This window comes from Papio anubis, chromosome 4 (genome assembly GCF_008728515.1).
Source record: "Papio anubis isolate 15944 chromosome 4, Panubis1.0, whole genome shotgun sequence".
Classification (NCBI taxonomy): Eukaryota; Metazoa; Chordata; class Mammalia; order Primates; family Cercopithecidae; genus Papio; species Papio anubis.
Window position 1 is genome coordinate 106,334,765 of NC_044979.1, and position 1,134,799 is coordinate 107,469,563.

The following is a 1,134,799-nucleotide window of genomic DNA, read 5'->3' on the forward strand; positions in this document are numbered from 1 at the left end:
TAAATGTTATGTAAAGTTTTCTGAGGAAGAGTGAAAAAATTAAAAGTATTGACTGTTGGGAACCATGAAATATATATATATAATTGATTGCATTAGCTAAAAGGGCATATATATAAATAAATAGACATTCAGAAGAAGCACCCTACCTTTGCTTTTTGAGACAAGGTGTCGCTCTGTTGCCCAGGCTGGAGTGTAGTGGTGTGATCTCGTCTCACTGCAACCTCAGCTTCCCGAGTAGCTGGGATTACAGGCATGTGCCACTGTGCCTGGCAAATTTTCGTATTTTCAGTAAAGACAAGGTTACACCATGTTGGCCAGGCTGGTCTTGAACTACTGACCTCAAGTGATCAGCCCGCCTCAGCCTCCCAAAGTGCTGGGATTACAGGCATGAGCCACCATGCCCTGCCCAGAAGAAGCCCTTGTATCTAATGCAATCAGTTAGTTTAAAAAGTCACATAAAGTGGGAAAGCATAAAAAGAGATTGCCCACACACATGTAAAATAAGGACAGGGATTTTCTTTGAGCAGGAGTCTGTAGAATGAATTATATTAGGTTAGTGCAAATGTAATTGCGGTTTTTGCCATTACTTTTAATTGCAAAAACCACAATGAAAAGTAATGGTAAAAACCGCAATTACATTTGCACCAACCTAAATATACAACCTCTTCCTTACGTAAACAACCAATGTGCACTGTCCAGGCCTCTAAAGAGAACTAAATTTAAACACACTTGTGAAAAAAAGATATGTATATTTGTGTATATCTTTTAATTTTTATAAAAGAATTCTTTAAAAAAATTACCTTTATGTTTTTCTTTTAACAACTTGATTAATATCTCAGTCTACTAGTGTGACTATCAGTCTGTTAGTGTGAATTTGCAGGATTTATGATGAAAATTTTGGAAGGAGATCAGCACTTGAGGAAATAAGACTGGCTTGTCAATCAATATAACCTCTTTGAGTTGAAAGATTGAGTTTATAACTTTAGCGTTAAGTGGTACATGTACACTTGCAGTTTCCAATCTCACCCATCAGATGGTGCCAATACTTCACTAGCAGTTTTGCCACATTGCTTTGGTATCCTCCGATGTGGCATTTGAGAAGCACTGAAAGATTGATTACTTATGCTCTTGATAAAGTTAAGGTTTTTATTATTAATTCAGCTTTAGATGTAGTTAAAAATGAGTACAAGTGTATGACACCCTTCAGATACATTTATGCCAAAGAATTAGGCAGCCTAAAATGAATGGAGAGCTATTTATTTTTCATAGCTATATCCTCTATATCCTACTTCATATTTAATTTATGCAATTCCCCAAGACCAGTTTCTTCTTCTTCTTTTTTTTAATTATACTTTAAGTTCTGGGATACATGTGCAGAATGGGCAGGTTTGTTATATAGGTATACACGTGCCATGGTGGTTTGCTGCACCCATCAACCCCTCATCTACATTAGGTATTTCTCCTAATGCTACCCTTCCACTAGCCCTCCAACCCCCAACAGGCCCCAGTGTGTGATGTTCCCCTCCCTGTGTCCACGTGTTCTCATTGTTCAACTCTCACTTATGAGTGAGAACATGCGGTGTTTGGTTTTCTGTTCCTGTGTTAGTTTGCTGAGAATGAGGGTTTCCAGCTTCATCCATGTCCCTTCAAAGGACATGAACTCATTGGTTCCAAGTCTTTGCTATTGTGAATAGTGCCGCAATAAACATAGCGTGCATGTGTCTTTATAGTAGAATGATTTATAATACTTTGGTATATACCCAGTAATAAGATTGTTGAGTCAAATGGTATTTCTGGTTCTAGATCCTTGAGGAATCACCACACTGTCTTCTACAACGGTTGAACTAATTTACATTCCTACCAACAGTGTAAAAGCTTTCCTATTTCCCCACATCCTCTCCAGCATCTGTTGTCTCCTGACTTTTTAATGATCGCCATTCTAACTGGCATGAGATAGTATCACATTGAGGTTTTGATTTGCATTTCTCTAATGACCAGTGCTGATGAACTTCTTTTCATATGTTTATTGGCTGCATAAATGTCTTCTTTTGGGAAGTGTCTGTTTATATCCTTTGCCCACTTTTTGATGGGGTTGTTTGTTTTTTTCTTGTAAATTCGTTTAAGTTCTTTGTAGACTCTGGATATTAGCCCTTTGTCAGATAGATAGATTGTGAAAATTTTCTCCCTATTCACTCTGATGATAGTTTCTTTTGCTGTTCAGAAGCTCTTTAGTTTAATTAGATCCCGTTTGTCAATTTTGTCTTTTGTTGTCTTTGCTTTTGGTGTTTTAGTCATGAAGTCTTTGCCCAAAACCAGTTTCTACAAGTTAGATCTTTCCAAATTTCCATGTGCTTGCCATCTGCTTCATTGCAGACCAGCCAGGTAGTATGAAAACTTGCTCTGAAGCTGCACTCCTAACTGCACTAGTTATTAAATCACAATTACTTTTGCACCAACCGAATAGCTCCTGGAGTGCTTCCTGGAGTCGGCAGTTTGCACATACCCTGGGAGGCAGAGGGCAAATCGCTCAGTGCTCCTCAGTATCTTTTCCAGGCTCCTGATGGAGTTGAGCAGGCTTCTGTGGTATGGCCATCCCTTGTTTCCTTTCACTTGACTCCATTCATTTGTTCAGTGGTGTTTCCTGAACAAGAGAGGTTATAACTTTTCCTCCTTAAGCTTTGTGCCTTGAGACTCAAGCTCTGTCTAGAAGTAGCAGAATGCTTTGCCCAGAAACTCTGCTTCTCTTTTGGAAGATGACCTGGAACTCACTGATATCATAGAATTTACTCAAAACAACCATAAACGTTCACATAAGCTCTTTTATCATAAATTGAAAGCATACATAGAAGGTCTTGGTACTCAATGAACTGGGAATAGGGGATTTATAAATTAATAATCAAATGAGGATGTCCTCTGGTTCACAGTTCCTTATCTGAAATTCTTTGGGCCAGATGTGCTTTGGAATTCAGAATGTTTTGACTATGTAGAGCTAATATTATGCATATGCTATATATTACAGAATGCTCTGGAAGGGTCTAGGGTTATTCCCTATAATCAACCCATTAATTTTTCTTCAAGGAAACATAAATGTTCATATTAAGTGGGATAAATAAAACCTAAATGGGCTCACGTCAGGGCAGGTCAAGTTGTGCCTCTAAATTGAGCTATGAAACAAATCTTTGGTTGTCAGAGCTTTTTGGATTTGGGGAATGTGGATAAGGTAATGTGGACTTGTATAAGGTGCTTTATGTGTTGTTTCATCTAGTCCTCATAGAAGTCCTGTGTTAAATATAAGGATATACGATGTGAGGAGCCTGAGGGTTAGAGTGGTGAAGTAGCTTTCCTAAGGTTCCACAGCAGAACCAACACTCAAACTATGGCCTAGCTCTAAACAGGCTTAATGTTGCATCGGTTTCCACTTTACTAAATTAGTAAAATGCTAAAACTTCAAGTTCCTTGCCTATGTTTGGCTTTTTGCCCATAGTCTGCACTATTTTTTATTTTCTTTGGCATCCATGAGAAAGAATATGGTTGCATAGTGAACAATTTGCTCTCTGATGGATGGAGGGAAAGGCTCTCACTTGCACCTTTGCAGAGCAGTGGACTGGTTTGGGGAGGGAGCAGAGTTGCAGTGCTGGAGAACAAAACAGTCAACTCTGCAAATGTCAGATTTTTCAGTGGTTGGAGACTCCTGCAGTACACTTGGTCCACACAGCTAGTCAACCTTGATGTTGTCTGCAAAATGATCCAACAACTCATTAATGTCTCTCACTTCCTTTTGCACATTGTGCACTAGCTTGAACTTCTGCTCCTTTGAATGGGGACATCAGAAGTCACTTGGCTTAACCAAATTGTCAGTAGGCCAGGGAGGAACTATTGGCTTTATTCTGTGCATTGTCTCAGGATGGGAATGAATTATATTTTAAAATTGTGCTTTCGAGGCAATTCATAAACCATGTTCCTTTTTTTCATCCTAATTATCCTTTTTCTCCTTTCCCTTATTTCTTTTCCTGTGCCAAATTATAACCCTATTTATAGTCTAAAGTTTAGGGGTATACAATAGTTATATTTTAAATTTGTGCTTTCAAGGTAATTCATAAACCATGTTCCTTTTTGCATCCTAATTATCCTTTTTCTCCTTTTCCTTATTTCTTTCTCTGTGCCAAATTATAACCCTATTTATAGTCTACAGTTTAGGGGCATACAGTCTTTTCTTCCCTGTTGTTTCTTCCTTGTAATGAAATCAGTAACTTAGCAAAAGCATGGATGAGAGCTCTTTTATATACCTGTAAAAATATTGCAGGACACAATAAACTTTGTAACATTTTAATGAACTAAACATTTTATAGACTTTCAAGATTTGTTAGAAAAATTATTCATCTATAGAACTACATATACCAATAAGTCATTCTTAAGGTGCTTTTAAAAGTCCCCCTTGGCTAATTTTTATGAAGGTAGATAGTAGATACACATACTCATGCGTTCACACACCCAGCCTTCCATCTGTCCATAATATTTATACCCAATGATATGCACAAACCATATGTGTTTCATTCCATGAGTTTTGATAAGTGCGTGTATTTATGTAACTCAAACCTTTATCAAAATAGATTATTCCAGAAAATTATTTCATGTTGTTTCCCAGTCAATCTCCAGCTCTCCTATCCCCAAAACACTTTTCTGATCTTTTGCATCGTAGATTAGTTTTACCTGTTCTAGAATCTCTTATATATATGCATTTATATATTCAACATATATACATTCAGCATAATTTTGAGACTCATTTATGTTGTGCATATCAGTAGTTGATTTTATATTGCTGAGTGGTATTTCATGTGTTTATCTATATTGATGGACAACTGGACAGTTTCTAAGTTTTAGCTTTTATGAATGAAGCTGTTATGGGCATTGTTGTACAAGTCTTTCTGTAGACAAGCAACAGTTGATATTTAGGAGAGAGCTTGCTGGGTCATAGGGTAGTGCATAATTAGTTTTATAAGAAGCTTTTCAAAAGGGCTTCTATATGAGAGTTTCAGTTGTTCTACATCCTTGCCAACACTTGCTGCTCTCAATCTTTTCATTTTTGGCCATACTGGTGGGTATTCAGGGGATCTCTGTGATTTTACATTGCATTTACCCGATGATTAAGAATGTTAAACACTGTTTTATGTGTTTTTTGGCCACTCCTACATCTACCTTTGTGATGTGTATGTTCAAAACTTTACTCATTAAAAACATAGATTGCTTCTTTATTATTGAGTTGTAGGAGTTCCTTAAATATTCTGGAGTCATTGTCAGACCTATGTTTTGTGAATATTTTCTCCCACTCTGTGGTGCCTTTGAATGAGCCAAAGTTTGAAATTTTGTCTAATTTGACAGAATAATATTAATTCTTTCTAAAAATGAATTTATCAAGTTCTCTTTGAGTTTTGGTTATTGTTTTTGTGTCTTGTCTAGGAAACTCCTGCCTAGCCCTAAACTGGGAATATGTTTTCTTCTAGCAGCTTTTTAGTTTTGGCTTTTACATTTAATTCTATTCTCTATCTTAGATTAATTTTTACATAAGATATGATACAGAGGTAAATATTCATTGAAAAAATTCGGTTGTTCCAATAGCATTCATTGAAAACACTTTTCTTTTCCCTTGGTTTCTTTGGCACCTTTTTAAAAAAATCAAAAAACCATATAAATGAGGTGTGTTTCTGGGCACCCTATTCTGCTTCCATTGAGTTAGTTGTGTGTCTTGATGTCAGTAACACAGTCTTGACTATTAGAATTATGTTATACATTTTAAGTCAGGTAGTGAAACATCTCTATATTTTCTTTCTTTTTTTCCCCAAAATTGCTTTGGCTAGCTTAGGTTCTTTGTAGTTCTCTGTATATTTTAGAATCAGCTTCAATTTTAAAACAGCCTCTGGGATTATATTTAGGATTATATTTAATCTATAGATCAATTTTAGTAGAATTGACAACATTGAGCATTTAAATTTATGAATATGGTATTAATATAGATACATCCATTTATTTAGGTCTCTTAAACTTTCTTTCAGCAATATATTGTTTTCTTTTCTTTTCTTTCTTTTTTTTTTTTTTTGAGACAGGGTCTCCCTCTGTCGTTCAGGCTAGAGTGCGGTGGCACAATCTTAGCTCACTGCAACCTCTCCCTCCCTGGTTCAAGCAATTCTCCTGCCTCAGCCTCCTGAGTAGCGGGGATTACAAGCGCCTGCCACCACGCCCAGTTAATTTTTGTGTTTTTAGTAGAGATAGGGTTTCACTATGTTGGCCAGGCTGGTCTCAAACTCCTGAACTCAGGTGATCCACTTGCCTTGGCCACCCAAAGTGCTGGGATTACAGGTGTAAGCCGGAGCACGCAGCCAGTTTTCAATATAGAGGTCTTACACATCTTTTGTCAGTTTACTCCAAAGTATTTAGTGCCTTATGATATCATTTTAAGTTAAATTTTAAAGAAAATACACTTTCCAATTGTCTGGGCTGCAGTATATAAAAATTACATCTTTTATCAGAATATAATCTTATTTTTATTAGAGAACTTATTTTTTAGAAGCATAGAAATTGCAGATTGTATAGGCAGCCATGGATAAAATTTAGTCCTCTGAATAAAATTCTACCCTGAAGGTTAACAAGAATTGGATGACGCCTGCACATAGCCTAAATTCCCATGGCTGGGCTTTTTTTTTTTTTTCCCCCCGCCTCTACTGCAGTGTCTATTGCAGCCTTTTTTCCACCTCCCGCCCCCCATGGCCTCCTCCACTATCAACTTTCTTCCCCAGAGGAGTGGTACATTATTTGCTACAATCGATGAACTTACATTGACACATCGTTATCGCCCAAAGCCTAGATATTTTCTTTATGTTTCATTTTCTTCAGTTTGAGTAGGATATGCCTAAGTGTAGATTTTTTGACACATTTATCCCTCCTTGGTGTTCTCTGAGCTTCTTGGATCTGTGGTTTGGTGTCTGACATTAATTTGGGAATACCTGTAGTCATTTTTGCTTCAAATATTTCTTCTGTTCCTTACTCTTCTTCTTCTCTTTGTATTCCCACTGTAGTTTATCTACAGTTCTTGGATATTCTGTTCCAGGTTTTTCCCCCCTTTCTCTTTTCAGTTTGGGAAGTTTCTGTTGACATATCCTCAAGCTCAGACATTCTTTCCTCAGCTGTGTCTAGTCTACTAATGAGTCCATCAAAGGCAATCTTCCTTTCTGTCACATGGTTTTTATTTCTAGCATGTCTTTTTGATTCTTTCTTAGAATTTGTATCTCCTTGATTACATTGCCCATCTGCTCTTTTATTTAATCTTTATTTTTTAACAGGTATATAGTAGGTATATTTATTTTTATATATATCCTTTCTATTACATGTTTATTATTTCTAGCATGTCTTTCTGATTCTTTCTTAGAATTTCTATCTCCTTGATTACATTGCCCATCTGTTTTATTTTAATTTTTATTTTTTAATGGGTACATAGTAGGAATATATATTTATGGGGTACATGAGAAATTTCGATACAGGCATACAATGCATAATCATCACATCAGGGTAAATGGGTATCCATCACCTCAAGCATTTATTATTTCTTTGCATTATAAACATTCCAATTATACTCTTTTAGTTATTTAAAAATATATAATAAATTACTGTTGACTGTAGACACTCTGTTGTGCTACCAAATACTAGATTTTTTTTTTTTTTGGAGATAGAGTCTTGCTCTGTCACCCAGGCTGGAGTGCGGTGGGGTGATCTTGGTTCACCACAACCTTTGCCTCATAGGTTCGAGTGATTCTCCTCTCTCAGCCTCCTGAGTAGCTGGGATTACAGGCATGCACCAGCATGCTCAGATAATTTTTGTATTTTTAGTAGAGATGGGGTTTTGTCACGTTGCCCAGGCTGGTCTCGAACTTCTAACCTCAAGCGATAACACCCACCTTGGCCTCTCAAAGTGCTGGAATTATAGGCATGAGCCACTGTGCCTCGTCCCAAATACTAGATCTTATTTCTTCTATTTAACTATTTTTTTTGTACCCATTAGTCATCCCCACTTCCTCCCCTCTACTGGGTCTAGGCTCTGATAACCATCATTCTACTCTCTATCTTCATGAATTCAATTGTTTTAATTTTTAGCTCCTACAAATGAATGAGAACATGTGACATTTGTCTTTCTGTGCCTGGCTTATTTCACTTAACATAAAGACCTCCAGTTCCATTCATGTTGTGGCAAGTGGCAGCATCTTGTTCCTTTTATGGCTGAATAGTGCTCTATTGTGTATATGTAACCACATTTTCTTTATCCATTCATCTGTTGATAGACACTTATGTTGCTTCCAAATCTTGGTTGTTATGAATAGTGCTGCAAAAAACATGGGAGTGCAGATATTGCTTTGATATATTGATTTCCTTTTTTGGGGGTATATACTTAGCAGCGACTTGCTGGATCACATGATAGCCCTACTTTTAGCTTCATGAGGAACCTCCAAACTGTTCTCCACAGTGGTCGTACTAATTTACATTCCCCCCAACAGCGTACGAGGATTCCCTTTTTTCCACATCCTCAGCAACATTTGTTATTGCTTTTGGATATAAGTCATTTTAACTGAGGTGAGATGATATCTGTAGTTTTGATTTGCATTTCTTTGATCTGTGATGTTGAGCACTTTTTCAGATGTCCGTTTGCCATCTGTACGTCTTCTTTGGAGAAATGTCTGTTCAGATCTTTTGCCCATATTTAAGTTGGAGTATTAGAATTTTTTCCTGTAGAGTTGTTTGAGCTCCTTATATATTCTGGTTATTAATCACTTGTCAGATGGATAATTTGCAAATATTTTCTCCCATACTGTGGGTTGTCTCCTTATTTTTTTATTTATTTTATTTTTTTATTTTGAGACAGAGTCTTACTCCATTACCTAGGCTGGAGGGTAGTGGCATAATCTTGACTTACTGCCACCTCTGCCTCCCGGGTTCAAGCGATTCTCAGGCCTCAGCCACCTGAATAGCTGGAATTACAGGTGCACACCACCACATCTGGCTAATTTTTGTATTTTTAATAGAGACAGGGTTTCACCATATTGGCCAGGCTGGTCTTGAACTCCTGACCTCAGGTGATCTGCCCACTTTGGCCTCCCAAAGTGCTGAGATTACAGTTGCGAGCCACTGTGCCTAGTCTGTTGTTTCCTTTGCTATGCAGAAACTTTTTAACTTGACGTGATCCCATTTGTCTGTTTTTGCTTTGGTTGCCTGTGCTTGTGGGGTATTCCTCAAGAAATCTTTCCCAGATCAATGTCCTGGAGAGTTTCTTCACTGTTTTCTTTTAGTAGTTTCGTAGATTGAGGTCTTCTGCATATGGATATCCACTTACCCGTCTGTTCTTACATGTTGTCCATTAGAGCCCTTAACATACTGGTCATAGTTATTTTAAATGCCTAGGGTAATAGCTCCAACATCCCTGTCATATCTGAGTGTGGTCTGATGCTTGCTCTGTCTTTTCAAACTGTTTTTGCCTGTTAGTGTGCCTTGCACTTTTTTGTTGAAAGCCAGTCATGACATATCTAGTACTACTTCCATTGGGTCAGGCATGGTGGCTCACACCTGTCATCCCAGCATGCCTGACATCCCAGCTGAGGAGGGAGGATCGTTTGAGGCTAGGAGTTCAAGACCAGCCTGGGCAACATAGTGGGGCCCCGTCTCTACAAAAACAAAACAAAATGAAACACCCCTGCCCCCTACTTCCATTGGATGTTTCTGCTTCTGGGTTTCGGCTTCAGTGAGTTGGAATTCTCCGCATCTGCCTCTCTCTCCAATGCTTGGGAAATGGTTTGCTCTGTGACTTCAGATCTCTGGCAGATCTAAGAAGGGTTGTTGATTTTCAACCCGTCCAGCCTTTTTCTTGTTAGGATGGAGTGACAACTTTCAAACTCACTACACGCTGGATCAGAAAACAGAAACCTCTCAATGTAATTTTAAATTACGTTTATCTAATTATAAGTGAAGTTAAACAGATTTTTATATTTTTTATGTGTAAGGTGCCTTTGATTCTATTTTCTCTTAACTTTAGCCATTCATGCCTTCTGCCAATTTAAAAACTGAATTGTTAGCTTTTTCCTTCTTGCTTTTTAAGAACTCTTCATGTCCCAGGGAGATTAGCTCTTCATCTGTGAAATGGGGTGTGTGTCCCCCCATTTTGCCACTTGTCTTTTGACTCTGCTTATGGTGTTTTCACCGTACAAAAACTTTTACTTTTAAGAAGTCAATTTATCAATATTTACATGGTTTCTGGGCTGGGCACAGTGACTCATGCTTGTAATCCCAGCACTTTGGGAGGCTGAGGCGGGTGGACCGCTTTTAGCTCAGGAGTTTGAGACAAGCCTGGGCAACACGGTGAAACCCCATCTCTACAAAAAATACAAAAATTAGGTGGGCATTGGTGGTTTGCACCTGTAGTCTCAGCTACTCAGGAGGCTGAGGCTGGAGAATCACTTGAGCCTGGGAAGCGGAAGTTGGAGTGAGCCAAGATCTCACCACTGCACTACAGCCTGGGCGACAGAGTGGGAACCCATCTTGAAACAAACAAACAAACAAACAACAAACAAAAAATGGTTTCTGGGTCCTGAGTCAGGCATGAATTCTAAAATAGTTTGAAATGCATAATGTTAAAGAGGAATTATTTTATTATTATTTAAAACACCATTTGCCATAATTGCTGTGTCTCCCAAGGGAGTGGCATACTTTCCCTCCAGGGCAGAGTTTTCGGCAACCCCTCCTTGCGCCTACTAATGAATCATTTAATGTAGAAAGAGAGCCCTCAGAGGAACAACATAATGAGAAAAGAAATAATTTACTCTGCACAATGATAAAGAATAGGTTAAGTTTCAAGGAGTACCTCCCTTAGGGCTTTAAGGGAGGAGTGGAGGGAGAGGAGGAGCAATGAGCAGTGTGGTGGGTTCAGCTGCAGAGGAGGGGCCCAGTGGAAAATCCCCGGGTGGGGCACTAAAAGGCAGGGACGTGTGACTGACTTCCAGTTTTAGGTCATCTGCTTCTCTGTGCTGCAGGACAACTTTCTGCATTATTCCCAAACCGTCATTAAATATGCACTGGCACAGCCAACAAGAAGAAAATGGGATAAGGTACGGTCAAGAAAGCAGAAGAGGACAAATGTGGTGGCTCACCCTGTATTCCCAGCATTTCGGGAGGCCGAGGCTGGAAGATTGATTGAGCCCAGGAGTTAGACACCATCCTGGGCAACATAAAGAGAACCGGTCTCTACACAGCTGTAAAGAAAAGTTAGCTGGAGGTGGTGGTGTATGCCTGTAGTCCCCGTTACTTGGGAGGCTGAAGCAGGAGGATTACTTGAGCCGGGGGTTGGGGGACACGGGTTGAGGCTGTAGTGTGCTGTGATTGTGCCACTTCACTCCTGAAAGAAATAAAGTAGAAGAAAGCTAAAGGGGATTTCTAGCAAGGAAAATAAGAAAGTGCAGTTTGGGTCTGACTCAGGAGTAATTGTGGGACAATTCCTTTCCCCCAAATAGTCCAGAGCAGTGGTTTGACACTTTGTCTGCACAAGAGAATCATCCCGGGAAGCACTTTGGAACCACAGATGCCTAGGATTTCACCCAGGCCAATTAAATTCAATGCTCTTTGGGTGTGACCCAGGCATCAGGAGAGTTTTGAAAGTTCCCAGGTTATAGCAATGTACAGCCACAATTGGAAACCACTGTCTAGATCAGTGCTTCTCCAACTTTAACATGCAAACAAATCACCGAAGGATATTGTTTAAATGCAAATTATGATTCAGTAGTAGGCAGGCTCGCTATTTTGCATTTTTAACAAACTTCCAGGTGAGGCTAGTCTGATGACCACATTTTGAGTAGCAAGGGATAGAGGTAGCTGACAGGTCCGTTCCACATATTGCCAAATTGGTATCCAGAAGGTTCTAATTTACACTTGTAGAGATTGCTACTTGTCCTTCTATATCTATCCTCCTTTCTCTTCTGGTAATAAAACTGCCTATTTTCAGTTACCTGCTTGGCTAGACAAACATTTTTAGCTTTCTTTAAAGGTGCATGGCCATGGGACTGAGATGGGCTTCCTGGGGTGCAAGTGGAAGTTGCATCCTCAAGGAAGAAAGAGTGGCCTTCCTCTCTTCTTCCCTCTTCCTGCTCGCTCAAATGCAGTCCTGGTGGTGTTGCTCCGGAGGCTGTCTTGAATCACAAAACAGAAGTTATATGCTGAAGGTGGCGGCAGCAAAGAGAAGTTGTGTCTGGAATTGGTTCTTTCCGGTGGATTCTTGGTCTCGCTGACTTCGGGAGTGAAACCTCAGACCTCCACAGTGAGTGTTACAGCTCATAAAGGTAGTGTGGACCCAAAGAGTGAGCAGCAGCAAGATTTGTTTTCAAGAGCAAAAGAATAACCTCTCCACCGCATGGAAGGGAACCCCACCAGGTTGCTGCTGCTGGCTTGGGTGGCCAGCTTTTATTCCCTTATTTAGCCCCACCCACATCCTGCTGATTGGTCCATTTTACAGAGTGCTGATTGGTCCATTTTACAGAGTGCTGATTGATCCATTTTACAGAGTGCTGATTGGTGTGTGTACAATCCTTTAACCAGACACAGAGAGCTGATTGGTGCGTTTTTACAGGATGCTGATTGGTGCACTTACAAATCTTTAGCTTGACACAGAGTGCTGATTGGTGTGTTTACAAACCTTTAGCTAGACAGAAAAGTTCTCCAAGTCCCCACCTAACCCAGAAGCCCAGCTGGCTTCACCTCTCAGAAGGAGTCCATGGCAACATGGAGTCCTGTCTGAGCCCTGCACCACCCACCAATGGGAGTCCTTTATGTGAAAAAAATAACCTTTTTTTTGTTTGAAGAAAAACCCATTATTACTCTGGATTGTACCCATAAGCAGTTGAACCTAACCCTAAAGACACTTAGGCCTTCCAATAGACTAGGAGTGTGTTGGTATGTTTCCCTCTATAACAACCATGCAGGAGTTGGATTTTGAAGAAGGAGGAGTGTTCCAGTTTCTCAGAGGAAACAGCCTATGGAAAAGCATGGAGCTGTGAGAGGGTGAGCCTTTTCTTCAGTTCACTGTCACTGCATAAAAACCCCCTCGGAAACTTAGAGGCTTGAAAGAGGAAGAGTGCATTATATCCCATGGTTCTGTGGGTTGGCTGGGCTTGAGCTCAACTGGAAGGTCCAAAATGCTCATTCACACTTTTGAGGCCTCAATGTGGGCTGAGGTACCTCAGTTTTTTTCCATTCAGCCTTTCTCCTTCACGTGGTGTGTCATCCCCCAGGGTTTCTCTTGCAGGAGTGTAGCCTGGACTTCCCCACATTGATAAAGGAGTTAAGAAAAAAATCACTTAGGCAGATAGTTAGGGTATGGAGTCCTTGGTAAGTCTTTTCTCTTTAATGAAAAGCAGTGCCAAATCATTTTATAACAAAGAGCAGCCTGTAAAGTCTAACTGCAGACATAGACAAGCAAGCTGGGAGCTTGCATGGGTGAATGCTGGCAGGAACTGGGGACTAGACTTGTTCAAGATGGTGGCTCCATCTTCCCTTCTCTTTGTCAGCCACATGTGCAGTAAAGAGGAGACAAGATGGCGCTGATCAACTAAAAAGTCCATTTGCCTAATACAATGAGGGTGGGGCGACTAGCCTTCCACACTATGTAAACATCATACCTGATAGAACCAATCTGTGAGCCCTAAGTAAATCAGACACAGCCTTCTCCAGCCTGCTTATAAAATCTGCTGCAGTCTGCTGCCTCCCTGCTTTTCGGATGCCTTCCTTTCTCTCTCTCTCTCTTAGAGAGCTGCTCTCCTGTCTCCTTTCTTCTATTAAACTTTCCACTCCTTAACCCACCCACATGTGTTCATGTCTTGAATTCCTTCTCAGGGATAGACAACGAATGCCAGGGTATATATCCCAGACAATGTAGCCGTTTCAGCATGGTGGCTGTGAGATCTAAAAGGGTGCAGAGGGCAGCTTCACCTCCTAAGGGCAAGGCTTGGGTGTGGCAGTCTCACTTGCATTTCCTTCTGTGGGCCAGCCCAGCTTCAAGGGCTGGGAATAGATGCCGCCTCTCATTGGAGGAGAAGCAGGCACATGTGGGAGGGCAGCCATTGTTGGCAACCAGCTTTGGAGACTTACCTACTGCCCGTGTTTTGTAATGACAAGCTTCCTGTGACTGGGACGCAGGATCAAAGAAGAAATGGGCGGGAGAGAGAGCCTGGAGAGACATGGACTTTGCAGGTGACGAGTTTGGAGTTTAGGCTGCAGGCAAAGCTGACTCTAGCACATGTGGTGGTCAGATCACATCCTGGTTACAATGATGCTAAGAGCCACTGTTGATTCACCACTCAGCATGGTTTACAAATGTCATCTTCTTAATAAATGCAGGATAGCCTAGCAGCTAGGGGCAAGGACCCTGGAGCCAAACGGCTTGCCTTCAACTTCATAACTCATCACATTATTATTATTGAGACAGGATCTCACTCTGTTGCCCAGGCTGGATTGCAGTGGTTCGATCGTTGAACTGGGCTCAAGTGATCCTCCTGCCTCAGCCTCAGTCTCCTGAGTAGCTGAGAATATAGGTGCGCACCACCATGCTTGACTGACTTTTTATTTTTGTGCAGGGCCCTCACCATGTTTTCCAGGCTGGTCTCAAACTCTTGGGCTCAAGCGATCCTCCTGCCTTGCCCTCCCAAAGTGCTAGGATTGCAGGCATGAGCCACCATGCAGGGCACCTGACTCCATGTATTAGCTGTGCAGTCTCAGGCAAGTTACGTAATTGTTCTTGGCCTCCTGTCTGTAAAAGTAGGGAATCATAGCAGACCTGCCACATGTGGTTGCTGTAAGGGTTAAGTGAGATCATATATGCACTGTACTTGCCACTTACCCCTCTGTAAGCATTAGCTCTTGTTAATGCTCACAACAGTGCTGGAAAACGGTACTATTGCTCCCATTTTAAGGAGGAGGTAACTGAGGCACCAGGAGCCTAAGGCTTCCAAGGCCTGTTGCTTCATGAATTCCCACCGATTGTGTTTCCATGTGTCCCCAGCTCCAGGAGGCAGCTGAACAGGATTTTGTTCTTTCCATGAGACTTATGTGAGCCTGGTGTCTCTACCTGTCCCTGAAGAGTCCTTTGCTTCCCTACAGCCTCACTCAACCTCCTGGCTCCAGCTGATATTTGCAGAAAGTCACTGTAATAATATTAACGGCTGGGGGCTTTTCTGAGCCTGTGCAAAGTACGCATCTTGGAGGGCAGAGTCCTCAGGTGATACTGAAAGTTTCTGGGGTATGAAGCTGCCTTGAGCCTGGACAGGTCATGGAAGCCCTTGGTGCATCCTCTCAGCCATCTTTCTGCTGAGGTTTATTGGCTGGAGCTTTGTGAACCTGTGAGTTACATTAGCACTCTGAGGCCGGAAGGCTTCCTATAAATGCTCCATGTAATTAATTATAAACAAAGCAGCCAGCCAGGAGCACAATACCCAAAGAAATCCTTAGCAAGCCTCAACGTGTGCTCTTTATTTCTCCTCTGCCTTTCCGTCCATCCAAAGTGTAATCCTCCTTAACGACAGATTCATGATGATAAGACCATTCATTTTGATACTGCAGTTTTAAGAAGTGACCCAGAAAACAGGCTTTAAAAGCAACCTCTCCCATTCCCCTTTACCCTAAGCAAAGGCCCAGATTAAAAGAGACTTATCTTGTATGAATATTTATGCTACAGCCTCTGCCAAATCAGATTAGGGGAGTTCATCCCGCCAGGCAAACACAGGTTCTGTACTCAGATTTAATCAGAAACTGACATGTTAATAGCATATTGATGCATCCATCCATCAGGAAATCCATACAGCACCGTGAATGTGCACCGTGCATCTCGGGGCCCAGGAGAGTTGCTGTCTTTGTCACTTTTGGTTCTACTAGGAGAGCTGTTGTTGCAATGAAAGGGGTTCCAAAGACATTCTGCCTCACACCAAAGATGAGAGGTTGGGAATTCTGGTCTTAAAATGCCTGGGAAATCCCTTTCTTGACACTGCCAGGGAGTGTGTGAGACAGAGGCTGATTTCTCTACACAGCATCTTCCAAGGCACTTCTGAAGAACCAGACACCACAGGGTGTTAATAAGTATCATGAGAACAAAACGCTCAGGTCAAAATGTTGGGTAAATGATGAGTTTAGCAGACTTTTTTTTTTTTTTTTTTTTTTTTTAAGACGGAGTCTCACTCTGTCACCCAGGCTTGATTGCAGTGATGCGATCTCGGCTCACTGCTATCTCCACTTCCCGGGTTCAAGCGATTCTCCTCCCTCAGCCTCTGGAGTAGCTGAGATTACAGGTGCGCACCACCACACCCAGCTAATTTTTGTATTTTTAGTAGAGACAGTGTTTCACTATGTTGGCTAGGATGGTCTCGATCTCCTGACCTCGTGATCTGCCTGCCTCAGCCTCCCAAAGTGCTGGGATTACAGGGGTGAGCCACTGTGCCCGGCCCAGACTGTTTTTACTGTAGAACTTCCACCCTGTGACTTTCCAGGAAGCAAATAAATTACGCTGTGCATCCAAACTTTTTAGACTTTGGAGTTCTTCCTTCTCAAAGCATCACCCCCTCAGAGCATGCAACTTTTTTGTGCCATGGAGCCCCATGGCAGGTTGGGGAAGCCTGAGGATCCCTTCTCAGAATAACATTTTCATTTTATTTTATTTTAGACAAGGTCTTGCTCTGTCAACAGGCTGCAGTGCCGTGGCAAGATCACGGCTCACTGCAGCCTTGAACTTCTAGGCATAAGCCATCCTCCTGCCTTAGCCTCCTAAGTAGCTGAGACCACAGGCATGTGCCACTATACCCAACTAATCGTTCTGACTTTTGGTAAAGACAGGGTCTCACTGTGATACTCAGGCTGGTCTGGAACTCCTGAGCTCAAGCAGCTTTTCCACCTTAGCCTCCCAAAGTGCTGGGATTACAGGCGTGAGCCACTATGCCCAGCCAGAATAACATTTTTAAGTGCAAAAAAATAAAACACGTAGGATTACAAAGAATACCAATTCTATTAAAATAAAATATCAAACAATATTTTGAGATATTAAAAAATGAGCATATATAAATATATGTGCTTTTTTTTGGATGTGTTAAATAAGATAAAAAGTTGGTTCTAATAAGTACAGTTGTTTTAAAGTATTGATGTTTTAAAGTGTAAGATATACTTGATCCTCATGGTTCACTGACCACATATTTGTGAATTCACCTCCTTGCTAAAATTTATTTGTAACATTAATGTGTACTTGTGGCACCTTTGCAGTCATCTGTGCCCATGCACAGAGCAATGGCAAATTTGGGTTGCCCAACTGGCACATTCCCCAGATGAGATTGGTTGGCAAGGTGAAGTTTTGCCTTTTTTTTTTTTTTGAGACAGAATTTTGTTCTTGTCGTCCAGGCTGGCATGCAATGGCATGACCTCGGCTCACTGCAACCTCCGCCTCCCAGGTTCAAGTGATTCTCCTGCCTCAGTCTCCAGAGTAGCTGGGATTATAGGCGCACACCACCACGCTCAGCTGATTTTTTGTTTTTTTAGTAGAGACGGTGTTTCCCCATGTTGGCCAGGCTGGTCTCGAACTCCTGACCTCCAGGTGATCCACCTGCCTCGGCCTCCCAAAGTGCTGGGATGACAGGCATGAGCCACTGCGCCTGGTTAAGTTTTGCCTTCTTGTTTCAGCTCTCATACTGCAAACCTATGTCCCCTTTGCAGTATACTTAGTGCCACATTTTTGGCATTTTATGCTTTTTCTCGGTGATGTTGCTGGCCACGAAGGGCAGTGCTGAAGTTCTATTGAGTGCTGCTAAGTGATGTGCCACAGAAGGCTGCAACGCGCCACACAGAGAAAATCACCCCAGTGGTAGATGAGCTCTTTGCAGGCAGGAGTTACAGTGCTGTTGCCTGTGAGGTCAATGTTAATGAATCCACTGTATATTAAATATGGTGTCTTTTCAACAAAAACTACATAGAGAACCAAGTTATGTGTTGACTGGCTGGTGAAAATGTTCAGACTGCAGGCTCACAGGAACCTAGCCTTGTGCTTCCCCTAAGGACAATGGTTCAGCACGTGCTAATTCAGTGTTCATGGCAACTTTATAGAACATAACTGTTATGAAAAATAAGAAGCAACAGTATCTGCAACAACTGCAATGTGATGTGAAAGTATTTGTGACAAAGACTAATTCAGCTGTGTTTTGTTACCTACATTCACTATGAAAGGAAATGCTAAATTTTAGCATTTGCATTTAGAAGACAGTGAAGACTTATTTTTTTCCCCATTCAAGTTTACAGGCACTATTAATTCTGGGGATCCGTAAGGACCCTAGTTAAGAATATTTTCTCTAGTGGGATTAAATCAGTGACAGAGAGCAGGGAGGGATAGGGAAGCTGGTGCGGATTCTGGGGAGATTCAGGTCCGGTCACATTGTTTATCAATACAAGTCCCATATAGAGATTTTTTAGCTGATCTGCTTCTTCTGGGGAGCTGACTTTATTTTTGTCACCAGGGCCTGAACCCAAAAGGCTCAGCACGAAATGAAAAATGCCAGCTGTGGGTGGAAATAGACATTTTGGTAATTACTCATGTGGCAAATGGTGACCTCCATTTCAATAGCGAAGGGCAAGCCTGGTCTCTCCTCTGATAACAAGAGAGAGTATCTGTTTCTTTTTTTTCTTTTTCTTTTTCTTTCTTTTTTTTTTTTTTTGAGACAAGGTCTCATTCTATTCCCCAGGCTGGAGTGCAGCGGTGCGGTCTGGGCTCACTGCAGCCTCGACTTCCTGCTGGGCTCAAGTGATCTTCCCAAGCAGCTAGGACCACAGGCGTGTGCCACCACACCCAGCTAATTTTTGTACTTTTTGTAGAGACAGGGTTTCACCATGTTGCCCAGGCTGATCTTGAACTCCTGAGCTCAAGCGACCCTCCCACCTCCGTCTGCCGAAGTGCTGGAATTATAGGTGTGAGTCACAGCGCTCGGCTGGGAGAGAGAAATTATAATAGAGTTTTGGGGTGTTTAGATGAAGATGACACAGGAGCCCCGAGTCCCCTCACCAAGTGTGCCCAGGGAAGAAGGCGCCTCTGATGGCTTTTCTTTCTCACTCTTCTCACCGTGATGAGCGAGGAGCGTGATTCAATGGGTCTAATTCAAATGTGTCAAAAAAGAGGCTGCTGATTTTGCTTTTAAATAGTAAGAAATAACAGTGTGACCTGGAGAGCAACACTAACTTCTCATTCATTTACTCATTCAGTGCTATTTGTTGTGCATCTGCAGTGGTCAGGCATTGTGTTGGGGGCTGGACACAGGAGTACACGTGACCAGCCAGGTACCGATCTCATGGAGCCTGCAGTTCAGGTTTCGGTGCTTTTTTCCACAACCCCTCCAAGAATGGGGAGATGCGGAGGGCTGCATGTCAACCCAGGAAAGCCCTTCAGGTGCCTCTCAGTGGACAATCCTCAGACACCATCATTCTGGAAAACTTGAGGCTGAAGACAGTAGCTCAAGGGGCACCAGTGCAAAAATACAGGATAAGCGCTATTATAAAAAGTACACAAAGCACAGGGACAGAGCATTCTCAAGCCAGAGAGAAAGACTTGGTCAAATCTCAAAGAAGGAACGTGTCTGGAGCATAGAAAATGCAGGCAGAAGTGAATGAGCCTTGCCCGGGCCCCTGATCCAGGGGAGAAGGCCTGACCTCAGACTCAAGTTTTGCAGGCAATAGTGGTATTTAGTATTAATTTCCATGTAGTATTTTTTTGCAGTATTTGTGTTTTCTGAAAAAGTGAGATGAGGTCACCATCCTCTTCTACCTCTCAATTCCTTGATGCTGTGCCTCAGAGTAAGGTCAGAGCTCAGGATTTGGGTACCTTTGTTTTCCTGCCTGAGCCCATTCAGAGGATGGAACTGGTTAGATGTTAGGTGATTCCCCAAGGTTGTGGGTGGTCAGGTCTAAGATAATTTAAACAGTCTTTTTTAGAGGGGTGGGAAGTGACAGGTTCAGAAAAGACATATAGGGTGGGAGAAGGGAGGTGGTCAGGCCGGGGGACCCTCCCTTTACTCTGGAGTCTTCCTGTACAGATTAAATAAGTGTACTTTGGGTATCTATCACCTTAAATATTTGTCTTTTCTTTACACTAGAAACATTCAAATTATTTCCTTCTAGAGATTTAAAACAAAATATACAATAGCATTTTGTAAACTATAGTCACCCTACTGATCTATCAGACACTAGGCCTTATTTCTTTTATCTAACTATACATTTATACCCGCTAATCAACTAATAAAATACTTTAAAGGAAAAAAATTGTATTGTCATTTTTCTGGACTTTGTGAGGTTATATGGTACTTGTCAACTTTTAAACATTTGTAATTTGTGCTGATTTCTTTCCTCATTCTAAATGTGTATTTAAGTTCATATCTAATTTTGTATTTATAGTCTTGTGTTATGTTTTTCAAGGGGGCCTCATGAAGCCTGGTCTGCCCCCTTGTGTGAGTCCTTGGCAGCTGGCCAGCCGCCTGCATAGGAGGAGCCTCAGCTCGCCAGGCCATTTTTAAGAAGTTAACAACACAGGGAGGATCAGTCCCCTGGCATGCCAAGACCTTGGGTAAATTGCTGAACATCACTGGACTTCTTAAGTGTTTTTAGAAACTCCTTTTAGAACAATTAGCTGTAAAGGGCACAGATACTCTCTTGCTTGGAATGGCACCCAAAGCACTTTATTAAAGGTTATTTCAGGAACAATGGAAGGGTTACTGATCCCAGGAGCACACAGCATTGCACGGTCATCCAGATATGCTCTTCACTGAGAGAAAGACATTTTGCAAAGATGCTGCTGAAGGAGACTCCTTTGGGCCTGTGACGTAGCAGCCCCCACAGGGTTTGTGGAATGAGTTTACCCACGCCTCTGCCTCCCTGTGCTCCCCAAGGGTGCATGCTCCTGAGAGGCTCAGTGCCCGCCTTGGTCTCCAAACACCTGTTTAATCTGGGGGTTGAATGGATTCTTCTTTCCCAGGATTTGGGGCCACTGGAGCTGCACCTTCTCCCAGAAACGATCCGCAAACAACAGCAAAGCCACCTGTGAGAGAGAACCCAAAGGAGGAGGAAAAGGGAAATTAGGACAGATCACTTACCAACAAGATTTCCCACATGCTTTCTGCCAGAGACATCCTCTAGGATGGCCCCGTGACTCCCAGCCCCATTTCTCTGTATAACCTCCATCCCTTGCTGGTGGTGGGACCTATCACTTGGTTCTAACAGAGGAAATGTGGCCGTGGTGAGGAGACGCTGCTTCAGCGATGCTGTCACGTTGTGTGAGGCTTGGCCTTGCTAGTGACTGGCTTTGGAGGCTCTCCTTTCTGGGCTGAAACTGGGGGTGATCCAGCTGCCATCCAGCCTGAAGCTGGCTCATCAGTCCTGCAGACTCACGGGAATGAATCTGCCAACAGCCCGAATGAGTTTGAAAGTAGTTCTTCCCCAGATTAGTCTCCAGATGAGAACGTGGCCTGGATACCATGCTTTGATTTTCATTTGTGACACCCTAAGCAGAGGACCTAGTTAAGCTGTGACCCACAGAAACTATGAGATCATAAGTGTGTATTGTGTTAAGCTGCTAAGTGTATGTAATTTGTTTTTTCAGTAATAGATTAAAAATTCACTTTATCAGAAATTCACTTTTTATTCATCTGTGGACAGCTGGCATTTACTGCAGGCCTAAGGCTTGGGTTTTAGAGGTGAACATGGTATGTTCTTCCTTCCAGAAAGTCTCAGCCTAGTAAGGTAACCAGACATGCAAAATGACACCACCAAGCCCACAGGGAGGGCTGGGAGGCTGATGCACACATGGGAAAGGGAAGACATGTCACTTCTGTCTGGTGGGGGAAGGGGTGGGATCTCTCTGAAGAAGGTGGTGGCTGAGATGAATTTTCTAGGAGTTCCGCAGACAGATGATGTGGGGAAACAGTGCAATGGTAGAGGACACAGCATGTGCAAAGGCTCAGAGCTGTGGGAGAGAATGACATGTTTGGGGAACTACAGGTGCTTGGGAGTGGAGGTTGGCTGGGTCCCTGACTGGGTTGGGGGGGATCCTGGCAGGCTGTGAGTGCAGGGAGTCTGGCTGAAGTGCCAGAGAGGAATCCTTAGCTTAATACACAGCAGTCTCGACTCCGCCTCCCAGCCTGAGGACTTGCTTCCTCTGCTCCTGCTGTCAGCCGTCAGTTTCCTTACCACTGAGTAGCTGTTAGGCTGGGTTCCATTCTTGGTTGTCCAGTGTCTGGGTCACTAGCCACATGCTTTTCCTGAGGAGGATGCTCTTCTCTCAAAAAGGACAATGCCTCATTTAGCAAAATGGGACTGCCTGCAGACTTGGGATGGCTCCATCTCAACAGTGGTTTTCAATGCTGAGCAATGGTAGCCAGGACAAGCTGAAGGCCTCCCAAGCAGAGGGGGTGTTCTCATTGTTTGGGAAGGAGGCCTAGGATATCCTTGGATTTCTCCACAGGCAGCCTGAGTAGTCCCTTCTTGGCTGAAAGCGGGGCTAACTCCTCTCCTGGGCCTCCCAGCCTCTCTATCCTGGAGCATTGAGTGGGTGATGCAGTGATCCAAAGTCTCAGTTCACCGGTGTGGTGACGTAGCAGTTAGGAGAAATCTAGCCCGATCTTAGCTCACTGGCAGTCTCTGGGAAAGTACTTTAAATGGGTTCTGTTTCCTCAGCATTAAAATCCCACTTCATCCCACTGTATAATTTCTAGCTATGTCCATGCAGTGCCTCCCTACAGTATAACATGCAGCATGTACCTATACACACACAGCACTACACCTCATGGTCCTGGCTTACCCGCTGGCTAATATTAATAATCTTCTATTGCAAACAATCGTAATACTATTATTACCTTACATCTCCTCGGCCAACCCCATTAACGCTACATTGTTAAAGCACTGGTGGCGACCCCGAAGGCGAAACCACTGTAATAATATTGCACTCGGCCCGGTGCGCACTCGCCACCCCTTAAACCCGCACTAATGTTTTGGTTATACCCATTAATTCAGCGCAATTCCTGGCCAATACCTGGCTGGTAAGCGAAGACTGGCTGGACGGCTGGCACCTCTGCTGGAACCCAACGCACACCTGATCCACTGGCCACCATGGCGCTGGCTGCCAATAAATTCGTATAATAAAATTCTACACAGATACATCTGTATGCACACCGTAGCCACAGATAAGTACAACGTACGATCCGGGCTGGCAATAAAAACACCACACACCCAATGTATTAATATACTTCGCATCGCAAGTAAAACATCCGGCACTCCCCCGTCAGCACTCTTTGATAATTCACCAAGTGGCAATTTCCACCAGATGGCTACTACTCGTAGCAGCATAAAACTTTACGCACATTACCGGTACGCCATTGGTAATTCCCCGGGTACCTCTATAATTCCAGCATCACACACCCCATATACCACAGCCAATACTATTGCCAACCACACAATTCATGACATCTCACCCCTGAGCACCACCTCCTAAGGTAAGCGCCAATGGATAATGCCATGCATGCAAGCACACAGTAAAACTGCAATTAAGCAGCACTCCTACATATACTTCTTTGTAATTTAAACGTGGTGAGGAGCATGGCAAGCAGCTGCCTGCATAGCTGGCCAGTGCCCCAGGGAGGGCCGGATCATCTCTCACACAAAGCATCAGGGCCTTTGAAGACAGAAGCCTGGGCTTGTGGCTGTTTTCCTGCCATTTCTTAACAAAGGAGGCTGCTGCCAGGTCTGTGGAAAATTACTGGTTCTTCTTTTTTATGTTATTGGCTTTCAACTTGATACACCTAAGCTGTCTCTCTAACAGTCATGTGGCATCAAGGCATTTAGTTCCCTCTCTGTGTTAATAAGGCAGGAGACAGGGTGAGGGCAAGAAGAGGGAAACGAAAATGAAAGAGCTCAGATCTGAGCATTTGCTAACTGTTTGGTTTGAACGCAATTCGTTGGTTGTCACCGTAATAAGGAATAAAATATTTATGAGCAGGCATTGAGAAAATATTGAGATGAAATGAGACTGGCATGCTTATCACTAAACTAGAGACTTGTGATAAAATGATCCACTGTAATTATTCATTCATTTGACAAATATTTACTGAGCACCTACTGTGGGTTTCTCATACCGCCATTTCCTGTTATAACTTCCATGAGGCACTGCACAGGGCAGGGCACAGCTACCCTTTCCTCTCTTTATCCAAGTTAGTTTCTTTCTCTCTCTCTCTTCCTTTCCTTCCCTTCCTTCCTTCCTTTCCTTTTCTTTCTTTCTTTCCTTCCTTCTTTCTCTCTCTCCTTCCTTCCTTCCTTCCTTCCTTCCTTCCTTCCTTCCTTCCTTCCTTCCTTCCTTCCTTCCTTCCTTCCTTCCTTCCTTCCTTCCTTCCCTCCCTCCCTTCCTTTCTTCCCTCCCTCCCTCTTTCTTTCTTCTTTCTTCCTTCTTCCTTCTTTCTTCTTTCTTTTCTTTTCTTTTTTTCTTTCTTTTTCTTTCTTGTTTTGAGACAAGATTTTGCTCTGTCACCCAGGCTGGAGTGCAGTGGTCAGATCTCGGCTCAGTGGAAGCTCCGCCTCCCAGGTTCAAGCAATTCTCCTGCCTCAGCCTCCCCAACAGATATTCCTTTATGCTTCTCTATTCATAGTCTAAAATATTAAAGCAAAACCTGTTCATTCTAGAAAAGCTGAAAACCAACTTAAGCAAAAAGAATAAAACACAATAAAATTCATCTGTAATTAAAATAGAGGCAGCCTCTGTTAACATGGGGTGTAGAGCCTTTCTGATTTTCTATCTTTTTTTTTTTTTTTTTGAGATGGAGTCTCACTCTGTCGCCTATGCTGGAGTGTAGTGGTGTGATCTCGGCTCACTGTAACATCCGCCTACCCAGGTTCAAGTGATTCTCCTGCCTCAGCCTCCCAGGTAGCTGGGCTTACAGGCACATGCCACCACACCTGGCTAATTTTTGTATTTTTAGTAGAGACGAGGTTTCACCATGATGGCCAGGCTGGTCTCGAACTCCCAGTCTCAGGTGATCTGCCCGCCTCGGCCTCCCAAAGTGCTTGGATTACAGGTGTGATCCAATGCGCCTGGCCCTGATTTTATATCTGAATACACACACACACACACACACACACACAGAGGATTCCTCTTGAATATCATCTTGTAATCTGCTCTTATTGAAGACGAATTTAGACACAGTAAAATCAACTCTCTTTGGTAAACAGTGCCATGAATTTGACAAATGCATATAGTTGAGTCATTGCTCCTATAATCTGTAGTCTTATCATATTTACTTTGCTCTACATTATAAACATATTTCTGTGTCACTAAAGGTGTATCTGTTTTGTTTTGTTTTGTTTGTTGTTGTTGTTGTTGTTGTTTTGAGACGAAGTCTCGCTCTGTTGCCCAAGCTGGAGTGCAGTGATGCGAACTTGGCTCACTGCAACCTCCGCCTCCCAAGTTCAAGCAATTCTGCCTCAGCCTCCTGAGTAGCTGGGACTATAGGCATGCACCACCACGCCCGGCTAATTTTTGTATTTTTAGTAGATGGGGTTATTCAGTGCATGGTATGCCATCAGATGGATGCAAGCTAATTCATTTTACCAGTGGAAACTTTTATTATATACCCTCCACCCCAACATTTGTTCTCAGGATGGGAGGATGGAGACACCCTCCTCCTGCCAGTTCACACAACCTTGGCAGCCCAGGAGGTCATCAGCTCCCCTACTAAGCATGTGTGTGGAATAATATCTATTCCAGAAGCATGCTAGGGAATGGGTGCTCTGATTAAGTAGGATCTTCTGGTTAACAGAGGTTCTTTTCCAGGTATTTTCCTTTGTAGTTGAACGTCTTTCAGAGCCCACTTTCTTGTTAAGTTGTATATAAATACATTCAATTCATAAGACAGTAAAGCCAGAAGTGGTTTCATGGTTCATCAAGTTAGCTTCTTGTAATACAGCGTGATGCTTTATTCAATCACCTGATGATCTGGAATCATGCTGGGCCATCCTTCCATTGGCCTGTGACTGCTGTGGAGAATGTGGGAGGAGAGTGGGCAGGATCTATACTGACTCCAGGATGCACTTGACTTTGATTCCTTGAGTAAAATCTCTGATAAGAACTTGCCTTGCTGTCCTGCGACTCTGTGTTTGGTCATTTAAAAAATCTTTTTAAAATACAACTTTTCCTTTTGTTTGTCTCCGTCTCTCTGGACTAGTTCCTAACCAAATCACCCTCCACGCCACTACTACAGGCGTCTTTTTAGATCACAAGTCGGGCTATTTCTTTCTTGCTTGAGAACGTCCAGTGGCTCCCCATCTCCCTCAGGACCAAGGTCAAGCCCCAGACAGATCTTCCATGATCTGGTTCCTTAATAAGCAGTAGATTTCTCCCTCTGTCAACTCCACGGTCATACTCTCCAGCTGCACCGAGCCCTTTTATTTCCTCCAAAATGCCATGCTTTCTTTCATATTCAGGTCTTTGTCCATGCAGTTGCCTCTGCTCAAAACACTTCCTGCAACCCCTCTTTGCTTCCCTTTACTCTATGAGTTCATGGTCTTAGTTTTGACATCACCTCCTCTGAAAACTTTTTTTTTTTTTTTTTTTTGAGATGGAGTTTTGCTTTTGTTGCCCAGGCTAGAGTGCAATGGCACGATCTTGGTTCACTGCAACCTCCGCTTCCCGGGTTCAAGCGATTCTCCTGCCTCAGCCTCCTGAGTAGCTGGGATTACAGGCATGCGCGCCATCATGCCTGGCTAATTTTGTATTTTTAGTAGAGACGGGGTTTCTCCATGTTGGTCAGGCTGGTCTAGAACTCCCGACCTCAGGTGATCCACTCACCTCGGGTTCCCAAAGTGCTGGGATTACAGGCGTGTGCCACCCCACCCGGCCTGAAAACATTTTTGAACACCTCTCTCTCCCATCCTACCTCATAATGCTCTGTGGTGTTCTGTACTTGCACAGTTGGGGGCATTTACTGCTTTATATTTAATTGTCTGTTTACTCATCATTTTCCTACTCTATACTATAATTTTAAATGGCAGGGCATTTTCTTGTTCAGTTTTGAATTCTCACTGCATTTGACACTGGGTAGTCACTCAATAAATAGTTTTGGATGGCACTTTGCCAATCTGGACTTTTCAGCTCAGTATACATGATAAATAGGCAGGCTTTAGGCCTGGCTATCTGTTCTTGGCCACTTTATCACCGGCTACCAGCATGTGAACAAATCTTGCAGGAATAGCATAAGATTATGGCACATATTGATTTTCAGCTTTTGACTGTGTTTTCAATAACCAGATATAGTGAAACTGTTTGAGTGCAAGACAGAGCCCCAATTTGACAGACCTTGAACCTCAAAATCATTTTAAGAGTCAGGGACAGAATGGTCATTTGATAGATGGGATAAATATATGCTGAGGGATAAAACAAAGCTGTCTTTGATCCTCTTCTTTTTAGTTTGTTCCTGATACTCTACGTGACCATCTTTTCATATGCCCATTGTCTACAGAATCAGAAGGGTAAGATGCTACTCTGTGCAGAGAATGACAAGAATTGCTACCTAATAACTGCTAGAAGAAGGGGGCCAGGCGCAGTGGCTCACGCGTGTAATCCCAGCACCTTGAGAGACTGAGGCGGGTGGCTCACCTGAGGTTGGTAGTTCGAGACCAGCCTGACCAACATGGAGAAGTCCCGTCTCTACTAAAAATACAAAATTAGCCAGGCTTGGTGGCACATGCCTGTAATCCCAGCTACTCAGGAAGCTGAGGCAGGAGAATCACTTGAACCCAGGAAGTGGATGTTGCAGTGAGCTGAGATCACGCCATTGCACTCCAGCCCAGGCAACAGGGAAGTGGGGAAACTCTGACTCAGGGGAAAAAAAAAAAAGAAAGAAGGGATATACACAAACTCTTCTAAAATCAAAGACATCATTTTTTGGGGAATAGACCCTGATATTTAACCAGAATCTAGCCAATAATTTTCTTTGATCAACTCATCCAATTGATACACAGGAAGGTTAGAAATTCTGAGGGCATGGCCGGGCGCGGTGGCTCAAGCCTGTAATCCAGCACTGGGAGGCCGAGACAGGCGGATCACGAGGTCAGGAGATCCAGACCATCCCACAAGCTAATATGGTGAAACCCCGTCTCCACGAAAAAATACAAAAAACCTTAGCCGGGCGAGGGTGGCGGGCGCCTGTAGTCCCAGCTACTCGGGGAGGCTGAGCCAGGAAGAATGGCGGGGAACCAGGGCTGAGAACACCAGTGAGCTGAGATCGGCCTGCACTCAGCCTGGTGACAGAGCGAGGAAACTCCGTCTCAAAAAAAAAAAAAAAAAGAAATTCTGAGGGCATTATTCTGATTTTTTGTGTGTGTGTGGCTATTTAAATCTGTGAGGTGGGCATTTAATACTTACTTCAAAATTTGCTCAGCATTTGTGGGACACCACTTTTACTCATTTGTTGGAGAGTGGGCACCCTTCTAGTTCCTTTTGAGGCGATTCTTACCCCTGGCATGAGCACTGGTTGAGCCTAGAGTTGGAGGAAGGTAGGCTGTGTTTACCTTCATTCAGGCTCCTGAGGGGACAATCAGCCCTCTTGTGGCCTGGGTCTGGATGGCCAGCCAGGGAGCATCCTCAGGCATGCCCCTCCCGTTTGTACCCTTTGGTAGCCACACCATGCTTCCCTAACTGCTGGAGCAGAAAGGTTCTAGTGATGAGTGATTGCCTGAGAGTAAATGGCCCATCCCTCCCCATAGAGGAGCAGCTTTCTACATTTTACAAGTGGCAGAACAACTCCCCCACTTCTTTTTCTTCTTCTTCTTAATAAAGAAATGTCGTGAGCAAGTCCAGGACATACAACAGATAAAAGTAGAGCTTCTCTGGTTGAAGCCAGAATAATGGGATGGGAGTGGAGCCGGGAGGGGACAGAGTCCCACCCTCTGGCTCCCCTTGCTTTGTGAAGAGACCAGAGGAGAGCTACTTTACAGAACTGTACTTTGGATCCTCGATAGAAACAGCTCTTACTGTAGGATACCGCTAAGGACATTGTTCTCCTCCTATACAGCACCCTTTCTAGGAAGATCATAGAATACGTTTCTCATGGGTCTCACTTCCAAAAAATCTTTGTTATTTTCCTCTTTTTTTTTTTTTGGAGTGCTTGATTTATTTTTCTTATCTTATGGAAGCCATGGCTTAATGCCCCTTTTAGCATTGCACAGAGCTGCCCTTCTGGCAGTTTCTCAGGACTGCCCTGCACATATTTTATGAATCATAGAAATTAAGTCAGGAATCCAAGTATAATTTCTACTTTATTTTCCTATTGTCCCAAATTTCACTTTGTTTTCATTAAATCTTCTATCTTATACGTGTATGTACCTCACCTCAAATCCTTTCTGGAACAAAACAGGATAAAAATAAACACATGAATGTGTAAGCATAATTAAAAACTAACAAACCATCCAATAACCTTCGGCAGCCACCATGTGACTGCGCTCACCTCGTTGGGGTGGAATCCATCCACGGGCTCGATGAGCTGCCAGGGCTGTCCGCCTCTCTTCTGCCACTCTTGTATGACTGCAGGACACAAAACGAGAGGGTTACAGACACACTTGCACAAGCAACAGCCAACATCCAAGGACAAGGACGTGAGAGCTGCCTATGCCCTCCCGGGCCCATGTTGACTCAGCCACGGCTGTCTCTGAGCTGCTCTCTTGCACTGGGGGATTTCTGAACATAAAAAATCTTCCCACTGTGTGTGTGTGTGCTTTTTCTAACTCAGGAAGGGAATACATGAGAATGTTGGATGAATGTGGTTTGTGTAGCAGGGAGGGCAGTAGGAAAAGGTGAGCTCTAAAATATTCAACACATATTTCAGTACATGTCACTTTTCGGTGGTGCGGTAGGATGGTATTACAGTAGGGGAAAACCAAACATTTTGTTAACATCCCCTTTCATGGGTTGCCATTTGCAGACTCTGCCTGCATGTGTCAAGCACTTGCCTTTAAAAATCATACAGTATGTCAGGAATATAATTACATAAAATTATCTCATCGCCACAGTTAGAGGGAGTATGGCTGCAGAAAAAATATTATGAACCCCAAAGTGATGAAAAGCAATGAAACTGTCCTTCAACAGGGGTGAGAGACCAAGAATGTCAGTTGCTCTAAGGCAGCAGCACAATTAACTCTACATCATTCCATCATACAGTCAGTAAGAACTCCTCAAGGAAACTTCAAATCCCTAGGAAGCCTCCAGAGAGCAGCATCTGAGCCAGCTGCTCCTGGCGAAGCTACACCCTCACTTTCCCAGCGTCCAGTGATGGGGGCAGGCACAACTAATATTCCTCCCGTTCTTTACTCTTCATTCCCCAGAAAACTCAAGAACATAGGTCTGTGCCCTCTGTTTCTCCCCTTCTCATCCCAAAGTAAGGATGGAAATTCTGTCAGGGGCTTTGATTGGACAAGAGGGGCTGGACTTCCCATGGCTGAGTCAATACAAGGCTGCTTCTGCAGTTAGTCCTAATATTCCAGCATGGTATCCCCACTTACTACTCAGCCTCCATTCCCCAGGGGCTGAGGATAATGCTGCCCTTCTCAAAGCTGAGGAAAAAATTCATACTAGTGGTTTGGAGTCCTACACACTGAATCTCCAGCCCCTGTTAGCTTATTCTCTGGCAGAAAGACTGCCCCTGAGCCACAGCCTCATATTATGCTTCTGGGTTTTACTAGAGGCTGTTAGAAGAAGCAGCTATTGAAAAGTGGCCTTTGCATTTCTTGAAAACTCAAATTGAGGACACTGTCCACTGTGTTATGTGGTGTCTGCCACACAGAGTCTCCAGGGAGAAGTTGCGGCGTGCTGGTAAATAACACTTCTCTCTGAAGGAATGGTAGGTACCTGCTCTTCTAATAGGAAGCTCAGAGCTGCAGCAATGCTTAAACAGCACTCACTCTCATGCAAGTTTATTTGTTCTGCCAAGCCAGCATGCAGCTTTCGACAATATCTTTCTTGCCCTTGGCCATAGTGTCTTGTAAAGGGACAGTTTTGGGGAAGCTTGCCTGGCTCAGTCTTCAGCTTGCCTGGCCTGTTTTTTCTTTTTTTTTGGGTGGGGGGGTGCATGACCTTGGAATCCAACCTTCTTCTTGAGGTTCAATTCTAGCTGCCCCACCTTTCCCTCTGGACTTGACACTCTGAAGCTCCTGTGGGTTCCAGACTGCCCTGCTGGCTGCAATACTGGCCCTGCCTGCTCAGGGATGTTGTCCAGCCCATTCCCTGCCATTCCTGATCTGAACATCCAACAAATTGCCCTTAATGGAGAACCAGGCGTCTGGAAAGATTTCTTCAAATGCAGAGCCAGGATCACCACTCTCAGTTCTCTTTGTCCTTTTATAATCCTTGTCTCGTCTATCCTTGCAGTCTCACAGGAGTCTCTCAAACGACAATCAGCAATGATGCAGAAAGACCCAGGCCAGGTGAAATGTCAGCCTCCCCGTCCCCTCCGTGACTTCAGAGATGACGTCATCTCCGTTCTACTTGTGCTCCTTTTTGCTTCACCAAAGTTCTTGATGAACATTTTGTCCCTTCTCCCACTTTTCCCTTTATTTTTAGTTGGGTTTCACTTTATGCTGTACAGATGCTAACAGAAGAAAGAAAAGAAAGAATGAAAGAAAATCCCAACAGTGTGTTGCAAGGACTGAATGTTTGTGTCCCTTTCAAATTCCTGTGTTGAAACTCGAATCCACAGTATGATGGCATAGGTAATTATTCTATGAAGATGGAGCCCCCATCATGGGGTTCATGCCCATGAATTCACGCCCAGCCAGGTGTGGTGGCTCATGCCTGTAATCCCAGCACTTTGGGAGGCCGAGGCGGGTTGATCACAAGGTCGTTCAAGACCAGCCTGGCCAACATAGTGAAACCCCGTCTCTACTAAACATACAAAAGAAAACCCAAAAATAAAGAAACAAACCAAAAGATTAGCCGGGTGTGGTGTTGGGCGCCTGTAATCCCAGCCACTCGAGAGGCTGAGGCAGGAGAATTGCTCGAATCTGGGAGGAAGAGGTTGCAGTGAGCCGAGATTGCACCACTGCACTCCAGCCGGGGCGACAGTGTGAGATTCCGTCTCAAAAATAAATAAAAATAAAATGAACCCCAGAGGGCTCTCTCACTCTTTTTTTTTTTTTAAAACCATATGAGGATACAATGAGAAGTTGGCAGTCAGCAACATGGAAGGGGACCCTCACCAGAACCTGACCATGCTGGCATCCTGATTTTAAACTTTTAGCCTCCAGAACTGTGAGAAACAACTTTTTGTTGTTTATAAGTCACCCAATTCATGGTATTTTATTACAGTATTCTGAGACAAGACAGTTATTAAAAAATTCCCAGGTGTGCTAATAAGAGCAAGCCAATGGGAATTGAGCCCAATCAAGACTTCAGACAGAATCTACTAAAAAGTTGTGAAGAGTTGGATGAATAAGACATGGAGGCAGAGTCCTCTTGTAATAAATAGATGCATAGCAAACCAGGACCTGACCTGGACTATCCTGATGTCATCTGATGCAGTGGTGGTAGGAAGCCTCTTAAATACTTTTTGACTCTCCATGTTTGCAAAGAGAGTTGAATGACATATTGAATCAAAATCCATGCCTGAGATGGCTAAGAAAAAGTCTAGAAAAGGATTATGGTGATCAGGAGCTCTGGAAAATCCACAGTAGACAGCAAATTTGAACCTGTTAAGGAAACACAGTTTAAACAAGATCATGTTCCTTGAGAAGAATGTTTACTAGGAGCCTGATATTACAAAGGTGAGATTTGCTTATACAGGAGTTTCTTAGACTGTGATTCAATTTTGGCATCTAGGCTTAAAGTAATTCTAGGCTATTTTCATTTTGATTTGCATTTTATGTGAGTTACTAATTACCAAACTAAAACCTATGGCCCTTAGAGAAAGAAACAGAGGTGTTGATAGATGTCTTCATGGAACAAGATGATTCAATTATCAGAGTTAGTGATGCAGGTTGAGCATCTCACATCCGAAAAGCCAAAATCCAAAATGCTCTAAAATCCAAAACTTTTTGACTGTCAATATGATGCTGAAAGGAAATGCCTATTGGAAAACTTTGGATTTTGTATGTAGGATGCTCAACTGCTAAGTATATATAATGCATATATTCCAAAGTCCTAAAACATCCCCCAAAATCCAAAATCTGAAACACCTTTTGTCCCAAGCATGCAGGATAAGGATATTCAACCTATACTGTGTTTTCAAAATGAGAAGAGATGACCATTCCCTTCTCCTTCCCTTGGAGACTTGAGCAATCCCATGATTGTGGGGATTATAAAAGGAAAACTCAGGAAAAAAAGCACAAAGAAAGAGAAGGGATATTTACTTGCCAAGCTTTGTGGAGGAACAGGGTTGGGAGCAGTGGGAGAGGTCCACCTTTTATCATCACCATAGTCCAGCAATTCTAAATGATGTCGATGACAACACATTCCTCCCTGCTAGGAAATTATTCCTGTCTGTCAACTCCCATCCCTTCCCTACATTAGGTGGCAACTACAAGGGAGTCCAGCCTTTGGAAGAACTTGCTTGCCATATAAAATAATACAATAGGTGTTAAAAGAAAATGCTCCAAGTTTACTAAGACTACACCCTGTTTATTTACAGAGGTAAGCATCATTTTTTCCCCATATGATTAGCCTGTGAGGGCTATGGGTCATCACATGCATGTAGCTATCAGGACAGTAAAACTTAAGGGAGCTTCAGTAACTCACAGGCAAGTGTTTATTTAGGATTTTATCTGTATCATGGCCAATGTCAAAGGAAAGATCCTTTTTTTGTTTATCTCAGGATGAATTCTGCTTTCTTGGGAGAAATGCAATACCAGACACTGGTCTTTACTTTTTCCTTGATTGATTTTAAAGTGGGAGGTCCAATCAAAGATAACATGGTAAGTTGTTCAGTTTCCTTTCTACTTTGGACCATCACTTAAAATAGACCAATGAATTCCTATTTGTCCTTCAGAAGACCTGGATTAAGTTTCTTGAATGATCATGGATGATCTGTGGAGATTTGGAGCATAATGTATTTTGTTTTGTTTTCTTCTTCTTTAACATAGTTTATTTGTAAAATCAAAGAAACGGCTAACGACCAGCTTTCCAAAGATGTAACAGAAAGAATGGAGGAAGACTCATAAAACACTTGATAGCTGTTTGATGAACAGCAACACTAGCAGATATTTTAAAGAAAAGGCTGCTTTCTGGTCAGCACCATAAAGTCATTGGCTGATTTCACAAATGTATTCATGGTGAGGGGAAGCAAGAGCCAGGTTTACTCCAATTGAGCTATCTGGGAAGCTGAGGGCAGCTGGAGATATATTTAAACTGTCAGTGTAAAAATGGCTTTGTCAGCCAAGTGGCATTTTCTTTCCTCTGTGGGGAGGTGTGGTGCAGACAAAGAAAAAGAATATCACCTGCTCAAGTTGGCATTTCCTGAAGGGAGGAAAAGTTGCTGCCTCTGTTTAGTTCATAACCAGTTGGAGAATGAGTCAGCAAGAGACAAAAAGAGTCTTTGGAGATGAGCAATCACTTTTCAGTGCTGGACTGAGGCTGCCAGGGTGGAAAATGAACGGGTCTTGTGCCTACCTTCAAGAGACGGGGACCCTCAACTGCAATTTGCTCTGCCACAAGGATGTGAAATTGTGAATTTTAATATCATGAAAAATGAGAATATTTTTAACACAATGGTCAGATCACATACAGTACCAAAATGAGAGGAGAGATTTTCATGGGACTATCAGGACTGCAGACATAATAAATAACTCTGTAGGATTTTAATTTCTGATAAAAGATTACTTTTCTTCTTGGTAATGAGATGCATTTCTACCATACCTTCCTCGAAGGAACTCAAAGTACTTCACAGACATGAATGGAGCTGGGGGGTGGGTTGGACATCAGGAGTGAAGGAGTTGCTTCATACACACTGACGATGGTGGTGGCAGGGGGATGGCCACTAGCAGTTATTGAGTCCTTACAACTTTACAAGTTTTGTTTTACTTAATCCTTACATGGGTTAGTTACTTCTATCCTACATGCAAGGAAACAAAGGCTGCGTGGTTATTTAATTCACTTGAGGCTACCAAGCTATTCTGTGTCTGAGCTGGAATAGGAACACTGTTGTAAATTCTGGGCTCTTTCTATAACCACACATTGTACCCACATGAGGTGGGTTTCTGGGAAGATGAGCTGCCCAGGCATGGGCGGTCACCCATGGAGATGGATCTTGGAGGGGATTATCCCTCCAGCTACTTTGGAAAATGCTAAAATTTCAAGTTAAAAATGTCTTTTGCAGTACCCAACTCTGAGCTTAAGTCAGGACACTACCACAGTTCCCAAAAACCAGACAGAAAAGCTAGCTCTTTCAGAGGTGGACAAGGCGGCACCTAGACATCAAATGCAGGTGCTGTATCAAATGTTCATGGGGGTGGGCCCCACAGTGGTCCCACTGTTCTCACAGGCCTTCCCTAGTGGGGTGTCCGTTAACTTCCTGAGGAGAAGACGAAGAAGGCCCCATGGAGAAATGCCTAGGAGGCTTCTACCACGTTGATGTAGAATGTTCAGTTCAGCTTAATTCAACTTTTTGCTTTTTCACTGCGTTTATTATTGCTGTGAGGACAAGAAGGACTGATGAGGCTCTGCTTCCAAGCATGTCAGTTCACCAGTGGAATTCTGGGCAGACAAGAATAAATCTCTTCTCTCTATATCCTCCACAGAGATAAGGACTCTTCTGTTTTGTTGACAATTATGTTCCCAGCACCTTCATAACTCTGGGCACATAACAGGACTTACAAATCTGATGACTGACCCAGCTCTTAATCTTGAGGCATTATAGAGCTCCATTTATTAAACTTTATTTTTATTTTTATAGAGATGAGGTCTCTGTCAACCAGACTGGAGTTCAGTGATGTGATCACAATTCACTGTAACCTCAACCACCCAGGCTCAAGTGATACCCCCATCTCAGCCTCCAGAGTAGCTGGGACTACAAGCATGCACCACCATGCCTGGCTAATTAAAAAAAATTTTTCATAGAGATGGGGTGTCGCAATGTTGCCCAGGCTGGTCTTGAACTCCTGGACTTGAGTGATCCTCCCACCTCGGCCTCAGAAACCATTTACTAAACTGTAATGGGCATAGAAATGACCTGTGGATTGTGTTTGAATGCAGGTTCTGATTAGGTAGGTAGGTCTGGAGTGGGCCCTGGAATTCTGCATTTATAACCAGCTCTTGGGTGGTGCTGATTTTGCTTATCCAGAGGCATACATTGAGTAGCAAGGGTGTAAGAAAATGGTACCTTTTCTGTGTAACAGCCATAACATTTAGGAGGATGGCACATTACTTCATACAATCATCACAGAGATTTGTTAGGAAGATATGGTATCCCCATTTCTAGGGCTGGAAAGGGAGTTTAAAATATTCAGAGAATTGCCTGCAGTCCCAGAGATAATAAATGACAGAGCTAGAGATCACTCTGGAAAGTAAAAAAAGTCCCATGTGAGTGTTAGACATTATTATATTTTTAATAACTTTATCTATATTCAAGGTTGATGATGATCGAAGATCACTTGGTGGTGCATTTGTTTACACCAGGAATTCGTTAATGAGTCTTCAACTCTGCATTTTAATGAGGAGTTATTTATCAAAATGTCTCTCCCCATGAGAGAAATGTGTATCACCTAGGCAGGAAATCTAGTTAAGGGAGATCAGTCTTGTCGAAAGGATGTTCGGAATTGAACTACTAGAGTCTGCAATGCAAAATGTGTCAGCGAATGTAATAGTTGATAATTCATGATGGCCATCTGCTCCAACCCAGATGCTACGGATGGGGGCATTGGGGGTAGGGGACAGAGATGATAAACTCTGGATGAGGAATCTTCCATCTTTCGCCTACACTGTGAAACCCTTCATTACCATTATCTCATCTGGCAGTCAACAGGGGGCTTTGCTCTTGTATAAAAATTGCTTAGCAATGAAAATGAATCAGGAAGGATTACAGTCAATAAGCAATCATTTTTCAGACTCAAGCTGTAAAGGGTAAATCAGTAGCTATAGTAATCATGCCTGTTTTTGTGTGGCCCCTCAGCAGTGACTCCAGTGTTTGGACAGAATGCTAAAAAACAAACTTAGTAATAGTCTTTCCAGAAAGTTGGGACATGGGTTGATCACTTTGCCACAGGCAAGTTCTTTGGTCCCTCCCTTAGAGGTTCTGATTAAGTTCATCCTGTATGGAGTGTGGGAATCTGCACTGCTCTTGAGTCCCTGGGTATTTCAGGGCCCACTGTGGGAGGTGCCACCATATCCCTCATTTCTGTCACATCCATCAGGCAACCAGGGCTTTTAACCTGGGAAGAACAGGTTAGTGAGTGCATTAACCTGTAGGTTGCCAGCCCAAATCTCTTTCTAACCAGTCGCTGGCTCTATTGCATCAGGGATTCTAAAATGATGGTGAAGTACAGAGGTAATGCTGAGCCCAATCTTCTCAGAAAAAGTCCCACATTTTATCTTTTTTCAATACTGAGAGCTATTAGTGTGTCAGAATAGGCAGGAGTAACCCTGCCTAGTCTGCGGCCTGCTGGCTTATAAAAAGCAGTATAAAACCAGCTGCCCAAGCCCTAAACTAGCTGCTGCTTTCATCTTCTGTCAACACCCAAACAAAGCTACTTACTTTCATGGAAGGCAAAATCCATGTAGAAAAGATCGAAGTTTGTAAATTTCTCACTGGCTGCAATTTTTTTCAGTGTGTTGGAGAGTTGCTCTGCTCTCTGAAGAGAGAGGAAACAGGGAGAATTCCATGAAATCTAGACTTTGACTTTAGTGACATAATTCAGGCAGAACAAAGAAATCGATCATCCCCATCCTACTCTACTTTCATTTCTCCAAGCCATCAGCAGACAGCTGCTCTGCACATTAAATTCTAGTCACATACAAATGACCAATGAACGTGAGACAAATGTTAACATTCTTTAGGAATTGAATCAGTGTAAATTAGTGATACTAGTTTTTCCACCCTTGGGATTGGCAAAAGTAAGATAACCATGATATTGAATGTTGTCATGGGTAGGTGAATGAGAATGTCATTAGCTTAACTTTTCTAGAGAGCAATTTGGCAATACGGATCAAATCCTTAAACACGGACATACCCTTTGGCCCAGTAATTCTTCTAGGAATTTGTCTCAAGGGAATAGAGATGTACACAGAGACTTACACCTTTAGATATATGATTGTTCATCACAATGCTATTTGTCATAGTATAAATTTGGAAACAATCTAAATGTCCAACACCAAAGGATGAAATAAATCATAATATATTGACATGTATAAACTTTAGAATGGTTCCAATATTATGGTGTGGAGAAACAATTTATGAACACTGGAAAGCATAACAGAGTATGTGCATTCTCATACTATGTAGGCAAAAAACCAAATCTCTGGAAGTGGTAATGGGAAGACATACACATATACTAACTTTGGGTGGTGAAATTTTGGGTGATCTTTGTTACTTTTCTTTATTTTTTTTGTGTTCTCCAAGTTCAAAAAATTGAAATATGCTTTCTATGTAAAAAATGTTCAATAAGCCTTTTGTTCATTCATTTTTGTTTTTGAGACAGGGTCTTGCTTTGTCGCTCAGGCTGGAATGCAATGGCACGATCTTGGCTCACTGCAACCTCTGCCTCCTGGGTTCAAGTGATTCTCATGCCTCAGCCTCCTGAGCAGCTGGGACTACAGGTGCCCACCATGACACCTGGCTAATTTTTGTATTTTTAGTAGAGATGGGGTTTCATCATGTTGATCAGGCTGGTCTCAAACTCCCGACCTCAAGTGATCCTCCCACCTCAGCCTCCCAAACTACTGGGATTACAGGTGTGAGCCACTGTGTCCGGCCTCAATAAGTGTTTTACAAAGAGATTATTCACCATCCATGAAAGAAGTGCAAACCATATTCTTTGAGCAATGGATTCCCTGAGAGAAGGGAGGAAGGTTCTTATTTACCTCGGGAGAACTTCTTTCATGCATAGGGGCCAAACTCAACCAACTCTCTCCAAATCCACAACTGTGCTTAGGACCAGCTTTAAAAGGTGTGTGTCTGTGTGTGTGTGCGTGCGTGCGTGCATAGGGGAGTGTTTGTGCACACATGTGGACACACGAGAGAGACAGTGGCTGAGAAACACAGTCAGCAGAGGACAGACCCAGAGCGAGACAGAAGGAGACAGGGTGTACCAGGTTCTCTTGGCTCCCCAAGCACCTGGAAGGTTTGATCTTGTTATTCACCAGCTTGGAGACCATCCCCCTGCCAGGATCCCATCCCCAGTGAAAACTCTGCAGCAAACACAGGGAAAGAATGATCAAAGATGGTATCAAAAGGCCTGTGACAGTCGTACCTCTGAAGTGAGAGTCCGCAACGTCTTGTTGGAAGACATCCAGCCATGGCAGGGGCTGACCTGAGAGCGGGAAAACACTTTGATTACAGAGGAACAGGGTGGGTTAGCAGGCCTTGAAGCAAGCCAGTGAGTGCTCACCTGGAGGCAGTTCAGGAAGGAGTACAAGTGCGCATAGGTCACGTCTTTATTTAGCCGGCCTGGAAAACAGAGCAGTCTGGTAGATTGCAGGCACTCAGCAATAGCAGCATTTAGAACTCGGGGGCTTCCCTGCCTCCCTTGCAGAAGGTCGCTATTTCCAGGGGGTTCCCCTGATTTTTCATGCAGCATTGCTCTTGAAGAATGCCTGTCCTTCCCCCTTTCTGAGCCTCTAGAAATTCAGACCCAGAGTTGGGGAGGAGCCCTGAGGAGCTCACTCCCATATAGAGCTCTGGACATGGGCCAGGATGGGGCTGGGGGAACTGGCCTCATCTGGACTCAGGAAAAAGAAATCCAAGTATCCTACAGCTCGATATGAATCAGGATGCCTTGAATAAAGCCCTTTAAGAGCAGCACTTTCTCCTGGCCGTGGTATGAAATGCTCCCTGCATGGGGCACAGGGAACATTCGAGGTGGCGGTTGACCTAATTCTCTTTTCGAGGTTTATGGAACGCACAGGTCTGACCAAATTATGCCATGCCAAGGGCCTGGCAGGACATTCTGAGTATCTGAAGCTCTGAGTACGTAGTTCCCTGCAGTTGGTGAGCTGAAAGCTGTGCAAAATGCTCGGGTGGCCCATGGGATGGGGAGGCAATACCTCATGTCTCCCTTTGTGGCACTGGATTAAGGGCTGTCCAGTGGATATCTTATTTGACCCTAATTAGTAGACACCCTTATTTTCTAGTGCAGGTTACAGAGGTACATAACAAAGTGAAAAGTACCAGATGAGGGTTCATCCAGTTTTTCTGAACATCAGCTATAGTCCCAGAATCTGTGGGGGTGACTTCTTCTCTCTTCCAACACTGCTCCACCCCGCCTCCAGCATATACTCCCCCTGAAGCAATTAGACTTTCATGCTGTGGCTGACACACAAAATCCAGGGCTCCCCAAAGCTCGGGGGTGAATGACTGACACTGTATCCATTAACACTCCTCACACTCTTGAACACATAAAGGAAGATAATAGGACCTATCTCAGAATGAAGAGAAAGATTGAAGGTGATAGAACACAGTCTTATTTTTCACTTATACCTCTGGTTAGTTAGACTGGGAGATAGATTCAATTTTCTTGTCATAGAGAAAAAATTTATCGTCTCTCTGTGTGGTTGAGTGAGTCCCAGGATGGGAAAGCCACAGGCTCATTACGGCCACTAAAGTCACAGTGACCTGCCAGGTCTGTCTTCTGCACAGGCTCCTGTATTTTCACATTTTAAATGAATCCCAAGCCCTCGGCTTTTGTCCTTGCTTTCATTTTATGGGTCCAACACTGAGCTCCCATTTTCCCCCAAGTTCCTACTTCTACCCACCGAGGCTTTGTTCCATTTTGTGTGTGTGTGTGTGTGTGTGTGTACTTTTTGTCATTTGCTCCCTTCCTGAATGTGTCTCAGCTGCACTGACTGATGTTTTCCTTCTCCACTCCCCACCCTGGGTTCTCCACATGCTCTTCTGGCTTGGCTCTTCCCCTTTGGGGGCTGCCACTGAGTTGTGACCTTCCGTCTCCCCACCTTCTGTGAGGGCCCAGTGTCTGGCTGCTTTTGCCTTGGTGCCTGGTGCCATCTTGTCTCTGTGTTGGAACTGGGGCCTCATAGTGAAACTTACGTAGCCTGGCTGGGGCCCTGCCACCCTTCTGGGCCCTGGTGTGTCCCCTCCCCCTGAGGGGTAGCATCTCTCTGCAGCCTGATAGGAGGTGACACCTCATGCCTGACCGTGCACTCTCTCCTCCCCACCTTCAGGCCTGGATTGCTTTGATATCCAGAGAGGCCGGAGTTTGTCCTGCTCCTGTGACACTGGGAACTTCATTGTTGACTCCTCCTTGGGGATGAAGGCCCGCCTTGGCTTTACTCCACCCTGCCTGACGCCCTCTCCTGCTGTCCTTCTGCTGATGACCAGCACAGTTTCCAATGAGACCCTGAGGGGTACCCCCCTTCTGCACCTCCTCAGTCCCTCTCCCTTTCCCTCTGTCTCCTGGCTCCACCTCCAGCTGGACGTGATTGAGAAAGGGAACATCCTCAGTGTGGGTGGCTAGGTCTGCTGAACAGGATGAGGGCACATTAGGTGCATTTAGAAGAACCTGGGAAAGTTGTAATGAGTCAGTGTCCCTCCTCTCTGGTGTTTCCGCCTGTTAGAGGGTAGGGACTCTGGGGCTGGTCATGTGGAAGATGGGCTAGGGGTGCTTGCGATGGACTTACGGTTTCGCGGAAGGGAAGAGGGAAATGGTTCTTACACTGTCTGCTTTATTGGCAACATCAGTTGGTCCCCCACTCTTTCTTTTTAAGCTTTGGCTTTGATCTTTGTTGCTTTAATGTAATTTTGGCCTATTGATCCTACCTCTATGGGGTGCATGAAGAGAGGTCGTGTCTGTGACTCCCTGGTTAGAAAGTCCATCTGGATAGGAAAGCTGATCAAGAAAGCCCAGGGGCAGTCCAGGAGGACTGTCCCACAGTGGCCAGGAATCACCAGGGGCCGAGGAGCTCTGTCTATGTGTATCTGTGTGTCTTCATGTGTGTCTGTGTGTCTGTGTCTCTGTGTGTCTTCGTGTGTGTCTGTGTATGTGTGTTTCTGTGTCTGTGTCTCTCTGTGTTTTTGTGTGTTTCTGTGTCTGTGTGTGTGTGTGTGTCTGCATGTGTGTGTCTGCATGTGTCTGTGTCTCTGTGTGTGTGTGTGTGTGTGTGTGTCTGTGTGCCTGTGTGTGTGTTGTGGGGAGCCAGTGGGCTGTCCCAGTGTTTGCCATAAGCTCCTCTGAAGATCAAAGGCCTGTTCTTCTCCAGCTGGCTAAGTGTCGGCTTGTGTCTTCGTAATCTGTAACTTCTTTAGGGCAGGGTCTCTGGTAACTATTTAATTCTGGAAACATAACTGAAATCTTAGGTACCATAGAAACCTAGAACCAACAAAGATCAGTCACATCTCCATGAAATGCCATGTAAATGTATTAAAACCACATTCACTCAGACAGAGGGAAAGTGCATGATAAAATACAAACACCAAGGTATTTTAAAAAGGCATTTGGTTTCAAGTTTAAGAGTAATTGGGGCAAGATGAAGTTGCTGTTTTGTGGCAGAAGCTCTTCAAGGCAGGCCCACTAGCAGATGAATTTGCAGCCAGGAGTCCCTGGCTTCCTCCCTATCATCTAACCCTTGGGATGGCCCCAGAAGGCCTGTGACTTGCCCGTCCTCATAAGCACTCGGCACGTTCGCTATCAGGGTCCATGTGCTGCATTCCTCAGCGGAGCTGTCTTTTCTCTCTCATTTGAGGACACAGACTGCATCTTATGTCATCTTTACTCAAAAGCACAGAATAGGAATCTCAGAGATATTTCTGGAATGATCGCCTTCCTTACAGACCATGGCTGAGAGGACTTGTGACCGGCCAAGCTTGACTTTTCTCGAAGACCCATGCCAGTAGAATCCCAGGGTGTGAGGCTTGCTGTCTGGTAATTCCTCACGAAGACAATAAACTCCCACCAGGAATTTTAGTGACTAGGAGAGGCTGTGGGATGCCCCAGCCCTCAGCAGCCAGTGACAGACTGGGTAGTGAGTCACAAACCCGGCTGAGAAGGAGGGATGCCAGGAGGGATTGGTCACCCCCTCCTCCCTGGCAGGAGTGAGACAGCCATCTGCTCTTGTTCTGGGCCCCTATGACCTGCTGAGTGGTGCTGTGGCATCTAACCCTGCCTTCACTGGTGGCTCAGGCTGAGTTCCTGCCTGTCCTTCTGAGGGGAAAGGAGGCAGCAGAGACTGTGTCACTGACCATGGGGTCTCCTACCATGCCTCTGTTTCCTGAACGCTTTCTTAATTTTTAAGAAGTGGCCCAAGTCAAGTCTAGACACTATGATCACCACATTTCTAGGCCCAAATAAATGGAACTCGTCCACTTCCCCCTACTTTTTTTTCTTTGCACAGCACCCTTAGCACAACCCTTAACGTGGTGCCCAGGAATCAGACTTGAGTGTCCAGCTGCTGACTAAGATGAGATCTATGGTGGCCTAGGCAGAGCAACCAAACCCTGAGGCTGGCCCAGCATGAACCCTGCTTCACTGCTGGCTCAACATCCAGAGACGGGGTTTGGAGTGAGAGCAGAAGAGAGACAGTGCAAGAGCAATAAATAAAATTACTGTGGTTAATGAAAGCATCTATCTCACAGGGTCGTTTTAAGAATCACACCTTCTCGGCCGGGCACAGTGGCTCATGCCTGTAATCCCAGCACTTTGGGAGTCCGAGGCAGGTGGATCACCTGAGATCAGGAGATTGAGACCAGCCTGGCCAACATGGTGAAATCCCATCTCTACTAAAAGTACAAAAAATTAGCCGGGTGTGTTGGCGGGCGCCTATAATCCCAGCTACTCGGGGGGCTGAGGCAGGAGAATTGCTTGAAGCTGGGAGGCGGAGGTTGCAGTGAGCTATGATTGCGCCACTGCACTCCAGCCTTGGTGACATAGTGAGACTTCGTCTCAAAAAAAAACAAAAAAAAAGGAAAAAAAAGAATCACACCTTCCTAATGTAGCCCCCTCTTGAAGTCTATCATCTTGTGTGAGTTACGAGTCCTGTCAAAGGAGGCCTGGGGATGCTGGACAAATCCCATCTACTTCCCCAGCCTTTCTAGGAAGGATCCTGATGCTTCGTTGAGAAATTTATAATTTATTTCCCATGGCAACCAGGCAGCAGAGATAATTTAGGATGTGAATAATTACTTATCAGCATCAAACAAATTTTAGATGGTTTCAGCTTTCTGCTTGATTGGATTTTTTTTTTCAAAACTACTAATGTTTCTATAGAACAAACTTGTTCTATCTTTTTCTTCTTCCCATTTTGTGCTGTGACAAGCTAGGGTGTGATTAGCAGCCAGAAAGAGTCCACTTGAGAAGGACAAGGCAACGTCTAGAGCAGTCTCTTAACCTTGTATGACTGTCTTGATTTTGGGGTGCTGTCTCGTGCATTGTAGATGTTTAGCAAACCCCCTGGCCTCTATTTGCTAGATGCTAGTTGCACCCTTCTTCTTCTTCTTCTTTTTTTTTTTTTTTGAGACTGATTTTCACTCTTGTTGCCTAGGCTAGAGTACAACGGTGTGATCTCAGCTCACTACAACCTCCCCCTCCTGGGTTCAAGCGATTCTCTTGCCTCACTCTCCCAAGTAGCTTAGATTACAGGCGCCTGCCACCATGCCTGGCTAATTCTTTTTTACTTTTAGTAGAGACAGGGCTTCACCATGTTGGCCAGGCTGGCCTTGAACTCCTGACCTCAGGTGATCCGCCCACCTTGGTCTCCCAAAGTGCTGGGATTACAGGCATGAGCCACTTTACCCAGCCTAGTTGCACCCGTCTTCTATCTCCAGATGTGAAAAAAGCAGGGTGGGGGTGAGTGAGTTGCCCCCAGTTGAGAACCACTGGCCTAGAGAATCCACAGAAGTGGACAAATCTCCCAATCATCCTTTTTTCTTCCCTCAGTCCTTTCCAAATTGCATGGAGTCATTCTTACATACCATTCTTACATTCTTTTTTTTTTTTTAGACAGAGTTTTTGTTTGTTTGTTGGTTGGTTGGTTGGTTTTTTACTCTTGTCACCAAGGCTGGAGTGCAATGGTGCGATCTCGGCTCACTGCAACCTCCACCTCCCAGGTTCAAGCGATTCTCCTGCTTCAGTCTCCCGAGTAACTGGGATCACAGGCGTGTGCCACCACGCCCTGCTAATTTTTGTATTTTTAGAAGAGACGAGGTTTCACTATGTTGGCCAGGCATGACTTGAACTCTTGACCTCAGTTGATCCACCCTCCTCGACCTCCCAAATTGCTAAGATTACAGGCATGGCACCATGCCTGGCCTCATTCTTATATTCTTACACACATTTTTCCTTCCTCCAGTCCTTTCCAAATTACATGGAGTCATTCTTACATTTGATCTCATATTTATGAAACCAAACATGTCTCATAAATCAAGTGAATTGCATGGTATATCGGAAAGAATTTATGGAGGTGGCATAACCAGAGTTCGTGGAAAGAAAATGGGATTTGAAATCAGAAAAATGGAAGTCAAGTCGCTATTACTGAGATGGAGTAAATTGGGAACAAATTTCCCTGCCCCCAGCTTCTCTTTCCAAAGCATTTCTTAGTGTCAGAGAGACATTTGGAAATCTGAAAGAATCAGTTCAGGGCAGATGTACAATTTTCATATCCCGTGGTTCAAAGAGATATTCTTAGCCCAGGTTGGTGTCCTTTATACATACAAAGCAGCCCAGAATGGAGTGAAGTTCCATGCGTGATCATGCTATTTCTAAGGGGGCGTGGTCAAAGTTGCATGAACAGGAAGAATATGCTCTACTTAGGTGAGGCTGGACAGTGTTTTGTTTGGATAATAATATTTGTGATACATGAGTAATTCAAGAGGAAAATGGTTTCATCCTTACTGGTGGAGAATCTGGAATGTGGGTGACCACTATTGTTCCTCCAATTAAGAGACCAGAGCTCTTTGAGAGCTAGCTAAAGAACCCTTACTCTTTTCCCAGGTGGGGAGAGGCAGAATTTCCTGAGGGAGAAGTAGAGGGGCTGTCTTAGACAGGGACTACAGGAAGAGGACAAAGGAAGACTGGAAAGATACACACAAAGTTGTATATGCAAGAAAAGGCTCTTGATGGCCTGAAATGGGAAATCTTGCTCCCCACCTGCCCCCTCTAAGGAGGGCGTGAAGGAATGAGTTTCAGGTCTTCTTTGAATTTCTCACCTGACTCCTAAGAAGGTGCTTGGACTGCCAGCACCGTTTAGTGGGTTGGGCTCAGGAGGTGAGTGGGGTAACACCAGGGAAAGGATAGCCCCTTCTTCATGATAGATTGGTGCAGGTGCTGTCAATATGGGGCTGAGAGGAGGGTACCCAGGCCTCTTCTTATAGATACTCATCAGGGAAGACTTAGGCCAGCTCCCTGCTCCTCTTCCTTGCTCAATTTTCTTCCTGTGGCACTTATCACCTTCTGACATACTTTTGAGTCATTCTCTCACTGTAATATAAGCTTTCTGTGGGCAGGAACTTAGGACTATTGTGTTTTCTACTGGTTACCCTGTGCCTAGAACAGTACATTCTCCTCTGAAATACAGAAAGCAGAGCCCTGCTACAACATATTCAGTGAACTCTGTGATATTTGGCAAGCTACCTAACCTCTCTGAGCGTTGGTTTTTTCATCTATAAAATGAAATGATTGTGGTTGATGAAAACATCTATCTCACAGGGTTAAGGATCACACTTCCTAATGTGAATTACTAGCACTTTTATGTTATTTGTATAGTATCAAGAATATTTGAGTTGCCATTAGAAAGCTCCGGGAACATTTTAAAGCCTTTCAGAGCTAAGGACCCCAAGAGAGTGTAGAAGCAGGAAACGAGCAGGCTGGAGGACCGTGCTCTAGAGAATTCTAACAGGCCACCAGGAGGCACTTACCACCGAGGTTCAGAGAAATCCCTGTCTTTGTCTCCTGTTTGGGCTTCCTCAGCTCATTTTACATTTCACCTTCTGTTAGAGGAATTTCCTGGTTTGAGCGCTTACCTTTCGATGTGTCCTAATTCTTCGTGAATTACTTCTGCCCTTTCTGCCTTTGGATCTGATTCTGCTCACCTCTGGATAATGACCTTTAGATACTGCACCTGGGGGCTCTTGCCTTCATCAGCTCTGACCCATGTTCCATAATGGCATTTTAGGCACATTTCTATATGGTTTGAACCATATATACATTGAACTGTATATACATTGATGTTATTAAAGAGTAAAAGAATCTTCAAACTGATACCGAGAGGATGATATCTGTTGTGCAAATTATCCCAGAGAAAGGTTCCATCTGGTAAGCCATATAAAATAACATGGCTGCCATCGGGCAGGTGAGAATTTAGATGCTTCAGAGTCTGCATGACGTTGGAGTAGAGTTTCTCAGGAGTGGTCATGGCTGGGACTGGGTCACTCTTCCTGTTGGTGGAATAAATAGAAAATATCTTGGTTGACTGTAAGGATAGATGCATGCAAGTTGCATGCAAATACAAGATGCATCACACACACGCACATACGCACACACACACACACACACACACACACAGAGAGAGAGAGAGAGAGAGAGAGAGAGAGAGAGAGAATGTGGTGGTAATTGGAGCTATTTGTAAAATATTCCTGGATTTCCACCTTTCTGGCACATAGTCAGACTGGACTTATCGACTTCCTTGTGGTTGAGTGGACTATGTGACTATTTCTAACCAATGAGTGGTGAGCTGAAGTGACATGTGTGATATTTGGTGATGAGACACCTTCTAGAATGCTCTTTTTCTTTGCATGGGTATAGGCAATGTTCTAGATAGCTGCTTCACCAATCTGAGTCTCAGAACAGAGTCCCATGGTGATCTCTGATGGACAAGTAGTATGAGAGAGACATAAACATTTGTTGCTTTATGCTACTAAGATTTTAGGGGCCGTTTGTTCCTTTGTTCCTGTAGCATAAACTCACTGGCCTGACTTACACAGTGTTTGAAATGAAAGGGGTCTTGTATTGCTTATGATTTATTTGACACTTTGAGGTCTGTAATTTGGTCTTTAAAACTTTTCAAATGTATCACAGTTAGGAAACAGAATCTTACTGACCAAGTTATATGTCCACACTATAGCTTGCTTTTTATTCTTCAGTTTCTATGCTGGATTTGGACTTGCATGCATTTCCTGATGGATTTCTATTCCAGGCTATACCCTGCAACAACATTTCCAACCATCAATTCCAGCCTGCATTGTTGTCTTTATATAGTAGTGCTTGTGCTCTCTAGAGGGTATTTGATTTTTTAAATTATATCTTCTTATTTCATAAAAGTTAGTAAAATAAAAAAAGAAAGTGCTGAAAGTAATTATGAGAGACACAGTCCTAAAATCAAAGCATGTCAGACAGAGGTGAAGCTCCTAAGTGAGCTGAAAGTGATGAATCTTTGCCCTCAATCAGACATTTATTGAATTTAAGCTGACTTACTTATTTTCATTTGGTTTGGAAAAGAAGTAAGGAATGTACAAAATACTGCAAAGACATCATTTAAAGTTATGTTAAAATTGCACCCATTGGTTGCTTAAAGTTATGTTTAATTGGGTACTATGCTCACCACCTGGGTGATGAGGTCATTTGTACTCCAAACCTCAGCATCATACACTATATCCGTGCAACGAATGGGCACATGTACCCCCGAATCTAAAATAAAAGTTGAAATTATTTAAGAAAGCTACGTTTAAAAGGCAAAGGGTGCTAAAGTATTTTTGGCATTAGTATATGTTTATCATTGTTCATTTCTTTGTACAACTGACTTTTGGACACACCTTCAGGAACACATCAAATTTGGATTAGTATCCTAAGCTGCATTAACTCGGGAGTAGAATACAGAATTTTCTAGGGTTTTCATCCACTCTTTAGGCTCTAACTCCTTGTCTTTTCCCTAAATGGAACAATGCTACAGTGTTACTTTCTCTTTTGCATACTTAAAATTCCAGTTTCCCCAGTGATCCTATAGTGGGTTAAATAGTGTCCCTGAGAATGTGACATTACTTGAAAATAGGGTCTTTATGGTTGTCATTAGTTAAGATGAGGTCATGTTGGATTAGTGTGGGCCTTAAATTCAATGACTGAATCCTTATAAGAAGAGGAGAGGACACACAGACACACACCAGGAAGAAGGCCTTGTGAAGACAGAATCAGACACTGGGGTTACAGCAGTCACGAGTCAAAGAGTGCTGAGGATCGCTGGGAGCCACCAGAAGCGGAAAGACAAAAGGAAGGAGTTTTCCCTGGAGCTTTCAGAGTGAGTATAGCCCCGTGGACACCTTGATCTTGGACTTTCAGCATCCAGAACTGTGATGAAATACATGTCTGCGTTTTGAGTCATCCAGTTTTTGTACTTTGTTATGGCAGCTCTAGGGAACTTAAGACAGATTGTGAACCAGGTAAAATAAGTCCATCACTCAGACGCTGGACCTGGGGCATAAGTGATATGGGAAGAGGGGACAGAAAGGGGCCCCCAGGGATCCGTAATTCTCACTTTTAAGGGAGCTCATAAATGAATATCGGCACTGCCTTTTTGGAGGTCAGTTTTTCAAAATATATCCAAATTTGAAGTTGGCTTAACTTTTGACCTTGGAATTTCACTTTCAAGAAGTTATCCTATAGTAACATTTCCACAAATGTGCAAAAATGTGCATACAAACACTGCAATACTGCTTGGTGTAGCGTGTAACTGGAAAAAGACAGAAGTCTGAATACATAAATTATGGTACACCTGTGCAATAGAACTCTATATAGCTGTTAAGAAGAATAAAATAACTAGGTATCATCGGTTGCACAACATTGTGAACTGGGAATGCCCCTGAATTTTTGCTTTAGCATGTTTAGTCTTATGTGAATTTCACCTGAATAAAAAAAAAGAAGTAATTGTATGTATTAATATAGAAAGATGGCTAAAAGTATTGCTGACTACAACAATACTTTTGGTGCTGTGGGGGTAGCCAGTGGGGTGGCAGTTGTGGTTGGTGTATGTGCTTCTAAACTATGTAATGGATCGCTAGAGTCTCCTAAGGGGGGAGAAAAAAAGATGTCTAATTTTACAAACTCTCAGGGTGTAGAACTGCATGCTAAATTCATGTTTTCCATTGTCAGGAAAAAATTACACTATTTTAAAAATAAAAATCTTCCTAGCCTGATAAAAAGCAGCTACAGCAATTTGCGACTAGGTTGCCTACCTACTAGAGCAGAAGCGTGGGGAGGGGCTTTGACTTGATTCCTATATGCATAGAAGCAGCACTGAAGAACCTGCCCAAAGTACTCAGGTTCTGTATTCACTGTGTGTTTGAAGTGTGACAGCAAGGGTGAAATGAAAGGCAAGTCGGGTACCTATAGCCTTTCTTCTGTCATTGGTAAAGCTGACACACACTGCCTATTCACTGTTGTCTTGCCACACTTTTTTTTTTTTTTTTTTTTTTTTCTGCTGATACAGCCACGCTTTGGCACAAAGCAATTATGCTGAGCTAATGTTCTCCAACCACATAAGGGCAAGATGAGTTAAGATGGACAAAGTCTTCCCAAATCCCCATTAAATAATTATTTTTTTGGTTAGAGGCACAACCCTGATGCTAAACGAAGAATCTGAGCTAATTTGTACTTATGAAAGGGCACCCATAAATTAAGCAAGCATAATCAACATGGCTAGTTGCTAAGTGAAATAAAAATGGAAGCCTTAGTGTTGCTAATGAAATATTCTCCAGTTACCTTTGTTCCACCTTGTACAACTATAGAATTTACTTTTAATTTGCATAGCAAAATCAACCAACTCTTAGCTCAGGTAAGGGCAAGGGAGTCTATGTGACTCATGGGGCTATCACCCCTTCCAGATGCCATAGAAGGTGCCTTTTGACTTCTGTCCCTGAAAAGTTTTCCTTTCTTTTTTCTTTTCTTTTCTTTTCTTTTTTTTTTTTTTTTTGGGATGGAGTCTCACTCTGTCACCCAGGCTGGAGTGCAGTGGCGCAGTCTCGGCTCACTGCAACCTCTGCCTCCCAGGTTCAAGTGATTCTCCTGCCCCAGCCTCCCGAGTAGCTGGGACTACAGGTGCGCACCACTACACCCAGCTAATTTTTCTATTTTTAGTAGATACGGAGTTTCACCATGTTGACCAGGATGGTTTCAATCTTTTGGCCTCGTGATCTGCCTGCCTCAGCCTCCCAAAGTGCTGGGATTACAGGCATGAGCCACCGCGCCCGGCTCCCTGAGAAGTTTTCAATGCCATTTTGATCTGTGTACTCTTCCTCCTCTGGTGATGTTTGGGGGAGACTTTGTGCTAGTATTCTGGAGACCAAAGAACCCTAGTGGTTGAGAACTATCTCCTAGGTCTCGTCTCTCTGGTGTCTGCCAAAGGACGAATAGGCTGGGCTGAAGGTGTCTAACCCTTTCAACCCAGGTGTCCCAGGCACCTGCCACCTCGGATTTGTCTGCCCACCCCAGGGTCCCAGCACCCCTTCTCACACACCAGCGAGCTCACCCCAGACACTCAGACGGATAGGTGAGAGATCGAGAGTGCTCAGCTAACAAAGAAGATGTGAAAACCAGCCTGGGGCACAGTGGCCACACTGGGGAAAATAATGAGAGAGAAATTTGTGCTCACTGACATGCTCTCATACATGTCAGGAACACATGGCCAGGCTTGGAACAGATGAACAGCCTCACTCCTGAGGGTGACTCTGAAGCCTGTCCTGCCCTAATGAATTGTGTCTGATCAGGCAAAATAAGCCTGATCATTTCATTACCCTGGCAGGTAAGCCAGCCAGATTTCACCTGGCCGGTGCCAGAGAGAGGTGTCCCTTCTCAAGGAAGAAACTGATCAGCATGCGCAGAAAACCAGTTTCCTGGAGCCACAGCTAAAGCCCAGGTCACTGTAGTGGTCAAGTACTCACACCTTACTCACAGCTAGCATTTGTGTTTTTGAAACACCCAGGTAAGAGAGTTAGCCCTTTTCTTCATGCCAGCCAGTTGCAATAACATTGTTGAGCTCTCATCCAATCCCCTTGAAGAGATATCTTTTTTTTTTTTTTTAAATAGAGACAGGGTCTTGCTCTATCACCCAGGCTGGAGGGCAGTGGTATGATCATAGCTCACTGCAGGGTTGAACTCCTGGGCTCAAACTATCCTCCCACTTTAGCCTCCTGAGTAGCTGGGGAGAAGGGGCATCTTGATACAGACTGGGAATGGGATGAGGCCTCCCATATTACCCATGCATAGAGATACATTAAACGTCCCTTAAAAGTGGGCGTGGCCTGGAACATGCTGGCTGGTTGGAACCTCCTTATCATTCCCTTTGCTACCCATGTCTCTCACTGAGGAGTCTGGGAGAGAGAATTCCTCTGAGCAGCAGGAGCTCTTTCCATTCCCTTCCCTGCTGGCTTTTCTATCATCTGAATAAATAGTATAGATGGTTTCTCACTAGTCCAGGCTCCTTAGGGCCTGTGACCTATCAGTGCCTTGGCTGGCTTCCTCTTAATGCAGTGCTGGTCAACTGCCCAGGGCATAACCTGAAGCATTGGCATTGAAGAAAAACAATAGTTGGGGGCAGACAGGCACAGACACCCTGTGTGGGTGGTCCTGGCTCTCTCCATAAGATGAAAATGTATAATTTATACTTTCTGTGTATACTCCTAAGAATATGATGCTTGTATGAGTGCCATCTGTCCTGTGATTGTCCACTGTAACAAATGAAACTATATCCATTTATGGGGCTAGTGCTAGATGCTTGTATAATTCTATGGAATTTCCAGCAATTACCATGTTCATTTCAGGGATGCTGCACTGGGATGTTGGCAAAGGGTTGTCACTGGCCTTTATGATTGGACGTTCTGAGGCCATTCCCGTTTCCCACTACTGCCTCTGTCACCCCAAGGTTCTGCTGCTGTAGCTCCCCAACATTTGCCTTGTTTTCAGGAATGTTTCTCCTTTCATATCATTCACATTACATAGCCCTCAAGGGCAGTGATCAGAAAAGTGCAAAGGAAGCTGAGTTAGCCTAAATCAAATTGAGCACGGTTACAATGAGAAAGCCAGGTTCTCTACGTGATCTTTCTTTTTGACTTCCTGATGCTAAAAGCTATCTTCCAATCATGACCCTCATTCATTTAACCAGTATTTGTTGAGTAACTAGATGAGTTTAGAGAATTGAGAAAAAAGCACATAAATGTGTTACTTCAGTAAGAGCTAGCATTGTCATAGAAAAAGAAAAGAAAAAAGTCAAGCAAATATCCTAAAACTTGTTCCAGGACAGACTTATTATGTAACTCCTTGCTGCTTGAGCTTTTTATAAAATCCCTTTGCTCATTTTGGGAAATCTACTCCACCTTGACGTTCTGGCAGATGGGGAGGTATAGTTGCCATCTGTCTTTATTTTTTTAACCCCTCCACAGGACATCACAAAGTGGGCACCACAGGGACATCCCATACTGCCAACTCTGTTCTTTCACCCAAATGCTTGCTGCTTCTCTACCCAGATCCCCAGCAGGGGAGAGGCTGGCACAGGTCTCTGGCTGATGTCTGCCTGCCCTTTAGCTCTTTGGGAAAGGAAAAGTAGGACTGGGCTGGAGGGGTCTGGGTAAGCAGGTTTTGCTGGAAAAGTACAGTTTCAGGGATTTTGGCTTTTGGAGCCAGAGTCTCTTTCTGCACATGTTCTTTATTCAGTATAGTCAGTTTGCTCTCTGTTCCTCTCTGGAAGGACATGCTCTGGTGGCTGGGAGAGCAATGACTGATCTGACCATAGCTTTGTTCTGTTTCATGATGGCAGCCAGAGCCTGAAGCATGGTGTTTCTCCTTCCATTAGCTCCTTGATGTCAGGGGCTGTGGCTTCTTTGCCATCGTATCCATATCCTAGAGCCTGGCACAGTGCTGGGCACATCGTGTTGCTCACTGTATACTTAAAAAAGTGAGTGAGTCAAAGAGGAAATAAGACAGTGTGAACTACAGACAGGGAATGGAATTTGGTTAGATAACCTGGTTTGGCTCCCAGCTTTGACACTCAATACCAGAACAGGCAAGTTCCTTATCCTTGCCAAATCAGTTTCCTCATCTGTAAAATGGGACAATCATCCTTGTCTCTTAGGGCTGCTGGGAGGACGGAATGATATAGAGTGATGTACCTCTTGGTCTATGGCAGTCCTTAAAGGGTGTTTGCTGTTTACTGGAAAGTCCCAGGTGGCTCTTCACAGACCTTGGTGCCAAGCATGTAGCCTTGGCCAACTTGGGGTTCTGGGGCCAGCAGCAAACCAGCCTAAGGGCACCAAGGTGACATCTGGCATATCAGAGTCTCTGGATCATTATAGCATCTCCTCCCCTGAATGCACATCACTGATTATGTCTGCATCTCCTTTGCCATCTGAATTTTATCTGTGCGGGCAAACACACTTTAATACTATTGAGTTTCGTTTTCAGCACGGGCTTGGAAAGCGTGGCAAGTGAAATACAGGAAAGCAAACAGGGGAGTGAGCAGGATGGCCCACTTCTAGCACAGTTGGGGTGGAGTCCAGCTCTGCCATTAATCAACCCTGTTGCAGGCAAATCATGAACTTCTTTTGGCCTTACTTTCCTGTTTCCTAAAATAGTGAGTGGGTGGCTATTGCTACTGGGGAGTTGCTCTAAATCCTGTCTCACCATTTTTTTTTTTTTTTTTTTTTTTGGCCATAATCACAGGACAGATGGCATTCATACATGCATCATATTCTTAGGGGTGTACACAGATTTTGAGACACCTCCCCAAATGTTATATAGGAACTAAGGAATTCACCATTTTGAAGTCACTACCAATATCAGCAGTTTAGCAAAATTACCTTCTTGCTATGGGCCATGGGCATAAATAGGATTGGCCATGAGTTATCCGCAGTTCCTTTGCAAATGCTGTAGGTCTGTGCGTCTAAGCTGTCTCTTCCACATGAGGAAGTAAAGTAGATCAGAATATGAGTGAGATCGACGTTCTTATGGGGTAGCTGTGCTGCTGCCTTATTTTATTTAAAAAATCACAATTCCCAATCTTGGGTTCTCAGTCAGTAGTAGCACATTTCTTGTGATATAACTGATCAGGACGCACCCATTTGTTGTTACATCAGAGTTGATAATTAATGGAGCAGATATTTTCAAAAGAAGCTTTCAGCGTCACAGATTGGTACCGTTGATTTCACATGTGTCTAGGACTTGCTTTTTTTTTTAAGATAGAGTCTTGCTCCGTCACTCAGGCTGGAGTGCAGTGGCATGATCTCGGCTCACGGCAACCTCTGTCTGCTGGGTTCAAGTGATTCTGCTGCCTCAGCCTCTCATGTAGCTGGGATTATAGGCACACACCACCACGCCCAGCTAATTTTTGTATTTTTAGTAGAGACAAGGTTTCACCATGTTGGCCAGGCTGGTCTCAAACTCCTGACCTCAGGTGATCTGCCCACCTTGGCCTCCCAAAGTGCTGGGATTACAGGTGTGAGCCCCTGCGCCCAGCCATGCTTCTAAGATAGAGAAATTCAGCTGAACAGCAGGCTGCTATAATGGAGTGGAGTTGGTGAGGAGAGGGTGGGGAAGAGCCCAGAGTCAAAGAATGTTGAAAATACTTTTTCTCAATAACTCACCCATTGCAGACATCATTTCCAATCATGGCATATATAACGATGGCGGGATAGTCCAACATCTTGTTTCTAGACAAGCTGAGAAGGCATAGATGGAATCTGAATGTCAGATACTTGGAAACCTAGCTATGTAGCCAGTGGCACAGGCTGGGCCTTTGAAAATCTTGGTATGACCACCCTCTTGGCAACCTTTTTGCTATTTTTCTTTCATTCCAGTACAGCCAACCACCATTCCCACTTCCCATTTATTCTCTATAATCATTGTCCCACTTGCCTATTAGAGAAAGGCCACATAAATGCATAAAACTGAAAAGAATGGATTGAGGTCCTGGGTAAATAGACACAATACTATCTTCTTGGCATCTTTCACAGCAATTGCATCAATAAGCACAGGTGAGTTATTGGGTTACTTATGTCCATGTTCTTAGGATATCCTGGCAGCCGTGGACCCAGAGTCAACTTTGAAAAGGCAAAGCCTTCTTGAGGCTTCCAGTCAGGACAACTCGAGCCTTGTTTCTGAATTTCAAGCCCCAAAGAAGCACAAAAAATGTTTTCTCATTCATAAAGCAGGAATATGACATCATCCTTTTGTCTGTCAGACCTAAGTTTTACCAACTTTGTATGCATTTTTATCACCCTTCTTGGAGGACATATGCAAATTAATCACTTTCTATGCTCACTGGCCCAAGGAGTGATATCCTAGAGTTTGGATAGTGACTAACAAGCTATTTATGCTCAGTAAAAATGATTTTGGGGTAATAACAGAGTTTTCATTCCTTATTCAAAATGAGGAACCAAATTAAAAACAACTTTTTATCTTCCACTTACCTTTCTATAAATTTTTTCAGGTTTCGGGAAGATGCACCTGAATGATTAAAATTAAGAAAACAATTAAAGTTAGTGAGTTCAATTTCACACTATCAGTATGGGAGTCTGATTGACTGAACTCATGAAAGCAGCATTACTGTTTGGTCAAAGGTTGTTCTGACCAACACATTGATGGAAATAATTTGCTTCCAATCAGCTTCTGTAGTGTTTAATCCTGGAACTCTCCTTAAGGGCTTTTCTGTTTATTTACAAAACCAAAATTTCTTTGGATTCATGGGTCTTCAGACATTTCCTAAGCATACATGAGTAAATCTTCTAGTAGATGTGAGAAAAAAGTATATATCTACTACCAAACAGACAAACTACCGAAAATATTAAAGAATGAGTTGAAGAATTAGAGGAAAATGCAAAGAATGTTACAAGAATTACCCACCTCCTTGGAGAGCCCCATTTAATCTCCTCCTATTATTCCTGCACACTCCCGAGGCTCCCACAGGCTGTCTGGCCAACACAAGGTTCAGATTGTAGAGTTGATATATTTCAACTCTTGTAATGATATACAAGACCATCCTGCCCCATCCCGTTACCACCTGTAACATATCTCTTATATGAAAATCCAGACCGGGCATGGTGGCTCACACCTGTAATCCCAGCACTTTGGGAAGCCGAGGCAGGTGGATTGCTTGAGGTCAGGAGTTCGAGACCAGTTCAAGACCAGCCTGGCCAACATGGCAAAACCTCGTCTCTACTACAAATACAAAAAAATTAGTCAGGCATGGTGGCGTGCACCTGTAATCCCAGCTACTCTGGAGGCTAAGGCAGAAGAACTGCTTGAAACTGGTTGGTGGAGGTTGCAGTGAGCTGAGATCGTGCCACTGCACTCCAGCCTGGGCGACAGAGAGAGACTTGCCTCAAAAAAAAGAAAATCATATTTGTTGAATACTTATTTTATTCTAGGTGCTGTTACACTTTTACAGCTCATTTAAGCTGTGGTACAATTGTGTGAGGTAGGTACTGTCGTATTCCCACTTTTAAATCAGGAAACTGAGGTCCACTTAAGTGGCTTGCCCAAAGCCACACAGGTACTCCTTTGAAGAACTGCAGTTCGAACCAGTCCCTTCCGTCTGCCATGCTGAACTCTGGCTTCCTGTGGACAGTGCTCCTCTAGGCTGTAGTTGAGAAAGAGTGAACCCAAACTAGTGTACTGTCTTTTTGTCCGCAAGAGACAGATCTGCTAGAAATAAGCAAGTAATTCTCAGGTGGGTGGTGCAACTTAGTGGATGAGTTGGAGAAACACCATCCTGTTGCCACTTTCCGTAGGAAGATTCTCCTATAACTTCCAGCCTTGGAAGCTTGGGGATAAGTGCATTTTACCGCAGACCCAGGCATGTTCTTCCAGTTCCATGTGGGAAAAAGAGCAGTGTGCAGCCATGAAGGGTGTGCTGGCCTGTGTCTCACTGAAGCTGTGTAGCTATGCAATGATTGCCTCTTTTTCACATACAGCTAGGGGCAAGCTGTACAGGCAGCACTGATGTTCTCTTGGTTGATTCAGGAATGTTAGTACATTAAATAAATATTGCTTTATTTCCATTTTATTATGGTAAAATATACATTTTTTTTTTCTTTTTCTTTTTCTTTTTTTTTTTGTGACAGAATCTCGCTCTGTTGCCCAGGCTGGAGTGCAGTGGTGTGATCTTGGCTCACTGCAACCTCCGCCTCCTGGGTTCAAGCAATTCTCCTGCCTCAGCCTCTTGAGTAGCTGGGATTACAGGCATGTGCCACCATGCTTGGCTAATTTTTGTATTTTTAGTAGAGATGAGGTTTCACCATGTTGGTCAGGCTGGTCTCGAACTCCTGACCTAGTGATCTGCCTGCCTTGGCCTTCCAAAGTGCTGGGATTACAGGCGTGAGCCACCGCATCTGGACTCATTTCATCTTTTAACCCCTCTTGAGTGTACAATTCAGTGGCATTCAGTTCATTTACATTGTTGTGCAACCATCATCACCACCCATCTCCAGAACTTTTCCATCATTCCAAACCAAAACTCAAAATGCAATAAAGAATAACTTTCCACTGACTCCTCCCTCCAGCCCCTGATAACCACCCTTTACTTTCTGCCCTTTTGCATTTAACTGTTTAGGCACCTCATGTAGATGGCTCAAGTCATACTTGTCCTTTTGGGTCTGGTTTATTTTACTCAGCATAACGTCCTCAAGCTTCATTCATAACACATTTTGTTTATCCATTCATTCGTTGATGGCCATTTGGGTTATTTCCACCTTTTGGTTGCTGTGAATAATGCTACTATGGATAGTCCATGCTTTCAAGTGTTTTGGGCATATGGTATACCTAACTGAAAGTGCTGGGCTGTATTGGAACACTATGTTTAATTTTTTTCAGAAATGGCTATGTCATCTTCTTTCTTTCTTGTAGTGAGGCAAGGAATCATTATTATTATTTTGATTTCAACTTTTATTTTTGATTCAGGGGTACATGTGCAGGTTTGTTACCTGGGTATACTGTGTAATGCTGAGGTTTGGGGGACAATTGATCCCATCACCCAGGTACTGAGCATAGCAGACCCAATAGGTAATTTTCTTTCTTTTTTTATTTTATTTTAAGTTGCAGGATACATGTGCAGGATGTGCAGGTTTATTACATAGGTAAATATGTGCCACAGTGGTTTGCCGCACCTGTCAAGCCATCACCTAGGTATTAAGCCCAGCATGCATTAGCTATTTCTTCTAATGCTCTCCCCACCCTGGTACTCCCCCGACAGGCCGCAGCATGTGTTGTTCCCCTTCCTGTGTCCATGTGTTCTCATTGTTCAGCTGCCACTTATAAGTGAGAACATATGGTGTCTGGTTTTCTGTTCCCGTGTTAGTTTGCTAAGGATGATGGTTTCCAGCTCCCTCCATGTCCCTGAAAAGAACATGATCTCGTTCCTTTTTATGGTTGCGTGGTATTCCATGGTGTATGTGTACCACATTTTCTTTATCCAGTCTATCATCAATGGGCATTTGAGTTGATTTCATCTCTTTGCTATCATGAATAGTAACTACAATGAACATACACATGCACGTATCTTTATAACAGAATGATTTATATCCCCTTGGGTATATAACCATATATATGGTTTTGCTGGGTCAAATGGTACTTCTGGTCCTAAATCTTTGAGGAATCGCCACACTGTCCTCCACAATGGTTGAACTAATTTACATTCCCACCAACAGGGTATAAGCATTCCTATTTCTCCACAAGCTCGCCAGCATCTGTTTCTTGACTTTTTAATAATTGCTGTTCTGACTGTCGTTTTCAACCTTTGCTCCCCTCCTTCCCTCCCTACCTCTAGTAGTCTTGTGCCTGTTCCTGCCATCTTTACGCCCATGAGTATCCATTGTTTAGCTCCTACTTGTAAATGAGAACATATGGTATTTGGTTTTCTGTTTCTGCATTAATTCACTTAGGATAATGGCCTCCAGCTGCCTCCATGTTGCTGGCGATGACATGATTTAGTTCTTTTTACAGTTGCATAGTATTCCACGGTATATATACACCACATTTTCCTTATTCAATCCACTGTTATGGGCACCTAGGTTGATTCCATGTCTTTGCTATTGTGAATAGTGTTGTGATGAACATATGGGCACATATGCCCTTTTGGTAGAATAACTGATTTTCTTTTGGATATACACCCAGTAATTGGATTGCTGGGTCAAATGATAGTTCTCAAAGTTCTTTGGGAAATCTCCAACTGCTTTCCGCAGTGGCTGAACCAATTTACATTCCCAACAGTAGTGTATAAACATTCCCTTTTCTCTGCAGCCTTGTCAGCATCTGTTGTTTTCTGACTTTGTAATCATAGCCATTCTAACTGGTGTGAGATGGTATTTCATTGTGGTTTTGATTTGCATTTCTCTGATGATTAGTAATGTTGAGTCTTTTTCATATTCTTGTTGGCTGCTTGTATGTCTTCTTTTGAGAAGTATCTGTTCATGTCTTTTACCCATTTTTTAAAATGGGGTTATTTGGTTTTTGCTTGTTCAATTGTTTAAATTCCTTATAGATTCTGGATATTAGACCTTGGTTGCATGCATCGTTTGTGAATATTTTGTAGGTTGTCTGTTTACTCTGTTGATGGTTTCTTTTGCTGTACAGAAGCTCTTTAATTAGGTCCCACTTATCAATTTTTGTTTTTGTTGCAATTGCTTTTGAAGACTTAGTCATAATTTTTTTCCCAAGATCAATGTCTAGAATGGTGTTTTCTAGGTTTTCTTTTAGGATTCTTATACTTAAGCTCTTACATTGAATTATTTAATCCATTTGAGTAATTTTTGTATATGGTGAAAGATAGGAGTCCAATTTTATTCTTCTGCTTGTGACTTATCAGCTATCCCAGCATCATTTATTGAACAGGGAGTCCTTTCCCTATTGCCTATTTTTGTTGACTTTATTGATGATCAGATGGCTGTAGGTGTGCCATCTTATTTCTGGGCTCTCTATTCTGTTCCATTGGTCTACGTGTCTGTTTTTGTACCAGTACCATGCATTTTGGTCACTGTAGCCTTATAGTATAGTTTGAAGTTGGGTAATGTGATGCCTCTAGCTTTGTTCTCTTTGCTTAGTATTGCTTTGGCTATTCAGGCTTTTTTTTTTGGTTCCATATGAATTTTAGAATAGTTTTTTTCTAATTTTATGAAAAATGATATTGGTAGCTTGAAAGAATAGCATTGAATCTGCAGATGCTTTGGGCAGTATGGCCATTTTAACAATATTGATTCTTCCAATTCATGAGCATGGAATATTTCTCCATTTGTCTTGTGTCATTCATGATTTCTTTCAGCAACGTTTTTTAGTTCTCCTTGTAGAGGTCTTTGGCCTCCTTGGTTAGCTGTATTCCCAGGTATTTTATTTTCTTGGGATGTTGCAAATGGGATTATGTTCTTGATTTGGCTCTCAGCTTGAACGTTATAGAAGTATAGACATTTCACTGATTTTTGTACATTGATTTTGTATCCTGAAACTTTGCTAAAGTTGTATCAGTTCCAGGTGCCTTTTAGTGCAGTCTTTAGGGTTTTCTAGGTGTAGAACCACATTGTAGTGAAGAGAGATTGTTTGACTTCCTCTTTTTTTATTCGGATGCTTTTTATATCTTTCTTTTGCCTGATTGCTCTGGCAAGGACTTACAGTACTATGCTGAATAGGAGTGATGCGAGTGGGCATCCTTTTCTTGTTTCACTTCTCAAGGGGAGTGCTCCCTAGGAATTATTAAAATGCACATAGCCATACAAATTCGGAGTAATCAGTCCATTTCAGTGTGCATCTGCTCCTTTACCTACTCCATCCATTTCTTGAGCACTGGCATGTGCCTGCCGTAAAGCAGGGATTAACAGATGAGCTGGACACAGCCTCACACCACAGTATCCATGGATACATACTATTAACTGGAACATCACTTCTTTCTTTCTTTCTTTTTTTTTTTTTGAGATGGAGTCTCACTCTATCCCCCAGGCTGGAGTGCATTGGTGCGGTCTTGGCTCACTGCAACCTCCACCTCCCAGGTTCAAGGTATTCTCCTGCCTCAGCCTCCCATGTAGCTTGGATTACCAGCACCCACCACCATGCCCAGCTAATTTTTGTATTTTTAGTAGAGATAGGGTTTCATCATGTTTCCCAGGCTGGTCCCGAGCTCCTAACCTCAGGCTATCCACCTGCCTTGGCCTCCCAAAGTGCTGGGATTATAGGCATGAGCCACCACACCCAGGCAACAATTTTAAGAGATTAGTGAAAATCCAACCTCAATGCTCGAAAAGAGGAAAAGCTAGTGTGATTTGAGGCCTATTATCTCTACTCAGGGAAGGTGCCAGCTCTCATAACACTGAGCCCTCAGTACAGGGGCTCCAGTCTTTCTGGGAGTGAGTGCTCCCTGTTGTCCTCCAGAGGACAGAAGAGAAGGAGCACAGCCCCCATGCACTGTGTGGATCTTGCGGTGGCACACGCATCGGCTGGGCCCTTCATTCAGTTCCAGTGCCGTGACTTTTAGCTTCTTATTTTCGGTGAGATAATAGATCGGGAGATGTTTAATTCTCATTCTTTGATTTTTCTCTTAATGAGAAATGAAAACTAATGAAAGCTCAAGCCATGAGTGGGGAAAAAAATAATTAAAGGACCAGGTCAGAGCAATAATTTTCTTCATTATCTAGGGTACAGGTGGGAATTTGAGGTGCAGAGCACCCACAGAGCTTGGGAAAAATGAAAACGAAAGCCTGTTGTGACATACCACATGAGCACCCCCTCCTGTGCCCACACCCCTGGGTCCCTTTGTCACTCAGGACAAGGATGGGAGACCAATGGCAACTGGCCATGGTAAATTTTTACAAAGCAATCACAAACAGCCACCTAAGGAGTGAGGACTTGTCTGTTCTTCTTTACCCAAGTGTCTATTTTTTATAGTAGGTATCCATACTAGGAGCCGAGAATTCTCTTCGTTCCGAAGTTCTTGCGCCTTCCACTATTTCTATTTCCTTTCGAAACCTGTTTTTTGAGATTATGTAATTAGTTTATGTAATTCCCATGTCACACTTTCTTCTTACTTTCCTTTTTCTGTTCGGTTATCCTTTTGCCAGACTCATCAACATTTTGTGTCTCTCTCCTTCCCTGTCTCTATTGTCTTTCTTCCCCTGTACATAGACTTCTCCCCAGTTGCTTGCCATGCTGCTATCATTAGAGAAAATGCTGACTGCAGCAAGAAAAGATAGATAACTCCTAGCCTGTGGGATGTGGCAAAGTAAGGCAAACATTTCAAGAACTGGCACTGTACCCTTAAGAATTCCATATTCTGATCCCTGCGATCATAGTTTGATGAAATGAAAGAAGTTTGACCTTGGAATAGGAGCATTTTATGTATTTGTCAAGATGGTCCAAATGGAGAGCCCAGCTGTCTCCAGTGACGAGAAGAAAAGGGTCCATGCAGGCCTTCAAAGTCTGAACTCTGATTCATCGAGTTTCTTTTAAATAGGGTGCAGGGCATTGAAAGAAGAGAAACGTTTCACATAATCCCAGCATTGGTTATCCCTCCATAAATGCATATTCAGAAACACATTTGCGGAGTTGCTTTCCAAAGATCCTCCCTTCCCATGATCTCTCAAGTACTCTCTGGTTCCCTGGACTCCACAATTTGGTCCTGTAGCCAGAAAGTCGGGGCTTTAGTGCTCTGCTCTGCTGTGCTCTTCCTAAAAATTCACTCATGGTGACCCCAAGTGATGGGAGAACAGAATAAGAAAAAAGGCAGGTCAGACGCAGTAGCTCATGCCTGTAATCCCAGCACTTTGGGAGGCCGAGGCAGGCGGATCAGGAAGTCAGGAGTTTGAGACCAGCCTGGCCCACATGGTGAAACTCCATCTGTACTAAAAATACAAAAATTAGCCAGGCGTGGTGGCAGGCGCCTGTAATCCCACCTACTCAGGAGGCTGAGGCAGGAGAATCACTTGAAACCAGAAGGCAGAGGTTGCAGTGAGCCGAGATCATGCCACTGCACTCCAGCCTGGGCAACAAGAGTGAAACTCCGTCCCCCACCTGCAAAAAAAAAGGCAACGGGGATTTGCCCCACCTTCCTGGGACCACAACTATTCCAGTGGAGATGCAGTCTCCCTCCAATCTCCTTGGAATTCTAGGCAACTGTATGCCCCCACTATTTCTGCTGTTACTGCCAGGAGACCACTTTCCCATGTCTAGAGTGAGAACTAGAAGGTTTCTTCTAGAAGTGACCTCTCTGTGCTGCTTCTGGGTTTTGGGCTGCCTTGAGTCCAGGTTGGAAGACGCCAGAGGATAGCATAATGCTAATCTAATTGCTCATTTGGCGATGGTCCTAATTCTGGTTTTCTTCTTCACTTGTCCTGCTATTTACTTTCCAGAGTGCTCCAGCTATTCCATACACTCTGTTCAGGTTTTATAGCTATTTTCAGCAGGAGAGACAGGGTGGGATATGTTTACTCCATTGTACTTGAAACCAGAAACCAGGATGTGTTAAAAAGAGTACGAAAAGTTCTTGAAAAATACTGTATCATACTATGACCTAAAATGTATCTATTAACATTTTTGAACATGAATTAGAATTTTAAATATTGTAGATTTTGCTTTCATTTTTATGATTTAGAGGTATTTTCAGGAGAATGATTTGTACAATCCATTAAAAAAATCCATCATGAGAAATTTAAATTCTTTCTCTTCTCTAAAAATATTTGCTTGCAATAAGCAGAAACATTGAGACTACTATATTGACCTTGAGCTCAAAATAGTAGGCACTTAACAATTTGTTGTGGCAGTTTCTGATAGTGTTTCTACTACTGTAAATGCCTTCAGATTCACAAGTGTGGCTCTGAATTTCAGCTAAATGATTCTCTAAAACATAGATTTTTTAAAGGATGTATAATAATAGCCTTTCCACAGTAGCTGTGATCTGCCTCCAGCCTCAAAGCCTGACATAGCCCCACAAATATCTTTCAGCCATGTCCAACTTCTCTCTCCCTCTTCCTCAAAGATGTTTACCCCTCAGAGCCTCCCAGCTCTGAGTCACCATCTCCCTGTCGTTTTTGAATTCCTATTTATTTCTTCAGGGCTCTCAGCTCAAATTTTAACTCATATGTAAAGTCTTCCCCTACTTCTACAGACAGAGTTAAGTGCTTCTTACATCCAGAGGCCTCAACTTGCCTTTATTTCACTGCCCTTTCACCAGAAGCACGATGATTTCCTTTTTGTCTTTGTTTCCCATTTGGTGATGATCTCCTTGAAGGCGGGGGCTTTGTCTTTCTCATCTTTCTATTTCTAGCACCTCTTGCAATATTGGAGAGAAAAGAGAGGAGGGGAGTGGTGGGGCAAAGTCAAGTGGAAAATGAGCAGAAGGAAAGTGAAAGAGAATACCAGAGGTAAAAGGCTCATCCCGGGATGCTTTGGAGCTGATAGATAGAAATGACAGCTCACTCAAGCTATCAATACAAGCAGCAGATAACTTTCCCTGATGTCCTTTATCTCAAGCCCTAAACAAAAGACATCTGTTGAAAGGACATCTCGCTAGGACTTCAGGAGTCCTAGCCATTGCCAATGACATTAAAAACGTGTAAGGCATTTGCTTCTGAATTTTTCCTCTGTAGTTGTGCTGTTTCAAGCAGTGCAGGATAAAAATCTTGACAAAACAGATGGATCAAAAGCACACACTCTTCACATTACAGTCACTGTCATGCATGCCCTGCTCCTATCTAGATGGTTTGCATGAAACAATAAGCCAGGAAGAGTTGCATGAGTAAGTCCTAAGAAATAGTCCCATTTGAATCAGAATGCCTCCATTATTTAATGAAACTTTAAATTTCAAGACCTTGAAAGTATTAAAAATGGGAATAATAAATAATAAATACATGAGTCATAAAAGAGTGATTTGTTTCTCTCTATATGAGGTATGCCACATTGAATTTTTTCTCTTTTAAAAGTTTCTAGTGATTAAACACTATATCTTGGAGATGCATTTTGTCCTTAGGAGAAACAGCAGGGGAGAAACAGCAGGTTTTGATACTCTAGGCATTGAGTATATCTATAAGCATTTGCCTTTTTATATGAAGCATCTCAAAAATTGGTACCAGAATCTGTCTCTGTTGCTGTCACCACACTGTGTCAAGGCTCTGCAAACAGAAATGTCCTCATTGTTTTGTTATAAATAACTTTTGTCATCATCCTCTCAAGGTTTTGGGTTGAAATCAAATACTCAACCCAGTAGTTGGGCTCACCAGATATTTACTGAGTGCCTGCTTGAGCTTGACAAAGGTGCCTTCTTTGCTTCTTTACAACACTCTTTTCTGTGGCTTTTAAAAAATTATTTCAAAATTTTCATTTTGAAATGATTTCAAAAAGTTGCAAAAGTAGAACAAAGGATTTATACATGCCTTCACCCAGATTATCTAAATGTAAACATCTTTTTTCTTGAGACAGGGTATCACTTTGTGGCTCAGGTTGGGGTGCAGTGGCACAAACACGGCTCACTGTAGCCTCTATCTCTGGGGCTCAAGTGATCCTCCCACCTTAGCCTCCTGAGTAGCTGATTTGTAACCACATCTGGCTGATTTTTTTTTTTTTAATTTTTAGTAGAGAGGGTTCTCACTATGCCCAGGCTGGTCTTGAACTCTTGAGCTCGTGCAGTCCTACTCGCTTTGGCTTCTCAAAGTGTTGAGATTACAGGCATGAGCCACTGTGCCAGGCCAAATGTGAACATCTTCAATAATTATAGAACAATGAGGACAATCAAGAAATCCACACCGGTATAATATTATTGCCTAATCTATAGACCTTATTTAAATTTCACTAACTGTTCCACTAATGACTGTGTCTGGGCTAGGATCTAATTTAGGATCACATACTATATTCAGCTATCACATCTCCACAGTGTTCTTTTAATCTAAACTGATTGCTTAGTCTTTCTTTGTCTTTCATGACCTTGACACTTTTAAGCAATACTGGCCTTTTTTTGGGGGGGGAAATGTTCCTCAATTTTTGTTTTTATTATGTTTCCTCATGATTAAACTCAGGTTATGCAATTTTGGCAAGAATACAACCGCAGAAGCTCAGTTAGCTAGTTAAAGGTACAAAACCTATTTTGTTCCATAGTAGAGATCATGGTGGGGTGGGGAGTGTTATAAAAATAAGTCCTTATATGTGTAACTGAATTTAGCTAAGCCTGGATTAACACTTATTTATAGTTTGTCTCTTCATCCTTAACTTTTTGTTTGTTTGTTTGTTTGTTCATTTGTTTTTGCCTCTCTCTCTTTTCAAGAAGGCCTCTTTTGATAAAGAGGACTGGCAGAGTGCTGGGTTCTGTGGGTTCAGGTATTTAATTCTGACATTTATCGTACTCCAGGACAGGTGTTTGCTGTCTTGTCACAATAGGTAGCTAGTCAGACATGAGTGGGGCAGGGGAGGCATCCTGCCCCCAGGAGTGTCAGGCAACCACTTCTCTAAAAGAATAATTGGTCACAGCCAGCACCAGGGAAAAGCCAGCTCCCAGTAGATAGAAAACACCTGACAGTGGTGATCAGCAGCTTCCCCATAAGATCTCAGGAGTCTGGTGAGTGGACTCAAGCATGCGCACTAAGAGGCAAAATGATGGCATTTAACTGGTATATGACCTTCCTCCAGGAGCACTTGACTGGTAAGGGAAAAGTGCCTCATGTGAGCATGCATGTAACTTCAGTGAACACACTGCGCAGAGCCACCTCTCAAGTGCTGGCAGACCACTCTGCACACGGAATGCCAGCACATGAAACCCCAAGTCAAAGGTCAAACTATGCACTTGAATGTCTCATGTCGTCTGCTTGGTCCTCTTCCAAGTGTACTTTACTTCCTTTTGTTCCTGCTCCAGAGCTTTTTTTTCTTTTTTTCCCCCCAGAGTCTTGCTCTGTTGCACAGGCTGGAGTGCAGTGGGGCGATCTTGGCTCACTGCAACTTCTGCCTCCCAGGTTCCAGCGATTCTCCTGCTAAGCCTCCCGAATAGCTGGGATTACAGGCAAGCGCCACCATGCCTGTCTAATTTTTTATATATTTTTAGTACAGACGGGGCTTCACCCTGTTGGCCAGGGTGGTCTTGAACTCCTGATCTCAAGTGATCCACCCACCTCGACCTCTCAAAGTGCTGGAACTACAGGCGTGAGCCACCGTGCCTGGCCACTGCTCTAAAACTTTTAAATAAACTTTCACTCCTGCTCTAAAACGTGCCTCGTTCTCTCTGTCTGCCCGATGCTCCCAATCAAATTCTTTCTTCTGAGGAGGCAAGAATTGAGGTTGCTGCAGACCCATATGGATTCCCTGCTGCTAACTGTCTGAGGCAGCGGAATAGCGATTTTAGAAGCCAGAACCCAAATAGTGGACAGTATGGCATAGTTGAGAGCATGGCCTTTAGTATGAGACAGACAGGGCTTAAGGTATACACCTGACAAGCTAAAGGACCTTGGGCAAGTTACTTAACCTTTGTGAGCCTCAGTTTCCTCAACTGTAAAATGCAGTTGCTCTGTGAATTAAATGAAGATGGAGTGTATAAAGTACTTAACAGAGTGTCTAGCTTAGAGAAGATACCTAGTATTAACTAAAAATCTGTAAAAATAATAATAGCAACCTCAAACAACTCTCCAGCTAAATTCACACATTCTGCTAATGGATGGCTCCGGAGAATTGGGCCCTGAACAATGGTTCCTGGTAATACTGGTGGGTAAAACATATGATTAACTGTCTAGGGCCGGCGAGGACATCAACCTGTTCTTTCTGGCTTGTAGTAAGGTGTTTTTGAGCCCAGGGCAAGTTCCTTTGACAATTCTCTTGCCTATCAAGGAAGCAAATTTTTTTCTGTCAGGTTTCTTTAGGTCAACAGAGGATGGACTGCTCCCTCATGTCTACTCTTGTTAGGATATCTCCCAGAGGCAGCATCTCTCCTTCTGCTGGACACTGTAGAGAAGGAAAAAAAATATCCTTTCCTTTACACAGCTTAGGCTTTGCAGCTGGTGCCCGGTACATTAGAGTGGCCAAAGGCAGATTCCCAAGATAAAAGAAATAGAAGTTTATTAATATGTGCATTGCACGTGTATACATGGGAGCACCCAGTGATGTGTAACCCAAAGGGGCTGTTAGAACTTGGGTTTATATATATCATCTTAGGCTAGAGGAAAGGGGATTCGGGCTTCTGAGTTGGGGAGGCAAGTTATGGGAAGGTAAGGAGGAAAAATACGGTAAACAGGGGTTGTTTAGTAAGGTTTGTTATGCAGATTTAAGTTTAAGGGTAAGGTGCCTTCCCCACTGATAACAGGTGTTAAGAGTCCTTCTCTTCCTGGTACAGGGAACAGGAGACACTTTTACAAATGTAAATTTCCTTTATAAAATAACTGTCCTTGCATCTGCTGGTTCTCAATGGCCTTTAGCTCAAAATAATCCTTATGTCAAAGAGGCACATTTTGCAGGGAAATATTTTGGTGTCTCTCAACAGCCAGAGCCTGGACAATTCTCTGCAGCTGTTCCTCACTCTTGCAAGCCTTTCTGACTCATTGGGCACCTAAGTCATCGTCCTACTTTCTCCTGTGGTTCATTCTCAGAGCAGTGCTGTGTTGAGAAAACACAGTCCAACAGGCATCCAGAGGCAGTACCGAGGTGTGCTCACAGCATATCCACCATGCACACCCAGTTCCCCTCTCTTCTGGAGTTTCCCTTCACTCTGATTCTGCCCCAGGGCCTCCCTCCTCAATCCCCTTCAGAAACTCTTTCTTCACCCCTTCTCTGCCCATGTTTCTCTTGTCCTCTCCCCTTCTCTTTCCCCTCTCCTTAGCCTTCCTGACCTGAATATGAATTGCATATACTGGCCTGAATAGTGCCCCTTTTCTAGTTTCTCTAGGTCTGCCAGATTCTCTCCCATTTTGCAGATGGTTTAACCAAAGCCCAAAGAAGGGAACAAGCAAGATGAGGTTTTTTTCAGAGCATGGATTGGGAATGGGGGGCAGCCTACTAGGTTCCAGACCAAACGTGGTCTGCATAAGGGGGTGGGAGGAGGGGCAGGTGAGGCTGTAAACACAGGCACTTCCATGAAGTGTTAAAATTCTCAAATTATTATTTTTTTAAAAATCTAGACACTTCATGTGAGTCCTCTGCTCCCCGCCCTCCCTGTAAGTGGGTGCATAGAGAGAGGAGTTCCCTCGCTGTATGAATAGAAGACTGCTCCCAGGAAAACATGCCATTACGCACTTTTGAATTTCTGAAAACAAAACAACCCAAACAGGTGTTTATACAAAGGTTTTGCTAAGCTTGCTAAAACAAAACGAGGAAGGCTGCCAGTGAAAAAGACATTATATTCCAAGCGAGGAAAGTCTTCTTTGGAAACTGTAAAGAGTACCTGTGTGCATCTCAGCGCCTTCTCTGCAGGCCATGGGCAGCCGCGATGCAAATTCAGACCTGGGATTGGTTTGTGTTCAAAAGCAGATGAGTCTTGTTTACTTTAGAAGTATGTGCCTTACGGATTTTTATTTACTTAAAAAACAAAAAAATATATATATGTATATATATATATCAATCAGATTTATATATATATATATGTATATATATATCTATCAGATTTATATAGATATATAAAACTACCAGATTTATATGTATATATATAAAGCTACCAGATTTACACACACACAGACACACACATATATATATATATTTTTAGATAGAGTTTCCACTCTTGTTGCCCAGGCTGAAGTGCAATGGCACGATCTCAGCTCACTGCAACCTCCACCTCCTGGGTTTAAGTGATTCTCCTGCCTCAGCCTCCTGAGTAGCTGGGATTACAGGCTCCTGCCACCACGCCTGGCTACTTTTTTGTATTTTTAGTAGAGATGAGATTTCACCATGCTGGCCAGGCTGGTCTCGAACTCCTGACCTCAAGTGATCCACCCACCTCAGCCTCCCAAAGTGCTGGGATTACAGGCACGAGCCACCGGGCCCAGCCCCTACTTAAAAATATATTTTATACCACTTTAATATTTGTTTTTCTTCTACTCTTGATTTTATTTTTTGTCTTTAATCTGTTTTTTTGTTTTATTGTGGCAAGAACACTTAACATGAGAACTGTTCTCTTAATGGATTTTTAAGTGCACAATACAGTACTGTCATCTCTAGGCACAACGTTACACAGCAGATCCCTAGGATTTATTCATCTTGCATAATTGACATCTTAAACCAGTTGAACATCAACTCCCCATTTCCCTCCCTTTCCCCCAGTCACAGGCAACCACCATTCTACTCTCTGCTTCTGTGAGTTTGACTACTTAGATGGCTCGTGTAAGTAGAATCGGGCAGTATTCATCCTTCTGTGACTGGCTTATTTCACTTAGCATAATGTCCTTAAGATCCATCCGTGTTGTTGCATGTTCAGAGTGTCCTTTGTTTTAAAGGCTGATAGTATTCCACTGTGTATGTAGAGACCACATTTTCTTGATCCGTTCATCTGTTGATGAACATTTAGGTTGTTTCCAACTCTTGGCTATCGCGAAGAATGCCTCCATGAACACAGGGGTGCACGTATCTCTTTGAGATCCTCAATTCTTTTGGATAAATACCCAGAAGTGAGACTGCTGGATCATCTGGTAGTTTAATTTGTTATTTTGGAGGAACCTCCATACTGTTTTCCACAGCAGCTATACCACTTTGTCTTTCCACCAGCAGGGCACAAAGGTTCCAGTTTCTCCACATCCTAAGTTTGTTGTCTTCTGCCTTTTTGACAGTGAGCATTCTAACTGGTGTGAGGTAATATCTTGTAGTGGTTCTTACATTTTATTTTAAATTAAACATAATCTTGCCAGTTGTGTTTTTTGCCCACCATTAAGGTTTTTCAGTTGGCAAGCTGGATTCAGTTGAATTACAATTTGTGCTTTAGCTCTTCTCAAAGGTTTAATGGGACTCCTGAATTATTTAGGTTTAAAAAAAAAAAGTGTGTTAGATGTACAAGTCCCTGCTATGCGAAACAGAGGCTGAGCTAATATCGGCCCCATGTGGCTCCTGTTCCCCATGCGACTGGACATCAGTCTTAAAGCAAATTACTGAACCATACACCAAGGAAAGTGCAACAACGGAGGCATGAACAAAGGGCTGGCCTGCTGAGCCAGGTGGAGTGGCTGACCCGTTCTGCTGGGCGTGGGGGCACGAGATCACACAGGACAGGGAGGGATGAATAAAGTCTAGTATTTACTGAGTCCTCGCTGAGAATGAGGCCCCCAGGATTAATGCCCAGGTCTCGAAGAGTGAAATATACAGCACAGGGGTGTCTCGAAGAGTGAAATATACAGCACAGGGTAGGAGGCAGTTCAGGGTCCACTTTTGCACCCGTGGCTGCCTCAGCTGGGTGCTGCCAGAGTCATTTGCTGATGGTGTATTCCCCAAAGGGAGGGCATTTTTTGCTGGAGAGAAGCTGAAACCCCTCATCTACTTCTCCTCTACCTTAAGCCTCCACCCCCAGCACGTCCCAGAGTTCCCAGCTCAATCAGCCAAGGCTGCTTCCCAGCCCCTTCCAATCCTTAGCCCACCATCCTCAGGGCTTCTTTAGCTGCCTGGCCTTCAGCACTGTCTCCTCTCCCCGTTAATTCCTGCCCTTACACCCTGGTTCCTCCCCAAGTGGAGTCCTGAGCCCACTCCCCAGGCTGCAGCCATCTCCTGCCTCTCAGGAGTCCGTCTGCTGCTGCTCACTTCTGTCAATCTTAGTTTCCATCACTTCCCACTCCTGTCCCTAGTCCAGCTTTTTCCTTGCAGAGGGAACCCCTTCTTTCTGCCTGATACTCAAGGCCAATCCAGCCGCCCCCAGCTACCCTCCCGCCTGCTGCTCTCTCTTAGGATCTGGGTATCCAATCCTAGAGCCCTTCTGCTGCCCTCTAACTCTAGGAGCCACAGGCCTTCTTATTATTAACATATAGCTTTTGAATTTATTTTTATTTTTTTCAAATCAACTTCTTTCTCTTAAAAATTTTTTGAAGTTGATTAATGGGTGCAAACATACAGATAGATAGAAGAAATATGACCTGGTGTTCCATAGACTAGTAGGGCAACTGTAGTTAACATTAATCTATTGTACATTTCAAAATAGCTATAAGAGAATAATCAGAATGTTCCTAGCATACAGAAAAGATAAATATTTAGGTGAGGGATATCCCAGTTACCCTGATTTGATTATATGAATGTATCAAGTGATCACAGGTACTCTGAAGATCTGTACATCTATTATGCAGCAATAAAAAATAAATAAAATTACTGCTAACAATGACAAAAAAATCTTTTGACATTGAAAAAATGATTGGGCCAGGCACAGTGGCTCATGCCTGTAATGCCAGCTTTTAGGGAGGTTGAGTCAAGAGGATTGCTTGAGCCCAAGAGTTCAAGACCAGCTTTGACAACATAGTGAGGTTCCTGTTTCTACCAAAAAAATAAAGAGAAATAAAAATAAATAAATAAAACATAAAAATAATCAGGCGTGGTGGTAAATGCCTGTGGTTCCAGGATTTGGGAGGCTAAGGTGGGAGGATCACTTGAACCCAGGTGTTTGAGGTTATGGTGAGCTATGACCATGCCACTGTGCTCTAGCCTGAATGACAGAGTGAGACCCTGTCTCAAAAAGAAAAAAAAAAAAAAGAAAGAAAGAAAAGAAGGAAAGAAAAGAAAGAAAAAGCAAATGTTTTTCAAAACCACTGAGTAAATAATAATACAGGTGGTAGGTGGAATTAGCAACACTGTTTCAGTGGTACCCTAATGCTGGACATTTATGAAGCCCTGTGTTTCTCATTCAGCCTTCAGCAGCCCCCTGAAGCGCAGGTATGTACCGTTCCCATCCCTGTGTGCAAGGTAAGCTGTATCTGGTCAGTCAGGCTCCGGGTTTTGTGATGAATTCCACAATGTCATATGGCATAATTTAAAGAACTGGCTTTAATGGGGAAAAGCTGGGTTTGCAAAAGATGAGAAGGCAGCTATCTCCAGCACTGCCTCATCCCACTGAGTTTGGGTGCAGCCTCTCCCCAGGAGGATGGGGAAGATGGCCCACTCAGGCTGGTTTGTTGTTTGGGCAACCCTGAATGAGATCCAGGGTCACCTTTGGCAACTGTGCTCACTGAACCGTGATCCCCATTTTACAGATGCAGAAACAGGCAAGAGACATTCAGTGATCGGCCCAAGCCACACACCAATTCCCGGACCCAAATTCAAAACCAGTCTACTTTATACTTCAAGGAAAAGAGACAATTATATGAGGCAATCAGGAGAGGAAAGGCTCTGCTCTCTGTTTTCGGGGCCCTATTTTCCATCTCAGAGAAGGACCAGAGAAGCCAGCCAGCTCTGCAGTTCTTGTGTCCTTCCCTCTTCTATGTGCTGGCTGCCTCCCACCTTGGGCCATTTTGGTGTCTAGGAAGTTCTGAGAGCCACTGCAAGCCCCTCCTCTGTTGATTGTGAACAAGACTTGGCAGGACCCTTGCCATTCCTAACCCCTGCAGCAGAGAATCGTTCCTTGGATTAAAGATGACTTCCCCATTCTCCATTTTAAAATGCGTTATAGGGTCAGGCACAGTGGCTCACGCCTGTAATCCCAGCGCTTTGAGAGGCCAAGGCTGGTGGATTACCTGAGGTGAGGAGTTTGAGACCAGCCTGGCCAACATGGTGAAACCCTGTCTCTGCTAAAAAATACAAAAAATAGCTGGGCGTAATGGCGCGTGCCTGTAATCCCCGCTACTTGGGAGGCTGAGGTAGGGGGATAGCTTGAACCCCAGAGGTGGAGGTTGCAGTGAGCTGAGATTGCACCACTGCCCTCCAGCCTGGGTAACAGAGCGAGACTGTATCTCAAAAAAATAAAAAAATGTGTTATAATCACTGACCGGGGTTCATGATAGAGTTACGTATAGATGTTTTTGAGATCTCTTACATAAGGATCAGGATGAAAATAGGAGCTGTTTCTTTAATTCTTACTACTGAATTTTTTAGAAACACTTTAGTATTCTATTCGACTCTTCCCTTTTTCCCCTTTCTCTCTTGCTGGTTCTGAAAAATCAGTGTAGCCCTATAAATATGCAGAATGTGAAAAGCTGACTTTTCCTATATCTAATAAAAACCTTGGAGAATAATTGAAGTAATTTGGCGTGGGTAGTCAGGTTACATGCTGCATGATATCAAAAGAAAGTCCATAGCAAGGAAATACAAGAGAAAATAGGAAGAGGGGCTGGAGAATAAAACCAGAACATTAAATAATGAGTAACTGAGAAACTACAAAAAATCTTTTTAGAATTACAGTCTTAGAAAAATAGTCCAGGGTAGTCAAAGAATACTAGACAAAGTATACATTTTACGCATTTCTAAGGACTGCAAATTCAAAGAAAAGGAAGAAAATATCCCCTCTTCCCCGGCATCTATTCATTAGACAAAAGTCTGACAAAAGCCACAGCCTTCGAGCACATTTTGACATGATTAGGTTCTCCTCCTGTCTCCTGTGCCCCGTTTTGTCTTTGCAATCTGAATTTTAAAGGAATGTTGTCAAGACAGCAGATCACAAAAGGACAGCCGTTTACTATCAATCGTCCTAGGTATACTTTTTGGATTATCTTACTCTGATCTTTATGATTTTATGAAAGATCACTGCATTTATTGTGGGTAGAAAGGTGATGTTGACTTTATACACCTGGGTGTTGTGAAGAAAAAATGCTGGATTAGAGTTACAAATAACAAAGAGCAGCTTGCAGCCTGCATTTCTGGCAGAATCCTATCGCTCAGTGTCCTGCTCTAACCTCATACCTTTGGCTATGGAACCTTGGACAAGCCATGTGCTACTCCTTAGACTCAGTTTCTGTCAAAATTTTTTAAAGGTTGTTTCTATATAAAAATAAAATCATCAGGAAACAGAAAAGCAGAAAAAAATGAAAGCAATCACCCATAATTTATCAAACACAACGATTTTCTATATTTTCTACCAATCTTTCCTAAGTCTACCTTTTTTCCCTTTTAAAAATATGGTAGAAACTGAATTGTATGATTCAATTTTATATCCTGATTTTTCTTTTGGCAGTGTTTTGTCTTTCTAAATAAAAATATATTTGACCTTTAGCCATCGTTTTCTAGGACTGCAAAACATTTCTCACAGATGAGTTTTTTGTGTTTTGTTTTTTATAATCTTCATTGACAGAGGGTATTTGACAGTGTTGGGGGCTGTTTGAGTATCTCACTAAAGGAAAAAGAAAGTGCAGCCACAGGCCTAATGTTCACTTTGTATCTGTGATGAGTCACATGGCCAGATTTGACTGTAACTGTCCGTTAACTATTGGTTGTGTTCACTTGTAGAGGGATGAGGCCGATCTCTTTCTGCAGATCATCTGGGATCATAGCCCATTGACTGTATTATCTTTGTTGGTATCTGAGTGGAGTGAGACAACGTGGGTAGAAGCGTCTCCTCTATAACTTAGTCTCTTTGTGGCTGGGGAAGAGGTTCTTGGCTTCTCTATGCCTCCATTTCCCCAACTGCGACAGTGTGAATATTATTTTAATGCCCAATTCTGAGAAGTATATCTTAACACATTTGGTATTGAGTTGAATGCTGCAATCAATGGGTACATTGTAATTTTTCCTTCCTTTTCCCTCCCTCAACACTGCTTAGAGCTATCACAATCAATAGTATCTTAGTACTGAAGAAATGTAATACTTGCCTTACAGTGTCTGTTGTTAAAAGGATTAACAGAAATAAACATAAAGTGTTCTTAGCACTTGGTAAGAGCTCAGTTAATGGCAGAAATTATTTTATTACTAAAAAAAATCTATATTGTTCTTAGAACAGGAGAGCATTTATTCTGTATAGAATATTTGTTATAAGAAATACATTATTTATAGGTCACGTATTTAGTTTAAACGCTTGCTGCTTGGAAAATTCCTCAACATCTTTTGTTAATTAGAGATAGCACAGGGATGGCAAATAGGTTTAACTTCATGTGCCAAGCCTAATTTGTTGATGATGATTGTCAGACGTGCTGTGTTTCAAGAACTGCTGAGGCAGAATCAGAGTGTAGCAGACAAGAGTGCCAAGGCTGATTAGCAATATCTTTCCCAGGCTTAGGAAGACAGAATGGCAACACATACACTGTTTACCATCTCTGCATTACGGTGTTACAAAACATTACTTGGCAATTCCTTAGGCGTTAGCCAGGCCATGGCTTATCAATCAGAAGTTTCATCAGAATCTTGTGGCAATAGACCACCTCGAGGTCCAAGGTGGAAGGCTGAAACCCACACAGGTGAAACTGAAAACTCCAACCCCAGCAGAAACGTGGGAGACCTTGCACCATCTGAGAGGGCAGAGCTTTTGCAATGACCTTAGTTTTGCTCAGCTCTTGTTCTGCTACTGCGCATTTAGGTCTTGCCTCCTGAGCCTCAAACATCCTGTGCCTTGGCCTTGCTAGAACTTTGCTGTTGGACGAATGATCTGCTCTCTTGGTCAATCCCTTGACTGCAGGTTGTTTTTGTTCTCCTTTGCTGTGGGTAAATGGCTCTAAGCACAGGGCCCTTCTTTCAGAGAGGGCAATGGTGTTGGAAGGGAGACTGTTAATTTTATTCTGTGATCCTTGTTATCTGAATCTCAGCTTTTGAGGTACTTATGAAATAAAATCAATCATTACAGGGACACTGATGAAGGTTTAAATGGAAAGTTACGTACCATTTCTTGAAATATTCTGGTAGTCCCTGTGATTACAGTGGTTTCTTTTCCATAAGCGAAGGTAAATAGATTTTTCTTTAATCCTGAAACAAATATATATGTATATATTTAAGGTCAGGATAGTCACATAAAGAAGTTTAAAAAACCATGTTTTCGTCATGGTTTTTAAAAAATACAGTTAAAATAAACTCAAAAAATCAAATCTCTGCTAACAAGTTTTCTCTGAACTGTGAATGTAATATTGGCAGTTGTTATGAGAAGCAGTTCTATGAAATTGAGTTGTATGGGTGTCGTAAGAATACTGTTGAAGACATAAAACTTTTTCTTCTGTACAAAGACCTCTAGAGTCATCCCTTTCAAATACTTTTTACCAAGAGCTGCTGTACATTTCTTGAGCGATTGCTCATCTTTACTAACTCTGTTATTTTGAACCTGACCATGTTTCCTTTCTTTTCTTTTTTTTTTTTTTTTTTTGGTTGCTATGAAGCTGTGGTTGACACTGTTATTGTCTTTCAGCTTTATTCTCCCTTCATGCAGTGTAATAGAATTTTTAGCAAGACCCATGTCTGTCTAGAATGAGGATTGCATTTTCCAGCTTCTCTTGCAGCTAGGAGTGGCACATCACTAAGTTCTGGGTGAGATGAGATGGGATTAGAACTATCCAGTGGCGATTTCTGGTAATGCTTCTTAGGAAGCCATTGGATGGTGATTCTCGTTCCTTCTTTGTACCCTTTCTCCAGTCTCTTGCCCAGAATAGGAATGCTGCCATCTTAAACTATGGGAATAAGGTCCACATTGAGAAGGCAGAGGGGTGAGCTGGAAGGAGTTCCTGAGAACTGGGTGGAGTTGAGCTCCCATATCAATTCCAGACTGCACATTTTCTAAACCTTTTCTGTGTGAGAGAAATAAACTCATATATGTTGAATCTCTGTTCCTTGAATCTAATACTAATAAACACAGAGCTTACAGACAAATTTGACACCAGTATCAAGCTATAATTTTACGTATTCTAAGTCATATTCTTGGCTCCCTTTTGTCTCATCTTTGATTTTTCATTTTCTTTTGCTTAATTTAGATGTAAGTAGCTTAATTAATGCAACAAAATTTAGTTTAAATGTAATTAAATGTTATGTTCTCTAAACTTTCATAGGCTTCCTAAAATCTTTAAAACAAGACCAGATGTAAACTAAAAAATAATAACTTAGTTCAAAATATTTGAGTAATCTTCAAATATATTTTATCTTCTTTTCATTATAATAAGTTCACGTCTCACAACCTTACATACAATCACCAATTATTAAGTGTTATATGAAATCTTACTCATTGTATTACAGTGCTTGGCAACTGTCTCAGTGCTTCAGAAAGGTAAGCATATATTGTGTTCAGGCATTCAGGATGCATAGAAAATAGTGTCCCTTTTTTGAAGTCTGAGAAAACCAACGATAATGTTTTTTAATAGAAGGCCATGATGCCTGAGCAATATTTTAAGTGTGAGATTTTTGCTTTGTAGTATAATTTTGAGGTGAATAATGTACTTATTTTTTAACATCAAAGCTACCCATGCACAGAGCTTAAAAAGTAATTTACTTAATAGATGTTTATTGAGCACCTGCTACATTCCAAGTTTTATTCTAGGCACTGAGTTATACTGGAAAATTAAAATACATGATCTCTGCTTCTGTGTTGTTGATATTTCAACAGGAAAAGACAAATAAAAGAACTAAACATTATAAAAAAGCAAATGATAGAGTATGTAGAAAGTTATAAATTCTACGAAAAAAGGAAATGAGAATTAAAGTGGCCAAAGGAAGCCTAATTGAGAAGCTAAAATCAACAAAGACTTGAGGTGGTGAGTCTCATAGAACCAAATAACTTACCTATGTGTGTATATAAGACTTGTGATGATAAATAGCAACCCCACACCTCCCTCCACTCTCCATTTCTCCATTTCCACAGGCAACTAATTCCAGCCTTAATTGGCTGGGTCTTTTGATATTTTTCTCCTCATCTCTAAGTAATGTACTTTTAAGGCTACTTCTTGATTGTTAGTCTTTAACATTATCTGTTCACTTTCTACTCTAGAAGAGGATTTAGCTATTGACAACTAATCAATGATTGCTTTCTATTTTCTTTCTAACTTTTTTATTTCTGTAGAGTTAATAACTGCCTTTTGTTTCTTTCCTTAATTTTCTAAGTATTTATCATTGTATTAGCCTATTCTAATATTGCTATAAAGGAATATCTGAGACTGGGTAATTTATAAGAAAAGAAGTTTGATTGGCTTATGGTTCTGCAGGGTATAAAGGAAGCATAGCAGCATCTGTTTCTGGGGAGGTCTCAGGAAGCTTCTAATCATGGCAGAAGGTCAAAGGGGAACAGGCATGTCACATGGAAAAAGCAGGAGTAGGAGAGCAAGCAAATGTGCTACACACATTTAAATGACAAGATTTCATGAGAACTCACTCACTATCTTGAGGACGGTACCAACAGGGATGGTGCTAAACCATGCATGAGAAATCCGCCTCCATGTTTCAATCACCTCAAATTTTTCATAAGCCTAAAACTGCTTAAAAAAAAAAACCCTATTAAAAAAAAGGCCCTACATAGCTGAACTGAACTCAGCCTTCCCAGCTGTCCCTTCCCAGGCACATCATGTGAGTGAAGCCATCTTAGATCCTCCAGCCCAGCCCAGCCATTAGGTGATGTCATCGAGTAACCATAATGTCATACAGAGAGGAATAATTGGCCAGCCAAGCTCTGCCTGAATTCCTGAACCCCCCAAATTGTGAGATATAATAAAATGACTATTGTTTTAAGCCACGAAAGTTTGGGGCAGTTTGTTACACAACGATAACATAAATCTGTATTAGGTATTAGTCAGGGTTCTCCAGAGGGACAGAACTAATGGAATATATATATATTAAGTATTAACTCACACTCTCACAAGTCCCATAATAGGCTGTAGGCAGGCTGAGGAGCAAGGAGAACCAGTTCAAGTTGCAAAACTGAAGAACCTGGAGTCTGATGTTCCAGGGCAGGAAGCATCCAGCACCGGAGAAAGATGTAGGCTGGGAGGCCTGTCCAGTCTCTCTTTGCACATTTTTTCTGCCTGCTTCTATTCTAGCCACGCTGGCAGCTGATTAGATTGTGCCCACCCAGATTAAGGTTGGGTCTCCCTTTCCCAGGCCACTGACTCAAATGTTAATCTCCTTTGACAACACCCTCACAGACACACCCAGGATCAATACTTTGTACACTTCAATCCAATCAAGTTGACACTCAGTATTAACCATCACAGTTACGATTTTTTTCCCTCACAAGTCTGAAGGAATTGACTGATTTTGGCTTTTAGCCTCCCCAGCGTTGTTAAGTATGAAGCAATTCTGTGTCTTTATCTTTTGAAAGCCTATGGTGGTATTTCATTCCAAGTGTTCTGAAATGTTATGATGGCAGGCTTGGTGTGTGTCTGATTTTACCCACAGTGTTAGACTTTTGATAAATCCTTTCGACTTGGAAATTCATGATGTTCAGTTTTGAGAGATGTCTTTAAATCATTTCATTGATGATTTCTTCCTTTTTCTTTTTTCCTACAACGATTGGGTCATCTGAACTAGTCTTGTAAGTTTCCCTGTTTCTCTGTCCTATTTTCATGTCATGGTCCTTTCTCTCCATTTTTTGGATAATATCCTCAACTTTATTTTTTAATCGTTCTATGAATGTCATCTGCTATTATCAAAATACTTTACAAATGACCTTATTGGTTCTCTGGATATCTTTTTAATTTTAATGTTATTGTTTTATGAATATAACATCTTCTTTTATCCTTTTTTGAAGCACTTGTCTGGTATAGAATTCTTTTATCTTTTTGAAGATATTAATTTCAGTTATTTTAATATGTAGGCTATTAAACTTTCTAAAAAGTTTTATCTCCCTTAGTACATAGTCTCTGTTTCTCTGAGTTGCTTTTTTCCCTTTTGTTTTTGCATTGTCTTTCATGTTTGAGGTTTCCTTCAGATGTGTGATGATCCTGGGTTATAGGCTTATTTTTAAATATTGAAACTGGTTGCCAGCTAAAACACTGATTGATTTTGATTGAAAACTGAGCCCCTGGCTATGCTTGTTGACTACAGCCCTCACTGCAAGATGAGCTGTCTGGGCCTTTTTTGGAAAACCCTGCTGTCAGCATCTGTGGGACTCTCCTCTTGGGATGTTCAGATTCCACAGGGAAGGGTCTTCTAGTCTGCAGCCAGGAGAGTACAGATTGGGTTGGCAGCACTCTGGGGCATGCAGGGAAGGGTCCTCAACATTTAGCATTCATGCGTTTTCATAGGACACTCCTCTCCTCATTTATGTTTGGTGTCTTCGAGTCCAGAGGCCCTTGTCTTTAGCGTTTCCAGAGAACAAAGTTCTAGTCTTACTCCAGAGTAAGGAAGGGGCAGTTGACCACCTGTGGAGAGTTGGAAGGGGTCTGAGGAGCTAACTGCTCTTCAGCAATCTTCCAACCAATACTTCTGGTTTAGTCCCACCTGCATTACTAAAACTCCCACATGTAACCAATCCCTAAGTCTTCCGGGGCTTCTGCAGTGTGAACTGGGCTGCTTCTTGGCATTCCCTCCCACCAGCTTAGGATGCAGCTTTCCTGAATCTACTAAGTCAGTTACCACTCATCTGTCTGATTTCTAGCTTCTAACGTTTTGTGGCTGTTGGCTTTTCTTGTTCTCTTTGTCCTCATGGACAAATTCATTTACTGTTGTTAGAGTAGGGCTTTTCAAGGGAGGGATGTAAATGCTTGTGTTCAATCTGCTATCTTACTCAAAAGCCTACTCAAAAGCCTGAAATGGATACCTTATACACTGCATCGTTTATGCCCTCTGCCTTGAATATTTTATTATATTTTGGAAAAACAGATGGGAAATGGGCACTGGATCTGAGTATGATACTAAAATAATTTTATGGTCAATAAAGAGGAGTCATTTTTCTTTGGGGAAGTAATCCTTACCTATTTAGTCACAAATGTATTTTTGATCATTCTAAGAATGGAATTTATGTACCAAAATATTGTTTTGCTCATGTCCTGCTCATGAAGAGTAAAGAGTGTGGGTATTAATATTATGGATACAGTTAGTTGCACCTTTCATTATAAGAATATAGAAATCTTTACCAATAAGAGATCATTTTATTAACATTTCTGACTAGAAATAGTATCTAGAATTTTGGGATGAAAGTCTTGTACCAAGCACTAGAAAGTATTTCACATAGTAAAAGATACTGCTTTCTTTCATCCCCATCCCAAATCTATAATCTCTCTTACACATTTTAGGAATTGCATTTCTCAAGGAGTGTTCAGAAATCCTGAGTATATAGTGAGATCAATATAATATTTTGATATGTCTGCAAATTGAGAAGATAGCTTTATAGAAAATTATATATATGCAGGGTCTTGAGATTGTAGTCATAGGACAAGCTGAGGCTACTAGGATGCTATGCATAATGAGGTTAAACTATCACGATCATTCTGGTCTTAAATCCTCCTCCTCTTGCTCTCCTTTCTCCACAAAAATCCAGTGTCCCAGTGTGATCTTGTATTTTACTCTTTCTGTTCTGTTGCGTATATCAAAATCCAGTCCAATGTGCTAGGAGGAGGTGACTGCTTTCGGGCTTGTAAGCTGAGGGATGCACAAGAGGGGTACTTTAAATTTCTTTACTCCACACTTTGCCCAATGCCTACAGAACTGAATCCTTAACTCCGGGCACAGGTGTGGAAGTTAGCCATGTTAACTTTCCAGTTTCACCGGCTCCTTCTACTGGAGGGCCTGGCAGTACGGGCATGTCATGTGAAAACACACTGGTTGGGTTTTGATTTCCAGCACCATAATTCAAAATGAGTAAAACTCAAAGAGAATGGCTGTTACTCTTCCCAACATTGGCTCAGGGAACACAAAAAAATCACTTTCTCTGAGAGCTTCCTAATGCCTCCCCCAACGCATTTCAGTAGAACAAAACAGAGTAATATCAAGAATGGGCCTCAAGAGTAATGTAGACAAATTAAAGAGGTTGATTTAAAATGGAATAAATGATTGCCTCCTATGTTGATTCAAGGCAGAACCTTGAATCTGCCTGGAAAGAGGCAAAAGTGGAGTTCTTCCAAAGCCTTTGTAGCCTGCCAGAGATCTCTGAGGTAAACCAGATGTGATACGAGTCAAGCAAGACTGATGTAGCATATTCTGATGAAATTTCTTAGTCAATGTTTTTTGTTTGTTTGTTTGTTTGTTTGTTTTGAGACAGATTCTCACGCTGTCACCCAGGCTGGAGTGCAGTGGCGCAATCTCGATTCACTGCAACCTCCGCCTCCTGGGTTCAAGAAATTCTCCTGTCCCAGCCTCCTGAGTATCTGGGATTACAGGCATGTACCACCATGCCAGGCTAATTTTTGTATTTTTAGTAGGGACAGGGTTTCACCGTGTTGGTCAGGCTGGTTTCGAACTCCTGACCACAGGTGATCCTCCTGTTAGGCAATTTCTGACTCTGCCCAGAGGCACAACTTGCTTGGGTATAAATTATGAGGCTCTGTTAAGTTGAATCTTAGGGAATAAGTCAAAAAAACAGGCTCCAGCACTAGGGTTGATGAGAAATACCTGGGGACATTTGATGTAAAGGGTTAGGATGGGGAGTAAATTAGGATAAAATTAGGTAACTTAGAGACTAGACAGGCTTTAAGACTTTATCCAGGGACCTTTTCTGCTAGGAAAATTTAAGAAAACGGTGGATAACTTTCTTTCTAATGCGGATGGAGGTCAGGCCAGCATGGGGCCAGGGAGATAGACTGAAGACCTTTTAAGATTCCTTTCAGTCCTTTGATATTAGCCACATCCCAGAGTTCTGTGTAACCCCTAACTCACTGCATCATAGAACAACTAAGATGCAGCCTCAGAGAGTGATAAACATACAGAATATGACTCACTGTGGACTCAGAGAACTGGCAATAGGCTAATTATGCAGAGGTGAGGATGGCTACAGAGGAGGTCCTAGGAGTTCACATACAAAAAGATTAGCAGGACGGCATGATAAATTTTGAATTTGGACCAGAAAAATAGTACAGGGAAATAGACTTCAGAGGCATTGTGTTCAATAATTCATGAGCTACTAGACTCAGACAAGGCTTCCTACCTGTTAGGTTAACCTCTCACTGAGATTTCCTCCCCTCCTGTTCTCTGAGCTTGAAGCAGTTGTAGCTTTCTCCATCCTGGCCTTTCCCAGCCCCAGATTTGATTCTAGGCCACTGTATTAGGGTAAACATTAAACTGTGATAAAATGGAGACATTTAAGGCTGTGGATGCTTATACACCTGAAAAGGTTAGTTGTGACATAGCAGATGGTTTTAATGACCTAAACAGCATTTCTCAAAGGATATTCTGTGAAACACCAGTTTCTTTGAATTTTTCTCATAAAACACACATACGAATTCTACATAGTTCTGTGGTCAAATAAGTTTAGGAAATGTTTTATATATTTTTGAATATTTTATACTTTTTTGAGGATATACAATGCTTTTTGGCATAGTGAAGGCTATAATAAGACTTATACCAAATAAACTTGTTTCCCTTTATTTAAATTAACATTTCCAAAACTTGTTTGACTTAACACGTCTTTTAAGAAATGTGTGTTAGTACCCTTTAACATCTTGTGGAACTCGTATTTCATAGAAGAGTTTATGAAGAATATTGATGAATTATCTCTGTGATCTGTATTTAAGTATTGAGGTGGCCTAAAAGTCTCAAGTTCAGTCAGTTACAACGATTCTACTAGAGAAATTTGTAGAGTGTTCATTTACTTTGATTAATCTGGGTTGTAAAGTTATATCATTCTGGGCAAAAATTCACATCAAGGTTTGACTTATCATTAGCCAAATTCACTTCTTAGCAAATCTCCTCTTTGTTTCATTTTTTCCACTTGGCTACTGAATTGATGTTTCTTTTAAATTCATTTTCTCCTATTTGTTGATTACATATGGCTAATATTTTAATGTTAATTGTGTGATTTAATATTTTAATTAATTTTGCTAATCTCTTACAGAATACTTATTATAGGACACACTTAGAATTCCAAGGGTTTAAGTGACACTGATTTATTTTTACATATCACATCATGCAGTTCCTAATTCAGCTACACTCCTTTGCCTTTGTCCTTACTGTTTCCCCCAAAAGGCTAATCCCAACAAATCTTATTTGATTTAGACAATCTGAGAAAATGCACGTGAAGGAGGTTTGCAGATTGTAAAGCTCTCTACAAGGGCAAACTGATATCCTTACGAGTTGGTTTAGCAATTCTTTTATTGAGCGCCTGCCATGTGTCATGTACTGTGCTAGATAAGAGGGCTACAAAATGAAGTCACCTGATTCCTGCACTCAGGATGCTAAGAGTCTGGGCATGGGAAGGTGGAGCGTGAGACAATAAGTAAACAGGTATTATAAGTGAGGTGACATTGGTATTGCAGGACATGATAGGATCTCAGAAAATAATCATCCAGTTAGATGCGGGTCAGTATGAAGGGGCTGTCTGGAGGGGTATAAAAAAGAAACATAGCTGAAGACAGAGAGGCTCGGGGATGATCCCTGAGGGGTAGGTGCTGCAGCATGGGCAGAGGGCAACATGCTGTCTAGGACAGAGACAGAGGATAGGACAGAGACAACGGGTGATGCCTATGAAAAGATGCTCAAACTCACTAGTAATCAGGAGGTTATAAGTGAGAACAACAATACAATGATGTTACAGTGGAAAAAATTAAGAAGATGAACAATATCCACTATTGGCCAGGGTGTAGGAAAACAAATATTCTCATATATTAATTGTGGGAATATAAATTGGTATAGCCCTTTTGGAGGCCTTATTAAAATTAAAAATGTAAACATTTAGATCCAATAATTTTTTCTTAAGAAATCCTCACACATATTCCAAAGAGTCAGTACAAAATGCTCATTGCAGCATTATGAAGAATAATGAGACTCTGGATATAAGTTGGATGTACACCTGTAGGAGAAAAAAACAACTATACTATGAAACACTATGCAGTATTGGACAAGAAGGAAAAGAGCTCCAAGAAGTATTGTTAAAGTGGAGCACTGATTTATAGTATGTTATATACAATATGATAGCCTTTATGGGAAAATCCCAACAAAGTGTTCATTTCTTCACGTACAAACGAAAATACACAGAAAGGGCCTGGACGGAATCACACTAAACTGATCACAGGGCTTTCTTCTAAGAAAGGGAGTAAAACTGGGGACAAAAAGTGGGGACTTCGGCTTTTACTTTATACACATTAATATTTTTTGTAAAATGAAAATATATTCATATTTTGAGTAATTAAAAATGAAAATTTAAAAATAAATAGGGAAAAGGGGAAGTCATTGCAGGTGAAAGGATTTGTCAATATATGGCAAGGAGAGTCCCTCCACCAGGATCCACTGTGTCTACAGATGGTCCTTCTTGCCCAAGGATGGTGCCTCCTTATGCCTGGGTCCCATCCCTTCTTGCCTTCCCTAGACCTCATTCTTTCCTTCATTCCCTTTCTCTGCCTTTTGGATCATCCTATCAATACAAGTATGCTGCAGGATTTTCCATTTTAACAAGTCTTCTGGGTCTATTATTTCCTTGCTGCTATTGCCCCATTTCTCTGAAGCAAAACCCATTAAAAGTTGTGCATGCTCACCTGGGCTGACGTCATCACCTCCTGAACCCATTCTCTCCAATCAGGCTTCCAGCTTTGCCCCACTGAAATGCTTCTGCTCCAGGTCTCTCCATGTCCCTGTCTTGCACACCCAGTGGTCATCCTCAGCTCTCATCTTCCTCTGCCTCCCCCAGCATTTGGCTGATGGTCTCTTCTCATTTGGACACACTTTCTTTCCTTGACCTCCAGGACTCTAAGCCCTTCCAGTTTTCTTTCTACTTTCAGGGTTGTTCTTTTTCAATCTTCTCTGCCCAGATCTCTAAATGCTAGCATCCCCTAGCCTCTCTGTCTTCAGCTATGTTTCCTTTTTATACTTACTCCTTAGAACAAAAGCTCTCAAACTTTTGCTCTCAGGACCACATCACACTCTTAAAATTATTGAAGACCTCAGAGAGCTTTTGCTTATGTGAGTTAAAGCTATCAATGTTTATCACATTAGGTATTAAAATTGGGAAATTTAAATGTACATTTCATTATCAGTTCATTTTAGATTATTATAATAAACATGTTAACATGTCACTTTTTTTCTGAAAACAAATATGTTTTCCAAAACTCTCCAAGGATGGCATTGTTTTACATTTTTGCAAATATCTTTAATGTCTGGCTTAATAGAAGACAGTTAGAGTCATGTGCTTCTGCATTCAGTCTGTTACGATGTTTTGGTGAGAGTATATTAAGAAAATCTAGTTTTGGCCGGGCTCAGTGGCTCACACCTATAATCCCAGCACTTTGGGAGGCCGAGGTGGGTGGATTGCCTGAGCTCAGGAGTTCACGACCAGCCTGGGCAACATGGTGAAACCCTGTCTCTACTAAAATCCAAAAACTTAGCTGGATGTGGCGGCATGTGTCTGTAGTCCTAGCTACTCGGGAGGCTGAGACAGGAGAATCGCTTAAACCTGGGAGGCAGAGGTTGCAGTGAGCAGAAATCACACCACTGCACTCCAGCCTGGGCAATAGAGCGAGACTCTGTCTCAAAAAAAAAAAAAAAAGGAAAGAAAATCTGGTTTTATATACGCATGTAGTTGGAAAAGGGAGGAGCACTTCAGTATCCTTTTTAGATAACTATGGATAGCTGTCTTTGATTCTACACAAGAATTCGACAAGTAGTAGTTTCTTAAAGATTGATTAGTTGCAAGGTGGAATCTGAAATTATATCAACGATCTTTTACACTTGTTACATTAAAACGCATTGGTCTGTCTTGCACTTTTAATGAATCTTTTACCAATGCATTATCTAACTCATACACTAATATTTAGAAAATATTGGTTCCTGAGTTATCAAGATATTCCAAATGTTGATACATTTAATGCTATAATATTAAAAAAATCATTTTTTAAATATTGCTACATATCACATTAGAAGAGTCTTAGACTATTAGGAAACTGTCAAGTTCACACGAGAAGATGGAAATTTTTCAAAATTCAAATATTTTCTTTGAAAGCTCAAATTTTATGATTTTCAACCAATACTGTCAATTATTTTCCTTGAAACTACAAGCTCATTTCATTCATTTTAGATAAAATATCTGCCATATATCCAAGTCTGAAAAACCATGCTTTGTTATCAAGTAATTTTTCAGCAAAAATGGTGTTCTATGAAAAGTTAACTCAGCTCTTATCTTGCCTACACAAGTACTTTTCCCCAAGACAGCCATCATACTTTGTTAATTTATTATACAGTACAAATGTTTTATGCATATTTCATATTTCATCAGATTAAATTATTTAAAAATCAATTTAATAAAATTAATAATGTTTTTTCTGCTTTGTACTATGTGACATTTTTAAGGGAGGATGTCCCCCTCTTGTTTTAAACTGGGAGTGTGTGGAGGTAAAGAACAGAGTGACTACTAATAGAGTTTGGTGCCAGCACTTGATTCACGCTAATGTGTCAACAGTTCTACCTACCATTGCTTTTGTACCATCTGTACAAATGGCTACATAGTGAAAAGCCAAATACTGTTTTAGTATTGCTGTGAAAGTAGTTTTTTACTTGTGGACCCCTTGAGAGGGTCGTAGCGACCCCACAGGGGTCCATGGACCACACTTGAAGAACTGCTGCTATGGATACTATCCCACTCCAGTCAGCCTCACCCAACTTCAGAGGACCACCTCTCTGGTTAATTATTTGTTTTGCAAAGTATAATTATAACAGGGCTAATCATCTGCAATTATGTCACATGTAATTTGCGAATAATGGATTTAATAAGGTTATTAAGCCCATTAGTGTTTAGTACTTACGTGTCCTTTTTCGAAACATGAAATTAGGTTAGCAAATTTTAGCTGCAATTCCCTACTCTCCAATTATCTGGCTTTACTGCCCCAAGTGACTTGGTTCAGTGTTGTCACACTGCTTTTCAAAATTATTCTCTCATATAACATCTATTGGGTAGGAGAGAGTAGATAACCTTTAACGCTTCGATTCCAGGACCTCTCTCACTAAAGATGTGTTTAAATGCCCCTGAAGAGCATTATTGTGCCACTTATAACAATGGCTTTGTCTGAACATTTGCTACATCTTTGGTTCAATATGCCAAATTTAAGCTGGAGGCAGAGGGAGCAACATTTAATCTAGAAAATGTCATCTGGTTTGCACTCATTTTTGCTAACTACAGATCTCAGTCTTATTTCTCCAGCTTGGTGTGATAATTTTGGTAGCTGCTTTTGGTTATTTTGGCCTTCATTGCTTTTTATGATGAAGTTTAACTTTTTACTTTTTTGAAAAAGCTCTGATTGTTGCCCTGTTTTTCATCCTTATCCTTGGCCTGCAGAACCCTACTGACTGGACTGACTCCTGGCCCCACCTTCAGAACAAGGGGATATGAACAGCCAGAAATGCTCAGTTTAGATATGTTGGGTAAGGGTGGCTATTTTTGTTAAGGATTTAGATGCCTGTTTTCCTCTTTTGGGTTTGCTGGAGAGATACAGTAAACATAAAGGACAATAATGGAGTCCCACGTTTATTTACCAGCCTGTCAAGCACTCAATATCACACAACCCAGGGCTTACTGTGCATGAGACTGCACTATGCCACAGGCTATACCTTGGCCAAACACTGTTCCAAGAACATCAGGCTCTGACCCATAAAATTAGCCATGTCTTGTCTCAAGGTACAGGCTAGTTAAGGAGTGGGTAGCAGAAGCAGGAGTATCTCTCTTGAGCAATTTTCCTCAGTACTTCTAAACCAAGTAGCATCATGAAGTAGCATCATGTTGCCCAATAACCATGCCCAGTGAGCGTGGGAGAGAACTTCAGAGATCATCTAGTCCAACTCAATTTGAGCACATAAATGAGGTTGAGGAATGCTAAATGTTCTACCTGGAATAACACAGAATGAGCACCCTTATAACTGAAAATACAGACTTCCTTTCACTCTATCATGCCTACTCTGGGATTTTAAATGCTGCTTTCAAATGAGAAGTCCTTCCTTCTTGTAAACATTTTGGTATTGTTTCCCATCTTTCTACATGTGGTATTAGATCTTTGGTTTCTTTAATGTAAGCAGGATTTTCCTGTTATATGAATTGCTTTGGAAAGTGATCTGAACATGAAGTACTGTTTTTAATTTTAATTTTTTTTTTACTTTTTTTTTTTTTTTTTTTGAGATGGAGTCTCACTCTGTCCCCCTGGCTGGAGTGCAGTGGCCGGATCTCAGCTCACTGCAAGCTCCGCCTCCCGGGTTCAGGCCATTCTCCTGCCTCAGCCTCCCAAGTAGCTGGGACTACAGGCGCCCGCCACCTCGCCCGGCTAGTTTTTTTGTATTTTTTAGTAGAGACGGGGTTTCACTGTGTTAGCCAGGATGGTCTCGATCTCCTGACCTCGTGATCCACCCGTCTCGGCCTCCCAAAGTGCTGGGATTACAGGCTTGAGCCACCGCGCCCGGCCTATTTTTACTTTTTTAAAGACAGGGTCTGGTTCTGTTGTCCGGGTTGGAGTACAGTGGCATGATCATAGCTCACAGCAATCTCAGCAGTCTCAAACTCCCGGGCTCAAGCAATTTTCCCATCTCAGCCTCCTGAGTAGCTAGGACTACAAGTACATGCCACCATGCCAGGCTAATTAAACAAACATTTTTTTTAGAGATGAAGTCTTGCTATGTTGCTCAAGCTGATCTCAAACTCCTGGCCTCCAGTAATCTTCCCACCTCAGATGCCCAGTAGCTATTTTCAGTCTTTTAAAAATACTTTTTTCTTCCTATTTACAGTTATCCTGCTCTATTGCCAAGCTCTTAACCCCCACAGATGTTTTTTTTTTCTGCTTTTGACCTACTCAATTCCTTCCTGAATCACACTGAAGAAAAATCCCAATATTTTTTTTTTAAGGGATATCACTTACTGAATTTTCTGAAGCCCGAGTCAAGAAAACAGGTTTTGTTAACATCAACTCAACTGAAAGAACTAAAGGTTTGTAAAACTAAGAGGTTATGTTTGTCATTAATGCATGCACATAATTTCAATTAAAGTTGTCTCATGAAGGGGATAATAAATTTTGAGAGGACAAAGAGCATAAACAAAGAATGAAAGGGAAGGAGCCATTTTCTCTCCTGATGCTTTCACAAGGTACATTTTCCAAGAACGCTGTTGATACCCATAGCAGGAGGCTGATCATGATGGTAGCAAGCACATTCTGGAGATCCAGTTGAATAGAGAAATCCACTAATTCTGTGGATAAGTATTTGGATTCAAGGGACATGTGCCCAAAATGCCCACGGGAGCTGTATACACCTCTCAGAAGTGCTGCTTCTGGGTCAACATTCTTTTCATTTTCCTGATTCCACAAGACGAGGACCTCCATCACATGCTAATATCTTTGACATTTTATATACTTTATAACTTTTTTATTCCTTTAATAAGGAGATTGGCCTAGCACAGATTATCTGCGGGCATAATTTATACAATGGTATATGGATAGTTTAGCTGTAACTACTGCTGGGAGGGACATAGCGAATGGCGATCCTACCCATGCAGTGTCATGCTGCCTCTGTTTCTGCTTAATGGGGGAATCCATTGCAACTCAGATTCCAAACAGAGCATTTCCCTTTCCATCAAAAGGAGTTGGTATATTCTTCTTCACTCCAGCTGAGTGGTAGCGAACACAGGCACAGTACACAGAAACAGCTGGCAAAAAGAGCATTCTGAGAGGAACAGCCAGGGAGCTTGGGGTCCCACAAACACAAAGAAAGAAAAGTTCCTGCAGGGGAGGTGAACAACCAGCTACAGTGTGTGCCTCAGAAATACAACAGGTAAGGGCAGGACTTAGAGTCAACACTAAGGAAGTTGCTTCAGCAGACTATGCGTTTTTTGTAAGTAGTAATAGAGAACTGAATACAAAAAGGTACTAGGTCAATAAAGACTAGATCAGGATAGAGATGATTTTCATATAAGCCATACCTAGATGATCACTTACTTTGTGAGATGGCGTCAGAATTTCTCCGCATAATGCTTATGAGTTAGAAACCATTCATGTCTGAAGACTCTCAACTTTTCCTCTTCCCCTTACCCCATTATCATGCTTGATGGAAGATCCTGTCTGCCTGCTGGGCACGATCAGGATGATGGGTAGAAACTTCTGCAAGATTGGAGAGCTAGTGGGATTTTACATTGATAAGGGAGTAAATCCCTGGTGGGAGGACAGAACAGATGCAGAAAGGAAGAGGGAGCTTTCCTTCTCATCTCCCAACAGAAACTAAGAACAACCGAACAGAGTCTGGGAGCAGGAGCTAAGTGTGGGTCAAGTTTCGGGGAAGTTTAGATTTAGGAAATGCAGGGCAACTACTGGTGTGTGCGAGCTGTAAGTAGAAAGAAACGAGGAAACACATTTTTATCTGTTTGCTGGGCATAGTGAGTGGATTCCTCTTTCATTCCTTGAGTGACTCCAGTAAAGATTTAAACTACTTGGAAATTAATTTTAAATATTGGATTGGTATTTCTATTATGGCAACTTCATGGGGCCAAAAGGTAGTTGAGGTTTATAGAGTCAATATGTAAAAATTTAAGCTTTCATTAAAGGCACAGTAAACTGTTCATTGTTCATACATAACTAATTCTTTTTGTTATTGTCATAAAAGCCTTGATAGAGAGAAAATTCCAGATACTTTTATTGAGAGATGACTAGACTGGGTGGAGGGCACTTAAACATATCTATTTTTTTCTTTTCTGATGTTGCCATCCGGGGGATGACCAAGGTTCTCTCTTCCATAAACCTGCTTTGGCTGGGTTATCTCTGGATGTGTTCCAGGTAAAGACAACAGAGGCTGTAGCAGAGGGAAGAGGGGACTGAGGCTGGGGCTCAGGAGGTTCCAGATGTCTGGGCTTATGGGGACCCTAAGGAGGCATATGATGGGTCAGTGAAACAGGGCAGGCCACACCTCCACATGGGGAGGACTTCTTTGGTTCTTAGTCATTTCTCCATCCCATAGCTATGTTCTCACACAGAGTACAATGGTTAGAGTGAGCCATGTTCCCACTCAAAGAATAAAAACAACACAAAGTTTGGGAGTTGTGGGCTAGAAGCATTCTTGCTCCCCAAATTATGGGAGGCAAGAACATGTCTTTGTTATGATATGACATAAAGTTCCGTGAAAACAGACCCTACCACTCTTGGCTGAGCAACCTTGGTCAAGATTCTTGTTCTGTCTATTTGCTCTTGGATCTCTCAACCACAAATGCAGAGACTAATACCCCCTACCTCACAAGGAGGTTAAATGAGAGAATATCTATACAACACTCAGTAAATGCTTGGCATATAGTTACTTCTTACTTCTCAAAGGTTACTTCCTACTATCCGTATTAGTAAGTATTTTAGTATTTTTACACTAATGACAAAGACTAGCCTTTTAAAAAAAAACATGATTAAGTTTGAAAAGGTGTAACTACACTGGAAAACACATCTCCTTGGCTTTCCCTATATTCACAGGTTATTTCTGTGTCAATATGAGTACGTTTCCCTGAAGGTCAGTTATCTTCCTAATTTCTTCTATACCCCTTTTATCACCCCAGTCTCCCGTGCGTTACCCCCCAAAGGAAGTGACTGTTGATCACTTCCATGAACTCTTTTTCCTCGGAGCCCCGTGGCTCTGTGGGAGACCTGTCATTGCTATATCTCCCTTGCATTACCATTATTTGTTCACTTGTCTCATCTGCCTTAATTGCAATTGACTACAAAGATGGGACAAGCCTTACTTACCTTTAAATGAACACCTGTAACATATGTGCCTGGTTAGGTGGTAAGTATTTAAGAAATATTTTTAAAGCAGATGAGTAAAAATCATCAAATAAATTATTCATGGCATGCGATGTCCTTTGTTCATCAGAATAATTGCTTGTTAAAATAATTAATGTCTCTCCCTTGGGGGTGTTCCTGTTCCTTACAGATTTGGGTAAATCATGCCCCATGTACACTTGCCCTCCTCACAGTTCTCATGGCTTATCTCATGGTGCTTTCCAGCCTTCTGGCGTTGTTGCCTGAGTCAGAGAGGGGCTTTCTAGCTGGTTCTATCCTGCCTTTAGACCTAAAATCAAAGCTCTACCCTTTCTTCTTTTTTACACATGGAAGCCATTCATTTGCCATCTTCCTTGTGCTTATTAACTGTCATAAATGTTTAGGGGATGTTTGGAGAGAAATTACTTCTCATATCTGTGACATTCTACCATTCAAATACTAACCAGGCCCTGCTTACCTTCCAGAGATCAGACAAGATCTGGTGTGTTCAGGGTGGGATGGCCATAGACTCATATCTGTGACTTTCTACCATGTTAGGGACACTTGCCAAGTTTCACCAGCATCACAGGTGTCCCTGCCAAATGGGGCTCTGGGAAGCAGACCTCAGGCCTTAACACCAAGGCATATGTAGTGAATTGGGTTTGTGTGTCACTCAAACTCACCAGGCCTGGTCTCTACAAATCTGGGGCATTAAAGCCAGGATGATTCTAGGACCTTGAAAAGTGCCTATTAGCTTTAGCCATTATCTTTATAAATACTAATTTCTGAGAACAAATAATCAAGTAAACTTTGTTTTTCCTTGAATCAGAAAATTTCAGTGATGTGTTCAGTATATTCCATCAGAAGTAAACTATGGAACTCCACTCCCACTCTGCCCATAGCAGGAATATGCTTTTCTTGCCAGCACTGCTAAAATGCAATTTGCATTACATCCTACTGTATGGTGGATGAATTCAAGTTCATGTTCTAGAAGCAGTTCCTAATAATTCTCGTTTCAACATCTTGGGAGCAACTCCCATCTCTTGTTCTTTCTTTACACAGATGTATTGAAATGTCTGAGGGCATGCAAAGACCCTTACCCAACAGTGGAGTCCAGAAATCCTGTAACACCAGAGAGTTGGGGCCAGTCGAGCTCATCGGTAAGGGCTGTTGGTAGATTGATGAAAGAATTCTAAGGAAAACAATAAAGTAGCAATTATCAAAATGGTCATTTATTTCCTAAAGGTAATAAGAAAATTCATGGCCTGAGCATCGCTCTCTGTCTGTCTGCCTCCCACTCTCAATCTCTCTTTTTAAGGGCTTTTGGTATTCAAGGCAGATGCCTCTAACCTTCAGCTTCATCAGGGAAGTCACAATGATCAGCACTACCCTTGACCTGTCTTCTACTCAGCTCTTGCGAAACATGCAGGACATTTGGCATCTCAAGCACTTGGGAGGGATGCTTCAGCAGACTGAACTTCCCACTCTTACATTTTCTGAGATTTTCTCCATTTTGCAGTTTAGGCCATGAGAAAGTCAATCATCTGAAAAGTAATTAATCTGAAAAATAATGCCCAATCCCTCAGAAAAAAATGCCTTCCCTGGGTTCAAAGCTATGGCCTTAAGGCATTAAGGTGGTGCCCTCTGACCTTCCTGGGGGTCTCAGACATTTTAGAGAATCTAACTGTGGTTCCTTTCCCCACAAAAATGCACATGTATTTAACCTGGCCTATGATTTCAGGAGGCTCATGGACCCCCTGCAACTCCTGCACAATTTGTCAAGAACTCCTGATACAAAGTGTTGACAAAAATAGGATTCATTTGAACCACATTTCTATGGCTTGTGCAAAATCAGCAAAGAAAAATGTGATGAGCTACAACCTCGTATTGTTCCTTTTATGAGTGACTTCTGGGACTAATCTCTCCTGTGGTCTAATTTTTAGAAAAAGCGTATCTAAATTGGTATGTTTGGAATAGGGCTGCCAGATTTAGCAAATAAAAATAAAGGGTGCCAGGCAGGTGCTGTGGCTTGTGTCAGTAATCCCAGCACTTTGGGAGGATTGCTTGAGCCTACGAGTTTGAAACCAGCCTGGGCAACATAGGTAAAATTGGTTTCCACAAAAAATAACAAATTAGCTAGGTATGATGGCATGTGCCTGTGGTCCCAGCTTCATGGGAGGCTGAGACAGGAGGATTGCTTGAGCCCAGGATGTCAAGGCTGCAGTGAACCATGATCACACCACTGTACTCCAGCCTGGGCAATAGAGTAAGACTCTGTCTCAAAAATAGATAAACACATACATAAATAATAAAGGATGCCCAGTTAAGTTTGAATTTCAGGCAAACAAGGAATAATTTTTTGGATTAGTATGTCTCGGAATATACTTATACTTGAAAAATTTATTGTTTATCCTAAATTCAAATTTGACCGAGTATCTTGTATTTTATCTGGGCATCTTTCTTTGGATAAAACCTTTAAAAGCCAATATTCCTTTTTTGCCTTCACTGACAGGAAGCCTCCATGAGTGGCTGCAAGAAGCCTCTGTATTTCTCAATATTGAAAATCCATGTTCCCTTTGGGTAAACGTGAAAACCTTGAGTCCTCCTTTAATGCTATTTTAAAATTTAAAATAAATTAAAGTATATCTAAAGACAAGCACGTCAAAGCAATTGTAGTTTTAGCACAATTTTCCAAATGGCACATGCCCCTGATCTCCTGCTTTTTTCCTCATCCATGAAGATCCCTCTCCTAAAGAGACTCTGATGCTAGAGGCTGTGAGGGAAAGAAAAGCCATTAACCCCTTGAAAATATGTCTTTATTGTTCTTTCTTATTGCAAGGTAGTACATGGGTTTGTTTTAGAAACGCAAACATAATCACTTACAATGCAGAAATGAAAGCCCCCCCATCACCTTCCCCTAAGAGATAACTCTAGTGAGATAACCACGGTTAACAATTTGTGTCGTGTATACAACAGTTTATATGTGAAATCTACCACAAATCTTTAAACTGGGAAAAACTCAATCCTCCTACTTTCAGAGAGATAGAGAATGATAACTCAAAATAAATAAAATGCAAATTTATATTTCTTAATTGTGGACTGTTATGGGTTGAGTTATGTTTCTCAAAAAGATGTGTTGAAGTCTTCACCCCACCTCCCACCTCAGAATGTGACCTTGTTTGGAGTTGTTGCAGATGTAACTAGTTAAGAAGAGGTCACACTGGAATAAGATGGGCCCCCTATGACTGGTCCTTATAAAACAGGAGGAAGAGACAGAAACGAAGACACGGGGGGAAGGCCACGCAACGGTGGAGGCAGAGATTTGAATGATGCTTCTGTAATCCAGTTAATGGCAAAGATTGCCAGCTGTCACCAGAATCTGGAAGACAGGCATGGAATAAATGTTCTCACAGACTGCCAAGAAGGAACTAACCCTGCTGACATCTTGATCTCAGACTTCCAGCCTCCAGAATTCGGGGACAATCCATTTATGGTGCTTCCAGCCACCTAGCCTGTGGAACTTTTATATGGCAGCCAAGGAAACTAATACGTGGCTTGAATTGGACAATATGCTTGTTGCTTTTGTTATTCAAAGGACTAAGACATGAACCCCTTTACTGTGTTTACTTTCAAAATAATTCTTAGAACAAACAAATGTGTTCAAAAGCAGCAGTCATCCTGTGATATCCTGTATATTTTCTGCAGGTCTCTGAGCTTCCTCTGCTCCTCCTTCTTCAATTGCCTCCTCCTTCCACACATGCCATGAAACCTCCATCCTTATTCTTATCCTAAGTGTGATTTCCAGCACGGTTGGGGCTGGAAGAGGGAGGAGATGGTCAGGAAGTATGGCGTCCTGGGATGCACTTGTATTAATGATGATTTATCCTCTTTAAAGAACCAGAAACAACCCCATGGAAAGAAAGCTCCCAGTAAATCTTGGAGGACCATGCAGTCTCAGTGACCGGTACTCTGTCACCCCTTAGCATTCAGCACCCACCATTTTCTGCTCAAAACTGCACCATTACTGTGACTCAGTTATTCTGTTTGGGTTTCTATTTCTCCTGCCACTATAAAGCAAAACTTTTCTCTGTGTTTTATCTTATTTTTCCCTACATCTTTCTGCTTACAATGTGTGTTTACTGTAGGATTTGAGAATATTCAATTCTGCCAGACAAGACAAGAAAAACAAATAGAATGGATGAAACTCACAAGATATGTTAAGCAGAGATAGTGAGTAAGCAAGTGGCTTGTGAGATGCAGGCAGAATTTATGAGCTGTGTTGAGTCAGTAACCTGCAAAACACGTTGAAATGTACAAGAATGATAGTTCTTTTCCATCCCACTCCCTCACCTTTTTCTCTGTCATCTGTGCAATGGTAACTCCAGACTTGGGAAACTGGATGAGGAACTAGGTTTCTGATTCTGTCTGGGTCTGCTCTCCCTTTCACAGGAAGGAGTTAGACAAGAACTATGCAGGCATAGAGATACCCTCTGTAGCCTGGCACACTAAGGGAGGGGTAAATAATTCTGAAGTGTGCCAGCAAAGTAGAGAAAGGGCTTTGCTCTAGAAATCAGGTGATCTGTCTTCTATGTCTAGCTTTACAAATACAGAGAAGAAACACAAATCAAGAAAACTCCATGATTGGCTCTGACACCACTGGAAATAGGTTCCGTACCCCCTGTAGCCCTCATTCTCAGTCAGGGGTGGGTGATGAAGTTCTTGTCTTCAGTGGCGGAAGACGGGATGTTGAGAGGAGGGGTAGGGTAGGTGGGAAAACGGCAGGCAATCCTGTCTTGGGAAGTGGAATCTCCATGTTCCTAACGTTCTCCAAGCTCAGTTCTCTCTGGATCAATCTGAAGAAATGGGGCTCAGCTACCTGGGAGATTCCGGGAATCCTTGCTGATATCTCGGAAACCACAGTCAGCCTTGGAATCATCCCCAGCAGGATTTCAGCTGGAGTGGACAGTGGCTGGTGCTGAATCACAACTGGGGTCAGGGTAAGTTTGCATTCCTCAGCGGGAGCCCTGGAAGGCCCAGGCAGACCAGCTGCATAGGTTTATCCTGGTCATTCGATTAACCTCAAAATATAGCAAGCCTGTGCTTTCCTGGTTGAATGTTTTAGACTTCACTTCTGATGTTAAGCCAAGGTTTTACTGTCATTAGTGTGCAAACTTGGGGAAGATGTATTTCAGTTTCAGTATCTTCAATGGCTATAGAAATATCACCTTATTTACTTCAGCAAGACTGTGGGGAAGACCAAAAGACAGTCGGAAGCAGGTTGACAAGTCAGAGCCCTACTATGTGAAGCATCATGTTTAGGGCAGACCACCTAGTGTCCCTTTCCAAGTGAACTGTCCCAGGTTTAAGAGGAGTGACATTTATTTGTTTGCCAGATAATAGAAAAGGTTTGAGCAGACCAATAGAAGCCTGGCATATTTTTTTCCTTAGTAAATTTGGTAGATAAAAATGAAAAGCAGTGGCTATTAATAGCAAATGTTTTATAGACCCTAGCAAAAAGAGAATGTTTAAGTCCTATCACATTAAACACTAAAAGCTTTATTCATGCAACATTATATCCAAGATATTTCAGGCATTTGAGGCAGGAGGAATGCAAATTAAGATTTTCCTCATCAACTCCTGCTTATTCCTCTTGAGCATTTATGTTCTTAGGAAACTAGTTTTAAATGTACCTTAAATGTACATATGTGAAAAAGACTGAATATTTACCAAGAAAAATTTTCCAAACTTAAAGAGCATGAGCAACCTAGTGAGTGTTAGATCACTACTACATTGCTTCAAAATTTCTTCTGACCTTTATCAATGATAGATATTTATTTTTATGGCATAGTTGGCATGTGTATACTATTTTGTGTAATATTTCATTTAATGTTTCCCTGTGCGTGGGTAGGTGTGTGCGTATTTCCATGCATCGACAAAGCCCACTGGTTCCCATTTTTGATGGATATTTAGTAAATACAATAATTTGAATTTGGTAATATTTTAAGCCCTAACTTCAGCAAGCAATTGATGTTCTTAAAGCTTTGTTGCGTGGGAGAAAGAGAGTAATGACACCAATCCCTCATTCATCTGATTCTGCCAGTCTTCCAGCAAAGCAGGCAGTATCCTCAGTGCCTTCCTTCACTATTTACATTTGGGCTCTCTCCATCCTGCACTGCTGTGGACAATCTGCACAGTATATTCCCTTTTCTATTACACGTACCTGCATTAGACCTGAATTGATTATTTTCAAACAGTACAAAGTCACGTGGAGGAATCTAAGTAACCACTGTTGGAAAAGGATGAAAAATGTCATCACCAGTTAAATAAGCATTGTTTTATCCATTCCCCAGAATTAAAGTATCAAAGCACATGGGGAATTGTTACTTTACCAAAAAAAAAAAAAAAAAGAAAATAGCTCTTGGGTTGGTATTTTTAATAATGCTGGAGAGTTTCAAGGCCCGGGGATCAGAGACAAGGGCTACCTGCTTAACGTTGGGACCATAGGTCTCCCAGTTCCACTAGCTGGCTTCTCGGCTCCTCCTCCATCTGTCCTGCAGTGGTGCCTGCAGAAGGTAAGCAGGGTTCCTCCTGCTTTCTGTCTCTCAGTCCCACCATGCCACCACACCACCTCCCATCTGCTCAGGTCCCCACCCCTCCCATCACCTTAGTGCCTTTATTGTGGGAACACCACATTATGCAACTTTCTGAGCCTTCCTTGGCCCTCACACACACTTTCCTGCCCGACTCCCATTTCTGTAGCCTCTGCTACATGAATCTGTCCTATAAATAAATGTCTACTTATTCACGATGCTTGGATGTGCTGTTTCCTAGATAACTTGCATTAAGCCAGAGTGGGGAAGGGAACTAATTCTGGGTTCCCCTTATGTGCCAGGCACTGAGACAGGAAACTTGCACAAATTGTTCAATTCAATGACACAACTCTATGAGGCAGCCTTCCTCCCTCCTCTCCTCTCTCTCTCCCTTCTACAAACACTTTAGAGCAACTAACATGTATCAGATTGGATATTCCCTCTAATAAAGAACAAGTACTCATACCTCAGACAAACAGCAGCAAATTAAATGACCAACCCTTAACCCAGTGAGAGTCTCTGGGAGGACCTCGCTTATGAAGGGCACCTTCCCTTGTTGATTCAGGCCCCCGGAGGACTTCTGTGTTTTCTGTTGTTAAAAGAATCCCTTATGCAGGGCAGCGCAGGGCCCAGGACTGCTCTGGTCTGAATTCAGAGTGGGTCTGGATGACTTGCCAAGGTCATAGATCTGGTAAATAGCAGGGCTGGGGTTTATACCCAGGTTCTGGTGAAACAAGAAAGGGAGAGGCTTCCCATAGCCCACTTGTATCTGCTCCTTGCTTTGCCCCCAAGCTGCCAAATCCCATAAAATGACAAAATGGGCCAAGCTGGGCTAGACAGTCCTTGAACATGAGGCTTCCTGGTTGCCTGTTTAGGGGGTAGTCTCCCAGATACTGCTTTGGGTGAAAAGTTCTGAAGTCCACAGATGATTTGAGAGCTGCCGCCATCTTTTCCTTCTCTCTTTCTCTTGTAGGGAGGCCGTGTCTAATTTATGAAGAGTGGAGAATGAATATTTTGGGGACAAATACGGAAACCATATGTGACCCTACACAGAAACTCACACACACCCTACTCTTCTGCACCCGGGGCCTGTCTGGCCTGACACATCCCGGGGAAAGGCCCCCAGGGAGACGGCACACACCACTGCTCTGGAGGTCTGTCTTCCAGTGGGGCCTGGCAGATGAAGTTCTGGGAGAATAGAGAGAGGATACATCATCTGGTTTCTGCCTCTGTCATCTCAGGCTTAACTAGATTAGGTAGCACAGTTCTCATAAACTAAGGCTTTAATATAGACAACTTCAAGAAAGTAATTTAACTCTGTGCATTTGATTTGTAAACCATATAATCTCCCTTGCAGTGAGATGAGTCTCATATTGAGGGAAAGTCCCTGTGGCCCTATGATTCATTATACACACAGAGGCACACAGAGGAAAACAGGGGTGGAGAGAGGGGGAAGGGGAAGGGGAGGGGGAGAGGGAGAAACATCAGGCACCAGACTGTGCTGGGCACTCTGTTGGACATCATCCCAGGCAGCCGTGGGCTCCTTCTTCATGAGACTCACCGTTCTAGAGAGGCACAGACAATAAACACTTCCCATATGGGTAACCTAGAACTCTTTCCTTAACCCTTCTGTGCTTCAGTTTCATTACCAATAAAAATAACTTAATAATAGGACCTATCTCATTGGGTGGTTGAGAGAATTAAAAAAGATAATCTATGCATGACATTTAGACTTGTAAGAACTCAATAAAAGTTGGTTGTCAGTCGTATTAAGGGCAGTCCAGAGTACTGTGTCAGTACATAGAAGGGACATCTGTCCCACATGTGGGGCTTTCAAGAAAGGAATCTCAAAGGAAGTCTTATCTAATGTGTGAGTCCTGGAAGGCTAGGAAGAGAGAATCAAGCACAGAGGGGCCGGGGGAAATAGTTCCAGCATTGCTAACACCGCATGCAAAACCCCAGGGCTAAATTCATCATGTCATGTCCAAAGGAGACCAACAAACACCAAGCATTGCAGTTATACATTTTCATGTAACAGGTAGCCCCCAAATTTAGTGACTTAAAATGTCCTACACACCAGCAGACCAGTAGCAATAACTGCTCAGCACCTGGTACGATGCTTATTTGATGTACATTCAACTTCAGTGAAATAAGTCATTTTCAGGGAAAAAGTAGAGTGTTTCCTCTTCAACCCTCTGCCAGTCCAAAAGCTTATGGGGGCAGTGAATAAACAATCAAATAAAAAATTCTAGCAACATATGACACGTAAATACAAAGAGGACAAAATGGCAAATAATACTCCATGTTTCATCATTTTGCTTGAATGTAGCTCTTTTTATTTATTTATTTTTACCTTGTCAGCTCCTCTTAGTTTCTTTCCTTTCCTTTTCTATTATTTATTACTTAAGCTCTAACTCTATGATTTATTTATTCAATGAATGAGTTGAGGGATGCATTTCTCTCACTGCTGCATACCAAATGAGAACGCATTGTACAGTTAAACTCTTTCTACTGAATTCCCTTCCTTCCATTGTTGTTTTTTCCCCCCTAGGGTGATTGAATAACTTTTTTTAGATTCATAAAAGCAAGAAAACAAGAGTATAAAATATCCTCTTCATATACAGAGATAACCACAAATCAATTCTTTTCTAAGGCCATTGAAACAAACAGAAAAAAAAAATTCCTCCAAGGGCCAGAAATGAGCATGAAGAGGTACACATCCTCGAAGCTGACTCTTCTAATACCTTTAATTCTGTAAAAGTTTAGTGATTTCTAAAACAGCCAGACTGCAATTTGTCTGGGATGTGGGTAGTTTTTCTTTTTGGGGGATAATAACTGGAATTTGATACCAGAAGTCCAAGGTCAAGTTACAGAGGGGAAAGTGGAGAAGACCTCACTGGGGCCACCTGCTCACCAGGACTGACCTGGCCTCTTGTTCCCCATGACTGTGATCATAAATGATGATCTCTTTTTCTTTCTCTGCTCTCTTTCACTTTATACCAAGAGGTGGTCCCAAAACCTTGCCATTCCACCCCTCTGGGCATACACATCTGCTGGCCCCGGGTGACTGCAGCAACCTCTGGCCAGGAGCCCTGCCTCCTCACTGTCTTCCTATATCTTCAGTAGTGTTTCCCAGAGTCTCATAGGGAGCTTCTTTGAAGTACAGATCCTGATTGGGTAGGTTTGTGGTGGGGCCCTAGAATCTCATTTTGAATAAGTGCCCTACATGACTGCAATGACTGGCCACGAAGGGAAACCCTAATCTGCAGGCTTCTGTAGCTATTCAATGTCATCCTCCACCACAAGGAATCTCCATGTCCCCAGCCTCTCCTGACAGCCCTCCTCTCCTACCCCCTCAACAACCTGGGTCCCCCTGAACCTACCCCTACCACCTCAGACCTCCAGGTCTCTCCACAAGCTCTTCCTCCAGCTCCACTGTCTTGACTGCTCAGTTGCTAATCAACAGCCAAGAGTTGGCTACATCTGGACTTCCTCTCAGAGCCTTCCTTGCCTGCCCTGGCCTTTCTCTCTTAGGCATCCTCTTCTAGGTCTCATGGTAGCTTGTGCATGCCTAGCTGATTGCACCTAACCCTCTAGCACTAGGGCAGGGGCTGGCAAACTGTTTCTGTAAAGGACTAGACAGTAAATATTTCAGGTTTGCAGGCCATTTGGTCTGGTATGATGCTTATTCGATGCACATTCAACTTCAGTGAAATAAGTCATTTTCAGGGAAAAAGTAGAGCATTTCCTCTTTGACCCTCTGCCAGTCCAAGAGTCCAACCTCTGAGGTTTCTCTTTCTCTCTGTTGTGATTGCTCAGTTCTGCCGTTGTCATAGACAATATGTAAATGAATGGGCATCACCGTGTTCCAGTGAAACTTAGTTTACAAAATCAGGGAGGGCAGCGTCTGGCCCAACAGCCATAGTTTTCTGACCTCTACTCTAGGATCCCACAGACTCAGTTTGTATCTGGGCTCCATGTTTAACCTTTTGTCAGTTAGCTAAACTTGCTAAGTCTCAGTTTCTTTATCTATAAAATACATATAATAGTAGAGTCATTTCAGTATTGTCTTAGTCCCTTTCCTGCTATAGTCCATATGCTGCTATATTTTCTCAGTCCATAGTCTGTTATAGCAAGATACCTTATAGTGTAATTTATAAACAACAGAAATTTATTGTTCACAGTTCTGGAGACTGGGAAGTTCAAGATCAAGGTGTTGGCAAATCTGGGTCTGGTGAAGGCCTCTGCTTCGTAAATGGTGCCTTGTTGCTGCATTCTCACATGGGGGCAAGGGAGTTCTTTTACAAGAGCACCAATCCCAGCCTTAAGGATGAAGCCCTGATGACTTAATCCTTTCTCATTGGCCCCACCTCGTCATACTAACAGTGGGTATTAGTTCCAACATATGAATTTTGGGGGACACCAACATTCAGACCATTGCAAGTATTAAATAAGATAATGCTAAATAGGATACTTGGTATTTGGTAAGCACATGGTAATATTTGCTTTATATTATTATTATTATTATTGTTAATTATTGTGAGCTTATTTATCTTCCCAGCTAGACTTTACATTTTCTGAAGCTGAGCTGGTGCTTTTCACCTCCAGAGCCCCAGTTATCCACCTTTATCTATTTCTCTGTTTTTAATAATAGAACAGTGATAGTTGGGCATAGGGCTGCCCAGCCGCGGACTGCAATTCTTAGTCTCTGTTGCAGCCTGGTGTGGCCATATGACTAAGTTCTGGACAATGGGGTGTGAGAAAGAAGTGATATTTACCACCATCGTGCCAACTTCTCCCAAGGGATGTATGCGCCTTCACTTGGTCTTTTTTCTTCTCTCCAGGTGACAGGTGGCAGGATTAGGGGCAGCTACCTCGGACCCCAGGATGAAAGCTGCATGTTGAGGATGATCTAACTTTCCCCCAGCCCTGGACTGCTTCCCTCTGGATTACTACATAAAAGGAAACACTTTCATCTTAAGTCACCAAATCTGGGACTCTGTGACCACAGCTGAGCCCATATCCTGCCCTGTTAAGAAGAGCTGATGCATCTACTCATTCTTGTTGGCTCTGAAATACATGTTACCAACATGAGATCATGACCTCTTTGCTGCTTTCTGCTCTGCTTTCCTTTGAGCTCTTTAGCAGTCAGGCTTAGCGATGCTATCCTCAGTTTCTGCCTCTGGAATCTTTGGACTTTGTACTTCATGCATGCTTTTCCTTATATTCCTCCAGGATTGTGGTTTAGCTCATCACTCTGCCCAAACTCCAAACCATTTCCTTGAGCAGAAATTCTGTATGATTTCCCTAGGAAATTATGTAGAATCCAGTCTTGACCCCTAGATATTTGACTAGAGCTGGGCTGGATAATCTCTGCCTACTCCCACTCCTTCTAAGGAATTGCATGGAAGGAATTAGTTGAAAAAAAAAATGAATGAACAGTGTATTACAATTAATTCCAACCACCCAACATTATTTTTAAATGATGGAATTTTCTCTTTCCATATCCCAATGAACTTGAGATTCTAAGTGTTTCCCCTGTGATGAGTAATTTCATGAGCTCCATTTGATGGCTAAGGAATGTGGGGGAGAGTGAAGCAGGTGACAGACATAATTAACCAGGGGGCAAGAGATTGTCCTCTAGTTGCAGCAGCAGGCATTGACGGACTCACACTGCCTTCTGATACAGAAGTATTTCATGTACTGGCAGAGCAGGTGTGTGGGCTGAGTAATTATAAATGCTTTTCAGAAGCATGGAATTTAAAATAATTTCCTCTTGTAGTTTTCATAACGACTGGTTTTTGGCTTTTTACTTCTCTCAGAAGGCAGCAGGGCCAAGATGGTGGATGTTTTCAGAACGATGAACCTGGGAGTGCACCCTACATGGCTGGCAGGTGAGAGACCCGGATTTTCACCTTGGATAGGGAGAGAAGGGCGTCGAGTTGATCAGAATTCAGGAACGGCCCGTCTGGCCTGTTCATGAACAGGGAAAGGAAACGGAAGAACATTCTGTCTCTTGTGGCCTGATTGCTACTGGAGAGCAGAATTCACCATGGTGAACACAACTCTCTTTTTCTGACAGAATCAATGAGAAGTAACTAGGATTGAGGTTTCTCTCCTCATTAACTAGCATCTTTAATCCACTAGCCTGCAAGATGGCTGAGGAGCAGAAGATGTAATTTTGTCCAGTTTTACTAAACAATAGCTTTTCTTCGTCTTAAAATATAATAAGAAAGCACTATAATGCTTAGATATTTCTGGAGTCGACACGAAGGTAACTCAGATAGAATTTCCATATTTTGTATGCATCATGAAAATCTTCCTCTGTGCTTAAGGGAGGCTTTATGTGCAGTGATAAATCCAGAGAGCGGGAAGCAGGGCGGGTGAGTGAGAGTAGGGTGAGAGCTTCGATACTGCCTGTGCTGTTTGTGGGTTAATAAAGAGTAGCCAAACCTGATATACAAAATCATCTCAACGGGAGAAATGAAGTGCATATAAGTTTGAGAGATGGAGCCACTTTGCTCTCAAGTGAATATGCATTTTCAGCAGCTAGATTAAGGATTCATTTTGTCCTTGACACAGCACGAAATTCAATCTGCGTCTACTTACCCTACAGACAACAGCCTGCCAGGGGTCGTGCAAAGATTTTATAATAGGATCGGCAACAGCCTTAGCTAGCAAAATAAACATTTGGGAAATTGTATTTCAGAATCGCTTTTCTCTCCTTGCCCCCTCCCCCAGCCCATCATGCAATTCTGATTCAGTGAAATGCAGCATTTAATATTTTGGAAATAATTTTTGAACAGATGGGGGAAGAGGCAGGAGGGCAGCATCCCTTGCTGGCCTCAGTGATCTTTCCACCTCCTCTTCTTTTACAACAAACAGCTCAAGCAGCGATTGTTTTTTCCCTTGAAAGAAAAAAAGAAATAAAACAAAACCAGCACGAAAGTGTTTTTGGATTTGCTCTTCGTCTTCCTTTGACATCTTTCTAAGTTGAGGTCTTTCTTGCGGTTTGAGTAGATCGATTTGAACCTGACTACTGAGGTTTAGATATTTCAGAGAGAAGCTCAGGTTGTTTAAGGAGAAAGGGAGCAGACAGGTCGGAATGAGACTCAGAACCCTTTGTGTCTGTGGAACCATGAGAGAGAGTCTTCATACTGTCTTTATTGAACTACAAATATCTTTCCAGATGAATACACTCCTAATCTAATTAGCTGTAAACAGGACTCCCGGGTGCCCCACTACTTAAGCAGACGATGGCAAGAGCAGGAGAGAAGAGGGGCCACTGCACGGAGAATGCCTGACAGTGGATTCCTTTTCAGCGGATACAGCTGGGATGGGGTCATGTACACACAGAAGTGTTTTCTGCCTTATAGGGAGACAAAGGCAAAGAAGTATCAAGTAGCCTCATAGAAGGCACAAGGGCCCATTATAAAACAATGCCCACTTGTTTTTCTATAGCATTTACTGTGCTTGCCAGACAATATGATCAGGTCCTCGGTGCAGCAAAGGAATGGAACGAAACATGTCTGGGCTCCCTGAAGGGTCTTGATTTGTAATATGCATTCCTATCATCAGACCCCAAGGGAGACTCCTGCTGGAGTTTGAGGTCTTTCGCTGGTACATGAGACAGGCAGGACCACAGGGTGCAATGAGACAACTCCTCCCTTTTTCCCACTGCCCACTCATCTGTGGTGCTAATTCATCCCTTGCCCTGGAAGAAAATCCAGACCAGCCCAATTATGCCTGTGCTCATTCTCAGATAACATATACTCTTCTGATTATATTCAATTCCATTTCAGAAAAGAAAAATGTTCAGTCTTCACAATTTTAAGTAAAACTTCTTGCTCCCTGTCCACCCTGGACTTGAGACTGGCCATCTGTACTCAGCATTGGGAATGTGGTCCACTTTCTTTGTCGACTTGGCTAGATTTTCCTTCCACTTGCTGGCTGAGGCTTGCGGTGGAGGGAGAAGAGGTACAGTCAGATGTGATTGCCTCTAGCTGGGCAGATACCCAAAGCTGACTTTCTACAATGAGGGCTGTCGTGGGGCTCTTGAGAGGCACTGTGGAGAATGGGTGACTGAACTTGCCATGGTGGAATGAGTGCATTCTCTGCACCCTACTAGTCACTTAAGTTTGCTGCTTCAGCCCTGCTCTGCTGGAGGTTAAGCCCTGTGAAGTCACCTTGCCCCTGCAGGCCATCCTCTGCAGGATGTCTAGTGGCCCAGGCTAGCTCTCCCTTCCTGGGGCTCATGTCCTCGTCCAGGGCCCATGCTCTTTCTGTCCTGCTGCCTCGGTCATTGCTTTTACATTCCCCATGGGAGTGTCCAACACCAGTCCTCTTGGGCTTAGTCTCTGCAGACCCCTATCCAGTTCTCTTAGTGGCGTCTTTACGGTGCAGGGGAAGCACACCCACCTTACCCCACAGGGAGAGCTGAGCCCCACTGTCCCTCTGACACCGGCCATTCCCAGCCTCAACTCTTCTGGACCTTTGACTCTGGAGATAAGCGACAGGTTGTGGAATTGGCTTCACTCCCTTCCTTTGCCGGTTCTGTGGACATGGTCTCATCTTTCACTTGGAAGAAATATGATGGTGGGAAGGTGGGAATAATTTGTCCACATTGGCTAAAATGTAGGTAGAAATAAATAGTCCAATTTTTAACATCCTGTTACAGAAATGATTCCCAATTTCTGACAAGATAGTCATCATTATTTATACTTTACAGATGAGGAAACTAAAGCTCAGAGTAAAGAAGTGAATGTAGGTGGCTCAGCCAGGATTTGAACCCTAGTCTGTTTGAGTCAATGTCTGAGATTATTCTGCATGTAAGTTAGGGACTTGAGATTCTCCACTGGGCACTGTCATGACTATGGAGTCAGCTTACGTGATTCTCCTTCCATCAGTAGGGTGGCCAGACATAGACATCTAGTCTTGTCTGAGCCAGTCCAGGTTAATGCCTGTTGTCATGGCATAATTATGGTAGCGATCCCTCTTCTCTCAAAGTGTCCAATTTGGACAATAAATTATATTCTCACCATAACTATTAATATTAGGAACTGGTCGGGGGAGTGGGGGGGGGGGATCTGGTACAAAGAGACAAAAAGCACCAGAAGTTTCCTAGCAGGGATGGCTCTTTAGTAGTCTCCAAAGGCTGGCTGAGATTCTGTGGGAAGACCTGCAATTGGCAATGAGCTCTAGGCAGTCTCCCCCAGATGCAGGGATGCCGGGGGACAGCCCAAGGTCAACCCCAACCCGGTGAACCATCTGGTTGGGATAGGCTGATGTCTTGAGGAACCCTCATAACGTATACAGGATGGGAAGGGTGCATCATCCACTGTTGAATCCAGACAGCTTCTGAGTTTGTCCATCTTGTTTCTTCCCCTCTGTACTTTTCCAGCTTAGCACACTTTCACTAGAGTTACAACTAGAATTTTCCTAGCTGCTCTTGCTGCCTGATTCGCCTCTCTCCCCTTCAACCAAATAATTCCATCCTGCCCACTGAAATCAGAGTAAATGTTCTAGAATTCAAATCTGCCCCTTTCTCAGTTTAAAACCCTTCAATGGCTCCTGCTTGTCTTCAGGATAAACTCCAGGCCCTTTGAGATCCGCCTCCCATGCTCTTCTCTAGGCTCTTGTCTCACCTGGTGCTGGATGAGCTTCAGTTCAGCTGCACCGAGCTCCTTCTCAGAAGGCTGGACCCTCTTGCTTTCGAGCCTTTGCCTGTGCTCTTTCCTCTGCTAGGGCACTCCTTCCTATGTTGGCTGGGACCCAACTACCTCCAGCTCTGTTCCTCTGCTTTGAACACAGCGTCTCTCCCTTCAGGCAGTCTTTCCTCCAGTTTGCGGGGCAGCGTGTGCACACTACAGCACTGATGGCTCTAGAGCTGCCACTTGCTCGTCTGCATTGCCCCATGGGGTTTTAAGCTCTATGGGCACCAGGGATCTTTCCATCCTTTTCCCTGTTGTCATCAGTCCCATCACAGGGCTTGGCACATAGTAGACCTGGCTAGCATTTGTTGAATTAATTGACACATGAACAGTGCTGTGCTGCTGGGCCTGGAGAGATGTGACTCTAGAATTTTTACCTAAGTTAGAACTGATATTTTGTTTACACTTGCCACAAGCCTGAAAAACCAGACAATGGAAACATGAGGTGTCTGAGCTCAACACACCTCATGGATATTGGCTAAGCCTGGTATTCTTACCTAGGCTGACTCCTTGCACAAATGAAGAGATTCTGTAGATAATAGTGTCTAAAAGTTGGAAGTTTTTTTTTTTTTTAAAAAAGGACAATGCTCCATAATAGCAAAATAAATAAATTAAATTAAATTAAAAAAAGAATCAGTTTAACATCCTGCTATAGGTGAGTGGTTTAGTAGATTATTGCATGGCCCCTGAAAACGACATTATGGAACAGCAATAAATATAATGAGTATAAAAACAAAGTCGTAATGAGGAAGATACCTATGAATTGATTGAATAAAAAGAGAACTGCCAACTGCAAACTTGCTCTTCTTGTACAGCATGATGTGTGTATATATAATACACATATATACATATATGCACATGGGGGCGGAGTGCTGGAAAGAGTGCAAAAATACTGTGAAAAATTTAAGATGGTGGGGTTATTTTTTACTTCTTAAAATTGGCTCTATTATTGGCATTTTAACTTTTTTTAAAAAAATAAAAAGGATATTAAAAGAATATTTCAAAACAAGCCTGATACTCCAAAATGTTAAGGTGACTCTCTCTGGGTGGTAGTATTAAGGAGGAATTTTAACAATTTCCAAATAATTTCTGTATTTTCACATTTTTCTCAGTCATATATTTAACATATGTAATTAGATAAAAACAATAAAGCATATTTACTCTCTTCCTTCTCCCACTCTGGGCAGTCATGCCTCCTTCCCCATTAGCTTGATTGTGGTCACGTGACCGGCTTTGGCTGTTGGGTTGATGGTGGACAGGGCACGGATTGCCTTCTTGCACTTTGACATCACCATGACAAGCAGACGCTCTGGATAGATTGCCCAGCCAAGAAAAATGAGAGACACGTGGCACACACCTGGGCCCAACCTGAAGCTTTGCGCCAAGACCAACATAGCTCAGTTGAAAACTGCTGATCCCAGACCACCCCTGGATGCACGGGTGAGAAGAAATGATGATTGTTTTAAGTCACTGGAAATTTGGAGTGGTTGGTGGTTATCATTTCGGCAATAACTTGGGGATAAAGCTTCATGTTCAGTATCAACATCCTAAGCAAAATAGATATCTTATTCTTGTCCTGCCTCCTTTTCTTACCAAGTGGCCAGGCTGAGAGTTGCTGGGCCAATTTTTAGCTTGGAGAGGAATGTTAATCTAGAGAGATTTTAATAACCCCAGAACACCAGGGGCTTAAAACAGGTGACAACATGACACTAAAACTGTAGTGTTGTTCCTCCTACCCATAGCATTATTACCATATTGATAAGACTCGTGAATTCCAATGATCGGTTATGCCTGATTTGGGTTTCTCATCAGCCTATTCTCATAAGCATTTCTCAAAACAATTTACTGCCAAAACGTGGGAGTGGGGAGTGACCCAAACCGATACCAACAAATGCTGCTCGACAGCACTTGAATCAGTTCATTGCTGCAAACAGCAGATGAAAACTATTACAATCTAAATTTTACTTGTTAAGTCTCTAGGATAGGGCCAGCTGCTGGGCTTGCTGGAGTGATTTTCTTAAAATGTCTGCTGGGTGGGCCCCTCTTTTTCCTGGAGAATCAGCACACTGCAGAGTGAGCCACTGTCCTCCTGGAGAGTGTGGGCCCCAGGTTATGAAGAGAGACACTCCTTTCCTCAGCCTCTGAGGCCAGGTGCAGGAACAGGGAGGACAAGTACAAGGATTTCAGGCAGCCTCATTAACGATCACCACTGCACTGCCAGAGCCAGGTGTCAATCTACTTTGTCTGGTTGGAATTCAACATACGGGTCCAAAACATTTTCATAGCCCTTAGCTCATTGAAGCACATGGCCTTTCCTGACACTGTTACTATCATCATTTACAGAGTCTCTGGTTAAGCAGCTTGTTCAGGATTATGCTGACAGGCAGTAATTCCACCACCTGTTAGTTGTGTGACCTTGGGCAGTCCACTCAACCTCTCTGAAAATCTGTAAAGCGAGGCTGTGTTGTAGAAACACCTACCTCAGAGGGCTTTTGCAAAGATTAAATTTAAAAAATGCATTGATTTTCCTTAACTGGTTTCCTTAGCTATTGCCTAAAACAAAACCAAAACAAATAGAACAAACAAATCTCCAAAATCTTGAATCACAATATTTGGTACATACAAATTCAATGAAGAAAAATGAGAAAAAAAAAAGTTACCTATAATTCCACCATCCAAAGATAGCCAGTGGTAGGTAACATGCAGACCTACAACTTCCCAATTATTTTTTTGTTTGCACACAGACACACATATATTCACAAAATTGGCTCATACATGCTATTTTGTAACCTGCTTTTGTTGCTTAACCAATTATCATAAACATATTTCTTGCCAATAAATGTCTATTAATATGTGTATTAACTGGTTGCACAAAATTTCACTGTACAAATGTAGTATATTTTTACATCCCCTATTTTTTGATTTTCAGTTTCTTTCCTCAGTTTTGCTCTTATAAATAAATACTTCTGTGATGAATATTCCTGTACATATATTCTTGAGCAGATAATTGATCATTTTAAAAGTAAATTTGCAGATGTGAAATTACAGATGTGAAATTTGCAGATGTGAAATTTTTAGTTAAAAATCACAAATATTTTAATGTTGCCTTATACATGTTGCCAAATTGCCTTTCAGAGAAGTTCTAGTAACTTCATCTATTTTTGGTGAATTAACATGCCTGTTTCACCATATTTTTGCTAAAACTGGGTCTTTATCACCTTTACCTTTGTTTGTTTGACAATGATAAATGAATTGCATTGTTATCTTAATTTATGTTTCTTACTGCTGAAAATGAAACTTTTATATTTACTGGTTATGTTCTTGATCATTAAAAATTAGATTTTTTTCTTATTGCTATGTAGAAACTCTGTTAATTAGAGGATTTAAATCTTGCCTTATATTTTGTAAGTATTCTAGCTTTACATTTGTCTTTTAATTTTGTGAATCTTTTTGACTTTGTACACATTTGAAAATTGTATGTAATTATATCTAGTTTTTTTGTGTGCTTCCTTTTGCAATATCATGCTTAGAGAGACTGCAGTATTTCTTAAAATATTTTTTTTCCGGGAAGGCATATGTCTTGTATGTTTTCTAAGTCTTTGAATGACTGAGAATAAGCTTCTGTAGTCCTCATGTGAGAACAATAGCTTGGTATAGAGCACTTTCGACACAATTTTTCCTTCTTAAAATTCTGTAGAGAGGCTGTTCCGCTGTTTCCTGAAATTTAGTGTTGAGAGATAAGTCTGATGCCAGATGGGTTTTCCCTCCTAGTATGCTCCCCGGTTGTTGGTTTGTTGGGCAGGATGATTCCAAGAGTTTTCTTTATCCTCAGAATAAATAAGGAAAAGCAGGGAACACAGAGTCTATTTTATACCCTGGCCTGGCACGCTGTGGGGTTGTGGGCTGAAGACAGATTTCCCCAACTCAAGAAAATTATCTTGCATTACTTATTTAGTCACAGCTTCCTCTCTGCCTGATGTCTTTTCTTTTTCTGCAGTTTCTATTCAATTGCCAGGACCGTTCCTGCATACCTCTCCTCTTTCCGTCTTGATTTTCACATCTAGCCTTTCTCCTGAGTCCCAGAATTTCCCCAGCTGCCTGACCGCTTTGCTCTCCTGTTTTCTGCACCATCCAACTTGCAAGTCAGTATTGCCGCTGTATTTTTAGATCAGATAGTTGTTTCACCTCAAGGCAGTCTTCCCTGATTTCCGAGTTCTTCTTTTTCATGTGTGCAATTTCCTCTCAATTATTGTTGAGAACCTGAATTTAACATTTTACAAAATGTCACTCTCTTTCCTCCCATAAACATTTTTCAAAAGAGCACTCTTCATTTGTGTTCCTGAGCAGTTTTTATATATATCCAGATGTTTCCCCACTTGCTCATCTTTACAGAGGGAGGTCTATGCTTGCCCAGTGTAGGGGCTGGGGAGAGGTTCAACCAGAGAGTGTTTGAGTTCATATTCAATTTCTTTAGGAAGAGGAAGTCAAAGAAAAAAAATGATAGTTTCTGCAGGTTAATTTCTCTGGATCAGTTTCAGTTTTCTGGGAGAGGGAAGAGGGAAGCGCATCCATAGGTGGCTGTATGACAGGGCTTCCCCACTGTGCCCATGTCCCTTTCTTGAGGGCAGGGGCACTACCCCTTTCTCTAACGGACAGGGTGGCTCTTGGGACAAGTCTGTTGTGGCAATGCCCTCACATTTTTTATTGTGTTGTTTGACAGGGCCATCCAGAAGTAAAGGCTGCGAGTTGCTGTTCCCCGTGCACTGTGTCAGACCCGGGCAGGGCTTTATGTGTGTGCAACAGTGGGGCCCGTGAGGTCCTCTGCTTAGAAAGGGCCCTGCACTGGGTTTAATGCTGTGCTGTCCCATCTTGAACTTCTTAAAAATCTTATTTTTGAATTTGTGTTATGTGAGTGAAGTCCAATGGGCCAACTGAGTATGTGTGAGGGAGGGGATTGGAAACGGGGTCGACTCTGGATCCTGCCTCCTGCCATCTCTCAAGATGGATTCCTGGTCACTCACTCCCCAGCCTGTCTTCCCCTTCTTGCCCTGCAGCTGCTGGACCCTCCAACAAGGTGGCAACTAAATGGTGTCAATGGGGGAGGCCTGTGTTCCAATGTTGCCCTTTGGTCCTTTTGGGAATCTGGGCACAGGCAAGAGGAGGATTGGAGTTGGGCATGGTGGCAGCTGTCACCTGCCCCAGTCGGCAGTGCTGGCATCTAGTGGGCAGGGGAGGCAAACTCATTACCCATCCAAATAATTAGCATGTTCCTGCACAGAGGTTTGAAGACTCTTGGGGGTCAGTCACCTGACTGCTGTGGGTTGGGGAGACAGGCCCTGGGAAGGAGAGATTCCTGGCTTACCTGGGGACCTATGGAGCACTGGCAGGAGGAGGAACCCAGCAGCTCTCAGGCCTGAGTGTTTCAGGATGGAAGCCTCAGTGCCTGGGAGGGTCTGTACTTGCCCCAAGCATCTCCTGGCCTGAGGAAGTGTTCAGTCTGGTGACCCTGTGCTCCTGGGAAGCCTCTATTCCTCCTTCCAACCTTCCCGAGGCTGGCTTGCCTTTTCTGTCTTCTGGGCAGCTCAAAGCACCCTCCAGGGACAAGCTACTACATACGAATTGTGTAATTTTAGTGATTCCACCAGCCTAGGAGTTCAGTGCTGTTACAGTGGCATGTAAAACTGGCATTGCATAATGTGACGATGAACATAACATTCATGCCAATAATTTAAAAATTTAATTATTTTTTTAGAATGACATTAAATAGTACATAAGAAAATACCATGACATATTGAGGAAGACTGCCACAGAAAGAAAAGTGTTTATATTTTAGCAGCTTTTTTTTTTTTTTTTTACTTTTGAACAAGTTTTGCTGAGGGCACCTGTACTTTTGCTTTGCACTGAGCCCTGCCAAGTATGTAGCTATCTCTAGGCACAGGTTTTGTTACATTTCCTTGTGATAACTTGTGGCCACAGGAAGCCCCAGCTGCAGGTGACCCATGTGACACCACTGTACCCCCTGCTTGGGTGTGTGGCATTCAGACTGCCCTTCCCTGCACCCTCCAGCTCCCACCCTTTGCCACACAATCTCCCCAGGTGTTTGCACAATTTGAGAGGAAGATAATGGCCCTCCTGATAATGCAGCAGGTGTGTGCTCAGGTGATGAACTGGTAATATACAAAGTTGCCATTATATGTCTACCCTATATTTAGGAGTCGTTCATCTGAGTAATGCATGCAAATCTCTCTTATAGTGCATGATGCCTGATATAGAGTCAATAAATGTTGGTTTCCTTCCCCTTTCTTTGCCTTCTCTGAATCTGTCATTGTTTGCAATTTTGCCTTGTGGCCCTCTTCTTCTTCTTCTTCTTCTTCTTTTTTTTTAAATTAAAAAACCCTCCCAGACAGTCTCATCACTCTTTGGGAATGGATGGCGGGCTTGTCTGTCCCCTGACGCTTTCCACGGAGCACAGCAGAGGCTATCAGGAGCCAAGCAGCCTGCTCTGCCCAGCGCTTCTTGCTTGCTCAGATGAAAAACAAGCTGGACAGGCCCCAGAATGCTTCATCCTGACCTCCACAGGGAAGCCGGCCCGGTGGGCTTTGTCCTTTCTGTGCATTCTCCGCCTTCTTGACTCCGCACTACTGCCTTCAGGGTTCCTGGCAGCAGCTGAGCTGAGGCTGGGGAAGTGAGTAGAAGGAACCTTTTGCCGTTTGTCTAGGACTGAAATGACTGTGGATATGCCTTTCATGGCAGATTTTGCTAAAGAGGGAAATTTGCACCTGTGTGGAGTTGGCATCACATTTAGAGAGAGCAAGGGGAAACAAAAACAAAGGCCAGCACATCTGGAATGATTACTGCCAAAATTACTTACCAAAGACATCTGCGACGCTGTGATCCATTCAGGAGAGATGTGAAAATGAGCCCCAGCTGAGTCTCCCAGCAAAATGATTCCCCTGGGCTGTGAACCTAAGCAGCACAATTTATTCACATTATTTATGCACTCGAGTAGTTTGGAGCCTCCAGACTGGGTAGTTATGACAGCAGATACCCTTGTGTGTATTCCAGGCACCGAGCATTTTAACAGTAGTGCATTACTATTTTTTGCATGTTTGAGAGTGAGGGGCATAGCATTTTGGAGCCGAATGAGATTTCCAGGCCATTGGAGCTGCTAGCTAAGGTGTAGAGATGCAGGTGTGTTTCCCAGCTTAGCATAAAACAAACTGCTCTACAACATCTTGAGTGAATGATGGACGAATAAGTGTATCAAAGCTTTATCTGAAACCAGAAATATGCCCTAAATTTTGGTTCTGGAAACTGCTTTCTTGAAAACACACTGATGTCCATTACAATTCACTTTAAGGGTTAATGATCTTATGGAGAAATTGTGATTTTTCAAGGATATTATGCCCTTAATCCATACAGACAAAAACACTGGATAGACAATACTGGCTGATTAATGGAGAGATGGAGATAGAAAGGTCTGCATGCAGCCCTGTTTGTTTGGAGGTTCAGAATCACTTCATCTGACTCTGAGGCCCAACCACATGAATCATTCACCTGTGAATTCATTCTTCTAAATTCCTTAAAATCCTGACTCAGTTGATGCCTCCCAGAGGCAGAGAGAGGCGCCTCCTTTTTCCACTTCCAAACTGCTCAAGTCATGCAAGAGGATGGCCTAGCCTCACTGCAGTGACTCCCCAGCCTGGGCTTCATGGAAACCACTATCTGACCACACAAATGGGGACTGAGGAGGCCCAGGACATCGTGGAGGGCACAGGGAGAGTAGGGTGTAGGGAATCTAAGAGGCTTTGCACCAGGGTTTCACCTAGATCTGCATATATTTCATTCATTGGTTTAGTTGTTCATTCATTCTTTACTCATCCAACAAATATTCCTAAACTGCATAAATATGTAATGAGCCTTTACATTTTCTATTCCTCTTCCTGCCCTCTGAGGGCTTAAAGACAATTAGGCTTTAAGTTAATAGAAGGCAAAGACTATACACTTTTTGTCCAAGAAAACTCAGAACCAAGTATAGCCGTTGGTTAGAATTGGAATCGTTGTTCAGAAAATACCTGTTGAATGAATGAATGAGGTGATTGTGAAAGTGGGGAGAGAAGCTAAAACATAAAACAGTGATGTTACCATCAAGTGCTGGCATCACCAGGAGCATATTTTCAGTCATGTATGGGGTAGTGAGGTTTCCCCAGTGGAACTGGTGGCCCAGATGTTTGTGCCATCTGGGCACTTAGAGCACAGATCTTTTGTCCAGCTATTTTTGGGAAGCCCTCATAGGTTATAGCCTGGCAGTCTCTCTCAAGTCATTCAGACATTCAGATACACATCTTTAGCCTAGTGGACAAAGAGACTCATCCCATCAGTAGAAGTCCGGGTGTCTGACCTTGTAGTGTAATTAAAGGGAAATGCAAAAGATTAAAAATGTCAGTTATGACTGCTGCTCATTTTCTTATTTGGAAAAGTGCTGGATTTCCATCGCTCTTTTATTCATTTTGCAACCTAATCATCAAGTAAAAACATCAATTAAACAAATTGTTTTGCTTTTTTAAGATTCTGACCCCTTTCCTACTTTTCTGAACCTTTTAGATACTTTATTTTTTCTGATCTGTCATGAAAATAAATGTAAGTTGGTCAGCATAGAGTAAATCCTAGCATCGAGCACGTTCTGACTTAGGTGGTCTGCTCACTTCAGTTTGACTCAGACTAGAAAAGAATACTCTATTGTTATAACCACACTGACATCCGCAATTCTTACCTTCACAGAATTTCTTCTCATATGGAATGCCATCTTTTGGATCAATACCCTTTAAAAGAAAAATGATGCGATTAGCAGCTTGGTTTTAAATTTATGAGATACATATATTAAGCTCTCCTAAATGGCTTTAAAAGCACAGAGGCAAATGAGTAGACAAAACCCTTTAAAGTCTCTTAAGCCCCTATTTCAACATAGCAACGCCCTGTGTGAGTGAGTCGCGTTTGAGAGGAACTGAGGGTGGGACTAAAGAGAGAGCCAGACACTGTACCATTTCATTCAAGGAGATGCTGGGCAGGGTTCTGGGAGAGGTGCCTGGACCAGGGGTCTCACCCCTCAGAGCATAGAGGGCTGACTGAGTGACTGGGACACAGGGTCTGGGTGGATTCCACAGTCTCTGAGCTGGAGGTCTAAGTGTCCTGACATCTTCAGTACCTAAGATTGATGCTTCTAAAGAAGCAGTTCTCAAGGGATCCGTTTTGCACATTCCTTTACCCCCTGAGGACATTGGCAATGTCTGGAGACATTTTTCACTGGGGGTGCTACTGGCATCTAGTGGATAGAGGTCAGGGATACTGCTAAATATCCTACAGTTTGCAAGACAGCTCCAACAACAAAGAATTATCCAACCCAAACATCAATAGTGCTCAGATTAAGAAACCTGGAAGTAACACTGGGCCTGTGCATGGGACTGAATTGGCACAGTTGGCATATCCTAAAACCTAAAGGTAAAGCTACCCATTTGTGGAGCTGCTAGTCCTTGGAAGGATTATTCATAGTATTCCAAAATGAAAGCACTTGCTGATCAGAAATGTGTTAATAAGACCGTGCTCACTCTCCAGTCTTTGGAGCTCCCCACGCCCATTAAAACATGAAAGAACCTATTAACATCACACTCAACCCTGGGGTCCCCAGGACACAGTCTGGGCAAGGTTGGACTTCATGGTTGTAAGACTCCCTCTGAGTTTATGATGTTGTGGTTCTGTGAGTGGTGTTTCCTCTGTGGAAAGGGATAGGTATGAAGGTGATATGTCCTTCTCCCATCACTGATGATGAGCTTTACATCTTGCCTCCCTGAGCTTATGGTGGATTTCCATTGATCTAGTACAGTCTCTCACTTGGCCTTCCTCCTTATATGCGTGGCACACCATATCTGAGACTTGGCTGGGACCATGGAACGAAGACAGGGCATCACACATTGACTAGTCCCCTTTGTCCTCCAACGTGACAACTAAACCTGGGTTTTTCAGAGCAAGAACTGACTTGGAGATCTTGTCACCTTGTGCTCTAGGGGAGATGTCTTCTTCTTCTCCATGAAGAGGCAGAGTGACTAGGGGATAGGGTGGGTGGTGTGGGCTGAGGCACAGCCGTCTCTCATGCTTTCCATATCTTGGAGGCAATGGGACTGGAAAGCACACAGTAGGTGACTGTTAGTGCAAACCTGGACTGTGAGTGTCCCAGAGAGAGGAAAATATTTACGGAAACTTTTTCCTCTTCACTGAAGCAGATAAATGAAGCAACTATTTACAGGCAATTTAGACAATTTATTTAGGTAGGTGTGAAAATAATTGCAATTTTTACCATTAATTACAAAAACTGAAATTACTTTTGCACCAACATAGTATCTTGAAGTTAGAGAATCTTAAGCTTCAGGACCCATCACAGCCCTTGCCCATGTGAGTGCTGGGAGTAACTGGGAGCATTAGCGTATTCTAGGTGGAGAGGAGAGGCCAGGCTGCAATCAGGACATGTTTCCATGTAAACACTTCCGGTAAGTCAGGAACGAGATCTCGAAAGAAAGGGAACTGAATTTCTGAGACTCCAGGAGTTTGTTATGATTTCTATGATTGTTTTAAAAATTACTCATTTTCCTATTTGATTTTGTATTTTTAAGTAGATATTCTTTTTTTCATAAGGAGCCCTCAAATCTTGTAAGCTTAACACCCCACAAACTTGAGGCTGTTGCTGTGTTAGTTTGGCTTTCCTCTTTTCTTCCCCTGGGAGCTGCAAATCCATTATTCATAGGAAACTAGGACACCAGCATTAAATGCCTCAAGGTGTGAGTGGTAGGGTAAATACTGAGTAATTTCTGCTCTGCCTGGGTAGGCTTATGAAACAGAAAAAAAATGGCTGCAACAAAATAAGGACAGCATGTGGTTTGCTCCAACAGCTGTGTGGGTTGCTGTAAAACTTTGTTAACATCACTCTTCATTTAATTTCACACTGTTCAAAACAGTATAAAGGGATTAGATGTGGGTGACCTTAAGCAAGGCTTAAAGGGGCCATGACTGAGAAAGACTCAACTCTCATGACATCGTTGACACTCTTCATGCATCATCAGGATTCTATACCCCTCTTCTAAGCAGCAGGAAAAGAGTTGCTTTAGGCTGTCGTAGTCTTCCCTGGATCTAACTAAAGCAAATATGTGATGAACTTTGCAGGAGGCAGGAACAAAGGAGAATGGGGTTCAAGCTGAATTTAGTTGCTTACCCAAATGCCATTACAGTTTGAATCCTGATGGACATCCCAGTTGTCTGGCCTAAGAAAAAAACATTAACATTGGTCTTTGACATATGCTTGTCTCTCAGTGGATGTCAGTTTCATGAATGAATGAATGAATGAATGAATGCTACATTAAGTGCCATGGCGAGGCAACAGCATTCTTCATGGAAGAGTGTCACATCCCATTGTGTGTTGTGACATCAGAAGCCTCCATTCAGCTTCCTTGCTTTAACCTTGGTTTGGGTATTTGCCAGAAGCTCTGGACCAAATCCTGTCTTTTTCATCATTGACTACATTCATGGACCGCATTGTTGTGGAACGGTGCCGATGAACACAATGAACAAATCTGCATCCCATTGTGCCCCTAAATGCCCAAATAACTGGTTTATTCAATGCTTTCACACTATAGTCACAACAAAGGCGAGGGCTAGCATATCTATTTTTTGATACCAGAGATGCAATTGAACCTCAGCCCAGGGCTAATGTATGACATGTTTTCCATTCATTAGAGGCTCCTCCTTACTCCCAGAGGGAGAGGTCACTATTTCTGGACCCAATTCTGCATGGAGAACTGATACAGAAGGCTGGATAAGTGTCTACAATAAGATAATCCATTTACATGATTGTTTTTCCCACTTGACTGTAAGCTCCAGAAGAGGAGGCATATTTCTGTTTTGTTTACCAGCCAGCATGATGCAAAGTACTTGGAAAATTGTAGGTCTCTGATAAGCATTTCTTGGACAAATGAACGAATGAATGCCGTTCTTTTTTCACTGAGCTTTACTTCAATCAGAACACAAAAATCTCTTCTCTCTGTAAGTGGGAATCCCCTAGGCTGGGGGAAGGAAATGTGCCTCCTGTTTCCTTTTCTGAAGATAATTTCAAAAATCAGCAACCAGCAGAAATAGTTACCTTCTACCTGGGTACACCGATTCGTCACTGTCATTACAGTCTCTCCCCCGCCAGTGATAGCCCCGCAGGGTCTGAAATTGAAGAGCACACACAGGAGGGTTTCAGCCCGCTTTGATGTTATCCATGAGGAAGGTCAATCAGAGCTGTCTGAATGGCATTGACATCTGCAGTTTTTAATTCAAATTCAACCTAGGATCACTAAAGAGCACTAAGAAAATTAAGATTAATATGATAAGACATGCTGTGTGAAGTGACACGTAATATAACACCAGGGCCAATAACAGGTGGTAGGGTGTGTGCATGTGTGTGCATATGTGAATGTATGTGTGTGTGTATGACATTAAGTGCTTGCTTGTATGTGCATGTGTGGGGGTGCATTGTGTGAATGTGAATGTATACGTATGGAGGCACGTGTACATGCATGTGTGTGTTTATGTGTATTCATATTGTAGATGTGTGTGCATGTACACACTTGTATTTCTGTGTATATGTGTTTGTTCATGTATGTGTGTCTACAAGCACCTCTAGAAACAGCAGACCCTTCCAACTTCCCAAAAACCCTCTATTAACCATCAGTCCTCTCAGGCTGTAAAACAATTGGCTTATTTGGCCAAATGATTAATGTCATTGGATAATTTAAAAGTCTCTACACAAATGGTTAATTATGCAGGTTTAAATATTTGACCTCAATGATTTGAATCAAGAGTTATAATAATGCCAGATAACATTTTTATTTCCTCCATTCCCAAGTAGAATATCTGAGATTTCCCAAACTTTTGGGACTTTGTGACATGTTACTTTGTTGTTGGTTTTCACAGAGAATCCCCTGACATTTTAACTGTTCTGAATCAAATGCGCGCACACACACACACACGTTAAAAAGTAAGTTAAAGTAGATTTAAGACGTTCCAAAATAATTCACAAAACCTTTCAAGGCAACCATAGCCCTCATGGAGAATTCCAGCTGGAAATGGAAACAAAACCAGTCTGGGCCTAAGATTTACTTCAATGCCTTGTGTATCATAACAATGATACAAAATCCTTAAAAAATGTGAAATGGGTTGGGTGCAGTGGCTCATGCCTGTAATTCCAGCACTTTGGGAGGCTGAGGTGGATGGATCGCTTGAAGTCAGGAGTTTGAGACCAGCCTGGCCAACATGATGAAACTCTGACTTTACTAAAAATACAAAAATTGCCGAGGTGTGGTGGTGTGCGCCTGTAATCCCAGCTACTCTGGAGGCACGAGAAGCACTTGAAACCAGGAGGCAGAGGTTGTAGTGAGCAGAGAACATGCCACTGCACTCCAGTCTGGGGGACAAAGTGAGACTTGGTCTCAAAAAAGAAAAGAAATTGTGAAATGATGTGTTGTTCATCAAATTAATAATGCGTTCAAATGAAATTCAGTCCTGTCTTACTAAAGGAAATAAATTTGTAGGAAGCAATATGATGTTAGTGAACATCTGGTTATTCCTAAGAATACTTACTGGGAAAACGCTGTATTTGTCTGAATCTACGTCTTTGAATGGCACAGACTGTTCTATAGCTCTAGGAAAAAGAAAACAAAACAATCGGTGAGCTAAGAAAAAAGTAACAATGTTGGTGAAAACAAATGGAGAGACATTTTCTGATACAGCTGTGTTGAGTCTATGCCACAGAGGGCCATTCTAAACAGAAAATTAAGAGTCTGTGCGGTATCAGACAGAGCCAGCGAAACTTTGCCAGTCTCTGCTCTTTACCCAACAGAACTGTTTTCTCTCTGATATTAACTTGGCCTATACGAGGAAGTGAAATAATTGAAATGAAATTTTAAAGGGCAAGGGGTATTGATGTTGAGATTCCCAGGAAATACGAGACTGCACTTTGAGTTCAGTCAATGAATGAACTCAGCACTACAAATTGAATTTTTGCCATTTTGCACATTCTGTTTTAGAAATCTTTTCTTAAAATTTTACTCCTTTCAATCACTTATCCTGAGAGTCTTGACCATTTAGCTGGTATTAGCTGGCAACTTTCACTCCCATTCATGAGTCTTGGAAACCAAGGACCCTGATGTGATGACTAAATAAATTGACGCCAAAGTCACGGACATCCCATGAGGGAGGATTTCCCCTGTGGAATCCTCACTACCAGGCTTTTCCCAGCTTCTAAATGTCAAACACTGCCTTGGGTTTAGAAAATCACTTACAGAGTAGCAGAATGATATAGTCATATGGCAATGAGGCAGGAAAATAGGGTCTGGAGGCAGGAAACATAAGTCCGATTCACACTTCAGCTATAATAGAAAATAGCCTCTCCATAGGGCAACGCAGTAAATGACTTTGTAACTTGACTTCATCCTCTTCATTGACATAGGGCGTACCCCAAGTAGAGGATATTGAAACTCACAAAAACTCTGTAACTGGGTCTTTGAGCCCCTATTCTCAGGCCTACTTCTACACCGTGGAGAGAACTTTCATTTTCAATAAATCCCTTCATTCCTTCCTTGCTTTGTGCGCTTTGTCCAATTTGTTCAAGATGCCAAGAACCTGGACACGCTCCACCATTAATGGCAAGATGAGGCTTTCTTTGGAGCTGAGAATTTACAGTGAGTAACACAACCTTTCATAGGAATCACTAAATGGTCTTTTGAATAAAGAGCATCTCAACAGTTCTGAGAACCTCAAGGCAAATAAATGCAACCCAAGACCATGCAGAGCCTAACTGGCAGCCTGGAGCCTGTCTTATGAACTCTGGGATGGGACAGAAGATCAGCTTGCAGGCCTCTTTGGTCAAACACTGAAAGGCACTGTGCTGGTTATATTAGCCTCTATGGTTCTATAGCCTGTATTCTACTCTATACTTTTGGGGCTTGGAATTTTGCAAAATACACTTACCAGGTTCTCTTGGGAACTGCACCTGGCACTGGTGGGAAGAGAGAACAGGAGGAGGAGAGGAGAAGTTGTTTTCCCTGACTTTCTCTCTCTGGATGTTCCCTTCAGTGACTCCAGCTCTAGCCACAGTGGGCCCTCCCAAGGGTCCCAGCACCCGTGGGTGACCCCTCATCCATGGCTCCAGGACTGGCCCACGTGGCCTCTTGTTTTGCCCCCAGCAACCCCACAGCAAGTGGTCTCCCAAGCCTGAGAACACCAGCTCCTCCCTTTTGCTTCTTCTGTCCGCCTAGGGATACTGGCTGCCTCCTGCAGTCCTCATAGCTGGGTGGCCCAGCCTTCCCCCTTTTACTGTTTCAGGCTTTTTAGCATGTTTTAAAACTGGTAGCTTATATTAAATCCTCCTTGCACAGCTCTGTTTCCTGACTGGACCACTGAGAGGAGGGCCCTGGGATGAGTGAGTGCTAGTTAGGGTACTCTGGAAAAGTAGGGAGTGTGGGGAGTCAATAGCCACTTGGTGGACCCAATGAAGAGGGAGCTGCAAGCTGATGTCATATCACTAGTCCTTCCTACATCCCTGCCCTGGGGGACAGGGGAGGCTGGATCCCTGAAAGGACAAAGCAGCAGGCTCCCTCTTAGTGTCCCTGAGAGGAATTATCCTTTTGAATTCAAGTGCTCTTGCCAGATACTGAGTTGAGCATGGTGGTTCAGTAAAGACTCCAGAGTCAGTTGGAGTCGCTGCTCCATCCACCGCTTTCTCAGCAGCTCTGCAATTCTCAGAAGTTTATTTAACCTCCCTGAGCCTCATTTTTAAATCTGTAAAATGTGATTCCTGCCAGCTCCCTCCCAGGGTTTATTGGGAGGATTAAGGGAAACCACATGAAAAGCCCCTGGTATTGGTTCTCACAAAGTGCTTGCAGCTGTGATTATGAGCACCTGCTGTCCGAAACAGGAAATTCACCTTCCCCTTCCATTTGGGGTGGGGTGGGGTGGGTTGAACAGGGCCAGAGAGAGAGCCACCCGCAGGAAATTAGAAAGGTTCTACTTGCTGACTCCACACATCCACACTTACAGAGTGAGTGAGAACCAGCCCTGGGGAAGGTGGAAGCTTATCCAGGAGCAATTCGGGTGTGGGCTGTAGCCAAATTCCACCCCCATGATCACCCACATCTTGATTTTCCCATGGTGGGAGCAGAGGGGAATGAAGCTTCCCCAGTGGGCTCAGAGGCTGTGACGCTGCTTTCCCTCATGCAGGAGAGGAGCTAGGGCAAGATCATTCTTGGGATCCTTCCTGCTCTGATGCTCCAGGGTTTCTAGATCCACCCCATCCCTTGTCTACTCTGACCTACGAATGGTTTTCTCTCATTTTAATTATCTGTCAAGAAATGCAGATCAAGCTTGGACCAAATGACATGCAGTCATCCAACATCAGTTGTGACTGTTGAGAATTTGGAAAAGGCTTTGAAGGTCACATTTTCTGTGAGACTAGGCAGTTTTCCCCATGTATGTATTTGGCCTCTTGGACAGCGTTTATTTTTCTAGTTGAGAAAAGGAAGATAAAGAAAGAGAGCAAGAGCAAGAGACAAAGACAGATCAACAGAGACAGAGAGAGAGAGAGAGAGAGAGAGAGAGAGAAATGGCATAGACCCAAACAGCCATATTTTCAGCCTGAGAAAGAAAAAAGAGCTGGAGGAAAGGTCTCCTTTGGGCGTGCGCCAAAGCTATCCCCTCCCACCTTTGTTATCTTGGGGGTGAGAGTTTGTCCTTGAAAGAATGAACAAAGAGTGGTCTTTAGGATTGGAAAGCTGATTTATTAACATTTGTCTGCTTACTTTAAAGGCTCCAAGTGACTGACCAAAGCCATGCATTCTAGACATGAGTAGGTAGACTGGGTACTTAAAGTAGCATAAATTGCAACTTGTATAATCTCCACAATCCCTTCTTCACAGCCCACTAATCAAAATTATTTTCCACTTAGCAACAACTTCATTTGGTAGCAAAACTTGACCTGAACTGATACAGGGCAATTTGTAAACTTTGTTATACTTAGTGTGAAAATTCATATATTTCACTCTGAAATATAAATCTGATTGATCAAGAGGTGCCAGGGATAGCAGGTGGGTTATGGTATATGCACATTTATTACTTTACTAGAATATAAAAAATCTGAATTTCAAATCATATCTGGCTCCAAGGCGTTTTGTTTGTTTGTTTTTGTGTTTGTTTTTATAGAGATGGAGTCTTGCTCTGTTGCCCAGGCTGGTCTTTAGCTCCTGACCTTAAGTGATTGTCCCATTCTGGTCTCCCAAAATGCTGAGATTACAGGCATGAGCTAATGTGCCTGACAACTCCAAGGTTTTGGATAAGGCATTGTTGACTTTTACTACAAATTATTTCTGTAAAATTGCATCTGAACTTGATACCTTGCTTATCCTTAGAAATATCTAGCTGTATGTTGAAATGTTCATTCATTCATTCCTTCATTCCACAGGCATTTTGGGAGTCCCTGCTATGTGCTGGGAATCATATTAGATACCGGAGATGAGTACAAGACACAGTCCTACAGTTCCTGCACTTTAGGAACTTGACATGGGCGAGGAAATTAATGCATCAAAAGATAACTATAGTCCTAGATGAAAAATGCTGTAAGAGCGTTGTGCATCTAGAGAGGAAAAAAACGTTTCTAACCCTATACAGTGGAAGAAGTGATCTTAAGGTGAAACCTAAAGGATGTGACAGCATTTTCAAGGCAAGCAATTGGACTGAGGGCAGCGTAGTGGGAAGGAAAAGCCACGAGAATTCTTTCAACGTAGCTCCAGGTTCTGAAATTAGACTCCCTGGGTTTGAATCCCAGTTCTGCTGTCTCCTTGTCAGGTGACCTTACTCAAATCATTTAATCTTTTTGTGCCTCAGTTTTCTTATTTGTAAAATAGAATCAATATCATTAACGATTTCCTAGATATGGAGAGCACTCGAAAAAACAAAACAAAACACATGAGCTCTTACTGTTATGTGCAATAGGAACCCTGATTGCAAGGATGGCTCCTCGGGTGGGGCAGCAGGACTCCGGTGTCTGCTCTCATCATGGTTTGGTATCTAGAGACATCCCCATCCCAATCCATGGCCCCTCTTTGGATGTTCAGATTTCTGGCCACACGGCATTCTATTCAATGACCATGCAGTCTGGTGGTGCTCGCTGCCCCTGCTCTATACCTGCCTGCCACCAGATATTAGGTGAGTGGGCTTGACCCGGGGAGCAATTATAACTGCGGCTGATTGTTATTAATGACACAGTATTGAGCTATTCAAGTTCAATCTCCCTAAAACTATCTCATGAAACTGGGTCATTATGACAGAAGAAAAATGGTGAGAATGAATCTCCATGTGTGCCTGCCTCACATGGGTCTCAGGTAGCTCTCGAGGGCTGGGTGCGGGTTGGTTGCATCTGTGGGTGGATGTGTTATGTAGGTCTCTATCAATGAAATGAGAACAGAGAAGCCACGGAAGGGCACACCTGCCTATAGATGTGGCTCAGCTTGGAGGTGGGGGCGGGACTGAAGTGGGTGGAAGGAGCAGGGTATGGGGAAGGAGGAGGCTAAAAAAGGAAAAAAAAATAGTGTTGAATTAACACAATCAACAGGGGATAGGATGGTTTGCATGTATTTATGTGAAATAATATGGAGGTTTCTGCATATAGACATTAAATAAAAAGAATAGATTTTTAAAAAGAGGGGATCCTCCTGACTTACCACTGTTGAAGTAAAATACAGACAGTGTGTAGGCACTGTGTATCCTGATTAAAACAGAACACCAAAAAACTTGATCACCCCATGGTCATAGCCTGATAGCTACACATTTGTTTTCCTGGAAAAGTGGTACTTTTCCTTCGTGTATTCCCTCATTTCTTCACTGAGCTCCTCCTGCTAAGAAATGGGATCCCTGCTCCCCAGGAGCTTGTGGGTGATGTAGGAGACCAGCAAGGAAGAAGGGATTGAAGAATGGGATTAGGCGGAGCAGGCACTGGAGGGCTGGTGGCACCGAGGAGGAGCCAGGAGCACCCAGGAGGGCTGTGCAAGCGACTGAAAGTAGGCTGGGTGCTGGAACATGTCCCTGGGGTGGGGACACCTCAAATGAATTTTGAAAGCATTAGACAGAGTGGGACAGTGGGCAGGGAGAGGCACTGGGCAGGTAAGGCATTCCTCCTGGGGGAATTTTATCAAAGGACTATGCCACAGAAGATGTGCAGGTCTTGTCTCTACCACGTGAGGACTCCGTGCTAGTGGGTCAGGCATTTAAAACCTACTCGTTCCTCTAAAGCGTAGGGCTAAGAGTTGAGGGGGTCAATGGAAAGCAAACTGTTGGATTCAAAGGTCAGATTCGTCCATTACCGGATCTGTGACCTTGCGCAAATGATTTTACCTCTTTAGAAAGGAGAAAATAATGGCGCTGACCTTAAATATTTGGATTTACAACAGTTTTTGGTGCTTAGACAGCACCAGATAACTTTTAGTTATCAATATTATTACTGAACCACAGATGGCTTTGAAGAATATGTGAGACTGCATTTGTACGTGTACGTGCTTTGTAAGTCATAAAGCACTGAACCAATTGTAACTGGCTGCATATGACACTTGAAACACAGTGATTTTCAGAAAGAAGGAAAACACAGTTTTTGCTTTTTCATAAAAGAATTATTTTCCCTTTCAAATTGGACCAAGAAAAATCCCTGGCTACTGATGCTCTTGAATTCAATTTTTCAAAGGTGGTTCATTTGAAGAGTTGTCACTTTGACCCTGTTGGGTCCTGCTGGCCTACATCTAACACAGAAAATACAATAATGCATTCAGCAAGGAGGGGGAAGGGGTCTCGATTTAATGGGAGCTAGGCATGATGACATGATTGGGGGCCTGGGGAGCTGGCCGCATCTCAACCTTCCAGCATCTTCTTTCATGTCTAATATCTTCCCCCTACTCCCCATGTCCTGATGCTCTCTGCATTCATCCCCAGTCATGAAAAGGGGTGTTGCTAGCATTTCTGGCACCTGCAATGTCACTTTGCATAGCTGGCTCGCAGGGGCTTAAGCCAGCAGATTGACCAGGAAGAGTTTTTAACTGTTTAACTCTTGGATCTCTCTAAGAGGCTCCAAATGTGGGTCTGAATCATAGCTTCCTCCTGCCCCTGGATATTATTACAACAGATGAGAGCTGTTCAGTGGATTTAGTACTCATGAAGCTCATGAGATGAAGGATGGCAGAATGAGGAAAAGTGTCTTTGTTAGGGGTTGAATTGTGTTCATGGAAAAATCATGATGAAGTCCTAACCCCTGGTATCTGCGAATGTGACGTTATTTGGAAACAGGGTCTTTACAAGTGTAATCAAGTTAAGATGAGGGCATTAGGGCAGGCCCTCATCCAACATGACTGGTGTCCTTATAAAAGGAAATGACAGGCATCCAAGGAAGATGACCAGATATGAAGATGAAGCAGAGACTGGAGTGATGCAGCTGCAAGGCAAGGTATACTAAGGCCTCACAGCCACCATCGGAAGCTAGGGAGAGACAGAAAGAATCCAACTAGAATCTTAGAAGGAGCATGGCCCTGCTGCCATTTTGACTCTGGATTTCTGACCTCCAGAACTGAGAGAGAATTAATTTCTGTGGTTCTAAGCCACCCAGTTTGTGGTGTTTTGTTACCACAGATATAGGAAGCTATAGCTTCTCAGTCCAGGTGTGCAGCCTAACTCTCACCTCTGTGTGTTCTCAGCCATCCACAAGGCTAGGCTAGCACAGACTAAACTAATAGGAGCTCCTGCGGGAGAGGAAGAGTAAAAGAAGCAGGGACTGGGGCAGATGCTGTAGTTAAATAAATATCTCACGGCTAAAGAACATTATTCTGAGTCATTAAAGCATCATCTGTATGTGTAGCATTGGCAGTCTTGCACCTGTACTAGAAGGCAAGCATTGGGGTGGACATGGACACCCAGGAGTCTAAGTGTGGAGTCTAATGGCCTAAGAATTTCCTGGAAAATTTCCAGGAAAACACAGCACTCCCCCACCAGGTTTGGGGCAAAGGAATCTGGATTTTAAAACATTTCAAGATGATTCTGAGACATGGGCAGAATTTAGTTTACACTGTAATTTTAGATATGGGGAGGCTGAGGCTCAGAGACATTAAGTGGCCCAAGTTCTCAAAGTCAGCTCAAGAAGCAGCGTTGCAAAGGAGTCAAGAATATGTATATTCACAAAGAACACAGGAGATCAAGTGCACCTTGAGGTGTATCTTGGGTCCTCAGTGGCCCAGCAGAAGTTACTTCTTTAAGGCTCAGTTGCTTTCTCTGTGAAATGGGAATAATAATAACCCTTACCTCATTTTATTGTTATGAGAACTAAGTGAGGAAACATATCAGAAGTTCAGCACCTGGCACCTGGAACAGCGCCCATACACCTGACAGCAGCAAAGCAGCAGTGGTCATACTAGAAGTAGCTTAGTGGGATTGGCTTGGTGGCTCACGCCTGTAATCCCAGCACTTTGGGAGGCTGAAGTGGGTGGATCATTTAAGGTCAGGAGGTCAAGACCAGCCTGGCCAAAGTGGTGAAACCCCGTCTCTATTAAAAATACAAAAAATTAGCTGGGTGTGGTGGTGGGTGCCTGTAATCCCAGCTACTTGGGAGGCTGAGGCAGGAGAATCACTTGACCCAGGGAGGCGGAGGTTGCAGTGAGCCGTGATCACACCATTGCACTCCAGCCTGGGCAACAAGAGTGACACTCCGTCTCAAAAAATGAAAATAAAAATAAAAAAGAAGTAGCCTTAGTGAAAGGTAGATCCCATGCTATTTTGCCTCTGAGTCCAATGCCCTCTCAAGACATTGTTTCACCCTTTAGTGTTTTGAACAGCAGTTACTATGATGTCTAGCATAACCCCAGACTCCAAGTGGAGCTGGAATGCGGACAGGAGGGTGTGCGAATTCCGGACAGTGTCTCTGCACTCACAACCATATTCCTATGTATCTGAGTCAGATTTTTAATGTAATAGTTTGGGCTCTGTGAAAACACAGTCCCTGTTTAGCCTTGTGAATGTCATGCACTAAAGATGCTCAGAGTCTTCTCCATGCCCAGTTGCCCACCCTGGTCCGTAGCTCACACGGCAGGGAGCGGCCGTTTCCAGGTGTAGTGCAGTGGGCACCTCGCTGGCAGGCACTTGCCGGCAGTGAGCCTCACTGTGGGCTGCATTCTAGCCTGGAGGACAGATCAGCTTTGAGATGCAAAGATGCTGGCATTCAGTATATTTTTCCCAAACGATTTTGTTCAGAGCTCATTTGTCTTCTGGTTTCTGTGCAATGTTTTGAGAAAGAAACACTTTAACCTTCAGGGATGCCTTTTAAGTGTAAAGATCATTTTAGTCATTAGAAAAAAGGGGACAAGCAAAGATGTTATTACATACTAGTGCTCCGGAAGGTAGAAATTGTATACATACGATTTAATTTTCTGGCAGATCTTGGCCAAAATCGGGAGTGAACAAATGTCAGAACCACTTCTAGAATATCTCTGGGGAGACAAAAACACAATAAAAAGAGAGTTGTTTAGTTTAAGGAGGGGTTCCCCAACTTCTAAGGGCCCCTCTGTACTTGAGGTTTCTGGATCCTCCTTCCTCTAGAATCCAGCCTGTTTCACCTCTCTAAATTTACCTCTTGTTTCTGTCCCCACAATCCATATCCATGCCATGCCTGTGCCTTTGCCCACCGGTCTCCTCAGCCCGAAGCCTTCCCTCCTTCTCTTCTCCCAGCCAGCTCTTCCCAGCTTCCCAGCCACCCTCACTCTCCACCTTGTCCAAGGAGGGTCCAGCAACAGCATTCTTCTACCCAGGTGCTTTAAAAATAAAGAACATTTTCCAACAAAATAATTCCATCTCATTATGGAAATAAAAACTAAAGGGAGAGACCAATCTGGGGTCTGGGAGGAAGGAAGGTCCCTTCCCCCGCGGAGGAGAGAGGTGCACAGACCAAGCTCCTTACACTTCTTGAGCCATGGGGTTCTAGACAGTGATTTCTATTAGGCTCCAGATGTGGGCTACACTAAAAGCCCTGACATTTTACCAAACAGTGCTTTTAGAAAGATTGCAGTTTCCACAATGCTTTCCTCAAGTTAAAGAAAGAGAAGACAACAGGGTAGAAAAGTTTGGCACCAGCATTTATCAATGAAGGGAGAGAGACAGTGGATTCCTGCCAGCCCAGAGTCCTTCGAATGGCTATGACGAGTGTTACGGGCATTGGTGGTGTTTGACCCTGGCAAGAGAGAATCAGCAACCATTTCGGAATATAAATGAGGTACTTCAGGATTTTTGAGATGCCTGTCTAGCTTTCTAGGAGGAGAAATAATCCTGACTGGTGGCCCAGCTCCACCTAAGACGTGGAGACAAAGAGGCTGTCCTTGTCCTCAGCTCACCATCGAGTGGAGGGCATGGGTGGAGGCCCCAGTCCTGGGCACACTCTGTGGGGTCTGCAGAGGCCAAGGCACTAGCAGGTGTCTCTAGGAACCTGGAAGAGGATGCAGATGACCCTGCAGTGAGGCAGGATAGAGGCAGGTGGGAAGGAAGAGAGACGGCCTGGCCTGAGGCTTTGTGACTCAGTGGGGGGCCACAGTCTTGCTAGAGATGCACATCCTTGCCTTCCACATCCCCATGTCAGGCCTGCCGAATCAAAAACCATGGGTGGGTCCTGGAAGCCTATGTCTTTGTAGCCCTCCAAGTCATTCTGGTGCCCACTAAGGCTTGACAACCACTGCTCTAGGTCCTTGTCACTCAACGTGTGATCACAGATGAGGAGCATTGATGCCACCCGGGAGCTTTCAGAGATGCAGAGTCTTGGACCCGGCTGCAGACCTACAGAATCAGAAGCTGCATTTTAACAAGGTCCCCAGGATGCACGCTAAAGCTGAAGTAGCCCGCCTCCCGGCAGAGGGAGCGCCCGAGCAGTGCTGTGGAGGCATGAGAAAGCTTGGTGTCTTAGAGGAACGCCAAACATTCCCACCTGGCAGGAGCATTGGAATGGCAGAACGCAGGGAACTGTGGAAGGAAGGAGACAGGATAGGGGCCTGGAATGCAGCACTACATGATACCCTGAGGACTGTGGGGAAGCCTCGGAGGTGTCAGGCAGAGGAATCACATTTGCACTTCGGAAAGATGTCTCTAGGCATGGGGGGATGGCCTGGAAGAGGATCATTTGAGATAAGAGACCCTAAGGCCCTATCTCACGGTTTCAAACCTCGGCGCTATTGCCATGTTGGGCCGATAACAATTTGGTCTTTGCTGTGCGGGCTGCCCTGTGCACTGTGAGATCCTGGGCAGCATCTCTGGCCTGTGACCCCCAGATACCCGCTGCACAAATCTGCCTCCAGACGTTGCCAAATCTGCCTCCAGGCACTGCCAAATGTCCCCAGGGTGGGAGCAAGGGGCAATATTGCCACCGATTGGGAAGCACTGATGGGAAACAGGGTGGAGGAGGGTGATGGTGCGAAGAAGGGGTGGTTAGAAAGGTGACTCCAGAGACGTAGTAGCTGACTGAGATCAGGATTGTGGACACACTGCAAAACAAGCATCAGCATAAGTTTCTACCACAACATTGACGGCGCTTTGGAAGTACAGACCCTATCTGAGATCCAGAGTCCAAAGTCAGGTTGCATTTGAATGTTTGAGGTTCTTTTAATATTCAGTTTAGACTGAAGGCCTTGATCTAATTCTCCTAACAACAATCTAGATTTTAACACTGATGATAACCAACATATTACAAATTGATATGAACAGTTTTATAATTGCTACACAAAAGGTGCAATAGAATAAAACTATATAATTGCACAGCTGTTTGCTGTCAAAATTCAGCCTGACAGCTACAGCTGTCTTTGCCATTCATTGTGTAGAAATTGGGGTTAGGAAGTGGGTGGCAGATGATGTAGGGGACCCTAGAACTCCTCCTGGTTAGACGGAGGTTTTGATTATCTGGTCTTTTCATTACATAGTATGGGAAAGACCACCCTTCTTCTTTTACAATTTACTTGCAAAGAGAACTGAGATGGGTGCCGAGCAACAATGTATGAGTCTTGCTTGCCTATTTGCCAGACTCCTCCTTTCTGAACTTTGCTAGATAGAGACAAAATGTGGGCTGTTATTAACTCAGCAATATATTTAAAATATTGCAACTGGCTGCATCTAATCCCATCTAAAATGAGAGTCGCAAATCAGGGCTGTCCCTGGGGACAGGAGTCATGCAGCATCTTTACTTTGCAATCTATTTAACCAGCTTCCTGAGCTTCTCCATGCACCAGGATGTCAAATGAATGCAGAACAACAAACAGGGGTTGAATAAAGAAAAATGGGCTGAATGGGGTAAATGGAAGCTCAGAGTGGGAGAGTCATCACTCTTCTGTACATAACCAAGCTGAAACTGAATTTCTGTGTGGCAAAGTACTTTTCAACCCTTGTCGTGTACTGTATTACCTGGATTTAATTGGTCTGGGGTGGGGTTTGGACCTCAGTGATTTTTAGAGGCTTCCCAGATGATTCTATTGAGCAGGTGGGTTTGTGATCAGGGCTGTCATTTATAGTTGCACAGGTTGTCCACTGTAGGATTCCAACATCCACATAGCCTGTGATATGAATGGTGCTCCCCAAAGTTTAGTACTAAGGAGGCCTTGTTGAAAGCTACTGGACTACTAGAAAGGGTACTGAATGTGGGGATAGCTAGCTCTGGATTTAAATGCGGGGTTTCTCACCTACTAGCTATGTGGGGTGAGCACATAACTCAACCTACCTAAGACTCAATATTCTCATCTGTAAAATGGGACTGATGACAAAAATACTCTATCTACTTTGTAGAAGTGAGAATTAAATGATTCCATAACTCAGGTCCTCTTAGATGCTCAATGCTCTGCCAAATCCATGAAAAGTTCCCTGTAGGAGCCTCTCAGGACCTCACTGAGATCCAGGCTTTCTCTGGAATGTTTCATTTCCTTCAATAATGCATAACTGTTTTCAGGTCTGAATTCTCACTGACTGATAGGCTGTGCTGAAATGATATGTAACCTACTGAGTTCAGCTTTCTGTGCCCCGGCTAGGTCTGCAGTTACATCAGCTATCACAGTGAAATGAATTACTCTCTAAGCAGTTTTTTCAGAGACACTTATTTGCATTTTCTTTTTATTTTTTCCTTGATAGCTGTAATCTGGAGAGCAAATAAATTGGTGGAGGTTTCAGAAGAGTATTTTTATTGTTGAATTGTTCAGTAGAATTTTTTTTTCACTTCTCACAAGTAATTATTGGAATCCTGCCCCGTGAATTATGCTTGCAATTCTGGTGACAGAAGTAAAAAATTGTAAAATTCTAATTAGAAGTTAATGCCAAGGCAGTTTTTGCTAGAGAAGTAAACAATGCCTGGAGAATACGTTTTTAGGGGTGTGTTGAGAAGACTACAATACCAATTGTATTGGTCTCCATTTCTGCTTAGAGTTCTGAAGGGGGTGGTCAAGAGTTTCCTGTGGTCTTTTAATATCTTATTCAACAACTTAAGCAAATTAGCTAAATGGGCTACTGTTGGCCCTTAATTATTCACTGAATTAAATAATGATTGGCAATGCAGACATTGTGATTGATTAATCAATTATGTAGAAATGCCTACATATTGCCTGTCACATGTATTTATTGGCCTTGTTCATCAAAACCCGTATGCCCTCCATGAGCAGGGTTGTCAGATAAAATATTACACTAGATATACTAAAACACTATTCGTTGTTTATCTGAAATTCAAATTTAACTGGGCATCCCATATTTTTACTCGCGAAATCTGGCAAGCCTAACCATGAGGGATTTTCCTCCCTTTTATTTCTATGTTGCCAAATCAATAATACCTCAAATGCAGTGTATCAAGGTGAATGATGAGCTAGCCAGCAGGGAGAAGCCAAGGACGAGGTCTATGCCCTCCCATTGCTGATGGATGCTTCCTTACTGCCAGTATCTTTGGCATTGAGGATAATGTCATACTTTAATGATCTACTTTTCTGCTTCCTTTTCAAATGGGGCTGATTTGCAACCACAGCCTAAGTCAAATACGTAAGCCTGTGAGAACTGATCTGAAATAAACATTCTATCTGTTGAACCAGAGTGTTATTACACAGAGGACAAATTAAGGAAACATGAATAAAAATTGTGATAACTTTAACTCACAATTATTTTTTTTCTTTTTATTTATTTATTCATTATTATTATTATACTTTAAGTTCTAGGGTACATGTGCATAACGTGCAGGTTTGTTACATATGTATACTTGTGCCATGTTGCTGTGCTGCACCCATCAACTCGTCAGCACCCATCAACTCGTCATTTACATCAGGTATAACTCCCAATGCAATCCTTCCCCCCTCCCCCCTCCCCATGATAGGCCCCGGTGTGTGACGTTCCCCTTCCCGAGTCCAAGTGATCTCATTGTTCAGTTCCCACCTATGAGTGAGAACATGCGGTGTTTGGTTTTCTGTTCTTGTGATAGTTTGCTAAGAATGATGGTTTCCAGCTGCATCCATGTCCCTACAAAGGACACAAACTCATCCTTTTTTATGGCTGCATAGTATTCCATGGTGTATATGTGCCACATTTTCTTAATCCAGTCTGTCACTGATGGACATTTGGGTTGATTCCAAGTCTTTGCTATTGTGAATAGTGCCGCAATAAACATACATGTGTATGTGTCTTTATAGCAGCATGATTTATAATCCTTTGGGTATATACCCAGTAATAGGATGGCTGGCTCATATGGTACATCTAGTTCTAGATCTTTGAGGAATCGCCATACTGTTTTCCATAATGGTTGAACTAGTTTACAATCCCACCAACAGTGTAAAAGTGTTCCTATTTCTCCACATCCTCTCCAGCACCTGTTGTTTCCTGACTTTTTAATGATCGCCATTCTAACTGGTGTGAGATGGTATCTCATTGTTAACTCACAATTATTGAGGACTTGGTAAGTCCTAGGCAAGATCCCAGATGCTCTCTGCACTCTCAACTCTATCAGTGCCAACACTGGAGGACAATATTATTATCCCTTTCTTACAGACAAGAAAACTGGGGCTCAGTGAAGTTGAGCACCGTGCTTAAGGTCACATTTTTAGAAAGTGGAGGAGCAGGAGGATACAGCCTCCTCCAAGACGGTCTACTGGAAAGCAGCAGTTCTCAAATGGGGGTGATTTTGCTTTCCAGGGGACATTTAGCAATGCTGGGAGGCATTTTTGGTTGTTGTGACTGGGGAGGGGGTGGATGGTGGTGCTGCTGGCATCTAGTAGGTAGAGGCCAGGGTTGCTGCTGAACACCCTACAAAGCCCAGGACAGCCTGCACAACAAACGATTATCCTGTCCCAGATGTCAGCAGTGCTGACGCTGAAAAACCATGCTGTCGTGTGAAGGCAGGAAACACAAGTGGAAGCAGCTTACTTTCCTACTTCAATCCCCACGTAGCTATGGCATGTCATGGGCTTATATCCAGAGTAGTCCTTGCCTTTGGGATGTGAAAGCCGGGGCCAGTGAGAGACGGCATGCCAAGGAAAAGGCTGGCGTTCTACCCACTGAGTGCTTACCAGAATTGGGGACTTCTTGACAATTCGTCTTGCCTTCTCTAGTGTAAATTTCCATGTCTCCTATAAAAGCAAAGTTAGACAACATTACAAGTCACATTTGATCGTTTCTTCCTACATCTTTCCTAAAATTAGGATATTTAAAGTCCATAAGTTTTCAATAAATGAACCACTCCATAAATTTGTAATGAAATAATTCACAAGAAGGCAATTTCACGTTAATAGCTCCTTTTATTTTGGACTTTGCTTTGTGTCAGATGCAGTGCTAAGTACTTTGGGAACATTATCTTATTTACTCTTCAAACAGCCCTGCGAGATATGACCATTTCATAGATGAGGAGACTGAGATGCGGAAAAGCTAAGAGATCTCATAGCTAGGTTCTGAATGGCAGAGAGGCAATCTGAACCTCTGCTTCCTGACCCTTCTGCTACGCTGATCTCCATAAGCAACTTATCGTGGTGTCTAAAACGCCCCCAGCAGGAGACTGTCAATAGCCTACTTGCGTGTCTTGTGCTTTAGCAGTGAAGAATGGCTGATCATTGCTGTGCAAGCTAACACCTCATCTCTCAGTTACCTCCTCTTCCCCTGGTTGGAGATTCCCTGTCCTCTTTCAACCATTTTGAGAGCGTCTAAGTGCATCTTCCAAGTGTACACACATTGCAGATATAAAGAGTTAGCTCATTACTACCAGTGATGATTGCTGTGAAACTCCAAAGAACACTGTGTTGGCCTATTTGTGGAGGGGTTGGGGAAGAGTAACCCTGAGGTGGGTGGGGAGGAGGAGGGTTTGCTCTCAGCACTGCTTCCCAGAGCTTTCAAAACCAACTGAATGTGCATATCCTGCCCCTGCCAAATCCCTCCTGGCCCTGCCACCTGTACAGCCCTAAAGTAATCTGCTCAACAATTGGAAAGCTCTGTCCGCTGGCTGCTAAGAGTGAGTGTTGATGACTCAAGAGGAAAACATGCTCTTTAGGTGAGTTTGGTTGCCAGGATGCCCTGCTACGGTGTATGTTTCTTAAAATATTGAAAGGCTAGTGTGCCAGTTGGTGAACAGCTGTGTCCCGAAGCCCCTGAGGGTCCTCCACTCTTGCTCTGACCGCCCAGCCTCTTCCTTGGACTCCCCCAGGCCTCCTTGTGATCCGTTAGCTATGGGGCCACTGTGATAGTCCCACCCAGTGGGCATCTGCAGGCTGTGCTCCAACTGCACCCAGTATCCATTCAGATTAGTTGGCAGCAGGCCAAAAGAGCTGATCCCAATCTTCACTTTTGAAACATGACATCTTTAATAGAAAAGCTGCTTAGGGAATGGCCCCATTCAAAAAGCGACCTCATTAAATGCACTTTTGGCCTTTCTGAAAATTCTAGCAAACCCTAAAATTCTCCTATTGTATAAATTAAGAATCTCTGGCATAGTCAGTGTAACAGACAACAGATTTTCATGCAAACTATTCTTATGGTGCCCCTTGTGGCTACTTTTATCAGCAAAGAGCTGTGCCCCTGCTTCTCTGTCTCAGAAATATTCCTTTGCATTCTCAGGCCTACTTTAAAATCTTCAGAGCCTCGCACAGTCCTTGATGCATAGTAGGTGCTCAGCAAACATGGAAATAAAAGGAAAAGAAGATAGTTGTGATATTATGTTAAACAAGGAAACTAGGCTACCAGATTTTATGCACATAGGAAAAAGTCTTGCAAAGGAATATGTTATAATAATGATGGGTGATAACTTTTTCCTTTTTGTCCTTTTCTGGTTTTCTAACTTTTAAACAATGAATACCAATTCAGCAATAAATGCTTTCAAAAAAGAGCTCAATTCATGTTGTCTTGTTTCTTGTCAAAGAAAATGATGTGCTTGGTGCACTGATATGCAAGTGAAGGCCCTGGGGATCTGGCGGTGAACCCCACAGTGAATGACATAGACATCCCTTCCCTCCCAGAGCTTTCTCCCTGGCAAGGGGACTGACCTTGAGCAAGTACAGTAAACAGAAGTAGATGCAGCAGAGAGAGGGCTGAATCCCTTTGAGAGAACCAATCTGATTTTAACCAAGCTCAGTTCTCTGGGGCTCAATGTTTGCTGGGAGGTAATGACAAGCTATGAAAACAGGGTGTGGCAAGTGCTGCAGCAGAGGCTGTGCTCAGGTGGGATGGGTGGCTTGTGTGTCCTCCCGGGAGGTCTAGAGCAGGTTCATCTGGATGTAGCTGAGTCCCCGATATTGGTGCATACAGGGGTGGCAGCAGGGATCCAGGGCTGAGGCTGCAAGGAAATGCACTGGTTTTTGCCAAGGAGGGGAGTCGAAGCACCCAAGAGTGGGAACAGAGTCCTGATCCCAGATGGGCATCAACACTCACCCGTTTACTCAGAACCCACTTCCAAATTCCAGTCACAATAACTGCTAGGAAAATCTAGGTTTCTGCTGGAAATTGGGGAAGGGTAGGACCCACAACTAGAAAATTAGAAGTATTTCTGTAAGATGCAGTTTGGGTAACATCAAATTGAAGCAAAGAGGGAGCAGTCAGGCTTTTGTCACACTCAAAGGTGAAGGCTACATGGAGAGTGAGGGAAGGGCCCCTAGGGTAGAATCCTACCAGCACCCTTGAGGCTGGGGCAACAGGGGTTCAGCCAGCATAGACAGAATGGCTGTGTGTAGAGTGCAAGTTTAGGTGTAACAAAGATGTGGAGGCGTGCCCTCGGACCCAGGGTTGTCTGTAGCCTTTGTCGCAGCGGCACTCACCACTGCCCCTTGGTAGAGGCTGTCCACATGTTTAGGGATGGCAACCTGGTGGTGATGGTGACAGACTTGTCCTGCAGCTGCATTTGCATGTACTCTACCTAAGATTCAGAAAATGGCAATTGACTCTACCTAACAATAAAGCAAATACTGGAGGGAAGCTCCAGAAGCCACCACTGTCTCCCCCTCTGGGCATCACCCAAGGCTGGAGAAGGGCCCCAGCCTGGCCAACTTGAAGCTGCTGCAATGGGGTAGACAAGAGCCTGCAGGAAGCTGATGGCCTTGAGTCGGTGGGGCAGGGTGAGTAAGTCAGAGATTCCAGGCTCGGAATAGCTGTGCACAGGAGCCAAGGGGGCACAGGTGCAAAGGATGATGGTTTACATCACCCTCAGGGGTTGAGAAAGATTCTCAGGGGACCTGCAGCTTGAGCTAAGCTCCTACTCAAATCCCTCTTCACCCCTAGAAAGTATACACCTTCCCTACTTTACAGCACAGTCCACCCAGAGGTCAAGTACCTCACCTGATCACACAGGTAGGGGCAGACTAGAGGGAGGTCTGCCCGGGAATCAGGCCCAGAGCTTTCAGTCTTCCAAATTCATGCACAGCTTTCTCATTTACAGTGTGACAGATGGTAACAAAAATGGAGTTTCTGGCCTTCAAAAATGGCATCACAGGAATTTACCTGGGAACTGCCATTCTAGAAGCCGCCCCTACCCCCTTTGGATAATTTTCCAGCTGCAGCACTGATGTCTTGTTCTCCCAATGACTCTGAGAGCTCCTGGGCAGGGGCTTGGGGCTCTGGGCTATAATTTTTGATTTCCCTTAGCATCTTCAATAACATTGAGCCCAGGGCATGTAGGCAACAAGTGCCTGTTGACTTAAATTCACAAAATTATGAAAATGAAAAGGACTAAAGAGAGACTAAGAAAAGGCTGTATTTTTCAGATATTTTCTTTGAAAGCTCATTACAAGGGTTGCTTCTTCCTGAAGCCTTATCAGCTTTCCTAGTTTTCGGGTTGAGCTTTCCTCTTCTGTTTACTTTACATTCCACACTATAATACACTCCCATGCTTACATTTCACATTCCCCCACTAAACCTCGAGCTCTAGGTAGGTGAGGATGCTAACAGTTGCCTTGATGCAACCCCCCTGACGCCCTGCACTGCCTACTTTTGCACCTGCCATGCTACTTTAGAAGAAGTAACGTCGACTGAACAAAGGAATGAGAAAATTTGAAAAATACAGCCCTTTCCCAGTCTCTGTTTAGTCCTTGATCATCAGCGCACACAGTAGTATACAGCCATGGTGGCTCACTAAAACACTTCTGTCTAGAATGATTTAAGCGTCTACCCAAACCAAAGCCAGCCCAAAGTCTTCAGACAAGAGGAGAGGCTTGGGGACTACTGACTGCTATTATGGGTTGGATTTCGAATTGTCTCACCTAAATTCATATCTGAGATAATAACCGTGCAGAAGCTGAGAATGTGGCCTTATTTGGAAAAAGAGTCATTGCAGGTGTAATTATTAAGTTGATGCAAAAGTAATTGCGGTTTTGCCGTTAAAAGCAAAGGAAGAGAAAAAGACACATAGAGGGAAGATGATGTGAAGATAGAGGGAGAATGCTCTCTATAAGAAATATCAAAAATTTCCAGCAAACCAGCAGAGCTAAGAGAAAAGGGCATAGAACAGATTTTCTCTCACAGATGTCAGAAGCTAACCCTACTGATTTCTTGATCTTGAACTTCAGCCTCCATAACTGTCAGACAATTGCTTTCTGTTGTTTAAGCAACCCAGTTTGTGGTCACAGCCCCACAGACTCATACAACTTCTCTTGCTCTCCAGGGTGATTTTGTTCTTGACCTTGAGCTAAGAGCAATTTGGATGATGAAAGAGCAAGGGCCAAGTGCTCATCACCATCAGTATTTTGGGCAAAGTGGTGCCGGTAGGATTTGTACTCTGCCAGGCATAAGCCACATGGGAGCCCAAGAAAAAGAAAGAAAGTACTGTGGTCTGATTTAACCATCTGGATGTGAGCAAAGCATCCGTCTTCAGCAGAAACTTTAAATACTGGTCTCTATTGCTATTTCCTATTTAAAATGATTTTGGACCACAGAGTGTTTGTGGGTTCAAACCCTGGCTTCATTAGTTACTAGTTGTAGGACCTTGGGCAAGTTACTTAAGCACTCTGAGCCTCAGTTTCTTCATCTGTAAAATGGAGATAATAGTATTGTGAGGATTGACCAAGATTGTACTTAAAATAGTGTCTTGCATATTGGTAAGTATGACATTAGTATTAACAATAATTCGTGTTTTTATTTTGGTTTGTAGTGTCACCAATACACAACTGGAAAGAGTATAATAATTGCAACATCAGCCTACAGAAATGTATGCTTTTTTCAAGGATCCTGAAAATTGTCCTGAGAAGAAAGTATTACTCTTCCTGTTTTACAGATGAGAAAACTGAGGCTCAAAGAAATGACACAATTTAACCAGGCCAGTCTGCAGGCACAGCTGAGATTAGCACTCTAGTTTCTAGACTCCAGCGCCTTTTCCACCACTGAAACATTGTTTTCCCAGAGTGAAGTAAGCCTGAAATTTTAACATAAGCAAGAAAATACGATCGATGAGGTTTCACCAGGGCTTGGGGAATGGCAAGTGTTGCTCCCATGGAGTGAGGATGGTTTAATGCAAAAGGTCAGATACCGAGGGGGAGAGGACTGGCTCTGGGTGTCAAAAAGCCACGCACCTGGGTGGAAATTCGTGCAACCCAGGTACAAGCATGGTGGCAGGTATGAAAGCAGAAAGAAGTATTCTTCCAGTCAGTCATTACGTTGTGCAGTTGTTCATTCTATTCATTAATTTTACAAATATTTACTTAGTGTTTATGTTTGATATAGTTTGGATTTGTATCCCTGCCCAAATCTCATGTCGAATTGTAACCCACAATATTGGAGGAGCAGCCTGGTGGGAGGTGATTGGATTATGGGCGTGGATTTCCCCCTTGCTCTTCTCATGATAGTGGGTGAGTTCTCATGAGATCTGGTTGTTTAAAAGGGTGTAGCACTCGCTTTGCTCTCTCTTCCTCCTGCTCTTGCCATGTAAGAGGTGCCTGCCTCCCCTTTGCCTTCTGCCATGATTGTAAGTTTCCTGAGGCCTCCCCAGCCATGCTTCCTGTACCAGCCTGCAGAACTATGAGCCAATTAAACCTCTTTTCTTTATAAATTACCCAGTTTCAAGTATCTCTTTATAGCAGTGCAAGAATGGACTAATACAATGTTATGCCATGAATTACATGCTGGGGACATAGTAGGGAAAGAGACATCAAGGCTGTTACAATGTAGGAGAGAAGATTGACAGTAAACACTGTAATTAGAAAACAGTTTAGAAAGTGTTAAGTAGTAGTTACTATTCTCCCTCTTTTATAGATGTGGTAAACTGAGGCTTAGAGTAGGTAAATAACTCCCCCAAAGTCACAGAGCCAATGAGTGGCACAGTCCAGATCCACTTCAGACCCACTTGGCACAAAGTCCATGCTTTTTCACTCTGCTCTGGGAGATGTTAAAAGGTGTGCTAAAAAAGAAACATTTTTTTTTTTTAAGTTTAAAAAAGTTTGGGAAATCTGAGAATGAATTCCTACCTTGAGAAAGACACACCATGCATTCCTATATTCAAGGTTTTGGGCCGCTTTGTGGGAATAAATATCATTTAGATTGGGCATTTCCTAAACATTCAAAAGTCCATTCAGCTGTATTAACTACAACGGTAAACATTCAAAGATGATAGCGAACAGGGGATCCTCAGGGACACAACAGAATGTCCTGAGACATTTTTAGCATATTAGTGAATTGCACAGGACACATTCAGTAATTGGGCTTTCTAAGGTTCTGTGATGTTAAAGAATTGAATTCTGGTACACTTAGAAAGGAAAGAAACATAGTGTTTTTAGACATGAGTTTCTACAGTGAACAATTTTGAGTGATCAAGTTCTCTGTTATCAATTATAGCATCAGAAGATTTGAAAAGTACAAAACGTGCCTTTGTTCACTTCACACGTTTGACAGCAGTGACAGATTCTCACAAAGGAGAAAGCCCCTGGGAAGTAAAATTATGATTTGAAACGGGCGTTTTTTATTGTCAAAGAGCATGCATGAATGAGGGGGGAGGTGGGAGGTGGGGGAGACTGCTCATCTACCCCAGATCTTTTCTAAAAGTTTATTAGGATGCGTTGTTCCTCACACCCAAATTCACTGGTATAAATTGATTTTTAAAATGGAGCAAGATTTGAAAGATGAGATCCTCCAGGGACTTTACTGGCCACTGGAGGAGGGAAGTGCATAAATAATTACAGCATGAGGCAGAGTGTGTGCCCTCCACCCCAATCAAATTCTTGGGTTGAAACCTTAATCTCCCTATGATGGTATTTAGAGGTGGGGCCTTTGGGTAGTCATTAGGTCATGAGGCTGGAGCCTTCACGATGGGAGGAGTGCCCTTATGAGAAGAGGCTAGAGAGAGCCAGCTCTCTTTCCTCCATGTTAGAACAAAGCGGTCTGCAGCCAAGAAGAAGTCCATCGCCAGAACCTGACCCTGTTGGCACCGTGATCTTGGACTTCCAGCCTCCAGAACTGTGAAAATACATTTCTGTTGTTTGTAAGGCACACAGTCTAGGGTACTTTGTTAGAACAGCCCTGACTAAGACAGGCAGATCAGAAAGAGACAACAGAGAGGTACAGAAAAGGGCTTCAAGGCAATTTCTATTCAGTAGGAAGACAAAGGCAAGAAGTTCCACTGCTTATGGGTTTTTAACAAATAGTGGCATGTCTAGCCTTTGAGTGGAATTTGTAGGTCTGTTATTATATCTGCATTCTACTGCATCCTACAGTGGTGATTTTCCAACACTCAGGATTTAGCTCTATCAAAGCCCAATTTGGTTTTTAGGTTCTGACATTTTGCAGCTCCAATGGGCATTTATGACTTTAAATTATATGCAAGAAATGAAGTCTGTTGACGTCATTTTCTTCTTCCAGGGGTGGAAAAAAAGGGTAAAAGTAAAAGAAAAAAGCCATTACTTTTAAATGCATCCCCTTTTATCATTGAATATCTCTTCTTCATACATATTTTACCCTTAGCTAAATTTTCTTCTTTCCTGCTTCTAGGCTAATTATGCATTGTATAGCTTTTAGTATCATCAAAGTATTTAATCATACTCTTGCTATTGCTTCTTATTCTCCAGGCAATACCTTTCTTAAAAAAGCCTTATTTTAAACAGCATTATTCCCACCGACTCCTTTTCCTGACATTATTATTATTCATTGTTTTTACCTCTACCATCACATACCACTCTGCTGTAGAGTTCTTAGTGTTCACACCACAGAGGTTCTTCTATGCTTCAAGTTCTATACCAAACGTCGTACATAGTTTATCTCTAAATTTTATACTAACTTTGCAAAATAGGAAATAACAGTTCTTAACTCTGCTTTGTAAATGAGAAATCCAAGACCCAGTGCTATGTGAATTGTTCTAGGCTTCACAACTAATACCATTGTTCCATTTTGACTATTTCTTCCCTAGTATCTGGGCTCATAAACAAGCTCTCCACTTTAGGCTCTGTGGTCTATTTTTATTTATAGCATGTTGTCCTATTCTTTACACAGATGGTTTCTGGCAAATTTTGGGTTAATCAGATGGTGGATATGGTTCAGTAGTAAGGGTCTTTTGTTACATAGTCTTTTACTTTTTTTTCTATTTGCCTTCAGGTTGTGTGATCAGTCTTACTCTATGTTACACAACACATTAATTATTTGTATTAGTTTCCTACTACTGCTGTAACTAATGACCCTAAACTTAGTGGCTGAAGACAACATGAATATTCTTTTACAGTTCTGGAGGTCAGAAATTCAGGGCTAAAATCAAGGTGTCTACAGAGCTGGTTCCTTTTGTAGGTTCCCAGGGAGAACCCATTCCTTGCCTCTTCTAGTCTTTAGTGGTGATGGCTTCACGGCTCTGAATGCTGCCTCTGTTGTCACATTTTTTTCTCTCGCTCTGATCCTAATGCTTTCCTCTTGTAAGGATTCTTGTGATCACATCAGCCTCACCCAGATAATCCAGGACAATCTCCCCATCTAAAATCCTTAACTAAATTACACCCCCAAAATTCCTTTTGCTGTCTAAGGTAACAGACAATTACTGGGGGCTCGGATGTGAACTTGGGAGGTGGTGGGAGATTATTCTTTCTATCATACTTCTCATTCAACAAATAGTTGTTGAGTAATCAATGCATGCAGTGAACTCTGTTCGGCTCTGAGGAAATTTCAGGGACTAGCACTATGTTTGAGGAATAAAACAGCCAGACTATCTCTGCTTTCAAGGAGTTTACACCCTAACAGAAGATGTAGACATTAAATAATAATTTTACAATTATTGAATTACAATTGTAATAAGTGCTGGAAAATTGGAGTGTGAAGAATGGAGAGGAGTCATGTAGGAACTGGCTTAATTTTGGGCATCAGGGAAAACTTCTTAGAGGGAATGCCTTCGAGCTGAGCTCTAACAGGGGTGATTAATTAAGTGAAGATGAGGGCCAAGAGTGGATGCTGGGAGACCAGTGATTAAAGCCTTAAAACTCAAAGGATCTTTTAGAATCATTCCCAATCATTAGTGTCATTAGCTTTTCTTGAGCTGAGGGAATTAATAAGCATGTTCTTGAGAGAGATAGTTGTCATTTTCTGAATTTCTCAAAAGCAGGCAAGAAAAATGTTCATATCTCAAATATCATAGAAATACCTTCCTTGGAATAATTTGATTTCTTCCACTTATCAGAAGTCAATAGTAACATAACATTTGCATTACTTTTGCTGTTCTTTGAAGAGTCTTAACACCTCTGTGAGTTTACTAGCCCCCATATCAGTCTTTACACAAGTTTAAGTAGATAAATTAACAAGATTTCAAATATGGAGGTTAACAAAAATACAGCTTTGAATCTCTGGCATGATCATGTGAAATGCTTGGAGAAAAGATTGAACAATAGAGCACAAGTCCAGACATAGTGTTCCAATGCCATCCTCAGTTCTCTTAGAGTTCTCTTTTTTTTTTTTTTTTGAGACAGAGTCTCGCTCTGTCACCCAGGCTGGAGTGCAGTGGTGTGATCTTGGCTCACTGCAACCTCCGCCTCCTGGGTTCAATCCTGTCTCAACCTCCCAAATAGCTGGTACTACAGGTGCACACCACCACGCCTGGCTAATTTTTGTATTTTTAGTAGAGATGGGGTTTCACCACGTTGGCCAGGCTGGTCTTGAACTCCTGACCTCAGGTAATCCTCCCGCCTTGACCTCCTGAAGTGCTGGGATTACAGGCATGAGGCACTGCGCCTGGCCCCCTTAGAGTTTTAAGCCTTCACATATGCAGAGAGCAACTTAATTTTGTGGTCTCTGATATTGAAAGCCTTTTCTGCTTCTGTGATAATTTATTGCCTAATCATCAAAGAGCTTTGTGAAGTCAAAATACATAAGAAGGGGATAAAATCTCATTTTAATTTTTCACTTTTTAAATTATAAGAAGGGGTGAGCATTTTCTCCTAAATTTTCAGTCCTTTGATCTTTTTCCCTAAACCATTTGTTTGTGGCCTTTGCTTACTTTTTTTTTTTCTTTTTGATTTTTTTAGGAGCTCTTTGAATCAAAGAGAAAATAATTCATTGTGTGGCATATTACAAAACATTTACCCAGGATGCCATTTGTCTTCTGACTTTGTGAAGGGGGCAAGATTATACTAGTTAGATGTATTAATATTTCCCTTTGTGACTTTTCAAGCACAAATTACAAATACAATTGCTCAGGGTTTTATAGTTCCATTTTTTAAAAGTGATTCAGTCTTTAATCATTTGGGATTTATTTTGCTATAAGGTATAGATAAGCATCTAGCTTAAATTTTTTTCAAATGTCTAGTCTTTAGTTTATTGTATTTTTTGATTAATCCAGTGTTTTAGCACTGATTAGAAATGCTATTTTCATCAAAAACAAGAATCGCAAATGCATTGGGGTTTATTTCTAGACACTATATTTTGCTCCATTTTAAGCTGACTTTCTGTGTCTAGAAGGCTATATTCCCTTGTCACTTATTTCATTGTTCATGATTTCCTCAGATGGTTAAAGAGGAACTTTTAAAAACATTGTCAATTATACAACTTTACAACCAACAATTTGAATTTTGATTTTTTTCTCTGTAAAGTTAAGATAATGGAATAACCTTATAACTGTGTGGGAGGATTTTAGATGATGTATATATGCTAAGTACTTAGTCCAATTTCATGTCAGTTGTCATTGCCTGTTATTCTATAGCCCCTAATGTGTACACGTACAATAGAAGCTTAGTAAAGCTTTGAGCTTCAAGTCCAGGTGGGCTGGCACCAGGATCTGTGCTCTTCAACATCATGTTGAATCGTCTCTCAGTTAGAGGTAGGAGACAAATTTGATTTCTCTGGAAAGCTGGAGGGGAATGAGTGTTCTGTGAGGTTTGTTTTTGTATTTATTTTTTTAGAATGGGAGAGACTTGAGCGGCTTACTAGGCCTTCTCATTTTCTTCTTCGGGTGTAGATAACTTCAGTGCACCTTTGTAATTAGTCAGCACATTGTTTTTCTCTATGGAGAAAATCCACAGAAAAGGAATGAATTCCAAATAGTTTGGGTCTAAAACCTTTAATTCCCTCTGTCTTTCTAAGAGGCCTTATGCCTAGGGGACTGGGGACTGGAAACCCAGTAGCTGAGGTTAAGTTGATGAATCAATCAGAAAAGGGATAGAAATCAAGGAATGGTTGGGGAAAAGGATGCAGTTAGAGGGCAAGTGGGGATCCATGGTTTTGGATGTGTGGGAGGTGAGAAGCAGGAGAAGGGACAGTGCTTTCAGTCTCGTCAATGACAGCTTTCAGGCTTGCGCCAGCCTCCGGCACAACAGTTCTCACCCTTCAGTGCTCGTCAAAAGCGTTATGCAAGTGCAGATGCTAAAACCCCACGGAGGAATACCAGAGCAGGCATCCTGGGGTGAGCCCCATGTTTATTTCTGAAAACTGCTTCACATTCTCAAAGAAGCCGAATGCTTTGATCTCTCGTATAGTCCACTGAGAGCAGATACATCCTCACGAGGGAGAAAGGAAGGTACATTCAGGACTGCCCTTCTCATCCTATTTTTTACTCAACAAATCTTACAGAGCACCTACTATGTGCCAGGTACTATGCCAGTCCAGGAATAAGATGGTGAGCAAGAAAGACATGGTCCTTGTGTTCAGATGGTATCAAAGAAATAAATAAAGTGCTGTGAGAGAGCGGGAAAGGGGACCTTCTTCAGAGAGGCTGGTCAGGGAGGGCCTTTCTGGAGAGGGGGTACTTAAACCAGTAAGTGGACAAGGTGCTGGCCATGCAGGGAACTGGGAGTTCTAGGTAAAGGGCCCAGCACGAGAGGCTGATGCAGGCGAGGCAGAGTGTGCTGGCCAAACTCTACTCTACCCTGAAGGAGTCACCTCCACTCCTGTTCCCTCCAGGTCGAGCTTAGCCCTCGTCTGCTGGGGTTTCCATTCCTCCTGGCACCCTGTGTGAGAGCACTCGTCTCTTCTCACCGTTTGTCTGTAAGCCTGCCTCTCCTGCTAAAATATCCATTTACGTTGCTATTGCCTGCCACATTTGCTGGAATACCATTCTACGTAATTCATTCTACATAAATATTTCCTGGCTGATAAAAAGAAAAACAATTATTCTGTAGAAAGTATGAGACTTCAGGAAAGTCTCTCTGTTTTCTAGGTATCGGTAGACTTATTTATAAAATGACAGAATCCTATCTGTCCTGCAGACTTGGGATGGTCAAAAGAGATAACTTATTAGGTACCTGGCTGTAGGATTGGTACATGGTAAGTGTTCAAGAAATGTTTCTTGAGGCGTGACTACGTGAGCGAACATCTCAGTGGTTTGTTACTGAGAAAGTTGGGATATTGTGCAAGATTCTTGAAAATTAAGGTGTTTATGATATTTTATGAAAAGTAAAACTAAAGCTGCCTTTACTTCCCTCTGGCTCTGAGAAGTGACTACTCTGAATGTGCTCCAGAATCTATGCTAAACACAGGCAGTGCTGATATGAAGAGCTACAGGTCTGAAGTCCAGGGCCCTGGGTTGAGTTCAGATTCTGCTCACTACTTATGAGGCTTGAGTAAAGGCTTTAAGCCTCCACTGCAAAATATGTTTGATAATTATACCTATAAAATGGAGTTTGACCCTGTGATATTGGGTTAAAATCAGAGATATCGGTATGAGCTCACATCCACAAACACACACACAGAGACACACATACAGACACAGAAACAATTGTAGGTATTTGTGTATACTTGGGTTGTACACACATGTGCTTTACTTAGCACTCCACAAAGAAGACCAGGACCTAAGAAGGCCAATAAGCAATGACATCCCAGTAGTAATGGGCACACCTAGCACCCAGATCTTGGTTTCCAAATATCATTCTCCAACAAAAGGGACCAGGTCTTTTTAGGGACATGCTGACTCAAGGACAGGGGCAGAAGAATACAAGATAACAAGATGAGCCTGGATCATCTGGTGGTACCAGAACATAAAGTAGTATGGAAGAAAAAGAAATAGGACAGAGGCGTGTCAAAAGGACACGGGAGCCACCCTAAGCTTCCAATGGTAGCAAAACTGGAAAACTGGATACATTTGTGCAATAAAAGAGTGTATATTTGAATTATAACTCAAAGTATAAAGTACATATACATGAATCTGTGCTAATATAAATAAATGGCTAATTAAATAAATTAGGGAGGAGAGACATGTTTTTTACATAGAAGAATTTCAAAAGATATACGTAAACATTCCATGTTCTGGGAGCGGGGGCTTGGTCCACCCTGGCCTCACTGAGTGTAGGAGGCTGGACTTAGGGACTCACTTCTAAAGAACAGAGTAGAGGAAAAGGGGGGAAATAGTGACTTTGCAGTTGGGAAGCCTGGCAAATGACCCTTTCACCGAGTGATGAAGGTTGATCTCACCAGCAATACCATGTGGCATCATTTAACCCTAATAGGATGTGATGAGGAGGGTGCTTCACCTCTGTGGTGTTCTTTCCAAAAACCCCTAACACTGTTGAACCAAGATGAAGACATGAACAAATCCCAATTCAAGGAATATTTTACCGACGTGCTTAACCTGTATCCCTGAAAACTGTCAAGGTCATGAAAAACAAGGAAAGATGAAGACTCTGTCACAGACCAGAGGTCACTAAGGAGACATGAAAAAGAAATGCAATGCATGTCCTGGACTAGATCCTAGAACAGAAGAGGACATTAGAGGAGAAATGGGTGCAATCCAAATAAAGTCTGGGCTTGAGTTGCTACTAAGGTATACACAGTAGTGATACTGACTTCTTTACTTTTGACTAAGTAATAGTAAGATGTTCACATTGTGGGGAATTAAACTTGGGTGAACAGTACACTCTCTTGCGGTATCCTCACAACTTTTTGTAAATCTGAAATTATTACCAAAAGACTCTTATTAGAAATAACAGAGTTTGGGGGAGACTAGACAATAACACATCTGACAGTGTGTTGTGAGCTCTTAGGGCTAAAAACAGCATTATGAGCATCAGGTTCTGTGGATTGTGCAGAATGAAATTTAGTGATTACAGAGTCTCAGGAAGTGTCCAATTTCCTGTCCATCTTTAATTCTTTTTCTAAACATGACCACCTGAGACCACCTACTAAAAGAGATGCCAGGTGTTTTATTTGACACCTAGTGTTTAAAAAATAAAAGGGAATTCCTGAGGTCAGCTTGTTTATTGCTTAGGCGAACCAGAATTTGTCATCTGTCACTTTCTCATATAAAGAGTGCAAATTTACTTATTGCCAAACCCATTTATGTCACTTGCCTGGTAGTTTGGATTCCAGGGAAATACGTTTCCCTGTGCATACACACCCTCCCCCACACTCAGCATCAGAGAGCTTTTGCTTCTTGTAGAAACCCAACTCACTGTGGGAAAAGCTGTTTCAAAGTCTGGGTTGCTTTCCCAAGGCAGCAGGTCTCCCCGCCACCCAGCAGTTCAGGAAGCCCCAGGGAAATAAGGAGAACCACTCTCCACACAAGGCTTACATTCCGAATATGATTCTCTTTTAATGTAGATCAAAGTGGCTGAAGTCTTGAGTGTGCCTTGGAGATGTTGGTAAATGCAGCATGTTCCTCCAGCACTGCTGTGGTTAGGAAAGGGGTCAGTTCAAAGCTATGAAGTCTGCCTGGAGATCTCAAGGTTTGGGGACCCAAATGGGAGTGGCTTAAAGCTAAGGAGGCTCCAGGATGCTTCTGGCTCAACCTAGCGCTCATGCAATGTAACATTCTGATCCAAAAAGAGAGCTTTGAAGAGCCACTGGGTACACAAGAATAAACTGCATTCGGTTTTCAATTTGTGAGCTGTGGTGTCAGAATCATTGTTTTGGACACTGTGGGAGGGTTGGGGAGGGCTCAAGGGAGAGCCAGGTGCACCAGCATGCGAGTGCGCGCGCGCGCACACACACACACACACACACACACACACACACACACACCCCAGCAGCAATCAATGCGCTGTTTTGTGTGCAAATGAGAGGAGTGGTAAAAATAAACTCCCAAGATAGGTAACACAAAACCACCTGAGTGGTCTTTGCAATGAGGCCTGCGGCTATTTTTCCTTCCCTTTCCTCCCGTCCCTCTTCTCTTCCTCCTTTTCTCCTTTCTCCTTTTTCTTCTTCTTCTTCTTGTACCAGTGGGACATTGTAGATTTTTCTCGCTTTAATTAATTATGGATGAAGTTTGTCCTTTTTGAGCATACAGTAGGTAGTGGTAGGGAGACATGTCCACGGGACCGGCAAGAAGTGGGCCTGGAATTTCAGGTGGGCTGTAGATGATGAATAGGGGTTCACTGTGAGCTCCAAATGCGGTTCCACCTTTAACTTTTGGCCCCACTGAAGCCAAATCTCTGTTGCCCTGCACTGCTTGCTTCTGCGCTGTGAGCTCCCTGATACAGAGGGGCCCATCCATCCCCTCCATCCCTGCAGCATGCATATCATAGGGGAGACGGCTTGCATCCCATTATTAGAATTGTACAACAGTCTGAGATGTGTGCAAAGCCAGACATAGAGGGTGCAGAGTCCTGCTTATGAGGAATTAGCTGGCCCAGGAGCAGTGGTTCCATTCAAAGTGACAATGCCCACAGAGTCTCAGTGAGGCAGAGAGCACAGTGAATGAGAATTTGGGCTTTAAGACAAACAGATCTGGGGATGAATCCTCTCATGTTCCTCACTAGCTGTATAGCCTGGGAAATTCCTTAATTTCTCCAACTCTCAAAATTCCTTAACTGTAAAATAAATATAGACCTAAGAGCACTGTTAAATGAGATCACACATGTCAGTCAAGTGCAGCGGCTGGCAGGCCATCAATAAATACCAGCTTCTGCTATTTTCATTTTCATCCATATACCAAGTAAGTGTGTTCCTGGCATGGTGGAGAGAACAAAGACAGGCAAGGTATAGGCCTGCCCGCCCCCATGTGCTCGCATCCTAGTGAGGAAATCTATGAGACTTTAGTATCTTGATGTCTCTCTGCCACACCTTCCTCATCTATAAAGGGTGGACAACCATACCTACTCCATAAGAATAAACGCATGAATACACATAAGCATTTAGAACAATATTAGCACATTGTAAGTGCTCGAACAGTTATTTTACAATGATTGTTCAAAGGAGAGTTAACATTTGGTTGGAACAGTTAGGAATTACTTTACAGAGAAGGTGACCATTGACATGAGCTTGAGAGATGACATGGAGTTGATGAAGGTGGTCTGGGTAGAGGGAATGATGAAGACCCAAGGTGCAGGGTGGGAGGGTTGGGGATGGCTCAAGGGAGAGCCAGTCACTTGCTGCAGCACAGGATTCACCAACCTGAGGGAAAGGCAAGTCAAAGGCCCTGAAAAGCTAAGTGAAAATTTGTACTTAGTTGTGTAGATAACGTGGAGATCCCAAGCTTTGTTCAGGATCAGATGTATGCACTGGAAAAATCAGTGAGGGCTTGACATGAGGAAGGTCAGAATTTCCATCAGGGATGCAAATGAGAAGCTAGTGACACATCATCCACTCATTGCGCCAATACACATTTCCTTGGTATGTGTGAAGCACCGTCCTAGACACTGGGTGTACAGTGGTGAACAAGACAGAATTTACCATCCTGGAATTCAGAGCCTAGTGGGAGAAACAGGCAGGAAGTCACACAGGGACATACCTTGTAAAGCAGCAAGTTCAAGAAAGGAATATACAAGAGCTGTGACAAGAGGGCCCACCTCCCTGAAGAAGTGACTTATAAGCTGAGCCATGAACGATGGGGAGGGATAATCCACCAAGTGGAAGGACAGAGTGAGAAATTGCTTTCCAGGCAAATGGTTGGGCTGCGATGGGAAAGTCGTATTTATCCTACAGCAAGGCATTCGTGGCATCAATGTGGAAAATGTATTAGAAAGAGGGAAAGAGCACATTTGGTTGGACTCACTGGGACGCTAGAGCAGAAGCTACATCAAAGACAGTTGAGGGAATTCTACATGAAATGATGCTGTTCACCCAACATGGGATGAAGCTCACAGGCAGAAGCCAGACACAAAGGAGCGCATGCCGCGTGAGGCCTTTGATACGATATTCAAGGATAGTTTCCTAAAAATGAACTAGCCGGTGGCGATTGACTTCGGAATAGTGGCTACTCTGAGGACTATTGACTAGGAGAGTCAAGAGAATTCCTTCTGGGGGGCTGAACATTATCTACTTCTGCATCTGTATCTTCACCCGCCTTCAGTAGGTAATGTAAGGTCAGCTGAGAGAAAGGATGAGAGAGAGAGACCCAAGCTTAGGCAAGCCTTTATTTAACTTGCTGGCTGCTCTACTACAGACAGAGGAGGCAGTCCTGAGCTTACAAAATGAGGGGCTTATATGGGGGAGAGAGACCCTGGGGTTGTTTGTTGGTTAACTCTGCCACATATCACCTTGTGACGTTTATGGTACCAGAGGGTGTAGGTAAAGTTTGTTTATGTTTTTTACTACTTTTTTTTGTGCGACCTTCCCCTGTGCGGTCTGGATGGTTTGTAATTGGGGTTTGCTTTATTGCAGCAAGGCCTGATAGGTGAAGTCTGCTGGCTTTACCAGGGTGCCTAGATAAGGGCTGAGAAATGTAAAGAGGCTTGGGGGAAGGGGAGGGGTGGCACAAAGAGGTTTGCGGGGGGCAGGGGACGGGTTGTGTTGGCAATACCAAGAAGCTTTTTTGGGGGCGGTTTGTCCCTAACAGGTAGGTAATTCCACCTAAGCATTCATACATGCTATGTAGGAGTGATTTGTAAAATGATAAAAAGTTTTGCTATATACCACTGAAAAATGGATGCTCAAAATGTAATGTTAAGGGAACAAAGTAGGGTATAAAATTGTATATACACTATCATGACTCTCAAAGAAATTATCAATACAATATAATTTATTTGAAAAATCGAAAGGAAGCACACATTTCGACATCTGTTGTTTCTGGTGGTAGGATTTCAGCTGGCTGTTGTAAGAAGACACCCCAGGGGAATTTCTGAAACATTGACACCACGGTTAGAGCTCAACCAATCTCTGAGTAGAACAATGGGGGTGTGAACCCAGTTCTGTTCTTTCCTCAGGAAGTGACTTACAGGAAGTCACATAACTTTTCTAACCCTCAGTTTCCTCCACTGTAAAAAGGAGTCATGATGACGCCTCCATCCTAGGCTTGCTTGGGAGCAAAACAAGATCAAGTGTGAGCCCCTACACCAGCACTAGGCCCACAACGAGTGCCCAGTCAATGTCAGTGACTGCCATTCAGGGGAAGCTCAGAGGCAGAGAAGAGGGAAGCTGTCCACTTATACACCCATTATCCCTCTTTTCTGGGTTATCTGCAGAGATGTAGGCTGGAGAGAGGGACTCAAGGCGGAGGGCGAAGGCCTGGAACAGCTGTCAGAGGAAAGTGAAGGGGGCTGTCCAGGGAGCAGTTGCAAGCTGCCCAGCAGCACTGAATGCCAGCTGCGGTAGAAGGTGGCGGTTCCCATATGAAATCCTCCAATTCCCTTGTAGCCAAAGAGGTAGTGGAAATGTTACAGAGTTAGGAATTGAGAAGGGGGTCAGGGTGGGAAGACAAGGACGTGAAATTTCAGATGTAAACTCTAGAGAGTATAAAAATAAAGAATGCCATTTTAAATGGGACAGTTTAACGTTGAACTTTTTGCGACTATGTGTAGCTGTGGGTGGAATGTATATATGACATTATTATTTAAGGAAATCACAAAAACTGTATCACTTGCATTTCTACACAGAGACCCATTTCTTCCTTGCAATATCAAACAGCAAATATTATATTATGATATAATATTCACATGCTATTTGAACACATGAAAAGTTTTTTTTTTTTTTTTAATTAAAGTTAACTAACTCTTCTAGGTACCAGTGGAGCCCGCAACTCCTCAGGTGGAATTGGGGGAAATGTAATTGGCACTTAGTCGGTAACAGAGGAAGCATGAAATATACACGTTCCTTGGGTATTTGTATTTCTTTCTTCCTGCTCAATGAAACAGGCTTATGACATTTAATACCGTCCATCAGCAAAATCATGGTCATTGGTTAGGCTACAAAGCACTAAAATGGACTTCATTTTAACATGGATAAAAAGGAAATGACAATTAAAATAGAAACCTGTTGTGTTATATCCAGAAAAACTACAATTCAAGAAGGAAGGCATAGAAGTTTTCTTTACAGGGAGCTCCTGAAAATTCATATTCTGTGGCCTAACTGGATTCAATATTATTCTCTCATCCAGAGTGCGGGGAGGGAATTGTGTGAACATTTGCAGCCTCCTCTCCGCAATCCAACTAAAAGCTACACAAAAAGATACAATGCACACAGGGTCCTCTGAACAGCTATCACTGAATAATAATGTTATCAGTAATGATTAGTTAGCAATCATTTTTATTAACACTTTAAAAACTGTATCAGTTACTGTGCTAAGCATTTTTTACATATTAGCTCACCTACTTCCCAAAATAAACCAACGTGGGAGGTAGTTTATCATAACCCATTTTATGAGTAAGAGCAATAAAGCTCGGAGTAGGGTGACCAACTGCCCAGGATTTCTCAGGCTGTGGGGCTTTCAGTGCTCATGGTAGGAAAGTCCTGGGCAAACTGGCATGAGTTGGTCTCTCTATGAGAGTGACTTGCTTGATTTTTAAGTGATAGGGATTTAAACCTCTGCGTCTCTTTTTTCAGATTTCCTGCCTACTGGCAGCCCAGTTCAAAATTACAGTCCACAATGGTTGAACAGCAAAGACATTCTTTGTAGCATGGGAGTAGAGATCTAGGCTGAAATGCAGAAATATTATTTCTTGCGGGGTAATTGAAAATGTCATCTTGTCTCTCCCTCCCTGTCCCCAAAACACTGAGTGAGTAAAAGCTAAGTCTCCCTTTCTAACATTTCCAAAGACCTTGTATGTCACTGGAAACAGATGTTCAGAGTGAGTACACACACTCACCTTGGGAAGAGGGTAGAGATGACACAATGGTTGGCCAGTGTTCTGTTTACAAAACTCCAGAGTGTGACATACCACATCCGCATTCATATCTGCGCTAAGCCTGGAGGGAAATGGGGCAAAACAAAGGCTATTCAGATCTCTCAGGCATTAAGAAATAGAAGGTACTGCAAAGAAAGGTAAATCCCCAGAATGGATTCTAATACCCTCAACTCCTTGCAGAGTGGCCTTTGAGCCCAGTCCCGGGGAGCTGCTGGATGGTAATGATTTCCTGCCACGTTGCTCTCTCCTGCATTTAGAATGAGGTCCTAAGGGCGAGGATGGGGCACGCACAGCACTGAGCTGCCAGTCAGCCTCTCACGCAAGCGCTGGGATTCTTTTCAGGCAAAGCCACACATAAAATTGGGAAAGAAAAAGTGGACGGGGATGTAATTTGATGGAAACAATATTTTGAAGTTTGGGCCTTTGAAAGATATGGTGACCTTATAGTGAAAAATCATTTACGATATAGCCTTAAACACCTAACCTTATTTTCTTAGGCACAATCCAAATAATCTATTCTGTTCCCTTATGAACATATTTCTTTTTTCTTTTTTTTTTTTTTTTTTTTTTTGCAGGAGATCGGAGTTTTGTCAGACCTCTGAGCCAAAGCTCAGCCATTACAACCCCTGTGACCTACACATATATGTCCAGATGGCCTGCAGGAGCCAAGAAGTCTGGAGCAGCCAAACAAAAACCACAAAGAAGTAAAACAGCCAGTTCCTGCCTTAACTGATTAAAATTACAACATTTTATTATTGTGACTTGTCCTGCCCTATCTTATTGATCAATCGACTTTGTGACGTTCTTCTTCTGGACAATAAGTCTTACGATCTCTCCACTGTGCACCTTGCAACCCCATCCTCTGCTAACAACAGATAACCACCTTTTACTGTAATTTTCCATTACTTACACAACTCCTATAAAACAACCCCTTCCCCATCTCCTTTCGCTGACTCTCTTTTCGGACTCAGCCCATTTGCACCCAGGTGAATAAACAGCTTTATTGCTCACACAAAGCCTGTTTGGTGGTCTCTTCAACGGACACCCTTGACATTATTATTACTCAAATCAGACTCCCCAGTTATTCAGGAACAGAGTTTTTGGTTTGTTTGTTTGTTTGTTTTTGTTTTTTTGAGATGGAGTCTCGCTCTGTCACCCAGGTTGGAGGGCAGTGGTGTGATCTCGGCTCACTGCAACCTCTGTTCCCTGGGTTCAAGTGATTCTTCTGCCTCAGCCTCCCCAGCAGCTGGGATTATAGGCACCCACCACCATGCCTGGCTATTTTTTATATTTTTTAGTAGAGACAGGGTTTCACTGTGTTGGTCAGGCTGGTCTTGAACTCTTGACCTCAGGTGATACACCCACCTCGGCCTCCCAAAGTGCTGGGATTATAGGCATGAGCCACTGCACCAGGCCCAGCACGTTTCTTATTCTTATGGAAGAAAGTACAATGTAACTGACTTGTGTCTCTCCCTGGGGATGGTGTAAGGCTAATTCTCTTAAAACATTTAGTTTACATCTAGATTCGATGGAGCTAAAACAAACTTTCCATGTCCATTTTTTCTTTTCCACTCCCAAAACTCTTCTTACCAAGAAAAATGAGTATAATTTTTCTTATTACATTTTACGAGCAAATTATTGATTCAAACCACAAGTCAAACCAAGACAACAAAAACAAAAAAATCCAGCAACACAGGTTGTTAATACCCAGAGACCAATCTTTGTATTCTGCGGAGGGACAGTGATGGAGTCTAGAAGATTCTTTCTTTGGGTTTCTTCCCAGCTCACATGACCACTTCGCGGTCTCCCTTTGCCCCTGGGGGTGGGCTCCTGGTAACTGTGTTGATATGCCATAGCTCCCAGCCAGTTGATTAGATCTCATTAAACTACTGTTTCAAGCAGGACCAATCTGATTCTTTCAAACATTTGGAATCGGTGTTAAAAATGTTTGGCTTCACCCTGGGCTACCCTCAGAATAAGAGAAGCTAGAGTGAGCTGGGATGGTGCTGTCGTAATTTCCTGCCATGTGAACTGAGTATCTGGAAAGCCAGTCTGCAGGATGGGTTCTGAGGGCAGAACCCAGAGGGTGTGCAGCGAGGCAGCTGGAGGAGAGCGCACTCCCTGGGTTCCTTTGGTTTACTGGTTCTATTTTCAGTCTCTTTCAGAGGCCTGGGTACTTTTCTGCCCTTCAGTCCCATGATCTGTGTGCTCTAGGCTCTTATAATAAATCCACTCCAACCTCTCCCCACCCAACTATTATAACAACTACCTCTACAATCACTGCAATGACTAACACCTCTCTTCTCCCCCTGAGCCTCCTCCTTTTTCCCTTTCATCTTGTGATTGAAAGCAGCAGCAGCTTACACATGTGCCAGCCCTTGAGCACCCCTGGGTTAGCACTGGAGTGCATGGCCCCTTTTAATCCCTGGCCTGAATGTGAGTCACTGAATCTGCTTGCTCCCTGCACTCTCCTCTCTGCTTTCTTTCCCTGATGCCCATTTCCCAGACTCAATTAGGTTGTCTGCTCTGCCAAAGGAATTTTACACCTGGGCATGCAGAATAACAAATGGAATTTAGAATGATAAAAAGCAAAGAAAAGAAAACAGAACAGAAAAACACTCTTGATTTTCACTTTGTGAGTAAGTAGCAGTTATAATGGTTGCTAAACATCAAAATATCCTTAAAAATCTCTAAAAATCTTATCTTGGGACCACTACACCTCCAAACACTGGGAGGTGCCTTGAGCGTTTATTTCTATCATGCACCTTCCAGTAGAAAGAACTACCCTGTGTTAATGAAAATGTACCTTATCGAAGCCCGTCACAGAAAGGGGGGCCACCTTGGAAATCTCCAAATATTTTGAGGATAACCAACATGTGAAAACAGGCTGGAACCATGGCCACTCAAATTTCATTCCAGCTGAATGCGGCAAACAGTGTGGCTGGCAAAATCGTTTGTCAACCTTTTGTGAAAACCTGAGTTAAGAGGGAAATGCAGAGTTCATCATGAAAGTCACCTGCTTAGCCCCAGGGTCCCTTCAAGGGAAGTCAGGGGGTAAGACTGCAACTAAGAGTATCAAAGACACCATCCCTGTTAAGCAGTGAAGCAGGCTGCTTGTTGCAGATAAAGTCCATTACCAAACTAATGTCTACCAGGGGTCAGTAAATCAGGACAGGATGGCTGTTTTCACACATCTGTTCTCAACTTAATCATTCATTTATTTAACTCATGACTGCTGTCTTTATGGGGGTCTGGTAGTTAGTGGACTCAAGAGAGTGATAAATAGGGCTTTGGTTAATCTTTGTTTTTAACCTAAGGCCAGTATCCCATCTGTGGCAATCCAGGACTAGCAGAGCCAACTCATCACGTGATATACAAGACCTATTCTCTTTTCCCTCCCTAATAGGGCACAACTTCAAGTAAGTGAACTTGAATGTGAGAGTGGAGATGTGGACCACTCAGAGAGCGAGGCTGGCCATCTCTGAACTGGGGAGTAGAAGAGGGGAACTGGACATGTGGTGTCCCTCTAGGTCCTCTAAGATAGAGATTCATCATCAAAAAGACATAAAGTGACAAGTACTCCTTTGGATGAAAAGAGAAAATGCTGAACTCCATACATTCACAGAAATTTAAAACCATTAGAATGTGCAAGATGCATAAGAAGTGGCAGTATGGTGTGTGTACTCTTGCTCAGCCTTGGGACAGAAGGCCTAGACTAAGCATCATTTACTGAATCTTCAAGCAGTCTGCAAACTCATAGAAACCATTCCCACCTTTTCTTTCTCCTAGAGCAACAGATAAAGCCAAGAGAGTCACATTTTTCATTTTTAAAAAGACTTTTTCTTTTGAGCAGTTTTAGGTTTACAGTGAGATTGACAGGAAAGTACAGAGATGTCCCATTGACCTCCCACCCCCACACATGCATAGGCTCCCCTATTATCAATATCTGCCACCAGTAATCTCTTAAAAATGATAAACCTGCACTGACACATTATTATCGTCCAAAGTGTTTAGTTCACCTTAAGGTTCACTCTTGGTGTTGTATACTCTACAGGTTTGGACAAATGCATAATGACTGGTCTTCACCATTATAGTATCATACAGATTAGATTACCACTGCCCTAAAAATCCTCTGTCTTATGCCTGTTTGTCTCTCTCTCCATCCTAACCCCTGGTAACCACTGATATTTTTGTAGTCTCCATAGTTTTGCCTTTTCCAGAATGTCACATAGTTGGAATCATACAGTATGTAGCCTTTTCAGCTTGGTTCTTCTCACTCAGTAATATGCGTTTAAGTTTACTCCATGTCTTTGTATGACGTGAGAGCTCATTTCCTTTTACTGCTGAATGATATTTCATTGTATGGTTGTACCACAATTTGTTTATATGATTGGACATTGTGGCTGCTTTTAGTCTTTGACGATTATGAATAATGCTACTATAAATATTCTTGTGCAAGTTTTTGTGTGGACATAAGTTTTCCACTCACTTGGGTAAATACCCAGTGGTATGTATCCTGGCTTGTATGGTGAGACTCTATTTTGTTTTATAAGAAACTATCAATTTTTTTCAGTTTTTAAAAAATTTTACCTATTCTATGTACAGTGGTATCTCATTGTTTTAATTTGCAATCCTGTAACAGCGTATAATGTTGAGCTTCTTTTCATAAGTTTATTTCTTATCTGTATATCTTTTTAAGTGAGGTGTCGTTTAAGGTCTTTAATTTTAGGTTCATTTTTTTTAAACTGGGTTGTTTGTAATTGTTGAGTTTTAAGAGTTATTTTATGTATATATTTTGGATAACAGATGTTTATTAAATATATACTTTGCAAATAGTTTCTCTGAGTCTATTTATTTGTACGATGTAAAAAGTTATCACAAAACCCAAGGTCAACTAGATTTTCTCCTACACTTTTAGGAGTTTTGTAGTTTTGTTTTTTAAATTTATGTCTCTGATCCATTTTGAGTTCATTTTTGTGAAGGATGTAAGGTCTGTGTCTGGATTCATTTTTTTGCATGTAGATGTCCATTTGTTCCAACACCATCTGTTGAAATGACTATCTTTTTTAAAAATCATATTGCCTTTGCTCCTTTGTCAAAGGTCAGTTTACTATATTTATGTGGGTCTATTTCTGGGTTCTCTATTCTGGTCCATTGATTATTGGTCTATTCTTTCACCAATACCCCACTGTCTTGATTACTATAGCTTTGTAGTAAGCCTGAGTTCAAGTAGTATCAGTCCTCCAACTTTGTTCTTCTCCTTCAATATTGTGTTGACCATTCTTGATCTTTTGCCTCTCCATATAAACTTTAGAATCAATGTGTCAATATCTATAAAATGATTTGCTGGGATTCAGATTGAGATTGCATTGAATCTACATGTGTTAAGCTGTTTTTCACTGCCATAAACAAATACTTGAGATTGGGCAATTTATAAAGAAAAGAGGTTTACTTGGCTCACTGTTCTGCAGGCTGTACAAGCATGACTCCAGCATCTCCTTCGAGTGAGACCTCAGGAAGCTTTCAATCATGGTGGAAGGAAAAGGGCGAGTGAAAAGTATCACATGAAGAATGAAGAGAGCAGGAGTGAGAGAGTGCAGGAGAAAGTACCACACTCTTTTAAACAACCAAATCTCATGTGAACTCAGAGTGTGAACTCACACATCACCAAGGGGATGACACTAAACCCTTCCTGAGGAATCTGCCCCCATGATCTAATACCTCCTACTGGGCCCTACCTCCAACATGAGAAGTCACATTTCAACATGAGATATGGAGGGGACAAACATCCGAACAGTATCACTACAGATCAAATTGGGAAGAACTGACATCTTGACAATACTGATTCCCTCTATTCATGAACATGGAATATCTTTTCATTTATCTAGTCATTTAATTTATTTCAATAAAGTGTTGTAGTTTTCCTCATAAAGATCTTGCACATATTTTGTTAGATTTACACATAAGGATTTTATTTCTAGAGGCGGTAATGTAAATGGTATCATGTGTTTAATTTCAAATTCCACTTGTTCATTGTTGATATATAGGAAAGTGATTCACTTTGTATATTAACTTTGCGTCCTGCAACCTTGCTATAATTGCTTATTAGTTCTAGAATTTTTTTTTTTTCCGATTCTTTTGGATTTTCCACATAGACAGTCAAGTCACCCGAGAACAAAGTTAGTTTTATTTCTTTCTTCTTGATCAGTAGACTTTTTATTTCCTCTGCCTCTTATTGCATTAGCTAGGACTTTCAGTACAATGTTGAAAAGAATGGTAAGAGGAGCATCCTTGCCTTGTTCCTCATCTTAGTGGGAAAGCTTCTAGTTCTCAGCAGGAAATATGATGTTCATTGTAGTCTTTTTGTAGATATTCTTCATCCAGTTGAGAAAGTTTCTCTCTAGTTATTTCTAGTTTACTGAGAGTTATTTTAAAATCACAAATGAGTATTGAATTTTGTTAAATTTTTCTCTGTGTCTATTAATATAATCATGAGATTTTTCTTTTTGAGCCTGTTGATATGATGGACCACAATATTTGATTTTTGAATGTTGAACCAGTCTTGTATATTTGAGATAAATCTCACTAGTTGTAGTGTATAATTCTTTTTATACATTTTTTATTTAATTTCCTAACATTTTGCTGAGGATTTTAAAATCAATATTCATGAGAGATATTGGTCTGTAGTTTTCTTTTTTTGTAATGTCTTTGTCCGGTTTTGGTATTAGGATGTTGCTGACCTCATAGAATGAGTTACGAAGTGTTCTCTTAGCGTCTATCTTCTGAAATAGATTATAGAGACTTGGTATACTTTCTGCCCCAAATATTTGGTAGAATCTACCAGTGAATCTATCAGGGCTTCATGTTTTTTGTTTTGGAAGATTATTAAATATTGATCCAATTTCTTTAATAGATATAGGCCTATTCTGATTGTCTATTTCCTCTTGTGTGTTTTGGCAGTTTGTGTCTTTCAAGTAATTGGCCCATTTCCCCTAGATTATCAAATGTGCGGCATAGAATTATTCATAATATTTCTTGATTATCTTTTTAATGTCTTTGGAATTTGTAGTGATGTCCTCTTTTTCATTTCTGATATCAGTAGTTTGTGTTATCTCTCTTTTCCTTAGTTGGTCTGGCTAGAGGCTTATCAATTTTATTGATATTTTCAAAAAACCTAGCTTTTGGTTTAATTTTCTCTATTGATTTCCTGTGTTCAATGTTGTTGTTTTCTGCTCACATTTTTCTTATTTATCTTCTGTTTATTTTTGATTTACTTTGCTCTTCTTTTTCTAGTTTCTTAAGGTAGAAGCTTAGATGACTCATTTTAGGTTTTTCTTTTTTTCTAATATAGTCATTCAATGCTACAAATTTCTCCCTAAGCACTGCTTTCACTTCATCACACGAATTTTGATAAGTTTCGTTTTCAATTTTATTTAGTTCAAAATACCTTAAAATTTCTTTTGAGATTTCTTCTTAGGTTCATATGTTATTTAGAAGTGTTTAATCTCCATGTGTTTTGTGATTTCTAGTTATCTTTCTTTTATTGATTTCTAGTTTAATACCAACGTTGTCTGACAGCAGACATTGTATAATTTCCATTCTTTTAAATTAAAATGTGTTTTATGTCTCAGAATGTAACGTATCTTGGTGAATGTTTCATGTGAACTTGAGAAGAATGTGTATTCTGCTGTTGTTGGATGAAACAGTCCTTAGATGTCAATTACATCTGGTTGATTGATAATGTTGTTGAGTTCAACTACAGTAGTCTCCCCTTATCTGAAGTTTTGATCTCCATGGTTTCAGTTATTTGTGGTCAGCTGTAGTCCAAAAGTATTAAACAAAAAACTCCAGAAAGAAACAACTCATACATTTTAAATTGCATGCTGCTTTCAGTAGGGTGATGAAGTCTTGCACCATCCCACTTCATCTCACCTGGTATGTGAATTGTCCCTTTGTTCAGCATACCCATGCTCTATACACTACGTACCTGTTAGTCACTCAGTAGCCTTTTCAGTTATCAGATTGATTGTCACTGTCTCACAGCGCTTATGTTCAACTAACCCTTATTTTACTGGATAACAGCCCCAAGGCACAAGGGTACTGTGCCTAATTTATAAATTAAACTTTGTCATAGACATGGCTGTATAGGAAAAAACATAGTATACATAGGATTTAGTACTTTTATCCATGGTTTCAGGCATCCACTGGTGGTCTTGGAACATATTTCTCACAGATAAGGGAAGATTACTACATGTGTTTACTGATTTTCTGTTGGCTGGAACTGTCCATTTCTGATAGAGGGATGTTGAAGTCTCCAACTACAATAGTGGTTTCATCTATTTATCTTTGCAGTTCCATCAGTTTTTGCCTCACATATTTTGATGCTTTGTTTTTAGGTGCATACATATTAAGAATTTTTGTCTTATTGGAGAACTGACCCCTTTATCATTATGTAACTTTTATCCCTTTATCCCTGATAACTTTCCTTGCTTTGATGTATGTTCTGTTTCAAATTAATATGGCTACTCTTTCTTTTGATTAATGTTAGCATGGTATAGCTTTCTCTGTCTCCTTTCACTCTATATTTATCTTTATATTTAAAGTGAGTTTCTTGTTAGACAGCAAATAATTGAGTCTAATTTTTTGATCCACTCTGAAAATTTCTGTTTCTTAGTTGGTACATTTAAACCATTAACAGTCAAAATGATTATTGATACAGTTAATACCTACCATGTTTGTTACTGTTTTTTATTTGTTGCCCTTGTTCTTTGTTTTTATTTTTGTTTTCTACTCTTTTTCATTTCTCCCTTGCTCCCTCACTCCTACCATCAGAAACATGAGAGTGTGTGTGTGTGTGTGTGCGTGTGTATATGTGTGTGTGTGTGTGTTTCTAATAACTACTGTGAGAAATTAGTTGAACTCCTGGAGGCAAAACTCACAAAAGAGTGAGTGGGCACACCCCTATGACTTGGTTCCCCTGGAATTTTTAACACAAACTTGTCTACATCTAGCTCCAGCAATTTGTCTATTATAGTACAGATTATCTTTCTTTAATACTGGCTCCTGTGGCAATTTTTGCTCTGGAAAGTTGTGATTCTCTGTATCCACCTGTTTCTCCCCAGTTTTGGAGCAGCAGTTTGCCCAATAATTTTACTTATTTTGTTGTTCCTTTGTTTTTTTGGAGACAGTCTCCCTCTGTCACCCAGGCTGTAGTGCAATGGTGTTATCTCAGCTCACTGCAACCTTCGCCTCCTGTGTTCAAGCGATTCTCATGCCTCAGGTTCTAGAGTAGATGGGATTAGAGAGGTGCACCACCACCTCCGGCTAATTTTTGTATTTTTAGTAGAGATGGGGTTTCACTATGTTGGCCAAAGTGGTCTTAAACTCCTGGCCTCAAGTGATCCACCCGTCTTGGCCCCCAAAGTGTTGGGATTACAGGCATGAGCCACCACCGCCAGCCCTGATCTTACTTCTCTTAAAGATTGATGAAGTATTGTTGGTTTTTCAGTTTGTTCAGCTTTTTAACCTGTTGTTAGAAGAGCAGTGACTTTCAAACTTCATAATGTTGAGCCTATCACATTTTCATTTACTTCCTTTTACTACCTTTACAGCTACAGAAGTATATAGGAGTGCAGCATACAGGAAGGGGAGGGCTTCAACACTTTGGCATAGCCAGCGAATTGACTGCTTGAATTAGAATCATGGTAGAATTACAGTCAATGATGATGACCATCATTATCATCATAAATCTAAAGAGGAGCAAGGATGGCAGAGCCTGTGGCGGGGTTAGGAGAATAGAGGTTTTTCCACTTGAAAGTGCTCATATTTAGACCTGTGACATTACTTTCAAAGGAGGTTTTATATATAAATTGTAGTCACAGAGATCCCCCAAAAGAACTGAGAGATCTTCTTCATATAACTTAATACTTTTATCTTGTTTCTAGGTCACATCCTTTATAGTGTACTATAAATTTAATCATTTCTATAAATCTTGTAATTATCTTGTGAATAACAGAATTATATTGCCCCCCCCCCTTTTTTTTTAAATGGAGTCTCTCTCTGTTGCCCAGGCTGGAGTGCAGCAGCATGATTTCTGCTCATTGCAGCCTCCACCTCCTGGGTTCAAGCAAATCTTCTGCTTCAGCCTCCCGAGTAGCTGAGATTACAGGCACCCGCCACCATGCCTGGCTAATTTTTACAGTTTTAGTAAAGACAGGGTTTCACCGTGTTGATTAGGCTGGTCTCAAACTCCTGACCTCAAGTGATCCACCTGCCTAGGCCTCCCAAAATGCTGGGATTACAGGCGTGAGTCACAGAGTGCAGTGGCTCTGCCCTGTATTTTTAATGCCTCTCCCAAAGCCATTAATTACATTTAAGGTATACCATAATTGTTATTAATTCTGTTTTGCGTTTTTTTCTTAAAACTGTTAGTAGTTTATGCCTGTCCTGATCTCAGAGAGCTCCTGGGCTTAGGACACAAGAACTTGTGATTTAGAGAGAAGCATAAATAGATACCAGGAAGCAACACTGCCAGACAGAGACCAGAGTCAGGCTTGCTGCAGGAATGGAGAGAGCAGTGGCGGTCTGGGCCACACAGAGGGGGACCCAGCTGTGGTCACTGGCTGGGATTGAGCTGCCCGCTGAAGCAGCTCCTCCCTGCATGACTCAGGTTCTTGGGGAAAACCCTGAGTTCTCAGGTATCCTTTTTTTTTTTTTTTTTTTTTAAACATCTTGTGGCTCTGCCTGTGGGAAGGAAATGTAATTGCTGCAAAATTACTCCATGAATTATTAAGAACTGAGTGGTGTGAAATAATGAGGAAGGATGCCCTTTGGGTTAGAAACTACATTTAATATTGGAAGACTGATATTCAAGTAAAACTAAATCATGAGGTTGTCATTTTCAGGGTTTACGTCAATCTCAAGGTGCGTCTGATGGCTTAAAACAAGCTGTATGAAGAACATGCCCAATGAAGAAAAATTTCTATCAGCTCACAACTAATACACATAGTGGGAAATTATGGACAAACAAAACACATGGTGGACAGAACCACGAAGTGGGGATCAGACATCTGTCGTTTATTCATTTATTACATCTGTGGTTCTTCCAAAGTGGCCCACCTCATGCTAGCGAGAATTAGTCTCTTTATTAGAAAGAAAAATGTGATTCAGGCTGGAGTGCAATGGAGTCATCTCAGCTCACTGCAACCTGCGTCTTCAGGGTTCAAGCGATTCCTCTGCCTCAAGCTCCTGAGTACCTGGCACTACAGGCGCGCGCCGCCACACCCGGCTATTTATTTTGTATTTTAGTAGAGACAGCGTTTCACCATTTTGGCCAGGATGGTCTCGATCTCCTGACCTCGTGATCTGCTCTCCTCAACCTCCCAAAGTGCTGAGATTACAGGCGTGAGCCACAGCGCCCGGCCCGCTAGTCCCATTCTTTCTCCATACCTATGCCCGCTAGTCTCTTGTACAGTTCACATGCTGTACAGTTTGCATCTGCAGTGATGAGTACTGTGTCTGTCCTTTCTCTGATCTTTGTGCTTCACTGGTTCTCACACCACTCTATAGCCAGGTACAGAAGATCTAGTTGTGTCTGAATTGCCCCAGGCCACTTCTCGGTAACTCCGAGCACACTGCTCTTGGGAGCTGTTCTCTGGCACCCCCTTTTGGTCTCTTGCATGTACTGCCCTCTTTGAGTTCTGGGACTTTTCAGTTTGCTAATCTGGTTCCCTGATCTAGGCTCCTACTAGGTGTATAAATAGATTCATCGAATAGACAAAAAGGGTTTTCTTTTTTTTTTTTTTTTTTCTGTCTTCATACTTTTAAAAAACTTTCTTCACAGCAGTCTAGTCACGGCTCATCTGTAATCATACTTTTTCTAAAAAAATTATTATTTCAACAAACACTTATAGAAGACTTTCTATGCTTAAGTATTGCACCTGCGCCTGGAGATACAAAGCTCTCTCCTTTCCCCCACAACCCTTCCTATCTCTTTTGCTTACTTTCTTTTGTACTTTCATAAACATATAGTCAGTATTTTGCTAAGTACCTGCAGATAGATGCAAAGATGAATAAAATGTAGTCCTAGCCCTCAAAAGGTTTTCCATCTAGTTAGCAACTTAGAAAAGTAAATGGATAATTCAATTACAAACAGCTGTGGTAAATACCATGTTAAGGGTTTGCACAGGGTATTAGGAAATGTGTGCACGCTCATGAATGTACATGTCTGTATGAGTGTGCTTGTGTATGTGTGTGTGCATGTGTGCATGTCTGTGGGTGTGCACGTGTTTGTGTGTGTGTTTGTGTATGTGTGTGTGCCTGTTTGCCTGTGTGTGTGGGAGTGGGTTCATAAGATTTATTTGGGGTAGAGGTAGGGGGTAGAGCTTTTGGATGTGCCAAACTGAGTGAACATCTCATACAAAGATCCTGAGGCAGAAACCTCCTGGTGTGTGGAGAGACTACAAGTGGTTTGGAGTGTGGTGTGCTATGGAGTGGCCAGGGGTGAGTCTGGAAATGCCCTCAGAAACCAGTTCCTGATGAGCCTTGTGTATGGGGCTAGGAGTCCTGCAGAGGATGTGAAGACTTCGAAGAATTTTACATTCAGGGAGTACCATAGTTGGGTTTGCATTAAAACATACTAGTCTAGCTATAATGTAGATTATGAAATGGCAGGACAAAGGGCAAGTTTGTAGGCCTGGAATCCAGTTAGGAAGCAGTGCCAATAACAGTGGCACTAGCTAAGAATAAAGGGTCCCTGCCTTCCAAATACAGCCCAGGGGTTATGAAAAATTGTTTGCCATAGCAGAGTGAGATCGCTATTAAGAGAGACAGGTGCACAGTACGACAGATCACTGATGACCTTCCTGCCTGTATGATTTCAAGTTCCTTCTGTCTTTAAAATTTTGTGACTCTAGGCTACCTGTTGTAGAGGGGAATGCTGTCCTTTGAACATCTCTGCTGTAAGGTTAATGGCCCCTTGAAGAGGAATCATGTAAGAATGTTCCTAGGAACCAATCCAAATGCCCATCAATGATAGACTGCATAAAGAAAATGTGGCACACATACACCATGGAATACTATGCAGCCATAAAAAGGATGAGTGCATGTCCTTTGCAGGGACATGGATGAAGCTGGAAACCATTGTTCTCAGCAAACTATCACAAGATCAGAAAACCAAACACCGCATGTTCTTACTCATAAGTGGGAGTTGAATAACGCGAACACATGGACACAGGGAGGGGAACATCACACACCAGGCTCTTTTAGATGGTAGGGGAAATGGGAGGGAGAGCATTAGGACAAACACTTAATGAATGTGGGGCTTAAAACCCAGATGACGGGTTGACAGGTGCAGCAAACCACATGGCACATGTATACCTATGTAACAAACCTGCACATTCATCACATGTATCCCAGAACTTAAAGTTAAAAAAAATAGAATGTTCCTAAGAGCACTGTTCACAAGAGTTAAAACCAGAAAGCAATTAAACATATAATTTATGTATAATAAATTATAAAATGTTTATAATAATACGTATTATATAATAATGAATGATTTATATTTGTATATTTTATATATAATACAACTATAGAAAAACCTCCATAATTTTTTTTATAGAAAGCAGGAGAAGAATGAACATGGAATTTCGGATGATGCTCACTTGGGTGGGAAAAGCCTGAGAATAAAGGGGAGGGACCACAGGGGCAAAGAAAGTTATTGTCAAGGTCCTAGACTTTGTTTTGGGTGGTGGGTTCAGGAGCTTATTTCAGTATTCAAAGTAACTAAATAAGAATATAGTAAGTGTAAGACAGCTATATATGGATCATTGGTGAGAGAGTGCCATGAACTGAGAAATAGGGTTTATTTGATTCAGTTTCCTGAGTTCAAAAAAAGAAAAACAGTAGCCGGGCGTGGTGGCTCATGCCTGTAATCTCAGCACTTTGAGGGGCCAAGGTGGCTGGATCATGAGGTCAAGAGTTTGAGACCAGCCTAGCCAACATGGTGAAACCCCATCTCTACTAAAAATACAAAAATTATACGGGTGTGGTGGCACATGCCTGTAATCCCAGCCTCTTAGGAGGCTGAGGCAGGAGAATTGCTTGAACCTGGGAGGCGGAGGTTGCAGTGAGCTGAGATCACATCACTGCACTCCAGCCTGGGCTACAGAGCAAGACTCTGTCTCAGAAAAAAAAAAAAAAAAGGAAAAAAAGAAAAACAGTAAAAGAAAAAGCAGACCGTGATAATGCGAGGAGCGAAGGCTGGGAGTAGGGAGGTGGAGAGAAGCCAGGAAACCAGCGAAGTGGGAAGAGAAGATGTGGCCTGGGAACCCGGGGAGGCAGAGAGAGCTCAGGAGAAAGGTTCAATCACCCAAGTACAGGTTGCCACACTGTAATTCAAGGGGAGCCTTGCGTAGAGTGACGAAGGATCCAAATCAGGTTCCAGTTTTCCACTATTACTAAGAGCTGGAATAACAGCTCGAGCCCCATCCAGTAAGCGCATCAAGCTGAACACAGAGCCTCCCACCTCCCAGTTTTCTTGTTCTTCCCATGTCCCAGCAATGGAATCAGAGTTATGTGTCATGGCATACTCACAGTTTTATGATGTCTGATCCAAACTTGTCAATGACTAAATAGCAGGTGGTTTTCAAGAACAGTTTTTCTAAAAAATAAAGAGGGAAATTGAATATATTTTTATTGCAATGAATTTAACACACCTTAATAATGATTATCTTTACTAGGAACTGAAGCTGAGTGATTAACTTATGATTAATTTGAATATTAAATTTTAAGGATTTGAAGGAAACGTTACAGCTACTGTATGCATTAAATATCACTTCTATCTCAGATTTATGTGAATGCCACCTAACCGTCCAGGTTAAAGATAAGCAATTTATTCTAAAAACACAGTTAAATGTTGGATTTTCCTTTTCTTTCTTTCTTTTTCTTTTTATTTTTTTTCTACAGGGAATATCGGCTATGACTTCATTTGTTGAAGTTGAAAGAAATGAGACTTGCATTAAAGTCAATAATCTGAAACATAGCTCTGTTAGAAATGGTTTTTTCTGGTTTTTATTCGAAGGAAAATACTTCACTTGGGGTCCTTAGTTTTTGCTGTTATTATCCCTGAGATAAAAGGAGATGACAGTTACAGGTGATCCTGCACTGCCACCTTCATCATAGGACACAGATACACTCCACACACATACGCCTACTAACAACATAATCTCCCCCCACCTCCTATGAGAGCACATGAATGTTTTGTGAGTTCGTCCTTCCCACAATGAAACCTGTTGGTCCTGTTTCTCCAGTTTGTGAGTCTATTGTGGAGCTCTGGCAATTCAACTGAGGATCTTAGCAGAGTTAGGGATGGATCAGTTGTGGAAAGAGATAGAAAACCCTGATTGAGGAGAATCTATCTTGTCATGATGCATCTCACATAGGGGGCCCAGACCTTGCTGGATGATGGAGTGGTGAAACGAGATAAATACGGCAATGCTCCCTGGTACTTCAATTTTGCTTAATGTTAAATAATGTTAAATATTATTTTTGTATTAATATAGATATATTATATGACTTTTTAGATAAAAAAGTATGAGACTTTAAATACACTGTGCTTGGCTGGGCGCAGTGGCTCACGCCCATAATCCCAGCACTTTGGGAGGGGTGGATCGCCAGAGGTCAGGAGTTTGAGACCAGCCTGGCCAACATAGTGAAACCCTATCTCCCCTAAAAATACAAAAAATTAGCTGGGTGTGGTGGCTGGCGCTTGTAATCTCAGCTACTCGGGAGGCTGAGGCAGGAGAACCTCTTGAACCCGGGAGGCGGAGGTTGCAGTGAGCCGAGATCACACCATTGCACTCCAGCCTGGGCAACAAGAGTGAAACTCCATCTCAAATAAATAAATAAATAAATAAGTAAATAAATAAATTGTGCTCTTGAAGTAGGCAATTAAAACTGTGTCCTCACATTACGAGTGACCTTACAGAAATAAAAAGGATTATAAGGGAATGTTATGAACAGGTGCATGGCAATAAATTAGGTAACTTAGATAAAATAAAAAATTCTTAGAAAGACACATAATGCCGAAATGGACTCAAGAATAAATAGACAATTTTAAGAAACATATAACAAGTAAAGAGATTGAATTAGTAATTTAAAACCTCCCACAAAAGAAAGCCTAAGATCAGACAGCTTCACCAGATAGGATTCACTGGCGAATCTACCAAAAAGTTACAGAATTAATAACAATTTATCAAGAACTCTACCAAAAAATGGAAGCAGAGTGACCATTTCTTATTTGTGAAGTTAATATTACCCTGATACTAATACCAGAAACCTTCCTCCGAAAGAATGTAGACCCGAACTTCTCATGAATATAACCACAAGGATCCTCAACAAAATACAAACAAATAAGATCCAGCTATACAGAAATTATACACCATGATCAGGTGGGATTTATCCCAGGAATGCAAAATTGAACTGAAAATCAGTTAACGTATTACTCCCATATCAACAACATAAAAAAAAACCTATATGATTACCCAATATAGGCAGAAGATATTTGACAAAATATAGCACTGCTTCATGATTTTATTAGGAATAAAAGGGAACGTCCTCAACTTAATAAAGGTTATCTACAAAAAACATGACAACTAACATGATATTTAGTGGTGAAAGTTTAAATACTGTCCCCTCAGTATCAGGAAAACATAAGAATATCTGCATTCACTGCTTTTATTCAACATTATAAGTTCTAACTAGGAGAATTAGGCAAGAAAAAGAAATAAAAAGCATTCAGATTGGAAAGTAAAGAAGTAAAACTGTCTTGTAGCTGATATGATCTTCTATGTAGAAAATCCTAAGGAATCTATTAAAAACTATAAGAACCAACAAATAAGTTCAGTAAGGTTGCAGGATACAAGATCAATACGCAAAACCAATTGTATTTCTATATAGCAGAAGTGAGCAAATAAAAACTGAAATTAAGGAAAACAATTCCATTTACAGTAGCATCAAAAAGAACTAAATTCTTAGGAACAAACTTAACCAAAAAAAAGTGCAAAATATATACTCTGAAACTACATGTTAAAAGAAGTTAAAGGAGACCTAAATAAATGGAAAGACATTGCATATTCATGAATTAGCAAACTTAATATTGCTAAGAAAGCAATTCTTCCCAAACTGATCCACAGATTCAATGCAATCTCTATGAAAGGCCTAGCTAACTTCTTTGCAGAAACTGAGCAGCAGATCCTAACATTCATACGAAAAGTCAAGTGACTCAGAACACCAAAACAATATTGAAAGAAAATAACAAAGTTGGAGGACTGACATTTCCCAATTTCAAAGCTAGACAGCTACTGTAATCAAGATAGCATGGTATTAACATAAAGACAGACATATGTATCAATGAAATAGAATCAATAGTTCAGAAACAAACCCTAACATTTAGTCAAATGATTTTCAGCAAAAGTGCAAAGACCATTTCATTGGAGGAATTTAACAAATGGTGCTGGGACAACTGGACAGCCACAGGCAAAAGAATGAATTTGGACACTTACTTCACACCATATACAAAAATTAACTCAAAATGGGTCAAAGACCTAAATGTAAGAGTGAAAACTGTAAAATTCCTACAAGAAAACATTGGCATAAATCTTAGTGACTTTGGGTTAGGCAATGTTTTCTTAGATATGACACCAAAAGCACAAGCAAAAGAAGAAAAAAACCCAGACAAACTTGACTTCATTAAAATAAAAATAAGTTTTGTGCTTCGTAGAACACCAACAAGAAAGTAAAAAGACAACCCACAGAATGGGAGAAAAATTTTGCCAATCATATACCAAATGGCCTATCACAGTACTAGAATATATAAAGGACTATTACAACTCAATAATAAAAAGACAAATAGTCCAATTAAAATATGTACAAAGAATCTGAATAGACGGTTTTCCAAAGAAGATATACCAATGTCCAAAAGCCACATGAAAAGATACTCAATGTCATTAGCTACCAAGGAAATGCAATTCAAAGCCAAAATGAGATACAGCTTCATATCCACTATAATGTGCTGTAATAAAAGAGAAAATAATATGTGTTGGTGAGGATGTGGAGAAATCAGAAAGCTTGTACAATGCTGATGGGAATGTAAACTGGTGCAGCCAGTTTGTAACCAGCCCATCAGCTCCTCAGACTGTTTGACATAGAGTTACTGTGTGATCCAGCATATATATGTGTGTATATATATATGTATATATATACACCATATATATATGCGTGTGTGTATATATATATATGGTAGAACCAAAAACGTGTCCACACAGAAACGTGTACACAAATATTTATAGCAGCATTTTGCATAAGAGCCAAGAAATGTAAACTGCTCAAATATCCATCAGCTAATAGAGAAACAAACGTGGTATACCCATACAATGGAATATTATTCAATCATAAAAAGTAATAAAGTTATGATACATGCTACAACATAGGGAATCTCTAAAACACTATGCTAAGGGAAAGAAATCAGTCACACAAGACCAGATACTGTATGATTCCATTTATATGAAATGCCCAAAACAGGCAAAGTCATAGACACAGAAAGTAGATTAGTGTTTGCTTAAGGCTGGAAAGAGTGGGTGTTTCGGGGATGCTAAAAGGCATGTAGTTTCTTTCTGGTGTAACGAAAATGTTCTAAAATTGATTGTGGTGATTGATTAACACGCACCTCTATGACTATACTGAAAGTCACTAAATTGTACGTTTTAAATGAGTGAACTGTATAGTATGTGAATTGTAGCTTAATAAAAGTGTTTAAAAACAGATTCCCTCTCCCTTGGGCTCCTTTTTAGGGGTGCTACTGTGGAGAGGGTCAAGAAGCTCTGATGTCATAGTATACTCAGAGACCTGCATTTCGTTCAGTACCAGCCCACTGGCTTCTGGCCTTGGAGAAATTGCATCCCCTTTCTGGACTTCCGTTTCCTCATCTGAAAAATGTGGGTGTAGGATTTGGTCCCTTTCACTATAGTGTCTGCTAAGTTTGGGGACTTTTGTAAGAGACATTCCAAATTAAGTGAAAGAGCTTTGGAAAAAAGTTAAAAGTACTGCTAATGCAGAACTGGCTTAGCCTAGAGCAGAGCAATTTAAAAACGGACATTAGGGTGTTCTTTGATAAACTTCTAATACTGGCTGAAAGGCAGAGAAAATTCATCTTCTTTCTGGTAAGATAAGCAGTGTGTGTGTGTGTGTGTGTGTGTGTATGTGTGTGTCTTAGAATTCTGTTTAGCTCAAGTCAAAGCGAACGGCTGCAGGTTCCTCCCTCCCTGAGCAGGACCATTTGAACAGTTTCCGATAGTGTCTTCTGTGACTGTTAGCTTGAGAGGCGCCTGGAGCAATGGCTGATGTGGGACATGAGATGCCCTCTGAGAGCTAAATTCTGAGATCAACACCAAAGGGTACAAAGCAGAAATATGCAAAATCTCCGGAAAGAGCCAGCTATCCCCAGTCAGCCATGATCAGATGGTAACCTGATTGTTACTGATACACCTGAAGAAAAATTTGGCATTTACATATTGACAGTAACCTAGCTAAAGTAAAAATTATACTGTTAAACTCTGCCTGTGACAAGGAACATACAAGAGTATTTAATTTCTACAGATTAAAAGAGACTTGGAACAGCATAGGAAAAAAGAAAATGTGGCTATTCCAAAGGGCAAAAAGGGTTAAAATAAGACCAATTAAGTAGTTATCATACATTGGGTGTATAAAGATGTAGGTGTAAATAAAATGTAGGACATTCCAATTTGTAAGTTACTTTCATGTTTACCATCACTTTCTTTCTCATAAGAATCTTATGAGGGAGTAATTATTTTTATCTTCATTCTGTAGATAAGAACATTAAGACTTAGAGAGCTTAAGATCACAAACATTGCAAGTAGTTCAACTCAGATTAAAATATTTTACTCCAAAAGGTGTTGTTATTTGTAGTATACATTTCAATGTGCTTAGGATATTTTATTTGATATTTTATTCTACCTCAAGTGTAGCAGGTATTGTTATACATTATTATATGTATAATATGTACACATTATTTCATACAATATGTATGTATTATTATATACAAACTTGAAGCACAGTATGACCAAGTGACCACATAATTTTTTTTTTTTATTTGAGCCAGTCTTGATCTGTCGCCAGGCTGGAGTGCAGTGGTGCAATCTCAGTTCACTGCAACCTCCACTTCCAGGGTTCAAGCGATTCTTCTGCCTCAGCCTCCTGAGTAGCTAGGACTACAGGCGTATGCCACCATGCCCAGCTACTTTTTGTATTTTTAGTAGAGACAGGGTTTCACCATGTTGGCCAGGATGGTCGCGATCTCTTGACCTTGTGATCCGCCCGCCTTGCCCTCCTAAAGTGTTGGGATTGCAGGCATGAGCCACCACGCCTGGCCAACCACACTATTTTACAAGTACATATTCTAGGATGCATTCAGACTTTCAGAATCTCCAGAGTAGGCACGAAGTGCCTTCTTCCTTTTAAGACTACATGAGCTTTTAACAATTATATTCTACGGAGATAGGATTTCTGCATAGGTGACCCAAGAAAGTGAAGTTATAGCAAGACTCTCAGGGCTTATGGTTCTGTTGACCCCTGACTAGTGAGAATGATTCCATTAATCATTTTTTCATTAACAATTCTGAGATTCTTCCAAGGTGCTTCCTAACGAGAGCCAGAGGCAAAAGCAGTGGATGAAACTGAAGGTTGGAAATGCTTTGCACGATTAGGAAAAAACTGTCTTATAGGGCACAGGGAAAGGCAACATGATTTACTAAGAGATTATTCTCAAGAATGGTGCTTACGTGATTTCCCTGCTAGAGCTTTGATTTTTGTACTTTTTTTTAGCTTTGGAGGTCAAAGTAATACTTCACTAAAAAATAATTTAAAAATAATTGTGTGTTTATGTGCTTAATTTCATATCCTTCTATCCCCCATTCACCTGGCCTACCAGATGGAAGGCAATGCAATACTTGATCCCAGTAGGCGCTGTGGGTCAGGCCTAGTACGTCTTCCAGGAGAAATCCTCAGCTAAGAGAATGTCTATTTTTGCCATCCCATACAACTCACATTACAATTCTGTTTCTGTGTCTTGTTTTTCTCATCCATAAAATGGAAGCAATACTGCCCATGGTGTCCTTTAACCTGAACTGAGTGTTCTATTTTCAGCTGGAGGTAAAACATGAATTGATAAAATGAAAATAACCCCCAACAACCTTCTTAATCCTTTAAAATTGCTCCAATTGAAAAGGCAACCCATCATTGAAAACCAAAGTATCGACCTTGTTTCCCTTGGTGAAATACCAGCTTCCACTTCACCAGAATCTGACTTTCGGCCTCTTACCTGATCTTATCAGGCTCTGACATTTCCTGTTCAAAGTCAGAAGAAGCTAAGATGGTACCTTGAACACCAGCAATTCTGTGTTGGGTTGTTTCATATTTTGCTAGTATATTAACAAGAGGGAATAATCTAGGAAATAGGATTTGTAGTCAGTCTTTCACCTTTGGATGACGCAACTTTGCCAAAAAAGAGAACATCTAACTCGAGGTTATACCTGCCAATGTTGTCTATCACACAGAAAGGCAACCAGTTAAAACAAGGCTTAATGATAACTGTGACTGCTCTTCACTGTTTTCCTTCCGTAAAATGGTAATAATATTTTTCTTCTTCTTCTGTAACTCAGAGATGTGAAAATACAAAGTAAAGCTTATAACAAATTGTAAATGCTCAACAGGAATAAAGAAATAAAATACAGAACTTATATGGTAAAGAAGTATAGAGTAATTAAGAGGCTTGACCTAACCCTATATGCCTTAACATGTATAGATCTTAAAATCATGTTGTGTGAAAAACAAAAACTTGCTGAGTAATGCATACAGTAGACCATTGACGTCAAATTAAAGCCTTCACACAGGAGGAGTATGGAAAGATGGTGGTGGAGGCGGCAGAATTTTGAAATCTCTTTGAATCTCTACAAAAAAAAAGGAGTGCAATCCCAGCACTTTGGGAGGCCAAGGCGGGCAGATCACCTGAGGTCAGGAGTTCAAGATCAGACTGACCAACATGGCGAAGCCCCGTGTCTACTAAAAATGCAAAAATTAGCCAGGTGTCGTGATGGGTGCCTGTAATCCCAGCTACTCGGGAGGCTGAGGCAGGAGAATCGCTTGAACCCGGGAGGCAGAGGTTGCAGTGAGCCGGGGTATTGCACCACCGCACCTCAGCCTAGGTGACACAGCAAGACTCTGTCTCCAAAAAAAAAAAAAAAAGAATAGCAAGACCGAAAACCCACAGAAAGCAGTTACCACAAACTGGGTATATCCATGAACCCCAATGTGCAATTAGGTGAGAATAAACCATTTTACAACCACAAGACCTATGGGCCATCAACTTCTGTAAGGGAGAAAGTAGAGGGAAGCAATGGATTACAGATAAAACTGAGAACAGGAGAATCCCCAGATAGCTGACAGGTGTTGGGTGGAAAGCATGGCGGGCCAATTAAAGAACAACTGCTGGACAGGGAGGGGTTTTGTGCAATCAATAGTTGGTGAATGCAAGGAGTTCAAGACTAGAGAGAATTAGGGACTAGAGTCATCTGGCACCCACAAGGGACCCACTGGAGCTCCCTTCCAGGGCAAGGCACACACTGAGGAGAAACTGCTGGGTATAGAGAAAGTCCAGATGAAAGTGAATAGGAAAACAGTCAGAAAATCTCAGAAAGCAAGCTGCCACAATTTTTTTTTTAACACTACCCCAAAACAACAGAAGAAGGAGCTCTGTGCATTTAGAAAAACTACCCTGAACCACGTCTCTTTCTAAGGGTTTTTGAAAACTAATTTCACATAAAAATGAGCAACAGAAATGGATCTAGGTCAACTCCCATACAAAGTTATTATAAGAAGACAAAGATTAAGGAACAGAATAACATCCCTGCAGATAGTAAAAGCATGCCAGAAAGTCATGCCAAAAAAGGATTAAAACATAACATATTATTTCTAAACATATTATTTTAAAATGAGCTAAGAGGCATTAATAAAATGATATAAGACATGAAAAAATAGCAAGAATAAGAATTAGAAAAACTCAGATATGGAATAAAAGAACTCAGGAAAAAATAAAACATGACATAAAGAATAAAGAAGTGAAATCTCAACTAGAATGAATACAAGAACAAGTGAAAACAGTAGATGAGGTCTTGAGTGAAATAGAAGGTGGAGCGCAGGAACAATTTTAAGATAAAAAATAAATAAAGAGATTAAAATACATTCAAGAGATAGGCAAAATAGCAAAGACAGGCAAAGAAGATTCAAAATGTGGATGATAGAAATCCCAGAGAAAAGAAACAAAATCAAGGAAGCCGAACAAACACTAAAACATTCCTAAAATCAGAAAATGTATATTTGAAGTCACATCGAGAGAGCACACTGCATGGCTGACAACATCAATACACAGCAGCTGGCCAAGTTATCTTCTAGTTAGATGACTAAATTTTATAGAAAAAAAATCCTCTGAACTTCAAAGTATAAACAGCAAATAACTTGGAAGGACAAGGTAAATTAGATTATCAATAGGCTTTTGAATACTGTATTTAAGATGCTCAGGGAAAGACATTATGTGCCAAGGAGTTTTATATACAGAAAAGCCTCGACTTTCAAGTATAAAGGGCACAGACAGCCTGTTATCAACATGCAAGAATGCAAGTAATACTTGTTGCTATGAGCCCTTCTGGAGGAATGAACTTTAGACAACAATTCAACTAGAGAGACAACTCATATAAGGGCTGGTGGTGAACATTAATCATTAGGTGCTGATGCAGCTAAGACTAAATAAGGGTGAAAAGGGAACGGGTGTTATACGCAGTGGTTATATGCTCAGATAATGTAGGACAATGATTAAAAAGGGTAGAGAAATGAGAAAGGCAGATGCAAAAAAAATTTTAACTGCTCATAAGAATTAGAAAATATATTAATGATGGTAGCATTAGAGTTGATATTCTGAGACTGTTTTATGTGCAAGGAAGGATAGGTAAATGAGTAACGATTGGAGATTTACATTCTATCAATCCCTTTGTGCTTTACAATTGGGACTTTGTGTAGAAACGAGATATAGATACAATACAGAAGACTTTAAGAAAAAATTTTTGTGGTTCTGAACTTGAATTTGAAGTGTCAGTATGAATTCAGATATTTTATCTTAAAGTTGACATGTGTAAATGAATATACATAGGTTTCCTATTTCTGTCCACTGAAGAGGCCTAGAAAGAATGGTCAACTCAAAGTAGCCAGGCGTGGTGGCAGGCGCCTGTAATCCCAGCTACCCGGGAGGCTGAGACAGGAGAATCTCTTGGACAAGGGTGGCAGAGGTTGCAGTGAGCCAAGATCGAGTCACTGCACTCCAGCCTGGGCAACAGAGCAAGACTGTCTCAAAAAAAAAAAAAAAAAAAAGAGTGGCCAATTCAGTAACAATAATGAACATTCCTAAGCATCTGGTTTATGGTCTTGAAACATTATTTCTCACTAAAAGAAACCAGGGCTTTTAAGAGAAATGACTGATTTCAAGCCTCGGGCTTGATATGTACAAGATGTGGCTGGAACACTTTGCCATACCAGTTAGTGAGGAAACTATTGAAGGTGACTGAGGCTCATGTGCAAAGGACTTGAGTCAGCTTGAAGGAGGTGCCACTGGTCAAAGCTCAGTGGGATCATCTGAGCTTCATAAGGATAACAATTGCACTTGACTGAAACCCATCAGTATGTTTAAGTTCATAAGTTTATCATGATATTTTAAGGAAAAACTAATTGCTTGCTGTGAGATGATAACAGAAAACCAATGCATTACCTTGAAAACTGACACAAGAAAAGAATCAAACATTTATCCTGCCTTTCCTAGATGCTTTTCCACTAAGTACTGTGGGAAAAATGTTTCTAAAATATGATGTGAGAAAGTGTCCAATATATGTCAATTAATAAGTAAGAAATAAATAATAGATTTGAATATCACAGTTTTAAAATCCCAGTAAATTAATAGATCTCATCATTGAACATCGACAACTGCGATCATCACCAAAAGAGAGTCCTGGCACAGTGACTCACAATGGACCTGTCATCTCAGCGCTTTGGGAGGCCAAGATGGACAGATCACTTGAGACCAGGAGTTAGTGACCAGCTTGGGCAACACAGAGAGACCCTGTCCCTCCAAAAAAATTTCAAATTAGCTGGTGTGATGGTGTATGCCTGTAGTCTCAGATCCTTGGGAAGCTGAAGCAGGAGGATCTCGATGAACCCAGGAGGTCAATGCTGCAGTGAGCACTCCAGGCTGGGCGACAGACTGAGACCTTGTCTAAAAAAAAAAAAAAAAGAAGAAGAAGAAGAAGGAGAAAGAAAAGAAAACACATAAAAGATAAAAGCACCTATGGCGGCCTCCTGATGAAAGAAAACAATATCATTTGTAGGCCTGTCAAAGGAATCAGATTGGAATAGGATCAAACCTCTGATCAAGCTGCTGATTTTCAGGAAATACAGAGCATAGAGAAACATACTTAATTATACTACAGGAATGCAATCAACACCATCCAGACTGTGGGAAACTCCACAGGTCAAATTCCACAGCTAAGTGAGAAGAAAAAGGAAGGGGTGGAAAGGAAACTTACAGATTAAAATAAACTCAAAAGACACATCAAAATTTTAAATACTGGGCAAGGTTATGGTATCTAGGGATGCCCACTGAGTGATAAAGCTATAAAGAAATGCAATAAAATAATTTTACCTTACAAATCAGCACATTGAGCTTTTTGCAGGGGGAGGATGGGATGGGGCATGTGAATGGGACTTCAGAGGACGCCATTGATCTGTTCTTTCTTGACCCAGACTATGTTTACAAGGGCGTTCATCTTTCAGTAACTGATGAAGCTATACATTTGCTTCGCATGGTTTTCTACTTTTGTCTTATTTTTACAAAGAAAAACCAAAAAAATTACTGGCAGAACAATATTACACATTATTCATGAATGCATACAAGTGAATGTGTAAATATAAATCTGACAAGAACGATACCCATTAAGTTCACGTGAAGGAGTTCCTGATAGGGAGGTGGGGCAGGGGAGAATGGAACTGGAGGAAGGGAAAGCTGAAGCATTCCAAGTATAGGTGCCATGTTTTAACTTCACAAAAGAAAGATGTAATTATGATGTGAATATGTTAAAATATTAACGGTCCATTTGGGACATTCTAAATACATGTGTTTGTGTATTATCCTCTCCCAGTCTTTGTTTTTGAATTCTAAACATTTTAGCCTGTGAATGCATATTATGACTAAAGGCAATAACTTCTCTGAAAAGACTTTGATGCTATTGGCACAGCGTACTGTGTCAATCAAAGATACAATTGCCATTATTCCAGCTACCTGACTTAACAGAAAAAATAATGTAGGCACCCTAGATGAATTAGTTCCCATTAAGTGAATAAAAATTTGACTTTCAAAAAAGTTTATTCATTATGACTGTTTGAGTAACAGTACTCTATAATGGAAATATGATTAATATTTTATTTCTACTAATATTGAAAAACAAATATGCAACTTGCTTGAACTCAGTTTCTTCCTTTGGTGGGTGGATAAGGTACTTTATTGAGATCCAGTTTAAATTAATGAAATGTTCTAGATTATTTTCCCATTTGAAATTTTGAGATCAGTTGTTCTCCCCACCCAAAGCTCTGTGTTGGTAGGGCTAGGTGTACATCTGGGAATGTGAATGTTGGTCAAGTTAACATAAAATTATTTATTCATTATTTTGACTTCTTAGTACTTAAGGCAATGATCAGTAGGTAAGCAAATTATTAGTAATGTGGCACATCAAACAACAATTGGCCATTCAACAGTTTGTTCCCTAAGGGTCCACAGCAATTTCATTGTGCCATGATGGAAAATGAATGTCAGGGAGAAGTTGTCTAGATTGTTTTTTTTGTTTGTTTTAATTTCAATGAGCCCCATAAGAATATCAACCTACAGAAGTAGCATAATCAGATTCTTCTCTGTCAGCATGGGCAGGAAGTAAAGGCAGTCATGATGACTCAGGAGTGAGAGGACAAGCAGACCCCCAGCAGCATGACCCGTCCCATATTTACCAGGCAGGTAGCTGCAAAGTCTCTCCATTGAGGCCTGGACCGTCGAGTTGTGAACTTGAGCAAGCTGTTCAATCACAGACACCACCAGCACACACCCTGCCAGGGAGGACAAGAACATGTCATTAGTGTCCTACAGAAAACTGAACTGGAGAGACAGGAGAAAGAAAGGGTGTGTGTGTGTGTGTGTGTGTGTGTCCTTAAGAAGGCCAACCTTTCCAAAACAGAGAAAGTGATGATGTTTACATGAGCTAGTGCAAGGAAAACAGCCCACATGGAGCAGAAGTTCAACAGATATTAGCTTCTCTCTTCCCCTACTTTCTCTCCTTTCTGCAGTAGATGGCTGCAGAATAGGATCATTCCCATCCTACACATTCACTTGGTAGGAGGAGAATCCAGGATACAATTTTTAATTTTGGAAAAGCGATGGAAATTGCCTAGCATTTGAAGTTGAAAGATCTGGGATTGAGTCCTGACTTAGTAATCTTGAACTCACCATGCGGCCTTTCTGAACCTGGTTTCCTCCTTGCAAAGCAGGTAATATGTTTCCCATAGGGCTGCTGTGATGGTTAAATGAGACAAAAGTGAGACTGAGTGTGTCTTTGAAATCATAACACATTGTAAAATATTATTTTAGCTCACAGCTACAAAGCATACTACTTGAAAGCATGCATGAACATGGTAAGTGTCTAGATGGACAATTGTATTAAGTTAGGAATATATTCCTTCTGTTACTTTGATATGTGGTAAGTGTGAATGCCTAGAGCTCCTAGGCTGACATTCCTAGAAGATTCTATCACTTGTCTTAATTTTCTGAGCAGCAGGGGAAAGCCAAACCTTTTTTCCAGAGAAAAGGGTCTCTTTTTTTTTCCTTATAAACAAGTGGTTGGTCAAATATGTGAGAAGAAATTGTTAGATCCCATTGCAGTAAGAAGAATGGACACTTGCTGGCAGAGGTTCATTTCTAAGGAGGCAAAGGAAGGTTTATGTCCTACAAAAGATGTTCCAGGGAGCCTGGGTCAGCAGTAGGCTCATGATTGTCCATCTGTGCAAGGAGCTACAGACCCACATTTACACACATGGTATCATTTAAACCAAATTCCCAGCAGGATTCCTTGAAGGAAGGTGGCTGATAATGGATATGAACAATAAAATTGGGCATTTCTATACATAAAGAAGTAAAATATTCTATAAAATGAGAGATTGCTGGTGAAGAAATGAGAGACTTCTACTTTCTAGATGCTGCAATGTCTGATGGTGTTTTGGCCTCGATGTTCTGTCCCCTGTCTCTGGACAGAGAGAAAGGTTCACCACATCTGCAACAGTGAAATCTGGATTACCACGGTCTTCCTGGGCTCTGAGAGTACCTACTTGAGGATGCATTGATCACCATTAACTATCAAGGTTGATTGGCTGTGTTTCTAACCTAATGCATGGCACTTGAGGATTTCCTTACATTGCAATTAATTTAGTAGCTGATGCTTATCAGCACTTTATGGTCTTGTGTTTTCATATATATTTGTTTTATTTAAAAAATAATTTTTCAAAAAATACAAACACAATGCAAACTTATTTTTTAAATTTTACAAAATACAGAACAGTATAAGAAAAGATAATAAACATCACTCAACCCACCCAGAGATAACCAATTTCACTTTTATTATGAATATATCCAATGCATTTAATACAAGTAAATATTTTTGGCATTAATAATGTACTTTTACACCCTGGTTTATGTCTCTGATAATCACCTATTAAGATGGGTGAAAGGTGGAGCTAAATAAATTTTAACAACTACAACTAAAAATTAATGATAAGTAATTATATTGCTATGTGATAAGAGGATGCAATATGGTGCAGTTGAAAAGAGAGAGGCTTTGACATAAACTTGAGCCACTTACAAACGGTGTGACTTTGAACAAGGTACCTACCTTTCTGAAACTTTATTTCTGAGAGTTTAGAATTAGACCATATGTTCCTTGAGGGCAGGAATGGGGTCTTATCATCTCTAACTCTAAGTTCCTGGCACTGTGCCTGGGTCGGAGAATAAAGGCAAGAGACTTTAAGTTTTATATATATATATATGTAATATAACATAACATATATATTACATATGCAATACAATATAATATATATATACACACACACACACATGTGTATGTGTATATAGATATATATGAGATGAGGTCTTGCTGTGTTGCCAGGCTGGTCTCAAACTCCTGGCCTCAAGCGAAGAGCCACATGAGTTGCATTACAGTGGTTGGTTGCTGGGGGCTCCCTAGCAAAGGGCTAATGGATGCACCTTCAGTTGCTTCCCAGCTCAGTCATCTCACCCAAGTTACTTCCTCTCTGTTCCAGTCTCCACTTGTGGACATGGCTCCACTCCTCATTCTGGCATGAAACAGCCAGTGCCCTCTCTAGAGCCAAACAGCAGCTTCTGTAGCATGTGGTCATGATGTGCTGCTGCTCACAATCAAGGAAGAATGGAGACTGGGTTTTATGTTAGTCTGTTCATGCAGCTATAACAAAATACCTGAGACTGTGTAATTTCTAATAATAGAAATTCATTTCTCACAGTTTTGGAGGCTGGGAAATTTAAAATCAAGGCACCAGCTGATTTGGTGTCTGGTGAGGGCTTGCTCTCTCCTTCATAGATGGCACCTCCTGCTGCACCCTCAAGTGGTTGAAGGGGCAGAAATGCTGGAGCACTGTGTCCTCCCATGGCTTTGATGGGCCCCAGATGAATAAAATATGATCTTTGTTCACAGGAAGCTCACAATGAATTTCCAAAAATCACATGAACTGGATGGTAAATACCAGTCAAAAGCTACGGGAGATGTGATTTTGGAGAGCCCATAACAGGTAGGAGAAAAGCAGGTGAGAGAAGAGGCACTCCCAAGAGAGAAACAAGACTTGGTGGCCTGAAACATCCCGGTATATTTCTCCATATATTTCTTACTTCAATTAGCAGCAACTTTTCTTTTTCATTAATACCTAAAATAATATTCTTGCAATCAATGGCATAATAGACTTGATGAGATGCAAGAATTGAAAACCAACAATAGTTTGGTGCAGCAGGAATAGTGGGTGACCGTAGGGCATAAAGTGACCTTTCCTTGGAGTCTGTCCTTGAGGAGTCTCCATTCCTATGACCCCAGTGATCATAAACCTTGGATGCTGTTTCCTCTCCCTGAAAATTCAACTCCATCATTAGCATTTGTTTTAATCCATGGCTTAGAAGGATAAATGCAAGGCAAATGGGGCAGCTTGAAACCAACCTGCTTCTTTGTACTTACACATGTGGGCTTTTCTTCTGAATTTTACTCAGAGAAATCCCATCAAGGACTCTTATGACGGTTGTGGCTTCTCAGAACTGCTGGCTAAAATTGGAAAATCATTAGCTAGATAAAAAGAAGCAAAAAAAAAAATATCTGTCTCTGAACACTGGGTGAGTCTTACCGCTATCATCACTTTGCCCAGTGAAGAGTTATGATGATCAAAAGCACCCTGCAGAAAAGGCCATAATGGGGTTTGAAATCATGAACAGCCAGGTTGGGCTGAGCTCTGATCTGGAGTCCTGCTCACTCAGCCATCTCCACCTGTCTCCAGTGGGCTCACCTCTCCTTCCAGTTGAATTGTTAATTTCAGGTGTGCAGTGAGATGTGTTCTGAATCCTTTAGCAGCAAAAATGGAGAAATGGACTTTTCTAATAAGAGGTTTCACTTCCTTGACAGGCTAACGAATGTTTTTCCTGGGAGAAATGCATGGGCAGAGTAATTCCTACCATTACAGACTATTCTCTGGCTTCTAATAAAAGGCCTGGCTCAGTTAAAGTGAATTTGTCTGAGTTGCTGTTCATTTAGGAAATGACGAGAGGGGGCGAGAGCTATGCATTTTGCTCAGTGGTCACCATCTGAAATCTCACATATGGAAAGTCTCTTCTCACCTGGTATCTGAAAATAATGAGTATAATAGAAACAGACACTCCTGGTAGCACAGGAAAAGAAGCAAATGGGCCCGAATAAAAACACCTGCCACAGGGATCACGTCTGGCCACATACCTCAGGTAGACTGCAGACTGGGCCAAGGAATCCTTTTGATGTGAAACAGACTCGTGAAACTCTAATTATAATCATATATGTGCTGGCTGGAAATGAAGCCAACTGCAGAGAGCGGTCTATTAGATTTCCCATTTGTCTGAAACCCACACTTCGCTGAAAAGCCTTGAAAGCACCTGGCAGTTTTCAGAACCACAGTCAGCATGACTATACTTCCTTTCTGACCCCAAGTAGAAGCATGAATAATTCATCGCATTGCTAGTGTGTGCCCTACGGTTTTCAAAATGTTTTTTGCATATATTATTATCTCATTTGAACTTCACAACTCATAGATGTAGGAATTATTACTCTCATTTTACAGATGAGCACATGGAGGCTGAGTGGGTAAGTACCTTGCCAAGTATACAGCTAGTAACAGGGGAAATTGGGACTTGAACACAGTATTTGGTGAAAAGAAAACAAGAAAGAAAGGTGTAAAAATATTCACCTAAAATGTGTCTTACTGCTGGCCTCGTTTCCCTAAGATGCTAGTTACTCAGACACCGTGGCACATAACTCTGGCGTGAATCTCACTGCATCCCACCCTTTCTTTCTTCTGCTTCCTCCTCTTAGAGTCTGGACATGGATAGAGAGAGGCAAAGGAGGAGAAAGAAAGAGAATGGAAAGGAGGAAAAGGAAGGCTACCTCAGGTGCTCTGGTATAGTACAGAGTAGAAGAACTGGGCGTTTAGAGAGATCTGCGCTCAAATACTGCTTCTATTACTTATGAATTGGTGCATTTGGAAGGATTTTGGCAACCACGGAATGGAATAACAATGCCCCTTGTTTGGTATATTAGAAACAGCCACATAGTTTTTGCACTTCCTCCCATAAAGTGCTGGTGTCTATATCCCAGCCCTTTGAATCTGGCCTTGTGACTTTCTTTGACCAGTATGTGAAGGAAGGGACAGTGTGTCAGATTGGAACTGAGTCCTCCAAAAGCTTTTCAACTTCCACTTTCCCCCTCTTTGACACTGCAGCTGTGAGCCTGAGTCAACCTGCTGGAAAGGCCCCATGATGGAAAACCGAGGTACTTCAGCCAACAGATCACCCAGATCATTCCAGATCACCCTGCCGTTGCCATTTCATCATCTACCAGCTGAGTGCCGCTGCAGGAGTGAGCTCCAGGAGACCAACTGAAGAATTATCCAACTATGCCCACCTCACAGAATCTTGGGCTCATAAATGATGGTCGTGTAAGTGTGGGGTGGTTTGTAATACAGAAAAGGCTATCTGCACATCTGGCAAAAGTATCGTTAGACTTACGTGATACAACACATAAAATGCACATGGTGCCTGGCACGGAGCAGGCATTTAACAAAAATTAGTTCATCTCCCATCTACTAAGGCCACCACAGGGAAGACACATCTTCTCCACGAACTCTTTAAAAAATAAAGGCACAGAAGTTCATCTTTGAAAAGTATGTTGCATTATCAACAACATTTTTACTTTCCTCGGGTTGAATCTTCTTTTATTGCAGACAACTAGTGTTTTCACTACATTTGAGTAGATTACACTCTGTGGCCTAACCTAACTACTACTTGAAACATTGTTTTTATGAGAAAATGCTCAGTGGGTTCAAAGCTGCCAACGTTGCCAGAACATTGTCAACCAGAGAGGCACTGTTTTGGGCAATTAGTGGAGAAAACAAAGGCTGAGGGCATCGATGAGTGAGCAGAGCCCAAGCAAGGCACTGAGAAGAAATAAGTAGACTGTGTTAAGAGACGTAGGGTGACTGGGTTAGCTGATTTAGAAATTTATTAAAAATGAATAATCAAAAAATGAGAGTGAGGATGTCAGGACACATTCGTCCTGTCATTCATTCAATATGTACTTTTCAGCAGTTACTATGTGCCCAAAAGCTTGAAGAGACACATGTGAATAAAAGAAGTCACAGACCGGTGGGGCAAACTGATATATAAATAAACAATCTGAGAAACCCGTAAGTATTGTGATAGAGGGACCTGGTAGTACTTTGGGGGCACGCTGGTGTAACCTCTCAGTGATAGCCTCTCAGAGGAGCTGAGTCTTAAGGGATAGGAGGAACTCATTCATCAGAAAAAGGAGAAAAAGTTTGGAGTTTTTTAAGAATTGGAGGTAAGAAAGAGAAGAGTTGGCCAAGACTAAAATTCAGAGTCAGTGAGAAAGGAAGAGTGAGGGAGGTAGGAAGGGGCTAGATTGTGAAGCATCTTGAAGGCCATACTACAGACTACAGGCTTCAAGAAGTAGCGTCTAGTGTGCAGACTGTGAACTAATGGTTTTCAGTGTTTAACTCTGTATCTTCTAAAATAAACTTGAAAAACTATGAACTTACACATTTTAATGGACAACAAGAAATTATTAATGGATATCAATCTAGTTACAAAGGATATAAATTTGGACCGATTGTAAACATTGCAGTGGAACTGTTAGAGTAACCTTCTATGTGTATCCAAAGGTATCTAAATACTATAGTGATTTCTATCTAGTCTTATCAACTTAAAAATACATGACCAAATTCTTATTTCACACTGATTAATTTTGCATTGATAATTCCTCTTCTTGAATTGAAAAGCCCACCTCCTTGAATTCTTCTTCAACCACCGAATTTTATCCAAATGTAATGTGTTTTTATAGTTGAAATTATTTTTTGATCACACTATTGATCAATAAAGTATTAGAATTGATCTCAATACTAAAAACATGTATAAAACTTAAATAAAAATTTTAATTTCCTGTGATACTTCAAGTTTGGAGTCTGGATTGAGTTTTCTTTGTTAGTAAAATTAACTTCTCTAAACAATAGATTGCCAATTTGATAAACTGTTATAGATGATAAAGGTAAAATGTTATTGGAATTGTACCTCTTAATGACATTATTGAGCCTTTTTAATTGGTACCTATGTCTGTTGAGAAATACTACTTATTCATGTAAAGAGACAAGGTTCAGCATCACTTTTGTTCCTTTTTTTCATTGTTAAACATGTAAGTACTGAGAAACATGTTTACTTGAATAAATAGATCAGAATTGAAGGACTTTTGATATAGCAATGTCACAGAATTCTTTGAACTTCTTCTGAGGTAAATGCCAAACATGTTGGAGTAAACTATTGTTGAAAATTATTTTAAATGATTTATAACCTGACAATTTCATTAAGTTCCCCTTCCATTTTATTGAAAGCAAAGAACTAGACGCTACCTGACTTATAAAAACATGTTAAATCAATCATCTTTTACTTTCCCATTTTTTTGCAGGGGGAATACGCAAAAACATTTATAGCAGTTACTATTTTACTTAGCAAGATCCCGTGAAAGCCTAATACACTCAGGGCCCAGCATGGTGGCTTACACCTGTAATCCCAGCACTTTGGGAGGCTGAGGCAGGTGGATCACCTGATGTCAGGAGTTTGAGACCAGCCTGATCAACATGGCAAAACTCTGTCCCTGTTAAAAATACAAAAAATTAGCCAGGGGTGGTGACATGCACCTGTAATCCCAGCTACTTGGGAGGCTGAGGCAGGAGAATCACTTGAACCCAGGAGGTGGAGGTTGCAGTGAGCCGAGATTGCACTCCAGCCTGGGTGACAAGAGCAAAACTCCATCTCAAAACAAACGAACAAACAAACAAACAAACAAACAAAAACCAAAAAACAAAAAACACTCAGAAATAATTGGATAATGAAAATATTGTCCTTTTCAATACATTTTTGTCTATACTACATTTTAAATAAAATTCCTTTACTTTAAGGTGTGCTTTATATACATTTTTGTCAAATGTTGGAGCTGAGACTTCCTCCATTCAATTTATAAAAAATGTCCTCTGTATAAACCGAAATGACAAATCCATATTTTATTATTAAAGAAATTAATCAATCTAATTTTTCTTTCAGAAGAATGTAACTTCATTTTTCAACTCACTTCAATATTTGCATTCTAAGACCAATAGTTAGACATATAAAGATATAGAGAATGGATGGATAGATGATAGGAAAATGAATGGATGAGTGGATGGATAGATTGATGGATGAATGGTTGCAAAGAGGATAGACAGATGATGCATGGAATGGATATGTAGGTAAATCGATAGGGAGAGAGGGGGAGAGAGAGAGAGAGAGAAAGAAAAAAATTTTACACTCTGCCCAATATTATTCCGTGTTTATACACAAATCTACTTGCTAACGTGGAAAGTTTTCAGCTGACAACAAATGCTTACTACTGCCAAAATTTTCACAAATGTTTTGTTGACTGCCTAACTGTTCAAATTTAGAAATATAACAAAAAAAGAGAACAAGATCCAAAGCCCACAAATGTATACCTGGACGATTTTGAAAGAAAATATATCAAAATATCAATAGTGATCATCAGGATTTGGGAATTGCAATTGATTTTATTCTTTAAAAGTACTCTTCTTCATCCAAAATATGAAAACCAAGCGTTCTTTTATAATTAGAAAAAAGCAAATTCTATTTTATCAAACATAACCTATTAAATATGCTTTTTAATAGCTGCCTTCTACCTTAATACATTTTGGGAACATGAAATATGAAAATTTCTAGAATACCATTTTGTGTTTCAGGCTGTCTACTAGGTGTTTTTACAAATTCTATCTCATTTAATCTTCACCACATTCTCATGAGATTGCTTCTTTCCAGATTTCCTTAGAAATGTGAGGCCCAGAAAGGTTAAGCAATATACTTTAATCCTTTCAGATCAGCAGGGGCTAACCCGTGATTCAAATTCAGAACTATTTTACTTTAAAATTTATGTTCTCCACACTACATATATTAAATATACGTAGTGCCACACTACATATATTAAAACAGCATCCTTCCAAATTGAAAATTATCACTCATGTTAATTAAAACAATCATTGCTATACTAACGTCTATGGGATTTGCAAGTATTGCTTCCAAGTGTGTGGCTAATCTTTTGGTTTTCTAATGATGTTTTGCAGAGAGCAAAGTGTTTAAACTAGATAAAGTACAATTTAACAACTTCTCCTTTTGGACCGTGCGAAGAATCTTTGCCTCATCCAATGTCACGGAGATTTTCTTGTAGAAGTCGTTGTTTTTTTTGTTTTTTGTTTTTTTTGAGATGGAATCTCGCTCTGTCACCCAGGCTGGAGAGCAGTGGCACAATCTCGGCTCACTGCAAGCCCCGCCTCGTGGGTTCACGTCATTCTCCTGCCTCAGCCTTCCAAGTAGCTGGGACGACAGGCGCCCGCCACCATGCCTGGCTAATTTTTTGTATTTTTAGTAGAGACGGAGTTTCACCATGTTAGCCAGGATGGTCTCGATCTTCTGACCTCATGATTCCGCCGCCTCGGCCTCCGAAACTGCTGGGATTACAGGCGTGAGCCACCGTGCCCGGCCTCTTTTAGAAGTTTCATGGTTTTAGCTCTTACTTTTAGGTCTATATTCTATTTTGAGTTCACAATTGTGTGTGATTTGAAATAAGTATCTAAATTCTCCCTCACCCTTTTTTTTGCCTATAGATATCCCATTATTCCATAACCATTTGTTAAAAGACTACTCTCTTGCCTTTGAATTATCTGGGAAACTTGGTTGAAAATCAGTTGCCTGTAAATGTACCGGTTTATTTCCGGGCTTCCCATTTTGTATCATTTGTCTGTGTCTGTCCCCACACCAATACCACACTGTATCAGTTACTGTAATACTTACAGTAAGTTTTGAAATCAGGTAGTGTAAATTCTCCAATAGCATTCTTCAAAATTGTGGCTGTTCTGGCTTCTTTTAATTTCTATATAAATTTGAGAATCAGTTTTCTAATTTCTACAAAAAATCCTATTAGGATTTTGATTAGAATTGTGTTTAATCTATAGATCAATTTGGAGAGTGCTGCCATCTTAACACTATTGAATCTTCCAATCTATTGACATGACACATCTCTTCATTTCCATAAAGCCTTCTTTAATTTCTTTTAGCAATGTTTTGTAGTTTTCAGTGTAGAGTAATTGCATTTCTGCTGTTAAACTTATTCTTAAATATTTTTATTAATTGTGAGTAAGATTGTTTCTTAAGTTTAATTCTTAAAAGTTTGGTGCTATTATAAATAAAAAATCAAGCAGGGCGCGTTGGCTCACGCCTGTAATCCCAGCACTTTGGGAGGCCGAGGCGGGTGGATCATGAGGTCAGGAGTTCAAGAGCAGCCTGGCCAACATGGTGAAACCCTGTCTCTACTAAAAATACAAAAATTAACTGGGCATGGTGGTGCATGCCTGTAATCCCAGCTATTCGTGAGGCTGAGGCGGGAGAATTGATTGAACTAAGACCAGGAGGTGGAGGTTGCAGTGAGCTGAGATCATGCCACTGTATTCCAGCCTGGACTACAGAGCGAGGCTACGTCTTCCCCCCCCCCAAAAAAAAAAAAAATAAAATAAAATAAATATATATATATATATATATATGAATTTTTGTATATCAATTTTGAATCCTGTTAAACTCGCTTATCAGTTCTGGTAGTTTTTTTTTGTGGATACCTTAGGGTATTTCCATATTTAGGATTAGGTTGTCTGAAAATACAGTTTTACTTACTCCTTTCCAATCTGTATGACTTTATTATTTTTCTTTTTTTATTAAACTGAATAGAATCTTCAATACAATGTTGACTAGAAGTGGTGAGAATGGACATTTCTACCTTCCTCCTCATCTTAAGAGGTAAGCATTCAGTCTGCTATCATTTAATACAAAAAGTCAGAAGTACGGTTTTCATAGATGACCTTTATCAGGTTGAGGAAGTCACCTTTTCTTCCACAATTTGTTGAGAGATTTTAACATAAATGGGTGACAAATTTTTTCAAATAATTTTCCTACTTCTATTGGGCTGACAATGTAATTGTGGCCTCTATTATACTAATTTGGTGCATTCCATTAATTGCTTTTCAGATGTTAAACAAGCATGCATTCTTAGGATAAACTCTACTTGGCCATGGTATATTATTTATTTTACATGTTGCTGGATTCAGTTTGGCAATATTTTGTTAAGGGTTTTTGCATCTGTTTGTAAAATTCTGTTATTTTCTTTCCTTATGATGTCTCTGAATTTACATGACAGAAAAACATAAAATGAAGTGAAATGTATTTCTTCTTCCTCTATTTTATGAAAGAAATTGTGTTGGATTGCACTATTTCTATTTTAAGTACCTTATAGAGTTTACTAGTGAAGCCATCTAGGCTTGGGATTTTCTGTACCTGGTTGAATAGTGTCCTAAAATTCATGCCCTTCCTGGGACTTCAGAATGTGCTTTATATAAAATAGGGTTCTTGCAGATGTATTAGTTAAGATGAAGTAATACTAGAATAGAGTGGTCCTTAATCCAAAATGACCAGTGTTCTTCTAAGAAAAGAGAACCACACGCAGAGAGGATAATGCCACATGAAGGCAGACACACAGAGGGAAAATGGCCAGGGGATGATGTGGGCACGACTGGAGTTATGCAGCTGTAAGCCAAGGAATGTGAAGGATTGCTGGCAACCATGAGAGGCTAGGAGAAAGAGGTGGACACCTAAGTGCAAACTTCTAGCCTTCAGAATTGTATAAGAGGATAAGTTTTTGTTATTTTCAGCCACCTAATTTATGGTAATGTTTTTATAGCATCCCTAGGAAACAGATACAATTTCTAATTATGAATTCCATTTCTTTACTTGGTATAGGTCTATACGCATTTCCTATTTTTTCTTAAATCATGTCTCCTTTCAGAATTTGTGTATTTTATCTAAACTCTCCCTCTACCTTCTTGGCACAAAATTGTTTACGATCTTCCCTTATGATCCTTTTAATTCCCTTTGGGTCTACAATGATGTCCCCTCTTGTTTTATTCTTGATTTTGATGATAGCTTTATCTCTCCTTTTTAAATGATCTAGCTAAAGGTTTATCAGTTTTACTGATCATTTCAAAAGGACTATATTTTGGTTTCATCGATTCTCTCTATTGCATTCCTGTTTTTATTTTATCATTTTCTGTTCTGATCTTTATTATTTTCTTCCTTCTACTCAGTTTGGCTTTTGATTCTTCATTTTCTGGCTTCTTGGGGTGGACACTTAAATTATTAATTTTAGATTTTTCTTTTTAATATAAGCGTTTAAAGTTATAAATTTTTCCATAAGCACTGCTTTAGCTGCATTCAATAGATTTTAATATACTATGTTTTCATTTTCACTTAGGCCAAACTATTTTCTAATTTTCAAATAATTTTACTATTTTTATTGATACTCAATAGATATACATATTTTCATGGCACCCGTGATTATTAATACAATCATATAATGTTTAAAGATTAAATCATTGTAATTGGGATATCTATCATCTTAAAAATTTGTCATTTCTTTATGCTAGAAACATTTGAATCATTCTCTTCTAACTATTTTGAAATGCACAAGAGGTTATTGTAAACACTAGTCACTGTACTAATCTATTGAACACGGGATATTATTTCTTCTATCTAGGTATGTATTTGTACCCATTAATCAACCTCTCGGGAGGCGGAGCTTGCAGTGAGCCGAGATAGCGCCACTACACTCCAGCCTGGGCGACAGAGCGAGACTCCGTCTCAAAAAAAAAAAAAAAAAAAAAAAATTGCTAATTACTTTATTGCATAACACATGGTCAGTCCTGGAGAATGGTCCATGAATGCTTGGTTGTCATTGAATGGAGTGTTCTGTAGATGTTACGTAGGTGAAGTTAGTTGGGTTATTCAGGTCTTCTATATCTTTACATTCTTTTTGTTTAATTCTATAGATTAAGAAGAGAGGAGTGTTGAAATTTTCAACTCTGTGGTTGCATTGTCTGTTTTTCTTTTCAAATCTTTCAGTATTTGGGGGCTTTTAAATTAAGTTCATATACATAATTAATATTGACAATTACATATAAATATAATTATTATTTTTTTCTTGATATTATAGCCCCTTTTTCATTATGAAATATACCTTTTTGTTTTGGGGATTATTCTACATCTTAAAGTGCATTTTTCTGGTACTAATATATTTATCCCTATTCTCTTACAGTTACTGTTTTTATGTGTTTTTCCATCCTTTTATTTTCAACCTATTGTGTGTTTGAGTCTAAAAGTTTTCTCTAGCAAACAGAGTATACTTAGAGGTTACCTTTTAAAATCTAGTCTAATCATCTTGTCCTTCGATTGAAGTGTGCAGTTCATTCACATATAATGTCATTTTCATATGGCAGCTATTTCTGGACATCTTGGGTTGCTTTTTTGCTCTTCTTTCCTTGTTTACTATCTTTTTTGTGGGAAGCAAGTCTTTTCTGCACTATTTTACTTCTTTTTGTAACTTTTTAAAGTAACTTCTTATTTAGATGTTCATATTTCCAGTGGTTACTGAGATTACAGTATGCATCTTTACCTTATCATAATGTATTTTAAGTTAGTACTGATTTAATTGTGGTAAGATTTCACAATTTTGCTCTAATATTGCTCCATCCTCACCTTGTATTTGGGCTATTTTTGTCATACATTTTGTATCTATAAGAGTTATAAATGCAACAATACAGTTTTATAATTATTGCTTTAAACAAATTTTTATTTTGAAGTAAGAGAAGTGTTTGCATGCATGTGCATATACATATATACTATTATTTTATATTTCTCTACATATTTACATTCCTAGTGCTTTTCATTCCTTCCTGTGAATGCAAGTTACCATGTGGTGTTATTTTCTTTCTGTCTGAAGGGCTTATTTTTTTTTTTTTTTTACCATTTCTTGCATGGCATGTCTGCCGGCAATGAGTCTTCTCAGTTTAGTTTATCTGGGAATGTGTTTATTTCACCTTCATTTTTGAGTAACATTTTAACTGGATTCAGAACTCTTGGTTGATAACTTCTTCTTCCTCTCAGCATTTTAAGTAGGGTATATATTGGAGATATTCAGCTCCAGACCACCACAATAAAGCAAATATCTCAATAGTCACATGAAATTTTGGTTTCCTAGTGCCTATAAGACTTATGTTTATACCATACTGTAGTCTATTAAATGTGTGCTAGCATTATGTCTTAAAAACAATGTACATATCTTAATTTTAAAAAGACTTTACCAGTAACAATTGTTAGAGATCATCTGAGCCTTCAGCAAGTCATAATCTTTTTGCAGGTGGTGGGTCTTGCCTTGATGTTGATGGTTGTTGACTGATCAGGGTAGTGGTTGCTGAAGGTTGGGTTGGCTGTGGCAATTTCTTAAAATAAGACAATGAAGTTTGCCACATTGATTGACTTTCCCTTTCATGGAAGATTTATCTGTAGGAGGCAATGCTGTTTGATAGCATTTACCCGCAACAGAACTTTTCAAAATTGGAGTCAGTCTTCTAAAACCCTGCTGCTGCTTTATCAACTAAGTTTATGAAACATTCTAAATCCTTTGTCATCATTTCAGCAATGTTCACAGCTTCTTCAGAGTAGATTTCACTTCAAGAAACCTCTTTATTTGTTCGGCCATAAGAAGCAACTCCTCATCCATTCAGATTTTATCATGAGATTGCAGCAATTCAGTCACATCTTCAGACTTCACTTCTAATTCGAGTTCTCTTGCCATTTATATCACATCTGCAGTTTTGTTGCTGAAGTCTTAAACCCCTCAAAATCATTCTTGAGGGTTGGAATCAACATTTGCCAAACTCCTCTTAATGCTGATATTTTGACCTCCTCCCATGAATGTTCTTCATGGCATCTAAAATTGTAAATCCTTTCCAGAAGGTTTTCAATTTACTTTTCCCAGATTCATCAGAGGAATAAGTGCCTATGGCAGCTATAACCTCATGTAATGTATTATTTTTTCTTTTTTTAAATTATACTTTAAGTTCTGGGATACATATGCAGAACGTGCAGGTTTGCTACATAGGTATACATGTGCCATGGTGATTTGCTGCACCCATCAACCCGTCATCTACATTCGGTATTTCTCCTAATTCTATCCCTCCCCTTGCCCCCCACACCCCTACAGGCCCTGGTGTATGATGTTCCTTTCCCTGTGCCCATGTGTTCTCAATGTTCAACTCCCACTTATGAGTGAGAACATGCGGTGTTTGGTTTCCTGTTCCTGTGTTAGTTTGCTGAGAATGAGGGTTTTCAGCTTCATCCATGTCCCTGCAAAGGACATGAATTCATTGGTTCCAAGTCTTTGCTATTGTGAATAGTGCTGCAGTAAACATACTTGTGCATGTGTCTTTATAGTAGCATGATTTATAATCCTTTGGGTACATACCCAGTAATGGGATTGCTGGGTCAAATGGTATTTCTAGTTCTAGATCCTTGAGGAATCACCACACTGTCTTCCACAATGGTTGAACTAATTTACACTCCCACCAACAGCGTAAAAGTATTCCTATTTCTCCGTATGTTCTCCAGCATCGGTTGTTTCCTGAGTTTTTGTCACCATTCTAACTGCTGTGAGATGGTATCTCATTGTGGTTTTGATTTGCATTTCTCTAATGAGCAGTGATGATGAGGTTTTTTTTCTTCATGTTTGTTGGCCACATTAATGTCTTCTTTTGAAAAGTGTCTGTTCATATCCTTTGGCCACTTTTTGATGGAGTTGTTTGTTTTTTTCATGTACATTTGTTTAAGTTCCTTGTAGATTCTGGATATTAGCACTTTGTTAGATGGATAGATTGCAAAAAATTTCTCCCATTCTGTAGGTCGCCTCTTCACTCTGATGATAGTTTCTCTGGCTGTGCAGAAGCTCTTTAGTTTATAAACACCTCTATGCAAATAAACTAGGAAATCTAGAAGAAATGGATAAATTCCTCAACACATGCACCCTCCCAAGACTAAACCAGGGAGAAGTCAAATCCTTGAATAGACCAATAACAAGTTCTGAAATTGAGGCAGTAATTAACAGCCTACCAACCAAAAAAAAAGCCCAGGACCAGATGGATTCACAACAAATTCTACCAGAAGTACAAAGAGGAGGAGCTGGTACCACTCCTTCTGAAACTATTCTAAACAATAGAAAAAGAGTGACTCCTCCCTAACTCATTTTATGAGGCCAGCATCATCCTGATATCAAAACCTGGCAGAGACACAACAAAAAAGAAAATTTCAGGCCAAGGATATCCTTGATGAACATCAATGTGAAAATCCTCAATAAAATACTGGCAAACTGAATCCAGCAGCACATTAAAAAGCTTATCCACTATGATCAAGTCAGCTTCATCCCTGGGATGCAAGGCTGGTTCAACATATGCAAATCACTAATCATAATCCATCACATAAACAGAACCAATGACAAAAACCACATGATTATCTCAATAGATGCAGAAAAGGCCTTCAATAAAATTCAACACCCCTTCATGCTAAAAACAGTCAATAAACTAGGTATTGATGAAACATATATCAAAATAATAAGATATATTGAAGACAAACCCACAGCCAATACCATACTGAATGGGCAAAAGCTAGAAGCATTCCCTTTAAAAACTGGCACAAGACAAGGATGCGCTGTCTCACCACTCCTATTCAATATTGTATTGGAAGTTCTGGACATTGCAATCAGGCAATAGAAATAGGTACTCAAACAGGAAGAGGGAAAGTCAAATTATCTCTGTTTGCAGATGACATGATTGTATATTTAGGAAACCCCAATGTCTCAACCCAAAAACTCCTTAAACTGATAAGCAACTTCAGCAAAGTCTCAGGATACAAAATCAATGTGCAAAAATCACAAGCATTCTGATACACCAATAACAGCCAAATCATGAGCAAACTCTCATTCACAATTGCTACAAAGAGAATAAAATACCTAGGAATACAACTTACAAGGGTTGTGAAGGACCTCTTCAATGAGAAATACAAACCATTGCTCAAGGAAATAAGAGGGGACACAAACAAATGGAAAAACATTCCATGTTCATGGATAGGAAGAATCAGTATCGTGAAAATGGCCATACTGCCCAAAGTAATTTATAGATTCAATACTATTCCCCTCGAGCTACCATTGACTTTCTTCACAGAATTAGAAAAAAAACACTTTAAATTTCATATGGAACCAAAAAAGAGCCCTTATAGCCAATACAATCCTAAGCAAAAAGAACAAAGCTGGAGGCATCACGCTACTTGACTTCAAACTATACTACAAGGCTATGGGGCTACAGTAACAAAAGGCTACAGTAACCAAAACAGCATGGTACTGGTACCAAAACAGATATATAGACCAATGAACAGAACAGAGGCCTCAGAAATAACACCACACAGCTGTAACTATCTGATCTTCGACAAGCCTGACAAAAACAAGCAATGGGGAAAGGATTCCCTATTTAATAAATAGTGTTGGGAAAACTGGCTAACCATATGTAGAAAACTGAAACTGGACCCCTTCCTTACACTTTATACAAAAATTAACTCAAGGTGGATTAAAGATTTAAACATAAGACCTAAAACCATAAAAACCCTAGAAGAAAACCTAGGCAATACCATTCAAGACATAGGCATGCGCAAAGGCTTCGTGACTAAAACACTAAAAGCAATGGCAACAAAAGCCAAAACTAACACATGGGATCTAATTAAACTAATGTATTTCTTAAATAATAAGACTTGAAAGTCAAAATGACTTTTTGATTCATGAGTTACAGAATATACATTGTGTTAGAGACATGGAAATAACATTAATCTCCTTGTACCTCTTCATCAGCACTCTTGGGTGACCAGGTATATTGTCAATGAGCAGTAATATTTTGAAATAAATCTTTTTTCTGAGCCGTAGGTCTCCACAGTGAGCTCAAAATATACAGTAAACCATGCACAAACAAATTTGCCATTATCCAAGTTTTTTTGTTCCATTTCTAGAGTACAAGCAGAGTAGATTTAGCAAAATCCCTGAGGGCCCTAGGATTTTCATTATGGTAAACAAGCATTTGCTTTGACTTAAAGTCACCAGCTGCATTAATCCCTGACAAGAGAGTCAGCTTGTCCTTTGGAGCTTTGCAGCTGAGTATTGACTTCTCCTCTCTAGCTATGAAAGTCATACAGATGACATCTTCTAATAGAAGGCTATTTTGTCTACATTAACAATAATTTGCTTAGTATAGCCACCTTCATCAATGATCTTAGCTAGATTTTCTGGATAACTTGCTGTAGCTTCTACATCAGCATGTGTTCCTTCACCTTGCACTTTTATGTTATGGAGATAGCTTCTTTCCTTAAACCTCATAAACCAAACTCTGTTAGTTTTATACTTTTGTTTCCAGCTTCCTCACCTCTCCTAGCCTTCATAGAACTGAAGAGAGCTAGAGTCTTGCTCTGGATTAGGCTTTGGCTTGGGGGAATATCATGGGTGGTTTGATATTCTATCTAGACCATGAAAAGTTTTCTCCACATCAATGAAAAGGCTGTTTCACTTTCTTATCATTGGTGTGTTTAGTGGAACAGTGCTTTAAATTTATTTTCAATAACTTTCTCTTATCTTTTTTTTTTTTGCATACTTGGCTAACTGTTTGACATGAGGCCCATCTTGGCTTTTGACATGCCTCCTCACTAAGCATAATAATTTCTGACTTTTGATTTAAAGTGAGATCTGTGTGACTCTTTCACTTGGGCAGTTAGAGGCCATTGTAGGGTTGCGAATTGGCCTAATGTTAATATTGTTGTGTCTCAGGGAATAGGGAGGGCAGTGGAGAGGAGCAGAGATGGGGAAATAGCTGGTTGGTGGAACAGTCAGAACACACACGTTTATCAATGAAGGTTGCTGTCTTATATGGGTGTGGTTCATGGCACCTCAAAACATTTACAATAGTAACATCAAAGATCACTGAACACAGAGTCACAGCTCAGATATAATAATAATGAAAAAGTTTGAAATATTCTGAGAATTACCAAAATGTGACACAGAGACATGAAGTGAGCACATGCTGTTGGAAAAATGGTGCTGATAGACTTGTTTGGCAAGGGGTTGCCATAAACCTCCAATTTATAAAAAATGCAGTATCTGCAAAGTGCAATAAAATGAAGCACAATAAAAAGAAGTGCTGCGTATCATTTTACTACCGTCTGGCCTACAGCGTTCTGATGAAAGTTCAGCCATTGGTCATATTTCTGTTTTCCTGTAAGTGATAAGTCATTTTTTTGTTTGTGCTTTCAAGATTTTTATGTTGTATTTGGTTTTCAGAAGTTTGAGTTCGACTATAAGGTATCCAGATTTACTTCTCTTTGTGTATTTGGAGTTTCTTGAGATTCTTGGATCTGTAGGCTAATGTTTTTCTTTTCTTTTCCTTCCTTTTTTTTAAACAGAGAGAGCCTGTTTGTGTCTCCCAGGCTCAAGTGATCCTCCCACCTCAGCCTATGTAGCTGATTATATATCACCACACTGGGCTCATTTTTTATTTGTAAAGATGAAGTCTTGTTGTGTTGCCCAGGCTTGTCTTGAAATCTGGGACTCAAGTGATCCTTCCACCTCGGCCTCTCAAATTGCTAGGATTGCAGGTGTGAGCCACTGCACCTGGCCTTTTCCTCATTTTTAAAAAGGTGTTAATCATTACATTTTCAAAGACTTTTTGCTCCTCCCTTTGCTCTTTCCTCTCTTGGAACTCTCATTTTATAAATGTTGAGATATTGGATATTACACTACATGTTTCTGAGGCTCTGCTCATTTTTCTTCAAGCTTTATTTTCTCTATTCTTGGTTGGGATCATTTGTATTGATGTGCTTTTAGGTTCTTTGATTCTTCTTTGAACTCAAATCTTCTGTTGAGCCCATCTAGTACATTTTAAATTTCAATTATTGATTTTTAAGTCTAGAATTTCCATTTGGATCTTTATTATAATTTTATATCTCTATTGAAATGTCTTCTACTTGCTGAACATTGAACACTGTCACAATATTTTCCTTTAATTCTTTCACTATGGTTGTCTTTAATTCTGTGGATATCCCCATAGCAGCACTTTGAAGTCTTTAATTCACTCAGAGTCCCTTTCTATTGACTGCTTTTTTCCTAAGTATGGATCTCGATTTTCTGTTTCTTTACATGTCTACTAATTTTTTTTTGTTGTTGGAAACTGAAAGTTTTAAATAATGCATTTAGCAACTTTGGATTTTGTCTCAGTTTTCTGAGAGTTGTTGTCTCTTCTTTTCTAATAACTTTCCGGGCTTCAACTGTGGATCTGCTTGTCCTGGAGTGTGGAGTTCCTGACATCTCTGCTCATTTATTAGTCTGGTTTTCTAAGGATCACACCTGTGTCTACATAGCTTAGAGTCATCGAGCAACTTGTGCTGAAACACTTCAAGCTTGTAAGGTGTAGTAACCCTACAAAGGCCTCTAACTGCTCAAGTGAAAGAAAGAGTCACCATCTGTTGATCAATCCACATGTGAGCTAAGGGATATATTCAAAGTGGCAGCCAGTTCTCAAGTTCCCCTGGGCTTTCACTTTCTGCTGGGCTCTTTTAGGTCTCCCCCTACACATGCATGGTTTCCCAATCAACTAGGGATATGTAGAGAGCTTATCTCAGCCCTTCCGTGATGCTCTTCTCCAGATTGTTTCCAGGATCTCCCAGGTAAACTTCTGGCTGATCGCCGTTGCTTCATCAGGGATCAAACCTTGAGCTAGCAAAGTTGTAGGTTCTGCTTGTTAATTCCCAACGGCCTCCATCACTTTTGGCCAGGAGAGCCATGGATCTTTACATCTCGGTGAAATCATCTGTCCCATTAGCAGTAAACCTGCTGGTTTTTGCAGCCAGTTCCACAGTGATAAAACTACTGTTCTCACTAACCAAGCTGAGGGCAGGGTAGACAGAGCAGCCTCAGGCAAGGAGGCCACAGTATCATTGCTTTTACTGAAGTTCATGCAGTTTTTCAAAAATAAATATTTCTCAATTCATTGTATGCCACTGATGATTTCCTGTGCCCTGAAATGCTTGTGACAATTTTTCCAGTTTTATACTTAGTCTTTTGCACAGAGGAATTTCTAACACCTTCATGAGATCATCATCAGAATTCTCTTTTGTACTTATTTTTATCTGAAGGAGCCTAGGGGTTTTAGGTTTACTAAAATAAAGGGCAAAGTAGACTTCTCTGATTACATTTGCATTTTGTTAAATTGCAGGGGTCATTTCAAAAGACAGATTTTTTTTTTTTCAAAGCAACATTCAGGCAAGCATTTTCCTAACATTGAAGAACAACTGTTTTATAAGCAAAACGTTATGACATTGGAGTGATTATGTTTTCTTTCCAGATTTCCAGAGTGTGAAATCCATGAGAAAAAACTTGCATATAAAAAACAAAAAGCCATAAACAAACCCAAACTCTCCAAACTCCCCAAATCCCAAAAAACTTGTTCAATCTGCAACTTAATCTTCATCTATTGATTTCCATTATATACTCATTTCTATTTGGTGAATCATTTTGGAACTAAGTCACATAAATTCTCCCTTGTGATATTATCTGGGTGTTTAGTTTGAAGGCTCTTTTTGATCTTTTAAAAGCATTTCTATGTGTGGTAGGTAGAATTATAATATTTCTGCCCCCTGGTGAATACATTTAATTCCCTACTCTGAATAAGGGCAGAACCTGTGAAAATGACTGGCTATCACTTCCACGGTTATATTCTGTTACATAGCAATGACAAAAAGGATTCTTCATATATAATTAAGGACTCCAATCAGTTTATTTTGGGGTAATCAAGATTTTCCTAGATGGGCCAGGCATATTCAGGGAGCCCTTTAAATGTAGAGTTTTCTCTAGCTGGTTTTGAAAGAAAGAAATAGCTATACTACTCACTTCCTAGGAAGAGAGGCAGACTCTGGTTATTGAGAGTGATCCCTAGTTGATGGCTGAGAAGCAGATGGGACTTCAGTCCGGCAACTGCAAGGAACCATATTCTACCAACAACCAGTGAACTTGCAAGAGGACCTTAGTGTCAAATCAGACTGAAGCCCTGGTCAACATTTTGACTTCAGCCTTGTCAAAAAAACTCTGAGCAGGGAACTCAGTGATGTTATGTCTAGGCTTCTGATGTGCAAAAACTGTGAGATAATAAATTTGTGTTGATTTAAGCTGATAAGTATGTGGCAATTTATCACAGAGCAATAGAAAGCTAATACACTGTGAAATCTTTCTTTATAAATGAATCTTCCCTTGAAACACCCAAGATTTGAGAAGTTCTATTTACTTAAGATACAGGTTGGCATGAAATTATTCAGTTACTCAGGACTTTTTGCCTTACAATAGGTTTAATTTCAGGACTTCTAGAGCACAATTTCTATGCATTTCTTTCTTGATTTCCAAAAGAATAGATAATCACACCCTTTTGTGTCCTTGCTATGCACCAAGCACAGTTCTAAGTGACAGGCTGTTTGCATCACCCTGTGTAATTCTCATTTTGCAGATGAGGGGAGTGAGGTGGTGCTGAGGGTGAAGCTATGTCCCCAATGTCACATTTGTATGGAGTGACAGAACCAGGATTCAAATCTGAGAGCCCCACGCTCTGCAGCTCTTAACCCCATGCCTTACTATTGCTTCCACAAGCGCGATATAGAAAGTGTGGACAATTCAGAAAAGCACTGAGAAGAAAATGTAAATCACTAGTAATGTCTTCATTTAGAGATAGCCATATAATCACTATGATCATTTTGGCATTCATTCTATCTAGGAAAATAGTTTGTCAGTAGTGAAGTGGGCACATTATAACTTAATGGGGATTTTATTCTGCTTAATGCTTTTTTTTTTTTTTTTTTTGAGACGGAGTCTTGCTGTGTCGCCCAGGCTGGAGTGCGGTGGCGCGATCTTGGCTCACTGCAAGCTCCGCCTCCCGGGTTCACGCCATTCTCCTGCCTCAGCCTCCGAGTAGCTGGGACTACAGGCGCCCGCCACCTCGCCCGGCTAGTTTTTTGTATTTTTAGTAGAGATGGGGTTTCACCATGTTAGCCAGGATGGTCTCGATCTCCTGACCTCGTGATCCACCTGCCTCGGCCTCCCAAAGTGCTGGGATTACAGGCTTGAGCCACCGCGCCCGGCCTGCTTAATGCTTTATAACTTCTTCTTTTTTCCCTTTTCCATAACAAATTTAAAAATGTTCTGTATTCTTACCCACAGTATTAATACATTTACAAAAAAAAAAATTACTTCCTTTGTTCCTGAAGCACAGCATGCTGTCATCATGTATTCTTTGGGTTTTGCTCACTGTGTGACCTTTCCCCAAAGTCACAGGCCCTCCTCAGAGTGTCTTTGTGGTCTTTCTCTTCAGGTTTCGACCTCAGAGCAATCCGGGAAACAGAGAGGCAGACAGGTGGTAAAAATTCAGATGATCAGAAATCTACCATTTATTCTAAAGTTGGGGTTAAATGCGATGATAATTTAAAAATAAAGGTAGGAGCTTATGGAGAAGAGAGAGTGTATGGGAACCACCACGGTAAGGGGCACGTGCAGAGGGCAGTAGCTGTGTCCAGGGAACAGGGATGGTCCAGCTAGACCTCAAGGATCTGCCTGGCCCGTGAGGGTGGAACGTGTGGTGGGTCAGATGCAGGGCCAATGTCCAGATTGCATGACTGAGCCAAGACCATGAACCCCACCAGCCCCAAAGCTTCAATTGCTGGCACTCTTAGGGCTGAGGACAGAGACCACCTCCAAAGGCTGAGAACCGTGAACACCAGAGTGATGGGTAAGTCCTCCTGAAGAACTTAGATCAACCCTCACAGAGGAGGGAAGGAAGAGGAAAAGCTAAGTTACCTAAAGAAGACTAAATTTAACAACATAAATGGCAAGATGAAATGTTTTCTGCTATCAGCAGAAATAGTGTCTTATGAACAGGTGTTTAGTTATAGAGAAATAGAGTGAAATTTCTGTGTGTCTATGTTGTGATAATAAATTTTCAACCTTCTGTTGGCTCTGTCTAAATCCTTCCTATTCTTGTCAGTGATACTGTTATTTTATTGCTCACATCGGCTTGAAATTATACGGCCACCTCTGTCTGTTCATCAATCAAACTATGAAGTCATCTTGGACCACTCTGTGTGTGGTATGCGGGTGTGGAGAGGGGATTATAACCTGACACTGAAGGCACTTTATATTTAACCAAATGTAAGGGAAAAAGTCAGGTTTTTCTTAACCTTTTAAAAAGCTTCCTGAGTACCAAATAGTGCTTTTAAAAAAAACCAACATTCAGTGAATTAATTTAAATGTCAATGACTTAGAAACACAAGGATTATTTTCCCCCTAAATCAGCCATGTAAAGAAATGTTTTGCAAAAATGAACATGTCTAATTATTGATTCTGCAATATTTGAAAAGTGGCAGAAAGAGGCACAGCCCGTTTAAGCATAGTCGACCCCGCATTTGCTTAGTGTTCAAATGGGATGTACTGTTCAGTGCTAACAAACATGGTACACTGGGGAAGGGGAACTTGGGGCTTTCCACAGCTTCAATCTGCTTTGGGAATACATTTACGGCCATGTCCTCAGATCTTCTGGTTGGTTCCCCACTGTGGGTTGCTCTTTGAGATTGGAGCTGGGGTTGTTTGTGATGGGGATGTAGGCTCAATAGCTCAGTAACTTCCGTGAGGGCTCATTTTGGAGTATCCCTCCAGTCACAACAATACCCCCGCTTCAGTGAGAGCTCATGCCATAAGCCTGGCAGCCATCTCTGTACTTCGAGCTCTCCCCACTCCCACCCACCCCTTATTCAGTGGACTAAAGACTTAGTCCAAATTCTGTCTGCTGGGAAGTTGGAATTGGTAACCAGAAGGTGAACCCACCTCTGTAGGCTGAGCTACCACATACAAACTCAGGGTTTGTGGGAGCCAATAGCCAGCCAAAGGGTGGAGAGCATTAAACCAGCTTGTCTGTAGGGATAGAGATGGAGGCAGCGGCAACGCGCCAGGAGAGAGAACTCTCTGGGATCCTGGCAGCCAACATTTTTTGTTTCCTAGCTTGATTTGTAGGCCTGTTTTCTCCTTTTGATTCTAAAATTCACTCTTGGAATTCTCACAAGCAAATTTCCTCTTTTTTTTCTCCCTTTTTTTTTGCTTAACCTAATTTAAGTTGATTCCTGTTACTTGCAACCCGAGGAGTTTCGCTCCTGGTTGCTATATTGGTGGTGAGGAACTCAGTATCTGGGAAATAAGATAAAGGAACAGGCATATGACAAGAGAAAGTCAATAACTGCAACAACAGTTTTAAAACACAGGTCTTAGATATGACACCAAAAATACAAGAGACAAAAGAAAAATTAGATACACTGACTTCCATCAAACTTACTAAATTTTGCCCTTGAAAGGACACCGTTATGAAAGTGGGGGAAGGAAACACAGAATGGGAGAAAATATTTGTGAATCATATATTTCAAAAGAGACTTGTATCTAGAATATATGGAGAATTGTTACAATTCAACAATAAAAAGACAAACCCAATTTAAAGAGGAGAAAAATATTTGAGTAGAAATTTTTTTTCAAAGAAGATATACAAATGGCCAATAAGCACATGAAAAGATGCTCCATCATTATCATTTGGGAAATACAAATTAAAACAAAAAATGAGATCTCACTCCACAGCTACTATGATGGTGATAGCAAAATGATGAATAACTAAGTGTTGGGAAGAAGGTGGAGAATTACAACTTTCATAAACCGCTGGTAGAAATGTAAAATGGTGCAGCTTCTCGGAAAACAGTTTGGCAGTTCCTCAAAATGTTAAAGATGGAATTACCGCATGCCCTAGAAATTCCACTCCTAGGTATACATCCAAGAGAAATAAAAACACATGTCCACACAAAATCTTGTACATGAATATTCATAGCAGAATTATCCATAATCACCAAGAAGTGAAAACACCTCAAATGTCCATCAACAATGAATAAGTGACAAAACCAAGTAAGTCCATACAATGGAATATTATTCAGCCATAAGAATAAATAAAGTTGATACATGCTACAAATGAATGAACTTTGAAAACATGCTAAGTCAAAGAGGCCTGTAGCAAAAGGCCATGTTTTATATTATCCTATTTATGTGAAACGCCCATAGAGACAGGAAGTAGACAGGTGATTTCCAGGGGCTATAGAGAAAAGGAAAGGGGGAGTGACTGCTAAGAGAATTGGATTTTTGGGGGGAGCAATAAAATGTTCTGGAATTAGATATTGGTGATCAATGCACAACTCATGAATATACTAAATACCACTTTTACACTTTAAAAGGGTAAATTTATGAAACATGAATCATATTTCTCAATAAAGCTATTATTTAAAACAATATGGGAATAATATATTACCCTGATTTAATCACGTCTACAATAACATAATCACAATTAAAGCGAGGAATCAGCGAAATTTTAACTAGTTATGTAACGTTGAACAAGTTACTTATTTCTTTGTTTTTTTACCTACCAAATGAGGATAAAGATAATACAGACTTCATAAGGTCATTACATGATTAAATGGGTTAATAAATGTAAACCTTTTGGAAGATAATTTGTCACACAATGTCCAGTAAATGTTGGCAATTATTGTAATTATTAACTTGCAAATGTAATTTGTGTGGCTGAATAGCACCTGCCTGTAGTGACTTTCTCCAGGCATCATTCCAATTAGTCCACATTCAAGTCAGAGAAAAGATGGAAGGTACTACCCCCATGGAGAAGCACTGGGGAAACCAGTAGCAAAACAAACTTTATGAGTAAGAAACAAATATGATTACTCAACAATAATCTTCATAAAAATGGATGAAACCCAACTAATTCAGTTGACCTTGATGAAAAATAGGAAGGAAGAACTTCTTACATGTGTTGGGAAGGTGATATAAATATTTTATGTTATCATGATCTTATAAATGAAGGCAAGGGTATCGTTTTATGATGAAGGTAAGAATTTATGTTGGAATGGCAATTGAAAGACAGCTGACAGCTAACAAAAATGAAGAGGGCTGGACACAGTGGCTCATGCTTATAATCCCAGCATTTTGGGAGGCTGGGGCAGACAGACTGCTTGGGCCCGGAAGTTTGAGACCAGCCTGGACAACATAATGAGACCCTGTCTCCACAAAAATAAAAATAAAACAATTAGGTAGGCATGGTGGTGTGCACCTGTAGTCCCAGTTACAGGGGAGGCTGAGTTGAGGGGATCACTAGCCGGACTGTTGAGGCTGCAATGTGCTACAATCATACCACTGCACTGTAGCCTGGGTGATAGAGTAGGACTTTGTCCTTATTAAAAAAAAAAAAAAAAAGGATGAATCATTCTTGCTCAGTTGGGATGATCAGAAATCCAGCTGCCTAATCACCTTTTGCTCAGAAAAGTTTTTATGGCCTGGGGTCTTTCAGCAAGCAGGTGAATGCAACAGAATCTTTGAGATAACTGAAGCTTCCTTCTTTGACTAGCAATATTCAGGTAGAAGTGTTTCTAGAATTCTAAAATTTCTTTTTATATATATATATATATATATAGAGACGGAGTCTCTCTCTGTTGGCCAGGCTGGAGTGTGGTGGTGTGATCTTAGCTCACTGCAACCTCTGCCTCCCGGGTTCAAGCGATTCTTCTGCCTCAGCCCCCTGAGTAGCTGGGACTACAGGCATGCGCCACCATGTCCTGCTAATTTATATATATATATATATATCTATAGATATATATATATATCTATATATATATTTTTTTTTTGGTAGAGATGGGTTTTCACCATATTGGCCAGGCTGGTCTCAATCTCCTGACCTTGTGATCTGCCCACCTTGGCCTCCCAAAGTGCTGGGAATACAGGCATAAGCCACCACACATGGCCTAAAATTTTAAAGTTTTAAACACTCTTTTTGAGGCTATTACTTCACCTTCCCCAGGTGGCTTTATGAGCGGAGTCCGCAGAGCCCACTTCCAAGCTGTGAGCCTCTGCCCTGCACTTCATAGTGCTCTGCTGGCTCTGGCATTTGCAGTTGAAAGAGTTCTAGAGAAAGGGTATTATCAAGGGCACTAAGGGCCAAGTTCAGCATTCATTTTAAAGCACTGTAATCTTTACAAGGCTCCAGGTTCTTGTTTTCCTCTAAACTGAACAGTGAATTTCCTAAAGACAGACATTCTAAACATCTGTCTTCTCCTTTGTCTGTGTATCCCTGGCTCTGAGCGCAGGGTCTTGCGTATTCAGTGGCCATGTGACGAGTGAGTGCACGGAAATGTTTAGGGGACCGCCTTTCTGCTGGAGGGTTTGAAGGCATATAATCCTGCTTTTTGTCAGAAAGTTGTTAGGGTGTTGGCAACAAATGTAGAGTTAGAATAATTCCAATCAACATTTCCTTCTTTTCTCTCCCCTCTTCCACACACTTCTTCCTCTTCTCTCCAGCTGCAAGACAGTGGACCTCACTGCTTCCTGAGATGCTTCCCACATGCAACCCTTTCAGTAGGTACACCCCAGGATCCCCTTTCAGGAGACACTCGCTCCCCAGCTTCTGGAGCCATTGTTCTGAAGGATTATGCCGGCACTAGAATCCCTTGCCAGAACTGTCTCCACCAATGGGAGGTATCTCAAAATTACAGCCCTCCCCTGGGGTCAGGTCACATCCAAGGACTGTTTGATGTGGGAATTCCAAGACCTGCACCGACTTCAGGACAACTCTGAAGAGCTATTTTAGTCCTAGAGCTCTCAGTGGGATCCACTAGGCCTTCTTTTATGGCTGCAGCACAGTCCACCTTCTCCCTGCCAACCCCAGTGCCTTCTTCTCTTGCTGGTCTTTTTGCCAAGAGCACTTCTCAATAAACACCCCTGCACACACATTTCTAATCCTGTCTCCCCCAAAAGCCGACTTCAAACAGTGAAGCACCAAGTTGGTCTGCCTTCAGCCCCTGTCTCAGCACATAGGCAGTGCTTAGTACGTGTTCATCACAAGACTGGACTCCTCCTGCACCCACCTCTCTTGCTATTATGACAACAGGTGAATAAGTCACCCAGGCAGAGTTAGCCAGAAGAAGTTGTGAGTTGCTGGGAAAATGGGTGCTAAATCATCCTCAAACCTAATCAGCAACAGAGTCTCAAAGCTCTTGGGGCCATGAGAATTTGTATGGGCAACCAAAGTATACCTCTGTGAATAATAGAGATGACCACACATTTCTTGACTCTCTCCATCAAAATGAAGGGTCTACGCCCCCTCCATTGGAGTCTGGGTGGAGGAACCTGTGAATGCTTTGAGCAATGGAAGACGGCAAGTAATGCTGTGCCTATTTCCAGACCCCAAACTTGAAAGACTGGCAGCTTCTAATTCCTATCTTTTGGAATTCTCTCTGGGATTCCTAAGCTGCCAAGTAAGAAGGCCTACTACCCAAGACAGCCATGTGTGGGCACTCTGATGGCACTTCCAGATGAGCCAACTCTCTAGCCTCTAGCACCCCCAAGGTGCCAAACATGTGAGTGAAGCTGTTTTTGTCAGTCCCAGATCCATCTATCCACCATCCAAATACCACCTCCTAACCTCAGTCACTCCTGCATGGAGAACAATAATCACCAGCCAGTGTTTGAACAAATTTTTCACCGATAAAATCATAATACAACAAAATGGTTATTATTGTAATTTTTGATGCAGCAATAGAAAACCAGAGCAACCCCATCCTGAAATCTCTCCAACACCTCCTTCTTACCCTCTATGACCTCACTGGGAACACAGCAGAGAAAGGAATGAGTATCTCCTGTCCATTTTACTGAAGTGAAGGTCCAAGGATCTCAGCCCTGACAACTTGCCCAAACTCAAACATTTAGTTTGCAATGAGCCCAGAAGTAAAACTGATTTCATCTGAGCTTTTTTCAAGTGTATTTCCATTTGATAGGCAGTAGGATTTTGTTTTGAGAAAAATGAAAAGGTGGTAAATAATTATTTAAGGAAACCAAATACCAAGGGAGGATGATCTCCCAGGCATGGTTCAAGGGACCACACACCTCTGCCTCTTGGTCTCTGGAAAATAAAGTCTTGGGGAATCTGGGTCTTAACTAAAACAAGACTTTGGAGGCTGGGCACAGTGGCTCATGCCTGTAATCCCAGCACTTTAGGAGGCCGAGGCAGGCAGATCACGAGGTCAGGAGATTGAGACCAGTGTGGCCAACATAGTGAAACCCCGTCTTTACTAAAAATACAAAAAATTAGCCAGATGTGGTCATGCGTGCCTGTAATCCCAGCTACTCAGGAGGCTGATGCAGGAGAATCACGTGAACCAGAGAGGCTGAGGTTGCAGTGAGCTGAGACTGCCACTGTACTCCAGCCCAGGTGATAGTGCGATAATCCATCTCAAAAAAAAAACCTCGGAAGTAGAGGTGCACCTCCTAACATGTACAATGACCTGAGGCCATGATTTTGAGGAAGTAGGACTAATTCAGATATATTTCCATATTGTCTCCAGAGACAATTCTTAAGTGTCAGAATCTGTGTCCAGATTTTCCGTTTCCTGCATGTGGCCACCAGACTTATCCAAGAGTTATTTTCCTGACTTCTCAAGCTAGGATTCTATTTTGAGGTCTGCTCATTGAACAATTACTTACTACTCAGAGTTCTGAGTCTACGTGGCTCCATGGACTGTACCATCTAAATGCCACCACTGTTATGAGGATTCCCATGTTATGAGAGCTACAATGTGAATAGCAAAGTTCTTACCTTACCTCCTACTCTCATCCAAACAAACAAACAAAAAAAACCTCTTGGAAATAAAACACTTCATTAACAGATAAGCCAAGAAGCCATATCAGTGCTCATTGTCTCCAGATGATCACCATATCTGGATTCTCTGAGAGACAGAAGGAAGCTAAGATGGTTGAGTCCTTACCGTGTGCACATGCCACAGATTTACACGCATGGTCACAATTTTCATGGTATCTCTACGAGATGGGTCTCATTAGCTTCAGTTCACCAATAAGGATAAAGAAGCTGGGAGAGGGTTAAGTACATTGCTGCAGGTTTCCACAGCCAGCAGGAAATGGGAGAGAAGAGTAGGAGGCGGGCAGTGATTCAAACCCAGATGTGTCTGTATGAGGTCAAAGCCCATGAAAAGCAGTGAATATTTCAGGTTAAAATAGCCTGAAATAATATTTACCTATACTAGAAGAAAAAATTCCAATCACCAGTGAGGTGGAAGAGTTTTATGCCCAATTTAAACTAGTACGCTTTGTATTCACATAGATGTATGCAGTGTCAATGTCTACTCTTGGAGTCTACATTTCTCTATGTCGGTGAGGTTATTGCTGCCTTACTTGGAATCTTACAACTCTTGATGTAATAAAATATGTGATTTATTATGCAAGCAAAGTATTGGACCCCATTGTTATGTCTATATAAAAAATACAAAAATATTTATTTACATACCGACACAGGTGTGCCCATTCGAGTAGCTGGGCCTGGACAGGTCATTGTAGGCTGGAGAGGCCGAGGACTGAAGAGACAGGAGCAAGAACAGAGGTGCCACCGTAAGGATTTTCCAGGGGGACTGCATCTCCGAGCTATGCACTCCGAGTGATCACCTGGCTACAGAAGCTCCTAACTAAGGGATGCTGGAGCCGAGGCCGCAGAATCAACTGATCTGTCTCTCCTTCTCTTCTTCACTCTCTTTGACACACACACCCCACCCTCTCACATACACACTTTTCAATAAGTGTGAAGTGAAGAAAAGCACACATAAACACTCACAGACCCACAGCTTGCTCTTGAGAGAGCCACACACGAAGAGCTGGAGGGAGTCTCTGGTGTGCAGTTCTGCTGAGGTAAAAACTGCAGGATAAAGAAAACCCAAGTTGCACAGTGGCGGCACTTCCGTGCTCCCTGGCTCAATGAAGTCAGTGACCATAAACCCTGTGAGCCTCGAGGCTGGCCGGAACTGATCTGTGGGGTTGGTTAGGAGGCCCTTCCCCTTTCATTCTTGCAAAACCAAACAAAGCTAAAGCTAAAACTGAGAGGAAAAAAGAAAAAAAAACTAAGCCACAAGCACACAACCCTTTAACAATTTGATCAGCAGCACCCACATATTGTAGAAATTATAATTGGTTTTATTCAGAACTTATTTAGTCTTGTTTTCAAGAGCTTTATATGGTAAGGTTGTGATCCTTATTTTGTTGTTAAAGAATATTCTGGTCAAGTAATATCTTTCCTCTGGAGAAATTGGGTTATTCCTTGAAGGGTCAAGGCCTTTTATTTGGTGTGCAGAAAATAAGCAGTGCGGAAAATAATGGGCAGTTAGCATGGTGGGATTTTAGATCTAATGAGAAAAGACATGGGTTAGAATTAATCAATTCATAGTTGCTAGGCTGTGCACAATGCATCTTTTTTTTCTCCAGAATTTTGAAGTGCATTTATATTTCCTACCTGTGGATGATTTGTTAAGAGACTGATTTTCTGCTCTGAAGAATAGAACTGAACACTGTCTTTCTGAGGAAAAAAAAAAATCGGAACCAGATCCTATTTAAAAGACATGTAATCTAAATGCTTCGCTCTAAAATAAGATACAACAAAATCATATGCCATTTTCAGACAAGATAAGAGGACAGGGCCAAAGTACCATAGTCTAGATTAAAGTGTAGGAGGTCTTGTGATTCTGTTTCTCTCTGCTTAGGCTCTGAGGGAGCTTATTACAAATTTTGAAATATTATAGAAGCTATCTAAATTGTTAGCAATTAAAAAAATAGCATTTGGAGTAGCAGGTAAAGTTCTAGAGTAGCATCCTTTCCAGGATGTAGGAAATACCAATTTTTATGGTTTGAAGATTTCTTGTGCAGTCATTAGTCTTACAAGTACTGATGGGGTTACGATTCCCAAACCTGCAGCAGAGATAGCACAAGTCAGAGTGTTTCCCTAATTACACCCCCAGCCCAATACCGAGGATACTGCCATGCGTCTTGAGTCACCCATGGGCCTGTGACTTCCTCTGAGTCGAAGGTGCTGCTCTTCAGTCCTTCACTCTGTGACAAAGGGGAGCTCTGGGGTCACTAGGACCACCACTGGGGTGAGGCGTAGAGAAGTTCCAGAGACTTCCAAGGGAGGCTAAATAAAGGACTGACTAGGAACTCAGATTGTGAAGATGGAAAGACTCATGTTTACATCTCATATCTACTGTTTATTCTGAGTAATATATTAGAACAGTGATGTAACTTCCCCCGCTTCGGTGTCTTGTTTTTTGTTGTTGTTGTTTGTTTGTTTGTTTGTTTTTTGAGACAGGGTCTTGCTTTTTCATCCAGGCTGGAGTGCAGTGGCGTGATCACAGCTCAGTACAGTGTTGACCTCCCCGGTTCAAGTGATCTTCCCACCTCAGCCTCCCAAGCAGCTCATTTCTATTGGGATAATGGTAATACCTGCTCCATTGCACTGCTGGAAGCACTCAAATAGATGATGTATCCAAACTGCAAAGCAGCATGGCTGGCAAGAAGTAAGTGCTTAGTGCATCTGGCTATGACCCTAGCGGGAGTGTGATGAAACCTGCACCCCAGGCCAGCTTCAAGAGAATTCCAAGACACCCATGGTAGTTGTAGGCCAACATGTCATACATGGGAAAGGGCGAGGACAGGAAAAGGGAGCATTTACTGAATACCTTCCAGGTGTGCTGCAGCACTCCAGGAGTGCATGGTCTAGTTTGTCTAATCCATAGATGGATGAGGACTCTCCTGAGGGCTTCTGGAAGAACATTTGACACAGGCTTTGGGCCTCTTGAGGCTCTCCTGGTCTCAATGTATAGCTGTGAGCAGGTCTGGAAACTCTTAGAGTGAGAGGGATTTCTTGGCATGCAGGAAATACAAGTTTTACGCCCTTCATCGCATGTATGTGGACCAGGCAGTGCCATTCACAACCATCCCAGGGATGGTCAGCTCTGAAACTCTCTGGTGTGCTCAGGCTTCGGGGCTGGTCACAGTGGACATCACTGACTTAGCGGTACAGTATTGAGCAAGCCCCTTCCTGTTTCCAGAGGTGAGAGTCCTCAGCTGGAAAAGGGAGGTGAGACTATCTATTTTGTAGGAGTATGCTATAGTAATACCTGACACATAGGTTTTCAATAAATGGAAGCAATTTTCATGCTTGGAGGGTGAGTTCTTACTGGGCAAGATCAAAGGAAGAATGCAGAAATCAGAAAGTGATTTTGCCAACAGAAGCTGGAACAAAGTGCACATGCGCACAGACCACTGAACAAAATATCCCTCTCCATCATCAGGATGGAGTGGACCCTCCCATTTGCACAGGTATCCTTCACACTGGCTGGTATCATTGCACCTGACAGGGCTGCCTTGGCTCATCGAGTACTGAGTGCAAATGACTTGGGATCTCTCATAGCTTGCCAAAAAGCCCTGGACCTACCTGTGGTTTAGAACAACTAGTCAGGCCCTGGAGAATGTTCCTGCAGCCCCCCACTGTCAGATGTTCCAATTTTGAATCATCTCAAAATCTGCTCTTGAAAATGAGATTTCTTCCCTGAAGCACTTTGTTACTGATTTCACTCAGACAGCTCTGATTCAAACCACTGCTTTCCCGTGTGCTGCAGGAGGCTAAGGCTTTGTGATCCCCAAGTGTTGCACCTGTGGTCTAGCTTGTTCAGCATGAATACGTTTCCTGAATATTTTTTCACCGCATTAGCCTCAACCACTTCATCCACAGCAAGTTCCTTAATCAGAAAAAAAAAAAAAAAAAAAGAGGTAGGTGATGGGAGATCCTGTAAAAGCTGGCACTGTCACCAACACGCATCTTGTCTTAGGCTTTCTCCTCTCTCTAAGGCCCAGGTCCACGCTGCCCTGTTACTCCTGGCTACCCAGGACTGTATATGGCAGTCCTCAGTTCCCATCTACCAAAACCAGGCCCTCTGCTGTTCCTCTCCTCCCCAGTCAGAGCTTATTAATGCTAGCCCCATTCTATTATGTTCTGCTCTCTACTAAGGACAGAGTAAATTAACCCATGCTGAGGATGCATGGGAGCTCATTAAAAGAGCTCTGGACTCAGGATAGGGGGCCTGTATCAGGGGCTCCCCTCCTAGTAGCTGTGTGCCCTGGGTAAGCTGCTCTACCTTTCAGAATACCAGTTTATTTTACTATAAAATAGGGCATATAATGTCAATATTTAGGAAAATTGTGAAAATTAGAGAGACAACATGAATTTAAAAACATAATATTAAATGTTAGATGAATGTGAAGCTGACAATGAATTCACATTATTCTTCTCAAGTAGCACTGAAATTTGGGGGGAAGGTCTTTAAATCAAGATTTAAAAAATGGCTACATAATAACTATATATTTCTGGTGTACATGTGACATTTCAATACGTGCATACAATGTGTAATGATCAAATTAGGGTAATTAGGATATCCATTTTCTCAAATATGTATCATTTCTTTGTGTTGGAAACATTTAAAATTCTGTTTTCTAGCTATTTTGAAATATACACTGAATTGTTATTAACCAAAGTCACCCTACTGTGCTATTCAACACCAGGACTTATTCCATCTAACTGTATTTTTGTAGCCATTAACCAACCTCTCTTTATTCACCCTTTTGCACCCTTCCAAGTCTCTGTTATCTATCGTTCTATTCTCTACCTCCATGAGATCACCTTCTTTAGTTCCCAGAAATGAGTGAGAACATGCAGTATTTGTCTTCCTGTGCCTGGCTTATTTCACTTAACATAATAACCTCCAGTTTCATCCATGTCAGTGAAAATGACAGGATTTCATTCTTTTTAATGGCCAGATGGTATTCCATTGTGTATATGTCCTACATTTTCTTTATCCATTCATCTGTTGATGGACACTTCAGTTGATTTCATATCTTGACTACTGTGACCAGTGCTGCAATAAACATGGGTTTATACTACAAAGTATGTCAGTATACCTTTCCAATATACTGATTTTCTTCCTTTTGAATACATACCCAGCAGTGGGATTGCTGGATTATATGTTAGATCTATTTTTAGTTACTTGAGGAAGCTCCATACTGTTTTCTACAGTGGGCTGTACCATTTATGATCCCACCAACAGTGTGCTAGTGGTGCCCTTTCAAAGCATCATTATCAGCATCAGTTATTTTTGTCTTTTTGATGATAGCCATTTTAATTGGGGTGAGATGATATTTTAGGGTGATTTTGATTTGCATTTCCCTCATGGTTCATGATGCTGAGCATTTTTAAATATACCTGTTGGCCATTTGAATGTCTTCTTTTGAGAAATATCTATTCAGATCATTTGCCCATTTCCTAATCAGGTTTTTTGCTATTGTTTGAGTTCCTTATATATTCTAGCTATTAATTCTTTGTCAGTTAGGTAGTTTACAAATATTTTCTCCCAGTCTGCAGGTTGTCTCTTCACTCTGTTGATTGTTTCCTTTGCTATGCAAAAAGTTTTTAGCTTGATGTAACCTCATTTGTCTATTTTTGCTTTTATTGCCTAAGCTTTTGTGTTCTTACCCAAAGAGTCTTTGCCAAAAACAATGTCCTGAAGCATTTTCCCACCTTTTCCTTCTAGTAGTTTTATAGTTTTTCAGGTCTTGCACTTAAGTCTTTACTCTGTTTTGAGTTGATTTTTGTATATAGTGAGACATTGGGGTCTAGTTCTACTTTTGAGCATATGGATATCCAGTTTTCCCAGCACTGTTTATTGATGACATTGTCCTTTAGCCAATGAATGTTCTCTGAGCCTTTGTCAAAAATGAGTTGGTTGCAAATACGCAGATTTATTTCTGGGTTCTCTATTCTGCTCCATTGGTCTATTAGTCTGTTTTTATACCAGTACCTTGCTGCTTTTGTTACTGTAGGTTTGTAGTATGTTTTGAAGTCAGGTAGTATGATCCCTCCAGCTTTGTTCCTTTTGTTTTTTTTGAGATGGAATTTCACTCTTGTTGCCCAGGCTGGAGTGCAATGGCAGGATCTCAGCTAACTGCAACCTCCGCCCCCTGGGTTCAAGTGATTCTTCTGCCTCAGCCTCCCAAGTAGCTTGGATTAGAGGTGTGCACCACCATGCCCAGCTAATTTTGTATTTTTAGTAGAGATGGGATTTCACCATGTTGGCCAGGCTGGTCTTGAACTCCTTACCTCAAATGATCCACCTACCTTGGCCTCCTAAAGTGCTGGGATTACAGGCACGAGCCACCGTGCCCGGCTGCTTTGTTCCTTTTTCTTTGGTTATTCAGGCTCTTTTTTTGTTCCACATAAATTTTAGAGTTGTTTTTTCTATTTCTGTGAAGAATGCCATTGGTACTTTGATAGAGATTGCATTGAATCTGTAGATCACATTGGGTGATGAACATCTTAACAATATGAATTCTTCCAATCCATGAACATAAGATATTTTTCATTTTTGTTGCGTCCTCTTCAATTTCTTGCAACAGTGTTTTATAGTTTTTATTGCAGAGATCTTTTTAAATCTTTGGTTAAATTTATTCCTAGGTATTTTATTTCTTTGTAGTTATTATGCATGGGATTGCTTTGTTGATTTCTTTTCTAGATTGTTCAGTTTTGGTGTATAGAAGTGCTACTGATTTTTATATATTGATTTTGTATCCTGCAATTTTTACTGAATTCATTTATTGGTTCTAATAGTTTTTTGATGGAGTCTTCGGGTTTTTCTAAATGTGAGATTATATCATCTGTGAACAAATCTAATCTGACTTTTCCCTTTCCAGTATAGATACCCTTTATTTCTTTCTCCTGCCTAATTGCTCTATTTAATTTCTTCATTGACTCATTTGTTGTTCAGGACTTCCAGTACTGTGTTGAATAAAAGTGGTAAAAGTGGCAACTTTGCCTTGTTCCAAATTTTAGAGGAAAGCCTTCCAGTCTTTGTCCATTCAGTGTGACATTAGCTGTGGGTCTGTCATATATGCCTTTTATTATTTTGAGGTATGTCCTCAAAGCAGGTTGTTAAGAGTTCTTAATCATGAGGAGATGTGAAATTTTATCACATGCTCTTTTTTAGCATCAGTTGAAATGGTCATATGATTTTTGTTCTTGATTTTGTTAATGTGATAGAGATCACATTTGTTGTTTTGCATGTGTTGAACCATCCTTGCATCCCTATGATGAATCTCACTTGATTATGGTGAATGATCTTTTTAATGTGTTGTTGAATTTGGTTTGCTTGTATTTTGTTGAGGATGGTTGCATTTATTCTCATCTGAGATATTGACCTGTAGTTTTCTTTTTTGGTTATGTCCTTGACTGGTTTTAGAATTAGTATCATGCTGGTCTCATAGAATGAGTTTGGAAGCGTGCCTTCCTCTTCAACTTTTGTAATAGTTTGAGTGGGGTTGGTATTATTTCTTTTTTAAATGTTTGGTAGAATTCAGCATTAAAACTAGGTTCTGGGCTACTCTTTGATGGGAGACTTTTCATTACTGCTTTAATCTTGTTACCCATTATAGGTCTATTCAGATTTTCTATTTTTTTCATGATTCAATTTTGGTAGGCTGTATGTGCCCAAGAATGTATCCATTTATTCTAGGTTTTCCAATTCATTCACATACAGTTGTTCAAAATAGTCTGTAATAATCCTTTGTATTTCTGTGATATTAGTTGTTGTGTCTCATTTTTCATCTTTAATTTTATTTATTTGGGTCTTTTTTTTCTTAGTCTAGCTAAAGGTTTGTCAATTCTGCTTATTTTTTTTTAAAAACTAACTTTTTGTTTTATTGATCTTTTGTATTTTTTGGTTTCAATTTTGTTTATTTCAGCTCTAACTTTATTATTATTTTTTCTGCTAATTTGGGGTTTGGTTTGTTCTTGCTTTTCTAGTTCTTGAGGTTTATTGTTAGGTTTTTAATTCAAAATCTTTACGCTTTTTTGATGTAGGAATTGCTGTAAACTTCCCTCTTAGAACTGATTTTGCTGTGTCTCATAGGTTTTGGTATTTTGTGTTTTTATTTTAATTTGTCTCAAGGAATTTTTTAATTTCTACCTTAATTTATTCATTGACCCAATTGTTGTTTAGGAACATGTTGTTTACTTTCCATGGATTTGTACACTTTCCAATGCTCTTTGGCTATTGATTTTTAGAAAACTAAAAATTTCATTGTAGTTAGAGAAGATACAGTGTTCTTGGTTGACAGGTGGCTTCTTTTAGTACTTTGAATATAGCATCCCATTTTCTCCTGGCCTGCATGGTTTCTGCTGAGAAATCTACTGAAAGCCATATTGGAATTCTGTTGAATATGAGATGTTTCTTTTCTCTTGCTACTTTGAGTATTCTTTCTTTGTCTTTGATTTTTGTTAATTTGCTTATAATGTGCCTTTGTGAATTCCTCTTTGGATTGAATTTAAGTGGTGACCTCTGAGCTTCCTGTAATTGGATGCTGTCATTTTTCTCTGGATTTGGGAAAATTTCAGCCTTATTTCTTTAGATAAGCATTCCATGCCTTTCTCTCTCTCATCTGCCTCGGGAATTACTTAAGTCTACTTAAAGAAATTACTTCACATGATTACTTCACATGACAGTGACCCATAATTATCGTAGGCTTCTTCACTCCTTTCTTTTTTCCTACTCTGATTGGGTTATTTCATAGGTTCTGTCTTCAAGCTTTCTAATTTCTTTCCTCTCTTTGGTCAAGTCTACTGTTGAAGCGTTCTAATGAGGTTTTTTGGTTGTTATTTTTTTTATTAGAATTTCTATTTAGTTTTTTGAACTTGTTTCTATATCTTTGTCAAACGTCTCACTTTGTCCCTGAATTGTTTTCCAAATTTTATTTAGTTTCTACCTATTTATTTTTATGATTCTCTGGACTTCTTTAAGAGCATTATTCTGAACTATCCGTCAGACTTTTTATAGGTCTTCAATGCTTCCCGGTCCATCTCTGGAGCTTTATTGGTTTCTTTTGTTGGTGTCATATTCCCCTGAGTTTTCACAATCCTTGCATCTTTGCATTGACGCCTGTGCATTTGAGGATGCAGTCATATCTTTCCATTTTTGCAGTTATTCTTTGGTGGGGTTGACCTTCACTTCTTAGTATTGGTAGTTAAACACTGGCCTGTTGTTGCTTCCTGTTCTGGGGAGGACTTATAATGAGCTCTGAAACTAAAACACTACACTAGAACTAACTAATTGCTTCGTCATTGATTTTTGGTTTGGGGAAGACTTATAACAAATGCGAAAACTTAAACACTGCTCCAGAACTAAATTGTTGTCCTGTTGTTTCCAAGTCAGGTGAAAACTTCTAGTGAGCACTGGATATTAAATGCTGCCCTGGAACTATATTACTGTCTTGCCATTGTTTCCTAGTCTGGGGAAGACTTAAGTGAGCACCAGAACTTAATCCTGACCTTTTAGTTGTTCCTAGCCAGGGAGAGGTTCCAGCAAGCACTGGAGCTTTGTGGAAAATCCTGCCAGGGATTCAGGCCTTCCTGTGAATCATGTCCCCTGTGGTGCCATGGTGCTGGCCAGTCTCTTCAACATGGTGTCACTGATTGGGGTGCTGATTAGCTGCCATGATTCATGTGCCTGTCGCTGTGATCAGCCCCTTGCTCTTTGTCCCCAGTTCACGCCAGGTGGCTCGGCCCTCCTGGACTCCTAGTGTTTCCCATAGGAGAGGACTAGAATGTGCTTCCTGTGAAGATTCCCACACTGCTGGGGAGCTCATACATTCATCTTCAATTTCCTCCTCTCATCTTGGAAACTGTGAGTCTAGGGAACTCCCCTGTGAGTGCATTATGCCAGTTTGGAGAAGGGGTTTACAGTTTGAAATGACAATTTATTTCACCAGTTTCAGCTACTCTTGGTTCTGTTGGCCCAAAAGATTTCTCTGCTTCTCCTGCAGAATCCTTGTATATTCAGAATGATGTTCTTGTCTTCAAATCATTTCTGGTAATATTTTTGTAGGGGGAGTGATGCTGGGGGATCTTCTGTTATGTCATCCTCCTGATGTCACAACCTAAATTGGTATTGGAATTTTAATATGGTTTCCTTTGTATGTTATCTCAGAACACTTAAATGAATTTGTTTTAGCAATGCATGCACAAAGATATAAAGTAGGACTTCAGAAAAGCCCAGTGGATTGACCAACCATTGATACTGTCACTGGTGGGAGGAACATGGGATGTAATCATATAGTGGGAGAGAACCTATCTCCTAAGAGGTACGTTGATAGTGTCCAGCAGGAAGAGCTGCAGGAAATACACCAATGATCTTTGAGGCATTAATAATGTAGCAATGGTTGTCCCAGTACTGCAAACTGGCCCAGCCAACAACAGGATCTATTCTTCAACACTCCTTTCCTACCCTCTCCCCATTCATTCCCCACCCACTCATTCATATGCCTTGAGATTCTGGAGATTTTTAGAGATATATTCATATCCACAAAGAATGGAGGTTTTGTGACACTTTTATTCAATTTCCAGAAATATTACATACATTGGAAAAAATATGCCATTTATAATCACAATTTCTCTTCTAAAGATGATGAAGTACATTAAATAGAAGTTCTTTTGTCTGCTGGGCACCTGGTAGAAAGTTTGGGGTTTGGGGAAAGAAGCCGTGGCAAGTGAATGGCTTTTTATATGTAAGGTGGAAGAATTTGGACACATGGAAGGTGATAAGAGTGGAGAACAGATAGAGAGAAGGGAGAAGCAGGGACAGATGAGACACCAGATTCTTCTTGACTAAAGAGAATGAGAAATGTTGAGAGAAGTGTTTGGAGGTGGGGTGGCAACAAGACCAGAGCTAATAGGAAGGTCTTATATAAATTGTAAGTTTGTTGTGCTGTGCATGGGAGAAATGATATTTTGCCCAGATTGTGAATGGCATTTCTGTGGAAACCAATGAGGAAACTGAGATGTTTGGATTGGAGAATGACAGGGCTAAGGAGACACAAGTAGAAACAAGTGCATAGGTGCAGTGGCCATGCAAATATATACCTCAGGGATTAGCAAGTATAATATCTTGGGGAGGGCTTTAGAGGTACATATGCTATAAATTGGCGGCAGGGTGGGATTAAACTACTTTTACCTAGACCTCCAAAGTGTAGAGTTAATTTTGAATGCACATAACAGAATAAAACAAAATAAATATAGCATAAACAAGCTTGAAGTGTATTTATTCATTCAGTTTTAGATTTAAAAAGTCCAGAGGTGGACAGTTCAGAACTGGTATGGCAGTCCCATGATGTCTTTAGGGACCTAAACTCCTAATTTCTTGTCCCACTCTTAGAGCTGACTTGCATCCTTAAGATGAGCTAAAGGTCTAAAATGAGTGCTAGAGCTTGAGTCATCATGTCTATGTTCCAGGAACTCACACCATCACATATAGGAGCTTCCCCCAAAAGTCTCCCCTGACACTTTGCTTACATTTTATTGGCCATGCTTAGTTGCAAGGGATGCTGAGAAATAGCACCATATGACCACTCCTCATTACAAGGGAAGATGTTGGCAAAGTGTTTAGCAAAAAAATCAGGGTTATAAACAAGGGAAACGGGATACTGGGAATTAATTGTCCGCCACATATGCCATGTATAAAATATATAAATGTTTTGTCTAAATTAAATATATTTGATCACCATGTATTATAAGTTTTTGGAAGGTGAGAAGAAGCACACAGTTCTGCCTGTTTTCCCCAGTGGGGTTTTCTTTGAATGCTGAGCAGATAGATGTTCCCTCTTTTGCCTCCAATCTTTGTCCTTGGGAGCTCATGAAAATAAGAACTGACAAAAATCCTCAAGAAAATAGCTGAGACTCAGATGAGTCAGGCTAACCTGTGGTTGGAGGGCTATTGTGAATAACAGACAGGCTCCTGCCTTACTGGGGTTTGCCACTACATTAAAAAAAAATGTTAGTTAAATCTCCTCTGGGGATACGTGCATGGATGAAGCCCAAGTAAAATCCAGTAAGCTTCAAATTAAACATGAACAAAGTGCCAAAACCAGCTTTATGGTTCAGATGTAGGATGCAGAACACTGCACTGTATGGGACTCTTAAATGATATGGCCAAACTAGGGTGGTTGTGGTTGAGTGATATGAGAGATGAAGTGGCTAAACGAATGGCAATGCTGAGAACTGACCTGTACTGCAGTGGACAGTGACTATTTACTGCAGGGGTAGGAGGGATCAACCCCTCAGCTGCCCCAAATGCACAATGTAAACTCAGACCAGTTTAACACTGGCTTCTTTGAAGTTCCTGCATGAGGCCTAAAGGTCTGTCTTTCTGATATTCCATGTCATTGTACCAAGAGTTAGGGAACAAACAGAATAAGGGGACAGGGGAGAAGATCATAAAATCGCTTTACCTGGTGCTCAGCCCAGAGCGAGAGCTCAAAATGTTAAATCCACATCCATATCCAAACAGCTGCCAAGTGCTTTCAATGGAAGGGTTGGGTGATGGGAGGAAGTTGGAGTGCGAGTGAATATGCTTTTATAGATTTGGGAAAATAGCCACTATAAATATGTGCTTAAATGACTTTTCGTTAAGATAATACAGACTTTTAGAGAAAAAGAAAGGCCCAGGAGCACAATTAAAAAATAAAATTAAAGAAAAATACTAATCTGAATCTAAAACACAGTAAGTCATATCATCCTATTGCTTATAACCCGTCAAAGCTCCCCCTTGCCCTCCAGATACAGAGCAAATTACTCAGAAGGATTCACAGAGCTGTTCAACATCTGGAACCTGCTCTTCTCTCTGGGCATGTTTCTAATCATTCACACGTGCCCTGTGGACGATCACCCCGAGTTACCTGGATGCTCCCAGACACGCCCAGATGTTCATGCCTCAGTGCCTTCGCATGAGCTTTCACCTGCCTGGGACTTCCTTCTCCTTATCTTCCAGGACAATGCCTCCTTTTCCTTAAGGCTTCCTCTTTTTAAAAGCCTTCCCTATCCCTCATGTTTGCTCCGTCTGTACCACTCCCCAGGCACTTCATCATTAGGGTGCTCATCTGATTACTCTATTGGCTGTGGGTTCCTGGAGAGCAGGTTATTGAGCCCCATCACTGTAGAATATGTAGCTGACTCATGGCAGATACTCAAATGTTCATGGGGGGATAAGTGAGCAAAACAGAGAAAAATTAGGCAATGTTAGATATTATGCCAGTACGGTAAAATAGATGGGGATTTTAAAAAATGTTCTCAGGAGCATTATGTAAAGGAAGTGCATTAAAGACAGCAAATTTGGGTCTCAGAACTAAACCCTGATGCAAATGCCAAGGAATCAGGTCAGCAAAGAATGTACTGAGGGCAGAGCATGAAGTTAGGATTTGAGACGCGGTCCCGAAACTGGGCAGAGAGAAAACAGGAAATGAGAGTGTTATGTTGTCAGGCTGTAAAGTCTGAAGTCTTGCAATTTCCTCCCCTTTGCTGCTTTTTGTAATAAGATGACAAAGTTCATTTCCCTAAAGACTGCAGGCCTGACCCAGGCCAGAGGAGTGGAGAAGTGCAACACTGGTGTCACCTAACTGAGCGCAGACCCTCAAGCCAGAGCTGCTCTGAAGAGCAGTGGAGAAAGGGGCAGCCAGACAGATGTTCGCCTGCCAGAGAGAATAGACACAGAGGGTCCTAGGTCTCTGCGCCTGCAGCAGCAGGTCCTCGTTCAACAGCTCAGAGATGCCCAAACTGCTCTTAGCTGGAACGAATTACTTCTTGCCAGCTTTGAAATTCATTTCAAGTGGGAGAAGAACACTGCCGTAAGTGGAGATTGCAGAGTTGGCAAAGTGAAGTGAGGCTGCAGGACTGGGACTTGTACTTGGTACCTTAAGGGACTGAAGCCTAGAGGGTCAGTCTGAATTGGCCTGCATTTTTCTTTTCCACTCACGCCCCAAAGAGTGCTTTTAAAAGTGACTCCACCATGGCACACGTTTACATATGTAACAAACCTGCACATCCTGTACATGTATCCCGGAACTTAAAATAAAATAAAATTTTCATAAAAGAAATCAGGAAGTATCATTATTTTAAAGAGATGTTACTGGTCCAAATAAATAGAAATGTAAATATGAAGTCAATTGCTAATTATGCAGATGCAAACTTGTTTTCTTTTCTTTTTTTCTTTTGAGATGGAGTTTTGCTCTTGTCGCCTAGGCTGGAGTGCAATGGCGCAATCTTGGCTCACTGCAACCTCTGCCTGTCAGGTTCAAGCGATTCTCCTGCCTCAGCCTCCCCAGTAGCTGGGATTACAGGCACCCACCACCATGCCTAGCTAATTTTTGTATTTTTAGTACAGACGTGGTTTCACCACATTGACCAGGCTGGTCTCGAACTCCTGACCTCAGGTGATCCACCCGCTTCGGCCTCCCAAAGTGCCGGGATTACAGGCGTGAGTCACCATGCCTGGCCCCAAACTTGTTTTCATTATTTGCCTGCAATCTCTGAGAAAGGATTGAAGTAAGGCAGTTTTCCATGGAAGTTGTGTAAGTTGGTCACCAGTCAATATTTCTAAAATGTATAGTTTTTAAAAGTAATTACATTTGTGAATTTCATGGGACCAAAAGTTCTGTCTTGTTTGTAACATTCAAGACAAGAAACGAACTCAATATCTTTAACGGAAGCAAAAATAAATAAATCTCTGTTCCCTTAAAAAAAGAAAAGAAAAGAAAAGTGACTACCATTTTGCGTTCCCTTTTATTATATGAAGTTTCAAGTATTTTTTGAGTCCAGGTCTCACAGTTGACACTACTTGAAGCAGAAGAACCGCTCAGTTGAGCCCATCAATAAAAAAGAGAATAAAATGGTCATTGTTCTAAGCCTCTAAATGTTGGGGTCATTTGTACGTAACAGTTGATAATCAGAACAGGGTGTGAGATTGGAGGTTGGAGTATGGTCAGCCAGTCGGCCTCATGCAGGTTGTCAAGGGCTTTGGCCGACCTGCATTATTTCTTTGGTGCTTGTGCTCTGGGGAGCATTAGGTTTCTTCAATTTGGGTCACATCAGTCCAAAAGCAGTGGGCTTTTCTAGTGATCAGAGTAATTGCTGCATGTCCCAAAAGAACATGAACCTTGACTCAGAAAAGAAACACAGAAAACCTTCAACAACAAGGATCTTCATATTGGGCAAAGGTTATATTTTTTTGGCTCGCACTTTTCAGGTCTCCTAATAATACCGATATCATTTGTTTTGGGGTGTGTGTTGTTACGGTGATGGGGCAGGGAAAGGAAAGTGAGGGCAGGGAGGTGAAGTTATCTATCTGGGGCTTGTTGAACGTATCACAACTGGAGTGGGGACTGGGATTGTAGAATCTTGTTAACATTTACACCTTGGAGCAGGGTTTGGGATAATCTATTATCTACCCTCAACCATGAGGTTGATAGAATCTCCCCAGAGCTGGCAGGTGAGACATCTATCTTGATTCCACCCATACCTCCAGAAGTCAAGGAAGGGGCCAGGACTCCCGAATCAGGTTAGAAGCAGGTAATACAGGCAGAACAGTACAGAAAACAAGGGGCTTGAGATGACTTGGCCAGGGTCAAAGCCCAGAACGAAAGCCCGGTTACTAATTTCAAAGCCAGAATCCTTTCTGTTGTTTCTTTCCACATTCCCTCAAATGCCCTTGTTTCCCATATCCTGCTTTCAAGGGACCATTATGGTACTAGTCGTTCACATTTTAATTGAATAAATGTTTTGCAGGAGGATGTACATTTTTTTTTTTAAAGATTGTTTTTGAATAGGACGCACAGGCCAAAATGCAATCCAGATAAAATAACTTTGCTCTAATATATCTACATAATTATTTAATTCCATAATAAAAATCATTCGTGTTATTTGTTTGGCTAAAACACGTCTTCTCTCTTCAACTTCCATATAAGTAGGCAGCAATTCATAGAGCAAGGATGTTGCCATGGGGCAAAGGTCCAGGTGAAATTGGTTTTAGCTTCCACATTCCTCAGACAGGTCTGGATTTGCCTGAGACTTTGAGGCCAACTCAGACATTCCCAGGTGAGTTGCTCCACATTGAAGGGAATGTGAGCTCCCTTTAAGTATATCAAATCTTGTATTCCAGGGCTTCTCCCAGAAAATACAATCCTCCCAGGTCCTGATCTAATTTACCCCAGAGAAAGAAAATATGTCAGCTATCCACAGCTAGAGAAGTCTGAAATTAGGGACTAATCCATCTCAGGGTTTTGTGCTTGGGGTAAGCCCTGGTGCCATGAGCCCTCTGTGCTGCCTGCTGGCTCAGTCTCTAGGCCTGATCCTTCAGCCCCCTGCCAATCTCTCCTGGTCCTTGTCTGATCTGATTCCCACCCAGTACTCTTACACACCAGGCCCCTGCCTCCAGTGAGCTCTTGCCCCTTCCTAAGGAGCTAGAATGACATAGTCCACCATCCCACAGATGGCTGTGGAAATCTCACTGGGGAGGGGCACTAATTTCTCAAACCACATCCCACTGTGCACCTGACTTTGCATGTTACCTGTTGCCTGCATCTCAGGTATGCCCTGCCTGCTGGACCGGGCCTTCAGGGTTATTGGTATCTGCCTGAAATAAATTCTCACTCTCTGTACCCTTTAGACTGAATGCTGGACCAAATATCCTCCTCCATAAGGGCCAATCTCAGTAGCAGGGTTGAGGCTATCTCAACATCATCCATCTTGGTTTTGCAATCATTTCCATCCTCACTGGTCTGCACGGCTAGAGTCCAATTGGCTTTTCAGCTGAGGACATCTGAGTTAGAATGTCCCCAGCTTGAAGTCACTCTAGGATAGAACCAGAATTTTGAATCATTTCAATGCCTCTTCCTGCCTCCTGGAAAAAAATGTAAATGCTCGTGATGCCTGTATTAATGCCCAAAAAATTAGCTGGTGTCTTGGGTATGACCTAGAGTCACTAGCACCTGTTCCACCTACCCAGTTTGCTCTGACCCAAAGTGACTCTGCCTTCAGACCTCATCCCTGGGTCTTCTACTGTAACCAGACTCTTGCAGGCTATTTGCTAGACCATCCATTACCCTGGCATTCACTGCTTTGCTGGAATACACTCAGAAGTGGTTTAGCTCCTCCAGAACCACCACCTTCTCACTGCCCTTTCCAGTGCCTCTGCTCTCCCAGAGTTCAAGCCAACAGACAATGGGATCATCTAACCAGGTGTTTCCTGTAACATGACTCATATGAAGTTGCCTCTCTGCAAACCTAGCAGGTAAAACAACCAGCAAGCACCTTTCTTCAAAAACCCTGTGAGCGTTCCCTCCTGGAGGGGTCAGAAAACCTCATGGCTACAGGTCATGATATAAGAAATCTTAATTTCAGATTCAGAAGCTTTCCTTCCACTCTTTGATTGAGAAATTGCTCAGACTCTAAAACTGACCTACTTAAAGCCTATTGTTTGGTGGGCTGCCTCAAGATGCGCATGTAGAACTGATTCACGCAGGCTTATACAGGCCACGCCAAGAACAAGACAGTAAGGGCATGGCACCCAAGAAGAATGTGCTTGAATTTCAACATGCAGGGAAATAGTTCACTCTCAATCAACAGAAACAGAAACCTTTCATCCTGCATCCTGCCACTGTCAGCTCTGAAACTTAGGTCTTCTAAGTCCATGGGGTCATAGGTCTTAAATTACATGCTATGGATGGAAATAATCAGGTAGTGGCCTTTCCTTTCCATTTTCTTTCATATATGAATTTTTAATGTAAATATAAGGAAATAGTGCTTGTTTTTTTTTGTTTGTTTTGTTTTTGTTTTTGTTTTTTTGAGATGGAGTCTTGCTCTGTCACCCAGGCTGGAGTGCAGTGGCACGATATTGGCTCACTGCAACCTCCGCCTCCTGGTTCAAGTGATTCTCCTGCCTCAGCCTCCCCAGTAGCTGGGATTACAGGCACACACCACCACGCCTGGCTAATTTTTGTATTTTTAGTAGACATGGGGTTTCGCCATGTTGGCCAGACTGGTCTCGAACTCCTGACCTCAGGTGATCCACACGCCTTAGCCTCCCAAAGTGCTGGGATTACAGGCATGGGTCACCGTGCTCAGCCATATTTCTTTTTAATGGTAAAAGAAATTATAAAGTCAGACTATTTTAAGTGGATCCACAGTCTTCATAGGGTTCTAGAAAACTCTTCATTAATGAATTCATTCAATGCTTGTCTATTAATCAGCTACTATTGATCACCTACCATCAGGCACTGTTGTAGACATGGAGATTAAGAAAACTTATAAGGATTTCTGCCCTCACTGTTGACTTATGCCATAAGGCAAATAAGTTTATTTCAATATTGTTAAATTGCTTTGCTTTCTGTTATTATTTACCCACATGATCAGAGCTGGCACCCATATGCAAAGCCCTTTGTTAGGAAACTCACAAACCCACTATTCCTGTAAAGTAGAAAGTTGCTTTTCTTTGTGTTACAGTGCCCTTTGAGGAGTAGCTGAGGCTGGGTTCTAGCGCTTGCATATGTGCTGGTCCCTATATTGACTTTAAGCATATTCCATAGATAAAAGGAAACAACTTCTTGTATCAGGAAATTAATGACATGAGGCTTTTTTATCTGTTCCTAATTGATCACCTTATGTAAAGAATTTCAGGCTGGGTGTAGTGGTTTACGCCTGTAATCCCAGCACTTTGGGAGGCAGAGATGGGAGGATCGCTTGAGCCCAGGAGTTTGAAACCAGTCTAAGCAGCATAGGGAGACCCTGTCTCTACAAAAAATTTAAAAATTAGCCAGGTGTGGGATGGCATGTGCCCATAAGTCCCACCTTCTCATGAGGCTGAGATGGAAGGATGGCTTGAGCCTGGGAGGTCAAGGCTGCAGGGAGCCATAATCACACCACTGCACTCCAGCCTGGGTGTCAGTGAGACCCTGTCTCAAGATAATCCAAAAAAGAATCTTATATTTTATGATGTCACAGACCCCTTTGAGAATCTGATGAAAGCTATGAATCCTCTTTCCAGGCAAAAAAAAAAAAAAAAAAAAAAAAAGCAGCTAATGCAAGTACACTAAAATTTACACATGAATTTAAAAAAATCATAGACCCCTGAAACTAACTTGTTTATTTTCATGGATCTCAGGCCCAAGGACCCCTGGTCTGGAAGCTCTTACTTTTCTCAAGTTTTTACTCTGAATTCCACATATGTGAAAATTCTGTGAAATGAAGTTTTCCTCTTTAATTTTAGCCACTTAGATTGAGATATTGCATGAAAACCTTGGGGACACCTGTTTTTGTACTAGCATCATGATACAAGCTCTTCCTCTTGAGCAAGGTCATTGGAGTGAACATCAGTCCCTGCGCTGGGCTGCTGGCATGAGATGATGTGTGGGAAACCCCAGCCCAGGCCTGGTTTCCTCTCTTCAAGCCAGATACCATGTACTGGCTTTCATTTCTTCTTTCCAGTTTGTGAGAATAAAACCAAAGTTCCCTTGTACATTTACTTTACATGTTTGAATATACACTTTTGTATAAGCTTGTGTTCCTCTTTTTGCCTTTTGCAAAATCTGCTGACTACCACATCTTGGCCATTCAGAGAAGAACAGGTGGATTTCACCTGTGTGGGCTGCCTCCATTTCCCCTGCTGAGGAGCAGTGATTCTAGATAGTAAAGTGGTGACATTAGTTACGAAATTCTTTGTTTATGAAATTCACTTGTTAATGTGGTAGCCTGTATAATCACCCTCCAGAGATGTTTATGTCCTAATCCTAGAATCTGTGAATATAGTACTTTACATAACCAAAGAGATTGTGCAGCTGTTTAGAATGGTACAGATATTGAAATGGGAGATTATCCTGGACTCTCTGGATAGGCCCTATATAATCATAAGGATCTATATAATCATAAGGCAGAAAGCTCAAAGAAAGAGTAGGAGACCTGATCATGAAAACAGGGGTTGGAGCAATGAGAGGAAGTGAGTATGTGCTGGGAATGAAGGCAGCCTCTGAAAGCTGGAAAAGCAAGGAGATGGATTGTCTCCCAGAGCCTCCAAAAGGAGTACAGCTCTGCCCACACCTTGATTTTAGCCTGCAGATCCCATTTTGTGTTTCTAACCTCCAGAACTACAAGATAATAAGTTTGTGTTTCTTGAAGATACTAAGTTTGTTGTAATTTGTTACAGTAGTAATTGGAATCTGATAAAGTTCTTAACCATTCCATTCAAAAAGAACAAAGGGTTAAAGTAGAAGCAAGATCAAATTTCCCAATCTACTTTTGCTCTGTCCTCTGCAATATCTGCAAGGGAGGACAGGCTGGAGTTCATTTAGGTGTAAGTGGTTGTTTCTCTTCACTGACTGGCTCTAGATTGTTACACGTTCCTAGTTCTTGTGCATGCTTTTTATATTCTTCCTGTCTCCTCCCTAACTGTCTTCTTGTAGATAACATGCATGCCTCCCTGCTCCCATTTGCTATCTTTAATCTGCTAAAGGCTAAAAACCAAAGAAATTATAATTGACTTTTAAAAAAAGAGAAAATAGGTTTTGAATGAAAGCTCAAGGGACTCTCCTATTAAGGAACCTCTTGGGGTTTTACTGTGGCATCTATTTTGACCCTCAAGACGCTTTATTTATTTCACCTACATTTCCTTTCTCGTCTGTGTTCAGCATTGTTGGGCATTCTGGGTAAGCATTCCCCATATAAATGGGATTGTCACCGTGTTAATAGATCTAAATCTTACAAGTTTTTTTGCATCAATCAATAATTCAATAATGATAAAGTGCCATGTCATACGTAGGTGAAGAAAGAGGTAATTAGAAGATTACTTACCAGTCGTATTGCTGTGTGCATCTTGATGCATTCTGAACCTCCGTTTCTCCAGTTGTAAATTGGGCTTTATAACATCTGCCCTTTCCTCTGCCTCACTTGATCCTTACAATGGCCAGATGAGATATTACACAAAAGTGCTTTGATTGTTAGCTGCAAAGCATAATAGAATAACACTTTTTACCAAAAAAAAAAAAAAAAAAATCACAGTGAAATTTTTATTTATCTCTACTGTCCTTTGGATATACCAAGAAGTCTTTGGGTTTTTTGGTGGAAATTCCCTCACTCATTCTTTCCTCATCTGATTGTTCAGTTAACACTAGGAGAGCATGTTCCATATGGCAACTACGGCTGGATGAGGGTAACAGACGCCCAGAAGATGGTGTGCTGTGATGAGCAAAACTTGGGAATTATACATATTGAAATCTGAATCCTGCCTTCACACACTTGCAGTTTAACCTCTCTGGTCTTAGTTTCCTTATCTACAAAATGATGCTAATGATACCTGCTAGGTTGGCCAGCCATAAAATATAACATATAAAATATATAATATGATATAAAATATAATATTCGTTAACTATAAAATATATTAAGCTCCAGAGACATACTAGGCTTTCAATATATGCTTAATAGGTATATTTGGGGGCTGTTAGATCAATATATTTTCACTTTTGGTGGTCCCTACACCTTTTTTGTTTTTTTTGAGACGGAGTTTCGCTCTTGTTGCCCAGGCTGGAGTGCAATGGCACGATCTCGGCTCACTGCAACCTCCATCTCCTGGGTTCAAGCAATTCTCCTGCCTCAGCCTCCTGAGTAGCTGGGATTACACATGCGTGCCACCATGCCCAGCTAATTTTTGTATTTTTAGTAGAGACAGAGTTTCATCATATTGGTCAGGCTGGTCTCTAACTCCTGACCTCAGGTGATCTGCCCACCTTGGTCTTCCAAAGTGCTGGGATTACAGGCATGAGCCACCGTGCCTGGCCGGTCCCTACTCTTAATTGTTCTGCAACTTTCATGTTGATTGAAACTGAAGGATTCAGCACATAACTCCTTCCATAGAGGCTTTGCCTTGGGCTCCTAGGTCTGAAGATGCACTGGCCTAGGTAAGGGGAAGGGAATGACCTAAGAGGGTTTCAGGTCAAATAAAATGGGAGAGGGAAGCATGTCCCTTTTGAGGCAGCAAAGTGGAGGGAGAGAAGAGGATCAGAGACAGGTGAACACACAGTCAGAGATATATGACGCCACCTTTCAGCCCCAAACCAAGGCTCCCAGTTGTTAGAAATATTGAGAGGGTAGCCAGGAGCAGAGGGATTTCCCGTTTGGGATCCTAAGAGTGGTGCCTGCAGCAGAGTGAAAAGTGTGGTGTTTGGGACCCAGGGTGGGGTGCCCTGGGCGACAGAGCGAGACTCTATCTCAAAAAAAAAAAAAAAAAAAAAAAACTGTGGAGTTTGGGACCCTGGGAGGGGTGTCTACAGCACAGTAGACAGTGTGGTACAGCAGATGTGGCAGGGAGCCTGGGTTAGCATTCCCAAGACGTATACACAGTCTGTAGAAGAAGCAGAATTTATTGAGGATGTGGCTGATGAGGTTTGCTATTCCAGAGGGAAAGAGATCCCATACCTATAGAGGGAGGGCTGAGTACCCAGGTCGGGGTGGCAGCAAGGACCTGGTTGGGGCCAAAACTGGGGGGAGGGCTACGCCGCTGAGATGGAGCCCAGAGATCAACTGCAAATGCGCCAGCTACAGATTTCAGCTCCAGAGGTCAGCATGGTGTAGGGGCCATCCACGTGTAGTCCTTTCCAGGATGCCAAAGGACTACAGGAATCAAATAAGTAGAGTTAGAGTCCATTCCTCCTCACTTCCCTGAACTCCCCGATTTCCCCACACCCAGAGGTCATCTTGAAAATGAAGGGGTAGGGAGATCTGGAAGATCAAGCAGTGATGCACAAGCAGCCTGGCCACCCCCAAAAGAAGACTCTAACCCACAGAGATATTACTAACTGGTGAGTTTGAAGTGTAACTGCCCTGCACATTATGCACAGGAAGAATGGAAAATTCCTAATAAAGAAGCAACCTCTTATTAACCTGAGCAAGCAAGCTGGCAGCATGTGTACCCCAGTACACGTGGCAACAATGATAAGGATGGAGGGGCCTGGAGTGGTTGTGACCCAGTCCTTGCCTGCCAGTGGGATCTCTTAGGCTCGTGAGTGGCCTCAGGCTGAAGTGCTAAGGGCCATGGCAGAAGCCTGACAGGAGAGGCAGGGAGCACAGAGCCAAGATAGGCTAGCTTAGTTTAGGCAGTAGGGATGGCTTCCCAAGGGGGTTGGTGCAGTTACTGGGGTCGGGGAAGACGCTCACCTTTTATAGGGAGTGAGGCTCTCCTGGGTCATGAAATGGAGCTACAGAAGCCTGGTGTCTTTCTCAGGCTCTTCTGGTTGTAAGTTACAGAAAGCCATGGGAGCCCACTTGAGCAAATGCAGTGGAGGGGCGCTGCGGAGACTCATGGATTCCAAGAACAGAGACTGCAGGACCTAGGGAAGGCACAGGACTGGACCGGGGACACAGTAAAGAGCCCAGGAAGGGTGTCCTTTCTATTTGCCTCTGAGCCTCTACTTCATCTTCCCTTTAGCTTTGGACTGTCTTGCCTCATTTTTGGTTGGGAAGGCCACCAACAGCTCCTGAGCTTACGCGTTGCAGGGCCAAGTTTCTCTCTGACTCGGTTGAAATTTGCCATGAAGGGACTGGTTTGCCTCCTGTACACCCATCAATTCCACCAGAAGCAAGGGAGGACAAGGGAACAAAACTGCTTTCAAAACAACAATGTGGATGGGAGAGAAGCGGGAAGGTATGAATAAGGGGTTTAGGCTCTACCCTAGGCTGCCAGGAAGGATCAGTCACTCTCCCCAGTAAATTAAGCAAAGTCCAGAAGGAAGGGAGAATGATTTGGGGAAGCAGTAGGGGTGGACAGAAGAGGTACCCACCTCCCCTTGGACTTGGAAAAACAGAGTCAGCACTCTCCTGGCCGTGAGTCAGAAAGTGGAGCTGTAGGGGGTGGCTGTAGAATCCAGGGTACATGTTCTTTTCACTCTTTCATTATGTCACCTTAAAGAAATTAAGTAAAACTGCCAGTAAGGAAAAAAGAAAGCTAATGGTGGGGATATTGCTCAAAGGCAGAAAATTAGTTAAACATTACACTGGGATTTCACAACAGGTTGGTGTACTGATTTTCTCACAGTTCCTTAATGAGTCTTGGGAAAAAAAGACATAATTTTAATGTGGTCTTGATTGCTTTATTCTCAGGCCAGCCTGAGAATTTTCTCATGATGTTAATTATTCATTTTTGTAAGAAGCCTGCATAAATAAAAGTATGAGTACCGGCTGTCCAGTGTGGCACTTCAGGAGCTTGGAGGAAGAGGATGGAGAAGGTGAGAGCTAGGGGGAAATTGAGAGGTGGCCAGAAAGAGAGGCTTTGATCATTTACAGAGTCATGAAGTTGCAGACAACTAGCTTTAGGCATTGCATGTAATTTAATGTTCTTCAATGGCCTGTAGCCTAAGACCAGCTGGAACACACCTGTAGTCAACAAAGTTAGGCTGATTAATGGGAAACTGCACGCTGTGGGGAAGTTTGAGGCATCTCAAAAGCGAGGATTAAGGAAAGGGCACCCAATAAAGCTTTGGGGGCTGGAGTTAGTCACAAGATGGTGTTGACAAGATTTCATCAGATTCTGTAAACTGGAGAGTTTCTAGAAAGGTGAGTGGTCTTATCTTTGGGGTTCACAAGTCTGTGTGGAGTTACTGACAGTTCAATTTCTCTATGGTCTTATCTGGGAACAAATGGGCCAGAAAGAGCTGGAGTTTCAAGGTTTGAACTTAGATTGTCTGTGATGCCCATTATGGTGTGGTCGGGAGAAATTGGCCTGCTTTGTAAGTGAGGCTTATGTTTTGAAAATTGTGGTTTCTGTTTTAATTCTCAGTCCCTGTCATCCCTCCGCCAACATGAACCCCACTCTGCCAGTCTACCTTTTTCATTTACTCACTATTGTTCTAGTCCATCGTTATGGTTATTCTACTGACATGTTACATGTAACATAAAGAGCCCTACAGCTGCATAACCTCCTGAGAGACGACTTCTTTAGTTTGCAATGGAGAATTGGAGATGGTGCTCATTCACAGAAATCTAACACTTAGTAAGTCATCTTGTTTGATCACTCCATCCTCACAGGTCTGTGCCTTAACTGTGTGTGTCAAATATTACATATCTTAGATTTAAGAAACAATTTGGCTCAACAAATGACAGTATCAGGGAGCTATTAGGAGTTCTAACAACTATCGTCCTCCTGCTATAGGTCCAGACAAGACTTTAGCATGGCAGGCTGCCTCCTGGGGCTGGGTAGTCAAGAAGGGCTGACAGTGGGTGAGCTAGTCAAGAAGCACAGCAGAATGATGGTAAAATGCCACCTCATACTTACTAGGATGGCCACTATTAAAAAGGAACACACACACAGAAAATAACAGATGTGGGTAAGCATGTGGAGAGATTGGAACCCTTGAGCACTGTTGGTGGGAATGTAAAATGGTGCAGCTATTACAGAAAACAATATGGTGGAACTTCTAAAAATTAAAACAGAATCACCATGTGATCTAGTAATTCCACTCTGGGATATACCAGAACTGAAAGAATTGAAAGCAAGATCTTGAAGAGATATTTATATACCGATGTTCATAGCAGCATTATTTACCTTAGCCAAAAGGTACAAACAAATCAAGTGTTCATTGATGCATGAATGAAAAAGCAAAATGTGGCATATCCATACAATGGAATATAATTCAGCTATAAGAAGGAACAAAATGCTGACATCTGTTATAACATGGCTGGACCTTGATGACATTATGCCAAGTGAAAGCAGCCAGACATAAAAGGCTACATCGTGTATGATTCCACTAACATGAAGTACTTAGAGCATTCAAATTCATAAAGACACAAAGTAGAATGGTTGTTTCCAGGGGCTTGGGGGGAAGGGGGAACAGAGAGTTATTGCTTAATGGTTATACGGAGTTTGGGGAAGATGAAAATGTTTTAGAGATATGTTGGTTATGGTTGCACAACAATGTGAGTGTACTTAATGCCACTAAACTCTACACTTAAAATGGCTAAAATGTTACATTTTCTGTTATGTATATTTCATCATAATTAGAAAAATGTTTTTAAAGCTAAAAAATAGAAAGGTCTAGCAGGGGAAGAACCCACAGGTAGCCCAAACCCAAGTCCTTGGAGGAGGCTAGACACCGTGACTAAGGAAGTCACATTCATACACTAGATAAGGGTCAGGGAATGGGGTCCAACACTGAGGTCAGGAGCTGGTTGGTGTTAGAACAGATGATTCAAGGGATTAGCTAAAGGATTCCTTTTGTTGCTTGACTTTAGTATATTGCAGGGGTGAGTCAGACTCAAAGATGCAAAATCAGAGTAGATAAGGGTTTTCCTTCTTCTTTTTCTCCCTCTCTTCAAGAATATTCAGTGGAGATTTTAAATAGCCTAGAATTCTCCAGTAAAGTGGTTTGGGGAATAGAATTGTAGACTCCATCCTCTAAGCCCATTGAATTCTTCCCCATCATAAGCAGAGCCAGATGCAAGTGAGCACATAACTTCTCATGTTAGTGAGAAGCTATTCATAATAGCTGGGACATATGGCAAAACCAACATTTGTCTCTCTAATGCTAGTGTTGGGAGCTTTCAAAGCTAGAAGGACCAGCTGTGGTATATAGACATCAGAAGGGGTGTGGTTAAGGTAGAGAGCCCCTATAGCAAGTAAAAGTTATAAATCTAGGCAGGCAGTCAGAGTCAGGGGTGTTCCCAGGAGAGCTATTAGATCTCCAGCAAGGAGCCACAGATTATGGGTCCAAAGAAGAGCCCGAGGGAGTGGAGATTTAAAGAAGCCTGACTTTAGGTGCTGGTGTGTTTCATGAGCTGTATCTTTTCTCTCCTGTACCTTTTCTTGGTTCTTTGAAGCCTTTCTGGGTTTAAGGGAATGTCTCCAGTTTGGGGAAATGCTGGGCCCACTTTCTGCACTCATGCTTGGGAGAGGATAAAGACAAGTAACCCAATAAAGAGAGAATGACCTAAGAGATATCTCAAAAGACCAGGGACCAAAAGAGGAGATTCCCCAAAAAATATTCTGTGAAAGCAAAATAGTCAACACTTTGCCTTCCATGGGAAGTTCCACCCTCTGAACGTGTTGCTCATTGGTTTGTTGTCTTCTCAGGGGTGACACAAGGTATGCAGAAACCCTTGAGGTCCCCTGGTGGGCAGAGTGAACCATCAACAACAGGTAGTCAGAGCCCAGCCTTGTGGTCTGGAATTAAGCATCTAGAAGGATAGGGATGACAGGGGGAGGGCAGGAACCAATAGGACCTCACTTCTGGAGTACCTACAAAAACATGGAGAGATGGGAAGCAAACCAAGGACTGGGACACAAGGGAAGACAAGCTAGAAGCCCACTTGCCAGAACCAATTTATCACATTAATATGGATTAGCCAAGAAGCTGACAATGCTGTGTCCTTTTGGAGCAATTAAAGAAATTCCTGATTGACTCTAACTCAGGAGCATCTGAAAATGACCTGGTAAGGACATTATTAAAAACTAAAAAATATCTACTGTAGATTGAATGCCATGCATGGGCTAGGCAGTTTTCATTTACTCTCCCATTTACTCTGGACAGTAAGGAAGGTGTGACTAGTCCCATCTTACAGATGAGGAAAGTGAGGCTCAGAGAAATAAAATTGCTCATTAGCAAACAGTGGAAGCAGAGTGTAAGGGAATTGCATCATGATTGTACATGCTTTCCCTTACGCTCATGGATGTTTATGATCTGAACTTTATTGACTCGAGTTAGGTTTCTTCTCTTCATCAACACCAGCTATCCATGGGAAAAGTTAAAATCCTACATTGCACACGTGCCTTGGGAGCCAAATAAATGTATCCATGTTCTTATTGACAGCTGCCTTTCCCTCCTCTTCTCTGTGAGACTGTGGAGGTGTTTATGAATGCTAGATCTCATGCTCTGCACTGTCAGGTTGACTCTGGATGTCTTTTAATTCTCCTCTCTGGAAGGAAAAAAAGATTTTTTCCTAATAGAGCAACGACTTATCACTTGGAGTCTTTGAGAAGCAAAATGGTGGTCTTCAGATGGATCTACAAATTCCATTCACCCCTGAAAGGACCTGTAAACATAGCTGTCACAAGAGATTAGTCAAAAATGCATTTTTTTCTGACAAAATGAGTGGGAACAATCTTCTGTTAGAATGATATCATACAAAATTGAGTTTAAAAGTCTGATTCTTGTGTCTTAATACTGGATGTGAGAGGCATACACGTTCCTAAATTTATGGAGACAATATTTGACAGAGGTTTACAATAATATTCAAGTAGTGACCTCCACGGGCAGGGAAAGGGGCCTGGAAGTCCCCTCTCTGGAAATAGTCACGAGTGGGCTGGACAATCACTGGATGGAGACTGGGAGAGGTGAGCTGAACCTGGAGTCAACACCTACCTGCACACAACAATCACCTCTGGTAATTTACAAACTGAGACACTCAGAGTAAAGCTCAAGAATCTCTATTTTTTAGCAAGCACCTCAAGTTATATTCATGTTGCTATGCAAGCTCCAGTTCTCTGAGAATCATTGCCCTAGATCACTGTACTCCAAACTTCCCTGAAAATAAAAATCATCAGGCAGCACTTGTTAAACGTTTGCTACACCAGGCCTCTCTCATGGACTTGGTGATGACTCGTGCAGGGTCCATGAATCAGTGGAGTTTGGGAATAACTGAACTAAAAGATTAACAGAATCCTTTATATCACTAAGATTTTGTAGCTTAGATGAAAGCTTCCATTTAATTTTAGCTCTGCTCACATACAGTGAGAGTAAAGACAGATAACTCAAACAACATGGGTGTCATAGTCTGTTTTCCGTTGCTATAGCAGAATACTTCAGACTGGATAATGTATAAAGAGAAGAGATCCATTTGTCTCATTGTTCTGGAGGCTAGGAAGTCCAAAAAGCACAGTGCCGGCAACCAGCGAGGATCTCTGTGTGTTATCCCATGGTGGAAGGGTGAAAGGGCAAGCAAGCACATGATACAGAGAAGAAAAAGGGGCCGAACTCCTGATAACTCACCCACTTCTACAATAATGACATTAGGCATTAATCCATTCACAAGGGAGGAGCCTCATAACCTAATCACCCTTTTTTTTTTTTTTTTTTTGAGACAGTCTTGCTGTCGCCCAGGCTGGAGTGCAGTGGCGAGATGACAGCTCACTGCATCCTCCACCTCCCAGATTCAACGGATTCTCCTGCTTCAGCCTCCTGAGTAGCTGGGATTACACACACGCACCACCACACCTGGCTAATTTTTGTATTTTTAGTAGACACGGGGTTTCATCATATTGGCCAGGCTGGTCTCTAACTCCTGACCTCAGTTGATCTGCCTGCCTTGGTCTCCCAAAGTGCTGGGATTATAGGCGTGAGCCACCACACCTGGCCCCTAATCACCTCTTAAAGGTCCCACCTCTTACTTCTGTCAAAATGGCAATGAAATTTCAACTTGAGTTTTGGAGGGAACACTCAAACCGTAACAATGAGGGATTCTATGAAGCAGGGTAATAATGCTATGCTTCTCCTTTGCATATCCTCAACTCATTTATTTTTCTCTGTAGCACTTCACAAAATCAAAATTTCTACTTAGATTCTATCTTCTCAGCAGCTGCTTTCTTCTTTCTCTCTTCTTATGTAATCTGATGCCAGCACAACTTAGGGGCAGAAAATGCATTGAGAGACATTTGAACACAGAACGTCTGGCTCACCTTGATATGTTTTTCTTTTCTACAGGATCTTCACTTTGTCTTTTGAAACTCCAGATTCTCGGGGAAACTTAGCTTCCTTGGTATCTTGCTGATGGCTTCAAATGGTTATACTTATTCTTGTTTTGTTTTTATACCCAGCTTTTATAGTTATTTTCAGTGGAAGGTCTGTCTGAAACCAACGACTCCATCATGGTCAGAAGTGGAGGTCTGCCTGTTTTGGTTTTTAATTGATTCAATACAGTAGCCTTAGAGATTCATTAAAAATTTAAGATTAAAAAGTAAGATTTTTAAATGTTTTTGTCTTCCTTCACATTTTCAAGATATGATTACATACAGCAAAATGCACAGATCTTAAATGTGCAGTTAGATGAGTTTTGACAGACGTGTATACTCCTGTAAATGTGTCATTTTATTTTTAATTATATTTTATTTATATTACCTAACAACCTACACCAAAATAGCTTTGGCATAATCGTCAAAATTCATAGATCAAGGCACATTTTCATAAACTGAAATTTGACAAGATTTACTTAAGCAACCGTGTGAATTACCATTTAAGTACAGCTCACCTCAGCACACAACCATGCCTGACTCTTAGAAAATGAATGAATATCTTCTGGATTAAACTGTTGACTTTATTTTAAAAATTAAATTGCTCAAGGCTTTGCATTGAATAATAGCTCTAAGTTTGGCAATCTTGTTTGAGTCATTTTTTAAACCAATTTTTATCATAAACATAAATCATTTTATTGTTCAAAGATAGAAAAATGTAGATAGAATTCCCCAAAATTTCCTCACCAGTAAGTTTATTCTAGATATAACCATTATTTACAGTTTGATAGGTACTCTTCCTGACATTTTATGCATACAAAAATTGCTTAAATAAAATACTGTACATGAATTTGTATAAACTGTTTTCTCTTAAAACTTACCAATAACCACTGGTCTCATGTCAACAATTATGTTTCCACACTTCCCTTTTAAATAGCTGCAGAGTTTGTCATATAGAATTTACTTAACAAACACTTTATGTTGGAACTTTGGATTATTTCCATTAATTTACCATTAAAATCCTCCCAGATTCAAGCGATTCTCCTGCCTCAGCCTTCCCGAGTAGCTGGGACAACAGGCATCCACCACCATGCCCGGCTAATTTTTGTTATACATCTCCAAGTTGAAAAATTTTCCCAATTCACCACTTATTTTCTTAGGATAAGTTTATATCAGTGGAACTGCTTAGTCAATGTTATGCAGATTTTCTAAAGACTTTTATTTTTTCATACAGCGATGTTTCTCATGAGAAATTATTTGCCGATTTGTACTTCATAGCTCATAGGAGAGATCTTAATTCCTCCCTTATTTCACTAACACAAGCAGAAAATGTCATGCCCTTGTTTTGATTTGTATTTCTTTTGTTACTATTGAGGTTGAGCCTTTTTTCTTATATTTATTTCCCTCCCATGTCTTATATTTTTCTTTTTTAAATGCCTATTTATAGCTTTCATCCTTTTTGAACGGCTTATGTTTTTCTTATTGATCTGTAGTAGCTTGTTATATGCTAACTGTTGGAATTTCATGTGTGCTACAGATACTGTCCCCAGCTTGTTATTTGCCTCCTGGTTATGTTTGCTGATCCAGTGCAGAACCCCAAGCATGGGGTGCAGAGTAGGAGGATATGAGAGAGCCAAGGCTGGAGAGTTAGGCACAGGCTAGGTCACCTAAGGGCTGGCTGCTCATGCAAAGGAGCAAGGAGGTGCTACTGATGAGGGTAGGACTTTAAAATATCTAGGGGTTGAAGTCTTCAGGTTTTGCTGACTGGATAAGGGATGTGGGATCCAAGAAGGTGATGCAGGCAACACCAACTCTGGCTTTGACCGCGAGGTATAGTAGTGTCTTGAATTATTAATAAATGGTCATCAGGTAGAAGCATGTTTTGGAATGAAAACGATAAGCATTAGAGTTACTGTCTTTGACGTTCCTGTAACAACCAGTATTTAACTGTCAGAGCCTCACAGCTTAGTACAGTTCCTGGCACAGTGGATTGCTTAGTAAAATTGAAATGAATTCATTGTCAGCTTCCATCAAGGAAGATGATGATCTTCTCTTTGGTACCTTTTTGATCTCTGTGCCTAGTACTGGCAGCCTCACAATTAATTTAATTTAATTAATTAATTTTTTTGAGATGGAGTCTCACTCTGTCACCCAGGCCAGAGTGCAGTGGCGTGATCTCGGCTCACTGCAACCTCCGTCTCCCAGATTCAAGCGATTCTCCTGCCTCAGCCTCCTTGAGTAGCTGGGACAACAGGCACCCGCCATCATGCCCGGCTAATTTTTGTATTTTTAGTAGAGACAGGGTTTCGCCACATTGGCCAGGCTGGTCTTGAACTCCTGACCTCAGGTGATCCACCCGCCTTGGCCTCCGAAAGTGCCAGTATTACAGACATGAGCCACTGTGCCCAGCCCACAATTAATTTTAATAATCTCACTTCTGCTTCCTAGGAACCCAAAGACAGTAAAGGTTACAAATGATGTACCTTTTATATCCAGCAGAGGGCCAGGACAGTTCTGGGGTTCATATTTCTTCTCCTCTACTCTGAGGTTTATATAACCCCACTAAGGTAAGTGTTTCTACAGTTCTCATGGATTTCCTGTTAGCATCCAACAAGTTGCTTTTACCGCTTTTCAATCTTCAGCATCTTCTTTGTGGCTGAGGTAAAGAAGCTCACTGTGGACTCTCATTCAGCCTCGGGTGCACTGGGCAACCTCTGGGAAAAGTACTGCTCTGATGAACAGGGGAAAGAACCACTGCTGCCACCCAGGCAGGGTTGGGGAGCTGCAGGCCATCCTGTTTGGTGCTGGTGTTCTACCTCTGGGGGTAAACAAAGGCAAAGAGGTTCTCAGGTTGGGGTGGTGGGTGGATAGAGAGGAGAGTATGAAAGAGAGAGATCTAAAAAGAAAAGCTTGCCAGAAATTCAGGAAAAAAAAAACCTCTTAATTCTGTAGTTCCCAATATTCACAGCTGTTATAAAGCTCACATTTGGGCTAATTCCACAAGTTATTAATCATCCACTGCTCGCTATATTGGACTTGTGGATCACATTAGAGCTCCACAAGCAATTAAAAGTCCTTCCTTGTTTGTGAAATGGCCTAACTATAAATCTCAGGAGGGTCAGCCCAGTTCTCGACTTGAGATACATAGAAGTCATGCTGATCTCCACTCATCCACCCCATGAACAGGTCGAAGGATTTGGCAACACGCTGAACAAGCTTTGTCCTGGGTGCTCGGGAGGAGTTGGAGGTGGGGCAAGGCAGTGCTATGGTCTCTTTCATAAGTAAACCTTTGCACTCTCTAATATTTTATACTGTCTCTTCTCTTTCATTCACACTTAAAATACTATGGGGAATACTTCGTGTCCTGCCATGCCAGACATGGATGATTCCAAGATGAATAAAACACAGTCCTTGCCCTGGGCTTACAATTTAGTGTCATCATTGCTGTACAGATGCAGGCACCAAGTCCTGCATGGTCATGACAAAGGATGCAACTAACTCTGTGTATTGGGCCATAGGAAAAGGCTTTGTAGAGAGAAGGTCTTTGTGACTCAGGTTTTACCAGTACAAGGGATTTCAGCAGGAGAAAAGGCTGGAGGGAGAAGCTATGAAGCAGAGGGACCCACAGTGCCTACAGAGGCATGGAAGATTTCTGAAGACAGTGGCTGCAGCAGAGGTTGTCTGGCAAGAGAGGATGGAGTTGAGGCTGGAAAGCTACAGTGTAGGAAGAGGTTGTTGCCATGTGTGTATATTTTCTGTGGAAGAAAAGGAAAGCACTGCTTCTAGGGTCATAATAGGTTGTATGTAGAGAAAACTCTGGGACACCACGCAGAAGTGGGATGTGGGATAGAAAACTTAGGCTGGAGAACTGATGCTATTAACTGTAAATTCCACTTCATTATCAGCATCAAATATTTATGCATCCTCTGGAGGGAAGGGAGTCCCACAGCCAGTGACGAGTGGAAGATACAGAGGTCAATCAAAAGGCACGGTCCTTGAGTCCCTGTGTTTGCAATTTAAGATGCACACACTGGGATGAAACACAAGAGAATGAACAGCGAGACAGACATAACACTTTTGCTGAACAACTCTTACCTACAAAGCTTTGCTATGCTATTGTATTTTGTTGGCATCTTAGCATGTTGGCTTTCAAATGTTTTTGACCATAACCAAAAGTAAGAAATATATTTTCATGCCATGATCCAGAACCCATACAAAAATTTCAGCGAGTACTATTGAGATACACTCTGGTATTTTATAGGCTATTACATTTTAATTTTTTTAAATTGCTGGTTTCTGACCCTCTAAATTGATTCTGTGACCCACTGTTGGGTTATAACTGGTGGCTTGAAAATTCCTGCCTTCCCATGTCTGGGAGGGGGAAATGTTGGGGGAAATGGGACAGATGGGGGAGTGAAAGAGTGAGTGGGCCTGCAGTGAGGGAAGGGGCCACATGAGCCATTGCCACATCAAATTCCCATCACCAAAGAGGCACTAAATGAACAGGGCCCAGCCTGGGCCACAGTGAGACGCTGCCTCTACCAAAAAAAAAATATAGCTGGGTATGGTGGCACACACCTGTAGTCCCAGCTACTTGGGAAGCTGAAGCAGGAGGATTCCTCAACTCCAGGCTTTTGATGCTGCAGTAAGACATGATGGTGCCAATGCACTCCAACCTGGGCAATGGAGTGAGCCAAGGGTGCTTCACTAAGAAGAAGTTATTTATTTTTCCCCATATTAGGAGACAATTTCCTGATATCTGGTAAAGCTCTAGAGTAGCACTGATAAAACTGTGTTGTGGCTGGGTGCCGTGGCTCACACCTGTAATCCCAGCACTTTGGGAGGCCGAGTGGGCAGATTACAAGATCAGGAGTTCGAGACCAGCCTAGCCAACATGGTGAAACTCTGTCTCTACTAAAACAAAAAACAAAACAAACAAATAAACAAAAACAAAGTTAGCTGAGCATGGTGGCACGCACCTGTAATCCTAGCTACTTGGGAGGCTGAGGCAGGAGAATTACTTGGAATCAGGAGGTGGAGGTTTCAGTGAGCCGAGATCATGCCATTCCACTGTAGCCTGGGCAAAAAGAGCACAACTCCATCAAAAAAGTAAATAAATAAAATCGTGTTGCATGGCAGATTTTGAGATAATAAATATTTATTTAAAAATTTGTTGAGTGGTAAAATAAGTTTGGCAGATGCCAAAATATATATCCCCAATGTGGATGGTCACAGTGCATAAAGAGCTGAAAACATTTGCAGTAATAAAATAATTTTATCCTTTAAGAAAAACAGGATTTAATTTATTTGACTGTAGAGACTTTTCTCTTCTTTTTTCTAATCCCATGTCTTGGAGCACAGGTTGGGAAATGCAGGTGTAGATGGCACCATTGCAGAAGATGGGCTGAGGGTGAGGCTTACTGGCAGAGGGTTAGTGTCCCTGGGGACCTCCCCGCTGTGCAAGGCTTAACCAGGTCAACTTTTTTCCACAAGGGGCCAGATAGTAAATATTTTAGGCTTTTCTGTTGCAACTGCTCAACTCTGCCATTGTAGTGTGTAAGCAGCCACAGACAATACATAAAGGAGTGAGCAGGCTGTGTTCCAATTCGAGTTTATGTAGGGACACTGGAATTTGAATTTCATATGATTTTCCTGTGTCAAAAAATCTTATTCTTCTTTTGATTTTTTTTCAACCATATAAAAATGTAAAAACCATTCTTAGCTCCTAGGCTGTACAAAAACAGGCAGTGGGCTGGATTTGGCCCGTGGGCCATAGTTTGCCAACTGCTGGTCTAAATATTGAGATACTTGCCTCTTTGAAATGCAAAGGAGAGTGCAAGACAGGTAGAATGTCCCCTTTCCCTCCACAGCTACAAGACACTTTGGAAATAGCCCTGATCCTGGGGGGAAAACTTCACACAGGCCTTCTTTGTGCCCTAAGATTTCTGCTATCCGTTTTAAACTTGCCACTCCTTCTCATACTAGTAAGGGACCCCTTGGCTTAGCCTAGAAACCCTTTGGAAGCCTTCCTTGACCCCACAGCTGGCTGAGAGCTCATGTGCCCCCCCTTCCATCTTATGTCTCTGGCTGTCCTTGCCCTGCACCCCATATCTGACAGCTGTTCTGGCCAGGAGCTACTCAGGGGTCTTCCTGTTCCACCAGAGCCAGAGAGAAAATCATCTGAAGTCTCAAATTTTATCTTAAGAGAAATAAATTTTAATTCTGCATTCTACTCTATGATACTTACTCTAATATAAAAAATTAATATGTTTTCCTCAGAAAAGGATTCTAGTAAAATCAATGCTCCATGAAGAGCTGTGCTCACTTGGCTGGCACAATGCCACTTAGCCTATTTCTGGAAGCACAGGCCTATGTGATAAATTTGAAAATCCTGGCACTTAACGCCCAGCAAATCCAGTCCCAGCCCATCTTTCCAGACTCTCTTTCAACAATTTTTCTTCTGCCTACAGATACTAGGCCAGGTGGCCCACACTCCTGAAAGCCTCCATGATCTTTTAAGCTGATGTGATCTTTGTTGCCCATGGGATAATGACGTTTCTTTTCTTTCTTTCCTTTTTTTTTTTTTGGACAAGTTCTCACTCTGTAGCCCAGGCAGCCTCAGCCTCCTGGGCTTAGGTGATTCTCCCACCTCTGCCTCCTGAGTAGCTGGGACTACAGGTGCATGCCACCACACCCAGCTAATTTTTTTTTTTTTTTTTGTAGAGATGGAGTTTTGCCATGTTGCCCAGTATTCTCCATGATATTTGACTCCTGTTGTATACTCCTTGGTGTAATCACTTCTCCTCAAGTATGGACAGGACCTGGGACTTCCTTCTATTCCACAGAATATGGCAAAGGTGGCAGATGTCACTTCTAAGTTTAAGACGCCCTCACACTGTTAAACCCATCCTAGAGGTGCTCCTGGCCGGCTCAATGAAGTAAGCAGCCACAACGGGGGGTCCATGTGGCAAAGACTGTGGGTGGCCCCTAGTTGCTAGGGACAGCCTCTGACTGACAGCGCAAAGCCCAGAACTCAGTCCCACATCTCCTTGGCAATGAACTCTGTGGATAACCTGAGTGAACTTAGAAGGGGATCTCCCCCCAGAGCCTCCAGGAAGAAACGTAGCACAGCTGACACCTCCATCCCAGCCTTGTGGGACCCGAGGCAGGAAATCCCGCTAAGAGGTGCTTGCATTCCAGACTTGTGGAAACTATGAGACAATACATGTATGTTGTAAGCTGCCACATTTCTGGTAATTTGTTATGCTGTAGTAGAAAACTAAGGCCCTCCCTTCCCCCAGTGGACTGTGCCCTGACAGCTGTGCTCTGTGTGAAGGGCATGCTCACTAAATACTCATCCCAGGAATTCTTAATGAACTAATGAAGCTTATATAACACTCCACACCATATCACACACAGCTCATGAAAACGTTGGAGGCAGAACTTCAACATGAGCGAAGTATCTGTTTTTCAGTTTGTTTCTTTTCCCACTTCTCCATCCTCATCCCCATGGAAATATAAACAACGTTACAGAAACAAAAATAGAAAACCAAAACAGTAGAAAAAAAATGGAACACCTATTTGTTAACCCTCAGAGCTAGCCTAGTTGTTAATGATTAACTAAGTCACTTAAACCTGAGCTTCCTGGCAGCCTGGTGAGGAAGGAGAAATTTTATGAATTCCATGGTTCCTGACTGTGGGATTAGGAAGTCCAGAGCAGATCTTTAGGGGTCACAGTATTTTGCACTGGATCCGTTTTTTTCTTCTTTTTTTGCTACTGCCCTTTGGGGCTTAGAACATGGTCTATAAAAGTGAGCTTTCTCTAGGCAGGTCTGCCTTATGCTGTGGTATGAGAATCTCTTGAAGTTGATTGAAAAAGATTATGTATGTATGAGAACTGCAGAACACTTGGCACATAATGACTCAGTACAAACCTCTGCACTAAGAGATGACCCAACTCTAGCCTGGTTTCTAGCGTCCCTGTCCATAGGATGATCCCAGCCCCTACTTAAATGCCTGCCTGAGGAAGCTAAAACCTGCCAGGATAATTTATTATTTGTTCAAGCCAACACCTGATGTTAGGTTCCTGACCCTCTTTCCTTAGAGCATTTACAAGGAAGGGCTTAGACTTGCTCATTCTACATGTGCAACATGAAAACTATAGTTAATAACTGTGTATTGTATTCAGATTTTTTGCTGAATGAGTAGATTATAACTGCTCTGGGGTGGGGACTGATGAGCAACTGTGTGAGATGATCAAACGTTATTTTGTTTCACTGTAGTAACCATGTTACTATATAGGATCTCATAACATCATGTTGTGTACCTTAAATATACACAATAGCATTTATTTAAAAATATAAACAAAAAGAGCTTACATTTGTGAATATGCATCTCCTGTGACTCTGAAGTATCCTTCGCAAGGACCTGAAAGCCATTCCTGTGAAAAGTCATCATCAGGAAAGTTAGGGCCCCTGTCCCCTGTCTCAGTAGGTGGGTAGAATCCTAACTTGTCAGCTCACAAACACAGCTGGCCCAAAGGCATTGACACTGGCCAACCCTTCACAGTTTTTTGCCTCTCTGACTCTGCTGAGCCCCTGCTTACCCCCTCCCTACTCTCTCACTCCCTTTGCAATCCCAGTCACCTCTATGCAAATCGCAATGGGTTCAACTCTTTCTCCTCCCATCAGTAATTACTTAATAAAATCTGTTTTCACTGCTTTAACTAACATCTGGCTGGGTCTGTCTTTGACAATGTGTATATGTCTATGCATTTGTATGTGAGATACGCACGTGATTTTAAAGAAGACCCAAGGAAGAACTCCCAAACCCACCTGGGGGCCAGGAAAGGCTTTCTGAGGGTCCTAAGCCATGTCATGGAGTTTTGTTAGCAGAGAATCCAGGAGAAAAAAACACATAAATGCTGGTAGTCAAATTCCTTAAGGAAATAAACCCAGATTTTTGTTTGTGTATTTGTTTTGTTTTTGTTTTGTTAAGCAGATCACCTTGATGGGACAATTTGGCCTATCCAGGCAGGATCAACCAGAGGAATTTAAGGAGAAAGCAAATTGTTTTGCAAATAGAGTAAGATATGTTTTGCATTTCCAAAGGCAATGCAAGAAGAAGGACAAAGGGAGGTGGGAACAGGCTTAATCCAAGAAGGTGTGAAAAGAGCTAGGGAAGACAGAGAATCCGAAGAGGGCAAGAGGCAGTCTGTATCCTGTACGCCAGCGCCCCAACTTCTAGCTATATTTTTGTTCCCACCAGGCCTGAAGCATGACTCAGCACTTAATTACATTCCCAGAGGAAAATCCACCTCACAAGCATGACTGGCAATTTCAGTGGAAGAGTCAGAAGAAGATTTTACATCTTACACAGTCCTCATCAATTCCTTCCTGGTCTGTCCTTTTATCCCAGACCCCACTCAGAGGCTCTGCCTGCTGGAGAGAGGAGTGGGAGGAGAAGTGTCCTTCTTCAAGGCCAGCTTCATGGGCCAATAGCCTGTGAGGTTCCATAGGGCCCCAAGCTGAAAGAGCCCCACTTAAGAGTTAGTGCTGTGCTCATGCACTCTTAGAATTATTACTGAGCTCTGTTCTGTAAGTGAAGGCCAATGGGCAGCAGCACATGCGCAGGAGCATGGAGGAGGCGTAATATGCATGTCGGTTGCTCCTTGCTGCCCATTCCCATAGAGCATTTGCAATGCCCCAGCAGCAGAGGATGGATGCTGGTGGTGAGAGGTGAAGCCGGCTGGGCTTCTGGGTCAGGTGGGGACTTGGAGAACTTTTCTGTCTAGCTAAACGATTGTAAATGTACCAATCAGCACTCTGAGTCTAGCTAAAGGTTTGTAAATGGACCAATCAGCACTCTGTAAAACAGACCAATCAGTTATCTGTACAATGGACCAATCAGCAGGATGTAGGTGGGGCCAGATAAGAGAATGAAAGCAGACCACCGAAGCCAGCAGCAGCAACCCACTTGTGTCACCTTCCAGGCTGTGGAAGCTTTGTTCTTTTGCTTTTTGCAATAAATCTTGCTGCTGCTCACTCTTGGGTCCATACCACCTTTATGAGCTGTAACACTCATCGCGAAGGTCTGCAGCTTCACTCCTGAAGTCAGCGAGACCACAAACCCACCAGGAGGAACGAACAACTCTGGACACGCTGCCTTTATGAACCGTAACACTCACCGCGAAGGTCTGCAGCTTCATTCCTAAAGTCAGCAAGACCACGACGCACCTAAAGGAAAATACTCTGGACACGTCCGAACATCAGAAGGAACAAACTCTGGACACACCATCTTTAAGAACCGTAACACTCACCACGAGGGTCTGCAGCTTCATTCTTGAAGTCAGCGAGACCAAGAACCCACCAATTCCAGACACATTTTGGCAAGCCAAGATGGGTCCATTGCCTATCGCCAGGCAGTGAGACTATTGCCTATTGCCAAGGGGTGAGTACCATCAGACCCCTTTCGCTTGCTATTCTGCCCTATTTTGCCTTAGAATTTGGGGGCTAAATACCAGGCACCTGTCAGCCAGTTAAAATTGACTAGCGTGGCTGCTGGACTAAAGACACAGCTGTGAGGCTCTCTGGGAAAGGGTTCTCTAACAACCCCGACTCTTCGGAGTTGGGAGTGTTGGTTTGCCTGGAACCAGCTTCTGCTTTTCCTGTACTTCTGGACTGAGCCAAGGGTCAACAGATTGGAAAGCCATTCAGCTCTGGGGGTCCCGATAACAAGTTCATTGACCATGTCGCCATGAGTGGAACTCTGAAAGTCATGTCACCCAAGCAAGACTCGCCCATCTATTCTATCTACCCTGACCCTTGCCTCCTGGGTCCTAATGCCTGTCAGACAAACTTCCTGTCGCCTCTCTTCTCTGAGGCTAGGCCCGCTTCTAAAAACCACTCCCTGTCTCTGGTGCTTTTCTAGTTTCTCCTATAAGAATGATTTCTAGTATACACTCCAGGACTCTATTCCCTTCTTTTGGCACCTGGGCTCACCAATCAGAAAGATGTGATTTTTGCCCAAAGCCCCATTGTAGGGGGAACTATCTGGAATTTTAGGATCCCTCCTCAGACAAGCAGGCCTAACAAAAGCTATTTCTGAAGCTAGGATATGGGGAGCCTCAGAAATTGTATCCTTCCTATTCATATAAGTGAGGACAAAAGGTGTCACTCTTCTAACCCTGGAGATCCCTTCCCTCCCTCAGGGTATGGCCCTCCACTTCATTTTTGGGGCTTCACATCTTTATAAGACACAGGTAAAGTCCCAATACTAACAGGAGAATACTTAGGACTCTAACAGTTTCTTGAGAATGCATTGGTAAGGGCCACTAAATCTGATTTTTCTCAGTCCTCTTTGTGGTCTAGGAGGACAGGCAAGGCTGCACGTTTTTGAGAATGCATCTGTAAGGGCCACTAAATCTGATCTTCCTTGGTTCTCCTTGCAGTCTGGGAGGAAAACTAGTGTTTCTGCTGCTGCATCGGTGAGGACGACTATTCCGATCAGCAGGGTCCAGGGACCATTGCGGGTTATTGGTCAGGAGAAAAAACAAACCAAACCAAAACTGTGGGTGGTTTTGTCTTTCAGATGGGAAATACTCAGGCATCAACAGGCTCACCCTTGAAATGCATCCTAAGCCATTGGGACCAATTTGACCCTCAAACCCTTAAAAAGAGGTGGCTCATTTTTTTCTGCACTATGGCCTGGCCCCAATATTCTCTCTGATGGGGAAATATGGCCACCTGATGGAAGTGTAAATTACAATGCTATCCTGCAGCTTGACCTTTTCTGTAAGAGGAAAAGCAAATGGAGTGAAATACCTTATGTCCAAGCTTTCTTTTCATTGAAGGAGAATACACAACTATGCAAAGCTTGTAATTTCTATCCCACAGGAGGACTTTTCAGCTTACCCCCATAGCCTAGCCTCCCTACAGCTCCCCTTCCTATTAATGATAAGCCTCTTCTAATCTCCCCTGCCCAGAAGGAAATAAGCAAGGAAATCTCCAAAGGACCACAAACCCCCCTGGATTATCGGTTATGTCCCCTTCAAGCTGTAGGGGGAGGGGAATTTGGCCCAACTCGGGTACGTGTCCCCTTCTCCCTCTCTGATTTCAAGCAGATCAAGGCAGACCTGGGGAAATATTCAGATATTTCTGATAGGTACATAGATGTCCTACAGGGTCTAGGGCAAACCTTTGATCTCACTTGGAGAGATGTCATGCTATTGTTAAATCAAACCCTAGCCTTTAATTAAAAGAACACCGCTTTAGCTGCAGCCCAAGAGTTTGGAGATACTTGGTATCTTAGTCAAGTAAATGATAGAATGACAGCCGAAGAAAGGGACAAATTCACTATCGGTCAGCAAGCCATCCCCAGTAGGGATCCCCACTCGGACCTTGACTCAGATCATGGGGACTGGAGTCGCAAACATCTGTTGACCTGTTTTCTAAAAGGACTAAGGAGAATTAGGAAAAAGCCCATGAATTATTCAATGATGTCCACCATAACTCAGGGAAAGGAAGAAAATCCTCTGTCTTCCTCAAGTGGCTATGGGAGGCCTTAAGAAAATATATTCCCCTGTCACCCGAATCACTTGAGGGTCAATTGATTCTAAAAGATAAGTTTATTACCCAATCAGCCACAGATATCAGGAGAAAGCTCCAAAAGCAAGCCCTGGGCCCTGAACAAAATCTGGAGGCATTATTAAACCTGGCAATCTCAGTGTTCTATAATAGGGACCAAGAGGAACAGGTCCAAAAGGAAAAGTGAGATCAGAGAAAGGCCACAGCCTTAGTCATGGCCCTCAGACAAACAAACCTTGGTGGTACAGAAAGGACAGAAAATGGAGCAGGCCAATCACCCGGTAGGGCTTGTTATCAGTGTGGTTTACAAGGACACCTTAAAAAACATTGTCCAATGGAAACAAGCCACCCCCTCGTCTATGTCCGCTATGCTGAGGCAATCACTGGAAGGTGCTCTGCCCCAGAGAACAAAGGTTCTCTGGGTCAGAAGCCCCCAATCAGATGATCCAACAACAGGACTGATGGTACCTGGTGCAAGCGCCAGCTCATGTCATCACCCTCACTGAGCCCGGGTATGTTTAATCATTGAGGGACAGGAAATTGACTTCCTTCTGGACACTGGCACAGCCTTCTCAGTATTAATCTCCTGTCCTGGATGACTGTCGTCAAGGTCCGTTACCACCTGAGGAATCCTGGGACAGCCTGTAACCAGGTATTTCTCCCACCTCCTCAGTTGTAATTGGGAGACTTTGCTCTTTTCACATGCCTTTCTTGTTATGCCTGAAAGTCCCACACCCTTATTTAGGAGGGATATATTAGCCAAAGCTGGAGCTATTATCTGCATGAATAGGGAGAACAAGTTACCCATCTGTTGTCCCCTACTTGAGGAGGAAATCAACCCTAAAGTCTAGGCATTGGAAGGACAACTTGGCAGGGCAAAAAATGCCTACCCAGTCCAACTCAGGCTAAAAGACCCCACCACTTTTCCTTATCAAAGGCAATATCCCTTAAGGCCTGAAGCTCATAAAGGTTTACAGGATATTGTTAAACATTTAAAAGCTCAAGACTTAGTAAAGAAATGCAGCAGTCCCTGCAACACCCCTTTCCAGCCGCTCACTGGAGCTACTTTAGCAAGTGCTCTAAGAGTATAGAAAAATGAAAACAACAAATTCACACACCTTTTTAACATACACAACCAGTTCTGTCTACCCAGCCAAGGTATATTCTTCTTATGTAGAACACTGACCTAAATCTGCCTCCCCACTAACTGGACAGGCACCTGCACCTTAGTCTTTCCAAGTCCCAGCATTAACATTGCCCCAGGAAATCGGACCTTATCAGTACCCCTCAAAGCTCAGGTCCCTCAGTGCAGAGTCATACAAGTAATACCCCTACTTATAGGGTTAGGAATGGCTACTGCTACAGAAACCGGAATAGCCAGTTTATCTACTTCATTATCCTACTACCACACACTCTCAAAGGATTTCTCAGACAGTTTACAAGAAATAATGAAATCTATCCTTACTGTACAATCCCAAATAGACTCTTTGGCAGCAGTGACTCTCCAAAACCACCGAGACCTAGACCTCCTCACTGCTGAAAACAGTCAGGGATAGTAAGAGAAGCCACCCAGCATTTACAGAAAAATGCTTCTGAAATCAGACAATGCCTTTCAAACTCTTACACCAACCTCTGGAGTTGGGCAATATGGCTTCTCCCCTTTCTAGGTCCCATGGCAGCCATCTTGCTGTTACTTGCCTTTGGACCCTATATTTTTAACCTACTTGTCAAGTTTGTTTCCTCTAAAATCGAGGCATGAAGCTACAGATGGTCTTACAAATGGAACCCCAAATGAGTTCAACTAACAACTTCTACCGAGGACCCCTGGACTGACCTGCTGGCCCTTCCACTGGCCTAAAGAGTCCCCCTCTGGAGGACACTACAACTGCAGAACCCCTTCCTCCCCTCTATCTGGCAGGAAGTAGCTAGAGTGGTCATTGGCCAAATTCCCAACAGCAGTTGGGGTGTCCTGTTTAGAGGGGGGATTGAGAGGTGAAGTCAGCTGGGCTTCTGGGTCGGGTGGGCACTTGGTGAACTTTTCTGACTAGCTAAAGGATTGTAAACGCACCAATCAGCACTCTGTGTCTAGCTAAAGGTTTGTAAACGGACCAATCAGCACTCTGTAAAATGGACCAATCAGCTCTCTGTAAAATGGACCAATCTGCAGGATGTGAGTGGGGTCAGATAAGGGAAAAAAGCAGGCTGCCCGAGCCAGCAGAGGCAACCCACTCAGGTCCCCTTCCACCCTGTGGAAGCTTTGTTCTTTTGCTCTTTGCAATAAATCTTGCTGCTCCTCACTCTTTTTGGTCTGCACTGCCTTTATGAGCTGTAACACTCACCGTGAAGGTCTGCAGCTTCACTCCTGAAGCCATAGAGACCACAGACCCACCAGGAGGAACGAACAACTCTGGATGTGCTGCCTTTAAGAGCTGTAACACTCACCGCGAAGGTCTGCAGCTTCACTCCTGAAGTCAGTGAGACCACGAACCCACCGGGAGGAACAAACAACTCCAGACGCGCTGCCTTTATGAACTGTAACACTCACCACGAAGGTCTGCAGCTTCACTCCTGAAGCCCATAGAGACCACGAACCCACCGGGAGGAACGAACAACTCCAGATGCGCCGCCTTTATGAACTGTTACACTCACCTCGAAGGTCTGCAGCTTCATTCCTAAAGTCAGCGAGGCCATGAACCCACCAAAAGGAAAAAACTCTGGACACGTCCGAACGTCAGAAGGAATAAACTCCGGACACACCATCTTTAAGAACTGTAACACTCACCACGAGGGTCCGCGGCTTCATTCTTGAAATCAGCGAGACCAAGAACCCACCGATGCTGGACACAGTGGTTCCGTGGAGTGTGGAGGTTCAGCAAGACTCAAAGTGAGTATGCCACCGACAAACTGAGTTCTTTCCCAAGTTGATGTCGGTCTCAAAGAAAGAATATCCAACTGGAAAAGGCTGTCAGGTTTCATTCACTGGCCAGAGAATGAAGAATGTGAGCTCTTGCTATAAATGCACCTTCTCCCTAAACAACTGGGTTGTGAAGGACTGGGGACAGGGAGGGAGAGGCATGTTAGCATGTGGAGGGTGGGACTCCAGACACACAAACTCAACGTATAAAAATGTCTTCATACATCACATGTACACAAAATGGTAGAGATTTTCTTTTAGGGGAGGGAATTTTAACATTATTATGATATGTTCATGACCCAAAGGCAACTAGGGGTCATCTGTTCCTGTTTGTGCCAGTTTGGGGGTGTTAGTTCCCTCCGGTGTCTGATCAGGGGTCAAGAAGCTCTGGCGCCATCTCAGGCCATTCAGTTTCTTTAAGCAGCTGTGCTTGTAAATTAAGGGACTAAGGAAAAACAGTAAGAAAAAAGAAAAAAAAAGAAAAAACCAAAAAACTTTCCCAGTTATTTCTTCAGAGCTGCCCTGGTAACAAGTACAAAGAGAATGCATTTGGTCTACCAGTGAATAAGCAAGTCACTGACGGCCCCAACAAACCACACTTTCCATTCAAACTAAGACTTGCTTCCAACACAGAAAAAAGGCAATGTTGCTCTAACAACCAAGAACCCTATCATACCCTTTTTAACTCGTGTGATATCAGAGCAAGATAAGACTAGGAGAAATGTCTTTCAGAAGCCCCCCAGGGGATATTAGTGGGGATGGAGGTGGGAGAGGGAGAGCTCTGAAAGGTCCCCTGAGTATAAGGGAATTCCAGCCTTTAAAATTAAATATCAAGGAACAGGGAGCCTCCAGCTGGCGAGAGGACTCTGAGTAGTAAACACCTGGGTTACAGTTGTGTCATGATCCCTAGAAAGAGGGGCAATATTATTAAAAGTCAGTTCTGCTAGTTATAGGAACACTGGCTGCTGAAACAGATAACTCCTACACATAATAAAAGTTTATTTTTCACTGGGGTAGAGTCCCAAATAGGTGGTCCTAATCATCAGCAGGTGTTGCTCTCCCAAGTGGTGATTAAAGAACCTGGACCACTGCCTTCCTATGGCCCCACCACCCTTATTCCATGACTCTCCGAGTTGGTGTGGTCCTCTGCTGTAGTCTGTAGAAGGTAAAGAAGATCTTGTGTAGGAGGTTGGAAGATCTTGTGTAGGAGGTTCTTATAGGTCAAGCCTAGAAGTGGCCTGCGTCACTTCTGCTCACATCCTATGGGCTAGAACTCAGTTACATGGCTACACCAATAGCAAAGGAGGCTGGGAAATGTAGCCTTTCCTGTGTAGCCCAGAAGAAGAGGAAATGGGATCAATGAATACCAGCCAGTGAAGAAGTAGGGAAGGCATCCCAACAGAAGGAACAGCATCAATAAAGGCATGAAGGGAAGGGTAGGGAAGGGAAGAATGCTATGGTGTCAGCAGGGAATTAAAAGCTACTTTAGGGTTGTCAGAGTGTTCCAAAAACAGAGAAGTTACCAATGAAATGCCTTTAGTCTAGCACTCGAGCCATCTCTCTTGTATAGGTCTAGCCATGGTTGGAGCATTTTAATGTGAAGAGTGCAATGAATATTTGTATACTGGCCAGGGGAGTGGTGGGGGGCAACTGTCTTTCCTCTTCTCTTCCCTGCCTTCAAAGTATTAAGATAAGGCATAGAGTGGGTGCAGGGGAGAAGAAGTGTGGAGTAGGGTCATCAGGCTGTAGCCTGGTTAAGTTCTTAAGCTACAGTGCTTAGCATCATCTTGTGCTTCCGGACAGCTTGCCATTGCTGTCGATCAGACAGAAACTTGGAGCTGATATTCCAGGTATCAAAAATAAGCATTCGGTTGGCAAGTTCTTTGTCTCCCTTCCCCCCAGGAGCTTCATGCGCACTATTGGTGACTGGACACAGAAAATGGAGGCAGGACTGGTTTTAACATGACTACCAGCAGGCATGTTACTAACCTAACTGTTCTCCCAGATACACCCACCTCCCACTAATGGCTTCCTCAGGCTCTTGCTGTGCTGTTTTATTTCTTCTTTCAAAATACCTAGAAAAAGAGTCTAGAGCCTTCCAGGGAAATAGTGACATCCTCCTGGGAACATGATCCATGGCCAGTGTGAGGTGTATTATAAGGTAAAGGAACCAGCCATCTGCATTAACTAAGTCTAGCCAAGGAAATTGTTTCTGTCTGCCTGTGCTTGACAAATCAATTGATCTATTACACTGTTCCCTGGGTTTTCTGAGAGCAAGCTCTCAGCTTTTCTGCACAAATATATCCCAGTATTGAACTCAAGTAATAGACAGAAGGTTATCGGTGATTATAAGAGAAAAGAGCCTTTCTATAACATCAATTCTCAGCTTGAAATTGCTCTTATCTGAGCAGTTTAAAGGGAGGAACTTGCCTCTTTACACAAAGCATCCCTTGTTTAAGGATGCTGTCTCTGTTGTTCCTTGCAGGCTGCACAAAGTGAGCTGCTAAAGAAAACACTACAGCCACCACCTTCCTTCCAGACTGTTTTTTAATGCCCTGTGTCTCACTTCATGATGTCCATACAAGTCCTTCTCAATGTCCACTTCTGCCCCCATCATACTGCAACCAAAATGTCCCAAAGCCACATGAACTGATGCTTCATGCACTTGTGGGAAGGGCTGGCTTCATAATTTGCAGGGCTCAGTGCCAGATGAAAATGTGGGAGCCCTTGTTCAAATAACAGGAAAAATTCCCATCCAGGGTACTAACTAAAATACAGATCTCATTTCTCTTTCTTCTGCGGTTTCTCTCCGGCCTTGTCATGATGTTTGTTATCTGTTTGTTTAATATTATTCTAAGGAAAGAAAAATTAAACTCTTAAATTATTAGCTTGAATTTTCTCATTCACATGAGTATTGTGCAATATAATTTAAAATGCAATTATAAGGTTTAAATGCAAATATAAGAGCACTTAACTCTTATATGGAATCACCAAAGCCACATAATTCCTATTTCATATTTCATACATTCAGGAATGTTTATTCTCTCCAAAAGAGTGAAAATGCTGAACAAAAACAAAAACAAAAACAAAACCCTCACTCTTTGTATCACTTCTTTATGTGCACACCTTCTACCAATACACTCTGCCTTTGGCTTGCTGATGAGGAAGGAAGGACTTAAAGGAAAGATATCAAATGGCCTACCTTTCCCTTTCCTTCTTTGCCATCATTTTCAGTACATGGTTGGCAACTACAGGGAGCTAACAAAAATAAGACAGGCTATGGCAGGATTCCTTGGTCATTCATGTTTTTCAGGATACCACTACCTCCTTTCTGCATGTGAAGAAAGCTCTGGCTGGAACAGAAAGCACAGCCTTCAGGACTGCTCAGGCCCCCCACTCACTCAATTGTAGACATAACACACTGACCTTGAACTCCCTTTGACTCCTGCTGAACTCCAATGCATGTGGGCCAACTAGGATTCCATACTCATGGTGCTTCTCAAAGGTAAATGGGGTGGTGAGGACCAGGACCATGCACAAGATAAAGGTCTGTTCTGCTCATTGCCCATGCTCTATTGCCCCACAGGACTTCATTTACAAAACACAAACTCAAAGAAAAAAAATTAGAAGTTTCAGGATGGCTATGGCACAGCACTGGACAAGGTGTGGGGCCCTTCTGAGGCTGGCCCTGGGTGACTGCATAGGTCACTTGCCTGTGAAGCCAGCCCCAATGGTGGACCACTCCGAGACAGAAATAAACTACATTTGGATAGCCAATCCTGCCCGCCTGTTTTTCTCCACCAGAATTTTGACAACAGTAGTCAGATAGGACACATATAGATCTTACATTATCTGGGTGGATTTTGAATTATTGGATCATAACCAGGAATGAAAATCATAACCAGTTATGATACTGCTAACTTAGATGCCATTGTATTCAACATTCCCTAAAGACCATCCACAGGGTGTTGATACTAATTCTATCAAAGAACTGGTGAAAACCTTAGTCTATATTACCTGGAATATGGTCTGGTCTGTCCCAAACTATATTTTGGTCTCTAAAGCTCTACTCCTGTCTTGTTCCACAGCAGTTACTGGCAGCTTAACCAGAAGGTTAATTCAGATCGATGTGTTTCCCTCCTGTATTCCTTTTTACATACTGGCTCATCTTCCAAGATCTGTCACTCAAACCATGCTCTATCTATGGAAACTGAGTTTGAATGAAAGTATAAAATGGAATTAATTCCTGGAGAGAAGTTAGATTCTGGCAGGAATGCTTTTCCAGTTTTAGCCTGCTTGAAAATCACGTGTAAATTATTATTGGTATTCTAAATGACTCTGAAAGGAGAAAGAAAAAAGGAAGAAAGAAAGAAAGAAAAAAGAAAAAAGGAAGAAAGAAAACATTACCACAGGAGTCAGGGAGCTCACTGAGTTGGAGGAAAAGCTACCAACCAGAATTTTTAAAGAATTTTAAAGTGCAGGAGAAGAACATCTCCCGTGGATTTAAGAGGAAGAACTTGAGGATGGTCACTTTTGACAGTGCCATTGCAATACCTGCTACACCATCTCTCCTGGAATTAAAATTCCCTGGACAGAGAGAGAAAGAGAATTGGTCTAGGTGGGTAGAGTGGTGGGCTTGGCTTGGAGATGTCTCAGCTGGAGAGTGGCATATTTGATTTTCTCATGCTGTGATTAATGGGGAAAGTTTAATGTCCCTGTTTTAGTCTGCTAGGACTGGTATCACAACACACACTGATAGCACATAGTCTAGGTGGCCTAAACAACAGACATTTGTTTTATTACTGGGTATTTATTTTCTCAAAAGGCATGTGTTTTCTCAACAGACATTTACTTTCTCACAGTTCTAGAGGCTGAAAGCCCAAGATCAAAGTGTTGGGAGGTTGATTTTCTCTTGAGGTCTCTCTTTTGATTTGCAGACAGCCACCTTCTTGTTGGCCTCACATGGTCTTTCCTTGCTGTGTGCACATCCTTAGGGCTCTTCCTTTTCCTACATGAACACTCATATGTTGGATTAGGGGTCCAGCCTTATGACCTCATTTTACCCTAATTACTTCTTTAAAGGCTCTATCTCCAAATATAGCCCCTTGAGGATTAGGGCTTCAGTATACATATTGTAGGTACAATTCAGTGCAAAACACCTCCCAGGTAAAATGTAGTGTTGTCACCAAATGAAGGAGAAAGGCCTGCCAAGCAGGCAAGAGCAGCTGGTGCCCTCAACCTTGCTCCAAGGTGCTTGCCCCACCTGGTCCATTTTTTTTTTTTTTTGAATGGATGTTATTTTTTAACTAATGTTATTTTTTTAATGGCATAAATGCATTAGGGAAGGGGGAGGAGATCTAGGAAGCTAAAGGAGTGAAGGCTCTTTCCAGTTAACCTCAGATCCATTCATTTCCCCATGCTTCTGCTGCAATACTATGAGCTAAATGAAGGAAGGAAATACTAAGCAAAGTAGGTAGGGAAAGAATGTGGGGGTGAGAGTATTCAGGATAACTTGACTAGACTGTGAGCCACTTCAAGTGTTGGTCAGATTTCCTTAGAAAATCCTCAGGTTAAGTAATACAACGATACTTTTTTGAGATTCACTAGACATAAAAACCAAACAAAGTCTTCACTGTCTCTCTCTCCTTTGCTGACATAAATTAAATCTCTCCTGATGCCTCCCTCTTCCTCTCTTCTCTCTATACCTGGGCTTTTTCTAACCTTTAAGGCATCTAGAAAATTAGAGACTCATCACTAGCAATCAGCAATTAGGTTTGCATTATTCTCTTATGTCTCTCCTATTATCCACAATTCATTATTTTCATCTATAAATGTATATTTTTATTCAACAGCTCATTTGTACCAGGCACTGTTCTAGGTAATTTGGATATGTCTGAGAGTAAAACAGGTGACGATGCCTATGCCAGGAGGGTTTACTCTCTAGCAGAGAGATAGAGAACATATCATAACATAAATATAGGTAAATTGCGTATTGCTGGTGATGAGTGCCATGGTGGAAAAGTAGAACAGGATAAGGGGGATGGGGAGTGCTGGGGTCTGGCAATGTGTTGATTATATTAGAATGCTCAGGATGGGTGGACCTCTTGGTGGGAATGATGTACTGGAGCACCTCCACTAGCCCCTCCAGGTCCATTCTCCTGGGATGATGGTCTATACAGGCTGCACCATGAGCCCTCCTGTTCTGGGCCTCTGGCTTCCCATTGGGTTGAGCCAATGGATTACATTGGTAGAACTTTAGTAGCACATTGAGGTCAGAGTATTAATTCTAGCAAAAGAGAGCTTCTGCCATCAAGCTCCTTTCTTGTTAGGCCACAGGTTAGCAGTGGTTATAATCCTCACTGAAGGTTACAGCTCTTTCTGGGTTCCAATAGCTGTTCCCTCCCCTTGGGTTCAAATTAATGCTCCCCACCTTTGCTAATACCATGTGCTTCCCTACCTCTTCTTGGTTTCCATTAAGTCTTCCCATACCTTTGTAAAAAGTCCCTTTATTGCACTCTCCAATTACCTTATTTGGAATGTACTATCTGTTTTCTGCTGGAATCTTGACTTACATAGTAATTAATATGGAGAGTAGTGGCCCCAGGGTACAGCCTCTCAAAATGAGATTCTGTGATTGGGCTGCCCATATTTGAGGAATGCACAGATAACTTTGGGAGGAGAGGGAAAGGGATAAGACACTGGTAATCCATTGCATGCAAAAGCATATCTTTTTACCTAGTTCTTATTCCTTTTTTTTCTCCCCAAAACTATAGTGAGAACCGATATGCTTAAGTGGCTGGCAGACTCACATTAGCTCCCTACCATGCAGAATGAGGATTATGTCCATAAGAGGAACCAAGTGGAAACCCCAGAATAATAAACCCAAAGCAAAATGGCATCTCTAGAGGAACTGCAAATATAAAGACCACCATCGGAGTCTTGGGAGACGCCAATTATTCCTATCACACCTCCATTTAACTAGTCTTTCTTTGGCCAGTGCAAAAGCCAGATGGGTCTTAGAGAATAATTATGGATTGTCCCAGACTTAATCAGGTGGGTATGGCAATCACAGCTGAGGTTTGGGATGTGGTATCTTTATGGCAGCAAATTAATATCCATTCTTGACCTGGTTCTCAGCTATTAATTGGCAAAGGTTCTCAATAGACAGGTGGGAAAGGTGGCTGTCAGCCAGCCTCCTTTCTTGGCCACATTGGTGCTTGTTCAATAAGCCGACATACAGAGTGACCACAGGGACAAATCGGTGGACTGATTTGGCTACAGCCACTACTGACTGCCCAGCGTTCCAACAGCAGAGGCCAACTTTGAGTCCCTAACAAAGCCCCATTCCATGAAATGGGCAGTGATTCATCCTCATAGGAATAGATGCATATCCTAGATACACATTTGCCTTTCTTTCTCAGAATTTTTCTGCCAGCATTCTCATTTGTAGACCTACAAATACTTTGTCCTTTGATATTGTATCTCACAAAATGTTACCACCTTCTAAGGTTCTTATTTGCTGGCAAAGATGTGGTAATGGACTCTTGCCTTTGACATTCGCTACTCTCTCCAGTCACCCAGAAGCAGATGGCTTGATAGATCAATGGAATGGCCTGATGACAATCCCTTACAAGCATGTGTCATGAGAGTGGCTTCAGTAATGTTTGGTGTTATTCTAAGAATCTCAAGATTTCTGCCATAGGAAGGAATGTTCTACCAGTAGACAAAGTCAGTGTTCAATTAAACTGGGAGCTGAGCCTACTTCCCTGCCACTTTGGGATTCTTCTTGGCATCAAACTGACAAAGAAAGGAGTGGTGGTTACTCTACTGGCTGGGGTCATTGATGCAGTGAACTTGTCAAACCAACTCTATAATAAGTTCATAACCAACTAGATAAATGTTTAAACAAACTGAAGCCATCAATGTAACATAAAGGAGATGATTGACTGTAAATTTATCAAGAAGAATTTCTTCAGAGAAGCAGAGGACAAAAGTTTCAATAGTTAGTAGGTAATTACCCTATTCCTACGCTTCCAAGAGAAGAGTCAGCCAACATGTTCTCCCATTGTGGCAAATTTCTTTTGGAATCAAGGCTTTTATAGCTATATCTGTAATTTGTTCTTTATTTCTATATAATTTTTATTCACAGCCACATCAGGGTTTGATGATTGGCCCATAAAATAAGCACCATGCCAAGAACCTACAGGCTTTAGCCAAGACAAAACAGTTACCAAAAATTCTTGTTTGGGAAGAAGGCGATTTTTTCCCTCTATTTGTAACAATATTTTACTGCTCTCTATTGCAGGATGTTTTAAGCACCATGATTCTGCAATAGCACTGCACTGACTTGACATTAGCAGAAACGATCATCAAATCCCCTGGCCTATTGGATGTGTCAGATATGGTGCCTGTCAGACATAGTGTGATTGAGCTTCAATAGTGTCAAAGTCATGGGGTCAGCAGCGGTGAAACAGTATCAGCAAAACAACAGTATGATTTGGTAGTAGGGCTGTTGTTCATCGTTGGAAGCAAACAGCTTAGCAAGGCAAAGACTTGGCTGTCCTTTGTCTAAGGGTAACGAAAGGTATCCAGAAACTCTGTAAAGCTGCATCAGGAATCAAGGGCAAGGGAAACTTGTGATCATACCAGCTGGGATAGACCTATGGCTGCAGTGGTTTCAATAGTCACCTGAGGATTACTGTTAACTTTTAAGCTGCAGCTACTTGTTCAGCTCTGCCTTGCTTGGTTAGATCCTGTGAATTTAAATGACCTTCACTGATTGTGTTCTTACTGCTCATGTCTTCTGACAAAAGCAATATAGCCAGTTGGTTGGAGCTTGGGTGAAGTATAGACATCCTAACTTTGGCATCTACTAGCTGTGGGGCCTAAGGCAAGTTAGATAGTCTTTCCACAATTCTCAGTTTTCTCATGAGAAAAATGGGAATCATACTGTCTACTTCATAAGAATGTTGTAAGGATTAAAGGAGACAATGTTCATAAAGCACCTTAAATAGTATGTAGTGCCTATCAAGGCTGAACTAATGGTGGTGATGATGTTGATGATGAAGGAAGTTTCGCCAGGGTACGAGGAACATGAGATTCAAACAGCCTTGGGCCTTGTATCCATTTTGAGGCACTTTTAATTAACTGGGCTGGGAAAGAGCTACACTAAGAGACTTTAAGATGGTAAAAATGAAAAGTATACACTAGGAGGATTGCGAAGCATTTGTATGAGAAGAGAAAGAGATATAATACATGGCAATAATACTCTTGGGGAAATAACCAAAATTAAAGAAATAGACTGGACGTGGTCACTCATGCCTGTAATCCCAGCACTTTGGGAGGCCGAGGTGGGCAGCTCATGAGTTCAGGAGATCGAGACCATCCTGGCCAACATGGTGAAACTGCTTCTCTACTAAAAGTACAAAAATTAGCAGGGCGTGGTGGCACATACCTGTAGCCCCAGCTACTCAGGAGGCTGAGGCAGGAGAATCGCTTGAACGCAGAGACAGAGGCTGCAGTGAGCCAAGATCATGCCACTGCACTCCAGCCTGGGCAACAGAGTGAGACTCTGTCTAAAAAAAAAAAAATAGTAAAGAAATAGAAGAGGAAGCATAAAAGGAGAGAGAGACAGAGAGGGAAGGAGGAGTCACTAGGAAGATAGTCTGAAGGGTACTTCCAATTCCAAGGGAAAAGTGATTTAAAGAGAAGATGTTAATCGAGGGGTCATGCAGAATGAAGACTAAGAATATTGTTGGATTGACACGAAGGTCTCAGTCTCATCAAATAAACAGTTTCCATTAAGTCTCAGCATGAATTGGTCAGGATTCAATCAGAGAAGCAAATCCAATAGGGTATGTATTTTGATTATGCATGTTCATTAGAAACATTAAATTGGCTTGCACGTTGTGGGAATGGGTTTGGCAAGCCCAGAGTCCATAGGGCAGGTAGACAGGAAGGATGAACCACCAGCAGGCTGGAATCCCATATGCACAGGGTGGAACTGCTATCCCCAGGCAGTCAGTCAAGATGGAAGATCCAAGGGGAATGGAGGGCACCTGCAGAGCCAGCAGCTGGATGCAGCCTCTAGCCCAGGAAAGACCTAAGTCCTCTTTTAAAGGGCTTCCAATTGATTGATACAGGTCTGCTTTGAATAATCTCCCTTCTGATGAACTTAAAGTCAACTGATTAGGTATTTTCTATCTGTAAAATCCCTTTACAGCAGTATCTAGATCAGTGTTTGATTGCAGAACTGGGACAACATGGAAAAACAACTGCTTCCTCCCTTCTGTCCCCCTCATCCATGAAAGAATGTGCTTTGTAGCCTGCCTTGACTGCAAACATACTAGAAAGGGAATACTGGGGCTATAGTCCAGCCCAGCCAAGTTAATACATCACAAAGGTATCATGCTGGCGCTGTGGGGGAGGCATGAAGAAAGCATTTCTAAGAACTTTGGGAATAAAGTGAGAGATATCTGCAAATATAAAGAGAAACAGCTATAAGAAATCTGTGCAAGGATGGTTCCAGTAGAGAGCAAAGGAATGAAATTGTAGTTGAAGAGGACAAGAAGGCCTCAAGAGCTCAGTGTTGCCAAAGGAAGGACTCGGTGCTGGGAGAGGCAGTCCACCACGGCCCCAAGCCTCCCTATGCACTCCTATTGGGCATGTCAACAATACAAGGGTCTGACCACTCCTTACCTAGGCCATTTCTCAGAGTTGTGTTTACAGCAGGAAATTTTGAGAAATGAAACAGCATCTGCTGTAGTTTTGATGTTTACCCCTTCGACCTTCATGTCGAAATTTGATCCCCAATACTGGAGGTGGGTCCTAGTGGGAGGTATTTGGGGTCATGAGAGCAGATCTCTCATAAATGGCTTGGGGGCATTCTCAAGGTAATGAGTGAGTTCTTGCTCTTGTTCCTGTGGAACTTCCCTCACGAGCTGGTTGTTAAAAAGAGTGAGCTGGTTGTTAAAAAGAGCATGGCACCCGCCTCCCCACTTGCTTCCTCTCTGACCATATGATCTCTGTACATGCTGGCTCCCCTTTACCTCCCACCATGAATGGAAGCTTCCTGAGGCCCACCCCAGAAGCAGATGCTGGTACCAGCCTTCTTGTACAGGCTGAAGAACTGTGAGCCAGATAAACCTACTTTTTTAAAATAAATTACCCAGCCTTAGGTATTTATTTATAGGAACACAAATGGACTAAGACAACATCTTACCCCAGACTAAGAACAGGCTTGCTTCCACTCACAATAAAAGCAATGAATCCTCTAATTTCAGTGTTCCCCTGCTGTAATGCAACCCATGGCATATTCAGGCACCCCATAGGCTCTCTCTGTCACTCTCATGGGACTTTGGGGAGTGGGTATGGGGAACCAACAGATACAAACCAGCATGAAATTGTGGTTACTTCTTTTGCCATGAGTAATAAGTCCTTTGTCTCTGGCTCAGGAGTCTTATGTCTTCTACTAACATTGATAACATAGTAACAGGCTAGCTTATTGGCTTCTAAGTAGGGTAAATTCCCAGACCCTTCATAATTCTTGACACTGAGGTAAAGATAAACACATTTTTAGGGGCTATTAAAAGCACTAGACTTTCAATCCAGCAGAAAACCATTCACAACTAAATTTTTTTATTTAAGTAAACTCTAGCCTTCTTTAAAATATTGACTGATTGGTTCTTATAATCTGGAAAGCAAACTAAGCATATCTCTATCTAACCCCCAAACTCTAGTTTCAAATGTATTATCTGGGCATTGGTGTAGTCTAGTGATTTGCTTATAGAATCATAAGACCTGAGCTTGAATGTAAGCTCTGAGACTTACTTTCCTCAAACATACGATAAGGACAGTAATACCTGACTCTTGTAGTGTTGCTTCATGGATGAAGTGAGATAGTATATATGATACCTGGGGTCTCAGATATAGCAGACACCTTGCAAAATGTTGGTTTCTCTCTCTTTTCTCTCTTCCCATTCCTATCAGATACACAGTCTCATAATTGTTTTCTAGTTTTTCCATGTTTTATTTTGCATGTATTTTTACTCAAGCCACTGACATTCAGCAGAAAGTCTGCCCTTTAGATTCTTTAAAGGAGATCTAATCATTAACTGATTTCCATATTCCTCTCTTAAGATTTCAGCTACTTAAATCCTACCTTTTCATTTCTAGTCTGTGTTTCCATCATAGTCTTTTTAAAATGTGCTGCTTTCCATGTAATAAATGCCATCTGTAAGCACTTAACATTTTTAATACAAAGAGTGCTCACATTTACTATCCCAGGTGAGCCTCCCACAGCTCCCCATGTTCTGTATGGCGGCAGGAGCACAGTCTTCCCCTCTGAAGACCATCAGACTAAAATGCTGCAGCATCACTAATGGCCCTGCTGTCGGTAAGGGCAGAGCTGGAACATTAACCCTGGGGTCCTGCCTGCTCTGTCCACTCTTCCCTCTTCCTGTGCCTGTTTTCCTCACCTCTGGGCTTGTTTCTTCCAAGGTCTCCTTTTGACAATGTTTTTGCAATGCCTCTGTGTATTAGCCAGGGCTCTTTCCGTTTTTCCATTTCAAGTGACAGAAATTCCACTCAAAAAAGATTTATCAGCTCATGTGCCGAGCACGATGAGGCAGTGAGTGATGCCAGGTGAAGCTGGGGTTGAGGGCTCAAAAGTGTCATTAGGGTTTTTTTTTTATCCTCTCCACTTCTCAGCCCTGCTTCCTTCTGGTTTCTGGCCTCCTTCACTTCCTGCAGATGCATTTCCTTTTTGTGGTAGCAAGTGTGGCAGGCAACAGGTTCTACGTACATCTCCACTACTTGCTATTCAAGAGGAGAGAAAGTCATGTTTTTCATCTGTCTGTAGGAAATTCATGCCATATGGATTATGTGCCATTCATGGGACTAATCACTGGCCAAGCTCAGCATCACATACCTGTTTCTTCAATGGGAAGGTGGGGTTCTGATTTGAATGGAGAAAGCTTGCCTCAGAGGAAAACAGTTGAAGAAGGGACCACCTGACCAGAGAAATGCAAAGCAAAGCAAAAGCCCACCATTGTGTCAACCAAACCTTGCACTCTAGACAGTAGCAAGTAATTCAAATTTAAATATTATAAAAACTGATAATTTTTTTTCTGAATTTTTGCATGAGTTTTACTCTTCACAGTAAAGCTTATTCACTGAATTTCATGAGATTTAATTTAATGTCTGTGACAGCCTTTTCAGACAAACAAATTAAAATGCAGGAGAAAAAATGCTTGTCAGACCACACATCCTCATTTGGAGCTCAGAAAATGTAATCCTCATAGGTAAGAACAGCAGAGTCTATGGGCAGGTGTGGTGTCTGTCGTGCCTCACCTGCCCACCTCCAGTGCTCCATTTCTTGGCGAGGAAGTCAGCCTGCTTGAGCACCCATTGAATATATATTTAATGGTGCGACATTTATGCGATGCCAAGGAGACTTTGAAATGACTAAATTTAAAATAGATCTTTCTACCTAAACCAAGAGAGAGAAAGCAAAAGGAAATGAAAGACACTCTGTGAGTTGAGAAGACACATTGCAAAAGCGCTAAAACCAAATATGCCTGCAGGTTTCCAAAGCAGGCTTTTATTATTTTACTTTCTCTCTTTGTCTGTCTCTTTCTTCCTCTCTACCCCAGATGTACCACGCAAATAAGTAAACAATAACAGTAATGATGATTCTGATGATGATATTATTACTAAGGATAACAACCCTTTATGGAACACTCATTACGTGTCAAACACTTTGCCAACCTTTTTATATCAATGATCTACTTTAATCCTCACCACCAGGGAGTGACTTTTATTTGTATATTATAGGGGGAGGCTGAAGTTTAGGGACATTCACTAACTTTTCCAAGTGTGTTCAGTTGATAATACTGCCAGTGGCTTCCTATTGCTGCTGCATCACGTGATCATGAATCTCATGGCTTAGAAAACACACATTTATTATCTTACTTTCAGAGGCCGGAAGTCCAAAATGGATTTCACTGGGCTAACATTAAGAGGTTAGCTATGTCCATTTCTGGAGGTGCTGGGAAGAATCCATTTCCTTACCTTTTCTAGCTTCAAGAAGATGCCCCATTCGTTAGCTTGTGGCCTCCTTCCACTCCTTCCATCATTAAAGCCAGCAATGTCAGGCTGAGTCCTTTTCACACTGCCTTCTCTCTGCTTCTCCGTCTTCTGTCTTCATCTTCTGCCCAAGCTTATTTCTCCACCTTCCACTTCTGTCACAGTGCAATCCTTGTGATTGCGCTGGGGCTACTGGGATAACCCAGCGTAATCTTTTTATTTTAAGGTCAGCTGATTAGTAACCTTAATTTCATCTGCACCATTAGTGTTCTTTGCCCCATAGCCTAACTTGCCCAAAGGTTCCCAGGATTAGGACATGGACATCTGTACTGGGCCATTATTCTGCCTACCACAAAACTGTCCTGGTTACCCTACTCCTTCCCTTTCTAGTTTCTGTCTAGTTCCTGGTCCTTGGACTTGGCATTTGAACCCCTAACCCCAGCTTGGCCACTTAGTACTCTCTAAAGATGCTGGCTACACATGCAGCTCTGGCTCTTTAGGCTCCTGGTGCTTGTGCTTCAGTTAAGATGGCTACACCCCAGACACTCATACACATATTCACAGATACACACAGACTTCCTGTAGGGAAACTTGGAACATCAAGAACTTCTCTGAGTCTTCACTTGTTACACATTTGTTGAACCCCAACTATATGTCAGAGATAAAAGATAGCTCTTGCCATCAAGATGCTCACAAAGGGAAGACACATAGATAAACCAGTGATCACAGGACTTTGTGAGGATGCTGTGGGAGCAGAGAGGAGTGTATGTGTGTGCTGTTGGTGGAGGGATATGTTAGAAAATGATTCAAATGGAAGTTGATGCCTCAGCAGAGTCCTAAGGCATGAATAGGATTTATTCAGGCAGAGAAAAATGGGAACACACTCTAGGCAGAGGGAATAGCACATGCATAAACATGAAGGACAAGAGGGTACACAGCATTTGGAGAATGCAACTTGTCTGATATGGATGGGACATAGAGTCCAACTGGAGAAGGGAACAACAAAGGCATAATGAAAAAGCAGGTTTACTATTTAGGGCAAAGGCTGGAGCAGAGTATTAAAAGACCCCAAAATACAGTGGCCCAAATAAGATAGCTTTTTATTTCCCTCTCATGCAGCCATTCAGCAGGCCTAAGTTGGCAGGTAGCTTTGCTGTATGATGATGTTCAGGAGCCATGTTGTTCCTCTACCTTTGCAGGTAGGGATGGGCCATGGCCATTTGTGTTCCAGCTTAAGGGCATAGAAAGTGAAGAAGCCTGGGACAAGCAATTTTCTTCCAAGCAAGTAAGGTGCAAACTTCATCATGTAAGGCCACACTTTACCTTATGGGAAATGCAGTTGTTAGCTGGACAATGCCAAGAGAGAATCAAGAGTGGACTAGATATGGGGCCAACAAAGAGTCTGCCCCAGCATGAGAGGAAGGCAGGGCTGGATTAGGAGGATAATCAATGGCCATGTAACAGAATCTAACTTTTTCCTGAATCTGTCTCTTAATGGGACAGCATCATTAAGTGGTGACAGACTTAATTTCAAACATGCATATTCTAGCAAACAAGCAGGGACTGTATATGCGACAAAGGGCAAGACTAAGAAGCAGGAAATCCACCTAAGAAACATTTTGCAGTCATTCAGCCTCTGGAAAAGAAATGATAGAAAGGAGTAGATAAGATTGAGAACTATTTCGGGAATCTACAGGACTTGATGATTGACTTAGTATGGGGATTAGGGTAGACAGAAGAAATATGGGTGATTCTAAAATTTCTGAGCAAAAGACTGAATGGAGGTGGCATTCACCAAGATATCAAATATAAGTGGAGAAATAAGTTTGGGCAGAGGAGAAATAAAATGAGGCAATTAGATTTACTCTTTGGAGCTCAAGAGAATCGTCTGCCCTGAGGATACAGATGTGACAGTGCCCGGCATGTGAGTTGTCATTGGAAAGCTAAGAGCGAATATTTCCTAAAGAGAGAGGACCAAGTGACCAAAGGCCCAGAGATGGAACTCTGTGGAACAGACATATGGAAGGCAGCGATATGGGGGAGAAGCACTCCATGCAAAAAACTAAGAATGTGCTTTGGAGCAAGAGGGGGAAAACCAGGAGACAGCAATTTGTGGAAGCAAATGTAAGAGAGGGTTTTAAAAATGAGGATGTGCTCAATTGTTAAATGCCAAATAAGTCAAGCAAAATAAGAACGGAAAACCCATCCATCATTCGGCAATAGGAGCTCATTGGTCAGCTTGGCGTGAGGAGTGTTGGGCAGAATGGGGAGAATTGAAGATTAGAATGGGAGAAGTGTGGAGGGAAGGGTTGGAGAAAAATGAGAGCAGGGAGTAATTACTGAAGAAAAGTACTTTGGAAGAGGGTGAGAATGAAAGTCTAAGCCCAAGGGAGGAAATCAATTCAACAACAGGACGCGGACCCAGAGCCATAAACAGAGCAGCACTTCTGCCTTCAGTTGAGAGACTTAGAGAAAATACCAAGAAGGGGTCAAACACCAGCATAAAGGTGGAAGACAGTAAACCAGGGGCAGTGATGCCCATCGATGATCTAAGGGTTTACTTTGGTTGGAGAAGTCAGGACTAGATGCAGAACATAAACCAAACCTAAAGGGTTAGTACGTTTCCTGGGATTGACAAATTTAAGCGCAAGCGAAGATTACAATATGAGTTGAGCCGGAGTATTAATTAATGTAATGAATTCCCTTCAGGTACAACCAGAATTATCTTAATAGCCATAAAAAGATACATTGGAATGATGTCAGTTGGTTTCCTTTCATTCCTCCTTTTATCCCCCAAGTGTTTTCCCCCAAAGTGGATTCTGCACTAAATCATGTTAATGATGAGCCCTCTCTGACTTGCGTTTGTTCCTCTGCTGGTGGCCCTCTTATCTGATTTTTTAACTCACAGAATTCCATATAGTTGTTTACAGCATTTCCCTGGAGAGCTTGTAGGCATCTACATTCTAATTTCACTTTAGCAACTTCACTGTGTCTTTTGTATTACATCAATAGCCTGTTCATTTCAGACTTTGTCTTTTGGTATCAAGTTGGTTAACATATGATTTTGAAAATGTAAATATGCATACCTGCAACAAAATGCATCAGTTTGAAAGAAGAAAGAAGCAGGTTGTGTTTGCCTAAAAGCTACAAAACCAGGCAATATACCAAGCACTGAATCTGACTTGGTTCCTGTACAAATCGGACTTGTTTCCTGCACACCCAAAAGACGCACAGGATGAGAATTTCCTAGTGCAGTGTTTCCTTCATCACAGGTACTCAAATGCTGATTTTCTCTCTTCCTTCACACTCCCTCACAGACCTCACTATCAAGTAAGGGAGACAGGCATAATTAAATACGTATACAAGAAAAGGAAGGGGACTTTAGAGATAATGGAACTTCATTTGTGGAAGAAGAGAGACATGGAAAAGCAATATAGCCTTGAGGAAGAATGAATAGAAACAAGTTCACACTACAATATTTGCCAAGATTCTAGTAATAACTACACTTAGATTTTGGTAAATCACTTTTACAAAAGTTGCTTTGTCTTGAGAGGGAACTGAGGCTGACAGATTTCACAACATGGGCTATGTTCTTTTCTGCACATTTGCTCTAACCTTTGTACTCTCCATTTTGCTGTTAACTCATCCAGTGAAGTTTTTATTTCAGACATCATATTTTTCAGTTCTAGAATTTTTATTTGATTCTTTTGACCTTTTCTATTTCTCTGCCTAGACTTTCTATCTTGTCGTTCATTGCTAACATATTTTTTTCACCACTGAGCATAATTATAAATAACTGCTTCATAACATTTGTCTGCTGATTACAATATATAAATAATTTCAGGGTTGGTCTCAGTTGATATTTCTTCTCTCGTGAAAATATGTTCCATCTTTTTGTTCACTTGTAACTTAGATACTTTTCCATTGTATCCTGGACGTTATGAATATAAAGTAATGGAGATTCTATGTTCCATTATTTAGCCTCAATTAGGAAAAAAAAAATTTAACTGCAAACTGTTTATTTTGGGTGGTTACTTTTGACTCGACTAAAATATTTTGTGATCATTTGAGCTTTTAGTCTACACTCTGCATGTGTGGCTTAGGGGTTGGCCAGAGCTGAGAGCAGACAAGTTGGAAATCCTCCCTCAGACTCTTTCCCTTCCTGCATTCCCTTTCTCTTCCCAGCAGCCATGGTGGCCCTGGATTCAGCTTTCCCTTCTGCAGGCCAGAGAGATTGTGATTTTTTCATATTTTTCCACCAATGCCCTGCCACCCTGCAGGCCGCTCTGACTACACTTGGGTGTAAGTGAAAAGCTGTCCCTATAACTTCCCTCCTCTGAGCATGGACCACCCCACTCCTGGGTCTGCCTGCTCTTCTCACTCTCAAATGTCTTCAAGATGCTGCTTGTATTATGTCCAAAGCTTACAATTTGTATTTCCACGAGGCTCAGTCTGGTAGGATCTTACTCTGTCCTTACCAGCAGCAGAAGTAATCTGTCTTTGCTGATCAAAGATGGATTTGAGCTCTGGATCTGAACCAACAAACACACAGTGACCTATGAATTTTTTGGACAGGAACATTGAAGATGGCATGAGCTATCCAGTACAGATACACATCCATATGCATATGCATTTTTATATATTTTTATGAAATGCATTACATGTCTTAAAAAGCCATTTATGTAGTGTGTAGGTGTAAGTATATGAAAGAATTAGAAAGGAATGTATGCCTCCTCTCATTTTGTTGTTTAGTATTCCTTAAGAAGAAGCAATATTGAATAAAATATTAACTAATTATCCGAGATTATCAGTCTGATATTGCAGTATGTGGGGAAAGGGTTTGGGTAGAAGGAGAACTTGGGCTCCAGCAGGGGCTCTGGATTCAATATGCAGGTCCTTATCCCTTAGGACTCAGTAGATACTATGAGCATTGTATTTTTCTATAATCACAGCCATACCCTTAGATGTAAGCAGAATGAGCAAAGCTCTTTGCCATTGCACTAAAAAAAATCTAGGTAATTACAATAACCCTGCCTTTGGAAAAGCAAGCAACTATAAAGATATCTTTTACTGCAACATTTAAATTGCAGAATATTGGACAGAATCTAAATTTCCAATAATACAACAATAGGAAATTGGGTAAATAAATAACAAAATCATACAATAAAATATTTTTCAGTTATAAAAATGATGCTGTAGAAGGGCACGCAATAACCTGGAGAGGGATTAAAGCATATTGTCAAGTGAAACAGCAAGTTATAAAATATGTACACTTGATTAAGTTCTTGCTGGGCTATATCCACTTATCATCTCTTCCCTTAGTCTGCTATTAATTGTTTGCCTATTCAAGGAGAGATACCAAACTGCTAGAACTGGTTATCTCAATATAGAAAGATGATGGGTCGTTTTAGGTTTTATTTTTCTTTTGCTTATTTTTAACTCTGTAGTATTTGTCTATGTTGGACATCTCTTACTTTTAAAATAAGAAAGATGTTATGTATTATCATGAGAGAAAGCGAAGGTAAAAACTAGCATGTGCTGCCATGCTAGGGAGAGTGTGTCTGTGAGATGGCAGAGAGAGCATTCATTCAGCACTGGGATAATGGCTCAAGCCTCTGTCACACAAACTCTGGTGAGAACTCTAGCTTTTTTTCTTTTCCTTTCTGTTTTTTTTTTTTTTTTGATGGAGTCTTGCACTGTCACCTGGGCTGGAGCGCAATAGCATGATCGTGGCTCACTGCAACCTCTGACTCCTGGATTCAAGCGATTCTTCTGCCTCAGCCTCTTCAGTAGCTGGGATTACAGGTGCCTGCCACCATGCCTGGCTAACTTTTTGTATTTTTAGTAGAGACGGGGTTTCACTATGTTGGCCAGGCTGGTCTCAAATTCCTGACCTCGTGATCCACCCGCCTTGGCCTCCCAAAGTGCTGGGATTACAAGTGTGAGCCACTGCACCCAGCTCAAACTCTAGTTTTCAACACTTCTAAACTCCAGTAATTCAAGTCTTGGTTCTGGATTGAGGACTAGTTCTTTTGATTATGAGGTGTCTCTAAATGGCTTCTACCTGTAATTTGAAAGCAGAACATACCTATGTTGACCCCTCACCTTGGGGCCCACCTTCCTAAAACCACATAGTTACGGTGTAAAAAGCTTTTTGCTTTTGTGACAAGTTGGACCCCAGATGATATACCAGGAAACATCTATCACTTTTATGACTGATGAAGACTGTTTTGCAAAACATATCCACATATGCATGTAGCAAACTTCTACTCTAGAATGCATATACGAGCTAATTGACAGACATCATTTATTAGTGTGCTTAGTAGTGTTTTTTTTCTTGATACTTGGAATAATTTTCCCAATTATATTACATGCCCCTGGCCCCTGGCGTATATAATATAAAAATAAATGTATACTTTCACATATTATAACTTATATTTAGGTAAAACTAATAATTGAGATTTTATTATTTTGAGAAATAATTTTTATGTTTATGGCTTTATTCCTTAATGTTAAAAACAATATATTCAAAATTACTTTAAAGTCGGTTTTCAAGTCTTTTCTTTTATATATCTATTTCAGTTATTCACTGTATCAGTCAGGATACTGGCAAAAATCAAAATTTAACTAATCTAGTTCAATGAAAGAGTTTAATGAATGGATGATTTATTGAGATGCAGGTGGGGTTGAAGGAACCAAAAGGATGTGAAGACATCTAGGAACTAGCAACGTAGGAAGCTGTTAACAGGCTTAGACCCCGTAGGGGAGCCATAAATGGCTTTCCTCTACCGTCCTAGGTTCTTTGGCTAGGCTATGAATTACATTGATACAAGGCCAATTAACAGGAGAAAAAAACCATTTTAATTGTGTACATATGCCTGGAGTTTCACAAAATATGAGACTGAAAGATGGGTCAGATGATTGAAGTCTGTGTAGCCTCCTGAGCTACAGAAGGAATAGGGATGTGGGGCTTCTGGGGCTTGGCAGCACACAGGGCAGGGGAGGGTGAGGAAGGTAATGTGTGGTGGTAGAGGGTGTCTTGTTCTGCAGACGAAACCTCTCTCGGGTAATAAGAGTCGTCTCTGAGCAGCCCTCAGAGGAAGCGATGACAGTCTGTCTGAGCATGGTGTCAACCTCAAGTCTCTCCTGTGTTCCCCAGGGAGGGAGGTCATGACAACTGAACTCCTTCCAAAGGAAGTTCAGAGAAAGCCCTTCCCTATACTTGCTGTTCCCCAAGTGCCCCCAATGGGAACTAACCAGCACACCAAGCAGCACATTTCAGGGTGATGTTTCCTGAACTCCTTCAACCTAAAGGGAAAAGAGGAGGAAATAATATTCCTGGAACTCAGGGAGAGGTGGGGCTGTGGAGGCAGGGCCACCCATGGAAGCTGTAGCTGTGGAGGGCACAGCCATGCCAGAGCAACATGGAGGAGAGGAAATGGGAAGAGAAACCTCATGTGTCTCTCCTTCCACCTTCCAACCTCCAATGGCCTGTAGTCAGTGCAAAGCCACCCAGCAGGAGAGCTGAATAAGGAGCCCCAAGGGTCGGGACAGAAGTGGGCAGAGGAAGGTGGAGAGCAGAGAATGAATGGTGAGAGGAAAAATGAAAATAATCAGTTTATTCACTCAACAAATATTTTAAAAAGGATTGCTATGTTCCAGACACTGGGCTAAGTATACTTGACTCGACAGGCTTTGTTTGGGATTTGTAAGTAGATCTGTTGGGCACAGCCTTAGAGGCAGATTCTTTCTTCTTGAATATTATTTCTATTTACAGCATTTCAATAGGAATAGCTCTGTGCAGATTAGATTGCCAATGAAGTTCACTACTTTTTGCTTCTGCTTGCTGTTCTACATAATGGCACATTGTGAAAAGCTGTAAGTATAGAGCAGGCACGACTTCTTATAATTAAGTGTACGGGTAAAAGCACAGTTTAATTTGGAATTTTGCATAAGGGAGTTTTCTAGGCTTTTTGTTGGCTTTAAAGAAAAAGCACAAATAAGGAAGCAGAATACAGGAGAGGAGACAGGAGTCAGGAACAAAAGCAAATAACTTAATGAGCTATTCAAAGGCAAATTCACAAACTGCGCTTCTCGAAGCCTTAATAAGAAGGATAGAGGCTATAGAATCAGGTGAGGAGTTCATATTATTACTGAGAATGTGGTGTCTGGAGAAAGGCAATGGAATATCATCAAAGAAGCAGCATTCTGCTAAAAAAAAAAATTCTAGATCAGAAATCATAGAACATGGTTCTTACTTCAGAGCTTCATAACTCCGTCTGTGGACTGGACAATGAGTGTGTAGTTCCCTATTTTACCCTCTGGCAACTTTGAAGGCCTTTCCTTTTCTTTTTAAGTACTGCCCCATCCTCTCCTGTCATAGAAGGCAAGCAGAAGGATTTCAAACAGTACAAGTGTATCTTATAGCACACGCTAGATGAGTTCCTTTACTACTTTATATAAACTAATATTTCTTAATGAATGGATAAGGCTTGAGAATTGGAGCATCTGCCTCTGCTTGAGGTCCTGCTGCTGTGGAAACTGTGGACAAGTCACTTAACTCCTCGTTTCTCTTGATTCATTCAGTCACTCAATTACCTCATCTGTGAAGCGAGGGTAGTGTCTAGGGATCAACTGGAACACAGAGGGGGCTTTAGGAAGCCAAGAATCACATTAACTTGTATAGAAAATCGTCTGTGTAGTCCGGGCACAGTGGCTCAAGCCTGCAATCCTAGCACTTTGGGAGGTTGAAGCGGGTGGATCACCTGATGTCAGGAATTCGAGACCAGGCTGGCCAACATGGTGAAATCGCATCTCTACTAAAAATACAAAAATTAACCGAGCATGGTGGCAGGTGCCTATAATCCCAGCTACTCGGGAGGCTGAGGCAGGAGAATCGCTTGAACACAGGAGGCGGGGGTTGCAGTGAGCCGAGATTGTGACAGTTCACTCCAGCCTGGGAGATAGAGTGAAATTCCATCTCCTCTCAACAACAAAAAAAAAAAAAAAAAAAAAAAAGAAAAGAAAAGAAAATGGTCTCTCTGTGTATCTGCATGTTGATGTGGATCAGCACATTTCACCAGATTCTCCAAGACATTTGTGGCCCCTAAAAAGAATTATACAACTCAAAACCAAAATAGATTAGGCAAATCCTACAACTTTTGGTTTAGATTACAATTTTAGAACTGCCTCCCTCAAGTCCTTTTCTTGAACATCAATTGATAGTGCCTTTGCCAACTCTAGGTTTAAGTTCCCATCCTCTTCCCAGTTTTAATGATCTATAAACAAATAAAGCAGTGTCTTAACAAGGAGATGTCATCAACTATATTCGAAGCATTCTAATTTAGAAGACCATTTCTTACGGTTTAATAAATATGCCCTATTTTATCTGTTTTAAAAAAATCACGGTTTAATATTTGGTTTTTTATAACATGCGAGGAACTACATACAGCTTGAGATAGTTAATACAGTTTCAGACCAGGAGACGATCTTGCAGTAGTATTGGCCAAAAGACCTTTCTGAGATGATGGAAATGTTCCATGACTCTCTGCTGTCCAATATGGTGGCCATTAGCCACAGCTGGCCATTGGGCACTTAAAATGTGGCTAGTGCAACTGAAGAATTAAATTTCTAATTTTATTTAATGTTAATTTATTTAAAATTAAATAGTTACAGGTGGCAAGTGACTATCACATTGGACAACACAGAAAATGTCCCACATGATCCATATTAGGCACAGGAAATCCCACAACACCTTCTAAAGCAGGCTTTCTCAACAGTGATGCTATTGACATTTTAGGCCAGATAATTCTTTGTTGAGCGGGGGGTATAGTCCTGTGCATTGTAGGCTATTTAGGGGCATTCGAACCTTTACCTACTAGATATCAGTAGCACTTTGGACCCCTATGCCCACCCCACCAGTTGTGACAATGTTTGCAGACATTTCCAAATGTCTCCTGCAGGGCATAGGTGCCCCAAGTTGAGAGCAAGTTGTCCTTGAGCTTTTTCTTGAAATTACTCAGGGATGAGGCACCCTGCCAGATAGACCACTTTTATGTTGGGTTCTTGACATTATTAGGAGGTTATTTCATACATCTTGCTGCTCATCATTTCTTCTCCTTGCTAGTCTTTATACTTGGCAATTGTGGTAAGCTGCTGAGGAGGAAGGTGAAAATAAACAAGCTAGTTGAAACGTGTCAGTATCAACACGAAACACATCTATAGTGGTTAAGAGTGTGAGCACTGAAACTACAGAGAACGGGTTCAGCTTCTGGCTCTGTCAAGAACTAGCTGTGTGATCATCTGCAAGTTAATTCAGTTCTCTGTTTCTCAGTTTTCCTATTTGTAAAATAGAAATGGTATAACCAGAGTTGTTTTAGGATTGAATGCAATGATGCCTATAAAATGCTTGGCTATTATTATTAGCAAAACTAATAACAGCAGCACCCTACTTTCTTGTTGTCCTAATTGTTGTTAAATATGGTATCTCATGTGACCTTCCCAATGAATTTTTTGTTTTTATTTTTTTGAGACAAGGTCTCACTCTGTTCCCGGGGCTGGAGTGCAGTGGCTTGATCACAACTCACAGCAGCCTTGACCTCCTGGGCTCAGGCGATCTTCCCACTTCAGCCTCCCAAATAGGTGGGACTACAAGTGCATGTCTTCATGCCTGGCTAATTTTTTGTATTCTTTTTTGTAGAGATGGGATTTCACCAGGTTGCCCAGGCCGATCTCAAGCTCCTGGGCTTGAGCGATCTGCCTGCCTTGATGTTCCAAAGTGCTGGGATTTACAGGAGTGAGCCACTGTGCCCGGCCCTCATAATTTTGTAGATCTTGTTATTCACATTTGATGAGTGAAAAATGTTGATGTTCATACCACTTAAGTGATGTGGTCAAGGGCCAGCTTGGTGGGTGAGAATGTCAGTTCACCCAGTTTCAATTTGAGTGTTCTTTCTGCCAGACAGAAAGACCTCTGCACTATCTCGTGATCTCACCTTCTGGGTCTGTGACGTTCAGTCTGAGTGGTCCAGGTAGGGAGAGCCTATGTATTATAGGAAGAGCCCAGGGTGCAAAGGGCCTAGAAGCCACCTACCAAGATCTCAGCCTGAAACACTAAAGCCAGGGGATCTCAGAAGCCTGTGGAAAGCTGCTGTGAAGCTCCCTCTGCACTGGGGGCTGGATAAAGCCACCAATGCAGGATAAAGGCCTCTGATAGGTGCCTCAATGGGGCTGGCACATGAATCCTCCTGGGAATGGCATTCTGGGAATTGTAGTTTCTGCTTTGCTTCTGAAGTGCAGAGGAGACCTAGACAGGGCTGGTGGTAATGCTGAGTTGGCACCTGAAAACCCAGCACACGTCCAAGAGAGTCATTCCATCACCAGCAGATTAGAGGAGGCAGAGTGGTGTGTGGGAAAGACCTTGGGTCCAAGTGCCTCCTGTGGCACCTACACGCCCATTGGGCAAGTCACTTCACCCCTCAGGCACTTTGCCTATTAGGATCAAGTAATATAAGACACTGACTGATTCTCACATCATCTGTAACGCAGCGAGCACTCAGTTAAGGTTGTTCTTGCACCTCCAGCTACAGACAAGTGTATTCTGAGGGCTATTTGTCCAGAGAGCTCTTGAATATTTTGATACCAATGCTCTTTGAGCAGAGATTGCCAGTTGCCCCCATCCCACTCTTCTTTCCTCCATAGCAATAGGCCCTATGGCAGTTCAGAGGAAGACCACATTCTGGCCTCTTTTGAAGCTTGGTGCAGCCACATCCTCACCTGTGTCTGTAGCCAGAGGTGATGCATGCAATGTCCAGGCTTGCCTTTGAAAGGAAATGAATTTGTGCTGCCTCCCCTCTCCCTCTTTCTGCTTGCTGGGATGGGCTGTACTGATGAGAGCAGGGCAGCTAAGCATCAAGCCAGAAGGAATTGGGCTCCTTGTCCCTCTGGGATTGCCACAGCAGCCAGGACAGCTTGAGCTCAGACTACCAGGTAAGTGAAAAACAAACTTATCTTGTTGCAACTCCTGAGGTCTCTTTGTGATAACAGCTTGGCCTGTATTCTAACCATATATCATCGGATTCAAAAACTCCTACATAATTTCTCAATTATTATATTAAGGCAGCTTTCTGTAGGGGTGTGAAAGCTTGCTTGAGACAGATTTCAAGCCAGAATGGCCAGTATCTCACTTAGCCAGCTAATTTTATTTTGAAAGACAGAGCCTGAAAATATTGGATGAGCAAAACCAGTGTCAAAGTTAGGGAGAAGCATAAACGTCAGGCATGGACTCTGAAGGGAGCTGAGATTCCCCCAGGGGAAGCAGGCAGCCCTCTAACGCTGCAAGGTACGCTGCTACCGGGGACAGGAAGGGTGATGAGAAATGCTTCAGATGTTTAAGTGACATCTGAAGCCAGTGACATTTCCTGGCTTCCATGGGCACTGCTACTATTGAAAACAAACACATTTGATGGATGGAGCAATGCTTCCCGCAGCTGATGCTTGGGCGATCTGTGTTTATCAGAGCTGCACGCATGCTTCTACCAATAATCATAATTTAAAGATTCAAAGTGATAAAAGCATCATACTGAAATATCTGCCTGCCTTCACTGCAGGGCTGGCTTCACAGACACAAAGAAATGGAAGGTATCGCCACAGTTGTGGGGATGTCGCCATACACGTTTATGGTGGCATTTACTACATCATAACCTCCTCAGTAGTATTGATGTCCTTTCTCTAGACCATGAGTCCTCTGTGAATTACTTGCCTTTGCACTTTCTCCTCCTAGAATGATCAATAAATATCTAAATGAATGAGTCTAGTTCAATCTTCTCACTTTGCAGTCATTTGTTCAAAGTCACAATTAATTAATTGCAGAAAAAAATCTGCTTTTTCTCTGGTAAACTGAGAATAACGTTTTTCTCCAAGCTTAGATGACTTGGGCAAATCTCTTGTTAGGATTCCTATAACCCAGACCCACATAAACACAGAAAACCACATACCTATATACACAGACATGCACTTAGATACACACAAACACCCAAGCACATGAGCAAAAACAAAACCACACAGGCTTTTACATAAAACACACACATAATCACATGGGTTATACATGTGAATTTCAGTTAAAAAATGAGCAATTTTTTCATATACATAAGCCCTAAATAGGCATGCATAAATACACATGGACATACTTATACTAAAAGAATGATTTGCTGAGATAATTTACCTGAAATTCAAATTAAATTGTGCACCCTGTATTTTTATTTGCCAAACTGGCAACTGTAACACAGACACACATTTAGATTCACATGCACAGACCCATGCAGAAACACACAAGCGCATACATCCAACTATACACACAAACACATACACACCCAAGACCTAGTTTCTTTTAACAGATCCTGACAAGACCAAACTGGCCATTAGAATAGTAGTTCTAGCTTTCCCCTGGAGAGCTGGGGAGATGCCAGGGTGGGAGGGAGTGATGAAGGGAATGGTGTGGCTTGGAAAGGAGGCAGGAGGATGAATCTCTGCTCACAGCGGTCCTGTGTGGTGGGGCAAAGGGGAAACCCATTCTGCAGGCAGGGATGTGAGGAGCTGCTTTAGAGAAAGGACACCTCCCCCAAGACACACACAGGCACGTATACACACGCACGCACAATCTTACTTCAGCATTTGGAATCACATCGGTAACCGTCAGCAATTTCTTCTGCATGATTTTGTAAATAGGTTCAAACTCCAGAGAGAAGCATTTGCCTCCAGAAATCTGTGATGCTGAGTTTACAAGTATCCTTGGCAATGAATGATGGGGTGGGCTTGGATGAAATTCTACCTCAGTTTAGGGGGCTACCATGTAGCCCTGAGTTAGACAGCTGGTGGGGAATTCCTGATTCTACTTCCCTTGCTGCCCCTCACCCCATGACCCTTTTCCATGACACAGCCACAAATATCGACTGAGTTCTCCTCAGAACAGTCTCAATCTGCCTTTTGCTCTTCATTCCCATGGTCATGGCCCTCCTCAGACCCCTGTGATCTTTCACCTGGATGTTGACCTCAGCCTCTTCCCCCTCACTTCCAACCTGCCAACAAATTTATCTTCTGAGATGTTACCAGAATGAGGTTTGATCATGGTCCTCTCTCTCTTAAAATCCTTTGATGGAGGTCAGTTTTCTCCACAATGAACATGAGCATGGCCTCTAAGACCCTTCAATATCAGAACCCATTCCAACCTCAGTTCCCATCTTTTCACCTCAGACATTCTGTCTGGCCACAACAAAATGAATTCATTTTCCCACAAACATCCAACCAATTACATGGCTTAGCTTCTTTCAGCATTCTCTGTGCATGGAGCATCCTTCACCGCCTCCCTTGCCTAGTGAATTAATTATCCTTCAGATCTACTTCAAATATCCTCTCCAACCCCATCCCACACTGCCTCCCAATCCTGTGGAATTAATCACTCACTCCTCTGTGCACCCACAGCGTTTGCATACACTTCTTTCTCACTTACCATTATAGTTATTTATTGACATTTGCAAGCTTCTCTCCCCCACAAGCTTGTGAGATTGTCTGGGGCCGTGGTTAATTCTTATTCATATATGAACCACCAGTGTCCAAGATAGTGCCTGCCACAGAAGAGGGTCTTAGGAAGAGATGTTGTTGGTAGAATTTTACTGGTAGCAGTGTGCATTGGAGTTCATGGAAGAGGCTTTGGAATCAAAAAGACCAAGATTCAAATCTAGCAAACTACATTTATTAGCTCCAAATTACATAATATCTCTATAGCAAGGCAGAATAACGCCCTGCCCCATCAAAGATGTCCATGTTCTAATTCTTGGAACCTGTGAATATGTTGCATACATATCAGAGAGAAATTTTGATTGCAGATCAAATTAAGGTTGCTAATCAGCTGACCTTAAGGTAGGGGGAGTATCCCAGGTTATCCAGGTGGGCCCAAAGTTATCTCAAATATCCTTGGAAGAGAGAGATGGAGACAGAATTGAGGACTAGAGTGATGTGATGTGAGGACTCAACCCACCATTTCTGGTTTCAAGATGGAAGGGGTCACAAGCCAAGCAATGTGGGCCGCCTCTAGAAAGCTGGAAATGATACAGACACAGAGTCTCCCCATGGAGCCTCCAGAAAGGGATGCAGCCCTGTCAATACCTTAATTCTAGTCTGGTGAGTTCCACTGCAGACTTTTGACCTCCAGAATTATAAATTAATGAATTTGTGTCTTAAGACATTACATCAGAGGTAATTTGTTATAACAGTGATAGGAAATGTATACCAGCACTAAACCTGTCCCTTCTTTGGCAAGGAAGTCAATAATGGTCCCAGTTACCCAGGGTGGTGATGAGAACCATGAAAGTTAAGCATGTGGTGCCTTGGCACAGTGCTTTGCACAGGATAAAGGCAGTGGTCAAAGCAGCAGCTGCAGTAGTAGTAGTTCTAGGAATAATAATATTATTGCCATTTAAGGTAGTCGGGGAGGTCAGTTGGGAGTTCAAAGAAATACCCGAGAAGAAGCAATCTGATTGAGTCTTGCAGGAGAGGGCAGTGGGTCCCAGGGAAGGCACGAAGGTGGCCATACTGAGGAGGGGGATTCAGGAAAAGGAGGTGGGTGTCAACCGTTGAAGACACCCCCCTCTGTCACAGAGAAGCTGCACAAGCTCAGGTGAGTTAGGGAGTTGGTCCCATCCCTTCCCTCCCCTTTAAAACTTCCTGGCCAATCCTGTACTTTTGTTTGTTTGTTTGTTTTGCTTTATTTTTAATTTTTATTTTTATTTGAGATGGAATCTTGCTCTGTCGCCCTGGCTGGAATACAGTGGCGTGATCTCGGCTCACTGCAACCTCTACTTCCCGGGTTCAAGTGATTCTCCTGCCTCAGCCTCCCAAGTGGCTGGGATTACAGGCGTCTACGACCATGCCCAGCTAATTTTTGTATTTTTAGTAGAAACGGGGTTTCACCATGTTGGCCAGGTTGGTTTTGAACTCCTGACCTCAGGTGATTCACCAGCCTCGGTCTCCCAAAGTGCTGAGATTACAGACATCAGCCACCAAGCCCAGCCTCCTGTACCCTGTACTGTTTTATAATGTTGGCTGGGACAAGTGGCCAAGGACAGAGAGGGGACAGGTCAGCATTCTGGGAGTCCTGAGGACAAGGCCTCTAGGCTCTTTTTCTTCCATTCTGGATATCTCCTGGAGACTCCAGAGATGCCCATCTTTACCTGTGTAGCTGAGACCTTTGGCTAAGCAAGAACTGCTATTGAGGTTGGGAACCTGGGTTTAGACCAGGTGACTCTATTTACTAGCAGATGCCCCTGGACAAGGCAGCTTCTCAGACCCTGGAAGATGATGGGACCAGATCTATGGTTTTCAGTCTATGTTTCAGGGGATTCCTCAGGGGCTGTCATTGTGGGACCAGGCCCAAAGAGAGTCCTCGGGCTCCTGCTTGCCAGTGTCCTCCCAGCACCTCTGTGTTTACCTTTCATGGAGATTAGAATTTCACACAGGCTTTGGTTTGGGCATTGGGGGAGTTGTTGGGGGCGGGGGGAAACTTTGAAAATCACCAGAGAGATCATCATTTCCAGCTTAAAGTTCAATGATATTTGGCCCAAGCACACAGTGAACATAGGTTATATAATGGGAGAGTCAGGAAGAATCTTTTGGGGGGTTGATTAACACTGCCTCCTGTCAGAGAACAGAAGGTCTATAATCAGGAGAAAATACTTTCTTTTCAACTGGCTTCTGCCTGGAGGTCCCACCATCTGGTGGAGAATCCTCCCTAGAATGTGGACAGCTGTGTGAAGACCCACCTGCTGTGGGAGTAACAATGGCTCAGGCCAATCCTCCTTCCCCACCATGTGGGAGAGCTGGCAGGTTACCAACGCCTGGCCTCCTGCATCCCACAGCTCCAGGCCTGGGTCCTGCCCAGGTGGGTTTCCCATTTAGAAAGTGAGGTCTGGAGCCCTGATTCTCAGCCCTGACTGTACATCTGATCACCCAGAGAGTTTAAAAAGCTTGATGCTCAGGTCTTCAAGTTTCAGACCTATAAACTCATTATCTCTGGGTGTGGGACAGGAGGATGGGCCCATCCAGCAAGAGACTCCTGACTCCCCGAGGGGCCAAGCCTGCAGCCCTGGAGATGCCCTGGAACCCTCTCTGCAATGGCAAAACATGAATTATATCACCACCCCCCTTCTCACTCCAAATTCTAGAATGACTATGGCTGTGATTTTGCAGGGTGTCATCAGCTATGCAACTCATCGTAGCAGCCTATAGCTCAAAAGGTGAAAAGTCTCTCTTCACTTCTCAATGGTTTTTCTCCAGTGATCATTTTACTGGAGAAATTGTTCAGCTTGGTCTTTTGAGACAGCTCAGGATCTTACATATGATATGTTTCATGGTTGTCATAAAGATGAATGCCCTTGAAGCCTGCCTTTATTTGAGTGAGAGGTGCTGAGTACGTTGAATAACAATAAACCGCATTACATATTGTTATTATTGCTCAGCAGGAAAAGAACTATCTGTACAGGGAAATAAGCCAAGTTTCATTAGTCAGCTCACCTATCATGCATTTGAAATAAACCTAGTGTGTATTCTTCTTAATATGACATCTGAGATTAGAAGTCAGTGTCAAAGTCAAACACCAGGAGAAAACAAAGACAAACACAGCTCTCTGGAAGGCTCCATTCTCATTAGAGTTTGCCCAAACATTTAGATGACTTGGTTAGTTTTTAGCTCGTGACTTTACAGATAAGCTAACTTTTAACCAGACAAAAACACATAATGTGTCAACCTTTGGACGTGACTACAGATGGGCAGGGGTGTTTATGTCCAGGTAGACTCTGTAGATACTCCTTAGCTGAGTTTTTAGTAGACTGTTAGCTCCCAGTGTCACAGTACTTTAGTCTTAGCCACAGAAAGCTTTACTAATTTGGGCTTGCTGTCTTTTCCCATCTTCTGTCTTGGTTCATTTGGAGGAGCTACTAAACAATAGAGTGAATGAAAAGAGCAAGGAAGGGAGGCAATGAGGGAGGTGGAGGTGGGGGTTGAAGAGAAAGAACAATTGAGAAGCCCCTGCTGTAGTTCACATTCATGCTTTGCAGATGTTAACCCCATCTGAAATCTCATAATAGCACTACGAGGTAGCCCCATTCTCACAAGTGGGATCTTGCTGAACCCTAAGCTCCAGGAGCAAATCTGGTTTTGCTTATCAGTGTACAAGAGGCCTCAAATAAAATGGTTTTGTTTAATGTTATTTTGTTATAACACTGATGAGAACAAAATTTGATTCTTGGCCGGGGCCAATGTCTACATGAAGTTGACACATTCTCCCCGTGCCTACGTGGATTTTCTTCAGGGCCTCAGGTTTCCTCCCGCATCCCAAAGATGTGCATGTCAGGTACTTTGACGTGTCTCTGTTGTCCCAGTCTAAGTGTGGATGTGTGTGAGCGCACCCTGCAATGGGATGGCGCCCGGTCCGTGGCTGGTTCCTGTCTGGTGCCCTGAGCTGCCAGGAGAGGCTCCGGCCACCTGAGACTCTGAACTGGAATATGTGCTTAAATAATTATCTTACTTGTTTTTATGAACCTTTCTTAGATGTCCATTTCACTCACTATCATTTCAATGTTTAATATTAGAAGTGTTTTGAGTCCTTAAGAAGTTTGGGGATATTTTTGTGACCAGAAGTATGCCATAGGAACTTCACTTCTGTTTATCTAACTCAGGCTGTGCTAAAATTGATTTTGTTATATGCTGTTTCACTTAAAATCACAGTTTCCAAGAACCTATTGATGACATTAAGTGAGGACCTAGCCCATCGGGGGAGGTTGAATGACTTGCTGAGGGCAATAGAGCCAGCAATGGAGTCAAGCTTTGACCCCTGGCCTGTCTGATGCTCAAAGCACTTTGCACATTGGTCCACAGTGACTGTGATCCGAACATCTGTGCTTCCCAGCCAGGACTTTGCACAGGACAGTCATGGGCACCTTTTTTGTGGTGTGGGGAATTAGGCCACAGGTGCTCCTTCTGAGCTGCAAGGCTTTACTCAGCTGAGTGTGCCTGTGTGCATTTCCAAGAGCCTGTCTCATTGTAGGTGAGAATGGAAACTGAGGGCAGTGGAATCCCCTCCTTCTGCTTGCCTGCCCCCTTCACCAAGCACACATCTGTACTAAGTGGTATTTCTACCGCTGTAAGAGCACGTGACATCTCAGCACAAGTTGAATTGAGTCTTGACTCCCAGTTTTTTTGAGGCATTCCCAGCTGCTACCAAGTGCTGCAAGATGAAGGTGGGGGAGGCTCAGCAGATGGGAAGATACTACCGGAGAGGCTACCCTATCGCTTAGCACATGTTTGTATGTTTTATTACCTTCATTATCTCACAAGTAACCAGTGCAGATTGAGGCAAAGTTAGGCAATATAACTGAATTCAGAAATCATGAACGGATGGACAATTATGCAATACATAGCCCAAAGAAAGATTAAAAACATAGAAAGGAAGTCAATGCCAGCTCTTTACCTGGAACTCTAGGCTACATTGAGTTAATTTTTAATGAAAAGAGAAAATCTAGAATAACTCAATAATACTCAGTTTTTCCCTCCATGATGTATGTATCTTTTTTTCATTAGTAAACTATGGTCCTGTCCTGAAACCTAAAAATAAAAATACAGTGAAGAATTTTTAAATAAATAGATACATTGCCAAAAATGCCACAATTTAGAGTAATCACACTAGAGATTTGGAGGAATATAATTTCAGGGGTGTGTGTGTGTGCATGCGTGTGTGTGTGTGTGCATGCGTGTGTGTGTGTGCATGCGTGTGTGTGTGCGTGCATGTGTGTGTGTGTGTGCATGCGTGTGTGTGCATGCGTGTGTGTGTGCATGCGTGCGTGTGTGTGTGTGCATGCGTGTGTGTGTGTGCATGCGTGCGCATCTACTCTTACAAGCATGGCACAAAAGTACATACTGCATATTTTTAACTTAAATATTACTTTGTTGTAGAAATACAATTATGCAGTCTTTACAAGTTTCCCTCTTTAAGAACATGACATGGGCAGCCTTGCCATTTATTTTTCTTCTTTTACGCCTCTCAGGAAAAAAAATTAGTTTCTTCAGAAAAGTCTAACACATTTCTGATTAAAATTAATCTTCAGAATTCTGTTTGTGTGGTTATTGTGTAGCTTTTTTGTTATATAATGATGGTGTAGTTGATTTGTAGGGAGGCTATATAACTTTTTTATTATTTGTAACTATCTTACTGAAGTCTCCTATGAGTTCTAATATTTTTTTCAGGCAATTCTCATATGTTTTCCAAAGAGGAAATTATATTTCCTGAAAATAGTGGTAAAGTGCCTCTAATAGTTATAGTTCTTATGTAATTTTCTGTTCAATTGCATATCTTAGCACTCTCAGAACAAGATTGCCTGATAGATGCAGGTGACGATGGGCACCTGTGTTTCATTCCTGATTACTTGCTCTACTGTTTTACTATTAAGCATAATGCCAAGTATTTGATCTAGGTATTTGTTTATCATATTAAGAAATAAATCCTCATGATCTTCGACAAGATTGTTTTATTTTAAAACTCAAGAATGAAAGCTGAATTTTATCAAATGCCTCTGGGTATCTAATAGGGTGATTTTGTTTTTGCCCCCTCCTTCGTTCTGTTAATGTGATAATTACATTAATGATTTCTGATGAGAATATATTTTTCAGATAAATTCCAGAGTGGTATGGGAGATGAGTAGGTGAGAAGGAATCAGAGGGGAAGTGGGAGCTGGAATCAGGACTACATTTTCCAGATGAAGGAAGGGTCATCTCTGGAGAGTACTGGACTTAGAAGGTGATGAAGTTGGAGGAAGAACATCACCATGGGGTCAGAAACCCCTCAACAGGATTCCTCATTTGTGATATGTTTATATTTTTAGTAAAGTAACCATGTAAAATAAATTTCAGAACATTCAAAAAATAAATAAGGAAATTGATTTTTTTTTTTTTTGTGGAAAAAGGAGAAGAAAAGAAGAAAAGGCTTACAGTTTGTTATGTGACCGGCCCTAGATGGCTGGCGAGAGACAGTGAGGAGGCAGAAGCCCAAAGAAATAAGGCCTGGGATTTACAAGAACTGCTTTATGTTGCTCTGTAACTCAGGACTGGAGTCCAGATTCCTGAGAAACAGGGAAACCCTAATTGATGTGTGGGTTACGGAGAGATTTTCTATTGTTAAACCATCCTTGCATTTCACAGCTAATTTTGCTTGCTCATGGTATATTATTCTATTATACCAAATTCTATTATACCCTGCTGGGTTCAGTTTGCTAATATTGTATTAACAATATTTATACCTATAATCCTAAGATTGATCTTTTTTTTTTTTGGTATTATTTTTGCTCAGGGTTTGGTATAGAGATTATATTTTCCTTATAAAAAGAATTTATAGAGTTTAATTCTTTCTATTTTTTGAAATGATTTAAATAAAACTAGACTATCTGTATTTTGAAGATTTGATAGAAATTTCCTATAAACTTGCCAGGCACAGTGGCTCACACCTGTAATGCCAACACTTTGGGAGGCTGAGGTGGACAGATCACCTGAGGTCAGGAATTCAAAACCAGCCTGGCCAACATGGTGAAACCCCATTTCTACCAAAAATATTAAAAAATTAGCTGGGCGTGGTGGCTCATGTCTGTAATTCTAGCTGCTTGAGAGGCTGAGGCATGAGAATTGCTTGAACCCAGAAGGCGGAGGTTGCAGTGAGCAGAGATCATACTACTGCACTCCAGTGTGGGTGACAAGAGCAAGACTCTGTCTCAAAAAAAAAAAAAAAAAAAAAAAAACCAGAAAAAGAAAAAAAAGAAATTTCCTATAAAATTATCTGGACTTTGGGATAGATGTAGTTCAATTACCTTGTTGTTTGTTTTTTCAGTTTCTCTACTGGTTACTGTTCCATGCGAGTTTTCTACCTTTTCTTGGAATCTATATTTTTTCTAGAAAACAATTTAATTCATATTTTGAAATTCACTGGCATATCACTTTATCTAAATTCTTTCGCCATGTTTTTAATTACATGCCACGTCTGCAGTTAATGGTTTCTTTCTCATTCCTAATGTATTTGTTTATTTCTTTTTTGAGGGAATGGAGATAGGAGGTAAAATTTGCAGATTTGTCCCCTTTAGAATCAGGGTATGGGAGTGGGAGGGATTAAGAGAAATGAGTAGTGGTTTTATCAATACAGTAGAAGCTCTCTTAATCCAATATCCACTGACTCACTGCATTTATCAAATTTTTTCACTCATCGTAAAATGTGCCACCTGAGCTGATGTATCTAAAATGTTCACAATTATGACTTAAGTTTTTCATAGGTACCTCTCCCTCTCTCCCCAGCTGAGTGGGATTATCTGAAAACTGTTTATGACAGTTGTGAATGTTATTGCAACTATATAATCTACTTACATATTATATTAACCAATGAATATGAATTTAGAAAAAGTTGTTTCCTAGAAAACTAGGTTGAATATTTTGGAAAGTCTTCATTTTTTTTAAAATTGCTTAAATATTGCTGTTGAGTTAGATGTGGAAGAGGCAACTGTCAGAATCAGGAAAGAAGCCAGGTGCATATCTGTCATCCCAGCTACCCAGGATGCTAAGGATGGAAGATCACTTGAACTCAGGAGCTTGAGACCAGACTGGGCAATATAGTGAGACCCCATCTCAAAATAAATAAGTGAATGAATGACTAACATATGGGGAAAAGCTTCAAGACACTAGGATTTAGTTTTCATATTACTTCTCAAGGGGTTGTTTATTTCTCTTCTCACTTTAAAGAAATGGAAAATAACAGTTATAGAAGACGCATTATGGGAATGGTTTATGTGAAAAAGATGATGGTGCATTCCAATCAGTGGGCCCCATGTAAAGAAAAGACTGCCATAAAAGGTTGAGGAATGACTGCACGTTTATGTTGTCGGTTCAAATAAAGCATATGTTAATTTGTATGACTCCTGGCTTTCTTTGAATTTTTCAGTTAACTGCTCCTGATTGTGGTAGGAAGAGTTTCTACTGGACATTAGCTACTTTTGTTTTTTAATTCTTTGTGTTTACTGTCCTATGGTTTAATTTGTCATGTTTTTCTAGCATCTGGAATTGAATGATTAGTGCCATGGACATTTCTCATTTTTTTTTCGGTCCAGCGTCCTCTTCTTTAGGAAACTGTTCTTTCCTCTGCCACCTGTGATTCCACTGGGCCCCCAACAATGGGATCCTGGCTCATCTTGGATAGATCACCTGAGATAATTCAGTCAGACATTCTCTCCTGGGAAGCTGAATCTGGTGTGGAGACATTCAGGGATGGATGGCAGTTGTAACTGCGGCATCCTAGTTTCAGCATCTTGAAGGAAAGGTCCATGAGTTCCTAACATTTAGTTCTGACTTCCCTTTCTTTCCTCTTTGATTCTGTGACATATTCCAATGGAAAAATTGGAGTCTCCCAATGGATAGCTCACGGAGGGCTGGAGAATCCTTTGAATACATTCCAGAATCAGCTTTTTAGTTGTTGTTGTTGTTGTTGTTTTTTTTTTGGCAGCTAAAGAAACTTAACAGAAGCACTATATTTATTTATTCTAAATCTTACTTCTTTAATAATGTATTAAATGCTATGAATTTCCCCCAAGTACAATTTTCACTAGAATGTGGCATAATTATCATTAATATTGTCTAAGTAACTTATAATTGCACTTTTGATTTATTCTTGATTCCAGAGTTATTTAGGGAGAAATAGTTTTTGAGTTCCTTCCAAACTCAAAAACATGAGGGTTTTTCTTCTGTTTACCATAATTTTAAAAAAAATTTTCATACATTCTGACTCTATAACCAGCACCTAGCATATTGCTTGGCAAATAATAGGCTCTCATTAAATATTGAATGAATGAATGAATGAATGAATGGAAGAATCAGAGAATGAGACCTATAGAATTTCTACCCTTGAATTTGTTTATGTCTTTTTAGTCAATTTTGACAAAGTTTTATAAATATCTTGGGGTAATTTTTAAAAACGTATTTTTTGGTGGGGTAAACAGCTCTATATCTATTTATTAAAACAAATATATGTTTCAGAGCCTCTAAATTTTTACTATTTTTGTTTGAATCCCTGGTTCATAAGAAAACTGCATAAAACCTTCCATCAGGTTTTAAACATTGCCAAAAGTAGGGATGATTATTTCTCTGAGCTAGACTTTGAATCTTCTAAAAGCCATGAGATGGAGACATGATGGCCTGAAAGACATAGCCCAAACAACACAAAACAAGAATAAACAACCTTTAGATGTTACTCAGATTGCTTTCATTCCTCTGCTAAAGAAGAACAATAACATTTTTTTTCCTGTTACTGTCCAATCTCAAACTCCCATATCAGTCTAGTTTCCTCAAATAAAAGGGAAGCACAAGAAGTTTGCCTTGTCACAAGGAGTCAAGGTTGATGGGCTTTACTAGGTGGCTGGTCCCCAGTGGGTGGTGGTACCTCCTTTCTTATTACTTCCACTGGAGTGTAATTAGGGTGCCCAAGGATTACATCAAGTCACAATGCTATTAGATTTGAAATGCTAAGGGACTATCTTTGTTTGTTTTTCTTTTTCCCTAATAGAAACACTAAACAGCAAGCAAGCATCATTTCCAAACACAGAGAGAGTACTCAGAGGAATCTTGCAAACATTACATGGTCTCCCTGGGAAGGAATATGGAGCTTGGAAAAACTGCCAGTTTATTATATTAATTCCATTTGTTTCCAATGAGAATGATGGTGTTTCACATGGCAATACTAAAGAGCCCCAGCCCATTAAAACAGGTTTTCCAGGGGTTTTTCTACTGCATATCACAACTGTGGTCTTTGCTTTTCTTGCCTTTCTGTTTTTGTTTATTTCTGGGCTAAGGCTGGAAGATCACTTGAGGCCAGGGCTATGTTATTTGACATGTAAAGGTGTGTGACTGCTATATTTTCACTGTGAATTATCTTCCTATCCACTAAAAATAAGCCTCTTTGTTCTTTTTAATGCTCTTGCCCTAAATTCTACCTTGTCAGACAATTTTGCCACCCTAAACTTTTTGTGTATTTATGTTCACTTGGTAGACCTCTCCCTTTCTCTTTCATTTAAAACTTTCTGATTGTTTGCTATTAGATGCGTCTCTTGTTTAAGAAAATCTTTTATTTGAGGATCTTTTTCTTACAAGAATGTAGCCTACCTATATTCATTTTTATCTCATTCATGTCCTCCCTAATAATGTAATATTTTTCTTTTTCTGCAGTAATACGTGCTTTTCTACTCTTAATGTTGTATATTTGTGTTCTATCTCCTTTGTTTTATTAGTTAGCTTTGTCAAAATTGAATCACCTTATTTTGGTTGTTAACTGTTCTGTTTTTAATTTATGAATTTCAGTTTACCGTATACATTTATTATTCATTTTCATGATTAATGGGTCCATCAATATTGGTAAAAGTATGGGTCATGTGTTTTTATTCTTTTTGAAATGTTTTTCATACAGTTTTGGCCATAGCCGATTAAAATGTGGATTCATTCTAGTCATTATAATCACTTTCTGAATCATCCTTAATTGCAGTTTTAATTTCTTCTTTGATTCCAGTGTTACTTAGCTGTGTGTTTTTCAGTTTCTAAGTAGATTTTTTTTTTTTTTTTTTGGAGACGGAGTCTCACTCTGTTGGCCCAGGCTGGAGTGCAGTGGCGCGATCTCGGCTCACTGCAAGCTCCGCCTGCCAGGTTGATGACATTCTCCTGCCTCAGTCTCCCGAGTAGCTGGGACTACAGGCGCCCGCCACCACGCCCGGCTAATTTTTTAGTAGAGATGGGGTTCCACTGTGTTAACCAGGATAGTCTCAATCTCCTGACCTTGTGATCCACCTGCCTTGGCCTCCCAAAATGCTGGGATTACAGGCGTGAGCCATCGTGCCCGGCCAGTAGATTTTTTTTTTTTAAAGAATTGGCAATTAGTTTGCAGTTGCATTGCATTTTGGTGAAAAATCTGGTTGATATAATGTCTCTTTTGGAATTATTGAGATTCGCTTTTTAATTTAAGATACTGATTTTTTTGTAAATATACAGTGGATGGTTGTAATAAATGTAATCAACAACAGCTAGCTACCTAGCTAGAGATACAAGCTCATTAATTATACTAATTTTTATATTCTTAGTGAATTTCTCTGCTACTCTTTTGGGACAAGTATAATAAAGTTGACTATAGGATACATTTTTTTTGTCAATGTCTCCTCCTATTTTGAATATATTTTTCAATATTTTGATGCTATGTGATTAGGTGAATAGACTCAGTCATTGTTCATGGCTGTTGTATCTTTACTGTAGATGTTGTTCAAAATTTAAAACAGCCCTCTGTTCCATTTAGTAACTCTCTTTATTTCAACTTTATTTGATATTACTATTGCCATCCCTACATTCTTTTATTGCCCAGTGTGCCTGTATTCACCTCATCATTTTAAACCTTCTTACTTAATTTTAGTCAAGTCTCTGGAAAACCACATTTAATTAATTTTTTTATTCAACTAAAGCTGAATATTTCTTATTTCTAATTCTTCTATTTAATACATTCGTATTCACTTTAATAACTTTTTTCACTGTTTTCATCATCTTATTTTGTACTTTTAAACTTTTTTTCACCTTTTTCTTACATTTTATTACATTGACCAGATATTCCTATTTTTTTCTGTTTCCTTAGAAATTAAATTTTTGTCTACCAATGATAATCTTCGGCTGACAATATATTTCTTTTGAATACCTCCATAAACTATAGGAGAGTTAGCAGACTCATGCTTTCTCCTTTCTTCTTCTCTTCCTGCCTACCATGTCCCCTTGGGTTTTACCAATAGACACTGGACTTTCCATCCAGATTAATAATAGTAATGGCTATCTGGTTAATTTAATGTCATGAGCATTAACTTTAAAGGACTATTTTTGACATTTGCATTGTTTCACTCACACTAATATCAATTATTTAGAGTAATTCCAACCTTTGAATTTTTGTTTTATTGTTCATCACCATCAATTTCCTATCCAATCTCCAGACTCAACTTCTTGGTTTGGAGCAACTGTCCATCAATACTTCCACAAGTAATTTCTACTAAGAATAAGTGTCCCAACACGCTGCTTTTTGTCCTAGCATGTACGAGACATCCTTCTGATGTTCTTGTGCATGTTAAATATGACTTTATTGGATACGGAAGCCCCAGGCCATGATATTTCCCCATCAAGTGCCACGGTTCTTCTCTGTTGACTTTTGATATCTGGTATTTTTCAAGAAGTCTGGTGCCTACTAAATTGTTTCTATATTTGGAAGACTTGTTTTTAATCCCTGAATGCCTGTAAAATTTTTTCCATGTCTCTTGAGTTTATTCCACCACATAGGTTTGCATTTCTTTCTGGATATTTTGCCTGGTACCTGGAAACCTTTTGTTCAGAAGATTGCTTGAAACAAAGCAATTTTTCTTCTATGATTTGTTTAACCATTGCTGCTTCTCCTTTGCTCTCCCCTGCTTCTGAAATTTCTCTTTCATATGAAACACACATAGATATAATTCTCTGGATCTACTTTTCCATCTTTTTTGAAACAGCTCTCACTCTGGCTTCTGTCCAGGCTGTAGGTGTAGTGGCATATTCTGGGGCTCACTGTGTAAAATTGGCTCCACCCCCGTGGCTCAAGCGGGATCCTCCCACCTCAGCTCCCTCCCTGGGTAGCTGGGCGGGACCACAGGTACAGCGCCAACACACCCAGCTATTTTTCTCTCTTTTTTCTATGGTGGATCTCGGGCCATGCTTTTGTCTAGTCTGGTCTTTAAGTTCCTGGACTCAGCTAACCATCAGCTTTGGCCTCCTCAAAGTGCTGGATTACCAGGCGCAGTTTCAGCCATTACTTTTCATCTTTTTAAATGTATTCACATGGACTTCTTTCTTTAGCCTTTTTGTCTGAATTTTGGTAGACATAATATCATCTTCTTATTGACTCACATAAGTGTCTGTAGTATTCCATTTGCAGAATGTTGCTTTCATTGCATGTCTAAAAAGAAAAAAATTGACTTATTTTGAAAAATATAAATAACAGATTAATTCATCTTTTAGATAAAAGTTGGAGCAATTAAAATACAGTGAAAACTGCCCTTAACATCTTCCCAACTCATTTCCGTTTCCCAAAGTAAAAAGATACATATCTCCATCTTTTTTTCTGTGTATTTATACCCATCTAGAAATGTATGCTTTTGTTGTTGTTGGTTTTTTTTCCATTATTTATATGGAAACGTTCTATTCATACTGTTTTACAACCTGCTTTTTTCCTTCAACATTAGGTAGTGGAGGCTTTTCCACACTAGCTTAGGTTAGGGTTTCCTGGGAAACAGAAGCTGAGATAGAGATTTGTATGTAGGACGTTTATCGGTCACTGCTGTAAAGAGTAACGCCCCTGGGGGAGTAATGGGAGCAGGCTTGATCAGAAGGACAAGTTCAGTGGCAAAACAATCACAACAAAGACCTCAGCCATCTTACGGGAGGCTTTGGAGCCCTTCAGCGCTGTTCCATGTTGAGGCAAGGGGGCCTTTATTTATCCTATGTAGCTTTGAAAATGGATGTGAACTGCCCCTGGGGAGGGGCAGCTCTCCTTGGCCAAGGTCGGTTCCTGGGAAGGGATTCAGCTTTTAGACATCAGTAGGCAACCCACTGAGATGCTGGGGAAATAGTTTCTCCACCCTGAAGAGGGGATATAGACAGAGCATCCCGGCACCCACCACGTGCTCCAGTGTAGATCTGAAGGTGCAAAGTCCAGGTGTGATGATTTTTAGACTGAGTGGAAGATTCAGAAAAAGAAAATTCTGTTCCAATAGCTGCCTGTTATGAGTAACGAATCAGATAAACATGATGTCCATTTGACTGTAACTTATGTAATTGTTAAAAAGGAACATTTAAAAAAAATCAAAAGAGAGAAGAGCACAACAAATCGCCTGAAGTAAATTCCCATAATTTTATGTTGCCTCAGCATCCATGTTTGAAAATAAGTTGGACTTTATCATACCAGAAGCAGGGCTTAGTCAACCTCAACATAGTGTCCAGTTCTGTGCCTCTTCCCAGTTATTCAATCTGGTTGATCTAGATATCTGCCTTATACAACTGCCTCCTGGTGACTACTTCCCCATGGGACATATAGATGCCTGCTTGACTCACCTCACTGACTCCCACACCTCACAGGGACTGCACAGACGTGCCACAGTGACACCTCTCAGTTACAGTGTGCCTCCACAGAGCTGGGGCCAGCTAGTTATAACCCCATCAATTGGACTTCCCACAGGAAACCCACCTGGGTTACGCATGTTACCAGCTCCCCATTGGCCCTGTGAGGACGGCTGCCCTTTTCTCTGGGATCTGTAAGTAATGCACTGCTTCTGTTACTTCTTGTGGTTTGTTGAGTGGCCCTCCCTGTATCTCGTGTCTCCACTGACTGACACACCTGAACCTAACTTCATTCCCCATCAGGGCTCTCTTAGAGAATGACTTTCTTGGAAGGAATAAACCAGACAGAGGTCAGACAAGAGCCACAAAAGCATCTGCCGGTATAAACAAGTTTCCCATGAGTCATGGGTTGGACACTGAGGCATTAGGCCATCCACAGGTATCCTGCCAGAGACACTCTAAGCACTCACGACTGTCAGGGCAGGGCTAGCGCTTACAGCCCATCTTCAAAGGGAGACCTCAAGATCAAACAAAGAAAACTACAATACCTCCATATCACCAGCAGCCAGATTCAGTAATAATCAAGATTTTGCAATATTTTCTTTGTCTATTCCTTTTTTTCCTTTTGTTGAGATATTTTAAAACAATGCCAGCCATCATGTCATTTGTGATTTATGTGTGTGTGTATGTGAGGTGTGTTTTGAGATACAGTCTCACTCTGTCACCCAGACTGAAGTGCAGTGGTGCAATCTCAGCTCACTGCAACCTCTGCCTCCTGGGCTCAAGTGATCCTCCCACCTTGGCATCCCAAGTAGCTGGGACTATAGGCACGTGCCACCATGCCTGACTAACTTTCTTATTTTTGTAGAGATGGGGTTTCACTACATGTCCCAGGCTGGTCTCAAGATCCTGGAATCAAGTGATCCTCCCACCTTGGCCTCCCAAAATGCTGATATTACAGGCATGAGCCACCACACCCAGCCCACATTATGTCATCTTTATCCCTGGACTTTGACGTATGCATGTCTAAGATTAGATGGACATTTTCTTGAATACACTATCACACCTAATAAAATTGACAAAAATTCCTTGGTATCACACAGTATTCAATTGTGTAATTAAGATTCTCTGAACATTTCTAAAAATGTCTTTTTGCCTTGGTTTGTTTGAATTAATATTCAAACAAGTTCTTCCCTTCCCATTTGGTAATTTTTTTCTCGTAAGTCCCTTCTAATCTAGGGCAGCCCTCTTCCCTCCTTCCTTTTTGTTTTATACCAGTCAGTTGTCTTATAAAATGTCCTGTACTCAGTATTTGCATCCTGGTGGTGTCAATTAACTGGTCCTTCCTTCTCTCTTCACCCAGGTTTTCTATAAATGGTTACCTTGAAAGATTTGACTGGATTGTGTTTCACCTTTTTTGGCGAGGCTCAATCAGAGGCGGAACCATGGGCTTCCTGCTGCATCACATCTAGAGGCAGGTAATGTCTGGATGAACTGCCCTAAAGCCTCTTCCCTGATATTAAGACAATCACCACTAACAATAGTAATCACTTCAGTCTGAGCTCTCCCTTTACAAAGCACTGGGATGCCTTTGACCATCATTGTCTGAATCAGCTCATGCATTTAATAATCCACAAACCACGTTTTTCATATTCAAGTCATCTTTTCTCTCATCATTTTGATTGCCTTTCAAAGGTATGATGTTCTCTCAAATTCTGTTATGCAGAAAACATATTTTTCAGAAATGTTTGTATTTGGTTGTTGTTAGTCTGTTGTGTAAGGAGATGTTTTCTTTGATTCCTTGTGTAAAGTTCTGTCTTTTGAAGTACTGAATCTTGTCAAATGTCTGGTGATTTTCCTTCGTTTGCTTCCTCTTAGAGACAGAAATCTTTCTTTCTCAAGTATGAATAGTGATGGTGATTTCAGTCCAATATAGGGGACATGCATTCCAAAGACAGCAGTTGTTACCGAACTGAACTGGGGTCTGCTTGCCTGGCACAGCAAAGCCAAACACTGACATCAGGATTGCAGTTTGAGAAAGTGAAGCATTAATTACAGGGCAACTCATGCCCAAGACCCAACCTCTTCAATGGCTAACAAGGAAGAGTTTTTAAAGGTAGGGAGACAGAGGTTACAGGCAAAGCCATAAATCAATACACAAAGGCTATGTATTGGTTTGGACTGAAAAAGCAGGACATCTTGAGGTGGGTAGGGGTACAGGTCATAGGTGGATTCAAAGAGTTTCTGATTTGATTTAGGAGGTGAAGCTTTGTCTGAAAATTTGGGATCAGCAGAAAAGAATGCTAGCTTTGGCTCATGGGTTTGATCTCCTCCAGGCCCCTCAGGAAGAAATTTTGACGGACGAACAGCAGTCAGAGTTCAGTCCCAGTTCCCCCTTATCAGAAGTCTGTGTGCCAGCAGATTCATTTGGTGGGGGTCTGGGTTTCTGAAAACAACTCAGGGACATATGTTAAGATCCTATTCTTAGTTTTTATAGAGAGCAAAACATCTCCTCACTCTAACTTCCTTGGCTATTGTTTGTTTGTTTGTTTGTTTGAGACAGAGTCCCACCATCGCCCAGGCTGGTGTGCAGTGGTACAATCTCGGCTCACTGCAACACTGAACCCAGGTTCAGGCGATTCTCCTGCCTCAGCCTCCCAAGTAGCTGGGGTTACAGGTGTGAGCCACCATGCCTGGCTAATTTTTATATTTTTAGTAGAAGCAGGGTTTCACCATGTTGACCAGGCTACTCTCAAACTCCCGACCTCAAGGGATCCACCCACCTCGGTCTCCCAAAATGCTGGGATTACAGGTGTGGGTCACCATGCTATTGTTTAAAACTAGTATTAAACAATAGCCCTATGGCTATTGTTTAAAACTATTACTACCTTCTTGTTTATCAAGTTGCTCATTTACATCTCAGAGTTAGGTAGGTGCCTAGAATTTTCCTTGAAGGAACTCAAGATTTTCCTTTATTTCCCTATTTGGCAGTGCCCACAGGCCCCTAAGAAGGGTTCCCGCTCCAACTCACAGGGATGAGAGCTATCATCAGGAGGTGAACGAACTGCATTCTTTGTACTTCCAAGTGTTCATAGGCTGAGAGTTGCCTCTTTCTCTGGGCCCCAGTGACTGCTCTCACTTTTGGCTCCTCTCAGCTAAAATAGTGGGTGCAGGGAGCTAGGGAATGGGGCATATAGCTGGGCTTGTCCTGTCCACCTTCTGGTTTCTTAATTGTTTTATATCTTTGTCTTGGCAATTAGAGAGGGAAAGGAATTAAATACTGAACAATATTGCCTAGGATAGGCCATAGGAGGCCTCAACTATATATCTGCTCCAATTCCCACACCACGGTAGTTCTTAAACTTTCTCATGTGTAAATCATGTGTTGGAAGCTGCCTTTCTACTGTGAAATTGATTTTTAAATATTATAACTATGTTTGGGAGCATTTAATATGTCAAATTCTGTTTTAAGCACTTCACCTGCATTACTAACTACATCGTGACAACCCTACAAGGTTGGTACTGTTATTATCCCTGTGGAAATAAACTAAGACAGTTCAAAGGAGAACAAACAGAGGCTTTTTGGGGCTTACTTACAGGAGAGAGTCAGCCCCCACCTCTTGTGTTTGGCAGTGACTCAAAGGCAGGCAGGGAAGTGGGAAAGCTTTAGAAAGGGAGGCTTCAGATATGCTCTGTTGGCATGGCAAAGCAGAGGTTGCTAGCTAGAAGTGGGGCATCTTATGGGATTTGTTAAGGGAGCATATGTGGCTTTGGCTTTTTCTGGTTGGTTCTGGGTTGGAAGGAAGGGCAAAAAAGTAAGGAAGCTGGCAGTCATTGCCCACATCCTGGCTGTTCTGGGCCAACTACTGTAGAGATTGAGGATCGGAGCTCCATTGTCATGTATGGTCTGGCCATTGTCCGTTTGTATAATACCCCTAAATTATAGCTAGGAAACTGAGGCACAAAGAGTTTAAGTAACTCACCCAAGGCATTGTAGCTAGTAAGGGCGGAGCTCGCATTTAGACCCAGGTAAGTCATGCTCCAAACCGCCAGGCAACAACACCATAGCTTCTCCTGTTTGATCTGGTCCACACCCAGTGCCTCCCCTGGTCAGGTGTGGCACCTAGAGCAACTGGCTTCACTCTCTATGTCTCTGTTTCTTCATCAAGAAGAAGGCAATTAGAAAAACAAAAAACAAACAAACAAACAAAAAAACCAATTCCCTCACTGGGTTTTTATGAGAATTCAATGAGATTACAGTTGTAAAGTGTCTGGCATAGGCTAGACCCGCTGAATGTGTGATCTTGCTTTTGAGAGAACAGGATTGCACTTTGTAAATATAGGTTCCTTTTGAAAGTCCAGTCGATAATGATTTACATCCCCAAATCTTTTTTGTTTGCTTGCTTTTGATAAGGAGACTGGGAAATTTTATTGGAAACATATTTTAGGCCGCTTTTCTCTGAAAAGAATAAGGTGTTATGGCTACACACGCCTCCTACTAATTATAATAAGATGTTTAAAAACTTACACATCATTTCTTCCAATCCTTTTCATTAAACTTGTCACAGATTGAAGCCATTTCTGCTATTTTTCTTATTTGGGCAGCCTCCATGGTGGCATCTGCTTTCTATTTACAGAGCCAAACCCACAGACTCCACACTGCTCTGATTAATTAGAAATCACCATAGCAGGATGGACTCTCTTCCTACCCTCCCAAACGGTGAATCTTTTTTTTATTTAGCTCATGTTCCAAAATTAAAGCATTTGGCCCTTACAGTCAGCTTATTTCAGGCCCAATCAGAGGCTGATATTTTGCCTGACCATATTCCTGGTTACTAAAGGGGCCGCCTGTGCTACTTTGGGGAGTGAGGGACCCAAACAAAATATAGCAGAATCACAGGCCAGTGGGAGAGTTGGAATGTGGGTAACCTTGATTGACATTTACAAGGGACTAGCATTGAGCTCATAGGGATAGAAAGCATAGGAGAATGAAGGTTGGATGTGTCCTAGGGAGTTATTTGAACAGAGAGCTAGTTCTGGCTCTGCACGCACCTGCTGTGTGACCTGTGGGTGGGTCACAACTCATGGGAACCAGTACCCACCTTCCAGGTTGCTATGAGGTTTAAATGGAATATGAAGCACCTTGATAAGCTCCACCCATCCCAAGAATGGCACGCTATTTTCCCAACAACCATCTTAGCAAATGGTATGAAGATTCTACGATTGTAATTCACCAGTACAGAACACAGGCAAAGGCATAGATTTAGCTAAAGTTACTATCAAATGACTGTTTTTATAAGAAATGAAAAGAAAAATGATATTGGGTTTGATGTTCAGCTGCTTTCACCAAACCTCATCATCTCCATCAGTGAGCTGGACAGGCCAGATCCCAGTGGAGACAGGGAGTAGGATAAGATGAGGGGACCTTGAATTTGTGCCTGACTATATTCCTGACTTTAGACCACTTTCTGACACTGTTTCAGTGGCTCAGTTTTAAGTGAGCCCAATGAGTTTTAAAATCTATACATTGCAGAAGAACAAACAGAGGTTTGTAAAGGTTGAGTGAATTGCATTAAGTTTCAACTTCAACTCACAGCTAATTCTGCAAGCCCATGAACTGTGACACACTAGCTTAGAGGGAAATGATCTGACAGACTAGCCCAAGCATCAGGATTGATAAAAGCAATCTTTTATGTTTTATCATCTATGTTCCCAGGCTCTTCTATACCTTTTCTCTAATCCTCACCAAACCTTACAAGAAAAGTGGTTTTCATTCTGGTTTTACAGGAGCAAGAACTGCAGCCAAGAGGGGTTAATTGACTTTCCAAATGTCATGCCACAATTAAATGCAAGAGACAGAATTAGGAGACAGGTCTTGCTTCCAAACTAACTGCATCTTCTTTCTACATCACATGAAACAGGAATGTCTGGAAAGTGATATTCACTCTGTTCAAAGCCAAAGGAATTGAACTACTGGCAATAGCAGCTCTGTCCCAAGGAGAAGTCTGCGCAAAGGAGAAGGGCTGGCAGAAAGTTTTGTCTATGCACCTTCATTTGGCCCTTGGATATATTACCATGTGCCATTTCTGCTTTGTCATTCTCTCTAGCTACTAACTTTTCACGTATTATTGCCCCTGGTGAACCTGTGAACACTTGAGCCCAGGGATGTTCTTTTACTTCCCTATAAACCCTAAATTCATGACAAAGTGTCTGCACATAAAAAGTTCTTGGGATAGCAATTCAGACGGCAATGAAGAGGGCTACTCCCGGAGGCAGTCCGGAAGGCTGTCTCCCCACAGGGGGAATATCAGGGAGTAGGGTTTTTTTTTCCAGCTCTCAGCATTAAGGACCCAGAAACTTGATCTAATCAACACAGACAATGAGTGTGGCTTCATTTCTCAGAAGTTGAGTCACATTAACCATATTCATAAGGCTAATGCATTGATCCAAAAACATCAATTTATGGACTTAAATGAGAACTCAATGTTAAAAGTATAGGAATACTTGATGCTTACTAAGACTCTCTGCTCCCCAGATAGAACCGACAATAACTGGAGAAGTTCTTTCTATACTTCCTTGTCAACTCATTCTCATCCTAGTAGACTTAGTCTTGCCTTGGATCTCTTGATACTTTCTGACAAGTTATTTTCAAGCCTTGTTGACCAGGGAGTCATTTTTTTTTTTTTTTAACCTTACCTCTGTATATCTCCCATGGATCAATTAGGTGTTGATTTTATAGCTTAAATCTAAGAGTGGCATCTAAGAAGGCATCAAACTATAGGTTTTAGGTACTGGTAACACTAAGTACTTGTCATGTGAATAAATGAATTGAGTTCTGTATAGGTGTTCACCACCATTCCAATGCAACCCTTCTTGTCGAGACAGCCAGTGACCACCATACTGCTAAAACTATTGGTTAGCTATGAGTCATAATCTGACTTGACTTAACAGCATTTGACAGGTAATTTCTCTTTCTTGTCCTTAACCTGGTTTCTTTATTTGGTTTTTATTTCAATTGTTAAGCCTCCTTGGCCTTTCTGCTGGTTTCTCCTCTTTTTTCCAACAACTTAACACTGATTGCCCCATGGCTAAGTCTTTGGTTGTGTTCTCCTCTCCATCTAGTAGGAGCTCATAGTCTCATGGCTTTAAATCTATATGCTGACACTTCCACATTTGTATCTCCAACCTCAGCCTTTCTCTAAACAATAGGCTTATATTTCTGTCTAATTATTTGTTATTTCTACTTAGATGTCTAATGGACCTCTCAAACCTAGCATATTCACAACTAAACTCCTTATCTTACTTGCTCCAATCTATTCCTTTCACATTTTTAATAATCTCAACTGATGACAGCTCTCTTCTTCTGCTTGTGTGGCCCACAAATTTTGGAGCCATCTTTACTACTATATTCTCTCATACTTCTCATTCAATGCATCAGAAATTTTCTTGGCTGTACCTGCAAAATATATCCAGATTCTACTGGTACCACCTTGATCTAAGCCATTATCATCTCTCACCTAGATTATTCCCAAAGCCTCCTAATTCTTCTCTTACTTCTTACCTTGCCATCTACTCTTATTATTCTATTTGTAACATTGCAAAAATATCACTTAAAAGCAATAGCCAAATGGTGTCATCCCTCTAGTCAAGACCCCAATGTATCTCCATCCCACTCAGAGTAAAAGCCAAAGTTCTAACAATGGTCCTGTATAACCTGCCCACAATGCCTACTCCCATTACCTCTTCGGAGTCATTTCCTACTACCCTCCTCTCACCCGGCTCCAAACATGTTGATTTCCTTGCTTGACCCTGAACATGCCAGGGACAACTATCAAGGGGATTTTGCTGTGCTCATTTCCTCAACCTGGAATACTCTTCCTCCACAGATCTGCATGGCTAACTGTTTTACCTCCTTCAAGTTTTTGCTTAAAGGTCACTTTCTCAAAGAGGTCTCCCATGACCCCATTATTCTAAATTGCACCTCTTCCACTCTACACTCTTGATTGCTCCTAGGTTGCTCTATTGTTTTCTACAGCTCATATCACCTTGTAATGTACAGAATAAGTATTTATTTATTATGTTTTTAGTTCATTATATCTCTGTTCCATTAACTAGAAACCCAAAAAGGTGGAATCTTGTTCTATTTGTTCAGTTACATATTCCAAGTACCCAGAACAATGCCTGGGACATAGTGGATACTCAAAGAATGTTTAGTAAATTGAATGAATGAATGAAGGGGTGAGTACTTTGCCTACAGGATTCCTCTCAAGTGATAACATCTCTATTCTAACATAACATATAAAGCAATAGATATGAGACACTCGGTAAGGAGAGATCACGTTCATGTACATATAGAGGGTGGGTAATTAAAAAATTTGAAAGGCAATGTATGAATTTTGTTCAGTTTTTAAAATGCATCTTCTTATCACAAAAAGCTTAGAAAATGTATCCTTGGGAGCCAGTATGAAATGATGGAAAGAATAAGACTTTGAATCAAACCTGGATTTGAGGTCCAGCACTATCATTTACTAGCTGCATGTTATGATGTCAGTTGCTAAACCTCAATTGTTCCATGTAAAACTGGTTGTCTCTATCTTGGCAGTTCCCAAACTATGTTCAATGCAAACTGTACTTTGGTAGGCATTCCTTGGAAAATAGAGTCCATAGACACCCATATTTAGGAAAAGCTGGATTAAACAAAATTAAACAGGTTTCTTTTCTGCAGGATTTCTCAGAGCTTTTAATATGTTAATGTACATTATGAATATTAAATTTGATAATAGTGTACAGTATTTCCAGTACTTGTAACCATTAAATATTTCTTTTTGTGGAATATCTTTTAACATTTCTTGGGGCACCAATTGAAGATCTCATAAGATTGTTATAAAAATTAAATGTGTTAATATATATGTAGTTAAGCACTGACTTAGTTGACCTAGGTTGTTTATATCCTACACATTCCAAAGGTCTTCAGGACTAGTGTTTGGCCAGCTGTTGGGAGATAATTTCTCAGCCCTTGGAATATACTGTCTGAGAAGAGTGTCTTTGTATATCTAGGGCCTTGGGCCATGTTGTATCAGTTTGATCTCTGGAAGGGCTGGAGACTGAGAAGTAAGTTAGGGTCAGCTACATGGGTACTGCTTGCCTATGTGACTGACTTCTAACTAAAAACATTTGACATCAAGGCTCAGGTGAATTTTGATGGCAGGCCATACTTTATATTCAGCAAAATTATCCTTTAGAAATAGGAAAAACTCAGACATTTCTAGATAAACAAAAATTAAGAGAGTTTGTTGCCAGTAGACCTTCTTTACAAGAAATGCTGAATGTAGTCCTTCAGGTTGAAATGAAAGAACTCTAGATAGTAACAGTAGACAATAACTTGAATCACATGAAGAAATAATAAACACTGGTAAGATAGCTGCATATGTAAATATATAAGTAAGTATTAATGAATTTTATATTTCTTAGCTCTTCTTTTTCTCCTATCTCATTTAAAACACAATAATTATGAATCTACATTTATTAGAGTACATGTTTTTCTTCCTCCAAAATTTCTATGTTAAAGTTCTGATTTCCAATATGATGGTGATTAAAAGTGGGGCCTTTGGGAGGTAATTGGGTTTTGATGATGTCAGATGTGTGGGCCCTCAGGATGGCATTAGTGTTCTCATAAGAAGATCTCTTTCTTTCTAACATGTGAGGATACAGGGAGAAGGCAGCTGTCTTCAAACCAGGAAGAGGCCCTCACCAAGAACCAAATCTGCTGGCAATTTAATCTGGGCCTCCCAAACTCCAGAATAGTAAGAAATGATTTTTTGTTGCTTCCGGCATTTAGTCCATGCCATTCTATTACAGCAGCCTGAGTTGACAGAGACACCATATTTATGGGCACTCAACAGATGATGAGGATATAATTTGTGACAACAGAAACACAAAGGGAGAGGAGATATACAGAAGTAAACTTACGAAAATTAACAAAATAGATTGTTAGAGCTTAAGATGTTAATTATAATCACTAGGGCAACCATTAAGAAAATAACAACAACATATATAGTAAAATAAATAACAAGAGAATTAAAACAGTACACTAAAATATCTATTCAATACACAATGGATGTAATGGAAGCAGTAATGGAGGAATTAAGGAATGTAAAGACATAAGATATGTAGAAAACAAATAGCAAAATGGCAGAGGTAAGTCCTTTCTTATCAGTAACTACATTAAATGGAAATGAGTTCAACTTTTCAATCAAAACACAGAGATTAGGTGAATTGATTTAAAAAAAACAACAACATGGCCCAACTATATTAGGCCTATAAGAGACTCAGTTTAGATTCAAAGATACAAATAGGTTGCAAGCAAAAAGATGAAAAAAGATATTTCATGCAAACAGTATCCCAAAATGAACTGAAGTGGCTAATCTACTACCAGACTCAACAGACATTAGGACAAATTTCTTAGCTCTTCTTTTTCTCCTATCTCACATCTTATTTTAAATGTATAATGTGTTTTAAATAAGGACATTATATGATAATGAAAGACCAACCATGAAGATATATAACAATTATAAATGTGTATACACCTAACAATAGAGCTTCAAAATACATGAAACAAAACTAACAGAACTGAAGGAAGAAATAGTTCAGAAATAATAGTTGGAAAACTTTATACCCCACTTTCAATAGTGTATAGAACAACCAGATAGAAGATCAGCAAGAAAATAGAAAACCTAAACAACACTATAAACCAGCTAGGCCTAGCACACATTATAGAAAATTTTACGTAACAACAGCAAAATACACGTTCTTCTCAAGTGCATATGGAATATTTTTCCAGGATAGTCCATATGTTAGGCCACAAAGCAAGATTCAATAAATTTTAAAAGATTGAAGTATGTTCTCTGACCACAATGGAGTGAAATTAAAAATCAGTAACAAAAGAAAATTTGGAAAACTCACAAAGATGTAGAAAATGTAAAAGCACACACTTGAATAAATAATAGGTCAAAAAAGAACTCACAGTAGAACTTAGAAAATACTCTGAGATAAAAAACAAAAATAAAACAAATCATAACTTATGAGATGCAGCAAAAGCAGTGCTCAGATGGAAATTCTATAGACAACTTTCTTATCTTAAATCAATAACATAACTTTATCATTCCTTAAAGAAGAGAAAAAGAAAAGCAAACAGAAGGAAGAAAATAATAAAGATTTGAGTGCAAATTAATGAAATCAGAAATAGAAAAACAATAGATAAAAATCAATGAAACAAAAAAATTGATTCTTTGGAAAGAGCAACAAAATTGACAAACTTTTATCTAGATTTACCAAGAAAAAAGAGAGAAGACTGAAATTACTAAAATCAGGAGAGAAAGTAGGTATTTTCTAGATAGTAGTACTATCAACCTTACAGTACTAAAAAAGATTTCAAGAGACTACTATGAACAATTGTATGCCAACAAATTAGATAATGTAGATGAAATGGACAAATTCTTAGAAGCACCAAAGCTGACTCAAGAAGAAATATAAAATCTGAACAGATTTATGACAAGCAAAGCAACTGAATCAGCAATGAGAAAAAAACACTTTCAACAAAAAAAGTTCAAGATTAGATGGCCTCATTGGTGAATTCTACCAAATGTTTAAAGAATAATTAACACCAAAATATAGAAGAGAGAGGAACATTTCCTTGCTCATTCTATGGGGCCAGTATTACACTGATACCAAAAGACAAAGCCATTACAAGAAAAAGTAAAATTAGAGACCAATATTCTTTATGAATATAAGTGCAGAATCCCTAACAAAATACTAGAGACAAAATCTGGAATTGTATAAAAAGGATTATAAACCATGACCAAGTGAGAATTGTCCCAGAAATGCAAGGGTGGTTGAGCACAGGAAAATCAATCAGTGTAGTACACTGTATTAATAGAATGAAGGGGGAAAAACTGCCATGATCATTCCAATACATGCAGAAAAAGCATTTGACAAAATCCAAAATTCTTGCATACTAAAAACACCCAACAAACCAAAAAATAGAAAACTACTCAACCTGACAAAGGTCATCTGTGACGAACCCACAGATAACATTATTCAGCATGATGCAAGAGTGAAAACTTTCTTCTAAGATCAGACACAAGACAAGGATGTCCACTTTTGCCACCTTTATTCAACATTATGTTAGAAGTTCTAGCCAGGGCAATTAGCAAGTAAAAGAAATAAAAGGCATCTAGACTGGAAAGAAAGAAGTAAAATTATATCTGTTCACAGATGACATGGTCTTATATATAAAAAAAAAAACCCAAAGAATCCATTGAAAAACCCCAAAACATTGGTGCTCATAAAGAGTTCATGAAGGCTACAGGATATGGCCAGCCTCAGTGGCTCACGCCTGTAATCCCTTTGGGAGACTGAGGTGGGCAGATCACCTGAGGTCAGGAGTTCAAGACCAGCCTGGCCAACATAGTGAAACCCCATGTCTACTAAAAATACAAAAATTAGTTGGGCATGGTGGTGGGCGCCTATAATCCCAGCTACTCGGGAGGCTGAGGCAGGAGAATCACTCAAACCTGGGAGGCGGAGGCTGGAGTGAGCTGAGATCGTGCCATCGCATTCCAGCCTGGGCAACAAGAGTGAGACTCCATCTCAAAATAAATAAATAAATAAATAAATAAATAAATAAATAAATAAAACAGTTTATAGGATACAAGATCAATACACAAAAATCAATTATACTTCTATTATACAGTAGCAATGAACATTCTAAAGATGACATTAAGAAAACAATTCCACGTACAATAGCATCAGAAAGAATGCCTAGGAATAAATTTAACCAAAGAAGTGCAAGACTTGTACACTAAAACTGCAAAACATTGCTGAAATAAAGATCAGTAATTTCTTCTGACTGCTGTGATTCAATGAACCTTGCCTTTTCCTTTCTATTACTCATTCATTTGCCTCACCTCTGACCATGTTTTAAATCACCTTTGTATCTCCTTAGCTGCTCAATAAATATTTGAATGAAAAAACATTAACTTGAAATTGACAAAAGACTTAATGTAAGAGCTAAAACTATAAAACTCTTAGAAGGAAAGGTAGATGTAATTCTTTGTGATCTTGGATAGATAACTTTTTAAAACATAATGTAAAAAGCACAAAAAAATAGGTAAATTGGACTTCATCAAAATACAAAAAATTGCATCACCAAAGAATACTATCAATAAAGTTAAAAGACAATTCACAAGTTAGAAAAAATATTTGCAAGTCCTATATTTGACAAAGGGTCTAATAATAGACTATTTAAATCAATTTTGCAATTCAAAAACAAAAGACGGCAACCCAATTAAAAGTGGGCAAAGAACTTGAACAGATGTTTCTTCAAAGAAGATACACAAATGGCAAAGGAGCACATGAAAAGGTGCCCAGCATCATTAATCATTAGGGAAATGAAAATCAAAATTACAATGAGTTACCACTTCACTTCCACTAGGATGGCTATAATAAAGAGAAAAAAAGGAAAATAAATTTTTGTGAGGATGTACACATTTGAACCTTTGTGTATTGCTGGTAGGAATGCAAAATGCTGCAGCTGCTGTGGAAGTCTGGCAGTTCCTCAAAAGGGTAAATGTGGAGTTACCATATGACCTAGCAATTCAATTCCACTCCTAGGTATCTATCAAGAGAACTAAAAACAGAGGTACGCTAATGCTACCTTTATAGTAGCATTACTCATCATAGCCCAAAGTAGAAACAACCCAATCCCCATCAACTGATGAATGTATAAAAAAAAAGTTAGTGCATTCATACAATGGAATATGAGTCAGTCATAAACAGAATGAAGTAATGATAAATGCTACAACATGCATGAAGCTTGAAAATATTATGTTAAAAAAGCTAGTCATAAACGACATGTATTATATGATTCTATTTGTATGAAATGTCCTAAATAGGCAAATCCATAGTAACAGAAATTAGATAGTGATTGCCCAAGGCTAGGGAAATAGTGGAATGTGGAGTGATTGCTTAATTGGTAAGGAGTTTCTTTTGGGGGGATGATGAAACATTCCGGAATTAGATAGTGGTGGTGTTGCTTGCACAACATTGTGAATATACTAAAAAACCCTTGTACACTTTAAAATTCTTAAAGTGGTGAGTTTTTGTTTTTTTTTTTTTTTTGTTTTGTTTTTTTGTTGTTTTTTTGAGATGGAGTCTCGCTCTGTCGCCCAGGCTGGAGTGCAGTGGCTGGATCTCAGCTCACTGCAAGCCCGGCCTGGTTTTACCATTCTCCTTCCTGGCTCTCAGCTCTCCCGAGTAGCTGGGACTACAGGTTCGCCATCTCGCCCAAGGTTTTTTTGTATTTTTAGTAGAGACGGGTTTCACCGGCTAGGGGCCAGATGGTCTCCCCATCTCCTGACCTTGTGGATCCTCCGTCCTCGGGCCTCCCAAAGTGCTGGGATTACAGGCTTGAGTCACTGCGCCCGGCCTAAAGTGGTGAGTTTTATGTTTTATGATCTTTATCTCAATTAAAAAAAATCCAAAATGAGGATAAAAACCAAGAAAGCAGACATGGGACCCAAGAAACAGGAGATACATTGGAAAGAGTTAGGATGATAGTGAAGGAAGTTCCTAGATGCCCACTGTGCATGGAAGATAGAGAGCAACTAGTTCAGTGGCTTCTGGGAGAATATCTGTGAGAAGATGAAATTGATATTGCTCCTGATGTGTTCAAAAATATTGAGAGGAGATTTCGAAGATTGGGGAAGAATCTGAGCAAATATAAAGGAAATTAAGTGTATTCATTTGGGTTTTCCAGAAAAACAGAACCAATAAGAGAGTGATGGATAGAAAGATAGTCAAACAGATGATCGATCGATCGATTGATAGATAACAGATAGATGGATAGATAGATGATAGATGAGAGAGAAGGAAAGAAGGAAGGAGGGAGGAAGGAAAGGGAAAAGAAAGGGAGAAAAGGAGAAAGATGAAAAGATAAAGAGATTTATTATAAGGAATTGATTCACACAGTTACAAAGGCTAAGAAGTCCCAAGATCTGTATTCAGCAAGAGACCCAGGAGAGCTGATGGTAGAGTTCCAGACTGAGTCCAAAGGCCTGAGAAGCAGGAGAGCTGATGGTGTAAGTTCCAGTCCAAGTTCAAGTCTGAAGGCAAGAGAAGACCAGTGTTCCAGCTCCAAGATAGACAGAGAAAGAAAATTTTCCCTTTCTCAGCCTTTGTTTTATTCATTTCCTCAGTGGATTGGATGAGGGCCACCCCATCAGCAAGGGCACTCTGCTTTACTCAGACTACAGGTTCAAATATTAATCTCATTCAAAAAACCCCTCACAGAAATGACTAGAATAATGTTTAACCACATAACTGGGCACCCACGGCCTTGTCAACATGACACATAAAATCAACCATCAAACTAAGTCAGTTTAAAAAATAGTCCAGTTATTAATTTCTCAGAAAACAAATAGCTGTGCATATCTTATGTGGCTCAACTGAGAATAGCATTTATATTTGTATAGTAATAATATCAATACTAAATATTGAATTAATCAAAAATTTGACATAAGTATAACTGGAGTTTGAGGGGAAGAGAAATGTTTGTTTGTGTGTGTGTGTGTGTGTGTGTGAGAGAGAGAGAGAGAGAGGAGAGATGATAATGGTGGGGCAAAGAGTATAAAAGAGCTAAATCCTTATCTTCCATAGTGGGAAGTCATTTTATGCTGCCTAATGCTGAAAATCACAGTAGTGCTAAAAATCATATGTTATTTATTGATATGCAGGTGAAAACCAAGAGCAATAGTTTAAAAAGCTGCAAAGGTAGCCTTTTAGGAATGGAAACTTGAGGTTGTAGGTGGGGAGCAGGGCATTATTTTGGTTCAGCTTGATTTTGGTAATAATTCTGGTAAAACAATTTGACTGCATAAGTATGCATGTATAATTTTGATTAAAATAAAAATCTAATTTTAAAAATGTATGGTATATGGAGTTGGAGAAGATCAAATAACAATAACCTACTTTTCCCTGCTAATGTATTGTACTGTATGGACTCCAAGTTTGATTAGGGGAGACAAATTCTTTCTGCATGGGATCACATAAGTATGTCATGTGTATCTGAGTACATATGTCTGCACACATGTGCATGTGTGTTCATGGGCATAATAAGATATGCCTATTCTTACGTGTGCCAAAATGAAGAGAGATATATTCATACATATTCATACATATTCGGATATAGACTGGCTTGTAAGCAGCAAGAGAGTAAATAATGTGATGCTTACAAGAAAAGATAAGAGACAACTGAAAGTAATGGAATTCATTAAGGAAACCATAAGCAGACATTAAGTTTTTAAAAATCTAGCTAAACAGCTCTTCTTTAGAATGTGAAGGCATTGCTAGGTGAAATAATTGAGGATATGGAAATGACTACTTTTTTTCTTTTTGCTTTGCACTCATTTTCTATAAATAGAGAAATATAATTATCATTGTCAAAAACAATGTATTATTCATTATAGAACGTATAAACATAATTAACAACAAGTTCTTGTCAGTTTCTGGAACAAATCAATGAAAGAAACACTGAAGGAAATAAATATTTAAATGCCATCTGATATTTTTAAAAAGAAAATTTGTATTCAAAACATATAAATTTGGTTGATTACAAATTAGCAACTGTTTTAGAAGGATTTGTGTGGTAGCATAGCATTGGAGACAGTTGTATCCTCCTAGAAATAAATGAGCTTTGTTGAGATAGAATTCTGGAAGGGAAAGTATACAGCTGATTTTAACCCTGGAATCTCAGCTCTCCTTGCCTACTAAGAACCACCTGGCACAATTCTCAGAGGAATAGTTTGGCTTAGACTGGATAGAGATAACCAAAGGACTCACTGAGAAAATCTAGACCTGAATGATTAATGAAAACATACGCGGTGGCTCACGCCTGTAATCCCAGCACTTTGGGAAGCCGAGGTGGGCAGATCACCTGAGGTCGGGAGTTTGAGACCAGCCTGACCAACATGGAGAAACCCATTCTCTACTAAAAATACAAAATTAGCCGGGCATGGTGGCACATGCCTGTAATCCCAACTACTCGGGAGGCTGAGGCAGGAGAATCGCTTGAACTCGGGAGGTGGAGGTTGCAGTGAGCCAAGATCGTACCACTGCACTCCAGCCTGGGCAACAAGAGCAAAACTCCGTCTCCAGAAAAAAAAAAAGAAAAGAAATAAAAGAAAACATATATGTATACGTTTATACAATAAATAAGAAAAAAAAATAGATATAAACTCTGGTGTTAATCCCTGGCCTACTCTCTCTGAGATTGTGTTACAGCAGCAGTCCCCGACCTTTTTGGCATGAAGACAATTTTTTTCCACGGATGTGGAGTGGGGGCATGAAACTGTTCCACCTCAGATCATCAGGCATTAGTCAGATTCTCATAAAGAGCACACAACCTAAATCCTTTGCATGCACAGTTCACAATAGGGTTCGCGCTCTTAAGAGAATTTATCTAATGTCTTTGCTGGTCTGACAGGAGGCGGAGCTCAGGCTTTAATGCTCACTCCCACCACTCACCTCCTGCTGTGTGGCCAGGGTCCTAACAGGCCATGGGCCAGTACCAGTCTGCAGCCCAGGGACTGGGGACTCCTGTATTATACCCATCCTTGGCCTATTCTTTTCCTGGGTGTTACACATTTCTCTTGACTTATAAAGGAGATGACCAATTGTTCACCCTTGTTAGAACTTGGTTAAAAAGTCTTAGTACTTGGTTGTGTTTTCTACAAATACTGTGTTTATTCTGAGTGTTTACCACTGATTTCTAGAATAGGCATTGTTTGCCACCAATGTACTTGGCCAGCACTGGCTGTGGGTGTAGGTTCCATGAGTCTCTGTTCTGGCTGTTCTGCCCCGTACTCTCAGCTCTGATGACTGCGTGCTTAGCATACTGTAGGCAAGTTTAAAATTCTTTTTGGAGGGAAAAATCATTTCTGACTTAAAGCTAGAGCTGAAATCATCCCTCATTGTATTTAAACACAGGCACCAAGATGTTTTCTCTGCAGCACCATTAGACATCCCTCCAGGAGCAGAAATTGGGTGTGACACTGTTCAATATTTTCAAGTTTGGCATCATCTACCTCTCAGAAGAGACTTGAAGAGGTAGTTTAGCCTGTTGTCTTTTCCTCTTTCTAAGCCGGACTGCACTACTAAAAGCCACAAACTGAACGGATGAATGAATATATAATGCCAGCCGTTGGCAATTTCTCCATGGTGGCATGCTCAGGTGTCCATCTGTATTTGTTTATCCTGTTCTCTCTTCCCATTTCTTCTGGTAAAAAACTCCCTTTATAGTTGAAGAATCCATTCTGTGAGATTTGGAAGGGTCAGATTTTCCCATCTCCCTGCCCACTGAGAAAGAGAAAACATGTACGTTAGGAGTTTGGGGGCTAAAAAAGTGGGGGAAAGCCAATATGGTTGGGGAATTCATTCTCAGGACTTTGCCCAAGCAAGTTACAGAAATAGACAGCATCTCATTTGCTTTCAGGACATGTGTTAGCACATATGAAATGTTGATATGTCTTCATTTTAATGCCTCTCTACTACTTCCTATGTTTACGTTAGCCTACCCCAAGTGTTTCCAAACTTCTCTGATCATCAAAATCACCAAAGGAGCTTGAAAGTGAAGATTGACAAAATGAACCCAAATATTTTGGAATCATATCTAGGAAATGGGCTTTTTTCAGCAGCTGCCCAGGGAGTTCTTCAGATGAACCAACTTTGGAATTTATTGTTCTGCATACAATGTGGTGTCCATCCATGAAATCATTAGTTAAATGATTCTATCTCTGACTGCTGCAGAAAGGCAAACACTTAACTGGCTACATATGATATTTCACAGTACCACGTGTTTCTGCTGAAAGGTCTGCCACTTTCAGCCCAGACCAAAGAGAGTAGAAGGAACTCCACTCCCCACTCCACAGGGCAGGCTGAACCCAGGACCAACACTGATGTTACAGAATAAAGAGGCTTCAATTAGAGCACAGAGGCAACATGCTACCAAAAATAAACCAATTAATTAATTAACAAATTAATAAATAAAACCCACTTCAGGATAAAAGTAATCAGTGGCCAGTGTTTTGCAGGCTATATTTGAGGGAAGTAAAATCACTGTATCACTGAAAATGTGTATAATTAAAGTGAATAGTGAGTTCACTCACAAGCTGAGAATGAGGGACCCTGCTTCAAAACAGACATCTCAAGACAGATGAACTTGGAGCAAGAATAGAATAGGATGTACCCTAATGATCAGCAGATCTTAGACTAGCCAGAGAGATGAGGGAACCAGACTAGACCAGAATGGAGAGCCCTCTCTTGGCCACATGGGGTGGCCAGCCTCTCAGATGATACCCAATGATCTTGCCCCCTGTATCTGCACCCTGGTATAGCCCCCTTCAATGTTGTGCCTGGTTGCTTTGTGTGACCCATAGCAGATGGCCTAAGTAATGACACGTCACTTCTGAGATTAGGTTGAAGAAGGGTGCAGCCTCTGTCTGGGGGCACTCTCTCATTTGTCTGTGTTGTCTCTGTCTCGGATCACCTGGCTCAGGGGAAGCCATTCTGTAAACCATCCTATGGGGAGGCAGCTTGGGGAGGAACTGATGTCTTTTATCAGAAACCATGAGAGTGAGCTTAGAAGTGGATCCTGCACGTTCAGTGAATCCTGCGGCTCCAAGTGACAGCTTGACTGCAACGTCATCTGAGACCCTAAGCAGGAGTCGCCTTGCTTGGCCAGTCCTGGATCCCTGAACCCTCGGAAACTGTAAGATAATAAATGATTATCATTTTCACCTGCTGAGTTTTACCGGCATTTACCACAAAGCAATAGATAACTAATACACCGCGCCAACTTCACCGTGAGAAAGTCTGTACATTTATTATCAGAAATGACTCTCTATCTTCAGAACTTGTAATTTATTGATGCTTTAGTCAATTATGTCACTTAAATTCTGGGATGTTGGTCGGTAGTTCTCAACCCATTTTTGTCATTGTCAGTCTTTTATTCCGCAAACATTTGATCATCTGCAGTACCAGCTCCTGGTTTAGGCTTTATGAATATAGCAGTGAGCAACAGTGGCAAAGTCCCTACCTCATACAAGCTTCATGCAAAGTAAATGAATACTTTAAAAGGCAATTGCATTTTATGATAACATGCACAGAAAAAATAAACAGGTGACCTGAATGAGGGTAACTAGCTATAGGGCTGGAGTGGGAGGCGACTTCTCTTGATAGGGTGGGAGGGAAGGTCTCTCTGCAGAGTGGCATTTGCTGAGATTGAAGGGTGAAAACAGCAGGCCGTGGGAAGGGGCAAGGAAGGGAAGCCCAGGCAGAAAAAGTCAAGAACAAGGCCCAAAGCTGGCAAAGGGGACCAGAGAGGACCTCCTCCCTTAAAAAGCACATCCGAACCCCGTGGCTCCCACCTAAGAGGCTCTCAAGATGTTGGTGCCCAGGTAAGTGCCCTTCCCTTCAGCAGGTGGCTAATTCTAGTTTCCTCTCCCCCCAAACACCCCTGGCCCTTTCTGAAGAGCGATAGGAAACATTCTCATAGATTATTTTATTGAAATATTGTTGTATAAGCTAGAAAAGAAATATGATTATTACTGGATAGTATTTGGGAATCCTTGAATTTCACGCCTGGCAGTTTTTAACAAGCAACTCTTATACTCTTAGCTTTCTCTTTATGGGTTTCTCTCAAACTTTGAGAGAATTGGATATTTTGGAGACAAGATCAAATGTATTTTGTCGTATTTCCTCAATCCACACTCTTACCCAGCCCCTGAGGAAGCAATCCCACGATTTTCAGTCCTAGTCAAAATCCCACATCTGCTGTGTGAATGAATTAAGGAGTTCACCAGGGTAGATATATGCCATTTTGTCTGTGTCTCTCATTCCCTTGCTGTCCTAATTCTCCCATCAGCCCCATTTTGTGAGTCTTGTTATGCTTCCTAAGGAAGCTTGCTTAAACAGAGCCTCCCATTCCTACGAAATGCAGGTGCTGAGCTCTGAAGGGCACGAGACACCCTCTGATGCACTGGCCAGCTGTTCTGAGCACCCAGTGAATCATTCCTTCTTACACAATCCGATTGTGTGGCTCTGCTTATGTTTAGCATCAATTAATTTGGAGGAAGATAATGTTTTGCATTTTACAGTGTGACATTGTCAGAATCAGTCATCACTGTTAGCTTGATACCAATACTGTGCATATCGGGTGATCTGGAGAAGGCATTGTGACCCTTGGAGAGAAGCTGGCCTGTGTACAGTCCTTCTGTTTCATGTGACAGTGCAATGTCACTGAAAATCTGGTTAATTTCTTTTCCCTGCCCCCTAGACTCTCTCCAACATAAATTATAATGATGCTCAAAGTGTCACCAGATTGGTAATTGAAAGAACACTTGGCATCTTCAAGAAGGGTTCAGATGGGGAGATAAATCTATCAAAACATTGCTGAGCAGCTCTTACCAGAAAGTTCCTTACTCCTGTCTGGACCAGCTACAAACTGACTTAATAGGACATGAAGTATGGTTTATACACAGATGAAAAGACACAGATTAATGAGTCAAACTAATTGCTGCCACAAATGAGTATGATATACAAGTTGGAAAGAATTAGAGATACAGGAAGGAACACTAGTTGAGATAACCCTGGATTGGATTTCTTTAAAGGCTAACAGAGGACTGCAGTTTTCTGCCAGGTGTTGATAAATTGTACGCTATGATTTGTTCCTTTGTTCTTATTTCCATTCAGAACATCTCTAATACATTGAGTATCCCTTTTGATGAGGCCATAAGAGAAATACATTTACCATTTAGTATGAATTGGAGAAGTAATAAGCATTTCAATGTCAAAACACAATCTCAAGACCTGGGGAAGAAAAAGGTTTCTTAGACACAATATATTTTTTAAATTAGCCAAGCTTGGTGGCATGTACCTGTAATCCCAGCACTTCCAGAGGCTGAGGCTGGAGGTTCAATGAGCCCAGGCCTTTAAATCCAGCCTGGGAAACATAGCAAGAGCCTATCTCTTAAAAAATTCACTAGCCATAAAGGAAAACTGGACTACATTAAAATTAATAACTATTTCATAAGACACCATTAAGAGTGGAAAAGGTAGGTCACAGCATAGAACATATTTATAAGACCTATATCAAATAAAATATTCAAATTCAAAATATAAAGAATTTATACAATTTAATTAGGAACAGATAAATAATCCAATAGAAATATGGGGGAACCATTGAATGGACACTCAAAAATCTGGTCTTCCAAATGGTCACTAGCTATATGAAAAGGTTCTGAAATTCAATAGTCAACAGAGAAATAATTTCAAACTACAATGGTGATACCAGTATACATTCACCAGGATGGCGAAAATGACAAAGACAGACAATACTCTGTGTTGGCAAGGACATGAGTCAATTGGAACTCACATTGCTGGTGAGAATGTAACCTGACATAATTATTTTGGGAAACTATTCTGCAGTACCTGTGAACACTGAATATTGGCACACACTAGGAGCCAGCATTTGCACTCCTACATATATAGTCAACAGAAACGTGTACCTATATTCACCAAGAATGTGTGCAAGAATTAAGAGCAGCAGAAGTAGCAATAACCAAAATAAAAACCCAAATAGTAGGATGGATGATTAAATTGTGGTATGTGTTCACACAAGGGAAACCCATCCAGCACTGAGAAAGACTACAACCATATGCAGCAAAAGGAATCAATCTCAAAAATATAAAGTTGAGTGAAAGAAACCAAAGAGAAAAGAATCCATACTGCATGATTTCATTTGTAAAAATTTCAAAAACGGACAAAACTAACCTAAGGAGTTAGAACAGGCAAGGCTAATTTATAGAGTTAAAAGGTTATGCTTGGAGGGTGATTAGGGACTGGAAAGGGACCCCAGGGGCTCTTGGGGTGCTGGTAATGCTTTGTTTCTGGATCTGTGTACTGCTTACTCACTTGGTGAGGATTTGTCAAATGTACGATTATGATTAGCATTCTTTTCTCAATGAATTTTATACCTAAAAGTTTACATGGAAAGCTCTCCACTGTTGAATGAATGACCAAAATGTGGTATATCTATACAATTAAATGTTACCCAGTGTTAAAAAGGAGTGAAGTACTGATATCTACTACCATGTGGATGAACCTTAAAAGCACTGTGCTAAGTAAAAAAAGCCAGTCACAAAAGGCCACATATTGTGTGGTTCCATTTATATGAAATGCCCAGAATAGGCAAAATAATTCAGAAAGCAGACATGGTTGCCAGGGACTGGAGGGAGGGAGAAATGGAAAGTGACCACTATGAATATAGGGTTTCTTTTTGAAGTGATGAAAATATTCTAGAATTAGACAGTGGTGTTGGTTGCACAACACTGTGAATATGCTAAAAACCACTGGAATGCACTTTCAAAGGATGAATCTTATGGTGTGGGAATTAAAGTTCAATTAAATAAAAAACCTTCCTTAGTGTTAGTATATTGTATGCAAAGGCCTACATTTCCACAACCATCAAGATGCATGGACTTTTTCATTGATTTGTCAGCTGACAGAGGCTGGATCATCTGAACTATACATTCCACATTGGTTTGGGTACCCTGGATCAGGAATCCTCAAATTTTACATAGAGCCTGACATTCTCCTTGAAAGCCTTGGGGACTACCAGTAAGCAAACAGTTTCAAACATTTCAACCAATACCAGTGGATTGGAGGAAGTAAAACTTCATGTACATTAATGGGCTTAAAGTCCTGCTATTTCCAATGATTTGTTATTCATATGCCAATAAATACATATCAGTTACAGAACACTTGTTTATAATTTGATTAGGAAAAACTAACACTTGCCTCATGAATGGGCATGAATCGGGGGTCTCAAAATTATTCATACTCTTTGATTTAGTAATTCAACTTCTAGGATTCTGTCCTAAAGAGATAATTAGCAATGCCATCTGGATTAATTTAAAAAAGCATTAACCACAGGGTTGTCCTAGTGAAGCAAAAGTGCCCAAATGATAAACACAAAGAGGGATGGAGGCAGAGACTCGCAGCACACAAGAGATTCTGGGCACGGAGGCCCTGCCCCCACACTTTCTGAAGAACTGAGAAGTGTCCATAATGGATATTAGAATACCAAGCCAGATAGACCCAAGGCCCTAATCCAAGTGCCCCACCAGATATGTGAATTGCGAATTTCCTGTCTCATTCCTTTCCTCCTCTCCCGTCCATTCTTCTTTCTATACTTACCCCAATTGCTCAGGGCCTGACCTTGGCTAAAAACCCTGGAGAGAAGACTGATTAGCTTTTAGTCTTGACCAGTTAAAATCAGCTGGGGAGCTTTGATCTGGAAACATCTCTAGAAGGGGCATGAGTAACAATGTTAAAAGTAGGACAATGAAAACAGTTGGAGTGTTAAAACAAGGACATCCTCATTCACTCGCACCAATGAACTCTTTGCCAAAATGTTTATCTCTGCCAAAATGTTTGATCTCTATGCTGTAGATGTGTATAGAAGCTAAGTGAGAGGCAGGGAAAGGCAGAGAAACTGGGCCACCTTGGCTCTCCTTGATTAGCTTCCAATTTGTTGAAGAGGAATAGGGCAGGGCCAGAACAGGTGAGTTTCCTTTAGCGGTACTCCATGGAATTCTAACTTCTGTCTTAATGTAGTAGGAGATAGTCTCAGTATTTAGAGGCTATGTTCTTATAACTTGTTCTACTTTCTATCTTAAAGTCAAAGAGACTCGGTCATCCCAATAATCCAAAGGGATTGTGTAATAACATTTTTAAAATCATTTAATTAAAACTCTTGTTATAAAAGTAGCACATACTTATTATTTTAAAAGTGACATTTACTCTGACACCCTAACTCACTCTCCAAAACAAATAGTTATAACTTCAGTGTTTTTTATGTATGTAAAAGTATATATGTAGATATATCTAAGTACAATAAAGCAATTTTTCTCAAACTTTAGTGTAGATCATGCAGTTATTCAAGAGCCTTGCTAAAAATGCAGATGGGGCCCAGGAATTTATGTTTTTAACAAAGATAATGATGAAGGGGGTCTGCACCAAGATAAGCCCCAATAATCACCATCTCCTAGGATTCATTCCTTGTGCTTCTCTTCCTGTATCAAACATGGTTGACTTTAGTAACCAACAGAATATTGCAGACACAATTAAGTACCACTTCTGTGACTAGATCATCAATGTCATTGAAACTTTCACCTTGGATTCTCTTGGGTCACCCCCTCTGGAGGAAGCCAGCTGCTGTGTCCTGAGGACACCCAAGGAGCCCTACAGAGAGGTCATCATGGCAAGGAACTGGGGCCTCCCACAAAGAACCAGTGTCAGCATGCCAGCCATGTGATGAGCCACATGGGAGCAGGTCCTCCATCCACAGTCCAGCCTTCAGATGACTGCAGCCCCAGCTGACACCTTGAACAAGATCTCATGAGGGATCCACAGACTGAACTATCTAGCTCAGCCTCTCCTGATTTCCTGGCTCATAGAAACTGTGTGAAATGATAAATGTTTATTATTTTAAGACACTAATTTTATGGAAATTTATGGCAGAAAAATAGATAACCAATGAGGAACAATGCTGTAAAGTATATTATTGATCCCATTAGCTACCTTTAAAAATAGTTACATATTTTACATCATATATTTTATGTCACAGGTGAGGTTTGGTGACAACTTAATGCCTAACATTATCAAAGGCTAACATTTCTATAGATGTAACTTACTTCAATTCCAAATATTAACAGTACTAAACAGTAACACCTTAAGAAGGGACCCTTTCCTGTTTTTTATTTAACAATACTGTAGTCCTCTGGCTGAAATTAGATGTAAATCTCCTCATAACCCCTAAGAGGTTTTTCTTTTCTTTTTTTTAAATATCAATAATAGGGCCAGTACATATTCATAAATAATTCAGTATTTATTGCCAACCATCATGCTACAAAATTTACTTATCTACAGTCTTTACTGTTCCTTCACTAGGTAAGAATTATCACTCCCATCTTACAGATGGGAGGACTGAGGTTCAGGAAGAAGGATTAAACTTCTACACACTTTTCAGCTGGCAAAAGGAGGAGCCAGAGCTTATTATTTTCAAAATGTCAGACCAAGTGTTAGTTATTGGCATTGGATTTGCTACCGTGGCCACAGACCTGAGTGGGAGTTGGGGTAGGTTATCCTGCTTTGGAATGTTCCTCATACAGACACCAATCAGACAGTGAACAGCTAATTGTGAGTGCTCCTTATATGCCAGACACTATGCCACGTTCTAAGAAGATAGTGGTTTAAAAAAATGAACATGGGTTCTACCTCTACCCAGTGTATAAATTGGTAGGCTGCTTACCCAAGATTTATTCTTATTTTTTGGTGGAAGTCACTGAGGTTAAGAAGCCATTTAAGCAGATGCCCAATACTTCCAAATAATGAATGTGATAAAGTGATATAGAGTGTTTTTTAATAGCACCAGTGATACTCAGATCACATCTAGTCCAACTGTTTCATTTTAGAGAAGAATCTGAGGTTCAGAAAGGGTAAATGACTAATGAAAAGGGAGCTCAACCTAAGCCTGTGTGTAAGACCAAGTCCAGAGCTCCTCACACTCTAATCTAATAGCTTTCTGAATTTAAGGGGCTATGAGATAAAACCACCCCAACTGTCTGACTCATTATGAACTGGAGCCTGGCTGACTTCTCAACTACACCAGCTTCCATGCAGTGCTTCTCAATCCTGGCTACACATTTGAATCACCTAAGAAGCTTTAGAAAACTCCAAAGCCCTGGCTGTACTTCCACCAATTAAATTAGAATCTCTAGAGGTGGGCCCAGGCAGCAAGATTGGTTAAAGCAGTCTAGGCGATTCCATAGTGCAGCCAAGTTTGAGAATTCCAGGTTGAGATTCTGGTGATAGAGTCTTTCAGGCTCTTCCAGGTTTTGCTACTTTGCTTTTTACCATGCACTGGGTTGGCTAGTGCTCCCCAAAATTCATGTTCTTCCTGAAACTCAGAATGTGACTTTATTTGGAAATAAGGCTGTTGCCAATGTAATTCATGAATTTAAGAGAAGATAATAATGGAGTAGGGTATGCCATTAATCTGACTGGTGTCCTTATAAGAAGAGGCGAAGAGACACAGAGAGACACAGCAGAGAGGTGAACACCATGTGAAGACACACACAGCGGGCGGGTGGCCATGTGATGATGGAGGCAGAGATGGAGTCATGCAGCTACAAGCCGCGGAACACCAAGGAATGCCTGTCATGACCAAGGGCTGGGAAGCAGACCATGGCCCTGCTGACACCTTGATTTTGGACTTCTCAGGTCCACAACTGTGAGAGAACATTGAGTTGAGCCATACAGCTTGTGGCAGTTTGTTATGACAGCCCTAGGAAACTGCACTCCTCTCCACCAGCCGGGGACTACTTCCCACTTGAATGGCATGAGTCCAGCAGACAAGGTTTGTTACTACTTCTAGTCCTACTGTGATCCCCTTCTCTCCCTTGTGTGCCTTATCTCTGGTCAATGGTGAATGTCCTGGTCTTCTTCCTCCCATTCATCTCCAGATTTCCCATGCAGCAAACACATATAGTAGAGCTCCTCTTTACCTCAGAGTTCTTAAATTCCCTGGTTATGTATTTGGAGAACATTTTCCGTGTTCTGCTGTTTGCTTTCCAATCTTTTCCTCTTTCATCTTGCCCCAGGGAGGAAGGGGAGGATAGTATCTAGAGCACAGACTTTAGAACCAGAGAGCATTAGTTCATCCCCTGGTTCTAACAGTTAGTACCTATGTGGTCATGAACAAATTTTTAACCTCTCTAAGCCTCAGTTTTCTAATCTGTAAAATGGGGGTAATACCTTCCACACAGAGTTGTCATTATAAGGATGAAAGGAAGCAATGTCTATATTTAGGATGGTGCCTTCAGCACATGGTAGAGATCAAGAACTCTCTCAAACTGCTCTTTCCTCTCAACCCTAACTTAGCATTCAGATTACCTCTATTAATTGGTCTAATGTCCTGTTCCATTGCTCCCATGACATCTATTCTCCCTGGACAAGACTATAGCCCATTGGAATCCCTCTTGTCTATTGTTCTTTGACTTATTTGGAGGCAGAGATAAGCCCATCCTTCCTCTTTATAATGTCAAGCAGTGACACATCATTATTCCAGCCCTCCAAATATGCCATCTGCAGAGGAAGAATTATTGACCAGGAAGAAATTTTGTTTCATGAGGTAAGAGGAGTGAATGTGTGTATGTGTATATACTTTGTTTTAGAATTCATTTTAAAAATCTATATGAAAAAATCTATTGGGTCTATCCAGAGAGAAAGTGTACAGCTAGAAGAGAAAAGAAATCTAATCTCTGGTTAGTGCGAGAATTTGGGGAAATATATCTAGAACCTTCATGAAAAAGCCTAGCTTTTAATATAACATGAACAACAGCAACAACAAATAAGTGGGAAAAAATAACAGACTTAAAATAAGAATTAATTTATTAAAGAGAAATTAAAAAGAAAATGTTATTAAGACAATGATTGGGAAAGACAGGATAAAATTTTAAGGATAGAAATTTTTAAAACGTAGAATAAAAAGTTCTTTTAACCCTAGAAGAAACCCTAGGCAATACCATTTGGGACATAGGCATGGGCAAAGACTTCATGACTAAAACACCAAAAGCAATTGCAACAAAATTGACAAATGAGATCTAATCAAACTAAAGAGCTTCTGCACAGCAAAAGAAACTATCATCAGAGTGAACAGGCAACCTACATAATGGGAGAAAATTTTTTCAATCTACCCATCTGACAAAGGTCTAATATCCAGAATCTAAAAGGAACGTAAACAAATTTACATACACACACAAAAAAGCCATCCAGAAGTGGGAGAAGGATATGAACAGACACTTCTCAAAAGAAGACATTTATGTGGCCAATAAACATATGAAAAAAACCTCATAATCACTGGTCATTAGAGAAATGCAAATCAAAACCATCATGCCAAATACCATCTCATGCCAGTGAGAATGGCAATCATTAAAAAGTCAGGAAACAACAGATGCTGGAGAGCATGTGGAGAAATGGGAACACTTTTACACTATTTGTGGGAGTGTAAATTAGTTCAACCATTGTGGTAGACAGTGTAGCAATTCCTCAAGGATCTAGAACCAGAAATACAGCAATTCCATTACTGGGTATATATCAAAGGATTATAAATCATTCTACTATAAAGACACATGCACAAGTATGTTTATTGCAGCACTATTTACAATAGCAAAGACTTGGAACCAACCCAAATGCCCATCAATGATAGACTGGATAAAGAAAATGTGGCACATATACACCATGGAATACTTTGCAGCCATAAAAAAGAATGTATTCGTGTCCTTTGCAGGGACATGGATGAAGCTGGAAGCCATCACTCTCATCAAACAAACACAGGAACGGAAAACCAAACACCGCATGTTCTCAATAATAAGTGGGAGATGAACAATGAGAACACATGGACACAGGGAGGGAAACATCACACACCAGGGCCTGTCAGAGGATGAGGGGCAAGAGGAGGGAGAGCATTAGGACAAATACCTAATGCATGTGGGGCTTAAAACCTAGATGAGGGTTGGTGAGTGCAGCAAACCACCATGGCATATGTATACCTATGTAACAAACCTGCACATTCTGCATATGTATCCCAGAATTTAAAGTTAAAAAAAAAAAAAGTTCTTTTGAATGAATCAATAAAATGATTAAAATAAAAATTCAAATAGATAAAAGGAAAGATTTAAATAAAAATTTAAACAATTAAAAACAAAACCTGAACCTCAAAAGCTAAAATGAAAACCAAAACAAACCTAAATTTATATACTATGATGTAAGCTAGAATGTCAAAGATGAAGGCATGAAAAAATAATAAAAAAGGAAGCTCTGGCTCTAAAACCCAGAAGGTTAATGATTGAATGGGCAAGCAGTTAAATACTCTCTAAAGTTTCTAGACACTTTAGAAAGGCAAAAAAATATTGCAAGAAACAAAAATCAAAAGGATAAGGAACACTAAAATGACCCAACAAAAAAGCATGTTAAAGTCGAGATATTGTCTTAGTCTGTTTGTGATGTTATAACAAAATACCTTAGACTGAGTAATTTGTAAACACCAGAAATTTATTGCTTACAGTTTTGAAGACTGGTAAGTCCAAGGCAAGATCAAGGCACCAGCATTAGGCGACTTATAAGCGCCTCTTGCTGCATTCTCAGGTGGCCAAATGTTCCCTGAAGCCTCTTTTATAAAGGCCTTCATCCCACTCATGAAGGAGGAGTCTTTATGGCCTCATCACCTCCTAAAGACCCCACCTCTTAATAGTATTACACTGGAGATTAAGTTTCAACATGAATTTTGGAGTGACACAAACAGTCAAACCATCACAGTTATTAAAAATAATAATATCAATAAAGAAAAGCACATGAAAATAAGTAAGTTGCTGTTTGTGGAGCAATGGACACTTCCATACCCAGGGGTCCTTCGGGGGCAAGAACTGAGGCCCTTGTAACTGAGCTTGGAGGTCAAAGCTGTAGCCCAGTTGCTCTTCCAGAATTTGAAGGGTTGGTCTCAAATGCAAAGAAGCCAGTAGCTTCCTTCTTCTCCCTTCATTTCGCACACCCCCCCCCCCCAATCTTATTGTAAGACCCTGCCTTGCCATTTCCCTATAGGTCCCCCTTTCAATTAGAAGTCTGACTAGATAAGGGAGCAGGGACCTGGTGGGTTCAAGTGAATGGGAAGAATGGCATGTCAGTGTGGGGTTGTGGCAGAGAAAGCTCACCTCCTCCCATGGTATATTTCCTGGAATGTCCCACAGGTGCTCGCACTCCTATGTCCTAAATAAATGCAAACATCTTCCTCCGGATCTGTTCCTTCCACCCCGACCCTGCCCACCCTGTGTTCATTTAGCTCTGTAATGTCTCCACCATCAATTTAATCAATCAAGCAGGCAACCTCAGAGTCACTTGGGACTGTTGAGTCAGAAAAAGGATGGTTAGTACTGGGTCCAGGTCGATGTCCAGAAGTAATTCTAGAATTAATTCCATACCACTGGTCTTGCCTTGTGCTGCCTCACTTGGCATGACTCAGCAGACTTTTCTGGGCATGGTGTCATTTTAAGCAATGGAAATGGACTGGCTGGCTCCTCCATTGGTTGAAGTAAGTCTGGAGATCAGCTTTTACAGTTCCTGTCTTGCTTAGCATATGTTTTATTTATTTATTTATTTTGAGATGGAGTCTCACTCTGTCACCCAGATTGGAATACAGTGGCATGATCTCAGCTCACTGTAACCTCCACCTCCCAGGTTCAACTGATTCAGCCTCCCAAGTAGCTGGGACTACAGGCACGCACCACCAAGCCTGGCTAATTTTTTGTATTTTTAGTAGAAACGGGGCTTCACCACGTTGGCCAGGCTGGTCTCGAACTCTTGGCCTCAAATGATCTGCCCGTCTCGGCCTCCCAAAGTGCTGAGATTACAGGCATGAGCTACCATGCCTGGCGCATATGTTTTATTCAAAGGAAGACTAGAAGAGATCTGAGCGACCATGGAAGGCTTTGGGGCCCAGAGGCTTTTTAATAATCTCCGTCAATCTCTCTATTTTTATCCCTCCACAATGAAGCAGGGACTGCACAAGTCACCTATGACTTCTATTAATACAGGAGAATTCAAGTCAAGTGACTGCAGGCCATGGCCCAAGAGCCTTTCCTCTCACTAATCTGATTAGACACTCAATCTTCTGTTGCTATGTGATTCAGGCCAACACTTAGACACATGGCATGTCTGGGCTCTTGAGAGATGCACCGGGGTTTTCCCTGTATGAAGGCACTTTGAGCTTAACATGCTGTGAACAGACAGTGTCTGGAGGGGATGACAGGAATGGGAGAGGAAGATGCCACTGCAGAGACTTCTGGCAATGAACTCTGACACTGACATCCCTGGGCAAATCACTGCCACTTGTTTGAAAAACAGCCTCAAGTGGATGTCATGCTGACGGTAATAGGATTTAAAATTATTGTTAACGTGCCTTTATCAAAGGAGGCTTAATTGCAGGGTCTAATCAGTACACAAAATACTCTAACGACGGTTTTGCTGACAAAGGAATTCTAAACAGACCAGAGGATTTAGAAATGGGTAAAATCTTTGTGGAATTACTCAGTTTTGGTGTCACTAAAGTTGGCCTCCATTCAAGCCCATCTCCTCATGCTCTAGGTCTTCTGATTTGGAATTTATACATTTAGAATTTCTAAGATTTCCTTGCCTGAGATCCAGGAACACTATCTTATCTTACTGTATCTTGTCTGGCCAGATACACTATTGCAGAGGAAGGAGCTCTGCTGTTTACCTGCTACGTGATCTTGGGCAAGTTACTTACCTCCTCTGAGACTCAGTTTTCTCACCTGTTAAATGAAGGAAATAATGCCTGCTTTGGAACGTTGTTGAGAGGATTTAAATAAATGAGCTATGTGGATCCATTTTTATGTTGTTTCTCTCTCCAATCCCAGAAAGCTGTGATGCTCTCAGCCCTAGTGACCCTAGGGATGCTGTTACTAAATGTTTTCCAGTGATTTGCAAGTAGGATTATTGCATATGTAGCTCAATGGTTCTCAACTTGGGGTGATTTTGCCCCCAAGGGACATTTGGCAATGTCTAGAGCCATTTTTGGTTGTCACAACTAGGAGGAGAGGGGCAGGTTCTACTGGTGTCTAGTGGGGAGGGGCCAGGGATGCTGCTAAACATCTCACAACATGCAGGACAGCTCCACAAAAGACTTATCTGGCCTTAAATGTCAATAATGCCCGGCCCTAGAGGATGATATATATTAGCATTCATGGGTTCCCCTAAGGAGTATGCCTTGTATATCTCCCTTTTGTTTGAAGAGCTTTTAAAGAGGGCTGAGCAAAAGTACTCCAATGGAATTGCAGTGAGTTCCAATTACTCAGAATAAGGGAAGCAGATCTAAATCTAGCCTGACTTGGCCAGTATTTCTATGTTCTTTGTTCTTCAAGTGGAGGTCTGTGAACGGCCTGCTAGCATCCTGCATCTTCTCATTTGCGCCTGACTCGAAGTATTTCCTGCAGTTTTCCTCCATGTGATATATAGGATTTACTTAATTTTGCTGTCCTTCTCACCCATGAATGCTGAATATTGAGAAACATACAGAGATATCTTGTGTGTGAAGTCAAGAGCAGCTAGACCTGCCAGGAGGCTTTTCCAGAGGTCAGGAGGAATGGTCACAGGAAACAAGATACTAAACTTCAGAAGAAGATGAATGGGATCACTGGAGGAGACCCCGAGGAAACCTGGCTACTTCGAGGGCAAGTGTATGACAGATTCATTCTCCCCAGCTGATTCCATTCAACTGGTGATACAAGTACATATAAATATACAGAATATTCTCGGTTTTATTTGCCTGGAAGGAATAGATATTAAATACTAATGATAGTTATTTTCTTGATAGATATAACTTTTTCCCCTGGGTAGCTGTTTTTGAACTTTCTAAATTTTCTCTGAGTATTTTACATATTAAAAAAAAATGGATATTTTTTAAAGAAGAATTGAAGAGTCGTTCCTTGTATGTCTGCCTGAACTTTATATTCTGAGGATTTCTTCTCCTCTGTAAATCACAGGTTAGATGTTGGCAAGCTGCTGCTAAGAGATAAATTGCTCTCCCACCTCCCCAGCTGAGAGTCATGTCTGGGTAACAGCTGCTTCGATAATGACTTTATTTGGTGATGGATGTATTCTTGCTTTACAGATGCTGAGATGACTTGAGCCAAACGAAATTGCATGTATGACTGTTCATTTCTCCTCACTCTACTCGCAGTAGGTGCCAGAGACAGAGGGCCTCAAGCCAGGGCAGGAGGATGTGACATTGCTTTCCTCTTCATAGAGGCGATGTCACCCTTGAGCACCTGCTCCTAGAGAGCTGCATGCAGCTGGCAACTGCACCAGCACAGCAATATCGCCCACAGCAGGCTCCGCTGAGGCCAAGCCCCACCCCGCCCAGGCTCCTACTCTCCCTTCTGCTTTGCATTTTGTGATGATGGCATATCACTCTTTTCCAAATGAAAACAGAAAAATGCAAAATCCAGTCTTGAGAAGGAATGTTCTCACTTTTCAAAGAGCTACTGGTCTGTAATGTGAGAAAGCTGGAAAGCTGTTTATTGGAAGAACTGTGGATGTTTCTTGTCGCAAAGGAGTGACCCTGTGGTGCTGAAAGGCATATGTTTCGGAGTAACAACTTCTAGCATATATTTTGGAATGTAACCCTCTCAAAGAACTACCTTGCAGCTTTCAAGGACCACCGTGATCTCAAGGAGAAGTTAACTAAGAGCAAATATAGAAGAGAGAAGGACCAGGTAGAGGAAAGTTGGGAGAACCCAGGATAAATCCAAGTTTGGGGGTTATACTGAGAACAGAGAGGACGTTCTCTTACAACTTATGACCAGAACATCCACTAGCAAAATGTAGTGGCCTGTTTCCTCCATCCAAAAGAGAAATGGGAAGCCCCAAACTTGGGATCAAAAAAGTGAATAACACAATTATCAACGCGTGAAAGTCTAACACAAACTGTCCTTTTGAGGACAGCAGAGCCCATGGAATCAGAAAAAGCCTAACAGCCCCTGACTTAACCCCTTTCTTACTGTGTGACCTTGGGGAGTGACCTAAATGCTCTGAGCTTTTGACTTTTTATAGGTAAAGTAGGTAGTAATACCAACCTCCTGGGAGTATTCAGAGAGAGAAATGATAAAATGCAAGGAGAGTATTTAGCACAATGCCTTGCACCAGGTTGTCAGTCAACAGTAGCTAACTCGTATCAGTGGCAGCCAAAACCACACGAGCACCACATGCCTGATGTCCAATAAAGGCATGTCGCAGGGATTTTGCCATTATTTCTGGTGCCACATAGAATACCCCTTAGCTCCTGACCCTGGTGCCATTTTTTGCTGCTTCTGCCTGACTCCTGCATGTTGACTCAGTTTCCATTTTTAGCTCTACTCCTGCAGATTGAACCACAGATGTTGGTTTTCTAGGTAATATCTATCTGGAATTGGGCCTATTTGCATAACACCTAGCACCACCACATAGAAAGGTGGGGGTGAGATTTGGATAGTGGGATTTGGAAAATGAGACACTGTTAATTCATGAGAAAGAAATATGAGGATTTTAGTTAATTGTAAAATCCACATGGTCAACAACACATTTGGGAGGAGGGATGAGTGCAATCTGATTCCAAAACTCAAAGGGGGGCCTCCAAGTGGCATGAGCTTGATTTTGGGCACTAGAAAGGTCTAGCAATAAGTATTTACTAGGCACTAATTATCGACTATTCACTATATACTAGATACTATTCGTTGAAATGTATAAACACGATTTAATATAATCCTTCGACCATTGTTAGTAAAGATTGTACAAAGTTTTACCAACCAGGAAATAACTTACCTGAAGTCAAAACAGCAAGCAAGTGTTGAATATGGAATTGACACAGGCCTTCAAAGTCAATATATATATATATTTTAACAACTAAAGAACTCTAACATTGCCCCCAAATTAGGCCTTTCCTCAACAATTAGTAATTATCACACACACACACACACACACACACACACACATTTTGTTTCTTCCTTCCTCTCAAACACTCAGAAGAGTTAGCTAGAAAAGCACTCATAGATTATTAATTTTTAGTGTCTCATTTTTTATGCCTCTCATCTTAAAAACTATGTTTGGTATCAACAGATCTTGCTCAATCTCTTAGAGTTTTAGGGCAACATTGTTACCTGATTCCAAAAACAAAATGAAATGGCATAATAAAATTAAAACGGTTGTGTTCTTCAGCTTTAAATGTGCAAAACTACTCTGCAAGTTAAGTAAAGCCTTTTGTTTGCTGGACTGTCAAAACACATTTAGAAAACTAATGGGTTTCAAGTGATCTATTTTAAATGGAACATCACTGAACTAAAATTTATCTATTGAAGCTAAGCTGCAAACCATGTCACATAGGAAGGGTTGAAAAGAAATAGAAAAACAGAAAACTAAAAGGGACATAATAGTTGTTTTCAAATATTGAAAGGCTGTTGTGAAGAAGTCAAATTGAATGTATCCATATGGCCTTAAGGAGTGCATAGATGGAAGTCACTAAATGTAATGAATGTTCTTATATTCTTGTGTATATTCAGATTATTCTGTGTTCAAAGGGGGACATTTTGGCAGGTAGTTGGTTTTTGGCTCTATAGTTTTCCAGCGGAGGCTGGCTTGAGGATGGACTTCCTATACTTGGACAGTGGGTCAGATTAGTGACTCCTAAGAGTCTGTGATTTTACCCATTAAATTGCATCATCCAAATAGGCAGGTATCCTCATTGCTGCTGGAAACTTTTGCAAAAATCTGAGACAGACAGAGTAGGAGTGAGGGTAGGGGTATCACTGCCCATGAGACTACAGGAAGGCCTGGTGAGAGAAGGAGTGAGATGAGAGAAGAAATGGGAGAGCTGAGGTCAGAGGTCAAGGGAAGCAAATTGAGTGCCAACAATAGGTGGTAGATAAATAGAAGCATGGTGTATTGGTAGAGGTTGGAATGAAGCAGGAAGTTAGAGTGCAGTGGGCAAGAAGGTAATGTAGGGGATCGAGTGGATAAAGTTAGTCCAGGTCCTTAATCTGCTGACACTGAATTTAAAAATTCAAAATAAACTTTTCTTATTTCAAATGCAAGACATGCTCCCATTACAAAAATCTGAAATATAGACTTTCATTACACAAACAAGAAAACATAAATTCCCAGAGTTCTAGTCAATCAGAGAAAACTACTAAAAACACATTATTAGGGCTGAGCATGATGGCTCATGCCTGTAATCCCGGTACTTTGAGAGGCTGAGACAGGAGGATCACCTGAGGTTAGGAGTTCGAGACCAGCCTGGTCAACATGGTGAAACCCTGTCTCTACTAAAAATACAAAAATTAGCTGGGTGTGGTGGTGGGTGCCTGTAATCCCAGCTACTCGGGAGGCTGAGGCAGGAGAATCACTTGAACCCTGGAGGCAGAGGTTGCGGTGGGCTGAGATCGCCCCACTGCACTCCAGCCAGGGTGACAGAGTGAGACTCTATTTCAAAACAAAAACAAACAAAAAAAACCACATTTGTGTATATCCTTCTGAATGCTTTTCTAGGCATATATACAACACACATACTGACATTCTAAAATAAAATCCATATGCATTTTCATAGAGTTTTATGAGCTATTTTTTTCAGTTAACATCTTATTAACATCTTTCCTCAATGGACCACTTCACATGATTGTGAATGTTAGTCATGTATGTCACGGTATAAATGGATGTCTCATAGTTTATTTTAGTCTGAGGTTTTACAATTTTATTTTAAACACTGGAATCCTTTCATGAAACAAAATCATACATAGGTGTGTAGCAAATAAACAGATAAAACAAACAGAGCAGCTACATTTGATGAGTAAAATTGCAAAGTCAAGAGTCAGTCATATTTTGAAAACTTTGGCTATATATTACCAAATTTTTTCCAGAGAGATTGTGAGAGCCTGTTTTATTACCCTTTCACCATCACTGAATATTTAAAAAATGTTCTCAAATATTGTCTTGCGATGTTAATGTGCCTTTTAATATTATTTGTGACCTTAAACATTTTCTTTGTTTATTGATTTCTTTGCTTATTCATAGATAATTTATTTACTATTTTAAGTCCACATTTATTTTGGATTATACTGTCCTAAATTATTCTGGTTTTTTGTTGATTTTTTAATACCACTTATACATTAAGAGAAATCATCTTTAATCATACAAAAATTTGCCAGGTTGATAGGCCAAAAACATGTATCATTTTAATGTGTATTTCTTCAAGTTTTTTTGATGGTATTTTTTTCAATTACTCCCCTGGTCAGTTATACTGATATTTTGTTAATTGCCTGTTTATTTCCTTTTCACATTTTTCATCGAATCATTCATTTTTTCTTATTTATTATTGAATTAATTTAATTTTCTTTATCTTTTTCCTCTTCTGTTGATAGAGAAGTCACACATTTTGTTTCTAATATTTTCAATAGTTATTCCCCAATTTTAACATGTAGAGTTGATTTAAAGTCTAAAGATTATCAGTGTCTCTAAGCTTCTGAAAACTGAAAGGAGGATAAAGTAGTTTAGGTTACGTTATAGACTTGCATTGTACGTTACATTCTTCTGTATTTTAATTCCACATAGTTTTAAGACACCTTAAATTAGTTATTATTAGTTAAAAGGTGTGTTAAAACTTAATACACCTTAAATTAGTTATTATCATTGTGTCTTTTACACAGCTATTTCTGGTTTAGATTTGCTTTCAAAATTATCCTTCTTTCTCTTACTCTTAGAGATCATCTGTGAGTGACAAATTCCCTTTAACCTTATTGGAAATGTCTTTATTTTGTTTCCATTCTTGAGTGACAGTTTAACTGGGAATACAATTCTACTTAAAATTATCTTCTTTCAATGCTGTGAAAACATATCATCAGCCCTCCATTCCAGAGCTTCTCCACGGGTGCTGCAGCATATACCTCTCTCCTCATTGCAATGCACTGCTGCCTGGGCACTGGTATGCAGAAGAATTGACGGTCTTGTTGTCAGGGTGTCAGGGCAGGGCTTGCGCTGTGGCCCTTCCTGATGAGCAGCCTTATCTGCTTACCCTCGTGTGTTGTGCAGGCATCATAACTTTCAATGTACTCTGTGACATAAAAATACTCAGGCAAACATAGAGCCAAATCATGAGTGAACTCCCATTCACAATTGCTACAAAGAGAATAAAATACCTAGGAATACAACTTACAAGGGATGTGAAGGACCTCTTCAAGGAGCACTACAAACCACTGCTCAAGGAAATACAAGAGGAAACAAACAAATTGAAAAACATTCCATGCTCGTGGATAGGAAGAATCAATATCATGAAAATGGCCATACTGCCCAAAGTAATTTATAGATTCAATGCTATCCCCATCAAGCTACCATTGACTTTCTTCACAGAATTAGAAAAAACTACTTTAAATTTCATATGAAACCAAAAAAGAGCCCGTATAGCCAAGACAATCCTAAGCAAAAAGAACAAAGCTGGAGGCATCACACCACCTGACTTCAAACTATGCTACAAGGCTACAGTAACCAAAAGAGCATGGTACTGGTACCAAAACAGATATATAGACCAATGGAACAACAGAACAGAGGCCTCGGAAATAATGCCACATATCTACAACCATCTGATCTTTGACAAACATAACAAAAACAAGCAATGGAGAAAATAAATAATGTTTAATAAATAAATAATGTTGGGAAAACTGGTTAGCCATATGCAGAAAACTGAAACTGGACCCCTTCCTTACACCTTATACAAAAATTAACTCAAGATGGATTAAATACTTAAGTGTAAGACCTAAAACCATAAAAACCCTAGAAGAAAACCTAGGCAATACAATTCATGACATAGGCATGGGCAAAGGCTTCATGACTAAAACACCAAAAGCAATTGCAACAAAAACCAAACTTGACAAATGGGATCTAATTAAACTAAAGAGCTTCTGCACAGCAAAAGAAACTATCATCAGAGCGAACAGGCAACCTACATAATGGGAGAAAATTTTTGCAGTCTATCCATCAGACAAAGGGCTAATATCCAGAATCTACAAAGAACTTAAACAAATTTACAAGAAGAAACAAACAACTCCATCAAAAAGTGGGAGAAGATTATGAACAGACACTTCTCAAAAGAAGACATTTATGTGGCCAACAAATATGAAAAAAAGCTCATCATCACTGGTCATTAGAGAAACGCAAATCAAAACCACCATGCCAAATACCATCTCATGCCAGTGAGAATGGCAATCATTAAAAAGTCAGGAAACAACAGATGTTGGAGAGCATGTGGAGGAATGGGAACGCTTTTACATAGTTGGTGGGAGTGTAAATTAGTTCAACCATTGTGGAAGACAGTGTAGCAATTCCTCAAGGATCTAGAACCAGAAAAAGCATTTGACCCAGCAATCCCATTACTGGGTATATACCCAAAGGATTATAAATCATTCTACTATAAAGACAGATGCACACGTATGTTTATTGCAGCACTGTTCACAATAGCAAAGACTTGGAACCAACCCAAATGCGCATAAATGATAGACCGGATAAAGAAAATGTGGCACATATACACCATGGAATACTATGCAGCCATAAGAAAGAATGTGTTTGTGTCCTTTGCAGGGACGTAGTTGAAGCTGGAAAGCATAATTCTCAGCAAACTAACACAGGAACAGAAAATCAAACACCACATGTTCTCAATAATAAGTGGGAGTTGAACTATGAGAACACATGGACACAGGGAGGGGAACGTTACACACCAGGGCCTGTCAGGGGTTGGGGAGCTAGGGGAGGCATAGCATTAGGAGAAATACCTAATGTATATGATGGGTTGATGGGTGCAGCAAACCACCATGGCATGTGTATACCTACGTCACAAACCTGCACATTCTGCACATGTATCCCAGAACTTAAAGTATATTAAAAAAAAAAAATTACTCAGAGCCCTCTTCCATTGTTGCTACTGAAGGAGCAGTACCTGTTAGTCTAACACTTGCTGTGAAGGTGATCATCTTTCTCTCTAACATTTTCTCTGTCTTCGGTGTTTTTCAGGGTCATTGTGATTTTTATCAATGCATATTTATTTATCTTGCTTGGGAGTTTTTATATTTCCAAATCTAAGGATTTGTTTTACTGGCAAATCTTCAGCCATTATTCTTTGAAATACTGCATTTCCACCAATTGCTCTTCTTTCCTTTTGGAACTTCTGTTAGAGTTCTCACCTTCAAGCTGCCTAACAGTCAATTTTTCTTCTCAATTCTTTGCACTGCCTTTTGGGTAATTTTCTCAGATCTGTTTTTCAGCTGATTAATTCTCTCTTCAGTTGTGTCTAACCTATATTTAACATAACACTGAGTTCATTTTTTCCAAAGCCTATATTTTTCATGTTTTATTGCTTTTGTCATCTCTTTATTGTTCTGGGGATTTCAATACTATTTAAAATATGTTTATCTTAGGCCAGACATGGTGGCTCACACCTGTAATCCCAGCACTTTGGGAGGCCTAGGCAGGCACTTTATTTGATTTTCATGTTTTTATTCTATTATGTCAAGTTTTGGGGTGTCTAATCTTACTCTTACTCATTATAGATTGTGAGTCTTTTTTCTCCCACAGCCTAGTCAGAGAAGATTTCATGTTAGCTTCCTATGCCAATGGTTAGGGTTCCCCCACCAGCTAACTTGCAAATGAGGGTGTAGCCCTCTTAAGATCCTGGCTTTTGTGGGAAAACAGTTCTCTTCCTCATTAATATGCAAATGAGGCCTGTTCTCTAAATCCCCACCTGGACACTAGAACTTACACCTCTCTCAAGACAACTACCACCCTGGGGAGGCCACAGCCGCAGCCACAAGTTTAGTGCTTTGGATTTCAGTTCTTTCCTAATCACTGACACCTGTGGATTTCCCTTTTTGTAATAGAAGATCAGAGAAATCATCTAAAATGATCTTTATTGTTTTAAAATTTTAGTCATATTTGAAATAATTGTTTTTGGGGGAGGATGTTTTGGGTATTGCTATGAAACCTTTATACTTACATTCTGTCTCATGGTGTAAAGATTTTCTTTGTGGCCATCTATATGAGGAACATTTTCCAAAGATATATTATGTATATTTTTTGTAGACTATGTATATCTAAACATCTTTATTTTTTATTTCTTTTCTCTTTTTTTTTTTTTTTTTTTTTTGGTCACGGGTTTCACTCTGTTGCCCAGGCTGGAGTGCAGTCGCTCGATCATGGTTCACTGCAGGCTTGAACTCCTGGGCTCAAGCAATCCTCCCGCCTCAGCTAAGCAGCTAAGACTACAGGCATGCACCACCATGTCTGACTTTTTAAGTTTTTTGTAGAGAAGAGATCCAAAACATCTTTCAAATTCAGTTAATCATATATATGCCATTATTTGAAGTCTCTACCTAAGGAATGGTGCTCATCACTTCTCTTCTATATATAATAGTATTGGTTTATATATTTCAAGGTGATTTTATTTAGCATGTAGATATTCTTGATGAATAAAATATTCTATTTTATTTAACACACAGACAGAGACATGAAAAAAAGTATCAACGTAAAAGAGTACAGAGGGTCTGCAACTTACAATGGTTCACCTAGATTTTTCGACTCTGTGATAGTGTGAAACTGTTGCAATTTGGATGTACTTCAAATTTTGAATTTTGATCTTCTCCTGGGCTTGCAATATGCAGTATATGAGATACTCAACACTTTCTTAAAAAATAGGCTTTGTGTTAGCTGATTTTGCCCAGTAGGCTAATGTGTTTTCAGCACATTTAAGGTAGGCTAGGCTAAGCTCAGGTGTTCAGCAGGTAGGTATATTAAATGCATTTTCGACTTAAGATATTTTCAACTTACGAAAGGTTTATTGGGATATAACTCTGTTGCGAGTTGAGGACCATCTGTATTATAAAATAACTTTCTTTTTCGTATCTTTGTATTTTCAATTTTACTTTGCCTGATGTTTATTTGCTCTTTCCCCGCCACCTCCTCTCCCGACTCATTGCACTGGGACTTTGCCTTTGCTGGTATTTCTTGGTCAACTCTGCATTTGCAATTATTGTGTGTCATTTTGTCTTAGGCACATATCTTATAACCAGCATTTGTCCAGATTTTGCTTTTTCAGCCAGTCCGAGAAAGATTTGGTCTTATTTCTATTTTTGTATTTATATATCGAACTTTGAAAGTACAGTTGACCCTTGATCAACACAGGTTTGAACTGTGCAAATCCATTTTTACGTGGATTTCCTTCCGCCTCTATGACCCCTGAGACAGCAAGACCAATCCCTCCTCTTCAGCCTACTCAATGTGAAGACGATGAGGATGTAGACCTTATTAATGATCCACTTCAACTTAATATTAACAAATAGCAAATATATTTTATCTTATGATTTTAATAGCATTTTCTTTTCTCTAGTTTTAAGAATACAGTATATGATACATGTAATATACAAAATATGTATCGATTGTTTATATTATTGGTAAATCTTCTGATCAAAGGTAGGCTATTAGTAGTTACGGTTTTGGGAATTCAAAAGTTATACTTGGATTATTTGACTCTGCCGGCAGTTGATACCCCTAACCCCCATGTTGTTCAAGGGCTAACTGTATAGCCTTTTATTTTGCTACCTTTTGCAATAATGATCAAGTTTCATCTCTTCTACAGCACCCTGTATATAATCTCTGTTGGATTCCATTTGCTTCCAGTAATTTGACTGATTGAATGATTGATACATCCAGCCTTCTTTGAAAGTGAAGCATTTTTGACACATATTCAGCCTCCAGTCCCACCCTTCCCCAACTCCTCTTTTGTGCTGCTGCCTGTGTGACAGTCGTGATCTTAAAATGCAAATCTGGTCATGCCCTTTACCCAGGTAAAATGTGCCAGTGGTTCTTGATCACATAAAGAATATATTTCCAACTTCTTGGCAAGACAGTCAAGATTCTTTACATTTTTTTCCCATCTTATCTTCTATTCTCTCTCCCATATTCCTCTCTGTTCTCCAGCCATGAAAGTTTCCTCTTTCTAATGCCTCAAGTGGTTAGGGTATTTTTTTAATATGCATTTACAGCATACACTCTTACCTCCCCACTGGAATTTATTTTAAATTGTGGTTTTATTGCATTACCTCCAATCCTTAATTCAAGAAGTATATCAAAATTCTTAAATTTTCCACCCTTCCTTTTTCTTTCTCATTTTTCTTTACCATAAAACAGACTGAATTGGTTGAAAAACAGTCCTGCATATCTACAGGTTCTGCATCCTTAGATTTAACCAACTGAGACTGAAACTATTTGGGGAAACAAACAATAAAAAACATAATACAAACTCTAAATTTTGAAAATGATAGAGTATAAGCTATTTGTGTCACATTGACATTGTATTAGGTATTATAAATAATCTAGAGATGATATAAAATATATAGGAGGATATGCATAGGTTATATGCAAATATGATGCCATTTTATATAAGGGACTTGGGCATCCTGGGTTTCGTTATCCATAGGCTCCTGGAACCAATCCCCCATGGATCTTGAGGGATTGATCGCATATCATCTAGTTAAGCTATGCTAAAGATCCCTCCCTCAAACCACCGTGGATAACAGAGGAAAGGAAGGAAAGGGAAGGGACGGGGAGGGTAGGGGATTTCCTTTTTGAGCAGTGACAGTTTTCAGCCACCTCACGTATAATCCTCACAAGTAATAGCATTTCCATTATAAATGAGTAACAGGCACATAGTAAATGACTTGCCTCAAATTATCTGTTTGGAGAAGTTCACCAAATGCACACTATCTCATTATTTCATCTCATTACTGTTCCTTCTCTCTTCCTGATTTTTGCTCACAGCCCTATCTCTTACCTATTCTAGGAGCTCAGGAGTCCTCTGCACTCTTCTGTCTCTCTCACCCCCATGCTAATGAGGTCTTCGCTTCTCTTTAATAACTACCCTCCTCCCCATTTCTATTGCTACTACCAAAGTCTAGGCTCAAATAATGCTGGCTTGGGATTATTTCAAAAATCTCCTTGCTAATATTTCTGCTTCCAGTTTTCTCCCACTTCAAGTTTGCCCGCACAAGGCTGTTTTGTATCTGCGATATTTCTGAATGGCAAATCTGACATCACACTTCTTAATGCACTCTCTTTTGCCCTCAAGTAAACATCCTTGCCAACTCTGTCAGGATTTTCAGGATTTGTGCTTTTCTTCCTCTGCAGTGTTATCACCCTTTGCTCTCTCATAAGCATCCTGCACAGCAACCACATTGAATGACCTACAGATTCTTGAGTTGTTTCAGATCAGCCTGCCTCCATGCTTTGTTCGCACTTTGCTCTACTTAGGTTTCTCTCTTACATGGTGAAAATCCCTTTTTCAAGATTTTACTCAAGTTTCTACTCCTCTCTTGCTTTCCCTTATACCATTTTGGAAAGTGTTGGTCACAACCTCCTTTCTACTATTCTACCTTGTACCTATTTATATAATGCTATTTACCACACTGTGCTGCAACTTGTTGGTTTTATATTTGACTAAGTTGCTTGTCATTTCCCTGACTTGATAAATTTTGTTCTCATTTTTACAAATGTTAATTTTACAAATTTTTTTCTTGTTGAGTTCCTAGGGCCTATCTCTAAGCACACTTTTGATTATTGAATGGATATTTCATTCCCCTTAAAATGAAAGGTTTGTGTTAATTGTATTTTCATAACTAAAACAAAATGGATGAAAGGTATGCATGTCACTGGGGACACCCATTGCTTTGTTCACTGTAAAAGCAGGTGGACAGGACATGCTGTAGTTGATAACTGAAGGATGGCTTAGAATGGACTTGCAATTAGACTCAGGAAATATTCAGCCTTGCACTTTTTCTTTTGCAATTACTATTAGCTTTCCCTGCCCTTAAATGTTGTCACAGAGGTTTGAGAGGCCAATTCATTCTCCTTCCTCCTATGTGTTCTGAACAAGAATAAGATAGGAATTTAAACATCAGCAGATTCAAATTATCAGTTTTATTTTGAGCAAGGCGAATGGGAGAACGCAACTTGGACTTCATGACATCAGTCTTCCTACTTTACTTCTGCCTTGGATTTGGCTGAATTGCCCAGGCTTAGGAAACTGCAGGCAACAGGAGATGAGTTGGAGGCGGTAGGCTTATTGCATGGGAAAAAAGCCTTGGGCAGCCTGGAGAGAGAAGGTGAGGTGGCCAAATATGGGCAACAATCCTTCCCCACATGGTCACAAAATGAAGGGAAACAGATGGCATACTCTTCAGATCTCACAGGTCCAAAGGATGGTCTAAGGAGGAGCTGGAGAACGCTGCCTTTTATAGTCCTGAAAAGGTTTCTTTCTATTAAATGCACCAAAGCCGGAGTGCCAGAAGAGAGAGGGGCTGGATCTTCCCAGCCAAGGTCACAGGACAGATACATTTCTTAAACCCAGAGTCTCAGGACCTCAGAGATCCTGGTCCAGAAAATTCCCTTTTTCATGGATTGGATCTTGTAACCCGTAAGTAAAAAATAATATGACTTTGTTTGCTTTCTTTGACCTAACAGTTACTGTTTTATCATGATGATGGGTAGATTAATAAATGCTCTTGACAGCAAGTACATGTTAATAACATCAAAGCTTAATGATCAACGAATTAACAGCTCAACACTCAGGTGTGAGTGCTCTGATGGGAAGAAGGAACTCCTGTGAATGGCTTTGGATTGCAAAGGACTTTTTTTCCTGCAATGCATGCAGTGCTCTGGACCATATCATCTCAACCCAGGTCAATCTGTAATTGCACATCCTGTTGACGGTAAAGAGCAATGACCTGGATGCTTCCACAGCTTGTGCTGTGAGGCCAGAGTGGCTTGTGCTGCACCACGCTTAATACTGCACCTTGGACCCTTCTGACATCCCTCCCAGGGCTGGAAGTTTACAATCCTGATAATGCCTCCAGTGGAAATGACCTAAGAAACATCCTTTGCTGGGCTCTGACCCATAATTAATCCACAGTTAGATTTATTTAGTTCTGGCTTAATTTATTTCAGGTCTGTGGGTTTGCATTCTTTTCACTGCTAAATGTACTTCCTCAAAGTTGTGATGTGTTTAATTTGACCCACTCTATAAATTATATCATGGTAAGAAAGAAAAAGATGAGAAAGTCATGGTCAAGAGACAACAATGTAAAAGGGATAGATATTTTCACACAGTGGGTCTGATTTTCTCAGTGAGTAGAGATGGTCTTCTAAGAAGTAACATTCTCCACTGATGCTCCGAGCCTATGGTGACCTAGTAAAGGTGGAGGGTTTCCCACAGCAGTGTTTTTCAAACCAATGTACATACACATCACCCAATTCAGCAGGTCTGGGGCAGAGCTGAAGAGCTGGCATCTCCAACAAGCTCCTAGGTGATGCTGATGACTTAGTAGCAAGAACCTAAGTTACTAAATCAAAACACCAGCTCCCCAAATCATCACAATCCATTTTATTCCACAGCATGTTTAAGGGAATGTTATTTTCAGGAAGATGTTTGGGATTAAAATAATTAAAAAAAACTGGAAATTCACACATTTATGTATCTCTTCTTTTCATTAAATATATATCTGTTTGGCAAAAAATGTTAGACTCTTTTGTACAAAAACAAAGCCAAAAAAAAAAAAAAGAAAAAAAAACACTAACCCAAAACTCTTGCAAATTGTAAATACCAGTAATAATTACAATGATGTAAACTTGGATGTCTGACAGTTTGACCATCCTGTGGAACTCATGTTGCAGCAGACCTCCCAGGAGAAGGTAACACCAAACCCTTGGATAGCAACAGCCTGTCCTAGAGGCATTTAGGTTTAGTCTATTAGAGATGGAGCGAGACTACTGATTTCACCATTTGTGCTTTCAGCTAAAAGGCTGGGAGTGTGGGTGGAAAAGAAGAAGGCAGTTCTGGCCTGGGGCAGGGAGAGGAAACCCCAGACTAGCTGGTGAGGAGGGAAGATTTGTCACGATCACAGTGCAGACGCAAAGTGGGCGTGGGACCTGTGGACTGTTCGGGAAACTGATGCTAGGGAGGATCACGAGGAGGCTGCGGCTGCTGCTCTTGGGACCAAAGAGGAACAGAGCAAGGCAAAAGCAGGGAGGGAGGTGGGAGGAGATTTGAGCACAGATCTCAATTCAAGTGGAACTGGTGGTACGAGATGATTCTAGAGAGAGGGGAAAGGAGGATGTGGGGTTTGGTCTTCTTACCAAATAGCTGGGCCATTTCCTCCAGACAGGGGCCGTGGGGCACTCCCCTTGGTCTGGTGGGCAAGTTTTGGGGCAGTCTGGGGCTGCTGGCTTTCCTGCCACGGGGAAGGAAGGGCATGCCTGCGGGGGGCTAGGATGGAAGGGCCCTTTGGCCTTCTCACTAGCAGTAGGCTTCGCTCTTGTCCCACCGGTGGACTGCAGCCATGGGAAGTGACCTGAAGCAGTGGAGCCGAGGAACAGAATCAGGGTGGTGAGCAAGATGCCAGCTAGGGGCTGAAAGTTGCCGGGGTTAGAGGTGATGCTGAAGGGAGTGTGGACCCACAGCTTCCCTTTACCAAAGGAGGGTTCCAAGGCGTGGGCATGTTTTCATTCCTCTCTCCTGTTAGCTAGGTGTTCCAGTTTTGGAAGGGGCGTGTCTGGGCCCGGCCACTTCAGTTACAGTCATAGACGAAGTCATAGTTGCTGGGCTCCTTGGGAATCGGCGGAGGTGCATCAGGGATCTGGATGTTTTCCAGGTCCAGTAGGCGGAGCTTGATTTCCATGCTGAGCAGGGTGTCCAGGTCATTCCGCGTCAGGTCGCTCATCATGTCCTTCCCGAGTAGTGCATTCAGTCCATCCGTCCAGATACAGTACTGGCAGGGAGGGAGGCAACAGCGATCATTACTCGTGGCAATTGCAGAAGTATTAATAGTAAAAATAGCTAACAGTGAATACTCATCACTCAGTAGGCTCTGCGCTAAGTGCTCTGCCTACTTCGTCATTTCATATTCACAACATCTCAATATAAAGTCGACACTTCTGTTATCATCTCTGTTTTATAGGTGAAGGAACTGAGGTACGGAGAAGTTAAGTGACTCAGTATTACATAGACTGGGTGGGATTTGAACCCAGGCAATCTGACTCCAGTGCCTGTGCTCTTCTCTGCAAAGAATGGCTCTCTGTAACAGCTGAGGATTGGAGTTCTCCATGACTTGCAATGTAACACCTATGTGGTAGTCTATGACTTTTAGGTATTGGTGGAATCTACCAGTCCTGGACTCAACATCAGGTGAAGCTGGCTTCTTTCTGACTCCAGTCATGGCTCCTAGTCTAGTAGCTCATCTCGGCCTGTCTTGTCTGATTCCTAGCATTCACAATGACAGCCCTGTCCCACGCTGGAGCCAATGGCCAACAGTAGTCCCACCTTGGTGTTTCTCAGCTAAAGGGCTAGGAAATAGCCTTCTGCTGCCCAGTGTCTGGCAGCCAAAATGGTTAAAATTATTGGGCAATCTTAATGGGAGGAGGGTTGGCTGCCTGTCTGGGGACCTCTTTAGCCTTTGTCTCCAGTTCCTAAGGTTTCTTTTCACCAGGTCTCTGGGGCCTGATCCCTGGGGACATTATCTGTTTTGGAAAGACCTTCAGAGTCCCCAACTAAGAGTCTGATTCTTCTCCTCTCATAGCCTTTTGTCTCTCCAGGAGACTATGATCTCTCTGAGGGAGAAGGAGGAACTGTGCCTTGTCTGAGGACCTGCTTTTCTCTTGTTAGCTTCCCTCCCAGAGGCTGGAGTTCTGTACTGACCTGGACAGAGAACCATGACACCTGGTGAAAGAGGCACCCCTGCTGCATCACAGAAAGCTGCTTGGCGTTCTGGATGCTGGGCTCCACTCACACACTGGAGTTAGGTTTCTAACAGTCCTGTATAGGATTCTATAACAGCAATTGTTCTCCTATTTTGTTCAAGTGATCTTCCTTCTACCATGCACTTCAGATTCCCAACTTTTCTGCCTCACTAGGTCAAGTGGCAATTCCAGACCCTCCTTAACCTACTTTGGCACTGTGGTTATCTGGACTGTATTCCATGGTAGCAGATCTCAACATAAAAGTACCCAAAGTATACAGAAAAACACTATATAAATCTCTAGTCACCATGATGTGATAGAAATCTTCCATGATGCACATCGGTGGTCCTACTTTTTAAGCTGAGGAGGTGCACAATGGGTGTATTCTGAGATCCGTGTTTGAGGAGGGCAGCGTTGATTTGGAGGGCTTTCGTTCTACCGTGGTTAGGTGATCTCAGCCAAAGCATTTAACCCATCGAAACATCAATTTCGTGTTAAGGGATTTCTGGAAGAATCAGTGTCCTCATGATCTGATTCTGAACATGTCTAACCATCCATTTCTGCAGTGCGTTTCTTTTTAGAAACAACAGACACAGAAAATTTTATTTGAAAGTACATCGATCAATAAATAAAAACCCTGTAGTATTGATACTGAATTTGAGTTGGAACTATCAGTATCAATTCATTATGTAGTTTATCTTAAAAAAAAAAAAAACCCTCCTAGCTCTGTCCCCAAAAAGGGCTAAAAAATAAAATAATGACCAACCAAGAACCATTGCACCATGGTGTGCAATGACCATAAACATACTTCATGCTTAGATTCTGATCACTAAATACCATTTCCCACTACAAGTAATAAAGGCTCCACAGAGAAAAGGCAGGAAACAAAGATAAACCTGGAGCACCCCATCATACCAGAATGCCAGAAAGTTGTCAAAGACATAAAGGGTCCTCCCAACAGGACTCAGATGCCAACCCAATGGTGTTCCTATTTATTCCAGACCAGATAACTTAGAAACTAATAATGACAGTAACTGCAACATATTGAGACATAATTCTGTTTAAATGCATGATTTCCTACTCAACTCCTGCCCCCAAATGCCTCATTGTTCTTCTTTGAAAGACAGTATTTTGAAAACTGGTAAAGAGAATCAAGTATTTATCCTGCCTACCATATGTAAATTGTATAACTTTAGGATAACCAAATAGTTGATGAGGCCAGTTTCTCTCTATCCCTTTAATAAATAAAGAAGGAATTATAAAATTAGGATATCAACCTTTTGCAACCTCTAATGGTTCCAAGGATCCAGACAACAATCATCAGTGCCTGCTAACATCCAAGAAAGGGGAGCAAGAAATCACCATGAAAGTACAAACACCACTGCTACTGCTTAGAAAGGGAGCCTGAATTTGATTAATCCTTTAACTACAATTCATAGGACATACAGGGGACAGATAAATATATGAATTATACTGCAGGTTGTGGTGAGAACAATAATACCCGCCTTCCAAAGATACCCACATTCTACCCCCTGGATCCTGAGAATATGTCAGGTTCTGTGGAAAAGGGACTTAAGGTTGCTATCCGCTGACCTTAAAATAGAGAGATGATCTTGGATTATCCAAGCAGGCCCAATGTAATCCCAGAGGTCCTTAAAAGTGAGAGAAGGAAACAGAAGAAGAGTCAGAGTCAGAGAAGTGAGAGGTAGAGGGAGATCTGACTGTGGAAGAGGAGGCTGAAGTGATGTGATGAAAAGGTTCAACCGGCCATTGCAATGGATGGAGGCCAAAGAGTGCAGGTGGACTCTTGAGTGAAAAAGACAAGGGAAAATTCTTCCCTAGAGCCTCCAGAAAGGAACACAGCCCTGCTGACACCTTGATTTTAGCCCAGGATACTCACATTTGACTTTTGAAGTCCAGAATTGGAAGATAATAAATTTGTGTTCTTTAACACTAAATTTGTGGCAGTTTGTTACAACAGCAACAGTAAGCTAATACATAAACTTATAATCAGCACAGTCTAGACTATTAACATTACAGGTTTAATGACCTGTTTTTCCCAATAAATAAATTTCAAGGAAAAAAGGCACATGCTCATGATTGTGAGAGACAGAGAAAGAGAAATCTGTAGATTCAGATAAACCTAAGAAACATGTCAACCAACTGCTACGCATGGATCTTATTTGCATTCTGACTTGAACAAAGTATGAAAGAAAAAAACACACAAATGAGACCATTAGAGAAATCTGAAAATTGACGGCACATGGTTTAATAAATAAATACCACATTATTAATTTATTTGTGATCAGGGTATTGCAGTTAACAGATTTTAAATCGAGTCTTTATTATTGGGAGACGCATACAGGAATATTTATACATAAAGTGATATCCAGATTTGCTTCAAAATAATCATGGGTGATGGTGGAAGAGTAGATGGGAGCACAGATGAACCAGATTGGCCATGAGTTGGTGACTGCAGAAGCTGAGTGATGGGCCTGCCAGGAATGTGCGAGCTCAGTGCCTGCTCCTTCTCTTCCTAGCCCCACAGTGTAGGGGTTAAGTGAGGGGCTTCTGGAGCAAGGCTGCCGGTGTTTAAATCCCAGCTCCGTCTCTTACTACTTGTGTGACCCTGAACACGTTTCTGAAGCTCTCTTGCTTCATTTCCCTCTTTTAGTAAATGGGGATTATTTCAGAGTTATATGAGGGTTAACTGAGGTGAAATATACATATAAAGCATTAATGGTGCCTGGCAGAGAGTAAGCCAGGGTCGTTATACTTACAGTTGACCCTTGAACAACATGGGTTTTAACTGTGTGGGTCACTTATACATGGATTTTTTTTTTCAATAAAACTTACACCAAGTGTGCCTGTCCCTCCTGCTTCCTCTTCCACCTCTTCCACCTCTCTAGCCTCTGCCACCCCTGAGACCTCAAGACCAACCTGTCCTCTTCCTTCTCCTCATCCTACTCAATGTGAAGACAATAAGGATGAAGACCTTTATGATGATTCTCTTCCACTTAATGAATAGTAAACATATTTTCTCTTCCTTATGATTTTCTTAACATTTTCTTTTCCCTAGCTTACCTTATGGTAAGAATACAGTATATAATACACATAACATACAAAATGTGTGTGAATCAACTGCTTATGCTATGGGGAAGTCTTCTTTCTGGTCAACAGTAGGCTATCAACAGTTAAGTTTTTGGGGAGTCAAAAGTTATGGGCAGATTTTCAACTGTGTTGGGGGTCAGTGCCCATAACCCCCATGCTGTTCAAGGGCAACTGTATTAACCTTTCTATTGTTGAGGTATTCAGTTCTGGGAGGTCTCTTCCTGCTCATTTAATAAATGAGAATGTCTGTAATAGAACTTTCTATTGTATGTTGTAATTATGGAAATAAAATGAGGTAATAGAGAGGAAAGTGGTCTGAAGTAATTAAAAGTGTTCACAAGCATATGGCATTTTTCTCTTCATTGTATCTATAAGAAGTGGCAGATATGAATAAAAATCTGGCAGTCCCAGAGCATTTATCTTGATCTGGAATTAATGTACACTGGGGAAAACAGCCTTGCATAGATTTAAATAACATCCAAAGTTCTACTATTTTAAGTAGTTTTGTATACAGCTCTATACATCTTGAATATGGTGGCCTGTGTAGAACCACAATTTTATTTAAAAACAGAAACAGTAGGACACAGTATCTATTTTCAGAAAGATGAAGACAAAGTCTTACCCTTCAGCAAACTAAATGTCAAGTGACACAGAATTATATTTAAGCACCATTCTAAATGCAGGATTTGTGTCTAATCTTTCCTCTCTCTTTGGGATATACAATTTTATTCAAAAGCTTCAAACCAGTGAAAACCAGATACTGAATAACTTCTAAATGAGCTAAATGTCCTAGGGGAAATGGGGAACAAAAATCAGTTTCTATTAAAATGTTCTCTTCCTTTCTAAAAGCTGTTTATGCAACCACATGCAAAACAAAAATTTGAATGGTATCATCTAAAAATAAAAGTTTCAAGCATGATGTTGGGTTCCAGTTTATAAAAGAAAGTTAAATCAGCCATAACTGCCACTTTATCTTACAAATGCATTTTCCTAGATTTATGCTAAATATTTTAAATATAGCTGACAGCGTGCTGCAAGAAGAGAAACAAATTATACATATAACAAGATGTCAGAAAGGAATAAAAGCATCTCGAAAATAAAATCCCAACAGCAGAGACAGCCCTAAACCTCTTAAAATAGCTTAAAGAAATTTGGTAGAAAACCTACTTCCTCAGATGTTTTAAAGAAGAGAGACCAGTTTATCTTGGGAAAATCCAGACCAAAAACGAAAAATTCAATGAAAACCAAAGCTGTAACCAGGGCCGCTTCTTTCTCTGGATTAACAACTATGCCTTTGCTGCATTTGAGGCCTTTTACATCCTTTTTCTTTACCAGGCTACTAAGAAGTTGAATCTGTTGCAAGGGGCAGTTTATCAAGAGGTTTCTATTCTACTCCAAGTCAGCAAGATGCCCCTTGGTGCGTCATTTTTTTAGGCAGGTCTATTTTTCTTAAGCGAAATTTCTTTCTTTCTAATATTTTTCTTGAGAAAAGATTACATTCTCTCATAAATTATCCCCCCTGAGACCCTTACCTCATGCTTGTCAGGAGCGATGAAGTTCAGTTGGCAGTTTGAGTCATACAAGATGGAGAAAGCGAGTTCAAGCACCTCCTACAAGAGATGAGAGAAAACAGCACCTTAAGGAAAATCGGCACATTTCATTTTGCTGTTGCAAATGGCTGCACATTGACCATGGAATAGGGCCAGCTTGTCTAGACAAGCAGAGCTGCAATGAGGCTGATGGAAGGAGGAACCATGTTCTTCAAGGTTCACGGCATGATTCCTTCTCTCCATTCAGGGCGGTCTGTGTACCATCTCATTTAATTCACATGCAGCCCATGTAGCAAGTGTTTTCATCCCCTTTATGAGGCGGGGCTTAGAGAGGTTCAATGAGTGTCCAAGGTGACAGCCCCCGCCTCTGCCACCACAACCGTGTTATTCTCCTTTCTTTGCATCTCCCTTCCAGAGAGGCCACAAAAAAACAGTAAACTCCCAATCAACAGCATTAAGGACTGTCCTTCTTTCTATCATCCTAAGACAGACAGACAGGCCCACCGAGGTATGAATTCACTAAAATGTGGACGCTACGCCAGCTGTAAGGAGGCTTCTAGGTGAACCCATTATCTTTACATCTGTCCTTTGACCTCTGAGCTACTGTACAGTAAAGGCTACACAAAGCTTAGGTTTTACCCAGCAGAGACTCCAAGGTATGATCGAGAAGCATGGTCTCACTCATTGGTGATCACTTACGGAGTACGCACAATTAGCCAGGCCCCAAAGGTCCAGGGACCAAGTGACATTTTCATTTCATTGCAGATGAATGACCAATGGCCAAAGCACTCAGTGTCATGTCTAATATGTACATTAAACCACACTTCTCAGACTGTACATGCTGTACCAATACTGGGTAGGACAATCATTCTAGTGGTCTGAGTGGTCAGCAGAAGATGAGAATCATCAGCTCATCTCAGCATCCTGAGGACTCCTAGTCTGGAGGGGAAGGGCCAAGTGTATCCAAACCAATGCTCTACACTGTTCCAGCATGGAGGTTCTAGTATGCCTTCCTTCTCTGTGCTTCTATTAGGCACCAGGGATGACCATCCCTCTCCCCTCCTGTGATCTGCGAGCCATATTGCTCAGTAATTGCCCACAAAGCATTCTTTCTTAGGGAGCCAGATCTCTTCACATCATTCTCTACCTTGATATCTGTTAGAGAGTTTGTCTTTCACCTGTGACTCACAGCAAAAATGCTCCAGAAAGATAAAAGGCAAAAAGATGAGGTCAGTGCCTACAGATTTCAGAATTTCAGACGGATTAAAGAATTATTCCAAAGTGGCTGCATCCCTCTCCCGACACAGTCCATCATCTAACTATTTCTGGCTCTCATGGAGTTCTCAGTGTCTGGTTCACCTCCAGCTGTCCCTCAGTGAGAGGTGGCAGGACTTGTTCTGAGGATAGACCTACCAGCATCTCACATTCAAAAGGTCTCCTCACCTTGACAGAAATAGAAACAAGGGAAGGAAAGAATGCTGAGTCGTGGAATGGGAGCTATTCTGCAAAAATGCTCTCCTCATTTTCTATTCTTCTTCTTTAGGCCCTGACTCAGGCCTACCCAGTAAAGACAATAATGTAAAAAGGAAGTTTGCTGAAACAAGCAAACAAAAACAATTTGCCATTAAGTACAGCATCTGTTTCCATAACCATCTCTCTTGGGACTTTTAATTTATAAATTAAAAGAGTCACAGACTTACTATTAGTACTATAAATTCATATCATCCTTTAAAAAAAATCAGTATGAAAATCATATCAAGAACCAGAGATGCTATGCCTGAGATAATTTCAAAAGAAAAATTCAAAAGAAAGCAAAAGCCAAATATTATTATCTGAAAGAACATTATGAGAAACTAACCTCTCCCTCTTTTGGGTAATAAAGATATCATAAATTAGCCACCAAGGGAAATATGTTTGGCCAATCATTCAGTAAGATAATTATGGGGAGCCGAAGTTAAGTGGAGAAAAGCATGAGACATGAACACCGTGTATACACTGATCACAATTATGAATAATTCCTACTTATGGACAGAGACTGGAAAGAAATATGGGAAATGAAAATAATTATGGTAAGGTGACAGGTCATAGGTCATTATCTCTTCTTACAACTGTTTTTTCAACAAAATGCTATGCTATAATTTCAAAAATTCATAAAAATTGTTCTCAGATTTGGCATGTTCATTAAAATGACAATTTCTTCACTAATCTTGGAGTCATTTATTAGGCAAACTCTCTGACTCATACTTGAGAGATTGGAGAAAAAGGAGGGAGTGAACTTTGCTTCTGAACAACCAGTCAGGATATTACAGGGGGCCCTCAGAGGTAAACAGGAAAAGGTAAAGTTCATCCAGGCCCCTTTGGGCTGACCCTGGGTGACAAGTGCCTGACTGCTCAGGGAGATCACGTGGCCGATCACCCCTGGCTGACAAGAGCCGGTGTGAATAGCACCACAGCCCAGATGTGCTCCCGACAGGATGCTGAAGTCACTCGAGACCGGAGTGTCAGCGTGGTTACTACTGTGATACTTTCTCTTCTGCAGGGAGATGGAGAAGGAAGGAAAAGGATGCGAACTTTGGGCTTTGCCCTTCTATGACATATACCACTCACGACATGAATGATCAGAACTGTCATGACCTAGATTCCTGATAAACACAGGCAAGAAATGGGAAATTCGTGAGAATGTCAATTCCCACTTTAATTTCACCAAAGCTGCCTGGGAGGGGGTGGGAGGAATTAATTCTCTGAGCTGCATGTCTGTGTTAAAGGGTGCTATCGCTTATAATGGGTTTTATTGATGTCTCTGGCTTGCTGTTGTTGAGTCATTGGTGAAGGTCAGCTCTTCAGCACTTGGAGCAGAGAGGCTGCAGAGCTGGGAGCAATGGCACCTCTCAGGCTAACACTCCAGAAGCTGCCACCTGTCCACACCGTCCATGAGGGAGAAGGTGCCAGGTGGTGAAGGAGTAGACTGTCACTGATCTGTGTCCCCCTCAGGGCCTACTTGCCTCCACACACCACAACACTCACTTAGACATCGAATGCTCAGAGGCTTTGTTGCTCAAGACTGAAGCTCTTTTATTCCTCTGGTTTTAATGCAGTGAAAAATTACATCTAGAAGTAGCTTCTCTCCATTCTCTGCTGCACTGATGCCTGCTTGCCACCTTGTCATGTGGAGGAAGCCTGAGTTCTAGGGAAAGTGGAGGCAGAGGAAACCGAACATCCTTCCATGCCCTGAGGCCCCTGACCTTTGTACTCAACACTCTGGCCCTGGGACAGATGACAAGGCACACTGTGTCAGCGGATGCTCAGGAAAATGGTTCCTGGGTTTGGGGACTGCCATCTTCCATGGGTGAAATGAGGAACTGACTGATGACAAGAGTAGAGTTCTATGCAACACATTTTTAGTGTGCGGTATTGGCTGTCAATCCTTATGTTGTTGGAGGGTAACGCACCACATTTGGCCATTTTGCTAGCATTCACTTAACTATGCTGGTTCTCGATTTATCCAGGTCATCATGAGGGCAAAACCTTTTGATAAAAGACACAGGATATAACTTGGTATGTGTGTGGGTGTTAAATTATGGTCACAGAAATAGCAGTAGATTTCAGAGCTATAGTGTATTACTGCCCAGATATCTATGAATTTGAGTTTCTATTTTAGAAGGCAAAAACCAATCATTCATGTCATCCACTCACTCATGTAGTACACAACAGAGATTACCTTCTTCAGGTAGTTATAACTCTCCAGCCCCCATCTATCTTAGCAGCTTAACTGGCCAAGAGTTCTCCAACTCACATTCTTCTCCTCATCCCCATCCATCCTATACTCCGAATTCAGTGTTTCCCAATTAGAGGATGCTGTTCACATGAGCAAAGGCCCTTGTGCCTTTTCAGACTGTTTCCTCCTCTTGGAAAGTCTTCTCCTCACTTCTCTGCCTGGCCAATTCCTTTTCAAAAGCTAGATCAGATGCCATTTCCGGCATCGGCCTTTCTCAATTCTTCCAGGCTCCCTCTGTGTTTAATTTTTTTTGGCATAAACATATTGAATTGTAATTGCATATTTAAATATAAATCTTATCTACTGGACACCTAGGACCAGAGGCCAGGTCATATTTATCTTTGGATTCCTGGCACCTAGGACAAAGGAGATGCTCAATACATTGCTGAATGAATGAATGAGTGGATGATGAATGAAGTAAATGTGAATAAAGGGCTTTCTGGCTAAGACCAGGATTTTCAAACTGATGCAAGGACATCAGCTTCAGTAGAATATGCTTCTTATTTCAGGTTTAAGCACCACACTAGAAAAACAAATGCTTAATTCTGGCAAATAGGAAGATGGAAGCTTCTCATATACCAAATACACTCCTATCTGAATCAATGAATCTTCACTCTGGTGGTTTCATGTTGACTGTTGAACTAAAAGCCCCAAATCCAGTCAAACAAGTACCAAGAATGCCCACCTTAAAGCACACAGCCACAAACCAGCTTATCTTTATAGAGTTTGAATTTAGAATCCTTAATCCTTGTAAATCTAAACCTTCCAACTGAATTTCCATCTACTCATGGCAATTCTTTTCAAGTCTCAATGAGAAATTTTCTGATCCCTGTGTGAAGAACTCAGCATTTCTTGTCTCCATAAAAATGTGCCTGCTGCACTGACCTCTGTTAAACAGAGTAGACTCTAAGCTCCAGAAAGACAGGACCCCGGCTACCCCATTTACATCCTATGCTATTTCAGGCACTCCCATGCTGGCTGACTGGATGACTGACTACATGAACAAATGCCTCTGCAGCAGACACCCCAAGGGAAAGGACCAATTTTCTTCTTTCTATTCTCAGGGCCCTGCTGGGAACATCAGCAGAGACTGAGTGGGTGAGAGGATGATCAGTTACCAACACTCTGCCATTAACGAACTATCTCCTTTACTGATGCCAATGTCTCAGTTTGCCTTGCTCGGTCATTAAGTTAACCATGGGTCTCAGCACAAAATGTCAAAAGCTGTTCCACAGCTGGAAACACTGTCCAAAGAGCCAGCAATTTGCCTTGGTTATTGTCCATCCACTGTGCACTGACAGACCTCTTATGAACACATTTTGGTCGATTCTCCTTTTAGGCTGCAGGTCTCCCTTTCCTACCTAGAAATCCCAGAGGTAGACAGGGGGGCACCTCTGGAGTACAGGGAAAGGGGTGTGGGTTGGGGGGTTCAGCAGGTAAAATTGTGGCTTTCCTTCTGCCTTTTGATATTTTTGCTTGATGACATGGTATATATGAATGCTATTAACATTGCAAGACAAGTAAATTCCATATATTTGCCAATTAAAGGGCCAGGCTGCTTGAAATTCTGCTAGTATCATCCTTCATGTCAGACTGGAAGGGCCCAGGGTAGCTAGAAATATGGGCCAGTGAGTCCCAGGAACTAGCCTCTATTTGCAGTCTTATCTGTTTACAGTAGCGTACTCCATCCATCCATCATCCTCCAGCTGTCCATCCATCATCCATCTATCCATCATCATCCATCCTATGTTTTATGAGTGTCATGACAATACATGAAAAATAAAGGTTGCAAAACATCATTTACTCGGTTTTACTTTTTTAGTCTCCTTTAAGTAGAGAGGAGTCTGATACAAGAAGGCCAAATATACTACCTCACATGTTCAAATGAAATCATCTCCACATCTGTTATATTGGTGACTCTCATTTTTTTCTTGGTTGGCCAGGCTAAAAGTTTATCAATTTTATTCATCTTTTCAAAGTACCAGTTTTTGGTTTTGATTTTCTCTACTGATTTCAGTTTCATTGATTTCTACTCTAAATTTTATTATTTCTTTTTTTTTCTGCTTGCTTTAGGCTTAAATTGCTCTCCTTTTTTAGTGTCCTAAGGTGGAAGCTTTATTGATTTTAGTTATTTTTTCTTTTCTAATGTAGTCTTTCAATGCTATAAATTTCCCTCTAAGCACTGCCTTCACTGCATCCCACACATTTTGGTAAGCTGGATTTTCATTTTATTTAGTTTGAAACATTGTGCAATTTCTCTTGGGAATTCTTCCTGGAACTGTGGGTTATTTAGAAGTGTGTTGTTAAATTTCTAAATATTTGGGGGATTTTCCAGCTGTCTTTCTGCTACTGATTTCTAGTTTAATTCCACTGTGATCTGAAAACATACTTTGTATAACTACTATTCTTTAAATTTTTTAAGACATGTTTTACAATCCAAAACGTGGTCTATCTTGGTGAATGTTTCCTTTGAGCTTGTGAAGGATGTGTATTCTGCCATTGCTGAGTGGATTATTCTATTAATATCAATTAGATCAAGCTGATTTATGGTGCTGCTCAGGTTATCAATATTCTTGATTTTCTGCCTGCCTGGTGTATTGATTACTGACTGAGGGATGTTGAAGTCTCCGATATATTAATAGTAATGAATTTGTCTATTTCTCCTTTCTGTTCTATCAGTTTCATAACTCATGTATTTTGATATCTTCATGTTAAGTTCAGACATGTTAAGGATTATTATGTCTTCTTGGACATCTGACTTTCCACATTCCATGGTGATGGTTTGCCTTCAACCTCAGTTCTAGGATAGGTCCAAGAAAACTTGATTTTCACTTTGTTCTGCTGCTTTTTTTTTTTTTTTTTTTTTGAGACGGAGTTTCACTCTTGTTGCCCAGGCTAGAGTGCAGTGACGTGATCTCGGCTCACCGCAACCTCCGCCTCCTGGGTTCAAGCGATTCTCCTGCCTCAGCCTCCCAAGTAGCTGGGACTACAGGCGCCTGCCACCACGCCTGGCTACTTTTTTGTATTTTTAGTAGAGACGAGGTTTCACTACGTTGGCCAGGCTGTTGGTCTCGAACTCCTGACCTCGTGATCCGCCCACCTCGGCCTCCCAAAGTGCTGGGATTACAGGAGTAAGCCACCGCGCCTGGCCCACTTCTCCTTTTTGTGAGGATGGGAGCACAACTCTCAAGCTCTTTACATGTTGGGGCTGAAACAGGTGGTCCCTCCACACCTATTTTACATAATTCCCTGTCTTTATTTAGCACACTTGAACTCTGGCAGGTTGCTATTTTTCCAGGTACACCCTTCCTGGTCTTCTCTGGGTTGCAGACCCCCAGACCCCTATTATTGCCAATTTCTCCACACTGTTTCCAGCTCAGCCCCAAGTGTTATGTAAACGTGGGGACCTTCTCGGCTGAAGCAAACCAGTGCTCTCCGAGATTGTGGAGAGAATACCTGACATGGGCAGCATATGGTAATCCTGGCTGGTGTTGAAGAAAGTCTGCCCCACAAGAGGCGAACCATGAAGACTGGAGATTTGCTGCTAAAGCTAAGGATGCTTCTCTAATCTGCTCAGCTATAGAATCTCTGTCTCCCCACAGCATGCAGAAGAGAGAAACGGAAACCCCCGTCGGTGCTGTGTAACAGAGAGGCCACAGATCCTGGCCTCTTGGGCATACCCTGCCATCAGTATGCTTGCCAATCAAATGCGTTACATGACAGTGCTGTGCTGGGCTCAACAAAGTAGGAGTTCCCATGGAGTTGAGGTGAGTTATACTTATAGAACTTAAGAAGGAAAGATCTTACAATCAGCTTCTTCAGCTGCATCCCCTGCCCTCTGCCTTCCTGAACAGTATTTTCACAGCACTTTTGTTTTTCCTTAACTATAGATAGGGCCATCCTGCAAAGAACTGGATTCTCTTTGTCTTATAACAATAGAAATTACAGAGTGGAAACTATTTATTTTAACTCTGATTGGTAAATAGATTGTATATCATTTTAGTGTCCCTCTTAGACACTGACACTGGAAATAAAGATGCAATCTATTGCTCTATGTGACATTTTTGGTACCAGATTATCTGGGTACTCCAGATAATCTGGATACTTTTGTTCATTAATGGTATAGATCACAAGATTCTAAGAGGCATAAACAAAGAACTGGCTCCCTGATGGCCTCTCCAGCAGGCGAGAGAAATTCTTTTATCTTTTCAAATAATGTTCCCTCCTGTGCCCTCTGTAATGGAATGATAATGGAATGGTTGGTAAACTAGGAGGGGATGGTGAAAGGTATTGCAGTATGAAAGGTATTGCAGGGCTTAATACACACCTCTGGGAAAATTTTCTCCTTCAGTCTGAGTTGGAGATATTTCACAGCCTACTTTCCACAATGCTGAAGGGTATCAGGCCTTTAAAATTTTCTAAGATGCTTTGAGTCAGCTGCTCTCTGCCTGTCCTAGGCTTCCCTGAGAGCCCGGGGAGGATATTAAGAGCATGATTACAGCTGGAGAAAATGAAAGATGTTGGGGTGGAAGTTGGAGAAGGGAGAAATAAACATAAATGGGGGAGGTGAGGAGAGGCCCAGGGAATGGATGGATGAGCAGAGGGGGCTCAAGAGAGGACAAAGTGACAATAGTAAGGGCAATTCTCAGGGTTGGAAGTAGACAGGAAGTGAGAGAATGGAAGAGATGGTGAGCATCAGAAAAGTCATCAGGAAGAGAAAGAATGAGGGTAAGAGATGTAAATGGAATTGGGACAGGAAACAAGAGAGCTGAGTAAGAGGTGTGTCGGAACACATGCACACACACAAACACTGCTATAAAGGAGGGCTGGGCTGGCTGCAGTTGCTGACTGCATTGGGCAAACAGAGTTATTTGCAATAATCTGGAAATCATACCTTGTTTTGTTTAAGGGCACCTTTCTCTTTCATATGAGGGCAGTCCTTTCCCGTCACCACGGCTTTGATATCTGCCACCGGCACTGCAATTCATAAAAGAAAATGCAAGTAACTACACCATGTGAAAGCTTCGATGTCAATAAAGAAGCAGGACTAAGCACTGGGTCCGCTACTGTGGTTGTTGTTCCCAGAAACTACTGCAAAAAGAGAGAAGAAGATTGTGGAAAAGAGGAAGAGAAGCCAGGTACTGTCCCAGGACTAGAAACTAAAATATATCTTATATTCTCATAAAAAGCATCCCTGGGGAGAAAGAACTTGCTTGTAAGCAGAATTTGGTTCAGTGAAACAAAGACCTATAAAAAAACACCCATCATAGTACTGTTTGAAGTGATGGCATTAGAAGCAGCAGTAGAAATAACAGTGACCGTAGTAACAACAGTGATACTCATACTGATATTACGGAGGGCTCCTGTGTGACAAGAGCAATGCCAAGTGCTTTACATATATCAGTATCTCTTGCTATAGCATTTGCATCTATTTAGTTTCTGAGTTTTTGGATAATGAGAGAAAGCAGCCCTCCCTCAAAAAATTTATCCAACTCTAAATAGTTCTGAACTCTCACTCTCCAAAATCTCTTTCTCTGCCATCTCATTAATTCTGTAAAGCAGGTTTTATTATCCCTGTTTTACAGACAACAAAACTAAACTCAATTAAACAAAGGGAGAATTCCTTTCTGATACAGGATTCTGGAAATAATGCAGTTAGACAAAATGATATTATCTTATGTCTTACTCTGGAGTTGGAGGAAGATAAGAAAAGATATGGAAGGGTTTGCGCACTTAAAACTTTTGTTAAGATCAGGTGAAAGAGGCTGGGAACAGTAATTGGATCATGCCTGTAATTCTAGCACTTTGAGGGGCTACGGCAGGAGGACTGCTTAAGGCCAGGACTTTGAGACCAGCCTGGGCAACATAGGGAGACCCTGTCTCTACAAAAAAATGAAATGAAAATAAAAAATTAGAAACAAAAAGATCAACTGAAAGAAAGAAGGCAATAGGATGGTTTGGAACCTTAATTTAAAGTAATGCAAAGTCATCTGCCCCTCTCCAATCCCTAACCCTCCAGCCCCATATGGGTTTATGAATCAAGGTATGCACACTGGCTAGTGTGGCTTTACCAAGAATTTGGGATATGTGGGAATGCCAAGTAATCAATTCCTTAGACTCTCTTAATGATGAAGATGATGAGAGATTTCATAGTTAAAGCTCACATCTTTTTATTGGGCAACTGGGTTGTGAAGGTGAGAGATAAGGATAAAATTACAGAATACCTAGAATATTAAAACAATAGACAGGAAGGCCTCAAAAGCTAACATTTTCCAGGTACCCTAAAATTGCTAAGAATTTGGTCCTTATCTGTTGACACTCCTAGAATATTAAAACAATAGACAAGAAGGCCTCAAAGGCTAACATTTTCCAGGTGCCCTAAAATTACTAAGAACTTTGTCCATATCTGTTGACACTCCTAGGCCTCTCTGTAACCCTAAGAAGAGTGGGGTTGTGATGAATCCTCCAGGAATCTCTGTAGGTTCCCCTGCCATATCTCACCACATCTTGCAACCTGATTCTGGACCCTTCTGGTAGACATTACTTGTAGTTATGAATAGCTGTCTCTCCTTTCCTTCTGGACACATAGAAAACTACACTTCCCAGCAACCTTTGCAGTCAGGTCATGTGATTAATTTTAGCCAATGAAATGTGAAAGGAAATGCTACTTTTCTAGGTGGAGGCCCTCCATTCTGTCTTCCCCTGCCGCAGAAACTGAAGGAGTGACCTGTTCCATCCAGATGGCACAGGAGAGGCTCAGGGAATGGATGGATGAGCAGAGGAGGCGCAGGGAAGACAAGGTGACGATAGTCAGAGGGCAATTCTTAGGGCTGGAAATAAACAGGAAGTGAGAAGATGGAAGACATGGTGCACACTGGTCTGTGTTCCTGAGTGACTATATGGAGCAGCCCTTTGCCATCCTGTGTATGTTGTATAACGTGAGTGAGAAGTAACTTTTTGTTGTGCAAGCCATGGAGATTTTGGGGTTGTTTATCCCTGCAGCACATGGTAGCAATATAGCCCCACCTGACTGATCTCAGATCCCTTTTCTGCCTCTTTGCCTGACCCCCTTGGGGTTGGCATCTTCCTGTGGGTGGTCTCTGTGATTCCTGAACCCACCTTTGACCATGAACACTGACTTACTTCTCCTCAAATCCATTTTCATAATGAAGAACTGGCCTCCTTTCCCTCAGTAGCTGATCTGGCTGCCTAATCCCTACCCTAGGAAGGGACATTTGGATACTCTGGGAAGTTGGCTAACTTTCCAATGGAAAACCACCATTGAAGGGAATGTGATATAGTCAACAAACTCATTCTAAAAAACATTCTCAAGATTCAAATAGAGTTTGAGTCACAAGTGCCTTGTAGAAAGTTTTTGTGTTATAATATACAGCATGGTCCATGAACTAGAGAGAGTGTCCACAGTCTACAATTGGTAAGTTAGCCCTTAGCTTTGAAAACCCATTGTATGGAATGTGATAAGAGTAACACCATAGTCTGTCCTGGGGGTGGTCTTCAGAATCTCTAACAGAAAGGCTTCCAAGGAGAAGAGTCACTTTTTCACTAGGTTTTGTGGAAGTACATGTATATTTTTTAACATGCATTGTCCCTTGTCCTAGAGACCAGCTGCTACATCATTCATAGGATTATGACTAAAAGGAAAACAAAAAGTTCTAAAAATACAGTGTAGCTTTTAAAGGTTGCTTTTTGCATAGTTTGTCTCTAGATGCACCAGAAGATTAGGCATTGGAAAGGCTCAAATGCTGGCCTCTCTATTCTCATGAGCAGAAACAGAGGGGTCAGACCCATATCTCCGGAATCTACACTCTAAGGAGACCACAGGGAGCTCTTGATGACTTCAAAGCCAGGCTAGCATTTTGATGAGGCCTTTTTTAGGGAAGCACTATAAAGAAGGGGGGTCCAGATCTGTGAGAATCAGGGTCACCAGTGAAGAACGAACCCTCCCGCCACATTTACCCCCTGGGGCATGGCCTCATTTCTTTCTATGCTTTTTATAGTTTGAGCTGGGTTGAGACCATCTTAATTCAACACTCCTATTTTACAGATGGGAAGACTGACCCTAAAGGGAGGAAATCAATTATGCAATGACACAGAGCTAGGCTAGTAGGGGAAAAGAGCTGGGTTTAGTGATTCTTCTTCCACTCCATGTTCCCTTGTTAGGCCATGATTTCTCCCTTTGTAAGGGGCCAGCCCCCTAAATCATGCTGAGCACAGCCCTAAATGTAGTTATCACTTCAGATGTTCAGGAAACTCTTTGATTGCTAATACCCGTGGAAGGAAGTTTAATTGTGATTTAAAACAAAACTACTACTGAAAAAGCAAATGTGGCCACCCACGATGAAAACAGTTTCAGCTTTCATCACTGAGATCCAAGTTCAGGCAGAAACCATTCAGAGGAAGTAGCTAGGAAGGCTTGAGCTCTTGCTGTGTGCACAGCTCCGTAGTAGAAGCTCCTGTGGGTAGAAATATGAGGAGGTACAGGCTGATCCCAGGATAGCTGCATGAAGAATCTGGTCTCTTTGGCCAAGCAGATCAGCCACATGACATGGAATGGTGGGGAGAGATGTGCCTTTGGAATCAGAGTGCCAGGGTTTGAATTCTACATCCACTAACCTCCTCTACTACTTTGGGCTTAAGTTTTCAGAACCTCAGTTTCCTTGTCTGCAATGTGTAACTCTAACATTATCTATCCCATATGGTTGCTCTGAGAGTTAAATCCTGATGCTGGAGCTGAGATCACTGTTGATTTTTAATCTAGGCAGTACACAGTAGTGGGTGAAAATCTGGGCCATGGAGTTAGACAGTTACATTCAGATCTTTGCTTTACTATTTACTAATCTTATGACTTTGAATAAGTTACTTAATCTTTCTGTATCTCAGTTTCCTTTCTGTAAAATATGGACAATATTATCTACCTCTTTAGGTTGTTGAGAATAATTTACGTAAAGCCCTTAGCATAGGGCCTGGTATATAGTAAGCACTCAATAAATGCCATTTGCAATTATTCCCATTATCAATAATCAGATAATGTTAATTCTGTAGATGGAGGGACCTGAATTATTCTGTGTGCTTTGGTGACCCAAATTGCCTACGGTGCCTCTCTGTGTTGCTGCTCTCCGCATCCACTGGAACAGGCTTAATCTCCGCATGGGCGGGTGAGCCAGCACTTTCCTCCCTGCCCCCTCTGATGTGGGAGTGAGGAATGCTGGCCTAGATTCTTTCAAAGGGAGGCAGTGAGGAACCCAGGGCATGGCTGCAAAGCAATGGGGTCCTGTGTTTGTTGGGGGCTATGACAACCTGTAAGTCAGCTTGGGAGGGATATGGGGAAGGTGGGGCTGTAAGAAGATGTCGATTTTCAAAGGCCAAGTTTCCTGACAAAGAAAAGCAACACAAAATGAAAGATTTCCTAAAGCTTTGGAGAAGACAGCCGAAGAGGCACCCTCAATCATGTGCACTGTCTGTATTAAGAAAACTCCATTTTACTATTTGATTTATCAATAGCTCAGTATTCAGCACTGATTAACTCAAGGGGCGCAAGACGATCTCTGCCTTGGTCTCAAGAGAGGGCAATGGTACATGGCAAGAGCAATGACACTGAACATTAATTAAAGGCACGACTCATTTTTCCAGTGGAATGGGGTTTCTGACTTTTAAGGGTTCCAAAAGGTGGCTATTTTGCTCTAGGCAGAATGCAGAATTGGAATTAAATGCAAACCAAGGTGGCAGGCCTGCAGCAGGAAACCTCAGCTTCCTAGGCCGTTTTTTTTTTTTTTTTGGTCTCAGGCACAGTATTGCTTCATTTCAACTCATTACATGAGTATCCCCATTTCTCTAGCACATACGTGCAGAAGGATACAATCTTACTAGTACACACACACTCTCTCTCTTTCTCTCTCACACACACACTCTCCCACAAGGTGTGGATAAATACTTGTGCAGATAAATAGATCCGCACAAGTATGCAATCTTAGTTCATCATGCAATGGATAAACTTTTTTGGAGCAGCTCTTTGGAACTTCATTTCAGAGGAAAACGGTTGCTAAGAGTTTTGGAGGCATGGTCAGGAGGGGCTATCACAACCCCTTCAAGAACCAGCCTTGCTCAGTGGCCACTGTGAAAAGCTGTGTGGAGATTTGCAGCTGTGGCCTTGCTCTCCTGCACTCACCCTGGCAAGTCGGCTCTCCCTGGCATCAGCACCTCTGGTTCCAGGTTAGTTATTTTCACCCTGGAATCTTGGGGGTGAGGGTCTTAGCAGAGCTGGGGGACATCAGCTTGTGGGCAAGACCAGGAACTGCCCCTACACAAGGCTTTGTTGCTGTGGCTGCCAATTTCCTAGGTAGCTGGCCATTTAGCATGGGGGTGCTGTGCTAACACCTGGTAAACCTGTCAGTCAAGTGCCTATCTTTGGGTTGAGAAGTGATTACATCCCTGTAAACACGGGGCTAAACACTATGTCCTGTTAGTGGGAGAGCAGATTCACTGGACCATATGGGGAGTCAGGTTGTGTTTGTTCTGTCCTGACCACTTTTCCCCTTGTGACAGGTTAAGAATGGGGCTGTGGGGCCCGGACCTCCTGGGGAGCTGCTGTTTGTTTCAACCAACAATAACCTCTAACTCTTTCTGTTTAACCACTGCAGAGCAGTGATTCCAACTGCAGAGCAGTGATTCCACATCGCTGGGCTCTGGTCAGTTCCTAGTTCACAGGGGAGTTCACACCAGTGAGATTTTCACCAGTTAATAGCAAATGCAGAAAAATGAGGACACTGGTGTGAGTTTTTCAGCGAGCTAATTTAGTTTAGCAGAGGGGACTGTCTTTTATCTAAGATTAGGTCCTTCTTACTTTTTATTTTCTTGTAATTGAGGGTCCTTTCTTTCATGAAAGGGTTGTGATATTAAACTTTAGTTAGATTTTATTTTTTTAATATCCTTTGTTTTTTTGGCCCAAGTTAAAAGTTAGCAACATACTATTAATTTACTTAAACTTTTTTTTTTTTTTATTAATTATTAGTGAAAGCCACGTTTGGGGAATCACAAAATGTGCATGTCAGAACCGCCTGGAACATCTGTTAAAACAGAGATGGCCGGTCCCCACCCACTTAGTTTCTGATTCAGCTGGGCTGGGGATGGGGTCTGAGAATGTGCATTGCTAAGAAGTTCCGAGGTGATACTGCTGTTGATGTTCCAGGGACCACGTTTAGAGAATCACTGCTCTATAGCTTGGCCAAGGTGGGGTGGGGAAGGCTTGAACTGTAAAGGGAGGATCCTCATTTACAGGTAGAGGCCCAGGACACCCCTAACTCCTGCCCCAAAGCAGGGAGGCATAGACAGTGTCCCAGGCTCTCTGTAGCAGTGGATTTCAGATTTCTTTCTGTAAACCCTGACTTAGGGAGCCAATAATGTGGGCTGGGAAGAAAGTTCTCCTATGAAAGAAAACAAGATCGTTTTCTGAACTAAATGACACTACAAAGACCAGACTGTCCCATTTTTAAGCTGGAGGAAGAGTGAATGTTCCAGGCTGTCTGCCTGAGATGTCAGCGCAGAGTCTGAATGTGTCAGGAAATTTCCCACTCATGGGTTATTTTCGCCTTCAATGGCCGTGAGTTGTAAGGAAGGCAATCCAGATTTGACTTCCATGGGCCCCAGGGTGACAGGACAGAAGGTGTGAGACTCTGGGTAAGGACTCTATCTGGGACACGCTTATCTGAATACTGCAAGGTCAAGGTGACTTTTAAAGGTTATTTAAAAGTGCTCTGAATGTTTTCTCCCTCTCGGATTTTTCTACCTGGGATATCCTCTGAGGCTACGTTCATTTTATCTCATTTCTCCTCAAATTAATTTATCACCCTTGTGTATTTCAGTGTTTCTATAATACTTGTTTAATTTGTATGGCTAACACTGTCAAAATAACCTGGCACCTGGTTCCTTGTGGGGCTAAAAGAATCCTGCACATTACTGTCTCTTCAAAAGCATGCATGTTAAAACAGACAACGTACAGAAAAAGTCAAAAAATATACAAGAGAAATATTTAGCAAACAGTAGAGGTAACTGATCATCATTTTCAGTGTCTTTGAGGGAAACTAGCTATATTTGGACCTGCCATTAACTCTGTGTCATAACTATGGGATACACAAAATTGTAAAGAATAAATGTTGTAGGGGTCAGGCATATACATTATGAAAATAAGAAATTATTATGGGTTTTCAGAAAAAGACAACTGACAGAGTCAGGTTTGTATTGGTTTTGCTCCTTGAGACAGCACCTGGATAAACAATGTAAAAAGCGGACATTTGAACCCCAAGTTTACGTCTTTCAGTGAAGATACCTTTGCATCCATTTTACATTCTCCCCTGTTCAGTTCCAAACCCCAAGTCCATCCAGGTCTTGCACTTGATGAGATGGCTCAGGCCAAGACTTACAACTAGATGAGATGTGTTCAAAGGGCTTACTTAGGCTGATAGTTTCACTGCATGATATATTGTGATTAGGAAACAACCAACGGACCAACACTCAGGCCTCTGCCAAGGAGAGCTACTTACGTTTGTCCTGCAAGGAATCGTGAGGCACTTCTCCCTGAGGACTCTCTTCTAAGTCTCCGTAATGCAGGACTTTGTGATTTGGCGAAAGCCGACAATACCAAAACTTGTCTGAGAGAAAAAACACAAGTTTACAAGGTAAGTGATTCTGGTTTATAGAATACTAGCCTGGTTATTTCTTAATACTCTTGCCTGGAGGAAACAAGCAGTTCATCTGATTTTAAGTCCTGAGGAAGGATGAATTCTAGGGCCCTGCACAGTAACCTCCCTTTTGAGTTTGATATTTACTTATCACCTGTCCTGCTTGCTATACATTTGGTAACCCTTAGTAAAGTCATCGATCCCTTCAAGCTCAATAGCAATAGATTTTAGGAGGTGGTGGTTTCCAGAGGGTATTTTATCACTAATGATAACCACCATGGGAACTGCTCCGTATTCATTTACAGACAAAAGAGGGAGGGAGATGTAGAAAAAAACAGATTTCTCAGAATGTTTCTGCTTCCACCTTCCTCTCTGAGAATTTCAGACTGTTGAGACAGTTGTGTCCAAGGCCATATTTTAGCTGATACAACAAACCCCTACCCTAGGCTACCACACACACATTAATCATGAACGAATTGTTAGGAAACTGGTGATACACACGGTGGGTGGGATTCATGAGGAATTCATCTAAATAATTCAGGGATTTAGCTACAGAATGGGGACATGCACAATCATTCTCCTCTCCAATTCCCAGAATTTGCTTATCTGGATAGGCATGACCAGGGGATTAGGGTCATTCTTATAAACAACTTCCTCAACTTTACTGCCTCAGTCTCTCAAAAGTGAGAAGAAATTTTGAGTAAGCCTATGAGGCAGGAAGAAAGAGGCAAAGAGCACTTTTTATAGATTAGGGACTTGAACTGTGACAGCAATGCTCGTGCAGCTGTCTCCTCCAGGAAGCCCCCTTTGATCCCTGCAGCTGAAGGGCCTCTCCCCATCCTCTGAGATGTTCTAGAGTCTCCTTTGCACCACCAGTTTGGCTTGGACTGGCAATATTGGAGCCTAATGTTAACACCTTAGTATTTCCCATTATCTGCTACAGACCCTAGGTAAGCAACTTGCCCTTGAGGGTGTATTGTGAACAATACTGATAGGAGAAGAGGACTCCAGCCCTGACAGTGTGGAAGACTCTCAGTCTCTCTGTTGACAGTCACTGTCTTCATAATTGCAATGTCCCAATCTCTTGGCAGTGTCTGACACATAAAAGTTGCACAGTTGGTGTTGGCTAAGCTGATAAATGAAGACCCAAGGGGACCTGATCAAAATGCCTAAGGCAAGAAGTGTCTGTCACCTACAAGCCCCTTTGCGCCACTGTGCGGTTGGTACCCTTTGAGGCCTTGGCCAAGTTACCTCATTATTGTGCCTGAAATATAATTTGTTTTGAAGCCACTCTGACTAAAAAGCTCTTCATTATATTTTAAGAAAAGTGGTTTTCTCTCTAAAATTGCTGTCACTGCAAACCCATGGTTTAATTATGATTCTTTTAATAGAAATAGAAGTTTTAAGAATGGAAGTAAAAGCCACACAATGAACAAAGAAAATGCCCAAATTTGATCCACAAAAGGAGAGCGTCTCTGTGATTCTTATCTTCCTTGTCTTTAAATAGGGTTTGAGAATTCCGAAGCATAGTCAGAATATAGCAATCCATAGATTTAAAGGAATCTGAACTCTGATGGAAAAAATTGAGCAGGAAAAAGGTCATTTAACAGCTAGGAAAACATTTGAAATTGCTAAGTTTCAAAATTATGCTATATATATACCAAACATGGGTCATTTTGCTGGGAGAGCATTTCAAAGGGAGAAAACAGTTATTCTCTGAGTAATTCACAGACATTTAAATTAGGCAAATGTGTACTTATGGGTTTTCCATGAGGACAGCAACTTTGGGAATTTGACTTGTAACTCACAACAGGAATTGTGAATTCCAGAGCAGGAGGCAATGGCTTTCCGAACGTCAACCGTGCTGTTGGGGGCCTGTGGCAGCTGCCTCTCCACACAGGTTCTTTCTCCTGCCCTACGTGGCTGTGATGATCAGAAAGCCAGCTGGAGAAATCTGCCATAAAGTTTTCCTTTCCTTGCTGCATCTAGGTGATATGTTTGGCTAAGTGAGTAACTAAAGGGTGATAGAGGCTGGGAAGGAAGACAGTGAGAAGTGGTACTTGGACATGCTGGGCTTATTGTGAGTTAGATCTTAGCCTGTGCTTTATAGGAATCCCTTACTTCTCGAGCTGGGTTAAGTAAACTCTAGGGGTCAGCAGTGGGACTTGAAGCCAAGCCAATGTGTCACAATCAAACAAGAGCAATGACACTCAATTGATTTTGAGGAGAGGAATTAAGAAATTTAACTGGTGCACAGTATAATACAAACATACATTATTGTAGAGTAAATTGCACAGCTTAATATTCACATGTAAGATATATTGATTTGTAAGATTTCAAAAATTTTGCTGCTCTACTTTCAGAATAAATTTGTTTATCCAATGAATACTTGCTGCGTGGCTGTCTACAATGCACACAGCACTCTACTCGGTGTAGTGAAACATCTTTAGAATGGAAGGCAGACATGAAAGACGAGGCCAAGGAGCTCAAGGAAAAGGAGCTCCCTCAGTTCTTCATGGCAGCTAAGAGAGAAAGATGTTGTTTCCCAGGTCTGGGAAGTAGGAACTGGGACAAATCAGTAACTCTGGCTATCCTATGGAGAAAAAGAGGAATGCAGAAATCTCTCGTGCAACACATTCTTACATTCGGAAATGATTATAGAACAGTGGCTATTTATCAGAGTTTCAAGAGGGAAAACAGCCATCTTCCTTGCAAAGTTGCAGTTGATGTTTGTTTAAAGAAAACCCACAGGGTCTGCAGCAGACAGACCTTCCTCCTTTCCAGAGCTTAAATTCCCTTGACTTGTATGACACCATCTTGTCCTGGTTTTCCTCCTACCTCTGTTCTCTTATCCTATACAAGTTTCTTTTCTTCTGTCTACTACTAAAATGATAAAAAGCAAAAAGATCGGTACATCACAGATATAAGTGATGTGTTCCACTCCTCCCCACCAATTAGAAAGTCTTGGATGGATGGCAAAATATTGGAAAAAGGGGCTGAAAAGGCTGAGCAACTTGTCTTGACTCATAATCAAATGGGAGGCTACTCAGCCAGTATCTTCCTCACAGTAAAACTGGAGTCCTAAGGTTTGGAAGGCTTAGACGTTGTGTATTTCTGTCCTGAAGGGAAAGCCGCTACAAGGATAGCATCAGCACAGTGCGTTGACATGTTGGGTGAGACAGTTTCAGTGTCAGCCACCAGCAGCAGCTTGATTTGCAGTTTCTTTTATGGCAAGAAAAATGTGTATTTTCCTTTCAAACCCCAGCATGATGTTACTCGTTCCTTTATCCCTCTGGGGGATGAAAGAGTGAGTTGCATCACTAAAAGCAATTAGCAGGAAGCAGTGAGAACATTATCAAAGATTGTTTACTAGCATTTAGGTGAAAATAAGAGTTAATATGGAGGTCTTCCAGTCAATGACTAATGAGAGTATGTTAATAGCCAGGCTTGGTCTCCAAACCCAAAACAAAATATGGGGAGAATTTCGTGTTTCAATCGTGTGTGTGTGTGTGTGTGTGTGTGTGTGTGTGTGTGTGAGGGATAAGAGGGAAAAGCTGCTTTCACAGCTCACGAGCCTGGTAAGAAGGGCTGATTAAAGCTATTCCCAATGTCACATAGATTGCTATGGAGCTAATAACCACTGTCAACTGTAATTTTTTGCAGTGTCGTCCAACAGAACTTCCTGCAATGATGGAAATTCTCTATTATCTGTTTTATCCAATACTAAGAAAACAAATTATAAATTTTCTTTCATTTTAAGTAACTTAAACAGCCATAGGTAGTTCTATCAGATAGTGTAGCCCACTGTCTGTTTTCATCATCCAGGCTGAAGACAAGCTTGGGGCTGGTCCTCAGGTCTGGGAGAGCCCAGCAAGGTGAACAGTAGCAACCACTGCTAGGTGTGAAATGCCAGCCAGTTCAGTGAGACACAGGGCACAGCAAGAACCAAGCCCCAAGACTGCCATGGAATCAGGACACATCTTTGTCTTGAGTGCAGAGCCCGCTGTCAGCAGCTGGGGGCTGACCCCGGGGGCCCTAAGAGTCCTATATTAGGGAGGAGAACAGGTTTTTGTAAAAGATGTCTTTAGAACACTTCCATGAGGATTCTGAATTTTCCCAAGGATAACCTAAAATGTGCCAAGTCTTCTGTGTGTTCAGAACAAGGTCAGCTTTCTGCCTAAGGTCCAACCTTTCCAAGTCACAAAACAAGTGGGACCCAGCAATGTGTTTAAAGGGAAATGTCATCTTTCGGGTGATGAGATCTAAGATTTTTTTTGTTGGTGCAAAAAAGGGAAACAACTATCGATACCGACGAAGGGCATCAAATCTTCCTCACTTCACTGAGCTTTCTTTAAAAGGACAGATTTGTGTTTTGATTCTGAATTCTGCCTCCGTGGACACAGCTGCTCACAGCAAATGACACCTAAGTCCCCAGGTACTTTTCAAGATGATTTGGTCTAACAGATGCCTTGAAGTCACACATACCTGGGTGACACACCTGGTTCTGATTCTTATTAGCTTTGGGGCCTTGGCCTAATTCTAAAAACCTCAGAAATCCCTGTTCTTCATAAGTATAATGGTCATAATTATATGAGTAAAATACACATAAAGTATGGATCCTACATCTTCCAGAATTGGTTCTTAAAACATATTTGTACTTTCCTGCTCTTCCAGTCAATAGTAGTCCCTCTCGTCCACACTACTGTCCCTCCATCTTTTGGGAACAATGATTATGCATTATTCTGACCTATTGGGAAGTGCCTTTTTCTTCCTGAAAATGAACTGGCTTTTCATAATTTGAAAATATGTATTTATTTATACCTGCCTTTTTGTAACAAAATATTAAAATAAAATTTCAACCAAGGATGGAGAAAGGAATGACCTGCTCCCCACAACAGGGCAATATGGTTACCGTGTCCGAACGCACCACTTGGCTCTAGGTCTTCTGACGGGGCCTCCAGAGCAATATAAGATATACCAGCCTTGTTGGCAGGAGTGGTAGGCATGCATTTTGCCCAACACTGAGTTCCAAGATAAGCCTGTCATGTCAGCACTTAGGGAATGCCGGTCAATGAAACAGACACTGTCCTCCGCAGGAGGTTTCATGTTATCACTTCTTGAAATGATTTCCAATGTTAGCCCTGGACTCTCACCAAGGCCATTCAATGCAAGTGATTCTGAAAGACCTTCATCTCTGAAATACAAGAGAAGTAGGGGGCAGTTCTTGAGCCTACAGATTCTCATGAAGCAAATAGTGGCTGATACCATTTGGATCTGTGTCCTCACCAAATCTCATGTGGAATTGTAGTCCCCAGTGTTGGAGGTGGGTCCTTGGTGGGAGGTGACTGGATCATGGGGGCGGAGTGCTCATGGATGTTTTAGCACCATCCTCCCCTTGGTACTGTATAGTGATAAAGTCCTCTTGAGATCCAGTTATTTAAGTGTGTGGCACCTCCCCTCTCCCTGTCTTCCTCCTGCTGTGGCCATGTGAAGTTCCTTGCTCACCCCTTGCCTTCTACCATGATTGGAAGTTTCCTGAGGCCTCCCCAGAAGCAGAAGCTGTGATGCTTCCTGTACAGCCTGCAGAACTATGAACCAATTAAACCTCTTTTCTTTATAAATTAGCCAGTCTTAGGCATTTCTTTATAGCAATGCGAGAATGGACTCATACAGTGTCCCTAACACAGACAACTTCTGGGGTTTCATCTGAAATCTCTCCTGCAGGAGTTCAGGGAACACAGAAGCCAGGCAATTTCCATGCCAAGGATTCTGTGACCAGGGCTTATACTTCATGGTCAGTAAGTATAAGCTTGGGGAGAGAGTGGGGTGATGCAGGTTAGTGGCCTCCAATGCCACTCCACCTCCTGTGTTTAGAAATCTATATTCTGGCCAGGTGCAGTGGCTCATGCTTGTAATCCCAGCACTTTGGGAGGCGAGGCAAGTGGATCATCTGAGGTCAGGAGTTCAAGACCAGCCTGGCCAACATAGTGAAACCCCGTCTCTACTAAAAATACAAAAAATTACCCAGGCATGGTGGCGGGTACCTGTAATCCCAGCTACTCGGGAGGCTGAGGCAGTAGAATTGCTTGAACCCAGGAGGCAGATGTTGCAGTGAGCCCAGATCATGCCATTGCACTCCAGCCTGGGTGACAGAGCAAGACTCTGTCTCCAAAAAAAAAAAAAAAAAATTCTATATTCTGAGTTGCTACGAGCTAAAATTAATAGCCAACATCATCAATAAATGTTTGATAATCTGCCCAGCATCAAAGTGCTATAGATGTATAATTTTACTTACCCCTTACGGCTATTTGATAGAGGAACTAACATCATCCCCATTTGAAAGAAGAAGAAAGAGAAGCACAAAGACATTGAGCAGATTGCCCGAGGCTACCCAGCTAGTGAGTAGGGAGCAGGGACTTCAGCCCAGCTGATTGTGTCTTTTGAGAAATATTACCTCCCAGTTCTAATGTGGTTAGAATTCCCAGAAACCCAGATCTGTAAATGTCTGCATCTGACTATTCCAGTAGCAGAGTTGCACATGAGACAGGCAGAAGGATCACCATTCAACTCAGGGATCTTCTAGCCAAACGTGGCATAGTTGAGTACTCTCTATTTGTTCCTTCACTTTCCAGTTCTGTGGAACTGTAAGTTCTTTCATATTTTCCCTTATAAAGTTAACTACTTAAATTCACTCATCTGTATCCTATTCATTGTCAGACAAGTTTAAAGGGAGTATGCTGTTGGCTCCTGCACTGGGAGTGTCTGCTTTTGAACCTGTGATGACATCTGGCAGGCGGTTGTCCATCCCAGTCTGAGGTCTCATGTAGAAGTGCATCTTTTTTGAAGGGATTAAAAATGTCATGTTCTCATTAATCTGTGTAAATCTAAATGGAATGTTTTGATGGGGTGATAGGAAACCAATTTCAGCACAGTCTGCTTTGAATCCCTATTTTTAAGCACAGAACCAGTCACCAGATTTCAAATCCATTTACCAAATACCAAAAAGCCTTCCTTTCTGCACTCGGAAGGATGATTTTGTATTAAACACAGATGGTCATGCTCCCTAGGGAGCTCAACTCATAAATTTATAATCTAGATGCTAATATTTTTTTTGTTCAGGAGGTAGTTCATTATTAGAAAATTGGAAAAATTTACAGATACGGGACTAACATTTTTTAAACAACAACAACAACAACAAAAAAAACGCTGTTAATTAATACATCTAGAAACAGGATTATTCTGATAGAACCCATCCACTTCAACCTAGTCAGGGAATTCTCATGACGCAGTAGACTAGAAGGTTAAATTGGTGCTAGGAGCTAGGTTGTGAGGGATTCTAGCTGGGCAGCAGTAGAAGCACTGGGTGTCTATTTGCCATTTCCCATCCCCAAACTTCTGTGTCCTTTGCCCAATGTCAAGTAAGTAAAAATCTTATAAATCATCTTTATGGGGGCAGTATATCCCAAACATTGATTTTTTCCAAAGGCAATAAAGACTTCAGGGCATACAATCGGCTCTCTGACTAAATGAGCTCCTGGATCCCCTAATCCTGTCCTCCCACTTTACAGATGAGAACTTGGGGCCTTGAGAGGTCATGTGTCCTTCTAAAGACACCTAGATGGTTCATTAAAGAACTGAGAAGCCTAGCACCAAGTCCACTCACTCTGGCTCACTGCTTTTTTCCTACACAATCTTAAAGAACAATAGTAGCTCCCTTTTCTTGTTGTTTATTGTTGCTACATTCATAATCACCTCTCTTCCTCACGATAGCCCTAGGAGACAGGCCTTGCTATCCCCATTTCGGATAGGGAAACTGCCAAGGTCACACAGCTGGACAGGTGCACAGGCAAGACCGCACCCACACTGCCCGGTTCTGGGGCTATGTCCTTGCCACTGAGCCCTGTGGTCTTGAAACACCATTTACTCTGACATGATACCTGATGCAAGGAATGTGATGAGAGGAGGGCATGAACTCATCCTTCAGTGGCTGAACGGGAGGGAGGAGTTCCCTCTTCCACTGCTCTCACTAATAGGAGGCTTTCTCTGTAACTCAGCCCTTATTATTCTGCCTATTGTCCTCTCCCGAGGCTCAGCCTGAAATTCACTCTAAGAGCTTCTCATCCTCTGTGAAGAAACTGCATTTTCCTTCCTCCAGGAAGTTCTGCCTTCGGAAGTTCCTCAATGTGATGTTTAATGGTGACATGAGAAACACTTCCAATTTACTGAATATGCAGCACAGGACAGTTAAAGTAAATGGCCGGGGGATGAGTTCAGCTGACAAACACAAAATGATTTTTGTCATTAGTGGGTGAGCTCTGTGGCTGAGCAGGGCATTCAGCAGGTTTCAAAATATCTGCCAAAGTTTCTCCTGGGCCATAACTGGTGTTCTTAGTATAGTTGCTAATGCCTATGCTTGCTCCTGCCTCTTCTTCAATCTCTTTGCCTCTTCCCAAATCTTACTTTACAGTTTTATGTTCTGGCTGTTTGCTTCTAGGAGTGTGTGGTATGAAGACTCTAGCTGTGCAATCAGCAGCATGTCAAGAGAGCAAGAAAACAGTCAAGGGTGCTTTACTTGTCCAGGAAAGAAACAGCTAGACATGTTTCCCACCTGTTGAGTCTAGTCTTTTGACATTCATTTGGATTTGACATTTTGAAGTTAGAATCTATAGAGACAATTCAGAAATCTGTCTTGAGAAATTATGTAAGTGATGCTACCCTATCTTAGTTCACTTACTTATATCCCCATATGAAATAATTCTGTCCTAGAAGAGCAGCAGTGTGGGGGATTTGACAATAAGGGCCATCCACGCTGAAAGCTTCAAGATCAAACCCAACAGTGGGTGCCAGCTCTCCTGCACCAAGGGGAGTCATTAAAAGGAAGGGTCCCGGAGCTGTGGAGTTTGAATCCTTGCTCTTCTGTGACTTTGGGCCAGTTTCTTAGCCCTTTAGTGCCTCCATTTCCTAATCTGTAAACTGGGCATAATCCTAGTAGTTACTTCCTAGGGTTATGGTGAGGATAAAATGCATGATAAAGTAATGCATTATAATAGGTATTGGCCAGAACATAGATCTGGAAGTAAGAAGACTAGAGTTTCAGAAGCACCTGGCACATGGTAGGCTCATATACATGTCAGCTATTGTTGACACCACCACTAGCAGTTTTGTGGCACTAAATGGCAAAGAATGGCTCTTCATTTCTGTGGCTCTTCTGGTAATTGTGGACTTTGATTCTCTCTGGGTGTGCATGGGAAGCAGAAATGACCTGGACTGCTATTCCTGTCCTGAGTACAATGCTGCATGGCCTACCCTTAAACCAACACCACACCCCTGTGATGCTCCAGGGAGCAGGCCACTGTTTATCCTGTCCAAGTTTGGAGTGTCCCCAGAAACAATACCTTGCCTCCGCCGGGCGTTGAGTTTCCTAAAGCAGGTCCCTTCCACGAGGCGGTTCAGGCGTTGCTGTTTGATCAGCTCTAAGATTTCTGGCTGAATCTTCTCCTTTAGTTCCCTGTTAGAGGAAAAACACATTCCACAGCATGCCTTGAGAAACAGAGTGTGGCTTGGTGGGCATCATGGGCAGACGGGCAGGGGAGAACAAGTGCATCTTTTCATGACCATCTAATACCTCCAACTTGGCGCTTTAGAGAAGTGTTTATTAAGAGTCAGTGGCCAGGGGCATAAGTACAACACCACAATAGATTCTGTGACATTTACAGAATTCCACAAAGCACCAGTCACTTTAGTGATGTTTTTCCGGAGCTAAGTGTCCTGAGAAATTTCTTCTTTTATTTTCCAAAGCCACAGATATAAACTTACACAAAAATCCATTCAGCACTGCTAAGACAATCAATCCTTGGTCAACTTTTTTCCCCTGTACCAGGTAAACTCTGAGACTGTATTTGTGATGATTAAACAGGCTTATTAGGCAACCACACGATTACTATTCCACAGCAAACACTGTATAGTGAGCAAACCACAGGACCACTTTTGCTTCGAATTCCATCATTCACAAATGGGGACAACACTGTCCCAGATTCTAGCCCACAGAGACTGAGATAATCATGGGATAAATGAAAGATTATTTGCATCTTGTCTCAGGCTAATGCAATATAATTTAGTTTGAGATCCATTATGCTGCAAAGATATCATGATAGAGTGAAATGGTTTTGTTTTTTTTTAGAGCAGAAATTTTTATCACAGGAAATTTTACATAGCACCCTAGCATTTGAGTCTAGTAAAGCCAAAACTATTCTAGTTGAAGCTGGACAGAGAGACCCAGAGCCCATTCCTCACAGCAGTGTTCTAAGAAGCACTGGCCAGAACATAGATCTACAAGTCAGAAGACTAGAGCTTCAGTCTAGGCTCTGCCCCCATGACTAGCATTTCATGTAGCTCATCTAAGTCTCAGTTTCTTCATCTATAAAATGGGAATAAGAATCTTTCCTGCTGTGACTCCCAAATGAGACAGAGTACAAGTCTTTATTAAGCACTGAGCAGGAATGTAAGGCACAACTGAATTTGCTTTGGTGACATTCTCTCCTTTCCTCAAGCCAAACAGTTCATAGGCCTATATTATCCTGTAGTCAAGGTTCACACATTCATCAGCTTCCACCTTAACTCTGGACCTGCCCTGACCCTGAACTGCCAGCAACCTGTTCTCACATGGTGCTCCATTCCAAGGCGAGAAAGGGACTCATGCTTGTTGGGCACCTACTGTGAGCCGGGTAGCGCAATATGCAGTTTTAGCTCATTTAATCTTCCTCCCCTCCTTCCTGAAAATAACATCTTTTGGGGAAGGTATTAATTTCATCATTCCCATCTTACAGAAGGGGAAACAACTCACAGAGGTTACGTGTAGAATATGGGCACAGACTTAGGTTTTCCTTGTGCAAACTGCTTTGATTTACGCATCAGAAAAAAAGAAAAAAGTTACATAAAAGGATAAGGCCATCTAACAGGGTATTCTAGTACTCCATTAACACATTTTTTTGAGGCTTAAGTGCCCTCAAACATTCTCTCATTTGATACTGTTGCAACTGAACATCTATAAAGCATAATATGGAAATTCAGTCCTAATAATAGTTTGGGACATTTGTAAAGTCTTCCCTGTACAGGTCTCTTAGGGTCTCATTTCAGACTTTCAGATCACTAAACTATTTATTATCAGCACTTAGCTCTTCTAAAATGGACTCAGTAAATTGCAGCTTTGATGAACCCTGCACTGAGTGGAAAAGAAAGCTGGTATCTGCCAGAGAGTTGCACACAGCAATAAATCACTTTATTTATAAATCAACTTCCAAGTCCAGGTGACCGGGCGCACACAAAGACATGGTACCAGAGGATGGAGAAAATCTGGGAGAAAGAGTTTTGGAATTTCATCAATTCTTAGGTTATAGATATATATATTTAAATAATAGTTTCACTAGGCCAGGGTTGAGTTATTAAAATGGAGCGGAGGATGCAGTGATGAAGACCAAGAGAAGGAAACAATTGAAGGAATTCTGAGTAATCTTAATTGATGCTTTATGACTTTTTCGTGTAAGACCCAGAGGTGCCTGCCACAACACATTTCATCATGGAACCATATTGTGAGGATGCACTATCAGAATAAGAGAATCTGCTGCTACAAGAATTACTCCTTTTTTTTTTTTTTTTTTGTTATAAGCCCCCAAGGACTCCAAAATGTGACCAGGCAACGAAGGAAACGAGACAGCTCTTTCCTTCTATTGCACTACCTGGCTCATAGCAGGTGCCCACCAGCTCTTTCTTTTTCGAAGCAATTTCTTCTTTCCTGGCAAATGGACTCAGTAGCCGTAGAATTCACACACGTTAAGAAAACATAAGTAAGCCCTACAGTATGTTTCTGTGGCTGATATCTGCCCTCTGGTGTAAGCCAGGTAATAACTTCATGGGCTACAACTGGCTTTTGAAATTCTGAGCTTGGGGTCAATCAGGCCAGAGCTATGGGTTTACTAGCTTTGCTTTGATAAATATCTTTCTCATTCTATCCAAAGGCCTTGCCAATAAATAAAAGGAAGAAGATTAAAGGAGAAAGGATTTAAAGAGTGTGTGAAGAGCAATTCAAAGTCTAGCACTGTTTCTGGAAAACAATTTCAAGTTCAGGTCCAGTAAGGCCACTGCTATACACAGAAGGCAGACAGCACCATTAGACTGGTGAGATTCCTTCTTTGACTTGGGGCCTGCCCTACTGAGCAACTACCCACTGTCCATCTCTCTGCTGAACCCCAAGCTCAGCTGTCTGACTGTCTAATTGGACGTCTCGTAGCTTCATATATCCAAAGCCGAACTTCTGATCCCCTGCTGCACTTGGTCTGTCCTTTAGTTGTTAAGGCCCAAAATCAGGAGTTCATCCTTGACTTCTCTCTTTCTCTTACATCCCTAGATATTTCCTAATCAATCAGGAAATACCTTTGTCCCTTCTCTTCAAAATGGATCTCATTTTCAGTACACTATAATCATTTCTCATCACCTCCTGATTGGGTTATTAAAATAGCTTTCTCATTGATTTCCCTGCTTCCAAAAACTTGCTTTCTTAGAGTCTATTTCCAATACAGTAATAGAGAGATTATTTAAACACCTAAGTCACATCACATCATTCCTTTGCTCAAAACCCTCCAATGGCTCCCCAACAAGGCCTTGTGTAATGGAGCTCCCTGCACCTTTCTGGCCTCACCTTCCATTGCTCTCTCCCCCTCAGTTATTTTGCTCCAGCCACACTGGCCTCCTCTTTATTCACTAAACACCCAGACCTCTCCAACCTCAGGGCCTTTGCCCTGGTGGTTCTCTCTGCCTGGAATACCCTTCTCCCAAATACCCACATGGCCTGCTCCCTTAGTCCCTTGCAAGTCTGTACTCAATTGGCACCATCCTAATTAGAGAGCTACTCTAACCAACATATTTAAAACTGCACTCTATTTCCCTTATCTTGCTTTGTGCCTCCACTGCATGTATCTCCTCTTAACATGCTATCATCTTATTCACCGTGTGTATTGCCTTTTTTCTCCCTACTAAAATATAATCACTGTGGGGGCAAGAAATAGGTCTGTTCTCTTCACTACTGAATTGCCAACACATAGAATAGTGTCTGGCACGTGGCAGGCGCTCATTAGATATTTGTCAGCTGTCTGAACACTGAACATTGTATAACTGACCAGACTGTCTCCCTCGCATTAGTTATGAGAAAGCTCTGAGTGAAGCATGTGGCAGATCTTTAGCGAGGATGCAAGTTTGCAGGGTAGGCATCAGCTTTATTCCTGGCTTTGTTTGTTTTTGCTTTTCTTTCCCACTGATTTCTGTTGTACTTTCTAAGACAAGGGAGAGGCATATATTAATACAAATACATGCACAGTGTCAGTTTTATCATTTACATATCAACAGTATCACAACTTGTTAAATTCTGATTACAGGCTAGTAAGACAGAACATTTCTTCAAGTGAATATTAAGGCCCGGGCATATGATAAGTGCTTTTCATGCATTACTTTGTCAAATCCTTATGACAATCCAGTGATGTAGACACTTTGACACTTTTGATATCTTCATTTTTAGAGATGAGGAAAGCAGGCTTAGAATGGATTACATAACTTGCTTACAGAGCCACACTTGTAAATGACCCCAGGTCAGTCTGATAGCAAACTGGGTCGAAGTTTTACACATTTTGCTTCACTGCTTTCACTGATGTTTGTCCTCGCATCTCCCCTTCCTTTCCAACATAGTGTTAAATGATCCATTTTTGGGCTATTCAAACTTTTTATAACCATTAACTCCGATTAATTGTGTGGATGGACTTATCTTCCTTGGTAAGTTGCACTAAGTAAGACATAACAAATACCTCCTCTTTGAAACAATTAGTCAAGAGCTAAGAAATAAAACAGAGCTTCTTCAACCCACTGAATATATATTCCCCAAAATATTTATTCACATGGAGTTTACATTTTTCTTCTCAGGAAACATAACCATTTTATAACAACAGGGTGTATTAACAGCTCAAGTGGTCTGCATGGAGCTGAGGTTTGCCACCATGCTGTGTGTGGCATACACAGAGGGAGCAGACAGCCTGATGGCCAGTGGGATTCCCCACTGGTGGTCAGGCCCCAGCCAAGTTGCTGTCCCTGTCTGCAAAATGAAAAGCTTGAACTGGATGGCCTTAAGGGTGATTTTCAGCTCAAAAATCCCAATATCCTAACCCTCAAGCTTGGGTTAGATCCATCTCCTCTGTGCTCTTCGTGTAACTAAGCACTGAGCCCAGTCTATGGTAAATCCGCCACCCCTAATCCTTGCCTGTGACAGAAGGAGACCAAGTGTCTCTGGGTCTCTGACTGCCCCCAGCACCTTGCGCAGGGCCTGGCATGTAGGAATTGTTCAATATATGTTTGTGAAATGAACAAATGAATGAAAACAAGCATACATGGTCTACTCCTCTATTCCTTTCTCTTAGGTGACTTGGGTTTATTGTGTGAGCCATTTTGGCAGAAGTTAGACTTCATGTAACCCCATAATGAATTCCTGTCTAGTAGATCACTCTAATAGGCAAAACATACCGCAGCTACCCTCTGCCGGTTTCAGAGGTTGGGGTAAATATCAAACTGGTCCCTGGCCCTCCTGCTTAAATGCTGTGGCTCCTAACCACTCTCTGTGACTTTGCTGCAGCTACAGATATCAAGACCTCCAGTGGGCCATGGTACTTCTCGGTCCATGGCCGAGGGATGATGCAAAAGCTACATCCATGCAGAAGATTCCCTTCATATTTGGATTGTTTCAAAGATAAGAGCATCTTATAATACAAGGGGAAAGAAACTTCAGAATGTCACAGGCAAAGTCTTAGGAAGTGAAGATACAAAGCCAAAGTAGGAGTAAAATGTTCGCACTTGCCATGAGGTTAACAGTCTTAACTTGAAAAAAGTCAAGGTCAAACATAATTCATCAAATGTAATTCAGAGTCACTTGCCTTTAACGGAAGTGATTCCACAAGTCTCCCTTCAGGTTTTAAGATTTATTATCAAAAGCATAATAAAGTGTCCTATGTTTATACATCTGCTGAAACATGTTATGAAATCCAGTATACTGTAGGCCCTGGGATGGGGCAAGGAGCCATTGTCCCTCTTTGCAGGTGAGAAACTGCATCTCTGAGGAGCCAGTCACTTATCCAAAGTGCATCCTGCTTGGTGTTTCTAGCTGTTACCGTCTTCTGGCTGAGGACCAATGCAAAACCCCAGCAGTACCTCTTGTCAAGGCTAGCTGATGCTTATGCAGGTATGACTTAGGTTTTGCAATGATGAAACCAAAGCACCTTGGAAGCATTTTCCCTCCCCAGCTGACTGACTTCATGCCAACTAGTCTGCAGGGTTCTACTCCACAGTTTCTAACAGTGCTTCTTAAGATTGGAAAACAAATGTACAGATATTACTGCTTAGCTATTGTCCTTTTAGACCTGTGCACTTTTTAAACCTCATTTCAGTCTCTCACATTGCAAAGAAGCTTGGGCAGGGCAAACAAAATATTAGCTGAGGGGTCAGTAGACTTGAGGCTCAGTCCTGGCTCCTCCACTTGTTAGCATGGTGCTCACCCCTCCAGACTAGCGTTTGCATAGGAATAAGACCTGCCTATCCTAGCCTTTGCATGGGAGTAAGGCCTGCCCATCTCACAGGGATGTGAAGAAATGAAATAGCATGAAGGGTGCTTTACAAATTGCCAAGCATTAGAAGTGTCAAATACTGGAGGTCAACAAACAAAAAGGGAAAGAATCAGAAACAGAAAGAGAGCATGTGTGCGTGGTAGGGGAGTATAGCCTTCAGAATTAAAACTATGTTACAAGTTGGCTTCATGCAAAAGCTCAGAAGAAGCTGTGTCCAGTCTTCTGAGGACAAAATGAGAATAAATATCAAACACATATGCCTTTCCCTATTTTTTTCCTCTTTAAAATTGACCCAGCTCTTAGAACAGGACAAAGGAAGGGAAACAGAGCAGTTCTAAGAAAAGATGAAGCAAGCAAAATACCCTTCATGTGTGAGTTCAGAACATTTTAAAGATTGGAATACATGAAATTTTGCAATGCTTGCAAGTGGCGTTTCTTGCAAAGTCCTGTGAAGGGGGGCATGCTGCCTCCCCACTGTAGGACTGTAGGTTCATAGTCATGAAGGCCATATAGCATGCTGCGATGCCAACCAGTGCCAACAGGGCAAAGAGGAGGTAGTTCACTCTCTTCCTCTCAAGCTCTCACTCCCACTCATTTGGACTCATGCTACTTTCATTTTCATATTGCTTTACCTATGGATGGGCCTCACTCTGGCTGGCTCGGAAGGTCTTGCTATTCAAAGGGCGCCCGCATGAAATACAGTTTTACTGGACAAAGGGAAAAAAAATTGTTCCAAGTGTTGGAAAAGGTCCAAACTTTTAAGCTACAAATCTCTGGAAGACTTGTCACTAATGGGGCCAGTTCCTGGTTTAGATCCATTCTTCCAACACCTGGCCCACTCCACTCAGCCCAGCCCTTCCTCAAGGAGCTGCTGAGACTCCCCTAACTAAATAAGAGATCCCTCGGAATGTCTTCTGCTGACCTTCCCTGAGGAGCTCATGGCACAGCCCAGCTTTGTGATAGGCGATCATTCGAGAAATAGTGGGTTAGAGTCTTTTGGGAGACAGAGGTCAATACGGGGTAACTTACAAAATCGGGCGGGACTGGAAATCTTCCTGGTTCATCCTCTCGGACTGGCGGATTTTCAGGATCTCGGTGTAGCTCAGGTTCTGCAGTTTGCTCTTGAACTGGTCCAGGGAGCTAGGCTTGGTTGTAAGTGCTCTCATAACCTGCTCCTTCACCACCTGCATTACCTGCAGATGAAAGGAAAACCATCATTTTCCTGGGGGCTGACCTTTCCCATTCAGAAAAGTCTTTCCGAGTTAAGGGCTCCCTGCTTCCCTGGTGCCCTCTGCATGCATGCTCAATACGAACCTTGAGCGTGCTTTTCCAAAAGAGTAAACTTCCATCATGCCCATCTTTCATTTTCTCTTGTATTGCCGGAACACAAGAAAGGAAATGGATTGATAACAGGGAACTGGTAGGGTGGGGAATCTTGGGGTGGGAGGCGGACTCCACTTGCTTGACATATTATGTGACTGCTGCTGACTCAACATTGTAAACAATGCCAACTCAAGAGTCAGGAATGAACGAAGGCCAGGCAGCAGCTAGAGCCCTGCATAGTAATTATTTTTTTCCAGGAGAAAATCACTGAGATACAATTAACTGTGGAAGTTTGGTTGGCGCTGCTTCAAATGAATGTGAACAGATACTCACACCCCGCTCTCCCAGACTGCTTTCCCCATGTAGTTAGGGCCTGAGTGTTCATACTAATTATGCATTTGGAAATGTACATGTGGTATTGCCTCTTTGAGCCAGGCGCTAAAAAAAGAGGTTTATTAAATTAGAACAGATATATCCCACTGGAAGCTTCAAGAAAAAAGAAGAATATGGTAATTTTCTGCCTCAGGACAGGGCTAGCCCACAAGGAGGCAATTAACCACTGCCTCTATTAATGTGGGTTCATCTTCATCAGGATGCATACAGCAGGAAAAGACCAGAAAAAACACAAGCATCTCAGAGTGGAATCTTGCTGCTTCTTTTTTCACCCTCCATTACAGATGATAGCAACAAGTGATACCATTTATAGGAATCTATGTGCCAGATGCTATGGTAGGTGCTTTATCTATGTTTTCTTTCTTTAGCCACTCAAATCTATGAGGTAGATATTACCATCAACTCCACTTTACATATGAAGAAACTGAGGCTTTGAAACCTTAAGAAACTTCAAAATCATACCATTGGTCGTTAAGTGGCTGAGCTGGGATTGGATATCAGGATTGTAAACACCCGACTATGCTGCCACCCATGCCACCATTCTTCGTGTCATTTGGGAACTTAAAAATAAGGCAAACGACAGATGCACCCCTGCTATATGTTGAATTCTGTGCTAGGCAGTTTGCTCTTTATCACCTTATTTAATCCTCCCTCCAATACAGTGGAGGTGCCATTACCACTATGTAAAAGAAAAGGAAACTGACTGAGAAAGGATTGATGACTTGCCCCAAATCACACATATGTAGTTGAATCCTAGGATCCCAAGCAACCCAAGAGGATGGATTTGGCATAGACTAGATGTTGAACAAATATGCATATGATGTATTTCTTGCCTTCTATGAACTAATGGTCTCAGAAAGGTGGACATGGCCAAGGATCATTACAGTAGAACTGCAGAAATGATAGAGATGACAGGCTGATGGACTTTGTTGGTAGGTGGATAGGCTTTTCATTGAAGACATTTCATGGGAAGGGAAATAAATGAATAATCTGGAACACCACTGTGTATCAGCTGCTTTGAACCTGGCTTGCGTCTGAATTGGAACTAGTCACATAAGCATTGTTTCATGCCCCCAGCATAATGTCATACAGGCAAATTTCCAGTTGATCTTTCACCAGATCTGTTTTTTTTTTCTTTTTTTTAAAATAACTTAGGCAAAATGCCAAATTTGGAGTGCTTGACAAATTTGGAAATTGTGACCATCTAACATCATGTGGCATAAATGATTAAATTTGGTCAAGGTTGAGCTATAATACTTTGCTGTATCATATGAGGGGCACCATAGGGGGTGCTGCTTGGCCCACTTAGAGAGGCCAAGGAGCCAAGGAGATCATTACTGTTTGCCAATGATATCTGGTTTTCTTGCAGGAGGCTGGACATGATGAGAGACTAAGATAATAGTGATAAGAATACCAAAAATGAAGATATGATTTTCAAACAGAATCAGGTTAAAGCTAAGAGTTTTAGAGCGATCTCCACTCCCCTCATTTTACAGATGAAGAAGGTGATTCCCTCATGTCATGTGTTTCTTAAGGGTATGTCACAGAGATAATGGTGATTACACCACATCTGCCTAGACACAGCAATGAGCCAAAGTGGTCACGTGACCTGAGCTGACCAATCAGCATCCTTCCCCAGACTTTTCTGTCTTGAGGCAGACCCGAAGCATGCTCTCTTTCCCTCAAATTGAGAACTGTAAGACTATGTCCCTTCATATATAGGAAAGGGGAAGATAATGAGACCAATGCCAGTAGAAGCACACAGAAGAAAATAGATGTGTGTGTGTGTGTGTGTGTGTGTGTGAGAGAGTGTTAATAGTTAAGCCTTGTTCAACTGTAAAGGTGATTCAAGCCCTGCATTTGGTTGTTTGGTTACAAGAGCCTTTTTTTTTTTTGGAAGATGGCTTGGATGATGGTTTGACTGTTCCTGTTACTTGCAACCAAAGAATCCCAACAAATACATACAGTGATGTCCAAGAGGAGGACCAGCTGTGGGGCTGAGATTGCCCAGGGAAAGGGAGGAGTAGGAGAGGGAAGCTGGATAGAAATAGCAAAGTTAATTCAACAAGTGACTTTTAAAAATCGCCTGCATTTACAGGCTCATGAGTGCACCTCTGCATGGAAATCATGATGATCCCTTATGGAATGTGGGGAACTCTTTAACTCCTACTTCTAGATTATGCTTAAAATCTACTCCTAGAGCCCCATTCCTCTAGCTTAAGACTTTGATCCTTGCTAGATGCAAGAATACATAAATAGAACAATCCTTTGAATTTTCCCCAAATCACTTATACTTCAGTTTGAAGAAAGTATAGAACTTTTCCTAAGACTAGGTTGATAGGGAGAAGGAAAAAGCAGGCACCTGGCCCCAGAGGAAGGGATATAAGCAGTGGGTATAAAGCACAGGACAGAGGTTGGTGGAGTGAAAGACTAGCTTCACCTACTTCACTTCACAGTTTTGTTGGCACCAGCCCTGAGAAGTTCTATGGTCACTCTGCATGTCAAGGAAAATAACCTCAGTGAAAGGTATCATTCATTTTTTTAAGAAGACAAAAGAGTTACATAAGTCAAACATTCCTCTGTGCCTTTGCAATTTAGCTACAAGGTTTACAACTGATAGCTTCATGTCTCTGTTAATGTTTTGCATGTGCAAGACATTCACAAATCAAGACATTCACAACCACCATCCTTAACTCTACCTTCCTTAGAAAACATCACACCTTTTACCATTTGTTTGAAAAACCCACAGACGGTGTTGTGGAGGCATCAGAAAATCAATGGAATTAAGCTTTTAGTTACAGTACGTGCTTTGCCACAGACATCAAAGAAAGTACACTCTTAGACTCTGCATTCGCTGTTGGTATTGCCCCCTCATTCAATCGATGTCTGGACCCTGTCAGTGGTGTGTTTCTGGAGTCTTCTTAGCCCATATTCTCTGTAATAATGTTACAAATTACAAAAAAAGTGAGAGTCCCACAAGACATCTGTACTTCAAATTGAGAAATCCTTTTGGCTCCTTGGAAGACTGGGTTAAAGGTACGAGCATAGGAGGTTTCTAAATGGAATCAAGCATTCTGGCAAAGTCCACCTATGTCCCTGCTCTCACTGTTGGTCATGTAAATGTGCTCCTGTGTTTTATCACAAGACCTACTGAGCCTACATGTGTTCCTCGTCCAATCAGTTCTCCCATCCTGCCTTTAACCCACAAGCTTCATCCAGCATCATTTATCCATTTTTTTCAACAAATGTTTTGTGAGCACCTACTCAGTGCAAAGAATGATGAGACACTGCAGGCCTTGCGCCAGATGAGCTCTCAGCCTGGGACAGTGGAAAGACACATACTTGCCTCACCCAAGGGAAGACGTGATGTCACAGGGGAGCAAGGGGTCAGGTGTTCACTCCACGAACACTTATGGAGGCCCTCCCAAAGGGCTGAGGGCATAGCATCAGGACTTTAGCTGGGGCTGGTGGAAAGGTCACATGCAGACAGGCTGAGGTGCAGGGGAGGGGCCATTCTTGGTGACAGCAGCAGCCTGAGTGAAGTCTTGGAGGGGGAAGGAGAACATAGCCGTGGGTGGGGAAGAGTGTTCGGCAGTTTTGTTTAGTTGGAGAAATCAGGTGGAGCTGCAAGGTGTGGTTGAAAAGCAAGTTGGGTCAGATGGGGGATGGCTTTGATGGCTAAAATGAAAAATTTGGATTTTTTTTGTTTGTTTGTTTCTGTAACTAAGGCTATGTCACCAGAGGACTTTGGGGTCTGTGAAGGAATTTGATAATATAAAGTATGTTGGAACGCTTATAAAGAAGTCATTATTTCTGCTCTAGCTGGGGTAAGGAGGGGATGTTACAGAAGTCTCCATGGCTGAGACAACATTTTGCTTGGAGGATGAATGGGAGTTACTCAGGTGAAGAAGAGGGAGAAGGGAATTCTAAGCAGAAGGACCAGCATGAGCAAAGGCAAGGAGGTAGGACGTACATGCTTCAAGCATGGAAGAAAACATGCTTTTGGAGTCTACATTAGTAGCTTTTGGCAAACAGGTACTAGCTGCAGTATGGCTTCTCAGCCTTTAGAACACCACACGTGATTTTGAATCCAGCATGCATGTTTCCTGGGGCTTTGACCTTCCTCAAGACACTCAATCTCTCTCAGACTCATTTTTACTATCTTTACTCATTTTTTTTTTTTTTTACCACTCCTAAACTAGGAGTACTAATCATTTAGAATTCAAACAGTTGTAAACTGGATAATGCCCCACATCCTTTACAGTACATACTGGATATCTAGCAAATGTAAGTTCCTCTTCCTAAGCCTTAGTTTGCTCATTGTAGAGTGCTAGTAATAATATGAAATTCACAGCGTTGTGAAATCTAAACAAAATATTGTAGCCAAAGTACCTAATATACTGAAGAGAACATATTAGACACTCAACCAATGTCAGCTCCCTTACAATCCCAGAAGGAATTTACGTATGTAAGAAGCTTCTCCTGTAAAAATATTTTGGACAGGGTATTCCTGGGCCACACATGTATCAGCTGACAACTTGGTAGGAATGCAACTTCCTGGGCCCATCCCAGATTTACTGAATCAGAAATGCTAAGAGTGGCACCCAGCAATCTATGTTAACAGTTCTCTAGGTGATTTTAATGCATGCTCAAGTATGAGAACCACTGATTTCGGCAAACATCCAGCACCCCTTCTGAGTCTTCCATATGGCATCTACATCTTCCAGCGAGTCTTGTCATATCACCAGCAAGCAGTGAAGCTAGTTATTGGTGTACATTTCATGCTGTCTAGATTGTAAGTCCCTGGAGGGCAGGAACTATTTCTTACTTGTATGATGGCCCATACTACTTAATATAATATATTCCAGAGTGTAATATGGTTGGTATGAGCAATGCCAGAGGCTTTTAGGCTCCCACCTTTCATCTGTAGATTGACACAACAAGTAAGTCCTTAGCAGAATGATGAGTCTGCCAACAAGGTTTATAAAGCACACTTTCACAAAGCCAAAGAACAAAGCCTGTGGCCGTGGGATGGTATCTTAGGGCTCCAGAGGTCATTTTGGGCTTCTTTCCAGGGGAAGAGCTGGAAGGCGATAGATCCACAGCCAAGTGAAGGGTTTCTGGAGAAGGTACAATGGTGTATGCTACTGGGCACTGCCACTAACAGGTGGTCAATACTTACAAAAAAAGTACAGTTTATCCCCAATCAGTGGTGTCCATTAAATTGATTTATCTTCACGGTGGAGAAAAGGCTGTCTTAGGAAAAACAGATGCCAACCCAGTCTAGCTAAAAATGACTCATGTGGGGGAGACTTTATTGCTGGACCATTTTTCTTCCTAGGAATGTTCCTTACACACAACAAAAGGACTGAAGGCTCACAACAACCGAAGAATTGGAAAGATTCTGCCTGCAGAGGGGTCTGGGGGAAGAAGACCCTAAGTGCTCCTGTGTGGGAAGGATAATTTCCCAGAGGCCAGGGATCGCTTTGGGGCTACACTCTAAGGGTACAATGTGGAGAAATGGCCTTGCCCAGAAAAAGTGTGAGAAGCGAGGGTACAAACTGATGGCTTACCTGGTAGGGGCAATTATTGATCCCTCCTTGGCCTACCTCCATATAGAGGTCTTTAAAATTGGGTCAGCTTCTGGAAACTCACAATAGTTTTACTTTATAGTTTTGCCAGATCAGGGAGTGGAGTACCTAGGCCAGGCCATGCATGCAGGACACTTTGCTGAGTGGTGTCATGCATATTAACACGAAGGAGAGAGAAAATAAAGGTGCTGTTTGGGCTCAAGGAGTAGCAGTTGAGGTTTCTGAATTTATTTTAGGACAGTGAGGCTTAGACAGGGGTTAGCAAACTTCTGTTAAGGGCAGATAGTAGTATCTTAGTCTTTGTGAGCCATATAGTGTCTGCTGCAATTACTCAACTCTACCATGGCAACTTATGTAATGACAGACAATATGTCAGTGAATGGGCATGGCTGTGTTCTAATAAAACTTTATTTACAAAACACAGGTGGTGGGCTGGATTTGGCCTGCAACAGTGGCTTGCCAATGCCTACTGTAAAATAAAAACAACACCTGGCTTTATAGTTAGGCATAAGTCATTTCAAAGTCTGGTTCTGTCACTTACAAGCTGGGCAAATCACTCAACTTCTCTGAACCTTGGTTTTCTTATCTATAAAGTAGGGGTAATAATCTTTAATTAGGATTAAGAGATGTAGAGCATTGTGCCCAATATGTTACGACGTTTCCTCTGAATCACAGTCCTAGACATCTTATCCAAAAAAAATCATCTCCTTGCAGCTTGCAAACAACTTACGAATCTTCACAAGATGACTCTGGGTGTTTTATAATACATGCAGGGTGGTTCAAGATTATATTCAGGACAAATTGAACAGAATTGGTTCCGACAGATTAAAGAGAGGTATTTTCATCAAACAGTATTCTCAACTCTTGCCTGAATGGTTTCAGGGCTCGGAAGATGCTCTGGCCTGTCCTTGCTCTTTTCTGCCTCACCTCTCACTGTGGTTCCACCACTGCAGTCCCCTGGTGAAGGGGCTCCTCGTCTAGGGTCCTGTGGGGTCATCCTTAATGTAAATGAAGAGAAACTGCTTTGAAATCATAGCTCAGCCAGTGTGCAACCTCTGGCTCCTCTCAATTTCATCATGTGTCCTCAATTATACCAGATGAATTCGAAACACTTTGTTCATTAATAAATGCAAAAAAGCTTCTCTGAATTTCACAAAGGATGTGTGGTCTAATCTTGGCGTCCAGTAATAAGAGAACTCAGCAAGTCATTAACTTCTCCTGCCTCTGTTTCTTCAGTGTGTCCCTAACGGCCCTCTGAGCTCTAAGCTCCTGTAAGCATCTGCCCGAAGGGGTGATGAGACCTAATTTAGAGCCAAAGCCAGTGCTGTGCTTAGCATAGGCAGTGAGGTCCTTGTAAGTCTTCCTCTCTAGGACGGCATTTCACAACCCAACGAACACGAAGCTTATGGTGCATCACATCAAAAACGAAGTTAAGTGCTATGAGAAAAACAATGGTCAACAACAGACTGAAACTTTCTCCATTGGTTTTATTCTTCCTGGGTTATTCTTGAATGCAAACCACTGACAACTCAAGTCTTGTTCTCTGGGCGCCATATACCTGGATTTGTGACCATATGTAACTCTGAGGGTGTCTTTGGTAAGCGATGGCAAGTGATGTAGCAGTGATCAAAATAATGAAACTTCTTGAGCTTGGGAACCTGTATGTTGATGAAAGTCAGGAATTTTGCTCTGAGGATCAGAGTTTTCAGGAGTGGTGGGATGTTGACTTTGCCTCTTGAATATCTATTCCTTCTACTTCACGTCATTCTCACTGACCTCTCCCTGGACCCTTGCCCTTCCTGGTTTAGCCATCAACCTTCTTACTTCAACTCTGCCCCTTCCAGCTCCTCCTCACTCCAGCCAGCTTATTTCCAAAATGCAAAGCTGATCATGTCATTCACCTGTTTAAACCCTGCAGGGGCCCAGCATTTCCTCTTGGGTGAAGGCCAGCCTCTCCAATGCACTGCCGTCTACCTTCCCATCTCATAGAGACGTCCTTACCTGGCCGAGCCCTTGCACCCCACGATCTTGTCTCACTAGGATCCCCTCAGTGCTTGAACTTCACTCCTGTGCCTTCATTCTTGCCCTTCCTCCTACCCATGACTACTACCTTCCTTCTAGCCCCTGCTCATTTGTTAATCCTAGGCCTAGATGTTACCATCCTTGATCATTCTTCCTGACCTGCCACAGTTCCCCCAAAGTCAGGGTTCCTGTCCCTATTCTCCCATCACAGCCCTATCACAGCACTGACTGTACCATAATATGACCTGTGCCCTCCTTTATTACTATCTCATCTCCAGAGCCTGCACAGTCCAGTCACAGAGTAATGATTGAGAAAATATCTGTTTAATTTATGAATAATGGGCTCACCAAATGACTACCAGAAAGAAACCGCCTCTAAAACCAGTGGTTCTCAACATTCACTGTGTAACAAAATTCACGAGATGTCTATGCCTGGCCTCATCCCTCAAGATTCTGACCATGGAATGGGTTCTGGACACGGGTCATGTTCTGCAAAGCTCTCCAGGGGAGGTGCATACGCAGCTGGGGTGGAGGAAAACTGGTCTGAATTAAGAAGCATAAGAAGGTAGGAAGGAGGAATGACTGCACTTCCAGGGAAAAGGGAGAAAGGGTCTGCACCCTTTCATCTGTGCTGCCCAATGTGACTTACAGATGCCAACCAGAGAGCCGAATCCTCTGTGTGTTACTGCCCACAGTTCTAAAACTTGGTCTTCAACTCCTCCCGACAGCATGGATAGGATTGGAACTCTCATTGGGGACAGTCAGATTGGTGGACAGGGGACTGTGCCTGCTCTCAGCCTGCTTGGGTGGGTCCCTTAGACACCACCTGCTACCTGAGGCCAGACCACTCCCCCTGGGCTGCCTCAGTGAGAGGCACGTGGAGGGCCTCAGGCTACCTGGATCAGGCACTGTGTAGGGACTGCTTTAGCGAGGGCAGCCAACGTCTTTCAAAGTAGCTCATACCTCCTTGGGCAGCAGTGATGGTCAGTGTTCCCAGAATCTCCATCAGAGCTGGGCAGCAACAAGTGCCCACCCTGAGCGGTCAGGCTTGCAGCTGGCAGCGTCCAGGCAGCGCCCGGGGAACCTGAGGACAGGCTGTGATGAAAGTATAAAAGGTGACTTTTCAAATATGCCTCGAGAACCAAACAGATGGCACTGAAGCAGTTGGGAAGGGAGCTGCTCCCAGTGGTGCCACTGCCTTGCTTGGATTTGCAGCTTCTAATGAAACAGGAATGGATGGCAGGGGACAGCGATGCTCAGGCAGCTTAAAGCATCCTGAGAATCTGGTCATAATCCAAAATGGGAGTGTTGAGGGCCCTGGTGTTATACCCCTAAATAACTTGTTATGCAATGCCTTACCCTGCAGTTCGGCACAGGTGCTCACTGGGTATTGCCCCACTCCTAAGACTCAGACACAGGCCATGAAAAACTGCCATGCACCTCATGAGAAAGCACTTTAATTTAGGGCTCAAGGCATCTTTATAACTGGTAAAAATAAATAGGTAAACACATTAACCAGCAATTCATCTTAAACTCAAATAGTGCTCAGTTGAAGAACAATGTTTATGTAAGCAACATCCTTCTCACTTTCTTTAGCATCTGCAGGGACCTGATGCAAAAGAGGAGACAGAAAAGGTGAGGTTTGGGGTCACCACTTTCTCTTTGCAGCCTGCTCTTGAGACAAGAGATCAAGAGGCAAACAGCCATGTGACAAAGCTGCTTTTCCCCATTTAAATTTAGCCCAATTGCTGTATTTCAATTTGATTCCCCATTTAAATAGAGAATCAAATTGAAATACAGCACTTGGGCTAAATTTGCTGGTTAGCTAATCGAAGGACCTGGTTGGACAACAGGAAGCTATTTTCACCAGTGTCTAATGGAGCCTGCCTCAGGCAAAGCCCAAGCAAATCACATTAGTGGGTGGCATTTAATCCGCAGCTTTAAATAAACAACATGTCAAGCAAGTCAGTTCAAAACATGTGACCTTGAGGAGACAGGGTGGGGGAAAAGCAGAAAGAAATAGAGTTGGTTTCTTGTAAAGAAGGCTGGAAAACTCTTTCACCAACAGGATTGGGAGAAAATGGCTATACATTTTTAATAATCATGCTACTGTTGGTTTTTCTAATGCCTGTTCAAATTTGTCCATACTTCGCCAAACATGGGGTGAAAACAAAGCCTTCTACAAATCATTCTGAAGTTACAAGGAATGACCCTCCCATATGGAAGGTCTCCTAAACTACATGGAGTAACTCCTGGGGTGCTGCTCTCTTGCAGCTAAGTTTTGCCTGTCCTTGGTGGGGAGGGGACGGTGGATTCACTTCCCTGGGAGCTCCCCAAAATCAGGGGAGGAATTCCATTGAAGAAGTAACTGAGACTAGATGGATTTTTCTTTTCCAAGTTACATCATCATGATGCCAAAACACAAGATGCTAGGAAGGGTTAGCAAATCCTTTTTGTCTTTGTTAATGAATAAATGATATCCACAGGCATTCCTTTCAACATTCAGGGTGTTTACCAACAAATCTGATACTCAATCACTGCCCCTTCTTCACTCAACTCATTGGTAAGGCCTGAAAAGGGGTCAATGGTCACTGTGATGATCTCTCATCAATGCCTGTGAATAAGCCCCACACACTTAGCTCTACCAGCATGTTTTGCATAAGCTGTTAAATAGTGACAAATGAAATGGGACAACCTGCCCCTCTGGAAAGGAGATTTGATAAACTTTTCTTAAGCAGACTGCTCAGGCAAGACCACAGGGGAAATGAGGTAGGAAAAGCAAGGTCTGGTTCCCATAAACCAGCTCTGATCTGCCATCAGGCAAGGCTGGTGAACTCAGAGGAAATCAAAGACCACTCCAGCAAGTCACCCTGTGAGGAGTACAATCAACCAAAATGAAACTGTTCATGAACTTGCCTCAACAGACAGACCAGGCAGTGGAAGTGGCCACAAAGCTGAACTTCAGAGCCTACTCGTCAAGATTCTGTGATATATACAAGAAAATATTATGTTTTCACCCTTTTAGCACAGATCAAACTAACAGTGTCACATTTTAAGTGGCCCATTCTTTGTTGAGAAATTGAAAACACCATTTCAGTTTTCAAATAAATTCAGCTGAATTATTAATGAAATATTGTAAGAATAAATATGTTCTGATTGTCTACATTTTTTCTAATAAGTTATTGATGCCTGGTATTATGTTAGAAGCATCAGAAGTATACTCAGGCCTGTATTTGCTCAGCTAACATTTACCAAGATTAATATGTGCTAATGGCTGGGTGAGGAGGTGCTGGGAGCAGAGAGAATAACCAGACCAGTATCCACCCCTGAGAAACTCAAAAGCACTTAGGTGAGGCCGGGCACAGTGACTCATGCCTGTAATCCTTGCTACTCAGGAGGCTGGGGTGGGAGGATCGCTTGAGCCCAAGAGTTGGAGGCTGCAGTGAACTATGATGGTACCACTGCACTCCAGCCTGGGTGACAGTGCAAGACCTCAAAAAAAAAAAAAAAAAAAAGGCACTTAGGAGAAAGTTGGTGTGTAAACAAATTATAAGAGTAGATCTCAGTAAGTGCTATTATCAATACAATTTAGGGGCAGTAAAACAAAGTGATTATTATGCACACCACTGTTTTTTTTGCTCTTAGAAATCTATGTCCATTCTTACCCTATTGCTTTAACAACCATATATCTCAGAGTGCAGTGAAATTATTTATTCACTACTCATCTCCCCAGCAGGACCTTGAGCCCTTTAAAGGAAGAGACCATGCTTCATTTGTCTTTTTATGACTACTGAATTTTAAAATCCCTCATACTTGGAAAATGTCCCTTTCGGTCCAGAAACTGAAGGTCAACTAGATTGTATTTCTAGAGTTATGTGCAAAAAAAAAAAAAAAAAAAAAAAAAAAAAATTCTGGCAAGTCTTCATGAAGGCCAGGGATGAATCCCTGTGATCGTTTTAAGCAGAGGGAAAAAGAGGGTTGAGAGAGGAGCAATGATAGATTAACTCTTACTAACACACTGCTGTACCAATGTCCTGCTGTATTTCTCCCAAATGGTTGAAAATTGGGACACCCTCATAAATCCCCAGGCTTTTTCTCTTCTATGACTGGTTATTACAGTGTTCTGGGGCAGAAGAGTGCTTTCCAAAGTGAAGTAATTGCAAGCCATTTATTATCTTTAAAGGGGAACTTGTCACCCACCACAGCTATAAAACTCAGACAATTAAAACAACCCAGAGTGCCCTGACTCTGCAAAACCTGGACAGTTCCTCAGTCGTGTGAAGTCAATGAGCCCAAGCTAGATCTGAAAAGGTTCTTGTGTTTCTTCACTCCATCCCTCTTCCTTTCTGCTCCTCTGTTCTACCCCTCACAGCTGTGAAGCCAGCTATTGTAATGGTTTCCAGAAATCTGCTGGGTCTGCCATGCTCTCACCCGAATGCAGTCCCTCTCCTTATTGATGAGTCCTTTGGAGGACACAGAATAGACAATTATGTGGCACATATATCACCACTCCTTTCTCCCACGCCAATGGCAGATATCACTAATTTATCACGGCACTTCTTTTTTCTGCTGAACCTGGACTCTGTCTGCAAGTAGCCACCACCAATCCACTAAATTTGGCATTCACAGTGGCACCATCCTCCATCTCCTATATTGGTGGGCACTAGTTAATCTTACCTAACACATAGAACGGGTCAATAACTTTGGATCAGGTTTTCTTATAAGTCCCAATAAGCACTAACTAGACTTCCTTGAGGACTAAACCAAGTGTTTTTCGGGGCCTGAACTTGTGTTCAGTTTTATGTCCTTGTGAAAGTTATTTGATCCAATAGCTAAACAGAATTTCTATATCCCTTCCCATCTTGGCTGCTGAAGTCAATACTAACACCTCTGACAATGATGTGCTGGTTGTTGTAAGGACATGCTTATGGGTCCTAGAACAGTGCCAAGCACTCAGCTCAGAAGGAGCCTGTTGAATATTTGTTGAATAACTGAAATAGTGAACAAATTCTAGACCTACTGATGTTGAGCACAACCACCTTTTTCCTTCTTTTCAAATTTCAATGATTTTGTAACTAGAAAAAAATTTCTGACTATAATCAATGTCTAAGGAACTTTCTCAGAATTATAATTTGGGTGAAATTACTGAGGATTTTTTAGAAGTAATGTTTATTTATAAATCAAAAATGTTCTTGCTACTTGTTTATTAAAAACAAAATGATTTCCAAAAGGATATAATTTGTATTAGAATTTTGTTATATAGCAAAGCCAATACCATGTTTTGTTATTTTTTTTTAAAGATAATGTGAAAGAAGGGAAAAAACAGCATACATCTTGTAAAGTGACAATCAAAGTCAGCTTCAAAAATAAGTAACTTTTAAACTACATAGTGTAATGGCAGTTCTCAACTTCTTATTTAAGAAGAGCATACATCTTATGTTGGACCTCACCATGCATCTCATCCTTGAATTAGAAAACGTATGTTTAAAAACTGAAAATGAATTCAATACCCCCCTTTCTCCCACCTAATTAGGCACAGTATCAAGTGAGTCAGGTGCATATAAAGCACCTCCTATCTGCTAGAGGCAACAGAATGCTGACTATTAGCATTTCCTGGGTGTTTACTAAGCACAGGCACAGTGCTCTAAGCTTGGAGTCTTTAAACTCATTATATCGTCACAAGAATCCTACCAAATAGGGACTATCCTTTTTTTTCAGTTGCAGAAACCAAGTCTCGGGGCATTTATACTGGTAAACGACAGAAGAGAGACTTGAATCCAAGTTCTATAATTAGAAAGCATATGCTTTAAACTATTATAATGGAAACATGGAGCTGAAGTTGACTTCAGAAAGTGAGAATTGAATCAAAGACATTTTTAACTTTAACCTACGATTAATGAATGCTATTGCACTAAGTTGATGAAAAGATTAGTGAGTAATGCATAGCTCCTAGTGAGTAGTAAGCAAGCACTCAAGTAGTAAGTAAACAAGAAAAGTGTTTATTATAAATGAAATCCATCCACCATGAGAATTTTACTTCTGTTCTTATTGTGATAAAGGAGTCTTGGAATCAGCATGGACATCTGACAGGTGAAAACTGGGAGTCAGGGAATTTGCTGGGGGTAGAAGGGACAAAGATGGTTTCTGCTTTGCAAAATGGTGTCTGCTGATGGGGTAGGCAGAACTGCCATCTCCTACAATGAATGCCCAAGGAACTGTAGAAGCTAAAAAGCGATCAAAGATTTTAGGTGCAAAAGGGGACACGCACCATTGAACATGGCATGAACCTGATTATTTAAATTAATTGATTCTTTTTTCGTGTGTGTGGGTTGGTAACTAAGGGCTTGTATGTACAGGTACACAAAGATTGATTAAATGCTGAAATAACTGTAATGCTGAAAATGTTACAAAGTATTTATGGGTTATTTGCCTAAGTTTTGTCTTCTGAGATCTCACATTGTAAGAGTGACTTTTCCTTATTTGCTTCGGTTATTTTAAAAAAAATGGAAAGTCCTTTTCTTCAAGGATTTAATTCCAAACCTATGACTATATCGTCCCAAAGTACTGGTGAGGCCTCCAGAAGATGTCAGAAACAATCTTGGGAAGTAACAGACAAATTCAATGCCAGCAATAAGTAAATGAACGAATGACCAAATGAATCAACAAACAAATAAATGGGAGTGAGTTACAACTGAAGACCAAAAAGTGTCTCTCATCAATACTCCACTGCCCCTTCCTCTGCATAACGCATTGCATAGACAGCAGGAAACTAGGGGTGAGGTGGGCATAGACAGCAGGAAAGTATGGGTGAGGGAGGCACAGATTAGTACAGGACTCAACTCACACTCAATATTCTTTTCAATAATAATATAACAACTTTAGAATCCTGGAGTTTTTGGCTAAGCTGGACTTTAGAGGTCAGGTTGATGCATCTGCCAAGACAGAATTAACTGGCTTACTCAAAATCATTCCCCAGATAGTGCCAGAGCAGGGATTTGAACCTAAAGCTGCCTATTCCTACCTGCTCCAGGCTGTCTGCTTTACAGGCACTGGTGCCAAATGAACAGGCTGTAGTGCCATGTGATTCACAGGAGGAAAGGCCACTTCCATTTCAGGGGGGTTGGGAAACACTAAGTGAACAAAGCAGGCTCTGATGGGTCCTGCAGGATGGGTATAATCTCAATCTAAAAAGTGGAGTAAGGGGAGTGGTTAGAACTTTGCAGGTCAATGAAAAGGCAACTGCTCAAGATCCGTTTGGGTCTAGTGAAATATGGAAGGAAAACAACAGGCACTGGGATCAGGCAGAACTGATTCCAAATCCTTGGCTTGCTCACTTGCCATCTGTGTGTCCTTGGGCAAATTCCTAAACCTCTCTAGGTCTCAGATTCCCAACAAATGGAGTGTACAGTGCAGACCTTGCACTGTAGGGCAAGGATTAAAAGAGAGAATGTTGGTCAATGAGCTTTGATAGGACCAGATATAAACGATGGCTGGAAATGTAAGATCTTAGAGCAGATGAATGAAGTGGTACAGTCAAAGATTATCAGGTAAGGAGGACAGCCGGCACCTCCCTGGCTTTGTGTCTTTCTTGTCCTACTGCTCCTGTGTAACCTTCAGCACATCCTTTCACCTCTCTGTATTTTTCCCCCAAAATGGGCTTGGACATCCGTATAATTTCTCACTTGAGTATTCTGAATAAGCTTGTGAGAAAATGCCTTCTAAAGAAGGGGTTATTTATCTTTAGGAAATCGATGTTGCTACTGTCTCTGGTCAGGAGTTGCCAAAGGAACTTACAGTATGAGAGAGAAAGGAGTTCTCTGCCAGGAACAACCACCCACATGGTGCTACGGAGAAAGGGATCTATTCTGGAAAGGACAATAAAAAATATTTTGTGTTTGGTTTTGCCATGCCACTAAAAGGACGGCACCCTAAGCAGGGCTGAGACATTATCTTTACAACTTCAAGATATTTGCGTCCTTTCCTCATTGCCCCACCTAAAGAATAAAAAATACAAAAGATACAATTTTAGAAAAGAAGTGGATGCCAAACCAACATGACACAGTAGGTGAATGAAATGAGAAAGAAAAATGAGACATAGGAAGGACATAAGGCAAAATAAATACTATATGGGGCCATATTGAAACCTTTTCCAGTGTAAAATACACTTGGTAAATAAAAAGCAAGGCTGTAAATGCTTGTTCTTTTGGCATAAGGGCTTCCAAACGAACATTTCATGATTCTTTACTGGTATAAAGTGCATTTTGTCTCAAGGTATGACTGGGAGGAAGATAAGCTCTTTAAGCAGGTTTCTAAATGGTGAAACTCAAAGCACAGAAACGATGCTGTTTTGTGAATACATCTGTAACATGCCTTAGACCTGATCCCGGGGTGTCTACCAAGAAGCCAGACCCCAAAATATTGTCTATTGCAGAATCTGTCCCTTCTCCTAGTTAGGATCACCAAAAGTCATGCTGGTATCTCTCAAAATGACTCTCCTGTCTCAAGAGCCCACCTCCCTCACTCCTATCAGCCAACTTTCAGCTATTTATCTTTAGCTAACTGAGTTTCTAAGGTGGCTCTGCAAACTGTCTGCTCTCCACACATCATTAATCAGTGCCAAACTAAGCAGGCTCCAGGCCCAGCTGAGAATACAGCAGCTCGGCTCGTCACCCCAACACCTCATGAGCAAACATAAGTGATGACTGTTGGGTAAACACTATGCAGAGAACGTACGTCAGCTAAATAAGTATTGCTTTAGATGTTACACCGAGGAAGGCTACATGACAAATATTGATATCCAAGTTGTTTCAGACATATAGTAATTTTCTAACGCAGTGAAGCTTGCTGGCATTTATTTAAAGTGTTAAATTGTGAGAAAGATGAAATCTGGGTCATTTAGTGAGTATATCCAGCAACTTCTGATATACTGAATAGATGTACTGCAGCTGTAAAAATTCCCACCCAAGAAAGGATACTATAGAGGGTTTGTCAGTGGTTATGTTAAAAAGGGTATGAGAGGCCCTGATTACAAGAAAAGGTGCTGCCATGCCCAAGTCTCCTTAAGGAATGCCCATGCTTAGGATAGCATACCTATGGAAAGTCAGCCTAGAAAGGCAGCACGGTTAATTATCTCCAACACGAGTACTAAATCATAGGAGAAAGACAGGAGGGAGTTGCTTGGCCAAATCCAAATGAATTTATTTTTGAAATTACCAGAATATCCATAATCGTTAAAGTTGCTAAGGGCCAACCCCTTAGGATGTTTCAGGTATCTACTTACCTGTAGTAGAAAGGAGGAAAAAGATCAATGAAGTCGAGAGAAAACTGAAACTAAATGGGTCATATTCTTCCTCACTGTATTATTTTGATATCTTTCGTAAGGCATTTCAGCGATATAGAGTGGAAACAGCATGAGTATTAGGAACAATGATTTCTTCAGCAGGTTATTTATCAGCTCTGAGCTTTAATTTCCTGCTCTGTAAACTGAAGACAATACCTGCCTCAAGCATAGTTAGGAATATTAAATTAGATAACGTAAGTGAAAGTGTTGAAAAGAATTTTTGGTGCACAATATGTGCTCAATAAATATTAGTTTCCTCTGTTTTTCTGTATATGTATGGCATGTATCACTTTTACCTCTACTATAAAGTTTATTTTGTGTATCTTTGTGAAGCTGTGAAAGTATCTCAAAGTCAAGATTTATCTGAGGATCCATCTCCAAAGCACTTAGCACACTGCTCCGGAGGGATATTGCCGAGAAGTGAATGACTCACCCCATCAGATAAGGAACGGTGGAGCACGCACAACATGAAATTTTGGGTCTGTTGCTATGTTACTTACACTGCGTGTAATTTATAAATTCACATTGGCCACATTCATTACACTGGGTTCCTCGAGAGAAACCTAGTATGTAGCAAGTACCCAATAAATACTAAATGACAGAAAACTTTAATATATCTCTGTATCTGTTTGGGGACCCTGTTGATCTGAAAGGCTATAGTATTAGAGGAGAGGAATGTCAGCAATGTTAGATGGGGGAATAAAATGTATTTAATAAGTTTGTTTCACGGGAAATTACATACAGCTTGTAGAAAGAGGCAAAACTTGGAGGTGAAAATTTCAGAATGTTTGTATTTCTGTGAGAGCAAAAGTGAGTTGAGTTCTGAATACAGAGTTTGACCAACTGAAGCTGAGGATACAGTGGAAGATCAAGTGTGTGTTCAACATTCTTACTGTCCTTGCGGTAGAATCTTTGCCTTATGTAATGAATTGGGACAAGAAAGGCCACACCGGAGTCAATAAATAATAACAAAGCCTGAACATGTGTTCTGCTAGCCCCACCTTGGAGGATAGTTTGGAGAGAAGTTTGTGAAACAGGCCAAGCAGAAGGTCAGGAGGAAAAGGTTCTGAGTGATGTATACAAGAGTTAAAATGAGTCCCTATGCTATAGTTTCTGCGTACTGCAATTGTTTGCTAATCTACTGACTTGTGCTGATAACAAAGCCTGTGATCCTAGCTAGAATGCTCCAATCATACAGCAGTGGGATAGGATCTTTGACAGTCTCTCAATATAGGACTTGGCAGCTCAGAGATTTGTTTGGAGTTTTAAAACTCCATGTCCCATTTAAAGCAAGGATTATTACTTGAAAGTTCTACAAACAAAACTGAAATTGTGCCGTATTTTGTGAACATGCACGTGTGTTTTTCTACCTCCGGAAAGTTTCTGGGGCTTTGACTGAAACTGGCTAGTGGCAGCTAGGCACAGGAAGCTATCTTGAAAGGAAAGGGTAAGGAAAGCAGCTCACAAATAAGAGCCCTGGCTTCACACGGATGATATGAAGCCCTGTTTAATTCCATGAATCCTGCCTCCTTGATATTGACCTGAGTGTCAGCTGAATGACGATTCATATGAATCAGCTCTCCGAAAGTATAGTATTATTTCTTCATCAACTTAGTATTGTTTGTGGCTAAAGAAATAAATTACTTGTATGTGTTAGGCCTAGGTGACTGCAAACAAAATGTCCTTTGCTTTTTATAGTAGTACTATATTAGAAAGTTTAATGCTTTTTGCAACTTAATTTGCTTATATGAAATAGAGATGATAAAATTTACCCTATAGAGTAATTAGGTAAAACAGATCATTCATATGAAAGCACTTGGTAAAATGTAAGGTACTATATGAAATGAATGTACATTTTTTTTTTCTTTTTTTGAGATGGAGTCTCACTCTGTTGCCAGGCTGGACTGCAGCAGTCCGATCTCAGCTCACTGCAACCTCCGCCTCCTGTGTTCAAGTGATTCTCCTGCCTCAGCCTCCCAAGCAGCTGGGACTACAGGTGTGGGCCACCATGCCCAGCTAATTTTTGTATTTTTAGTAGAGATGGGGTTTCACCATATTGGCCAGGATGGTCTCGATCTCTTGACCTGGTAATCTGCCCACCTCAGCCTCCCAAAGTGCTGGGATTACAGGCGTGAGCCACTGCGCCTGGCCGAAATGAATGTACATTCTTAACTCTCCATTGGATTAGAATGATCAGACACACAGGAGTAAACTGCCTTCTGGTATAAAATGCAAGATTCCAGAAATTCAGAAATTCAAATTGTGAAATCCATACAGCTTTCATTTAGCAAAGCAGTTTTTTATTTGTTTGTTTGTTTGTTTCAAGAGATGGAGTCTTGCTCTGTTGCCCAGACTGGAGTGCAGAGGTATAATCAGCTGACTGCAGCCTTGAACTCCTGGGTTGATGCAATCCAGGCATGCACCACCACATCCTGCTAACTAAAATAAAAAAAATAAAAAAATAAAAAAATAAAAAAAAAAATTAAGAGATGGGGTCTTGCTATGTTGCCCAGGCTGGTCTTGAACTTGTGGCTTCAAGTGAGCCAATCTTTCTGACCAACCCCCTGAGTAGCTGGGATTACAGGCTCAAGCCACTGTGCCTGGTGCTAACCAAGTGGTTTCTTAAACAATCAGCCTTATTAATAAAAGGCTAAGCTTACATGCATTTATTTTTGGTAATTTTTCTGTCTTGCTCAGAACACTGCTCATAATACATGCATATTTGAAACAAAATTTCTCAGCCACATTTTTCAATATGTTTATTCTTTTATCTAAGGAAGGGGAAAGAGTGATTTCATACTGTAAAGGATTCTAGTCAGAAGAGAGAAAGCAAAGATCTCCAAAGCTGCGATCACATTCAGCCCCCATTCAGGCTTCAGAGATGGATCCACCATGAAGGGCTTTCCAGCCATACACATCTTTTCGGCTTGAAGTACAGAAAGAATTCATGAATGAATGGAGAAAGCCAAGAAGAATCAACAACTTGGTAAACCAGAAGGCTGGACTGCTATCTTCCAATCTCCCTTTCTGAGGCAAAGTAAAAATAGCATGGGTTTGTGTTGGCAATCCAAGATATCAAAGCAGGAGAGATGCTAACAGCTGAGTCACAGCGAGTGACCTGATCAATAGGGAGGATGAATGTAGCCAGAAACCAGAGATGAGGCAGCTTGACCCCCAGGCAGGAGGTGAGCACTGGAAAAGATGCAAGCATCAACGTGATGCCCAATGTGAGACAGAAGGACTTATAAAGAACTTCCCCAGCCACTGCCTAAATAAGGTTCTGGGCAGCTAACTGATGTGGTGTTTATTCAGGGTCATCCTAGTGAGTGGAAAGAACAAACAGTGGTTTGGGAGCTGGCGAGCTCAGGGAGCAAATCTAAGCTTTTCCCTTTACTTTTATGAAGTTCAGTTTTGTCACCTTTAAAATGGATACAGCAATACCTCTCTCCCAGGGTTGCTGTAAGGATTCAGTGGAAGGCAGCATCTGGATGACTAGACCAAAACAGGTGTTCCATAAACATGGGAATTTCATCGTCCCTACCTCCAACAGGCAGGAGATTTAGTTTAGGTAATTCTTTTGGTGTTAACTTTCCTCTCTCGTCATTTCCAGTCCTGACATCTTTGCATGAGCAGGGAGATTAGGGATCATCTAGGTCCAGCTTCTACCCAAGTCGGCAATAATCCCTGCCACACTCCTGAGATGCAGCCCTTCAGCCACCTGCTGGGACAGACTCTGTGATATGGAGCTTAAATTGTGAGAAAGTGTGCCATAGTGGTTGAGATATGCCTACCTTATCAGGTTTTATAAACTCAAATAATGTAACAGTGTTTTTCAAAATGTAAAGCACTATATATAAATGTAACATGAGCAGAGAGATGAAAATATATCAGTTTATATTAAGTAGTCTAGTTTTTTAAGACAGTGCTTCCAAGCTCCCCTATTCTTTTTAGCAGTAGAATCCCTTTTCCAACAGATTTTACTTACATAGTACCTAAAGTACAAAACCAATAAGGCAACACTTGTGTGGGTTAAACTCAGGAGGGGACCTGTGCCCAGCCTTCCCTCTGGTTCCCCAGTTTCCACCCTTGTTCCTCTTACACTGCCTATCAAACAGTTGAGCTGCATCCCAGAGCTCCTTAGAGAAATAGCTGGAAACCTCCTGCTCTGAGGAGACAGAAAATTCTGACATCAGCTTCATATTTTCCTAGGCAAGGCAGAGACATCACAGAGGAAGGACTGGTTTACAGTGTTATTGGAGTGAAATGGCTCAATTTGGGTACAAGTGGTAATTAGCTTAATTAAGGCCAAAGCTGTAATTTCAACCAGCCTGGCTGTAATGCAATTTGAGGTACTTTGCAAGAATTTAGGGGCAGAAAGGAAAATTCAGCGAAATCTGACTGATAGAAGCTGCAGGATGCAATTTTTTTGAGATCTCTGATTAAAACTCAGAAAATGTTTTTAGTGCAAATAATACTTGGTTGCTTTTAAAATGTGAATAACATGATTTAATTTATTAACAGGTAATTATTAATAGTTTCAAATCCTGCTGCTAGATAGTAGTGTGACCTTGGGCAATAATACTGAATAAGACATAACTACCTTATTCACAAAAACAGGAATGATATCCTCTTGAATGGAAAATTGTTTCATAAAAAAAGATACTTAAATCACTAACCACAGATGAAAATTGTTGGATTTATCTACATTAAATTGTAAGGATTTTTGTTCAAAAAAGAAATTATTGATAAATTATCAAATTATAAACGGAGTGAATTAGTTTAACCTCTGAAACTGACAAGGGCTTAACACACCTAGAATATTAGAAAAATAGAGAATTGGATAAAGGATATAAAGATGCAATTTGCAGAAGGAAAAATCCAAATGGGTAAAAAGTATGTGAAAAGATGCTCAAGCTGACTAGTAATCCAAGGGATAAGAATTAAAACAATTAAATGTCACTCTCAGACATCAGAATGATGAAAATTCAAAAGGTGGTTCATACCAAATGGTGATGTAAGGAGATGGGAACTCTCATTCATTTCTATTAAGTAAAACAATCTGAAATTAAAGAGGCATACATCATATCTGGACCCCAGGATCCAACTCCTGGACACATATGCCAGATATTAGCCTCACACAGGTCCCCAAGGGTCACAAATAAGGATGTTAGCTGCAGAATTCTTTGTGGCAGCAAGGAGCTGAGTGTCTATCAACTAGTGAAGATATAAACAAAATGGAATAAATGCAGACAATGAAATACTATGCAAATGTGGGAAGTTTATACAACAACATAGATATATCTGAAAACATAATGTTGAGTGAAAAAATAAGAAGCATTCTTACTTTCTATACAGTCTATTTATATTATGGAGATTTATCATTTATGTAAATTAAAACAAACACACACACAAAATAATATATATTTTGTAAAGACACACGTTCATTTTAGTTCTAGCATATTAGGTGGTTCTCTGTGGAGGGAAGGAAATGGGCGTAGGGAATGGGGGTAAAGAGGAACAATAACCAAATAAGAGGAGGGTCTTGCATGGCCTTAGGGTGACAATAAGCTACGCACTGAGCAGTATGCATAACTCAACTCCATATCTGAGGGCCAATAAATTCTTTAAACATTGTTGAGTTCTTCTACAGATTAAATCAGATCTATAAGTCAAACTTCTGGCAATGTAGGAGGTGCTCAACAGCTATTTGCTCCCCCTGTGGCTCTCAGAAAATGTAAAAGGGATAGAGTTTCCCTTTCTTTGTTTCTCTAATAATTTTATAAGTGAAAATGAGAGTCTCAAGAGAATGAGGTATGAAGAGTAGCACTCAGATATGAGTGTAGAAGGCTGGCTCTCCACCCTGGGTGCATATCACAGTCACCCAGGGGATTTACAAAGAATTCAGATAATCAGGCTCAGTCCACTCATTCCCTCTCCCAGTGACAACGTGTATCATCATCTCTAGGGGCAGGAGGCAGAGGGGCCAGGGCCAGGGCCAGGGTCCACAGTACATTTTGAAAAGCGTTAGCCTTGGGTCAGAGGGTCTGTCTGTCCACTGTGCTCTCAGCCACTCATGTTCTTTGGATTGTTGCTTTTGAAACTTTCAAGGGCTTTTGCTAAATAAAGCGTCACCAAATTGCTCAAAAAGAAATACATTTCAAAATATATGATTAGTGTATACAGTATGGTACCCCATCTGCTCTTCCAAAATACTTGAGTTTTAGAAAATAATGTGTAGACAGGTCTATAAATTGCTACCTCCCACAAAACAAAGTAGACTCACTTTAAGGGGTAAGGAAAAATATTTTTTTTTCTTTTGGTTTACCCATAGCATAGCAAGTGAGCTAATCTATAAGAGCAAGCAAGCATGCCTTCATTCATTCATTCATTCATTCATTCATTCATTCAGTGAGTCAGTAGGCACCTGGGCTAAAATAAAGTACTTTATTCTAGGGATGGTTCAGCTAACTTACAGGAATTTAGCATCCATAATAAATATAACTTGCACAAACACAGCAACTTTTCTTCTCACAGCTCAATACTCAAGCCAGTAAATATGCACCTTGGGTTGCAAGATCCTAGAAGGCAGAGAATGTAACTCTGTTGAATGTCACTATGTGCTCCATGTTAACCAGCATTTGGTTAATAGTGACTAGGACAATCGTTCATGTCTATTACTATTCCCACAGCATTTAGTATCGTGTGAGTCTCAGCCTTTTCCAACACTGCTCAGACGCTGGCTGAAGACTTTGAGACTTCAGCCTATCCCTGACAAATTCCTGAACCAACCTCTCTGGCAAGTGATTGAGGCTCAGACTGGCACAGGAGAAGTAGCACAGTAAACTAGGAAGAATGTGGGCTTTGGGGTCAGAGAACTCTGGGTTTGAAACCTGGTTCTCTCGTTTATGGTCTAAGTCTCTTCATCTGTAAAATGGGATAATGGCATCAACCTTGTTGGGTTGCTATGATAATTAAATAATGTACATTTAGTGCCTAGAACAGAGTAGGCCTGGCAACTGTGGAAGGGAGGCTGCTGGCAATCCAAGTGTGTTGCTGCACACCCAGTATCAAGTATCCTAAAAGAAGCTCTGATTCCCCATTGCTCATGAAACTCCAGTTGGTATTTCCAAGCTCTGTGATGGATGCTGGGCTCAGGGGGAAGAGTTTCTGCAATCAAAAGCTCCCATCAGAATGGGAGCCCTTCCTGAACCCCATTGCTAATGTGATTGCAACTGAAACAACCTGTCTAATCATTTCCATCTCCCTCCCCCTGATTCATTTAAGGAATTAATCAATGCCTTAATTATGTGGACCATTCAGAACTATAACGTGTAATGACTGGGAACTCCCTATGAGATGCCAAAAGCCCCACCCCTTTTGACATCAACAGTGGCCTGGATCAGGGATGCTTTGGTTCTTTCCTCTGGGTATTCTAGTCTGGACTCATGTCCAATCACTTTCTTCTGCAAGGGCCAACCTCACACTTTATCCCTTCAGCCTGGCCACCAAGACCTAGCTCTTGCCTCTTCTACTCTGGCTAACATGCCCCTTGGCCAGGCCCCACAGCCAACTATAGGGCTTAGGAACTACCTGAAAAATATTTGTTGAATAAAAGAGTCAATGAGTTTGTGAAACTGAATGAATTAGTGAATGAAATGAGTTGCTTCTCATCTCTGAATGAGATTTGGATTAATTGTTTCGTTGGACTGTTGCCCCATGCAAGCAACCATCATCTGGCAGTGCCTCTGGAGGGAGACTGACCTCATGTAGCTCTAAATATGAAGTCCAAACATATAGTTTGTTTCCTAATTCAGCTGATTTGTGGATATTAAAAACAACTGCCACAATGTCCAAAACTAGATGGTTCTTTAAAGTTAATCACAACATGGTTTTTGGTTTATATTCTAAAATATAATCTCTCACCCAATACATTAATTTACATATCCACATAATGAGATTCATGCATATATATGTGCACATATTTTAATGAATCTAAATAGATCACTATAGTTTTATGCATGAAAGGCTTTTAAAAAAATCTGGCATAAAACATAGCATATTAAATCCCTCTCCAACATGGTAATTTAAGAACAGAATTTTCCATGTTGTTTTCTACTGCTGATTTCATTTTCTACTGTTAGACTGACCACCTTGTGTCTCCTGAAATGCCATCTTGCTTGAATAGTCCTTCTTAACTCTCCCACAAGTCACTCTCTTCTCTATGCACCCCAAATCCTTTTTATAGGTCTCTATGAGCAGTGTCAAGGTCTTCATCTATGGTCTGAATGTTTGTGTCTCCCCCCGCCAAATTCATATGCTGAAATATAATCCCCAGTGCAGTAAAATATTAAGAGGTGGAGCCTTTGAAGGGAGAGGATTAGGTCATGAGGGTTCTGCTGTAATGAACAGGATTATTGAAGTTATAGAAGAGGTCCAAGGGAGCTTATTAGTCCCTTCCACCATGTGAGGATGCAAGAAGGCATCATCTATGGAGCAGGAAGTAAGGCTTTGCCAGGCACCACATTTGCTGGTGCCTTGATTTTGGACTTCCCAGCCTCCAGAACTGTGAGCAACAAATTTTTGTTGTTTATAAATTACCCAGTCTAAGGTACGCTGTGACAGTAGTCTGAATGGACCAACACAATGTCCTTGAGAAGCAGTGTGGCCTTGTGGTCAAGACCAGGCAGGCCCACTGGACCAAATCTTCTGCCTTTGGAACCTGGCTCTGCCACTTACTAGCTAGCTGATAAAGGCAAATTATTAAACCTCTCTTGGTCTTAGTTGCTTCAACTGTAAGATGAGGACAAAAACAGTATCTAAAATCTTGTGAAAATTGTGAAACCCATGAGCAGACATTTATGTCCTGGCATCAGAAACACAGCAGCAAGCAAAACGACAACTCTTATTATTATTGATGTTATTATTATTGTTATTGTTATGACTACTACTCCTTTCTCACCTAGTTTGTGATTTCCTTGACAGGTAGAAGAGGTTCTCTTTCTTGCACCTGGTTCAAGAGTCAAGTAAAATTGTGGTTATACTTGTAGGCATTTACTAACTATAATGTATTCTCTAGAATACACACAGAAAAGCTCCCAAAATGCTCTTCAGTGAAGAAAGTGCTAGGATAGGATTCCTTGCACAAACCTCTCAATTATGGTAGTCTTTTATTTTTCAAGGCTGTATGTCTCCTGTGAAAGTTCTCTAAGGAAGGATCTCATCTGGGGCATTTGCTGGGCTTTAAAGATTGGACAGTGCCCAGGTAAAGTCAAATAATACCTAAGAGTGGTAAGATCCCTCTGCGTATGCCTGTGTGGCACCGTCAGATCTCTTTTCTTGTGGAGCTTTCCCTATTCCCCGTCAAACTCTTGAAATTCTAAATATTTGCTCCTTGCTAATTTTGTTTTTTTCTAATCCCTTAAGGAAATGAAGCAAATCTGGGGGAAACAAAGTATGGTACCTGTTTGCAGTAAACCAGTTTAAAGTTCTAATAAAATCAATAGGTGGTCAGGTGTCTAGTTGTGCAACTGAAGTAAGTTAACAAAGAGGAGAGGAAGCGGACTGAATGATGCTATTTTTGAAAGCAAACCCACAGATTCATTAGCTCTTTTACTAAGACTATATTTTCTCTCAACCTCAAAATTCACAAAAGCTCATGAACTTCTATTTTATTTTATACTCTTAAACATTTTATCACTTTTTTCTCTTTTAAAGTCAGATATCACAGACTTGCCAAAAAAAAAAAAAACCAACAGATAATTGAGTTCTTTTATCAGCCTCCTCCACCAGGCACTTTAAAAGACATTTTATTTATTCTTGGCTTTTGGGAAAATTTCAGCCCACAGATTATTTGTCATTTTTTAAATTTTGGCCAATTTGTCATTATAATTAGTTTTATTCTTGGATTGCGGGATCTTTTCTTTCTGCAAATTAAGAAACCTTCCCAAAGATGACTTGACAGAGAAGGGAAAGGAAGGAAAACAAGTAAGACAAAGAAAAAAAATGACAAGCTCCGTCTTATAAATGAATATGACTTAACAATTAACTTGCTGCTGCCGGGAGGGCATCAAAGGGGCATGGTGGCTGAGTTCCAGGCAATCCTAAGTGTTTCCATGTGGATGCTACACTCAGATGCCAGCACCGATCAAGGCCTAAGAACCGCCCTTTCATATTCGTCTTTCATGACAGCTTTTTAAATAATGGCTGAGTGTTAGCCTAAAAGTTCATTCTAATGGCATGTTTTCTATGGAAAGTGCTCAGAGTCTCTCAATGCACCTCCTGTCTTAAAGGTGACGATGAGTAGAAACGACCACCAGCAAAGTGGTCATGGAGGATGGGCACACCACTGGTCTCTAGGGATCTCACTGTCACAGCCCAGTCCCTCATCTGGGAAGCTGTGTCCAGACTTTCCCACAAGCTGCCACTCCCTCCAATCGGCTCTCTCAAATTCTAGTACCTGTATCCATGGAAGCCCCTTCTGTGGGCAGTGGAACTATTAGATGGGTTAGCTACCTCACTGAACTATGAGATCCTTGGTATTTTTTCTTTTCTAGCATCCCTCAGATGCCAATTAATTAATTAAAGAAAAGGAGGAAAAAGACCAAATTCATAGGACAGAACACAATCTTATAGAACTAATGGGTTTGTTAGCATAACAATGAGTGAAATTTCTTCTGAAACTGGACTCACATCTTGCAGTCAAACAGTGTGTGTCAATGTTATATCTTCAGGTAGGAGAGTAAAGGTCAAGAGGAAATTCAATTTCAGTTTAAGAAAACAGTTCCAAGGAAGCTATGACCATTGAAAACCTATAAGGAAGAAAATAATGATAAAAACCCTTGTATTGGTTGGATCCACAGGATCAGAGGGCCTGGTGTGTGGGCTTAAGATTATCTAGGCCTCCCCCAGAGGAAGAGGCTGGGTGAAGACTGTAGAATTTTCTAGGCACTTTCTGGAATTTAGAACTTCAGTAACTGATTTTAAAAAAATCTTCTCAAGAATGGCACATCCTAAATTACCTCTGTGGGATAAGGATCATGCCTTAATCCATTCAATTACATTCAGGGAATTTCTACTTTGTATCACGTATTGGAAATTCAGAAAGGAACATAAATAATTCCAATCGATTATGAGAACTATAATATACTATAGATATTAGGCAGAAAAGTAGCACCAAAGAGATGTTTGAGGTAGGTCATGAATGATGAGTAGGAATTTCCAGGCAGAAGGGAAGAAGAGAGGGACATTCCAGGCAAAGCTGCGGAATAGCCTGGCACATCGAGAAAACTGAAAGTGGTTCTGTATGTGTGGAACACAAACATTGAGGAAGCTTCGCTGGAGGAAAGACTGGTGATGAGGCAATTATGGGCAATTATAGGAGCCTTGCACTCCAGGCCAAGGAGGCTGAACTCATTCTGCAGGAGCCACTAAAGGGTTGTGAACAAGGAGTGCTGAGGTCATGAGAACTGTGTATTAGAACAACTGCTCTTCTAAATACCACTCATTTCAACCACACTCCACTTCCAAAGTCTAAATTTAGATCTTATAAAACATTTAGATCTTTGACTAAATGTTGCCCAACAGCTTTGGCCTTGACTTTACGGTTTAGCTTGCCTTTCCTAGGAGAAACGCCTCTCATTCTTCTTTGGGGGTGTGCTGAAACTGGGGGCGGGAGGTTTGCAAATCCATGGGAGGGAGGCTGTGCCCACTCAGTATGCATCACCACCAGCCTACATGATATGTAGGTGCTTCCCAGCGAGGACCCTCCTGCTGGCAGAGCATATCTCCTTGTTCTCATTCTGGAACCCCAAATACTGAACAGTGTAAAAGAAAACCAATGCTGTACAAAAAAATAGAACCCCAGAGACCTCAGGACGAGTACGTCCTCTTGGCGCTGCCTTTAAAAAACACACATAAACAAAACCAAATGGAAACACTGAGTAAAAATGTGTTTTCTCCTGCTGAAGCAGCACATTTGGCAAACTTTTACTTAAAGGAAATATATTTGGTAAATATAATGCAAATATTACATGACAAGAACAGTGTGCACTAAACTTATTATGTTATGGGGGGGAGGAGGAATGTAGAATCATTTCATCTGATGGAGGCCATCAGAGAACGCAGGGGAACAGCACCCCCATGGGGGGGTGGCACTGGCCAACTGGAAGGCAGGTGGGTACAAGAGAGCTTGGTGGTCTCGGGGAATAACTGAAAACTGAAGAAAAACAATGCACTAGCTGTAGGAAAGGTTGTGTTTTCTGCCCTCGCTTTGCATTCTATGGAGGAAAAAAAGCTGATGACTTTGAGGATAGAGAAGTGATTTCAACCTGGAACAGTTTTGCCCCCTGTGGGAACACAGGGCAATGTCTGATTATCTCCAGTGGTGGCGGGGGTGCCACGGGCATCTAGTGCGCAGAGGCCAGGGATGCTGCTATACATCATACAATGCACAGGACAGCCCCCCAGCCAGGAATTATCCAGCCCAGAATGCCCACTGTGCTGCGGCTGAGAAACCTTTGACTCCTTGTAAAGGTTCTGCCTGCACCCACCCTTGCCTGTACCATTCCACTTCCCAAGGCTGCATCTGAAGACAACTGCCAGTAGATTTTTAAAAACACTATAATCTAAAAATAAAACCATTTTTATACTTCAAGGAACAAACAGAGCGATCATTTTTTTTCGTGACTCTCTGAGTGCTTGAATGCTTCCAGAGTCTGGGAAGAGCAGCCCTGCAATCTATACATAGCTCCCAGCCCCTCAGATCTTCCCTGTGCCGTGTCTGGCCTTGGCCTATCTGGGTTGGCTGCTGCACAAAAGATAAGACCTTAATTTATGAAAGGATGCTATTCCTGGCAGGTAATGACCAGGTACTTCCAGGAAAGCCTCCCTTCCTTATGAGCAGAGTCTCTCCTGTCCCATTATTCCTTGGGTCCCTATATTGCCCCCAACCCATTTCAATTTTCCTGGGCCCCAATGCAGGGCCTGAAAGCCCAGCAACTCGTCCTTTTCTTTTCACTTTGCCCTGATCCCTCCAATTCTAATTGCAACGACAGGCTGGAAAATGAATTTTTTAACAAGCAATTTTTAAAAAGGCAAAAGGTCCAAATGCCATTAAGGATCCAGAGTTCAGCCTGGCTATTACCTCCGACAAATCACCTACTCGTAATTTTCTTCCAACAAATGTCTGTGAGGGCTGCCAGGCTGCAGCAGAAATTTGTTTAATGACAATCTCTGGAAGTTTAAATACTCTGAGCAATGGTGATGGATGCTTCTATCCCCCAGCACCACCCCCTCAGCCTCTTTTTCAGCCACAGACCCAGCAGCGACACCGAGGACTGACTACAGATGACTGCCCAGGTCCGGAGGAATCAATCTCGATTTTACATGGGCTCTGTTCCTTCCCATTTCCCTCCAAGTCCCTTTCATCTTCATTCTTCCATCCCCAGAACCCAGTGCGGTCCCAGCTTGGCTATAACTGCGGGGTAATATTTTTACCTTCCTGCCCTCCTTTTCCTGAACATGTTACATAAGGAAGATCCCAGCTGCCCGAGGCAAAGGGGTGGAGGAAGGGAAGAACTCCAAATTCCAGACTGAGAGTCCACCCTCATCTCTACTCTGCTTCATAAGTCTCAGGACAATCGCAGATAGTCCCTTTGTTTTACACGTGAAGAACAAGGCTTGGGCCTGGAGTGACTCACTCGAGATCACACATATAGTTAGTGACAAGGTTAAGACTTAGACCTCACTAAACTCCCATCCTCCTGAAGAATTTGGCTTTGAATTTTTAAGCCTAGGTGGGCATTTTTTTTCTTCATTCTTCAGTATGGCAGCGTTAGGGCAAATCAGTTCTTTGTGTGACCCCCACTAGAGTCCCATGGGAGAGGTGACCCCTCCAACTGAGGTTGGAGTCTCAGGTTTTAACTTTTCCAGCTTTGGGATCCATTCAGAATTGTACTTAAACCCATATGACTAAATCTTCCCCTCTCCTCCTTTTTCCCTTAGTGTGAGGAGGAAGAGGACAGAAAGAAAATCCAGCTACTTAGTGTCTTACACTAACCCTAAGAGACAATTCATTCAGGTGTGCTCTTAATATATGGAGTTGCAAATAACATAAGATCTGGTACTCCAGTGTTTCCATTTAGTAACTCATTGCTGAAGCTCAGAGGCCTCTTTCAATTCCTATTTGATATTCATGAGTTACATTTTTCTATATTTCTAATGCAACAGAATCCCATAATTTAGTATGTGTTCTGCTTTTTGTATTAATTTTTTTCCTAATTCCATACATGTTAGAGAAAAATTAAAATCCCCATAACTTATTTTTAAAGCAAACAATAATTAGCCTGATAAGATTAGTTCCTATGGGAATTGTCTCTTGGTGATTAGTACCATTTAAAAAGATACCCAGCCTTTTGGTTTCAAAAAATATAACAACACTAACACTTCTAGAGAACTTAGCATGCATTAGGGACATTTTAAAATGCTTTATATGGTTGCATTCATTGAATTGTCTCAACAACCCTAGGAGTAGATACTATCATTCCCATTTTACAGACGAGAAAACCGAGGCAACTTGCCTGGGGCCACGCCAAGAACCTAGATTGTCTGGCTCCAAATTCCTTAATCACTATGCTATCCCTGCCTCAAGAGACATTCCTTAACAAATGAGTTTAATGAACAAGGAAGAATGTAAAAGATATATAGTACTGGAGATTTAGAAACAACTAGCGAAATCAAGATTGTTTCTTTAACCTAATGCTTCTCGAACTTGTTGGGCGACAGAACACTTTTACGTGTTATGCCTGTTAACAGTATCTTGAACACTTATTCCATGAAATATAATTTACAATCTGCTGCTCAACAGCAAGCCCACATATAGAAATCCTTGTTTAAATTAGTGCTAGTAGAGTTCTAGAGTTTACCTAGGCCGATTCTCACACTAACACCAAGAAGTAAGCTATAATCTTCCCTTGTGAAGAGTCAGAGTAGCAGAATTGAAAGCTTACAGTATACAAGGCAGCCCAGAACTGGGGACCACACAGTGGTTCCATACTCAGCCTTACTTTTGGGAGACAGTCCCACACTATTTTGTTTATGGTAAAATACCTACCCCTCCCTATACATTTAGCATCACTCTAGGGATTAAACTTGAAGGAACTAGTTCATACTGGAGTATGAATGACTGACAGGGGCCCAAGGGCTATTTACATATTTAAATAAATTGGTTACTTCCAAGGACTGTCATTTTAACTACAGTAATGGGCTCAAGCGGAAGAGATTTGGGAGTTCAAATATCAGTAAATAGGTGATTGATCTTGCAACAGTTCTGGAAGCCAGCCTTGGGATAATCTTAATAATTCATGCCAGTCAATCTCTGATTGTTCAGAAATCCAAAATTTATCACTTTGTGGTTTAGTACTGTCTTTGGGTGATAGTAAATCTCTGAAAATCCTAAAAGGCAAATGAGAGAAAAAGAAGATTCAAAAGTTTTATTTATTTATTTATCTGTCACTTGTTAACCAAGAAGATAAACTCCTTTGATTCAAGTGAGGCTTCAGGATTAACGTCAGGATTCGTAAGTGCATCTTCCCTCTGCATGAGAAAACAGAAAGCTGGCTGTCTCTTGCCACCTGCACTTCTATCCAAGAATAGGATTATTTTAAGACATTCTAAATCTCCTTCTGCCTCCTTTCCCACTGACTCAACAGGGCCTTAACAGCAACGCTTACCCTTCCCCATCCAATCAATAAGACTTTAAGCAAATCATTTAGCGTAACCAGGCAAAAAGAACCATCTATAAATCAGGTGCAGAGGGCAATTACAACAGCCTCAGTGACACACAAATGGCATTTTGTATTTGAAAAGTGAAGTCTCTGATAAGAACAGTATATTACACCATCGTTTTTTTTCCTTCTATTCCAAGAAGCACTGACAAGAAATGCATCAGGGGCAGTGACACCCTGCAACAGAGAGATAACACCGACCCCTATTTCAGCCCTGTTTGGTTCCCACTGCCTGGTTAATAATGCTCATCTTGAAGGAGCAGGCCGAGTAAACTCTCAGCCCCATTCCCAGGCCAGACTGTGACTATTACCTATGGTCTAAAGTGCAGTCAGTCATCCCAGCCACCAGGGCTGTGGGAGAGGCCTCAGGGAACCACACGGTCCTGCTGAGGAGCTAGGGATCTTCTTCTACTAGATTAAGTGTGAAAGGGAGCTTTTCTGAATGGTGAGAATGTACTAAAGTATGGCATGTGACAGACAAAGAGCTGCACAGCACGTGCACCCACAACGAGGGACCAGAAAGACAGGAGGGACTGGTAGCAGCATGACCTCACTAGCCATGGGCAACCTTCACCTATGGAAGTTTTATCTGGCCAGCCACTGAGCTACGGGCTGCATCTGCCCTAATAGTGGGGATTACTAAGAAAGGGCAGTTGAGAGGTTAAGAGTTTTACTCAGGGCACCTGGTTAGCAAGTAGCAGACTCTGCAAGAACCAAAGCCCATACTCTCTAGTACTGCCTCTAATGGGGTTACCTTGGTCTAGGCAGCTACAGATTGGGGTATGGACTCCTGCCGGGCTTACTTCCTGATGTCCAGAGGCTGGCTGCACCACCAGCACTGCACTGACTCTTTCATCCACATAGAAGTGGGGTCAAGCTCCACATGAAAGTGCAAGTGCTGCCACCTCCTCTTAGTTCCCTAGGGTCACTCCCCTGTTCCGTCTCCTGCCTCCCAAATCTGAGTTTTCTGACGGAGTGCACATCAAAGCATTGGTAAATACACATCAAGGCATTAGATGTGATGGAATGCACATCAAGGCACAGGTAAATACACATCAAGGCAGCAGATTGAAAATTTTTCTATTTAAGTTGAGATCAAAATGATCATATAAATATTTCTTACTGGGGCAATATGCCACTCTCCAAACCTTTATTAAGCACGCTTTATGGTCCTCCAGCTCAGTGTTTATTGTGGCCCAGTTCAGAATGGTCAGCACTCATAAAATACTTGTTGAAAAATAAACAATGAATGGGTCAAGCAGCTGATGGTTTTTATAGAGTATGTCTTAGAGTCACTGCAACAGAACAATGTGAAAGTAGCTAGCGATGTATACTAAAATATTATATATTCAAGTCTATGATGGTCAAATCTGTTGTATTGGCTTTCAAATGCACTTGAAAACCATCACTCCCAAGTGAGTCCCCTGGAAACAAGCCAGAGCTTGTCCGGTCAATGAGTTACTCCTAAAGTATAAGTAAAGAGGTTCATCAGCTTTGCATACCCCTTTGGGAGCAATTGGGAAAATGAATAGTCTGCTGCTCCATGAGATCCAAGTGGCCTAATGAAATAATGCATCTCCACAAGGCCCTAAATTATGTTTAGAGATTACGTTGTTCATTAGGTAGCATCCCTACTGTGAGGAGCACTGGTCGACCCAAATCACAGAGAGCTGGGAAACACATCCAGTGACTGAGGAGTCATGAGCTCGTTACCTGTATAAAATGCAACCGAACTGACCACCCTGGTGTGCGGGTCTCTCCAGCCCATGGGCAAGCTACTATTTTCCAGGGAATGTTTACACCCTCTGGACATGTCTAGAAATGGTTAGGTGGCTTTTTGGGCCCAATGTAGTTATGTTAATAAAATCAAGAGCAAGCCAATGTTGGGCTAATTCAAAAGCTGTATCTTGCTTACAAATGGCAGATTCAGTGAATTTTATTCCATGTTCATATACTGTAATATTTTTCGATGTGCCTTTTTAAGATAAAAAGGGTAGAAAGTCTAACTCCATGCAATTCCCCCAATGAAAACTACAATTTCCTAACCTTTGAAGGTTCATTTCTCTTAGGCTGTCATTAAAATTACTTATGCTTGGCCGGGCGCAGTGGCTCAAGCTTGTAATCCCAGCACTTTGGGAGGCCGAGACAGGCGGATCACGAGGTCAGGAGATCCAGACCACCCTGGCTAACCTGGTGAAACACCGTCTCTACTAAAAAATACAAAAAACTAGCCGGGCGAGGTGGTGGACACCTGTAGTCCCAGCTACTCAGTAGGCTGAGGCAGGAGAATGGCGTGAACCCGGGAGGTGGAGCTTGCAGTGAGCTGAGATCCGGCCACTGCACTCCAGCCTGGGCGACAGAGCGAGACTCTGTCTCAAAAACAAAAACAAAAACAAACAAAAAAAAATTACTTATGGTTTTAATTTTCTGAGTTGCATTTAGTGGGAAGCCTCCCAAGTCACAGGCTGTGCTCTGTTACTCACTCCTGTATTCCAGGGGCATTGCTCCTCACAAGAGTAGTCATAATCGAAATACCCGCTAAGATAGGATAAAATCATCTTCTACAGAGCATGCTCAGGCACCTCATTTTTTAATGTTGTGTTTTTAGAACCACCTCACTGATTTTTTAAAATAAACTTGACTCTGCTTCCCTCCCTTAGTGAGAAAGTCTATCATTCCAAACATGTCACGCTCACAATTGCAACTGTTTTCCAATAAGGCAAGTGCAGAAACGGTCAAAGCATGTTTTCAAGGGTAAGAAAGACATGCTTCCTCTCTTTCTGCACAAAGGGGGCATGCAGAAAAATTCAGTGAATCTTTTCAGACTCACCTTTGAGGTGAGAACATGAGCACCTTCAGTCTCCTATCTCTTTCTCTATCAGTCCTCGAAAGGGGTCAGAATGGATAACAGTTTCTTCCTTTCCTATTGCACTTGATCCATTTTTGTCAATTTGATAGTTAAGAAATGTATTCTAAAATAATGCAGAATTTAATAAAATGAAAGCTTTGGTCACTATCATGCTTATTGGGCACCATGCTAGAGTGAAAAGGATGGATACAAATTTGGAATAAAATGTGCTTCCTTTAGAACACTTAAGGCAGCTTTTCGGGATTTATCCCAGAGAGTCAGTCTCCCAGGACCAGTACTAGCTGCTTAAGCTGTAATGGATGCTACTGGAATAGGGTCCTGTGGTGTAAAAACTTGTGGCCTTAAATAAAACTCTTCTTAAGACCTCAGTTTCAGGCCAGGCATGGTGGCTCACGCCTGTAATCCCAGCACTTTGGGAAGCCGAGGTGGATGGATCACCTGAGGTCAGGAGTTCAAGACCAGCCTGGCCAATGTGGTTAAGCCCTGTCTCTACTAAAAATACAAAAATCAGCTGGGCATGGTGGCAGGCACCTATAATCTCAGCTACTGGGGAGGCTGAGGCAGGAGAATCTCTTGAACCCGGGAGCAGAGGTTGCAGTGAGCCGAGATTGTATCACTGCACTCCAGTTTGGCAGCGACACAGTGAGACTTTGTCTCAAAAAAAAGACCTCAGTTTCATCATCTCCCTAATCACCACACTAATATATACTCTGCAGAGTTGTTGTAGTATTAAATTATAAGCACGTGGCCAGTTCCCAGTGGCACACCCAGCACATGGTGGGTCCTGAATACATCCAACCTGAACACAAATCCAATGCTTGAGCTGTGTAACCTTGGGCACATGTGGAGTTACCTCCACGAAAGGGAGAATGGTATTCCCTAGCTACAGACTTCCCTTAATAACCATCTGTGTGTATTAAACACTAATTGAGCAAATTTTATATGCTGGGATCTTTTGTGTATATCTTTCTCTCTTTAAGGATATGTAAGAAAATCAGAAAGCTCAGCATAATATATTGTTTCAGGTAACCAGAAACTATACACAAGACTTTGAAGATTGAAGATACTAAAACACATGCTGAGGTGTAAGATGATCTGCTCTTGGAGGGTTAACCTCATTCATTCATTCACAGAACACTGAGTATAGCTGTGGGAAGGGCAACTACTAGACACCATTGAAGGCTCCTGTCCACACACAGGGAAGGGCTCCCACATAGTACCTGGCTCAGGCTCCTTCATAAAAAGTATTAGTTTTCTCTTTTCTCTGTCTCAAGGATTTCCTTGATTAACTAGGAGACAAATGAAAATCAATTCAGGATTGGGTGATAAGTGATAAGAGAAAGCAATGTGCTAAATACCCTTCTGTCACTTCCTGTTTCATGAATGGAGAAAAAAAGCGTGTTAGATTTAGGAGTCTATCTACTTCTAATTAAGAATCTTGAAATGTATGGATGAAAAAATGTCCTGAATTCAAACCCTGCTAAATGAAGTCTTTGTACTTCAGAAAAGGATTGACTGTGGCTTACTCTTGTGGGGGCAAAGGCAGCAGGGAGAATACAGTGCAAAGGAAGCGAAACAAACTAAGTGAACTAAGTGAAACAAAGCTGGAAGGTTCTACGGAGTCTTATGCTTCTGTAACTGAAGAAAAAGCAGGCTGAGAGGATCAGAGAGGAGACAGACACAGAGCAAAGATGAGATCTGATTTCATTCTTCTGTGTCTCTAATATCCATTAGACTCTTGGATGTTTCCAAGATGTGGGCTCCTTGTACCTCTTCAGCCTGCTCTGTCAGGCTGGCAATACCCTCTGTGTGCTCCATTCATCACTGAGTGTCCAAGCTCAGTGCCCGGACAGCAAGAGCTCCCTAGATGTTTGTTCAGGCAACAGATGAGTGGGAAATGCTTGCTGTCCATGTCTGAGATCCTCTGGGGTGCTGCAGAGACAGTGGGTGGAAGCCTTCCCAGGGCTGGCACTCCAGCCAGGGCTCAGAGAGTCTCAGCGTAGAGACTGACTTTGAAAAGATGTGAAGCTATCACTTCTGTCCCATTCTCAATCACAATCCCACACTGCTATGATAGAGCGACAACGAGGTGTCCTTTTGGCCCAGTTAACTTCTGCTTAAAGCAGCTCAGAGCACATGGGGCTAGACAGTACCTTTATGCCACTCACCCATGCTTTGAGAAGACTATGAGACGCCAGGCTGTAGGCGAGGAATCACTGTACCCCAAGTTTGCTTAGATAGGACTCTTCACAGTGTCACCAACTTTCTACAGCTAAAATGATACAGGAACAGAGTGTACAATGGCATTTTTAAGGATATTAATCCATTTGGTCCAAGGTGCCCCAGATAGGAAGAACTAGTCGCTTTCTCTAAAAAGTCCAGGTCATTTTCTAGTTGAAGATCCACAGGGGCTTACATCTCCACTCTTACCTTGGAACTTGGTATGGGAAGACGAATAGTAGTTCCTGCTAAGCCTCTAAGGTGAGAAGTGAGCTGTGAAATCACAATTGCATGAGAAGCACTTTAAATGCTCTGTGTGAAATACTCTGTGTGCTTGGATGCCCTAGAGTGAGAGGTGTGGGGTGCTGGGAGGACAGAAGTCTAGGACCAGAGCAATAGGATGTGAGCAACGCTCTCCTGCTAAGAGGCTCCATCTCTGTGGGATGAAGGGCAACTCTGTGGGATTCTTCCAGACACAAGACAACTCAGGGAGTTCTGGGGAATCTGGCAGAGCAGGCAGAAGTTGGAGAGGAGAATCAGAGGCAGGTAGCACTGAGGCACCTGCCAGACAGGCAGCAGGCCTGAGGCTTCATGGCTGCAGGCGTGTAACTTCAGGTCTGTGATCTTCAGTGTTTGAAAGAGGCAGGGCTCACCTTGGAGTGCCAAGGGGCAGGACTTCAAGTTGCCCCTCCCATCTGAATGACAACAGCTCTGCTGTACAGCAATTATTTACTGAGTTTCCTCTAAGCCCTTGTTTTGTTTTGAAGAAAGGGTTTGGTATGGGAAGGTGTGAAATGTAGGCTCTCCCAGCAGGATCCTGGCAGCTTTGGGTGGCTTGTGGGGTTGGAGAGACCCCTCTGGGAATGAAGCAAAGAGGGCTGGGTTGAGGGTAAGTCACAGTTTTGGAGGGAATTTGCAAGGGAGAGTAAGTTTTTGCAGAGATTGGGCCATGATGGTAAGAAGCGGACTTTGGCGAACTAGGGCAATGTGGATGACAAGTCACATGCCTGGCCAATTTAACTCAGCCCTTCCCCAACCAAGAAAATGAGAGAGGTTGCTGCAACGCTTTCCTAAAAGGCTCAGGAAGAGAGTGGCCTGGGTAGTGGCTCTGGAAAGTGAGGCAAGGGCTGACAATATGTGCCTTTGCTTTGGCAGCTCTGCACGGAGGGAGGAGCGCTAGGTTTCGCACCATCCACACTCTAGTCCCTTCTCCCTGCACACAGCTCAGAGACCAAACCTGCTGAGGGTGCCTTCCCAGGGAAACAGGAACCCTCAGGCATGGCTAGGTAGGGCTCACAGCTGTGTACTTTTGGGCATTATAAAAGTTAATAACATTGGGATTGTTTCTGCTTTGGATGCAAATAATTGAAATGATTGAAATGGAAATGAAAACATGCGCTTTTGATGATTAGGAGATGAAAAAAGAAACAATTAGCATGAAGGTTAATAATGGGCAAAATAGTTTTTTTCTCCTTGACAAGAAGTCAGATGCTCACTAAAGAAAACGTCCTTGAAAAACTCTTGGATTTTGTAATCTTCTTCTGGTGACACTAGAGAAAGCTTTAAATAGCCAAGGGCCAGAGAAATTCTAAAGAAAAATGCACAGAAGGAGTTCAACTCCAGGTTAGAGCCAAGGACCCACGTTGTCCCCAAGGTCTAAGCCGAGGAAGCTTGTTCTTCATTTCCCGTCACTTGAGTGAGATGCCAGGGACACAGGAAAATTTTTCTTCCATCTGGGAGATTTGCTATTACTGTGAACAACATTATCAGGACCACCGTGGTCTCCACCACTGCAAGTTTTTCCGGAGAGGCTGTTTGGGTATTGCCTTTGATATGGTTTGGCTGTGTCCTCACCCAAACCCCACCTCGAATTGTAGCTCCCATAATTTCTTCGTGCTGTGGGAAGGACCCAGTGGGAGATAATTGAATGGGGGTGGTTCCCCTCATACTGTTCTCGTGCCAGTGAGTAAGTCTCACGAGATCTGATGGTTTTATAAGGGGAAACCCCTTTTGCTTGGCTCTTACTCTTCTTATCTGCTGCCATGTGAGACGTGCCTTTCACCTTCTGCCATAATGGTGAGGCCTCCCCAGCCACGTGGAACTGTGAGTCCATTAAACCTCTTTCTTTTGTAAATTGCCCAGTCTTGCATATATCTTTATCAGCCACATGTAAAAGACTAATATAGCCTTGTCCCTTCTAAAAAAAAAAAGTACTAGTACTCTACTGGCCTAACGGCAAAGTTGAGGAGAGCAGCTCTGTTTTTTGTTGACATCCTTATCTGATGATGCAACCTATCTGATATCTTGATCAAAGTGCATTAAGGCACAAAAGGAGGCAAACAATTTAATGAGCGGTTCTGCTGAGGCTGTCTATTCAGGTGGGGCATTTTCCCAGCACAGGCACCCCCAGAATTCTCTCTAAACACTCAATGACACCACAACAGCATTTTCATTCAAAGGGGCACACACATTTTGAAGCTATTGATGATCTTACTACAAGGTGCACAGCTAAGGGTTTTGAAGGCCATTTCTAATAAGCTATGACTACACTACTATTCCAAAAAGCCCAGGAAAATGGCTGGCCCCTCCAGTAAGAGAATAGGTGGTGGTATGCTAGACAAAGTCAAAGCCATTTGTTCTTGAATGTTCATCTAACACAAGCTGTGTGATTTTGGAAAGAAGTGAGCGATTCCCTAAATCTAAGTGATTTCATCTGTACCCTGGGCCTCCTGCAGTGGATACTGTTGGTTGCTTACCTAAGATTGCCCCCTCCTCCTTCCTGAGAGAACCCTGTTTTTTTCAGGTGTCCACTCACCCTCCAGGCAGCCCTAGCACCTGAGTGAATGCTGACCACCGCACCCACCTGCAGAGGTAGCTCTGATTGGTCTGAGTGCAACCCCTTTTACTGGGACAGTATTTGGTTCAGAAATAGGGAGTGGGCACAAATTCAAGCCCCAAGGACCAAGCAGAGGGTAGACTCAGTGTTTCTGTAAGTATTTTTGATCCTTCTGGGATCACGTTCTGAAGATAGCCCTGTCTCTTCCATGGGATGATGTGGTGTGCAGATGTCCCTCATTACTGCCACCCCCTTACTAGCCACTGAGCAATAAAGCTGCCACATGGAGGAGGGAAGAGCCCAGGGAATCATGGGGAAATGGGCTACTGCCCCTGGATTATGCTGGCCCTGAATTCTACCTTAGTCTGGCTTCCAGTTAAAGAGCCAATACGTTTTCTTCTCTCAATTTTTTATTTTTATTTTTTAGAGATGGGGGTCTCACTCTGTTGCCCAGACTGGAGTGCCATGGTGCAATCATGACTCACTGCAGCCTCCACCTCCCAGTCTGAAGTGATCCTCCTGCCTCAGTCTTCCAAGTAGCTGGGACTACAGGTGTGCACCATCATGCCTGGATAATTTTTGTATTTTTTTTTAGAGATGGGGTCTATGTTACCTGGGATGGTCTCAAACTCCTGGCCTCAAGTCATTTTCCCTTCTTGGCTTCCGAAAGTGTTGGGATTACAGGTGTGAGCCACTGAACCTGGCCCACTTTCTTCTTAGAGACCATTAATGTTTGGTTTTCTGTTGCTTACAAATGAAAGCATATGAAATGCTAAAGATATCTGTTAGGATTTGAGGGAAGATACATTCAAAAAAGAATGTGCTTAACACAGGATTAAGTATAGAGTAAGCACTGAAAATATGGTATTTCCTTTTATTGTAGTTTCTTTTTTGGGCCCCACTGCCTCACCTCAGTTAGGGGGTTCTCCCAGGGATCTACTTCAGTTTTATTCAGGCACAGGGACATCACTGGCATTTTAAATGTTGGGAGATTTTGTTTTATTTCTGGCAGTTTCTAGGGGCAGGGAAAAGAACTATATTAAACAAATCTTTAGCACCGGTTACGGGTTTAATTTTGCTCCCCCCAAAAGATATGCTGAAGTCCTCATACCAGTACCTCAGAATGTGACACTATTTGGAAACAGTGCCACTGTAGATGTAATTAGTTACGATGCAGTCATACTGGAGCAGAGTTGGCCCCTAGTCCAGTATAACTGATGTCCTTATAAGAAGATGGCAATATGAAGACAGTCACACAGGGAGAAGGCCACGTGACAACAAAGGCAGAGACTGAAGTGATGCAGCTGCAAGCGAGGGAATGCCAAGGATGGCCAGCAATTCAACAGAAACCCGTGAGAGGCGAGGAAAGATTCCCCTGCAGGTTTCAGACAGAGCAAGGCCCTGTAAGCCATGCTCCAAAAGTAGGAGACCATAACTTTCTCGTAGCCTCCAAAACTACGAGACCATAACTTCCTGTTGTCTGAAGGCTCCTCATTGGTGGTACTTTGTTACAGCAGCTCTAGGCAATGAACACAGTGCCTATTCAGAAACACGTAATGGAAGAAAATCAACCGTAAACCAGACATTTAAAATCACTTGTCTCTTGAAAAGATTTCAGACTGTTATCAGATGTCCTCTATTGATAATAGTGTATGCTACTGCTAAAGGTCTAAGATTTCCTCTCTAAAAGCACCACAATATCCATTGTTTAAAGATAATAATGGTTTGCTCTGTCTTCCTATTTGAATAAAATTAAATGCAGCAGTGAGAGGTATAAAACAAAAGTGGAGCTCCCACAGCTGCAGGAAGCTGGGGGGTTTCAGACTTGCTGGCAACACTCTCTGGTGGCCCCTGAGGCCACCCATGGAACTGCCAGGTGCCACAGAACTCAGGCTGAGAAACACTGTTCTAGGAGCTGCAAATAATGTCTGCTTATGGTCACATCCAGGAGTACAGTAGGAGTTCTCTTAAAAGATGGCCACCATAACAGACTTGCCAGTTTAAGAAACACCCTCCATCCTTTTTGTAAAGTATACTGGCTGTTGCCCAGGCTGACACTCCAAGCTCATAGTCAAGATGCTGGAATGCCCCTGGGTTTCTGCTCCTACCAGCTGAGATGTGAGATTTAGGGGTCTTTGTCTCCTAAATGTGTTTCTTCCAGTTATACTTGTCCTTGTAATTATGTAATTTGATTGCATATTATATACACTGATGAAATATGAGTAGAAAAAGCTTCAAGTTGAATGCTTTGAAAGACTGGATGAAAACGAGTTGCTGAAACCAAGCCAAACCTGCTGTCGAACCACATGTGGGCAGGTCAACCACAAAAAACTAGAAGAGATTGTACTTAGATTACTTCAAAAGTGTCTTCAGAGCTCGTTCCACTTTAAGAAAACTGAAACTGGAAATCACAGATTATGTCTTTTTGGCATGGTTTATCTAAGAATGGTAATTAGAAACTCCAATCTGCAAATTTAAGAAAAAGCTTGGGTCTCACATTAAAAAGTGGGTGATTTAACATGCATTTGTATGTTTTACGTTAAAATAAAATATTTAAGGTATGCATATGTCATATTATGATTAACCATAACCATTGTCATCAACTTTTTAATTAACTAATTAGCTGCTAACTCCTGCTACATGAGCTAAGAGGGCCTTTACTACAGTTTCTTCATTTTGGATACTGTGTTCTTGGATGGGAAAATCCTATTTCTCTATTTTAGTTGTCATCAATGGCTACCTACAATGTAAGGTCCATGAGAGAGATTTTTTGTCTATTTTGTTCAGTGACGTCAATTTTTTAAAAATTCAATTGATTTAAACATCAAAGATTAGCTGGGCATGGTGGTGCATGCCTGCAGTCCTCAGTACTTGGGAGGCTGAGGTGGGAGGATTGTTTGAGCCAGGGAGTTCCAGGCTGCAGTGAGCTATAATCGTACAACTGCACTCCAGCCTGCATGATAGCAACACTCTCTCTCTTAAAAACAAAGCTATAGACATTGCTGATTTAAAAAAAACATGAATACGTATTTACCTGCATAATTGTTTAAGCTAATAAAAATAGAGACTAACCCCTAAAGCACTATGGACATAACTGTATTCTGACACATCTAAGACATGAGTTTTTTTTATCTCCTAACCACAGCATACAAAGGCCAAAGACTTGGCCACTTACTGAAGACAGAGTCTAAGAACTGCTCCAAGACTTAATCTAGTCAGGCTGGGGGCTCAAGTACTCATAGAAGACTTAACCCAGTCAGGCTGGGGGCTCAAGTACTCATAGAAGACTTAACCTAGTCAGGCTGGGGGCTCAAGTACTCATAGAAAACTTAACTAAGTCAGGCTGGGGGCTCAAGTACTCATAGAAGACTTAACTTAGTCAGGCTGGGGGCTCAAGTACTCACAGAAGACTTAACTTAGTCAGGCTGGGGGCTCAAGTACTCATAGAAGACTTAACTTAGTCAGGCTGGGGGCTCAAGTACTCATAGAAGACTTAACGCAGTCAGGCTGGGGGCTCAAGTACTCACAGAAGACTTAACCCAGTCAGGCTGGGGGTTCAAGTACTCATAGAAGACTTAACTATCAGGCTGGGGGCTCAAGTACTCATAGAAGATTTAACTAGTCAGGCTAGTTCAACTACTCATAGAAGACTTAACCTAGTCAGGCTGGGGACTCAAGTACTCATAGAAGACTTAACCTAGTCAGGTTGGGGGCTCAAGTACTTATAGTAGACTTAACCTAGACAGGTTGGAAATTAAGCATCATAGAAGACTTAACGCAGTCAGGCTAGCTCAAGTACTCACAGAAGACTTAACCCAGTCAGGTTGGGGTCTGGCACTACAGTTCTAACTTTAGTCAGGCTGGGGGTAATTGCTAGAAGACTTAACCTAGTCAGGTTGGGAACTTAAGTACTCATAGAAGACTTAACCTAGTCAGGTTGGGAGCTCAAGTACTCATAGAAGACTTAACTTAGGCTGGGGGCTCAAGTACTATAGAAGACCTTAACCTAGTCAGGCTGGGAGCTTTGGGCACTGCTAGAAGACTTAACCCAGTCAGGCTGGGGCTCAAGTACTCATGGAAGACGGACTTAGTCAGCTGGGGCCTGGGCAATTAAGGAAGACCTAACCTGGGCCAGGCTTTGGGACTCAAGTACTCATAGAAGACTTAACCTAGTCAGGCTGGGGGCTCAAGTACTTATAGTAGACTTAACCTAGACAGGCTGGGGGCTCAAGTACTCATAGAACTCTTCCTGCAGGCTCTGTGTGTTTCACCTCCTGCAAGAATAAGTCTACACAGAGTAGATCCTATTCCAACTTGGATATCTGTTTTGATCCAGCTCACTTAACCAAGAACTGCATTTTTTAAATATTCTCAGAGATGAAGTGGTGAACAGAACACATGAGAAGCATTGCTGTGGCTCTGGACCATGCCACACGTAGACAAGGGTCCCCATGTTCGAAGTGCAGATCAACCCTTTCCCTGGGATTGTGGGGGGATGCCCCACTCTCAGCCAGGCCGAGAAGGAGAGAGTAGGAATTGCGAAAGCCCACTCTCCTGCTCTTACTGCTGAGGGATCTGGGAAGCAGAGGGGCCAAGTGGCTGGTCTGAGGCAGGCATGGAGTGGCAACTGACCCACAGTGAGAAAACAAATCTCCTGTTTCATTCTTCACCACACTGTATGCTCCTAGCAAAAGCAAACCAGTATGAATGAATTCATAACACTCACCCTATCCTTACATGTGGCGTGTGCTCAATAAATACTGGTTGGTTTTATTGCCTGACTCCACAGGTGGCAATCGACAGGATTTTGAGTGTGGAAATGATCAAGACTTTGTAAACAGGAAGAATCTGGAGTGGCATATGTTGTTGCCATCCCCTTAACCCCATTAGCAGCTGGGTGAGTGAAGAGTAAATAGACAACCATCTCCTAGTTCTGAGGCTGCTTTCCCTGAAGGGACTTTCTAAATGAGAACCTTGCCTAAATTGGCAATTAACCCAAGCTTAACAAGGGCTTACAGTCACACTGGGGCAAATCTGGTGAAAGCAACCTTAGATAGAATAGGCCAAGGAGAGCCTTCTACACTCACACTGTATGTGAGAAAGCAATTGGGTAGTAGCATTCAAGTCTTTCATCCCTAAGGGTGATTATCTCTACAGTGGGACTTAAGGAGAATGGGGAACTACCAAGGCTCCTCTGAGGCTGCCCTTTTGGGTTGTGGGTATTTGTATATTCTTTACTCCCTAAGAGGGTAATTTAGTGATTTAAAGCACAGGCTTGGGCAAGATACAATTGTAGTTTAGAATATTAGTTCTGATACTGGGCAAGATATTTTATGAATTCTTAAAGCCTTGGTTTCTTTTTGGAGAGGGCATGTATCTACTTCAGAGTTTTGTTGACAATATTGAGTACAGTAATCAATGCAAATTGCCTAGCACATAGATGTTCATGAAATATTAGTTAATTGACAACTAATTATTAGCAACAATAATAATGACAAATTAACAATCTTAGGGAAATACAAGAAAGTCTCACCAAGTCAAACATTTGAGTGTCTAGCATGTGCAGGCTCTCTGCTAGGCACTGGGGGACTCTACAACAACAGTTTCTTCATCAGCAGGAGAGACAAGCCACGCACACAATTAGCTCTTGCATTAACAGCGACAGTTATAAAGGAAGATTTATATAGTTAGGAAACTTATAAATGCACAGGAGAGGCACTGATAGTGTGATAAGTGGTTTGGAGAAGGAAAAGACAACTTCCAGCTGGGAAATCTAGAGAAGGTTCATGAAGGAGGTAGCATTGGCCCTGAGCTCTGTATTTTATGAAATAGGCCTAAACAATGTAAACGAAATTCCAAGTTTGTTTCCAATTATGTAGTATACTCTTTGGCTATATTCCATCACTTCTTATCCAGATTGGCTCTAAAAGAATAAATTGATTTCTGAAATTTCAGCTAAATAAAAAACACGTAGAATAAAAGCCTAGTACTTCAACCAATCACCTTCACTTACTATAAGGTATATTCAGAAGTCACATATTTGCTTTTTATATAGTGTTTGGTATTGGCATTGTCTATGACAACGTGCCTTTCTGGTAGCACAGGTGTCAAGAGCTGAGAACACTAACTGTGGAATTCCTTAGATAAACGCTTTTCAGAGTAAGCTCTGAGTTACACAGGTTCCATGATATGTTGGGTGGGGCAAAAGAAAGAAAGGGAGCATGAGATAAAGGAAAAGACTTTATGATGTAACATTTTGAGAAACTCCATCTTTTATCTACAAACATATTAACATCTACATGTTAAATCTGTTTGATTTCTTAAACCTAGCATATCACAAACATTTGGTCATGTGAGGCCTTTTATCTCCTAGCATGACACCTATTAATTTCTCAGTTCCCTTTAGAAATTGTCACTTTGAGCAATTGCCATGGCATTGCTAAAGGGTCATTAGAATAGAATGTCAAACCTAATAATTTGGATCTCTAGGAAGAAGTTCCATGGCTTCGGTCTTGTGACCAGTCCTGGGTAAATGGCCAAACATGTACTTTCAAAGGATTGAACTCACCTTCTCCATTTGGAAGACACTGCATTCACTCTACAAAACATCCTGAGAGGGGGCCTCATTTCTCTAGTTTCACAGATGAGCAAACTTATGCTCAGAGATGTAAATCAACTTGCCTCGGATAAAACACCTGGGAAGTGGCAGGACTTGAATTCTGTTTCCTAAGCCTTTCTGCTCACTCCACCCCAGGTGCCTTGGCTTTGAAATCGTGTTAGTAAGCTAGCATCACCTTAGCTTCGTGCTGAATGATTTCCAGGGAGCAAGAGTTTTAGAGGTAGAGGTTAACATTAATTTGTAATTTACATAAAACCAATGGACTATACAATCATCATTTCACCAATGGCTATACACAGACAAATTTTTTTTTAAGGTACAATAGTCCAAAGCACTCCCCTGTCAGTCCAGACCTCCAGGTAGCTGGTTCACAACCTGGTGGATGTGGATCAAAAAATAGTAAAGGCCATTGGGAGGCATCCAACCCTGACTTACTAAGGAGGCATCACCCTCTCTGCCATATCTAGAACGTCTTTCCTCTTCTATCAGGAAGTGCAGCTGCACATTACTTACTTCTAAGATCCCTCAGCTATACTAGAAAAACAAAATGACTTACCAGAGCATGTCAACAATGCTTAAAATAGAAATATAAAGTAATTACAAGTGACAACCTTCAAATTGTAGTGAGGCTTAAAAGCAACGTTTTCTCTGTCTCAGGAGACAGGTGGGTGCTGCCGCCCTCTGAGGCGGCTTATGACATGGAAGGGGATTTCAGGAGGGAAATGAAGAGGACGTTTTCTTTGGTGTAGACAACAGATTATCTTTAGTCACATAAAAAATATAGATTTGTATGGAGAGGGAATAAATCTGGACAAATGGCAGGGTTTACCTTTTTTTAAGAAAGCACTTGCTTTGATGGTGGGTTCACTGTGTTTTGGCTTGAAGGAATGATAACATGAGATCATATATGGCTTTGCATGCTAATTAGATTTAGTACCACAGCCAGGAAATTTTTTAGGCTCTGTAAAAAATCTACACTTATAATGAACACTTCCCAAGAAAATGAATACATAGTACAGAAAGGCCTTTCCCAGTAACTGATAAGATGCTCCCAGGAAAGACAAGAAAAGATGTCCAAGGATCTGGAAGGAAAAAGGCAGTCCGGACAGCACACCACTGAGAGCTTCCAGAATTCTCACGCAGCAAAAATCACCATGACCAGCCACCTTCAGATCACGGTCGCAGCAGGCTGGTATGGGGGACAGTGCAGTGTGACACAGACTACCTGCGGAACCCAGGTCCTACCTCAGACGTGCTCATGGTGAGGGCTACTGCCTCATCCCCTTTGAGCTCCAGTTTCCGCATCTGTACACTGGGGACAACACTGGCCACTGCAGTGGGTCGAGGTGGGTGAACATGCAAATGAGCAGGCGACACATTCATTAAAGTCCTTCCACTGCGTATGTTCGGTATCACTTATCTACTACGGTTACGCAGTTCTGTGACTGTTAACAATACCTTTTCTTTTATGCTTAAAAAATTCAGAGTAACATGGTGTTTATATAAATCCAGTCTTCCCTTTCCCCCATCTTCTGTAAGCTCTGCCTCAGCTAAGCGGCTACACTCATCCTAACACAAGGGCCACCGGCCTCCCCTTGTCTCTGTGCTCTCTGTTGGCATTTTAGATCCTCCGTCATGAGCAGCTCTTTGTTCAATTGCTTGTATCACCAATTTCATTCATAGACAATTTGATTGGAGTTTTGGGAGATAAGGACTGTCCTGTTCCTATTTCTATCCCCAGAACCTGGCATAGAACCATGTACAACTGAACTGCTATGTAAGAAAGTTTGAATGAATGAATAACTGGAATATTTAATGCCTCGAATAAGTGAAGTGTATTATATGCCTCTGAATAGTTCATTCACTCCTTACTCAAGAAACATGTATATTACTTTTAGTTTTCAGAACACTTTGCACTTTTGTTTTCAATTGCAGAGCATATTTTCATAACAAAAAAGAAATGAAACCTTAACCCCAGTTCTGAGTAACAACATTCATCTTTTTCCTCGAGAGCTCCCTTCCTGGCTTTCCATGAAAGTCGTGCCAACATCTGCTATGAGGGGGGATATACACTAGACAGGGTCTGCACAATCCTTTAGGAAAATCACAACAATGGGGCTGGTTTCACATTCAAAAAATGATCAGGAAACATAAAAATGATCAAGAAAAGAACAGGGAGAGTAAGAGAGCAAGATGAAGGTGGGGAGTAGCACAGGTGGGGCATCTCTGCTCAGTGCCACCTGGTATTGTCACAAGCACACATGCAGTTCTTATGTGCTTCATAGTGATCTTAGAACATTACATAGATTAACTATTCCTCATGGCAACTTTCCCTATTTTAAACATAAGGACATGAACATAGAAAGACTAAGTAATTTGCTGCAGATGACTCAGCTAGTAAATGTCAGAGCAGGAATCTGAACTCGGCAATCTGGCTCCAGAATCCCTGCTTGCCACCTAACATTAGACTGCTTCTTGGACACGACAATCCTAAGAATCCAATTATTATCATGTGTATTTTTAAAATGGGGAAGTTGAGATTCAAAGAGACTCAAACTTGACCGAAGTCCACCAGCTCACTCGAAGGAGTGCACGATTCAAACTGAAGTCTGCTTGATTTCAAAGCCCACATGATTTTCACTCTACTCCTGGGACCTCCCGTATAATATTTTCTATCCTCACAGGCTGAGCAAAAGATGATTCATTATTTTCTCTGCTCAGCATCTTGCTAAGCTCTACTGGTGAATATTAAGCTGTAATTTTACTCACGAAGCATATTTCTGGTCTCTTCCTCAATGTGGAGATCAGATTCTCTGATGACCAGGGCTCCTTGAAGTCAACGGGGCTTCACAAACATTGATTTGTTGCCTGCTGGATGCCAGGTAGTATAGAAAGTACTTGGGAAGCACAATGGACTGGATGTAGCCCAGCCCGGGAAGTGTTCCCAGCCCTTACTGAAAACATAGGCCCCTCATACATGCAGACAAGATTTGGGAGAAAAGGCCCAAAGCCCTAAAACACTAGTACACCTTCTTAATGTAGAATTAGAGCTAGAAGGGGCTGCCCCACCAGAAAAGCAAAGGAGCCTATGCTAGCAGTGACTGGTTGCCTTGAAGTGGGAATAAAGGATCCTGAATTCACTCTGTGAACCCAGAGCAATGGCAAGTGTATTTGCTGTCCTTTCCAATGCCTGCTGACTCACGGCAGCTTTGCTCTACTCTCCGGGGATAAGGGTAAAGAAAATATCACAATAACCCTGCTTTGGGTGTGGTACCATCATTACTTTGTTATTCACAGGTGATTTCCTATTCCAGTTCTCAACATTGTTTTCTTCCTAATTTTCAATTATGATTGTTTTTAAACGCACAAGGTCCATTATTATCATACATTTTCTCAAAGCCTTTGTAGGATACAAAATTGTTTAAGTTACTACTGCTATCTTAGGTACCTTCCAGAATCCTCTGACTCACTTTTATATGGTTTCTTTCTTTTCTTCTTCCCAAAGGGTCTTGAAGGGGCTTACAATACAAATGCATTAAGTCAATGAGCCCAAAGAAAGAAACTGGAGCAGAATATAAACACCAGGGAGGGAAGGAGGGAGGTACAGGCATACCCCAAACCAGAGACCCGCCTCAGTGACGGGCATTTAACTTAGCACGAAGCTTTCTGGGCATCCCTAGAACGATCATTTAGAATGCCTTCACCTCAATTGGCTTTTTTACAGTTATGGGCTCTTAGTCATATAGTTGAAAAATAAGAATGCCTCTGTTTTTTCCAATGGTGGCTCACTGTGTTTCCCTTAGCTCCCAGGATGGGGTTAAATCGGGCAAATTTCCCCAGTGAGATGACCCGCTGTGGCTCCATACCCCTCACATTCCCCTTAAGTCAGAGTCCACGCCTGCTAACATAATAGCCTGACATGCTGCCCAGAGTCCTTGAAGGTACTATTTTTAGCAACAGGGCCATGTGGCACACAGTCTAGAGTGACTATATCTCACTCCCTCCAATTTTCTTTTCAACGGGACCAACTTTAATTAAAAGGGGCGAACACATCCCCAGATCAGACAAATTCCCACTTTGGACTATAGAACCCGAGGAAGTGACATTTTTAAGAAACCCCTTCGGAATCCTGGAATGAAAGGCATCGGAGGTAGGTTATTGAAATGACTGATCTCCACCTGTCCCTGCCTCTCCCTGCCAAAGGAAGATGGGATATGGACAGTCGGCAGGCACAGCAGAGGTAGCCTGAGCTGGGAATAGGAACAGCAAAGCTGACAGCTGTGCTTTTCTGCACCAAGCACCCTGGGAAAAATCAACACTTGGGCAGCCCTGCTGCCATCTGTGGAGTTTCTACAGCAGACAGGTTATTTATAGAAACTTGTTTGTGCAAAGCCAATATTTACCTGTCGGGGCTGTCAAAATTTACATTTCATCTGTGCCATTAGCCTGCTGTTTCCCTGTCAATAATGGAAAGTTCCATCACTAGGAAGGGAGACTGGGGTGGGGGGGGCAGCTATGAGGACTACAGTCCCCTCCCAGTAAGTGAGAGAATGAGTGGTATTCATGGTTACAGGGTAAGTGCATCTGTCGTCCAAGTGGCCACTGGACCCTCCTGCTATGCTATGAAGACAAAGAGTTGTCAGGACCCAAAACTGGAATTCTCCCAACTGCGTCTTTGTAATTTAATCTTCAAAGCCACCCCTGGTTAAAATGAGAAGGGCATTTTCTGCAACCATCTCTGGGTTTGTGTTGCTCCATGCCTTCCAAAGGACTATAGTTATCTATGGTAAGTATGAGGGGTTGGGGGCTCTCCCTAAAAACCCACTTTCTTCTAAAATCATCAAGATCCTCCATTTTTCACTGAAAATAGTAATCTCTTCTACTTCTCTGAATATCCTCTTCAGTCTTTTGGGAGTTCATCTTCTCCTGCCTGTCCCTTAAATGCAGATGCACAGTCCTGGTCCCTTCTTCTCTTCTCACTCCCCACCTTCTTCCTCGGTGAGATCATCTATTCAAATGACTTAACAATTTTATCTAATTCTTGTCACTCCAATTTCTCCAGCCCATCTCACTCACCTTGTCTCTCTAGGCTCTTCAGCAAAATTTAAAAACAATCACAATGCATTAATTTATTTTTTAACTGTTAATTTATTTTATCTTATTTTTTAAAAATTATTTTAGATTTGGGGGTACACATGCAGGTTTGCTACATGGAAATACTGCACAATGCTGAGGTTGGGACTTCTATAGAACCCGTCACCCAAATAGTGAGCACAGTACCCAATAGGTAGTTTTTCAAACCTTGCCCCACTCCCTCCCTGCTTTGGGAGTCCCCAGTGTCTACCATTTCCACTCTTATGTCCCTGTGTACCCAACGTTTAGCTCCTACTTATAAGTGTGAATATGCGGTATTTGATTTTGATTCTGTATTAATTCACTTTCTAGCTTTGAACAGCACAGTATCTCCATCTGGATGTGCCCAAAGCACTTCACAGCTAGTTCATCCACTGAGCTATTCTCTCCCCTAATCCTGGTGTGCTCTTACTCTCACATTCTCTATCTCAACTGGAGGTACTATTACCCACCAATAAATCATCCCCAGTTTCTCATTCTCCAACTCAGTCTCCATCACATTGTATCAACAACCCAAACCTGTTGATCCCACATCTGAAACATCTATTGACCACATTCCCAATCTGGGACACGACGTTGATTAGGTGTTTATCTCCTAGCTTGGATCAGATGTTGGCCTCCTAATCTTTTCAATCCAAGAGTTTTCTTTCCAAAGCACAGATCTGATCATGTCTTTCCTTAGCCTAAAATATTTCTGTAGTCTTCAATAACCTTGGGTCAAAGTCTGAACTACACAGCAATTTATAGGAGGCCCTTCCTAAGCTGACCTCACCTCGCCCGCTGCATTTCTTGCCCCTTTCCCCCTCACACTCTGACCAGTGACCTAGAAGCATCCTTCTCTCTTCTGGCCTCCACCCAAGAGGCCACTCCCTCTGCCTGGAATGTCTCATCATCTCCCCACAACCACGTAGGCCCTGGGGATTCTTTTCCTAGCTGACTCTGTCCTCCTTCAGGATGCAGCCCAGGTTTATTTAATTGAATAATATTGCAAAATTAATGAAGGTCGAGTTCCAGTGACATAAGCTAGGCAAACACTTGTCTATCATAGACACAGTCAAGTGAGTTATTGTGTATTCTTTGACTTACTATCCCCAACTCCTATGTCGGTTCCTAGCATGCAGATGATGCTCAATAAATGTAGTTTGAATAGATAAGTGGTGAAAAACATAACTAGGATCAAGAGGTGCTTGATTTTATATAAAATATTTATCTTAGAGAAGCTTATAAATACTTGAGAGGATAAACACTTGGTTCTTAGAATCATTTAGAGGGGTAGACAGTGGGTGGGGTGGGGGTGGGTGGGGAGGGTCACTGTGTCCTGCACTGGTGGGTTGGGTGAAGGACACTAAGGCAACATGCGGGACCCAAGTTGACATCATCGTGTGCAGAAGACGCCAGACTCCTTCAACCAAAGTCCGGAGTACGGAGAAGATTTCACATTTTTATAGAATGTCATCTATGCACCAGGCACTTGGCATACATTGTCCTTTTATCCTTACAAAGGTTCTACAGAGCACATCATTTCATCTCTCTTTTACAGATGAGGAAACTGAAGTTCAGAAAAATTAAACCAACTGTATAATATCACACAGCTCTTACCCCTCCACAGAGCAGTAACTTCCTCCATACCACAACAGTCTCTACCATTTATTGAACTCTTGACTGTGTGCCAGGTGCTATTTGAACCATTTTAGATTATCTCATTTTTTTTCTTACACTATAACCCTACAATTATCTCCTTCCTATGAAGAAGGAAACTGAGGGCTAGGATACAAACCCAGTTCTCACTGTTCCTAAATCCATGCTCTTAACCACGATGCTATATATATCAAGACGCAAAAGGGCTTCGAACATGTTCCCACCATATAGCAGAGCCTCTAGGATATGCTCTGTATAGAAGGTACTGCTCACTCACTCCTTTTTTTTGTTTGTTTTTGAAATGGAGTCTCACTCTGTCACTCAGGCTGGAGTGCAATGGTACAATCTTGGCTCGCTGCAACCTCTGTCTCCCAGGTTCAAGCAATTGTACTGCCTCAGCTTCCCAAGTAGCTAGGATTATAGGCACCCTCCACTACGCCCAGCTAATTTTTGTATTTTTAGTAGAGAAGGGGTTTCACCATGTTGGTCGGGCTGGTCTCGAACTCCTGACCTCAGGTGATCCACCCGCCTTGGACTCCCAAAGTGTTGGCATTACAAGCGTGAGCCACCATGCCTGGCCTGTTCACTCACTCTTCAAAGCTCTCATAACACTTTTTCACCCTATGGTAGAGGTACTTACTTCAATCTGCCTTGCGTGATAGGAGACCCTATCACTGAACTGGAAACTCGGCAGGGTGGACACCACTTCTTATTCCACTGTGTTTCCCTCATATCCCCTTGCCCTGTGCCTTGGCCACAAATGGAGGATATAAGTATCTGTTGATTTTCAGGGAGACTCACACAAGAGCTGAAAAGACAGGTGGAACTTCACGGAATGTTCTCATCTGGTTCCTCTGATGACAGACCAGCTGAAGAGCTCCCTTCTCAGTGTACATGGTCACACTCTCTCTCCTTGGCAGACATCAGGCCGGGTTCTCTCGCTCCGTCCTCTTCACTTGGTCTAGGCCAGGGTTCTTCAACCTTGGCACTACTGACATTTGGGTCAGATAATTCTATGTTGTGGGAGCCTGTCCTGTGCATTGTAGAATGTTTAGCAGCATCTCTGGCCTCTATTAACTAGGTCTCAATGGCCCCCCACCCCCAACCCAGATGTGACAAAACTATCTCCAGATGTTGCCAAATCCTCTCACCCCCATGGCAAATCCCTCCTGTTCACTGTAGAATGTTTAGGAGCATCTCTGGCCTCTACTCACTAGATATCAGCGGCCCCCCCTCCCACCCCACCCAGATGTGATAAGCAAAATTATCTCCAGACATTGCAAAATCCCTCCTCCTATTTGAGTACTACTGTGTGGCCTCATGCCAATCACATAGGCAATGCAAACATCTTTCAAAGCAAATCCCCAAAGTCCCATGGCTAAGCTGGTTCTGCAAAATTAGCTTCTCAGATTTAGGTTACGGCTCTTTCGGTTGGAGTTCCCTCGTTCTATGTTTGCCCCATGCTCCTATACATCTCATTTCCATTCTCCCCATCTAACTCACCATTTTCTTTAGCATTTAAATCTAAAGATACAGCTCCCTGTATATCCTAAACAGACACAGAAAACAAGAAACAATGTACTATTCAAGACCCACCATCAACAAGGTGCGAGGGACAGCTGGAGAAAACGACTCCTGACTGGCTGGACTGACTGGCAAGCTCATTATTAGTATCTGTGAGAGACAGAGGTGATGCTTCCTTCAGCCCTGTGAGCAAGACTCAGGAACTGAGCAACCCACAGTAGCTTTTTATGTAACCAGCCCACCTTCTCTGCAGGAGATGAGCAGAGTTAAAAGATCTGTTTTCCTTCCTATTCCCTCCTGCAGTTCACTCTTCACAGTGGGTGACTGGGCAAAGGGTCACTCACCACCAAGCCACAGGTTTCTCCTATTTTCTCCTGGGCCCCTGGCCACTCCTATCTTCTGCTTCTGTCTTTGGTTCAACCCCTTGGGCTGTCTGTGTTTCATGGCACCAGGCAATTTATCTTTTTTCTCCTTCCTAAGGTGAAGGTAACAATTATACATCTTTAATCAAGGTTGGGGACTGACTCAATATTTTTTCTGATAGGAATGCTGCTCTTCCTGCAGATCGAGTCACTTAGGTATTTCTCAAATGTTCACTGCACACAAGACATTGTGCTAGAGGGACAGAGCACTTATGGAGATCAAAGCAATGGCTCCTTGATCTCCATGAGGGCTCAGGGGTCTGGGCTGAACTGAGGACTGGCCCACGAAGACAAGCTGAAGATGGACTCCATGAAGCTGTTTACAGTGGAATTTCAGACCCAGCATGTTACAGAGTGTCTGAGAGGAAGGCTGAGAGGGCATGTCCACTTCTTGCCTCTCTGGAGCAGTAAACGACCCATCCATCTACTCAGTTACTGAAGCCAGACACCAGGAAGTCAGTCATGATTCCCCCTCTCCACCACTACCCCTGCCCACACCCCTAATCAGTCAACAAGTCTTTTTGAGCTTATTTCTAAAACATATCTCACAAGTACCTTCTTACCTTATTCCTACTGTTGCCACCTTGGTCCTGGCCACCTCCATCTACTTCCTGGACCTGTGCATCCGCCTCCTTCCTGGTCTCCCACTTCCATTCTTAAGCCACTCCAATCTATTCTGGACTCAACAATAGAGATCATCTTGAAAGGGAGTCCAGATCAGTGCAAGGCATTGCTTAAGATGCTTCAAGGGCTTCTGAACTAGATTAAAATCCTGTCCCTTCACTTTGGTCTGCAAGAGCCTATCTGATTTAATCCCTGCCCATATCACCAACACTTGGCTCTGGCCAAAATGGTCTTGGTTTCAGTTCCTCAAAAAAGCCAAGCTCTCTCCTGTCTTTGCTCATCTGGACCCTCAGCCTGGAAGGTGCTTTCCTCCACACTTCACATACCTACCTCCTTCCCATCACGCAGGCATAGCCTAAATCAGTGGTTCTCAATCTAGGGTGGTCACTAGAACCACCTGGAGGGCTCATTAAATACAGACCGCTGGGGGAGTCTCTGATGAATCAGACTGAAGTGGGTCTGAAATATGGTCTGAGAATCTGCATTTCTAGCAGGTTCTCAGGCAATGCTGATGGTGTTGGTCCAAGGACTACAGTCTTCTCTGGCCATGCTATTCAAAATATGGTGCCCACCCCTAGTAGATTCTGTCTCTGTCTCTTTTTGTTGACTTCATAGCACTTCTTACACTTGAGACCACGTTGCTTTGTTTACTCTTCTGTTTTTCTTTTACGTGTCTTCTTTGCTAGAAACTTCCATGAGGTCAGAACCATGTTTTCTGGCTCAGAATTATGTCCCCAGTGGCTGCTGCAGAGCCTGGCATACAGTAGGCACTCAATAGATGTTTATTGAAGAATGATTAAATGAAGGGGGGTTTAAAGGCCAAAGCAAGGGACTCTGAAGTCAAAGACCTCTATGTGGAAGTCAGGAAGTGGATTAGAGAAGGATCTGGCGAGGAAGCAGGAAGCAGGGAGGATGGTCTTGGCACCAGCAGGATGTCCCCAGATGGAGGGGGCATGACTGCTGAACAGGTGCATCCCACACAAGCCCACGCCAGAGAGATGCTCAGTGTCTCTGAGGCCTTCATCCACTCCCAAGGGCAGCCACTGGGCTCAGTGTGGAACATGCATCCTGAGAAGAAGCTTCCAGAGGATCCAGGCAGATTTGAAAGGAAATCAGTCAAAGAAGCCATCAGAGGCCCTGTAATTTAATGTTCTGCTTGGTAACCTCTTAGTGATCTTTCTTTGTACCCAGGGGCCAAACATAGCACATGGCCACAGGAGGTGGGAGAGAGATGGAGCCGGTGATGGAAGCACTGGTGGCATTTTAATGAATGCCTCCAAGAGCAAGTGGGGCGGGGAGATGAGCACAGTGAAAGATGACACTAATGAATCTTATCCAGCTGTGCAGGTTTAAGTGATTAATGCCCAGCACAGAGCAAACGTTTGATTAATAAGGCAGCACCTCCATATCATCACTCTAACCTTCTGAGGCTCCCAGGTAAAAGTGGCTCTTGTGAAAGGGACAGGATACATTCAAGTACAGTTCAAAGAAAAAAGAAATCACTCTAGACTCGGTTATGAAAATGAATGGATGGGGAGAGGAAATTGTAATAATGCTTTTTCAAAAAAGGGGAAAAAAACTGAATACATTCTTCTCCATCACAGTCTCAAGAGAAGTCCACTTACATAAGAGAAATTCTACTGGTGTGTGAATACCTGGGAAGGAAAAAAAATACGCAGAGAGCAGAGGAGGAAGAGAGTAGTATCATCTCTTGGAGGAGACAGACCTCTTTGTTACTCCCAAAGCATTTCTTAGGTGACCCACTGGAGAGTGAACGACTCTCAAGACATTTCAATATAATGTCAGCATGCCAAATAATGGAAGGTACTACTCTCTCTCTCTCTCTCTCTTTTTTGAGATAGTCTCGCTTTGTAGCCCAGGCTAAAGTGCAGTGGCGCAATCTCGGTTCACGGCAAGCTCCCAGGTTCACGCCATTCTCCTGCTTCAGCCTCCCGAGTAGCTGGGACTACAGGCGCCCGCCACCATGCCTGGCTAATTTTTTGTATTTTCAGTAGAGACGGGGTTTCACCGTTAGCCAGGATTGTCTCAATGTCCTGACCTCGTGATCTACCCGCACCTCTCTTGACATACTACTCTTGAAGGTACTACTCTCTTGACATTTAGACGGACATCACACAAGAGCCCCTAATTAGCTATGCAAATATTTTTAGGTCTGCAGCTGAAGTCTAAAAGCCCCAATTATTACTATCTGTCAGACATATGTTTATCATATAAGTATGTTAGATTCAAAGTAATTAAACTAGACAGAATAGATAAGCAATATTTTAAAAGGTGATCTAATCCTATCATTTACAGAAAATGTCAAAAATGTTGCTGCATAACCTTTTGAAAGTCTTTCTAAGCATGGTTGCAACATATAATATTGTATATATTATTTTTTAATCTTTTTAAGGTAACAATATTTTTATATGTAAATGATGCTTATACACCATCATCTTTAAGGACAATACAGTTTTTTATTTATTTAACTGTTCCTCTATTGTTGAACATGTAACAATCTTAGCCACATAAAATGAACCCACTGAGATTCTGGTAACTTAAAGGTGTGTGTGTTTTGCATGTTGCTGAATGAATGAGTAGATTTCACTCTTCCCTGCTCCAGCTCTGGTACAGTATATGGGGTATGTTTTGAGTGTGTGTGTGTGCGCGCGTGCGTGTGCGTGTGTGTATTAGTCATTTCAGTAGGAACTTTGGAAGAAGGGGAATTAAATGTTTCAATACAAAATTACTATCTTTATTCAGAAGCTAATTATCTTTTAGTAAAAATTAAAAAGCTGTTTTTTTACTTTCCACTCCATGCCCCCAACTTGGACCCTTGCTCTGATCCCTAGGCAGGATTTCCTAATTCACTGTTGTTGCTCAGAAGAGCATCTACATACAAGTTCCTGAGGGGCAAGAGTTCTTCATGATCTGGACAGCAGACCCCACACAGCAGGATCTCATAGAGCTTGAAGCACTCGCTTCATCTTCACAGCAATGCTGCAACCCAGGTGCATCTTGCTCGTTCTCAGGTGAGAAATTGGAGGCTTGGAAAGTAAGGGAATTAATGGGGGTCACAGAAGCAGAAGTATTAGAATTAGGGTTCTGGCCAAATGTTTGGGTCACCTTCCGATGCATCACAGATGTTCCTTGAGGCAGGGGTGTGGGGGAAGCAAGGACAGAATGGGAGGTTTTGGAAGGTTGTTAGCCTGATTCCCACCCAGGGGCACTGCTGACAAATGAACGGTCAATGTGATGGGAGAATGCAGTGGGTTTGAGTTTCTGCTAGCAGCAAGCAGGGTAATCTGTTCTTGAATCCTCCACCCCAAGCATACCATAGGAGTTCAAAAATCCTAGCACCTCCTTTATTTGGTGCAGGAGAACAAGGCCAATCTCAGCTGGGGTGCCTGTCAAAGAAGACCTTCAGAAGCCTAGCAAGGGGTGCTTGCATTTTCTCTCAGAAGGTGAGTCCAAGGTTTTATTAATAGGCTGGGCAACTTCTGGCCTGATTTTACTGGATGCACATAACTTTTAAGATCTTTTAGGACAGTTTCTACAAGAAAATGGTCTCCTCGGTCCTCCTTCCTTGCAACTCATGAGATGTCTGCTCAAAATGCAGATTCTTAAACCCTGTCCCAATCCCATTAAATTAGGAATTCTGGAGATGGTTCCCAATATTTGATGTTTTTACAAGCATACCAGGTGAGACATGTTTCTGCATCCCAGAAGTTTGAGAAGCATTCAATGAGCCATTCATCCCTTAACCTGTGACCCTGAAGTTGTAACAAAGCTAAATTCTCAAAGTATACCAAGAGATCAGGAGGACTACGAGCTCCCATTTCTACAGCGTTTTATGGCACACAAAGGGGTTCTCTAATGCCTCACACGTAGTATCTTAGGAGCCTCAGAATAGCTCATCACCTCCCTCTACATGGCCGAAGGCATGAGACTCCAGGAGGTCAAGGGACTTTAGTCTAAGGTCGAGTAGCTCCTAACTGGTCACACTAGTAAATAAACCCTCCTCTCAGCTCAAATCTTCTTTTCCTGTACTATCTGTTTCTACACTACAGTTTCTCTACACTATCTCCTCTCCCTTCAAACTCACCACTATACCCCTTGGCTCCCATTCGCCAAAAGATACAGCATCTATTTTCAAGCAGAAATTCCGAAGTAAAAGTACTTGGAAAAACCACACACTGAACAGGTGTAAAACCTTCCTTTATGAAAACACCCACCAGATAAATTATTTAGACTTGTCACAGAAAAATGGTCCAATTCTGCATTATTTCAGTAATCTGATTTCTTATATCCTGGAGTATATAAGTATCAAGTAAATATGTGTTCTCTGCACCATCTTGGAAACACATATACATCTTTTTATTCATCCTAAATCTGTCAAAGGTTGGGTGCCAGGAAACTCACAGAGTCTTTTCCATATGTAAGGATCCAAATCACTTCTTTCTGTCCGTTGCTACATCCCCAGGGTCCCAAAGTCTACCCTATTCGTGCCCTTAATCCTTTACTCAGGCTGTTGCCTCATCTTTAAATTCCTTCCCTGACACCCTCTAGCCCATTCCTATCCAAAATGGGTGGTAAATTCTTGATATCCTTCAAAGTCTAGTTCAGATATCTCCATTCTTGTTCTCTGTAGGATCCCAGCTCCCTACTCACCCAAGAAGATAAACTGTTCTTACTCCTCTGTTTCAGTCTAATGCTAACTGAGCTGGGCTACTGGATTCCACGTCTCTCTCCTCTGCTACACCATTCGATGCTTTAGAAGATCCCTTTTTCTTGTTTAGATCTCTATCTCTTAGCACACTGTGTGATGCAAAATAGGTGTACATCTCAAATTTATTTATTGCAGTATCTGTTCCCTTTCTGAAAGCCTTTTCTTGTCTAGGGTGCCCTGAAGGCTACACATATTTCTTGGAGGCTGAATAGGTATACTTCTTGCTTCTGCTTTCTGCTTCCAGACTACTATCCTTTCCACTTGCTAATCTCCTGCCCAGTTCCTTTGAGGTGCCTGCCATGGGACTACAGCCTTCCTTATGTTACTTATTCTCCTTTTGGTCATGCCACAATCCATTGATGATGTTCTTATCCTTCTCTTAGTCAGGGCAGAATCTATAATTCCCTTCAAATTCTGCATTTGCCTTCTTTTCTTTCTTGAAATAAAATAATTAAGTCAGAAACTTTCAAAACAAGGCCTTGTTCTCTTCTACATCCAAGAAGTAATTTCAGACCCAAATGCCATCCGATCAATCATCATGTTACATGTTTGTAAAGGACAATTCTGAAATAGGCTAGACTGCATATAAAAAAAAGGTCACTTTATTCAACAAGTTTTATTTTATAGCTCAAAAATGCACCCAGGCGTACAAGAAAACTAATTAGACTTTAAGACTACCAAGTGATGCCATCTTGTGACAGCTTATAGTGACAAAGCTTTTTAGCAGTTGTGAAAAAGACTTTCATCAAAAATATGTTGTTCCTATATAAAAATCATTAATTGGGCAATTTTTTAAATGACAACTTTGAAATGGGAAGAGTGAGAAAGTGGAACTTAATGAGTAAATAATCAGTAGCCTACAGGTTTGATTACAATGCCGGAAAAAATGGCAAGAAATCATGAGCCAAGGTAAGCGCGCGTTGATTGCCGTTTCCCAATAACTACTCTTCTGGTAGCCTGTTTCCCAAGTCCAAAATGCTCAGTGGCGAGCAAAGAAAAATATCATTTCCAAGTTATGTTCCATGGTAATGTTGTCGATTTCCCACAAACTGTGATCTCCCCAAGAGATAGCCAAAGCTATTTAAGGGCTGTCAGCCTTGTTTCTGTGGAGAGGATGGCACCAGCTCTTTTCCAATGTAAATATGAAGTGCTCTCCATGAAAACAGTATTTGTGGAAGCATTCAACCAACTTAGTAATTCCGAAATGCATTCAGGCAAAGACCCCAGTTGCTGAGTGGTGATTTCCTAATCTAGAAAGTAATAAGCAAATGAAGGGGTATGGCTCCTGGAAACCTTGAGGTTGCCTTTGACAGGATTGAGGCAAAGCCCTTGCAGCTCTGCAGCCCCTACTGGACCACTGCTCCTCCTTTCTGCTTCCAGACCACCATCCTTTTTACTCCCTAACCCTCTGCCCAGTTCCTCTGAGGTGCCTGACATTATACTACCCACCATCCTTCTTTATGGAACTTACTGTCCACCTGGTCATGCCATAATTCATTGACGATTTTCTTACTCTCCCTTCTCTTTATCATCATTCTTAGTAACTTCAATATCCTCACAGATGATCTATCCACAAAGTCCTTATGGTGCCCTGAGCTTCTGGTGCAATTTTCACTCTCCCTTCTCCAATCTTGCCCACCATAAATAAGAGTCCTAACAAGTAGCTACATTTAGTGCTGAGTATCCCATTCTCCTGTCTGGAAGCAGCCCTGTCACACCTCTTATTCCTGGGTACCTCAGTCAGGAGCAGGAGCCCAAGACTCCATCCAGCTTATCCCATAACACCCAGCTTTTCACAGATCCACTGTGTCAAAGGCTCTGCTTACTCCCTAATTTAAGCTCCTATCTCCCTACTTCTCTACCATCACCAAACCTCTCCAAGGTGCCTTTTGGACCTCAGGGTCTGTCATCAGTAAATTCTCATATATCTTCTCCAGGCATTTGCTTCTCTTTCTTGCCCTGATAGAAACCTAGCTGACTCTCCAGGCAACTGCTATTCTCTTGCAGCCTCCTAAGTTTTTTGTCCCACACCCTTGGTATTGCTGGTCTTGAAGGCCAGATAGGTGTACCTCTTGCTCTTCCTTTCTGCTTCCAGACCACCATCCTTTTTCTCCCTAACCCCCTGCCCAGTTCCTTTGAAGTGCCTGACATTATACTACCCACTATCCCTGTTTATGGTACTTACTCTCCACCTGGTCATGCCACAATTCATGGACAATTTTCTTACCATTCTCTTTATCATCATTCTTAGTAACTTCAATATCCTCACAGATGATCTATCCAGTATCTAGCTTCTCAGTTCCACAATCTCCTCAACCCAAAGATCTTGTCCTTTATAATCTTCTAAAGCAGCCTTTGCTGCAATTGTAGCCTAAGCGCTGTCATTGACAATACAGAATCATTGCTGAAGTCTTAAGTTTACAAGCACCATCTCTTGTCTTTCCAATTCACTCTTTCTAGTATGCCCATTCTGTGGAGTCCTGATTAGATAAGTAAACAGCAAGGAAGATGCCCCAGGTGTGGAGAGAACAATTGTTCTGAGAGAAGGCTAACCACCAACAACCTGCTGACACAACATCCTGTTCCCAAATACCTTGCTTTGAATGTAGCCCCAGCAGCACAAACTTATCTGTAGGTAGTCCCTCCAGCACCACCCTATAAAACTTCCCTCCAGATCCTGTCTCTTTGCAATCAGCTCCTTCTCTGCTGTGCTGCCCATTGCTTTAACTCACTACTGTCTTTGTAAATTATCTTACCACCCACAATGCTGGCTCCAATCAGTTGCAACTCGCAACACATTCCAAAAGTTCTTTGATCCTACTGTGACTTTTAACATTGCCACCTTTTCCATCACCCCATTCATGGCTTCACTTTCCTCATTACCTAACTTCTATTCCATTATAATTATAATCTCTCCTTTTATATTCATGAATACATCCCCAGCACCTCTTCTCTCTATCATATTTGCTTAGCAAAACCAACCTTGCTTAAATCCTATTCTCTGCCTCCTCCACCCACCTGAACAGCTGAACAGGCTGCAGAAAAGCATACAATGGTGCTGTCTGATCTCATTTTAAATTTATGACCTGAACTAACAAGAGAGTTCTTAGTTCTGTTTGAAATCTGACTGTATTTTTCTAGCTGATTCACTCTTCAGACAACTATGTACAGCTTCTCCTCTATTCACAAACCTCCAGAGTCCTTCCCTCCCTCCTTTTTCATCAGATAACTTAGATCCTCATTTGACTAAGAAACTAAAAGCAATCATAAGAGAACTCCTGTAATCAGGCAGTGAATCAGAGCTGAATCTGCTCTCACTGGGGGCACCAGTGACCTCCATGAGGTCAAATCTGATCACTTGCCATCTTCATTTTACAACAGAGTTTGAAACAGCTGATAATGGCCTCTTCCTAAAGAGCCTTTCTTCTCTTGGCACTATAAAACACCACACTTGTCGTCTGCATACTTCTTGCTTCCTAGTATCGCTTCCTCAGTCTCCCTTGCTAGGTTTTTCTCACCTTCCTGACTCTATTGGAATGACCTGAGTTTGGCCCTTGGACCCCTTCCCTGTCTTCACTCACTCCCTAGGTGATCTGAACTAGTATCATCTATGTGTGAACAACTACAAATTATATCTGTAGTCCCAATTTCTGCCTTGAACTCAGATGCATCTATTCTACTGCTTTCTCTATATCTGCACTTGGGTGTCTATCCAAGCATCTCAGAGCCAACAGGTCCAAGCTCAACTCTTTCTTGCACTTACTTGCCCGAATCTGTTCCCCATCTCTATTAGTGGTGCCATCAAAACCTAAAGTCTTACTTGTCTTTATCCAGTCTCTCCCACCACACTGCCCATCTGTCATATTCAGTCAGAGCATCCTGTCAGCTCTACCTTTCAAATAAATTCAGAGCTTGCCCACTCTTTGTCATCTCCAACCCCTCCACCTTAGTCTATGCCACATATGCCTTTGCCTGATCTGCAGCAGGGGCCTCCTCATCTGCCTCATGTCCCCTCATTCCCCTGCAGTCTCAGTGGTCTTTTAAAATCTGGCAGATCATGTCACTCCAGTGCTCAAAACTCTCCAGTGGTTCCCTGCCTCACTCAAAATAAAAGCCAAAGTCCTGACCACGGTTTTCAAGACCCTGAAAAATCTGGCCCCTGGCTAATGTTGAGGCTCATAAAATAATACCCCAAAGTATGGCTCTTTGACATCTGCGTACTTTGAACTAAAGAAGCAGCCTCAGAAACCAGGTCTCTTTGGCCCTCTCCTGTCTCCATTTCTTACCCCTCTGCCTCTTCCTAAGTGAAGGGAGGGGCTTTCTCGGAAGTTCCCTTGTCTGACTGAGGGAATTTCCTCTAGAAGTAATGCAGTTGTCTTGAGCTCCCTCTCTGTAATCTCTTTTAAAAATTTTTCTCTAATTTTTTATTTTTTGAGATGGAGTCTCACTCAATCTGTCGCCCAGACTGGAGTGCAGTGGCATGATCTCGGCTCACTGCAACCTCTGCCTCCTGGGTTCAAGCGATTCTTCTGCCTAAGTCTCCCGAGTAGCTGGGATTACAGGCATGTGTGACCACGCCTGGCTAATTTTTGTATTTTTAGTAGAGATAGGGTTTCACCATTTTGGCCAGGCTGGTCTTGAACTCCTGACCTCAAATGATCTGTACACGTTGGCCTCCCAAAGCATATAATCTCATCAAACAAGGAGGATTAACTCCCAGGAAAGACCAGAGTTGACATCCACACCCGGCCTACTGGAACTTTGTCTTAGTCTATTGTCTGTTCCTCTTGTCCATTCATCTCCCCTAAAAACCATTTACTTTTCCTCTAAATGTGCCTACAGCCCCCAGTGCCCTCTTTCAAATGAGAAGGGGACATGCATTTCTAAATTTCATTGAGCTATTGGGTACTCACTTTCCTTTGATGCCCCTACACAGGTAATAACTTTATTTGCCTTTTCTCCAGTTAACTGGTCTACTATCAGTTGATGTCAGCAGACTCAATTATGGAAACTTCAGAGGGCGGAGAGGAAATTCCCTTTGCTCTAACACTAGCTTTCTGACTGAGTCCACTCACAGGCCTCTCCTTGTTCACTGCCCTCCAGGCACAATGACTGACTGGCTTCTTAAAATTTTATTTTATTTTATTTTATTTTTTGCCTTGCTTTCTAAATAAACACACCAAGTTTGCTGTCCACCTCAAGCCCTTTAAAGCCTGTTCTCTCTTTCTGAAATGTTCTTCCCCCAGCTGTAGTTCTGTAGCTCTCTCTTCACAGCTCAAGGGTTACCTCCTCGGAGAAACAACCTTCAGCAAGCACGACTGAAAAAGCAGCCCCCATCCCCCCCACTCTCTCACCCCTTAAACCTTCTTTATTCTTTTTCTATGACACTGCTATGACTGGACAGTATTATCCACCCATCTATCTATACTGTGAATACTTACATCTTCTATTTTAAGAAATAACCATTCAACAAACTGAAAATAGTACTGTAAAAAGGCAGCTTGGAGATCCCTTGAACTAGATAAGACTTCGATGAAGATCAGTGTTACGTAAATGACAGGCTACGTAAATGACAGACCTGGTCAAATCAAACCAATCCACTGGGCCCTATGCAAACCAGACACCGCCTCCTCCAGCGTCCCAATATAAGCAACCACTTTTCTGTCACACATGGGGTTTCCCTTTGTTCAAATCCCCCTTCCTCTGTCTCTGTACAGGGGAGTGTTTGCTTCTTCCTTTCTTCTTTCTTGCCTGACAAACTCTCTGCTCCTTAAAACCACCCCACGTGTGTCTTTGTAGTTTTATCTAAACTGGCGCAAGACCAAGGACCCTGGTGTTCCTCCAGTCATTGATGCCGTATCAATAGCACAATGCTTTGAAAACTCAGACAAGCTAGGAAAAAGTATTTTCCACTATTATAAGCTTCCTCTAGGTCAAGGATCACATTTCTCCTTCCCATATACCTTCTCAGAGAGGCCTGTTACACAAAATTCCATTCTTCATCATGCAGGCTTTAGCTCAGAAGATATTTACCCTGGGCCTGCCATCACCCAGGCACGGGGACACAGTATGAATAAGACAGAGACAGTCTTTGTGGAAATTACATACTAGAGGAAAAAAGAGAAAGAAAAGCAACCAAAGCTGTTTTAAAAGCTAATCTCTCTATTTTTCAGAAGTGATATTAACAATATTAGTAGCCAAACTAGGAGTTCACATTACATGGTATGAAAATTACAGTTTTAATCCATTAAACTACTATAAGATTAGCGAAAGATAAAATAGAAAATAAAATGCTATTATTGCAATATCCTTTTCAGTTTCACAAAGTACTTTTTCTAAAAACTTCACCGTTAATTCAATGGAAACATATAACTGCTCAAAAATCTTTTTTTCTTTTTGTTAATAGTTTGATATTTATGAATACGTTGCCTACAAGAAACACAAATCATTAAATAGCTTTTAAGCATTTTTTCATAAAGAACCTAAAATTTAACATTCTACTTGAAAAAAAAAAAAAGTTTAACATAGTGCTCTAATAAGATTGAAACAAAATACCCCTCTTGCCCCTCTGTCCCACAGAATAGTACTTTCTACCCGGACCTTTAATGTGGCCAGGCATGTAAATAGTATTATCCCAGAGCAAATCTTCAATTTCAACTACCTGCTTTGCATTAACAGAGAAGCAAAAAATCCTGACTCAGCAAGAAAAGACTTCATACCTCAAAAATGGTGTTACTTAATTAAATTAGACTTCCTAAATGGAAATGATCTTTTAATCTATACTTGCAAACATGCTGCTCTTTGGTGAAATGCTTTTTAAATTATTCATAAAATAACCACACTGTGCTAGAAAATTTTTGGCTGTAGCTTAGGGAAGTTTCCAGCTATAACTGGCCTCATGACCTAGTGTCGGTTCCAAGCAGACCAGTTTCCACAGTGCCCATTTTGGGGATATCTGAAGAGCCAAGCTGCTTGAACTGAAATCACAGTGGAAGTTTAAAGAATACCGATTCTCAGGCCTCAGCCTCGGTGACTTGATCCGGAAATGAAGGCCGGTATGTCCAGCTGAGGAGTTTGAAGTGTATCTAGAAAACAATTTGGGGCCATTAAAAACTTTGAGGCAAGGGAGTGCATCATGAGATGGACATGAAAATGAAGTATGAAAGATGGATTAGCGTGGGAGCCAAACCCAAGAAGTGGAGAGCACTGAAGAAGTTCTGTAGTGACCCTGGGTCACTACAGAAAAACATCAGGGAAAGCTGAATGATGTGGGAAGAAGGTAAGCATGAGATTCAGGGCATTTTTTAGGAGGCAGAATGTAGAGTTTGGTGACTAATTGGATGTGGTAGGTGTTGAGTAAACAGAAGGAGCTGAAAGCTCTTTCCATGCTCTGGCTTGAGTTAAGCATCTAAGGGAATTAATGGGGGTGGGGTGGGGGTCAGAAGAAAAGCACAACAAAGGAGAATCTAAAATTCATGAGCTCCTTAGGAGCTTTGAAGTCCTCCTGCAAAAAGGATAGCTTAGCATTGTCTGCAGTTAGCATCAATAAACAAAGATCTTACATAAAAGCTTTGGGTATGTGTGTGACTCAGTAAGACGCAGAATCACAAATCACTGTTCTCTCCACTACTAGAAAAGTATTACAGAAAATTGGAAAAGTGAGAAAAGATATATTTAAAGAATGTTCACGCAGTATTGTTGCTAATAGTGTACAACTGAGAACAACCTATGTGTCAACTCTAGAAGACTGTTAAATAAATCCTGATAGAGTTACATACTTGAGTGTCATGTAGTAATTAATAATGGCATCTTTGAGCCAGATGCAGTGGCTCACGCCTGTAATCCCAGCACTTTGGGAGGCTGAGGTGGGCAGATCACGAGGTCATCGAGACCATCCTGGCCAACACAGTAAAACCCTGTCTCCACTAAAAATACAAAAATTAGCTGGGCGTGGTGGTGTGCACCTGTACTCCTAGCTATTCGGGAGGCTGAGGCAGGAGTATCTTTTGAATTCAGAGGTTGGAGGAGGCAGAGGTTGCAGTGAGCTGAGATCGCACCACTGCACTCCAGCCTGGTGACAGTGAGAGACTCCGTCTCAAATAAATAAATAAATAAATAAATAAATAAATAAATAAAGGCATCTTTGAACTGCATGTCTTCATGTGAAAAGAGGTAAAGAAAGGGGACCACAGAACAGTTGGGATAGTGTGATACACATATACGCAGAAAAATGTCTAAGAGATAAATACCAAAATGCTTGCAGTTTTTCTTTCGGTGGATAGGTAAGAGGCATTTTTCCTTTTAGGATGCCTACTTTTTCTAATTTTCACCTGTAAGCTTGAATTAGTTCTATATAAAACAAATGTCTTAATAGGAACAAAAAGCACCACTGAAATTTTGTAACTGTTGATTTGTCACCTATATGTCTATATCCAATGTGTCTTCAATTAGTTATACAGAACACCTGTGTCCCAGCCTCCCGAGAGAGTCAACTTTGAAGGACATCTTATAAAACCTGCCCTTTCCTTGTCTCTACTAAAAATACAAAAAAATTAGCTGGGTGTGGTGGTGGGCACCTGTAGTCTCAGCTACTCGGGAGGCTGAGGCAGGAGAATGGCGTGAACCCGCGAGGTGGAGTGTGCAGTGAGCGGAGATCGTGCCACTGCACTCCAGCCTGGGCGACAGAGCGAGACTCCCCGTCTCAAAACAAACCAGCAAACAAACAAAAACAAACAAACAAAAAAACCTGCCCTTTTGCCCTGCCCCTGGGTACTGTGTGTTAAGTCCTTGATTACAGAAAAGCTATAAACCTGACTGGTTACTTTAACTCTTTCCCCTCACCCTGAACTGTCCCAGAGTCATGCTTTAATGCGACATCTGAAATTGACAGAAAGCAATTAGAGAACCTACTTTTAGATCCTATGAAAACCAGTATTTGTACCTGCTGTCTTGTAGTATAGTTATTTGTGTAGGTTCTTTACATATCCTATTAAATTACAAGCCCCAGGAAGGCAGAATTTATGTCTGATTAAAGCTTGCATTCCCTAGAGTGCCAATAGTTTTTGTATATTTGGCATTTAATATTCATAGAGAATTATTGATGAATTACTGTATAAGACTCAGTGAAATACAAATATTCCTTGACTTATAATGAGATTATGTCCCAATAAACCCACCATAAGTGGAAAATATTTTAAGTTGAAAATTCACGTAATGCTGAACATCATAGCTTAGTGTAGCTTACCTTAAACATGCTCAGAACACCCACATTAGCCTACAGGTAAGCAAAATCAACTAACATACAGTATATTTTATAATGAAGGGTTAAATATTTCATGTAATTTATTAAATACTATACTGAAAGTAAAACCAGAATGGTTATATGGGTACTCAAAGTATGGTTTCCACTGAATGTGTGTCGCTCTCACACCAGCATAAAGTTGAAAATCTTAAGTGGAACCATCGTAATTTGGAAACTTAAGTCTGTACATTAGGTTTAGAATTTAGTAGTAGATGTTTCTTTCCTTAAGAATGAAGGGCCTTCCTTTTTTCACTAATTAGAATTATGTAAACCATTCTTTTCTTTTTTTTGTTTTTTCTACTCTGGCTTTGGGGAACACAGAACTACATTTTAAATTCTCAATCCCACTATCTACAGTACCCTACAGTTAACTTCCTTCCTTCTTCCTCCACATGGTCTTGAGCTTTTATGAACCAAATGAACCTGTGCACACACAACGCATATGTGAGTTACCACAAAGCCATTTTGGAAGTCGAAGGAATACAAATATAAACAGCTTAGTCATAAGAAGTTTAATAATAAACAAACCAAAGTTAAAAGCAAACTTAAAATGAAAAATTCTGAGTTTCCATCACAGCCTAGTACATGTTCTCCAACCAGCCTTGCTTCCCTCTGACCTCTTGGCCACGATCACCCCAGCATCCCACATCCAGGATGGGCTCTGGCCATCTTCCCATTCCTTGAATACCTCTGTCTCTGGGCTTCCAGGAACTGTCCTGGCCTGAAACACTTTTTCTCAAGCTCTTGATGTGGCCACTCTTCCTCAGCATCCCGGTTTCTTCCACAGGCCTTACCCACCCATCCTTTCCCCATGAGTTCCCTCCCTAAGATCCGTTTCTCCCCATTCTTAATGTATTCATGGCATCACGGCTGGGGTGGCCTGGCTGCCTCCCCAGCTGCCTCCCTGAGGACAGTCTCCTTGTCTTTCCTCCTCACTGCTGCAACCCATTGTCTAGAAGAGGGAGGGCCTGGCTTATCATAGGCACTGAATAAATATTTGTTCCAGCAGAGGATGAATGAATAATTAAAGGCACTTTTCCCCTAGGTTATACAGAAGAAACCTTGTTCTTTCTCCCAGAAGATTGTTTTCGGACTCGGCTATGGGAGAAGAGAGGGAGGCACTGGAGAAAATGGCTTAGTAAGGGGAATTGCCGAGATGCTCAACCTGGTTTCCCTCAGAGTTGCCCTTTCGTGGGTTTTATATGTAGGGTTCTACTCTGTTTATAATAAGGATTTGGCAGCTACAATAAAACGTGAAAAACAATGATCAACATAACTGATATGCCTGCAAAAGAATCCTGTCTCTAGTCAGTACTGAAAATTGAAATCAAGTTTCTATAAAAAACCTAATCCCAATCATTACATGTTGCAGTCCATAAAGATGACAGTGGAAAGGTACAAATGGGAAAAAAAACCCATTCCAAACACATCATTTCCTCTGCATTACCTAGCAGATCATTAACACTGCTTGGAAGCATCACATCTGCCCGTATGATGTGACCTTAATTGGAAGCAAGCATACTTCCCCACATAAGGGTATATATGTTGGATATAATGCTTACATTTTGATGTCTTGATCCCCCATGCTGCCTGTGTTCATATTTCATTTTTTCCCCTTACCAAATGCCTTCAAAGCAAAACTCTGAAGGAAAAATGAATACACTTCATTTATTTTTAAACTCTGCCAAATCATCTAAGACAGGTAATGGAAAGGAAAAGAGGAAAATGCTTGGTGTAATAGAGCCATATTTTTACTGCAGCTCCTCCATTTAATTCCCAGGACCTCTGGCTGCCTTCCTTTCAGGACGCAACCCCATTCAAATCTTACATTATCTTGCCTACTTTCAGCCATTCATTATTGCAGAAGTCACGCCACAATGGCATTCTGCCAACATGAGTTTAATGTCACTTTTATACGACCTAACTGTATGCCTTGGAAACCATTTGTGAAATGGGAATCAGACCTGAACCTATGGGTCAGCTTGAAGGTTATTTATATTTGGAATCCTTTGTGTAACAATGAATATTAAGACCGCGGGTTTTTAAGTGAGACTCCTAAAAACTTGGCCTGTATCTACTGCTCCCCAAATAATGCTGTTTCACATGACAAGGACACCCCTTCTCGAAGCAGAAGCAGCAATGAAGAGAAAACACCCATCCACAACAAAGGGCTCTTTCCTTTCTCAATCAATAATTCTGACGAATCTGTTCTCTACAACTTTACATGTGAGTGATAAATGATTTGAGGAATGTGTTGATATTCATAGGAACTGTCTTCTTTTTCCTCCATGGATGATTAGCATCAATGAATTGAATTAATGTGCCACTTGACAGTTTTGAACAAAGAAGTGGTAAAAAGACATCACCAGAGCCCAGAGAGAAATAATGAAAAAGAAACTTTGACTATAAGACAAATTATTCTTCAGAGAGGACCAGAATAGAAACACCAGTTCAAATTAGGGCAGTTTTATTTAAGAGATGCATTAACCATCTGGAAAACATGATAAGCAGCATGTTGATTAAATCAGCAGGCTGCTCCAAAGAGGCTGGCTGGCCACTGGAGAACACATTTCAGGTATGGGGGATGTTTAGAAATAGAAATGGAGAAGAAAGCAACAGTGCCAAGATATAACATGCTTGGTTGTAATTTATACACTGATATGGCTGCAGGTAGAATAAAGTAGCAGCTAGTCTTTTCACAAGTGTTCACTGGAGGACATCAATCACAAACGTCTCTGGTTTCTATTCTCTTTAGTAATGTATACTAAGTTTACAAGAGATTCACTCTTATATTGCCTCTCTTCTCTAAAATATATAGAACCATATGCTCTAGGCCAATCAATTTGAAGTTTGAATGTTTTTTCTCACATTCAATACTAAAAATTGGAATCAAGTTTTCTATAAAACATTGAATCTCAATCACTATGTATTCCACAAAAATGACAAAGGAAGGGTACAAATGGGACAAAAACCCATGCTTGAGATGCTTGTTAAAAAAGAATATGTATTTCTGGGCCATACTCCTGAGGTAGGGTCCAGTGATACGTCTTTAATTAACAAGTGCCCCAGTTAACCCAGCGTGGCATCAGTGCTGGGCCTTGGCTTTTGGGTTGGTCAGTTCAGGAGTTTGTTAAATTGCCACTAGGGGGAGTGTTGGCCAAACTTTGCACTTCTGGCAAAGGGAGGGTGCTGCTGACCACTTCCACAAAGCTCAGATTCAGGGACAGAAAGGACAGAGAAAGGAAAGAGCAAGAGAAATTCATGTCCCTGGATAGGTAACACCGAAAGGAGTTTCTGGTAGGGATTCAGGCACCTGGCGATGAACAGCTGACATCTTAGAGATTAATGATAAAAGACCCAATGATGGAAACACGAAATAAAAAAGAATTCAGGTTTTGGAAAGAGAACACATCCTAGCTAATATCTTCTCCCTCCACCTCTCATTCATGTCCCTTTCAGGGAAATGGAAAGTGAACAAACTAACCGGGGAACATTAGGATTTGGTGGCATCCTCAGTCTTGATAAATTATGCAGGCATGATTTTTGTATGTGCTTTGCCTGTTACTATAACCCTTCCATTATTTTTATATTAAATTTTTGTTTTAGTAATTTTATTATTGAATTACAGAAATACTACCTTCTAATTGAATAATATTAGGAAGAAATATAAAAATGAAAGGAAGAAGTTAAAAATCACTTGTAATCCTTACACTCCAATAATGAGTGTTAGCACTGTGGTGTAGAGTCTTCCAGAATTATTTTTAAGTTTATAATTCCATGCTATTTCTTCTAGATGAAATATTGGTTTTACTTCTCCCCACAACCATTCATATCATCAGCTCACTCCCATGACATGAGTCTTCCTAAGGTCTCTTAAAATATCAAGGAATATTTATTCTGCACTTCTGATTTTCTTAGGATGAACTCTTTGACTTGGAATAGAAGGATAAATATCACAGAAAATTTTGAGTTCTTAATAAACATTGCCACTTTCAGAAAGCCTGTACTAATCTATACTTCAACTGGCAAGGTATGACACTTTGCTTTATTAGCAATGTATATATTTTATCCCAAATATATTATTCACAGGTAGCCTATGGTTATTTTGTTTGTGCAGGCATGCGTGTCTGTGTGTACTAACTGAGTTTTGTAAAGCACACGAATATTGCCACCGATTAAATTCATTAATTAAATTTTAATCCGCTCCATGTCTCTGTCATTTTCAATTAAATTTTGTTAATTCTTATGTTTTCTCTATATTTTGTTTGATAGACTGTCAATGTCAACTGTCAATTATTTCTATTAAGTAATTGCCTTAATAGCAATAGTTCTTAGATTCACTTATTGATTCTATTATTTCTTTTATTTTCTAGTTTATTGCCTTTTATTATCTTTCCTTTTGTATTCTTTGGGTGCTTTTGTTGTTATTTTCGAACATGAGTTATATCCTGAGTTCATTTGTTTTTATTCTTTCTACATACATAATTTAAATATAGTAATTTTGGGGCTACAAATATACTATATGAGGGCAGCTTTGGCTATATCCCATAAGTTTTGGCATGCGATGTTCTCACTGTCATCATTTTTCTAATCTTTAGTAGCAGTTTAGATTTCCTCTTTGGTTCAGTGATTATTTAAAAGCCTTTGAGAATTTACTGAGGATCTTTAGCCATGTAAGTGATGCATTTTTGAAAAAGTTGCATGGATACTGAAAATAAGGCCTACTCTCAGTGGAGGGTGTCAATTCAGTGTGTACCTACCTATTAGTTGACACGTTAATTATATTATTAAAGTATTCTATATATTATATTTTAACATAATACAGTTACAATGTAAAGATATGCCATCACAGCTATATTTAAAGGTATCCATTCAATACGTACATATTAGTTGACATGTTATTTATATTACTGAAGTATTATATATATTATATTTTAACATAATAGAGTAATAGTGTAATGAATGTCAGTCCAGCTATATTTTTATTCATTTCTTCTTGCATTTCTAGTTTTTACTCATATTTGGGTGATAATGATATATGGTAAATTCAATATTCATGATATTGTATATTGTTTTTCAACCCAATTTAAGATCTGTGTCATTTCACAAGCAGTTTAACTCAGTATGTTTACAGCCACAACTGCTTCCCCCCACTTTCATCACTTCCCTAGTTTTATGCCTTAAGTTGGTGCACATCAGGATTGACTGAGGAAGCTGCTGGTGATATATGTGTGTAGTATGTGGCGGGGGGTGTGTGTGTGTGTGTGCGCGCTGTTTAAAAACATACTTGCTTAAGCCTCCCTTGAAATTCTGGCTTAGAAAGTCTGGGATCATCCTGGGGCTGGGTCTCAATTTTTAAAAGACTCAACCAGTGACTATATCCAGCAAAGGATGAAAATCACTGCTTTAAATATTTCCAAAACAAACTCTAAATAAGTCATATTTCTTTAATAATTAAAGTCAAGAGTAAAACATTCCCTTTATGAACCCCTTGAGTCGCTTTCCTGTTCATATTATTGTAAGGGGTTTAATTTTTATTAATATTTTAACAAGATTTATGTTGTTCAAAAATTCACTTTGCTGGTTAAATAAAATTATTATAAAAGTCAAAACATACCGATAGTAAAAATATGTATCGAAGAATACTATACTAAAAATAAACCTCTTCGTCTGGATTCCCCAGTCTCATTCTCCAGCATTATCCACTCTTGATAGCATTGTATTCATTTTTCAGGCTTTCCTTATACATGCAAACACACATACACATGCACACACACACAAATATATTCATACACTTAATACACATACACACACACACACACACGCACACATACACCCCAGGGATCATATGCTGTATGCTGTCCTAATACCTTCTTTGTTCCATGAACTATTTCTTGGTAATCTTCCTTCGACAAATACACACAGATGCACTGCATTCTATACAATAAAATCATATTACACAATTTATCCAGATGCGGCTGGGCAGCAGACATGATAAACTGGTTGGGAAAACCATGCTAGTGTGGACTGTGCTGTTTCCAAATGTGGCAGCCACAAAACAGTGGCCTGTAACTTAGTCCACTGGAGGCTTCCCCCTCTGTGGTTAACTAGCTAATGTTGCTTACAACCTTATAAGCTTTTCACTGTTTTCTAAGATCCCTGAGAGCAAAAGCTGGATTGTATTCTTTTTGAATTCCTTCCATGTCTCTGGTATATTACTAGGCATGTAGCATTCACTTGATAAAGGTTTTGTTGAATCACTGAATACTGGTAACAAGTGACAAAACGACCACACTTTCACCACTCTTCTGAAATAAGAGCACAATAGTATCCTGTCTTCTCTTTTCCTGAATGCAAGAACAAAAAACAAAACCTGAGTTACTTAGGTATGTGGTTGTGCAGCGTCAGAGCTGGCCACTCAATCTGGAACTCCCACTTCTCCAGAACCCTGCACGGTGGGATTAGGAAGAAACATGGCATTCAGAACATGGATGCAGAGTGTAAGGCTGCTCACATGAGGGAGACATCAGGGGAGAGGCCAGGAGCCTTGCCATTCCAGCTACCTGGTGCCTGACAGAGCTGGACATCAGGATGGACACACCATCTTCACTGCCATTGCCAAGGAGATGGGCCACCCCTGGGACATGTTCTCCCTGCAACTGTGGAAACCTAGGTATGGAGGCCTCACTGGTGAAGTTGTGTGTACGACTCATTTCAGCTTGAAGGGAGATTGGAAAGCACTACCTGGAGAAGTCTTCTTCAGCAAAAAACGAAAGTTCTAGAAATACTAAGTTTCACCAAACATTAAGAGGATAATTATCTACAAGTACTTAACAGGCCTTACCACCAAGGTGAGGCATGAACTGTTCAAGGTGCTTTGTGGAGGTGAGAGAAAGTTTTGGCAGGTGGTGATAATTAAATTAAACTGAGAAAAATTACATTTCAGCTGGGCATCCAGGGAAGCCTCCCTTTGAGAGAGGTCTATTAAACAACTGTCCCAAAGGATACACTTAAGCCATTTAAAGTCAAACTGAGCTTGTTATTTGAAGACATAAGAAAAGAAATCATTTTAAATGGGGGAACAGGAGGAGTTAAGGGAAGAAGTAGCTGACTTAATTTGTTACATTTTTTTCTGTTGCTTTTAAGGGTTGTAAACATTACACTTCCACCTCTCCCTGGGAAGGAAACATCCAGATTCCAGTGATTCAGAAAAGCAGTATTACCAAGAGATCTAAGCGTGGTGTTATTTACTCACTAAATTTACTCTTTGAAATGTGTTTGGTCAGCTGTGCTTGGCCTCTGTGACTAGCGGTATTTGTCCAGAGGCTAATTAGCTCGAAGGGTAAAAAGATCAGAGAGTTAATCCATAATCTCGAGTGACTGATGAAACCTAACTGCCAACTGGTGTTGGAGCGGATCCTTTTTTAAAAAAAAGGATTAATAGGACATGCTAGCTATTCTCAAATATTAACTTTTCCAAGAAGAAGACAGGATAAAACAAGAGAAAAGACAAGCAGAGATTTTTTTAAAACCTCTCCAACATTTGTAAGGTAATTTCACAAATAAAACTTCTAGAATTCCAGGGGAGCATGCAGGCTTTCTTGCTGTGTGATTCATGAGTCTGGGGTGCTCTTAGGCACTGGTTGCTTTCTGGCCCCCCAACAATGGCAATGAACGTTTCATTGTCGAGCACTTATTATGTGCCCAGCACCAAGAGTTTTACATGTTATTAATTCACTTGGTCCTCCAAGTAATCTAAGAAGCAGGTATTATTATTCTATTTTATAAGAGACACCATTTGGGCCAGAGGTCACACAGCTAATGGGATTTAAACCCAAGAGCTCTGGCTCCAGTCTTTGACCTTAATTGCTCTTAGGGGAAGGAGATAACAATTCCTATCCTGATGGCCCATGCCATGTGGCAATTTCAAAACACAGCTAAAAGAAACAGAAGTCCCTGGGCTTTGGAAAGTCCATGAAAAGAAACTGTGCTTTTGAGTGCACTCTATCAGTTTGCCAGGGCTGCCATGATGAAGTATGGCACACTGGGTGGTTTAAACAACAGAAATTCATTGTTTCACAGTTCTGGAGGCTGGAAGTCTGCCTTAGCAGGGTCGGTTCCTCTTGAAGGCTGTAAGGGGCTCTGTTCCAGGCCTTTCTCCTTGGCTTGTAGATGACCATCTTCTCCCTGTGTCTCTTTACATCATCTTCCTTCTATGCATGTCTGTCTCTGCATCCAGTATTCCCTTTTTATAAGGACACTAGTCATACTGGATTAGGGTCCATCAGATGTCCTCATCTTAACTTGATTACCCCTGTAAAGACCCTATCTCAAAATAAGGGAACTTTCTGAGGTTAGGACTTCAATCTTTATCTATATATCTATGTCTATATATACATATATTTGCCTAGGCTAGATGGAGTACAATGGTGCGATCTCGGCTCACTGCAACCTCTACCTCCTGGGTTCAAGCGATTCTCCTGCCTCAGCCTCCTGAGCAGCTGGGATTACAGGCGCCCACAACCATGCCTGGCTAATTTTTGTATTTTTAGTAGAGACAGGGTTTTGACATGTTGACCAGGCTGGTCTCGAACTCCTGACCTCAGGTGATCTACCCACCTCGGCCTCCCAAAGTGCTGGGATTAGAGGTGTAAGCCACCCACGGCTGGCCAGGACTCCAGTATATATTTTTGAGGAGGACATATTTCAATCTATAACACGCATCAAGGTTTCTAAGCAGACTTAAATGTCCACTTGAGTGGTACAACCTAATTGGTGAAGCCAGAGCATGGTGCAGTCTCCCATCCATCCTACAGGTACATCCTGACAAAAAGCCAGCCTTCCGCTTCCTGGAGGGAGACTGCTGTTCTTTTTCTACCCCAGCTGGCTAATTAGAAGTGCTAGTATAGGGAAATTTTTTCTGATCTGCGTAACTGAGGCCTGACATTTAGGAGGACTGTGCTTTGATACTGTCCCATTAGGGCCCTATGTCTCTATCAGCTACCCTCTAAGTTGCAGAACAATAGCCTAAGTGAGGGCTGAGATGCCCACATAGGCCTCAATTTGCCCCATGAGAAGGAAACAAGCTCCGGCCCATCATTAGGATGGTCTTGAACTATGGAAGCCACACTGGTGATCCTGTCTTCTAAGGCAGTGACTTCCCCACTCCCTATTTTAAAAACTGTATGTATCATTCAGACATTTTTAAGTCAACAGTTGAAGTTTTTCATCAGGCCAGGTGTGGTGGCTCACACCTGTAATCCCAGCACTTTGGGAGGCCTAGGTAGGCAGATCACTTGATGTCAGGAGTTCGAGGTCAGCCTGGGCAAAATGGTGAAACTCTGTCTCTAATATTACATGCCTGTAATCCCAGCTACTTGGGTGGCTGAGGCAGGAGAACTGCTTGAACCCAGGAGGCAAAGGTTGCAGTGAGCTGAGATCATACCACTGTACTCCAGCCTGGGTGAGAGCGAGTCTCAAAAACAAAACAAAACAACAGAAAATTTTCATCAAAGTTGAAATAGTTTCAAAGAATATCATTTTCAGTGTACTACAATATTGACATTTAAAAGATAAAACTGGCTGGGTGCTGTGGCTCACGTCTATAGACGTGAGCACTTGGGAGTGCTCCCAGCACTTTGGGAGGCTGAGGCGGGTGGATCACCTGAGGTCAGGAGTTCCAAATCAGCCTGACCAACGTGGTGAAACCATGTCTTTACTAAAAATAGAAAAATCAGCCAAGGGTGGTGGCGCATGCCTGTAATCCCCGCTACTTGGGAGGCTAAGGCAGGAGAATCGCTTGAACCAGGGAGGCGGAGGTTGCAGTGAGATGAGATCGTGCCACTGCACTCCAGCCTGGGCAATAGAGTGACACTTGTCTCAAAAATAAAAAGATAAAACTGTATGCCATCTTTTAAATACATAGTTGAATATACATATAATAGTAATTTGAGATCCATATGACTCACTTAAAAATACATGAATAATCTCTACTCGAATAGTTGGAAATCATAATAATTATTTTCCTCCTTGAATAGTGGTCAATAGGATTTATGTAAAAGCCCCAATACTAAATATTTTAGGCTTTCTAGGCAGTCTCTGTCACAGCTACTTAACTGTGCCACTGCAGTATGAAGGCAGCCACAGACAGTACACGGAAAAATGGGCACAGATGTGTCCCAATAAAATGTATTTACAAGTCCAGGCAGCGAGCCACAGGCCATCATCTTCTAATGCCTGACCTAGAACCCAAACTCCCATTTTATTTCCCATTTTCCCCACTCTACCTCAATCTTACTCATACAGAATTTTATCATAATGGAATTTTATGCTTAAAAGTCTTTTATTAATCATCCTATCATACTTCTCTGAAACAAAAACACATACACACTAAAATCTAACTTAATACTTCCTGTGAACAGAAGGCTCTAATAAAACTTTTCTTCTTGATTGAGCTTAACAGCATAATTATTATTAATATAAAATAATTTAAACATGACTTTATTACCAATTTTGATACATAATTTCCAAACCCAAGAGAAGTATCTCATTGGGAATGCATCTCTTAACGTGACAGGGACCCACTTATGGTTCCTTATTTAAAAGATAGGTCACAAGTCCTTTTGTTTGGCTCTCAGAGAAGGTTTATATACTTTGGGCAACACACCACAGTAAGATCTGATGGAGGTGAGCAGGGGGCTTTCTTTTATCAAGAGAGAGAAGAGCGGTTGGGAGAAGTTGGTGTGAAAGCCACAGGTGCGGTTGTAAGATGATCAGTTTCAATGTACGTGTGGAACCTGAGAATCTGAAAATGGATTGTGAGGCTAATTATCCATGCCTTCCTTTCCCTTGAAAGGTCTTCACACCCTTCAGAAGAATGAGCACCCAGGTTGAAGATTACTTTTCCAGTGTATTAGCTATAGATCTACGTACAGTTGGTGTTGAAATGGAGGCACCTGACGTCAGTAAAAACGTGGGCTTGGGAATCAGACACACTTGAATTTGAACTTCACTCTGCCACTTACTAACTGGATAATAAGCTAACTCTCTCTGTGTCTGTTTCCTTATCTATAAAAGGGGACACAATGCCTTTTAACACCACTTTTAACACGCTACTGAAACTGTTAGGAAAAGGACAGAGACTGAGAATTGGAGTCTCCCTGAGTCTGGCCCACTATCCTTTGAGCATAGGAGGATGTACTCTTCAATAAAACTTGTTGCTTGACAGAGCATGCTATGTGGTAATTTTAAAATAATCACTACACTGAAAATTTTTAAAAAGGTTTAAGAAATCCCACTAAAGGAATACGCAAAATGCCTGGCACACAGAGAGTGCAGCTCTTAAAACCATCAGTGCAAGTGTTTCTGAGATTGGTCTGGCCTTGAAGCAAGTAATGGGGAGTCAGAGTGGTAGACAGAGACAGATCACCACACACAGTGGGTAGGATTATTGTATATTTACCTACAGTAATCAAATTTGGGGATAAGAGACTTTCATCTCCATTGCCATTTATACTTCTACCCAAGTCACATGGAACTGCAACAGTTCTAGATCACCATAGGTGCAAATTCTTTCTCTTTTTATAGTTCTAACAGTTCAGAAACTTTTGATAAAGTAGAAAAAATCTGGTCCACCCAGGTTTCTACTTGTAGGTTGCTTTGTAAGACTAGAATAGTGTACACCTCTCGAATTTGTTTTTACAGTTCAGTTTCTCTTGGGTGTTTAGACGGGAAGGAGGGCGGAAGGCAAAGATAGCTGTCGGACAATTTGTTTTCACCGATTACTTTCAAGTAGTTTTCAAACAACTCTTACAAAGGCCCAGTTTTTGAAAGTGGATAATTTTTCTTTATGTAAACAGGCATGGAAATGAATGCATAGGTGAATGCACAGATGACTTAGTGAATACATAAATAAATGTGGTTTGTTGAAAATTTTTCTTATTGTAGCTTCCATATTCCGGGGAATTCCAACGTTGAGGCTAATGATTGCCTGAAAAATAAATCTCCATGCAGGTTAATCCATATACACTCACAACTGGGAATCCCAAGGCCTAGAACAGTACCTGATAAAGGACTGGCATTCAGCAAACATTGGTTGTTGAATAAATTGAGCAAGAAAATGTGAACTCTGTCTCTTGTTAACAGTGGATATTAGCAAGTCAATGACGGTCTCTGAACCTCACTTTCTTTACCTGTAATAAGGTAACTGCATGCTACTACCCTCCCCTCACTCCCTGTTGGCTCATGGAGCCCAGATGTACAGCCCCAACAAGCCACACCAGAGGGCCTAAGTTGTCACCAGATGAAATCTATTTGACATCCTACGACTCAGGTTACTTCAAGATCTAGGATGCTATAGGTTTATATCAAATAGATGTCCAGATGTGACAGAGAAAGAAATCACCCCTTCTCCTCTCTTCACAGAACACATCATGGGTATGAAGTGCATGGCCGGCGGGAGTGGAGGAGGGGTGGAGAAGAAAGTCATCAAGAAGTGGCTGGGAATCTGCATGTGAAAGAACCAAAAATGTACACGTTTCTCAAACATTATGCCTTCAAGAAGCAGAAAGAGTTGGGCTAGGATGGGGAAAGCTCAGCTATCCAGAAAGATTTATGGGCCATCTGCCGAGACCAAAAACATCTTGACTTACAAATGTAAAAGCCACTGATTATTTATGGCAGGTCACAGCCTTCTTGAATGCCGCCAGGCACCTCCCTAGAAGCACAATATCATTTGATGTTGACTGGCTTCCAAAACCAGGAAACTACACATCGCTGTAGCTCCACATTCTGGAGCTTCTGCTACCTTAGAAATAGGTTTCCAATTATTCCTCCTTAATAAACAAGGCTGAGTTAGGAGATACTAGATTTGAAGCATAATAGTAAGATCTTATTTTACAATCCACAGAGTACATGGGATATATTAATAAATGTGCTCTCTAAACATTTCTATGTACCAGATAGAGTTGATAAGATCTATATTTTATCCAGGAGAAAAAATACTAAAGATTGGAGAGGGAACATGGTGAAACCTAAATCTTACTTGGTGGCTATGCTAAAACTTGACCCAGGCCCTGGGTTTTAAGTGTAGTGCCTTTCCCTCTGGGTGGCCTCCAATGCTAGCAGGGTTGGAGTGGTGTCTCAGGATTATCTAGGAGAATAATCTGAAAGTAGAGAGACCCTTCCATGGCAAAAGAGCAGAACTAGACATTCTGTGAGACGTGAAAAATAAATGGCTTCTACCCAAGGGATGGAATCAGACTATTTTCTCCTCACATACATATTCTAATTTAGTAATCACTCACACAGACATCATTCATATTTTCATTTAACAGCCTCATGGGAAACGTATCTACTTCTCTTTCTACAGATGAGGAAGCTAAAGTTCAGAGAGATTAAGGAGTCCCTCTACCCAGTTCTCAGAAAATTTTAGAGGCGACAGAAGGATGGCTCCTAAGGTGGTCTTTGCAAAGCTTCTTATGCCTGCTTTGCCCAGATATTTGACCCTGGCTCAGGGAATCTAGGATGTGGCTTTTATCCCGCCATCATTCTCTAAAGCTAAAAGGTGTGGCCCTGCTACTACCCTCATGGTACTAGAAAGAGTGCCCTGGAACCTTTAGCATGAAGTAGTCTAGGTTTAGGGACAGTACCAATGTTGGTGGTTTTCAAACCAGCTCCTGCTTTGATATCCCTCTTTGTATATGACAAAGTTTCTGAAATGCAGACTTCAAATTGCTGGCTCATTAGGCAAGGAGGGGGCTCCATCTCACCTGCTGGGACCTGTGACCTGGAAGACTCTAGTTAGAACTGAGTTGCCCAGAGCAGCCTGACTTGGGCTATCAGTGTGAAGGCCTGAGTTCCATTAGCTGACGGGTGCTTCTTTCCAACCAGGCAAGTGGATGTCAGAACTGCCCCAGATGCTATCTTAAATGTTCAGCTGCAAGAATTCCATCCAAGTTGGAAAGAAACTTTATTTCATTATACTTCCAGGTCTGGGAATGATGCCAGTGAACAGCTCTCCTTGACAGGTCTCTCATCACTTACAGCTCAAAGGAAAAGAGAAGTGAGCTCCCAAAGTGCAAGGCTGCAGCCCTCCTTGTCAGATGGCAACACCTCCACGGAACAGCTGAGCAAGAGGATGAGTAAAGAGCTGTCTGCCTTATCACCAAAACCCTGCATACTGATGATAATTCCCTGTATGCTTCTTTTCAAAGTCTTGCACAAGGCCCTGAGCTGAAGCAAGGACATAGGAGAGGGATGAAAAATCAGTTTCAGCTGTAAGACAATTCTGATATCGCACTAGTGGTTGACTAAGTGCTGTGTTAAGAAGGATTCTGAAGCTCGATCTGGATACACCGGGAAAGATTGTTATTTTCAATGGAACATGGGCGCCAGAAGACAGACGGATAGATAGTTCAGAGGTTTGACACATATATGCCATAGGAAGTCACCAAGTCTAAACTTCAGTTTACCCATGTAAAGTTGCTGAGAATCACAAAGGTTAAATAACTTGCAAAACTTAGTTGCTAAACTAGAAACCACACTCTAAAGCCTTGGATTCTAGATTACTGCTCGTCATCATATGAATACTTTTCTAGTCGTTATTTCTAGAATATCACAGATTGCTTGAAATGAGCTAGCAAATTAGCAGACTTCCAAATCCTGTGGTAATCCAAAGATACTTATTGTAATGATAATTCTACGTATGTGATGTTCAGCTACTTCTCAGCATCTCTGCACTCACTGAAATCCCAAATCACTAATTTCCACTCATGAGTGAGAGTATTAGGCCTTGGCTTGGCTGAAAATCAGCAGACATGCAAAGCAATTCATCTTGCCCTGATATTCAACCCTGCCTATGGTTTAATCTATTTGTTCCACCAGTGTTGCTTCACTACAAAAAGTTAAGTAATATTATCAAAAGAAAGAAGTTGTAAAGGACCCACACAATTTACTCCAACCAACATTCACAAGGCATTCTTTGGAATTCTGTCCAAAATGCAGGAAATGGGGACCATTGGGTCAGAAGGCATTCCTGATAGGAAAGATAGTATTCAACCACATGAATTTTTTTTTTCTTAATGTTTTGTGGAATTCTTAATAGAGCTCTTTATTAAAGGAAAGTTTAAGAGGACTGAGCTTAGAGTGAGCTTTGGCAAATGGAGGCCAAATGAAGGCCAAAGCTCACTCTAAGCTCAGTCCTCTTAAACTTTTCCAAAGTTCACTCATTTCGTCCATTTGATTTGGGTAAAATCATCAATTGGGGACATCATTAGAAGACTAAGACTAGTTGCCTCTAGGAAGGCTTTGCAGGATGGTTTTGATGTAGTTATTGAAGAGATTGATTACTCTTTCATGGTGAGTTTTACATTAAAATAAATCTTTTGGGGAGTGAAGATATAGGATAATATCTGGTATTGAAGGCACGGATTTGAAGACCAAATTAACTGAAAGAATTATTTAGTCAATATTTTCTCGCTCAACAAAATTTGCAGAATTGAATGAGATGATAGCAATTAAATCACTCCTTAGCCTGAATTTATACTTGTCTTCATGAAGAATTATCTGCTTGTAACAGAGTTACCTTCTCAGTTATGGTTTGTTTATAATTAAAATTAAACCCACGTTCCATACTGAGTTGACAGAGGGGGCCACAGAGCACAGTAAATAGCAGGGCCAAGATAAGTAAGGATTAAGAAAGAAATGCCACAGATGGATGAGTACTGACTTTCTGCAAGAGGAAACAGCATACTATTTTAATCCCCCCTTGCCAAACAGTGTAATGGAGAAACTAAGATTCAGCTGTCCATCTTGAGTTCACTATGAGCAATGGTGAAAGCAAAAGTTAATATGTTTGTGAATACTAACATTCTGTTTCTCTGTTACCAGAGCAGGTGGTCCAGGTACCCTGTGGCGGTAAAAGAGATAGAGGTGCCGTGGCATGATGATGGAGTGAGAGAATTTACTGGCCTAGCGTGCGAGGAATGTTCTGAGATCCTAGTGCCACACTATCCAGTAGAGTAGCCACTAAACACGTGGCTAGGGAAGCCTTGGTGAGTAAGTGTGGTGAGTATGACTGTGCCGCTGAATTGTAAATTTTATTTAATTTTAGCTCATTTAAATTTAAAAACCAATACTCAATTCAGTTATTGGAAAACTTTGATGTATGTTTGGAACAACTTGTGCACATGAATCTACTTTTTTAACTATGAATTTTATGAGATCTAAATACAGATTTCCTGTGAAAATCCAGTATCCAAATTGAGTTGTGTTGTAAATGTAAAACACATGTCCTATTTCAAGGACTTAACATGAAAAATTCAATGTAAATATTTTGTTAATAGTTTTGTAGAAATTTTGTAGTTTTGTAGAAAAATAGTTTTGTAGAAAATGTGTAGTTTTGTAGAAAAGTTGAAATAATGATTTGGACATTGTGGGTAAAATAATACATATCATTAAAATTAACTGGCCTGTTTCTTTTAACTTTTTTTCAGGTGAACTACTAGAAAAACTAAAATTACATACATAACTTGCATCATATTTCCATTGGACAGCATCGATGTAAAATGAGATCTGCTATATTGTCCCTGTAGTACATTTTTTGTACACTTGTTAAAATGTCTTCTACACATTTACATACCTAGTATAATACTAGAAAGTGCACAAACTAGCAAGCATAGCCAAGAACCCACGTCGTAAAAACCTGTTACCATGACCCCTACAGATTCCTTTCCACTTAGCATTGCAATCTTGCTTATTTTTTTATATCAGATAAGACATCCTGATAAGATGAATAGCTTTTCTTCTTCCTTCTAGCAGCCTAACCCCTTCCTTCTCATTTTTTATTGTTACATCTTCATTGTGAATCCATTTATAAAACAGATACAAGGGGAGATGCAGTGGCTGAATCGGGAGTGGAGGATTCACACACCCATCCAGCTCCACATTGCCCTAGCAGTCACCAATTCTCCCTCAAACTCTGAGGAACACAGTTTCTATTTCTGAGCTGGGCCCACCTCCCCTGCTCACAGGTCTTGAGAAAGCATGGTAGCCCTGGTGATTCCTGCAGCCATTGCAGTTCATAGGCACCCCCAAACTGGCTGCCTGGTGGTTCCTGGTTGTTTGCCACCCTCGCCATTGCTTTGGCCACTGCTAATCATTCCTGGCAAATGCAAGCAAAGGGCAGCCATGGGACACTGGTGACCTGTCACCTCTCCCAGATGGCCCAGGAGGAACTGGTCTCCTAGGTTAACTGACCCAAATCATACTAGGTAAAAATGCTACAGGAATGAGATGGTGCATCGCACGTAACATAAAGGGGCAACCAATGGGGAATTTTGTGATGAGCTTTTTCTTAGCTCAAACTTCTCAAATAGTATTATTAATAATTCACCCAACCACCCCAAAATGCCTTTTCAATTTGACTTTAATTATTGTGATGACTGTTTAATTCAACTACCTGTGGTCTGACTCCACTTGACAGACTGACAGGTTGATGAAACCATCTTCCCCTATCTACTCACTCTCCTTCCATATATGAACATAGCAACAAGTACATCGACATGCATGAAACACCAAGCACTTGTCAGTTCCTAGCTGGATAAACACAGGCAAGGTCCTTAATATTTTGGCAACTAAATTTCCTCATCTAAAACAGGCAAAAAACATTAGTCCTATTAGGGCTGCTGGCAGATTCAATGTATTATTATATCTACATATAAAATGTACTGAGCAGTGCCTGGCACACATTAAATGGTCAGGACAGATTGAAATGGGGCTGCAGCATTTAGCGGACCCATATGAAAAGAAGGAGATGATGAACTTCAGGGTATGATACATTCTTGGCTATTCCCCCAGGACAGGGATCTTGCTTTACCCTAAAATGCCGGATAATCAAAGTGTTATGTGTTTATGCATGAATGCATTTGGGAGGGGTGGGCAGAGAGGAGGTTCATAGCTTTCACATTCTTAAAGAGTTCCATGATCCAATAATAGCTTAAGAACTACTGTTTTAGAATTTTTTTTATAAACATTTTTTACTGCTTCCATAAAAGGCTGGTTTCTTCTCTCATTCTTACCAACAGGTGCCAGCACTTCACTCATGTAAAGTGACACTACTGGGGGAGAGAAGGGGCCAAGGCAAAATGGACACTGACTCTAAGGAGCTGACTGTCACTTAATGCACATCCTCTAGAAACCAGACTTCCTCAAAACCGAGCATCGAGGTGTACTGAGGAGTGTGGTGCAGCAGGCAGAGTTAACACGCACACAAGCTCTTCCAGTCAGGCAGAATTCTCAATGTATGCAGCCATCTGGAGCCTCATGGGATCAGAGAGCAGCCTACATCTCTAGAAAGGCCTTCAGCTAACAAACAGGTCACTGACCTTGTCAAGTGACCAGGTGTCCCTGATGCACTGTCACCTGCAGTTAGGAAATTCTCCCTCTCCTGCAACGTCAGCCCTACTTCTTTAACAGACAGAGTAGAAGGTCTCTCCCAGACACCCAGTCGCCCTCACCCTGCCTTGAGTCTTCTACAGGAGCAAGCTTCCTAGCTCTTTTGTTTCTTTAACCATTCCTCACAGGTCCCATTTAGGATAAAGTAAATTCTATCCTAGAGCCACGTGAAGACCCACAACATTCTCCTCTGCAAAAGGACATTTTTTAAAAAGGACAAACCAATAAGATTTCTCTTGTTTGACTATTTCATGTGCATTTCTTCATAAACCAGATGATAATGCTTCATTCTCTTTTCCTCTCTCCATTATTTGAAGTCAAGTGGACTGTAAATAGAAGACATCAAGTGTGCTATGACACTTTCAGGCACATAAGACAGGAAATCACATATTTTAAAAAAAGCAACCGTGATGAATCCTCAAAATCAGGAGACAAACAGGGGAAAAGATCTTAGGCAGAGATAGAAGCCCCAACTTCATCCCCCACTCTCTGCACCCAAGCCAATGGCAATACCTTTCCCCTCCCCGTTCAGAATGATTATAGCTGGTCTGGAATCCTGCTCTGTGCTTGGATTGCATCTTGCCACATACATTTTTAAGTTTGCAGCTAGAAGGGTCCCCACAGGCGAAGAGTTTCTCATTCCCCACGCTGCCCCTCCATTGCCTGTTTATAGTTCTTCCTGTTTCTACCCAACGAAATTGAAAATTTCATCACCAGTGTCAGAAAATTAAACCCCAGGGAGCAGAGCAATAGCTCAGAGCATCCCTTCCCTGGCAGAGAGCCAATCCTTGAATATAACTTTGCAAACCCTCTCTGGTTTTTCAGAGGTTTGAAAGGATGCAAAATAGAGTCATTTTGAAGCATGCTTTTTGACTGCTAAAATCTTTCCAACTGCACTTCAATTTATCTTTGCAATTAATTAAAAAACACATTTCAGTTTGGAGACAGGTTTCATAAAAGAAGGAAAGGACATGACCTAGCTCAGTTACACATTTCCCAAGCAGAGAACAGTGGCACACAGAGAAGAGATGCTTCGTTCCGTGGCTGGGGATCTGAAGAAGTGTTTGACAGACCATTGTAATAACATTTCTCTTCACAATGCAAACACCAGCGATACATTCAAGGAGCTCCGGGCTCCGTGCCTGCACCCTTTTCTCTCTTCCTAGCAAAACACAGGGTTGACTCTTATTATTAATGTAGCTTTAAAAGCATTTTCTTTTTAAATGCATCGACACCCAGGGAAATAAAGCAGAACTCTGCTCCTTACACTAATCCTAACAAGACAACCAATGTCCAAGTATAATGTACAGTCAACTACAAATCGGATCAGACCAAAGCAAAGCATGCAGTCTTTTGAATTCAGAGTCTCCTACATCATGGGAACCCTTGAATGCCCGCTCTTCCATGTGCTTGTTCCAATTCAGTTTTCTCGGCAGACAATAGGACAAAGCTACATTTAGCTCAGGCTGCTAATACCAGTGGACAGATGTGTCAGATGGAGGTTTACTCACCAAGCTCCCGTAAGTCCATCTTTCCCAACCACAAATACTGATTCTAAGCTGCTGCCACCACAAAGCGACTTAGAGTCGTCCCCCTGAAGAACAATGTGCCGGAATACCACCAGATGGTTCCTGAGTAAGCTTGTTCATGAAACAGGTTTCCAGTTGAGCCATGTGAACAGAGACCCGCCGCACACCTTTGAATGGTATACACTCCAAGTCCAGAGGAATAAGCATGTAGCTTTGCTTATGTTTATGGAGCTGGAGCCCAGGGATGCTCCGATTGGCAGGAGTCGAGGAAAGATCAGCCAATCAAAGGGCGCCTCCATTTCAGGGAAACTCCTGCTCATTTATTTAGCATCTTCAGAGATCATCGGCTTTTCTAGGAAGAGCTTTTCTCTTAGAGTATCACAAGAGAAAAATAATAACTTCGTTTCTATTTTAGTGTCCTATGCTCTTTTGTCAATAAACACATAGCTCCCCTTCTTGGTACTTCTCAATATCCCCCGTTTTTTCTTATAAAGAACTAAAAAACAAATAAGGACAAGAAGAAAAAGAAAAAGCTGGTGATGGGCTGGAGATAGTTCATATTCATCAGCCTCCACCTTGTTGGGAGAAAGGGGGGAGTGCCTGGGCTCAATAATTACTGATTCTGTTGCCATAGAAACAGACTGGCTGCAGCGAGTTGGATTCGTGTAGAACATCTGCTGCCAGACCCATAATCAACTGCAATCTCATCTCTTCCCCCTCTCTACTTTTATTTGATTGTGAGTTTGCTTTCTCCTACCTTCTCTTCACATACAGTTTTTATCCAGAAATGTCATAGAACCACCTCGCGATACCTTGCCATGTACACACAACGCATACACACCAGGGGTGCTCACATAACCAGGAATGCAAGCATTCCAGCGTGCATCCCAGCAGGGGTCCTACTGGGAGGATCCATACTCTAATTCCTACCCAGGATGTAAACAAACATAAACAGCCTCCATCCCTAATTAAAATGACTGCAACTTTTAACCTAGAGAATTAGAGGGACATCTTTAAAAATATTTGTTGCCTAACAGCCCTGAGAGCTCCGCAAATAAAAGTTAAAGTTTTCAATGGTATTCCTCAGAGGGCACTGCGGTGGTTCCTAGCAAACCTCTGGAATGAAGTGATTACACTGGCAGCTTGTGGAAGATTTTGTAAGTACGGAGTGTTCAGGCCCAGCTCTTTTCTGCATTAGCACCTCACCAAGGCGCCCTGAACACTGGGGATCTCCCTGGATTTTCTCAGCCCATTTTCATACCCTCAGACTCCTCCCCTGCTTGCTCCAAATTCCCCGGGTTGCATGACTAGAATTAATGTCACCAACTCTGAATGTGCTGCCATCTCTCTCCTTAACAGCAGGGGCCGCCACTGAGCAGTGAATGGCTACACATCCTGGTCAGACTCAGGAGGGGGATCATAAGGTGGCAATCTCATTCAGGGGTCTGCGGAAGCCCTCAGTTCCACAGAGATTGACGGAAAATGGTAAGTGTCACAGAAGGCACTGATCTGGGCTTATGTTAGAGAGAAAGGAATTACTTTGCCCTATCGTCATCTGCCTTGGCATCATAACAACCTCAAGGAGAACCTTCTCTTCCTTAAAGGTCTCTGCAAGCCTGGGACCCTCAGCCCATAATGACCCAGATGAGGCTTCTGAGGAGGCTGGGACCTGCTCTTCGTGTGTTTCTGATTCTTGAAGCCAAGCTGAACTGTCCATCTACCACACATCCACTGTCTAAACAGCAACAGTAGCCCTCGGCCTCCTTTCTTCCTAAATGAAGCTCAGTATAAACCCCATATCCATCCAACTCCAAATGCTCAGCTATACCCCACTGGTGTTATTGTTGTTGCTGTTGTTTGACAGTCTTGCTGGAGTGCAATGGTGCGATCTCGGCTCACTGCAACCTCTTCCTCCCGGGTTCAAGCGATTCTCCTCCCTTAGTCTCCTGAGTAGCTGGGATTACAGGCATGTGCCATCATGCCTGGCTAATTTTTGTATTTTCAGTAGAGATGGGGTTTCACCATGTTGGCCAGGCTGGTCTCAAACTCCTGACCTCAGGTGATCCATCCACCTTGGCCTCCCAAAGTGCTGGGATTACAGGCAAGAGCCACGATGCCCAGCCGCCCATTGGTCTTGATGTTGGATTTGCACCTTCAAGAATCTGAATGCTGGTTTTCCATTTTGTCGATTTATGCCACTAAGTGTAGGAAGAAAGTCTCACCCAGGTGCAGCACCCACTGCCAACACTGTCAATCTTTCTCGGCTCTGCCCAGACAACTTTCACCCTCAGGGTGGTGGATGGCTCAGGTTTTCTCTACCAGCTTTCTGGAACATCTCCTCTAACCCATCCTGCCTAGTCTCCTCTACCATGGGAACACCCAGCCTTTGCCATCCCATCCTCTTGAAGGGTGTCCAAATCCTCACTGTTTATGACAAAACCATCATTCCATCCAAGTCTTCCTCAATCAAAATTTAATTATCTTCTCAACAAATATTTAGCAAGTATCTATATGCCAGGCACTTGTGCTAGTGATACGACAAACTGACAAGGTTTCTACCTTACAACCTGCAGACTCTAGTAGAGGAGGCAAAAATATTAAGCATAACTGTGATATGGGGTATAAAAACAGAGCTACTAACTCTGTGTTCTCTTAGCACAAATAATCACTTAGTGAGATCAGGAAAAGCATTTCAGAGAAAGTGACATCAAGCCACAATCTAAAGGAAGAGTAAAAGTTAATAAATTGAGAGTGAGGGGAAGAGTGACCCAAACAGAAGGAATAACACATGTGAGCTAGGAGGCAACATGGCATCTTTGGAAACCTGAAAGAAGCCAAATGTGAATGGATCACAGTGAGAATGACCGGGAGGACAGTGTAAGATCAGACCAGCAGATGCTTAGAGACCAAGTTAAGGAGTCTGGTTCTTGTTCTACAAGCAATGACAACCCATTGCAGCGCTCCATTAAATGACTCCTAGCCCCTCCTAACGTACCAACATAACCCAAGATATTCCTCAGTTGAGCTGAATGACAGATTAACAGAATACCAACCTGATTGAAACAATCTATTTCAAGACATCCCTGATTTGTTGGGTTGATCTAGCTAACATTTACTGAGCAATTAATAATCCAGGAATTAATCCAGCAATTAATAATTCAGCAATTAATAATACAGGAATTAACCTAGCAGTTAATAATCCCGTGCATTCTAAGCACTTTATCTAGATTAACCAATTTAATCCTCCCAGAAGACCTGTGAGATGTCATTCAACTATTTATACAAATGAGGAAATTGAGACATAAGGAGGTTAAGCAACTCGACTGAAATGACAACAACAAAAAAAGTAGCAGAGCCAGGATTTGAATCAAAGGATTTGAGCTCTGGATTCTTTAAGTGTGATCCACAAGGATCAACTACATTAGAAATTCTCATTACATGCAGATTCCTGGGGGGAAATGCATCTCTCCCCAACCAGAATTTCAGGGGGTAGAGTCACGAATATTTTCCCAAGCACTCCAGGGCTTCTTACGCACACCACAGTTTAGGAATCACTGCTAAGAGATGTTTTCGTAAAGGAGGAGAAGACTACCCCAAAAGTAATCTTCCACGTACAAAATGGAAAAAGGCATTATTTTGGAGAATGGGACAGAGGGTCTCACTATTTCAAACCATTACAAAAGACCATCTACATGAGAGTAAGATCATCCTTCTTTTGAATGACTGCAAATTCTGGTTGTATCATACAATCCAAAGTTAAAGTGGAGGGTGGGTAGACAGCACAGTCTGGCGCTTAGTAGTTATCCTAGTAAGGAGGTTTATGAAGAGAGAGCGTGCAAGTTTGTAAAGACCACATTCATGAGGTAATACAGATGCTATTAGATCCATCAGCAATAAGGTAGGAAGACTATGTATTATTATTGTTGACACTACGTGAAATGTCATAAAGTTTTTTAAGGTAATTTTTATCCTGAAAAACTCATTTTTAATACAAAATTGCAAGGTAAACAGATAATTTGATTTTAGCCTTCAATCCTTCTCCCCCTCATCTATTCAAAAGTTAGCAAGTAAAAGCTCTTTCATTCACCTAGCTAGTCATGGTTTTAGTTCTAGAAAATAAGCAGCTTCATCAATATTTTTAGAGGGGCTGCTTCACAAAAAAATAGCTATAGCAGCATCTTTGAGGAAACTTCCAAAGAATTTTTCCATGGGATCCTGTCCAGTGGTTTTGTTAAGGAGATCACAGGCTGGGTGCTCTATTTAGTTAACCTGGCCTTTCTGGCGATTTTTTCCCACTCTAGATTGTGATGAAAAGAGTATATACAAGCTTACAGAGCTGCTGGGGAGCCTCAAAAAGAGGGAAACCCAGATTTTGTTAGCATGATATTTGGATGACTGCTTGTCAAGCTCCTAAGAACTGGCATGAAGCTATTCTGCATACACCTAATGGACTTGTACTCCACGGGCTCCACATGGATGACAGGTAGCCTATCATCCAGCTTCTGAACACATTCAGATTGACTATGTGCTATCCACAGAAAGGAGAAGGGAATCACAGTATCAGATACTTAGAAAATTCAGGGGGTGGGGTGGGAATCACCCCTGGGCATCTGAATAAAAGTCAGAAGAAATCCCTTTTTATTTTGCTTACACGTTACAACCGGTACCCTTTGTTCTGCTTGGAGCAGGCACTGTCAGTACCATTTATCCCATATTGTCTTGGGGCAGATTCAACCTCATGAAATTTTATTCCTTTCCATAAACATGATTTATTGAATGTATTATTACTAAATCTGATGTAATTCTTATACATTTGTAATAGTTTTTAAATAAATTCACAAATCAAAAAAGAATGTTAGGTGGTATGCCTGCATTTTTGAATAAAAAAATATAGTGACTGTTATAGAATAATTTCTAAACTGGCTGTCCAAATTCTCCTTAGTTCACTTATAGGTCCTAACTGAAATGAGCACCTTTTATATTGAGCCTTTAAGAGGCAGATGAAGGGATTCCATTCACTGGGCCCTATGAGAGGTGGCACTTATAGCCATTCCTTTCATTTTCCAACTCCTGTTCCCAAACTGGATGCTTCCACTGAGTATCCATTTCATCAGGATGCATGCTCCTTGCTGGCAATGAAGGTCATGGTAATGGTCTCTACAGTTTATGACATGGCTATGCTGCAACCCATTTTTGTTTGATTAATTCATTCTTATGAGGGAGGTCATCAGGGTCAAACACAGCCTCATGAAAATTCCAAACAGGTAGGGTGTATATGCACTAGGCGCTTCTCCACCTACATCTCAGCCCTCTTATGGAATGCCCTCATACACACACGTGCACATGCATGAGCCCACACACACAAAACACACTGACATCGCTTCCATAACAGCAACAGGCTCAGTGCAGACTGCATCAGACCGTATCTCCCAAGGGTGTGAGGTAAGAAGTGGGGACTCTTCCTCAATGGGTCAGAGGTGCAGCCACTACTGGCTCAGTGAGACACCTTTATTTCATTCAAGAGACTTTGGAGAGATATTTCTCTAGATGTTGGGCTGACCAGTATAGTTATCTCTGATCATTTTACATGGTGCATTTTTAAAACCAAAACATATGCAAAACTGCAACTGAACATAGGAGACCTTTTACAACTCTTTTTATCCTCAAAGGGAGATATCAATAATATTCCATAGAAACATTCCCATACATAGGCACCTGCATCTCTTTTCCTCACTTTCATGGAGAGATGATCCTGAGCAGAATGTGCAAACCCTGCCACACTGTCACTTTATCTTTTGGTCCCAGGATGCTGAGCTCTCTGTGATAAGCCTGGACATCTGTGGAAGCTTAGGAGAGTAACAGAAAATGCAGATGCAGTGCTTACCATGGGCCTCTGCTATAAAAGGCCCCATTTACAAATGGAGAAACGAAGGCCCAAGACATTCAGATAACATGTCTCCAGTTGCCATCTAGTAAGTGGGGCACTCAGGATTCAAACTCAAGTGTCTATCTGTGGAGCACCTTGAGCAGCACACCCCATTGTGGCCTCACAGCTCCCCAGGCAAGCAGCTGGAGCAGGTGGGATTGTTCCCAAGCATCCTAAGGCTGAGTTATAAAATATGAGTCATTAATATGAACTTTATTTCCCTGGCTTTGCTACTTTTTATTACCCACAAAATGCCTAACATGTAAGTGGTACCTACAAACAGTAAGAAATAACACCAGGATCCACAAAATGCATACCCATCTATAAACAGATCCCCATGCATTTCCTTCCTGCCTCTTCCAGAGCACCAGGCTCAGAGAGGTGACCATGATTTGGATTCACAGGATTGGAGAGTCAAGGTCTGGAAGTTCCTGGGGCATCACAGACCTAATAAGTGAATGGGCTGACCCAGAAGAATATGGGCCTGAAGAACAAGGGCCAAAATGATGCATCTCTGATCATTCTGAAAGCCTTCAAAGGGATAGTTGGTGAAATTCTGAGTTTATCACTTGCCGATTTGAATTTTCCAAATATACCATGGAAATGAATTCCAGAATTGCAGGCTGATGAAAAATCAAGCCAGAAGGAAAAATGAAAATGCCAAAATTGTCAGCTCAGTCTTGCCAAGCACATCCACTGGCAATATGGTGACAAAAAGCGACTGGGCCAATGGTAGGATATCCTTTAGATGGTGCAAAATGAGAAACAGCTTCTTTGCCATAGGAAAAGGAAAGCTTCATCACATCCTCTTTGGTTTTCAGATCTAATGAATAAGTAAACCTCTTCTAATTCCAAAACACACCCATTTCACATGCAAATAATTCTACCTTTCAAGAAAAAAACTAGTTTCTGATATTCTCATTAGAGGACTAATTTAATTGCAATGTGTAGAGATTAAACCCATGGCTCACCATGTTTTCTCAAATGGTTAAACATTTGATGTCCTTACTTTTTCTGTTCTTTCTTCTCACAGATGCAAAGGTATTTTATCAAATGAAAAGGCTCACAGATAACCTATGCATTCTGGTCTCCTGTGACAACAGGGATTATGCCACAACAGAAAAGGGTGCACCAGGGATGCAGGGAAGAATATAGGGTCTGATGAATAAGACAGAAACCAACAAGGTCAAGAACACAAGCAAACTCAGCTTACCCAGGCAAGCAAGGAAGTAGTAGCAGAAATTGGAGATGAAACTAGAGATAAAGGCAGTCAGTTCCAGGGAGATCATGTTCTGAAGGGGGTGGACAAAGCAGAGAGGCTTAAAGGGGGATCCAAGAGGTCTGTACAGGGCTAGATATGGAACCACAAAGGGAGTGTACCCAGAGGCCCAATAAGTTACCATATGAAATTCTAGGGTGAGTCCTGTTTAAACCCAGTTGTTTTAACTTTGGTTCTTGGTAGTAAGTTGGTTTTATCAGAAGCCAGTCACACAATGAATATCAGCAACAACCCATAACCTCTCTAAACAAACTAACTAAGGGTGTACCTGGTCTTAGCGAACCAGCACTGCCATCACAAAAACAGGATTGCTATTCTTTTTTTTTTTTTTCCCCCTCAATTTGTTTTGCTTTTTAATTTTATTTTCTAATGTACAACAGTTTTATATGGACAAACCAGTTGATCTTTATCTTTTGATTTTGATTCATTTATCATTTTTAAGTTTTTAAATCCTTTCTCACCCAGAGATTTGATAAATATTATATTATTTTTCTGCTGTTCTTAAATCCATCTTTCGATAGCAACAGCATGTACAAGCCAGATCGCTTCAAACTGTTCTCTTTCTATGAATACTTCCAATCAAAGGAAGCTTTGAAATGTGAACCATGACCCCTAAGCAAATGATATTTGACAGGTTATTCTCCATTTTCACCAAGAATAAGCTCTATAAACTAATTTGTGGAGAAAATAAATTTAGAAAAAAATATAATTCCATTTTATTGTCCAGTACTTGCCTGCAACTTTTAGCTACTAATTGCGGAAAGGAGTTAATTTGATAATAAAAATAAAAATTGGCCCTGAAGTATAATAACCAATCCATGTATATACAATGCAAAAATGTATCCCTGCCCCCACCAAGTCATCTTGAGCTAAATATAGAACATGGTTTCCAAAATGCATTACCTACAATTCTCTCCACACAATGAAAAGCATGAGAATGACGAAGCAAATCTTTCAAATAATCACATACATTGAACCTTGAATAAGTGCTCTTGCTTATGTTTTGTGAGAGTCTATTGTGTTGGACCTCTCAGCTGTTCGAACACACATTGAGAAAACATATTTCACACTCAAAAAATCCCAGTTGGGAAGTGAGGAGTCCGTGCATTTATTCAAGTAATATTTAGGAAGTGCCTGAGATAATGCACTTTAACATGTTGCCTTGTGTTTCCTTCAAGTCTTGGGAACCCAAGAATATAGCCTTAATATCTTGAAAATAATAAAGTTCCATTTATTACATTTTGTGTTCATGAATTTCATTATATTTAATATCTTTTGCAAGCAGACTCTATTCTGCTCACCTGGAGAGCCTCTATTCTTATGATGCTCTCTTAAAGTTCTTCCTCTATGTAATTTTTCCTTTGCATTCTTTCCATACAATATATGTGCTATGGCTATTGCACAGTAATCTCTTTTCACAGCTCTCCCCAATACTGGGAATCTTTAAGGCTGGATTTACTAATACAACACCAGGAATACCATCTCTAGATATATCTGATAACTTAGACAACAAGACAAAATCCTACTGCAAACCTTACATGTAGACAGGTTATACAAGCCTTCTTCTGAGTACTTCTGTCATTCTACCCACCATTGTAGGTACAGCCATGGGATGAGGATATCTGAAAACATCAAAAAGACTCATCCCCTGTTGTCTCCCATTCCTTCCTCCTCCCACTCCTGCAATCCCAGTCTGAGAGGGACTAGGGTGCTCTGAGAAGCACTACTGAACACTACCCCTTTCAGAAATTCATTTCACAAGCAATCCAGATACTGGGTCCAGCTCTGTCTGCAATGTGGCTTACTTTTTCAAGGGTGTCACATCTGCTTAGAACTTCCTTCCAGTTAATGAATCTTTCTTGAATCAAACCTGAGAGGGCTTTTGATCTCAGTACCAATCAACTTCAGGCTAAGATGCTGGGCACTAGCTGGGCTGGCAAAGCTGGCCCAAACCCATGCTCTATTTCAAGGAAGAATACACAAACTTAGTTTGAATTTATAACATGGAATGTCAAGATAAAGAAATTCCCCGTAGACTGACACCACTGATCAGACCACACCTGAAGTTTAGTACCAGTTCTACACCCACATAATTTAAAGTGCTTCTTTAAAAAAGAGATCGTAAGGTAATACATGATAGGTAGCGAAGATGGGGAACATTAAAAACATAGTAAAAGAAAAATATAATTAATCACACTATGCAAAAGAAACCATTTTTCTTTCAAACCCATAACCCAACATCATAGAAGCCATCATTAAAATCATTTAACCCGGCTGGGTGCCGTGGCTCACGCCTGCAATCCCAGCACTTTGGGAGACCAAAGTGGGCAGATCACGAGGTCAAGAGATCAAGACCATCCTGGCCAACAGTGTGAAACCCCGTCTCTACTAAAAGTACAAAAATTAGCTGGGCATGGTGGCATGCACCTGTAGTCCCAGTTACTCAGGAGGCTGAGGCAGGAGAAGCGCTTGAACCCAGGAGGCGGAGGTTGCAGTGAGCTGAGATTGCGCCACTGCACTCCAGCCTGGGCGAGAGAGTGAGACTCTGTCTCAAAAAAACAACCACCACCAAAAACAAAACAAACAAACAAAAAATGAACAAACAAACAAAAAAACAAATCATTCAACCCTTTTTAGTTTGTAGTTTTATTAGTTGAGATATAATTTTGCATGCTGCTGTACTCCCATTTAATATAGTACAAAACATATTTCTGATATTTAGATACTATTCATGAATATCATTCTGAATGAGTAAAAAAATTCTAACAGAGAAATAAATGTATCCATAAATTAATTTATCATATCCCCACTGTTGAATAGTTGGGCTATTTTCAATTTCTCACTCATAAGTAACAATGAAATGAACATCTATATGCGCATCTTTGCTTTTCCCCCCTTGAATGACTATAATTCTAAATAGCTGTACTATACAGGATGGCTCTACAAATGAGATAATCAATGTTGGTGAATTTCCAACATTGAGTCAAAGGATCATGAGCCAAAGGAACCCTGTCTCAACCAGTTTCTTAAAATTCTACGGAAATGTCAAGGTTTCTGCCAGCAAAGTGGTAGCAGGGCATCCTTTCGCATCGTCATGAATGCCAATTCCTCCTTTCTGTTTTGCAGAAGGAAGTGCAGGTCTTCTCCCCATGCAGAGGGGTGTAATTGACCTCACAAACAGCTGGAAGCCAGGACTCCAGCCTCAACCCAGCGTGGTCTGGGAAGGGAAGTCTTTGCCATCATCTCAGCCCTGTCTCTGTGCGGGAGCACATGCCAGCATGAAAAATCAATTGGCTTTTGTCAGACAATAAATATCACCAAAAGAAAATCCAAAGATGTTTTTAAGACAGTAAAAAGTATTCCTTTTCCTTCTCTTTTGGAAATAGCTTAATTTTTTTCGTTTTGGTCTTAAAAGAAATTGCCACTCGAAGAATCACTCTTTTTCCTGACATAGCCACACAACACCATTCAATGCCAAAATGAGTCCGTAAGACTCAGTTTGTTCTGTAGGTTGCAAAGTTTGTTCTAGGGTGTGCTTTTTCCTTTTAAGACCTTATCAGCTGATTTAAAAATAAACATTATTAGCTTTTTTTTTTTCAACAATAGGATAAAACTTCAATTTAAGTAACATTTGTTAAGCCCATATATATTTCTTTCTTTCTTCTTCATAGGCACTCTGGGGTAGAAAGGTGAGTAAGAATCAGTCCTAGTTCTTAGGGGTAGAGACAAGAAGGAGAGAGAGTAGATAATACCCATAATCTAAGATCATGATTTTCAAGCCTTTGGAATTCTGCAGCATTGCCTCAAGATAGCCATGAGGTGTGACAGAGAACGAATGGGAACCCAGTTAAATCAAAGATAATTGGCTAAAATAAGTTTCCAAACTTGGTGTATGGCTAAGTTAAGTGCTACAGGAGAGGGGAAGAAAAGTGAACCTAAGAGGGAAAATTACTCCTGTCCCCATGGAGGGGCTCGGCAGGGCCCATGAGTTGGACCTTGAAGGACAGACAGATTTTCATCAGAAAGAGTGAATGTTCCTCCTTGCTAAGGGAACACAGTCAGGGACAGATACTGGGAAGTGCAAGGCATGCTGGGCACTCAGCATGAGTAATGATGGGTTAGTAGGAGGTGTGCTGCTAGACATAATAGGCATGTTGTTTGGAAGAATGGTTTAGGACAGAATGTGGAGTTTTGCTATCCTGCTGGAAGAAGAGAGAGCCAAAGGTTTTCGAAGACAGATGTCTTATGAGAAGAGCTGTGTCCTAGAAAGGTGTTTCTGGCAGCTAGGGGAAAGAGAACTTAGGCTTGGGTCAAGTCCAGATTTAGGAAGACCAATTAAAAGACAAACACATCGTCTACACAAGAGATGATGGTGGCAGGAAGGCAGGATACAGAACAAATTGAGTCCATAAGTGAAAGGCACAGGGTGGCTAAGCTATGACAGGAGAAAGTGATTCTTGAGAGCAATAAGATTTCTTTTAAGACCAGAAAAAAAAAATTAAGCTATTTCCAGGAGAGAAGAAAATGATTTTGTTTTTTTCTCTCTTAACAACACCGTTAGATTTTCTTTTGGTGGTATTTACGGCCTGACAAAAGCCGATTGATTTTTCATGCTGGCGTGTGTTCCTGCACAGAGACCAGGGCTGAGATAATGGTGCAGAAAAGCAGAGTTACAGCATTAAAAGGCAGGTGGCCCTTCTCATACGGTGGCGGATCAGTAGGACTTGGGGACCTATTAGGGAGAAAACGTAGGGAAGCCAGAGATCACTCCTGGATTTCAAGTCCGAGATACGGGGTGGACTGTGATGTCACTCCTGGAGTTAGAGCCCACAGAAGCAGCAGCAGGAAGGAAGCCATGAGAATGGAGAGTTTAGTTTTGGACATCCCGAGTTTGAGGAGTCTGCAGACCATCCACAGGGGTGGAGCTCAGAAGACGGTAAGGGTGGAATTCTGTCTGCCTCAGATGCTGGTTGAAAGTGGGGAGGAGGCGGTGGTAGGAGAGGAAAAGAGGAGGGCCTTGGGAAATGCCTGTGCTAAAGGGGTCAGTGCCATGGGAATGAGGAATGGAGAGGATCCCAGGAAGCACAGGAGGAAACACAAGCCAGTGCCTCAGAGCCAGGGATGAGGATGAACAAGAACAATCAGAAGGTGTCCTTGAGCTAAATGAAGCAATTGCAGCAGGTGGGGGTGGGTGAACATCAGACCACCTCGAGGCGAGGAGGTGGGAAAGTGGAGATGCCATTCTCTCCTGGAAAATTTGGCAGTGCATAGACGGACAGAGATTGGGTAAGAACTTGAAAGAGGAACAGGGTTGGAAAATACTGTTTAAGGACAGGAATGATTTGGGTATATTTTTAGGTTGAAGACAAGAGATGGGGGTGGGGGAGGATACAAATAGCATGAAGGTGTAAGGGATAAAAGATGTATTTTTATAAATTTTTTGATGTCTATCTTCTTCATCAGAGTGGGGATTCATAACAATGTGACTTCTTTCCAGTCTTAAATTTAGAACAAACTCAATGACTCCTCTCAATTCCCACTTGCCTCTTACAAATCATGTATTTTGTGGCTACAGAAGTTTTCAAGTATTCAAAATATATATTAATGCACTTTGGAGTCATATTTCTTTTCTTGAGCTCAGTTATATTTTTAGTTACCCTTTAATTTTTTTTTCTAAAAATACTGCTAGTAACTGGAACAACAACAGTTATTTTATTTCTTCCATATATATTCAATGTGCCATTTGTATATATATCTTAGGTGCATTGTATGCATATATATATATATATATATATGTCTGTATCTGTATCTGTCTCTGTATATCTATATCTATCTTGCATGTATGTTCATTTCCAAAGTCACAGGAAAAAAATTTTTTTAAGGAGAGAGTGGCCCACAGGGTCAAGGGCTGCAAAGGTGGCAAACAAGACTGAGATTTAAAACTGTCCATCGGAGGTCATTCTTTGTCAAAATCAGTGACTTCTGTGGCTAAAGAGGTTTTCAAGGACTGATACTATATTTCAGTTCTTTTTAGAGTCCTATTTCTCTTCTTTTGCTCAGTTACATTCTCGATGCGGGCAGAAGGCAGGCTACAGTGGATTATACATGAAAAAGCGAGCTGGGAAACTGAGGCAATGACTTCAGAAACCAAGCTGGAGGGGCACAGGTGAATAGGGGGTTGAGAAAATCATTTATTTATTATTAAAAATGTGAGAGATTTGTGTTTATTTATATTCTGGTGAGAAGACCGCGTGTGAGAGGAAGAGACTAATGATGCAAAGATTAAAAGTGATAATGGACAGAGAGCCCCAGAGGAGGTGAGAGCGGATGGAATTCAAAGCACAGAAGGAGGCCATCCCCGGGGCCACAGCCTTGTCTAGAAGGGAGGGTGGTGAGTGCAGGATAGGAGAAAAGCCCCGAGTCACGCAGGAGGTCACAGGCAGAGCTGGACTAGAATCCATGCCTCTCTAATGCCTCATCTGGAGCGCCGTGTGTGCTGTGTGATCTTCATGTCATTTCCCTCACGGGGATAGCCCCAAATGCTTTTCATTTATTAAGAAGAGTGGAACAGAACTACACATTTTGTAATTCAGAAATGGTCCAATATTGGCCATTTCATGAGGTTCCACCTAATCTTGGTTCATTTAACCCTCAGAACAACTCTATGACGATCAGTCTCTAGACAGAGAGACTGGGATACAGGGCAGGGCAATGAACTTGCTCAAGCTCACCCAGCAAGTAAACAAAGGAGTTAAGGTGTGAACCCCACTCTTTGGGTCCAGGGCCAATGCTCCTGACTGTTAGACTTTACTACAACTTATTGTGGTGAGCTAAATGATCACAGAATAAGAGAACATGAAAGAGAAATAGGTACTATGAATAACACAGAAGAAGACTGTGTCAGGAATCAACAGTGAATACTTATGGGTAAGTACCGCTGATTCCATGTAATGTACAACAATTTTTGGTTGAGCCATTTGAAATTGCTGTATTTGTTGGACAAAAACAGTCCAATACTGGCAGTTGCATATGGCTCCATGTCACCTTTGTGTGTGTGTGAATCTGCAAATCCCTCTCTTGATTCCTCAGTCATGCAGGGGAGCAAAGGCTGAGGCTGTATCTGTGGCAGCTTCAGGTCTCCATTATCAGCCTAAAAGCTTTTATAACTTGAAAATTTAACGAATAAAATATTCTGGTAAACTGCATCCAAAAAACATTGATATCTTTTACTCACAGCCTTTTTTTCCTGGTACACGCACAAGCAAATTTTTATCCATCTGAATCCCTGACCAACCAGCATCTGCTCAGTTGAGGCTTGGAAGCAAATGTCCAGGCTTGCCCAGTGCCAAAACCACAATAAAGCAAGCCAAGAAGCTTTTTCAAACACACATTGGGGCAAAAATATGTCCATTTTATATACACTTTTTGTGGCAATAAATGCATTTTAATAGGAAAAGCATCTCTGTGTGACGCGTGGGTCTTACCCTTTTCTACTTCTGCTTTAAGAACACATAGTGGCCAGGGAGCTTTCGGACAGAATCCCGTGCTCTGTGATTCACAAAATGGAAATCTGGCATTATGTGCCAATGACATTTACTTCTGTGGCAGCTCAAGCGGCAAAAAGCCATATGCCATACACCTCGGATCCAGCCAAGCCACGCAAACAAATATGTGGAAGAGAAATAAGGAGAATAGGACCAGAAGAGTTCTGGGAAGTTGATTGCCTCCAGCACTTAAAACACTCACTGAGGCAAGAACTGGGTCTTCCCACTCTTATGACATTCTAAGGGGGATGCATTTTTTTCCCCCAATTTAAGAGAACTCTAGGAGGTAAAGGTAAAATACAAAAGATAATTTTTGTGAACGACATGATGTGTTCACACATGTGATTCAACATTCCTGCTGCACAAGCACACATTTCCTGGGCGTGCTTGGGTAAGCCCCCGTCCCCTACATGGGATGGAAGGTTGACAGTCACATTTGTTCTTTGCACTGGAAGATCTCTCGGCAGCCATTCTGGGAAAGAATAAGCACCATTACTGATGTTATTTTTCCCACTGGCCTGGAAACAAGGCTAGTGGGAAAAACAGTGCTCTTGGAATGGCCAGAGTACATGGGTTAAGCAGGTCTAAGAGCAATATAATAAATGAGTGGAAGTGAAAATGAAACAGAGGGAGATACATATATATATGTATGTGTGTATATATGTATATGTGTATACACACACACACATACACACACGTTTTTTAACAAGGAGTTCCAACCAATCTTCTTGGAAAAATAACAATTCAGTTTCTTTTGCAAAAGTTCAATGTCTTTGAAACTTTCTATTCACCTTGTATAAAGCTACATACGTAGAAAAATGACAACTGCCATTTTTATTAAGAAACAGATGGCAAAATCATTTCATAACTTCCTCAGAGTATTAGCATCCGAAGAGATTCTGATGGAGGGGTGTAGAAGTGTTTCTCAATCAGGCCTGTTGGCATTTGGGGCAAGAAAATTCTTTATTGTGTGGAATTCCAAAATACCCATGGCCTTCAGAAGTTGAACAACAGTGGCCACCCCATATTAAGATGGTGTATATGAATTTAGCTTATTGGTCAGGTGGACCATTTTTAATGATCATTGAATTAAACATTTCTGGCCATTAATTAATTCAACACTGAACACCAAGTATTTGAGCAGATACTACTTAAAAGTACCTGGAGGATATTAAGACATAAAATCTAGCTCTTGCTTCCAATGATATATTGACTTTATTTAGGAAGACAGATTTAAAAATAAACAACTACTACAGAGCTAGAAGACATTCTCCAAAAAAATTTGAACTCCATGCTGTGGGAGCAGATGTAAAAAAATTCATTCTGAATAAAAGGGAGATGGTAATTATCTCGCTAAGGTGGCACTTATGCAAAATCCTAAAGGATAAGTAAAATTTCAACAGGCAGATGGGGGAAGATGTTCCTGGTAGAGGGAATGAGATATGAAAATGTAATTGCACATACAAGAAATGGTGGGCAGTTCAGGTAGAGCCTAGGGTAGGTGCAGGGGAAGATATGGAGATAAAGCAGAAAAAGTATTTTAGGTGAATTAAAGATAAATCTGAACATCTTGCTAAGGCCATAAAATTTAATGAGTCAGGGAATGAACAGCCACTGAAGTTTTAAAAGCAAGAATGGTATGGTCAGATCTGTGTTGAAGGAGATTTGGAAGATGGAAAGGTTTCCAAGCTGGGAGATAAGTTGGTGTAACAGTTGCTGTCTTAGTCAGCTATTGTCACCATTAATGCTGTGTAACAAACAACCCCAACAGGTAAGAAGTTATTCTCACATTCACAGATCTACAGGTCAGCTGAGGTGGCTGTTTCAAGCTCTAATTCTGTGGGCTAACTGGAAAAACTGTGCTCCATATATCTCATTCTGGGACCTATAATGAAGGAGCAGTAGCTACCAGGGGTATGTAGTTCTCATGATGATGGCAGAAGTGCAAAAGCCCAGCTCAATCACTTGAGCAACAGTCAAGCTCCTGCTCATTTCACATCCATGCACATCTCACTGGCCCAAGCAAGTTAACTTGGCCAAGACAAAGGTCAAAGGGTGGAGGAAATATACTTCACCCATCATGAGGTCATGGCAAGCATGTGGAAGTATTCTACTACCATGAAGCAGTGAAGAACTGTGACCAGCCATTCAATCTATCACATTGGGGTGAGAGAAGAGGAAGACAGAAACTGAGGCAATGATGAAAACATAAAGGACCATGTGGTGATTGTACTGACTTTGGCCACTAATCAGTTTCACAAAGAGGGACTAGCCCATAAATTTCTAAGTAGAAACTTACTAGACTGCCAGCTCTACGACAGCAGGAACCATCCTGTCTTGCTCACATCTGTATTCCCAGTGTCTACCACAAACACTGTGTTGTAGACACAAATAAATATCTGTTGAAAGAATGAATAGCGTTTGAAGAGTAAGTTGGATAGTGACCCCATTAACCAAGATGTGGAATGCTGATGTGGCTGTGCTGTATGTATGATGGTGGTGAGACAGCAACTTTGAGTACCTTCTAGATCCCAGGCATGGTGCTAGATACTCAGAATAGAGAAAGAGCAAGACTCTGCTCTTAGGAAGCCTGACAGACAACTGCAGTTCACTGAGATGAGTTCTAGGGTATGGGTATTCCTAGGGACACAGCAAGAGGGACATCTCAGGGGCATCTGAGTGAGTTGTTGCCAAAAGTGATAGCTGCAGGCTTGAGCACTTACCTAAGGAAGACAGTGGTCTGACTGATATCTGAGCTGATTACCTGCCTAAATGACTTCCTCCTACACAGTTGGCCTGAGCATCCATTATTTTTAACTTTACCAGAATAGGAAGAAAACACATAGAAATCAGAAAATAAAGGGAAGAAGGAGGCGGGGAGAAGAAGAAATTCGGTTTGGAATTATCATCTCTCAAATTCAAGTTTTAACGTAAATTTTTCTCCCTGTGATGACTGCCAAAAAGGCGCTGGAATGCTGGGAGTGGTAGCTCACACCTTTAATCCCAGGTATTCGGGAGGCTGGGGTTGAAGGATTGTGTGAGGTGAGGAGTTTGAGATGAGCATGGGCAACATAATGAGACAACGTCTCAAAAACAAGAAAGAAAGAAGGAAGGGAAGGGAAGGGTAGGGAAGGGTAGGGAAAGAAGGGGAGGGGAGGGAACCACTGCCAAATGTAGACTTACTTTGATACCCTCTTCTGGCCTCTCAACCTCTGTCCTTACTTCGGCCTTGTTTGACTCAATGATTTGGCTCTATGATTGGTGACAGAGCAGGAGGGTCAGTGTGTGGGTTGAACAAGGCAGATCAGTGTTTAGCTCCTACTTCGAAAAATGAAGGCAGATAATCTTGACCCATAAGTCACTGTTGCTCAGATAAAAGAGCACAATTCTGAAAAATTTGCACAGAATATAAGCAATGTAAATTAGAGGCTGAATAGGCATATGAAGTTGAATATGCATGTTTAATGATTTAGTCATTAAATATATATTTTAACTACCAAGCACCTAGATCTGGTATTCTGCAGAAAACATTCGGAAATCTCACTTAGGATCTCCTAACTTTTTCTAGCTCTTGTTTTGGAGTCTTTGCAAATAGCTTCCAATCCCACTCTCTCATTCCGACTGCTTGGTTTATCTTGTCTAGGGCCCCTTGTTGCCCTCAATCCTTCATTAATCACAACATCTGGTACCCTCAGTTGGCAACAGGGGGGCACCTATATGACAGCACCTACGTGCTCTTCTGTTCTGCCTTAGGAGACTCATCTCTTTTTAGAAATGTGCTCTCAACCTCCCATGTAACATCACTTACGTTGCAATTATGAGATAAATATTTTCTTTTAAATCAATGAGGACCTGTATTTCATGAGCGATTCCCACCTAATGGTACCCTTCTTAGCTATCCAACTCTGCTTCCTATCTGCCCTTTAATTTAAAATGCCTAAATCTCATCATACCTTACTTAAAATGTAGGTAATTTCCTTTTAATTGGACATATACTAATAAAATGGTTTCTGTGCCATTATCAAACCTTTCATATAAGCCACAATGGAATGTGGAATTCAGGTCATAGAAACCAGTTAACAACTCCTACACAGCTCCAATGTATATTAATAAAAAGGAAAGAAGTTTCAGAAGTCACTGAACAGAGTTATAGAAAGCAGTTAACTTAAAGTCATCATTATTCTCATGCTCAGGGATGGTCAGAAATTGAACCAAGGAACTGATATATCTCACTACTGTCCAGCAGAAGAACCAATCAATTATTTTCTCCTCCTAATTGGCAAATCTCAAGTTAGCACATGCAAAGAAAGATACACTGGCTCTAGAAAGACTTCAGAAATGTAAAGCACTTTATGCAAAATCTTGAACACAAAGGAACACCCACGAAGTATATTTACTACTGTCAGGCTTATTCAAACTGTGAGATTTACTCTTGGTCAAAACCATTTTTATAAATGCTCCTGTTATAGAAAATGTCCAGAAAGCAAAACATATTAAAAATGTCTTCAGCTAAAGACAGCAGTCAACCTTTATTTAAGCAGGTTTTAAACAGTTTAACCATTTTTATGAAAATTACATGGGCTGGGGGCATTGGCTCATGCCTGTAATCCCAGCACCTTGGGAGGCTGGGGCGGCAGATCGAGATCAGGACCAGACAATTATCTTCGACGTCAGGTCACCGTCTCGAAACTAAGGCTCGGTGATCGAGGTAAAGAGTTATGGTAAACAAGACAAAAAAAAATGGCTCGGCTTTTTTTTTGCGCAAGAACATGCAGGCGAACTTTTAGAAGCGAAACGCGGCAGAGCAGGCAGGCGGCGAACGCGGGCATTGCCGAACGCGACGCAGGCGGGCGCGGCAGGCGGCAGGCGGGCGACGCGGGCGGCGTGCGCCGCCTTACCCGCCGCCGCGCCTGCCGCTGCCGCCACCGCCGCCGAAATCAGGATCGAGGATCAATCTCGGATCAGGTCAATCGTTTCAGACCAGATCAAGGGGAGTAGGGTTGGAGATGCAGGGTACAATGCAACCCAGGACCAGTCCACAGTGGATCTCCTACTGAGGGTCTTCTCTATGTTCTTCATAAAAGCTGCCATGGACCCCATGCAGCTAAGACCACCACGGCAGCACACTTGGAAGTTAAGTCACTACTGGCTGGGCACGGTGGCTCACGCCTGTAATCCCAGCACTTCAGGAGGCCAAGGCAGGCGAATCACCTGAGGTCAGGAGTTCAAGACCAGCCTGGCCAACACTGTGAAACCCCATCTGTACTAAAATTGCAAAAATTAACCAGGTCTCATGGCAGGAGCCTGAAATCTCAGCTACTCGGGAGGCTGAGGCAGGACAATCACTTGAATTCGGGATGCAGAGGATGCAGTGAGCCGAGATTGTGCCATGGCACTCCAGCCTGGGTGACAAGAGCAAGACTCTGTCTCCAAAAAAAACAAAAACAAAAAAAGAGTCACTACTAAGTTAATCACTAAACTTGAGGGAGCAGTTTGTCCACCTTTCCTGAAGATGTTTGCTGTCAGTGTTGCCATGAGCATCCTTTTCCTTTTCAGATGCATTTGGAATCCCGTGTCACCCGGTCTTCTCCAAGCTCTCCATTACTGTGGACTGGTGTTGGCTCCAGGCCACTGCTGAGCCTGCCAGTTTATCTGCTTGATGCCATCAGGGTGCAGGCCATCCTAGCTGTGGGTAATTTCCTATTCCCATCTCACACATGAGGAATCTGAAGCCAACAGAACCGAGTCCCTTGCACAAGGTTACCCAGCTGGAAGGGAGGCCCTTGGCATTTTTATGTACTGTCCCCAGTCCCCTCCTTCACCTGCAGTATATTTGTTTGTGGGTGGGCTGGGGAGGAGTGACCACAGTGGTCAAAATCCCCTCTATGGACAAACTAAAGTTCAACGCACCCCCATACAGAGGTATAAAACAATCTGCATTTATGGATATTTGAACAAACTATCTGGGGAAATCAAGGCAGCTCAATTACACTGCACGACCAAGTGCAAATTACTGCCACTTTAGGTTTTGCCTGTTGAGATTAGCACCTCCTATTTGTATAGGGCAATTTGCAAAGCAAACCTAATGATAGCTTAATCCCCAGTGACTCTGGGAAGTATTATTTATTACTACTGCCACTACCAGTTTACAGGTGAGAAGGGATTTGGTGGTTAAAGGACAAGATCAAGGTCACACTGCTGGTGAGGGGCCAGCTGGGACTGCCACCAGATCCTCCAGCTAATTCAGCCTCGGTTCTTGCCTTTGCACCATGCATTCTTGATGAGGGTGTGGGGACATCATCCTTAGGGAGGGCACAAAAATGGTTCTTGGAGGAGTAAATCTTACTCTTTTTACATAAAAGGCACAGTTATACATACATACACAAAGAGATATACAATATATCTGTAATTACAATTTTGGGGGAGGGTGATTGGGGAAAAATACCTATAAAAACTCTCTAGTGGGGTGATAATGCAAAAGAGAATGAGAAATATTGCTCTATACCACAGTGCTTCCCTGACTTGGCCAGAGTCATATTACCTGTCATTAATCTGTATCTGTTTATGTATGACAATGGGGTCTATCTGAACATACACTTACTGAAAAACATAAGTTACCAAAGTCACTTTCCCAGTCTTTCTGCTGTCTCTGGATAGTATAATTGACACTGATGAGGACTGGAGAGGACATATCTTGATTGCTGTCCAACAGAAAGTGACAAACTCCATGGAAATAGGTAACACTATCTTACGCGAATAGCTTAAAAGCAGACACACAAATGAAACTCTTTGCTACCTATCCAACAGGGAATGTCAAAGAAATAATAATTAAATCTATTCATAGAATGCATTTGCTTCTAGAGGAGGTTCCACTGCCTGTGTGGCAAGCCTAAGACCTTTGTGAAACATCAGAAGCCTTTTGAAAAAAAATGCTTGTTAATGGCCTAGACAGTTGAAAAATGGAAAACCTCATTGTACGACATTAGGGCTCTTTAAGACTTCTCCTCTACTCAAATATTCATGTTTCAATTAAAACATACACCTACTTTATTAGCCACATCAGGCCCAGTTCAGATCAATAACAGCAGCACTAGATGGAATCCTAATGAAGATAAACAACGCTGAGTCCTCCCAGCTTCCCCTGGGCATGGATGCACAAAGCTTCCTTTCACAGCTTGCTCCAAGATATTTTACAGTCACCTGCCTCATGCAAATGAGGAGACTCATGTTTATTCATGATGAGAGTTACAGACCACCTTTCATTCCCTAGGCCAGCTCAGCTAACCAACAGAGCGCCGTCTGCACCACTATGAAGTTGAACTGTCCTAGTAAGGGGACTCCTGAATATATAATTGTCCCCTGAAAAGCAGGCACAGAAAGTCAGTAAGCTGCAAACAGTTTGAGAAGCAAACACATTTCCCTTTTTTATTCATGTGTTAGCTGCCTTTAAGGTTTTAAACACAATCCCTTTTCTATCCCATACTATAATCCACTAGATGTGACTAGCTGGTGGTTATTTCCTATGAATAATCTTCATAGGGGATTTCTCAGGATGTTTCCTTCTGTCCTGCTCTCCCATTCTTCCTAATTGAGATTTTCTCCCATTGACTCAGATGAAGCTCACAGCCTGGCCAGGGGCAGCTGCAGCTTTGTTTAATGGGCCTGGGTTCTCCCTATGCACAGTCTCTGCTATTTTAAGGGGTGGTTTTTCATCTGCAAGTCTGAGATTCTAAGCTCTATTGTGTGCGCTTAGTTTATTATGCTGCTGGATAAAGTTTCAAAATAGTGCTTTTTACTCTAGAGTGACTTCATTTTTCAAATGAGTTTCTTCCATTTTGGTAATCTGAAAGTGTGGCACAATCGTCTGATCTTGGCTTATAATGTCAATTTTGATAGCATCTAAAGTAACACCAATGCTAGGAACAAATATTTTGATGGTTTCTAAAAGGGTTCAATCATCAGCAAAGAGATCTGGGCAACTAGTAATTGTTGGGGAAGACTTAATTCTCATCAGCCATTAAATATGTGAAAATCATGCGACCTTCTGATTTTTACACTGCTACCATGTGTTTCACAAGGAAACTAAGGTACCTAATAAAGTTGTCTGGAGGAAGACACTTCCAAAATCCATGAAAATTTCAGCTTAAAGCCTACTTTTGTCAGTTACATGGGTTATTAATTCAGTTCAGAATTTAGTGTGAAATTCATAGCTTCACTTTTTTTTTTAACATAGCCAAAAAATGTCTGTTTGTGAAAAGGGCAATTTACTCATTTTTTCATAGAAAGGCTTTACCTTTTTCAGTACACTCCACAACTACATATGCCATTTTTATTTCCTCGAGGCTTTTTTTTTTTTTTTTTTTCTGACAGAGTCTCTCTCTGTCACCCAGGCTGGAGTACAGTGGCACGATCTTGGCTCACTGCAACCTCAAAGCATTTTTACACTAATTACTTCAATTTATTATCACCCCACCAAAAGAGAGGGTGATAGATCCTTTTAAAAACTATTATTATTTTTAGATTATCAGACAGAGCTCTGGAATAGCAGACTTAGGATGAAAATCTGGGTCACACAGGTCAACAAGCATCCTACTCCATCAATGCACGAAATTTACAGTAGCTTGTGATAAGTGTCACATATGTCAATGATGGGGGGTCTATTAACATAAATCACCTTTAATGGTCAAATCTACCTTAATGAAAATACTCATTCATAGCTTTCCCCCTCCGATGATTTAATTAATCTGTGGTGCGGTTGGCCAGTGGGATAACAGGGTTTTCAAAAGCCCCCAGGTGATTCTAACGTACAGTTAATGGTGAGAAACAGTGCTACACACAGACATATATTTTAAAGCGTACACTCTCATTAGATTTTTTTTTTTTTTTTTTTTTTTTTACAGTGGAGTAGTTAGCCACACATGCTTTAAATGAGATTCCCATACCTAAAATATCCAAGTTACTTGTGTCCCCTTTCTTACCCCGTTCAAAAATGAGGATTTCAATGAAATGATTATGGGGCTACTTGTGTGCTGAGGTATCCAGCTGCAGTTTAGCTCTTCTCTAATGCCCATAAAAATGAATAATGCATGCTCTAAAATATTGGTAATAAAAGACAAAAACATAGAACACAAACTCAATGGCCTGAATCAATGGATTATTCTGCAGAGTGCTATATTGAGAAACTGAAAGAAAGTACTTTTCAAAGCATAAATATTTTAATCACTCTCCAATTCTACTTCTCTTATATAAATAAAAAACATTCCATCTGCTGCTTCCCAAGCCCGGAAGAGCAGACGACAGCTGCTTTTCCAAACACCCTCTTCCAGCAGTGGCATTAACTACCAAGCACTCGATATCTATAAACTGGTGTCCCAAGCAAGGCGGGCTGCAGCAGCTATTCCTGCCTCTGATAGAATCCAGTGTAGTTTGTTGGGCAAATCAAAATTTTAAATTGAGGGGCACTGCTTCTCCAGTGAGGAGCTAAAGAAGGCAGATAGCTAAGCCCTGCTCACAGAGCCCTGGGTCCCAGGGTTGACAAATAAATCCACCTTCCATGCTCTGTTTACAGTGGCAAGAGCCTGAGATGGTGTCCAAGAAAGTTGAAAAGAAATTATGTTTCATGTTGGGCTTTTAAAAGCTATTTCTGAATTTGAATGTGGACAGTCAGGGAATAAGAAAAAAAACATTAAATCTACCAGTAATTCACAACCCACATTTGTTCCTAAATTCAATCTCCTCTGCTACCAAGTTAATAACAAGAAGAAAAGTGAACTGATTTAACTTTCAGCTCTTCTCTCTTCTCCAATTTATTATCAAGTAAAGCAAAACAGTGGCTGATAGATGGGCAGCAGGAAAAAATCAGAAAGGCAGTCTTCAAAATGAACTAGAGGCTGTCACACAGGGGCTTCCTTTTTAAAAAGGCTAGTGGAGGCAGAACAGGGCCATAAAAGAAAAGGGATATAATTATATCTGTATCTGAGTTGCCACTAGCAGAACTCTGTGACAGGTATTATGTCTACCAGCAAAAAGAAAAACAAACGAAAGGCTCGTCTGTCCATGTTTCATTAATTTAAACCGATCTACACATCTAAAAATCGAATATAGCTGCAAATCAAATACACACTGGAGTAGGCAGAATAACAGCTTCCCATTGGTGCCTGTGTTCCGATCCTCAGAACCTGCAAATACGTTACCTTCTGCAGCACAGGGGATTGGGGCTGCAGATAGAATTAAGGTTATTATCAGCCAACTTTAAGATGCGAAGATGATGCCGGATTATCCAGGTCAACCAATGTAATCACAAGGTCCTTAAAGGTTTGCAAGACCAAGGCAGAAGAGGGATCAGGGTGATGGGATGGCATGTGAGAAGGACTCAAGCTGTCCTTGCTGGCTTTGAAGATGGACAACAAGGACATAAGCCAAGGAATGCAGGTAACCACCAGAAAGTGAAAAAAGCAAGGAAACAAATTTTCTCCTAGAGCCTCTGGAAAGAAACAGCTCTGCTGCTGCCTTGATTTTAGCCCAGTGAAATCCATTGTTGACTTCTGAACTATGAACTGCAAGATAAATTTGCATTGTCTAAGCTACTAAATTTGTGGTAATTTGTTATATCAGCAACAGAAAAGTGATATACACATGATAAAAATGTAAATACCTGATATATTTTTCTGGTTACTTAAGTAAGGCATGCACAGTACTGAGAAAAAGGAAAAAAAAAAAAAAAAGCAAACACAACAAAAGTATTTAATGTAGCAAATTAAAATTCCTTGTCCTTCCCATCCCTGATTTTCCTCTGATATCTGCTCTTGCCTGATGGCTATCTGGATGTGAGGCAGGACCCTCTGGCTCTCAGGCCTGGAGCTGTTTGTCCTCAGCCATAAACTGTCATCCCTACTTGGCAGTAGAGGTGTGACCCCCCAGCATTAATCTATGATCTGTAAACAACACAAAAAGATGGCATTAGAGCTACAGTAAGAAACTGCACCCAAAACCTGGCTCTTAGGTCTTACTGAAGAGATTTCACAGCTATATAGGCTAATTATGATAAAAGTTTCAGAGTGACACTCTGGGGGATTTGCTGTCTCCTGCCAGGGCCCTGAACAGGTAGGATGTCTGCCACCAATCTGACCACATGGCCAGAAGCCACAGGGACCCTAGAGCTATGGTCACCTCCCTCTACCAGCTGTGCCCACCTCCTCCAGCCTGGGGCCTCTGGCTTCCTTTGCTAACAAGGAACTCTTGGTGCTTCATGTTACAAACTGTAACTTCTATAGGATTTAAGTGTCTGAATGCTCATCCCCAGAGTCAGTCCTCTGCAGAACTTTCATAATATTTCCTACACAGCTTATCTGTGCCTAGATCAACACCAATAATATCTGAAACATTATTATTTGCAGATATTATTCTGCAAAAATGCAGAATCTATAATTCAGGAGAAGCAGGATAAATGAGATCTCTCAGAAAGCAGACATCTGATGCCCAAATCCGTAACAGCTGGTGAGGTCTCCTTCTCCTGGAGGAACAGGTGTCCCCAGCTCGCAAAGCTGAGGACTGGATGGCTTTCACACAGCAGCACATGAAAGAGCTAAAATGATCCAGGGCAAAGTGGCCTTAGTCCCTTAGCCAGTTTCAAAGACTACTGATTTAACTCTCTTTTTTTGGTTTGATTGAACAAACGCCTCCCTGCTCCCCTTTCCCTCTTTCCCAGGGATGATTTGCACCTGAATTGCAAAGTCTCTCATAATCAAGTGAAGTACACTTAGGAGGCCGCAGTTATAATCATAAGGAAATTAATGGGCTTCTTTTCTCCACTTTCCTTCTTGAAACGTGCCTGTCTTCCGGCATAGCTGCTCAGACACACAACGGCTCTGGATTGCAGTTTCTAGACCAATGCTCTCCACAGAAGGGCATTACTGGGGTCTATTTCAATGAATTCAATCGATGACCAAGATGCAAGGGACAGATCGCTGGGATGACAGAGATGATATGGCAGGGAGAACACTGTGCTGAGGAAGAAAGTCAGATTAGGACCTGCCTGAAGCTTGGGGTCCTTTTCCTGATTTTCTTTCTTTTCAATTGGTGTTGGTTCAAGATGCCACAAACCAGAAATATAGTGGGAAACAAGGATGAGATGTATATCCAGGGAGAAGGTGACAGGGAAGCAATAACCAACAAGTATATTAAGTGCAGGTGAAATTCAGATATCACGTTATGCAACAAGCACATGCCCATGAAAGCCCCACAGTATGACTGAGGCCTAGACCCTTCGACTCTTAGTCACAGCCCTTAGTGCTGGCTGAGTGGGCATGGGTGACAAACCTGACCACATTCAGAGCCATCTATAGCAGCAAATTAAAAGTACTAAAGGCTGCAATATGCCATTAGTTATTATTGCTAATCAGGCCTTTATCTAAGGACAAAGATTTTGCTTCTGTATGAAAGCATGGATACTGCTTCTGCTCTCTTTAAGTTGGCCAATGCCCTTCCCTCTGCTCGTTATTCACACACAAATGGAAATGTGAAAGTCACACTCTAGTGAGACGTTATGATATAGAAAACCAAAGGACATCTCAGTTCAAAGGATCAAATGCTTACTGTAAACCAAGAAATGTTGCATATAACCTTAATGACTCAGTTCTTTTAAAGAGACCTTTCATTTTAATAAAAATTCTTTTGACACAGCACGGGGCAGATGATCACAACACATCCATAATCCACAAAGAAACCACTGGACTAGGTGGAGCAGTCTTTCTGATCTCATTTGCTGTGTACCAGTCTCCTAGACAGGTGGAGGGAGGGCCCCTTCCCCGGCAGATCTTGCAACATTGACAAGGCATCCCAAACTAATGCTCTGAAAGGAAACGTTCTCCTTGATAATGTATCTCAAGAACAACTCTCTGCTAGTGGCTACGACTTAGACAAAAGGAACAAAGCTGCTCCAAGCTTACCCCCAGAGGGAGGAGGTCATCCCCAGCACACAGATTCATGTCTACACAGGGATGTTTGTCTTTCTCCACTCTTGAAGCAACTGTCATTGCAATCTTCCTCATTTCCCCACCCTGCCAAATGCCTTCTGCACATAGACAAGGGACCATGCAGCAGGCCCCTTTGGCGTCACGGGAATCCCCTGCCTCTACCCGAGATCCACATTACCTTGTTGAAGTCTTCAGAAGTTGCCCTCATTTCCTTCCATGTCTTGTTCAGGAGCTGGATACAGATGCAGAAAAACTCCTCAAAGGATCTGTCGTGGGTGAAGAACATCGGGTGGAAGTCGTTGCAGGTCTCACTAGCTGGAGGAAACATGGAAAATAAGGGAAGAAGTTTTAGAACAGCGAAACGCGAGGACATAACCACAGGTAGGTGCCCCAAAGGGAGACAAGCGGAGGTATCTTCGGTTCAGGCAATAATGGTGAAAAAGCATTTCTGAAAAAGCAACCAAAGGATGGTCCCCATACAACTTGGAAGCTTAAGGTCAGATAGCCAGACCTAGCCTTAGAGACATATTTTGACTGACAACAGTCAGTCCCTAACCCATGCCAGGACATGACCCCCTTGGCTTTGCTCCAAAACTGCTGTGTTGATTATGAGCCCTATATCTGCCTTCTTGACCTTATACAGATTATTCAAACTGCCCTCTCAGGCACAGCTCCTCCATCACCCTCAATTTCCTCTTTCTTATCATAATAACTGGCAGAAGATGGGTTTTCCTGAATACACGATTAATTGCAACTTTGAAAATAGCATCCATGTTTATTTCTCCAGGGGGCTCTTTTCTCTCTTATGGCAGTAAGCAGGGGACATTTGAGATCATTAAACATCTGATGCCATTAACCATTTGTTTTACATTTTCAGGCACAGATGGCTGGAGGTCAAAGCAACCCGAATGGCTTTGAAGGTGGCAACTGGTCCAGTCCTGGGCAAAATCGTAAAGTCAGCCAAAATTGCCTTTAAGCCCCCACTGGAGAGCTTCCTTGGGTCAGACCTAGTGCTCTGAACACTGAACTTTAGGTCTGGTCCCTACTCTCCTCCTCCTCCTCAGACCAGCACCCCAGCCCCTCCCATCATCCCATCAGTCAAGCTTACATTTTTATAGCCCTTCTGTACATTACACCTCATTTGATCTTTACAGTTCTTCTTACCACTCATGTCTTATGGATGAGGATACTGTGGAGCCCATGGAATTAGGGTTTGTGACCCCCAAAACCAATACCCGAAGGTTTTTAAAAAATAAATATATATGCTGTTACATACAGTGAAAGTCTTTCTATTTTATTTGGAATCTTTTGTTTTTTTAATTTTACTTTAAGTTCTGGAATACAAGTACAGAACGTGCAGGTTTGTTACACAGGTATACATGTAACATGGTGGTTTGCGTGAGGACTGGATGACTTTCAGGCTTTCACACAGCAGCGCATCAACCCATCATGTAAGTTTTAAGCCCTGCATGCACTATTTGTCCTAATGCTCTCTCTCCCTTAGCCCCCCAACCCCCAACTAGCCCCGGTGTGTGTTGTTCCCCTCCCTGTGTCCATGTGTTCTCATTGTTTAACTCTGACTTATGAGTGAGAACATAAGGTGTTTCATTTGCTGTTGGAATATCTTCTAAGGTCAATTCATCCTCAAGGCTCAGAATGGTAGGGTTTCAGGCCCTGGAAGTCCAGGACAGGATGGAGGGAGGGGTGGGAGCAGACTTACAGCAGAGACCTTCTGTTCTCGGGGAGAGCCCTGGTGCCTGCCATGTAGATGAGCAGTGGATCTGCTTAGAATCCTACAGAGCAGGCCCCCAGTGAACAAACCCTGATCAAGCCTCATGGACACACACTCAAGGCTACCCAGCCACCAAGCTATTACACACCAACCTCTTCTCTCTTCAACCTTCATGAACACAGTGAATTTCAGACTTCTCAACAGTTTAAAACAACAGCAAAATGGTGTATATTTGCACAGCTCACCACTTCTAAAGGGCACAACCTGATTTGAAGACATGGTAATGCTGTTTTCTTCCGAATAAAGTAATGGCATGGACCAGGAGCAATACACAGCTCTGCAGGAAGAGTCCAGGGGTCGGGGGACAGAAGATTTGGGTTCAAGAGCAGCCCAGGCCAATCAGGAGCAAGTCACTTCACCTTTCTAAGCCTCAATTTTCTTAATTAAAAAATGGAGGGCTGGGCACAGTGGCTCACACCTGTAATCCCAGCACTTTGGGAGGCCTGGGGGGTGGATTATCTGAGGTCAGGAGTTTGAGAGACCAGCGTGGCCAACATGCTGAAATCCTGTCTCTACTAAAAATACAAAAATTAGCCGGGCATGGTGGCATGCGCCTGTAGTCCCATCTACTCTGGAGGCTGAGACAGGAGAATCACTTGAATCCAGGAGCTGAAGGTTGCAGTGAACCGAGATCACACCACTGCATTCCAGCCTGGGTGGCAAATGCGAAACTCCACCTCAAAAAAAAAAAAAAAAAAAAAAAGAGGAAATGAAATCGCCTCTGCCTTCTCCCTAGGCTTCAAAGCAGATCAAATAAGCCAACTGAGGGGAGAGTGCTTTGGACAGGATAAAAGTTAACACCGATATGGAGGGAAGTGATGGTGATGACAATAAATATTGCACCTGCCTACTGTTTCCAGGAACGTGAGTTTTTCTGTGATTTTTTTCCCCACTAATTCCTAGTCCAACCTGTTCACATTTCAGCAGTTAGAAGCAAGAACATATAAGTCATCCCACCCCAGCCTGAGTCTAGCAGAGAGATGGCAAATGTGAAGTTCTGACCTGCGACACAAAGCTATTTAAGAAACTCAGAAGATCAACACTGGCAGCCTGTGCAGTTTGCTGCCCTGGGCAATGAGCGGTCGGTCTCACTTTCATAAGCACCAAAGCTAATGAAATTTACAAATCTTCAGCTGTACCTTAAAACACTGTTGCCATCTAAGAACTTGTTATTAATCCATATTATCACAGTATCATTTTTGGATCTAGTGTGATTATATGTGTACTTTATGCCCTAGTAAAAGTTTTTATGTGATGAGTGGAACTGAGATAGCCAGACAAAACTGAGACTTGCAAGCCCTGCTCTTGCTTGGGTAAAGAGGGAGGGAAGTGACATCATTAGTAATTAACCAATTTGTTGGGTACATATGACATGCCAACGGTTCTACAAGCACTATTCTTGCAACAACCCTCGAAGGTAGGTCTTATGGACATCCTCATTTTATATATGAGAAAGGTAAAACTTGGATAAATAACACCTTCCATCATGAGCTTTTTTTAGTCGGCCCCAAATGAGCATCTGAAACCCACAGTCAGCTGCTCCAGCAGCAGACTTCCTACCTTAGTTGACATCAAGAGCTCACTGCATTTCTTTGTGGTTGCTGCTTTGAAAATTAATTCCTCCACCCACTCTCTTAGGTCTCCCGTACTCCTCCTTCAACATAAACCCAGATCATGACCTGCAGTCCAATGTGGATCACAGCAAGTACGTAGCCAGCACCTGCTGACTGAGAACACTCGGCCATGAGATAGCAGTACCAAGACCAGCAGCCACGCACCGGGCACTGGATGACGGACTTCATAGTCACTTATTATGTCAGGCACAAAAGGAAGATATTACTAACTTCCTTTTAAGATTATAAATAGGAGATTTAGAAAGGCTTGGAGACTTGTCCAAGGTCACATAGTTTGCAAGCAGTGGTGCTAGGATTCAAGGTCGAGTTGGCTCCAAAGCCCATCATTGTTCTGCTTCACTCGCTTTCCTCATTCTGTTTCTCAATTAACCCTGCCTCCAATGCACTTCCGCCAACACAAATCTGAAACAAGTTTTTCTATCCACAGAAAATATTTATGAAGTAAAATCTTACAAGAGGCGCAGCTTCATCTATGAATGCTTATGTATATTTACTGTGTGAGATTCCTCTGCTTTCCTCCTACTACTCGTGGCTTCCGTGGAGTTAGGTTGGAATCACCAGGGTTCCGCTCCCCTTCTGGACCTTACTCCTCCTTTCCTGGGTCTGGGCAAAGCTGCACTCTCGACAACTGTGTTGAGCAGCCAAGAAATCGTCTACCTGGTTCCTAGCTTCTGCTGAACCAACCCTTTTCTCTTCCTCAAGGTATTTTATCTTTCTCAGCTTCCGTAACATATCAAAGTTTCCTCAGGTACTCAGTCACTGGGGAAAGGTCACACTGGATGAATGCATTTGATTTATTTCAAGAAACTCACAAGTTGGGTTTCATGTTAATAGAACCTGAGTTTTGTTCATGACAACAATGTGCCCAGCTAAAAGAGTACAATTTGCAGCCTCCCTTGTGATTAAGAGTCATCATATGACCCAATCCCAAATAACAGGTAAGTGAAAACTGTTGGGCACAGTTCCCAGGAAAGACCTTTAAAAGGGGAAAGACTTGGTTGACTTGTGGCCTTTTGTCTCTGCCTCCCCACTTCAACTTCTTCATGTCTGGAACACATGAGTGATGACTGGAGCTCCTGCAGCCATTTTGTCAGCATAAAAATGAGGGCTATACCCTAGACAGTCGGCAGGAGCTCCTGATGACACTGTGGAATCACCACAGCAAACTGGAATTGGAATTCTTTTGTACATAATTCTTTGTACACAATTTGTTGGTATGTAATTTGTTTAAGCCATGTGAAATTACTAGGATTAAAAAAAAAAAAAGCAAGCAAGTACATTGACAATAGCATAAGAAAACATGTGCTCAAGATCACTGGAGGTCAGAGAAAACACAGGAATGAGGAGGCAGGATACTACAGCGGTGAGAGCGAGACAAACTTGCATTCAAATAATTAAATGTGATGCCCCCTAGTGTGCCATAAAACCTTAGACAAATAAATGCTCTCTGAACCTGTTTCCTCATCTGTGAAATATATAACCACAGAAAGTTTGTAAGCACCAAGTTAGATTACGTACATAAAGTGTGCAGTAAAGTGCCTAGCACATGGCATAGGATTAGTAAACGGTGGCTATTAGTTACTATTTTTTTTCCCTCCCCCCTCCCCATGATAGGCCCTGGTGTGTGATGTTCCCCTTCCCGAGTCCAAGTGATCTCATTGTTCAGTTCCCACCTATGAGTGAGAACATGCGGTGTTTGGTTTTCTGTTCTTGTGATAGTTTGCTAAGAATGATGGTTTCCAGCGCATCCATGTCCCTACAAAGGACACAAACTCACCCTTTTTTATGGCTGCATAGTATTCCATGGTGTATATGTGCCACATTTTCTTAATCCAGTCTGTCAATGATGGACATTTGGGTTGATTCCAAGTCTTTACTATTGTGAATAGTGCCACAATAAACATACGTGTGCATGTGTCTTTATAGCAGCATGATTTATAATCCTTTGGGTATATACCCAGTAATGGGATGGCTGGGTCATATGGTACATCTAGTTCTAGATCCTTGAGGAATCGCCATACTGTTTTCCATAATGGTTGAACTAGTTTACAATCCCACCAACAGTGTAAAAGTGTTCTATTTTTTTTTTTTTTTTTTTTTGAGACAGACTTTTGCTCCTGTTGCCCAGGCTGGAGTGCAATGGTATGATCTCAGCTCACTGCGACCTCTGCCTCCCAGGTTCAAGCGATTATCCTGCCTCAGCCTCCCGAGTAGCTGGGATTACAGGCGTGTCCCACCACACCTGGCTAATTTTGTATTTTTAGTAGAGATGGGGTTTCTCCACATTGGTCAGGTGGGTCTTGAACTCCTGACCTCAGGTGATCTGCCCGCCTTGGCCTCCCAAAGTGCTGGGATTACAGGCGTGAACCACTGTGCCTGGCCTAGTTACTATTTTTAATCAAGCACCTGGCATAGGTTTAGTAAATGGTGGTTATTAGTTACTACTTTTGTTTTCTTTTTGAGATGAAGTCTTGCTCTGTCGCCCAGGCTGGGGTGCAAAGGTGCAATCGTGGCTTACTGCAACCTCTTCCTCCAGGGTTCAAGTGATTCTCCTGTCTCCTCCCGAATAGCTGGGACTATGGGTGCAGGACCCCATGCCCGGCTAATTTTTGTGTTTTTAGTAGAGACAGGGTGTCGCTGTGTTGGCCAGGCTGGTCTCAAACTCCTGACCTCAGGTGATCTGCCTGCCTTGACCTTGCAAAGTGCTGAGATTACAGGCATGAGCCACCATGCACAGCTAGTTACTATTTTTAATCAAGTACATGGCATAGGCTTAGTAAATCATGGCTATTAGTTACTATTTTTAATCATCATCCCCAGCACATTATATAGCTTCTTTTTTTTTTTTTTTTTTTTTTTTTTTTTTTTTGAGACGGAGTCTCGCTCTGTCGCCCAGGCTGGAGTGCAGTGGCCGGATCTCAGCTCACTGCAAGCTCCGCCTCCCCGGGTTCACGCCATTCTCCTGCCTCAGCCTCCCGAGTAGCTAGGACTACAGGCCCCCGCCACCTCGCCTGGCTAGTTTTTTGTATTTTTTAGTAGAGACAGGGTTTCACCGGGTTAGCCAGGATGGTCTCGATCTCCTGACCTCGTGATCCACCCGTCTCGGCCTCCCAAAGTGCTGGGATTACAGGCTTGAGCCACTGTGCCCGGCCTATAGCTTCTTAAAGACTCCAACAATTCTAGGAGATGAGGAAGGAAAGAGGAATCTGGTGAACGGCCTTTAGGGTCCCGTAGGTAAGGGCGGGTAGAGTCAACCAATCATTCTTGATGATTATGTCAAAAACCTACTGAAGTATTCAGACTCCAAAGCTGAAATTTCACATGAAGAGGTAACTATGTGCAGGGTAATCTTTTAAGGACTTTTCCTGTCTGAACTCTCTGAATGTGTAATAATGACAAAGGTACTATTATTATCATCCCTGTTTCACAGATGAGAAAACTGAGAAGCTGTGAAGATGAGTAACTAGCAACGACAGTGCCAGAAATCAAATCCAGCATTCTATCTCCAGCACTGCTGTTTCTGACCTCCACATGAAGGGGATGGCCTGCCATCATTCTAAGATTCTTGAAGACTCCTCCTTTGCAGGGAGATACAGGCAAACAACAAAGTAAGAACAACTTGGTTCTTGACTGGTAACAAAAGAAACAGTGATGTTTGTGTATGCGGATACAAACTTCATCAGTTCGCTGTGAAGATCAAACGGGAACAGTGACTAAGACAGCAAGCTCAGTGCAAGTGTGGGCCAACGGGGTGGCCATGTTCACCATTTATCAAGTGGAGCCTCTCCCAGGCTACACATTTATACACGTGAGCTTGTCACCTTGCAGAGACAGCCTAAGTCTAAGAATGGAGTTCTTAGGTTTAAATAAACAAATAAAAACAGGAAGGGTGAGGTTTATTATTGTTTTTAAAGGAAAACAACATTTACTGTGAAAAAAAATTAGCTGACAACATTTTATAAATGAAATTTAGAGAGACACTTTCAATGAGACAAAAATAGTAAGACGTTTAAAAACGAAATTGTTTTAATGACACTATTTTTAACACAATGAGATTTTACTTTATTTAAAAAATCCAACACAATGGTTTTTTAAGTCTGGAATATTAAGATATTTTCAGGACTGAGGGTACAACAGATTCTATTTGCTGATATCTCATTCACTTATAAGCAAGCCAGCTTTGAAAGCAGCTATAACCTGAACATATATGTTTTTAAAAATAAAAATAAGAATGCTGTACACTTATGTACCACTTTGCCTGTCAAAGTAGATGTATTCCTATTTTGCACTGGGTAATGTGTGGTGAGGCAGGTACTGTCACTGGCTCTCAGAGAACAAGGATTACTGCAGTGTAGCAAACAAGCAATGAAAAATGAGTGTAGGGAATGGTTCTAGAGCTGACCATACCCTTGCAAAGGTCACTGCAGCTCCCTGGGCTCCAGATTTCTTACCTGTAAATGAGTTGGGCTAATTGATTTGTAAGGCTCTTGCCAAGTCCAAAATTACAGCAGTCTCCATACACATATACACCAGATAATGTATCTTCAACTCCCCAAAGTCCATCCAAAATTATAGAATATAGAGAGTCTGCCTGCACTGAACTTTAGTTCCTAAACTACTATTTCCTTTATTGACAGGACGACTACACATTTAATTTAGAGTGTAAAGACATTAGAGTGGTATTTGATAGGTTTAGCAAATGTTTGATGAGCAAGGATATATTCTTTCTTTCATAAGAAAATTGTCAATTGTTTTTACACTTTCTCAACTTGTTAATCGTACCTAATGCAGACCATTTCATAAGGAAATTACTTGACTAATGATAGAATGACAAGATCACAGGAAAATGCATACCATTTTTGCTCTCACAGAAATTTTCTAAAGACAAATACACATTTTCAGATGCTGAAAAGCTCTGTTTATCCTTTCTATGACCTTGGTGATGCTAAGAGAGACTCTGAACCCATTCACAAATAACAGAGATTTGGGAAGCACTGGGCAAGTATGAATATTTTTTACCATGACTTCATGAGCTATTGCAACAGACTTTGGAAATGGTGCACTTTGAAAAAGACACACGCACTGGTCTAACACAATGGACATTTTGTTGTAAAATTATGAATTACAGGAAAAAGGGAATACATCATACACACACAAAGGCATTTAACATAGAAAAACTGCTAGAGCAGTCATTAAAATCTGCCTGGTGATCCACAGCACAGAAACTTACAGTAGAACTATTTGTGGTTCTATGGTCAGTCTGGATAATATATTTATGAATTCTCTGATGCAGATGTATATTTATACCTTTGTATAAAAATAATCTTACCCTACTTAGAAAACTTTGAGTTTTCTATTTTTAAACCTGGTATTCCTTAACGGTTTGATTTTGGAAGGTGGTACTGCGTGGGGAGATGCTAAAAGTTCAGAACCTTTTGTAGGTGGGAGAGGTGAAAAGAGGAGAGTGGGGTCAAGAACTTGAAGTTCCTTCACTGCCTATGAGTTCAGCCTAGATAGAAGCTACCACCCCTGCTATTTCAGGACAGGGGATCAGAGGCTTTAAACTTTCACAGCTCTTCTCAGCTCCTGAAGTCTGGTTTAATAGAACTCTGGATAGTCTTTTGTATCCTCAGTCATCCTAAAAATAGTATAAAATTTATACTAAAAAATAGTATGAAATTTATCCAATGCTTCATTGTTCACCTTCCCTTGGGCCTTTTTTTGAGGACATGGAGAGAGGAAAAAAAAATACCGACTAGTGTTAAGGCTGAAAATCAGACTCATAGCACCAAAAGACAGCCAATTCAGCAAAAGTAATCAGAGGCCACATCCCAGGCACACGGTGTGTGTTAATAAAAGAGCAAAGTTTCTGCAGCCAGGTTGGCCTGCATGCAAATGTTGGCGTCACTACTTAATAGCAATGTGACCTTGATCACCTTAAAATTCCTCCATGCCTCTATATCCCCATTAAAAAAAAAAAAAAACAATGGCATCTATCTTATCAGGTTGCTGTTAAGATTAAATGTAGAGTGATTCATATATTAACTGAGATAATCAGCACTCGATACATGTCAATTGTTAGTAGTTTTAATAACAAAGTAACTACTATCGTACCTAGCTAAAATGCCAAATTTGGAAAACTTTTGGGACCAAATATAAAGATTTGTAAAATGACAGCAATGAAGACAGTGTGATATTGGTGTATGGATGGAAAAACAACAATGGGACAGAATAGGGAGTCCAGAGATCCATATATACAGTTACTGGATTTATGACAGAAATGACACTGCAGTGGAAAGGAATTTCAATTTGTTGAACTGGGCCAGTTGTATATGCATCTGGAAGAAATGAATTATGACTCCCTATCTGCAAAGATCAATTCTGCATGAATTATAGATCTCAATGTGAAAGGAAAAACAATAAAGTTGTTTTCATATAAGATAGGAATATATTCATGATTTTAAAGTGGGCAAAAGTTTCTTAAACAAAACAGAAATATCATTAATCATAAGAAAACAGTTTGATTCTATTATATTAAACTCAAAAACTTGTCAAAATATACAATAAAAATGGCAAATTTAGAATACAGAAAAAACTTCAACATTATCTAATAAAGAACTGGTATCTATGACACATAACCACTTCTATAAGCTGTAAGTCCCTAAGAAAAAGACAGACAACCCAGTAGAAGAATGGGCAAAATGTAAATAGGCACTTCACAAAATAGGATGTCTATGTGGCCAACGAACACATGAAAAGGGGCTAAGCTTTTTAAGTCACAGAAAAAAATATGTAGCTTTAAACAACAATGAGCTACTTTCATATGTCCACCATAAGGGCTAAAATAAAAGATGGAAAACAGTAAGTGTTGATAAGAATGTGGAACAAATGGAATCCACTGTTGATGGGAGTGTAAAATTGTTCAACCACTTTGTAAAACAGTTTAGCAGTATTTACTAAAGCTAAAATATTCTTACTTTATAATACAGCAAGTCTAGCCAAAGATATAAACCCGACAGAAATGCATACATATGCATTCCAAGAGAAATGTATATGAATGTTCACAGCGGCACTATTTGTTAGAGCCAAAAACTTGAAACAATCTAAATGTCCATCCAGCAGATTGGATAAATAAATTATGATTTATTCATACAGCAGCGTACTTACTACAAAGAAATTATTTTTAAAAATGCTACACACAATATGAATGTATTCAAATAACTTTCACAATAACATGAACGAACTGAAACAAACATAATGTGGAGCAAGAAGAGCCCCACACTAAAGAGACCATAGGATATGATCCTATTTATTTCAAGGTCAAAACAGGCGAAATTCATTGATGATAATGGAAACAGGGTATTGTTCTTTCGGAAGGGAGAAAAAACTGAGACTGAGAGGATGGCCCAAGAGGGCCTCCGAGGGTTGTTTAATACCTTTTCTTAATCTAGATAGTAGTTACATGGGCAGTTGGTGGTTTGAAAATTCATTGAGCTGTGTGTGCTCTTTGGATTTGAACACCTCTATGTAAGTTACACTTTTTATGAAAAGTTAACTTAAAAAGGTGGAATATGAGCTCTCTAGGAGCAGATATCCTGTCTATCCAGCAGACAGGATAAAACTGTAACATTTCATACATACGACCTCAGTGGGCTTCTCAGAATGAGTGTTGTGTATATCCTGCCCATCACCTCTAGAAATAGGGATTGACATTTTATGTAACTAGGTTTACTGGCTGGGTAAAAAAGTACGTAACTGGTTTATGCCGGCATCCTGGACCAATCACCTAACTGCTATCAGCTTCGGAAGTTGGGCAGGGGGTACCTCTCCATACCTGGACTTTAGTTTAATTTCATCTGTTGGATGGTTAAATGAGTATATGCATGCATTTTCTTGTTTTGGAGATGGAGCCTTGCTCTGACACCCAGGCTGGAGTGTAGTGGCACTATCAGGCTCACTGCAACCTCCGCATCCTGGGTTCAAGTGCATGCCACCAAGCCTGGCTAATTTTTTTTTTTTTTTTTTTTAATAGAGACAGGGTTTCACCATGTTGGCCAGGCTGGTCTTGAACTCCTGACCTCGAGTGATCTGCCTGCCTCAGCCTCTCAAAGTTCTGGGATTACAGGCACGAGTCACTGGCCTGTGCATGCATTTTCTTTCGTGAATGGGGATCCCAGTCTTACTGAAGGGTACTGCAGATGTTGATGCAAAAACTATAATAAACTTGACTAGTTGTGTATGAACTGTAAAGAAGTGTTGCAGGGTTCTTTCAAATCATCTCCCTCTCTTTTTCCTTCCCTCCCTTCCTTCATCCATTTATGGGTGCTTCCTTTCTCCCTCCCTCCCTCCTTTTCCCTTCCTTCTGTCCATTAATTCATGTGCACATTAGTCCATCAGTCGGTCCATCCATCCATCTAACTAGCAAGGTGGTTACAAGCATGGCCCTGGAGCCAGTCTGTCTGAGTTTGGATCCTGGCTCTGCCACTTATTATCTGTGTGACCTTGAGCTCATGAGCAAGGAGAGATGGGTAAAAGCCAAGGCTGAAGAAACCAGTAGACATCGGTTCGCACAACGCTTTGTAGACCGCATTAGGGAGGTGAACTTATTCCACCTGCAATGGGAAGTGACTAACGGGGTTTAAACAGGAGTGTGAAAAAGTGACAACTTTCCACCTCTTTTTTTTACTCTTATTTTGGTCTCTGTTTAATGAAATTAAAATTCAGGTGATTTGAGGATTCTTGTTATTATGGAATCCAGTGAACTGATATTTCAGCATATTAAGGATGAGTGATGAACCAGGTAAATACCTTAGCACAAAGTGGTTAGGAGTGTCATTCTGGAGGCAGGACTGCAGCTAGAATTCTCCCTCTGCCACTTAACTGTGTGATCCCAACCAAGTCTGTTCATGTCCCTCAGCCTCTTTTACTATGATGAGAATAACAAAAACTCGTATCTTGTAGAACTGACTGAAGATATAGTAGAAAGATTCCCATAAAATGCTTAGTCCAGCACCTGACATTTGGTAAGCACTTCATAAATATTAGTCATAAAATGTTATGCAGAATAAAAATATGATTTTTTTTTTCAAAAAAGTCCTTGCTTTAAGGTTTAACTTGTGGTGAAATCTTATTTACTTAGCTTCGCGTTAGAAAGGTACCCTAATCTCCTAGAAAGTTATAGAGCAGCATTCCCAAGGTCATCTTCTGAGATGTTGAACTGAAAGGCGAAATATGCAGAAATTCCGGCAAATTAAGATTTCTGGTAAGTGCATACCAAGTAGCCCTTGGGAATTTGCTTATAATTGAAAAATGGTCTTGCTGATAGGCTCTGTGTTTGCTCTTTTCCTTTGTCCTCCAGTTGAAAACAATCAAGACGTGCACAGAAACAAAACCTGGATCATTTACCCTTCATCTGTTGGCAAAATAATCATTTCTGGAGCTGCTTTTAGGTCTAAGAAATGTTCTTTCTTGGCCCAAAGAGAAAAAAATAACAGTAAAAAACAACGAAAAACATTTTTGGAGAGGAGTATCAAGTTTGTGGTGTGAATTAGCAATACAAAACTGAGTATGAAACACACTTATCTTGCTAAATACATTTTACTTACCTTCTGAGAGTGGTGTTGATGGAGCATAGGGAGATGTGGGTAACTCTATGCATCAATCTGACTGGGCCAAAGAGTGCCTAGATTAAACATTATTTCTGAGTGTGTTTGTGAGGGTATTTCCAGTAGAGATTAACATCTGAATAAGTGGACTCAATGAAGTAGATAGCTCTCCCCAAGGTGGGTGGGTAACACCCAATCCCTTGAGAGTCTGAATAGAACAAAAAGGTGGAGGAAAGAGGAACTTAGCCCTTTTTCTTGCCTCTCTGCTTGAGCTGGGACATCTCATCTCATTTTCCCCTGTCTGTGGACTGGGAGTTACATGATCAGTTCCCCTGGTTCTCAAGCCGTTGGACTTGGACTGAATTACACCACCAGCTCTTCTGGGTCTGCAGCTTTCAGATGGCAGATTGTAGGACTTCTCAGCCTCCATAATTACATGAGATTATTCCTCATAATAAATCTCATATATATACACTTACATACATATATAATATATATATTCTATATATACATGAGATTTATAAGGAATTCTCTCTTTTGCTGTCTCTCCAAATATACATATATTATATATATATATATAAAATATGAGCTATCTATTTTTTCTATTGGTTCTGTTTCTCTGGAGAACCCTAATACAAGAAGGGAGAGCAGAAGATGAAGAGGAAAATTCTAGTTGTGTGGTAAACAGTTCAAGGCAAGGCAAAGGAAAATATATTCAAGTGATTTCTGCATACTCTTGTTAAAACTTTATGAGGAAAATTATTCAGAGAAGTGGCACATTAAGAGACTGTCATACGGCAAATTTACTGTGGATATAAGTAATTGCCTGTCCAACCATGTGAGATGGGCACCTGAGGATTATGTTGGGATACAGGCAGATTAATGAGCAGTTGGGATGTCCCTCACTGAAGACCCATTAAGAACTGTGTCTGTCTTGCAGAGCCATGGTGTGACTTTAGATTACACCTTAACCTGGGGCTCAGAGCATTAGCCAGGTCTAAGGAGCTGGCAAATGGGCTAAAAGTAAGAAATTCTGTATTAGATAAATGTGAATTTAAGGATAAATGCCAAGGATTGCTCATTGCACAGGTTCTTTCTTGTCTTTGGTGCTCAGTAACTGACTCCCCTTCAAAAGTCATTACATTGTAGTGATCACCTGTAGTGTTAGGGAAAAAATGCAAATGCTTTAGCAAGGCATTCAACACTCATCTAAAGTTGAGCCAACTCCACTACTTCTTGCTTTTCTCTGATCTATGAATGCACCCTAAATTCAACCATAATTTGTACCTCTGTGTCAAACAAACCACCCCGATTGCATTTCCACATGCTTAGCTCGTGGTTTTCCCTCTATTTGGAGCCCACTGAGTCAACCTCCAAAGCCCAGACCTCTGCTTATGGTACTTCACTTCTAAAGCTCTGTTCCACTTCTTGATGCTTCCATAGGTCTTTCGTTTCCTCCTTCCATTTGGATTCCCACTCCTGATTAGAAGCCTAGGGAAAGTGGGGAGGCTGACTTCATCATGTCTGCACCCTTCATGGCTCTCACATGGTCAGCCTTCCAGAAACACGTGACTGTACTCCCTTCCTTGGTTTCCTGCCTCCTCATGCCTCCAGCTACATGCTTTTCTTCTACGTGGCTTTCATTATGTTCCACTTCATGCACAGATCGTGGAGTATCCCCTAACATACATCACAGCCCTCCTGCAGTGGGGCCAGCACAGACACACAGTGCTCTGGAAGGCTCCCCACAAGCTTTACCCAGTGCCTTAAAATAGTCCATCCTTCAAAATGACCCATTCTTCCTCCCTCTCTCCTCCAACTTTCTGAAACTGAGTGTAGATGTTCTCTTAAAAGAGAACAATGAATAACATCACAAAGAAGCAAACTCATTGCACAAATTCAGCAGAAAACAAAAGCAAATCTGATTATGTTTTTAAAATACAGAGACATAGCCCTCCTCTGTACAATTGCCAACACGTAGTCCCCAGAAAGGGGATTCTCTTTACCATGCACCACCTGCCCCATTTACAGGAACCTACTTTGAGCAGGAGTACTGGGCTTAGTGCTCATCTCAGCCTCTGTCAGGATGAACATATCGCCTCAAGGACGGCATAACATTGTCAACTATGTATTAATCCTGGACAAAGGCATTAAGGGAGATGCAGGGGATATTAAGGGAATGATCCATTGACAATCATGCTTTGGTCAATGTGAGATTTGAAAGGAGAGAGACGCATACTAGTAAACAAAAATAGAGTTAAATCTTTTAATATTTTTGCCTATATACTGTTTGGTTCAGTGTCTTAAACAAGTGAGTGTGGCAAGGACCATAGCTCTTTGCTCCCCAAACTCGTGTGGGAAAGGTCATGAGTGGAACACAGAGAGGCGCTCTTAGCACATGAACGCAACCCCAGACCCCAAGAAGCATATCCTCAAGCACTGTGGTAACTATTTAGGAAAAGGTCAAGTTTCACACAGCCACTTAACTGAGATTTACAAAAAAGGGAATGCTAAAGGATAAAGCATTAAATATCAAACCAGTAACGGCTGGCTGGAAAACTTGAAAAGGACATAATCTGAATAACATGACACTTGGGGGATCTGCTTCAGCAAATTAGGAGAGCCGCCTAGAAAGGTGAGTTGTTTATCTTAGAATATTGCAATGACCATACACCGGGAACTGTTTTTTTGTTTTGTTTTGTTTTTTGTTTTAAACAAGTATTTTCTCATTTAATCTTCATAACAATATCACAAAGTTAGTGCAGCTATTATCATCCCCATTGTACAGATGAGAAAACAGAGGCAGAGGAGTGAAGGAGCTTGCCCAGACTCACAGAACTAACAAGAGGGAGAGCCAGGGTTTAACAACGGTTTTAGTACAGAATTCCTGGTACTTTGCTGCTCATTGGAGAAGAATTTCCTTTCATGGAAAAGCAGAAAGTTAATACTTTCTAGAAAGCTTACTTGCCGTGATTTTCAAAAACAGTTGATTCCACTTCTTTTTTTCTCTGATCTTCCATTTTTATGGAGACTTGATCTTGTCAACTATCTAATTTTTGGACATGCAATCCTTACAGTTGATAAAACAGCACAGAATTTTCCAATTTATCCATGGCAAACGTGTATTCCCACAGAAATGTTATTGTTTTAATATTACTGGGAGGAAAAGTAGACAATTCACAGACTTTTCATTTCAAGGACTACTTATTTGTTTATTGGTTTTATAAATCTTGCTCTTTTAAAAAAAATTCTTTTTTTGAGAGAAAGTCTCGTGGTCTTGCTAGGATGGAGAGCAGTGGCATGATCACAGCTCACTGCATCCTTGAACTCCTGGGCTCAAGCGACACTCCCGCTTCAGCCTCCCAAGTACCTAGGACTGTCAGCATGTGCCACTACACCTAGCCAGTTCTTTACTTTTTGTAGAGAAAAAGTCTTGCTGTGTTGCCCAGGCTGTAAATTCTGATTTCAGTACACAAGATACCAAATGCATCTCCTTTAATACAAGGCTAATATCCTGAAAGATTAAGACATTCAAGCTAATCAGACCAATTTATTTCTTGCCATGCATTTATATAGTGCTTAATGTATAACAGCCACTGTTCTCAGTATTTTACAATTATCAAGTTATTTAGTTCTCCTATGACCCCCTATAAGACAGGTTTGGGTCTTATTTCCATTTCATAGGTGAGAAAAATGAGGCACAGAGAGTCTAAGTGACTTGCCCAAGTCACACAGCCAGAGAGAGGCAGAGCCAGATGTACGTGCAGGAGGCAAGCGGCTTTCACGGGTTGTGATCCTAACCAGATCTGTGTATAACCAGTGCACTCAGAGGTCTCCTTGGCCCAGAAGCTAAATAAATACATAATTGCTGCCATTATGCAGTAGGAGACGTGAATTTGCCCACAGTTCACATAAAAAGACCACAGGCCTCTTTGATCCTGACTGATCACATACATATCAAAGATTACCCCAGGTGTCTCAGATTTTAGAATCTCTCATCAGTAAGTAGCCAAATTATATCAGTTTGATTCATTACAAACAATTCCATGCACACTGATTTCTTTAAAAAAAAAAAAAAAAAGAAAACAACCACAAAGATTACATAAGCTGGATTTCTTTATTTCACAGAAAGCGCCTCAAAACCAAACCAAAACAACCAAACACAACAGATGTTAGTGTTTTGGTGGTATTTTGGGAAATAAGTTTGAGTATAACACAGCATACTCACTAGGGTGTGCTCTCAGAATGTACTGCACTGTCTTGAATGTACAGACATCCTGGAAGGGAATCTGGTTTTGCAGTTAATAAAAATTATTTGCACCATAAAAACGCCCTAATAAAATTAGGTTTAAACTCTTGTTATTGGTATAAGGAGTCTACTTTTTCATTCTCCACATCATTGTAAGCTAATTGGTATTCCTATGAATAAAACATTATTTTTTTATTCCTGGGCCACTGGGATGGAGGCACGTATAGATTCTGCCTTAGAAATCTGTGTTTGTGAAGAATTAGAGTCTTAAATTAATGGGAGAAGATCTTTTTTAAAACCTTAGTTTCCTCCTAAGTTGTTTGTAATACTGGATGTCTGCTACTTTTTTTCTTCAATCTTACTAACTTATAATGATAATCAACCCCTGAAGGTTCTATAAGATCCCTGCAAGTCTTTTCAGGTGGCTGTAATCCAATCACAGACATTGCCTCCAGGAGAATTTGCCCTAAACCAAATTCAGTGAGGGCTACTTTCCTCTCCAATTTCTTGGCCGCCATCTTTCTCTCTCTTCTTTTTAAAAATCTTCACTAAGTAGAGACCATTTTAGATAAGAACACAACTTAATGAAAACCTAAGGATGAGACTAAACATAAGATGCTTTTAAAGGAAGAAAAATACTGATGAAATTGTTCAGAACTTCCTCCTATGTGAAATAAGAGTTGATACTCTCAGGCGTTTTTGTTCCCATTCCTTGCAGATATTTTATTTTATTTCTTAGTCATTCAATTTTGTTACTAATATTTGAAACTGGTTTTTTCTCTCCCTTGACAAATGCATTCTGAAACTTACATTTTATAAACACCTGCCAATTCTCTAAAACCAGAGAGCATTTTTACTATTCTATTCTCCAACACATAGAAGTGACCCAGGACATCTTATACGGTTAATACAATGTACAATAAGATACCCAATATGACAACATGGTTCTTAGTAAGAAAGACATCTATCGAGTATGTGTATATATTCACGCAGGTTCTTTATGAATGGCTTCAAAATTATTTGATAGTCATTAGGACCTCACAGGGGAAAAAAGCATCAGCTCACTAATACTGGAGAAGAGATATTTAGATAATTGTTCTTCTTCTGAATCTCATTGCTCTTTCTTGTCTCCTTCACAGATTCGTTTTTTGTTTTTGTTTGTTTTCCTTACGCCCAAAGTTCGTTTCTCACCATTCTTTTCTTCTCACTCTTCACTCTTGCCGAAGGAGGACTAAGCTGGTCCTGAAGCTTCTACGTTCATAGATGCCAAATCTCTACTTTGAACCAAGATAGCTTCCCGAGCTCCAGACAACTCCTTAATGGATACGCCCATCTTAGCCGTCTCTTAGCCACCTCAAAGTCAAAATTAACAAAACGTTAACTCCTAATCTTTATGGCTTATCCAAACTTACTAGGTTCTCCATCTCAGCTATTTCCACTCAGTTGGCCAGGGTAGCCTTGACTCCTCTCTCAATCATCATCTCACAAATATATTACATTTACTCCTTTCCTTTCCCATTGCCACTGACCTTGGTTCAGGTGCTCATCACTGCTCTTCTGGATTAAGACAAAAGGCTACAATGGTCTCCCAGCCTCGGGACAGAACCATTTCCCTCACTGTCTTCCATGAGGAGCTCGTGAAAACCTAACTTCAGCCACGTTTATAGCCTCTGCTTAAAATCCTTCAGATAAAGTAATGCCTCTTCACAACTGACTCGCCCTGAATGAGATGGTTTCTGGGACAGCTTGAAAAAATGTTTCCAGAATGCATTTGCCAGGAGAAAAGAAGAAAACAACTGCAAAATTTTGAGAAAATAAGAGAATAACCAAAAACATAAAATAAACTGTTTGGAAGACTTCTAGATTTAATACATGCTTTTCCCTCTGCCTTAATCACCCTTCCTCATCTCAGTCCACTCCTCAGTGGTAACTCCTGCAGGTCTTTCAGAATCCAGAGCAGTTGTTCCCACTTCCGAGGGATCCTTTTACGCCCATTCTCTATAGGTTGAACCTTCTAAGTGTCTCCATCTCACCCTCTGCCAATTTTCCAATGCTCCGTTTGCTTTTATGTCTCCCTGTGGAAATTCGAAGACTGTTGAGGCTTAGGAGTATGCCTTCTCTCTCTTTATATATTCAGTACTAAGGGCCTCAAAAAATGTTTGTGGAATGCATGCTTACACGCGAAGTAGGCCTTATCCAATGCAGCCAAGTTCTTGAAGTCACAACACTCAAAAACTCTTCTTCTCCTCACATTTGAAATATTGCACTGAAATATTATATTCTTGATAGTGACTGTTAATCATTAAACATCCTTCCCCACTGGCAAAACAAAACATGACCACAGGAGAAGGCTCCGTGGAGACCATGCCCACACATTTCAGTGCCTGGGCTAAAATAAGCATGTAAGTGTGTAGGACTAATCATCATATTGCACCAGGAAGCGCGCCCTTCCAGATTTAAAAATATACTTGTTTGTCTTGATTCAGGCTGCTCCTCATTCCAGGCCTGTGTGAGTCATTGGAGAAACATCCTATTAGAGTGCACCCCTACTGATTGGCTTCCTTTGTATGTTCACGGTGACTCAGAAGAGATGACTCACAGTTCACGCTTATGACAAAAAGAACTTGCTCTCTCTTCCTTTTCATTACCCATGTTTTGCAGGCTTTATTGGCACCTTTGAAAAACATCTAAGGGAGCAAGGGAAAGGAAAACACAGGGGGCAGCCTGAGTATTGGCATTACTTATTTTTAACAAGCAACCCTACTTAAAGCACCTTTTATCAGAGCAGCACAGATATACTTCAGAGGCCTAATACATCCAATGCTCACATTATTCCTGGAAGGTCAGTAACTGGATGCTGTTGCTCCACCCTGTCAGTTGATGGGAAGGAGCGATGCTCGAAGGACATAAAGATACTTCACAATGTCCCTCTGCAGGGGTGGCACCCAACACTGGGCTCTCAGAGCTGCTGCTGATAAAATGGCTGGTTAGATCATGCTGTCTTGGTTATAATACCCAAAGCCTTGGCCAAGGAGAGAGAGATTCTCCAAAATAATCAGTGGTCAAGCAGTGAGCGTGAAGCAAAGTGAGAGGACAATCCAACCATGACAATCTTCTGGTTGCCTCAAGACGCTCATGACCTCCCACTGGAAGAAACTGTTGGGATCTGTGCCAGTCACAAAGAACAGAGGTTAGTTCCTTTCACTCTACTTCAGAAAACATTTCTGAGTGCTTATCCACAGAGATGGATCAGGCATAGACTCTGACCAGGAGAGCAACAAGAAAAAGTGTGGTGAGTTATACACCACAAAATAAGGACGGGTCAAGTGTCTACAGAGTCCAGGGGAAGAGTTGGCTTTATTTTTTAGAGAAACTGGCATTTGAATTGCACCTAAGGATGGGTGGAATCTAAATCATACTTCTACACTTCATCTTAGCCAAAACGCCAAGAAGCGATAAAATCATATTTCTGAATGTGTTTTTCTTTCAGAATAATTTACTAGTCAGGCTCATTTCAAATTCCATTTACATTCAGACTCTACATTCCATAATCGCTGTCTCCTGGAAGCCATTGAAATGCATGCATATACGTCTGCCTGCAAAGGAGACACTTCTGTGTGCAGTTCTGTCAGGGGTGGGTTTATGGTGCCCAAATGAACGGAGCAGGAGCAGCGCAGACGGGCTAAGTCCAAATTGCTCCCCCTTCCAGGGGATCCTTGTGCAGTGAGCTCTGCCTCTGCTTTAATAAAAGCAGATAAAAATACTTGCCACCTACTTACCTCCAAGGCACACTGCAAGGCTGGATCGTGTTCACAGCAGTGTGAATTTTTCAGGAGATAAGTGCTCTATGAAAACAAAGCTTTATTATCATAAATGTTGAGAGAAAATGAAGCAAAACCAATGTCTAGGCCATGTGTTTAGTGTAAAAAAACAAAAAACAAAAAACAAAACAGAACAAAAACCAAACAGACACCAGATTATAACGTTCCAGCAAGCTGGCATTCCAATGTCAAGGCCTGAATGTCCCTTCCCAGGGAGTAGGGCTACAAGGGTCCCGGTACACTGAATATCTGATGAAATGAGGCAAATGCAATATTTTGATGACAGATGTTTCTGATAAGAATACAGAATTTGGAAAAGAAATTGCAAGGCAAATCTGTCCCATGATGTGAGATGAGGGACATGAATACTAGAGACCAAGATCATCAGAACTGATCCCTAAAGAACTGTGAAGAGGACATGTAGAGGACACTAAGAGAAAGACTATTCATTGCCCAAGGCAGAAAGGAGTGGGTGGTTTAGAATCTTCAGGGGTGCGGAATAAAGACAGCAGAAGATAAAGGGAAGACGTGAACAGTTAGCTAGTAACTCTCTGAATTAGGTTTAAGATAAGAGAGACAGTGCTGTGCAAAAAAAAATAGAGCATTAGAGGACTTAAATTATATTCCCATGTACAAATTAGATATACGTTTAGGAGATGAATTATTTCTAATTCCTCACAACCTCACACAGTTGAGAGATCAGAGGGAAAAAACACGTAATATAACATGAGTTAAATTGTGCCCTCCCACCCCCAAATTCCTATGTTGAAGTCCTAACCCCAGTAAGAATGCGACTATATTTGGAGAAACTGTCTCTAAAGAGTGAAGCGGAAATGACAACAGGGTGGGCTCTAATCCAATTGGACTGGTGCCCTTATAAGAGGAGGATATTAGGATACAGACATGAACAGAGGGAGGCCCATTTGAAGACACATGATAATATGGTCATCTACAAGCCAAGGAGACAGGCCCCAGGAAGAAACCAACACCTTGATCTCAGACTTCTGGCCTCCATAATCATGATTTTTTTAAAAGTTATGTTGTTTAAACCATTCAGTCTGTGGTACAGTTGACCTTTGAACAACACGGAGGTTAGGGGAACCAACCCTTTGTATAGTCAAAAATCTATGTGTAACTTTTGACTCCCCCAAAACTTTACTAATATCCCACTGTTGGCTAGATGCCTATCAGATAGCAAAAACAGTTGATTAATACACATTTTACATGTTATATGTATTATATATTGTATTCTCACAATAAAGTCAGTCAGATAAAAGCCTCACTGGTCCTTATGACCCCCTGATCTAGAAGCTGAATTAGGGATGTTGTTTGGGGGCAAGTAGACCATTTCAGTTTCTTTGATTTTGAACTTACGGGGTTCTGGGTGACAGGGGCATTGTCCAATATGGAAAGCACTTTAAAAAGCAGTCCCTTACTGGCAAGGTACTTCCTGACTTCAGGGACAAATATCCATGGAACCAATCCAGAAAAAGGGTTCTTTTTGTCCAGAGCTCCTTCTTGTACAACCAGAAGACTGGAAGCTGGTGTTTATCTCCTTCCTTCAGGGTTGGAAGTGAGCAGCTTTATAGATAAAGGCAGCCCTGATCATAAACCCAACTGCATTTGTCCAGAACCAGTAGAGTTAACCTAGTCCTTGCAGCCTTAAATCCTGGTGCTTGCTTCTCTTCCTTACCAATAAATGTCCTTGGTGGCATTTTCCATTTCCCCAAGATAGGGCACTTTCATCTTCATTAAAAATCTGTTCAGGCAGATATCCTTTCCCCTTAATGATTTTCTTAAAAATCATTTGCTTGGAACTCATCTGCTTCCACTTGTTGATAGAAGCTATTTCTCCTATTAGCTAGACACTTTTAAAGATAAACTTCTTTCTAAAATTATCAAACCATCCTTTGCTGGCATTAAATTCTCCAGCTTTTGATCTTTCATCTTCCTTTTGCTTGCAGATGAAAGTGTTCTTGCTATTTCCTCACATGGTAGAAAGAGAGAGATGGCAAGCTCCCTGATGTCTCTTCTGAAAAGGGCACTAATCCCATTATGAGGGCCTCACCCTTGTGAACTCATCTAAACCTAATTTCCTCGTAATGGCCCCATCTCCAAATACCTTCACATTGGTAGTTAGAACTTCAACATATACATTTGGAGGGAGGACACACTTAAGTCAGTAGCACTTGGGACCTCTGAGATTGAGGCTTTTTCTTAAAAGAATTAGAAAAAGTTTTATCAAGTTTAGAAAATGAGTCACTGCTGCATTTTTTAAAAAAATGATTTAGTTTGCAAGGACAACCACATGGGTGCAAACAGGCTCACAAAATGAATGGCCCTCTATATTACATACTTATCAATGGGCAGAATGTACAGATTATGACATGCCATGGTTTGAGGTCAACTGGTTTTGTTTGTTTCAAAATGCTGACATTCCTTCCATAATAATAGGAGCTGCTTTGACTCCTAGAAGCCTCCTGGTCACTGACTGTAGGCCATGGGGAGGGGGAGATACAAGGGCAGGTTCTTTTGTAGTAGGCTCCTGCTGGTGGGCAGGGCACATAGCAAACTGTGTCCTTGTTTCTTTCCCCACAAAACTGGAGAACAGATCTATCATTCCAGTTTGTCTTAATACTGACTCAACAATGAGGGGAACTGAAATGCTGACAGGGCAGTTTGGACTTTTCACAGTTACACCATCAGAAGGAAGCACTGTATGAGCACAAAAACCCATCAACATTGTCCTTATGGAAACAGGGAAGCAGAAGCTGTTGCAGTCTGCACCGTCTCCTTACGGGAAAATTTTCCTTTTTAGTCTGAGGCTAGTTGACTCTATTTCAGCCTGTGTCTAATTCCTCTTCCTATCAACAATCAATACTTACAATTCACACGGTTTATTTAGATAAAGTAAAATTGTTGGTTTTATTTATTTGTTGACATGAATTAATCTCTCTCTACATGAGCAACATCATGTTGATTGAAGATAAATTATAGGTGCTGATCCAGAATAATTAAAAAGTGCAAAAGACGTAAACTTCTCACATTTTACTCAGATTTTTAAAATGTTATCACAGAAAGTTCCGCTGGACAGTATTGTAATGTAATATTACATTATATTACAGTATATTACAATGTTGTTCAGTAGGCTTTCCTGTGATAATGTAAATGTTTATGTTTGTGTATGTGTATGTGTGTGTGTGTGCATGTGTGTGTACTGAGCACTTGAAATGGGGCTAGTGTGACTAAGGAATTAAATTGAATTTTAAAATTTTACTTATTTCTACTTGATTCAAATTTAAATAGCTACCTGTGGCTAGTGGCTAATATACTGGACAGTAGTTTTAGAGAGACAGATGTTCAACTTAGACACCTACCACCAGACAAAAACCATCCCCAAAGCACAAAACTAAATAAAGCCAAACAAATAGTTTGGGATCATTTTCCTTATTACCCCCAGGGGTAATGGTTACATGGTGACTTTGTTAAGGACAAAAGTAGCTGTGATACTGTACAAACACTTCTTGCAAAACAGGTCTTCCAATGCAAGACCAACAGAATTGAACTCCCATGTAAAGGACTTAGCATCATTATGACAAAAACATTAACTGATACAGGAACAGCAAAAACGTAAACATAATAGCACCCAGCTGCTATCAGCATGTGCGTGATGTGACACGCAGAAATCTGTGGATGCCAAATCCCCATTCCTCCCCAGCATACGGCTTTGTTTATAGTGGAACAAAAACAGCTAGTCACAAACCTAAAGTAGTGTATGTTTCACACACAATGTTACTGCCTGTTAGTGTATTTCTCCATCGGTGAAGGAGGAACAGGGCATTATGTAGCTGCCTCATCAGCTATATCCTGGTGGGTATAAGCAGCAGATGTGCCTCCCTTATTCTTGTATCATTAGTGGTCTAGCATTCTAAAAGTTATATGGGGCTGGGCGTGGTGGCTCACCCCTGTAATCCCAGCACTTTGGGAGGCCGAGGTGGGCAGATCACCTGAGGTCAGGAGTTTAGACCAGGCTATCCAACATGGCAAAACCCCATCCCTACTAAAAATACAAAAAAAATTAGCTGGGCATGGTGGCACATTCCTGTAACTCCAGTTACTCAGGAGGCAGAGGCAGAAGGATCGCTTGAACCCAGGAGGCAGAGGTTGCGGTGAGCCAAGATCATGCTGCTCCACTCCAGCCTGGGCAACAGAGACTCCGTCTCAAAAAAATATAATAAAAAAATAAAATAAATAAAAGCTATGTGGGAGTAGGACGTTGAGATCAGAGAAAAGAGGGGCATATGTGATAGGTAATGTCAACACTTGGTACAGGAAAGGAAAGAGGGAAAAACGACTCTCAGGTTACACTGTTGCACTGACCTTGGCTGTCCCTACAATGTCCTTAGGGGAAAAGCCTTATTCATCATGGACAGACTAAAGGACTCTGAAATATACAAGGTCTATTTCAAACGGGAAGGTCTTGGCCCACCTTGCTGATCTACTGTGGCCTGAGTTGGGATTGCAGCAGTGGTCTGTATGTGCCAAAGGAAAGATACACGTTTATCAGGCATGAGTGTTTTTGTATTTTTTTTCACTAGTCCAACATCTCCCAGAAATTCTCAGCCACAGTGAGGAAGTGGGGAGCAAGGAAGCGGGGAAACACTGTTTGAAAAGTATCACCAGAGACAAAAAGGATGAGTTTATCACATACGTGTAAAATAAATGCATAAATTTAAATTGAAGTCACAGCCCCTGAAATACTGGCAGAAGAAAGGAGAATGAAGACAAGAGGATCAAGCTGTGCTCAGTGGTGACCTTGCCAACAAGAACACATGAGTTAACGTGGCAGAAAAGCAACCCCCCAAGGAACACCGGCTGTGAGCCCTGCAATGGCACCGTTTCTCGTTCACTGAGTTGCACCAAAGCGGACACAGGTTTTCTTTATTTTATTTTATTTTCTATGTTGATGAAACACTTGTCGCTAATTATATTTGCAAAAGTAAAGAGATTCATCACTTACGTTTCACAATATCTGTAATTGTTTTAGTGTATTCTTGACAGGCCTATTTTGTTCAAGAGAGTTACAAGGTCGGGCATGGTGGCTCACACCTGTAATCCTAGCACTTTGGGAGGCTGAGGCAGGTGAATCGCTTGAGCTCAAGAATTTGAGACCAGCCTGGGCACATGGAGAAACCCCATTTCTACAAAAAAATACAAACACCATCCCACCACTGCACTCCATCCAGCCTTGGCTGTTCGAGTGAGATGCTGTCTTAAGAAAAAAAAAAAGAGAGAGAGAGAGAAAGAGTGTTACATATGCACTGGGAATTTGAGCTTCATATTTTTACATTTCGCTGTAAAGGAATATTTAGAGCCATGCTTTAAAACCCAGTTCATATGGGGCACAATGTAGTAATGAATTAAATATTTCCATACTAACCCTATTGCTGCTGGTAGGCACTGATTTCTCTTAGTTGAATTCTGATTTCTTCCTTCCCTGTGCTAATCGGCAGGAGCCCATTAGCCCAAAGCAGAGCTGCTCAACTGCCCTGTGAGTGATGTCACAGTTACAGCTGAATGTCTTTGGGCCTGGTCAACTGGAATTCCAGGTAGGGACTGGGAATATATGTATGCAAAAGATGCAGGCTGTATCAGAAGACAGTAGAGATGTGTCACTAGTGACCAGACGTTGACTTCCAAAATCTGAGACATCCTCAACATCCTGAGAACATCTTTCTTTATGTTCTAATGCCCATGAGTCTTATTTCCAACTGTAAAGCCTTTGCACTGGCTGTTCCTTTGGCCTGGAATATTCATTAAACTCCTCATGGCTGCTTTCTTCATAACATTCAAGTCTCAGCTTAAATGTAACCTTTTCAGAGAAGCTCTCCTGGGCCACTCAATCTAAAGTAGCCCCCACACTCTAGAGTATCACTTGGATTCAGTTCTGTGCATCACATTTTCTGATACATATTTTCTTCTTTGCATATGGGTGTATTTGTTCCTTGCCTATCTCCATGCACTTGAAGCAAGCCCCATTTGAGCTGTATATGTAGTTCATTATCGTGTCCACATTGCTGGGAACAGTGTCAGTCACCTAAAAATGGCTGCATACATATCTGATGCCCTCACAGTGCTCACTGTGGCAGGTTCAGGAGGCCTGCTCTCCCCAGACAATGCCAGGAGCCTCCTCTCACTCCAGTCCCTTCTCCCTTCCAATTACCACTAAACAAAGAAACAACAGCAAGAGTGGGCAACAGAACTGCCTTCTCTCAGCTAAAATCCGTAAGAAAGCCTAAGTCAAAGATCATCTGATGGATGATCCTGTACTGTGTTAACTGAGCCCAGCAGTTCTCATCCCTGTGCCCCAAGCATCTTATTAAAGGCTGCCAGGCAGCTGTATTCAGTTGCATATTAAAATCACCTGCATTTAAGAATTAGTGGTGCCCCAGAAAGCAGAGGAGTGGCTGCCAGGGCCAGGCGTTGGGGGAAAGGATGACAAAGTGGGCACACAGGAGGTTTTGGAGTGATGCAAATGTTCAGATCTTGACTGTGGAGTTGGCCATATGACTGGATGCCTGTGCTCATGTCAAAACACAGAGAACTGTACTCAAAAGGGGAAATTCTACTATGTGTAAATTGTATCTCAATAAGCTTCATTACAATGATATACTAATGTCTGGGCCTACCCCAGATGAATTAAATCAGAAAATCAGAGTGTGAGCCATAACATGAACATTATCTGAAAGGTCCCTGGTGAATCTAATGTGCAGGCAGAATGGAGACCAACGAGAGTTTGGCCTTGTGGCAGCAGGACAGTCACACAGAGCAGGGAGCCCAGCACACAAGGAACTGGGTCCAAAGGCCGGCTTTGCTGCCTGCTTTAGATCAAGAACTCAGGGATTCTTTGCTGCCTGCTTTAGATGAAGAACTCTGGGGTCCTCAGGTTCATGAGCCGAGTTCCCCTCTCTCTTTATAATGGTGATGCCATCTCCATTCCCCAAGACTTGAAATAATGAAGTAGTCTTTTTTTATACACGTCAGACACTCTCAACGAGAAGAGTGAAGCATGAGATGTTTATTTATAAGGGAAAAGCTCTACATCCCACTCATTTTAAAAAACAATTACAATGAACAGGTTTGTTTTTATTTTTGTACAAAACAAAATAGACCAAAAAGGCTATGCTCAGGCCAGGTGTGAAAATGCTCAATGAGGCATGAATTGACAACTCTGTCCCAACCAGAGGGTGAGAGGGTCCTTACTAGTCAGCGGGCACAACGATTGTAATGGCCACTCCTTTCTTTCAGATCACCTGGAAGACTCACAGCAGCCAACCTACATGAAAGTCATCTGTAAACCGTATCCCATTAAAATAGTGTGACTGCACACTTCCTGCACTAAGCACTTCACATGTGTTATATACGAATCCTCACAACATTCTAGGTCTGCACTATTATCGCCTTCAGTTAAAAATGAGGCAGTCGTGGCTTTCCCACCATCTCCACATTACCAAATCTGGGGTGCCTGATAAATCACCATCTCACTCACCCATCACGGTGTCTGAGGTGGTGATCACCCCTCCCCATGTAGACGGCACTCTCTCTCAGCTCTCCCTATGATGGGTGCCTGATTCACTGTTTCCCCCTCCTGTTCTTAATGTCCAAACCTGGAGCTCAGTCTGCCGGTCTTTGCTCCAACACCTGTTCTCACTCTCTGGGTGATGAACTCTTACCCAGTCTCCTGGCTCCTCCCTCTTTCTGCAGCGAGATGCGTGGTTCCAACTATCTGCATTCCCATGTCTCACAGACATCTCAAATGTAACATCCAAGCCCAGGTGTTTGTTTTGCTTCCATCCTCAAGTCCTCCCCTTCCCTAGTCTTCCCTTCTTTAATAAAGTATGAATTAGAGAAGTAATGTTAGCAGCCATGTGCTGTCATCTGCTGTGGCTGCTGTGGGCTATTTTTTTTTTTTTTTTTAATTTCCACGCTAGGTTTTGCCCATGTTTTGTTTAAAGTGGCTATACAGCTAAGCTCCGGGATGGAGGTAATATTACTAGGCTGGTATGAAGCTATGAATGCTTTACTAGCATGGTCAATAGAGACTCTTAGAAAGAGTAACTAGTTTTATACACAGATACACACTACCAGTAAATTCTGAATCCAGACCACCTGGAGTAGCAATCAATGACTAAATGCAATGTGATATTGCGGGTGGAATCCTGGAATACGAAAAGGACATTAGATAAAAACTAAGAATATCTGAATAATGTATGGACTTTAGCGACCATTACTATTACTAATGGTAATAAATATGATACACCGCTGTAAGATGTTAGTAACAGGAGAAATGGTGCAGGGGACATACGAACTCAGTGTGCTCTCTTTGTGTTTTTCTTGAACTGGACTAAAAAACAAACTTTCACTAAAAATCTTTTAGTGGTATAAGAATCTGAGGACTTGCATTATCTGCTTGCTGCCTGGAACTTACATGGCACGTTATTATCATTTTAAAAAACTTCTCTTTTTCTCCCAAATCACAATAGTTCAAAAACTTTCTAAAAATGCCTTTTTTCCTTTGCTCACTTCTTTTACTCAGCAGCAACTTCTCTTTCCTCTTTTCTCTACTAAATTTTAGTAGAGAGGAAGTAAAAATACCACTTATTTGAACTTGGGAGGAAGAAGAGGTTTTTTTAAAAAAATATGTATTTATGCAGTGCCACATTCCACAAAGGAATTAAGAGAAAAGGAAAATAGTTAAATACATCTTCCTTTTCCTAGATTCCCTAAAATAGTCTAGGATTATGAAACAGTCTATATTTCTATGATGGAAAGTATCTTTCATGCAATACTTCAGCGTTAACAAAGCATTTCCCCACAGCTTACCACACATATCTAGATAACAACCACTGTGAGGTTTAGAATCAACCCTATCTCATAGGCTCTGAGAGGCGAAGGATAGACTTCCTAGGTACGCAGAGCTGTCTGCTTCCTGCAAATCCCGTGACCACTCCTCTACCCAGCTGGTCCTGGAGCCCACGCTGTCTCATGGGAGGCAGGCTTGAATGGATTAAGCCCACAGAAACAACTTGCCAAAATCTAAATCAATCCTAAGTTTATAATCACCATGTCCACCTTTACCTACACACAATCTTCCTGCTTCCTGAATATAAATAAGCCAAGAAAGAGTCAGTTGATCTTTCACTGTTGCCTATAACAAATATTTTTCTTGACTCCTTTTAAAATTATATAGAATATGTATAACTATCCAGTAATTATTATATACCATTTCAATAGACTAACTCAGGGTCGGCCTCTGAAAGAGAGAAACTGCTTTTCTACATGTATAAGCAAGTCAGAACATCTCAGATGACACTGCCAGAAACATCAAGTATCACTTTTCTCATAAGGAATCCCAAGATATTAGTCCTCAGTAATGAGCAAAAAAGCCCAGGCCTCTGCCCAGTGGCCTTCGTGTAAAAGAACAGTGTGGAACTGACCCACGTGGGGCTACTTTTCAGGCTTTGAGTTGGCCAAAGAAAGGACCCTAGTATGATTTCTTTCTTTAGACCAGCAGCTTACATTTTATATGTTGATATTTTACAATCATTAGTGAATCAAACAGGGGAATGAGAATGATGAAAACAAAACAAAACAAAACAAAAAGAAATCAAAGTATGAGACAAATCAAAGAATGAAGCAAATGTCTGCTGTTAACCTTAATTCTCTGAAACTCATGGAGGGATCAAGGGGAAGGCCACAATGTCTATCTTGCATCAGATTTTCTTAGGTCAAGAAGGTGCATCTTTGAAAGATCAAGGGAGTTTCTGGAGCAAAATAACAGCTAACACAAATTCACCTTCTGATTTTTTTTTTAAGGGAACCTGGGAATGCTAAGTGATTTCAGTACAAAGAACAAAGGAGTTTTCAAATCCTTTTCAAGCTTGTGGAAGGCACTGGGAGACACTGGAACAACTCACTATGTGCTTGCTAATGAAATAGAAATTTTCCTTCTATGTTTACAAGCCAGATTCACCAATAAGAAAATTATGATTTAGGATCATAATTTTCCAAATATTATACTTTTTAGAAAGATGTCATAGTTGGTCTTAGGTAGTCACTGTTGTTGCTTATTTAACTTACAAAGGAGAAAGAGAAAGAGCTGAACCAAAATGAATGTGTAGAGGCACAGAGCTATCTATGGCTGGTTTACCTTTCTGTCCCCACCCTATAGCGCTTTGTCCGTAATACATGTTTGTTGAATACAAATGACCTGGCATTTCATTGTATAGGCCAATTTAACGAATAGCTTGTTAAATCAGAAATAGTTCATTAATCGGTGTTCCTTCCTGTCTCAGCCTTTCCTTCTCTCTCTATAGCTGGTGTTTGCTTTAAAACACCTAAGCAAGACAGTTGGGCTGACCACAAAAGTGGGTTCAGGTTCAAAACTGGACAGACATGACACCCTGGCCCCAGTTAAGGCTGGGATCTTACAAGCACATGAGATATGTAAGGGTGGACTAATGACGCTACTCCGGTGTCACCTGCTCCCCATAGAATCAATACATTAACATTCCAGATCTTTCTGAATCAGGAAATTCTGGCTGCAACACAGTTACCACCTCTTTTCCTGACTGGATTGTTGGGCTTATTCTAGTTAAATATCATAAAGCGTAACCATGGCTTGTCACTACAAATGTGTCTGAATTGTGGCTAAACAGGCTGTATATGTATTGGAAAGGCTTTTCTCTAAATAAAGTATATAATTTTTAGTACATAAATGAAGTTATCTTTTTGTCAGCAAGAGATATTTGTGCATTCAGTTGGGCCTATCAGATAAGTATCTCCAGGAAAGAATTCATACAGTACAGACTAGTTTTCTCTTTCCCAATCTTCCTAGTAAAAAAAATTGTGATAGTTATTTTTGAATAAAGGTATTTTAAAATTTAAAAAACCCTGCTTTCTTTGATTAGAATATGTCAGTACCTTAAATATTTACAATCATGGTTTATCTGAAAAATCATTCCACTCTTATCATAAATCATTGGTTTGCCTTGTAGAACTAAATCTTCACATCTTGAAATTTATAACAAAACAGTATTGATTTAGGGCTAGGGTTTCTCAACATCAGTACTATTAGTGTCTGGGGCTGGTTAATTCTTTGTTGAGAGGGAGGCTGTCCTGTGCATTGAAGGGTATTTAGCAGCATCCCTGGCCTCTCCCCACTGAATGCCAGTAGCACCCCCAAAGTTGTGACAACCAAAAATGTCTCCAGACACTGCCAAATGGGCCCTGGGGCACAAAACCAACACTCACTGAGAGTCACTAATTTACACACTAAAATCTAGCATAAAAATCTATTTTATCAATTACATACTTATAAAATAAATTTCCTTAAATTATAAAAAATAAAGCAACCAGTTGCATTATAGAACTGATTCCAATTCTTTCATAAGACAGCAAATGAAAGAAGATTCCTGTGCATTTGCATAATCATTATGACTATTCTGTGACTTGAAATGCCGAACAAGACTCTGACTCCTTGGTACTAGAGAATGGAAGCCTCTGTTTTGAGATCTGTTCCCCATCCAGCCCACAGGCAACTCTAAAGCGAAAACATGGATGAGAAATTCATCGTTTATTTTATTCACGGCAAATAAACCAAACAAGTAAACAATGTATATTTGAGCGTTCTCATGGAAAGACTTAGCCTGAACACTTATTTAAACACGTTTCATGAGACAATCGTCAGAGTGATTCCTTTAACATTTTCAAGATGTTTTCCTATGTATTACCTCAGCTCAAAATCACATAGCCAATGTCCTTTGAAAGACTTAAAAACAGGGCCTAGGTACCTGCAGTAACCTGTTTGGATAGTTAAAGTTCAGTTGACTCAGAATATCCTGTATTTGCTGAAAGGGCTTGAATTACATTTCTTGATATGGGCAGCTTTTTATCTCTTTCACAGACATGAAAACGGAATGGAAATGGCTATTCCCAATGAGTTTAGGGGAAGTGACGTGGTGAGGGAGACCCACTGGGAAAGCAAGCCCTTGCTTTCTTTTCGATTCATAATTTGGTAGAATTTGTAATTATTTAATTTCTTTTTAAGTTGTTTTTTCTGTCTTCCCACTGGAATGGGAAGACCGTGTTTTAAGAGAGACCACCCTGTTACGTTTGTCTTGTTAACGGATAAACATTAAGCGCGTAATGTACCACCTTGGACTCAGGACACAGCTGGCTCTGAGTCGGGTGTGGGGAGAGGGTCACTGCCTGCAGCCTAAGCAGGGACAGTGCCGCTTTGGGACTCCCCAGGCCCTTTCCCCCAAAGGGCCCCCGGTTCAGCTCTTGGACCGGGATTCTTCTCTGACCACATCAGCTCCCAAGGAAAGGCTATTCTGCTGCAGAAAGGATTCTGCTTGGCGACCCTTTGAAACCAATTAAAACTATGTGATGCACCCAGCTCTCTTCTCCTTTCGCATTTCAGCTTTTCCCTTCCAAAGGAAACCATGGGCAAAAATGTGAAAGGTGCAGAGCTGCTCTGCCCCAAATGTGGCTTCTTCTTGGGAGCCTGCTGTATCCGTCTCTCTAGGACAACTAGATAAACCAGAGGCTCAGGTCAGAAGCCTTTTTTGTGTCATATTCGTTCATGGGATTCAAAGAAAGCTGCTCTCTGCAGGCTTTCTTCAGGAGGAGAGGAGTCCGTCACAGATTTCCTATGAAGGTGGAAGACTTCCAGAGGCAAATGATATCCAAGTGTTTGAGAGTTGTAAAACTCATTGCTCTTGTTGCCCAGGCTGGAGTGCAATGGCACGATCTCAGCTCACCACAACCTCCGACTCCCAGGTTCAAGCGATTATTCTGCCTCAACTTTCCGAGTAGCTAGGATTACAGGCATGTGCTATCATGCCTGGCTAATTTTTTTTTTTTTTTGTCTTTTTAGTAGAGACAGGGTTTCTCCTTGTTGGTCAGGCTGGTCTCGAACTCCCGACCTCAGGAGATCTGCCTGCCTCAGCCTCTGAAAGTGCTTGGATTACAGGTGTGAGCCACCGCGCCCAGCCTCTTTTTTTGTTTGTTTTTTGAGAGTCTTGCCCTGTTGCCCAGGTTAGAGTGCAGTGGTGCAATCTTGGCTCACTGCAAACTCTGCCTCCCAGGCTCAAGCAATTCTGGTGCCCCAGCCTCCCAAGTAGCTGAGACAACACGTCACCACACCCAGCTAATTTTTTGTATTTCTAGTAGAGATGGGGTTTTGCCATGTTTTCCAGGCTGCCCTTGAACTCCTGAGCTCAGGTAATCTGCCCACCCTGGCCTCCCAAAGTGTTGGGATTCCTTGGCCTCCCAAAGTGCTGGGATTACAGGCGTGAACCACCATGCCTGGCCCCCAGTTCTATTTCTTAATAGTGCAAATCATAGCCTTGAAAGAAAACCAAGAATTAACTGTTCCTCTGCTATGGTGCACAAGCCTTACAACAACTCTGCAAGGCAATGCACGCAAGTCTGGGGACCTAAAAAACAGCATGGGGACTATTGTCAATAATATTGTACTGTATGCCGGAAATTTGCTAAGAGGGTAGATTTTAGGTGCTCTTAACACACACACACACACACACACGGCAACTATGTGAAATAAGCCAAACTGGCTTGACTGTAGAAATCATTTCCCTATGTATATGTATTTCAAACCATCATGTGGTGCACCTTAAATACATACAATTACAAAAAACAAACAAACAAACAAACAAACAAAAAAACCCTATTTGATAGATGTAGAAGCCAAGTTCAAAGGTTTTTTTTTTTTTTTTTTTTTTTTTATCACAACCTTATCTGCACTTCAGTGAAAGACAGGTCAAACATTTGTTGCTAATATTTAGTCTGCTCCAACCAAGGTTAATGATCATCCAAGGAGACAATTTAACCACAGAAGGTAATACATATGGAAGGCATCATGGTTTACTCTAAGGGTTTCAGGTAGGATGCCCTGCCATAAATGGTGGTATTTCCCATAAAAATTCTTTCTTTGACATGTTCAGCTTCCTTCTTCTTTGGGTAAATGCGTAGTAATTGTTCTGAGCCATTCTGTGAAACAAATGACTGGATATTGTTTTCTTTCAGAATCGATATAAGTAGCATCAAAACTTTGGAAAGAACTGCAGTGCTAAAAGAAATGAGAAGTGATAAAAACTGAACTGTGTCTACTTGGCCTCTTATGCATGCTGAGTGAGATATGATAATAAGAGCTGTGCAAATGTACACTGGGTCACTTTAGCTCTGAAGAATATTTTACTCAGGAAATAAAGGTTTTAAACTATTCAATAAATGGGCTGCTTCTTTAGTGACTCTTTCTAATTTGGATAATTTTTGGAAGACTAATAAATCTGAACTTGAGTTTGACCAGATGTTAAAAGACTGGCTTAAATTATGAGACAGTATGAATTATTTCACTTTCCAAGTTCTTTCTATGAAATATTAATCACAGAATCTCACTTGCTGAATTCTGAGGATTAAATGTTTCACTTGCTATATTTCCTGAAACCTTGTTTTTATTTACCCTTATACTTAAAGTTTTTTTTTTTCTCATTCTGCAAAATTCACATGAACCTTGGAACGCATTTACTAACTACATAAATGGGTGTAACACTGTTCTATAAATTACAACTAGTGAGCTACTTTAAATGAATCCTTTCTTCAAGGAATTTTGCCATTAAAATCTGGCTATATAATTTATGAACCTTAAATGGTTTGTCTTCTGTGCAAGTTTTTATAAAAACTAACTGTCATTAAACAGCAGAGCTTCTCAGACCTTTCATTCCCTTATGATCCATGTTTTTCTTTTCCTTTAGCATCTCTTTTTCTTCCTTTTAATTCTGAGATCTCCAAGATCCTTTCACTTCGCTCAATCCCAGTTGCCTGGGTTCTTGGGGAGCAAGGCTCACACCAGTGAATTTCTGTCTGTTGAGACCCCACAGAAGAGCAGAAGCACCTTTCCCTGCTAGCCCAGCAGTGTTCTCCTCTCATCAGGAGAATATGACTGCCTACTCTAGACAGGCCAAGTTCATCCAATCTCTGCTTTTGTTGTCAAGTTATTCCATCAAAGTAGTTCTTCCTGTTGTCATTTGGTAACATTTACTCAAAGCTATTTCATTTCATGCAAAGTCATGTTAGTTTAAAGAACTGCTATCTCCAGTCATCAAGAACAGTGCTTTGTATGTATGAGAGAAATAAAAAACATAAAAAATTCCAACTTTTATATCTATTCTATGAGAGCTCTCATTGAACCCTTAAGGCCCTGTTTTTCAGGCTGCAACCTACCATATCCAATATTTGCCTTCATATCTAAGTCTACTAAGATTCAATGAATCTATACCATGGCATGACTCTGGAAGTTACAGAAGATGCAATTGTTTAATAAGTCTATATAGATCTATGAATGTGATGTTTCACCTGCTACACAGTTCCTTATCCAAATCTCAAACCTCTTGCATAACTCGTCTTTCTTGAGAGAGAGGTCGGTGAATGAGGAATCAAAGTAGTCACAGTACCAGTTGGATTTAGCAAAGGCAGCAGAATTATCAGATCAACAGGCAAGAGGTGCAACCTGAATTGCTGCAGGGTAGGGATAAGGTTAGGAACAACCTTAGCCTGGGAGGAAGCCTGAAGGCCCAGCCTCAGTTCAGCACCAAGGAGAGCACCAAATCCCCAGGTCCTGTTTGTCTGAGGCTCCCTAATGATGCAATCTGTCTCTTCCATAAAGAAAGCCTGATAGCAGCGTCTGTGATTTACAGAATGTTGAGCAGATGTCCTGGGGTTGGGTGGGTGTCAGGCAGAAAGAATCTAGTTCTCTGATTTTATATCCTTGAAAGTACTTTTGTCAGAATATTCCTCTAAGAATCTGCATTCATTTCCAGACATGGACAAAACACATTTAAAAAAGTCTTTCTTTAGGTTATTTATTTTGTGAGAAGTTAGTACATATGCACATGGCCAAAAAATCAAAAGACAAAAAGGAAACTCTAACTTCAATCATAGCAACGCCCATGAAAGATTGCCATGTAATTTTGGTTACACCAAGAGAAGTGCCCCACAACTTTGCAGAACATTTTCATTTTGTTAAAACACAAGCACACACACACACACACCACCACCACCACCACCACCACCAACAACAACAACAAAAGACTACTGTCTGGTTTCCTAACAGTTCCAAACATTGCTCCTGATTTATCTTCTAGAGTTATATGCAGTAAGTCAAATATCTTTTCACTCGATGATTATTGAAATACTTGAAGAGAGTTCACGTGTTTCCTCTTAAACTTCCCTACTCAAGGCTAATCATACCCCATTTCATCGACTGTTGCTTCCAGACATCATTACCTTCTTCTGGATGTGCTCTTGTGCCACAGAATGATTCCTAATATTCCCGGTATGATCTGAGGCAAGCATATTTATCACAGGACTATTAACTCCTTCCTTGGATCTGGAAACTATATTTTTGTGAGTATAGCTGGATACCGCACTGGTTTTACTTAGCAGTCATTTAATAGCTTAGATTGACAGGGTTGTCAACAAAAATGCTCAAGTCCTTTCACCTTGGGTTATTGATCAAAGTCTCTTCAGTTCTACATGTATGCAATGTGCAACTGATTCTTTAAGTATAGAATTATATCAAGTTAAACAAATCCTGATATTTGTCCCATGGTTTCAGTCTACTAGAACATTAAAAAATCTTTAATTATGAAATAAGTACTCCTCTTGGCTTGGGGTATCCTGAAAAGTCTGATAGTATAATTTGCATTCCTTTATTCAGATTATGGATTCAAATCTTCAAAAAATACACAGCTAAGGATAGACTCATGCTCCCTCCACGGAAATGATTCTCAGATACCTATAAACATGTCCTTAAGCTAAAACCTAGATACTATATTTAGGATACCTGTGTAATTTAATATTTATAACATAAAAAGTTATTTCTGATAGAAATTAAATTTAGTAAACCTAAAATGGCTCCAAGTATTTGTTACTTTCTCTTTTAATCATCAAAACCTAGTCTTTTCCAAAATCCATTAAAAAATGTCAGTGGCAATAGTTTCAGAATCTACTTTTAAAGACTGCGATGATGAGATTCACTCTCAGCCCCAGTGGCCTACCAGGAAGATGAGAAGATGCGTAAGACATGGCCTGTATTTTCAAAGATCTTGGAAGAATGGGAAATTGGTTATGAGCATAAGAATGGCACTGCAAGAAGAAGGTGATATATGCTATCATAAAGAAGTACACAAAGTTTCAAGGGGCCATTTTGCTTTGGGGTTAGTAATAACAGGTGAAATGTACTAATGTTTTATTAAATATTTTAAGGAAGTCTTGAGAAAAATGTGAAGTTTTTCAGCATTTTGTATAATCACAATGCAAGGTAAATTTAAGAACTTGTGTTCATTCATACTACACTCAATGTATATGAGAGATCTAATTCATGTAGTATTTTAGAGAATCTTTGGGTTTCAAAGTTGGCAGACATTTTATCCAACCCCTTGTAGATAGCATGCATGCCTACAGTAATTCAGAGGATGGCACTACTATGTAGCAATCTCCAGTTTCTGGCACCTCTCCCAACTTCATTGAAAACCTGCTACAAAAATTTCATTTTCCATTGGCTGTAAATGTGAAACAGACAAGCTTCTTTGATTCAAACATCTTTCCAACCATTCATGCACATATTAGCATATGTATTGCATTTCTTGTCCTAGCAGGAATGCTACTGCTCAAAAACAACAGCACTGAGCATATTCCATCACCCAGGGAACAGATTTCTAAGAAGCTTATCATTTAGCTTTCCCACTACATCCACATTTCCCTGTCAGCCATGTCAAAAAGCAGTTGTGACTTGTCCTGCAACATAAACACTGGACATTAAAATGAATGTGTGCACATGGCTTCTGTGACCAGTGGATGCAGATACAGAAATAACAAGAAACAAAGAGCTGAGACATTTATAGTAAAGATACTGTCCAAACTAGAAGCAGCAGAATATACTGTGAAGAACATAGGCTTTAAAGATTTGGGTGAATGTTATCTCTACAACTTAGGAGTCCTGTGTATTTGGGCAGGCTGATTTCCCTTTGTGAACCTCAATTTCTTCATCTTTTGGCAAATGAGACTATAGCAGGAGACAAACAAAGACTCCTGGGTCCATAATTAAGCAAACTTCAGACTTTCAAGTATGTGTGTAAATCTAGAATCAAAGTTGTAGTAGTCAAGATACCTAACCCCTTCCACACTCAACTGCCCAAATATCCTCCCAAGAACCAACGAAATGTGGTCACTTTTTGCAGGACCTGCCCCAATCAGCTTGTGAGTCAATGTTCAAGAGGATGTTAGCTCTAGCCTCCTGTGGGCGGAAATTTCTCATTGGTTTTGCCTCCCTGAATTCTGAGGGTAAAGACCTTCTAGGCAACACATGCTCACCACATCTGTGTTAAGTCTTGGGTCCTGCAGTACCCACAACTGGACCACTGCATCCAGTTGAGTGGTACCAATTCTAGGGGGCACCATCATCCTCACTGTCCATGTCAGCCATGCACCCTGGAGTTGCGCCATCCAGGTACAGTGGGCAGTCACAATCTTTCTAAGGGAGATGTCCTACCTGTAGTCTCGGCTGAAAGGGCAGCCCTAAATTTTCATGTTTTACTCCATATAATTCATTAAGATTCAACTTAACCTTAATTAGGAACCAATTAATCACAAATCATTCAGAAACATTTGATGCTTTAGGAAGAACAAAAGAAATGTAAAGGCAGAATCCTACCCAGAAAGAATTTACAATTTACAATGGTCTGGCTTTCCTCAATAATATTTCAGGAAGATTTCAGTTCTAGTAAAATTTGTTGAGTCGTTCTCACACTTTGGGGGAAAGGCGATTTATAAACACAAGCTATTTTATTGAGTATAGATCCCTAGCCAGTTCTTTACAAGGTCGTGTACCCAAGAGCGAAGAAATGCAGTGATTAAAAAGCAACAACAGTTGCAGTTTCTTTTAGGTGACTTTCTTGACAGGGGCACCAGGCAGGGTCAGCTTTTCACATGTCAGTTCACAATGAGATAAATAATTCTTGGAGCACCGTCCTTTAGAATTCCTACTGCAACCTCCTGGCTCAGACCAAGCAGAGCTCCTAGGAACAAGCTTAAACCAGATCATGCTCCATTAGAATGCAGTGTCAGTGACTGTCAGAAAACTGGACAGGATATCCCTACCACAAACTGAGTTTATTTCGTCCATCAATTTTTGAAGAGGAAAAGGATGACATGGAAAATTAAAGAAGCATACTCTTCTCTGGTTCTTTCCAAGCAAACAGATTTGACTTGAAAAGCAGGTTGAAAGGCACCAAGGGCAGGGTCCCTTTGAACACCAAGAGGAAAGGTGCCCTGGCACCAACAGATGGCAACGTCTATCATCCAAACAGCCTATTTCATCCTTGTGTGAGTGTGCATGTGATGGTGGAGAGGGCAGGAGGAGAAATACAATGATATACTCAGGGCAAGAACAGTGGAGTCCAGTGGGGGACTTGGGAGTCAGAGTCCTGAGTTCTGGCTCTTATTTGGTCCCCTTTTAGCTGGGGCATCTGGTGCCAGTTACTGCACCTCTGAATAGGTTCTCTCATCTGTCACATGGAAATGAAGACAGTATCTTTTTCATAGGATGGCTTCAGTATTAAATAATTACTGTAAAAAGTCTTATAAGAAATGTCCTACACATAAGTACTCAAAAATATATGTATTATATTTTTATTAGGTTAGGTATAATATAGAAAAGATGAGGAAAAGGGTGCTTAACTCATTGTTAAATAAATGAAAACAAACATATAACCAGACAGACGTAAATTCTAATCATTTTGTGGGAAATTATATTACCAATGGCAGGTTTTACCTTATTTTTTCCTTTAATACATTTGGGCTGAACTTTACACCCTGACTCTGATATAACATGCTAAAATCAATGATATCGTGGTATACAGTTGTCATGTGTTTTGAAAAAAAAATTAAGAACCATTTAGGAGTATGTCTAACTTTATAGGATTAAGGAGAATCAAGTATTAGAAGGCTGACCCCCTTAGCGATCTCCAGAAGGCACAGCCTGCCCTTTGTGGGGTACATGTGTCCTGCCACCTGTTGCTCTAGGTAGAAAATGGGAAAATGATTTCGAAGTGACATCAAGTTTTCCTTAAGCTATCAGGTTCTCATGAAATAATCTACACAATAGCTTCTTTCATGAGCTTTGTTCTTTACAAGGCCTTCATTACTCCTTCATTCAGATGTCCCCAAGATACAGAAGCTTTATCCAACTCAGGAACACCACCTTAGCCCAACAAATTCAGAGCATCATTGGTAGAGGAGAAACTAGTCTGTCCTTTTCAACGCAGATGTGTGCATGTGCACACATACACACACAAGCACATGCCCACCATGAATTGACCTTTGGGTTGATTAGTGAGAACACTTCTCTTCACATTTCCAAGCTTCCTCTAAAAATTGAGTTTAGAGGGGAGTGAGTACTGGCAGTTCAGTTAGTTAATGATCTCTACTTTCAGACCAGAAAACATTTTCTGTTATATTTGTGCATTGCCATAATATTACCAACTTCCTATTGTGTCAACTAACACCATTTGAAAATTCTTATACCATTACTACCATTTAATAAAGAGCAAGGGGTTATCAACCCTAAAGAAGATGGCAGGACCTGGTTACAGAAAAAGGTTATTTCTTCAGTGGCACAAAGAAAAGACAAAGGGCAACTCTACACAGGCACACACGTGTGTTCACAGAGGTAAGTGCATGCATGTACACTCACACACAGTGTACATTATATGACTGGCTACTGAACAGTGAAAACTCCACTCCAGGCTAGCAAGGTCTTCAGTCGAGAGCTCCTTGGACTCTATCAATGCTAAGGTCCCTTCTCCTTCTCACTGTTTTTGATTCTGTGGGCTGGTTTCATACAAATGTTAAGTCATCTTCTCTAGGATGTTTCACTCAGGTCACAGCAACAGAGGTGCACAATTTAAAAAATCCCACTCTCGTAGGAGAGGTTTTTTAGCTAGCTTATATTTTCATTGTAAATTTTAAAATTCACTTAAAAAACCTAAAAGGCAAGGGGTCATGCACCAACCTCTCTCCTGCTCTCAAGGGCACACCTACCCTGTCCCTTCACTTCCTGCTGCACTGGGGTGGGGGACACGCTAACCAGAAGTGGACAGAGAAGAGAGTGAGGAAAAGAAGGGAATCTGTCCAGACTTTCATCAGACTGACTGGAGGTATTGGTGCGAAATGATTTTGTGTCTGCATGAGAGTAAATGCATACCTTCTGAAGGTTCCATCAGGGCTCCATTCCTTCTGTGAGAGTGGGATGTGACCTTTCCTCCAGAGAATCTCAATGCAGGAAGCCCTGGGGATACCCCAGGACCAGGGAAGCCTAGAAGACACTTCTAGGAAACCAACTGTCCCTGATTCTACATGGGCCATATCCTCATCTGAGAGTACTTGGTTAAAGGATTCCTCAAAGATTGTGAAATGTTTCAAAAATCTACAGTTAGCAGTCTGATTTCATCCATACCCCAAACAGGATTTCTCAGAGATTTCTGGAACCCATCATGGGTTTCTTCCTTTCATAGGGACACCCAAGAAATGATCAAGGGGGATGTTGGGGAAGGGTGCATACCCATTAGGCACAATATCGCCATACATGAGGCATCCCATTGGCTCACAATGTCCCACTAGGGCCACCTGAGGCAAGGAAAGGTCTCCCTGTGGTTAGAGTCTCAGATGAGAGTTTCATGCTGGAATATTTTCCAGTGCTCAGTGAACTACCCTGAGATGGTTCTTTTATATTCACTCTGATATATTCCCCATATTGGTGAATATTTTAAATAAACCCAGGGGAGCCAATTCTGATCCACCAGGGAAAACATCACTCCAGCGAGGGCTTTTACAGACAGCTGCTCTGTGGAACAGGGTTCCAGCAAGTCACAACCCTTTGCAGTGCTTGTCAAAAATGGAAGATTAAAATTATTTCAAGGCAGGAATGCAAGTTTAGGGCCAATGTATCAGCTTTTTATGGGAACATCATAAAAATCAGATAACTTATCCTTGCTGAAAACTAATATTATGTGCGTCAATCTTCTAGTATAGTGTAGTAGAAACTATTTTATGGACTATTGTTATATTTTTCCTCTTTCATTGTGTGACAGAAGCCATTTCTGTGTTTCACTGCTTTTCAGTATGAACTGCCATCAATAATATCTCACAGAGCCAAAAATGATTCACTATTATGTTAATCATTTGAAATTATTTTTAGCTGGGAAGGAGATTCAGACTTTAATGGCCACTTAAGGAAACGTGGCTTTGAAGTCATGTGCAGGAGGCCCCAGACAGCACAGCTGAATTCTAGGGAGGTTTCTTTTTTCTTTATTATTGTCTTCCTCTCTCAAATGTTCCCACCAGAGACCTCATGGCACCAGAACAATAACGGTAACAATGCCTTTCATTTTCTCATTAGATCCCAATGGCTCCAAATTACCACTCAGAGCTGGAAATGCGAAAAGGGAAAGGAATGATAAATAAATGACTTGCCCAAGGGCAGGCACAGAACTACACATGGGCCACCTGTTGGCATTTAGTTCTGACAATATCACTTTTAGAGGTTTCTGTGATACCACCACAGGAAGAGGATGGAAACAAGATACCTGGCAAGGAAATACATGGATTGAGCACCTACTATGGATTAGGCCCTTTGTTAGGGACTTTCATATCTGTGATCACACTGACCTTCATAACAGTCCCATGAGGTAAGAATTATTACCCATGCTTTCATAAAGAGAACTTAAGTAACTCGTCAGGTGTCACAGAACCAGCAAGAGGCAAAGTGAAAGTTTAATCATGTAATTCCAGCGTTGGCACTGAGAAAGTGAAAAATTGTCTTTTAATGAGGCATAGTTCTTTTTGGTTGGAAATGGGTGTACGGAATTTTAAACAATTGGCCGAACATATACACTCATGGAATACTACACAGTCATATAAAAGAATGAAATCATGTCCTTTGCAGCAACATGGATGCAGCTGGAGGCCAGTATTGTCAGTGAATTAACCCAGGAACAGAAAACTAAATACTGCATGTTCTCACTTATAAGTGGGAGCTAAACACTGAATACACAAGGACACAAAGAGGTGAATAACAGATGCTACTAGGACGGAAGAGAGGGTGGCAAGGGTTGAAATCTAACTGTCGGGTACTATGTCCACTACCTGGGTGACACTGGTACACCAAGTCCCAGTGAAATGCTATTTACCCATGTAACAAATCTGCACATATACCCTCTGAACCTAAAAGTCAAAAAATAAATAAAATAAAAAACAACAAAAAACCCAAGTGACGAAAACATAAAAATTTTAGTCAATAATTCCTTTGAGTTTTACTGCCCATGAAATATTAGATCTTTGGCTTTTTAAAAGTTTGATTTACACTATAAACTAAGTAAATTAATTAATATGTCAAAAATTTGGGGTAATGTCCCAAGACACCTGATTCTGGCCCAATTTGGTGATGGGCTAGAGAGGAGGGAGGCACAGAGGGAAGAGAGGAGGACAGAGACACAGAAGGTTTCTGTCCACAGAGGCTCCCAGACTAAGATTCTGATTTCCAAGTACACATCTGAATGACTATTTCTGTCAATGACTACTCTCAATTTGCCAAATTTGGTTATCATTTATATTTTGCTTTTGCAAAGATGATACCTGTCACAACCTTAGGTTTACTTTGGCATAAACTATTTTACCTTCATTTGTCACTGACAGAACAGAGTGCTCAGAGAACCAGAAACAGATTAATGGGGATGGGGGGGGGTCATTTTACATGGAATTATAGCCGAATAGAATAGGTAGTTTTCTTTCACTTTGAAGGTACAAGGGATTTGAAAGGCACAGACCTACTGTATAAAACCAAAGGTTTCTACACAGAGGTAGCCTTCCTTCAAAGCACTGAATACAGCCACAAAGTAGAGGTCTCCTTAATGCAAAAAGACATGTTCTAGAGAGAAGCTTTATTGAAACAAAGAATACAGCAGGCCTAACGAATAGCGGAACAAAGTGACTGGGGTTGCCCAGAATTCAATCTCATGGTGGTAGCACTTATTGACCCAACCTCTTTCCTTCCTCACTCCCACCTGTCCTTTTTTCCTTCCACAGTGCTTTTGTGGCCACCATATACAAACCAGACATTGAGGTGGACTAGTGGAGAAGAGTGATAAATCAGCCAGTGGTCTTCAAGAAGGGGACACGTAAGCAGCCGTTAAAAGAATCAAGTCATTAGCAATGGGGTACCTTAAGGAGACTGTGCTGTCTGCTGCCTTTTATAATGAGCATGGATTATTTAGAAACAAAAAAAGAACAATAAGCAAATTATATTAAATACACTGAATGGCATCAGTACTCATGGGATTTTCTCTATGACTCAGACATTAAGATTAATCGCCAACCTAAAAGGTTTCCACATTTTAACATTTTTCATTCAGGATTTTATCCTTTTCATTCCTAATATTCTGTGGCCCCAAATGTGCTTCATCTAACAAAAATGGAGGGTCACACTGAAAGGCAACTCGTGACTTTGGACAGAATTAAACCCTGGCCGGGTTATATTTCATTCTATGAGAAGTGTTCAGCATTCAACCTGCAGCATCCTAGTTGACACAGCAGCATCCTGTAATTACCCCTAACGGCCATTTGATTTGATAATATATTCACCACCATGTATAATTTACATAATGTTTTACAATTATCCATTAATATGCAAATGTTAGGCTAAAGATTATGTGGCCTGGAAATGCAATGCAAGTATTTCTCTGACAATCACGCTCTGTGTGTATATAGATACCTAACCTGATAGGCCCTTCAATGTTAGTGAAGGAATGACTCATGGTGATTAAGAAGAAATGAGAATGAGACCAGCATTCTACATTTGCAATTCGCTTACCAAAGTACATAAAGCCATGTTAAGTTCAATAAACACTATGAGGATGAACATTTTTCTCTCTAAATTTCTTACATGGATCTCTGGGATGTCAGAAAGCCTGTCAAAACCAGCACCAAAGGTGGGAAGTAGTTCAGACACGAGCATCCTTTAGACATGTAACTACCATGAAAATAACTCGCCAAGTGTATATTAAGACACATTAATCAGATAAACTGGGCTGTGAAATTAAATCCTCTTTCTCCTTTCCCCAACAATAATCCATCTACAAAGGGAAAAGGAAATGAAAGTGGGGAAAGGGATAAATACTTATGTCACTTGAGCATCACTGTTGATGTGTTAAACGTACAAAAGCCAGGAAATTCAGTTACCGTTCCCATAGCAACTGCAGCTTGCCTCCTGGACCTGGTAAATTAAGTTATGAAAATTAATCCCACTTAGAACATGAGGAAACACTGCCCCTAAGCAAGGGAAACCACAGTTAGGTCGAACTTTGTACTAACTGAGTAACAAGCTCTCCTCAAGATGAGGTCCGGAGGAAAAGACATTTGCGTGAGCAGCTCACTGCAGGCTGCTCTTCAGGAAAAGAGGGATTTCCTTCAACTGGTATGACCTGACCAGCTGACAGCCCAGTGAGTGGGAGCCTAGACATTCCAGAGGCATCAGAGAGAGAATAACAGACACAGCTTCCCCACACATGGAGGCCCAGGATGTGAATTTATTTAATCCTCCCGGTAAGAAAAGAAGCCACCATACACATGGTGTACCTTACTACTACTTGTAAATGCCAGTTCTCTTATGATTCAATGAAAGACCAACAGAGAACAGGGGACTGAAATCTGAAACTGAAGTGAAAGGTAAAGCTTCAAGTCTTATGTGATTGTCATTCAAATGGTGCTTACACCTGGACCAACTCTGATTGTGTTACCTGAGGAGGGCTGTAGGTTGTATTTTAAATAAATAAGCAGCTTTTGGTGACTAGCTAAATTCTGGTGAAAATTCACCCAATTAAGATTTCTTTACTATGCTGGTACTTATTTTCAGGTTCAGTAAGGAAACTAAATATTCAAAATAAAAACGAACAAAAGGTCCTACAGTCAGTACTAAACAAAGTTTAAAAAATTGTAAACAGGCATACACTTTCCTTCCCTAATGAATACAACAAATTAGTTTTGGAACTAAACTGCAAACATTCTCTATAGTATCAGCAATAGACACAGAAGTCAAATGGCATATTATTTAATAGTAAGTGTTTTCAAGCCATCATCACAGTCTTTCTCTTCATCACAGCTTCTACCATCATCCCGGGCTGCTTTTAAATCCACTTGTACGACCCTTGGCCTCATCTCCAATGACCCTTCCTCCGATTCACCTCCGCTATCTCCCTCTGCAGTCACCCTTGAGCTGAGAGTATTGAGAAAACGCATAATCACCAGAATCAGCACATTCCAACACTCAAGTTTTTGAAGACAGCCTCCTCTCCTACCTCCTGAAGTAGTAAATACACTGCTGTAGTTCTTCAACCTAGTCAAAACTGCAAGTTCAACCAGCCCCTCCTGCCACCACAACCTCTTTCTCCCATGCAGATTCCATGGCCCATTATTATAATCATGCTGTTTCTACCAAATTCCCTAAATTCCTAAATTCTTTCATCCTTGGATCTTCTGCCGCATCCACTTGTCATAGTCCTAACCATAGAGGAGCCCCATGGGCTTCTTCCTCTGGGCCTACGTGGAGCAGCGGAAGTGTCTGCAAGAACACAGTCCCACCAGACGGCCTCACTGCAGTCAGGATCTGAACCATCAGCTGGGCCCTTGACACTGCCTGGGCATTTTCTCATGTTCCTCTAGTCGGCCTGCTCTCACATGTTCCACAGCATCATTTCGTACATTTTCTACTATCTTTAAACCTTGCTCACTGACTGCCCTCACGCTAGGAGGGTGATGTTGCATCCTTCATAGAGAAAATGAAACAACTGGTGGGGAGCTCATGTCCCAGGGAGCTCCTGCCCTGGGATCTGCATATCCTCTGCGATGCAGTAGAAACTGCAGGGGACTATGTATGAGGGCTGGAGCATCAGATCATCAGGTTCCAATCCTGGCTACATGGTTTGACAGTCAGTGGGCCTTGGGCTAACTACTACACCCCTCTGTGCCTTGGATTCCTCATCTACGAAGACACAAGGATGCTACCTGCCTCAGTGGTGTAGCTGTTACAGGAAGTAATATAGGCAAAGCCTGCAGAACAGTGTTTGGCACACAATACGCACTCAGAAATGTTTGTCTTGATAATTATCACTGTTATTATGAATCTTGGCTCTCTCCTCTCTCATCCTTCTTACTTTCCCTCCTATTAAAATCCTTCCTGCTTTTAAAAGCCAATCTCCCCATAAGTACTCAGATGCTATCTCCTTCCCCATCTGCAGAGACTAGGCTCCAGCAGTGTCTCCTCTCTCTTCTGCATGTCTCTCCTACAGTGGATTCCATCTATCTGTATTCAGATATGCTCAGCAGTATGCGGTACCTGTTTAACAGCTAGCTTTTGGTGGGGATGGTGGGGTCTTAGTTGTGTTTGCCAGTTTCTGTGGTGTAAATATTCCCACCATAGCCGAATCTAAGCTGCCCACTGTTTAACGACTGGCTACCAAATTTGCTGAAAATAATTGGCTCTAGTCCATCGGTGATATATGTTGGAGTGTCTTTCATCTTTAAACAAACTCCCAAACACCACCATGAACAAAAACAAAACGAAAACCCAGCCAGGATTCTAACACACACCTCTACCTCCCACCCCAAACAGCTTTTGTCCTATCTCTTCATTACCCTTCATGGCTACCTTTTTTTTCCCCCTGAGGTGGGGTCTTTCTATGTTGCCCAGGCTGGTCTTGAACTGGGCTCAAGGGATCCTCCCACATCAGCCTGCTAAATAGCTGGGATTATAGGCATGCACCCACCTGTGGCTACTATCTTGAAAAGAGGTGTCTCCATCACCCCAGGCCTGACATCCATCTATTTCCATCCCTCCATGAGAACTATGCTAGCTAAGGACTCCAATGTCCTCCAGGAAAGAATTCAGCCCTCTTCTAACTTGACTCTTCGCAGCATTCACTGATGCCTCCGTGTCTTCTGGTTCTGCCCTTCCCCCTCAAGTCACTCCTTCATGTGGTCATCCTCCTCTTCCTCTAGGAGCCCTTAAACAAACGTCTTCCATAGGTTTGCATGCTGGACCTCTGTTCTTCCCACTCCAAATTCTCTTGAGACAATCTTAACTCATCTCATAACTTTACCACCAACACACATGGAAAAAAGTGCCAATTTATTTTCTCTGCATAGGTTTTCTTTTTGGGTTCTCTGTCTGAACGTATCTATTTTGAAAATGAAAACACTCGTGCTAGCAGACTGGAGGAACAAAACCACCATAGAGACACTGCCTGCCTTAACAACATTCAGGCAATCTGGGAAAAAGAAACAATCTGAAAAGTTGTATCTGTGACTCACTGATATGGTTGGGCTGTGTCCCCAACCCAAATCTCACTCTGAACTGTAATAATCCCCACATGTCAAGGGCAGGGCCAGGTGGAGATAGCTGAATCATGGGGCAGCTTCCCTCACACTGTTCTCATGGTGGTGAATAAGTCTCACAATATCTGATGGTTTTATAAATGGGAGTTCCCCTGCACAAGCTCTCTTGCCTGCTGCCATGAAAGACGTGACTCTGTTCCTCATTCACCTTCAGCCATGATTGTGAGGCCTCCCCAGTCACGTGGAACTGTGAGTCAATTAAACCTCTTTCCTTTATAAATTACCCACTCTCGGGTATGTCTTTATTAGCAGCATGAGAACAGACTAATACACTTGCCAGCCAGGTGGTAAGTCACAACCACGTGAGGAAGAGGCAGAATCAAAACTGTAGGGCACTGAGTGTGGCATGTCCATTAATGCAAGCACTTATGCCTGGTTGTATAGCCTTAATTCTCTGAATCTAGTATTTAGTCATTTGAGGGCAATGGCAAGAATGAGGCAAAACTGAATCTTCCTCAGCATGAAGTGGTTCTCCAAGCACAGATGCAGGCCCCTTCCTGGCTGTGGCCACTGGGTTGTCCCTTGGTACCCAGTACCCAGGCCTTCTGGGATCATTCTCCAAAGAAGGCACTGTGGCTACAGGCCAGTAGGCCTCTGTGCCTCAAAGAGCCCCAAAGAGTTCTAGTGTTCTATACCACTGTAGGATGACAGTGGTATTAATATATAGTTTCAAATAGTTGGAAGGAGGATATCGAATGTTCCCAATACAAAGAAATGATAAATGACTGCGATGATGGATATGCTAATTATCCTGATTTGACTACTATACCTAGTATATATCAAAACATCACTGTGTTCCCCATGAATATGTACAATTATTATTTGCCAATTAAAAAATAAAATAAAAGAGCTATTGATACAGAGAACATTGAACTCAAGTGCTCACATCAGTTTTAGGGTAAAGCAAAATTAATTTTAAAAATCCAGAAACTGAGGGCACTATGTTTTGATCTGCTCTGATACTTGGAAATCCACTTGCATTACCCAGCTAAGAAAAACTAGTGGGTCACGATAACCTACAAGAAGATTTTTGACTGATTAGACAGTGATACCCATCAAAAGGACTTAGGAGTAAATTATCTGGGCAACTTCTGGGGCAGGAAATATTTTTTTCCACACTGAATTTATGAGACAAACTTTGTCAGAATTTAAAGAAGATCTCATAAAACTCAGGATCCATGTATTCTCCAGAAACTCATCCATTCATTTTTAGGTAAAGGTCTTAAATTTATAGATGCCACTGATTACTGAGGGTGGCAGGCAACCCAAGCATTCATCTACAGACGTGATGCTTTGAGAGTAAACATTCTGATCACATGGTGCTATGGCACCATCTCAACTGAAAAGAAAAGTGAGAAATCAACATGAAAAAAGTATCCAGTCCGCACATACCTGCTGAGAATCTCACTACTTTTCAGGTCTGTTGGTCAGCAGGGTACAGCAATGAACAAAATATCTAAACATATGTGCAACAAAGAGTGACAGAAATGCAAAGTATTTTCTTCCTATACTTCATATTCTAATTATTGTATTATGTACAAATATTTATTTTCTTCCCATACTTCCTTTTCTAATGATTCTATTAAGTTATCTGCTTCATCATCAGGAAAAGAAGCGGAGCTTTGTTTAAGGAAAAGATGTCGAGAGAGATAATTTCAGAAATGGCTTCAGATGTTTAAAACATTACAACAACTTTGTTTCTAAGTTATCTCTATTAACTTTAGAACTACAAAATTAACAAACTAGAAATAGAAATTGTTTGTCTGGAACAGCTTGAAACTCATAATTTTTTTTCTGAAAAGACAGAATTTTTCTGTTATTAGCACCATAAAGGTTAAAAAAAAAGCTTCTTGGAAATCTCAGAAAGATGAGTTGAAATATAAACTCTAGGCAGGCTATTCTCACTCATAAATAAAACAGTTCGAACTCTGCTTGGGGTTATGAGAATCCAAAATTCAGTATTACGGAGGTGCTCAGAATATTTGCATTTGAACATTACAGACCAAATACTGGGCTAAGAGAATGAAGAAGACCAACAGGTAATAGCAGGCACAGATGGCCTGGGCACAGGTCTACTGCTCTCCAGTGGAACTGACTGTGGGTCACCTGCTCCACTTTGACACATGGGAAATTTCATATGCCTCATCCCTTTCCCAGGCAGGCCCTAAATGAAAGCTGTGGTGACACAAGATGGGTTGTGCAGTAAAGCAGTTCCCAGCTGTCTGGGCGAAACTCTATCCCAGTCTCCCTATCTCAGGAAAGTACAGTATGTTAGCAAGTGAGAGTGACGTTAAAGAGACATTCTTGAACTTACTCTAGGAAATCACCTGTAACCTTTGGCACTTTACCTATTCTTAGTAATAGAATATTTGTGACCACTAAGATGTGATAGTGTTACAGTTGAGAGTGGCCAATGTATATGACACTTATTGTCAACATTAATTCCAGGACATACTCCCATCTCTTCTTATTGCAGTTGCTAGTATACCTGTGAGGCCTACTCTGTTAAGGCAGATGACTTTTAGCATATGCCTCAGTAAAACACAAATAAGAAAATCAATTTCATAAAAGAACAAAACATTTAAGATACAGGTAGCTCAGAAATTAACATGCAATGTCTCAGACTTAAATAACTGAGAGAGTAGAGAGAACTATGATTGGTTCATTACCCGATATAATGATATAATGAAACTAAGGAGTGTTCACGCTGGTTTACAAAAGGGGAGATAGTGGTGCTCACTAAAGCACAGATAGCTTGAGGGATTCCTACAGAAATCCCCTTTAGGAGGTCTGGGCCCCACAAACAAACATTACATAGTAATGAGCCCGACTCCTAGGTCATGAGATGCTCCCCCAAATTATTGAAGGCTATAAATCTTAAATATAAAGGTCGCTAATACAAACTAATTACAAAATAGCAGTTTGAATTTAAGTAACAATTCTACAAGTCAAATATAAAAGTGTTAATGACCTCATTTTGAAATGATTGGTCACATGTCTCCAAAGCCTCATCTCTCCATGTAAGAGTCAGGGTTCTATCCTGACAGTAGGACACTCCTTCATTCCTCTAAGATTGCAGCTGCTGCTCTCTGGGAGCCCGTCAGTGGTGGGAACAGCTCCACTTCCATTCTAAATCACTAAGAGCTGCAATAAACGGTTACCATTTACTCCCAGGGTTGGCCAGTAAGCCCCTCCCCACTTCCCCAGTAAGTCTAACTAGAGACATTAAAAAAATGTGCTTTATCTACACCTTGCCAGTCTGGTCCTAAGACCTCTCTAAATAGATCTAAGCGATCTATTTAGAAGGAAAAGAATCTGTTTCTTGATGAAAACCACTCAAATTAGTAAATTAATTCTTGGTCTGATAAAGTCAAAACAAATTCCACTCCATCACTTCCCAACCCCTTCATCTATGAGGCAGGGGAAAAAATCTAGAACCAGAGTTACTAAAAGCAGAAAAGTTCTAGCAGCTGCAAACATGAAAATTAAGAAATTCCCTAGAAGAGAAATTCTCAAATTGTGCCTCACTGTAGCAAAGGAAAGTGAATGACTAATAGGTGCTAAAATTTCTAAAGTCTCACATCTCATAACATGCCCCAAATTTATAATTTATTTCATAACAAGCACTTTTAGCTCAATCTTTGGAAGAAACGTTTCAAATGGAACTGATCTCCGATTTTATCCTAAAAGTTAATGAGAAAATGGGTCTCAGAATTAGTAATCAACTTTGCTAAAATGTTCCTACTGACTTAAAAATTAAGAATTGGAAGAATTTTATAACTAAAATATTGTTATGTTCTATTTTGATCCATCTTACCAGCATAAGTTGAAATTTTTCTTATGTGAAGTTACTCCAATTTCACCCTTTTTAACTTTGAGAACATGAGTTAATTTGTGTGCTCTCTCTGCATATTTTTATCTAAATCCTAGATTTGCTTGAAAATGTGAATTTTATCAGTTGTCAGAGGCAACTCAACATAGGAGGGTGACAGGGGGAGAAAATAAAATTATATTCAAATGAAACTTAAGCTGGCTCCCATCTGGCTAAAACTTTAAGGCTTCAAATAAATGCAATTTTCTTTTCTTCACCTCATCCAATCAGACATAGAAAATATTCCTCTGGGGGTAAGGAGATAGCAATCCAAGAAGGCAAAAGAGGAAAAACTGCCACTGCATCCTCTTACAACCTCATCACCCTACGTTCCTGGCACCATTGGATGGCAGAGAAGCCCATGCTGCTTAAGTCTCTTCATTTTGTGGCTCTTCGCAAGCCTTCCACATCTTGGGGAGTGTGATTAAACAGACGTGAAGAGGATATGAGAATACATATGAGAGGCTGGGAAAAATTCATATGAAAATGCAATCCTCTTGTATTCTTTATTTCCTTTTCATCTATAGTAGAGGGCTAAGACCATAAAAAGTACTTCTTTATCAATTTAGTTCACTAAAAATATCGTACCCTTTCTTGATTTCCATTGGAATTTGTGAACCGAGTGTGTGTGTGTTATACTTAGAACACATATTTAAGTATCAGCCTGGGATAATAGCTGTAAATTGGAAACGATGATCAGAAAATACACGGGTTTCCAGCCTCCTGTTCTCATCTGTGGTCCCGCGTGTTCTTGAGCAAGGCTTTCTTGTTTGGTCTGGCCATCCCTGGCTTCTAGTGAAACATGGCGTGATGGATTTCAGAATGATGGGTACCAGCTTTACTCTGTTGTCAGGGAGAGGTCCTGGCTCACCCTTTGGAACTAACCACAACTGGATTAATAAACGAGGGTAATCCCGTTAAGGGGAGCATCTGTGATGTATTTTCTCTTCTGGGACATTCCTTTATACACAATTCACAAAGGGGAGGCATACTCTCATCGAGGAATCAGTGCATCATCCTAACAGTTAACTCAATGAGATTAGTGGAGATTTCTGTCAATGAGCCTAGATTTACTTTCACCACATTCCCCCACCGATTATCCTCCACCAACTGAGAACTACTAGTCAAAGAGGCAAAACTCATTGTCCAGAGAAAACTTTTAGGAGAACTGAAAATAGCCTGTATCCTGATTTTGATGGTGGTTACATGACTGTGTACATTTACCAAAACTAAAGAACTGTACATCAAAAAAGGGGTAAATTTTACTGTATAAATTATCCCTCAATAACTCTGACTTAAAAGGAGAACAAAGAAAACTGAATCTCACCTGGCATTAAACCAGTATGTAATAGCCTGAATGACTCAAAAACCATATATTGAGTGGAAGAAGAGAGACACAAAAAGCCACATATTGTTGGATTCCATTTACATGAATAGTAGGTAGAAAAGAAAGAAAATCAATTATTCATCCCTTCCACCTCCACCCCTACACATACAAACCTCATACTCTTCACCATGCCCACAATCTTAGGGGAAAAATAATTGTATTTTTCCCAAAACTGGCCTCATGCTCTCAAAAAGAAACTAGCAAGAGATTTCATAACTGTGTTTCAGAGTCTTGAGTGGGACTATTGTTCAAGAAGAGAATCAATTTTGGATGTTTTGATTCAAATCTCCTAAGGAGAATTCAACTCCAGAGAGAGCTCAGTGGTGGTGCACATGCAGTCTCTCTACCTTCCCCGCTCCTCATATTTAATTAAGCTAAAAGATTTCAGTACATTCAACAAGTAAGGAAGACAATACAATTTAATAACACCTTCCTGTATTTGGTGTAACTTGAAAAAAACAAAACTCATGCTACCATATTTTCTCAACTAACATTAGCTAAAAAGATCATCCCCCAGTATCTTGCTAGAAGATGAAAATAAGAAAAATTCCCTGCAGGCAAAACTAACTTTGTTAATGCCCCCATTTCAAACATAATCTTAGATCAGACATTACTCTGGAATATTATCCAGCTTTTAAATACACACACACACACACACACACACGCACACACACACACAACATATATAATATTAGTATACTCAAAAAGGTTCAGGAGAGCCCTTAAGCTGGGAGCTGAGGCTCAAGAGTAAACAAGTTCTTCTTGAGAATGAGGAGGAGCATTCTTTCTTTTAAAAAGTATTAACTCAAAAAGAATCTAAAACTTAACAAAAATTAGACACTAACCCAAGTATTCTATAGGCTTTTGGCAATTCAAAAACCAGAGTGTTAAAGTGCATGACGCACCAAAAAAGGGTCTCCTCTGAAAATAGGGCTTGGGCCCTGATATGGTTTGGGTGTATTCCCACCAACATCTCATTTTGGATTTGTAACCCCCACAATTCCCACATGTCGTGGGAGGAGCCTGGTGGGAAGCAATTGAATCATGGGGGTGCATCTTTCCTGTTCTGTTCTCATTATAGTAAATAAGTCTCATGAGATCTGGTTTTAAAAATGGGAGTTCCCTGCACAAGCTCTCTTTGCCTGCTGCCATCCACGTACGATGTGACTGCCACGTGGAACTGTAAGTTCATTAAACCTCTTTCTTTTGTAAATTGCCCAGTCTCCGGGATGTCTTTATCAGCAGAGTGAAAACACACTAACACAGGCCCCTCAATACTTAACTTCTTATGAACTCGGAATGCAAATCAATATAGCACCTCTATTTTAATATTTTTAAAGCAATAAACTACATAAGTAAAACCACCACTCCATACGCATCCCAAACGAGGAATCGTCTATTCCACCTATTACTTTAAGAGTCAACCTTCATAGTTCCTTTGTTAATAATATGTGTCACCATTAACAAGGAGGAGCCTGCAGTGAGGGGGTGCCACTGGTTTATCTTCTTCATAAAACATAAGGCGGGTACCACTCACATACAATTACAACAGAATCAACCATTTCGACACACAAAATATACATGGACAATGCATATGTCAAAAAATGTTTAACCTTTCTCATAAAACAGCTAAGAATAAGACAATATCCTGAACTCTCAAGGTGACAAAGAGGTTTCTTGGTTTTGTTTTATTGTTGCTATTCTTTTTATCATACCCCTGGCTAAGGGGCCAGAAACATCAAAGGAAATTTTTCAGAGGGCAGTTTAGCAATATCTTTCTACTAACCACACATGCCCACTGACTAGCAATTTCACTTCTAGGAATTTGTTCTAAGGAAAGGATTAAAAATGAATCCTTTGGATTAATTCTGGTATTAGCCAGAGGTGTTTTTTACAGTAAAAATTTGGAAACAACCTAAATATATAGAAATAGACATCTTTTGTACATAATTTATGATATATATATACACACACAATGGGATGCTATCTAGTCACTAAACAATATGCCCTTGAAAGATATTTTAAGATATGGAGAAAAGTTATTGATGATCATTTTGAGGGAAGGAAAAAAGAAACCAGGATTCTGAACTTCAGAGGCAGTATGACCCCATATTTCTTATATATACATGTATATGCAAACATATGTATTTATGCAGATAAGGTGAGGATACAAATATAGATACAGTAGAGGCTAAAAGGGAACACATCACTATGCCTATGCTGTTATCTCAGGGTGGCAGAATAGTAAGGGGCTTTAATTTTCTCCTTTAAATATCATTCCCATTTTCTAAGACTTCTACATTTTCAACAGTAGACAAGCATCTGGTTTTTATTGTTGTTTGTGAGTGGTGAGTGCATGTGTGTGCTTGTTTTTTTTTTTTTTTCCTTAGAGACAGGGTCTTGATGTGTCACCCAGACTAGAGTATGGTGGCACTGTATCCTTCACGAACATACCATAGTTCACTGTGACCCTTGAACTCCTGGGTCTGTGCTAGGACTACAGGCACATATCAGCATGTCCAGGTAATTTTATTTTAATTTTTGTAGAGACAGGGTTTTGCTGTGTTGCCCAGACTTGTCTTCTGTCCTCAAGAGATCCTCCTGCTTTGGCCTCCCAAAGTATTGATATTACAGGAAAGAGCCACTCTGCACCTAATGTATTGATTTTATAATATTAAAATATATTTCTATATATCTTATACAGTGCAGATTTTGTGTGATTATTTTAGGAGTAGGGAAATGGCAGAAAAAAATTCAAGAACAATTATGTGACTGTTTTAAAAAATGAAAATACTGATCCTCTCAAAAGTTACAATACAGTATAATTAAATATACAGTATAAATATATAGTATGCAAATATACATAATTATATAAATATATTTATATGTATAATTATATAAATATATTTATATATCAATATACCATATATTTATGCATATTTATACATAAATACACTTATTCATATACTTTCATATGTTTTATATATGCATAAATTCATATATAGGGTATAAATATATAGCATAATTTAAATATAATAGAAAATATTTGGAAATAAAATCTATGCTATGTCACTTGTCTAAACAGTGGTAGAAATCAAAGGATTACTGTGGGTAAAACAGTTTTATTAATATTCTGTTTTGTTTCTATAGAACTACTCTTTGCTCAGTAGCTTAAAATGATGTTAGAATACAAACAAATAAGAAATAATTCACGATTCACTTTTCACTTATCTTCACCAGATCAATAAACTCCCAGTGCCTGGAATGAGATCTCAGACATAGCTGACATACAGTAAGTATTTGCCTAATAACTCTGTGGCCTGGGTTCTCGGGAGGGTGAGGGGATGAAGACAAGAATCCTGTTGTCTTTGCTGTCCTATCTGGGCACCATGCTTGCAACACGGTAGGTGTCCCATAGAAGTGCACTGAATTATACTTAGCCTGGATCCAGGGCCCCCAGAGTGTTGTGTGGTGGTGGCAATAACCCGGCTGTGAATGTGGGGTTAATATTAGACCAGAAGCAGCTAGGCAGAGAACATACCAAGGAGGAGTCAGAAGTGAGGTGGTTTAGCTTGTTTAGGGAGTTGCAAATGGGCAAAATGCAAGCTGATTTTGGTCATGAGTTTAGTTTTCTTTTGAGTTGCATTAGAAAGTTAGGGCAAAAAAGCAGGCAGAAGCCAGATTACAGAGACTTTCAAGGCCCAAAGCAGTAAGGGTTTTTCCATAGACCTTGGCTTGAATGGGAATACATGACTATTCAATCATTTTCTTCTTATTTGGGACCCTGAAATTGCTTTCTCATGCCACACTTATTCCCATTCCCTGGATTATGTGTGAGGATGTCCAGGAGCTATGAAAGGTGTATAACATTTAGCCAGCCATTTCTGCCGGGTTTTAGATACAGGGCTTTTACATAGATAGTAGTTGATGGTTTTCATTTGGAAATATTTTAAATGGAATATTATCTTTCCAATAAAACACTGGCAATACACTGAGACAAGTGAGAAACACAGAAGCTGTTTTAAGGCCTAACTCCAGGAGGATAAGACCAAGGTTCTATTTGGCAGCTAAAAGGATGGACACTGTCCTTTTTTTTAAAAGATATGTCTTGTGGCTTCTTCTTATGTGCATGTAGGAAATGTCACACATTCTTACTTTCTAATCTATCAAGAAGCCCTTCTAAGAGGAGGAGAAGCCTAGGGCTATGGGGACATCACAAAGAGCCAGAAGGGGCACCAACAGAAAGGCTGTGGGCAGGAATAGGATGGCGACAGATGACGATCAGCCTTCCTTGCATCACCGCGTGCCAGGCAACTCGTCCCTTAAGATAAACCCTGACAGAAAATAATGAATTTGAATAAAAAAGTGTAATGTACACATTAATGTGAAAACAGACAATGCCCTATTGAGTAAGTAATTTCAAGGTGAACTGCCTTATAATGGGGCAGGGGTGAGGAGAACTTTTTAAACTATTTCAGCTGTGACCTACAGTATGAAACACATTTTGTACTGCATCCCGGTACACAGGCAGACGAATGTAAAACTGATTTAACGAAACACTTCCCTTTGCTACTTGTGAAGCACTCTAAAAATTATTTTGCTCCATTTTGAAACCACTATCCGAAATTCAGTAAAGTGATTTCGTTACCCCGGATGAGTCACTATTTGCAATTACTTCAAGAGAGTAATCCATTTGACTGCCTCCTTCCAGTTATTTTTTTTCCTATTTCTTGAGATAAAAAGCCTCCACAACCACATCTCATGAACTACTCAAAGCTAGAAATCAAAGGACTCAAGGTCATGACTAAAGAGAAATAGTCAAAAATGAAAGAAATTATGTTATCATCTTAAGCATAAATACAGACAACCACGTGGCATGGGATCCGATGAAATAAGAATAAAGGTTCAGGAAACGGTCTCTTCTGCCCATCTCACCAGCCACGATGACCAGTGTTTTAAGAGAAAAACAACACAGTCAACAGACAGAAGGTTAGATTGATCTTGTTTGGCTGTTTAAATTTGTTTCCTTACCACCTGAGAACCCAAACCTCTAGCCAGCCAAAATAGTTCAGTAAGTGTTATTGGCTATGATTTTAACTTCTCCTCAAGGCTAGGAGCAGCAAAGAAACTGGGGCTCCATCCCACATAAAGAGAACAAAGATCTTGAGTTCCATTGGTGAGAATCTAGTAGCAGCAGGACCCATCTGCTGGTTTCTCACCTCCTTCCCACTGCCTGCCAGTGATGGTATCATCCTCAGGGTACACCATCCCCCACCACAGACAGCCCCGAGAGGGCAAACTCCTGGCCTGCCAGGTTCCCAATGCTGCCTTCATTGGGATGATGGTGACAGGCAATATCTGCTGAGCACAGGCTGTGTGTCTGGCACTGTGGCTAAGACCCTTCCCATTGTCTTCTACCATCCCATGTGACTGCCTGTGCTGACTGGGAGGTTTTACGGATTACTTACTGCCCCAATTGTGCCCCCAGAAACAAAGAATTTAACTTTCTAACAAAACAGTCTTCTGTTCAGTTCAGCATGGTAGCCACTAGCTGCCCCACTCCAAACCGTGCAGCCTCTCCAAGCTTTACATACATGTTGGATTAAAGGACAATCTTATACTAGAATTGGGATGGAACTGATACTAATTATGGGGCAGATGGAGCTGGAGGGAGAAAAGCTGCAAATAAATATATGAAAATATGCAATTCAATACAGTGTGAGATGTGCCTCAACAGGGGGAAGGGCAGGATCAAGCCCAGATCTCAGGGAGCTGTGACCTCAGGGAGAGGGGCTGAGAAGTGGGTCTGAATTGCACAAGCACAGGGATGGAAAGGACATTCTGGAATGAGGACCCAGTGTGGGCCATGCCCCAAGGTGAAGAGAAGGCACATCACACTGAGATTTCTGTGGCATGGAGGTGTTGCAAAGAAGTCTGGGCTTCAGCCTAAGAGGAATCGTGGTCCAATGAGGGGTTTTAGACAGGTCTGACAATGCTGTAGGAAAAAACACACAGTTGCCGGATGAAGCAGGGGTGGACTAGAGGAGGCAAGGATGCAGGTCATACAATGGTGATCCGAATTAGAGTGATAAGAGTGCATATGCAGAAAAATCAGGAGATTTAAGAAATATGGGTACTGAATTAACAGGATGTGGCCACTGGCTGGCTGCGGATGTGAGGCAGTGACTGAAGATGGAAGCAAGTTTCAGGCGCCAACAAGGGGGTGAATGGTAACCCAGGGGTCAGGAGGAGCCACAGGTGGAGAGAGGAGCTAGTGCATTTTCACTTTTTCTTGATTGTTGGAGCCAGGCCTTCCAGTCTAGCCCACTGTTAGGGAGAAATGAGCCGGAGCATACGAGCAAAGGGGAATGTACCTCCTGCCTTCATGAGTAGAGGGAAAGAAACCTACCTAGGAAGCATGAATATTTATACATTTAGTTTTATATTTTCCTCTTTTATTTTTTATAAGTAATGTCTATTCATTATCAAAAATATAAAAAGTACAGAGAAACAGAATCAGGACTGACCTAGTCAGGAGGCCTGGCAGGCACAGTGCTGCAGGCCCGCGATGCTTTCAGACGCCCCTGAAAATATTTTAATTTCATTTAAATCAGAAAGAAAACATAAATAGAATAATAATGAATCCAGCCAGGATTATATCCATCTTTATAATAATGCAGTCATAAAATGTAAGTTTTAATATTGTTTTATGAAGGAAGGGACCCATAAAGGCAAAAGTACCTAGGGCACACGAAAGTAATAATATGGCTATAGTGGAGATGAAGAAAGAGCATCCATAAATCCCTATCGATATATCTCTACCTATAAATCTCTATCATAAATATGCATAAATCTACCACGCCTAATCCAAAAGTCTCTATCGTGTCTATATCTATTACCATCTATCTTAATATCTTCCTATATATGGATCACCTCAAATCCCACCATCTCAGTTAGGTTTCTTCCTCCACCCCCAATTTTTTAATTAGTTCAAAAACTGCCTTTTATCTGCATCTACATGACTGCTCAGTGAAGTGCAAATGCTTCAGCTTTTCTAGGGGTTAATTTGGTAAATAAATAAAAACCTTTAGTATTTCAGACCATTTGACACAGAACTTCTTCCAAGAATTAATTTACAGGAAATAATCACATGGAATTACAAGGATGTTCATCACACTGCTATTTCTCATGAAAAAGAGAAATGTCCTTAAATATCCTGCAATAAGAGTCTAGTCAAATTAATTACAGTAGATACAATGAAACACTAAGCAGACATTAAATAATGATACAATTACATTTTTGTTATAGTGGATAGTTACAATATATTAAATAATAGAATATTAAAAAAATACATACTCTAATCCTGTTTTAATGCCCCAAAATGTGGAAAGGTATATATGAATCCCTCTTGATGGCGGGATAATATATAATTATTGGTTCTGCTTCTCTGCATGTTTAAATTTTTTAGCATTGAGCACATATTACCTGTGAATTTAAAAATACTAAAAGTATGCACTAATTCAGAATCTGTTGGTAGGCACTTGGCTAAGGAAATTATTAAGATGTGTGTAAAGACAGAGATACAGGTCTCCTTCTTCATCAAATTTTCCCTCTCTACCAAATCTTCCCCAGGAGCATATAAACATGCTGTTATTCCCCCGCCAATAAAGAAATCTCACTTGACTATAACTTCCCTTCCAGCTTCCACCTTATTTTCTGTATCACTGTGAAGCAAAGGCCCTTTAAATGGTCATCTATATCAGCACCTGTCAAACTATCTGCAGTGAAAACCAGTTTGTTTTCAATTTCTAACTTGTTGTTTAGAAACAGACACTCTTGAAAAAAAGTATAATGAAATTTAATCACCAGAAAAATGATCATGGGCTTCATTGAAGGCTATGGTGATGTCAAACTGTGTAAAAGTTTCTAAAAGCCTCCTCTTCACTGTCTCCTCACAGCCATCATCGGCCCACACGGAGCAGCATGCATTTCTACTAACTGTCCCATTGCCTCTGCCCCTACTTGCTCTTAACTCATCTAGTTGGGCTCTCTCCTCCCCCGCTCCAATGAAATCACTCTTGTTCAGGCCACCCTGACCTCCACCTCACTAAAATCAATGGTCAGTTATCAGTCCTCATTTAACCCCACCACCTGCAGCATATGACACTGCAATCTCTCCTTCACCTTAAATTGAACTTTCTCTTGAGTTTCTTCCTATGCCCCTGGAGCCCCACACTCAATTCCTTCCCCAGCCTCCTCTTCTCCCCAGCCTCTAAATCTTTGGGTGCTCTAGGGATCAATTCTAGGGCATCTTTGATGCTTTCATTCAGTCTCATAGCTTTAACTATTATCTATATACTGGCGATGCCCAAAGTTAAATCTCCAATTCAAAACCATCCCCTAAACTCCAGACACATATATCCAACTTTGAAATCAGCATCTCCAATTAGATGTCTAAACAACATCTCAAAACTAACACAAATAAAACAGAACCCCTAATCTTCTATGCCCCTCCATCAATTTCAGTGATGACTCCCTGCTTCTAGTCATCCATCCTTCACTCCTCTTATTCCCCAATCCACATCCAGTCATCCAGGAAACTCCTGTTGGCTCTACCTTTAACATAAATCCTGAATCCAAACTTTTTACAGTACTGCCACTGCTAACACTCTGGTTCAGGACACCATCATCTCTCAACTTGCTTATTGTAGTGGGGTGTATTAATTTGACCTCCCACAGTCTAATCTCTAGATGAGCCACACAGTTCTTTGAAATTATAAATCACATAATGTTACATGTATGCTCAATCTGCCCAGTGGCTTCTCTTTCTATGTAGAGTAAAAGCCAAATTGGTTACAAGGGCCTACAGGTGCCTGAAGAATCTCTCACCCACTATCCCTTTTTTTGTTTTGTTTTGTTTTTTGAGACAGAGTCTCGCTGTGTCACCCAGGCTGGAGTGCAGGGGCGTGATCTCGGCTCACTGCAATCTCTGCCTCCCGAGTTCAAGCAATTCTCCTGTCTCCGTGTCCCACGTAGCTGGGACTACAGGCGCCTGCCACCACGACTGGCTAAATTTTTTTTGTATTTTTAGTAGAGATGGAGTTTCACTATATTGGCCAGGCTGGTCTTGAACTCCAGATCTCATGATCCACCTGCCTCAGCCTCTCAAAGTGCTGGAGTTGCAGGTGTGAGCCACTGTGCCTGGCCACCCACTACCCCACTCTTACACTATCTTCCCCTGGTTCTCTCTGCTTCAGCCCCACTGGCCTCTGTGTTCTTACTTTCTCATGGCGAACACTCATGCCTCAGGGTCTTCATATTGGCTGTTCCCTCTTTCTGGAAAACTCTTGTCCAGATACCATCTTGGCCCACTTCCTCACTTCATTCATAATTTTGATCAATGTCACCTTCTCAGTGAGGCAATCTCATGAGTCCTCCCTTTTCCGCTCGATTTTTCTCCATTGTATTTTTTACCATATGACATACTTCTTTATCTGTTTATTATCTTTCTCCAACTAAAATATATTCTCTTTAAGGGAATGCATAGTAGTCAGATTATTTCACTGCTATAGCCCCAGTGCTAACATGTTAGGTGTATTTACTGAGCAAATGTTCATCCCAGTGCTCTTTATAAGAATAAAAATTTGCAAACAATGTAAATACCTGTCAATAGGAAACATACTTACATAAAATGAAATACTATTTATATCCATATCCACAAAATAACCCTATCTATAAAATTGAATACTATGCAATTATTAAAAGTTTGAATGAACTACAAATGAACATATTTTCTGAAAGGAAAGATGTCTCTAATACATTAAGTGAAAAGAGTCAGGATATAAACTAATATGCATATTAGTCCATTTTTACAGTAAAATCACATAGGAGAATTTCGTATAGTATATGTGATATGGTTTGACTGCATCCCCACACAAATCTCATATAGAATTTTAGCTTCCATAATTCCCATGTGTTGTGGGAGGGACCCAGTGGGAGATAACTGAATCATGGGAGTGATTTCCCCCATACTGTTCTCATGGTAGGAATAAGTCTCATGAGATAAACCCCTTTCACTTGGCTCTCATTCCCTCTTTGCCTGCTGCCATGTAAGACACGCCTTTTGCCTTCTGCCATGATTGTGAGGTCTCCCCAGACATGCGGAACTGTGAGTCCATTAAACCTCTTTTTCTTTAAAAATTACCCAGTCTCAGGTATGTCTTTATCAGCAGCGTGAAAATGGACTAATACAATATGCATTAAGGCAAACTCTTGATCTAAAACCAAAAAAAAAAAAAAAAATGATGAAAACAATGAACCCTGCGAGACCTTACATTTGAGGTTTCTTCTGATGATGGCAATGACACAGAAAAGCAGCAGGATGAGTTCTCACCCAGGCAAGTCCATGGGAAAATAAGTTAGTGCATTTTTGTAGGATTCTTAGGGACTCTGGCAAAAAGCAATTTCTCAAACAATTAAATTGCCAATAAAAGACAAAGAAACATGAGAGCTATGCTTCTTGGGGATAGGTATGACTTGCAGAAATGTTAATAGCATTTGCATTTAGGTTCATTTGTTCCTCCAAGTGTCAGGTTTATTTAAACACTGCTGTTTCCATGTAAAGATGGGCCAGGCACCTGCCACAGCCCCCAAAAGCTGCACTGGCATTATAGAGTGGCCACCAAACCTAGCCCAGAGGATGCTTACGTGGGAAAATAGAGGGGGAGAAATCAGTTGGGCAGAAAATAATGAAAACAGAGGGATTTTTTTTTTTTTTTTTTACCACTTCCTATATCTGTTCTGGCAAAATTAATGTTTAATTCCTCTAAAAAGATTCTGATGGTTGATATTTCGAAGTAGAAAAACATGCAGAATGAGAAAGGCATATTTCACAGCCAGGCACAGTGGTTCACATCTGTAATCCCAGCACTTTGGGAGGTCGAAGCAGTGGGCTTGCTTGAGTCCAGGAGTTCGAGACCAGCCTGGGTAACACGGTGAAACCCTGCCTCTACCAAAAAAAAAATACAAAAATTAGCTGGGTGTGGTGGCATGTGTCTGTGGTTCCAGCTACTTGGGAAGCTGAGATGGGAAGATCACTTGAACCTGGGAAGCAGAGGTTGCAGTGAGCTGTGACTGCGTTACTGCACTCCAGCCTGGGTGACCCTGTCTCAAACAAACAAACAAACAAACAAATGGAAAAGCCCGTTTTGCTTAAATGTCTGTCCAAAAGCTGAGAGTCATCACACCTGCAGGGGAGAGGTAAATCCTTTGGTCCATGCTTTGAGGTTGCCTATTCCCCAGGAGCCCTTTATAACAAGGCCTGTGGGCATTTCCATAATTCTCTTGTACAGAATGGAATAGCCAATACATGTCACTCAAGAACAGGTGACAACAAAGTTCAAGTAAAACTAATGTGGTGGTTACAGTCAGCATATTGGTTACATAACAAGGAGTACCACAGTAGCTTTTGAGTTGGTGGCCACCTGGACAATCCCAGCACTTCCCCGCCTAGCAACATGAGGGCCATACAGGAGATGCTTGTCTAGAGCTGCTTGGTAGTGGAGCCAGAACTAGAATCCAGGTCTTCTAATGCTTAATCTCTCTTAGGCACTGTGACCGGCTCTTGCCACCCCACGGTAATATCCACTTAGCCATGATCTGAATTCCCAGGAAAGGATAAGTCCAAAGTTGGGAGGGGGCAGTCGGGCTGCCTAGGAATCAACTGCAGAGTCTATTAAGCTTGCTGATTTCTGGATTCCCCTGCAGGAATTTGCACTTCACAGAAGCTCCCCGAAGTGAATCTGATACACAGCCAAGTTCAGGAATCACCGGACTAAGTTATACAAGACAGAAGAGCAAAGACACCAGCAGATTTCCATGTAAAAAAATGCAAGTCATTCTCCTTACTCACGCTATAAAAAAAAAAAAAAAAAATGGAAATATGCAATTATAAAGCTCAAAATAGCTTCTTCAGGGAAAAAAAAACTGTGATTCACACTTCTAAAGATGCTCAGGCCACAGCTGCAATCTGTTCTTGTGGCCAAAACCCTTGGGAAGCAAAATTAAGGGAAGCCACACTGGGCTTGTTTGCTGGGATCTAGAACTGTGTCCTGCTCCCTGCAGACAGGTCAGAAAGGCCTCTCTGGGAGGAAGAGAGCGAGCTCACTCCAGAGAAGACAGGCAGCCAAAAGACCTGCCAGCTGGAGCTGCCCCTGATAATCTGGCTTCTGACAGCCACCATCCGAGAGGACCTGGCTCCCATCAAGTCCTGGTGGATAGGTGCACCTGCTGAGGAGGAGGCAGCTCTGCAGAAGTGCTGTTTACTGGCCTCTCGGAGTCCTTGCTGGAGTCCTGCCTAGAACAGAGATTGAACTCTGTGCTGGTTAAAGTCGAACTCATTTCCCATAGAGCGGGAGTGGGTAGAAAAAAAGCAGCAAGCTGAGAGCTGTCTGGAGGCAGTTGGGGATATAATAAATTAGGAAGTCACACAGCTGTGTGTTCTGAAACACAAGATTGAAAATAGATCATTTTTTCTCCTCTTGGGGGAACATACTGTAGTGTTGATATTTTCTAATTCAAATTTGGACTCAGTGGGCCTTCTCAACCAAATTACCCTGTGGAGGAGGGGGAGGGAGAGGAATGAAGAGAAGCCCTTTAGTATAACTCACTCTCACTTATTTTAGAAGAAAACAAGAATGTTGTTTGAGAGGTTTCAGGGTAAAATGCAAAGTTTATTAAAAATTTAGCAATGTCTGCAGAATATTTTTGGAACTGACCCTGAAGCAAATAGAAAGCTACTCTATTCATGCAACAAACACTTATTAAATGCAGACGACATGTAAAACACTGGGCTAGAATTTAAGATGGAAGATGAATTCACTATGAGTCTAGTCCTCAAAGGGCTTACAGTCTGTAAGGAAGACACAGTATTTACAAAAAAAGTCAAAGCAGTGGGTGATAGTATTGCACCATAGTTAAGGGCAAACAGCACAGGAGAATCTCACAATAATTCACTCCATCTAAGGGGTGAGACGCTGAGGGGGTTAACAGAGGTAACATGTGCTTATTATTGACTCTGGGAATCCTCTGTTACATAGAAAGTGTCCAATAAAAGGCAGTGGTCACCCTCTTTTTTAAAAAGCAAATGTTTTCTCTGTTTTTGAGATGGACTCTCACTCTGTTGCCCCGGCTGGGGTGCAGTGGCACGATGTTGACTCACTCCAACCTCTGCCTCACAAGTTCAGGCGATTCTCCAGCCTCAGCCTCCCAAGTAGTTGGGGTTACAAGCTCCCAAAAGCATACCTGGTTAATTTTTGTATTTTAGTAGAGACGGGGGTTTCAGTATGTTGGCCAGGCTGGTTTCAAACTCCTGACCTCATGTGATCTGCCCGCCTCAGCCTCCCAAAGTGGTTGGATTACAGGCGCGAGCCATTGTGCCCAGCCAAAATCAGCAAGTGGTTTTTGATTGAAGTTCAAGTGCCCAAGGTTGGGAGACCTGATTAGCACTGACCTTCTAATCTACTCCAACCACCAGGTAAATCTTTACAACCAAAGGCCCCAGGTGAAGGATGAGAAATAAAAGCATTCTAGAACTTTCTGTCCTCAGCTGCTCCCCTAACCACTGCAGACTCCCTGAGGGAAAAACTGACACTGTGGGAAGCCACAGTGTCTGCGAAAAGTGTGTTAAAGACTTTAGCTCTGGGTATGCTTCTGTTTTTTTTTTTTTTTTTTTTTTCCTCCATTTGTTTGTTTCACTCATGTATATTTTGGTTTTGAAAACTTTACAGTTAGCATTTCGTTACCTTTTCAGTGCAGTTTGACATCCTGATTTCTGTGGTTTTACTTTCTTTTAGTGATGTTAGTTTATTTTACTATCTATTAGAAACTTCTAGCATTCTGCTTATACTTTCCCTCCAATTTCATGCTGCCATCCATACTAATATTCTACTTTTACAACTTATGAGGACTTTGGAGGGTATAAATGCTGATGACAGTGATTACTACTCTGGAAAAAAACATAACTCATGGGTCCAAGCTTGAAATTTAGAAGAGATTGGCATCTCTGGAACCAGGGAAAGATGGTTTTTGCACTTTACACCTTTGGAATGAGACTAGTTACTGTGATACTCATTTTACTGATGAGACTTGATGGTGTCATCCTGCAAACTGCCTCCGTCATTGATTGGAATCCTGTTACACTTGTGATTTTGTTTTATGATGTTTCTCCTGCTATAAGATGCTTGCATCCTGAATTTAAACTTCCTCATGTATATAAGCACTGGCATTTTAGGAAAACGACATCTACCAGCATTGGAAAAGACTAGAAGGGAAGGTGGACGTAAGTTTCATTCAAGAAAGGTCCCTGACAGCAACACCGTTGATCTGCTTTGGGGAGAACTCGGCAGCAGTGAGTCTCTCTCAGATCTCTAAGGGCAAGCAGAGGTGCTCAGCCAGACTCCGGACACCACTTCCAGATGGAGCCTCACTCTGTGGCAGCGGAGTCCCTTCCTCCTCCACAGCCTTCCCGGGCAAGCCTCCTGCCAGGCAGGGCTCCAGCACCTTTTGCTCTTTCAGAGACAAGAGGCTGGAGTTAGAACTGATTTAAAATAGTTCTATTTTGAAATTTTCTTCAGGTTATATTTTTTAAAACAAATTTTTTTTTTTTGGCTAAAAGAAACATTTTTGTAACAATTCATGACGAGAGGGAGAGAGAAAGAGGATGAATGATAAAACGTATGTGGCAAAATGTTAACATAACCATAGATGAACCTGGGTGAAAAAAGAATGAGTTATTTGGGCCAGGTGCAGTGGCTCATGCCTGTAATCCCAGCACTTTGGGAAGCTGAGGCAGGCGGCTCACTTGAGGTCAGGAGTTTGAGACTAGCCTCACCAGCATGGCGAAAACCCATCTCTACCAAAATCTCAAAAATTAGCCCAGTGTGGTGGTGCATTCCTGTAATCCCAGGTACTCGGGAGGCTGAGGCAAGAGAATCACGAACTCAGGAGGAGGCAGTGAGCCAAGATCACACCACTGCACTCCAGCCTCAACAGAGAGGAGACCCTGCCCCAACAAAAAGGAATTTTGAACTTCTTCTTGCTTAAAATATATTTTTATTTACATTATTTTTCATTAAGCATTCTTTATCAATTTCCCTACCACTCTCAAGTATCCCAGATTCTTTCACCTATTCTAGAGTCATTCTTAGTTTCACCCTAATTCCCAGTGGTACTGTAGAATGCGATATGAGCCTGTCCACTAATGTAGAGGAACTTGCATCTTTTTCACATTGTTTTCTTACCAGGAAGAAAACATTTTGCTTCTCTATTTATTTGAAATGTCTATTGTATATTTTGGTAAAGTCTTATATAGTTTTCTTCACCTAAGTTTCTAAGATGTTTTCCATTGGGATTATTCCAGAGTAGTTTACATTTTCATTGCTACTGTTAAATAATCTTTTTTTTTTCCATTTTGTAATTAATTATTGCTGACATATGGAACATCTACTAAGTTTTGTTTATTCACTATCTAGCTAAACCACATTAGCTTATCCTTTGCTTCTTCAGGGATAGAAAATCTTACTACCTATAGTTTAAAATATTTGTTTCTATCAATGAACTCTACCTCTAATGTGTTTGTAAGTTTTCCAGATCAAGGAGAAATAGTAATGGTGAATAATATGAGCATCATATAGCATCCCAGTTTAGTCTCAGTTTTTTATGGGAAAGCTGTTTTGGTATCTTCATTTTAAGAATGATGCTAGCTTGTCACTTTCTGGCAGATTTTTCTTTAACGATAAGAATGTGTCCTAGTCCATCATCTTTAACGAATGTATTAAATATTATGAAATACTATTTTAACATTATTGGGTTTAAACTGAAATTAGCATCTGGGTTTTCACATTGAGCTTATTCATGTGATATGGAGCACTGACCTGTTTCATATTTTCAAGCTCCTCTTGCTTCCCTGAGACAAATGAATATTTGAGCCAAATTCAGTGTCCACTGCCAGCAAATGCAAAGGCTTTTGTAACACGTACTTTGCTAACATTCATCATCCATTTTTCCATTTTACTTTTTATTTGCCCTGGTTTTTACCACGTATCATTATTTTTTATTATCTTCAAGGTTTCCTATAAACCGCCCCAATTTTTAGGGGAAGTGAGGCCAGGAATGAAAGAAAAAGAAAAGAGTATGTATTAATAAACAGTAGAAAGCATAACAAAGAGACACAGATAAAGTGCTACAGGAGTTCTGAGGATGCTGTAATGCCCTCCCACAGTGAGGGTGAGGTGAGGAATCAGAATGGTCACCCAAACCTGACACTTGAGATGAACCAGAAGTGTTTCTATAAGGCGTAAGAAGACAATGGGAGCCTGTGCCTTTCAACAGATCTGCATCTCTCATTACCAGCTTGGGCAAATCTACCAAGCTCACCTCTTAGGCATGACCTCTAAGAGACAACAGGAATGGATGCTGACTGGGGCCAGCTATGTATCTTTTCAGAAATAATGTAAAAGGAGGAGCCTTAAAAGCCTATGATAGCCGTACGCAGTGGCTCAAGCCTGTAATCCCAGTGCATTCTGGGAGGCCGACGGGCAGATCACGAACAGGAGATCGAGACCATTCTGGCTAACACGGTGAAACCCCGCTCAATAAAATACAAATTAGTCAAGGAGGTGGTACCAGTCCCAGCTACCAGGAGGCTGAGGCAGGAGACCATGAACCCGGGAGGCGGCTTGCAGTGAGCTGAGATCCGCCACTGCACTCCAGCCTGGGCACAGAGCCAGACTCCACCTCAAAAAAAGCCTAGGATAAATATTGTTTTCATCCATTTATAATTGAGATGTGCTTGGTATAGTCTCCTTTTAAACTGCCAAGTTTAGTTGCTCTCTGCAACCATTTCCTACGGGGATGAACATTTTACTGCAATTTCAAAAGTATCTTCAAGTACTGCCTTCTGAAACAAAAACAAAGCACCACAGAATTTCAGATCATGCACAGAAACAGTTGGCTTTGCTGCAAGATGCATCTTGGTATCTCTAAGCTTGTGCATATTCAAGATAATTTATTTCTTCCACAAATAGGGCATTTTGCAGTTAACAAAGCACTGTAATTTACATTGCCTCACCTGATTCTCAGAAGAGAATGATGACGATGACTGATGATGATGACAATGATGATTGATGATGATTGATGACGATGATATCCCCAAGTTACAGATGGGGATACTAAGGGGCAAGATGAAGATTAACCATCATGGTAAAAGCCCTCATATCAACTATCCCTATCACAAGGGTTTCTGATTCTGAATGCAACAATCTAATATGAGGTTCTCCTGCCTTCGAGAATGCTATTATAAATCCCACTATTAGTTTTATAATTATTTAAAACAATCACCTTCAAATGACTTTTATGCTCTCTCCTATGATTATTTTAATTTGGACCAAAAGTATCTGCAACTTCCTAACGTCACAGTTAGGCTTTAGAACAATTGTTTTGTTTTACTTTCAACTTAAGGTTGAAATAGAATATAACAGTACAATGTGAAAATTCAGGGCAGAATCAAGATCTGAGAGCATTCCACTTTGCATAGAGCAAGAGTACAAGCTTGTATTTGGAAGAAAAAAAAAGGTCCTTAACAGATTTAATTGTTAAAAGCTAATTTTCTTGAGTTTTCTTTAGCTAGAATGTTTTGCCCAAGAATGAAAGTGATGGATGGTACTTCTCAAGGTACGAAAACACCAATGTCCCAGAGTCAAGTGTCTATTCTAATTGCTGCTGCACTCCAAACAGTCCTTCAGGTTGCTCATCTGTGTTATTTTTACTTGCTAAAGCAGAGGTGTCTGGGTGATGAATTATACAAGGTGCTCTGCTCGGCACCACTGGTGTGTTATAATAAATATTGCCATGGAAAGACAAAGTAAGGAAATGGTGAATGTTTTCATAGTGTGTGATGTAGGTTTCTTTGTTTTGTTTTGTTTCTTTTTTTAAAAAAAAAACAAAACAGAGAAGTAGTTATTAAATTGTAATCTAATTATAAATGGTCAAACAGGTGAATTTGGCAAAACTGTTTCAAGGCTTCAATCACAAATGTATGTCCATTCTGCCCTTCAAAATACATCTGAGAATAGCTCCTACACAAAAGTGTAACTGAGGAAGTGGAAATACCCATTTGCTAAAACGACAGTAATGTAGTGGAGCCCTAGCATCTTAGTGATGAAAGAAGAAAGGCATTATAATCAAACCTCAATTTCCATTTTTCTGCAACCTCTGATACTGCTACATTACAAAAGACACTAGTGCATTTCCCCAGTTCTCAGTAAAGACAAAATGACAGAGGGCTATAATCTGGCTTCAATTTGTTATAGTTTTCTGCACCAGTAAGGACACTGCAGAAAAGACTGTAAAGAGACAGAACTAAGGGTTTCAGGTAATTATTTCTCCCATCTTAACAGAACTCCAGTTTTCTTTAGATATCTAACATCCTGTGGTCACATAACATTCTCAGGAGAAGTATCTTATACTAATGGGTAATGGGTAATGACTAATCCAACCTCTGGACAGTCTCATTCCCTGTCCATGGCTGGGCGAGGCACAGTCAGAGGCCACAGTGTCAGCCAAGAAAATATGAGAGAAAGTGTGCTGAAAGTCTTTCAAAAACACTTCTACACACCTAGAAGAGATCCACCGGAAGAGATGGCCTCTTGTTCCTCTGAATATGTGAAGGTAGCCATCATCTTGCTACCAGACACAGAAGAGAAAGATGAAAATAACTTGGGTCCCTAATGACATCGCCAAACAGGTATGCTAACCAGCTCTAGGATCTATACAACTCTGGACTTATGCAATACATGTTCCTAGCAGGACATTTTGAGTTAGGATTTCTACTATTTGTAGCTGAAATTGTCCTAACTGCTGCATTATTAGACCAGGGCTGGGGTGAGCCTGTACACCATCACAAGTTATGTCACACCCAGAAAATATAATCTAATTCTAGTGTGTTATGTCCATAACTGGGACATTTCTTTTCATTATTAAAATCCTTCTATTGGTTTCCACTACCTGTAAGGTAAAGTCAAAACTCTCTGCATGGCAAATAACTTGTGATCTGACAGCTGCTTCTTCTGCTAGCACCTCTGCCCTTTGCTTCCTCCCTCAAACCCTCTGCATTAACTACACAGAACTAGAATTCCTCGAAGCTCCAGATCTTCTAGCTCACCAATTCTCGCTACCTGGAATTTTCAACAGCCGCCTCCCACCATCCACACAGTCATGCCTGCCTGATACCTCTTTGTCTTTGTTAACCCCACACGCTGGTATCGCTTCTTCTCTATCACATCTTCCAAGACTCTCCTTTCCACAGCCCTACCCAGTTCTTCACAAACCGAAGGAACCAAATATTGCCTCCCAGAGACATGAACGTGACTCAAATGTAATGTTACAAATGGAAAAATGTTTTATAATCATTTATTTATGTAAAGGACCCCCCAGTTAGCGTGAGCTGCCTGAGGATGGAGAATGGGTTCTAAATCCATGTCCGCAGTGAACCTGATCCTGACTCATAGAGGAACCCTAGTTATTAAGTAAATAAATGAATGAGTGAGGAAAATAAAATATCTTAGCTCTATCTGACATCAGAATATAATTGGGTAAGGTTCTACCTATTCAAAAGAGAATAACTGGCCCATTTGTACCAGAAATCAAGTATTCCAGCCACTCATCAACAATTTATTCATTTATTTATATTTTTACTTTTTTGAGGCAGAGTTTCATTCTTTTTACGCAGGCTGGAGTAAAATGGGGCAATCTCGGCTCACTGCACCCTCCGCCTCCCGGGTTCCAATGATCCTCCTGCCTCAGCTTCCTGAGCAGCTGGGAATACAGGCATGTGCCACCATGCCTGGCTAATTTTGTATTTTTAGTAGAGACAGGGTTTCACCTTGTTGGCCAGGCTGGTCTTGAACTCCTGACCTCAGGTGATCCACCCACCCCAGCCTCTGAAAGTGCTGGGATTACAGGCGCGAGCCACCATGCCCAACCAAGAATTATTTCTTTCAGGACAAGTGCTTTAATAACAACAACAAAAAATAGCTACCATTTCTTTTTCCACAGCTAGAAGCTGGGCATCTTCTTAATGACTTCACATTGATAATAAACACATGTGTATTTATCTGTGCCGTGCCTCCTGTCTTCTGTAAGGGCACCACTCCCTGCCCCCTCCACTCTCACTGACCCTGCACACACAAATATACCTCTTCTTTTGAAGACTTGCTCCTTTCTTGAAATAATCTGTTTTCATGCTGCTGCTAAAGACATACCCAAGACTAGGTAATTTATAAAGAAAAAGAGGTTTAATGGACTCACAATGCCCCGTGGCTGGGGAGGCATCACAATCATGGTGGAAGGCAAAAGTCAAGTCTTACATGGCAGCAGGCAAGAGAGAATGAGAATGGAGCAAAAGGGGTTTCCCCTTATAAAACCATCAGATCTCATGAGACTTATTCACTACCATGAGAACAGTACAGGGGAAACCATCCCTATGATTCAATTATCTCCCACTGGGTCCCTCCATAACATGTGGGAATTACGGGAGCTGCAATTCAAGATGAGATTTGGGTGGGGACACAGCCAAACCATATCATCTCGCAATCTTCAATCCTGTTCTTCTGACTGGGGCTGCCAATTATCCAAGCCAGGCTATGGGGATATGTGACCACGTCCAGGTCCCTAAGTATTCTTCTTTGTAATTTCTGAAATTGAAACTAAGAGAAAATATGTCTTGCTCACAAAAGAGCCTCATGAAAAAAGCAGGTTAAAAAGAAAAATTTAACCAATATATAGAAGATAAAGAAACAAGGGACACTGTTCCAGGCCCTAGATCCAGCTGTTGCTTATGCCAGAGCACCCTCCTCGCCTCACCGAACTTTCAGTTTGCTCTCTTCTTCTTTTTTTTTTTTTTTTTTTTGGAGATGGAGTCCCACTCTGTCACCCAGGCTGGAGTGTGGTGGCGCAATCTCAGCTCACTGCAAGCTCCGCCTCCCGGGTTCACGCCATTCTCCTGCCTCAGCCTCCCAAGTAGCTGGGACTACAGTCACTCGCCACCACCCCTGGCTAATTTTGTATTTTTAGTAGAGACGGGTTTCACCATGTTAGCCAGGATGGTCTCGATCTCCTGACCTCATGATCCGCCCACCTCGGCCTCCCAAAGTGCTGGGATTACAGGTGTGAGCCACCACATCCGGCCCCAAAATTACCCATCTTCTAACTAGGACAACATCCATTATCTCATTTAAGGCTCCAACCAACTGTGCACAGCATGTACTATCTTTATCTCATAAATAAGGAACCAGAGGCTCAGAACAGAGAAGAAACATGCCCTAGGCATAAAGCCAGTGACCAAGATGGGTCATTCAGATGCCCAAAGGCAATCACTCTACTTTCTTGCCTCTTTCTACACTGTCTCTCTCTCTCTCTCTTTTTTTTTTTTTGGCTTCCTAAATTCCAGTTTGAGCTCAGTAAACTCAGACATTATGCAAGTAAGTAGGTCTTCCCTTCACTAATAAACATAGATGCCATTGCTCTTGATTAACTCCTGAGAGTGTTACAGACTTCAACTGAATAACCTTGACGAAGTGCTCTGAGAATGTAAATAGACATTATTTTGGACCATGCTATTAGAGGTAACATTTGCTTCTTGCAATGTCAATAATTAGGAAGCAGGAAATAGTGCTTTTTTTTTTTTTAAAGCAACCTTAGAAAATGGTACATAAATATTTGGTATTAGTAATTAATTGAACATTAATATGTTTGCTTTAGACACCAAAATATAATTGTTATTTCAGAAGTGGGTTTCCTCAAGAGACCAAAAATTAAAATCAAAAGAGAAACCCTTTCTAGAAAATTGGATCTTTCTACTTTTGTAAACATCCTTTCTCTCCACCAGTTAGAGTTTTAATTGAGTATTTCTGTGGTCTTAGCACTTCTTTATAGAACAAAAGTGACCATAGTCTTCGAGATTAATTATTAACACAAACCTGAGAAGTGCTCAGAACCATGAACTTAGGAATGGAGAAAAACAGACATATATAAGCCAAGTGAAGATAGATTTGTGTGTAAATCTAATTTTCCTCAGAAGCAAAATAGGCATTTCTTTCAACATAAGGGTGTATTCAGATTAGCTCTGCATATTAGTAACTTATTTAATATGGCAATGGGCAAAAAGCAATCAATTAAAAAGCAATTTTGCTCTTACCACAGGGTGTTTTATCATTTGATGTCTAGCATTCAATCAGAATGTAACATTCTTTTAATATTTTATGAGCAGAAAACAACTCATTTTGGCATGTAGGCTTCAGAAACATGAGTGTTTTTTGTAAGCCTTGACAAATTTCCAGAATGGGCTTTGCAGATGATGGCAAGCAACAAGTCAAACTAAAAACTTAAACTTACAACTATTACAACATTGGGGAAATTATGCTTCAGGACAGATGATGGGCATGTGTTAAAAAACATAATGACAAAACTCATAGGAAAAAATATCAGTCCCAGCTCATTCTCCCACTTTCTGAAGTGTGTAGGAAGTTTTCTGAACTCCCTCAGGGACAAGGACCACATCTGGTTCCTTTGTACCTGCAGTGTCCCTCATAGTCTGTGGCATGTTTTAAGTACTGGATAGATTTCATTGAACAAATTAATAAATGTGTTTGTAATCTTAGGTGAAGAGAGACTGCTTTGACAATGCCAGGCCTCAGGTGTCCAAGCCCAGTCTTGATGCAGAAACCAGGCCTGAGTGAGTCGTGGCAGAATGTCGGGAGTCTTCTCTCCACCAGAAGGTGGGAGATGGAACAGTCTTCAGTGCACTTCCAGGGACCCGCGAGGTGTTTGCCTTCCACTTCCAGGGACCCGCGAGGTGTTTGCCTTCATCTCCACTCTGTTATTTCAGCCCACAGAGTTCTGTCCTGATTCCTGGATTGACCACCAGATACTCAAAAGGCCAGGGTGCCACTCTGCACCTGCCAGAGGTCAAGCCCTATCCCCTATTCTGTCCCCACCCCATCCCCAAGTACAAAATGAACACTCACCTGAGGAGGACTACCTGCCCAGACTCTTGCCAGCTGAGGTCCCCTCTGCCCACTGGATGGGGACCCAGTGACCCAGAGGCCAGCCCACGTCAGGGTCATGTTTACCCTGCCTGCACCTGCTCTGGAATTCAGCCATCTCTTCCAAGCTATTTCCCCCAGGCTGAATACAAGCTGTTCCCAAAGAGCTTCTCTCACTGAGATCACTGCAATTTCAGCCAGAAAATGAACACAACTACTCAAATCGTCACCCCAAATACTACCAATCCATTTCTAGACATTCTGCTCTGGAGAGAACCTGGAGGTGTAGGAGCACAGTGCGGTTTCTGAGTAATTCACTCAGGGACACAAGGCCCTAAAGTAGCAGAGTTGAACTCAGTTCCCCTCTATTACCAGCAGTCTCCACCTCCTACACCAGATCACTCTTCTTTGTTTACTTTTAGCAGGACAGACATATGTCCCTTGGGCAAAGGAGAAGAGCAGATAGCTGGGCATGGCACGTCATAGAACATGAGTGAAGGCACATAGACAGTGTGCCTTCTGCTGCCATCAAGATGAGCATAAACAGCTAAAGGGTGTCATCAGAAAGGAGGAGACAACGAAGGGCAGTGCAGAGCAGTACCTTGGACACAGAAATACCCATCTGGTAGAACACCACTACTCACTCCAGTTCCTGAAAATTAACTAGATGGTCCAGACATGCTTTCCAGCCAGCAGCCTTCACCAATTTCTCCCATGAAATTGAGATAAACATGAAACAGTCACAGTTATCAGATGGAGAAATTCAGCAGTATTTGTTTGATTTAGGACTTACATCCTTAAGCTGAGTAAACAGTAAGTGATACTGCAGACTGAAATCTCAGCGAGTTAAGTATAATTAGGGAGAAGGATAACTCAAGTCAAGGATCCACGTAAACAGAAATGTTCACATTGGGTGAGCTATAAACCAGAGTAGATGAATGCAGAGATCTCTCAGGTTACATTGCTACTGTTCCAATGCAAAAATGCTCATGTTCCATGTCAACATCGGCTGCTTCCTCCCATGAGCCCTCACTGGAAGATGATAAAGGTTCCCACTTGGCCAAGCAGGCTCAATTTCTTAGTATTTTTCCTTACTAAGTATTAAATTTTCTAGTTTATTTCAGCAGCACTTGTAGTCAGTTCTACACTGTAAATAAAACATAACTCTTTGTCCAATGTAATCATCGGATTCCTCCCATTAATCATTTCAGGCCATTATTTTAAGCTCTCAAGCAAGCAACTGAATATTTATATTTTCACAGTAATACCAAACACCCCAACATTTTTCTGTTGTAAACAGTCTTTTCTGGTGCTCATGTGATTAAGCCTGTAAGGAAAGATTTATATGTGTGTTGGCTTCTAAATGTTGGATGGAATGGAAGTAAACCACTTTAAGAAGACTCAATGTCAACAATGATAACGAGGACAGGTTAAATCATATCCACCGTCATAGGTTAAAGCCAAATTATGCCAATGAATGAAAGGCAAGAAAATTCTCATCCTTTCTTTTTCTGTATGTACTCTCATAAATTTTGTGATATAAGAAAAAGAGCAATAAAAATATTGCTGACCACATTTTTCATTTTCAGCTACCTATTTTCTTTAATAATTTCTTCTTTCTTAGAGAAAGTATTCCAAACAACAGAAACACTGGGAGCAAGAGAATTTCATTAAGGTATTCAATTTTTCTTTATAGAGAAAAATTGCTTTGAAAGAAAGAAAAGGATCTACTGGTAGGTTATAAACTGGAATTTTAAAAAAGAAATCCATAGTTTTTTTTTTTTCCTCAACAGAAGCAAGCCTGTTTTAATATGTACTCATTTACATGATATTTGAAACTCAGCCACAATATCTGTAAATTTCTCCATTCCCATAGGTTTTAATCACATTTACTTCCAGAGCAGACATGCAAAAGTATGTATTGTAAACCTGAGCCAAATAATAATCAACCTATGCACAGTGATGACCATAAGAAGCTGTCGGCGTCTTGGGATTTCTTCATACAGGTAGGGGCACAACCCTGGAAGCTGGGACTCTGCCAGGCTTCACACCCATGTGGGAAATAAGTATACTTACGCAACTCGCCCACTTTCAAGATCTCACACAGCATCTTGGTCAGCTCTATACTACTGCGGCCAAAGGGACATTCATGCTTATCTTCTCGGCTACTGTTCTCAAGCACAATCTGTAATGGGAAAGGGAACAGATTAGAAAGGCAATTCAATTGCAGAAAACATTAAGAATATCAACTTCATTCCAATAGGTGAATACACAGATCCACTTCAGATCCCCAAATGAAGACTCCCGGGGCCAGGACAAAATAGTACTCCAAGTATATAGGACCTAAAAGTCTCATTTTCCCCCACTAAATCTTTGACAACCCTCTTCAACCCTGTAAGAGGATATTTTGCTTGTTGGTTCCCCAATTACACAGAGGAGCCTGTGGAGAGCATTTTGGAATAGTACAATAAAGACTTTTTTATTTCAGTGACCAAACAACTCTCTCGTCCTCCCATTTCTATCCTCTTTTCTTGGGAATAGTAACTCCTTCTGTGACTTCAATCTCAAACCTCAATAGGGTATTTTCCAAGGAAGTCCATATTCTTACAAGCTCTTCACCCTCTGGCATCAGTTGAATAAATCATGCCTGGAAAATGTGACATGATGGACCAATCAGAGTCCTTTCCTGAGACTTCATACTAAGAAAAACTGGGGCTGGGTATGGTGATTCATGCCTGTAATCCCAGCCCTGTGGGAGGCCGAGGCGGGTGGATCATTGGAGGTCAGGAGTTGGAGACGAGCCTGACCAACATGGCGAAACTCTGTCTCTACTAAAAATAACAAAAGCATCTGGGTGTGGTAGCAGGTGCCTTTAATCACAGGTAGAGGGCAGGCTGAGGCAGGAGAATCACCTGAACCCAGGAAGTGGAGGTTGCAGTGAGCCAAGGTAGTGCCACTGCACTCCAGCCTGAATGACGGAGCGAGACTCCACCTCAAAACAAAAAACAACAACAACAACAACAACAAAAGAAGCGAAGGGAAGAAGGGAAGAAAAAAAGGAAGAAAGGAAGAAAAAGAAAGAAAGAAAGAAAAGAAAGAAAGAAAAGAAAGGAAGGAAGGAAGGAAAGAAAGAAAAGATAAGAAAAGATAAGATAAGAAAAGAAAAGAAAAGAAAAGAAAAGAAAAGAAAAGAAAAGAAAAGAAAAGAAAAGAAAACTGGCTCAACTATGCTGACGGTGCCCCTGGGGTGTGGACTTAGGAGTTTAGGAGTTACCCGGATGTTGGCCCTTAGAAAAAAAGGAAAATAAAACTAAAATGCAAGGTAAAACAGAGAGGAGAGGCAGCGAGAGACCTAGAAGTGTTTAAGACTGGTTCCACCTGTTCCTACTGGTCCCCTGTTCCTATAGCACAGCTACTTCCCTGTCTTTCACCTTTGGTTGCTCAATCCCTCCTCTGAAAATCCTTTTGTCCATCTAATAAATTATCCTCTTTTCTTAAGCTAATTTGAGATGTTCCTATCACTGTCAACTAAGGAAATTACTCTACACATAGATGGAACAAAAGCAAAACAAAATAACAAAACTCTCAAGTTATAAAACGTTATCCATGTCTAAAGCTGCCTCTCCAAAACTCATCCCCAGTAAGAGTTTTCTGGGACTTCCTTAATAGCTACAGAACTTTGAATGACTATCTCTCAGTAGCATCTACAATGCTGCTGTGCAGTGACTCATTCTGTCACCTCCACAGACTATGAACTCTTCAGTGGCAGGGACAGGTGTTTTATTCATGTAGTCAACAGTATTAATTGAGCACCTATTATTTACCAGGAAGATGGCTGAGCTCCATAAAATAGACAAGGGCCTGACCTCATTGAGCATTCATTCTAATTGAAGGACACAAAAACAAAAGACGTAGTTACACAGTTTATCGCAAGTGCTATGAAAATAAAATAATAACTTGTTGAGTGACAGAGAGTAACAGGGAATACTTGGGGAGGGGAGTTTAGATAACCAGGTGATCAAGGAAGGTTCTCGGACTATTGAGAATCAAGCAATGAGAAAGATCTTGCTATGTCAAGGTATATGAGAAGGAACATTCCAGATAGACATGAAGGTCAGAGCCCATTGAGGTGAGTTTGGCAGTGGGCTGGCCTCCCCAAAACATATGCACTCAGTCTGCCCAAGCACAGAGAATTTCACTTCACTCAGCCTGAATCACCCTTTTCCTTTTCAGGGAACCCATTCTGGAAAGCAGGAGGGGAGAACAACTAAGTTCCATTAATCAGTGAATTTTATTTCCCTTCTAAATGTTTTCTGAGACAGCCAGATTAGAGAGCTAATCTGAAGCTCCTGATGATGGGAGAAATGAACTGAAAAAAAGAAACAGAGCCAGAAGACAGTACATAAAGAAAAGACAGAAGACAGGTAGTTTTCATCGGCTCCCAGAGAGCACATTCCCTTGTATTTCACATTAACATTCTATTAACATTTCATGAGCACATTAATATTTAATGAGGCTGTGATCTGCATACACTGTAGGTAGAATTACTGCAGCCAATAAATGCTTGGGAAACATTTCCAAGGCACAGTTTATTACCAGACGCTAAATTAAGTAGTAATTTAAGTAATCAATATGTAAATCAGCTTGGAGAAGCCCTGCTCTTTATTTTTTAATGCACCATCCATCTTATCACATTTACCCACGTATAGAAAAATAAACCTGCCACCTTCTTGACTGATTTCTGTTGTCAAGGCAGACACAAATACTTAAAGCTATGTGTGTAACTCTTGAGATCAACTTTCTTACAAAAATACTGTAAAAAAGATTGTAATTATGAATGCTACTAGTTAGACACTACTATAGTGAGAGATAATTCTTAAGCTGGACAATGGCTTTTATTTAACACATTGATACATCTACATTCAATTTCGACATTCTGATATTAACCATGTCCATCAGAGACATTTTGAAAAGCTCCATTTGGAAATATCAAAGCTTATTTTTCATCTTTATTTTCCCCCTTACTCTTCAGTTTTAAGAGCAAATATGCTAGAACAGAAATCACAGTGAAGTACTAAGAGCTGCTATTACCACTCATCACACACCAAAATAAGTTCTTTCTGCATGTTTTATTAAAAAAAGCTGGATATCTGTGCAATATGAAGTTATGTTTTATAAAATGCTTCATAGTTTACAAAGTATGTTTATATATTCTCTATCAATTGACTTCCAACAAGTACATCCATTGATAAGGTAGGTATTATCAGTCTCTTAAGAATGCTGAAACAAAAGGTAGAGGTGACTTTTTAACCCTGGAGTCCTTTTTTTTTTCTTTTGAAGATGTAGTGTCACTCTTGATGCCCAGGCTGGAGTGCACAATCTTGGCTCACTGCCACCTCCGTCCCCCCCACTCCCCCTCCCAGTTTCAAGCGATTCTCCTGCCTCAGCCTCCCAAGTAGCTGGAATTACAGGCGTCTGCCATCACGCCCAATTAATTTCTGTATTTTTAGTAGAGACAGGGTTTCACCATGTTGGCCGTGCTGGTCTCGAACTCCAGACCTCAGGTGATCCACCCTCTTTGGCCTCCCGAAGCGCTGGGATTACAGGCATGAGCCACTGTGCCCAGCCTAGGAGTTCAATTTTTAAGGTTTCCAATGACCAAATCTCTTCCTGTCTCCTTATAGTTTACAAATTGGCTTCACATATATACCAAGAAACTCAGTAGATTTCATGTCTAAAGAGGCTAAGGGGAATTTGATTAATTTTTTCTATCTACTTGAAGTGGTCTATAAAGCCCTGCTCCTTCTAGACAAAGCTATAAGGTTCTGTGTCATCTCATTTATCCCCTGAAGATGACAATTCCTCATGGTGAGTGACCAAAGCTGCTGCAGTGTCCCCACAGACTTTATTTCCATAAATTCCAGGCTTTCCTCTGAATGCTCTGTGTTTCTTGGCACTCTTCTCCAATTGTGTAGATCAGGAACCTCTTTGGCTTGGGCATGACCATGAAGTGTTGAGTCCAAGGCCAGCCTCACCCAAGTATGAATCCCTTCTCTGGCTCTCTTGCCCTCCTTGCCTCAGCATACATGGCTGATTGATATTCACCTGCTCGTCTCTGACACAATCTCTCTTCCACTTTCTAATGAAGTTCTCTCTTTTTGAATTGGGAGAGCCCAATTCATTCTGTGTCTCCTGCAGCCAGCCCTGGAGGGCTTGAGGGCTTCTTTCACACCCTGTCACCTGTGGAGGCTTCTCTTCCACTGTGAACCTTTTCCATGTCACTTTGATGCTAACTTAGGGTCAGGTGAGGCACAGTGGCCTCCCCATAGGCCACACCAAGGACAGTGTGTGTGAGGTGGTACTGTCTGCAAAGACAGGGGACACAAAGCAGCTATGAGAAGCACCGCTAATGTAGAGACCTTGGACAAAGGTGCCGCCAACTAGGATGAACTTGCACGAGGCGCTGCATCTCTTTGTGAGATACGAAGACCTTATATAAAACCCACTTCATGGGACTGTTGTGCTATCAAGTCACGCAACAAATGCAAAGTCCCTAAAACTGCCTTCAGAGAGTTCGTGTTTTTATCTCTTTATTGCGCTCCCTCTTCCTGTTTCTGCATGGCCCATGGCCAACATTTCACGCAACACTTTTACCAGCAGCTAAACCAAAATCATGACTGCAGTGAGACTGGCTCTCTGATGACAGGCTTCTAGGGACTCATGAAAGTAAGCCAGAGGCCTTCTGGTTGTTTTAGCATGAGAGGCAGAGAGAGAGATAAAAGTAGGTCCTCACCTGCTTACAAGAAGAATGCAAGATAAAAAGTCCCATGTGCTGGTGTTTAGGCAGGGCTCTCCCACAGGAATGCGGGGTAATAGTGTGAAGAATGAACAAGGACCCCACAGAACCAGTCAATGCATGACATGGTGTTTCTGGCAATAAAGTCTTCAAACTAAACTGTTCCAGCCACCATAGGGCAATTGTCCTGAGAATCCTTGTCAATGTCACAAATCAGTTTCCTGACCCACTGCAGATCTTCTCCTATGCTAAATCAACAAATAAATAAGAAGCCTTATCAGTATCAATGAGATCTCCCCACACTCCAACACAGGGTCAGTGTCCCCTTAGGAATAGTATCAGGCAACTCCCCAGAATAAAGTGTTAGTCCTTAGATCATATCCCAAGACACAGATCTATTCCAGGGTCAAAGAGTAAGCCCAGTTTTGATTCCTCTTACGGAGACTTGGGCGCCACAGGGGAGTCACTTCTCCTACATTCTCCCTTGGTTCTAATGCTAATGATGATTGGTGCCAAGAAAACTGAAGACCAGCAAGAGAAAGAACCCTGAGTTGCCTCAAGGGGGCCGCACAAGAGGTTACTTGTGATCATGAATTTCAATCAAGTCCAGAGAATTAAACAAACATGTCCAAGCTCCAATAGGATGGTTTTAAACGAGCAGAGAAAGAACACTAAAATTATAGAAAGTGTGCCAAGCAGACAAACAAAATGGAACAGAGCAGAACCACAGGCTGCTAGTTCACCAGATCTGCCTAGAAAGGTAGTGAGGCGTGGAAGTAAATAAACCCAAAAGAAAAAAGGCTTTAGGGATGCTGTCAAGATGGCAGCAAAAGGCAACAAACAGCTAACAGCTAACATTTATAGAAAGCATTTCTCTCCCAGGCCTTCTTCGAAGGGCTTTGTACAGATTGTCTCATTCCACACACATGTACCAGCACATGACAAAATACTAAGCCATCTCACTTTACAGATGAGGAAACAGAGACAAAGAGATGTGTCATTGGTCCAAGGTCACACAGCACAGAAATAAACAGACCCAGCATGGAAGCTTAGGTGGCCTAACCCCAAAGCATATATTCTTGGTTACCAATTCCTATTGAATACAGAAAGGGTGAAATATTACAGTAATAAAGCTTTGAGCAGGAAAGACCTTCACATAGTCACAAAGGCGTGATCAGCACTGTGGCTCTGGACAGAAGCAAACTTCCTGGATCTGTTTCTAACAGACAAAATCAACTTCTTGGTGACTTTGTACATATCCCTTAACCTCAGTTTTCTCCATAAAAATGAGGGCAGGAATACATATCCATAAAGAGTTGTAAAGATTAAATGGGAAAACAAAATGGAAATAAAGGTTTCCTTAGTGCCTGAAACACCTTGAACACTTGATGGAGACAACTGATACTACTATCATGATAATAATTACATAAGCTCTTGTTCCAAGGTATTACTCTTTGCATTTCTGAAATATTCATATAGCTCTTGGGAAAAGCTGTCGAAAAAAACACAACAGAAAATAAAACATGGTTGCTGTAGCCGTTATTAATCTTGATTTTTGTGATAAAGTAAGGACTTGGGTGAAATAAATAATATTTCTTTCTTAGATGGGTTTCCTCAAGTTCTTTTAGCATCTCTTTAGAAAAGTGTGTCTTTAATGTGTGTCAGAATCACCTGGAGAATTTATTGAACGCAGGCTGCTGGGAGGCTCCCCTAGGGTTTGATTGAGAAGGTCTGAGGTGGAACCCACAAAAATAAGTAAGTCAGTAAACCAAGTCCTAAAGTTTTCTGAGACAATGAGGGGACTGAGGGAGAGAGAGTTAGAAAAGGATTTAAGAGAATATTTAAAAGTTATTTTCAGCAGCATGCTCTTAACTAAAAACTCCATCCCCTAACCTTCCCTGAGCCTTAATTGGTCATCTAGAGAGAGGCAGCCATCCATGGTTTGTCCAGGCTGCGGAGGCCTCAGGCCTTAGGACAGGGCCAGTGCTGCCAGGCAGCTGAGACGGGCTTTCAGAAGATTGGAAATGACCAAGTTAAGAATGTGAGTATAACTGACCACCAGGGAAAAGGACAAAAAACTTAAAGCGATATTTCTAAGAGCCAAATAACAATGCATCCCAGGGAAAGGAGAAAAAGAATGTATTAATATAATGGGTCAGACTGTTAAAAAAAAAAAAAAGAAAAGAAAAAAGAAAGACACACAGGGAATCAAGATAAATAATAATCTGGACAAATGAGAGGAATGGTATAAAACCCAGCTAATGAGGTGAAATGCTTCCAGAATAAAATTAGGCAATTGCACATACAGAGGCATAATAAAGGCCATAAATATAAAATGGCAAGGAATTGACTGGGTAATGGTATAGTAATTAAAGCCTGGAGGTTCATAATAGACCTCAAATTGAACATTAATCAACCAAAAAAGAAATGCTCCCTGTACAACAAAAGCAGGATGTGTGAAACACACAGAGCAATCACAGCCACGTTTTGCTGAAAGGTCCTCCCTTTGAGCATCACATTGGGTAGCACAAAGAGGCCAAAGGATTAAATAATAGCAGAATGACTTGTGTTTGTGCCTGCACAACATTACTGAGGGAAGCCGAGCTCTGTTGACTATTCAAAGGCCAGGAGGTATCAGGGGCAATCCTCCAGCTGACTCCCCCACCAAAGAAGCTAGGCTAAGAAGATCTCCCCTTTTATGCCAGTACATGTGTTCCTGGGCCCAAGGATGGGTACAGGTGTAGTGGGCACCTGTAGGCTTCACTCCAGGTTTATTTAAAGCAATAGTTCTCTAACTTGAACTTCTATTAGAATCCTCTAAAAGTTTATTAAAATGCAGATTGCTGGATTTCACCATCCAGAATTTTGATCAGACATTCTGGGGTATACTCACGAATCTGCCTTTCTAACAAGTTCCCAAGTAACACAGATCTGCTATTTTGGGACCACACTGTGGGAACCACTGACTTAAAGGTCTGTCACATCTACACTCCCAATTTCCATCATTAGCAAACCTTTTGTTTTTAAAGACATGTAAAGCAATGAAAGTAGAAAAAGAAATAAATCTGATTGGTTCTGGTTTGTTTTGTTTTTCCTGTGACTAATAAAAAAGTCATTAATAAGAATCAAAATCCATAGAGAGAGAAGGCAGAATGGTGGTTGCCAGGGGCTGAGAAGTGAGAATGGGGAGCCACTGCTTAGCAGGTATGGGGTTGATTTTTGGGATGACGATGATGTCTTTGGATCTACACAGAGGTAGTGATTGCACAACACTGTGAATGTATTAAATGCCATTGAATAGCTTACTTTAAAATGGTTAATGTTATGGCATATGCATTTCATCTCAATTAACAAAAAAGAGTTAATATATATTAGATGATTACCATGTGCAAACTCTCAAGTGTTTAGCTCATTTGGTCCTCACAAGACATTGATCTGGGATGATGATGTTGTCTTTGGATCTACACATAGGTAGTGATTGCACAACACTGTGAATGTACTAAATGCCACTGAATAATTTACTTTAAAATGGTTAATTTTACGGCATGAGCATTTTATCTCAATTTACAAAAAAGAGTTAAGACATATTAGATGATTACCATGTGCAAACTCTCAAGTGTTTAGCTCATTTGGTCCTCACAAGCCATTGAAGCGGGACTACATTTTAGAGCTTAAGTAAGTTGCATGCTGTTTAGGAGGAACACTGCTATGGTTTGAATGATGGTGCCCCTTCCAAAGTTCATGTTGAAAATCCCCAGTGCAACAGTAATAAGGGTGTGGCCTTTGGGAGGTGATTAAGTCATGAGGGCTTCTCTCTCATGACTGGGATAACAACCCTTATAAAAGGGCTTGTGATTGAAAGGAGGCTCTCACTTGCCCTCTCTCCCTTCTACCATGAAAGGACATCATGCTCCTCTCCTCCAGAGGATGTGGCACCAAGGCACCATCTTGGAAGTACAGAGCACAGCCCTTACCAGACACCAAGCCTGCTGATCCCTTAATCTTGAACTTCCCAGTCCCCAGACCCATAAGAAATAAATTTCTATTGTTTATAACTTACCCAGTCTATGGTATTTTGTTATAACAGCAAAAACAGACTAAGACACTATAGGTGTTGGCTCAGAAATGGCCCAGGACAACAGTCCTACAGGACATCCAAGGACAGGACATTGGGTGTGCCCTGTAATACAGAGGGGAGTAAAGTGTGGCATTCGTACAAAGTCCTGTGGTATCCTTGAGGTAGAACTCCTCTACTGCATACTCTTTAATGCAAACCACACACACTTCACTGTAATTTTTTTTAAAGTTCACATTTTAAATTATTTTGCAGACATATACAATCCCAGTACTTCTCAAACTTTAAAGTACTCACAGATCACCTGGAGATCTTGTTAAAATGTGGATTCTGATTCAGGAGGTGTGGGTTGGGACCTGAGGTCCCACATTTCTAAGCTCCCAGATGATGCTGATGTTGCAAGTTCAAAGTCCATAATTTGAAAATCAAGGCACTGCTTCCCCAAACTACCAGCTCAATTCTAGCCCTAGTCTTTCCCAACATCCTTACAATGTATTACCCTTTGACCAATTCCTTCATTCCATGAATATTTTTAAGCATTGATTATTGCTGAGCAACTTGCTAGATACTAAAAATACATGTATGAACAAAAGTCCATTTTGAGGGTCTTGCAATCTACTTGGAAGATACAAGGACATGGGATTGGTAGGATGAGCCAACTTTCACTTCCTTTTATGTGCCTCTATATTGTTTGCATTTTTCACAAAGAACTATCACGTTGTGCAGTGAAGGTGCATATGAGATGCAATGGGCAGACAGGGGGCTTCATGGAGAGGGTGAGCCTTGAGTTCAACCTTGAAGAAGAAACTGATGTCAAACTCTCTCCTAAGGCATCTTTTTAACATTCCACACCAGAAGTGAGCTGTGGAATGCAAGAAAGACTAATTACAACGGGAAAATGGATGCTGAATAAAGGCAGAGAAGCCCCTACGCATCTTGGGCAGTATGAGCAATAAATCAAGATCACAGGGCAGAGTTTTGACTCTCTCAACATTACATTACTGAATACAAATGCCTCGCATCTCCTTCACCGGAGTGCAAAGATACCAAGATGTTTGGCTTTTGTCTGTCAGTCACTGGTGGATGAAAAATTAAGCCTGACATTTCTCAACCCTGACTTCTTACTGAGAAATTGTCACCACTGTCTGAACAATTACTGCTGTCTTAAAGCACAGTTACCCTCCACATATATTGTCTGAAACATATTTGAATATAATTCACTTTACAAAACAAACACATTCCAGGAAAGCTAGTGGTAAAATGAATTTCTCTAAGTCAGCTCCCACCTCACTTTCTCACTTAGTACATTGATTTAGAAATTCACTCTGGTTTGGGAGAACAGACTTGAGAAGATGGAAAGGTGAGGAGAAAGAACTATTTCTTATTATCCTCTTCTGGACAAATAATAAATTGGCCATTTCGGGAACATATTATCAAACAGAAAATGTTAATTTTCTGATTATGCACATGACAAGTTAGCTACAATGAAAAAAATTATTGACTGAAATCTAATTAAGAAATTGGGCCATAAGTTGTTTTACTTGAGGTTAAAAAAGCATGTGAAAAGGAAATCTTTTCTTCCTATTACATCTAGCTTTTTAAATGGAGTTCATCTCATTACATCTCATTCTGTGTATGAATCATAAATATTGCCTATTCCTGCTAGAGGAAGATCTCCCTCTGGTACAGCTCTCCTACCACGCTAGGCCAAGACGCGGCTCCCTCCTAGGGAAACTACCTCCCCGACACCCCTCCCTGACACTGCCCCTCCCACACCTGTCTCAATTTTCCCTCTCCTTCAGACCCAATCCAGATGTCACTTTCTCCATAAAACCTTAGGCAATAAAACCTTATGTACAGTTTTCCTAAACAAGCCTTTGAAGTGTGGACTTTGTCCCAGGGAGATTTGCTCCTGAGTTTTTCATTCACATAGCCACATCGTCGCTGCGGGCACACCAGGCACATGCTTCACTGCAGAGAGTTTCCAAGTGAGTTTTCTCCCGAGTAAGATAACCTTTTATCTGTATCTTTCTTACAATAATTCCCATTTTATGCCCCCAAATTATGGTAAAGTGTAGGTGTCTTACCTTCCCCGACAGAGTCAACCCCTTGAGGTTGGGAACCACTTCCTCATTTGTGAATCTCTGACATTGCAGTAGAGTTGCACATACAGTAGGTGCTCAGTAATGAAGCAGTTACTCAACAAGTGCATGGACAGTACGAGACACGACTCTGCCCTCTGGTGAGGCTGGCAGTGCCCACAGAGGGTTCAGTCAGCTTCTCCATCCCTTACATGAATACCAACTTGCCTGGCTTTAGCATGAGTGATTCCATAACTTATTACATCTATATGTTCAAATGCATCTTAAGTGAGTCATCCCTGTCCTCCATATTCCCAATCAGAAGCAAGGGCTTACATGACGTACTGAGAACCTCTAACTTTCCTCTTCATCAGGAGGAGGCTCAGAACCCAGAGGCTACTCAGCAGTCAGGGCACGTATTCCCACAGAGAATCCAAGCTGGGGAGAAAACTCACTTGGAGACTCTCTGCATTGAAGCATGTGCCTGGTGTGCCCCCAGGGATGATGTGGTCATGTGGATAAAAAACTCAGAAGCAAATCTCCCTGGGCCAAAGCCCACACTTCAAAGGCTTGTTTAGGAAAACCGTACACTCAACCTTCTTTGTGTATTGTGAAAATAAACATTTACAGAACATTGGAATGTGTGAAAAATGTCCTTAGTTGTGTGTTTATGGAAAACACTTGGCAAGTATTTGCTATAAATGCTTCCTGTAAATGTTGTGAGTGAGAACCAGCAGGAAAACGTATGAGATGAGAGGGAGCCAACTCCCACAGCAAAAGAATGTCCCCTTCCCTTCCACACACCCCACGCACTGCCTCCACTCTGCACCCTCCACCCCACCCCCACACAAACGAGGCCCCAGGGATCTGGGAATGTGAGGGTGGGGGACAGAGAAGGGGCAATCTGCGAAGGGGCCTCGAGGCTCGGCATTCCATGTTGGAGTCCAGAAAAGGAAACTGACTCGTGTTTCCTAGGTGATGATGCCCCCTAATAGGATTTCCTTCCCCTTCATGCATATTGGTTAACAGTTCTGATTCCAAGTCCCTCGTTCCAGCTGGAAACATGGCCTCAACACCCACCTGGTCTTCCCCACACCTGAAGACTAGTTTGCCTCTCAGTTAACTCTTGGACGCTTTCAGGTGAAAAGTAAAAAGTGGAAAGCAAGAGACTCAAATATATTTCTTTAGAACAAGATGCATGGGACATTTCTCTTAATTCCTCAACAATGGGCAAAGACCTCTGATGATATGAACTGAGAAGGGAAGACAGTGTTGCAGGCCACAGCAGTGAACACCTGTGGTTTTGCCAGGAAGCAACCTTGACCGCCTCCAGATTGCCCTCTGGGATGAACCAGGTCCTCCCCTGCCACATGAGGTATGTAGTGGGTACTGCAGAGAGATTGGCTGCTCCTGGTTCCCAAGCAGCCTCCGTGATAAACAGTCTCATTAGTGAAATATCAGGGAGATCAATTATCTCGCAGATGTTACACACCAAAAGGCTACTTTTTTTCATTTCAGAATTCTTTCCTTTTTTAAGAAATAAAAGGACACAAATCCAATGTGCTTAAGCCTGCCAAGGCGAAGAGGCCCAGCTGCCTGGCTGTATTTATATCTGCACAGGTGCCCAGGGGAACTCCAGCCTCACTCTCAGCCTCGTCTCCAGGTCCCCTACCTCTGCCCAGAGGTCCTCACGTCTGCACCTGACTGGAGCTAATGACAAACATCCTTACACAGCAACTTTTATGTTGATTTGCAAAATGATTTAAGTACATTTCTAAAAACAAACATTAAGTCAAAAGGTCTCAGCATTTTTGCCACTTAAAGTGTACCTATGTAACAAACCTGCATGTTCTACACATGTATCCCAGAACTTAAAGTATAATTTAAAAAAATACATATATATAAGTATTGATAAACCATAATCTAAAAATGATGTCATTTCATACTTCCCAAAGCAATGGAGGAGTTCCCTTTAAAATCATTTCACCGGCTCATCTAGACTTACCATGGGAAAGAAAAATCCATAGTCTCCTCTGATGGAAGAAGAAAGGGGCTATGAGGTCCCAGACTCTCCCAATCAGCCCCATGCTGTGGCTCTCCCCAACTATGGACCAGCACAGCCACTCCTTAATCATGAAAGAACCCAGGATTTCCTCTCCTCCAAGCAGCTGCACCCTTGCATGGCTGGGTATGTATGGTGGTAAGCGTAGGGGATTTTTTGGTAAGCTCTTTGGGGAAGAATTCCTACATCAAATATATATTTATGAATTCAGAGAATTAAGAAAATTCTGAATTGAGAAAAGACTGTCAGTTACTTCATTCTCCTACTCCCTTTGCCACCACATTCCACCAGCATCAGCTGCCCCAGGACCATGTAGGCCTCTCTCTTCCTGTCCAGATCCTCTTTTGTTTGTCCTTCAGCCATTCTGACAGTAGGTTCCTTGGGGCTTTTGGTCCAGCTCTGTGTTCTCTGCAGGCTCCTGCCCTAAGAGTCAGTAAGAGAGTGTTTCTCACCTCAGGCCATGACTTGGTACTATGGACTGGACATATGACTCACCCATTGAAAAGATCAAGACATATAAGTTAACCTCACCCATTCCACAGTCCCTCATATTGCTAAGAAGAGCAAATGGGATAATGCCTGAGAAGGCAAAAGCACCATCAACATCCAGCGGCTGGTGCCAGAGCAGGCAAACCAACTGCTGCATCACTTTCAAAAGGCTTGCAGGCCATAGACTGCTGGGAGCTTGAAATCAGCCACAGCAGGAGTATTGATACCACAGAAACCAGCAAATGCTGCAAAAATACTAATCAGATTTTTTTTTTTTTAAGAAAAACTTATGTATTAGCATACTACCAAATCCAATGTAAAGTATTAAAAAGTCACCACCAGAGCTGTCTGGGTCCAAAGGCCCCATTCGCAATTTACTATCTATTGTAACAATGGGCAAGTTACTTCACCTCTCTGAGCCTCAGTGTTCTCATCTGCAAAATGCGCACAATGATAGTGAGAATTCAATAAGGTAATGCATATAAAATGTTCATAACCATAGCTGGAAACATTCATTACTCAATATAGTTTAGCTTTCTTTTTGTTCCTACCATATGCAGAGTAGAGCCCTAAGCTGCCAAGCTATCAGCAGAACTGACCCTTCTGTTGAAAACTAAATGTTGGTCTTCTTAGTCATTTGCTTATAGAGAACTCATGTCTGCTCATGTAACATATGCACATCTTCATGGCTTTCATAACTGAAACTTGTTGTAAGGCTTTATCCTATGTAGCTCAAACTGCCCAATTTGATGGTTCCACCAGGTCATGGAAAAAGAGATTCCTTCCAAGTTATGCTTCAGTTTTGATCTTCTGACACATATCACCTAAGGCCATAAAGGACTTCAGAGGGGGTAAAAAGAGGAACACAACCCTGTTCAGAGGTTCAACACATCCTATCTTTCATCATTCATTTAATTTAGATGGTCCGGTGACAGAAAGGAAGGACATAGGGCAAAAAGAGATGGTTCCTGCTCAAAAATTTCATGTTTGAGAGAGATAATAATCAAATAATAAAACATATGATTATATAATTCCAAACTAAGGGCTATAAAGGGAGTAACATGGAAACAAAACTAATGAAAGAGGAGCCTGAAGGGTAAGGTCCTGCAGGATTAATCTGGGGATAAGTGGGCAAGAGGGGAAGGCATGGAGGAAGCAGGAGCTGAGTCAGCAGAAAAAGCATGTGCAAGGGCCCTGTGGCATAGGAGCATCACCAGTCAAGTACTGAAAGATTGGCTAGGGTGACCTTCCTGATCTTGGCAAATGCAAGTTTGTACACAGGTGTGAATGACATTAACCAGGGTCTTAGATTCAAAAAGTCTCCAGATATCAGGACCAGTGTTACAGAGCAGCATTTGATAAACCAACCAAAGAGAAGTTAGTTGTTAGGGTTGTTATATGCGTTGTTAAAATTGTTTCAGTTGCTTTATAAAACAGAAGAAAAATATTGTCTATTATTTATGATGTATGCCAAATTCTGGAACCTTGGGTTTTACCAGTGCAGGCAAAAAGTTGATAAAATTAAGGTCAATGTAAAAATAAAATTACCCGACAATGTCAACCACTACTGGGTGCACCAGGTGTATGGCACAGTTCCTAAGGGGGAAGCTATTTTTAACTAATACAAAGGGACATTTGGGAACATTACCACCTAAATTTTATTATACCAGTCCAAACTGCCCTTCTGATTTGGTAGGCAGGTTGCTAATACTGGCTGGGCTCTGGTCACATGAATCCTGTTCAAAAAGGGAAGTCAGCAGTGACTCACCCAAGCCCAAGCATCAGCATATCTGGGGCAAGGCCATTTTGGGGCATACCGATATAGTTTCTAATTTGGTTTTCATTCCAGGACGGACAAAGGCCAGAAGGGCAGCTGCATCCAGAGAGGTTAGAGCGTGTTCCAGATGGAGATCTACTTCTGTGGTTTCCATCCACGGGGTGAATCCGGCCAAAAGGTGGAACACCAGAACTCTCTGGGCGGAGTCCTGCCACTCACTCGATCCAGGCACTCATTTAACAAATGTGTGCTGAGTGTCTTCTGTGTGCCTGGCACTGCCTCGGGCACTGGGGTACCGCAGTAACATCATGGATACTCTGTGCTTTTATGAGGTTTGCTGGCTAGTAAGGGTGAACAGGAAATAAAGAAAACAGTGAATACAGAGCATGTGAGAAATGTTAAATTTTGAGAGAAATAAAGGAGGTAAGGTAGACAGGGAGCAAGAGGAGGAAATCAGTACTTTATATCCGGAGGTGACAGAAAGCTGCTCAGAGACTAAAGGAAGTGAGGCAATGAGCCACGTGGCTACCCAGAAACAGATTCCTAGGAGAGAAAGCAAAAAGTAAAAGGCCCAGAGGCCAGAGGTATCTGGTATGTTCAAGGCCAACAAGGGTGCTATGGATGGAATTGTGCCCTTCCAAAATTCACATGTTGAAGCCCTAACCCCCTGTATAGCATGTGACTATATTTGAAGGTAGGGCCTTTAAAGAGGCAATTAAAATCAAATGAGGCCATCAGGGTAGGGTCAGAATCTGGTATGACTGGTGTTCTTATAAGAAGCAGTGACAACAGGGTGTGAGTGCACAGAAGGATGGCCATGTGTAGAGGTACCAAGAAGGCAGCTGTTTACAAGCCAAGAAGGGAGGCCTCAGAGACACCAACCCTGCCAGCAGCTAGATCTTAGACTTCCAGCCTTCACAGCTGTGAGAAGATAAAGTTCTGTAGTTTAAGCCAACCAGTCTGTGATATTTTGTTATGGCAGCCCTAGCTGACTTATCCAAAGGGGTTCTCTGTGTGTGGAGTTGAAGGAGGTAGGAGTAGGATAGAAGGACATAAGGATGGAGAGCCAGAACACTGCAGAGCCTTGAGAGCTGTAGCAAAGGTGCTGAATGTTTACTCTGAGTTAGATGGGAGTCACTGGAGGTTGTAGGCAGATGAGTGACGTGATCTGACCAATACTGGAAGAAACACTATGGCATCTTAACGTTCTGGCTACTGTGTTGAAGACAGAAAAGATGAGCAAGGGTGGGAGCAGGCAATACCAATCAGAGGTTGTTACACTATTACAGGAGAGAGGTTTGATGTACTGGATTACTGTAATGGTGGTAGAAGTGGGGAAAGGAGGTAGGTTTCTGGAAAGCAGAGTCAATAGGATTTTGAGAGTAGAGTCAATAGGATTGAAAGTAGAGTAAACAGAATTTGCTGGCATTAGTTTGTTGGTAACTGGGTCTTAATGGAAAAAGAGTAACTCACTGAGCCAGAGACTTTAGTCACTGGGTTGGCCTACCAAGGCAACCCATATTCAGTGCCATGAAACATTTAAATAGCAAAGTCCTGAGTAGGTTTAGCTACACTGAACCCCTGTGGAAGGCAGAGCCATTGCTAGAAGGATATTTGTAGCAAAATATCAATTGAATGGGGAATTCAAGCAACGGAGAAAAACATACAAAATCAAGCATCTAAGCTTCCATTTTAGAAAGCTAGAAAAAAAAGAACAAATTAAAAATCAAAGTAAGACGAAGAAAAGTTAAAAAAAAAATAATGGAGTGGAAATCAGTGAAATTGAAAACTGGAAAGCAATATAGAAAAATCAATAAAATCAAAAGCTAGTTTTTTGAAAAGATCAATAAAAACAACAAATCTCTAGCCAGGCTCAACAAGACGAAAAGAAAAATGACAAATTATTAGCATCAAAACTGAAAGAAGAGTCAACTTTATGGATCCCATGGATATAATAAAGGAATATTATGAACAACTCTATGCTCAAAAGTCTGATAACGTAGATGAAATGGACCAATTCCTTGAAAGGCACAATCTACAAGAACCCATACAAGAAGAAATAGACAATCTGAATAGACCTATATCTATTAAAGGAATTGAATAAATAATTAATGACCTTCCAAAATGGAAAGTATCAGGCCTGGAAGGTTTCATTGGTGAATTCTATAAAATATTTAAACAAGAAAATGATACCAATTCTCTACAATCTGTTCCAGAAGGTAGAAGCAGAAGGAGTAGTTCTTAACTAATTCTATAAAACCAGTATCACCCTAATACCAAAACCAAAGGCATAAGGAAAAAAAATACAGACCTATATAGCTCTCATTAACATAAATGCAAATATGCTTCACAAAATTATCAAATAGAATCCAACAATCTATAAATAGAATTATGTACCACAACCAAGTAGGATTTGTTCCAGGTATGTAAGCCTCATTCAAGATTCAAAAATCAGTTGATGTAAAGCATTGTATCAACAGGCTAAAGAAGAAAAGTTGTATAATGGTATCAATAGACACAGAAAAAGCATTTGACAAAATCTAACATTCATTCATGATAAAAACTCTCAGCAAACTAAGAACAGAGCAGTTCCTCAGCTACATAAAGAACATCCACATAAAACTTACGGCTGACATCATACTTAATGGTGAGAAACTTGACTCTGCCCTAGGATCAGGATCAAGGCTAAGATGGTCACTCCTATCACCCCTATGTAACATCTTACTGTCAGTCGCAGCTAGTGCAATAAGACAAGAAAAAAATAAAAGGGTATACAGATTGGTAAGGAGGAAACAAAACTGTCTTTGTTCACAGGGGACATGACTGTCTATGTAGAAAATTCCAAAGAATTAATACATAAAATCTTGGAACTAATAAACAATTATAGCAAGACTGCAAGATACTGGCTTATCAATTGTAACAAATGAGCCATTTTAATGCAAGATGTTAGTAACAGAGAAAGCTTACCTTTGCTCAACTTTTCTATAAACCTAAAACTGTTCTAAAACACAATGTCTATTAATTAAAAAATTAAAAAGGCAGAGAGGTCTGCATTCTCTTAACTTGAGAAAAACAGAAGAGAGAGGATTCCCAGAAACCTTTCCCCTTCAAAGAAATAAGAAGTGAGCTGCAGTTCTTTGAACTCTTGCATTACAACAATTAAAGCAGAAAAGGGAGAAGAAATAGCAAACCCCCAGCAGAGCAGCTGCTGAGGTTCGCACAGTTAAGGTAGAAAATGCACATTTAAAGGTGGAAGCTTGGTCAATTACAGCAGAAGGAAAGAGGGCTTGTCACAGAGCAGGTATTGTACTCAATAATATTTAACTAGCTAAACAAAACATAAAAATGGACAATGTGGGCTGAATTTGGAGAACTGGGTTGGAGAAATAATGGAAAGATACTAACTGGATCTAAGATAGAGAAACCACAATAGTTACTGTGAGCTAAGTCTTGGCTGGTACCTCAGTGAGGGAGTCAGGCACATGTGAGCCTTCTGAAGTTTTTAACCTTTCAATTCACACTGGACTTGGGTTTACAGTATGTCAACTGCATACAGTTCACTATGTAACTTAGTTTCATTTTTTTCTCAACAAATCCATCACTGTTTTAAAGTCCCACTGTGTTTTAAAATTTTCTGAGAGAAAAACCAACACAACAATAACAGCAAAAACCCTTTGGAGAAAGCTAAGCAAAAAAGTCTGAAACCTCTTTCACTAAGGACTCTCCAAGATGGGTCGCTTTTGCATCAGAAACCATGAAAAGGCAGCCTGGGTCATCCTAGAAAAGTACTACACGTGCCTGGGCAATGACTTCCACAGGAACAAGTGTGTGGGCAAGGAAATCACCATTATCTCCGAAAAGAAGCTCCGCAACAAGAGGGCAGGCTGCATCCTGCATCTGATGGAGCAGATTTGGAGGGGCCCAGTGAGAGGCATCTCCATCAAGTTGCAGGAGGAAGAGAGAGAAAAAAGGAGAGATAATGATGTTCCTGAGGTCTCAGCCCTGGACCTGGAGTTCACTAAAGTAGGTCCTGACACTAAGGAAACGCTGAGACTTTGGGGCTTTCACAGACTGTCCAACGTGTGGGTCTCTCGGCCTACAGTTGGGATAAATTTCAAAACACCACGTGGAGCTGTTTGGATCTTTCTGCAATGCTGTAGCATTTTCAATTAACCTGGAACAGCAGCAAACAAACAAGCAAGCATTCTGAACTTAATGCTCAGCTTGGTACCAAGAGAGACAAGGAGGTAACAACCACCTTTCAGCTCTGCTTCAGATTTCAGACACCTCATCCAGCACCCCAAGAACACAGGGGAGCACCCCAGGTGGTGTGAGCACACCACATAGGCACTGCTACAGTCAGCTAACAGAGGTTTGTGGACATTGCCCTCCCTCCCTGGGACAAGGGATCTTCTGAGATAAAACCAAGCCCACATTTAACAACGATCTCATCCTCATGCTTGAAGTATTCCATTCAAATCACTGGCTTTGGAAGTCAGAAATTCTTCCTTCCAGCTCAATTAGTAAATCTAATCACATATTCACACTCTCAAGGGGTCCCGATTGTTTGGCAGTAACAGCTTGGTTATTCACAATCAACGAAATTAATGCCACTATTTTTAAAACATTTAAAAATCCTGTATATACAAACAAGCCTCCAAGGTGTGGACCTTGACAAACAAGCCTCCAAGCTGTGGACCTTGGTCAAAGAAAGAACAAAAATTAAAGGCAGGAAGAAAGTACTTAAATGAATTATGAGACAAAGAATCATTTCAAACATCCCAGCAAGGCTGTGCCTTTGGGGTCCTTGTTATTCTAAACTGAATCCTTTCTCCACATCACCTAGAAGAAAAATGTCACTCAAATGAAAAATGTTCCTTTACATGGGATTGTGTGTTTAATTGGCAACATATAATTTTATTAAAAAAAAAAAATGAAGAGCAATTGCTGTTGAAGCCATTTCGGGGATGAGAGAAGGGGAGGCTCTGTCAGCACAATGGGAACAAAAAAATGATGTGCACTAAGCGTTATTCCAATCATTTGCTTCATAGTTAAGTTTAATTACACATTACACACTGCCCTGTAATTATGTCGCTTGGGGAACTGCCAATTTACCCCTTGAAATGTTAAAAGTCCCTCAGTTTATTTTATAAGTCTGGGCATCGCCTCCACTAGCACCCTGCCTTAATGCACAGGGACTACTTGGTTCCTGTTCCCTTCAATGCAGACTGGTGTGTCCTGCGAGGGATCCACTCTGTGGTCTGACTCCTGGTACAGAGGGCTGATGACGCGCAGAGCTCCCAGAGCACTGGTCCAATGCAGTCTGTTTGTAATATAATCTTATGACTTTTTTTCTTTAGAATTCACAACGGGAGAAACTGGGAAACATGCCTCTTCCTCTTCTTCAGTCTCAGGAGGTTGGGATTAAAGTACTTTATTCTCAGCCAGGGAATAAACGCCCAACCAAAGATGAAATGTCTGCTTTCTGGGAGTTTACAAGGATGAAAAGATAAATACCGAGCAAATACATATGAAACTCCCAGAAGACTGTACATCAGTCAAGTACTACTTTAAGGAGTAGGAATGGGAACAATCAACTCAAATGGTTGAAGCACCTTCTATGTGCTGGCGGTGTGCTCAGAACTTCACAAATGTCATTTACAGACTATCAGCATCAACGGGCACTAACTCGAGTGCCTTCAAGTACCAGGCAGATAACTAGAAAGCAAGAAGCAGTCAGCCATAATACAAGAAGGTGTCTGGGGCTCTCAGTTAATTGGGGAGGGAGTGTAAGCCCTGACAAAAGGCAATCAAATTCTCTTCTGTTTTAAAAACACTGGGTCAGTGAAGCAAAACACATCCGTAGGACTCATTTGAACTGTGGCTACCACCTCCATATGAATCTATAAGCCTCTCAAAAGCAGACGGTATGGACAATGGACATATATTATCTGGATTTAAAATTCAGCTCTGGTACTACCTTAGCTGTGTGACTTTGGGCAAGCCACTTAACCTCTCTGTGTGTCAGTTTCCTCATCTGTAAAATGGAAACAGTAACAGTGGCAACCTCAGAGGGGTGCTGCAAGAAATAAATGAAAATGCTCAGCTTAGTTGTTCTAGTGAGCTCCAAACATGTGATTGCTGTTATCACTGATGTTTATGCTTCCTGACCGGAAAAGCTGAAAAGAGATTCCCCAAAACGACTCTGAACTTGAGGTGGGCCTTGAAGAGAAGAACAGAGAGATCTATAGACTGGAAGGAAAGGGCACAAGGTTTCGTTATCTTCCCACGTCTGGGAACACTGAAGGGAAATTTCAAATAATGTATGTGAAGTATTCAGAACATAGTAAAGGCTCAAAAGATAGTAGCTTTTCTCATGCTAGGTAATTTCAGAGCATTTTCTTGAGGTTTCTGCCTCAAAAAATCCAGGCCTCCCTGTGTCAACCATTAGTTAGGATCTAAATCATTACTTCTCCCAACTATTTTTTATAAGTATGATTTACTATGTACTCATCATGAGGAGGAAAAACCCACTTAAAGGTTTTAAAATAGTGTAAACTAAACATACTTTAAATTCTTCATCTGTTTAAAAAAGTGGCTATAATGAAACAATCTTGAGAAAACAATTCCTCAGTAGAAACAGCCATCTTTACTCACAGTCTTTCTTACTTGATACATTATAAATATTTCTCTTCTGATTTGGTATAATATTAGAAACATATATATGCTCTCACAATTGCATGAAACCATTGTGATTAATCTTATTTTTAAAGGCATTTCTATTTTCCCCCCTCTCAAGAAATTCATCATCTTCTATAACAGTCAGCCAGTATGCAAAGATTTTCCAACTAGATGAAATGTTAATCATAAATTATGAGGGATGCTGAAGCAAGAACTGTAAGGTACTGTCACCGGATTGTATATATTAATAATGTGATTTTTTTTTTTGGTATAGCAATTATATCTCGATAAAACTAGAAAAGAAAAAAGAATTGTGGATATGTAAGGAACACACAGTTTCCAGGATTTACTTTTAAATTTGTTCCTGGAAACCTCAAGATTATACAAATTCAGTTGGGTAACAGCTTTGTTGGGTAGGATTTTATCAACTGGTTGGGTATCAGTTTAATTAAGAAAATATTTTATTTATGACATAGCACCATGCCCAATCAAACAGAGAAAAGGGGTCAGGCTTGTTCTATTCCACACTGACTGCCCACCAGAATACTTCTCTAAGAAGCAGTGCCATTGTTTAAAATTAGGTCGCTGGGAAAGCGGGCAAGCCCTAAGTGATTCTGACATAAGCAGTGTAATAACTTACAAAAGAATGAAATATTTACCCCCTCAATACATTGTGAAAAACTGCAAAGAAGTATCTAGCAATGTTTTTATAATTTGAGAGTTGTGCCCAGTATAAGTCACATCTAAAAATCCCAAAGGAAACAAGGAATCTCTCAAGTAAAAAAAAACAAATAAACAACTACTCCCTTCACTTGCTTGCTTTTCTATTTCAGGTATTTCACAATCAGATCCTGCCTTTCTTCACCACCACAGCTACTGCGCATGGCTCCATGCAGGTGTATGGTGGATGTTTGGTAATATTTCATGAAAAAGTCAATGAATGAATGAATGAATGAATGAATGAATGAATGAATGAAAATGAATGTTAAAAGGATTTTTCTTCTTTTAGTTGGATACTTTTAGCATCTAAGAAGATGGACTGTTTGTTTTCTATGTATATTTTTTCCTCTGAAAAAGATGTAAGCAATAATAGAAACATCTCATTTGCGGGCACTTGGATTTTATTGTTGCACGTTAAATGTTTATCTAACTTTTTTAGAGCCTGGGATTAATGCGCAGTTTGCTTCTGTCTGACTGTGATGCCAAGAGGGTTCAGATGACTGACAATAGTTTCTGAACATCCGAATACTTCTGCATGTTACTTCTCCTATCATCACTCTGAAACTAAAGACTATCTCTGAAACGTGAAAAGCTTTGCAATGACACCTTCCCTGGGCTCACTTATTCCTTAAAATAGCAACTTTTGGGTGTCAATCAAATATCTTTAGAAATGGCTTCCTGACCATGCTAGATTTCAGAAGATCTTTAACTGAATATGATGACTTGTTTGATAGTCCTGTGGACCTTCTACATTTTCTAATCATTCTCTCTTTGAATCTGTCCCCTTTCCCTCCATTCCAAGGATAACACTATTGCCCTCATCATACTCCAAGCCCAGAGACAGAAGGCTACACAACTGGAAGGAGCCTGAGATTTGCAGTCTGCATATGTAAGTTCAAATTCCACTTGTCGACTGGCTATTTGACAGACCAGAACTCTGCACCTCTTTAAGTCCCAGCTCCTGAATTTATAAAATGGTGATAACAATGCTTGTTCCTAGGGATTACTTGAAGACTGAGCTCATCTCTGCAGCCTGTCTTGCATGTTACCAAAACCACACTAGGTATTCATTTGCTCTGGCCAAATGGGAAGGTGAATATTACCATGCAGAATTACGTCATCCTGAAACCACCCCATCTGCTAGTCATAGCCTTTTTCTTAAGTTTTTCTTATTATTCCAGTTCCACCTTTGAGAGAGCCCTAGGTTTCCTTGCCATTGCTTCCTGCTTTGTGGTTGAATCTTGGCTCCCACATTGGCCAGCATAGGTCTTCAGTCAAACTAAAACCAGGTAATCTGGGTTTCTCAGTAGTTCCCAGTGAATAATTAAATGCATCAAGAACATGGGCTGGGCTCGGTGACTCACACTTGTAATCCCAACAACTTGGGAGGCCAAGGTGGGCAGATCACCTGAGGTCAGGAGTTCAAGGCCTGGCCAACATGACGAAACCCCATCTCTACTAAAACTACAAAAATTAGCTGGGCGTGATGGTGCATGCCTGCAGCCCCAGCTACTTGGGAGGCTGAAGCATGAGAATCACTTGAACCCAGGACATAGAGACTGTGGTGAGCTGAAAATGCACCACTGCACTACAGCCTGGGCAAAAGAGTAAGACTGTGTCTTTAAAACAAACAAACAAACAAACAAACAAACAGAAAACCCATAAATTCTAAGTCTAAAGATTTTGTTTCCAGGGGAGTCACTAAGCTTCCTTCTTCCAAAACACTGAGAATTGTCATTCCAGGGAGTAAGAAAAAAGCAAAACAAAACATCTACAACACACTCAACTCTGTACCATTATCTTGTCTCTGAAAATAATGACAGCAGGATCATAGGCATGAGCCAAGAACCCCCCCTCCACTTGTCTCCTTACTGAGATAGCCTCGTACCATTCCCTTGGTGGGGAGAGCTGGGGAGTGAAGCATTTCTAGAAAAAGTAAAAGCAATTATACCCAGAGTAAATAAGACTTGGGAGTCTGAAATCATGCTATGCCCCAGATTTTACTCAGTGCACAGTAAGATACTCAGATTTGCAATTCCTCCTCATGTTCTGAGCCTGTCCAAGTGTGGGGTAATTCAGTTACATCCACTGCTATTGTCAGTACACAGTTACAAAACTTTATTCGAATACAACATGAGAAACCGGGCTGCCCATCACAAAATTCACAGAGCAAAAATATACGTTTATTACTGTTAGGAGGAACAAAGGCCATGATTCTCCAATGGTAAAAAAGAATTTATCATGGTCAAGAGACCATTTAAACCAGAACTAAAGAAACTCTTTACTCATGTGAATTATAAGAAATGATTAAAAGCCACTGTGTGCTAGGCTCTGTCAGGGACTAGAATATAAATGAACCTTGGTGCCTGCTCACAAGACGTTTACAATCAATTAGGGAAACCGAAAGTAAATACATTTAAGATTGTACAATGTTCTAGGATTTAAATTGTGTGTCCACGGTGCAAAGAGAGTGGATGGAGTCATCTGGGTAGAGGGTCAGGAAGCCTTCTTCAGACAGAAGATGGCCTTTGCCATGAGGACTGTCCAACAGACACATGGTGTGGGACAGGCACTCAGGCAGAAGCAAGAATGGGAGCAAAGACACAGTGGTAGAGATTTGCCTGGCTAGTTAGGCCTACCATCATTTATATAGGCAAAGGCTACTATGGCGGGGGGATGGGGGATGGAAAGAGGGAAAGGAGAGTCGGTAGCAAGAGATAAAGTCACGGAGATAGGCTGCAGGCCAGGTATGGTCCCTGAAGCACTCAGAACTCTGGTTAGGAAGATCATCCTAGCAACTGGCACAGAATATGGGTTTGAAGGTTCCAGACATTAGCAAGGAAGCCACTAAGATAATATTGTGACAATATAGATGAATGAATTGGAGGGAATAAGAATGCTTAATGAGTTAGAATATAGAGTGTGATGTCTACATGGGTCTGAGCTCAGCCACCCAGATCTCACTGCCTACTGCATATGTCCTCCTAGACAGATGTCCTACATGCGTGTAAGAGTCTGGATGGTCTAGATGCCTGCCCCTGCACAGACTTGCACTATCTATTTCCTTAATGACGCCACTGTCTACTCCCACTCAAGGCAGAAACCTCCCTCTTCCTTGGAGAAGGTCAAGTTGATTTTAGTTCCAAAGTAACTCATTCAAACTGTTCCATTTCATTGCCACTCCCACTCCCCTAGTTCAAGTTATCTCCATTTCTCTTTTATTTTTGCCCACATTTTATTTTTGCCTCTGGTCTTGATTTCTCACATTGGTTTTCTAGTGGGACAGTGATTTGTGTAAACTTCATTCTCATCTTGATTTAAGATACTTCAGAAATTCTTCACTGCCTTTAGGTCCAACAGACCTCTTCGGATGGCTTAAGACATCCCCACTGAACTAGCACATTGGCCTCACAAGCCATGTTCCGTTTGCCAGTCCCAGCCTTGGCCATCCTATACTAGTGTGGCTCCCCAAACAAAGCATGCACCGTTATACCTTTGCTCTCGTGGTTCCCTCCACATGAGGTAGTACTCTCCATCTCTTCCCTTCACCGGGTTAACTAGTACTATTCAACAGCTCTGAGCCTAGATGTCACTTCCTCCAGGAAGCTTTCCTGACCTGACCCCCACATCTGTGTTGGTGACTTTCCTCTGTGTTCCCAGCATACTCAATCAAGACACACGCCAAGTGACTTGGAAACTGCCTGGTATTTGTCTCTTCACCCCACACCCCACCACCACCTCTACTTTTGATCTCTAGACAGTGAACTCCTCAATGTCAGGACCCATGAGCAACTTGTCTTCTTGAGGAATCCCCATCCTTTGGCTCACAGCTGGGTATTTGATGGTTACTCAGGAAATGTGCAGCCTCAGGGACTGAGACAAGCAAAGGTCCAGAGACAGAGTCATGGGGGTCCTGTGCATTTGATGGGCAGGCAGAGAAGAAACCCTCCAGAGAGATTAAGAGCAACTGTCAGCAACAGAGCCAAGACAGATCACTGGCTGCTGGGCAACAGAGGCCTGGTCACTAGAGAGTGTCAGGTGTCAAGGGCAAGGTCAGTGAGACAAAGGAGGAGGAAAGTGCTCTGCATTTGGCAAGACAGCTTCCAGAAAGCAATGGAGAAACGTCTTGGAGCAGGCGGCTGAAAAGTGAGTGGCAGGCAAGATTAACACAGGGCAAAAAACAACTTGGGAACACATGGCTAGAAAGTGGGTGAGGGACCATGATACCTGGGAGTGACAAGGGCAACGAGGGCATATTTGTGCATATATACATGTGTGTTTGTGTGTGTGAGTTACAGTTATTTAAAATCTCAACTATAAAACTGACTGGCAAAGAGAGTGAATAAGTGAGGCAATATTCAGGTACAGAATAAGCATTTATCAAATGAGAGATATAAATAACAAATGAAAAACTGCATTCATAGAGAAGATACACATCCTCAAAACAGATTTTTATCAAAATGTAAACTGAAAAGATTGAGCCCATCTTAATGTTTCAGAAAAGACCACTGAGCTCATAAATCAAAATTTAATTAGCTGTCCAGATCACTATTTCCACTACCTATAGCACTACTGCCATATCATGGAGATATCTATTTTCAAAGTCACCCCAAAATTTCCTTGCAGAGATCTTCAGACTTTATATATGCTCTACTAACCCCATGCATTCACATAAATAGCCTTAGCTTTCTATCTAGTAAATGCCCCAAAGTCAAATGGGACACAGAAAAAAATTAGGGAAAGGACACTTCTGAGAAACCAATAAAGTCATCTGAGATACAGGAAAGTCTAACCAATAAAGAAAAGTGCCTGTGGACCAAAAGCCACACTTTTCTTTACAAATAGGTTTTTTCTTTTAAGTCCTTATCAAATATAAAGTTTTGTCAGGCTGCCATGGTATTCATTTCACTTACAATGTTTAAAGAACACATTGAGGAAAACAGACTTAAAACATTAAATTACTTTTCATGAGACATATGCTTCTTATGCAATTAACAATACATTCAGCATCAATAAGCTCCAATTTTAGAAACACTCATCCATGAACATTAATCAGTTAATGGTAAATTCAATTTCTACTTAGCTTCTACTTTTCACGCTCAACTCTCCAAGGCTATACTACATGGTATCTCAAAAATATTAATTTACTTACTACAAAAGCAGATTACATTCTTAGAAACCATCTGTGCAACAAATATATTTGCATGTAAGTCAAATCAAAGTTTTATGGAAAAACAATTTTCTTATGTGGGACTGTATTTCTGACCAAACACCTGATCCCAAACCTTTCAGAGAAATGACAATAAAATTATCTGTATAATCAGATTGCAAATAATATTTCAGAATAGGTCAAAGTTTCCCAAAATGCATATATATAGAACAACACACAGATTTACAATATATTGCCTACACAGAACTCAGTGATCTGGCATGGCCTTATTCAAGGAGGTCACTGCTGGGTGGTACAGTTTTTCACTGTACAGATGGTCCCAGAGATTACAGATTTTGGCCAGGAGCACACCACTAGGCATGATGACAACCGAAGAAACATGCCCACACATTGCCAAATGCTCTCTAGGGGAATAATTACTGTCCCAACTAAGAACCGTCACGTCTCTCTGGTTTACAGAGGAAACTTGAGCCCAGACCAAAGGAACTGCCCACACTGACATCACTGGATGATGATAGTGCCAGGCCTCCAACCCAGGTCTCCAGGGAACCAGTGCCACAAAGAATCCAACAGAGAATGTGAGATTAATGGACATGCTCTTACTATATTTTAAGTTCAGCCTTACTCTTCCTGCTTTAGGCGACTTGTTCATCAAATACTTTCTAAGCTTACATCTAGTCATCATTTTAACCACTCACCAATTCCCCTGCCCCATTTATTCATATCCTTCCCTGATCTCAATCTTGGATCTACCTCATCTTGACTGAGTCTGGGTTCTTCTCCCTGAGGACAGGGTAGAGGTGTCAGCACAAATCCAGGGCTCCAACCGAGTAGCCCTGAAAGATGAGCATTCTCTGCCACTGTCACCTTAGGCTCCCATTCATTCATACTCAGTTTCTTCCATGCCAGCACTGCCCAGTCGGCAGGTGGCATCTTCCATTTCACAGAGAAAATAGAATCCCCCACTTCCTTCTGCTCCACCCACAAATTAATCTACCTTTTTGACTGAAATTTGACTAGTCTGACGTGAAATGTAAGAAGGCATTTCTCTGCCTTCCCCATCTCTCCTATTTTTCTTTGTTTCTGTTTATCTTATTGTTCCTCCAGCATCAGACTAAACAGCCATTGAATTTGGAGTCATGCAGGTTTTTGGTAGGTAGTTCATTTTTGTTCCTTGTTATTTAAGAGTTTTTGTCATAATTCAATATTGGACTATATGAAATGGTTTTCCAGTATCTAATGTATTTTTTAACGCCATCAAAAGAAAATAATTAAAAGTTAAAATCCCCATTTCAGTCCCGACTGATCTCAATTCTGATTTTTTTTTTTTTTTCGTTTACTAAGAAAGCCAGAAAATATGGGATGACTCATCTAAAGCTAATCCCTCCGTATTTGTGCGTTTGAAACTAACATTGAGTAGGAAACACAATATCTGAAAAGGGCCTTCATACTTACCCGGATGTAGGCATCTTGGTGGTGCTTGGCAAAGTACAGCATGTTGTCCAGAGCCAACATCCCAGGTGGAGTCTGCGTGAAGTCCATGGCAGGGTTGACATGATTCTGTGAGTAAAACAAAATGCATGATAAGGTGAATTCTTCAGCAGATTTCACCAACCACCAGAGATCCAATTTCCCTCCTCGAGAGTGAAGTACTACAAGGCAAGCTACAAATAATCAAACATGATGACATTTTCTATCTCCATGTAAACCTACTGAGGTGGATGCAGCAACTTCTTTCTACTGCTCCTCAGGACAGCAAAACCAGATTTATACCTGGGATTAGGAAACCGAGCTAAAGATTCAAATACAGGATTATTCTTAGACATGTGACATTGTGAGAAAAAGAAAATGATACGAAAATTATTTCTGGTAGCTGCACTAAAATGAAACCAACAGTATTTGGGTAGAAAAAGCTGGGATAAAGCCACACCTCTGGTATTTAATTCGGAAGCTGACTCCAAGGAAACTATGGCCTATTCACACCTTGACTCCAGATCCTTATGTGGGAGGTTAAATGCAGCCGCATGCATTGATGGACTTTGTGAACTGTCCAGGTTTACACAGTCCACAGGCCTCTGAGCACAGACACTGGATAAAGTTCAGATATCCACAGCATCCTCACATCTGTCTGCTCTCAGGAAGTCTGAGAACCTTCCTCTCTGGTCTTTAGGGTCACCACACACAGCACACAGAACCCCAAAGATGAAATAATAGTTGCAGATATGCAGAACTCAAACACCTCAGCAAATGAAAAACAATCCAGTTTAAAAGTGGGCAAAAGACATGATTAGACATTTTTCAAAAGAAGACACACAAAAGGCCAACAAGCATATAATGCTCAACATCAGTAATCATCGGAGAAATGCAAATGAAAACAACGAGATACCATCTCACACCAGTCAGAATGGTTATTAGTAAAAAGACAAAGAATAACAGATGGCAAGAAAAGGGAAAAAAGAAAATGCTTATATACTGTTGATGGGAATGTAAATTAGTGCAACCTCTATGGAAAACACTATGGAGATTTCTCAAGAACTAAAAATAGAACTACCATTCAATCCAGCAATTCCACTACTGGGTATCTACACAAAGGAAAAGAAATCATTGGCTGGGCACAGTGGCTCACTCCTGTAGTCCACTTTGGGAGGCTGAGGCGGGTGGATCATGAGGTCAGGAGTTTGAGACCAGCCTGGCCAACATGGTGAAACCCCTAAAGATACAACAAATTAGGTAGGTGTGGTGGCATGGGCCTGTAATCCCAGCTACTCAAAAGGTAGAGGCAGGAGAACTGCTTGAATCTGGGAGGCGGAGGTTGCAGTGAGTCCAGATTACGCCATTGCACTCCAACCTGGGAAACAGGGCAAGACTCTGTCTCCAAAAAAAAAGAAAGAAAGAAAGAAAGAAATCATTATACCAAAAATCACCTGCACTCTTATGTTTATTGCAGTACTATTCACTATAGCAAAGATAGAGAATGCACCTATGTGTCCACCAATGGATGACTGGATCAAGAAAATGTGGTACATATACATAATGGGATACTATTTAGTCATAAAAAAAGAATGAAATCATATCTTTTGTAGCAACATGAATGGAACTGGAAGCCATTATTTTAAGTGAAATAACTCAGAAACAGAAAGTCAAATGTCACATATTCTCACATAGAAGTGGGAGCTAAATGATGTGCACACGTGGGTATAGGGTGTGGAATGATAGACAACGCAAACTCAGAAGGCTGGGAATTGGTGGGATGACAAGAAATTGCTTACTGAGTACAATGCACTATGTAGGTGATGGGTACACTAAAAGCCCTGACCTCCCCACTATGCAGCATATCTATGTAACAAAAGTACACTTGTACCCCATAAATTTACCCAAATAAAAAATAGTTACAAATATGCCTAAGAGGAGAAGGCCTGGCTGATCTGAATTCTCCATATACTTGAGATCACCCAGCAAAAACACCACAAGACTCTTAGTAAGATTAGCAATTTACTCTTCACCATTAATTACTGAAAACAACGACCAAGAACTATTCTGAAAATGCAGATCTGCCATTTTTTCCAAGAGGGTGGATAGGAGGCAGGATTAGTTGCAGCTTCCACTCGGAAGGATAGAGCAGCATGTGGAGACTTACACCATGAACTTTTCTTCCAAGAACTAACGCAGGAACATATCAGGAAAGCTGAGATAATTCACAGACGCTTTGAAGGAACTGGATCACCACTGCAGGCTCCCTGGGAGGCAACCAGCACACTAAACAAAAACATAACCAAGGACCCACACCACTTCACTCCCCTACTAACTCCACTGAAGCAGGTGCAGTTATCCATGGCTGCAAGACCTGAAGACCAATCATATCACAGGACTCTTTGCAGACACGTGCCAGTACCAGCACGGAGCTGGGTAGCTCTGTTGGGTGGCTAGACCTAGAAGAGCAAACACAATCACTACAGTTTGGCTCTTAGGAAATCACATTCTTAGGAGAAGGGGGAGAACACCACATAAAGGGAGCACTCTGTAAGACAAAAGAATTTGAACAGTAGTCCTTGAGTCCCAGATCTTCCCTGTGACTTAGTCTACCCAAATGAGAGGGAACCAGAAAAACAATTCTGGTAATATGACAAAACAAGCTTCTTTAATACCGCAAAAGATTATACCAGCTCACCGGCAGTGGATCCAAACCAAGACAAAATATCCGAATTGCCAGAGTAAGAATTCAGAAAGTGGATTATTAAGTTACTCAAGGAGGCAGCAGAGAAAGGTGGAGTCCAAGTTAAAGAAATAAAAAACAGGATACAGGATACAGGAAAGAAAAATTCTTCAGTGAAATAGATAGCATAAATAAAAACAATCAGAACTTCTGGGAACCAAGGACACAGTTAGAGAAATGCAAAATTCACTGCAAAGTAACAGCAATAGAATTGAACGAGCAGAATAAAGAACATCAAAGCTCAAAGAGAAGGCTTTCAAATTAACCTAATCCGTCAAAGACAAAGAAAAAATAATTTAAAAAATGAACAAAGCCTCCAAGAAGTATGGGACTATGTTAAACATCCAAACCTAAGAATAATTGGTGTTCCTAAGGAAAAAGAGAAATCTAAAAGTTTGGAAAACATATTTGTGGCAGTAATTGAGGAAAACTTCCCTGGCCTTGCTAGAAATCTAGACATCCAAATACAAGAAGCTCAAAGAACACCTGGGAAACTCATCACAAAAATATTATCACCTAGGCACATAGTTAACAGGTTATCTAAAGTTAAGACAAAAAAAAATCTGAAGAGCTATGAGGCAAAAGCATCAGGTAACCTATAACGGAAAACCTATCAAATTAACAGCAGATTTTTCAGCAGAAAACTTACAAGCTACAAGGGATTGAGGTCCTATTTTCAGCCTCCTTCAACAAAACAATTATCAGCCAAGAATTTTGTGTCCAGTGAAACTAAGCTTCATAAGTGAAGGAAAGATACAGTCTTTTCCAAACAAACAAATGCTGAGAGAATTCGCCACTACCAAATCAGCACTATAAGAACTGCTAAAAGGAGCTCTAAATCTTGAAACAAATCCTTGAAAAAACAAACAAAATAGAACCTCCTTAAAGCATCTATCTCAGAAGACCTTAAAGCATAAATCTCACAATACATATATATTGTGTATATAACAACAACACAATGAAGAAAAACACAAAGTATTCAGGCAACTAATAGCACAATGAATAGAATAGTACCTCACATCTCAATACTAACACTGAATGTAAATGGCCTCAATGCTTCACTGAAAAGATACAGAATGGTAGAAGGGATAAGAATTCACGAACCAAGTTTCTGCTGCTTTAAAGAGACTCACCTAACACATAAGAACTCACATAAATTTAAGTTAAAGGGGTAGAAAAAGATATTCCATGAAAATGGACAATAAAAGCAAGCAGGAGTAGCTATTCTTACATCAGACAAAACAAACTTTAAAGCAACAGCAGTTAAAAAAGACAAAGAAGGATATTATATAATATTAAAAGGACTAGTCCAACAGGGAAATACCACAATACTAAATATATATGCATCTAACACTGGATCTCCCAAATTTATAAAACTATTACTACTAGACCGAAGAAATGATATAGACGGCAACACAATAATAGTGGGGGACTTTAATACTCACTGACAGCACTAGAAAGGTCATCAAGACAGAACATCAACAAAGAAACAATGGACTATACCCTACAACAAATAGACTTAATGGATATTTACAGAACCTTCTGCCCAATAACTGCAGAACACACATTCTATTCATCAGCACATGAACGCTCTCCAAGACAGATCATATGATAGGCCACAAAACAAGTCTCAGTAAATTTTTTTTCTTTTCTTTTTTTTTTTTTTTTTTTTTTTGAGGCAGAGTCTCACTCTGTCACCAGGCTGGAGTGCAGTGGTGCAATCTCACTCACTGCAACCTCCACCTCCCAGGTTCAAGCAATTCTCCTGCCTCAGCCTCCCGAGTAGCTGGGATTACAGTCGCATGCCACCACGCCCGGCTACTTTTTGTATTTTTAGTAGAGACGGGGTTTTGCCATGTTGACCAGGCTGTTTTGAACTTCTGACCTCAGGTGATCCGCCCACCTCGGCCTCCAAAAGTGCTGGGATTACAGGCATAAGCCACTGTGCCCGGCCCAAGTCTCAGTAAATTTAAGAAAACTGAAATTATATCAAGTACTCTCTCAGACCACAGTGGAATAAAATTGGAAATCAACCCCAACAGGAATCCACAAAACCATGCAAACACATGGAAATTAAATAACCTGCTCCTGAATGATCACTGGGTCAACAGGGAAGTCAAGATGGAAATTAAAAAATTATTTGAACTGAATGATAATAGTGACACAACCATCAAAACCTCTGGGATACAGCAATGGTGGTGCTAAGAGGAAAGCTCATAGGATTAAATGCCTACATCAAAAGTCTGAAAGAGCACACACAGACAATCTAAGGTCACACCTCATGGACCTGGAGAAACAAGAACAATCCAAATCCAAACCCAGCAGAAGAAAAGAAATAATGAAGATCAGAGCAGAACTAAATGAAATTGAAACAAACAAACAACAACAACAAAATACAAAACATAACTGAAACAAAATGCTGGTTCTTTGAAAAGATAAAAAAAAAAAAGACTATTAGTGAGAATAACCAAAAAAGAAGAGAGAAGATCCAAATAAGCTAAATTGGAAACAAAACGGGAGATATTACAACTGATTCTAGAGAAATATAAAAGATTATTCAAGGCTTCTATGAATACCTTGATGCATATAAACCAGAAAACCTAGAAGAGATGGATAAATTCCTGGAAATATGCAACTTTTCTAGATTAAACCAGGAAGATATAGAATCTCCAAGCAGACCAATAACAGGCAGTGAGATTGAAATGGTAATAAAGAAAATTTCCAACACAAAAAAGTCCAGGACCAGATGGATTCACAGCTGAATTCTATCAGATTTCAAGTAAGAATTGGTACCAATCTATTGACACTATTCCAACAGATAGAGAAAGAGGGATTCCTCCCTTAATCGTTCTATGAAGCCAGTATCACCGTAATACCAAAAGCCAGGGAAGGACATCATAAAAAAAGAAAACTATAGACCAATATCCCTAATGAACACAGATGAGAAAATCCTCAATAAAATACTAGTGAACCAAATCAAATAGCATATCAAAAAGATAATTCACCATGATCAAGTGGGTTTCATACCAGGGATGCTGGGATGGTTTAACATATGTAAGTCAATAAATGTGACACACCACATAAATAGAATCAAAAACGAAATCATACGATCATCTCAATAGATGCAGAAAAAGCATTTGACAGAATTCAACACCGCTTTATGATTAAAACCCTCAGCAAAATCTGTATAGAAGGGATATACCTTAAGGTAATAAAAGGCATTTATGACAAACTCACAGTGAACATTATACTGAATGGGGAAAAGGTGAAAGCATTCCCCCTGAGAACTAGCACAAGACAACAATGCCCACTTTCACCACTATTCAACATAGTACTGGAAGTCCTAGACAGAGCAGTCAGACAAGAGAAATACATAAAGGGCAGTCAAATTGTCACTTTTTGCTGATAATACAATTGCATACCTAGAAAACCCTAAAGACTCATCCAATAAGCTCCTAGAACTGGCAAATAAATTCAGTAAAGTTTCAGGATACAAAATTAATGTACACAAATCAGTAGCTCTGCTATATACCAACAGCGACCAAGCTGAAAATCAAATCACTCAACCTCTTTCACAATAGCTGCAAAAAATTAAAATACTTAAAAATATACCTAACCAGGGAGGTGAAAGACCTCTACAAGAAAAACTATGAAACACTGCTGAAAGAAATTATAGACAACACTAACAAATGGAAATGCATCCCATGTTCATGGATGGGTAAAATCAACATTGTGAAAATGATCATACTGTCAAAAGCAGTCTACAAATTCAGTGCAATTCCTATCCAAATAGCACCATTGCTCTTCACAGAACTAGAAAAAAGCAATCTTAAAATTCACATGGAACCAAAAAAGAGCCCACATAGCCAATGCAAGACTAAGCAAAAAGAACAAATCTGGAGGTATCACATTACCTGACTTCCACCTATACTATAAGGTGATAGTCACCAAAACAGCATGGAACTGGTATAAAAATAGGCACATAGACCAATGGAACAGAATAGAGAACCCAGAAATAAAGCAAATACTTACAGCCAACTGATCTTTGACAAAGCAAACAAACAAAAAAAAAAGTGGGAAAAGGACACTCTATTCAACAAATGGTGCTGGGATAATTGGCAAGCCACATATAGAAGAATAAAACTGGATCCTCATCTCTCATCTTACACAAAAATCAACTCAAGATGGATCAAATACTTAAATCTAAGACCTGAAACCATAAAGATTATAGAAGATGACACTGGAAAACCCCTCTAGACATTGGCTTAAAGACTTAATGACCAAGAATCCAAAAGCAAATGCCACAAAAACAAAGATAAACAGATGGGACTTAATTAAACTAAAATGCTTCTGCACAGAAAAAGAAATAATCAGCAGAGTTAACAGACAACCCATCAAATGGGAGAAAATCTTCACAATCTATACATCTGACAAAGGACTAACATCCAGAATCTACAAAGAACTCAAACAAATCAGCAAGAAAAGAACAAACAATCCCACCAAAAAGTGGGCTAAGGACATGAATAGACAATTCTCAACAGAAGACATACAAATGGACAGCAAGCATATGGAAAAAATGCTCAACATCACTAATGATCAGGGAAATGCAAATCAAAACCACCATGCAATACGACCTGACTCCTATAAGAATTGCTATAATCAAGAAATCAAAAAATAATAGATGTTGGCATAGATGCAGTGAAAAGGGAACACTCTTACACTGTTGGTGGAAGGTAAACTAGTACAACCACTATAGAAAACAGTGTAGAGGTTCCTCAAAGAACTAAAAGTAGGTCCACTGTTTGATCCAGCAATCCCAATAATAGGTATCTACCCAGAGGAAAGGAAGTCATTATATGAAAATGATACTTGCACACGCATGTATACAGCAGTACAATTTGCAGTTGCAAAAATATGGAACCAGCTCAAATGTCCATCAATCAATGAGTGGATAAAGAAAATGTGGCATATTTATATACACCATGGAATATTACTCAGCCGTAAAATAAAATGAAATAGTGGCATTCACAGCAATCTGGATGGAATTGGAGACTGTTATCTAAGTGAAATAACTCAGGAATGGAAAACCAAACATTGTATGTTCTCACTCATGTGGGAGCTAAGGCATAAGAATGACACACTGGACTTCGGGGACCTGGGGGAAAGAATGGGGGTTGGTGAGAGATAAAAGACTATACATTGGGTACAGTGTACACTGCTTGGGTGACAGGTGTACCAAAATCTCAGAAATCACCACTAAAGAACTTACTCATGTAACCAAACATCACCTGTTCCCCAAAAACTTACTGAAATTTAAAAAAAAAAAAACTGAAAATAAGAAAGTTTAAAAATTCAGATCTAAATGGTAAATAATTTAAGACAAGATTTTTTTTTTCCAGGTTAAACAGATGAAAAAGAAAAGTTAAAGAGGTGTGAAAGAAAACTGCTTTTGCCTCACGATCTAGATAAGTTGTATGAAATGACATACTTTCATTTTGGATAAACAGCATGAATCTCTGTTTTTCCAGGGCAATTTTGGTTAAAGGCAATTTTTTTTCTAACTTTGGTGCTGGAAGGCCTTTCTGTTCACTTGTTCAAGGATCAAACAACCCACACTTTTCTACATTATTCAAGAGTACATCTAAACTATCTTACCCATGCTGATCTGAAATTTTGTTTATAAGCTAATAAGCAATATCCAAAACTATGAGAGAGTAGTGCTGCCTACTGGCCACAGTTCCACAGTTTAAATAGCATTGCTGTCTACAACTACAGGTTGTATAAGTGCAATGATTTGAGTATTTTATTTCAGCATTTTATCCTGATTCATTTATTCCAATGTTGGAAAGTTTTTAAAATATCAGAGAACTGTTACTAATGATAAGAATGATACATCTCAAAATAAGTATGATTGTAACAAAAATAAAAACCATTCTGCATGTCATATACAGTGGGGTCCAGTTTTAATTGGAAATAAATGACGAGAGATTAAGTCTAAAAAGTAACTTACCATTAAAGATTTTGTAATGTTTTTAGTTATTTAGTAAAGAATAGTAAAACTTCCTACCCATTACACACAAATTGATTATTTTGACTCTGATACATCGAATTCTCATGAACACAAGTAGCATTTAAGAAGTTAACATTTGCTAAGTACATTCTGGGTGTTAGCACTATTTTGCACTTTACATGTATTAAATCTCACACCTGGTAGGTGCTATTCTTATCCCAATTCTATTGATGAGGAAACTGCCGCTCAGATGAGTTTGGAAGCTTGCCCCAGACCTCACACCTGGCCGTGGCATCACAGGGAAAGATTTCACTGGACAATATGTCTCAACCATCTTTCGTTCCTACTTTTTTTTTTACCACCAGTTTAGAGATGAATGCATTTATTTTGGTACTGCTAGCATTTAGACTTTACATAGACTGAGAAAAGTGTATTTAAGAAAAATGTAGGCTAATCAATATTAGCCATTGTGCAGCATAGGCCAGCCAACACAGGAGGGGAGCCAAATGTAAAAGAGAAACATGATATTTAGTTCAGACCTATTTCTAGTGTTGCTATATGAGTTTCAAAAATAAATACATAAAAAAGGAAATCTAGTGGAAAAAAATTAGTATCTCTGAATCTAATTCTAACAATTCCCCAAAGCTATGTTAATGAAGCTGATGGAGGAGAAGATCCCATGGCTCAAGAGTTATCAATCTTCTTTGAATTTTGCACCCAATATGCCCTTCAAACCTCCTTTCATCAATCATACCCCTCCGCAGGCTTTCATTTGCTATTTTCAAAAAATTCTTACAGTTAAAAAACAATGTAATTGAGTTTTAGGGTTCCTTTAAAGAACTATATGACTAATTAGCAAATAGTCTCAATAAAAGAATGCCTGCTATGCACCAGGCATGCGCAAAGTGTCTTGCACACGGTGTTCTCAATCCTCACAAAACTCCCACCAGGTAGATACCGTCATTATCCCCCAAAGGAAAACAAAGCACTGACAATTGGGTAGCTTGCCCAAAGTTTCAGAGCCAGTTGTGGCAAAGCCAGACTGTGAACTCAGAGCATGGGCTTTTAACCAGGTTGATCAACAACCTAACATTGCTGGGAATTTCACAAAGATGTCCAATGCAGGTTCTCCTCAATCAACGTTATTCCATCTGGCAGAGTGGGCCTGAGATCCATCTTTTTATTTATTTTTTATTTTTATTTTTTTCGCGACCAAATCTTGCTCTGTCGCCCAAGCTGGAGTGCAGTGGTGGAATCTTGGCTCACTGCAACTTTTGCCTCCCAGGTTCAAGCAATTCTCTTGCCTCAGCCCCCTGAGTAGCTGGGATTACAGGCGCCCGCCAACACACCCAGCTGATTTTTGTATTTTTGGTAGAGACAAGGTTTCACCATGCTGGCCAGGCTGATTTCGAACTCCTGACCTCAAGTGATCTGCCAGTCTTGGCCTCCCAAAGTGCTAGGATTACAGGAGTGAGCCACTGCAGCCGGTCGGTTTTTTTCTGTTTGTTTGTTGTTTTTTTTTTTTTTTTTGAGATGGAGTCTCATTCTATCACCAAGGCTGGAGTGCAATGGCATGATCTTGGCTCACTGCAGCCTCTGCCCCCCGTGTTCTAGCAATTGTCCTGCCTCAGCCTCCCAAGTAGCTGGGATTACAGGCATGCGTCACCATGCCTGGTTAAGTTTTGTATTTTCAGTAGAGACAGGGTTTCCTCATGTTGGCCAGGCTGGTCTCAAACTCCTGACCTCAGGTAATCCACCCGCCTCAGCCTCCCAAAGTGCTGGGATTACAGGCGTGAGCTACCACTACTGGCCTATCTTTTTAATAAAAGTTATAATTCATCCACCCCCTCAGACATTATAACAGACCCATGTCTCTCTCATGTTCAATAAATCACATCCCTAATTGTCTATAGCAAATAGGCTCTTGCGGAGCAAAAGCCAATTAGAAAATTGCCTTTGATTTTCAATGACTTACCCTAAATTATGGAGCATCACTACATTTTAGATAACAATAAAAAATATTTTGGGGTAAAGAGTGAACTATGTTCTCATTCTCTCTCTCTCACTCCAGTTATCATTTTCTCAGCTTTCTTTTTTTTTTTTTTTTTGGTTTCAATAGTCAGTGAAATAATTTTACAACCACAAATTTTAATAACAGGAAAAGGAAAAGAATTTCACGCCAAAACATTTAAAAGCTTTCTGTACTGTGACAAAAATACTCTGAGAGCTCAGCAAGGCCAGCAACTCCCCCACTCCTTTCTTATTTATGAGATGCCCTGGATACAGATTTATTTTCTTTTCTTGTTCCATGTTATTTTTTTCCACCTGTCTTGAAATGGAAGCTGCAGGAGCTTTGATAAACGGCTTGAAATTTTCCCTTGTTTTACTGCAAAGCCTGTGTACCTCTGGTACATTCTTCTGAAATGCCATTTGTTAGTTTCCGTTGAAATGCTGCTCTGTGAATCACAGCAGACAGCTCTCAGTCCCTAGAGAAAAGGGAGATGGCTGCTTCCTTTTCCAAAACACCAGAGTTTTTTACTTTGGGAAAGTAGTACCAACCAGCTGAAGATATTATGAGTTATTTTGTAGTGAGCGCCCAAGGTGCCGTTTGGGTATCGAGTCTGAGTATCTAGTTCCTGGAAATCAGTTTCTTTTCTGTTACCTGCCTGTCAGTTTTTCAGCCGAATGATTTCAATCACACATTCAAGGGAGGGTATAAGCTGTAAGACAGGAAATCTCTAAACCTATTCTGTGCCCACACACCATGGCCACTGGAGAGCTAGAGTAAACCTTAAATATCATCTAGGCTGGTCCTCTTATTTTATAGACAAAAAAACTGAGCCCCTGGTGGAGAGTAGCAGTGCTTAAACTTGAGCAGGCATCCGAATTTCTTGGAGGGCTTTTGAAGCACTGATTGCTGGCCCCACCCCGAGTCTGATCCAGTAGGCCCGGGGTAAGGCCCAAGAATTGTATCTTTAATAAATCGCCAGGTGATACAGCTGTTGCTAGTTGAGGACTCTTTGAGACCCACTGGTAGAGAGGATGGTTCATCTCAAATGACACAGGTAATATCAGGAGATCTAGAATCCAGATCCACCATTCCTCAAATCCCCATGCAGCTTCTATATTATACCATGCTTTAATCCACTGGTTCCCAGGGGCACATGCATTTCAAATATACTTGCTGTTCCTTGTCTCTGTGCTCAGGACTCTCGTCAATAAAACAAACCCCCTTATTCAGAAACAGGAATTATAATTTAGAAGCTTCTCACTCCAATGGCTCAAATTTCTCACTAAAATAATATGTATTAGCACCTCCACAGGGAAGTAGCAAACTGTAATCAGTCAATATTTCTACTCTTGAATACTTCCTGGCTTGGAAAACAGTACTGGTACTAGCCTGAATGATTTTTAAATGATACGTGTTTTTCAATTACCAGTGCCATGCTAGTCCTTTATTAGCGTGGATAATAAAGAGCTGATGATAATAATGCTTGCCAGATGGCATATCATGGGGAAAGCCTTTGAGGATTTAGGAGTTAATATTTGTGTTATATGAGTGCCTACATTTGCTGAACAAATATAGCATTAAAAGCAACCTTTAAAACAAGTCACATTGAGTGAATATTCATTTAATCTATTAAAAGCCCTATTCGAGGCTATTTCTTGAGCTGGTGGTTCAAGGTCACATTCTCTAAGGGGAAGAGAGGTCATCTGGGAACTCTGTCAAATGATACATGCCTCCCTCTCGTCACCTCTTCACCCAGGAGAAATGAGTATGTGGGTGTTTCAATGAGCTCCTGAGAACAGCAGTTCTCTGTCTTAGACACACCTGAAAATCCCCTGGGGAGCTTTAAAAAAAATTCCTGGTGTCCAGGTTCTAGTCCAAATCAGTTCAATGAGAAGCTCTGTGGTTGGGAGCCAGGTGGTTGAATTTTTAAAGCTCCCCAGAACATTGATTCCAGTGTCCTTCCAAGGTTGAGAACCACTTTCCAAATCATTCTCAAGAACATCAGAATCTCCTAGAAGGCCTGTGAAATCCCAGGTTGCTGGGCCTCACCTCCAGAGCTGACTCAGTAGGTCTGGAGTGGAGCCAAGAATTTGCATTCATACAAGTTCCTAGGTGCTGCCGATGGCTTCTGGACCATACCATAAGAACCACTGCTCCAAAGCCACATTAACCAAATGCAAGCGCATGTTAGGGAGCTATTCATAGCAGCCCATGGAGCTGGTGCCCTTGACTCCCCCTGTACCAGGTGTTGGATTGGGCAGTGACTCTTACTGAGATGACTGCTTTAGATGGGACATACATTCTCTGAGTTGACATGGGCCCCACCACTCTCTCTCCTCACCTGGTTCTTACACATTTGTATAATGAGGTTGTTGAAGGCCTCTGACTTTGTAACCCCCAACATGGACCAGTGTCCCAAAGATCCTTGCAAGTAGCCTCTAGGCATCTTCAGATTCTGCTGTTGATCCCTCTCCATATATAATAGGAATCTACTAATAAGAATCAATAGATTGGATGAAAACAGGGAAGACAGTCTATCAAAACTGACCTAAGAGGGAGACACGGTGAATACTCTGAGAGCAGAAAAATAACTGCGACAAGGTGTTGGTACTGATACTGATGGGCTTCACACCCGGCACTCCAAATGCAAAATTCCAATTATCTTCCCGACCACCCATCAAAACAAGTGACGAGGTACCTGTTATGGTTCTCATCCTATGGATGAGGTCAGAACTTGCAACTTGGGAAAGACAATGGCTAATAAGTGGTAGAGTCACCACTTCAATTCTGTAGCTTTTTTCCCCTTTAGGTTCAAAAGATCTTTGGTGACTAGGCATATGGGGTCCATTAGCAAGAAGAAATTTAATCAGAGAAATATAAAGTCCCTTAAAAAGATTTTTAGAAATTCAAGCACATGTGTACAGACTAAAGGGAAATCTGGCTCATGAATAATTCATGCGATCCCAGCTCCTCATCATTTCTTTAAGGTGAGGCACAAAGGTGCCTCCTGAAAGAAACACCCAGGAAGATGCTAGGGATCTAGGCCAATAGATTCTAAGCCCCCTGGATTCCCCAGTGTACCTCCTTCTCTGATGTATATCGTCTTCTCTTTGCCTGACCTCCGTAACACTTCCGCTCATCTCTCTCATTCCATTCACCCACCTGCTACCTCCTGGCCCCAACCTTGGCTCTGTTTCTCTGGGCTGGGCAACTCCACAACTGTACCCCTGGTGTGATACCCCAGGTTCAAAGAAGCTCTAAGACCACCTCCAAGTGTCACTAAGGGAATCTCCTCCCTGAAAATGTTCTGAAACCAAGCAGAGTCCATGACTGTTCAAATTATCAACTAAGAATTGAAGTTGGCAACAGGTCCAAGAGGAGTCAAGTTCATGTGGCAACCAGAAGGCTCTGCCATGTTGGGTTTTATTAATAGGAGCACAACAAGAATAGAAGAGGTTCCACTGGACTGGGCCCTGCCCAGGTCACATCTGGACATGATGCACAATCTGGAGGTCACAATGTAACCCAGTTCCTGACACATAAGAAATTGTGCACACAAGAGTGGCCGGAAAGAAGCAGAAATGTCAGAACAGAGGCATGTCAGAAAAGTTGGAAAAAAAAAAAAAAACTAGTTAGTTAGCCCAGGGAAAATTAGAAAGGTGTGTGAGGTGTGGTGATTAACTGAGATGGAAGTTGTAGGTTGGACTAACACTGTCTTCAGGCATCTGAAAGGGTATTGACAGTATTCTGTGCCACTACAGAAACAGGAATAGCAGAAAAGATTTTGTCCTGAGCAATACTGTGGTCAGGGCGGGATGTACAGCAGGGACACTGTCTAGGGAAGGGAAAGGCAAATAACCACTAGATGGCTTGCAACCCTGAGCTCCTTCTTCTTATCACACAATTTTGGACGTCCACTACTATGCAAGGCACTGTGCAAGACAGAAATTATACATTTCATTGAAAGATGAGTTTAAAACAAAAATAGTACCTGCCTTCGAGGAACTTCTATTTCAGAAGTGAGTTATTAAAAGCCTTAATAATACAGCAAGACACACACACTCATAAATTATGCAGGCACAAACAATGAAAGATCATACACCAAAGATTCTGGATTTAAGGCAAACTTCCCTAGTTAAAAAATAATACTCTTTCACATTTACTCTTAGAAAAGGCCATGTACTGCCAGGTATGTAAATTCATGAAAATCTGAATTGACTCTCACTTCATTATTTTGAAGAAGCAGAACTGAGACTTCCTGAATGAAAGAAAACACTGGAGCATATTTTATTTGGTATGTTGATTCAACAGTCAATACAAAGAATTACCATAAAAACTCAATTAAAAAATGCTTTGGGGATAAATTTCCTTTAAAAATGAAGCTGGTTATGATTTTTTAAAAAGTCTTTATGAATAATGAAATAGTGCTGTCAAGGTTTATAAAGATATCTGCAACTTTTCTACTCAGCTGAGCACATGGGGGATTTGGAACAATCCAGATATCATGGCTCATTCTAGCAGCAGTGCCCTATTCTTTCTTTCCTTACCTCCCAACTCCTCCTTGTATCATTCCTTTTATGAACCCCTTTCTCCCACCTTTTGTCACTTTAAAACAAGGGATAAATACATGTCATGTACAGTGGGCATCTCTGTCTCCCTTTTTCATTCATCCCCAGGGAGAACACAGGCTATTATGTCCAACAAAGAACATAGGACATGTGCAAACAGTACTCCTGGGCCTTGATAATCCGTCATGAAGCCTATTCTCCTTGAGCCCAGCACAGCTCTCCAGGCAGCCTCTGGTGAGGAACCACCATCAGCATGGGAGGGGAAACCTCTCTGCCATGGTGAAGCAAGGAGCTGATGAAGCTGCAGCTGCTACAAATGGACTCCCAGGAAGTCAAAGAGATGCAGAGATTTCTCCAGAGCCTAGCACTGTCTGGCTCTAGCATAGGGCTGCAGCACAGTTAGTAACTGCAAAAGCAGGGGAGGGATAAAAATCTTTCTCCCTGAAGATGTTCTTCAGTGCTTTATTTACAATAGCAGAAGGATGTAGATGGTGACGATGGTGATAACAACAGCTGTAACCGTGGGGGTAGGAGCTAACACATACATAGCAGTCACTAGTGCCAAGTACTGCTCTAAGCCAGGGGTTAGGCCAACTACAGCCCAGGGGCCAAATGGTTTTTGTACAGTTAAGAGTCTAAAATATTTTTTCTTTTATGTTTTTAAATAGCTTTTTTAAATCAAAAGACAAAAAAATCTGTGATATGAAAATGACATGAAATTCTAATTTCAGCGTCCACAACAAAAGTAATATTGGAACTCAGTCATACTTATTGATTTGCATATTGTCTGTGGCTGCTTTCACACCAGGGAGCTGAGACATCCAGAAGCTGTGACAGAGCCTTGCATATGTCTCACAAAACTTAAAATATTTACTACCTGGCCCTTTATAGGAAACATTTGCAGACTCTTGTTCTAAGTGTTTGATCCTCCCAGCGACCCATGAATTAATCAGAAAATCAGTCCTTGTCCAGAGTTAAAAACTCCTTAATCAAAAGTTCAATATCTTAACAAAGAAATGCTAATATTTTGCTCCCTGAACAACACAGTGGCCCCTTTGTAAATGTTTAATGTTTTGCTCCCTGGGATAAATACTGTAATGATTTTATAGACTCCCAAATGTTTCACTCAACAAATTCTCTGTCCTGCAAATGTTATGTTGAAAGGAATGTTTTCAGGAACCTTAGCTCATGGCTAGAAGGTCCCCATTCCCCTGCCAGCTAGTGTCACAGTGACTCAGTGCCCAACCTTTGTGTCTTAGGGCCCCTTCTCCTCTTTTGTTTAAAGACAAACCTCAAATAGGGCCTTTGATATATATTCAGACATAAAAGATGACATCTAATTTTGACACGCTAGGGATCTGGGCCATGGCTGGTAACATAGCTTACCTCCCTTCAATGTACTTCTTATAAATGGCAACGTCTGAAGACTTTTCTTTTCTGCAACAGGTTATGCGTAATTCTTTTTTTTTTTTTCTTTAACAGGCTACATACAACTCTTACACCAATTTTAAAGTTTAACAGACAGAGACAAAGAGAGATTAAGCATCTTGCGCACATTCACACAATCAGTGTGTTGGGATTTGAATCAAACCGTCCAGAGTCCATGTACTTTACTACACTAAAAGGAAAATTTGTTAACTACATGATGGAAAATCGACTTTAGGGAACACTATGGAACATTTATGTGCATAGAGTATTTACTTATGATGAATGAAAAGGGTAGGGATATAAAATGCAGCCAGTTGTATTTTGTATACAATCTCTATAGTAGCATATAGTCCTGGTCAATGTATATTTTATATAGAATATTTTCTATATATTCTTATTATATAAAGTATACATGGATCAGCAGTATCAAGACAAAGACTTAACATAATTACGTATTTTTTGAATGCATTAAAATCTGGAAGGAAATTTGCCAAAGTAGCAGTAATAATGATTTGTAGTGGTGGGAAGATGGGTAATTTTTTTTTTTTTATCTGTCCATATCTTTCTAACTTTTTCTAATAAAGATGTATCGATTTTCACTTATATTAGACTAGGGGTGTGTCCACTCTTCTCTAACAAGGAAATAAACTCATTTTGCAGGAGAACATGAGAAACAGTTTGGCTTCTCATCCTGGACCCTGCTCAAGTACTCACTGAGGCACCTCCCTGCAGGTCAGCATCCAGCTGTGCCAGAGGAACTCACGCTGGGCAGAAAGGCTCATGCCCACCTGCCCAAGTCAGTGCTCTGCAGTCAGGGCAAGTGGCCTGCATTCTGCCCACAGCATTTCAAACAGTGTGGGGAAACTCGGGTGTGGATAGAAGAGGCCAGGAAGAGGATCTGTCTGATTTGAAATCTCAGAGTCAGGGGCAATCTCAGGTCCTGAGGTCTCTCAGGCTTGGGCCTCTCCAGGGTGTTTGCCTAATTTTCCTTTCCTGCCAGGGAATAGCCCTCTGGGCTTTAAAGGATCCCCATCCTTTATTGTGATCCTTGAAGCCTGCACCTCCTGGAGCCTGACCCTTCACACCACACTTCACATTTCATCAGAGGCATTCTATGAGAAGGCTTCAGCACATGTGAATCAATTCATCATCAACTGGGCAATTAGGCTGGCCCCAGGTGGTCCCCTGTAAACCTTGAGAACTGGGTAATAGAATCCCCATGGGGCCTTCTAGCTCCCAAGCCTTCCCACCTGTAAATATTCAGGGTAAATATATTGGGTTGAACCACTGAAGTGACAATATCTGGCCATTTTTGAACTACAAAAATGTAATGTTAATCATATGAGTCAACCTAATAGCTAAACAGACGTAATTGGCCCCGTGATCCTGAAAGTTTCTGAAAGGAGATGCTTTTCTGGAGAACATACTGGAAACAATTCCAGCAGGAATCAACTGGAGCTGAGGATAAAAAGACAAGAGAGATGGAGGTAGTTCTGGTTTAAAAATCAGTGTTGAAATTAAATTTTTAAATTAACTTTTTTCAAATGCATCGTGTGACATCCCACGACAAAGCCAGCAAATACCGAGGAGAAATTTTCCACTCTCTTTCTCTATCAAGGGTCAGGAGCAGCAGATAGACGGTGACTTCTGCTTCAGTTTTGTTTTAGCCCATGGAAATCTGCCCACCTGCCAACACAGCAACTGTGCCTTTCCCAGCCCTGAGAACAAGCTTTTGAGAATGAGGATTTGAGTCCATCGCCAACCAGAGAAGTAATAACCTTGAGGGAGGAGGAGAGTATTGGAAATGTTAAGTAAATAGCATGTGAATGCCGCATTGCCCCTAACCTTAGCAAACAGATTAGATGGAGTCAAAACTACTACGTTAAAAAATAAAAAATAAAGCTTTGGTGTCCTTGTGAACCTCATACAGTCATGGTTCCAGGTACAGACTAATGTGACCTTGGATATCAGAGGAAGCTGTGCCTGAAATCTGGATGGCAGCAGGTGGCCATCCTCCTGCAAACCCGCAGAAGAGGTAGGGAAAGCCTGGCACACGAACGCTGCCCTGAGCTGCCAGGGCTGTGTGGGAGTGGTCTTCATTTGAAGTTGGGTGCAGAGAAAGTGACTTTGTCTGAGAAGACCTGGGTGAGAGGTTTGGATCCCCCAGGTATGTTCTGGCACCTTGAGCAAGGCTCTCTCTTTGTAAAAACATTTTGCTGTTTGGGCCTTTTTTTTTTTTTTTTTTTTTTTTTTTGATGTTTTTCAAATCTCAACAGTAACAGCCACTTAGTACATAGAATGTACCAAGTGTGATCCTGTTTTTGTACAGAAATGACCAAATATACCTATGTGTGCATGTGTGTGGAGGAATGTGTGCGTGCATGTGCACATGTATACACATGATCATAAAAGCATTTAGAAATGGTGGGAAGCATACACTAAGATGGTTAACACACAGTACTGGAAAGAAGGGAGGCTGCAAACAAGACAGGGAGCTTCATTTAGTGAAGTTAAGGAGAAAAGGCTATAGTTCAAAAAAGAAGAAAATGAAAGGAACAGAATTTGTGATACAAACTTCTATGTAAATATATTAGAAAGCACCAGATTGTTCATCTACTTAGATGTGAGCATGTCCATGATGAATTGAGAAATAAAAAAGCAAGTTTTTGTATAATCTGTATAAGCTGGTTGTGTTGGGGCAAAACCCAAACGAATGGTAGTCCTCTGCATATGTCTCCAAGCAGTATCTGCCGGAGTGGACACCTATAAGGGACACATGTGGGGAAGGATCTACCAGGCTCCTCAGAGAAGTAATGAGGGGCAGGAAAAGCTGGAACCAATTTCTGAAAGTCTATTTTTTGATAGTAATTATACTAACCTCAACCTCCTCCAACAAGTGGACACTTCAGGAATTATACTTCACAGAAAAATGACTTTAAGAATAGACGTATGGGTCACTTCCAAGATGGCCAAATAGGAACAGCTCTGGTCTACAGCTCCCAGTGATACTGACGCAGAATACAGGTGATTTCTACATTTCCAACTGAGGTACCTGGTTCATCTCATTGGGACTGATTGGACAGTGGGTGTAACCTATGGAGGGCAAGCCAAAGCAGGGTGGGGCATCACCTCATCCAGGAAGCACAAGGGGTCCAGGGATTTCCCTTTCCTAGCCAAGGGAAGCTGTGAGTGACTCTACCTGGAGGAATGGTACACTCCTGCCAAAATACTGGGCTTTTCCCATGGTCTTCGTAATCGGCAGACCAGGAGATTCCCTCCCGTGCCTGGCTTGGTGGGTCCCATGCCCACAGAGCCTTGGGCTGCTAGCGCAGCAGTCTGAGATCAACCTGGGTTGCTGGAGGTTGGCAGGGGGATGGGCATCTGCCACTGCTGAGGCTTGAGTAGGTGGTTCTATGCTCATAGTGTAAACAAAGCAGCAGGGAAGCTCAAACTGGGCAGAGCCCACCGCAGTTCAGCAAGGCCTACTGCCTCTCTAGATTACACCTCTAGGGGCAGGGTGTATCTGAACAAAAGGCAGCAGACAGCTTCTGCACACTTAAACGTCTCTGCCAGACAGCTCTGAAGAGAGCAGTGGTTCTCCTAGCACAGCATTCAAGATCCAATAACGAACAGACTGCCTCCTCAAGTGGGTCCCTGACCCCCGAGTAGCCTGACTGGGAGACACCTCCCAGTAGGGGCAGACAGACAACTCATACAGGCGGGTGCCCCTCTGGGACTAAGCTTCCAGAGGAAGGATAAGGCAGCAATATTTGCTGTTCTGCAGCCTCCGGGTGTTACCCAGGCAAAGAGGGTACAGAGTGGACCTCCAGCAAACTGCAACAGACCTGCAGCTGAGGGAACCATCTGTTAGAAGGAAAACTAACAAACAGGAACAGCATCAACATCAACAAAAAGGACATCCACACCAAAACCCCATCTGTAGGTCACCAACATCAAAGACCAAAGTTAGATAAAACCAGAAAGATGGGGAGAAACCAGAAGAGAAAGGCTAAAAATTCAAAAACCGGAGCACGTCTTCTCCTCCGAAGGACTGCAGCTCCTCAACAGCAGGGGAACAAAACTAGATGGAGAATGAGTTTCACGAGCTGACAGAAGTAGGCTTCAGAAGGTCGGTAATAACAAAGTTCTCCGAGCTAAAGGAGCATGTTCTAACCCATCACAAGGAAGCCAAAAACCCTGAAAAAAGGTTAGATGAATAGCTAACTAGAACAATCAGTGTAGAGAAGAGCTTACATGACCTAATGGAGCTGAAAACCACAGTACAAGAACTGCATGAAGCATACACAAGCTTCTATAGCTGATTCAATCAAGTGCAAGAAAGGATATCAGTGATTGAAGATTAAATTAATGAAAAAAAGCAAGAAGACAAGATCAGAGAAAAAAGAGTGAAAAGGAACAAAGCCTCCAAGAAATATGGGACTATGTGAAAAGACCACATCTACGTTTGATTGGTGTACCTGAAAGTGATGGGGAGAATGGAAACAAGTTAGAAAACACTCTTCAGGATATTATCCAGGAGGGCTTCCCCAAACTAGCAACGTAGGCCCATATTCAAATTCAGGAAATACAGAGAACACCACAAAGATAGTCCTTGAGAAGAGCAACCCCAAGACACATAATTGTCAGATTTACCAAGGTTGAAATAAAGGAAAAAATGTTAAGGGCAGCCAGAGAGAAAGGTCGGGTTACCCACAAAGGGAAGCCCATCAGACTAACAGTGGATCTTTCTGCAGAAACCTTACAAGCCAGAAGAGAGTAGGGGTCAAAATTCACCATTCTTAAAGAAAAGAATTTTCAACCCGGAATGTCATATCCAGCCAAACTAAGCTTCGTAAGTGAAGGAGAAATAAAATCCTTTATAGACAAGCAAATGCTGAGAGATCGTGTCACCACCAGGCCTGCCTTACAAGAGCTCCTGAAGGAAGCACTAAACATGGATAGGAACAACCGGTATGAGCCACTGCAAAAACATGTCAAATTATAAAGACCATTGATGCTAGGAAGAAACTGCATCAATTAATGGGCGAAATAACCAGCTAGCATCATAATCACAGGATCAAATTCACACATAAAAATATTAACCTTAAATGTAAATGGGCTAAATGCCCCAATTAAAAGACACAGACTGGCAGATTGGATACAAAGTCAAGACCCATTGGTGTGCTGTATTCAGGAGACCCATCTCATGTGCATATAGGCTCAAAATAAAGGGATGGAGGAAGATCTACCAAGCAAATGGAAAGCAAAAAGAAAGCAGGGGTTGCAATCCTTATCTCTGATAAAAACAGACTTTAAACCAAAAAAGATCAAAAGAGACAAAGAAGGCCATTACATAATGGTAAAGGGATCAATTCAACAAGAAGAGCTAACTATCCTAAATATATATGCACCCAATACGGGAGCACCCAGATTCATAAAGCAAGTTCTTAGATACCTACAAAGAGACTTAGACTCCCACAGAATAATAATAGGAGACTTTAACACCCCACTGTCAATAGTAGACAGCTTAATGAGACAGAAAATTAACAAGGATATCCAGGACTTGAACTCAGCTCTGGACCAAGTGAACCTAATAGACATCTACAGAACTCTCTGCCCCAAATTAACAGAATATACATTCTTCTTAGCACCACATCACACTTATTCTAAAATTGACCACATAATTGGAAGTAAAACACTCCTCAGCAAATGTAAAAGAACAGAAATCAAAACAAACTGTCTCTCACACCACAGTGCAATCAAATTAGAACTCAGGATTAAGAAACTCACTCAAAACTGCACAACTATATGGAAACTGAACCTGCTCCTGAATGACTACTAGGTACATAATAAATTGAGGCCGAGCGCAGTGGCTCACGCAAGTAATCCCAGCACTTTGGGAGGCCGAGGCAAGTGGATCACAAGGTCAGGAGATCAAGACCATCCTGGCTAACACAGTGAAACTCCGTCTCTACTATAAAAAGAAATACAAAAAATTAACCGGGCGTGGTGGTGGGCACCTGTAGTCCCAGCTACTTGGGAGGCTGAGGCAGGAGAATGGCATGAACCCAGGAGGAGGAACTTGCAGTGAGCCAAGATCATGCCACTGCACTCCAGCCTGGGTGACAGAGCAAGACTCCGTCTCAAAAATAAATGAATAAATAAAAAATAATGAAATTAAAGTAGAAATAAAGATGTTCTTTGAAACCAATGATAACAAAGACACAATGTACCAGAATCTCTGGGACACATTTAAAGCAGTGTGTAGAGGAAAATGTATAGCACTAAATGTCCACAAGACAAAGCAGGAACGATCTAAAATCAACATCCTAACATCACAATTAAAAGAACTAGAGAAGCAAGAGCAAACAAATTCAAAAGCTAGCAGAAGACAAGAAATAACTAAGATCAGAGCAGAACTGAAGGAGAGACACAAAAATTCCTTCAAAAAATTCAATTAATCCAAGAGCTGGTTTTTTTAAAAGATCAACAAAATAGACCACTAGCAAGAATAATAAAGAAGAAAAGAGAGAAAAATCAAGTGGATGCAATAAAAAATGATAAAGGGGATATCACCACTGATCTCACAGAAATACAAACTACCATCAGAGAATATTATAAAAACCTCTATGCAAATAAACTAGAAAATCTAGAAGAAATGGATAAATTCCTGGACACATACACCCTCCCAAGACTAAATCAGGAAGAAGTTGAATCTCTGAATAGACTAATAACAGGTTCTGAAATTTAGGCAATAACAGCCTACCAACCAAAAAAAGTCCAGGACCAGAAAGATTCACAGCCAAATTCTACCAGAGGTACAAACGGAAGCTGGTACCATTTCTTCTGAAACTATTCCAATCAACAGAAAAAGAGGGAATCCTCCCTAACTCATTTTATGAGGCCAGCATCATCCTGATACCAAAGCCTCACAGAGACACAACAAAAAAAGAGAATTTTAGGCCAATATCCCTAATGAATATCGATGTGAAAATCCTCAATAACATACTGGCAAAACGAATCCAGCAGCACATCAAAAAGCTTATCCACCATGAGCAAGTCTGCTTCATCCCTGGGATGCAAGGCTGGTTCAACATACACAAATCAATAAACACAATCCATCACATAAACAGAACCAACAACAAAAACCACGATTATCTCAATAGATTCAGAAAAGGCCTTTGACAAAATTCAACAGCCTTTCATGCTAAAAACTCTCAATAAACTAGGTATTGACAGAATGTATCTGAAAATAATAACCATTTATGACAAACCCACAGCCAATATCATACTGAATGGGCAAAAATGGGAAGCATTCCCTTTGAAAACCAGCACAAGACAAGGATGCACTCTCTCACCACACCTATTCAACACAGTATTGGAAGTTCTGGCCATGGCAATCAGGCAAGAGAAAGAAAGAAAGTCTATTCAATTAGGAAAAGATGAAGTCAAATTGTCTCTGTTTGCAGATGACATGATTGTGTATTTAGAAAACCCCATCATCTCAGCCCAAAATCTTCTTAAGCTGATGAGCAACTTCAGCAAAGTCTCAGGATACAAAATCAATGTGCAAAAATCACAAGCATTGCTATGTACCAAGGACAGACAGAGAACCAAATCATGAGTGAACTCCCATTCATAATTACTACAAGGAGAATGAAATACCTAGGAATCCAACTTAAAGGGATGTGAAGGACCTCTTCAAGGAGAACTACAAACTACTGCTCAACCAAATAAAAGAGGACACAAACAAATGGAAAAACATTCCATGCTCATGGATAGGAAGAATCAATATTGTGAAAATGGCCATACTGCCCAAAGATTTTTACAGATTCAGTACTATCCCCATCAAGCTACCACTGACTTTCTTCACAGAATTGGAAAAAACTACTTTAAATTTGATACGGAACCAAAAAAGAGCCTGCATAGCCAAGACAATCCTAAGCAACGGAACAAAGCTGGAGGCATCATGCTACCTGATTTCAAACTATACTACAAGGCTACAGTAATCAAAACAGCATGGTACTGTTACCAAAACAGATATACAGACCAATGGAACAGAACAGAGGCCTCAGAAATAACACCACACATCTATAACCATCTGATCTTTGACAGTCCTGAAAAAAACAAGAAATAGGGAAAGGATTCCCTATTTAATAAATGGTGCTGGGAAAACTGACTAGCCATATGTAGAAAGCTGAAACTGGATCCCTTCCTTACATCTTATACAAAAATTAACTCAAGATGGATTAACGACTTAAATGTAAGACATAGCACCATACAAACCCTAGAAGAAAACCTAGGCAATACGATTCAGGACATAGGCATGGGCAAAGACTTCATGACTGAAACACCAAAAGCAATGGCAACAAAAGCCAAAATAGACAAATGGAACCGAATTAAAGTAAAGAGCTTCTGCACAGCAAAAGTAACTATCATCAGAGTGAACAGGCAATCTACAGAATGGGAGAAAAATTTTGCCATCTATCCTTCTGACAAAGGGCTAATATACAGAATCAACAAAGAACTTAAACAAATTTATGAGAAAAAAACAAACCCATCAAAAAGTGGGCAAAGGATATAAACAGACACTTCTCAAAAGAAGCCATTTATACAGCCAACAGACATACGAAAAAATACTCGTCATCACTGGTCATCACAGAAATGCAAATCAAAACCCCAATGAGATGCCATCTCATGCCTGTTAGAATGGCCATCATTAAAAAGTCAGGAAACAACAGATACTGGAGAGGACATGGAGAAATAGGAATGCTTTTACACTGTTGGTGGGAATGTAAATTAGTTCAGCCATTGTGGAAGACAGTGTGGCCATTCCTCAGGGATCCAGAACTAGAAATACCATTTGACCCAGTGATCCCATTCCTGGGTATATACCCAAAGGATTGTAAGTCATGCTACTCTAAAGACACATGCACATATATGTTTACCACAGCACTATTCACAATAGCAAAGACTTGGAACCAACCCAAATGTCCATCAATAATAGACTGGATAAAGAAAATGTGGCACGTATACACCATGGAATACTATGCAGTCATAAAAAAGGATGAGTTCATGTCCTTTGCAGGGACATGGATGAAGCTGGAAACCATCATTCTCAGCAAAATATCATAAGGAGAGAAAACCAAACACCGCATGTTCTCACTCGTAAGTGGGAGTTGAGCAATGAGAACACATGGACACGGGGAGGGGAACATCACACACTGGGGCTGTCAGGGGGTGGGGTGCTGGGGGAGGGATAGCATTAGGAGAAATGCCTAATGTAAATGATGAGTTGATGGGTGCAGCAAACCAACATGGTACATGTATACCTATGTAGCAATCCTGCATGTTGTGCACATGTACCCTACAACTTAAAGTATAATAATAATAAAATAATAGACTTATGGCTCTAAATTGAGAATATTACTTCAAAATACAGCTCTGAAGAAACTTTCACGTAGTATTTTCACAACCATGTTGTCAAAGCATAAAAACGTTCAGGGGGCTGGCACAGTGGCTCACGCCTGTAATCCCAGCACTTTGGGAGCCCGAGGTGGGTGGATCACCTGAGGTCAGGAGTTCAAGACCAGCCTGACCAACATGGCAAAACTCTGTCTCTACTAAAATACAAAAATTAGCCAGGCGTGATGGCATGCACCTATAGTCCCAGCTACTCGGGAGGCTGAGGCAAGAGAATCACTTGAACTGGGAGGCAGAGGTTGCTGTGAGCCAAGATCATGGCACTGCACTCCAGCCAGGGTGACAGAGCGAGACTCTGTCTCGGAAAAAAAAAAGAAAAATTCAAGGGAATAACATACATCAGCCTCATGAAAGGAGAAAGAGGAAGAGAGGATGTGAAGGGGGCTGTACAACAACTATATCTGTAATGTGCCATTTTATTAATAGTCATAACATAAAGTCACGTTTGAAGAAAATACAGCAGAAAGTTAGTATCTGTATAATCTGAGTGGTAGGTACATATATGAATACCATTTAATTCTGTTTTTCCCTTATGGTCAAAATATTTCATAATGAAAATTTTAATTTAGAAAATCTACATTTTATTAATTAAAAGCACAATGAAACTAGTATCTGACTATCACAAACTCAAGTAGGTTTGATAGTTTCAGGACTTTGTGCTTTAAATATTATGGAATAATACAATGTAAAATCAAAAGTGGTTGTTTGCCAAAAATGCAAATGCGTGCTTGCATTTGATAATACTTTTGCAGTGATTATGCTACCTTCTCCCTCTGCTGTATGCTGGTATGTAAAAGAGAGCTGAAATATATTTTCAACAATGAAGAAGGAAGTAAAATATTAAAGGTGACCCTTGGAGATCAGTTTTCATATTACATTTTGTGAAATTCAGTAGATGCCTCTGCTTCTCTTAGATAAGAAATGTTAATGGAACATTTCAATCCTCCACAAATGAATCTTTCCTGAACAGACCTGGAGCATATATGCACAGTCTTTGTAAAACCATTCTGAACATATTTTTATGAAATCCTCCCCTGTCTACAAAATAGCATGATTTTCCTTCCTATTCCCCCTTTTTCCTCCTATTTCCCCACTGGCACCTGATGCGAAGAAGCTTTTGCTGGCTTCACACACTGTCAGAACAGCAGAGGAGCAGGGCGGTTTAAAGCTGCCATAGGTACTGCTTCTCTCAGTGGCCCCGTATGTTGGAGGTTGGAAGGATTAAGTCAAACGACAGTTCAACGGAATCATGAGTAGCCCCCAAATGTCCCCAGAAGAGCCCACCCTTGAGAGAACAGGTGCCTGGGAATCCTGTGTCCACCAGTCACATGACTTCTGCCTGTCCAGATGTCCCACCCCAAACTGGCTTTCTGCAGGAGCAAAAGAGCCTGGTCCTTCGGGCCTGATGGTCTTCATCAGGTAAGAGGCTGGCTACTTGCAACAGGTGAGAGGAGCAGACATGGGGGCAGCACAACGTCATGATTGGCAGCACAGAGGTGGAGAGAGACCAACCTGGGTTCCAACGCAATCTTCAGTATCAGTTGATACTCTTAGAAAGTTCACCTCTCTAAAGCCACTTCTTCCCCTATAACACTGCAGAGGTACTACTCTCTCACTGGCCTGGTGTGAGGGTTAAACGACATGATGCCCAGAAAATGCTCTGAACAGAACCCAGAACCAGGTGGGCCCTGGCGAGGGCCCTCTTGAAGAAATCCTGGTTCTTACGCCGTGCCTGGTTCCCTTCAAGACATCAACTGACCTTGAGCTCTTACTAGACTTCAGATGTCATTCATGTGAAGTTTGGCTTTCTCACTGGCTCCAGGATTCTGATTCCTGACACCATTCTGAGCCCACACTTATCTTGAATCCCGTAAACATTGTACTAAAGGGGCCTCCTTCCTGAGACTGTTGAACTGTACATATCTCCATCCCCAGGGTTTTATCAACATAATCAGACAACTAATTAAAGAAGCAAAAGTCCCCCAAAATATTGTGGGGATATTCTACCTTCTCTATCTCAGTGAATTAAGGAATGGACATTTTCAGTCTCCTACCCGTATGGTCACTTGTTCTATTTATGAAGATTTCTCTGACAAAGAATTTAATAGCCTTTCTTGTTTTCCACTCATTTATACTTTTGGCAACATCTTACCTGACTTTTGAGTGCTGACTGACTACATAAGAAAATACAGCACTGTACTGTGAGTATTCTGTCAATTCAAAATTCATGACCCTAAACCACTTCAAGTTTGAAACACTTTAATTACTACCTTAAGAAAATGGCTAAGTACACTAGATAAGGTGATCAGTGCAACATTCAAATACACAGGAAATTTCTACTCCCTGATGTCTGTGTGTTTCATTGATTGGTGTTTACCATAAAGGCTTCCACTAAGACATTATAGAAAGCCTTCAGGTAATCAAATAAATACATATCTCAGTTAAGTGTGATGTCATCTTCTACACCATCTCAAGTGAGGGAGGGTTTGTAAATAGATAGGTCAACAGAATAAAAGGGGAGGAGGGAAGGAAAGCAGGGAGAAAAATGGGATTAATGCAAGAGGGAGGGAGGTAAGAGAAAGTGCAGGGTGGGGGTAAACTGGAACCAAGTAAATTTAATGCCTGATACACTCAATTGATTCCGAAGAGATCATTCTGAAGACCCAACCATGCATTTCTGAAGCCTCTGAAAACAGAAGAATCTCCTCAAATCCCCTGAAAGACAAGAATAGTAACTCCAGAAACCACCACACACATTGTTGAGAGCTTAGAAAACCCCACACCAGGTGCTGGAGGAGCAAAGATGAACAGCTGCCTCGTGGGGCACCCCTGCATCCGCAGGCTCTTCTGAAATGTTCTGGCTAGATTCCTTGCACAAGCCCAGCTTCGGCCCCTGAAACTTCCATCCACACAAGGAGAATCATGTGCTAATCACAGGGGAGTCCCTTAATGAAATTTAACTCATGCACAGGTTCAGCAATCTAGCTTTAAACCTCATAAACAGGCATTTTCATCTCTGCAGGTCACTATGAACTACTACCAAGAGCACTTGTCAACCTATAAATACATAACATAATGATGAATAGTAACTATTTCACTTGAGAGGTTTAAATCTCAACAAAATGAATTTTTTTTTAAAGTTTAAAACAGGACTCATAAAAATAGAATAAATATATGTCAAGATTTACTCAACTCAATAATGAAGAAACCATCAAGATAATAAGGCTGATCTAAAGAGGACTGATGGAGAATGTGTTTCTAGCCTTTGAAAATGTTAGTAGAAAATTGCTAGGTTACCTGCAAAGCTGGTTAATGTCCTAAAATGCATAAAACATAGGGTTCTTTCTTTCACTAGACAGCTATTGCCAAAAATCTATACAGTAACACACAACTTCCCAGTGTCTATAGACTCCAATTAAGAGTGAAAAACAAAAGTTAAACATAAGGAAGTTCTCCTGAATAATTAAATAATCCTTGGTCAGGTTTATTTATTTTAAAAATGTTCCAATATGATATTGAAAGGATATGCTCCTCTACTTTTTTGCCTTATTTCCAAGTTTTAAATAGTTTTTCTTAACCCATTGGCTATAATTCTACACATTTCAAAGAAAGGAGAATACAGCTATGATTTGAGCCAGTTTCAGTTACTAATACAGATATCTTTCCATTGCTTTTCCTCTCTTCAATAAGAAGGTCATCCTTAAATCAGATTTCTGAATTTCTCACAGTAAAACAAATATTTGAATTATTAGGGGAAAAAGTTTTTTTAACCTGCCACTTAAATGTTCAAATTGAGTCACTTTAGATGTCTTGAAAAAAAAGGTATTGTTAATATTTGTGAGCATTCTAAGGAAGGGGAGAATCACGCTAAGAAATTAAGACATTTCAAAATCTCAAGTTTTTGCTTTTTTTTTTTTTACTTTTTCACTTTTCTTCCCACGTCAGATGGGTCATGTGATGACATCATCACAAGATTTGAGGGAGGCACATGTCACACATGAATGTGAAAACCCAATCATCACGCTTAGGAACCAACAGGAACAGCTTTTACTTTTGACTTAGCATTTTGGTTTATGAGCTCAGTAAAAGTCCACAATTCTCATCTGAAACATTAAAAATTCTAGAAATTATATTTAATCATTATCTTTCATTAACTCTAAAATGCACATCTTTTTCCTTTTTTTTTTGAGACAGAGTCTCACTCTTGTCGCCCAGGCTGGAGTGCAATGGCACGATCTCGGCTCACTACAACTTCTACCTCCCGGGTTCAAGCAATTCTCCTGCCTCAGCCTCCCGAGTAGCTGGGATTACAAGCGCACGCCATCACGCCCGGCTAATTTTTTTGTATTTTTAGTAAAGACAGGTTTTCACCATGTTGGCCAGGCTGGTCTTGAACTCCTCACGTCAGGTGATCCACTCACCTTGGCCTCCTAAAGTGCTGGGATTACAGGCATGAGCCACCGTGCCTGGCCCAGCCCAGATGCACATTTCTTTTCATCTATTACCAACTCTAAATTTGGATACAATTTCACAATGAATGGCATCTTTCAATTGCAGTCAGATGGACAGCAGTTGCAAAGCAACTTTCATGTGTGAATATTTAAAAATTCAGCATTGAATTGAATTAGCAGAATGGGTCTCAGCAACTGTAATGAAAACCCTGAGATATACCAAAGCAGTTACTAACCCTAGGCACCAAATGGTTGTTGGAAGTGCTGGGATCTGTTCCTTTACATTCCCAGCCCAGCAACAGTCAGAATTGTGTTAACATGACAAAACTGCAGTGGTAAACAGCTTAAGAACTCAGCATCAGTGAACTAACTTACCCTTTCTTCCTTTCTTTTCTTCCTTCCTTCCTTTCTCTTTCTTTTCTTTCTTTCCTGTTTTCTTTCTCTTTCTCCTTCCTTTTTTTTTTTTTTTTTTTGACAGAGTCTCAGTCTGTCACCCAGGCAGGAGTACAGTGGCGCTGTCTCAGCTCACTGCAGTCTGTGCCTCCTGGGTTCAAGTGATTCTTGTGCCTCAGCCTCCCAAGTAGCTGGTATTACAGCCATGTGCCACCTCGCTGGGCTAATTTTTGTATTTTTAGTAGAGATGGGGTTTCACCATGTTGGATAGGCTAGTCTCAAACTCATGGCCTCAAGTGTTCTACCCACCTTGGCTTCCCAAAGTGGTGGGATTACAGGTATGAGCCACCATGCCTGGCTGAACTTTCATTTTAAAAATTTCTTTTTTCCAGAAACTTTGAAGAAAGTGTTAATTCAAAATAAACCAAAATAAAAATTCTTTTAAAACTATTTCACCAATATTCTTTATAGCACAAAGGGCAAATTGTGTAGCAAGTTTAGACACTGAAGAGTTGAGTTGAAAATGATTCAGAAGACTTATATTTTCTTGTGTAGAAGTGTCAGGAGTAAAAATTACCTGATGTATTTTTCTTATATTTTTTATATGTTTATAAGAGTGTTCAATGATAAATACCTATATATCATTAAGTCCAGAGGAGTTCTTTCAATAAATATATTTTTTAAATATATTAGATACACTCAATTCCTTCTTAAAAGATCATTTAAATAATGGGAGGTGCTGGGAAATAGTTTAACTGGCTAGGTTTCTTTTTCTCAGTTGTACATAAACTGTGTATCCACCAATCAGTGGCATCGTGGGCAATAACATATGGACATACAAATATAGATATAGCAGCAATATTTAAATATCTGATTTCTGGGTAAACTTGCCATTAAGTAAAAAAATCCATTAGTTTATTCTTGCAACCAGGCTTTACTTTCTTTTCTAATACATTTTAGACTGATGGGAAGCAATAAAGAATCTAGCTTAGAGAGCTACTTATCCCCCCATCAACTTCTAAACACAATCAGATCCAATCCAAAGACTAAGATCAACAATATTCACCATGTTGGGTCTTTTGTTTTTGAATTTTGTACTATTATCTACTCAATATATAAGTAAAGTTAGTAAAAATATTTTTAAAATAAAAACTTGTCATTTGGAGGAACATAGTTTTGACATTTAGAAGATACAAGCTGGACAATAATAGAAGCTAGGCGTTATTAGAGCCTCCAATGAGTATACTGTAAGAAAATTTTCAAAGACAGAGCTGAGTTTCCATGACTTAGAGTGAGTACACGCTCTAGGGGAAAAGAAAAAGCAATTCCATATGGAGAGTTTTAATTTTAGATGGCTTCTCTTGTCAGCTTCATTTCTGTTCCTCCCCTTCGTTGAAATTCACTGTTGAAATTCTGTAAAGGGTTGAGGGTGGAAAGAGAATTGTCCGTGCTTACATTAAAAAAAAAAAAAAAGTCATCTCAACCTGAAGTCCTCTTCTGAGGCACTTAAGATAGGTTCAAGAAAAGAAATTTACTCTCAGTATCTAGGAAATGTTCTCTCTGTATTTCTCTGAACATAAGAAAGTCTAAGTGAGACATTTCAAGGCATCCCTCATTTCATTTCCTCCCTGCATTCTTACCCAAAAGGCCAAAACACCAAAGCTAGCTTATTATATTATTCCTATTCTTTCACAGACTTCATCAGCTGAATGCAGAAAAGGTAAGATTTGATGTAAATGGAGGAGCTAAGCTGCTATCAGAAAGTACTAATAGCCTTGATTAGGATATTAAGAGTCTATAGCTAGTGGTCAAAAGGCTTGTCCTAGGCAAGTACACTGCCAACAATACCAGAAATAGAACTCAAGACAACTACTCAGTTACCAAGTAGAGCATTTATATGTTGCACTGAGAAGGAAAATTGCCATCTTCGTTACAACACTGAAGCTGAAAAAGAAATTTGTTCCATGTACGCATATAAGTACTGCATGCTTGATACAGCAAACAGAGGTTTCCATTGACTATTTTCATTGAGTCCAAATTTCCCTTCACTAGCAGACAGCTCTTACTCATCTCAGCAAGCTGCTCACAGATTGACTTTCTACTGTGCAAAGAGTAGAAGGCAGCAGGGAACTCGGATGCTGAAACAATGAGAAAATTAAGTTGAGATGGATATGTAAGAACCTTCCGTTAGAGTAAACAACGTTCACAAGACTTGACTTTCCTCTTCAACACAATGTGAAATGGCATTTCCTGTATCTTAATTTAACCTGCCTAATAAAATGTTTATAAAAGGATTACATCATCTGCAACCATACAGAATTTAAGGCAAACTCATTTAACTCTAGAGATGCACTCTTTGTTTTTTTTTTTTTTTTTTTTTTTTTTTTTTTTTTGAGAAGGAGTCTCGCTCTGTCGCCCAGGCTGGAGTGCAGTGGCCGGATCTCAGCTCACTGCAAGCTCTGCCTCCCAGGCTTACGCCATTCTCCTGCCTCAGCCTCCCGAGTAGCTGGGACTACAGGCGCCCGCCACCTCGCCCGGCTAGTTTTTTGTATTTTTTAGTAGAGACGGGGTTTCACCGTGTTAGCCAGGATGGTCTCGATCTCCTGACCTCGTAATCCGCCCGTCTCGGCCTCCCAAAGTGCTGGGATTACAGGCTTGAGCCACCGCGCCCGGCCGAGATGCACTCTTTGAAATTGCATTTAGAGACTATGTGATATCCAGTATTCTCTGTCCTGGCCAGCATGGACCAGCACCTAGGACTGCAGGCCACCTCTTCTTGTTCATGCTACACCATCTTCTGGTCCCAAGTTACCTTGTGAGGTTTCAAGAAAAAGGACCACTGAGGGAGCACAAGCCACGTCACAGAGATCCCCACTGATGGAAGGAAACAACAGTGGATGGCCAAAAACTCTTTGAATGTTATTTCAAATCTGCCTTGGATTATACATTGGACCTATTATAAGGGAATTTATTTCAAATTAAGTAGTGAAGCTACACTGCAAAAGCACAGATAGCTCTTAGTCCACGCTGCTGTTTCTGAGTGAATAATTAAATAAGTGAGCCTGAAGCGGTTTCAGCACAGTCCAAGTTTTCCCTCTCTCTGACCTTCTCCTCCAGCCCTACAGCAGCGTCTTGAGCAGATATAACTCAAAACACAAACCCAACGTGAAATCCTTCTTGATCAAAGCCTGTTAAGCTCAAAACTTATGTAGAGAAGAGAAAAGAAATATTTTATTTTTAAAAGGCCTCTCTTTCCCCTTCAGGCTCCACTGAGAACCACCACCCCAAACCTGAAAGCCCAAAACAGATAGTGCCTGCTCAGTCGGCTTTAGTGAGGTTAGACAAAGATAAACCACATGGTGGTGGCTTCCCCAAGCCTCAGCAATTCCAAGAATTACTAACTGAATCCATGGCCACATCAGTCCATCTTCTGGTGAAGCTAACGTCATCTGGCTTGTGTCCTGAATAATACCTTAGTGATTATCTGAAGATCATTGATACTCAGCCTTGCTCTCTCTTTGTCCTGACTCTGTCCAATTACCTCATCAAATTCCTTAACGTAGTAAATGAAACCATGATTGGGGCGTTTAAATCTTTAGTCTTGTGCCCCTCCCTATTCTACCCAACTTATTTTACACATCTCAAGCAAATGAGAGCATCCATTCTATGCTCAATACCCTCCCCCTTCCTTTTTCCTATAAAGGTGCCCAGCAGTCATCTCACATTTTTGTTAATCACTACACAACACCAAAGCCAAGAAAAGGACTGGATTCACTGCAACTCTCATTCCGGGAGGCAAACCTACTTCACTATGAATCTCTGTTCATTGTGTTTGGGGTTTAGAGAACTCTATTTAGGAGTCTAGTTTAATCACCAAAAATTGAGCCCCCTAAGATTCACCTGATATATTCAAACGTTTTCTGATGATTTCTAAACAGTCGACGCAGGCACTGTGCCTAAAGAGGAAAGGGTCAGTTTGCCCCTGGGCTCCTGGACATGTCAGTGTGAAGCTTCAGAACTCATCAGCCATCTGTATCGAACGGCTATCTGAGGATGCATGTCAGAGCTCTTGTAATACAGCATCCAGCAATTGAGCTTAAATGTCACTCCTGGCTAGATATTCAGGCATGCCCTGTGCCCACTAGGTCCCATGGGTACAACAAACTCCAGGCACCAGTACGTGATGTTATTCATTGAACGGCACTCACTTTATGATCTGTGGCTGGCACACTGTTAATTACACGGCAAGGAGAGGTCAATATCAGGCTAAAATGGAACCCAGCTGTCCCACAACATAATCATGTCCACCTGAGACACTGAGCTATCACCCTTAAATCACTTGTAAGCACTAGCTTCCATAGCCTCTCTTCTATCAATAAGCCACACCACAAATACAGTCCCTGAATCCTGCAGTTTTTTAGCATAAAGCGACATTTTCTTAGCATACTCCAAATTTAAAGCCTATTTTCCCAATAAAAGAGGAAAGGGGTCAAGAATGGTAAAAAATCAAAGGGGAAGTGGAATCTAAGATGAAGTGGAGGGAGCAGAGAGAAAGGTGATATAGAAAAAAGGAGTGGGAGGGAAAAAAGGAAGGTGGGAAAAGTAAAGAGAAACAGCATTTAAAACACTGCTGAGACAAAGATCAGCAGAATAATAAGGAGACAAAGCGAAGGAGTGAAAGAAAAATAGGTTGGGTAGTGGTGAGATGAGCATATCCATAGTGTTTGTTCCTTCCAAATTTTGAATACAGGCTTCAGAGCAAGCTGTTCACTACTATCAACACCTTGTGCAATGCAAATTAGTCACTACCAAATCTCTTTACATTTGTCTGCAAATTTTCAATGTCCAGTTGGAATGGCATGACAATAGTAACGCATCACAGAAGGCACTGTCAGGTCACAGAGTCAGTCCTCCCTTTAGAACAGCTGAAACCAAACAGCAGTTGATACAGGAGGCCCACCATGGGGTTATACCGTGGGTCACCTTCCAACAGGTTTCTTAACCCTCTGGGGACACCTGGCTTTCACTCTTCCCCATGCCCAACACAAAACTCAACAGGCCGGGCACTGTGGCTCACACCTGTAATCCCAGCACTTGGGGAGGCCAAGGCAGGCAGATTGCCTGAGCTCAGGAGTTCAAGACCAGCCTGGGAAACATGGTGAAACCTCGTCTCTACTAAACATACCAAAAATTAGCTGGGTGTGATGGTGCACACCTGTTATCCCAGCTACTCGGGAGGCCGAGGCACCAGAATCACTTGAACCCAGGAGGCAGAGGTTGCAGTGAGCCGAGATTGTACCACTGCACTCCAGCCTGGGCGACAGAGTGAGATTCTCTCTGAAAAAAAAACAAAAACAAAAACAAAAACAAAAAATGACTCATGATCACTTTAGAATGGACAGTGTCTCTGTTCTCAGTGTAGAAGAACATAGTTACTTTTAGTTCCAAGTTGAACTGCAATACTTGAAAATGATTTTCACAGTAGCATAGGATTCAGATTAGATGTAAGAAAGAACTTTCAAGTGATGTTTAGAATGATATACAGGAGATCGTGGCTGGTTCTACAATAGTCTTTGGATATAACTGAGAATATATTGTCATTTACTAGAGATAATTTCAGTAAAGCCTACAATGGGCTAGACAAATTAATTTCAGAATGGCCTTTAACATCCCAACAATTTCCCAAGCTCCCCAAAGACTCATCGACTGTTATACTTTCACTATTCAGTTATTTCCTAGAAGAGCTTCCTCAGAATCCTAACAATACTTTCACAAAAAGGACAGCTTCCTTATTGTCCCCTCCTCCCTATGCATTGACAAAGCACTTTCTTATAAATGACAATGTGCTAAAAATAGTCACAAATAAAACAAAAAAAGGGAACATATAGCCTAACCACTATGAAAGTCTCCAAATACTTTGATCTATTGCAGTGAGATAACTGAAAAAGAAAGAGAAAGCTGTAAGAATAAAAATGCACAATATTCCTTGCAAAAATACTAGAACACTGAATGTCCAGTAATTAAAAATATCAAAATATGTACAATGCATCAACTCAATGGAATGAACAGCCATAAAAGTAATTGTGGTATAACAATATGAAAAAGTGCTTGTGAGATAACGCTTCAAATAAAACATAGAATGCTCTCTTCCCTCCTATTACAATTATTTTACCATTTACAAAATGACCAAAAACTGGAAGGAAACAGAAAACAAAAATAACAGATGCACTGTAATGGAAACATGGAACTGATTTTCTTTTATTTCTGTATTACTTTTATTCTGATATTGGTTGCAGTAAATGAAAGTTAGAAGATCAAGTAAAGAAGGGAAAAGGAAAACACAGTTACAGCTTTTAGAAGACTATACAATCAATGTCACACAATACTGGCATAGACCAATATGGAAGACACAGCTCAATGAGAAAATACGGATATGGTGTAGCCATTAAAAATGCTTAGGAAGGTCTGTAGATGTATCTTCCAGTGGGAAAAGTGACCCATGCAGAAATGGACATTGTATGTTACAAACTAGATAAAAGGTGGGAGGAAGAGTTTCCAGTGGAACTGAAATTAAGAGCTTCAAGGAATTAAAGAAGACCACTTTTCCAAATAGATACTCAGAGTGAGAACGCTAAACACAGTATGTTCTAGCAGAAGATTGTCAAGATAAAGCAAATCTGAGATTTTACTTTCTCTGCCCTATCAAGAAAAGTTTCTGCACATAGTGGCTTATAAAACTCATGATACTGACAGGTGACAAAGTGCTAGCAGCCCTCACTCTCAGCGCCTTCTCAAGCCTCGGGGTCCACTCTGGCCACACTTGAGGAGCCCTTCAGCCTGCCGCTGCACTATAGGAGCCCCTCTCTGGGCTGGCTGAGGCCAGAGTCGGCTGCCTCTGCTTGCAGAGAGGTGTGGAGGGAAAGGCGTGGGGGAGAACTGGGGCTGCTGCACAGTGCTCCAGGGTCAGCGGGAGTTCTCAGTGGGCGCAGCCTCGCTGGGCCTGCACTCCAAGTGGCTGGCCAGCGCCACTGGCCCCAGACCTGAGAGGCTTAGCACCTGGGCCAGCGGCTGTGGAGGGTGCGCCCGGTCCCTCAGCAGTGCTGGCCCGCGGCGCTGTGCTCGAATTCTAGTCGGGCCTCAGCCACCTCCCTGCAGGGCAGGGCTCAGGACCTGCAGCCCCCAATGCCCAAGCCACCCCACCCCCACTCCCCACATGGGCTCCCACATGGCCCAAGCCTCCCAGACAGGCACGCCCCCTGCTCCGTGGTGCCTGGTCCCGTCCACTGCCCAAGGGCTGAGGAGTGCGGCCGCAGGGTACAGGACTGGTGGGCACCTCTGTCTGCGGCCCCAGCGTGTGAGCCACTTGGCAAAGCCAACTGGGCTCCTGAGTCGGGTGGGGACTTGGAGAACTTTTATGTCTAGCTATAGGATTGTAAATGCGCCAGTCAGCACCCTGTCAAAACAAACCAATCAGCTATCTGTAAAATGGACTAATCAGCAGGATGTGGGTGGGGCCAGATTAGGGAATAAAAGCGGACTACCTGAGCCAGTAGCCGCAACCCACTCGGGGTCACTGCTGCTCACTCTTTGGGTCTGTGCCACCTTTATGAGCTGTAACACTGCAGACGTCTGCAGCTTCACTCCTGAAGTCAGCGAGACCACAAACCCACCAGAAGGAAGAAACTCCAGACACACCATCTTTAAGAACTGTAACACTCACCATGAGGGTCTGCGGCTTCATTCTTAAGTCACCGAGACAAAGAACCCACCAATTCCAGACACAATACTCTGTGGCAATGGTTGCCAAACACATTCACACACAAAACAAAAAATGCAATTAAAAACATCATGAGCACAAGAAAGTACAAAGAAGTGGCATGGGAATAGTGCTTCTTTCAATAGTTCTCAAACTTCAGAGCTAATTAAATTTGTTTGTTTTCCCCAATTGGAAGCATAGTAATTAGGGATATTCAAGTTACAGCACAATAATTTAAAATGTATTTTGAGAATTTGAATTAAATCTTAGGAAATAAGCAGAAGTGACCTTCCTTCTAAAGACTGACTTTGTTTTGAAAACTATTTGTATTTGTTTTACTCTGTTATGTGTCACATTTCATTCCTGTCACTCTGTGTTCAAGAGAACACTACTTAAAGATTTCTAATTTAGTGTGTACCTAATGAGAGAAAGCTGGAGAATGATTGCTCCAGCTGCTGGGTGGTCATGGATTGATTAAGGTTTGTGGATTACTCTGGCCCTTCTTTTCCTTGACTTACTGTTTACTATGTGGTATATACTGGGACCTAGAGAGATCATAAGTGAAAGGAAATTGGATAAAATCTGTATCTATATTTTTCTTTGTATTTGAAGGGGAAGCTTACATTATAGATTGAAATCAGCTTTCTAAAATATCCACAGATCCATCAAACCGAATAAATGCCCTTCCCCAAAACTCAAGACAGCCAATGCATGATTCAGGAGGCAGTTAGGCACTGGGAAACTTCCTGTGATGGTTAATTTTACATGTCAGCTTGCCTGGGCCAAGGAACACCCAGATAGCTGGTGAAGCATTATCTCGGTGTGTCTGTGACTGTCTCTGTGAGAGATTAGTAGTATATTAGTCCATTTTCATGCTGCTGATAAAGACATACCCGAGACTGGGTAACTTACAGAGAAAAAGAGGTTTAATGGACTCTCAGTTCCACATGGCTGGGGAGGCCTCACAATCATGGAGGAAGGTGAAAGGCACATCTTACATGGCAATAGGCAAGGAGAGAATGAGAACCAAGCAAAAGGGGAAACATCTTACAAAACCATCAGATCTCGTACGACTTATTCACTATCACGAGAACAGCATGGGGGAAACTGCCCCCATGATTCAATTATCTTTCATTGGGTTGTTCCCATAACACATGGGGATTATGGGAGCTACAATTCGCGAGGAGATTTGGGTGAGGACACAGCCAAACTGTATCAATTAGCATTTGAATTGGTGAACTGAATCATGCAGATGGTTCCCCAGTGTGGAAAGGCACCATCCTGTCCACTGAGGGCTCAAATAAGGTGTAGGAAGATGGAATTCACTCTCTACCTGACTGCCTGAGCTGGAACACCAATCTTCTGCCTTTGGTCCTCCTGGTTCTCAGGCCTTCAGACCAGCCTGGAATCCATACTAGCAGCTCTCTGATCTCCAGCTCTCCACTGGCTTTCCTCTGTGTGTGTGTGTGTCTGTGTGTGTCTCTGGGTGTGTATATATCTTACTGGTTCTGTTTCTCTGAAGAACCTTGACGAATACACTCACTCAATCACTTTTCCTCTTGCATTATTTCTTCCAGTGTATAACATTTTACAAAGTGATACACCCATGCTTTTCAAGTGGAGTTGAAGAAAGTACTTAGAGTAGAGAAAGCAATGTTCTGAGTTGATATTCTTTGATGGGGATATCCCATACTATACAGATAACTTAAGCAGGTTCTAAGGATTTTGCATGAAAAAACAAGTAACCGATCCACATCATTCCACTTTAAAAAGCAGTACAGGCCAGGTGTGGTGCTCACATCTATAATCCCAGCACGTTGGGAGGTAGGATAATTGCTTGAGCCTAGGAGTTCGAGAACAGCCTGGGAAAAACATAGAAAAACCCCCCATCTCTGGCTGGGTGCGGTGGCTCACACCTGTGATCTCAGCACTCTGCGAGGCCGAGGTGGGCGGATCACATGAGGTGAGTTCAAGACCAGCCTGGCTATGGTGAAACCCTGTCTCTACTAAAAATACAAAAAATTAGCCGGGCGTGGTGGTGCACGCCTGTAATCTCAGCTACTCGAGAGGCAGAGGCAGGAGAATCACTTAAACCCAGGAGGCGGAGGTTGCAGTGACCCAAGATCACGCCATTGCACTTCAGCCTGGGCAAGAAGAGTGAAACTCTCTGTCTCAAAACAAAAATGAAAAAACAAACAAAAAATCCAAAACTCCATCTCTTCAAAAAAAGAAAAAATAAAGAAAAAATTAGCCAGGCATGGTGGCACCTGTAGTCCCAGCTGCTCAGGAGGCTGAGGTGGGAGGATCGCTTGAGCCCAGGAGGCAGAGCTTGCAGTGAGCTGAGATCACACCACTGCACTCCAGCCTGGGCAACAGAGCCAGACACTGTCTCAAAAATTTTTTTTTAATTAAAAAAAAAAAAAAACAGTATTAGCACCACAGAAAGATATTTGAAACTACACAATACAAGAGAATAAAAATTGTAAAAGTCAGGAGAGATGTACCTCCTCATACAATGTGGCAAAGGCACTTTGCCTCTGTAAGCTTCTCTCCAAAAACCTATAACCCCATTCTAACCATGAGAAATATCAGACAAACCCAAATTGAAGAATAGTCTATAAAACACATGACCAGACTTCCTAGGAAATATCAAGGCCATTAAAAACAAGGAAAGACTGAGAAGCTGTCGCAGGTTGAACGAAGCTATGACAACTAAATGCTATCTGGGATCTGAGGTAAGAAAAAGGACATCAGGGAAAAACCTGGTGAAATCCTGAAACACTCTGCTGTTTGGTTAACAGGATCATACACTGTTAATATTTGGTTTTGATAAATGTACTTTGTGTAAGACATAATGTGTATGATATTAGCATTGCTGGAAGCTAGGTAAAGGGAACAGGGTAACACTCTGTACTATGGTTCCAATGGTTCAGTCAACCCCAAATTATTTCCAAATAGATAGCTTAAGAAAAAAACGCAATAGATATTTTTTTCGTACAGGGAACAGACTGGCAAGAGGAATTTTGTTCACGTGGCTTAAAAGTAATCCAAATTTCATCTGAATGTTTGCAGACAGCCTTTTTTTTTTTTTTTTCCCCCTGTCTCCCAGGCTGGAGTGCAGTGGCACAATCTTGGCTCACTGCAACCTCCGCCTCAAGGGTTCGAGTGATTCTCCTGCCTCAGCCTCCTGAGTATCTGGGATTATAGGCGTCCACCACCATGACCGGCTAATTTTTTGTATTTTTAGTACAGATGGGGTTTCACTACATTGGCCAGGCTGGTCTCGACCTCCTGACCTTGTGATCCACCTGCTTCGGCCTCCTAAAGTGCTGGAATTACAGACGTGAGCCACCGTGCCCAGCCTTGCATATAGCTCTTTCAACTTTAAAAACAAAAGGCAAAATATTTTAGGAAAAGCTGAATTATCAAATACATGTGAATGGGGAAAGAGGAACAAAGACTTGGGTAAGGCTGGCTACACGGATGAAAGAAAACAGTGGAAAGATAGACAATCACTTCCTTGGATCTACTGCTAAGATTAGCTGTAAATTCGTAATAAGGTACACAAAAGAAATCAGCAACATATCAAAATTGAGATTGTCAATTTATTCTCCAGGTAGCAAGGTGCTTTTGCTTGGCAGAGGAAGTTACACAGCGAGGTAAAGAAAAGGATTCATTCTTCCAGGCAAAGTGTGCAGGAGCCCAGCAGGCGGCCTGGGGAATTTTTCACCATGCCATAGAAGACTGACTTAATCATCTTAAGAATGTACGTTGTAAATTGTCATTTTCTCACTCAGCATCTGACAGTGAATGAACATATAGCAAATTCCATTTGGTCAATGATACGAAAGAATGATTTGAACCCAAACGGCTGCACAATGTGCTTCTGCATCACCATCTTCCAGTCTTGAAGCCATAAACCTCCCATTTGATGATGCCCGAAACTAAAGGAATAGCGTCAGATTTTCCACGGTCTTCAGGAAACTGGCCCTTATATCACTATAGCCCACAGAATTGGGACAGCTTTACAATGTAAGGCTAAAAACTGCCATCTCTGGTTTTTGTAGGGGTAATAGGATAATCAATGTTCCTAAGTTTAGCATGTGGAAATCAGGACCCGTTTTCCCTTAGGAGGGAGATGATATATAAGAACTTGAATCTAATCATGAAAAGCATTAGCCAAATCCAAATTGAGAGAGATGATGCACAAAACCATGGTCTGTACTCTCCCAGAAATGTCAAGGTTAAAGAACACACAGAAAGGCAAAGCAGTATTCCAGATCAAAGGAGAGCACAAAGGAAGACAGCTAAATCCACACAGGACGGAGGACTGCATCCTGGTCTAGGAAAGAAAAAGTGTACAGAAAATTTGATGAATTTTGAGTCATGACTGTGGATTAGATAATAGAACTGTATGAATGTCACATGTTCAGGTTTTTATAATTGCACTATAGGGCCATATTAGGAAATATATACCTACTAAAGTATTTAGTGCTAAAGGGGCACAATGTCTCCATCAGGCTCTAAAGTGTTTTTTTGGGGGAAAATGTATGTATACACAGACACATATGCACACGCACACACACACACATGCGCGCACACACACACACACAGAGAAAGCGAACACCAGGGAGAAAATGAGGCAAAACGTAAACAGTGAATGTATCTGGCTGAAGGTTATGCAGAGTTCCTTGTACCATTCTTGTAATTTTTTTCCTAGTTTAAAATCTCATCGAAATAGAAACTTAAAAAAATAATGATTTTTGGAACTAGAGGGTGATTGTGCAGTATTACGAATGTACTAAATGAACTGTCTACTTGAACATGTTTAATTTTATGTTATGTGAATTTCACCTCAGTATATAAAGATAATAACGAAGAGTCCCAAGAGACTCTCCATAATTCCAGCGGCCACAGTTGCCTGGACTCAAAATGGGGACAAGTGACAGGCATAAAGTGTTAGATGGCAAACCCTCAGCATGCCCAGTGGCCACAAGTCAGCCTCCCTAAAACAGGGGCCAACTTTTTGTCCTGAGAACCGTCTCTGAACCGACTCCAAGCCTCTACTCATCCCAGGTCCAGGCTAAGTCACCGAGAAGGAGGATGCCCGCCTCACCCCTGCAGGGTGGGTGTTCACCACACCTGCCCCTCTGTGGGCTACTTTTCGCATTTTAATTAAATCATCGGGCACTTCCTGAGGCAGCTCTGTCTTGCATTTTCAGACTGGATGGCCTTTGAGTGTCCCTGTATAAGCCAAGACTTTTGACAGAAATGCAATCCTAGTTACAGAAACAAGAGGCCAACTTATATGAAATGGAACTGGGAGATACATATAAAGACCATTATACACAGGACATAATACCACATTCCACAAGCAAAGAAATTCTCAATAAATATTTGTCGAAAAAAGAAAGCAGGAATGTATTGCAGCCCTCACATCACTGATGAGTATGTGATGCTCAGAGAGGTTAAGTATTTTGCCCAGGGTCACGGCTAGTAAGTGCCTAAACTGAGGTTTGATTGAAGGTCAGCAAATTAAAGTCAGTACTTTCAACAGTGACCTCCGATTACTACCATGTTTCTTTGAGAAAATACGGTGTAACTTATGGTTGCAACAGGCACTGCTGAGCACTGCATCCCTAGTAAAGGAAAGAGTTATTTTATCTGCAGAGAAAACACAGAATACACATAAAATATCTGCTTATAAAGTACCAGATATTTCAAATGTGTATGCCAACATATAAGCTGTATTTCTCCTCTCCAATTGCCTCCCTCTCAAGAAAAAAAATTAAAAACACGTTTACATCCGTTTTGCCCAAACTTGGATGATCAGGCTTGGAAGGTAAGAGGGGACCAGCTAAGGGATGGGGTTTGGTGGGAGCTTCCCACGCTCCCAGGCTCCTAAGTCCAAAGGCATGGGAAGGTGCTGCCCCCTGGTGACGACATGAGGTAATCAGCTCAGTACAGTGAGGACTAGCGCTTCACACCCTCTGAGTTTGGTAACATTGGCAGAGTTTCATACACTGGCAGATATGGTAGGGCAGAATCTAAGCAATCACTGTAACAATCACAATCCCACCCCATTCACTTGCACTTAAATGTACTCTTGAGGCAGGGAGAGAAAATGGCAGCAGAACAGCTCTCAGCACATAAAAGGTGGGAAAAGGCTAAAAATGACAACATAGGAAGGTAAATAGATCACGAGTGCTCTTGCTCTCTCTCTCCTTTCTCCCCTCCCTTCTCTCCCTCTCTCTCTCTCTCTCCTTTCTCTCCTCCCTTCTCTCTCTCTCTTCCTCCCCCTCCTCTCTCTCTCTCTCTCTCTCTTTCTTCCTGCCCCTCCCCTCTCTCTCCCTTGACAGGCACTTTTGCATTTGCATTCCTGAGTTCTCTTAACCTTTTACTTAGAGTGGTGCAGTATGGTTTAGAGTAAATAAATTTTAAAAGCCCAGAGGCTTAGGAATGATACAATTATCGCTGAATTTTGGTGTCCCTTCTTACCCTGTGTGAGACTCTGGGCAGGTTACTCAACCTCAGTATAGTATTTTTAGATATAAAACCACTTTCACCAGTTAGCTGTGAGAAGAGTGTGTCAAACACGGTGGAGGGGCCCTCATATGTGGTAAGTATGCAAAAAGTGTTTAGTTCCTCTTTCCCTCTAGGCCGGCACTCCATAAGGACGGCTCATACCTTTGCTATGCTCTTTTTTTTTTTTTTTTTTTCCTGGAGAAACCCTATAAAAATGTCAAAAAGGACTAACACACGGAAAACAGGTTTGAAATGCAGAGACCAACCTGCATGGAGTCGAAGTGATTGGTGTGTTGACACACTATTATGGAATAATTTTAAACAGAAATATAAGTTTAGGAGCAGACATCCTAAAAACTGCCCAGAAGGCCTAATGAAGGAAGGGAAGCTGCTGAAGAGGAGGACGATCTGGCACAGAAGAAGAAGGAGAAGGAGGAAGGAGGAGGAAGAACAGGTTCAACGAGAGTGAGCAACATGTTCATTTTCACAGCAACTAAACACATCAAACAAAAATAAAACCCAGCTATAAATAGTAAACATTCTGCCAGTGTACTGGGTAAATAATATTGTTTCAGTAATTAATGTCATTTTTTATAAACCGCCCCTAAAGCATTTACAATAAGGATGTGACAATGAGGAGGAAGAGGCAGGGGGAGAAGAGGACGGACCCAGGGCCCCAGAGCTTTATTTGTTCATACACTACACATGAATCCAACTTTTATCAGGGAAAGAGATAAGAAAGGCCTAGAAGCTGACCTCCTGTTACTCAGGACCCAGCAAAGGAGCGAAAAGGAGGTAAATTGGAATTTTCTCTATAAAGCAGAACAGCACAGAGGTGCTCACAGCAGGACAGAAGCAGCAGGAAAGAGGGAAGGGTCATAGTCTATGTCCCCCAACTCCCTCAACTTTCTGACTTCACTAAGTACTGCATTCCAGACTTATTTTTTTTTTTTCTCAAGGCCAAAGAGAATAAGGTTTAGAAGATGAAAAGGTAGACAGAATTGTCCTATCTGCTTCTATTTCACTGGTAAAAGTATAATAAAATAAAGGCAAAATACCTTATCTTTACCCTTATATAATAATAGCTAACATTTATAAAAGATCTATTATATATTATTACATACAACTTCAGATATTTTACATTTTGTTTCTAGAATTTCCATTTGGTTGCTTCCTACCATTTCCATTTCTCTACCAACACCTGTTCTCTGCTAAGATTCTCATTCATTGAAAACATGGTTTTTTTTTCTCACTGGGGATAGTTATTACAGTCATTTTAAACCTTTTGTCTGTTAGTTTCAACATCTGGTTCATCTGGGAGCTGGAGCTGATTTTTTTTGTCCTCATTCTCCATGATCTGGGAATTTTTTCTTCTTTTCCAGATATTATAGATGTTAGGTAGTGAAAATTCTGGATTCTGTTTTTTTCCCAATGAGTGTTGCTTCCTTTGTTTCAGCAGATAGTTCTCTTGTCTGTGCACAAACTGCAAACTGTTTCTAGGGCTACAACTCTGGTCGGTCTTAGTGAGATCTTCTGTCCATAGCTAGGGTGCTTTGAGTAGGCTCTATGCATGTGTGGTTCAGAGTCAGAGATGTTGGGAGATATGGTTTAGGGGTACCCTCTCTGGCCACCTTTGTGGTCTGGTTCCAGGCACTAATGCAACAACTGAAGATACTTGTTGATATGGGCTCCTATAATTGCTCTACACAGTCAAGGCCAAAAATGAATATGTTGCCTGGAAAACCATACTTTCCAGAGGACAAAATTATTGCAAGCCAAGGGTTAAAATATCCATTTAAATCAAACTGCTTTGGCTGAAACCTTTTACTATGTTTATGAAGTCCATCACGGCGGCATGGTGGCTCACACCTATAATCCCAGCACTTTGGAAGGCAGAGGTGGGCAGATCGCTTGAGCCTGGGAGTTTGAGATTGGCCTGGGTAATACAGCAAAACCCCATCTCTACCCCCCAAAAAAGACAAAAATTAGCCCTGGTGTGGTGGCATGTTACTCAGGAGGCTGAGTTGGGAGGATCACTCGACCCCAGGAGGGTGAGTTTACAGTAAGCCATGATCATGCCACAGCACGCCAGCCGGGACAAAAAAGTGAGACCCTGTCTCAAAAGAAAAAACATAGTCCATCACAAATTACTTCACTGCTATCCTTTTTTCTCTTGTTCTACATATTTGACTAATCTTCATATCTATTAAATAGGAACTCATAATTTATAACAAGTCTGTCTATTATAACTAGATGGACAAATAGAGTATAGGCTAATGTAAAACATTTTGCATTTCCTCTCCCATCATGTCATTAAAAACTGTCTTAAAGAGCAGAGTTATTGTGAATCAAATATGATAGCCTAAAGGCAAAGAATCTACAGATTATGTTGAATTTGTGGCCAATCTTTATTCTTAGCAGAGCAGCAGCTAGCTAGAGTTTTAAATTAGAAACCACTTCTACGCTGATATTACAATAGAATTTGATACTGAGCCCAGAATATTTAATAGGGAGTTCTAAATAGTATCATTTATAGAGATGAAAGCTTTAATATTAATCATTCTTTCCATTTACTAGTTGTTAAAATAACACTGTACTTCAATTTTCTTAAAGTAAATGAATAGAGCTGAAAAATAATAAATAAGTATTTATGTGATATCTGAGTTCCAAGTAAAGGTTCACTTTCTGGGCAGGGGGTCGTGGTGGGCATGGTAAACCCACTCGTATCACCCTAGATTCAAGCTTTTGTTGGAAAAACAGTACTGTATATATATACATACCATATATATAATGTGGAAGGACCATATAACCCTGGACATGACTGATTGTGCCAAGGTGGTTACGTGGCTCAAGTCAGACAAGATTTTTGATCCAGACAATCTGAAGTATACTTCTTAGGGATCATTTCTATAGGTGTATTGATAATAGCATACAAAAGAATGAAATACAAATAAATTTAGAGTACAAAATTTATACTCTGAAAACTACTACACAACACTGTAGAAAGAAATTAAAGATGACCTGAAAAAATCAATGGGCACCCCATGTTCATGAATTAGAAGGCTTTATATTGTTAAGCTGGGATGGCAATGCTCCTCCCAAATTCATCTACAGATTCAATACAATCCCCATTGTAACTCAGCTGACTTCTGTGTAGAAATTAACAAGACAATCCTAAAATTCATGTGGAAATTCAAGAGACCTTCACTAGCCAAAATAATCTTGAAAAAGAACAAATTTGGAGAATACACACTTTCTGATTTCAAAACTTACTACAAAGTTTCCATAATCAAGACAGCGTGGACTTGACATAAGAATAAACACATAGCAATGGAACAGGATTAAGAATCCAGAAATAAGCCTTCACATTTATAGTTAATTGATTTTTGACAAGGGTGCCAAGAAAATTCAATGAAGAGAGAACAGTTTTCAGCAAATGATGCTAGTAAAACTAGATATCCACATGCAAAAATGAAGTTAGACCCCTTCCTTACACTATACACAATTAACTCAAAATGGATCAAAGAACTAAATATAAGGGTGAAAATTATAAAACTATTAGAAGAAAATGTAGGTATACATCTTCATGGCCTTGAATGGAACAATGATTTCTTAGTTATGACACTGAAGGCATAAGCAATAAAAATAAAAAACAAACTAGGTATGTATCAAAATAAAAATCAAATTTAAAAACTTTTATGCTTCAAAAGATACTCTCAAGAAAGTGACAAGGCAATCCACAGAATGTGAGAAAGTTTTTGCAAGTCATACCTGATAAAGGACTTGTATCTAGAACACATAAAACTATTACAACTCAGTGATTAAAAGATAAACAGCCCAATTAACAAACAAGCAAAGGATTTGAACAGATATTTCCCCAAAGAAGTTATAAAAATGACCAATAAGCACAAGAAAAGATGCTCAAATATTATTAGCCATCTGGTAAATGCAAATCAAAATCACAATGAGATACCACTTCCCTCTCATTAGGATGGCTATCAGCAAAAAGTCAGATAATAACAAGAGTTGATGAGGACCTGAAAAAATGGAAATCTTCATAAGCTACTGGTGAGCCTACACATTGGTGCAAGCACTTTGGAAAAGTCTGGCATTTCCTCAATGCCAGGTTAAATATAGAGTCAGTATGTGATACAATCATTGTGCTTTTAAGTACAGAACAAAGAGAAATCCAAACATACACCTACACAAAAACTTGTACACAAGTGTTCATAGCAGCTTTAGACATCATAACTAAAACTAGAAACAACCCAAATGCTTATCAACTGATAAACAGATAAATAAAATGTGGGATGTGTGTGTATGAGAGAATAAAATCAGACAATAAAAAGAAACAAACAACGGATACATGAGACAACATAGATGAACCTTGAAAACATCATGCTAAGTGAAAGAAGCCAGTAACAAAAGACTACGTGTTGTATTATTTCATTTATATGAAGCATCCAGAATAGACAAATCTATAGAGAGCGTAGACTAATGGTTGCCTGGGGCTGGGGAGGATGAGCAGATTGGGGTGACAGCTAATGGGTCTTGTTGGGATAATGAAAATGCTCTAAAATGGACTTTGGTGATGGCTGTACAACCCTGTAAATATACTAAAAGCACTGAACTGTACATTTTAAATGAGTGAATCACATGGTCTATAAATTATACATCAATAAAACTGTTAAAATGAGTTATGTTCTCAGTTTTACAAGTTCTATAAAAGTGTTTAAATAAAACTTTGCAATTCACCCCATTCTTCTAATAACATATTATGCTTTTAGTGTACTGCATTTAATAACTTTGTTTACTATAGATATTATTATAACCAGCTTTTTATTATCAGTCATTTACTCCAAATGAATTCTGATAGTGAAGAAAAAGGACTGTGCAGGTAGACTGTAGTAAACTGTATTACTGTAAATATGGGGCCACAGGTGCACTGAAATGTGATAATTTGACTATTTCAATTAAACAATGCCTTAGCTAATTTTTGTGTAGACTAAAAACTTAAACACTTGAATTCACAGTGACTGACACAGCACAGCGAAAAGAAAATAACAACACAAGGTCATTCTTCAAGGGAACTCCCTGAATATTCCATTTCTAGAAGTTCCTATCCCAGCCCAAACTGGGGAATCTGAAGGACTCCAATTAGTCAATGCCAGTAGGTCTTCTTTGTCTAATCATTTCTATTACCTTGTGACAAGAATCTCCATTCACAGAGTTTAAAAAAAAGGCAGGGGGGCATCAAAATCTTGTCTTCAATGGCAATGATAATCACTTACCGTGGTTCAGAAATCACAGACTTCACACACCAGGTCTTCTTGATCTCTAATAACTTTTTAAAGAGAGGTGTTTAAAAGCACCATCACGACTTTGCAAATCAATTAGCTGAGGTTAAAAAAATAATGATTTGCCCAAAACTAATCAGGAAGAGCTGCAGAAAACAGAGCCCCAATCCTTAGGTTCCAAATGACACTTACTGATGAGACGTTTTTGTAGAACTGGATTACTCCATTATCCTTGGTTAAATGAAGTTGAACCTTACATTCATTTATTCAAAGGCGGGGGCTAGTGCTTAACATACAGACTGTGCTTCATGTTAAAACCCACACACACACACACACACAGGCCACTGGAGGAAGGTTGAAAGAATAATAATAATAATAATAACAACAATAAGTAAGAGCAAGAGAAGACTATAATAGGGAGATAGGAAATGTGGCTGTAGGGATTTAGAGAAAAGGCATCTTAAGAGTTTTTTTTTTTTGAAACTGTAAAATTGGTAAAGATAAAAGAAAATCTTCAGAGTTATGAAACAGCCTAGGAAGGCTTAGAAACAGCCACTTTCTAAGACTAATGGTAAGGGTATAAATTGTCACTAGTTCTGGAATATTTTGTAATATGCATGGAAATCTTCAAAAACACAACCCAAGGACCACTAAATCTTGCTGGGGATTAGGGTATGAAATGCTTGGATGTGTCCCCCACAGTCAACCCCATGACTGAGCCTTCCATGAGAAGCTTCTATGAGAATATGCAGAAGAGACAAGTTTCATCACCAATGCAGCTTTAGCTCATGTGTTTCTGAGATTGTCATTGAACTTTCTGACAATAACTATTTTAGTCCTTTTCCTGCTGAATTATATTTACGTTATAAAATATGCCCAATCCTTAACCAAGGACCTGCACTACTAGAGATTAAGTTGTAGGTCTATTTGCTGTGGCACTGTTTAAACTTGTAACAACATATACATTCAAAATTAAGAAATTATTTAAAAGAATTTGGTAATTGTATATGGAACACCATACTTTTAATCATGATGTTTGAATGTTTATGTACATGAAAGAGATTCAAACTGCACTGCCATGGTACAAAAGGAATTAAAAAACTATGTATGATGGACACACAGTGCAGGCATAACATACATCCTTAGAAGCATCAGACTTTCAGCCTCCATCAACAGATGCAGATTCTAATGTGACCATGAGCAGGGAAGAAAAGAATCCTTTTGAGAAACACCGGTTTCTGCAAGGCATTCCAAAGGAGATTCAAGTGACTTATGCAAAGATGACATTTGCTTGAACTCTGAAGCTAATGAAAAATGAGTGTATATAACATATGCTATGTAACTGAAGAAAGACACAGGGGAGTTCATGGGTACCCAAGGAAAGAGACAATGAGCACTGAGACCTCTGGGAAGGAGAGAAAGCCACTCTCTTGGGGTCACATGGGAATGTAACTGTGATTATTCAAAGACATAAGCTCTAACTCTCTCCGTGAAATCCAATTGTTACCTAGCTTAAGCAATGATCTCCCAAAAGAATGAGAGACACGTTTCCAGGGAAGAATTCAGGGAATCTTGCATAATAAACTGTTGTTAAAACTTGAAAAACAAAAAAAAGTAAAATAAATGGCAGCAGATTTTTGTGGAACAAATGAAGTACATATTCACCACATCATTCAATAATTTATAAAGCCTATGTCAGTCCCAAGTCACAACACTGAATAAAATATTATCATCCTACATTTTTATCTTAAAAATGACATTATCAGTTGGTTTTTATGGATGCACCAGAATGTAAACCTCTAGAAAACCCTGAAGAATCTGTGGCTAAACAATCCTGGACTACAAATCTCTCTACAAACCATGCCAAATCATCAGATTTCTAGAGACACTTTATTGTTCTATCCCTAGCAAAAGAAAAAAAAAAGAAGAAGAAATGGTATTTAGCAGAAATTCTTATACTGAATGAAAGAGCAGCAGCAAAGGCTCTTTATCAAAAGGTCAATATTTATAAGCCACAATGCAAGTGATAAAAAGTTTAGGAAGACATAAAATGAACATTATGCTGATAGACTACTAATTACTAAAAATTGCTTTACTTTAGGGCAACAAGTTTCACTTGTTCTGAAGGTTGCATGTATATTAATCTCCATGGATATTAATCATAATAATTATCATTCAATAATCCCAGACTAACATGGAGAGAAGTCTCAACATGCTTTCTACAGGGATATGTTTTTTAATCAAAGTTTTGTACCTAAAACATGAAGAAAATCTTTCATTACGGTCTATCAGATGAAGCTAAGCATATACTAAGATGGCATCATAAACTATCCTATTCTAGGTTTTCACATACAAATGTTATTTTATTTATTCATTTATTTATTTAGAGACAGAGTCTCACTCTGTCGCCCACGCTGGAGTGCAGTAGCACGATTTTGGCTCACTGCAACCTCCTTCCCTCCAGGGTTCAAGTGATTCTCCTGCCTTAGCTTCTCGAGTAGCTGCGATTACAGGTGCCCCGCCAATCATGCCCATCTAACTTTTGTATTTTTAATAGAGATGAGGTTTCACCATGTTGGCCAGGCTGGTCTCAAACTCCTGACCTCAGGTGATCTGCCCACGTTGGCCTCCCAAAGTGCTGGGATTACAAGCATGAGCCACCGCACCCAGCCAGAAATTTTATTTTAAAAATTCATTTTGAAAATATATTTCAAAAACCTGTATGATCATATTTTCATGAAACCATACTTTCTTATACAAGCATAGAAAATATCTGGAAAGATAAATATCAAAACTATAACAATGTTTCATTTACATATGTAGAAATACGACTGATTTTTATCTAAATGATTTTGATTACCTACATTTCTGAATTTCTGTGGTAAGCCCATCCTGCTTTCAGAATTAGAATAGTTTTTTAAAAACCAACTAAATCAAAGTAGTTAAAAAACATATAAACAAAAATCCACCTCATGGAAAGAAGAAGTACTTAAAGATAGAAGGTACAAATAAATATCAAAAATAATTGTGCCAAAAATGTTCTTACATTTTGACCCAAGAATCTAACAATCCATTCTAAGGAAATAATCCTCAATGCGGAAGAACAGTTATTCGCATATGTTCATGGAATCCCTTTTTGTAACGTAAAAAAAAATCGTACATATATAGGAGAATGTTTAGATAAATTTTGGTTCAACCACTTAATAAAATGTCATCTGGTCTTGGCTGGGCACGGTGGCTCACACCTGTAATCCCAGCATTTTGAGAGGCCAGGGCAGGTGGATCACAAGGTCAGGAGATCAAGACCATACCGGCCAACATGGTGACATCCCATCTCTACTAAAAATACAAAAATTAGCTGGGTATGGTAGCGCGAGCCTGTAATCCCAGCTACTTGAGAGGCTGAGGCAGGAGAATCGCTTGAACCAGGGAGTTGGAGGTTGCAGTGAGCCAAGATCACACCAGTGCACTACAGCCTGGGTGAAAGAGGGAGACTCCATCTCAAAAAAAAAAAAGAAAGAAAAAAAAACTTACCTGGCCTCTGCACGTGATGTTTATCAAGGTATACTGAGGACACATGGAAATGTTAGGAAATCAAACATAGAGGTCAGTGTCCACTGTGTAAAGGACAGAGTTCACAGAAGAAGAAGAAAGGTGCTAACAGTAGCAGTGTTTGCCTGTGGAAGGTGAGACTATGAGTGTTTTCTTGTGTGTGTTTTTCACAATGTCCTCTCCCAAGTTTTCCCCATAGGGATGTCGCTCATGGATTAGCAGAAAGAAATACTGGTAAAAAGTGGGCCCGGGCCAGGTGCAGCGGCTCATGCCTGTAATCCCAGTACTTTGGGAGGCCGATGCAGGTGGATTACGAAGTCAAGAGATTGAGACCACCCTCGCCAACGTGGTGAAATCCCATCTCTACTAAAAATACAAAAATTAGCTGGATGTGGTGGCGGGCACCTGTAGTCCCAGCTACTCGGGAGACTGAGGCAGGAGAATCGCTTGAATCCAGGAGGAGGAGGTTGAATCCAGGAGGAGATCGTGCCACTGAACCCAGCCTGGCGACAGAGCAAGACTCCATCTAAAAAAAAAAACTGGGCCGGGTGCGGTGGTTCACACCCATAATCCAGCAATCTGGGAAGCCAAGGAGGGCAGCTCACTTAAGGTCAGGAGTTCGAGACCAGCCTGGGCAACATGGTGAAGCCCCATCTCTACAAAAACTATAAAAATTAGCCAGGCATGGTGGTGCACTCCTGTAATCCCAGCTACTCAGGAGGCTAAGGTGGGAGGATAGCTTGAGCCTGGGAGGCAGAGGTTGCAGTGAGCCGACATTGCACCACCGCTCTCCAGCCTAGGTGACAGAACGAGACTCAGTCTCAGAAAAAAAACCACACATATATATAGATACATATATATTTTATATATATAGGAGATACATTTTTTAAAGAGTGGAAAAAAAAAGTTCATGAAATCAAAATACAAAACAAAACATTGCAGATGTGTACCCAGACCCAAAAATGGAATTTTTGTGAGGGATTTGAAGAATTCAACCTGATTAATTACCCCTTCGCTGGGTTTGTATTACTTTGTAAAGCAAAAAATGCTGAGAACTTTGTGAGTGCTTTGACCACTTCCCCTCTGGATTCTTGGTGAGAGGGGAGGCTCAAAGAGGCCAAGCTGACTCAAAACCCCTGTACCAGGTTGGGCTACACTGCCCAATCCGCACAGTGATTGTATCCAACCGAGAGCCCCCTGGCTCTCTATGATCTGCCTAATGTTTTCACAGAACTCTCCTTTAAGACGGAGATAATTTTTTCTAACATGTAAACTGAGTAAGAACAAAAAGCCATTATATAAGCAGTGATGGAGGGAAGGCAGCACAGAGCGGTCACCCCTCGGGTTAAGGATGTTCTCTGGCAGGGGTTATCAGAGAGTGACACGGAGGCTGCAGTCACTACTCAGGGGGCTCCCTGAAGGAGCTTAGAGGCGCAGCCTCCTTGGTAACCGGCAGCCTTCCGCAGCACACTCATACTCCGCGCTAAAAATAAGGCAGCACTATCTATACAGTGTTAGTCACTAGGAAACGGCGAAAATACGACTGCACCAATGGCCTGCTATGGGAGGAGTATCAATTGTGTTTTCCAGCTCTTACAAACAAATCAGAATCCCTGCGTGATGGGCCATCCTCTTTCCAGTTTTCTCTTATCACCATTTTCTCTCCTGCTGGCAGACGAGCACACACATGCACACACACTTGTGCACACACACGTACATACATGTGCATACACATAAACACATGACTGTAGTACACACTTAGAAGAACCCACTGTAGGCTTCAGCAAATGATCTCACCTGGTGCTGCCTCAGCAACTTGTCCCTCTAAATACATCTCATTGGCACTTCTCATCCAGAATGCTCTGGAAAGCCCTGGCTCTCCTGGAGAAATTCTCCAGAACAAGCACGGTACAAGCACGGTACTTGACGCATGAAGGCGGGAGTCCTAGGCGTCACACACTCGAGGTATGTCCTGGCCACTTTATTCTCTGTTCTATAGTTTCCCAGATCCCCTTTCATTAAATTAGGCTAACAAAACACTTGCCAGGTTTCTGTAAATCTCCAGCAAATGTTAACTTGTGCTAGCTATTTTTATTTCCATTGGTCTTCTAGCTATTTCCAGCTGAAAGTCCTGACAGTAATTCAAATGTCCTTTATCCTAAATGGAACAAGCCAGCCCCTTCCCAAAGCTGCGTCTCCTATCGGCAGAAAGAGCACCCCAGCTTCCTGGCCACACAAGCTGTGCAACACTCCCCACATCCAATCTGTTATCAAGCCCTGTACTCCACACCTTTTCTTTCACATTTGTTTTTTCCCTTTCTATTCACCTTCTATTTCTAGTTTCGGCCAATATCACCTCCAGCCTCTTCCACCTTCCTGCCATCTTTTTACTACCACCAAAGTGAAATCCTCAGCTTTAACTGCATTATTTCCTAACTTACAAATTATCAAATATCATCCAAACACCACAGCACATAATATTTTATGGCCCAGCCTCAAAGGAGTAGAAATTGAAGGAAATTTCACATTCTTCCACTTTCCACTCCTTGTTGATCACCCACGCTCCTCCTCCTCCACAGCTCACTCATGTCCAAATGCTCCCTATTCTTTAAGATTCATCTTCACTGTCCTCTCCACTGTAAAATCTCATGGAGTCCTCAAACAAATTCTCCCTATCCCTTTTTGGAATTTCAGAAACACTTTATAGTCTATTTGTATGATTCTCATAGTATATATCAACTTCTACCTATAAGTAAACGTGTGTCTCCCTTCTTGAATGGTAGAATCCTTAACTGATCATCCATTCATTCATTCAACACACACTTACCATATGCTTATCCAGTGGGAGGAACTGTGCTGGGTGCAAGAGATGCAAAGGTGTGCTAAGTAGACAAGGTCCTATCCCTCTGGTGGGACGTCAGGTTAGTAAGGAAGTACAAACTATGTGCTGAAACAGGGGTAGGACCTGGACTGGGAGAGCTCCCAGCAGGCTCCCCCTGTCTAGTCTAAGAATGCAACATACTCAGTTCTTAACTGAGAATTGTAGAGGAGAGGGGATGAGAGTGCCAGGAGAGAGAACAGCACACGAGGTCCAGAGTGACAGGGAGTTCACTCAACAATCAATTCCATGAAGGCCTTGGCTTCTCCCTGATTCATCTTTGTGACTACAGTCCGCACACTGCCTTAAATATCATAAATGCTCATAAATTTTGGTTGTACCAACAAATGAATCAACACATTAGTCTCTTATTTTTAGTCTAAACTCCAACATGACCCTGTTCCATGGCATGATCCGTTACTATCAAGGTGCCCTACATGTGACCGATGGGATGCCATCCTTCAGTGAGCCACTCAGATAGACGGAGGAAATCCACAGGCCCCTGTCCCACGCCTTGGATGCCTGTTTGGATGCCCAGCCTCACCCAGCTGGCTGGAGGCGGGGCTCCCTGCAGTGAGCAGCAGTTGCAGGAATCTGTGATGCTTCCCCAAAGTGAGGAAGAACTGGGCCTCCTCCCACAGCTTTCCTATCTGCAAAAGCTGGCATGGTTCTTCTCCTAACAGACCTGGTCCCAGACGGACCATCTCCAGCAGATGCCCCTGAACTGTAAAAGCTATACGGCAGAGGCCTCCCTCTTCCTGGTCCCCATTTTCCAGCCCTTTCCCTTTGCCCTGATGCTCATAAGTGACACGGAAGGCTGCAGTGGAAATGCGGGAGAACTCTTCCGAGAAACATAAGCAAAAGCTTTAGTATATGACATCGCGGATAAATATATAAAAGGGTAGGGGGGACGGAGAGAACCAAATTCAAAACTGCTAACTTCAGGCTCCATCCATGAACAACAGAAGGCAAAAAATGCAGGCCGATTTCTGTGTTATCATGAAACAGGAAGATGAGCACTCAGGACCTCAGTCATGAAAACACTTGCTTTTCCTCACTGCTTTGCGCTGGCTATGCAGCAAGGTCATCAACAAATGAACAAGAAGAAAGCAGGCAAAGGCTCAATAAGCCAAGAATGGAGACAAGGCCTCCTGGATTTACCTGAATTGAATGTAAAGAGAGACTGAGACCTCATAGCCAACACGTTCCCTTTTCCTTAAATAGCAAGACAGCACAGCCTCGAGGCTGAGATGGGGGAGGACTGGCATCAGGGTGAATGGGGCCAAACGCTAACCCTGCCACTTGCTTGCTGTGAGCGTTTGGGAAGGATTTACAGCATCCCTGGAAAACTGGAAGCATGATTTTGCTTTCAACCCCCAGAGAGAAACGTGGTCTTGCTCCTGCTGGGTTTAGCTTGAGATCCAGGAAGGACAATGCTCTGCGCATGTTCCCTTAAGAAGCAGCAAGTAGATGGCCAGTGTGTGGTCTTCATTAGTGGGAATACCACGCTAAGTCTAGAAAGTCCACAGTGGGACAAGCATTTGGTGGCCTTCTCAAGGACTCCAAGGGAGTGGAGGGTGTCCCTGGCACGGGAGGCTAGAAAGAAAGCTTCACTGAGATCTGCTACTTTCGTCTGTGTCACTGCCTTGCTCCCGTGAGTGTCTGCACCTGTGACTAAACAACTTGAAAACAAAAATTAAGTCTGCATATGTCTCCTTGTCCTGCTCAAACACTGTAGCTATTGTGGGCAGGTTTCAAATCTTCTGAAGCTGTAAGCCTCTTTTTCTTCATCTCTAAAATAGACATAATAATCCTCGTGTCTTGTGTCTTGTGGAGACAGAATGAGATACCGCATATGGGAACTTTCTGGCTCAGGTCCCAAAGAGTCCCCTAGATGCTACTGCTGCTGGGTGTGGCTGCTGCAGCTATTTTCTGCAGTTATTTACTGGGATAAGACCAGTGGAAACCCTAGCAGGCCACCTAAAAATGATAGATTCTCAGCAGTCTAGCCAGTTTGGTAATGTAAACATTTAAAGAGGAGGGACAGGAATAACAAGAAAGCAAAGGGTTAATAAATACCCCTTACCCTTTTAACCATGTTGTCCCAAGCACCATCTGGGGAGTGTGCACCACTTCTCATTGGAAAGTTTGTAGGTTTGCAGAGTTCATGGAAGATTCTTCCTGCTCCTCTTTCACTCGTCTTCAGAATGAACAAGTACAGGAAGTGTGCAGAGATGCCCGCACAGGGCCAGTTCTTATGTAACCATGTGATTCTCAAATTGGTTCTTGTCCCTTCCCATTGGAAAGGTTTTGACAGTCTTCCTACACATACAAAATGCCATCCCCAGAATTAGAATCCCACGCCATGAAGCCGGCTCCCAGCATAAAAATTACTTCCTGGCAGACGTGAAACAGACATGTCCGAGTCTGGACATCGTGCTCACATCTCCTCTCCCGAGGTCACATCGCACTGAATTCAGAGGTAGGAAGGACACTGTGACACAGTCACCACTTGGAAAAACACAAAACAAAATAAAAAGTATCGCAACAGCACACTATCTCAGGAGAAAGGATAAACATAGAAGGCATGCTAGCTTCGCGTGGAGCTGTTCGATGGCCATCAAAAGCAGGGTCAATGGGAAGCAGGTAACTGGATCATGGGACTCTTAACTGGTCATTCCTTCCCTCTCTTGCCTGTACCCCAGAATAACCAGCGTGATTCTCAGGGGTGCTTTGATACGATCCTACTAGAGGCAAAGTCACGAGTACAGGCACCTACAGAAAATCATTGGAGGAAGAGGTGCTGGATGCCTATAACTACCCATCCCAGGTACCAGGACCCCATCACCACTCAGCCCTGCCAGATTCTGGTGGTCCTCTGTCCTAGCAGTGCCTAGCCTAGGTCCAAGGCACTCTCCAAAGTGTATCATGGATAGAAAAGTGTTTCCTGTCGTGGACAGTCACATTGATTCAATGTATATTGTGGTTTTGAGCCTTACCTACTTTTGAAAATCTGCACAAGAGCAGGCACCATAAAGACATCCTCGGCCATGTGCCTACATGCTAATTCCCGAGTAGCAAAAATGCAGAGCAAAAAATCCACCTCTTCCTTCACTAAAGAGGCTCTCTGAGGGGTATAAAACTCCTGCACTGCTAAGCACTCTTATGAAAATTCTCTAGAATTCGTGGACTTTGGGATATGCCACCCCTCAGGATTAACTGTTTTTGAAGCCACGTTGAAGAATGAACCCAGTCATCTGGGGTGTAAATGCATTCTGCAGACTCATTTCCACCATCAGATCCAAATGACAATCATCAATTGTAAAAAACTTACTAAAACTGGCTCCATGCCAAGGCTTCTCAGAACTTAACATCAATTAACTCATTAATGTCCATAACAAGCCTGGGTGGGAGATACTACTAGATCCAACTTACTAATGAGGCAAGGAAGGTTAGGTAAATTGTCCAAGGTCACACAGCTAATGAGCAATGAAGCTGGGATGCAAAACCAGGCAGTCTGGCACCAAAGGCTGCACTCATAAAAGCTGTTTTATTAGCCTCACACAGAATTGACTTGCTTATATATCACGAGACCCTGATGTTTCCTCGCCCTTGGTTCCCTGTGTGTCACCCTTGCACCTGCTGGATGGTGCTCTTTTGCTCTAATGCCCCATGTGCAAAGAAAGGATGCCAAGGAAGTTTGCACGATACACCAGAGACGAAGGACTGACACTGTTTAATATGTTGCCTCTCCTTCTGCCACAGCCAGGGTATAGAGTTATTGGAGATTTTGAGCTACAAGGGGGAAGGAGGAAGATTCTGGCTGGAAAAGTATTCTTCTGAACCTGCTGAACTTAGCCCCCACTAAGTCCTCCACCTCATGAACACATCAGAGCTGCTCTTTATCGAAGCGCCATCAGCCTGCGGAGTTTCTCACACACATGCCTTTGATAGGCGCGCCCCCTAGTGGCCAGAGAACAGATTCAACCCTAACTGCCCACAAATGTCCTTCCTAAGGCACAGCAATGCGTGCTAAATAGGAAAGGAGTTTGCAAAACAGGAGTGGAAGAAACCTGTCTCTTCACCTGGTGTTCAATAACCATCCCTGAAAAATTGTGTCTGGAGTTAAAGTTAATTACCGTAAAAAGTAAGAACAACGAAGGTCAAGTATTACCATAGCAATGAATCATAGGTCATCTGTTTTTTTTTTTGTTTTTTTTGTTTTTTTGTTTTTTTTTTGAGGCGGAGTCTTGCTCTGTCACCCAGGCTGGAGTGCAGTGGCCGGATCTCAGCTCACTGCAAGCTCCGCCTCCCAGGGTTATGCCATTCTCCTGCCTCAGCCTCCTGAGTGGCTGGGACTACAGGCGCCCGCCACCTCGCCCGGCTAGATTTTTGTATTTTTTAGTAGAGACGGGGTTTCACCGTGTTAGCCAGGATGGTCTTGATCTCCTGACCTCGTGATCCGCCCGTCTCGGCCTCCCAAGGTCATCTGTTTTTAAAAGTTTTCCCTTAAAACACTTCCTTTAAAAATATGAAAACAGGCTGAACATGGTGGCTCACAACTGTAATCCCAGCATTTTGGGAGGCTGAGGTGGGATGATCACTTGAGCCCTGGAAGGTGGAGGTTGCAGTGAGCCATGATGACGCCACTGCACTCCAGCCTGGGCAAAAGAACAAGACCCTGTCTCCAAACCAAACCAAACCACACCACACCACACCACACCCCACCCCACCCCACACCACACACCACACACACCACACCACACCAAACCAAAGTTTTAAAAGTCCAATTATTCATGCATACCCTTTTCAGATGGAGTCCACAGGTCACGGGTGCTTCTGAAATTAGACTATTCCCAGCAATCAGTACTCCTCCCTGCTCCCTCCCCACGCCGGGGTAGGAAGAAGGGAGTAACACATCACATACGAAAGTCACCAAACAGATGGAAATAGTGGCAACAGCACATGCCCTGCAGCAAGAGCAAAACGTGGGCCGACTCTTTTGTGCAGAGGCCCTGCCCCGTGACTTAATGTGCTTGGTTCGCTTGGTTCAATGACAGGAAATAAATCTCATCTTCTTCGGTTTTTCAAGAGTTTTCCAAAGCTAACTTTTTCTTTCCTAGATGTGCAGCTACAACTTGTTTTTCATCCCCCCACAGACAGACAGGGTCTCGCTCTGTTGCCCAGGCTGGAATTCAGTGATGCAATCATAGCGTGCTGCAGCCTTGACCTTCTGGGCTCAACAGATCCTCCTGTCTCAGCCTCCCAAGCAGCTGGGACTACAGACACGTGCCACCATGCCAAGCTAATTTAAAAAACTTTTTTGTTTTGTAGAGACAGAGTCTCACTTAATTGCCCAGGCTGGTCTTGAACTCCTGGCCTCAAGTGATCCTCCCTCCTCTGCCTCCCAAACTGCTGGAATTATAGGAGTGAGCGACTGCACCCAACTAGCAGCTACAACTTTAAGACAACTATGGTCTCTGCATATAAAATTAAACATGAAGACAGTGCATGCCATTCTCTCTGTCATTTGACCAAAAGCATCCAAGAAACACAGCACAGAGGCAACCCTGAACATGTACGGGCAGGATGCTGGCAATCCTCTCTTCCCCTGTAACGAATGAGCCACTAAAAAGGATGCCCACCTGCCAATCAATGAAGTGTGCAATGAAACTCCCTGACAGTTTTTGCCTGACCCATCGGCCGCCCACTTTGGCTTCTCTTCCCTTTTAAAATTCTCCTTTATGGCCAGGCACCATGGCTCACACCTGTAATCCCAGCACCTTGGGAGGCCAAGGCAGGTGGGTCGCTTGAGCTCAAGAGTTTGAGACCAGCCTGGGCAACATGGTGAAATGCTGTCTCTACCAAAAATACAAAAAAATAGCTGGGCCTGGTGGTAAGCGCCTGTGGTCCCAGCTACTCAGGAGGCTGAGGTGGAGGACAGCTGGAGCCGAGGAGGCAGAGGTGGAAGTGAGCCGAGATCGCACCACTGCACTCCAGCCTGGGTGACAAAGTGAGACCCTGTCTCAATTAAAAAAAAAATGCAAATAAAAATAAATTCCCCTTAATATTTGTAGGAGTGAGGAAGGAAAAGTTAGAGATGAAAAGAATGCTCAAGAGACTCCAACGCTCCCCACCATTAAAACAGAAATCTCAACAGTACCTCTAAACATACAGCTCCAGAGGTGGCTACTGTTTAAAAAATGGAAAAATGATTCTAAAAGATTCTATTTACCTGAGAACCACATGTCAAGAGTCAGATCAAACTTCCCCACACAGCTTTGCATAACTCCCCACCAATGCTGGTTCACTTTAACTCCCTTTACTATCCTGCCCTCTTCATGTTATTACTGTCACACATTTTAATTATGTGACAGTACTTTCAACCCCCAAATACATTATTATTGTTTTTACAGCCAATATTCAGAGAGATTTTCCATTTCCAGTGCATTCTTTCCTGTACTTCCATGTTAAAGCAGAAAGCAAAAATTACTTGTACAGGTTGCCTGCCCTACTTAAAATACTTTCATGGTAGAATAAGGAAAAATAACTGGGAATGAGAGTTGGGAGACTCGGGTACTGGGAAAAAGCCCATCTGCCATGAACATCAGGCAAATCCCATTTAATATGGAGGCCAGTTGCACATCCAAGAATGCTTCTAGCTCCTGCTGGGCCCTGATGAAAGCTTTAGAGCCCTCTAAGGAGACTCCGAGAACCTGAGAACCCCTGTCTTGGCCTTTAAACTTTAAGCAACTTCAAACCCTTCAGGCTTATAAGCAGGGTTGCAATGTAACAGAAACGTCCCAGCAGCTGGTCAGCCAGAGTTCAGCCGGCTGGCTGAGAGTCAATGGCTATGTATTTGCGCCACCTGGTGGCTATTTCTGCTCTGGTTCACTAAAGGAATTTCCTGGCTTGTTGAGGTCAGGGATGCCTCAGAAGTTATTACGACTGGGGTCTGCAGCATTTCAGATAGGAAAAAGAGAGTCTCTGATCTGATCCAAGTGTCAAGGAGGCAGAGAGTATAAGATATGGTCCCTGAGGAACAGGCACATCTGCGTGAGTTCATGCAGCCCGAACCATCCCGGGTAATCCCTTTACCCATGTCCCCCAAGGATCCCTCAGGGGAAAGGGGCTGACTGGGGCTGGTGGACTGGCTAGGATTGGCAGAGCTTCGCTGCAGAGCACCCTGGGACCTCTTGCATTCTATATAGCTATAACCATACAGGATTTCAGGAAATGTGTATTTTTAAATATACTGTCCTTTTACTTTGAGGTTTATGGGTTATATCTAAAATGTATTTGAAAGCAAAGTGCTTGTTTAAGAATACTATCCCAGTTAATATGGGATATAGGGAAAAGTGATTCGATTGACAAAAACCTGCATTATCTTGTGCTTTCCAGAGACGGCCTGTTGCAAAAAGAGAATACCACAAAAATTAAGAGAATGTCAAAATTTAATTTCTTCTATTCCCACAAATGTATTCTAGATTCTTAGTAATACTGTCCTTGTACTCCAAGAGACTGCACCACATTCTTAGTGATGAAAGCCTGTGGTAAAATCACATTGGGATCAGTGCTGAAATACAATGCAAGTCCACTGTAGACTGGGTTCTCTTCATCTAGAATGATTTTTCTGAGAATTCACCAGGTTTCAGGGATGTAGTATTTTGGTATAGCAGGCCTTTTAAGGCAGTTTCTGGCTTTAAAATAAATGAATTGAATCATAGTAAGTTATAATACTTTCCCTGTGAATTCCAACATGGTACTGAGTAGTAGTGAATGATTTGCAGAAATTATTTAACTTTTCCTTCTTACTGTAATTTATACTTCCCTCAGGTGGCCATTTTTCCCCATCAGAGAGAGAATATTGGGGCCAGGCCGTAGTACAGAAAAAAATGAGTCGCCTCTTTTTCAGGGTTTGTGGGTCAAATTGGTCCCAATGGCTTAGGATGCATTTCAAGGGTGATGCCTGAGTGTTTCCCATCTGAAAGACAAAATCGCCCGCGTTTTGGTTTGCTTTGTTTCTCCCCCTGCCCAAGAACCCTCAACAGTCCCTGGACCCTGCTGATGGGAATAGCTGCACTCACCCATGCAGCCGCAGAAACACCCCCTGCCCAACAACCCGCAATGGTCCCTGGACCCTGCTGACTGGAACAGTTGCGCTCACCAACGCAGCAGCAGAAACACTAGTTCTCCTCCCAGACCACAAGGAGGACCAACAAAAGTCGGATTTAGTGGCCCTTACCAACACATTCTCAAAAACCTGCACCCTTGCCTGTCCTCCTAGACCACAGAGAGGACTGAGAAAAATCGGATTTAGTGGCCCTTACCAACGCATTCTCGAAAACCTGTTAAAGTCCTAAGCATTCCTCTGTTAGTATTGGGACCTTACCCATGTCCTATAAAGATGTTATGCCCCCAAAATGAAGTGGACGGCCATACCCTGAGGGAGGCAAGGGCTCTCCAGAGTCGTAAGAGTGATGCCTTTTGTCCTCACTTATATGAATAGGAAGGATACAATTTCTGAGGCTCCCCATATCGTAGCTTCAGGAATAACTTCTGTTAGGCCTGCTTGTCTGAGGAGGGATCCTAAAATTCCAGATAGCCTCCTCTACAACGGGTATTTCTGCAAAAATTATGTCCTTCTGACTGGTGAGCCTGGGTGCCTAAAGAAGGTAACAGAGTCCTGGAGTTTCTACTAGAAATCATTCTTATACAAGAAAGTAGAAAAGCACCAGAGACAGTGGTTTTTCAGATGCGGGACTAGCCTCGGAGAAGAGAGGTGACAGGAAGTTTGTCTGGCAGGCGTTAGGACCCAGGGGGCAAGGGTCAGGATAGATAGGATAGATAGGTGAGTCTCCTTTGGGCGACATGCCTTTTAGAGTTCTGCTCACCGCCCCAGGATCAACCAACTTGCTGTCGGGATCCTGAAGCTGCATGGCTTTCCTCTCTGTCCACCCTTGGCTCAGCCCAGAAGCACAGGAGAAGCGGGAGTTGGTTCCAGCCAAACCAACACTCCCAACTCCGAAGAGTCAGGGGTTGCTAGAGAATCCTTTCCCAGAAAGCCTGACAGCTGTGTCTTTAGTCCAGTGGCCATGTTAGTCGCTTTTAACTGGAAAACAGGTGCCTGGTATTTAGCCCCCGAATTCGAAGGAAAAACAGGACAGAATAGCAAGTGAAAGGGGTCCGATGGTACTCACCGCTTGGCAATATGCAATAGTCTCACACTTGGCGATAGGTGATGGTCCCATCTGGGTCACCAAAATGTGTCCAGAATTGCTGGGATCTTGGTCTCACTGACTTCAAGAATGAAGCCACTGCTTGGCAACAGATGATGGTCCCTCCGTGGTCGCCAAAATGTGTCCAGAATTGGTGGGTTCCTGGTCTTACTGACTTCAAGAATGAAGCCACAGACCCTCACGGTGAGTGTTATAGTTCTTAAAGATGGCGTGTCCGGAGTTTATTCCTTCTAATGTGTGGATGTGTCCAGAATTTCTTCCTTCTGGTGGGTTCGTGGTCTCGCTTATTTCAGGAGTGAAGCTGCAGACCTTGGCGGTGAGTGTTACAGTTGATAAAGGCAGCACGTCCGGAGTTGTTCGTTTCTCTCAGTGGGTTCATGGTCTTGCTGACTTCAGGAGTGAAGCTGCAGACCTTCGCAGTGAGAGTTACAGCTCATAAAGGCGGCGCGGACCCAAAGAGTGAGCAGCAGTAAGATTTATTGCAAAGAGCGAAAGAACAAAGCTTCCATAGCATGGAAGGGGGCCCGAGCTGGTTGCCACTTCTGGCTCAGGTGGCCTGCTTTTATTCCTTTATTTGGCCGCACCCACATCATGCCGATTGATCCACTTTACAGAGAGCAGATTGGTCCATTTTACAGAATGCTGATTGGTCCGTTTTACAGAGTGCTGATTGGTGCATTTACAAACCTTTAGCTAGACACAGAGTGCTGACTGCTGCACTTACAATCCTTTAGCTAGACAGAAAAGTTCTCCAAGTCCCCTACCCAATTAGCTAGACACAGAGTGCTGACTGGTGCATTTACAAACCTTTAGCTAGACACAGAGTGCTTATTGGTGCGTTTACAATCCTTTAGCTAGACACAGAGTTCTCACCCGACCCAGAAGCCCAGCTGGCTTCACCTCTCATTACCATTTAAGAGCAGACTTTCTCCTCCCCACTTATCACAGACGGGGGGGCCTCTGGGATTCTCCTCTCCATAGTTTACTTCTGCCCAAAAGCTCCCTGGGGACTTCCCAGTATAGTAGACTCTTCTTATTTGCAGTATTTGTGTCCTAGAATATTGCTGCAAGTAAGTTAACTACTGAACCATTGCTCCTAGGAACAATATAGAATTGTTTCTGCGAGCCTTTGACCATAACGTTTTTGCCAACCAGTGAATATATAACCTTGTTTTATGTGTGTTTCTGTTTAAAGACACCCTATTTAGTATACGTTGTTGATTCATTAACATTGAATGCTCAGCCAACAGTTCTAGACTGCCTCAACAAAGCTTAACAAACACATATATTTTTGTATTTTTTCTTCGTGACACATCACAGCCTTCTTACACTTCGAAACACTAAAACAGCACTTCAGCACTACATTTAAAGGCCATGTGAAACTGAAATTACCATCAGAAAGCAGGAAGCACAAAAGTGAGAAAAACGTGGCCTAGACAGACTGGGAAAGGGACACCTGTTTGAAGCATGAGAGCTGAAACAGGAAGGCAGGGCGGTGGCTTGTTGTCTTGTTCGACTTCAGCTGTAACATCTGAGTTGGGCAACTCAAATTTTTTTGCCACTATGCATTTGTCCAAGAATGATCTAAAAAAGCACTTTGAATATTGATTTGGGCGTTACAAATAAATTTTAGCAAATAGGCAACTTTGCAAATATGGAATCCATGAATAATGTGGACTGATTGTATATAGCAAAGCCCTTTGAATTTAAAATTCTTCTATAACTCTTCCCTCACTCCTAAAGCCAACTCTACTTCTGTCTCTGTTTGCAACATAAACGCTGGCCATAATAAATGACCTGCAGTTTCCCAAGCACCCAGTGTTCTTTCGCCTTTAACTGTTACTTTCACCACGCATTTCACATTACCCTCCTGGGACAACCTACAACTCTCACATTCTGCCATCACAATCCATCATGGTGTCAGAGCACTGGGTGCCGTTCCAATATTAATAGCAATCATAACATGGTAATAATAGCATCTAGATTCACAGACTATGTAGCAGGAACTGCTCTGAACAACTTACAAGTATCTACTAATTTAATCTACACAACACACGTATTGATAAGAGAAAATTATTACCCCTCATTTTAAAGAATAAAAAAGAGACATGAAAACGTCAAGTACCTTGCCCAAGTCACTCAGCCTGTGAGTGGAAGAGTCAGAAATCGATGTCAGCAACCCAAACCTACAGCCCAAGCTTAATCACAAGGTTACTCTCACAATGACTATTGACACCTAGTAGCATTGAGACAAAGATGCTTCCCTTCCTTAGTATTAGGATGGAGACAGAGATAGAGAAAGAAAAATATAAATATGCAGTTCATTTAATTCCCTGCCATCTCTACTTGGTGAAAAACTGTATTAAGATGACACCAACCCCTGCATATGTAATTTTGTATAATTATACTTGTGTAACTACAGGTAATTATTTTCTATCACCCAAGAAGGCAGAAAATCCTCTTAAAAATTTGAACATGAACCTTAATTCTGAAATAATGTTTTTACCGTTACCCATAACCTCTTCCACCTTCACATTTTAGTCATTTTTCCCTCCAGGATGATCCTGAAATATTATGAAAAATTTTTGTAAAATGTTTCATGTTAAAACACATTATATCATTTAGAAACAATTTAAAAAAAAAAAAAAAAAAAAAAAAAAAAAACAGCTTATGTTCTCCCCAGTCAATATAAAGGAAAGGAAAACAAAGTAGCTAGAAAAAAAAAAAAAAAAAAAAGCCTTGTCTGATTTTAATATCTGCTTTGATTCAGAAGGGATCAGAAAGATGAACTACAGACATCTCCTTTTTCATGCTCGTCCACTAGACTGAACAAGGAAAAATTCACAAATAGGCTACAAATTGGAAATCAAACCAGAGACAAACTCCGAAAGGGCTCTAGCCATGAACACAACACTTTGCAGAGTGTGAAAGCCATGGTGCACAGGTCTTAGTGGCTACAATCAAGAGGGACAAGTTTGTAGATAGCATTTCCCCTGTTCTCAAAATAAAGTCATCCTAGAGGTGAGGGTCTGCCTTCCATTACTCTCAGGAATCCATGTGCCCTTTCTTAGAAGTTCCACTAAGAATAGCATTATCGGCCGGGCGCAGTGGCTCAAGCCTGTAATCCCAGCACTTTGGGAGGCCGAGACGGGCGGATCACGAGGTCAGGAGATCGAGACCATCCTGGCTAACAGGGTGAAACCCCGTCTCTATTAAGAAATACAAAAAACTAGCCGGGCGAGGTGGCGGGCGCCTGTAGTCCCAGCTACTCGGGAGGCTGAGGCAGGAGAATGGCGTGAACCCGGGAGGCGGAGCTTGCAGTGAGCTGAGATCCGGCCACTGCACTCCAGCCTGGGCGACAGAGTGAGACTCCGTCTCAAAAAAAAAAAAAAAAAAAAAGAATAGCATTATCCCGGAGGGGCACAATGGCTCATACCTGTAATCCCAGCACTTTGGGAGTCCAAAGTGGGTGGTTCACTTGAGATCAGAAGTTTGAGTGCAGCCTGGCCAACATGGCGAAACCCCGTCTCTACTAAAAATACAAAAATTAGCTGGGCATGGTGGCACACTCCAGTCCCAGGTATTCAGGATGCTGAGGCAGGAGAATCACTTGAACCTGGGAGGTGGAGGTTACAGAGAGCAGAGGCTGTGCCACTGCACTCCAGCCTGGGTGACAGAGCGAGTCTCTGTCTCAGAAAAAAAGAACAGCATTATCGTAGACAACTCTGTCTCTTCCCACCAAGGGACCTACAAAGGCTTGTCCATTTTGAAACCAGAGAAATCAGTAACAGAGATCTTAGAAGATGGCTGGGGTAGTGCCTCATGCTTGTAATCCTAGCACTTTGAGAGGCCGAGATGGGCAGATCACCTGAGGTGAGGAGTTTGAGACCAGCCTGACCAACATGGTGAAACCCGTCTCTACTAAAAATAAAAAAAATCAGCTGGGCGTGGTGGTGGGCGCCTGACAAGAGTAAAACTCTACCTAAAAAACAAAAAACAAAAAGCAAAACGAGCTCTCAGAAAGAAGACGAAGCACCTTTTCTGTGTTATGACTAACCTTACAAGCCACTCAGCCACCTAGATTGTGACTTTAGAATTAGTTTATCAGAAAAATCTGCTCCACCGGGATGTTGTGCTGAGAAGGAATGTGACACCCATCTGCCTCCTCAAAGGTGTTGTGGTTTATTATCCTCTAATAAATTGTTCTTCTTGCCTTGTTGGAGCAATGGCCCCTTTTAACTTGGAAAACTTAAAAGACTGCAGATGATTTCTATGATGTGTTCTCTCCAAAAGGAAGAAAGGGAAGTAGCACTGGCTGAGTATGCACCTCGGTTCCAGCTGCTGTGCTAGTCGTGGGCAGACGGTCCTGTGGGGCCCTCCCATAACCTCAAAATGGAAAAGACGCTGCCCAGTTTCACAGCTGAGAAAACCCATGCCCAAACAGGTTAAATGACTGGACCACTGGCCCATGGCTCAAAAGCAGGAAAGCTAAAATTAAATCTAGGCCCAGTGAACTCCAAAACCTTGTCATGTGATGCTTCCTGGGCATTGCCTACTTGGGAGCAGAAAAATGAGAAATAGCAGTCTTCATCTTATGAACTTTTCTTCAAAGTGATCCAAAAGATGATCCCAACCTCCAATTAATCCTTAAAGTTCAGTAAGGAGTTTAACAGGCAAGATGACTCCTCTTTGGGAAGTACAGAGAGAATTCTGCACGGGACTGCTTACAGCATCTAGAGATTTTGCAGCCAGACCCTGGTATCAGCAGCTAGCTTTCAGCGTTTTCCCAAGACCGTCTCTAGGTGGTGCCATGACCATGCGGTTCTGTTTACTGAGGCCTGTCTATTTCTGGCTGACTGGGTACTCAAAGTGAAAATATATGCTTGTCAAAAGTTGTTGGATCATTTCCAGCATTCAAAATCATGACTAAATAGTCGTTCCAACTTCTCAACTCTCTGAGGCAAGACTGTGGCCTGGGAGAAGTTGCAGGGGAAGAACTAAAATCAAAAACTAATAAAGAACCATGGAAAAAGAAAGAAAACCAACACTCTCTTATGATTATTCTCTGTGCAGGGTCTTTGCTTTTTCTAGGATGACTTTTCAAGTCCTCCCAAGTGCTAAAGGTCTTAACACCACCTCCAATTAACATTGTTAAAATAAAAAATAAAAAAAATTAAAAAACTATTATTCTGTACTCATGAAGCAGAACACTCCCCAGACAGGGAAAACTAAGACAGAGATACACCAAGACTAAGCTGTACGAGGAATTAACAAGAATGTTTAGACAGATGGAGCTACATTGAGAAAATTTACTCTGATTTTGGCTCATGGAATACCCTGGTCACCTGACGTAAGAACAGGGCCTGAAAATAAAAACGAGATGCTTCATAGCACACACTCCCATTCCAGATACCCCTCACAGGGACCCAGATTCTACAGTAATCCTATTTCCTCCATGCGGTCATCCCACAACCTCCCTCTCTCCTCAGTCCCTCCATACTGTGCATTCTGGGATCCAACTACCCCCGAGGAAAACCACTACTGGGACGGAAACACATGCATCCCCGGGACAGCACATGGAAAGAATTCAGGTTTTGGACTTTCAACATAGCTCCGAAGAAATCCAGGCACTGGCAGGAGGAAGATGATAAAATTGCAGTCACAGGAGCACCTTAGAACCAGGCTCTCCTTCAGGAGAGGAATCAATTAAGAGTATTTTCCAAATGTACATGCCCTGATTCTTCCTTGGTAATTTTGATATGACTTGAGGGTAAGAGAGATTGCGCGATTTCGCAAAGCTTCCCAAGTGACCTCGATATGTCTTGCTTACTACATAAAAGTAAAACTTGGAAGGAATCGAGGGTGAGGCAGAAAGTGAGTCCCATCCACCTTCCCTGGACCATCGCTCTGGCAGAGTGGCTCTGCCAGCAAGGTCACTGCCACCCTGGAGCTTTTGGTCATACACACACAAGTACAGGAAACTCACCCGCTCCACCAGTCATGACACTTTTTGCTAAAAATTTTAAAAACTTATTCAACTAAAAGATAAAGTGGAATGCCAAGGTCGAAATATAAAATATGATGATATAAAAATAATTTCAGAATACCTCTGTAAGGCAAGCTGCAAAGCTGAATATTCAGTAAGTATTCTTATTTAAAATGTCATATTAAAACTAACACTAGAAAAACAATAACTTGTTAAGAGTGTTAGTTTTTTAGGTTTTTAGGCATTTTTAGTTTAAGAGACACTACTGGAGAGTTAAAGAAATGATCAGTCTGACCCACTGCTGGTTAAAATGGGCATGACTTTCTGTGTTTGGAAAGCAATTTGACAGTATCAAGAGCCTTGAAAACATCTTATACAAAGTACAGTTCCACAAATTTATCCTAGTAATGTGAGCATGGGTGTGCATACATTCTGGGCTGTAAGATATTAATTATAGACTTATGGTAATTTCAAAACATTGAATCATTTAGTAAAAGGCCTTAGTTAAATACAATGCATTACATCTAAATAATGAAAAACAAATCAATAATGAAACACAGTACATGTTAAGTAATATGAAAACATTTTCAAAGAATATTCCCATGAAAGACAAGGCTTCTCAAACAACACATAAAGCACGATACCATTTGTCAAATTACATATAAATATTAATAGTGTGTATATATACAGATATACACATTGTGTGTATATACGTATATTTGGGTGTGTCTGTGGATATGTACATGCACAAATACATATATATAAAACATATACACTATATATACACACACACACACACACATATATATAGCACATATATTTTTTTTCCAAGGAAAGAGTATTTGAAACTATAAAATAAGGCCTGGTGATTTCTAATCACCGAAGCTAAAATCTCAGTAATGCCATTTATGATGGGGATTAAAATGGAAATCCAATTTTACACCTGCAGAATTTGATATTAGCTTAAGGTCACTCAGAGACTTCATGGGGATAAAATCAAGAACATAATGCAAATAGAAATAAAAACAATGGATTATATTCGGGACAAGCTGTGTTCTGATTTGCAAACTGAAAAAAAAAATCTAGGAGACAACCTATTAAAATTCATAGCAAGAGAGGCCTTTTAAGCAAACATAAATTGTGTTAATGTCATCATGATTAAATTTCAGGAGACTTTCAATTTGACTTTGATATAAAATTGATGTATGTAAGTAATCCACTCACTAACCCAATAATAAGATCCATCCCACAGCTGCCATCATTCATTTAAGTCAAACACAAATCTTAAGCGTCTTGTGAAGTAGATTTAATGAAGTCGAGATGCATCCCGGCCGAACTACTCTTGGTTACACTTAATCAGAACTGAATAAACAAACTCAGTATTAGTCACACTTGTGCAAGTTATTCCATTTCACTGAAGCCAGAAGAGATTTTCATGTGATCCTGCTTAAACCAGCTAAACATCTGGAAATGTGGAAACTATTCTGTAAAGCGCAAGAGGACCACACGCTCGGAAGAGACATCAGTTATGTGGCTGAGGTCAAGCCCGGGGAGGCTGGAGGGAGAGCGCATACTGGAGATAGCTTACTTACAATGAAGCCAAGTTTCTTATAATCTCGCGTGTACATGGACTTGCGTTTCTCCATGCTGCCACTGCTGTTATTAGGTTCAGACTCGGCATCAAAAGCAATTCTTCGAAGTTCAAATATGATGTCCCTCTGAGCCTGAAGGAAACAGGGAGTAGAAAGAAAAGGGAGGGGAAAAAGCTGCTTTCATTGTGTGACATTACATATACTCCCTCTTTCCCTGGGGTCTAAATGAATCACTGCATTCAGGCAAAAGAAAAACAGATCAAAGAGAACCAATGTTCTAAGTTACAGCTTTGCAGACCGGTCTTCCCCTGTTAGTCTCCCTGCTGGTCAGGCCTAGCTGTATTCCACAGTGGTCCTCTTAGCCAAGTAGTCATCTGGAGCACGAATATTGATGGTCCAGTGCAGTCTTAACTGAGAGGCCCAGATATGATGGAAGGGTCGTGATTGGAGAAAGCTAAGCTAGAGAAACTGGGGATACTGTACAGTTGGGAACAAAGTAAGAGGTACCCAAAGTGCCTCACCCCACTAAGTTACTTCATGGAAATAAACACAGGACAAAAAAGAAAGAAAGGGTCAAAGGTGCAAACAACCCAAGTGTCCATCCAAGGGTAAATGGATGAACAAAATGTGGCGTGGACATCCAATGGGATACTATCCAGCCTTTGAAAGATGGCATTCCCAATAGATGCTACAATATGGATGAGCTTTGAAGATACTACGCTGAGTGAAATAAACCAGACACAGGAATACGCATATTGTCCGATTCCAATTATATGAGGTCTCTGGAGTAGTCAAATTCATAGACAGAAGGTAGAATGGTGGTTACCAGGGGCTAAGAGGACAGGGGAATGGGGAAATAGTGTTTAATGGGTACAGAGTTTCAGTTCTGCAAGATGAAAAGAGTTCTGGAGATGGATGGTGGTGATAGTTTCATAACAATGTGAATGTACTTAATGCCACTAAACTGTACACTTAGGAATGGTTAAAATAGTAAACTTTATGTTATACATATCCCACCACTATAAAATAAACATATAAATACATTTTTAAAAGGGTTTCCAAGCAAAGAGGGTCACTCAATATTAAGATGCATTGCTCTCTGTCACTAGAAGTGGTAAGATGACAGTCTCCTCTCCCTGGGATGACCACACCTTGCCAAAAACGTGGGGCACATTCACTGCCTCTCAAAGCCTCTCCATCATTCTTAACTGCATGGCCTTGCTCCATGAATGAAGTGCCGCGGTGGCTACACACTTCACATACGCAGTTCACATCTGCAACAGATCAGGCCCTCACGTGCCAATAATGAGTGTTTTCCTTTCCAAAGCTGCAGCACTGTTTAAGCTGAAAATGTGCTACGGCAGGGCTCACAGCTGTTTCCTCTCACTCTACCCTCACACAGCAAAAGTCCCCAAAGGCTTCTGAATGGAGATATAACCTTTCATGCACAAGAGACCTAGCAGAGAGCTACAGCCAACAGCCAACCAACAGAAATGCTGGCCCAGAAATCAGGTTTAATCTGGGACCCTACTCTTGGCACTGATCTCTAGAGGATGAAAATTGCTGCCTCAACCCTGTAGAATCAATGCCACATAGAGTCACCAAGAGGCCCTAGTTGTCTGGGAACTTGACTCGAAAGCTACTACCATTAAACGTACTTGGGCCCAGGGGCTAAGATCTGTGGTCACGTGACATCAAACTTTCTTATTCAATAAAGGCAGAACGTGCATGTTTGGAGCCTAATGGAAGAATGCATTGGGTATATTTTCTGATCCTGGATTCACCTAATTTTGAAGCCATGCCCCTATGTTCTGAGATGATAATAAAACGACATCATCTCAAACTGTGAAACTCCCTAGTTGCAGGGTACCTCAAAAAAAGACTTTTAATGACACTTTCTGTCCGTCCTATGCTTTAACTGCTGTCCAGTGAGCACTCACCTGGTCCTGGGGGTCCATTTTGGTCATCATCCTGTCTTCCAGGAGGTTAAAGGTGAGCACTTGCAGAACATACAGCTGGTGCGCCATCTCATTGTTGATGGCCCGCTGGGCTCGGATGACATGCTAGGGAGATGGTTCACAAATGAAATTTTTTTAAAAATAAAGAAGAGGAAACAACAAGAATTAACCCTCAAGTAGGCTCTCACAGTCTTCATTGGGAGGTACAAGGAATGGAGAAGGTAGGCGAGGGCACAGGGAATTTCAGAGCTTTCCTTTACATTTCAGAGCCCAGGAAGGTTCCTGATCTTCAGGTCAGAGTACAGGAAAAAACCTACTGTAGGCAGGCGTGAGTGGAAGGGGAAAAGCGCAAAGGACTGGTGACGGCAGCCATATAAGTCAAGAGAAGATGTGCTTGAAATGGGGGTGTCTCCAAGACAACTGTGGATTTCTCCAATGGAAGCATCTGTCACATACAGCAGAAAAACCCATGGCGCATACCCATAGGAAGCAATCTTGCCATTATCTTGCCCTAGGACTGTCTGACAGGTAAGCCCACTTCAAAACAGGGAAAAGTTTCACAAGGAACACACAAAAGCAAAATACCCATCAAGTCTTAATCCACTGTGGGAGCTACATAAGGATGTCTACCATCAAAAGCAGACAGCAAAAGCTCGTGAATTACTTTACTCACTGTTAACAATTAAATGAAAGATACAATGACTCTTCCCCATAGAAACAGAACTGAAAACAGAACATACAAGGAGTGGCAGGACAGGACGACTGGATAGGTCCACCCCCAACCCCCTCACCCCCGCCCAGAAATGGGACAGCTGCCATCAACTGAACATTCAGCATTTGGGACTAACACACAGCCTTTTCAACACAGATTCTGGCCGTACATTAAAAATGCCAAACAACAGATCAATGTGGTGAAACAATCCATCACATCAGTTATTTCAAATGTTAGCCCCAGTCATGCCTTGCTATCTGGAAGACCAATTCTCTTGGGAATCTGTACTTGCTCCTGGGTAGACTGCTGCAAACCAACTTCTAAGTGGCTATTCAGTAAATGACAAAGTTCCCCATTGTAGAGAAAAATGATCTTCCTCCAGGACTAGAGGAAGTCTAGGTCCTTAGAGTGCTGCCTGGGTGCCTCTCAACCTGGCATCCACCTGCAATCCACACCCTAGCTGTTAGTGCCATGCTGAAATAGCCAATTAAAGAAGGAGGGGTGAGAGAAGATTGAGGAATAGAAGAAAGAGGACAGGGAGAAATCAGAGAATACCAAGTCACCGAACCAAAATTATGGGAAGCAGGGAAGCTAGACAACAGGATGGTTAGGAGCAAATCAAACCCCTTATCCTCCAATCTTCAGAATAGCATGTTAACTCATAGCACACACTTAGTATCCAAAGTATGTGGGTATCTCTTTTCTTAGCAACTCGAAAGTACTGCCTCCAAGTTCTTACAGGAGAGTACCAACCTCGAACTTCAGCCATCAACATCTCATAAAAGAAGAGATGTTGATTTTTGAGACAGGGTGGCCACAGTCATTAATGCCACTCACTTCTCAGGGCATTCTAACCCTGAGTGCCACATCAAGGTAATATGAAGACACTGAGCTACACATTGATGCTGCAGCTTCTACATTTATTGAGAGCCAATATAAAGAAGGACAGCAATTATGAATACTTGTGCACTTCCAAAACCACAATTGGACCTAGATGTATTCAGATGCTCTCCCAAGGTTCATTTCAGATTTCAGTTCCAGAGGAAAAAGTTTTATCTTTCCCGAAGAACTGGGGGACCTCTTTTTATCAAACAATGAAAATTACACTCATATGTTTCGTGTCATCCTTGACAGCCAGGAAGTTTAAAATCGAACTAACTTGGTCACAAATTGCAGTCATTACCACTGGCTTTGGGATCTAGAACATTTATTTTCAACATTAATTTTTGATGGCTTACTTGCATTGGTCGGGGAGGGAGGGGGGATGGTGTGTGTGTGCGTGTATAAGCCACTTGTTTTTGGTGTTTTGACATCTGGGACCTTGCTGACCCTGGAAAGACTGCCCCTCCCAGATCTAGCCAATTCCTAGAGCTAATAAATGACTCCTTTCATATGCAAATGAACCAGTCCAGAGCCTTGGCAACCACACCCTACTCCTCTACAAGCTCTGGCTCCTACTCTTAGGACCACTATTCTCCTGCCCTAACCACCCAGGGCCAGGTACCAGACAACCAGAGACAGCCCATAAACTCCACAGCCCACTGAAATTATTCAAACTAGCCAATCCCAAACCTGCTCAGCCAGCTTACCTGGCCTCACTTGTCCCTTCCCTCAAAAACCACAGTAAGGGCTCTTACCCAGATCTCCTTGGGCTTTCCCTGCCTCCCGACTCAGAAGCTTCCCCTGCCCCCACAATCCCCCAGTGGCACGGCATGCCCCCTCCTTTGGGGAACTATAATTAACAAACTTTTCTTTTCAATGCCAGCCACCTCCTGATCTGTTGGCCTCACCATACCCGAATACTGCTAAAACCTGCATTTGAGGACCAAGTGTTTTTAACTGTAAGCTTGCTGAACTGCTCTTTGGAATCACACAAAAAGAAATTCTTCTTTTTCTTTCTTTTCTTTTCCTTTTTTTTTTTTTTTTTTTTTTGTAAGCAGGGCAATCAACCAACCTGCTTCTTTCAAGTAGCTGGTAAGTCAAATAGCGGGTAAGGCCTCAGGACATCTTGTTACTTGGTTTATTTCTAAACATTTACAAGGTGACACCTTAGGGCTTTTTTTTCCACCAATGTTTAAGGTCATTTTGCATTGCAGCGAATGAGTGGCTCCCATCTTTATCTTTCCTTCCTCTCTCTTGCCAGGGGGCCCCAAAACTGATGTTCAACATCTCAGGACTTCTCTTGGTACCTGATATGGTTACAGCTAGCTTTCTCATTAAAAGAGCAAAACCTCATCAGGGTGAATCTTTTAAGCCTGATTTCCCTAACCTGCCCCACTGAGAGAGCTATTCAATCCTTCCTGCCAGAATGCCTTCCCCCTTCCTCTCTCTCCAGGGCAGTTCCAGAAACCCCTCCCTCCGATCCAATGAGGCAATTCCTGTGGGAAAGACTTTATTTATTCCAACTCCAAAAGCTCACTTTTTCCTTCTTTAGAGTTCCTACTGCTTCACCACAGAAGCAAGTCACAGAACAAACCACAGATTGAAGCCAAAAGAAGAGATTAATACATGCACCAGGCCACTCCTCCCCCACAAAGAGGTCACAGCACATAGGTACTCACTGTTAAAATGATGGAACGCAATTGCTTCTGAGCCAAAATATTCGCCATCTCCTGTGGAAGAAAAACACGCCCACACAAAGGCTTAGGTTAGAAAGCTACATTTCGACATGGCCAAAAATGACTTTATCCTGGGGTGTGCTTCGTAACTGTATATCAGCAGTATTTCGTATGAAATAATGAACTCAAACAGGCAGCAGTATTCAAATTATTTTTTTGACTGTTCCATTTAGAATGTAAAAGCCATGTCCAAAAGCAAAGGAAATATATCTGGCACCTGCAAAATTCTCTTCTTTAGGAATTTCTTCCTTCCAGAAAAAGGTGGGTGCTAAATAAAAATCAGGCACTCCAAACAAAGCAATCGTTCTCTATTAGAAAGCCTCATCATCTTTTATTAGGCTACGTATGTGCAGAAAGCTTTTATTAGGCAACACATGCCTGTAGCAAGGAGATTCCAGTATATCTTCTAAAAGTCATTTCATCTTAATCTGTGCAAAACCCAAGAGTGAGTAATACATATACCAGGCTACGTAAGTGATCTGAGTGGAGTTTAAGTGAAGGGCAAATATCTGGGTGATGCAAAGCTCTAGAGTCTACAATCACTGAGCTCTGCAAGGCCTGATTTCTACAGGTTGTGTTTCATGCCTTGGCATCTCCTGAGTGGCATGGAGGATTCAAGGGTGATTTTATTAAAGGAAATGATGCACAGACTCCTTTTATAAATATTGACAATTAGAGACTAAGGGAAAATAACATATTAAGCACAGTCTTAGAGCACACATTTTAAAGTAAAAATACTGCTCATATTCAGGAAGACACTTGATTGTTGTTTTGTGGTAGGGGGTGTTTTTGGTGTTGCTACTCTTACTGAGTAGAGAAGAAACTAAGCTATGGTTTAAAAACAGAACCATGATTTCTACCAAGGTGAAAACAAATTTGCAGAAAGCAAAGAGAACCAAGAACATGGGGGTGGGGGAGATTTCTGAGGGGGGCATACAAGCAGGGGTAGACAGGAGCAGCATGGGAGAGCAGGGCCCACTTTACGCTGACAAAGGGAACGTGGGTGACTTACAGTCAGAGGACAATCAAGGATGTCAACATTGCTCTCTACATCAACCTAACAGCGTCATCGCCACCACAGAAAGGAAAGCAAGCAGGAGAGAAGAAGGGATGGAAATTCAGAGGACTCTGTTAGAGGTTGACCACTTTATTTGAATGCCCCTGCTGACCCACTGCATTGAAAAGTGCTTAAATACTGTAAGGTGACAAAAAAGCTAGATGGCCCTCAAGTCAAAATCCAATACTAGGTCTTCTTCCACGCTCTTGAAAACAAGAAAGCAGGAGCAATGACGCATTGAGAAACAAGTCAAATGGTAACCCAGAAGGAACTTTCCCTTCCACTAGGCATAGAAAGCAGTGCTTTCTTCACAGTCTTCATAGAAAGGCCCACTGGTGGTGGTTTTTTTGTTTCTTCTAGGCCAGATGTCAAGTAAAAGCCTCAAAGGATCGTATAGCTGTTTTAATTTCTTTCCTTTAAAACATGAAATTATTGCTCATAAATAAAAACAGAAACAAAAATTTCTGTTCCTATGTTTGCCTATCAGTTTATAAAATTTAAAGTTAGAAGGGACAATGCATGTCCAATTTCTACTAAAGAAATCATTGTAATTATCTGTTTACAATGTTTATTGTCTACATAAGCTGTGGGTCCCTCATGAGCAGAAACTGTCTTTTTCTTTTTTGTATTCCAAGCCCAAAGAACAATGTCTAACACCCAGAAGACAATAAATGCTTGATAAAATAACAAATAAATATTTTACACTATCCTCCTAAGGAACAGCAGCTTGGTCAAAGAGAAAATAGAAATATTCATACCTCCATTTCTTAGTCTAATAGTAAGGAATTGTTGGAGTAAATGTGAGAATCCATGGGGAATATTTTATAGCATTAAAATTATGTAAAAGTATATAGATAGATACAAATATGAATCCAGATATACTGACATGGAAAGATGTCCACAAAATATTGTTTAGTTTCAAAGGCAGTTTAGAAAAACTACACTGCATGTAGTATGCTCACATTTGGTGGGAAAAAAATGATGTATTAGGAGAATCTTTGCACAGAACAAACAGGGAAGTAGCACCATGAAAGTCACAAGAGTTGTAAATAATTGCAGTGGTTTTGCCTCTGGGAATATAATTACAGGAATCTTTCAAACTTCTTCCTTTTGAGTTAGTATTTTCTGATTTTTCTACCAAATCTTTTAACTAACAAGTTTTTTAAATAGTGCCTATCCAAAGTATATAAATATTTGTAGAGAAATTTGGAAGGGATCTCAGCAACATATTTGCCATTGAAATAGTGAACTGAATAATGGTGCAAGTTGTAAACAAAAGGATGCATTGCCCACCTAACAGCAACCCCCTCCCCGACAAAACTAGCACAGCCCTTCCCTCCATTTGTGCCAGGAAACAGAGAATCTCCTACATCCCGGAGGCATGGGAAAGCAAGGCCTCCACCCCTGGGGGAATCCTAGACCCTCTGGAACCCTTCTCCAGAGGAAGAAGCTTTGCCCTAGGTCCCAGCACAGGCGTCTCTCAGTAAGGCCTACTTCACGGATGCAAAGGAAAAAATAGCACAGGTCCTTCTGACCATGGGGGCAATTTTTTCGGTAACAGCAGAAATAGGGTATAAGTGTTTAAAAGCATTCCAAATTCCAAGAAAAGCCAGATAATGGAGTCCTATGAATGTGTCTGGCCCAAGTCAAAAAAAGAAGATGAAATTTTAAAAAAGTATTTGACTGAAGTAGAATCAGGCACCCCCAAAAAAGCAATGGTTCTAAGGCTTTAAACAGGTAAAACAAAACAAAACCAACAAAAACAAACAAAAAATAGTGCTCCTGCAAATCCAGTAAATACATGTTTAGATTACATTTCAATCTAATCGGAGTGAGAAAATGGGCTTGGTGTTATCCAGGCTTCGGGGAGCTGTTTACTTGGCAAACACAGGGGAATTCTGTGAGTGACATCTCTTTGACAGGCGTTGGATGGGATGCTTTGCAGGTAAAAGCAGGGATAAGGTTGGGACTCAAACTCTGATTCTTACCCGCTCAGTAACCTGGTCAAGTTCTTTACTCCCTTTGAGTCTCAATTTCCTTACTTATAAAACAGAAATAATGTGGCTTTCTCTGAATATGAGAATAAAATGAAATAATGTAATATAAAATACTGAGCACTGCCTGGCACATGCCAGACTCTCAATAATATTATCATTGATGGCTGACTTTGGTCAATTTTTCTATTTGCCAAAAATTCAGAACTTTTAATTTTTCAGAACATATGCCAGCAATGTCAACGTCAAATTCAGACCAGCTGAAACTTAGAACATAGAGCCCAGACTAAGGTGTACACGCTCAGCTGTTAATATAAATCCACAGCAACCTACGTGATATTACCAGTTAGCTCAGTCTTCTGCTTTACAGGCCTCTACTGACCTTCAGAAAATAATATCCAACAAACTTTTCTTCATTATGAACCTGAAATCCCTTTTTAGAGCTATCTCGCTACTTACTGAATTTTTTTTTAAATTTAAAAATCATGATACTCCCTTTACTTTGATTAATAACACTCCTAATTTCAAGAGTTTATAGTTTATGAAGTCCACATCACCTTTCCATGGGCAAGTCAATTAAATACGTTGTAGCTATTTTTAGAGCTTGATTGAGTCATATAATACTTCATAAATTTCTGCTGAATTATATACAGTCTTTCTTAGTTGGAATCTTTTCTTAAATGGTTTAAGGTTATTAGACTACACTTTGAGGTGGTTTATTACTCTTTGCGGTAGTTTATTAGAATAATATATAGCTAAACTGTTTCCTGTCAGTCTTATGTTGCATAGTTTTCAAAGAAAGACTTGGTTCACAAAATCCAAACCTAATCTTATGTCGACATTCCATTATATTACCATTATCAGCAATGTCCTGAAATTCCCTATTTGTCCATGGTCATGAGAGTCCAATTTAACAAGTGAACAGTAGTGCTTGGTATAAAATAAGATACAGTATGCATTTTATTCATGTCTAGATTCAGAGATCCAAGTGAAATGGCCTTTTGAGTGGGCATGAACTTTCACCTCTTCTAATCCATCTTCTTCTTTCACAGATGGAGAAAGGAAAGGAAACTTCCAAGAGTTGAGATCAGAATGCAGCCTTCCTGACCCCACACGCTACACTCAGCTACCATGTGGCTGGGCCAGAAGTCCCTGGTCTGGCCAGCAGAAGGACCCAGTTCCTCCAATGCCCACGTCAAGCTTGTGGATATACACAGTGAGAGCTTCCAGACAACTTCCGGGCTGCTTGGGAGTTACCATGAGTTCGGTATTTAGACTAAAATATCACAGAAGCAGCCCTATCCATGATTTCACCTCAGATCTACAAAGCCCCTCCTAAAAATCCAGCCAGGGGAAGAGCGCCCCCACCACAGGCTTGTGGAGGGCAGGCACCTCCACCTAGTTCCAGCGAACACCAAATCAAACATCCAGGAAACTATTAAGTGACACCACTCCTTGTGCAAACACAGCCCCCCTGGGGATGAGTAAGAAATTCTAAATGGAAAACAAACCAGAAGCCGTCATGTTTAGTCACTGAGGTTTAAAATCCTTGGCAATGAAAAAGTAAAATAAAATCCAAAAATTCTTGTCATGGCATTCAGTAGCAGGTTCGCTTTCTAATTTCTTCTAAATGAACTCACTGGCAACTGCCATCAAGACCCTCAGCATAGTTTCTAAGTGGGTGAAACGAGCTCATATTTCCACCTACTTTTTTTAAGGAAGGAAACTGTGACCAGGGTAACATATTACAGGACACATTGATTGAAAAATCATGAATGGATTTTGAGGTGTGAGCTACATTCTAAGACAAGGCAAAATTCCACTTTTTCACGTCCCCTCTGTAATGCTCCTTTCCTTCGTGAAGAAATAAAGGATCTACAGACAAAGGACACCATCAAATGAGAGGTTCCATCTATGTACATTAAGGGGTTCCTTCCTCTTTTTTTTTTTTTTAAAAGATAGTCTCGCTGTGTCGCCCAAGCTGGAGTGCAGTAGTGTGATGTCAGCTCACTGCAACCTCTGCCTCCCGGGTTCAAGTGATTCTCCTGCCTCAGCCTACCGAGTAGTTGGGATTACCAGTGTGTACTATCATGGCTGTAAAACAGGCCGGCTAACTTTTGTATATTTAGTAGAGATGGGGTTTTGCCATATTGACAAAGCTAGTCTCAGCTTCCTGACCTCAAATATCTGCCTACCTTGGCTTTCCAAAGGGCTGGGACTACAGGTGTGAGCCACTGCGCCTGGTTTTTTTTTTATACAGAGGAAAGAGATGGCTCCATTTTCCCTGCCACATCCACACACAGAAATAAGTAATCTCACCAAGCAAGGAGCCCCTCTGACATGTGAATGCAGTTATCTCCACCAGGAGCAGCCATCTGCATATTATCCCTCCTGTCCTCTCACCTTCCATCGCCTCCCTCCATGGGAAAAACGTAGCGCCTCTCAGGGTCTCCCTTTCCTGATCCAGAAAACGAGGACTGCACTTGCCTCACCCTAGTGAGCATCCCATGAAACGACAGAAGGTCGCGGGGACTCCTAACTCCGCTTCCACCCAGCAGCAACGTTTTCACCTTTGTACATCTGGTCTTCCAGGTTGCATTTTATTTCATGAAAAGGCTCTATTGCTGGAACACTCCTAGCATCCCTCATCAGTCAAGGGCTTACCGTCTCTACCCACTTGCCCCTGGATTTGGGAAGGACCCCAGCGGGCCAGCTGTGCAGCAGAACATAGCTGCTGTGGAGAGTCCATATGTGGCCAGGACAGCAGAGTGGCCCAATGAGTCCGCGGATGGAAGGAGAGGGCGTTCTCTGCACACAAAGTTCCTAGCCCTGACATAGCGTTAGACTAAAGAAATGCAACTTACCTGCCTCCTGTCATCAGGAGCCTTCAGGAAAAGTGCATTAATCACTGCAATAGTATAGGTTTGGATTTCTTGATCTGACCTGTAAAGATACAGAACAATTCAGAAAATCAGAACACAAAGTTAGAAGAGACTAGCCCTGGGTCAAATCCTGAAAAGCCTCAAAATCAGCCTCCTCTCCCAAAAACAAGTGAGAGACAAAGGTAGGGCCTAGCAAATGCATTTAGCACTGAGAATGCATTTCAAACATCACAAGGCGGTAAATATACAACTAGTATTACCAGCTCACAGTACACTGGTCAGTGCAGAATGCCCAGAAATACAGGCAGCCTTCTCTCTTATTCAGATTGAAAGCATAAACCTAGGGGATGTTGTAATTGATGTACTACTAGTAATAGTTGTTTGTATGTATGTATGTATGTATATGTGTGTGTACATATGTGTAATTTTCTGTCTGATACAAGAAATATATCAGGGAGTAGTTTCAGATGTCTCTACATTCTTGGGCTAATTGGGTGGCTCTATTACATATTCTAAAATTCTATTTCCAAATATAAACATTTAAATAACAAAAAGAACGGGTGTTTGTTTATAAATCTCATTTTCACTGGAAAGCAACCAGAAATAATAAATGAAACAAAGCTCTAATGTAAGGCATGTGGTAAACAGTAAATAAGGAGGACTCAAGGCATAAACAAAGAGTGACTTATGAGCTACATTTAGGAATAACTTATCAGGCCAGCGAGACAGAAGTGGAGCTTAGAACCAGGCCAGGATAGGGTGCAAAGCCCAGTTCATCACAGGCTGGCTGAGACCTTGGACAAGTTCATGGGTATCCCCCAAGGCACAGTTACCTCATCTACAACGTGGGGTTAGACACACTTATTTCATGGGATTGCTGTGAAGATAAAATGAGATTATGCATATAAAATCCTTAGCACAGTACTTGGAGAATAATAAACTCTTCACTTTGGTAATGTGCTTTGGGATGAAGATGTGTGCCTTTGAGATTCCCAGAAAAGACACAGTATATAAATTAATACAGTTCACACTCAAAGGAAATGTGAAACTGGTCTTATTTCTAGAGAAGCTGCCTACATTCTCATCATTTTGAAGAATTATGATTCTGAGGTCACAATCACTGAGGCCACCACAATCCTCAGCTTCTGTGACTTAAATTTTAAATGCTGATCATCCTCCCACCTCCAAATGAAAAAAATATCTAATATAATCTACTTTGGTAGTTTATATTATAAACACAATAGTTAACATTTCAGAGAACCATTCCCACCCTGCACCACCAACCCAAATGGGCCAATCGGGTTTCCTCTTGAGAACTGCGACCTACTGGACCAGGGACAAGAGTTAGTGGGAGTTGGGTCATTGTAGTGCCAACCACAATTCTAGAGAAAAGGCCATCTGCTGAGGACTCCAGGGAAGCTATGGTTTATCTCCTCCTCAAGGCTTAGCTACTTATGTCATTTCTGGATTCTACAAGGTACCCCAGTATTGTTCCAATAACCTCCTTTCCTGTGTGAGCGAGCTCACAATGTTTATTATCACTACAACCCAAAATACTTTAATTTCTAAAGTAGCACTGTACAATAGAGTCCTCCTCAGGTTGGTATCATCAGAGACAACCTTCCTAGTTACCTAAGGGAGGAAAGAAGGGGAAAAATGCCTCAAAGACTGCAGGCTGCAGAGGCAGCTATCTTACTTCCATTTTATAGCTCAAGCCACTAGAAAAAAAAAAAACCTTTATTTTATTATAAAATACAAAAGAAGCAACTCACTAGAATCACCTTGAGCATAACTAAGAAAGAAGCCTGCCTTTAAAAATTCCTAGCAAAAAGGCATAACATTACATTTCTAATTAACCATGAAAATACTCATTATATCACAGAAAACATTAACTTAGATGGTTTAAGAAAGAGAACTTAAGAGAACAAATCATCCTGTTTTACCTTCTTAAAAGTAAAACTCTGCCAATATCTACCAATAGCCACTAAAATTGAGAGCTTACCAAGGGCCAGGTGTGGGGACAGGCAGTGCCAAGAACCAGTCTGGAGTTCAGTGAGGGACAGGGGCCAAGGGAAAGTAACCATGCCATTCCAGTGTGACACATGGTTTGGTTATATGCCAAATTGAGATTTTTTTCTATACATTTAACCAAACTATAAAAACACAAAATGTTTCCCAGTGCATCACCATGGCCATCTTCCTGAAGCATTTCTCCTCCCCAGAGCATCTCAGCATGCTTACCCTTGCAGGTGTGGAATGAGCTGGCCGATGGTGATCTCCTGCGCCACTTTCTGGTAGAGGTCATGGCTATTGAGCACCATCGACTCCAAAATGGCCAAGGACCGCTGCAGGATCGAGATGTCTATGGCTGACTTGTTCACAAAACTTGCTATCTGAAAATCCAAGTGGGACACAATTGACTGCTCGTGGTAAGTAGAGCAGAGACGTGGAGAAGGGAACAAATGAAGCAAATCGGGAACTCATTTAAGAAACACCAGGCACTGAGGATGACCTGGAATTACAGCAAATAGCAAGAAACCCATCGATCCAGGGATTATTCATGATATCATCACAAAGCATGATTTATCACATCTCTATAATTCACTGATAAGCAAATTTTTTCAAAAAGACATACTTCCAAAGATTATTCTTTCTGTATTTCCCAGGACTATTCTCCTGAGTTTCATCTTTTAGGGGCAGACAATTTCAACACATATATTGTAAGGATGCCTGTGTTTCTCTGGGACGGTAATTTCAACATATGTTAATTGCCATTCCTCTTGCATTCCCAGGCTCCTCCCTCATCCACACAATCCATGGCTTTTATATGCTTATTATGTTCTTGCTGCATTCTTAGGGGACTCGCACAAATCTCACTTGTCAACACAATTCAACTGGCAACTTCTCAGTCATTGGCCACTCTCTTAAATGAAAAACTCGTTACCCCTTTCTTCCAATTTCTGATGGTTAAAATAAGTTCTTTTCATCTCTCCTAAATTTAGCAAACAGGAAATCATTTAAATGAGCAGTACTAAAAGTTAAAATACTAGTTTAAGCTCCAAATTAGATTCTCTAAGGAATTAATCACTAAATCCCCAAACATAATAAATCACATTGTAAGAGGAAAATAAAAAATAGAGGTTAGAATAATGGATCACAGGAATCCAAACACACAGGTACCATAAAGGTCTTATTTTAGAGGCCTCATTAAAAGTTATTACTGTCTGTTGACAACTAACAATAAAAAGCCATTATTATATCAGTATAATGACGGCTTTCTTAAAAGCTAAATAACTTGGTTCCACAAGAAGTAAACACTTGCTGTTTCCCCGTCAACACTAATTTCTCCCTTTTTGCTGCCCCAGAGACCACTCGCCTCATCTCCTCTCCATCCTTGCACATGATAAATGCACAGTGCACCATGGCAATTCCCAGGTACCATCGGAATTGTCCCTAGTCCGCTGATGTCCAGGTGAAAGGAGGGGTGGGATATGCAGATCGCAACACTCTGCCTACCCCAGCTACATCTGGATCTCAGAGGTGGGAAATGAATAATGTGAAGAAGTGCGGTGACATTATGATTTTACATTCTGAAAAGCTCTTATTTTAAAATACAAACTTCAGGAAGAGTATGGAAATTTTAAGGTTCTCAAAAGACTGCTTCAGCTCTTTTCATGGCTAATAAACTTCTCCAACATGTTTACTATCCTTGGCAAGCCCTTGCTTACTCCTCACAGTCTGCTCCAATCCACCAAATCTACCATACTAAGGCCACCCTTCTTTCCCTAGGGCCATCTTTCTCTGACAAAAATCCAATTACTATTACACTGTGTTTAGGGTTTAATGCTTAATTTAGACATCTTCTAAACAGAGAATAAATTCTCTGACTTCTCCCTTACCCCACCAAACCATTTTTCATGCTCTCGGCATAATTCTTGGCACTGGTATTAGGAAACTGAAGAACTCATAAAGAAATTCATTGACAATACTTCAGATTTTCTTGCAACTAATTTTCTCCTCATTCCCGGCTCCCCTGCTTGTCTCTATTTATTAAATTTGGACGTGCCTTAAGGCTGCATGGAGGCTTCTGCCTGAGAAGCTGTTGCTGATATTGTCAAGCACCCTCCACCTCCATCTTCATGCACTCTTTTCATTCAGCCAATATTTACTCATCAATAATTGCTCCATTTCAGTAACATGCATTGCTTGTGTGCTATACAATAGGCTTGCCCTGTCCCACAGAGCTGGAAATACAAAGATGAAAAGAACAAACAAATTTCAAGGACCTTACAGTCTTCTATGGACAGATAAAAAGGCGTTTACCATGAAGTACACTGAGGGCCTATTCTTGGCATCCAAAAGGATGCCACCATTTGGATATTTCAAAAAAGCAAAAAATTAAATGGAGGGAATATCAATCTCATTGTCTTCGTACTCCTCTCTTCCCAATTATCACTCTTTTCTAAGAATCCATAATCATTAGTGATTCATATTTCCAGCTCCCTATTTTACATCTCTGGGATACATCTGACACGTCTCCGTTTTGATACATAGTATATACATAACACTGGCCCAGTGGTCTAACTTATTGCTGGGTTATTAAAACACAGTCTTCTGCATGTTCTTTTATGTTCAAGTTTTCCATCAAATGTAAATTTACCCCCTGAATTATTCCCCTACATCCATAAATATCCTTTTTACAGTATTTCCTTTCTTGAAATATTCAATCAGAACTCTCATTGTTTTCTTCTATTTATTTATTTATTTATTTATTTATTTATTTATTTATTTTTGAGATGGAATCTTGCTCTGTTGCCCAGGCTGGAGTGCAGTGGTGTGATCTCAGTTCACTGCAACCTCCATCTCTCCAGTTCAAGCAATTCTCCCGCCTCAGCCTCCTGAGTAGCTGGGATTACAGGTGTGCACCACCACACCAAGTTAATTTTTGTATTTTTAGTAGAGACGGCGTTTCACCAGATTGGCCAGGCTGATCTCAAACTCCTGACCTCAAGTGATCCACCTGCCTCGGCCTCCCAAAGTGCTGGGATTACAGGTGTGAGCCACAGCGCCCAGCCTACTCTCAAGTGTTTTCTGATAGGAAGCACACCTTCTCATAATGGGTTTTAAAGTTCTCTATGAGTCATTAACTCTTCCCTGCTCCCAGTGGGCTTGCTCAACGGTGGCAAAAATAATCTGCTGTCTTTGCTTTAATTTAGGCATATTTATATCCCACATACATATTCCATTTCCATTAGTTATTTCTACATATTTTTCTCCTAAGAAATGAATCCCTTACTTTCATGAAAGTATTCTTTAAAATTCATTTTTCTAGTAATTCATTTCTTCCTTGACATAAAGAACCTAACCATTTCAGCAATCCTAAAGCATGTTACGTAATGAGCATTTTGTGTAACACACCCGGAGCACTCAATGCATTAGAGTCCTATGTACAAGTCTGAAGTACATGCTAATAGTTTTCTGAAACTTAACTTCTTTCTTTTGTCTTATTTCTCACTGGTTTTAGCTAGGTATTCAAATGACCTAATACTTTAACTGAATGAGTATTAATAACCAAGGCATCAGAGCTGATCCAAGTGAAAGAAATAACTATCGTCCTCCAGGGAACTTGAGACCAACTCCTTATAACTGAATGTATAAATCAGTTAATGGACAAATGTCTGTATGTCCAGTTTGAAAACTACAGATCTTCGTATAGCTAGAGGTTATTCATGTCTATTTAAATTTTCATTTCCTTTATCCCACAGAAGAGTAATAATGATTCCCTCTGCCTTTCAATTTATCCCAACTCCATCACTGCACTTCTGGGTGACACAAGTGAGCCAACCCAAGCCAGCCACAGTCCAGCTTCTCAAAAGTAGGCCCGTATCATAAGGAAGTAGTAAGTAAGAGCAATCAGCAGTAATTTTATATACACTAGCTCCTTGTACTGCTCATTCATTTGAAAACCTTAGTTAAATAAAAGAGAAATATTTATGTAACTTTTAAGAAGCTAAGGGGTATTACAGTGCATGAATCAACAATCCAATAAATACTTCTTAGAATCACTTAGAATGAGATCTTAAAATTCTCCTGTTATCAAAAACTGAAAGAACCATGGAAGGCCGACACAGTGGCTCACGCCTGTAATCCCAGCACTTTGGGAGGCTGAGGCGGGTAGATCACGAGGTCAGAGGATCGAGACCATCCTGGCTAACATGGTGAAACCCCGTTTCTACTAAAAATACAAAAAAATAGCCAAGCGTGGTGGCGGGCGCCTGTAGTCCCAGCTACTCGGGAGGCTGAGGCAGGAGAATGGCGTGAACCCAGGAGGTAGAGGTTGCAGTGAACCGAGATCGCGTCACTGCACTCCAGCCTGGGTGACAGAGTGAGACTCTGTCTCAAAAGCAAAACAAAAAAAAACAACCATGGGGAACATGAAGCTCCACTCCTGTATTTAAAATTATCTAGGTAGAGGCCTGTAAATCTCTCAAATTTTTAAGAGGCAAAAATTACCAGGTCTTTAAACCAATATGGTGGGATGTTTGTCCAGGTGCTGAAAACATTTGTGGGGTGAGCCAGGTTCTCCTGCACAGCTAAGGTTTTCTGGAGCATTTATGTGAAACCTTCCTTCCAAAAGAAGGCACTGATATTATAATTGGCTAGGGAAAAACCAACTCATAACATATAAAGTTTTTTTTTTTTTTTCTTTCTACTCCGTGTTTTCTTACTTTGTCCCTAAGTAGCAGAGTCTTTAAAAAGTAACAACATTATATATTGGTATCAAGGAATTCCAAGTTTCAGAGTTGTTTATGAAATGATGCTATTTATTGCAGCCAAAATTTGTAAACCAGAATCTAGATTCACATATAACAAAACAGATAAAGTAATAGAGAAGGAGACAGAAGCTGGCAGGGAAAAAAAATATTTCTCCAAAGTGGTATGAATTTGGCATTAATAAGAAGCCAACTCTAGACCACAGAGATAGGCATCTTTTGTCAGCCCATTTCCTAGTCGATTTTTGTTGAGATAAAGCTCCATTTAAAAGACAGTTGCCTGCATACAATTCCTGGGTTGTCAAAGTGCTGAATTTGGTCCAGCTAATGAATAAAAAAGTTAACCTTACAGAAAAGTAAGTAATTTTTTGATGACTATTTTTCAGATTCATGTAACACATCTCTAAGTAGCAATGCAAAGAAAATATGACTGGGAATGAGGACACGAAATAGATTAAATGTGTTGCTTTTTAAAAATACTTACTTTTTTATTTAAACCACTGCGACTGTCAGTCTTTACTTTCTTACATTTAATATGATTTTTGAATTAATTTCAATGAATGAAAAATATTTTCTTAAGTTGTGAGAAAACTAAATGACTGTCATTCTCTCTGGCCACTGCTCACAAGAAACATAGTTTTCTAATTCCTTTCCACTCATAACCGAAATTTTACTTAAAATATATTTAAATATGGTACTTTTTTCCCTTCTCTTCTTCAAATTCTGTGGGTATTTTTAATGCTTCCAAGAAAATTTTATTCATTCATTTCACAGAAATGTATTAAGACCTTACTCTGTGCCAGGCCCCGAGGATAAAAGTCATGAAGAAAGCCGTGTTTCTGCCTTCCCAAGGTAATACTCTATTGGGAAAGACTGTCAAACGAACAAAAAATGCACCGAAATGTGACAAGTGCTGGAACAGGGGCATTCAGGAGATCCCAGGGGAATAGAGAGCAGAAGAAATCACTTAACTCTAGCAGTAAGGTCATGGAGGAATATGTAAGAGACAGGCTGGTTAAGCGAGGCTCCGGGAACTATGCCTTCTACCACTTGGAAAGCACAGGTGCATGATGATGAGGAGAAGCGCTCTGACCATGTGACCAAGGACGCCCACTCACTATGTGACCTCATTCAACCTCGGCAAGCCACTGCATCCCTGCCTCCTAACCAGAAATAACAAGACTATCTGTTCTGTTCTGGAAAGGATTGCTGTGTGGAATCAAAAGAGCTAATGTTGGTGAAAGCACAACATAATTTCAAGGAATTCACATTCAGTACAACATTGTTGTTACATTCTATAGCAAAAGAGGCTCTCATAACAGACAAGCCAGGCACTCTGGAGGTAGAAAAGAAAGCCTGCTGTAAATTCAAAATGTTAAAATGTTTGTTAAGTATTAAAAAATCAATGATACTTCCACATCTTCAGATTTGGAACTGCTTCTCTAGAACTGATCTTAGAGAGGCAAAATAGTGCAATTTATTTTCTCCTCTCATAATCTAATGCTTACGTTCCCTGCCACCACCAAAGGTGGCAGGAAGGTACTTCATAACACATCGGGATTTCTTTGGCTTCTTTAGCTATTAGGTTAGTGCAAAGGTAATTGCGGCTTTTGCATTACTCTTAATGGCAATTCTAACAGTTCCTTTCCTTTATAGCAATTCATACCACTGACAAATACAGGCAAAAAGGGGCCTCTTCCTTTTCTGTGCATTTTCTACAGGGTTCCTTTTGCTCATCCCCTTTGGCTTTATGGATTTACATAACGAAATAGAGTTGATTCCGAGATGTGTCAACAAGGCCCTGGGTTTCCATCAGCTCTGGTCTTAAATGAACATAAAACATAGTGTAGGCATGACATCTGTGGGCCCTCTGATCCTACCCCCCTCATTCAACAGATTAGGGCCATCCCATGCCCTTTGATTCAAGGCAGCATCTCCCCTAAGATAATGATTAATTTCCAGAAAAAAAAGCAGCACATTTACAGTGGGGAGATCCAACAGATGTCACCTAACCATGTAATCCAGGGTAACATCACCAGTCAGAGGACAGTGACATCATGTGCCCATGAAAGGACGCACTGAGAAGGATGCACCATAACTTCTGTAGCATTCTTACCAAAAATGCATAACCCTCTTTAATTGAACCATGAGGGAAATATCAGACAAACCCAAATTGAGGAACTTTCTACAAAATAACTGACTGGTACCTTTCAAAAATGTCAAAGCCACAAATGACAAACAAAGAAGCTGAGGGACCGTCACAGACTCGGGGAAACTAAAGAGGCATGACAACCCAATTCAATGTGGGATCTTGGATCAGATCCTTAACCAGAGAAAGGCATTCATAGAAAAACAGGTGAAATCAAATGCCAGCATTGCACTACAGCTTATTTATTAATTTTGACAACCGTACTGTCATTATGCAAAATGTTAACTTTAGGGGAGGCTGGATGAAGGGCTTATAGGAACATTCCGTACTAATTTTTTTTTTCTTTTTGAGACAGGGTCTCACTCTGTCACCCAGACTGGAGTGCGGTGGTACAATGTTGGCTCACTGCAACCTTTGCCTCCCAGGCTCAAGTGATTCTCCTACCTCAGCCTCCTGAGTAGCTGGGATTACAGTGCCACCATGCCTGGCTAATTTTTGTAGTTTTCATAGAAACGAGGTTTCACCATGTTGGCCAGGCTGGTCTTGAACTCCTGACCTCAAATGATCCACCTGTGTTGGCCTCCCAAAGTCCAATTTATTGCAACTTTTCTTTAAGTCTACCATTAGTTTAAAATAAAAGGCTTAAAAACTTCAAGTGACTCTTACCGGATTTTGCTCTGATTTTCTGGCTTGCACAGATTCACTGAAATTCTCTTGCTAGTAACTGATACTTATGAAATAAAGTTATGAATTCCAAACATCTCTTTATTACTAATACAACAGTAGGGAGGAGATATGCCAATGAATTTATAAACCATTTTGCAAATACAAAGAAAGGAAAAAATAAATCAATAAATGATAATTGTCCATGATTTAATCTACATTTGAGAGTAACAAGATCAAGACTGTTTATTTTTAGTCAGAAGAATGGAAACAGAGTTGCAAATGTGCTATACTTCAATTGCAAGGAGTGGTGGGGCTCTTCTGCACCCTCTCCCTGCACCAGGTCCATCTTCATTTGCTTCCTCCAAAAGGAAGAATTGGTAGAACTGGGTGATGTCTGAGATATTCATTGCACCATGATTACAAGTAAACAGACTCATTCTGCTTAAGACACATGGATTCAGGTAGCCCTCCTTTTCATACATCCTTGCTTCAAACCTAGGTGTGCAGATCATTGGTATACTTTGCCCCTTTCCTTTTCCCTGGACAGCAGGCTGGGGATAAAAGGCTCAAGAAGGACAATAGTAGGAACTCTGTTTAGGACTTGAAACCAACAGAGTCACACACGGGGAATCAACAGACACTTGTGCAGTTATTAACAGTGTGACACACTGATTTGGCCTGAGCTATTGCTGTGTACATGCAATCCCTTATAATCTCTTACAATCATTTTTATATAGAATTTGGGTTTCCTGACACCCACATACATAATATTATTTTAAAAATCATACCCATTTTCATATATAAAAGAACTAAACGAAAGACATTTATGAAATATCCTCACAGCAGAGAAAAATAGCTATGAAAGAAGACAGCAAGGAAAGCCTAAAGAGGCAGAGTCCGCCTTACCTTCTTAATGAATGCCACCGAAAATGTATCCCAGGACACTATGCCATGGTCCATCAGCTCAACGAAGGCCGTCAGGGTGAAGGACAGCATGTCTCCAAAGCTGAAAAAGACAGGGAGGCACAAGAGTCAAGAACCCCAAAGGTGAGCAAAGACACTGAAGCAAGAAAGTTCTGGGGAAGTGAATACAGGCAGAATTTTAAAAGATCAAGAGATAAACAGCAGGACCACAGGTGACTTTCTCACTAACATGGGTGACAAGAAGGGGCAGGATGGCCTTGCTGAGGTCAACCAGGGCTTCAGCATCCAACAGACCTGGGCTCACACCAACTCTTCCTCTGGTGAGCTATGTTGTTCTGGGCAATTCACTGACCCTGTCTGAGCCTCTATTTCTTCAGCTGAAAAACTGGGTGGTGATATCTATTTAGCCACAGAGCTACTTACTTAATAAAGCATGTAGCATATAGATACTTAGTAAATGATGACTGAAAGAAAAGCTTCTTGGCTAATGAAATTTGGAGTCGCTTAGGGAGGGCAATGTGCTTCCTTTATTACCCAAAGACATCAAAAGAAAAAATTAAAAATACTTCTATTAAGAGAATTAGTACTTTTTTTTTTTAAGTGGTCTATACATTCCTGTGTGGACACACAGACACAAACATATATGCAAGTAAACATACTCATTTTGATGTTGGCCAGCATTTCGTCTTTAGTTAATAACTTTTCTGGCATATCAATGGAGATAATCACTCCACATAATGGGTTTGCTGACAAAGACTTGCTGAGATTCAGCAGGCCATAAGGTGGGTCTAATATGTGATTTGAAAATCCAAACAGAGATTAGGCTCAGACAAATGCAGTTCCACCTAGGACTCTTATTAGACAATACCCTGGTTTCTAGAGCTTTCAAAACAACACTTTAGTAGAGACTTAGATGCACAGAATCTTTTACAGATATTCACCTTTATTGTAAATTATCATCTTCATAAATATTAACACCTTTATGATAAATACTCTTTCTTTGAGTACAATGAATTATGCCAATCAAGATCTGCACAATGTATTACACAACAGCACTGACTCCTAGGCTCAATTTTCTAAAAAATAAAGTTGGTTATATAGATTTTTCATTTGTAGGCTCATGCATACCATTATCGATACCCTACAAAGTCTCCTAACATATTTAGAGTGAACCTTCCCACTTATTTCCAACTAGTAGAATAGAAAACAGGTAACATTTCTTTCGAAACAGCTTCTCAATTTCCCTTCTTTCTACTGTTCTATTCGGCCCAGCCTCAAAAACAACCTTTGAAATTCTGCACCACCACAGAAGACGTCATGCTAAACGGAACCTATAAAAGGGGAAGTGGTTCTCAGGGAAAGACAAAGATCCAAAGCTGCCGGAGACCAGGGAAAACAGAGGGGATGCAACCAGCTAAACGAAAACGGCTAAGCAGGTAGTTTCTGGAGTCAGACAACAGGGGTTCTCCCTCCAGCCCTAAGTAGGCAAGTTATGCACCATCCCATGCTTCTGTTTCCTCATTTATTAAAAATGGGGATGATGATGGCAGTGGTAGTCACACCTAGCTCACAGATTTTTGGAGAAATGAAAACAAGCAAACATGCTTAAAGGCCTCCAAATGCTGTGCAGTGAATAGTAAGTAGCGTGTGAGTGTTACTACATTCTCACTATGCAAAAGTGAAATTTTTAAAAGGTAAATGAAGCACAAGATTTTCAAATATTTCACCTTGTGTTAAGGATTCTCTGTTCTTAGAACTAGAAAATGAAAGCAAAAACAGCAATGCAAGGAAAGCCAAACCATTCAGACCAGATGGAAAAGCAGCTAATACCTCTGGCTTTTCAGAGCTGCACGGGGCAACCTCGATCTTACAGGTGCCCCCTAGGTGGCATCAAAGGATCATGCCTCAAAAAGAAATTCCAAACCAGACAACACAAACTTATTTGAAGAACAGAACAGAACATTACAAAGACAGGTGGAATACTGAGCTGAAGAGAGTAGTGAGAAAGGTTAAATAAAAATTCCAGAATGACTCTTTCTACAGACAATGGGTCACATGAAAATCCAAATATCCGACTGCAAAAGGAAAAAAAAAAAAAAAAAAAAACACAGAAAAGAAAGTAAAAAGATTGCCTCAGGAAAATAAGAGCCAGGAAATAAAAGCAATTAGTAAGATTTATTAACAGACTGGGTAGGCATTAGTATTACTGTGAAAACATTATTACATAGTAACATATAGCATTAGCAGTAAGCAATATTAGCTCATTTATTTTATTTACTTAAAAAGAAGAAAAACAAGAACCAAATGATAACTAATAGTGGACATCTGGTCATACCTAGCATACTAAAAGACCTCAAATGTTAAAAAAAAAAAAAAAAAAAAAATCCCCTATACACGCCACGGGAGGACAGCATTCACAGCATCTCTACAAGGCAAAAAACCTGCCTCAGTGACATCAACAGCAGCACAGGCAATGGAACAGGCAGTGGCAGAGAAACACACACACTATTGAATCAAAGTCTTGGCCTGGTGCCGTGGCTCATGCCTGTAATCCCAGCACTCTGGGAGGCTGAGGCAGGCGGATCACCTGAGGTCAGGAGTTCGAGAGCAGCCTGGCCAACATGGTGAAACCCTGTCTCCGCTAAAAATACAAAAATTAGCCGGTCATGGTGGCAGGCACCTGTAGTCCCAGCTACTCTTCTTGGAAGGCTGAACCCAGGAGACAGAGGCTGCAGTGAGCCAAGATCATGCCATTGCACTCCAGCCTGGGCGACAGAGTGACTCTGTCTCGAAGAAAAAAGAACACTAACAACAACAACAAAAAACCTCTTCTCTGCACCCCCATTAGCTAGATAGCACTCAGATAAGATGAGGAAACTAGATGACATTAGTCTTTAGTAGATCCTTTAAAAGCAAAAGATAAAGTATATTTATGTCCTCTAATATATGAAAGCAACATGACTCTGCTCCCTAGCTACCTGCTCAACAGAACCCTAATCCAAATGATCTTAGTAACATCTGGTACAGTCAATTGTTCCAAAAATACACTCCAGAGCTGTCTACAGACTCCTCAGACAGAACAGACTGCAAGGACTTTGGGGAAAAAAGGCAGAAGAGAAGGAAAAAGGGTAGGGGAAAAAAGGCTGAAGAGAAGGAAAAAGGGTATCATTTGGTTTCCACATCCGCACGCTTGTTTGGGAGTCAAGATTTCAATCTCTATGGCTGTTAAGAAGGTGGAGCACCATTTCTGAGACTGCAAATAGAGCTATCTGTGCTTCTTAAGTATCCATTAGTGGGAATGATTGGTAAGTGAGAGTAAAGCTTTTTCACAGCATACACCAGTCAAGGTACTCAGAGGAAGGTCTCCTGGTCTATCTAATGACATGACAGATAGGGAGAGACAGATAGGAATATATAATAGGACCTATTTTACATATTACTAGTATCTAATATTTATGTAAAATACACATAGGTATATAATATATACATATTACATAATATTCTGTATTACATACATATTCTGTATATAACATATATAATTCATTAGGACTGGTTGCTGGGTGACATAGTAAGTTCCCATACGAAATAACTTTTTCCAAATTCAACTTCAAACTCTCAGTCGCAAAGAAATGATGGCCATGCTAAAATTTTATTACATTCCAAATCAAGGGATTCAATCACCTCTTTCAAGTGAGGTGGCTATAAAAGCTCTTACTGAACCTTGACATAGGTGTTTATTTCCACTCCTAGAGGAGTAATTCAGGCTCCAAACAGGGAAAGCAGAGGGCAAGTTCTGCCTCTGAAATCAGTGCTGGGTACAGAGAGTCAAGGCTAAAAGAATTACAGATAAAAAGCAATCACATGGCATATCCGGGAACATTTTTATTTGTTTGGATTATTTGTATTTTGTAAGTGTTAGGCTAAAGATTGTGCAGTACTGACAGCCACAAATTAAGTCAACTGCAAATTTTACATGCTGGTGGAAAGCCACTGTCACAGCCAACACACCATGTGTGCTGGAATGATTCAAATAAATGTTTCTCATCAACTTAGTAGACACCATCTTCATTCCAACAAAATTCAGCCAATCTCAGAACAAGCATGTAAATTTCTGCTACTAATTTTATAAAAGAATAGTGCTTCCAAATGTTTCCATAGAGTGGTAAGCCCAATAGAATTTTTTTTATTTTTATTTATTTAGTTTTTTTGAGACACAGTCTTACTCTTTTGCCCAGGCTGGAGTGCAATAGTGCGATCTCAGCTCTTTGCAACCTCCACCTCCCAGATTGAAGCGATTCTCCTGCCTCAGCCTCCCAAGTAGCTGGGATTACAGGTGCACACCACCACGCCCAGCTAATTTTTGTATTTTTAGTAGAGATGGAGTTTCGCCATGTTGTCCAGGCTAGTCTCAAACTCCTAATCTCAAGTGATCTACCCGCCTCAGCCTCCCAAAGTGCTGGGATTACAGGCGTGGGCCACCAAACCCGGCCCCAATATAGAATTTGAAAAAAGATGAAAATAAGGGTCACTTTTAAAGCTATAACAAATTGTACTCAATAGATCATTAATTGTCGAGGTTAATGGCCATAGTTCTGCCCTGCCCTCTGAGGTTTTCCATCTGTTTTCCTCCTTGAGGAATTAAAATGTATACACATTTAAAGGTATGGATTTATAAGTCATCCTTTAGAAAGCATGACTTACCTTCAGAAAGCATGACTTATGTCAGCAAACATTCTTCTAGCTCCTTTGTTAAAAATTTCAGTGCAGGTTGATTATGGACTCTATTCTACTACGTTGATCTGTTTACCCCCTTATACCAGTATCAGACCATCTTGACAGCTAACCTTATAGTAAGTATTGAAATCAGTTAACGACACTCTTCAACTTTATTGTTGATCATTTTGGCTATTCTAGGTCCCATGCATTACCATTGGTTTTTAGGATTGACTTGTAATTCTTTTTAAAAATAACTGATATAGCACTGAAGCTATAGTTTGAAGATGATATGCTTTGGCTCTGTGTCCCTGCCAAAGGATGTCAGAAAAGAACTGCCATCTAATAATATTGTATCTTCCAACCCATGAAATCTATCCCTCCACTTGTTTAGATCTTCTTTATTTTCTCTCATTTATTTTTAGCAAATAAATAGATATTGCATGACTATCGATAAATTTATCCCTAAAAATAACTTAAGATCTATTTCCACAAATAAATCATGATTTTGACACTTTATAAGTGAAAATTTTAAAATGTCATTTTCCAATGGTTGCTGTTAACATATAAAAATACATTCATTTTTATATATTGACATTGTATCCTGAAACCTTGCTAAATTCAATTATATCTAGCAGTTTCTTTGTAGATTCCTAAGAATTTTCTAAATAATCATGTTTTCTATGAATAGAGATGGTTTTACATCTTCCTTTCTCATATTACGCTTTTAAGTTTGTTTATTGACTTATTGCAATAGCTAAGAACTCCTACACAAGGTTGAACAGAACTGCAGAAAACAAACATATTTGCCTTATGTAGGGTAGAAAACATTCAGTCTTTCAACATTAAGTATGATGGGGTTCTTGTAGATGACTTTATCAAGATGAGGAAGTTCCCTCTATTCTTAACTTGCTGAGAATTATTATTAATAGACATTAGATTTTATGAAATGCTCTCTCTCCATTAAGATGATTTTTCTCTTTAGGTTTTCTCCTCTATTTCATAAAACACTGAGCTGCTTGATTGATTTTCAAATGTTAAACTATTTCTGAGATAAGCCCTTATTGGTCACAAGGTATTATCCCTTTAATATATTGCTTGATTATATTTATTAATATGCCTCTGGGGATTTTTGCATCTGGTCTATAATTTTTATTTCCTGTATTGCCTTTGCCAAGTTTCGGTATCAGAGTGATACTGGTATCATAAAATAATGAGTACTGGTCCCTCTCCTCTATTTTCTGAAAGCATGTGTTTAGATTTGGCATTTCTTCTACACTATATAATGTAGAATTCGCCAGTGTAACCAGTTATTGTTGTATGAAAGTTTTCGAGAAATGATTTCAATTTTTTTTCCGAGATAGTCTCGCTCTGTCGCCCAGGCTGGAGTGCAGTGGCACAATATTGGCCCACTGCAACCTCTGTCTCCCAGGTTCAAGCAATTCTCTGCCTCAGCCTCTCAAGTAGCTGGGATTACAGATGCCTGCCATCACGTATGGGTAATTTTTTTGTATTTTTAGTAGAGACAGGGTTTCACCATCTTGGCCAGGCTGGTCTTGAACCCCTGACCTCGTGATCCACCTGCCTCGGCCTCCCAAAGTGCCGTAATTACAGGCATGAGCCACCACGCCTGGCCAATTTCAATTTTTTAATAACTATGGGCGTCCAAATTTTCTATTTCATCATGAGTCAGTTTTGATTTGTCAATTTTAGTCCTCTGGGAAGCAGATGCTGAGATTGAGCTATGAGAACAGAGATTGAGTGGGAGTTTGGGCAATGCCCGTGGAAGACAAAGCAGGCAGAGAGCAGGATTGGGTATAGAAAGCCTTGGGACCATGAAACAGATCTGACGCCGGGGAAAGGAAGGGGAAGAGGAAGCAAATGCAGATCTGAAAATGTCTTAGCCAACTCAGTGGGATGCTGTAGAACAAACACTGCCTCTTAGAGAAATCCCATAATGGGTAGAAATGACCAGGCTTTGGTATCCCCACCATGTTCAATAACTAAAGACTGCCTTGGGAGAGTACTGAAAGCTGCCATGAATCTGGAATGCCATGAATCTGGAATGTGTGATAACTGAAAACTATCAGCTAATTGCACCCTTCTTGGCAAGTTCTTTCCTGAAAGGAAATCAAAGCCATGCATTTCCATGGCTAACATATTTGGTAAATCTGTTTTCCATGGCATTTGTCTATTTCATCCTAAATTTTCTTTCTTTCTTTTTTTTTTTAAAGATAGAATCTCGCTCTGTTGCCCAGGCTGAAGTGCAGTGGCATCATCTTGGCTCACTGCAACCTCCGTCTCCCTAGCTCAAGCAATCCCCCCTCAGCCTACCGATAAGCTGGGACTACAGGCACAAGCCATCACACCCAGCTGATTTTTGAATTTTGTTGTAGAGATAGGTTTTTGCCACGTTACCCAGGCTGGTCTTGAACTGCTGGGCTCAAGTGATCCATCTGCCTTGGCCTCCCCAAGTGCTAAAATGTTAAATGTATTAACGTAAAATTATTTGCAATATTCCTTTATTTTATTTTTAATGTCAGTATGATTTGTAGTGATATTCCCTCTTTTATCCCTGGTGTTGATACGGGATTTCTCTTTTTTTTTTTCCTAATAAATATTTGGCTTTAATTTTCTCTATTATTTGTCTCTTTTCTATTTCATTGATTGGTATTATTCTTCTTCTTTTCTACTTACTTCACATTTTTAAAGCTTCTTAAGTAGAAACTTAGACCACTGATTTTTTTAATAAACCATCTTTCCTTTTCAACATAGATATTTAAAGCTAAAAATTTCCCTCTAAACACAGCTTGAGCTGCATTCACAAATTTGGGTATATTGTATTTTCATTACTGAGTAGTAATGAAATTCATTACTGAATATTTCATAATTTCAACTGGGTTATTCCTTGACTCTTGGATAGTATGAAAGAGTGTTTTCTAATTTCCAAACATCTGAGGCTTTTCGGCTATTTTATTGTTACTGACTTCTAATTTAATTTCCTTGTGATCAAAGAACATAATCTGTGTAATTTTAATCATTTGAAAATTCTTCAGCCTTACTATGGACTATCTTGTGAACATTCCATGTGCATTTGAAAATAATGCATATTCTGCTGCTGTTGAGTCTGATGCTTTATAAATGACAATTAAGGCAAGACCTTTGATAGTGTTGATCAAATCATCTATATCCTTATTATTTTGCCTAGGCTGTTTTCATACCAGTTAGGAAAGACTGGTTTTAAAACCTTCAGCTATGCTAACGGGTTTGCCTCTTTTTCTCTTTAGTAGTCCGTTTTTGCTTCATGTATTTTAAAACCTTATTATACCCATGTGTAATAATTTTAAATGAGCATACACATTTAAAATACAAAGGAGGATTAAATCGTAATGAGGTGACCATTTTTATTACTAGTTACCTTTCTTTAACTCTGATAATATATTGCTTCCAAGTCTTATCTTTCCTGATATTAATAAAACCATTGTTTTGTTATTATTAGCATTTGCATGGTATATGTTTTTCCATCCTTTTATTTTCAACGTACATGTGCCCTTGTCTTTATAGTACATCTCTTATAAACAGCATAGAGCTGGGCCATGCTTTTTAAAAAATTTCATATGACAATCTAAACCTTTTCATTGGACTGCTTAGTCTATTTACATGTAATGTATTGATATGATTAGATTGAAATCAACCAACTTATTCGTTTTCTATTTGTCTCAACTATATTTTATTCTACTTCTCTTTTCTTACCTTCTTTTGAATTAATCAAAAAATTTTTTAGGAGTCCGATTTAATTCCTCCTTTGTATTTTGCCCTATGCTTCCTTGCACTGTTTTTAGTTGTGACTCTGTGGATTACAATGTGCACCATTAATATACTAATGTCTACTTAAAGGGAAGATTATACATTAGGAAGCTTGCTGTAGTGTAGTTTCTCTTATACCTCCATCCTTTGTGCTCTCATTGTCACACATATTGCATCTACATATGTCATAAACCCTACCAAACAGTATTATTATTTTTGCTTTATATAGTTATAGCCTTTTAAAGAAATTTAAAGGAAAGTAAAATTATATTTTGTCTTTTTATATTACCCACGTATTTACTGTTTCTGTTGTTCTTCATATTTTCCTACAGATCTGAATACCTATCTAGTATCATGTCTCACCACTCTGAAGAACTTGCTTCATATATCTCCATCGTTATTTTCTTCTGTAATTATTTCCTCAAATATTTGTCTTCCCCATTCTTTTTCCTCTCCTTTTGGGACTCCAATTAAATGTATTTCAGATCACTTATTATCTCACATGTCAAGTACTCATTATTCATTTTACCTACTTTTCAGATTGGGTAACTTACACTGATATATCTCCAAGGCTACTGTCTCTTCTTCTGGTATCTTCAACCTCATACAGTAAAATTTTCACTTTACTGTGCTTTTCAATTTTATAACTGACATCTGGTTATTTTTATGGTTTCAATTTCTCTATTAAGACTCCCCATCTGTGCCTTCATTACACTCACACTTTAGTTTTTAACATATTTACGAAAGTTTTGTAAAAACCTTCATCTGCTAATTCCAACATCTGGGTCATCTCAGTGTCCGTTTTTACTACCTACATTTTTTCTTAACTGTAGGTCATCTTTTCCTATTTCCTTACATACCTAGTAAATTTTTATCATATACTGGACATTGTGAACAAAACACTGTCAATATTCAGAATTCAGTCTTTTTCCTCTGAAGAGTGATGATTTTTGTTCTAGCAGGAAGTAAAAGTCTAAACTCTGCAGTGAGTGACAGCTGACATCTTTGCTCAAATCTTTTAGTTTCCAGTTGCTGTTTTTACCATTAAAGTGTGCATTCACGCTTCAATGATCAGCAGTGAACTGGGACAGGGTTTATATGTGGATGTGGAGTCTCCCACTCTCTGAGCTTCTCTTCTTTCATAGATTCCCTCTAATTAGCTGCTCTGCAGTCCCAAAGTATATCTTCTTAGTAACTTACTAAGACTGAGGCTTTCTGCCACCCCATGCTGCCTGGATAAGTAGGTGTTCTCAGGGAAAAAGCTTCAAACACAGAAATCCCATCCAAGACCCATCTGGTCTCTCAAGGGTTAACTTCCCTCTACCTTCTGCCTGTTTTGGGTTGCTATCCAGTGCCTTCATATAGCTGGTTTTAGATATTTTGTTTATCATATTTTGTCCGGATTTCATAATTGCTATCTGTGTTAGTCTGATTGTGCCACTCTGCCATTATCAGAACCAGAGCCTTGACTATTGATTTCTGTCTATGATTAATCAATAAAAATCATGAACTACACACTGTCCAGCATATCTACACACCAAAAGATTAAAACTACTGGCTAATAAATTTCAAAGAAATTATTTTGGCTTCAGGGCCCCAAATTCCTCCATATTTGCAAATTCTATTAAGTAGATGGGGAGAAAGTAAGTTTGAATCCCAGCTCCTCCACCTGATTTTAACTTCTGCACCAAGGAAATACCAAGCTTGTATGTTAAATATAAGTGTGGATTTGGAGTAATGAGTGTAAACACTGAGACAATGCCCAGGATAAAGTCTCATAAAAAGTGGCTTCTGCTGCCATTACCATTAAGTGCTTCCACTGTATTAAATATATCAAAATGAAATTTAAGAAGCTTTACCCTAGAAGCTCAATATTGCTTTCTATTTTATTAGAATTTAATAAACAGAAGAGTTCCTGCAACTCATACTTTTCTGTGTGTGAGGGGTAGAAGAAGATGAAAGATTTGAGACCAGCATAATACTATAGTACATTGAAGGTGATGAGGATTTTCTCTGAGAGCTTACAAAATAAGGTTCACCTTTGAGATGCTGGTCAGTGTTCCTTCTCAAACTGACATTATCTGCTTAATGGCTTGGCACCATGAAAATCTGTCCAGCTTACTTCAAAGAGTTTGTTAGACCATATTTGGACTCACCCTGTTTAATGGTTAAGAGAGAAACTTAGAATGGAAAACTCTAAGAAAGGAGTTTCCTATCTTCAGACACAATTATCCAATTCACTTCATAGGTAGATGATTGAGCACTGTCTCAGACTCAAAGTAAATAATCTTCATTGCATCCTTCAATCCTGGATACTTTTTAAAATGTGAATCCTTTTTCTTTCTGAGCCATTGAAGAAAATCAAAGACTTTTGACTTTGAACATCACACAGCCCACAAAAAAGAAAGTTTTGTTTAAAGTAATACATAAAATTAAGCTTAGCATTGCTCCAGAAGGAGGGTAGCAATCTTTCTGTGGTTATAGCATCACTTAGTGGTTATATACATAAAATACTCCTTCTACTCCAAAGCAAAAACGAGGGGAAAATACATTTTTGAAGAAGCTGTTTATAAAAGAACATCAAACAGAAAACAAAAACAGTAAGAAATCACTTATTCAAAATACTAGATGCATAGTTCTACAATCAGTCACAGGCCAGGGTTCAATTATGCAGGAAAGTAGGAAGGGTTAAATCATCAATATCCATGGATCATATATTCTTACCAAGGCTTCATGATCTTCTGCAATTTCTGGTATCGCCTGCAAAATTTAAAAACAACCATGTGAGGAGCGTACTTAAAAGCAATGATTTTTACATAAAGAACATATCTTGAAGAAAACTCAGGATTAGATTTACGACAGATTTAACTACCATGAAGTAAAAGAACTTTATCCATTTCAAGACATCATTCAAAGTAACAAACTGGTGTTCTTTAATGATCATAAACAGTCAATCAAAAGATCAGCATTAAACTACTGTCATCAACCAGTTGCATTTGCTTATGAGTAAAGGCATCGAGAACCGTCCATTTAGATCAGAATGGGTCTGTGTTCAATGGAGCGGGGGGTACACACAGGGATAGGAATTGATAAATTTTCAATGAAAAAACATTGAGCCAAAAAGCACTAGACTATAAAGAAATAATTTATTATCTTTCTTTGGTAGAATGTCCACTAATTTTACTTGCTCTGTTCTCCCTCAGGTGGCTTCTTCTGCGGGAAGACGTTGCAATCAATCTCTTTGCAATAAGACATTGCACTAGTATTGAACTCCAAAACTGGAACTCTGGGCTGGTGGCTTAGAATAGGCAAATCTGGCTACAAGGAAGGGTAATTATTATTATTATTATTTTTTTTTTAAACTAGGCTCAAGAATATGAAGAAATAAGTGTTTCTAAACTGCCCAAACCATCTCCCATTCCTCAAGTCTGCCAAATCTCTCTGGCTTTAAGTATGATCTTCCCCCTATACAAAACATCCATCCCCTCTTTGCCCAACTCACTAAGTCCCACCCCCAAACTCATCTCATCCTAGGCTCCTCTGGGAAGTCTCTCTGACTTCTGATTTCTCTTCCTCAGACAGCAGAGGTAGTGCCTGCATCTACAGGCCACAGGCCCTGAGGACACATCAGCTATAAGCCTCAGGACATCTCACTGTCCTTCTAGCTGTTTAAGGGCTGGGGCTCTGCACTGTGGCAATAGTGTAATGTGAGGCACATCCCGAGTAGGGACTGACATGGCTGACAAATGATTTTACTCTTCAGAAATGTTCACATTCTCAACCATATAAAATGTACCCACTTCAGAAACTCAAGTCATCAGGTGAAGACTAAATTTAGTCTCTGGTAAAATTTGCGGGAAGAGGATTAAAAATGTATATAAAGAGATCTTTTTCTTCCTTTTCTGCTCCCCCTCCTCTACCTGTCTTTTCTTTTAAAAAATATTTACTATTTCCCACCCTTCCTTCATCAAAAAGGAACTGGGCAGGGTGAAAGGGTGAAAGGGGGAGAAGGGGAAGCAGCCCGAGCAGAAGTTGGCAGCACGCAAGGGCCAGAGGCTACTCTCCACTAAAAGGAACTGGGGCTCCTTGGGGAAGTGGCTCATGTTAGGGGGTGGGGCAAGGAGATCTAGATAATTCTGGAACATCTTGTTAAGCCAGAAAGTAAAGAAATGCTCAAAACATAATGAAATACAGGTCAAAAGGACACAGAAATCATCTTAGAAAAGCTCCCACAGGCCAAATCAGGGACACGTTGAGCATCAAAATCAATAATAATAGTGATAGATTAAGCCCACTGAATAAAACAGGAATGAATGAGTCCACATTGTTACAGAGTGATGTGCTGATGTTGAAACACCAGATCTCTGGGGAAAAACACACAAATCTGCTTGATATTGTTTTCCAATTTCCACGGTGTAACAACTCTCACTACGGCCAACTTAAAGAACCAACATGAGATCAACGAACGCAGAGTGGAACAGAATTGTACAAAAGTGGCTCTCAGGAACTAGTATGAGCTCCCCACGGGAGATAAACATGTAGGTGAATAAATACATAGGGAAAAAACAGAGCTCTTACTACCAAAGAAAACCAACTAATACATGTAGAAGAAATAATAATATTTTAAAAATCCCCTTTGGAAATCATCAGAGCAATAATTAATTCAGGTAAGAAATGTCAATGCCAAAACTGATGGGTGAAATTCGGGTGAGCAATGAGGCTTTACATAGTTTCACTGTGTCCTCCCTACAAACTTTTCATGAATTAGCTGCTAAGGGAGGGAGAAAGTATTACAGTGGAGACATCTGGAAGATGCTATCTTAATGAAGCAGTCAAAGTTACCACCAGTAATAAAACAAAGAGATACCATGTGCCATCAACAGGACAAAATGGGGAAAAAAAAATCACAACCATCTGTTGTATTCCAGCCAAAGACGTACAATATGGGTCTCCATAAGGAGAAGGGAAATTTTTGTTGTAATGTTTGTTGTGATGAGAGAACACTGGAAAAATGTGTAGAAAACAAAATTCTGTGTTTCAGTAAAAAACTAAGCAGTGCCTACAACATATCCTTTGGGCTATGAGATTCTAGGCCTGTTGGCTTTGAGTTATTTTACAACTCTTTGTAAGGTGTAGGTAACTGATGTGTGTGTATATACATATATATATCCTGTCTTGCAGTGATTTAATTGACTTCCTTTCCACTGGTGGAAAACCAGTTTCGTCTCCATTTGCAATTCATCTCAACATTCCTTTCCTTCATATATATTTGTGCTCTTTTGACCTTTCCTTTAAAGTTACAATATCTGCCTGGTTTCACCATACCATATGAGTAAAATAAATTATTTTAACACACATTTATTTGTATATCTGAAATCAAAATGTAATATAGAGGGAAACCTCTAAATTAAACATTTTACTGGGGAATCACAGAATTGCAATTTGAAGCATACACATAGACCGGTAGACTTTGGTATGTCTGAGGAACAAAGAAAACGTTGGGATTTTTATTAGAAATAGGAATGTTACCTATGGTTTTGAAAGAAAGTTTATAGGCACAAGAATTTTTGAGAGCTGCTAAGTTCTGATTGGTGAGTGACAGTGGTAGGTAAAACCAGTCCTAGAGTCACAGCAGGTCATTTCAGCAGCTATTAGATTAAACTGGTCTTAGGGTTACATCAGGCCACCTTAGCAGCTGGGCTTACAGATAATTCAATTCTTGCAGTAGGTGCGCCATGTACCCATGTGCTTTTTGCCTCCGTTCCTCAACTGTGACTTAGTTGGGTGTGACAAGAATTACCCAATTTGTATAATCAATGTCCGCATCTGTATGAGAGTTATGATTTTACTTTCCCATGAAAATTACCTTTAACAAATTAACCTTTAACAAACCCAAATTAGAGGGTATTCTATAAAATGGCTAACCTATAATTTGAAAACACCAAAGTCATGAAAGAAAAGAACAATTCTTTTCTTGAGTGAAGAACAATTCCAGATCAGAGGGGACTAGGAGGAGACGGGCCACCTGTGTGCAAGGTGCCACCTGGAGCTAGATTCTTTCCACTAAAGGACGGAGCTGGGACAATGGGTGAAACTTAAATGGGGTCTCCAGGAAAAGAGCAAGTGGGGATTTTCTGCTCTGTTCTCACAAGTTTTAAGTTTAAAAAGGTTTTGAAATAAAATGTGTGTGTGTGTGTGTGTGTGTGTGTGTGTGTGTGTGTGTAATATATAAAGCGGTCGCTGTAAAGTTTTAAAATAACTTTCTGGCCTGGGGCCTGAGCATGCTTATGGTTTTTATACGAGTTCCGCCTCCTCCAGTATCCATGACCTTGGAGAGCTCTCCCTGACCAGAGCACAGACATAAGTCAGTGCTGAGTCACAGTGCTTCATACTCCTCAAATTTGCACCCTCACTTTGGCTTCAGATTACGCATAAGGAGAAGAGAAACTGTTGTTGCAACGTCTGTCTACTGCCTTAAGTGGGATTTTGTGTGTCTGTGTCTATCTGTCTCTCTCGCTTTCTCTCAGTATACCCATTTTTTTTTAGAGAAACGTGACTAGAAGAGAAATTACTCTGGAAAGGTTGATGTTTCACAGTGGCCAGAAACCTCTCACCTCAGCCCAAGGAATAGCAACTTTTCTTTTTTTTTTTCGCCAGCAGAAGATAATCTGTTCTTCAAATGGGCTGTGTGACCCCTTCGCATTTCCATTACCAGAGTGAAGGACAAAGAGGCACAGATAAAGCAAAAGGAGTGAGGAGGGGGCAGATCCTGTTTAGGGAATTTTCTGCCACACAATCTCTGACAAAGCCCAAGAAGGTTGGCCTCTTTGGCCTTTGTGATGCAAATTTCTGGCAGAGCCCTCAAGAGCTGTTCAGTTGGAGCTCCCTGAGCAATGCAGAGTGCACTGCAGGCTCCAGGAAAACAGCAGACAGCGCTGGGAAGATGTGGCAGCCTTCACAGCTGGGGTTGACTGCAGAGACCACAGGAGCAGCTTCTTTCTGGCTGGGTCTGTCGTCTCTGAGGAGGTAAAGTGCAAAACGTGCATGGTGTCAGCTGGCCTTGGCTGCAAGGCAGTGAGTAGATGAATCACTTTGGCCTGCACTGGAACTTCCAGAACAGCCAAGGCTTCTAAGAGACACCAAGTTCTCAGAGTCAATGGCATAAGTTAGAGCTGATCATCTGTGTCCTTGGAGGTTAACAAAGTTTCAAAAAAGACATTTATCTTTTGTGTGAAGGCAAAATTCCAGAAAAGGTCACACACAATGAAAAACTGTCATACACATCTTTGTGTTATCCTCTATGCACCTCCTCTTACCCCTCACATGCCTAACCCAGTGTCAGGAGTAGGATTCAGCATTCAGTAATACGCATTTTGCTAAAGGAATAAAACATACAAATCCATCTCAAGTGTGGGTGCTAGGGAACATCAAAGCAAAGTGTATAATTCAAGTCATACCTCAGTTTTCACAACACCCAGAAAATGAAAACAGCTCTGGTTCAGGCAAGATGAAAAGAATCTGAATAGCGAAAGGTTAATATGAGACAGAGGGAACCTGTTTTAAGACTGTTCTTGTATTAATGCAACAATGACAATTTTTATATACATGTCATCCATACACACAGCAATAGACTTTTCCATCTGTGTCATATGTATGACACAGTATGGAGGGGACTAATAATTTATACAATTAATGTTTCTTTTTAAGACAATTATGTAAGAACTTTACATATCACTAAAATAACTATGGGACTCCTTCCAATGTTTCTAATACTACAGCCAGATTTTGGAGAAATGACCTCAACGAAACAAATAAAACAGCACTTATAAATTCCCCAGATTAGTTAGAACTCCACAAACACCACTGCTATCTTTCTGAGGAAAACCAGAAAGCCAGCCCAGTATTGACCAAGGTATTGGAAATAGACATACTCCCACAAGAATGGTAAAGTATAAATTAGAACATTTCTGCAAGCTATTGGGCTATTCTTATTTTAAAACAGCTTTAAAATGTATATATTCTCTGAGTCAGGAATTTTATTCCAACAAAATAAATTAAATATCCACAAAGATTTTGCTAAAAGAAAAGCTGATTTTAAAATATTTAGAAAGCCAGGCCGGGTAGCTCACACCTATAATCCCAGCACTTTGGGAGGCCAAGGCAGGAGGATTACTTGAGACCAGGAACTCAACACCAGCCTGGGCAACACAGAGAGACCTTGTCTCTATAAAAAAATATTTAAAAATTAGCCAGGTGTGGTGGCACCTGTAGTCCCTACCTACTCAGGAGGCTGAGGCAGGAGGACTGCTTAAGCCCTGGAGGTCAAGGCTGCAGTGAGCTATGACTCTGCCACTGCACTCCAGCCTGGGCAACAGAGCAAGACTCTGACTCAAAAAAAAAGTAAGATAAAATAAAATAAAATTTCAGAGAAAAACCCTGAAGACAATATAAATGTCCTACAATACGGAAACAGTTCACCATACTATGCACATTCCTCAAATTATTGTATATTAATTATACATAATAAGCTATAAAGCTGCAAAAATGAAACAGTATACAGGCAACAAAAATGATGGGAGAATAATATTTGTCACTTGGAAATACTGTTAGCTACAAAAAGCAGGTTATAAAAACATGAGTATTATAATTCTACTTTTATAAAGCCTGTGCATATGTGTGTATCTAAAATATATAAAAAAGGATATTCATCAGGATATTAAAAATTGTTGTCTGTAGAAAGGCACACTACAAATGATTCTTATTTTTTCCTTCTGCTTATTTATATACTTTTCAAATGACAGATAATAATTTTTCATAAGGAAAGAAAGCTATTTTAAAAAAACTTTCCATCCCAGCACTTTGAGAGGTCAAGGTGGGCAGATCATGAGGTAAGGAGATAGAGACCATCCTGGTTAACATAGTGAAACCCCATCTCTACTAAAAATACAAAAAATTAGCCAGGCGTGGTGGCAGGCTCCTGTAGTCCCAGCTACTGGGGAGGCTGAGGCAGGAGAATGGCGTGAACCCAGGAGGTGGAGCTTGCAGTGAGCCGAGATCGCGCCACTGCACTCCAGGCTGAGTGACAGAGCGAGACGCCATCTCAAAAAAAAAAAAAAAAAAAAAGAAACTTTTCAAGTTCATCATAAATACATGAATTTAACTTTTGCTCGCAGTTGACTGTCCTGCCCAGGGTGGTGTTACAGCTTACTCATATTCCAGCAGCGTAATTTTCCCATCACATTGCCAAGTGGGAAGGAAACTGTAAGTACCCTGCCCTTTCATTCTTGGAAATGTTTCCCCTGTTTTTCTGCCCCTAGTGATGACTGACTAACAGTGGAAGGACACAGAAGTAGGCTGTCTCATTGTCTGTGTGCACAGAGGCATGGACAAAGACTGTGGTGTTTTATTAAAACCCAAAAAAGAGTAGTATTTTTTATGACATTGGACTTAGAGTTGTGGATACAATTTTTCTTCTTTCAAACAAAATAAAATAAAAATTTCTGAGAAACGCTTTGATATCCATCTTTTTGATATTTGTCTCTGGAAACACTGTCCATTCCTCAATATCCCTTATGTTGCTCAGGCTGGGACAACATGTTTCCCCACAGCTGTATTCGCGTTCACATCTATGTTTCAAGCAGAAATTAGGAATGAAATTTCAAAACCCCATGATGGATAGAACAATTAAACCCAGGTTTTAAACACTGTGCTCGTGCTCTGTCAATATGACACTTCCTCATTGCTTCTCTGTTACTGACTTTGCTCCACAGCCCCACCCAGTACCAGCTGGAGAGAGACCTTTTAAAAGCCCAGCCCTGTAGTGGCAAAATCTCTCACCATTTGCTTGCCTGCAAAGGATTTCATTTCTCCTTCACTTATGAACATCTCAAAATAATAAGGGCTATTTCTGACAAACCCACAGCCAATATCATACTGAATGAGCAAAACCCGGAAGCATTCCCTTTGAAAATCGGCACAAGACAAGGATGCCCTCTCTCACCACTCCTATTTCAACATAGTATTGGAAGTTCTGGCTGGGGCAATCAGGCAAGAGAAAGAAATAAAGGGTATTCAAATAGGAAGGGAAGAAGTCAAATTGTCTGTTTGCAGATGATATGATTGCAAAATTAGAAAACCCCATCATCTCAGCGCAAAATCTCCTTAAGCTGATAAGCAACTTCAGCAAAGTCTCAGGGTACAAAATCAATGTGCAAAAATCTCAAGCATTCTTATACACCAATAATAGACAAACAGAGAGCCAAATCATGAGTGAACTCCCATTCACAATTGCTACAAACAGAATAAAATACCTAGGAATCCAGCTTACAAGGGATGTGAAGGACCTCTTCAAGGAGAACTACAAACCACTGCTCAAGGAAAGAGGACACAAACAAATGAAAATGGCCATACTGCCCAAAGTAATTTATAGATTCTATTCTATCCCCATCAAGCTACCATTGACTTTCTTCACAGAATTAGAAAAAAATACTTCGAATTTTACATGGAACCAAAAAAAGAGCCCATATGATCAAGACATTCCTAAGCAAAAAGAACAAAACTGGAGGCGTTACGCTATCTGACTTCAAACTATACTACAAGGCTACAGTGACCAGAACACCATAGTACTGGTACCAAAACAGATACATAGACCAATGGAACAGAACAGAGGCCTCAGAAATAATGCCACACACATCTACAACCATCTGATCTTTAACAAACCTGACAAAAACAAGCAATGAGGAAAGGATTCCCTATTTAATAAATGGTCCTGGGAAAACTGGCTAGCCATATGCAGAAAACTAAAACTGGGCCCCTTCCTTACACCTTATACCCAAATTAACTCAAGATGGATTAAAGACTTAAACGTAAGACCTAAAACCATAAAAACCCTAGAAGAAAACCTAGGAATACCATTCAGGACATAGGCATGCACAAAGACTTCATGACTAAACCACCAAAAGCAGTGGCAACAAAAGCCAAAATAGACAAATGGGATCTAATTAAACTAAAGAGCTTCTGGACAGCAAAAGAAACTATCATCACAGTGAAAAGGCAACTTACAGAATGGGAGAAAAATTTTGCAATATATCCATCTGACAAAGCGCTAATATCCAGAATCTACAAGGAACTTAAACAAATTTACAAGAAAAAAACAAACAACCCTACCAAAAAGTGGGTCAAGGATATGAAAAGACAATTCTCAAAAGAAGACATTTATGTGGCCAAAAAACATATGAAAAAAAGTTCATCAAAACCACAATGAGATGCCATCTCATGCCAGTTAGAATGGTGATCATTAAAAAGTCAGGAAACAACGGACGCTGGAGAGGATGTGGAGAAATAGGAATGCTTTTACACTGTTGGTGGGAGTGTAAATTAGTTCAACCATTGTGGAAGACAGTCTGGCAATTCCTCAAGGATCTAGAACCAGAAATAGCATTTGATCCAGCAATCCCATTACTGGGTATATACACAAAGGATTATAAATCATTCTACTATAAAGACACATGCACACGTATGTTTACTGCAGCACTGTTCATATCAGCAAAGACTTGGAATCAACCCAAATGTCCATCAATGATAGACTGGATAAAGAAAATGTGGCACATATACACCACGGAATACTATACAGCCATAAAAAAGGATGAGATCATGTACTTTGCAGGGACATGGATGAAGCTGGCAAACATCACTATCAGCAAACTAACACAAGAGCAGAAAACCAAACACCAAATGTTCTCACTCATAAGTGGAAGTTGAACAATGAGAACACATAGACACAGGGAGGGGAACATCACACACTGGGGCCTGTCAGCGGTTAGAGGCTAGGGGAAGGATAACATTAGGAGAAATACCTAATGCAGATGACGGGTTGATGGGTACAGCAAACCACCATGGCATGTGTATATCTATGTAGCAAACCTGCACATTCTGCACATGTATCCAAGAACTTATCAAGTGTACAAAAAAAAAAAAAAAAAAAAAAAAGCCCAGCCTTGGATAATGAGGAGGAGGCAAGTCATCTCTGAATCTCATTATTCCTAAAAGTAAGGCGAAAAATTCTAGCAACATTTCTTCAATGTTTACGAAAATTTCCATGGGTCCTGCTTAGGAAACCACCACCTTCTCCAGCTGGAACCTTGCCTAGGAGTCATGACTAAATGCCTTCCAAATTGCAGGACCTATTTAATTTGTGTGGTTTCTATCCCAAAGATTTCCTGTTAATTGATTGAAGTCTTGCTCTAAGTTTAACAGAGAAGCCAGGATTTCTTATAAGAAAAATGACTCTTTTCTTTTTAATCTTAGCAAAAGATCTGAAAAATTTGCTGTGGATTAAATAAGCCACCTCTGAACGTGAGATGCAGGACCAGCAGAAGGATGGCAGTAGGCCTTGCAACTCCAGTCCCTCCTTCCTCCATCCCTGAAAGTAGCATAACTTTGAACTTACATAAAACAGGAAGGGGGCCACAAAGGTGACCCAGAGAGGGATCATTCCTTCCCACAAACATAGTGTGATGGGAAAGTGTAAGAGACAAATGCAAAAGAGAATTCACCTAACACCTGGCCTTAAGCTCTTTTATCTGTCTGAAACCGAGCTGTATGTATCAAACTGGGACAGCTTACTGATTATTATAAATACAGTCATGTGTTGCTTAACAATGGGATACATGCTAAGAAATGCATCATTAGGTGATTTTGTTGTGTGAACATCATGGAGTGTACTTACATAAACACACATGGTATAGCCTACGACACACCTAGGCTTTGTGGCATAGCTTATTGCTTCTAGGCTACAAACCTGTACAGCATGTTACTATGCTGAGTAGTGTAGGCAATGGTAACACAACAGCAAATATTCGTGTATCCAAACAGAGAAAAGGTATAGTAAAACCATGGCATAAAAGATAAAAAATGGTACAGCTGTACAGCGCAGCTCCATTATAATCTCATGAGACCACCATTATATTTGTGGTCCACCACTGATCGAAATGTTCTTATGCAGTGCGCGACTGTAGTTAAGATATTAATGAGCATGATACTCCTTTTTTTAAGAAAGGCATTCTGTTGCTTTAGTTCACATAAAATACATTCAATACTGACATTCTCTCACATTGTATAATACATGCGCAGCATGGAGACAGAATTCAGAACTGCTGTCCCCCATCCTAGGTCTAAGGAATGGTGAATCTTTTGGGCTGTTCTGCAGGTGAAGATGTGTCATAAAGTAAGGCCACAGCACTGAGAAAAAGAATGTTGACAAGGCACACACATAGCATCAGTTCTGCCTGGTTCCTGATGCTCCACACTCACACCAGAGAACCCAAGCCTTCGCTGAGAAGGGGAGCTCCCCAGTAGGAAGGCACATTCCTTCCTCCCTCCTGGTGGAACTCCAGCTCCCTCAAGGACAGTTCACACTCATCTCCTCTGTGGGGCTCTTTGAGATATAATGGGTTCCAGCCAGGAACAGTGGCTCACGCCTGGAATCCCAGCACCTTGGGAGGCGGAGGCAGGCAGATCATTTGAGGTCAGGAGTTTGAGACCAGCCTGGCCAACGTGGTGAAACCCCGTCTGTACTAAAAATACAAAAATTAGGCCGGGCATGGGGGCTCCCACCTATAATCCCAATACTTTGGGAGGCCAAGGCGGACAGATTGTGAGGTCAAGAGATCGAGACCATCCTGGCTGACACGGTGAAACCCTGTCTCTACTAAAAACACAAAAATTAGCTGGGTGTGGTGTCACACGCCTGTAGTCCCAGCACTCTGGGAGGCAGAGGCAAGCGGACCACTTGAGGTCAGGAGTTCGAGACCAGCCTGGCCAACGTGGTGAAACCCCATTTCTACTAAAAATACAAAAATTAGGCTGGGCGCAGTGGTTCACACCTGTAATCCCAACACCTTGGGAGGCCAAGGCAGGTGGATCATGACATCAAGAGATCGAGACCATCCTGGCTGACATGGTGAAACCTCGTCTCTACTAAAAACACAAAAACTAGCTGGGTGTGGTGTCACATACCTGTAGTCCCAGCACTTTGGGAGGCAGACACAGGTGGACCATTTGAGGTCAGGAGTTCGAGACCAGCCTGGTCAGTGTGGTGAATGAAACTCCATCTCTACTAAAAATACAAAAATTAGGCCAGGTGCGGTGGCTCACGTCTGTAATCCCAACACCTTGGGAGGCCGAGGCGGATGGATCACCAAGTCAAGAGATCGAGACCATACTGGCGGACATGGTGAAATCCCATCTCTACTAAAAATACAAAAATCAGCTGGGTGTGGTGGCATACACGTGTAGTCCCAGCTACTCGGGAGTCTGAGGAAGGAGAATCGCTTGAACCCAGGAGGCAGAGCTTGCAATGAACTGAGATCGTGCCACTACATTCCAGCTTGGTTACAGAGTGAGACTCCGTCTCCCCCCATCCCCCCCAAAAAAAAGAAACCAAAAAAAAACCTTAGCTGGGTGTGGTGGCACATGCCTGAAATTCCAGCTACTCAGGAGGCTGAGGCAGGAGGATCACTTGAACCCAGGAGGTGGAGGTTGCAGTGAACAGAGATTGCACCACTGCACTCCGGCCTGGGCGACAAAGACTCCATCTCAAATAAAAAAAAAAAGAGAGAGAGAGAGAGAGAGAGATAATGGGTCCACCATCTAGACTCCTGGCTCTCAGGAGGAATTATACACAATAGAATTCTGCCCATATTAATAGTCTCCACCAATTTCTGGAAGGCAAGGCTCATATGAAAAAATTTTCCCATGTTCAACTCTTTTGCATACACACAGTAGGTCATTAATACATGCTGACTGCATTTAATTTCAAGTAATTAATGACAAGTATTTAATCATTCAAGTATTATGTTTTAAAATTACTTCAGGGATGGTATCTTCACCTGGTTTTATACTTTGAAACATAACTTGAACTAGCTTGAGCTGTCAATAAAGAAAGAAATATAATTAGGTAATCTAATTTTTTTAATGGATTAAGGGAGGGAAAATTTTTCTTAGGGATAGGCAAGGAATATGAGGGATTAATGTTTTGTCGAGTTATAATTTCATTGTTGGCAAGGCCCTCTGAGATAATGACATGATATTTTTCCACATGAATCTGAAATTTCTAGCACTTGATGGATTTCTATTTTGTCTCAGACACTAGATGTTGGTGGGCAAAGGATGGAGAACTCCTGAAATTACAAACCCACTGCCTTGCCACTATCTTAAAAGCTATTTTGTTCCTGAGTCTAACCAAGGCTCTGGTCTTTAAAACAGTTTGCAAGTGTAAGGAATGTAATAATATTCAAAACGCTGAGACACATAGGACAGCTGTGGAAGTTAGGAAAAAAGACGCTTACTCAGTGCCGCTCTCCACCATCTGCGTGAGGAGAGAGATGCCATCCAGGTTTATAAACTCCTGGGCAAATGTGACATCCCGGGAGAGGCTGGCCAAGTCCTTCAGGGCTTCCAGTTTGGCATCCATACTCGAGGACTGGATTCGTTCATGGAGCTGCTGGGCGTTCTGAGCCTTCCGGGGCAAAAGCAAAGGGAAGAGTGTTGACAAAGGAAACCACAACAGCAAAACAGATTTATGTTTCAATGAGAAACAGAGCCACAAAGGCCAAAAGCACAGGACTATCTGCATATTACAGAGTGGGCATCTCAAGGACAGGCTTCAAGGCTTCCAACCCAAACACTCCACCTTCAGAGCGAGGTCCGCTCATCTCACGACAGGAAACAGTTGCGTTCTTCTCAAAGGAGTTGGGATTTTCATTTCGAGGAAAAGACCAAGAGCAAGAGTACAAGAATATTAAAGCCCTAGAAACTGAACAGAATGTGGCAGAAAGGAGGGAGGAAAGGGGAAGTATTTACCCTTTAAGTAAAATTATGTAAAAGCGACTGAAAGCTATTTGCTCAGTTAAGCAATTACACAAATTTATACAGCATGCTCACCTGTTCAGTCAATACTGTGAGTAATAACTGCCTACACGTGTTCGGAAGCTTCATTAGCCACCCAAATGATCTTTCTAGGTTACTGCAAATCTTCCAGCACTCCACAACCATGCTTGTAAATTTCAATTTTCAACAACATGTGTTTCACATGCATTGGCTACTGGTGTGAATTTAAAACTAAATAATTAGGAAACCAAATTAACAGCTATGCCTAGAATTACTTTTGAGGCATTTACACTTGGCTTCTACATGCAGGACATAGAGGAATCGAAATATATTAGAGAAGCTGAACTTCTGGGTAATAATTTATAGTCCAGATGTCTTATTCATCCAGTCGAGGTTTTCATATCTACCTTTCAGTTGACGCAAGCAGTAAAAAAACACAAAGGAATAAAATGTTCTGCCTGTGTTTTTGCTTAATACAGATAACTGAGTATCTGTCGTGGTTTTATTTAACTCAAAATCACTGTGGTGAAGCACTATGCCATCATCATATTCTCCTTCTCAGGTACTTGCTTTCTCTTTTGAAACCGTGTTATATTTTAGAGAGGGAGAAGATAGGGTGTTGACCACATTAATGAGGTATCTCTCCTCAACACACACTGGTTACAACTCTCTCAGGAACCCCCTGTGAACTATCACAGGTTAAGGTTGCAGAGTGGAGGCAGGAGAACCACATAGGTATTGAAGGCAAAACCAATGCTGGCCACAGACCCTGCCTGGAATGGGGGAGGGAATCCACGCAGGTCCTAAGAGCAGAAGGACTCCACCCCAGCAGGTCCACAGCCACACAGCCCTCCCTCCTTGCCCAGAGCCCCCTCCACTGTCACCTGGAAGCAGCCCTCAAGAAGAGAAAAGAATTCAACAGGGGAACTGATCCAATTCTTTAGGACCCGAGACAGGGATAGAACCCATGCCCCCATCACTTGGTCACAGATGTGCTCAGGTCTCCCATTTAATTAAAACCAAAAACAGACGCTTTGCATCAGAAATTATAAAAGAAGGAAAAGAGCAGGGAGGAAAACAAGAGCCCTCCCTACTTATCTATTCACTGATCTACAGATAACCCACACATCACTCAAATACTAGAAGGGAGAGTGGAGAGCTGGGTGAGAATTATTTATTTCTTAAAATTGTTAAGGGATATAGTATTTTCCAAAATTTTCAAATGCATATACAGCATTCACATGAACATATAATAGTTAACCCAAGCAAATCATTTCAAATTCCTTGAAAAGTGTATTTTTTCTCCAAGAAGGATGTTTGCATTTACTATCTAGGTTACGACAATAATGAGTACCCAAAAATTATTTCATTGTCATTATTAATGCTAACTAATAGTGTTTGATGCAGTTGATACAATATGAAAAACAGCCAACAGTTACCTAGCACTTTTTATGAGCCACTATTCTAAATACCTTCATTTAATCTGCACAATAGTCCCACCGGGTAGGTCCTATCATAGTCTTTGACAAAGGAAACTGAAGTTCAGGGAAGTTAGGTAACTTGCCCAAGGTCACACAGCTTATCAGTGCTGAAGTTAAAATAGAACCTGGGCAGCTGGACTCCAGAAAACACACTGTAAACAGTGGATCTCAAATTGTTGCCTGTGTAAGAATCACCTGGATGACTTCTTAAAACACAGACCATGGGCCACCCCTAGAGTTTCTGGTTCTAAAGGCCTGGGGTGGGGTCCCAAAAATTGTGTGTTTTACCAGACCCTAGGTGGTGCTGCTGCTGGCCTGGGAATCACACACTGAGGACCACAGCTCTACATCACTCAGGATGCTGCATCTCTCTGTGATTATAGAATAAGCAGCTCTGTGGTGTTTTTCTTTCTTTTTCTTTTTTTTTTTTTTTGAGATGGAGTCTTGCTGTCACCCAGGCTGCAGTGCACTGGCACAATCTCGGCTCACTGCAACCTCTGCCTCCCGGTTCAAGCGGTTCTCCTGTCTCAGCCTCCTGAGTAGCTGGGATTACAAGTTCCTGCACCATGCCTGGCTAATTTTTGTATTTTTAGTAGACACAGGGTTTCACCATGTTGGCCAGGCTGGTCTTGAACTCCTGACCTCAGGTGATCCACCTGCCTCGGCCTCCCACAGTGCTGGGATTACAAGTGTGAGCCACCACACCCAGCTGATTGTGTTTTTCAACTACCACCTGATCTTCCCCAGCTGTAACACAAGGAGGCCCTCCTGGTTTACAGCACCTAAAGAAAATGTGCTTGCCCTTCTAAAAGCTGTGCACTTTTAAGGAAGAACCTTTGCTAAGAAAACAAAGAAAAAGTCAACAATGTGGAAGCTAAGTAGATGGAATTTATTATACCTACTCTTATTAATATATAATTTATTATACCTATTCTTCCTACTTCATTTACATGCCTTCATACTTACCTACTTAAAAGTAAATAAATAAATAAATTTTAAAATAAAAGAAGTGAGGAGAGAACGGAAACCTGAAAAGGACAAGTGTCCCAGGCAGAGGAGTCAAGACTGCGGAGTCCTCCCAAATCCCACAACCGCTCATGGGCTGCTGCTACAGAAATTGAAAATATTTTACCAAAATGGTCACATGTAAGAATACCAAAGCAATATCCTAACTTGCTGGGATCTTAGCCAAGGAGTCACTCCCATAATAGCAGTAAAGCCTTCTCCAAACTGCCACACTACAGCAAAGCTCATAGACTCAATGGCCTGGAAAGTTCCTATAGAACTATTCACCCCTCTCCTGCACTCAGCCCAGCGCCTGAGAATGATGTGTTCTATTGGCATGGGGCTGTTCTTAACTCCCTGCAGGCCTTGCTCCTTCCCTTGGTACCCATATCTAAGGAGACAGCCGTTCTTCAAAAAGTGCAGTTCCCACAGTGTTTGCTTTGGGGTAAATTTCCCTCTTCATCCTAGGACATAGGTGAACAACTGGAGGAGATACGGTCACTAAAGAGGAGGGGAGGAGTGTGGCAAGCCAGGAGGTGAGAGGACCATGATGGAAAGCTCCATGAGCCAGGAGTCAGAGGCAGGGCCACTTACATCTCTTTCACTGGCTATCTCTGCAGCCACAGTGAACTTCTCTCTTCATTTCTCTTGGCCTCATTTTCCCCATTGGTAGGTACACCAAGGTACTGTGATGAGATCATGTTTAAGGTTCCCTTCCACCCACAGTGTGACAAATTGCATCTCACCTGGGCAGTAACCCTCATCACAGAGTCTGCCAGGAAAGGGTGATCCACAGAGGTGAGTCCCACAAGTGACCGCCAATCAAAATGTTATGTCAAACTGGTGGGACCCTTTTAATGCAATATTTTTTTCAACTGAATCCAGAACAGGCAGGGATATACCTTCTTTTTATCTTCTCTAATTTCTAAATAATCTGGAAATACAGCTTTTATTATACAAAAAAAGTGGGAATCAAAGGTTTTGTTCTTAAAATATTGGAGTTTTGTAAGGAAATTTTGTTTTTGGATATTAGTTATTGCAGATCACTCTGTATATAATTTTGCTTAGCCTCTTCTCAGACAAGTCTTTCCAGTTATCCAGTGGAAAGCAATGTCCCTTCAAAATCCTCAGGATCCTCATTCACTGGTTCAACATACACTTCTGAAAAGCTTGACATTGTTCTGCACATTTGGGATACAGCAACAAATAAGACAGCCAAGGTTCTCACCCTCCCGGGGCTCACCCAAGCTTGGTGTGGCAGGTGGATAACTTTTAAAATTAACAATAAAAAATCAAATATTGATGTTTTATAGCAAAACCTAACGTGGAGGGTTTGCGTTAGAGAGTGACTGATGGCTTCTTTAGATGGAGTGGTTTTCAGGGACAAGCAACCTAAGGTAGTGACATCCAAGGAAAGATCTGACTGACAAGAAAGACCCCACCACATTGGGGAGTGGAATATTCTGGGCAGCATCAACGGTTAGTGTCAAAACCCTGATTCAGGTGGAACAAGCCTGGTCTGTCTGGAGGGAGAGAAAGGAGAGGACTGATGTGTCTGGGGTCTGCAGGCCAGGGGGTGTGGAGGGAAGTGAGGGTGTGGAAGCGGCAGGCAAGGTAGCCTAGGATGTTCATGAGCATGCAGAGCTGAAGGAATCCCTGGTGGTGATGTGCTTCCCTGAATGGGTGCATGTAAGTATCTGAGATGAATGTGTGGTACAGTTGGAGCCCTTAAAACAGCATTCATAGCCAAACATTGAGCAGCCATCGTGTTTACCAATAGGACAACGGTGAAATAGTCATGATATGGTCATAGGATGAAATATTATATGGAACTGCATGTGGAACTTTTAGAGAATGTAAAATAGTGAGAACATCCTCACGAGGCAATATTAAGAGAAATAGCCAGGATGCAAACATATTTTATTGTTTGCGGGAGGTGGGAATATGTGCTGTGGAGTGTGTGTATCTGCTAGAATGTAATGTCACCCAACATATAGAAGTGTGGCATTTACCATGAGTTCAAAACACATTTCACTAAATGAATGTACAAATGAATACATATATATATGAATGTCTAAATGAATCTATATATGAACCTATAAATGAATATACATTCATGTATGCACACATATGTATTCATGCATTTGCATACAAATGATCAAAGAAAGCAAGTAGATGTGACCTGTGCTTATTTATGAATTGTAATATTCTAAACAGTTTTCTTTGCAGGAAGCCTTAGTTTTTGCATTAATCTGCACCATTTTTATATTTGGGAGGAAAGAGTCAACATTATTAAAAAAATAAGATAGCCTTAGTTCTGATTTTTCAAGCAACCAGCACACATGAAAAGAATCTAATAGTCACACAGATCTCTGTATCAGACAGCAAGTTATATTTTCTGGTATTGTTCTAAGGATAGAAAAAAAGTTTTACTTTGGGCCATTGAAACAGTTAGATGTGGCTACCTCATGTCCCAGATAGGAAAGTGTTCTGGAACTCAGACTCCAGACTCCAAGGGAGGAAATAGCTCATAAAGGATTAGCCGTGGGCACAGGAAAGGGTACTGGTAGTGTGTGTGTGTCAAGCATTTAACATCTCTCTCCCGAAGATACAAGTTAAAATCATCCCCAAGAAACTGCTAGCATAACTCTGGATTCATGATGTCAATTAAAGAGTAGTCTAAAAACATCCTTAGGTTCAACAGTTTAATAGATATCTTCAAATGTACGGTCAATGTTGCCCAGCAATCCAATATTTTCCTGGAATGTTTGCTATGCCCTTTCAGAATAACTCCTCCACATCTTTTCTTCTCTCCTTAAACCCCCTCTATGCCTTTCTGCTGCCTCACCTCCATTGGTGATCATTTCATTGAGGAAATCAAAGCAATCAGCCAGGAGTTCCTTCATCTTCCTACTTCTAACAGCACCAGCTGCTGGCATCTCTACCCTCAAGCTCTGCTTCCTCCTAATAGATGCTGTGTGGCAGGGACCCTGTTTCCTACCAAAAGTCAACTCTTCCCCTCAGCTCTGGATCTCCTCTCCCCGACCTTCTCAAGTATTCTACTTCAAATTTATCTCCCTTTCTTCTGTATCATCAGTTCTCTCTCTGCAGTGGATCACTTCCAACTGCAAAAGTCTCCAAAATCTCCCATCTTTAAAAACAACAAACAGAAAGGTAAAAACAGCCATTGACCCAATTTCCCTATAGCTACTTCCTCATTTCTCTGCTTGCATTTTCAGCAACAGTTTTGGAAGAGGGAGTAGCTCTAAAGTGTTGCCTCCATTCTACCTCCTATTCTCCCCGCTCTTATGAGGCGCCCCTGTCCAACCCTGCATGGAGAGTGTCTCTACGATGCTATTAATACCTCTAGGTGGCAGCCCAGGAACCACCCTCATCTCATCTTCCTTATTACCTGGGCAACCTCCAACACACGTAAATACGCCCTCCTCCTTGAAACACTTGGCTCACCTGGCTTCTTGTTCGGCTCCTCCTCTAAACTTTAGAGTGTCCCCAGGGGTCTGTGCTGAGCCCTTCTCCTCTACTTTCCCCATGGTGACTTCTTCCAGCCCACAGCTTTAAATGACATTTCTACGGGGGTGGCTGGCACATCTGCATCTCTCCAGGCTTCCTAGTTGATGACATATCCTCATGGACACATAATGAACATCTCAAACTTTTCATCCTCTCCACCTTTCTATTCCAGTAAACAGCACGCAGTTAATTTTGCCAGAGCACCAGGAAGAACAGGACATCCTAGCTCAAAGAGCACCACATCCTGAAGCCCTGGGGCTTGCCCTCCATAACACTCCTTCCAACTCTCCAATTCCCTACAAGACAGGTAGCCCAAGCCCCCTGCATCTCCTGAACCTGCAAGAAACTCTGACCCTGTGCCCTGGCCGCCGTTGCAATCTGTCCTTGGGCAGCAGCCTGGGCATCCTGTGACTCCTCTGCCCGCCAGCCTCCAAAGGCTTCTTCTCCCATGAGCCAGGCTGCCGAAAGCGATGGCAAGAAATAGAATTTAAGGCATTTTACAACCCTTTATTAGTTTCTCAAACCAGGAGAGAAAAATGGAAAACCTGAATTGAAAAATGGAATTTCAAAAAAAAGGCATTAATGGGCTTATTAAGAATCTCCGATAACCTGAATCCACACAGTGACTGAGATAATACCATTTTTCTTATTGCCAGAAGGAATAAAACCCAAAAATCATTATGACAGGCCCTCTGACCTAGATAACGCTGATACCAGCTCCCTAAACCAGAAAGAGCAGAAAGCGAAGATTATGCTTACAGCTGACAAAGCAACACTAGGGACTTGATGAGCAGTTCTGCTTTCTGTAATACGTCCACACAGGCCAAAAGAAGGCGTAATGGGCAATAATTCAGTTCGCATATAATAGGGTTCACAAAAAAACTCATAGTTTGCAATCCTGACATGTTTTTAGCATGGGACATTATGATTCGCCTCTTTTGTACTATAACGGCCTTAAATATATGTGTTTTCTTTAATTAAAAATAATACCAGCAAATGAGAGAGGTAGAAATATATGAGTACAGCCGGGCGCGGTGGCTCACGCCTGTAATCCCAGCACTTTAGGAGGCTGAGGCAGGAGGATAACTTGAGGTCAGGAGTTCAAGACCAGCCTTGCCAACATGGGGAAACCCTGTCTCTACTAAAAATACAAAAATTAGTCAGGCATGGTGGCGCACACCTGTAGTCCCAGCTACTTGGGAGGCTAAGGCAGGAGAATCACTTGAACCCAGGAGATGGAGGTTTCAGTGAGCCACAATCGTGCCACTCTACTCCAGCCTGGGCCACAGAGCAAGACTCCATCTCAAAAAAATAATAATACACACACACACACACACACACACACACACACGAGTGCTACTGGAAGTTATCAAATAAAAAAATAAAGTTAGCCCAAAGTTAAGTTTCTTGTAGGTATCCCTTGAGAAATATTGTATCCCTTTATCTGAATATACACACACTTCCTTTCCACATACATAACAGGCATCCTTCTTTTTTTTTTTTTTTTTTTTTTTTGAGGCGGAGTCTCGCTCTGTCGCCCAGGCTGGAGTGCAGTGGCTGGATCTCAGCTCACTGCAAGCTCCGCCTCCCGGGTTCACGCCACTCTCCTGCCTCAGCCTCCCGAGTAGCTGGGACTACAGGCACCCGCCACCTCGCCCGGCTAGTTTTTTTTTTTTTTTTTGTATTTTTAAGTAGAGACAGAGTTTCACCGTGTTAGCCAGGATGGTCTCGATCTCCTGACCTCGTGATCCGCCCGTCTCGGCCTCCCAAAGTGCTGGGATTACCCCCCCATGCATCCTTCTATACAGGATGTTCTGCAACCTGCTTTTGTGTTAATAACAGGCTTTAGAGATACCTCCTCGGCAGCACGTATCACATTCTTACTAACAACTGCACAGTATTCTACAACATAAAAATTACCTACAGCACTTACCTAGTCCAACTGATAGACATATAACAGGTTCCCAGTTTTTGATCACTAAAAACAATGATGCATATAGCCATGCTTGGGCGTGTGTGTGTGTGTGTGTGTGTGTGTGTGCATCCTGCAGTGCTTTTGTGAGTCTATTTATTATATAAATTCCCAGCAGCAGTACTGTTAAGACAAAGGTATATGTATTTTAAACTTGGGTGAATACAACTAAATTGCCCTCCAAAGAGGGCACACAAATAGACTCTACTTCAAATTTTCAAAATCCTGACCCCACAGCATCTTTTCCTCACACTTTGATTATCTAGGACTGTAGATTTTCATCTGTAAGAGAAGCTGAAGTTCCTCCTTGATAGATAGATAGATAGATAGATAGATAGATAGATAGATAGATAGATAGACAGACAGACAGACAGACAGACACATACATACATACATGCTTCTGGAATTCTTTCCAAACACAAAGTTTTTGTGGGGTTGTTTTAAGTTTTTGGTAGTCAAATTTACCGATCTTTTTCTTTATGGCTTCTGTGTTTTGTATTCTATTTAGAAGTTTCTCTCCACTTCAAGACTACAAATATAGTCACCGTAAGCACCTCTTAAAACAAAAATTTCAGAAGAGTAACAACAATGGTCTGGCAAGCCAAGCTTCTTCTGCTACGAACAATAGCCAAAGCTGATTTTAAAATATGCTGCATGCAACAGAGGACCTCAGACTCCATGCCCACAGCTATTATGATCATGGCAGGTAGGACACACTATTCAGCTCTGCACTCAGAAGTTCCCCAAACCCTGACTGCTCCAAAGGTCACACACATTTGCACACATTCTCTGGGTGTGTTCCTGGCGCGCGCACGCACTCGCTGTCTCTCTCTCTCTTGCGCTCGCGCGCTCTCTCTCTCTCTCTCTCTCTCTCTATATATATATATATATAAAAGTCTGTCGCCCAGGCTGGAGTGCAGTGGCATGATCTCAGCTCACTGTAACCCTCGCCTCCCGGGTTCAAGCAATTCTCTGCCTCAGCCATCTGAGTAGCTGGGATTACAGGCACCCACCACCATGCCTGGCTAATTTTTGTATTTTTAGTAGTGACGGGGTTTCGCCATCTTGGCCAGGCTGGTCTTGAACTCTTGACCTCGTGATCCACCCGCCTTGGCCTCCTAAAGTACTGGGATTACAGGTGTGTGCCACCGCACCCAGCTTATATTTTTATGGTAACAGGAGATGGATAAACATACCACACTAGAAAGATACACTTGTTTAACACGGCCACTAGAGAGACTGTCTAAAGATGTACCATGCAGTGGAGAAGCAGCAGCCATGTACAAGGCCTATTACAAATTAAACAGTGCAAGTTGTTTGTTTAGATCCTCTAGTATCAATGACCTAATTCTCTAGGAACAATCTAGAGGGACTGTTCTGTGATAAATGGAGACAGAAAACAAATTCATCAATCAACAAAAAGACCACCTTTGACAGAGTGGAGGTAAAACTCAGCACAGCTACACATTACATAAAAACAGGAGTGTGTGTGTGTGTGTGTGTTGTGCGTGCGCGTGCGTATGTATATCCGTGTGGGTGTTGAGATGTCCTTATCTGGCTTCAGGGAGAGTTCAGCTGATGCAGAAGGAACTTCAAAAGCTAGTATAACACCATCTGCTGGCTTCTTTATGGTAGCTTCATAGGTGTTTCTTTTTTTTTTTTTAAACATATTTTTATTGTGTATGTAAAAATGAACGCGTATATGCAACCTGTATTTTTCAGCTAAATGCAAAATTATAAAAAACAACCTATTTAAAGTTCACAGATCGAAAATGTCTTGCTTATAGAGTAACTTCCCAATTCTAGACCCTGTGGCCACAGCCACAACACAACGTGGTTGCTTAAAAACGCAGATTCCTGGGGCCAATTCCCAAATACTGTAATCCACCCTCTCTATTAAGGCACCAGATATCAGCATTTTCAAAGCTTCACAGCTGACCCAGGTTTGGGAACCACTGCTTTTTGGAAACCGTAAGCCAGTCTCTTGTAGGTGGGCTCCCATCTTTAACAGTGCCTCTTACACGGGCTTTCACATCTTTCCATTCACTGAGCTGGGAATGTGAGGATCATTCTCTCAAGAACACAAATTCCATTCTCCCTGATGACAAGTCATCCTAAGTTTCCTTTGGGATGCTGAAAAACTTCACCCTATCTAATATCTAGCCTTATTTCAAGGAGTGACTTAGATTGTAGAAATTTTGTTCATGAATCCACAGCAATAAAAAAATGAAACTAACTCCTTCTTTGCCTCAGAGAAGGCTTTGATTAAAAACCTGTCTTTTAGACTCTAAAAGGAAATAAAAGGCAAGGTCTACTTTTTCTGTCCAGCAAGCAGATGATTACATTTAGCAGGATAAATAGAAACTACAAAAACCAAACAAAACAATGGTCTAAAGGTCAAATTAACATTCATTCATGCTGACTTGAGTAAGAAGACCAATGCAAAGTCAGACAAAAATGCCTCAGCTCATCATGTAGCCACTGAAAAATGAGTAAAGATTATAATTTCCATTAAGTAGCAAAGCAGGCATCAAAGACAGTTCTGCGAACTGTAGCAACTCACTCCACTGAGCTCATCACTGTTTTTAGGTTCAGGATGTTATTGGGTAAAATGTTTAGGAGTTTCTAAGCCACTCTAATGTAATTTTCAACAATAAGAATTTATGGTAGTTATAGTACCCGCAGCTTAATTTTAGCCAGATGCTTTTCCCAATTTTTAAATTTATTTTTAGCCTACCACATGGCTTCAGTGGAAACTGAAAATGATAGTTAGACACAGTTTTCATCACATATGCAGAGTGAAAATAGTAACACGTGGTGTATTTGGGGCAGATTATTTTTTTAAGAAAGCAATGAAATGCACTGTAAAATAACATAGTTAAATACACTAATGTTACTACCTAAAGTATCGCCAAGCAAGTAGGAAAGATAAGAAAAGAGACATCATCGACTACAATAGTCTAAATATACTGTAGCATCTTGTTTAGCAGCTTTAATTCAGAAGACTCTAAAGTTCTTTATGTAGAATCAGCTGTCAATGGAACAGTGAAGTGGCCAACATTTGTAAATTATTTTTATGAATTGTTGTAATAACCCATTAAGGCTACAAAGTACTTAAACTCTCTCTTTCACACAAACACACACACGCACACTGACTTTAAAGGGAAATAACCGACTTTGGTTTTGTTTGTTTGCTGTCTGAATTTGCTCAGATGGCATTAGGTGGATGTGTGAGCAGGTGTGTAAAACCAGTTGGTACAGGTGAGTGATCCCAGTTGTAACACAGAAGTTGTTAAGACGACCTCCAAACTCAAACCTTAAAGCAGAGGTGTCCAATCTTTTGGCTTCCTTGGGCCACAAGAAGAAGAAGAATGTCTTGGGCCACACATAAAATACACTAACGATAGCTGAATAACTAAATAAAATACAAAAAAACTCATGATGTTTTAAGACAGTTTACGAATTTGTGAATTCAAAGCTATCCTGGGCCACAGGTCAGACAAGCTTGCCCTTCGCTTGGAGTAAGGTCTTCCTCCTCTGCAGTGGGAAATCTATGGAGGAGTATTCCTGCTAATCCAGAATCTGCATGTTCAGGACATTCTGGAAGCCTTTTGCTTTGCACTAAAGTCATCCTCAAAAATTAATATCTCACATATAGCAGAAACGCAGAGCAAAGAATGTACTGGGAAGTTAGAAGCTGAGATCGACTTACTGGAGATTTGGTTAATCGAAGGATAGTGCCATTTTTTATCTCATTGCGGTTCTGGAAAAGAAATAAAAAATCTTTGTAAATCTTCAAGTAGAAGCTTGGTAAAGAAGAGAACAAAGGCAAATATAATCTAGCAGATAAAACAGGCATTCAGTTTATTCTCACTTGAATAATTTTTAATTATTTCTAGAAAGGCTGTTAACTTTCTATCTGACAATATTCAGTACAAAGGAAGTGAATATAAACCCAAAGAAAAGGAATATGGGTCCCAAGTATAGCAAACAAAAAAAAGTAATTTTAAAAGGTTATTAAGGGCATATGACCTGACTCCTGCATTTCTACAATTCCTGACTCCTACAATTACACTCTTACATATTTACCCAATAGAACTGAAAGCATGTGTCCACACAAGAATTTGTGCACTAATGTTTACAGAAACATTATCTGTAATAGCCAAAAAGTAGAAACAATACATAAGTCCACTACTTGATAAATGGATAAGCAAAATGTGTTCTTTCCATTCTGCAGAAAATTAGTAAGTCATAAAAAAGGAATGAAAGGCGTGGTGGCTCACACCTGTAATCCCAGCACTTTGGAAGGCCAAGGCAGGCGGATCACCTGAGGTCAGGAGTTCAAGACCAGCTTGACCAACACGATGAAACCCCGTCTCTACTAAAAATACAAACAAACAAACAAAAAAATTAGCCAGGCATGGTGGTGGGTGCCTGTAATCCCAGCTACTCAGGAGGCTGAGACAGGAGAATTGCTTGAACCCAGGAAACAGAGGTTGTAGTGAGCTGAGATCGCACCACTCCACTCCAGCCTAGAAAAAAAGAGTGAAACTTTGCCTTAAAATAAATAAAAGGAATAAAGTACCAATACATGCTACAACATGGATGAACCTTGAAAACATTACACTAAGTGAAAGATGCCAGACACAAAGGCTTCATGTTACATGACTGCATTTGCATGAAATGTCCAGGATGGGCAAATCAATAGAATCAGGCGTTAGGATAAATGGTTGCCTAAGGCTGGGGGAGGGAAGCAATGGGAATGACTGCTCAGTGGGTTCAATGTTTTCTTCTGGGGTGATGCAAATGTTTTGGAACTAGATTGGTGATGGCTGCACAACACTGTGAATGCACTAAACACCCCCTTTAAAAGGTGGATCATTGTGACATCTGTCTCAGTAAAGCTGTTTCTTTAAAAGAGTTATTAAAGAGCTTCGTTTCTTAACATTTGCTGGTTCCTTCTGCATGTTGCCTTGAAGTTAAGAATAAATACCATAAATAAGCAGCTCTCCAATCAGCCTGCCTCCATGTGGCAAGTATATTTGAAGTGAGTGTTAGGAAGCTATCACTTAGCATCTGATGTGGTTTGGCTTTGTGTCCCCACCAAAGTCTCATCTTTAATCATAATCCCTATGTGTTGAGAGAGGGACCTGGGGGAAGGCAATCGGATCACAGGGGCAGTTTCCCTCATGCCGTTCTCATGAGAGTGAGTGAGTTCTCACGAGATCTGATGGTTTTATAAGGGGCTCTTTCCCCTTTGCTTCTTTCACACACTCTCTCACTCGCTGCCATGTAAGACGTGCCTGCTTACCTTTCTACCATATTTGTAAGTTTTTTGAGGCCTCCTCAGCCATGCAGATCTGTGAGTCAATTAAACCCTCTTTTCTTTATAAATTACCTAGTCTCGGGTAGTTGTTTATAGCAGTGTAAGAACAGATTAATACAGCATCTTTGACATTGAAGATAGAATTTCATTGGTGGTTTTATTTTCTTCCAGTAGAGTATATACCACACATAATTTCCAGGAGGAGGCCTTCCAGGACTCACCATGGTTGCATGCCCTACCTGGTATGCTGAAGTTGGGGGTTAATAAATCTGCCTTCAGGATCACTACCTTGCATAATATAAGATCAAGCCACAAGCTGGAGTTTGCTCAGGACTCAGTAGACACACTGAGGTGGTAGGAAATTTCTTGATGAGATGCCAAAGACACATAAAATTGCTTGCTTCCTCAGCCAATTCTGATGACTTTTTGGACAATGAATTTTCTAAAAGAACCACCCAGAAGGGGGCAGCCTTCAGGCCAGAATTCCCTCCAAAAGAAAAGCAGATCTGAACATTTCACACCAAGTGCAGGCAGGCCGGAAAACCCAACACCATCAGATCCGGGCCCTACGTATGCAATTCAGCCCAGTGTAGAGCATCCCCTGATGCACTGGGTCACCTCTGGAGAGAGCCAGCTCGTCATTACCGGAAGCATGTAAGCATGGTACTGAATGTCTCTTGGCAGGCAGGCTGAGATAGGAGATGGGGAAATGAATTCAAGTCATTTTTAAAATCTCTTTTCAACTCTAAAATTCTGACTCTGTGAGAAATGAAAAGGAAGATGGCAAATACTAACAACAGAGTTCTAAGGAAGCCGAATACATAACATACCCTTTCTTTGCTCAAGCTCTAAACAACTTGAGAAAATAAGATGGAGAATGAAAAATCCTTTGTATTAGTGACTATGAAGAACAAGTCTCAGAGTGAGCCAGCAGATGTGCTGATTGAACCCTTGGGTCAGGCACACCTGTTCATATAAGGCTTAAGGCAGTTCTCTTCCTAAGAGGAAAGAGGTCTAATTTATTCTTACCAAATTTTCCAAACAGGAAGGGAAGAAGGCTCTAGGGGTATAAAAATGTCAGGAGGGTTTAGAAACAATCTTTTTTTTTTTTTTCCCCCCCAGAAGGAGTCTTGCTCTATCACCCAGGCTAGAGTGTAGTGGCACAATCTCAGCTCACTGTAACCTCCGCCTCCCATGTTCAAGCGATCCTCCTACCTCAGCCTCTCAAGTAGCTGTGACTATAGGTGCCCACCACCATGCCCGGCTAATTTTTGTATTTTTAGTAGAGATGAGGTTTCACCATATTGGGCAAGCTGGTCTCGAACTCCTGACCTTGTGATCCGCCCACCTCGGCCTCCCAAAGTGTTGGGATTATAGACGTAAGCCACCACACCTGGCCCAGAAATAATCTTTCTAATAATCATGGAAGTTTGGAGTTGTGATGAGGCATTCCTAACAAAAGCAATAAACTAACATTTATTGAAAGGAACTGGGCTGGGAGTTTTTGTTTCTCATGCTTATGTAACCAACATTACACCTCTATACTCACGTTAAAGATAAGAAAGCAAAGCTGCTGAGAGGATAAGTTATTTGCCCAACATCATGGAGGGGATGAGAGGACTCAAACCCAGGTAATCTGACAACAAAGGCTGTGCTCTGTGTGCCTGACAAAGGCAAGACCCAGACCTTGCATTTACCCTCAGAGGGGAGAGTTCATCAGTCGCTCAACATACATGACAGCAAATAATCAAGACTGGATTCCTAAGTGCTAAGGAATGCTCCCCAGAGTCCCAGGGCTTCCCCACCACACCCAAGGCGACATACTGGGTGCTGGGTGGGAGGAGGGCTGGGAGAAGTTCCTCATTGGCCTCTAGGCTCCCTCAGGCACTCCTTCAAGGTTCACTGCTTCCTTTTTGGAACCCAAGCAAGACTGCTTTCCAGAAAGGGTCTTGATGATTGTTTGTTTCAAAGCAAAGCATGATTAAATCCTCTGATAAAGCTGGGCTCAATTCCTGCTCTGCTTCCCACCAGCTGAGTGGACTCAGTACAAGCTACTTAATTCCTCAGACCTAAGTTCTCTTCCCAAAAGTGGGAAGAACAATGCACTGTTAGAGGTGAATAAGAACAAGAGGAAACGGACATAGGCACTGCATCTAGACTCGAACTGGCTGAAGAATGGGAGCAATTCCTGCTGTCCCAGAGACAGCAGCACCTTCTGCCTGTGCCTTCTCAGTCAACAATTACATTTATCTTCTCTCCTTTCCTTCCCTCATGCTTTTAAATCAGTGTCTTGTACTTCAAATGAAAAGGAGATATGTAGAAGAACTAATAAAATATGCATTAAAAATTTAAGGTCCTGGCAGAAAGGCAGAGCAAACTCAGAAACAAAGGCAATGGTAGACCACTGCATATTCTATCCAGAAAGTCAACTGGATTACAGCTTTTTCACCATGTGCTGATGACACCTTTGGCTTTGTAAGAAAGGCCTAACTGAAGATGTAAACTTCATTAACAAAGGGAGAGGCTTGTCATTGTTCTGATTTCATAAATCCCACACAGGAGGCATAGTCCACAGCTTAAAAGTGATGGGGCCACCCAGACTGGACACACAATTCACTTCCAAGCGGGAAAACCTGGTGCAAGTGGCATGGCTGTCCTTATGCTCCCAGCTTTCTCATGTCCCCGGCTTTCTCATATGGAAAACGAGGATATTGCCTATTTCCTAAGGTTATTCTGAGGACCAAGTGAGATAACCCATTTAAAGTCCTTAAAACGGTGCCTGGCACATTGCAAATACTAGAAAGAAGTGAGAGAGACAGAGAGAGAAAGGGAGAGAGTTCACTGTTTATTATTAAGCACAAAAATAATACGTAAAAAGCACATTGCTATATTCTTATTTGTTTTTAGCTAGACCCTATACGTAAATAATAAATAAAAATAATAATACAATCTATGTTACACCAAGGACAGAAACATCTACCCAGCATGATAACAAATATTAGCAAATGCATACCTCTTCTGTAAGTTGACCAGCATGTCTAAGGAGGAATTCTGTCTCACAAGCATGCTTCGTATTGGAGGCAGGGAATCTCTCACCCACTTTTTTTATCCTATTCAACCCTCAGTCTGTTTCAGAGGGAGCAGCCCTCTAAGCATCAATAAGTGCTGTCTATGTGCTTTTACTTATTCATCTTTTTTTGTTCATTGGCTGTCTCCCTCACCCCTAAGATGTCACCTCCAAGAGAGCAGATAGTTTAGTATGTGTATATGACTCCCATCCAGAACAGTGGACACCTATGACCCGGCACATGCCGCCACTCAAAAACTATCTGTTGAATAAATGGCTAAATTACTCTATGCCAAGCACAGATGAGGCACCAAGGCAGATACAAAGTTAAATAGGACTAATTCCTGTCTGCTGGGAATTGGTCAGTGAGAGAAACTGACGTGTAATAACTGTATCTGTACCATGGCAGAGACCTGGGGGTGACCAGCGCTGAATCAGCACATACGTGTGATGCGAGGAGATGGGAAGAACAGGATGGGCAGCAAAGGCTTTTAGAGGAGATGACATTCAAGATGGCCCTCTGCACATAGGCAGGATTTCCCAGGAGAGAGGTGGAAACAGCACATCTCAAAGCTCTGAGGCACGAAAGGACAAGACCTCCTCATGGAACAGAGAAAAGTCCTGTGTGGTCGCTTAGAGCCGGAGATGCAGGAAGAAAAGGAAGACGGGACACTTGAAAGGCAGACTGATCTTCCACCATTTAAGAAGAGGGAGGAGCAGGAGTAAGGGGTGGCGTTCCAGCTCTGATTTGCTGTTAGCAAATGTGTCATCTCTCTCGAGGAGCCAGCTGAGCAATATGGCAGTCATATCTGTCCACAAATATTCTCCTGAGAAGAATTGCAAAGCTCAGGCTTTGGGAACAAGGGTCATGTGGCCGCTTCATGAGAAAGGAATCCAGAGCCTCTGGGCTGAGAACAGAAACCATCTACCTCACCCCCATACTCAGCTGGTCACTAAGAATGCACACCTTCCAATGTCTGCAGTAACAGCACTTTGTATGCTTCCTCTGTCTTCACTGGCATAACTTTATTCTTCCAGAAGTCTCCTGCTTAGGCAGATGGCATGACTGCTCATTACAGGAACTTTCTGAAAGACCCAGAAACTCAAATGAAAAACATCAACTGTTTGTCCTCTAAGGTTCTTTGAATCCCTTGCCTCGAAACCTGCAGTTTCCACCAATCCGAACTGTTGTATCATGACCCACACATGCTTTGAAAGACCCAACTAAACCAAACTTCCAATTCTCAATAAATTCTGACTTTACTTTCTGTGATAGCCCTTTTTTTTTTTTTCTTTTTTTTTTTTTTTTTTTTTTTGGTACGGCTGGGGGTGGTGTGGTACTGGGTGGCCTTTTTGATGTGTCAACTTGACTAGAATACAGTTCCCAGTTATGTGAATACTAATCTACATGTTGCTGTAAGGTATTTTTTTAGATGTGATGAAAGTCTATAATCACTTGACTTTAAGTAAGAGAGATTATCCTAGATAATCTCAACAGGCCTGCTTCAATAAATTGAAAGGCCTTAAAAACAGAGTTGTTTAGCCGGGCATAGTGGCTCATGCCTGTGGTCCCAGCTAATTGGGAGGCTGAGGTGAGATGATTGCTTAAGCCCAGAAGGTCAAGGCTGCAGTGATCTATGATCCCACTACTGCACTCCAATGTAGGCAACAGAGCAAGACCCTGTCTCTTCAAAACAAGACAAAACAAAACAAAAAACAAAACACTAACAATAAAACAGAGCTGAGGGTTCCTTGAAGGAACAAATTCTATCTGTGGACAGTAGATAGCAGATTTAGTCTGTGTCTCAGAATTCCAGCCTTCCCTGTGGATTTCGCGTTTTCCTAACCAGCTCTCATAATCCCACGAGGTAATTCCTTGCAATCAGTTCAAATACATCTCCTACTGGTGCTGCATCTCTAGTGCAGTCCTGACGAATTCACCTCTGCCTGAGATACTGACAAAGTGTTGCATGCTGATGTTCTCCCTCAACAAGGTGAGCAACAAGGTCATCTCTGTCTTATCAGCAAGTGGTATGGGTGACACTTGGGAGCCACCTTTTGACAGGGTCAATCCAAGCAACATTCAGCTGAGGCAAGGTCACTTTTCTCAGGCCAAAGAAACCGCATCAAATGGCATATGAAAGTGTGTGGAGGGCCAGGCGCTGTGGCTCAAGCCTGCAATCCCAGCACTTTGGGAGGCTGAGGTGGGTGGGTCACGAGGTCAGGAGTTCGAAAGCAGCCTGGGCAACATGGTGAAACCCGGTCTCTAATGAAAATACAAAAAAATTAGCCGGGCGTGGTGACGGGTGCCTGTAATCCCAGCTACTCAGGAGGCTGAGCAGGAGAATCGCTTGAAACTGGAAGGTGGAGGTTGCAGTGAGCGAGATCATGCCACTGCACTCCAGCCTGGGCAGCAAGAGTGAAACTCTGCCTCAAGGAAAAAAAAAAAAAGTACCTCACTGGGGCATTGCAACTGAATGGAGAGACTTGGCTCTAAGGCTTTAAAGTGGCAAATGGGAAGGGGATCATCATCGTGGACGGGAGGCAAGACTAGATTGCAGCTCCAGATAGTGCAGCGTGCCGAAGTTCGCATTGTGGATTTTAGCTCCAGATAGATTGCAAGGACAAACCAGTAATCCCGAGAGGACCCACAGACCCTCTGAAGGAAGCAGACTGGCTCCCGCAATACCCAGGAGACACCCCAAATACTGTGAGTGCCCCAACTGTGGAAGTAGGAAAGGGAGACCCTCCTCTCCGAAAACACTCCCACTAGAGAAGCTGAAGGTCTGTTTGCAGGAGAAGTTTCCAACCTTACCTGGAGCTGAGCCAATTTAGAGAGCAGAGAGAAATACAAAGTAGAGGAAGCAGCAGAAAGGTCCTGGGAGCTCCCTGCGTTGCCTAGCAGGCCATTACGGCCTGGCACCACAGGGATCCAATGGGAGGGTAGCCACTGGAGCAGCAGGTATAACTCCACAGAGAGAAGGAAATCTGTAGCCGAACTTTGTATGGTGGGAGTGAGACTGGCCCTTCAGTTAGCGTGGGAGCTGGGTGAAGCCTGTCACTGCCGGCCTTCCCCCACTTCCCTGACAACCTGCATGACTCAACAGAGGCAGCCATAATCCTGGAGACATCACACTACCTGATTTCAAACTACACTATAAGGCCATAGTCACCAAAACAGCATGGTAGTGGTATAAAAATAGGCACATAGACCAATGGAACAGAATAGAGAACACAGAAATAAACCAAAATGTTTAAAACCAACTGATCTTCAACAAAGCAAACAAAAACATAAAGTGGGGAAAGGACACCCTTTTCAACAAATGATGCTGGAATAATTGGCAAGCCATATATAGGAGAATGAAACTGGATCCTCATCTCTCACCTTTTACAAAAATCAACTCAAGATGAATTAAGGACTTAAACATAAGACCTGAAACTATAAAAATTCTAGAAGATAACATTGGAAGAACCCTTTTAGACATTGGCTTAGACAAGGATTTCATGACCAAGAAGCCAAAAGCAAATGCAATTAAAACAAAGATAAATACCTGGGACATAAACTAAAGAGCTTTTTGCATGGCAAAAGGAACAGTCAGCAGAGTAAATAGACAACCCACAGAGTGGGAGAAAATCTTCACAATCTATACATTTGAAAAAGGACTGATATCCAAAATCTACAAGGAACTCAAACAGATCAGTAAGAAAAAAAAAAAAATCCCATCAAAAAGTGAGCTAAGGACATGAACAGACAATTCTCAAAAAAGGATATACAAATGGCCAAGAAACATATAAAAAAATGTTCAACATCCCTAATGATCAGGGAAATGCAAATCAAAACCACAATGCTATACCACCTTACTCCTGTAAGAATGGCCATAATCAAAAAAATAAAAAAAAAACAGACATTGGCATGGATGTGGTAAACAGGGAACACTTCTACACTTCTGGTGGGAATGTAAACTAGTATAACCACTGTGGAAAACAGTGTGGAGATTCCTTAAAGAACTAGAAGTAGAACTACCATTTGATCCAGCAATCCCACTACTGGGTATCTACCCTGAGGAAAACAAGCCATTATTCAAAAACAGATACTTGCACACGCACGTTTATAGCAGCACAATTCACAATAGCAAAATCGTGGAACCAACCCAAATGCCCATCAATCAATGAGTAGATAAAGAAACTGTGGTGTATATACATGCATACACACACATATATACACACACACATACATACACACACATATATACACACACACATACACATACACATCTATATATGAGATGGAATACTACACAGCCATAAAAAGGAGCGAGTTAACAGCATTTTCAGCAACGTAGATGAGACTGGAGACTATTATTCTAAGTGAAGTAAATTAGGAATGTAAAACCAAACGTCGTATGTCCTTACTGATATACGGGAGCAAAGCTATGAGGACACAAAGGCGTAAGAATGATACAATGGACTGTGGGGACTTGGGGGAAAGAGCGGGAGGGGGGCAAGGGATAAAAGATTACAAATATGGTGCAGTGTATACTGCTCGGGTGATAGATGTACCGAAATCTCACAAATCACCGCTAAAGAACTTACTCATGTAACCAAATACCACCTGTACCCCAACAATTTATGGGAAATAAATAAAGTGTGTAAAGAATAAAAAAACAATGAGGCAATACCCCCCACAAACAGGGAAAGGGATTCCATGAAAGCAAAGAATGTATCTATCAACTCACAGTGCCAAGAAATTGCCACATGCCCTCCCTGGAAAATGACTCTTTAATCTTTCATTTCTCCTATGATCTTCAGACCGTCTGTTTTAGAATCACCATGGGTGAGTGTTAGGATGTAGATTTCTGGGGATTCCCCTCCACAGCCCATGAATCAGGGGCCTGGTTTGCTGCATTTTCACTACGATCCCAAGTAACTCTGATGCAAAATGAAGTTTAGAATCACCACAGTCTAAACTTTTGTTAAGACTACACATGACATTTGGAATAAATATTCTGAATTTTGAGGTAATAAATAATAAAGCTTGAAGCAAACAAAACTCATGCCAGCTTCTCAAAAACGAGAAAACCAGCAGAAAGAACATTTCTGCAGGGAAATGTCCTGACTGAACACAATGTATGAGGAGAATGACAAGTGGCCCAGTGAAAGCCAGCCAAAGCCCTGCTGTCATATTTACCAATACCCAGCAGTTCCAGACTGTACCAGCCCCTGCCATTCACAGACATCTCGATAGGATGTCTTTGTGTCTTTACTAGTTCATCGACTCAGTCTCCATGCAGATTGGGTAATAAGATGGCACAGAAAAATGTCATTGTTGTCATATGTTTCCCTCTGAAATCTGTTTTTCTCAGTATGCCAACTTTCTACTGAGTCAGATAAATTAAGAATTTTGCCTACTCAAAAATCCCAATTCTATTCTCCTTCCTGTCTTTTAGCAAGGACAACAGGAGGTCCACAGGGAGGACCTGATCCCCTGCATTCAGGCCCTTTGGAGGGCAGGAAGCTCCAGCATCTTCCCTGGCTCCATCTCTTCTCACTCCCTCTCCATCATTGTCTGTGTCTGTCTCTTTCTCCAGATGTGAGGAGGTCCTTACTTTGGATATGTTACTGTAAAATAATGCAGTTGTTCAGGTCTATTTCTTAATCATCACAGAGACTGTTTTTGCATGCAAGCCTGATCGCTTTTGTCCACTGTGTGTCCATTTTTTTGATGTTCACATCTTCAGGCTAATGAAACAACTGAGGGCAATATATGATATGCTGGTTGCTAAGTTACAGAGCAATGTCTCCAGACAGGACTACAGATCTGACCGTTAAGGAGGCATGTTAGAACGTTAAGGAGGCATGTTAGAAATACCCTAAAATAAAATCCAGACACCACCCACACCCCGCCAAAAAAAAAGGAGGGGGGGAAGGCAAAGAGTTGGGGATGAGGAAGAAAAAGTGGTCAGCTGCTGTAAATGCCCATTCCCCATAACAGAGGCTCCAGCCTCCCAGGGGCTGCTCACCATCAGAAACCGCAACCCTGCCACCCCATTAGAGTGGTAGCACTTCGTTCCCACCCATTAATTTGAAGAATTTGTGGTTTGACTTCTTTTCTACTCTTTTTTCATGCTCCTAAGTGAGAATTCCATTTTCAGCTGTTGTCTTTCTCTCCAATCATTTCGCTTTCCACAGGACCCAGATATACTGTACCCAATTCCCAAAGCCGAAAAAAGAACAAGACAAGTATTAAGAGATATCTATTAACTACCTCTTTGTGGTCTGTAAACACAGAACATGAAGGTGAAGGGCCTGTTCTGCAATAAATGGTTTGCTCTCTCTATATCTGTAATAAGATCTGGGTCAGAAGGAGCAGACAGAGGTGGGTAGACAGCTCCCAGGAGCCAAGGGAATCTGTCAGGACATGGCAAGCCTGAGGGAAAGGACAGAAGGAGACTGCCTGTCCCCTTCAGTGTTTTAACCAAGGACTTGTGGAAGATAGAAAGAAAGAACAACATGCTTTTCTGGAGATGACAAACTCACTTTAAAGGAACATGCACTACCAGATGTCCACGATTGAAAAAGAAAACAAAAAACAAACAAAAAAGCAGACCCCTGTTCAAAGACATGAAGTTGCTTGCTTCCTTAGTCAATTTCACATGATAGAAACCAGCACATACCTACTTTTGCCTGGTGTCCAGGCTGGGACTAAAAGCTCAGGGTAGAACCCAGTTCATGTCCACATCTCTAATACTGTAGGATAAGAATTACTGACTCGAATCTGTTAAACAGTAATGGAATATAATTATGTCGATGTGAATCTTGGACTTGGCCTTGAAGTTAGGTGTAGGCAGTCCCCTTGAGCACAGCAGCTGAGGGGGGCCATCTTGGCATTTCAGACAGTGGGGCAGCCCCAGCAAGGGCATAGTGTGAGCACTAGAGGAGTGTGATACCTGTCGCGGGACAGGTGCTGTGCTGGGAGAACAATGAGGAGTTAGGGTGATGGAGCCACAGTGGTCTGGCAACTGCGAGAAGCAGAGGACTGGGAGGAAGGAAGCCCTGGTTGGGCCTGACCAGCTCACTACCCATGTGACCTTGGGCATGTCATTTTGCTTCAGTCCCTCATCAACAGAATGGAGGCAAGGGACCCAGGGCCACTGGTCAGTTCTCTCCTCTTCTCTTTCATTTGCACTGCCATAAACAAAGAGGAAACATTTACAGCTTTTGAGAGAGACTACTGATAGGATGAAGAGGATGTTTTAGGGAAATGAATTTGTTGAAGCAGCTAATGAAATGGGAGGGGAATGCGTTCAGTAGACTGAGCAAGGTGAGGGAGGACTTCAGTAACACACTACTCCCTCCCTCCATGGCAGAGCTTGGCCCTTATTACATCAGACTGCAGGCTCCAACCTTGGCATCGCCAGCTCTGAGCATCTCTCAGCCTAAGAGTTAACAACCCAGCAGACAAAGCCAAGATTCGAAAGGTAAAGGAGGAACAAGTTCTAAAACAAGGCTGTATGCCTTTGCTCCCATACACAGCACCCAGTAGAGTCAACAGGATGATTTTGTAACATATGACTAAGGCCTTCGAAATGTTCAAATTCTATGAATTTATCCTACCAACACATCAGAGATGCAATAAACATTTTATGAAAGATGTTTGCTACAACACTGTTTACAGAAAAAAAAGGCTAAAAGCAAGGCCAAATATTCCAGTTATTCATTTATTGTCTCTCAACTCAAAACCATTCTTGGCCCTGCTTTCTGACAGGTTGCCAGCTGCGGCAATGTGACGCTTCACCAATAGAGGGCACTGGAGTGACTCTGCCTGGGGAAAGCACATTCCCTTTGGGATCCACCATTACCATTCCATGGGCAAGTCCTCAAGCCTCCTGCACCCGGGCTCTGCTCTCCCTACCAGGGACTGCTTCAAAGCAGCTCTGCCTACCCAAGCTTCTGACAACAGAGACACATCTATAGTGCCGCACAGCCAGCTGGCCAGCTGCTTTCCTCTGACAAGTCTCTGTACCACCCGTGGGTCGTGACGTCCCTGTGGTGGCCATGCCCTCTTTGAAGAACCCTGGGGGATGAGCAATGCCCGCTCTTGGTCTTTAGTTCCTCAATTACCCACTCTTCCTCAAACTGGAGGCCATAGCTTCTTTTCTGCAACTGCTTCTTCTGGACCCATAGGAATTCTCTTTTACTCACAACTAACCAGCTTCTACTAGCTGTCAATGATTTACATTGGAATATCCCCTGTTTAAATAACAGTATGGTTTCTGTATCCTGATTAGATGCTGGCTGAAATACAAAGTCTTGCAAATGTCCCCTAACACAAAGAAAACCTGAAGTAAATTATGGTAAGGCAGGCCAAAGATATACCATGTAGCCATCGAAGTGCTGCTATGAAAGAATGTTCAGTAATATGGGACCCTGGGACACTGTATTGTGGGGACAAAAGCAGGATGCAAAATAGTAAAATTGCACCAAACATATAGAATATAATGTGTGTTCATGCACTGAGAAAGTACTGGTGACCAGTTGGATAATCCCATGTACATTAACATCACTTGCAACATGGAAAAGAAGGGGAAAAAGCAGCGAAAATGCCTAATAGTGTGGGTATTAGCCCGACCCAGCCAATGAGGAGTGCCCGTGTTTCCAAAGGAGAAGCAATCTCCCTGGTTTTGGACAGAAGGGACCTGTATGAGTTGAGCGAACCACGTTGAACAGTCTTATTTTTCCATCCACTTGAGATAAGAGACCCGACTGCCAGCCCCTCCCACTGCCAGCAGTTTTAACTTACCCCTCAATCAAATGCCATGTGCAAATGCTTAAACATGGGTTGCAATGGGCAAGTTAGAGCCTGTGGTCTCAGAAAGCCACAGAGTGCTACAGAGACAAGAAAAAAGAGCTGCACTTATAGGAAAGAAACTCGTGCTTGCAAAAAAATAAATAAATAAATAATACATTTTTAAAGGGCCATTCCAGTGGCATGAGCAGGGATCACCGAAGATGCTACTACAGCTGGGAAAATACTGACTCCATGGCCTGTTCTAGGCAAAACAATACAAATAGTGGTCTGTGGAGAGAGGATGAGATAAAACGCTTCACAGCTCACAGCCAAGGAACAATGTGGTTGGAAACACTAGGGATGGAGGAGTGGCCAAGCTTGAGGCATCAGGGTGTCACGTGACATCCTGAACATAACCTGCTGTGGCATGAGCCACCCAGACACTAGTGTCAGATGGGCCTGATCCAAAACTTGGCTTCACCAGTAACAGCTCTGTCACCTGGGAATTTGGCACAGCCCCTGGCACACAATAGGTGCTCAGTGAATATAGGGTAAATGAATGACAAGCAAGACAACGTCTTGGGGCCTCCCTTTCCGCAGTGCTACATGAAGACAGTCAGATCCATACTACACAGTGTTATTATGGGCATTACTTTGAACAGTGCTAATAAAGCCTCTGCTTGGCTCATTCAGTTAATGTGTAGGATCCAATATGTTATTCATAAAAAGGAGACAGCTTCGGTACCACACTCCAAAAGAAATGGAAAATCTGCCAAAGAAGGAGGGAGAGAAGGGAGAGAATCTCAGGCAGAGGAAATAAATACAAGTCCATCCATTTGGATCCCCAGCCTAAGACAGTGAAATACAGGAATTCTTTTTCTTTCTCTTTTTTTCCCCTGGTGAAGCCTATGGATCTTCTTTTCAGAATAATGTTTTTAAATGCATAAAATAAAATAAATAAGCTTGCAAAGAAACCAAACAGTTATCCAAATATTTTTAAAATTGTATTATAGGCCAGGCTCAGTGGCTCATGCCTGTAATCCCAGCACTTTGGGAGGTGGAGGCAGGTGGATCATGAGGTCAGAAGTTTGACAGCAGCCTGGCCAATATGGTGAAATCCTGTCTGTGCTAAAAATACAAAAATTAGCCAGGCGTGGTGGCATGTGCCCATAGTCCCAGCTATTCGAGAGGCTGAGACAGAAGGATTGCTTGAACTCGGGAGGCGGAGGTTGCAGTAAGCCGAGATCATGCCACTGCACTCCAGTCTGAGCGACAGAGTGAGACTCCTTCTCAAAAAAAAAAAAATTGTATCATAGTAATATATATGCTGCTTTATCAATGCACGTGTCAGCAACCTTTTTCCAGCCAGACAGTAAGCATTTTAAGCATTGCAGGCTAGAACATCTCTGCTGCAACTGTTAAATGTAAATAAATGGGTATGGCTGTGTTCCAGTAAGTTTTATGTACAAAAACAGGTGGCAGCTTGGACGTGGTCCACAGGCTATAGTTGCTGACCCCTGTATTAAAGCATTAAATAATAAGATCTATTGTAAGGTCTAATAACTACCATAATTTCTAATTAGGCATAAGATGATAAATGATATTTAGAGATAACTGTGATAACAGTAATAAATGGATATATCTTTAATTTCTGTTGGTAATAAAGGTGCAGATACTGCTTATCCTATCATGGCTTGTTGCTGACATTTGTGATTCAAGATATGAAAAGTTTACATTTTTATACGATTGTAATGTTTCTCCTACACAAGTTCAGAAACCCCAGGATAAAATAGTAGTTTTTCATCGTACTTGGAAGGAGATCCAAATTCCTACTATAGTGTAGAAGACACTGTGATGCAGCCCTAGTCAACATCTACAATTTATCTGGTACCTCCTCTCACTCCCAGCTCACTATCCTGTTCTTTTGTTCTCTAACACACCAAGCTCTTTCATGCTGCAGGACTTTTGTGCTAGCTGTTCCTTTTCCTGGAATGCTGGGGTCTGGCTCCCTGTTATCCTCCAGTCTTGGCTCAAATGTCATCTGTTTGTTTGTTTGTTTGTTTGTTTGTTTGAGACAGAGTCTCGCTCTGTTGCCCAGGCTGGAATGCAGTGGTGCGATCTCAGCTCACGGAAATCTCTGCCTCCTGGGGCCAAGCAATTCTTCTGCTTCAGCCTCCTGAGTAGCTCGGATTACAGGTGCACACCACCACACACGGCTAATTTTTGTATTTTTAGTACAGACAGGGTTTTACCACTTTGGCCAGGTGGGTCTCAAACTCCTGACCTCAGGTGATCTGCCAGCCTTGGCTTCCCAAAGTGTGTCACCTCTTTTTTTTTTTTTGAGACAGAGTTGCGCTCTTGTTCCCCAGGCTGGAGTGCAATGGCATGATCTCAGCTCACTGCAACCTCTGCCTCCTGAGTTCAAGCAATTCTCCTGCCTCAGCCTCCCAAGTAGCTGGAATTACAGGCATGCACCACCACACCCAGCTAATTTTTGTATTATTAATAGAGACGGGGTTTCTCCATGTTGGTCAGGCTGGTCTCGAACTCTCCACCTCAGGTGATCTGCCCACCTCATCCTCCGAAAGTGCTGGGATTACAGGCATGAGTCACCACACCCCGCCTTGTGCCACCTCTTTAAAGAGACCTTTCCTGATGCCTTAAAGCAATCTTGGCCAAGGCCTACAGATGGACAACCAGGGCCTTGCAGAGTGAGGCAGATTGCCCCAAGCTGGCACAACCACAATGCGAAGATGGAGAACCCAGACATTAACCTTGGTTAGCACAAATCTTCATGGCAGAATGACTGCCTTAGTGTATAAGTTTGTTTCTCAACACTCATATGGTTGGAGGATGAAGTGCCTTAAGCCCTCAATTCTGGAAACCATGTCCACCCACATGTAGTCTTATTTTTTTGAAATCTGGTTGTTTATAAACATGAACTCAGGCAAGTCACATTTCTGGGTCATTCTTGAACCTATATTCTATGGCCAAGCCAGCAGACTAAACCAAAGGAGCAATACCCATCACACTCTGCCCCCATGTCTTTTTGGGGGGCTCTCCTACTCTATTTTCCTCATAGCACTTACCTCAATCTAAAATTAATCGCCTTGTTCTTTTTCTAAACCTTTCCTGTCAGTTTCCACACCCTAAAGAACAAATGCCCAAGAAGAATGGGTATCTCCATGTTTTGTTCATCACCAGTGCCTAGAATGGTGCCTGGAATATCAAATGTGTTCAACAAATGCTTTTTGAATGAATGGAATGAATATTATAACAGAGTCTGGAACAATAGTGAAAATATCTATAAACTAAAGCTCACTGGTAACAATCCCCTCCCCCCTCTCACAATGCAAATAAATTTCAAACCATCCTTCCTTTCCTTCCCTATTCTATAACCTTCAGTCAACCAGCGAATGCTTATTTCGTACCTACTATGAGCACACTTATTATTAAGCATTTTTTAAAACAGAGAGTTGAGATATATTTGCTCAGGTTCCACTACCAATCCACATGTCTGCAACACGTCCTGCACAGAAATGAACCATCTGCCATCAGCTGTTCACTGACGCCACAGCACTAGGCAGCCTCAACACTGAAGCAAAGTTATAAACAGCCCAGGCATCTATAACTACTGTGCTCTGAGGCTCAAAAGCTGCTGTCCAGGACCATTCCCAGAAATGTACCTGCTCCAGCCCTAAGAGGAAGGGCCTAGCAAGAGATGGAGAGAGGATGCCAGAAAGAAACACCAGACAAATGGGATCTAGACTGAGAGCTGGAAGCAAACAAGCCAGCAGCACACACCTGAGAAACTGCCCTTGCATTGTATTCGAGATTTTTTCCCTCTATCCTATTTTCTCTCTCTCTCTCTCTTTTTTTTTTTTTTTTTTTTGCAGGGGTGAAGTTAAAATCTAAGGCTTTTTTGGAGGAGTTAGTAGGGATACTAGGTGTCAGAGGAGAGAGTTAAACACTTCAAATATTAAAAGCATTAAAAACTTGTCTTCATCTTACCTTAGCACATTAGCTTTTCTCCTTTGGCCCTGGACCACCCACACTATGCTCTAGGCCTTGCCTCCAGAGCTGTTGGGAGGGACTAATACAACACAGGCCTAAGCACAAGTAGGGCATTAAGCAATTAGGAAAGCCACGCTAATTCAATTAGGATGGGTGTTTTCCTTAAGAGCTGATCCAAAGATAATGACCAGAAAAAGTATTTATTTTATAGACTTACTCTCTGCCATGAATGTGGCTATCCAGATGAATTAATTAATTGATATTAAGAGACACACTGGGTGAATTAAGTGCCTCTTTCACATACAGGCTCTGTAATGAGATTTTGGTTTTTTAGTATTAAAAAAATCCTGCTAAACAAGATAACATACGTCAGAGAAACATTAGCTCATTTAAAAGAAAACGCTCTTAGAAAAAGGCAAAGATTTAGATAAAACTAAGTTCAAATCCAGGCTGTACACTAGTCATATACAATCATATTAAAATTATGTAATCTGATACTTAATTTTGTTAATCTTTAAAACATGATAAATACACCTCAGTATATTTGCAGAAATTAGTTAAGTTCAGCAGAATTTGCTATACACAGAAACTATTCAACAAGAGGTACATAAATAGCTATAAACAATGGAAGTGCTTAAAACAGGTATAATTTATGATGGATACAAAATTCTGAGGTACATAGGCATATATCTTACTAAATATACATACAAAAATTTTAAGGGGAAAAAGGGTTAAGCTTTATTGAAAATGTTAAAGAATATTCTAATAAATAAAATGATATATTGTTTTCATAGATGGGAGAGTCAATATCTTAAAGAAAGCAAATTTCCCCCAAAATTAGTCCATAAATTCAATTCAATTTTAATCAAAATTTTAATGGGATTTGACAAGCATATACTAAAATTCATATGGAAGAATAAAAGGTAGAAGCAGGGTGATTTTGATGATGATGATGATGATGGAGAAGAGGAAGAAGAGAGGAAAAGAAAAAGAAGAACAAGAAGATGACGACACTGAAGAAGAGAAAGAGGAAGAAAAAGGCACAGAGATTCATTCTACTAGAAATCTAGTCTTGTTACTCAGTTGGAAGCTATCAAAGCTGTATGGTAATGGAACAAAATAGAGAGCCACAGAGACCCCTATATTCACAAAACCTTGACAAATGACAGAAGTGACAATGCAAATCATGGAAGTGGGAGATAGACAATGAATAATGCAATAAACAGTGGTAAGACAACTGGCTGTCTCCATAAAAAGATAATATTAGATCTCCATATAATACCGCCCTACACACACTTTCAAAATAGATTGATGACCTATATGAAAACCAAAACTTTCTAACTTTTGAAAGAAAACACAAGAGTATCTCTTTAAAACATACAGAGAAAGTGCTTTTAAATAAAATGCAAAAACCCCAGGTAACAAAGGGGAAAAAAAGGACAAATCTGATAGATTAAAATGGTCTTACAAACCTCTGTTTGACGAAAGACACAATAGAAAAGTTAAAACACCTATGGACTGGGTGGAAATTTAGGAAAAAGAATTTGCTTCCAAAACATATAAATAACTTCTGTAAATCCATGACAATGAAACACTCCAAACCCACTACTGGACAAAGAATGTATAGGAAGTTTATAGAACGGAAAACTGACTAGATAGTAAACACAGAAAAATAAGCTCAGCCTCAGCAGTTGAGAAATGCAAATTAAAGACATGTAGGCCGGGTGTGGTGGCTCATGCCTGTAATCCCAGCACTTTGGAAGGCCGAGGGGGTCACTTGAGGTCAGGAGTTCGAGACTAGCCTGTCCAACATGGTGAAACCCCATCTCTACCAAAAATACAAAAATAAGCAGGGCGTGGTGGTGGGCGCCTGTAGTCCGAGCTACTAGGGAGACTGAGTCAGAAGAATAGTTTGAATCTGGGAGGCGGAGGTTGCAGTGAGCCGAGATCGTGCCACTGCACTCCAGCCTGGGCTACAAGAGTTAAACTCGGTATCAAAAAATAAAAAAAAAATTGTTAAATTTAAAAACCATTTTTTCTATCATAACAAATTTTATTCCTGGGTTTCACAGTATAATTTTAAGTTTTCCACTAAGATTTTAATTAAATAACTTCTGTAGTCTGTATCTTCTTCTTTATATATAAAGATGAGATTTGCTTTTGGTGTCGTTAAGTAAATTTTATACAGTTATTTGAACTAAGAGTTATCAGTTGCTACTGCCTGACTTTTTGACACCATACAACTTACACTCTTGAATTTGATATCTGATGTTTTCTCTCATTCAGATGGCATATACTTTTTAAAATAGAGGTAAAAGATTAATGTATTTTCAGAATCAATAAAAATCTGGAAGTATGTTTATGCTGACTTCACACTGCAAGATCTTGAGGTCTGCCTGATGTTTACTTTGCACATAACCCACTTTTCTATTCATGGGCTTGGGTTTTCTCTTTCTTTGCATCTATAATCCCAGCTTCTCAAGAGGCTCAGACAGGAGAATCCCTTGAACCCGGGAGGCGGAGGTTTCAGTGAGCCAAGATCCTGCCACTGCACTCCAGCCTGGGTGACAGAGCGAGACTCTGTTTAAAAAAAAAAAAAGTACAAGAGAAGTCTCCATGGTGCCCCAGTCAGTTGGCTACCATTAGCCAGGCTATGCAAACAAGCACTGGTTGGAGTGAGGGGAATAGAAAAGCTGGTAACTTGTGGGTGGGACTGCAAGCTAGTAGAACCACTTTGAAAAGCAGTAAAGGTGAGAATGATGTTTCCTCTAATCCAAAAGCTTTCTACGTTCTATTCTACAGAAACTTTTAAACAGTCCCATACAAATACATGCATAGTACAGTATTCTTTGTGATGCCAAAATTCAGGAAACAACTGATTATTGGTTAAAAAAAATGGATAAATCAACTGTGTTTTATGTCATGGGCTATCACAAATTCATCTCAAATATATTACATACATAATTCGTATCAAAAAATACTACTCTGAGTGAAAAAATTAAATGCAAAAGTTACCTACAGTAGGATATCAATGCTTTAAATTTTAAAACATAAAACAATTCTTGATATTATTCATAAACACATACATAGGTAGAAAACCTATAAAACATTCATGAGAATGATATACATCAATTTCAGGCTAGTACTTACCTCTGGGGAGAAAGGAATAGAAGGAGAGGCAGAAAAAAATGATAGGGTAAGGTTTTAGCTATGCTTGGAAGTGTTTTTAAAGGTGATGCAAAACAGTAGGCAAAATGTTAACATCTATCAACATCCAGATGGTGGGCTGTACAAGTGTCAGTTATATCATTTTTTGTAGTTTTTTGATATGTTTGAAATACTGTATGATTTAAAAGTTTTAAAATTACTACTTAAATGAATTCTGATTTCAAAAAACAGTATCACTAGCACAAAACTCATCTGTCCGAAAGGATGGCTGGATTTCTTACATCTATGCATTACTTTATAATGAGAGAACAATTAAAGATAAACATACACTTTGAAACAATGTACTGAATATAAATTAGCCTTGCACAATCTTGCTTTTCCTTTCCCTGCCAACAGTTACATTCTTACAACAACCAAAATGCAGTCATTTTAAAAAGCGCCTATTAATCAAGACAGTGGTTTTCAAATAATGGAACCCTTTTGTTCTAGAAGGAGGAAAAAAATTTCAGATAATGCCTCAGAGCCCAAATAGAGAAAGAGATATTGTATCAACATTAATATGTTTTTTGAGCTTAGGTTTGTCAATGTATATTTTATTAAGGTAATAGGCAGGAATAATGAGGCTTTTTTATTAACATAAAAACTCAATCTCTGATTTATAAGTGATCATTATAATAATATAGCAAGTTTCCACATTCAATGTGCTTTTGTGTGTTGTTGTCTTACTTAATGTGGAGGAAATGTGAATACATTCCCCCCGTGTATTTGCCAGTTTTCCATTGCTGTATAACAAATTACCATAAACCTAGGAGTTTAAAACAGCACAAAATATATTTATCTCCACAATTTCTATGGATCAGGAGTCCAGCAGCTTTTAGCCGGGTGTCTGTGAGGGGTGAAATCAAGGTGTCAGTCAGCTGGGTCCTCATTTGAAATTCAGAGCCCTCTTCCACATTCACTCAGGTTGTTGCAGAATTCATTTCCTGTGATTATACAACCAAGATCCCTCTTCCCTCTATTTCCCGCTAGCTGTTGGCCAGGGACCACTCTCAGTTCTGAGAGGTTGGTCTTAGGGCCTTTCTCTGTACCCCTCTCCACAACAAGGCAGTTCGCTATTTCTCAGGGCCAACAGGAAGACATCTCGTTAATGCTTCATCTTCTTTCGTCTTTTAAAAGTCTATCTGATTAGGTTAGGCCCACCAAGATATTCTCCCTTTTGATTACTCCCAAATCACTGGTTTAAAGACCTTAATGACACCTACAAAATCCTTGTTGCCATACACTGTGACACAATCACAGAAGTGATAGCCCCCCTTATTCACAGGCCCAGATCACACTCAAGAGGCAGGGATTAGATGGGTGTGTACCACTAAGGGTGTGGGAATTTTGGGGCCATCTCAGAATTCCACTTACCATACACAAGGCATTATCTGTCAACATACAGTATTAGCTGGAAATTGCTTTTAAGAGCTTACCTTCAAATCTCAGGAATCTTTCCAGATACTTGGATATTTATTTTATCATGTAAATTTGTATAAATAACATCTAATCTCAATTTTTGTTTCTTAGAATAAATACTGGAAATCAGGGGAAAAGTACTCAAAACTTACAGAAAAGAGGAAAATTAGGTTTTCACTTTTATTAGACACCTGACATGCTCCCAAGCCAATAGGCCTGAACTATCTCTGACCTTCCATGAGCCGAGGACACAGGTGCAGCAGCAGAGAACTTGCTGAGATGATTTTTCTTGAGTGGGTGGATTCATGCCTGATTTAAGACAAAAGCAATCTTCCCAGTCAATGACACACTTTATAAGAAGTGTAAATGTATGCACAGGGAGAGGAGGAAATGAAATGCTTTATATTGAGGCCCTCTCAAAATCAACTTAGCGTGGCAGCTTAAGCTATAATAATAATGAAGCTTGCTTTCACTGTGCTCCTATCCATTATCAGCGTTTATGTTGATTGTTTTTTTCATGTTTAAATCATACAAAATAATATGTTTAAAGGTTGTATAAGTCAACTCCTTCTGCAATTCCTGAAGCACCTCTGAAAAGTCGCTGAAATGGAACTTTCTTCACAATAATATAAAAGATCTTATTTCAGTTCCAATTCTGGCATTCAGAAGCTATGTGACCTAAAACTCTCAAATGTCTCAGACTACTGTGAATCCTAAAAGTTTGAATGAAATAACGCATGAAAGTGCCTGGCACCTAGGGGGTCCTTCATAAATGATGGCCACATATACCTAGATGACACAATTTATTTGACTCATCATTCAACTTTTATCAATATTTTATAAGGAAATAGTTAAGGAATTACACATAGACTTATTTTAAAAAGCGACCCCTTTAGCACTGTTTGAAAAAAAAAAGAGACAGAGAGAGAGAGGAAGATAAACAATTTAAAAGTCCAAAAACAAAGAACTGACTTCAAGAATTGAGTTGAATTCTTTTCAGCCATTAGGAAAGTTTGACAAATAAATAGGAAATATGACTCACTGAGGAATGACTATGGGCTAAGCGCCTTGCAAACTGTGTTGCTGGCATTACCTTGTTTAATCCTCATTATATAATAAAGTAGGCAGAGTATATTAACTACTGTGTTATGATGACTGCTATATATTAAGTCTAGAGCTGTGAAACAATGTGTATAGTATTTTCCACACTTGTAAAATATAAATATACTTCTAGACTTAAATATGTTTGAAGCAGATATAGTAGAATGCCACTGGTTTTCTCTAATAGGATTCCGATCTTTTTTTTTTATTTACCTTTTTTTCTTCTAATATGTCTCAATATGCCTAATCTGTATAAACGTTTTTTAAAGACACTTGAGATTTTGTATCTGCTTGCTTCAGAGCAGCAGGCACTGAAAAAAGAATGCTTTATTCTAGTTATATTAAATCAGTAAAGTGGCAGCTCATTTTTTAACATCTAAAAATCTGAACCTAACTACAGTGTTGACAAGTCTAAAGCTGCAAGAGGGGGGATTTGAACATCAAAAAGGTGGAATAAAAGTAGGTGGACAGAGACTAGGAAGTTTTTAAAAAGATGGCTAATAACCCAATAAAGGAGACGGTAGTGAGAAAGAGAGGGAGCAAAATAAGAATGAAGCATGGAGAGAAGGAAAGGAAGGAAAAACAATCACAAGGAAAAGGGCCAGAGGAGAAAGAAAAATAAACATTAAGGAGTAGAGAAAAAATGAGAAATGAGAACAAATATATCGGGAAAAAAACACGACTGGAAGAGGAAGTTATCCTCTCCTATTTATCTCCCAATGAAATGAAAAATCTCAGTTAAGATCACAATGAATCACTTTTAAAGTTTGTGTTTTGTAGTATTTCTCCCCCATAGGAGTTCAAAGCAAATGAATTGTGCTTGATGACCAAGGTTGCCTTAACTTACGCCATTCCCAGAAACAGAAAAGAGCTGCAGTTCATCCACCCACCCACCCCTCTCCAGCCCTTTCTCTCAGTCAATGCACCAAGTATAAGACTGCCTTGGAAAAATAAAGAATCGTTACTGCTTTACAAGTGCAGTTGATGGCAACAAAGCACTTTTATTTTTTGACTTTAATCTTCAGATATGGTAAAGGCAGTGAATCCAATTTCTCCTAAAATTGTGCTCAAAAGAAGGTGTAAATATCAAAGTGCCAAATAAATTTCCTCTAAATTTCTTGGTTTACATGATTATTGTTCCCCCTCCCCACACTTAAAAGAATAGATCTGTACCATTTATCAACAGAGAAAATTGCCGCATTCTTGCTGCTCTGTGTTTGTATGATGCACACTTTCTTCTGTTTTTCTTACTTTATCTTTTAGTTTCTTCCTCTTGGTTTAAAAAGTTAAATAATTGCAAAAGCAAAAGACACAGTTTCATCTTTGGATAACTTCTGGAAAATAGTATACCTATCTGACAACTTTCCCTGAAAAAGAAATGTAAAGACATGACGGATGGTTTAATTAAAAAGCCCCCAGGTTCTTTGCCACTCCTTTCATGGACAGGAGGGGTCTACGTCCCACCTCCACTCCCCCTTTTTTTTTTTAAAGACAGAGTCTAGCTATATTGCCCAGGCTGATGTGCAGTGGCTATTCACAGGTACAATCATAGTTCACCACAGCCTGCAGACACCTCAGTCCCCATAGCTGGGACAACAGGTGTGCGCCATGCACCAGGGCTATGTCTCATCCCCTCTGATCAGGGCAGGCTTGTGACTACTTGGAGCAATAGAGTACAGCAGAAGTGATCCTGTAAACCTCTAAGGCTAGGTCATCATGAGCCATGCAGCTTCTGCTTGGCTCTCTTAAAACACTTGCTCTCTGAAAGTGCCCTCTTGTTGGAACTCCTTTTCAGAACACTGCCACCATGCTGTGGGGAAGCCCAAGCCGCATGGAAAGGACATATGTAGGGCACTCCAGTTTACTATCCCAAATGAGCCCAGTCTTTGAGGCATCCAAGCCCAGAAGCCAGACATGAGTGAAGAAGAGGCTTCCAAATGCTTCTAGTCCCCAGCTATTCATGTCTTCCCAGTTGTGATTCCAGGCATCAAAAAGAGACAAGCCATCATAAGGATGGAAAGATGTCATGTCCAAATCCTGGCCTGGAGAATCAGTGAGTGTAACTAATCATTTCTACTGAGAATGAATTTTTGCTTTGTTACTAAATTTGGATTGTTTTTTAATGCGTCAATAGATAACCAGAACCATGGGGATCAGAAAGAAACAATCAGACAATAAATTATTGTAACTTAATTCTAATCACAGTGCAAAGAATGGGCAACCCAGGACCCTAATGTCACTGAGTGTCATCTCCAGAAAAGAGCTGCAGGCACACTACCTTTCCTGGGTGGAGATAAGTTCACCTTCCTCTTATCTCTCCCCAGACTTTCTGCCTAACTTTCTACCTTTCTTCTATTTCTGCTTTTCTTTTTGGTCTTTTTCATGCCTGACCCCTATGCCTGCCCTTGGGTCACCAGTTCATTTTCATAGTAGGTGTTCATTATTCCATTAAACAAATATTTACAGAGTACTGCGCTAGACACTGGGATAACCAAAGTGAGGAAATCTAGCTTTGTGTCTGACCTCGTAGAGCAAAGAGTGTAATGAAATGTTTTTCCATCTGTGGAGCACAACCATCAGTAGTCATAAAATCATCCTGATGAGTTCTAACAAATATTTTAAAAACAGAAAACAGACTAAAAACAACAACAAAAAGGTATTCCAAGTAGTAAGGTCACCACTTTTTCATGGATATTTTATTTACCCATGACACACAAACACAAAAAAATATATACAATGTGTATTTCCAAACTTTGAGAAACATAATCTGACTGCTGTTAAAAAATAAATCACATTTTAGAAGTATAAAAAATATGAACAGGAGTGTGCTTAGATTTGCGATTAAGTTTCTGGCCTGGAAACAAATTATAAGAATCACAGAGCCATTCTTGGAGCTACCGTTCTCTACTAATAATGGTTTTTGCTTTTCACTATAGTAAGTTTTGTTTGGAAAAAGTGTTCTGGTGTTTTTAGGATCATTTTGGTAAAGAAGTGTCTGTTTGGAGGAAACCCATGTGTCACTCATTCTCCAGCTGAGCATTACACAGTTAAATGTTTCAGTACTTGAGTCAATCTATTCATTAGTTTAATAGCTGAACTGGAGAACATGGAATTATCATGACCTCTGGCATTTGTCTTTGCCTGCAATTCTAGAGGCAGTCACATCTTACCAAGCATAAGCTAGGGAGCCTAAGCTACAAAGTTAGCTCCCTGTGTAATCATCTTGTTATAGCCTCTATCCAACAGTCAGTGGTAAACATTAAATAACATGTCATAAAACCCACCGACATCTGAGTAATGCTGGTGGCGGTCGCTGCCCTGCTCTTCCAAGCTCCCTCTCATTTAGGTGACTCAACTTAGGCTGGTTTCTTTTTTCTTCATCCTGAAATAAGTATATATGCTTCCAAGTCCTCTCTAGAGGAAACATACCAAATGATTAAAATGATAGCTCCCAGCCAGTTCCCAAACTCTAATTAGAAAAGTCTAAAACCACCCAAAAATGTTTTTAGAGACAACTTCAGAAAGTCTACTGCCAATTTAGTTTGAGTCACTATAAGCAAAGACACTAGGGCAAAAGAGGGGTGATGTTGATGGAAAGAGGAATGGCTGGCTGAAGCCCAATGCCAGCGCTGGATAGCTCCTAGGGGAAGTCAGGACAATCTGAGGAGGGTGTGGGTGGGTGTGTGTGTGTGTGTGTGGGGTGTGCAACATGTACTCTAATTTTCACAGGCTTTACTTGAAGGGACAGAAAGGGTGAGGCCAGGGCTCGGTGGCTCACACCTGTAACCTATGGACTTTGGGAGGCCAAGGAGGGTGGAGGCCCACCCGAGCCGGGAGTTCAAGACCAGCCTGACCAACCTGGTGAAACACTGTCTCTACTAAAAATAAAAACATTAGCTGGGCGTGGTGGCATGCACCTGTAATCCCAGCTACTCAGGAGGCTAAGGCAGGAGAATCACTCGAACCCAGGAGGCGGAGGTTGCAGTGAGCCGAGATCGAGCCACTGTACCCAGCCTACACAGAGCCGCAGATTCCATCTCAAAAAAAAAAAAAAAGCAAACTAGAAGATGGCATATTTCAGTGTTTTTCCTGTTTGCCAAAATTGTTGCTCCAACTTTTGTTTTAAGCAGCTTGTTTTCACATATGTATAGAGAATTCTGACTGCAAACAGTTGCATTCAATTGTTCCTTGGTTATTGAAAAATGTGTCGCTTACAGCGGAGGTGTGGATCAGCAAAACTTTTCCTTTATTTAATGAAAAAGTGTGGGGGTAGGGAGAGAGTATCAGCAAGGTTTGTAAGTCAATGCCCATGTTTTCCTTCACAGAAACTCTACAGTTTTGTATGTATGTAAGCCAACAATTCTATCTTCTGTGACACTGCTCCCACAGAGTTAACTGCCTGAACTGAAGAACTGAAGATGGGTGAGCCACCTGAATATTAATGGATGCTAGCCTGGGGTGAAATCAAGTAAAATTCATTTCTCAAAATAGAACAATAACGTAATTTTGAGTACATTATCTCTCACAAACACCATTTGGTCCTTAGAGGATGTTATTTGCTATAATGAGAACAAAACTGATAATACTTTGAAATTGTATTACTGTTTGGTGATCTGCATAGTGATAGTTTATTTGTATATTATAAGGTACCAGAGAGTCTCTGTTCCTTATTTCCCTCCCTCTCACTATTGCTGTAAACTGGAGATAAATTCCGAGAGCTGACCAAGTTCTCTGAAATAGATCATTCATTCTAAATTGGGGATTCTAAATAAATAGCTCATATATTCTAAATCCATGGGTTTTTCAAATTGGTTGTTTTCTGGAGCGGGGGAATACAAGTCAATTTATCTATAGGTTCTCTACCTTGTCATTCCTGGTAGACAGGGAACAAGAGATTTTTGTAAATTTATGTCCTGCTGAATATCATTTTGTGAAATCTCATGAATCTTTTAAGAATTTGTGGTCAATATCCAGCACGGTACAGATTGTGTGTGTGTGTGTGTGTCTGAATGTACGTATTTCTTTGAAAAAGGTAATTAATCATTTGTTGCAGACTGAAAGTCAAACTAAACTTTCAACACCATTTTAAGACTCTAAGAGGAACATTAAGATTCATTTATTCACCTACAATTTCTCCACTGTGAATAATCTTAACGTGTATGTGCATCTTCTGGTAATTGAATTAACCAACATCATACATAATTTATTAAGCACTAATTGTACTTTTATCTACAAAGAAAACTATGTAACATAAAACCCACAACCTTCCAACACCTACATATTATATTCACAGAACCATGTGAGACACACAGCTGGAACATACAGTTTTTTATGTAAAGTACTTGGAATCTTGCTGAGAGGAAAACATAAATCAGCACGGAAATAGTTAAACAGCTCAAGGCAACGATAAAGCAATGTAGGTCCTGATCAGCTAGTACAGACACCTGAGAGAAAAAGAACTAGTAGACAACAATACCTACAGCAGCAGAGAGGAAGGGTAGAGATTTATAAGAGGACTGAATTAAGAGACGAATCTCCAAAAGTGGGGCTACAGTTACGTTAGGCAAGAAGCCAGGGTTTCTTCCAGCTCAAACAATTTAGGATTGGTAGGAAGAGGATGAACTGTTGTCCTGAAATGGCAGTCATTTAAATGACATTGCTCCTAGGTGTGTGTGTGTTTCTAAGATTCAGCTCTCGAAGCAAGCAGTATGTCATTTCATCTCTTTACCCTCAGCAGCTAATCTAGTACCTGAAATAATGGGAGAGAGATAAAGAGAACTGAATTCCAGGTTAGTAAAGCTACACAAAGGAGATAAATCAAGATATATTTAGAGAACACTACAGCAGTTTGGCTAAAATTGAGTGAATAAGAGAAAGAATAAAATTGAAAATGTTGACTTGTGATGCACCCTTTAACTCTGGCTTAAGAAAGGAGGTTGGACTTCATTCTCTGTTGGCAACAGTGGAAACCAATCAGAATGACACCCCCAGCTCAGGGAGTGCATGGGGAGTCCGTGCCTAGAAGCCAATATGCATTCAAAATACGGTTTTTCATCCCATGCAGGAATAGCGGAAAGATCCAGAGGCTGCTCACACTTCCACTGGAAAGTGAGCTTAGCACTAGGACCAGCTGTATTTGTTAAAGATGCCTGAACCTTAGCCTTGAGCTACAGAATCCGAATCTCTAAATTTGGAGCCAAAATCTACATTTAAGGCTGAGAGTTACTGCTTTGGAAGATGAAAATACTGGAGGTGGAAATATCACAGCTTTGCTATCGAAAAAATAAAGCACTGCAGAAGTCTATGAATATACTAAAAACCATTGTATCATACACTTTATATGGGCAAATTCCAGGGTGTATAAATCTTACCTCAATTATGATGTAAAAAAATAGTAGAGGAGTTCATATCCTAGTCAAAATATTTTTTAAGGTACACAGAATCATATGGTCAAATTATAAACCTAAGTGACACGAAAATCATATTCTTAATAATCTTTTCAAGTAGGACCCCTTTTAATCACCCCAATGACTAGAATTGTTATCAGCCCAATCTTCCTCTAGATTGAAAACTCTGTGGAGACAAGGACTGTACCTTAATTATCTCTCTCATCCTAGCACATTAACTGTCAAATCTGGGCAAATTCATTTCTCCTTCTTATAGTTCTACGCTGGGAGTGTCTGAATCCTAAATTAGGTGTCCAAAGGAGAAGTTAAAATTTGATATAAATTAGTCGGGTGACATGTTTTGGCTGTGTCTCCACCCAAATCTCATCTTGAACTGTAGTACCCATAATCCCCACATGCCAATGGGAGGTAACTGAATCATGGGGGTGATTACCTCCATTCTGTTCTCACAGATCTGATGGCTTTATAAGGGGCTTTCCCCACTTCACTCTGCACTTCTCCTTGCTGCCGCCATGTGAAGAAGGACATGTTAGCTTCCCCTTCCACCGTGATTGTCAATTTCCTGAGGCCTACCCAGCCCTGTGGAATTGTGAGTCAATTAAACCTCTTTCCTTTATAAATTACCCTGTCTCAGGTATGTCCTTATAGCAGCATGAGAAAGGACATGAACAAATACAACAGGTAACTGAATATTAACATTTTATTAGGCTGTGTAAATAGACAAATTTATCAAGAATATATCACTTTGGAAATAAATAAAATGAGCAGTTTTATTCAACTGCAGTGTATCATTACTACCCTCAGCCAAGCTGTCAAGGAGATAATAGATAGTAAACTCTTTAAAGGCAGACATTTAAGACTATCGTCTTGCTCTATGTTTTCCTTGGAATCAAAGTGCTACCCAACATTTGCTGTCAATCTCTATGCGTATTTTAAAACACCCATGCAGCCAGGCATGGTGGCTCACACCTGTAATCCCAGCACTTTGGGAGGCCAAGGCGGGTGGATTACCTGAGGTCAGGAGTTCAAGACCAGCCTGGCCAACATGGTGAAACCCTGTCTCTACTGAAAATACAAAAATTAGCCGGGCATGGTGGCACATGCCTGTAATCCCAGCTACTCGGGAAGATGAGGCAGGATAATTGCTTGAGCCTGGGAGATGGAGGTTACAGTGAGCCAAGATTGCACCACTGCACTCCAGCCTGCCAGACAGAGCAAAACTCTCTCAAATAAATAAATAAATAAATAAATAAATAATAAAAAAAAACACCTATGCGTTCTTTTCCTCTCCAAGTCAACAGTTTTCTCATTGTTTCTGCCATAGGTTGATGATTCTTCCAACAGAGTGTACTCAGTGTAATCACAAGGGAGTCTGCAATTCAATCATTTGTCATCAAGTCCAGCTGAAAACCATCTCAAGGCTTCCCAATGATCTTAGGATGAAGTTCAAGATCTTTAAGATGACCTTAAAAAGTCTTGAGAATCAGGGCATATGCAAAACTTTCGAGACACATCTGGATGGTCCTATGCTGGCTTTATCACTATTTCTCTGCACACCATAAATCTGGCCCACTTTAAGAGGTTCCCATTTATCCTCCCTCCTTTCTTCCTAGATCTCTGTCTAAATGTCACTTCCTCAAGGCTTAATTAGGCCCAGACACTCACATTTCTCCTTTGTGGCACTCACTGTCACTGTAACTGGTTAATTTCAGGTAAAGATTTATTCTGTCTGTGAGAATCTGGAAGGTTAGAGATAACCCCAGGGTTTAGCACGGTACCTGGCACACAGTGGGGAGTCACTTCTAGTTTTCTCTATTGGGTGTGTTCACATGTGGCTTTTTTCCTTCCACCATGGCCATTTCTCTCTGGCTGCCCAAATGATGAGTGAGAGTACAGATAAGCAGCCTGTCTAGGAGAGTCCAGTGTTGCCAAAGGCTGGGGACAAGAATACAAGCAGCCTTTGGGCATCCACACAGCATCCATAGCAGAAATCAGTTTGGTCATCAGGCAAAAAGGAAAGAATTGGGTAGCAACACACGGGTTTAACAGAGGAGACAGTAGGCAGCAGGGTCTCAGAACAGGAAGAAGACACAGCACAGGAGAATTGCTTGGAGTCAGGAAACCCTGAGGAGATAAAGGGACAGACCAAAGGGAAAAAGCAGTGTAATAGTCCGTTCTCACGCTGCTATTGAAGACATACCTGAGACTGGGTAATTTATAAAGGAAAAGAGGTTTAATGGACTCACAGTTCCATGTGGCTGGGGAGGCCTCACAATCATGGTGGAAGGCGAAAGGCACATTTTACATGGCAGCAGGCAAGAGAAAGAGTGAAAAAAATCAAGAGAAAGGGGTTTCCCCTTTTAGAGCCATCAGCTCTTGAGAGACTTATTCACTATCACAAGAACAGTATGGAGGAAATCTCCCCCATGATTCAATTATCTCCCACCAGGTCCTACCCACAATACGTGGGATTATGAGAGCTGCAATTCAAGATGAGATTTGGGTGGGGACACAGCCAAACCATATCAGGCAGAAACATTTTTCTCTACCCATTACTGCCTATGGACTGGCCCAAGAGGAGCTAGCCCAGGGCTGCTGGTGTGTCTTGCTGAGGCAGCCACAGTGACTTCTGTTGATGAAACAGAATCCTTCACCAAAGGCAGCAAGAAAGGGAATGTTGCATAGGGTATTTGGCTGGTTTAGGAAATTTACAGCTTTCCTGGGCATGAGTTTGCTCAAATTAAAATGCCTGCCCTAGAGAAAGTTCTTTGATTGAGAGTAACAAAGACAAGCATAAAGTGATTTAAGCAAAGGGGCGGGAACCGAAAAGCCACAGCAGGTCTCTCACAAGGATGCAAAGACAGGAAGCACAGAAACCAGAGCTGGAAATCAGGACTGCAGGCTTCTCCCTGTCCATCTCCTTTGATTTCCTCCCAGGCCTTCATCCTTGCTTACCTCTAAGTCTCAATCCTTTCTGGAGACTGGGATTACTCTGCTTACTTACAGTTGGATCTACCGAAGCATGATAGTTGAACTGAATTCTGCAAAATAGTAGAGTCATCTCCTGACCAGAATGAAATGCACAAATACAAAGGAATGCACAATTCTGGCTGCCAGGGATTCTGGGAGGCTCGGGAGCTGTCTGAGAACCCAGGGCACTTAGGAAGTGGGAAAGACAAAAAAGGGGGTGTCCCCCAAACAACCCTACTTCCTCACCAAAGGTGCCTGGGGCCAGCTTTGCAGAGAGGGCCTGAATGAGGCTTAGCTTATTTCTGTGATTACAAGATAAGGAATTTATCTAAATAAGACATTAAGTGATACATCACTATACTTCATACATGCTAGAGTAGGTCTCAATAGGGAGGAAGTAAGTATCATCCTGCAATCAAAATAAAACCTCAATTATCCACAAGCACACAATCCAACCTCCTCATGGCTTCCTCCACTGTGCCCTATGCTTTCTGGGGACTCACCTCCATACATGCTTACGATTAGGGATGACAAGGCAATTTTCCTGTTTGTCTATAAAGAATGGTATTCATGCAATCGCACTGCCTTAGGCAGTCATATGATCCATACCAAAGGCAAATATAAATGCACTTTGTGAAGCTCTAGTAAGTGGAAGACTACCTGTTACAACTTCCTCCAAGTTACCCTCAGAGGGAATAAGGAAGCCACAGACTGAAGCTGGTAACCAACGTTCATAGTCTGTAACTTCCTGTATTTATTGTTTTGGGGACAGTCACCATTAGGATCACTGGCTTGATGACAGTGATGCCCAAAGAAAGGGCATCATAAACAAATTGGGGCTGAGGCAATGGTACAGAGGGTTTCTCAGAGACGACATAGAGAGCTCTGGGATCAGACCCACCGGGGTCCAAGCCTCAGCTTGGCCACTTCTGATCTGTACAACCTACACAAGTTGTTGAGTAATCTCTCTCAGTCTCACTTTTCTCGTAAAATGAAGATACCAATACCTGCATCATTGCACTGTGATGACAGTCATAAACAAACAATGCTTAGTGCTGTCTCAATAGAATTCTTATTCAAAAGACAAATTCCACTTAAACATACCCTTCACTTAACATTTTTTATTCTCTCTCTCTCTCCTGGTCATCACCATGAAATAGTTAAGTTTCTGGAGCAGAATTTTAACTTGTGAATCACTGAATCTTAACTTTCTCTGAGGCATTTCCAAGTGATGCTTCTGCTGAATGCTACTTAACATGACATTTTCCCCCACTGCACCAAAAAAACCTCAGTTAATGGCCTAATAAGTAAGGGAAGACTATTTCAAAAAATGGGCTTGGAGAACATGAGAAAAGCAGGGAAAGTGCCTTCTGGAGGATCTTAGAAGATAATCACAAGCATCCATCAACCTCTATTTCTATTGGATTGATTGGCCAGCTAGAGAACTTTTTTTTCTGAAACTTCAGGTGATTTTCATCTTCAGCGAAAAGACAGAGACCATCTCATATATAAGGGAAAATCAGTAACTAACAGCATGCACAAGTTTCAATAATGAGTCACCGGTTACCATAGTGATGCAAATATTACCTAACAACTCACTGGGCTGTAAGTAACCAAGATGATGCTACGTATATTATTTTTAAAATGGGAAAAAATGTCTGTATTTTTAGGAATACTTGCAAGGAAGTAGATGGACCTAAGCAGCAGACTGAAGGCAGCCCAGGATCAACCCTGTGGAGCCAGGAGTCACCATCATCTCCTGCTCTGTCCGTGCGGAGCTCCGTGACACATGCAAACCCACAGCTGTGGCCAGTGACAGCTGCATGAGGAAGAGCGATGACATTGTATTTACAAACAAAGAACTATGATCGGGAAGATGAGTCTTCTCAATCCCTAAACTCTTCATAAAAGAATAATCTCTGCTACAGCCCACTGAAGATGAAAAACTCCACATGACAGACTTGGTGGCCAGTCCTTTATAAACTCAGTTTCAAGAATGTCCTCAGGCAAAACAAGATTCCCAGAAAATAACTAAGATGCACCATAAAATAATAATTTCCCCCTTTCTCTACAGTTTGAATGTTCTGCATATACATGAATTTTAATTAGGAAAAAAGTATAGCCATCATATGATGTTAATAATTTTCAAATTATGCAAAGAAATGGCAGCACACAAACACATTCCTACATAGTTTTGTTGTTGTTGTTGTTGTTGTTGTTGTTTTTGTTTTCAAGATGGAGTCTTGCTCTGTCACCTAGGCTGTAGTGCAGTGGTGCAATCTTGGCTCACCGCAACCTCCACCTCCCAGGTTCAAGTGATTCTCCTGCCTCAGCCTCCTGAGTGGGACTACAGGCATGTGCCACCACACCCAGTTTTTTTTGTGTGTGTGTGATGGAGTCTCGCTCTGTCACTGAGGATGGAGTGCAGTGGCACGATCTCAGCTGACTGCAACCTCTGCCTCCTGGGTTCAAGCAATTCTCCTGCCTCAGCCTCCTGATTAGCTGAGACAACAGGCACGTGCCATCACACCCAGGTAATTTTTTTGTGTTTTTAGTAGAGACAGGGTTTCACAGTGTTAGCCAGGATGGTCTCTATCTCTTGACCTCATGATCTACTCACCTTGGCCTCCCGAAGTGCTGGGATTACAGGTGTGAGCCACCAAACTCGTCAACTTTTATATTTTTAGTAGAGATACGGTTTTGCCATGTTGGTCAGGCTGGTCTCGAACTCCTGACCTCAGGCGACCCACCCGCATTGGCCTCCCAAAGTGCTGGGATTACAGGTGTGAACCACGCGCCCAGCCTACATTCCTAAATTGAACTTTGTGCTCAACTTCTGGACAGAAGGCGTAATGTCCTGTACACATGGGTTCCAGTTCTCTAGAAAATAGGCCCCAGGGCTGTTTCTCCCAGTGGTTCCAGGTATCCAGCATCAGACCGCCCAGAAGGTGCTTTAAAAATGAAAACTCCCAGGCCATATCCAAGTCCCACTCACTCTGAGTCTCTGGGGTTGGGATCTAAAGCCCCACTTTTTTTTTTAAGGTTCTCTGTGCCATGCTTATGTTCCCTCTGAAGTCTAAGAACCCCATCTTTAGTGATCTTCACTACACTGAGGTCTCCAGACAATGGTGACAGAAGACAGGATGTCACTGGGGGCCATCTGCCAGCACAGATTACTCAGAGCCAGAACTATTCATGACTCAACAGCTTTTTTACCACAACCGAGGGTAAATCACCGGTGTAATCTGCATGTATTATGTATGTGGGTAGGAGAAACAAGTATTTCACAAGCAACACACGAGATATACTCTGACCTAATCTACTCTACTACATTCCAGTGTTTAATGCTCTGGCAACTAACTGAATTGATTTCACTACCCAGTAACTGCTATGAATGAAACCATGGTGATACCTTTAACTGCTGTCATTTAACTTGGATTTCTACATAACTTCTTTAATCTCACAAAGAATAGCATGCAAATTATATACATGCACTATAAAATAAAGGAAAAATATTAAGAAACTGAAGCAAAGGGAAAATAAAGATAGGAAACTAAATGTTTATACAGAAGAAGTCAAAGGAATCAAAGATAAACTTAATAAATACAAGGCATGGCAGGAAACTGAGTTCACTTGTTAACTCCCAGCTTTTTTTTTTGTTTTTCTCTCAAGATGGAGTCTCGCTCTGTCGCTCAGGCTGGAGTGCAGTGGCACGATCTCAGCTCACTGCAACCTCCGCCTCCCAGGTCCAAGCAATCCTCCCACCTCAGCTTCCCGAATAGCTGGGATTACAGGCACCCACCACCATACCCAGCTCATTTTTGTATTTTTAGTAGAGACGGGGTTTCACCATGTTGGCCAGGCTGATCTGGAACTCCTGACCTCAAGGGATCTACCCTCCTTGGCCTCCCACAGTTCTGGGATTACAGACGTGAGCCACCGTACCTGGCCCCTTTCTTAGCTTTCTAGCAATCAACATGAAGAAGAAAACAGCATCAGTTACAAAATTCCCAGTGTCCATCTGGGAAGAACAACACAATTTCTGAGACGCATTCAGGCCTTTGCGGCCTCTCTGCTGCTGAACTGAATCCCTCCCTCCGTCTTTGGGGTAGAGCAAGGGACTCATCAGTGGAAGTAGGACCCTTGTTACTGCCTCCACCTTCTACCACCACCTGATTCATGGGTAAAATTACAGTCACTCTAGGGACTACTAACTGGGACAAACAAAGCCTGCAATATACTGAAGCCTGAGGCCACCCGATTCTCCCTCCTTCAAGAGCACTTTGTACTCACTTCTGTTTCAGCACTGGCCACCTTGTTATAATGACAGCTGTTCACAGGGGTGTTCCTTCCCTCCCTGCTGACCCCACAAGATCAGTTTCATGAAGACAAAACTGTTTCATATGCATTTCAGTGAGCTCGGCCTAAAGTGTTGAATGCAAAACTATTGTGGAAATTCCAAAAGACAAAAATCAAAGAAGCACAAAAATCTAAACTTGCTTCTTGTAGAATCAAGTATGAAGCATTAGTCTAACCATTTGTCCTCAATGATTCAGTTTCGTACCTGTTACCCAAAGCCAGTATTTTTATAGCCCAGGTTAGTCTTAAGGAAGAAATCTGTGAACAGATGTAATGTGCGTGGCTCAGTTCCTGGCACACAGTATGCACTCAGTAAATTCCAGTGTGCCCTTCCTCTATCGGGGATCTTGTACATATTAATTTTACTTGCTCCCAGGGCCATTGCTGTCTTCACAAATCCATCCTTCTCCTTTACTCTTGCTAAAAAGAGTTCAAATCACCGAAGAAGAGAGCTGGGTTCCCAAGATTCATAGAACACTCTTAGTGCCTACATACATAATGCCACATTTGAAAAGGTTTCTTATCATTATTTCATGTACGTTAAGCAAGGGTTAGAGGGTATTTTGGAAAAACAAAATCTGAGAAAGAAAAACCCAACTAAGTCATTAAGTATCAAATAAATCCTTTAACCAAGCAGTAAGAAAGAGATAATATATTCACTCTTCGAAGGCAACTGCAGTTGCTGAACAAGACACGAAACATATTTGGTCTTTACTCTTGAGCTGCTAAATATCATCTTGTGGATGCTAAAGTAGCAGTTATTTGCTTTACAGACCCTATTTTCATGGATAGTAGAGACGTAAAATTTAGACCAGCATGTCTAGTCCTGAACAGAGGAAACATCATCATGATTTACTTTCCTTCAACATGTGTCCCATATTAAATAATGTGGTTGACCTACCTTTTCTGTGATATAGAAGTTTGAACTATCGGCATGCTGCAGTGCATAATATTCATGGTTGGGAAGAGACCACCTTAAAAATACAAGCATATACTGATTAGAAAAATGAAAGTGGCCATTTTCATTTGTGTAATTTTTTAGTGTTGGATGAACTAAGCACCCTGTGATTGGAACTGGACCAATCCCAACATATACCACAATGCAGTTCCTAAAGCAAAATGACTTTAGCCTACCTTCCATACCCTGAGACCAAACATTTCATGTGTGGACTGCCTAGACCTTATGCTAGGCCTGCTGCTCACCTTTAAGCATTTCATCTTCAAGGCTTGCTGTGGCAGATTTAAATACAAATCTTTACAATTCTACTGATTTTAAGGGATTGAAGCAAAGAAAGAAAATAAATGCAATTTAAGTTTTGGATATTCGGCACATTTTAATTGTCTCTGTATTCTACAATCCCCTATCAGTATAGTTGTTACAGACTGAAACACTCCAATTAAGTACTCTAGGCCTTACACAAATTTCAGTTAACACAACTATTTTCACAGTTCTGGTTTAAAAGAAAAAAAAAAAACTCATGCAGCTACCATATATACATTTCCTTTGTATTGTTTAGAGCAGCCACAAAAAAGTAGGAAAGTCATATCATTGTGAGATCCCATGGGGCAGTACAATTACCCACTGCCTTGTCTGTTCAGTTCTTTCATCCTCTATGAGGACCTGAGTGGTCCTCTCAGTTTATACCAGATCAAGTGTGTACTGCGCCCTCAAAAACCCTTAGAGTACTCCCTGCTGGGTAGGACAAAAGGAACACAACTTCCTAAAATAAATAAAGCCAACCCCACTGTGCACATAACAGTCATTTCACACTTTCTGCTCTATGAGGACTAATGGTAAATTCTGGTGGAAAAGGGTGTGATACTCCTACAGAGTAATTCTTAGTGACTTTGAGCAAGTCAGTGGGTGACTTATGAATAATATTTTACTATCCTACTGGAAATATATTATTTGCTTGTCAATTTATCAACTGGAATGCCTTAGATAAATCCTGAGTAACACTTACCCATCACAGACTTCCTTTATTATTGCAGACAGTGGTTTTTTCTGCAAAATAACAAAAAAGGAAATACTTTGTTAGTTTCATTTCATCATTTTAAATTTAAAAAAAGAAGAAGCTTCATAAAAGGATACCTAAGCAAAGAGAATTTACATTCGCTATTCTTAGTTGTCAATAAGCCTCTTATTTTTCTCAAGGTAACAATCTACCAGCTGTTACCACCAAATATATTGATTTATTACCGCTGTGGTCCTTTTTTCTATACTTAGCATTATTAGTTGAACAAAACATGCATCATATTTAATCTAGCCACACTGAAATTAGGGTGAAAATATAGCTTTGTTCAAAGATCTCACAGACAACGGAAGCCCATGAGGCCAAGTCAAAACCAGAATCCCTCAGGAATAGTACATGAATCAGGCAAGCTGCAGTTTGGCTTTATGCAAAAATCGTGGATTGATGATATTTTTATAAGAACATGTGGCAAATGGACTATGAAGTGTTACGAAATGGTTCTTACAAAGTACATAGAATTCTTCCCCTGATGATGGCCCCGATAAATGCCAATCCATGCAGCAGCTTGAGCCAGATACACTCCAGTAATGCGACCATGACACCATGTGCCCTGGTGTCAACTGGCGGGTGACTACAGCTGTGCTCTTGCGCCTAACAGCCACACTTGTGCTCTGCCTGCCTCAAGATAGAAGGAATGCAGCAGAGAGACACACCAGCTCTCCTAGAGATGTGGAAACTCTTCCTGTTTTGGATGCAAACAAGACCCTGTCTCTAGGATGGCGAGTATCATGTCAACCCAAAGAACAATCACAGACAAGAAATGAATGGGGAAGAGAGGAAGAGAAGATGAGAAATCAGAGAAGTACAATACATGGTCTGGGTTTTCAGATACAACCATAAAAAATCTGTCTACATATAAGCAAGTTTTACTCCTGTCTATATGAAGGGAAATGTGGTATCTGCAAAGAGATTCTGAATCCAAGAGATCAGTTCAAATCCAGGCTCTATCACCCTGTTTGCTGTTTAAGTAACCTGCAATTTTCTTCATTTGCTGAACCCCAGTTAGTTTATCTGTAAAATGGAAATAGATTCTACCAACCCCTCAAGCTATTACAAAAATTAAATTATATTAATTATATTTTTAAATTAATACAAAGGGCAAAAGACTTCAAAAAAGGATTAGGACTCCTGAAAGGGCTCCATTTCCTCCTTGCATCCTCACCCTTGGACGTGATACTATGCCTGCCCTATTGGTGAATTCTGAACACCAATTGCATAGTCCTCTCCAAGGGCCTCCCTAACCCCTGCTAAAGGCCCAGTTCAGTGTGCAGTGTCCCTCCAATGAACTCTCTCCCACTGGAGCTCCATCCTCTATGAGCACATTCACTACCACGTGCGCAAAAGAATGTGTCTTTGCCTACAACTATAAACACAGTTGGAGGTGTTCGTTGCAGCACTACTCACAATAGCCAAGATTTGAAAGCAATCTAAGAGTCTATCAACAGATGAATGGATAAAGAAAATGTGGTACATTTACACAGTGAAGTATTCAGCCATAAAAAGAATGCGATCCTGTCATTTGCAATAACATGGATGGAACTGGAAGCCATTATATTAAGTGAAATAAGCCAGGCACAGAAAGACAAACATCACATGTTTCCATTTATTTGTGGGATCTAAAAATCAAAACAATTGAACTCATGGAGAGAGAGAGTAGAAGAATGGTTACCAGAAGCTGGGGAGGGTAGTGGTAGGGTTTGTGGGAGAGGTGGGGATGGTTAATGAGTTCCAAAAAAAATAAAGAATGACAAGACCTAGTATTTGATAGCACAACAGGGTGACTATAGCCAATAATTTAATTGTACATTTTAAAATAAAAGAGTATAACTGGATTGTTTGTAACACAAAGGATAAATGCTTGATGGGATAGATACCCCATTTTCCACAATATAATTATTATATATTGCATGCCTGTGTCAAAACATTTCATGTACCCCACAAATACATATACCTACTATGTATCCACAAAAGTTAAAAAATGAATAAACACAGTTGGAGAGAAAGGGAAACCTAGAATTACTGAGGAGTAGAAAGACGGTGGGGGTATTCCTTATATCCTACATCTGTCCTCTAGAATAAGATGACAATGGCAATTGGGTTCTACTGTAGTTACATGTTACGCAAGTCCTAGGCCTTTGCAAGAAGCTGTCCACTGTTGATGGCTCTTGCTGTGAGCTGAGGAACAAATGTGTTCTCTCAACCAAATGACTAAGGAACTTCAGAAACAAAACTTTTTTCCATTAGACAAGAATTTTGCCCTTCCAGCTGCCAGAGATCCCTCTACGCTATCAATTTGTGATGACTTATCAGAGAATCTCCCCAAATCTCACTTCAGGCACTCTCAAAACTGAAACACAAATAACAGAGCCAGGTTTTAGTCTTACATAACACTGAAACAAAAAGTCAGGTCAAGAAGGTATTGTTGAGGTAGCGGAAGGCATCAAAAGCAACTGTTCCCGGATTTAGACTTAGAGACTGAAGTCTCTTAGAGGAATTACTTGGATTTCAATTCAGGTCTGATTCATAGAGAATCGAGTTTTAAAAGACAGAGGTCTCTAAGGTACTATTATACCTAGAACATAATGAAGTTGGATATATGAAAGGAATAAAGACCACAGATGCACAAAGCTTAGAGACTTAATAGAGAAAGATGAAAGAAAAACTGTAAACCACAGAGGAAAAGGAATTATAGTTGAGTGAACACCCATAGGGTAGCCTAGCCAATTAAAATGAGTGTTACATAATGGTGGGCCCCTCCATTCTTCCATCTACCTCAATCAAACGTTAGCCCTCACCACCCAAAAATTAATTCCAATAACCTTTTCACCGTTCTTGCCTTCCTTTTCCTGTCTGCCTTATTTGACACTGTTACTACTTTCTTCTTTTTGAAACCCCCTTTCCAGAGCTATGATATAGCACCATATTTTCTTCATTCTCCTACACATACAACTAATCCTTCAATGAAGTCCAAGAAATCCTTCATAGTTGCTCTTTTACCTGTGGCTCTCTAACTCCAGATTTTTTTTCTCATCTTTTCCCCTTTTATTTAGTCAGTCAGTTCCTCATGGATCTCATTCTATTCAACTGTCCTAAGTCTACAGTTGTAGCCCCAAACACTTTCTTGCAAATCTTTGACAGTCTCTTAGACGGAACATTTTAACTGTCCTGCAGGGATCTTATTAAAAGTGGAAACAAAAATCACCACTTTCACATTCCCTACCCCTCAATCTACCCAATGGTAGCACACGCCCCTCAGATCCCACACCCGATGCTGCCATGACTTCTCTGCCCTCATTATGGCACCACTACTGCCCAGGAGTCTCGTTAACCTTTATGTCTTCACTCTTCAGATATAAGGTGCTAACAGGTTATGTACATGTTTCCTCTGTGATGTCCACAGCATTGCTTCTCACGGCCTAACTCTTCTTCTGAACTCCTGACTCTCCTCATTCCAACTCCTGCCATCAAATAGATCTTTGAGTGTACGCCCCAATCTCATCACCCTTAATTCTGCTGCTTCTGACCCAGCACCTTTCCTGAGTACCAGCCCATCATTAATAACTATTTGCCATGAATTTCCAATCAACTGCTTCCCTAGAAAATCAACCCCAAATCGTATCTTCCATCAGTTCCTACACTCAACTTGCCTACTTTCAGCAGTTCTTTGAGGCACATTTCTAGCCAACTTGTCCTTGTCTTCTCTTTCTTCCTTAATACATTCTGTGACATACACATTTGCAAGACACTAAGTCTCATCATTACTTCCACAACCTCTCTCCCTTTAATCTTTCCAGACCTTTCCTACCACCTTTGTTCTAAAGATCCCATCACCAGGTCCCTGCAGATAAGTCTCTACATCTCCAATTTCTTTTTCTCCAATCCCCATGTCAACTATAAATACACAAAATTAGACTTGCCCTACAAACTTTGCTTATATCACTCGTTTGCTCCAATAAAAGTGTCAGTCCCAGCTAGAAGCGGTGGCTCACGCCTGTAATCCCAGCACTTTGGGAGGCAGAGGTGGGCAGATCATGAGGGCAGGAGATTGAGACCATTCTGGCCAAAAATGCTGAAACTGTCTCTACCAAAATACAAAAAAAAAAAAAGAAAATTAGCTGGACGTGGTGGCGCATGCCTGTAGTACCAGCTACTCAGGAGCCTGAGGCAGGAGAATTACTTGAATCCAGGAGGTGGAGGTTGCAGTGAGCCGAGATCATGCCACTGCACTCCAGCCTGGCGACAGAGCAAGACTCTGTCTCAAAAAAAAAAAAAGTCAGTCCCTTAGCTTGTCACCCAAAGCCATCCACAATCTGGTCTCTGTAAGTCTACTATTCTGTACACATTCCCCATGCTTTTGGATCTTGATGGTGAATCACCAAAAACAAACAAACAAACAAAAATCCCATCTCCACACTTTCGCTCATGCCATTTGCTTTGTTGAAATGGCCCTCTCCTTCTTTCTGTTCCAACTCTAACAAGGAACTCTTACCTACCATTTAACGTCTATGTCAAAGCCACCCCCTCTAACCAGATGCCCCCTTATCTCCCTAAATAGATGTAATTACTCCCTCTGTGGACTTAGCAGATTAAATGATTCACTTCTGAGGACTGTATATCTATCTTATCTCCCCATCCCTTGAGAACAAGGCATCTTAATTCATCTCTGTAGCCTTCCCCACCCCTCAGTACTAGTTACCACAGTATGTAGGTATTAACAGGATCTAATAGGAGACTCAATACACCTCTGCTAAATGAAAAAAAATCTATACATTCACAAACTTTCCTTTAAAAAACAACAACAAAAAGCAAACTATTTTTAATGATAGCCTGGATTAACCAGCATATTTCCCATTTCCTACCACTGCTGGGTGACTGAGCAGCTGCTGGCCATAAGCTGTTAGACACTGAAAGCTGTCACTACTCCCTGTGCAGAGTCATTCATGTAGGAATTAGGCAATTCGTGGCTTGGAAGAACACTGAGCACCAGCTGACAAAGAATGTAATTCAACAGATAAATCAGATACCAATCAAACAAGTGTCACCCTCCATAAGCATGACCGAAGAGGTGAGCCTTATACTCTCATAAGCAGACAAGACTGACCAAGACACCCCAACTATCTTGAAAACACTAGCCTGGTATCACCGCTTTTCTCATTTCCTATAGAAAGCCCTATTTGATGTGAACTCATTGCCTGACCAGTAAATTCCAAGCCAAATGCCAGCCCTGCCTTATGGACTTTTTAGTTAACTTTTGCCCAAAAAGTTACGTAAGGTATGTCTGTCTATCTGTCCAATTCTCCAAGACCTGGGAGTAGAGTGATATGAATAATACATTAATAGCTTTCTGTAGACCCACTGAATAATCTGCTTTTCATTTCATTGAAAGAAAAGCCCCAGGAGAAAAATTAATTCAGTTCAAAATGATGAAACTGCTTGATTCTTCTCCCTATAACTCCATATACCCTAAAGGAACTAAAAAGTAACTCCTTTTTTTTGTAGATAGAGTCTCACATTCTCACCCGGGTTGGTGTGTAGTGGCATGATCTCGGCTCGCTGTAACCTCCTCACCTCCCAAGTTCAAGCGATTCTCCTGCCTCAGCCTCCCCAGTAGCTGGGACTACAGGCACATACAACCATGCCTGGCTAATTTTTGTATTTTTAGTAGAGACGGGGTTTTACTATGTTGGCCAGGTTGGTCTCGAACTCCTGACCTCGCGATCCGCCAGCCTTGGCCTTCCAAAGTGCTGGGATTACAGGCGTGAGCCATGACACCTGGCCCTAAAAATTAACTTCTGTACCCTACTGGAAAATATTTGGGCTGGGCATGGTGGCTCATGCCTGTTATCCCAGCACTTTGGGAGGCCAAGGCAGGTGGATAGCTTGAGCTCAGAAGTTTGAGACCAGCCTAGGCAACATGGCAAAACCTCATGTCTACAAAAAATATAAAAACTAAAGGCTGGATGCAAGGGCTCATGCCTGTAATACCAACACTTTGGAGGCTGAGGCAGATGAATCAGCTGAGGTCAGGAGTTCGAGACCAGCCTGGCCAATATGGTGAAACCCCATCTCTACTAAAAATACAAAAATTAGCCGGACATGGTGGCAGGAGCCTGTAATCCCATCTATTCAGGAAGCTGAGGCAGGAGAATCGCTTGAATCTGGGAGGCAGAGGTTGCAGTGAGCTAAGACAGCGCCAATGCACTCCAGCCTGGGTGATAAGAATAACACACTCTGTCCAAAAAAAAAAAAAAAGTACAAAACTACAAACATAAAAAAATTAGCCAGGCATGGTGGCATGTGCCTATAGTAACAGCTACTTGGGAGGCTGAGGTGGGAGGACTGCTTGAGCAGGAGGCAGAGGTTGCAGTAAGCCGAGATAGTACCACTGTGCCGAGATAGTACCACTGCACTCCAGCCTGGGTGACAGAGCCAGACTCTGTCTTGAAAAAAAATTGGTTTTAGAATATTGAGGCCAAATTATTTTAACTGCTTCAGTATGTTTCCCTAATTTATACAAATCATCACTAAATTTCTTAAGCTTTTTGTTTGGATGATCAAAACTGCCTTCTCAGACTCAACAGAGAGCTGAAAAACAAGAGCAGGAATTTTTTCAGAATAACCTGGAATATTAGGCAGTTACCACATTTCTATGTGCGGGGATTAAGGCGCATAAGCACAGAGGCCCTGACCCCACATTCTTTTCCCCATTCCCCTTCCCAACAGTGAGGTCATCTTGCAGCATATGAAAGTCTTTCTTCACTTTATAGTATATTCTGGCGAAATTTTAAAGTTTGCAAAAATATTGTTTTGTTAGATGAAGTATGCATTTCCATATGAATTTGACTGGTAAAGCACCATGTGTCAATAGCTACGCTCAAGGAGTAGTTTTTCTTATTAAGGGTGTATTCCTCTCTTTTTATCTTAATTCTTTCTCTAAAAGAGTTCTTTCGTTCACTTATTTTACTAAAGAGAGTAAGTCCACAAAGCAAATTTCCTACACAAGAAGATTTATTGCCAATTTTTGTAAAATAAGTTAGATTTAAGGCTGGACGCGATGGCTCATGCCTGTAATCCTAGCACTTTGGGAGGCGGAGCTGGGTGGATCACTTGAGATCAAGACTTTTGAGACCAGGCTGAGCAACACGGTGAAACTGTCTCTACTAAATTACAAAAATTAGCTGGGTGTGGCAGGCACCTGTAATCCCAGCTACTAGGGAGGCTGAGGTAGAATTGCTTGGACCCAGGAGGTGGAGGAAAAAAAAAAAAAGCTAGATTATTGAAAACGGCCAAATCCTCTACCAGCTGATTTTCAATCTATATCTCTCTCTATTCCTTAAAGTGGGTATTGGGCTTTTGCTTTCCTTTCTACATTCGTTTTCCTTTGCCTGTAACATAATGCTAGTACCACTAATTCCTAAATCCATGTCTCCCCTCTGAGCCATCTTCTAGGTTTAGTCCTGCATAACCCGTTATGCGGATCCATGGATCACAAGGATGCCCTGCCACCCTTTTAAATTTAACACTTCTTTCTTTCTTACTAAACAATTCTCCTTTTGCCTCTTTTTGATCTCTTAAAAAAATATGATCACTCTCTCACTCAGAGTACATGTTCCTTTAAGGCACTGGAGACCCAGCCACGTGGGGAGTCCCTGGCCAGTCCAGCCTTCCTGGAGGCACTTTCCCGGGAGACCCCCCCAGCTGTCAGCCCTCATCAGAGCCCCTCCCTGCCCCGCCTCTGATGAGCACTGGCAGGGCCTGGCTGTGCAGCCACCTGTTCCTGTCTGTTGGCCAAGGCACCTGGCTTAGGGACTTTACTAAGCCCAAAAGCTCACCTTGGAGAGCTCAAAAGTCTGTTACTGCCCACATTTCTGCCTTGACACCAGCCTGCTGAGGCTGGCAGCACCCCCAGCCAATGTGCCCACACACCTGTTTTAGCCACTATGGAGTGTGGGCTGCCGTTCTCAGCTCTGACATCCACTTCTCAGGCCTCTGCCTGCCTCAAAATGGGCATCACCCAGGAAAAAAAAAAAGGCTGCTTCCATCAAGTTTATTCATTTCAAACATTTCTAATGATATGGGGAAAATGTTCATGAGGTAGTATCAAGTCAACAGACACCAGAAAAGCTTTTAGAATGATTAATTTTTATTGACTACGTGTTTTTCTCTCTCTTCCCCCCAACTATGAGCTCTTGGATGACTTTATTATTTATTTATTTGAGACACGGTCTCACTCTGTCACCAAGGCTGGAGTGCAGTGGTATGATCTTGGCTCACTGCAGCCTCAACCTCCTGGGCTTAAGGGATTCTCTTGTCTTAGCCTCCTGAGTAGCTGGGACTAGAGGTGTGCACCACCACACCTGGCTGGTTTACTTTTTGTAGAGACAGGGTCTCGCTATATTACCCAGGCTGTTCTTGAACTCCTAGCCTCAAGCAATTCTGCAACTTTGGCCTTCCAAAGTGCTGGGATTACAGGCGTGAGCACCACACCTGGCAATCAGAGACTTTAGAGGACTTCCTGGGATTGAAATTGAATCCCGGCTTCTGCAGTCCCTGGCTTTGCAACTTGGGCTTGTTACTTCTCTCAACACTTCTGTTTTCTCTTCCTGTTATGAAGATAAATTGAGATAATGGTGTAAAATCCTTGAAACAGCACCTGGTACATAGTAGGGCATTACATAATGTTATCTATAGATAGCTTCTTTTATTTACTTATATCCCTTGTTTGAATGCTTCACACATACTTTTAAAAAATGCTGGTTAAAGAAATTGAGTGAAAAAACAAATGAAAATCCAATTCCTCCTTCTTCCTTAAAGTGACTCCAGCCCGACGCTGCCTTTGGCACTTGCCGCATCCTGCTGGTTATTCTTAAATTCATCTTCTTGTGTTTTGCCACCTGCATGGCACTTACTCTGGCAGCAGAGACTGCCTCCGGGACACTGTCCCCTTCCAGGTGCGTGGCTGCTGGGCCTGGAAAGGCATGCAGTTAATGAACACTGATTAAAAACCCATCTTCTGTTTCCAGACTTTTAGCTTCTTTCTCTTTTTTTGTGCCATGGAGGCTCAGGGGAGCAGCTAAAGATGGATCACAGCAAGCGGAAGACAGAAGCGGTCCCCAGTCCCCACCACTCCTCCACCCTTCCATTCAGCGATAGCCTCATGGCCCTCTAACTGCAAAATGCTTTTCCACAAAGACTTAAAGTTTTTGGTCCTAGACTATTAAAAAGCATTTCTCCAGTGCACAAAAAAAAAAGAAAAAAAAACCTGACAGATGCTTTATTATAACAGTTTGAGGTGGTATAGCACAGCACTTGGGATTTTACTTTGCTTTTATAGGTAGAAATTCGTTGAACACATTCTGCTCAGCAGTTATTAGTAATGTTGGCCCAGGAAGAAAAGAAATCCAGCTTCCAAATGTCAGGACGCCACTGAGAGAGGATAGCATGTTGACTATGAAGCGTACAATGTGACTTGAAGGAACTTTAATGTACAATAAGCCATCCAGCTCCCAGAGGCACCTCGTGACATTGTGTCAATGACACCAATCACTTTACAACAGTTTTACTCTTCTTCCAATGATCCTATGACCACTCTCCATGCTTCTGAGCCATCTACTTTTTCATGGAGGAATCGGATGTGTTCTGAAAAGGCTGTGTCCATACCCTATCTTCCTAATAACAGCCTGATGAATCTGAAAAATAATGACAAAGCCACACTTTCCTGAGGCAAATTCATCTGGCTCTTGGAAAGCAAGTATTCTGACAACAGTTGCAGTGTGAATAACAGACACAAGATTCAAGCAATTATCAAAAATGACACAGGGGGCTTACAGCAACCTCTTCACAGTCATAAAACCATGGATCACATTAATTTTAAAAACTGAAAGATGGGCCGGGCACAGTGGCTCACGCCTATAATCCTAGCACTTTGGAAGGCCGAGGCAGGTGGATTACCTGAGGTGAGGAGTTCGAGACCAGCCTGGCCAACATGGCGAAACTACATCTTTACCAAAAATACAAAAATTAGCTGGGCGTGGTGGTATGTGCTTGCAATCCCAGCTACCCAGAGAGCTGAGGCAGGAAAATCACTGGAACCTGAGAGGCAGAGGCTGCAGTGAGCCGAGATCACGCCACTGCACTCCAGCCTGGAGCAAGACTCCATCTCAAAACAAAAACAAAAACAAAAAAATTGAAAGATGATAGGCTCTGCCAACTTTTTCTTAACAAATGATGATTCATTTCAAAAAAATGGTCAAATGGTTTACCAAAAGTGACTTGTTTCAAGCTTCATGAAACAAATTAGGTATGAGATTTTACCAAGATAAAGTACAGTCTTTGTGTCATAAAAATCACTAAACTATGAAGATAAATGAAGACAGAAACAATTATGTCGAATGTATTAATGGGTTAAAGACAAGCAGACCTACATTCTCCTTTAGATATTCTAACATGCTTCTGCTCAGCAGACACTGTATTTCCCTTCAATTAGAAGGGAAACTGCAACTTTAGAAAATGACAGAACTATAGAGATGAACAATGCAAACATAAAGGACTACTTAGATCAATCATAATCTTTTGTGATTCTCCTCCTAGTTCCTGATTTAGTGAATATTGTTACATATCAATGTTGCCATAGATATCAAGAACAATGTTTTTCCCAAATTTCCTTATCTCTGACAGCAACAACAACCACTGTCCTAATTCCTATATTGTCTTCAAATTTCCTTAATACCAGTCTTTTCCAAGTACTTCTAGATGACTCTAGACCCATAGAAGGCCACTCCACTCCACCATGCCTTTGCAATCAAGTGTTCCCTTTCATGTGGAAATGAATGATTCACACGGAGAACCAAATCAGGCCTTATGGTCTGCTTACCTTCACCCATGTGAAATAATTTATTTATGTGTGTCAAGTTCACCTTTGGAAAGTTAACTGTATTTATGTGCATAGCTTAAAAATAAAAATTCACAGAGATTCAGTAGGATAAACAGAAATGACTGTCAGCGCTAATGGATAGGATGTTATCAGGCTAGGAGAGTAGATATGAGAAAGCCAATAAGCCCTGAAGGCAAAGTAGGGTTCAGGCTCCATCTCCACACAGGATTATGAAGGTTTATCAATGGCAAAGAACCTGAGATTGAAAGTAAGACAGCGGTCAAAAGAACACTGAAAGGAACAAGTGACCAAAAAAGTATGAAATTAGTTCATGTTTCTCATTTAGTTTTTTTTTTTTTTTTTCTTGTATTTTTTGTCTCTCTATGCTACTAGTTGGTCTGTGTGTTTGTGAGTGGATGCACTAATGGCAATTCATCCTCCTTTCTTGAGTGGCAATGGACATGAGACATCCGCCAGCAGGTAGTGGAGGGATGTGGCTTCTGAGTCTCAAAAAATGTTCCATTAAGTTAATGGTGGCAATCTGAGGCAGAACCTACAGCACTGAAGAATATTAACACAGGCTTTTCAGGAAGGGTCTAAACTATGCAAACAATTATGACAATTTCACACTCTTTTGCCACCCCTACCTTCAATATAACATCAACCCAGACTTTACTATCTTCTTTTACTATGATCACTTGGCCAGCCCTTCTAATTATGATACAGTGTAGCAACAGCTACTGTTTTTTGAGTGACTACTATACACTCCCTACCAGATAATATTACTAAGTGTATTTCACTAATGAGCAAACCATATGAGGGATCTTAAAATGTTAAGTAATTTGGCCAGTGGTTCATGTCTGTAATCCCAACACTTCGGGAGGCCTAGGTGCACAGATCACTTGAGCTCAAGAGTTCCAGACCAGCCTGGGCCACATGGCGAAACCCCATCTCTACAAAAAGTACAAAAATTAGCCAAGCATAGTGGTGCATGCCCACTGTCCCAGCTACTTGGCAGGCTGAAGTAGGAGGATCACTTGAACCAAGAAGGTCAAGGCTGCAGTGAGCCAGGATTATGCCACTGCACTCCAGCTCTGGGCAACAGAGGAAGGCTCTGCCTCCAAAAAAAAAAAAAAAAAAGAGATGCTATGTAACTTGCTGAAAGCCTCATAACACATGGGACAGAGTCAGAATTTGAACCCAGACCCGTACAATTCCAGAATCCTTACCATTTAACTCCATCCCAAATCATCTACCAAGTCATCAAAACCATGAACAACAAGCCCAAGTGCTCAGAGCTAACACCTGTGGAGTGGGTGCTGGAGCTGGGTGCCTTGGTTCCTGACACATAGGAAGTTCAGGACAAATGTTATTTGAAGTGCAATGTTTTAGCATCACCATATGAATAGTAGATGATCCTTCCTCACGCATAAATTATAAAATCCTAAATTAATGCTGGAACATTTGATACCAACCAGAAGAGCCTCTCTGCTCAAGCTCACTCTGGATGCCCAAATCACCATCTCCAACCCCTACTTCTTTGTAGTCCTTTCTGTCTCAGACCATTTCAACTTGAATGCACATCCTTTCATAACCTCAAACTCAAATCTTACCCCAAAACTGTCTTTCCCAGTTTCCAACTTTTATTCATCTTCTTCTAGTTTGTCAGAATATAAACTCAGAATCAACACTACATCTTCCCTCTCTCCTTCATATTGTTGTTTGTTTTCTTTCCTGCCAATGCAATCCGGGGTGACTCTCAAAGCTGTCCTCTTTATTCTGCCTGTGGGTACAGGGAAGCAAGTACAAGTCAGTGCTATTTGGACTGCCTAAGGCATTCTGGGTTGAATTTGCGTTTGGGCAAATGCAATGGCAGAGCGAAATGGATGACCTCTTCGCATACGGAGGAGCTGACAATGTCGCACAAATGAAAGATAAGACAGTGGCTCAAAAGGCAAGATAGAGGAAAAAAATGCCTAATTCCCGTAGACAACTCTTTTAGTTTTTAGTTATAATTGACAAATAATAACTGCATATTTATGGGGTATAAAGTGATATTGTGATACATGTGTACATTGTGGAATGATCAAATCAGAGTAATTAGCATACCCATCATCTCAAATATTTATCTTTTCTTTGTGGTGAGAATATTTACAATTCTTTTACTGATTCCGAAATATGACAACTCTTAAAGGTTTGGACCCATGTGGGTTTTTAGACACCGAAGTAGCATAATCAGGTGTGCATTCTCAAATGATAAGGGATTGCACTGGGGTTGAGAGAAGTTAAACAGGAAAACTGGCCGATGTATCAAACCCAAAGGAAATATGAAAGGAGATATGCTGACACCTGAACAATTTCCTGTACCCCTTTGTAAGTTGTCCATGAGGAACGTTAGTCCACCTACACAGTCCTCTACAGATGTTTTCTATCTTGGCAGATGTCACCAAGATCCTTCCAGTTGTTCATACCAGAAATCTCAGAACTGCCCTTAGCACTTTACTTTGCCTTACCCCACACCCATAATCAATCATCAATTTTCTGTCAAATTAGTCTTTCCATATGTCACAACGGGACACACACCTAACTTCTTTCTATCTCCCTATCTCCATCCCAGTTCATGGCATAGTTGCTTCTTGATTGGGCTACTGCAAGAGCAATCTAACTAGCCTCTCATTTTCCATTTTGCCCCCAAAAACCAATTCTCCAATTGGCACCTTCTAAAAGTACAACTAACTATGTCACTCCCCTGCTTATACAACTTCCATTTTCTACTCCCTTGGACAGGGTATTAAGTCCACATGGCTTCTGATGGGAGAGCCTCACAGACCCAAGTGGCCAAATGCAGAGCCCCTGTTCTTTCTCACTGTCAGATTTCCCTTTAATTCCAGAGAAGCATGATATTAGCCAGAAGCTCTTTAAATATTTTGTCTCCAACATTCATTTCCTTATTAGTGGAACTGCCAATTAGACATAGATTATAGCTTCTTAATTTATCCTTTTCAATACAGCTTAGCATTCGTATTAATATTTTTCATTCCTTTCTCTTTTGAGCCATGTTCTGAATGAATTCCTCATTTTCAACCTTCAATTTACCAACTCTCTCCTTAGCCGAATCCACTCTAGACTTACTCTGTGTTTTATTGTTTTATCTTTCTGCTGTTGGTTTTTTTTTTTCTTTTTACATTTTATTAACATATACAGTAGTCCCTCTTTTATTTGAGGGGCATATGTTCCAAGACTTCCAGTGTATGCCTGAAACCTCAGATAGTACTGAACCTGACGGCCATCAATCAGAACATGTTTCTCTTCATACCTTCCACCCCCAAATTTTATGCCTCTTGATCTTAACTAAGCATTCATCATACACTGTGGCCATAACTTTTGCAGTTTGAGGTTTGAGAGCAAAACTAGCATGAATTATTTTTCTTTCTCACAATTTCACAGATAGAAGATTCATTCTTACCATATGTCTTAGCAACTGATTTTTTTTTTCTTTCTCTAGTAAATCTAGACCTTTCACCTTTTCACTTAAAGGAAGCTTCTCTTGGGTATATCTGAAATGCCAGCATCACTAGTCTTACATTTTGAAGCCATTATTAAGTAAAATAAGGGCCACCTGGACACAAGTGCTGCCATACCATGACAGTTGATCTGATAACTGAAATGGCTACTAAGTGACTAACAAATGGGAAGTGTCTACAGCATGCATACGCTGGACAAAGGGGTGCTGCAAGTCCCGGAGGGACAAAGCAGGATAGTGCAAAATTTTATCACAGTACTGTGAACAGTGCACAATTTAAAACTTATGAGTTGTTTACTTCTGGAATTTTCCATTTAACATTTCAGACTGTAGTTAGTTGGGGAAAGCAAACCCACAGATAAGGGAAAGACTACTGCATTTTTCTGGTTTTTTTTTTTGAGACTGAGTCTCGCTCTGTTGCCCAGGTTGAGTGTAGGGCATGATCTCGGCTCATCAGTAAGCCCTCCTGGGTTCATGCTAGTCTCTGCCTTGCTAGCCTCCCGAGAAGGCTGGGGACTACAGGCACCCACCACCATGCCCGGCTAATTTTTTTTTTTTTTTTTTTTGTATTTTTTAGTAGAGACTGGGCTCACCCAGCCAGGATGGTCTCAATCTCCTGACCTCGTGATCTGCCCGCCTCAGCCTCCCAAAGTGCTGGGATTATAGGCATGAGCCACCGTGCCACCAGCGACTACTGCATTTTTCACTTATAAGGTATCTAGTTGGCTCTTTCTCATGTACACCTGTTCACAATTTATACCCATTTGCTTTGTCCTCATAATCTCCTGTTTGTGTAAATATTATGCTCTCTCTTTTGAAGAGATGTCTTTGAGGATACTCAACACACACTGATGTTAAGCTCTCTCCTGCTCTCTGTACTCCTCCACACTGACCAGAAGGAAGAGGTCCAGATAGGGTGGCAGCAGCAGATGTGACCAAGACCAGAAAATGCAGACAAGTTTTCTGTGATGACTGATTGGATAACAAAGATGAGGGAGAAAAAAAGAGTCTACAAGACACATGGTGTCAGCTTGAGCAAACTGGGTGTAGTTCACATCTGTCACCAAGAAAAGGAAAACATGAAGAAAAGCAAAACTGTATGGGTTTGAGGTGGGAGGAACAAGGACTGTTTTGAATATGCTGAGTTTGAGATACAAGAGCCATGCAGATGAGCAAGGCAGACAGGCAGATGGATGGTTGTTTATATAGGTCAGGGTGGTCAAGGAAGAAATGACAGCCGGAAATTATGAGCATCTCATGATTATGAGGCTGATCAATCCAAACAGATCACCACCAACTTCTCCCAGAGTAAGGATTCATCCATCATCATTTTGAGATGGTTTGTCTCAAAGTCACTGATTGTCTTTTAACTACAGACGGCTTTGATGGAAAGACACACAAAGATTTTCCTAAAGTCAGTATTTATAAAATGTAATAATGTATTTAGAATACGTGGTGCAAACGAGGCAAGGAATGTCTTCACCACAGCCATTCCTGTTCACATATTATTGTCTGTATCAATAGACAGAAAAAGTATCAATATCACTTATTTCCTTTACTCAACAAACACTCCTTTATGAGTTTACCACGTGCAGGCCCTCTGCTGGCGCTGGGGACACACTTGGCCCATGCAGAGCATCACACAGTGATTACAATGCTGACAAGTGAAGCCCTGTGGGATGTTGCAAGTTCTACACAGCAAGCGCCCTCATCCAGTCTGAAGAGTCAGAAAAGGCCTTAGAGAAAGGTCTAAGGAACTTACACTTCATCTGGGATGGAAGAATAAACAGGTGTTAGACATGCAGAGAACTGAGGAGGGTAATTTCTAGTTAAGAGAAAAATCACATTTTTAAAGACTTGAAGTGGTAATAAATTTGTGTTTGTGAAAGGAGAAAATGTTTGCATATGATGAGAACTCAGATGGTGGTGTTGGGGAACTCCACAGTGGCACTAAGCAAGGCAGTGCACTGGCAAGAGCTGGAGGCAGCCCGGGGCCCTGCCAACCACAGCAAGGACGTCTGGATTCTATTCTAGGTGCAATGGAAGCCAGTACAGAATGTTAGGCCTAGGGGAACGGATTGAAGGGGAAGGAAGAAGCATGGCCTGGCAGCCAGCTGTGATGCTACTGAAGTCACCTAGGGGAAATAAGCTAGAGCAGTGGCAGCTAGGACGGAAAAAGGATGGATGGACTCAAGCCCACTTAGGAGGCTGATTTTACAGGACTTGCTATTTGAGGGGCTGTGGAGTATGTGGGGGTGGGAGTCAAGCATGATGGTGATGCCACTGACCCATGAATGCATTTGATGGAAAGCTAGGAACAAGAAACTAGAAAAGCACATATTTTATTTGCCGGAGGCTGCTCTCGTTTCCTTGGAGTTCTTGACACACTGCATATTGGTCAACGTACTCCTGAAGTACAAGCTGTTGTGTTCCTGGGTACCCAGAGTTCCTTCTCAACACTGAAATTCACATATTTAGATACTCTGCCACAATTAACCTGCTGACCTAACAGGAAAATAAGCACAAAGTGTAACATTCACAAAAGGTTCTAGAAATGTCAGCGGTCTTAGTCACGAAGTCTTAAGAAAACATAGTTAATAGGTGTGTTCTGAGTTGCCCAAACTTCTGAGTGACAGTGTTGTGGAAGGAAGTAGGACAGAAGAGAACCCCACCAGCAACCACCTACAGAGCAAACTAAAAATCTGCATTTCATCTGCAGAAGGAAAAGGAGAAAGGAAGAGTTCATTCTTGCTCAATTAAACTCAGCTCAGTTAAAGGGAGAGGTATGTTTGCTGTGTTTTTCTTCAAAAACATGGCAAATTTTTAAGATTTTATGAGGTTATTATACAGACTCTCTCACTAAAACCAGAAAAGGAAGTACCCCAGTCACCTTATTTTAAAGGAAGTTTAAGAAGTAACTGTTACATTGCCAAATCCAAAAGTTGCAAAAATCAGACAAAGGATGACTATTCCTCTACCAGTATCTCTTCACCTATTATGACAGTATGAAAGCAGTGGTGCAGTACCACACAGTCTTTCTTACACCTTTCTTAACTGGAGCAAAATGAGCTCTTAAAGCTATGTTTGTACTCTCTGTAAAGTAAGGAGAGACTAAAAATTTTTAGCACCATTTCCCTCATGGAGAAATTGAGGCACTACCTTTAAATGACTCACTAAAAGTTACTGCGGGAGCCACAGGTAGCTTCTGTAGGGAGAGAGAGAAATTTCAAGGGCTTCACAGCAATGTTTTCAAATGTAGTTCCAACAGCATGAACATCACCAGGGGAGCTTCACAAAAACAAGGATCCCTGAACCTTGGATCACTACACAATGATCCTCTGTGTATTTTCAACATGTTTCATAAGTGATTCTGATACAGAAGCAAGCTCAGGAGGCCCTGACCTAGTCCATTCTTAACAGGAGGAGACTCAGTCCACCGCCCAAGAGACATTTGGCAATGTCTAAGCCTGGCCAACATGATGAAACTGTGACTCTACTAAAAATACAAAAATTAGCCAGGCATGGTGGCCGGCACCTGTAATCCCAGCTACTTAGGAGGCTGAGGCAGGAGAATTGCTTGAATCCAGGAGACGGAAGTTGCAGTGAGCCAGAATTGCACCATAGAACTCCAGCCAGGGCAGTAAGAGCAAAACTCTGCCTTAACAACAAGAATAAAACCAAAAAACTGCCTGGGTTTTAGTGTCATACAGTGCTAGATTCAAATCAGTACCTTCCTAACTGAGTAATCTTGGGCAAGTTAATGAACCTTTGAATAATTATGAAGTAGGGAGCCTAAGTCAATCTTGAAGGCTGTAGTAAGATGATGAAATACCACATGCAAGGCCTTCTGCTGCCTGCCACATAGTGTGTGGCGCTATTATTACTACTACTACTAATGAGCAAAACTCCATGTAAAGTACAAAAACTCAAATGAGTTTTACTCAGTGAGATTTTCAAAGTCTCGTGTAAATCAAATTTATGCATATGGAATTATATCTTAAATATGCAATAGAAATATGGTAGTTGAAAAACTGCAGGCAATCGCACTTACCTAAAATACATGCATCTGTGTTTCTTTTAGGGAACTAACCCCCTCCCAATATACTGGGGTAGGGGAGATGTTATAATTTTTCTGTTTGGAGAATGAGGACCACCAGTGTTTTATTCTTATCTTCACTGTTCAGAATTAAAACCTATTGTAGATACACAGTAATGGAGATCAATGTGATGAACCAAAGGATACAAATGTATGTAAGCCACAGGATGACCTCCAAGAGCTTATAATCTATTTCAAGAGAAGTGAGCACGAAAAAAGAAAAATGTGAATTATGTTATGTGTGAAATGTATTAACTGCAAATAAAAGCTACAGGCAAAGAAAATGGTATAAGAAATTAGAAAGCTGGAGAAAAGACTGCATTATAATGTGATCAGAAAACATTTGAGTACAAAGGAGGCTCTCTGCAGTGCTTAGCAAAGCCAGGATTTAAAGCAGTGGAGAGCTGGGAGAAGGCAGGGGGCATTAAAGGTGGCATACTTTTAGAAGGAAACGGCAAGAAATGAAAAAAGACCGTGGATGTGTGGGAACAAGCATCTGAAGAAGCAGCTTCTACAAAATGGAAGGGTACCTGGGAATCACATACAGTGCCTGCAGACACTACCTTGGCCCAGGGGTAATGCTTACGAAATATATGGAAGGATACAAAGTCACCCTAAAGAATCTGACTAAAGTCTCAGAACACCAGAAAGCTCAAGAATCATCCATGTCTATTTTTTAAAACTGATAAACTTTTTTCAAACAAAATCTTTCCCCAAATCATCCACAAATGAAAATGAGACAATACAAAGGTACTGTAGCAGGAGTGAGTGAGGAGTGCCCAGAAGCCCTCGGCAGCCACCCCTCTGCCCCAAGCCATTTGAGAAGCAGAACTAAGGTTGAAAACTATGTATCTTTTCCCATTGCCCTTTTTGGGCCTGAATATGCTCACCACCTCTTCTCCAAGCATTTTTCTGATGCACACTTAGTAGAGATGATGGATCCCCTCACCTGCTGAGATGGCCCGCGCTGGCTTTTCTTGAGCAAAAGTGGAATCTCTCTCCTAGTACAAATAGGATGGAGTTCCTACACTTGGGCCATGAAGAACACATCTAGGCAGGGTGTGGTGGCTAATGGGCTGTAATCCCAGCACTTTGGGAGGCTGAGGTGGGAGGATCGTTTAAGTCCAGGAGTTCGAGACCAGCCTGGGCAATATGGCAAAACCCCATCACTACTAAAAATACAAAGATTAGCCAGTCATGGTGGTGCACACCTGTAATCCCAGCTACCCAAGAGGCTGAGGCAGGAGGATCTCTTGAGCCCAGAATTAGAGGTTGCAGTGAGCTTTGATTGAACTATTGTACTCCAGCCTGGGTGACACAGTGAGAACCTGCGTCAAGGAAAAAAAATTTAAAAAAGAACATATCTAACAGTCCCTTCTCTACATGATATAACCTCCAAAAGTTGGTAACACCTGTGAGACCTCTTTCTTCAGGTTAACATATGGGCAGTTTCATTAACCATCTGTCTGTTCTGTAGACAACTGAAGTTAGAAGTTAGAGAGGGGAATCATATATCCACCCAACAAAGAAATGAAACTAGTGATTAGCTGGCAGGCCACGCTGGTGACGGGAACTGCTGTTATGTATGTAGGCAGAGGTGAAACTTTAACATCATGAGTGAACATGGACTCTAAGACAAAAAGTGTCGACAGTGAACACACAGACCAGAGGGCTTCGCACTGAGGCTGGAACTGATCTAGAAAGAAGAGGAACCAGGAAGGAAACAATCCCAGATGAATCAAACAAGGAGGAAGAATCTCAGGCACTGAAGCTAGAGGATGGGAGGGAGAGTTTCAAGAAGATGAGAATGAGCAACTTTGCTGAGTGTAACCGAGAGGGTGAGGACAACCAAGGCAGAGGTGCCACCAAAAAGGGGAGCCCTGTAAAGAGGTAAACTGTTGTTCATGCAAAGATTAAAATAAGCATGGAACAACATCGATGGCATATACTGGAAACATTTAAATAAGCTTGGAATGGAAAAACAGAATAAAATACTACCAAAAGAGAGTTACTAGGTCAAGGGGAGGATTTTCCAAGGTAAGAACAGAAGAGTTCACTGTTGAAGACAGAGAAGAAGAAAAGAACAAGAGAAGAGAACATGGATGGGACAAAGCCCAGGTAAGTTGGAAAGGATGGGCTAAAATCTATGTGGAGCATTGGGGACTGGGATAAGCTGAAAGCACTGGAAACAAATTGGGACCACCTCTTCCCTCCTCTGCTGGCAGTAGAAGCAGCAAAACAAAACAGGAAGGCATGAGACAAAGGCATCAGGTAGTCTGTGGTGCCATGCAAATATGCAGGCAGACAAGTTCTAAGGCAAAGACAGAAGTGGTAGCTTTCTGGTCTGTGTCTTCCTTGAAAAGCAAGGCCTGAGGGGGCAGGGCAGGGACAGGAAATACTGGAGGCTTGAAGACTTTATGCAGGGAACAGAAAAGCTGCTGCTCAGAAATGGTGAGCGGCCAAGATGAAAAAAAAAATCACAAAGTACTAGGGAGCCAGTGAGTATTCCATAGCACAAACTGGCTATGTGTCCAGTCAGGACACCTCTTTATTACCAGAGGATGCCTCCCACTTATCTTTTAATTTTGTCTCCTTCCTAAACATGTAAAAAGTTAGTCAGAGAAAGAATGAGAACAGAGGGCAACTGTTTAAACGGAACTGCGGGTGAAAAGGAAAACCAGAGTACCTAATTTTCTAATCTAATGAGAATTTGCTTAAACTAACAGCAATAATGGCTGCCTTTATTAAGGAATCACTCTAAACTATGCAACATGCTACATTCTTTTCACATGTTTTCTTTAACCTTCACAAGGACCATCAAAGTAGCAAATTAATATCCCAAAAAGACTAAGGCTCAACAAGGCTGAGACTTTCACAGAAAGCAGGGCTCCAGGACTGCTATGGTCTGAATGTTTGTGTCTCCCCAAAATTCACCTGTTTGAAACCTGGCCCCTATGGTAGTGGTATAAAAACATGCTTGACAGAGCCTGTTCGCCCCTTCTGCCTATGGGGAAACATACAAAGGCACCATCTATGAGGAACAAGCCCTCATCACACACCACATCCACTGTGCCTTGATCTTGACTTCCCAGCCTCCAGAACTGTGAGCAATAAATTTCTGTTGTTCGTAAATTGCCCAGTTTAAGGTACTTTGTTATAACAGCTGAAGGAACTAAAACAAGTGCTCGCATCCAGGTTTAAATGTCCTTGGAGCCTATACTTGCCCCTTTTGCCACACTGCCTCTTACTAGATGCTGCTTATCGAAGTGTTTGGGATTCCAGACTCTTGACCGAGAAACACATACATTATTCAGGACATAATAAGTTAACAAGAACAGTGGATGCAGGAGCCTTGATGTATCCAGACAACAAACATCCTCAGCCTCAAGTGGCCCCCCAAGCTTGAAATTCAACAATACATTGTGAAGGCAAGAGCAGGAGTCAGGAACCAGTGAGCTGGTAATTCTTTTGAGACCTTCCCGTGATACAGCAAAGTCCATGTGTAAGAAGCTCCTGGAGGGTTTTCCTGCTGAGTGGAAACACAGAATTTTCTCCTAAATATTTAGAAAGAAGAGAAACAAGTCCATCATGGGCAGACGTCCCTCTGACAACTCCAGGCACTGATGGAGGGTGGCTGAGCAGAACTGAGTACCTGATAAGATAATCACTACTCAGGAAGCGCCTCCTCCTAGTGATTCGTTCATGAAGTATCTTTTCATTTTAAGGACTGTTCACCAGGCAAGGAGAAACCACAGTCAAAGACAGGCAGTTCCCAGTCTAATGACTGCTTCTCAAACTGTGGAAGCCCTTGGATTAGATTCATCTGGTGCTTATCACAGATGCAGAAGAAAGGCCCTGTCCCTGGCCAACAGAATCACAATCTCTGCGGCTGGGGCTGCATTTTGCACAAGGTGGTATATGCATATTGTATAAGTTCACTGGATGCTTCTTGTACACACTCAAGGTTGAGGACCACTGGGTTCAGTTGATAGACAAGCACAACACAATGTGGTAAGTGGAGGGGCACCCAAACTTTTGGGAGACAATAGAGCAGCAGTGCTTAACCCAACTTTTGGAAATGGTTTTTAGTGAAATAGCAGCTATCCAGGCTAAAAAGAAGCAAAGAGCTTTCTAAATGAAGCTAACATGCTATGAGAGAGAGAGAGGCAGGTTATGTGATCTTTACTGAACAAGGTAGAAGGTAAGGAGAAAACCCAAGTAATGGTCATTTCTTCTACTCTTCATTGCATGTGAAAACATACTTCTAATTCTCATGCCAACTTCTGACTCAATCAAGAAACATCTGACAGCAACACTTCCATAAGTCTCACTGTAATTCCAGCAACTGCAGGGCAAGAGTCTGGGTTCCTAACTGTCTGTCTAGGTTTCCATATGTGATTAACAGGAGGCCTACAATTTAAGCAATTGTTTACACTTGTCATCTGTAAAATCAGAATAATCACCAAGAATCAGATAATGCAACATCATGTACCTCTTGATATGATGAGCCAAAAAGGACACATCATTTCTCTACATTTCTGCCAAAAATACAAAACTCGAATCTGATCAGTAGGATATGTAAGAGAACCCCAAACTGAAGACTTTTTCTAAAACAGCTGTCCTGTACTCTACAAAAACGTCAAGGTCACAAAAGGTAAAGACTGAGAAATTTCTAGAGATCAATGGAGATCAAAGAGATCTGACAATAAACATACTACATGATCCTGGATGGGATATTACACCATAGAGAAAATAAGGCCCTACAGAGGACCTTATTGGGACAACTGATGGAATTTGAATATGGATTACAAACTGTGAATTTGACGATAGCATTATACCACTATTCAATTTATTTCTGGTTTTAGAAATGTACTGTGATTATTATGTAAGAGAATGGTTACGATATTAGGACATACACACTGAGTGTTCAGGGGTGAAGGGGGATGGTGCTTCCAAGGCTCCATCAAATGGTTCTGGAAAAGTAGGTACAGAGTTCTTTGTACTATCCTTGCAATTTTTGTGTGTTTAAAATTGTATCAACATAGAAGTACTTGTCAAAGTTATCAGGCCATGAAAAACAAGGAAAGACTGAGAAATTGTCCAAAATGGAAGGAGACTGAGGAAACATGACAATTGGTATCCCTGGATTAGATCCTCAAACAGAATAAGGACATTAGTGGAAAATCTGAAGAAATCCAAATAAAGTTGGTAGTTATGTTAATGTAATGTACCAACATCAATTTCTTAGTTTTGACTAACGTAACAAGATTAAGATGTTAACCTGAGGGGAAACTGGAAAAAGGGTATAAATGTAAGCATACACAAACTTTGTAGCTTTCTGTCAATCTAAAATTATTCCAAAATAAACAGATAAACCTCACAGGTAAGGAGGACTGTCTATTAAGAGCTGCTGTCTTAAAGCAGAGGTTTTCAAACTGCACTGACTATGGCAGAATCAAAATTAAATAGTTTACCAGAACCACTAAATTAAGAGTCTCTTGAGATGGGACCACTGGAAACAGTTATTTCGAGTAAGTGCCTGGGTAGTTCTGATGAGTACCCGGGCCTGGGCACCAGGTATCTAGCTCAGCAAGTCTCAGATTGAACTACGCACAGGGATACCCTGGGGATCTTGTTAAAATGCAGACTCGGTCAGGAGGTCTGGAATAAGACCAGAGATTCTGCATTTCTAATGTTCTTTCAGGTGATGCCCAAGCATGTGATCCAAAGCCCCGCAGACTGAGAAGGGCAATGCAACAAGACAGAGGGCCCGAGTGCATGCCACTGCAGGGCATTCAGGACCTCTACACATGTGTGAGATCAACTTCTATCTCATTGAAGCCATCGGTCTCTCAGGCTGTGGCCAAACCTAATCCAAACTACATTTAGTCTGCACCAAGTATCTCCAAACATTTTCTTAAGGTAAATTTTAACTAGCATCTCAAACCACACATGAAAGCAGATAAGCATCTGTTGCCTGACTCAAAAGTATCCGAAACTATTAGGCATCTCTACTCTTCTCTATTTGTATAGGTTGCTTCTTGAGTCACTAGAAAACTACCTCAGACAGCAGTTAAAATGACAATGATGTGTGGTCTGATGACAGCTTTTTTGACAAAAATCCCAAAAATTTATCCTTTCTTACATTTAAGTTCAATTAATTCTGATCTGACCCGTATAATTCATTTTAATGATTCCTTTGGATTCACACAATTCCATATAACTCTTGCATTGATCTGCCACCAGATAATAAAATCTGATCAGGAAAAAAATTGTAAATCATAATCGTAAAATAGCATAGAGAACATAAAGATTGGAGTTGCCATGGTATTATAATTTTGAAAATGTAGAAAGCCATCTAGAACCCTATATTATATACATTATAAAACCCGTAAGTATATATTAGGTCCCAACCTTTTATTTCTTAAATCATTTGCTCTTGAATGACTACAGTAAAGTGAGGACAAAATGAACCATTCCGAGATAACCTATAATCAAATAGTGCATGAGAATCACACCATACAATTCTCAAGACTCAAGTTAAAGGATGTCTTTATGGGTCAAACCACTTTTATAAGTCTTCTTGATATTTTTTAATTCAATAAACATTTGTTGAGTATTTACTTCATGGCAGACAATATGCTAGACACATAGTGAATTTTACACTAAAAATAAAAATTACAATTGGCTGAAATCCAAGACTGAACCCCTCTATACTAATTTCATTATAAAACTATTAATGTAACAAAGTATCAGTGCATTTCGCTGCTTCTGCAAAAAATGAAGAAAAAAGTGATTTTAAAAATTAAGTTTTGTCTTGCCTGTGTTCCAACAATCTGCACATATTCATGTGTCATGGCAAGGCAGGGATGGGGCAGCCTCCACTGTGTCAACTGCCCAGGGCCCGATCCACTTGTCCCTCCCACCTCCTTCCCAGCTTCAGACACAAATCCTGCATTGACACAATCCAAGTGGATGCTGGAAGAGTATAAAAACTCCATCCATCACTATTATATGTGCTACAGAGATCAAGCTACATTGCAACTATTACTGCACAGATTTTTCAACACAGCTAGAGGAAGAAAGGGAGAAGAGCGAACTATCCAAAGTCTATGAAAATTCCCATATAGAAAGGAAACTGAAAATAAACACCCAAGGCTGTCACGTTACTAACCTGATCAATTTCCATGAGTTTGGGGTAGGCGCCCGGCCATTCTATGGCCACCTTGACGATGTCCGCGGGTGGCGGCATTGTAAGCCCCCAAAATGTTCAAAGCCAGTGGGACTGGGGATCCTACAGTGTAAACGGCCACACGTGTCTATACCTAATGAGGAATGACAGAAAAAGAAAGAGAAGTCACTCAGTGCCGATGCAGGGTGAATTTTGCTTCATCACTTCCTGTTTTCATGGTGGTTTGGTATGAAAAACGGCTCCCCTTGGTGACTGGGTGCTGGAGGTGAGGGGCACAGCCAACGGTAAGACGGGCTCCTGAGGAAAGAAGAAAGATGGGGGTACCCGTGCCAACGCCCTTGAGTCAAAGCCGCCAGGAGACGCTGCCCTGTGGGGCACGGCTTGTGTGAATCTTCAGTGGAAAGAAAGCTATTCCTTACCACTGAGTTCTGCTCCGAATGGTGCCCAGGGTCTGAATGAGCCAGGCTCACTCTCTGTCCAGACATGCATGTAAACGTCTGGCGCTCAACAGTCTCCGGAAGGACAGATTGCCCAGGAAGTCATGGTCAGGAAGCAGTGTTTCTTTAAAGTGTTTTCTGCGTGTCACAAATAGATCTCCGCACTATAGCAACCAGGATATCATGAAGGAGAAACACCCTGAGAGCTCACACACATGCACACTCATACTCCCCCGCCAAGGTCAGTTCCCACAATGCACCTTCGGTGGGGGAGGCGGGGCAGAAAAATGTACAGCTGTGGATTGGATGGCATTCAGAACAGACTCTGAATTCTCACTTGAATGAATCGTGCTTCTTACACAAAGGAGGCAACCATTATCCTCTGTGACCTCTTCCCAGGCTAGCCCATTTCTTTCTTTTTTTTTTTTGAGACAGAGTCTGGCTCTGTTGCCCAGTGGCACAATTTTGGCCCACTGCAAAATTCAAGCAATTCTCCTGCCTCAGTCTCCCGAGTAGCTAAGATAACAGGGGCCCACCACCATGCCTGGCTAATTTTTGTATGTTTAGTAGAGACAGGGTTTTGCCATGTTGGCCAGGTTGGTCTTGAACTCTAGGTGATCTGCCCACCTCGGCCTCCCAAAGTGCTGGGATTACAGGTGTGAACCACCTGGCCTGGCCCCATTTCTTTTTAAAATTAGTTTTTTTGTTAACAATCATGTGATACAAACTTGTGTGTTTGTGTGTACAAAGATGTACAGTGTAGAGTCTCTTCTCCCAATGTCACCCGCCGGCCCAATATCTGCTTTCACTCCTTATCCTTCCAGTTATCCAAGTGATTAGGTATCCCTCCAGAATTTCTTCAAGTATAGAAGGCAAATACAAAAATACATTATTGCATTTCCACTTTCTTTATATAAAAGGCAGCATTTTTTTTTTTTTTTTTTTTTTTTTTTTGAGACAGTCTCCCTCTGTTGCCCAGGCTGGAGTACAGGGACATGATCTTGACTCAAGACAACCTCCAGCTCCCAGATTCAAGTGATTCTCCCGTCTCAGTCTCCCAAGTAGCTGGGATTACAGGCGCACACCACCACACATGGCTGATTTTTGTATTTTTAGTAGAGACAGCATTTCACCATGTTGGCCAGGCTGATCTCAAACTACTGACCTCAGGTGATCCGCCCTCCTCAGCCTCCCAAAGTGCTAAGATTGCAGGTGTGAGCCATCGTGCCTGGCCAAAAGGGAGCATTCTTTTTGTTTCTTTCAGTATATTTTCTAAATCCTTCTATGTTAGTACAAAGAGAGCATCCTGATTCTTTTTACAGTTACATAGTAGTTCATTGTGCGGATGTGTCCTATTTGATGAACCAGTCCCCTGCTGTGGATCACTGGGTGATTTCTTAAGTTTACTTATCATAAACCAAACTATGATCCATAAACTTATGTCTAACTATTTTTGCACATATGCAGGTACATCCTTACAATAGATTCACAGAAGTAAAACTGCTGGGTCAAAGCACAGATGCAGTTAATATTGATAGCCATTTCCAAATTTCTCTCCATTGGACTTGTATGATGTGGCCTATTTATACCCAGCCTCACTAACAGAATGAATTTTTGCAAACCTGACAGGTTGAAAAATAAAATCTTAATCTATTTTTAAATTCTATTTCTCTTATTGTGAGGTTGAACATAAAGAGGAAAAGACACACGCTCCCTTTTTGTGAACAGTCCAAACCTTTGCCCCTTTTCTATCGGGTTCTCTTGTCTTTTTTGAGAAATTTGTATCTGTAATGAAGATCTTAAACATGTGCATTTGGTCCTTTATCAGACCAGAGTAAGCCTTGTCAGTTACTATCCCAGATCTCAGCAGTAGCTGGACATTACTGAGACAACAGAGATAGCAGAGTTAATGGAATTCTCACCACCACCAGCAGTTATATAAATAACTAACTTCAGTGCAGCTGACAAGTAAAGGAAATGAACCAAAACAAAACCGCTACTCCTTTGACCAAAGACGATTAGGGAAGCCTGCTGAGAAGCTAATCAGTGGTAACCAGCAAGAGCAAATCTACAAAGCACTGGTTTAGTCACTCATTCAACAAATAATTATTGAGCCTCTGCTCAGTGCCAGGTCTATTCCCCGTGCTGGGGATATAGAGCAGCAAATCTGGGAGTTAGCAACAAAGGATATGAAGAAAAATCAAGCAGGGAAGGAAACTGAAGCCTGTGCCTCTACCAGTGTGGGAGGGGCAGGAATACAATTTTAAACAGGAAAATCAGGGAAAGTTTCACCGAGAAGGCAGCATCTGAGTAAAGACATCTGAGGCCAGATGTGGTGATTCACGCCTGTAATCTCAGCACTTTGAGAGACTGAGGCGGGTGGATCACTTGTGGTCAGGAGTTCAAGACCAGCCTGGCCAACATGGTGAAACCTCATCTCTACTAAAAAATACAAAAATTAGCCAGGCGTGGTGGTGCTTGTAATCCCAGCTACTCGGGAGACTGTGGCAAGAGAATCATTTGAACCCGGAAGGCAGAGGTTGCAGGGGGGCGAGATCGCACCACTGCACACGAGCTTGGGCAACAGACCGAGACTCTATCTCAAAAAAAAAAAAAAAAAAGACATCAGAGAGGTGAGGATGGGAGACCTGTGGACATCTGGAGAAATCAGTTTCTAGGCAAAAACAACAGCAAGAGCAAAGGCCCCAAGGGAGGAGCATGCCCTGTTATGTTCCTGAAACAGGGTACTTGCTGAAGTGAAGGGCAAGAATAGGAAGAGAATGTGTTCAGAGAACGGTGGGGTTATCCTTGGTAGGTTCAGTTTTCCATACTCCTGACCCCCTGGACAACTTCCACCATACCTCTTGGTTTGTGACTTCTAAAGAAGGAAGCTGTGTGTCCCTGCACGCCTATTCAGAGTGTAAATCAGCACAGCTTTCTAGAGGGCCTTTGGCAAACTATACGAAAAGCCTTAAAATTTTGCATCCTCTTTGAGTAATTTCAATTTTCTAGAATGTTATCCTCAAGAAATAATTATTAACCACAGCAATGCCAATTTCTGTTTTGTTTGTAATTCTCGAAACTTGAAAACAATTGAATATTCAACAATAGGGACTTGTTAAGTAATTATAGTGTCTGCTATGTGCAAATGCAAGCAAACAATCTGTACTCCCAACTTCCTCTCCATAGTCTGTATGCTCTTTGAATACTTGAGAGCTCTAAGAACAATGCATTATATCTGTGCTACATTACTTCAATTCGAGATCCAAGTTCAATTACATACCCTAGAATAAGAATTAAGAAAGCAGGCTCTAATGTGCAGAGAGACTCTGTGAATTTTAGGTAACACTATTCAAAAGAAAGCATACACCATCTTGGGGGTTAAGACAGTAAATAATAAAAATAAGAATGCATTTTAAGCACCTTGCCCCCACCTGTACATAAAATCATCCAGAATTACAGCAAAAGAGGTCATCTAACCTTTTAGGAATCAAAGGCCACGCTTGTTTTTCTACCCTTTTAACTAGTATTTATTTCTCAAAGGCCGTTCAGGAAAAACCTGTTGAACAGGTGAGAATACAATAACGTTGGCTTCAGTGGAGAGTCAGAGGGGAGCTGTACACAAAGCAACCATTGAGAAAGCAAAGGAGCAAGGAGGCTTCCCCTTGGGAATTCACTTAACCAAGCCCAATTAGACCTCACCAGTTTTCCCCAACATTAACAAACTACAAGGGAAAGGGAGGGGGACACAGCAAGGCTACTCTGGGGTACAGCCAGGCGCACAATTGCAAAATGGATGATCTAGTTCACATTTTATCATCAGAAGTGCAGACCTTATCCTCTTAAATTTATATCTTCACTAGGAAACAGCACCTAAGGCTTCTATATATAATCAGTGTTACTTCTGATGAAATTTAGGGAAGAAAGCTTCTAGCCTGGGCTTTCTCATTCCTGGCACAATTAGCAGCTGGGGCCATACTTCCTTGCTGTAGGAGCTGCCCTGAGCATTGCAAGATGGCTGGCAGCATCCCTGGCCTCTGCCCTCTAGAGGTCAACAGGCCCTTCCCCTCAGTCTCAACAAATGTTCACGCGTCATAGAAGGGATCCAGTGGGAGGTAACTAAATTACAGGGGAAGTTTCCCCCATACTGTTCTTATGGTAGTGAATAAGTCTCATGAGATCTAATGGTTTTACAAGGCGAACACCCTCTCGCTTGGTTCTCATTCTCTCTTGTCTGCTACCATGTAAGAGCCTTCTGCCATGGTTGTGACGCCCCTTCATCCACATGAAACTGAGTCCATTAAACCCCTTTCTTTATAAATTACCCAGTCTCTGGTATGTCTTTATTAGCAGGATGCAAACAGACTAATACAGGTGGCAAGCTAGCAAATCCTCTAGGCGGATTACCGACAATCAGGGCAACACACCCCATCCTTGAAATGGACACAAGGCACACGGTCTCATCGGGCTCTCCAGGAAAGATCAACACACAAGCCCAACTCTTCGTGAGACATAACTGAGAAGGAAATACATTCTAAAATCTTCAGCCAACAAAGTGAGCATCCTGGTGTCCTATGTTTCCCCCAGCACAACTCTGGGGTTACCGGACTCCCTTTGTCAACTTCTGCCCACTACATCTGGAGTACTCTAAGGGCAAGGTCCACATTGCATTCACAGTTACAGATTCAGGGCCGCAGTAGGCAGGCATTTTAATACATGGGTGTTGTATGAATGCATCCCCTCCTCAATGAACATCTCATTAGAGCTACCAGCAGTACAACTGAGCCTAGTGTTGTCAAAATTACCAAAGTAGATAACCTAGTATTACTTAAATTGCCCAGTAAAATACAAGTTACAAGAAGCTGTGTAGACAGCCAGGTATAATAATGCTTATACAAACTAAAATTTAAGAACCATTAAAGGGAGAAACAAAAGGGAAGTCTAGGCAGGTGGCTAGACATTCTAATCATTATGCCTTCCAACGTCACTATCAAATCCCAGGAGGTGGGTAAAGAATGGGCGGAGAATGCTATACTGTTCCCGCTTGCCTGCTGGCTTGACTTTATTCCATTCCAAAAATATGGGAATTGTTTCATGTTTAATACTAAGATTCTACCACCTCGATATGCACATTAAATGGCATGTTTACAGTTGAGTGAATTAAATGAGAAAGAGGAATCACTTCTTCTTCTAGAGTTAGGTACTGAAGTCTGCATAGCAGTTAACATCTGACTCTATCACCCATGAACAAGCCCACTCTTCTACTAAATGTCTCCCTAGCTTTGGGTGGCATTTTGAAGACAACGGAGAGAAATCACTTTGATTCCCACCTAGAAGCTCATCTCTCTACACATTGTTCTATGCCCGAAGTTCAACGCACCTCTTGCTGTAGTCTCTTAAAGATGTTACATGTCTACAGGTTTTTCCATACAGCATAATTAATTCTTTGGGTTCCACAAAGCTCCCAAATATCTGATCACTTTTGTTTTTTCTGAGTTTCCCATTTGGTTTTAGTTTTGGGTGCCTGCAATGGCTTTGAACCCTTTAATGCTCTTTCTAGTCTTTCTGTTGCACAGTGAACCCTACTGAGAAAAAAATTAAGCCTGTAAGACCATTCCTGCAGAAGCTGTGTGTTGGGGAAACGAACACACTTGCCCTGGTGAACCGTGTGTCCCCTCCCCCACTGCACTCACAAGCCCAACAGATGGGCCAGTGGAGGCCAGGGCAGATCAATGGGTGATAAACACCAAACAGCTGGAGAAACGATCTGCTTCCACTCCTCAACCCCTTCCTTCCTCCCCAGGAAAGCTGTCCTCTGCCCCGCTAACAGTCATTATCCACTGATGATGGATAATGGGTTTATAATGATGATGGGGATAGTGGGAAGGGAGCTGTTCATCTCATATTTTTAATGTTGAGTTGTCTCTGATAGAAAAAGACATAAACCACATTTTCCTCTTGCATTACGTTAGTCAGAAAGGGAAAGGGCTTCAGGAGGCGCATCCACTGAAAGCAGCCTTCCCTCTTGGCCCTGCTGTCTTCCTAGAGCCCTCTAGTCTTCACTTTTTTTTTTTTTTTTTTTGAGACAAAGTCTCACACTATCGCCCAGGCTGGAGTGCAGTGGCGCAATCTCAGATCACTGCAACCTCCGCCCCCCGGGTTCAAGCAATTCTCCTGCCTCAGCCTCCCGAGTAGTTGAGATTACAAGCAGGCACCACCCTGCCTGGCTAATTTTTGTATTTTTAGTAGAGACGGGGTTTCACCGTGTTGGCCAGGCTGGTCTCGAACTCCCGACCTCAGGTGATCCGCCTGCCTCGGCCTTCCAAAGTACTGGGATCACAGGCATGAGCCACCGCACCCGGCCTAGTCTTCACTTTTGACAACACTGCCCTGCATGGTACACTGAACCTCAGCAGGGGCCACTGAAATAGGCTTTGGGTAAAAGTTTTGCTCCTCTCTTCTTTGTGCTACCATCCTTCTTATGCCAAACAGACTGAAATTCTCAATACCTTTGGTGCCTAGGTCAAAGAATACATGAAGCCAATGGTGCTGTCAGCAGACATTCAGGATGTTACGAGTGTCCAGGTTTGCTGAAGCCAGTCTTTGTTTCCCATGGGAGCAGCAGTGGTGGGCACGTGTCCCCCAATCTGCCCTACACTGGAGGGTCTGGATGGATGGGTACATGGTGCGGGTGTCATTTCAGGTTCCTGTATCAGGGACCTGATGGCCATTCGGAAAACAGCCCAGGGCCAAAGAGGAAGTTTGCAGCTTCAGAAATGAGGGAACACGGTGTGTTCAGAACAGAACATACAAGCACTCAGCAGAAAGAGAATAAACAGAAAAGGGAATTGCGTGTGGAGGCTCAGTATTTCATTTTCTGTATACGCTGTTGACAAAAGCTATGTATGCTAATCTTAGCAACAATTCAGCCCATTCACTTGACAGGTGGGGAAATGTGCTATTAGCTACGGTTGGCTTGCAATATAATGGAAACTTGCAGAGAAAAATCTTTGCTTTCCCAGTGTCTGGCATTGACATCATGGTGGCTAGGGGACAGCTGCCAGAAGGAGTGGCGGGCAGGAGCCCAGAGCAGGCATGCGGCTGGGCACCGTAGACACACACTTTACTCACTCTTCTTCACAGCCCTGACTGACAGGTGTTATTTGCAGTAAATTAATGAAGATCCTAAATATTAGCTAGTTTAAATGACTTCCTTCAAATCCTTAAACCCTCTCAGGGCGATAGACGCCTCTTTAGTATGAGAACTGTTAAAGGTGAATTGTGTCCCCCCTCAAAATTTGTATGTTCAAATCCTAACTCCCAGTACCTCAGAATGTGGCTGTATTTGGAGACAGGACCCTGAAAGTAGTAAGGTAAAATGAGGTCTTCAGGCCGGGCCCTAACACAGTGTGTTTGTCTGTTATCCTTATAAGAGGAGGAAATTTGAACACAGAAGGTACAGAGGGAAGATCATCTGAGGACACAAGGAGAAGACAGCCATCTGTAAGCCAAGGAGAAAGCCCTCAGAAGGAACCAACACTGATAACACTCTGATCTCTGACTTCCAGCTTCCACAACAGCGAGAAAACCCTTTTCTGCTAGTTAAGCCCCCGCGACTGTGGTACTTTTTTAATGGCAGCCCTAGCAATCGAATAAACCACCAAAGACAGAATGCGTCAAAGAAGAGCCTGATGATTTGATACAAAGAAGCTTAAAAACTTCTGAATTCCAAAAACCTTCATAAAAATTGAGAGTGTTCGCTTCAGCAGCATATATACTAAAACTGGAACAACAGAGAGGATTAGTGTGACCCCTGTGTAATTTTTATATATTGAAGTATGTATTTTAAAAATTTAAAGACGAATAACAATCTGAAAAAAAATTTACAATAAACGTCATCCAACCTAGTATAAATACCCTTAATAAGGATCTCATAAATTTATTTGCTAGCTGGGCACAGTCGCTCGCGCCTGTAATCCTAGCACTTGTGGGGACGAGGCGGGGGGATCACTCGAGGCCAGGAGTTCTTGCTCTGCTGGGGATGAAGCTGAAGCTGCAGCCATGCTCTATGGGGAAAGTCATCTGCAACAGGAAAGAATGAGGCAAGGAGAAGCTAAGACAAGTCAAGAGGAAAACATTCAAAAGGGAACAAGGACAGGACGCCTAGCTATGTTCAGTTTCTGTCGAGTTTTCCTTCACTTTTCCTTCAGTTCTCTGAACTACCCTAATATCCTTCCTAGATAGACAAACTAATGAATTCCTCATTATGCTAAGTAAGCTTGAGTTCAGTTTCTGTCACTTACAATTGAAAAACTCCTAATACATCAACCTAACCATATCTGTTTACTGCCCTGAGTGCCAAACTTGTCATTAAATGACTGGAAGGCAAAACAGAATGAAGTTACACACTCTAACCTTGCAATCAAGAGGAAATGATCTTTTGCTCCCCAATTCTAGAGCTTCATATAGCTGCAAGTCCACATCTGTGACCTAGCGCTTAGCACCTAGGCTCTGCCTTTCCTCTGCGGGACTGCTACCAGAAGTCACACATGGACTGCACTAGTTTTACTCTGGCATTTCCCACACAGCACCGCTTCTCTGAGTTATTTATAAATGCAATGCAAAAAGAGGATTCTTCGAAAACACTGAATGGAATAATATCTAATAACTAGTTCATGTACTATATACTTTTCAAGACAATTTTATGAATTAGGTACCATTACCAGCCTGTTTCACAGACAAGCAAACCAAGATGTAAAGACATTAGGTATCTTGCCCAAAGTCGCACATCCACATATGGAACCCAGCCAGAATGTAATCTACATGTCTGATTTGATAAGCTTATGTTTGTAACAACTATGCCATTTTCTTTTAATAGAGACGAAGTCTCACTATGTTACCGGGTCTTGAACTCCTGAACTTAAGCGATACTTCTTGCTACAGCCTCCCAAAGTACTGGGATTGCAGGCATAATCTGGGCTCTATGCCATTCTTTTGAAATAGTTTCCTTTACTGCAGACTTCTCAGGGACTTTAATGTAACACGTGTTCTATGAAACGTCCATATGCAATCTACAGTATTTCCCAAATGTATCTGGTCCAGGAAACTTTTTTTTTTTATAAAATATCTTGTGGCATAGGTTTCTCATAGGCCATACTTGGAGACTATTTGCCTCCTCGGCTGCTCAGAAAGAAAGAATCGCTGAATAGACTTAGCCAGGAATGTAATGGAAAGTGGCAGAGAAAACTTTCCGTTAGTCCCGTATTGAATTATCATCACCTGCATCTATGGGCTCGTCTCCAGGAAAGTAGCCCAATTCTTTTGAGTAACTCTTTCCAACTCACAGAGAACAGTAAAAATTCTATTAACTGCAGCTTCTACCGTGCAAAGCAACAGAATGATAAATAGTAAAAGAAACAGAATACTTGCATTTGTAATCATTTGAACATCTCATTTCCTGCTTTAAATCTGTAGATGGTGACTTGGGACCTCTAGGATATAAACCTTTCACAGCCTGCATCCAGGTACCACCGGTGCATCTTCCCCCACCCAACGAGTCCCTGCTCCCCAAACCCCACGCACTTGCAATGGCTTTGTAAGTCAGACATGGAAAACTGGTTCTACCTTAAGACTGTCAATGATCAATTTGCGGCGGCTGCTGGTGGCCCTGCGTGAAGAAGGAACCCCCAGCCTAAATCAGGATAATCCTCCAGCTAGCTATGGTCTGGGTGAAGGACTAGAAAACTTGAGACAAATGTTTGCAGTATCTCTTCTCAATTCATAAATGGCTTGCCAATTCCTGAGCCTGCCAAGGTCCTCTGTGTCCAGAATTGGTGGGTTCTTGGTCTCGCTGACTTCAAAAATGAAGCCGCACACCCTCGCGGTCAGTGTTATAGTTCTTAAAGATGGTATTTCCAGAGTTTGTTCCTTCAGCTGTTCAGATGTGTCTGGAGTTTCTTCCTACTGGTGGGTCCGCGGTCTCGCTGGCTTCGGGAGTGAAGCTGCAGACCTTTGCCGTGACTGTTACAGCTCTTAAAGGTGGCACGTCTGGAGTCCTTCTTTCCTCCCGTGGTATCGGTGGCTTCACGAGTGAAGCTGCAGACCTTCACCGTGAGTATCACAGCCTATAAAAGCAGTGCGAACCCACACAGCCAGCAGCGGCAAGATTTACTGTAATGAGCAAAAGACCCACACCTCCACACACCCAAATGCGACCCCAGTTGCAGCTGCTAATGCAGCGTGGCCTGCTTTTATTCCCTTATCTGGCCCCACCCACATCCTGCTGATTGGTCCATTTTACAGAGAGCTGATTGGTCCATTTTACAGATAACTGATTGGTCCATTTTACAGAGAGCTGACTGGTCCGTTTTGACAGTGCTGATTGGTGCATTTACAATCCTTTAGCTAGACACAAAAGTTCTCCAAGTCCCCACTCGACCCAGAAGCCCAGCCAGCTTCACCTCTCGCTTTCACCCTGTCTTTGTTCATAATGTTCTCTGTACTTCCAATGTCCTTTCCTTCCCTTGGGTCTGCTTCAAAAATTCCCACCTAGATTTCAATGCCTATCTCACGCGCCAGCTCCTATTAAAGATTTCCCTTACCTCACAGCCTCCTGTGCTAGAAGTAACTGCCCTGAATCTGTCTTCTTAGGTGCTTACAATGACCTACCAGAGCACTTTTCCACACCTTATCTTATTTGTTTATATGAGTTCCCTGAGGGTAGGCCTCATATCTTATTCATCTCTGTTGCTCCAGACCTGATCAGACAGCATGGTAAAGAGCAGCTCGATATTTTTCAGACAAGTGAATTAATAAATGAACCACTCTTTCCTTAAAACCAAATTCAGAGATTAAAATTACAAATGTGAAGGATTACTCAAGCCAGTGATGCATTTTTAAAATCCAGAATTCCTTGCACAGAAAACCTTCCGGCATTTCTTCAAGCAGCAGCTATTCATTTGTTCCCACTGGACAGAAATAGAAAGGGAGCTGCTGAGAGGTGAGAGCAGGGTCTATTCCAGATTCCTTTTCCTCCTGGAAAAAATCTTTCAAAAACAGGATGAGACCTGAGCTGAGCCACTAGCTCTCTTTCCTTCACTCCAAGCTCTCTTGCACTTTGGGAATCAGCATTTCAACTGGAAAGTTCATCATTTTGCAAACTAATGCACACACTTCCTCCCTTGTTCTGGTTTTCTGGATATTTGCTTTTCAAATTCCTTTTCAGCTGTTGTAATGCCAGTGGCTGCTCCCTTCCTCCCAGCAAGCCCTGTCACTCGGTGATGTGTGCAGACAGTCCCCAGTGAGGAGGCAAGGCTCGAGCTCAGTTCCCTATCGCAGAACCCAGACTAGAGGCCACAGGAAGTGCTGGAGCATTTCCACCATCCTGTGAGCCAAACATTCAAAGTTTCCAAACCTGCTGATCAAAAAACAATATGTGAAACTTCTTTCTCCAGCCCTCTCTCCAGCAACAGCAGAGCTCTAACTGCTACCCCTAAGAAATTTGATTGCATCACATTATCAGTGAAGGCCCCTGCAGAACTCTGGGCTGTGCCTCCACTGGGTTTCACCTGACAACCCTCATACACAGAATTAGTCATTCTGATGCATAATGCAATGCCACATGGCTGCCTCACACGGAATACCATTAGGCTCGGCCTTTTTCTCCCGGCCTGGGGTCCTTATTCCCAGAAAAGCACAGACTTGTATGAGGTCTCTGGGGTCAGTTGTTGGCCTGGATGTTAATCCTGGTTCACTCACATTGAAAACGCTGTGACTCGGGCCGGGCACGGTGGCTCACACCTATAATCCCAGCACTTTGCGAGGCTGAGGTGGGCAGATGACCTGAGGTCGGGAGTTGGAGACCAGCCTGACCAACATGGAGAAACCCCGTCTCTACTAAAAATACAAAATTAGCCGGGCGTAGTGGCACATGCCTGTAATCCCAGCTACTCGGGAGGATGAGGCAGGAGAATCGCTTGAACCTGGGAGGCAGAGCTTGCGGTAAGCTGAGATCGTGCCATTGCACTCCAGCCTGGGCAACAAGAGCTAAACTCTGTCTCAAAAAAAAACAAAATAGAAAACGCTGTGACTCTGGACAAGTTACACAACATGCTGAGCCTCTCAGTATCCTCATCTGTGAAACTGGAATGACAGTGGTACTTTTCTCATGGGATTATTATGAAGATAAATTATCTATAAAGCAATTAGAGTAGTGCCTGACCTGGTATTTTTTTTTTTTTTTTTGAGGCGGAGTCTCGCTCTGTCGCCCAGGCTGGAGTGCAGTGGCGCGATCTCGGCTCACTGCACTGACCTGGTATTATTATTTGCCAGACATGGGGTAGCTGGATACATAAAACTGAGGAAACACATCTGTAGTCCAGTCTCGTGAAACACACACAAGCCACACTGCATGAGAATTCCTTTTGCTGTAAACATCATAACCGAATTGGACAAACAGCTACAGTACTAGAAAGGAAATAATAACTTCACCTTAAGTTCAGGGAATTTTTTAGATTTGAAGTTTTGAGGGCGTACAGAAGATTCCAGGTGAATGATTGTGTTGACAGAAATCGGAGAGGGGAAAGTTAGGGTAAGATTCTGGAAGGATTGACCTACATTGCAAAGGCAGGAAGTCACAGAGAATTGCCTGAGCAGATGCCCTGATGGAAAATAAGAGAACTATTTTCTCTCCTGACCACAGGTCTAGTCCTCTAGGAAAGTTCTCTGAGTACACGAAGGTGACCGGGAGTCAACTTGTCCTAAATCCTTTCTCCCCAAGGAGAACCAGATGTCATCTTGAGTTATGAGGCAGCTGAGTGCTTTAAGAGGGCCTACAGGCGAGCCTCTGTACAGAGGGGGATCTGCTCCACTATTACGGCACAACTTCCCCAACTGTATGTTCTTCCAGCCTTGCAGAGTGACATCTATCCTTTTCTGTCTAATCCTCCCAGCAAATATTCAGAGGGTAGTGTTGGGGCTTAGAAAACAATCAATACCCCAAAGTATGGAGCTTTGACATGCTGAGTACTCTGAACTAAAGAAGACTGGAAGGTGCCAGAACCAAGGTCTCTCTGACCTCTACTGCTCTCCTTTCTCCCATCTCTCTTTCACCGCTGAAGCAACTCATAAAAAACAAAATTCCGTGGTGTCTATGTGCCACATTTTCTTAATCCAGTCTATCATTGATAGGCATTTGGGTTGGTTCCAAGTCTTTTTTATTGTGAACAGTGCTGCAATAAACATACACGTGCATGTGTCTTTATAGTAGATTGATTTATAATCCTTTGGGTATATACCCAGTAATGGGATCGCTGGGTCAAATGGTATTTCTGGCTCCAGATCCTTGATGAATCACCACACTGTCTTCCACAGTGGTTGAACTAATTTACACTCCCACCAACAGTGTAAAAGTGTTCCTGTTTCTCCAAAGGATGAGTTCATGTTGTTTGCAGGGACATGGATGAAGCTGGAAACCATTATTCTCAGCAAACTAACACAGGAACAGAAAACCAAACACCGCATGTTCTCACTCATAAGTCGGAGTTGAACAATGAGAACACATGGACACAGGGAGGGGAATATCACACACCAGGGCCTGTGTGATAGGGGAGTGATGGCATTAGGATAAATACCTAACATAGATGAGGGGTTGATGGGAGCAGCATACCACCATGGCATGTGTATACCTACGTAACAAACCTGCACATTCTGCACATGTATCCCAGAACTTAAAGTACAATTAAAAAAAAAAAAAAGAAAAGAAAAGAAAAATGATCAAGGGATAGGAAGACAAATTCACAAAATTCCTTTAAGCATTAACTTATGTTAATGAAAGAATAATAAATACAAAGAAAAAATTCCTCTTCCACAAGGTAGGTCATAGAAACTAGAACCTCTCTCCCCCAAAGTAAACCATGAAACCTATGAAGGTCACTCTCTTCCTTCTCCCCCAAGACCCTTTTTCCAGAGGGATCCTGCCCTATGTCCAGGAGGAAGAAATGCTACACAGAGAGGCCAATAAGAATCTGAACCAACAGCCCTTGCTGAGGTTTCTCCTCGGTCATATTGCCATTACGTCACACCCTTTGTCCAATCATAGTTCTGCATGGCTGTCCATTCTATATCAAGCCTAAGCATAAGAATAGTTATGAGGCTTTGGGTCTCTGTTTCCGGGGCTTTGGGTCTTCATTTCTGGGGCTTTTGGTCTTCGTTTCTGAAGGCTCTCATGTCATATAAAACTTTGATTAAATAAATGTGTTATGCTTTTCACTTGCTAACCTGTCTTTGGTTTCAGGAGTGTCAACAGTGGCCCGTATGATGGTTGAACACAGGCATCACACTATCACACACTGATAGTAGGCATGATTCACCTGGGGCCTAATGAGCTTTGCTGGCGAGACCTCAGCCCAGCTGCCCCCCAGAAGCTGTGGTTTTAGTGGAGACTAAGACACAGTGATTACTCAGCTGCATTCCAAAGGTTGTCTTATCATGGCTCTAAACAGCAGAACCTCAAATGTTTCTCAGGAAAGATGCAGTTAAAAAACAAATTTCCCCCATTTTCAGGGTGGTAGATATTTTACCTCTCTAGTTATTAGCCACAACGCTACCCTCACTAGTAAGACAAACAAACCTATAGATTTTTTTCCTTCTCATCTCTTTCACCTTAGGAGGCTCTGCCAAAACTCCCTGGATTTTATGATACAAATCTCTTCCTTCTAGTTTTTATCTGAGCTCCCTCACAAGTTTGTTGCAGTTTGATTTAAGATAAAACAGTCAGGGCACATGCTATCAGCATGGCCATACGGCCACACTGTGAGAGCTTTTCACACAAACATCAAGATGACAGTGGAGCCAGTGGGCCATGCTTAAGAACAAGAAGGCTTGTTCCTGCTCAAATGCATAGAGAAGTAAGCTCTGAGGTGTTAAATGGCAGTCCATGGTGCATATTTGGGGGGAAAGTGGTATGTGGTTCTATTCTGAAAGCCAGTATTATTGATTACATCCTAGTGTTGCTGATCTGCTCACTGGTATCCCAAGGATAACATTCTGAATGAATTGTTTTTTTCATGCTCATTTTCCCTTCAAGTTAGCCTGGGCAGAGAGCTTCCCCACAGCCTGTCTGCACTCCCTGGGAAATGATCAGATTAAAAGCTGGTAAGAGGAAAATAGAGAAACTTCCAACCCTGTGTTGGTAGTTTGCTAATTTCATAGTTCTGAAAATTTACTTTGATTTCTCCTCTAGCCTCTATTAACAGGATGCTGATAATTTCAAATGCTTTGTATCTGCATTCAGTTCTAGCAAACTTGGAACTCAACTTGCTAATATCTGCTTTGACAAGGACTCTATTGTGCCATAACCAAACTAATGACAATAAAAACAAGTACACAAACACCAACACACAAACCCCTAGCTAGACTGATGAAGGCAATTGTGAAAAAAATTAGAGAAGGCCATCTTGCATCTTATCATTTTACTATTACAATATACTTTGCCTTGCCCAGAAAAATACCAGATATTATAAACCCATGTGGAACACTTGAGTTCTGCTGACAAGTCTGGTAATGGGTATAGAGTCTGGGGCCCAATTATCTGAGGTGTGAATTTGATGAGTAAGTTTAAAGAAAACCAGATTCCACTGGACACCTAAGAATCTTACTTTTCTCGACCTTTCAAATCAAGGTCAACTCATACAAACTTTATAGAGGAAAGATGGGGGAAAAAAAGAGAACAGGCTATGGAGGCAGACAGACCTGGATTGGAATGTAAAAGCAGGTAATGTGTTAAGCCCGGCCACAAGCTGACCGGATTTGCATTTTACCTTTGCCTGCATGAAGAACACACTGGCATGGGGCAAGGATGACAGGGGTAGGTTGGTAAGAAAGTGACTGATGGCAGTGACTTGGGCTGGGGTGGTCGTGGAGACAGAAAAGGTGATGGATTTATAAGCTATTTAAAAAATCAAAACAATTGATAATAGACAAACAGGGAGAAGCTGGAGTCATTGATGACCCAGGATTATGACTTCTGTAACAGAATAGGTGGTGATGTCATTTCTGAGATAGGACTACTCCAAAGAGAAGATGGACTCTTGGCCAATTTGTTGACCAGTAACAAGGCAATGGGTGTAGAGACTCATCTGGAGGAACCAGTGGTAAAGTCCAAGCCGTCAGTGCCAAATACAACCTTCCTACTCACTTCTTCCTTGCAGGACTATCTGCTTTACTGCAGATCACATATAAAAATGCACAGTCATTTTCTCCTAATAAGCAGGAAGGCAGCAGAGTACAGCAGTTAACAGCCACTGATTGGACTCTGACTGTCTGTATTCTAATCCTAGTTTCACTACCTCCTAGCCTTGTGGCTTTGGGAAAATTCTTCTCTGTGCCTCAGTTTACTCAACTGTAAAATGGAGAAAACCATAGCACCTATGTCAATAGTTTCTTAGGATGAGTATTAAAATAACTGTAATAGCCAACACACCTAGGTAACTTACCCTGTGCCAGGTACCCTATTAAACAGTTAATATAAATTAACACATTCAGCCCTCACAACAGCCCTGTGACAAAGACGCTCTCATAATCCCCACCCTAAACATGGGTAGATGGAGTCACTGAGGAAACCAGTCACTCATTTGGCTAGTCAGCAATCTAGCCCATCCGCAGTGTTCTCAACCGTTACCCTAAACGTCCTTGGACCTTAACAGGCACAATGCTTAGAGCAGCGCCTGGCACCGAGTAAGAGCCAGCCAACATTATCCCTGACTCTGAAAGTCACATCCCGGCTGGTTCACAAGGAAGACAAAGGCTTTATGCACTTTTCCATTAGTGATCATGGTCACACCTTTCCACCTTGTACTTGTGTAATACTGACTGCGACACGGCGAACTTGCTTCTGACTTTGACTCTGTGGACAGGAATCAGTTATGGCCTGAGATTTTCAGGCTCCACAAAGACTCCATTCTTGATGCTGTGATAGAAGCTGCAATTTGACACTACCTCTGAGAGTCAGCTCTGCAGGAAAAATGCCCCCTGGCTCGGATCATAATTTCCGGTCTGGTAAAACGGGGATCTCTTCGTGACCTACAAGCTTTTACCTTTTCACTTCATGAATGGATAAACTTTGTGTGAGTTGAATACACTCCTCCTCCCCTTAGAGAAGGAACAGAGAGATTCTTTTATAAGCAGATAACGTGATTTTATTTCCACTAACAAGGAATAATCTTAATTGACATCTTGCTCTGTCAGAGTACAGCCTCAGAACAAGTACTCAAAACTGAAAGAATCACTTTTTGGTAACAGACCCCAGCATTTAATGAGCTTATTGTGGCAAAGAACCTACATAGCAAATCAATTCACTCAGGTACAAGAGAGTTCACTGGGAAGTTACACGGCTTAAAGTGAAAGTTTATGAAACTTAACTGAGATTTAAAAAAAAAAAAAAAAAAAGGTTGACATTTCAAACATCTACATAAAGTTTTTCTAGGTAAAAATTAGTTCAGTCACACACTTAAAAGACAAAACTCTAGGGGTCCAACAGATACATAACTTTTTGGAGAAAAATCTAGAATCTGCCTGTGGGTTGGCCTTGGTACACCCAGGAGGAGATGAAGTGGCTGCCTATTCAGAGGTGGGATTAAATTAGGCTCCTCACATTTCAAAGATTTCAACCCAGTACTCAGCCCAACTGAGTAGTAAGGTCTGTGTGGTTTTCAGTAACTGCAACGTGTAAAGAGAAATTGTGCTCTGCCCCCTTATCAGTAAGTCTAACACTGAATTAACTGCCATCCACAAAGGTGGCGTCTACATCGTTCTCAGGAAAATGTTATAAAAACGTTAAGATTAAAGAATAGAAAATAGTTTAATAATTTATGGCAAAACTATGAGATAGAATAAGAGTCATTTTTTAAAAATGACATTAAAGGCCGGGCGCGGTGGCTCAAGCCTGTAATCCCAGCACTTTGGGAGGCCGAGGCGGGTGGATCGCGAGGTCAGGAGATCGAGACCATCCGGGCTAACATGGTGAAACCCTGTCTCTACTAAAAATACAAAAAACTAGCCGGGCGTGGTGGCGGGCGCCTGTAGTCCCAGCTACTCGGAGGCTGAGGCAGGAGAATGGCGTGAACCTGGGAGGCGGAGCTTGCAGTGAGCCGAGATCGCGCCACTGCACTCCAGCCTGGGTGACACAGCGCGAGACTCCGTCTCAAAAAAAAAAAAAAAAAAAAGACATTAAAATACAAGTGACACTGGACAATATTCACAACATATTTTCAATGACTCATTTACATCCATTGACATTTGAATATTAATAAGTATTTACTTCAGGACATACTCATGATGATGATAAAAACTGAGAACAACTAGAATTCTTATACATTGCTGATAAATAGTAAGACTTTGAAAAACGGTTTGGTCCATTTTTAATAATATTAAATACACATTTATCATATGACACAGCAATTCTACTCTTAGGGATTTACCTAAGAGAAATGAAAACAAAGATAGGTGTATGAATGTTCATAACAACTTTATTCATAAAAGCCAAAAGCTCAAAACAACTCAAATGTCCATCAATCGATGAAAAAACAAAACGTCATCCATATAATGGAAGACTACTCAGCAATAAAAAAGAATAAACTCCTGATACACATAACAATAGAAGTAAATCCGGAGTGAATTATGCTGAGTCAGATACTGGCACACTCTAGTTTATGGGCCAAATCCAGCCCTCTCAAAGTTTTATTGGAACAAAGCTACACCCATTCAGTACACATTTCATACTACCAACAGCAGAGCTGAGTAGGTAGATCCTACAAAGACCATACCACCTGTAAGCCTAAAATATTTACTATCTGAATCTTTATAGAAAATGTTTACCAATCTCTATGCTAAATAAAAGAAGTCAGTTATAAAAGACCACATACTGTATGATTCCATTTCTAGAAAATTCTAGAAAAGGCAAAATTATATTGATAGAAAGCATATCATCTGGGCACAGTGGTTCACGCCTGTAATTCCAGCACTTTGGGAGGCCAAGGCCGGCGGATGGCTTGAACTCAGGAGTTCAAAACCAGCCTGGGCAACATAGAGAAACCCTGTCTCTATAAAAAATACAAAAAAAATTAGCCAGGCGTGGTAGCACACACCTGTAAGTCCCACCTACTTGGGAGGCTGAGGTGGGAGGACCTCTTGAGCCCAGGAGGTGGAGGTTGCAGTGAGCAGAGGTTGCACCACCACACTCCAGCCTGGGAGACAGAGATCCAGTCACACACACGAAAAGAAAGCCTATCAGTGGTTGCCAGGGGTGAGGTGGGAGCAGAGTCTGCAAGGGGGCACAAGGGAACTTTTTAGGGTGATGAAACTGGTCTATTTCTCTTATACAAGGTAGCATGAAGAAAATAAAAAATAAAATAAAGCTTTAAAATGGTCTGTTTTTTGACTGTGTTGTGATGGTTACATGACTACATACATTGGTCAAAATCACTAAATGAAAATTGATTTTATTGTACCTCAATAAAAATGTATATGATATATATATATATATATAATTTCTCCATTACATCCTTGTGCCAGGTATTGCCAGGTACTACCTCCTGCCAGGTATGCTTCCAGGTATTGGGCATAAGACATTGAAAACAAAACACAAAGTTTCTGCTCAGATGGTACAGTTATTATATGATGGGGCCTCCCACTGTCCCCCAGTGGACATCTGGCATGGGTAAAGCCTGTGATAAGCCACTAGGACTTTTAAGATTGCTTGGATCCACGGCAGAGTTTAGCCTAGACTGACTAATACAGGGCTCATTTTTGAGTCCTTGTCTTTCTTCAGACATTGTCTCTAGGTAGTCTCATCCAATACCATAGATACATTTTAAACGTATATCCTGAACCCAAGCCAACCAACCTACCTTCCTTCCTTCCTTCCTTCCTTCCTCCCTCCCTCTCTCCCTCCCTCAAATAGCCAACTGCCTACTTGACATAGCTACTTGGATATCTCACAAGCATCTCAAATTTAACATATCAAAAACTGAACTCTTTCCTCCAGAAGCTATTTTTCCTTCAGATTCCTCACATTAGAAAATGGCTTTGTGGTACACCTTTACACCAGATTTCCTGCTTCCCCTCTTCTGAGCACTCTAGGGAACTGCACTTCTAGCCCTCTGGCAGGATAAGGTCACAGCCATATACATGACTCTTGTGGCTAAAGACATGTGAGTGGAAGTGACAGAGGCACTGGAGAGCCAGGTTCTCTCTTCCCTTGCGACAGTGAATTTGGTAGAACCTGAACTGATATGGAGGCAGACTAGACCACTGAGTTTGAGGACAGCTGCTCTGGAGGGTCACTCGGACTTATAGCAGATTTTGCAAGACTGCAAACTCTGTTGCCGTGGCCTGAAATGTTGAAGCCGCTGTTGCCACAGCATGAACTAGCCTCCTCTGAGGACTTCAGGGCCCTCTGACAACTTCAGGTGCTTGTGCCAGACCAAGGAGTCCTTCTTCACACTCCTTCTCCCTCCCCTCCATGTCCAGTCTACCACCAACTCAACCCTCACAAACATTCCCTAGGCCAAACTAACATTTCCCACCTGGGCTCTTGCAAGAGCCCTTAGATCTATTCTCCACATAGCCTCCAAAGTCGAAATCACAAAGACTTTCAAACACCTCCTCTGTTTAAATCCCTTCAATGGCTCCCCACTGCTCTCAAGCTCAAATCCAAAGTCTTTAACATGGCCCACAAAGGCCTGTGTGATCTAACCAGGGCCCATCTGTCCTGACCTCATCCTGGGCATCCATCCATCTCTCTCCCCCTCACCCCATTCCTCTCTCCTATCCCCATCCCACATCAGTGGCTCCAGCCCTCTCTCAGTTGCCCAAACATGCCAAGCTCCTACCATGAAAGGTAGTCTCTCTTCCTCTCCATTTTTCCTTTCTACCCCCAGCTACTTGAAATCACTCTAAAGCACACCTACCTTCTTTCACTTCTCCCCTTTCATTTTTTGCTAGAAGGGGGAAAATAAATCTTGAATGTGCTTGTCTTTGAGTCAGAAGACAAGAGGATGAGCTATGAAGTTAAATTCTCAGAAATCATGTGACCATAAGATCTAAACATTGGTAGCAGTTGAAAGAGAAGGAAGACACCTCCAGGGCTTCAGAATCAGGGGACAGAAATTAAATCAAGTAACCAGAAAAACCGAAGAAGTCAGGGAAGGGTTCAGTAGAAAATCACACCCTAGGCCTAGAAGGACTCTAACCCCCCACAGCCACCACCACCCACTCTCACCCATGCTTCTTCATTTGACTAATGCAAATCCCTCCGGAATCCCTCTCTCCATTCAATTCTGACTAACACTCTACCAGGTCCTTAGGCCTCTCTGATATAAAGGAGTCCTCTCCCTACAGAAGTCAGACAATACCCCCCACCATACCCCATCCCTGGGTCAATATAGGGGCAAAGGCTGACATGCTCTCAGCAGGCCAAACTTCAATCCTCAATCAGGGTTTCCCTCAGAACCAAAGACTACAAGCAGTTTTCATCTATGCCTTTATTAATATAAAATGAGACTCCAGAGAGACACAGGGGACCCTCTCATGGTTGAGTGTATTCTGCCAAATATGTATTCTGCCAAATATGATGTTAAATCTACAACTAAAATTGTTCCCAGTTTCAGACAACAAGCAATAATATTGAAACATATTTATTCTTAAACTAGAGATCTCCTAAAGAGAGATTCACACTTGATCATTTTTGCTTTCACCTAAATACCTAAATGTTCATCCAATGGGAGAAAGAGACTTCCTCACTTGTTTTCAAAACCTTTAGCACATAGGAAAATGAGTTGTAGGTTCTAGAAGGCATACTTTAATGCTTTAATTCTGGCTTAATTGTTTTTTTTCCAGAATATTTACCTTCTGTAATTAAGATAGGGAAAAATTCAACTCAAAACCAAATTTCTTCTTCTTCTCATTTCACCATCTTAAAATTTGGCAAATTTTGCTTGAGAAGGAGAGCGAACTCGAGTGCTTTTGTGGACACATCCTGTTTTTCAGGCACCAGACAGCTAAGGATATTGGCTTTTCTATCACCATTGATAGAAAGATAACACAAAAAGCGACTCCTATTGAAGGTGGGTCAGAAGCATCTTCTTAACAAAGCTCAGAATGTTTTCATAAACTCTTTGTGTCAAGGCACTTGGAAGCTGTTAACGATTCCTGGATGATGTCCAAAATGCCATTATATTTGACAGTCGTGAATGACTGTCATAACTTAAAAGGTTAGAAATGTGAGTGGGCTTTGTAGCTTTTATCAAACAGAAAGTTCCTCATCCCGACACATTTCCATCCGAGCCTGCCGAGAATGGGAACACAACGGTAGTTTTCCTGTCCGTTCCCACCAAATGGAAAACACAGCCGTCCCCTCTTACGGAAATAACTTCTAACACCAGGCCACCTTTCCACTTTGTGTTTTAAATTCTATGATGTGATCCTAAATTCTTGCAGTAATCAAAGGCTGTGAAACTTCAGAGTGAAGGGTCTTTCAAAAGGACACCCGAAAATAAAAGAGGTTGTTTTGCTGAGCACTGATCAATTCCCCAGCCGGCTGCAGGGGATCCTACTGAAGGATGGCCAAGATAAGAGTGGACCCAGGAGCTTCCGAGCTCCACAGAGTCAACCCTGTACCCAAGCTCCCTCTGGTTGGTGTGGACCAACACCAAAGTCACTGCAGGACAGAACGGGCAGCAGAACACCTGCTCAACAGTGGACCTGAGGAAGCTCTCCCGCTGGAAAAAGCAGAAAAGAAGTCTTCTTCTACCCAGCATGGGCGAAGCACCAGCTCTCAAATACCAACTACTCATCTCAGTCATTCTTTCTTATGACCAAAACTTTGATGTCAGCCATCATAGAAGCTCAAACCCAGGGTGAAAACAACACAGGAAAAAATGTGGCTTCTGAGGTAAAGTGGGGAGTTGAAGAACTAACCAATGCATTAATCAATGCAGACAATCTGAAAATTCTTCTTTCCTGAATAGTAGGTTCCTTTCTCTCAGTCACTTAAACAATTTTTCCAACTCACTGCTTACTTTTTCAAGGCAGAGACATAGTAAAGTATTATCACAAGCGCCATTCTCCCTCCTGTATTGTCGTAGTATCAAATGTGTGCAGTGTTTTTAAGCTTCACAGGTATGAAAATGTAAAATGGCTAATATGAATTGTAGAACCTACTAGAGAGTACAGCCACTACATTGATAAGAAAATATCTGATAGATGAATGCCCAAGATAAGATTTCACTTCCATTCACCACTTACAGGGACCTCTCCACCAACGAGGTTCCCAAGTTTATTAAAATGACCTAGAAGTTGTTTCCAAATTCTAAGTTGTTTCTAAAATCACATCATATTCAAAGGGGCTAAAAGATGAGAAAGAAAATTCAGAAAGAATGCCCTGATTTTTACTCCTTGATTTCTATAGCATGTATTCTTCTACAAGACAAAGGAAGAAACTATCACCATATCCTTTCGGTGGTCTCAAAAGAATATCTAGCATTTTTTTTCTTCAGAGTTAAATTACATTACATACAATAAAAATAAAAATTATTATTAATAATCGTTTTATATCAGACTGTAGCATTAACTATTTCTCATATATTAAGAAAACAAACCACCCTTTCAAAATCTAAATCACTTGATCACACATAGGGTCTTTGTGAGGAAGGTCAGCAAATACTGCTCTATAATCTCATTTTATCAACAGGGGATTGAAGCAAAGAAGTTAAGATCCAGTTCAAAATGAGATCCATTCCAATCTCCCAACACCTAGAGTTTAGAACAGGAGCACAAGCAAGACAAAGTTCTAGAGTCACACATGAATCATTTACACTTGGTTAAGTTAGATGTTTCTACCTGGAGAAGGAAGTCAGACTGAGAATCTCCTGTCCTCACACAATGAGCCTCTACCACAGAGGAAACTCAATGCTGGCTTATTCCTCTGTAATCTCCCCCTGGTAGCATCACCTCCCCACGTGGTGCAGTGAGCCAGGCCAACTTCAGCAACAGCATTCTCCAAACTCCTCTAAGGGAGAAAGAGAGATTCTGTATTCATTTCAAGAACATTAACAAGAAGCTTCTTCCCATCAATCACTGAGTTTGAGGATTCTGAGACAAGAGTGAAGACCAGGATGCATTGTTATTCCCAGAAATCAGATAACAGACTGATGAATTCTTTGAGAAAGTAAACAAAAATATTACGTGCCTCTAAAATATACTTACATAGTTTCATCATATCCATAAAAGCAAAATCTCTCTAATGAGGATCTTGCAAGTCCAGCATTTCCTGGCCTCTGTCTCTTTCTCTGTCCCCTACCAGTTTCTCCTGACTTGTTCTCTTGTGACCACACCTGACTCCTTCAAGTTCCCCAGACTCAACACACTGTCATTCATCTGCTGTTCCTGAACTTCCCGCAGCTGACTTGCTCACTGTATTTGGGGCTCAGACCAAAGGTCATCTTCTCAGGGAAGCCTTTCCTAGGTAACCTAATGCCAGTAAAATGGGCACACACACATTCCCAGTCATCCCTCCCTCTCTTTATCTCTCCCACTCACTCCTTCACTCACCGCATCACTACCTTGCAATGCTACACACTGGCCTATGTGTTTATTGTCCTGATTCCACTCTGGAGAGTCAACTCTATGAGGGCAGGGATGTTTTCTTCATCATTTTACCTGTGGTCACATAGTATGCAATCAATGAATATCTGGCAAGTGAATAAGTGAATGAAGGAAGAAAAGGATCAGATTGGAAGGATACCACTGATTTCTTAGACACTTTAAGAAAATTCTTCGGGAGTACAGTGAAAAATAACAGGCTACAGGTGCAACTCGCTACGTGTGTGACATGGAAGACTACAGAAGACTAAGGAAGAAAGAATAGGTTAGTTAAGCATAGTGCAAATTGAATATCACCAATGTGTAGCAGGAAAAACTGGTGGGCCTAAGACCAGCCACAGTTATGGAATCAGAATGCTCTAAGTCCCTACGAGAAACAAACAAACAAACAAAAGACACTGGAAACAATAACCCAAATGAGGTAATTTGTATGAAATTATTTTATAGCATATAAAGCAATCAGAAAATAAGTATATAGCAAGCATATATTACCTCCTCCTATCTTTCCCTCCTCACTAATTTCCACTGCAGACATCAAAAACAATCATGGGCCGGGCGCGGTGGCTCAAGCCTGTAATCCCAGCACTTTGGGAGGCCGAGACGGGCGGATCAGGAGGTCAGGAGATCGAGACCATCCTGGCTAACACAGTGAAACCCCGTCTCTACTAAAAAACACAAAAAACTAGCCGGGCGAGGTGGCGGGCGCCTGTAGTCCCAACTACTCGGGAGGCTGAGGCAGGAGAATGGCATAAACCCAGGAGGCGGAGCTTGCAGTGAGCTGAGATCTGGCCACTGCACTCCAGCCTGGGTGACAGAGCGAGACTCCGTCTCAAAAAAAAAAAAAATCATGGATAATAAATGTAACTCCTTTCTGCTACCGCCAAACAGGGCCAATACACAAGTCAATCATAATTTTTTAAAGCATCTTAGGAAAGTAGGCAAATTAGGAATGGCAGAAAGCTTCCTTCCTAAAGTATGTCTACAGAAACTCTATAGCAATCATCATGCTCAACTGTGAGCCATCAAGCTTTTCCTTTAAAATCAAAAACAAGGCGAGGAAGTCAAATATCACTACCTCTACTTGATATTGTACTGGAGATCTCATTCTAAACATTTTAAGAATGGGAGTGGCAAATTTTTCATTATTCAGATAATATTATTGTCTATCAGAAACTATTAGGATGAATAAGGCTTTATCAAGGTTTCTGAGTATAAATCAATATATTAAAGTGACTAGCATTGCTATACACCAGGAACAAAGCATCAGAAAGAACTATTTCTTAAATATACATTTCATGATAATAATAAAACAAGAAGATAGTGTTGGAGTGCAGAAAATGATGCTTCACAACACAGAGCGTTGCCATGCTAAGTGCTTTGAAAAGTGAAAAGCCTCAGAAATAAGCCTCAAAACCAAGGTTTCTCTCTGACCCGCTTCCACCTCCCTGTCTCTGATCTTCTTTCCCAAAGCACCGGGAGGGACTCTCTTTGGAATTTCTTAAGACCCCACTCCTTAGGAATCTCATCAAATAGCCCAAAAAGATCAACCACCCAGGAAAAGAAGAGAAGAGACTGTAAGTCATCACCACATCCGGACAGGCTTTTCATCTATTCTCCTAAGGGCAGCTCTCAGAGATTACCTGGGAGGCTTTATCTGCATAAGATGACCTTTGCTCACAGTGAAGTTCCATCTCTCACCTTCCTGACACCTCCCTCAGAGCTCAGGGGAACTTATTACTTACTTGCCCATTCTCTATCTCCTCTCTCCCATAAATGGAAGGGTATATAAGCATCTGGACTATACTGGGCTATTGGTAAATCATTCTCATGTGATTTCCTGCATTGTGCACATTAAATACATTGTATGCCTTTCTCTCCTTTTCATTGGCCTTTTGTCAGTATATTTTCAGCAAACCTTCAGGAGATGAAGGGGAGAAGCTTTCCCTCTTGGCCGCTGCAGCAACACTTAGGAATATATGAAACAAAATTTTACAAGATATTTCTGTATAAAGCAATAAAAGTTACTGGAAAATATTAAAGAACACCAAAATAAATGGATAAACATACAAAGTTTAAGACTAAGAGAGCCCAATATTATAAAACTGTCAACAAGGTTATGTAACATTTATAGTCTCGAGAAGGACTTTCACCCATATGGAAGCTTGATATGTGCCAAAAGTGACAGCGCAGACCAGTGACTGGGGGAGACAGGAGGGATGAAAATCTCTTATCTGAAACACTTGGGACCAGAAGTGTTTCAGATTTCAGATTCTTTCAGGTTTTGTAGTATTTGCATTATACCTGCTGGCTGAACATCCCTAAGCCAAAAATCTGAAATTTAAAATGCTTCCATGAATATTTCCTTTGAGTGTCATGTCAGCACTCAAAAAGCTTTGCATCTTGAAGCATTTCAGATTTTGGATTTTCAGATTAGGGATACTCAACCTGTATTTAATAAGTGGCATTGGGACAATGTAGGGGGCAAAATGAAATCAGCTTCTACTTTACAATGTACATTAAACAAAACAATTCCAGAGATTAACTATTTGAATGAAAAAGAAAAACAGACATCTCAGAAAATCTTAGGATACAAGAATAACCTAATAACTAACGGGTAAGAAGGATTTCTTAAGCAAGCTATATATAGCCCAAAACATAAAAAAAAGAGACTGACCAATTCATCTACAATATAATTAAGAATTTCTGCTTATTAAAATGTTTGATAAGAAAAAAACATATCCAAAAAATTTTTATAAGAAAAAATAGAAACCACACATTGAAAGAAGATATCTTCAATATTGGGGCTCAGAAAATGCCCTGAAATATGGTGCCTTGACATGCTGAACTAATGAAGGAGCCTCAAGATCTCCATCTGACCTCCCCCTACTCCCTCTGATCCTTCTTACTATTCAAAGCACCAGGACTGGCTCTCTCAATAAGTTCCCTTATCTGATTGAGAAAACTTCTAAAAGAAATGCAATTGCCTCAAAACCCCTTCCCTAGGAATCTCATTAAATAACTGGGAAACGTTAACCACCAGAGAAGAGACTAGAAGTCTCTGTGCTCAGGACACCATGCCCAGTCAGCCTCCGCCTCTGCTCTCCTGAGGGCAATTCCAAGGGAAGACCTGGAAGACTGTTATCTGCATAATAAGACCTTTGTTCACAATGCAGCTCTGCCCTTACCTTCCTGTAACTTGTCTGCAGCTACTATTTGTCCTTAGGTCCCATTCAGAGTCCAGAGAGAATCATTTACAAACCACTGGTGTAGTTTTGTGGGCCCATTCATTTACAGCTCTCCACCTCCTTCTCCCCAGTGAAAAGGATATTTAAGCATCAACCATCTGGTCCTTTCTTGAGTTTTCATGTGTTTTGTATGGCTCCAGTGTTTAAGTACATTAATGAGTTTGTTATGTTTTTCTCATGTTGATCTATATTTTGTTATAAAGGTGTGGGCTGTGACTCTTGTGTTGGGGAGAAAAGGGATCACCCCCTTCCTGCCTCTACAGTAACATCTATAATGAACAAAGATTTAGTACACAAAATATATAAAGAACTCCAATGAATCAATATGAAAAGGACAAGCAACCCAAAAGACATATTCAGGCATTTCATGAAAAAACAAGAAGGTCAATAAACCTATAAAAAGATGGTCAACCTCATTAGTAATCAGAGGAATGCAGAGACCCCCATGCTGACACCATTTTACACCCAAAAGGCTAGAAAATGTATATAATCTGACAGCCCCCAGGTTTTGGCAAGTATGTGGAGCAACAGGAACTTTCATGTACTCCTGGTGAGAATTAAGGTTGGCACAACTACTTCGGAAACAAGTTGGCATTGCCCAGTAAAATTTTAGGTGTGTGTAGCCTTCAACACAGCATCTCCTCTCCTGGGTATACATCCTGGAAAAACTCTTGCTCATCTACACTAAGAGAGATGGACAAAAATATTCACAATATCCTCCTAATAGCAAGAAAATGGAAACAACTCAAATAAATGTCTATCTCTCCTGAGAAAAATTAACTGTCCCATATTCATAAAATGGAATATACTCTGAAGAATAAAAATGAACTACATCTACATGGGTGAACTACATTCTCATAGTTGAATCTCAGAAACATAACGTTAATATTGAACAAGCCACTGAAAAACTCAGAGAGAATCATTCCACTTTTATAAAGTTGCAAAAAAAATTATTAATATTTATGTAACCCCAAAATAAAACAAAGAAATTACTAATAAAATATTCAGGACAGTCTTTACTTGAGTTAGGGAAGAGAATGGGATCCAGGATTGAAAAGTACTGCTAGCATTATATTTCTTAGGCTGCATGATGGGTACATGGATATTCATCTTATAATTCTTCACTAAACAATACATAGATGCTCTAATGCATCATTTGCTTATATCGTATACTTAATAAAGGTTTAACATTTCATTATAATCTATTATGAAACATTTAGTTTTAGCTTTCACTTATTTGGAAAACTTACTTATGTGAAACACCAAAATTAAGCACAGTAACAAAACGGGGGGGGGGGTTCCTTCAGTAATAAATATGAAAGTACAGATAGATATTTCAATTGGCTATGTCTTTGGAAACTCCAAGCAATGTAGAGGAATCTCCAATCTGCTAATGAACGCTTCTTTTCTTTCCTAGAGAAGTCAGGTGCACATTTTCTATTAAGGTAGAGTTTAGTAACTTCCAGATTGAATAGCACAGAATAACAGCAGTCTCTCCTGGTTCTCCTAATTAGTGAACTGTTTCTTATTCGTTGCCTGAATTCCCTCTTCTTACTCATCCCCTGCATTCAGTAGTCACTCTCTTGATGAGTTGCGAAGAGCAGCCGATTGCCCTTGCTTGCAGTGTGATTATTTAGCAGCTCCTGGGAGATGATGGGGTTGGAGGAGGTTGGTTCAGAGAGAAATCAGGAAGCAACTGAGATGCAGACTAAGAAACACCTTCTCTCAGTGCCCTGTTACTAAAACTAATAACTAATAACTGTCAAAGATAAAATCCTGAAATGACTTAAATTGCTACAAATACTGCTGGTAATTACCCTTTAGTCATTCTCTTGACCTTTTGCAGTGAGTATGTGATGAACATCGCCTCTGCTCAGTTTCAGTTAAAAAAAAAAGATAGCACAGTTCCAAAACTCTAATTTGTTATAAAGAATCTAGTCTTGCCCCCACATTTTAAAAATAAGGAAACTAGCCCAAAAAAGTTAAGTGACTGCGGCATTTAAAACATGAAGAATGAAGACCATAACCTCTGAGGTCAGAGGGCCTGGGAGGGAACCCTGGATCTATCACTAACCAGCCGGGGGGTGATTCTGGGTAAGTCGGTTAAGCTTGACAGGCCTCAGTTTCCCCATTTGTAAAATGGGAATGATAATGCTATAACTCACAGGGTTGTTGTGATGATTAAATGATTGCAATGAGTCCCTGGTACATAATACATGTTCAATAAATGATCATTATTATTTTCTAAGTTCACAAAGTCAAGCAGGTCAAAATAAAATTTTCCAGGAATTTATATTGTTATCCCTCCTAACTTACACATCTTATTTTTAAGTTATAGCAATTTAACAATGAGTGATGTTTATAACTTTGAATTACATTAATAAAATTTTCTCTCCTCCCCAGGGCTAACAGAAACATATGCAAGTGTATTTCAAACTAATAAAAATGCAATAATTTCATAAACAACTGTCACCCTACTTTCTGCCAGTCCCTTCAGTCTAGTTTATGTATTTAAAGGAAATTTTCCACTATATTTCTAGATTAATCCCTCACACATTAGGGGATCTGGCAATTGGTGCTTCTCAGCACACTTTTTCATCATTATCTATTTTTCCAACCTGGTAAGGAGCAGAAGGGAACACTTATCATGAGATAACATCTCTTCCAGTCAAACAGGCTCTTAATGATGGTAAATGAAGCCAGAACCAGCCCTGTATCCTAAGGCTACTAAAGGGAAGAGCCAGACTTCCACAGCTAGTACAGAAGTGGCACCCATGCTGTGTCACCTACAGGGAAACATCACACAGGCAGGTAAATGGTTCTGTCTGAAATCCTGTCCATTGTCTGCCTTGAGAGTCAGCATTTCATGATGCAGCAGGAGATGGAATCAGGTGTAACACTGCAGACGGCGCTAGCAGAGGTCGGTTCTGGGAAAGGCACACTTACCCTAAAGTGAAAAGCAAATCATTTCACCAATCCAACATGCAAAAGTGGTAGTTTAATCAATTTACACTTTTGTAGTAAATCCCTCTCTGTTAAGTATTTTGCTTTATTTTTCCATTAAAAGAATTACAAGGTAGCCGGGCACGGTGGCTCACGCCTGTAATCCAGCACTTCGGGAGCTTGAGGGGGGCGGATCACCTGAGGTCGGGAGTCTAAGAGCAGCCTGGCCAACATGTTGAAACCTCGTTTCTACTAAAAATAATAAAAAAAAAATTAGCTGGGTGTGGTGGCACGTGCCTATAATCCCAGCTACTCTGCAGGCTGAGGCAGGAGAATAGCTTGAACCCAGGAGGTGGGGGTTGCAGTGAGCCGAGATCATCCCGCTGCACTCCAGCCTGGACGACAGAGCGAGACTCCATCTCAAAAAAAAATAAAATAAAATAAAATAAAATAAAATCCAAAACTTATTTGTTTATGGCGCTATTTTAATTTTTTAATTTTAGCAGTGCTTTTATTTTAAACAACTCAATACATTATCATAAATGCTTAATGGCTGTGCAAACAATTTGCACTCACTTTAAGTCAACACAACTACCAATGGAAGCTCAAAATCTAAACAGAACCAATCCTTAATTCTCAGTTCTCTCCTTCTCCTGCTGCCTCAGGGAGGCCTACTCGGAGCTCAACAAAGGCTCATGTTGAAGGCACCAGCAAAGCAGGAGCACCCAATCATTGAGAAAATAAAATATAATTTGTTACTTCATATTTCTAAAGATGTACTGAAGTCATCATTATGGGGGAAAAGGACAGTGTTGGATTTTCTTACTTATTTTATTGTTGTTTCTCATTTTAACTAGAGGTAGGGTGTGGGCACGATGCATAAAGTTCCCAAAGAGCTAACGTGGCCGTGATCCAGCTTCCGTCTGCTTTTCCCAAGAGCTCTAGTTTATTACACCCTGAGAGCATATTTAAAATATTTAACAACAATACAGGATGCACAATGATCCATCAGAATGAATGCAGGTCCTAACACCAGTATGCCAACGAGTCTTAGCTCAGGGTCACCTAAGTACCCACAGGGAAAGAAGGAGAGGGGAGGCTGAGGCTTTGCTGTTGTTATGCAACCATCGTGTCTAACTATATTAGCATCCAGCTCTCATTTCTCCATGTTGTCTGAGAACTAATAATTTTTTTGAAATCTTGCTAAAACCTATATATGCTATATCCAATGCATCATTACTGCTTGCCAGATAAAAAAGAACATTAGTTAGTTGTTTAAAAAAATCCCTTGGCACTGGGCGCGGTGGCTCATGCCTGTAATCCCAGCACTTTGGGAGGCGGAGGCGGGTGGATCACGAGGTCAGGAGATCAAGACCATCCTGGCTAATACGGCGAAATTCCATCTGAACTAAAAATACAAAAAATTAGCCAGGTGTGGTGGCACGCACCTGTAGTCCCAGCTACTCAGGAAGCTGAGGCAGGAGAATCGCTTGAACCCGGGAGGCGGAGATTGCAGTGAGCCAAGATTGCACCACTGCACTCCAGCCTGGGCGACAGAGCAAGACTCCGTCTCAAAATAAATAAATAAATAAATAAATAAATAAATAAATAAATAAATAAAAAATCTTGGCTGGGTGCAGTGGCTCACACCTGTAATCTCAGTACTTTGGGAGGCCGAGGTGGGTGGATCATGAGGTCAGGAATTCAAGACCGGTGTAGCCAAGGTGGTGAAACCTCATCTCTACTAAAAATACAAAAATTAGCCAGATGTGCTGGTGCATGACTGTAATCCTGGCTACTTGGGAAGCTGAGGCGGAGAATTGCTTGAACCCGGGAGGTGGAGGTTACAGTGAGCTTAGATCATACCACTCCACTCCAGCCTGGGCGACAGAGGAAGACTCTGTCAAAAAAAAAAAAAAAAGAAAAAAAGAAAGAAAGAAAGAAAAAAATCTCTTAACTTTACAAAGTAATTTTTTTGCTCTTTGTTTCCATCTTTCTGATTATTCTAATATTTCTTCTCCCTAGAAGCAATGTAGCGCTCAAGAGAAGGCATAATCATATTGTAGCAGGTTGCATTTCCCTTGCTAAACACTTGGTAACTGAAAAAAGAAAAACAAAATATTTCTGTTTTTATAATCTAGTAAACAAATATTAAATGGTTCCTAACCAAAAACCTGATTCTGGCAACATGACTCCTGAGCAGTAAACAAGCTAGGGAACAATAGCTGGTCATCACTCACCTATGCGGGTCTTAGCAGAATTCGGGCCCCTCCCATAGTTAGCCTTGTCTATGCCCAGGAATAGCAAGGGCAGTTAGCTCGTGAGGTTCGAAGCAAGATGGAGTCAGGTATGATTCAAGCCCCGGTCCCGGACCCTATAGCCACCAAGATGTTGATGCCTAAGAAGAACCAGATTGCCATTTATGAACTCCTTTTTAAGGAGGGAGTCATGGTGACCAAGAAGGATGTCCACATGTGTAAGCACCGGGAGCTGGCAGACAAGAATGTGCCCAATCTTCAGGTCATGAAGGCCGTGCAGTCTCTCAAGTCCCGAGGCTGCGTGAAGGAACAGTTTTGCCTGGAGGCATTTCTACTGGTACCTTACCAATGAGGGTATCCAGTATCTCCATGATTACCTTCATCTGCCCTGGAGACTGTGCCTGCCACTCTATGCCGCAGCCGTCCAGAGACTGGCAGGCCTCGGCCTAAGGGTCTGGAGACTGAGCAACCTGCAAGACTCACAAGAGGGGAAGCCAACAGAGATACCTGCAGATATAGTGCTGTGTCTCCTGGTGTCAACAAGAAAGCGGAGGCTGGGGCTGGATCAGCAACTGAATTCCAGTTTAGAGGAGGATTTGGTTGTGAACATGGTAAGCCACCTCAGTAAAACTGGAGAGGGTTATTTTGCATTGAATAAACTTACAGCCAAAAAAAACTTTAAAGAAACGAACAAACAAACAAACAAAAAAACACTGATTCTTACAGCCCTTGAAGGAAGCGATGAACCAATTCAGTTCGCAAGGTTTAGAATTATACCTTTGATCACAGACCTGACCTAGTGCCCACTGTTTTTAAACATTTTGCTAAACCACCTTTGCAAAAAACTATGACAGTGAAAGAAATCTGACATACCTGACTCCATCTTGCTTCAAACAGCCCTTCCTCATTCCTAGGCATAGACAAGGCTAACTATGGGAGGGGCCTGAATTCTGCTAAGACCTGCATAGATAAGTGATAACCAGTTATTGTTCCCTAGCTTGCTTACTGCTCAGGAGTCATGTTGCCAGAAGTTAAAAGATTTGTAACTTCTCTAATTGTTTTTATAGAAAACATCACGATTGTAAAACCTAAGATTGGTCTTTGACATATGTTTCAGATTTTTTGCATTCTGGTGAACTGACTGCCACCTCAGGGACCTGACTCATCTCAAGGAGCTGATTCAATTAGTACTGTAACCCCCACCCAGAAACTGACTCAGCGCATGAAGACAGTTTTCCACACTCCTATGAGTTCATCTACAACCAATCAGCAGCACTCATTCCCTAGCCTCTTGACCACCGAATTGTCCTTTAAAAACGCTTGCCTCCAAGCTCTCAGAGAGGCAGATTTGAGAAATGTCTCCTGTCCTTCTGCTCGGCTGCCTTGTGATAACTAAACTCATTCTCTATGTCAACACTGCCATCTTAGTGTATTGGCTTTATCTGTGTAGCAGGCAAGAAGAACCCACTGGGGTGTAACATTTTCATTTATCAGAGATTAAAAAATTGCAAGAAATCTGTGAACTGGTAACTCACGGCATCCTTTAATTATCCATTACCAATGCTCCTTGACTTTCAATGGAGTTATATCCTGTGAAGTTGAAAAGATTGTAAGTGAAAAATGCATTTAATATACCTAACCTCCAGGACATTCATTATAGCTTAGCCTAGTCTACTTTAAAGGAGCTCAGAACACTTACATTAGCCTACAGTTGGGCAAAATTGTGTGATCTCATGGCTGACTGCAAGTTTTGGAGAGTATTATACCTCATATTGCTAGCTTAGAAAAATATCAAAATTCAAAATTTGAAGTACAGTTTCTACTGAATGCTTATTGCTTTTGCACCACTGAACCCCCAAAAATCTTAAGTTGAAGTCAGGGACCATCTGTAGTTAAAAATCTCTATATCCATAGGATGTGGCATATCTTACCTAGTTTCAGGAAAGTGAAGCTGCCAGGCCATGTGTCTCGGGGTAGCCAAAGTGAAAAGTCACTTGAGGCAGATCTTCCGGGTTCAGGGATGAGTCAACACAGTGGCCTCACACAGTTATGTAAATGGAATGCGTCAGTACCACCAACGATGGTAGAATGGGGAATACCACCTTTTTGTGACCAGAGGAGGGTCACCCCTCTCAATGCTCTTTGGTAGACAGAGCAGGTCACTGGGGAGAAGGTAGATATATTTGCATGTGGATGGGAGACACTTCCAGGAGCCCTTTTCTCCCAGCATTCAATTTAGACTCTCTGATGGGCCAGGATTCTTCTGAGAGGAAAGGAAATTTAGGGTCTGAAGGGACGAACAGCCCATCAAAGTAGTATTCTGAATTTAAGCAGAACCTCCGGGAAATCCAGCCACCATTGAACCCCCTCCAAGGGTGTTTGCTACGTGGGAGAAGCCGGCCCCTTGGCACCAGGAAGTACAAAATCAGTTGCCATAAGCATCAAAAAGCACAACAGGGCCTGCTATACTTCCCCAGTGAAGCTCAGCACTACTCTTATTTGTTAAATTGGTATATAAATGTACCTGTCTGTGCAGCACTTATCAAAGAGTACTTCAGTGTATGGAAATCAACCTTGTCTTTTCTCCTTTTAGTCTATTGACAGTTAATGCACAGCCCCCATCCCTCAGACCGTGCAACCCTAAGAGGAAAAGTTTTCTTCCCAAGGCAATTCCCAAAGATGGGAGGAGGAGTCAGAAGTCCAACCCAAGTTCGGAAACAAAATCCAGAAGTCCCTATGGATAGGTTGGTCCAGCTGATGGCATGGCTGCCACTGAAGTTTCTACAGTCCCAGCATGCTGGGATGGAGACTCTGCCCTGGGACAGCAGCTGAGCTTGGGAGTGAACTGAAAAGCTATAGCCTCAGAAGGCCAATGCTGGGGCACTGTGTGGCCTGTACAATAATCTAGAGCAGATAAAGCTCCCCGTTCTCTCTCTTTCTGGTATCCTGAAGCAGATCTGAAACCTGCACCAGGGAAACCACAGAAGTTTGTGGAGAGAGGCAGAACTGAGGAGATGAGTATTAACCGACTTTCCACCTAATGCATGCAAAAGAATGTCCAGAAAACTGATACGAAAATAGAAAGAGGGGTTACCAAATTTGGACTCTGATAAACACAAATCTACAAATCTCCCTCCAGAAAAAGAGGGAGATGAAAGGAACAAATGTCATTTTAAAAATTCCTACTGCCAGGGTATAAATGAAAAAAAAAACTAATATTTACAGATGGTCTTCTATGTAAATGCACTTTAATTTGCTATATTCTTGACTCCGTGTCCATGATCTACTTCTCCTTCAACATTTCCCCTTTCAGAAAATGGTACCTCTGTTCAAACAATCTGAAAATCATTCCTGATCTTTTTTTTTTTATTTTAAACATTCATATTCAAAACCAACAGATCTGACCTTGTGAGTATCTCTTCCAAACCTATCTTCTCCTTTCACTTCTACTGCCACCGTCACTTTTGCTTGGACTCCTGCAGTAGCCTCCTAACTGGTCCTTTGCATTCACTTGCTCTTCCTTCCACTTCCAATTCCATACACTCCAGAGAACTGTAAAATATCTTATTACTTCCCTGCTCGGAATCCTTCAGTGGATCCCCATTGCTCTTAGAATTCTTAACAGGACTTTATCTTGCATCACATTCTTCTTGTTCATTACTTTTCAGCTACTAAGATCTTCCTTGAAGGGGTCGGGCTCTAGACTGCCTCATTCTCCACCTGGGAAGCTCTTCTTCTGGTAAAATGAAGCTCATCTACCCATCTTGCTTTAAATTTCATCTTTTCAAAGAGGCCTTCCATGCCTCACCATTCCAACTTCCCAATTCGATACTTATTCTTGTCAATAACAGCTTATTGTTATCCTTCATAGAACTGGTCATAATCTATAACTTGTGATCTGAGAGATCAAAATAGATACCCCTTTATCAACTAAGATGGACTCTAAGGTTAAGAAAAGAAAGTTTTTTATGTGTTGAGGTGTCAGGACCCAGTTGGCATAGCAAATTTCCAAATTCCTATGGCTCTAAACTTCGTAACAAATGGAGATATCAGACTCCTCTTAAATCTGATTTACAACCCAGGCCACTGCAACTCTGATTGGACAGAGGATGGCCCTCACAAACATTCTTTTTGGATAATGTACTGCAGACCTTAGGCCAGTTTCAGCAGCTTATAGAGGATGCATACAAACTGCCTTTGTGTCCTATAGTTCACCTTTGGATGTAAAGAGCCTTTTCCAACTCATTTTAATTTTAAAACTATGCCCCAAAGTGAACGTGGGATGTATGTTGCATATATGTTTACCCATTGTGCATGTACTTGGATCATCTCATAAATATGTACAGCTTTTCCCCCAAACTTGCTGAATATGCATGACTCTTGTGTAATATGAATCCTGTAAGGCATAAAATCCAAGTTGTCCTTCCCCTCTTCCAAGATAGAGCACCTTCAGTCTATGTACAGACTTCCTCTTCCTGGCTTGCAAACCCATATTACTAATAAAGCTCTCCATTCTACTATTTAGCTATCCTGGTGACTTTCTGAATGACAGACAATATGATTATTTGTATGCTTATTCATTTTGTGTCTTCCTATTCCAATACACTATAAACACCATGCAGAAAGAGGACATGTTGGTTTTGTTTATCACTGATACCCATTTCCCAATATAGTACCTGGCTCCATAGGGGATGGACAATTATTTGCTGAATGCTACTGGAAGGTGGTATTTTCATATCCATTTTACCCAGGATAGGATGACCGTATGACCCAGTTTGCTTGACATAGCCCTTGTTTAAATGTGTTGCCCTGGCATAATGACTGATAATGTCTCAATGTTACTTTTCGAAGCTGAGAGTCAGAAAGACTGAATACAATCCATTCTCACCATTAGAAGTAGTTGTGTTCTATAAAGTCACCACAAACACTGAATTTGCCAACATTAAATGATTGCTCCTGAAGGAAAATACGGAGTTAGGTCCCTCTGAGAGTAATGTCACAGCATCGTTGTCAACAAATCAATGTGCAACTTTATTTTATGTGTGTTTCTATGTAAAGACACTTTCTTTGATACATATTATTGATTTATTAACTTCGAACCCATGGACAACAGCACAGTGACTCATGCCTGAATGAAGCTCATCTAACACTCGTATTTCCTCCATAAGGCACATACGGCCTTCTTGTGCTTAGGAACGTTAGACAGCACACCAGTACCACCCCTAGAGCCATCTTAAACAGCTAAATCACCAACAGAAAGCACAAAAATGTGAAAAATGTGGCATTAAATAGACCACGAAAAGAGTACTTGCTTACAGTATGAGAAATGAAACAAGAAGACAGGCCTAGAAACATGCCCATCAGGCGACTCAAAGTTTTCATTGCTCTGCTCATCCACAAATGACCACAAAAGTGCCATAAGCACTGATTTGGGGGTTACAAATAGATACTAGCAAGTAACTGGATTCTCAAATACAGAATCCGCCAGTAGCACAGATAGCTTGTCTAAGATTACCCAGCTGCTGTAGAGTGAGAACAGATCCCAGATAATGTCCAACTTCACGGTCCGTGTCATTCATAAGACAACTATTACTAAGAAAAAGAACCAACCTTTCTCAGAGTACCATTTCTCTAATCTGGGTGACCATGATTATTTAAACCCCCTAGATTACTGGTTTACCAAAGTTCCAGTACCAAAGGCAGAGTTTGAGAAGCAGAACTTCGAGAAGCAGAACTTCATGAAGTGAACTTAATTCTGTACCAAAGTAGTCAGTAATCTACAACCCTGCATTAATGAAGAGTAAAACCACTGGGAACTGGCTACTACCTCTTAAGTGACAATTCACAAGGCATCCCAGAGTGCTTACAATAACAATGGGTGGTTTCATGATGGAATGTAGACCATAAGATAAGTTACATAAATGTAAACTTATGGAAAAATAAAATTTTTCAGAGTTCAAGCTTGAACCATCCACAAACCAATGTTGAGGGAAATTTATCTCTAGAACATGAGAAATCCAGTGTCCACACCTCTTCCCAGTCCATAGGGATGGAGAGAGACTTCAACAGGGTTCCAGGATTGATCACTCTCATCATTCCAAAAATCCCCTCTATGGTGAATTTCTCATTTCTTAGTGAAAGTTCATTTCCTCTTCTAAAACACATTCAATAACAAGGGTTGGGATCCTTCTGCAAGTTTATGAACAGTGGGAATAAAATATTTTAAATTATATATTTTCAAGTTGACTCTTAAGGAGCCAAAAAGAAAAAGAAAAAAAAATTATATATTAGCTTTCTTTAAGAATTCAGCAATCTATACATTAGAAAAATACTTCCTATTGGTCCATTTCATTCTAACTGGCTCTTCTGGTATGTCAAGACTCTCTGGATGAAAGATAATTTTGAAATATTTTAGCTATTTTATATACATTTAAGGCAATCTCAGAAATACTTGCCTTACCTTTAAAAAAGAAAAGTTTCCTTCCTACTACTTGGAAACCACTAGGATAAAGGGTGTTCTGCACTTTTGGAGAAAATAAAATGTTCTCTCCTAAGCCCAATTTAGAGTTGATCATTCAAAATAATTTCAGACATACATAAAAGTTCCAAGATGAATGTAAAGTATACCCTTCACCCACATTTCCCAAATAATAACATTTTATCACGGTAACTTTATCTCACTTTTTCTTGTATTATTATTTTTTTCTGAACCGCGAAGGGGTTCAGAGTGTGCCATTCAAAAATACACCACTTTGGCATAAGAATTATTTTGAGCTGAAGGTAATTTTTTTAAAAGCAGAAACAGGACATGCTCTGGGCCCTCTCACTATCTGCCTGAAAACAGAAGATAAATTCTTGTAAAGGTGTCCCCACCATCCCATACCAGGAAGGGGATAACAACCTTATCACCTGAGATGAGACTGCATCAGGATGGACCTGCACAAACAAACCTTACTAAATTAACCCTTATCTGCCATTAGTATTCCCCATGTATTTACCTTCCCATAGTCTGCCACCCTGGGAAGCCTAAAACCCTTTTCCTTTGTCTTATCACTTCTCTGCAAATTTATTGTTATTTGTTAAGATACTAGATAAGCCCAAGTTCTAACCGCTCTGTAGAGATACTCATCACTGAGTTTCTCCCAGGTGTATGCATGCTGCATGTACTAATAAACTTCTGTTTGCTATCTCTTGTTAATCTGTTTTGTGTCAGCCTAATTTGCGGGGCCCCAGACCCAGAATCTAGGAGGGTAAAGACAACAGAAGAGTACTCCTTCCCCTTCAATTGTATTATGAGTAAGTTGCAGATGTGATACCACTTTTCCCCTCCATACTTCTTCAATGTATATTTCTAAAGAACAAGAACATCCTTGTAGATAATCACAGCACAATTATCAAAATCAGGAAATTAACATTGATACACACTATCATGCACATCCCTGTGAAGAGACCACCAAACAGGCTTTGTATGAGCAATAAAGCTTTTTAATCACCTGGGTGCAGGTGGGCTGAGTCCAAAAAGAGAGTCATCGAAGGGAGATAGGGGTGGGGCCGTTTTATAGGATTTGGGAAGTTAAAGGAACATTACAGTCAAAGGGGGTTGTTCTCCCGCGGGCAGGGGTGGGGTGGTCACAAGGTGCTCAGTGGGGGAGCTTTTGAGCCAGGATGAGCCAGGAAAAGGAATTTCACAAGGCAATGTCATCAGTTAAGGCAGGAACTGGCCATCTGGATGTGTACGTGCAGGTCACAGGGGATACTATGGCTTGGCTTTGGCTCAGAGGCCTGACACACACTATTATATAATCTACAGGCCCTCTTTAAATTTCACTAATTATCCCAGTAATGTTCTTTATTATAAAAGAAAAATGAATTTGCTTCCCTGGTCTAAAAGCCAGTCCAAGATTGCTTAGGGCATTGAGTTTTTCTGTCTTTAATCTCCTTTAGTCTGGGATTATGTCTTTCATGACCCTGACATTTTTTAAGAGTACAGAAAAAATCTACAGAAGTTTATCTAACATCTCTCCTCACAATGAGAGTCAGGTTATGCATTTTTGGCAGACCTATCACAGGAGTGATGTTTTATCAGAGGGCATATGTAGTTGGTTTGTCCCATTAATAGAGACGGTAACTTTGACCATAACGGTAAAATTGTTATCTTCCTGGTGAGGTAATGAAATTTTACTTGTCGTTTATGTTACATGGCATTTGAGACAAAAAAATTTCAAAACATTTCATAAATGAGCACACTTATATAAGTATCTACTGCTTACATATTTTGTTACATTTTTGGAAATGTTATATGGGGATTCATCTTTAATTTCTGCCTATTTAATTATTCCTTTTATTATTGGGTATAATATTTCTAGCACATTTCCTTTTAATGTTGCAACTGTGTTATGGGAAAAGAATCTAATCATAGATTATTTTAGGCAACATTTAAAAGGATACATGTTTTAGGTAAATTTCAAAACATACAGGTTTTTTGTTGTTATTGTTGTTTTCTGAGATGGAGTCTCACACTGTTGCTCAGGCTGGAGAGCAGTGGCGTGATCTAGGTTCACTGCAAGCTCCGCCTCCTGGGTTCACGCCATTCTCCTGCCTCAGCCTCCCGAGTAGCTGGGACTACAGGAGTCCACCACCACGCCTGGCTAATTTTTTGTATTTTTAGTAGAAATGGGGTTTCACCGTGTTAGCCAGGATGGTCTTGATCTCCTGACCTCGTGATCCGGCCACCTCAGCCTCCCAGAGTGCTGGGATTACAGGCGTTAGCTACTGTGCCCAGCCGAAACATACAGGTTTTGAGGCTTCTATATTTTACTTATGGTATAAAATATGTTGCTTAGACAGTCTATTGAACTCTATTTTAGTCATATCTACATTGATAATACAGATTATTACCTCTTTTAGTAACACAGACTGAAAACAAATGACACAATTAAGATGATAATATGCACATGTAATTATCTGGACCCAAACAACAGTAATGAGGTGTTATAGATATCAATAAAAAGTGCAAGCCATTAGAAAAGGCACAACATTTATAAACAAGAGTGAGCAAAATACTTAGATAGAAGAAAAATTAGAAGTTTCCAATTTGTTTATTTGTCAAGAAACCAGTAAGTTCTAGATCTACTTGAGAGGCTGCCTCAGAAATCTGACCTCAAAAAATTACTTCTTTCACTCTAATCTGTAATAAAACTAGCAATGGTTGCACACACAAAAGACATGAATAAAAATGCACACAAATTCGTTAGAGCCTGTGACCATGTTCAGATAGCACTGTAAGTATCACATTTGAAAATATGCAGAATTATCTGACAATATGCAAAAAGTATATATTCCATACTTTGCTCTGAAGTTCTAAGAATAGTAAACACTGCCTAGCAATTACTTTGAAGCCTTGCTGTAACATTTTACCTGCCGCATATGCATAAACCTCTCCTAGCTGCTCCCTGGACAGTGCTAAAAAGTCCACCTCTAGCTGATCTCTCCGACTCTACTCTTGCCCACAGTAGTTGATGTTCTAGAATGATCCATTTGAGACCTAAGTCAGGTCATGTGGCTGCCCTACTCAAAACCTTCGGAGGCACCCTATCACATTTAGAAAAACATTCAAAGCCCTAGCTATGGCCCATCTGCCTCTGTGGTCTGGCCTCTGGCCCCTTTTCTGTTCCCCATTCCATCTTCCCTTCCCCTCCAGCCACATTGGCCCTGCTGTTCCCGCAGCAGGCCAAGCACAGGGCTATTCAGCTGCCTACAACATTTCCCAAACTGCCCTGTGGCTCACTCCCTTTCTTCACTCCGGTTTCCATTCAAGTGTCCTTAGAGAAGCGTGACTTGGCTTCTAACTAAAATGGTGCTCCCTGTCCTTCCCGCTCCACTCCCTTGTTTTATTTTCTTGACGGCACTTCTCAGGGTCTGAATTCACCTCAGACATTTGTTTACTTGTTTATTTTCTGGATCCCTGAATAGAAAAGAAGCTTCATGCAAGCATAAGTGTTTGGTTTTCCACTGTATCCCGTGTCTAGAAGAGGGTCTGGTAGATATTGTCACCTAATAAGCATTTGTTGAGTGAACAGCTGAGCGAGCGCCTAGCTTCCCACATAGCAAAATGCATGCACACGCACAAAATACGAAGGGATGGCCAATCTGCCTTCACAGAAGCAGAACCACCCCTAGAGCTTTTGAGGAACCGCCTGGAGAACTTTGAAAACTACCAGTGCCAGGCCCAGCTTCCGGAGATGCCCAATTCCCCAGGAAGTCCCTAGTGTTATGTGCTCCACAGCTGACTGTGATCCAGGCAGGAGCCAGAAACTTCACCAAGATCTAGACTCCTCCTCAACTGGAGAGCTCCAGGGCAGTCTTTCAGATGCTGTGTATTAGTTGCCTGCCTTTTACCCAGAATGACTTCACCTTTAAGGAAGTGCCTGCAACCCACAGTGGTGCAAGCCACAGTGATTTCATGCCTGGCCCTGGGGCTGGTTCCTTGAGGAATCAGCATACTTCCTCAACAAATGTGTTTTCTTTGTGAAGAAATGGTGTGCAGACAGAAAGTCGCCTTGGATTTGGAAGCCTATGGGATGTTGCAATTATTCTGAGCAGGTAGCTGGGGAGGGAGGGCTGGAGGCAGGAATCAAGGACTAGGTTTGGAAAATGGGCAGAAGGTGACAGAGGTAGATGGTTCCTACCTAGGGAGACCACTGAGAAAAGGGGGCGGGGGCTGGAGAGGGGTAGCCCAGTTCATCTCCCCATAGTACTTACAGCCCTGGACTCACTGCCCTTACACACAGCCTCCCACAGACCCTCACCACAGCCTTCCTAGGGGGTCATTATTTATCCCTAAGTGTTAAATCAGGATGCCACCGGAGAGAGCAGCTAAACTACTTGCACCTGGTCCCAGCAGGCAAGTAGAGATGCAGGGTCCCCACTCAGGTCAGGTTAGTAGAGATGCACGGTCCACACTCAAGTGAGGTAAGTAGAGATCCAGGGTCCACACTCAGGTCAGTCAGGCACGCAGCCCGAGTGTTCTTGGTTTCAACAAAGAGCCTCCCATTCCCTGCCGAATTTTGGTTGGAGCCTCCTCCCCCAGCCCGTCCCTGCTCACGGCCTAGTGTCTGCTTCCTTCAGTGGTTATTAGCCTCGCATGCACATTGTAATTGACTGAGAGTTTTTCATAAAATACTTGATCTTCACTCCCAGAGAGTTCAATTAATTGCCCTGGGGCGAGGCCCAGACAGTTTTTTGTTGTTGTTTTGTTTTGTTCCTGTTCCCCAAATGACTTTAATATACAGCAAGAGTAAGAAACCTGTGTTCCAGGTCAATGGGAAGTAAGGGTGGGCCCCAGTGAAAACATCACAAATAGCATAAAGAATAAACCCATAGAAAAGAAAGAACCAGAGAGGCACTTGAGTATGCAGCTTCTAGCACAAGGGATATGGCTCTGGCCCCTCCTGAAAAGAAGTCTGAGGTACTAAACTCGACCCAAGAGTGCCAATGGATTAGTTCCGAGTGCTGCCTTAACAAAGCACCACCAACTGTCTCACAGTCGTGGAGGCCAGAAGTTACAAGGCCAAGATGTCAACAGGGCCCTGCTCCCTCTGAAAGCACTAGGGAAGCATCTGTTCCAGGTCTCCCTCCTAGCTCCCGGTAGTTCCTTGGCTTATGGCAGCAACACTCCAATCTTCACGCCGTGTTCTTCTTGTGTGTGCTTCTATCTCTAAATGTCCCCTTTTTATAAGGACCAGTCATATTGGATTAGGGGCCCACCCTACTCCAGTATGATCTCATCTTAGCTAATTGCATCTCAAACCACCCTATTTCCAAACAAGGAAACATTCTAAGGGCCTGGGGGGTTAGGACTCAAATATACCGTTTTTGTAGGGGACACGATTCACACCAGACAGGCATATAGAGCCAAACTTTGAGGCAGTGTTTCCCAAGCAGGCGCTTAGGAACTTACTCCTGTGGGAAACCAGATGTCTATTCCACTCGCTGTCCTGAAAAGTCATGGTGTACTTTTGTATAGAAAAGGCACAGAAAACTCCTTCAGGAAACCAATCTGTTTGGCTTGATTTATCCTAGTGTCTCTAAAATTTATTCAACCATGGGACCCTTTATTTTATCTTGAGACAGGCCCTGACTCTGTCACCCAGGCTGAAGTGCAGTGGTACAATCACAGCTCACTGCAGCCTTGACCTCCTGGGCTCAAGAGTTCCTCCTGCCTCAGCCTCCCGAGTAGCTGGGACTACAGGTACATGGCCACCACACCTGGCTAATTTTTTACATTTTGTTGTAGAGATGGGATCTCCCTATGTTGCCCAAACTGGTCTCCCCAAGCAATCCTCCAGCCTTGGCCTTCCAAAGTGCAAGGAACCCTTTAAACATCACCATCTAGTAACAATCTGTGGAACACACTTTGAGAAACACTGCCTTAAAAGTCAGAGTGTGAAATGAGCCATTATTATCCAGACAGATAAATGAAAGCCTCCTATGAGTGTGAAAGTGCTCACCACCAGAGGAGCAGACAACTCGATACAGAGACAACAGGTCTCCCCTTAACATACACAGATACTAAGAACAAAACAAGACTTACCAGGACCGAAATACTGCCTTTTTTTTTGGTACGGTGTTGTAATAAGTAATCCTGACTTTTATTACACAACGTATGTATCTGATTTTTTTTTTTTTGGTAATATTATAATCACGTGCCACCACATTTCAAAGAATGACATTTCAGCTTTCTGAGAAGTTGTAATCGGGGAAGAGGAGTATTATAATTTGGAGCAGGGCACACTGACTGGGAAAACCACATGTCCTCCTGGATCCCAGTAACATCATGGAGAAAGATGCTGCACTCACTCCATGATGCCAAGGCACATCACGTGCAAAAAAAAAACCACACAAAAGACTGCCACCAGCTGGGCATGGCTCATGCCTATAGTCCCAGTGCTTTGGGAGGCTGAGCAGGAGGCTCTCTTGAGCCCAGGAGATAGATGTTACAGTGAGCTATGATTGTGCCATTTCCCTCCAGCCTGGGCAATAGAGGGAGACCATGTCTCTAAAAAAGTTTTTAAAATAAAAATACCACCATCACCTGACCCACACAAAAGACATTCTGCATGTCAACAAGAGCTTTGGAAGGGTTACCTTTAAGTAGCACACAAAATAATCCAATACACATTTTAGAAGTGCGGCTTCTAAAAATAAAACCACGTAATTTACATGTTTTTGAAGCAGAACTTCCTCAAACAATTCCCTGAACACAGGGAACCATGGGCTGTTTCAATATTGATGGGCTTACATTTTTCCAGTTTTCTCTTTTGAGCAAACTAGGCTTTCTTTTTTAAACTTTAATTCAAGGAAAGAAATAGCAATGCAACACCAAAGCACTACTTTCCACAGCAGCAAATTAGAGAGGACTAATTTGTGGGCATGGCTGTGCCCTGTTATCTGTACCTTGTCACTTTAATTTGGCACAACCCAAACCAGGCAGTTCCTTTCATTTTTACTTTTCCACAGAGCAGAATTTTAGCCTTCACGCTGGGTTTCAAAGAGTCCAAAATAAAACCAGCCCACATTAAGCAAAACAGCCACATAAAACGTTTCCTTTATATATGGAGGAAAGGACTGTCAACGTTCAAAAGGATTTCTTTTTAAGGCACTAAACAGTCTCGGTAATGTTTTTAAAAGTCTATTTTAAAACGTTGAGCATTTTTCCCTCCATCGTGCTGATGCGCATGTAGACCAACATGTCTATTTCCTCTAGCGGAAGCAATGAAGTTGTCACCTGAAATCTGCACACTTCAGTCCACTGCTAAAACATCTCAGGCATGCGAGAGTCTCCAAGAGTCAGGAACCGTCCAGGTGGAAGACAAACCTTGCATCCTGCCACCTCGTGGAGCATGAAGAGGCAGGAATAATAGTCCAGTACGGAGACATAGGAGTCTCCAGACCCTGATATCCAGCTTTTGCTGGGAAATTCAGTTGTCCTTTAACCATAGGAAAGAGTCTGTCAAGAGTGTAGGGGAACCAAGTACTTCCACCTCCACCTAGGGGTATGCGTAAAGAATGAAGCGCAGGCATCCCCCAAGATTCTTACTAATTCTCCAGCACATGCAACCCTCATTACGGAGAGCTGCTCTTTGAAACAAAAATTAATCACCATAAGCAGAAAGGCATGCTTCCCACAGTCTCTCCCATGTTGCCCAACTTCCAAAATCTCATAGCCTTCCCTATCCTACCTCTTGAAATTCAGATTCCCTAGTGCTTTCATCCCCCAAGAAGTCACCTTCTGGTTCCAGAAATCACTTGGTTAAAAAATCAAAAGAACAAGAAATGGTTGTGTATAGGCTATCACAGCAGCAAGTTGTAAAGCTGCACCATAGACATAAAAATGCAGACTTTTTAAAAACACAAATGGTAACAGGAATTTAGAGCTAGTGCCCCCACCCTAAATCTGTACTTTGCAGCTGTCACTGTGAACATAAAGTCAGCCCCTTAACTGAGCAGGAACCCAAGAAGCATTCCTTCACAGCTGTCAGGCTTGCGCCACTTGCATGGAGTATGAACGGTTTCACATGAAGCCTGCACTCACTGTGCAAGGGAAGGTCTCGCAGAGTGCAGGGTGGCAGAACTGCCCCCATCAAACAGGGAATCTGACTGACAAAGACACAGGTCAGTAGGGTGCCCCAAGGAGCAAATTTCTTTTTTTTTTTTTTTTTTTTTTTTGAGACGGAGTCTCGCTCTGTCACCCAGGCTGGAGTGCAGTGGCCGAATCTCAGCTCACTGCAAGCTCCGCCTCCCGGGTTTACGCCATTCTCCTGCCTCAGCCTCCCCAGTAGCTGGGATTCAGGCGCCCGCCACCTTCCCCGGCTAGTTTTTTGTATTTTTTAGTAGAGATGGGGTTTCACCGGGTTAGCCAGGATGGTCTCGATCTGCTGACCTTGTGATCCGCCCGTCTCGGCCTCCCAAAGTGCTGGCATTACAAGCTTGAGCCACCGCGCCCGGCCGCAAATTTCTTATTACACTCTGCCTTTTTTTTTTTTTTTCTGATTCCCAGAAGCACAGTGGCCCAGGGACAGATAAAAAGCAAAAGCTACAGGTTCCTAAGCAGACCTCAGGCCCTACCTGTTTTGAATAACATGTGTTTCCAGTGATTCTATTCCTAATCCTTTTCATGGTCCCCATAGTTTAGGACTCATCACCATCCCTGACCCAGTAAAAAAATCAAACAGATGTCAAAGACTAATGGCAGAGTTCATATGGGGCTTATGGGTTTGTTTTGGTTTGTTTGCAAATGGAAACCAAGTCTCTGCTCTTTGAGACTTATAGGAGCTTAGGACCCACCACCACCACCACCCCCCGGCCCTCATGCTATTGCTTCTATCTACCAGGTGTTGAGGGCCATGAGCTTATCAGGAGTTTGCACTTTTAGATGAGAGGACAATCTGGTTATAGACAACTGCCAGGGCACACAGGTGGCCAGGGCAGGACACCAAATTGACCTGGTGACCCTGTAGAAACTGTTTCCCATCCCCAACTGAATATGTGATAGAGGGAAGTGGTTCAATGTTCATATCAAGCCCAAATCAGGCATATTCTGAGAAAGTAGTCCCTTCCTTCCTTCCTTCCTTCCTCACTCCCTCCCTTCCTCCCCCACAGCTCTTTCTTTACTTCTTTCTTTCTTTTTTATTTTTAAGATGGAGTCTTGCTCTATTCTCCAGGCTGGAGCATAGTGGCTTGATCTCAGCTCACTGCAACCTCCACCTCCTGGATTCAAGTGATTCTCCTGCCTCAGCCTCCTGAGTAGCTGGAATTACAGGTGCCCGCCAACATGCCTGGCTAATTTTTGTATTTTTAGTAGAGATGGGGTTTCACCATGTTGTCCAGGCCAGTCTTGAATTCCTGACCTCAAGTGATCTGCCAGCCCGGCACCCCAAAGTGCTGGGATTACAGGCACGAGCCACCACACCCAGCCCAGAAGAAGTTATTTATAAAGGCATTTGTGTGCAAGGCCTTATAATATTATGACAAAAGATAAAACAAAATATAAAATTATAGTAAGTTGAGGACCCTTAGGTTGGACCAGTGTGAGCCAGTCTATATATGTACTTCCTCTCTAAAATTTCTTTGAAGAAAACAGAGTTTATTCCAGGAGGTGCACAGGGCCTTCGTTACTCATAGAAGGACCCACACCTCCTCTAACCGGCCTCTAACCACCGAGCCGTCCAGAACCCCCAGCTGGGGGCCGACTTGCATGCCACGTTTCTGATTTCAGGAACCTCTTCAGAAACAGCCTCTGCTACTCAAGAGCGTCAAGATTTGGGCAAGCCCCCATGTCACGCTCACCAGGGAAGAGATGGCTTTTATACAAGGAACCATTTGGGACCACAGGTTCCAGGGCTAAGTACCCAGAAGGCCTGCAGGAGGAGAAGTGGCCACCTGTGCAAGAAAGAGCAGCAAAGCCTGTGGGGGAAGTGTGTGTCCCACCCTAAGACAGCATTCAGTTGTAGAAAGAGAACTGTAATCTCCACACACATGCAATGGCCCTGCATGGACTTTGCACCCAGAAATGGAAGAACTTGAGTTTCCAGCAGGGAGACACACTGTTCTCAAATGAGAAATATAGATATTCTGGCTAAATTTCGAAAGGAAGTCTGCAACCCAGGGAAGTTAAAGAACTCTAGAGATAATAAAATATTCCAGGATGGTAAACATTTTTTTTTTTTAAATAATCTTTCTTTCCTCTGATGTGGCTCCAGACTTCAAAACAAAGCAAAACAAAACAGAAAGAGGGAAGTTGCTACTCTAGAGGTCAGCATCTCTGTAACTCAAGTTCCCACATGGCCAGTGGTCTCTGAGGAAGTACAGGGTGGCAAGGAGAAGCTCTAAGGAACCTGAATAAAGTGGCATATGCCTCTGACAGTTAACGTATAAAACCAATCCAGAAAGAATTAACACAAGATCTCAGATCTGCAAAGTCATTCAAGAGTCCATGGGGCTTTGCAGTTGGCAGAACTTGGTAACAGCCTAGCTGAGGCCATTCGCGTATCTAAAGCAAGAGCACATCAGTCAGAAGCAGAGGTGGCCAACCATGAAATCTGAGCAAATTGGCACTGCCAGGCTACCCCAGCTCTATACAAGGGAGGGTGGCCCCACTCTAGCCTCTCTGTTCCACATCTGCTGCCAGGTGTGAAGCCTCCCTACAGAATGGGGGGATGGAGCTGTCCTGACTCTGGAGGCCTCTGGACTTTCTGATCACACTGGCTAGCTCTTCTCACTGTGATTCTACATTTACCAAACACTCTCCTGATTACAACTCCTTCCCTTGACATCTGCTTACAGGGAGGAAATCTGCTAGTCTGAGTACCAGTGGTCTTGATGACATTTCCTACAGTCTTGATGACATTTCCTATCATCAAATTGGCCTCTTGCTTCCCAGTCACTAAAAACCTGCTTTCCCAGTCACTAAAAACCTCTTGCTTCCCAGTCACTAAAAACCTGCTAGTTGCACCTGCCCTGGGAGGTAACTGTGCTCCCCTGAAGTCTGCTGTCTTCTGAGCCTGTCTGCACTTAAGGCCACCTCCTGAGGGTTGCTGAGAAAGGATGCAGGTGTTCTCTTGGCTGTGCCCCTTGGCTTCACCACCTCCCCACCCCCAACTCATTCCAAGGTCTACCAAGGTCACTTCTGTGCACATTTCCATCAGGAGATAATACGAAACGTCTTTCCTGGGCAACTTGTCCACGGGGAAAAGTCTAAGCTTGCTCATTAATTTTTTTTCTTTTTAAAAACTTTTTATTTTGAAGCAATCTCTAACTCACAAAAAATTGAAGCTATAATATAAATAAATTTATTTCTTCCTGAACCACTTGAGAGTAACTTGCCAACCCAATGGCTCACCATCCACTAATACCTTAGTGTAGATTTCCAGCAAACAATGACATTCTCCTATATAACCACCACACAACCTTTCAAATCAGAAATTAACATTTAATAATATTTGCTCCTGTGACCTCGTTCAAATTTCACCAAATGTCCCAATAATGTACTTTATAGTACATTATTTCACCAAATGTCCCAATAATAGTACTTTATAGTATATTACTTAAAAAAAGAAAATCCAGTTCAGAATCCCACACTGCTTTAAGCTGTTGTGCCTCTTCAGTCTCTTCATTCTAAAGGGCTTCCCTCAGTTTTCCCTTGATTTTTCTGACCTTGACCCTTTTGAAGACTATGGACTGGTTATTTTGTTCCTCAATTTGGATTTGTCTGGTGCTGCTACTGATTCGATTCAGGTTATGCATTTTTGGTGGGAATATCACAGAAAGGTGAAGCTGCAGCCCTTCCCTTGGTTGCTGTCAAGTGGTGCCTGGGTTTGGTTTATCCAAAAACCAGTATCACTGTTCATTTGTTCCTCAGTTTGCTTTTTATGCTCAGATCCCCTTTTTTATGCTCAAGTCCATACTCCAAGGAGAGGCTGAACTAGAAGGGCCTTGGGCATATCTTGATCTGTAACTTTTCTGCCTTTTATGGTATAAGTGCTCCCTGCTCTGCCCCCTAGATAGGACAAAGTGGTGGAAAGGAGAGATGATATGCTTTATGGAAAATAGAAGAATACCTGAAGTCCTACTCACACAATTTTTCCATGGCTAAGTAGAGGTAAGCTGCCTTAACTTTTTGACACAAGAAATACCTCTTTTTACTCATTCATTCATTCATGTCACTTATATTTATGGGGAGCCTCTCCCTATTAGGCCCAGGGACACTAATATATGTTGGACAATGCCCTGCCCCAAAGGAGAGAATGGTCTCTTACAGAATACTATTACTAGAAAGCTACAGGACATTAGTGAGAAGGAGATGCTTGACCAGGTGGAGGGGGAAGCAGTCCAGCACCAAGGAGCAGCTCAACATGGTCTGGCATGTTCAAAAACCTGAAAGAAGATGTAAATAGGGCCTCAGTCAGACTGTGAGCTAAGCTGAGTGACAGGTGAGGGGAGACTAGAGAACAAGGAGACAGGAGCTGGATCAGACAGGCCTCAGACACTCAGCAAGAGCCTATACCTGGGCTGATAAGAAACATGAATCTCTGAAGGTTTGGAAGCCAAGTGCCAAGATCATGCACATTCTTACAACGACCTAAGGAACCCATCTGCAGAAGGAGAATAATTGGGGAACAGAAGGGAAGCGAGGTGCATAAGAATATACATGAGGAGACAATGGAAGTGTCTTCCAGAGCAGAGAGGCTGATGAGGGTTCATCTAGGGCAGGAACAGTGTGGAGGAAATAGAGACCAGATTCCATAGAAACACCAGATCTGCAGAATTTTGCAGGAATGTGAGAAGTGAAGGGCTGAGAGTTATCAGGAGGGCCTGGGGGGCTTCTGGATGAAGTGCATGGCAATGGGGGTGCCTTTGATCAGGATGCAGATGAGAAGAGTAGGTGTTGGTAACTCAGCACCTCTAGACACAAAACCAATTTCCCAATATCTTAAACTTGAGACCCCAGCAAATTTTCACTGAGTCTGATTACTGGAATGTTTCAAGGCCAAAGTTTGCAGTCATGGATGAATATCATGGCAGACTGAGTATTTTAATTACATTTTAGTTCCCAGTGTTACCTCCTGCAGTAATTATCATGAGCATAGCTGGGAGTAGTTTTACAGTACTAGAAAGAGAGAGAGAGCTGTGTTTTAAGAGTTGCTCATCCTAGGCCAGGCGCGGTGGCTCACGCCTGTAATCCCAGCACTTTGGGAGGCCGAGGTGGGCAGATCACGTGAGGTCAGGAGTTTGAGACCAGCCTGAACAACATGGAGAAACCCCGTCTCTACTAAAATAATACAAAATTAGCCGGGTGTAGTGGCGCATGCCTGTAATCCCAGCTACTCGGGAGGCTGAGGCAGGAGAACCACTTGAACCTGGGAGGCAGAGATTGTGGTGAGCCAAGATCATACCATTGCACTCCAGCCTGGGCAACAAGAGTGAAAATCCATCTCAAAAAAAAAAAAAAAAAAGAGTTGCTCATCCTGCCTGTCTCACTGCCACCTACCATGTATGCTTCCCTAATCATTTCCAGTAATTCTAGAATTAGGGCAGCCCATTGTTGACTTAATTTCATAGCACACACTTCATTTATTTCCTTTTAAGGAAAGTAAGTTATAACCAATTTTGTTTTCAGAACTTGATGAGATCCTTAAGAAAAAGTGAAAACACCCCGGAGTGATAAAAAGCTGAATTTAGAAACTGTACATTTACATGTTGAAAGATGAAAACCCAGGGTTTGGCTAGAGTCTAGAAGCAATTATGGCTCTTCTTCTCTCTCAACATCCTGTATGTTTTGCTTCGTTAATGTAAAGCAAGCACCTCTGCTACTTCTTATTTTAAACCACTTCTCTATATACACACCGTAAGCAAATATTCAGGGCTGAGGTAGGAGACAGGGACTTTCCAAGTAAAATCTGTGTAGTGCTACAATGAATGAAAACAAGTGCACAGACATTTTGCACACTTTATTTCTGATTAATGGTGAGAAAAAAATGCAATAGCATCATAGTTTTTTGTAGGCAGTCTCAGCCTTTTTGCCTTTACTTATTTCTTCCTTTTATTAATCTACATTCTTTTGTGCACCTTATTGAGTCATCCTCAGCTGCACTTCATCATTGCAGTCCTTTAGTGAGAATAATGTGGGTTTTCATGGTGACATCACAAAGTGTATTCAACAGTGGACCTTATTCAGATGAACCTTTGCTCCCTTGGTGGCTCCAAATTACTAAGCCATCCATCCTGTATCAGGCCACTTGAACACCTTTGAGCCTCCTTTCTTTCTAAGCGCGGTAGACATAATGATAAGCTCACCTAAGAGGATTTACATGAAGATTAAATTGCATAAAGCAGCCTGGCATAGTGGCTCATGCCTGTAATCCCACTACTCTTGGAGGTCAAGATGGGAGGATTGCTTGAGTCCAGGAGTTCAAGACCCCTGGGCAACATAGCAAGACTCTGTCTCTACAAAACAAAACAAAAAAGGAAAAAAGTAAAATGTATAATGCATGTCAGAGCCACTAATATAGTCCCTTAAAGAAAAAAAAATGATAAAATAAGATTGCTGAAGTTGATTAAAAAAAACCTAAGTAATGCTTTATGGGACGTTAAAATGGTACTTTGGGGCTATCTTTTCTAATGGGCAAGAATCATTCACACTGCTATCACACAGAAACCCTTTGCATCACTGTCCATTTTCTATAGGTATTCATTTACCCTTACGGATTGTACAATATCCTAACCAATAGCAAATAGTAAATTAAACAATAGCAGAGAAAGCCACCTACTCCTAGAGAATTGGATAATCTTGAGTGGGGGCAATAATTCAGTATGACATTGAAGGGACATGCAGTTACACTTTTGCCTATGTGCCTATTTCCAAGTGTTAGATGTATATATTTTTCCTTTACACAACAATATCACAGGAGTTCAATAAGTGTTAGCCAGAAATTAGCGATTCTGAAATTACTATACATGAAATTCCATAGGATGTTGGCAAAGGAGTGATAAGAGGACAATTGGTGGCATCAAGTGCTTCCACTGAGTAAGAAAAAGAAGAACATTAAATATGACTATATTACGTTATAAAAGACTACCTGTCTACCTGGTAGCTGAACCCAAAGAGAGACTGAGGTAGACTGAAGAAAGGAACTTTTCTCAGACAGAAAGAAACTGACTGGAATACAGACAACCACAGTAGTAAACTGTAATGAACAGGTTAGAATGTCCGCAAAATATATAGTCAACTGAACCTTACTTAATTTACTTATATATCAAGGCAAGAAACAATGTAAGACCCACAAAAAAATTAACACTTTTTTCACGATCTCTCAAATTAGACTTTGTTAATTTTATTTGTCATTTCCCTTTCTTCTCTTTTGAATAACAACACTTAAAATATCTCATGCTCAAAAGTGAAATATTTAGTTCTCAAAGGTTTGACAGAAAATTGATAGTAGGCTCAAGCCCATCTTTGGATCAACTCTATGAGGAATACATGGGGTAAACGTATGGGTCATAAAAGGCATCTGTAAGACAGCCCCATTGGGCAGCATCCATGCACAAAAGGCGTTATGGACAGCACGCCTGTGAAGATGCAGCTGGACCCCTCAGATCTGTTTGCCCATGATTTCCTTTTGGGCAGTATCACCTCTGTGCACCTCACTTTCCTCATCAAGATGGATAATACGATTCCTCAAAGATCTAGAACCAGAAATACCATTTGACCCAGCAACCCCATTACTGGGTATATACCCAAAGGAATATAAATCATTCTATTACAAAAATACATGCATGCATATGTTCACTGCAGCACTATTCACAATAGCAAAGGCATGGAACCAATCCAAATGCCCATCAATGATAGACTGGATAAAGAAAATGTAGTACATATACACCATACTATGCAGCCATAAGAAGGAATGAGATGATGTCCTTTGCGGGAACATGGATGAAGCTGGAAGCTCCATATCTTCAGCAAACTAACACAGGAACAGAAAACCAAATACTGCATATTCTCACTTATAAGCAGGAGCTGAACAATGAGAACACATGGACACAGGGAGGAGAACAACACACACAATAACATACCTGTCAGCAGGTGGGATACAGGGAGGGAGAGCATTAGGAAAAACAGCTAATGAGAGCATTAGGAAAAATAGCTAATGCATGCTGGGCTCAATACCTAGGTGATGGCTTGATAGGTGCAGCAAACCACCATGACACACGATTACCTATATAACAAACCTGCACATCCTGCACAGGTATCCCAGAACTTAAAATTAAAATTTAAATTTAATAAAAGATGGCCAATAATACACATTTCATTAGGACTGCTGTGAGAATTAAATGAGCTCACAGAGCTCTAGCACAGAGCCTTCCTGACACATAATAGATGCTAGTAAAGAGGTACTACCTTTTTCTGCCCCCGGGGTTATTTTTTTTTTATTGTATAAATACATGAAAAAGCAGTAAAGGGATTTTGAACTCTATTCTCATCACCTAGAAGGAAAGGGGGTTACTATTTTTGGTTTCTATTTTCCCTTCCTAGGTTCAAAAACATCAAAGTTTCCTTCAGACAAAAACCCAATCCATATATGCATGGAAATGTAAACAGTCAATTAATCATTATTGTCTTTCTTCTGAAGCCCTCTTCACTGCTCCATTCAAGAAAAAAAGACAAGGCAACTCAGGGAGGAACCAGAAAGGGATGGATTCACTAACCTTGTTTATCTTTCTGCTTTGTTTCCAGGATTGTATTTACCTCCTGATGTTAGATTCCTGGACACTTGAAACAAAAGTCAACCTTTCTATACAAGGAAACTAAAGGGCTGAGGTTTCCTTCCCTAAGGAAATGACAAGGAAGAATGTGGGATGGGAGGACACCCCCTGCTCGTGTGTACTGCTGCTATCATCTTATCCTAAGTTTTCTGCTGCACTGACACTGATTAATTCCTCTCAGAAAATGGAGAGAAGGATAACTTCAGCTAGGGCAGCACTTCGACCCTTCTGCTAGACTCAGTCAGCCCCCTGCTAGACTCATGAGCCAGGTCTGCATCTACAACGTGAGGCCCTCCTTCACCCCCAAGAAGCACAGGAAGGCTTCTTTCAAGGCACCCTGTTCCTGCAGGCCAAACCCAGCTCCATGAACATTACAGCTTAGTAGGGCATGGAGCAGTATCCCATATGTATGCTTATGTACCTGTACCAGCCCAATGAGCCAATGCCTGCCTGGTACCTATCGCTGAGCCCTCTGGTCAGAGTCCACATCCTGCCTCTTGGGCGAATGGCGATCCTCACTCTCCTGCTGAGTTTCTGCCTTCCCATCCAGGAGCCACCTGGATCCAGAGGCACAGGGGTTCCAGGTTCTGGCTCCTCCTTGATCTGCCCCCTGCCGTGATGTCATAGCCTGCCCAGCCTCTGCCAGGAAATGCCCATGAGGGCTGGGACCACATCCAACAAACTCTTGCAAAATGGAGACAGAGATGGGAGCAAATCTCTCCCAGGACAGGAGTGGAGGCAGTGGGTTCCTGGACAATTTTACTGCAGATCAATCTAAGTTTTAGGTTTTGTGTGGGGATTTTCTGCCAGTGAGTTCTCACTGAAGGGACCACCAATTTTGCATTCTACCAGGGCCAGGGCATAAACTCACTCTCAGGAAGCCCTGGGCATAGCCACTTTGCACCAGGCACATGCTATTCCTCGACCTCAGCCCAACAAGAGCCCAGCACACACAGGGTAGGGAAGCCAAGTATTTGCCCACTAGCTGCTGTCAAGTACGTGGAGAAGGAGGAAAATCAGAACCTTTCATCTTATTCTTTGGGTAGATAAACATTCATCATGCTTTTGGATAATGCATGACATCAGCCTCCAGTATTCAGAATACGCTGAGTGACTGTTTTGGTGGGAATTTTACAAATTCGTAAAGAGGCCAGAAGTTCCACCACCTAAAGTCATCTGCAGCATCATTACTGCTACATGTTTAGGGGAGATTACGTGCTCTTCAAGGGCCCATTTCCTCTATAATTTCAATCCTCAATTTCCTGTGACCTGAAGTGGGAGTAATGCTATAGTTCCCGCTCCACACACGGCATAAACCCCCTTCCCCTAGGGTTGTTGTGAGGATTAAACAATTTGAAATGTGCAAATTATCTGGCACAAAAATGCATTCCAGAATTTACTAGTTCCCTTCCCCCTGCATTTATGTGAAGAATGCCAATTAATTTTAGTGATGCAGAGTTACTGATTTAGTGACAAATATACAGGCTTCTGGGAGACTTTAGCTCCAACTTTGACACTTCCTAGCTATTTAATATGGTACAACTTTGATGTGTCACTGTCTTCCACAGCAAAATGGGAGAACACTTATTTTGGAGGGAGTTATACATTGTAAATGAGCTGACACATGTAAATATAGAACATCAGATAGCATATGCTCAGTTAGTACAGAGGCCCTTTTTCTCACACACAGCAGGGCTCATTTATTTAAATACTGCACCAACAAGCCTGGAAAGCCAGTGTACCTTCCAGGATCAGGCAGGCAGAATCTGCATCAGTACACTGTCCATAGATCACAATGTGCTGTGTGGACCATGAAACCACTGGAGTTATTTCAAAAAAAAAAAAAAAAAAAAGTCAGTTTCACCCAACAGCAAATTCAGCATAGACCTAGTTTCTGTTTTTGTTTTCATGTATTTTTCTATTCCCTAAAATTACTTCAGGGCATATATGCAAATTACAAAGCATTTAAACTAAGATATACTTTAAAAGCCCAGAACATTTTCCAACCCAGATTAATACTATATCATATATTAAATGCCCACCTGAAAAGTCCACAAATTTCACATAAACGTGTGAGAGATTTAGGAAACAGTGGAAGAGAATACAGATCACCCCTTTCAGTTACCGCAGAATCTTTGATAAATTCCATTTGGAGGTACCAGGAAAGATCAAAACTTCTACTTTTTAGGAATAACACTTAGACTGATGGCCATCTTCTTATCTTCCCCCTCCAGACCATCAACTTGACAAGGAAGAGCTAAGATTTAAGCCACTTTTTAAATGGCAAAGAAATTCCTTTTTCTTTAGGACAGAAGACAAAACAATTTTCTTCCAACCTGTGCACAATATGGGTATTTGGTAAAGTTTTCAAGGCAAAAAATCCTAGGGATTTTGCAAAGGACTTAGGACAAGACTAATAGCCTTGTCTCTTCTTGGTCCAAAAGTCTGACTCTTAGAATTGAAAGAGACATCCACCTAACTGAATGCTTTTACCCTTAATTTTAGCTGCAGAAGTTTAATTCAAAGGAAACTCCTAGGAACTCTACCCTGAGAGGAAGCTTAAGTAAATGAAGGTATGCTTGTCTAGGAAGAAGAGGGAAGCCGGAGCCCTGCCCTCTCAAATTCCGTTCACTCTCCCTGCAGAGACCCCTACACTCATGTCAGAAATATGGGGCTCCATAAAACACAGTTTGAAAGTGATGGAATAATTCAGCCCTCATGCACAGATAAAATAAGAACATTGAAGTGACGGGTTCAGGACCTGCTACCCCAAAACATGGCACCTTGGCATTTGAGAAAACAACAGAAGCAGGAAGGTCACTCTTACCTTCCCGTCACCCCTTTTTCTCCTAAAGCAGGTCATAAAATCGAGGAAGGATTTTCTGACTTTTCTTTAAAGCACTTCATAAGAGCCTCATAAGAGAGTGTATTAGTCTGTTCTCACACTGCTATAATGACATACCCAAGACTGGGTAATTTATAAAGGAAAGAAGTTTAATTGACTTACAGTTCAGCATGGCTAGGGAGGCCTCAGGAAACTTATCATCATGGCAGAAGGGGAAGCAAACATGTCCTTCTTCACAAGGCGGCATGAAGGAGAAGCATTCAGGTAAAAGCAGGGGAAAATCCCTTATAAAACCATCAGATCTTGTGAGAATACACTCACTATCACGAGAACAGCATGAGGGTAACCACCCACATGATTCAATTACCTCCCACCAGGTCCCTCGCACGACCTGTGGGGATTATAGGAACTACAATTCAAGATGAGATTTGGGTGGGGATACAGCCAAACCATATGAGAGAGACTCCTTCCCTATACCCAAAGGAAAGGAGCTGAAGACATAGAAATGACAAGAAGAATCTGATCAAACAGGCTTGCTAAATTTCCCACAGTTCATTACAATTAGATCATAGATAGCCCCTTTGTCCAATCATACATCTCTAAGACTGTCTACTCTTCACCAAACCTAAGAATAAAAATACACAGGTTTACCTGCTTCTTCAGGTCTTTCTTTCCTATGAAGGCTCCTGTGGCACATAAAACTTACCTCAAATCCTTTTCTATTGTCAATCTGTTTTTTGTTATGGGGGCCTCAGTCATGAACCTGATGATGCGTGGGAAGAAGCTATTTCCCCTCCCATACAGTGACAAAAAGTTACAAGTGGCTCCAGCAATATTCTGCTTGATAAATGGATGAGGCCAGGCTGTGAGTGAGAATATCATTACAGGAAGAAACCAATAGCAGAAATTAGAGAGACTCCAAATTACTGTTTCCTGGCCTCCATGCAGCTAGAGTGACTACAGAACCCATTTGGGGTTAGTAAAACATCAGAGAAAATCTGCTGGGTTTTTCATTGGGGTGGGAGTGTTCACTTTTCTGATAAAAGGGACAAAATGGAAGGACAGCTTCCTCTTCCTCTTTCTCCTTCCTCTTTCTTCCTAAGTGTTTGGGGACATGCTGCCTGGTGCTATAGCCGCCATCTTAAGACCATGAAGTATGAGCAGAAGACAGAAAGCCAACATACTTACGGAAGAGTAGAGGGAGAGAGTCTGGATCCTTGAGGACAGTCTTGAGCTATTTAATGAATCTGAAGCCATCTGATTCCTAACTTCTGGTTAAGTAAACAATTAATATCCTTATAGTGAAGAATACTGTTAGTCTTTATCTCACCTAGCACAACACGCTTCTCTGGATATTTCGGAATCAGGGTATTACACCTTAAAAGTAGTACCTGCATTTTTCCACATATTATTATCTTTAATTTCTGTCCCCAAACTAAAGTCAATAGAAAATCAAAAAGTAAGGGGGAATGGTGTAACCACCTTTGAAGATAGTTTGGTACCTTCTTACAGAGTTAAACATAATCTTGTCATACAATCCGGCAATAATGCTTCTAGGTATTTACCCAAACAAGTTGAAAATGTATGTCCACACAAAAACCTGCACTCAAATGTTTACAGCACTGTTCTTCCTATTTGCCAAAACTTGCAAGCAACCCTGATGTCCTTCCGTAGATGAGTGAATAAACTGTAGTATAGATACACAATAGAATATTACTCAGCAATTTTTTAAATGAGCTATTAGGCCACAGAAAGACATGGATACGTTTTAAATGCATATCTCTAAGTGAAGGAAGCCAGTCTGAAAAGGCTACATACCTGTATGATTCCAATTATATAACATTCTAGAAAAGAAAAAACTATAGGGACAGTCAAAAGTTCAGTGGTTTGCCTGGCACAGTGGCTCACACCTGTAATACCAACACTTTGGGAGGGTGAGGTAGGAGGATCACTTGAAGCCAAGGGTTTGAGACCAGCCTGGGCAACATAGTGAAACCTCCCCAATCTCTGAAAAAAACCTCACTGGTTGCCAGGGGTTTGGAGGCCAGGAGGATGGTAGTGGGGTGCATAGGTGAAGCATCATGGATTTTTAAGGCAGTGAAATTATTCCGTATGACGTTGTAACAGTAGACACATGACATTGTGCAACTGTCTTTTTTTTTTTTTTGAGACAGAGTCTCGCTCTGTCACCCAGGCTGGAGTGCAGTGGCCGGATCTCGGCTCACAGCAAGCTCCGCCTCCCGGGTTCATGCCATTCTCCTGCCTTAGCCTCCCGAGTAGCTGGGACTACAGACGCCCGCCACCTCGCCCGGCTAGTTTTTTGTATTTAAGACAAGGTCTCACTCTGTCACCCAGGCTGGAGTGCAGTGACACGATCACAGCTCACTGTAGCCTTGACCTCCTGGCCTCAAGCAATCCTTACACCTCAACCTCCAGAGTAGCTCGGACTACAGTCACACATCACCACACCCAGCTATTCTTTTATTTTTTGTAGAGATGGGGGTCTCACTGTGTTTCCCAGGCTGGTCTCGAACTCCTGGCCTCAAGTGATCCTCTTACCTCAGCCTCCCAAAGTGCTCGGATTACAGGCACGAGCCACCATGCCCAGCCCATTACGCAACTATCAAAACCCATAGAACATCCAACACATAGAGTGAACCTTAATGAACTGTTGTTGTTCATTCATAATAATGGATACTAGCTTAATTATAACAAATGTACCACACCAATGCAAGATGTTGATAATAGGGAAAACTGTGGATAGCAGGTGTATATTGGAACTCATTGTGCTACCTAGTCAATTTTTCAGTAAATCTAAAACTTCCAAAAAGTAAAATATATTAATGGGGAAAAAAAGCAAGAGAAAATGAGGGGTGGGAAAGAGAATCTCTAACATTGTAATCATTTTTTCTCTCCAATCAATCCAGAAAGAAATTCATTTTAAGGCATGCATGAGAAGGTTTGGGCCAGCACTTTCCATCCTCACTGGTCCACGCCCTCTCCCATCCCACCAAGACCCATCTCTGAATGTCTAGGTGGCTCCCCTTTCCACCTTCACTCCATGTGGCAGGTCTATCCCATGCACACTGCATGCTGCCCCATGCAGGTGACTGTGCACCATGATTTCCATGGCTATCTTATGCTCTTTCTCATCTGGTCCTATCACAGCCAATGCCCGCCATTGGCACAGCTTTCTGGTGCATCCCTAGGTCCCACACTATTTTTAACCTTTGATGTTGATATATCTGACAAACAATGTATCCTTTAGACGCTTCTCCATGTTAATGGAAGTAACAACCTAGTATATAATAAATTCCCTGAGCCCTTCGGGTTGTTCGAATAAAGGTTCTCCTATAACCAAGACACTGTTCAAGCAAACACACCCCATCTGTGAGGCCCAGATGCTAATCAGTGTTGAAATGTTCCTCCTCCTTGTGGCAATGTAGCAAGGTTTGCAAACTTAGCATGAAAAGGAGATACTACATCCCAGTACCAAAAGTTTCCTGGATCTTTTTTTTCCATAGTTTTCTTTGGGGCTTGGAAGGCTGGCTTAAATTTTTAGTTCTAAATAGATTGTGGTTGCAACTGGGTAATTGTTACTTGATGAAAAACAAAATATCTAGTTCTTAAAAAACATTCAGCTATTGCTTGGCTCACATCCCTTCCCCTCTTTTTACCCCCCATTTTTTATTTTTTTCTGAATAAAATGCAAACAGCACATGATCAGGAGTGTTCATCGGAACTATGGGCTCTGAAACTTGCTGGAATAAGGCATTTGCTGAGCAAACACTTCCAGGAGAGAATTCACTGTGGCCAGACCAATGAAGCAGTGGTAATGTGGGCCACCAGCACTGGGGGACTGAAATGGTTGTGTGAGAAAGCATAACTTTGAGTGACAATGGGATTTTATCTGAATGAATCTTTCCCAAGAATAAGGCATGGGTGCTTTTTATACTTCCAAAACAACAACAATGGGGAAAAAAAAAACTAAGAATTCCTGCAAAAATGTCAGGCTTTATTGCAGGTCCTAGCCCTTGCACATATTGTTCCCTCCTTCCGGAATGCCCAATGTTTCCGACTCCCTCCCCACGCCCCAGCCTCCACCTTGTCTCACCTCTGCCCCCATGTCTGTCTGTCACACCCAGAGCTTGCTTATCTGCAGTTATTCTTCCAAATCACAGGGAAACACAGTATCAAGATAGGAGCAAACACACTTCCATGTTGCTTTAACTGACACAAATACGGGTGATGAAATGAAATGCACGGAATCGCAAATGCTATCCTTATAGGCAATGTGTTCCTTCATTTCACATTTTAGGCAATCACAAAGCAATTAAACTTGTGCGTGCACAGGGCACTAAAGTCATGTGTGGCATGCTTCCTGGGACTCAAGGTGTCGGGCTTCTTAATGGGAAACAGGGAGTCAGGAAGATAGGCTTATTCATTCCCCGGCAGTTAAAACACAGACTGGCTGGATCACAGCCCAGCCAATCCTCCTCCAATACTCCAAAGGCTTTCCACGGGAAACCAGAGTGTCTTGAACTTGCTAGCCTCAGAGGACAGTGCATAGGCTGCCCTGCCGCAGAGGTCAACTCTGCTGGTCCCGAAAGCTAGCCTGGCCTCAAGAGAGCTGACCACGAAAGCCTGGGTCAGAATTCCCTGGAGAACCCATCCTACTATGGAAAATGTCAACACTTGCTTCCCTTATCAGTAATTCCCAGTCCACCGCAGCTACAGGCAGACTCGGAAGTCAAGCTCAAGCTGCAGAGCTGAGATACCACTGGGATCTAGGGGTATTTTCAAGCTGTTAAGCGGACCTCATCTCCCACTCCTTGCATCTTAGGGTTCATTCTGTCATTCATGGGAACGCTTGAGGACCCACGCTGGTTCAGGCCCTGTGTCAAATATAATTAGTTTGGGAAACAGAATCTTCTTGTTAGTGAAAATAAAGATGGTGCAAGGGAGAAATCTGCAGTTGGTGCAAGGGAGAAATACGCGGTATTACTCTTTCATTTTTTTTCCTCTCTTTGTATATATTCCACCCTCCCGGCAAATGTGAAAGATTTCCGTTGGATGAGATACTGAATTCAGTAGCCACAACAATGAGGGGCATAAGGCAATGAGACTAAAAACATATTCTTAGGAAAGAAAAATGAAAGTGAAGAAGTAAGAAAATTTTTCTTTTTTTTTTCTTTTTTTGAGAGGGAGTCTCGCTGTGTTGCCCGGGCTGGAGTGCAGTGGCGCAATCTCAGCTCACAGCAAGCCCCGCCTCCTGGGTTCACACCATTCACCTGCCTCAGCCTCCCGAGTAGCTGAGACTACAGGCGCCCACCATCACACCCGGCTAATTTTGTGTGTGTGTGTGTGTGTTTTTTTTTTTTTAAGCAGAGATAGAGTTTCACCATGTTAGGCAGGATGGTCTCGAACTCCTGACCTTGTGATCTGCCCGCCTCAGCCTCCCAAAGTGCTGGAACTACAGGCGTGAGCCACCATGCCCAGCCAAGAAAATACTCTTAGTCTTGTTTCTTGCATCTTTAAAATATAGCATTAACTAGAAGATCTCAAAGTTCCTTCCAAGATTAAAATGGGATGATTCACTAATAATCAGGAAATATAAATTAAAATAACAGTAAGATAGATACCCACATTCACTCTTCAATTGGGCAAAGATGAAAGAATTCATCAGTATTAACTGTCAGTAAGAATTTGTAGTAAGCAGAATCACACACACTGCTGAATGGGAGTGTAAATTAATATAGCCTGTGTGGAGAACACTTTGGTAATTTATAATAGAGTTTAAAAAAACTTATGTCTATACAAATTCTGCACATGCATGTTTACAGTAGCCTAACATATACTTGACAAAACTCAGAAGCAACTAAGATGTCCTTTAATAGATCAGTGAATAAACGATGGTACATCCACACAATGATACAGTATTGGGAGATAAAAAGAAATGAATTATCATGCCATGAAAGAACATGGATGAGGGGTGGGCGCGGTGGTTCATGCCTGTAATGTCAGCACTTTGGGAAGCTGAGGTGGGCAGATCACGAGGTCAGGAGTTCGAGACCAGCCTGGCCAACATGCTGAAACCCTGTCTCTACCAAAAATACAAAAAATTAGCCAGGCGTGATGGTGGATGCCTGTAATCCTAGCTACACAGGAGGCTGAAGCAGGAGAATCACTTGAAACCAGAAGGCGGAGGTTGCAGTGAGCTGAGACTGGGCCACTGCACTCCAGCCTCGGCAAAAGAGGGAAACTCCATCTCAAAAAAAAAAAAAAAAGAACATGGATGAATCTTAAATGCTATTCTAAGTGAAGGAAGCCAGTCTAAAAAGGCCACAGATTGTTTGATTCCAACTATATGCCATTCTGGAAAAGGCAAAACTATTGAGACAATAAAAACATTGGTAGTTGCCAGCAACATGCAGTGAGAGAGGGATACATTCGTGGATTGCAGGGGATTTTTAGGATAGTAAAATTCTTCTGTATGATAGGATAATGGTGGATAAATGGCATTATGCGTTCGTTCAATCTCACAGAACTGTAAAAAACAAAAAGTAAACCCTAAGGTAAACTATGAACTTCAATGAATAATAATGTATCGATATTGGCTCATTGCTTGTAACAAATGTTAATAAAAGGGAAGCCCTGCTGGGGAAAGAGAGGATATGGAAACTCTGTACTTTGTTCCCAATTTTTCTATAAACCTAAAATGTATCTTAGAAAAAAATTGATTAATTTTTAAAATATTTATTAATTTTAAAAATAGTAATTTCAAAAAATTGTGTCAAGTCTATAAGTGAATTTTACATTGGTAAAGAACATTGAATACCACAACAAATATATACATTGGAGTTTATATCCACACCATATTTGTACCCTTGTGTTCCCCATACTAAAGAAATAGCTATCATGCAACAAGGGTTCAATAAAATGATGCTTGTGAAACTGCTCTGAAAGTAATAGAAAGCCCGGCAGAGGTTTAATTCTAATCACATCCGGTTACACAATAGATATACATAATGAAGTTGAAGCCCCCAGGAAGAATCTGGGCAGTCTGGCTACCTGATTATGTATCACTCTCTAAGATACCTTGGAAAAAAGATGGCAAAGAACTCAGATAAGCCTCTACTATCTGTCTTTCCAATGCATTTCAATGAGATTCTGCTATTGGTAGGAAGTGGAAAAAATAACAGCAGAGCGACATTTGCACTACCGTGTACACTGCAGCATTAGTCACAATAGCCAGGAAGGAGAAGCAGCCTGAATGTTAATTAATAGATGAAGGGATAAAGAAACCGTAGGAATATACATACAATGGAATATTATTCAGCCTAAAGCAGAAGGAGATCTTGTCATGTGCTACAACTCAGATGAACTTTGAGGACATGATACTGAGTGAGATAAGTCAGCCACAAAAAGACCCATACTGCATGATTACACTGATAGGGATTATTTAAAGTAGTCAACCTCTTAGAAACATAAAGTACAATGGTAGTTGCCAGGGGCTGGGGAGAAGGGAAAGGGGAGGTTGTTTATCAGTGGGTATAGAGTTCCAGTCACTCACAATGAAAAAGCTCTAGAGATCTGTTGTGTAAGAATATGTATATAGTTAATGCTATTGTACTGTATGCTTAAAATGGTAAAGTTGTAAATTTTGTGTTGCTTTTTACCACACACACACACAAAAGTTTTTTTAAATAAAATAACAGCCTTGAGCATGACTTTCACAGAATAATCTGGAAGTTTAAACATTGTTTACACATCGGGCCATGGCACAGAAAGCCTAAGTAAAACTCTGAAACAACAGAGAACACAGAGTTCAGAACAAACTCAGCACAATATCAGCAGAAAGGTGATCCAGAAGCTGACACACGGCAGGGTTTTGCAAGTGAAAAAAAAAAAAGTGAACACAATTAGTTTCCTAAAACCTACTGGATGCCAAAAGTTCATAGGTAGCTTTTTAGGTTGTGACCTTGCTTTGAACTAATGCTGACGTCTATTAAATAACTTCTCTTAACTAGTGATAATAATGAAGAGAGCTATCATTAATGGGTCACTAGTTTTATGCTGATTTATATGTATCATTTCATTGACTCCTCTTAGCAACTTTATGTGGCAAGTGTCCTGGTTGTATACTGCTGTATAACAAACCATCTCCAGACTTATTGGCTTCACACAACAACAATCACTTTATTTTTCCCATGAAACTACAATTTGGGCAGGGTTGGGTAGGTATGGTTCATCTATGCTCCATGCACAGTCAGCCAGGGCAACTCAACTGGGGCTTGCTGGGGGATCCACTTGTAAGATGGTCACTCGTATGGCTGGAAAGTTGAGGCTAACTGTTGGTTGGGAACTCAGCCAGGCCCGTGGGCCAGAGGCCTCAATTCCTCCCACTTGAGACTCTCCATGGGCTGCTTGGGCTTCCTCCCAGCGTGGTGGCTGGGTTCCAAGAGATACACTGCAGAGCAAGATGGAGGCGAATAACATTTTTATGATGTAGCCTTGCAAGCCATATAGTATCACTTCTGTTATGCTCTGTTGGTCAAAGCTGTCACAGCATTCCACTCAAGATCAAATGGAGGAACATAAACACTATTGCTAGATGGCAGGAATTTCACAGGGATATGGTAAGATCATGTATGATAAAAGATACTGATATGACCATTTTGGAAAACACAATCTACCACAGTAAATATTATCAATATAATCCCCAATTTACAAGCAGGAAAACTGAATCTTGAAAAGGTAATTATCTCCCTCCTTCCCCCAAAGTCACACAGCTATTAAGTAACGAAGCCAGGATCCAAAACCAGATATATCTGACTCTCAAGTCAGAACCCTTAACTACTATGACTATTTTGCTCCCAACTTCCTCTACAATTCCTGCTATAATTATTCTAGCTCAGAGAGTCTTTACCTTCTTTGCATAGGAAGGATTATTTTATGTAATTGACATGAAAATAAATGAACTCCCCAGTACTATTGCAGTTTGGTGACTGACACATAGAAAGCTCCCTAAAGTTCTGCTACATTAGCTGTGTCTTCTCTCCTCTACTAAAGTATAATCTCCTTGAAAGAAAAAAACAAGTTTAGTAAAACCTGGCATCCACATAAAATTTGACTCAGTTCCTTGATCACAGCAAGGGTTCAGTAAATGCTTATTTGAAATGTATCTACTTGTCTTCCTGTCTTTCTCTCCAACCCTCCCCACAACCCCAGACTGTGAGCCACTAAAAAGCAGGGACAGAGGGTCAGATGCCTCAGTTCCAATAACCTTCTGCTCTAGTCCCTCCCACCCCTTAACACATACACAGCCCGACACAGTGGGTCTTCTACAAATGTCATAATGAACAAATGAATGAATAAATGACATACATGGATGAAAATGAAATGAACAGTAATCCAGGTTTATAATCGCTTTCTTCATTCAAACAAGGGAAAACTAATACAATGAGAAAAACTAGATCCCATCATAGAGTCTGCTGTCCTAGCCCTAAAGGAAGGCAACCTGACACATTTTGGTAGAGAAACAAAAAAACAGTGGGTTTCCTGTTGGAGAAAAAAACAAAACAAAACAAAAAAAACTGCAAAGGGAAGAAGACAGGAGTGGAAAGAGTTTTTAGCTAACTAATGAAAAGGATGCAATTCATGAGCTATCTGCTGTGACACTTTTTGTCACCCTCCTCGCTGGATCCTGGGGTCAGTGCAGAAGGCATAAGGATAGCGAAGGAGGAAGAGAATTAATGTTTACTGCACACCGGGCACTCTGTTAAGTAAGAGCTTGGCTTTTACTCCCACTTACACATTTTCATAATAAAACCTGGAACAGCTAGAATAGGAAGTAGGAACAAGAAGTAGTGTGACATTTTCCTGGTTCTCAGAAAACCATTTTAAGAAATAATTATGGAGATATAGCAACTAATTCTACCTTACCAATATTCTAAATGGGAAGTCCCACAGATGTTAATACTGGATTGTTAGTGGATAAATTCAAGGAGCAATATTATTCCCTGTCCACATCTTTGCAAACAAAGTTCCCTCTCTTTCATTTACCACTAGCCATTGGTTTCTTCTAGCTTTTCAACATCCTACAACACTTTATTTTAAAAAGAAATCACTGTAACAAGCTATTATGCTCTTTCTTTTCCAGGAACAAGTGGGTACAATAAATTGTAGCAGTGATGAAAGTGGAAAGTGACAGTGGAGAAAAATTAATATCGTTGTGCTTTTCATCCTCAAAATTCTTTAAATAAAATTTAATTTTCTGGCTCTTGCCCTTTATGTGTGCTAAGTTAGAGAGAGAAAATGTATTCAGCTTTTCCAACTTCTCTTTTGTATTAGAGGGTCTCTTTTCATACACTCTACAGAAATGGCCATACAGTCTACACAAATGGCATTTTTTGTGTGTGGGGGGGGCCAAGGAAGAAGGGGGAACCTCAGAAGTGTATTGTTATGTTGAGAAAACTAATATTCATATGACTAATGAGCATATTTTTCCTGATCTGGTTCATAAACTTTTTCCGTTATTCTGGTAATTATCAAAGACACTTAATTTAAAAGCACTCACATTCTCCACTTCTCAGAACTCTGCCTCCCACTCCAGCAGGAAGGGCATGATGGTGTGAGATCACATGGTCACGGAGGGCTTCAGCTTTGATATTGCTGAGAATGGTGGCTCATGTCTTTCACTGCTTTAAACACAGTGTTATGGTTCAGTCCAAGTACATATTTAACTAATACGTTCCACAGAGGAGAAAATTCTGTTCAAATTAAAGTCCCTTCCTCACTCTCAACTGCTTCCTATCTCTGCCCACAAGCACACACACACACACACAATGTTTTTGGAAGAAATGGTACTAACCATCATTCAGTGCTACACATCATCTTTCAAACTATGTGTTTATAATACAGAAAATAATTCTTATAACTATATTTTGCAAAACAACATGAAATCCTTTTGTTCTTTCTTCAAAGGAACAACTGAACTCCAAAAGAAAAAAACACAGGAAGGAGTGGATGGGTCCATGAAATGGCTTCTAGAGAGTTCTATTCTCAGGACCCAGGGTGTTAGTGGTGTCCTCCTGGACACTGAGGAAAGGCTGTGCCAACCCCCTTCACCACCACCTCAGCCCGAGTCCCTGACTTCTACTTTATCTGTCTTCTATAAGAGGCTTCTGTGGTAAGATGTCTCTTAGATAAATTGCCAGTTTTTACTTTAAATGACTAGTTTAACAGATGAAGACATTATATATACCATAGTTTACCAATCAAAAAACTACAATGTGCCAACTAATATAGTTAAACACTGTGCAGACACAACAACTAAAGAAAAACTAATGCAACTATCATTTTTGCTTGTCATTTTTTTTTTCAAGAATGGTATTGGTTTTAAAACATGGTTGCATATCCTTGGATGCTCCTCCCTTTAAAAGGTGAATCCTCTGCCCCTAGACCCACCTTAGTGACTCTTCTCTAACATGCAGAGTATGTGGGAAGCTATGCTATGTGATTTCAAAGGCTAGGTCAGAGAAAAAAGATGCCACATGATTGTCTCTGCCTGAAACTTTCATTCTGGGGGAGGCCAGATGCCATGTCAAAAGGACACTCAAGCAGCCCTAAGAGACATCCACAGCCAGCAGCAGCTTGTCAGTCACAGGAGCACACCATCTTGGAACAAGTCCTCCAGCCCCAGTCCAGCCTTCAGATGACTGCAGCCCCAGCTGACATCTGACCGCCACTTCACAAGGGACCCTTAGCCAGAACCACCTGGCTGAGCTGCTCCTGGGTTCCTCAACCACGAAAATTATGAAAGAGAATAAATGATTCTTGTTGAGTCAAGCCACTAAGTTTTGTGGTGATTTGTTAAACAATAATAAGTCACTAATATGAGACATAACTGGACCAATTTGTTTATTTATTTATTTATTTATTTTGTATTTTAACTGCTTCACAACATTTAGGCTTGAAATTCTTAATACTTGCTCTGTCTGAAATCCCCCCTCTTCTCCCTTCCCCTTGCACACAAGGACTTTGTTCACCTCTCCAGGAATCTTTCCTTCCCTCCTCCAAACCCAACAGCCCTTTTCCCAAGCTTAGCTTTCCTCTTGGTCCTTTGTATTGTGGTTATTTGTGTGCCTGTCTCATCTCCCTGATCAGACTGAAAGACCAGGAAGGCTAAGGAAGTCTTGTTCAACTTTGAATCCACAGAAAATACCTTACACATAGCGGCCTTTGGTTGATTTACTGAACAAAAGAAGAGAATATCAGTTGGTGCAACCTGACAAGCAGGACAATCACCAAATTAACCAAACTGTCTGAAGATATTTTTTCACTTCTCAGAAGAAATCCCCTTGGTCAAAAATGAGCGTCCATGTAACACGCAAAGTATGCCCTTAGCTCTCTTTTTCTTGCCGTCTAAAGTTCCAGCCTGTCACTCAAGAAAACACCCTTTAGCACTTTCCTTTTCTGGGGGCAGTGGGTGGGAGAAAGAGTCTCACTCTGTAGCCAGAGCTAGAGTGCAGTGGCGTGATCTCAGCTTATTGCAACCTCTGCCTCCTGGGTTCAAGCGATTCTTGTGCCTCCACCTCACGAATAACAGGGATTACAGGCGTGCACTGCCATGTCTGGTTAATTTGTGTATTTTTAGTAGAGACCGGGTTTTGTCATGTTGCCTAGTCTGGTCTGGAACTCCTGGTCTCAAGTGATCTGCCCGCCTCGGCCTCCCAGAGTGTTGGGATTAGAGATGTGAGCCACTGCACCAGGCCACTTCAGCACACCAAGAACACAGGGAAACTGTGAAGTAGCAAAGTGAAAAGGTATATAACAGTCCATTTACCTCCACTTTAATATCAAAATAATGATATTTTAATATAATTAATTTAATATCAAAATAATATTAAGTGAATGATTCCATAATGAATCATGGAATTCATTTGAATGATTCATTCCATTCATTTTCCACTAAGAAAATTAGAAAACATTCTTTGATGTTAGCAGCCAACATCCACATCTTATCAGGTCTATGGGATTGGTAATGGGAAACTGAAATATGCTAAACAGTACCTCTTATTATCCTGCTGGAAAATCTTTCTATGCTGAGGGACAACTACAGAAATATTCACCAAAACTATCTGAGGGGGAAAACCCCTATCCATTACATGTAGAATATTAACACCTACAAGGTGGAGAAGAGAGAGGATGGATAAGTTCATTAATCTAAATTAAGCATATCCAGGTCACTGGCTATGGCAGATACTTGTTGGGGCACACATACCCCAAGTCACTCTTCTTAAAAATTACCTAATGTTTGTTCTGGCATTCTCTGATCTCCACCCTGCGGGTGTGTTGGGGGAATCTGCCCTGTGGCCAGCTCCAAAGTCCAATCCTGTTTGACAGAGACAGAAAAAAAAAAAGAAACCCTAAATGACCCAGAGAGTGGCTGAATCAGTCTAATTCTGTAGCTCACCATACCTCTAATCTCTTCAATTATATAAGCCTTTATTGCTTAAGCCAGTCAGCATTCAATTTTCTGTTCCTTACCATCAAAGTCATCCTACCTGCTGCATTGGAAAAATCTACCGCACATCCCTGGGTGCATTATAATGAACCTTTCCCTGTGGGAATAAGACAAGATCAAATAAACAAGTAAACACTGGGCAGGAACATTGCAAAAACACTAATAATCCTTTTTTTTTTTTTTCCTGTAGACTGCAATGCACATAGCATGCATTAAAAATCCTGAGAAATATCTAAAGCCAGAAAAGCTATTTAACGGTTTAAACCGGTTATCTAAGTTGATTTGACCTTGGTATTACTAATTACACAAAACCAAGTAATATCCTACCTTCTGACATACATACTTTGGGGCCATAGTATTCATCTTCATGGCAATTAAGTTGATTCTTAGTTATATGCATACAAAGCCTGTTAATTTTTAAATCCACACTAATTTCTCTTGCAATCTGGAGCCTTGTTGGAATATCTCCCACTGCTTTCAGCTGCTGCCTGAGCAAATTAGCATGCATGTAATCCTGAACAAAATAGATTGAGCAAAGCGAATCTGTGGCCCCCAAAGTTATGTTACATGAAAATACAGAGGTCTTTGGAATCACCGAAAAGTTCTGGGCTATATGTGCATTTCTGTCCTCAAATGCAAAGATGTCCCTATATCTTCAATATCAAGAGTGTAGGGTTTAAGAGCATAGTTCCAGAGTCAGAGACTATGTTAGTTCAACTCTTGGCTCCTCCACTTTTAAATGTGTCGACTTGGCAAGTTTATTTCCCCAGTCTCAGGTCCTTATTATAAAATGTGAGTTATGATAGACAGTATGTAAAGTCTAGCGTGGATATAAAAATCAAATTATTGTAATAATAATTCATCTAAAGCAGGCAACACAGTGCCTGACACATAATAAATGTACAACAGATGTTTCTTGCTGTGATTGTAATACCTGCAATTGATACTGAAAAGGAAAATAATTAATGCATGAAAAAATGTATCTTCCCAAAGATATATCAGGGCTTCAGGGAAAAGAAATGTGAATTAAAGTAATAATAACTCTCAATATAAAGTGAGTGGATCCAACTTAAAGTTAAACATTAATTCTTGATTATTTGCTTTGGGAAGAGGAAAGAACAGAGTACATTAAAAATAAATAATACCCCAACAACTCATAAACCCAATAACTACAGCACAGCTTCAACATGTCTTAGAACAGAATTCCCAAAACATTGATTGACCCATATACAAATTAAGTTTAAAACTTATTCCATAATGAAATCTACAATCTTAAAAACCAGGATTTCAGATGATCAGTATCATTAAATGAGCACACAAATTCAAAACTGTGCAGATTTGCAGCTGACCTATAACAGAAATAAATGAACTAACTAGAGATAATTCCTTTACTGGGCTTCCATCTAAAGCTAAGCTTTACTTAGGCTTTCAAATTGTGGCACTTACTTCCTAAATCAGATATGCGACCAAAACTGTCCACTTTTGTCAACTGTCAGGAAAACTGACAAAACGAAGTTCACAAAGATGAAGCAGGGAAGAAAATAGCAATTTGACTTGCAGTCCACTCTCAGTTTTTCATTTTATGAAAAATTTTATATACACATATATTTTCCAAAGTTATGGAATATGGTTTAGAATCTCAGGAATCCCATTCTCATTGAATAACTAAACTAGGAGAATAAGAAGTGTCACACAGTGACAATGCCACTGTCAGGACTTACTGAACCCCATAAAGGACCCATGGCCACCTCACCCAGAAGAGCAGGCTTGTGCACGCACACGCACAGACTACGGTATGAATGGTGCCCTGGGCAATGCATAATCTCCATTTCTTAGATTTCCACCCTAAAAGGAGGGCCACATTTGCTTAGAACAGTTCAAGGCCTAGATTCTCTGGAATTTTCCCAAGACAGTTACTTTGCATTTGCTTACAATTTGAAAGCCTAAGTAAAGCTTAGCTCTAGATGGAAGCCCAACGAAGAAAGTATCTCTAGTTAGTTAATGTATTTCTGTTATAGGTCAGCTGCAAAGAGTAGCCTACGAGATTTTAATCAAGCAAATACTTGGAGCAAAATGAGTGCTGACAACAACCTTGTAAGCAAAATTTGTGTGCAGGTGAGTCAGAATGTGTTTTGTGGCACTGAAAGAGTTAACCACCAGTACTATCAACAGTGTTTACTTTTGTGTTTGGCTCATTCACTTCTTCAATTTCTCCACAAACCTAGCTTATGAAATCAAATGACTGCAAGCCTAGCCATAAACGCTAAACCCCTACTGAGCACTTTCTGTGAGCGGGATACTCTGCCAAGCATGATTTCATTTAATTCTCTCAACGATCCTAGAAGAGGGCACCGTTTTACAGTCAAGGAAACTGAGGCACAGAAGTTTTGCTGGTGGACACACCACTGAAGAGGGGATAGAAAGATTGGACCAGAGGCAGCTGTTATGCATGGAAAGATGTCCCCTGAGAAAGACACGTTGAAGTCTTTTCCTGCTATTTGTGAATGTGACCTTATTTGGAAACAGGTCTCTGCAGATATAATCAAATTAAAATGAGGTCATCTGGGCAGGTGCTAACCCACTAGGACCGGTATCTTTATAAAAAGAGGAAGATGTCTACCAAAAAAAATGCAAAAATTAGCCAGGTGTGGTGGCACACACCCATAGTCCCAGTTACTCGGGAGGCTGAGGCAGGAGAATCGCTTGAACCTGTGAGGCAGAGGTTGCAGTGAGTGGAGACGGTGCCATTGCACTCCAGTCTGGATGACAAAGCAAGACTCTGTCTCAAAAAAAAAGAGGAAAATGTCATGCAAAGACAGACACACAAGGAGGCAGCCATATGAAGACGGAGGCACAGCCTGGAGTGATATTGCACAAGTCTAGGACCACCTGGGGCCACCAGAAGCTGGAAGGGGCAAGGAAAGAGCCTCCCCTGGAACCTTCAGGCCAACTCCTTAATTTTGGACTGCTAGTTTCTAGAGCTGTGAGAGAACAAATCTGTATGGTTTTAAGCCATGCAGTTCATCAAAAGATGTTAAGGGAGCCCCAGGAAACAAAATCGGCATTGCAGGCTCTCCCCAGCTACTCTTTCCTGCCTCCATTTTCTGTCCACTTGACCTGACCTATCTGCCAAGAGACAGAAACCAAAACCTTCATTCCACATTCTTTTTGTTTGTTTGTTTGTTTTTGAGACGGAGTCTCGCTCTGTCGCCCAGGCTGGAGTGCAGTGGCCGGATCTCAGCTCACTGCAAGCTCCGCCTCCCGGGTTTACGTCATTCTCCCGCCTCAGCCTCCCGAGTAGCTGGGACTACAGGCGCCCGCCACCTCGCCCAGCTAGTTTTTTTGCATTTTTTAGTAGAGACGGGGTTTCACCGTGTTAACCAGGATGGTCTCGATCTGCTGACCTCGTGATCCGCCCGTCTCGGCCTCCCAAAGTGCTGGCATTACAGGCTTGAGCCACCGCGACCGGCCTCCACATTCTTTTTTTGGATTCAAGATTGCTACAGACAGAAAGTGCAGCACATTTTGAACTGTCTTTAGCAGTGTGTTTTTTAAAATTAATTTTCACATTAGAGCATTCTACCCCTAAGTATTTTCTAGATCAGCTCAGGCATCTCTGCTCCCCATACCTCTACCCCTGCCTGCAGCACCACAGTACTCCAAGCAGTTAGCAACTTCAAAACAAATTTTCTAAGGCAGTACCTGGTGGCCTGGCCCGGTACATTGCAATAAGGTAAGGCCCGTAGGGAGATTCCAGAATCTGGAACTGGATCTGCCCAGGCCCCAGGGGTAAGCAAGACCTCTGGCAAGGAGAGAGAGCTTCAGGAGCGGGAAGAGAGTGTGCTGTGCCAGTGGAACTCTGTATCTGGTGAACAGCAACACCATGGATGCATCAGAGTCAGCTCGGATCACCTGGCCAGCATCTGCCAGTCAGATGCTGACCTGCAGAAGTCTCAGGCAGGGCCAAGCGTGGAGATGGAAAATCCAGAAACACACAGGTGCAGGCAGGCAGAATCAGAGAAGTCATCTTGCAGGTATTATAAGGAGGTGTCAGTCACTAGGTTAAGCGTGGGAGCAAACTGCAGCTTCTGCAGTGAAGGGGGCAGTGAGGCAAGATGAGGATGGTAAGAGTCGAGTGCCCATCTCTCAGGGTGCTGCAGAGGCTAGGATTCAGGCACTTGTAACAAGACTAAGCAGCTACGGAACATGAGTCGAGGGAAGAAGAGCACCCAGCGTGATTGGGGTCTCTCCAGGGTTGGGTCCCAGGGTCCTAGAGACTCACCCAACAACCCCACCCCTACCCCCCAGGGCTGAGCCCGCAGAGGAGGATGTAGCAGGGAGAACAGAAACAGCCCCTCAGGATGCAGGCAGGCTCTGACCCAATGTGGACTTCTAAATGCCTTAGCTGAAATGCAGAAAGCATTTTCTGGTAGAATAAGGCTAGGTTTCCAAGCTCAGAGAAAACCCAAAATAATACTCTTAAAATATTTGTAATTAAAAATCTAAATAGAAAACTATGCTAATTGAGAAGAGAGTAATATTTTTTACCTTTGTTAGAGTCCTTGGTGAACAGTAGAATAAATTAGGGGAACAGGAGGAAGAAGGCGGAGATGCTATCGGGAAATGTCAACATATTCATGGGTTGTTTGTGGTTGGATAGGTTTGTTTTGTTGAATCTGTTTTCTATTAGAAATGTATGGGTTTTTTTTTCTTTGTTGTCCTCTCAGGGTTGTTGTAAAATTTGATATGATAATATGTGATAACAGTTTGGAAACAGTAAAATGTTAGGGCAAATTAAGGCTGCAATATTGCCATTTACGTGGAAGGGTCAGAACTATCATTATTTAAATAATTGTACCTCAGGCCAGGTCCTGTGTGTGCCTCGTCTGTAAGTACTATAAAGATGAATAAAATTTGGTCATATGTGGATCATCGAGAGATGACCAGTGGTAACATTTTCATATCATTTATTTCAGTATTTTTTAGTTTACTTATTTTTACACGATTGAGTTCACACTATTTCACATCATGCTGTTTTCACTTATATGCATTTTCCCTTGCACAAAACATCTTATCATCATTTGTAATTGCTGCAATATTCCATTGCATGGTGATATAATTCAACCATTTACACCTGTCTTTGGAGAATGAGGATGTTTTCATGATTTACACATACCGAATATAAATCACTGGGGGCTTTCAGAGGCTGAGAGGTAAGGCCCCTGAGTCAAAGCACAGGACGAGTCTTGTGCTCTCAGTACCGATAGCCAAACTGCCTCCCAGCAAGGTTGCAGCACTGTTCACTCCAAGGGCAATGTGAGAATAGCTGCCCTGGCACACTTCAACGGCACAAAGTGCTCCATGGGGGCACCTAGCAAAGATGGTTTTATTAGGTTGTAAGAAGGGGAAAAACACATTTTATATTTGGCCATTAGGAGCAGAGATATATCACCATGAAGCTAAGAAACCGTAATCTTCAGAGCCTTTCACTTGACTGAGCCCTGCCCATTCTCATTCTAAATAAACCATTCACTTTAGTACCCAATTTTGTGTTATTTTCATAAAGTGGGCTCCACAAAACGTGGATGGATCCATCACTGTCTAGGAAGAACATTCGAGACTGTTCAATAAACCAGTGACACTTTCCACAAGCACAGAGCTAAATTACATTGCCCGGCCTTTCCTGCATGTGCCACAGCTGGGATTAGGTTCTGGCTAAAGGAAGGTGATATGCTGGCTAGACATTGATGCCCTGTGTAACTCCACTGACCACTTTGTTAGAGTACTTGGTGAACAGCAGAGTTAATTAGGGGAATAGGAGAATGTACTTCAAAGTGATCAAAAACTACACTCTTATTGTATTGTCACTGATATTTTGGGGTCATTTATAACAGCTTTTAGAATTAACTACAGTGACTAAAGCAAAGCCTTCCAAAACTTAGCCACAAAAGACCTGTCCATCCTGCTGGCTCTCTTTGGATGTCTGTATCACAACTGCCTTACTAATTTGGCATCTTTCATTCTTACTTCCAACTCAAGCAAGCATACTGATCTACACCACGTGTGCACACTTGTATCTGATGGCCTCAGATTTCATTGCTGGAAACCTGCTTCTGCCATGCAGTATGTAAAAGTGAAGCCCAGAACCCTAAGCCACATCTTCCTCTTAAAGTACACTCTGAGCAGTACAGACTAAGCTCTTCCTAATGAGGAGATGGAGCAAGTGGCAGAGTTAAACAATTTCCAGCAAACACTTTAGAATCCTGAGTTTTCTGCAAAGGAGCACAGATGTTCGTATCTCTGACAACAGCCAGAAGCCTCTGCCAGGACATCAGCCCATTTCAAGAGAAAAACAGACACAAATACTAAGTATATGCCAAGTTTCCTCTCAAATAGCTTTTCCCCCTGTTTTCTTATTTCATCCAGTTTGACGTTCTTTTTACCTTGCCCACCATATATTTTGTGATCTCCCAGTGCTCACCCATTTTGCAATGATCAGCCAGAAGGCCTCAAAATTGCTTGCACCCTTCTGAAATACATTCTGCTCTATATCCAACAACTTCCTCAAGCACCTTATCAAAATATCACATGTTCCTTTGGGCCACAATTAATGTTCTCACCCCAGATGCTATAAATCTTTCCCTGTGAGGATAGTCCTCATGATATCAAAGCTAAGAACAGTTAAGCCTGGAGATTCTCGAATATAATCAAAACTTCTAAACGCCAGGCTGTTTTGAAGCCAGCACATCAATTCATTCCTGGATTCTCAGGGGCTGAATATGCAGCAAATGGATGAAGTTGCAAAAGGAAGGGGTGGAAAATTAAAGGCTTTATCAAAATGAGATTGCAATGGATTTCTGAATATTCTTCCAACAGACAGGGATAAAAACAGCCACGCATTATAGACTTCAGCAGAAGAGGGCTGGCCAGAAGCATTAACCATTCTCATTGGTCCAAACTTGCCCCTCTGCTTGGAGTTTACAATGCAGTGGGACTTAACCACAAGGAGCTGGGGCCAAAAGTGACAGGCAGTGGTGTTTCTGACCTGAATGGGACCAGGAAGCCAACCTATCTTCCCAAAATGTAGACAACGGGTGCCTCTGTCCCCATACAAAGGATGACCTTTAAAGAATGCAGTTCCCAAGCCAATTGCATTGTGCAACTGAGATATTTGTGGTCTCGTCTGACTGGTTAGCTCTCATGCTTAGAACATCTGGCTAACAAGATTAAAGCCTATCCCAGGATAAGAAAATTAGCTTTCCTCTATTTCAACACCACAGACTCATCCTCATCCCAATTTGAAACAGCTACACAAAGCAGGCAAACAATATTTATTGATTATCCATTATATGCATAGCATCGAGGAATAAATTCAGTGGGGGAAATGAGCCTGCATTATTCATCAAAGTCTTTTCCAGCCCTGGAAGAGTCTTATTTCTGTGAGTTTAGAAAAAGAATTTACATTTCTCTGGCCAAAAGGTTGGAGTTATTGGCTTAATTCATCAGCTTTTCTTTTCCCCCAAAAAATCTGTGCTTCACTTTGGCCTAAGGGACCTGGTACAAGTCACAACACATCAGCAACATTAATAGAGAAGCTCGTGTGGCTTTTCTGCTTCTCTTAGAGGATTCAGCTGGTCGCAGGAATATACAAGACTTTCAGGGAATTTTGTTTAGTCATGAAGCAAATGGCTTTCATAATTTTAAATGTTGTGATGGATTTTAAAACACTGAAACAGGTCTACAAGTAGATAGATGAAGCGGGCAACACTTACCTTCCTATTTAGAAAAAAACAGTTTTAAAATTCATTTACTGATTGTGTAAACTCCAAAACGTTTTCCAGTAGTGACGCACTGCAAGACTTCTTTGGAAATCTAAAAATCAGACAAGCATGATGCCACACCAAATGAAGTCATGATGTCTGAAGATACCTCCAAAGGCCATTTCAGACTCTCTGGGCTTGGGGGAAACCATTTAGATACTTTTCTACCTATAGTTCATAACAAAAGCTACCATTTATTGGCCACATCCCATGAGTCAAGCCTGTTAAGTCTGCACAGCAAACTCTAGAGATCTGTATTGTTAACCCCATTTTACAGATGGGAATAGAGATTCAAAAGCATTACTAACTTGTTTAAATTTTCGTATCTGGTAAACGAAGAAAATGGGATTCAGGTCCCATTCCTTCAGGCTCCTGGTGCCATGCTCTTAGTGAGGCACTAATGTCTTCCGTGTTATAGGTTGTCACTCTAAAATATATAGGGGAAAACATGGCACCATTTCCCTTCAGTAACATATGTCATAATTTCATCAAATATTCCTCTTATAACCTACAGTAAACTACAGATATGATTAAGCCTGTGTCTCTTTACCTAATGTCTAAAGATACTTCTGAGGCTAAATAAAACTCACAGCTGGCCAGGCACGGTGGCTCACGCCTGTAACCCGAGCACTCTGGGAGGCCAAGCTGGGAGGATCACCTGAGGTCAGGAGTTTGAGACCAGCCTGGTCAACATGGCGAAAGCCCATCTCTACTAAAACTATAAAAATTAGGCAGGTGCAGTGGCGGGTGCCTGTAATACCAGCTACCCGGGAGGCTGAGGCAGGAGAATTGCTTGAACCTGGGAGGCAGAGGTTGCAGTGAGCTGAGATTGTGCCACTGCACTCCAGCCTGGGTGACAGAGCCAGACCCCGTCTCAAAGAAACAAACAAACAAACACACAAACAAAACCCTCACAGTGTTCTACTGTATATCATTTTTGAAACACTGATTCCTATTTTTTTAATACATGTGTTTGTCCCTTTTCTGCCAGTAGTTTATTTCACTCTGCATGGCTTTATGGATCATACCAAAATCAATTTCTTCTCAGGGAAATACTGCCTTGGGAAAACTTAGGTTTCCACAAGAAACCTAGCAAATAATTTGACAGATAGTGTCCGATTCATTATCCTTTCTCTTTTTAAAAAAATGAATGCCCTCTACCAGAGAAGCCACATTTCTAATCACTAAAATACCCATCTCTGAAAGTGATGATGCCCTTCCCTTAAACTAAATGATCTCTCTGGATGAAGTGTGTGTCAGTACTTGCTGGGGGCTACGCTGGGTGGTCATCCTTGGACCTCATGGGTAGGGGTCTTTCTAAAGCAGGGAGTCCCCTGTGGAATAGAGATCAAGGTCCAGTGGGGCACTTGCCCTCTTCCCAGGACAACAAAGAGAACTAAGAGGCCAGGACATGCCACCAACAGATCATCATTTCCGCCAGAGCAAAATAGTCTTCGTCAGCCGCAAATTCTTTCAAGAAAAAGATAGGCAAGTAGAAAAGCCATATGCTTTGATCTTCTTTACCCTTCCTGCCAGCACTGACCACCTGGGCAGCTCCAAACCTCCAGTCCAGTGGACTAAAAACTTCTCATACGGTACTAATATTAGCCAGTTTTCTTATGCTAGAATCAAATAATGCCAAGAAAGCTATCATCCTTCCGTGAGTCCTTCTCAGTACTCATGGGCAGGGATTCAGTATCTCACAGTAGGCTACATAGTTTAGAAAATTGCTAGATGGATGGAATGCCCCATACTCACAGGTATGAGCTGATAAGATTCTGAGTCCCATCCGTTTTGCATCTGAACAAACTATATACACTCCTCAAGAATTCATCAATATTAGCAATTGGGCTAGGCCTTAGAGATTCTGGCACATTAGCAAAATGGTCAAAAGCCTGGGAATCAAAATATGGCTGTGATCTGAAAATTCCAGCCAGTGACACAATTTAGGAATGCCGAAAAACCTACAGAGATGATTTTCAAACATTACTCATGTCACAAATAATCTGTCCTGTAATGAGCATTCGAGGTCAATGCTGTTCAGAACCAGGTTTCTTAGCAAGGCTGACCAAGAGACCTATTTCAATCTGGGGACCTCTCAGAACATTTTGTTTTAAACATCCCAAAGAGTAATACACACTAGAACTAATAATTATCCTATTATTATTTTTAATAATAAGAATAATAAACCATTTTGTTATAGAATGGGAAAGATTCCAATCCATCAACAGCTTATTCAACAAATATTTATTGAGCCTGTGTTATTGCTGCCTCATACTAGAAACTGGGAAAACAAAGATGAAAGATGAAAAAGGCAAGCCCTCTCTGCCTTGAGAAGACCCAGGAAATGCTGGGGTTTCCAGTCTTCATAGATTTATGGTTTTCTTAGTCAATTCAGGATGCTCTAACAAAGTACCATAGACTAGGTGGCTTATCAACAACAGAAATTTATTTCTCATAGTTCTAGAGGCTGAAAATGTGAGATCAGGGTGCCGGCAGGGTTGGGTTCTGGTGAGGGCACTCTTCTGGGCTGTGAACTGCCAACTTCCCATTATGTCTCACATGGCAGAAAGAGTAGCAGAGAGCTCTCTTGGGTCCTTTTTATAAGGGCACTAATGCCAGAGGGCTCCACCCTCAGAACCTAAGGCCCTCCCAAAGACCCCACTTTCTAACACCATCATATTGGGTATGAGGATTTCAACATAAGAATTTGGAGGGGTGGGGGTGTGGGCACAAACATTCAGTCCATCATGATTGTTATCCAAAATTATTTACATGTGGCTCCTATTATCTGTGTCTTGTCTACTGGTTCAGTGCTATACCACCAATTCCCAGCATGCTTGGCACATGGGAGGCACTGCATGTCTATCTGTTGAATGAATAAATTAATTAATGACATAAGCTCTGCCAACAGCTAGTTTTGGCTTTGGCCAAGTAATCCCAAACCTCAGATTTCCCATGTGTAAAATGAGTTTAAAACGTTAGCTTCCCCAAATAGGTGCTCCACAGAGTACTGGTTCTGCAAAATGTAATGGGTTTTATTGGAGAAAAAGGGAACCTGTGGCTAAGTGATTTTGAAAATCATCAATATTACAGAAGAAAGCTGATTTCTAACTGAGTCTTCTCCATCTGTAATATGCTGATATACTGAGAACTTCTCAGGGGATGTTCTAGGCAGAGTCCCCCTCTCCAATGAGGCTATAAAAATCATCATTTGCAAGTCTCCAGAACAAGGCTCTGGACCCTCATGTCTAGCAGTTTAGCACCAACAAAAGGATCCATTCTTCAACATTTTCTTTGATGTGAACTATTCTCAGGGAGCTGAGATGCACAGAGGTGTGGTCCCTCCTTCACCGCAGCTCTTTCTGGCTCTATGGCCCTGGGCAAGTTACTCAACCTCTCTGAACTTAGAGTTGTCTTCTCTCTCTTTTTTTTTTTTTTTTTGCTGAGATGGAGTCTCATTCTGTCACCAAGGTTGGAGTACAGTGGCACAATCTTGGGTCACTGCAACCTCTGCTTCCAGGGCTCAAGTGATTCTCCTATCTCAGCCTCTGAAGTAGCTGGGATTACTGGTGCCCGCCACCAAGCCCAGCTAATTTTTTTATTTTTAGACGAGACAGGGTTTCATCATGTTGGCCAGGCTGGTCTCAAACTCCTGACCTCAGGCAATCCGCCTTCCTTGGCCTCTCAAAGTGCTGGGTTACAGGCGTGAGCCACCACACCCATCTTGTTTGCTATAAAATAAAATACTAGTAGCAATTAATTCAAAAAAGGCCTGTAGTGAGAACTAAATGAGATAGCATATATAAATCACTTGGTACTATTCACAGGAGACGCTCTGAAAGGTCAGCTCTCCTTGTTATTATTCACAAACATATCAGCATTTCATCTGGATTCCAGTTTCAAGGTCACCAACAGGTAAACTTTGGCAAGTCAGTCCTTGTCTTGCCTCAGAAGTGGCACAGACAAAATCCAGGTTTTGGTTTACATCAGTGTTTCCCAAACTCTAGTTCTTCAAAGACCATTTCCCAGCCCTATTTTACTCAGTATTTCTCTTACAATTATTGCATGTTAGTCTCATCCTAAACAAGGAAATCTAGGAAATCACAGGTTTGATGTACTTGTTATTCTTTTTCCAAGACATATGAAAATGAATAAAAAACTATTTAAATACTTCTTAAAAGCCAGCATTAGACCTAACTCATTTTCATTGCCATACACCGAGAAACATTTACTCAGGATTTTTATCCAAGATCCTTCTGCTAAACAGATTCTACATCTTTTTTTCCTGAAAAAAAAAAAAAATCACAAACTAACCTTCGCAAACACTAACCTGAGCCTCCTAAGGCAACCCAGTAGTTCAGACCACAAGGGGGTCTTCTTTAGAAACTAGATTCAAATTTAGTTGCTAAACTAAACATCTGAACATCAGAGATCACAGAAGGTGTGGAGATGACTCGATGGCTTTCCAAAGAATGACATCAACTTCCAGAATACAGTGACATCTCTGTGATGTGCTACATTCGCTGAGATATGAGGAGACGTTTTTAAAGATATCTTTCAGGCGAAGACTTTTTCAAATTCGAAAACTAAAATTCACAAAAAGTCATTGCTCTCCCTCCAGGAAAAACACCTGCTGTAGAACTCTTGCAGTTCTGCGTGGAAGAATCCTGTCACCTCAGTCTGGGTCAGCAGTGACCAACACCGAAACGTGTCACAGATCACTCCAATGGGAATATCACCATCCTTCAGAGGCCACCAAAACCAACACCACTATTGGATGGCTGAAAACCTATACAAATATTTTAGATTCGTCATAAACAAAATGACTCAGGATGATATTCTGCAAACATTTTATGGATTCCCAAACATTAAGCCTTTTCAAAAGTAAAAGTGAGCATAAGTGGCAATGGATAATATCGTGATTTTTGCTTTTAACTGCAATTATTCCTAAGCCCTTTTAATAGCTGTCACTTACTCATTTCTAGGCTGTAGCAAATTATAGTAAGAGGAGAAGGGAGCTGACAGCTCATTTCTTCTGTGAATGGCATGCTCCTCCATTTCTGCAAGGCCTGTGGGCCCCGCTTTATGGCACATTCACCATCCCCAGGAAAATCCTGCTAAAAGAAGCAATAAAGACAATAGTGCTCAAGTCTCCCAGCTTGGAGGCTTTGGGTACTCCAGCAGAGTTTCCCAGGCCTCCATGCATTCTGATCAATAGGGGAGAAAAATAAGTTATCCCCATAGATACCCCAAAGGCATTTTATCTTTTTATCTACATGAAGGACGCATGCTTAGGGGGTGTGTGTGTGTGTGTGTGTGTGTGTGTGCACGCACACATGTTGGAGGGGAACAGAGGCAGTTAGTTTCATTTGAAAGGAATTAATAATGCAGGTATTATTAATATCATAAACCTTATCCTCTCAGGACACACATCCCAGGGAAAAGAGAGCTAGGTCAAAGGCACAAGACAGTCCATAAAAAATAAAATATTTTTGAATCTAAAATAGTACCTAATAAAAAAAAACTGAGTGATCACTTTTGGCACCTAGAAAATGGTGCAGCCTGTCCCTAAATATTAAAGTAGTACGAATACAAAAATAGCTTTTAAGAGGAGCTTTCAGAACTCGAGCTAATGAATCCAGTTTATGTTGCTGCTTAGCAGTCTTGACGAAATGGAACATTTGACTCCTGACAGGGATTGGGCAGAACCAGCTAACCAATGTGTACATGCCTGGAGCCAATCTCATCTGTGTCACCAGAGCGACCATCAGAATCCAGAACCTTGTCATGACATTGTAATATTGGCTTTTTTTAAGTCAACATGTAGCCTAAAGATCAGAACAATCAAACGAAAATGTGTATTAGAAAGACCCCTAGGAAATATTTTCCACCACACCTTCAGAAATGCAAAGTCCCAACAGATGAAAGAGCAATCCTGAAATTAATTGCTGCTCAGAAGATCAGCTTTTTACTTTTTAATTAACATTCTGTCCTTAATCCAAGAGCCAGAAGAAAAACATACGATGTATAGTGCTTACGCACCTCTTATGGGGAAGTGTTAACCTTTCTTCCTCAGCCTTTCTCTATTTTCATCAAAATGTGTTTAAATTTAAGATGCAGTCTTGGCAGAGTGTGTAGCTCAGTGATGCAAATAGTGTGGGATGGTGCCACCCAGAACTCTGTGTGTGGGAGAATAACTAGGAAATCAACTTTCCTTTTCTCTGTGCAACTCTATTTCATCCAGAGGAGGATGTAGGCACACGTACTGCGGGTTGTTTTTGTTTTTTTGTGTTTTTTTTGTTTTTGTTTTTTTCCAACTGGGCAAGGGAGGAGGTATAGAGAGGAAAAGCCAAGTGACATTTTGGAAGGATTTGCAAAACACCTGGGTTTAAACTGTCAGGATCCAACTTGTCTTCTTCCCTGCTTACCTCCTTCAGTGATTCCACATCCATTCTGGGTGCTGCAAATTAAGAGATGGAATAGTTACCTCTGTAACAGTCATAGATGTGGTAGGAAGAGGCTGGCACAGATCAGGCATCACAATGAGCAATCCCAAATACGTTGGAGTGATTTGTTTGAAACATCTCTTAAATCTTTCCTAGAGGTGCTAACAGGCAGGGAAAAAAGGCTGATCTTCAGTTTTACCATTCTCCCATCTGGTCAGCTCTGAAAATCCCCTCCTGGGCATATTCTACATGCCAGGCAGTAGGCAGAGCACAGAGGATGCACAGATGACTGGCTACGATACCATCACTATGTTCAGGTGCTCTCAGGCCAGCAGGGGAGATGGGAGAAGTGAATGAACTGATGCGTTTTGTTTTTGTTTTTCTTTCTTGCACAGAGGCATGAACTAATAATCCCCTATGGAGGGCTGCTCAGTTAGAGGCCAAGAAGGTTTTCTGAGAGAGACATTTAAGATGGCATTAGGATGGATTTGTGTTTGGGATCCATCAATCACATCTAGCACCCTCCCTCTACATTTATAAATAGCTGAGAAAAATTTGGCATTGAAGCAGAGCCCAGATGATAGTCAGGGTCAGTCCCAAGAATAGGGCCCTGGCCTCTTGATTCCAAATTCAATGTCTGGACCACCAGTCCCTGAAGAGCTCCACTAGGAACATCATCTTCCTTGAAGCACGTCTTTGGCCAACAGGACACAGGCCTCTTCTGCCATCCCCACCTGGTTTCTGCCTGCATGACAGCATCAGCCACGCATTACAGCTGTGCCCATTGCAACCTCATCTTCCCCTGCAGAGGGCAAAGGCACTCCACATGTATCATCATTTCCTGGCCTCAAGTGCTCAAAGAATGAGTTAATGAATGAAGTCCACAAATAGGACTCAGAAAAGGCACTCCTCAGAGGCGATGGGAAGTATAAAAAAGGTCGCCTCTCCCAGACAGACTTTATTTTCTCTGAACAGACAAAAAAACCAAAATCCAGAAATCAAACTGCGGTACTGAAAAACACAGCAAACTTGAAATTTAAGTCTTAATGCAAAGGACAGAAAAGGCTGTGACATTTTTTTGCAGACACAACCTGTTTAAATGAAATGACATTTTTTTCCTACAAAAGCTGAAATCAAGTATCTGTTTCAGATTGTCAGCAAACTTGAAGGGCATAAGAAGCCAGACAGGAACAGTGTGCTCTGTGAGCTCACCGCTGACTCCTAATTCCATCCCTTTCAACCAGGGACAGCCTCTGGCCACAGAATTTTGGAGCAGAGGTTCAAAACTCCTACATCCTCTCACATCTACTGTGTGCCGGCCAAGGCCAAAGAACTCTGCTGTTCGTTGATTATATTTTTTCACTTTATCTTGACAACCACACACTGGCATCATTTCCATCTATACAAGAGGAAACAGAAGCTACGAGAACTTAATAAATTTCCCCCAAGTCACAGAGCAAGTGAGTGGTGATTAATCTCAACCTGGATCTGTGTGGGTCTGGATCCCACAAGGCAGCTCAGGGAAGTGTCTAAGGGAACAAATGGGAGCAAGCCTCGGAACAGGCACAGAGCCTAACTGAGCACTTTCTAGTGTGGCATAGTTACCTTAATGGACAGCAAGGTCAACATGGCCATCAGAATAGTGTACCTTGGCCAGGTGCAGTGGCTCATTCCAGTAATTCCAGTGCTTTGGGAGGGCCAAAGCAGGAGGCTAACTTGAGGCCAGGAGTTTAAGACCAGCATGGGCAACACAGCAAGACCTCACCTCTTCAGAAAATAAAAAGATTAGCCGGGCATGGTGGTGCGCGTCTATAATCCTAGTTACTCAGGAGGCTGAGGTGAGAGGATGGCCTGAGCCCAGGAGTTCAAGGCTGCAGTGAGTTATGACTATGCCACTGTACTCCAGCCTGGGTGACAGAGCAAGACCATGTCCCTAAAAAATAATAATAATAATTAATTTAAAAAAGAATAGTCTAACTTGCACAGGGCTATACTGTTGGCTGGATGATCATAGTATTTCAAAAAGTGGGAATAGATGAGAAGCCTACTAAATTTCTACTTGATGTGTATAAGTGGAAAAGTCCTAGGTCAAGTGAACAAAAGTCTAATCTGAATCATGAAAACAGTCATGGTCCCTCAACCAATCCTCAGACGTGAGAGTCAGTTTACAGTGAGTTTACACAGGCTCAACTAGAATGAAAGGAAGGCTGGGTCCCTTTGAAATAGGGCCCTGGTACACTGCCAAAAGTGTATTCGTTAATCTTTCTCCCAGCCTTCCCCAAGAAGACCTACGTACAACCTTTTACCAGGGTAACTGCGCATTGGGGAAAAAGGAAAAATCAGACGTTTTGGGAACTAATGGACAATGGCTCTGAATGAACACTGATTCCAGAACACTCAAAACATCACTGTGGCCTCAGTTAGTAGGGACTTATGGAGGCCAGGTGATCTACGAAGTTTCTTTGTTTGTTTTTTTGTTTGTTTTTTGTTTTTTGGTGTTTTTGACACGGAGTTTCACTCTTGTTGCCCAGGCTGGGGTGCAATGGTGCAATCTCGGCTTACCACAGCCTCCGCCTCCCAGGTTCAAGCGATTCTCCTGCCTCAGCCTCCCGAGTATCTGGGATTACAGGCATACGCCACCACGCCTGGATAGTTTTATATTTTTCGTAGAGATGGGATTTCTCCACGTTGGTCAGGCCAGTCTCGAACTCATGACTTCAGGTGATCTGCCCACCTCGGCCTCCCAAAGTGTTGGGATTACAGGTGTGAGCCACCGCATCTGGCTTGATCTATGAAGTTTTAGTTCAGGTCCACCTCACAGTGGACCCAGTGGGTCCCACACCTCATCCTATGGTCATTTCTTAAGTTCTGGAATGCATAATTGGAATAGGCATGCTTAGCAACTGCCAGGTTCTCCACACTGGGGAAGCAAGGAGTTGTTTGGTTATTGTACTGAAGGAGAAAGGGGATGTAAAAGGTCTGAGAATGCGGCTCCAAAGGCCTGAATATGCTCCATTTCCAGAGTGAACTGAGAACACTTAAGTTGGGGGTTTACCATGTGTGTGCTACTTGGCTTATAAGAAATGGGCTCAGCTCTGCACTTGAACATCAGGATAAATTGTTCCAGCAATGAAGAGCCAAGACACTATCAAGTTTCCATTGCTAGCTGAAACCCCTGATAGCTGCTAGAAAAATAATATGCAATTATAGCCTAGAAACGTAAATTATCAAGGCCACGGTGCTCTCAGAATGTAATAAATGAAATGTGGGTAACCACACATGTGGTAAAAATCCCAGCCCCCAATGTGTATCACAGATGCCTAGTCACCCACAAGCACTGGGGAGGGAGGAAGGAAGAAACAGACGCTTCAAATTCAACACTGGCCGAACCGTGGATGAAAGGATGAAAAGCCAAGAAATCTTTGCTATGTTCTTTCCAGTTATGGTCTTCAAATGTCTATGCCCTGTAGGCTCTTGGGTGACTAGGAGAGAATTATAAGTAGACAAGCAAGTAAGAATACTTCTGCAGAGAGTAATGCAATGACAAAATGTTGGTTTCTTCTTCTGTAATGTTCATTTTATCTAGAGTGGATTTGGGCACAGTGGAATGACACTAAGGCAGTAACTGTTGACTCCTAGGGTTAGGACATTGCACGGCCGTGTGCCTCTCCAACACCCAGAGGCTCCTCAATCAGTGACCTTGGGTCTTCAGCAAAATTGGGGACAGCGAGAGTTACATGCCAGACATCCCTAAATAGAGTATCCCCAGGGCCCTTACTCAAAGACGAAGAAACCATTTTAAAGGACTGTGAAAAGGACGCAGCGCTCACATGCATGAAAAATAGTGCTTCTGTCTACAGACATTTACTGAGTACTTCTTATGGGCTCAGCCTGGGAACACCTGCCATGAGCCCTCCAGGCTACTCAGGGAGAAGGACATGAAACAGAGTGTGAAACAGCACGATCAATGCCAGCACAGGGAAGCACTTCATGTGTCCAAGGAGCAAATGCCAGAAGTCACGGAAGGTTCCCAGAGGAGGTGACCATCCACTCATATCATGTGATCCAGGCACTTCACTCACAAAGGAAGCCAGGGGCCTCTCTCCCCCAGCCCACCAAACTGCCGGACACCTCTGGCATGACTTCTGTTTTGCTTGGTGTTTCCCCTTAATATTCATTTCAACCTGATTTCACCTGATTCAGAATTCTGGGGTCTTATGCTCACTTGCAAGGGAAGAATCATGAGCCCACCTTATCCCTCACTGATGGCTTCTGAGCAGTATTTGAAGACGGGCAGTACTTGAAGACCCAGAAAGCAGGGTGCCTCAAGGAAAGCCCCCCAAAAGCGAATTCTTCTGGTGTCCCTGAGTCTTTATGTCTCTGAAAATAATTCCCTATTTTGGCAGTCATGAACTAGTCTCTCCCCTATACATGCCCTGTCTCCTGCTGCAGGGGGCAAAATAAGTAACACCTACAGAGGGGCTTCTCCTCTCCCCTCCTCATCAGGCCAGGCTAACCCACCCCCTCAGAACCCCTGCCTGCCCCCAAATCTCATCTGGGACTTATGAAACAAGATTTTTATTAAACGGCGACAAAGATGAAAAGTAAAATATCAGAGACACACAGAGAGTGAGCCACAGATCTGAGAAAACAGCTGCATATGAAAGGATTAGAAAATAAATGAAAAAAGTAACTCAAAGGATTTAGAATCCATTTCAGGTGCACTGGAAGAAAATCCCCCCAGGATTGGGAGAACAGATCCAGGTTCAAACCTGGGCAATAGGAGGTTCTAAGGAGGTTCCATCCTCTTCTAGCTGCCTGATTAGGTGGTACCTTGAGGTTTATAATTTCTTTTTACTCACCACTTTCTAGGATGATGCTTCTTGAAAGAAGAGAAAAGTGAAGTCTGGGACCACGTGCACTTGCATCACCTGAGAGGCTGCTAAAAATGTGGTTTCCTGGGTCCCCAGTGATTCTTAAGCATTCTGAAGTCTGAGAACCACAGAACTAGGTACTTCATCATTCCTAAGTGGTTGCATTACCCATGCTAAATCACTCTTTTAAATTGCTGTTTAAAATTTAAAGAAGATACTAGTGGCTAAATGGATTCTTTTAGAAATGGTTAGATTCTAACAGGAGTGATTGTACAGTCACATTGTGACCAATTTTAAATGATGTAAAATTTACACATTGAAGCCAGAAGGATCTTTTCAAAGCATAAATCTGATCACGTCACTCCCTTGGGTAAAACTCTTCAGTGACTTCCCTTTGCCCTTTTGATAAAAGCTCAGCCCCATGATCCCGATCAGCCCTCCTCGCCAGTCTAATCCACGGCTGGAGTGCTCCCTGCCTCAGGCACTCTGCTCCCCAGTTCCTGCAACATCCAAGGTCAGCCTTTTACACAGCCTTCACGTGCTAGTTGTCTGTACCCAGTAACATTCTTTCACCCTCCTCCCTGACCTCCCCGACTACATTAATCTCCCTGTTGTAGGCTCCCCCAGCATCAGTAACTTCCCCCTTCAACAGCCCTTAGCAGAGTTCAAACATCACACTTATTCGTGTGATCCTTTGATCAATGCATACTTCCTCCTCTAGTGTGTAAGCAGCCCGGCTGTTGTTGAAATCAACAACAGGCCTACTTTTCTCTCAGAAGGAGGCTCACCATTGTTTACGTATCACCTAGTACACCACACAGTACACAGCAGGTGCTCAATAAATACCTGTGAATTAACAAATGAATATTTCCGTTTGGTCCAAGTGCCGAGGTGTTTACAACTAATTGATCATAACCAGTTACGGATTTCTTTGTTCCTTCTCCACTACCACTGCTTCACTTGACTAGCCTTGAAAAAGAAAAAGGAGAAAAATAAAGAGTATTTCCGAATCAAATGCCGGAACAAATTCAGGCACACAGTAGCAATTAAGAATTTAAAATACTCTGATCCCTTTCCTGAAAGTTAAAGGCAGCGGTCTCTCCCCAGCCAAGGATTAAAGTCCTATGGTGGTTTCCCTCCCCCTGCATATGATCCAATACTCTTCAAAGCACTTATCACTTCTAATGGATGGACCAAACTATTCCTAATACAACTTCTGGGTTTCGAAAAGGTGAAACTCAACATTAAAACTACTGTTATGCCATTTCTCTGGGCCTTGCTTTGATCTAGTCATGAAAAATTGCCTTAAAGATATATGTTGAGATAAAAACAAATCTGAGAATTTTCACAACTTCTTGTATTTTCAGACACCCTCATCTGCCCGTCTTATCATTCCCAGGTCCAGACGCCGAGTCTCAGACTGTTTCGTTACACACTTGCACATGCTAGAATTGTTAGCAACACATTTGAAAAGATTCAACATGGCCCTAAACCAGTTGACAATAATTAGATGACAACGCTTGTGACAGTGGAAGGTTGTCTCACTGGGTATATAAAGAAATCTCTATTACGCGCTCTTCTCTCTACCACCCTCAGGCAGTCAGCCACAGCTGGGGTAATGCTTTGCTGTCCCGATCGTGCTCTTTTACGTGCTCCTGAGGCAGCAAATTGTTCACCATCCTTCACCAAGTAGCTCAACTCAACATAATGATGCAGTGTAACAGGTTCAACCGAGGCAAAAGTGACGAAAACTTGGCAGCAGGGGTATGTACCATATGGTATGCTGCAGAAAAGAGGGTATGGTTTTGAGTCTATGTGAAGTTGGGCAGCCAGCTTCCCAGACACCTGAATTTCCTCATCTGTAAAATGGGTACATGTTTGAAATCACTTTTAAGCTGCTAGATATTTCGGTATGAACATAACTCTCCAGTGAGTTACTGTAGATCATATTTCATTACTAAGTCTTCTTATGGGTCTTTAAACATATATTTACCACTGGATTCTATTTCAAGGTACACACCAATCCTGATATATAGAAAAGAGGCGTTGCTACACAGTGGACACTCTAGCTGCTGAATAACCCATGTTTACCACTCTCCTAAGTAAAAGAAAGTGACCAGAATTTTTTCACACTGAAGACTGTGTATTTGTCAGGTCCAATAAAGATTTACATACAGTCATTAGACAAGTGATTTTCATGACTATAGTAATGGAAGTCAAGGTGGAGACCAAAGGACATCATTTTCAAAGCACTAATTTGGAGAAGCAGTTTCTGTTTGGCACATGGCTGTCTGACACCCCTACTTCTATCCAGGGCATTTTAGTGTCTAGATTAAGGTTTCTCTCTTTTCAACCCACTCCTTAAAAGCTGTTACTAAGTGACTGTTTAATGGGTACATGAGCTACTGCTTAATGAGCTGGTGTGCTTGTAAGCTAGTTGCTGCCTTCCTGAAGAAGCAGTAAGTGGAAAAAGCACCCAAACAAACCGGCCATAGCCAGAGAGAATGATTGGAAATAGAAGCAGGTGGCTTCTACTTAGGTGGCCATAAAATGAATTGTCCGATCCAGGGCACTTTGAAAGTGAAAGCTGGTGTAATTGAATGTGCTGGGACAATGGGGCCACACTGGGTCTATACACTTGGGACTATAGACATTCTTCTTTTATTTTTCCACTTTTATCCCCAGGATAATTTCTAATCTGGTTGGCAGCTTGATCATCTGGCTCAGATTAAAGAAGGAAATGTAACACTTTACAACCACCCATCTGCCAATGAACATTTCAGCAGTCCCCTACTTGGTGGAAGGTTCCTAATGATTCAAAAAGGGACATTTCCAAAACACTATTGGACCCATTGACCCTCTTTTACATGTAACATAATCATATGAAACCCAGTTCAACTGAATGAAAGTCCTGCCAATTGCTCCTTCACTGTTACTCCAGTGACATGGGGTTTCTCCCAGGGCCCCTGTGCACACTTGGACAAATGCAAACAGCCCCAAAAGCTGGAATCAAGAAAAGGGAAAGAGCTCCAGTGGAGCCATCTCCATTCTCTCCCCTCAAAGTAAAAAAAAATTAATAATACAATAAAACAGTAAAATCTCAGGTTAGCTCAAATTGAACTGGACATATATCTATTTAGAAGAGCTTTCGCTTGAGAACCCTAAATTGCTAACTTGAGTCATTACGTCAGTTATTTTAATTCACAGTCAATCATAACTCATCCCAGTCTGTATTTTAACAGTTGGTACTTCTCCTGTACTGGTTTAAGTTTCATTTTTATTTAACAAATAGTAATCATTCATACGTATGAGGTACGATTGGATGTATTGATACATGCATACCTAAGGAATGATCAAATCAGGCAAATTAACATATCTATCACTTCAAATATTTAGCATTCCTTTGTGGTGGGAACATTTAAAATCCCCTCTTTTAGCTGTTTTGAAATATACAATATATAATTATTAACTATTGCCACCATGTTATGTAATAAAATCATCAGAACTTATTCCTCCTGTCTAACTGAAACTGTCTATCTGGCTTTGACCAACATCTCTTCTTTCCCTGCCAACCCCAACTTTCTTCTTGTTTTCTTGAAGAAAAGACATATTAAGCAAACTAATTCTAGTCAAGACTTTAGGAGGAGTTACCTAGGTCACTTGAAGAAAATTAAACACAAAATGCATGTTTTTATATGATTTTAGCAAGATAGTTTAATAAAGAACCTGACTAGAAACTACTGAATCAGTAATAATAACCTCAATAATAATAGCAAACCCAACCCAATGCTTTTAGGGTACGCTACTTTACAATCATGATTGCATTTAATCAGCTCAGCTACTCGAAGAGGTAGGGACTTACATTACCTATATTTGAAAGATGTGAAAACGAGGCCAAGGAAGGTCACTAACTTACCTGAAGTCACCCAGCTGTGTACTCAACAGGAGATCTGAACCCTCCATTAACAAGTGTGTGCTTATGTCGCTTTAAACCACAAAGACTCCTTTTCCTTTTTCCCAAATCCAATCAGTTAGCAAATCATTTAATTTTGTCATCAGTATCTATAGGCAAACACGGTGTGTGCAGGCCTGCCCATCTTTCCCTCTGTTCAGACTCTGGCTGGCACCCGCTGAGGGGCTCAGGCTGGAAGGTGGGGGCTGGGCAACCTGTCTCCAAGTTTCATTGGCACAGCAAGCACACTGCTTTGTTTATTTATTCATCTGACCAAGACCATGTATTTACTTAGGCAGGCCTAGCAGGAGCTCCCATCTTTCCCCTGCCCCTCCCTCCAGCTGTATCATCTAATCTATCCTCCAGGTTGCTCTCACTGGAATCCCACTGCATCTTTTCCTTGCCTAAAACCCTTTGGCTTTCATTTCTGCTCAATCCAAATGCCCAGCTCCTGGGATTGTTGATGTAAAGCCCCTCCAGACTGTCCTCCACCACCCTGATTGCTATATTCCCTGGACGTATCATATTCTTTCTTTTAATACTCAGCTTTCCAGATCTTTCTCAAAAGTCACTTCATTTGTGAACACCTACCTCTGTGATCTGCAATCACGGTAAACATACCTTTAGCATACTGTTATGACCATCTCTTAACAGATCTGCCTCTGTTACAGCCCTCCCTACCCCTTCTCCACATATGGAGTGCCCAGGCTACAGCATACAAATTGCAAGCAAAATGGCTGTAGAATGACTGAATGACTGAATGAAGCATTATGATCAGGGCTATAAGCCCAGCAATAGTTTGGCTTGAAAATATTTATATACGTTTCAAGGATAAGCCCAACATCTGTTTTTAAAATATATTACAATTAAAAAATAAAGCTTTGCTGTGCTTCTCTCATATAAACCCAAGCAAATGTTTCTCAAAAACCTTCAGCTGGAGAATGGACAGTAATTGAGAAAGTAGTTCTAATGAGTCAAAGTCGCTTCCTGGCAGTGCAGTAAGCCTAGAGATGATGGAGACATATTCATTCCTTGACAAAATGCTTAATTTCATGTGATTTGTGCTGACTTACTATAAAAGTGACAGCACTGGAGAAAACAGGATTTAGCAGCTGATATAATTGTTTCTTTGCTTCTAAAGGCCTTTCATTATTAGGAGAGCTGCATGGGTGTATGTGTGGTGTGTGTGTGTGTCTTTCTCTCTCACACACACATATGTACAGCACATTTATTATTTAATATATCAAATAATCCGTCCCATTCCCCCAAACCAAAATTTTTGAGTAGTGGTCACTTCCCAGAGTGGTCCACAATTGGAATAAGTGAGGCACAGGTCCACTATAAAGAAATCTAGGGGGCAGGCACAGTGGCTCACATCTGTAATCACAACACTTTGGGAGGCCAAGGCAGGCCAATCACAAGGTCAGGAGTTTGAGACCAGCCTGGCCAATATAGTGAAATGCCGTCTCTACTAAAAATACAGAAATTAGCCGGGCGTGGTGGCAGGCACCTGTAGTCCTAGCTACTCAGGAGGCTGAGGCAGGAGAATCACTTGAACCTAGGAGGTGGAGGTTACAGTGAGCCAAGACCATGCCACTGCACTCCAGCCTAGACAACAGAGGGAGACTCTATCTCAAAAAAAAAAAAAAAAAAGAGGCTGGGCGCAGCAGCTCACGCCTGTAATCCCAGCACTTTGGGAGGGAAAGGCGGGCGGATCACGAGGTCAGGAGTTCGAGACCAGACTGACCAACATGGTGAAACCCTGTCTCTATTAAAAATACAAAAATTAGCCAGGCATGGTGGTGGGCACCTGCAATCCCAGCTACTCAGGAGGCTGAGGCAGGAGAATCGCTTGAACTCAGGAGGCAGAGGTTGCAGAAAGCTAAGATCACGCCACTGCACTCCAGCCTAGGCGACAGAGCGAGACTCTATCTCAAAAAAAATCTAGGAATCTGTGGGGTGGGGCGAGTTGGGGGGTGGACAGGAGTCAAGTAAAAACCAGCCTGACTGAGTGTTATTGGAATTCACTCCTCACTTGACCAAAAATGAGCAATCTGACCAAACTCCTCCACTAGCTCTACCTCCCAAGCCACATGCTTTCTGAGGGCCAAGGGTAAAGTCAGCTGTGGTTATGCATTTGGGCTAAAGAGGCCAAAAACAGAAAAAAAAATTATTTTGAAATGGATTACTCTTCAAAATTAAGGGTAATTGTGTGTAGCAGCCTGGAAAATACAGCTCATCTAGCTCTGCCACTGAACCCCACAGCACAAAACTCTGGTGCTCTAAGTGCAATTCTGAACTGAAAAACAAAAAACAAAAAAAAAGGCACAAAGGGCGGAAGGAAGGGTGGAGGGTTGCTATAGGGCTGGTGACTTGTAAGACGGCAGCTGCCTTGGGGAGTGATAGCTAGTCTATAACCCAGCAATATTTCTATGGCACTTAAGCCACTCGATGGTATTCTGGACTACGATAGCAGCCAAGCAGAGAAGGTAAATAAAAGGCTGACAGATAATTGCATAAGAAAATTAACGTGGCAAGATTAGGACAGAAATCTAATGGACAAAGTGGGAAAGGATTTCGCATAAAGCAGTACCTTGAAGGCTTCTCCTTGACCTGCTGCAATGTCCTGGTCACACTAATGGAATATCAATATCTGTTACTATCCAACTAGTCAAGGTGGATTTGACAAGCAAAGGAGGAGGCACTGAACTCACTTAACTCATTCCCACACAGACATTTCCTTTGTCTTGTGACAAAGGCCTCTGAACAAGCCAAGCTGAGCTTTGCTACCCACCTTCCTCATTTCATTTATCTTATTGCCATTATGTAAAGTCAAGGCAGTAACCAGTGGTCAGAATTCAAAACCTTGTTAAGAAACTGAGACAAAAACTCACTAGTTACAGTGTTTTTCAGTCACAGGTACTAGGAAGAAACATACATGCAAACGAAACTTGAAAAACATTTGGATTAGAGAAACAATTGCAATATAGGAGGGAAGAGAACTAGAAAGGAAACTTGGAGAGCTGGAGGAAAGAAATGAACATAAAGAGTGAGTCCTCTCATTTGTTAATACACCACCTTAGACTCTAAGGAATAACCAGTAAGTAGAAAAGCAGGGCACTTATAACTGCTGTTGAAAGTCTGGACTATCTGATAACACACAACTGGTCTCACTAACTCAGGAAGACAAAGCAGCGGTTCTCAGCCTGGGGACAGGAGAGTTGATAGGACAATCTGCAATACCTGGAGACATCTGGGGTTGTCACAAATGAGTAATGCTACTAGCATTAGTGAACAGCAACCAGGGAAGACAGTAAACATTCGACAGTACACAGGACAGCCCTTACAACAAGGGATCATCCAGCCCGCAATGTCAACAGCACTGAGGCTGACACTGCCTGAAATAATGGGTTAGTAAAATGGCCAACAGCCTACAAGTAGAAAAAGAACTGTACAAGTAGCCTCAGCCTCGCCCAAAGGAGAAACCATCCCAGTCAAAGGACTCCAGTCTCTGGTTTCCTTAGTTAGTATGAATCCATCAACAAGAGAATTAGCAAAAGTTATGATAAGCTAGAAAACACTGTCAAGTATATTTCTCTTCCAATTGGTTCCTTCCCAGGTGGTTCCATGCTTTTGCCTTCACCATGACTCATCCAGAGAGGAATAATGTTGGCTGAAGAATAGATGCCCATTCTTCTTGGCAAATACTGTTCTCATTTTTTATTAATAAATTGCATTCTGGCTCATACGCTTCAATATCATGAAGTCGGTTGATGGGCATACTGTCCCTGAGAGAAGAATCCATTGACTCTCAAAATTAAGGTCAACTTTAGAATGAGATACCCAAAGAGAAGGATTGACTCTGAAGAACTAGGACTCAGTGGCAGCAGAGACATCCCTGGATACCATGGCAACCCAGGGCACATCCGTGTGCAGGATATACAGGAGTGAAGAGCCTCTCGGGATGCCACTGAAGCATAACTCCACATGGGATCCTGGCCTCAGAGGCTGGCAAGTCCAGGGAACCAACAAAAGAAGGAACTAACCAGCGCAGACATCACGGTGCAGCAGAAAGAAACAACACAGTAAAATGAGTCAGAAAAAATGGGTTTAAGGCTCAGATGCACTCTCTAAGTATCCTTGTGACATTTCATTCTTCCAAGCCACATCTGTAAAATGGGACAACAATACTATTCTGATTGTTCCCCATCATTTCCAAAACAGCATCCCCAGAGGAAGGGTATGTCAGGGCACAGAGAAACATGTCGCATTGATCCTGTGACTCCAACTCCACCAAGAGAATGCTTTATAGGGCTTACCTGATTATCATTCCCTTAAACCACCGCTCCTTATGCAGAGTACAACCCACTGAACACATCGCAGTCCTATAGTCTAGCAAGTTGTGCCTTTCCAGTGTTTTCTACTGATGAAAGTTTTGTTTCCTACTTTAACTGTTATAACTAAAGCAGTCAAAACTGTAGCCTCAATTCCTAAAATTGAAGCTCCAATAATAAATCTGTTCAGATTCTGGAAATCAGTGTTTGTGGGGGCCCGGAACACTGAGAATCATCTCCTTCTATTTATACATGTGACTAATTTCTCGACTCAGCACTATGCCAGTTTGTTACTGTAGTTAATTCTGTTTGATGAGCTAGCATTTCTTCTCCCACACATAGTCCTATCTGATACTTAACTGTTCATCCCACCTCAGGCCAGTGACCAAATTCTGCTCATACCATACCTGCACTTATATTGCAACAGGTTAGAAAACATAGCACTAACACACAAGTAGTTAATGTAATCAGGAATCCCGATATGGCTTTGCAGGCTTTAGTTCTGGCTAATATGGATAAGTTCCAATTGTTAACACTCAGACAACCCAAATTATCCAGGGAACTGAGCATTGCAACCAGTGTGTGCACTGTACATACAGGCTGGCTTTCCCAAACCTAAAAACGCTGTGCTGGCATACTGGAAGGCTTTCGTGGCCACACACATGGTCCTGAGAGCCACACCCTGTGGAATGACTGTCCTTCATGATCCTTTTATTGTGGGCAGTGAAGAAGTTCTCAGACTTTTTTTATTTTTAAGAGATGGGGTTACCCACCTCTTAACTCTTTGTCACCCAACCTGGAGCACTGTGGTGCGATCACAGCTCACTGCAGCCTCAGACTCCTGGACTCAAGCCACTGTCGTGCCTCAGCCTATCAAGTAGCTGGGACTACAGGTGCATGCCATCGTATCCAGCTAATTTTTTAACTTTCTGAGAGATGTGGTCTTGCTATGTTGCCCAGGCTGAGCTGTCAGCCTTTGACTTTCTTCTTTCAACAGCCAATCCAAGGCCAGGTCAGCTAAAATGCTTCATCTAATCATGCATCCCAGCAGTGTGGCTGCCACCAGAAGAGATTACAACTGTCTTCATAATTAGAATCATTCATATGGGGAACACTAAATGTAAAATGTGAAAGAAGTTGAGCAGAGTAAATTTCCAAAGACCTCAAAAGTTCTAAACTAAAAGTTGGTGAGAAAAGGGGATAGCCTGTCGATTTTATTCTAAGCAAGGTTAAAGAGTTATTGCAAAGGGAGCTACTGCCTCTCTGCATCACTAAAGTGAAAAGCATGTCACTTGAGTTTCTAGTTCCTCCAAGATGGCAGCATCAGGGCCTAGCACACTGGCAAGTTCTACAAATAGCAGCATTTTTAAAAGTTAAGTCAACAGCTGACAGAACTGCATCTGGTTCAACATTTGGAAATAGCATCTCTTGCAGGGGGATTAAACCAACAGTATTTTGTTAATAGGAGATCGCTAAGTATTTCTTAAAAGGATAGCCCTCTAGAACATCTTCATCAGAATCCCTGGCAAGTTAGTTAAAGATGTAGTTTTCCCCAGAATTATTGAAACAGACTTTAAAAATCGTTACCCACATTGAGCAATACTTTGACATGAAGACTGGGTGTCTGTTTTATGAAATTCTGTTTTCCACACCACTTTTCTCTTTCATGTTTTAAACTGCTGGTCTTGGCCTACTAAAGTGATACCATGATCCACTCATGGGTTACAACCCTAAGCTTAAAAAATACTTCTCTGTTTGATTAGAAGGAACCAGAACTAGAGTTGCACAATTAGTAGCAAACACTCCAGGCTTTGTGATGCAGAGAAGGTTTATTAATCCACCACATTTTCCAAATTCAATAGAATGTCTTATAAACCAAATTATCTACTTGGATGGTTTCAGGCACCAAAAAGCGTTTACCAGCTTGAGCTACAAACCTTAATGGTATCCACTGTCTTAGATCTAGAAGGGAAATGTTACCTCCATAGGAACGATCACCTTTAACCCTTGAGCATTAGGCAAGATGATGAAGTAAGCAAAGTGTGTGATCAGGTGAGCTCCTTGCCTCACCCCCAGCCACATCCTCTGGCAAAGACTTCAAAGCCCTTTCCCCACCCTCCCCACCCACTCACACCAAACACCCAAAGGGGGTAAATTACTTTGAAACACTCAAGTATTACCTTCTTTTCAATACAGTAATTTAGTAAATGTTCAAGACTTAGCTGCACCTGCAGAAGACCTTCATGTTTTCTCACTTTCATTTTTCTTCTCCTAGGCATTTCTCATCTCCCCTGCATCTGCCACACAGTCTCCCTTACAGCCTCCTGTCTTCACTTCCATATCCTAGGAGAGCAGAATGGGATACAGTAGATGCCTCTGACTTCAATCCCCTTACAATAATGCCCTTCTTCCTAGGCGAAAGCAGCACAGACTTCTTTAAAAGACCTTCTCCAAGGAGAGTGATGAAACACCAGATCTGGAATGGTTATGTGGGTTTTTTTTGTTTTGTTTGTTTTTGTTTTTGTTTTTTGTTTTTTGTTTTTTTCTTTTTTTGAGACAGAGTCTCGCTCTGTCGCCCAGGCTGGAGTGCAGTGGCAAGATCTGGGCTCACTGCAAGCTCCGCCTCCAGGGTTCACACCATTCTCCTGCCTCAGCCTCCCGAGTAGCTGGGACTACAGGTGCCCGACACCAGGCCCGGCTAATTTTTTGTATCTTGCTTAGTAGAGACGGGGTTTCACCGTGTTAGCCAGGATGGTCTCAATCTCAATCCACCCACCTCGGCCTCCCAAAGTGCTGGGATTACAGGCGTGAGCCACCACGCCCAGCTGGTTATGTGTTATTAAGTGCACTGGTTGTGTAATCTCTCAAGGAATCACCCCTCTGTTCCTTTCTTCAGGCTGAAAAGGGGAGGAGTCTACTCGAGGCAGAACAGGGCCTAAAAGAAGAGTGGCTTGGCATGGGGGAAAGGACGGGGGAAGAAACAAAAGCCCATTACCTGGGCTTCTCACTTGCACTAATGCTGCAACATTTTCCTGGTATATTTCCCTGGTGGATCTCTCCCAATATAGCCACCTCTCCTTTAGTCAGTCTACAAACACTTATTGAGCACTGAAGTCATGCTAAGAATCCATCTAAGTTCTGGAGCTGTAAACAAGACAAGGTAATCACTACCCTCATTGAACTTCTGCTCTAACAGGGAGAGAGACAATACTCAAATACACAAATGACTGTATAATGCCAGGGAGTAAAAGGTACTAAGACAAAAAACTGAGTAACATAAGAGGCCCAGGGAATGTCTGGCTGCTATTTTATATATGGGGTAGCCAGGGAAGGCCCCCTGTAAGCTGACAGCTGGGCAAACACCTGAAGGAAGCAGGGGAAGTCAGTCATCTGGACATGTGGGAGAAAAGCTCCTCCTGTAATTTCATGGGCAAAGGCCCTAGGGAGAGAACTCAGTGAAAAAGAAGAATGTGAGACGGTGAGGGTGCCTGCAGTTACCAAGGACAGTAAGCATGGCCATCACTAGAACTGCCCATCTTCTTGCCCAATGACTGCTCCAGGCCCTGAGTTTCCCCAGACTCCCATCCGGGTCTGCCTCCCATCCGGGTCTGCCTCCCAGCCTGCCCCTCCCTGATACCTACCATACTTCTTGTTCTCCAGTTCAGTACCCTCCTGACACAACCCCTCCCCAAGAGTCACAGCAGTCCAGGTCATTTCCTCACAATTTACCAACCTAATAAAAACAAACAAACAAAACAGAGTAGAAAAAAGGCAGCATCCACATTTAACCACAGCCTTCCAGAGATAGGAAATGTACAACAGTAAAGAGTAAAGCTTCAAAAGGTCAGCTATAAGAAAAATTAAAAGTATGCGATGTGTCTGCAGGGGATGTGGCCTCCTAACTTGCCATTATTTTCCCCCAGATCTATAAATCGGGGGACAATAATCCTTGAAACAACCTTGGAAAGTAGGCATGGAGGTGAGATAATGTGAGAACCCAGAGGAGAATCTGAGAACCCAGAGATAATATGGGGCCAGAGGAGACAACAATAACAGCTGCTGCCAGTCTTTGCAATCTCAAAGTGATTCTGAGAAGGATTATATCCCTCTATGTCCCAAAGTTGGTCGCAGGGTTTTGGTATGTAAATACAGGTCATTAATTACCTTTATAGAAGCAAAAAAGAAACACTCAGATATTCTTCCATAGCCTCATCCCCAAGTCACCGGCCGCGCCCAACAGGGAGCCTCCGCCTCTGGAGGCCCCATCCCCTGCCTTAGGTTATCTAAAATCTTAACCATAACGAATTAGGCCCGAATCATTCACGGCCAACGCAGTTGGGAAGCCCATGATCCAGCGCGAGGGGCATCCCAAATACGTTCACTGGGTCTCGGGGGCCGTCCAGGGGCTCTCAGAGCTGGGTCACTACCTGGGACCAAGCCTGAGTCTGGTCCTTTAGGTCAAGGCAGGTCCCGTCCCGCCTCCAACTTCAAATCGCCCCCTAGGCTGGAGAGGGTCACTGGGCGGGTAGTTCCTGGCTGTGCGGTAACACTTACACACACACACCGACAACACCCCCCCACACCGACAACACCCACCCCACACACACACACACTTACACACACCGATGACACACCACACACACATACATACGCGCGCACACACACGCGCGCGCGCGCACACACACACACACACACACACACACGCCACCTCGCGCGCGCTCGCGGCACAGCACCGACTTCCCAATCCCAAACACACGCGCGCACCCCCGGGACAGCTGAGTTCTGTATTTCCTCTTCCTCAAAAAGACTCCGGCGATCGCGGTTGCCACTCTCCGCTCCGATTCCCAGGCCCCCGGCATGCCGCCGCCCCCTTCTCTGAAGGCGCGCCCGGTGCATCCCCTCTCCGAAGCTGAGATTTCCACGAAGCTCCACAAAGCCCCCCGCCGCCTCTCCCGGTCTCAGCGGAGACCGCGGTGTGTCCCTGGGAGGAGAGTATTTACAACCAGAGCCTCCGGGGCTCCCGGCTGCCCAGACCGCCCTCTCCGGCCCTCCTGGCCCCCATCCCTCTGGCCCATCACCGCCTCCTCCCACGAGCGCACTCGCCGGGGGATTCCCTCCCATCCCTGAGTGCAGGAGAAGACGCAGAGTCCGAGCCGCCAGCCGCTTCTCTGGCTCTATAGGAATCTTGACTCCAAGGTCCCAGCCCCACATCCCCCTTCCCCAACAACCTCGCGCCAGCGTCGCAACCCTCCGGCGCCCCCCTCCCGCAGACCCTGGTCGAAACGTCTCGGCGGGCTCCCGGGCCCCGGGCCCCGGGCCCTGCGCTTCATCCCCGGGCGCCGCACCTCCAGCGCCCCCTCCCTCCGCTCCCACTCCCACTCCCGCCATCCCCCGAGCTAAGACTTCCCCAATTGCAGAGCGCCCCGACGCGCCCACAGCTTTCACCCTGCCGAGCGCGGCGGCCACCCCCGCCCGAGCCGCGGCGCCCCCAGGGAGGAAACAAAAGTGTCTCCGCGGCTCCCGGAGTCCCCCGGAGCAGGACGGCTCCTCCCGGCCCCAGTCCCGGCCCCCTCCCCTGCCGCGCCGAGGTCAGGAAGTCGGGGCGCGGCGCCAGCCCAGGAAACTTTACGAACCTGCTTGGGGTCGCAGGACAGCAGCGGCAAGGGTTCCCGGCGATCAGAGCTGCGGCGACCTGCCACCATTGAAGGGGAACTGGAGGCTCTGTCGCCCAGCGTGGGGCCGCGGCGGCGTGGGTGGCTCTACCTCTATCCTGTGCCCATCCTCGCCCGCTCCCGCTCGCCCCAGCACACGCACTTACACTCTGGGTCGGCCGGCTGCTGCACCGCCGGCTGCCGCTGCTCTCACTTCCTCTTCCTTCCTCCTGCTGGCCAGAGACACATTTTGCATCTGCAAGGCATCCGGAGATCAGCCGCGAACTCTCCTCCCGAGCGGACGCTGCGGAGTTGCAGCCGCCGCCCCTGGCACCTGCGCCAGGACACTCGTGGTCTGCGCGTTCGCCTTGCGCCCGCACCCTGGTCCCTGCCCACTGCACTTTGCCTAGGGGAATGCCCACGACTTTTTGAAGTCCCCCTACTTATAAAGACAGAAATGTCAAACACCATGCATGGCTCAAATCTGCTATAAATAATATGTGTGCAGAGCATGACTTCGATGAGCTCACACACGGCGTTTGGAGGCACTAATTAACTCCGTCACCCTCATAGCGCCACCTCCGGGAGGCCAAAAGCGAGTAGAATCTTTTCACATCTTTTTTTCATTTTTGGCAACCGGTTCCGGATATTAAGGGGAAACTTCGGTGGGCTGTTTGAACGCTACTTTAAGACGTGTTTGTTTTGACGCTGTGCCTCTACCCTTGGACAGAGTGGCAAAAATAACAAAACATTTCCTCCCTCTCAGTCGACATCTATGTATTTACTAACCCTGCAATTGAAGCTACAAGATGTATTTCTAACCAATTAAGCCAGGGACTTCCTAATTTTGCATAACTTTGCATAAGGCAAGACGTTCTACCCCTAATTTGGTATTTAGAATAAATTACTTAATTCATGCAACCTACTTAAATCATTTTCAAAACAGAAATCAAAAACGTTAACTCCCAGCCTAGCTGGCAGGAGGGAAGAGGGTTGCAGGCGAAACACCTGTCCTCCCCCAATTCAGCTATACCTACATTGGCTCTACCGGAAAAGTCAAAGGCAGTTAGGCATTTGCTTCTAATTGGCAAAGGAAATGAGTTGGGGGCTGGGAGGCATCAGAATCAAGGTGGAAAACTAAGCTCCCTTTTAAGATCCTCCCCCTCAAGAGCCACAGGCAGCTGTTGAGCACTTGAAATGTGGCTAGCCCTGAGATGTTCTGTAACTGTAAAACAGACATACAATTTAGTATTTTTAAAATGAATGTAAACTAACTTGTTAAGTATTTTTATGTTGATTACATTATTGCAATACATGAGAATAGTTTGATGTAATAAGTCCATTGGGTTCATCATGTATTGGGTTAACATATAAGCATACATAAAATTAATTTCACCAGTTTCTTTTTACATTTTCTGATGTGGCCACTAGAAAATGTAAGGCTACACATAGGCTCTCATTAGTGGCTCACCTTATATTTTTAATGAACAGCTCTGATCTAACTCCTTATTACACGCATGACTCTGGGAGGCAGTATTAGTATCAAGAGTGCCTGGGTCCACATGGTTATAAAGCCAGTAACTAGGGTGACTGCAGGAAAGCAACTTAACTACTGTATTTCCTCATCTATAAAACAGTAATGATACAATAACAAAAATCAATAGCACAACTATTAAATGAGGTAATTTAATAAGTAGTCAATAAATGGAGCCTTTACTAACAATGCTCTGAGATGCTTGTAGTGATGAGCATGAATTCGATCTGCAACCTTGTAGCTAAGGCATATAAAGACCTTAACTTTAGTGCATGCGTGGTGAGCACTCAGTAAACATTAGCTGTCATAATTGTTCCCTCCTTGCACAGCAATTATGCAAATCCACTCCCCTGTAACCTTTGGTCTTCACATCTTTCCTCCATGAAGAGGTCTTTCAGATCTTTGAAGATAGCCCTCAAATTTTACCTAAACACTCTGTTTTGAGGATTAATCATCCTCAATTACTCTGACTCTTCTTCATGTGATATAGCTTCAAGTCTCTCTCATCTGAGCCATCTTCTCCTGGAAGGGTATGTGTCTCTGCCCTTGAAAAAAAAAAGCATAAAAAAGTAGTTGTCTTATAGATTAATTACCTAATTAACCATTAGCAAACACAATACAGCCTGAGATCTTTTCTCTCTCTCTCTCTCTTTTTTTTTTTTTTTTCTCAAATACATCTCAATGTTGATAGGAGTACATGGAGAAGACTGGACATTCTTTATGGTGTTATGCTTAGGCCATGCACGTGAACATGGAGTTGATCTTTGGAACCAAAGTTCCTGATCCACTTTCTCTAAGTCCCTTAGGATTGGATTCAGGCATCCAGTGTCTCCCCATATTCATGGATTACATAAAAATATTAAGATGCCACATGACATCCCACTAAGGAGCTCCCTCCGCTAAGCTGGGAGCATAGCATTCTTGGGTTCACTGGTTATTAATAAACTGCTTAACAGTGCAATTGCCAAACTTCAATTTTCTATTCTATTCATAAAGACATCTTAGAAGTGTTGTCAAGTGTCTTAGAGGAACCTGCCTTCTCCCTGGGCTCTGCTGGTGGTCAGCAGTGGATACAATAGAGTGGAATATGTGGTGTTGTCATGTATGTGGGCTCCATCTTTGGACCTGGTTGTTGTGTATAAATCCCACCGTTACCATTTACTGGCTGCATTACCCTTAACTCATGAGATTGAAACCGTGCCTACCAGATAGGGTTGAGTGAAGATTAAATGAGTTAATTCATGAAAAATTCTTAGAACAGGACCTGACACATAGAAACACTCACTGAATGTTAGCTATTTTTACCTACAACAGTTCTTCAATGGACAATTCATATTAACAGACTCAAAAAATAAAAGAACAACATCCATTCCCTCTTTTCACATGTCAGTCTCCACCCATAATGGTGAGAAAGAGCTGTTACCACTTTCCCTTCTCAGTTCCTGGTCACAGCTCGAACCATTCAATCATTAGGTCATGCTTTAGCAGAGAGGAGGGCCATTTTATAGCAAGGAACAGAATCCAAGTGCATCCCCTCACTTGCACTTCTGGTAAGCCCACTTGGGCAGAGCCTATACCTTCGTGCAGACAGGCCAGCCTCATCCACATCTCAAGTGGTTAGGGAGACGGATTCAGGATCTCCTCTGTAGAACCATCCATCTTAGTTTCAGGATAAGTAGAGGAAAAGAGAGCAGGGTAGGGACAGATGGCTGGAAAATCAAAATCACTTAAGCCTCAAGTCTAAGCTTCATTCCCCCACCGTGTTTTTATAAGAAAGCTTTGCATTGTTAATGGACAGAGAGGTATTTGGGGCAGTTTCTCAGATTTAAATACTTTGATCTTGTGTTTCCTATATCTTTATCTTTCCTTGTGTGTACAAAATTCCAAACTAGGAGGATTGAGACCCTATCAAAATGTCACCATGCAAAGTGTCACCATGAAACCCCAAACTGAAATAATGGCCTGTTGTATTTTTAATCAATGATGACTCACGTTGATCAACTCCTTCCTAAGTGCTCATAAATATTAATTTCTAATTTATTTTTTAAACTTATTGGATTCTAAATGGATCCTGTGCATTTAATAATACATTCAGTAATTTGCTTCAAATTTCTGCTCCAAATGAGCACCAAATTCCTTGATCTACAGTTTGACAAATCTATTCCCTTTTCTTGTGTTAGAATCAGGCTCATGCTGGTTTGCCTCCAGTCTTCAAACAGCTCTGGGGGCAGAGAGAGTTGCCTCAGCTCCAGGACTCGGCTACACCAGGGATAATGAGATCTGGGCAGCAGGCAGACACCTGCAATTTACAGCCAACAGGGTCAGCCCTGGAACAAGCAGAGTGACACGGAGGGCTGCTGTGAGAGGGCATTCCTTTACTTGATCATTCATTAATTCAACGTGCAGTGAATGCCTTAAGTGTGAGTTTAAAAGGGAGAAAGGGAGAGTATAATCATGAACGAGAGAAACATGGCTTGCCCCCTTTTGGCATTTCCATTCTAGCTCAGAAGACAGATTTTAAATGGCCATTAAAAACAAGTGAGGAGTATAATATTAGGAGAAGGACAGAACATTGCAGGACTGCATGGAGACAGGGATGCTAACATCACCTGTAAGTCAGGAAAAGCCTCCTGGGGAAGTTCTGTTGATTTGAAACCTGAAGGGTGAGTGAGGAGGTGTTATCCAGGACAAAAAGACAAAAGGAAGTGGGTTGGTAATGAGGAAGGATTCTAAGCAAAAACAGTTAACTTTGTATGAAGGTTCACAGCAAGCTTGTCCCACCCATGGCCCACAGGCCGCATGCAGCCCAGTACGACTTTGAATGCAGTCCAACATAAAACTGTGAACTTTCTTAAAACATGATGAGTTTTGTGATTTTTTTTAGCTCATCATTAGTGCTAGTGTATTTTATGTGTGGCCCAAGACAATTCTTCTTCTTCTTCCAATGTGTCCGAGGGAAGCCAAACAATTGGACACCCCTAGAGAAATCATAGTGTGGGAGGAACCTTAAAAAGTCTATTTGGCCCAAGTCTGAAAGTATCAAAAGTAAATCTAAAAGCAATGGGCAAAAGCCAAAATTTGGAAGCCCTTGAGAGTCATATTACAGAATTTGGATGTATTAAGGATGATGGAAAGGCCTAATAAGTTTTGATTTGGTTTGTTTTCCACTGAAATGTTTTAAGCAACTGATTGTTGTGGTCAGTTATTGTTTTAAAGGTCATCCTACTAAATAGTGAATGAATTAGTGGGGAGACAAAAATGCACGTGGGAAGAATAGTGTCTTAGTCTGCTCATTCTGCCATAGCAAAATTCCATGGACTGGGTGGCTTAAACAACAGAAATTTATTTTCTCACACTCCTGAAGGCTGGAAGTCTGAGATCAGAGTGCTGACATGGTCGGCTTCTGATGAGGGCTCACTTCCTGGCCCGCAGACTGCTGCCTTCTTATTATATCCTTACATGGCAGAAAGAGCAAGAGAAAGCTCTCAGGTATCTCTTCTTATAAGGGCACTAATCCCAGCAGGAGGTCACCACACTCAAGGCCTCATCTCAACCTAATTACTTCTCAAAGCCCCATCTCCACATACCATCACATTAGTGGTAGGGCTTCAACATAAGAATTTTGGGGGAGAACAAGCATTCAATTCATAACCAACAGATAGGGAATTATTGCACCGAGGTCAGAGATGGGAGCCTAAGTCATGCATTAATGGAGAAACTGAGAACTACAGAAATTCAAGTGTTAGTTATGTTTGCGGTAGAGGGCACATAGAACTGATGTTCACCCTGGTTGGGGAAGCTCTCAAACTAGCAATTTGCTTTTGTCTTCCTTCATTGGCTCAACCAAATCTAAACTTGCTTAGCTTTCTTGTAGCCTAGTATCCAAAACAATATCACCGACAACATTTATTCCCAGGTCAAGGACAGACTCAAGATATAAAAGGGATGACTCCCCTCTTGTTTGACTTTCTGTGACACCATTACCTTGCGTTCATCTCCAGTGTGTTCCCATTTCTTAATCACTATATTACTGTCCATTGGTGAAGAACATCCACCCAAAAATGCAAAAGTTATTGTCTGCACCAATACCCCTCTGCTCCAGCCATTCCACCCTACTTTTAAACAAAAAATATCTCCATGGACTTCCAAGTCACCTATTAACCAGATGTCTTCTCCTGTTTTGAGTTTTTCTGGGTAGATTTATCAAGACTTCTTAGATCTATATCCATTGTCTACCACCCAGAGTCCAATGAACAATAGCCAAAGAAATAGTATTTATCAGTAACTCAAGGAATCCATCCAATATTACAATAAATACTGACAAGAGGATTGACTCAACCGTCTCATGAGAGCAAAATTTAAAGAGTATTTAAATGTCCATGCTTTGAAGTCTACAGATGTGAAAATCCTAGCTCTACTTCTTAGTAGCCACTTAACTTATTTTTCTCTAAGCCTATAAAACGTGGATGTTGGGATAATGATACTTCTTTCAGACAGTGCCTAGCGCATACTGAACATTCAATAAATGGAGCCAACATGAATGCTAACCACTATATACTTGTAATGGTTATTAATAGATTGCATGACAGTCAGGTGAAAGTATCAATATTCTTTACTTTGTCTTCAAAATGTTTTAAATAAATATATGTCCGTTTACTATTATTAATAAATATTATTAGTAAGCAAATATTTGCTAATTTATAGATAATATAATGAATATATACATTCACAGTCCTAGTTAGTCCCTAGAGGTCAACACACTGAGTTTTTTCTTTTTTGAATTTTTTGGTAATTCATGCCATGCTTCTAACTGTTTGTACTATTTTGTTTGACCAACTTCAGACAGTATTTATTAACTCCCTCCTCTGAAAAGTTTTTATAACTTTTGTTTACTTACCTCTCTTTCCTAATTCTTCTATTATTTCTTTGATTGTATAAGAGTATTCTGTTTTTTTATTGATAAATTTTCTATCTCATGGGCCTTCTGATATTCTCATTCATGTCACTTAACTTTTCTCTCATTGCTTCTATTCCTTATGAGTCTTAGTACTGCCCTCTGGGACAATCCTCTGGCTCTGTCTTCCAATTCATTAAGTCAGTCTTTAGCTTTGTCTATTCTTTCTATTTATATAGTTCAATGGTTTTTAAATTTTTAATGATCATAATTTAAATTTCTTAATTTTCTCACACTTTTAAATAATTACCTCTAGTGGGCGCTGTGGGCACACCCCCTCATGCCGCGGCTCAGGACGAAGGTGCTCCATCATCCAATCACACAGCTGATGATTGATGCATGAATACAACTCCAGAGCTCCCCATGAAGTTGGCTGGGTCCTCTGTTGTGACTACATTGCATCTCAACTTCTTCCTCTGCTCAGTCCTGCTTACCTCAGTTTTTCTCGAGTGTGGATCTCAAAGGTACTCCAAAGTCACCCTCCAGTAAGCAAACCTCAGTCTCAGAGTATTTGTCCTGGACAACCTGACCTAAGACATTACCTGCTCTTGTTTTATGGATATAATAGCCTCTCTTATTGCTGTGAGGATATTAGTATTTCTTTCAAATTCTTTTTTTTTTTAATTTACTCTATTATCTCTACTTTCCTAGGTTATAGTTACTCAGTTTAAGTTGGATGTCTCCTTGTTTGCATGCTGAACTTTACTAATATGATTCTCCGTTCGCCTGCCAGCTGTTTCTATTTTCTGCAGCTTGCAACTGGTGATCCTGGAGAAGAAGAAATGGATTACCAGGTGGAGATGCTGGTAGTTTATTTCCAGTGTGTGGTAGCACTCCCCCTCCAGGAGATGAAAGGATACATGGAGCCCCTCCGTTTCAACCCAGTTGCTCACATTCACTGCCCTGTGGGGAAGGAAGGGTAAGGCTGTGAGCTCCTCCGCAAAAAGTGATAGTTGGGGCAGAGAAGAGAGAGAGCAGTCCCACAATTAATCAGTGCCCTTGGACACTCTCCTGTCTGTGGTGTGTTTATGCCAGACTCAGAGCACACTTGAACCAAATGACTTCTACTGTTGTAGTAGTAATTTTCAACTTAGATTTGGGGCTGTGGTGCTGGGCATGGTGGCTCACACCTGTAATCCCAGCACTTTGGGAGGCCGAGGCAGGTGGATCACCTAAGGTTAGGAGTTCGAGACCAGCCAGGCCAACATGGTGAAACCCCATCTCTACCAAAAACACAAAAATTAGCCAGGTGTGGTGGCACGCACCTCTAATCCCAGCTACTCGGGAGACTGAGGCAGGAGAATCGCTTGAACCTGGGAGACGGAAGTTGCAGTGAGCCGAGATGGTACCACTGCACTCCAGCCTGGGTGATAGAGCAAGAATCCATCTCAAAAAAAAAAGAAAAGAAAAAGATTTGGGGCTGTGGTTTCCTTCCATTTTAATCTCCTCAGTCTCTGATCTAGTACTACATCATTAAACCTGTCACCTTTGAGGAAGAATGTATCAATGGTCAAGATCAAACAGATTTTCTCTTTTGACATTCTCTCGATTGCCCCAAATTTTGATATAATTCAATATACTTTATGGAGATACCATGCATTTCTTTGTGTTTTGCTCTCATTGGAGTTTTAAATTGGTGAAACACATGGAAGTCTTCTATGTTGTAAAAAATGAAATCCACTTTCCGCCAGGCGTGGTGACTCACACCTGTAATCCCAGCACTTTGGGAGGCCGAGGAGGGTGGATCACCTGAGGTCAGGAGTCTGAGACCAGCCTGGCCAACATGATGAAACCCTGTCTCTACTAAAAATACAAAAAAAATTAGCTGGGCATGGTGGCACGTGCCTGTAATCCTAGCTACTGAGGAGGCTGATGCAGGAGAATCGCTTGAATCGGGGAGGCAGAGGTTGCAGTGAGCCGAGATCATGCCTTCCAGCCTGGGCAACAAGAGCAAAACTCCATCTCAAAAAAAAAAAAAAAAAAAAAAAGAAAGAAAGAAATGGAATCTACTTTCCTCTTGAAATGATCCTCCACGTCTAAGGATTATACCCCTTCTCTTCAGGTCCAGTCTTGCTCTTTGGCTCTGCTATGAATAATGTTGCATAATTACAATGCTGTAAATTCTGTTTTTCAATTTTTAGAATAAATCTATAGATAAGCTTTAATTATAGTGTCAAGATGGAAGGTAGCAGAATGTAAATGTAGTAAACATCCACAATGTAAAAGTAATATTAAGTGTGGAAATCTAGTGTCCTCCTGATGCATATCTACCCTTCTAGCACCAAGTCCCACGAAAGAAAAGATATAAAAAGAAGACTCCATAGCCACACTAGGAAAAGGAAGAAAGAAAAAAGGAAGGGGGAAAAAGAAGAAAGGGAGGAAGGAAAAAAGACACCAGAAGTTTTGGAAAACAGATTTTGTCCCAGTTTGGCCCACTTTCCTGCTGTTTGCCAAGGGTTTCTTCTCATTATTCTCTGGTCATTTCCACTGTTTCTTGAATACCTTGTCTGCTGCGTTCAAAGACTTCTTTCTCCTGTGAAGTACATAAGCATCTTGTAATTTTTTTCCAGAAAGTATAAATGGAAGGTAAACTTTTCTGAGAAGCTGCATGTCAGTAAACATCTTTGTTTTGCAGTTACATTTGATTGATTGTTTATTTAGTTATCAGATCATAAATATCAAAATGTTTTTCATCAGAATTATTAAAAACATTGTTCCTATCTTCAAACTGATAAGCAATCTGAGGCCCAGGTGATCTTCTTTTGTGGTATGCCTCGTGTGTGTGTGTATGTGCCTATATGTTCTCATTTCTAGAAGCATTCAGAATCTTCTCTTTATTCTTGCCATTCTGAGCTGTTACCAGGATGGAGATGGGTGTGAATATTTTATCATTTTTCCCAATTGACACTACTTAGGCAGTTTCAATCTAAAGACTTGTCCCTCTTCAGCCTAAGGAATTTTTCCCCATTTTAAAAAAATTTTCACCCTATTTTCTGTAATCTCCTTCCTAGAAGTTCTATGTAAGTCAGTGTTGGACCTTCTGCATCAACTCGTTTTGTCTCCTATCTTTCTTTTTTTTTTTTTTTTTGAGATGAAGTCTCGCTCTGTCGCCCAGGCTGGAGTGCAGTGGCTCGATCTCAGTTCGCTGCAACCTCTGCCTCCCAGGTTCAAGCAATTCTCCTGCCTCAGCCTCCAGAGTAACTGGGACTACAGGCGCATGCCACCATGCCTAGCTAATTTTTTGTATTTTTAGTAGCGACGGGATTTCACCATGTTAGCAAGGATGGTCTCAGATCTCCTGACCTCGTGATCCACCCGCTTCGGCCTCCCAAAGTGCTGGGATCATAGGCATGAGCCACTGTGCCCAGCCATCTGCTACCTTTCTTCCTTTGTTTGCTCAGTGCTGTTCTGGAAGTTGTCTTTGACTTTATCCTCTGACCCTTATATTGAATTCTTTCAGCATCAGCCATCATGTGTTTTAGTATTTCTAATTATTCCTTTTTTTTAATGGCAGCCCATTTCTCTTTTAAGGACATAATATTGTCTCAAATCTCTGATGACATTTTGATTAAAATTTATTGAGTTTTCTTTTTAAAATTCTCTTTGTTTCCTGAGTTGCCTGTTAAGCTGGGGTCCATTTTTTTCTGTTTCTTGGCCTTGATTCTTTTTTTTTTTTAAATACTTTAAGTTCTAGGGTATTTTTTAAAAATACTTTAAGTTGTGCACAACGTGTAGGTTTGTTACATATGCATACATGTGCCATGTTGGTGTGCTGTACCCATTAACTCGTCATTTACATTAGGTATATCTCTTAATGCTATCCGTCCCCACTGTCCCCTCACCACAATATGCCGTGGTGTGTGATGTTCCCCTTCCTGTGTCCAAGTGTTCTCATTGTTCAATTCCCACCTATGAGTGAGAACATACGGTGTTTGGTTTTCTGTTCTTGCGATAGTTTGCTGAGAATGATGGTTTCCAGCTGCATCCATGTCCTTACAAAGGACACAAACTCATCCTTTTTTATGGCTGCATAGTATTCCGTGGTGTATATGTGCCACAATTTCTTAATCCAGTCTGTCATTGATGGACATTTGGGTTGGTTCCAAGTCTTTGCTATTGTGAATAGTGCCGCAGTAAACATACATGTGCATGTGTCTTTATAGCAGCATGATTTATAATCCTTTGGGTATATACCCAGTAATGGGATGGCTGGGTCTAATGGTATTTCTAGTTCTAGATCCTTGAGGAATCGCCACACTTTTTTCTACAATGGTTAAACTAGTTTACAGTCCCACCAACAGTGTAAAAGTGTTCCTATTTCTCCACATCCTCTCCAGCACCTGTTGTTTCCTGATTTTTTTACGATTGTCTTGGCCTTGATTCTTAACTCAGGCACTGATGATTTTTTCTGATAGTTTAGTAATCATTAGTTTATATTCCTAATATTTATGTCTGTGAACACAGATGGCGTATGTGTGGCTGTTTTCAGCTGTTACGAAATTTGATTTCCCCAGCAGGCTTCTCCCCAGACTGTGAGGACCCCCTGTGAGCCCTGTGGATAGGGGATACCAGCAGTTCTGTCTTTAGGGTGTCCGTACACAGAACTGGCAGGCATGCTCTCATCCCCTCAGCCCACTGCTCCCAGTCTTGGGGATGTCAATTACAAACTTGCAGCCCCAGCCTTTTCTAGGCAAATCTTCCACCTCTGCAGACAGCAGCTCTCCATTTGTTAATCAGTGGTAAACAGAACAGCTTCCGGTCACTTTCTAAACATAGATGGAATCCACTGGCCCAGCTTTTCCATACCCTGTTCCTGTCACCACAGTCCTTGATGATTGCTCCACAGTCCATTCTTGTTCCCAATGCATGCAGGCTCTGAACTTGAAGCCAGCATGGGGTCTCCTGGACAGATTTGCTCCTATACCTTTATAGCAACCTTCTGTGTCTCTTCCAAGTAACAGCTCCCTCCACTCGGGTTGACACTCACTAAGATCCCATTTGCTCTCTAAACTACACAAATTCCTCAGAGCTCTGGACTGTGGTCCTCCCTTTCTGTTCTCCCTGTGGTTTCCTATTGATCCCCTCTGTCTGTCTGTTTTGTTACTTCAGTGGGATTTCTGGAAGTAAGTGAGAAAACACAGATGCTCAGGCCACCATCTTCAACGCAAACCTCCCTTAATTTTCTAAATCACTTGAACCTAACTTGGCATCCACTGGCTGAGTTGACTGGAGATCCAGTCTCTGTCAATTTTATGGGGTTATCACCCTCTCTATGATTATAGGAGTGAACTGGGCTGTTTATAGGTGACAACAAAATAAATCTCTTTGTTCTGGGCCTCATCATGATAGACCCTCCATGTTGGGGGTAGACACTGCTCACTCTCAGCCACAGGTGGCTGTGGGGGCCTCACTTGCTGTGGATACCAAAGCCTTGGTGCCTCCATGCAGCCAAGCCTTCTCCTTAGGGGCAGTGCAGCTTACCTGGATTTTTCAATATGTCAACTTCATGAAGATTTCTAAAGGAAAAGACAATAAGCAGAAGTGAAAAGACAAATCCGGAGTAAAGGGATGAAAGACATCAATTCGCACATAAAGAATGCATTGAATAAGTCTTGATAAGAACCTGACTCCGGGGGGAAACCTATAAATATATTAGTTGTGTCAGTTGGAGAAACTTAAATATTCATTGGAGATTATATGATATTATAGAATTAGTCTTACTTTCTTAGATATAAAAATTATAGTATGCTTATGGAACGTAATTTTCCAATACAACTATATAAATCAAATTTGGCAAAATGTTAACAATTCTTGAACCTAAGAGGAGGGTACACAGGCGTTCTCTGAAGTATTCTTTTAACTTTTCTGTATATTTTTAAATTTTGTTAATAAAACACTGAAGTCAAAATTGTGCTTATTCGAGGGAGCAGTCCTGAGTTATTTCATCAAAAGACACCTGGTACTCGAGGTTTGTCCACAGTGGCAGAATACATGGGCCAATTAAATTGAATTAACAGATTTTTCTGTAAGGTGCTCTCTCTGAGCCTCAGAATCTTGTTCACTAGAATGAGTTGAGATCTACCACGTGTTTTGAGGGGAGGGGTAAGCTACAAGAATATTTGAAGGATTGTCTTATGTGAGATTTTTTAAGGATCACAAAAAGATGAGTTGAAAATGAATGAATTCTTATGTTTAATAAAAACTTAGTCTTTGTTTAGTTAACTTATGCTTACTTCTATTTCATAAATGCTACATACTGTGTCTCTGTTTTTTTTGTTTTTTGTTTTTGTTTTTTTGTTTTGTTTTGTTTTGTTTTTTGAGTTAAGATCTCACTCTGTCACCCAGGCTGGAGTGCAGTGGCACAATCACAGCTTATTGCAGCCTCAACATCCCAGGCTCTAGCAATCCTCCCATCTCAGCCTCCTGAGTTGCTAGGACTAGAGGCGCATGCCACCATGTCCAACCAATTTCTGTATTTTTTTATATATAGAGAGAGACAGGGTTGGTCTCTAAATCCAGGCTAGTCTCAAACTCCTGGGTTCAAGAAATCCTCCCACCTTGGCCTCCCAAAGTGCTGGGATTACAGGTATGAACCCCACTGCCTGGCTGAGGCACTGGTCTTAATCTCTGATTTTTTTCTCATTAAGCAATTGGGTAAGAGTCTGTCTGGAGTTTCTTCTTTAGTCATCCAGGTTCTAACTTGTTCATTAACTCTTTCTATGCCTTCAGTATTAAGAGGTAAAATACTACCTTTCTTTCTATCTATCAATGAATTACAATCACTATTACTAATTATTTGTGAGGTCCAGGCGTAGCCTCTTATAGAGTATCTTACACTTTAGATTTGTCTGGTTTTTCCTATGGTGTCATTGTATTATTCTGCTGTCCTTTGCGTTCCCATAAAAAGTAGGTTTCATGAGATTTAGGCTGAACATTTTTGGCAAGAACACTTCATGGGTGATATGGAGACTTCACATTGCATCACGTCAATATCAGATGCATCACATCCTTGTCCATCTGTCCACTATGATGGTGCTAACTTTAAACACTTGGTAACGTTGTCATCACTAACGAGGCTTTCCAGTGAAAAGGTACATTTTTCACTTACAAATAATAAGCAATCTATGGAGGGATACTTTACATTGTGCCAATATCCTATCCTAGAACCACATTTGACCCAGTAATTTTCGCATCTACTGATAACTCTCCCCAACTGCAATTTTCTTCCCACTTTCTTCCCAGTTTCTTTAGTATATTCCCCCACTTCTGACTTCCAGTAACCATATCTCACTTCACACCTACCTTCAGGTCCCCTGGAATTGGTGTTCAGTCTTACTGTCAGCTGGCTTGAACTTATCTTCTTTTGTTCTCTTTCAGACTCAACTAATGTTTCCAGTCCTACCGTCTTTCATTGTTTTTGCTCCAGTGTCTCTCTCTATGTAACTCAGGTTAGTACTGTCTCCTTAGGCATGGCAGGGATGTGGGCATACATACTGTGCTAAAAGAGCTTCTTTCTACCAGAGCATGCCATTTACTATATCAACACTAATGCTTTCTGGAGATATAGAGAGGGCTCCAAGCAGTGGAAAACACAGTGGAAAATGTCACAATGTATTTTGTCATAGAAGTGTCCAAAGAAAAACAAAGTAATTGTTCCTTTTTTGTTTTCTGCTAGTAGAAGTAATTTTGTGTCTTGCCAATTTGTGGAATCAGATAGTTGAGAATTTTCCTGTCAAAGACCTCTCCTCCATCTCAGTGCTCTTTCTTCTGTGTTTCCTGGGCTAAGTTCTCCTGCAAGCTCAAAGAGTAATGGTGCACGTGGCTGTGTAAAGATCACAAACCAGGAAGGAGGGATTCACATATTACATACTTGACATCAAATAGGTCATGACCCTGGTGTTATATTGCTCCAATCAGCTTTCTGCTGTTTGAAGCTTTGATTGGTTTCTTCTAAGTTTCCTCTATTTTCACTTTTGGGCTTCATTAGTCTTCCATCCCTTGGTTCCTTAAACCTCTATAGAGGTTTTCTATCCTCCATAAACAATTTTTTTTCCCACCAGTTCCTTGTTTTCTGAGAAAGTAAGGCTCTTATATTCTAAGCAACAGAACCTCCCCAAATTTAGAGTTCAAAAATGTTTTCCTTCCTTCCTTCCTTCCTTCCTTCCTTCCTTCCTTCCTTCCTTCCTTCCTTCCTTCCTTCCTTCCTTCCTTCCTTCCTTCTTTCTTTTTTTAATACAAGGTCTCACTCTGTCACCCAGGCTGGAGTGCAATGGCATGATCTCGGCTTACTGCAACCTCTGCCTCCCACGTTCAAGCGATTCTCGTGCCTCAGCCTCCCAAGTAGCTGGGATCATAGGACCTATCACCACGCCTGGCTAATTTTTGTAATGTTAGTACAGACGGGGTTTCACCATGTTGGCCAGGCTGGTCTCAAACTCCTGATTTTGGCCTACCAAAAAGGGTTGGGATTACGCCACTGCACCCAGCCCAAAAACGTTTTCTTAAGCTACAAAAAAATATTGTGCCCCTTTGCAGCCAATACCTCCACCCCTCCTCTCACCCAGCCCTAAGCAATCACTGACGTGTTTTCTGACACCATAGGTCTGACCTTTTCCAGAAATCCACATGAATGGAAGCACAGAGCATATTGCTCTTTTATGTCTTGCTTTTTTTCACTGTGATGTTGTTGAGATGAATCCATGTTACGTGTATCAGAAGGTCATTGCTTTTTACTGCTGGTAGTGTTGTATCGTGTAGACATATCATAATTGATTTGTTTATATATTTATTTACCTGTGGTTGGACATTTGGATTGTTTCAAATTTTTAGGTATTATGAATTAAACCGCTACAAGCACCTGCGTCATTTATACATGGACATACATTTTCATTTACCTAGGGTAAATGTCCTTTTCATTGATTGTGGTGATGATTCCATGGGTGTATCAATTTGTCAAAACTCATCAAAAATGTAACCTTAAAATTCATATATTTTGTCTTCCAGTGGGTGACTGCTTAAGCAAACTGTGATGCATTCCTACCATGAAAAACTACTCAGCAATACAAAAGAATGAACTGTTGCTACAACTGCTTAATTTTCAGGGAATTATGCTGGATGAAAAGCTCTACCCTAAAATATCACATGCTATATGATTCCATTTAAATAGCATTCCTGAAATGAAAAAAATTATGGAAATGGAGAACAGATTAGTGGTTGGCAGGCATCAGAGAGAGTGAGAGTGAGGAAGTGGGGAGAGGAAGGGGGTGTGTGTCTATATAGAGGCTACATGAGGGAACCTTGTGGTGATAGAGCTGCTCTTTATCTTGACTGTGTCAATGTCGATATCATGGTTGTGATATTGCAATATTGTACTATTTTACCGTTGGGAGAAATTGAGTAAATGGTACATAGAATCTTTCTGTTTTATTTCTTACAACTGCATATGAATATACAATTATCTCAAAAAAAGTTTAATTTTTTAAAAGGTGCATTGTATTGTACGTAAATTATGCCACCTTAAACTTTTTTTTTTAAATGTCTTTTTTCAGTCTGCAGAACACTCACTCAGTTGCACTCTCCAGAGACCACTCAGAATTTTTGTGAAACACTGTTACCTTTTCTTCCAGGCATGTGGCACAATCATCAGGCACTGTGAGCCATTTAGCTCTTCCAGCTTTTCCCTTATTCATTACCTCTCCAAGAATCAGCCACATTTTCCAACGGCCCCTCCTGGGTCACCATACACACTCAAGAAGTCAGCACAACTGAGTTTATCCACCAGCTTGACCCCTCTGAAGACATATACACCTAGAAAAATTTAGCTCATCTATAATTCTATGTACACTATTTTTTAGATGTAGGTCTCAGATTGATGAAAGGTTATTTTCAACTCTCAAAGAGTCACCATAACACCAATTTTATCTTAAGATCCATGTCCCAATTTTTGCAGTTTATTGTCAACACCTTATATTGTTTGTCCCCAAACATGACCTTATCTGTTTTTTTTATCTTCACAGGAAAATAAGTGAGAGAGAGAATTAAATGTGAAAGGAAAAGATGGAGTGTGTAGTAATTTTACTATTGCCAATTTAGAGTCTTTAGGCTTGTAATGGTCCTTAAATCTTATAGAAAAAAAAAAAAGAAAAAGTTTTGCTACATATTTGGATAAAATTTGGAGGAATAACATTAAATTTCATGATAATAAAATAGTATTTATGACCAAGCACAGTAGTTACTTGCTTCCAAGCATGTGAATTTGTTTCCCTAATGAGTCTAATATTTAGGGCATGAATGAGGACAGTAAAGGGCGAATAAGATTCCCTATTTCTTTGCCTGAAGGCAAAAATGTTAAATAGCAAAATGTTTTAGATGAAACTAAAGAAGTTAGGCCTTCTTTTGTGGAAAATACACCATGGATTTGAAAATACACCATGGATCAAGGTAGGTCACATGAATAACATAATTACGTTATCTTAAGTACTCATAATTGAAGTGAGATCCTCTTTAATTTGCATATGCACTTATGAAAATTGGAAAGCTTTATAATATTGGGAAAAACGGTTCTATGGTTTATTCCAAAGAGACTAATTATTAAAAAAAAACATTTTAGCATCTTAGGCAGTAGATTGTGGGTATGTTCCTATTTCATTAAGGTAAATAATCTATTTGAAGTACTGATATTCCTTATCTGAAATTCCTAATCTGGTGAGGCAAAAATTAAGTGAAGAAAGGCCTTTTATTTTTGTTCAATTTCACAATAACCAAACAAAAAAATATCGTATTATTCCTATTTTACAGATGAAACAAAATTAAAGAGGTTAAGTGGTGTATTAGTCTGTTGTCATGCTGCTGACAAAGACATACCCAAGACTGGGCAATTTATAAAAGAAAGAGATTTACTGGACTTACAGTTCCACATGACTGGGGAGGCCTCACAATCATGGCAGAGGGTGAAAGGCATGTCTCACATAGTGGTGGACGAGAGAAGAGAGGAAGTTTGTGCAGGGAGACTCCCGTTTTTAAAACCATTAGATCTCATGAGACTTTATCACTATCACTAGAACAGCACGGGAAAGACCTGCCCCCATGATTCAATTGCCTCCCACCAGGTCCCTCCCATGACACGTGGAAATTCAAGATGAGATTTGTGTGGTGGCACAGCCAAACCATATCAAATGACTTGCCAAATTCAGACACCTATCAAATGGCAGATTAGGACTGAAAGCAGATTTTTCACTCCAGAGCTCACAATTGTTCTGCTATGACAAAAATCCATACCACAACTCTGCACTTGATTTTATGGGGACGATTGAGAACTTAAATTCAAAGACTGGCTAGGCACGGTGGCTCACACTTGTAATCCCAGCACTTTGGGAGGACAAGGCAGGTGGATCACAAGGTCAGGAGATCGAGACCATTCTGGTTAACACGGTAAAACCCCATCTCTCTTGAAAATACAAAAAATTAGCCGTGCGTGGCGGTGGGCGCCTGTAGTCCCAGCTACTCAGGAGGCTGAGGCAGGAGAATGACATGAACCCGGGAGGCGGAGTTTGCAGTGAGCTGAGATCGCGCCACTGCACTCCAGCCTGGGTGAAAGCGAGAGAGACTGTGTCTCAAAAAATAAAAAAATAAAAAAATTCAAAACTATCAGATGACTAATTGGATTTGGGGGAAATGCCTTTGCAGTCATAGAAGTGAATTAATTATTGTGGGATATTTGATTTAAAAGCATTTTCTCTATTTTAAATAAATATTTTAAATATTGTTATTTAAAATGAACACCCTTGCACATACATCTTTAAACACAATTCCTAAGAGTGAAGAAGTTGGGTCAAAAGATGAATCTGTGGCACATGTTGGTATATATAAGTGAATTGTCCTCTGGAAATGCGCCAAAGCAATAAACTCATAAATGCCTTCTGTTTCTGTTCTCTTTCTCTTTTTAATCCTTACTGCACATTACCAGGCTAATATTCCCAATAAGCTATTTATTCATGACTAAAATTAAAGGTTATTACCCATTGTCTGCAAATGACTCCAAACTCTGTGTAACATTCAAAGCCTTCCACTCTTAGGGCAGCCTGTCTCTCACAGTTCTGTCTCTCTTACTTTTTTATATGACCTCTGTGACTCAGAGGCTGGACATGTTGGGAACCTAGGGTCTCTCTGCATCTCGGATGTTCATCTGCCACTTCTCGTTAAGGCTCTAGCCAAAAGGGAGGGTAAAGATCGAAGAAAGTTATTCCCGGAAAAAGAAAAGAAAAGAAAAAGTCATTGTAATGAGCTGATTTTTTATTTTTAAAAGTTACTATTCAGGGAAAAAAATGGTCTATCTATAAGAAGAATTTTTAATAACATGAGAAATTACATAATGTGGTACAAATCACAAGATACTGAATGAAAAAAGAGAAATTTGTCTGTGTATTATATCTCAACTGTATATATGTATACCCAGGAATACCAGTGCTCTCTGAGTGAATTATTTATTTATTTTCTTTGTAATTTAAACAGTGGGCACATACCTGCCTTAAAATTTCAAAGATTAGAAACCATTAGTGCTATGCTGTTGATATGAAGTCTTGCGTATTATGTCACTTCTCTCTTTTGAGTTCTCTCACCCTCCTGTTTTAGTGTCTATCACTCCTATGGGACTTGGCAAATCAGCAAAGGAAACCATTTCCTTTTGAAGTTTGTAAACCCAAGGGCTAGGACTGCTTCTTTTGCAATGCTGTGCACTTCGCAAAAACTTGAAATCACTTTCAAGATGACTAAATGCATAGATGAGCGAATGGCTGGCTGCCGGAAACACTCCGGAGAGTTGAGTTGTATCTCTTTGCTCTCAGAATGGGCAGAGCAGCTATTGGTACAGAAAGCCAAGAGTGTTCTGTCTTGTGGTCCCTCTGTCCTGTGAGGACTCATGTTCCATGTTTCTTTGTCTTTTCCTGATGTGTACGCATTTAGTGATCTCTTAGTCAAAGGACGAGACTCAGTTTTTCTCCTAGAACCTTGCCTTCAACGCTGATGAAATGCAGGGCTCTGGTTAGTCTAGTGTTTAGAAAATCTACTTAAAAAAAAAATTTGCCTAGAAACTATTGACATAAGCACATAGTCATAAATTCAGTAAACCTTAATAGACTACTTCCACTGAGACAGTTCCCTTATGAATGTCTTAGGCATATTTAGACACTCATATTTAGAACATTTCATCTTAAATATTCCAGATTTAGTGGGAGGTGGATGGCATTTCCTAAGTTCCTTTCCCACTCGCATGAAGAAAAAAAAAGATCACACCTACTGCCTCCATTCATTTCTTCTCAACTACCAGCAGAATTATTTAAATTACTGCTGAAGTTTATTCAATAAGGAGTTTCATCTTGTTACTAACATTATTAATGAATTGGGAAAGACCACTTTTCTTTGATGGGGATGGCAAACATTCTAGTGTTTATCTTATGTCATTCATACTTCCTTTCTTTTCTCCAACTCTTACTTCTCAGAGGTTAGGAATGGCAGACTCTGAAGTCAGAACTTGGGACTCAATGCTGCCTGTAACAAGTGGTACTTATTCTGTTATCTTGCACAGTCTCTTAACTCTCCGACACTTGGATCCTTGTATATAAAGTCGAATAGTCAGAGTACGTGCATCACAGGCAGTTTTGAGTATGGTATTAAAATAGTATATTTTGATTGGCAAATTTTAATTACTCACAGGATGTCAGCCATTATTAATTTAGCTATGTAGGAGAGTACAAAAACTAACAAAAAATAGTGTAATTAACAGCAGGGTTCTCCCACACTCAAACCAGTTATTACAAGTATTGCTATTTGGTCAGTTGATTCCTCGTAAATTTTAAGTGCACTTGAAAAAGAAATACTACAGTGTGTTCAAAACCTGTGTTTTGGCTGGGTGCGGTGGCTCATGCCTGTAATCCCAGCACTTTGGGAGGTCGAAGCAGGTGAATCACCTGAGGTCCGGAGTTCAAGACCAGGCTGGCCTACATGGTGAAACGCCATCTCTACTAAAAAACAAAAATTAGCCAGGCATGGTGGCGCATGCCTGTCGTCCCAGCTACTTGGGAGGCTGAGGCATGAGAATCACTTGAATCTGGGAGGTGGAGGTTGCAGTGAGCCAAGATCGCACCACTGAACTCCAACCCGGGCAACAGAGAAAGACTCCATCTAAAAAACAAAACAAAACAAAGCAAAAACAAACCTATTTTGCAAAGCTTGTGGATATGGGGAGGAAATTATTTCTCCACCCTCCTAGGCTGCAAAGTTTCTCTCCAGGGCCAACTCCCTCTTCTTTCCTTCCTCACCTCCAGCTCCCTCTGCAATCCATTCACTCTTACTTTTGCTTCCACCATGGCATTGAAACTACTTTGACAAGGCCACCAACAACCTCCCATTGACCAGCTCAGAAGAACTCTTTCACCCTGATTTGCTCACCTTCCCAGCAGAATTCCACTCAGTGAGTTGTTTACTCCTTCCGAAATACTCTACTTTTGTTTTCTTCCAAGTCACAGTTCCCCACCTTACTGGGCCCTCCTTCTTGGGCTCGTTTGCCAGTTTTCCTTTCTCCATCACACCTGCAAATGTTTGAGTGCCCCAGGAAGTGGCCTGGGTCCTATTCCATTCTTTTCTAAATGATCTGTTCTTCTCTCATAATCTTAAATACATATATGTGCAAATATCACCCAAATTAAATCTCTGAGCTAGACATTTCCCATGAAACTTAAGCTTGCTTACCCACCTGCCTACTTGAGATTTCCATGTTCAAACATATGGTGTCCAAAACTCAGCTATCTCCAAAGCCCATTGATATGGTTTGGCTACATCCCCACCCAAATCTCATCTTGAATTGTAGCTCCCATAATTTCCATGTGTCATGGGAGGGACCTGGTAAGAGGTAATTGAATCATAGGAGCAGGTTTTTCCCATGCTATTCTCCTGATAGTGAGTAAGTCTCATGAGATCTGATGGTTTATAAAGGACAGCTCCCCTCCACATGTTTTCTTGCCTGCTGCCATGTAACACGTGCCTTTGCTTCTCCTTCACCTTCTGCCATGATTGTGAGGTCTCCCAAGCCATGTGGAACTGTGAGTCCATTAAACCTCTTATTTTTTTGTAAATTACCCAGTCTTAGGTATGTCTTTATTAGCATTGTGAAAACAGACGAATACAACCATGCTCCTCCTTCTTTCCCATTTTAGTAAATGGCACCACTGTCCAAGGAAAATACATCTCATGTCAATCCACTTCCACAGTGATCTTTTAAAAAGAGAAATGAGGTCATGTCACGTTCGTATTTAAAAACCTTAAATTGGAACCTATGGCTAATGGCTTCCCTGACCACTACAAAACTCCCCACTGACTGCCGGGCCACATTATCTGGGTCCCCTGCATAACTGACTAGCTCATGCTACTCTTCTGTCTTGTTGAGGACTCTCACCCTCTGGTCCAGCCACACTGACTATGTTTATTGTCTTTGAACACAGAAAGCCCATGCCATCCTCAGGGCCTTTGCACACACTCTTCTTTCTGTCTGGGATGCAAAGTTATAGCTTTCCACATGGCTGGTTCCTTCTTGTACTTCAGACCTTGGCCTAACTTCTCCTGAGGTAGCCCTACCTTGACCACCCTATCTGAAGCAGACCCTCCCACAACTCATGGATACCACTCCATTTATTTTGGCCACTGCTCTGTCGAAACTGTTACCTTAATGCTGGGTGCAGAGGTCATGTCTGTAATCCTAGCATTCTTGGAGGCCAAGGCAGGAGGATTGCTTGAAACAAGGAGTTTGTGACCAGTCTGGGCAACAAGGCGAGATCCTGTCTCTATAAAAAGTAAAAAAAGTTCACCTGGCATGGTGGTGCATGCCTGCAGTAGCCCTAGCTACTCTGAAAGCTGAGTTGGGAGGATTGCTTGAGCCTAGGAGTTCAAGGCTGCAGTGATCTGTGATTGTGCCAACTGCACTCCAACCTAGATGACAGAACGAGACCCATCTCAAATTTTTTTTTTAAATACCATGTGAGATAACAAAGTTTATATTTTAAAACCCAAACTGTTATCTTATTTATTAGGTAAGCTTGGGAACTCCATGAGGATAGTACTGTGTTTACCTGTTCATTTCTATATCCTGGAGGTCTGGCAGAGGGCCACAGTCAGCTCTCGGTAAATACTGGTTGACTGAATGCATGTGGGTCGTAGTGTTCTAAGCAAGGGGACTGGGGATGAAGGAGACACAGGTCCTGCCCTACTTGATAAGCATTGTCATAATGACTGTGCAATGCGCAATGGAAAGCCATAGATGAAGGAGAAGCTGCACTGAGGAGGCAGCAGCTGCATTCAGATGAGTACACACATGCTGGGGAATGGATGCTTGGGCCAAGTGAACAGCAGGAGCAAAGGCCTGAAAGTGTGGGAAAAGCATGCCATGTTTAAACTGTTTGCTTAAGCAAATTTTCCAAAGAAATTAAAAGTAATGCAGATCCATAGAACTTGAGCGGAAAAGTCAGAACCTAAATAAACTCAGGTGATGGAGAAAGAGTTTTAAATTTGAGCAGAAAATGCAGCTTCACGAGTATGGCTCATTTAAGCTACGGGTAATTAACAGCATATATAGTAACAAACACCACCTGGGCTTTGCAGGTGTGAATAAAGTAAAAAAAAATAGAGGGAAGAATTGTTTAAAATGGCTCAAGAGGCAACTAAAACGAGGCTGTGATGTTAATGCTTTTTGACCAATAATGGGAATGAACATGCTGATGGCAACAACCCTCTGGCAAAATAATCTTATTTACAGCAATTCATTTCACTTAAATTCAGCAAACATATACCTAGGCTCTGGACTAGGTAGTGGAAATTAAAAAGTAATAATCTCGAGCCTCTAAGAACCCGTACCTAATAAAAACATGGGCACAGGAGCAATTGCCATTCTAGAATTCAAAAAAAGAACCCTCTACATAACCTCAGTAAATGTGTAAACAGTTGTTTAAGACCACACGAATTACATTTTTCAAAGGCTGCAACTGCAAGTTTACACAAAGCCATTTTCTCATGGGTTGTTTGAGCCTGCACAGGACAGTTCTGATGGTGAGTTTCAGATAGCAAAACAAATGTCAGTCACTGGCAATTGATTGGAAAATGTCAACGCAATATTTTTCCCTTTATGCCTGAGCGACATCTCTTAAAATCTTTTTGTACTTAAAAATCAATATACTCTTATTTTAGAAAACATTGAAAATTTAAAAAAATACGTTTCACATGTTACATACAGAATTTTAATAGGCATTTTAAAAACTAAAAGTAAGATCATATCATGATGTGTTTGCATTCATCTTCACTGATTTGAAAGTCATATATAGTGTATTTTATTTTGTTATTATCTTTAAATTTTTTAATAAAAATTGTTATTGTCTTACATCAAAATCAAGAATGAGAGCAATTTTTTGAGTCCACCTATTATAAGAACTGTGGGGCCGGGCGCAGTGGCTCACACCTGTAATCCCAGCACTTCGGGAGGCCGAGGTGGGTGAATCACCTGAGGTCAGGAGTTCCAGACCAGCCTGGCCAACATGGTGAAAACCTGTCTCTACTAAAAATACAAAAATTAGCTGGGTGTGGTGGCGTGGGCCTGTAGTCCCAGCTACTTGGGAATCTGAGGCAAGAGAATCGCTTGAACCCGGGAGGTGGAGGTTGCAGTGAGCCGAGATTGCGCCATTGCACTCCAGCCTGGGCTACAAGAGTGAAACTGTCTCAGAACAAAACAAAAAAAGAACTGTGAAATTTCAAAACCTTTTCTCTATCATAACCAATTTCATTCCTGGGTTTCATAATATAATTTTAAGTTTTCCACTAAGATTTTCATTAAATCACATTTGGAGTCTGTATCTTTTTTTATATATAAAATTGAGATTTGCTTTTTCATATCATTAAGTAAATTTTAAACAGTTATTTAAACTAATAGTTATCAGTTGTTACTGCCTGACTTTTTGACACCATAAAACTTACACTGTTGAGTTTTTCATTTAACCTTCTCTCTCATTTAGATGGCAAATGTACTTTTTAAAACAGATGTAAAGGATTAACATATTTTCAGAATCAATACAAATCTGGAACTATGCTTATGTTGACTTCACACTGCAAGAAGAGCTTCTCACACGTGATAAAATTCTTATGTTACAATTTTCCCCCAAAACTCTGCCAATGTTTTGTTTTTACTATTTAGTGTCACAGAGAAATGACTGAGATCTGCCTGATTTTTTCTTCTTTGCACGTAACCCACTTTTCTACTCATAGGCTTGGGTTTTCTCTTTCTTTGCAGTTCTTATAAATTAAGCATTTGTCAGAATGTAATCTAATTTTTCTAGGAATGTGATGTAACTTACTGAGTTGGATTCCTCAGTATTTTTTTGGTCTAGAAAAGTATTCTACATTCATGTCTCATTCTTGTTCTTGATCGGTTCTTCCATTTTCTTCCTTAGGAACACCAAATAATTACTCAGTGAACTCTCTAATCTCTGTCCTAAACATTCATCATCTTACTTCTTATCATTTTTTCATTCCTTCATTCTCTTTCTCTGTGTGTTCCTGAGAGCTTTTTTAATGTTGTCTTTCTGATCATGGATTTAATTTTGTAAAGTTTTCATTTTTTCTCCTAATTGTTGTTATTTTGAGTTCTGCTGTTAGACGTTCGGTTTTCTTAAATGCCTTTCTCATCTCATTCATCTCTCTCTCATCTTAGAATCTTTTATTCTCTATTTTTCCTACTTCTTCTCTCCTGTTGAGGTTGACAGTTTGTAATAATTTTCTTTGCTTTCTGAAGGAAATCCATTTTGGAGGCTTGTTTTTCCTGTTTTCAGCATCATGTTTGGCATTCTTTACTCTCTGGTAGTAGTTTTTTTCATGGGCATATTTTGTTTCTGTTTTTGTTTTGTTTGTCTATTCATCCCAGGGGAAGATAAAGCTATATAGCCCCAAATTTGGGGTTTCGGCAATCAGGCGTAAACAGATCAAGAAGAAGGCAAGCTCTTCTCATTTCGTGGCAAACCAGCACCCCTAGATAAGGCACAGATTGCATTTTCCAATCCAAACCCATCGACTGTAGAATTAGAGAACATTATTTCCAAACTCCAGTAATAGGGTGGTAGAAAAACTTAGTTTTTGATGTGGTTGAATATTCCCCTTTCTTCTCACATTTTTATTTGTATTTTATTTTTGGAAGTCAGGAAAAGCCACTTTGGGGGACAATAACCTGCTGTCATTTTTTTCTCCTCCATGAAATGATGTTCAGAAAATTCATTTTTCCAAAGCTCTGAACTTGTATTGAGGTATAAGAGCTTCTATCAAGACACGGTAGGATTGTGGATTAGGTAGGGTTGGATTTTCACCATAGGATAGATAACTTCCCTGCTGCCATCAGCAGTCTGAGGCCACCCTTTTCTGTCACATGATGAGTTAATGCTCAGCAATAAAGCTGAATGCTTCCTTCTCCACCAGTAATTTTCTTAGCACTCAGAGAGGGCAAACCCCCAAGACCAGGATGCAGATGGTTCCCAGGCCATAGCAGCTGTTTCCTCACATTCACATGAGACCCTTTTTCTGGATTTGGAATTTGTAGGTAGCCTGGTCTTCTGGTAACTGGAGGTATGTGCTGGGATGGAAGTCACTGCATGAAATGATTGGTTTACTAATTTGGCAAGCTGGACCTAGGCAAGTGCTTTTAAGCAGAGGAATTAAACCTGTTTTAGGTTACTTCTTTGTGGTTGTCTTTCAGAGCTGAGAGAGTGAAGGAATAAAGCAATTTAGACATAAGAATAATGGGAGTCGGTGCAGGGAGAAAAGAGAAAGCTAAGTCCCCAGAGCTACCTCTAACTCCATGTGCACTTATTTTTTATTTTTTTTCTAGAGACAGGGTCCTGCTCTGTCACCCAGGCTAGAGTGCAGTGGCACAATCATAGCTCACAGAGGCCTCAACCTCCTGGGCTCAAGCGATCCTCCTATCTCAGCCTCCCGAGTAGCTGGGATTACAGGTTGTGCGCCACCACGCTTGGCTAATTTTTACTTTTTTTTTGTAGAGTCAGGGTCTTGCTTTGTTGCCCAGGCTGGTCTCTAACTCCTGGCCTCAAGCTCCCCTCCCTCCTTGGCCTCCTAAAGCACTGGGATTACAGGCATGAAGCATGATGCCAGGCCTCCATGTACGTTTAAGCCTCCAACCACCTTCCTAAAACAAGTAAGTTAATTCCTTTAGAATCAGCACCAGAAGGTTAGTGAGCATTCTCCACCTTTTCTGGACAGAGGAAAACACGTGGTAATAGGTGTGTGAAGTGCAATAGCCCCTTTCCCAGGTAGAGAACCCAGTGTATGCTGGCCACACAGCACTGTACGGTTGGCCTTTTTTCCAGGTTTTAACTCACCATCTTTCCACACACTGTTCTGTTTACCAAATCTTAATCTCTATACTTTCTATCCTGATATTAAACATTATTTTGGGGGGGGGTGTATTAGTCAGGGTTCTCTAGAGGGATAGAACTAATAGGATACATATAAAGGGGAGTTTATTTAAAGTATTAACTCACATGATCACAAGGTCCCACAATAGGGTGTCCGCAAGCTGACAAACAAGGAGAGCCAGTCTGAGTCCCAAAACTGAAGAACTTGAAGTCTGATGTTCGAGGGCAGGAAGCATCCAGCACAGGAGAAAAATGTAGTCTGGGAGGCTAGGCCAGTCTAGCCTTTTCACGTTTTTCTGCCTGCTTTATATTCTAGCCGCACTAGCAGCTGATTAGATGACGCCCACCCAGATAGAGGGTAGGCCTGCCTTTCGCAGCCCATTGACTCAAATGTTAATTTCCTTTGGCAACACTCTCAGAGACACACCCAGGATCAATACTTTGCATCCTTCAATCCAATCAAGTTGACACTCAGTATTAACCATCACTGGAGGGTTCCCATTTAGTTCTTTATTTTTTTACAAATTGAATTTTCCCAAATGCTTAAATTAATGCATAGCTCTAAAAAGTAACTATTTCTTCTTCCTCAAAGTGTCAGCAGCATTGACAGTGTGCAGCTCTGCCCTGGCAAATGAGCCAGCTTGTTAGCACTTGTTTGGGTGAGGCGGGAGAGGACTAGGGGTTGAATCCTGAAGGTTACCAACCAACAAAAGCTATTTTTATTTCTTTCTTATTAAATGCACTATTCCCTCTCCCAACAAATTCTTGCTTTTATTATCCTAAGTTTTTGATGAATTTCATAACAAAATTTTTAATGAAATTATTTATATGACAATTATTAAAGAATTCTGTGGCTAAATTTCCTTCAAAAATTAAGATGCAAATGTGACCAGAAGTCAAATGTAACCCTACTGATTTTTAAAAACTAATTATATACGACATCCAAACAATGAATATTAATTGTCTACTATGTGTCAGACACTATTCTAGGTACTGGGCACGCATCAGTGAGCAAAATGGAGTTCCTTCTGCTATAATTTAAACTTAGGATAATTTTCACCATAATATTGGCCAAAAGCATGTAGAAGCCATATGGCCAAACATACAAATATAGGGATTAAAAATCTAAATATTCAGTCTTTTCTACCTAGGTCCCTTCTGAAAAGGCTGGTTTACTCTTACACTTTGTTGCCCAGAATGGGCAAGGCAGAGGAATACCTGTTCAAGTTATGGCTGGAAGAGGCTTAGGTCCATGAGGCAGGGTAGGAGGGTTGCAGCTTTTTCTATCACAAAATATTGCCTTTGTACCACCAAACCTGGTTTCAGATTCACAAATATTGAACTTCTCTCATGAGTTAATGCAACTGCTGTACATGCTCTGGCATTAGATGGGCAGTCTGTCTGAGGGTTCATCGTTCCCTGAGTCTCCATGGGTGTTTCAGGGGAAAGTTGGGAGAGACCAGTTTTCACTAGCCTCTAAACTGCTACTAGATGCCATATGAAACCAGCAATGGATCATTTTGAAAGCCAGATTTTTAAAGCCTGTTTCTTCTGCAAACAGGTGAAATGTCATTAATTTGAAATCCATAATCTAATGCTACATGATGAAAAAAATCTAACTTTAACTCTGACCTAAGGCAATACAGAGTATTTTTTCCCCAAGAGGCAGAAAATCTGTTGTGTTGACATTGGAAAAATTAGGGAGAACCATGTTTCCTCTAGCAAAGGGGTAAAGGCATTTTCTAAACAATCACTGGTCACAAGTGACTAGAAAGATGCCCTCTCCCTCATGCTTGGAGGTGGAGATCTTGCTGACAAAACAGTGAAGGTCAAGGGTGAGGACACAGCCGGACATCCTTACCCAAAGCCCAGCTGACACTTGTGTTGTGCCATTTAGAGTCTATGTTTTTGAATGAATAAATGGTGATTTATCCTTGAGCTTATGCAAAACACTTCCAGGAAACTTCCAGAAATATTGGAGTGGGGAGTTCTTTATAGGAAGCAGGTCTCCTGTGAATTGGTGATGTTTCCTCTGTGGATAAAATTTGGCCTTTATTGCAACTCATTTTTAAATTTTTTTTTTTTTTTGCAGAAATTCTTGTGAGACTGGAACAACTTAGAATGCTCTGTGAATTAAAGTGGTCTAGTTGTACAGGTTTCAACATTTTTTTAAGCTACAGAATTCCTTTTGTAAGCAGAAACTTTGCATTTAAACCAAGTAGAAGTGGAGCTTCACTGGTTGCAACAGAGAGGAGGAACTGGAACACGCTGAAATCTATAATCTAATGCTACATGATGAAAAAAATCTAACTTTATCTCTGACCTAAGGCAATAGATTTTTTCCCCCAAGAGCCAGAAAATCTGTTATGTGTTTACACTGGAGCTCCCCACAGGAGCCTGCAGGACAGTCTGAAAACAACTGGGTTAGGACTCATTCTGGGCTAATTTTCTAAATACTGTGAATATGTTAAAATAGATCTAGACTTTGTCCTTGCTATGCCTGATTCCAACGTTAAAATGTGGTCATTTGATCTCATTCTCAAGATCTGCTGATTGCCTAATTAAATTTTGGAAGATCATTCTACCTGTGTTCTTGGCTTCGTGCAGAAGAGAAAATACTGTCAATTTAAGCTCTGAAGAGATTGATTACTGTGACAAATGCTACTCCTTAGTTTGCCATTTGCCATCAACTTTACTGGGCAGTCTTCCGGTTTTCAAAGCAAATGTACAGAGGATCAAATTTCTATCTGAGATAAGTAAGTTTCAGAGAGCTACTGTGCAACATATCACTTACAGTTAACAATATTGTGGTATTTAAAAATTGGCTAAGAAGGTAGATCTTATGTTGTGTTCTTATCACAATCAACCAATCAGAAAATAAATAAATGAGTAGGAGGAAACTTTTGGAGGTGAGGGATATGATTATGGCGTTAATTGTGGCAATGGCTTCTTAGGTTTATACCTATCTTCAGACTTATTAAGGTGTACATATTAAATATATACAGCTTTTTGTGTATCAATAAAAAAAAGTCTGAAAAAGAAAATCTCACTTATGTAAAACTCACCATTAATATGTCACATCATGGTGAATGAGACTCGTGGAATGGAAGCAGGGATGTTCAATCTTTTGGCTTCCCTGAGCCACATTGGAAGAATTGTCTTGGGCCACACATAAGAGATACTAATACTAATGATAGCTGATAAGCTAAAAAAAAAAATTGCAAAAAAATCTAATGTTTTAAGAAAGTTTACAAATTTGTGTGACCAACAGGCTATGGGTTGAATAAGCTTGGATTTGAGGTTGAGATAGGAGTTTCACTTGATCATTTTCGATTTATTCTTTCATAGCATTCATTTCATTGATGATTTCATTGATAGAATTTCAATTGATAAATAGTTTGTGTTTTCTTTTTTTTTTTTTTTTAATTCTCTTTATTGAGACGGAGTCTCGCTCTGTCACCCAGGCTGGAGTGCAGTGGCCGGATCTCGGCTCACAGCAAGCTCCGCCTCCCGGGTTCACGCCATTCTCCTGCCTTAGCCTCCCGAGTAGCTGGGACTACAGGCGCCCGCCACCTCGCCCGGCTAGTTTTTTGTATTTTTTAGTAGAGACGGGGTTTCACCGTGTTGGCCAGGATGGTCTCGATCTCCTGACCTCGTGATCCACCCGTCTCGGCCTCCCAAAGTGCTGGGATTACAGGCTTGAGCCGCCGCGCCCGGCCAATAGTCTGTGTTTTCTAACAGAGTCCAAGAGCCTGGAGTTTGCTTTCTTCCTTTTTTTTTTTTTTTTTTCTCTCTCTCCTAGTTTCCTTTTTCATTTTCAACAGGCTCATTGAGATATAGTACACATAACACAATTTGCCCTTTTAAAGTATAAAATTCAATAACTTTTGGTATGTTCAAAGTTATGCAACCACCAGAGTCAATTTTAGAACATTTTTCGTCACCTCCAAGAAAAATCTCATATGCTTTAGCTATGACAGTCTTGTAACCTCCACAGCCATAAGCAACCACTAATCTACTTTCTATCTCTACAGATTTGCCTATTCTGGACACTTTACATGAAAGGAATCATATGATGTGTGACCTTTGGTGACTGGCTTCTTTCACTTGGCATAACGTTTTTAAGATTTATCCATGTTTTAGCATGTGTCAGTATTTCATTCATTTTTTAATGTATTATAATATTCCATTGTATGGATAGAATGTGTTTTGTTTATCCATTCATCCGTTGGTGAATATTTGGTTTCTACCTTTTAGCTATTATAAATAATGCTGCTATGAACACTTGTGTATAAGTTTTGCTGTGGTCATATGTTTTCACTTCTCTTGAATATATACCTAGAAGTGGAATGACTGAGTAAAATGTTAATTCTATTTTAACGATTTGAGGAACTGTTGGACTGTTTTCCAAAGTGGCTGTACCATTTTACATTCCCACCAGTAATGCACGAAGATTTCAATCTCTCTACATCCTCACCAACACTTGTTATTATCGGACTTTTTATTATGGTTATTTTTGTGGGTATGAAGTGGTATCTCATTGTAGTTTTGATTTGCATTTTTGTGATGACTAATAATATTGAACATCTTTTCACATGCTCACTGACCATTTGTATATCTTTTTTTGGAAATGCCTATATAGGTCTTTTGTGAATTTTTAAATTGGGTTATTTATCTCTTTTTATTACTGAGTTTTAAGAGTTCTTTATATATTCTAGATGCAAGGCCCTTATCAGATAAATTATTTGCAAATATTTTCTCCCATTCTCGGGGTTTTCATTTTCTTGGTAGTGTCCTTTGAAGCACAAAAGAATTTTGATTAAGTCCAACTTATCTATATTTTTCTAATGTTGCTTACACTTTTGGTGTCATTGATTATGAATCCATTGCGAAATCCAAGGTCACAAAAATTTACCTTTATGCTTTCTTGTAAGAGATTCATAGTCTTGTCTTTTACATTTAGGTCTTTGATTCATTTGAAGTTAATTTTTGTATATGGTTTTTATTTTTGTCATTTCTTCTTTCATTTTTAGGTCTTAAGAAACTGAAAGAGTCAAATTTGCTTAAAACAAATTGACCAAACAACATGTGAAAATATTAATAAACTGGCTATTGGTGTGTTGAAGAAGGGAAAATGTAGGCAGTAAAGCTAGTTAATTTTGTGTTTGTGTAATATATTATGTGATCTACGTATCTAATGCCTCCTGTATAATATTGTGGTTAAACAATATTCAGAATCCTATCTCCACTTCCTCCTTGCAATGAACACTTCTTCCATGTTAGTTATGAATATTCATATCTTGTTTCCATTCTTGCTATAAATGCCGCTTCAAACAGTGTTGCTTACATAACCCAGCTTTTGTTCCCCATTAAAAAAAATCTGCTTTCTCCACGGGCACACAGCATTCACACACACATACACACACAGTGCAGCCTCTCCCCATATGCTCATGTGTTGGCTGGCACGGATGTCTCTGCAATTCACCTCTTCTCATCATTCACCTTTCAAGTTATTTTCACAGGCTCATTTCAGCAGGGATTAATCTGGAAAATAAGAAAAAATCGTAACAGAGAGAAAGGGCAACATAACACCCTGGAGTATTTAGTCATTTCTTTGTATTTTAGGATAAAAATGTAAGATTTAGCTACAGAGTAAGCATAATGCATAATTATCACATTGGGATGCTAAACACAGGCACTGCATTCACTCCGTGCATAGAGTGAGATCTGGTTCATGGAAAACTGCAGGTTTTGCATTTTTCCAGCAAAATAAGTGAGTGGGGGTGGAAGGAGACTGGCATTCTGATGATTTTTTCAGAATACTAATGCCTGCCATAGGCGGTGGCAGTGTTGGGTTGGCTGGTCTCTTCTGTATTATGCCCACAGAAAAGGGAGGCTCCCCTCTTTAGGCGTCTTTTATGGCAGCAGCCCAACAGGAAATCTGACTAACCAACATTAATTCTTTTGCACCTCTATGGAAGAAAACATTCTCCGAGTGCTCAGGAAGAATCCAGACAGGAAAAGCAAAGCCATTCTCATGTGGTCATGGAAGAACAATTAAGTGTCAGGTTGTGTGATCCTGAATGTGAGGGCCGAAGGGGGACAGAGAAGGGAGGTTAGTGAGCCTTGCTGGTGGGAGTGGAGGGCGTTGGGAAGCCTTCATGGAGAATGTGGGCTGTGGAGAATGAAAACAATTTTTAAATGTAAAAGGGGAAAAAAAGGAGAGCACACCAAGTGAGAGGAAGGAAGGATGGAGGGTGAGCCTAACATAGCAGTTACGATGGACCCAGCCTTGGGCAGAGGCCTTGTTATGATCCCCTTTGAGTATTTAAACAATTCTGAAAGGTGTGTTAATTGTCCTTTGGTGGAGTGTAGTGACTTGCTCATGGTCACTCAGCTTCTAAGCAGTGACATAGTATTTGGTTCAACAGTTCTTTGCCCTGGCAATATGCCTTGTTGATGCCATCCTGCAGTCACAGAGACTGGAGTTATTATCAATTCTCTATGCATTAACTCTAATTCCACTCTACTGCTCCCTCTCTGAATCTACCAGGCAACACAGAAATTCAGGTTCACTGTTTCAGATCAGTGGGCTCCAAACATGTTGATCCTTCAGCTCATCTCAGGAGTTTAAAAAAAAAAAAAAAAAAAAAGGCCTGTTTCTACATCCCACTCCAAACCAAATGAAACTGCATGTCCAGAAATGAGATTTCTGATTGTTCTCCAGAACCTCACTTACTATCTTGAATAAAGTAGGTATCAATAAATATCTGGCAAATGAACAATTAATATACTATCTAAATCATTTTTTAATCTACTGATTTGAGTTCCTCGTTGCCTTGGTTTATTCCTTCTGTATTATACCACGACCATCCTTCTGTGCAAATGTCTGTTTCCGGGTGATGAAAATAAGGACTGATGAGCTTTTCCCAGTCAGGAGTCCACTATGAACCAAAGAGCATTTTACTAGGACTTGCAGGAGGCAAATGCATATCTTCTGGCACTGAGGAGAATGCACATACCAAGTCTTCTGTCCTTGCAAACCTGGCTGTCATTTCGTCCTAATCCAAACCATTGTGTTAAGACAAGCCTTAGCAGTTTCTCTTTTTCCAGAGCTAAACATCCAGTGCTTCTTACCCTCTCTACAATTGTTGTCCTCTGGAATAGAAGGGTGATTGACAGGCCCTTGCTGATTATTATCTGAAACTGGCCTAAATTAACTTTGGTTGCTGAGTGGAGGGGGTTGGAAGACGAAGGTAGGCAAGTAAACTGACTTGGTCTTTATTAATTCCATTGGTAATCTGATTTAATGTCAAGTTGTAGGATGTTTGAGGTTGGGTTGTGTTCATCAGAATGATTTAACACATTGCTTGATTTGGTTCCAAATTGAAGTGCTTGATAAAGTGGTCCTGTGATTTTTCCACTACTTTCTTTCTGCATCTATCCACTTTAGCATGCTACCAAGGCGTCGTCTGGATCTCATATAGATAAGTGATTGGAGATAGGTGACGACGTGATTAGAAATACTGGAGTTCTCTGAGTTTAAGAGTGCTTCAGTCATAGACATAATTATTAGTGTAATAAAAACAGGAAAAGTCTAGCTGAGATTCCCCTCCCTTTAGTATCCATGGGATTTGAGTTGATGTTTCAGGCTTGGTTCATTTTTCCCTTCTGCATTTATTATTCCATTATTATAAAATGTCTCTTTGCCTATAACATATTTCGCCTTGCTGTCAAATTTTATTTGGTTCAGCTTTTAAGTCAGGAGCATTTGTGACTGAACACTCCTGTCTGTCTGTGCCAAAGGAATTTTCCAAGCTACAGTGTTTTTGTTAGTTTCATAAATACTCACATTGTTTTTAAGGTGGAGAACAAACATTTACTAAAAACAAAAACAAAAACCATAATATGCAGAAGACACACATTCAGAATTTAATTCAAGTCTTATGGGAACATCCTTTACTGTAGAAACCAAAATTTTGAAATTGTCATTAGAATTGATTGGGATGGAAGGGAAAAAAAAGCAAATCATCTATGCTTTCAAGGGACAGTTAGTCACCAGAGAGAATAGCAAGCTATTTGATGCAAAAAGAAAAAATTTCTTAAAAGCTTTGATACAGATGAGATGATTCAGTTTTGCTATGTTACCCTGGCCTGTTCCACACTCCCACCCACCATTTCAATTTTGCTGGCCTTTCCTTTATCATCCATCTTTCAAAACTGTCATTCAGATTTCCAGCTGCTTCTCTAGCACAGAAAACACCAGCCTGCCTGGTGGAAACTCCAATTGTTGTCCTCTTCTCTTACAGTTTCTTTCTAAAAAGAAACTCTCCATTAAATTAATTCTCCCCATATAGTTTGATGAGAAGCAGTCAGTTACCAGGAGCATATCTTTTCTCTTAGTCTTTAAAAAGGCAACACAATAAAATATGGACTCTATTAAAAAAAGAAGTAGTTTTGTAGGAAAAATACAGTAGGATGCATTCAGAGTTCATGCTTACCAAAGATTTGTACTACTAGACAACATTGGTCTTCTTTCTATAATCTACCAGATTGCATTTGCCATAAAATAAGCCTTCTTCATTGCTGTTTGCAGTGCATCTCTTTTATGCATAAACATAGGCCATGAGGTATTTTTGAAGAAAGGCAAAGATTCTTACAGAAATGCAGTTTTCAAGTGTTTTGTCAATAGACAAGATAATTTACCATTGCCTCCAAGGACACAAACACTTCTGATAAAAGTGTAATATGTTAACAGATTTTACTTATTTTCAAGGAAGGGGTTTACTCTGATGAGGAGGTTGTGCCTTTGCAAAACCCATTGTGGATGGAATTCCTACCTTTATTGCAGTTCTGGACATGCTGCTTAGACCACCCTTTAGAATGACTCACAATGCCCATTGTCAGCTATCGTAAAGACAACAGATGAGGGCCAATGATTTATGGCAAGTGCCAAACTGATGTGTATGTAGTTAATGGATTGCCTCCCTTTCAGATTTCCTGGTTGTCAACCAGCTTGCTCCATGTGGCATTTCATATTGTTCTTTATGTTTGTTCTGTATTTTAAGTTGCAACATCAATATATGAATGAAGACTGATGCAAAGAAAGGAACCACTGGAGAAAAAGAAACTACAAATCAAAAGTTTCTACAGTTTTGGTTAATTTACAATAAAATTGGAGGTCTTTGGATACAACATGAGTCAACTTCTCACTGAAAAGCACTAAGATGTGAGGATTTGAGCTCACAAAGCGTTTCACTTAGCCATTGCCAATGCCTGGAGCCCAACCTTTGTTTTCTAGAATGGAGACTGACAGATATCAGAAGAAAAAGTCAAGAAATGTGGTGACAGCTGGAGGAAGGGAGAGAAGCTGAAAGGACTTTAATGTCACACACAAAAAAACAGGTCATGAGCAAAATAATAGACCATGGGCCACTGCTCAATGAACCTGCTCCTGTACTTACGTCATTCCCTAATACTTGAGACCTTTGAGGCAAGAAGGGAAGGTGAGGAAAGGAGATTACACCTTTTTCAGGTATTAAAAGCCAGAAGAAAATATGGTAACTGTACCACTGAGTTAAAATGCCAACAGGCAGCGAGCATCCCTAGTTCAGTCACATAGATAGCCCCTTTAATGGCAATTTGCAAAGGTGGTTTTTGTACTGGGTCCAATTGTCTTGATAAATAGTGGAACTGGTGAAAACCTCCTGGCAAGGAACTTGCAGTAATTGAATAGATCCCCAGGCTGGCTGCCATCTGGGAATATAGTTCCAGATGCCTGCTTGGCAGGGCCACTGGCTGCTCACCCCTGCTCTCAGAACTAGAGGCTGCACTCTCACTTCGAAGGAGTCTGATTTCAACATTTTAGAAGAACAATTGTATTCAGCCTTCAATGGGCCTGGGAATCCACTGAGCTGGCTCACTGCAATTCTCCCATGCATAGAATAGACTGTAATTTAATGTGGATTTTCATTTATATCTCAACAGAATGGGTTTCCTGCATGAATCACCTTGATTGTGGTGGTTTTATCCTGGGCCACTTAGCCACATTATAAACGATCTTTAGAGGCATGAGATAAATCTTCTGCCTTTTTGACTCACCATTTTACAAACGAAAAAAATGTAGACTTATTTAGCTATCTATTTCCAGAGTGGCCAACAGGGTTTTGGGTTGGTTAATGTCAGATGACGAATGGGCACTTCTGGGGCAGTCTATGAAATGGCTTGTGTGAGAGTTCCTTGCATTCCCTGCCCTGTCCTTTTTCCTTCCTAAATTCTGTTAGCAGATCTTCTTCCACCTTGGAATTCATGCTATGCGCATGGCTCTATCTTTTCAAAGTTTCAACCTTTCTCCTAATATGAACTTTAACAGGTTCCTCTGAGTACTAACTGTGAACAAACATTGGCACAGCATTTCTGGTCTGTATGAACTGGAATGAGTTCCATGAACTTCCACAATCAGCCTCATTAACTAGGCAAAGCTATGGAGTCCTTTGAGTTCCCCTCCAATCCCCTTGGGGGGGAAATAAAAAGTAAAGATTGCATTTTATATTCTGAACAAATCGTTAATGTTTTTCCTTTTTACCTTCCCCAGTGTTTTCAATCAGTGTCTTATTTCGGGGACTTTTTCCAGTTGCTCAAGGTGGAGATTTCCTGGAGCATTGTGTCTGAAGACAAGGCACCTGTGTGCTCTAGGGTCCGTGCTCTGGGTGGGCCTTGCTCATCTGCACAAGGTTGCTTTGCTTTTCTGTCTATTGCTGCTCCCTTCCTGGAACCCAGCATTGCTATCATCTGTCCCTGTCCGGACTTGGCAATGATACATACGGTATCACTAACTATGCAGAGCCAGTGGGGTGATGGGGAGCACAGCTAAGTCCTTCCCGCTTGCTGAAGGTCTCATCCTGTCACCTGGCGAATTCCCCTTGTTCGGGGGAGTCGCGCCTCCAGATGCATGTGGGATTCTTCTTCAACAGTCTAACTTTGATTTCTAATGAGGATTTCTGAGTCACCCTGGACTTTAGATAGACACCTGGAAGAAGGCAAATGGTTGGCCCTCTGATGCAAGTCACAAATGTATGGATGTTGTTCTGTGTTTCTTGTACAATAACAAATAGTGCCCATCTCATGCATGAATTTTTCTTTAAATTTTTATTTTAAATTCAGGGGTACATGTGTGGGTTTGTTACACAGGATAGTGCCTATCTCATACATGAGTGCTTCTTTTTTTTTAAGTTCAGGGGTGCATGTGTAGGTTTGTTACACAGGTAAACTTGTGTCATAGGGGTTTGTTGTACAGATCATTTCATCACCCAGGTATTAAGCCTAGTACCCATTAGTTATTTCTCCTGATCCTCTCCTTCCTCCCATGCCCCACCCTCCAATAGGCTCCATCATGTGGGATTCCCCTCTGTGTGTCCATGTGGCCTCATCATTTGGCTCCCACTTGTGAGAACATGCAGTATTTGGTTTTCTGTTCCTGCATTAGTTCATTAGTTTGCTGAGGATAATGGCTTCCAGCTCCATCCCTGCAAGGGAGATGATCTTGTTCTTTTTATAGCTGCATAGTATTTAATGGTGTATATGTACCACATTTTCTTTATCCAATCTTTCACTGATGGGCATTTATGTTGATTCCATGTCTTTGCTATTATGAATAGTGTTGCAATGATCATACACATGCATGTGTCTTTATAACAGAATGATTTTTGTTCCTTTGGATACATGGCCAGTAATGGGTTTACTTGGTTGAGTGGTATTTCTGTCTTTAGGTCTTTGAGGAATCACCATTCTTTTTTTTTTTTTTTTTTTTTTGAGACAAGGTATCACTCTGCTGGGGAGGTTGGAGTGCAGTGGTGCCAATATGGCTCACTGCAGGCTCACTGCAGCCTCAACCTCTCAGGCTTAAGTAATCCTCCCATCTCATCCTTCCAAGTAGCTGGAACAACAGCTGTGTGCCAATATGCCCAGCTAATTTAAAATTTTTATTTTTTATTTTTTTGTAGAGACGGGATTTCACCACGTTGCCCAGTCTGGTTTTAAACTCCTGGCTCAAATGATCCTCTTGACTCAGTTTCCCAAAGTGTTGGCATTACAGGCATGTGCCACCCACCACGTCCAGCCCAGGTGTGCTTTTTCAAATTGACGGCAAATTCCCCAAGAACCACCTTGATTGGTTGTAAATTACTAACTGCAAAAGTCAGAAGTTCATTTCCTGGGCAAAATGAAATGTGATGGTAGTTTAAAACTTTTATTTTGAAATCATTATAGTCTCATGAGAAATTTCAAAAATAGTACAGAGAGGTTCCATGTTTCCATCACTCAGTGTTCCCCAATGGTAACATTTTATATAATGCAGTACATCAACACAATCAGGGCATTGGCAACATTTTTATGGCCAGAAAGAATAAGTACCAGAAAGCCAGATGCACACCTAATAGTCAGAGTTCTGGTCCACTAGTTGATTAAAGAATGGTTTTAAATGAGTCATACATGGACTCTTTGGGCTACACACACACACACACACACACACAAAGTCCCAGTTAAAGCCATTCCAGATCATGCTGGATTCCATTCCTACTATGCAAAATGTGGTGAGTTATTCAGACAGGGGAGCTTGCAAAAATAAGGGACCTACAAAGAATCTTAGTAACATAAAATAGGTGTTCTGGCCGGGCACAGTAGCACACCTGTAATTCCAGCACTCTGGGAGACTGAGGCAGGCAGATCATGAGATCAAGAGATGGAGACCATTCTGGCCAACATGGTGAAACCCTATCTCTACTAAAAATACAAAAAAAAAAAAAAAATTACCTGGGTGTGGTGGTGCGTGCCTGTAGTCCCAGCTACTCGGGAGGCTGAGGCAGGAGAATCGCTCGAACCCGGGAAGAGGAGGTTGCAGTGAGCCAAGATCACACCACTGCACTCCAGCCTGGCGACAGAGTGAGACTCTGTCTCAAAAAAAAAAAAAAAAAATTAATAGGTGTTCTTGGTTCATCTGGTCACTCCTGGTATCTTCTTGTAAGATACAGTTCTCTAGATATTTTGAATACTATGTTGTCTGAATGGACCTTAGGATGAAGGAAGAGCCAGCTTTATTAAAAGTTGTGTACCTAGGTTTATTAAAAAAAAAAGCATGGTCAACATTTATTATAATGTAAGAGTTAAGAGCTTGGATCCTGAATTCAGACAGGTCTGGTTTAATCTCCAGCCTTGTCCCTGACCAGAATGTTGACCACAAGTTACTTTACTGCTCTAAGTCTCAATTTTCTTATCCATAATATAAGGACAACTATAGCACATGAGAAATTGTTAGAAACAGATAATGGGTGCCACAAAGAAATGTCAGCACGGAGACAAAGGATCTCTCAGCAAGGCAATCTTTACTTTCTGCAGAAAGGGTGTCCCTCACAGATGGAACAATGGCGAGAGCACACCTGAACAAAAGAAAAGCAGACATATTTATCCCTTATGCATTTTGGTCATCCTTACTGCTGCGTCCTGCATCCATTGGCTGGAGCTGGACCTCACAGTTTTAAACTGATACATGATTTGCTAATAACCTAAAACTTTCCTAAATAGCTAAGTGCAAGGGAGAACAAAGAAGAAGAGGAAGTTGCTTACAAAAGGTTTAAGGAAGCAATAACATTTCCAAATAAGGAAGAGGCATAAGCTATGAGCTAAGACTTGCCTGGGCCTGTCCAGGCATGCCTGAGTAAGCCAAAGCAACCAACTGGGCTAAAATGTAAGAACTAATAATTGATAGGAGGCTTTAGAGTAAGGAGCTATTATTCCCAGTGTCTATTATTTCATTTTAAACCAAGCAGAACTTTGAAGAGGAACTTTTCTACTTTCTACAGAAATAAATGTTAATTGATTAGGAACTTTAATGCATATAGTAAGCATTTGTAAATTTTCGCTGTTGTTATGCATAATCATCTCTGATCAGAGTATTCTGTCAAGTAATTGTTATTCCATTCAGTTTCTTGGTTGTATTTTCAATGCTGGTACAGATGACTTCAAAAACATCTTCTATCCTTGTGGTATGAAAAGTAGGTAGTGACTACTCATTATATTTTGAGAACCATTTTTATTGTTATTACAGTTATTATTTTTAAATAACAATTGCTCAATATCCTATATTATAAATTGTATAACTTGCAGATTATTAACTGCTGATAAGTTACTTGTATCATAAAACAGTCTAAAATTGGATCAAAAACAAGTACAAGATTTTAAGGTCTAAAATGCATACAATCTAGGCTCATATGACTAAAGTTAATGCAGCTAGATCCACAGTTACCTGGACATTAATTTCCTCAAAAATATAAACAGAGGCCAATGGAATTGCTTGTAACAATCAGTCAAACATACACTACATGTGAAGGAACATTAATTGTTTTTGAAAATTTTTTGTTATAAAAGGTGGATCTGTTACCAGGGTTGCTTATGTCTTGTTTATAATTGTAGGTTTTCTTTTTTCAGCAGTTGAAGAGTAGTTTAGTAACGAGTAGCAAAAAAAAAAAAAAAAAAATCCAACATCAGCCCTTCTTTAGTTTATAATGAATAAATCACTGAAAATTGCATGTAAATAATTTTACACTTAGATTTTAGAGTGGATGGAGAAGGTTTTCCTAAAACATGTTTATTCTTCTTTTAAAGCAGAATATTACATCTCCAATTATGATGGTGCAAATTAGAATTTTTAAAAAATGGTTTATTGCAAAGCTTTTATATGGAGAATTATCAGCAAATAGCCTTGATAAAATGAAAAGAGCCCTAATTGTGGCAGTTGGAAGTTTTGTTGCCAGATAATAAGATAATGTGGAGCTTTGTAAATAGACTATTCTGCTGTAATCTACCACAGACGGCAGATATCTCTGATTGGCAACATTTCCTTTTAGAGTTGAAATTTCAAAGGTAACACTTCATGAGTAACTCTTTCGGATTCTTATTCTGAGAAGCAACCCAGTGAATGACAGTGCTGGAAAGAAAGGACTTGTATTCCTGACACCAAATCAGATGCCCAGGACCAAAATCCAGTCCTGTGGTTCCAATTGTCATTAGCAATGCATAACTATGCTTCCTTTGTTTTCCCTTTTTGTTATTAGCTGTGGGAAGGACAAAGTTGCTGCTTTGAAATTTCAATGAATTGTGTTTTTAGAGTACCAGAAATATTAGAAAATATTTGTTTCCACTTTGATAACACTGCCATCTAAGACAAACTGAAGAAATCCATGGCTGTCAGCAAGACTTTCTGGGTAAAGTAGATTGATCAACACAGGGAAAGACAGTGTTTAGCAGAAAATTTAATATTGATCTGATCTCTAGATATGGGATGACTTTCAGAGCATGAAAACACTCAAACAGAAATGTCAATATATTTGCATAGAAATGAAGAGATTTCATGTGTTCAAAACATAAATACAATGAAATGCCAAACAAGAACAATATTTAGCTACCAATAGGCCCAAAGGATAAAATTTTTTAATGTTTGACAAGTTTATATAATAAGAGTTACTAAACAGCAAATGATGGAAACAGATGATTCACATTAGAAGAAACACAACTGGCTGATAACTGTATCAGGAAAGCACATAAAGGAGCTAATATTAAAATAATAAACCTAAAAACAAAAATGAGAGTCTTTTTTTCTATCAAATTAGCAAAAATTTAAAATACTGGATATATACTGAACCTTTCAATGCTGACAAAGATTCTTTCAGTACAGCGGGGACCAGGGCTCTGGAGTTAAATCATGTGTCTACAACTTGATTGTACGACCTTGGGAGAAAATTACATAACCTGTCCTTGCCTCAGTTTATCATCTGTAAAATGAATATAAAGAATGCCTATTTCATATTTTTATGAATAAAGTTAAATGAGATAACACAAATAAAACATTTAGCATGGTGCCTGGCCATAAGACATCAAAAAAAAAAAAAAAAAAAAAAAGAAAGAAAAAGGAAAGAAAAAAGATAGCTGCTGTCTGCTATTCTTATAGTTATCAAACAATGCTGGTAGACCTTAATCCACAAACTGTAGCAACACTAGAAGGTGACATGACAATACTTTATCAAAAGCCTTAAAAATATTCAAGTCTATTTCTAGGAAACTGTTCCAAGAAAGTCACTAACATTATATGCTTAAATATTATATATAAAGATGGTCATAAAGATACATTTCAAATGATGTAAATGTTCAACAGTAGGTAATTGATTATTGGACATATCTATAGTGGAACACAGCATGGCTATTAAAATTATGTTTGTTTTTGAGACAGAGTTTCACTCCTGTCGCCCAGGCTGTAGTATAATGGTGCTATCTTGGCATGCTGCAACCTCCGCTTCCCAGGTTCATGCAGTTCTCCTGCCTCTGCCTCAGCCTCCCAAGTAGCTGGGATTACAGGTGCATGCCACCACGCCCAGCCCAGTAGTAGAGATGGTGTTTCCCCATGTAGGCCAAGCTGGTCTTGAACTCCTGACCTAAGGTGATCTGCCTGCCTCGACCTCCCAAAGTGCTGGGATTACAGGCGTGATCCACCATGCTTGGCCTAAAATTATGTTTTTTTAAAAGAAGTTTTAATTGACGTGTACGTTTAAGAAACAAATTTAAAAAGCAAAATATGAAATTATATGTATAGCATTTATATATGTCAACACAGGTATAATTTAACACGAAAAATATAGAAAAAAATGGAAAGAAACCACAACATTTTAGTAGCTGTTATTTCTGGGGAGTGAGATTATGAGGATTTAAAAAAATATACTTCCATGTGCCTTTTTTTTTCTACAATGAACCTATCTTACTTTTTCTACAATTAAGATAAAATATGAATTCAGAAAAGATTTGAAAAGGCATAGTGTTCCTCATACAATGTGACGTGTTTTCCAAGAAGTAGGAGAAAAAACAAGACTAAAGAAACCTGCAGGGGACACAAATAAAAACACCTTTATATCATGATCTTGAGAGGCGACAACGTTCTAGCAGCCCTCGCTAGCTCTCCGTGCCTCCTCCGCCTCCGCGTCCACTCTGGCCCCACTGGAGGAGCCCTTCAGCCGGCCACTGAGCTGTGGGGGCCCTCTCTCTGGGGCTGGCCGAGGCCGGAGCCGGCTCCCGCTGCTGGCCGGGAGGTGTGGAGGGAGAGGTGGGGGCGGGAGCCGGGGCTGCGCGGCGCTCGCGGGACAGCGCGGATTCTGGGTGGGTGCGGGCTCGGCGGGCCCGCACTCGGCCCGATAGGCAGGAGCCTGCTGGGTTTGATGGGAGTCTGAATCCAGTGCGTGGACTGCCGTTCCCTCTTTGCGGGATCGTTGGCCACGAGAGCAGGTCTCCATCTCTTTCTCACTTCTCCTCTTTTCCCCTTGAATGTCTGGGACGAGCCCCCTCTGGGCTCACGGAGTGCCCGGGCTAGGTGCCGCAAAATCCCGTGTCAGCGCCAACCACAGGTGAAGCTGCTTGGGCTTCTGGGAAGGATGGTGACTTGGAGAACTTTTGAGTCTAGCTACAGGATTGTAAACGCAGCAATCAGCACTCTGTATCTAGCTAATATATGTAAACGTGCCAATCAGCACTCTGTCAAAACGGGCCAACCAGCGCTCTGTAAAGCTGACCAATCAGCTCTCTGTAAAGCGGACCAATCAACTGGATGTGGGTGGGGCCAAATAAGGGAATAAAAGCAGGTCACGCCTGGCGGAGGTGGCAATCTGGTTTGGTCTTCCTTGCGAGGTGTGTCGGAGTTGTTGTTTTGTTCTTTGCAATAAATGTTTTTGCTGTCAACTGTGTGTCTGCGATGCCTTTATGAGTTGTAACACTCACAGCGAAGGTCTGTAGCTCCGCTCCTGAAGTCAGCGAGACTAGGAACCCCCCCTGGGAGGCATGAACAATGTTGAACGCGCTGTCTTAATTAACTGTACCACTCACTGCGAAGGTCGGCAGCCTCACTCGTGAGGTCACAGAGACCACCAACCGACCGGAAGGAAAAAACTCCGAAGACACTCATCTTTAAGAACTGCAAAACTCACCGCGAGGGTCTGTAGCATCATTCTTGAAGTCAGTGAGACCAAGAACCCATGAATTCCAGACACAATCTGACTTGTCCTTGTGTGTGGTAAACTCAGTCTTTACCCACAAGTGAGTTTGTAACTGGTTCATCTGTCCATTGGGAATGTTTACTGTGGGCCTACCATGTACCAGGGACTACGCCATGCTTGGAAGACCTGCATAGAGTTTACAGCTGGTGAGTGTTTTGTAATTCCAGATTGAAGTCTCAAGAAATGAGCTCAGGCCTTCCCGGGTTTAACATTTGTAATCTACTGTAGCCACTTTTCAATGAAAAATATTAAGGGCTGTTTTTGTTCATTAGAGGGAATGTTTTTTAAAACCGAAAGGAAAAAGCAATGCTTTCGATGTGTGTGAGATGTTGGCATGGTTAGACGTGGCTGGAGGAAATACTTAGCGTAGGTCGTAGATGTTTGAGAACCCAGGGTTGCCAGCTGTGCTGCAGGTCACAGAGAATGCCATTGTTTTTGGAAACTGTTGCTTTTGTTCACCAACTCCCACAACTTTACCGAAGAGAGAACAGACGAGCAGTTACAGCTCTCCTGTACTGTTCCTTTGTAAAGTATCACTAGCCTTCTTGTTAGCATTTTTTCCATTTAATGACCTTGATAAAGATAATTGTTAAAAATAACTCAAGGAAAACAGATTGAAATAAAGTCTTTTCCCAAAGGAAAATAATGAGCTCCCCTTGGTCAACGTGCCTCATAATAAGAGCATACTCAACATGTATGTATGTATATATATGTATGTGTTTATATGTATCTGTATATACACACAAGCAATAATGCAGGTATGGTTTTTGATAAATGAAAGCCCTAAAGCACATTTAGACATTTTTGTTAAAATACACTATGCTCTTAGCACACGAAAAATAAAATACATAAGATTTATATAACTTGAGGGGCCCACACAAAGCTTTTTTATAAATGTTATGATTCTAGCCACAAGTAAAAATAGATTAGAAAGATTTATTTGAAACAACAGCTCAACTACCCACGATTCAACCACATGCAGTTTCACCTTTTGTGAGGAAAAACCAAGAGCAAGAAAATAAAACAGCCAGACTAGACACGGCACGGTATGCGCCACTGTCGTCATGGAGCAGTCCCTTGCGTAACCGGCCCCGCTCTCCCACTTGCGCTATGCACGTTCTTAGCAAAACACGACTTTCATCCTTCCAAGGCCTCTGCAGGTTAGAAATAGAAGGGACCCTCCCTGCTGCCTTGGTGTGTTGGTAGCAACACAAAATAACAATTGAAAGTAAGGGGGAAAAGTAAGAAAACCGTACCATGGAGAGGCAACAATTCCCAGAGCAGAGTTGCCTGGGTTCATGTACTCTAGGTACAAACAGGTCTTTAGGACCTTGGCGGACCCTGAAGACACTGCCGCTTTCAAACACTACCCACGAATCCATTTGCACACTTATTGTGCTAAGTTGTAATGAAACGGTTACATTTTCTCAGTTGAAATTGAGTAGTGGGAAATATATTTTAGAATATTGTCGGTTTGAAATATTTTAAAACAAGTGAGTTTAAAGAAGCAAAGTTGTGATTCTACAAAAAACTGGTTTAAAACAACAAAAATTCATTTCAGAGGGTCCTAGAGAGCATGCGCACGAACACCACACACGCGTACGTACACACGCATACCTACAGTATACACACATGCACTTTCATACACACATTCCTATGCAATAATTAGCTGAACTTCAGGAAGATGGTTTGTGTCTCAAACTAGGGAAAACAAAATAAACTGCTTTGCTTAAAAAAAAAAAGAAGTTTGAAAATATCCACAGGGAGTAAGCAATACGTTTCTTTCAACTCCAGAGATCAATGTAATTAAAAGATCAATGTGTTTGATTCACCGTTTGAATATCTATTGTAAATATCACCCATTCTTTCCAGAAGAGATTAATTTTCATTATATTCTATAAAATACATTTTTCCCCTTCTGCAAAGCTGAACGTACTTTCCAAATATCCTGTTACATAGAGTTGAATCTGCCACTCTGAATTTTCTTGGAGAGATAGTAACCTAGCAAAATCTCATCTGGAGATTTTACAGTGAAACCTATAATCCCTGACCTTCAAGATACAAGCTATATAGGAAGCAGAAAAAAGTTTCAGAACATCACAAACTTATGAACCAATTGTGGTTTCTGACTACTAGAAAGATTGAGAGCAATCTAAATTTAGTTCTCAGAATTTTGCATAACAGTCAAGCCAAGTGCATGCTGTAAAAGCAAATTGAGGTCCCCACTTTGTCCCCACCACTCTGATACAGTAATGCTGGAGGCTGGTGGCCTTGCCTAATTTTAATTGTCATTCCTGGTGGTAGGTGACTCACTCTTTCAAGGGCCCTGGCTATTCGAGCAGACTTTTCCTTCTCTCTCTTAACATCTCTGTTTTTTTCATCAAACACTTTGGAATTCAGATATAAGATAGTCACCTCTTCAAACTTAAAATTTGTGCTCTTGATTGGAGATGATTATTCTAACTCAGGAATGAAAAACCAAACATCGTATATTGTCACACATGAGTGGGAGCTAAACTACGAGGACACAAAGGTGTAAGAATGACACAGTGGACTTTGGGGACTCGGGGGAAAGGGTGGGAGAGAAGGTGAGGAATAAAAAACTACACATTAGGTACAGTGAACACTGCTTGGGCGATGGGTGCACCAAAATCTCAGAAATCACCACTAAAGAACTTACGTAACCAAACAACACCTGTTCCCCTAAAACCTATTGAAATGGAAAAATAAATTTAAAAAAACTACATTAAAAAATTATCCTTTTTTTTTTGACCTTGTTCAAAAAGAACATATTCATTCATCCCTTTGATAGCTTTCTTGGCCTTGAGTATACCACCTAGCGGGAAGAGGGGTAATTGCAGGTTCTTTTGAAAACAAAGAATGTTTTGAATGTTTCCATGACTCTAGGGAGATTTGGCAATCAGATTTTTTCCCCAACATTTCCAGGAGATGTGAATGAGCTACAATTTCCCCAAGGTATCATTAAATCTTAAGCACTTAGCAAAAATATATTTAATAACATACTTAAAATTATTGCTGGAATAAGCATTTTGTTTAGGGTAAACTTTCAGAAAGATTTAGACTGGCATTTCATTTTTGATATGATACACGTATATTTTATAGTACATTGGGCACCTTTGTATAGTTACTATGTTAAGTTTGTTTCTTCCATTACTGTTACTGTTTGAGAGGGAGTCTTGTTCTGTTACCCAGACTGGACTACAGTGGCACGATCTTCGCTAACTGCAACCTCCACCACCTGGGTTCAAGAGATTCTCCTGCCTCAGCCTCTCAAGTGGCTGAGATTACAGGCACCTGCCACCATTCCCAGCTAATTTTTTTTTTTTTGTATTTTAATAGAGATGGGGTTTCACCATGTTGTTCAGGCCGGTCTTGAACTCCTGACCTCAAGTGATCCACCTGCCTCAGCCTCCCAAAGTGCCAGGATTACAGGCGTGAACGACCGCGCCCAGCCTGTTTGTTTTGAGACAGGGTGTTGCTCTGTTGCTCAGGCTGGAGTGCAGTGGTGCGATCATAGATCCCTGCAGCCTAGACCTCATGGCCTCAAATGATCCTCCTGCTTCAGCCTCCCAAGTAGCTGGGACTACAGGCACACACCACCACTCACGGCTAATTTTTTTTTGTATTTTTTTGTAGAGATGGGTTTCACCAGCCCAGGCTTGTCTTGAACTCCTGGACTCAAGTGATCTGTCTGCCTCAGCCTCTCAAAGTGGTGGGATCACAAGTGTCAGTTACCTTGCCCAGCCACATCTATAGGTTTGTGTGTAATTGAGTTATGCCTGTTTTGTGGGATTTAGGGCAGAGTGTTAAATCTTCTAAATTATTACCAGAGTTTACAGTTGAGTCTCTGCTTTTGTAATAAGATGTTTGTTAGAGAGATGGTTGGTTCTGAAATCGGTCAGCTTTCAAACTCTCAACTTTCACGTTTTTCCTTATCCTTAGATATAACTTGCTGGGTGATGTCACACTTGTTGGGTGATGGTGGTTTCAAAGGTGGGCTACCAGGCTGGGCGTGGTGACTCACGCCTGTAATCCTAGCACTTTGCAAGACCAAGGTGGGTGAATCTCCTAAGCTCAGGAGTTCGAGACCAGCCTGGCCAACATGGTGAAACTCCATCTCTGCTACAAATACAAAAATTAGCTGGGCATGGTGGTGCATGGCTGTAATCCTAGCTACCAGGGAGGTTGAGGCAGGAGAATCGCTGGAACCCGGGAGGCAGAGGCTGCAGTGAGCTGAGATCGTGCCACTGCACTCCAGCCTGGCGATGGAGTGAAACTCCGTCTCAAAAAAATAAAATAAAGATGGGCTGCTTACATAAGGAACTCAGGGAAATCACTGCTTCAAAAGCATTCTTGACAAACGATGCCAGAGAAAATTTAATTTTATGCTGAATGCAAAGCCACAAACATAAATGGGTAGTGTAGGGTTTCCTTTTCTAAGATTTCAGGAATAAAATAGGAGAAGCCAAGTTCTGTCCTTGTCCCATGCAACATTATAAATCAGGAGTGCATTTTGATACACACTCCCAAGACTATACCTTAAGAGAATAGAATACAAGCAATAAATATGATACTATAAATACATACAATAAATGTATTATAAATATGACTCTGTAAAAAAGACCGTCCTCTTCTCTTCCTTTCTTATTTGTAAGACATCATCATCTTCCAAGTTGTCTTAATTAACTGCCACCCATAAGCATGACTGTTGTCACAGATGGGTGCTATTCAAAACGGTTAGCAATTCATTTACACACGCCCCCAAAGGAGAAAACACGATTCATTCAGTTGAAAGAACTGCCTGTGAAAGCAGAGTGGAATTCTCAGTGGTGGAAAAGATAAAATAGATTGTCCCGAAATAGACTGCCACTTGGAAAGTGTCTTTTGTTTCTGGTGGTGGTAAGAGCATAGTAAGAGCGTGGCCTACTCCAATGGAAATCGTTCCTCACCATGCCACAAATAAGTGTGACCACTCTGTCACTTCAGAAAAAGAACTGGTTAAGTACATCATGCAGCATTTCTAAAACTGTGGGTCCATAGAACGTTACTTTCTCTGAATGCTCATAGATAGATGTATTTGAAATAGTGTTGTGGTCAAATAACACGACCAGAAATGCTCTTAGTGTAGGCTATCATAGAGTGTTTAATTTCATTATCAGTGAAATCCTTTCTTCTCCCTGAGGAGCTCCTGACGCTAGTGTTTCTAGAAACCGGCTTTAGGCAACATTGACTTAAGAGGTTATATTATCTTAGAAGTATTCCCATGCACACGCACAAATATCTGCATGCATATATTAAATATGAATTTGGAAAAACTGGGCCAGTGTTCTCTGTGCCCTGTAATTTACTACATAGTTTACTGTGAATTATACATTTCTAATTATATATGTGTAAATACACATATATATACACTTAGGTATTTATTATAAAATTGAACTATTCATTTCATGGTGAAATCTTTAGTTAAGAATCAATAAACAGCACATGGTCTCTGCCTTCAAGACCTTGGTTGGGTGGGAGCAAAAACAGACATGGGAAAAAACAGTTTCAGTGTATGTGGAGAAGATGCTTTCGAGCTACTGCTAAAGAATGTTCTGGGAGACCAAGAGAGAGGAAGTTTACTTCATTTTCGGACAGACTAAGTATTTCATATGTTGGACATACTTCATTTGGTAATAGTGGATCTCGGAGAAGACAATGCTTGAACTGAGTACTGAAGAATAAATAGGGATTAGTAATTCAAAGAATGAAGTTAAACAGGGCTTGCATTCCAGGCAAGACACATCCTGAGGCATAGAAGAGCATGTCAAGTAATAGGTGGGAAGTTTTTCTTTTCTTTTTTTTTTTTTTGAGACAGAGTTTCACTCTTGTTACCCAGGCTGGAGTACAATGGTGTGATCTTGGCTCACTGCAACCTCCGCCTCCCGGGTTCGAGCGATTCTCCTGCCTCAGCCTCTCAAGTAGCTGGGATTACAGGCATGTGCCACCTTGCCTGGCTAATTTTTGTATTTTTAGTAGAAACGGGGTTTTTCCATGTTGTTCAGGCTGGTCTCAAACTCCCGACCTCAAGTGATCTGCCTGCCTCGGCCTCCCAGAGTGCTGGGATTATATGTGTGAGCCACCGCGCCTGGCCAGGAAGCTTTATTAGGAAGGAAGAGGGGAAGATGAAACTGCAAGACACTGAGAGACCTGGTCATGGAAAGAGTGCAGACACTCTGGTTCTCAAACATCATGACACATTAGAATCAACCAAAACTTGTCATTCAATAAGGCCAAATGATGAGTAGGGTGATCTGTATTTTGGATAAGTTATTTAAGTGATTTTATGTGTCCAGCCAGCATGAAGGCCTTTGGGAACCACTGCTATAGGATCACGGAAGGGTTTTGAGTCATTGAATGAGTCACTTTGCATCTTGAAAAGAAAACCTCATTAATTCAAAATACCGTGAAGACTAATACGTGCTCATTACAGAGAGAAATGCACAAACAAAATAAAAAGAGGACGGGGCCCTGTCTTTTTTTTTCTCTTGTTTTCGAGACAGAGTTCCACTCTTGTTGCCCAGGCTGGATTACAATGGCATGATCTCGGCTCACTGCAACCTCTGCCTCCTGGGTTTGAGTGATTTTCCTGCCTCAGCCTCCTGAGTAGCTGGGATTACAGGTGCCCGCCACCATGCCAGGCTAATTGTTCGGTATTTTTAGTAGAGACGGGGAGGTTTCACTGTGTTGGCCAGGCTGGTCTTGAACTCCCGTCCTCAAGTGATCCACCTACCTCGGCCTCCCAAAGTACTGGGATTACAGGCGTGAGCCACCACGCCTGGCTGACAGGGCTCTGTCTTTTATCCTTCAAATCCAATTCCCAAAGCAATCAGTCTTAATTGTTTGAGTTAAACAATTATGTATATAGTCTATACAGAACTAAATCAAAATAAGTAACATCATGTGCATTGTTCCAGTTGTACTACATTTATTAATTCCCTTAATTTTTGTAACAACTTGGTGGGATAGGGGTTAGTATTACTGCCAATTGACAGATGGGAAAATGAGGACTTTAGTTTTCTAAGGTGATGCAACTAGTAACTGATGAATCCAGGATTTGAACCCTTGCTATGTGGCTCCATTACTCTCTATTACCTCTCATATCATTATGCAATTATTTTCTTAAAAATATACTTTGCATCCTTAATAGGTTAAACATAGAATTTCCATGTGACCCAGCAATTCCATTCCTATGTGTATACCCCAAAGAGTTGAAAACAGTTACTCAAACAAATAACATGCACATGCATGGTCATAGACGCTCTATTCACAACAGCCAGGAGGTAGAAACAACACAGACATCCATGGACAGATGAAGGGATTAACAAAATATGTATGTCCGTATGATGAAATATTATTCAGTTATAAGAAAGAATAAAATATGGACACACGCTACAACATGGACGGGATGAATCTGAAGAAAATGATAGTAAATTTTGAAAGTCAGACATGAAAGGTCACATATTGTATAATTCAATTTACATGCAATGTCCAAAATAGGGAAACAGGGACAAAAAACAGACTAGCAGTTACCAGAAGCTGAGGGAAACAGTAATGAGAAACAGTGCTTAAAACAGGGTTACCTTTTGGGGCACCGAAAATGTTCTGGAGCTAGACAGTGGTGAAGATTGCACAACAGTGTGAATATGTTAAATGTCACCGAGTTCTGTATTTTAAAATGATTTAAGTGGTGAATTTTATGTAATGTGTGTGTATTTTACCAATATCGCTATTTTTAAGTAAAGAATCCAGTGGCATTTAGTATGTTCATAATATTGTATAATCAAAGGCTAGAACATAGTAGGTGCTTAATAAAGATAAATATGTATTTTTATAAATTTGTTTTTAGTACAAGTATGTGCTCTTTAAAAAGATTCAGATAATACAAAAAGTTTTAGTTATAATTATATAAATACAATAGCTAACACATTCATTGTTTTAAATTTATTTCTTTTTTTTATTTTGAGACAGGGTCTCACTGTGTTGCCCAGGCTGGAGAGCAGTGGCACAATCTCGGCTGAGTGCAGCCTCTAACTCCAGGGCTCCCAAGTAGCTGGGACTACAAACATATGCCATGACACTCAGCTACTTTTTTGTAGAGACGGAGTCTTACTATGTTGCTCAGGCTGGTTTCAAAACTCTTGGGCTCAAGCAATCCACCTGCTTTGGCCTCCCAAAATGTTGAGATTACAGGTGTGAGCCACCATATCCAGCCTCATTCATTGTTTACAAGTTCTAGACACTGCTAAGGTTCTATGAATATTAATATGTTTTATCCTTTTAACAGCTTTATGGAATGTGTTGTTCTCATCCCTGACTTATAGATGACACAACAGAGGCCCAGAAAGGTTAGGTAACTTGACTAATATCACATAGCTCGTAAGTGGCAGAGCCAGAAATACAAACCATACACAGCTTTTCTCAGCATTGCTAATATCAAGTGTCACCTTCTCTCATGACATGAGACGTCCCTTCCTGTTCATATTTGGGGAGGGGTGGAGATGGTCTTCCATGCACCCCTGAGTCCTCCACTTGAGCCCTGCTCCTCTGTGGCATCTATTCCATGCCACAGTGGGTGACATTTCATCGCATTCCCATTCTGGCCTGGAATCCACTGGTGCTGTGACCCTCACTTCACAGGTCCCTGATGGCAGACAGATGGGTTATGTTGGGAATTGGAGGTGATGACCTGACACAAAGTTGGTTAAAGGGTCAGAAGGATTAAAGGGAATTACAACATATGAGGGAAAGAATTGAAAACTTTGCCTTTAGTGTGAATATCCCCTGAGCCCATGACATGAACACTCTTGTAGGCCTCTTACAGGAACCCTGAGTTCCTGACTTCCACATCCACAGGGCTCTGCTCTTGCCTGAGAATACCTTCTTCTCTGAGCCTTTGTTCTGTGACTTTGCACTGTCCCTTAAGGAGATTCTATCTTGGTGACAAGGTTTAGTCTCCCCCAGCCACATCCATTCCTGTCCCACAGTAATACTGTCTCCCATTCTGACCCTGGAGCTCCCTCTGGTCAAGCTGTTGTGTCCCCTTGTGGAGTATTTTGAGGGAAGTTATTCTTCCACTTACAGCTCATTATTCTACTAAATATTCCACTAACATATATTCTATGTACTATGAATATATTTGGTGCATATCATTTCATATAAGTTGTCTTTGTATTCTTAAACTTGAAACCACATTAAAGAAAAATGCAGTACAGTATGTTTAATTGCTTCTAAGGTTAACTATCTCATGGACGTTTATTAATGTCAAACACAGTTTCATAATTCTTTTTTGCTATTTTAAACTAAATATTTTTATTATTTATTTATTTTTTACATTGAGTTCCTGCCCCGGACCTTTATGAGTCTTAATGGTTGTGTAAAACTCCATTGTGTGGCTAAACCATCATACGTGTTGAATTCCAGCTTGATGGATGAAGAGGTTGTTACCCATTGCTGTCTATGGCACACACTTCCCTGAATACACATTTTTTCCATGCGTATTTGCCACGTTGTAGAGTTTCCTAAAATTTGCTAGTTTAGAAATAATGTAATTTATGTAATCCACTCACAATAAGTACCTTTTTTTACTTTTAAACCACAGAAAAATGAATAAGTAGAAGAGTGAAAACAAACACATGTATGTATATTTGTGTGTGTGTGTATGTATATTTATGTGATGGGTGTGTGCTTATACATATATATGATACATTAAGCCTTTCAAATTGGGAAGGGATGAAGAGAATGCATTGGTTAGAGTTGAAAATTTGATGGATATTTGTCACAAAGTGGCATGTACTTATTTAAAAACAAATTCCAGATGAAATATAAAAGGTAAAGGACATTAGATGTCAAAAATGTTAAAACTTCTGTGCTTTTAAAGAACTATAAACAAAAAAGTAAAAGACAAATGATAAACTCAGGAAAATATTTTCAGTCTCTATTAAAAAGTGATGCTAGATTTAATATGTTAGAACGGTTATTAATGAAAAAGAACAAAAACCCAATGAAAACATGGGGTAAGGATATGAAAAGGTGTTTCATGGAGGAGAAAGTACAGTCAGTAAGCATGTACTGATAAAAGAGATGATGTAGATTTAAACAACAATGGGATTCTACTTTTGTCTTTAAACTTAATCACATTAAAGTTTTTAAGTTTTATATGTATTTAAGTTTTATAGATAAAAGTAGAATCCCATCGTTTAAGTACATTACATTAAGTAACATAATTACTCCATTTGTGAGGGTGTTAGGTTGTTGAAAAGCAGGCTCACTCATTTTTGGTGGCAATAGAAATTGAAATTACTGTTTCAATTTTTGTCACTAAACTGGAGAGCAGTTTAGTAATCCATTCATTATCTGTTAACGCAGGTGTATTCTTTAGCCATAGGAATGTATATAAAACTGGGTGTCTAGTTATCCACCCATGCCACTGCAAACATTGCCACCATCACCACCCCACCACTCCTGTTACTACCATTACTACCCTCTTCCCCCTTTTCTTTTTTTTCTTTTTGAGATGGAGTTTCACTCTTGTTGCCCAGGCTGGAGTGCAATGGCACAATCTTGGCTCACTGCAACCTCTGCCTCCCGGGTTCAAGTGATTCTTCTGCCTCAGCCTCCTGAGTAGCTGGGATTATAGGAGTGCACCACCACGACCGGCTAATTTTGCATTTTTAGTAGAGATGGGGTTTCTCTATGTTGGTCAGGCTGGTCTCAAACTCCTGACCTTAGGTGATCCACCCACTTCGGTCTCCCAAAGTGCTGGGATTATAGGCGTGAGCCACCGCGCCTGATACCATATAATTCTTAATACGACCTTCTAAGAGAATATATTTTTATCTGCATTTTTCACTTGTAGAAGAAGGAAGATCTGTATGATTAAGTAATTTGCCTAAGGTCATCCAGCAACCAAGATTTGAACCGAAGTATTCTAGCATTCTAGTGATGATGGCAGAGTAGTCGAAATGATGTTTATTAGTTTCTGCAGTAAATCATTTCAGAAATTTTTTACTTCTTCAAGTATTCAAGATATTTCCTTTCCCTTATGTGGATTATTTTTTTCATAAGCTACCCTAACCCTTTTGTTCTACTTAATCTTCAAATAAAAAGTGGTCTGGGTGTGGTGGCTTGTACCCGTAATCCCAGCACTTTGGGAGGCCAACGCGGGAGGATTGCTTGAGCTCAGGAGTTGGAGACCAGCCTGGGCAATGTAGTAAGGCCTCGTCTGTACAAAAAATAAAAATATTAGTTGCTTGCAGTGGCAGGCGCCAGTAGTCCCAGCTACTTGGGAGGATGAGATGGGAGGATTGCTTGAGCCCAGGAAGGCAGTGAGCTGAGATCGTACCACTGCACTCCAACCTCCCAGGTGACAGTAAGATTACCCTGTCTCAAAAAAAAAAAAAAAAAAAAAAAAAAAAAGTGGCGTGGTGGGGTGGCTGTTAACACTGTATGTGCAATGCCCATGGCCCTATTTTGTATCTATATGAGTTCTTCCTCACATTTCATGCAGTTTTACGGCAGACTTCTTCAGCTTCAGTGGACTTTCATCCAGGGCATTTCTGCTGGCTTGAGATTCCTGATACTCTGAGTGAATGGAGAAAATTAAAAACTTGCAATTCCTAGGCTGTCCTGTTACCTATGTGGGTCCTCTGTTCTTGTCTTTAGCTCTTTGGTGGATGGTGGCTCCCAGAATGCAATAAACTGCCATTGTTCTGGATGTTGCAGTTTCTGACTAGATGGAGAAAGGAGAGGCACCCTGGGAAAAGACTAACAGTACAACAGGCTTGTCTTAAAAACCTCTATCCAAGCATTAGAAAAATGCATTAGAAAAATGGCTGAATGAAAGAGTCTGAATCAGGAGGTTGAAGCTGGGAAAGGAGGAAGCACATCTGTTCGTATTTTAGAATGGAAACCTCTATTATTTTGGGAGGAAAGCACCAATTAGTCATCTATTGTTTTTGTCAATGGGTTGACTTTGGAGTTAGTGTTACAGAAAAATTTCTCCCAGATTCTAGCAAGCATTCTTTTTTTTTTTTTTTTTTTTAAAAACAAATTGTATTATGCCTCGTTTTAAAAAAAAAACCAAAACTGTATGTGTATTTTAGTGGGAAATAGGAGGATGTGACAGGGGCTGCTAGCCAGATGGGATTTTTAACCAATTCATTTGAAAATTTGTAACATAATGAAATCCTGTCGCTATTTATCTCTTCAGAAATGAGCACAGCTAGTTATTTGACAATTTCTACATGAAAAGCTTAATTTTTAGAAGCACATTATGAAAGAATCTGTGTGCATAGAATACTTTATTCTACTGTTTATATTCACTTGGACCTTATTACAACAGTTTTGAAGTTTGTAGCTGCATTGATTGATTGCTTACCTTTTTCCCCCGGTAAGGCTGTAAGTTTGGGGAAAACTCTTTATAAAAGATAGTTTTTTATGTGTGTACATGTGCAACAAGGAGGGAAGGGAACTTTCTGAGGAAATGTTGGCTAAGTTAGCAGATGAATGTCATGTCTAACTGAAGATTACCTCACCAAAAATGAACCGTCAGCTAATTTCTGTCCACAAATATGCCAAAAACTCGAGGATAAATTGACATTTCTGGTTTCAGCTGTGAAAATAGGAAGGCCAAAGTATTGAGAGCGTAATGTTCTGTAATAATAATTGCATTTTGCAAGGTCACCATGCTCAAGGACATCCTTAAGTAGGTATTGTTTTATTTCGGAAAGGTCTCTGGCTCCTACTTGACTCCAGTTTTTAAAAACAGGTTTGTCTCTAAAACAACAGCATTGACGTAGGCTGTAGCTACAAGGGTGACCAAGGGTGAATGTCAGCTTGGCCCTGGAGATGAGTACATATATATATTTTTCAAGTTTTCAAGTTTAATCACCAATGCTTTCCATTGATTTAAGTGAATACAAAGTCACCATAAGATCACACTTTTAAAATGACTTAATCTAACATAAATGAGCCTTTATAAACCAAATGAATTTTCAACCTACATGGATCTTATCCAGTTCTTTGTAAGAAATCTGTGAGCTAGGCATTATTACCATCCTCATTTTACAGGTGAGAAAACTGAGGACCACTAGGTCCCAGTCCCTTGGGTGGCAGAACACAGCAGCCGAAAGCTGCTCCTGTGACATGACCAGAGGTCTTGGGGCTATGAGTCCAGGGCTGTTTCCACCATTACAACAGTCTCTGAATCTAGACAACGCTAGAATGTTTTTCTCTTGGAGTGAAAAAGTCTTTCCTTTGTCCTAGTTTACACAGTAACAGCTTAGAAAAATCGCTTTATTTAAAAACTTTATAAAATCTGCCTAACAAAATTACAGCAAGATTGTTTACTATGTAGGGAAAAATGTTTTAGTGCTATTACCCCAATCAGATTCTTACTTTTTTTTTTTTATTGTGGGTAGAAATACATAACATAAATTAGATTCTTTTCATTTTTGTATGTCTGAATCTAGACTCTTTTGTTGACATATTCCCTGGTGACTGTAATATGTCTGTATCTTTTTCATAGATATTTATTCTATTTGCTATAATTTATTGATCACTATCTGGTTTCAGTAACTGGGATAAGCTGTTTCATATTTTCTCACTCAATTTTCTACGCTCGTATTTTCTTCACTCAATTTTCTCTACTCTTTAGACATCAGCATTTTCCATTTTGTAAATGAAAAACGTGAAATTCAGAATAGTTCGCTAGCTTGCCAAATTTAATAGTGAATTAGCAAAGAGAGGATGTGAGCTTTGCTTTTTATCCAAATTACCAGCGTAATGACAATATGGGATTCAATCAAGGGGCCCTTCTAAAGTATAGCTAACACATTTGTTAGACCATTAGTTTAATTCCAGGTTTTTGCTATAATAAATATCAGAACTGAGAAGGGTTTTGAAGGCAGTGTCTCCCACTATTTAGGTTACTTCCTTAGGATAGATTCTCAGAATGTAGTTCTTAAAGTCAATTATTATGGATAGTTTTACTGTCCTTGATATATATTTCTAAATTGCTTTGCAAAAGTGGCTTTTCAATTTGTACTGCAGCCACTGTTGAATCTAAGTTATACTTTGCTTATATTCTGCCTTTCTCCTAAAGCCTTTTCAGAGAGTTATGGCTATAAAACAAAGTGTAAATATTTATGGGGAAGCTTAAGAAACCACTTTACAGATAGCTCCCTAATGGCATAGGAGCAGCGGAGCATGGAATGCACTGTTGGTACTCAGGGAGGCAACCATGCACCTTTGCATATTTAAAGACTGATAGGATGCCCAAATGCATGCAGCAAGGCATGCAGTTCTCCCATTTTATCCCTCTCCAGTCAGTATCGTGCTGAGCTTTCTCTGTCTGGGCAAAAATTTGAAAATGGTTCAGAAGAGAGCTGCCATTAAATAATCAGAAAGTAAAGCTCGTAAGTCAGGATACAATGAGATGAAATGATTTGGCTGGGAAAAGTATTTGAAGTCTTCAGTGCCGTGAGGAAGAGGACCAGCTCTTCTGTATGTAAGATGCAGTGAAAAGGTCCCAGGTTTTGAATAAGAGAAAGCTGACTGTGGACCTTGACTCTTTTACCTACTGTCTATGTGATCTTGGGCAAATACTGATCTCCCTGCATCTCAATTTCCTAATCTATAATATGGGCATAATATCCATTTCAAAGTAGTTGTCAGAAGGACTAAATGAGATGACATGGTAAAGTATCCACAACAGATGATACACACCAAATTCAGGATGGTAGCTTCTCTGCAGGAGGAAGGAAGGAGAATGGGACAGAGACAGGTAGCAAAAGGAGCTTTAATTTTAACTGAGATAGTTAGCGTCTTTTACTCAAATTCAAAGAGATCTGAAGCAAGCATAAAAATATGTTGACGTGTGGATCCGGAGACAGTGCTTGTTACATGATTTTCCGTACTTTGTTTATGTTTTTAATTAACAGAGATAGTGCAAGGCACATAGGGAACACTCCACACAGATATAGATTCTTTTCCACAGCCCTCATCAGAAGCTGAAGAGCATAGTCTCCGTTAAGATGAATTTAGGCAGGACCCACGGAAACAAATCCTGCGGAGAGCCTGAGCCAAGTGGAATTTGCCTCTGGGGAGCTGCCCCCGCCTTTCACAATGGAGCTCCACACGGACAAGTTCTTTCTTCCTCTCCTCCATGTAGATGGAATAAACACAGTATCCCTGCTCTGCCTTACTCAGCTCTATTGCTCAGTCCAGAGACACGTTGTTGTTATGAGATCTAAAATCAACAGCCGGATTCGATTTTCTGTATGGAATTTTCTATCAAGGAAGGTTGTTTATGTCTTAATCCACTGCAGCACGCAAGCCCTGCCAACGTATGTGTCACTGTGATTTCCATATTGAAGACTTCCTTTCCTCCAAATGATGTTTATTTAGTCTGTACAGTTTGTTTAGATTTTCCTCATGGAAATTCTGGTTTTAGGGTTGTGAAAGTAACTCTTACAGAGCTCCTAAATGTGGTGAGCTCCACATGAAAACTGGTTTTCTTGAAGCTTATTATCAATGGATCACCATGCACAGAGGGTAATGGAGCTTAGAGCAGGCGTCCACCTATCTTGCAACAGATAGTCACATAAGGCACAACACAGGGTTCAGCAACTCAGGCTTTTCAGACACCGAAACAACACAAGGCTGTTCCATTGTTTAGTTGTTCTTTTTTGACCTCCTATCTTTCTATCTCTACCCCCACTGTCCTCACCTGGATTCTTAGGAAGGAAGAGGCTGTGTTTTTGGAGACAGAAATTAAATGAATCAAGCCTATCCTAATGTGTATTCCTAGGAGCTCCGCCATCATTCGTATAGGAAAGACTCATTGTTCACACATGCAGGGCTCAGAGAGCAGTATTCTTCCACTGCCCAGGAAAGAGAAAAATAGTGTCCCCTTCCCTGTTATTTTTGTAGCATTGATGAAGGGGGCACGTGCTGTCAACTCGGGACTATGCAGCACACAGGAATTTCAGAACATTTTATATGTTATAAAATTGCAAGTTAACAGCAGACAGGGATATTTGAGGAAATTAGACAGTCTTTCAAATCATTTATCAGAGTGCTTACAATTCCCGTTTCAAGGCAAGTGAAGTAATAATGGATGGTTGGGGCTTGAAATCATATTCAATGCATGAAGGAGAAAGGCCATCTGCATCCAAATTATTTGAGTAAATGGAAGAACCAGAACTGCCCGGGCAGATATTGCTGTTGCTGCTGCTGCTGTCGCCGTTTTAACTCGATTCTGAGTGGCAGCCCTGGGAGAAGACAGAGAGCGAGCTAATGCTCATTGCCTTAAAGAAAACCTTCCACGCGAATCCACATGCTACCCTTGTACCTCCTAGGCTATTTGAACCAGAAGTCAAAAAACAATCGGTGAAGAGTTTGGTTTCCTTCGAGAGGGAAGCCCAGCATTAAAATGCTCGTCTCTTCCTTGAGTATGACTCCCTTGGTGTTCTAAAATAATAAAACGGCAATATCCTTTTAAGCCAAAAAGCAGTCTCCTCAAAATAATTATAGTACATCAAGGATAACTTGCAAATATGCTCTAGGAAATCAAGACAAAGAGAAAATTAAAGGAAAAATAGATGTTTCATCAGTTAAGGCCGATGCGAACGGCAGCCCTTTCATAGCATTTGGTCATGGCAACATGGCTCAGCTGGAAGGAAGAACACCTAAAACCTGAATCCCATTAATTTTACAATAGCATTTCCATAGGGTTTCCACTGAGACTTAGCAGGGTTTTTAATATCCTTTTGCGGGAACATCAATACAATTATTTGTGGAGTACTTTGCAAAATGATCTGGGTCTATAATATACAGCCAGAATAAAGCGAAAAAGCCTAGTTTGGAACTCTATTACCACCAACAAACCCAGCTCCACGGAGCAATTATTTTTATGTGGTGATTTAAATTATTCAATAATTTAACCAACTTGCTCATTTATCCTCTGTTCTCTAACATGGCTGTCTTGGAAAGACGTACACTTTGAAAGAGAACATTAAACTAAGACAGCAAATGAGAGGAAGAAAGAATGATCACAAATACAAAATTTAGGGGAAAATGCCACCTCGACTCCCTTCTGCCCTCTGCTGGGTATTGTAGTCCTTTTAGTCCTCCTCAGTTCTTTCTACAGGACAGTGTTGAGGTGATCTGGGTATGACAAATACTTCTATTCTGGTGAATCTTGTAGGTAAATATGATGCAGGTGAGTCAAGTGGTGCTTTGTAAGTTTTCTATTTTTTAAAATTGGGACAAAATAAGACATAAAAGTCTTCATTTTAGCCATTTTGAACTATACAGTTCAGTGATATTAAGTATACTCACCTTATTGGGAAACCATCACCACCAACCATCTTCAGAATGTTTTTTCATCTTGCAAAAGTGGAACTCTATCCATTGAACACGAACTCCCACTTCCCACCCTTCCCGTAGCCGGTTTGCTTTCTGTCTGTACGTATTTGAATGCTCCAAGTACCTCATGTAAGAGGAATCATACGGTATTTGTCATTTTGTGATCAAATGTTTCTTTTTAAAACTCATAATGAAATACTATAAAAATATATAGGTAGCAATGAGAGGAGATGAACGAAGGAGTATGGAAGAGTTTTGGGACAAGCATATGAAGGAGGAGAGAGGGAGTTAGCAAGAACAAAGTGACAAAATGAGACAGCAGCAGTGTAGCAAATCCCGGCAATGTGCTTCCTTGTTAAAATGCTGTGACTTAGCCGGATGCGGTGGCTCATGCCTGTAATCCCAGCACAATGGGAGGCCGAGGTGGGTGGATCACTTGAGGCCAGGAGTTCGAGAACAGCTTAGCCAACATGGTGAAAACCCATCTCTACAAAAAATACAAAAAATTAGCCAAGCATGGTGGTGCATGCCTGTAATCCCAGCTACTTGGGAGGCTGAAGCAGGAGAGTTGCTTGAACCCAGGAGGCGGAGATTGCAGTAAGCCCTGAGATTGAGCCGCTGCACTCCAGCCTGGGAGGCAGAGTGTGACCATCAAAAAAACAAAAACAAAAAACAAACCAAAAACAAACCAAAAACAAACTTGCTGTGTCCAAATAAGCACAGAAGAAGTAAATTGCACAAGGACCTGCAACTAGCATGTGGTGGAGCCTGGTTTGACTCTATCCTTTTGGGCTCCAGAGGTTCATTGGACCTATGTCCTTACAAACCAATTTCTTCCAGTGCAGTTTTTCGTCTTTTAAAACATTAAGACATTTTCCAGGGATTAGGAATATGGCCCTTGCTTACTGTTCATCTCATGCATGAAGTGATCACCTATCAGTTAACTTTAGTATGCCTGACCTCCAAGATCTTGAGCCCCAGGTATCTGCCATTATCCCACCCTTTGCCTGAAACCTTACAACGTAAAGGTAGCTGTTTACCCCTTGCGACCCTGGGATTAGGACAATAATTGTCCCTTAGGTCTACTCCATTTAGGTAAAGCTTCTTGAAAGGTGCCTAAGGGTCTTCTAAACTGTGATTGGTAGAACCAGCAAAAGGATTAGTTGAGATAAACGGAAACCACACTGTATTCCTTCTACTAAGCACAGGTATAGCCAACAACCAAGCAACAAAAAGAAAGCCAGTTAATGTTGGTGTACTGCCAGGACCGTTGAGCAGCTACCGCCTCGCCAGCCTAGTGGAGTACTGGGAAATGCTCATGGAATCTACCGCCGCCACCTGGTTCATCTCTAGGTCCCACTCACAACAGAACCCTCCATGGGGGTCTCCTGGCATCTGGACTGATTACTTTAGTTGCCTTCCCTGAGGGGGCTATGAGTTCACACTTAAAGTCACAGAGTCATCATCTGCTGCATTTCTAACGCTCTAGCTGCCGATGTTCCTGTTTGCTCTTGGCAAGTCTGTGCAATTGCTGGAGAGACCTTCTCATTCTGTAAATCTACCAGCTGTTTAAATAAACAGCAAACATAGTGACCTTCTCACTGTCGGTTCTGGCAGTACTGGGGGAGTTCGGTAGTTTTAACAGACTTTGGTGGGAAGAGAAAAAGTTCTTGTTTGGAAGAGTCACTTCCCTGCCTTGGTCTCTGAAGGACCCTGACTGGGGTTGCTTACCACACTAGACTGTCAAGATACCCCTCCCACACAACAGCTAGGCTTAAGAGAGTCCATCTGCTGCTTCTACAAGATTTTATTTTGCTGTTTATTTAACAGTTTTGTACCCACTTAATATTATGCTTTCTTATTATGACATTTACGATTGAGTTGTAGTGACTTAATAAATGCTTAGTGGCTGAATAAACCATTAGAGCAAAAAACTTGTGTTAAAATATTCAAGGTGTTATTTCTCAGAATGCAGTCAACTCTTATCCATTTAGATGACAATAAACTGGCTCACAGGAATCAAAGTCAAGTTATAGAGAACATTTTTATTTAAAATTAGATTTATAAGCATAACTCTTATATTTCCACTCTGGTTTACTAAGACTAGGTAATTTATATAATTATAGTGTGAACTACCTTGTTATGTAAGTCAAGAGGTGTCTTTAGTTGGTTTTGGTCAGATGTCCACCTGGACTGGTCTTCCTGAGGATGGAGGTCTGTTTGCATGGGTCCTTATAAAGCTGGCAAAGTGATGCCCACTTATTTATGCTCTGCAAGTGAGTGGCCCACCTCCGGACTGGAGCCTATATCCTTTGCTCGCTTAGCCTGATTCTGAGCTCCCAACCTTAGCTCCATCAGCATGGCCCCTAAACAGCTGCAAACTACTTTCTATCTCAGACGTCTTAATCACACAGCAAGTGGCTCAGAACTCAAGATCTGGCCTCCTGCAGAAAAACTCTTAGAACCCAGTTTGCCCTCTCACTGGCCTCTAGCAAGCTCCTCCCTCTCAGGGGTGTTTGAAGCCTCCATGGAGGAGATGGTCTAAAGACCTAGCTCAGTTCCCTGCAGTAGATGCTCACATCACACACAGTGGCTCTCGTTACAGTGTCAAAGCGGGTCTGGACTTACATGTTGGGGCTCTGGCTTTCAGTTCCATCCCTAATTTTTGTTTTTACTTATTTTTTTTTTTTTTTACTTTTATATTTATTTGGGTGAGGACTTGCCACTGGTTCCCTTTGTAATCCAATCTAGGCTGAACAATGACTTGACTTTCTGGCCACGTTGATGGCCACATTTTCAGCTGTGAATTTCCTAGATGCTTAGGCTTTTCCAGACTACAATGATCTTTTTAAAAATTCACTGAAATCGTCTCTAAAGCAGCAGTATTCCACTGGTTGGGTTCCCACCCCAGCTCTTGTCTTTCACCATCTGCTTATCAAAGTCTCCTCCAAATGTTTTCGTTTTCTCATCTGGAAGGTGGATATAATAATAGTGCTTCACGGGTACGTGTGGGGATTTGACAACCAAATCCATGAAAATCACCTGGCTCAGTAATTGAATGCTACTGTTATTGTTAATGTCTTTTCTTAATACAGAGTTCCAATATTGGATTGACTTGTGGTTAGAGACACGGAGGATGGAGAAAGGAGTGAGAGCAGAGAACAGGGAGAGAGTAGAAGTGTGTTAGACCCTGGGGAGGGACCAGAGTCTGATGCACCAGGGGTGACTTAAGATGCTTTTGCCTTGGAGCCCCCAGCCTGGGCCTGATACCCTCAGAAATCACAGCCTGGTTCTCTTTCCCTCCAGAACCTGAATTGGCTGTCAATGACCTTTCAGAGTAACCTGTTTAGGAACTTCTCTTGCCCCTGATGATGAGGGGAATTTAGGGATTGTATCAATGACTCCAGGGTTTGGGAACTTAGTCAAAGGGCCCCTATTAAACATTTGGTGGCTTCCCAAAGGACACCTCTCCTTACTTATTATTCTAACTCATTGAAGGGCATCATTAAACCAAGAAAGAGTTACTTGACACAGCATTCCAAATACCCAACTCTAGCAAGCAATATACCTGACCTTCGTCTAAAGCCACTTACTTAAAGACAAAATCCCTAACATCCTCTTCTGTAAAATGGAGATGATAATACCTGCTCCATGGGGTTGCTTAAATGAGGTAGCATTAGATTTGAGAGTGCTAGGCATAGAGATTGGCACTACATAAAGAGTTCAGCAAATATTTCATGCTGCTGCTGCTGCTGGGAATGATAATAGTTATAAGTGAGGCCCACACCCAGCGAGGATTCTGAAACAGCAACACAGATGTCCTTGACTGGGGCCTCACACAGCAATTGCTCATGGTGCTTTTCTAGTGATTTAGAGTTTACAAAGCTCTTTCACACACTTTATCTTATTGGAGCCTCACAAAGGCTCAGTAATTGAATGCTACTGTTAATGTTGATGTCTTTTCTTAATACAAAGTTCCAATATTGGATTGACTTGTGGTGAGAGACAGCGGCGGGTGGGGGATGGAGAAATTTAGGAGGAAGATCTTCCAATGAGGAAGATTTGGGACAGAGCAATATTCAACTAGCCCTCTGTGTAAGCTCCAGAGGATGGGGTGAGGAGGGTGTAAGGAAGTGTGAGGGGTGAAAATTGTCTTTCCTGCTCCTGGATTCTTCTCCCAGCTTAAAAAAGTCACAAGGAGTCATCATTAAAAGCTCATTAGACATGAAGCTTTGGAGGAGTGGAACCCAATCTCTTAGTTCTTGGCCCCCACCGTTCTGCTGCAGCATGCTCCTTCTAGGGACTGAAACTCACATGACAGACCCTCAGCACATACTAGTGACCTGCTCACCCTGGGATTGAGGCTCACACGGCAGGCACTCAGCACACACTGGTGACCTAATCACCCTGGTTTTACCAAGGAACAAGTTCAATGGAAGAACTGTCCTATGGTTGTTTTTGCAAAAGCTGCAGAGAGTCTGGGACTCAAGAAAGGACAAAGACTTCCTCTTTGACAGGCCATGGGAATTCAATTCAGAAGGATTCAGGCGTGTTCCTGTTTTAGTTACATGGCCTTAAGCAACTTCTCTCAGTCTCGGTTTCCTCATCTGTTAATTGATGATAGTATTAACTGTTTTGTTCTTATAAAGATTAGGGAAAATGTCTTGGCATATATCAGGGATGCAACAGATTGTAGTTATTATAATTATGACTGCACCTCCAAAGTAAAAGGGTGATGGGATAGAGAAAAGGAAAACAAACGTTGTTGCAAAAATATCATAGGCTACTGAATGTTTATGATTATCTGGGGCCTATCTTACAACTAAATCTAGGTTACACAATAGAAATAAAATATATCCGATCTTTGTCCTGATCCCATTCGACGATCGAACGGATCCTTTATGATCATTCCTGAACTGAATTTATGTCCCGCCCGACGATTTCGCGCGGCGCGGCGGCGGCGGCGTCGCCGCCGCCGCCGCCGGCAATCTTTCTGCGTGCCGCCGCCTGCCGCCGCCGCCGCCAGCGCCGCCGCCGGATGCGCAGCGCCGCCGCCCCTTTCTTTCCTCTTCTTCTTTTTCTTTCTTTTCTTTCCTTTTCCTTCTTTTCTTTTCTTTTTCTTTTCTTTTCTTTTCTTCTTTTCTTTCTTTTCTTTCTCGTCTCAATTCTATGTTGCTAAGGCTAGAGGCAACGGCCCTGCCTCATCATTGAAATCTTTTGTCTCCCAGTTCAAGTTTATCTTGCACTCCTTAGCCTCCCGAGTAGCTGGGATTACAGGCTGGCCCCCACCTTCTGGTTTAATTTTGTGGCTTTTAGGATGGGTTTTTGCTTATGTTGGCTAGGTTGGTCTAAACTCCTGACCTCAGGTGGATCACCCTACTCTTTGGCCTCCCTAGTGCTGGGGATTACATGAGCTTAATGCACCACATGTAATTTTTTTCTTAGATGTGCACATATTTGTGCGGGTTTGTGTGCAAGCTGATCCTGAAGGTTGGGAGTTGACGTTCTTCCTGTCCAAGTCCTGTGGCCTCAGGGCTGTTACCCATGTACCTGCCCAGGCAGGAGTCATGAGATAAAGAACATTTTATTAACTTAGTAGTTGTTCTAGAATCCTTCTTAGGGAGCTCTGCCTTTGAAGACTTCTACTTAAGTCAAAAGTAGTTTCCAGGGTCAGAGAAAGGAAGGACATAGGAATATGTAATGGAAGGAGAACTGTCATGGTAGGGGTGTGAGAAAGAGGATGAGGAAGAGAGGAAGAGAAGGAGAGAGGAGGAGAAAGGGTGAGGGAGAAGGCAGAGTGCTGTGGGCTGGACACCATTCCTCTTTCCACACATACTTCCCAATCGTGATAAATACGATAATATGATAACTGTACACTGCTAGTTGTGGTTAGTTCCTTGTAGAAAGCTATGGTAAGTGGATTCTTGGTTGTCACCAGGTGATACCAGTGCAGCAAAGGAGGACAAAGAGGCTGAAAGCCACAGGACACAGGGAATGCTAGATCCACAAGAATTTGCAAAACTTGGGGAGAGCTTTAAGTTTTTCCAGACTTGGATGCTTTTGGGTTAAAAAAAAAAAAGCCTTCATTCAAGGGACAGAGATGGACATCATTTGTCACAGCTTTCCCCCAACTTACCCTGTGCCTAGATGCCAGCCTGTTTGCTGCTCCCGAGAGCCTTGCACAAGAAACCTTTGTCCTGGCTATTCCCTCTGCTGAAATGCTTTGCCTCTCACTCCTTTCGCTCTTGGAATGTGTCCTTCCTGAGAAGCCTTCCCCACTGCTGAACCTAAGGTGGCCCTCACCCTGCTCTCTACCAATGCAGCCCTGTTGTCATATTTTTATAGCTGTCATTACTCTGAGACATTTATACTACATAAGTGCATTTCTTGCCAGTTTCCCCCGACTTGTACATGTGCTTTCTGGGGGCAGGGCCTTTGCCTTTTGTGTTTACTTCCTTGTCTCTAGCGTAAGATCACTCAATAAATACTGAGCAGTGACAGGCAGATGACACAGTACTGAACCCATGCCCCTCCTCAGGACAGCTCAGGCCCAGCCTGTGTACAGCGGCACCAAGCACATTCCTCAAGGGCTGCTGCTAACCTTGATGATGATGTGGTTCTTTTATCTCTTCTCTCATTCTCTATCCTCCTCAACCTATTTTCTGCTGTTAGAGCCTTTGGGAATCTGCTAACCTTTTCCTCGCATCGCCTCTCATTCCTGTCCCTTGCAGTGCACAAAGCCCACTTTGTTGTTCATCCTCACACCACAGACCCCACACCACCCAGAGTTAGCATCTGTGGGCATGTATGTGCTTCCGAGGCCTTCTGCCGCCTGGTCAAGGGTTTGGGGTTTGGAAGTGATCTGGTCTGGATTTGAATTCTGGCTTTGGGCTGGTTGGCTGCGAGACTAGAAAAGCATCTTACCCTTTGGAGCCTCAGTTTCCAATCTTGTGAGAATGGAGATGGTTTCACTGGCCTGGAAGGAAGAGTGAGATCAGCCCCTTGTTTTTCCCAACATGTGGCCAAGGTGCTGCTCAGTAGGAGGCAGTCATTGTTGTCAGTCAGCCCCTGGAATGCCCACATCTCATGGCCCGTGGGGATTTCCTGTGCACGAAAATGGAGCCGGAGTGGCATTTTAGGTCTATCCACTTTTAATGTTTTATCATAACATACATAGTAGTTGGCCAAGTGTCACTGGGGCTGATCCTGCGTGTTTCCTTGGCATTCTTACAAGGTTGATCTTTTGGACACTGTTACTCACCTGATTCATGGCTTCCTTCCAGCAAATGCGCTCTGGGATCCCGCCCCAGGAAGGTGAGTTTCCAGCACAATTAGAAAGACAAAGAGAAATAAGGATGTCTTAATTTCTTTCAGTCACCCAGAGGCAGAACCTGAGGCATGAACTTGGGTGCTGGTGGCTTAGTGGGAGGTGATTCAGGCAGCACAAGCAGGGAGTGGAGAAATGAGACAGAGGAGAGAAGCCAACAAAAGGTGCATGGTTGTGAGGGTACTGTGAACTGTCCCTCTAGGAGCTCCCTGGGAAGCTGTGTGGAATATGCCTCAGAACTGCCCCACCCAAGCACAGAGAGGCTGGGGCGCTTATCCACAAACTCCCATCCTCCCTGGGTCATACCTACCCACAACCTGAACTACTGAGAAAATCCCAGGGAGAGAAGCCTTGAGCAGCAGGTACTTGAAATTGGAAGTCGTCAGCATGCTACAGACTGTCCATTGCAGCTGTAAGGGAACTCAGAGCAGGGCTGAGGGGCTGTGGGGTGGGACATTGCTGCAGGATGGAAGCAGACTCTAGGAAGGAGATTTGTAGGCAGGAAGTATTTTAGGCATGTTCTTGGGATCTACACCTGTTGGGGGAAGGGAAAGAGGCAGGAGTGGGCAGAGGGAGAAGATTATTTGGCAGCAATGCAGTCTCAAGGAGGGCCCTAGCTTACGCCACAGAGATATTTGAAGCAGAGATGACTCTTCAGAGGGGTCCTCAGTTGAAATGGAGGAAAAGGGTCCTTATTTCTCCATGTGAGCCAGTCACTGGATAAAGGTTGCCCTAGGTGAGACAACACCTTCAGCCAAGGCAATTCACTAAGAGGACTGAGAGCTGAGGGCCAATGATCAGTAGCCCACTGGACAATCAGGTAAGTGAGTCCTTCATTCCTGAACGGAGATCTGGGGAGTAGAAGGGGACTTCAAAATGCATGTAAAAAAATAAAATTAGAAGGTAAAAATCAAAATATAAACTTTATTTCTCAACATAAGCTTTATCCAGTTCAATACACTTTTGTAAGTGATGATACCAGTCATGGCAGCAATGGGCAGAAGCCACCCCTAAAGAACTGAGGGTTCTGGGAGTTTAGCCATGTCAGTGTAGGCTTTTTTACATCATTAACTGAAGAAAAGTGGGTGCCCTGTAAAGATTACTTAAGATTAGGAGACAAAAAGAAGTCAGAAGGAGCAAAATCAGGAGTGTAAGGTGGATGCTTAATGATTTTCCATCAAAACCTTGGCAAAATTTTCCTTAGATGACGAAAGGAATGAACCAGGAGCATTGATGTGGTAGAGAAGGACTCCCTGGTAGAGCTTTCCCAGGGGTTTTTCTGCTACAGCTTTGGCCAACTTTCTCAAAACACTCTCATGATAAGCAGATGTTGTCATTCTTTGGCCTTCCAGAAAGTCAACAAGCAAAATGCCTTGAGTATCTTAAAAAATTTATTGCCATAACCTCTGCTCTTGACCAGTCTGCTTCTGCTTTGACTGGTCCACTTCCCCTTCTTGGTAGCCATTGCTTTGATTGTGCTTTGTCTTTAGAATTGTACTGGTAATGCCATGTTTCATCACCTGTTACAATTCTTTGAAGAAATGCTTCAGTATCTTGATCTCACTTGCCTAAAATTTCTATTAAAAGTTCTATTCTCATCTGCAGCTGATCTGGGCACATTGAGTGGAAAGTTTGCTAAGCTTTAATATTCCAGTCAGAATTGTGTAAGCTGAACCAACAGAGATGTTTATGGTGTTGGCTATTGTTTCTTCTATTAATCACTGGATCTCTTCAATCATGGCACGAACAAGATTAATTTTTTCCTTGAAATTGATGTGGATGGTCTGCTTTTGCAAGCTTCACCTTTGACATTGTCTTGTCCCTTCTTAAAAGTTACTCATTTGTAAACTTATGATTTCCTTGGGACATTGCCTTCATAAACTTTTCAGAAGTTGTCAGTGATTTCACTATTCTTCCACCCAATGTTCATCATAAACTTGATGTTTTTTCTTACTTCAATTTTAGCAGAATGCATGGCGTTCCAATGGGACTCTTTTCAAACTGATGTCTTGCTCTTAGTGCCTCAAACTATATCCTGTTTAGACATCTTATAACAAGTTAGTATGAATTTATTTTGGTGCAAAAAATTTTGAAATCCAAGCATAGTTTTTTCATAAGATGTTTTTCCAACGAACTTTTGAAGACCCCTTGTATATCATGGTGTCTGCTACAGACATCAACAACATTCGCATCACACAGTTTTGAAGAGAGGGATAGAGGTGGAGAAAGTTGCAAGGACACAAAGCCATGTCTTTGACTATAGGTAAGTGTTATTAATCTGGGCCACAGCCCAGCACTTGTTCTTACTTAGGATGAGAAAATGACCAAAGCCTCACTCTCCTTCTGACCTTAAAATATGACATACTCACCCTCCTAGGGCTCTCAAAACTATTTGGGTCCACCATTTGGTGTGATAACAGATCTGGTTTTTCCTAATCTATTGTCGATGGTGACAGTAGTGATAATGGCAATAAAGATTTATAAACTCATGACAGACATTGGCAGAAGCCAGGCTCCCTGAATCTATTACAACCTGCTTGGTTTTGGGAAGCTTCTAATAAACATATCTCTGGTGACTGCTAGGGAAGGCATTGAGTGAAGACATACAGTATACAGTGGCCATAACTGGCTAGAAGGTTCTCCTGATGAGACTGAAGACCTAAGCTGGAGAGCATAGGTCTTTCTGGCCCTGTGGGAAAGGATCTTAAAGTGACTAGCATGTTCATCAGCTGTGTAGAGGTTACAGAAACCCACATGTTCCTGAAATTCTTCCCCAGCTCCCCATAAATCCAGACCGAATTAATATAAGTTATAGCTCATCTTTGAACATTTTTTGTTGGCAAATGAAAAACTAATTTTGTCAATACAAACAGTTGCAATGACAATACAAGTATTTCTGGGGCCTTGGCCTCTAAGGATGCCCAGGTGCCTATAAATCACTTTATTAGTGTTAGATATCTATCTGCCTTACCCTCTGTCTGCCCAAACACATTTGAAGTTTTTTTTTTTTTGTCACATTAATGGGTTTCTTGGCTACTTTTGAGTTCTGTGCTGCACAGGTTGCCATGATTCCTGAGCCTGAAAAAGCAGTTGACAAATCCACTAAGGTAAAGTGCCACCCACACTGAAAACTATTTGTGAAGTGGAAACTCTCTCATAGCTTCTGATTCATTCAATGATGCTTTGACCAAAATGCCATGTCATAGGTGAGCAGAATATGTGATGGGAAATATGGGCAGGAAACATGCTCTGTTTGACGGTCATGTGTTAGGGGAGTTAGGAGTAGGGGCATCCTAGGTGAAAATATAACTGTGTGTTAGTCTCAGCAGTTCAGGGTGGGCTTTGTAAAATGATGAGAATTCAGTGGCTTTGAGTAAGGCCTTGGGGTGTCATGATTAAAATTCTTAGTTGTAAAGTGAGGGCAAAGATCAGGCCAACATCCTAGGAGAGAGGAGGAAAGAGGAGTGAATGGTTTTATTCCACTGGTGGTTTTAGTCTGGGGCCAAACATGGTAGGATATCCAATCACATTTTGGGTCTTGGCTGTTGTGTCCTCAGAGATAAGAAAGTCACTTTCATAGTGTATTTCAGTGGGAGCTTGGGTTCATTCTGGAAGTACAGGTTTGAAGTAGGCAAGGACGAAATGTTTGCCATATAATAGATATAAAAAAATAGTTGATGCAAATATTCCCCTGGCTCATCTTCCACGCAGTTTCCCCACAGTGTCTGACAGAGAGGCTTCAAGGGCATGAAACACCTTGGAATTCCCGTGAGAAGCCTTCTCTACTGTCATCAGAGCAACATAGGTAATTTTGGAAGTGAAGGGGTAGGAATGGAAGGTGATAGCCACGTGAAGCATTTTCTCTCCATCTTCATGATTTCTTACACTCTTCATTGTTCTCTCAGAACTCTGTCACCTACCATGATGGTTCATTTCATTGTGTCAACTTGACTGGATCCAGGGGGTCAACTTGAACGGATCATTGGGGTGACCAGATGTTTGGCTTAATGTGATTTCTGGGTGTGTCTGTGAGTGTGTTTCTGGCTGAGATCAGCATTTGAATTGCTGGACTAAGTAAAGCAGATGACCCATGTGGTGGGCATCATCCAATCTGTTGAGGGCCTGAACAGAACTAAGGGCCAAGGAAGAGAGATTTTGCCCCTGCTGTCTGACCACTTGAGCTGGGACATCAGTCTCCTACTCCTCTGAGACTTAGACTTACACCATCAGCTCTCTTGGTTCTCAGCCTTTACACTCATACTCAACTACATTACTGGCTTTCTTGGGTCTCCAGCTTGCAGATGGTGGGAATTTTCAGTCTTCACAATTGTGTGAGCCAATTCTTTCTTCTCTCTCTCTCTCTCTCTCCCTCCCCCCCTCCCTCCCTCCCTCCTCCTATTCGTTCCTTAACTAATACAGATTTAATGCTATTGTATCCTCTCCTCACAATTCATATATTGAAACTCTAATCCCCAGTGTGACAGTATTTGGAAATAGGATGCTTTGAGAGGCAATTGGGTTATAAAGGTGGAGCTCTTGTGATGGGATTAATGCCCTCATAAGAAAAGGCATGAGAAAGCTTGCTTCCTTTCTCTCCTCTCTATCTCTCTCTCTGTCTTTGCCATATGAAGATACAGTAAGAAGGTAGTCATCTGCAAACCAGGAAGAAGACCCTCACCAGACACTGGATTTGCTGGCACCTTGAGCTTAGATTTCCCAGTCTTCAGAACTGTGAGAAATGAATGTTTGTCATTGAAGTCATCCAGTCTATAATATTCTATTTTAGCTACCTGAAATGACTAAGACACCTACATTTAAGTATTTCAACACTACTGGCAGAGCAGGGGTGATGGTGTTCCCTACTACAGACTTGGAAACAGACATGGAAAATGATTCCAGCTACTTCCTTGGGGCAAAAAAGTTATAAATGTCAGCAGGGCATAGAACCAGGTCTCAAATCCTAATGTGTTGTGTTTTCTGCCAAGCAGTAATGACTTTTTGTCTTATGTGTTTCAGGCCTTTTTATTTCTACACACCCAAATTGCTCTCCTCCTCTCTCTACCCTCTCACCCTCTCTAACTTAATCTGTCTGTCTGTCTATCTGTCTGTCTGTGTGTCTGTCTATCTATCTATCTATCTATCTATCTATCTATCTATCTATCTATCTATCTATCTATTCATCCATGTAGGAATGGCCCACCAGGCAAGTTAGTCTTTTAATCAAGGAATAAATGTAAATGACTACTGGACAATAGCCAAATAGCTATTACTGGTGAAATATTTCTTTAATTTCAGCTACATGAATTAAGGATTTGTTGATAATTCATCCAGAGCATAATATTTGCTATCTGTTGAGATGAAAATAATTAGTAAGAATTCAATAAAAAGAGAGTTTTAATTTATTAAGAAAACAAATCATTTAAGAACTTCAGACTTTGATGAACTCACACAATTAATGTTAGTCTCTGTGTATAAACAATTAATGTACTAAATATCCTGTCCGTTAAAGCCAGCTTAGCAGGGTCTCAATTTGGAAACACTGTTGGTTGTTTGAGTAATTCTGTATCATACTTGAGTAGAGTATGATATTAAGTGAAAATGAACTTGAGAATATAGGCTATTATTAGAAATGAGAATTAAAGCAGACTGCTAGAGCCTTTTTTATCAGAAAGTAGAGAAAGATAGCCATAGGACACCAGGAAATAACACCATTTAGCCTCCAGGGAAGAAGCACAGGGAGAATAATGCTGCTTTGCATTAACCTACCCCATCCAGGTCAGAGGAAGTCTAATGTGAATGGTTCTGAGTACACAGATATTTAATGAGTCCAGTCACTTGCAGGTGGAGAATTTTGAGAAACAAGGGGAGGAGGCTTGGATTCTAGGTCAGAATGGAAAGTTTTTCTTTTTGCTTTTCTCTCTCTGCAGATTTTCTTTCCTTTCTCCTAGAACTTCTTTCTTAAAAGGAGTGAGAAGCTGCCTCCCCTGCAAGCTTTCCTTTTTGCCCTCCTGCTACCTCCAGTGGCTTGTTGGTCAGAGTCAGATTCCCCTTTTCTTCCTTGCTTTTCCTTGGTCTGTTTTTCTTTAGCCTGGTCTTGCCTGGCCATTTGAAAACCAGTAATAGAAGGCTAGGATATGGGTCTGGGTGTAAAGGAAATGTGTAAGTAAGTGCCTCTGCTGACTTTGTCTCTAAATCCCATGGCTACTGAGTTTAAGCAAGACAGTTACAGAGACTCCATTATGGTTTCCACATTGGGATCTGGTCCCAAAGCCCAAGTTAGCAATAAGGTGATATTTACCTAGTCTTATGCTGTTTGTGTTCTGTTGCATTAATTATCTATTACTGCATAACAAATTATCCCAAAACCTAACGGCTTGAAACAATACATATATATTATTTTACACAGTTTCGTACATCAGAATCCAAGAGTAGCTTGGCTGGATGTTTCTGGCTTGGATCACTCATGAGGTTGCAGTCATGATGTTGACTGGGGCTGTGGTCATCTGATGGGGCTGTGGTCATCTGAAGGTTCAACTGGGGCTGGAAGATACATTTTCAAGCTAGCCCTCTTACATGGCTTTTGGCAGTTTGTCTCACTGTTACTGACTATTGGCAGAGGGTTTTTTTTTTCTTTTTGAGATGGAGTTTCACTCTGTCACCCAGGCTGAAGTGCAGTGGCACTATCTCCGTTCACTGCAACTTCTGCCTTCTGAGTTCAAGCAAATCCCCTGCCTCAGCCTCCCAAGTAGCTGGGATTATAGGTGTGTGCCACCACACGCAGCTAATTTTTGTATTTTCTTTTAGTAGAGATGAGGTTTCACCATGTGGTCAGGATGGTCTTGAACTCCTGACTTCGTGATCCACCCACCTCAGCCTCCCAAAGTGCTGGGATTACAGGTGTGAGCCCCACCATGCCCGGCCTGTAGAGGTCTTAAATTCCACATCACACTCAACTTCTCTATAGGGCTGTTTGAGTATCTTCATGGCACAGCTGCTGGCATTCCTTTAGTGTTTCAAGAAAGAAGGAGAGTGAGCAAAGAGGAAACTGCAATACCTTTCCTGACCAATTCTCAGAAGTCACACAGTGTCACTTTCAGCATACTCTCTTCTTTCATACTGAGTCATGTTAGAACCTCGAGCCCACACTCAGGGGAAGGGGAATTAGATTCCACCAGAGATTTTGTGGACATACTTTAAAACTACCACACATCTCAAAGATTGTTAGTGCTCACTAATACCTGTATGTTTCCTGTTATTTTGGGTACAAAACTAAGGTTTATATCCTAACCCCTTTTCAATTATGTAGGACCCTCTGACATAGAGTCAATGGAATATGAGCAAAAGTGATGCAGTCTCTTGGAGGCCTGGCTTACAGAAGCACATGTTGACCTCTGTTCTTCTTCCCTTTTCCATGATAACTTGGAAGACATGTTGAAGATACTGCCTCCAAATGCCTAGTATCACAAGCTGGAAGGGGCCCTGGAGTGACAGGCAGACTCTCACTGGTGATAACAATGGTCTGTAGTCTGAGAAAGTAATACACCTTTATCATTTCAGGATGCTCTCTTAGAGAACCTAGATTTATTTCTCAAAGAATGAGTGCAACAGGGACTTAAATTGATGTAGGGTATGTGTATGAGTGTATGGTAGATACGTAATTTTTAATGTATTAGCATGGAAAATTATTTCAAATATATAGATGATAATTTCAGCAGTGATAAGTTGGGGATACTTTCCTACATCATTTTCATATTGGTTATAGAATATTTTCCAAATTTTCTAATGTTTGTCATAGCATGTATTTTTTTAATCTTTAAACAAGAAAAATGTATATTTTATGAGGAAAATAAATTCTTGCCTTTATTTTTATTTTTACTGTTTTTGTTATTTTCTAGTTTTCTTTTCTCTTTGACGGCTTACTTTCTTCAGCTTTTTGGCATCCAGTCACCAAGATCCAACAGGTTACCTGCCTAAGAAAGATGATTATGTGCCCTTCTTGTTGCCCAGTCCCTCAGCTGAGATTCTTCTAGACTGTAGGGATTGGAAATCGTAGGTGTCGTACTCGGGAGCACTAAGGAGACCTGGTGGGACTCCTGTAGCAGAGATGGGGTAGGAAGAAGAAGCCAGGACCTGATGTGCTGGATGGAAAGTATGGTTGAATGATGAGAAATCACTTTTTGTTGCCCTAATTCAGTCGTGATTTTGCTCTTTGCTTTTGTAATTCTTTACCTTTTTTTCAGTTCCAGAAGTTCCTATTACATCTCTTCTTTCATCTTGACCTCTTCTGTCTTTACGGGTCTCTGGTCCTGTTTTTTTAAGGTCATACCCTCCATGTCATTTTGAAGACATCAAGTCAATATATGCTAAATTTTTTCTTTCTTCCTTTTTCTCTTCATTTCTTCCTCCTTCTCCCGCTTTTCATTCTCCTTCCCTCCTTCCTTATCTTCCCTCTCCTTCCTTCCCTCTCCTTCCATTCTTCCTCCTTACTTCTCTTCCTTCTCCTTCCTTCCTTCTTTTGTTGTTGAAAGCCATTTTTAGAAATATGATCTAAGTTTTCAGAAAGCATTACCTTTTCCATAAGCATCAAGATATTTTATGAATCACCTCATGTTTTTAATTTGTTTGTTTCTCCATATTTTAATAGAGAAAGATCTTTCTAGACCAACAGATGGTATGTTGGCTTACAGGGTATCAAAGAGATTCAAAGAGAAATAAGAAAAGTACCTGCCTCCTGAGCCTACCATCTCAACATGACCCCAACATTCTAACAACTCATCACAATACCAAATAACAACCTGGTGACAGAGGGATGCAGACTTTTCTGGGGTGTAGGCAAGGGAGAAAGGAATGCTGCCTAGAGATAGAGGGAAGCACTGAGAAGAATAAATGTGGCCGGGATCTTGAAGAATGGCTCATAATTGACTCAGTAGAGGAGAAGTAAAACCAGCATGTGTAAGGTTGGGGGATGAAGAAAGCCTGAGAGTGAGTAGTGGAATAGGGAGCATGTGAGTGATGTCTGAGGACAGAGGGACAGGCAGCAGGCAGTCATGGAGGGACTGGAAGGCCATGCTGATGATTTTAGATTGTACTTCGAGGGCAAGAAAGGAGCCACTGTTACATTTAAGTAAGGGGAGGACGTGAAGAGTCCTGCATTTTGAACAACTCCTTTTGGCAAGGTGACAGCTTAGAGGACATAACCAAAGAGTGGCACTGGGCCTGGGGTGATTTCACCTGCTCCCTGAAGGACCCGTGGAGACTGGTGGGTCCATGGGCAAGATGCTACCACTTACTGTGAAAATACGTTTTCCTGGTCCTTCATTCAAAAGACTCCAGTGAACCATTTTCCTTCCTCCTATTTAAAAATAAATATTTCCATTATATGAAGCATTTAAAATATCCCTGGATTGTTCTTTCCAGTTAAAAATGTATTTTATTTAATTGTACTTTGTTTATAAGGCTGCCTTTGCTTTTAAATAATCTGAAAATCTACTCAGTGGCTGAAGTAATGACAAATGTTTTGCTTCACTTTGAAACTCTTTCATATTAATTTCTCCTTCTGTGTCTCCTATGTTCTGTTCTCTGAACTTTGGAGACATTAACATGCAGCTCAGTTTGTGTCTGTCGCCTTCTTCCTGCCTGCTGGGATGTGGGGAGGCGTGTCAGCTTGCCAGTCCCCTTTCCAGGGCCTTGTACTCTGGGACTGTCGTGGCATCTGCCAGGCTGTGTTTCTTCACAGGGCCTTTTGGCAGCTCCAGTTTCTTGTGAAAATAAGATAATACATGTAAGACAAACGACTGCTGCCAAGTGTTAGGATTTGGGCTGTGTCAGGTGGCGGCGGGTGCTGTGCATTGAGCAGTAGCCATTGGGAAGTCATTTACAATGACGTTATGGCAATTTTGTTAGGAGGGGTGAATCCTCTCTCCAACAGCCTCTCTTTGCATAGGAGCAGAGACATCAAGAAAATACAGTTCTCTGCCTGTGTTCCTTAGCCCCTTGGGGAGCCTTTCTGTGGTTCATGTTAGGCAGTGTCTCTCCTGTTGATAGTCATCATTCTACGGGATGCTGAAAGGCAGCTGGAAGAGAAGCTTCTGGAAACGTAGAAGCCAGTGGAGTGAGGAACAACTGATGGGGCAAACGGTGTCCCAGAAATATATTTCTGCAAGGAAGCTTATGGGGAGTTTTACTGCTTTAAGTTTTCTTCTAATTGTTTAGTGAACTTGCTTGGATCTTTATGGCTTTAGTCAATTCAGGCTCTCCTAACAGGCAGCCATGAAGGCTAAGAGTTGGAATTTGAGCTTGAACATCAGGACTAATTGAACTCCTGCGTGGTCTGCTGCAGCAAACCCAAGGGCAGATTCTCTGCCACTTCTTCACAAGGTTTTGTCTAGGAGAGGATATGCTTTAGTCCTTGACAGAGCCAAAAGGAAGCATGACTGAGGACAGAGGTGTGTCTTGGAAGACCATGGGTAAAAAGGCCAGACTAGAGAAATTAGGGATTTTGGAAACTGAGGCCACCCTGGATGAAACCCATCACTTTTACAGTTCAGTGCAGCTCTCTTCACATCCTTTGCTTTCTGTTCTGGGTCTCTAATCTTTTTCATGAACTCCAAGTGGCCTTCTGGGAACCCATTGGCTCACTTATACTCATCTCTTTCTTTCCTTTCCTTATGGGGTGAAGAAGAGATTTTGCATTTTGTTACACAATAAAATTTTCAAGAAAATTGTTGAAACACCTCAAATACCTGATAGAATTATTCTCAACTCTTGTTCAAGTATTCTATTTCTGCTTCTTTTGAAAGCAAATACTTTTTTTTTTCCCCCTACAATAAAACCTATACATTGAGTTGAGGCCAAAGTTTTTCAAATGTATTTTGTGAAATTCCATCCTATAAAATGCTCTTGGAAAAATAACGTTGTGGAAAATAGTTAAGGAAATAGAGAATGCTATTTCTTTTTCATAGAAATTCAAATTGCTTGAAGGCAAAAACTTAAGGAATATTGCAGAAACAAAACACACAAAAAAACGAAACCTGTTTAATTTTGCTTAACTGATAATTTCCTAAAGTTAAGTCATCAAATAAGCTATCTACTCCTCATTTAAGAACAGAACCTTCTTGGGAAAATGTTTCTCCAGATTCCTTTTGGTCACACTGAGAATTGTAGATGACACACAAAACCCCAAATCACAAGATTCTGGGGGAGCACCTGTAGTCATATAATTTATTTCCGTCTATGGAAGTCCTTAAGCAATTCCGGAGAGGTTAAAATCTATCCTCATTTTAAACATTGCCTGAAACTTCCCTCAGTAATCTCATTCTCTTGTGTCATCATAGCCTTCTTCCACGTATCTACTCTAAAGGCCTCAGGAGTACAGTGTTTGAAAGCATTTCTTCACATTTTGTCCTAAACTTAGAAAAGGAACATCTGGTCTAAATCAAGCTACTGGATAAGAGACTTTTGTGTAACTGAAATTGAGAACCATGATTTGAGTGGCTACTTAGGTTTCTCTGCCTATACTAAACAAAGACAGAATCTGGCCTTTCTTTAGGTATCATGTTTTTTTTTTTCTTTTTTTTCCCCTGTATTTCCTAATGCCTGTCCGTGTTTCTTCATCTACAAACTGGGGGCAGTTAATGATATCAGCCTTGCCTATCTCCATAGCTGGTGACTAATAATAATAAGATAAAGTACAAGGAAGCGCTATTTATTTGGAAGAGAACTATAGAAGCGCAAGGTGGTGTTATTACCTTAAGCAATTTACAGGGCACACCAAAATCCAGGAGGCTTCAAAGTCAAATTCAAACCTTGAGTCTGTTTTTTGAAGCACTGGAAGGACAGTGTATGCTGGAGAAGGTGGGGCCCTGGAGGATGGGATTCAAGGTCCATACTGGGCACTGGTCAGCTGCCCAGTTGTTAGATCTCTAGGTAGAAACAAAAGGAACTGGTTTTGCTACCCCTTAAGGACACGGGGGCAATCTAAATGACTTTGGAGTTTAGCATCCTAAGGGAACTGTAAAAGAAGACAAGCATTCTCTTGCTTTATAGTTGGACTATCAGATGGTAAATTGGGGAAAATATAGCACTGCCACACCAGTGACAGCTGAGGTGGCCTTAGCAAGCCTTATCCAAGGTGCCCACAACACAGGTGAAGAGAAGCTCAATGCCACATGTTTGTTGCCAGCACAGTCTTATATCCATGACATCTCAAGGGATTCCATAAAATTAACAGACTCGGGGAGGCTTGGCAGGGAGTTGTAAGTCCTGCAACAGTAAGTGGGAAAAAGAGCCAATGCAAGCATAATTATTTCTGTTCATTTGACCCTGGTTTGAACTTTACCCTTTACTCTCTGCCTGGTGTAACATAGATTATATATAAATTTGAAACTGACACTCTCTGTATCTCTATATGTATATCTGTAGATATGTATATCATCTATATCTATCCATATCTATATATCTATATATCTGTCTGTGCATATATGTATTTGTATAGATCATGCTCCTATGAGAGTAACCTCAAAAAGAGATTGTAATAATCATGGAATAACCATTAGTTATGATTTGTGGCAATTACTCATCACTTTTCTTAATGCTTTTTACTACTTTAGCATATCAGTACTTATTTTCAGAGTAATGTTGAGATAACTGCAAAAGTAAGTTAGCATTCCTTTTATTTGCACAATGTTCAAGAGCATTTGCTCTGGAGTTAGTCTAGGTTCAAATCCTGGTTCTTCTACTTGCTAGCTGTGTGAGTTTGGGCAAATTAATCTTTCTGATCCTCAGTTTCCTTAGCTATAAAATGGATAAATAATACTGCAAAGACAAAAGTAGTGCAGTGTTCTGAGGAAATGCAGAGAAGGGGTAATTGACTATGAGGGGGCATCTGGAAAGTGTTCATGGACTGCTCTGTTCTCAGGAGGTAGTGAAGGAACAGGAGAAGCAAGACAGGGGAGAAAGGCTGGTGCCGGATCAGAGAGGTCTTTGGATGCCATCCTAAAGAGTTTGCAAAAACTTCAAACAACCCTAATATATACACACTCCTCAGATACGGAGTTGAGGCTACCTAAATTCTCAGAACTTGTTTGTGTTTTCTGACTGTATGTATACCTAGGAGGAAAGGGTTTGTTATTCACAGTGTAATGGAGTAATGCACTATTTACCCAGTAAGATGCAGTTCAAGTCATCCAACACAACTGTGTTTTAGAAAATAGCTGTCCCAGGTCTCTCAATCTTTCCATGGCAAAAAGGGCCAGGGAGCTTCCCTAGGTGTTCATTCATCCATCCTTGTTCCCGACACCTACCAATTCATCCACCCACCCATGCAACAAGTATTTACTGTTGGCTCTTTGTCAGGCCCTGCCTGGGGTACTAAAGACATAGATATAAATAAAATCTGATACCTGCCCCCAGGGAGTGCACAGCATAGTTGGGAGATGCACATGCAAGACACATTATGACCCAGTAAGCCAAGTACTTTAGGAGAAGTCAGGATAGAGTTGTGGGGCCCCCAGGGAGAATGGGGAGACATCACTTCTGGGGGCATTTCAGCTGGGCCCTGCAGGGTGAATAGAAGATACATGTGACTGGCATCGTGAACGTGAATTACATGTAAAATAACACATCTTATTTAGTTGAAATGACTGTTTGCTTTCATGGTAAAGGAGAGAAGGCAGCTAACATTTGCTTAGGGCCCATATGTACCAGGTCTAGGTACTTTTACAAAAACTTTTCTCATTGTACTTTTAGCCAACTGTGAGGTAAGTACTATTCTTATCCTCTTTTTACTGATTAGGAAACTGAGGCTCAGAGATGGTGAATACATTTACTCAAGGTCTCACAGCTAAAAACAAATGAGTTAAGAAAGAAATATGAGTGGTTCAAGGCCTCCTATCTGGGTTTAGATAATCAGCATAATAACAAAAGTATAATAATTTCTAATAAAATATAGTAATAGTGATATAGTGATGATCTGTTGAGCATTTGCCATAGCAATGCTACCAGCCTTGGTTCTAGGCACTACATATATGTGTGTGTGTGTGTGTGTATATATGTACATATATACATAAATTTATATAATTCTTTTTTTTTTTTTTTTTTTGAGACGGAGTCTCGCTCTGTCGCCCAGGCTGGAGTGCAGTGGCCGGATCTCAGCTCACTGCAAGCTCCGCCTCCCGGGTTCACGCCATTCTCCTGCCTCAGCCTCCCGAGTAGCTGGGACTGCAGGCGCCCGCCACATCGCCCGGCTAGTTTTTTGTATTTTTTTTTTAGTAGAGACGGGGTTTCACCGTGTTAGCTAGGATGGTCTCGATCTCCTGACCTCGTGATCCGCCCGTCTCGGCCTCCCGAAGTGCTGGGATTACAGGCTTGAGCCACCGCGCCCGGCCAAATTTATATAATTCTTAAGCTCACCTTGAGACGCAGGTGCAATTATATATTACAAATGAGGAAACTGAGGAACAGAGAGTTGAAATAACTTGGACAGTGTCATTCAGTGACACAGGCAGAGCCAGGACTTGAACCCAGGCAGTCTAGCTTCATAACATGTGATACATTCTGTGCAGGGGTCAGGGGAGCCCAAAGCAGATTTCATTGTTTGCCCTTCTCGCTCTAGTCAATGCTCATTTTACTAACACAGGGAAAGTTGTAATTCAAGTGAAATTAATTCAGAATAAATACCAGGGGATGGTTAGAGGATAAAAGTAAGTAACAAAACTATAATCTAGGGGTTGTGCTGGACAAAGTGTGTGTGCATTATTGTAATTGTGATTGTAATGACTTCCTGTAGCAACAGGGCTGATGAGATTTATAGATATAAAAGTGTCTCAGGGCCAGGCATGGTGGTTCACGCCTGTAATTCCAGCAATCTGGGAGGCTGGGGCAGGCAGATTACTTGAGACCAAAAGTTCGGGACTAGCCTTGGCAACATAGTGAGACCTCCAACTCTACAAAAAATTAAAAAATTAGCTGGGTGCGATGGTGTACACCTGTAGTTGTAGCTACTTGAAAGGCTGAGGTGGGAGGAGCAGTTGAGCCCAGGAGTTGGGGGCTGTAGTGAGGTATGATCTCACCATTGTACGCTAACCTGGGTAGCACAGTGAGACCCCATCTATAAAAAAAGAAAAAAAAAAAAACCTGTGTCTCAGACTGTTTTCTGTCCGACCACTTTCTTCTTTCCTCACTGAGTTCTTGCCTCAACATCAGTTCAGAGTTACGTCAAGGGACAAGTGTCCTAGCTCACCTTACACTAGGAATTATTCTGTGCCCAAGAATGTTAATCCACATGCAGTGGGTCTGGGGATGGTCAAAGAGTCTACATTTCTAAAAGTTCCTAGGCGATGCTGATGCTGCTGGCCTAAGGATCACACCTGGAGAAGCATGGACACTTTGTTGTAAACAGAAGACCTACTGCTGACCACAAGCTAGCAGCCATGAGCTATAGCTGATGTAAGGAAGGACACAGAAGAACAGACCAGCCAGGGTGAGTGACAGCTAAGGTGTCCTGCCCATTTCCCTAACCCATGATAGACTGCAGAGCTACCGGGTAGCATAAGATAATAATTGATATTCTTTTTTTTTCTTTTTTTTTTTTTTTGAGACAGAATCTCACTGTGTTGACAGGCTGGGGTGCAGTGGTGTGATCTCAACTCACTGCAACCTCCACATTCTGGGTTCAAGCAATTCTCCAGCCTCAGCCTCCTGAGTAACTGGGACTACAGGCATGCGCCAGCACATCCGGCTAATCAGCTAATTTTTTGTATTTTTAGTAGACACAGGGTTTCACTGTGTTGGTCAGTATGGTCTGGAACTCTTGACCTCGTGATCCACCCACCTCGGCCTCCCAAAGTGCTGGCGTTACAGGTGTGAACTACCCTGCCTGGCCAATAATTAATATTCTTAATGAGGTGACCTTCTTTTGCAAATACAGTCATTGTCTTCTGGATGATATATTGAATAAATTAGGAAAGTATACAATATGTGGTAAAAATATTTCCATCAAGCATTGTTAAATTAAACAGCGTGGGAGTTGCAGGTAGTGAACATCTGTTACAGAGAAAAAAAAAAATACCTCTGCAGATTTCCCAAAGGATTAGGTAAATAAAGCATTATCTAAATTTGTAAAGCCGTTCTCTAAGCTCCTGTGGTGCCATGAATTCTGTGGTGAGATAAAATTTCAAGGAAACAGCAGATGTTTCCTAACATATTGTTGCCTTAGCCTTCCTCTCATTGAGTTGCCCATTGCTGTGGGAGATGGTGGGCTCAGAATTAGTCCAGTATCTGAATAGACGCCACTGTTGTGAACACTTCTGGTAATACAGCCAGAGCCAAGATTTTTGACAGAAAAAGAGGTTTTTTTGAGTTTTTAAAGAGTGAGGAAAAATTCAAGATGATGAGAGAGCTTGATTTGCCTCTAGTACACGAAATCAAATCTGATTTGTTGGTAAGAAGGATATTCAAGGACGCAAAACCTTAGACCCCAGTGGATACCTGAGCAGTGAAGGGATCTTCTTTATCCCTCAGCTGAGCCCTAGACCTGGGGAAGGGAACTCCAGGTGAGTTGGAGACACTTCAGAGCATCTGTTTTTCTGGATGTAGCCTGAAGAGGTAGCGGATCCATGGGCCAAAGTGGGTGAGGTACAGTGGACATGAGATTGTGTGAGGGGCATTGCTAGAGTGGCTACATTTAGGGACTTTATTTTCTCCTAAAAATATCATCAATCCCCTCTTTTTAAAAATGTGTCATTTGTTTTGCCTATTTTTTGAACTTTTTGTAGTTTTCTTCAGTGACTTGCTTTTTTCCTTTGCCTAATAAGAGCTTTTGAGATTCCTCCATGTTTAACCTGTCCCTGTAGTTCACTGTTTCCCCTGCTGCATTCTACTCCATTGAATAAGCACACCACCATTTATCCATTCCATTGTGATGAATTTGGGGGTGGTTTCTAGTGTATTTTGCTGTTACAAACAAGGCTTCCATAAATGTTTTTGCACGTGTTTCATGACAAGTTTCTTTTTACGGCCATACTTCCTGACCTATCATGAGAGACATAGAAAATGACAGCATTTGTTCAACACACAGGGGTAAACTGGAGGGTGTTTGGAGGCATCTCCATGGGTCTTGGTGCAAAAAGAATTTTTTAATATTACGTAATTGTATTAAAAGTGAGTTCGTATGAAATTTCCACATGGAATCTTCCAACATTTTTAAAAAGAGAAACTTAAGCTTTCCTCCTTGAACATACATGGATTTTTTAAAGTCAGGCTTTATGCATGAAATGGTTGCATGCAATTTCTGGTCAAGATTTAAAATGATGATCTGTTTAAATTCTTGATAGTCACCACTGATGAAAACCATTGCTTTAAGGTAAGTAATAAAAATTTTAAAATCATCTAATAAGAATTCAAAAATGATAATGAATCAAATTGCTCCTTTTTTCCACTGACAAGCGTTACATTGAAAATACCTTGCTAACGCAACTCAATTTTAAATTCAATCAAAAATTTTTATGTCAACTGTTACAAAATAATGAGGAAGCTCTGATTTGCTGAGTAGGCTTGCATGGCTGGAGTAGTTACCCTGCTACTAAATGGATGTCGCAAAAGAGACCTTCTGCTACAAATGGCTGGAACCATTCAGTTTAGACCTCTGACTAATGGTACATCTTCCAGTAGTCCTGTCTGACCTCCCAGCCCCCAGCCCCAGAACCCAAAAATGAGACTTCTCAGTTTGTACCCTTTGAGAGGAGGTACCCCACTGGTATTTGGGGAGGAAAACCTGGCCGTGTCTTGGACCAAAGGACTGCTGGAGGACTTCCTTGTTTGTGTGGCACAAGACGTAAATATCCGAGTTGGAGAGGATCTCTTTCTTACACCTAGGCTGTTGTGGATGGGAAGCATGAATGGGATTTTGTTCAGTGGGCTCCCAGCCTACTGGGTGTCCTGCTGATTCTGGGTCTCCTCCACTTCAGCCAGTACTGAAGAGCAGTCAAAAGCCACAGCCCAGAGGGTGCCGCTGGCTAGAAAGCTTGGCTCACCTTGGAATCGTCTGGATGTTTTAAACAATACTGATGTATGGGTCTTATGATGTATGGGTCTTATGAGATTCTTTTTTAATTGGGTACAGCCTGAGGATCAGGATTTCTAAAAAACATGTCAGGTAACTGTGATATACAGCAAAGTTTGAGATCCACTCTTAGAAGTGGACTTTTTGGATTGTAAGTTAGAACATTTTGAATTCTCTGCAACACCCAATTGTTCTACAAAGTGGTTGCACCTATGTACCTGTAGCACATGAGTTCCTGATCATTGCTTTCTATCCTTCTGCTGTGCTTGGTATTTCATCACGTTGGTGGTTATGAGATGGTATCTCGTTGTGATTTTAACTTGCATTGCCTTGTCTAGTAATGACATTCAGGATATTTTCATATATTTGATGGCTTTCCTGTCTCCTCTCCTGTGAAATACCTATTCAGGTGTTTTGCTCATTTTTTTTTATTAGGTTGTTTGCTTTTTTCTTATCAATTCATTGACGTTCTTTTATTCTGGATATTAATCTTTTGTCAGTTAAATGTTTTACAAATATATTCTCCTAGGTTGTGCCTATCTTTTCAACTTTTTATGATGTCTTGGTGAGCAGTTCTTGATTTTAATGTTTTTAAATGTATTATAGCTTTTAAAAATAGTTCCCCCCCACCACAGTTTTTTTTTTTTTTCTTTCTTTTTTTTTTTTTTGAAGGCAGGGTCTCACTCTGTCACCCAGGCTGCAGTGCAGTGGTACAATTATGGCTCACTGCAGTCTTGACTTCCTGGGCTTGGGGGATTCTCCTGCTTTAGCCTCCTGGGTAGCAAGGACTACAGGTGCATGTCACCACACCTGGCAAATTTTTTGTAGAGACAGGATTTCGCCATGTTGTGAAACTCCTGGGATTAAGCCATCTGCCAGACGTGGCCTCCCAAAGTGTTGGGATTACAAGTGTGAGCCACTATGCCCAGCCTTATTTTGTCTTTTTAAATACATTCTTTCCTATCCTGAGGCCATAATGGTGTTCTTTTGTTTTCTTCCAAAAGATTTAAAGTTTTGTTCTTTGCATTTAAGTCTTTATTTCTATCTACAATAGATTTTTTTGTATGTCTTGAGATAGAAATCTATTTTTTTTTTTCCTCGTAAGGACCACCAACTATTCCAGCAGCATTATTAATTTATTCATCCTTTCCTTCCTAACCTGCAACAGCCAGTTTCTCAAATCAGGTGATAGGCTATTTCATGCCATTCTCACAGAACACATGATTCAAATTTATGCCTTGGAAAAATTATAAATACTATGAGCTATTAGCTATATAGCACTGTTATAGTCTTCATAGCTCATGTGAGGAAATAAAAAGGTGTTTTTTAAAGGGCATTATCTATAAATCATTTAAAGGACATCATTTATGAATGATTACCATGCCCATGTTACAGATGAGGAAACAGGCTCAGAGAGGTTACGTCACTTGTTCAAGGTCACACAGCCAGTGTTCAAATGCATTGTGGCTCCAGCGTCTGTGCGTTAACCACTGTGCTGTGCTGCCTCTCTAAATGAGTGCACATTCTAAACTTTATGGTTCCTTAAAATTATTAATCATTAATGCCTCTACTATACTGATCGACTATATGGAAGTTTAAATATGCAAATTAAGAAGCATAAGATAGCCAAATGGTTTATAAATGATACCGTTAAAAAAAAACCACTCTATTTTTAAGTATTCAAAAATAACAAGAAATCCACAGAAAGACCTTCAATTCTCCAGTGTCTCCTAATGACTGTAAACAGTCACTCTAGCAAGCAGGTCAGAGTCTACAAATGCACTTCCGTCAGCCAAGTTCACCTTGAGAGTTAGTGCTGCAGCTCTTGGTTATTTTCAAACACTGTCATTTGTTTTAAGTAAAGAAAACAATTTAGAAGAGACTTGGTTCCACATAAGCACTGATTGGGTTCAAGAGGCTGGGAGTGCGGGAGGCCAGATCCCAGGGAGGTGGCAGCGCTTTGCTTTGTAGGTGCCCATTTGGCTTAAGATCTGAAGGTCTCTGTTGCCAGAAGGGTCGGGCGGAGGCCGGTTAAAATCAGAGCAGGAGGATCATCTGCTTTTTTGTTTTTTCTAAAAGCAGTCGGAGTAAACCAATCTGAGACAAGAGGCTTTCGTTTGTGATAATTGGTTTCTCCTGCAAGCAAGTTGGCATGCAACATTAGCTGTTTGCAATTCTAATGACCTTTTGGTTGAGTACAGACAGAATTGCCAAATGGCTCTAAAATAACTATGTATTCTGACCTCTTCATCAGTTCTCTCCTGGGCAATATTTCCATAAGAAGACGGGAAGAATGGTGCTCATGCCTAGGAGACCTTTTTATTTCTCCAAATTATTTGCTCTCACTATACTTTGCAAAGGCAAGGCCCTGTTTTACTGACTTCAGCTTCCTGTCATCAACTTTCACATCAGATTTAAGGGAGACCTGGTTCACAGATGTTAAAATCCCAGCTCATTTTTCACTGTCTTCTATTGACACCAGTTGCTGTCAGTATTGTTGGGAGCAGGCAAGAGTTAACTATTTAATACCTTTCTCACTCTACTATCACACTCACAAGATAAAACAAACAAACAAAAACAAACAAACAAAAAAACCCAAACAGCAATCAAACATATAAACTAAACCCATTCAGATGTTGAGCATGGAACCAAAAGGTAAAACTCTAGACTCTTTTGTGGAGCACCCTTGCTGAAGATAGGTTGAAAATAACAAGCCTTTGCTCCAAGAGTGGAATATGTTTTTACATTGACATTCCAAAGACTAGGACAAGCTGTGTCCTCTCTTTTGTTTATTTTTTCATGAGGCTGAAGAGGGATGTCTTCCTTTATAGAGAGAGGGAAGGATTTTGGAAAAAAGAAATAGGGCTCATCTGTGGAAATAGCAGTAGAGATGGTTTAGGTCAGGGAGGAGAGCATTCCTGTTGCTCACTAATAAGGGGGAAATGTGTAACCATATGCCCCATTACGGATTTTCTTAGGTAGATGAATCTAATGCAATTTTGTTCTTTTTTGATTAGAGCAATTAGAGGCTTCGCTAAATGTGATTTGATTTTTATATTTTTTAGATTATTTTACTTTCAAAACTCACCAGTCTCTTGTGAAGCAAATCACCTGTTTTAGTTCAGAAGATACTGTATCTATGTAGGGCCCTTCTATCCAGAAGCCCAAGGATGGGACTGTCCAACACCTGCTGTACTGTCAAGGTCAGGGATCAGTGCAATGCATCCAAGGTAGCCTTTGCTTCCCTGCAGGGGTTGGAGTGAACATACACTGTAAAACCGGGGGTAGCTGAGGTGTGTTGAGGCCTTTGAGGATGAGACAGCTGGCAAAACTGGTGAGAACAGCCCTATTTGCTCTCCTGGGCATGGGAGGCCTCAGCACTACTTGGGAAACTCAGGAACACCATGGGTTTAGTGGGGAGGAGATGAGAAGCCTTATGACAGAGATCCTCATCACATCACCCATGCTTCTCTCTGTGAGAGAATTGCCGAGCAGTTCTCAATGGTGTGTTGCTTTTGGCATTCCATCAATTTAGCAAAAATGTACAAGTCATTTACTATGGAGGAGTAGGAACCCAGAGAAGTTAAACAAATTATTCCAGGAAGTATAACCGGTTGGTGGCAGAGCCAAGACTGAAAGCCAAGTCTCAGGGCTTTTGGTTCCCGGTAGACCACGACACCACATTGCTGAGTATTTACTGCCTGCCTCTTGTTGCCTTGAGGTCATTTTGCTTTAGGAGCTGAGTTTTTATACCAAGAGATGACAGGCCTATTTTGGTAGCCGGGGGAAGGGGAGGACAAAAGAACATGCAACAAAAGTAATATTTCTTGTATCAGCCTTAAGAGCAAGGTAGAGAGGGCCAGATAATAAACAACATAAAGACCAAGGATAAGAGAAATATCTAAAACTCATTTCTATCCTCATCTACACAAGACTGGCCTCTGTGACTACACATGTAGCCGCCATCTGCGCCGCCTTGCTTCCTCTGGGTAGTTCTGCCCTGCGATTCTTCCTCCTGAAGGAAAAGTGCAAGTTACACAGCGCAGTGGCACTGAATGCAATTTTGAACGATGTGAATTTGAAAGAGTGGGACCTAAAAATATTAGCAAAGTCTCAATAGGCTATGCACATTTGGCAAAAACTCAGTAACTCTCCACATTAAAAAAAGGGTAAATAATTTACACAATTTCAGAGCAGGGGACCCATCAGAATTGTCTGCTGTGTTCACACTGTAAATGTGAAACAAACTCAATAATTCTCCAAATTAAAAAAAGTGTAAATAATTTACAGTTTCAAAGTAGGGCCCCCATTGGAATTGTCTGCTGTGTTCATGCAGTTGCCAGATGACAGTGCCGCTTCAGCTGGTGAATGGAAACATGCGGCTTCCATTGTTGGTGGCTGTGGATCACTCTCATGTTGACATGCACCAGAATTTCTGCAAGGGATTTTGGTTATTTTTATACTGTTATTTTAATATTCATTGCTACTTAAAAATTAAAACTTTTGAATCATGTATCCTCTAAGTTGTCATTAAGCCATATTGCCTGGGTTTGTGCTGAAAAATCAGTCACTTTGTGGTAGAGGTTATGTAAATTTGAGTGCCCAAAGGGAAACTTAGAGAAAACATTGAGAAAAGAAAAAAAGAAATATTAAAAAGCAAACATGTTACGTGTTTGTGGATTAAATACATTTTGAGGCCCGGCGTGGTGGCTTATGCCTGTAATCTCAGCACTTTGGGAGGCTGAGGTGGGCCAATCACTTGAGGTCAGGAGTTCCAGACCAGCCTGCGCAACATGATGAAACCCCATGTCTACTAAAAATACAAAAATTAGCTGGGTGTGGTGGGGGGTGCCTGTAATCCCAGCTTCTCAGGAGGCTGAGGTAGGAGAATCATTTGAACCTGGGAGGCGGAGGTTGCAGTGAGCCAAGATCATGCCATTGCACTCCTGCTTAGGCGACAGAGCGAGACTCCGTCCCAGAAATAATAAATAAATAAATAAATTAATTGATTAAATACATTTTGAGATTGTAGTCCCTCCACAATTGTTTTGCCTTTAGAAAAATTAATTTTGTATTATGAAAATTTTAAGTTCTATGGGGGTCTTGAGGAATGCATCCTTGACCCAAATAAGAATATGGTATACCCAAATGTTACGGGTGAATTGTGGCTCCCCAAACGATGTTGGAGTCCTCACCCCTGGGACCTGTGAATGGGACCTTTTTGGAAATAAGGCCTTTGCTGATGATTAAATTAGAATGAGGCCATTACACTGACCCTCATCCAATATAACTGATGTCCTTACCTAAAAGGAAAATTTGGACACAGAAACAGACATGTACAGAGGGAGACAATGTGAAGACAGGGAGAGCATCATCTACAAGTCAAGGAATGCTTGAGGCTACCAGAATCTCCGAGAGGGGGCATGGAACAGATTGTCCCTCAGAGCCCTCAGAAAGATCCACTCTGTTGAGACCCTGATTGCAGACTTCTAGCTTCCAGGACCTGGGAGAAAATACATTCCTGTTTGAGCCACCCAGTTTGTGATACTTCGTTATGGGAGCCCTAGCCAACAAATACACTAAATGGCTGACCTGAGTTAAAATAATGTATTTTTAGGAGGGTACAGATGTTGTGGTCCCAATGTTTTGGCCAACAGCAGAACCCAAGGAATGGCCCTTAGAAGGAGGGAATGCCCACCCCAGTTGCTACCAGTCCAGGGGAAAGCCTTGCTTTCTCAGCCATTTATGTGCATGTGTGATTAGTTCATCAGATGCATTTCTAAGAGATTGGCTCATGTCAAGGTGATGAGTGACGACTTTGACTGGAGTGATGAAATTGCAGGGAAAGTGGAAGCATTGCCCAGCTGACCAGGCATACTACCCAGGATCTGGTTACCACTACAATGGCATGAAGGGAAATTGATGGACCAGTCAAGAGGGTTGAAGTTTGTCTAAGGATGTCATACACAAGGTCACAAGGTTTGCAACCTGTTTTTTTTGTTTTTTTTTTCCCACTATGGGCTAGGTCTGTGCAGGTAACAGAAGGGTATGGCTGCATGGAGAGGTCAGGAAAGGAGTCGGGGAGCTGAAGGGAGGATCCAGGTGCTGAGATAAGGGGACAGAGCTGAGGGTTGAAGGGAAACAGTGGGAGGCACCATGGTTTGCTTAATGCACTGCATGGAGCCACGACTCTAGGTGGGACAAGGCTTGGCTTTTGGTGGACAAACATCAAGGCTGGAGGAAACAGAAACGGAAAGGCTCCTCTGTGCTTGGCCGAAGAAAACTGGCAGCACCTTCCCAGTTACAGGGGAGGGATCAGGGCAGCATGGGCTGTCTGGACAGGGTCATTCTGTAGTCATGTGTTCAATTATTCACAAAGCAAGATGGTTTCTTGGGGTGATGCATATTTTACACGTAGGCTGGTGGTTTTGGAGACAAAATAAGTGCCAGTTAGGCTGCTGTGCTTTCTGATGCAGAAGTGTCTTATAATGACTTTGTGTGCAGAATACGGAACAGAGTTAAGCGAAGTGGTTGATAGACAAATGCACATTTTAGTCTTTTGAATGGCTAAGGCCCTTTCTCTGATCCGGCAGGAACCAAGTTTTTGCTTTCATTTCTTCTATCATCTTGATCCCTCCCTTCGTCATTAGATGAGCAAACATGGAGGCAAGTGGGAATGGTGGAAGGCGGGTAGGAGATGTAGGGAAACAAACCGTTACATATCTTTGGGGAGGGTGGTTTTAACAGCAATCCCAATAACAGCAACAGGATTGCCAGTGGCTGATACTCACTGAGGACTTGCTATGTGTGAGCCCTAGACTTGATATGTTGATTCCCACTCTAAGTATGCAAGGAAGCTCTAATTAATCCTTTCTTATAACAAAAAACTGGTGTCTCCCAGATGTTTAGTGTTGGTCTACATTACTACTCTTGACACACATGGCTAAGAGTAGACTCCAGTGATGTACAGTATTATATCATAATACCTAGCAAGCAGAATTTTTGGCCTAGTTTTTTTTTTTCCTCACATTTCTCATCATAACACAGGAACCAGATGACACCTTAGTCCCTTGCCGTGTTCTGTGACAGTAGGGAAGACCCAACTTACAAGACAGCTTATTCTTTTTCTGGGTGAGGTCTCAATGTAAAAGAAATGGCTGTGGATGAAATGAGCAGTGAAGGTGGAAATGTACCAGTTTCAAGGTGGGGGGTATGGTTTGCCATATGATGAATTTTAGATGTCCTTGGTGTGTGCAAGCAATATCCATTATTAGAACAAGATAGAGCGGGGCAGCAGCGTCCGAAGATGTGAGTGGTTTGGACCACTTGTTCCTGTGAATGCTCTTCCTGTGGGTTGAAATTCTGAGGCTATAAAGATAACATTTCAGAAATGACCCCTTTTGTGTGCATTATTTGTTGCCGGTTGGGAGAGGAAAGTTTCTTTTTTATGTGTTTAGTTGACACCTAATAATTATACATACTTATGGGGTACAGAGTATTTCCATACATGCATGTGATGTGCAGTGATCAAATTGGTAATTAGCATATCCATCAGCTCAAACACCGATCGTTTCTTTGTGTTGGGAACATTCAAAATTCTTTCTTCTAGCATTGGACCACACACAATAAATGATTGTTAACCAATTCCAAATTCACCCTGTGGTGTGAAGAGGAAAGGTTCTTTGTCAGATGTTATTCCAGGGCACTCACTTGCTGGCATGCTCCCTGCCTCTCCTGCTCCGTTCCTCAGCTGCCAAGTGCTGGCAGGGTTCTGTGTGCAGTTGCAAGTTGTCACTTGGGTAATAAAGGAGAGGGAGCATAGCTTGGCAGACTCTCCAACATGGCCATGTACATCCTGTGCAAATAGAATTATGATTAGTGACTAGCGTGGCAGCTGAATTGGACTAGAGAACTTGGCCGAGGTCAAGGTAGGCTCAAGGAGCAGCCTGGGTGAGGCTGCCTGAGGCGGGAGATGGCACAGATGAGGGGCAAAGCCCAAAGGAAGGCAGGCAGAGGCTGATTACTTGGGGGATCCTGTGTAAGGAGGGGATCTGCAGAGCAGGGGAGCTGGGAAGGGTGGTGGGGATCTGAACCCATGTCCTGTGCATGAGGCCTGACTCCTCCTGTGGCCAAGCTTGAGCTGCTCTACTGCCTTTGTAGGCTGCTTTGTGAGTTTTCTCCAGCAGCCATAAAAGTTACCTCCATCTTGGTGGCTTAAAACAGTTCTGAAGGCCAGAGTTGAAAGACAAGATTATTGGCAGGGTCGCACTCCCTCCTAATGCTCTAGGGGAGAACCCTCCCTTGCCTCTGACAGCTTCTGGTGAATGTCAGCGTGCCTCGACTTCCCTGGCCTGCATGGCTCCAGCATGCCTCAGTGGCCACAGCCCCTCCTCCACATGTGTCTTCTCTTCTGTCTCTCACAATTCAGTGCCTACCTGGGTAACCCAGAATGATCTGATCTCTTCATTACTTCTGCAAAGACCCTTTTTTGAAAGAAGGTCATAGTCACAGGTTCCAGGGGTTAGGAAATGGACATAATATTGGGGACCACCATTCAACCCATTACAGTTGCTGAGAGAATTGTGAGTGCCTAAATCTGTATTGTTTCTTAAAAAAAATTTTTTTTTTTTGTTTCAGTTGAGACCACACATATTCACTGGGCTTGAATTTGCATGTGGTGTTCAGTGGCAGGCAAGCCAGGTTTCAGGATGTCTGTTATCCAAAGCTGTACTCTTAGGGCACCTCCAGATGACTCTTGGGCTTCCCAATCCGATCTTCTGCTTCTCCTCCACCACATGTGCCCTTCATCTTGTGGTAGGCAAATCAGACTCAATACCTACGGAGAAAGCAAAGGACATCAGTGACCGTCTCATTCACATGTGTTACAAATGATTGGCACAACACTAACCGACTCTGCCCTAGACTCATAACAGATATTAATTATCTACTGTGACACCAGTTCAGACAGAACCTATCTATGATGGTTAATTTTATGTCAACTTAATGGGGCCACAGGATGCCTGGATGTCTGATGAGCATTGGAATTGGTATGCCGGGGAAAGCAGACTTCCCAGTGTGGGTGGGCCTCATCCAGTTCATTGAGGGCATGGATAGAACAAGAGGGTGAAGGAAGGTTGGATTCACCCTCTCTCTGTCTGACTGCTTGAGCTGTACATCAGTCTACTGCCTGCTCCTAGTTCTCAAGCCTTTGGACTCAGGCTGAAATCTACACTATTGGCTCTCCAGCTCTCAGGCCATCAAAACACAGTGCTGCACTTCCTGGGTCTCCAGAGTGCAAATGGCAGATCCTGGGACTTCTCAGACTGTAATCAATACCTTATAAGAAATCACACACACACACACATTCTATTGGTTCTGTTTCACTGGAGAACCCTGACTGATACAGAGCTTCAGACCTCTCAGGCCAGGCCTCAGCAGCCACCGTCATGGGTTAGAGATAGCACCCAAAATGAAATCTCTGCCACTTCTGACCCAAAACGAGCCTCATTTCATAGATAAGGAAACTGGGGCCCAGGGAAGATGAGATAATTGAAAGGTGGTTGCCTATTCAAGTGGTATTTTATCATTGCATTTCCCATGTCAAAAAAAAAAAAAAAAAAAAATCAGATGAACAGCCCATAGATTTTCAAATTATTATTTTTTTGACTTTAAAAACACCTAATATTGAACTGATTTTCTTCATATTTTTTGATAGCTTCCCAAGCCACATAAACACCTGGAGCCTGTCACCCTACCAGTGTGACTTATGACATGCTGTACAGCCATTCTGTTTCATAGCTTTCAGGATCCATCTGTTAGCTCATATAAAACAAAGTTTATATTAAATGGGATTTTAGAAATATCCTCATGGCCCAAATTGAACATCATATGATGGAAAACAAAACATATGTTGGCAATTTTGCTTTTGATTATTGGATTGGGTGATTTGAGTTCCAAAGGGGAAAGAAAGAACTCCTCTCCAGACCTTACTGTGATCCTGTCAGAGTATTGTTCCTAACACCTCCATTTATTTTTTTAACAACTATTGTAATTACTACTTTTATACAATATAAAAGTAATATATATATTTTAATAAATTCTTTTAATCATTTACATTTTTAAATTATGGGCAATAATAGTTGTATATATTTATGGGGTACATGTGGTGTTTTAATACAGGCATACAGTGTGTAATGATCAAATCAGGGTAATTGAAATGTCCATCGCTTCAAGTCTTTACCATTTCTTTGTGTTTCACTCTATTAGTCTGTTCTCATGCTGCTAATAAAGATGTACCCGATACTGGGTAATTTATAAAAGAAAGAGGTTTAATTGATTTACAGTTCCACATGGCTGGCAAGGCCTCAACAGTCGTGGCAGAAGGTGAAGGAAGAACAAAGTCATGTCTTACATGGCGGCAGGCAAGAGAATGTGTGCAGGGGAACTGTCCTTTTATAAAACCATCAGAACTTGTGAGAATTATGCACTATCATGACAAGACTACAGGAAAAACCTGCCCTCGTGATTCAGTTATATCCCACCGGTCCCTCCCATGAGACATAGGGATTATGAGAACTGTAATTCAAGATGAGATTTGGGTGGGAACACAGCCAAACCATATTATCCACTTTTTTAGTTATTCTACGATATATAAGTTATTGTTAACTCTAGTTACTCTGTTGTGCTACTGAATACTACACCTTATTGATTCTAACTGTATTTTTGTACCCATTAATATCCTCCACCTTATCTTCTCTGGGCTATCTTTTTCAGCCTCTGGTAACCATTATTCTACTCTTTATGAATTCAACTTATATTTTTCTCTTAGCTCCTGCCCATGAGTGAGGACATGTGACATTTGTCTTTCTGTGCTTAGCTTATTTCACTTAAGATCATGTTCTCCAGTTCCATCTAAGCTGTTGTAAATGACAGGATCTCATTCTTTTTTATATACCTCAATTTCTTGAGAGCAGTTCCCATCCAACTCTGAGTGGCTAAAATGCAGACTTCCTTAGAAATTTGAAATTGTCCCATTTAGACCTCTTGTTAAAAAAGAACAGCTCAAAAACATTATATTTGATACAGCTTTTCCAATAACAGTTCTTTGGGCCGCTATAGTTTGGAGAAAAGTTGAGAAAATAGGAGTGGGCATTTCAAGTTTGAAAAAGAAAAAGAAGAAATAAGGCTAGAATTCATTGTTAGCTTGGTCTATTTACTCCTAAGGATAATGCCTATTGATGCAGTTGAGCAAAGGGACATTGATGGGGGGATTCTGAGGCAGAAGAGGACTCCAATTTACAATATTCAAAGGGCCATATACAATACTCTGTCAAAGCATCTACAATGACCCTGTGAGATAGCTGCTGTTGTTTCCATTTTACAGAGGAAAAAAAAAGTGTGAGAAAATTATTTGTCCAAGGTCAGCTAGTAAAGGGCAAGTGAAGTAATGGATTTACAGTCGTGTCTTTTAATTAAGTAAGGTATCCCAGTAGGAATTCATGGTAGCTCCTGATGCTTTTCTTATTCTTGAATAGGATATTTCCCTAGGGGAAAATGCTACAAGTAAATTAGGATCAAATGTGGAGGAAAGGAGCAGAGGAAAGCTATCATGGGGCGCAAGATACAAAAAGGCAAATAACAGAGAAGAAGTTGGAGAACTGTGTGATAAACTATTCCCTTCACCCCCACACTCCAGCTAATCTGATTTTGTAAGTCGTACAGGCATTGTTAATTACATTTTGACTATATTTTGAGGAATGATTAGAACTACCATACCAAGTGCTTGGCAATATCTAAGATTAAATGTCTCATTTTTAATTCTCACCATAACTTGGGGTGCAATGGGATGTGTATTGTCATCTCCATTTTACAGATTAGGAAACATGCAAAATGCGACCTGATTTGCCTCCAGTCCTGGGGCCGAAGTGGGATTTATTGCCAAGGCTGTAGCTCTGCACAGGACATTTCTAGGTGATGTCCTGTGGTTTGAAACTCCTCTGAGTGGCTTCATTTTTTGTTTCTCTTTCATTGGGGAGGATAAAGTCACCACCAGGTCTTTTCTGTGTTCTTTGCTTCCTTTTTCTCTTCAGCATCCACAGTCATGACTTGCTCTGTTTTGGTCTGGATTTCAACTAGTTGAAACTTAATCTCTGATACTGTTAGCTGAGAGAGAGCATCAAATATTAATCCTCCAGGGAGTGTGTTTTTTAAAGGAGACACTGGAAGGGCAAAAGGTCTTTTAAGACCCAGATGATTCCGTGATAATGAAAATTGAAGCCGGGTGAGGGGGAGAGAGTTTTAAGAGGAGGGGTTGTCTCAGGGCTTCAGAACCGGTAGACACCATATGGCCCTGGAACCAGCAGCATTGGCATTACCTGGGGGTTCTGTAGAAATACAGAATCCGGGGCCATCCCTGGGCCTACCAGTGTGCATTTTAACAGGATCCCCAGGTAATTTGGGAGTACATTACAGTTTGAGAAGCACTGGTGTAATCCATGCTCTGACTTTTTTGTCTGAGCTCTGGCAGTGGGCTGAGCTCAGCACTGGAACTGAAAGGTAAACTTAAACCTCCTTTTTCAAGTGAGCAGGTAAGAGGTAACTTAAGGAAAGAGCAGCAGAAAATCAGTTCTGGGCATACAAGAGTTGGCAGTATGTTGGGAAACACAGTTGACCGATTCAAAACAATAAATGGGCCAGTCTCAATGTGTAGTTGCTGAGTTAGCAAAAATCTACCAGGTCAAATCAAATTCAAAGTGTTTTAGCTTTAGATAAGCAATATCTAGTCTCTCCCTCATGAGAGCCAATGTAAAATAGTCTAAAATTTTTATTAGCAGTGGGAGAATTGGCAAGATCCTGTTTCCTCTGGGAGCCAATGCAGTCATTTCTCTCACAGTTCATGAACTGACTATTTTCCCTGGAACTGAAATTGTTAGTTTCCTTGAGCAAAAAGCAATTTCATTTCTCTCTGATTTTTTTTCTAAGTGCAGCTTAGCCTGAAACTCGGCACTGCCCTGCTCTGCAGACATGTTCCAAACTGACCTCTTCTTCTTAACAATGTCATCTTGCAGATAAATCGGACCCTAAGAATCAGGGAAAAAAGGAGCCCCAGAACTTGGCTTTTTCTCAGCTTATCACACTGAGTTTTTGGCAAATGTTTTTCAAACCTTAAGTGTTTTAAATTTTCCCTAATACTGTTTACCTGGCAATCTCCTCCAGGAATGCTGAGTGAAAGTTAATGAGATGATGCAGCTGCTTTGATCTCCTGGGGAGAAAAAGAGGGTTATAAATATATCAAACCCAATGACTAGATACAGACGAGATTTTAAAAAGTAAAATGATACGTCATTAACACAATCACCTATCCGCATTAACCATGCTGTTTCCGTGCTGTTTTCTACTTATAGGCTTGAGCCTAAGAGTCATTCTTAGTCATTCTCTAAGAGTGTGAGAGAAAGACAGCGAGTGCTCTGTTTACCCACATCTGGTCATTTTCATTCTCCTGCTGCAGACCTTCTAATGCCTTCTCACTGTCTTCAGAATTGCATCTCAAAACTTCAATTTTTGTGTTTTGATCTTTCTTCACCTCTCCAAGCTCAGTTGATCACTTCCTGCCTCTCCTTTGCTGTAGGGACATTTTCTGTTTGCTAACACACCAGCCTTTCTCTCCCTTCAGGGCACTTTCTTCTGGCATTTTCTGGCTATTCTATTTGCCCAGAACACTCTTCTTCTCCCATCTTCCCAACATCTTCACCTGGCCATTTGGCAGGACCTGGCAGGTCTCATCTGAGGTGTTCCTTCTCTGGGCTCCTGAGCCTTTCAGAGGACCCAGATCCTGGGCTCTGAGAGCCCCACATGATTTCATTGCCTCAGGTGCTTAGACCCTTTCTGATGATTCTCTGCTTTTTCATCTTCCTCTCCTAGACCACTGGCCTCAACCTGGGCCACACGTTAGAGTCGCCTGGGTACATTTAAAAACTCCTGCTATCCAGATCACATCTCAGACTAAATAAATCAGTCTCTGGGTGTGGGATCCAGGGATCAGTATTTTTAAAAGCTGTCTAGGTGATTCCAGGGCACAGGTCCATTCAAGAACCACTGTACTCAGTGGTAAAATCCGGATGAGAGTGGGTACAGTCACGAGCATTACCATAGTGCTTGGTATAAATTGGCATGCAATAGAGCTTGTGGATTGAATGAGTTGAGTGAACGAGGCTTTGGCTTTGCAGTTCCTGAACTTTGGTTGCCAGCTCACTCTTGGAAGTATTAACCAAAAAGTGACTAATGCAGATCTCAATAGATAGAAGTTTATTTAGCCAAGGTTAAGGATGTGCCTGGAAAAAAATACAAGTCGCAGGAGCATCTGTGACCTGTGCTTTTTCCAAAGGGGGTTTTGGGAACGACAGTAAAGGGGAAAGAATAAGCAGGAAAGAAAAAAAGGAAGAGGAGGCAGGTGGTTATATTTTTGGAGGCTCTGATTAGGCTCAGCAATATCTACAGTTTACATGTGAAAAGAGGGGCTGGAGTAAAAGTCAATTATACATTGTCTTCCACTCAGTAAATCGTACACTTCACACAACATAAAGTGAATGTCCAGTGCAGTGGCTCACACCTGTGATCCCAGCACTTGAGGCCCTTGAGGCCCAGGTGGGAGAATCACTGAAGCCCAGGAGTTTGAGAGCAGTCTGGGCAACAAGGCAAGACCCTGAGTGTTAAAAAATAAAGAAAAAATTAGGCACAGTGGTATAGGCTGTAGTCTCAGCTGACTAGGCTGAGGCAGGAGGATCCCTTGAGCTCAGGAGATCAAGGCTGCGGTGAACTATGATTGTACCACTGCACTCTAGCCTGGGTGACAGAGCGAGACACTGTCTCAAAAAAACAAAAACAAAAACTAAAGCAAACATGTGAAAAGAGGGAATAGAGGGAAAAACCAGTTATACATTCATCTCAGGGTAGACAGAGGGATGATTTCTGGTCTTGTCCTTGTCCTGTGGAATTAAACTGGCAATTGACATTATCAGAAAGTAATTCAACAGAATTTGGTCTTAGGGTTAGTTTATGGGGCGATATATATTCTAAAGCAGGGGTGCCCAACCTCGAGTCCGTGGATGGGTACCATTCGGTGGCCTGTTAGGAACCGGGCCACATAGCGGGAGGTGCACGGTGGGCCAGGGAGCATTACCGCCTCAGCTTCACCTCCTGGTGGATCGGTGGTGGCATTAGATTCTCACAGGAGCACGGACCCTGTTGTGAACTGCACATGTGAGGGATCTAGGTTATGCACTCCTTATGAGAATCTAACTAATGATTGATGATCTGAGGCGCAACCGTTTCATCCCAAAACCATGCCTCTCCCTTGCCCCAATCCGTGGAAAAATTGTCTTCCAGGAAACCAGTCCCTGGTGCCAAAAAGGTTGGGGACTGCTGTCCTAAAAGATTTAGGGACTCACAGAGAATTTCCTTGTGAGCAATTTCTGCAGGAGGCCATCGGGGAGATATGTGGCCGCCTTTTGTCCAAGCTTAACTTTCCCTTTGGTGTAGTGAGTCTGGGATCACGGGATGGTATTTTCTTTCACAGAGGATCAGGCCTTTGGGTACCTGAGGCCCTGACATTTCTCTTCAGCAGAAATCAATTCATTTGATTTTCAGAAAATGTGACCAAGTTACCCGGGTACTTTTATCACCCTTCCTGCTCCCCAGCTCCCCACCGTCAGCCCATTCTTTTCATAGGCAGAAAGCCTATTTAGAAAGCTAAATTAAGATTAGATAAGAAAAGGAAGGAAGTTGAACATTGTTTTTATTTGGCTCTGAGGCCCAGAAAACCTCAGCTTTCTGCTATAAACATTCCTGAAACTGCATATTCTTGACATTTGAGATGATTTATCTGAAAGGGCTTCGAAAACCATAAAGCAGCATTACTGTTATTACTGCGTTTCACTTATTCCCATAACAAGGCTTCATAGGGTCTTTATGATTGCCATAGGTAATGGGAATTTAAGGGGCAAAAAGGGCAGCCACTGACCCCAGAGTACAGAGTGGGGTGGAGTGTCCCGTGTACAACTCATTGGCATGCAAGGTAGGAAGTCCAGGAACTGGGAACTCAGGGAAAGGAGTGCTACCCTGTGCCTCTTTCCTTTGGATTCTGAATGCCTTAAGGGCAGAGGCCATCCTATTTATACACATTTCCTCAAGGTCTCATGTAATACCTGGCACATAGTAATTATTTGAAGGATGATGATAAATTATGGGCCATTTGTTTGTTAGGATTCTTTGAGTTCCAGGTGATAGAAAACCAACTTGAGTCCATCTAAACATGAAAAGATTTATTGGAAAGATCGGGGTGGTTTAGAAAGTCAACACCACCATCAGAACAGAAAAACAAAACCTAAAAGCAGAACCCGGGGAAGGCTGTGCCCAGGGCTCTTCTGAGAACTTCTCATGCTGAAACCCCGGGCACCCGCAGGGTCACTCACCTCCCCTGCTGTTGTTTGTGTTATGTTCATTCTCTCCTCCTGCTGGTAAGCTGCGGATATGCAGTGGGCACAGGTGAGAGATAGGAGTTTGGCGGCACTGGTTTCCTAAGACACAGGATACAAGACTCCTCCAGTAAAACAGGATGCTGTAGAGAAGCTGAGCAAAACCTACCAAAACCAAAAAGGCAACAGAAGTGGCCTCTGGTTACCCTTGCTGCTCCTAATGTGCTAATGATAACACACTAGCATGCCAAAAGACACTCCCACCAGTACCAGGAGGGTTTACAAATGCCATGGCAACCTGGCGGCCCACTCCCCACCCCTAAGAAATCACCTGGAAAACTCGTGAATAATGCACACTTCGTTTAGCATATGATCAAGAAATAAATCACAAAAACAGCCAACCAGCAGCCCTCAAGGCTGCCCTGCCTATGGAGTAGCCACGTTTTTATGGCATTACTTTCTTAATAAATGTGTATTCACTTTGCTCTGTTGGCTTGCTCTTGAATTCTTTCCTGCACTTAGCTAAGGACCCACTTGGCTTCCTGGGCTGACCCTAATTTTGGGGTTTGCCCTGTGACGCAGGGGAAGCTGGTGGTTCTGAACTCTGAAGTTTTCAAATCTTAGGAGAGGGAAGGGCTGTCTCTTCTGAGCTTATTATACCACTCCGGGGGAAGGACTCTGGCCCAGGAGGAAGAGGTCACCAGTCACTGAGGTAGACTACAGGGGTGTACGTGTGAGAGCACGGTGTGGGGGAAGAAGCTCCTCAAAGAAGGCAGGTTTTCTTAGAACAGCACCTGCTGGCATGTAGTGGTTACAGGAGACCCCCTGACTCCAAGGAAGCAGATAGGATTAACAGGGTGTAACTCTTAGTTGCAGAATTTTTGGAAAAGTACAATAAGATCTAAATGTCCCTCTGCAGATAGACTAAATTATAAAAGTGAAGGAGAACTTTTGCAAATCCTAGGCTAAAAGCCCTTTGTTTATAGATCATGCTCACTTGCTTTTATGTTGCTACCAAAATTAGGATGGCATTTGTTCCAGAGTGTCCCAAATCTGATAAGACAAGATTATGACTATGACTTTTGGTCTGAATGAAATAATAAGAGTGCAGAGACGGGTGCCCTGCCCTGGTAGGAGTGAGTTGTTCTGGTGACTCACGGAGTTTTGGTGGCTCTGATCAGTGCTCTAGCAGCTCTGGAGTTGGATGGCTCTGTAGCTGAAGAAGCCTCAATCCAAGATTGCAGGTGCTATTTAACTATTTCCTGGTACTTCCTTTAACAGAGCATAGGAGAGATAACCTTGAATAAGTCTCTATTTCTTATTATAGTTCTGAAGTTTCCATTTTATTGCAAACAAAAGACTCCAAGGTTGTCTTGCTCAGAACCAGGAGGGCTCTGGTTGGTCTCAGACCAGTGATGTTTCCACGGTTCTTTCTGATGATCCAAAGTTCTAGAAATTGTTATGCACGTGTCTAATTGAAGAGACAGCCTGAACAGGGTAAGTGTGAGCAACAAGGCTGTTTATTCACTTGGGTGCAAGTGGGCTGAGTTCGAGAAAGGAGTCAGTGAAGGGTGGTGGGAGTGAAACTGGTTTTACAGGTTTGGGGTAGGTAGTGGAAAGTTACGGTTGGGGCAGTTTTTTCGGGCAGGGGAAGAATGTTACAAGGTGCATAGTCACAAGGTAGGGGGAGGTCACAAGGTCTATTGATGAGTTAGGGTAGGGCAGGAACATATCACAATGGTGGAATGTTGCAAGGTCGGTTAATCAGTTAAGGCAAGACTTAGCTGTTTCTTCTTCTTTAGTGGTTCTCTTGTTGCTCCAGACTTTGTGACTCCAGGAAGCCTGTACCTGTGGGTCACAAGGGTCACAATGGCTCGACCGTGGTGTAGCCTGTTCACAGGACCTTACAGAAACAAGGCAGAGAGAGCACTGGCTTCCCCCAAAGTGAAGAATTGGAACTCACCTCTCCGATAAGAAACTTCTGGGAGAGTTGGGACTGTGGAGGAAGTGACAGGGAAAGCTTCTTTTCCTGAAGGTTTTCACACTGGCTATGTAAATTTGGGTGGCAAAGTTGTATGAGTGACAGAGGTCATTGAGTCCTGTTCATAGGAGGCCAAACACTGGGGACAATGCATGGAAAGCAGAGATTCCAGGAACAGAGTAGATCCAGAACAGGTCCTGGACCCTGAAGTGGGAATGAGCAAAGAAAGGCCCCAAAGGGGATTTGAGATCTGGGTCCAAAGACGCTGAATAGAAGCCAAGGAGGCTGAATAGAGCTGTCAGCGGGAGGGCTGAGTCAAGAATACAAATGATAGTTGGGTAGATAACCAGGTTGGGAAAATGAGCTGGGGGTAGACTTCTTTACATTTTCTCAATTGTGGTCTCCTAGGCTAGTGACCCTGGAAAACACAAAGACAGTAGCATTCATATAGCTTTTTAAATAGGGCTGCTTTCCTGAGGCAGGCTTTGCAGCCAAAGTTCCCATGCAAATTTCCACTGAGTGTTGCCACATTTTAAATAGGGTTCTTTGGTGAAGCCACAGTTTCAGAGTAGCAAGAATTTTAAAAATTGCTGTTTAAAACAAACACTTCATCAATGCTGCTTCCCTCTGCTAGTATAATTGCTCTTAGGGCCAAATTGTTTTCTGCGTAACCAAATGAATTAATAGATATGTGGCTCTGTTGGGGGCAGCTCCCCTCCTACTGTACAAGCAGCCACACCATTTGGAAGCAGAGGGCAAAATATAGAGAAAACCGAATGGCTCTGCATAAGAAATCAAGCTGAATTCAGAGTGTTTGTGGTCAGAGGAGTGAGGGGGTGAAGGACGAAAGGGGACCAGATGAGCAACATGACAGAGCTGGGTCCTGAGAAGAGATGACCCATAAAAATATCTGAATCTGCCCCTCCTGGTGGTAGGGCTGGTCAGGGGACCTCTAAAACGGGCAAGGCTGCCCTTCAGTTTTCTCACTTCATTAGAAATAATACCACAAGTATAAGATAGTAAAGTATATCTATCATTTTAAACTGTAAAGGCAAATTGAGTTAAATTTTGATTTCAAAATATTCCATTTTGTCTGTCTGATGATGTTCTGTACTAGAAGCCCTGCCCCAAGTCCTTGCCTCCAAATCCGTAGTAAAGGTGGGGTTTGTGAGAATCAAGGAAGAAGGGACCATATTCCATCTTTGGGTCAATGTGGAGTGGAGAGAAGGGAACACCAGCAAGTATGAGGAGAAAAATGTGGCAGACTCAGCAGGAGGATGAAAGTGATACAGTGGATTCTACATAAGCAGTGCCTGGGAGAAATAGGAGTGGGCCCTATATTTTCCATCATGTCTGGGAAAGAAGCTTGTATTAGTCTGTTTTCTGCTGATAAACATACCCGAGACTGGGCAATTTACAAAAGAAAGAGGCTTAATGGGACTTACAGTTCCACGTGGATGGGGAAGCCTCACAATCATGGCAGAGGGCAAGGAGGAGCAGGTCACATCTTACGTGGATGGCAGCCGTCAAAGAGCAAACTTGTGCAGAGAAACTCCCGTTTTTAAAACCATGAGATCTCGTGAGACCCATTCACTATCAGGAGAACAGCATGGGAAAGACCTGTCCCCGTGATTCAGTCATCTCTTACCAAGTCCCTCCCACAACACGTGGGAATTATGGAAGCTGCAGGATGAGATTTAGGTGGGGACACAGAGCCAAACCATATCAAAGCGGGAGCCACTTTTTTGTCTTACTTTATTTTTAAAACAATTCCAGCCTCTCTAATAAATGAAAAGTTTGAACATCCTGAAATGTTAAAAGAAGAGCCTTCTGACATCCTATATACCCACAACAGAGAGTCAAGAATTAACATTTGCCATATTTACTTTATTTTTCTTTATATGTGTTTTAACTTTTTATTTGTATATTTACTTATTTATTGAGGCATTTACATATGAGTTGCGGAATATCATGACACTTGAGTACTATAGACTTAAGTATATATAAGCCACCATCATTTAAATATTAATAAGGGTCAGCTCTAAAGCCTGGGGGACTCAAAGATCTCCAGATAACTGGCACCAGAGTTACAAAGGTGCACAGAGAAAGGCTCCCACTCCTCCTCCTGGGAAGTCTGGACCCCCGTGCAAGTGAAGCCCTGTACGCATCCCCACTCCCTCAGGTTGGCTTTGGTCAAAACCATTCAATAAGTCTCTAGAAAGTTCCAAACTTTCCCATTTCTTCCTATCTTTTTCTGAACCCTTCAAACTGTTCCAACTTTTGCCCATTACCCAGTTCCAAAGTTGCTTCCACATTTTCAGTTGTCTTTATAGCAGTGCCCTCTTGGTACTCTGGGTACCAATTCTGGTACCAGTTTTCTGTATCGGTTCATCCCCACATTGCTATAAAGAATTATCTGAGACGGTAATTTATGAAGAAGGAGGTTTAATTGACTCACAGTTCCATAGGCTTAACAGGTAGCATGACTGGAAGGCCTCAGGAAACTTTCAATCATGGCAGAAGGCAAAGGGGAAGCAAGGATCTTCTTCACATGACAGCAGGAGAGAGCGAGCAAGCAAGGGAGGGGGACATGTCATACACTTTTAAACCATCAGATCTTGTGAGAACTCACTATCATGAGAACAGCATGGGGGAAATCCACCCCCAAGATCCAATCACCTCCCACCAGGTCCCTCCCCCAACATTGAGAATTACAATTCAACATGAGATTTGGGTGGAGATACAGAGCCATATTATATCAGCCCACCTTGTCACAGCATCATCTTGTCTTCTCTTTCTCACTCTCTTTTCTTCTCCCCAGGACATTTCCCCCTTGTCTCTTTTCTTGAGTCTGTTTCCTACTCTTGTCTGTCTGCGAAGTATCCCCTTGTTGCTGTCATCCCAGACTGGGTCTTTCTGAGTACCTGGAGTCGTAGAGGACTGATGTGTTTTAGGGGAGGACAGAGTGGAGGAAGTGTGTCAGGGGAGCAGAGGGAGTAGTATTTTGGGGAAAATGGTTTTGGATGCCCTTTAGCCCAGAGTAGCCCTGGAAATGGCTTGGGTGAAGGCTGTCTTGGACCACCTCTGGTGGTCGGTTTGTCTGTCCATCAGCCTGCTCTGCCAGGCTCTGTATGTCTGTCTGGACATAATTCTGTCTCTGTTTATGCCTCAGACTTTATTTCCTTCCCTTCCTGCCTCTATCTTTCCCTTTCTTTCTGGCTCACTGTCTCCCTTTACCTCTCCCTGTCTGTCTAATACAGCTCCTCTCTTTACCATTTTTTCCTCCTTCACATTCAAATGGTGCCAACTTGAAGAAGCCAGCTGAAGCAGGGGCAGGATCTGCTGCTCAGCAGCATCTGCTCTTCTGTTAGTGATGTTTGTGTCGAGACACCATCTGAGAGGGGCCTTTTAAAAGGGCAGTATGTGTCTCTGAAGGATAATGTTGGCAAAGGCAAATCAGAAAAAGGACATAAACCATTTTGTAATGTTATGTTTATTTCCATTTGGACGTAAGTTCTCATGGAATAAATGGGCAACATTCCAATTTCAGGACACTTTGTTCACCACATTGCTTTTTTGTCTCCATGTGGCCTTCTTGAGAGGATGGAGTCTCTCCTAATTTATTAAATCATTAAATCTCCTAATTTAATAATTAGGGCATTAAATTAATTACAGCATTAAAGAAGAGGCAGGCACTGCATTCCTGGAGTTCAGAAGATCAGATCTGCTGCCTTGACACAAGGGCCTCACAGACAGTCCCCTGGTGTCCGCTGGAGTTGTGGTTCCTGCTGAGGCAATGAGGACCTGGGCCAAGAAATTAGAAACCCCAATGGCATCTTGGCATGCACATCTCCCAGAGCACCCAATAAGCCCCCTGTAATGTGCCCACCCAAGCCCATGACTCGCCTCAAGAATTCGCTGCTCTGGTTACTGTTACACTAGATCTGGCTGGTACATAGGCACAGATACGAGTGTAGGTGAATGGAACGTGGTCAGTGGGACTTTTTGTCTGTTGGGTACCATTTCATCCTCCTAATTGGATCTAACAGAAACACATACCTGCTTGGGCAGGCAACTTCTAAATCAGACACCAGCTGTCACAGGAGCAACCTGTAAGACAGCCATGCTGGGTTTGCTGCATCTGAATTCTGAGTTAGATCACTACCATCTGATTTTCCCTATCTTCCTGGAGAAACCTCTAGAGGGAACACTTTGTTTAGCCAAATTATTTAGCTTCACTGCAAATACTGTTAGACACATAACATCTTTAACTTCAAGGCAATCTATATTTATTGGGAACCAGTTAGGTCCCCTCACTGTGCTGAGTCTGTAAATGGATGCATAGGTGGCTTAAGATGACCTAGACAACAGACATACGGAGTGAGGAGATTGGGAAGGAAATTGAGAACCTCTCCTGATAGGTGGGGAGGGCTGGCATAATGCAAGCAGGAACTTGAGGAATGCAAAAGACTTAGGTAGGTGAAGAAGGGAGACAATAGGGATGTCCAGAGGGAGACAGCCTGCAGCATGAAATGCTGCAGACTAGAACTGCTCCTGGAAGTGGGACATAAGGCTAGACCATTAGCCTGGAGCTGTTTGGTGGAAGGCTTGGAAAGCCCTTCTGACAGTTTGGCTGTTTTCACTGTGTCATGGGAACCATTCAAGCTTCCTCTGCTTTCTGAATTCAGCATGGACTGAGTTCATACAGTGGGCTCACTTGTAGAAACGGGGATTTTGTTGTACGCTTACACTTTAGCAGAAAATGCAGGGCTTTGACACTTGGTTTCAATTCTGGAGCTCTGCACATCCAAAGAGAATTCTGCACATCCAAAAACAACCTTGGGCTGCTTGCTTCCTTCCTCCCCTCCTCCTTCTCTTTTTTCCCCCTTTGTCCTCTCTTTCTGTTTCTTTTTCTTCTCTTCCCCCCACTTCTGTCAGAATCTCCGCTCTAAGCACAGTGAATGGTGTGCCCAACTGGGAGGCCTCGTCTGTGCCAGCTGTCCCATCTCCCCAGGCTCCTGCAGCCGTCTTTGCCCAGCACCAACCCAGGTGCCCAGCTCAGCACTTGGTTGATTCTCTGCTAAGAATCCATTAATGGAAAACACTGGGGAACAATGCAGACTTTTTACTGAAGAGTCCTTTGGGGGCAGAGCGGGGTGTTTTCATCAGACATTCCACAGAAAATAACTTTAAAATCTTCAATTGGGCATTTCTATACTTTAAAGTCACTTTCTGGCAGTGTGGTCCCCAGACATGAGCTTTGTTTTTCTTTCCCCACAGAATCCACTGGCTCCTTTCTCCTCCTTTCACTTTGCATTAAAATAAATTCCTCTTCTATTAGGCAGAGCACTCCAATCTTGCCCCAGCAACTAGCTGCAGTCTGTGTACCCAGTTGGTGTACTTGTTTTGGCGGTCATCTGTTGGCATCTTTGTTACTTCAGCACCCAGCAAGAGGTACAAAACAACACCTGCATGGGTGCTTTAGGACCTTAGGAAGATGATAGGTTTGTATTAGGTTGGTGCAAAGGTAATTGCGGTTTTTGCCACCACTTTAATGGCAAAAAACGCAATTACTTTTGCAATAACCCATATAGTCAGCCCTTACTCTTCTGTTGTCAGTAGAAGAAGAACCATGTACACCCTTGATGAAATAACTCTGGTCATATTTGATGAGTTCTAAATAATATGCAAGGGGCTTTTACTATTAATGTCCCGACTCTCCTCACTCTGTGACTGGTGTCAAAGATCTAGTCCTGGTGGGGTCTGACTCAACATCTTTCTGCAGCTCTCTGTTCTTGTCCCTTACACTATGAAGCAATGTCTCCATCCTGCCTTTCCATCCTTCTCACAGTCCTTAGCTGCTGCTGGGTAACCTCAAGAATGACTTGTCATGCCACAGTCCCCGGCACCACCTCCCACTGTCTGCCATTTGTGGTGGTTCAAGTGGCTGCGTTTGCCTGCAGGATCAGTGTTCTGCACCCTCTGGTGATAGCAGTGAGAAGATTAACTTCAAATCTAGAATTTATTCCCTAATTGTGTCATTTTGTGACACTGCTGAGGAACGTCATTAAATACCACCTTTCCCCCATTGTAGCAGACTTAGATATTACAGTCCGGTAACTTCATGGCAAGTACCCTGTGGGTCACATGAGCTTATGACCTTGATTTTAAGTCTCTGTTCATCTCTATGTAAAATAGTGTGAATAATATAGACTTGCAGTATTGTGGTAAGAATGAATGCTTTTTTTTTTTTTTTTCTTATGCAAGTATCTTGGAAACTAGTGACTATTTACATGTTTCTTTCCCACACATTCCCGTGAATTTTGCATCACAAATACAGAGTTGATGTTATACTTTTATTGATCACAATAAACTTCTAGGAAACAAGAATCAAGATAATAAGCTAATATTTGTTAAATACACAGTTCATATTATTATAGAAATTAGGGTAAAAACTAGACAAGGGATGGGAGAACAAAGGGAGCAGATTGAGGAAAGAAAACATAAAAGTGTCACCCTTCCATCTGGATTCTAGAAGATTATCAGCTGAAGAACTGAATACATTAAAATATTATATAGACCTTTGTTTTACCCTGGAAATAATTGCTTCTCTCCAAAGGAGGATAACTTGTCCTGACTGATCTTGGTGTTTCTGCTATGAGCAGAACATAGAACCTTTCCTTCTCCACCCAGGGTCTTCTCCATGAGCTTTCTAGCCATCCCAAGATGAACTCTGGATTTTTTTATTTTTTTAATTTCAGCACTTTCTTCCCAAATAAGGATATGAAATGAACTCTGAGTGAGTGAGTTTGAATTTAGGCTTTACCGCTTAGAAGCCAGGTGACCTTGGACAAGTTCTGAATTGTGTTTTTCTGTAATTCCGTAAGATGATATTTACCCCATGTGAACCATGTGAAGTCACCAAGCAGCAAATACAAACTCACCGAACCCTGGGTCCAGTCAACCATTCCCAAGTGTAAGGTTTGCCTTCACCATGTGCATTTGCCAAAAGGCCAGTTCTTCCCTTTACCCATTCAGTTCCTTTTCTGGCTTTAAGGTTTTCTAGATGGACTCAAAGACTTTGCTTTGTCACTTGTTTCCTAATGTTTCTAACCAAGGGTACACATCTTATGTGAAGTCTCAATCTCTTTCTCTCTGTGTGTGTGTGTGTGTGTGTGTGTGTGTGCGCGCGTGCATGTGTATGTATGTGTTGCGGGTCCAAAGGCAATTTATTTGTGAACAATGATGAAACAGGACAGGGGTGTCCAGGGAGCGCCTGTTCCTTGCTGCTGAAGCCCCTGGCTCCGCAGGAGCCCACACTCCACATTGCCCAGCCATTATCCCACAGTCTCCGCTGGCTGTGGGTAGCCGAAAACTTTGAACTACACATTTTAAATGAAACTTAGTAGGTGGGCAGCTACGGCCAACAGTAGAAGCAGAAGACTTGCTAACTGGACAGGCCACTGAATTTCAAAATTCAGGCCAGGTCAGGTCTAGCAAGTTTTTCGGCTCAAGCATTTAGTAGGGAAAATGTCTCCGTATGATAAGGCAGGAATCCAACAGAATTTTCAGATACTGCAGTTTAAAGGTTTAAAGGAGCATGTGCCTAATTGCAGGGAGTGAACCTCCGGGTGGAGGTGCAGAGGGCAAGCCTTTGTTACCTCTGTTTCATCCTGAGGTCTCAACTGGCTGGCCCAGGCTGGAGAAGCTTCTGGGACTGTGCTCCATTTATTTAGGGCACTCATCTCAGTACCCTAAAGAAATTATATATTCGTTAGTGCGATTTCATTGTCTGTCTCCTAGACCACAAGCCACAAGCGCCATGTAAATTGAGACTGCATCTAGCACGGTGCCTGGCACGCAGAAGGCTTTCCATTGTAGAAAGACAGAAAATGGACATGCATTTATGAGTATGCATTTACAAGTTATGCCAACTGAATACTAAATAGAAATAAATCATTACCAAATGTAGCTGGGGAAGAACATTAATTATGTGTAATTTGGATTCGTAATTTTTGTATCAAATCCTAATTAACATTCCCCATCTAATTGGTATTCTAAATAAAGTCCCTTTATTTGGATTTTGAGTTTGTTTGTCCTGGTACTCCAATAACAACCTTGCATGCAGTTGGAATTTGCATGTATAATGAGAGAACAGGGCTGTGGATTTTAATATTTTTCAAGACATTAGGAACAGGCAGCCCTTTAAAAAAACTAAATATCTAATTATTTGCAAACATATCTATTTTTTTCAATGTAGCACAATTAAGGAATTTTCTTATAGAAGAAGATAAAATAAATGGAATATGAAGGTAAGCATGAATTAACCAGAAATCACTTGGAAATCAAAGAAAACTGAAAATAGGGGAACAAAGGCATAATTGAGGAAAGAAAAATATCTTGAATCTATTGAATCCATGCTGAATGAGAAATCGAATAATGATATGAATAAAACCTCAGTGACAAAACATGAGAGCTATTGCAATAGATGGAAAAGGCAAGGCATGAAATCAAATACAATTCACTTGTGCTGAAAAACAACCTTTAGTGGCATGGTTAATATAAAATAAGTCATTATTTGAAAAGGAAAAAGAAAGGCTGCCTTATTACATCACATCAATAATGCATTTTCGAGGAGCTCATCACGGCTTATTCTATAAAGGCCAAGTAACACAGAGGAATCATCTTTTAAGTCTGCTTTTGCCTTCCTGCCTAGAAGGGTTCACTTCATTATTCTGCTTTGGTTCAACCTATAAAAATTCTCAAGGGGTTTTAATGCAGATGAATTCAGTCACTCTGTGTAACTATCCAAAAAGAATCAGGACAAAAAAAGAAAAAGTAAAATAAACATCCTGTTCCTATTTCCACTTCCCATCTCATTTTCCTAGCAAGGTGCTTTTTGTTTTAATCTTATAGGTAATTAGCTTGGTTCTTCATTTAATTTTGCCTTTAGAGAAATGGCCACAGGCTACACATGGTCGTTAGTTGTATAATTATTAGCACTGACTATGCGTTAGGGGCTGTTTGAGGGTGATCCAGATTCTTAACTCTTTGGATTTTGGTCTCCTTATCTGGGAAAGAGGGGTAATAATACCTACTTCATGAGATCTTGGTTGGGATTCAATGAGATAAAGTAAATGAGATCCAAGGCACAGGGGAGACTGGTCCCATTCTTGCTGTTTCTCATTTATTATCTCCATTGACAGAACAACCTGTTGACCACCCAGTAGGTGCTGCCCTGCAGAAGCTTCGAGTTGAGGGAATGAGAAAGGCAAGCAAGCAGAAAATAGAATAGGCTGGGATTCACACAAAGATGTAGGTATTCCTGGGGCACCTGGCCCACCTAGCTCTGTGGTGCAGGATGAGGGGGTTTTCCAGCAGAAGGGGTTGTGAGAAATCAATGAAGGGCATGTCATCAGGAGCTGGTACCCGGGGGAGAGTAGGCTTTGGTGTTTTTGGAGACCTGAGAGTAGTTCATTCCAGTCTTGGACTGTAGGAGAGAAGGTGTGGTGAGCCAAGGCCAGATAATGAATGAACTTACATACATTTGAATAAACTTTAGGCCCTATTATGAGGGCCACAGAGAGCATCTTGGTGCTGTTTTTAAAAAATAATATTTTAAAATTCCGATTACAAAAGTTTTACCTGTTCATGAAGGCAAACACAGAATAGCCTAAAAAAAAAAAAAAAAAAAAAAAAAAAATATGAGAACCCCATAGTGCTTTTACCCAGAGGTAAATATTGTTATTTTGGTGTAATTCATGATTAGGATCATACATTTTGTTCCCTTTTGTTATTACAAACATTGTATATTCATTGTATAAAGGTAAAGAAAATACAGATAATTTAAGACACAAAATGAAACACACCAAAATTTTCTTTACATGGCTACATTTTTTTGTTTGTTTGTTTTACTTTAAGTTCCGGGATATGAGTGCCGAACGTGCAGATTTGTTACATAGATATATGTGTGCCATGGTGGTTTGCTGCACCCTATCAACCTGTCATCTAGGTTTTAAGCCCCGCATGCATTAGCTATTTGTCTTAATGCTCTCCCTCCCCTTGTCCCCCACCACCCAACAGGCCCAAGTATGTGCTGTTCCCCTCCCTGTGTCCATAACATAGCCACATTTATAAATGCTTATATATCCTTCTGAATCTATATCCTTCTCAGTCTTCTCTGTGTGTCTCTGTCTGTCTAATTCTCAATCTCTGTTTGTCAATCGCTTTTTAATTTTTTTTTAAACCTATATGTTCCATTAAATATACCAGGAGAGCATTTCTCTAACAATAAAATTTCAGCATAGTCTAATTAATAATGACCAAATAAAGTTATATTGTGTAACAAAATTTATTTACCCAACCTCCTATGGTGAACATTTATGCTTCTCCAAATTTTCATTCCAAATACAATATGGTCATAAAAGTTTCATAGCTAAACTTTTCACAGTCTCTGAAGATTTTCATAGAATAAAACATTAGCAGTGGCATTTAAGATATTTAAAGATTTTGATACGTCTGCTGTTATATTGCCCACCAACAGGCAGTTTCACCATTTCTTCTGGTCCGTGTCCTGACCACCTTAACCACTGAGTATCATCAGGGTTTTATAGGTACAACATAGTAGTTCATTGTTGCCAATTTGCATTCCTTTACTAAATAATGAAATTAAATACATTTTCATGTATCTGTTGGTTAATTTTCTTTTCTCTTGCAAACTTTATTGATGATCTTTGCCATTTTTTATGAATTCTTTTCTTGCCAAATCTTACATTGAGGATATTTTCCTTTTCATATATAATGAATGTATTTTTGTTAGTAAATAGTTCATTGTTGGATTGTATTCATTCATGGCATTTTATTGTAAATAAAATCAAATTATAAAAGTTATTGCTAAAAAGTTTTCAACATTTTCATAATGGGATCTATTGAACCTTCCCTTCATGAATTCTGCTCATAGCATTTGGCATAGAAAGGCATCACCCGCTGTGTGATCATGTGGATACTAACCTGTGATTGATCCTAGTAATTGTACCATTTCTGTTTTCAGTTGTTACATTTTTTGATCCACATGAAATTTAGTTCATGTAATACATGAAATAGAGTTCTAATAGTCTCCTCTCCCCCAAATGGTTAGCCAAGTGTCCCAATCCTTCGTGTTAAAGAATGCAGCCTTTCATCTTTTATTTGAAATACATTCATGGCTGGTTCTGTAATATTATCCAATAACCATTTCCCATTCCTTTTTACTCATGGAACCCAATTGTTGGGAGCAATGAGCCCATATTTCTTTGCAGCTGGCTGCATGACCCAGAAAGCAGAACTGTCAAAGCTAATATTTCCTAAGCTGGTGGATGCACTGTTAAGTATTACTGTCTCTTTTTTCGTCTTTGTTCCTGGAATATGAGGTGAATCTTGTAGGTTAGGTAACCATCTTTCCACCATAAGGGCAAACCCACCTGATAAAAATGGTGGGGCCAGGAGGCTAGAGAGGTCCGACCTTACATGGCTTTCTGGAGTAGCCACTGCAGGTACCGACCCTTATTTGTGAGAAACATAAACTCCTATTTCGTACATTTCTTATCACTGGATTTTCTGTTTCATGTTGCCAAATTTATTTTAAGAGATAAATCACTCTTTTCTCTCTCTTAAAATTTTTTTATTTTAATTTTTGTGGGTATGCAGTAGGTGTATATATTTATGGGGTACATGAGATATTTTGATACAGGCATGCAATGCATAAAAATCCATCATGTAAAATGGCATATGCATCCCCTCAAGCACTTATCCTTTGTGTTACAATCCAATTATATTCTTTTAGTTGTTTAAAAATGTACAGTTAAATTATTATTGACTACAGTCACCCTATTGTGCTGTCGAATACTAGGTCTCATTCATTCTTTGGAACTATTGTTTTTTGTATACCTATTAATGATCCGCACCTCCCCATACCCTTTCACTGCCCTTTCCAGCCTCTGATAACCATTGTTCTCTCTATCTCCATGATTTTTAGATCCCACAAATAAGTGAGAACATGTGATGTTTGTCTTTCTGTATCTGGCTTACTTCGCTTAACCTCATGAGCTCCAGTTCCATTCATGTTGTTGCAAATGACAGGATCTCATTCATTTTTTATGGCTAAATAGTATTCCGTTGTATATATGTACCATATTTTCTTTATCTATTCATCTGTTGATGGACACTTACGTTGATTCCAAATTTTGGCTGTTGTAAACAGGGCTGCAATAAACATGGAAGTATAGATAGCTCTTTGATACACTGATTTCTTTTCTTTTGGATATACCCAGCTGTGGGATTGCTGGATCATGTGGTAGCCCTATTTTTAGTGTTTTGAGGAACCTCCAAAACTGTTCTGCATAGTGATTGTACTAATTTACATTCTCACCAATAGTGTTCAAGTATTTCCTTTTCTCCATATGCTTACCAGCATTTGTTATTGTCTGGCTCTTTTTTTTTTTTTTTTAATCTAAGCCATTTTAACTGGAGTGAGATGATATCTCATTGTAGTTTTAATTTGCATCAGATAAATCACTTTTATAATGAATGAATTTTCTTGGATGCCAGAGGATGTTACAGAGCCTTCCAATATGTGTCGTTAATCTCTGTGTCCTGCATTATTCAGATACCACACTCTAGCTTTTAATCTCACGTAGCTTACATACCAAGTCTCCGCCATGCCATGTCCCCTGATTGTTTTTTTTCCAAAAAGTTACTTGCTTTTTTTGTATTGCCTGTCTTTAGATAACTTGGTATTCATTTTGTCAGATTTGTATTGTTGCTCAGTTGTCCAAATCTTCACTTATGTCCTTCAATGAAGTTGTATTGCTTTGTTCACATAGGTCCAGGATACTTCTTTTACCTTTTTCCTATGCAATGCCTATATTTTGTGCTTATTAAATAGGGATAACTTCTTCCAAATATTTCCTAATATTTATTTATTTATTTATTTATTTGAGACTAGATCTCACTAATGTTACCCAGGCTGGAATGCAGTGGCGTGATCATAGCTCACTGTATCCTCAAACTCCTGGCCTCAAGTGATCCTCCTGTCTCAGCCTCCCAAGTACCTGGGACTGTAGTTATGTGCCACCATGCCCGTCTTTCTATTAGTTGATTTTTTGTTGCTATACTTTTCATTCTTTGCTGATTAGCTTATTGAACTTTCTTATTATTTTGACATTTACCGATTGACTTTTTTTGAGTTATTTTCCTGATAACTTGTCATTATAAACTTATATTGTCTTTTTTCCTTCCCATAGTAGTGTGTTATTTCTTTTCTCATGTCAGTACCCCACTGAGAATTTATGACCATTCTTAAATAAGCATGCTGACTTATTTTTCTCCTTTTTTGACTTTAGCAAGAATGTCTGGTCCATCATTGTGAAATTTTATATTGGCTCTTAGTTAGCTCGTCTCTGGCCTTCCAAAATGTTTTAGCAAAAGGAACATTGGACAAATTATAGGTACTGAGGAGGCTTAGAGTCAAGACATTTCCTTGACTTTGTTCAACTCAGCTCTTTCCCTTTTACTTATTCTATAACTGTAGATTCCATTGGATATTTGAGAAATGTTCATCTAATAATATTACTAGAAATTCTAACAATAATTGAATTTCTGAAATTTATGATTTTGAATTAGATTTTCTATTTTAATTAGGATTTGTGTATTACTGTTTATAAATCAACCTGCAATTTTTTTGTCGTCTGTATGTTATTCTGTTAGAATTAGTATGGGGATTATGCTAGCTTTCTAATATAAATAAGGAAGCTTTATATTTGTTTATAAGCTCAAAAAGAATCTAAATAGCTAAGCAATAATTGTAACCATCCAATGGGTTTTTCTTGCCCACTGTACAGGTAGAGCCGATTTATCAAGCCAGGGGAATTGTAATAAAGTTGCCCACACCAAGAGCCAGCTAAATGTGAGACCAGAGTTTTATTATTGTTCAAATCAGCCTCCCTGAAAATTTGGAAGCTAGGATTTTCAAGGATAGTTTGGGGAAAGAGAGGAGCTGGACAGGCAATGGGTGCTTGCTGCTGATTGGTTGGTTGTATAATCACAGGGGTATGGGAAATGGCCCTCCTGTGTGCTGGGTCAATGCTGGGTGGTGCCACAGGAACCATGGGTGGGTCCAGGTGGAGCCACTGGTCATCAGACATAGAAAACACCTGAAAAGATCCCTCAAAAGGCCAATCTTAGGTTCTGTAATAGTGATGTTATCTGCAGGAGTAATTGGGAAAGTTGCCTATCTTGTGACTTTCAGAATAATGGCTTGTAATTGCTTATGTCTACACCTTAGCAGAATTTGGGCTCCTCTCATCCTTCTAGCCTGGTGGCCTTTGCTTAGATTTAAAAAGGCGATTGAGCTTTGAGGAAGGGCTACTATGATTTAAACTATCAACTAAATGTCTCCCAAAGTTAGCTTGGCCCAAGCCTGCGAATACGTCAGGTAAGTTTGAAGGCTAAAGGCAAATGGAGGTGGCCTTAGATCAAATCTCTTTTACTACCATAATTTTCTCACTGTTAAAATTTTTGCAAAGGTGATTTTATTGTCTTTTCTTTAATATCTGAACAAACAGACTTGGGGAATGGCTTACTTGGGGCCAGCAGCTCTTGTGCTTGACAGCTTTATCTTTTTCTTCCATGATCATTGCTCAATTCAGACTTTTTTTGCTCTTCTTGTTTTAATTTGGTTACTCATTTTTCCTAAAAGGTCATCACTATCAATGAAATTTTCAGAACTTTGGCTTATAATTATACATAACATTCCCCAGAGCTTAAAACAAGCAAACAAAAAACCCTCTGGTATTTGTAGTTATATTCTCTTTCTCATTCCAGATGTTTCCTATTCATGTTTTGTTTATTTTGATGTTGATCTGAATTTTAGAGATTTGCTTTGATGACTGACATTTTGAAAGAACCGGTATGTATTCATTGCTTGCAATTTTTTCTTTTCTAATTAATTAAAATGTTCTACTTTTATCTTTATTAGTTCTCCCCTGCTTTTCTTGTTTGTTTTCTTGATTTTCAAACTTCTTCCTTAGAATTTTAAGCTATATATTTTCATTCTTACTTTGTAACTGTACACCAAAAGTGACCAAGTCAGGTCTCAATTGATAAGAGGTTTATTTTGCCAAGGTTGAGGAAAAAGAAACACAAGTCACGGTAGAATCTGTGTCCTGTGCTTCTTCCAAAGAGGGTTTTGAGAACTTCAATATTTAAATAACAAATGGTGAGCAGAAAAAGAAAGAAGAAAGAAAAAAAAATGGGGGCGAGTAGGCAAGGAGGCAAGTGGTCATATTCTTTTGAGGCTCGGATTAGTACTCAGTGAATCTACATTTTATACGTGAAAAGATAGGAACGGGGAAATAGCCAATTCTGCATTCACATTCTGCTCAGTAGATCTACATTTTATATGAGATAAAGAAAGCATGTGAAGGTCTGGGAACAAAAGGCAGGCATTTTTTGTGTGACTCAGCTCCCAAGCTTAACTTTCCCTTTAGCATAGTGAGTTTGGGGTCCTGTGATTTTATTTCCCTCTCACATAATTGTTAGCACTTAGGGAATGTATCTGAGTCAGGCAGCACCAAAGTATGTGAGTGGTGGTGAATCTGTATGGGTCTGCACCAACCTCATTCAATTCTTGCCTGCTCAAAAGAAAGAATTCCACTGAGAGGCATAAGGCAGAGTGAGAGACCAAGGCAAGTTTTAGAGAAGGACTGAAAGTTTATTAAAAAGTTCTAGAGCAGGAACAAAAGTAAAGTACACTTAGAAGAGGGCCCAGTGGGCAACGTGAAAGATCAAGGGCACAGTTTGAGCTTTGACTTAGGGTTTTATATGTTGGCATACTTCTGGGGTCTTGTGTTGCTTCTCCCCTGGTTCTTCTGTTGGGGTGGGCTGTCCGCATGCACAGTGGCCTGCCAGTGCTTGAGAGGGGCTGCATGTGCAGTGTGTTTGCTGGAGTTGTATACGTGCTCCCTTGAGGCGTTTTTTAAAAAAATGCCAGCGTTTTGTCTCTTAGTGCGCATGCTTGAGCCCACTCACCCAACTCCTGAGATCTTATTAGGAAGTTGCTGATCACCAGTTTCGGGTTTTTTCTGTCTATTGAGATGGTGCTGTTCCCTGTACCGGCTGCAACCAATTATTGTTTTAGAGAGACAGCTTAATAATCGCCTGACCATCACCTCATGGTCTCCTGACGTTCCTGGTGGGGGGCGGGGAGGAGGGCGGTCTTCTGCGCTGCTCATGTCAGCCTACCTACTGTAACATAATGAATTCATCTAAGGCTATGCATCTTTCTCTTGATACAGGCTTACCTGCACATTGCTGGATGGCAAAACGAAAGCCTCTCCAAAAGTCTGACTCTGCTTGGAGGCCCTTTACGCTCATATGGGGAGACAATAGCATTAGTGGTTGGAAGAAGGCTTGCTACACTTTGGAAATAGCAGTCATTCTCTCCAACCTGGATTCTACCTGTGCATGGTTTGGTAGCTCCATGTTCAGTTTCTGGATTTAGACTGCCCAGACTGACGTCTTGGCTTTGGCACCTACTAACAGAATAAACTACTGGAGGGACAGGGGTACTGGAAACAGTTCTGGATAAACTACTGGAGGGACAGGGGTACTGGAAACAGTTCTGGATAAACTACTGGAGGGACAGGGGTACTGGAAACAGTCGTCCCTCCCTCCTGCAAACTGGCAGGGTTGCCCCCTTACTCTGATGAAGCCACCACTGTTCAGGGCAGGGCATCCTGTGAGGTGGACTTCTCCAGAGTGCCTGGCAGGAAGTGAGGCTTTCCACTGTACTAACCCACTCTAGGACTTTAGACCAGAGAGAGGAGGTCAGGATCTGTGTGTTTCACTGCTTTCCTTTCTTTCCTTCACTTTCTTCTTCCTTCTATTCCAGAGACCAGAGTACATACTTTTTTTTTTTCATTTTACTGAGATCTGCTTACATCAGGCACCCTCCCTTCTCAAACCAAGCCTTTTGTATCGGCCAAGATATGAGGAATCAAAATGATTCACAGCTAGGAAAAACAAATCAGGAAATATTTAAAAACCACCGTACTCATGAACACAAACACAGAGTACCATTTCTCTGAAAAATACTTACCACTTTTTGAATTCAGAGATATCATCAATTGTGAAATGCATCACCAGCTTTATTTCAGCTTCTTAGGGAAAAATTCTATTACATTAGCTGAATAACTGATGAACTAATTAACAGTGACACAAATGTGTAGTTATAAACCACTTTTGTTTCTCAATCAAGGTTTAAGTCTATGATTTTTAAATTTTCGTTAATAGCGCAAAGTTTCTTTGGAAAAATTTTGGCCATAGCAAGTAATTATGTAGTAAACCATAAAGATAATAAGTTTTTTACAATCCAGGTTGTTGAACTCAAAAATTTAGTACATTTAGGCTTACCAGTATAACGTAAGTTGTATCAAATAATATTAGGTTACTGTCTGTATTTTTTCTTTGATTAAAAGGTTTCTTTTGCTTTCTTTGCTAAAGTGAAAGATCTCTAATGGTTAGCTAAATAGTTTCTATTGCAAAGCAGTCACTCTCGACAAATCTAAGTTCATTTCCTAAGTGATTCACCTCCATGCATGATTAGGTCACTCTAACACTTGGGGGCACTGAAATGTGTCTGCTAAATTTGGAAATACCCAGCGATGACCAAAATAAAGATAAAAGCAGGAACTGACCATCTATTAGAAAGGCTGATGTGGGGGGACTGCATGAGCCCGGGGGGTTGAGGCTGCAGTGAGCTGAGATAGCACCTCTGCACTCCAGCCTGGACAACAGAGTGAGACCCTGTCTCAAAAAAAAAAAAAAAAAAAAAAAAAAGTCATAATTCCAAAAGGTAGTTTTTGAAAACTACTAATTATAAATTTTTGGCAAGACTGATAAAGATAATAGAGAAGGCACAGTTTACTGACATTGGGAAGGAAAGAGGAACATTAACACAGAATCCACAGGGATCAAAAAGGTGATAAGAAAACATAATGAAATCCCAGCAATTTGGAAGCCCGAGGTGGGCTGATCACTTGAGGCCAGAAGTTTAAGACCAGCCTGGCCAACATGGTGAAACCCCATCTCTACTAAACATAAAAAAAATTAGCTGGATGTGGTGGCATATGCGTGTAATCCCAGCTACTTGGGAGGCTGAGGCAGGAGAATCACTTGAACCCGGGAGGCAGAGGTTGCAGTGAGCCAGAATCATGCCACTGTACTCCAGGTCAGGCAACAGAGAGACTCCGTCTCAAAAAAAATAAAAATAAAAAAAATAAAAAGTAAAAGGAAAATTACAGACTAGTAACTGTCATGAACATAGATTGAAAAATTCCTAACAAAAATATTACAAAATCAAATGCAGAAATATAGAAAAAGGATAGTTCATTATAACCAAGTGATTTTTATCCCAGGAATGTGAAGTTGGTTTAACATTTGAAAATCAATCAATATGATTCATCATCTTAACAGAATAAAGGAGAAAAACCATATGACCATGTCGATACATACAGAGAAAGCATTAAATGTCTATTTATGACAATACCTCTCAACTAATTAGACCTAGAAGGAAGCTTTTTCAGTCCGATTATTGGAATCTACAAAAACTACAGGTAACATAATTAATGGTTCAGGATTGAATGTTTTTTCCCTAAATTCAGAAACAAGGCAAAGTTATCCACTCTCACTACTTCCATTTAATATGGTACTGGAAGTCCTAGCTAGTATAGTAAGGCATACAAATAAAACAAAAGTCATATAGAAGAAAGAAATAGTTAAACTAGTTTTATTCTTAGATGGCATGATTGTCTATGTTGGCAATTCTAAATGAATCTACAAGAACTCTGGAAGCTCACAGGATAAAAAGTCAATCTACAGAATTAATTTATTTCTGTATACTAGCAACGAACAGTTGGAAAATCAAATATAAAAACCAATACCATTTATAATACAATAAACAATTTAATACAAATAACATGTAAAACCTCCACACTGAAAACAGCAAAATATTGTGGAGAGAAACTAAAGAAGACCTGACCCATGAGTCTTTCTGTCCTCATGCCATAGCACAGTCTATTAATAATTTTATAATTTTACAATAAAATTTAAAATCAGATAACTGAAGTCCTCTAACTTTCTTCTTCTTTTTAAAGATTGTTTTGGCTATTCCAGCTTTTTATATTTCCTTTAAATATTAAAATCAATTTGTTAATTTCTACCAAAATGCTGTTTTTGAACAGGATAACATTGGTTCCATTAATCACTTTGGGAAGGATTCACATCTTAACAATATTGAGTTTTTCAATGTATTAACATTGTCTATTTTTGAAATAATTTGTCTTCTTTAATTTATGTCTGCAACATTTTACTGTTTTTAGCATAGAGGGTCCTTTTTTTTTTGTTCTTTTGTTCTGTATTGTACTTCCTTCTTCAAAAAAAATCCTTCATATATTTACCTATTTGATCAATTCCTCTGAATATAACCAATCTCCCAGCACTCTTGCCATGCCTGCTCCCCCACATAGATAACTTCATTATGCTATTTGGGCTGTGACAGGCATGCTAGGGTTTTCCCCCAGATGGATATCCTCTTTTCCTTGCTTGGGCTTTGACTCTGCACTCCAGGCCTACCTTCTGCATAGATGCCTCTCACTCTGCTTTGGCTCTTACATTTCATGCCTGGGTTTGCAAACATGTGAATGTCTACCTCCCTGTGTTGGGTTCTGACTCCTAACACTGGGTAGTCTTCAGTCAACACACACACATGAATGCTAGATCCTACCTGGACTCTGAGGACACTCCACTGAATGTGTTTAAGAGGGAATTGTTTTGGAAATGGAAGGGAAAGTATGTGGAAGATGATGAAAAGGATGAGCAAGATGGACTTTTAATTTTTTTAGGCCTGGGCATGGTGGCTCACACCTGTAATCCCAGCAATTTAGGAGGCTGAGGCAAGCAGATTGCTTGAACTCAGGAGTTTGAGACCAGCCTGGGCGACATGACAAAATGGTGTCTCTACCAAAAATACAAAAAATTAGCCAGGTGTGGTGGCTTGAACCTGTGTTCCCAGCTACTGGGAGGCTGAGGTGGGAGGATCCCTGGAGCCCAGCAGGTGGAGGTTGCAGTAAGCTGAGTAAGCTGAGATCACACCACTGTACTCTAGCCTGGGCAAGAAAGTGAGACCCCCATCTCAAAAAAAAAAAAGAATCTTTTAGTGTTACTGAAATTTTATTCTGTTTTTTCTTACTGTTTTTAAGCAAATACGTTTTTATTTTTTAATTTTTGTGGGAGAGGGACTTTTAAAAAAATGATGTAAGGATAACTAGATAGCTGTTTAGAAAGAGAAAAAAATTGTTATCTCTGCCAACTGTGTACTAGCATTAAGTTCCAAATAAATTAGTAATTTAAATTGGAAAAATAAAATATATAAATACTAGACAAAAACGTGAATGAATTTCTTTATACACCAGGAGCGTGGAATAGTTTCCTGCTTATTACTCAAAATCCAAAAGCAACTTTTACATGGCAAGTAAACTAAAAAGAAAAATGACCAATGGGAAAAAGTAGTGCCACTTATATCACTTCATATATAAAGAGCTTCTAGAAATATAAATAAAAATTTCCAATAAACTTTTAGAAGAAAAAGGAAAAACTGCAAATAGCCCATAAGTGTGAGAAAAGATAACTCCACTTAGAGTAAGAGACATACAAGTTAAAATTTCACCAAGATATTTTTCACATATTAGATTGGCAAAAATGCAAAATTTGAAAGTAATATTGTTGGCCAGACTGAGATAAACCAACATTCTCATTCCCTATTGGTTGTAGCTAGCAAAATTACACATGCATTTACTTTTAACTCAGCTGTCCCACTTTTGGTAATTATTTTTAAAAACTAGCAAAAATATGAAAATATGTACGCCTTAGATTATTTATTGCAACACTATTTGTAATAGCAAAAGATTAAACCAGCCAAATGTGTAATAATAGAATAAGCCGTAGAAGATCTGCACGACGGAGGACTGTGCGGCATGAAGAAGATACCAAAGATCACCATTGGCACTAGAAAACGTGGCTAGGGTAGTTTCATAGATGGAAAAGGCATACCAGAGAGAAGTGTGTAAACTATGCTGCCTTCTATCTGAGACAGGGGAAGGTGCAAAATACATCCATCCACACTTGTTTATATTCAAAAACCAATGGAAAAGACCAGGTGTGGTGGCTCACACCTTTAATTCTAGCACTCTGGGAGGCCGCAGCGGGTGGTTCAGTTGAGTCCAGGAGTTAGAGACCAGCCTGGGCAACATGGAGAAGCCCTGTCTCTACAAAAAATACAAAAATTAGCCAGGTATGGCGGCGAATGCCTGTATTCCCAGCTACCAGGGAGGCTGAGGTGGGAGGATCACCTGAGCCCGAGGGGTTAAGGCTGCAGTGAGCTGTGATTGCGCCACTGCACTCCAGTCTGGGTGACAGCGTGAGACCCTGTCTCAAAATAAAACAACAACAACAATAAAATGATAAAGCTAACATGAATGATTATCTTTAGGGAGAAGGAGAACACAGAGTGGAAATGATAAATGGGAAAGGTAGACTTCTTAGCATACATCTTATGTAGTAGATTTGGCACTGGAAAAATGTACATTCTTTACATAATTATAAACAAAATTAAATCTAAATAAAAAAGTCAAAATGACATGAAAGAACCTGCCTCTGTATTGAGTTGGTTGTTTTAACAAAGAGAATAATTATTTCAAGTGATTTTAAAACACAATTATTTGATAGTATACTCCTTCTAGAATATATCCTAAAGACAAAAAGAACAAAGTAATCTTAAACAGTTTTTAGTAATCATAGTGTTTATAATATTATTAAAATTGTTATTCTAAACCAACATGGATACGTAGGTGTGTGTATGCCTACATACACGTATTAGAACATAGAAAACCAGTAATGATGTTAATTATATTTAATGCTGTTAGGGTTCAATATTTTCAGTGTAAGATGGAAGAGATACAAATATAAAATCAAAGACTTTATATCAAAACCTATCTTAAATTTCAATGATAAATAGTGTAAATTTTATACATATCAAATGCATTTTCTCTTTAAAAACTTAAATCTTTTTGGCTGGGTGCAGTGACTCATGCCTGTAATCCCAGCACTTTGGGAGGCCAAGGCAGGTGGATCAGCTGAGGTTGGGAGTTCAAGACCGGCCTGACCAACATGGAGAAACCCCATCTCTACTAAAAATACAAAATTAGCTGGGCATAGTGGCACATGCCTGTAATCCCAGCTACTTGGGAGGCCGAGGTGGGAGAATCGCGTGAACCTGAGGGGGAAGGTTGCAGTGAGCCGAGATCGTGCCGTTGCACTCCAGCCTGGGCAACAAGAGCAAAACTCTGTCTCATAGAACAGTAACAAAAACAAAACAAAACCTTACATATTTTCTAAGTTTTTCCACTGAAAAGTTCTAGAAAAACTACTGACTCAGAACAGATGACCATCCCAAGTGTCTGGACTGTAGTCTCTAAATCCCAACCTTAATGAAAGCAGGGATCTTTGGAGAAATGGCTGATTCCAGGTCTGTGGCAGCAAGTGTATAAAAGAAGCCTGAAACCTCAATCCTGAAAGTAAGGAAAGAATTGAAAATCACATTGAAGTCATATCAAAAGGACTCAAGAACCAACTTAAATTGGCTCCCATTTGTCTCAAAAAATGAGATAACTGAACCACCAATAACAACTATAATGAATTGAAACATATCAAACATATTTAAATCAGGTTGAGATAAGGAGGGCAGAATAAAAAAATCTCTAGGAAACCAGTATTTATATTGTGCGTTTGAATGAATGCATGCCTGAATGCATGAATACTGTGCTAAGTGCTTTATATATGTATATATATTACATCTATATGTACAGTATATATGCTGTAGTATATATATTATATTTACATATAACACAGACACAAGGTTTAAAAAAAATCTTTCCAACAGTCCTGTGAGGTCATTATCATTGCTATTAATTTTTTTTTTTTTTTTTTTTTTTTTGGTGAGGTCTGCAGCTCTGTTGCCAGGCTGGAGTGCAGTGGCGGATCTCAGCTCACTGCAAGCTCCATGCCTCCTGGGTTCACCGCCATTCTCCTGCCTCAGCCTCCCGAGTAGCTGGGACTACAGGTGCCCACCACCTCGCCCGGCTAGTTTTTGTATTTTTTAGTAGAGCCGGGGTTTCGCTGTGACATGGGATGGTCTCGATCTCTTGACCTCGTGATCCGCCGATCTCGGCCCTCCCAAGTGCTGGGATTGCAGGCGAGCCCACGCCTCCGGCGGCCGCTATTAATTTTTTAAATCATCATATTGATCAAGAAAGGTAAGGAGCTCAGATCACCTAGTGAAGTCTGTGCTATTTTTACTAAAGCACATAGGAACAGGGATGATGTAAACATCCTCAGCTGTTTTGTCCTCCTCATTCATATTGGCCATTAGAGTTCAGTATAGGAGACCGGCCTTGCTTTGTCCCCCGTGACAGCCCATGTTACCCACTGTCATGGTAATAAGAATGAATCATGGTTCTCCTCTGCCAAGGCCAGTCAGGGAGCAGGTCTTTGTGTTCTCACAGCATATATAGGTTCAGAAGGAAGCTGAATTTTCTCTAGATTCTGCTTTGCAAAGCACTTCTGTTTTCTCCTTGGGGTCTCACATGGATGTGTAGCACAAATTCTGCTTATGTAAGTCTTTTATCATGGATTTTTATTAAATTCCCACATCTTTGGAGAGTCTTTGACGTTAGAAGCTGAAAAACAAGCTTATTTTAAAACCGAAGTTAAACTGCCCATTATCTCCACCAAAGTGTCTTTTATGAAAACACCACCCACCCCCCCACACCCCCCACACACCCCTAGAGAAAAAACGAACTGCCAACAGACCCATCATGGTCTCTTGATATATTACAACAGAGGCACTATTTCCACCAAGCATCGGCTTCCTGGTCTCCCTAAAGACCAGCAGAGGAGAAAAGCCAGGGTTAAGTCACAAAAGCTTGATGGGCAGTGGAATAACAAAGGCTATAGCCTTTTCAGGTAAGAAGCATTCCAGAGAAACAGCATAACTCAGACCCAGGAGCTATAATTTTGGCTTTACCCCTGACTGTCTACAGACCTTGCAGGCCACTGAATTATTTGTAATTCAGTTGTCTCATCTAAAAGTTTTAAAACAGAAAAAGATATTTCTCGTTTTTCCTATGCATTATTATACTTCTACGAATGAAGACATTATTTTTCAAATGATTGCATTTGGAAGATCAATGAAAGATCCCAAGGATTTGGTGGTCGTAAAACTGTTCAGTATTTGTCCTTTCTGAATCTTACGTATAAAATAATACCTAGCTCAAATGAGATCATGTATTTGAAATACATAACATGTAATCAAAGAGTAAACACATTGGCACTCAGTAAACCTTTCCTTTATAACCGTTAATAAGACAGAGTATGATGTAATAATTTGTTAACAACACATGATTTAGAGACAGACAAGCCTGGGTTGAAATGCTGCCCATATTTGACCTTGGAACAATAATAAACCTCACTATTTAAACATTTTAAAAATAAGGAAAATAGTTCTATTGTAATGAGTAAATTAGGCCTAGCACCAGATGCAATGGCTGATGCATAGTAAGTACTCAAGAAATAGTGGCTTCTATCTACCTAAATAAATACCCATTCACCTATGGGTCCTGTGTTTATAGCTTACAGTGTAGCTTACATGTTTTGTAATACTTGCTGCTCTAAGACCAAATAACTGAAAATATTGACCCACTGAGTTCATGGAGCTTCATCCAATGTTTCTTTTCCAAAGAAATTTTGCTATTACCTTTTTCCAAAGTAACTTTGGTAGAGTGCTTGCTGTTAGTAATATTTGTGGGTAATTATTAACATTTTCATCTTTGCCTGTTTGCACTACTATTTTAGCTCTTTGCTATATAACTGTTTTATTTTTTACTTGTAATAATTTGGCTTGGCATCTTTGGAGTTAATTGTGTTGCTATTACTATTACTGATACTACCATTGAGAGAAAACACTTGGGAGTTTTTGGTGTCCTAACTGCCTGAAATCAATTTATAAAGCTAGGACCAAGCCCTGTCATAAGCACAAAATAACTGCTACTGTTCTCTTTCCCCTCTAACATAATTTGGTTGTTAAGGAAAGATATGTAGTGTGATTTAAGCCTATGGGTTATTATCGGAATATAGGAGGAGTCTTACTCCAGTCAGTGTAACAGCCTGTCACAGTTGCTTGGTTATATTTGAAGTCTACTTAAATGGATACATATTGCTGTACTGCATCTTGTGCTTGATTTAAAAACATTTCCATAGCAGGCTTTCTGTATGGACCTACTCATTTTCTTTCCTTAACTTCATTAATTAACTCTTTTTCCTGATTTTCCTTAGCTAGAATTTAATTTGCTATGTTATTTTATATTTTTGTAAGCTATATTAAATTCTAGTTGGAACAAAAAAGCTATCTTTCCTAAAGATATCTGATTTTTGCATCCTGAAATTTCCATAAACACTTTGCAGAGCTTATCACGTGAAAAAATTCTTACATCCTAATGCTGTGGCATGAGTGATAAATATAATAATACATTAATTTTGATACTAAGATGGAATTCATCTCCTATTTAGCAGAGCTGTAAAGAGAAAACAAAACAAAGCACTGCCCAACAATAGCAAGATAATTAGAACATGGGCTTTGACTCCAGTGAATATGAAACCCAGGGACAACCACAGTCAACTAAGTTTTTTAATAATTCGTATCAACTGCATCTGAAAGTATAGCATGTTTTTTAAAATAATGTTTTTGTTGTCGGCTCAGCACAGCATTTTCCCTCGGGGCTGTCTAATTCTGAACACACACACTAAATCAGATGTTAAAATGGTATTTGATAAAATGAGTTTCAAATTAGATAATTTCAGGATCAGAAATGAAGTTAATACGTTGTGTAAAGAAATCAATAATTAAAAGGAAGGTAATAAATTTAAAAAGATGAATTTTGCTGATAGAACTAAAGCTCACACCTGAAGTATAAGATGTGTGGCTAAAAGTCAAATATATCATTACTTATTTATTTATTTAAATGATTGGATGAGCATCAGCAGATTTAGTCCCTTTGCTTTAGCATCTTGAGAAATAACTCATATTTACAAGACAATGAAGACTTATCCAATCTGTTTCTTTCTTGTTAACTATTGTAGACCCTGAAGATGTGAGGTAAAAAAATTGCTTAAAAATTTAGACCTCCATTTATTGAATCCTTTAAGTTAACAACATAATAGGCTGAAATATCTATTCTGAAATAAATGGCTTTCTGATTTTTTATTAAGAATCCTGAGTACTTGTGCTGTTCTTCCCCTCTAAGTCATGCCAAAAACTTTAATTCAGGGAAGGAGGTGTTAGTAGATAGAGCAAGACTTCCAGCTTTACAATAAAACAATTAAATGAGAATTTCTGGGAAGTCGCCAAGTGCAATCAAGAAAGATGTTGCCTTTTATGCAGAACACTCACTGAAGAATAATTTTACATCTTTGTCAAGGCGCAGATTCTCATTATTTATTTAGATTTATTTGGCAGTTATTCTCTGAAGAGCTCATTAGAGTACATTATTCCAATACCATGTTAATTTCTGACTCTTATTTATCCTCATGTTTCTTTTCACATTTTTGCAGATTTCTCCCACCACCTATCTCTTGAATCTAGTCACATCTGTCCACCTCCAATGCAAGCCCAGTCCAGCCACTTAGCATCTTTCACTCACATGAGTGGGATTGCCTGGAAACTGGGCTCAGCACCTCCACTCTGGCTGCCTGCATCCGTTCTCTGCAGCACAGTTCCCATAGTGCTTTTGGTTTTAACAGCTTTACTGAGATACAATTCATATACCATAAAATTCAATAGTTTTTAGTATATTTACAGAGGAATGCAGCCATCACCACAAGCTAATTTTAAAACGTTTTTATTATACCCCAAAATAAATTTTTGATGAACTCAAATTTATCTATTTTCTTTGTCTCTTGTGCCTTCGGTGTTATATCTAAAAAGATTTTCCCTAACCCAAGCTTCTGAAGAATTAAAAAAATTTTTTTTTCACATAATGTGATACTCATGATTTTAGATTTTTACAAGTGGATTTTAGCATATTCACGATATTGTGCTGCTATTATGCTTATCTAATTCCAGAATATTTCCATCACTCCAAAAAAAAGCCTCATATCGATTCACAGTCAGTCCTAATTACCTCTTCTTTCAACCACTGGCAATCACTAATCCACCAGGGTTTTACTTATACTGGACATTTCATATAAATGGAATGATATATGTGACCTTTTGTGTCTAGTTCTTTTCATTTACCACAATGTTTAGAAGTCTCATCCATGTTGTAGACTGTTATCAGTACTTCACTCCTTTTTATGGCTATTGTATGGATAGTTCACATTTTGTTTAATCCATTTATCAGTTGATGGATATGTGGGTTATATCCAGTTTTTTGCTATTAGGAATAATGCTGCTATATACATTCATGGGGACACATGCTTGTGTGAAAATATGATTTTTAGTTCTCTTGGATATATACCTAGGAGAGGCATTTCTGGATTGTATGGACACTTGATGTTTAAATTTTGAGGAGCTGCTAAAGAGGTTTCCATAGCGGCTGCAACATTTTACATTCCCATCAGCAATGTATGAAGGTTCCAATTTCTCCACATCCTTGCTAGTACTTATATCCTTCCTTCTTTTTATCTTCTTTCCTTTTTTGATTATGGCCAATTTAGTGGGTGTGAGATATCTCATTGTGGTTTTGACGTATATTTCTTTAATTAATGATATTGAACATCTTTTCATGTGTTACTGGTCATTTTCTTTGGAGAAATTATATTCAAACTCTGCCTATTTTTAATTGAGTTGTCTATTTATTATTGAGTCATACAACTCTTTATATATTTTGGATAGCAAGCCCGTATCAGATCCAATTCCGTGGGTTGTCTTTTCACTTTCTTGATAGTGGCTTTTGACACACACACGTTTTTGACTTTGATAAAGTCCAATTTATCTTTTTGTGTGTGTGTTTTGGTGTCATATTTAAGAAACTGTTGCCTAATCCAAGGGCACAAATATGTGTACTTATGCTTCCTTCTACAAGTTTAATAGTTTTAGCTCCTACATTTTGATCTTTGTTTCATTCTGAGTTGATTTTTTTGCATATGGTATGAGGTAGGGGTCCACATTCCTTCTGTTGCATGTGTATATCTAATTGTCTCGATAACATGTTTTGCAAAGACTGTTGTATTCCCACTGCATGGTCTTCACACACTTTTCAAAAATCAATTGACAATAAGTGTAAGAGTTTAATTCTAGATTCTCAATTCTGAATTCATTGGTCTATATATCTATCCTTATACCAGTACCATATTGTCTAGCTTTATAGTGAGTTTTGAAATTAGAAAAATTGAGTCCTACAGCTTTCTCCTTTTCAAGGTAGTTTTGACTATTCTAGGTCACTTGAATTTCCATATAAATTTTAGAATGAGCTTTTCAATTTCCATAATAAAGCCAGTTGGAATTTTGATAAAGGTTTTATTGAATTGGTGGGTCAGTTTGGGAGTATTGGCATCTTAAAAATATTAAGTCTCTGATCCACGAGCAAATTAAATGTTTTTCCATTTATTTAGGGTTTTCTACTTTATTTCAATGATGTTTTATAGTTTTCTAATTTTGTAATTTGCAGTGATGTTTTATACTGCAAAAACTTGCAGTGCAAGGTTTGCATTTCTTTTGTTGAAGTTATTGTTAAGTATTTTATTCTTTTTGATGCTATTATAAATGGAATTTTTCTTCATATTTTTAATTGCCATTATTGCACCAACACAGTATATGTTTTATATACATATGTCTTAAAGATTTCCCATTTTTCAGGAATTCAGATACATAATATATTATCATATTGAGAATACAAAGAACACAACATGGAGGAAGATTGAGAAAATAGGTTGCCAGTATTTAGTCACTAATGATTCTACAGACTTTCCTTTTAGTGTTTTCTATTGGAATTTTAATATGTCTTGCCATGGCTCTTCAAGAATAGAGCTTCCTGGAAAATGAGGCAATGAAAAGAAAATGGACCCAAAGTCAGAAAAAGTTAAGAAGGAAATCCAGGAAAGTAATATATTTTGAAACTAAACGTAAGGACTCCCTTCTGCCAGAATGTACATTCCAGATAGGTGCAAAAGGGAAGTAAGTGTATCTTCCCATTTAATCCTCAAAATTGCTCATTTAGAAACAAAATAGAAAGTACCCATTCATCTAAGAAGCAGAACTTTTTTCACAGCATTGTAAAAGGAATGGCAGGGAAGAGGGAAAAGAGAGTGACGGGAGAACAACTTGCTTTTAAGATACCCTGGGTGACAGGTATCAAAGCCTCGGGCAAAACCTGTCACGGCAAAGCTGTGACTCTCCAACTTCCTTCACAAATGACAATATAAACAATAGCAGCTTTCTATTAAAGAACTACATGAACTCAAAAGAAATGTTTATGGAAAGGGGCCAGATACCCAGACAGCAAGGCAGTATGGGTACTGAACAAGAGTTAAGTGCTTTCAATCTCTCTGCTCTACAGATCAGGTTAAAAACTCTATACCCTTCAACTTTAGGTCAAATAACAGGGCAAATACCAATTAATGCCATGCTTCAAATGCAGTAACTAGATGGAGCTGCAAGAAATTAAACACTACTATAGAATATCATTTGGAAAGCACAGCCTCTTGAACCTCCTTCATCACAGAGACACCCATTGGTCAAAGATGTTTCACAATTCAAATTCAACAAACTGAAAAGAATAGTGGATGTGCCACCAATGCAACCCTTTTTTTCATAGAAAGAGACATGTAAACACACAAAAGGGTGATGGAGCTGCACCCAGCACTGAATGTTCACTGAGTACGATAAGCCTGAAGAAGGCTATACAGCAGAGACCCAGGAAATAGGTCTTTCTCCATATCTACCGCTATCAAAATTCTGAATTTGTAAACACTGAGGTCAACCTGTCCATTTTTAGTCCTGGGTTAGTGGAGAAGGAAGTTGCAAGGTTTTTGACTTCCCTGGAATTGCTAAATGGGGCTTCACAAAGAGGCACACAAGGGTCATGAGATGTCACTTCTCAGAGGTCACAGCCTTGGGCATGTACACAGTTTCTCTGACCTCCCTTCCCAGAGATGACTATACATGGTCCAGTTCTCTTGGACTATCTCTTTCCCTGAACACCCAATTAAGCTACAGGCTGATATCACACCTAACTGGTAGGCTTCTCTAATTGCTGGCTGATTACTATATTGTTTTTGACAACACCTTGGGCCATACATTGCTCCAGTCTTATCCAATTAAAGTTGGATTCCTTTGCAAGAGTAGTCTTTACACCTTGCTTTATGCAAGGAGAACTCTTTTTGGGTACTTTTTCCCTGGTTCTCTATATTTTTGTCAGGTTTGTCGAAGATCAGGTAGTTGTAGGTGTGTGGTTTTATTTCTAGGTACTCTCTTCTGGCAAGCTGAGAGGCAAATCATGAATGAACTCCCATTCACAATTGCCATAAAAGACCATAAAAGGGAATAAAATGCCTAGGAATACAGCTAACAAGGGAAGTAAAGGCCCTTTTCAAGGAGAACTACAAACCGCTGCTCAAAGAAGTCAGAGATGACATAATCAAATGGAAAAACATTCCATGCTAACAGGAAGAATCAATATCATGAAAATGGCCATACTACTGAAAGCAAATTATAGATTCAGTGCTACTCCCATTAAACTATCACTGAAGTTCTTCACAGAATTTTAAAAAACCTATGTAAAATTGATATGGAACCAAAATAGAGCCCAAATAGCCAAGACAATCCTAAACAAAAAGAACAAAGCTGGAGGCATCACACTACCCAACTTCAAACTATACTACAAGGCAGCAGTAACCTAAACAACATGGTACTGGCACAATACCATGGACATATAGACCAATATGTGGACAGACACACACAGATCAATGGAAAAGAACAGAGAACCTAGAAATAAGACCACACACCCACAACCATCTCATCTTCAACAAACCTGACATCACCAAGCAATGGGGAAAGGATTCCCTATTTAATAAATGGTGCTGGGAGAATTAGCCATATGCAGAAAGTTGAAACTAGACCCCTTCCTTACATCTTATACAAAAATTAACTCAAGAGGGATTAAAGACTTAAATGTAAATCCCAAAACTATAGAAAACCTAGAAGAAAATCTAGATAGTATCATTTAGGACCTAGACATAGGCAAAGATTTCATGGCAAAAAAGACAAAAGCAATAGCAACAAAAGCAAAAGTTGACAAAGTGGGATCTAATTAAACAAAAGAGCTTCTGCACAGCAAAAGAAACTATCATCGGAGTGAACAGGGAACCTACCAAATGGGAGAAAATTTTAGCAATCTATTCATCTGACAAAGGTCTAGTATCCAGCAACTATAAGGAACTTAAATTTACAAGAGAAAAACAACCCATTAAAAAGTGGGCAAAACTCTCTCACCACTCCTATTCAACATAGTGTTGGAAGTTCTGGCCAGGGCAATCAGGCAAGAGAAAGAAATAAAGGGTATTCAGTTAGGAAAAGAGGAAGTGAAATTGTCCTTGTTTGCAGATGACATGATTGTATATTTAGAAAACCCCATCACCTCAGCCCAAAATCTCCTTAAGCTGCTAAGCAACTTCAGCAAAGTCTCAGGATACAAAATCAATGTGCAAAAACCACAAGCATTCTTATACACCAATAACAGACAAATAGAGAGCCAAATCATGCTCAGTGAAATAAAAGAGAACACAAACGGAAGAACATTCCTTCCTTCCATGGATAGGAAGAACCAATATTGTGAAAATGGCCATACTGCCCAAGGTAATTTATAGATTCAATGCCATCCCCATCAAGCTCCCAATGACTTTCTTCACAGAATTGGAAAAAACTACTTTAACGTTCATATGGAACCAAAAAAGAGCCCGCATTGCCAAGACAATCCTAAGCCAAAAGAACAAAGCTGGAGGCATCACACTACCTGACTTGAAACTATACTACAAGGCTATAGTAACCAAAACAGCATGATACTGATACCAAAACAGAGATATAGACCAATGGAACAGAACAGAGACCTCAGAAATAATACCACACATCTACCATCTGATCTTTGACAAACCTGACAAAAACTAGAAATGGGGAAAGGATTCCCTATTTAATAAATGGTGCTGGGAAAACTGGCTAGCCATAAGTAGAAAGCTGCAACTGGATCCGTTCCTTACACCTTATACAAAAATTAATTCAAGATGGATTAGAGACTTAAATGTTAGACCTAAAACCATAAAAACCCTAGTAGAAAACCTAGGCAATATCATTCAGGACATAGGCATGGGCAAGGACTTCATGTCTAAAACACCAAAAGCAATGGCAACAAAAGCCAGACTTGACAAGTGAGATCTAATTAAACTAAAGAGCTTCTGCACAGCAAAATAAACTACCATCAGAGTGAACAGGCAACCTACAGAATGGGAGAAAATTTTTGCAATCTACTCATCTGACAAGGGCTGATATCCAAGACCTACAACTAACTCAAACAAATTTACAAGAAAAAAAACAACCCCATCAAAAAGTGGGCAAAGGATATGAACAGACACTTCTCAAAAGAAGACATTCATGCAGCCAACAGACACATGAAAAAATGCTCATCATCACTTGCCATCAGAGAAATGCAAATCAAAACCACAATGAGATACCATCTCACACCAGTTAGAATGTGGATCATTAAAAAATCAGGAAACAACAGGTACTGGAGAGGATGTGGAGAAATAGGAACACTTTTACACTGTTGGTGGGACTGTAAACTAGTTTAACCATTGTGGAAGTCAGTGTGGTGATTCCTCAAGGATCTAGAACTAGAAATGCCACAGCCATCCCATTACTGGGTGTATACCCAAAGGATTATAAATCATGCTGCTATAAAGACACATGCACACGTGTGTTTATTGCGGCACTATTCACAATAGCAAAGACTTGGAACCAACCCAAATGTCCATCAATGACAGACTGGATTAAGAAAATGTGGCACATATACACCATGGAATACTATGCAGCCATAAAAAAGGATGAGTTCATGTTCTTTGTATGGACATGGATGCAGCTGGAAACCATCATTCTCAGCAAACTATCGCAAGAACAGAAAACCAAACACCGCATGTTCTCCCTCATAGGTGGGAATTGAACAATGAGATCACTTGGACACAGGAAGGGGAACATCACACACCGGGGCCTGTTGTGGGGTGACGGGGGGAGGAATAGCATTAGGAGATATACCTAATGTAAATGACGAGTTAACAGGTGCAGCACACCTATATGGCACATGTATATATGTAACAAACTTGCATGTTGTGCACGTGTACCCTAGAACATAAAGTATAATAAAAAAAGTGGGCAAAAGACATGAGCAAACACTTCTTAAAAGAAGACATATATATGGCCAACAAACATATGAAAAAAGCTCAACATCACTAATCATTAGACAAATGTAAATCAAAACCACAGTGAGATACCATCTCACACCAGTCAGAATGGCAGTTATTAAAAAGTCAAAAAACAACAGATGCTAGCCAGGTTGTGGAAAAGAAGGAATGGTTTTTTGTATGTGGGAGTGTAAATTAGTTCAACCATTGTGGAAGACAGTGTGGCAATTCCTTAAAGACCTAGAGGCAGAAATACCATTTGACCCAGCAATCTCCTTACTGGGTATACACCCAAAGGAATATATATCATTCTGTTATAAAGATAACATGCACATATATGTTTATCATAGCACTTCACAATAGCAAAGACATGGAATCAACCTAAATGCTTATCCGTGATAGACTGGATAAAGAAAATGTGGTACATTTACATGATGGAATGCTATGCAGCCCTAAGAAGGAATAAGATCATGTCCTTTTCTGGGACATGGATGGAGCTGGAAGCCAGTATCCTCAGCAAACTAATACAGGCATAGAAAATAAAATACTACATGTTCTTACATATAAGTGGGAGCTGAATGATGAGAACACACGGGTACATGATGGGGAACAACACACACTGGGGCCTGTAGGAGGGTGGGGGTTGGGAGGAAGGAGAGCATCAGGAAGAATAGCTAATGGATGTTGGGCTTAATGCCTAGGTGATGGGATGATCAGTGCAGCAAGCCACCATGGCACTCATCTACCTGTGTCACAAACCTGCACATCCTGCACATGTACCCCTGAACTTAAAAGTTAGAAATAAGTAAATTCTCAAGTTTTAGGGGGCTGATTGCCTTATGTAAAGTTCACTTTCTGCAGCCCCCTACAATAATCCTGAGGGAGCTCCCCGAGGTATTCCATTTGTTTTCACAATCATTATCAGTCTGGGCCAGGTACTACTGCTCTCCTGCACAATTATCCACTGGGTTTCCACCCTCTCTTGCTGGACATCAAAGTCTCCATGGGTGTCTTGTTGTGTGGCCCTATCATCAAGGCACTAATCCACAGGGCTACAGCCATGATGATTAATTGGTTCTGAGCAGAAATGAGGACAATGCTCATGGCACGCACTCTGTGTTAAACTTTACCTACCTTCTGGAAGCCTGGTAGGCACCTGTTGGGCACCAGTGACAGAAATGAATAAACCATTATCCTGACCAATAGAATTCAAAGTCTAGTTGGGGCAAATCATTTAAAAATAGATACAAATACATTTTAAAGTCTATTTCTATGACAGTAGATAAGGTGTAGTACAAAGTTTCCTACTTATTTCATATTAGATCAAGTTAAGTTCTTAACCTTCAATTAATGCTCTTCATCTATAAAATTGATCATAATACTTTAAAATATTTTAAGGATTGAATAAATATCAAAATGTATATATGTGTGTTATAAATGTGTAGAGAGAGAGGTAAAGAGAGATTGAGGAAGAGACACAGAGGAGAGAGAGAAAGAATGATAAAGCAAACCCATATGTCTTTACCAAGAGTTGTCTTTTAATAATGTCAGTAAAGAAAAATGAGCCAAGTCCCAAATCATTTTAGGAGGTTTATTTGCCAAAATTAAGGACACACCCAGGAGACAGGTCTTATGCCTTTCTCCAAAGATGATTTTGACGGCTCCAAATTCAAGGGGGTAAGGGAGGGATATCAAGAAGTACACAATTTTCATGTAAGAGGGCGTTATTCATGCCTTTATCTGGCTCAGTGAATCTGCATTTTTTTCTTTTACATAAAATGGCATAGACAAATGTGGCAGAGAAAGGAAATCTGCATTTTACATAAGATAACATAGACAAAATTGGGCAGGGGAGCAATCAGATGAGCATTTGTGTGTGATGGGCTGGGGTTACTTTGCCTATAAAGATAAGCTATCAATTTGCATTGCCATGGTGAAATTTAACAGAAAACAGAAACATCTTAAAAGATCTTGCAGCTCACCAAGAATTTCCTTGTGGGCAAAATAGGGTGGAGATGTGTAGCTTTTCATCTTGTAGCCATTTTGTTTAGGAACAAAAAAGGGGGAGGCAGGTTTGCTTGACCCAGTTCCCAGCCTGACTTTTCCCTTTGGCTTAATGCGTTTGGGGTCCCAAGATTTAATTTCCTTTTACAATAACAAGATTAAATAACCTCTTGAAACTTCTGCTTTAAGTTGGAGGAAGTGGCACTTTGGCCTCTAGCTTAAAGCCAGGGCATAAATTCCTGCAGAGAAAGTTCTGATAGAGACTCCTAGAAAAATATTTGGTGGACAGGAAGATTGGAGATAGAACCCTTCCCTCTTCATGTGGCCACCTGTACTTCACCCAGCCTCATCTCTGCCTGGCCCCTCCTCTCAGCAAACACCACAGTCCATAGTCAGGATTTCCTGTCACACACAGGTGAATAGGAATTCTCTTTGGATAATAAAAGTACACTTGTGGTCAACTAAACTGTCAACTTAAAATAGCAGCATACAGTCCAAAATCTCCAAAAATTTTCAGAAAACTACTAATGTAAACAGTCACCAATATTATGAAAACACAAGAACTATGTGAGGAAGCGGAGTTAATGGGGGATGCAACAGAAAATATTAACAAAAGAGGGCTCATAACTCATCAAGAATGAGACAGAATTCTGGTCAATTAAAAGCAAACAACAGGTACATTAGATAGGGAAGTTGGCTTGGGTAAAGATGAGTTAGTGGTCTAAGAGATAGAAAGGAAAAGTCTCCCAGAATTCACTGCAGATGGAAAAGTAGGCTGATACGGTTTCAAGAGGTTGGCTCCTGACTGTGCAACAAATTATTATCTGGGACTTTGTTGTCATCAGTAAAGCTGGTGTGCAGGAAACTCCAGTTGAGGTGGGTTTTATGTATTAATAGGATTGGCTTAACTTTTTGTAGGAATTCATTTTATTTCATGTCATTTCCTTTTCTATGCTAAGGTTTTATGGCTGACCAAGAAAGTAAGAAACTAAGTATGTTTGACAGTGTGAATGGACCATCAGCCTCCACCATCCCCTGCTCACCATGGTTGAGCAGGTCATTTCTACCTTCTGGTGGATGGCCATATAATCTGGGGCTCAGAACTGCTTTACCTGGCACCTAGTGAGGAGGAGAAGACAAACTCAAAATACCTGCTCTGCTGGGGCTGATACAGATGTTGTGTTTTACTAGGGAAGCTGTTAATTTAATGATAGCAAATCTGGACTGTTTATAGACAAACTCGTACAGGAGTTTGCAACAATTTCACAGCTCAGTTTGATGTTTTGGCAGATGTTATGGGAGCATTCTGCAAGATCATTACAGCAGAGCTGTGGTAGAGTATACTTCCCTGGGGAGCCACCTGCCCAAAGCAACTGCACTGGAGCTTGTCTGGACATGTCCCCAAGATGGGTCTTCTCTGAAAAAAACCTTCCTTCATGTGATAAATAGGTGCTTTTCCCCTAGAGTTAACTTATGTGACTAAATATGCTTATTTTTATTACAAAGTTTCCTAACACAACTGTGGCACATGTTAAAAGGAAGTTACTATTAAAAGAAATTTATTATTTTGCGGGAGCCACTGGCAGCCAAAATGGAGGTTTCTTTTATTTTGTAACATTTTGAGGAAAGGGATGAGAAATTGAACAGAGACTAGGTTTCAACATTTCTAAAAGTGTGAGTTGTAAAAAGCCTTTATATAATGAGTCCATTTTGTTCACAATGATTCAGTTAAGGTAGAGATTGTCGAATGATTTACCAAGACTCTGACACTTAAAATGGGTGAGTTTAAGTGGTATATTAGTCCGTTTTCATGCTGGTGATAAAGACATACCTGAGACTGGGTAATTTATAAAGAAAAATAGATTTAATGGACTCACAGTTCCAAGTGGCCGGGGAAGCCTTACAATCATGGTGGAAAGCAAAGCAAAAGGCATGTCTTACATGGCGGCGGGCAAGAGAGAATCAGAGCCAATCAAAAGGGGAAACCTCTTGTAAAATCAACAGATCTTATGAGACTTGTTCACTACCATGAGAACAGTATGGGGAAAAGCACCCCCATGGTTCAATTATTTTCCACTGGGTTCCTCCTACAACATGTGGGAATTTTGGGAGCTACCATTTAAGATGAGATTTGGGTGGGGACACGGTCAAACCATATCAAGTGGCCTTCAAGATTTTATGATTGACTACAAACACTCAGCCTGCTAGTCAACCCTCCCAGGTCCCTAGATGTTATTGAGGCAAATTCCCAAGAGGCTTGGGACATTTTTACGCATGGCACCAGACACGAGAACAATTGGCAAGGCCCACTATGTACCAGTTGAAGAAATGAGAAGCTTTAAGTTAAAGGCAAAATTTGAAAAGTGTTAGAGCAACATTCAGATGAGGTGTTTATTTTGGCTAAATATATACATTTTTAAGAGACAGGGTCTCACTCTGTTGCCTAGGCTGGAATGTGTGGTGGTGTGATCATGACTCACTTCAACCTCAGATTCCAGGGCTCAAGGAATCCTCCTACCTCAGCCTCCCAAGTAGCTAGGACTATAGGCTCACACCACTACTCCCGGTGATACAGTCTGAATGCTTGTCCCCTTCAAATCTTACGTTGAAATGTGATCCCCAGTGTTGGAAGTGGGCCTAGTGGGCAGTGTTTGGGTCATGGGAGCAGATCCCTTACCAGTGGCATTGTGCTGTCCTCATGGTAATAAGTGAGTTCTCACTCTGTTAGTTCACATGAGAGCTGGTTGTTTAAAAGAGCCCACAACCTTCTCCTCTTTCTCTGCTCCCTCTGCCACCATGTGACACGCCAGCTTCCCTTGCCTTTCACCATGAGTAAAAGCTCTCCAAGTCCTCACCAGAAGCTGAACCGATGCCAGCATCATGCTTCTTGTCCAGCCGGCAGAATCAAAGACACCTCTTTTCTTTATAAATTACCTAGCCTCAGTTATTCCCTTATAGTAACACGAAGTGGACTAACACACCTAGCTAACTAAAAAATTTTTTTTTAGAGATGGAGTCTTGAATTCCTGACCTTCCATCATGGTCTTCCAAAGCACTGGGATTACAGGCATGAGCCACTGCACCAGCCTGGCAAAAGATTTTAATGTGGGTTCTGCTCAGTTTATATACTCAAAGAGGTACAGAGAGGCCTTTGTTTTTTAACCCAGATGAGCTTCAGAAGATCTGCACTCAACGCTCCCAAAAGCCCCTGGTCAAGAAGTGTGGCAATGTGTTAGTGAAATTTCTGGAGTGGCCCCCAAAGTTGAACAATTAGATCAAGATCACAATGATTTGAAACCTTTAGCAGTCCAGTGGATAAAACTGGATTCTCTATTACAATCCCCAAAAATACTTTAACATTTGTTTGCTTCAGAACTCTGCATCTGACTACAATTGTTTCACTAGACTACAAGTTGGCAAGCTACAGCCCACAGGCACAATTTTGCCTACTGCCTGTTTTTATAAATAAAGTTTTATTGGAACACAATCATACCCATTCATTATGTATTGCCTGTATCTGCTTTGGCTTTATAATGGCAGAGTTCAATAGTTGTAACAGAGCTCATATGGCCCAGAAAGCCTAAAATACTCACTATTTTGCTATTTATAGAAAAAGTGTGCTGACTCCTGCCTAGAGCATCCCAGAACATGATACATACTTCCTGAACATGTTAGTTCAAACAAGGGCACGAGAATGGGGAACAAAAATTTGATACAAAATGTGAATGAGTAGATAAAATTAAGCTAAACTATAAACTGAACTCATGCTAAACTTTGTTCTGAGCCCACCCTGTGGTGCCTCTAAAGCCTGCTGGGGTCACTGTTTTGTAATCATCAGGGACACTCTGGTCCTGTTACAGAGTGTAACTACAGATGTGGAGTCTACCAGCATCCTAGCTGTATGAGATTTAATCCTCTGCATATCCACATATTTATGATGCAGCATCAGATGGCTGGAAATCATGCTGTGCCACCGATGAGGTATGTCCTGGCTGAGGCACGTCTCATCACCAACAACACATGAGCCAGGAGCTATGACATGGTGAGAGCCTCACTTTTCACACTTCTCACCATAGCTGGTAAGCAACCATCCTTTCAGCAGCAGCAGCAGCAGCATCACAATAAAGGCTGAGCAGGACCAACATGTATTATTGAGAGTTGTATTTTGAGAAAGATGAGCTATTTAATAGAAAAAAAATGTCGCTTTCTAAATTGAATTTTGGATTCACAGATATTCATGGAACAGTAAATATGTGTGGGGCTCATTTGGAGGCTTGTTTTGAAGGGCATGCAGGGTGACCAGCCATCCGTGCTTGTTGGCTACCTAGGGGTGTCCTCATGTGTAGGGATTTCTGTGCTAATATTAGAAAAGTTCTAGGCAAACCAAGACAAATTGGTTACCTTAAGGTCATTTCTTTTTATTTTTTACTTATTTGGTTTATTTTTTTTAATTTTAAATTTTTGTGGGTACATGGTAGGTGTATATATTTTGTATATATTTATGGGGTGCATGGGGTACTTTGACACAGACATGCAACACATAATAATCACATCAGGGTAAAAAACAGAGTATCCATCACCTCAAGCATTTACCTTTGTGTTACAGACAATCCAATCATACCATTTTAGTTTTTTGCAATGTACAGTAAATTATTGTTGCCTGTAGAAGATAATGCCCTTTTAAAGAAAAGGTTTTGAGGTCACTAAAAGCATTAAAAATAATCCTGGGAAGATGTGTTGGTGCATACTTAAAAAGTCACACACATTAAAAATATAGAAAAGAAAGAAATAGAAAATAAAGGGGTGAGTTTCAAGAATCCCGATGAAACTTAGGATATTTATGCCTCAGAAGAGCAAAAATCCAAAAGTGAACAAGTTAACTTTTTCAGACTTCATAGTGGACACCAAAAGAGGAAGAGAGGAGACCTCAAGATGAGCAAATTATTCCACTCAGCTCAGGCTGTCATAACAAAATAGCATAGATGGAGTCTCTCTGGTGTCTCTTGTTATAAGGCCACTAATCCCATGATAAGAGCCCCACCCTCATGACCTCACCTAAACCTAATTAGATCCCAAAGACTCCAATTACCATCTAGTTTTCTCCAAATACCATCACATTGCAGATTAGGGATTCAACTTAGGAATTTTAGGATGCCACAATTCAGTCCATAGCAACAGGTTTTATTTAATTTTTTTAAAAAAGTAAATTTTAATATGATTTGTGCAAATGACATTTGTACATTGAAGTTCAAAAATACCAAGTTGGATTTGGACCTTTAAAAGATACAACTCATATAGTTATGATTGGAAAACATTTGAATTTTATGCTCTCCAAAATCATGATGACCTGAGGCTAAAAACTGCTCTTGTTTTCCGTTCACAGAAAAGGGTGACAAGCTGACATGTACAGGGAAGTTGTGTAATCCTGACCTACACTCATGTCACTACCATCAGTAAGACCAGCCAAATCATGAGGGTCTTCATGAAACTTGCACTCAAATCAACTGCAGTGAGCATTCACCCTCTCACATCTTCCAGGGTGAGTAAATTGTTGCAGAAGTGGTTCCCAATTTTGTAATGTCTCCTACATCCTCACCCTCACTGACTCTGGCCTTTGACATGGGACTTGTTTTGGCCAATAGGACATTAGCACTGGAAATCAAGTAAGCTTTGAAGAAAATGCTTGCACATTAGATTTGCCATCTCTGACCACTGTGTGAACAGCCATGCCTGGGCCTCTAGTGGATGAAAGGCCATGTGGAGAAAGACTCCAGTGGTCCCAGCCGTTGTTCCAGTGAGGTCCCCTGGAGCAACCAGCTTGCCAGCCATCAGCGTATGAGATCATCCTTGACCATCCAGTCCTCACTGAGCCACTGGCTAACTGCAATAATGAGCCAAGCTAGCCCAAGCCAGTTGAACCATTCAAAGGACTAACCCAATCATGACAATAATCAATGTTGTTTAAAAGCCACTAAGTTTTAGGAAGCTTGTTATGCAGTAAAAGCCTACTGATAGACAAGAAGGTAAATTTTACAAAGATGCTGCTGGTAACCAGAAATACATAGCAAAGCAAGGAGGAAATGAGGACATTAAGAAACATTCATATTTCACTGCTAGAGGTAGATATTTCCACTTTTTGAACCTTCACACTGACTACATAGTACTGCTAAGTAGTATAGATGTTACCCATAAACTCTATAAACTGTACATCGTTTCAGCTTCCCTGTTTGCTGAGAGACCCTGGTGGTGCTTGCTGTACGTTGAGGTCTTGCTGGAGTTCTGTTCCCAGCCAGTGCTGTGTACCTGGTGGACTGGGAAGGTAGGAAAGTGTTCAGCGTGTCTCAGGGAAGGCAAGAATGTAACAGGAAAATCCATTCCAAAGGCAGTTGCTAACATAACTCGTGCTGGGTTCTGTCATCCATGGATAATGGCACCATTGGTGGGGATTATTATAAAAATTCTCCTGACTTTAAAGATTATGGTATTGACTTAGGGCCTCTGGATGTGGGTGGGAAACCCAGGAACTTAATCAGGAGGTGACTCCCTGTAGGCTAGGGAATAACACAGGAAGGAACAAGTGCTCTCTGAGAACCACGAAGAGTAAAGCCAAGATCACACATTTTGCCATTAGACCAGCCGCTGAGTAGTCCAGTCTCCTCTTCCCAGAACACTGCTCTCTGTCTAGTATGAGGAACTGAGGGCAGATACTGGTTCGCCAGAGCTTTGCCGACAGTGTTAACATGGTCACCTATAGTGTTTTGGATGCTGTCACAAATGTCACTCAGAGATGGAATACATTATTTCACTACATATAAACATGGAGAGTTACATTTTACTGCCATATAACTGAAACATCCAGATATGGGGCAACATTTTAAATGTTGTCTCCATTCACTGCTTACCAACAGATGGACCGTGAAGTGTTTGGCCATCTGTGAATATGCACATTAAAAATTGCTGTAATTGATAATATAGAATCTGTTTCTGATTTTTTTTTTTACTCCATGAATGATATTTGTTATCCCTTCTCTACGTGAATATGGATGGGCCATATCTGGTTTTTGTAATAAAGTTTTACTGGGACACGGCCACAGCTATGTGTTTGTGTGTGATTGATGACTGCTTTCATTCTGCAATGTCAAAATTGAGTAGTGCAACAGAGACTATCTAGCCTTGCAAAACCTGAACTGTTTACTATCTTGTTTTTAACAGAAAATGTTTATGACCTCTGCTGTATGTCCATCATGAGCCCAGCCCCACAGCACTTGCTGTGATCAGCCCAATATCACCCACTTTACCACCCTGCCCTGAGGCTTAGACTCTCCTTTTTCTCTCCCCTGCCCTTTGTCACCTCTTATTTTTCCCTTTTAAGGAGGGCAAGCAGAATGCTTATAAAACCCTTATTTTTAAGAAAACTCTATTTTTTTTTTTACAAAGTAAGTCATTTTTTTTTTTCTTCAAAATATTTAGTTCTGATATACCTATATCAGGATAATTTTTCACTTTCTTGGAGCCAATGTACTGGGCATTTTTGCTGAGAAGAATGTTGCCTGGTGATTTCTTTCATCTGCACCAGCTGATATCTCTGAGCATGTTTCCTCAAGATATCAAATAGAAAGTTTAGTTCTGATAAGAGTCTCATAAATATCTCCCACCCTTAAGGGTGTTGCTTAGCTGTGCTCAACTGTTTGGCAAACAGACCAAGTCCCTGCTGTCAGGGGTAGCAGCTTTGTGCTTTCTATTGCATTCTAATGGCCCTTCTGGCCATACATTAACCTCTATACCTGCTTCATCTTGTTCAGAAGCAGCTCTCTTTCTTCCTCTTGTTCAGAAGCAGTATTTTTTTATATGGTTGATTTATGCTGGGTTAGGTAAAAGTTGGCTGATGGACCTCTCAGTTCAAAAAAAGGTGTAGTCTCCTTTTCTTGTTTACTCTGGTGTGAAACATAGAGCTTTGTTGAAGTACAGACTCGTATCTTTTCTTAAAAGTTTTTTTCAGACACTCAGAGTATTTAAGACTTTTTAAATGCTCCTATCCGTATGATATGGGTAATGGTGGTGACCATATTTTCATCAGTAGGTATATTCTTTAGTTTTTCGCTAAACACAACTTCTCTGGACCCTTCATCACTGACGGTCAGGGGTTGAAAGCAAAGGTGGGCTAAGCTTTGGGATGCAAAAAACCTTCCTCTTGCCCCATGGACATTTTGTGGTTTTAAGGGGGCTGTAGTACTACCCAAATCTTTGGTCATTCCTGCATTATTTCCAAAATCTGAAATCAGTGTACTATCTGAGGGATGTTTCCCTTTAGAACATTGAGGGCAATCTCAAGGACTGCAAAAACTAGATCATCAAATACACCCAAAAACATGCTTTTTCCCTGTCAGGATATTTGCAGAAGTAATTCCAAAAGTTTTGGGCTTCCCACCACATAGCAAGACATGACTCTGCCACATGGATTCAGGAAGATACAGTAGCAGTTCCCTGTGGGAATGTACTTATAATATCGTCTCAAAGGAACGACAGTCATGAGCCTCCAGGGAGGCATAAGCAGTTGTGCAGCTTGTGTTCATGCAGCTGTGTTTAGGTCTACTGCAGTGGGTTGAATTGTGGCCACCAAAAGATACGCTCACACAGAATCTCAGAATGTGATCTTATTTGAAATGAGTCTTTTGCAGATGTAATTAAGGTAAAGATCTTGAGATGAGATCATCCTAGTTTGGGTTGGCTCTTCAATTCAGTGATGGTGTCCTTATGAGAGACAGAAGGAGAAGACACATAGAGAAGGTCTTTAAAAAAATGAAGATTAGAATTATGGATTATTCTATTGTTATGAAGATTAGGATTAGATTACGCTGCCAGGAACCAAGGAATGCCTGGAGCAACCAAAAGTCGGAAGAGTCAAGGAAGGGTTCTCTCTTAGGGGCTATGGAATTCCTCTTGGCACCTTGATTTCAGACTCAGGGCCTGCAGAAATGCAAGAGAATCAATTTCTGCTCTTTTGAGCCATCCACTTCATGGTAATTTACTATGGCAGCCCCAGCAAATGAATACAATCAGCACAGGTACCCTTGTAGACTACGGCAGCATCACACAAGGTTACAGAAAATAAAAGTGCTTGGTTCGTGGACATCTGTGGGGCCAGTGTTACCTGTAATTAGTCCCAAGAATTTTGAAAAAGAACCATGACTTTTTCTTATGATGGCACGGTTTCCCTTAGCCTGCAAAATACATTTTGAACCATATTAAAGAGGCTGAGATTCAGAGATGTCATACTTCGTGGGATTTTATTTTTAATTTATTGTTGTCATGGGCTCTGGCTCTGAACATTCACAATTACACTGCACACACTCACACAGGCAGCTCCATCCTTCCCAGCTTAGAGGGCTTATTCAGTTTTTCGAAAAGGGGTGTTGTCACAGACTACTGTAATCTCAGCAGGAAGAAAGTGTCTTAAAGCCATCAAACTATGTTTGTTGTAGACAGCTCACTGATGTTTTTTCACATGGTCTGTCTCAATTGTTCAAACCACAGACTGCTCTTTTAAAAATGTCTTCATATTTACCTGCCTGTTTGAGGAAGTAAACAAGCATGAGTTCCTTAAGACATCGACATTGATTTTGGTACTGTTCTAGCTTTCTGTGTAATGCTTCTGAGACAGGGAAGAACATTAGCCCTGATGGATCGAGGTCCCCAGAGGTAGTCTCTGCAATATATACCTGAGGAACAAATCCCCTACTCAATTCAGCCAGCTTTTCAGCTCCAGAATGGTTCCAGTCTCTGTTCTGTGTTGCTAAAATAAAGGAATTCCTTGTTACTGATTAAACATATTAATTTAAGCAATCAAGTAAATTATACTTCATGGCGAATGAATGTTGAATTAAAGTGGGCAATGACAGTTTTAGCCCTCTTCTCTATTAGGCAAGTGATTCCAAAAAAATCACCCTTCCAACAAATCATAGAGGTATAGTCATTTATGAATTGGCACCAGGACATAGCATAAGAAAGAGACAACAGGAAGTGGTCAAGCTCTACATGTATCTTCACTAAGGCGATGTTGGAAAGATTTAACTGTTGGGCAACCTTATAACCCCGTGAAATAAAAAATGGCTTGGCAATCTGTCTCCTGTGAGCTTCTATTACATCTGCTGGGGATTCAAGCAAATCCCCTGCAGGGTGATAATCCTCAGGGCATTTATGTTTTCTGGCGTAGAGTCTCATACATCTGGGAAAGCTGGAAGCCTCTTGCTTATGGCTTAGGTGTGGTCACGAAGATCACTAAAGAGGTCCATGGAAGTTTCTTTTAAATGCCAAACTTCATAAATCTCAGTACCACATTCACTTCCACTGTGCGTCAGGTTCTCGCTGAGCAGTGCTCTTTATTCATGAGGTTGCCCTTGATATGCTGGGGAATTTCAGAACAGGTTTGGTAAAGTAGAAGGCTCTCCACTGGCCCTGGAGTGCAGTATGGGAAAATTATAGCCTGGGTGAAATTTCACCTTCAGCAGCCCCGAGTGGGATTTCTGAAGATTTTTGAAATTATCAGGATTTGTTTGTGTGTGCCTTGCAAATATTTCTTGGACTTAAATCTACAAAAAGATACAGGTTTGTGTCATCATAATAATGTCACAAGTGTGCACATTTTAAAACATGGTGTAGATAGATATTGTTTGTGTGACCCCTAAAGAGACTCCAAAAGTGAACTCTCGAAGCCAAAATGAGTCTTTCCACATAGAACTGGAAGCTCTGAGAATAGTATTTTTGAAGTGGGTAGGATGACAACCTTTAACATTATATCCATAAAACTTAAAGAACACCATAATCGTTATCAAAATATGACCTGATGGACTGTGCCCACCTGGAAGCAGGGCATGTGGATATCCCAATGCTTCATATAGATGCTGTGGGTCAGTATTGCCTTTGGTGCTGATGGTAACTTTCAGAAATGAAAAGCACCAAGGCATCTGGCGATCTGCCTGTACATAGCTGTGTAGAATGGATGCTGGCCTCACATACTGAGAATGTCCACGTGTCCTTTGTTGCTGATTAAACATATTAATTTAAGCAGCAATGCCCCGATGTGCATGTTTGAAACTTTGCATAAGGCCATTAGGGTCATCTCTTCAAGGCCTTCTTCCAATCTCATCATCCACTATAGAGTAAATGCTACTACTCTTTCCACTGCTTATTTTTGGTAGCACTTCAGAAGCCCTTCTCTCTTCATGGCATAATATGTTGAGAGTTATGTTAGAATCAACATAGGAGTCACATAATTTTGACTGAACCATGTTTACAAAATGGGGAAAGTGTCCTTACTTCCTAGAAATTTCACGTCTTGTGAAAGCTTACTTAGCTTCAAAGGTAGAAATACAAATAGTTGTATGAAATATGAAGAGTGGTATTTAATTTTTTGATATCTCTGAACATAACTTCTCATCTGTGTCATAAGATTTAGGAGCATTTAATCAAATTATCCAGCACCTGTCACTAAATAATAAGTGATAAATATATATGCCCCAGAAAATCAACAGTCATAGATTTCTTTATAAATAACTAAGCATAACATGTAATCTAAAATTCCCATTCTCACCTTCTCTTAAACAGGTGTGTAGTATACATAGAATTTGGGTATTTATCTCAGTTTCTTACAGTCGAAATCACATACACTCTAATCCTTGGAGAATTTAGAGTTTCCAAACCCATAGCCCCAGAAAATAGATGTTTATCAATTTTAAAGCAGACTTTATAGGGACACCATAATAAAAGGCTTCACTTTAATTTTCCTGGGGAGAGAAATCCCTGAAGCACCCTCCAAACAATATATTTTCTTTATGTCTCATTTCTCCACCAGCAACCTTCACTTTCTGCCATTTTAAGCAGAGTTTGGAGCAGCAGATGGCCTCAGACTGGGGGTATCCATATGGGTTCTCTGCCCTTCTCCACAGCACTGATTTATCACAATCCTTGGGTTTGCGTCCAAGAGCACTGTGACACTGATCGCAGATGGAGTTATCACCTGAAGATCCTACATGCGCCGGCATAAAATCATCCTTGTGTCTAGCACAAAAACTGTTTGCATCACTACAAGCTGGGGACTACAGGTCACAACATGGTTGCTCTCGCCTGTGCCTGTTATAGAATATGATAATAGTAAAGGCTAGGTAACCCTTACACACAGACTGCACTCAGGTGGATAATATTCTAAATGAAAAATCTCAATGTGTTTTGAAGCCTTTCTGTTTGGGACATCAACTTTGACTGCAGTCTACCCTTGAAAAGGGCTGCTGTGAAACCACTGAATTCCAGATAATCAATACTGGATATTAGTGATCCCGATAAAGTGAACTACTGAATCCCAGGTAATTCCAATTGTCAACATGGCACTGGTTCTACAGATGAAACTTTCTGCCCTCACTCCCTGCAAAGTTCTTACTGTTGTTACTGTTAATATAAACAACTCAGCACAAATAAACTCTGTATTATTCTGTACCACATTAGCAAAATTAGTTAGAAATTCCAAACCATTTAGCTCGCCAGTCCTTGGTCTGTAGAAGAGGAGGATTGTTTAAAACCTTAATTACATAACTTTCTGAAATATTTCCTATGAAACTCATACATGAATCTCTGCAAGTTCCAGTTAATCACTTCCATGGCTTCTAGAAATGATGGTATCTTGGACAAGTTTATTTAAAAACTCGTTATTGATTGTAATATTCAAAATTTTGGAAATGTCTACCATAATTTGATATTCTTTCAAGGCCCACCTTCCTAGTATCTGTTGTCACTTTAATCACCCTTTTCTTCTCTTAGTAACTTCAGAACCTCCTTTTCTATTTTCTGAGGATTCTGAGGGACCGTGTGTTGGGATTATGTGGAGTGAGTCCAAGGGATGCCAGGCTGCATCATGGCTCTGGAATTTACTTGCAACCACAGGCTCTCCCAACCCTGTTATGGGGCTTCAGGGTTTGGAGGTGGTGAAGAGGTGGCCAAAGCTCTTCAACCCCACAGGCGCCGCACATCCAATGTTGTATGAGGCCGACCACATCTTGGAGAAGGCTTGATATGCTGACCTCTCAGTCTGTGCTAACACTTTTTCATTAATATGGCTTACTATATCCTGACTAATATCATATTCTCATTTCCAATTTTGAGTCTGTAAGTCTGCAAGTATTTTCTTTAAAGTCTAGAGAAATCTGCAGTGCTACCCTATTTTTTTTCTTTTCTGGTTTTCTATATCACCACTTAGTTTGCAATGTAATATTTTTATATCTAGATATTAAATTTAGCAAAATGTAAATAGCAGTAGCACACATTTTTATGACATTAGCACTTTTTTTTAAACCTTCTTGTAGTGGTGGCCGGTCCTGGTGCTGCTTTTTCATTGTAGCTTTCCCCATATTCACATAATAGACAACTGAGACCATAACATTGTGAATGAAGCTATGTGAATATAAAGGAATAATATTGTTGCTGCTGTTTATTTCAATAATAAGTTGAATCATAGAGCACTCACATTAAACCATATATACATACTTTCCATATAGTTCAAACCCATCCTTGGAAAAAAGGTAATGATAATGAAAATAATATTATGTGATATAAAACAGCCATCACACTTGCCTGGCAGTGTGCATGTATCCCTTTGCCTCTAGGGTAATTTCCACACATGGATTTAGTAGAGCACAAAGAACCCGTAGAGAAGTCAGGTTATAATGATTAAGTTGGTTGGTGGGTGGGTACAGGCTATTATTGTTTTTTCTTTAAACTCTACTTATATAGTATATATGACTGGCCCTTTAAGAAAACGGGTTTGAACTGTACAGGTCCACTTATATGCAGATTTTTTTCAATCAATATATTGGAAAACTTTTTGGAGATTTGCAACAATTTGAAAAAGACTTTCATATAAACATTGTAGTCTAGAAATATCCAAAAATTAAGAAAATGGTAGGTATGTCTCAAATGTATAAAATATATGTAGACACTAGTCTATTTTATCATTTACTACCATAAAATATACAGAAATCTGTTATAAGAAGTTTAAATTTATCAAAACAAACACATACAAATACAGACGATGCATGGTGCATAGAAGTTGAGAGAAATGTAAAGATGCAGTATTAAATTATAACTGCATAAAATTAACTGTACGGCATATTGTACTTCTATAGTAATTTTTTAGCTGCTTCCTGTTGCTGTTGTGGTGAGCTCCAGGGTTGTGAGTATCCACTCTCTGTGTGATGATAATCTTCTCCAAATGAGTGGTTTATCTCTCAAGTAAATTGTGTATCACAGCAAAACGTGATCTCTTGAGGTTCTTGCATATTTTGTTTTCATCATGTTTAGTGCAATCCTGTAAACCTTGAATGACACCATGGCATCCATACTAAGTACCACTAGTGATGCTGGAAGTGCTCCCAAGAAGCAGAGAAAAGTCATGACTTGAACCGCTTGGTGTGCACCAGATTGAGGTCTGCAGCTGCAGGTATTTTGCTATTTCAGACAGATGATTCATGTTGGAAGCAGAAGATGGAAACTTACAGGACCGATACACATAATGCACTACTGTAAATGTATTTTCTCTTCCTAATGATTTTCTTAATAAGATTTTCTTTTCCTTAGGTTACTTTATTACAAGACTATATTATGTAATGCATATAACTTACAAAATATATGTTAATTGGCTGCTCATGTACTGATAAGGCTTCTGGTCAATAGTAAGCTATTAGTAAAATGTTGAGGGAGTCAAAGTTACATGTGGATTTTCCATGGTGCAGGGAGTCAGTGCCTAGAATGCCTACATTGTCTGGGTCAACTGTTTACTGATTTACTTTTGCTGATGCAATACTGAAAAGAAGGTAAGGCAAAAAAGTACATGAGAAAACCTGAAAAGTCTCTTTTGAGCTCCCAAATCTCCATTTCTTCTCCTGCAACCTCTAATATTGAACTGTATATGACTGCAAACAATTATCTGCAGATCAACATACAGTTTGTACACAAACATGTATATACACAGAGGTTTTAACATTTTACATAAATATGATCCAAGTCCTATGTAAATATCATTGTGATTTTGCTCTTCAATAATTTCTCTTTTGATCTTCAATAATAAGTCTTTGGTATCTTTACCTATCAACATGTCTTTAAAAAGAATAGATTTTATTGTTTTTTGAGACAGGATTTCACTCCCATACCCCAGGCTGGAGTTGATAAATGATGTGTGTGTTCTGACTGCTCCACCAACCAGTGGTTCCCTCATGTCTCTCTCTCTCCTCAGGCCTTCCTATTTTCTGAGATACAGTAATGCTGAAATGAGGACAGTTAGGAAACCCTACAAAGGCCTCTAAAGGTTTAAGTGAAAGGAAGAGTCACATGTCTCTCACTTTATATGTAACAATATATTGTGCCAAAATATATAATCATACTATGTAATATATTTCACATATTACTATTATGATCTGTGATATATTATTCTTGTTATATTTTCTGATTTTAAGACTTTTTGCATCTATGGTCATAAGATATATATCTACCTATATCTGTGTCTGTGTAGTTTTTTTCTTTTAATATCTTTGTCTTTTTCAATTTTTTAATATTTTAAATCAGTGCAGCACCTGCTTAAATGTCTTAATCCTCAGAGAATGAGAAGGAAGTATTGCCTCCTCTTTGGTTTTCTGGAATAGTTTGTGTAGAATTGTTATTATTTCCTCCTTAATATTTGGTAGAACTCATTAGTCAAGAAACTGTAGTTTACGGGAAGAAATTCAATTTTCACATTATAAAATAAATTCAACTTATTAAAACTACAAGTTAAAATTTTAAAACTAGAAATTAAATTTCCTCAATAAATATATGGCTACTCAGCCCATCTGTTTCATCTTGAATGAATTTGGCAGTTTGTATCTTTCAAAGAGTTTGTCCATGTCATCTAAGTTTCCAAATTTATTGCTACAAAGTTTTTATCATCCTTTAAATATATATAAAATCTGTAGTGATGTCACCTCTTGTTTGTGATGTTGGTAAATTTCTACCTTCTCTCTTTTTTTCCTGGTCAGTCTGGCTATACGTTTTTCAATTTTATCTTTTCAAAGAATTAGCTTTTGGTTTCCTTAATATTCTCAGTATTTTGTTGTTGTTGTTTTTGTTTTGTTTTCTATTTTATTGATTTCCACTTTGATATTTACTATTTTCTTTCATCTGCTTGCTTTAGATTTAATTTGCTCTTCTTTCCCTGGTTTCTTAAGATAGACACTAAGGTCATTGATTTGAAACCTTTCTTCTTTTTTATTGTAAGCATTTAATGGTATTTCATGAATTTATTTTTCCACCACTACTGAGGCAAGATCCTTCTGAGTACTCTATGCATTGTCCTTTTTCCAGTCTGTGGATTTCCAGTCTTTGGCTGGTAGGTACAGTCACTATTATGGCCCTATGTTACTACTGGGTTTCCTCTAATCTTTTCTGGTAATTTTCCTCTGATAGTTTCCTCACATTCATGGACTGATTGCTACTCAGATGAAAATTCAACAAGGTCCCTCGTCAGCCCTCTCTTCTGCAGTACTCAATTCTCTGTGTTGTAGCCACCTTGTTCTCATTGGATTCTTATCTCCCTCTCAAATCAAGGGATCTGCTGGGCTCCTCCTGGGCTCCCACTGCCTTGGCTATAGCTTAGAAACTCTCCCAAGGCAGGACTTTGGGGCAATCACAGAGTTGACCTCATTTATTTCCTATCTCTCAGAGATTAGTATCCTTTGTTGTCTAATGCTAAGTGTCTTGAATGTCATTGTTTTATATATTTTGTCTTTTTTGCTCTGGTGGTGGTGGTTGTTGTTTTCTCTCTCCGTATGCGTGTGTGTGCTGGGGGTGGAGGGTGAGATTTAGTTGCTTCATTTTGATCCTCATTTTCTCCTGATTCCACTCAAGGAAGGATTTTATCTTTATTATTTTACCCAAAACTGTTCTCATCAAAGTCAATGACAACTTTCCATTGTTAAATCTAATATTCATTTACTAATCCTCATAATATCAGAGCAATTAGCAGAAGTTGGCCTATTTGATCAAGCTGTCTTGAAACATTTCCTTCACCTGGCTTTCAGGATACGACATTTTATTTTGTTTTTCTCTATCTTTGTGGCTGTACCTTCTCAATCTATTTTCTGAATCATCCATATCATTTCCTGACGTTTACATATTGTAGTTCCATGGAGCTCAGTTCTTAGATATCTTATTTTTCTTCATTAACTTCCTCTTATCTAGTGTCATGACTTTAAATATCATCTCTGTACTTGTGGCTCCCACATTTCTATCTCTAGCCTGAACTCAAAACTTACATATCCATTTGTCTAACCAACATCTCCACCTGGATATTTAAACATGTTTGAAATAAATTTCCTAAGATTCTTCCTCAAACCTGATCGTCCTGCAGTCTTTCTCATCTCAGTTAAAACCATTTCTGGGCTGGACGTGGTGGCTCACGCCTGTAATCCCAGCAGTTTGGAAGGCTGAGGCAGGTGAATCATGAGGTCAGGTCAAGAGATCAAGGCCATCCTGGCCAACGTGACAAAAACCCGCCTCTACTAAAAATACAGAAAAAATAGCCAGTGTGGTGGTGTGAGCCTGTAGTCCCAGCTACTTGCGGGGGGTGAGGTAGGAGAATTGCTTGAACCCAGGAGGCGGAGGTTGCAATGAGCCAAGATTGAACCACTGAGGTCCAGCCTGGTGACAGAGTGAGATTCCGTCTAATAAATAAATAAATAAAATAAAATAAATAATTTCTGTCCTTCTAATCATTTAACCCAAAAACCATGGCTCTGTCCTTAATGTTTCCCTTTCTCTCACTTTCTACATCTGATCCAATAGCACATAATTCTGCTTCATATTTAAATCTCTCTCCTGAACCTATTACTTCTTATTTATCTCCACTGCCACCACCTGGGCTTAGCAATCATCATTTCCTACCAGTATTGTTTCCATTATCTCCTTACTATTTCCCACTCTGCCTGTCTTCAGTCAGCAAAGCAGCCACAGTGATCCTATCATCACAGTTTCCATGGTCAGATCATGTAATTTTTCTGCTCAGAACCCTCCATGCTTCCCATCTTACTCAAAATAAAAGAAAAGTTCTTATTATGACATACTCCCTACATGATCTGCTCTCTGCTGGTCTAAGTCTTCTCAGGTTACTATAACAGAATACCATAGACTGGGTAGCTTAAACAACAGCATTTATTTCTCATAGTTCTGGAGGTTGGGAAGTCCAAGAACAAGATCAAATTGCCAACAGATTTGATTCTTGGTGAGGGCTTCCTTCCTAGCTTCTTGCTGAGTCCTCACATGGAGGAGAGAGAGTTCTGGTCTCATTTTCTGTCTTATAAGGACACTAGTTCCATCATGGGGTCCCACCTTCAAATATCATTACATTGGTGTTTAGAGCTTCAACAGGTAAATTTTGGGGGATGCAATCATTTAGTCCATAGCACTGCCCAACACCACACCTTCCCTCTTATCTCTCTGACATAATCTATACATGTTTTATCTTCCTCATTCTGTTTAAGCTTCTCTGGTATCCTCACTGTCCTTGAATATAATAGGCATGGTTCTATATCAGGGCCTTTGGACTTCCTATTTCTGTTGCTTGGATTGCCTCCTCCCTGCCCCCAAGGAATCAATATGGCTCACACATTCTCTTTTTCATCCTCCTCCCTTTTTCTTCTCCTCCTCAAAAGTCTTCTTAGAAAGGACTTCTCTGGTTACTTTATTTAAATTTTCACCCAACCAAAGACCTTATTTCCATTCCCTGCTTTATTTATTTTCTTTATAACATTTATCACTAACATATTATATATTTCATTTTTTAATTTTTTTTTTTTTTTTTTAGCTGCACCAACCACTAGACTTTGGTTGGTGGGGCCAGGCACTCTTTTGGGCAGAAAGACTACAGCAAAGAATAAAATAGAAAAATCACTGCCTAGAAGAGTGCCTGACCCATAGTAGAAGCACAATGGATAGTGATATTGAATGAATGGATTCTGTTTTTTCCTCAGAGAAGACCATTTGGATATGGGAGAATAGATTGTAGAGGGCTGTAGTGGAAGCAGGAGAAAAATTATTAACAGGAGTCCAGGTCAGTGGCTCAGGTTAGGCTGCTAGCAATGAAGATAGTTGGATTTAGGGTTTATTTGGGAGGTAGAGTCAACCAACCTTTCTTAAAGAGGTTGACAGGAAAGTGATAATCATAGATGATACCTATATGTCCATCTTAAGCAGTTGGGTAGAAAGTATTGCCATTTCTTAAGGTGAGGAAGGTGGAGTCAGGAACTAATTTGCTGGGGCTGGTAATTGAAAGTTCCATTTGATATTTTAAATTTGAGTTGCTATTAAACATATAAAACAACTGAAGAAAACAGTGTTGAAGATACAAATATGGGAATCATTGGTGTCTAGGTGAAAACCAAGGAGAAAGTGTAGGTAGATATGACTAGAGGGTTACCTATAGTACACACTAAATTGGCATATATATTTGGGTACATGATTTCAGTTTATTTGAAGTCAATGATCTCTTTGTTTACGTACCAATACCACCTACAGTGGTTCATGTGACGCTATAGAATGTTTGATACCTGGTAGGGCAAGCTCCTGTATGTTTTAAAAAAGTTGTCTTGACTATTTTTGCACTTTTCTTTCAAATGGGATTCCTTATCTGCTTGTCAAGTCCCAAGGGAAAAGTATTGAGGGCTCAATTTGAATTGCTTTGAATTTATTAAATTATTTGATGAGAATTGATGTCTTTACATACAGGATCCTGATATGTCAGGTTTTCTCTTACCTGAAAATCACTTTTCAGCATATTTGTACAATTCTTTTCAAGTCTTAATATTTCTGGGTATTTTTTTGGATGTCTTAGTTTTATCTCCATTTTGAATGGGCACAGTTTTGATTCTACTTTAAAATTGGACAGTTGCATGTACATTAAAAAGGTATCATTTGGGGGTAACTCCCTTATTAGAATTATTGATTCTAATAGTTTTCCGGGTAATTTTCTTGAAACACATTTATACCATGTGAAAATAATAACTTTTAAAAGTTTCTTTTAATTTTTATATATCATATTTCTTTTTCTAAAATCTATTTTCCCATTTCATTGGCTAGTAACAATAATAACTGGCTTCCTTGTATTTCCCATCTTTGATGTGAATGCCTCCAGCATTTCATCTTTGTGCCTCTAAGTTGAGGAAGTTTCCTTTTATTCCTCGTTTACTGAGAGTTTTAAATTAGGAATATGTCAAATTTTTTTAAGACTCTATCAGGACAACAATATTTTTCTTCATCTGGTAATTTATGAATGTAGTGACTACAGAAATAGAATTCTAAATGTTGAACCATCCTTATATTCCTTAATAAAACATTACTGGTCATAATGTATTGTTCTCTTAATAAACTATGATATTTTAACCTAAAAATATGACATTAAAACTCTTTAATAAGCTTGCTTTCTAGGTGTGTGTGTGCTGAATAGGGATGGTGTGATAACTGTGCTCTTCTTGGCTGATTTTGGCATCAGAATTAGATACAATAGCTTTTCTCTCCTCCTGTAAGTAAGGTGTTAACTTTCTATGTTTTCCTTCTGGTTTTGAAACGGGTTAGGTAGCAACAAATATGTCTTTATTTAGGTTTAATAAAACATGCTGTAAACATATCTGGGTGTTTTGTCATTTTGAGAGTGTATCTTGCCTAACTTCTACATTTTTTTTATGATTACTGGTGTATTCATGTTATTTATGTTTTCTTCTTAATCTTGAATTAATTTGTTAAAATAATCCATCAATTTCAAATATATACCGTATTTTGTTGGTATAAGTTATCACATAATTAAATACATTGTAAATGTATTTAAAATTTTTTATTCTTTCTGATATTTTATAATGCAACTTTAGGTAATATTTGAATTTCATCATTCTATATTGAAAAAGAAAATGTTAAAAAACTTCAAAATGAATTATATGCAAATGCTTGGCACATTTACTATGTAAGTTAGCTTACTATTACTTATTATTAAAATATCATTAGACTAACTGAAGTAAAATACATATAGAAATGCTATGCATTTAATTTAAATGGCATATTTAGTATCTCCAGTTGCACAATAGATTAGCACATGGTACTTATAAATGATATATTCATTTTATGCTATAAATTTAGAAATAAACATTAAATTTGGAACTTCATTAGGGAGAAATCATGTCTCATTTGTTTTTACAAATCTAACATGTAGCCCAAGTAAAATGCTCTTAGGTAATGTAGCTTAATGAAGGATTAAATGAGAAGTTTCATGGTTACTTATTAAAAGAAAAGCAAAGAAATACTTTTGTGTTTATTATAAAGTTTTAGGGTTTAAGCCTAACTACATTTCTTATACAAACCACAAAAATGTACATCATTAAAATAATTTACACTATCAAAACTACTAATACTTTCATAAAGTGTAAACATTCATGGAGTGTACTTTTTAAGTATGTGAGAGCAGCTAGGGCATTTGGGGACAGTGCTAATACAATTTCAACTGAAAAAATAACATGTGTTCTAAATACACAAATGAATGCAATTGTGACTTTTGAAGATTTGACGTTTAAAATATTTGAGAAATTGCAGAAAAATACCTGGTGGTTGTTATTTTATCTCTGACATATAATAATTTAAAATATATTTGAAAAATTTTTTGGGTTGCAATTTTTTTTAGCAGTTACTTTTTTCAGTAAGTTATTTTCCAAAGTAACAAGTAGATGGCATTATATCACTATTCTTAACAGTATTATAATACAATTCTTAGCATAATGATAATGCTCTAGAAACAAATTTCATCACGTTTTTTATCTTGAATTAGTCAGAAAATGAATGGGTTTATTCTAATTAAATAGAGCTTAAGAACACAATATTTTAATAATATAATATGGCTTGTTTCGTCAAAATAATAGTGTCTCAAAATAATGGCTAAACATTAAATATTTATTAAGAAAAATAAAACAACATGGGAATAAAATTTCCTGAATCACTTTGCACATAACAATATGGTAAAATCTTAAGTTGTTCCTGAGTCTTGAGAAGAGATAATAGTTATGTTTCTTCAGTAAGTACGATGTCAAAATAGTGCATAAGTGTCTACAGTGTCAAAATAGTGATGACTGCAAGGATAATCATAATTGTTCCTTAAATTTTTATGTCACTTATAAAATTTTCAGCCCGTTAGCAACATGTTATCTCATTGCAAAATGTGCTTTATCATATTAAATGCACTGAAATCATCAGAAAAAGGATTCTGTGATTCTGTGGGGCCTTGGAAAGAAAGTCTGTCGATAAAAGACTTTCCTGTGCAGTTTGTTTTCCACAGTTTAGCTGTGCATAAGTCCACTTTGAAAAAATGTGTATACTTTGTATGAAAATGACTCTGTGTAAGTTCACTAGAATGAAAGAGAAACATGCCCTCATTATGGGGAAAGTGAATACAACTGAGATTTGTTTGATAGTCATATCCAATTCTTTCCTACCCTCACTCCCTCCTTAGCCACTGACAACAATGAATCTGTTCTCCATTTCTACACTTTGTCATTTCAAGGATATTATATAAATGAATTCATACAGTATATAATCTTTTGGCATTGGCATTTTTTCACTCAGCACAATTATCTGGAGATTTATTCATATCATTGTGTGGATCAATAGTTTGTTCCTTTTTATTGTTGAGTAATATTCCATTGTACAAAGTACCACAATTTGCTTAACTGCACATTTGTTGAAGGATATTGAGTTGTTTCTCATTTTGGGTTATTATGCATAAAGATGCTGTAAACATTTGTCCACAAATTTCACCTGTATGTTAATTTAGGAAGAACTGACAGCTTTGCTATGTAGGATCTTCTGATCTATGAACACATAAGGTCTCTCCATTATTTCAGTATTCTTTGATTTCCTTCATTAATATTTGCAGTTTCCAGCATATAAGATCTGTACATATTTTGTTAGATATACAAGTAGATATTTTGTTTTAATTTGAACAATTAGAAATTGTATTTAATTTAAAAATTTAAAAATTTTTCATTGGTACATAATAGGGGTATATATTTATGGGGTACATGAGATATTTTGATACAGGCATACAATGTGTGATAATCACATCAGGATAAATGGGATAGTCATCACCTCAAGCACTTAATCATTTCTCTTACAGACATTCCAATTGTGCTGTTTTAGTTATTTAATAATGTACAATAAATTATTGTTGACTGTAGTCACTATGTTGTGTTATCAAATACTAGATCTTATTGGTTCTAACTATACTTTTATAGCCACTAAACATTCTCACTTCTCTCCTTCTCCATCTGTTGATGGACATTTAGGTTGATTCCAAATCTTGGCTATTGTGAATTGTGCTGCAATAAACATGGGAGTACAGATATTCCTTTGATACACTGATTTCCTTTCTTTGGGGTATGTACCTAGTAGTGAGATTGCTGGATCATGTGGTAATTCTATTTTTAGTTTTTTAGGAACTACCAAACTGTTCTCATGGTGACTGTACTAATATACATTGCCACCAACAGTGTAATAGGATTCTCTTTTCTCTACATCCTTGCCAGCATTTGTTATTGCTTGTCTTTTGGATAAAAGCCATTTTAACTGGGGTGAGATGATATCTCATTGTAGTTTTGATTTGCATTTCTATAGTGATCAATGATGTGGAGCACCTTTTCATATACCTGTTTGCCATTTTTTAAAGTTTTTAATATTTGTGTATACACAGTAGGTGTATATATTTATGGAGTATTACATGAGTTGTTTTGATATGGGCATGCAGTAAGCAATAATCACATTATATAACATGGGATATTCATGTCCTCAAACATTTATCCTTTATGTTACAAGCAATCCAATAGTACACTTTTAGTTATTTTAAAATGTACAATTATTATTGACTATAGTCACCCTGTTGTGCTATCAATTACTAGGTCTTATTCATTCTTTCTAATTTTTTTGTACCCATTAACTATCCTCACCTCTCCCCTACCTTCCAACCCCTTCCCAGCTTCTGGTAACCATCCTATTCTTTGTCTTTAAGAGTTCAATTATTTTGACTTTTAGATCCCACAAATAAATGAGAACATGCAATGTTTGTATTTCTGTGCCTGTCTTATTTCACTTAGCACCAGACCTCTGGTTCGATCGATGTTGTTACAAATGACAGACTCTCATTCTTCTTTTATGACTGAATAGTACTCCATTGTGTTTGTGTATCACATTTTCTTTATCCATTCATTTGTTCATGGACATTTAGGCTACTTCCAAATTTTTGTTATTGTGAATTGTGCTGCAGCAAACACGGGAGTGCGGGTATCTCTTTGATACACCAATTTTCTTTCTTTTGGGTATATATCCATCAGTAAGATTGTGACATTTTATGATAGCTCTATTTTTAGGTTTTTGGGGAACCTCCAAGCTGATCTCCATAGTGGTTATATGAAATTACATTCCCACCAACAATGTACGAGGGTTCCCTTTCCTCCACATCCTTGCCAGCATTTGTTATGGCCTGTCTTTCGGATATGAGCCATTTTAACTGGGGTGAGATGATATCTCATTGTAGTTTTGATTTGCATTTCTCTAGTGATCAGTGATATTGAGCACCTTTTCGTATGCCTGATTGTCATTTTTGTATGTCTTCTTTTGAGAAATGTCTATTCAGATCTTTTTGTCCATTTTTAAGTCAGATGATTAGATTTTTTTTCCCTATAGAGTTGTTTGAGCTCCCTGTATATTCTGGTTACTAATCCCTTCTCAGATGGGTAGTTTGCAAATATTTTCTCCCATTCTTGGGGTTGTCTCTTCACTCTGTTGATTGTTTCCTTTGCTGTGCAGAAGTTTTTTTATCTTGATGTGATCTCATTTGTCCATTTTCGCTTTAGTTGCTTGTGCTTGTGGAGTAATATTCAAGAATTTTTTGCCTAGCCTAATGTCCTGGAGAGTTTCCCTGATGCTTTCTTGTAGTGGTTTCATAGTTTGAGGTCTTAGAATTAGTCTTTAATACATTTTGATTTGATGTTTTGTAACATGGTGAGAGACAGGGGTCTCATTTCATTCTTCTGCATATGGATATCCAGTCTTCCCAGCACCATTTATTGAAGAGACATTTTTTCCTAATGCATGTTCTGGCACCTTTGTCAAAAATGAGTTCACTGTAGATGTAAGGGTTTCTTTCTGTGTTTTCTATTCTGTTCTATTGGTCTATGTGTCTGTTTTCATGCCAGTACCTTGCTGTTTTGGTTACTATAACTCTGTAGTATAGTTTGAAGTCAGGTTAGGCCGTGCGCGGTGGCTCGAGCCTGTAATCCCAGCACTTTGGGAGGCTGAGACGGGCGGATCACGAGGTCAGGAGATCGAGACCATCCTGGCTAACACGGTGAAACCCCGTCTCTACTAAAAAAAATACAAAAAACTAGCCAGGCGAGGTGGCGGGCGCCTGTAGTCCCAGCTACTCGGGAGGCTGAGGCAGGAGAATGCGTAAACCCGGGAGGCAGAGCTTGCAGTGAGCTGAGATCTGGCCACTGCAGCCTGGGCGACAGAGAGAGACTCCGTCTCAAAAAAAAAAAAAAAAATTTGAAGTCAGGTAATATAATTCCTCCAGTTTTGTTCTTTTTGCTTAGTATAGCTGTGGTTATTCTGGGTCTTTTGTGGTTCCATGTAAATTTTAGAATTTTTTTCTACTTCTGTGAAGAATGCCATTGGCATTTTGATAGAGATTGCATTGACTCTATAGATTTCTTGGGGTAGCATGAACATTTTAACAATATTGAGTCTTGCAATCCATAAATGTGGAATATTTTTCCATTTTATTGTGTCTTCTCTAATTTCTTGCATCAATATTTTATAATTTTTATTGTAGAGATCTATCACTTCTTTGGTTAAATTTACTCCTAGGCATTGTATTTTATTTCTAGCAATTGTAAACGGGATTACATTCTTAATTTATTTTTCAGATAGTTCACTGTTGGTGTATAGAAATGCTACTGGTTTTTATATGTTGATTTTGTATCCTGCCACTTTACTGAATTTGTTTATCAGTTCTCCAGTTTTTTGGTCGATCTTAGAGGAAAGGCTTTCAGTTTCTCCCTATTCAGTGTAATAATAGCTATGGGTGTGTTGTATATTTGGTTTTTATTGTGTTAAGGTATGTTCCTACCTTCTTGATGTAGGCACTGAAAACTTTCCTCTTTGTACTGCTTTTGCTGTATCCCATAGGTTTTGGTATGTTTTGGTTCTATTTTCATTTGCTTCAGGAAATTTTTCAGTTTTTTTTCTTAATTTCTTCATTGACCCACTGGTCATTCAGGATCATATTGTATAATTTCCAAAGTCCCTCTGGTTATTGATTTCTAGTTTTATTCTATTGTGGTGAGAGATGATACTGGATGTGATTTCATTTTTTTTTTAATGTTTTAAGACTTGTTTTGCATCCTAACATATGGTGTGTCCTTGAGTATGATCCATATGCTAAGAAGAATGTGTATCCTGTAGCTGTTGCAAGAGATGTTCTGTAAAGATCTCTTTGGTGTATAGTGCTGATATTTTTGCCTGGAAGATATCTCTAATGCTGAGATTGGCATCCTAAGTCTCCAGCTATTATTTTATTGGGGTCTCTCTCTAGCTCTAATAATATTTGCTTTATATATTTGGGTTCTCCAATGTTGGGTGCTTATACATTTACAATTGTTATATCCTTTTGCTGCATTGACCCCTTTATCATTATATAATGACTTTCTTTGTCTTTTTTTTATAGTTCTTTTGAAACTCCTACTGTTTTTTTTTTTTTTTTTTTTTTTTGGTTTCCATTTGCATGGAATATCTTTTTTCATCCCTTTATTTTCAGTCTATGTGTGTATTTATAGGTGAAGTTTGTTGTAGGCAACAGATTGTTGGATCTTATTATTTTATTCTTTCAGACACTCTATGTCTTTTGATTGGAGAGCTTAGTACATTTACATTCAATGTTGTTAATAAGTAAGGACTTACCTCTACCATTTTGTTATTTGTTTTCTTTTTTTGTTGTTGTTATTTGTTTTCTGGTTGTTTTGTGGGTTTTTTTTCTTCCTTCCATCTTTCCTTCCTTCATTTTTGTGAAGGCTATTTTCTTTGGTGGTATGTTTCTTGCTTTTTATTTTTTGTGTATATGTTGTAGGTTTTTAAATTTGAAGTTACCATGATGCTTGCAAATAACATCTTATAACCTAATATTTTAAACTGATGACAACTTAATACTGATTGCAAAAGCAAAGTAATAAGCAAAGAGAAAACTAATTAAAAAAACTGCCTTAGCTTTGTCTAACACATTTTAATATGTTGCATTTTTATTTTCTTTTAAATTATAAAAAATTTCCCTTGAGATTTTCTCTTTGACCCATGAATTATTTGGACATGAATTGTTATTTTTCAAGTGTCTGTAGATTCTCCTGTTATCTTATCATTATTGGTTCCTAGTTTCATTTTATTGTGTTTGGAGATTATATTTTTAGTGATTTCAATTCTTTTAAATTTGTTGGGGTTTGTTTTATGGCCCAGGATGTGGTCTTTCTTGGTATTTGTTTTATTGGCACTTAAAAAAAGTGTGTGTTCTGCTATCTTTGGGTGGAGTATTCCAAAAGTGTTAATTAGATTTTGCTGGTTGATGGTGTTATTGAGTGATTTGTATCCTTGCTGATATTCTGTCTAGTTGTTCAGTCAGTTATTAATAGAGGAGTTTTGAGGGATCCGACTATTATTGTGGATTTGTCTATTTCTTTTTTCAGTTCAATCAATTGAATTGAGAAATTGCTTCACGTATTTTGCATCTCCGTTGTTGGGCATGTAAACATTTAGGATTGCTATGTCTTTTGGATGGATTATCAAATCAACACTATATGATGTTACTCTCTGTCTCTAAAGATTTTTTTTTTATGCTCTGAAGTCTACTTTATCTGATATTATGTAGCCACTCTTGCTTTTGTTTGATTAATGTTTGCATGCCATATCTTTTACTTTCAGCCTGCCTATATTGTCATATTTGAAGTGAGTTTCTAATAGAGTTCATATTGTTGAATCATGTTTTTTAATCCACTCTGCTGACCTCTGTCTTTAATCGGAAGAGGTTTGTATTTTTTATTTTCTACTTGTTCTTTCTGTTTTTCATTTCTCATTTGCTTTTTCTTACCTTCTTACAGATTGCTTATACCTTTTTAGAGTTCTCTTTTGATTTATCAATAGTGTTTTTGAGTGTATCACTTTGTATAGCTTTTGTTCAGTGGTTGTTCTATGTATTACACTACACATATGTAACTCTTTATAATCTACTGTCATCATTTTTCCAGTTTGAATGAAATATGCTTACTTTATGCTACTTTACTTTTCCCAATTTATAACATTATTTTAAAAATATTTTCTCTACATATATTTAGAACAACATCAGATGATGTTAAGATTTTTCTTTCTTCTGTCAAACATAATTTAGAAAACTCAAGAGGAGAAAAATGGTATTTGCCCATCTTATTGTTTATCATATTATTTCCCTCTTCCTGATGTCCCAAGGCTACTTCTTTTATTATTATTATTATTATTTTCTATTTAGGAAACTTCCGTTAGCTACTCTTTTACTCTTTTTATTTTAAAAAAATCAAAAAAAATTTTTTTGTTTCCTCTTCATCTTATTAAAAAAAGTCTTTATTGCCCCTTCATTCCTGAAGGATACTATCACTGGGTATAGGATTCTGGATTGGCAGTTCTTTTCTTTTAGCCCTTTGAAAACAATATGGCTGTTCTTTCTGGCCTCCATAGTTTCTGATGAGTCGTATGCTGCTATTCAAATTGTTTTTACTTTATAGGAAGTAGTTGTTTCTCTTTTGATTCTTTCAAAACGTTTTCTTCATTTTAAGTTTTGAAAAATTAACTATGAGGTGTCTTGGTATGTATTTCTTTCATTTATCTTGATTGGGAATCATTCCGCTTCATGAATCTGTAGATTTATGTCTTTGTGAAATTTGAGAAGTTTTCTTCCTTTTTTTTTTTTTTGAGTACTTGCCTAGCCCTGTTCTCCTCCTCTCCTTTTGGAACCCCAGTAGTCTGAACTTCAGATTTTTGTTATTGTTTCATAGTTCCTGAGGTTCTGTTATTTGTATGTATGTATTTATTTTAGCCTGTTCCCTTTCCATTGTTCAGATTGGGTAATTTCTGTTACTTTATGTTCAAGTTCATGGATTTTTAAAAATTCTGTTTTCATCATTTTGCTCGAGTCCATCCGTTGAGTTGTTTATTTTGCTTATTGCATTTTTCAGCTCTAGAATTCCCCCTTGCTTATTTTTTATGTCATTTATTTCCTTGCTGAGGCTTTCTATTTTTTCATTTGTTTCAAGTGTGTTCATAGTTGCTTATTAAAAGCATTTGTATGATGGTGGCTTTAAAATCTTTGCCAAATAATTGTAATATTTCTGTAATTTCTGTGTTGGAATATGTCGTACATTTTCATTCAGTTTGAGATCTTCCTGGTCGTGGTATGAGGAGTGATTTTTGACCAAAACCTGGGCATTTGGGGTAGTATGTTATGAGACTGCATCTCAGTTAGCTTTCCGCTTTAGCAGGCTCTTTGTGACACCATTCTGGAAGGACAAGGAAGGGGCATGTCCTCATTACAGCCAGATAGGGGAAAATCCAGGTTCCTCACTCAGCCTCCATTGACATCCAAAACTGGGGCTTCGCATTGCTACTGGGTGGAAGTGGAAGCTCAGTACCTGAGTAGGCCTCCACTGAGAGTGGCAGGCATGCCTCATTCCTGATGCTCACATGGCACCGCTGGCACCAAGAAGTGGGTGGTATCATTACCACTGGGTGGTGTGGAAGGTCCTGATGCTTCCCTAGTCCTCCTTTGACACACTTCAGTTGGAGGAGTGAGCCTCATTTATGCCAGGCTGGAGTGGAAGTCCAAGCTGCCCATGTGCTCTCTGCTGATGCCATTGCCGCTCTCTACTCTCCTCTGACACTATATCAGCAGTGAGTGGTGTTTCTTTACGGCCTGGCAATGGTGGGAGCCTAGGCTCCTGCTCAGCTCTCGCTGGTGTGGCTGGGGATTGAGCCAGTTTTTTGTTTGTTTGTTTTTGTTTTTTTTTTTTTTGTCCTGTGGTTTTATGGTTTCCATAAAGCAGTACTTTTCTAAAAATTTTCTGTCTTGCTAAAGAGCCACTTCTTTATCTATATGCTAGACAGAGTAAGTTACTGTCTGGGCACACTGAGTTTCCAGCTTCTCCAGAACCCTGTCTGGGATACATGAGGTAAAAAGAAAGCCCAGGGAACTCACTCCTGTGTCATTGTTTGAGTCCAGAGAACCCCAGCCTCTCTGCCTTAGTCTTTCCACCTTTCAGTATCTACTTATGTCTGCTTTAATGTAAAATGGCAAGGTTTTTAGTTATATTTAGTGGAAAGAACAGGGAAAAATATGTCTGTACCATCATCCCAGAAGCAAAAATTCCCTCCCTCCCCCTGTACTTATTTTTACATTAGCCATTAATTAGTCATTTTCAGATTTTCATATTTTCAGATACGGTAATTCAAATCAGAAAGAAACATGACCTTGAAGATATGAAGGCAGATCCATAAAGACAGACAGATTTGGTTTTCTTTTATTTTCTTCAACGTTTATTTTAAGTTCTGGGGTACATGTGCAGGATGTGCAGGTTTTTTACATAGGCAAATGTGTGCCATGGTGGTTTGCTGCACATATCAACCCATCACCCAGGTATTAAGTCCAGCATCCATTAGCTATTCTTCCTGATGCTCTCTGTCCCCACTGTCCACCCAACAGGCCCCAGTGTGTGTTGTTCACCTTTATGTGTCTGTGTGTTCTCACCATTCAGCTTCCACTTATAAGTGAGAACTTGCAGTGTTTGGTTTTCTGTTCCTGCGTTAGTTTGCTGAGGATAATAGGATTCCTTTTTATGGCTGCATAGTATTCCATGGTGTATATGTACCACATTTTCTTTATCCAGTCTATCATTGATAGGCATTTAGGTTGATTCCTTGTCTTTGCTATTGTGAATAGTGCTGTAATGAATGTACACATGCACGTATGTTTAGAATAAAATGACTTATATTCCTTTGGGTATATACCCAGTAATGGGATTGCTGGATCAAATGGCATTTCTGCCTCTAGATCTTCGAGGAATTGCCCACTGTCTTCCACAATTACTGAACTAATTTACCTGTCATCAACAGTGTAAAAACATTCCCTTTTCTCTGCAACCTTACCAGTATCTGTTCTTTCTTGACTTTTTAAATTCTGACTGGTGTGAGATGGTATCTCGTTGTGGTTTTGATTTGCATTTCTGTAATGATCAGGATGTTGAGCTATTTTTCATATTTGTTGGCTGCATGTATGACTTCTTTTGAGAAATGTCTGTTCATGCCTTTTGCCCACTTTTTAATGTTTTTTTTTCTTCTATATTTGTTCAAGTACCTTATAGATCCTGGATATTAGACCATTGACAGATTGATAGATTGCTAAACTTTTTTTTTGTTTTTTTTTTGTGCTGTGCAGAAACGCTTTAGTTTAGTTAGGTCCCATTTTTCAATCTTTGCTTTTATTGCTATTGCTTTTGGTGTTTTTGTCATGAAATCTTTTCACATGCTTATGTCCTAAATGATACTGTCTAAATTTTCTTCTGGAGTTTTTATAGTTTTGGGTTTTACATTTAAGTCTTTATCTTGAGTTAATTTTTGTATGAGGTGTAAGGAAGGGGTCTAGTTTAAATTTTCTGCATATGACTAGCCAATTCTCCCAGCATCATTCATTAAATAGAGAATCCTTTCCCCATTGCTTGTTTTTGTCAGGTTTGTTAAAGATCAGATGGTTGTAGGTGTGTGGAGTACTTCTGGGTTCCCTATTCTGTTCTATTGGTCTGTGTGTCTGTTCTTGTACTAGTACCATGCTGTTTTGGTTACTGTGGTCTTGTAGTATAGTTTGAAGTCAGGTAGTGTGATGCCTCCACCTTGGTTTTTTGCTTAGGACTGTTTTGGCTGTTTGGGCTTTTTTTGGTTCCATATAAATTTTAAAATAGGTTTTTCTAATTATGTGAAGAATGCCAATGGTAGTTGAATGGGAATTGCATTTGAATGTATATATTCCTTGGCCAGTATAGCTATTTTCATAATATTGATTCTACTTGTGCATAAGCATGGAATGTTTTTCCATTTGTTTGTGTCTTCTCTGATTTTTTGAGCAGTAGTTAGAAGTTCTCCTTGAAGAATTCCTTCACTTCTTTTGTTAGCTGCATTGTTCCTAGGTATCTTATTCTCTTTGTAGCAATTGTGAATGGGAGTTCATTCATAATTTGATTCTCTGCTTGCCTGTTGTTGGTGCATAGGAAGGCTAGTGATTTTTGCACCTTGATTTTGTATCTTGAGACTGCTGAAGTTGCTTAAAAAGCTTTTGGGCTGAGTCCATGGGGCTTTCTAGTTATAGGATCATGTCATCTGCAAAAAAGACAATTTGACTTCCTTTCTTCCAATTTGAATACCCTTTATTTTTTTCTCTTGCCTGATTGCCCTGGCCAGAACTTTCAACACTATAGTGAATAAGAGAGAGGCATCCTTGTCTTGTGTTGGTTTTCCAGGGGAATGTTTCTAGGTTTTGCCCATTCAGTATGATACTGGCTGTGGGTCTGTCATACATGGCTCTTATTATTTTGATGTATGTTCCTTCAATATCTAGGTTATTGAGAGTTTTTAACAAAAAGATGTTGAATTTTATCAAAGGCCTTTTCTATGTCTATTGAGATAGTCATGTGGGTTTTATCTTTAGTTCTGTTTATGTGATAGATTATATTTACTGATTGGTGTATGTTGAACCAATTTGCATCCTGGGAATAAAGCCAACTTGATCATGGTGGATAAGCTTTTTGATACGCTGCTGGATTCAGTTTGCCAGTATCTCATTGAGGATTTTTGCATAATGTTCATTAGGGATACTGACCTGAAGTTTTCTTTTTTTGTTGTTGTATCTCAGCCAGGTTTTGGTATCAGAATGATGCTAGCCTCATAAAATGAGTTAGGGAGGAGTCCCTCCTTTTCAATTGTTTGGAATAGTTTCAGTAAACATGGTTCCAGCTCTTCTTTGTACATCTTGAATAATTCAGCTATAAATCTCTGTCTTTTATGTCTATAAATCTGGTCTTAATTTAGAGTTTGGTTTTTTTTTTTTTTGGCTATTTATTACTGCCTCAATTTCAGAACTTGTTGTTGGTCTATTCTGGCATTTTATTTCTTCCTGGTTCAGTCTTGGGAGGGTGTATGTGTACAGGAATTTATCAATTTCTTCTAGATTTTCAAGTTAATGTGCATGGAGGTGTTTATAGTACTTGCTGATGGTTGTTTGTATTTATGTGGGTCAGTGGTGATATGCCCCTTGTCACTTCTGATTGTGTCTATTTGGTTCTCTCTTTTCCTCTTTATTAGTCTAGCTAGTAGTTTATTTTATTAATGTTTTCAGAAAATTCGCCCTTGGATTCATTGATTTTTTTGAAGGGTTTTTTTGTGTTTTTATCTCCTTCAATTCTGCTCTGATCTTGGTTATTTCTTGTCTTCTGCTAGCTTTGGGGTTTGCTCATGGTCCTCTAGTTCTTTTAGTTGTGATATTAGGTTGTTAACTTGAGATCTTTCTGGCTTTTTTATGTGGACATTTAGTGCTATAAATTTCCCTCTTAACACTGCTGTAGCTGTGTCCCAGTGATTCTGGTATGTTGTCTCTTTGTTCTCATTAATTTCAAAGAACTTCTTGATATTTGCCTTAATGGCATTATTTACCCAGCAGTCATTCAGGAGCAGGTTGTTCTATTTCCATGTAGTTGTGTGGTTTTTGAGTGAGTTTCTTAATCTTGAATTCAAATTTGATTGTGCTGTGTTCTGAGACTGTCTGTTATTATTTCAGTTCTTTGCATTTGCTGAGGAGTGTTTTACTTCGAATTATGTGATCAATTTTAGAGTAAGTATCATGTGGCAATGAGAAGAATGTATATTCTGTTGTTTTGGGGTGGAGAATTCTGTTGATATCTATCAGGTCCACATGTTTCAGAGCTGAATTCAGGTCCTGAATATCTTTGTTAATTTTCTATCTCAATGTTATTTGTCTAATATTGTCAACGGGGTGTTAAAGTCTCCCACTATTATTCTATGGGACTCTGAGTCTCTCTGATGGTATCTAGGAACTTGATTTATGAATCTCAGTGCTCCTGTATTGGGTGCATATGTGTTTAGGATAGTTAGCTTTTCTTGATGAATTGAACCCTTTACCATTATGTAATGCCCTTCTTTGTCTTTTTTGATCTTTGTTGGTTTGAAATGTTTTGTCAGAGACTAGGATTGTGACCCCTGCTTTTTTCTGTTTTCCATTTACTTGGTAAATCTTTTTCTATCCCTTTATTTTGAGTCTATGTGTTTCTTTGCATGTGAGATGGATCCCTTGAAGACAGCATACTGCTGGGTCTTGACTCTTTATCCAGTTCGTCATTCTGTGTCTTTTAATTGGGGCATTTATTGCATTTACATTTAAGGTTGATATTGTTATGTGTGAATTTGATCCTGTCATGATGCTAGCTGGTTATTTTGCAGATTTGTTTATGTGGTTGCTCCGTAGTGTCACTGGTCTGTGTGCTTCAGTGTGCTTTTGTAGTAGCTGGTAACAGTTTTTCCTTTCCATACTTAGTGCTTCCTTCAGGAGCTCTTGCAAGGCAGGCCTGGTGGTGACATATTCCCTCAGCATTTGCTTGTCTGAAACTGATTTTATTTCTCCTTTGCTTATGAAGCTTAGTTTGGCCAGATATTAAATTGTGGATTAAAAATTCTTTTCTTTAAGAATGTTGAATATTGGCCTCCAATCTCTTCTGGCTTGTAGAGCTTCCACTGAGAGGCCCATTGTTATTTTGTTGGGCTGACCTTTGTAGGTTACTTAGCCTTTCAGTCTGGCTGCCCTTAACATTCTTTTCTTTCATTTTGTCCTTGGAGAAACTGATTATGTGTCTTGGGATTGATCTTCTTGTGGAGTATCTTACTGGGGTTCTCTGGATTTCCTGAATTTCAATGTTGGCCTGTCTTGGTAGTTTGGGGAAGTTCTCCAGGATGATATCCTGAAGTATGTTTTCCAACTTGGTTCCATTCTCCCTGTCTCTTTCAGATACCCCAATCAGTTTTAGGTTCACTCTTTTTACATAATCCCATTTTTCAGAGGTTTTGTTCATTCCTTTTTATTTATTTATTTATTTTTTTTGAGGCAGAGTCTCACTCTGTAGCCCAGGCTGGAGTGCGGTGGCATGATCTCGGCTCACTGCAACTCCGCCTCCTGGGTTCACGCCATTCTCCTGCCTCAGCCTCCTGAGTAGCTGGGACTACAGATGCCCACCACCACGCCTGGCTAATTTTTTTTGTATTTTTAGTAGAGACGGGGTTTCACTGTGTTAGCCAGGATGGTCTCAATCTCCTGACCTCGTGATCCGCCCGCCTCAGCCTCCCAAAGTGCTGGGATTACAGGTGTGAGCCACCACACCTGGCCCCTTTTTATTTATTCTTGTCTGCCTGTCTTATTTCAGAAAGATAGTCTTCAAGCTTTGAGATTCTTTCCTCTGCTTGGTCTATTCTGCTATTGATACTTGTGATTGCATTGTGAGTTTCTCATGTGTTTTTCAGCTTCATCAGGTCATTTATGTTCCTCTCTAAACTGGCTGTTCTGGTTATCAGCTCCTGTTTTGTTCTATCATGATTGTTAGCTTCTTTGCATTAGGTTAAAACATACTTCTTTAGCTCAGCAAAGTTCATTATTACCCATTTTCTGAAGCCTAATTCTGTCAATTCAGCCATATCAGCCTCAGCCCAGTTCTGTACCATTGCTGGAGAAGTGCTCTGGTCATTTGAAGGAGAAGAGCACTGTGGGTTTTTGAGTTTTCAGAATTTTTGCATTGATTCTTTCTAGTTTTTAATGGTCTTATCTACCTTTAATCTTTGAGATTGCTGACCATTGATTGGGGTTTTTGTGGGGCCTTTTTGCTGATGCTGTTGTTGTTTTCTGTTTATTTATTTTAACAGACCACTCTTCACTCTTGTGTAGGGCTGCTGTGGTTGCTGGGGGTCTACTCCAGACCCTAGTCATCGTGGTCCCTCCTGAAACATGGAGGTATCACCAGTGAAGGCTGTGAAACGGCAAAGATGTCAGCTCCATCCCAGTGGTGCACTGACCTGATGCTGGCCAGAACACTTGTGGGAGGTGTTTGGTGACCCCTGTTGAGAAGTCTCACCCAGTCAGGAGGAACAGGATCAGGGATGTGCTTAAAGAAGCAGTATGGCTGCCCCTTGGCAGAGCAGGTGCACTGCACTGCACTGACTACCCGGCCTCTCCAGAACCGGCATCCTGGCAGACTCTATCCCAGGGAGAAATCAGAGTTCTGTCTGTAGAAATCTGGCTAGAGTTGCTGAAATCTCCACAGGGAGGCCCCACCAGTGAGGGGGGATGAATTGGGATCCCACTTAAAGAAGCAGACTGGCCATGATCAGGCACAGCAGTTGTGCTGGGTTTTGGGGAATTCCTCCCAGTCCCCAGTGCTGGCCTGTTAGAATGGCCTACTCCAGCTGCAGGTATGGTGGCTACCCCTCCCACTGGAAACTCAGTCTGTCTCAGGTTGCTGTCTCAGTCTGTCCAGCCTGCTGCCACTGGCCGGCTGGAATTCTAAGCCAGTGGGTCTTAATTTGTGCGGTGCCGTGGGAGTGGGGCCCACAGAGCAACACTGCTTGGCTTCCTGGATTCAGCCTCCTTCTTAGAGGAATGCACGGAATCTCTCACCTTGCCTGCATTCTTGTGGCCGGAGTATGCAAAACTCCTGGGTGCCCGAGCAAGCAAGTAAGTGAGCAGCTGCTCAGCTGAGACTGTGCACAGCTCTGTGCTTTGGATCCAAGGCCCTTGTGATGTGGGCTCAAGAGGGGATCTCTTGATCCATGAGTTGCAAAGATCCATAGGGAAAGAGTGGTTTCCTGGGCAGGATTGCATAATCAGTCACTGCCTCCCTTGGCTAGGGGCATGGACTTCCCTGGTTCCATGGGACTCCTGGGTGTGCTGTCGCCCTACCCTGCTTTTCCTCACTCTCTGTGGGTCAAGCCATCTGCCTAGTCAGTCCCAATGTGAGAACCTGGATCCTCAGGTTGAAGGTGCAGAATTCACTGGTGATTTTGTGAGAGCTGAGACTGCAACTGCTTCTAATGAGCCATCTTTGTTCCTCCTCCAAATTTGGTTTTCTAAGAATTAAGTTTCTTTTGTCAAGAAGTATCACAAAATTGAAAAGCAAAGAACACATATGAAAAGCAAAGAACACATATAAAATATGACAATATAAAAATATATTTGTCATACTCAGGACAGCATTTTATATATATAAATATGTGTGCATCTGTCTAGCTAGGTAGTACTAATACATATCAACCTGAAAATTAATATGAAAAATAGGAAACTTCATGAAAAATTTGTCAAAGAAAATGAATAGGGAACTCACAAAATTGCTAGTTCTGATCAGTGAACATTAAAGAATGCTGAACCTTATTAGTAAAATAAATTCAAATTGAAGGTAAAATTATCTCTTGCTTATCAGTTGTTAAGAATTAAAATTATTAAAACACCCAGTTTTGGCAACAGTGTGTTAAAAGACATTCTTTCATGTAGCCCTGGAAGATGCATTGGTGGCACAAAGTTTCTGGAAAGCTATTTGGCAATGTGTCAACATTAATATATCCATTGACCCAGCATTTCTACCTTAAGGGTTTACTCAGAAAATACCTAAACACACAAAGATGTGCACATCATAAGTATAAGAATATACATTGCAGTTTTATTTATAATTGTAGCAAATGTGATAATAAATTACATTTTTCAATTTAGAAAATTGTAAAACATGGGGTAACAAAATTATGCCACATCACTGCAATATTGCATTGCTGTGTACATTGTAATTATGCAGCCATTTTAAAAGATGAGCTAGATCGATACATCTTGTCTTGGAAAGATGCTGTACTGTATTATTAAATGCAGAATAATACATTTTAAAATTGCTCAAGTTTTATAAATATGTCTCTCTCTATATATTTGTATATAGAAGCACAGAAAATATTCAGAAGAAAAGACACCAGCCTGCTACCAGTGGATATCTCTGGGTAATGTGATTACAGTGAGACTTTCACTATTTACTTTATTCATTTATGTATCTATTTGAATTGTTTTTTCAATGTATATGTATAACTTTAATTTTTGAAAGAGTATAAAATACAGAAAAGTATAGAGAACAAATGACTTTATTTATAACTAGAATTTGAGCAGTCTGTCTCCAGGTTAAAATCTTACATATATTTTAGGCCTAACCATGGGCAAATTCATGGCTTATCCTGCAGCTTTATGGGAGGAAACGGCTTTTCCTACAGACTTGGTGCACAGCCAGTGCATTGCAGTTCTCTGCAGGGAGTTGCGGTCAAGAATTCATCCCCTTTCTGCACCACCACCAGCCATGCTCACCTGCATATGTAATTCCTCACCCTGCTGCCGCCATCCAGAGGCCTCTTGCTTAGCAGCCTTGACTGAAGCACTTTTCCTCATTTTGACTCAGTACTTTCCTCCTTAAAGCCCTTCTCCTCTTCTCCCAGGTCTATGGGTCCATGAAGAGACAAAGGCCTTTTGTTTGGGCTTTTCAGCAGTGAGATGACTCCCCCTCATTCCTGAACCTCACCCAGTTCCATTCTGTAGAGGAAAATGAAACACTGGGAAGCTGGAGCCCCTTTGCACTTCTTGCTTGCATTGTAAGTGAATAGGAAGCTTAATTGTTGCTTTCAGTTTGTCTTGTTGACTCAGTTTTCCACCTTGACACCTGATTGCTCTACAGAGTTAACAGTTAACATTTTTTAAGAATTTTTTAAATAAAGGAAGAAAACATAAAATACCTTAGATGGAGTTGAAGTCTTATTTTTTCCAGTTCTTTTCTTTTCCCTCCAGAGTCAACCACAATTAATTTGATATGTGTCATTTCTGAACACATGTGTGCACACACACAGAATGCATAATTGTAAAACAATATACATATACACACATTTGTTTATTAGAACAGCTTTACTATTCTGAGTTACCTACCCAGGAAAGGGTAAGAGGCCAATTTTGTTTCTTCTCAGTGTACATATACATAATTTTTACCAGTATTTTTACTCAGAAAATGAAGACATTTATATTAATAAACGATTAGGGGAAGCAACTTCATTCTTCCAATGAGGGTATCATAATTTATAATTCATATGCTGGATTGCTCAAGAGGGTGCTAAAAATGTTCAAGTTGTAAGTTTAATCCATTAGCCATAGTGTATCAGCATGGCTAAATTCACAAGAGACTAAACAATTGATGCAGTGTTTTGATCAGAAGAGTTAGGTCCTTAAATGGCTTTTGTGATCTCATGCTTTCCAGCCATCAATGCTGAATTTCTTTAAGGTCTCAAACATTCCACCATCTTTGATAGTTCTCTTGCTGTATACATTCTGTTGCCTTGCCTGTAATGCTTTCTTCCATATACTTTTTATCTGGAAAACAAACTTTTGCCCTCAAATTTTAGTCCAAGTATTTTATTATAATTATCTAAATAACATCTTAAAGACTCTGAGAAGAGAAATATCTAATTTAATTTTTATATACATGAAGTTTACACGATAACCAGAAAACATGAGTGCAACTTTACGTTTGCAGTATGGTTCTGAAATTAAACCTTGGCAAGAAAGACTGAGAAGCAATAGAATTAGCCTCTTACCCTTTCCTGAGTAGATACGAAGGATAATAGAGAAAGATGTGCTAGGAAATCTACATTGATTGCTTAATACATTTTGTAGTAACTCCATGGGGCAGCTAATACCTCATTAAACAGATTGAGAAAGTGAAACTTAAAGCTATTAGGACAGATATCGGTGTGATGATGCAGTATGAAGTCAGCATTTCAACCACCTTTTCTAGAAAACCAACAAAAAGCAACATGGAGATATAAAAAACACATGCAAACTCTTTAAAAAAAAAAAAAAAAAGGAGACGTGAAATGCCAAACCACAAAATAGGTGGCAAAAGGACCCAGCAAAGTGGAAATTGGGAGGGAATGGGAACAGCAGAATCCTCCCAGGAGCCACACAGGGACAGATGGATTCTAGAGCGTGTAAAGCCAAAGGTGTGCATGGGCTCTCAGGCTGATGGTGGAAGCTTGGGTTTCAGAAGCCAGAGAGGCAGAGATGAAGCCAACACCACGTGGAGAAGCTGTGGTTACTGGAAACAGTCATCCATGTGGAGGAGTTATGCAGAAACCGTGCCTTGAGGGACAACTGCACGGTTGCCTGTAGCTTCATTTTCTGGGAAGAAGCAAAGGCCAAATATTGAATACAGAAGTCCTCAAGTCATGAGAAATGTTTTCTAAAACAAGACCTGGTGCTTCCCATATTCCCTGTTGCCTGAAAATAGCTGATTCTGAAAAGATGCCAAGTCAGATCAACCAAATAGATGTCTGAAACAAAACGGGAATCAGAATAATGCCTGTGTAATAATACTATAGGAAAAGAAGTAAATAGAAAGAGAAAGGAAAAACAAATTGTAAATAAAGAATGGTTACCTGAAAAATTTTGCCACAGAGAAGGTCTAAAGTTATGACCTATTATATACCTACAAATTTAAAGACATTTAGAAAGAAATTCTATATATATATACATACACACACATAGATATGTATATATATATATGCTGAAGTCAGTGATCAGAGTTGTTGAGAGAAAAGGATATGAAGTGATGTTTTCCGGAGGAACTCAGAAAAATGTAGAAGACTAAAATTAAAATACCATAAATAAAGGCATTTGAAAACAACACTGGGGAGAAAATACACTGTTGAATGACAGAGCACAGAACATAAAAGACAGGAACAAGAAAGCCCAGCGAAATGAAATAGGAATAAAGAGTTAAAAAGGATTAGAGAGAAAGGATTGATATAGAACAGGGGTTGACAGTAGTGATATTTTCAGATTTGAAGGCCATATGTTCCCTGTCATAATAACTCAATCCTATTATTGCAGTATGAAAACAGTCATAAACAATACCTTGTATTCCAGTAAAAATTTATTTACAAAGACAGGTGGTATGCTGAATTTGGCCAATGAGCCATACTTTGCTGACACCTGAAATGGAGGATAGGCAAAAGAGATTTAATATTTTTAAAAATTAGAGTCTTAGAAGAAGAAATGGAGGTGTACAGATATTCTGAAATACGATTCAAGGTAATATTCCAAAATATAGAAGGTAATTTGAATCTATGCTTGATAAGGCAGATCATGATCTAGGAAAAATAGAGATGTGTCAAAATGGAGAATGATTTCAGTAAACCGATTCGGTTTCCAAGGAAAAAAAATCTTTAGGCGAGCAAGACTAAAAGTATCTACAACTTACAATTAAACAAGTGGGATTGTCTCAGATACAACACAACCTTCTAAATCAGGCAAAATGTCCTTAGGGAAAAAGTCCATATGGAAAGAAAGTGAGAAAAGATTTTTTTAAAGCCAAATCAAACTGCCATGCCAATGTGAAGTGGAGAAAGATGTGGTTAAACATGCAAGTGTTCAGGGAATGTTGTTACTATAAATACCACCCCTGTGTCTTCTTAAAGACACTACTTGAGATTAATTGTCAACAAATTAAGAGATAAATGGAAACAGTATGGTTAAAGACATGTAAATGTTATAAACTCTGAAAATATGATGTTACTAATAAGAATTGGTAGGTGCTCTAGGCCGGGTGGTGGCTCACGCCTGTAATCCCAGCACTTTGGGAGGCCGAGGCGGGCAGATCACGAGGTCAGGAGACCGAGACCATCCTGACTAACACGGTGAAACTCTGTCTCTACTAAAAGTACAAAAAATTAGCCGGGCGTGGTGATGGGCACCTATAGTCCCAGCTACTCAGGAGGCTGAGGCAGGAGAATGGCCTGAACCCGGGAGGCGGAGCTTGCAGTGAGCCGAGATTGTGCCACTGCACTCCAGCCTGGGTAAGAGAACAAGACTCAGTCTTAGGAAGAAAAAAAAAAAAAAAAAAAGAATTGGTAGGTGCTCTAAATTTCTTGACGGTCTTATCTATCTTTTCATTCCCAGGAGCCAAAAGACATCATTTTAAATAAATAAGCCAAGTAGTGGAGGAATATGTATATTTAACAACACAAAATACATAATGAGAAGGCAAAAACCAAACTGTTGTGACAGAGGAGAAAGGTAAGGAGAAAGGGGGTACTTTGTCAATTAGTCATTGATGAGAGTGGGGAATTACCAAAATCAGACCCACAAAAGTTTCCTGATACTATATTATTTTGAAATAGAAGATTCAGATGATTATTGATATTATAAAAAACCACAAAGTAACCATTAGAAGAAAAATACAGACTTTCCAATTATCAGAAGAAGCACATACACCCGAACAAAACAAACAGCCCAATAGTCTCAGTTTTAAAAACCGAATTATAAAAGCAGAAAGTATGTCACAAAGGAGAGCTAAATCCTAACATAACTATCATACTGATAAATGCAAATTATATTTACATATACATGCTTTAAAAGAAAGAAATTGTTGTATAGGATCACCAAGCAAAAATCAACTCTATGGTATATTTGAGACATTTTAACACAAAGTGATTATAAGTTGAAAATAAAGTATGAAAAATGATATACTGGTGAAATGCAAACTAAGTATAAAATCAGAAATTCCTTACTGCTTGGAAATTAAAAAAAAGTTCTTAACTAACTCATGTTATGGCAGAACAATCTAGACATGAAGGCAGCACACAGAGAAGCATGCATAGCATTAGGCATTCTTCTTTTTTTTTTTGATGGGGAGTCTTGCTCTCTCACCCAGGCTGGAGTGCAGTGGCGTGATCTCGGTTCACTGCAAACTCTGCCTCCCAGGTTCACACCATTCTCCTCCCTCAGCCTCCCGGGTAGCTGGGAACTACAGGCGCCCGCCACCACGCCCGGCTAATTTTAGTTTTGTATTTTTAGTAGAGACTGGCTTTCACCATGTTAGTCAGGATGGTCTCGATCTCCTGACCTTGTGATCCACCTGCCTCAGCATCCCAAAGTGTTGGGATTACAGGCGTGAGCTACTGCGCCCGGCCAGCATTAGGCATTCTACTGGTAAATAATGAAAGTCAATAAATTCGTCATACAACTCAAGAAATTAGATTGGGATTAATAGAGAGAAAAATTTAAAATATAAAAGAGAAAAGTGACAATTTTTAAAGTTTTCAGTACTGCTTGTTGAAAAGAAAATGAATCATTAGCTATCCTAATTAAGAAGATAAAAAGCACAAGTAGGCAAAAATAAGCAATGATGAGAAAGTATAGAATCAGAGAAAATTAAAAGGATCGTGAAGAACTAATTTCCTCCAGCACATGTTAATAAGTTTGGAAAAGCTAGATGAAATGAATAATTTTCCAGGAAAATATAATTTATCAAAAGTAACTCTAAACAGATGTAAAGAAATCTAAATAGATCATTTATCTTAGAAGAAATAGAGAAATTTGTCTAAAAGCTACTGACTCCCCGCGGAAACAAACAAGCAACGATAAAAGCAAACAAAGCAAGTTGAGACACTTCTACCAAATCTTGAAAAATTAAGTAATTTCAATGCTTCAAACATAGAAAAGGAAGGTAAGTTTTCAAATTCTTTTGAAGATGTGAGCATAGTTGATATAAAGCATAGTTGCTTTAAAAAGATGAACCTTACTTGAGAATATTGATGCCAAAGTACTACGCAAACTATTTAGCAAGTAGGATCCAGTGGCATATCATAAAGAAAAGCAGACGATGAGCAAGTAGACTTTTTTCCAAGAATGCAGGAATAGTTCAACATTAGGAAATCTATCACCGAAATTTATTATATCAGTAATACTAACTGGTAAAGATGATATAATCCTCTGTACTATTTGTATAAGTTTCTGATGACCTACAATTCAAAGCAAAAAAAAACTATTAATTTAATTTAATGTTTTTAGACAGGGTCTCACTCTGTCTTCCAGGGTGGAGTGCAGTGGTGCAATCATAGTTCACCGCAGCCTTGACCTCCTGGGCTCAGGGGATCCTTCCACCTCACCTCAGCCTCTATAGTAGCTGGGATTACAGGTGTGCATCACCATGCTGTGCTAATTTTTTTATTTTTGTTTTTCTGTTTTTGTAGAGATGGAGTTTCTCCATGTTACCCAGGCTCCTCTTGAACTCCTGGACTCAGGGGATCTGCCCACCTTGGCCTCTCAAGTGCTAGGATTACAGGTGTGAGCCACCACTCCCAGCTCAAAGGAAAAAAAATTGAAAAGTGACCATTTGTATCAGTGCTATTCAAATAACTAATAAAATTTTTACATTGCTTTCTGAAAAATAACTTTTAATAAACAAGGAAGAGTGGAGCCAACCTTCCTTCCTTCCTTCCTTCCTTCTTTCCTTCTGTCATCAGCAGTGTTTTTATTTGTGTTTTGACTTACAAAAAGTTATACATATTTAATGTAGACAGCTTGACAAGTCTGGAGATAATCATACACCTATGAAAGAATCAATATAATCTATGCCATGAATATATCCATAACCTCCAAATGTTTCCTCCTCCCCCTCTGTTATTATATGTGTATAATAAGAACACTTAACAAAATACCCTCTTAGCAATTTTGAATATATAATAAAATATTATTAATATTATTAACTATATGGGCCCTGTGCTGTATTATAGATCTCTAAGTTTTATTCTTCTTGCCTAACCGAAACTTTGTACCCTTTGACTAATACCTCGTTTCCCCTTTCCCCAGCCCCTGACAACCACCCTTCTATACCCTGCTTCTATTTTCGACTCATCATGTGTTGCTTAACAATGGAAATGCATTCTGGGAAATGCTATCATTAGGCAATTTTATCATTGTGTAAACGTCATAGAGTGTACAGTACTTACATAAACCTAGATAGTAGAGCCTAATACACTACATAGGCTATGTGGTATGGCCTGTTGCTCCTAGTCTACAAACCTATACCGCATGCTACTGTACTCAATCTTGTAGGCAATTGCAACACAATGGCAAGTATTTGTGTATCTAAACATAGCTAAACATAGAGTATAGTAAACATGTGGTGTTATAATCTTATGAGACCACCATCATATATGTGATCCATTGTTGACCAAATTATCATCATGCAGTGTATGACTGTAAGGGGTATCATGAAGTGTTTATTTTTTATGCCTCTGGCTTAGTTTATTTAACATGGTGTCTTTCAGATTCATCTGTGTTCTTACAAATGGCAGAGTTGCCTTCTTTATAAGGCTGACTAACATTCCATTGTGTGTATATACCACGTAATCTGTATTTCTTTCTCTGTTTGTGGACGTTTAGGTTGTTTTCATGTCTTGGCTATTGTGAATAATGCTGCAGTGAACATGGGAGTGAAGACATCTCTTCAAAATTCCAATTTTAGTACCTTTTGATATATATCCAGAAGTGGAATTGTTGGATCTGGTGGATTCTTTCTTAACATGATAAAATCTACTTACATCTTAACTCCAAATCCTGAATCCTACTTAATGGAGAAACAATGGAATCCTTCCTTTAAAATCAGCTTTCTGATTATTGACAGTAAATACTGTCAATAATCAATAATCACTTCTATTATTTTGTCAAATAAGTATATAGCCAAAAAATGAAACAAGAGGTAGATTGTTATAGGCTGAACTGTGTCCTCCAGAAATTCATGTTGAATTCCTAACTCCCTCTATGTCAGAATGTGACTGCCTTTGGAGACAGGTTTAGTAAATGGGCTAATTCACTTTTAAAATGAAGTCATCAGGATGAGTCCTAATCCAATATAACTTTTTTCCTTATAAAAAGAGACTAGGACACAGAGAATCACAGAGTTAAGACCAGTTGAAGACAGCTCTCTACAAGCCAAGGAAAGAGGCCTCAGAAGAAACCAACCCTGCCGACAACTTGACCTTAAACTTCTAACTTCCAGAATTGTGAGACAATCAATTTCCATTGCTTAAGCCACCCAGTCTTTAGTACTTTGTTATGGCAGTCTTACTGAACTAATAGATAGATGTATAAATATTGGAAAAGAATAGGTAAACTTTATTATGTACAGATGACATAATTGTATACCCAAGCATTCACCACAAAAAGGGACAAATAGCACTTTAGAAGACATAGTAAAAGAAAAGACGCAGTTTTCTGAAGCAAAAATAAACAAAATAAAAATTTGTGTGTGTGTGTGTGTTTGTCTGTCTTAATTGCAGGCAACATAACCCAATTGTGATAGTTTAAAGAGAAAATATTTACATGATATCTTAGTGTGTTCAGCTGCCTTAACAATATACCATAGACTGAGTGGCTTGTAAACAGCAGAAATTTATTCCCCACAGTTCTGGAGGCTTGCAAGTCCAAAATCAAGGTGCTGGCTGATTCACTGTGTGCTGAGGGCCCACTTCTTTGTTCATAGACTGCTGCCTTCTTATAGTGTACTCACATTGCAAAACGGGCAGTCAAGCTCTCTGGGGCTTTACACAGGCACTTATCCCATTCTTGAGGGCTCTACTTTCTTGACCTAATCCTCTCCCAAAGCTACCACCTCCAAGTACCATCACTTTGGGATTAGGTTTCAACATCAGGATTTGGAGGGGACACATTCAGTCGATTGCTATTAAGTAGCTTACAGAATGTCCACAAGGGAAAGGGAACTGGTATTGGAAGCAACACATCATGAAGTAATACAGCAAGAGAAATTGCACAAACACACCAAGAGACCTGGTGCCAGTGGAAACCTCACTGTGGCCACTGAGCACATAACATATCCACATACAAAATCCAAGATCACATCCACGTGTGAAAACCAGGAAGAATATGAGTAGCTAATTGAGTCTTCTTTCTGCAAATGGTCATAAGGGAACAGTTTGTATAACTTCCTGCCTGCCCTTTCCACATTCCCTTTATAATACTGTACAAGTCTTTATATAGTCGGGTAAACCAAACCTCCATTCCTGTTCATTTGAGCCTTTGGAGTCCCGCAATGTATGGAATTACTGGAGTCTTAGGTTTTAACCACTACACATGACAGTATCAGGAGGCACCCTAGAGAATCTCCATGTTCCAGAATATTCATCTAAGTTCCCATTATGTAGTTGGAAACCACTTCTTCATATTTGGGATCAATCACGTCAGCTAAATGCCACAGCAATCATGTATTTTGCCGGATTTTCTAATGTCATGGGAGAACTGGCCAGTTGCATTCTTAACTTCCGTTTGATGGAACCATTGTTTTATTGCCTGGTGGAAGCGTTAGTCTCTTGGGTACTAAGACTGCTGAACCAACACAGCTCAAATTTGTGATAATAGGAAGCAAAATTTTTCATATTGTGTCATATTTTGTGCCATATTAGAAAAAGACCCTTCAACTTCTATCCCTAGACTTTCAGACTCCTATAGTTCAGTGATAAAAGAAGCAGCATCACATATTGGCTGCTGGTTCAGAATATATTCTGTACCTATTGGCTAGTATGCCAAACTCACAGGCTTTTCTAAAACTTAGTTGATGCTACCTCTGAGACTCCCATAGGTCTTTCTACCCTTCTATAATGTCGATTTTTGGATGATGGATTACACAGTGAGATCAGTGAATCCCATAAGCATCAGCCCATTGCATTTACTTCTTTTGCCTAAAATGTGATCCTTGGTTAGAAGCCATGTATCATTATGATGAATACGGATTTTGTTAAGTCCGTGGATGGTATTGCTAGAGGAATTGCAAGCAACAGAGTATAACAAAAATAGGTTTCTATTTGAATGTGATATATCACCACCCATTACCTAATGAAAGGGATCCAATTCTGTTGATCTGCCACCAGGTGCAGTCTGGTCCCCCTGGGCTATGGGGCTATATTTGGGAATTAGTGTTGGTCTCCGTTGCTGGTTGACTTGAAGTTAGGTCAGACTTGGTGAGGGGAAGTACATGTTGTGAAACTCACATGCAATCTCCTTCCCTGCTTCCTCTGGTCACCTCTTCATTGGCCCATTGTGATCAATGGTGTATCTGGAGAGAGAGGCTGACTGACATTCACAGAGCGTGTTGTCTTGCCCACTTTCTTATCTAGAATCTGTTTTATAGACACCTCCTGAGGAGTGTTCTCTAGGATGCAGATATACTCATACTCTTCTAGCATTCTGAGAGGCACCTGCAGAAACCTCTTCTCCAAACCTTATTGTTATTAATCTTCAAATCTTGTTCCTTCTTAACCTTTGATTGTTTACCAAATCACCAGCATCAACACAGGAGCATAAATATCTGGCCACCTGTCCTTTCAGGGAAAGGGCTTAAAGAGATAGACTGCTTGGAGGTCTGAGTACTGTGAGGATTCCTGAGTCATTAGGGATAGCCCTCAGAGGAGAGTAATTCTTTGGTAGTCCACTGGGGCCAGCACATAGTGCAGTGCTTAACTGTTTTTGGCCCTAGTAAGGGGGTTGCAGGATGATCCCTATTGGGCTGTAGATATGGGAGAAGGGTGAAGAGGCCATGTGGGAGGAGTAGGCACACTGGGAGTGCTCACCAGCTGCTCAAGCAATGTACTTGTGCTTTCAGTATCTCCTCAAACTCAGTCTCATATAGACCACTTCCTCTTGAGGGTAGGATGCTGCTGGGCACACCCAGCTTAATGCTGTGTGAATCTAAATAAATTAGACAGTCACTTGCTGTCCACGGTCAGAAGCTGAATCTACCAGGGCTACCAAGCATGTCTTAATCCCAAAATACAATAATGGAGTCCTATTATTTAACCTTCCAGTGCAGTTAGACACAGCCAGCCTACTCCATGATCCTTGTATACCTAGTACCACATCAAAGTAGTCTATCACAGATGCCACTTACTGTCTCCCAAAGATGAGCCCTTACATAACTCTTTTATCACTTTGAGTTATGGAATATGATGTCCCACCCATTAATGCTAACCCTTTAACCCAAACTGAGTCAGAGAGCTGATTCTAAATTCCAATTGCCTTGATGGTCTGTTGCCTGCAAACTTTTTTGGGGGGTTCTAATTATTGCAGGAAACAGGGTATCGGGTAGATTAATCATAAAGAATTTTTTTACAGAATTTCAGCAAGAATCGGGGAAACTATTTTGGTTACTTCACAGGTAGGATTGATGCAGATTAATCCACTTTGTTTAGTGGAAACCTCAAAGCTGCCACCTCCACCTCAGTACTTGTGATAGTGGCACCTCTGCTGCAGATGCTCATGGAAATTCCATCTCCCTGAGTCTAGATGTCATCTCACACTGCTCACTCCTGCCTTCTAAGACTTGTATGAACATTTCTGCTTGGTGGAAGGACCTCCAGCTTTACCCCCTCTGTGGTGGAGGAGGATGTGTGAGAAGTGGTGGAAGTAGGTGTCAAATTGCAGTAACTGCCACACCAAGAAATATGTGCCTTTATTATAAATACCTATATGAAGAAAATGCAAATGCTCAGCAGTGAACTAAAAGGAGACGCAAACATAGAAAAAGATATACTGTGAACTCGGATAGGAATAGTCACTATCATAGAGATGTAAATTATCTTTAAATTATACATGTGATGTGACCACAGCAAATACTTTAAAAACTGTTATAGCTAGGGAAGATGATCCTGAATTTCAAATGGAAAAAAATAAGCAATAATAGAAATAAAATTTTTGAGTAAAAAGCAGGTACTGAAGTTGATTTACCCTTACCAAACACTAAAACATATACTAACACTATAACTAACTAACTAACTAACTAAAATAGCCTGGTAATGTCAACATGAATAGAACCAAATAAATGTCTAGAAATGGTACCAAGCATATGTAAATACACACACACACACACACACACACACGTGAAGTGGACTAACAAATCCATAGACAAAAGGTAAATTATTCAGAAGTAATGTAAAGATAAATGGATAGCCTGCTGTAAATAATATGATTGGATCAATACTTCCATTATAAACCAAAATACAGATGTATCAAATATTTAAACTTAAACAGACATTTAAGTTCTAGAAGAAACTATGAGAGAAGTAGAAATGGTCCTTTCTATTAGGACATAAAACCCAGAAACCATGAAATAAAAGATTCATAAATGTAGTGCCTAAAAATAATTTCTCCATAGCAAAAATATCATAAGCAAAGTCAAAAGTCATACAGCAAACTGGGAAAATTATTTGCAACTTATTGAAAAAAACAAAGGTCAAATTTTCTTAAAATAGAAAATATATGCTAAATGAGTAAGAAAAAAAGCTGCCAGTAATTCAATAGAAGAGAGGGTGAAGAATTGAACTGAGAGTTTACAGGTGGGCAAACATGAAAGGTTTTTAAACACATTAAAGATATTCAGCATCATTCGTGGTAATAAAATATAAACTAACACTTCACTGAAGTTGTCTTTTTCTCCTATCATACTTGCAAAACCAAAAGAGTTTGGCAGCACACATTGTTGACAGGTGTGGGGATACATCCGGCTGTTATGGGTTTAAGGGAGACAAACAAGAATGAATTCTTTGGAGTATGAGATGGAAATAATTTTTCAAAATAACCACTCTTGGGTGGGAAGAGGGAGAGAAGCAGAAAAGACAACTGTTGGGTACTGGGCTGAATACCTGGGTGATGAAAGAATGTGTACAATGAATCCCTGTGACACGGGTTTACATATGTAACCTTCACATGTGCCCCTGAACCTAAAATAAACGTTAAAAAACCCCAAATAACCCCTTATCTATTTGTAGGAATTTATCTCATATATATATCCACACATATGCAAAATGATAAAAGAAAAATGTTATCTATTGAAGAATTTTAATAAGAATTTGCAGTAACCTAAGGTTGGGGGCATAGCTTTCTCTTAATAGCCTACTTCAATAATTTGTAGACCATTCATACAATGGAAAACAACGCAACTATAGGAAAAGACGGCAGAACTACTTTGTGTCCTAATATTGAACAATTTCCAAGATAGATTATTAAGTATAAAGTAACATGCATGACACTGTATGTAGTATATTTCTGTGCTTCCATGTATGGAAAGGAAGTGGAGGGAGTAGAGAAATAGAAAAGAATACTTCGTGAATGGGAAACAAGAAACTGATAATATTATTGGCCCCTGAGGAAGAAGAGAGGGGTGAGAGATTGTCACTCTACTGTATGTTTTGAATTTTGAATCATGTAACTACATTATCTATTAAATTCACATTAAAACTATATAGTTTTCTATATTTGTAAAAAGTATACAGTTTTGTATATTTGTGTGTGTATGCATGTGTGCATTTATTTTGTCTCAAGTTACCCACCTATGAAAGTGACAACTGGAAATTTAGAAATACAGGGGTTCTTAAAATAAGATAGTCATATGATATTTAACCTTTAAAAATGTCTTCTTTAATACTTCAAGAAGGAAAAATGTTAGATGTGTCAAAAATATAACAACATTGCAAAATCAAAACAAAAGACTCTGTCTAAACCCAAACAATATTTTTCACACCATTTTTGAGAATCACTTCAATTTGACAGGCTGGTGCACAGCAAGATGAACTGAGATGCAAAACCTCAACTATGCCAAGCATATTGTCCACTTCATTTCAGAGTACACCAACGCTGTACTTAAAAATGATTTCTTTTGACATGCTTCTTTTGTATGACATCAGTATTAAAACTTCTTACTGTATTCTTTCACCTTTTACATTCTATTTCAAATACATTCAATGTTTTTTTTTTTTTTTTCGTTTTCAATGTTCAGAAACTTATATGTAGTTGGATACAACTAAGGGTATGAATCTGTTACTGGAAAGCGCTCCTGATCCAGATCCCAAGAGGCTTCTTGGATCTTACTCAAGAAAGAATTCGAGGGGAGTGGATAGAGTAAAGTGAAAGCAAGTTTAAGAAAGTAAAGGAATGAAAGAATGGCTAGTTCGTAGGCAAAGCAGTCCTGAGGGCTGCTGATTGTCCATTTTTATGGGCAACAAGAGGTGGATTAGTCATGAGCTTTCAGAAAGGAGTGGGCAATTCCGCAGAACTGAGGAAAGGAGTGGGCAATTCCGCAGAACTGGCTTACAGGCCATACAGGGTAACTTCCTGACATTACCATTACATTTGTAAACTTTCCTGGCGCTGGTGTGAGTGTCTCTTAGCATGCTAATGTTGTATAATTAGCATATAATGAGTCGTGAGGACGACCAGAGGTCACTCTTGTGGCCCTCTTGGTTTCGTTGGGGTTGGGCCGGCTTCTTTGCACAACCTGTTTTATCAGCAAGGTCTTTATGATCTGTATCTTGTGTCGACCTCCTATCACATCCTATGACATAGAATGTCTAACCTCCTGGGAATGCAGCCCAGTAGGTTTCAGCCTTGTTTTACTCAGCCCCTATTCAAGATGGAATTGCTCTGGTTCAAACACCTCTGACAGATGGATTCATTTCTTTTCTGCTGTAGAAGTAAAATCTTTTCAAATAATCAAGTAGAATCTATCCTACCTTGTGGTGAATATAAAATTTGAATTTCTGAGAAAAAAAATGGACTCATAGGTATAGAAATAATATACTGTATATAGAAATCATATGTATTTTAAGCAACCAGTATGTAGTTATCATTTTAGCGTCCTCAATGACTATCTTACAACAGAAGCATTGCTTTGTGAATACGTTCGTTCACTCATTCACTCTAAAAATACTTAGCCCTTACTGTGTGCGAAGGGCACCTGTTGAGCCCAGTTTCAGGTTTCAGTAAAACCTTCACGCCTACCTTATTTATTTTATAATTTCTGAAAGAAGCTCATAACTATATGCTGTGTGTTTTAATAAAGAAAAAATACTGGATTATTTCAACAAGTTCCAAAAAATCAGCTAAATAGCATCACAAAGGAATGATTTCTCATACAAGTCAGTTGGATAATGAATTAGACTAAATTTCTTTTAAAGCCAGCCCATCCAATTTCATAAGGATACAATCTAAACTATATAATATTTTCAAAAGTTTCAATTCCACTGAACTATTTTTTATTGAGGATGTTCTAAAAAAGTAGACACTTTGTTCTTTCATTACTGTATTGCGAGAGCCTAGAATAGTGTCTGGAATACGGTAAGTCATGTTAAAAGAAAATCTTTAGCCGAATTACATTTAAAGGAGTTTAATTGAGCAATGAATGATTCTCAAATTGAGCAGCCCCCAGAATCACAGCAGATTCAGAGACACTCCAGTGCAGCCACGTGGTGGAAGATTTAACAGCCAAAAGAAAGTGATGTACAGAAAATGGAAGTGAAGTACAGAAACAACTGGATTGTTTACAGCTCTGTTTGCCTTATTTGAACATGGTTTGAACAGTTGGCTACATTTGATTGGCCAAAAACTCAGTGATTGGCACAGGTGTGAGCTATGGCTGGTTTATATCTTCACTTGTTATAGTTCACAACGTACAGAAAAACCTTTAGGCCGAACTTAAATATGTAAGGAGGCAGCTTTAGGCTAAACTTGATTTAACAGTAGTGAATTTTTTTTTTAGTAAATGAGTGAAGGAATAGATGTTGGTTCCATTTGTGCTAGGTCTGGGGATTCAAATATAAATAATACACAGTTCATTCTCTCAAAGATATCAGTGTTACCTACTAATGTGGTGCAGTTTGGTAATTGCTATAGGAATAAGCTTGAAGAAACAAATAATTTTACTCAAAAGGAAGGTGAGGTTACAAAGAATGAGATATTTGAACTAAGTCATGAGAAACAAATGTCTTCTCTTTGGACAGGCAGGGGAGCATACATTTTGGAAACTTGAGTAAAGTCATCAAGATATAAACGTTTGTAGTTAAATTGGAAAATAGTAAATAATCAGGTCTGGCAAGTAGAAAAGTTGTGGTCAGAACTGTGGAGTGATTGGAGACAAACAGTTAAATTTAGTACATACACAGAGAGCCGGGGTCTTCGTTTTCATCTGAGAGGCACTGGAATTCTGCAGGCAAAAGAGGAGAATGTTCACAAAATTATGTATAACAGATTCTGTCAGATCTTATAGTTAATGTGAGGGAAACCTTTTTGTGTTGTTGCTAAATCTATTCAGCTCTTTTAAATATAGTTACCCTAAAGTGATTGTGCTAACCCGATGATTGGAATTAGTAATCAGTAGGAATGAGAGCCTCGTTTGTCTCAACTGAAAAAGCGTAAAGAGAGTGACAGCTAACATTTGGGCAAAGAGACAATAGCTGGTTCTGACAAGATGGAGCAGTCTTAAATTGTTTCACAGTGTGATTGCTCCCTATACCAATTCTATTTGTTCTTATTAGTGAAACGTGATCAGTACATTTATTGTCAAAGACTTCACCAGTGTGTAAATAGGTCCACCTCACATACACTGGTGAGCCTCCCCAAATTGCTCCTGGGGATAACATCACTATTGTAAAACCTAAAAGCAGTGTTTGAGATAGTTTGCAGTCCCTGCACTCGATGTGCCAGCTGACACTACCAAACCAGTAATCTGGCTCATCCAGTTCTACAGTCCCACCCAGGAAAAGAAGACGCAAGAAAAACTCATTTTGATGCCCTATGATTCCGTCTCCAGCCTGACCAATCAGCACCCCGCACTTCCGAGCCCCTGCCTGCCAAATTATCATTAAAAACTCCTGTCCCTGAATGCTTGGGGAGACTGATTTGAGTAATAATAAAACTCCCATCTCCCACACAGCCAGTTCTGTGTGAATTACTTTTTCTCCATCGTAATTCCCCTTTCTTGATAAATTGACCCTGCCTACGCATTGGACAAGGTGAAACCTTTTGTCGGTTATAGGAGTAATATGCTTTGGCTCTGTGTCTTCACCCAAATCTCATCTTGAATTGTTATCCAAATCACAATCCTCAGGTGTTGAGGGAGGGACCTGGTGGGAGGTGATTGGATCATGAGGGCCATTTCCCCCATGCTGTTCTCAGAATAGTAAGTTCTCACAAGACCTGATGGTTCTCTCCCTCTCTCTCCCTCTCTCTCCCTCTCTCCCTCTCTCCGTCTCTCCCTCTCTCCCTCTCTCCCTCTCTCCCTCTCTCTCCATCCTCTCTTCTCCCTGCCTCCCTCTCTCTCTCTCTCTGTCACTTGCCACCATGTCAGACGTACTTCTCCTTTGCGTTCCGTCATGATTGTAAGATTCCTGAGTCCTCCTAGCCGTGCTTCCTGTTAAGCCTTACAAGGAGCAAGACTAAACAAATTGTGATAGTATCTGTCATGAGTGAAGTTATCTACTAAACACAAAGACTCTCAAACTAAAACAAATGTTAAAACAGGGAACTCAGAACTAACTTAAAGGTAAAATGTAGATATTAGGAAGCCACGAACAGACTCAAGGAAGACAATAGAAATATTAAAAGCATATTTAAGGCAAAAATTTAAAAATTAAGCAGAACAATTTAGTATTACTCTATATTAACAAAAGGAACATTCCATAGTGAAAATAATCTCATAAAATATTGGGCTTCCGATTTTTGAGTATTGAAATATATAATGCCTAGCTAAATAGAAATATTGACTACAATATTTCTTATAACTGAGAAAAATCAAACCCTTAATTTCTGACTCAGCTAACCTGCCACATAAAATTCTTGAAAACTACCCATATGTGTGCATATCAATACCTCATCTGTGTTTATTTCAGGGTGGTGGCATTGTATATTATTATTTTCTTCACTATACTATTATGAATTTTCCAAAGTATCCAAAGGAAATATGTACTTGTAGCCACAAAGTAGGTTAGTTGCTCTCTGCATGAAGAGTCCCACTAACAAGAGTGAGGTCTTGGGAAGTCAGCGTGAATTGGCCTTAGGTTTCCTACCCCCAGACCTTGGTGTTTTCTCTTTTAGGAAGTTAGCACAAATTGGCCTTCAGTTCCCTGTCTCCAGACCCTGTTCTCATTGCTGCCTCATTGGTACAAGAAAAGGAATTTATTTCTGAAGCTAGCTTGGGGGAAGTTCACCCTGCTTGGAATGTGTCACTTTGCTTTTGGAACAAAAAGTGGGCACTTTTATTAGGTAAGGAATGAAGTGAGCAAGGCCTGGGGGTGTCCTGATACCCAGAAGTTATCAACTAGGCAGTTGACTTGGCATCTTTCTGAGCAGGAGTCAGTTATTGAAGTGGCCTAGTGGGCATGCCTAAAACATGTACCTGGAGATGGGAGCTCCATGGGGACATGCTTTGATCTGCAAATAGACTGTCAATTCTACAGGAGAGATCCAGAGCACAGAGATGAACTTGCCCTCTAGGGAATGTCTGATGAGAGAGAGGTGAGAGGTTATTTTGCTTTTCAGAAAGGGCTAAGTGAGAAGTAGGGGTAAGGGGAAAGGAGAAAAGAAGAGAAAAAAAAAATCTGTCTCTTAGAAAAATGGGGGTACTTTGTTATATACTGGTTTTTGAAAAACACAATTATTATTTTAAAATTCTACATTTAATTGAATCCTTTGTTATGGCAAATACACGGTTAACACAAAGCTGTGAGATGGGGCGGGGAAAGACACGAGGAGCGGTTTTTGTGGTTAGGATGGTGAATGGCTGGTTACTGTTTCATATATTTTTTTCTACTGATCTATTCCCCTTTTTCTTTCCCACGTTGAAACAAGCACAGAAATTTGTCACGAGATTTAAAAAAAAAATAGATGTGGTGTTTTTTTGTACATTCTCAGGTCCTCAGGGAGATTATCTGTGGATAGAGAAGTGGCTTGATGGGAATTAGAGAAGGACTCAGTCTGCCCAGGCTAGAGGCAGTGCAGGAGCTCAGGACTCCGTCTGCCCAGGCTAGAGGCAGTGCAGGAGCCGGGTTTATTGGTTGTGAGAAAAGAGGGATCCTGTGCTGTCCTGGGGGTATACCGCCACAGGGGCAGCCGAATACAAGAGAAAGGCTGCCTGGTGTTTCTGGGAAGATGGGGCTGTGAATACCTTGCAGATGTTCCCTGTGTTTTTCTTCAGCTGCAGTGACAGAGAGCTTAATGTCTTCTTAAAGCCAGCTGGTAGGGCAATGGCAGATAAGCAATAAAGGATGGGATGCCTTTTTTCCCCTGCCCTGCTGGGCCTTGGCAGCATTGGAGACTCTGGACGTGAGGCACTGCTCAGGGCAGATAAGGAATCTCCAGAAAGAACTGTGTTAAGTTTTTCTCAATAGCCTGTGGGAATGGGGGCTTTAAGTCAGAAAATCATGTGAATAGAATATAAACAGGACATTTCTTGTGCCCTAGTTTGTGGACTGAGAGTCATACCCATTAGTTCGACTTTATTCTTTCCTGCGTTGAGGAGAGCAAAGATCACCCGGTAGCTATCAGGCAGACCATCCAGAGGCAAACTCCGTATCCAGAGAATTCAGAAATAATTAGACGTCCCTATTATCTAAAGCCAGCACCTGGTTTCAGGTTTCTTTCCCCACAATTTATAACTAGAATTTCTATACATCTCCAAAATGCTTGCATGTTGAAGCTCATTACGTTGACCTTTACATCAAAGCACCAAAATTCCTACAAATGTAATCATTTATCATGATTTATGTGGCTAATGTGGTCCAATTTACTCTTAAGCTCCCGCTTTAAGGCCCATAAATACCCGCAAGGAAAAATCCACTGCTGTGTGCTCAGTTCTCTCTTGCTGAGGCACCCCGCCGCACTCTTCTGCGGTGTTCTTTCATCTAATAAAGCGTTCCTCTTCAAACCTATACTGTTGTTGGTAAATTCTTCTTACTACTTGTGAGACAATCACTTTCTGTTGCTGAGGCTCTGACACCTTGCCCAGCATGAATCTTCTTTCTTAACAATTGCTTCTCAAAGAACCTCACATATTGTTCAGTGATTTGTCAACCCTATGAGGCATTACCTGTTTGTACAGCATGACTGGTCCTGTCTTGAGCCATCACTGTTACCCAACATTTATTATAATTTTGAGACTAAACTACAGAGCCAGACAGGACAAAGGCATCCTTAGCATATTCAAGCAAAAAGATCAGGAAACTCCTAACTTACTGTGCAGACCTCCTTTCTGAGGCAGTGAGGATTCTCTCCCCTCTTCCTCTCCTCACCTCCTCCCTCTCCTTCCTCTTCTCTCCTCACCCTCCTTCTCTCCTGCCGCCTCATCACTAAGTCTCTACTCTCATTCACTTAGAGAAAGAGGCAACAGCACAAACTCAAGGCTCATGAAAGCATATGGAGGAGAAACATAAAAATCCTAACAATTAACTTCTTCTGATGATTATTCACAAGAAAAAATAATGCCTTTGAGAACATTTACTCTGTGTTCTCAAGAACAAACAAGAAAACATGGACACTGAAATGAGATGAAAGGTGACAAAACAGGATAAGAGTGTGAAATAAAAGCTAAGAGAAGACAGAAACTGGCCAGTGTGCAGGCTGTGGGAGGGGGAAGGGAGGCTAAGAGTGCCCATTTCTTTGTATGAGGCCCACGTGACTGGAGATATAAGACGAAGGATCCAGAGAGACCAAATAAAGATTATCATGCATATAAAGTGATATTGAATGCCTTGGTTTTGGTATGAGAGCTAAATGGGCTTGCCAACTTCATGACCACAGGGAATGGCCTTCAGGGAGGAAACTTTGAGGGGCTGACTTCCACAGGTCCCAGGTAGAAGAGGAGAAAGAAGAAAAAGATCATCTCTTCCACGTCAAGGGCTTTTGATAAATTGGCTCCACCCAATATGGAAGTATGGAGACCAACTGTTATTGTTCATCAGTACAATAATTGTTCTCACCTCTGTGGGGAGAATTAAGAGGCAGGCAAGAGAACATAAGGAAAAACCTCCTCTTCTCGAAACCATCTAACATTTTCTCAGCTACTGCTTCTCTTAATTCAGTGGGGTTAACCATTAAGCTCATGCTAATCAAGGAGTTTGTGTTTACCCCTTTGGGAGGGAAGATTATGATTCTATTAGCACAGATCTCCTCCTCTAATTTTAATCAATCACTGTTCCTTTTAGGGTCCTCCTAGGACTTTCACTGTTTTTTTTTTTCACTGAAGACTCTGAAAAGGGTCAGGACAAAATGTTAAATAAAATTAACCCTGTAGCCACTCTGTTCCCAAAGCTAAAATTTTTATTGACTATATTATTTTTCATCCCTTAATATATCCAGCTACAAAATTCAATATAGGCTTCTGCGTTGAGATCAGATAATAACATGAAGATGCTTAGTTAGAAGAGAAACTCCAAGGCCAAGCATGATGGCTCATGCCTGTAATCTCAGACTTTGGGAGGCTGAGGTGGGTTCAACACCAGCCTGGCCAACATGGCAAAACCCCATCTCTACTAAAAGTACAAAAATTAGCTGGGCATGGTGGTGCGTGCCTGTAATCCCAGCTACTTGGGAGGCTGAGGCAGGAGAATCACTTGAACCTGGGAGGTGAGCCAAGATCGCACCACTGCACTCTAGCCTGGGTGACAGAGCAAGACACCGTTTCAAAAAAAAAAAAGACACCCCGATTTGGAACGTAAGTGACTTCCATCATGATATCCCAAGGGAAAGAATTTAGTTCAAAGAATAAATTTTCTTGCAAGTTAAAATCTGAACACATTAAAGACCAAAAGAAGTAAGGTCTGACACCCAATTTACATGGCTCTGAAAGTTAAAATTGAAACAAACCAAGCTTCCAGATTTAGTTTACTCAATTCTTAATCTATTCTGTCAACCTGATGGGTTTTTGATACAAGGCGGAGTTGATGTTTTTTTCTGCAGTCTTGGAGTTGGGAGAATATAGTTCCTCTGAAGTTAATTCAATGCTAAGTCATTGAGTGCCTCATATTTTTAAAGTTTATCACAGTAGTCCTAGCTTCTAAAATTTATCCCAGGCAAAATATGTTTTTAGAAAGTGTACTTATTGCTGTCAAAAGCCATAGCAGAAACACAATGGGAGTGCAAGTTAAGGAGACAGACCATGAAAATGTTCTTGATTTTAGGCTCACCAGGATGTCTGTCAGTCAAGACTCACAGTCATGAGTCTAAGACTGGTAAAGATACACTCAACAGGGAGAATCCCCCTGCCAAGCAGTTCACATTGGCATTACACATTTTATCATATCTGGGGAAGAAGGAATCCGCATATGTATCTGGTCTTCTCACCTCAAAGAGTGGTATTTGAGTCACTGGTGTTTTGTTTGTGACAAGTACTTTGTTTTTCCTGCAATCTGTGAATCCCTTCAATGGCTACAAGGTAGAAGATATTAATTGCTCCTTTTTCAGGTGAGAAAGCTAGATAGGAAAATATTTCTTGTCTAAAATCAGACCAAAACTGGAGAAGAATGGGAAGATTTGGTATGCAAGGTTTCAGGGCATGTGCAGGCACAGTATGGATGTGTCTGGTGCTCACCTATTTTGGATATTGGACAAGTTTACTGGTGTCCCTTCAGAGAGATACTATGGGGATCAGTTTGTGATCTTGCTTCAGTGTTCCCCAGATGAGTTCTTGCAATATTTATTTTCTAGAAAAAATGCTGAAAGAAAGATAAAAACAGGAAGTCAGGTGCCATGGCCTATAATCCCAGCACTTTGGGAGGCTAAGGCAGGAGGATCACTTGAGCTCAAGAGTTCAAGACCTGCCTGGTCAACATAGGAACACCTTATCTCTACAAAAAATTAGCCGGGTGTGATAGCACACACCTGTAGTCCCAGCTACTCAGGAGGCTGAGGAGGGAAGATTGTTTGAGCCTGGAAGGTCAAGGCTGCAGTGAGCCATGATCACAATACTGCACTCCAGCCTGGGTGCCAGAGCAAGACCCTGTTCCAAACAAATCAACCAACAAACAAAAAAACAGGGAAATTTCACTAATACCTACTTTTACTTGCCTGCTGGTTTATTTTACAGCTTTTCAGTGGAATTAGCTGGATGGTGGAAGCTCTGAAAAGAGTGTGTGTGTGTGTGTGTGTGTGTGTGTGTGTGTGTGTGTGTTTTGTTTTTTGTTTGTTTGCTTGTTTTTGCAGTGGTAGGACACTGTCTATGAATTAGGATGGGAAAGGTTGAAATATCAAGTGGCATCAGTGAAAAGGGCACAGTGGGTATTCATGAAAAAAGCTCTTCAGAGGGGTTTCTGGAAATATGGAGAGAGGATTTTCCTGCCTTTCCTATAGCCTTTGTCATACAAAAAATATCAGTTAAATGCAAAAAGAACAATCAATTACTCAGCAATACTTCATCACCCACTGAGATAATTGTAAGGAAATCACAGAAACTTGTACTTATCAGTTACCTGGCACTAGTTATATATCAGGTATGTGTCATGTACATTTTCTTTTCACAGTAATCAGGTGAGGTAAGTATTATATTCCTCTGTGTGTGTGTGTGTGTGTGTGTGTGTGTGTGTGTTGTCATGAAGAAATTGTGGCTTGTCAACTTGGCCAAGTTGACAGAGGGACATGACACATGTTAGCTCTGGCTGCTGGCAGCACTGTTAAATTGTCTCTTAAGGATGCAAACGCTCTCTTTTTCTTTTCAGTTGCAACTAGTAACACATATTAATTAAGTTAGGGGTTTTTTTGCACTTAAACAGAAAGCTTAACTAAGTATGACAAAAGTTATAGACATTAAATTATCTCATATTAGAAGAATTTTTGAGAATGCATGGAAGAACAGGCGTTTTGTGCAGTGCCTGGACTGATGTCAAAGACCCAGCTCTTAATAATCCAATATGCCAACCTCAGCATGTTGGATACTTGTTCTTAGATGTACCCCCTGCATGGGTACAGCTACGGAAGCTTGTTCTCATTCAACTCATTTCAAAAAGAAAGGACAGGTCTCTTTGTTATCTCCCTGCTAACCCCCTAAAAAATGGGAGAGCAAAGTCTTTCTCAGGAACCTCCAGTGGCTGCGCCTGCATCATATTCCCACCGTTAGACCCATTAACAGCAAGGAGGATGTGCATCACCAAGCCTGGCTAAAAATTTATTGGCTAAGAATAGATCCACCCAAGCTGGGCACTTTGCCAACCAAACAAAATTGACATCCCTTTTGAAAGGAAGTAGGAAAATCCCTGGGTGAGCAATAGCTGTGTTTTCCAAAAATGTCAATCTGCAGGAAATTTCATCCTTGTGTCAACTTTTGTTTCATGGTGTTTGGTACTTACTTTAGTTTCTGTAGATGAACAGAAGGAAACAGAAGACAAGGAAAGATTCAATACCTGAAAACAATTGATAGGTATATTGACTTGGTGGTAGAGTACATTTAAATGAAGAATGAGGAAATTAGATAACCCCGATTCACAGTTGAGTTTTCCTATCATAAAACACACCACAGTTTTATTTCCTATTTAACTGATGTGTAAGAAAAAGCAAATACATATATTTAATAATATCAAAGCATGTCAAAACCTGTGGTTCTATCCTGGTCCTTATCAATAATGGAAGATGAAGTTTCAAATTGATTTAGTGATGACAATTTAGTGATGCCAATGACTTTCTGTAATGGGGAACTACAGGAGTAACTGTAGATTAAACTGATTTTATTTTCTTTAGGTAGTGCTGTTTCTAGGAAAGCAGAAGTTTTTTTGTATGCTCCATTTCCTGGGTTGGCCATGGACAGAGAAGTGTGAGTAAGTGAAAAGATTCCATTTAATAGCTCTCATTTAGATTGTCCTGCACGTAGAGAATACATACAATGAATGTAATAATTGTACTATCTTACAGGGTTGCCTGAGGATCTGTAAGATAATAGGAAGAAAATATTTGTTGAAGGCATAAGTATCCAATAAACGCTAGCAATAGGATTATAAATATAAATGCAAATCTGACTAACGTAATACCAAGTAATAATAGTATTTGTTAATAATGGTCTTGAGCAACTTACCACAATATTTCTAGTTTGCTTCCCTATCCATAAAGCGACACTGATGATTTCTACCCTTATAAAATCGTTGTGGGGGTAATATTAAAAAATTATGAAATTCTTACTGTCTGCCTGGCACAAAGTAAGCATCTATCCATCCATAAGCAAACATTTGAGCACCTACAGTGTTTTTGGTGCTACTGTGCCAAGTGTTGGTGAAGCAGTAATAGATAAATCAAATTATCCTAATTTCATAGGGAATTTCCTATGAAATTAGGAAAATACAGGATAATATAGATATTGCCTATGAAATTAGGATAATAGATAAATTATAGTTCCTAATTTCATAGACCCGCCTTTCTGTTGAACTGTATACAAAATATGGATATCAAATCTAAACAATTGAGTTTATTATGGTAGATAATTTAAGGTTTTAAAGTGCAAGTTGAAATAGTAGTGAAAGTGAGAGTGTGTGAGAAGGAGACTGGTGCATAAAGGTGAAGGAATTCAAAGGCAAAGAGACTGTCTAGTGGAGTGCTGGCAAATGCAAGGAGGTTGTTGAGTGACGTTGCACAAGCAGATGACACGTTCCTTAGCAAAGGCAGAATCAAACTAACAGGCAACTTCTGGACCTATGCTGTTAAGTACAATGCCTGGTCTAATCAGCATTTTTGAATGAATTGATAAAGTCATCCTTGGAGAAAATCCACTCTAGAGATTCAGGGACCACAATAAAGGATTAAGAGAAGGATGTTAAGTAAACAGTAAGCCACAGATTTTTTTTTTTTTTTAAAGAGAGTGAAACTCTTTTAAAGCCACTAAGCTAAAAACACAGTGTAACTGTTTCTTATCTTTCTCAAGCAAGAGCTGGCCATTCTCTTTGAACCTCTCACAGAATGAGTGTTAAAACTATCATTGATGATGAGTTCCAAGCCAGGACTCCATCAGGTAGAGAGATTGCCTGGAACTGAAGAAGCTAAATCTACCTTCAAGTCCAAGGTGCAGCCCCGGGCCACTAAAAGGAGTTAGGGCTTTAGCTGTCAAGAGCTGAGTGAATGTAGACTTGGCAGTGTGATGATTAATATTGAGTGTCGACTTGATTGGACTGAAGGATGCAGAGTATTGTTCCTTGGTGGGACTGTGAGGGTGTTGTCAAAGGAGATTAACATTTGAGTCAGTGGACTGGGAGAGGCAGACCCACCCTCAATCTGGGTGGGCACTATCTAATCAGCTGCCAGCACGGCCAGAATAAAAGGAGGCAGAAGAACATGGAAAGACTAGATCAGTTGAGTCTTCTTGCCTCCATCTTTCTCCCATGCTAGATGCTTCCTGCCCTCAAACATCGGACTCCAAATTCTTCAGCTTTGGGACTCTTGGACCTTTGACCACAGACTGAAGGCTGCATTGTGAGGTTCTCTACTTTTGAGGTTTTCGGACTCGGACTGGCTTCCTTGCTCCTCAGCTTGCAGACGGCCTATTGTGGGACCTCACCTTGTGACCGTGTGAGTCAATACTCCTTAATAAACTCCCCTTCATGTATACATCTGTCTTATTAGTTCTGTCTCTCTAGAGAACCCTGACTAATGTAGGCAATGAGACAAGAAGTTAAGGTTACTGTCAAAAGAAAAGGTCAGAGACTACTCCAGCAAACATGGCTAGGATGCCTGAAGCTCGTAACTGGTGGCTGACCGGCTTAGCCTGGAATAAAAGCTCTCGTTTGGTGATTCAGTTACTAGATCTATTTGATATGTGTACATGTGTGTGTTTGAATCTTATTGATGAATAAATACATTAAAAATTGAAATTCTGCCCTGATATTCTAAGCCTTCCTGCCAAAGACAAAATACCGTTAGATTTCTTCTCTATTTATAGGAGTATTGTCTCCCACAGAGCAGGGCCTGCTGCTCTGTTTCTGGAAAAACACATTCTGCTTTAAAAATGACTCTGTAACTCTGTTTCCTGAGAATTACACAGGACTTGAATCTAGTCCTTTGCTGAGATGAAGTACAGATTTGAGGTGCATTCATGCTCCCCATAAAATATGTTTGTCACCCTAGCAACTGCCCTAAAATACCTTGTAATATCCTGACATGAGTATAAATACAATTTCTCGTACTCTGAGAAGCCAAGCGAGTGACATAAGTTATTCCAACAGCAGAAGTCTTCCAGGTGTAGACCTCAGGGTGGAAGCGAGGATACCATCATCATCATCATCATCTTTGTCACATCACTATTTCTTGTCACAACATTTCTTTACAGGTGGCAAAGATTTTTATAACTAAATATAGTGTCTGAATGCATCAAATGGTAAGAACCTTTGCCTCTGCACTGGTGGGGATGTTTGATAGCCTCTGTTTCAGATCATTCTGAAGTGTGAAGTTTGAAATTTGTTGAACACTTTAAAGAGAAAATACTGCTTTAAACAAAGGTCACACAAATTGTAAAACAAACAAATTTTCAAAAAATCTACAATAGAGTTATAGGTAATTACCCCACTGTCGCAATTAGCAAAATGATGCTCAGAAAGTCTATATGGTCTTTCTACAGACACCCAGTTTACCAGATGAAGGGGAGGAATTGAGTGCAGATGAACTTCCAGATCTCTTTGTACTATGTGAATGCTGCATCTACATCCTAATTCATATGGCTGGAAAGCTCAGTTGCAACAGGAATATTTTGGACAGGTTATCAGAATGAAGATGGACAATATTCATTAGTCACAGGTATGTGGTATTCAGTGAGGCATGTGGCAAGGCTACTGCTGACTATGTTGACCTTACGGAAACACAGGCTGTATGATATTTGGAGAATACCTCCAGGCAAAGGACACTCATGAATGAACTGGTGCCCAACTGGAGGCTATCAGGTAGCTGGTGGAGGACTTGTACCTCAGGTCTGTTGTTTTGGACAATTTTTCACATCTTGAATGAGGTGAGTGGTCAGATTTAGGATCTAATAAGTCCTGAAGAAGGCAGGAGGAAACTCAAGTTTAATAATGATCAATAAAAGGTCCTTCTCCTGGGTCCCAAATCACAGGATGGTGGAAGTTGTGCTTGAAGGCAGTTCTTAAAGCACCACATAAGAGGAAAGAAATTTTATTTCACAGGTCGGAGCACACTGAAAGGCATTTGGTGTAGTTCTGGATGAACATTTTAAGAAGGAGGAACTTACGGAAACTAAAGGATGTTGTAAACAGAGTGGCTGGGAGAATGGAGGAACTCAAAACCACATCACGTGAGTATTGCTTTAAAAGATCACAGCTCCACACATGGAGAAGGGGACTCAGACCGAACAAGACAATCGTCATTCAGTACTTGCAGGGCTGTCACGGAGAAAAGGGATTAAACTTCTTTTCTCCTTGGCTTTAAGATGGGAATTAAAAATGTGGGTCATTAGTGTAAGGAAACATTTCAGTTTGTAAGTAATAAATAACTTTAAATGCCAGAGCTGTCAGAAGATGAACAACTAGATACTGGATGGTACTTGGAGGGTTGTCTCCAGTATCAGCGAGTAGTTCTAAACACTGAATTTCTGTGCTTCACAGATCCCTCCTTTGCTCTTTACATATTTGGCATGTTATCACCACCCTGTTTCTTGTGTGAAGTCCCAATATTGGAAATCATCCTTTTTTTGTGATTCGGATAATTTTGAAGATATGCAGCAGAGTTCAACCAGAGTTTACTTTGCATGTAATAACGTTGATGTAATAGGTGAGAGCTGGAAGCTCACAAATGCCATATGCAAATTTGTTCTAAATGAGCTCTAAATATGGATTTGGAACTAATTGTTCTGGCATTTATTTCAATGAGATAAAGCATTGGACAAATATATTTTAAAGTGAGGAAGAGGATGTTTTAGCATCGTTCCCAGGAAAATGAGCTGTAGCATGCAGGTAATTCAGAAAAGGAGGACATTTAATGTGAAGCTTCATGTGAGAAAACAGAATGTTGGCTGGATCATTATTTAGAAATAATAGAACTGTGGGTGAGGTGGGTAGATCACGAGGTCAGGAGTTCGAGACCAGCCTGGCCAAGATGGTGAAACCCCGTCTTCACTAAAAATACAAAAATTAGCCGGGTGTATTGGCATGCGCCTATAATCCTAGCTGCTAGGGAGGCTGAGGCGGGAGAATTACTTGAACCTGGGAGGTGGAGGTTGCAATGAGGCCAGATCACGCCATTGCACTCCAGCCTGGGCAACAAGTGTGAAAACTCCATCATAAAATAATAATGATAATAATAATAAAACTGTGAAAATAATTAGTGTTAAATCACCTGCACCACTAAATTTTTAGTGTGGAACATTTAAAAATGAACTTTCATTATTGAAGTATATTGTTTAGACAGAAAAATGCACAAATCACAAGAGTGCAACCAGATGAATTATCAGTGTCAGCACATTTGACTGCTTACCACCCAGATCAAGAGGTAGCACAGAAGTACCCCTTCTTCCCCTAATTGCTCCCACTCCTCCCACGCCTCCAGTGGTAACCACTAGCAGGACTTGCAAAATCATAGATCAGTTTTCTCTGTATTTAAACTTCGTACAAATGTAACCACAGAGTAAATTGTTTTTGGTTTCTGTTCTCAATACTATGTTTGTGAAATGCATCTATGTTTTTGCATGTAAAATTATTTCATTCATTTTCACTGTTAAAGAGCAACTACATGTCCATATTTTTTTTTTAAAAAAAGAATACATTTTATTTTTGAGCCACATCAAGGATATTTCCAGATTTTGACTGATGTGCATATTTCTGTTGCAAACATTCTTGTAATATTTTTGGCACATATACATATGCATTTTCTGTTGGGTACATATCTAATAATGAAATTGCTGGATCATGAGACAAAGGTATGTTGAGCTTGAGAAGTAAAGTTTTAGCTGTACCACTAGCAGTGTATGCAAATTCTATTTGCTCCA

The 1,134,799-nt window shown here is 41.1% G+C and overlaps 3 protein-coding genes, 4 long non-coding RNA genes, 1 other non-coding gene and 1 pseudogene across 30 annotated transcripts; 1 reads left to right on the top strand and 8 right to left on the bottom strand.

Moving 5' to 3' along the window:
• Window positions 1–20,716: 20,716 nt before the first annotated feature.
• AOAH (acyloxyacyl hydrolase) lies at window positions 20,717–219,164 on the bottom strand. Of its 11 annotated transcripts, XM_031665363.1 has the most exons (25): window positions 218,601–218,709; window positions 190,559–190,642; window positions 189,194–189,296; window positions 187,759–187,822; window positions 187,266–187,361; window positions 185,911–186,088; window positions 174,690–174,756; window positions 160,059–160,158; window positions 139,758–139,817; window positions 133,621–133,691; window positions 124,765–124,825; window positions 123,281–123,351; window positions 122,357–122,405; window positions 119,870–119,918; window positions 117,968–118,062; window positions 95,897–95,988; window positions 77,870–77,952; window positions 56,646–56,682; window positions 55,821–55,895; window positions 47,464–47,636; window positions 39,646–39,704; window positions 39,508–39,567; window positions 37,794–37,890; window positions 29,568–29,644; window positions 20,717–21,121 (listed from the first exon to the last, which is right to left on the bottom strand). In XM_031665363.1, the coding sequence occupies exons 8-25, from the start codon at window positions 160,143–160,145 to the stop codon at window positions 20,993–20,995; spliced, it is 1,425 nt and encodes a 474-aa protein (XP_031521223.1). In that variant the 5' UTR covers window positions 160,146–160,158; window positions 174,690–174,756; window positions 185,911–186,088; window positions 187,266–187,361; window positions 187,759–187,822; window positions 189,194–189,296; window positions 190,559–190,642; window positions 218,601–218,709; the 3' UTR covers window positions 20,717–20,992. The 11 variants fall into 11 exon arrangements, 9 of the variants coding, with proteins under 9 accessions (XP_031521223.1, XP_031521221.1, XP_031521222.1 ...); XM_031665361.1 differs by lacking the exon at window positions 185,911–186,088; XM_031665362.1 differs by lacking the exons at window positions 185,911–186,088; window positions 189,194–189,296.
• Window positions 219,165–233,749: 14,585 nt separating this feature from the next.
• LOC103882897 lies at window positions 233,750–252,786 on the bottom strand. Its single transcript, XR_002520969.2, has 7 exons — window positions 252,738–252,786; window positions 250,242–250,576; window positions 247,708–247,918; window positions 241,823–241,943; window positions 240,462–240,656; window positions 238,842–238,991; window positions 233,750–234,851 (listed from the first exon to the last, which is right to left on the bottom strand). It is a non-coding gene; the product is annotated as an uncharacterized LOC103882897 (long non-coding RNA).
• Window positions 252,787–305,301: 52,515 nt separating this feature from the next.
• Window positions 305,302–925,690, bottom strand: ELMO1 (engulfment and cell motility 1). Of its 12 annotated transcripts, none has more exons than XM_017956773.3 (23): window positions 925,042–925,139; window positions 818,730–818,880; window positions 792,995–793,035; window positions 791,932–792,004; window positions 754,085–754,135; window positions 741,843–742,012; window positions 729,220–729,255; window positions 717,958–718,057; window positions 709,705–709,856; window positions 707,446–707,524; window positions 701,474–701,524; window positions 698,183–698,305; window positions 696,243–696,374; window positions 622,316–622,420; window positions 593,086–593,194; window positions 513,143–513,279; window positions 393,923–394,086; window positions 386,636–386,748; window positions 377,103–377,210; window positions 369,440–369,522; window positions 360,753–360,830; window positions 357,703–357,761; window positions 353,744–355,142 (listed from the first exon to the last, which is right to left on the bottom strand). In XM_017956773.3, the coding sequence occupies exons 2-23, from the start codon at window positions 818,805–818,807 to the stop codon at window positions 355,118–355,120; spliced, it is 2,067 nt and encodes a 688-aa protein (XP_017812262.1). In that variant the 5' UTR covers window positions 818,808–818,880; window positions 925,042–925,139; the 3' UTR covers window positions 353,744–355,117. The 12 variants fall into 12 exon arrangements, with proteins under 12 accessions (XP_021790905.1, XP_003896147.1, XP_009201359.1 ...); XM_009203099.3 differs by lacking the exon at window positions 357,703–357,761 and adding an exon at window positions 702,543–702,587; XM_021935213.2 differs by lacking the exons at window positions 353,744–355,142; window positions 357,703–357,761 and adding an exon at window positions 305,302–305,410.
• LOC116274681 lies at window positions 438,195–439,291 on the bottom strand. The gene is made up of 3 exons (XR_004183460.1): window positions 439,270–439,291; window positions 439,157–439,232; window positions 438,195–438,562 (listed from the first exon to the last, which is right to left on the bottom strand). It is a non-coding gene; the product is annotated as an uncharacterized LOC116274681 (long non-coding RNA).
• Window positions 652,513–652,614, bottom strand: LOC116274807. The gene has a single exon (XR_004183580.1). It is a non-coding gene; the product is annotated as a small nucleolar RNA U13 (small nucleolar RNA).
• LOC108585012 lies at window positions 776,362–780,993 on the bottom strand. Its single transcript, XR_002520714.2, has 2 exons — window positions 778,468–780,993; window positions 776,362–776,502 (listed from the first exon to the last, which is right to left on the bottom strand). It is a non-coding gene; the product is annotated as an uncharacterized LOC108585012 (long non-coding RNA).
• On the top strand, window positions 852,418–852,915 carry LOC108585011 (annotated as a pseudogene).
• LOC116274680 lies at window positions 920,313–925,031 on the bottom strand. Its single transcript, XM_031666024.1, has 2 exons — window positions 923,050–925,031; window positions 920,313–921,751 (listed from the first exon to the last, which is right to left on the bottom strand). Exon 1 carries the CDS (start codon window positions 924,794–924,796, stop codon window positions 923,867–923,869), a length of 930 nt encoding a protein of 309 aa, XP_031521884.1. The 5' UTR covers window positions 924,797–925,031; the 3' UTR covers window positions 920,313–921,751; window positions 923,050–923,866.
• Window positions 925,691–1,020,387: 94,697 nt separating the features above from the next.
• LOC103882895 lies at window positions 1,020,388–1,032,770 on the bottom strand. Of its 2 annotated transcripts, XR_644857.4 has the most exons (4): window positions 1,029,368–1,032,770; window positions 1,026,097–1,026,159; window positions 1,021,334–1,021,734; window positions 1,020,388–1,020,753 (listed from the first exon to the last, which is right to left on the bottom strand). It is a non-coding gene; the product is annotated as an uncharacterized LOC103882895 (long non-coding RNA). The 2 variants fall into 2 exon arrangements; XR_002520968.2 differs by having other exon boundaries at window positions 1,020,388–1,021,734; window positions 1,029,368–1,032,767.
• Window positions 1,032,771–1,134,799: the final 102,029 nt, after the last annotated feature.

Bases quoted from the DNA above. Each gene is read 5' to 3' on its own strand.
- AOAH (XM_003896100.5), bottom strand. From the start codon at position 218,727: ATGCAGTCCCCCTGGAAAATCCTTACGGTGGCACCTCTGTTCTTGCTC. The intron at 187,362-218,600 runs GTATGTAAATAA...CCTCCCTGGCAG, and splicing joins GAATGGGCACACCTGTGTCG to GGTGTGTGCTGGTGGTGTCT. The intron at 21,122-29,567 runs GTGAGCGCAGTC...TCTCTCTCACAG, and splicing joins ATGGATTCCACCCCAACGAG to GTGGCTTTGCTGTTGTTTGC.
- ELMO1 (XM_009203099.3), bottom strand. From the start codon at position 818,807: ATGCCGCCACCCGCGGACATCGTCAAGGTGGCCATAGAATGGCCGGGC. The intron at 718,058-729,219 runs GTAAGAATATAT...TGTCTTTTTCAG, and splicing joins CAGAAGATCATGAAGCCTTG to CTTTGGAGACATGCTGTCCT. The intron at 377,211-386,635 runs GTATTGTTTCTG...TTTTTCTCTCAG, and splicing joins CAACGCCCGGCGGAGGCAAG to ACAAGTTTTGGTATTGTCGG.
- LOC116274680 (XM_031666024.1), bottom strand. From the start codon at position 924,796: ATGGCGGGAGTGGGAGTGGGAGCGGAGGGAGGGGGCGCTGGAGGTGCG.